Genomic DNA, 1,153,433 nt, shown 5'->3' on the forward strand with positions numbered 1-1,153,433 from the left:
TCCAATAAAAAGACAGAGATGGCAATCACCGTAATCCGGTCCAAGATGGAGTCAAAGAACCCCACACCCGGCGGCGCTAGGAGGAGAACAGGCACCTCATACCCAGTCCGTGCAGCGGTCGGGCATGGCACACTGACAAGAGACACTGAGTACTGTGGCTATTTGGTGCATACACTGCAGGACTGTCCAACGAAAAGCAAGCAGTTCACCAATTGTCATCAGCTGAACCACAATGTTTCCATTTGCAGAGGAGGCCGTTGCATCAAGGCATAGCACGGCGTTCGAGCTGTGTCATTCATGCTTGATCCATATCAGCTAAATGGGACTAACCAGAGCCCTCTGATGGTCCAAATCAGGCATTCCTTCTCTCATCCATGATAGGGAGCCATGACCTGCACTGGCGTTTAAGACTAACCTGCTGCATCCTAGAGGATGGCACCCCTTTCACTTCCCTAATTAACACAGGAGCATCTGTTAACATGATAAGCAAGAAACAATTCAACACCTTGCAGTTGCAGAGCCACCTGTGCCCAACCAAAGCTAAGATAATGCCAGACCGCGGCACCGGCACGTAGGTACTCTCCACGGTAATCCCTTTGGAGTGAGTGTGACTACAAGGGAATACCCCTCCCCCCGGCGCTATTCAGACCAGAGGCCAATCGCCCGTGACTCCGGGCCATTACAGACCTACCACACCATGAACCACCTGTTCAGGTAGGCTCCTTATGATTCACTTTGAGCACTTCACTTACTGTTAGTACTCCAGGATCCTAGACCCTGACGAATGCCCCTGACCTACCAGCACTTTGAGAGGGCAGAAACATGTTGGTCGTACGTATTCCTTTTTAGACTCCAGGAGACATTATTCTCCAGTGAGCCTCCTCCCTATTTTTTAACCTTACCAACATGCACCTCCATTAAAATGTAATTAGCATTAATTGGTGATATGTATGGTAATTTTATCTCCACCTCATCTGGATCCCCGTATTTATCCAGCTAGTTTAATTTCAGCACTCCCTCTGGTTCTTTTAACTAAGAGGTTGAGTCCGCCCAAGTAGTATCATCTTACTTGGGTGGGGCTAGGTGGTCAAATGATGAAGCAAGACACTATTATGTGTGTGAGACCACCTAGTCGGTAAGGGGACTCCCCCCTTTTCTCTCTCCCCCCTAGGACAACACAGTTTCTCATTCCTGGGACACTCTTTGCTCATGCCTTCTACAACCCGTACGTTAAGGCGACCTAATTGATACTGCCTTTTGAGGGAACACCGGTTAAGTTCCACCCTCAACCCCTACTACCCCACACCTTTAGTGGTTCTATAGATTTCTTTTGGGAGGTGGTGTGGGTTAGCTAATACTCCCAGTACTCTCCTTTTGTGTTTTATATATAGCTCAAAAGCCCAAACAACCTGACTGAATCCACATCTGTATTGACACAAGACTGCCGAAAAAGGCTATTCAGACAGAAAGACATATCAAGTCTACAATTGCCTGACCCAATTCATGATCTTAATAGCACCCGTTGCTTCTCGGCCCTCGACCTGAATGCTGGCTATCACCAGCTGAAGCTGAGAAGAGTCTGTTGCTACATTACAACCTTCTCAACATATTTGGCAGGAGATGTTGTCAAGCCTTGATGGATTCTTAAATGTCAGCTATGACATGCTGGTCCACGCATACACTATTGAAGAAAATCAACGGTGACTCACAGCCACACTACACTCTAGCAGATCAAAGAAATGGGCATGACACTCAACAAAGTAAAATGTTATTTCCTACACCAACAGGTGACGTTCTACAGTTACATATTTTCAGGGGACAGTATCAAAGCTGACCCTGATAAAGTGACACCAGACAATATGACCCTCCTACGACACCATTAGAAATGAAACATTACTTTGGCCTTGCTACCTACTGGGGGAGATTCATCCCGAAACTGGCCACCCTTACTGGCCCCCTAAGATAACTCACTAAGACGTCTGGAGCAGGGCAATGGGAAGAAAAAAGAAAAACAGAGATTCCGTAGTCTAAAAGAGATTCTCCTGTGGAACACAACAAGGGTGTATTTTGACCTGGTCAAAGAGTGAGAGCTCATTGTTGACACCACTCCTATCAGAATGGGTGCTGTGCTAGTACAGCACACTGTGCAGTAGGATCTGCAACCCATAGTTTTCACCAGCAGAGCACTCACCAACGCGGAGAAACGCTATGGTCACATTGAGAAAGGAGCACTAGCCATTAAATGGAGATGCACCCACTTCCATCTTTTTCTGTATGGGCACCCTTTTAAGGTACAAAAAACAACAAGAGAGAGACCCCTCAGAACTCCAAGGGGACAGGGTCACAGAGACAGAACAACAATAGAACTCCCCTGAGCAAAACGAGCTACATAAGTGCAGACTGTGCAAAAATATATAAAACACCAAATATAAGAATAGATTTATTAACTCTGACCATATGAGACATACAAGACAAAACCCCAGAATCTAAACTAAAATTCCATAAAAGTACATATATGGGGTGTGGGGAGTTGTGCGGCCTGGACGCAGAAACCCTGAACCAGGCTACCCCAGGGCCTCGATTATCCTGCTTCGCGCGGCTGGACGGCCCAGAGCTCTACTGGGGCACACCGCTGGAGTGTAGGGCCTCAAAAAGTGCCACAAAGAAGAGCGGCCTATTGCTGAGGCTGAGCGCGGCTGCGAGGTTCCCGGCGGCTGCGTGAGAGACGCTAGTAGTGGCTTAGGGGGTCGTAGTCGGGGCCAGCAGGTGGAGGGTGGGCTTGGGAAATCCCTGCGGGAGTGGGACTGCCTTGGCTTGCTGCCGAAGATTCTCGCAATTTCATGTGCAATTTATAGACCCCACTGAGATCCCGGCGGCCCGGCTAGATTCGGCGTAATGTGTTGGAGGTGACTGGCCTCGTCGAAGGCAGGGCCAGGGGCCCACTCTGAATATTAAACCCCGGGCTGCAGTGCCTCCTGTGTATTGTGTGTTTGAGCGGTGGCCCCGGACACCGCGGAATGGGGTGCACTCAGTGTTTTGTGCCACTTGGGACCTGGTGGAGAGATGTAGCCCCACTGTCTGATTGCAGAAGTAACTGCCGAGCGGGCAGAGTTATGCAGAGACTTGTGATCCTGGCCCCTGGGAATTGACAGGGCAACATTGCCTGGGGAAGTACCGGGCAGTGGAGACACTACCAGAGTCTGCATTGGCTCTGGTACTGCGGTGCCCACCACTCCAGTGGTCACCAGTTGCCGGCAGCTGTGCTGGACAGGACAATTGGTTTTGAACCGCCCCCTTGGTATAGCCTGCAACTTGGTTGTCCAACTGCTCATGCCGCCACATTGTGGCCGTAGTGTGGGTCTGGCGGGTTGCTTGGTGAGTGGAGACCTTTGACCACCGTGGTGGAAACCCACTAATGCCCTCCCATAATGGACAAGGATAGAGGGCTCTCAAGTACTAAACAAAGCACCCTGGACAAATATACCCAGCCTGAGGGGCCCGCTTTGACTGTGGGGACAGAGGGTCAGCCGCAGCTGCTCCCAGACAACGTAGCTCTCTTGGCAGCTATCACACAGTCACAGGAAACGCTGGAACCCAAGATAGGTGGTGTGGGCACAGACGTCACCATGTTCCACCAGGACTTGAAGTGAAGCGGATCTTGGAGGTGGAAATCCGGGTCTCGGGGGTTCAGGACTCAGTAATCAATCAATCAGGAATTTGTAAAGCACACTACTCACCCGTGAGGGTCTCAAGGTGCTGATGAGGGGGAGAGGGAAGGGGGGCTGGGGAGGTGCTGCTACTGCTCGAACAGCCAGATCTTGAGAAGTTTCCTTAAGGTAAGGAGGTCTTTGGTCTGGCGCAGGTGGGTGGGAAGTGTGTTCCACATTTTGGCGGCGAGTAGTGAGAATGATCTATCACCGGTTGTAGTTCTGCGGAAGCATGGGACAGTTGCGAAGGCAAGGTCGGCACAGCGGAGATGTCAGGTCGGGGTAGAAGGAGAGCCATATGTTGAGATATTCAGGTCAGGTGTTGTGCAATGCTTTGTGAGCGTGGGTGAAGAGTTTGAAGGTGATTCTCTTGTTGACTGAGAGCCAGTGCAAGGTTTCTCAGGTGGTCTGTGATGTGGCAGTGGAGAGGGATGGCCAGGATGAGGCGTGCAGAGGCGTTCTGGATGCGTTGCAGCCTCTTCTGGAGTTTGGCCGTGGTTCCTGCATAGAGGGCATTGCCATAGTCCAGTTTGCTGCTTACAAGGGCTTGGGTGACTGTTCTTCTGGTTTCGGTGGGTATCCATTTGTAGATCTTTTGGAGCATGCGGAGGGTGTTGAAGCAGGAGGAGAAGATGGCAATGACTTGCTGGGTCATGGATAATGAGGAGTCCAAGATGAATCCTAGGTTGCGTGCGTGGCCGGTGAGAATTGGAGCGGCTCCAAGAGTAGTTGGCCACTAGGAGTCATTTCATGCAGAGGGGGTGGAGTCGAAGATGAGGACTTCCGTCTTGTTAAACCTGAGTTTGAGGCAGCTGCTCTTCATCCATTCTGCGAAGGCCTTCATTCCTTCGTGGAGGTTGGTCTTGGCGGAGTCCTTGGTGAGGGAGAGCATCAGCTGGGTGTCGTTGGCGTATGAGATGATGTTGAGGTTGTGGGATCAGGCGATGCTAGCGAGCAGGGCCATGTAGACGTTCAAGAGGGTCGGGCTGAGGGACGAACCCTGGGGTACGCTGCAGATGATTTCGGTGGCCTCCGAGCGGAATGGGGGATGCGGACTCTCTGGGTTCTGCCGGTGAGAAAGGAGGTGACCCAGTCCAGGGCTCTGTCGTGGATTACTGCATTGTTGAGGCGTGAGCAGAAGGTGTGTTGGCAGACGGTGTCGAACACAGCTGAGAGGTCCAGGAGGATGAGGGCCGCGGTTTCGCCACTGTCCAGTATGGTTCTGATGTCATCGGTGGCGGCGATGAGGGCGGTTTCGGTACTCTGGTTGCTGCGGAATCCAGATTGGGAAGGGTCCAGGGTGCAGTTCTCCTCGAGAACGGTTTAGTTGTCTGTTGACAGCCTTCTCTATGACTTTTGCCCGGAAGGGGAGCAGGGAGATAGGCCAGAAGTTCTTGAGGTCCTTTGGGTCTGCCTTGGGTTTTTTGAGGAGGGCGTTAATCTTGCAGTGTTTCCAGCTCTCCGGGAAGGTGGTGGACTGTTGATGATCTTCCGTAGTTGGGGTGCGATGACGGAGCTTGCTTTGTTGAGGATGTGGTGAGGCCAGGGGTCAGATAGAGAGCCGGAGTGGATGGTGTTCATGATTTCAATGGTGTCATTGTCGTTGATGGGGGTCCAGGAGAGCAGGAGGTTGGCCGGAGATGAATCTGTGGTGTTGGTGGTTTCCGGGGGGAGGGGTCTGGGTGCTGAAGCTGTTGTGTTAGTCTGCAATTTTGCGGTGAAAGTAGGAGGCTACGGAGTCTTAGAGGTCTTGGGAAGGTGGGATGTCATTGGCATTGAAGCTGGGGTAGGAGAGTTCCTTCATGATGTTGGAGAGCTCCTTGTGGCTGTGTGCGTTGTAGGTTGATTTGGTCTTTGAAGGCGGTTCTCTTGGTGGCTCGGATGAGTTGGTGGTGTCTGCAGATGGCGTTTTTGGAGGCTGTGTGGTTGTACAGAGTCTGATCTTGGCGCCACTTTCTTTCGAGTCTTCACAGGTTTGCTTAGATTCGTAGAGGTCGGCGGTAAACCAGAAGGCCTTTCTGTTGGTGCGTCTGCTGGAGGGATTCTTGATTGGGGCAAGAGTATTGGCAAAGATGTCGACCCATTGCCTGAAGTTGCAGGCAGCTGCATCAGTGTCGGTGGTGTCGATGGGAGGGTTCCGGGAGAGGGTCGTGATAAGTTGGTCTTCAGTGACCTTGTTTCAACTGCGGTGGGGGATCCGTTGTGGGTGGTGGTGTGTTGTGAGTTTCTTGAAGGAGAAGTAGATGCAGCAGTTATCTGTCAAGTGGAGTTCGGTGGTGTGGCTGAAGGAGACATGATTGCTGGCGGAGAAAATAGGGTTGAGTGTGTGTCCTGCGGAGTGGGTTGGTGTCGTATCGAGCTGTTTGAGCCAGAGGTTGGTGAGGTTGTCGAGCTGGTTGGCGGTGTTGTTGGCATTCTCCAGGTGGAAGATTAAGTCCCTGAGGAGTATGTAGTCAGTGGTTGTGAGAGCGTGCGTGCTGATGATGTCGGTGATGGAGTCGCTGAACTGCTGTTGGGGTCCGGGGGGCCTGTAGATGAGGGTCCCTCGGAGGGTGGTGTTTGGGTCATTGTGGATCTGGTAGTGCAGGTGTTCGGCAGTGATGAGGGTTTCTTCGGTGCTGGTTGTGATCCTGAGGGTGTTCTTTTGGATGATGGCGATGCCTCCTCCTGGTTTGTTAGAGCGGTCCCTGCGGGTGATCTTGTAGCCGTCCGGGATGGCTATGGCAATGTCAGGCGCTGAGTAGGGGTTCATGCAGGTCTCAGTCAGGAAGACGGCGTCTAGGGAGGCTGAGTCGAGTAGATTTCATAGCTCTACTGTGTACTTGTGGATGGAGCGGGTGTTGAGGAGGATACATCTGAGATGGTTGCATCCTGCCTTGGTGGGTGGGTCGTTGGCGTGAAGGGCATTAAGTAGGGAGGTGGGGGAAGTAAAAGACAGCTGGAAGGCGGGAGCGGGGGCGACAAACTGCACTAAAAAGGGGGCGGGCCTGCAAAAAGCGGGCGGGCCACGGGGACAGCAGCGGCGGAGGAGAGAGAAAGGGGGGAGAGCGAAAGTGAGAGAGAGAGCGGAGTGAGAGAAAAAGGAGGAAGAGAGTAGCGTGAAGCAAAAGGAGCACAAAGGGACAGAAGTGAAGCAGAGCAGGGAGCAAAGCAAGGAAAGGAGGAGAAAAGGAGGAGAGAGGCAGAAGGTAGCCTCGTAGGAAAGCAGACCTCTCCCACTAGACACCAGGGATAAGGCGCAGGCAGAAGGCTGTGGGTGGAGGAGTGCCTCGAACTCCTGACAGGGGTCAGGAGTTCAGAGTAGCCAGAGAAAGGGCACTACTTGCAAGGTGGAGCCACGGGAGGCAGATCAGTGCACTGACTCAGTAGTGTCCCTGCAACAAACAGTGTCCAAACGCACCTTTGTAACCAAGGACCTAGCAATGCGGGTGGAGGATATGGTGGGCAGGATGCGCTGCAATAACCGCCACTGCGACGATTTTCCTGAGGGGTGTAAAGGCTCCTTAATGGAACACTTCCGCAACACTTGGCTGTGCAAGATTATGCCCCGGGAGGCCCTCTCCTCATATTTCATGCTTGAGCAGGCCTTGGAGATGCGCCCTCCCTCGGGGCACAGACCCCACCCAGTCATTGCGAAGCCCTTGAATTATTTGGACCGTGCTGCCATCCTTAAACATGCTCGGCTCAATGGCAACCTCCAGTACCAATCCCATACCATACAATAATAATTTTTTCAGACTACACCCGTATAGTGCAACAACAGTGTCAATCGTTTCAAGCAGCCAAACAATGACTGAACATACAATATATGCTCCTCTTTCCAGCTAAAATGAAAATAATTTACCAGTCCAAGTCACTCTTCTTTGATTCCCCGGAGGAGGTCTTCCATTGGACTAATGAAGAGATCCAGGTCTGACCTCACACTCCTCCAAGTATGGACTCTCACTCCCCTCGCAAGGAGCACAAGGGTAAGCCCCACAAGACCCTGGGGAAGCACCGCAATAGATCCATCTCAAACTGGCAGAGTTCCAAGCGAACCATGGACAAGCAAGATGCGGAGGAAGAGTCTAGACCCTCCCAGATGTCTGATGCAGAATCATTGTGATGATAATGTCAGTGATCCAAACATAGGATGGCACCCCTGGCGGTTGCAAGACATATATATAAACAGGTAGCAACAAACATTTAGGAGTAGTTCTTAGTTTAGGAACGGGCTTTCAGTGTTGGATATGAGGATCCATTGGGGCAGCCAGGGTGGGGTGTCCCGTTGGGGCCTGGTGACAAGCTGCCCAGCAACAGGTCCTTCTAGTTTACAAACTATTGGGGTTGGAATGGTTCTGTTTGTTTATTCAGTCAAAAATGTGACATTTATCCACAAATCAGGTGTTTACATGTTAAATATCCAGTTCTGGGTTATTTTGTCCTGACTGTGGCAAGCCCCCACACCTGTCCCTCAGATGTGCATTCCTACCTAGTTCCAATATGAGTGCTCAATTTAAGTCTGGTCCTGAGGGCACAATCCGGGAGGTGTCGTGGAATGCTAACAGCCTGGTAGATAAAATCAAGAGGGGTGCAATCCTCAAACAGGCCAAGTGGATAGGGGCAGATGTCCTTTTGTTACAGGATATATGTACACACAAGTTTACCATGCAGAGTTTGCAAGGGGTTCCTGGGGCACAGGCATATTGGTTAAAAATACAATCCCTTTTTTATCACACCAAGACATGGTCAGATAGACATGGTCAATTCATTGCTGTTACAGGTACGCTTTATGGCAAGACCCGTACGTTCCTGTGTGTTTGTGTAGGACTGTCCAAGTGGGGGAAGGCACAGACTGCATAAAAGGGCTTTGGGGGAACCTTCCAGGGGGCTTCCCTGTGCTGGGGGTGGCTGGAAAGGGGTGGTGTCCCCGAAGGTGGATAGGTGGCGCCATCCAGGGAGGTCCCTAAAAACTTGGCCTACCCATTTGCCCTCCTTTCTTATGGCTCTGGGATTAACTGATGTTTGGCACGCCCATCATGCTACTGAGTGGAGCTATACAATCTTCTCCTCAAGCGCCCACATTCATATATACAGGGTTACAGGGTTACCAAGAGATCTGTGAGACTACTCACTGGTGGCACTTGGGATCCTGGTGGGGCTGGTGTCTTTCACTGTGGACCCTGTGGACGGGAAAGTGACTGCATAGGACATGAGACTTGACCAAACTTGAGGCAAAGATCAGGTAACTGGAGGAGAAAGGTCACGAGGGGGATGGTCAAGTGGGACGCAGACAGCAGTATCAGCAGCTCTTTTTGGAAAAGGCCAAGATGGCCTGATAGGCATCCAGGAGCTGCATTTACCAATAGGGTGATAAGTCAAGTTAGATGCTCCTTAGACTGTGTCAAGGCCTGCACCGCTCGCCCACCTTCCCTGCAATCAAGAACATGTTGGGTGTCTTGATTATATACCAGGAGGGGATTTCAAATAGCTTTGCCTTTGCTATTTCAAGGACATATACACTAGAAGGGAGGAATTAACTAGAGCGGTGATAGAGGAATTTGTACAGGCACTACCTCTTAAGACCCTCTCCCCAACTGATCGTGTGTCCTTGGATGCCAAACTTACTGCTGATGACCTTTCCGTGGCATTGGTGGAGATGTCTACAGGCAGGCCCCCCCGGGCCTAAAGATTTCCCGAGCTAGTTTTTTAAAGCTTTTATGCCGAAGCCCCGTGACAATTTACTAGAGGTAATCCAATCAGCAAAGTCTGCTGCTGTCCTGCCCCCAGACTGGTGTTATGCTGAGACTGTAATGTTCTGAAGCTGGGTCACCCGGCAGATGAACATTCATCTTATTGCCCAATCTCCCTACTCAACCTAGAGTTTAAAATCTTTCCTACGACCCTAGCAAATAGGCTGATACAACACATTCTGGATCTGGTACACCAAGACCAGGCTGGCTTTATGCCCCATTGGGCAACCTATCACATTATCCGGTGAGTCTACAAAGCACTGGCACTGGCCGATAGACTCGATGCATCGGCGGCCATCCTCCTGGCAAACATCAACAGGGCGTTTGACTCGGTCAATTGGGAGTATATATTCACCCTCCTTACATGCCTGAACTTTGGCCTGCGCTTTCTTTCTTATCTCAGGCTGCTTTACACAAGTTTAACAGTGTCAGTGTGGGTGGCAGGCGCTAGTTTGTACACTTTCTCCCTGCATCTGGGGACCCAACAGGGTTTTTACTTGTTCCACCTTTTCTTCATCCTTGCCATAGAGTCGCTGGCTGTATCAGTGAGGATGGATGCCCAGGTGCGAGGGTTTGAATGGGGGGACGGGCCTTCTGACAGGATTGCGTTCTCTTCTTTCTCACTATACCTGCCTCTATTGGGTCTAGGCAACTGCAAATCATGCACATTTTTGGGGAGACGTCGGGCTTTATTTTAACATTTCAAATCCACAGTGTTTGCACTGGATGCTAGCCCTCAGGTACTCAAGTGGGCGTCCAGACTGTTGGTCACCAACTGTGGTTTCCAAAATCTGGGGGTGTACATATCCCCAGAAGAGAAGGCTAATGTCAAGCTGGTGTTTGCCTGCATCCGGGAGGATGTTAAAATTTGGAAGGGTCTCCCACTGTCCTTGACTAGACAGTCCATCATAATTAAGATGGTCACCATAGGAAAATGCCACTGTTGGCATGGTCACCCCCCACTTTTTTCCTAGCGTTGATGCTAGCTTTGATTGGAAGTGTGTTGGGACCCTGCTAACCAAGCGCCAGCATCAGTGTTCTTTTCCTAAAACTGCACCTTTGTTTCCACAATTGGCACAGCCTGGCACACAGTTAAGTCCCTTGCAAAAGGTACCCCTGGTACCAAGGGCCCTCTGGCCAGGGAAGGTCCCTACGGGCTGCAGCAAGTATTATGCCACTCTCAAGGGACCCCTCACTCAGTGCATGCACACTGCTTTGCAGCTTGTGTGTGCTGGTGGGGAGAAAAGACAAAGTCAACATGGCACTCCCCTCAGAGTGCCATGCCCACAAACCACTGCCTGTGGCATAGGTAAGTCACCCCTCTAGCAGGCCTTACAGCCCTAAGGCAGGTTGCACTATACCACAGGTGAGGGCATAGCTGCAAGAGCACTATGCCTCTACAGTGTCTAAATCAATTATTTGACATTGTAAGAGCAGGGTAGCCATACTGAGTATATGGTCTGGGAGTTTGTCATTACCAGCTCCACAGCACCATAATGGCCACAATGAATACTGGGACGTTTGGTATCAAACTTCTCAGCACAATAAACCCACACTGATGCCAGTGTGGGATTTACTGAAAAATGCACACAGAGGACACCTTAGAGATGCCCCCTATATGTTAGCCTAACTGCTAGTGCAAGGCTGAGCGGTCTGTGCCAGCCTGCCACTTTCAGACGAGTTTCTGACCACATAGGGTGAGTGCCTTTGTGCACTCTGTGGTCAGAAACAAAGGTGGCCATTATGAACATGGCGGTGTGGCCCGGCCATGCCGGCGGTGGCGGGAAATTCCGCCAGCTGGCATGGCAGGCCACACCGCCACATAATGAACTGATGGCGGGCTGCCATAGGCGGCCCTCACTCACCGCCAGAGTGCCTCCATCAGGCAGCCTGGCGGCGGTCAGCATCATCAGGCGTGAGCGCCTTGAGACCCTCACGGGTGAGTAGCGCGCTTTATAAATATTATTGATTGATTGATCATCCGACAGGGCAGCAGTGCTGCCCCTCGGATAATGATCCCTCAGGCACCAGCCTTTCCCTGGCAGGTTTCCCCGCCAGGGAAAGGCTGGTGGAAGGGGTGCACCGGGGCACCCCTGGGGGCCCCTGCACTGCCCACGCACTTGGCATGGGCCGTGCAGGGGCCCCTGTGCAGTGCCCTATCGCGCAGGTCACTGCCCTGTTTATGGGCAGTGATCTGCGTGACGGGTGCAGCTGCACCTGCCGCACAGAGGCACTGGCGGCAGCTCCATGTGGAGCTGCCGTCAATGTCCCGGCCAGGCATTCCTGTGGGCTGGCGGGCAGAAACAATGTTTCCGCCTGCCGGCCCACAGGAATGTTCTTTATACGGCCGGCGGGGTTCCGGGGACGCTGGTGGTCACTAGTAAGACCACCAGCATGAACACAGCGGTTTCGACCGCCGTGTTCATATTAAGGGCCAAAACCTGTCCTGGGTGGAGGTGCTTCACACCTTCCCCTGTGGGAACTGTAACACCTGGCAGTGAGCCTCAAAGGCTCAAGCTTGGTGGTACAATGCCCCAGGGCACTCCAGCTAGTGGAGATGCCCACCCCCCGGACGAGCCCCCGCTTTTGGCGGCAAGTCCAGAGGGATAATGAGAAAAACAAGGAGGAGTCACCCGCTCAGCCAGGTCCACCCCTAAGGTGACCAGAGCTGAAGTGACCCCCTCCTTGAGAGATCCTCCATCTTGCTTTGGAGGATTAGGACCAATAGGGATATGGATGTGCTCCCCTCCCCCAAGGGAGTAGCCATCCTCAGGGACAGTAGCCATTGACTACTGCCCTCTAACCCTAACACCCCACTAAATTTAGTATTTAGGGGCGACCATCCCAGTTCTTCAGATTCCTGATGACCTCACAAGAAGAAGGACTGCTGAGCTGAAAACCGCGCAGAGAAGAAAAGGAGATGACAACTGACTTGGACCGAGCCCTTCCGGCCTGTCTCGTGCATCAAAGATCCTGCAACTGAAAAGCGACGCGTTTTACAGGACCAGCGACCCCTGAAAAGCCTCCAGGGTACTGCCTGCATCGCTGAGGACCACTAACACCCGTAGGCAGCAGCTCTGCCCAATCAGAAGAAAAGACATCCATCTTTAAAGGGACTCCCACCTCACTCCAGAAGCGTGAGTCTCCACTGCTCTGCACCCGACGCCCCCGGCTCGTGTCCAGAGGAACCAACTATCCAGAGAGGACTCCCAGGTGACTCCAACGACGTGTCCACCCTGGGCTGACCTCTCTGCACCCCCGCGACGACGCCAGCAGAGGGAATCCTAAGGACCCCCCCTGACCGCGACTGCCCGGGACAAAGATATCCGACGCCTGGAGAAGCACTGCACCCGCAGCCCCCAGGCCCAAGAGAAACCGACCACCGGTGCAGCAATGACCAGCAGGCGGCCCTTACCCTTGCCCAGTCAGTGGCTTGCCCAAGAGGCCCCTCAGTGCCCTGCCTTCAGCGCCTAAGTGTCCCCCGGGTCCCTCCATAGAGTTCAATTGAGAACCCGACGCCCTGTTGGCACACTGCACCCGGTCGCCCCTGTGCCGCTGAGGGTGTAGTTTTTGTGCCTACCTGGGGCCCCTCCATTACTCCTCCAAACCCCCCCATGTCTGCCCTCCGACAACGCAGGTACTTACCTGCAAGCAGACTGGAACCAAAGTACCACCTGTCTCCTTAGGCAGCCACATTATTTTGGCTCCTGTTTGACCGCTGCACCTGACCGGCCCGGTGTTGCTGGTGCTGGGTGTTTGGGGTTGCCTTGAACCCCCAACGGTGAACTATCTGTACCCCGGAGATTGAACCCGTAAGTGTGGTATTTACCTCTGAAACTGTACTGAACTTACCTCCCCTAGGAACTGTTGAAAATAGCACTGTGTCCACTTTTAAAATAGCTTTTTGCCATTTTAATGAAAACTGTGTACAATATTGAATCCATTCAAAGTCTCAACTATTACTTTGCAAAGTACCTTTATTTAATGTACTTACCTGCTAAATGAATCTTGTGGTTTTAAAAATAAATTAACAAAATAATATTTTTCTATATAAAAACCTATTGGCCTTGAGTTAAGTCATTGAGTGTGTGTTTTCACTTATTGCTTGTGTGTGTACAACAAATGCTTAAAACTACCCTCTGATAAGCCTAACTGCTCAACCACACTACCACAATTAGAGCACTAGTATTATCTATTATTGCCTCTGTCAAGCCTCTTGGGCGCACTATATCTCATTTTGATATAGTATAGAGCCAGCTTCCTACATTGGGGGATTAGCGGTGGGGTCTAAGACTTTGCATTTTCTGGACTACTCAGCCAGTACCTGCTCACACGACTAAATTCTAAAATTGTCATTAGAAAATAGATTTTTGAATTTTGACTATTTTTCCATTTTTTTTTTAAAGTCCTGCTAGTGCCTTGTGTAAGTCCCTGTTAGCATCTCTTTTTAAGTTTAAAAGTTTTGTAAAAGTTAGCATTTAAGCTCTAAAAGTAGTTTTTAGTTCTTAAAAACGTAATCCCAACTATTAGAGATATAGGCCCTCATTCTGACCCTGGCGGTTCTCTACCGCCAGGGCCAACGGGGGCGGGAGCACCGCCGACAGGCCGGCGGTGCTCCCTTGGTCATTCTGACCGCGGCGCTTTGGCCGCGGTCAGAACGGGAAAACCGGCGGTCTCCCGCCGGTTTTCCACTGCCCCTTAGAATCCTCCAAGGCGGCGCAGCTCGCTGCGCCGCCGAGGGGACTCTGACCCCCCCTACCGCCATCCTGTTCATGGCGGGAAAGCCGCCATGAACAGGATGGCGGAAGGGGGGATCGCGGGGCCCCCTAACAGGGCCCAACTAGGCTTTTCAGTGTCTGCGGTGCAGACACTGAAAAGCGCGACGGGTGCTGCTGCACCCGTCGCACGCCTTCCACTCCGCCGGCTCGATTCCGAGCCGGCTTCCTTGTGGAAGGCGCTTTCCCGCTGGGCCGGCGGGCGATCTGAATCAGATCGCCCGCCGGCCCAGCGGGAAAGTCAGAATACCCCTCGCGGTCTATTGACCGCGGGGCGGTATTCAGGCGGCTTCCGACGGGCGGGCGGCAACCGCCGCCCGCCTAGGTCGGAATGACCACCATAATGAGTAACTCAGAGGATATGGTGATGGAACTCAACCTTACCCCTTACCTGCATCTAGGGATGACAGAGATAAGGACTTTCTGTAAGCTAAGAAAAATGAAAACTGGTTCCAACCCTACCAAGGTCAAGCTCCAGGCAGAGTACACCAGGGACCACCCTACTGAGTGGGAAGACCTCCCCTCAGATGGGGAAGAAGTTGGGGATCAGTAGGTAGAATCCCCCCTCCTACCACAACTAGGGAGACGAGGGTTCCAAGACCCCTGTCTCCACAAATCAGACTCAGAGATTCTGGTTCTCCCACAGGGGAGTCCAGTTCCTCTGGGAACATTGAGGACAGCCTCAATGAGGAGGACATCCTTTTAGCAAGGATGGCCAAAAGATTAGCTTTGTAGAAACAGCTCCTAGCTATAGAAAGGGAGCGAGCAGAAATGGGTCTAGCACCCATAAATGGTGGCAGCAATATAAATAGGGTTAGAGAGAATACTGACATCCTAAAAATCCCCAAAGGGATTGTTTCAAAATATGAAGAAGGTGATAATAACCCCCAATGGTTCAAAGCTTTTTGAGAGGGCTTGCGCAACCAGAAAATTAAACAGATCTCACTGGGGAGCTCACCTTTGGGAACTGTTTACTGGTAAGTGTAGGGATAGACTGCTCACACTCTCTGGTAAAGATGCAGAATCCTATGACCTCAGGAAGGCTACCCTAATTGAGGGCTTTGGATTCTCAACTGAGGAGTTCGGAATTAGGTTCGGAGGGGGCTCACAAAACCTAGAGCCAGTCCTGGGTTGATTTTGTTGACTACTCAGTCAAAAAACTAGATGGTTGTATAACTCGCAGTGAAGTGCATGACTGTGATGGGCGGTATAAGTTATTTATGAAAGAACATCTGTTAAGTAACTGGTTTAATGACAAGTTGCATCAGCATCTGGTAGACCTGGGTCCAATTTCTCCCCAAGAATTGGGAAAGAAGGCAGACCACTGGGTTAAGACAAGGGTGACCAAGACTTCCACAGGGGGTGACCAAAAGAAAGGGGTCACAAAACCTCCCCAGGGGAAGGGTGGTGAGACATCCAAGGACAAAACTAAAGAGTCTTCTCAAGGGCCCCAAAAACCTGCTCAGGAGGGTTGGCCCCGAGCCTCTTCACTGTCCACAAATGGGTGTAAGGGTAAAAACTTTGATCCCAAGAAGGCCTGGTGTCACACCTGTAAACAGCATGGATACCAAACTGTAGATAAGGCCTGTCCCAAGAAAAGTCCCACAACTTCTACTCCAGTTAGCACTGGAATAGCCAGTCTCCAAGTGGGATCGACAGTGTGCCCAGAGCAAATCAGGGTTCACACTGAAGCTACTTTAGTCGCTGAGAGAGGGGTGGATATCGCTACACTAGCTGCCTGGCTGCCTAACATGCAAAAATATAGGCAGTAGCTCTTGATAAATGGGACAAAGGTAGAAGCCCTGAGGATACAGGTGCCAGTGTCACCGTGGTGACAGACAAATTGGTTTCCCCAGGACAGTATTTGGCTGGACAAACATATCCAGTCACCAATGCTGACAAAGAAACTAAGGTCCATCCCATGGCAATGGTGGCTTTAGAATGGGGAGGGGTTACTGGCCTGAAACAGGTAGTGGTCTCTTCTGCAATCCCAGTAGAATGTTTGCTAGGGAATGATTTGGAGTCCTCAGCATGGAAAAACCCATGCAGCCATGCTTGGTATCCCTGAACTGGTGTGTGTAAAAACAAGAACACAGAGCAGAGCACAAGGTAAAAAAGAAGTGTTGGATCCTGGAATAATGGCCTAACCTTCCAAGAAAAAAGGTAAGAGGACTGGGGGACCAGCCTCTGTACAGCAAAAAAACAGGATCCCTTTTTCAAGGAAGATGTCCTATCCCCTGAGGGAACTGAGTCCATGGAGCTGGAGCCTGGAGGTCTTGGGCCCGGGGGACACCCAAGGGAACAGCTGTGCCAGGGACAACAGACGCGTCCCATTCTTGAAGGCCTGAGACAGCAAGCTGCTGAACAGGAAAAAGGAGATGTCAGTGGCTCTCACAGGGTCTGTTGGGACTGTTGGGAGGCTAGACTGAGGCAAGAGATCCCAAACCTGGTGCCACTAGGAGAGTGGTAGTGCCTCAGGAGTTTAGAAAGTTTATCCTCACTTTGGCCCATGACATCCCCCTAGCTGGGCATTTGGGACAAACCAAGACTTGGGACAGATTAGTGAACCATTTCTATTGGCCCAATATGTCCCAGAAAGTAAGGGAGTTTTGTAGCTCCTGTGTCACCCTTCAAGCAAGTGGCAAAACAGGTGGCCATCCAAAGGCCCCCCTCATTCGACTTCCAGTGGTGGGGGTCCCCTTTGAAAGGGTTGGTGTGGACATTGTGGGTCCACTTGAACCTCCAACAGCTTCAGGGAACCAGTACATACTGGTAGTAGTGGATCATGCTACCAGATACCCTAAAGCAATTCTCCTTAGGTCAACTACTGCCCCTGCAGTAGGCAAGGCCCTATTTGGTATCTTTACCAGAGTGGGTTTCCCTAAGGAGGGGGTTTCTGACAGAGGTACCAACTTCATGTATATCAGCTTACCTCAAACACATGTGGAATGAGTGTGGGGTGACTTATAAGTTCACCACACCTTATCATTACAAACCAATGGCCTTGTAGAGAGGTTTAACAAGACATTGAAGGGCATGATTATGGGGCTCCCTGAAAAACTCAAAAGGAGATGGGATGTTCTCCTGCCATGCCCGCTTTTCGCCTATAGGGAGGTGCCACAGAAGGGAGTAGGGTTTTCCCCCTTTGAGCTCCTGTTTGGCCATCCCGTCACGGGACCGCTAGCACTTGTAAAAAAAAGGCTGTGAGAGACCTCTCCACGAGCCTAAACAAGATGTGCTTGGCCTCCGCTCAAGGATGGCTGAGTACATGGAAAAGGCATCCAAAAACCTTGAGGCCAGCCAACAACTCCAGAAGCTGTGGTATGACCAAAAGGCTGCAATGGTTGAATTCCAACCAGGGCAGAAAGTCTGGGTTCTGGAACCTGTGGCTCCCAGAGAACTTCAGGACAGATGGAGTGGCCCTTACCCACTGCTTGAGAAAAAGAGTCAGGTTACTTACTTGGCGGACCTGGGCACTAGGACATCCAAGAGGGTGATCCATGTTAACTGCCTTAAGGTCTATAATGATAGGGCAGACTTAACCATGTTCATGGTTACCGATGAGGATCAGGAAGCAGAGAGTGAACCTCTCCATGACCTTCTCTCAACTAACCCTAAGGATGGGACAGTAGATAGTGTTGTCTGTTCAGACATCCTCTCTGCCCAACAGCAAGCTGACTGTAGGCACGTCCTACAACAGGATGCTGAGCTCTTTTCTTTGACCCCTGGTCAGACACATCTCTGTACCCATGATGTGGACACGGGAGACAATCTACCTGTCAAAAACAAACTATTCAGACAGTCTGACCAAGTCAAAGAAAGCATCAAAGTGGAAGTCCACAATATGCTGGAGTTAGGGGTAATAGAGCACTCTGACAGTCACTGGGCTAGCCCAGGGGTCTTGGTCCCCAAACCTAATACCAAAAATGGAAAGAGAGAACTGAGGTTTTGTGCGGACTACAGAGGACTCAATTCTGTCGCCAAGACAGATGCTCACCCATACCCAGAGCAGATGACCTGATTAACAAGTTAGGTGTAGCCAAATTTCTGAGTACCTTTGACTTAACTGCAGGGTACTGGCAAATTAGGATGGCACTTGGAGCAGTAGAGAAAACAGCATTCTCAACGCCTGATGTGCATTATGAGTTTACTGTTATGCCCTTTGGCTTAAAGAGTGCCCCTGCCACCTTCCAAAGGTCAGTGAATCACGTCCTTGCTGGCTTGGAGTCCTTTAGTGCAGAATATCTAGATGATATTGCTGTCTTTAGCTCCAACTGGCAGGATCACCTGGTCCACCTGGAGAAGGTTTTGCAGGCCCTGCAAGCAGCAGGCCTCTCTATCAAGGCATCTAAATGCCAGATAGGGCAGGGAATAGTTGTATACTTGGGCAACTTTGTAGGTGGAGGCCATGTGCAACCCTTACAACCCAAGATCCAGACAATTCTGAACTGAGATGCTCCAAAAACCCAGACTCAAGTCAGGGCATTCCTTGGCTTGACTGGGTAGTACATGAGGTTTGTGAAGGGATATCGATCCATAGCGACTCCCCTCACAGACCTTACCTCCAAGAAAATGGCCAAAAAGTAAACTGGACCATAGACTGTCAAAAGGCCTTTGACACCCTAAAAGAAGCTATGTGCTCAGCACCATTTCTAAAAGCTCCAAATTATTTTAATCAATTCATTGTGCACACAGATGCCTCTGAACATGTGATAGGAGCAGCCCTATCCCAAACCAATGATGATGGCCTTGACCAGCCTGTTGCTTTCATTAGCAGTAAGTTACTCCCCAGAGAGCAGCGTTGGAGTGCCATTGAGAGGGAGGCCTTTGCTGTAGTTTGGTCACTGAAAACATTGAGACCATACTTGTTTGGTACCCACTTTATAGTTCAAACTGATCACAGATCTCTCAGATGGCTCATGCAAATGAAAGGAGGTAACCCTAAACTTTTGAGGTAGTCCATATCCCTACAGGGAATGGACTTTGTAGTGGAACACAGACCTGGGACTGCCCATGCCAATGCAGGTGGCCTCTCCAGGTTCTTCCACTTAGAAAATGAAGACTCTCTTGGGAAAGGTTAGTCTCATCCTCTTTCGTTTGGGGGTGGGGGGCTGTGTAGGAAAATGCCACTGTTGGCATGGTCACCCCCCACTTTTTGCCTAGTGTTGATGCTAGCTTTGATTGGAAGTGTGCTGGGACCCTGCTAACCAGGCCCCAGCACCAGTGTTCTTTCCCTAAAACTGTACCTTTGTTTCCACAATTGGCACAGCCTTTGCACACAGATAAGTCCCTTGTAAAAGGTACCCCTGGTACCAAGGGCCCTGTGGCCAGGGAAGGTCCCTAAGGGCTACAGCATGTATTATGCCACCCTCAGGGACCCCTCACTCAGTGCATGCACACTGCTTTGCTGCTTGTGTGTACTGGTGGGGAGACAAGAAATTCAACATGGCATTCCCCTCAGAGTGCCATGCCCACAAACCACTGCCTGTGGCGTAGGTAAGTGGCCTCTAGCAGGCCTTACAGCCCTAAGGCAGGATTCACTATACCACAAGTGAGGGCATAGCTGCATGAACACTAAGCCCCTACAGTGTTTAAGTCAATTCTTAGATATTGTAAGCGCAGGGTAGCCATACTGAGTATATGGTCTGGGAGTTTGGCATTACCAACTCCACAGCACCATAATGGCTACACTGAATACAGGGAAGTTTGGTATCAAACTTCTCAGCACAATGAACCCATACTGATGCCAGTGTGGCATTTATTGTAAAATGCACACAGAGGGCATCTTAGAGATACCCCCTGTATGTTTGCCCAACTGCTAGTGCAAGGCTGACCGGTCTGTAACAGCCTGCCACTTCCAGACGAGTTTCTAACCACATGGGGTGAGTTCCTTTGGGCACTCTGTGGTCAGAAACAAATTCTGTCCTGGTGGAGGTACTTCACACCTCCCCCTGCAGGAACTATAACACCTGGCAGTGAGCCCCAGGGCACTCCAGCTAGTAGAGGTGCCTGCCCCCCAGACGAGCCCCCACTTTTGGCAGCAAGTCCAGCAGGATAATGAAAAACAAGAAGTCACGCCCTCAGCAGCCGGCTCCACCCGTAAGGGGACCAGAGCTGAAGTGACCCCCTCCTTGAGAAATCCTCCATCTTGGTTTGGAGGATTAGAACCAATAGGGATAGGAAGTGCTCCCCTCCCAAGAGGGAGTGGGCACAAGGAGGTTGTAGCCATTGGCTACTGCCCTCTAACCCTAACACACCCCTAAATTTAGTATTTAGGGGCAACCCTGAACCCAGCTCTTCAGATTCCTGACGAACCACAAGAAGAAGGACTGCTGAGCTGAAAACCCCGCAGAGAAGGAAAGGAGACGACAACTGACTTGTCCCCAGCCCTACCGGCCTGTTTCCTGCTTCAAAGACCCTCCAAAAGAAAAGCGATGTGTTCTACAGGTCCAGCGACCCCTGAAAAGCTTCCAGGGGACTGCCTGCATCACCGAGGACCAAGAACTACTGTAGACAGTGGCTCTGCCCAACCAGAAGAAAAGACATCCATCTTTAAAGAGACTCCCACCTCACTCCAGAAGCGTGAGTCCCCACTACTCTGCACCCGACGCCCCCGGCCTGTGTCCAGAGGAACCAACTATCCAGAGAGGACACCCAGGCGACTCCGATGACGGGTCCAACCTGGGCTGACCTCTCTGCACCCCCACGACAATGCCTGCAGAGGGAATCCCGAGGACCCCCCTGACTGCGACTGCCCGGGACAAAGATATCTGACGCATGAAGAAGCACTGCACCCGCAGCCCCCAGGCCCGTGAGAAACCGACCACCGGTGCAGCAACAACCAGCAAGCGGCCCTCACCCTTGCCCAGTCAGTGGCTTGCCCAAAAGGCCCCCCTGTGCCCTGCCTGCAGCTCCTAAGTGACCCCCGGGTCCCTCCATAGAGTTCTAGTGAGGATCCGATGCCCTGTTGGCACACTGCATTCGGCCACCCCGTGCCGCTGATGGTGTGGTTTTTGTGACTACCTGGGGCACCTCCAGTACTCCTCCAAACCCCCTTGGTCTGCCCTCAGACAACACAAGTACTTACCTGCAAGCAGACTGGAACCTCCATAGGCACCTATGTTATTTTGGCTCCTGTTTGACCTCTGCACCTGACTGGCTCTATGTCGCTGGTGCTGGGTGTTTGGGGTTGCTTTGAACCCCCAACAGTGGACTACCTACACCCCGGAGATTGAACCCGTAAGTGTGGTACGTACCTCTGAAACTGTACTGTACTTACCTCCCCCAGGAACTGTTGAAAATTGCACTGTGTGCACTTTTAAAATAGCTTTTTGCCATTTTAATGAAAACTGTATACAATATTGAATCTATTCAAAGTCTCAACTATTACTATGCAAAGTACCTTACATTTTATGTACTTACCTGCTAAATGAATCTTGTGGTTCTAAAAATAAATTAACAAAATAATATTTTTCTATATGAAAACCTGTTGGCCTGGAGTTAAGTCATTAAGGCCCTCATTACAACCCTGGCGGTAAATCCCGCCTACCGCTGTGCTGAAGGCTGCCAACATACCGTGGCCGTGGCAGAAATCCGCTACAGGTATTACGACCCACATCTCGGAATCCGTCACAATACACACACCCACACAAGTCTGCCACACCAAAGGTCAGTGATAAACTGGCGATACCAAAACCCACACCGTCACGCCAACAGGAATATGCCCACACTATCACGACCCACGAATCAACGTGGCGGTCTTTCAACCGTGGTAATCCATTTGCGGTACACACCGCCGCGCTCAAAATACACACACACTTACAAAACACAACTACATTGGACAATTCAAAATACACACACCTGATAAACATACACACATCACACCCAGACACTCACAACACTATAAAACACACACCCACATTACCCACAACCCCTTACAACAATTATTTTTGAAGAAGCAGAGAGAGAGAATAGCAAACACAACACCAGCATCCACAGGCACACAACACCATCACTCATACAACATCCACGCACCTCAAACAACACACCCCAACACAACACATCACACAGCACAACAAACAGCACCTCACACATTACCCACACCACATCATGGCACCTCAAAGACACCCCAGGTTTTCTGAGGAGGAGGTCAGGGTCATGGTGGAGGAAATCATCCCGGTAGAGCCACAGCTTTTCCGATCACAGGTGCAGCACACCTCCATTGCTAGGAAGATGGAGCTAAGGCGGAGAATCGTCGACAGGGTCAACGGAGTGGGACAGCATCCAAGAACACAGGATGACATCAGGAAGAGGTGGAACAACCTATGGGGGAAGGTGCATTCCATGGTATCCAGCCACCAGATGGCAGTACAGAGGACTGGCGGTGGACTCCCACCTCCTCCCCCACAACTAACAACATGGGAGGAGCAAGTCTTGGCAATACTGCATCCTGAGGGCCTCGCTGGAGTAGCAGGAGGACTGGACTCTGGTAAGTCATATCTTTACTACTATATCCCCCCACCCCACCTGCATGCCATCACATACCCCCACCCTCACCCTCAACCCCATCACTCCAACACCTCACATATGCCCCACCATCACAACCCACCCATCCCAATACCAAGCCCTGCATGCAACACCTCTGCATAGACACCCATCACCAAAGCATGTCCAGTACAGATACTCACCCAGGCCCCAAAATCACTAATCACACAAGGGCAAACACAATTATGCAAGCACAGGAGTAGAGGGTAACTCACCCATTGCACAAGATGGCACACACAGATACAATAACTATGCATTTACACCCCAACAGGACCCCTACCCAACGTCACAGACAGGAGGTGCCAGCCATATCCAGTCCCCCACCCCAGAAGAGGCCCACAGTGATGACAGCAGCTCTGCACGCCTGGATCAAGATGACCAGCCCGGCCCATCAGGGACCTCTGGACAGTCGGTTCCCCTGCCACAGTCACAAACCACCACAGACCCTCCCCCCTCAGGAAACACCAGCACAGCACCGACCTAGCGGGCCCATCCCTCTGTCCCCAGGACACGTCAATCAGCAGTGTGTCCACCACTACAGGGACCCCAGGCAAACCCACCAACCCAAGACAATCGGGGACCTGGGGTCAGTGGCAGTGGGCACACGGTTCAGGGGACAGAGGCACAGGTGACAGGGAAACTGGGAGGACTGCTGTGCGACAGGGGGAGGACAGGCCCAGGGAACCCACTCTCCACAAGGCTCTCGACAACATCTTGGGAGCATACCATCATTCCCAGGAGACCATGGGCACGGTACTGGCCAAGTTACAGTAGACCCAGCGGCTGCAGGAGGAACACTACCTGGGGATCAGGGAGGACTTGAAGTCCATCAACACCACCCTGGTCACCATTGCAGGGGTGCTGGCAGACCTGGCCAACACCATGAGGGACACAGTGGCACACAAACGGGCCCCTGACACTAGCCGGAACGATGTACAGCCCTCCACCTCCGCTGGTGCTAGTGGACACGAGGTCCCACCACAGGACCAACAGGCCACCAGCACCCCACCCCCTGCAGAAGGAGAACCAGCCCACAAACGGTTCCTGAGATCCAGGAACAAGACAGAGAACATTGCCAAGACCCCCGCCAGGAAATAACACTCTCCTGATTGTCACCCTTTTCTCCCACTTTGTCACCCTGACAAGTTTGAACTGCCATTACTCCACTTCCTATGTCCCCTTGGACAATGCACCTGTGATACCAAGAGACTGGACTCTACCATGGACATTCCCCACCATCATCCCAGCCCATTGCACAGCCCCCTCCACTTATTTGCACAAAAATAAACACCCTTGAATCACAAATCAATTTGTAGTCAGTCTGTACTTTCACAAATGTGTAACTGAAACCTCTCAGAAATATAGCAATGTCAATGTTCATGTTCACATACCAATGTTAGACAGTTGTTGGGCAGCAGTAAACATAGCAGAAGAAAGACAGTGGGACCCAGATCTGTGAAATGGAAAGCCAAAGTGACATGTCAGGGTCCATACACAGAGGTAAAAAGGCAGATTTATGCAATGTCCTACAGTAGTATGATATGAGAGAAGCAGTGCCATCCTCTTACCTGTCTCTCACTGGAGGTATGGCATGATGATGTTGTTTTGGTTGTCTATATCTTCTTCTTCTGCCTCCTCTTCTTCACTGTCCACAGGCTCCACAGCTGCCACAAGACCATCATTAGGCCCATCCTCATGCAGAAAATGCACCTGGCGTCGCAAAGCCAGGTTATGCAACATACAGCTTGCCACGATGATCTGGCACACCTTCTTCGGTGAGTAGTACAGGGAGCCACCTGTCTGATGGAGGCACCGGAATCTGGCCTTCAGGAGGCCGAAGGTGCGCTCTATTATCCTACTAGTTTGCCCATGTGCCTCATTGTAGCGTTCCTCTGTCTTTGTCCTGAGATTCCTCACTGGGGTCAGTAGCCATGACAGGTTGGGGTAACCAGAGTCACCTGCAAACATGGAGGGACTACTGTTAGACATCCTCCAACCCTTAGGGACTCTCCCATACCCAGACACCTCTCTCAACTGTGTTGGGACCTTGGGCTCACCTATTAGCCACACTCGGTGCCTCTGGAGTTGCCCCATCACATAAGAGATGCTGCTATTCCTCAAAATGTAAGCGTCATGCACTGAGCCAGGATACTTGGCATTGACATGGGAGATATACTGGTCTGCCAAACACACCATCTGCACATTCATAGAATGGTAGCTTTTGTGGTTTCTGTACACCTGTTTATTCCTGCGTGGGGGGACAAATACCACATGTGCACCATCAATGGCACCAATGATGTTGGGGATATGTCCCAGGGCATATAAGTCACCTTTCACTGTGGGAAAATCCTCCACCTGAGGGAAAACGATGTAGCTGCTCATGTGTTTCAGCAGGGCAGACAACACTCTGGACAACACGTTAGAGAACATTGGCTGTGACATCCCTGATGCCATGGCAACTGTTGTTTGAAAGGACCCACTGGCCAGGAAACGGAGTACTGACAGGACCTGCACTAGAGGGGGGATTCCTGTGGGATGGCGGATAGCTGACATCAGGTCTGGCTCCAACTGGGCACACAGTTCATGGATTGTGGCACGATCAAGTCTGTAGGTGATAATGATGTGTCTTTCTTCCATTGTCGACAGGTCCACCAGGGGTCTGTATACCGGAAGATGACGCTATCTCATCACCTGCCCCAGCGGAAGTGCCCTATGGAGGAGAAGGGTGAGCAGAGGGTCATACACCACATAGGTTTCACAAGGCTGTTTAGAACAATCGTGATGTAACCGGTGTGTGGCGCTGTCTGTTCGTATTCCTGGCCAAAAGTGCTGTGACGCAGTTAGTTGCCCTGCCATGTGCCCCCCTGCAATGGCGGCTGCCTGACCTGTAAGGGGAAATGAGGTAACTGCACTGGCGTTGTGCAGCGTCGCAGTAGGCGGTTGAAGACCGCGGCACAATTCAGCATTGGTTATCATTGGGCCCTATGGGTTCCAGGAGCCAATGACGATGTACGCCGGCGGTGACGGTACGCACCGCTGCGGACGTGACCGCCATTTTCTGTCTCTTCACTCACTTGATACCTGACCTTCAACAGGAGAGAACCTACACTGCAAGTGCTGCTGTGACCCGAGACTGGAAGCGACAATGGCTACATTGTCTTGGGAAAGGGCCCCTGCCTTCACTGCAGAGGAGTTGGAGAAACTGGTGGATGGGGTCCTCCCCCAGTCCCCGCCACTCTACGGTCCTCCAGACAAACAGGTGAGTACACTGTGAGCATGATGCATGGCACATGAATGTATGGAGTGTTGTGGATGGAAGAGACTGGGGGGGCAGAGGCCAGCATATGAGGATGGTGAGTGTATGTTTTTCTGGGCCAGGGTGGGGTGTTTGTGGCCAATGATTAAGAAGAACCGGACAGGGGAGTAACATCCATTCTTACTTCACTATTCCTCTAGGTCAGCGCCCACCAGAAGAAGGGGATTTGCTTGCCATCGCCAAGGAAGTGCGGACCCTGGGGTTCTACCATAGACGGAGCAACCACTGCGGCAAAAGATGGGAGGACCTGCGCCGCTGGAGCAAGAAGACGGCGGAGGCACAGCTGGGGATGGCCTCTCAACGTGGAAGGGGTGCCCGTCGCACCATGACCCCCCTGATGTACCGGATACTGGTGGTGGCATATCCTGAGTTGGAGGGGCGCTCAAGGGCATCACAGCAGTCACAAGGGGGTGAGTACAGTCTCATTCAGTTGACTCTGCACGCTTAATGAGGTTTCTGGGTGGGGGAAGTGGGCTGTGGGTTCCCATAGGCCAGGGCAGACGCACCAAGGTAGATCCATTGTTTTGCAGGCACAGTGCCAAGCCAACCCCAAAATTGGTAGTGGCCCTCTACACCTAGTCAGGCTCCGGTGGGTTCCAGCTGTGCATCAAATGGGTCTAGGCAGAGTCCCCCATGGGCATGCGCTTTTCCCCTGAACTGTTAGTGCATGGGCTAGTGCATAGGGCTGCTCCCTGTGCGCTGTGTCCGCCAACGGTAGTGGTGTTGCAGGCATTGACAATGTGTCTCTTCTGTCTCCCCCCCCCTTTTTGTTTTGTCACCCTGTCCTTGTGTGCATTAGCATCATCTGGCAAAGGAGCATTGGCACCAGAGCAGGAGGGAGCTGCAACCCACATGGCCCTGGAGGGTGAATTAACGGAGTCTGAAGGCACCAGTGGGACAGAGGGCGAGGGGAGCTCCACGACGGGGACAGGAGGAGACACCAGCGACAGCAACTCCTCCTCTGATGGGAGCTCCCTTGCGGTGGCTTGCACCTCTGTGCCCACCGCATCAACAGGCACAGCCACCACCCCCCCTACCAGCACTGCCCTCCCAGCAGCCCCTCAGCGTGTTTCCCGTGCCTGCTCACCCAGAAGGGTGGGCATCTCCTTCGCCCCAGGCACCTCAGGCCCTGCCCCAGTCAGCCCTGCTGCCCTCAGTAAGGAGGCTATTGACCTCCTGAGATCCCTCACTGTTGGGCAAGCAACCATTTTGAATGCCATCCAGGGTATCGAGAGGCATTTGCAACAAACAAATGCATACCTGGAGAGCATTCATTCTGGCGTGGCAGCCCAACAGAGAGCATTTCAGGCTCTGGCCTCAGCACTGATGGCAGCCATTGTGCCTGTGTCCAGCCTCCCCCCTCCAACTTCCACTACCCAGACCCAATCCCCTGTACCTCAGCCTATCCCAAGCACACCATCTGACCAGCATGCACACTCATCAACACACAAGAGTGGACATGGCAAACATATGCACTACACATCCCACAGGCACTCACACAAGCACCATTCCCATGCAGACACACCAACATCCACTGCGTCCCCCTCCTCCACGTCCTCCTCCTCCCTCCCAGTCTCATCTCCACTCACACCTGCATGCACTACATCCTCAGCCACTAACTCCATCACCAGCACGCCCATCACCACACACCGCTCACATGCAATCACCAACCCCACTTCCATGCACACGTCCCCTGTGACCTCTCCCAGTGTGTCTGTGAGCCCTCCTCCCAAACCACACCAACGCAGGCACACACTCACTGAACAGCCATCCACCTCACAACAGCCTCCAGCCCATGCACCTTCACCCAAATGCAGCAGACGTACACCTCCTACAACCACTACCTCTTCTTCCACTCCCAAAACCCCTCCATCTTCCTGTCCCAGTGTGTCTAAAAAACTTTTCCTGGCTTACATTGACCTCTTCCCTACACCTCCCCCCCCCGTCCTTCCCCTAGGGCCAGGATGTCCAGATCCCACCCCAGCACCTCAGCCACCAAATCCCCCAGCACTGTGGTCCCTGCAAGTCCGGGAACATCGAAGGTGGCACCCATCAGGGCTGCCAGTGTGCCACCTAGCGAGGCTAAGGATCAGCCCATTCCGCCACCTGCTAAGGTGAAGAAGGTGCCCACATGCTGTAGGGAAAAGCCGCACCAACGACCCAGCAAGGCCTCCTCCAAGCCAAAAGGGGACAGTGCCAATGTCCCAGCAGCCACTTCCAAGGTGAGGAAGGGACACAAGGCTAAAGGGAAGTCAGCACAGGGCACGGAGCCTCCGGCTGAGGGACTGGTGTCACCCCTTCTGGCAAACATAGCACAACCTGTACGGCGGTGGACACCGCCACTTGCACCGCCACCTGCCCCGCCACCAGCCCCGCCACCTGCACCGCCACCTGCACGTCTGCTGCCTCAGCAACAGTCCCCAGCATCATCCCCAGTGGGCAGCCGTCCGAGGCTGCAGGAGACGTCCGACTGTCTCCCTTCACAGGTGCTGACACATGCACCACCGGCAGCATCTCTGCCACAGACACTACCGCTGCCACAGACACCAGCCCCACGACGTGCACAGACAGTGCCACCACAGCCGACATGGACAACATCCCCAGTGGACAGCCGTCCGAGGCTGCAGGAGACATCCTGGACCCTGCACAGCGTACGTGAGGCACCACAACCAGCACTGTTAGTACCAGCAGTTGGCAGGCAAAGTCGCAGAAGGGTGGAGTGTGTCTCTGACTCTGGAGTATCATGCTACCTGTTCCCAGGCAATCTCATGGCATACACACCCAGGTGAGGGAATGGGACCTGCCAGACAGTATGCGCAGCACTCTGGGCACCATGCCCCCTCCAGAACCAGTGGAGAACAGCATCCACTACCCCAGTCCTTGGCAGGATGAAGCACTCTGGGCACTAAGCCCCCTCCAGAACCAGTGGAGAACTGTGCATCCACTACCCCAGTCCTTGGCAGGATGAAGCACTCTGGGCACTAAGCCCCCTCCAGAACCAGTGGAGAACAGCATCCACTACCCCAGTCCTTGACAGGATGAAGCACTTCCAGAACCAGTGGAGAACTGCATCCACTACCCCAGTCCTTGGCAGGATGAAGCACTCTGGGCACAAAGCCCCCTCCAGAACCAGTGGAACATGTCACACACTTGAGAGACTGCGGCTTTGCACTCCCCAGGATAAAGCAGTGGGCAAACCACCCACTTGAGAGACTGTGGCTTTGCACTCCCCAGGATAAAGCAGTAGGCAAACCACCCACTTGAGAGACTGTGGCTTTGCACTCCCCAGGATAAAGCAGTGGGCAACCCACCCACTTGAGGGGCTGTAGCTTAGCACTCCCCAGGATAAAGCAGTGGGCAAACCACCCACTTGAGAGACTGTGGCTTTGCACTCCGCAGGACCAATCTGGGGCATGGAGCTGCCTCGTGGAGCAGCGGCGTCATCCCATCATCCGTCTGAGGTGCCCCCCTCCCCTTCCCTCTGAGGTGCCTGTTTATTTTCGACCTGATGCCCCAGCAGTGTTCTCTCCGTTTACAGTCAGGTATCATGTGTGGGCTTCGCCCATGCATTTTGGGACCACTGGTCCCCGGACAATGATTGGAACACTATCCGGACTTATGTAGTTGCTGTACATATTTGTATATACTGATCTGTTACAGACTTGTTTCCATATCTGAATTTTCGATGATTACACTCGTTACAATCATTTCATTTAGTCCTTGCGTTCTTCCAGGGGGTTACGGGGTGTATATGTAATGTTGCGGCATGTATTTGTGTGTATGGTGTTGTGGTTGAGGGTGGGGGTGTTGCGTGTTGTGTGTGTGTGTCACTCTCTTTTTCCTCCCCCCATCCCCTGTGTGCTAGGTGCAGTACTCACTGTGGTCGTCGCCGCCGTTTTTGCTGCTCCTGGTAGAAGAGAAGGTAAACCAACATTTGTAGCACCTGAAGTTCGGGCTCCATGGCGTCCTGGTTCCTCATAGGGTGTCGAGAGGTGAGTTGTTTCCGTTCCAAAGACTGTTTCCGCCATGCTTTTGATGGCGTTGGTACCACCCCGGAAAAGGTGGCGGATTGGTGCCTTGTAATACAGTGGGCTGTACATTGTGTTCCGCCTGTCTGTTGGTGGTTACCGCCGCAGTGTTTGTTTCTACCGCAGTGGCAGTCGGATTGTTAAAGTGGCTGTCTATGTTGGCGGTTTCCGCCATGGTCGCGATTCCATTTTTTTTACTGCCGGCCTGTTGGCGGTATTACCGCCGCTTTAACACCGACCGCCAGGGTTGTAATGAGGGCCTAAGTGTGTGTTTTCACTTATTGCTTGTGTGTGTACAACAAATGCTTAACAGTACCCTCTGATAAGCTTAACTGCTCGACCACACTACCACAAATCGAGCATTAGTATTATCTATTATTGCCTCTGTCAAGCCTCTTGGAGAACCCCTGACTCTGTGCACACTATATCTCTTTTTGATATAGTATATACAGAGCCAGCTTCCTACAGTCACTCTACACAGACTCCATATACCAACTGCTAAACTTCCCAATTGATACTCCACAGCGGTAGTTTCGCAAACTAAATTCAATACTAAGGCCCTCATTACAACCTTGGCGGGCGGCGGAGGCCCGAGCGGCCGCCAATGCGCCCACACTCCTGCCGGCCCCATTTTGACATCCCCGCTGTGCCGGCGGGCAGAAACAAAGTTTCTGCCCGCTGACCCAGCGGGGATGTCGGCCGCAACATGGAAGCCGGCTCCTAATGGAGCCGGCGGTGTTGCGCCCGTGCGACGGGTGCAGCTGCACCCGTCGCGTATTTCACTGTCTGCTTTGCAGACAGTGAAAAGCAGAGTGGGGCTGTGCCTGGTGGCCCCTGCACTGCCCCGCGATTCCCCTTCCCGCCAGGCTGGACAGGCTGGCGGGAAGGGGACTCGTAATCCCCTGGGCAGCGCTGCAAGCAGTGCTGCCCTGGAGGATTAAAACCGCCGGGACAACCATGGCGGGAAAGCGCCGGTCCCGGCGGTGCGACCGCGGCGCTTCCGCCGCGTTCGTAGTTCGCAAGATTGCACCACCAGCCTGTTGGCGGTACAATCGCCAGAACAGCTCTGGCGGTCTTAGACCGCCAGGGTTGTAATGAGGCCCTTAATGCCTTCCAGTGAAGGTATTGCAGTGGCTGATGTAGAATACTATTATCAGGCAGCTCACCTTCTTATTATCAATAAATGGTGGTGTGTCATGCAGGGAGACCCAGCATATGCCTTGGATAGATGGGCAATGAGGAGTACCCCCTCCTCGAGATTTACCTGCACGGTGGGGGTGAGTGGAAGGATCTTCCCCCTGGCCACCAGTGTGGTATTCAACCTGTGGCGTTCCTACCTCCGCAACATTAAGTGGTGGGGCAGATTGACAGAGCAGACACACTTGTGGCAGGGCCGTTTGCTCCCTCAGGTTGCCACACTAGAGCGATTTCAGAAATGGGACCCCATGGGGATCTCCACCTTGGGGGATGTGATGCAGGGTGTGGGCCTTAAGACGTTCCAGTCCCTTCAGACAGAGTTCCAGCTACACTGCAGCCAATTCCATAAATATCTTCAGCTCCGCCATGAGGTGTCCCCTTAAGTTGCTGCATTCTCAGACCTCCCGAAATTCAACCCATTGGAGGGTAAACTCCTGATGGGCAACCTTGAGGATCACAAAATCACAAAAATGTATCAGTCTCTACTGCCATATCCCAAAATAAAAACCACATCCCTTCTTACACTCCCCTCACCCTCTTCCCCCCCATCTAACTACATCAATGAGGATCTCTTTTTTTTCCTTTTTATGCTCCCCACACATTGCTCCCCACCACCATCCCTCTTCACACCACCCATCCCCACTCCTCCCCAGGGAACCCACCCAATCTTTAATCTGACAAATGTCAGAGGAGGGTCACCATACCTAAATTGGGGCATCACCCCATAACAAAACCTCCTTACCGTGGAGAACAATAGAAACTTAGACCAAACCTTTCCCATCCCCGCTCCCTTTCTCAATTTTCATAATCAACTCGTCCACCTCCTTCCAATCCGTAAAGTTATACATTTTGTTATTCACCATAACCCTTAAGGAAGCAGGAAATTTTAACTGAGCTGTTGCGCCAAGCTTTTTTAGTATGTAGTATGTCTATTCTTTTACCCAGCTCCCACTGTTTAAGGTCACAGACACTAGTTCTGATCTAATTTCAAATGGGGATCCATTCACTGACAATGATTTATTTTTTAACACCAGGGCCAGAATATGTTCCTTCAATGTATATGTTTGAAAATAAACTAAAATCTTCCTTGGTCTATCCCTATTGGAAGGCATTTTTGACGGGACCCGGTGAACCCTTTGGATATCTTTAGCAATGTCCTCGTCTTATTCTTCCACATTCACTTCTTGCTTTATTAGTCGAGCCATAAAGCCTTTTAAGTCACCTTCTTCCAAACCTTACGGGACTCTGAGAAACCTCTGATTATTCTCCAGGGATTCCACCTTGGCCATTACCCCTACTTCCCCTTCTTTTAGATATCTTATTTGCTCTTTATTTTCCTCTACCACCATCCTTAGCTCACCAACCTCCTCCTCAAGAGCAGCTGTCCGTCCGGCAAGGTCATCAATTTTCTTCCCTAAGTCTTCACAAAGACTCCTAATCTCTGCCTGATTAGCATTAGAAGTCTCAAAGCCACCCTTCAATTCCACAGATAATGCCTTCAACATATCTGCAATTGAGTGTCCATGATCTTCCCCGGCAGGTTGGACATCTTGCCCTGCATTTACCTCTTCTTGAATCTCTACAGAACTCCTGGATAAAGAAAATTGCGGTACACCTCTCCCGTCCACCTGGAAGTCTGAGCCAATGCCCTCCAAACAGGCAGCAGGTTCTAGCTTGTCCGACTTATCCACCTCTTGCATGCTCGCACCCCCAGTCGACATTTTAGGTGATCCTGGTTATACCCGAAAATAAGTCCTTACAGATGCGGTAACCCGGGCTTTCCTGTAGTTCAAACCTCCACCACTATTGACATCCAGTCTCTTTTTAACAAAACTACTATTTTGCTCCGCCGTACTTCTTGCTGTAGAAGGTTTCTGACGGGGGTCAAACTCTCAACTTCCACTCTTTTCTTATTTTTTTTAGCACTACGCAGGGAGTACGCTACTTGTCCCAAACCATTTTTAAATGCCACCTTCCCCCCTTCCTTTCTGGCCCCAACCAGCCCTCTTGCCCTGTCCACCATATGGTCTGAATGGATTGCTGTACCGTTTATATATGAAGTAGCGTGCCCCCTGTGCACAAAACCTCCAAATCCTTTAAACCACTGTTTTCCCCTTCAATACCTAAGTCAAACAAGTCCCTGATATGCCGTGAAATCCTCAATGTCCTACACTTCTTTCCCGAAGGTTCCAGCCCTGTGCTGGCTCTCCCATGATTTCCCCCGTAGGGAACACGAGCCGCCGCCTCCCTGACCCGAAAGAGCTCCAGGGAGGCTCTCAACAGCGGCACAACCCTGTACTCCTGTGTGTCCCACGTTCCCGCCAGCTCCTTCACCGCAGTCGAACCACCACAAGAAAAAAAAAAGCAGATCCCCAGCCGGGACACACTGCCAACCCGTCAAGCCTTCGTGCCCCCGGTAAGGAAAAATTATTTTCGCAACATTTCTATTCAAGCAACGGAGCCCTCTGCGACCGGCTCCTTTAGATGGCCGCCATGTTCCCTTCTCTTTTTTATTTTGGAATATGGCAGTAAAGAATTTGAGACTCCTGTCTTGGAATGTTAATGGTCTTAGGGTAAAGAGTTGGCAGAAAAGGTTGGTGCAATATTTGAAAGATGCCCCGTTTGATGTGCTGATCTTACAAGAGACTCATCTTTCTAGGGAAGAATGTTTTGAGGTTTTTAAGCCATGTGGGTGGATACAGCAGATAGCTAGTTCAAATTGTATGAATGGTAGTAAAGGAGTGGCCGTTTTAATCAAGAATCATGATAATATTACTTTTGTGGAAGGTCCTATGGATAATTCTGGGAGGTGGGTGTTGGGAAAGCTGTCTGTTTTTGAGTATGCCTTCACGTTGGTAGGATACTATAGTCCTAATAGGGATGATATAGGTCCACTAAGGGAAGTTTCAGATCTTCTTCTGCAATATTCAGATCCAATAATATGGGCAGGAGACTTCAATGTTGTATTGAATTATGATTTAGACAGAACATCGAGTAGCAGGTCAAAAATAAATGAGAAAGTGCAGGCTCAGATTCTGGTAATGATGGCCCAATGGGGATTATACGATGTCTGGAGGGATAAGAGGGGGTTGGAGAGGGGTTACTCTTATAATAATAAGAAGTATCGGCATCAGTCCAGAATTGATTATTTCCTTATGGATACTGTTTTGAGGGACTATGTTGAGTCAGTAATACATATTGGTGCCCATTTATCAGATCACTCGGCGGTTAGTTTACATCTTAGGCTGCCAACGAAAAGGAGGGAAAAAAGGTGGACTTTAGATAGAACACTGCTTTTGGAAGATGAGGTGGTTACGTAATTGAGGGCAGATACAGAAGAATTATTTAGGATAAATATGGGCTCAGCTTCCTTAGCGATAGTTTGGGATACATTTAAGGCCTTTTTGAGGGGGCGACTGATTAGGACAGCTGCATATAGGAGGAAATTATACAACGAAGAAATAAGTAGGTTGGAGAATCAAATACGACAAAGTGAGCAGAGAATGTCAAGTGAGGAGCAGGGCGAAGAATTCGATGAGTTATACAAGCAACGTCAGACAGCTAGTTTGGAGTTGGCAGCTCTTTTAGACCATAGGATTAGATTGAGATGTGAAGCGAATAGGGTGACACATTTTGAGTACAGTGAGAACAGCAGTAAATTGTTGGCTTGGAAGTTAAAATCAGATATGGTTAGAAATCGTGTGATAGAAATTTGAGATGAAGATTCGGGTGAGATTAGAAAAGGTGGCGAGCAGGTGGAAGAAGGTTTTTTTAATTTCTTTAAGGATTTATATACAGAAGACTTGGAGCCGCCTTTGAAGGTAATGAGGGGATGGCTTGGGGAACTAGATTTACCTACTTTGAATGAAGAGGAATGAAGTGTGGTTAATGAGCCGTTTCAGCAGAGAGAGACAGAACGGGTCATTCTAGCTGGTAAATTGGGGAAGGCATCAGGGCCAGATGGGTTACCCATTGAGGTTTATCGAGCTTTGAGTAGCAGTATTTCTGAATTTTTTAAGCAATTATGTGATAATATTATGGGGGTAATGAGAATCTCCCTCCTTCTTGGAAAGAAGCTATTATTACGTTAATTTTAAAACATGGTAAAGACCCTAGGAAGTGTGATTCATATCATCCAATATCATTGTTAAACTGTGATTATAAAATGTTTGCAAAACTCCTGGATGATAGATTAGGGACTGTTATGGGGAAACTCATACACATAGATCAGAAAGGTTTTTTGAAGCGTAGACATATGCATGAATTAACACAGGGGTTGGTAGGGTCGATTGATTTAGCCACTGCTCTACGTATGCCTTTGGCCGTGGTAATGGTGGATGCAACAAAAGCATTCGATAGAGTTAATTGGAGCTATTTGATTATGGTATGTGAATTTTATAAACTTGGAGGCCAATTTATCAGAACATTACAAAAAATCTATCATGACCTGAGTGCAAGAATTTTGGTTAATTGTGTGCTTACTCCTCTGGTGAAAATAGGAAGAGGGACGAGACAAGGGTGTCCACCATCCCCACTATTGTTCGTTCTCTATATCGAGCTATTAGCAAGTAGAATTAGGAGAGATAAGAGAATACGTCCCTTCCGGTGCGGGGATCTAGTCAGGAAGGTTTCCTTATACGCGGACGAGTTAATGATTTACACTGCGAATTTAAGTCAGGCCAAACCAGTTCTACAAGAGTTAATGGAGGACTTTGGGGGAATCTCTGGCTATGCTATTAATAATCAAAAGACCGAAATCATGGCATGGAATATGGAAGTAAATTATTTGGTGAATGTGAAGGAAGAAGTTAAATATCTGGGGATTATTGTAACGCATGATATTTGTAAAATGGCGGAAATAAATCTTGGTCGGGTTATGAGGGAGGTGGACCTACTCATGATAAAATGGCTTAATCTTCCACTAACTATTACAGGTCGGATTAATGTTGTAAAAATGGCGATTGTACCAAAATTAACTTTTATTTTTAACTCATTGCTATTAATGTTCAACAAAGCTGCTTTAAAGAAGTTGCAAGGGAAAATTAGCATTTTTATTTGGGCATCCAAAGGTGTTCGTATTTCGTGGAAAAAACTCAGAAGGAAGAAAGAAAAAGGTGGTGCTCCTGATATGCATATGGGCTTTTTTGTTGAAAAATGTAAGGCAGATTCTTAATGTACCAGATCATCCAGAGTTGGGGCAGGTTTTAATCGCTATGATGGAGGGACAGAAGGTTCAGAAAAGTTTTTTGTATAAATTTGGCGATCCTAAGTTCTTTAAAAAAAATTGATTTAACATATTACAGGATTGGGCAATGTTGTGGTATGAGGTGAGGAAGATCACAAGGTTGTCGTATCATAGTGAATATGCTCCGATCTGGGATTCTCCTGGCTCGCCAGAATGGACTAAAGATGCCCTGGCCATTCCATTGAAAGAGGCAGTATTAGTGCAATGGAGACATTTGTGATATAACGGAGAAATCAGGGAGTTTGATAACCTTAATGTGGAGGTAGGTGGAAGGTTGTCCAAGTTTAAATACCTTCAAATGAAGAGTTGGGTAAGGATTGTGACTGAGGAAGTGGGAAGTACTAACGGAGTGGAGGACCAGATGCAGCTGGATATCCAGTTGAAGAAAGAAGTGGCTAGATGGTACTGGCTGATGATGGCTATCGTGGATGGTGAATTTAATCTTCTGGAAGAAATCTGGAGGGAGTGCTTGCCGGAGCCTCAGCTTAAAGATCTTTGGCAAGTATCTACAACACTTCTTTATAATACCGTTAAACCTGCTACGTTAAGAAGAAATCATTTATTTTCAATTCACAGAGCCTTTTGGACTCCTATAAAGTTTTCCAGACTGAGACAGGATAACGTAGTGAGGTGTAAGAAGTGTGGTTCTGCATCAGCTGCCGATCACATGTTTGTAGACTGTCCTCTACTCCGTAGATTCTGGCAAGAGGTGGGTGAAGCAATTAAGGAGATTCTTCCCACAAGTCCGAAGGTAAGACCGTTGATAGTGATTTTTGGTTGCTCATATGAGGCACAGAAGATGGGCAGAGATGGAGCTAAACTGTTGTTCTATATGATGCTTGTGGCAAGAAGGGAGATATGTAGGAATTGGATCAGCCCTGTCCCCCTACTTTTGTTGAATGGAAAAACTTTCTAATCTATAATCTCAAATTAGACTGTCATAAAGACTGTAAGAGAATTAGATTTTGGAATCTGCTGAAGCAATGGCTGGGAAGTGGGGAGTTATAAATAGGTAGGATGTGATCTTATGATTATACTCTCTCCTTTGAGTTCCACATCGGATTGTGTGTGGAAGGTTTTCCTAGACAGGGGGGATGTGGTTGGAGACGGGTGGTGAGCAGCTGTGTGAGAACTTTGCTGCGCCAACCCCCCCCCCACCCCAGTATGTGAAGGGACATTTTGGAAGGTAAATGAGGATCAGTAAAAAAAAAAACAAAAAAAAAAAAAAAAAAAGTCTCAGTCTCTGATCTGTGGTTAACCTGACACATTCAGCACCTCCTGGCGGCATGGAGTTCAGAAAATGAGGACTGGTCGGAAATCCTAGAAACACCACATGCAGCAGCCGTGGCAGCTAAGTTGAGACTTATTCAATTCAAATATAAACACAGAGTTTATTACACGCAACACATGTTGTGGAAGATGGGGGTGATTGCCTCACCGGCTAACCTTCGCTTCAGGGCACCTTTTTTTCCATACGGTGTGGAACTGTCCCGAGTTCAACAGATTTTGGCAGAGGGTATTCAAGTACATGAGTGGGGTCTTGTCTTGGCTGAGCCCGTGTTATCCCCATATTGCCCTCCATCTCACAGACACCCTTGGTGGGAATAGGTACATATTGACATTGCTTTATATGGGTCTCACACTAGCAAAGCGTGATATTGCCAAGGAGTGTAGGGCGACGATCCTCCCTCTCCTTGATGAGGAGGAAAAAGGGGATGGATCATTGTATGGTGGTGGAGATAGCAGCATACAGAGTGTGGGGCTGCTCCCATGAACACAATAAGATATGGAAGAGATGGGCTGAGTACAGAGGTATAGATCTGGGGCCAATCACTCGCACAGATGACTTGCCTGGTGGCGAACACTTGAACATTCCATGGTGGTGGTGGGCCACGTTGGGTGGAATGATGGGTTTGCAAATTCAAATGTCTTTAAATTGTCAGGGAGTCAGGGGGTGGGGTTGGTGGGGCTAATGGGGGCAGGCATATTTCGATGTTTCTGTTCATTATTATTAAACTTTCTTTTTTTCAGTGCTTTACAGTTTAATGTTGGCCAAGATGTATGTGGCATTTACAACAAAACAAATAAAACATGTTTTTTTTTAAGTACATATATATTTTTCTCAACACTTTCCATCACACATCAGATTTTGAATTGATACACGTTATTAAAAATTTCAAAAATCAAATGTGGCAAGAAATGTGCAAATTACACTTCTCAGTGGATATACTCAATAAAAACCACCTTCACCAGGTGCAAATTAAAATTATATATTTATCTATTACTCCTGCTTTTTGTAGGTTATGCAAAAAACCTGCCAACCCGGGATCTGTCAGGCCTACTAGAACACACGTCAATGTCAATGTTGATAACGTGTCTGTGCGCAAAGTATCCTGTTAAGCGATATTGGGAAGTTAGCCACACTAGGGAAAGGTTTAAGACATTCACTACACCAGGCTTCTCCAACGAGTAGCTTGTGAGCTCCTGGTAGCTCTTCAGGAAACAGTAGGAAGCTCTCCTCTGTGCTGCACAGGCTACTAAATTAGAAGCTTTTCCTTGGTTAAATTCATATATTTATACCCAAATTTAGGCTGTATAGTTGACATGAAAATGTGTTTATTTTCAGAATTCATAAGCTGATATTTGTGGAAAAATTGCTGAGTTTTCAAAATATATGTAAAGTTAATATTTGAGTGACAAATCACGTGATATTTTGAAGAGTTTTTACAAATGTTATTACCTTGGTGGCAGGAGCATTGCAGCTATGGCTGTTTTGTATTCCCCATGTTGAGGCAATCTATTTTGACAAAGCTTTTTATAAATTACTGCTGGCAACACTGTCCGATGCACAGAGGTAATCATTGACGATAATCTTGCATTTGTTGGCCCCTAATGCAACTTTGTCTGATGTGGTCACATTTTTACGACACTAATAATATTAGTCGCTCTTGATGACTTCTATTGAACAAAAGTAGCTCTTATTGCAGAAGAAGTTGAAGACCACTGCACTAGACCCTATGCCTGCGCAGCTACTCTACTGGACTGGGTCTGATGTGGTACCAGAATATAGTAACCAAAATATAATCTGAAAGAAATACTGCGCCAGATATAGTTTTAAAAAATATTCTCCATTTGGAGTTTAATATGAGAAAATCTAAGTCCAATGTGACATTTTTGTTAATGATTATTTATGGTACAATATTTCTGTCAGACATATTTTCTGCTAATGTGATTCTGACACAACCACAGGTCGGACCTCCAAGTGGCCCTGTGCCTGTACAGATGCCCCTCCGAAGGGGTCAGAAACCCACGCCCAACCTGAGCCCTCCTTTATCAGGGAGTCAGATCTCCACCCAGCCTAACCTTACGCTCAAACAGCTGCTCCTGTGGAGAGTGTTAGCCCTCCACCCACCTATCTTGTGGAGATTCATGCCTCCACTATGACCTAGAGCAGCTTCCCCTGTGAAGGCATTCAGATCGTCAACTGATCCTGTGCCTGAGCAACTGTACCTGTGAAGGAGTTTAGACCGCCACTGGATCCTGTCCCTGAGAAGCTGCTTCTGAGAAGGGCTACAGACTTTCACCTGGCCCTGTATCTGACCATCTGCTTCTGTAGATAGGGGTTAGGCAGCCAACAGCCACTGTTATGGGGTTAGTGGGGGATAAAGGATGGTTAGGACTCCACATGGGCCTATGCCTCAGCAGCTACTTCTATGAAGGTGTTAAGACCTCCACTGAACCCTATGTCTGAGGAGCAGCTCCAGTTAAGTGGTTCAGACTCCTACCTGGTTCTCTGCCTGAACAGGTGCTCCTGTGGAGGAGGTCACACGCTGAACCCTGTGTCTGGCTAGCTGATTCTGTGGAAGGCTTCATAACACCATTCTCTATGCCTAAACTGCTGCTCCTGTGGAGGAGTCACTCTCTGAACCCTGTGTCTGGCGAGCAGCTTCTGTGGAAGGGTTCAGACTACCACCACCATCCTCTATGCCTGAGCTGCTGCTCCTGTGGACGTCTGCCATGGCCATTCTGTTACTGGCATTTTCCCAGTGAGCTGCAGCTAGAAGACTGCTCTTAGGACGGGGTAGACTTGTGAGCCCCCCCCCCTGAAAGGGCCCATATCACTGTTCTATTTATGCCTTCTTGAGGTGTGGGGACTGGTTGGAACATTTTTACTACGGCTCATTTTGGTTTCCAGTGCAAGCCTGCATTATGCATGACAGCTGCTCTTGCTGAGGTGTTGAGAACCCCACCGGGCCCTGTGTGGTGGGAGGATAGTCCGATCTCCACCAGCTCCTCGTAGGAGTATAAGACCTACACCCAGTCCTGTGTCTCAGCAGCTGCCCCTGTGGAGACAGCCCGATCAGGAGTCTAGTCATGGCATTGGCCTCTACATAGTTTTGAAGCGTCCGACCCCTCTAACCTCTATTAAAGACCTCATATCCGTTCTTTCACCCACTTCCCCTAGTCTAATGTATTACATTCCCTGAGCTTCTGAAGCAGAGGCAAAGGTTTTTCTAGCCAGCAAGTTTAGTTTGCTCCATCTGTGAAAGGTCCAAAGAACTAGCTGTCACTCTCTCCTGTGCAGTGAATGTGTTACAGGGACAAAGGCACGTTCAACGTGTGATTGGGGGAGAAGCTGGAGTCTAAGAGTGGGAGTAGACTGGTACTTACGTGACCAGATCTTGAGAAGTAAAAACCGGAACAGGACAGAAATAAACTTAGGACTAAAGTATTTAGCCTTACATTCATGTCTGGCCTGTCCCGGTTTTTTAGTGGGGGAGGAGGGGCCGGAGTGTGTGTGCGTCTGTGTGTGTATAGATGTCCTCCATAAGTAGATTTACACTATCCTTAAGTAATTCCTCTGTTTCTTTCAGACAGTGCAGGGGGGTTGGGGGGTGGGTGGGAGTCGGCTGCATGCTCCCAGCAGAGGGCAGACAGAGTGGGGAGGAGGGGTCTCATGTTAGAGGTTTTGCCTTAGCTAATATTATGTAAATTCCTTTATGGTAGTATAGCTTTCAGTTGTCCTTTGCAGGCTGGCCTAACCTTTGTACTAGAAACCGAGACATGTAGTTGAAATAAAGGAAAGCGTCGGAACACTGGGACGGTCCTCTCGAAATCCGGGTCGTCTGGTGCGCCTACTGGTACTGCATCGCCTGGTGACTGGCTTCCTCTAGGCTTGTATGCCACAATATTAACTACAAAAGTAATCAACTTGCACAAATATCGACCCCACAGTATCGACTAACACTGCATCAAGTCGTTATTTTGAGCCCATGCTGCTGCAGGTGTATATTAATAATGCTAATGTGAGTTCCGACCTCCCTTGCCCTCAGCCCTGGTGCACAATGCTACTGACTGCCCTGCTTTATCCCTCCACCATAGCGCTTTGAGCCTTTGCCTTCTCTGGTCTCTGTCTTTTGTACAGAGAGAGCCTGGTGAGTGGCATTTTTCCATTCATCACAAAGCTTGGTGACTGGCCTCCTGTCCTTCCGCCCTGGTACACAAAGCGGAGTGAAAACGGCCTCCTCCCTAGTGCACAGAGACAGAGGAGTGGGAAACCTCTGTCCTTCTACTATGGTAACCCAGTGACTGGCCCAACCGGCTTCTGCCCTCGTGCCCTTTACGGAGGGACTGGCCCATCTGTGCATCTCTGCCCTAGGGCACATGGTACAGTTTTTTTTTTTTAGAGATTCTAGGTCGATTTTATGGTCTGATGGGCCGTTTTTACTGTTGATGTGTCTGATATTATTACAAACATTGCCTGCTGCTAGCACAAATATATACAGTCTTTCATACCTTACAAAGAACCTATACAGAACCTATGCAGCTTGTCTTTACACATTTTAAAGTGGCCCGATTTGCAAATGTGGGTCACTTTTTAAACTATATAATTAGCTATTTTGGGCCACTTTTAATTGGGTGCCTGGCCGTATTTTCTGTCGCAGTCTGACCCTCCATCTGTCCCTCCACTCTGGTACCCGAAGCCTCATGACTGCGCCTTGTCTGTTAGTCTTCTGTGGTGCACAGAACCAGGGTAGCCAATGGCTGGCCCCATCTGTCCTCTGTCCCAATTTGCTCAATGAATGGACTCTTCTGTCCCTCTGTTCTGGTTCCCGGAGCTCAGTGACTGGCCCATCTGTCCATCTTCACCCTGGTGCACAGGGCCCAGTGTCTGGGGCCCCTCTGTCCAGAGTTGGACTGGCCTATAGGGCGATCAGTCAGTGCCCAAGGGGCTCCTCCTACAGATCAGCATATGGGCCAGGTTTTGAGAGTTTCTGCACCGTTTTTAGAGTCTGGTGGACCAGTTTGTACTATTGATTTCTCTGATATTACTACAAACATTGCTTGTTGCAAGCACAAATAGATACAGTCTTGCATATCTTGCAAAGAACCTACATGCATAGCTGCCAAGGTTTCAGATTGCTTATGTGTTACATTTTCATAATTTCAGTGTAATTATAAGTGACATTTCAGCGACTGTGTGACACTTTCTCGTGTGCAAAATCAAGCAATGAAGTCCATGAAAACAGATAAATATCAGAAATTACACCCTTATGAGTAATAAGGAACTGTAAATAGATCTTGAAACTGCTGCAAGGCACCCGAAATGGAAGGGCACTAACCTAGTGCTCTTGTAAGCTGATCATACAGTAAAACAATTGTGTATTCGTGATATTAAACAAGTCTTTCAGAGTCATTAATTTATTAAGGTTCTGTACATATATGCAAACATATGTGCAGTTAAAAAAATACTGCCACGGATTGTCACTTTCATTCTAAAATAAGCAATGTAGTATTAAAGCCCACACATACAAGACCGATTAAAACACCTTCCCAACTGTCAATACTATCAATCTCAAACAGCATAGTGACAGACATTACTTACTTAACCTCTAAGTACCGCAGACTGCACCTGGTGCAACAATCTTTTTTGGTGCCCCATGGCCACCTTCTCCACGGCTTCCCTCACAACCACTGTCCAACAGTGCCCCTCATCTGTCCCTAGACCCTCTGTCACAAACATTTCATTTCTTTTATAGCACTGCTCACCAGTACAGGTTGTGGGAGCACTTAGCATCACAGACACATTACACAGAGACAATGAATCATATGTGAGTAAATTGTGTCCAGGAAATGTTACATAAAACAATGAGGATTACAAGATGTAGGAGTCACATGTCACAGATACTGGTAGGCAGTATATTTTATAGGACTCGGAAGCTGCCAGTAGGCCCTTACCCCAAACACCGGTCATACACCAACCGACAAGACAATTTAGTTCGATGGAAGAAGTATTTATTTGTATATATACTTTCATTAAAATCAGAGAAACAATTTATGCAAAATATCATATGCACATTACTCTATTAAAAAACATTTCACTGCAAACTTAATATATACTGTTATAGATACTTTTTCATTTGTAACCATAAATTATTTTTGACAGGATCCCTTCCTGTCCTGAACCTCCTTTGGACCACACAGGGACTGGTCGTCACCTGTATCCCTAGAGGGGGGCGGTACCCCTGCTTCCTCTGTTCCTTGCCCCCATGCTCAGGGTTCCGCCCCCTCTCCAAACACCAGTCAGCCAAGGGGTGTACCGGGGCGGCACAGGGCATGAGCCCCGTGACCACCCCAGTGATCTGGGCTTCCTACCCCCAATCAGGTGTGTCCATCCGCAGGTTGGTCCAGGACTTCAGGATCCTATCTCTGTTGTTATACCGGGGCCCCACTTTTGGGGTCCCCTCTGTTATTCTCTCTTCTTCCGCCACGAGGGCGACCAGGGCCCCGCGGTCCTTCGCCCTCCCCACCAGAAAACAAACACTTGGCGAAGAACCACATATCAGCCATGGATTGGTCAGTACCGGCGTCGGACAAATGAACCAAGTCCCTATGAAACATTTCCGGTCCTTTTAATTGTCTATGAGGGATGTTCCACAAACGGACCATGGCATAGTTTTGCCATCTCCGCGTTAAGTCGCCTGACACTTTGATTGTCCTTGGCTTTATTCCTGGGCCCCATTTTTTCTGCGGCACCATGTGAGACCAGGCGATGGCTGCGTTAGGGAATTGCTTATCTAGCTTCGTAATTTCTAAAAATATGGCCTCCCTGAGGGCCTTCCGTCCTAAGTGTACCAGGTCGTTGCCTCCAAGGTGAATGATGATGAGGTCCGGGGATTGGAGCCCTGCACATCCACGAGCCAGATCTACCAGCTGCTGCAGCTGTTTAATTCCTTTGGTGCCAACCCCGCACCACCTGAAGGCCACGTCTAAGCTTGTCGCCGGATTCGGTTTACGGAGCTGCTGCAACCGGTACGCCCGCCGACGAACGAATGAATGCCCCAGTACACAAACCACACGAGGAGCCATCTACTGTAATAAAGGGAAAAAATGCGTGAGAAATGATAATGATTTTAAGATATCACAGATAACCACTGATTAGACCAGCTCTGGCCTAACGTAATGCTTGTAACAGTTGGATGACCATCTTCCAATGGCTTTCACCTCTGAGATGGGCAAGCCTGCCCCTGCTGCCAAAGTAGCCGCGCCAATCCTGAATGAGTGAGGGGAGTAACCCCGAGGTTCTACGCCCGCTGCCATTAGTGTAATCTTCAGTACCTCTGTAAATTGGTAGCGCGACAGACAGTCCCCATTTGCATGTATGAATAGTGCAGTGGATTTCTCTAAAGGGCGCACCTTTAAGTATGCAGCTAGATTGGCTACAGGACAGATAATTGACCCATGCGCTGCCCGGAGAGCAATCCTCGCCCCCTTGCCTAACTGATCAGTTTTTGACTTACGCAGCTGTATGGTAGTAAAGTTTTTATCGATTATCACATCTGGCCACTGGAGACCCCCCGTGTGGTCGTTCTTGGAGGTACCTATCATTTCCCCAATGTAGAAGGCCCCATAAAAAGCCACCGAAAAGGCTGCTGTGAATAAGGTAGCCTCAAAAGGTGACGATGTAACTAAGGTGACCGAGCCCAGCAATTTTTCTAATAATTGAGATGTTATGGGCCGCCTGGAGTCTGCCCTGGGACCGTCCGTTCTCGACCACCCCACCAGCGCCTGCTTAATAACAAAGGCATTGAGTTTAGAGTCTTGCCTCCTTAGCTTGGCGAAAAAACGGATGGCGCAAGACACTGGTTTACCATTGCTCTTTAAATGTTGCAAAAAGGCACAGATTGCTTCGGATGAAAACCAATCTAAAGAGTTCACGGATTTCAAAAACAGTCTATAATGCAAGAAGGCCCTTTCGTATGCCCCCCTTGTGCGTGTCGCCAAAGATGACACCACTAGGGCTGATAGTGCGGGACACCAATCCTCCACAGTGTTGTTGGAAACTTTGTCCTCCTCTCTGACGCCTGTGGGTGGAACCTCTGAAAATCCTGCATTAATGATCGAGACAAGGCATCAGCCGCATTGTTATTTACCCCTGAACATGTTTTGCCCGGAATGTGATGTTGAGTTTCAAACACTGTAACACCAAACGCTTAAGTAATCTAAGCACCCATCTGCAACTAGCTTTTTGTCTATTAATAGACTCCACAACTGCCATGTTGTCTGACCAAAATACTACTGACTTGTCTCTCAATATGTCATCCCAGACAGATACCGCGACAATAATGGGAAGTAGTTCTAAGAATGTAATATTTTTGGTGAGACCTAGGTTAACCCATTCTGATGGCCAATCCGCCCTGCACCAGGCGGAACCTAGGATAGCCCCGAATCCCACGCTGCCTGCAGCATCCGTGAATAGGCCGAGGGAAGGGCTATCCACTGGGAGATGAGGCCAGATTACCGCCCCATTGAAGTCTTGTAGGAATGCATCCCAGACCCTCAAATCTTCCTTTACTTCAGCAGACAGCCTGGTATGGTGGTGCTTCTCGGTCAACCCCGCCATAGACCTAGCTATGGATCTGGAGAAAGGTCGGGCCATGGGAATGATCCTCAGGGCGAAATTCAATTGTCCCACCAGGACCTGCAATTGGTGAAGGGTGACCTTGTTAAGGGATAGGACAGTTCTGATGGACCCTTTAAAAACCTGAAGCTTATCCAGAGGAAGGCGACACTCCTCTGCGTCAGTGTCAATTTCGATGCCCAGAAAAGTGATGCATGTGGAGGGGCCTTCTGTTTTATCTTGAGCTATTGGGACCCCGAATTCACTGAACATGGTTGTTAGAGACTGCAGGGCCCATAGGCATTTTTTAGACTGAGGGGGTCCCAAAACTAGGAAATCATCTAAATAATGGATCACATTTACATGACCTTTACGCCTGGTGAAAATCCACTGTAAGGCAAAACTGAACTGTTCGAAATACCTGCAGGACACACTGCACCCCATGGGCATACACTTGTCATAAAAATAGTCCCCGTTAAATTGGAATCCCAAGAGATGGTAATCTTCAGGGTGGACTGACAGAAGCAGGAAAGCTGCCTCAATATCTGTTTTTGCTAGCAGCGCACCGCGCCCCAGACCCCTCAGCTTCTCCAGAGCCTGGTCTACGGTAGCATAACACACTGAACAGAGGGCCGGGTCTATAGCCTCATTCACTGACGCACCCCGAGGAGCTGACAGGTTATGGATCAACCTGAACTGACCAGGATCTTTTTTGGGTACTACCCCTAAGGGGGAACAAACAAAATTATTCATAGGGGGAGAAGGGAAAGGGCCTGCCAGTCTCCCTAGTGTGCATTCTTTACCAATTTTTCTAGCCACTACACCGGGGTTCCTCACGGCAGACAGAAGATTTCTGCAATGACCTAAAGGGGGGACACGGGAGGCGGGAATTCTAAAGCCCTGAGAAAAACCTTTAATCAGCAGTTCAGCTGAAGCTTTAACTGGGTAAACCTTCAGCCAAGGGATAAGAGCATCTAAATGTATGGGAGAAGGCAAGGAGGGACTAGACACTGGGCTTACTCCCCTCTTTAACTTTGTCCCTTGATTTCTTAAGGCATTTAAATTCGGGGTGGGAGGGATGCCCACAAAATGCACAGGAGTGCCTGAATTTGCACGTCCCTGGGGGGGGCGGGAACATACTTTCCTGTTGAACGCCCAACAAGATCCTTTTTTGTCATTTGAATACTGTGCTCGAAAGGGCTGCTTACTAGGTAATTTGTTGTTCACGCACTCCAACCAAACATTTACTTCAGTCTGGTCCCACCCAATCGCTGGGTCCTCTACCTTTGCCCACCTGAAATCCCTGTCATATTCTAGCCAAGCGTTCCCTCCATACATATGGTGGGCTTTTAGAATTTTGTTCGCATATCATATCATTGACATACCAATTTCAGGCTTCTTTTCTAGCATGACCGACATAAACACATTAAAACCGAATAACCAATTTGTAATATTCTCCTCAATCTTTGACTTTTTATCCGTAAACGATGAGGCTTTTGAGTCTTTATCTTTTGGTTCTACCTCCCTTCTCTTAGCCCTCACTAGGTTGAAAATGTCCACAAAATCCTCTTTCCATATTTTATCTTTAATTTCAGAAGCCACATGTGCAGCTAACTTCCCTGGCCTAGATAGCAATGTGTCCGAACCCGTCCCTTCAGCTGAAGCCGGTGTTTTTATGGCGCTAACACCCTGTTCCATAACCTTACCATGCTCTTTTTCCACTGGAGGATTCTGAGACAGCGAGCCCAGTGCCTGGCTGACACGGGCTTGAGGTCGTCACCTGTAATGAAGGAACATTACGCACTGCTGCCAATGCCTCGACCTGGCGCTTAAGTTCTTGTACCGTATTCTGCAATGAATCACCAGCCCATGGGGTTGTGGGGGGTGGAGTTGAGGTTGGCACAGTAATATTGGCTAACATCTGGGACACCGTCAACAAGGCTTGAGTTGTTGGGTCTTGGGATGCCCCTGGGAGGGCAATTGCCGCCTGTCCCTGTTCTGTGGTTGTGCCCGCCCCTGGTGCCACCCCCTGACTAGTGGGTGCTGCTTGGGCGGGTAAATCCTTGGTGGGTGATGCCAATGCCGTTAAAGAACGCCGTATGTCCGCCAGAATCGCTTCCACCCCTTCCACCGGACCCGGGATAGACGTCACCCCCCCCCCCGGGAGAGGCACAGGATTGTCCACAGAGGGTGCAGCAGATGCAGGAATAGGGGCCCCCATGGTGACTGAATCAACTATAGGAGGTGCGGGGAAGAGGCTGTTTGTGCCGGCCTAGGTTGTTGGACTGCTGCGGCCTGTTTTTTATTTCTCCGTTTGACTGGAGGAAATGCTGCACGCGGGGCTACATGCGTGCGGAGCGGGCGGGAAGGGCCTTCCCCACAATCCTCTCCATCTGAAGGGACAACCTCCCCATCTGAGTCACCATCACCCAATTTCGCTAAGACCAATTTCAATAGTTGGGCCAATTCAGGATCGGTGCCCTTCCTCTTACCCACTCTCACCCTATTAGATGCCATAATGCAAAAGACAGGTGAAACAAGGCCCAAGCTGTGGCAAAGAACCTGCTAACAGTAATCACCCTGAAAGCAACATTTTTTTGTTAAAACAACACCAACAGTAATCTTGCAATCACAGCGTTTAACAGAACTATTCCACTGTTCAACAGCAAGACTGGTTCCTGTAAAGCTCAGCGTTTTACTTTATGGTCTAACCCCACATTACCAGATTAAAATTGCAAAGCTTGTAACACCGTATTAGTCACTTAAAATTGCTTTCACTTAATATCAACATGAAATTAACGGCCCGATTTCTAAAAAACACTTGCTTTTGTTAATAAAAGTGCCACTAATCACAACATAGAACTACAAAATTACATTAAAAACGATTGATGCCAATACGATCGCGCTATGCAGCAGATGACAAAAGGCAGGGGTTAATACCCCTAAGATGCTGTTTAAATACCTGATGCTTATTAACTCAAAAGCGAAGGGGGGGGGACCCCTAGCAGGCGATAGCACGCACAGCCAGAATCACTCCTGAAAGCGGAGCCCAGACACCGTGCGCCCACTCACCTAAATTTAAATTATAAAAGGAAAGGGGGAAACCCCTAGCAGGTGAGAGCGCGCACAGAACGGCAAGCACTCCTAAAAACAGAGCCCCGACACTGTGCGCCCACTCACCTTAATTTAAGCTTACAGAAGAAATGGTGAGACCCCTAGCAGGTGAGAGCGCACACAGACCAACAACACTCCTAAAAACAGAGCCCAGCCACTGTGCGCACACTCACCTCCAATCAACAGCAGAATGCCCAAAAAACGCACGTCTGGATCACCGCTCCTCTGCCCACGACCTGCCGCCTTTCACAAAGGGATGATCCTCGACGAAGTTCCAGGTGCAGGAGTCTTCAACAACAGGCCTGTCTGTTCAGGCCGCCGCGCCAGGAAGAAGAAGGCCGAGCCTTCTGGGGGGGTGCTTTTATGCCCCCCACTGGCTTGCGGCGGCCCAAACCGGTCCGGCACCGTTGCCGACCAAAACGTCCTTTGTGCGGCACTACTTCCGCTTGCACGCCTCGCGAGGGATGCGAGCGGAAGCCGTAGGCCAGCCCACGCACAACTAGTGCGAGGGCCAGGCCCCCAGCGTCCCCGACCCCTAAGGGGCCGCGCTCCCCCCATGTTGGGTGGGCGCTTTTCCAAAAGTGTTTGTTCTGGAAAAGTACAAACTCAGGATTTAAAATGTATCACAATGGTTTGGGTTGGCTTTACTCATAAAAATGCATTTGTACCCAAACTAACTCCTTTTTAGCAAAACTAGGTTGCATGCATGATACACATTTTTTGCAGCAGGCACATTAACCCTCTGCGCTGCTGGTGAGTCAAAACTTGCACCAGACAAAAACTCTGTCTCTAATGGAACATTAAACAACACGTTCTCTGTGACTTGCCAACAGAGTCACTGACAGTGCTAGGAAACTACCGCCTCCTGCTGGGCCTGGTCGCTGTAGCTGCTGTCTGTGGAGTCACTCTCACTGCAGACAGCTGCTCAGACTAGTGCTATGATGTGCTGGAGAGAGTTGCCAGTCGGGTTTTGATGCTCTTTGCTGCAGACTATAGAGTACTGAGTTGCACCTAATCTGCAGCTGAACTGTAGATTGAAGTCACAGTAAAGAGGGCATGGACCCAGACATGCTGTCTTAAGTGCCATGTCCTACACCTTTAGACATCCGATAGCTGCGACCCCCCAAGAGCAGGGCAAGGCAGCAGGTGTCAAAGAGGACACTCCTTGTCCTTTCACTTAGTTCTGGCAGCTGCCAAAAGGAATTGGAAATTTAAAGTATGATCCTCCCTGCGCAAAACGGAGCTTTTTAGTCACCGCCACTCCACAAATGAGGCGACTGCTGAAGTTCATCGACATCAGCACTAACTCCCACTGCACTTGCCGCCTGGCCGAAGTAAATCTTGTTGTGGTGGTCAGCAGGCCTTATGGCTGCCCACATGTCGTTCTACTAATGCTGGACAATAAGTGGAAGGGGCGGTAGGTGTGTGAGCATGCGCTAAATCATACAGTTTAGTCAGGGCCTGAGCATCAGATTGAATTACACACTTTTAAACTAGCATCTCACATATTTAAAGTTGAGGAATCTTGAGATTAGGTGTTTTGCCGAGAACTGCACAATTTTCATTTAAGTGCCAAGCTGGATTGAAATCCAGGCCCCTAGCTGTCAAGGTGCTGATGTTCAAAATATTGCATTGGAGATTGGTATCTGTGGCATCCACTGCCAGGGCTGGCTTTACTTATTGACAAGGTGACACCCATGCATCTGGTGAAGAAGGAAGCAAAAGGAATTAGTGAAATGTTCTGTATATTTTGCCTTTGCCCCATGGTCGTGATACTTGTTCACAAATCATTCACTCTGTCATCTCTCATTTCACCCTCATCTCTTCTTTACTGTCTCAGTCGCATTTGCCTCTCGTTTCTTTCTCCTCTTTTCCCTCCATATTCTCTCACACTTTAGCTTTATTCTTTTTCCCTATTCTCTATTTCTTCTATCTCACTCCACAAGTTCTTCTGTCAAACCCCTCTCTCACGCTCTCATGCTTCTCTCTTCCTTTCATAGACAGGGTATGTTGGAGACTAACCTGGGAGAGAGGTCTATGGTACTTCCACTGAATATTAGCTGGTGCCAAGTATCTCAAGCCCCACAGAGATCAGTTTTTACCTTTTTGGAATGAGTTCTGAAATAGCTCATCTGGGCCTGTTAACTTGCTGTCTATGCATACCAGGGAATCAGCTGTAGTTCAGTGCAAGAAATCAACTGTCTGTAAATGAGCTCAACAAAAAATATATATGACCTCTGCTCCATCTGTGCTTGGACTCTGTTCTGTGTGGACAGGGGTTCAGCATTATGTACGCAGGTACTCAGCAGTAACTGTGATGGAGCTCTGCTCTTCAAGAAGATGGGACCTGTTTGTGGCAGAGTCCCATTCTTTCCAAATGTGTAACAACTACTTTCATCAGCACAGGAACTAATGTATCTCTACTAGATGTTCATCCCTAACTCAAGTCAAGTAATCAACTTTAATTTTAGGTTCCACTCCTTAATAAAACAGACACAGAAACGTGCTTCTCAGTACCAAGCAGTCCTAACCCTTTAATTGGTACACAGGGCAGCAACACACTAGATATGCTTTGCACTGCAGTTGAACCTCTCATCTATATTTACCTCATCCTCTAATTCACTCTCTCCTGCACACCCCTCTTCCTCCCCCATCTTCATCACCATCTGCACGTTGTTGTGAATGCTGTTGACAGTTATTGCTTTTAGGTCAATTTGATATTCTTTTTGACCTTCATTTGTAGTGAGGACATTTAGAAAAAGCAGAGATATAGAGGCAAGGGATGGAGACAATGATAAATAAAAAAAGAAGACAAAAGTGAAATTTAAGGAGTAGGAAGTGGCAGATCGAGAACAAATGAAAAGGGAGGATGATGGTAGCAGCATGGGGAAAGAAGCGACGACAGAGATAGAGGGTAGGAAAGAGGGTAGGGTGAACAGTGCTAACGCCCAGGTGACGGGCTACGGATGATGCAATAGTTTTTTTAATGAACTGCAGGGCCTGGGAAGGAAAGTGCGTACTTGGGCCGAAAAGCAAAAAGCAACTAATAAATGTGTTAAATTTCAAGTTTTAGTTTTGCGTCAAGCTTAAGCTCTAAAATCCACTCTTCATGTAGACTTGAAAAAAGGCAAGGTACCTGAACTGTGTCACAGCAGCAAGTGTGTTAACTCACAGTACAACACTTTCTGGTTTGAAATTGGCATTAAGTTGTAAAAGGTTAAGAAGCCACCAGCAAACTGTAAAAAATTATCAGCTTTAAGAACAGCAGCAAGGCCCAGACAATATGCAATTCAAGTGAGCCTTTGAAATGTATCTGTGCCTCAGATCTAGAGCAAGTCTCCCTCCTCTCATCGTCTCAAGGTTTTCCAAGCACCAGTTGTCACTTGCAGAGATGGAAAAGATGACCAAGAGGTAGACCTTATGACTGCTGAGCTGTCTGCGGCATACCATGCTGCTGTAGCAAAAAGCATCAGTATGTGCAGTGCCAGGTCCTGTCCATGCACTGTGCCAAGCTGATCCATCTCTTCAGTCTATTATGTGTCTGTCCACCAAACACACTTGAGGACAGGAAAACAAGCACCTTCTGTGAAGTGGACTAAGAGAGGTTAACATCCAGTAGTCCTCGACAAGGTATAAGGAGATATTGCACCTCATGCGTATCCCTTCTGTAGTGTAGATGGCCTGCTCTAGCCAAACTAACAACTTATCCAAAGAGCACAGATGAGGCAGAGGAGCACAGTGACTGACTGCTCTGCATCACTGTCTGTGTATTGACTGTTAGAGTATCTATGTGACATGATGTTATTGTCAAGCCATCACCATGAAGCCATTACTAGATGACAGTCTCACAGGCAACATCAGTGCTTGGGCCTTAGCTGGCCTTGCTTCGCATATAAAACAGAAAGCCAGGGATAATTTGCTCAGAGGATCTGGACTGCTGCCTGTGGAACCATTTTTTTTTAAACAGCCTGTCCCCACTAATAAACAGTGCCACTGGAATTAAGTAATTAATCGGCCACAGATTTGTTTTGCATCATTATGGATTTGCATTCGCCACATATTGTAGATTTTAGCAGCAAAATGTGTTTCCAACTCAAATGGATCTAACCACTGAAAATGCAGCGACGTCTTGATGCACAGTGGAAGGCCTTACGCAAAGGTTGGCTGGCCATCATTAGTTGCTTATTCCTGTATTAGGGAGGTAGGCTAATACTAGTGAAGTCAAACCTTAGCTCAGATGCCTAAAAATGATGAACTAATGAAGCACTACTATCACAAAATTATAAGTGACATTTCAACGACTTTTCAATGTGGCACATTACACCGCATGGTATTTCTGTCCTTGACGCATAATTTAGTCCACCCTGCCAAATAATTTGGTCATTCCCTTTTGCATACTTCCAGTGGCCCTGTTAGTAAGTGCCATGCACCAGCAACCACAGAAACACAGTACTGTCCGTAACCCTATTTGCCACTACCACTTTGCAGGTTCTTATTGTGTTAGCCACTACTTGGATTTTTTATTTACCAGAAAAACCATAAGCCCCCTGAACCCCAACAAAATGCTAGATGTGATGCTATTGACAGAAAAGTCTGGAATATCTGGTGGTCACTCAACCACTGCAAACACATTTAAAAAGGAAACATGTCTCCCCTTCATTGCATTTATATAGTGCTTGCACCAGCTTCTCATGGGTAATAAGCGCTATATATAAATGCAATTGCACACAATACAATTTGTCATTTTCTGTCTTTTTTGGACTTTGGGATGCTGCCATGTAGAAAAATCCACTAGACCTAGACACATCTGAAAACGAAACATCTGGGTGAGTGCAGGGTGGTGTGCTTCACATGCACGCGCACCATTCTCTTACCCACAATGCCCTGCAAACCTCCAACTTTAGATAATCACACATTTGTTTCCCCATTTTTGTAATGGGACATTCCGGAATCTGCAGGAATCCACAAAATACCTACCACCCAGCATTGTCTCATCTATACCGATAAAAATTCTGCCCCACTTGTCAGCCCAAAATTTTTTTTTTTCCAACTGCCCTTTTGGACCCACTTTGGTTCCCCCTCAGTTTTGACATGGTGCCCCTCAACCTATACATGTTTTTGGCTCTTCCAGGTCACAGGAACTTGACCAACCTAAACAAGTGAGGTATCATTTTTACCGGGAGACTGAGGGGAACGTTGGGTGGTAGGAAATTTGTCCCGGTGCAGTGATTCCACACAGAAATGTGGGAAAAATGTGATTTTTGTTTTTAGCTAAATTTGAGCTGTGCTGAGGATTCTAGGTAAGAAAACACTGGGGGATCCATGCAAGTCACGCCTCACTGGACTCCCTTGAGTGTCCAAATTTCAGAAATGTCTGGGATTGGTAGGTTTCCTTGTATGGCTGCTGAGCCCAGGACCAAAAACGCAGGTGCCCCTCGTGCAAAAACAGGTAGTTTTGTATTTGATAATTTTGATGTGTCCACAATGTGTTTTGGGGCATTTCCTGTTGTGGAAGGAAATTTGTGGCTCCTTTCAGATTCCAGAACTTTCTGTCCCCAAAATGTGAGAGAAAAGTGTTTTTTTTGGTCAAATTTTGAGGTTTGCAAAGGGTTCCGGGTAACAGAACCTGGTGAGAGCCCCACAAGTCACCCTATCCTGGATTACCCTAGATGTCTAGTTTTCAGAAAATGCACCGGTTTGGTAGGTTTCCCTAGGTGCCGGCTGAGCTAGAGGCCAAAATCTACAGCTAGGGACTTTGCAAAAAGCACGTCAGATTTCAATGTAAAAATGTGATGCGTCCATGTTGCGTTTCCTGTCGCAAGCATTTGGCCTACCCACGGAAATGAGGTACCACTTTTATCGGGAGACTTGGGGGAACACAGAATAGCAAAACATGTGTTATTGCTCCTTGTCTTTCTCTACATTTTTTCCTTCCAAATGTAAGATAGTGTGTAAAAAAAGACGTCTATTTGAGAAATGCCCTGTAATTCACATGTTAGTATTGGCACCCTGGAATTCAGAGATGTGCAAATAACCCCTGCTCCTCATCACCTCATCTTGTGCCCATTTTGGAAATACAAAGGTTTTCTTGATACCTATTTTTCACTCTTAGTATACCCAGTAAAGAATGAAAACCCATTGCAAGGTACAGCTCATTTAGTGGCTCTGCGTACCTAGGGTTCTTGATGAACCTACAAGCCCTATATGTCCCCGGAACCAGAAGAGTCCAGCAGGCTTTCAAAAATCTGACATCGCAGGAAAAAGCTACAGAGTAAAACGTGGAGAAAAATGGCTGTTTTTGTTTACCTCAATTTCAATATTTTTTTATTTCAGCTGTTATTTTCTGTAGGAAACCCTTGTAGGATCTACACAAATTACCCCTTGATAAATTCAGAATTTTGTCTACTTTTCAGAAATGTTTAGCTTTCTGGGATCCAGCATTGGTTTCACACCCATTTCTGTCACTAACTGGAAGGAGGCTGAAAGCAGAAAAAATAGTAAAAATGGGGTATGTCCCAGTAAAATGCCAAAATTGTGTTGGAAAATTGGGTTTTCTGATTGAAGTCTGCCTGTTCCAGAAAGCTGGGAAGATGGTGATTTTAGAACCGCAAACCCTTTGTTGATGCCATTTTCAGGGGGAAAAACCACAAGCAGTCTTCTGCAACCCTTTTTTCCAGTTTTTTTTTTTTTTTAACAAAATTTTCCCTGTATTTTGGCTAATTTCTTGGTCTCCGTCAGGTGAACCCACAAAGTCTGGGTACCTCTAGAATCCCTAGGATGTTGGAAAAAAGGACGCAAATATGGCGTGGGTAGCTTATGTGGACAAAAAGTTATGATGGCATAAGTGCGAACTGCCCCAAACAGCCAAAAAAAGGCTTGATTCCTGGGGGTGGAGAAGGCCTGGCAGCGAAGGGGTTTATAAGCTGATTTGCGTGACAATGTTTTTACATGTAGTACTGTGACTTAAAATGCGTGAGTTAGTGTAACAGGATGTGTGACACTTGGCAGGGCTTGTGAGACACCTTTTTGGCTACCTTATTCGCTAATTGGAACACTGAGGGGGTCATTCTGACCCTGGTGGTAAAATCCGCCAGGGCCAACGACCGCGGGAGCACCGCCAACAGGCTGGCGGTGCTCCCTTGGGCATTCTGACCGCGGCGGTACAGCCGCGGCGCAGCTTGCTGCGCCGCCATGGGGATTCCGACCCCCATACCGCCATCCTGTTCCAGGCGGTTTTGGCCGCCAGACACAGGATGGCGGTATGGGGTGTCGCGGGGCCCCTGGGGGCCCCTGCAGTGCCCATGCCAATGGCATGGGCACTGCAGGGGCCCCCGTAACAGGGCCCCACCAAGATTTTCAGTGTCTGCCATGCAGACACTGAAAATCGCGACGGGTGCAACTGCACCCGTCGCACCCCTTCCACTCCGCCGGCTCCATTCGGAGCCGGCATCCTCATGGAAGGGTGTTTCCCGCTGGGCTGGCGGGTGGCATCCAGCCCAGCGGGAAACCCAGAATACCCGCGGAAGGCTTTTGACCGCGCAGTGTTATTCTGGCGGTTATTCTGGCCGCCGGCCGGGGTCAGAATGACCCCCTGAATTTCTTGCCCCGGCCCATTTTCTTCCCAGGCCTGACCGTGCCTCTGTCCTCTAACAACCCTGGAGCACCGAACCAAGGTAGTCTGTGGCTGGCCTCCTCCGTCTTCTGCCCCTGTGCAATTAGGCTAGTGACTCGTCTCTTCTGTCCCTCTGTTCTGGTGCCCAGAGCCCGGTGACTGGCCTGTGTATCTCTGTACTGGTGCACAAAGCCCGGTTTCTGGGCCTCCTTTTGCTCTCCTCCCAGATACTCTGAACTGATTCTGGCGAAAAGTTGCATGTGCCGTGCCAGCCAGGACTATTTTGGGAAGGCCACGAAAATAGGTCAGACGGATTGTCGAGCTGAGCCTGCAGGCACGTTTTTTTGTATTTATATATTTATTTTATTTGTCGCCTCCGCCTCCTGAGCGCGTGCTGTATTCTTCCCGCTCGTGGCGCGCGAGGTGGGGGCGCGGGGCCGCACATGGCAACAGGTGGCAGGCGGTCGCCTCTCCCCGTCGCCCTCACAGGCTGCACATGCCATGGAGCCCCTTGGCGCCGCATGACTACGAAACAAGCCAAGAGAGATTATGGAGAGGCCAATCCGGGAGCATGGATTCGTTCTAACAGCCTAAACACGAGCCAGGCGTGCTAAAAATGTACTAAAAATGTATAACGCCGTGGAAGGGGCATGGTGGCTGGGAGGGCTGACTGACCCGTAGTTGAATAAGGCCGTGCTGGTGTACCGGACTTGGGTAGTAGTGAAGGCTATCACAGTCAGTCATTTTATACTAAAGACTCTTCCTCAGTCCCAACTGCCTTTCACGCCAGCCCGTCACAGTCTCACTCCTCTTCAATGAGTTCTCCCCCTCATCCGTCTCTCCTCTCCCATTTCTCACCTCTCTCCATTCCGAACGCTCCTCTTTTCTTGCCCACATGTCCCGGCCTCACCCAGCTGCCACCAGCATCCACTCTGCTCTATCTCCTCTTAACCACTGTCCATCCTACACTGGCCTGGCTCTCCCTCACCTGTGTTTCCCTCTCTCTTTCGCACTCACACCATGTGTACTCTCAGGGGGTGGGGGCACCTGAAAGCAGTAACAACATGGGCCGGGTATAGTTAGATTAGAGGGGGTCCGCTCGACTTGGTTTTGGCTCAAGGGTCGCAGAGGTCCTCATTCCAAGCCACAGCCGGCCACTTTGTTTAGTGATTCAGTGACCCACCCACCTCTAGTGAAAGGTAGTGCAACACCCGACAAAGGTAGAGGGGCCACGGGTGGAAGAACTATACTAAACTGACCCCCTGAAGGGTGTGTTGTAAATACAAGCCCCTGAGCGCCTCGATGTTTCATGGCAGTCTCCATCGCTTCTGGCCAGCACTGGATCTATTCTAGGGGTGTAACACAGGCCCCTGTGGCTCGAATCAAGTTATTGGGATGGTATGTGTATAGCGCTTACCAGCCCCGATGACGCGGTGAAGAGCCTTCAGGAGGTGCAGCACGCTACTACATATATGAGACAGGCTCATTCATGTTATTCTAGTTTAGAGGCACTGCAGTGTAAACAGGTTTAAGCAGGTTTCTCTGGGAATTTAGTGCAATTAAGAACAATCATTTCCGGTGGCTGATTACGTGAGCAGGCAGGTTAATCCCAGCGTTTGCAACATTGCCATGAAAGCCCATTCCAGATAAGTAGCAGGCTACCCATGGATATCGCTAGCTATAATTCATACAAATAGGTAGGGATTGCTCATAGTATTCTAGTTTAGGGGAAAACGGTTTCAACCTGGTTCCATACAAGTTTGAGCAGCTATTTATGTGTGCAGACAGGTTAGCCCATAGTTAGGAACACTGACATGGGTGTTATGAGTCAAAGCGGTTATTCTCTGAGCAGCCCCAGATGGATTTTGACGCTAGCTGTACTAAAGGGGATCCACTGTGTTGTTATACAAGGCATATTTAAACATGTCTACCAGCATATTTGTGACCTAAGATTTAACCTCCCTGCGTGCATTACATTTATGACGCACAGGTCTTCACTGTTAAACTACCATTCAGTAATGCACGTGCTCCTATAAATTGTCCGCTGATTTGCAGCACAGATAGTGGTGTAACACAATATGATCAGAGCAATGCAAAACAAAGTGAGGGGCCCTTAAGATTTCTGCCGTCCACAGTGAAACTGCCCTACCACCAGTGAGCATCTCTCACCACTAACGCGCCTAAAAAAAGTTTAATATTCTGAGCGGTTGTGGCAGTGTCGTCGCAATGATGCCACTGGCCCTGGTGCATGAAAGGAAAATGGTCCATTTCCCTATTGCTGTGGTAAAATACAGCAATTATCAATGGGCACCTCAGGGCTCTGGTGCACTGCACCAATGGAGCTGCGCCCATGGGTTGTGGTGCTGACCGACCAGTCGATTGCCCGCGCCTGCGGCCCTCACTTTAGAGGAAGCGTAGTTTTGGCCTGCTGTGAGTGTCTAGGCCATCGTTTTAGATGAAAGTGGGCTTCCTGACTCTGGTCTGCTGCCTCTGTCTCAACCCTCCCTTTTCATATATGTGGAGTTCATAATTATAGTCTTGTAGCAGTGCCTTTGGTCCTCAGTGTAGTGGGTTTCTAGAGATGACCTGATAGCAGTGTCTAGGCCCGTACTGTGGTGGCAGCGGTTTTCCAGTTCTGACCTGCTGATGGTGCCTAGTATGAGCGTGCAAAACTCGGGTAATTTGCTGTAGCGTAATTATGCAAAATAATAGCAACATTTTATGAAACTGCTCAAAATGCACCTCGTACTCCAAAAATTACCCAGTCTGTTCAGATAAAAATTCCACTTAAAAATGTAATTTTGAGTTGATTTCCAGTTGCTTGCCTTTAAAACACTGCTGCTTGCATTCATATTTGTAGTTTGCACTACAAATTAATGCAAATGGTCCCCTTGGTTAAAAACGCTATCTGAAATGTTTGTTGGCAGCCCATGTTAAAAGAACTGTTGCTCGAGTTCAAAACACCACTGTTCGCATTTGTAGTTACGAGCTCAAAAATTGCCAGACAGTCCGCTCTGTAAAAAAAATCTATCTGAAATGCTGCTCGCATTCAGGAATTACCGGAATGGTAAAACGTGTTAAAATTCCTCCCTGAAATTACGCGATGTGGCGTAATCTCAGTAATTTTGCATTAATTTTGTTACATAAAATTATCAATAAAGCTAATTACGCCAGCGTAATTAAAATTTCACCCAGGCCTAGTGTCTAGGCCTTCAGCAAAGTGACGGTGTGTTCCTAGTTTTGGACGCTCATTTATAATGAAAGAGAGCCTCTGGATTTATGCCAGAATCTAGGCCCTCACTTTTAATGAAAGTGGGGTTCCTATTTCTGAACTTCTGCCATTGTGTAACCTACACTTATAATGTCACTACGGCAGATGTCTCCAACCTTTTCTGGAATGTTCAACCTTATGTTGAACATTATGTTCAATGAAACTCATCAGGAGCTACTAATATTATTCGTGTTGAAATAGTGACCACATCAGATGAGATTACATTAGTGTGCACCATATGCAAGATAATTGTCTAGACTATTGACTTCAGTGCATCAGATATGGCTGCAAGCAGTAATATAAAAAATATTTGCCAATATGGAATACCTCTATATGAATAATAAATAGCAACCACAGCTGCAGTGCCATCGGGCACCAAGGTAGTAACATTTGTAAAAAGTCTCATCAGTGTCACATTATTAATTACTCAAATATCAGCCTTAAATATATTTTGGAAACTCAGCCATTGTTCTCCAAACATCAGCGGAGGAGTTCTGAAAATAAACACATTTTCATGTAGAATATACGCTTTCAGTTTTGGTTCATGGATATCCATTCAGCCAAGCGAAAACATCTAATTTAGTAGGCAGGTCTGCACACAGGAGTGCTACACACAGGTAGCTGGAGAGCTATTAGTAGCTCATGAGCTAGTTGTTAGAGAAGCCTGCACAAGGGCTTTGCAAGGAACTAGGGCAGAAAGGTGCATGTTCTCCAAAGCATAACTTGCTGCCTAGCCACAGCCTTGGCCTGATGTACTATAATGAGCTCTGGAGTAAATGAGTCATGCAGAGTTTCACCAACCACATTATACCATATTAGCAAAACGTTTGCATTGGAGCTGTTCTGAAGATGTCCAGAAGTACTTGCAGGAATGTATGGGAATTTTGTTGGGAAGTCACATCTGGCACATGCTTAGTTATATAGAGATCTGCCCTACACTGTAGTAAATAGTAATGGCTAGTAATCTGCATTTCTACCACTAAACCTTTCTGCTAAACTTTACCTATTTTGCCTCTTGCATATTGTAAACACAAAACCAAGCATAAAAATATATCTGGCATTTTGTTGTTATGAGACCCAGACTATATATCTGGCATTTTGTTGTTATGAGACCCAGACTATGAAAGGGAACACCTATGACCTGTACCCTGTTGAAGTCAACTCCTTCGCCCTCAGGGAAAAGGCTTAGGACTCATTTTTTAAAACAATTTGTTTTCTGAACCACTTCTAAGCATTATAAATACCAGATACTACTTCTATCCAATTCCAGGGTACTCAGTAAACCAACCACTGAAAAATGTATACCAACCCTTGAAAGATGTAGGTCTGAGCCTTCCTTGCCAAGATTCAAACTCATGAACTCCAATATGTTATATATGTCAGCGTAGAATATCAGCTCACTGAGTGAGCCATCCTACCAGAATCCTATCCAAGCTTATCCCTCCTATGAGTAAGCACCTTGAAGCAATCTCGGTTGCAGAGCTACACCAAGCAGACGGTTATTCATTCATTCCGTAGATGTAAATTTCAATTGCTCAAGCTATAGATTCAGTATTACTCCCAAGTACTGCTTTGCATGCAGCAAAAACAGTTCTCAACAGAAATCTAAACTCCAAATCCACCGGTCTAGTACACAGACTACAGAACTGAGCACACATCATAACAGAGAGTATGAGCTTAGATAAAATCAGTACAATTCCATGCAAGAACAGAGAGCCACATACACATTTGCAAGTGGATGTTTGAGTCAATCCATACGAATCGAGTCTCGAAATGGGATAGGCAACTGCAAATGGTTATCACCGATAATTCTATACCATCATATGGGGCTCTGTAAGATTCCTTAATCAAGGAAATAGCACATCATTGTTAAACAGAGGGCCTGATCCACAAACTGCACTTCTTGGTAAGATTTGTGGTATTACAAAATGTACTACAAAATGCAGTTCACAAACTACATGGAAAGTATTCCAACTCTGCACTTCCTATATACTTATGTGTGCAGAGTTCTCCGTCCTGACTGGCGAGTCTCTGTGAGCGGGAAAACTTTGCACATGTAAGTATAGGACGTGTGGATTTGTAAAACTCCACATGTAGATTCTGAATTCTCAGAAAGTAGTAAACTTACTATCAAGTGTAAGTTTACCTTTCCTTTGTTAATCAGATAAATCAACTGATTTATTTTCCAATATTGTAATATTTTATTATTCAGACACACTCTTGCTAATGACTAAAATCAGACTAGATGTTGCTTCATTCAAACAAATGTTCTTCTGCCAGAGAATGGTTACGTGTACAGGGACTTATGGCATCCACAGTTATGATTTTACTATGAACCATGTTGCAGAGATTTATCAGGACATGCAGTCGTGGTCAAGGTAGGAACACATAGTGAAAGGGGGTATCTCAACAAAGGTATTAACCACGGACGCCAGTAAATTGGGCATGGGTGCAGTTCTACACCACAGTTCAATTCAGGGACAGTGGTCAGCTCAAGAGGCGTTAAGTTCCATCCGAAAAATCTATCTGAAATTATTCTTAACTGCTCAAGTTAACGGAATTGCTGTTCATGTTTAAGACACTACAGCTCATATTAGGATTTGTAGTTTTGAGCTCAAAACATACCAGTATGGTCTGCTTGGTAAAAAAATCTACCTGAAATGCTGATTGCGTCCAAACATTACCCAAACGGTACACCTTGTGTTAAAATTTCTCCCTGAAATTACACAGAGTGGTACATTTCATCCTTAAATTACACAGTGTAGTGTAACAGCACAATGTTGCATACATTTTGTTACTCTTGAGACGGGGAGAACACTTTTCCAAGGATTATCCTGAAAAAGCCCTCCATAAATTTAAGTTCTTGTGTTGGGAACAAATGCAACTTGGCATGGTTTTCGAGTAGCCTATTTTTCTGATCTGTAGTTGAGCTTTGGAAAAAGAATAGATAAGCCAATCATCTAGATACAGAAATAACTGAAATACCTTAGAGTATATAAACCCCACCAACAGGGCTAACAAGTTAGTGAAAAACCTAGGTGAGGAAGAGAGAATAGATAATGGTCCCTTTGGGCACAAGACATAGAATGTATTGTAAGGCTGGATGCACTGCAGCTCGAAGTTAAACATCTATGAGGTCAAGTGTTGCAAAATAATTTTCTTTGTTTAGAAAAGTCAGAATTAGTTGAAGAGTTATCATTTTGAGGTTTTGTGCAGAATGAAAGAGAGCACAGCCTTCATATCTGAAGCAGTCCTGTAATCCCTTGTTTGTCTCTTGGCCAGAAACAGGATCGAAAATGCCCCATTTCCAGTCTGAAGGAAAAGAACTTGCACAATTGTTTTTGCTCCAGCAACTTCTGAATCTAACTTAGGAAGGCACGTTTCTTTTCTAGACTGAGAGGAAGTGGTGCTACCCATGTTTTGACAAAGATCCAAGAAAAATCTTTGGCATTTTCTCACATTAAGAAGTCTTTGGCTGGTATAGTCGGGACTTAGGAGCTGCTTGACCTCGATTTGAACTGCTGGGCTGCTGCAACTGAGATTTCTCCAAGGGAACCAACTGGACATGCCCCCTTCCTCAAAATGGCTGACCATCCATTGTTGACTGGAATGCTGGTCCAAAAGCCCTACAAGCTCAAAAGAGCTCTTCCTCTTGTAGGCTATCTCACGGACCCCAGCAACGTTTTGTACTCCGCTTATTTTTTCATTGGGGCCTCTGGTTGATCACCAAACAACCTGGTTCCTGAAAAAGGAATCTTCATTAATAGGTTCTTTTTTGAGGCATCTGCCTTCCAAGAAAGACCTCATCCATAATTTCCATTGTGCTGCCATCGAAGACCCTGCTGCTGCAGAAGCTCCAATATGAGAGTCAGAGGGGATATCAGAAATAAAAAAGAACCTGTTTTACCATGATTGTCAGGCTAGGGGTTTCACCTGCACCTTATTCCAAAATCTCTGGCAGCCCTTGGAAATTAAAGACTGGACCGAATAGCTGCCTTAAGCCGTTGACCTGATTGCAAAATTAGCTGCAGCTTATGCTCTCTTTAGCTTCACACTCTTATTCACAGGATCGGAAAGCACAATATCCTTAGAAATTACGATTGTTGCTTAGGTAGACCTGCCGTAAAAGGATCAACCATAACAATGATTTGAAAATTCATTTGTAAACTCCTGCAATGGATTCCTCCACGTCACAAATTGAGGAAAGAGTTTACAGTAAACATCATTAAAACATCCATATGAATACTGAGTTTAGCTGTGGACATTTCTTTTTTTTTTTTTTTTTACAGCTAGTGCTCTTGTAAACTCCACTACAAGAAACAGTCGACCATTCAAATATGTGGTTTTCTTAAGATTGCCACAGGCCACTTTTTAAAATACCTATTAATTCTACATCCATTAGCATAAAGATACTCAAAAAGGCTCTTGGCTTTTACCTGCACTTACTCAATAATTTATGACATTCCTTTAAAAATTAGCATTATAAACGTTGTGCCCCTACAAACCAGAGGAACTGATGTGCCACTTAGCCATCTGATAACTGCCTGTCTACACAAATGAATGTTCACTATCCTACAAATGTGTTTCAGGTATATTTTCCTTTGTACTTCTAGCGTCGAACACACACAAAAAACATGTTCTATTGTCTCTCACTTGTACCCACAAGGATGACAGAATTGAGACTGCGGCTGAAATTTCCAAGAAGGGACAATGTCTTTGGTATCCATTATACCAGAACGAAATAGCATGAATTGTTGTTTCAAAACTTGAGAAAAGTGCATTGATAAATATTCCTTGGCTTGTAAAGTTTTATATGATGAAAGTACAGACCAAGCATGCGTCTTAAAGCAAACATGTTCTTATCTGTTAGAAAAGACAGACATAAACGTTTGCTATGTGGATGAACTACGATTTCCCAGGTTCATGGCCCATGCATCTTGCACACCTAGTTTCTTAATTGCAGGATTTTGATAATTACCCCATGAGCCTTTTACGTTGCGGTGCTGTTGTTCCTTGATTTCCAACCAGCATAGGTTGTTGATGGAGCCTACCTCTGTGGCTCAAAGTTTCCAGCAAAGTTTAATGGAGGCAGACTTGCACTGGAACGCTTGATTTTTCAATCTGAATTCTAAACGTACCTGTGCTGTTGAGTCTGTATTTGGGATCTGAAACACTGTTTTATAAACCTTTGTTTGGATTTGATTCAAGGAGATTGTTTCCTGGCCCCCCCATAATTTCAGCCCAATAAGTAACTGTTGACATTAAGCGCACCAACATTACCGAAAACAAATGGCTAAGTGAAGGACAACTCAGTTTTTGTTTTAGTATCTTGAACCCATGAATAAGGGGCTGTGCTTTTGCTGGAATGGCAGCAAGGTGTGGTTTGAAAGTCATTTGATGATCCACTACAAGTCCCAGATACTTATATGAAAGGACTACCTCCACCCGATTTACTTTAATAAACCATGCAAATGATCTGAAATTTGAATCAACCAGTGGAACCACCATGGTCTATTCAAGTTTAATTCTAAACCTTGCTCGTCCATATAGCTGATAAGGGCCTCAATATTACGCTGCGAGCCGACTGGTGTTTGGCTCAGTAGAACAATATCATCTGAATATTGTAGCTATGTTATTGGACCAGAGGACAGAATGGGCGGATGGCTGTCAAGTCTGCAAGATATAAGTTGAACAATGTTGGTGGCAGTACACATCTGTGTTTGAGGCCATTAGCTGTGTAAAGTCTATTAGTAACTTGACCTCCCTCTCTGATTTTGACTTGCCCCCAGGTATCTGAATGTAGTTCAGTGACTGCACTCAGTAGGCCACTGGGAATACCCCACTCATCCAGTTTTTGCCACAGTCGAGCTCTGAGAACACGATCGAAGGCAGACTTGAGATCAATAAAACATGCATATAACTGATTTCCTGTGTCTGGCCTTCACAGCCAACAAGGATAGTGCTGTTAAATTAGTTAGTGTCCCCATACAAGCTCTAAATCCTGTCTGACTTCGAGGTATAATATGTTTATCATTCATCCAAGTTGTTAAATAGTGCAGAAAACAGGATGCGTAGAGCTTTGCTTCAACCTCAATTAAAGCTACAAGTCTATAGTTTGAAGGAGAAGCAGGATTATCACTCTTGTAGATCAGATGGAGGAGGTTTCCTTTGCATGAGTCTGGCAAACACTTGATATGGTAAAGATCATTAAAAAGATGCACTGAGTAGTGGGTCCAATAGGTTACATCACCTCTAAAAAGGGAGTTCGGAATTCCGTTTTGACCTTCTGCCCCTTCCAGTTTTGGTTTCTTTATATTTCCTGTCAATTGTTCAAAGTCTGTGACCATGGAGGCTTGTTCATGATCGTTTATAGGTAGTTCAATTTCCAACTTCACTTTGAAACCAAAGTTGGTTGAAGCCCGACTAAGTTTGCGTTTCATCGTAACTAAAGGGTCATCACCCTTAAAATGAACTGGGGCTGAATACATCAAGAGCACATGGCCTTCTCAGGAAGCTGCATCTATCCCTGCATTAGATTGTTGTGATTTTCCCAAAGACAGCCCGTTCACCAGGTGGCAGAACATTTTGCCGTTCTGCTGGTTGCTAAAAATAAGGAGCTTGGTCCACAGGGCCTCTTGGTAACACTGTTTTTCTGACCAGCAATCTTTCTTGTATTGCAGTTTCTATTTAAGGAGCCTTATTTTATCTGTCTTCTTGTCCGTCGTAGTTCCTTTACCACTTTTCTTGTTTCACGTGAGACTTGAGCTTTTAGTTTGCACAACATTCAGTTGAACCACGGTGGTCTTACGTGACCACCCTTGTTGTTTTTATTTTATTAATGTTGAAGGACTTTTTTTGTGGGAAAGTCTGTCAGTAAAAAGTCATAAATGCAGCCATGCCCTTACCGCCTCACCGGTTCAGATCCTGTTTTTTCCTGTTTTTTTTTTCTAGTTCATGCTTGACCTTTTCAATGGATCCAGTGCATTTAGAAACGTCATCCATCACTTTCTTAATTCCAGGGCACTGCCATTTTAGTTTTTCTGTATTGTAGGTCACTGGAGCAGAAATTATTATGTTTGTTGGAGGAAGCTGCTTGCTTTCATGCTGAATCTTGGTGGATTGTGGAAAGTGATCACTCTCTCAACATACAAGGATTTGGTAAGAGGTGATTAAAGGCAAAGCTGCTTCGCTAATTAACGTGAAGTCGATAGTCGATTGTTGAGCTTTTTTTGCCACTTAAAAAGGTAACTGGTGGGGAAAAATGTCCTTTGAGAAGCACATCAGACGCCTCAGACCGAGATGTTCGAAACTCTTGAAAAAATAAAAATCCCACTTACCTAAACCTTAGTAACCTTACATAGAGCAGAAAGAAAAACAGGATGTGTGGATAGTATGCTTCCTGTTTTAAGTTAGATGACACAAAGGGGTATACCTTCATGTTGGAGGGATGGGCAACACTTCAGTTTTTAGCTTGGTAACTATTATTGTGGTAGAAGTTTTTACTCATTGGGTAAAAACTGTGACGAGGAGACCAACAAGGAGGTAATAAGTGAGACGAACGAGTTACTTACCTTCGGTAACGACTTTTCTGGTGGATACATTAGCTACCTGTGGATTCCTCACCTCATGAATACTCCCATGGCGCCAGCATTCGACGGAAATCTTCTTACTAGTATCTGCACGTCGACGAGGACGTCACTGTCTCGCACGCGACGCCGTCTGACGTCATACAGGCAATAAGAGGTCCTCGACGACGTGCGGACGTCAGTACCAATCATTTTTTACGTGCATGAGAACAACCAGGCAATGCAATGAAAGAACAAAGCAACATCCATTATATTGTAAAAATACACCACATTGTATGAATAACTGTAAATCTTTTTATGTACATATATATATATATATATATATAAAACTCTCTCTTTTAAAATATATACACACACCAAGTATATACATAAAGATATATACACATATACCTATATATATATAAATATATTATATATATACATCTATTGCACCCTCAAAGACCAAGAGGAGCGCACTCAAGGATTACTTGGCAAGACCATAAAGGCAACGGGGAGGCGGGTGGGACCGTGAGGAATCCACAGGTAGCTAATGTATCCACCAGAAAAGTCGTTACCGAAGGTAAGTAACTCGTTCTTCTGATGGATACAACTACCTGTGGATTCCTCACCTCATGAATAGAGTCCCAAAGCAGTACCACGCCCGGCGGTGGGTGCCTAAATGGTCAAACCAAGAAATCCTGCAGCACTGACCGTGCAAAATGGCCGTCCCTTCTAACCTCAGAATCTAAACAGTAATGTTTTGCAAAAGTGTGAAGGGACGACCAAGTTGCGGCCTTGCAGATGTCGACCACAGGAACACCTCTGGCTAAGGCCGAAGTGGCCGACTTAGCTCTGGTGGAATGAGCTCTAATGCCCTCAGGAGGATCCTTCTTTGCCAAAGAGTAACATATTTTAATGCAAAGAACAACCCACCTGGATAGTGTTCTCTTGTGGACTGCCTTTCCTCTCCTCTTGCCCACGTATCCAATAAACAGCTGATCCTCCAGCCTGAAATCCTTTGTTCTATCGATAAAGAAGCTCAACGCTCTCTTTGGGTCCAGACGGTGCAGTCTTTCTTCCTCTTTGGAAGGATGAGGCGGAGGATAGAACGTGGACAAAGTAATTGCCTGAGCCAAATGGAAGGGTGAAACAACCTTCAGGAGGAAAGCAGCCTTGGTCCTCAACACCACCTTATCCCCATAAAAAGTTGTATAAGGGGGTTTTACTGATAAGGCCTGCAACTCACTCACTCTCCTTGCTGATGTTATAGCTATCAGGAAGACTGTTTTTAAAACCAAATACCTCAAGGGGCAAGAATGCATAGGTTCAAAAGGGGACCCCATAAGGAAAGTCAGGACTAAGGACAAATCCCATTGCGGCATAACGAATGGCTTTGGAGGATATTGATTTAGAAGACCTTTCAAGAATCTGATAACAATAGGGGATTTAAATAAAGATGGTTGGTCTGGAAGACATATGAAGGCTGACAAGGCCGATAAATAACCTTTAATGGTAGCCACTGCACAACCTTTCTGCGCCAGAGATAGAGCAAAAGACAAAACGTCCGATAGATGAGCATGTAAAGGATCAATCTGCCTCTCTCCACACCACGCAACAAATTTAGACCACCTATTAGCGTAGATAGATTTAGTGGAGTGTCGCCTGGCCGCTAATATAACATCCACTACCTCAGGCGGGAGAGAGAAGGAACTCAGGTTGCCCCGTTCAATCTCCAGGCATGTAGGTGCAGACTCTGGAGGTTGGGGTGTAGAACCTGCCCCTGCGACTGTGAGAGGAGGTCTGCCCTGAAAGGGAGACGGAGCGGCGGGCACGTTGAGAGTTGGAGAAGGTCGGAGTACCACACCCTCCTTGGCCAATCCAGAGCTATTAAGATTACTAGAGCCCGGTCTTGGCGAATCTTCCTCAATACTCGAGGAATCAAGGGTATGGGAGGAAACGCGTAAAGCAACTGGCCGCACCAGGTCATTTGAAACGCGTCCCCCAACGCTTCCTGCATCGGATACTGAAGGCTGCAGAACAACGGACAATGCGCGTTCTCTCGAGTGGCGAACAGATCTACCCGAGGAAACCCCCACTTCTGGAAGATTAAACGGACTTGATCTGGATGGAGACGCCACTCGTGGTCTGCCGAGAAGTGGCGACTGAGACTGTCCGCACGCACGTTCAAGACTACGGCCAGATGGTTTGCTATCAAGCAAATCCGATGGTCCTTTGCCCAGGACCATAGTCGAAGAGCTTCTCTGCAGAGAAGGTACGACCCCACTCCTCCCTGCTTGTTTATGTACCACATCGTGGTAGTATTGTCCGTTAGGACCTGTACCGACTGACCACGAAGGGAAGGGAGGAAGGCCTTGAGAGCCAGACGTACAGCCCGTAACTCTAACAGATTGATGTGAAAAATCTGTTCCTCTGGAGACCAAAGACCTTTGATCTCCAGATCCCCCAGATGAGCTCCCCACCCTAGAGTGGAAGCATCCGTTATGACTGTGGCCACTGGTGGCGACTGCTGGAACGGCTTTCCTTGTGAAAGATTGTTGCTTGCAATCCACCACTTCAAATCCACAGCAGCATCTCTGGAGATCTTGACAGTACCCTCTAGATCCCCTCTGTGTTGAGACCACTGCCTTCGGAGGCACCACTGAAGAGCCCTCATGTGCCAGCGAGCATGCGTGACCAACAGAATGCAGGAGGCAAAAAGACCGAGCAGACGAAGGACCTTGAGGACTGGAACTACCGCTCCATTTCGAAACATTGGAACCAAATCCTGAATATCTTGAATCCGCTGAGGCGGAGGAAAGGCCCGACCCAATGTTGTATCCAGTACTGCCCCTATGAACAGGAGGCGCTGAGAGGGCTCCAGGTGAGATTTGGGCTCGTTCACCGAAAAGCCTAGGTCGAACAACAACTGGGTTGTTGACTGCAGATGACGCAACACAAGCTCCGGGGACTTGGCTTTGATCAACCAATCGTCCAAGTAAGGGAATACTGCTATCCCCTTCCTTCTGAGCTCTGCCGCAACCACCGACATCACCTTCGTGAAGACTCGAGGTGCTGAAGTAAGACCAAACGGAAGGACCGCAAACTGGTAGTGTTGCGATCCCACCACAAACCGGAGATACTTCCTGTGTGACTTGAGTATCGGGATATGAAAGTAAGCATCCTGCAAGTCGACAGACACCATCCAGTCTTCCATGTTCAACGCCAAAAGCACCTGTGCTAGGGTCAGCATCTTGAACTTTTCCTGCTTGAGGAACCAATTCAAGATCCTCAGGTCCAGAATTGGTCTCAAACGACCATCCTTCTTGGGAATCAGGAAATACCTTGAGTAAACTCCTTGACCCCTTTCCTGCTCCGGGACCAACTCCACCGCGCCCTTTAAAAGGAGGACTTCTACCTCCTGTTCTAGCAACAGGAGGTGTTCTTGTGAACAATACGAAGGGCGGGGCGGGATGAGGGGCGGAAACTCCCGAAAGGGAAGGGTGTAGCCTTTTCCCACAACACTGAGAACCCAAGTGTCCGACGTAACAGTCTCCCATTTGGTGAGAAAATGCTGTAATCTTCCCCCTACAGGAGAGGAGTGAGTGGGAAATGGTGGAAGCCTAAGGCTGCTTCCCCTGCTGCACCCCGCCAGAGGATGAGGAAGAGGCAGAGTGCTGCTGAGAGGCTCCCCTGGTGCGGACCCTACCCCTCCCCCTAAAAGATCTATAGGGATGGGAAGAGGCAGGTTGCTGATATCTTCCCCGAAAGGAAGAGGAGGAAGAGCCACGCCCAAATCCACGAAACCTCTTGAAGAATCTGGAAGAGGCCGTGGAAGAAGGAGCTTGGAGTCCCAACGACTTAGCCGTGGCCCTGCTCTCCTTAAAACGTTCCAAGGCCGAATCAGCCTTAGCCCCAAACAGTTTGTCCCCATCAAACGGGAGATCCAACAATGTGGACTGTACATCTGCCGAAAAGCCCGAGTTACGGAGCCAGGCCTGTCTCCTTTCCACCACAGTTGTGCCCATTGCTCTGGCTACCGAGTCGGTGGTATCCAGTCCCGTCTGGATAATTTGGGTCGCAGCAGCCTGGGCATCAGAGACAAGATCCAAAAGACCCTGGGGAAGCTCTGTAAACGAAGAGGAGATGTCATCCATCAGAGCATGAATATACCTCCCCAGGATACAGGTCACATTAGTGGCTTTTAACGCCAGACTGCAGGACGAAAAAATCTTCTTCGACTGCGCCTCTAGCTTTTTTGAGTCTCTGTCCCCAGGCACCGTCGGGAAAGAACCAGGCGCTGACTTGGACGAACAGGAGGCCTGCACTACTAAGCTCTCCGGCGTAGGGTGCCTAGATAGGAAACCAGGATCAGTTGGAGCCGTCCGATACCTCCTGGCCACGGCTCTGTGAACTGCTGGGGAAGATGCCGGCCTCTTCCACACCTCTAAAACCGGATCCAGCAGAGCGTCATTAAAAGGTAACAGAGGCTCCGCCGCGGCTGAGGCCGGATGCAACACCTCCGTCAAAAGGTTTTGTTTTGCCTCCACCACCGGCAAAGGCAGGTCCAAAAAACTAGCTGCCTTCCGTACCACTGTATGAAAGGAAGCAGCTTCCTCAGTATATTCCCCCGGGGACGAAAGGTCCCACTCAGGGGAAGTGTCCAGCCCACTGGCCGACTCCAGTCCACGCAGCCCATCACCCGAGTCCTCTAGCTCTCCTTCCTCTAGGGCTCGTTGGTACTCCTGCTCTTCTAGTACCCGGAGAGCACGCCTCCTTGAATGCAGTCGTTGCTCAATCCGCGGAGTCGACAATGCCTCCGCCGAAGTCGGAGATCGGCGCCGATCTTCCGAAGCCACCGACGCCGCATCCGGCGCCACGGGTAACTTCGGCGCCGACTGAAGAGCAGCTGAAACAGATGGACCCACCGGAGTCACAGGCCGAAATCTCGACGTCGACGGGATGGAAATCCCTGGGGCCAATCCCTCCGAAGCCACCGGAGCGGCCACCGGCGCCGACACTGGCGCCGAGCCCACGTTCCCAAACGGGAGAAAGGGCATAAAGGGTGCCGGCCGAAGAGGCGCAGGATCACCCAAAGAAAAGGCCAAAGGCCCAGCCGGAGCACCCCCTGGAGCCATCTGTTGGAAGATGGCATACATCGCATTCAAGAATGCGGAACTATCGGCTCCAGGGGTGGGAAAAGCCGGATACTGGGGTGCCTGTCTCGGAGGCGACCCCGACGCCGGCCTCGGCGTCTGCGCCGGAGAAAACACTTGAGGCTCCAATACCTCAATCACCGACGCCTGTCCAGGCGAAGTTGGTGACGCCGGAGAGGGCAACGGCGTCGAAGGATGCGGCGTCACCGTGGGGCTGACCTCCCATGTCTTTCGGCGCCGATCCGGAGACCTGGAACGAGCCTCCCTTGAATGACGCCGAGATTCTCTACGGCGCCGGGAGTCTCGATGACGCCGATGTCTTGGAGAAGACTTCTTGTTATGCTTCTCCTTTGACTTGGCCATAAACAGCTTCGCCTCACGTTCTTTAAGGGCCTTCGGATTCATGTGCTGACATGAATCACAAGTCGAGACGTCGTGGTCGGAGCTCAAACACCAAAGGCAATCGGAATGAGGATCCGTCACCGACATCTTGCCTCCACACTCACGACAAGGCTTAAATCCAGACTTTCTCTGCGACATTATTTCCACAGAGAAAGAGTACGCAGCAAGATATACACTGTAACCGCAAGAGTAACAGTTGCTCCCTCGAAGATAACCGTTTCGAATGCACGGAAAAAAGGGAACTGACGTCCGCACGTCGTCGAGGACCTCTTATTGCCTGTACGACGTCAGACGGCGTCGCGTGCGAGACAGTGACGTCCTCGTCGACGTGCAGAGACTAGTAAGAAGATTTCCGTCGAATGCTGGCGCCATGGGAGTATTCATGAGGTGAGGAATCCACAGGTAGTTGTATCCATCAGAACAATCAACGCAAATGATCCAAAATCGGCACCCGATTAATTAAATCTGATGAGGCAACTTCAATCACTGTTTCTCACTGTGTCCAAACAATAGACAGACAATGGAAATGGAAGAATTAATAACAACAACTTGAAATATGGCACTGATTTCGATTAAATCAGACCAGATAACCTTGGTTCTTTTAAAGCACGACTTATGAACCCCAGCATTCCATTCCCTTCGAAGGTGATAGTAAAAGGTAAAGACATTGGGTTATTAGTGGAGGGGAGTAAGTACCAACCTAAAGTAATAATCACAATCCTTGTCAGGGTGAACCACAAAAGATACTAAATAACCTTGAGATTAACCCCTTGGTAGCTATGACACAGAGCGGACAGGCATAACTAAGAGGACATGTGTAAAGTATATATGCAGTACATAAACAGTAATAATGTTGAAATGCAAATCAATAAAAATCCTCATACGAATTAGAATATAGAGTAAAAGTGAATATAACAAAATGACACCAAAATGACAAAATTGCTATAATGGAAACTGCAAATCTGAATTTCTAAAGATTTGAATAGAAATAGCATCAAGAAGAACTAAGGGCCAGATGTAGGAAAGCTTTAGCGACTCGCAAACGGCGAAAAACGCCGTTTGCGAGTCGCTAAAGCCCATCTGGTATGTAGAAATGCATTTTGCGAGTCGGAACCGACTCGCAAAATGCATTTCCGAGTCGCAAATAGGAAGGGGTGTTCCCTTCCTATTTGCGAGTCGCACTGGTATGCAATTCCATTTGCGACCGCGAAAGCGGTCGCAAATGGACTCGCAGTTACCATCCACTTGAAGTGGATGGTAACCCAGTCGCAAACGGGAAGGGGTCCCCATGGGACCCCTTCCCCTTTGTGAGTGGACCAAAAAATAATTTTTCAGAGCAGGCAGTGGTCCAATGGACCACTACCTGCCCTGAAAAATAACGAAACAAAAGGTTTCGGTTTATTTTTCAAAGTGCAGCTCGTTTTCCTTTAAGGAGCAGTCACGGACATGGAGGTCTGCTACTCCCAGCAGGCCTCCATCCCCGTGAGTGCCCTGAATCGCTATGGGGTCACAAATTGCGACCCACCTCATTAATATTAATGAGGTGGGTCTTTGCGACCCCATAGCGACTCGCAGAAAGTGTCTGAGACACCTTTCTGCATCCCAAATTGCGACTTGCAATTTGCGAGTCGCAGGGACTCGCAAATTGCAAGTCGCAATTTGGAAAGTTGCTACATCTGGCCCTAAGTGGCAATCATAGTCAATGGTCGAAGTAGAAAAGGACCTAGATGCAATTTGATGTTGACTGCGATAGAGAGTGAGCTGGAAACACTAATCAGGTTCCACTGGCATTTTTGTTATAACTGTACTCTTATGGCACTTTAAGATTTGTCACATTTCCCTGGCTCAGCCATACTCAGATTGCAGGTCTCTGTCCCCCTTACTAGGCCAAGTTAATTACGCTCCTGGCCAACAGGAGGATCAAAGGCCTTCCCACATAATAGAATAGAGCCATTAACAGTGGTTAGCCCCAATACTGGGAAAAAAGGGATGCAGAGGAAATCTGCATGTGTTAATTAACTCTTCACACTGCAACTGACCCGGGTAAACCCAAGCCCACAGAAACAAGACCTATGGAGCCAAATACAAATAGGGCTCCCATTTGAAATTTTGGTCGAAAGGATGAGGCAGCTCTGTCAGTTGGGCAGAGGGCTGAAACTCTCAGGGAAGACATTTCATAGACCACCTGAATTTGCCCCGGAATATTGTTTAGGAGGGTTTGGGCAGGGGTGGAGTGATGATCTGGCATCATAGGATAGGCCAGGTTTGCCTTGCTTCCAGAAATTTCAACCCCCACTTAAACTTAAAAACCCTTGCACAAGGGAGAGACACTTGAGAAAACATTGGTGCAATGATGGTGAAAGAATGCCCAGTTGAAAGGAGAAGCCACCTAACCCCACTTGAAAGATGGACTGAAGGACTTTGACTTCAGCTGGCATCCAGGTGTAGGATGGGTTTCTCCAGGGCCAGTGTCAGTGCCCCCTCAGGCCCTACTGTGGAATAGCTGGGGATATGGATGTGCTGGGGGACCCTGGAGGGTTCCCCGGAGACTTTGTGTACTGGTCTTGACTCTGTTGATATACAAGGGTCCTACAAGTAGCTAAGAGGCAGTAGGACTGGGGAAGTGTGACAGGGAGGATATTCTACATGTGGGCTGTGGAGGATGCCTGCCAAGTTAGAGAGAGCATCAGAAGGCCAGGCAAAAGACAAGTCTGGCAAAGGCAGAGGTAAATCAGCTCCCCGATGAAAATCACATTTAGAGGCCAGGAGACTGGATGTGAATGCTCCTTGTGGCAAGAGCAGGAGAAAATTAGGCCAAAAATCAATCAAGCTGGCCCCGCAGAGTCATAGAAATCCATATGGCAAGCTCGGTCCCCCAAGGGCACCTAGCAGGAAAAGAAATGAACAGTGCTCTGCTACAAAAATCCAAACTTCCCATGGTGCGTCATGTAATTATTTTAACTGGAGCACCCAAAGAAGAACTACGTCCTGCTCCCATCAGCATCCACAGTGGGTGCTAGCTGGGAAGCAGGTCCCCCAAGTCTGAAAAAAAGTGTGGATGAACCAGGAGGGACTGGGACACCAAAACAATAAAAAACAGAAATAATAAATGATGAGCAATGGCTGCTAATTTATTATTCACTAATACAGGCAAAGAGCGAGTGCTATTTTTTATGCTGGAGAAGCTCCTAGAAGAGAGGGCACCATAACACTCATTTTAATGCTCTGAAGGGTTGCAGGGAGCACTGCATCTTCCCAGGAACATCACAAAAACACAGCAAGTCTCCAGGGGCATTGAATCCATGACCCAGAACAGCCTACCATATTTTTTAAGCACTTCAGCTGGAGTGCAGGACCCCTTTGTGGTTGGTTTTATGGCTGCACTTTGTGGTCTAAAAATGTCTTTAAAAGACTCAAATGCATGTTGAATGCATTCTATTGAAATATTATGTCACAATCACTATTATGAAATATTGCAATGTGTACATTTATAAAATATACATTTGATTACAGTTATTGGTGCCTTTTTGACAAAGCCTATAGGTCTGCTTTATATATGTTGATGTGCTGACTTCTTGATAAAACCAATAGACCGACTGCTTTTTATATTTTGGTGTTCTGACCTTCTGAAAAAGCCAGTAGGCTACCTTAGTTAAAATGTTTATGTTGTTACATGACATAGTTGGCTGTGCGCACCAGTGGGAGGTTGAGCTTATGCCTTAAGTAAGCATAACTTGTACCCTTGTCAAGCACTATTAACTAACTCACATATTACATCACTTATGATGTGTACAATGACATCATTGATAACATCACTGCAACATCTGAAATTACATTACTGATGACAACACTGCATGGTGGGGTTGCAAATTATGGTTACTTTAGGGCACGTGTCATAGCTACTTAAGATACCTGTCACTGGTCATTTTCAGTGGTTTTGTTAGTTTTGATGTTTTTACCCAAGTATAGCGTCCCTTTAACCTTTGTTTTTTTCTGTGAATTTCTAAGGTTTTTTTTTAATGTATAGTAAGATATTACAATGATTAAGACTGTCGAAGAACATTACTCTTAATTCCTATGTAGATAATCTGTAACTTCTCTGTGCACTCTAGCAAAGGATACAGTTTCAAGGTAAGTCAATCTATGATCAAGAGTGGTGTCTGCTGAAGATTGTTCCCAGGTGTGCAGTTTTATACCCGATTCAGATGGCTGCAAGTGTAACATGCGCAGTTTCTTTCAGGCATGCACACAGGGACAGCGCAGCTCAGTTCTGTCCCAGTTTGGATGCAGCTATACAGTCTCCTAACTGCAAGTTGCTGGGGATGACATGGCAGTCTTAATATAGAGAAGTCAAGCAGCAGTGCCTAAGGTGCAAGTGCCCTACTTGCACAAGGGCAGTACTGGGGGCAAACTACGGCCTCACACGGACATTGGCACCTCTGAAAAAAGGCACATGCATGAGAAGGCGGAGTGCAGGTCCATGGGCTTCAGGCCAACATCTGTATTGCTGGAGAAACAGTGGTGGAGCAGGGAGGCTATGGCAGTCTTAATCTAGAGATGTCAAACAGTGGTGCCTAAGGCACAAGTGCCCTCATGTAATGGCAGCCCAGTGATAAAGGTCTCGCAAGGGCAGTACTAGGAGTAGACAATGGCCTCAAATGAACATTGGCACCTCTGAAAAAAAGGCAAATGCATGAGAAGGTACATGGACTTCAGGTTAACATCTTCATTGCAGAAAGGTCACTAACAACAATGCAGTTCTTCTGTGAGCACATAGTCCTCCTTGCTGAAAATTGAGAAAGTTGAAACACATGGGCCTCACATTGACACTGGCATCACTGACGTACTACAGTACAGGAATGCATGCACCAAATCTTTATGCTGATGTCATCGTCACTGAAGGAAAAATTCAACGGAGCAGCAAAGTGGCAGAGGCATTAAGGCTCTCACCCTGACATTGGGGTACGATCAAAGCAAAAACATTGGTCGGACAGTACAGCTGTTGCGTACTTATGATCTTGGAAGGTTGGATCCTTCTGACCTCATCAGGGCAACAATCTGGATTGCTAGAATTGGGTGCTGGGTTGAAAATTCAGTTTCTCTAGAAGTATGGTAGTCTACCTCCTCCTCTGCTTCAGATCCAGCAGAAGCATTTTCCCCTTTAGCCTTGTGGGTGTAGTTGCAAATTTCCTACAACTCAATTCAAACATCACAACTCTTCTTCTTTACAAGTAGTGCCCCTGCAACTTAACAATACCCAATCGCCTCTTGCGCATCTTTTAACCTCACAAATCATCTTCAAAAACACACATACACTTCTAGTCCCACTAATGATCATACATAACGTCTATTAATTTAATCTACTAATTTATGAAATGGTTTGCTGAAGCAGACCAGATGAATACCCATGGACAACAATACCCAGTGACAGTGGATCAACCGCTAACCTTGGGTTCCAGAGCACTATGCTGCCCAGCTTAAGGCACTTCAACAACTCATCAGGAGTAGTAAGCAATATAGAAATGCAATTAGAATACAATAAACAATTGGTGGGTATTCCAAGAAACAAGGGGAAACTCAGGCTAGAGATTCACATGGCAGGAGGTCATTTACACTTTGAAAAGTTTGGGCCTGGTACCAAACATCACCTGGTGAGGAGTTTTTAAGATATTGCTATGTCTTGTCAGCATACTCGTGATATATGATGCCTACGTTCTTGAGTCGGGTTCCAGAAGGTTTTATAAAGAGGTCAAAGAGAGATGAGACCAGGATAGATACCTATGAACATCATATGTCAAGAGAAAGAGCTGGAAAACTAGTTACCAAGTTTGATCTGCTGAGATTGAGCTGTCATAGAGGAAGTGAACCAGCTGAAGGACTGTGCGTTGATGCTCTGAGAATATTAATAAGCACTGCATGATTCATCCTATTTAAAGCAACTGATAATTCAAGGGGAACACCTGGACAAGAGTTTCCAATGTCAAAGATGCAAAGTGCAATATCAACATTGCGAAGCAAGGCTGTTTCTTTGCTGCATCTTAGTCTTAAATCTGATGGAAAGTCATCAAGTAGTTAATTTTCTGAGTGTTGTGTGACTTGAGAGGTTACACACATTTCCTTTGCAAGAAAAGGTAATACTGATACCAGATTACAATTGTTATGGTTCCCATCATCAGCTCAGGTGAGTAGGGGAGTGACGTGGCCAATTTTGAGGCAGCCTGAAAACACCCTCACTTCAGGGATAACTTTACCTGTCTGGTCCAATGAGGTAAAAGTTGGTAGGAGAGGTCTTGAGCAATATTAGCTGGATTTGAAATGGTGAAGTGGGTGGAGGGATGCATCTTACTGGTGATTTCAGGAGGATGTTCTCTGAAATTTCATCAAACTGGATCCAACCCAACTTAGTTTTACAAGTGAGTGTCATAGGTTTTTCATAATCAAAAGCAGGAGGCAGAGACAGATCAATAGTTTTCATGTTCCTGTCAAAGTAATTAGTTAATTATTTTGGTTGGGAAACAAGACCTTCAAAAGAGAATGACACTGGAGGCGGATTAGTCATTTTAATTAATTCCAAAAGTTTTTAGCAGCTGTTGGCTCAGTCAATAAAAGATTTAATGAAGGACGCCTTTCTCACAGAATGTGTTTCCGTTATATAGTCTTCTAGACGCCCTTAAATTGTCAGGGTTGGCAGATGTGTGAGTGTTTCTAATTGTTCTCGATCACTTTTGACGATTTTCTTTCATAAAACCAAACTTTGGAAAACCAAGTGCAGGCAGTTTGGGTCTTGTACCTTTCAAAAAAACGAACTCAAAGAGTTCAGACAGGCGTTCCTTGTAATAGGAAGTGTAGACACTGACATTTTGGTTGGGATGGAGATAATTTGAAACTTTCTGAGCTAGTATCTTTATATACATTGTTTTGGTATAAAAACAATTTAGCTTGTTTTTCACTTGTCCAAAGGTTTTGCTGTGTGTAAAAGCAAGCATGGAAAGACTTGCTAATGGTTGTCCCAAATATGGCACATAAGCTATAAGTAAGCAAGTAGGAAGCAAGAAATCATTGGAGATTATTAAATGTAGGATAGAGGCTCTGATGTGAGTTAGTTGGTAGGAGTGTTGGGTAAGATAAATTCTCTGCATGGAACAAGGTAGTGAGCTTGCCAGCATTGCCATTAGAATCACCCTCAATGGGGGTTAAGTTCCAATACGAAAACACTGTAGTTGGCGAAGGAAAAGTCAGAGGAGGAAGTTTGAGAGTTTTAATCTTCTAGAAGGTCCCACATATCATTCTTGAGAGGTGTGAAGGTTCTGCAAGAAAGTAGGTTGAGATTGCTTCCTGGAACAGTCTGCATAGCTTCAAACCACAAGTTAAGTGGTGGTAATAAGTGACCTTCTGAAAGCAGTGCACAGAGAAGGCTCAACAGAGGAAGGGAGAATGTAATCCTCACATTAGTTAGATGATCAATTCTGTCAGAGAGGTGAGCCAGGTCAAGGGATTAGAACATGTCAGTGACTAGTTTAAGCGGGTTTTGAAGGTGTCAGACTGGAAAGGTAAGCATTCTGAAGCCTTTGGTTTAGTCCTCCTCGTAGTCAAGGAGGGGGTTCCCCAGGACAGAGTCTGGTGTCCCTAAATGTTACCGGTTTATGAAGCTGAGTCTTCTTAACTTGCTTTACATATTTCAGTGTTGCTTTTGTCAGGTCACATGTTGACTGGCTGGAACTCCCTTGGTCGAGGCCAAGTGACCAGAAATGTTCCTATCTGCTCCATTCAAAAGATGTGAATTCAAACCTATAGAACAAAACTTGGCTTTACAATTAAGCAGGAGAACAGTGCAGGGAGCATGCAGTAAGAAGGGTATAAACTAGCACTGACCACACATACAAACAATCTTATGGGATACATACATCCAGCATGGGCTTTCTAAGAGGTACCTCAACTTTCATATACTCAAACACTACATGCAGTACATATAACCAGTGGGATTGAGGGGACCAGTCATGACATACTACACTGTTTTAACAGGAAAAGCTGGTAGGCAGCCTTCCCACTGAAATGCAGGTAAAAATGCTGGCAACCCACTACTATAATGATCTCTCACAAAACATTAATAGTATCTACCCATGTTAAAAGGAGTACCCTTTTGGGTGTAACCCTTCACATAACAGCATCTAATACATTGTTGGTAACAGCACACAGAAATCATGCTGACCAATTGTCAGAAGATTCGTGGCACATGTCCCTTACAAAAAATATACTGAGTCTGCCAGAATGACAAAATGAGGAGTAGCTTATCTCATGCGATACTTACTGCTCACTACGGAGACTGAAAGGGAAAATCCTGCTACTTACAGTCCTCCATATTGCATACATCACTTTGAAAAGAGTAACCAAATTAATACAACCCCCACTTAAACCACAAACCGTATTTCTAATCACAAAGAATGTGAAATGGACCAACCAAACCTTCTTAAAATCGTTCCCTTTATACTTCCATCCATCCAGCCTTTCACTCTCCCAGCTATTAAATTTCATGAATGCGTTCATCCATCTGTCCTTCTCTTCACCTTTTCATCTACCCATCCAACCAACTTTCTCCTGTTCACTCATCCCGCCACCCTTTCATATATGCATCCTGCCTTTCAGAGATACACTCATCAATATATTTGTTAACCCATCCATTATTTTATTATCTCCTTGTCTATCATTTCACTCGTCTGCCTATCCTTCCATTCATTTACCCTTTCACCTACCATTTCACTCTTTCATACATCCTTTCACCCTTACATCTATTCTTCATTTTAAACGTTCATGTTTTCACCCTTCCACTTATCTATCCTTGCACCCTCCAATCATAACTTTCTCCTTTTCTCCCTTCCATGTTTCCTTCCCTTCTTTCACCATTCTCCAATCTTGCCGTTCTTTACCTCAATCTACCCATCTTTTTTTTATCCATACATTTTCCTTTCTTATCGTTTTCTCTTGTTTACTTTCTCAATTTGTCCTCGCTGTGTTTTCCCCTATTCTCATCATTGTTCTTTTTAGCTTCCTTCACTGTACAACAGCCTAAAGCCCACATCTATCTGTCCCCAATGGTGACATTGAGAATTTTGTCTGCTGACCAGAGACCCAAAAATAACCAATTAATTTTGTAGAGGGACATCGAGCCAAGATGCACCCTACGCTTAAGCTGCTAAAGTAAGGGGGGGGAGGGGTTCCTACAACCAGGGGTGGCTCCTCCGCAATGGCATGGGAGCGTTGCCCCACTGGCTAAGAGTCAGCAGCAGAAAAATAAAACGATTCTTCAATATCATTTTATTTTTCTGCTGCTGGTTCAGCCAGCATGTGAAGGGAGGGGTGGGGTTGGGCCATGGGAGGTAGGATGAGGAATTGTGTGCACTAAGTGTGCATGTGTATTTTGAAGGCCTAAGACAGCCGGCCAAACACACATGCGCATTTAGGTTTCTCCAGTACAGCAGTGTACACAGCTGGGCTGGAGAAACTGAAGAGGCCCCAGGGTTGTGTCTGAGCTACAGTCTAAGCTGCTCACACCAATCCTGATGCTGCTTTCGTGCTAGCTTCAGCATGAAAGCAGCACCAGGATTGCTGGGGAGCCTGTTCTGGTGTCCCAGTGAATGCTGGGACACCACAAGGAAAGGATGACGAGTGAGGCGGCAGGATATGATGGCAGCAGCGGCGAGCGGTACGTTTTTTTTATTTTTATTGTTTGTATCCTGTCCCCGTCATTCCCCCTCCCCATCCTCTTGATATTTGCAGCAAACGCCGCTGCCTACGACACAGGTTACTTTTTTATATATACTTGTATGAATTGTCCTGTCTCTAACCATAGCTCATAACCCCTTACTTCTCACAAACATGTAATGTCTTACTTGTAATCGACCAATCTTCTAAGCTTCCCTTACCCTATTCTGTCACTCTCACCAAGCATTTGCATAAACTAACATACCCCTCAGTCGATGGCTTTAATTCACATTTAACTCCCTATTGAGAACTTTATCTACTGTCTACTGACCCACCGATCATTTGCAAGAACTAAGATACCCCACTCCTGACCCTCCCCCATCCTTCCCTGCGAATGACATCCACCGTCCTTTGACTCCACCATTCAGAAACTGGGTAAATGCATGTGAGAATTTCTTCGATTAATACAAAACTAATATCTTTTACCAAAAACCACTAAATTAATCACTAATCATCGCCATAAAGTGAATCAACATCTCATCACAGCTATTAAGTGCTATAAAAATGCAATTACAGAACTATAGTTAGGTTTGTTTTGCCTTTTAAAAATAACTCTGTTATTAATCCCAAGTAGGTCAGAGCTAAGTGCAAGAGTTGAGCTGGTCTGGGCATTAACAGAAGCTGAATGTCTTTAAATTATCAAAACCTGACTGCCCTGCTCGCTACAAAAGTTGGGTATGTCTGGACTTTAAGAAGGGCCGAGTGGGCCTGGAATTTAAAACCTGAGCCAGGTTATATCATTAAAATATTGGTGGCTTTGGGTTCTATGGGAAATTGGGTGTGTTTGTGCATTATGTGGAGCATAGTGTCACTGGGTGCATCAACAATAAGGTGACCCTTGGGTGTGACAAAAGTAGAGTGTGGTTGGGCTCTGTCCAGAGCGGAGTAAGACAGTGCTGAATAGACAACTGTGTGCGTGTGCATCTCATCAATAGCTTGAATTTGTTGGTCATATTAAGAACTGAGAGAGCTTCGAAAGCTAGACTGAATTACCCTGGGCATTATGCCAAGTAGGAGTAATGCTGCATGCACTTGAATAATGTTCACTCACGTGTATGTCATTTCTACTTCTGACAGCCATGCTTTGTTATATCATTTTGGTGACAGTAAGAGAGTCAGATATTGTATTCTGTCATTTCCCTTTATGTTACCAAGACGAGAGGTCCTGTGATATAATTTCCTGTGATGAAATCAAGTAGGCCAATTATTATTTTTGAAACCTGACAAACCCTATCTCTTTTATGACATGGAATGTTGGTGAGTAATTTCAGGGTGCGGTGGATGCAAACTGCCATGTGCGTGGTTGTAAGAAAACAAAATACATCCTGAAACCTGTCTGTTATTACCCTGGTCATGTTCCTCTTAAACTTACAGTTGTGCTACGGAACAATGGCACTGTTTGGCTTGATCAGTGTAATACAACATGTTACATTTTAAGGTAGAAGTGGTAACAGTTTGGTAAAATAAAAACTATTTCAGTTACGTTTTATGAAGTCTACCTTAAAATAGCTACACTTTGCAGACAGTGGCACAGTACAAGCGCAGCAATAGACTTTGACTAATCGATTTACAGATAGCCTGCTGCTGCCTTCAGAGCCAAGCTTTGCCACTGGAACACTAGCAGGGAGGCTAGCTCATCTACCTGAGGTCCAGGATAGCAGCATTATTACTGCCACCCTGGTGCATGATTCAAAGCTTCATTGTTGCACACACATCCTTTTATTATTACCAGGTAGAGAACATGAGTACTAATTAACTGTTGTAAAATCCCCACATATTACAGGGGCACCATATTTCCAACACTTAGCTTTGATGTAACATTTAAATATTTTTCCAATGTCAGAGTAAATGAAGGGCTTAGTTTAACGCTGTGTCTATTAGTGTATGTTTAGAAAATTATTGAGAACAGATGCCTCCTAATTGGGATACGGAACTTATTATATTTTGATACTGAGTTTTGTTTTATTATGTGGTTGTGTTTCCCCTTTTTAACCCTAATTATTTTTTTGTTATATTCTTCCTTGAGTTATTACCGTTATTTTTTAATTTGGGTATTGAGTTAGTGCGACTCCATCCAAGGGTGAACTATGCGCAGGAACTCCACCTCCATAGCATCTTTATTCTGAGAGCCCACAATTCTGCAGGCTACATACGAATACTAATACTACAACTCATGATTAAATACATCCAGTGTAGTTCCTTTCTACAAATCACATCCACACACATATTGCATTCTATCGCGATAAAACTCCTCCTACTATATTGCTAACACCCTGCAGAAAAAACGTATATTTAAATTGAAAGTGTGACTGCTCCTCCTTTCTTCTGTCCTTCAAATGACCATCTCCTTTCCTTCTAACCTCTACATGCATCCTCTGAGTATAGCCTACCTAGATCACAAGCTCTCCTTTTCTGAGACTACATGCATACCTACCGTCTAACAATACCTAATTTCCTCTAGCCTATCTCAGCGGTGTAAGTGGGATAAAAATGGTGGAGGTCTCTAAAAGGGGCATGGCCCAAAAAGCATAACTAGGAATCCTTGCCAAGAGACATGCTCCATTTAATTACTTCATAGGTTAAAGCATGTAAATTAAACATGTAAGTTAAAACCTTGTGCCGTACACTGTGGGTGGCCTGGCCAGTATTTAAGTGTCTCCCAGAGGGCTTTCTGTTACTGCATCCAAATACATAAAACAAAACAAGCCAGACCTACAGGGAGTGCAGAATTATTAGGCAAGTTGTATTTTTGAGGATTAATTTTATTATTGAACAACAACCATGTTCTCAATGAACCCAAAAAACTCATTAATATCAAAGCTGAATATGTTTGGAAGTAGTTTTTAGTTTGTTTTTAGTTTTAGCTATGTTAGGGGGATATCTGTGTGTGCAGGTGACTATCACTGTGCATAATTATTAGGCAACTTAACAAAAAAAAATATATACCCATTTCAATTATTTATTATTACCAGTGAAACCAATATAACATCTCAACATTCACAAATATACATTTCTGACATTGAAAAACAAAACAAAAACAAATCAGTGACCAATATAGCCACCTTTCTTTGCAAGGACACTCAAAAGCCTGCCATCGAGGGATTCTGTCAGTGTTTTGATCTGTTCACCATCAACATTGCGTGCAGCAGCAACCACAGCCTCCCAGACACTGTTCAGAGAGGTGTACTGTTTTCCCTCCTTGTAAATCTCACATTTGATGATGGACCACAGGTTCTCAATGGGGTTCAGATCAGGTGAACAAGGAGGCCATGTCATTAGATTTCCTTCTTTTATACCCTTTCTTGCCAGCCACGCTGTGGAGTACTTGGACGCGTGTGATGGAGCATTGTCCTGCATGAAAATCATGTTTTTCTTGAAGGATGCAGACTTCTTCCTGTACCACTGCTTGAAGAAGGTGTCTTCCAGGAACTGGCAGCAGGACTGGGAGTTGAGCTTGACTCCATCCTCAACCCGAAAAGGCCCCACAAGCTCATCTTTGATGATACCAGCCCAAACCAGTACTCCACCTCCACCTTGCTGGCGTCTGAGTCGGACTGGAGCTCTCTGCCCTTTACCAATCCAGCCACGGGCCCATCCATCTGGCCCATCAAGACTCACTCTCATTTCATCAGTCCATAAAACCTTAGAAAAATCAGTCTTGAGATATTTCTTGGCCCAGTCTTGACGTTTCAGCTTGTGTGTCTTGTTCAGTGGTGGTCGTCTTTCAGCCTTTCTTACCTTGGCCATGTCTCTGAGTATTGCACACCTTGTGCTTTTGGGCACTCCAGTGATGTTGCAGCTCTGAAATATGGCCAAACTGGTGGCAAGTGGCATCGTGGCAGCTGCACGCTTGACTTTTCTCAGTTCATGGGCAGTTATTTTGCGCCTTGGTTTTTCCACACGCTTCTTGCGACCCTGTTGACTATTTTGAATGAAACGCTTGATTGTTCGATGATCACGCTTCAGAAGCTTTGCAATTTTAAGAGTGCTGCATCCCTCTGCAAGATATCTCACTATTTTTGACTTTTCTGAGCCTGTCAAGTCCTTCTTTTGACCCATTTTGCCAAAGGAAAGGAAGTTGCCTAATAATTATGCACACCTGATATAGGGTGTTGATGTCATTAGACCACACCCCTTCTCATTACAGAGATGCACATCACCTAATATGCTTAATTGGAAGTAGGCTTTTGAGCCTATACAGCTTGGAGTAAGACAACATGCATAAAGAGGATGATGTGGTCAAAATACTCATTTGCCTAATAATTCTGCACTCCCTGTATTGTCTTTGCCAGGGCTTGTTAGCTGTTCAAGATAAATGAGTAAGAAAAATGATTTCACTAATTCGACTTGAAAATGCTTCATATCTAAAAATATAAGGCTGTGAATTAAACATTGCTAAGGTTTGTGGAAGGGGTACTGGAACTCAGTGTGTCAGCCACTCCCATTCACATGACTTTCCTTTGCAGTGTCTCACGTTATTATATGCTGATACCCTTCTTATCCCCACACCTTCTTGATAGCCTCAATTTGCATATCTCTCGTCATTCTTTCCTCTTCAGGGTCATCTTGTCACTCTCTCATTCTGCATGTACAGCTTTCAACTCCTCCACTTTACTATCACTTCCTCCACATAACCTAACCTCACGCCTGTTGACACTGTATTTTCTTTTTCTTTGGCACTGTCCATATTTCAACGTCTCTGTAACTCCTTGAAATATCTGTCAGAATTGGTAAATATGAAACCATTGCTCTATGTGCTCTGCAGAGAGGCTAAGGATTGGATGTGCATGTAGTCTGCGCATCTTTATGACCCACTGACTGATACTGTGAGAAACTCATTGTAGAGAAATGGGTTCTGTCCATTTGAACTACCTGGATTTTAAGCCTTTTGATCACCTGATGTGGTGGCTGGGGCGATTACCAACTGGGTGACCAAAAGGTAACTCTTATGGGGTCCGACCCAAGGACAGGGGGGTAGGAAGCCACGTCTTTTAGGGACTGTGCTCTAAACTTTCAGGAGGACAGGCTGCAGAGGTTCGGCCTTAGCGGACTCCTGCCTGGTGCACTTCAGGTGTACCAGCTTTGGAGTACAACCCTAGGGCCCCACGAAGAATTCCTAGCTTGTCAGGCAAGTGCTTTGACTGGTGTGTAAGCCCACCAGCTAGATTGTACAGAAAGCGGATGTGTCCGCAGGGGCACAACCAGTTGGCCTGGTGGGGCCTATCTTGAGTGACATGATCCTGTGCTTCTATCTGGAATGCTGCACACGCTTCTGTCTGGGGCTGTTACTCTTAAGGGGTGCACTCTGGGTGTACCAAGCATGTGGCAGATGTCCTAAGGTGGAAGGCAACAATATGTGCTTACCGTGGAAGGCAACAACATGTGCTTACAGGGTCCACTGTCAGATTCCAAGGAAGGGATCTTTATGGTCCCTAGTTAATCTCCAGCTTCACTGCTGGCAGGCTTAGGAGTTGCCTGAAGAGAATGGGTGCTGAGTGAGGCTGAACTGAGACCCATACCCCCATAGTGCCAGTGAGAGATTGGGCAAATTCTTAGGAAAAGGGGGCCATGGACCTTGTTCTCTTGAAGAGGACAGGGAGAATTTACTTAAGTCAATATAGGTGTTTAGTGTCCTAGATGCATCCAACTTAGAACCAGGATGGTTCTTAGTGTAGTCTGGGTTCCTTGTGGGGAGAGGTGGCCTCCTGGTTGGCTTGGGCAGATGACCTTCGTGGCAGATGGCCAGCGTAAGATTTTTGGGGTGGTGGAGAAATGGCAAGTGGTATCTCTTGTCTGAACCCACTGCAATTTGTTACTGCTGACTAGGCAAGAATACCCATGAGTGATGGCTAATACTTTCCGGTAGTTTCAGCTTGCGGCGGCGCCTATACCAAAATGGGTTCTTTCTCATTGATCTGCCCAGATATTTTGCTCTTTGTTCACCTAGTTGTGGACTTCTTACTGTGGGCGAGTCTCTCTACCTGTGTCTCACCAACAGTAATCACATGGTAAATGGACTGTACATGCCTACCACCAGAGTCTGCCTTTTGAGATAAGGCAGCGCCAACGATGCTAGGATAAGGGGCACTTGGCTGTTTACAAGTGAACATGTGTGCAAATGCGTGTGCACATGTGTGGACTGAACGTGGGAGACTACCGTCATGTGAAGTCCAGCAACTGTGCGCAAGTAGCCTGGCGCAGAGGGGACTCTGCAAGATTAGATGCTGGCCCGAGGTAGGACTTATAGTATTAGTGGGCACTTGCAGGTAAGGTCAGTAGGGTTTACTGGTTTACCTATAGTACCAATGTATTATACACATAGGGGGAAATCTTCCTTAGAGTGCAGTTCTAGTGTGGTTAAAGCTTCTAGAACTTTCCACCCTCACTGAAAAGCTCTTGCACAAGGGAAAGACATAGTTGGACACAGGAATTGGACAGCTGCAGCAGCCATGGACAGCAGGAAGGACAAGCATCCTGATATCCTAATGGACGTAAAGCCTCATTTACAAGGAACTGGTGCATCAGCTTCAATGTGCCAGTTTCCCTGCGTTGCCCTGCGCCCTCTAACAACACAATGGTAGCGTTGTATTTATAATACACCGCACCGTGGCACTCGTTTGTACAACTGCATCCAAATTTTGGATGCAGTTGTGATGCTTTGCTGACTAGCGTCAAAAAATTTGCTCGGGGAGGCCCATTGAAAAGAGCCTAGTGTCGTGTAAGGCTTGCCCTGGGCAGGTGCTAAAAAATGACGCTAGAATGGTACAGTGAAATCTTGTAGAGCGAGCACTATCTGCCATGTGGAAATGAGTAACAACTGCATCACTTCTAGGCAATTGCAAGCTTTGGTGCCACCGGCTGTAGCTTTTTGAATGAGATTGAGTTATTTTTATGAAACACAGATAGGCCAATGTTGTGTATTGATTTTGGAGGCTACCACTATTAAGAAACACGTTTACCTTGTAGATCTCACTGAGGAGTGAAAGGTCTACAGCCTCCTTCATTAGACAAATAAAAATGTATTTTAAGTTGTTTTATATCATGTAATGGTGTGTATGCAGCCCTTTATTGTGCAGTTGCAATCTGGTTCTTGTAGTCCCAAAGATATGAAAAAATAAGACTACTTGAACTATACCAGTGGTTCCCAACCTGTGGTCTGGGGACCCCGGGGAGTCCGGGAAGCCTCCTCAGGGGGTCCGCGACTGCTAAGAAAATTACATTTAATTAACAGATTAGCTCCCCACCTTTCAGTAATGACTCAGTGGGAGGGAGGATTCCAATAATGATTCAGTGGGGGTCCCCGGATTCCAGTAATGATAAAGTGGGGGTCCAGAGAAGTCAAAATGTTGGGAGCCACTGAACTATACAATCTTAACAAGGATACGGTTTAATGTCTGTAATTAGGGTGCACAGGCGCACAATCTATTGATGCTTTCTATCTTAAATAATATATTTTGAATACATTCCTGTTTTGTAAAACAAATATGATAAGTATCTATGGAAGTAATTATGGGAAGCTGGCTCTTTATATGATATATCAAATTTAGGTTTATCATGCAATGAGTCCAGGGGTTCTCTTACTAGTGGACAGGGGCTTGCTCTAGCAATCCAAAGGTTCTCTTTTAGGGGGTAGTATGGTTGAGCAGCTTTAGAGGAGTGTTAGACATCTGCAAATATATACACACAGTCAATAAATGAGACACACGGCTCAAGAACGAGATCCACACCATTTTACAGAAATAATAAGTATCTTTATATATGTTTAGGCACCAGAATTAATACAATCAGGTAAGTATATTTTGCAAGAAAAATCTTTATAGTTTTGAAAGGTCTACAGTGCAATTTTTGGATGCTGCAATATCATCCTATGGAGAAAAAAACAAATACAACAAACAGATACAGTAGAGTGACTTACGAGGCCAATGTCCTGGACTTTAGGTAAGTATAGGGCAAGAGTCAGAACCACACTAACAGGTCACACCGAGCAGCGCTAGGGTGGCCGTGTGCAGAGGTGTAGTACGGCGTCGGCGTATAATGTTACTCAATGGAGATCTGTCTGGTCGAAAAGGTGCTGCAGGTGAGGACTAGGGATCCAGTCTGGAGGAACCACCAAGCGGGTTCCAATCTTGAGATATCCAGGGATGAGGGGACACCTTTAGTCTTCTTCTCCACGGGCCAGGGGCGACAGGTGCATAGGTGTCCTGAGGCGTCATATTTTCTCCACTTCAGCACTCGCGGTTGAGGGGGTCTGCAAACAGAGGCTGCAGGTGACGTCGGAGAGTCCACAGTGGGCAAGTCCAGGGTGGACTTCATTTCTGGAGACCTGGGGAACCATAGTGGTACTATTGGTCCACTTCAACTCGGGCTGAGCGGCACGGGTGCAGCAGTGCTTTCAGGTGTTGGGTTTTAGAGGTCCAGAGTCCTCACATTCAGCCTTAGGGTGCCTGCAAGATGCATGGAAGCAGCTCTGCTGCTCCACAGGAGTTCCTGGGTATTTGTTGAAGGCAGGCATGCCTCCCAGGCTTTTGGAGGCAATCTGCTTGCAGGACGAGCTGACTTTGGTCCAAACAGCAGGAACAACAGACAGGCTGGCAGTGCTAGGGACAAGTCAGGTGCTTCTTCCTCGAGCTTTGCTTTTGTGTCTCTTGGGTGTCCATCTTCTTCATAGGTTGGCAGAAATCTGATTTCCTGGTGCCAAGGGCTCCCCTAAATACAGAAATCAGGGGCATTGTGGGGAGTGTAGGGTAGTACCCAATGGGCTACTTACCCCTGGGGTCACTACACCCCCTATATAACCACTTCCTGTGGGAAGTGGGCATAACCCTGTCCCAGAGCTCCTAATTCTGCCAACACCAAGATTGTGTCCACATCAGGAAGCTCACCTTAGAGATGGGGTTGTCCTGAGGGGAGGACACACCTCTCTGAATACTAACTTTCCCGCCTGTCTCTGTGGCAAATGGGCCCTGGGGCAGGAGGGTCTGAATCTCTCCTTTGAGTGAAGCTAGATTTGCATACCAAGGGAGGTAGGCTTCTTTGAACTCCTTTGCCCTGGAATGCAGATTTGGAGGACCTCCCATTTGGTGGGGTATGCAAAAACCTCGCCCAGAGCAGGCTTTGTCTCTGACCACCCAAGAGCAAAGGCTGTCACCCTAGGGGGCCAGAATCTTTTCAAGTGGTGGCTAAAACTAGTCAGTCCCTTCCCAGGAGGTTGGTAGGTTTTCAAGGGGCACCTCTATGGTGCCCTCTGGGTGCATGAATTAATAAGTCCATCACTGGCATCAGTAAGGGTTTATTTATACAAAATGTTTGATACCAAACATTGCTATGTCCAGTGAAGCCATCATGTAGCTGGGGAGGAGACAGTGACCTGTGTCCAGCACATGTACTTAAAATGGCTTCCCTATTCACTCACTCACTATGTCTAAGAATCAACAAAGATATAGCAGGGGCATATCTGCTCTTGAAGATATGTCCTCACATGTAATATAATGCACCCTGCCTTAGCACTGTAAGGACTTCTGTAGGGGTGACTTACATATATATTGCATACAGTGTTAGAGTACATGGCATGAAGGCTATGTGCCATGTCGTGTTTTCAATGTTAGCTGCACCAAGACATGCAGCCTGCAATGGCAGCCTGCATGTGCTAAGTGAGGGTTCCCTGAGGGTAGCACAATAGATGCTGCATCCCTTGGGGTCCCTTCTTTGGTACCCATGCCCTATGTACCAGGAGTACCATTTACTTACAGGGGGGGCAAAGGTATTGCCAATTGGAGAACAATTGCACAGCTTTAGGGAAAGAGATTTGGCACTAGGGACCTGTTGCATTGAATACCAGGCAAAATGTAGAGGTGACCATATCAAACAGGGGCACTTTCCTACAGTCATCTCCCTCAGTGTCACAGAACATGACTGTTAAATGAAATACAGGGACTGTAAACTCTGTGCCAGGTGCAATGAAGTGAGGAGTCACCCTACACATATTACATTGTTAAATGCAGCATGTAACCTTTGCAGGCAACCACTAGGAAGTTGATGCAGTAACCATATGCTTTGTCAAATTGTTGTTTGAAACGGTGAAATGTAATGATTTGGACCAAAGTTAGGTTTTTCAGAGATTCCGAGTTTTTATTTTTTGACACATTGTACTCATACATACAGTGCTGATAGTTTTTGCTTCAGTAGACATTGTTTTTCTTTAAAGGGCTTCTTTTGTACTCACTTCATGACAGGGGATCTTGGAGCAGCTACTAGCCTTACCAGCAGTGACTTGGCTTGTGATGTACTGGACGGGATACAGACAATAAAGAATCTGTATGTCTACCCATTTAGATTAACAGTCAGCAATACATTTGCAGGTCTACACTGAAGACACCTACAATCAATACAACAGCACTTGCTCGTCTCTATATCAGCTGCTCATCACTCCTTAAACCCAAGCTCTACAGGGCACCTGGTATTTCTAAGGCTGACAGCTTTTACGGGCTATATATTTATGCTAATGTGCAAGAGTTTCTATAGCAGTGTGAAAGGCGAAGAGAGCTCTAGTTTATGTGACTAATGCATTTCAGCCTGGGACAGGTACAGAAATGTGTTAGTCTAACCAGCGATGTGTGGCCCTTAACGGGACTGTTTAGGTGCAGAAAATGTGTGCTACTCGCTGAAAAGCACTTCAACCCCATACAATACAATGCAATTACAATACAGTAATGAAAATACAGACCATACAAAGGGATGTGCCAACAGCTATTTTGTCTCTTGATTTAATAAAGGTATCATCATCAGGGCAGGTAGAGATTTTGTGAATGTTTGTAAAGTTATGTTTAGAAAAAATCCCTTTTAATACATATCACTTAATAGCAGTAATACAAACTAATGTACTAAAGTAAAACATTTCCAAATGCTACACAAACTAACAAGCATGTCTATCATATTTTTACTCCATGTTCGTTGTACTATTTACATGCCAAGTATTTTGAAGGCTCAGCGTGTGCTTTAGTTCTTAGAACAAAGCCAAATTCTTGGTTCAACTCTGCTTTCCTTATTGCAGTTGTATTGTAACTGCATTTACCTAGTGCTTACTACCCCTCGTGCATAGGGTGACCACCCATCTGTAACTTTCACGGACTGCCCATAATTTAGCCCTACCATCCGCTGTCTGTGATGAAAGGCTTAACGGACAGCATTTGTCCATAATTCTAGCCGTTCAGCTAGAGGACAAATGTACTTAAGACAATTCAGTTCACCAGCTGGATTGAAATGCAGGGAGTCTTGTGTGCTCTGAGAGAGGGAGGGGCAGACAGATAAGAAACAGGCCTTCTTGCTAGGGTGTTTCCTTCCCAAATAACATGCAAATGTGTGCAACTGTTAAATCTGCAAATGTAAAGGGGCTTGGAAACCTGTATTGACTTTAATCGAACGGGTCACTTGCAGCTTTCTGATAGCAAATATATTTTCTTTTAGAGAGGTACTATAAGGATGTTCCAAGCTGAGATGTGTAGTGTGTGGCTTTAATGGACAGCTAAAAGTTGTTTGCACTAAGTATAATCTTTATATTCTTGAAATCTGTATTTTAGAAGGACTTTTTTTTATTTGTCCTAAATGTAATTGAGCATTTTGTAGCAGCCTATGTTATGATGAGTGTAATGAATGTTTAAAATAAGGATGTACACATTCACAGTTCATTCAGGAACCACGGCACCCCATAGTACTCACAAATATTTGCAAGTCCAATAGGTCTCGTCTATGCAAGTGTTATTGGTTTTGCCAATGTGTTTTAGCCATGTTACTCACCAGTGTGGTTGCTGTTCAGCATGGCTAAAAGCTAGTGGCATAGAAGAGAGTGGCACAGAATGTTGCAGAGTGGAGTGGGAGAAAGTGTTGTGTTTTCGAGTGGCATTCTGTGGAGTTGCGTAAAGAAGCATATACTGGGATGGTATGCAGTGAAGTTGACGGGTGTAGAGTGGATTGGTGAAGTGTTGCAGAATATAGTGGTGTAGAGTGAAGTGGCATTGAATGCAGCAGCATAGAATTCAGTGGCGTACAATGTAGTGTCATAGAATGCAGAGGCAAGAGATTAGAGTAGTGCATAGTAGGGTGACATGGTGCAGAGTAGAGTGGCATAGAGTGCAGCGGTGTAGAGTAGAGTGGCATACAATAGAGTTGTAGAAAGTGCAATAGTGTAGAGTGGTGCATAGTGCAGTTGCATAGAGCACAGAGTAGACGAGTGGCATAGAGTGCAGTGGTGTAGAGTGGTGCAGAGTAGAGTAGCACATACTGTATGTAGTGTCGAGTATAGTGCTGTAGAGTGCACTAGCGTAGACTGGAGTGGCATAGAGTGCAGTGCTGCAGAATGCAGTAGTACAGAGTAGACTGGTGTAGAGTATAGTGGCATAGAGTGCAGTATTGCAGAGTAGAGTGTCAGAGTGCAGTGGTGTATAGTGGAGTAGGGGGGCACAGAGAGCAGTGGCGTAGAGTACAGTGGTACAAAGTAGAGTGCAGTGGCTTATAGTGCAGTTGTTTAGAGTGCATTGGCATAGAGAGCACTGAAGTAGAGTGCAGTGGTTTAGAGTGCAGTGGGGCAGAGTTACATTCAGTGCAGTAGCGTAGAGTACATTGTTTCATAGTAAAGGGCAGTGGCATAGAGTGGAGAGGTACAGGGTACACTGCAGTGGCGCAGAGTGCAGTGACATAAAGTAGATTGTTTCACAGTAGAGTGGTGCAGAGTAGAGAAGCATACAGTGGTGTAGTGCAAAGCAGAGTATAGTGCTGTAGAGTGGCGTGATGCAAAGTAGAGTGGCATAGACTGTAGTGGCATAGAGTGCAGTGGTGTAGAGTGTATTGGTTTAGAATGCAGTAGTTCAGAGTAGAGTGGTGGAGAGTGCAATGTTGCAGAGTAGAGTGTCAGTGCAGTGTTGTAGAGTGGCACAGAGAGTAGTAGTGTAGAGTACAGTGGTGTAGAGTAGAGTGCAGTAGCATACAGTGCAGCTGTCATCGGCACAGAGTGGAGTGGCATAGAGTGGCGTGGGGCAGAGTAGAGTGGCAAAGACTGCAGTAGAGTGGAGTTCAACAGAGTGTCAGAGAGTGCAGTAGTGTAGAGTGATGCAGTGACTGAGTGCAGAGTAGACTTGAGTGGCATGGAGTGCAGTAGCATAGAGTGGTACAGAGTAGAGTAGTATACAGTTCAGAGTAGAATACAGTGCTGTAGAGTGCAGTGGCACAGAGGGGAGTTATCCAGAGTATAGTGGCATAGATTGCAGTGGCATAGAGTGTATTGGTGCAGCATGCAGTAGTACAGAGTAGAGTGGTGTAGAGTATAGTGGTGGAGAGTGCAGTGTTGCAAAGTAGAGTATCATAGAAAGCAGTGGCGTAAAGTACAGTGATACAGAGTAGAGTGCAGTGGCTTATAGTGCAGCTGTTTAGAGTGCATTGAGGTAGAGTGCAGTGGTTTAGAATGCTGTGAGACAGAGTTGCATACAGTGCAGTGGCGTAGAGTAGATTGTTTCAGAGTACAGTGCAGTGGCATAGAGTGGAGAGGTGCAGGGTGGAGTGCAGTGGCGCGGAGTGCAGTGGCATAAAGTAGACTGCTTCACAGTAGAGTGAAGTGGTGTAGAGTGGAGAGGTGCAAGGTAGAGTGCAGGAGCTTAGAGTGGCCTAGAGTGTGATGGCATAGAGTAAAGTGGTGTAGAGTGCTATGGCACAGAGTAAAGTGGTGCAGAGTAGATTAGAGTATTGTGTGGTGTCCTGATGCAGAGTGCAGGAGCATAGAGTTAAGTGCTACAATGTAAAGTGCACTAGCATAGAATGTATTGGCAAAGAGTGCAGTGGCGTACAGTAAAGTGTTGCAGAGTGGCATAGAGTGGAGTTGTGCTCAGTAGATTGGTGTGGCCTCAACTGGAGTGGTGAGCATGCACAGGAGCAGAGTGCAGTGGTGTACAGAGGTATAAAGTGGATTGACATACAGTGGAGTGGTACAGAGTAGAAAAGTACAGTGGCACTGAGTGGAGTGGTACTGAGTGGAGAAGAGTGGCAGAGAGTGGTACAAAGTGGAATGGTACAGAGTAGGGTGCAGTGGTGTGGAGTGGTGCAGAGTAGAGTGGAGTATGCATGCTGTGTTAGCACACTGCCATTACAGACAACACGTTTTTGATTTAAAGGACCATTACGTTTGCACAGACATACAGTTTTGTAAATAAAACTATACAGTACAGAGATGATGATGTGTGGAAATTGCATCACCTAGTGTAATGATTTGTTTTAATCATATAAAGGTATTTGTTTCCAACACAGTTCAGAATTAACAAAAATGTGCTTTATTTGAACTAATTCTGAAATTCTTGCACAGTTCATGTAAATGTTGTCATGTGATGGAAAAAACTCTTTCCTACCCACATCCGTATCCAGCAAGACAGCAAGATGGTCACATAAATCTTCTCACTTTGAACTCAAAGAAGAAAGATAAACACTAAGTTCTACCAAAGACAGAGCCTGACATTTGACCTTGTTCTCTGAATGCCCAGCAAATGTGATGAGATAAGAACAAGATTTACAGGCCTGTTTACTGAAAGGGAGCACTCTGAAGGATACTGTAAATAAGGTTGGTGCATGGGAAGGGATGAACTCAAGCAGGATAGCCTAAAACAAATAAAGACAGCAAACTGAAAGCAACTAAATGCAAGTTACAAACCACAAAGCCAGTGGCAAGCAACGGGTGGAATGCATTCCTAAGGAAGCTCTATGAATGTACTTAGAGTGGCAGCTGTGGGATGCTTTGTGGAGAAAGTCCAGTATTTTAGTCTAGTTTGTATCTTGAAGAGGTTTGGCCACATCAATCTCCCAGGTAGGACAAGAAGACCTGGAGTGGTCTCCATGTTGCAGGAAAGGTCTGTACACCCATCTTATCAGTTTGCCACCAGTCCCTATTGTGTGGAGCTTCTGGTACACCTCATGTAGGGTTAGTGTTAGGTGGCAGACATAAAATAGGGCATTTAATGATTGTTTAAGGTGTTTGTAAGTACGGAGTTGACTAGGGTGAAGAAGGAAGTCTGCCATAAGGGTTTGGAAATTGTAGCTTGCTGTCCAGAAACAAATCTGCCATTTTTAAGATGCCTGCAGCATACCACTGACGGAGTTGTTCTGAGCACAGCCGTCCTATGCGAGTGGGAAGGCCTAGCAAAGGTAGTGCAGGAGGACAGGGTTTCTTTGTGTCAGTGAGTTTACAGGTTCCAGCAAGGCAAGAGACAGCTGTGCATGACGATCCTGGATGATGTTCCATAGAATGGTCTGGAGGAAACAATGAGTAGTGCAGTAAGTCCTCCTTAAAGTCTTTATGGATAAACCCCATCTCATGCAGGGGGACAGGCAGACAGACAGCGAGCCACCCGTTGTACCTGTGCAGTTAAATAATAGCTTTCTAAGTTCGGAAGGCATAATCCACTCACAGTCAAGAGTAGCTTTAGAGTGGGAAGAGCTACCCGACGGCACCCCAGCAACCAAATCTGATGTGTGGCATGTCGGAAGAAGGATTGAAAGATAAGCAGGGGTAGGTTTAAAAAAGAACACATTATTTGGAGTAGCACAACATATTCACTAGTGCCACGTGGCCCACTACAGAAAGCAGAAGAGAGGACCAAAAACCAAACTGGGCTCAGAGGGACGATGACGCTTTTCCGAGATTTCCATCCTGGAAATCAGTGAGGAAATGGTAGATTTTAATCCCTAGGTATCGCAAGGTAACTGGTTCCCAGTTCAATCTGAGGTCCAACTGTATATAAAGGAGAAAACAGTACCATATATTAAAGAAACACTAATTACATTTTTAAACTTTTCTCGTGGTCTTGTAATTTACATTGCATCCCAGATTCTATGTGTATTTGACACAGGGATAATCCAGATCACTGGTTTGGCTTTTGCTCAGTTGCAAAACCAAGACATGGACAGAGTGGGCAATTGCCTTGCACAACCTTGCAATGGGTCAGGCCCCTGCTCACCCTTCACAAGCATGAACAGTGGACCACTGCACCAGAAGAGTTTGCCAGGGTAGTTTGGAGCTGCTTGTTCAACTACTTGACAGTGCATCTTCTGTTTATCTCCTGTCTGCAGAAACAACAACCCAGGTACGCAATATATTTCTTTAGTCTTGGTGAACCCATCTTGTCTGATTTCAGGAATTGTTCCACCTTGTTCTTCTCTTCTTATTTATCCAGTTCTTAGCAACAACCCTTTGAATCAATTGCTGTGGATCTCCCATTTGATCATGATTTCATCCTTCTCTTATTATCTTTGATTGGTAGTTTGGACTCCCAGTTCTGATATAAATGTAGAGTCCCAGATGTACACTCTAGTGCTGTGAGCCTACAGACAAGTTGTCCGTACCTCACATCTTGACATTAGGTGTGAGACTGTCACCCACACCATCTGCTCTGCCTCAAATTGTTTTTAGGTTGAAAGTCCATTGGAGGTTGAGGTGAGCCAGATGTTTTTGTTCAACTTGTTTAAACTAGCATAAGGTTACTTACTTAATGTTTCCCAAACTATTTGCCATAGGTTTAAAAATGTTTAGAAACAATCAAAATGTTGTTGTTGCTTTCTCTCCAAGAAGGATTGAGTAGATTTGGTTAGGGGTGATGGCCTGGACACAGTGCTGAAGGGCATTAATTTACTACTGAACAAGGACATAATATGACACCTGAATGTAGCATACCAGGAGGCAATCACAAAAAGATCACAGTGAATAAATAGTGCTATGTAACAAAAGAGTAAATAAATGCACTGATAATGTTATAGGGCAGTGGTTCCCAACCTTTTGACTTCTATGGACCCCCCACTTTATCATTACTGTAGCCCGGGGACTCCCCACTGAACCTTTGTTGGAATCCAGGGACCCCCTCCTTGAGTCATTACTGAAAGCTGGGGACCTAATCTGTTAATATTATTTAATTTTCTAAGCAGTCGCGGACCCCCTGAGGAGGCTTTCCTGGACCACAGGTTGGGAACTACTGTAATAGGGTATAGCCTCTCTTGGATGTGTCTGTAAAACGGACGTTTGTTCTTGAATTTTGTCCTGAATTTTGACCCTTTGTTCTGAATTTTTTACAGTCCTGTCCAGAATTTGGCTCGATGGCAGGTAGTCACCCTAATCGTGAAGCATTGTAGTGCTTTTGGCGAGTAGCACACAACACTGGAAACCATTCTTAGCAATTAATCCAGTAGTTACTGGTTATTGTTAGTTATTGGTTACCTACTTGTTATTTTTTGTAGTTGGGATTATTAGTCTTGTGGTTTCAATTAAACTGGTGCATGCGTTCATCTAAGTGTTTTAGTGTTAAAATAAACGAATAGGAATTAGATAGTAAAGCTAGTACGGGTGGAGAGTGGAATGAGACAAAGTAGTAACGCGCATACATAATATGTAGGAAGAATAGTGTCGAAAATGGCAAGCCAGTAAAGTAGGTACAAGGTGTGAGGTGAGAAATGAACTACAGAAGACGAGAGTAAAGATCGTTTGTGGGGCAAGAATACCGCTACACCGAAAAAGTCAAAGCAGAAATCATTAGGAGAAAATGAGAAGGAACACTAAAACAGTAAAGCCTCCATAGAGCATAAAAGAAGTGGCAAACATTGTCAGGCTAAAATTATGTATAGACAATTTACAATGTTGGGCTTCAGATCCAATTTGGTGGCTTGCCGCCTCTAGTTGGATGGCAGTTGGATTGCTGGGGAGATAATGCGTGTATTATAGTACACTAAAGTCATCGCTATCTAAAAGGATCTGAATGCAAAATATGAGCGCACCCTGACAGGGATACGATTACTCCCACAAGATTAGACTGCTTTCGGAAATATTGTATTTTCCAAAATAGCATAGCAATCACGCCGGTGATATTTTGGTCCCTCATCTCTGTCTAGCACTACAGTGATGTGATGTACTGTTCGGTACTGCGCGTGCGCACTTCGACCAACTCCCCGTGAGGCTCGCGGCGCTCCCGGAATCTGTGTCACTGGGGCACGAGGCTCGCCCAGGGAATCACATGGGGCTGCCGCGTGCCGACCAGCCCGCGCATGCGCACCACCGTGCAGCTGGTAAAAAAAAAGCACAACAAGGACTGGCAGAGGAGAGGACTGCAGAGGTAGATCACCAGAGGAGAGGAAGGAGGTGCTCGGCTCCTCCTGACAGCTGTGCCCAGACTAGGGAACTTAAACAGGATTTGGACTGCCGTAGGGGCATCTGCATGCAGTAAAGGGATCTATGCACAGCACTTTAACGTACACGGGAGATACACATAAATACTCACAGTACGGGGCCTGGCATTTAACACAGGAGCTTCCACAACAACATCGGTAAGGGATCTTCTCATCGTCCTAAGGACCTACACGTACATGCACATAGTCTGGCACCAAAAAAACTACACAAAAAGTAAGCGCTTGCAGCAGGTACACAACACAGTAGTGGTTTGCACGCAGTATACAAGTCTGCACACTGTTGAGATTTGTATTGGGTAAAGAGAGATGTTCAAGGGATTTGCACGTAAGACGACCTTGCAGTGAGAACAAGTGCACAGACTGATTCTGCATTAGAGATTTGCACACACCATAACGGGTTTCCCACACAAATCAAGTCATCCTTACCCAGCACACGGTACCTGCCCCGGAGATCTACGCATAATCAGGGGGGTTGTGCACAGTCTCAACATTTAAGGGTACACGGGGTCGGAACAGGTCAATTGAAAGGTACGTGCAGTTTCCAGATACTCTGACGGGTCTGCATGCAAACGCGGAAAGCAGCGGCGAAGAACCACCCTGACGCCTCGCAGCCATGACCAGCCTGGATTCCAGTAACACAGGTATGTCCTATAAAATCGTAAAATAATTAACCGTTGTAAATGCTGTTACTGTTTGCTGCAGGGGCCGTACCCCGACTACACTACTAAGGGCTGGTGATCTGACAATATGTTCTAGGGGCTTGTGACCTGACATTGGTACTAGAAACTAGTAATAGGGCACAGGGGCTTTTGATGACCCTTGAATCGGAGGCTCGTGCTATGACACATGCACTGTAGGCTTGTGATCCGACACTGGTACCAGAGGTTGGTAATCTGCCTGCAGCACAGAGGATCTGAGATTTAAACATCAGGTGTTTGTAATGGCAGTTGAAGCATGGGCTTGTGAGCCGAAAGGGACTTGTGATCTAAAAAAAATTACAAACTTGTGATCTGAAAATTGAACTAGAACTGTGTGATTTGACTGCAACACAAGGAGCTTGTGATGTGATACTTGCACATAGTTCTGACACTTAAAGCAGGACCTTATATGTCAATTGCAGTAGGAGTTTTGATCTGAAACCTGCACTAGAACCTTGCGATTTAAAAATTACACAAAAAGCTTGGAATTTGACTGCTGCACAAGGAACCTGTGACCCACAATACACACTAGAAAGTTGTGATCTGGCTGCACTACAAAGAGCTTGACATTAGATGCATGCACAAAGTGGTGGTGCACTAGAAGGTTGCGGTCTGACTGCACCACAAAGAGCTTGTGATCTGACGCGTGCAGTAGTTGGTGAATTGAAAATGCAACACAAATGGGGAGCAGGGTCAAGACTCGTTTGCTTACGGGTGGGTCCAAAGTGAGGTGGCATGGTGAGCAAAGGAACAATGGGTTTAACCCAGATCTGTGACTAGGAGTGAGTATTTGAAAAGTTTCAGCACTCCATCCGTCATCCTTTTGTGTTGCTAGAGATGCCCTAAGTGGCCAGGGTATGCCCACATGTGGGTCCCTTCCTCACTGTGCCAGATAGATTAAAGCTATCCTGGCTTATGAGGAGTGATACCCCAAACCGGTCCCAGGATGCTTGTTTCCCATGCAGAGCGGACCTGTTCTCATGAAGAGGAGGGTCAAGACTGATGTGCATAAGGCTGGGATCTAACTGAGATATCATGATGAGCAAAAGAACAATGGATTTAACCCCAATCTGTGACTGGGTTAGTGTTTGAAAAGTTTCCGCACTCTGGCCATCATCTTTTTGTGTTGCTGAAGTCACCCTAAGTGGCCAGGGTATGGCCAGAGGTAGGCCCCCTGGCTAACTGTGCTGCTAGAATCAAGCTAGCCTGTCTGATGAGGGGTGATACCCCGAAACTGGTCCCAGGATGCTTGTTTCCAGTCCAGGACCTGGCCTGGCAGTTTGGGCTGGACTGTTATCATGGGGAGCAGGGTCAAGGCTGATTTTCATATGGCTGGGTCCAAAATGGGTGGCATGGTGAATAAAAGAACAGTGGATTTAAACTGTGACTTAGAGTGAGTGTTTGACAAGTTTCAGCACCCTGTTCATCATCCTTTTGTTCTTTTTTTGGTGAACTGAAACCTGCACTAGAAGCTTGGGATCTGACTGCAGCTAGAGACTTGTGGTCTGACACTTGCTTTGTTTTTTAATCTGGCACATGAACTAGAATCTTGTGTTTTGACACTTGCACAAGGGTCTTGTATTTTTGGTAATTGTTTCAGGGGCTTGTGTTCTTGACACATGTTTTTGGGGTTTAAGATGTGATACTGGCACTAGAGGCCCCTGACTGGCATAGTAATGTTGGAATTTTAGCTGCAGGTATGTCACTTTACCTAGTTTTGAAGCAGTGGAACCTAAGGGAGGAAATAAGTATAAACACTCCTACATCACCGACTGCCGTTTTTAGGGGTAGGCTCAGGTGAACATATGATTTGGCATGGCTTGTGGCTAGGGATACAAAAGTGGTGTCCGTGCATAGTGATCTGACATCTGGTGTTGAGGTGTGGGTGTGTGCTTGGGGTCTTACTGGTACTAGGCGATCCCACACTTGCTACAAGGCCTTTATTCTGACATTGACATTGTGGACTTGCGAACTGAGACTTGTGCTGTGACATTCTCCCCGAGGCCATTTTTAAAGGTAGGCGGGCCATAGAAAGCCTGAGCCAGAAGTCAGGGTCTGGCTCAGCTGGAGAGCCTTTTGTGGTACCACAAGCCCAAAACAAGCCGAAATTTCATACAAGGCGATGTGGCCCATTGGCGACAGCTGCAGACTATGTAACAAGGGGGACCAGGTGTTTGAATCCTCGGCTGAGGATCCTATGAATCTTGGTATATTTCCCTGTGCTGAAAAAAATGTAACTGTCTGTTGTGAAGCGCTCTTACGTTGTTGGCCAAAGTTTGCACCATGCATAATGCCAAAAAAATAAAATGTGTAGTCTGCTTGTCACTCAGGCCTCAATCTCATCTTCCAAGAACCCTAGGCAAAGCAGAATGATTTGATGCCATCAAAGATCCCCTTCCAGTGACTAAATTGCATTTTGGAAACTGGTATAGCTGATATCTTAGGTTTGCTGCTTTACCAAATTGTGTTATCCTAGGCTTACAATACGCAAATTCAAAATGCGTGCTGTACAGGAACCTCTGTGTTTAATAGCCTATCTAGGCCGCAGTCGGGGTACACGTGCCAACTGGCTTGCGTCTTAGTTCACTAATGTCAGCGCCACTGGGTTAAGGGCAGGAATGCACCTTAGTACAAGTTTCAAAACTCTCACTTCTAATAAATACTTATCAATGCAGACTTATCAAGGTAACACATGCGTATTAAAGAAATAAGCTATTTTGGATGTTCAAGCCAGGTTGTTATATTCTAACACGTTGCTTGTTCCATGATTTACATTCCAAATATTTTAAAGGTTCGGCTCGTGCACGGACTCTTGGAGCCAGAGCCGAATTGACTCGCTCTGGCACTCCTATCTCTAGGGAATGTACTTTGAAATTTAGCAACGGGTTATGATCGGCTACTGCAACATGTGATTGTGATATGAACCTAAGGGCTTGTGGCTTTTGCACCATTTGTAATCCTGTGCCCTGACACTGGCAGCGTGGGGTTGCGAAATATCTATAGTAAAGGGTTGTGAACTCTCAAATGTTCTTTGCGCGTGTAATTATGTATCAAGTAAGGATGTGTGTAATTCCCGTACGCAGGGTTTGTAATTTGATAAGGGAGCCCATTTTTAGTGTTTAGTACACACTACTTGTAATATTTTTCATGTATCTAGCTTTGGAGATCATCTGTGTCTAAAAGGTGTAAATTCGGTGGGCAGGTTGACCCGATGTGACGTCTCCGGGTTGAGTGGCCTCAAGGACGAATTGACCGGTAGTGGCGTCATGGCCGATCAGGTGTTTTGGGGGGAGTGTCGGGAAGGGGGTGTCTGAAGTAACGAGGTTATGCTTTGTCAGTGGGATCAGGAACCAATTTCTTTGGTCCCACACCAGTCGTTTTTCATTGTAGTTTCACTTTATAACTTTATCGGTATTTTAGATATACGAGATTAAAGCCATATCACTTACAAATATGTGAAAATATGGGCCTCTTCTCCTCACTTATCTTCTTATCCTACAAGTGGGATTCCAGTTTTCTTGTTTAACCAGTAGGCGGACTTAAACGTTTCTTCTGTTTCGTGGTGTGATGTAGTCTCTGGCAGGTTGAGTCTTTCTTGTGTTTCTATTCACCGGCTTCCTTTTCCCCCTCACATGGAACGCTATGCTCTGGCACGTGCGCTTTGTTTTCCTACGCCCGCAATGTTCTTCTCTCCCTATTGGGCGAGGTTTTACTGACCTAGCTCATTACATAACGAGAGCAGTTTATAACACATCCTGGCGCGAGACGCCTGTGACGTTACTGATAGAAGAGTCAGCGCTGCTACCGAGGCTCCTCCCTCCGCCGCAGCGACACGTTTTTATGGAGGCCGTCGTTAGACCCGCCCAAGGGCTCGCCTCTTCTTGCCGCAGAGCCTGAGTAGTAGGCGGCGATTATGGTTTGGGCGGAGCCAGGGGAATTTCTCGCTCCACGTGCTCATGCTGCACGTGTAGCGGTTACAGCTGGTTAGGCGCCTTGGTCTGGGAGCGCATGCGCGGCTCCTGTAATTTGTCAACCGTGAACTGCCTGGGAAAGAAGGAACGGATCTGCGCGCTCGCTCACCACAACTTTAGCATTCTGTAACCGTCAAGACAATTTAAACTTCGTTCCTACGTTGTAACGCAGTTTGCCTACAGTTAACTTTATCCTAAAAATATGTTTTTACTTTTTGGGTTTCAGAGCGCTTGAGTTTAGTCAGAGTGCAGGCCTTTACTTTCCTCAAATACATCATGACCTAGTGGTTAAAATGAACTGGGTCACTTAATATGAAAAGGAGACTCCGCGCTTCTCAGCGCTGCTTCAATACATTTAATGGGCGGGTACCAGGACTTCTCAGGGACAAACAGGTTCTCTATATAGTAGTATTGGACGATGTATTATGTTGTGGTAAAAAAGCCTAAAAAGAACAAAGAAAGCAAACTTTGGGCCTGATTTACAAAAGTGTTTTGCAGTAACAAAACATGTAATTAACAGTTTAGTTTTCGTGAATGCAAAACATGTTTTTTTGTATTCTGTACAAAAGCCCTGTTACAAGTCTTCTAGGTAAATAAAAAGGTTATTTTTTTGAGACCCAATCAGAATCACACATAGGAGGGGAGGGGCATGAAAGTTAGGACTTTCTCAATTACTGGCGTTTGATGTTGTCAAATATTGTTCAAATACCAACATCTCAATGGGGATTGTATATGATTTGCAAAGGGGAAGCTGTCCCTTTGGGATACTTTAGGAAGCACGATGGCAGCTACTGCCTGCGGTCCTTGATGCCTTCCAAAATGGGAGCCTTGTACATGACTCGATATTCAAGGGTACATAGTGTACATTAGTATTTCGTGTTATCTCACTTTTGTGTGCCGGTATTCCACAGAGGTCAATCTTCATCAATGTTCGATAGTTTATTGCCATCTGCAGCTCATAAAGGTCCCTAACCATAAGTGTTCAGTAGCACTTGTCATTTATTTACTTGCTCTTGTTATTAGGAAGTGTTTGGGGTTCAGTAGCAGAGAGAGTTTTAATGTAGTGCTCAGTAGCACTTTTTGTTCAGTATCAGTAGTTCTCTGTGTTCAGCGGTACACAATGGTCCTCAGTTCATTGTGCTCCTTAGCAATAAGTGTTCCGTAGCACTTGTCAATAACTCACTTCTGATATTAGAAAGTCCTTGGAGTTCTGTAGCAAGGAGCAGCGGCATTCAGTAATACTGTGGCGTTCAGCGGTTCATGGCAGTCAGCAGTTCATGGTGCTCAGGAGCACCAGTTGTTGAGTACCGCTTGCGATTTACCTCAATCTGGGTATTAAGAAGTCAAGTCCTGGGGTTGAGTATCGCATAGCGTTCTCTAACATATGGTGTTCAGTGGTACTCTGCATTGAGTGACGCCCAGCGTTCAGTGACACTCGATCTTTAGTGACATTCAGCATTCATCGAAAATCTGCTTTTCAGTAGCACTCTGCAGTCAGTAACAGTTTATGCTCAGTGACCTCGTTCAGTGACACTCTTGTTTTGTGACATTAAGCTTTCAGTGGACCTCTTCATCCAGTAGCACTCTGTTGAATAACACTGTTCTGAAGCACTCTGCATTCAGTAGAAGTTGGCGTTAAATAACAATTAGTGTTCAGTAGCACTCAGTTCAGTGGTGCATGGTGGTCCTCAGTTCATGGTGCTCGGTAGCACTGAGCCTTTTGTATCACGTGCCATTTACTCAAACTTGATGTTAAGAAGACCTGGGTGTTAAGCAGAATACAGCATTCTCTAACATTTAGGGTAGCATTCTCCGATTAGTAGCACTCTGCAGTAGTACTTTTCATTCCGTAGGACTCTGTGTTTACTAGTACCTTGCTCAGTAGCACTCAGCGTTCAGTAGTACTCTGCCTTCAGTATCACTTGGAGTTCAATTGAACTCCGAGTTCATTAGCACTCTGCTTTCAAAATAACTCTACTTCCAGTAGCACTCAGTGTTCAGTGGAAATCTGTTCAGATCAGAAGCACTGTGCATTCAGTAGACCTTTGCATTCAGAAGTAATTCTTGTTCATTCAGTAGGACTCAGCGTTCAGTGGTTTGTATTTATACAGCGCAGACTTGGCAAAAGGCATTGGCCTGCTGTATGGGGTCAAAAGCAAGGATAAAGTGAACAAGTAATTTGAGAGGTAGCCAGTTTTTGGACTGATACTGCACCATGGTGTAGTGTTATTTTAAGAGGTGTGTTTTGTAGTTCTTTTCTGAATTGGCCCTGGATTAGAGACACCCTCATGTATACCAGGATGCTATTACTGATCTTGGGTGCATTGATGGAAAAGGCCTTCTACCTTATATTTTCGTTACCCTTCTTTGTCTCCAGTCTGATGGTGTCCTGGCTGCAGGTGTGTCTAGAGACACTAGGGATGGTAATCAAATAGGCAGGAGTGCAGATTGTAACGCTGTTGTAAATGACAGCTGGTTTTGAAGATGGTGCTGGCTAGCAAGGGGAGCCACTGCAGTTCATTCAAACTGGGGGGTGAATCAATTATATATTTTCAGGCCCTGGATGATGGCAGTGTGGCTTCTGGGGGGCCATAGAGCATGGCATTTCCACTCTCCAGATGAGAGTATACTAAGGCTGAAACAGCAGTTATGAAGTCGTTTTTTGTGAGAAGCGGTTTCACTTTTTTAAGAAGTGTGAGCTGGTATTAGGTTATCTTTGTTTTCCTGCCGATGTTGTCTTTAAAGTTAAGTTGGTGTCCAGAGTGAATCCAAGTGACTACTGTGAAAGTTGGGATTCGAAGCTTTCAAAGTTCATGTCATTGAGCCAGGTTAGTACTATATCGTGGCGTTATTTTTGCCAAATAAAAGGAATTCTACCTTAATGGCACTGATTTTCAATTAGGTACTGGACATCAAGATCTGAATGAGGTTCAGGGAGTGTTTGAGGCGTTGGATATGTGAAGCCGAGTAGTGTTATCAGGATACTGGTGAAATTTGTTGCTGTTATCTGCTCGTAGAGCCCCAAAGGGTTATATGTAGAGGTCGATGAGGATGGTGACAGAAGGAAACCGTGGGAGAGTTAGGGCAACTCCATAGGTGATGGGAATCTTCCGAGTCCTAGAGATGTCCATGCGGACAAATTGGTGTTGGTTGAAAAGGTAGGAGAGAGATATTGCTAGTGAATCCCATTCGAGGCATGGCGTGAATGCAGGGGGTGATGGTCAGGATAGCTATCTCCATGCTACAACCAGAATGATAGTTATGAGAGGTGGATAGCAATGATATGGTATTGGAGTGAGCGTAGACTGCTTAATTAGTAATCTTGCTGACCAAGGATATGTAAGTGATGGGCTGGTAGTTACAGCAGTCATCGGGGTCTAGTGTCAGTATCTTTAGCAGTCGAGGGATCTGGCCTATCTGGAGGGTTTCTTTCTGGAAAGATGCCTTGAGAAGGGGAGGCATTGACAATCGTGAGTAAGCGTGATAGTGTTTCTCCAGAGAGAGCTTTGATGAAGGACAAGGGTGCAACAGCATCTACCTATGAAGTGGGTTTGAGGGAGTTGAGTACCTCAGTAAGATATGCAAGAGATAAAGATTTGAAGGAGAACTTGCAGGAAGCTACAAAAAAGATAGGAGAGTTAAAAGGAAAAGCAGGCTTGGTTTTGTTGAGGTGCTGTTGGATCCTCTGTTGCAGTGCTGGATGGGATATGTCTGTAGAGTGTGGAATAATAGGGTCAACCAAGAGGTTGATATAGTGCTTGATCGTCTTGAAGAGCTCTCTGCTTTAGTAGTACACTGTGTGCGTGTTCAGTAAAATTGAGTTCACTCTAGGGCTTTGTCCAAGAGTCATTTCTGTTTGATCAGTGCAGCATTAAAAGTCATGGGAGCTCAGTATCACTTAGGCAAACCCACTGGAGTAATTTGGCAGGTGTGGACCAAATGATGCAGCAAGAATAGTCAAATTATGCAGCATAATGATGCACATCTTGTGACAGTATTACTTCCTTACATTTTTACACAGGTTAATATTGTCTGGACAAAAGTTTCACCTCATTAAAACCAGTTTAACACCCAAATTCAGTAATACGCACCTGAAAGGTGAGCAGTCAACCTTTGCAAAGGGTATTTAACTGTGGAGCAGCACGTGTCGCTGTGGTTTTAGTAACTTTTTATCTGCTTAAATTGTTTAAATTACATTTATGTAGCGCTTTCTATCCCTGACGCCTCGTTGAAGCGCATTCGGGCAAGTAGCTCGCTAAGTGGGAGCCCAAAGTTAGTGGTCAGTCCATTAGTTACTGAGGTTAGTTTTGCATCAATGTGATCATTACATGGGGCTATGCGAGAAGAAATTGCTCACTGGAATTAAGAGAAATTGTTATGGTTTTCAAAAGAGCTCAGGACAGATAGGCATGAAATTTAGAGTCATTTATATACAGAAGGTGGTTAAAGAGAAGCAGGGGTGAATTTAAGAAAGTCTTAGGGATGGAAGTAAGTAAAGGTTTCTTTGAACGTCAATTTTTCATGCAATAATGCAAGGAATGAAGCAGGTTGAGAAATGTCGCTTGCCATTTGTGGACGTAAATCCAGCGATCTGGCCTTCGCCATATAGAAAGATGTTTTTTTGTTAAATGGTACTGATTATGCAGCAGATGATGTTCGTGTGGCCAATGCAGCAAATCCATAACTATGCAGAAAGCACTGCAGTTGTAAAATCTTACAACTTCAGTGGCCCTGCACTTATGATTACATCACATGACATTCAGCTTCACATATATTTTGAACATCCCATGTTCGTGAGCTGCATACGGGCTTGTAGGGTATGCCGATCATTTGGCCTTGGCATTTAGTAGTGCCTGGAAGCCAGCGACTTTCAATAGACCACTGAAGCAGCCCTGGTTTTACAGCAGCGCAAGTCCTAAACTAGCCCCCATGTTGAGTAATTTAAACTTTCTAGGGCCCTTGGGTACCCAAGTCTGTGGTTTCAGTATCACGTCCCATTTGCCACCACTTACGTTCAGCAGCACACGGGGTAAAGAAGCCCCTCTCCTGCACATGCTTGGCACCGAGGACCAGGAACACTTGCCCTTGAGAGGCCCTCGCTAATTGCCCTAAAGGCTCCTTCTCTCCCGGTAGTGGGGGCCGTTTGGTAGCACATGGCTCTCGGTGCCCGGCTGTCGAGTAGGCGCACATGGCTCGCAGCCATGTGCTCGCATGGGTCCTGTGGTGTAAGAGCGGATTACACGTGCGCCCCCCCTATCCAGTCACGCTGACCTCCCCGCACCACGTGGAGTTGGTAATACGGCTGCCGCGCGCCCGCCAGACGTTCAGCCAATCGGATTCTCCGCCCCGTCTCCAGTGACCTTTTAAGAGTGCGAGGAGATGGTATCTGATCTCGTGAACGCGGAGCGTACCTACTCGTCAGCTCGGCGGTCACCGATACGGCTGTTACGTGAATCACTTTCAGCTGCAAAATCCCCATTCCACATTTAATCAGAGAGACAACGAACCCCTAACTTCTGGTAAAGAACTTGGATTTCAGGCGGTGGGTTTGCGCGCAATTACATCACCACTTACACGTGCGCTCGGGCCACATGCTCTGCATGGGCCACTTGAGACTGGGCAGGCGCCTCAGCTTGCCTTACACCACCTTTCCAGTTTGGCCTGGCTCCTAAAAGGGCGAATCATTAATTTTATTTTCACCAAGTTGTGTGTGTGTGTGTGTGTGTGTATATATATATATATATATATATATATATATATATACACACACACACACACACACACACACACACACACACACACATACGTTCGTGGTTAATCGTTCAAGTTTCCATTTTGATATTTTTGTTTCCCAACAGTGGATTAAAAAATGTGAACTGTACGTCTCCGTTCAACACCTTTCTTAATGCAACGAACTCTGTTAAAATTCTGACCTACAAATGCGAACTAAGAAATAAACGTTCCTACCTGCTCGTGGAGTTCAGGGTGTTAACCTAACAATTTCTGACCCACAGAGGAATGCTGGCAATCACTAGGAATACGCCCTGGGCTTGTTGGACCAGAAAGGGCAAGTCGCTCCGGTAAAGTGTCTCTCTCTCTCGGAAGGGATTTTACAGAGGTAGCTGTCTCTTGGTAGCAGCTAGGCCACATAGTGGCTGCACCCTAGACTCTGTCCTGGAACCTTTAACATAATGTGTGTCCCTTCCCTTGAGCGTGGTGTGTTCGGGGAGTCAGCAGAGCAAGTGTGTGGCACAGTTATCTACATACTTTGAAGAATATTCAGGAAGTGAACTTGAAAAGTACGGCTGTGGCCTCAAGTGCACCGGGTATTGCCAGGTAACCAGTGCTTTCAGTGGGCAGGTATTGTCCGGTACTAAGTACCTGCACTTGTTTAATTTGAAGGGGAGAGTACCTGCACATTTCAGCACTGTTGCAGTACATTACAGTGGATGAGTACCAGCACGTCTCAGGAGCAAACAGGTACTCTAAATAGAGAATACCAGCACTTCTATATTTCTATTCAAAGCACTGCTGGTATCTTCTTTCCGAATGGATATCACGTTTGGGACAGTTTGCACCATACAGCTATGTCAACTTACATATCGACTAAGAGCGAAACCCTAGGGTCAGTCAGAGCCCGATTTTCAGTGTGGCTTGCCTGCCAATCCATACACCCCAGTCCCCCTCTAGGGAAGAAGCATTGTGTGCCATGCAGGCAACTTTGATGTTTCTGTTGAACCACCCCATTTATTTTTATTTTTGTATGGTATACAAAATAAGGTCAGTGTTAAGGCGGGTAAATGCATGGTTTGGGTGACCACCTCCTTCCTGGCATCGTGGCCTCTGTTTCCAGTCCTGGAAGTTTGTCTGAGTACCTTCTGTTTGTTGCAGTCTTGTTTTGCTCCCACTGAACTAACTGGCCCAACACTTGAAATTATGATTTGTAGATGAAAGTTAAGGACTGGAGACAGTGTCCCTAATGACCTGGAGTGAGATAGTCACCATATGATCAAAAACAGTTTAATGTGTAACGCTAAACTGAAAGTATTTATGAAAATGTGCACCGAGCCATTTCATGAGGGATTTAATTCCAGAATTCATGGATAAGCATGAGCTGTGGAACAAAAACTTGAAGGTGATGTAATAAAGAGTATAGCCTTAAACACAAATTTTGTCAGCAACACCTCTGAACGTTGTTTGGCAATCAAAGACATTCACCCTGTTCGTCAGAATGATGTAGTTGAGTTGGATCAAGGTTAATGAAGGATGAGGTGTGGCAATATTTTTTCCCAGGTATCTGGAATTACAGAGGTTCAACACCTCATAAGCATTAGATTAGGGTTTTACAGGAGCTGCAACAAACGTTTGGAGCTGCTCGACTTGCTCTCCTCTCTTTCAGAAAAATAAAACTCATTTTGATGCCTCTACTTGAACTAACATTTTACAGGGAGTGCAGAATTATTAGGCAAATGAGTATTTTGACCACATCATCCTCTTTATACATGTTGTCTTACTCCAAGCTGTATAGGCTCAAAAGCCTACTACCAATTAAGCATATTAGGTGATGTGCATCTCTGTAATGAGAAGGGGTGTGGTCTAATGACATCAACACCCTATATCAGGTGTGCATAATAATTAGGCAACTTCCTTTCCTTTGGCAAAATGGGTCAAAAGAAGGACTTGACAGGCTCAGAAAAGTCAAAAATAGTGAGATATCTTGCAGAGGGATGCAGCACTCTTAAAATTGCAAAGCTTCTGAAGCGTGATCATCGAACAAGCAAGCGTTTCATTCAAAATAGTCAACAGGGTCGCAAGAAGCGTGTGGAAAAACCAAGGCGCAAAATAACTGCTCATGAACTGAGAAAAGTCAAGCGTGCAGCTGCCACGATGCCACTTGCCACCAGTTTGGCCATATTTCAGAGCTGCAACATCACTGGAGTGCCCAAAAGCACAAGGTGTGCAATACTCAGAGACATGGCCAAGGTAAGAAAGGCTGAAAGACGACCACCACTGAACAAGACACACAAGCTGAAACGTCAAGACTGGGCCAAGAAATATCTCAAGACTGATTTTTCTAAGGTTTTATGGACTGATGAAATGAGAGTGAGTCTTGATGGGCCAGATGGATGGGCCCGTGGCTGGATTGGTAAAGGGCAGAGAGCTCCAGTCCGACTCAGACGCCAGCAAGGTGGAGGTGGAGTACTGGTTTGGGCTGGTATCATCAAAGATGAGCTTGTGGGGCCTTTTCGGGTTGAGGATGGAGTCAAGCTCAACTCCCAGTCCTACTGCCAGTTCCTGGAAGACACCTTCTTCAAGCAGTGGTACAGGAAGACGTCTGCATCCTTCAAGAAAAACATGATTTTCATGCAGGACAATGCTCCATCACACGCGTCCAAGTACTCCACAGCGTGGCTGGCAAGAAAGGGTATAAAAGAAGGAAATCTAATGACATGGCCTCCTTGTTCACCTGATCTGAACCCCATTGAGAACCTGTGGTCCATCATCAAATGTGAGATTTACAAGGAGGGAAAACAGTACACCTCTCTGAACAGTGTCTGGGAGGCTGTGGTTGCTGCTGCACGCAATGTTGATGGTGAACAGATCAAAACACTGACAGAATCCATGGATGGCAGGCTTTTGAGTGTCCTTGCAAAGAAAGGTGGCTATATTGGTCACTGATTTGTTTTTGTTTTGTTTTTGAATGTCAGAAATGTATATTTGTGAATGTTGAGATGTTATATTGGTTTCACTGGTAATAATAAATAATTGAAATGGGTATATATTTTTTTTTGTTAAGTTGCCTAATAATTATGCACAGTAATAGTCACCTGCACACACAGATATCCCCCCTAACATAGCTAAAACTAAAAACAAACTAAAAACTACTTCCAAAAATATTCAGCTTTGATATTAATGAGTTTTTTGGGTTCATTGAGAACATGGTTGTTGTTCAATAATAAAATTAATCCTCAAAAATACAACTTGCCTAATAATTCTGCACTCCCTGTATTATTATGCCTGATTCTAGACTTATTACTTTTTGTCCCTTCCGTACCCAGAGTTTTCAGCAGCCTTTTGTTGGGGAAATGTCTGGTGTGGACAGAAGAGGAAGGACATCAGAAGTTCTCTATTCCCACACATCATGTTATTGCCAAATTATCTAGAAAAAAACACAAACATGTCCGAACCTGTAATTACACAGAAATTGTAATGGGAGAAGAGGCCATTTTGTTAAAGTGGATTACCAAGTTTTTGTGCCTCATACAACAATTAAATGAAATAAAAAGTAAAATAGTGTACTTGATAACAATTGAGGAGGGACTATCAACTTCATACACTTGGGAGGGTGGGTATCGACACAAAGGTGAAACAGAAATGATATCTTGTTTATTAAATTCTTCGTGCCACTTCTTTGCAACCTTTTGGGCAAATTATTTCATCCTAGATTCAAGGCTGAAGCTGTGGGCAGTCCCATTTCAGATGCAGGAAATGTGTTTAGAATATGCCAAGCTCTGTGCTAAATAGGCGCCCTCCAAATTAAATGAACTTGATGATGTAATGTTCTTCGATGTGTATGGTCCACATAACCAAGTCTTCCTTTCTCTCGCCCTCTCAGGTGGAGTCATCACCTACATTGGCTCCAGCGGTTCATCCCCCAGCCGGACCAGCCCAGTCTCTCTGTACAGTGAGAACTCCAACAATAGCTTCCAGTCTGCCTCGCAGGCCTACCAGCCTTACTTTCCACCCTCTCCCACCGGTTCACTCACCCACGAATCCCGCACTGCCTACGGACATGGTTCTGGCTCCGGAGAAGAGGGCTCCCCGCCATCTTCCAATTCTTCGTACAGCTTTGGAGGGTCTCCCGGAGCTCTGCAGGTTGCAGTAGATGACGGGAGCAGGGTGTCCCCCAGCAAGACGTCTAGCAGCATCACAAGTGAGTGTCTGATGAGTGGGTTGGGATAGAGATAAGTGCAGTTAAAAGAATACGGGAGAAAACAGTGCACTCCAAAGTAAAACAAAAAAATCATATCTCGTAGATCATCTATACACCCCACACAACACCTGCAAGGGTGGATAAGGAGCAAAGAGCCATGGGGAAAGCCTGATTCTGGTGGGAACCATTGTTATAACACAACGGAAGGAACCTGGGTGAAAATATCCACCGAAGTCTGCTGTATAAGGTTTATTTTCCATCATAACCTTTGTAGCACGTGCCCACCTGCCTCACTTTAAAGCGCTGCAGGGTGAAGGCATCTAAAGTCATGCGTGATTTTTTTTTTCTAGTTCGCAGCACAATGGGATGCTTGGCTTATTCCTTATTATTTAACAGTTCTATGTGGTGCTCCTGTACCTCTCAATGTATGAGGACACTTGAGATAGAGCTCCTTTAAGAACAGTTTAAACTCTCATTCTCACCAGACTGGACTTTGATAATGCCGTTCTAGCAGGTGCCCATCTGCTTCGCTCTGTGGTCAGTCTGGTTACTGCCACAAAAACTTGATTACATCACTACATTGGCTACCATTAATGACCTACCATGTGTGGGTGCGTTTTTGAGTAAGTGATTGTTGGCATGTATTTTGACGAAATATATGAGGGGATTCATATTTTACAGGAAACTCTCTAAGTAGGCTAATCTGGAAAGGCGTTCAGGGCTTCACTCTGTAGGTAGTACTCAAAAGATGTCTTCCTTTCCCATGTTTCCTACCTTTCTCTTGCGAACTGTCTCCGATTCCTGACATATGCCCCACACTCCCCTCTTGTGCCTTCCTATCTCGTTTGCTTTTACACCTGGCACCCTTTTCTGTACACTCGTCTTCTCTGTCATGTTTGCCTACTTCCCAGCGTTCCCATCTTGTGCTCTGCGTTTTCATCTTTACTTGTGCTCTCAGTCGCCGGCTACCCCTTTTATTCTTTAGTTGTGCATCGAATTCCCTCCAGAAGCCGTGATCCTGTCTTCCATTCATTTTCAAAATAAGTTCCTTGCCTGGCCTTTCAGATTATTTTCCTTTCTATGCCTTTTTTTGGTGACCTCTCGCTTGTCTTTTGATGTGCCTGACCCCTTTCTTGCGCCCCTCCTTCATTCACCCTTGTGGCTTTTGTTAACCTAAAGTTTCCATTAATCCTCTTGTTCATCACTCTATATTTTTCTCTCTTTGCATCTCTGTCTTTCTTTCTCCCTGTTTTGTCCCTGCCCACTTATCCCTCCATGTTCTGCTCTGGTGTCTCTTTGACACTGGTCATCGAAGTCTTTTGCTTCCTGTGACTTCCTGTGTCCTCTGCCCACTTGTGGCTCCACACTGTACTACCCCTTGTGGCCCCGCCTATGGTTTTGACTTTCTTACACTTTCCTTTTTTCATTTCTACTTCAGTTCAACACCGCAGCCGCAGGGACTTGAGGTCATAGCTGGGTTGAAAATGTTGAACCGGGTAAATAAAAAATGTTCTAAAAACAAAATGTGCATTTTTAGGGACTGTCAGCTAAAAACTACCAAAAAGAAGGCAGTTAGAAAAAACTGAATAGAACCATATTTGGAAACTACGTTTCCGGTGTTGGTGTGTCGAATGTCTATACCCAGCCCAGTGGAGCTGCAGATAAAGGGGGTGCGGTGAAGGTGAAGCCTCACACAGGGGACTGTATGTGGTCTTCATAGAACTTCACTGTCAGAAGGTAGGGTAGGGATAGCAGGAGACAGGTGGGCAGGTGCTTGGCATATTCATAGAACAGGCAAAGTATACCAACAGGAAAGGGGACTCGGGTGGAGTGGTTGGGAACATGTACCAAAACATTCACCATTGCCGTCTGGCTGAGGATATTTGTAGAGAATAAGGTGGGAGATGCCAACTGTGGTAGTCACAGGATGTACCAAGATTTTCGACAATGGCCTGCACCCTGGGCATTCGAGTCGGAATGCTTCTGCCTTTGAATAACGTTTAATTTGGTGATCTGCTTTAACTTTACATGACGAAAAGCAAGACTACCTGTGGAAACCAGAAATGGGCTTTCCCGTGCCCTTATTTAACAGCCATGTCAGAGCTGCTGCTAATCTGTCTCTGAATATATAGGTTTCCCTGTGATGCAGGAGACAAAATACAGCCTGAGTCGAGCTCGGAGGGACATGTTACACACAATAACACCCTGTATCGTTCCTATACCTTCTATGAGTGGTTTGCACTCCAAAATGACAGTAAATAAAAAAATAATTGTGTGTACAGAGATATCACACGAATTTTAATCAACGTAGAACTTGAGTATGTGAAGCCCGAACTGAAATGGTATCTCTTGTTATTGGGAAAGCCTGACCTTGAAGCATGATCTTTGTATGGTAGGAAGAACCGTGGGGATTGCCTCTGCTTCTCGGTCTGGTCCTAGAGATGGATTTTTGTGTAGAAAGTTGGGCTGGAAGTGTGTTGCTTCTGTGTAGGTAGACCTGCCCGGTTGTGTGACCCTTATCTGTGGAAGGATTGAGCTTGAAGCCTGTTCCCTGTGTGTAGAAAGATAGACCTGGAATGGAAACATGTCCTTGTGGCTTGGGAGACCCATCCTGGTTGTGTGGTTATTTTGTGTATTGGCTTGGAATATGTTCCTTGTGTGTAGGAGTCTGTCCACCGGAAGCATGTTTATTTTGTGGAGGTAGACCCGGGCTGATAGTTTGGCCAATGTGTGTGAAAATCCCTGGACTGGAAGCAAGCCTCATGTGTGGGTAGAACTGGATTTGAAGCATGTTCCAGATGTGTGGGTAGAACTGGATTTGATGTATGTCCCTTATCGGTAGGTATACGTGTAGTTGAAGCATATCCAATATGTTTGGGCAGACCTAGGCTGGAATCATGACCCATACGTGTGGGCGGGTCTGGATTTGAAGCATACCCCATATGTGTGGGTAGACGTGTGGCGGAAGCATGTCCGGTATGTATGGATAGACATGAATGGCAAGCACCTTTCTTGCATGTAAGAAAAGACAGACTGGACTCGTGCTCCTTAGGTTTAGGTACACCCAGGCTGGGATCGTGACCCTTGGTGTAACAGACGTAGATGTAGAGTGTTGCCTTTTTTTTATACGTATTCCCGCACTGGAAGCATTTTTGTTGTGTATAGGAAGGCCCGTAGTAGTTGCAGGTCTATGTGGAGGAAGATCTAGATTGGAAGTGCGTCCTGTAGGGAGACCTCGGCTGGATAACGTAGCTTGTGAGTAAGGGAATGCAAAAGCTGTATTTGTAGTCTGTGTGTGTTAGACAATCAGAGCAGTGACTGGTGTTTTTGTGAGTAGAGAGTCTGAGCGTCAGATGTGGTCATGTGGCGATGCTGTTCCTGTTTGCGTTTCAAGACCTTTACACTCGCTTTCTTCTCTCCCTCAGAGCTGAATGGGATGGTGCTTCTTTGCAAGGTTTGCGGTGACGTGGCCTCGGGATTTCATTATGGCGTTCATGCCTGTGAAGGGTGTAAGGTAAGTCTGTGCTGTTGTGTTATATAGTTATAAACCAGTCCTATGAGTCCCGTTCACTTTAATTATCCCATTGCCCCCAGCACCATCCTTCACTTTTTCCAAAGTGTTGTCCAATGCACAGTTTAATACACTCCCTTTCGACTTGACCAGTGGCCTTCCCACATGCACAACATCCCTTGAGTTTTTAGCATGGTTGCATGCACCAAAATCCGTGACTCGTGCAGTATACTGCTCCCTTATGGTATGGACAGGTACTGTCCACCTCTCCACATCTTCCAGTACATTGCACCATCGTACTAGACTCCTCCAGTCGCCATTCCCTTTGATTTAGACAGGCCCTAAGCAGAGTACTATTCAGTAACCATTGCACCCACTGTCTCATGACTCTTGGCCCATGTACCCTTGCCAGCTTCATTCTAGACCTATAAGGTTGTATGTTCACATTAGAACAGTGCCCCTTGCACCGTCTTTCTCTGACCTCCACCTCTCTCTTGTGCAGTGCCCGCCTCAGCCATGACCAGTGTTAGAACCATCCCTTTTATCTAAATGTTGAAGCCTGGGCACTATCCCAAGTCTGACTCCATTCACATTTGACCTATGTTATAATATGCTACCTTATGTGGATTTTTATAGTGCACTAATCCCCAAAAGGGAATTCAGGCGCTTGGGCAGGTGTGTAGTTTTGTGGTACCCAAAGGGGAGCTTGCATGAAGAGCTAAGTCTTTAGCTTCTTGTGGAACCCAAGAAGTGAGGAGTAGACTCAGGAAAGTCATTCCATGTCTTGGGTGTAATATAGGAGAAGGAGCGACCTCCAGATGTTATTTTGCGGATGTGGGAAATGTGTGTGAGTGATAGCAAGGCAGGGCCTAGGTGTTTGGTGGGTTAGTGAAAGTGTATGCAGCTGTTCAGGTATTCTGGTCCCATGTTGTATATGGCTTTGTACGTGTGCATGAGAAGTTTGAGTTCCCGTGAGAGGTTTGAGTACCTGTTTTTTGCATAGTTCCCCTGCTCCCCATTACCCACACCTGCATTGCGGACTGTCCTGTGCATTGTCCTTCTCTACCAAGACTAGTCTCGTGCAACAGCACCTCCGCCCCGACCTGTCTTGTGCAGATTCACAGGCACATCCCATGCACCTTCACCCCGGGTAGGACCACTGCGCACGTCATCGCATGGAATAGATTTTATACAAGAAGTGGACTGTGTTTCCATTCATGTTTTACACTGTGTGAATGATAATGAGTTCCATGATATGGGAAGATGGGCTGCCTACGAGTGGGTTTTCTTAATAAGAACACCCACTGAATTTAATAATCTGTGTTTTCGACTGTGGGGTGAATTGTTAATGCTGTCAAAAGATGTCAAATTTAGAGAGATGGTGGTTGGAGTCTTCAAGGCTTGAGAGAAAAGTGTAGCCTCTTTTCTGTTTCAGCCCTTTGCACCTCTGCAGAACCTGCTTATCGTGTCCCCACTAAGGAGCGAGCTCTTCTCAGTGCAGAGCGTGTTCATTCCAATAGAGCCCTGCCTCCCTGCAGTACACAGGTGGTTTATTCCAATAGAGCCCTGCCTTCCTGCAGTGCAGAGCTGGTTTCTTCCAGTAGAGCCCTGCCTCTCCTCAGTACAGAGCTGGTTCCTGCCAGTTGAGGCCTTTATCCCCTCAGTTCGGAAATGGTCCCTTGCAATAGATGCCTCCCTCCCCTCAGTACAGAGCTGGTTCCTTCCAACACATGCTTGTCTACTCTCAGTACATAGCTGGTTCCTTTCAACTGAGGCCTTGTCCCCCCAGTACAGCAATGGTTCCTTCCAGTAGAGGCCTGCCTTCCTCCTGTGTAGAGTTGGTTCCTTCCAGTGGATGCCTGCCCCATCTCAGTACATAGATTGCTCCTTCCAGCCATACCCATTGTCCGTTCTCTCTCTCTCTCTGCTCAGGGTTTCTTTCGGCGAAGTATCCAGCAGAACATCCAATACAAAAAGTGCCTGAAAAATGAAAACTGTTCGATCATCCGGATCAACCGGAACCGCTGCCAGCAGTGCCGCTTCAAGAAGTGCCTCTCCGTGGGCATGTCCCGGGACGGTAAGTCCCACCTTCATGTGCCCTGGCGATTCAGAACCCAACCCCTGTCTTCCCCGCTTCTCCCCGGGTTGGTGTAGGGCCGTATTACGTGACCTGCTAGTCCACCCGACGTCTCTGTCCTTACTAATGTGCGTATACCTTTGTCATTTCAGCTGTGCGTTTCGGGCGCATCCCCAAGCGCGAGAAGCAGCGCATGTTGGCAGAGATGCAAAGCGCCATGAACAACATGGCCAACAAGCAGATGACCGGGCACTACCAGGGCGAGGTCCCCACTCCGGTACATCATCAGCAGCCCCCCACCCTGAGCCTTGCTCCGTGTCCCCAGCCGCCGCCGCCACCGCCGTCCCTCCAGCCCAGCCCGGCCGGCTCCTTCCAGGAGTGCTTCCCGCAGTTCCCCCAGCAGCTGACCCCGCCGCGCTCTCCCAGCCCCGAAGGGAAGGTGGAAGATGTCATCGGCCAGGTGGCCAGAGCGCACAAGGAAATCTTCATCTACGCCCACGACAAGCTGAACCAGCCCGGGCACCCCCTGGCCTGCAACAACAACACGCTTACCTGGGAGAACAACCACTGCGGCACCGGCTACCACATCAACGGGGTCAACACCGCCTACCACCGGGACAACAACGCCACCGGCTCCCCGAAGAACGGCTTCCACTCCACCCACTACCCCAGCTGGCACGGCTGCCATCAAAACAACGCCAGCGGGCATCGCATGTGCCCCACCAATATGCATGAGGGCGGAACGCCTGGCCCGCAGGGCTGCCAGTGGCGGAGGACCAAAGACGAACTTCTGGTAAGTGAGTGGAGACAGACGCTTGTGAGTTTCATGGACAGGTGGCTGGAGGTCAGAGGGCACCTAGGCACCTCTAGTACCTCTGCTGTGTATAAACATAAAGGTAAGAGGGGATCCATGCTGCTTGCCAACCCGAGCACTCACTCTTTTTTGAGTAAATTGCCCTTTTCAGGCCTTGATGCCCATTACTCCACTCCTATAGATTATTCGCCCCTGGAACAGGGGACTGCCAGCAGGAATATCCCGTGCTATCGGGGTAGTGGAAGGTGGAGAGGTGGAGTTTCTCATGACAGTGATGGCTGTACTCCTCGCTTTTAGTCTCCCATGGCTTCCTACTTGAGGGATGTCCCATCCACCATGAGGCAATGGACTTTCCATCGGTATGGGAGAGGGGAGGTGAAGGGTTATGGAATCTAGTTTTCAGTTTTTTTTTTTTTTGCATTGTGGTCTTCTGCGGCCACTCTAAAGCCTCTTTGCCTGTATGGCTGGCGTGGTTAATTTGATTTCTCTCTCGTGCTAGTGTGAAAGTGTTGGTGGCTCTTCAGAAGGCCACATGGCACCTTACCATGGTATGTACCTGGTGGGGTGCCATACTTGGTGTTCTACCTTAATGCTTACCGGGAGCCCCTAGGCCCTTTCTAGGGTGGCCAGAGCAGTATTTTTGCACACCAGCATTTGACCTGTATGCTAGTGGGCAGAACAGCCTTGTGGCTTTGGACCATGTTGTGTGCTGATCTTAAATAAGATCCTTTCTCCTAGCTCAGGAACCTGAGCTCTACAGGACCTCTCTGCAGGACTGTGCAGTCAGAAGGAGGCCAAGAAGCTTCAGTATAATGACCCTTGGTGCTGTTGTTTTAACAGATTAACTAGTTTTGAGTGGGTTTAGGGAGGTGCAGTGATAGTCAAGCCTGGTCTAAATGTTAATTTTCTGTATATGCTGTTCAGCTGTAGACAGAACGTGTATTTTGAAAAGTGGCAGAAATATCTGACACTCTAGTATCTCCCAAATCCAGGTTTGATGTGTTGTATGCAGTGGTTCCCTTTTTCCCCACGATTGACATTGTCCACAATGCTTTACCTCTGCAGGCGTGCCCCATGAACATGCATCCTCATGGCAGGAGCGGCCGCAGTGTGCAGGAGATCTGGGAGGACTTCTCGCTCAGTTTCACGCCAGCGGTGCGTGAGGTGGTGGAGTTTGCAAAGCACATCCCAGGCTTCCGGGACCTATCGCAGCATGACCAAGTCACTCTGTTGAAAGCAGGCACCTTTGAGGTAGGCGTCATGCTACTTAATTTATTTCACACAAGATTTGCTTGCCTAGCATCTTAAAGGAAATGTAAATTCAGTTTCATTAAGATCATAATTTGATGGCTTAAAGGGGCACTGGGTTATAAAGAAGTTGTTCAGTGGAAAGAAATAGTGGTTGACAGGAACCACTAAACAAAAGGTCGAGATGTATAACACTTTGAGTCGGAAGTAAAAGAGAAAGTGTTTGTTTTTTGTTAAGAATAGTTTGTTATAAATAAAGACCTAATGGTTATTTTTCTCGTTGGCAACTATTAGAGATGATTGGCAAGTAACTAAAGATAATATACTTACGTTTGCCAGCAGCTTATAGTTCAAATTAATGTAGGCCATCTGACAGAAAGCAGCCGTGGACCCTGTCTCAGGCATTCAGAAGTGCTGGAGGTAGTTAGCAGAGATTATGTATATCAAACGATTTGGAAAAGCTAGCATTGTAAATCACCACCTGAAAGCAAATCGTAGTGTAATCAAGACATGCTATCAGAAATGAAAACTAAACAGAACCTAGATACGTTGCCTTACTAGTATAATAGAACCAGTAACAACTGACAAGGCAACCACTAAAAAGCTTGCATAGCAGTAACCAACGAGATGAAGCTATAATAGAAGGTGAACATAGCAGAGAGTCAGCTGGTGTGGATCAAGGGCAGATGGGTACGTCTGGAAACCCTACAGTACAGGAAGTCGTGGAGTAAGTGAGTTCAAGCAAACACTTTGTTAGTCTAGCAAAAGCAGAGGCAAAGCTCTTTTATAGCCAAGCCATTAAATGCACAGCACACCTATCTCTAGAACACACCACTTCTTGCATGAGCCATGCAGACTGCCTCTGGTGGCTGGTTGTCTGTCCCTCTTGCCACATGCACCACGTTCTTAGGATCATACACTCTGCTGCTTTTGACTATGCTGTAATACATAGAGTATATCATTTATATGCAAAAATGTCCCCAGTCGAATTTAAAAACTAAAACTATGACAAAAATGCAGTCCAATGCTTATATGTTTTGGAGGGCGGTATTGCCGTAATTTCTGGAGAGTTGTGGTGTGATACCCGATATTTATGTTCTGCAGACATGAATGGAGCAATGATTTATCAAGTGTGTCTAGGAGCTTGCAGGTGGTAATACACAGAGATATGTGACCAACTTGCATCCTTTCTCTCAGGTGCTGATGGTGAGGTTTGCATCCTTGTTCAATGTGAAAGAGCAGACGGTGACATTCATGAGCGGAGCCACTTACAGCCTGGAGGAGCTGCGGGGCATGGGTATGGGCGAGCTCCTAAACTCCATGTTCGAGTTTAGTGAGAAGTTGGGTTCCCTGATCCTGACCGAGGAGGAGCTGGGCCTCTTCACGGCCGTGGTGCTAGTCTCAGCAGGTAGGTCCTCAGCAGGGTCACGACTGCCGATAACTTTAGTGTAGTCGGCCTTCTTGGGTAATGTTGTAATATCTACTTGACTGTCTAGTGGCATTTTTCCTCGGGAATGCAGGCATTTGTGATGTACATTGAACTGGATGTTAGAACTTTAACAATATTGATGTTGTTAATCATGATGCAGCGTAATGCACCGGGTGTCCATTTCCTTAAGTGTGGTTTAGGAGTTGTGGTTACATCTGACTGAAAGCTTGAAAAAAGCAAACTTAGTTCTGTTAGAGTAGCTAAGGGAAATCTAGCAATCCACATTTCAAGTAGGAAGTGACTTGGTTACGGGGTACAGAGCCTTCCCGGGAGTGGAGTATTCGGTTGAATGTGTATGCCCACATACCCAGCCGGTTGCGTTGGTGGTTCAGTGGAGAGCATAGCTGCTGTCCACCTGCAGCCACTATCTGGATGCACTGGGAATTCCAGACCTCTTCTTGTTCCATTAACTTCCACACATCCTGTGCAGTCGGCTTTGAAATAAAAAACAGTTTAAAACCATTTGCGCAACTTCCATGATAAAATGTAAAACCCGAGCGAGTGCTAGATGCGCAGGCCTCCACTTTTGACACCAAGAGAGAGCGCAACACCAAACTCTTTGAATTGAAGACGGAGGGAATTTGGTGGAAAATCTTTTCGAGGGATACGAACTAGGTTGGAACGTTAGTGTAGAAGAGCTTTTAGTATATCATGAAGGCGGGGTGTTGTTTTTTTATTTGAATGAAAAAGTAACATGTTTGCCCGAGAGCTTCGTTGACGTTCCTTTTTCCGGTTCCAGATCGCTCAGGGATGGAGAACTCTGCCTCGGTGGAGCAGCTGCAGGAGACGCTGATCCGCGCGCTGCGGGCCCTCGTCCTCAAAAACAAGCCCAGCGAAACGTCGCGTTTCACCAAGCTGCTGCTCAAGCTGCCCGACCTGCGAACCTTGAACAACATGCACTCGGAGAAGCTGCTCTCCTTCCGGGTGGACGCGCTCTGAAGGGCGGACATTCCACTCACCACCGCACTGAACCTTTAAGCAAAAACGAACTTTGTGGAGCCCCTCGGGGACAACTGCTGCTGACTGCATGAGAACTGTTAATTTTTACCACCCTGAAGAATCCCCCCCAAACCTCAAAGACTAAATATTTATATTGTGATAACATATTTCAAGGATAAACACTGCACAACCATTGCTGTAAATATAACTGTACATTTGGAGTTGTGTGTAAATACAATATTTTCTGAGAACATTCTAAAAACTGGTGGATCCGTGCTTTGTAAGGCGTGTACCGTGGAAGGGGCCTGAAACGCAAAATGTCCTGGTGACTTTACTTTGCTGAAGCACGTGCTATGTGTAAGTTTCCAGGAGCCGTGAAGACTGACTGTGATGCTATAGACTTAAGGGCCTTACATTTGGTCAGTCCGCAGAGTGTCAGTGGCCACAAGTGTGTCTTGACATTTTATGTGTCACTTCCTTGTGTAGAAAGAGTAGAGAAGAGTTGTGTCCGAATATCTACATATAACCGCTTGCGTTTAGTAAAGTCCTGACAGAAATCCCTGGTTCGATGGCATCTGTCGCTGTAGATACGCATGTTCTGCAATAGCTCGCCATCTGGTGTTGGGCCGGAGTGTTACAAGTTGTTTTTCTTCGAAGAAGTCTTTCGAGTCACGGGACCGAGTGACTCCTCCTTTTGTCTCCATTGCGCATGGGCGTCGACTCCATCCTCGATTGTTTTTTTTCCGCCATCGGGTTCGGACGTGTTCCTGTCGCTCCGAGTTTCGGAACAGAAAAAATAGTTAATTTCGGAAGATTTTCGTCGGTATTGTTGCGTTCGGGATCGGCATACTTACATTCAACACCGCATCGAAGATCGAAGAGCTCCGGTGCCCTTCGGGGTAATTTTTCGATCCTCCGTCGGGGCCTGGTCGGCCCGACCGCGTGCTGAAGAACGCCGATGGAACGGACCCCGTTCCGTTTCTGCCCCAAATGCCACAATAAATACCCCTACACAGACCAACACTTGGTCTGCAACCTGTGCCTGTCACCTGAGCACAGCGAAGACACCTGCGAGGCCTGTCGTGCGTTCCGGTCCCGAAAAACACTCCGAGACCGTCGAGCCAGAAGACTTCAAATGGCGTCCGCACCGACAGCCCGACGGGAGTTCGAGGAACAGGAAGAGGAAGGTACCTTCTCGATCCAAGACTCAGACTCCGAAGGATTCGACGATACACAAACCGTGAGTAAGACGTCGAAAAACACACAAAGAAACATTTACAAGGCCCAGGGGACGCCACTGCCACCAGGCCATGGCTCAACCCATAAAATCGGTGACCGACCGTCGGCACCGAAAAAGGCCCAAACAGTGCCGAGATCGTCCGACTCCGGTCGAGACACCGGCACGCAGCCTTCTCGGGACCGAGAAAGTGCTGGAGACAAGCCTCGACACCGAGATGCCGGTGTGGACACGGCTCGACGCCGAGACAGCGGCACCGAAACAGATCGACGCCGAGAGGTTTCGGCCCCGAAAAGGAAAAAAGTCACCTCGGAGCCGAAAAAACACGCAGACAAAGTTTCGACGCCGAAACAAACTGCAAGCGACCCAGCTTCAGGCTCTTATACAGAAGAGCACTCGCTAACCTCCCAAATGCAGAAGCATAGGTTTGAGGAAGAGCTACAAGCAACTGATGCGGACCATACGCAAAAGCGTATCTTCATTCAGCAGGGGACAGGAAAAATAAGCACCCTTCCCCCCATTAGGAGAAAGAGAAGGTTGGAGTTCCAGACGGAACAAGCACCACAACCAAAAGTGGTGAAAAGAGTTACACCACCACCCTCTCCTCCGCCCGTGATTAACGTTTCACCAGCACAAACGCCATCACACTCCCCAGCTCACACCACCATGAGCCAGGGTGACCAAGACCAGGACGCATGGGACCTATACGACGCCCCAGTGTCAGATAACAGCCCAGAGGCATACCCTACAAAACCATCTCCACCAGAAGACAGCACCGCGTACTCTCAGGTGGTGGCTAGAGCAGCACAATTTCACAACGTAAGCCTCCACTCAGAACAGATCGAGGATGATTTCTTGTTCAACACACTCTCCTCCACCCACAGCTCCTACCAAAGCCTGCCTATGCTCCCTGGTATGCTCCGGCACGCAAAAGACATATTTAAGGACCCGGTCAAAAGTAGGGCAATCACACCAAGGGTGGAAAAAAAGTATAAGCCGCCTCCTACTGACCCGGCTTTCATCACAACACAGCTGCCACCAGACTCTGTTGTTGTAGGAGCAGCTAGGAAAAGGGCCAACTCTCACACATCTGGAGATGCACCACCCCCAGATAAAGAAAGCCGCAAGTTTGATGCAGCTGGTAAAAGAGTCGCAGCACAAGCTGCAAACCAGTGGCGCATCGCGAACTCCCAGGCACTACTTGCGCGCTATGACAGAGCCCACTGGGACGAGATGCAACATCTCATTGAACATCTGCCCAAAGACTTCCAAAATAGGGCAAAACAAGTGGTTGAGGAGGGACAAGCCATCTCCAACAACCAGATCCGCTCCTCCATGGACGCTGCAGATACAGCTGCACGGACAATTAATACATCTGTAACTATCAGAAGGCATGCATGGCTCCGAACGTCTGGATTTAAACCAGAGATTCAACAAGCAGTTCTCAATATGCCTTTTAATGAAAAAGAACTGTTCGGTCCAGAAGTGGACACAGCGATTGAGAAACTCAAAAAAGATACGGACACTGCCAAAGCCATGGGCGCACTCTACTCCCCGCAGAGCAGAGGGAATTACAGCTCATTCCGTAAAACGCCCTTTCGAGGGGGGTTTCGAGGTCAAAGCACACAAGCCAGCACCTCACAAGCCACACCGTCCAGTTACCAAGGACAGTATAGAGGAGGTTTTCGGGGACAATATAGAGGAGGGCAATTCCCTAGAAATAGAGGAAGATTCCAAAGCCCCAAAACCCCTACTACTAAACAGTGACTCACATGTCACTCACCCCCTCCACACAACACCAGTGGGGGGACGAATAGGTCATTATTACAGAGCATGGGAGAAAATCACTACAGACACTTGGGTTCTAGCAATTATCCAACATGGTTACTGCATAGAATTTCTACAGTTCCCTCCAAACATACCACCAAAAGCACAAAATTTAACAACACACCATTCCAATCTCCTAGAGATAGAAGTGCAGGCACTATTGCAAAAGAATGCAATCGAATTAGTGCCAAACACACAAATAAACACAGGAGTTTACTCACTGTACTTTCTGATACCAAAGAAGGACAAAACACTGAGACCAATCCTAGACCTCAGAGTAGTCAACACTTTCATCAAATCAGACCACTTCCACATGGTCACACTACAAGAAGTATTGCCATTGCTAAAGCTGCACGACTACATGGCAACTTTAGACCTCAAGGATGCTTATTTCCATATACCAATTCACCCATCGCACAGGAAATACCTAAGGTTTGTATTCAAAGGAATACATTACCAATTCAAGGTACTGCCTTTCGGATTAACAACCGCACCAAGAGTCTTTACCAAATGTCTAGCGGTAGTCGCTGCACACATCAGAAGGCAGCAAATACATGTGTTCCCATATCTAGACGACTGGCTAATCAAGGGCCATTCGTTAATAGAGTGCTCAAATCACACAAATCATATCATACAAACCCTCTTCAAACTAGGGTTCACCGTCAATTTCACAAAATCCAAAATTCGGCCACGCAAGGTACAACAATACCTGGGAGCCATAATAGACACATCAAAAGGAGTAGCCACTCCAAGTCCACAAAGAATTCAAAATTTCAACACCATCATACAACGCATGTATCCAACACAAAAGATACAAGCAAAGATGGTATTACAACTCCTAGGCATGATGTCATCATGCATAGCCATTGTCCCAAACGCAAGACTGCACATGAGGCCCTTACAACAATGCCTAGCATCACAGTGGTCTCAAGCACAGGGTCACCTTCTAGATCTGGTGTTAATAGACCGCCAAACTTACCTCTCGCTTCTGTGGTGGAACAACATAAATTTAAACAAGGGGCGGCCTTTCCAAGACCCAGTGCCACAATACGTAATAACAACAGATGCTTCCATGACAGGGTGGGGAGCACACCTCGATCAACACAGCATACAAGGACAATGGAACGTACATCAAACAAAACTGCATATCAATCACCTAGAACTTCTTGCAGTTTTTCAAGCACTAAAAGCTTTCCAACCAATAATAGTTCACAAATACATTCTCGTCAAAACAGACAACATGACAACAATGTATTATCTAAACAAGCAGGGAGGGACGCACTCCACGCAGTTAAGCATGTTAGCACAAAAAATTTGGCATTGGGCAATTCACAACCAAATTCGCCTAATTGCACAGTTTATACCAGGGATACAAAATCAACTCGCAGACAATCTCTCTCGAGATCACCAACAGGTCCACGAATGGGAAATTCACCCCCAAATACTGAACACTTATTTCAAACTCTGGGGAACACCTCAGATAGACTTGTTTGCGACAAGGGAGAACGCAAAATGCCAAAACTTCGCATCCAGATACCCACACAAACAATCCCAAGGCAATGCCCTATGGATGAACTGGTCAGGGATATTTGCTTACGCTTTTCCTCCTCTCCCTCTCCTTCCTTACCTGGTAAACAAACTCACTCAAAGCAAACTCAAACTCATATTGATAGCACCAACTTGGGCAAGGCAACCCTGGTACACAACGCTGCTAGACCTATCAGTGGTACCCTGCATCAAATTGCCCAACAGGCCAGATCTGTTGACACAGCACAACCAAAGGATCAGACACCCAGATCCAGCATCGCTGAATCTAGCAATCTGGCTCCTGAAATCCTAGAATTCGGGCACTTACAACTTACCCAAGAATGTATGGAAGTCATAAAACAAGCAAGAAGGCCATCCACCAGGCACTGCTATGCAAGTAAATGGAAGAGGTTTGTTTGCTACTGCCATATTAATCAAATACAACCATTACACACAACTCCAGAACATGTAGTGGGTTACTTGCTTCACTTACAAAAATCTAACCTAGCTTTCTCTTCCATTAAGATTCACCTTGCAGCAATATCTGCATACCTGCAGACTACCTATTCAACCTCCCTATATAAAATACCAGTCATTAAAGCATTCATGGAGGGCCTTAGGAGAATTATACCACCAAGAACACTACCTGTTCCTTCATGGAACCTAAATGTTGTCCTAACTAGACTTATGGGTCCACCTTTTGAACCCATGCACTCCTGCGACATACAGTTCCTAACCTGGAAGGTGGCATTTCTCATCGCCATTACTTCCCTGAGAAGAGTAAGCGAGATTCAGGCGTTTACTATACAGGAACCTTTTATACAACTACACAAAAATAAAGTCGTCCTAAGGACCAATCCTAAATTTTTGCCAAAGGTTATTTCACCGTTCCATCTAAATCAAACAGTGGAACTTCCGGTGTTCTTTCCACAGCCAGATACCGTAGCTGAAAGGGCACTACATACATTAGATGTCAAAAGAGCATTAATGTATTACATTGACAGAACAAAGAACATCAGAAAGACTAAACAACTCTTTATTGCATTTCAAAAACCTCATGCAGGAAACCCAATTTCAAAACAAGGTATAGCCAGATGGATAGTTAAATGCATCCAAATCTGCTACCTTAAAGCTAAACGACAGCTGCCCATTACACCAAGGGCACACTCAACCAGAAAGAAAGGTGCTACCATGGCCTTTCTAGGAAACATCCCAATGCAAGAAATATGTAAGGCAGCCACATGGTCTACGCCTCACACATTCACCAAGCACTACTGTGTAGACGTGTTATCCGCACAACAAGCCACAGTAGGTCAAGCTGTATTAAGGACATTATTTCAGACTACTTCCACTCCTACAGGCTGATCCACCGCTTTTGGGGAAATAACTGCTTACTAGTCTATTGCAGAACATGCGTATCTACAGCGACAGATGCCATCGAACTGAAAATGTCACTTACCCAGTGTACATCTGTTCGTGGCATCAGTCGCAGTAGATTCGCATGTGCCCACCCGCCTCCCCGGGAGCCTGTAGCAGTTTGGAAGTTACCTTCAATTATTTATATATGTATCATCTCAACCTTAAATAAGTGCATACTTAGTCACTCCATTGCATGGGCACTATTACTACAATTCAACTCCTACCTCACCCTCTGCGGGGAAAAACAATCGAGGATGGAGTCGACGCCCATGCGCAATGGAGACAAAAGGAGGAGTCACTCGGTCCCGTGACTCGAAAGACTTCTTCGAAGAAAAACAACTTGTAACACTCCGGCCCAACACCAGATGGCGAGCTATTGCAGAACATGCGAATCTACTGCGACTGATGCCACGAACAGATGTACACTGGGTAAGTGACATTTTCAACATCCCCTTCCCCCGCACAAGAGGGACATTTTAACCAGAAAATGACCATGTGTTCCAAACTCGTGTCCTGAAATCATTTCAAGTTTTTTTTGGGGGAAGTGGATGTTTTCATACAGCGATTAACAAAGCCATGGAATCTCTTGAACCATGCTTTACAACGCCTGCATCTTTGCCCGAGGCCTACCATATGCCTGTCACAAGCAATCAAAGGAGACCTGTTGAAACGTAGCTAAGGGCCCATCAGATTTAAGTGCACCCCTTGCCACCTCGGAAGGAGAGTGGGCTGGGCACACTTTCATTAATAGATTGCACCAAGTGGTCCAGGCACGTATTAGGCCCTGCACACCACTCTGGAGGAGGGGCCCTGAACAAGAGCAGTCGTGAGCTTTGCTGAGAGGGAACAGGAGATAGTGTCTGCACCATCAAGTGTAACTGGCATCGTAGGAGTGGCAAATCGCCAAAGCACCGTTAAACAGGGAAGGTTGGTCTTGTAGCGCGGTCGCCTGGGCCCTCATGAAGGAGGACATTTACCAGTAAAGCTGCTGTGGGTCTGATCCAGAACAATAGCAAAAAACAGAGGGTTCTTGCTGCTGTTGCACATTTCAGTGCAAGAGAGGCAGCCGCTAGTTACATGGTTACTTTATTTGGATGCATTGGATTGAGTGCTTCACAAATAGTATCATCCAGTGGAAATGCGTTGGAAGATGGTGCAGCCAAGTGCTAACCTTCAGCTGTTGAAGGTGGGAAAAGGGGCAACGTTTACATTAGGATAAATAAGATGACTTCGTGATTTGGGGATTTCGAATTGTAGGTCATTGAATGGCCTTAAAAGGTTTTGGGTGGAGGTTCCCCCTTCAGGACCATGGGGATGATTGCTGCCTTTGGCATCAATGAGATACCTCTCAAAGCTGAGCCAAGTATTAACTTTCAGCCATTAGAGATGGAAAGAGGAGCAACGTTTACATTAGGATGCATAACATGACTTGGTCAGAGGTTTTGGGTGGAGGTTGACCCTTCAGGAGATGGGTTGATGCCTTTGGCAGCGGTAAGGAACTGCTCAAAGCTGACAGTAGGGTATGAAGAGCAACTGCCTTCCAGCCTGGAATGGCAGAATCCGTGGACCCCCACTGATTAATTATTTGAATTCAAGCCCCCACCATTGAGTCATCATTGGAATCCAGGGACCCAGGCCTGAGCAATTTCGGTATTTTGACCCGCAAAATAGCACATAAATACGGAAACAAGCCATCATCAATGAAATAGACAAATTCTGAAATATTTCATTCACAAACAAATTTTTAAAAAATCAATTGAGGCCACCAATTGTCCAAGTGGCCTTCAATTTGATCCACTTACAGTGCTCCCACAAATCAACAAGAAGACCGGCTTATCTTTAAGCCTCCAAATTCAAATTCCTTCACTGTTACAGAACGTTTTAAAATGTTCACTTATACATTTTGGTTATTTATTTGTATATACTTAACTAATCTGTTGATATTTACATTTCTAAGCAGTTGTGGGCCCTGAGGGCCCCCCGGACCATAAATTAAGAGCCGCTGCACTAGTGTATGGTAAAATGGTCACCCACTCCCCGGTAAGACTGGCTGTTACACAGCATGACACACCAAGGCCCATATTTATACTTTTTTATCGCCGCATTTGCGCCGCTTTTTGACGCAAAAGCGGCGCAAACTTACAAAATACAGGGGCATATTTATACTCTGTTTGCGCCGGAATTGTGTCGTTTTTTTTTACGCAATTCCGACGCAAAACTAACTCCATATTTATACTTTGGCATTAGACGCGTCTAGCGCCAAAGTCCATGGAGTTTGCGTCATTTTTTAGCGTGGACACCTACTTTGCGTTAATGATATGCAAGGTAGGCGTTCCCATCTAAAAAATTGACTCCGAGGCATGTGCGCCGTATTTACACTCCCGGGCAAAATTCACACCCGGGAGTGGGCGGGTCAAAAAAAATGACGTACGGCCGCTTTTGCGCCGTTTTTTAGTGCCTGGTCAGGGCAGGCGTCAAGGGACCTGTGGGCTCGGAAGGAGCCCAGAGGTGCCCTCCCATGCCCCCAGGGAACACCCCCTGTCACCCTTGCCCACCCCAGGAGGACACCCAAGGCTGGAGGGACCCATCCCAGGGACATTAAGGTAAGTTCAGGTAAGTTTTTTTTATTTATTTTTTTGTGGCATAGGGGGGCCTGATTTGTGCCCCCCTACATGCCACTATGCCAAATGACCATGCCCAGGGGACAGAAGTCCCCTGGGCATGGCCATTGGGCAAGGGGGCATGACTCCTGTCTTTGCTAAGACAGTAGTCATTTCAATGGGGGTTGGGAGTCGAAAAAAATGGCGCAAATCGGGTTGAGGCGAAAAATTTGCCTCAGCCTGACTTGCCCCATTTTTTGGCGCCCAAGCTCCATATCCCCCTACGCCGGCGCTGCCTGGTGTACGTCGTTTTTTTTCACGCACACCAGGCAGCGCCGGCGGCTAACGCCGGCTAACATCATTGAATAAATACGGCGCCCGCATGGCGCTTCAGAATGGCGTTAGCTGGCGCTAATTATTTTGACGCAAAACTGCGTTAGCGCAGTTTTGCGTCAAAAAGTATAAATATAGCCCACAATTGTATTTTGTAAGTTTGCACCGCTTGTGCGTCAAAAAATGACGCAAACGCGGCGCTAAAAAAGTATAAATACGGGTCCAAGCATCAGCAGACCACGTTGTCTGCAGGCTACGAGAATCCCAGAACCGTAAAGCTCACCTTGGTTCTGAGAGCAGTCTGTGAACATACAGATGGCAGAAATTTGCAGTATTAATGATAGTAATAAAACATAATTTCAGCGTGTTTGGAGTCCAATCATAGTATGGAAGTGCTGCTGGGGCAACTAAAAGGTGTTTGTGGACCAGGGACCAGAATGGTTGGCAGATGTTTTGTGTTCTTGCTTCTGAAATAAGGACGCATAGTTTGTGTGCACGAGATCTGGAGGGAGTGTCGCTCCCTTTTTTGAATGGAGGCATGAACCTTTGCAGATGAGGACGCTGCTTTGCTCCTATACACCTGCTGTATTACAGACACGGGTGCAAGGGAAATACTGACTCCTAGTAGGAGCATTGACTGTGTGCCACATCAAAGGTGGCAAAATAAGCTCCCTCACAAGGACCTCTTTTGAAAGCAGGCTCAGAAGTCCCAGGGACTCACCAGGCATCCTATCTTTTCTAGGCAGTGCGTTCGTGCACAGCCTTGTCCCCTCCTCAAAATCAGCCAATTCACTACTTGTAGTGGCAGATGGATCTGCAAGTTGAAACTCCTGTCTGTATGTCACTGCTGCACTCTCCCTATCTTAGGCAGCTCATAATCAGGCACACTGTCCTAGTCTGTGCTAGACGCCTGCAATGAGTGAGATTGACGACAACCCGCGTGTGCTCGATAAATGATATTGCTCCCGAAGTTCATGGTTATAATGCAGTTTGTTCCATTAAAAATAAAATGGCTGAATATAGGCACACATTGGCCCATATTTATACTTTTTTTTGCGCCACATTTGTGTCATTTTTTGACGCAAAAGCGGCGCAAATGTACAAAATATAATTGTATTTTGTAAGTTTGCGTCGCTTTTGCATAAAAAAATTACGCAAACGCGGCGCAAAAAAAGTATATATGGATCATTGAACGTTGTGCTCTTGTAAGTCTAACCTTGCTCATTTTCTGCACTTTCAATTCTCTTTGTTTCTTTTTTGTGTAATTTCAGACACAAGCCTGCTTATGCATGAGGATCAAGGGCTTGATTTAGACGTCGGTTTGAGAGGGTACACCATTGCAAAAGCGATGGAATGCCCTTGCTGCCAGACTGACGTTCTGCACCACTGTATCTATAATCTGGTTCAACTTGAGTGAGTCACACACAGCTCAGTCTCTGCAGCTGATAGACTCCTCCAATGGCCGACATGATAAAGGCCATAGAAGATTTGGCCATTTGTCTGCCCGCCCTATTTAGACTAGGTGGACAAATGGCCACTTTTCATTTTCACACACCACCATCCAATACGTGGCGGTAGGTGAAAGAATAAACATTTTAATGGTCCCTCCCACAGCAAGAGGGCTCATGCTTCCTTTTATTTTCATAAAGAATATCCCACTTTAGGATTATGTTTTGGAAAGCAAAAAAAGATATTGAAAGTGTATCTTAATTGTAGGAAGCTGACTCTGTATTTACTGTATCAAAATGAGATATAGTGTGCACAGAGTCCAGGGGTCCCCTAGAGGCTAAAGTAGATAATACTAATGCTCTCTTTTGTGGTAGGGTGGTCAAGCAGTTAGGCGTATCAGAGGGGAGTGCAAAGCATTTGTTGTACACAAGCAATAGAAGAAGCACACACTCAACTTAACTCCAGACTAATGGTTTTTATATAGCAAAAATATATTTTCTTAATTTATTTCTAGAACTTCAGGTAACTACTTCAATAGATTCGTATTTCACACATATATCAATAGTACTTTGAAATCAATGAGTTATACAGTTTTTGAAATATTGGCAATTATCTGTTTTAAAAGTTGAGAGTGCAGTTTTCAGAAACAGCTCCTGGGGGAAGAAAAGTTAGTACGATTTACAGGTAAGTACTTGACTTACGGTTCTAGTCTCCGGGGGGGGTAGGGAGTCCACAGGTTGGGGTTCAAGTTAACCCCAAACACCCACCACCAGCAGCACGGGGCGGGCCGCGTGCAGAGGTCAAATTTGAGGCAAATTTAATATGGGCTCCTATGGTGGTTGGGGGCTCTTGGAATCAGGCCTGCCCATAGGTAATTACCCGCGGCTCTGGGGGGCAGACCTGGGGGTTTTAAAGAGCACTGGGGGGGGGGCACAAGAAGGCACCCCGGGGGTCTCTCAGATGCTGCAGGCGAGGTCCAGGGGGTCGGCTCGGACAAACCACAGGCTGGACAGGGACCAGGGCGGCCTGCTGAGCGTAGCTGCACTGGAGGTTGGGTTCTCCAAGGCCTGGGGGTGCAGTGGTCTTTTATGCATCGGATATCATCGTCCAGAGGTTTTACGGTCAGGGAGGTCCTCAGGATTCCCTCTGCAGGCATCGTGGTGGAGAGGTCAACCCAGGGTGGGCACTTGCTCACAATCGCCTGGGGACTCTAGCTGGTTGGGACTCCGGCCAAAGGTGTCGGGTGTAGGGTGGTCAGGACTTGCCGACCTGGGGAGACTGGAGTCCCTTGGTTGTTGATTCTTTGTGGACAGGGCTGCTGTCCTTGGGAGTTCTCTGTCCTCTGCGGGACAGGGCAGTCCTCTGGAGCTTGGCAGAGGTCGCTGGTCTCGCTGGATGCGTCACTTTCTTTGTGCAGGTTCTCTGAAGTAGTAGACAGGCCAGGCGGGCTGGGGCCAAGTCAGTTTGTGTTGTCCTTTTTTCTGCGAGGGTTTCAGCTATGCAGTCCTTCTTCTTGTGCGGTTGCTAGGAATCTGGTGAGCTGGCTTCAGGAAGGGCCTTAAATCCTGAATTTAGGGGCATTACAGGGGTCAAAGGGCAGCAGCCAATGACTACTGTCCCTGAAGGGGACTACACCCTTCTTGTATCCACTCCCTTTGGGGGAGGTGGACACAAACCTAACCCTATTGGTCTTTGTCCTCCAAACTAAGATTCAGGATTCTGCAGGGAGAGGGTCACCTCAGCTCTGGGCACCTTAGGGGTAGTCCTAGCTGGGGTGGTCACTCCTCCCTGTTTTCTCTAATTTTCCCAAAAGTGGGGCATTGTCCGGGGGCGTGCAACTCCACTAGCTGGAGTGCCCTGGGGCACTGTAACTTGAGGCTTGAACCTTTGAGGCTCAACGCCAGGTGTTACAGTTCCTGCAGGGTGAGAAGCACCTCCTCCCAGGACAGGCTTTGTTTCTGGCCACAGAGAGCACAAAGGCTCTTACCCCATGTGGTCAGAAACTTGTCTTGAAAATGGCAGGCTGTCACAGACTGGTCAGTCCTGCACTAGCAGTTTGGCTAACATACAGGGGGCATCTCTAAGATGCCCTCTGGGTGCATTTTTCAATACAGCCCACACTGACATCAGTGTGGGTTTATTGTGCTGAGAAGTTTGATACCAAACTTCCCGGTATACAGTGAAGCCATTGTGGAGCTGTGGAGGTCGTAATGACAAACTCCCAGATCATATACTCTATATGGCTACACTGCATTCACAATGTCTAAGAATGAACTTAGACACTGTAAAGACATATTGCTCATGAAGCTATGCCCTCACCTGTGGTATAGTGTACCCTGCCTTAGGGCTGTAAGGCCTGCTAGAGGGCTGTCTTATCTATACCATAGGCAGTGGTTTGTGGGCATGGCACCCTGAGAGGAGGGGCATGTCCCCCATGTCGACTTTGCCCTTTTCTCCCCATCAGCACACAAGCTGCAAAGGCAGTGTATGTGCTTGTTGAGGGGTTCCCCAGAGTGGAATAATACATGCTGCTGTCCTAGTGGACCTTCCCTGGCCACAGGGCCCTTGGTACCGTGGGTACCTTTTAGAAGGGACTACACTGTGTGCCATGGGTGTGCCAATTGTGGAAACAAAGGTACAGATTTTGGGAAAGAACACTGGTGCTGGGGCCTGGTTAGCAGGATCCCAGCACACTTTCAATCAAAGATGGCATCAATCTCAGGCAAAAAAGAGGAGGGGGATAACTATGCCAACAGTGGAACTTTCGTACATTATTGCACCATGATTTTGACTGAGCCACATGACACACTTTCAGTGCATTGACAGGAACTGCCATCACTGCAGTTCCTGCCAGTGTAGATGTCTGCTGGAGCAGCAGATATTTTTAATTAGGAGTACGGGTACTGCAAACTTTAGTCAGCCCCTAAGTAAACACAGCTGTTATATGTGACACCTTCAGCCAGTCCAAACATCAGGTTGCATTCTGGGACTTGGTCAAGTTTCACCTTTTCAAGTGTGAGCTGTTGGCGAAAAGCCAGGCAGACTATTGGTGACACAGAAAGTGTTGGGCTGCATGGTATCTACGAAGGCAAGATATGCGGAGACCTTGGTTGCTGAGACTGCAGTATGAGCTGCATTTCTTTGGTGCAGATCATCAAGAAGGAGGGTGGTTTAAGGTGGATGCAGATTGGGGGATTCAGTGTGTACATGCCAGAGACGATATTTATAAGAGAGAGGGCTCTTCTGTGCGAGTACCACTCTGGTAAAATTGTCCCTCTTCAGAGGTTGTCTGTCTGTTGTGTGAGACTCTTTGTGGAGCTGTGAAGTACTGGCAGTGGAGGAGGTGCGCATTTCACGGAAATTGCTTTTCTCCAGTTTCCATGGTAACCTATCGGGGAACAAGCACTGAGCTCACAGCCAATCACATCCATTCTGCCACTGGTCCTGATTTAGGGTCTGATTTATATTTGTGTGGACAGGTTACTCTGTCACAACAGTGACGGATATCCCATCTGCCGAAAAATAAATCCCATTATTTTCTATGGGATTTATATTTTGGCGGACGGGATATCTGTCACCGTTGTGACAAACCTGCCTGCCGAAATCTATCAGGCCGCTAGAGTTGAACAGTAATGTGGCTTCCAATATGGAATAAGTGCTATAATCTGGATAGCAGCCCAGACCTCTGTAACAGAGCATAAACATCTTCGCTCCACGTCCCAACTCCCTTGTCACTGAACCACTACTAGACTGCCAACATGAATGACATCACATGTTCACGAGCCACAAACAGCAAGAAGCAAACATGGGAGCTAAGCCATCAAACCCACAATTCAACTCTTCATACCTCACCAGTCACACAACACCACCCCTCAAAGAACAACATGCATCCCTCCACACATTCATCACAGTGTGCCAACCTGAGCGCTTCCTCGATCAGCGCACATCATAGCATCTGACCGTGCAACACACCGCACAACACTACAAAACATCATGCTACAGGCAAACCATCATGTGCGCTTCTTCAACTCCCAACTTGGCAGGTCAGTCGAAAGCCAACAACTCAACCATAATTCCAGCACATGCATGGCAAATACACAACTGTCCCACATCAGTGTCACTTACTATACCTTCTATGCCACCCCACTGGCATGGGAGCTACTTTGTAGCTTGATGCTAGGTGGGGCAACAAAAATCACTGTACGAACACTGGTACTCCGGCCACACAGCTTTTGTGGCCCACATCGCATCACCTGGAGATGGCAAGAAATATAATTATTGGTACCTGAATATAAGGGATTTTCCTCAGCTTCTGGATTGTAGCCCATAGTCCGAACAGGAACCAGAGAGGAAAGACGGATGACTACACAGACCAGTACACCCACTGCAACACTCTGAGGGCCTTATTAACAAGAAACTCACATATTGTCATTGCTGCGCTGCTGCACATGCCCTAACAACGCCATGGATGCACTATATTTACAATACAGAGCTCTATTTTTAAACGATCACAACTCGAGGAATACAACGAGAGTCCCATTGTGAAAAGCCCTGCGTCAATTTTATGTCTTGTCTGAGCAGGCTGTAAAATGTTGACACCGTGAGTCGTAGAGTGCCACAGTGAAAAGTCGTAAATTTCACTGCATCAGTTCTAGGTGGCTTTTTCTGTGGGAACGCCTACTCTGTATACAATATACATGGCACAGGTATAATGTGACGCAGGGCTTTACAGACTGACGCATTGGACCCAATGCGTCAGTTTGTAAATATGGAGCAGTGTAGTGTACTGCTAACACCGCCACTGCGTAAAAAAAAAAAAAGGATGCAGCGTCGGCGCAAGGGGCTTATTAATGTGACCCTGAGTACAGACAGTCTGGAGCTCCTGCACAGCATCATATGGGGAGCTCCGGTACAACACCTCCGCAGAACACTCCCTCCAATTGCACTGTGACCTGAGGAGCTCATCTTGAGTATCGTATGTGGAGCTCTGGTACATCACCTCTGCATAACACTCACTCCCATTGCACTGTGACCTCTGGTGCTCCTTTGCAGCATCGTATGTGGAGCTCCGGAACAACACCCCCGCAGAACACTCAATCCCATCACACCATGACCTGTGGAGTTCCGGTACAACACCTATGCAGAACTCTCAATCCCATCGCACTGTGACCTCTGGAGCTCCTATAAAGTACCATATGTGGAGCTTCGGTACAACACCTCCACTGAGCACTCACTCCCTTTGCGCCGTGACCTGTGGAGCTCCTATGTAGTATCATATGTGGAGCTCCAGTACAACACCTGCGCAGAACACTCACTCCCATTGTACCGTTACCTGTGGTGCTCCGGTACAACACCTCCATAGAACACTTCCTCCAATTGTACTTTGACCTCTGGAGCTCCTGTACAGCATCACTCACTCCCATTGCACTGTGACCTCTGGACCTCCTATACAGTATCAAGTGGAGCTCTGGTACACCACTTCCGCAGAACACTCACTCCCATTCAACCGTGACCTCTGGAGCTCCTATGCAGTATCATATGTGGAGTTCCGCTACAACACCTCTGCGGAACACTCCCCCAAATTGCACCGTGACCTCTGGAGCTCCTGTACAGCATCATATGTGGAGCTCTGGTAGACCACCTCCGCAGAACACTCCCTCCAATTGCACTGTGACCTATGGAGCTCCTCTGCAGTATCGTATGTGGAGCTCTGGTACATCACCTCTGCATAACACTCGCTCCCATTGCCCTGTGACCTCTGGTGCTCCTGCGCAGCATTGTATGTGGAGCTCCGGTACAACACCTCCGCAGAACACTAAATTTCATCACACCATGACCTGTGGAGCTCCGGTACAACACCTCTGCAGAACTCTCAATCCCATCAAACTGTGACCTCTGGTGCTCCTGTACAGCATCGTATGTGGAGCTCCAGTACAACACCTCAGCGGAACAGTTCCTCCAATTGCACAGTGACCTCTGGGGCTCCTGTACAGCATCACATGTGGAGCTCCAGTACAACACCTCTGCAGAACACTCACTCCCATTGCACCGTGACCTGTGGAGCTCCTATATGTGAAGCTCAGGTATAACACCTCTGCAGAACACTCCCTCCCATTGCACCGTGACCTGTGGAGCTCCTATACAGCATCATATGTGGAGCTCCGGTACAACACCTATGCAGAACGAACACTCCCATCGCACCTTGACCTCTAGAGCTCCTATACAGGATACTATGTGGAGCTCTAGTACATCTTCGCAGAACACTCACTCCCATAGCACCCTGACCTCTAGAGCTCTTGTACAGCATCATATGTGGAGCTCCCGTACAGCACCTCCTTGGGACACTCCCTCCCATTGCACCGTGAACTCTGGAGCTCCTGTACAGCACCTCTGCAAAACACTCACTCCAATTGCACTGTGACCTTTGGAAGCCCGAACAGCCCCTCGAAAAGTAATTCACTCCTATCAAAAACCTATGGAGTTCCCGCATAGCAAGTATGCAGAACACTCACTCCAATTGCACTGTAACCAATGTAGCTACTGCACAGCGACTCTGCAGAACACTCACTCTTATCGTACTGTGAACTCTGACAGCACCTCTGCAGATCACGCCTATTGCACTGTTAACTGTGAAGGTCCCGTATTGCACCTCTGCAGAACACTCATTCTTATCGCACTATGACCTCTATACACCACCCCTGCAGAACACTCACTTCCATCACAATGTGACCAATAGAGCTCCTCAACATGCATTTGCAGAACACTCCCTCCTGTCCCACTGTGACCTGTGGAGCTCCTGTACAGCACCTCATGTGGTTCTCAGGTACAGCACCCCCACAGATCCATTCTGATCACACTGTGACGTCTGGAGCTCCTGCACAGCATCACATGTGGGGCTCCTGCACAACAACGCTGCAGAACATTCACTCCCATCACACTGTAGCAGCAGAAGCTCCTGCATAGCACCCCTGCAGAACACTCACTCCTGTCACACTGTGACCCTTGGAAGCCTGAACAGCACCTCGAAAAGTAATTCGCTCCTATCACAGTATGATCTATGGAGTTCCTGCATAGCATCTCTGCAGAACACTCACTCCCATTGAACTGTGACCAGTGGAGCTACTGCACAGCGACTCGGCAGAACACTCACTCCCATCACACCTTCACCTCTGGAGGTCCTGAACAGCACCTCTAAAAAAATTCACTCCTATCACAGTGTGGCCTGTGGAGCTCCTGCACGGGACTCTGCAGAACACCCAGTCCCATCACACTGATCTCTGGAAGCCTGAACAGCACTTCTAAGTCATTCACTTCTTTCCACTCCACTCTGTGGAGTTCCTGTACAGCAACTCTGCAGAACACTCACTCCCATCACCTTGAAACAACAGAAGCTCCTGCATAGCACCACTGCAGAACACTCACTCCCATCACATTGTAACAGCAGAAGCTCCTGCATAGCACCTCGCCAGAACACTCACTCCCATCACACCTTCACCTCTGGAGGTCCTGAACAGCACCTCTAAAAGTAATTCACTCGTATACCCGTGGAGCTCCTGCACAGGACTCTGCAGAACACTCACTCTTATCACAGTGTGACCTCCGGAGCTCCTCTGCGGCCCCTCCATAGAACACTCACTCCTATTGCACTGTGACCGGAGGAGCTGGCGTACATCACTCTGCGGGAAGCTCTCTGCACTCACACCATGACCCCCGGAGCTCCTATGTAGGATCTGTGCAGGTACATTATCTCCATCACCCCAGGACCTATGGAGACCCTTTACAGCGCCTGTGCAGAGAATCTATTCCTTTTTGTCTGTGACCACACCAGCTACTGAGAATGATCTCGTAATTAACATGACTTATAATAAACCTGTTGTCGGTCTGTGCCCCACCGAGTGAACATGTCCACTGTTCGCACTTAAAATTCTCTTTTCACTTTTAGAGCAACAGCTGCCTGTGGAGACTGTGGCTTTGATTGCAAGGATGCACTTCATTGTACACCGGCTGACATCCCAGCTCTATATTTTTTCATGTATTTTAACACGTCTTATGCAAGTAAAAGGCCACTGGCATTATCAATAACAAACACAACAAGCATTGTCTGCCAACCCCTTGGCTTTGCCAATGTTTTGCTATTGCTTTTGTAAGATAATATTGTTGGGAGAGTTGCAGTGCTGTCGCCAATATAAGAAAAATGCCTACAAGCAAACATATTTTTGGGTTTCAAAAAGCATGCATTGCGATAGTAGTCTCTAGCATTAAGGGAACTACTTTGTGTATTTTCTCCTTGTGAAAGAGCTGAATGCCATCACTCGCAGTGAGGTTAGCCAATGGCTAAAGTGGGCTGACCAACTGCCCCATGCTATATTCTGTAGTGGTTGGAAGACAAAAATGAATGACACAGCAACAGACCAATAAATGAGGAGGATTGTCTCAGCTCCTAAATAATATATTATGTATATGATTTTAGTAAAACCAAAAAGTGTTGGCCAGCAACCAACCTAATAAGTATATTTTATATGTAATTTTAGTAAAACCAAAAGCGCTTGGCTTATGCCAGCCCTACAGTGCGGATCTCCCTGCAGCCCTGGCCATTTGCCACATCTGGTTGACTCCTCTAGCCCCCCCACACTTTCCCCTCATATCTAGTTCTTTATTGTCAGTCACTGATTTAAGTAGGATGAAAATAGGGGGTCTTTAAAAGGGGCGTGGCGAAAGACAAGGCATCCTTCCCAAGAAACATGGCCTATGTAATGAAGGGCGTTGCTTAAAACATGTAAACTCAAATCTTGTGCTTCAATACCTGACCAGTATTTGGTGCCCCTCTATTAGCTTGGTACATGTGCAAGACTATTGCTCTGTGCGCTCTGACTCTGCAGAGAGGCCATTGTGAGATTCTTACCATGCATTCTGCATCAGCTCTGGAGCTGTCAGTGCTGCCCCTTCATAAAACTTGCCCCCAACCTGAGCTCACCCAGTCTCCATTCAGAGTATGCGCTACTGGAAAGCCTAATGTTGCATGAAAAAAACGACAGAAACACATCATCTTAAAAAAGCTAATGCTCTTATACAGTGTAAGGTTAAGTAAAACGTGAAATATAAATGGATACTGCATTACTGATATAAAATACCTTAATAACTTTTACAGTCACAGTTGAGAAATCGATCAGTGTTTTTTCCGTAAAGTTAATAGGGTCCTATTGCAAAGTCGTTTTTGAGCCAGAGTCTACTAAGACATTGGGAACATGCTGAAAGCTTCCCTAGGAATGCATTCTGCCCATTGCTTACAGTTGGCTGTTTTGTAACTCACATTTGCTTACTTTCTGTTTGTTGGCTTTATTTGTTTTAAGTTGTCCAGGATGTCTTTGTGCCTCCTGTGGAGTCTGTTTACCACCTCTCTGACTGGCTCCTTGCAATCTTCCACGAGTGCTCACTTTCTGGTAACTCTTTTTTTTCTTTTTCGTGTTTTCCCCCTTGAAAGCTAGTCCAAGAAGCAGAAATTGTACTTTATTTCTTGGAATAGGTTTCCGGTCTCCTATCTTTCTGCTTGACCAATTTGCAAATAATCTCGCATGCCCGTGCAGAACAATGTTCAATCTAAGGGCTTGTTAATTTTGGTCACTGCTCATTGCTAAGAGCATACCTTAAACAATCCACTTCCTCAATTTCACGCTCATGCCGTAGGTCCTGGAACACCCCCCAAATAACCATGCTGGAGTTCAGAAGTGAATTAGCACTACAGAAGCTTTTACATTTTGTTTTTATTTTGCCACATTTGCTATGCATTCAAAGACAGAAGTCAAATGTCAGGCTCCATCTTCCAACGGAGGTTGGTGTTTACTTATTCTTTCTTTGACTGTACAGTGAGAGGCTTTATGTGACACTCTTGCTGGGTACTGGGGGTGAGAAAGGCTGTGTAGAGAAGTAGGATCTTTCTGACTTAGTTACCCCCACTTTTTGCCTGGTATCAGTGTGTTTTCCCTGTAACACACTGGGATCCTGCTAACCAGGACCCCAGTGTCAGTATTCTCTCACCTAAATTTAGTTAGTATGTATTTCTTACACCCCACAATTGGCATAATGGTGTACCCCTGTAAGTTCCTGGTATATGGTACTTACCTACCCCGTACATTGGTACACCAGGGTTCCCCCATGGACTACAGCATGTATTGTGCCGCCCATGCAAACTGTGTCTGCAGGCCTGATATTGCAGCTTGTGTGAAATGGTGCACGCACATGTCACCCCAGATATAAGGTTCCCCTTATATTGGTGTCACTGCAATTTGACTGTATAAGTCACACACAGTCCCTTCAGCCCAAGGACAGAGTGCACAGTTCTAAGTGTGAGGGTATCCCTGCATAAGCAGAGGCACTCCTACAAACCCTAGACTCCATTTTCTGGGCTTTGTAAGTGCGGGGAAACCATTCTAAGGTATGTAGTGGACACTGGTCATCATGAGATGTCCAACTACGTAATGGTTCTCCGTACCTAGTCATGTTTGGTATCAAACATGTTGGAATCATGCAACTACACTGGTTCCAGTGTTAGTTGCATGAAACCATGTACTTTGGGGTTCCTTAGAGAATCCTCCAAGTCTGCCTGTTCAGCCTTGCAGGGTCTGCATGCAAGCCAGCGCTGCCGACAAATGCAGACATTGTTCTGTCCTCCTGCTGCTGAGCTTAACTTGGGCAGGGGAAGGCAGAACAAAGGATTTTCTTTAGAGAAGAGGTGTTACCCCTCTCCTTCGGAAGTTGGTGTCTCTGGGCTAGGGTGGGGATGCTCCTGAGCGCTACCAAACTGCTTTGGAGGGCACATTTGGTGCCCTCCTTGCAAAACCAGTTTTTTGCAGTGCAGGAGCCTCCAGGTTCCTGCCCTGGCGCAAAACACACAGAGGACAGGGGAGTGACCACCCTCCTGTCCAGCTCCTCACCTAGGGGCGTGCCCAGAGCTCTGCCAGGTGGCCACTTGAGCCATCTTGGAAACAGGATGAGCAGAGGCCTCTGGTAGCAGCTGACTGGTCAGTCCAGTAAAGTAGCATCTCCGACCCCCCGATAGGTGGGTCACCGCAGTAGTCATCCAATCCCCTTCCTGGGTTATGTAAGGTCTCCCCTGAGGGTGAGATCCCAGATTTGTCTTTAAGGCTTCTTCTGCGACCTGGACACCCGCTTCTGCTCCTGGAGTTCACTGGGAGCCAACACAAGGCTACAACTGGTAGGAGGACTTCTACTGCAACTTTGTCCCCAGGTATTACAAGAACTCTGCAGTTTCGGTGGCCATGCATCCTCCAAGTGACAGGACTCTGTCCGCCCTAAAGGCATCCAGAAGGTATCTCCCCTGGAGTGAAGGAGTCACTCGCCTGCAACTGTAGGCACCTTAAAGTCGATGACCGGTTTATGGACCCTGCAGTCCAATGGACTCTTCAAGGCTCTGCAACACAGGTGATGTTTCTGTGGCTCTCCAGAGGTCTGACCTGTATTCTATGCAACTGGGGAAGACAGTGATCCCTCGTTGGATCCACTGTGACGGAACCCCTGTGCACCATGTCTGTTTGTCATTACCAAGGCTTGTGGGCTGTTCAGCTCAAAGACCTCCTAGCTCCAAGAAGCCCCAGCCTCAAGTATCACACAGCTCCAAGACCGAGGTCCTCTCTGCAACTCCTTCAACGTGGGCATTCATCTTCCTTGTGCTGCTGAGGCTTCCTTGCGATTCCCTATGCCTGCTGCCAGAGGGTCCTCCTGAGGTCTCCATTGATTCCTGCTGGCTCTCCCCACTGCTGAAGGCTGGCCCTAACTTACTTGTAAAGGTTGAGTCCTTTGGACCTTGTTGCATCACTCCTTTTGCATTTGCCAAGGCTTGTTGGTGGTCCTGCTGGCCACTGACCCCTCTGTATTCGATAACCAGTGTGGGACAGCTCGTGATTGGCTCCTGGGATTCCCCTGCATCACCTTGATACCGCAGCTGCATCTTCACGACAACCATGCAACAGAGAAGCAGCCACGAGAAGAGTGGGCACTGCCTTCTTCACCTCCTGGACAACTCCGGGTGGTTTAGACTCTGTCCCCTCTCTCCACAAGTGCTCCTTGTCTGGAATCCACGCCTAGGTTCCACCGACCTTGTCCATGGGTCACTGTAGCAGCTGGACAGTCAAGGTCCCCATTGACTTCTATGGGAGGTTCCGGCAAGACTCCCCCTATGCACCTGGGCCCCCTAGTGTTGGTACTCCACTTCTCTGGGTATCCACAGGTGGGGGCACTCTTGAACCTTCCTTGTCCCAACAGGTTTCCTCTGGGTCCTCTGGAAGGGTCCTTCTGGAACCTTTTTCTAACCGCAACTATCCAATGTTATCCTATCCTATCCACTCTGTGCCACTCTACTTCACTCCACATCTATCCACTCCAATCTACTGTATTCCACTCCACTCTACGACACTCCACTCTGCGACACTCTATTCCACTCTAGAACACTCCACTCCATGCCACTCTACGCTATTGCACTCTACGCCACTCTATTCTATGCCACTCTACTGCACTGTATGCCACTCCACAACACTTTTCTCCACTCCACGTGACTCCACACTATGCCACTCTACACAACTTTACTGCACTCTATGACTCTTCACAGCACTCTAGTTCACTCTATGATATTCTACTCTACAATACTCCACTCTACTCCACTCTATGCCACTCAATAATTTCTAAAGTGCAACACTATCACCCCTAGGGGTATCTGGACATTCTACTTCACTCTACAACACTACTCCACTCTATGCCATACCACTCTACACCACAGCACTCCACTCTACACCACTCCATTTACGCCACTCCACTCTGACACTCTACTGTAGTCTATGCAAATCCACTCTACACCACTCTGCAATGCTTCATTCTACACCACTGTACTCTAAGATGCTCCACTCTACTACACTCCATGACACTCTGTGACACTGTGTGATACTTTACTCTATGAAACTCTACTCCATTGTAGTCTACGACACTCTACTGCACACCACTCTGCACCACTCTATACAACTCCACTCTATCACAGTGCACTCCAATCTGTGTCACTCAACTGTACGACTCTCCATTCCACTCTACACCACTCTACTCCAATCTATGCTACTCCACTTTATGGCACTCTACTCCACTTTACTTTATGCCTCTCCACACTATGCCACTCTGTGCCACTCCAAGCCAATTTACTCAAGTCTGTGCCCCTCCACTCCACTCCACTCCACTCTACACCACTTTACTCCACTCCACTCTATGGCCCTCTACTCCACTGAATTCTTCTCTACTCTATGTCACTCCAGTCTACTAAACTCTACATCACTCCACCCTAAACCCGTCCACTCTATGCCACTCTGTTCCACTCTATACCACTCGCATCCTTCCATTCCATCCCTTTATTCCATCGTACGCCACTGTATGCCACTCCCATCATTGCCACTCCACACCAATCAACTCCACTCTACTCTATGCCACTCTACTCTTCGACATGCTATTGCACTCTAGGCCATTCTACGCCACTCTGCGCTACTCCACTCTACCCCATGCACTCTACAACACTGTACCCCATTCCACACCACTTTACTGCACTCTACACCACTCCCCTCTACGCTACTCCACTCTGACACTCTAGTCCACTGTACAACACAATACTCCACTCTGACATTCTATGCCACTCTACTGCTCTCTACGCCACTCCTTTCTACAACACTCTACTCCACTGTATGCCACTCTACACCACTTTTCTTTACTCTACCTCACTCTGCACCACTCCACACTGTACTCCTCTGTGCAGCTTTACTCCACTCTACAGCACTCTACTTCACTTCACGATACTCCACTCTACAATACTTCACTCTGCCATACTCTACTCCACTCTATGCCACTGCACTCTGCGCCACTCCACTTCACTCTGCAACACTACTCCACTCGATGCCACTCCACTCTATACCACTCCACTCTATGCCACACCACTCTATGACACTGTACACCAGTCTATGCCACTCCACTCTACACCACTCTGCACTTTATGACACTCTATGACACTCTACAACACCATACGATACTCCACTCTACACTACTATATTCTATTCCACTCTATGACCACTCCACCCAACACCACTCTATACCACTCCACTTTATGCCACTCCACTCTATGACACTCTACTTCACTCTGTGCCACACCACTGTATGACTATACCACTCCACTGTATGACACTCTACTTGACTCTGTGCTACTCCACTGTATGACTCTCCATTCCACTCTATGGCACTCTATTACAGTCTATGCCACTTCACTCTATGGCCCTTTATTCCACTCTATGACACTCTACTCTATGTCACTCCATTCTACGCCACTCTATTCCACTGTACACCTCTTTACTCTATGCCATTCCTCTCTGTGCCACTCTATACCATTCCACCCTACGCCACTCCACTCTACGCCGCTCATTCCACCTTATGCCACTCCACACTACTCCGATCCTTGCCACGCCACTCCATTCTAATTTATGCAACTCCACTCTTTGAGACTCTATTCCAATCTAGGCAACTCCACTTTATGATACGCTATGCCAGTCTGCACTACCCCAGTCTACTCGTTGTGCTTTACTACACTCTACCCCACTTTACTCCACTCTACCTTCCTCCATTTTATACCACTGTACTCTATGCCACTTCACTCTGTGACACTGTACTCCACCTCTATGCCACTCCACTTTATGCTATTCCATTCTACGACACTCTACTTCACTCTACGACACGCTGGTCCACTCTAAAACACAATACTCTACTCTACGACACTCTATTCCACTCTGAGACACTCTACTCCACTCTAAGACATTCCACCTTACGCCACCCCATGACACTCCAATCTACGCCACTCCACTTTGCGACACGCTACGTGACTCCACTCCACAACAGTCTACTCTAACACTCCACTTCACTCTACGCCACTCCACTCTATAAGACTCTATAGGACTCTACTTCACTCTATGCCACTCCACTCTACAACACTACTGCACTCAATGCCACTCCATTCTATGACACTCTATTCCAGTCTATGCCATGCTACTCTACGACACTCTACACCACTCTACACCATTCCAGTGTACAACACTCCACTCTACGACACTCCTTGACACTCTGCAACACTATACAATACTCTGCTTTACAACATTATACTGCACAACACCCCACACCACTCAATTCTATGACACTCTACTCCATTCCAGGCTATGACACTCTACTCCACTTTTCACCACACCATTTTAGGCCAATCTATTCCACTCCACTGTGTGCCACTTAACTCTGCAACACTCTACTCTATGCCACTGAACTCTATACCACTCTACTCCACTCTGTGTCACTACATTCCACACCACTCTATTCCACCCTAAACCACTCCACTCATTGACGCACTACTCCACTCTATGCCACTCCAAGACACTACTCCACTCTACGCTACTTAATGCCACTTTACTCAAGTCTACACCACACCACTGTACACCACTCTAAGCCATTCCACTCTATGACATTCTATTCCATTTTGTGCCACTGCAGTCTATGCCAGTCCATTTCACTCCACACCAATCCACTCTACTCTATGTCACTCCACTCTACGACACCCCTTGCCACTCCAGGCCACTGTGTGACACTCGACAATACTCCACTCTGTGCCACTCCACTCTACAACAATTTACCCCACTGTATGCCACTCCACACCACTCTGCGCTGCACCTCTTCATTCTATGACACTCTCCTTTACTCCACTCTCACTCTTCACTCTACACCACTCCATTTCACACCATTCCACTCTACAACACTCCACTGTATTCTACGCCACTCTGTGACACTGCACTCCACTTTACTCCAATCTACACCACTACACTATATGCCACTCCACTCTGTGACACTGTATTCCACTCTACAACACAATACTTCACTTTAAAACACTCTATGACACTCTCCTACAGTCCACTCTATGACACTCCACTCTGACCTTCCACAACACTCTACTCCATGCTATGATGCTCCATGCCACGATGCTCTACTCCACTCCAGTCCACAATATTGTACTCCATTCTATGCCACTCACTTCAACACACTCTACGCTACTCCACTCTATGCCACTCCACTCTACACAACTACTCAACTCTACACCACTCCACTCTATGCCAATCCTCTTTATGACACTCCACCCTACCACACTCCACTCTACTCCGTGCGGCTCCAGTCTATGACAATCTCCCTCATTCCACTCTTTTACACTCTACTACACTCTACGCCATTCCACTGATTGTCGCTATACCACTCCAATCTACCCCACTCCACTCTATTTTACTCGACACTATGACACTCCACTCTGACACTCTACTCCACAACACTCCACTCTACACACCATTCTCCACTCTATTGCACTGCGCTCTACAACACTTTATGATACTCTACTCTACTCCACTATATTCCACTCCTCTCTACAGAACTCCACTCTATGCTATTATACTCTACGCCACAACACACTACAACACTGTACTCTATTGCACGCTACTACACTCCACTTAAGTCTGCAACACTCCAAACCACTCCACTCTACGTCACTGTACGCCACTCCGCTCTACTCCATTCTATTCCACTCTCTTCTATGCCAATGACTTTTAGCTATGCTGGTATACATCATGGCTAAAACACATTGGCAAAGACAATAGCTCTAGCATAGGTGAGACCTATTGGCTTTGGCAATGTTTATTATTGCTGAGTTTGAGACCCACCAGGATCCGGCTCAATTAAGGCCTTGATGTCATTTCAGAAAGGAGCACGACGTGGGATGGTGCAAGGCAGCTGTGTAGCAGGAGAGGAGCAGAGCTAGGACTGACCATGGGGAGATTTGACACCAATCTGTTGGGTCTTCGAGGGGTGTGCAAAGGTAGGGAAGTTTTGCAAAGCGCAACCTTAGTTAAGAGTCAAATCTAGGAGCACTGCGTTTACGGTCGCCTGAGCATTTTTTCCCATAATGAGAGATCATTTTGCTAGCTGTAACCTAAAGGTGTTAAAGGCTGACCAGGAACCAGCTTTGATTCCTTGCCTAGAACCTTGGGCAAATTACTTAATCTCCCCGTACCAAAAAATAAAGACTGTAATTCAATCTTGTGCTTGTGTAATGTAACCTGGTGCTCATGCAAAGCTCTCAAATGCCCTTGTACCACGTTTTCACTATATAAAACTGCAAAAAAAAAACATATGACATTTAAAAGGGGATTTTTTTTCTTCTTAGCCCCTCTGATGCAGAGCTAGGCTACAGCATAGTTAGCAAAGCATAGCAAAGGGTGCACACTTCAACATTAAAGCATCCATGTCTGACACATATGCCTGTCCCTTCCTACAGTGCCCAGGCAATACTGGTGCCTGCTGAGGCCAGTCCAAGCATGGGAACACAATGGAAGGCTCAGTGGGGACACAATTGGCAGGTTTCCCAGGTCCATAAGTGAGAAGCTGATCCAGTCCAGGCTTGTTTCTCTGCATTCTGTTATGTTATGTGTATTTGTATACCACTCGGTCGGGTATCCTGGTTCTTTTGAGAAGGTGGAGAAACCCTAGCTGGGCCTGTTTGAAAAGCCACGTTTTCAGTTTCTTCCAGAATTCTAGGACTGAGCTTGCGACTTTACTGTGTAAGTGGAGTTCGTTCCGGGCTTTAGGAGCATGGTACGAGAAGGCGTGGCCTCCTGCTCTGGCTCTTCTGATACTCATTACGGGAGTGAGCAGAAGTTTGGCAAAGCAAAAGTGCCTGGTGGGATTGTGAAAGCCGATGCAGTTGTTCAAATAGGTGGGACATAGATAGTGCAGTGGTTTGTATGTGCATGTGGGTAGTTTTAAAAGTGTGCACTTGGAATGGAGAGCCAGTCGAGGTCTTTGAGGTGAGTGGTTATGTGGTGTGGGTTGGGACTTGAGTGTGTGTTTGGCCCCTGCATTCTGGATGACCTATAGCCTCTTGGTGAGATGGGTGAATATTCCTACGTAGAGAGCTTTACTATTGTATAGCTTGTTGTTAATTGGGACTTGGGTAACGGTTCGACAAGTGTTGAGAGGAAACCACCTGAAGACTCTTCTGAGGGTCTAGAGGGTGTGAAAGCAGGAGGAAGCGATCAAGTTAACCTGGTGGATATAGACATATGGTTGTCGATCACAATCCCTAGGTTCCTGGCTTGGCTGCATGAGGTGGGCGTTTGCCCCAGTTTGGATGGCTGCCACACCGAGGACCAGAGTGTGGTGTCTTTTCTAAAGAGTACCACCTCCTACTTCCATCGCTTCCGAGTGGTGCTTCAGGCAGTTTGATTTCAGCCAGAGGGTGACATCTGATATACAGTAGATTAACTTAGCTTGTGTGGCGTGAGCATCATTGAAGAGGGAGAGGATGAGTGATGTGTCGTCTGCTTAAGAGGTAATGTTGAGGCCATGTGTCTTGACAATTATGTAGATAGAGCATGGTCATGTAGATGTTGAAGATCATTTGGCTGAGAGAAGATACCTGGGGGATATCGCACATTAGGTTGGAGCGTTTGGATGTGCAATGCGCTAGGTTGATCTTCTGCATTCGGCTTGTGAGGAAAGAGTAAACCATGTAGGAGTTGTTCCATGACTTCCTGATTAGTGGAGTTGGATGAGGATCAGGTAGGAGATGGTGTTGAATGCTGTAGAGTGTTTAATGAAACTTAGTTTATGGTAATAAGGCAGTGTCAGCCCCACTGACATGCTGCCAGGGCTAGAGGCCTGGTTCAGTTGCAGAGTTGTCCGTAATGAACAGGTGTGTAGGCTTGGTGTGAGTAACCCATCGAGTCAATTCTGTTGCTTTGCATGCTAGAACTTGTAGTCCATTTATACAGGACTACACATCACAAAATGAATAAGGGTGGGCGGTGAGCTCCACTCTTCTGGTGGAGTTAACAGAGTTTTTAGTTCGGCCAAAAACTCTGCTAGCCCTGGAGTGGAGCTCACCGCACTAGTCTGTTATGAGCCACACAGCGCAAGCGCCGATGGTATGGGCTTGCGCTGTGGGGCCCATAAATACTCTGCAGCCCAGTTATTTGCCACACAGCGCAAGTGCAGACAATCTTCGTTTGCACTATGTGGCCCATAACTGGGCTACACTTTATTCTGCAGATTGGCGTGGAGCTGCTGCAAGCTGCTGCGGAGGGGCTGTACCAGTGCCAACTCAGGATCCAAGCCTCCCTCTCTTCACTGTCCTCAGCAGCCCAGGAACATGGGGCAGAGGGGGGCAGAGGGAGGCGGAGAGCCAGGCCGCTGGCAAAAGGGACCCTTCTGGACACTGGCTGGTCCCAGATAAAACTGACCTTGTTTCGCTTTCTCTTCTATGTGCACACGGGTGCCGGCACTGGGCATGGACAGTAGTTGCATATCAGGGGAGTCTGTGCTTGGAAAAAGGGAAACATGCAGTTACACCTTCACTTGAAAAGAACCTGTCTCCCTAGAGTCCTTGGGAAAGACAGTGGTGTTATGGGGTGCGGTGCTGAGACCAGCAGGGAGAGCTGGAGACCGGCAGAACTTCAGCTGCTGAGTGGTAGTCCGACAGCCCCCGCCAGCTAGAGATGTGTGCGGCGTGAGAGAGTGCCGTAGAGCCCAGTGGCAAGCCAGGCTAGGCACTTTGTGAAAATACCAGGCTGCTGGTAGTGAGCTGGTTTGCTGCTGCTAGTGCTAGGCCCTCACGAAAGGGCAGTTAGAGGCTGTGTGTATAAGTGCGGATGAAGCAATTTCAAGACTGGTGCAAGACAGGGGTTGTCCTTGGCACTCCGCAGCAAGTTTGTGAAGGAGGGGAGTTGGTGAAGGGAAGTGTGCAGGTGTGGAGTCTTGCACCTGATCTCGGAAGCACTAAGCAGGGTCAGGTCGCCTGACCCTGCTCAGCACTTCTGAGATCAGGTGCATTCAGAGCAGGGTGGTAGGGCAGGTGGCACTCCACCGCACAAGGAACTCTGCGGAATTCCACAGAGTTTTTATCCAACTCTGGAATCCCGTGGAGTAGAACTCTTTGAGCTCTGCCCACCCTTGAAAATGAAACACTAAAACCTGGACTAGGTGAGCTACTCATGCATGGACCTGGGAAATATGGGAGTTCTGACAAACCAAGAAGGTGGTGTGCTCTAAAAACAATCTGTGCCAAGTGGCTGTGCTTCGCTTTGGACTCATTTGCCTAATCCCAAACCATGTGTACCAAATGACGACGAATGAAGTTTCTCAGGTCCATGCATTATGTGCCCCGCCAGGCCAGCTGTTTATTCCATTAGAAAATAGATTACAAGTCAGAGAACTCAAAGAAAAAACTTGGATTGTGGAGGCAATGCAAACCAAGTTGTTGTTAGTACTGCTTGGGAGGTGTTACGACTTCTGGAGGGGTCAAGGCAGCCCAACAGATACCCGTTTTGGAGAATATCTATACACATTCACATGAGGATACAAGTGTATTTGTTCCTGTAGCTCTGTATAGGGGCCCTGCCTGGGGAGTTTGTGCATGGCGTCTATCTCGGGTCTCTGTGCAGAGGCTTTTTGCAGGGCTTCTCTGCAGGAGATCTGCGCAAGGGTTATTTTAAGGGCCTCTGCAGGAGATCTGTGTAGAGGGTCTGTGTGGATGCTGTTTGCAGGGGCACTGTGCATGGCCTTTGTGTTGGTGCTTTATGCAGGTGGTCTATGTAGTGGGTTCTCTGCAAGAGCTGTTTGCAGGGCTCCGCTGCAGGAGCTCTTTGCAGGGCATCTCTGCAGGAGATCTGGGTAGGGGCTGTGTGCAGTGACTTTGTCCAGAGCCTCTATTCAAGGGCCCTGTGCAGGGCCATTGTGCAGGAGCTCTATGAAGGGGCTCTAGGTAGGGGCTCTTTGCAGAATTATTTTTTCTTGTTTAACCCCTCTGCCTCCTTTTCCAGCGAAAAGGACTAACCACGTTTTTATGGGCCAGTCTAGCCTACACTCCTTCTAAAGAGAGCTGTGGCCTTACCTCCGAGAATGACTGTCGTCATGGCACCCCAGACACAGAGCTGGGTGTGTAAATACTATACACGTTTGTGCAACACCAGGCATTACTCAACAGCTTGTTAGTCACTGCCAGGCCTGTTCTCCGGGGCTTATGTAACTGAGGAATCTTTGTGGCAACCTCGGGAATGCAGGCAACAGATCCTAGTCCGAGGTTACTGAACTGCCAAGCGCCTCATCGTAAGGCTTTGACTTCCAGGAGGTAGCGATGCTGGCCAGTGCGGTCTTAGAAGGTGGTGAGGCGTAGAATAACTGGCTCGGGGAGTTACTTCTAGTATGTCAGGACCTGCATTTTGCCATGCCGACAACTATGATGGAAAGGCCAGTGACAGTATGTTACCTTGGGTGCCCTTAAGCAGGGTCGGCTTTAGCGCTGGTGGCGCTCTGTGCGACAGTATTTTAGCGCACACCACCCTCTGACCACCTCCTCGGATTCTTTCATGACCACCCAGAAAATGTGCCCCTCATCTCTCCATAGCCCACATACATTCATTTCTTTTAAAGTGATGGTAAAGACTGGCTTTACTAATCCACTCAGCTATCCACATAAAATACAGTTCTGTTCTTTGCAGCCACGTTATCGCTCTACGCTACTTTATAGTGAGTCAAAGCTGCCACTAGACATAACTCCCATCTCTCTCCGTAGCAGGAACATTAATCACAAGAGGTATCTTGACATTTTAATTGTTTCCTGAAGGCTGCACGTACAAGGAACTTTTTAGCAGGTGCTTTGAAATCACAAGCTTCATAAGTGATTGCCAAAGACAGCGCCCCCCTGAGGTCAACGTCCACCTGTCCAGGTGAGCAACCGGCACCGCTCTCACAGCCCTAAAGCCGGCCCTGCCCTTAAGCCAAGAATTGTCTCCAGTATTCCAAACACTCATACTCTCTCACTCAAACTCCCTATCTCATTCACTCTCATTCACACTCTCTAGCTCAACACAACACACAAGGAGAGCTATTCGTTTGGAAAAAAAATCTGAAATCATCTTTATGGTAACAGGCTCAATAACTTTAAGAAATGTACGTCATTAAACGTTTTCTGGTACACAGCTTTTACTCCCCTAATCTTGTGTCCTAAGCCTAGTACACACATCTAGGGTCGGTCATAGCACTGTAGGCAAGTGTAGTGTCAGCGTTTAGAATTTCCTTCTTGGCACATTTTGCACGATTCAGTTCTTAAACGGTCTTTACACAGCAGCACAGTTGTGTTTCTGGACTGCGATCTCACCCTCCTGACCTGCAGTGATGGGCAGTGCCTCAAGGGTGATTTGCCCCGCTCTATAAATGCTTGATTGATTAAAAGTTTGATTGATCCCTCTGTCTGAGGCCACCAGCTGCAAAGGAAGGAACAGCAGCCGCAACGTAAAGTGAGATGTCAGTGGGTTGCGGTGGTTGGTGGAGGAGCACCAGCGCTTCATTTGTAAATAAAAACGTGCCGGTGCCCAAAGCTTGCTTCTGAAACATGGGGCTGCTGCAATTAAATGTACCAGCACAGAATACTGAGGCAGCGTAATCCTGAAGCCATCTCAGGCCTCTTTAGTCCATTTACAGCCACTCTCTGCCCCTTCAGCTCACTCTTGCAGCTTTTTACTTTCTCCCTTTATGACGCTTTTCTGTTTTTCTCCTCCCCGTCTTTCCCTTAAGTGTCTTTTGCTTGCAGTAAATGCTTGAGGCAGAAAAATAAACCACTGGCTCACATTAAGCACTGAGGAGCAAAGACCATGGTGTTTGGAGCTGACGCACAGCAGGAAAGGGTTTACTATAGAAAACATGTGGTGGGGCACCTAGGCCTCACACCTGCTTCAACGTCACTTGAAGAAGACAGTGTAAGGCAGGTGAACTTCAAACTTCTCCAGTGTTTAAACAAAAAAAAAAAACAAAACAAAAAAAGTCCCCTAGAATTCTTCACAATTTTTCTATTAAATTGGCAAAGATTAAATATGACTAGACTTATTTAAACATTGCATTTATATCCTGTTACCTACTTTTTTTAAACTGCAATTACATGCATGATTGCCAAACATACTATCCTAGTTAACTAGGCCTTTCTTCTGTGTAGAAGTATACACAGTATGATTGTAAGAAATGTGGGCGGGAAGGTTTGAAGACTATTTGGAGCCCCTTCCCTTTAGAGACATACTCCCAGCCAGATATAAATGGTAAAAGATATTAGTGATGGTCCATTGCAGTGATTGGCTGCCACTTATATGTTTCTGCTTAAAAACAAGCACTGTGATGGGCATGATGTTTCTTTTAGCCAGAGCCTGGCGCCTTCCCTGGGATCAGTCAAGGTCCCCGAGGGAGGCCCATCCCCGAGCTTGAATAGCCCTGGTGTAAGGCGATGCAGGATGCAGCACACAGGCCTCAGACAGACACCAGCCTAGCTTGATGCAGGTGGACACGTGGATGCAGGTGCGTGGACCTTACACGCACATCACTGCCACGTGAAGAAAGGGCCCATGGCAGTGGAACACTGTCATACATAAACATGAGGAGCACCTCCCACAGAATGTGGTGAGGAGCCCCTGAGTTCCCCGTATCTCACTGATACTCAGCACTGGGTTGAAAGGGAAGGGTGCCCTCCCGCCTGTAGGCACCACCACTACACCCCTGGAATGGGTGGGGGGGGGGGCTGGGGTTGTCGGGAACACAGGCCTCAGACATTGGTGCTGGTCAGATCGTTGCACGATTGGATTTCTGCAATTTTTGGCCAAGGTCAGGCTTTCCGTTCTCCCTAGAAAGATTCTTCATGGATGAACATGGGCTCTCGACGGAGTAAGACAGGTCCTCTATTTGTGGGCGGTCCTCCTCCTCCTTGTCCCTAGCAGTAACAGAAAAGCCTTTTCTCCAGTGCTGGTTGTTTAGACCTAAACCTTCAAATAAAAAAGCCAATACATCAGCCACTAGTCCTCGCTTTCTTCTAAGAGGAGGGCAGAGTTCCTTAAAGTAACGGGTGAGCATGGGGTAAGCCACTTTGTGCAGCTTATATCAAGAACTGGTACAGTCAGTGTACTACTACCTATGTAGTCAGATTCAACGTTAGCTCAAAACATTAGGTGGCAACCAATCCTGATAAAGTGCGTTGTCTTTTCAGATGAGCCACACTGCCATGGCAACGAGCCACAGCAGAGGGGACACTAAGTTTGTGTTTTGGATGTCTGGCCAGTCAGGTGCTGTTACTGAGGTCTTCTCTCTACATTGAGACAGAACGAAGAATGTGGGGATTGGGCAGGTAAGCCATCTTTTTTAGGTCACGCTTGTGTTGGCGATTGCACTCTCTCTTGCAAGAGATTAAGGGCCAGATGTACAAAGCCATTTAGCATTTCTTAACTGTCTGAATCTCAATTTCGGCCGTTAAGAAATGCAAAATGGGCTTTTCAGATGTACAAAGCCATTTAGGGAATCACAAACTGCAATTTCTACACAGTAGAAATTGCAATTTGCGATCCTCTGAATAGGAAATCGCAAATAGGGATTACCTATTTGCGATTCCTAATAAGAGGTACAAAGCCTTTCCTGAATGCGAATTGGGCATTTAGGAAATGCAATTTCCATTGACTTTAAGTTGATGGTAACCATGTGCAGTTAAAAAAAAAAACACCCCAAAATGCTGTTTTTAAAGTACATGTGCACCACTATTATTGGGGTGCATTTTGGGGGGATTTTTTGCCCATAGCCATCCTTGGTTTTGCATTTCCCAAATAGCAATTTCCAAATAGGAAATTGCTATTTGGGAAATACAAAACCGGCCCATTGTCACAAATGGCATGGGCTTTATAATTTGTGGTTTGCTATTAGAAAATCAGTGTCTTGGTACATACATTTTATATTTCCTAAATAGTGATTTCTATGAAGTCGCTATTTAGGAAATGCAAAGTTGCATCTATGTACATCTGGCTCGTTGGGTACAACCAGAAGTTTGGAGCCTGCCCATTGCTTACCATTTGTTGGCTTCATTATCATTCATAGTTGCTGCTTCCTAATTGGCCATGCTGGCTTCACTTCCTCTTCTTTAGTCTAGAGCAACGTTACTCAAAGTACGGCCCGCGGGCCGCCAGCAGCCCCACGGATCTTCCGTGGCGGCCCGCGGACACCTACAGGAAACGCCATATAATAATGGCTGCAGTATATAAACATAGAAGAGGGTCGCGGGAGCATGCGCAATTGTGGCTTCGTTGCGCATGCTCCCGCGGCCCTCCTCTATGTTTACCTACGGCGGCCATTATTTATGGCATTTCCGTGACGATCCTGGAAGCCAAAGCCCCATAAAAGTCAGCGCTTGCAGCTAACTTTTACGGGGCTTTTTCGTCTGCTTCCTGTCACCGGCTCCACGTCTGCTGCCCGCCTGCCTGCCTGCCGTTCTACATTTGTGGCATCTTTACAGTGCTTTATTGAGGCAGGTAAGGCTCTTTGGTTATTTATTTATTTGTTTTTAATGTAGTGTGTGTGTTACTGGGGTAGGGGTGAGAGCAGATGGCGCTGTGTGTGTGTTACTGGGGTAGGGGTGAGAGCAGATTGCGCTGTGTGTGTGTTACTGGGGTAGGGGTGAGAGCAGATGGCGCTGTGTGGGTGCGCTGTGTGTGTGTTACTGGGGTAGGGGTGAGAGCAGATTGCGCTGTGTGTGTGTTACTGGGGTAGGGGTGAGAGCAGATGGCGCTGTGTGTGTTACTGGGGTAGGGGTGAGAGCAGATGGCACTGTGTGCAGATGGCGCTGTGTGTGTTACTGAGTAGGGGTGAGAGCAGATGGCGCTGTGTGTGATACTGGGGTAGGGGTGAGAGCAGATGGCGCTGTGTGTGTATGGCGCTGTGTGTGTATGGTGCTGTGTGTGTTGTAGGGGTGAGAGCAGATGGCGCTGTGTGTGTTACTGGGGTAGAGGTGAGAGCAGATGGCGCTGTGTGTGTGACTGGGGTAGGGGTGGGAGCAGATGGCGCTGTATGCAGATGGCGCTGTGTGTGTATGGCGCTGTGTGTGTTACTGGGGTAGGGGTGAGAGCAGATGGCGCTGTGTGTGATACTGGGGTAGGGGTGAGAGCAGATGGCGCTGTGTGTGTATGGCGCTGTGTGTGTATGGCGCTGTGTGTGTTACTGGGGTAGGGGTGAGAGCAGATGGCGCTGTGTGTGATACTGGGGTAGGGGTGAGAGAAGATGGCGCTGTGTGCAGATGGCGCTGTGTGTGTATGGCGCTGTGTGTGTTTAGGAATGTTTTGAAAAAGGGGGCGGGGTGGTTGTGCCCCCTATAAGCCCCACCCCCCCGACCCCCGCTGTCACTTCAGTGCGGCCCTCGGCCGCAAACCATACTGCAATTTTGGCCCCCGAGAAAAAGTTTGTGAGTACCCATGGTCTAGAGCAGTGTTCCCCAACCCCCGGGCCGCGGACCGGCGCCGGTCCGTGGATCAATCGGCACCGGGCTGCCCCACTGTGGCAGGCGGTAAATGTTTGATCATTTTTCCGTGGCACACACAATGGGACAAGCGGGCCACGGAAAAATGATCAAACATTTACCGGTCCGCGGCGGTAAAAAGGTTGCACAACACTGGTCTAGAGCATGGACCAAGCTGTAATTGGAGTACTGTTTTCTTTCTTTTTCCAGCATACTCCTTTTTTGTCTTTCTCCTTTTTTATTTACTTTTTTGTTTGCCCTTTTGCCTCATCCTATATATTACTTTTTTGTCAGTTTCACTTTTACCTCACCCTTTTACCACTCGTATTTATTTCGGTCAATCTTAGCTATTCTTCTCTGGTGTGTTTTTCTCATGTGTACTTACTACGTTTCCTATTACCGGCTGCACATGCTTGAGTAAGCGATTTGAGACAGGTTTCTGTGTTTGAACGGAGGCGTCAGCGCTCATGTAAGTGATGTAGGGTATTTTGCTGTGTCTGAGAAGAGGCAGCAGTTTTCTCTTCTGTCTTTCCCTCTTTTGTGTGACCTTTTCTCTTGTCTTATTCGTTCTCTTTCTCCCCCGTGTGTGCCTACTCTCTTGTGTTTATTTCAAATGTGCCTGTCTATCCTTTTTGGTGTGTGTTTTTGTTGTGTGTATGGCTGTCTCTTTTGTCATCGTGGATACTACTGCCATCTAGTGATTTTATCTGGAATAGTTTTTGAAAGTTTTGAAAAACAATCTTCAGGAGGGCTGCACCATGAAAGCATGTCTGTTATCAGACTCTGATCATCGTAGTCTCATGGTATTTGATGGATCCCCTCAAATCTCTCTGGTCTGATAGCATCATCAGCTTCCTGGAATCTGCATTTTTTTTACAGTTTATAGCAGTGGGATAAAAAATCTGCCACTTTCGTTCATGCTCATAGCTGCCAGGTTTTTAGATTGCACATGTGTGACATTTTCATGTTTTTTCTGTACCTGCGAATGATGTTCGACAAGCAGATGTGTGACCCTTAGGGTGACACTTTCTCTGATGCAATCAATGAAATCCATTGAAAGAGAGAAATATCAGAAAAGACAAGCTTTTGAGCAATGAGAAGCTTAAAAAACATTTTACAACTGCTTCAACAACCCTGAACTAACTTGTTCCACACTCAGCTGATCTGAACACAGCTAACTCCCCTCAGCTCATCATAGCATTGTTGCTCACATACAATTCATTGACATAATTCTCTCTCTGACACTCCCATACATGTTCGCTCCCTTCCCGAGACACTACTTCCATCAGCTGTTCAACCTGTCACAACTGCTTTTTTTGGAGTTTTTTTTTTTTTTGCCCATGTCTAATGGACACGAGAACATTAGAGCTCTTTACATGAGCACCAGGTTTTATAACACAAGGCCAGATTCATCAGATTATTTTTTTAGACGAGGAGAGGTAAATGGTTTGCCCAGAGTCACAGGCTGTTGAGCCGACGCAGGGAAGTTGGTCTAGGTAAACCAGGTGGAGCCCAAAAGTAAACATGATTTATGATTTGGAGATGGCACATTTGGACTCGTTCATGCCCACACAAGTCCAGGGGCGTAGCTTGGCCAGTAAGATAGGGGGGAGGGGGAAGGGGAGCAGATTTTCCGACAATCAGGCTGGCATATCTTGTTAAAATACATTGTACGACAAGCAGGGTGCCTGGGAGGGCCTAAGGGCCAGTGAAAAGCGAGAGAAATGTGGATTGGTAGGGGTACTCAGTGAGGGAAACACAATATTTTGTAAAGTTACCAGTATTTTTAACAACTTCAAAAACAGAGGGAGAGAGTGTGTGTGCGTTTTTCGTCTGAATGTATGCAAAAATCCTGGTGAAATCCGACAGACATCTCACCATACCCAACTGAAAGCATCTGTACCCACTTATTTATTAGAAAATGTATTTATTAAGGGGTGTAGCACCCCTACACAGCTCTCCTGAAGCTATGCCCCTGCATAAGTCCCCCATGTGTACTACAATGGAGGAACTTTAAACCCCCTCGTATAGAGGTCACCGTCAGCACCAATCTCGCAAATCAAAAGGTAGCCATGTTGTGATGGGCCATAACACGCTAGGCACAGCTGACTGGGGTGCTAGTCACATACACGGACCATCCAGAGGCAGGTCATCAAAGCACTACTGCTCACATGCACAGCGCACCAGAACAGTGCTGATTTCACACATCTTCTCTTCATATCAGTCTGACATAGCTCATTGGACACTGCTGCTCCCACACGCGGCACACCAGGAGAATGCTGCATTCACATAGGTCAGTAGACAATCACTATTGTATCGATTAGCGTGAGAAAGCCTTGGAAGCCAGCAGCTTGGAAAGGCTGGCAGAAAGCCAGTGCTTGGAACCAAGGGGGGCCCCTGCACGGCCCATGCCATGGACATTGCAGGGGCCCCCTGCCAGCACCCTCAGAGTGCGCACGGTCTACTCTTCAGACTGCTCATTCCGAGGCTGCTGTAGTGCAATGGCATTGGCCTCAGCTCCGTTAAGGGAGCCAAGGTCGATGCCACGGCTCTGTTTCCACCGGCAGAAACATTGTAATACAATGTTTCCCCCAATCAGCCGGGGGGAAACATCATAATACAACAGGGAGTGAGGCCACTGGTATGACAGCAGCCTCACTCCCGTGGGTTTGGCGGGCTGACGGCCAGACCACCAAACTCGTAAGGAGCCCCATAGTCTTTGAGTCTGAGTGGGGACACGGTTGGACCTCAAGTCATCCCTTGGGGTCCGTCGAAACTTTTTTTTTTTTTTAGATGATTTGACATGGATGAATCTTGGCTTGGCAGCCCTCAAGCCTGAGATTATCGCTGACCTGCTGGTGGACTTGGTGATGGTAATGGAGCAGTAGTCAAAATGGGCAGGATCGGAGAGGCACGACGTGGCCATACTTCTTGGATTTATGAAAAATCGGTCCCTACTTTTTGTAAAAAGACAACCATCATGGGACAGTTAATTTCAATAGTGTAAATGCATCAGCTGAAGCGTCATTCAGTGAGTCTCCACTGAAGCTGGGCACACAGCTAAACAAGCCTGCCTATCAGGGTGCCAGCTTGCCTGAAAGAAATGCAAATGTGTTCACCGAGTTAATTCTGCAAATGTAAAAGGTTATATACAAATGTAAAGGACAATTGGGAACCAGTACTGGCTTTAATAGATCAAATCACTCAAATCTGTGTGATGGCAAAGATTAAGGGCCTGATTTAGAGCTTGGTGGACAGGTTACTCCTTCTCACACCCAACGGATGTCCCGACTGCCATATTATGATTCGCATAGGATATAATGGGATTGTAATATGGCGGACGTGATATCCGTCACATTTGTGATGGAGAAACTCCATCCGCCAAACTCTAAACTAAGCCCTAATTTTTTCTGCGTGGCAGTGCAAAGACATAACAACTGAGCTGTGGAGTGCATGCTTTTAATTGTATGTATATAGCGCTTACTACCCCGGATGAGTGGTTGAAGGGACAGTTATGTACAAAAATTGCTTTATGTACAGTCTGGGTATTACTAACATTTACATTTTGGAAGCACCATTTTATCTCAAATCTTTTTGCGCATTTTGTAGCAATCTATCTCATACTGTGTGTAATGCAAGTTTAAAATAATGGCTTACATTTTCATAGTGCTTTGCGTCTCAGACTGTGACCTTGTAGCACTAAAAATACGCAATCACTATTTTTCACTCCACCAGCAAGGATTTAATTCTGTTTCTCACTGGTTATACACAGACCTCTGCTTTGCATTCACTAATAGAAGTTTCATAATGTACTATAGTGCATTTCCCACGGAGTAATAACGTTTTTTATTTTTCATTAAAGCTGTGCGTTATTTGACATGTAACTGCCTGACGGTGAAAGAACAAAACAAAAAAAGTAGAGAATTTTTTTTCTTTTACCCACACCTTTAATCCCGCCCCAATGCTCACTACCCCTGCCCCCATTTCATGCATCATGACAGTTCGCATACTTTTTTAATGCACTTCGACCACTGTAATGGAGTGTTGTTTAGTCCCGTTCCACATCTTCAAGGCTCTCACCTTGTGGTGGGTGCTTGGGCTGTGGCGTTGCCTCTTTGCTTGTAACCGCAGAAATCCTTTTGAATAATGAGTTGTTTTTGGTTATTATCTTCGCTAATTCAGGGGTATCACCTTTTTCTCTTTCACTGCAGTGACCGTCCATGGTCCTTTCTCACAGGGTGTGTGGAATTTCTACTCTGGGTAGCGATCCATCACTTTGTTCTCTACTCGCGGGGCTGGAGGTTTTGCCCTTCGTCAATGACTTGCGTAGTTATTGGTGTATTCTCTTCACTGTCAGCATGCATCAGATTCTCTTACGGGTTTTACTGTCCTGGGGACAATCTGCCAAGATTGTGTCTTTCAGGGGTTTCCCAAAGATCAGGGTAAAATGTATACATAGGGCACACAACGTTAATATCGTGTCAAAAATATTGTGATGACAAGAATATTGTGGTACAAAATATTGGTGGTAAGATTATTGCAAGTGCTTAACTTTTTTTCTGATAGTCATGTATATAACATTGATTTTGCAATATTTTATGATTTTTTGTGTGTTTTAAATACTTTATTGTTGTTTGCCGGTATTTCTTTAAGTAGTTTTATTGTCTTCTTTACATTTTAAAGTATTGTTTTTGAGTTTATTTTCAAATTTTTAATGATTGGCTGGATGTTGGGTTTGTAGGAGAATACAGCGGGAAATATTTTAATACATAATGTATTTTTTATTCTTTTTAACAATTTAATAAATATAATTCGTTTATTGGAATTTTAATTGTGTGACATATTTGTTTCATTAATTAATATATTTTTTAAATGATGTATTTCTTCAACTAATTAGATTTGTTATGTTAGCTATATAACTGTTTAGTTATGTTTGTCAATAAATATTTTCTTTTTATTTTGATTGAATACTTTTAATTATGCAGATTTAATTGATTAAAATTAAATTGCCTTCATTTTAATGTGTTTTTTTTTAAAGTTACTATTTTTTGTATTTCTTATTTTTTTATACAGATTTTCATTGCATTTATTTTTGATATAGACAGGTAAACCTGTATGTTCCTTACATCACACATAACAAGAATAGTCCACTCTTGTACTTTATCAGCTACAAACTGCATTCTCAAAAACTATAAACAGAGCATACATGACTATACCCTTGTCAAATATATCACCACAGCATGTGTGCACTGACTGTCCGGTAATTGTGTCCAAAGCATGTATGGGCGGGAGCAATTTCAAATCATTTATCTCCCTTGAAGCCTTCCATATTGGATCCCACTATGAACAATTAACTCGCATCTATAAAAAGCCATCTTGTAGATCATACTTTCCTCCTTTCCTCATGAAAATAACAAGAAATGCAAATTTGTGCATGCAGTTCTAATAAATCACAGGGACATCTTGTCAGTTTTGGCTTACAACCCCGAAGAATAGTGTCCCACTCAGTGTTCATCACTCGCCTCCATCTTTGTCTCTGTAATAGTGTCAGCACCAGTATTTCTTCAGTCATCCATTTCTGTAGGTCCTTTAGCCATTCATGTATTGTGGGTGCCATAGGGACTTTCCACTGCATCGCAATGCTGCATTTACCAGTCAGTAAGGCTAAACCAACAAAAATGGACAATATTTAGGTCGAGCCGAGGCAGCGGGCATGCGCCATCTCTCAACAAGTTGTAATCTACTTCTGTGTGCTTTTACCACCCCCATCCATTGCCCATCACTTTCATTCGATCCTTGGCCTGCCTTTCAAAATGTCCTTGACGTCGTAGGTAAATGCTTAACGCTTGTCCCGCCTTGAGGCTGCTTTGTTACTGCCTTGGAGACTGACCCTGTTACATGGATTATTGCACGATCGACCATATACCTTGGCATAGACGCACTACTTTTTTTCTTTTACCTCTCTGCTTCGTGCTCCGTGGCTGTATGCTGTTTCTTCCTCTTCTCTATTTTTGGGCATGCTGCTGTTTCTTTGTGGTGTCTGCGCCCAAAGGCCACAAGCTGAAGCAGGGGTTCTTTTTTTTTTGTGGAAGTTTCATATAGTGCAAACTCGATTGGAGGAGCGCTTTACATGGCTACCACTTACATACAAGTTTAGCAGTTGAAAAATATACAAACTGGCGCATTTTAAATAGAAAAAACACAGAAATCCTCAAAGAAGTTCTCCTGGCACAGCGGGAGAGCCGATACTACAATATTAATTGAACTTGGGAAACTTGCCCCATAATGCTTTGTGGAGCATTCCTTTTACAAAATATTTTGGCCCATAACAGCCTGTGGTAGTCCTACAACAGTGGGACCACCAGCAAATCGTTCAATACAAAACACTCTTTCTGTCTAGGTCATCCCTAGGTCCACACACTAGATTGTAGGGGGGAAAGGGGTAAACTAGTGACCTTTCCCACCATTCAGGGCCTCATTTTGAGCTTGGTGGATGGGAAAGCCCGTCTGCCAAACTCCCAACAGGGTGGTCTCCGCCTTCGTGGCTACGACCCCACCAGACCTATTAGGAGTTTACCTCTAGGCCGTTGGGTGGAAATCTCGGTTTCCGCCCACTGGCCTAGCAGGAAACAGGCTACAGCATTGTCTCTGGTTCGTAATCGAGCTGGCGGCAATGCTGTAGCCTGGAGGGAGCACCAGCACCCTCGCAATGTTCAGTGTCTCCAAGGCAGACAGAGAATATTGCAACGGTGCTGGGAAGGGGGACCCCTGCATCTGTTCTCTGCCAGCTTTTTCATGGCGGTGAAACTGCCTTGAAAAGGCTGGTGGCGAATGAGGTCGTAATCCACAGGGCAGCACTGCATGCAGCACTGCCCTGGTGGATTACAATCTATGCCACCTCCAGGCTGTCAGAATCATGGATCCTGGTGACCGCCAGGGTCCTTGTGTGGTGGTCAGACCACCACAGCAGCGGCAGTCCAAACCACCACCGGGAAGCTGTCTGTCTGAAGACCACCGTCCTTATAATGAGGCCCCCAGTGTCTTCTTATGCTCTCATGGACTTTTGTTTTATGGCTGGGGGTAGTTTGTGAAATTAAGGTCCTTGTTTGTAATATTATTGCAGTAGGCCTGAAAATGTGTGAGGCATTATGGGGGTCATTCTGACCCCGGCGGGAGCCGTCCGCCTGGAGGGAACCGCCGAATGACCGCACCGCGGTCAAAAGACCGCGGCCGCCATTCTGGCTTTCCCGCTGGGCCGGCGGGCGACCGCCAGAAGGCCGCCCGCCGGCCCAGTGGGAAACCCCCCTCAACAATGAAGCCGGCTCCGAATGGAGCCGGCGGAGTTGTAGGGGTGCGACGGGTGCAGTGGCACCCGTCGCGATTTTCAGTGTCTGCAAAGCAGACACTGAAAATCATTATGGGGCCCTGTTAGGGGGCCCCTCGACACCTGTTCCCGCCATCCTGTTCCTGGCGGTAAAAACCGCCAGGAACAGGATGGCGGGAAGGGGGTCGGAATCCCCATGGCGGCGCTGCAAGCAGCGCCGCCATGGAGGATTCCCTGGGCCAGGGGAAAACCGGCGGGAAACCGCCGGTTGCCCTTTTCTGACCGCGGCGGTTCTGACCGCGGCTTAACCGCCGCGGTCAGAATGGCCCAGGAAGCACCGCCAGCCTGATGGCGGTGCTTCCGCGGTCCCCGGCCCTGGGGGTCATGGACCGCCAGGGTCGGAATGACCCCCTATGTCCTCTACGGGCTAAATATATGGTTACACTGCATTGCTTTATGCCATTCTCTTTTCATGTGGGTATGCCCTTTAGGGGCTGACTGTATGGTTCCATGACCATGTTCCTTCCAAATGCTATTATTGTAGTGTCCTCTAGGGGATGTTCTGAGCATTACAGTCAATATACTATAGTATGCGCTGCACTCTGAAACCCGCCCCATAATGCTTTATGGGGCCTTCCTTTTACAAGACATTTTTGCGCATAACTCACCATGTGGTCTGCCTAGGACAATGGGTCCACCATCAAAACGTTTAGCATGAAATGCTTTTTCTGTGTAGGTCATTCCTGGATCCCCACACTAGGTTTGGGGGAGCGAGGGAAACCCAGAATAATAACCCCTTCCACCATTCAGTGTCTTTTTAAGCTCTTTCTCACAGAGGGTGTAGCTTGTGTTTTAAGGGCCTTGTTTGTAATATTATTCTAGTAGGCCTGAAAATGTGTAATGCATTATGCTGCCTAGGGGATAAATATATGGTTACGTTGCATTACATTCTGCCATTCTCTTTTCATGTGGTTATACTCTTTAGGGGCTGACTATATGGTTTCATGTCTATTCAAAGATAAGAGGGCCAGGGAGCTTATTAGCGGGTCCAGTGTGCAGCCTCCCTAAATTCAGTACCAATCAGAAAGGTACACTGTTCCACATGAATGACCCTGGGTCAAAAAAAAGGCACTTCTATGCATAGAAGCTAGAGCCCTCATACATTCATTGGATGTCATGCTTCGTCATCAGGTCTTCTCGTTGGGCTGGCGCTGCAATGCCTGACAGGTCCCACAAAGGGGCTCTTTGCTAGAGATCTTTTGAAGTGCGTTCCGTAGAGAAGAGTAGGAGTGTATTCAGACCTACACGAAGAAGATGGGAGCTGGAGAAGATAAGTTAACATTGGCTCGAGAACCTCACAACAATGAGTTTATTATATGTGACAGGTCTCGGTCAAGGTTAAAAACAGAGGGGAGTGGAAAGAAAATAATGTTTCTCTACTCTATCAAAAGAAGAAAAAGGGCAAAGCGATTCTACCTCTTGCCCTAAATACAGTTCAATACGTTGGACGTTGCAGCGCCAGCCTGATGTATATGGTTACATGACAATGTTTCTTACAAATGCTATTTTTATTGTGGTGCCCTGTAGGGGCTGTTCTGAGCATTACAATCAAGACACTATAATATTCGCTGCACTTTGAATAATGCTTTGCGGGGCATTCCTTTACAAATCATTTTTGCCCATAACTCACCACCTGGTTGTCCTAGGGCAATGGGACCACCATTGAAACGGCCAGCACGATGTGCTCTTTCTGTCTAGCTCGTCTCTGGGCCCCCCCACTAGGTTGGGGGGGGGGGAAATAATAATATAAATGAATATAACAAATAATGGCAATATTTTATTTTTTGCTGCAGATAGAGGAAGAAGACAAATGGATGTGCTTTAGTTATATGCAGGGCCACTGGAATTATGTGGCAGAGAGGACCAAACTATGCAGCAGGGTTCATCAATTTATGTGGCAAGATAAGTCCAGTTATGCATTTACAACAACAATAGCTCTAACTCAAGCAAGTGTGAGACCTATTGCATTGCAAATGCTGTTTTTTTTTGTCTTGTGCTCCTAACTAGGAGGCAAGTTGCCATATTTACCCCCATGTTCCTTTCCAAAACTTCTCGTATAATATCAATCATATTGTCGTATTAGTGAGAAATGCCACACCCTTTGGAAAAAACGTACATCAACAGTTGAATATCTAGGGCACATTGCTACCCCAGGTATATTTTAGCTATGCATGCTGGGGGAAGGTATGTGTGCTGAAGGTAATTGAGCTGGGTGTATATAAAATATGGGTTCCTGTCCAAAGATTTAGTATATTCCACCACCCATGTTCATTCCTTATCTGAGATCTTTTCCTCTGGCTGATGTTCCCATGGCACCTTAAGTGCTGTTGTGAGGACATAGGTTGGGGCCAACACGCTATTCATACACATCACCAATGTCCAGTGTGTACCCAGTACTTCAGACATCAGGGGCTCAGTCAACCATGTTGCCTTACTTGCTGTGGTAATAGCAGTATATGTTATGTATTGGCTGCCTCCAATTCCATGAGCATCCATAAGTGTCTGAAATGAAACAAGGGTACCCTCTTCAAATATGTCCCTACACTGAAATTATTCTTCTCTTTCTAGTCTTAGATGGAGTGAGTCCCAACCACTAGTGGCATGTTGGGCACCACGCACAAGGGGAGGTCCAGGAAGCATGAGTCAGTCTGTTCCATTCTACCTTGATATATATGCTTGCACTATGTACAACATAAAGTGTGCATACAAGTTAAGTGTATCTGGTAATGTTTATCAGATCTATGTATTCAGGATCTATCTCTATGGCCAACCATCTTGCCATCAACTTCGCACTAGTTTTCAGTTTGGCCCCCATGTGGGCCAGGTTCCGGGGGCATGGTGGCATTTCATGAAAGAAGAAAGGGGGGGCATGAGGCCCCCCTCTGAGTAGGCCTGCAGCATGTGCCCTTTTACCCAGTTCAATACTCTATTTTTCATTTTAAGTCATTTTAGCATAGCCTTCTTTTAGCGGGGATGTTTTATTTTCTCTAATCAGCAGCTATTTTGTGAAGGAGTTGTTATTACTTTCATTGCATGACATTTCACTGTGTACCTCTGCCCAAGGCTGCTCAAGACTTTACATGATAATGTATTTAGTAAAGTCACCACAAGAGTGCGTAGTCAGCCTCGAACTTATGACTTTGGTAGTCTTTTAGCCAGTGCTGGCAGTCTTCCGCCCACCATATTACGAGTACTGCTAGATTCCCGCCACATTTTGGGCAGAAATCCAGCAGTAGTCGTGTTGGCAGGCAGAAGCGCATGGGCAGTTCCACAACCGGCCCCACCAAAAGGACTCCTCCAGCTGTATTACAACCTGTAATATGGCCCGGCGGTGTCCTGATGGTGGGGCGATGCCAGGAGTGGAAGCGTCCCTTCCCTGACGGACGACCTCCTCGTCCGACAAGGTAAGTCGGGCATCCGACAGGGGATGGAAGGGTGGGTGGTGTTGTGTGTGAGTGGGTGTTGTCTGCGTTTGTGCATGTGAGTGTGTATGTATGTGTGCATGCGTGTATGAATAATGGAGTGAATGTGAGTATGTGTGTTGAAGTGAATGCATGTATGGATGCATGTGAGTAAATGTGTGTATGTCACTGTTGGAGAATGAGTGAATGCGGGGTGCGTGTGGGTGTCGGTGTGCGTGAGCATGTATGCGGGTAGGTGGCACTGTACCTGGAGGAGGGGTGAGGGGATTATTGTGCATGCCGGGGGGGATGGAGGACTCATCTGCCGGTGACAGGGAAGACATTTTCACCGGTAGCCTTTCCATCAGGGTTTTCGTGGTGGTGCTACAGCCGCAGAAACCCTGGTGGAAAGCCGGCTCCTAAAACCGCTGGTGGACTTCTGTGGATGCTCATCTCCAGCCCGTCCTGGCAGTATGATCGGAGATGTGGTGGGTTGACAGAGGCCAACTCGCCACACTCATAATGTGGCGGTCTTCACCCTTCAACCTTTATAATCCCCGTAATCACAGCAGGCCTTTCTCTCAGAACACAAACATGTTTTGTTATAAAGACTTCACGCAGGTCAAAGAAGGTTAGAGAGGTCATTCCAGACAGAAAATCCATATTATGCTGTATGCCATTTCATTGCTACTTCGCTGACCTCAGCCCCATCTCTGCAACCAATTGAGGAGACGGTGGGCAGACGCCTGTTTTTCAAGTATAGGGGTGGCCATACCTTCCATGGACCAAGTACAGGTAGATTAGGGCTGTCACTGCTATACTCTCCTATAGAAGCTAGATGTGAGGGTAGGAATCTTTACGCACACATTTTTTCCAAAATGCTGGGTTTGTTTATTTGGTTTTCATTCATGATAGCAGTTCTAACTGTGCAATGCTGGATCTTCCTAATAATCGCAACTCATATATTTTATCATAGATTACAGTCTTCAATAAATACATTTAAAACCGCCCTGCAATTTTTTTTTGTGTGTGTGTGTGTGTGTGTGTGTGACACCTGTGCTAACAAGAAAAGAGGGCAAGATCTGACAACCACAACTTCCCTGATGAGTCACAGAGTGTCTTGCATTAGGCTGCCCCCAAATCACCTTTACTTCTAGGTTTGGGTGCGGTGCTGCTAGCTAGCCAAAAGGGTTAGGCCGACAGCTACCAGATGGTGTGGGATTGACTCAGGCCCCTACACATGGTGGTGCTGCCACCCAAAAACAGCAGTCTTATCAGTAGGGTAAGATTCTTACGACACCACCTCAACAAGCTTTTTTTTTTTTTTTAAAAAGGAATTAGGCCATTTGGACCCCCCTCCTGGGCTTTATTATGCCCAGTCACTACTAGATCCCTGGGGCTAAACCAAGAAAGATATGGGGGGCCACGCGGACCCTCCCGGCTCTCGGAGACCATCACCTCCCTGGGGCCAGATAAGAAAATTTAAACTGCAAGGGAGGGTCCTGTGGGGTATGCACGTAAACTCGATATGTAGGATCATGATTTTTTGGATGCAGTATTTTTGTATTGGGATATTTTTTACATTGATATTATGTCATAAAAACACACATATGTGTACAATTGGAGTGCTAAGATATATTCTTAGGAAGTTATGAAGAGACCATTCTAAATCTTTGTTTTGCTCTATTCCAATCTGTGGTGCCAGGTGGAGGGCCAAAATGATTCATACAGCTTCCCCGTTGGCCTGGGGCCACTGTAATGAGATTTTGCAATACCGTTTCTCCAGATACTGAAGATAATTTTGACTTTTTTTTCTATTGAGAGGACGACCAGTTGTCCGTCTTTATTTCTTGTGGTATTCCATATGCGATGATGATCTTTTCCAGCTTGAGTCTAACATGTTTAAAGACAGTTGGCGCCATGATTTCCACGTAGTGAAATTTAGTGCTACGATTGATGACAAGTATATGCCTTCCATCTATCAATGCACAGAAATCTGTACAGTCTTTCATTGGTGGTGGTGTGCACTAGCCTGCTGTGATGATCGGGGTGGGTCCTTCAGCCTCGCTAGGGACCTGGCTTTGGGTTGACGAGGCTTGGACTTGATGGAACTCTCCTTCACATTGCTGCAACAGTTTCTTCCTCTATCTGTGGGGTAATTTCTGGGTCCAATTTACTTGATACCGTCGACAGGGCTGTTTCCATTTGCTCCGCCAGGAGATTTAAGAGTTCATGGGTCTTGGTTAGTATGAGAGCGGCATCCAGTTTCATCTCTGTTTCTCGTAGAATTATCTCTTATAGCACTGTGACTCTACAGTCTTGAATCATCTGTCCTCAGACGTTTGCTGGGTCATCGTAGAGGCTGGCTAGCTCACTCATGCATCTGCACAGTTATTTCACCTGTACGCTCTCTGGCTTGTTGGAGTTTGAACCTCTTGTAGTCGGGGTTTAGTTGTGTGCCAAACTGGGCACTGAGGGCTGCTACAGAGGTGAAGCAGTAATGATGGCTCCACAGTGCCATCAGTTTTATTGGTAGTTTGGAAGTAATTGTTTAATCAGTCCAACCATGTGTTTCACGAGGCTGCTGAAGTGGCTGTCTCTCAGTTCAGTCCAGAAGTGTGGAAGGGCGATCATTGATGAATGTCTTGATGTACCGCCTGGAGTGTTTTCGATCTCTTCGTGGGGTTATCTGTGTTATTTTCTCTTTCTTATTGGTCATCTGCCATGTTCCTAGTCTGTTGATCTGCATATTGATCTGATTCTCTTTATTCTGTCTTGTGGCTTTCTTCTGACTCTGTCTTTATTTTCTTTGCTGTTATTGTTGGGCTGGTGTTTCCCCGTGGGTCTTTACTTAATGATCTTTCTTCGCTTCTGGTTTCTTTGCCCCAGGGCATGTGTAATAACTGGTTCCTTCTTCACCTTGTTGGGTCTGAGGTGACAGCAGGCCACTATTAGGGGCAGCGGAGTATGAGATTCAGACCCCCGCCTCATGTGCTTCGCTACAAATGGCCACCTCGATAGATGTTGAGACCACAACGGTGTTACACTTGCTTGCTGGTCCTCTGCGGCTCTCCATGCCGACACCAGCCCCTCCCACTGCATGCCGACATGCTGCAGCACCACACCAGCAATCTGAGCTGGTGCGCATTCTTGCTGGCGCGGTTGTGCTGGTGAGTGGTTTGTCAGCTGAGGTAGCGATATGACCCAGTCGGCGGCCTACCTTACTGGGAGCAGGTGTAGAATGCTGCTCTTCGACTGACGTATGGTACCAGTGGCAGGGTTGTGCGTGGGTTGTGGAGAAGCAGGGTCTGCCAGTCCCCAACGCCAATGTTGACACTGGTGTGAGGAGGCCTGGAGTCACAGGCACACACAAGGACTCAGGACACAGCTGGTGCTATACTGTTGGAACAAGACCACAACTGGTCCCTGCGGCCTTTATTTATACCACTGCCCGAAGCTCTGTGACTCTGTAGATCTACACCCTGGACTTACCTAGGCTCTGACGTCTTACGCTGGGTCATCATTGGTGCAGGTGCTAGCTTACTCACACATCTCTTCATAAAAACCAGTCAGAGGATTCACCCTTACCTTGTCGTGCCTGGTGGAGCTTGGACCTCTCAGTTGTGGGTCAAAATGAGCATTAAAGATGATTACTGCAGCGTTGTAATTATGCTCACATCGGGTGGTGGGAAAGTTTTGAGCAGTTTGAACACTTCCTCTCAAGTCCCCCCATTCAAACAGTCTGTGTGTGGGACCAATAATCTCTGACGTGGACACTGTTACTCCAGTACACAGTTTATCAGGGTAATATTGTGTGCACACAGACCTGCAGGGCCGGCTTTAGGACGGTGCGATCGGTGCAGTCGCACCGGGTCTTAGCCTGGACCGGGGGGCGCTGACCTCGGGGGGGGGGGGGCACTGTGTTTAACAATAACGATGAAACTTGCGATTTAAAAGCAGCTGCTGAAAAGTTTCTTGTGTGTCCAGCCTTCAGGAAATATTTAAAACGTCAAGATTAACGTTCTTGCTAGGGCGAGAGATGGGAGTTTTGTCTAGAGGCAGCTTTGACTCGCCATAAAGTAGCGTAGACAGATAATATGCCTGTTGCAAAGATCAGAACTATATTTTATGTGGATAGCTGAGTGGACTAGTAAAGTCAGCATTTACAAGCGCTTTAAAACAAATGAAATGTATGTGAAAGGGGGCTTTGGAGAAATGGGGGGCACATTTGCCAGGTGGTAGTGAGTGAATTTGAAAAGGTGGTCTTGGGGTGGGGGGGCGCCAAAAAAGACTGTCGCACAGGACGCCACCAGCGCTAAAGCCGGTCCTGGCTGTGCCACTGTAACAGTCCCCACAGTATAGATGCTCGGGAGAGGTATGTTTGGTTTTAAGGTAAGTGTTTTTATTGGTTATTGAAAAAAGTTACTATGGATATTTCAGTTAGATGGTTTAAGTTCTGTTCCTCCTTTGGGTGATGCGTTTCTCCCCTCTAGTGGTATGTCCCTCTTCTTCTTCTCCTTTGGCACTGTGTGTGGTCGTCCTCGTAGGATCCCACCGTCAACCATAAAGGGAAAAGGAACAAATATCTTCTGTAAGTGGGATGACCACATGCATTCACGTCCTTTCTTAGTCTAACTACTGGGGAATGGGATACTGGGGGGGGGTGATTCTGTGTCCGTGAGGATTTGAAGGTAAGTGCTTATTATCTTGTTCACTCGTGCGCAGTGGAGTTTTGTGGTTTCCACGTGCTCTTCAGGTGTCCCTTAGTTCCCTCCCTGTCCTCCCCTCACCCTTCCTCCCTCCCTTCCCCAGCTCTCTTCTATTAAAGTGCCCCTCCTTTTGCCCACAAGGACCGTACCTTCCAGAGCCACGACCCTCCGGGGTCGTGGCTGGCTCTGGGGAGTTCCTCGCGTCGGTCTCCGGTATGGTTGCCGATCGGTCCAGGCTTCCCGTCTTCAAGTCCGGATCTGCTCCTCCGAGGTCCGCTGTCCTCGTCCTGGGTTTCTTGGGGCTTTTCTCCTCTCCGATAGTTTTCTCCGTCTCTCTGTTTCTCCTCGCCGCCGCCGCCACCTCGCATTCCTTCCTCCCCCTTCTCTCTCGAATTCCGCCCCTTTTGACCTCCTTCCTCTCCTCCTGGCCAATCCGAACTGTCTTCGTCATAGGAGGTTGCCCCGGCAACCTCCCGATGCGTGCCTCGCTGTGAACGCGTTCCCAAGGCGACGTGGGAACGCGGAAGTGATGTTCCGGCCTCCTCCGGCATGGGGGAGGCTTCTCGATCCGATACGGAGATCGGGGCCACCCGGTCACACACCCTTCCCCAAGAACTGTCCTGTTCCAGGACAGTAGACGACAGGGGAAACCGAGACAGATAATCCGCGGGGGCCTGCTGGGATCCCGGAACATGGTGAACCTGGAAGGAGAATGGCTGAAGTTCAAGGAACCATCTGAGTATCCTAGAATTCGAATCCTTATGGGCAGCTAGCCAAGTGAGGGGAGCGTGATCTGTGAATAGTATAAAAGGCCGACCCAGTAGATAGTATTGTAAACAGTCCACGGCCCACTTGATGGCCAGGCACTCTCTCTCGATGATGGGATAGCTACGTTCTCTCGGAAACAACTTTCTACTGATGTAGACAATGGGATGGTCCAGCCCCTCGCTATCCGGTTGAGTCAGAACCCCCCCAAGCCCAACATCCGAGGCGTCCGTATAAAGGTGGAAAGGTTTGTAGAAATCAGGACAGTGGAGGATGGGGCCGGAGGTTAATGAGGCTCTCAACCGTTCAAAACTTGCGTTCTGTGATTCAGAAAAAGGTAAAAGCCGATTGGGATGGTGTTTCATAAGGAGATCCGTAAGAGGGGCTGCGCAGGTGGAGTAATGGGGAATGAACCGCCGATAATAGCCGACTAGCCCTAAAAATGAGCGCAACTCCTTTTTAGTGTGGGGAAGAGGTGCATGTAAAATGGCATCAACCTTCCGCGTTTGTGGTTTTAGGGTACCTTGTTTTATGCGATACCCTAGATAAGAGATGTCGGTTTTCCCTATAATACATTTCTTTGGATTGGCAGTTAAGCCGGCTGTCGTGAGAGTCTGGAATATGTGCTGTAGATGTACTAGATGGTCTTCCCAGGTCTCACTGAAAATCACCACATCATCTAGGTATGCAGCCGAGAATGTAGGATAGGGTTTTAAAATCCTATCCATGAGTCTTTGAAAGGTTGCTGGTGCTCCGTGAAGCCCAAATGGCAATACGGTGAATTGATACAACCCGGACTGGGTGGAAAATGCCGTTTTTTCTTTATCTTGGGTAGCTAGGGGAATCTGCCAATACCCTTTTGTTAAGTCAATTGTGGACATGTATTTTGCTTTCCCTAGTTTTTCAAGAACGTCATCTACCCTGGGAATGGGATAGGTGTCGAACAGAGAATTTGAGTTAAGTTTGCGAAAATCTATGCAAAACCTGACAGTACCGTCAGGTTTGGGTACTAGGACTACCGGTGAACACCAGGGACTGGTGGATGGTTCTATTACTCCTAAGGATAACATTTTTTGATTTCTTCCTCGATTATTTGTTTTCGGGCTTCGGGAATACGATATGGTCTTACTCTAGTGATAGTATTGGGGTTGGTTCGGATGTTATGGTGTATCAGGAAAGTTTTGCCTGGTTTTTCTGAAAACAATCTTTGCCATTGTTTTAATACCTTTATGTGCTTGCCGTTGTTTATCCTCAGTTAAAGTTTCGTCAATTGAGGGTAGATCATCTTTCGGGGCTGGTGTGGTAGGGCAGAATTCAATGTCTAGTGTCTTGTTGGTGCATAGAAACTGGCCCATTCCTACGTTATGGTTTGGTTGTTCGGGTGCCTCCCATTTTTTAAGTATGTTCACATGATATATTTGGGTTTTCTGTGGACGGGATGATATTTCAACCAGGTAGGTGACGGGGGAAATTGCTTTGACTATCCGATAGGGACCTTGCCATTTTGCCAGGAGTTTGTGTTCAGAGGTGGGTCTCATTAGTAAGACTTGATCCTCAGGTTGAAATACCCGTAATTTACTTCCCCTGTCATAGTGGGACTTTTGGGTTTGTTGTGCCTGTTCCATGTTTTCATGTACTTCAGTCCATAATCTGTGTAGGTGTGTTCTTAACTTTTGGGCATATTCTAGCAAAGGAGTCCCCCCTTCCTCCGCCTCTGCCTCCCAGGTTTCCACAGCCATGTCTAACAGGGACCTAGGTTGGCGTCCAAACACCAATTCAAACGGGCTATGACCGGTGGATGCTTGTTCATGGGTTCGTATTGCGTATAATACTAACGGCAACTTTTGATCCCAGTCTTTCCCGGTTTCATGGATAATCTTCCTGAGTAGCGTTTTAATAGTTCGGTTATACCGTTCGACCAGTCCATCCGTTTGAGGATGGTAAGCGGAGGTTCTTATCTGAGCAATACCTAACGTTTTGCAGACCTGTTTCATTAAGGTGGACATAAAAGGGGTACCCTGGTCTGTAAGAATCTCGTGGGGAAACCCAAGACGAGCGAAAACATTAATCATAGCCTGTGCAACTGTTTTGGTAGTCATGCTGGTGAGGGGAATGGCCTCGGGGTATCTGGTGGCGTAGTCCACAATAACTAGAATATAGGTGTGTCCCTTTGAGGAAGGAATCAAGGGTCCGATTAAGTCCATTCCTATTCTTTTAAAAGGGACATCGATAATCGGAAGGGGCATAAGAGGTGCCTTCTTAGGCCTTCCAGGTTCGGTTAACTGACATCGTGGACATTGTGTGCAATATCTTCGTATGTGTGCGTATATTCCCGGCCAATAAAACCGCCTGAGCAAATACTCTTCGGTTTTTTCTCTCCCGAAGTGTCCCCCCCCTGGTTGATTATGAGCTAAGGTGAGAACATGTTCTCTATAGGCTGTAGGTACTAGAAGTTGGTGTTTACGTACTCCCGACCTGGTGGTAGTCACCCGATATAACAGGTTTTTCTGTATAAAAAAATAGGGACCCACCTCCTCACTCTCTTCTGTCACCGCCGACCTCCAAGCATGGGTAAGGGAGGGGTCCTCTCTTTGTTGTTGGCAAAAGCTACTAGGAGCCTCATGTAGTTCTGCCACTATCTCTTCGATGGGCTTGGCACCTGATACCTTCCGGTATTGCTCTCTCTCTTGTCGTTTTTCTCTTCTGGATAACTTTCTGCGGTCTACTGAACATTCAATGTTACTATCTGAAAAAGGGGCCTCTATCCACCAGTCCTGGGATACCTTGTTATCTCTGACGTGGTCTAACAACTCTTGGAAGTGTATGTAGTCCGTTCCAATGATACACTCCTCGATTAATTGTTGCATTATTCCCACCTGCAGGAAATCTCGATAAGGACCCCACCCGATCTGGAGTACTTTTAGGGGATATTGGGCCTTATCCCCGTGTATACAGCAGATAGACACCCATCGTTTCACTTCTGTGTCATCGTCGACCAGTTCTTTTCTAATTACCGATTGGCTACAGCCTGAATCCACAAGGGTATACACATTCTTCTCATTAACTGTTATCATTGTCTTGAACTTCAGTGCCCCTCTTCCTGTACACAGTACCCTACGTCTTGTCATTCCTATTTCCATTGGTTCCCCAGTTTCTTGTTTCTGGGGACACATACGTGCAATGTGTCCCCATTCACCACAATTATAACATTGGGGTCCCGTTGTAGGTGGTGCTTCAGGAAATCTACGAGTGGCTAGCTGATCGTGTGGGTTTTTCGCAAAGGTCTTTGGATTCGATATGACCGGTTTAAGGGTGGACCGAGTTGGGAGGTTCCTGATATCTGTAGAACGATGAAAAGCGCAAGCTAAATCGATAGCTGTCTCAGTATCTACTTTTGGGTGTTGCCTGATCCAGTGTTTTGTGGACGGTGGTAGTCCTTCAAGATATTGTTCTAATATAATAGTCGTGATAACCTCCTCTCGGCTACTCCCAATATGGCCTAGCCACTTCAGTGCTAAGTCTTTGACCCGAAAATAAAAGGTCCGGGGATCTTCGTTGGTGCCCCATTTAACTTTACGAAATCTAACCCGGTAGTACTCGGTATCGTGTCCTACCCTTTCGAGTATGCTGGTTTTTATATCCCTATAAGGTGTGAGACCTCCTGGATTCGCAGCTTGGTATGCTGATTGTAGGAGACCGGTCAACAAGGGGGCGACATACTGTCCCCATTTATCTTCCGGCCACAGGGCAGAGGATGCCACTCTTTCAAAGTTTGTAAAGAAGGATTCTGGGTCCTCTCCCTCTTGATACTTCTGTAGCACCGAACTGGGAACATTTGGGTGCACTTTGCTAGCGGCAATAGTCTCCGTGAGCTTTTTCATCGCCGTTTCATGTACTAGCTGATTATTCGCAAGTATGGTTGCCTGACTCTTTAAAGCAGATTGTAGGGCTTCTCGATCCTCTTTGGCTTCTCGCTGTTGGGCTTCCCATACCAGTTGTAAGTGTCTTTGCCCTTCTGCTAATTGCTTGACCATGGGCTCTAATGACGGATTTTTACTCATTGTGTATACTGTTTGGACTGTTAAGGCAGGGTAGGTAATTCTATCCCACTTCTGACACCACTGTAACAGTCCCCACAGTATAGATGCTCGGGAGAGGTATGTTTGGTTTTAAGGTAAGTGTTTTTATTGGTTTTTGAAAAAAGTTACTATGGATATTTCAGTTAGATGGTTTAAGTTCTGTTCCTCCTTTGGGTGATGCGTTTCTCCCCTCTAGTGGTATGTCCCTCTTCTTCTTCTCCTTTGGCACTGTGTGTGGTCGTCCTCGTAGGATCCCACCGTCAACCATAAAGGGAAAAGGAACAAATATCTTCTGTAAGTGGGATGACCACATGCATTCACGTCCTTTCTTAGTCTAACTACTGGGGAATGGGATACTGGGGGGGGGGGTGATTCTGTGTCCGTGAGGATTTGAAGGTAAGTGCTTATTATCTTGTTCACTCGTGCGCAGTGGAGTTTTGTGGTTTCCACGTGCTCTTCAGGTGTCCCTTAGTTCCCTCCCTGTCCTCCCCTCACCCTTCCTCCCTCCCTTCCCCAGCTCTCTTCTATTAAAGTGCCCCTCCTTTTGCCCACAAGGACCGTACCTTCCAGAGCCACGACCCTCCGGGGTCGTGGCTGGCTCTGGGGAGTTCCTCGCGCCGGTCTCCGGTATGGTTGCCGATCGGTCCAGGCTTCCCGTCTTCAAGACCGGATCTGCTCCTCCGAGGTCCGCTGTCCTCGTCCTGGGTTTCTTGGGGCTTTTCTCCTCTCCGATAGTTTTCTCCGTCTCTCTGTTTCTCCTCGCCGCCGCCGCCACCTCGCATTCCTTCCTCCCCCTTCTCTCTCGAATTCCGCCCCTTTTGGCCTCCTTCCTCTCCTCCTGGCCAATCCGAACTGTCTTCGTCATAGGAGGTTGCCCCGGCAACCTCCCGATGCGTGCCTCGCTGTGAACGCGTTCCCAAGGCGACGTGGGAACGCGGAAGTGATGTTCCGGCCTCCTCCGGCATGGGGGAGGCTTCTCGATCCGATACGGAGATCGGGGCCACCCGGTCACAGCCACTTACAAGGACAGTGCTGCCTTCACGGAGCTTGTCCGGCTCTCTTTCCTACACAGCTCACCAGGACAGGCCTGCTTTCCTGCAGCTCATCAGGTTATCGCTCCAGCACGCAGCTCACCCGGACAGGCCTGCTTGCCTGCAGCTCATCGGGTTACACAGCTCACCAGAACAGGCCTGCTTGCTTGCAGCTCATCGGGTTACCGCTCCAGCACGCAGCTCACCAGGACAGGCCTGCTTTCCTGCAGCTCATCGGGTTATCGCTCCAGCACACAGCTCACCAGGACAGGCCTGCTTTCCTGCAGCTCATCGGGTTATCGCTCCAGCACGCAGCTCACCCGGACAGGCCTGCTTTTCTGCAGCTCGTCGGGTTATTGCTCCAGCACACAGCTCACCAGGACAGGCCTGCTTTCCTGCAGCGCATTGGGTTATCGCTCCAGCACGCAGCTCACCAGGACAGGCCTGCTTTCCTGCAGCTCATCGGGTTATCGCTCCAGCACACAGCTCACCAGGACAGGCCTGCTTTCCTGCAGCTCATCGGGTTATCGCTCCAGCACACAGGTTATCGCTCCAGCACACAGCTCACCAGGACAGGCCAGCTTTCCTGCAGCTCATCGGGTTATCGCTCCAGCACGCAGCTCACCCGGACAGGCCAGCTTTCCTGCAGCTTATCGGGTTATCGCTCCAGCACGCAGCTCACCCGGACAGGCCTGCTTTCCTGCAGTTCGTCAGGTTATCGCTCCAGCACACAGCTCACCAGGACAGGCCTGCTTTCCTGCAGCGCATTGGGTTATCGCTCCAGCATACAGCTCACCAGGACAGGCCTGCTTTCCTGCAGCTCATCGGGTTATCGCTCCAGCACGCAGCTCACCAGGACAGGCCTGCTTTCTTGCAGCTCATTGGGTTATCGCTCCAGCACACAGCTCACAAGGACCGTGCTGCTTTCCTGCAGCTCATCGGCTTATCGCTCCAGCACGCAGCTCACCCGGACAGGCCTGCTTTCCTGCAGCTCATCGGGTTATTGCTCCATCACACAGCTCACGCCTGCTTTCCTGCAGCTCATTGGGTTATTGCTCCAGCACACAGCTCACCAGGACAGGCCTGCTTTCCTGCAGCTCATTGGGTTATCACTCCAGCACACAGCTCACCAGGACAGGCCTGCTTTCCTGCAGCACACAGATTATCGCTCCAGCACACAGCGCACCAGGACAGGCCTGCTTTCCTGCAGCTCATCTGGTTATCACTCCAGCACACAGCTCACCAGGACAGGCCTGCTTTCCTGCAGCACACAGATTATCGCTCCAGCACACAGCGCACCAGGACAGGCCTGCTTTCCTGCAGCTCATCGGGTTATCGCTCCAGCACACAGCGCACCAGGACAGGCGTGCTTTCTTGCCGCTCATCGGGTAATCGCTCCAGCACACAGCTCACAAGGACCGTGCTGCATTCATGCAACTCACCTGGCAGCCTCTTTCAAACGCAGTTCATCAGGCTATCACTCCGCCGCACAGCTCACTGGAGCACTGTTGTTCCCACACAGATCTGACCAGAGCAGTGCTGCATTCACACAGCTCACCAGGTTTTCTCTCTAGTGCAGAGTCACAGGACAGCTCTGCTTCATGAGGCTTTCACTCCCGCACACAGCTCGCCAGGACAACCCATTAAAAGACAGAAGCCCCTACACAGCTCATTTGGACTTGCTCCCACATATAGTCCATCAGCAGATGGCTGCTAGTGACCTGCAGCCCATTATGCCACTAGCACACCCAGCTGTGGAATAGTTGGCCTTACACAGCTCAACGAGGCACTACAGCACCCAGCTCATCACAGCACTACTTTCTGAACAGCACATTAATCTGCTCCCACGTCACTCACCCGACACTGCTCTTCCGTCACACAGCTCGGTACTCAGCTCCTGCCCCCACACTCAACCTGTCTGGCATCTACCATGCCACCTGCTTCTTTCATGTATGAATAATTCTGAAACCTGGCAATTTCATCTCTCCTAAAGAGGGGAAGCAGTTTTGGGGTTTTGTGTGGGTCTTCGGGGCGAGACCCGCATGCGAGCCGATTGCATTTTCCCCTCAATCGTTTCATTTAAATGCAGACAATTGCATCGCTCGTCTGCCTCTGCCGGCGGTAATCATTACCCGGAGACGCTCGTCTGCCTCTGCCGGCGGTAATCATTACCCGGAGACGCTGGCTACTGGTGCAGGTGGCTGAGTGCCTGCCATCCTTGTGAATGCATTATGGTTTCTGGCTGGTGAAATGTATGTGTGTACCTCGGGGCACTTCGCCCCTCTCCCCTCGGATACACTGGGGCCTGGTCACAGACTGCAGTATGTAGTACGTTTAGCAGTACCACACTAGCAACACATACGGCTACTCACAGGTACTAGAGGCATTAAGTGTTAACAATTCGATTGAATTAAAAAATATATTTTTTCAGTTTAAATAAATGAATATTTCATTTTGTTTAAAAGTAATTGAGTAAAACATTTAAAATTAATAAATTCGAATCAATTAAAATGTAACAAATAAGCGAAACAAAATTAATTAAATAATTATCGAAAAGGGAAGGTGACATTTAAAAAATATTTTAAATAATATTTTTAAATTAAATATATTATATTTATTATTAAGTTCTTAATTTGATGATTTAATGTGCTGTAACTTTCTATTTTTAGTTGTAGGTTTATGAAAATTACTTTACGTTAAGGTACATGTTTATTCTACATTAAAATATTTCTATTTTATTTTTATAATTACTCAAATGTATTATTTTTTCATAAATTTTACATAGGCAGATCTCTGCCCCGGTGGCAGAGACCGGCACGTTTGTGTATATGTATAAAAAAAAAGTATCAGTATTAGTAGTAAATATACATTCACAAATCCTGTTCTATCAGGCTCTGTTTCCAGTTTTGAGGGGGGTAGAGACCTTCAAGTTGGCACCTAGTAGTAAATGTATATATTGGAAATGGTGACTAGCAGAAAAAAGTGTAAAATTACTACTAGGTGCAGTAGTGAGTTTGCTTACAAGTAAATCTACATGTGTAGATTTACTTGTGTGGGTAGGCCCCCCAACGCCTAATCTCTACGTCAAGCATGCTGTACTTTCAGGTCTCAGAGCTGTCCAAAACAAAAATAAATGCATGTGCCCCTCTTCTCTCCAATATTTAGTATCCCTGTAGACCAGACATGCTGTATTTGTAGCGTCCAAGGCTGTCCAATAGGAAACTTGTGCGCTGATACTGAGATCACTTCCTCAATCTTCCGTGGATATTTACTGTCCAATCCCTGTGGGCCTGTAGTACTTGCGAGGTTCAGAGCTCTCCGGTTGGAGCAGAGGCCATCTATAACTTTGCATATAGTTGCCCAAAGGGTTGCATTTCTAATCATTGCATTCATTACACTCAGAAAGAGTTGATTTGCTGGCCTGCTCTTTTCTTTGCAACATTGAGTGGCAGCCATCTTGGTTAAAGGACCTGCCCCTCTAGATTTAGAAAACTTTGTTTTTTCAGAGTTATTATTACTAGACTTGCAGATGTTCCCGATTATCTGTGTATTTTCATGGTTAAAAAGTTGGTGGTGGCAGGCGGTGGAGAGTGGTTGATGTGCACTTGCTGTAATAGGGCAAAAATATATTTTGACTTCAAAATGGGTTTTGACTTTGCTTCTAAATGTATAAAAAAAAAGAGTAACGTGTAACATACATCATCTGATGTGGTGCTTTACTCTCTAGTTGATCTCTGTTCTAATGACAAAAACCTACAATATGTTGCAGTTGTGAGACTTGTGACGTGTTGACAGTAAAGTTCACAGCCGATCAGTTCCTTGTTAAACTTTCTTGCAAGTGGACACATGGCTGGACTGAGGCGTAGGGCCATCCACCGAGCAGTCATGGGCAACCGCAGCGTGCAGCACTGAGTGCCTCTGTGACAGTCAGTAGTGTGTGAGCAAGCAGGCTGTACCACTGTATGGGGCACAGCAGAACTGAGTACCTCGGTGCCATTTGTTAACAGTCAGTGGCGTAACAAAACGTAAGGAAGCCCCCTGCAAAGTACTTGTAGGGGGCCCTCCTCCACCCAGATTCAGTCAGGGGCCTGCTGCCCGTACACTGTGCTGATGAAGCCCTCTGGCCCCCCTGCACCGCTTCGCGGGCCTTTGTTATGACACTGTTAACAGTGTGTAAGGACACAAGCTGTACCCATGAGTGGTGTTCTGTAGCATGGAGTGCCTCTGTGCCAGTTAAGGCGTAACAAAACTTAACGAGGCCCCCCTCCAACGTACCTGTAGGGGCTACCCCTTCCCCCTGGACCCAGTCAGGGGCCTGCCACCCGTGCACTGTGCTGATGGAGCCCTCTGGGCCCTCCACCACACCGCAGGGGCTGTGGGGGCCTTTCTTATGCCACTGGTAACAGTATGTAAGCACATAAGCTGTACCCATGTGTGGCGCACGCAGCATTGAGTGCCTCTGTGCCAGTCAGCAGTGTGTAGGCACACACGCTGTACCCCTGTGTGAGCACAAAGCTGTACCCACGTGTGAGGCACTGCAGCACGCAGCACCGAGTGCCTCTGTGCCAATCAGCAGTGTGTAAGCACCCAAGCAGTACCCCCATGTAGGGCACTGCAGCACGCAGCCCTGAGTGTCTCTGTGCCACTCAGCAGTTTGTCACTATACAGGCTGTTTTCCTGGTTGGATGGAAGTTACTGATCAATTAATAAATGGAAGCGGATTACAAAGGCTAATTATATGAACCAACAACATTTGTTTTGTGCTAGTGTTTTAACTGATGATGTGAAGAGACAATGGAAATTCACAGGTAGACGAGACTGGAGGGCTGAGAGAGACAAGGGCATTGGTTTGCTGTCTCTTGGGCATGTTTCAGAACTCAGAAGTACAATGGACCCATCTTTCAGGAGTGTACCCAGCCTAGGTACCCTCCAATGACAGGGCCACACATGGCGCCGTAAATCACATGTCTTTATTCCTCTGTGTGTACCTGTGAACTCCAACATTCTAAACCAAGCTTAAATTACATTCTATTCTAGTCATTACTTCACACTGATACGGAGTCCGCGGGGAGCCAGATAGGTCTTGTTCTAAATCATGCAAGACACTACATATCCCCTTCTGTTAAATGAAAAATTAAGATTTTTAGAAAATCACTGGACTTACACAAATATTTATATATAGAAGCAACACCTATCTCTCTACAATTAATCATCTTGGCGCTTTGATCAATCAACATGATCTGGTTACTGGCAGCTCTAAACTTTCATCTTCAATGTTGGCGATTGCTAATGATGGTAAGCAATCAACAACAGTCATAGAGTTTTCAGAATCAGTACTTCTTTCACCATCTTGAGTTGAAGACCGATGAAACACAGGTCTGAATTGAGAAGAGTCTCTAGCAACAGACTTCCCATGGTGCTGGGCAGTCACCATGTGTCCTTTGGTAGACACTAAGTGGAAAGTTTCAGCATTGTCAGAAGCATCAGAATTTCTTTTGCATCGAGCGATCACCAAATCTCCTATTCTGAATGAGAGGTCTTTTGCATATCGCCTCTTATGTGCATAACCTTTCATTTTCTGTTTGTGAACCAAATCCTTTGTGCGAATCATGTTTTCACTTTTATTTCTTTCGATGGTCCATTGAGGTAACTTGGTTGTCATTGCTCTCACGAACATCAAAGTCGCAGGACTTTCACCTGTGGTCGAGTGGGATGTCAAACGATAAGCTTGTAAAGTAGATTTCAATACTGTTTTCCAACTGAGCTTCTCAAGAGTTGCACTCTGTACTGCTTTTTTTTTTAGTGTGCTCACAAAATGCTCAACACATCCATTGGCCTGTGGACATAAAGGAGTAATCTTTTGATGCTTTATGTTTAACCGCTTCTGTGCCATGGACGAGATGATCTCGTCCAAGGCTACAGTTCCCCTGTGCCTTGGACGAGATCATCTCGTCCATGGCACAGGGGAACTTGGGGGCGCGCTAGCGCGCCCCCCGTGCACCCCCCTTCCCCCCCCCAAGTCGGGGATGGAAGGGGAAGACCTTCCCCTTCCACCCCTGACCCCCCCTACCCCCCCCCCTGTGACGTCAGCGCGCGCGCGCTGATGTGTCACAGGGGCCTCCCTCGTCGCGCTGGAAGCTCTGCTTCCAGCGCGATTGAAAAAGAAATGCAAAAGCATTTCTTTTTCAATCACTTGGGAGGCCCGGAGGGGCTTCAAAGGGAAGGAAAAGTATTTCCTTCCGTTTGAAGTCCCTCCGAGGGTTTCAAAAGCCGGATTGCTTGCAATCCGGCTTTTGAAACCCCACTAGACACCAGGGATTTTTTTTTTTGAAATTGAAATTGACAAAAGGGAGCGACCCCTTGGGCAAGGGTCGCTCCCAGGGGGGGCATTTTTTTGAAAAGGCCTTTTCTGCCCCCCCGGGCACCAGGGACCATTTTTTTTTTTTTGTTTCATTTTTTTTTATTGAGGTGGGGAGCGACCCCTTAGGCAAGGGTCACTCCCCTTGGGGGAAAATTATATTTTGGCCATTTCTGCCCCCCTTGGGGGCAGATTGGCCTATTTTGATGAGGCCAATCTGCCCCCAAGGGGGGTAGAAACCACTAGACACCAGGGATTTTTTTATTTTTTTATTGTTATTGACAAAAGGGAGCGACCCCTTGGGCAAGGGTCGCTCCCAGGGGGGGCATATTTTCGGGAAGGCCTTTTCTGCCCCCCCTGGGGGCAGATCGGCCTACTATTAGGCCGATCTGCCCCCAGGGGGGGCAGAAACCTCTAGGCACCAGGGACCATTTTTTATTTTTTGGTTTCATTTTTTTTTTTTTTTGGTGGGGAGCGACCCCTTAGGCAAGGGTCGCTCCCCTTGGGGGAAAATTATATTTTGCCCATTTCTGCCCCCCTTGGGGGCAGATTGGCCTATTTTGATGAGGCCAATCTGCCCCCAAGGGGGGTAGAAACCACTAGACACCAGGGAGTTTTTTCTTTGCGTGAATTTCACGCAAAGGGAGCGACCCCTTAGGCAAGGGTCGCTCCCTGGGAGGGAGGGCAATTTATTTGAGGCCATTTCTGCCCCCCCTGGGGGCAGATCGGCCTATTATTAGGCCGATCTGCCCCCAGGGGGGGGAAGAAACCTCTAGGCGCCAGGGCAAATTTTTTTTTTGTGTTTTTTTTTTTTGTTCTTTCTTTTTCTTTTAGAGATGGGGAGCGACCCATCAGGCAAGGGTCGCTCCCCTGGGGGGCAAATTGTATTTAGAGCATTTCTGCCCCCCTGGGGGCAGATTGGCCGATTTTAGGTCAATCTGCCCCCAAGGGGGCAGAAACCACTAGGCACCGGGGATTTGTTTTTTGGCGCCAATGTCACGCAGGGGGAGCGACCCCGTAGGCAAGGGTCGCTCCCGGGGCGGGGGGGGGGTGGGGGGACAAATTTATTTTAGGCCATTTCTGCCCCCCCGGGGGACAGATCGGCCTATTATTAGGCCGAACTGCCCCCGGGGGGGGGGGGGGGCAGAACACTCTAGGCGCCAGGGCAATTTTTTTTTTGTGTTTTTTTTTTTTTGTTGTTTCTTTTTTTAGAGATGGGGAGCGACCCATCAGGCAAGGGTCGCTCCCCTGGGGGGGCAAATTGTATTTAGACCATTTCTGCCCCCCTGGGGGCCGATTGGCCAATTTTAGCTCAATCTGCCCCCAAGGGGGCAGAAACCACTAGGCACCGGGGATTTGTTTTTTGACGCCAATGTCACGCAGGGGGAGCGACCCCGTAGGCAAGGGTCGCTCCCGGGTGGGGGTTGGGGGGGCAAATTTATTTTAGGCCATTTCTGCCCCCCCGGGGGACAGATCGGCCTATTATTAGGCCGAACTGCCCCCGGGGGGGGGGGCAGAACATTCTAGGCGCCAGGGCAATTTTTTTTTTGTGTTTTTTTTTTTTGTTGTTTCTTTTTTTAGAGATGGGGAGCGACCCATCAGGCAAGGGTCGCTCCCCTGGGGGGGCAAATTGTATTTAGACCATTTCTGCCCCCCTGGGGGCAGATTGGCCAATTTTAGGTCAATCTGCCCCCAAGGGGGCAGAAACCACTAGGCACCGGGGATTTGTTTTTTGGCGCCAATGTCACGCAGGGGGAGCGACCCCATAGGCAAGGGTCGCTCCGGGGGGGGGGGGGGGGGGGGGAGGTGGGGGTTGGGGGGCAAAATTATTTTAGGCCATTTCTGCCCCCCCAGGGGACAGATCGGCCTACTATTAGGCCGAACTGCCCCCGGGGGAGGGGCAGAACACTCTAGGCGCCAGGGCAATTTTTTTTTTGTGTTTTTTTTTTTTGTTGTTTCTTTTTTTTTTTTTTAGAGATGGGGAGCGACCCATCAGGCAAGGGTCGCTCCCCTGGGGGGGCAAATTGTATTTAGACCATTTCTGCCCCCCTGGGGGCAGATTGGCCAATTTTAGGTCAATCTGCCCCCAAGGGGGCAGAAACCACTAGGCACCGGGGATTTGTTTTTTGGCGCCAATGTCACGCAGGGGGAGCGACCCCGTAGGCAAGGGTCGCTCCCGGTGGGGGGGTGGGGGGTTGGGGGGGCAAATTTATTTTAGGCCATTTCTGCCCCCCCGGGGGACAGATCGGCCTATTATTAGGCCGAACTGCCCCCAGGGGGGGGGGCAGAACACTCTAGGCGCCAGGGCAATTTTTTTTTTGTGTTTTTATTTTTTGTTGTTTCTTTTTTTAGAGATGGGGAGCGACCCATCAGGCAAGGGTCGCTCCCCTGGGGGGGCAAATTGTATTTAGACCATTTCTGCCCCCCTGGGGGCAGATTGGCCAATTTTAGCTCAATCTGCCCCCAAGGGGGCAGAAACCACTAGGCACCGGGGATTTGTTTTTTGACGCCAATGTCACGCAGGGGGAGCGACCCCGTAGGCAAGGGTCGCTCCCGGGTGGGGGTTGGGGGGGCAAATTTATTTTAGGCCATTTCTGCCCCCCCGGGGGACAGATCGGCCTATTATTAGGCCGAACTGCCCCCGGGGGGGGGGGCAGAACATTCTAGGCGCCAGGGCAATTTTTTTTTTGTGTTTTTTTTATTTGTTGTTTCTTTTTTTAGAGATGGGGAGCGACCCATCAGGCAAGGGTCGCTCCCCTGGGGGGGCAAATTGTATTTAGACCATTTCTGCCCCCCTGGGGGCAGATTGGCCAATTTTAGGTCAATCTGCCCCCAAGGGGGCAGAAACCACTAGGCACCGGGGATTTGTTTTTTGGCGCCAATGTCACGCAGGGGGAGCGACCCCGTAGGCAAGGGTCGCTCCGGGGGGGGGGGGGGGGGGGGGGGAGGTGGGGGTTGGGGGGCAAAATTATTTTAGGCCATTTCTGCCCCCCCAGGGGACAGATCGGCCTACTATTAGGCCGAACTGCCCCCGGGGGAGGGGGGGGGGCAGAACACTCTAGGCGCCAGGGCAATTTTTTTTTTGTGTTTTTTTTTTTTGTTGTTTCTTTTTTTTTTTTTAGAGATGGGGAGCGACCCATCAGGCAAGGGTCGCTCCCCTGGGGGGGCAAATTGTATTTAGACCATTTCTGCCCCCCTGGGGGCAGATTGGCCAATTTTAGGTCAATCTGCCCCCAAGGGGGCAGAAACCACTAGGCACCGGGGATTTGTTTTTTGGCGCCAATGTCACGCAGGGGGAGCGACCCCGTAGGCAAGGGTCGCTCCCGGTGGGGGGGTGGGGGGGCAAATTTATTTTAGGCCATTTCTGCCCCCCCGGGGGACAGATCGGCCTATTATTAGGCCGAACTGCCCCCAGGGGGGGGGCAGAACACTCTAGGCGCCAGGGCAATTTTTTTTTTGTGTTTTTACTTTTTGTTGTTTCTTTTTTTAGAGATGGGGAGCGACCCATCAGGCAAGGGTCGCTCCCCTGGGGGGGGCAAATTGTATTTAGACCATTTCTGCCCCCCTGGGGGCAGATTGGCCAATTTTAGGTCAATCTGCCCCCAAGGGGGCAGAAACCACTAGGCACCGGGGATTTGTTTTTTGGTGCCAATGTCACGCAGGGGGAGCGACCCCGTAGGCAAGGGTCGCTCCCGGCGGGGGAGGGTGGGGGTTGGGGGGGCAAATTTATTTTAGGGCATTTCTGCCCCCCCCCTGGGGCCGGCTGAGCTACAGGCCAAACACCACAGGTAGGCACCTTGCAAAAAACACCTCTGTTTTCTGTGAAAAAATATGTTGTGTCCACGTTATGTTTTGGGCCATTTCCTTTTGTGGGCGCTAGGCCTACCCACAGAAGTGATGTACCATTTTTATCGAGAGACTTAGGGGAACGCTGGGTGGAAGGAAATTTGTGGCTCCTCTCAGATTCCAGAACTTTCTGTCACCGAAATGAGAGGAAAAAGTGTTTTTTGGGCCAAATTTTGATGTTTGCAAAGGATTCTGGGTAACATAACCTGGTCAGAGCCCCGCAAGTCACCCCATCTTCGATTCCCCTGGGTTTCTAGTTTTCAAAAATGCACTGGTTTGCTAGGTTTCCTCAGGTGTCGGCTGAGCTACAGGCCAAAATCCACAGGTAGGCACTGCTTTTTATAAAAAATTGTGATGTGTCCACGTTGTGTTTTGGGCCCTTTCCTTTCGTGGGCGCTAGTCCTACCCACACAAGTGAGGTATCATTTTTATCGGGAGACTTGGGGGAACGCTGGGTAGAAGGAAATTTGTGGCTCCTCTCAGATTCCAGAACTTTCTGCCACAGAAATGTGAGTAACATGTGTATTTTTAGCCAAATTTTGAGGTTTGCAAAGGATTCTGGGTAACAGAACCTGGTCCGAGCCCCGCAAGTCACCCCTCCTTGGATTCCCCTAGGTCTCTAGTTTTCAGAAATGCACAGGTTTGGTAGGTTTCCCTAGGTGCCGGCTGAGCTAGAGGCCAAAATCTACAGGTAGGCACTTCGCAAAAAACACCTCTGTTTTTTTCCAAAATTTAGGATGTGTCCACGTTGCGCTTTGGGGTGTTTCCTGTCGCCGGCGCTAGGCCTACCCACGCAAGTGAGGTATAATTTTTATCGGGAGACTTGGGGGAACGCTGGGTGGAAGGAAATTTGTAGCTCCTCTCAGATTCCAGAACTTTCTGCCACAGAAATGTGAGGGACATGTGTTTTTTTAGCCAAATTTTGAGGTTTGCAAAGGATTCTGGGTAACAGAACCTGGTCCGAGCCCCGCAAGTCACCCCTCCTTGGATTCCCCTAGGTCTCTAGTTTTCAGAAATGCACAGGTTTGGTAGGTTTCCCTAGGTGCCAGCTGAGCTAGAGGCCAAAATCTACAGGTAGGCACTTCGCAAAAAACACCTGTTTTTTTCAAAAATTTAGGATGTGTCCACGTTGCGCTTTGGGGTGTTTCCTGTCGCCGGCGCTAGGCCTACCCACGCAAGTGAGGTATCATTTTTATCGGGAGACTTGGGGGAACGCTGGGTGGAAGGAAATTTGTAGCTCCTCTCAGATTCCAGAACTTTCTGCCACAGAAATGTGAGGGACATGTGTTTTTTTAGCCAAATTTTGAGGTTTGCAAAGGATTCTGGGTAACAGAACCTGGTCCGAGCCCCGCAAGTCACCCCTCCTTGGATTCCCCTAGGTCTCTAGTTTTCAGAAAAGCACAGGTTTGGTAGGTTTCCCTAGGTGCCGGCTGAGCTAGAGGCCAAAATCTACAGGTAGGCACTTCGCAAAAAACACCTCTGTTTTTTTCCAAAATTTAGGATGTGTCCACGTTGCGCTTTGGGGTGTTTCCTGTCGCCGGCGCTAGGCCTACCCACGCAAGTGAGGTATCATTTTTATCGGGAGACTTGGGGGAACGCTGGGTGGAAGGAAATTTGTAGCTCCTCTCAGATTCCAGAACTTTCTGCCACAGAAATGTGAGGGACATGTGTTTTTTTAGCCAAATTTTGAGGTTTGCAAAGGATTCTGGGTAACAGAACCTGGTCCGAGCCCCGCAAGTCACCCCTCCTTGGATTCCCCTAGGTCTCTAGTTTTCAGAAAAGCACAGGTTTGGTAGGTTTCCCTAGGTGCCGGCTGAGCTAGAGGCCAAAATCTACAGGTAGGCACTTCGCAAAAAACACCTCTGTTTTTTTCCAAAATTTAGGATGTGTCCACGTTGCGCTTTGGGGTGTTTCCTGTCGCCGGCGCTAGGCCTACCCACGCAAGTGAGGTATCATTTTTATCGGGAGACTTGGGGGAACGCTGGGTGGAAGGAAATTTGTAGCTCCTCTCAGATTCCAGAACTTTCTGCCACAGAAATGTGAGGGACATGTGTTTTTTTAGCCAAATTTTGAGGTTTGCAAAGGATTCTGGGTAACAGAACCTGGTCCGAGCCCCGCAAGTCACCCCTCCTTGGATCCCCCTAGGTCTCTAGTTTTCAGAAATGCACAGGTTTGGTAGGTTTCCCTAGGTGGCGGCTGAGCTAGAGGCCAAAATCTACAGGTAGTCACTTTGCTAAAAACAGCTCTGTTTTCTGTGATGTGTCCAGGTTGTGTTTTGGGGCATATCCTGTCGCGGGCGCTAGGCCTACCCACACAAGTGAGGTATCATTTTTATCGGGAGACATGGGGGAATGCTGGGTGGAAGGAAATTTGTCGCTCCTCTCAGATTCCAGAACTTTCTGCCACAGAAATGTGAGGAACATGTGTTTTTTTAGCCAAATTTTGAGGTTTGCAAAGGATTCTGGGTAACAGAACCTGGTCCGAGCCACACAAGTCACCCCTCCTTGGATTCCCCTAGGTCTCTAGTTTTCAGAAATGCACAGGTTTGGTAGGTTTCCCTAGGTGGCGGCTGAGCTAGAGGCCAAAATCTACAGGTAGTCACTTTGCTAAAAACAGCTCTGTTTTCTGTGATGTGTCCACGTTGTGTTTTGGGGTATATCCTGTCGCGGGCGCTAGGCCTACCCAAACAAGTGAGGTATCATTTTTATCGGGAGACTTGGGGGAACATAGAATAGCAAAACAAGTGTTATTGCCCCTTGTCTTTCTCTACATTTATTCCTTCCAAATATAGGGGTGTGTGTAAAAAAGACATCTATTTGAGAAATTCCATGTAATTCACGTGCTACTATGGTCACCCCGGAATTCAGAGATGTGCAAATAACCACTGCTCCTCAACACCTTATCTTGTGCCCTTTTTGGAAATGCAAAGGTTTTCTTGATAGCTATTTTTTACTCCTTATATTTCAGCAAATGAATTACTGTATACCCGGTATAGAATGAAAACGCACTGCAGGGTGCAGCTCATTTATTGGCTCTGGGTTCCTCGGGTTCTTGATGAACCTACAAACCCTATATATCCCCGCAACCAGAGGAGTCCAGCAGACGAAACGGTATATTGCTTTCGATAATCTGACATTGCAGGGAAAAGTTACAGAGTAAAAAGTAGAGAAAAATTGATGTTTTTTTCACCTCAATTTCAATATTTTTCTTTTTCAGCTGTTATTTTCTGTAGGAAACCCTTGTAGGATCTACACAAATGACCCCTTGCTGAATTCAGAATTTTGTCTACTTTTCAGAAATGTTTAGGTTTCTGGGATCAAGCATTGGTTTCATGACCATTCCGGTCACTGACTGGAAGGAGGCTGAAAGCACAAAAAATTGCACAAATGGGGTATGCCCCAGTAAAATGCCAAAATTGTGTTGAAAAATTGGGTTTTCGGATTCAAGTCTGCCTGTTCCTGAAAGCTGGGAAGCTGCTGAGTTTAGCACCGCAAACCCTTTGTTGATGCCATTTTCAGGGGAAAAACCACAAGCCTTCTTCTGCAGCCCCTTTTTCCAATTTTTTTTAAAAAAACGAAATTTTCACTGTATTTTGGCCAATTTCTTGGCCTCCTTCAGGGGAACCCACAAAGTCTGGGTACCTTTAGAATCCCTAGGATGTTGGAAAAAAAGGACGCAAATTTGGCTTGGTTAGCTTATGTGGACAAAAAGTTATGAGGGCCTAAGCGCGAACTGCCCCAAATAGGCAAAAAAAGGCCTGGCACAGGAGGGGGAAAAGGCCTGGCAGCGAAGGGGTTAAATGCTCCAGAAATACTTTGAAATTCTTTACTGTTGAAGCGTGGACCATTGTCACACGTCACAATAGAGGGTAGGCCCCATGTTGCAGAAATGGCATCAAGTTTTTCGATTTCTCATTTTTGAGTCATGGATGAGAGATCTTCACCCAAAGGAAACCATGAATATTCCTCTACAATCACCATTAAATGATGCCCATTATCAAATGGACCAAATAAATCGATGACTATTCTTTCCCAGGTATGTTTAGGGAGTTCTGACACGTTAGGAGTATGTTGAGTAACTTTGGCAAATGTGACAGGCCTTGAGTTCCTTTTCAACTCTCATCTAAATATGGAAACCACACTCAGTCTCAGAGAGCTCTCCTTGTGGCAACAATACCACAATGTCCTTGTGAGCCACTTCACTTTTTGTCATGGACTCTCTGGAATCAGTACACTGGCAACATAACTCCTTCCTGAGTTATGGCTAATTCATCTTTGACATTTTTGTATTTTTGATATTCAGCATCATTACTGAGAGGTCGAAAGTGTTTATTCCACAACCGATGTGTAATTATGTCTTTTAACAGCAGGTCACCATTAGGACTCATGGCAGTGACAATCAGGGCTAACGATACAGCAGCCGGTGTATTGGACTTGACAATGAAATTGATATAGGCCTCAGCCATCGTGGATGGAGTACTGTGACCTTGTATAGGCACTCTTGAAAAGTATTCATGAGGATTTTGCTTCTTTTCTGATTGATGCACAATTCTCTAATCATATTCTTGCAATCGTAGGCCCCATCATTCAATCAGGGTACAAGACCTTTCAGTTGGGTATAATGAAGTGTCTGTCAGATTTCACCTGGGATTTTTACAAGACCCACTATGAAGCCACACACACACACATTCTAGTGTCTGTTTTGAAGGCCTTAGAAAATATTGATTAGTTGGAAAAATGTTGTGTTTTAAGTACCCCTAACAATCCACCCTCCTCTTTCCACTGCCCCTCATGTCCAGCTCCTCATATAATGTGTTTTAACATGATACGCCAGCATGATTGTTAGAAAATCTGAAGCTCACACCCCCTTCAATATTTTTGACCAAGCTATATCCCTGAATAACAACACACTCAATCATTCCAGTTTCACCTACAAATGGCCATATTCAGAAAGCGCACACTAAAGAGTACTCAGTTTCCATCATCTTCACACAGCAACAAGGCCAGATAGCTGACAAAGTGTTGCCAAATCAACTGTGCAAACACCACACAAACATAGGGACATGCTGATAAAATAAACAAACACAATACATCTTCATGAGACCAATGCATTGTGAGAAACTAACATGGGTTGTGATTCTGATATAAAAACATGCTATTCTGGGGCCGATCAAAGGTTGAAAGGCAGAAAGTCCTTTTGCGCACTTACCAATATACATAAAAACACCACAGAGATTTTCCTTGATCAAACTCACTTTAATTTCACACTAAGTCATGCCAAGTACTTCAAATCTTAACACTTTACGATCTTTCTACTAACCACACTCAAAAAACTAACTACAACTAGGAATGGGCAGAATTTTTCATTCCGCCAGAATTATTGGAAGAATTTAGGGTAATTACTAACAAATTCCGTCTGCAAAATTAATCAGCACTGTTTGGTTTTTAAACAGGGCTGGAAGAGGGAGCAGTCCCTCTATGTCTGAAAATCACTGCAAATTAAACTTTAATCTGCAGTGATTTTTAAACAGACAGGCACAGCTCCCTCTTCTGGCCCCGTTTAAAAACCACTGACTGCATACCCCTTTGTGCCCTTTAGTATATAAAGATTATATACTTTGAGTATGGTAGGGCACCAAGGGCTATGCACATTAGTGCATAGCCCTTGGTGCCCTTACAAACTCTGCAGTAATCACCGCAGACTATGTCAGAGCACTAAGGGGTATGCACTACAGTGCTACATACCTAATGCACTTACAGTAAATACCCCTTGCGCCCTTACATAAAGGATGCCGAGGGATATGCACTGGAAGTGCATTTGGCAGTGCTAGCACTCTTGCGTCCAATTTTTGACGCGAGGGTGAATTTTGCATGAAGAAAATAGCGCCAAATTCCCACTCTGTCCAAGGTGGTATTTCACAGAATTTTGCTGAATTTCCATGTAATTCCGAGTTCAATTCTGCCAATTCTGCTGACCCCCTACCCACAACACAACAGACAATGGCTTCTCCAGTCCAATTGATCGCTTCTCCAGATCTTCATGAAAGGGTTCTCAGATAGAGAATGTGCTATGATGCCACAATAATGGTGGCTGGAGCTATCCAAATCTGAATAGAACAGGTGAATATCACATATAGTATTGGGACAGAACAAGAACCGGTAGAGATGGGAAGGCCCTTACCAATTCACGAGAAAGCCCTCCACGAAGAGATATACCTTTAGCTTGTTTCTGACCTGCAAGCGTGAGAGTGAAAGCCAGGGTTCAGGGTTTTTCCCCCATAAATGATGTCTGCCTGGTAAAGTCTCCGCATGTTTTTCCGTCCTACTTTCTTTGAAGTTGTTTACGCACTGCTTGCGAAGAGGGGAAAGCGTGTACCGCCCACACCTACGCATCTTCAGCTTTTCTTTATATATTTCATAGCCGGGCCCTTTTCCTCTCGACCTTGGCAGTTCCTTGTTTGTCTCTAGAACTGGAAGAGAACCGCACATCATGGAGGAGGGCCAAGCAGTGGCGTAGCGTGGGGGGTGCAGGGGGGGCCGGCCGCACCGGGCGCAACATCTGGGGGGGGCGCGCTCGCACTCGCGAGTGCTAAAATCCACGGGTTAGGGGGCGCAAATTACTTGCCTTGCCCCGGGTGCTGACAACCCACGCTACGCCACTGGGGCCAAGACCCACACAAAGTGCCACTGCCAGCCCTCGCATCTCTGTGGGTCGCTTTCTAATCCATGGTTTGTTTATTACTTATTTTAATGATTAATAACAGCTGTAGCGATTTGCCGCAGCACTAATTACGTCAATATCTAAGGTGACCAGATGTTCCGGATTTCTCCGGACAGTCCCGGTTTTCAGAGGACTGTCCCAGTGTCCCAACGCTTTTCCTAATTTTCAATAAATGTCCCGGTTTTTGTGACAAGGATCACGGGCGTCCGCCGGGGGAGCAAGGGTGGGCGCTTGCCCCCTCCCCCCAGGTTTTATGCACAGCCTGGTGTGCAGGCTCACAGTGCAGCGTAACACTATTGTATGGTCGCCGTAGTGGTACACTGCCTGCACTAGTACGGCCGCGACCCATGCCAAAAACAGTCGGGTACCCCGCAAACCTCTTCCACCCCCGAAAAAATGTCTGCAGACGCCCATGACAAGGATAAAGTCATTCTGCAAAGCAGAAATGAAACTTTGATTTCTTTTTAAGAGGAGCCCCCAAAGTGTTTTAATGTATCTGCTTCTTTCAGGCAGCACAGGAGGAAGTCCGCTGCGTGCTCACAGCAGAGGGAAGGCAGAGTGAGAACGGGGTGGGCAGTGGAGGTGCTACGGATAATGTTATATTATGAATCCTTGTAAATGCATGTGAATATATATATGCGGTTACATGGCTATGCAAAAAAAACCGGGGCATGCCAGACATAAAAGTAACAGGAAAGACGTTAGTCTTACTTTTTTGTCTGACCTGTCACATTTTTGCTTCTTAAAATCAGGTCACCCTGTCAACATAGGACAACAGGACCATAGTGCACTGCGGATTATTACACTAGCAATTGACTTCGCATTGTGTTGTTGGTAAAGGACATGGACAATGTAGATCTTTATATGCATGGAGTAATGCCGCCACCAAGTGGCTACTTTCATGTATCACAAGCATGCATCGAGCCAGAGGCGTTGGTTTTGCCAATACTTCTTTAGCTTGTACAGTGGGAACTGTACATTTGTCTCTCTTTCTGTGCCCTGTACAGACGGCAGTAACCAAACTGCCACCGTTACACCTGGCGGCATGCCGATTTTGGAGAGATGTTTGGAGGATTTCGCCTGAGGGAAAAAGATAGCATCTTACTTAATGCCTAGTGTAGGCTTCGCAAAACTGAAATCACAACACTTTCTTTTTTCCATTTCTATCAAAACAAACACGAACCAAACAGGAAGAAGACATCAGCTTTATTCATTTCATCATATATTTATTACATAAATATATAGTAAAATAGACCAGCAACAATTACCATAAAAATATCTTTCTTTAAAATCCTGACCCAAAACACAAAGGTTTTTTTTGTTATACAATCGCACATTGCATCCATACCGTGATTGTCAAGGATGTGGGGGGCTTTCCTCGGACAAACTGGTGCCAGTTCCGATGCCATGCATACGGTAGGCGCAAAGATGGCTTTTCAGCAGTTTGCCAGAGCATCATTGCAAGCTCTGCTTGCTGAATACCCACCCCCATCTTGGTCTATGGCAAAAATCCCATCAGAAAGACGACTTGATGTCAGCCGCTGCGCGCGACTGCAATGTGCCTGCCCTTCTTCCAGCCCATGGCCATCCATTCTGAATGTCCTGACCCAACCAACCATCAGCTGGCTCTAATATGGCACAATGCCCCCTGGCATACCCTTGACTTTCCCTCATTTGCCACAGACTGGTCCTTCCCGCTGTGTACCACGGTAATCTATGTCGTGCTGACCTCTCCTGACCAATGGACAGTACAGTGTCTTCCCTGACACTGCTATGACACTCTCGACCTGTAGCTTGCTATCCTATGGCAAGGCAGACCGTCTAGTGACCAAGCGCTTGCTGGCTCTTCTTGACCCATGGTCAACTGTCCTATGGTGAGAGGACCCCTGTTGGCCATGGTCCTCAGACCTCTATAAGATGCCCGTTCCTGACCTACAAAACACTATCCTATAGAAAGACAACCTCTATGAACCCAGTGGTGCCTGTCCTGTGGCAAGATGGCTTCTGTTGACCTCTGGCCTAAAATCCTATGGCAAGACGACTGGGCGATCCTATGGTAAGGCGCATGACCCCAATCGAGGCTCACAGCCTGCTATTTCAAGGTAAGGGTCCTGCCTGAGCTTTGCACTGTTGTCCTATTGCAAGACATTCTTTGATGACCATGACAAGATGGCTTCTGCTAAGCCCTGGGCAGGGCTAAAAGGCCTCTGTAAAACCTCCCATACCAAGATTTTCTCTTCTGCTTCTTGCCACGACTTTTTACAGTGAGGGATTCGCATCCACGACCCCACTCTGCTACTTCTCATCCCACCCTTGCCCTTCCTACTCCTGAGCTGCCAGGCTGTAGCAATGTCTCAGTCTCTGGAGGTCTCCTGTATGCCTCAAAGACAACCTTTGGATTTGTGTCCTGGTGGCCTACAACACCCCGCGCTGTGGACAGTCAACTTTCACAGCAAAACCAATACTGCTGCTCGTATAACTATGGACTGGAGACCAATGTGGAGTCCTGCGGAAGGACTTCTGTGCACGAGTGACCCCAGCTCGGCCAATTCTGTCTCTCCAGCTCAAGATTGTGATGCTCCAATGGTAAGTGATTTGAGTCCTAGCCTAACAGAAAAATGCCTGATACATAGGGGAGCGCTTGCGAATAGGGCTAGCCTTTAGCGTGAGCGAGGAGGACCCACACCGAGGGAGCCAATCTTCAGAGAGGCACCGGAGCTGCCAGCCGCAGTTGCCTTGTGACCTGGCAGAAAGAAAAGGGTGTTAAAGATTGGCACCTGTGTTCAGTGGTTACGGGTGCCACGGTTCTCCTTTCTCTTACCCCTTCCTCCAATTTTGACAACACACCGACAATGGGTAGGTGGGTGCGCTAACTATGGTTTTGCCCTGGGTGCTATCTGTCCAAAGGCCATCTCTGCTTGGGAACATCTCTAATATAGCCCCATAGAGCAGTGGTTCCCAACCTTTTGACTTCTGTGGACCCCTACTTTATCATTACTGGAACCCGGGGACCCCACTGAATCATTATTGGAATCCAGGGACCCCCCCACTGAGTCATTACTGAAAGTTGGGAGCATAATCTGTTAATATTATTAAATTTTCTAAGCATTCACGGACCCCCTGAGGAGGCTTCGTGGACCCCCAGGGGTCCCCGGACCACAGGCTGGAAACCACTGTCATAGAGGCTATGGGGAGAGAACAAGATAAATGGAGCCATGGCTGATGGCGTGTACGGTAGGTTTCATACAAAAACTAAAGAACAAAATCAATGGCATTCAATGTTCTAAGTACCTCGTGGGAATCACCATGAGATCACATATTTCATTCTCCCTGCTTACAAAGGTTCTGAGGCATACTGAGTTCCTTGTTCTTGGGCTTTGCCATGTTCCCAAAATGATCTCCTGATTTTACGATGAATATAAATAGATGGATTTTTAGACAAGAAACAAGGTTAAAACGGTGGACACATACTGCTTCTCCTACTCGTCACTTGAGAATATTTGTTTTCTGCTTACATAGATTTTATGTGCATTTTTTGCCTGGTGGCTTTCCCTGCTGATGACATTTTCTGAACATTTCAAACTTTATTCTATAATAGTTTTTGTTTTTCCCTGCTGAGTGTTGCCTTACCCTGAAACTACTGTGTTTCAGAAGTGAACTGAATATGTATCTATTTACTCATATCTATCCTTTTAGAAAACGTTTTTGTTGCATTATTGTCTGCTTATCTGCTGTACCTATTTTATCTAGTATTCGTTTTAATGAGTTTTGGAAACAAAATTGTATTAGCAAGATTTGCATCTAACACTAAACAAAAATAACATAATATAGAAAGAACAGTCCCTGGGCATCCGGGTCTAGACAGACCAGGATTTATCACAGGATAGACCCAGAGTTCATATCCACTAGCCTTAGGCAGCCATCCTCAAACTATTAGGAGCTCACACTCACCAGCTGTGGGACTTCACCACCAGATATATCAAGACAATCCCACCAGCCCTGGGGAATCACCACCTCACATACCAAGAGCTCACATCCACCACCCCTGGTCAGTCACTGCTGACAATTCCAGATGGTCACACCTACTCGAAGCTTTGGGCATCTGCTACCTGAGATACCAGGAGCTCATAGCCAACAGTCCTGACATTCAACATACGTGATAGCAGAAACTCACTCCAATCAGCTCTGGACAGTCACTTCTTGAGAGACAGGAGCTCACATACACCAGCTCTGGGCATGCACCATCTGGGGTACCAGGAGCTCATACCTAACAGCCTTTGGCATTGGCCATCTCTGAGACCAGGAAGTCACACCTGCCAGCCCTGGGCATTCACAACCTGAGGTACTAGGGTGTCATACCCACCATCTCTGGGTATTCACTGTCTGAGACCCCAGGCAATCATTCCTGTCAGCTCTGGTAATTAACGACCTGAGATACCAGGTGCTCACCAGCCTTCCATAGGCATTCCCCACCTGAGATCTTCCATGCCTTGGGACGCATTCCCTGATGGAGATGGCACACACCTCTCTACTAAATTCAACACCACACCATGACGGGGTCACTTTCAGGTAAACACCAGGACTACTATGTCCAGAACGCAGAGTATTGTGACGAGTGGCCAAGATTGGCTTCTACGGAAACCAGGAGGTTAAGCAGTAATTGTGATTTTGGTCAAAAAACAATTGAATCTATTTAGTGGTTTTGGATGGCACTGGTGGAGCGTTGAGCTGGAGAGAGGAAGGCCGGCTGGCCAAGGCGTTTTCAAGAAACCAAACGGTTTGTAGTAACTGCAACATTAAGTGCTTATTCTTTGTGTGTTGGCCTGTCTGACAAAAGTGCATTTCTGGCTAATGAACTGATCTAAAACCATAAAAACATAAAGAATGTGCTAGAGTGGACTTCAGACCGGTGCTCAGCACAGACCGCATCTTCTAAATAACTTTCCAAGCTATATCCTATGTAGCAGAGATGAACATAACCAGCTCAGCCCTATGTGGAACACCTAACTTCAGTCTTTTGCGTCAGTGACTGAGGGCTGCACAATGCCTTACAGATCATAGACTAAGCAAGCGGCCAACGTCTTGTAGAACTCTTTCCTTATGTGGGAACAACTAACCTCTTCCCAGCTTTACGCAGTACAGTCTAGACTTATAGCGTTAAGCGGGATAGACAGACCGCTTCTTAACATTCCATACCAGGCCCGACATACCGGGTTAAATATAGGCTTATAAGAAAAGTGTTCCATAGGATTACACATAGGATACTATGGGGCAGATGTGACCCCTCACCTAATTACATACAAGCCCTTACAGAAAGGGTACTCCTACCATTTGATCACATGTAGACACTTGGAGTGTAGGTGAGCCAATTGTCTGGAGCACATTTAGCCCTAATAGAACAAATGTTCACTCTCGGTGGACCACAGAGGCAACTATTGGCACAAAGTCCACGCTCCCACCGTACCACATATAGGCACCTATACTTCTCACTGAATCACATACAGATTTCTAGAGGGCAGGTGTTCCATCCCACCAGGCTATCCATAGCCCCCTACAGAATGGTGTCTCCAGCCATAAGCACACATTGCACAGGTAGCACCTTAGGCCCTTTTCTCAAGTTCACAGCGATTCGAAGTGGTTTCTTAGCAGAGCATCATAGGAGTAAGTTAGTATCTGAACAGAAATATCCTGAGTGGGCCCCACAGCCAGGGCGTCTGAGGTATGGAGTATGTGGTTTTACTGCACAATGGAAGATATAGGGAGGGGATCCAGTGGAAGCCCCCCCATTCTCCCACCCAGGCATCATTAGGTTACTGAGGGAGATAATCACTGAGGGAGATGACCACTGAGGGATAGGCACCGAGGGAGACCGCTGCTGAGCAAGACAACCACTGAGAGGCACAGGCTTCAAGGGAGAATCGGTGAGCGAGATAGCCACTAAGGGAGATGACCATTAAGGGAGAAGGTCCCTAAGTGAAGCAGTCATTGAGGACCCTGGTGGTGGATGAGAAGCCAGTGAGAACAAGTGTTACTAAGGGTGAAAGTGGTGAAGAGATGACAACACTGAAGAAGGTGGACCCTGAGAGACATCGGAGGTCTGGTGAAATGGTCACTAATGGAGACTGTCACTGAGAGTAGGAGATGATAACAGACACACTGTTGGAGTGATAATGAGGGAGATGGTCATTGAGGGGGAAGTCACTTAGAGGTGTCGCTCAAGGAGAACATCACTGCAAGAGAGGGTGAGTGCGAGTGGTGGTTATCGAAGGAAACGCTCACTAGAGGAGCCAGTCTCTGAGTGAGATATCATTTGATGGTGATGGCCCCTGAAGAGATGTCTCTAAAAGTGACAGCCAATGAGGAAAATGGTCAAACTGGGGACCGTGGTTGCAGAGGTTCGTCACTGAGGTAGACAGTGTGGGAGGGGAATGGTGAATGAGGTAGATCGTCAGTGAAGAAGCCAGTCTGTCGGAAATCTCTACTGCAGTCACCAGGCGGCTCTGCTTGGGGCTTACTGGAACTATGGAATCAAACTTACTCTAGCGCCTACCTTCCTACAGACCCCTACACATGGCAGTATGGCACGGCATCCTTTTTCCTAATATTTTGGCACAACTACTTTAACAAGCGCCCACCCTCTTCCAAGGGGAGGGGCTGGAACTTGTATGCCCTCTCCCAGGACTCAAGGATTAGCATAGCCGGCTTCTCATTTTTAAAATATGCGGGCCCCGATCACTACTCCCTGGCTCCTGCCCTGATCACAGGCAGGGCCTGCTTTAGGGTGGTGCGAGTGGTACAGCAGCACCGGGTGCTGACCTGGATTTGGGGGGTGCCGACCTGGATTGGGGGGCACTGACCTCAGGGGGGCGCTGTGTTCAGCAATATTTTAGGAAACTTGCAATTTAAAAGCACCTGCTGAAAAGTTCCTTCTGCATCCAGCCTTCAGGAAGCAATTAAAATGTCAAGATACTTCTTGTGATTAATGTTCCTGTTAGGGAGAGAGTGATGGGAGTTTTGCCTAGAGGCAGCTTTGACTCACCATAAAGTAGTGTAGATGGTTAATATGCCTGCTGCAAAGAACAGAACTATATTTTATGTGGACAGCTGAGTGGATTAGTAAACCCAGCCTTTACAAGTGCATTAAAACAAATGAATGTATATGAAAGGGGGGCTATGGAGAGATGATGGGCACATTTGCCGGTTGGTAGTGAGTGAATCTGAGGAGAGGGTCATGGGGTTGGTGGCAAACCCTGATCACAGGGTTCTGTCTTCACAACTGCAATGCTGCTGCTCCTGTGTGCAGCAGGGCTATAGTCTGCCCTCCCTCTAATCCCATGTAGTTTCAGTTTCCTTTTCTCGACTTCCCAGTGCGAGCACTCCCAGTTTCTGGTTCAGCTGCCACTTCCTGTCCCTGCACATTTCCGGTGCTAGCTGACCGTTCTCGGTGTTAACTGGCTGTTCTGTTCGAGCCTGTGTCAGGCCTTTGGCTGTGCTAGCTAGGTGCAAACTGTTTTACATATTGTCTGTGCCAGGTGTGTATTCTTCTTTCTACCAGTTCTTTGTACTTAGTGTGGGCTCTGCATGTGAGCCATTTCCAGTCTATTGGTTGTGCCACCTGTGCACTGCCTATTTCCAAACCTTGCTTGTGCCACCTTGGCCACTGGTGGATCTGAAAGGTACTTGTCCTTGCTGGGCACTGCCTGCTTTCCCTGCTTGTGAAATGCTTGCTACCAGTTTTTGGTAATTTCTGTATTTTCATAACTATAGTTAATCTCTTCACCTGGTGACTGCTATACCTGTTTCTCTGTGTGTTCTCTAGACTGCTTCTGGTGATCTGTGTGATGTGTTCCCTGTTTGTATCCCAGATCAGCGGTTCTTAACCTGGTGTTAGGGAACCCCTGGGGGTCTGTGACATCTACTCAGGGGGTCTGAGACTGTTTAGAAACTAATGTAATATTACCATATTAATAAAGTATGACTAAAGTACATATACAAAAAAGTCAAATTAAAAGTTTTAAAACAATGTGAATTTGAAATTGAAAGCTAAACTTTAGGTTGCTCTTCTTATCCTGATTTGTGGGAGCAACACTAGAACAGCAAAAAGAATCTCGTGTGGATTGGTGGCATGAACTGAAGCAGCACTGGTACGGAGTAACAAAAAAAAGCCTGCATTTGGAGAAAAAAGACAACAGGATATGCTGGCGTCCAATGGGTTTCAGAAATTAGACTACATTTTGAAAAGCTCTAACCTTTCCATTAACATTTTGACTTTGTTCATACTTCTCTTTGCAAATTGAATACAATTGTTCATTATTTGTTTGAAGTATACTGGTTTCTGTATTTTTATGTATTGTTTTGAGGTTCAAATTGTACAAATTCTTGACGTGGTGGTCCTCAGCCTCCAGTAATGATTCAGCAGGGGTCCACAGAAGTCAAAAGGTTAAGAAGCACTGTCCTCGGGTGCACAGTCTCTCATCAAACCCTTGCTTGGGGTGCTGCTTTCATCCTTGGACACCATTTACTCATTTAAGTATAGTGTGTTGTTTTGTGCATATGTAAATTGTCTCTACCGCTCACCAGACAAGTATATGTAACACCCGCCAGCACAGGACGATTCAGGGCGCTTTAGTTTCCAAGCACCATTTTGATTCACATTCTAGTTGGATGTACATCCCCTAAGGTGGGCCTGGTGTTTCCCTTTTTGCGTACTGCACCTCAGCCTGTGATATGCCTCTACCGGTCCCTGCTTGTAACGCTGCAATAGGCAAGTCCTGCTCGGTTAGTTCGACAGGCAACAGTTTCCATCTCCCCCTACATGCATGTTACTGCTCCTGCAGGCCCCTGCTTTGAGGTACCTGGATATAGCCAGCAGTGGGCCGGTAGGCCCTACTAGGTTTCACTGCCTGATCCGGAGGAGGTTCTGTTGTTCAAGGAGGTTGGTCACTGAGAGAGACATTTATTAGAGGAAACGGTCACTGAAGGCTGGTCACTGAGAAGGATTAGTCAGTGAAGGTGATGGCCACTGGAGGAGATGGTCACTGAGTGGGCTACTGTCTGATGGCTGATGAAGGATGCTGATGAGACACAAGGATCCATGGGGCACGACACATTCGATGTATGGTACCAGGGCATAACAAAACCACAACAGGAGGAGGCAAACTTGGCAGAGAGGGCTTTAGCAGTCAAAGGCAACCAGACAACAACCACTGCACCGAATAAAAGCAACATCAGTGCATGCAAAGGGCAGCCATGACATACAGTCACAGAGCAGCCACAAAACACAGTTACAGAGCAGCCACGACACACAGTTACAGAGCAGCCACGACACAGTCACAGAGCAGCCATGACACACAGTCACAGAGCAACCACAAAACACAGTCACAGAGCAGCTGCCTCACAGCGAAAGCAGTCACAGGTTCAGGCCAAGCACAGGACTTCAAAGCACACAGAACTCTATGAGGGGCTGGGAGTGCTCAGTGTCTACCCTTGCTCCAGGTCTGGGTGAAGAGTGGGACACTTGGGGGGCCTCATAGCAACCACAAGTTTTGTAGAGGAGCTGGAAGTAGGCGTGCATTAACTGAAAGCACAAATCGGGAGGGACTGGAATAGGTCACAGATTCCACTGTGTACAAAACTATTTCTTCCCAAGTGTCTTGAAGCTCACTCTTGACTGGCCAACGCTCATGTCTTCTGGGTCCTTACTTCACCTGTCAAGATCACCCAGTCTGTGAAGTGCAAACTGTACACTCCCGAGACCTGGTGTAAAGTGTAGATTGCAAGTGAAAATCCATGTAAGGACAAGTTAGCCTTTTATCAATCAGAGGTCGATAAAATGAGCACCATTAAGATGGATCACAGTAACCCGTAAGATTTACACTGCTTTAGAATCATCGATACTGACTTATTAACCGCTATATAAAAACGCATCAATTACTATTTCAGTGGTTCATGGTGGTCCTGATTTGCCTTGTGGTGGTCTGAAGTCAGGCTGATGTTTATTTTGCTAGTAGGCCACTCTGATGTCTCTTGGCCTTGCAGGCTGGTCTGGTGGAAGGTTTAAAGGACCGGACTGGAACCCTGCACAGGGATGCCCCTGCTGTAATCAAGCGGGATAATCAAGAGGGATGCAGCTGGCAGCCAGCTTCATGTACCACTTGGGACTTCCCTGGCTCTCTTGTCCACTGCTCAAATGCAAATGTTCCTCCTCTGGTTGGCCCTTTTTAATAACATGGCCACAGTCTGAATGCAGACGGCTTGCAGATTTACTTGGGTGTTTCTAGGTGGTGGCATGTCCATCAGCGATGCGGGGAGGGGATATGTAGTGGTGCTATCCTATCACTGTGAACAAAAGACTGGATATTTCTGCCATCTATGTGGAATCAAAGTCTCAGTCGAACATTCTGAGACCCCAGTCTGAAGGAAAGGAATCTTCTGACAGATGGTTGAACCAGCACGCATATATACTATGATGTGGTCTATGTGATGGAATGGTTTCGCGTGCTATAGGGGTATTTTGCCTTTTCCAAACATGGGGTGCCGACAGCATATATGGTTACGACCTGTCGATTTATGTGTGGTCCTTAATCAAGAGTGAGACTGTACTGCCATTTAAAGCGGCTGAACATCTGCAAGTAGATTATACTTTTACTTGGTTTCTGAATCCCATTTGCTTTTAATGCTCCCCATATTACACACAGATGTTAATGCAGACACGAGTAACTGCACCACAGATCTGTTCAAAGGCTAGCTACACCATCTGTTTGGTGTAAAATTTGTTGAGCATGGTAGCAGCCACATATATGGATATTCTGGATTCGCTAAATCCAATTTAGAACTGGCAAGAAAGGAAGATGTACAAATCACAATTGATACCTCACAGGGTTTTGGCTTCGGCCACAGGAACGCTACATCCGAGTACATAAGGCCAAGTTTGATTCCACTCTTTAGGAGTAAATGAAATACTCTTGCTTCTTGGGTAGAGGTTAGGTTTTTTAATTAGGTTTCTTTTGCGTAATGTAAATCTAACTAGAAATATTTTCCCTTTTGCTGGTTATCTGGAGACAGTTTCCACACCATCAGAGCCTGAACAGAACCTCATCCCTTCAGGTTAGCTCTGAATAACAATGGCTGGAGTTTATGTGTTGAAAGTCAGTTTCGATGGCTCTGAATGTTACTAAAAAGAATGACAAAGGGACTGAAGTGGAGGTGGGGCCAGACTGGGGAGGGGGCTGGGAGGGAGATAGAGGTGTTAAAACACGTCAAGTTTAAAAAAAAACATGGGCCTCACCTGCACCGGCTTAGGAGGAGAAGTAAGATTACTTCTGGGTGGAGTAAAACATTAGCTTGAAAATGCAATGTGCAAGTTGCCCATAGATCTGTGACAGTAAGGCAAGGCCATTACACCACTGGTACATCTGCCAAGTGGACTATGTCATGCACGATACCTTCAGTCAGACTTGTCTTTTTGGCAAGAGTATTTTGAATCTCTTATTTTAAGTATATGTTATATAATCCCAATGCTGTTGGGTAAAAAGTCAAGTTTGGCTGAAATGATCATCCATGATGAGAAGACACTTGGAATCTTTGCAACGAGCTTCCCAGTAAACAAAGACACAAAACAGAGACACTGTGGTACCTTCATATTAAGATGTAAAACATCTTTCGTCTTAGTAAGGATGAGCCGCAGGCAGACCCCTGCTGGGTGAGCCATACCTACCCAATCACACACTGTATATGCAAAGCTGAAAAGCTTGGTTAGATATTCTACCATAATACTGGTGTGAATATTCACCTGCATTTACATTGACTCCACAAAATCGAGTGGCAACATACTGTCATGTTAAGTAGATATGGAGTTAAGAATATAAATCTATATTCCTCTATATTTACTTTGATGGTATGTTCATAATTGATATTCTGGAGTTGATCATTATTTCTGATATTAGTGCTGTAGCAGAACCATTAGAAATTGGTATGAAATCTACTGTGAATACTTCACTTTAAGCAGTGGGAAAAAGGGCTACACATTTTGGGTACAAAAAAACTGGATACCCAACTATGACTGGATACAGTCGTGAGGTCAGGGGAGGAAACAGGAAATTATGTCAGAGTAACACCTAATCATGACATCATTTCCTCCAAGGGCCCAATCAGAGAAAGCAGAATAGATCTATTCTGCATACCTCCGGCATAACAGACCCATGAATGCATGTGGCTGGGAGACACTTGGATGTAGGAGAGCAGGTCCACTGGACACAAGCCCGGACCGTGTGCCACAAAGTGCTACCTTTGTGATTTGGGGGGTATTTCCATTACTTCTCCTGAGTGAAATCTCTCCTCTGTAGGGAATCGGAGACTGAGGTACACCTTTTCTGAGCCTTAGTGGGACAACCTTAGGCGCTTTACTATTTGTGGATAACGTGAGACTTGGGAGGAGTGGAGGCAGTATCAAGTAGCTGGACTTCCATACAGTTTTCAGTGCTGGGGCGGAAAAGCAAAAACGAGGAATATGGAGGCAGCCATGCTGGTATATGACAAAGGGAGTGTAGGTACACATACATTGTTACTGCACCCACGACCTCACTATGGGCAAAAATTATACTTGTGCATGTGCTCCTAGCTTTCTCTGCATTCATGAGGTCAAGAAAATTGGTAAAGTCCCGCCATGGGAATCTGAAACCCACAACTGAGTCACTAAGGCACGTGAAACTTAGATCTTGACTCTGAAATGGAACAATAATAGTGACGAGATACGATACAACTCTCCCCAGACTGAACTTAGCGTGCACTTTGATAAAAGATATTACTATCGCCCAACTCGATGGTACTCATTTTATCTACCTTGTGAGTGGTGGCCATTCCACGATTGCAACTTGTGGCCTGCAAGTAACTCATCCCTGCTGCGGGCACATCAGCCCGCTGAGCTCCTTGCAAGGGCTGTTCAGCTGACCCCGGGAGTGTGGAGCTGCAACCACAAAGTACCAACTGATGTGCAGTGTGAGTGAGCTGTGAGGCTTAGGAATACGGTGGGTATTATGAGAGTGTTGGGAACATGTTGCGCTGAAGAGATGGCAGCATCAAGTGGGGCATGTGTGTTCTATCTTAACCTGAAATGTAGATAAACAATGACACTTGTTCATCTGCATGGTGGTCAATTCTTTACAGAATGCAAGTCAAGGGAAGCTGGTCACTGCACTCTTCCATTCCACACACACCTGACTGTGTCACAAGAAAACAAGAACAGACGAACTAAACTCAAAGTAAGCAGTTACCCTGTGTATCAATTGCTTCATGAGGCCAGACACAGCCTGTCACCATAATAAGCTGGCAATCCTCTCCCCTGGTACCACTGCTAGGGCACCTGCTGGCACTCCAAAAACTGCCTTCTTGTAATGTCTCATAAAAACTTTAATCTGGAACACAACACAAAATGTGATGCCCTCGCCAGCATCCCTCCAAACACGAACGCTGCACAGCTGATGGACATGGTTGAGCAGGCCACACGTACTACCACTGACACAAACAATTATTCTTGGTGCAATGGGTGCCAACGCGACTATGAAGAGGGCACGATAGCACTGTTGCCTCGCCCCTGACCCGTAGAAAAAGCACTTTTCCAAACAGGGCAAAGAATCAACTGTATTCCCAGAAACCTTACACATTCAGGTCCTTATTAAATATTTGGAACAAACCCTACTTTGGCTGCCAATGGGAGTTTCTGGCCGAACCAGGGTTACAAGCTGTGTGAGAACATTCATTTTTGTTTTTTCACAGGACAGACGTCACTCGGGCTGAAGCAAAACCTACATAACGAGGGAAAGCATGGACATCGATGCACAAACACCAGTTTTCAGTTATTCCCCATTCTTGAGGGTGAAACCTGAAACGGTGCTATGGAAGGTGATAAACACTGTACCCCGCGGTATTGGTAATTCCTAGTTAGGCATAATCTACGCAGTTTTCCCACGCTACGCACAACTGAACCACTTACTTCCTTTGCATCCATCGCCCATCAGAGGGTCGCTGCTTCATTTCTCGCAATTTTTCTTCTATTTCTACTAGTTTATCTAATAAAAGGTGTGACCTCTTCTTCCTCTCCACACCTCACTTCTGACCTCCTCGGCTTCCCAGGTCTCTTCAAGTTTCAATGCTATGTCTGAATTCTGAATGCATCAGCACAGTGCAATAAGGGTTTCCTACAAAAAACAGCAAAGAGGAACTGGGACATCTCCTAGCTCAGAACCATGGTGGGGGCTCAGGAACACGTAAAGTTTGCAAATGTAAACTATATTTCAACTTGGTAGCAAGACTGAAGTTTGGGGATGCATGTCAGTCCTTCCCTCTAGGCGAATCCCCAGCCTGGTACTTTCTTATGGTCCCACTGCTTCTTAGGGAAAATACAGAAAGCGAACAACAGTGGTTCAATGATACAACTTGAAGGGGGTTACTAAGAAAGACAACGCCGTCCTTTGTCCGTGGTTGGTCCACGTTTTCAGGATTGCCACTGACTAGGTAAATGTTTTTGTTGAACTTGGTTGATCTGGCATGGAGCTGGTGCCTGTGAATCAATGCTGGACAAGGTACACCCCGGCCACTCAGAATCCACTACATCGATGTTCAATTACATAGAAAGCACTACATTAAGGCATAAGCTTTCTAAGAAATAGGTAAGCAGACAGTGTCAGTTTACAATTAGGCTAAGGAGCAGGGCAGGGGGTTTGGTTAAGTTTAATGTAAGTAGTCGACCTAGCATTAGGCTAAGACACATTGTTAAGGTTAGGTGTAAGGTAAGACTTAAGGTTAGTCTTCGAATTAGCTGTGGACTAGAATTAAATAAGGTTTAGTCTTAGGCTTAGTTTAAAGGCTAGGTTAAAGTTATGGTTAACAATTAGGACTACGGGTAGAATAAGACTTACGAGTATGGTGTACGTTTATGATTAAATTAAGAGAAAGTTAAGAATTAAGATTAGACTTCGATTAAGGCTTAGCGTATGGTGTAATTTTATGGTTAAGTTCCAGGTGAGGTTAAGAATTAATCTAAGTCAGGCCCTAAGATGTAGTTACGGTTTACATTAAGAAAGTGTTACACTCAACCTCAGATATAGGGCTAGGCTTTAGCATAGGGTTAGGTTAACTCACTGGGTAAGGACGATTGGAAGGTGGGGAGCTTCATTGAAGACAATGTAGTAGCCGGGGGCTAGTAATGGTTGGTATACACCTTTTGCTCCACCATTCCATTGTTTGTCTGTGTTTCTCTCTTTTTAATTCAGAGCACTCTACCTTCTGTGGCTGAAATGTTCTCATAGCCTTACGGTCCTTCTGTCTCTGTACTGGTTGTCAAAGGCCGTCTCCCTTGTTATAAGCCCGGCCGCAACTTGGGTTCAGGGCCTATAACAACTAATATAGCCCTCAACAGCAAGCTGTAAGGAGATATTTCTAGGCTTAGCATAAAAATCAGGGTAAGTTGTAATGTCATAATTAGGTTACGAGTTTTGATCGATATAAATGGACTCCTCGTGTAGTGGATAATTACACAATTTGAATTCGTGGTTGGTTTAGTGGCAACTCTATACAGTGGATTCTATGCAGTGATACCTCGATGCAGTTAGATTTTAAACAGTAAAAGCCGCGTTAGCCGTCCTTGCTCTAAACACAATTACGATAATAATTGCTTACCACCTACTTAATATAGTTCACATTGATTTTCCCTTAAGCAGCTCTTCCTCATTTGACCCCAAACTCAGACATCTATCCCACATCCGCTTAATTTCTCTTTTTGAGAAGGAGCTGCGATAGAAAATTAACAATGTTAGTTGAAATGTAGGACAATTGTGCCAATACAACAAAGCGCACAAGTAATAATGGCAAGTGGACACGGGGTGGCGCCAAAGCACCGGCTATGCTGAACTTGACGACAAAAATCACAGGTGAGTGAAAGTCCAGCACTGAACAGAACTTTAATTAGCACCGAACTAACAATGGAGTGCTGGAAAACCACATAAACAGGTTTTAGTGTGTGTGGCAGGCGAAGGTGCGACCACAGTCACCATGGCTTTCGTAAAACACACGTGTGCACCATAAAAAAACAAATCAAATGTCTTGGACACAAAACAATCAAAAACGAAGAGCGGGGCATAACACCAGGAGGAAGATGAAGGGGCAATGCAGCGCTTCGGGTAAGACGTTCTGGAGGTTTTAAGCACAGAAAATAGAAAAACAGCAAATGGATAGAAAGAAGTCTGGAAGCCAAACAACATTAACTTCTTGGCCCTCCCGCTGACCGGGGTGTTACTTGGGAAGGGAAAAATGCAATAGCTAAATAAAGATACCCAGTGATCAGTGCATAATTTGTGAAAAAATGAATGCCAGAGTCCTAGTCTGGAGGCCACTGCAGTTTGCACCACCCATTGCCCTTTAAGTGCTGCCAATGACCGTAATCACACAACTACTAGTGTAACTAGTCAGGCTATCCAGGCCCCAGAGTTACAGAATGGCTTAGGCTGCGGACATCACGTCGTTTTTTTAAATGTATTTTGAATTAATAAACAATTGTTGCTGTGGTCATCTCTATATTAGAGAGCAGCGCCACTATGTGGCAGTCTATCATAAGTGCTGGTGTTGACAAGTAAGTGCTGAGGCTGAGTACCGGAAACCACCGGCTTAAATTAAGCACGGCCAGGGATGCTATATTTACATAGGGCAGGGGATATTAACGCCCCATTCTGAGATCAGCAGCTCCCAATGGGGAATAACCTGGCAGCACTCCCATATTTCCCACAATTCCAAGGTGCAAAACATAAACATGGGAATATTTCTCGGGCCAACATTTATATAGGTTTTACCTGGTGCAATTTTGTGCAGGTAAAAAAAATGTGAAATTTATACCCTAGCTATAACCCTGACTTGGGCACTCACTGCTGACTGTGCCTGAATTGTAATTATGGTGGGACTCGGGAAAAGGCCTATGGTGTTTAAATTGTGACTTATTAATATGGAATATTTTTGAACTGGTAGATGCCATTGTCCTTTGAGGTCTGCCTCAGTACAGGGCACAGCTGTCATTGGTACATCAGGTGCAGTGGCGCCGTCACTAGTGGATCTGACTGACCCATTTGGGATGTCTTTTACTATCCCACCAGGGATGGAGAGAATGGAGCCCATTCTAATTGCATTAAAGTGCACAGCACTTTCCTACATCACTGAGAGTCTCAGCCGCCAACTCCTCTGGACAGACTGTGACTTTGACAAATCCATGTAGCTGCTCTGCCTTCTATTCTTATCTCAGAATTGATTAAACTAAATAAACTAGGGAAATTCTAGCAGGAACGTCATCAAGCAATGACTTCCATTTTTTTTGTTTAAGGGGACCATAAATAATCAGGTTTTAGTAATACCTCTTCTTTACAGTGCTTAGAAACAGTAGACGTGCAGTATGAAGCACTACATAAAACAAATTACTACAGTTATAATAGGATTATTATGCATTTCCACCATGGTAATCACCTCTAAACATTTAGGCCTCAAAGTTTATGAGTTCCACTCCCAGAAAAGTTAACTGAAGCGCTGGGGTCAGGCAGCAGGATGGAAATCACGTGCAATAAAGAGGAAAAAGAGAGAAGAGAAGGAGAACCATAGTTAGAACCACTGGAAGAGGACTGCTGGCACCTGACACAATGATGGGGACAGAGACTGAGATAGAATAAATAAGAAACTGAGCAACTGAGGCAGGGAGAGACTGGAAGCAGAAGAACTGGGATTAGCAACAACAGAGGCAGAAACAGAGACCGAAAACTAGAGATCTGGGAATGAGCGCAACAAATAGGAAAATGTGGAGCTAGGAATAAAAACAGAAGCAGGAACCATGGGCAGAAATCAAAGAGAATTGTGGAAAAAGCAAGAGAAGTGCAAATAGAGACCACAGCGAGAAGAATAAGAGTTCAGTAGAGGCTGAGAAAGAACCAAGAATAAGAGCAGCACAGGGGGGAATCGAGGCCGGAGATAGAGTTAAATTAGAAATAAGAGCAACAGGCACAGAGGAAAAAAGCGGGAAACAAAGAACAAGATCAAGGCAACAAACTGCCAACTTCACAATTAGACCCATAGAGCAAAGAACGGATATGAAACAGGCACAATGGTATTTTGAGGAACATTGGTAGTGCTGTGACTTTAAAGTGACCAACTGTTTCCCTCCCTCAACATCCCGCCCCCACCCTGTTGATACCCTAGTACTGCACACATAGACCAGCATCATCTTATCCTGCACTCTTGAATAGCTTATCTAAAAACATTTATCCTATTTAAATTTGTGGCAGGATATTCTCAATTGTGCCATTACATACTTGACCGTGTCCACCTTGTGTCAGGGCAGTATCACGATAGCACACACTGTACTAGGGCATACGTAACCCAACTGAAATCGTGGCAGGATACTGTCACCAGAGAACAAACTGTACCTGGGTTTGCTCATCCCAACACAATTAGTGCCAGGGTATTCTCATCCAAGCAGGAATACTGCCAAGGCCTTACTATCCCAACACAAAAAGTGCCTGGGCATTCTCATCCTAGCTCAAATTGTCGGGGCTCTCCTTCCCAACAGAAATAGTGATGGCCAATTATCACCCCAACACAAATAGAGCTGGGGGCATTCTCGTTCCAGCACACATCATGGCAAGGCATGTTATTCTGCACACATCGTCATTGGGCATTGTTACCCGATCATGCCTGTAATAGAACATTGTCAACCTAGAAAGAAAGCGCTACAGAGCACACTTCGTGCCAGGACAAACCCACATTTGCCAACATTAAACAAAAAAAAAGTATACATTTTAGTAACCCGTAAAAGTTTCTTTTGTTTGTTTTTAAAAAAATACACAGAAAATAAAACAAAATAATATAAGCATAGCTTAGTCAGAGATGTATCCCATTCCAATAGCAGGTGCATATGTATGTTGTGGGGGGGAGGAGCAGAGGGGTGGGGTGTCTCGGACGAGCAATACATTCAACAACATCCTCTTCCAACAACAGCAAAGGATAGTGCCCCTCCCAAACCCCCCGCCCCCTCCCCTTGCATCCTACTGAGGTAAGAGTTAGTTCACTCCCATGTTACTCCCGCCCCACCCCCTCCTGAAAAGAAATACGTTTGGAAAAGAAAATCGAAAAAAACAATAGAACATGTTTGCTGCGGACACAACAGGCATGCGCCCTGTGTTGATCCCGCAGAGACGGTGGGCCCAAGGCCACGCCCTGAGCGCATCTTGCAGTGATGGAGGGCCCAAAGCCGCATCTTGAGCGCATGCTGCGGCAATAGTGACCCTAAGACCACAGCCTGAACAGATCCTGAAGCGCTGGATAGAAGCTGCACTATGGGCTCATGCTGCACCGGTAAATGCAAGCCGCAAGCCCGAGGCACATCTTGCAGCAGCTGGTACAGGATGCACCTTGGAGAAGTTCTGAACCAATGCACACAGGCTACATGTCCAGGTTGGATACTGCAGCAACTAATACAGATTGTGTACCCTAAGTGGATCTTGCACCAGCTGTACATGATGTGCCCTGGGTATATTCTGCAGCAGTGGATGCAGGCCACGTGCCCAGATAGTATCCTGCCTCAGCCAATACAACCCTCACAGCCTGAGCAAATCTTACAACAGCAGATACAAGATGTACCCTGGGTGAATTCTGCAGCATTAGATATAAGATGCACCCTTGGTGGATCCAACAGCTGCAGCTGATGGATGTGGGCCTTCCAAAGCTGATACAGGCTGCATACTCTAGATGGAGCCTGGAACAAGAGATAAAGGATCCATCCTTGGTGGATCTTACAGCTACAGCTGAAAGATGCAGGTCTTCAGCATCTGATAGAGGCTGCATTCTCTGGGTGGATCTGCAACACAGACGCAGGGTGACCCTTTGGTGGATCTTCCAGGTGCAACTGAAAGATGCATCCCTTGGGTAGATTCTGCAGCTGCTGACATAGGCAAAATGGTCTTGGTGGATCCTGCAACAGCCTTGGTGGATTCTACAGCTGCAATATGAAGATTCCGACCTGGGTTAGATCCTGCAGCTGCTGATACAAGAAGCAAGCTCTGGGTGGATCATGCCACAGCAAATAAAGGAAGAACACCTGGTGGACCCTACAACTGCAACTGAAAGATGCATGCCTTGGGTAGATCCTGCATCTGCCGATTTAGGCTAAATTGTCTTGGTGGGTCCTACAAAAGCAGATACAGAATGCATCCTTGATGACTCCTACAGCTGCAATTGCAAGATCCGTGCCTTGTGTAGATCCTGCAGCTACTGATAATGGAGGCACTCTGGGTGGATCCCACCACAGCAGATACAGGACAAACACTTGGTGGAACCTACAGCTATGGATGGAGGACATGTGCCTAGGCAGATCCTGCAGCTGCTGATACAAGCCGTGAGCGCCTGGTGGATCCTACAACAAGAACAAGTGACATGCAATAGGTGCCTGCAGCAGCTGACAGAAGCAACACACCAATGGCTGATATCGGAATAGCCAATACAGGCTTTGCCCAGGGAAAATGCTGCAGCAGGGGATACAGGCTGTCCTGGGTAAATCCTGCAGTGGTTGGTAGAGGCTGTGCCATGAATATCCTTGCAGTGGTGGTGAAAGACGCAAAGTCAGTCTGTGCCCTGGGCAAGTCCGGCAGCGACGGGCGCAAGGCTGCATCCTCTGCGAAGTGCTTCAATGCATAATAAAGTGAAGGAGCTGGATTTGTTCATATAGTTTATTGGCAGATGAAACATGAGCGTCCTCAGCGTCTCTGCCGCATTTGAGGTTTTCCATCGCTTTCTTCCTTTAAACTCTTTTTTCATAGTTTCATTTGCTCTTTTTTTTCCAATTTCCTGTTTTTGTTCCCCGCGGGGGAAATAGAAATAGTTAAGGGGTAGAGATTTAAAAGAAGGATAGCGCCCCCTACGCTGGGCCTGAGAGTTGCAGCTTGTCACTACTCATTAGACCAGAGAGAGGCGCCTAGACCTCTACAAAACGTGCTCTTCTGAAACCCGCTATCGCTTTCTGTTGACGGATTTAGCATGGGCCAGGGGCCTTTGAAATGCTGCATGCAGTGGCGTCCTCTCCCGGGTGTATATGAGAAAGTCGGCAGATTTTGATGTTCAGGAGTGGAGGTACCGCCCCACAAAGGGCCGCAGTCGATTTGGCCCCCATTGCTGATGGTGGGGATGTTCCCCCAGGTCCCTGAAATGTCCCTGTAGAAACGGAAGGGTTACTGTAGTCCCACAATAATTCCTTGAGTGGAAGGTGACCTGAAATGCAGATCGCCAGGCGGTCATGGAAAAAGTTGTTGCAGGTACCCAGGGCCCACTGAAAAATCTGGCTGATGCTTTGAGAAAGATCATGGGTGGGGCTCCGGAGGGAAGAGAACCCCATACAAAAAAATCCTCTAAGGAATATGTACATCGCGCTCCATGAAATAGCGTAGTGTCCCCAATCTAGAATCAGGCGGTCAGAGGTCAAAGGGGTAAGATTAACCCATGTGGGAAGAGGCAGAGGTCGCGGAACGCATTGTGAGGACAAGGCGGGAACTGAAGTTCTGAGTGTAGTTAGAAGGGACTGGCGGGCAGAGGCAATCAGGCACATTAAGAGGCTGTGGCGGGACAAAGGTCAAGTGTTTACTGAGAGATTGTGAAGGGGCAGAGGTCATGGCAGATGAGGAGACCTGGTGTAAAAAATCGTGAGAGGCCAAATATGTGGTGCAGGGAGACCTGGCGGGGCAAGGGTCACGTATGGTGAACAAAGAGAATCCCTATTAATGAAATAGGTGTCAGTGTTGCACTGTGAGGTCAGGAGGTAAAAGTACCCTTGGTAGATCATTGACAGAGTGGTCAGAGGGTTTAAAGAAATCCGTGTAGAAGCTACAATGGTGGGGAGGAAAGAGGCCAGGGAAAGCAGAGAAGCCATAGGAGGGAAAACTCGGGTGAATGAAGTACCAGGGTGTGAATTGGCAGCAGTGCAGAGTACAAGGAAGGCATGCATTAGAGTCAAAAACGATCAGGGCATGTGCTGCATGCTCAGCAGAGAGGCAGAGGCCAGGGGTGCATTGAAAGACCACTTTAAAGAGCAGCGGGTGGAGAGTTAATAAGAGAGGTACGGGTCAAGGGTGCATTACCATCTTCAGGAGAAGGGTCAAAGGGAGTGAAGAGAATTTGTGGGGGGGGGGGAGGTAAAGACAAAGCCAAGGGAGTGGGTCGCAGGTGAAGAGAGCGGATATGTTATGGGTGCATATAGGGGGCCGCTGCGGGGGGAAGGGGTTGTCAAGTTAGACTAGATATCCCCTAGTAACAGGAGATCAAGATTTAGTTAAAAAATGACTCCAGCACCAAAAAAAGGCTCTGGATCTCAACAATGGCTTGGGTTTCGTGCATAAGACATAGTGCTGCCTATAGGAAAGGGGCTGTCTGGGAGCAAAGGACGCCACCAGCCCCTTTTCACCCTCCGTTTAGGATTACTGCTGTTTACTTTCTACTCTCAGACTACTTTTCTAAGCTTTGCTTTATAAAAAAAAAGCTGGCATAATATTCTCCCACACACACGAGGCACATGGTACTGGTGGCTGAGTTAACACTCTCATGTGGGCTGAGACCAGTTGAGAAGGTGGTGAGGGGGAGGCAAGGAGAGGAACAAGTGAGTAGTACATTCCTGTCCCAGAGCTGGCAATTGGAGTTCTGGCTTCTTTAAGAAGTTTGGGACTCCTAATCCCAGGATGCAATTGGCTGTGGCCATCAGGGAAGTTAGACTGTCGAGTGAGCTGGCCCTCCTGGTCACTTGGAGTGGTCACTAGAGATCAGCTGCTGGACTGGTGGTACTCCGTCTTGATGGGCAGTCAACAGGGAGAGACCTTTGGGAGGGAAGGGGAGGTAATGGGCCCCACTGTGACGTTTGATATAGTCTCAGTATGCGAGGGGCTTTGGGAGTCAAATATGGACAGTGAGATGTAGCTAAGATTTATGCTGTGGCTATTAGGCCATTAAACCTGGTTACTGATCTAGAAAGAAAATTATGCACAAATAAGTCACCTTCTCAGCGCCAGGAGCCCTACGACCTCCTCAAAGTAAAACTGAAGAGATCTACTGAGCCCCAAAGACGGCCCTCACCTAAATGAGCAATGCGAGCTGTATCAAACATGGGGATACCAGGTCACAGATCCCCGAGACCAGCTGTACCAAATAAGGGCATATACCAGGCCCCGGGTTACACCAGGTCATATCGAAGTGGTTTATTCAACACGACCCAGATCAGATCCAGAGAACATACTGTAGACTGGGACCCGAGGTCAGATCTAGGTGTATTGAACAAGGGACCAGGGTGAGATGCATGCAGTATACCCTTGCAGCACTCTAGATAAGATCTAACAAATGCACTCAGTAAGGCATCAGGTCACAAGGTAACAACACAGTCTGTGAATCACGTGCCACTTCCTCTCTGCGGTTATGTGGTGCGAAATGGCATGTACTCTCACACTGACCACCCCAAAATACTACACAGCTGGGGTGGTTAATATTTGGTGCCATCTACAACAAGGGCAAACATTCAAAAAGCTTCTGCATGGAAAAGTGCAGCCACATAGAGGGTGGAGCCGGAGGAGCAAATATTTGGTGATCGCTGAAGCAAAGTGCTAAAGGGGTTTGGTTTTTCCTTTTCTCTGTTTTTTTTAGCCAGGATACTGGGATGAACGCCCAGTCTTTTTAAAAAAGCTTCCTGGGATCTTTAACGTCCATGTGCACGGACGGGGCGTGGTTTAATGTCTCCTCCGAAGGACTGACCTCCTACGGCTAACACTTCTCCACTGTGGACCCCCAGTTATTGCATAGCTGGAAGTTTGGGAGCACCCTGGTCATTTGCTTATTGGGTCCCATCATGCATTGCAGAGCTTAATTGGATGGAGAGGGAGATAAGGTGCCTCCGGGTGTCAACTTTAATAGCATGTGCCTGCAAAGATTGTGCTATGCGGCATCACTTGTGATCTCAGAAAAGTGGCTTGTGGGCACTGTCTGTGAGGAGGCGGCACATGCTCTACTAAACCAATACATTTCTAGCTTTCAGAATCAGATGCCTCACAGCCCTAAGACCTCCAGGACAGAGAGAATACAGCCTTACACAGATGACCTACGGCCAAGGACACTGGAATTATGCGATTCGGCAGCTGCAGTGTTTTCCACATGATTATGGATCTGTAGCACTTCCCAAAAAGTCCATCATCTTCTGCCTAATTTGTAGATTTTAACAAGAAATTGTTTCTAGCTCAAACACATCAAAAATTACTAAAACCGCTACCACTCATGTTGCCTCACAATGGTAGGGATTTTGTTACAAGGAGGGAGGTCACCTCTCAGATGCTGACTGCTATATTTAGGTGTTAAACTAATTATAATTAGTTAAAGTTGAAACATGTGCTCGGGCAGTATTAACGTATAAAAATAACAAACCAATACAGCTTCAAAATGTGCTGCATGACGTGCCATAATTTGTCTCCTCTTGCTGCCTTATTTAGACAAAATTGCCGAATAATTTGGTCCTCCCCACCGCATAATTCCAGTGGCCCTGCCTATGGCAAACTGCTCATTGGCTTAAGGAAGCAGAAACCGGTACATTTAGAACATATAATAACCTTAAATATAGGAGAAACTAGACTGACCCCAATGAAGTGACCACTCAGAGTACGACATCAGCGGGCAAGATATGGCTAAGGGCCCGGTGCAGCAGTGACTGAGTACTCAGGGGTCTGATTACGGCACTTGGCAGAGTGCAGAAGGAGCAGACAGACACTGGTGCAAATATCCAGTTGTCACTCAAGTATATGGCATTAGGTGAGCATCCAGACAGCATCTGCTTTGCAGAATCAGCCGTCACATTTGCAAAGAAGTGCTCTATGTGCACTAAAATGTAACATTTTCATTCCAAAGTCCTATAGTGCAAATTTCCTGAAAAGGGGCAAAGACTAATTTGCATATGGTTGGGACACATGTGAAATGGCACAGATGAGCTAAAAACAACTGATTGGAATGCATCTCAGCGTGAGAACAAGGTGCTGAGATTAATTCACTCGTTTCATCCTTAATATGTTGTGCTGAATATTGTTCATTAAAAAGGCCATGAAGGGTTTTAGATCTTCTATTTTTTTATATTCCTCAGAGCCACAATGTCCCATCGTTCTGGATCTGGGTGAGAACTAGTGAGGACAAGTGAAATTATGCATCATTCTCCAAAGCCCCCTCTACTGAAATGAGCGCTGCAGGGGACCCTGACTCCAGAGTCCTGGCCATCTGTTCTTGAGACTGAACATTAACGGAGCCTGCTCGTCATCGTAATGGAACAACCAGAGTCACAAAGGAACCTGCTGGTTTCAAAATCACCTGGGTGCCCGACAATGGATACTGCCCCACAAAGATGGCGGGGCCTAAGCAATTAAGGTGCCTGCCTATGCCACCTGACTGTCTACGATGGACCCTGGCCCTCTCATTATGGTAACTCTCTGCCTTGCAGAGGCACTTGCCAGTCCCACAAAGGATTCTGCATTTCCCTTGATGGTGGCTGACCATCTCACAGTGGAGCCTGTCGGTTTCACAACGGTGCTTCCCTGTTCCACGATGGACCCTGCCTGTTCCACAAAGGATCCTGCCCGTCCACATTACAATGGAGCGAGCTGGTCGAAGGAACGATGGACCACTGCTGATCCATGATGGAGCCAGATCATAGCACAATGGAGCGGGTCACTTTCGCAGAGGTCCCTGCCTGTTCCATGAGGGAACCTGCTCTGCTCGATGACTAAACAGGGATGGAGAAGAAAAAACATTCAGGACCACGGCATGCCGTGGGATGATGGCCTCAGATCCAGGATGACGTCTCACGCTCTCCTGGTCATACATTCGACTTCCTTCCTTCTATGGCTGTGCCAGGACAAAGGAAGGGTGCCAAAGGTGCTTAATTAGTGGCTCTAACAAAGTGCTTTGAAATTTAAGTCATCCTTTTTTGGGGTGCATCACACAGCGAAAATGAAAATCCAATTGATTGTCTCGGTGCATAGATTTTTATGACGGAGATGCACAGAATTCTGGGGTTAGGTGTGATGGGGAAGGTTGGGGGATTCTATTTACTTTGAGTATTTTGGGTCTTTTTGACATGAGAAGCTTTGCTTCTGAGAGGCCAGGCTAAATGACTCTACGAGCCTTCTGGGACAGGAAGTCAATCCTACTTTATGTTGTTTTTGGCGTTTTCATTTTTTTAGAGTAAAAATAAAATATTGGAGGGGCTTGGGGTAGCCTTGCTTCCCAAATTCAAAAACAAGAATACAAAAATAGTTAAAAAGACATGGGAAAAAAAACGTTTTGGGTGATGTTAGTGCCTGCTGTGCTCGAAGGCTTTTCACATACATATGGAAAGGAACTGACAATAGAAGTAAAACAAAGATCAGAGTATTAGAGGATTTTGGCAGCCATCTTCCATTGAGGGTATTCTCCATTACTGACATGGAGGCACTGGTGTTATTACTGTAGCTTCTATATTACTTAGGTAAGAAAGTGCGATGATTTATCTTTCACCAAAAGATGGTCATAAACATAAAACATATGTGTTTCTTTTGATTTAAATCGGTTTTCTTACCCAAAAATATATAAAAAGTAACTCACAGCCGGCCTGCCATTGTAGCAAGTGGGAGTGCCCGTATTTACAAGATGGCTGCCATGCAGCAGAGGGTGCCAATGTGAGGAAGTTGCACACTGCAGCTCACATTTCTATATAGCATCAATGGCCTCTCCTTGCCTCCTTCCCGAATAACAGAAGCAGCTAATTTGAATGGGCAGCTCTCCTCCTACTGATGTCTTGTGCAGGACTGGGGTACCGGGTAACATGGGGAGGGTGTAGTGGGCTTCATCAGCAACTCTGTAGAAAGTCTTTTAAGCCTTCAAGAGTCTTATTTTTGTCTTTAAATAAAAACAAAAAAAGAAGTCATCAAGAAAATAAAAATTCAAGAGGAGGGGGCAGCCTGGGTGTTTCCTTTGGGACCCTCAGACTTCCTGGTCTTCGAACACCTCAAGGAACAGAGGTGGAAAGAGCTCTGTGGGGCACTCCACCTTCATGTGCAGGAAGCGGCTGGCGTGGCAGGCCCCGATCATGCGCAGGTCCGTCACCTTCATCAGGAGCTTGGGCCAGAAGTGCGGAATGTGGTGCTTCCGGTAGTTGATGTAGTGTTCGAAGGCGAGGAGGTAGGTCTCTTGGCATTTCTCCACCTTGTCGACGCAGGTCAAGCCGGAGCGATCTGAAGTGAGAAACATAACCAGCATCAGCAGTGCTCGGAAGCAAGCGAAACAGACAACAGGCAATAACAAGCATGGGCTGGATGGCTGCCCGACTCTCCACACTTACGATGAATAAAAGCATAAACAGAATGATTCGGTAGTTTGAGTATTGATTCATCTCTATCTTAGTCTCAGGTCGGTGGGCTTCTGGGGCCCCTATACCTTACTTTGGATCAAGGCCGGCAGGAGACTTTAATATGATGGAGCATCATCCATTTTCATGCATAAAGTTTCTTTGCACTACGAAATCATTATTTTTAGATTTCTTAAATTCACTTATTTCCCTTGACAGGACCATTCAATCCTGTTCTTTGACTTGTCCCTTTGTCCTGGTGATGACCCCTAAATAGCTGAAGGGTTGAAACGTTGTTGACTTACAAGTCAGTAACACTAGGAATCATATGTATCGGTTAGATATCTAGAAGAATCCTGACTGAACCAATTCAGCTATACCTGTACCCCTTGGTCTTACATCATTTCTACTTTGTACAGACATCAACTTTTGTTGAATTGCACTTACATCACTATGTGATCACGTTCATTATGCAACGCTGTATTGGGAATTACCTGAAGAAGCAAGTTCTTCCTCAAACTTTTGGAGATATGTTTTGAAGTTGCATTTTTTTATCTTGACTTCCACGTTAATTGATTGATTGCTGTTATACCCCGACTGCTGCTCTGTGTTTATGAAACCACAATGAACCATTGTGTTATTACAGTGCCTTAAATTAAAGCACTGGGTTTACCTTGAATGCACATGATCAGCTCCTAACCTGACCTTCTCTCCATATATACAGTTCTGGGCCTTCACATTACTGCACCAATACATCCCTGATGACATCTTTACTATAAAGTTACAGTTAAGTGCCTTGCCACTCTCACACACTTAAAACGTGTGTTATCCTTATCTTACATCTCTGCACCTTGCCTTAACTGTACACTGCCTACTTGGCAAATCTTTTCCCTCTGCAGCTAAGTACAGGGTGACATCTCCATCTGTGCTAGGCTCGGTGACATGGAAGGGCGCGCATGAGGGAGACATACCTGAGGACATGAGCAGCACAGCCTGCAGCAGAGCCACCTCCGTGTCGTCCAGATTGAAGGTTGAGAGTGACTTCCCGAGGTCAAAGATGGCGTCTGACACCACTCCGAGACCGCCGTTCTTCAGCTGCTCCCGCTTCACCGCCATCTCCCCGCTTAGTGTCAGAGTCTCGCTGTCAGGGTCGTAGCGCACTGCGGCCCGCAGGGACATGATCTCCATGCAGCACCCTTTTAGAAGGATAATCTGATCTTCACAAGGCAGCTAGTTAAGAAGGAGAGACAGGGCACGATGGTGAGGACAGAGAGGGTGAGACGTTGGCCTAAGTGAGACAGTGACTAGGCAAAACGGAAAGTTGGAAAGCAAGTAGCGGAGAGTGTGAGGGTGAGTGCCATGGAGAGGGGGGCAAGTAGGACTGCTTGAGAGACAGAGGAGGAGAGTGGGTGTGAGGACAAAAGCAGGCAAGACTGAGGTGGTAGAGCAGGTGTGAAGGAGGTTGGAGTGGGTAAAACAGGGAGAACATGCCAGAGGGTGAGGGGGATGAAGTCAGGGTTAGAGTTGAAAACAGGGTCAGGTAAGTGACAAAGTGCAAGAAGGTGAGAGGGGTGGGGCTGGTGGAGAGCCTGAATTTGAAACTAGTCAAGCTCAGGTGAAAACAAGCATGTGGGTGAGAGTGGACAAGTTTGTGAGACAAGTGATAGGAAGAAAAACAGAGTGAGCGGGCGAGAGGATGAAGCAAGTGAGCAGCTGAGAGACTGATAGCATGGGAGAGCAGCAGGCGGGTGAGACAAGAAAAGGCCGAAAGACTGGTGGAGTGTGAGGAGGACAAGACAGTAAAACAAGTAAGAGGTGGAAAGACAGCAGGTGTGAGTGAGTGTGTGAGTCTGTGAAGAGGGGGTCAGAAAATAGGTGATAGTGACAGTGGGTCCGTGAGGGAAAAAGCCCCCCCAAGAGGGCTGAGAGTCAAAGCAGGCAAGAGATTCAGGAAAGAAAAAGTAGGCACAATGCTGACAGGGCAGGGTTGGCTGAGCAGACGTACTGCTGGCGGTGGCTGAGCAGGCAAGAGGATATTGGCGTCAGGTGGGACTTTTGGAGTATATGTGGTGGAGATGGTGTGTTCAATGGACATAGCCGGGGGTGAGTTTGGTTGAGCAGATGTGCTTGGGCGAGGTGGGTTGAGAAGATTCACCGGTGGCGCTGCGATGAGCAGACACAAGGAATCAGCGAGTAGTATTAAGTAAATGAGATGAGGGTGGTGCATTTAGCAGACGTACTAGGGGATCGTGGGTTAAGCTGTGCCTCACCTGGGTTGGAGGAAACACTGGGCGAGGTTGGTGTAGGGTGAGGTGGAATCAGTAGACATACTGTGGTGAGGTGGGATGAGCACACGAACATTAAGAAAATGGATGCTTGTATCAGTATTTACAAGGTGGAGGCTACCGGTCGTAACCTTCCACACTGCTTACTATGTATGGTGCCAACTCTGGAGGCACAAGCACATCTGCTCTTCTACAGGCAATACTGTGTGCCATGCGTGTGTGCTTCCATGGCTGCTCCTGAGTGCCGTACTTGGGAAGGTTAGACAGCGTTTTACAGCACCAGAGCTGCCACAGATGCTTATTGGGAAGGGCTTTTTGCCAAGAAAAAAGCAGTGATCTCTGTTAAAGGCATTGACAAATAGTGTTGGCCAACATTGGCTTTAATCCCCATTACCTTTTTAATAGGTGAACTGCACATGTGGCCAAGAACCATTTTGAATCAAATGCAAGTCATTAGCGCACAAAATTAATCAGACCTGACTTTTAACAAGGAATTGCCAGTGAAGTGTTGTAAACGATGAATGCTTGATAGTGCAGTCCCTTTAAATCAGACTCAATCAAAGTTTAAAAAAAAAAAAAAAAAAAGGAGTACTACTTTGAATTTTCCCAAACATCTTCAAAAGAGTCATACAATAATGGTGGCCAATTGGGAGTTTTGCATTTCCCACTGTTGCTTTTTCTGAAAGCCTCTGACACAACTTACCTCAGAAAACATAGGTAATTTTTTGGCAAAGTCCACCACCCTGGTGATGGCCGGGGTGATAATTTTTGTAAACTCGCTGAACGCCTCCAGGTCCACCTTGTCACCATCTGGCACAGACATGGTGCACTGCCCGATGGCATCAGGCTGCAGGGAGAAGAGGGCAATAAGACATTGGATTTTGGGTGGCAGAGTGTTCATCAATTCATTAATTATTATTTGAAGATCTTCCTCAATATATGAAGGGTGCAAAAGAAGAGCGCACTACAAAAATGACTAGGTACTTACCTGCAAGATGGGTTCAACTCAATGCTCAACGATTGAGGCTGGTATAAAACAACAGAGACAGAAACGGCTAAAAAAATACACAGGGAGCATCTGTGGTAGGGACTTAGGTGGTCATTCCGACACTGGCGGGCGGCGGTTGCCGCCTGCCAGGCGGGAACTGCCATTTGGCTGCTACGCGGTCAGAAGACCGCTGCCGGCATTCTGACCTTCCCGCTGGGCCGGCGGGCGCTATATGTTAGCGCCCGCCGGCCCAGCGGGAAGGAGGGCTGCAACACAGAAGCCGGCTCCGAATGGAGCCGGCGGTGTTGCGGCCGTGCGACGGGTGCAGTTGCACCCGTCGCGCTTTTCACTGTCTGCTAGGCAGACAGTGAAAAGCCGGCCGGGGCCCTGTTAGGGGGCCCCAGGGGCCCCAAAACACCTATTTCCGCCAGCCTCTTCCTGGCGGTGACAACCGCCAGAAACAGGCTGGCGGGAAGGGGGTCAGAATCCCCATGGCAGCGCTGCTTGCAGAGCTGCCATGGTGGATTAGCCCAGATGGGGCAAAATCGGCGGGAAACCGCCGGCCCCGGTTTTCTGACCGCAGCTTTACCGCCACGGTCAGAATGGGCTAGGAAGCACCGCCAGCCTGTTGGCGGTGCTTCCATCATTCGTGGCCCTGGCGGTCTTAGACCGCCAGGGTCAGAATGACCCCCTTAGTAACGTGTGGAGCTCCAGGACAGAATGCTTCACATACATTCAGGAAAGGCTTGGGCTTCTGCAGTAACCTGGAGCCACGACTAGGGGCACCCTAAACCTGCTGCCTTACCACACTGTAGTCAAATGCTGGCCATGCCTATTGATAACGCCAACAGATGCCCACACCCAATAGGTTCTATATCTAACAGTCTTAGTTGAAATGTTGACTGGATCTGAGACAGGCATTCTACTGCTGCCCGTCATTTGCAAATCTTGTAGGGGTTGTGTGTGGCTTGTCAGCCACTCAATCCGGACCCATGAGGTACCAAGGGACAAAGTACAGCTGGACGTCAGAGAAGACAGACTCACGCATGAGTGCATGATGGAGGGCTTGTAAGTAGACGTGAGTGGGAGTGTGACCTACCCCGACCAAGCCTTCTGTGTTTTGTTCCTCAAAAGGGTCAGTGATGTCCACCTCCTGCTTGGCTCTTCATGGACATCCAAGAGCATCCATGGACAGTTCTTGTGAAGTAGACCGGTTTACCCGTAGAAATGGCCTGATACTAGACTTGGTGAAAAAAAGGTTTTGTAACTGGAAAGTGAGTGACGAAGCCAACCTACTGTGAACTGGTATCCAGGACTCTGGAGTTAACACCAAGGACTGCACCAGTCACTGAGAAGGAGGTGGCCCTGGCTGCTGGTTTAGCCAGACTCGAAAGGATCCATGGTGATGCAAACCAGAGACACTCCCCAGAGGAACTTTGTGAAGTGTGGAAGCTGTGCACTGTGCCTGCCTTCACTGACAACGGACTATCATCCAGCCCCTGTGGCCTAACGGAAGGCGAGAGGAGCGTCAAGCTGGGAGTTGTGCTGAGTGACTTGAGGGAGAAGAAGCCTTCAGTGGTCATGTGTACTACAAGGGGCCTTGCATTGGCTGCTCAAGTAGAAGGAAGAAGCCATGCAGACTGGAACTGCCACTTTAAAAGCTATAACTTTCTAGTAACTGGTTCAGTTTTTGTAGTTTTAAAATTATTACAATCATAAAATACTTGCTGACCTTACCAAATGGGTCTGGGAGCCTTACTGAGTAGTTGCTTGATCCAAGTGTTCTGCTGGTACAGCTTATCCTTAGTCTCTGACGATGCCTTCCATACCGGGTGTCAGAGAAACAGTGTTTACCTAACGAGGAGCTAGATTGGAATGGTGGTGAGAGAATTTGCCCTTTTCAGCAAATTACCCCGCATAGATGTAAGAATAGTTTCTGTAGAGGGAACTGAATAGAAAATAAAGATCCATATTAATGGCGTAGAGCCTTGAAGCCAGCGGTAAAACGTATGCGCTTGAAGAGATGAAACAGAGATGCCATAAACTCTGTGTATTCATTTCCAGCAGGAACTTGGAGTCGATCGAGGAGCTCTTGCAGAAAGATGTCAAGTCTAGTAAGACATGTGTTTTGGGGTTTGCAGTTACATGTGAGGCAGTGGACTTGGGGGTGGGGGAGCCTTACAACAATTCATGCTGGGCATCTTCCTTGAAGGTAAGTAAGTGGGCAAAGTGACAATTCTGAAAACTGCCCGGCTGTCAACTAGGGACATGGCCGACAAGACAGTAGGCTAGGCGTTAGCACCATCACAGCTGCTGATTCTGGGCAGCGTGAACTGGTATGAAGGCCAGCGAGAAAGGCTAAGATCATGGTGAAGGCAGCCTTGGTCCATGTTTTACTGGTACTCAACCTTGTAATCCTGAGATGGAGGCAAGACCTGCAGGTCATAGCAAACGACAGAGTCAAGCGTCTGAGGTATGGGAGTGGCCTTGATTCCGAGACCACAATAAGGTCTTTCAGTTTGTCATTGAAGAGGTAGCGCGAGAATCTGTGAAGTCAAAAGGGGTCCATGCACCTCATTTAAGGTACAAGAAGTGACTCGGTGGACTGATGCCTGTTCCGTGTTGTGTGGAACTGGGCCTGGTCTGAAGTAGCTTTTCATTTAGGGTGCAAAGGGGAGGGAGTGCCTCTCGCATATGTTGCACTGCTAAAGTTATCCTGATGTTTTTCATTTGGGGCTTTACTCTTATATAGGATTGCTCGCTTCTCTCCCTCCCACACCCTAGTTAATTCCCCAGATTAAAATCAATGAGCTGAGTTGCTTAAAAAAAGAGTGAAAGTGTGAAAATGTCACCTCTCTTCTGACTTTCCTTGATATTACGGATAACATTCGCTTTTACTCTGATATTGATGACCTATTTGTCTGGAAGGGAGGCACTTCTCTAGTTACTCTAAATGAAATGTTCCTAAATGACTCACATAAACTAACTGTAGATCGTGGTGCAGGAGACAGAGGGAAGAATTTAAGTATAAAACTGCAGCTTCATTGGCAAAGCTTCAGGGAAGGAACCAGATGACGAGGGCTGAGGATGCAGAAGGTACTAGAGGACCTATTTAGAGGTAGACTGTCACAAACATGGCTGATATTCCATCTGCGGACTGACCAGAACATGTTTGTCATACGGCAGATGGCACATGCGCCACATTTTTGTGACGGAGTACCCTATCCACCAAACTCTAAATAAGACTCTAGGTAAAAAGAGCTTACTGCAGTTTATACTGTAGGATGATGCAGAAGGCTCTAGGTACCAAGGACTAACTGCAGCTTACACTGTAGGAAGACACATAAGGGGCTAAGTAACAAGGACTAACTGCAGCTTACACCGTAGGAAATATAGCAGAGACTAGGTAAAAAGCACTGGCTGCAGCGTCTACAGTAGGGCGATACAGGAGGGGCTAGGTAACTAAATGTAGCTTACATCATAGGATATACAGAAGGGACAGGTAACAAGGACTAACTAGTATTTATCATAGTGTGATACAGAAGGGGCTAGGTGTCTAACTGCAGCTTAGATCACAGGAGATACAGAAGGGACTTGGTAACAAGGACTAACTAGCATTTATCATAGTGTGATACAGAAGGGGCTAGGTAACTAACTGCAGCTTACACTGTAGGACGACACAGAAGGGGCTAGGTAACAAGGACTAACTGCAACTTATATCACAGGAGATTCAGAAGGGGCTAGGTAACAAGGACTAACTGCAGCTTATATCAGAGTATGATACAGAAGGGCATAGGTAACAAGGACTAACTGCAGCTTATATCACAGGAGATTCAGAAGGGGCTAGGTAACAAGGACTAACTGCAGCTTATATCAGAGTATGATACAGGAGGGGCTGGGTAACAAGGACTAACTGCAGCTTATATCAGAGTATGATACAGGAGGGGCTGGGTAACAAGGACTAACTGCGGCTTATATCACAGGAGATGCAGAAGGGCCGGGGTAACAAGGACTAACTGTAGCGTATATCATAGTATGATACAGAAGGGCATAGGTAACAAGTACTAACTAGCATCTATCATAGTGTGATACAGAATGGGCTAGGTAACTAACTGCAGCTTACACAGTAGGACATATAGCAGAGACCAGGTAAAAGGTGCTGACTGCAGCTTATATCATAGTATGATACAAAAGGCTCTAGGTAACAAAGACTAACTGCAGTTTATACTGTAGGATGATGCAGAAGGAGCTAGGTGACAAGCACTAACTACAGCTTATACTGTAGGACGAAGCAGATGGGGCTAGGTAAAAAGTGCTGTCTACAGCTTCTATCGTAGGATGGTAATGAAGGGGCTAGGTAACCAACTCCAGCTGGTAGTGCAGGGCGTTGGAGAAGGCAAGAGCTAAGAACTAACTGCAGCTGGTAGTGGAGGGCGATGGAGAAGGCAGAAGCAACGAAGAAGTAGCTGCAGCTGGTAGTGCATGGAGACACAGAAGGCACAACAACAAATAACTGCTGCTTCTGCTGTAGCCAGGCAGAAAGGGGAAAAATAAGATACACTAAGGGCATCTTTCAGTGTAGGGAGTTCACCTTTTGTGTGCAGATCTGAGACGCATAAGAAATGAAAACGAACTATAGATGTCGATGTTGTATGATAAAGAAGAGTAGAGGTATGAACAAATGCAGCTTCCCTAGTAAAGTTAGAGAGAAGTCCGTGCAGCTTCTAGTAGGGAAGGGAACAGCTTCTACTGCAGAGCAGCAGAGATGGAACCAGGACATCTGGTCCAGGGAAGGAGGATTTCTTTCCGCTGTCTATGATGGATGATGTAGACAGCGCAGCCCTAATGAGGGAACATTTGTCAGGAGCTCAGCTGGCCATATTTCAGGCTTGGCCCAGAGGAGAGCCTTACTTATCATCTCACTTTCAGAAAGAAGGAGATGCTCCCTTCTTGCACTGGGCCAAGGCCCGGTCTTTCTTGGAAGTGTGTGGAACCTGGCAGCCATCGCAAGGGAGGGACCTTCTCGGCTTGGACGGACCCCAGGACACATTAAGGCATCTCCAAGAGGATGCGAGGCAGAGAGTGAGCCAAGCAAATTGAATACTTCCCTCCAGCCTTTGTTAAAAGGAAGAGACACATCTGTGCATTTAAGAAATAAATAAAAGGACATTCTACTGATATGCAATCATCAGATCCCTGGCCACCTATCACGAGCCTCAGTAGAGGGATGTAGGCGACAAAGAGACGTCAAGGGCCTTGTGGAGGACACCACTAGAAGTTTTTCAGGTGCTGCCACGTTCATGCTTCAGGTTCAGTATTTAATATTTGAGTTTATTTCAGTGATGTGCAGACCGAGGCCTGCACGTTCATGCTTCAGGTTCAGTATTTAATATTTGAGTTTATTTCAGTGATGTGCAGACCGAGGCCTTGTGACGAGGTGGGACCACTGTATCCATTGTGCAGCAGTATAATCAATGTATACAGCTCACAGATGCACTAAGGGGCAACAGACAAAAACTCTGCAGTGTGCAGAGGTCTGCTGAATATCTTAACCAACGAGGACTTTACCTTGGCAGCCTCCCTTCCAAAATAAGAAATAATAATAGATGGACGAGGCGGGGCCCAGTAGGGTGATTGTGAACATCACCCCAGGGGATTTTCCTTACTCCACACAACATATACTGGTCACCCATCCCAAGTCACACAGCAAATGATAAGGGGTCCAGTGACAACATCGAATCTAGCCTTACAGAAGTGTAAGCAATAAAACAAGTTTCGAAGATGCCATAGCACCTCCTTTATCATTCTGGGCCTTCGAAGCTGCAATGGTATTAAGTGCACGAAAATACACAAATTTTTATGCGTGCTGTGCAGATGTGCCAACACGCGTGGGGACATCTTTCATACTGTCTTGGCTATGCCTGGTGTAGTCTGAAAATACCCTCAGTACTTTGCAATTGGGGGGAAAAGAGGAATGTAGCCCATTTTCCAAGCACAGCATTCTGCCTATGGGCCAGAGCAGTGGCGTTACAATGAAGAATAGTGGTCTTCAAACATCTTAATGCCGCAACCTCCATATGCAAAGAAAATAAATATTAATCCTGTCTCCCAGAATGACATATTGTTCACAATTAATTATTCTATACAAATTTGGGAGTGCTAAAGATATTGGACAATCCGAACATTGCAAGTCATCCATTTTTTTCATTGCAATTAAAATACATTTTTGTCAAATGCTACAGGCAGCCTAGTCTCTGTAACCTGTAAAAGAAATTGGGGAGGGGACTTCAAGGGTTAAATAGTGCCCCCCGCCCTCTGACACCTACTTCCAGACGGGGTATAAGTGACAAGATGCTACTGAAGGCCCATTACACAGTGGCTCACTGCTTCTCTGTTTTCGCTAAAAACACAGCACTGCTTTAGCATGATGCTCCTCTGTGTCAGTGCCTGGCGCCCCCCGAGGTAAATGCCCCCCCTACACGCTCCCTGCCCAGTTGGGCCTCGTCCCCAGTTTAAGACCTCTGCTCTAAATGGATATTACGTCATGTGATGTCACCAATCAGAAAGACTGCTAACTCGCACCACAGCTCTCTTTAATATCAGACATAATGCAGCTGTTTTGTTGAGTTACTGCATCTGCGTGTACCACTGAAGGAGGCGGGGCTTATTTATTTACTACACAATGCAAAAAAACTAGCTTCTTCTTATTACCATTAATGGAAAATTGTACTAGATAGAGCCGTCTGAAAATAGCCTCTTGCCTGTTTATACTGGTGGCCACAACAGTACTCGCCAGGCCATATAAGAAATGTTTGGGGACAGTGCTTTGAATGGAAAGGTCCAGTCCGGTACTGAGTACCTGCACTTCTTTCATTTGAAACAGAGAGTACCTGCACTTCTCAGCCCTGCTGCGATACACTTAATGGGAGAGTAGCCAGTGCTTTAAATGGGCCAGTACTCTCCGGTACTGAGTACCGGCACTTTTTTATTTTGAGAGGGAGAGTCCGGCACATCTCAAGAAAAACGTAATACTTTTAATTGGAGAGTACTGGCACTTCTTGGAAACAATCGGGTACTCTGGCACATAGTACCTGCACTTTAATTTTTCCATTTCAAGCACTGGGGAGTACAAGCAGTTCTCAGGAGCAAACAGGCACTCCAAATGGTGAGTACCTGCACTTCTATATTTCCATTTAAAGCACTGGTCTGGGGCACTACATATGTTTGATAGGTGAGCACGACTCGCACAATGATCTGTGTCTGCTAAGGGCATTCCCAGCCCCAGCCCCACCCCTCTTTGAGCTCTTCCCAGGGGACACTTTACCACCCAGTTTCCATACCCTAGCGCCTCGACTCACCAGGAACTTGCGCTTCTGCTTCCAGTGGCTGCCCTGAGCGTTGGTGCTGCAATGGGCCTCGGTGACCACGCGGATCAGCTCCCACTCTTCGCTGCTGGGTTCCGGCCGGTGCTGCATGGACTTCAGCATTTCCTCCTTCCGCCGACGTTCCCGGTTCTCCTCGATCAACTTCCGCTTGGCTACCCTTTTGTTATCGTCCAGAACCACTGGAAGGAGATGCAAAAAGGATGAGCGTGGAGTCTGATGGGCGCGAACAGAGTGCAGGGTCAGGAGGAGAGAGGAGAAAAGGCTGAGCAGAGTCTGAAGGAAGGTTGGAGTCCTATGGGCCACCCGAGGTGCAGAGATGAGAAAGGGTTGTGTTGGGGCGTGGGGCGGCCAGGTACAACTATGAGCCACTGAAGACACTGAGGAGAAATGGCTGTGCATGGATGAGAAAGGAGATGATACAAATATGGCAGACCTGCCAACCTGAAAATATGTTACAATGTGTGAGAAGTGGTCGAGGCCTTGGAGGATTGAGGCCTCGTGTAAAGAACCATCAAAGAGGCACTTTGGCCCCATCCACCCACTCCCCCACCATCTGAAAAAAAGTCACTGAGATTATTGCCAATGTCCTGGGATGTTTTCACACCACATTCATCTCCACTGACTGTTTAAAGTCCTGAAAGACTAGCTGGAAATCCATCTTCCCTGCCACCATGTGATATTGGCTCCTCACCTGTTGACAGTTTGAAGCAAGTCGAAATACTGTGACAACACTGTGGCACCGTGTGAGTTGGCATGTCTCCTACGGGCCAGTATAGGTGGCAAAAGGAGAAAAGGATGTGCAGGCACCAAGGGGGGATGACAGAACTATTACAGCGCATACATTACCCAAAAGTACTAGAGCACTTTACAATAAACTAAGATCGCTAAATATGGCCCAAAATGATAAAATAGCAGATCATTGCATAAGGCACAGAATTACAAATGCATGCTTTACAACTGTTCCCTTCACAATTAACATAGATTGTTACATAAGTTAAAAAATTACAAAATATCATAATATAAGGCATGGACTTACACCTGTTTGAACACCTTGCTAACTGGTGCCAAGGCCCAGAAAGAGTAATGCAGTGGCGGTAGTGCAGTAAACCTCAGGGCCATGGTCATAGGCTAAGCCATAATGATGAGAGGGCATGTCCCCTAAGAGAGGAAACTACAGGTTAATGAAGGCGCAGAGAAGAGTAAATGCTGTGTGCTGCCCAGAAGGGAGGCAATATAGCTTGGGTCAGTAAAGGCACAAGAGGAGAAAAGACTGTACGGAGGCCACAAGGGAGGGAGTATACCTAGGGTTGGTGAAGGCCAAAAGAGGCGAATCGGCTGGGCCGGGGCCTGGAGAGTAGTAGTACACTTACGGACCAAAAAAGGCGCAGATAGGAGAAAAGGCTGTGCTACGGCTTGATGGATGGTTATATAGCTATGGGTTAGTAAATGGGCAGTAAGGAGAAAAGGCTGTGCAGCGGCTTTAACGGTGGGCCTGCTAGGTGGTAATACAACCATGGGCCAGCGACAAGGTTGATGGGTGGTAACAGAGGAAGTAGTCGCTGAACAGGAAGACAAGAGTCCAAGCGGGGTCTGAGAGGAAGTAATTCAGTTATGGGTCGGAGAAGAGAAAAGGCTGTGCAGAAGTGTGATGGGTGGTAACACAATTAAGGAGAGGACAAAACTAAGCAGGGGTGCCGCTGTGGGCCCCTAAAAACTGTGCCAGGTAGGACAAAAGCAACCGGAAAATCTAAGTGGATGGACACATCTTTTCCGTGGCAAACATTGCCTCTCGACTGAGGATAGCAAAATCGGTGATTCAGTTGGAAAAGCTATGTCAAGGGTCAGCCAAAAAGGCATCTTCTATATGGTTCCAGCACTCTCCTTTAACACTCCAGCATTTGTTTTTTACTTGGCACACCTCAGATCCTCTCCAGGCATTCTGATCTCTGTAGTCTTAACACGAATCCGATGTTTAATACTGTTCAAGTGAGGGGAGGGGGCTCTGTGCCACACGGCCTTTGTGCGATCCTTCATGGCATGTTTGGAGCAAGAGATAACATTACAGCTAAATCTCAGGCCTATTACATTGATTTACTAGTGTAGGCAAGACCTTATGTCCTTCATTGATACCAAAGCAGTATGACTCAATGGAATGTTACAAAAAAGTGGACTCCAAGCAATCAATAAGAATTATGGAATACTGCTTTGCTTAGCCTAACATCACAGCTAGATTTATACAATCTATGCAGTGTTGTCTAGTGAAAATATGCACAGACACCCAGGTTGTAGCTCTGCATATCTCTTATTCACTGACAAAAACAAAGGTTACAGGCACATTATAGTTAGAAGTTAGCATTTAAAAAAATCTTAGAAATTCACTGGAAAAACACAAAGGTCACAAGGACGATATAGTTAGGTGCTGAATTTACACGCACAGATCCACAGAAATTCAGCTTGTTATTTCAAGTAACTAACTTGTGCCCTATAGAAACGTGGTCCCTCACAATGCATAGTTTTCTCATGAATAATTGTTTTGCAAATGTTGTAGTGATATCATTGATGCCACAAAAGAGTTTAAGAATGATGTAATATGTGGGGTAATTAGCTGTACGGCCAGCCCCCAGTATGAATAAGCTCACTGCAGCACATGGCCTTTGGCTGTGTGCAGCAGGGGGTTGGCCGCAGGGCCTGTCCAGCAGACAGGCCCTCTCACCAAACCCCACATGCATCTAGCCCCACACTGACCCCTTATTTCTCTTTTCGGTTGTATTAACCCTGCACAGGTGATAAACAAAATGGCAGCTGCAACATTTCTCTCAGGTTGCAGCCAGCCAATCAGGGAATGAGGATCTGTGGATCCACTGCCCTGGAACCGCGAAGGGTCCACATCCCTAGATATCTATTTTTCTTTTTCCTTTATTATCTCCGAATCTACTGAGCAGATTTACACCAAGTCAAAAAAAGAGATCTTTTTGGAACAAGATCTAGCTTTCTGGCAAATTTGGTGTAAATTTGTTCAGAGGTTCGGGCTATAGTGATGTTCAAAATCCCTATGGGAAATTGCATTGGGAAAAACATGTTTTGGGTCCCCTCCTTTTTCTCGAACCCCACTTGACAGACCACCCCAAAATGTTCAAGACAGCACCTTAACGAACTAGAATATGAATTTTGAAAATGTTGTGAAGATTCATTAAACGGCACCAAAGTTATGGGCAAAACAAAAAATGTTTTGTCTATGGGAATTAGGTCCTAACTGTAATTACCTATTGGCTATCGCCAGCAGGTAATGAAGGAATATAGCATAATAGTCTTATGCTGAGGTCTGTCCCAGTTGTTAGAGAAAGTTACAGACCCGAGTCACAGGTGAGTGACTTTAGCAACTGGTAAAGACTGAGGCAGAAGAGATATGAGGCTATTAGAACATTCCACCCACTGAAGATAGAATGCTCTAAAATAAACAGGGAGGAAAAGTGAGTCAAGCATTGGCATGTTGGTGCCAAAGTTCTATACCAGGCCATGTATAGGCCTTATGCAACATCATGGTCTTCAACAGAGCTCTCAACACCCCAATGTTCTAACATGCAGTAACTAATCTTGAAAGCTGCTTTGAATTTGGTGAGGTAAGTCCAAAGTGTTTTCAGGCAGGCTGGAGGCAATGACAGGAAAAAGCATAATGTGGTCAGTCAACAATCTGGAATTCGAAAAGTTGGAAACATGACTCCTGATACAGTTTTGTGGAAGTGCCAAAGAAGAAAACTGTAAAGACGGCCATAGCATTTTAGACCTTTCAAAGAAGAAAATGAAAATTGATCTGAGATCAAGATAATGCAACCTCCTCCCTAATGGAAATAAGCGGGCTATAGCAAAATACATAAAGTGACACTGATTGATTAAAATGAAAGTATGATACAGCCAGAGAAAAATGGAAGTTCAAACGTGGAGTCAGCAGAGAAAGCTTGGATTACACTGACCTTAATAGTTTGCAAAAGTGCAGAAAAGCAGCTTCAATGAACACGTCAATGGTTTTGAAAAGGTGGGTTTTCCAATGCATATTACATCAGTTAAGTCTGCAAGGAGAATAAACAGTCTGGAAAAACTAGCGTATCTAACCGTCCATGAAATTTGTAACTACAGATAAAGAAGTTGAGAAACCACGCCAAGACTATTGGCGAAAAAATAAGAGAAGCGCAGGAGATGTGCAACGCTGCCAAAGAGCATTTTGATAATTGTAAACAGAGCATAATTCAAAGTAAACCACAGCAATATGCCTACAGGGCTCCCAGAACAGCTCCACTTATCTGACTAGACAAAACCCTTTGTAAAACATTCCAGGGTGTGTGTGTGTGGGATGGGACTGAAATGACTTGTGGTGGCATTCAATCACTGTAAATCTTTCAGATACTAGGGCACGGTGAAAATGTTCTTTCTGGCTGTTGCAGTGCACTGGTCTCCTAAACTGCAGTCTGGAAGGACAGATCTTGGACCCACTGTTTAATAAGAAACCATTGCTTAGTTCTGGCTTCATACAGACCATGGATGAGAAAATACATTAGTGGAAAAACTCATGTTGACATAACATAGCACATATAAAGGATATATAAAGATCCAAATTAAAATAGGAAAATAACAATAGAATATTATAATCAGAAACCACCATCATTAACTTATGAATTTTTGTTTTCAAAATCACCATGTAATTTATTTCATTACTGGTCTTTTACGAGAGACCTGAAAACTACTGTTCCAGGACGTAAACTAATATAACCTGAGAACTCTACTAGTCCAGCCACATAATCTCATGTAATCGAATACATTTCCTATATATAATCTCATAAAACCTGAGAACTCTCCCATCAACATAATTGTTTCCCAGGTTTTACCAATTGTTAAAAGGCCCGAGGAATAGGCCAGAACTGCAAGTGAGGGCTATAAAGAGGGAAAGAGCCCATAACAAGCGGTATAGCCTGAGGCAGAAGGGCTATAAGGTATCAGAACATTCCATTCACTTGGGTACAAAGTTCTAAGTTAAAAAGTGAGGAACAGAAAGACATACTAAAAACAAGAAAAAACTAGTGAACAGGCATAATTTATCCGTCTATGTCAGATCTGGAACAACATCCCTGAATCCATCAGGACCACCTATATGTGCTCCATTTTAGATAAGAGTTGACAACTCACCTCTCTAAAGGACCTTATATCAATATGCATTATTTGTCCACAAACCAGCTACTTCTATCAATTATAACCTAATGTCCATCTTTGACCCTGTACAATGCTCCGCTGCCTTTTGGTTAGGATGCTACTTACAATACAATGCTGGAGTGGAAGGCCTATGGTAGCCATTATTGACCATGAGCCACTCCATTGTCATCATTAGAGCTCCTAACATTCCAGTGCTCTGATATAATCTAAGAACTCTCCTGGTGATAATTTCATGTAACCTGAGAACTCCCCTGAAACATATAATATCATATAACTAGAGTACTCTTCTGTCAACATAATCTCATATAATTTAAACACTCTACCAGAGACATAATTGCATATGCCCTGGGACCCTTTCCCGTTAACAATCTCATATACTGAGATCTCTCAGCGACTTGGTTGTCACACAGTCTGATAACTCTTCTGAGAACATATCTCATCTAACCTGGGAACTCCCTCAAGAACATAATTTCATATAATATGGTAATGTTCCAAGGGCACAATGTCATGCAACCTGAGAACTCTCTCGCATACTACTGCACCGTCTCAAAACTTTCAGAGGGAACTAATCTCATATAATTTGAAAACTCTCCAAGTAACAATCTCATGCAATCATAGATTGTCCTAGGGACAAGTACAACTTGGGTACTCTGCAAGTGAATTGGGTTTATACCACCCGGAAACCCTCACTGGGCCATATGCTTGTACAAACTGAGATTTCTCCTAGTGACATAATCGCACACAACCTGAGAACTCACGCAAGGACATACTCAGAGTCTGTGAACTTACCCAACATGCCACCAACATGCAGTCTCTCATAAACATCCTCCGACAAAGTGAGAACTCTTTGAGCAACATACTCTTATAAAGAGGGATCCCAGGTCCTACTCTCCCTGCGACATTCAGTATCCAATTTGGAGAAATGGTCGGAGGCATACTTCCATAAAGTATGAGAAGTGAGGGCAGGATATACCCCTGAACAGTCTTCCCCAGACGTTATTATGGAGTTTGAGAACCCATGGTACACACTCCTGTAAAGTTTTCAAACTCTCTTAGTACCATTGTCAGGGTCTGAGAATGCTCTCAGACACATACAAAAGCCTTGGGATTCTTCCAGGGACACAGTTATAGAGTCTAAACCTGCTACTGCCTGAGAACTGTACCAGATACATTTGACTACAGACTGAGAAGTGTTTTTGTTAATTAAAAATGAAAGAAAAATGACCTGCAACCCGGAAATGCAGTTACTTGACCCTAACACAGATCACTCCCTTCTAGTTTTCAAGACCACAGAGACCCCCTCCCTCGGGCCACTTTCTTGCAAGACCCACATGTATGAATGCATGGTACCTGTGTAGTGTGATCTTGGCTGCCAGGTAAAGGAGTGCGATATGGGGACTGTGGGGTCAGGTGGAAGGTAAAGGTGAAGGACTACAAAGGGTTATGCCCTCAGACAGTAAAAGATGCTGGCTACAGGAGGTGGGTGAGGTCGGGGGAAGTTGCTTAAAAGATGTGCAAAGATGGTGAGAGAGGGTATGCATGTGGGGTACAGAGTGACTGTAGATTTAGTGATGGAGTGCACTTCTTAGGGTGAGTCTGGTTAGCAGGGAGGGGGCGTAAGTACCGAAGGATGATAAAGATATATGGATTATATGCTATTCCATTTCCCACCCCAAAAGGCTGTTAGCAATTTGTGCACTAAAAACACACACAGTAGCGAGTAGGACTGCTAAAGAATGGGCAACTTCCTTTGCACACCTCATCAAACTGTTCAGAAGCTTTTATTAGGGAGTACTTCAAAGGTTACTGATGCAGATGGTGTTTTGTGAGCCCCCTGTCTATGAGGTGCTTTATAAATGTAGTAACTGCACTTTTAGTAGTGGTGGCGTGGGGTAGAATTCCTCTTTGGAATGCACCATCTTCAGTGACCAACTCTAATCATGTATGGTATGTAGATGATGCCCACAGGACCTCCTACACCACCGGGGTGAGGAGGAGTAAGAAATCCCAGCTTCTCCAGACACTGGCAGGGAACCCAGGGCGGAGACTTGTTTACGAGAACCGGAAATTTGGAAATGTTGAGAGTGAGAACGTGATTGGTGGGAATACTGCTCACCCTGCCCTTTGCCCAGAATCATGAAGAATGAGGTTAAGGAACAACCGGAGGGAAAATAATAGAATATTTATTTTCATGTGATGTCAGGGTCAATGTGCTTCCTCGCCCAGACAACTCTTCACCATCCGCCTGTGCAGACATCCGTCATCAAGAGCGATGGATGCAACAGGACAGATCACAAAGCCTTAACTGCTGCCATGGTCCAGGAGGTAAATTCCTTCTTAAAATCCGACATCAGCTGGTCTACTTGAGGAACCTCCATCTCCATAGCAACAGATTCGTTTCAGCATCTTTCCTGGGTCTCAGATTCCTGCCCGATAGCAAAAGCTCCTTCATTCATAAGGACGCCTACTCGGTTTCACATGTTTTGGACTCCAACGTAACTCACTCTGGTCCCTACTGTTTGTCAGTGTTTCAGGAGAGCGTCACGATAACAGAGCTGACGATGATCTTTTTGTAGCAAGCAACAGACCGTGTTAGGCCCTTATGTTACACCTAATTTTGAAGACAGATTTCCCGGGGTGTAATTGGGGGTTGCACCGGAATACTGATAAACAAGTAAAGTTTGTTAGTACCTTTTTTCTCACAACTAAACACGCGTCGAATGCGTCTTTATTAATTTTGCTGGCACTATCAACACGTTCCTCTTGCTTTTTTTTTTATTTCGCATTTATATTATATCAAGTCCTGTATCGGGGTCTCCAACACAACTGCTGTCTAGACACCTAGACTCTAACACTGCAGTCTCGAGGTCCAATCTGTTTGTCTAGACTCAGCACATACATCAACAGACCCAGCAGTGCCGTATAGAAAGAGAAACACTGTAACGTAGATACTGAACACTGCAGTGCACACGCATCACTGTGACTTAAACATTCAATGCCTGTTTAATTGATTTCTAAACACTAAGCACTGCAGTCTAGACACAGAACACTACTGTCTAGACACTCAAAACTGCTAGAGATCCAACAATGCAATCAAAGCAATGAAGCTGTGGTTACAGCGCCAACGTTGCTGTCTAGAAAGCAAACACTGCAATTACTGTCTAGACACCCGACACTGCTGTCTGGATACTCGACACTGCTGCTAAACACTTGACACTGCTGTCTAGATACTCAAGACTGCTGTCTAGATGCAGAGCACTGCAATCTAGTCACTGAATACTCTCATGTACCCTCACCACTGTGGTCCAGATGCTAAGTACTGCATCACAGACGCTCAAATCTGCTGTCTACACACACAACACTACTGTCTAGTCACTCAAAGAGGCTGTGTAGATACTCAGCACTGCTGCCTCTACACTCAGATAGCCAACAACGCTGTCTAAGCACTGAAAACTGCTGTGCAGGCACCAACACTGGTGTTTAGAATACCCAGCACTGCTGTTTAGAGACCGAGAGTGGCTGTGTAGACACACAGCACTACTTTCTAGACACCCACCATTGTTTCTAGTAACTCAATATTGCTATTTAGACGCTCAGTGTTTTTTCTAGTAACCAAAGGCTGCTGCAGAGGAACACTAAATTCTCTTGGATAAAATCTTCTCACCACTGTCTTAACGTCAAGCACTGCTTGCACAGCACATGAAACTACAGTTCAAACACTCAGCAGTGCTGCCAAAAAACGGAACCCTGCTACTCTAATTCTCAAAACTGACATCTAACACTTGCTACTTCTGTCTGGACATCCAGCACTCTTGTCCGGACTTCCTGCACTCTTGTCCGGACTTCCAGCACTCCCGTCCGGACTTCCAGCACTCCCGTCCGGACTTCCAGCACTCCCGTCCGGACTTCCAGCACTCCCGTCCGGACTTCCAGCACTCCTGTCTAGACATCCACAGCTCCTGTCTAGACTACCACTGCTCCTGCCTGAACAGCCCGCACTCCTGTCTAGACATCCAGTAGTTCTGTCTAGACAGGTCGTAGAACAGAATTTTACCATCTGCTGGTTGCTGAAGAATGGTCTACAGATAGTAGCAAACCATCACTCCCTACCACACAAAGTACTCCTCAATCTGAGTGTATATATTTTAAGGCAAAGGCCATCTGCGGAAAGAGCACATTTGGAGATAATTACAAAATGTGAAATGTCTCTGAATAAAGCAGAAAGTAATTTCAGATACGATTTCAGATTCTCAAATTCAGCTTTGTGATAAAGCGGCAGTACTTCTTTAGCTCAAGGTCTGCAGCTCTGTTACAAATACATGAATAATTCTGGATCTGGGGTAGATAGTTCCAGGCTCGTTTCAAGCTGTCTCTGTTCTAACATATGATCCATAAAACCAGTCACTAATTTAGGTAGAAGCAGTGGACATGTGGTACATCAGGAGTACCAGAAGGTACTCTTGATTTAGGTGGGACATCTCTTAAAACTGTACAAACTTCTAAGGAGTGGCTGAAGAGAGGTTGAAAAGAATGAAAAATGGGGATATAAGTTAAAGGGAGACGATCGGAGGGTTAATGGCATAGGGAGAGTGGATTCAAGGCATATGGACAGAGTGCAGGGGATTAGGGACAGGGAAAGGATCAGTGGGGATGTTGGAAAAGGAGTGGGTCCCAGCGACCAGGGATGGGAGGGTGATGCAAGAGTCAAACAAGTTTTAAAGAGAAAGGAAATAGGCAGCAGGTCCATGGGGAGAATCCAAGAGACTAGGGTAAAGAGAACATGTGAAAGACAGAAAATGAATCAGGGACCTTGGGTAGCTAGAGCATTCGATGGGTGAGGGAAAGGGAGATGATCGGACTAACAAGATGTGAAGAATGAGGGACAGGTAAATGAGTTACGAGACAAGGGAAAATAGGGGGAATGAGGGACAATCAGTAGATGGTGTAAGGAAAGGACACAGGGGATGAAAAGGATGCAAAGGATCTGATGGACAAGATATACTGGGAACAAACACGGGCAATGGATGTAAAGAACAGCTAAGAAACATCGGTGAGGTATCCACATGGGCAGGAGTCACTGAGGAATAAAGGAAGGAGGGGCTTTAAAGGAAGAAGGAAGTAGATCATTGTGATGAGTGACAGGGCAAGGATCCAAGGAATGAGAGACAGAAAGAGGATCCAAGGAATGAGAGACGGGAAGAGGATCCAAGGAATGAGAGACGGGAAGAGGATCCAAGGAATGAGAGACGGGAAGAGGATCCAAGGAATGAGAGACGGGAAGAGGATCCAAGGAATGAGAGACGGGAAGAGGATCCAAGGAATGAGAGACGGGAAGAGTGTCTGTAGTAGGAGAAATAAGAAGATCATCCAAAGGAAGAAGATTTGAGGGATAATGAGGAGGGCCAGAGTGACCACTGATGGGAACAGGTTTTAAGGGAACATTGATATGGGTAGTTTCAGAGGGACCTTGAGAGGATCAGGTGGTCAGGTAAATAATCCAAAGGATGAGAGGGATCAAATCCAATGGTCTGGGAGTGGATTCAAGGGATGAGGCACAAGAAAGGCATGTGAAGGATTGCAGGAGGGTGTGAAGAGCATCTAAGGACTGATGTATATGGAGGTCTGAAGCATGTGGGGAGGATATATCAGACAAGTGTTAGAAAGAGGTTATACGGATGAGGACTTTATAGACAATAAACACCACCAGGGATGGGGAGAAAATACAGGTCAAGGGCAACGACGACGTGAGATTTGAGCTTTTATATAGATTGAGCAAACAGGTACTCCAACTTAGTTGTAGAAGAGATTCTGAGACCATGGAGACAGTAATGTGTGAGTGTTTGTGCTGCTAAAACCTCAGTCCTATAGATGGGATTGCAATTGAATCTGTGTCCACTGTTGTAATGAGTGGACATAGGCTACCACAGATAAGGTAGTAGAGGATTGGACTGTCTAGGCAAAGAAGGTTGAACGGATAGGTGTTCCTAGGGGTGGAGCAGCGCGGATACACCCGCTTTGCTGCTGAGAGGCTTCCATTCTTTTGTTCTGTTTTCTTTTCCAAAGAGTCAGGAGGGAGCGAAGACAGAAGCTGCTCCGACATCACACAGACTGTTTACATGGAGGAAGTGCTCTATTGTTTTACCAAAACATTCTGCCTGCTCCTTCTGGCTTCAAGGCGCTGGCAGGGTGCCAGAGGAAGGAAAGGAGAGCGAACATGATGAAAACGGAGAGATTAAAACACGAAAGGGAACAACAGAGGAAAGAGTAAGACTGGGCCCATCAACAGGTTGGCACTTGTATTGTATGAGGGGGCTCAATGCGGGGTGGGCTTGAGGATGTTTTCTAGATTTACTAATAACAGGTATTAATTAACGTGGAGGGTAGGGGAAGAAATCTTTCTGTGGCTGGGCACGTGTGCACACCACTCAAACTTATTTTATTTCTATGGCTGGAAGATGTTTGTCGTGCTAAGGGCATCAGGGCCCTTCTGTGATTTGCAAGCATTAGATCCAAAAAATATATACACACAGTTCCAAAACGGCAAAAACAGGGGGGGTTTCTAGACCAGAGGTTTCCCAAACAAAAGGGCAAGCAATATGCTTGAAGCAAGAGCCCTCACTCACCTTCCGGTGACATGCTTCATCATAGGGCCATGCTCCTCGTCAGGCCGGCACTGCAATGCCTGACGGGCCCCACAGGGGGGCTCTTTGCCAGAGATCTTTAGAAAAAATGGTGTAAAGCCGGTCAAGACGTGAAAAGGATTGGTGTAGAAAAAGTTAAAAATGACTAGAGGTAAAAATGTATTATTTATTCTGATATTAATACCCCTGACATGATTAAAAACGAAGCATAGGGATGTGGTAAATTAATGTCTACACTCCCTAAACAAAAAATACATACAATTTACTAAATCTCGTCGTGAGAAAGATACAAAGGCAGAGAACACAGATTCCTTGTGTCACTCTATCAAAGGGTCAACATGTTTCTCGCTATTTTTAAGTAAAAAATGATCTCATGCGATTCTTCAGGACCTTAGTACGTACCTAATCCTTATGAAAAAATACTTGTGAAAAAATTAATTAGAATTCCCTGCTAGGGAAGTCAGAAACCCTCCAAACATTGCTGGTGGGCCCCATCAGGGAAGCATCAGGCTCAGAAATCCACTAACATCTAATCCTTATGAAAAAATACTTGTGAAAAAATTAATTCGAATTCCCTGCTAGGGAAGTCAGAAACCCTCCAAACATTGCTGGTGGGCCCCATCAGGAAAGGATCAGGCTCAGAAATCCACTAAGATCTAATCCTTATGAAAAAATACTTGCGAAAAAATTAATTCGAATTCCCTGCTAGGGAAGTCAGAAACTCTCCAAACATTGCTGGTGGGCCCCATCAGGCTCAGAAATCCACTAAGATTTGTTTTAAAACTGCAAGTGTGGGTTTTACCTACGAGTCCTGTTGGTCCCTGGCATTAGTCTGCAAAAAAAGACATTTCATTGCTGTAGCACTAGTTGTGCACCTTGGGAGGAGTTATAGATTCCTATGCTCTGTGTGTGTATAACTGCTTCTTTTTGGAATCAGAGTAATATTTGAAAAGTTAAACACAGCCTGTATTCACCTGCAAGAATACATTCTTTAACCCGACTCTTCAGGTTCGTGCCACCCTTAAAATACTTACATTGAGCCACCAGGTTATAGAATTGTTATGGCTTATCTTCTGTCTCGTGGCTGGAAGGCATGCACATGAAGGTATCGCAGTCACATGCTTCGCACTGAGTAACAAATCATACAACACAAACAAGAGGAACAAACGTTCTGCAAAGTCTTCAAATGTGTTCCTGGCTCCATTTAAGCAATATTTCCTTGTATAGATATGCAGAAAGATCCATGTTGCTGCATCATTTAATGTGATAGCCCGTAGACTGAGGCCTCAGCTGTATTTCCCTTTCTGAAAAAGGCCACGGCTTATGCCCATTGGTTAATTAGGGCACTACCTGCCCAGCGGTACACTCTAAGAAACATACCTGATTAAAAAGACACACACATACATTCATCCGTGTGCATGGTCAAGAGAATAAAAACAATTGCTGATTCTAACAACATCGTATCTTGAGACATTTCCGGCTTTTAGTGTGTGCAGAGAATGTACGCATGTAAAGTCAAGAACATCAAAGGACTGATTAATGTAGAAATACGAATGCCAATTAGAAGAAGGACCAAACATGGCTTAAGGATTATTGTCTAAAAAAACAAGAAAATGTCAGGAAATCTCTGACACCACATCCAGTGATTGAAGTGAAATGTATATTACAAGTCAGAAACCAAATATCACAACTAAACAAGGGCTGTGGTATTGTCAGTCTCAGTCAACACAATCTTGTTTTTCATGTATGGACTAAATGAATAAAGACCTAGAAGGCTGCTTGGAGTTCCAATTGACTGATGGACTGAGCTCTATCAGAAGCTGTCCACTTACCAGGCACTTGAACGTCACTCACTCATGCTCTTCTTAGCACAAGACATGCAGATGCCATTGTTGCTATGTAAGTCCATGGCAGCTTGAAGGCTTGTCATAAACCATGGTCTGTTGATTCCAAAACAAAAAGGAGGGGTTGCCCAATGAGAGAGCACTACTTGTCCTTCTCAGGAACATAACATCAGGGTCCACTAAGCTTTGAGGCACTCTTGCAATGATTACATCCTTAACCTCAGATGGGCACCCAGGAACTTACAAAAGTATTACCTTTAGCAGAATCTTCGATGTCTCCACTGTCAAAATCTCTGTTCCCTGCATGTAGGGAATCATCAGGCTGAAAGTCAGTAGACCACCTGACAATCTGTACACTAGGCCACGCCTCGCAAAATCAGAAAAATGTTACGAGACCTGCAGGTCAAGTAACTTGAATAATCTACTCGACCATAACTGTAATGTACTTGACCTGTAAACATGCCACAAGTTGTGTGATTCTAGGCAAATTTTTTGTTTACAGAGTCGCCTTTTTCTTCATTCTCAAGTGCAATATGTGAGTTCATTATTTATGCTGTACAAAAACCAATTCTGTTTGATTAAATAGACTAAATGTTTGTTACATGTATAAAAATATATCCCACATGTAGGGGACACAAGATCCATGACTTGCCTCCTAGTTTACAAATAGCATTGCTATCAGGGCAGGAGTGTTTCTCAGTTTGTTTAAACACTCATTTTTAATAAATATATTACTAAAGCATGATGTAGTCGCACAGTGTCATTTACAGACAGTAAATTTCCAAGAAATATCCATAAAACCTTCTCACTAACTTGCAGCTACCTGTGAAAAGTGGGTTTCAGAAAACATATTTATTCTTTGCATATCACCAACTAAACTGTTCTGATTTGTTTTCATCCTATTAAAATATGTTTTTCTCACACAGAAGTACAAACAATGGGCTTTCACAACTACTGAAATATATTTGGAAATGTTTGTATAGTTGACTTAGTTATTTAAATGTTGTGTGTTATGAAAAACCTGACAACCTACAGCCTTTCATTTTACATTCTTTCTACAGCAGGTCAGACAGTTCACCTTAGAAAATCCTAGAACTCTGCAGTCAGAAGGAAAATGAATTGTAAGACAAACAGACTTTTGACCTCGGTCTCTGAACATAGAGCAACTGTGACAAGAACAAGATTTAAAGGCGTCTTTACTGCTCCTTCTGACACAAACAGAACACCTGTTCTATAGCTCGACCTGATAAAATATTACTCGCCATAGTGAGTGGGCAAGTATATTTTTCGAGGCCTGTAGGCACTAGTTTCTGTCTTTGAAAGCCCATATGAACTTGAATTTCTAAGAAGGGATCAAATAGGTTTTTAGCATTAACCAGGAAGTCGGCGGTGGGCAGATGAGCAATTGCCCTTTCTGTAGCCAAAATAAATGCCCTGCGTGGCTGTACGAGCAATTATCATTTCTGTATCTGACTGAAATTTCCTTGAAGGGGGTCTTCATGACCACAGTAAGTAAATCATATCTTGCACAGGAAGAATGGTGGAATTTTTGGAAACAAAATTGTTCAGTTGATAAAGACCTCAAATTGGTTGCAACTCTCCATTATTGTCGGAAATGGCAATGCTTATGGAGTACAAAGTGACATGCGAGAGACGGAAGAGGAGTGTTGGTGGATGCAGCATAGTTGTACGGCTGACCTATAGTGGGATGTCATGGTTGAAAACTATGAGCAAAATCAATTGGTTCTGAGAGGTGTTGAGCCCTCAGACCTCCCAAAACAATTTCCAGAAGAGCAGCCAGGCCTAGTCTATGATGTTGCTGTCCTTCTGGCTGCGGTAATAACTAGAAGTGTGAATGTTGGCACAGTCTGTGGAAGGTCATCTGACTGTAGCATGTCTTCCCATCTGTTATTGCTGGGTCCTGCACAGGGCTGGCTTTTGCTCTGCTATCGCCCTGAGATAAACCAATTGTGATGCCCCAGCGCTACCAGCCTTTTCCCACGCTTTGCATGCTTTAAGAACGCTTTGCATGCTTTAAGAATGAGATTATCACACAACTACCTACTCCCAGAGGCTTTAGTGCAGAGATGCAGGATAAACATGTGCTAGAAGTCTACAGAAACAGTCGGAGGGAAGACTGCTGTGTGACATGTACGCAGACAGCTTTATGTGCACCTCTGTATGTCAGTGCCCTGGGTTTGAACACGGTTTGCTGGTTCTAAAGGCCTGCCTTGGTCCTGCAACAAATTCCCTTTTGATGCAAGGGGCTCATTGAGTCAGCAGCGTCAAATTCAGTCTTGATTTTCAGCAAGGTTTTACCCAATTGGGCCCTGAAACACAGCCGTCACATTAAAGGATGTGAGCCTTTCACCAGACACTCGTCACCATGTATGACGCAGACTGTGACAACTGTCGCCAGCTCTCTGAAGAGTGGCCAACTCACATCCACATGGTGGGTAACTGTGATTTGTGTTAAAAGAGTTCATAGCAGCTTATCAGGATGTTTCACAGGTATGTGATATTTATGGTGTTTTTAAAAGACCACTGGAAGGTGGACGAACACCAAAAAAGTTGACTCTGATAGACCTGACGGATCACATAAACGCAAGAAAAAAGAAAGAGCTGAAGGTGGCTCAGACACATTGTGGAGCATCCCTTGAACAACATAAAGAGTGAAAACACTTGCCGGGAACACAAGTTGTTTTTAAACTTTTTAAATGTTTGAATCAGACCACTAGATGGCAGGAGTGCCCTATGACAGATTCATTCTGCGCACACCAGTCTCCATTCTATTCGCCTCTCGCTCTGAACGTCAACTTATTCACTACAATTAAAACATAAATCACCCCGTCCGACACCCATGTGCATACCCTCGGAAGGGTGCTTGTGGTGTTACACCCACCCTCCGCCACCACCCCCTCCCCCCACATATAAATGTATTCTGTAGTAAATAGAGTATGGGTGCTTTAAGTCTGGTATGATGAGGTTTACCTGATTTCACTTGGGAATTGTACATATACATAAAGACAAAAACATACACTCACACTCTTGACTATGTTTTAAAGGTCTTAAAAACTGATAATTTACAAAATATGGCGTTTTAAGTACCCCTCACAATTAGCACTCCTCTCCCTTCCTACTGCTCTTTACCCCCCCCCCCCCCCCCCCCCCCCCATTCATATGTAATGGAAATTAGTGATGGCTCCTTCCACCGAGAATAGTGAGGGCAATGGACTGCTCCACTGGGGGCAATGGGGCATTCCAAAGCAGAACAAGGGAACCAAAACACCTTTCCACTACTCAAGTAGCTTTTTTTGGGGGGGGGGGGGGGGGGGGGGGGGGGGGGGGGGGGGGGGGGTCAGTATACAGTACTAGATAACAGGGGGCAGTGGACAACACCACTGATAAGAGAACGGAGGAAAGGGTGGGGGAGGAAGATAATGACCTCCTCGGCTTCATACATTAGGATGGGGAAAGAGCTCCACTTCCACAGAAATGTAGCACTGGACCCTTACACTTCTAGAGAAGGGGGGGAACCTTACACTGCTAGAGTGGAGGGGGTGTTTATCGTCGGAAAGTATAGGGGGGAAATGTGACCCTTCCAGTGCTGGATAACAGATGGAGCGATAGATCTTGATACTGCTAGAGGGTGTGTGAGCGACTAAACATTCACTTATCAAGAGGGCAAAATGTCCCCCACTGTTGAAGAACACCTGTAATGCAGTGTCCTTCCAGCATGCCCGTTCTACCGGGTGGGTTAGGCCCACCCAAACATGACCTTTGGCCCTCCCAGTAATAGCAAAAAAGGTCACAGAGAAAGCACCTGTAGAGTGCTTCCTCCATGTCAGCAAATTAGTTTTTTTCCCCCACTTTTGATCTTTTTAGTTATCAGTCAGGGGTCAAAGAGACATCTCTAGAATACATTTTATAGAGCACTGTTTTAATAATAGCTGTTTTACTTGCGTACTGAAAAAATACCACCTTTAGATTATTCTCCCTATTTTTCTACTGTCGAGACAAAACTCTGGGCATGCCCGTGAAAAGAAAACAGCCGGGTGGCGAACAGTGGGGGAGGTGTGTTTTGGGGAAGAGCAGACAGGGCTATACCTGCCAATGATGCAGCAGGTGCAGTGGCACCAGAAACCCAGATTGTAGGACACCTCCAGAATTGTGGAAAATTGCGCACACATTGGCCCACCCACACGCACCCTTGGCCCATATATAAATTCCCGGAACCGGGCGCTGAAAAAGGAAGAGAGAAGACTAATCCACTGCTTAAAAATAGGGGCGACTGCCCTTCCACTGCTAAAGAAATATTCAAGGCTAAAGTCATCGGCAACGGATCCTTCCACTTCTACGGAGCCAGGGGGGCACGCAGCCCTTCAACTGTTGAGGATTTTCGGGGACACAGCTCCTTCCCCTTGTAGAGAAGCAGTTTCAGATGTGACAAAATCATGCGATACTCTATCCTTAAGTGAGTCCCCTTCATGCTGTCACCGGCCCCAAATACTGAGCTCTTGCTGGACATGTACTCCCTCTTGGGTCGAAACTTACACAAAACAAGTAAACTACCCTCTGTGCATTTATAAAAAAACACTATTATTTACTAAGCAGATTCCAAATAGTCACCGGTCTACGTACGAAAGAAAGGCAGCCATGAAATTCAATTAACCACACGAATAGACCAGAAAATGGAGTGTCAAATGTTGCTGGTGTCTGCAATGCTTCGAAAGGAGCGGGTCGAAGAAGAAATGTGATGTGTTTCCTGGCCACCGGAGCGTAAAACGTGCTGTAGAAATGCCCAGTGGATCGGCACACACCAGGCACCCAATTGAAAAAAAATATACACTTTGTTTCAACATCAAAAACATAAGTACCAAAGCTGTGTAAGAGTCACGACCCTTAATGCTAACTAATGGGGAAATAGTACACACCACCCACTCACAGGCTTAAGCAGAGCAATTGGCATTATGTGGCAGGGGAGGACTAAAATATGCGAAAAAGTTGACTAAATTATGTGGCAAAAAAACAAATTTTGCGGCAGAATGTGGCACTTTTTTTATATTACCTCAGCTTTTGTGATTTTCAGACGTTGACAGTATATGGCCAAATGCTTCACCTCATTGGTACCAGTTTAATACACAAATACACCGATATGCAACACAAAAGTTAGCTAGTCAATATCTGAGAAAGGCCATCCACTGTGCGGCCACACGTGTCATTGTGTTTAGACTATCATTTGATCCGTTTGAGTTAGAAACATTTTTGGGGGTAAAAACTGCAGATCATGCAGCAGATGATAAATTATGCGGCAGGTGCGGTGAATCCATAATTAAATGAAAAACGCTACTGCCGCAAAGCCAAACACGTTCCTTGGCCCTAGTCTCTGATACACTGAGCGAATCTGGATGCAGAGGCGATATTTCACAACCCATAAACCACCAACTAAAAAGTGGGAAGAAATGGTGGAAAAATCAAGCGGTCACTTACAGAAGGACAGAAGATTGAATGATACAGATGTCAGGTCATGGATTCCCATGAAGACCGAACACCAATAATTCAGAGTTGTATGCCTGTAGAGCTTTACTGTGAACTAGCACGAAAGGTCTGAATACATGTGGCACTTACATAGTGTAAACGCAGCCGAACGGCAGCAGAGCACTGGAGGTGGTGTTACGCCTGGCACCGTTTCACAGTCCCATCCCATACACTACCACTGGACGAAAGCTGTCACACCTCATACTGTTAATTAGTCCAAATCCATCCTTCCCTGGTGATGTCACACTTTGTATCGTTTTGTAATCCCAGTCCGTGCACTCCCATTGGACGCATGAGGCTACACCTCATAATGTTATATAGTCCAAGCTCACCCTTCCCTGGTGACGTCACTCTTTGTACTGTTTGGTAATCCCAGCCCATACACTACCAGTGGTCGTAGGATGCCACACCTTGAATGGTTTCACAGCTCCATCCCATCCTTCCCTGGCGATGCCATGCCTCGTACTGTTTCACAACCCCAGCCCATACTCTAGTCGTGAATTCGTACTATCACACCTCGTACTGTTTTAAAAGTGTCAGATCATCCTCCAACAAATGCAACCATGATGTCACGCCTCGCATTATTTCAGTCGCTGATCGTAGTCCCTGTTTGATGTCACGCCTTGTATTGTTTCAGAGTCGCTACGTGTAGTCCCTCTGTGATGTCATGCCTTGTACTGTTTAATACTTTCAACCCGTGCACTACCATTGGATGCATGATGTCGTACCCCGTCCTATTTCGCAGTTCCAGCACATGCTGTACCAGTGCACGCATGATGTCACGCCTCGCATTTTTCCAGAGTCGCTGCCCGTGGCCCCTCTGCGATGTCACGCCTTGTACTGTGTTATAGTCCCAGCCCGTAAACCACCAGTGGTTGCATGATATCATGCCTGATACTATTTGCTAGTCGGGGGTCATGGTCTACCTGTGTGCACATGATGTTATGCCTCGTACTGTAATATAGTCCTAGCCCACGTTCTAGCTGAGAACATACTATGTAACGCATCACACTGATTTTCAATCCTAGTCCAAACTCTACCAGCGGGCGCGAGATGTCATGCCTCGTATTGCTTTATAGTCCCAGCCTGTGCCCTACAGCTGGACACATGATGTCACGCTTCGTTCTCTTATAAAGTCCTCCAACACGTAGACGCACGGCGTCACGCTTCGTACTCTTACACAGCCCTCCTAAACACGGACGCATGTCACGCTTCGTAATCTTATATAGTCCTCCGACGTCTGATGTCACGCTTCGTACTCTTACAGTCCTCCTAAACGTGGACGCATGATGTCACGCCTCACATTGTGTCACAGTTGCTGCCCGTGGTCCCCCAATGGTCACGCCTCGGAATACTCGATAGAGGCATCTGTTGCAGAATCACACACCGAGTCCGTGGATGCAGCATGCACTTGCCTCGCCAACAAGATTATATTGACAGAAGATAAAGGCATCGCCAGGATGACGGCTCTGGCTGGCCATGCCAACAATGTGTATCCCTGGCATGGGACACCTCGCTACAAAACAATGCGCGTCGCAGGGCGCAGTGCCCGACCTCATTACTGGCAGGCTGACCGCTGGCAGTGGGAACCACAAGGGCAGGAGGGCACAGTGCCCAACCTCATCGTTGGCAGATAGACCGCTGGCAGTGGGCACCAGAAATCAGCAAAATCACTCCAGCCGCCGATGTGAATTGTTTAGGAAATGGCTGCGCAAAGAGATGCCTGATAACTCGCCCACACCTCCCGCTCAGCCGCCCGTCGGACCAGGGCCCCCCATGTGCCTAGCTCAAGTCTCCGTAGCTCGAGGGAGCTATGCCAACACCTAAGCTATAAAGATGTTTCTCTCATTCCCTTCCTTGAAAAGACTCTACTGAGCTGCTCACTGTTCATGTACTCAGCGTGCCAGGAGCGCCATGACTGGCACAGCGTCCACTTGGCACAGATGAGGCAGACCTTTCTGAAGGCACATGACCCGCTAACAAGACTAATGCCAGTGCCAATACCCTTGAATACGGTCGCTCTTATTCTGGTAGTGCCCACTGATCAGAACAGGGAAGTCCTACATAGGACCAAGAGAACCAGGACTAGGTCGGGTTCAGGCATCATTAGGACAAATCTAAATGTAGTTACTTTAAATGAAACATATTTATAGAGCCAGTGGTTATTATAAAATCCTGGCATGGAGGTGGACCCATGTTGGACACAACTGACTACACAAAGAGTCTGAACAAGGGATTAGAAGACTCAGAACTATTTACCAGAGACTTGTAGAAAAGCCAGCTTGAAGGAGTCTGAACCAAATGACCAGCAACTAAGGAAATAAACTAACCAGCAGTTATCACAAGAATAGTCTGAACCAGCAGACAATGACACGCTGAGTCCAGCCTACCCAATCAGCAACAGGAGTTTGACCCAAGCACCATAGCTTAGACGATCAGTTAGGAGCAACTGCTAGTAACTAACATGAACCAAGCACCACAGCTTAGAAGATCAGTTTGGAACTACTAGTAACAAACAGTAAAAATCATTCACCAAAAAGAGGAAGGATCTGACCTATCGCTCACAACAAAAGAGGTGAATCATCCAGCAGCAACAAGAAGCCAAATTAACCACCAATAACAAAAATAAGAAACAACAGCCACCTTCAAGAACAACAACCAAACACGAGTCACTTCAACCACCTACCAGTAAAAGGATGAACCTAGTCAACCACGAGCAATTACAAGTCTAAAGAGTTTTAAGCAGCTACAAGAAATATGAAGAATTCATACCAGCCACCATAGGCATGAAGAGACCAAACCAACCATCACCAATGAAGAGTGTGAACCAGAAACAACACAAATAGGCTAAACGAACAGCCAGCAACAAGAAGAGTGAAAATCAACCATCAGAATTAACAACAAGAGGACGAACCAGTCACCAATATTTGGATGAGGCCTAAACCAACCAACCAATCAAACAAGAGTATCAATCAGATGCCAAACACCAAAATACGAAGAGTCTGAATCCGCCTAGGTCAAGAGGAGACTTCAAAATAAATAAACAGTGACTGGAAGCGGAATCCAAACCATTTTTACATTAATGACCACCGGCCACATCAGCCTTACATTCTTGTTCTCTCTATTGCCCTATGTGGAGTAGTCGGAAATGCTGGAAGTGCATACAATTATAAAAGTGTATATCCAGTTGGTTAAACACGTTTTCAAGTGTGGCCATGGGGTCAGTTATGGAGAGGTAACAGCTGCAGATGTCATCCAGGGGGTGCCCTGTGTTACCCCCGGCACTTCCTTTGCTGCCACTGGATGAGGCACGGTTAGGAAAGAGGGATCTGCATGCCCCTTTACTTTCTGTAGCTTCACCTTTGTGATTTTACTTGGGGTCATCAGAAACAAATACAAGCCAATTCTGGAGCTAAAGAGGAGACATGGAGGCAACCCTATGATCTCTTGGGAGTCAAAAGGTGGGTGATGTCACCTGGTATAGAGGTGAAAAGACATCCATGAGTTCAGAGGGCAGTTTTATCATCCTGCGTTTCTCAACTATCCAAGATATTGAGGCAATGTTCTTCCTAGGAGAGCCCTAAATGACACGGACACAGCCAAACTCAAAGCGAACACAATTGCTTTTCTCTCTCAATGAGCCTTTTTTAATTTCTGTCTTCAGCGAGTTGGTTTGGCGTTCTTGTCACTTTGCCACTTTTTCTTCATAGGTCACATGAATTGTAAATAGCTGAATGGTTCACAATAAACTCTTCTGTGAAGGTTCAAACTATAGCACGGTCATTAGCTATAGAATGCAGCCACTAAGGTGCAGGCTAAAGGCAGCTACAAAACACGGCAGCCGACAACCTCTGTATAAAACCTTGTCTCTAATTTACTTATTACAGTTAAGTTGTGACATCTCTAGTCGCTAGTAATAAAGAAATGATTTAACTGCTCAGCTGTACTATGTTATTACAGTTGAGTTGTGACATAACAATGCCTCCTCTCACGGAGCATAATTAAAGTAGCAGTTAAAGCAAGGAACTAGCCTTTCTCTTCTTCTGATATGTTCTTCTAAAAAGAAAAAAAGATATCAGGAGAAAGGAAGAAAGAAAGGAAATATTTAAAGCAACATGTTTATTTTTCCAACATTATTATAAGATATTAGAGACAGGCAGAATATCTGAATTTTTCTACACAATCTGAGCCATGGTATTCTTTAACCAGACTTACATAAAACTGATTTGAACATCTTTTTCCAAAAAGTGCAGATGCTTTTTGGGGCGCTTATTTTAGCAGTGCAGATTCTCCCATTCTTCTTCTTGTCTGCAATGAACACGAAAGAGCAAGACGCCAAGGATTTAAGTGGCTTGTGGGAAGGGTGGTGGTGTTACCACGTATTATATTGAATACAAAATACCCTCTGGCCTACACTGTAAGGATACTGCAAGTCACCTTGGAGTTCCATAAACTTATAAGAGAACTCAGCCTTTGGTTCCAACCCTCTATGTGGTCACAGAACTCCTCTGTGACTTCCAATATCCTTATAATTGCAGGCGTTAATTTATCTCATGTATAATAACCATTAACCTAAAGTCTTGCACCCTTCTCCATCTTGGGAGAGGTAGGTTTATCAACGTTTGTCCCCACCTCAGCAGTTTCATCACAATAACATTGCATGGCTTGTCCTAAGCGGCGGCCACCTAGTAATTGGTGCCATTCCTTTGATGTGATTAATACTCTAATATAGCGTTAAAAGGTTGTGGCCTTGTCAGGCGAAGTAACATTTCAGTGGGGGCAGCGGCTAGAGAGAAGCCGGCTGTGGGGCAGCTTAACCCATCTCACTATAATGTGCAGCCCTCTCGGTGCAGGACACAGCCTAGGGGCTGTTGTGCAGGTGGGTGGACAGCACTGATGCTGGGTTACTTGACCCTCTTGCTTGGTTGACCTCTGCACTAACCTCGGTGCCAGAAATGCTAGTGTCCTTTCATCATTCTGCCCAGTGATACAACCCGGCCAACTGGACTCTAATGCAGAATATTTGTAGCAGGAGGTGGGTGGCTCTTTTTCATTGTGATACCGGTATGAAATCCACTCAGCATCAGCATAATAGCTGCAGCATAGGTGTCATTTGCAGCTTGTAATACCAATGGACAGTTGAGGGCAGCAGTAACAGAGTTGCCCCTTAGTGGCATCCAAAGTACATGACAGGAGGGGTGGCTCACACCACATACGAGCAGCCAACACAAGTGTAGGCGGTGAGATATATTAACCATCAAGCTAAAGTCTTACACCCCGCCCTTTCTTGAAGGGCTGTCTCATGGATCTCCAACTTACCTTTAATGACAAGAATACTGGCATGGCTGGTCCTTGGCAGTGCTTCTACACATCTTAATATCAACCACTGACCACCACTCCTGTTCCATTACTAATATACCATCATTTAAACACTTGCAGCCTTATAACCCCACAAAAGAGCCATATACCACTATAAATCAAATGACCAGAAACAACGTTTCAGAGAAGGGCAGGACAGAGGGGGGCACGGTGTCTCATTGTGTCCCAGCACAAAATAACACAGAAACATATCTGTACAATTCCACGTGTATGACAAAAGTGCCATGTCCGTCCCATAGGAACAAGAGCCAATAGAGAACAAGCCGTACTTCTGGAATTAGCAAGAAACTCTGGCAAAGCCATTTTCTCTCACCTTTTAAATACCATACAGACTTACTTGATTTGCTATTGCTTTTGCAGAGGCTGTTCTGCTTAGAATGGAGGAGCGGGGGTTAAAAAAAAAAAAAAAATCTGGTAGGTTAAGCAATGTCATAGCTGTGGAGGGGTGGGGGGGGGAGAACCACATGGAGAGCGGAGGGAGGGGAGGAGCAGCAAACGAGGAAGAGAGATACAAAAAAAAAAGCATGCACTTCCATGGTGTGCTAGAAGAAATAAAAGTGAGCCCCCTGAATGCAAGCAGTGGAAAGACAGAACTCTAACAGAACAGAATAAAGAATAAAAGCTCCAGTGGCAGGGCAAATAAACAAACTAATTTAAACACTAAGCAGGGGAATGAAATTGACAGTAAGCCTCCAATCCAAGAGCATGAGTCTGACCCAAAGCCACTATATGTATATATTTTAATGCATTATCGACAACAGGTTTTCAACGAATAGCTTAAGTTGTCCCGTATGCAAGCCCTAAAAATAACTGTGTTAGGAAATGCGCAAAGCAGGAACAACTCACAACATGCTGGGTTAGATAACTGGTCATTACAAATCAGGATAGTTCAAAGGTTTTCGAGGTGTTCGGACAACATGGCAGACCAAACAACATGCTGTCATCAATGATCCAGTGCCAATGACCCAGTGCCAACTGCAATGACCACATATGCACTTTGAGAGTACAAGTACATCTTTTATTCACAGAGATTTCTACATGCACGCCCATTTCAATAATGAAGCGCACGTATGTACTCCCTACCCACTGTAATGTTCGAAGCAAGGTAGACATGTAAAGCATGTGGTACATCAAAAGCATATGTAGACACCTTGATGAAACTCATACGTGTACACTTTGGGCACATAATAATGTCCACATGTACACAATATACCAACAGCAATGATTACAAATGGGCCCCATGCTCTTGATTCCCACATCTATATCCCATGTTTGCAATTATGCCAATTGGTAGACCCCATGACTATGTGTACACCCAATGCCAACATCAATGCCTACATGCACAAAATGGCAACTGAAATACATATATCAGAGACTAAAAGTACACCCAAAGCTCCCAGTGATGTCAACATGTGCACCCTAAGAAGATAAGTATGCTGTTACTGATTCCCACATGCAGAACTTCATTTACATGCACACCCACAAACCAAACTTACAGTCCACTGTGATGACAACACTGTCAATCCGCATTCCCCACTCTGATAGTGATGCCCACACTTATGACCAGAGGCACTCCCGCTGCCTAAACTTACAATCCATGGCCATGCCCACAGCGATGCATTTCTTGAAGCGGCACAGCTGGCACTGGTTCCTGGTGATCTTATCGATAATGCAGCAGCCATCATACTTGCAGGAGTAGGATGGGTGAAGGTTCTTCTGGATCGTCCGTCGAAAGAAGCCCTGCAGTGGACAGGAAGGGAAGCAGATTACAACATTAGCACTTCCAGGCCGGCAATGGTGGAAAGTGTGGATCTCTAGACAGAGACGTTTTAAGGCATGAGCAAAGTGGGCACTGTCCCAGGGCCCCAGCTAATAAAGCCAGCTCTGTTCTGCAGAGTCTTTTGCCCTGGTGAACTTTAATATTAAATATATTTTTCCATTATTTTTAAATGTGGATGATGTGTGAGTCTATTACAGACATTTTGCAGAATAATTTTGTGTTTATGTTTCTCGCAACAGCCATAAAAAGTTTCTATTAGATCAAAACAAGACCTCACATATGAGAAATGGTAGGACATCACAGAGATTATTTGCAGTAATATTAGTGAGCTGCTGCTGGGTTACAATAGTGAAAATACAGATCACTATCCCCGAATATTTGATGTAAACACATTTAGAATTTGGGCGAATGGGCCTGTGCACTGCCAATGACCTGGCCAAAAAGGGCAAGAAAGAGCTGTCAGTCCTACAATGCATGCAGGGCTGCGGTGCCATTGGAAAATAATGTTTGTGCTGGTATTGAATGAATGTGCTGCAAGTTTTCGGTCACATTAGGCGCTATGCTATTCTTTGTACCCATAGTCGGCTCTTAGCATTGTCTGTACCCATTCCTGAAGCTGGCAATCCATCTCTCTCGTTGCTTAGTAATTGTAAATCCTCGTTAGAGGAACCTTCCTTGCAGGGGCTGCACTGCTCTATGGGAGCCAGTGAAGTTCTCCAAAGGCAGTAGCAACGCAGCTACATGGAGTCAATGAAGCTCTTTCTGGGCCAGGGAGATGTGGTCACTGCGAGCCAGTAAAGCGCTCTTAAGACCGGGTTGATGTGGTCACCAAGAGCCAGTAGAGCTCTCTCAGCACTGGGGTGAACAGACTACTGGTAACCAGGGAGACTAGTGAGTGCTGTTGAGATGATGGCTTCAATTAGAGTCAGTGGCGCTCTTTCAGACTTAGAGTCTTCTGGTCACTGGGAGCCAGTGAACCTTTCAGTGTCAAGAGATGTGGTCACTGGGAGACAGTACAGGCTTCTGAGGGTTGCAGTGATGCGGTCACAGGAGGGCAAGGAGATTGGTGAAGGCTGAAGTGATGGGGACATTGAGAGTCAAAAGAGTTCTTTCAGGCACAGGGAGATGTTGTCAATGGGAGTCAGTTGAGCTTTTTCGGAGCTAGGCTGATGTGGTTTGTCTTCTTTAGCATCAGATAGTCTTGCTAACTATATTTTTCTCCCACTTCTGGACCCCCTTCATTACAACCCCAGAATAGACTAAATTGTGTGCATGTTTTGTTTTATGTCCTGAAGAACCCCGGTGGACTGCAAGAGGCATGTTTGGTAAAAGACACAGTAGGAGCCAGACTCAAGCTTTGCCATGTGTCAGATAGGAAGGATCGAAACCACAGTTAAGGCAGAGTCTGAAATCCCAACCCAAGTTTCCAGGTGCCAAAGGAGCATTTATGGCCGACACAGTGTGAGGGATGAGCCCATGAAGTGGCTGGACTTATCTCTTTGTTACATCTCTCCTTCTTAGGGGATAGCAGTAGTAGTTCTCAAATGTGGTATTCACAGACTGAGCACTCAACTCATCAACCTAGCTCCTTATAGGCTGGTTGTATGAGTTACTGTATCAGAAGATTTCCACTACTGTGTTGCAAGCCTTTCAGTATCGCAACACTGGCAATGTGCAGCATCCAACACCAGTGGCCTTAAGAGTCCATTGAGGTTAAACTGCTACACACATTTAACACAGGCTAGCCTGTTCTTGACTGTTGGCCATGGGAGCAGCTGTTTTAATTGTTACAGCTCATTTCATGGGAGCAAAATTCACACCTATGTAACAACCTCCCAACCCAGCCTTGAGAGCATAACCAAACCACCTGCTCATTAAAACACCTCTGAAAATTGCACTATTTATACAAGCCTTAGAAACAGGCAAGTGTTGCTCACTGAGTTAAATGACTGCTGCTGACATATGTGATCTGCACATACATTTGAATCCCAACAAGGACTACTGATCCTTCAATCTTTCTGAGGTTGGTACACTGAGTGCCACTCCATAGGACAATATAGCACTGGTATTCAAAGTGCTTAGAAATAATACAAGTACCACATGAAACACTCCCTACGAAACAAGTAATTATTACTCAACAGTCAATGACAATAGGCTTCAACTCCTCAAGCTGTTGACTCGGGTGTTCCTAAGTGACCTCAGTTTGGCAGCACCCATGTTGATACAGTGTCTACAAATATGCTACCCTATGTTTCCCCACATAATTGCCCCTGCAAACCCCCTTTTAACACACCTCTACCGTCTCAACCAAATGCATATCTTTACAAAAAAAAAAAAAAAAATCTGTGTGTTTTGAAGTATCTGCCAGGCTAAATGCCGGGACACGGCTATAATCATCACAGTAGGTGGTGTTGTACCTGGGCTCAGGGGTGTGAGGGCTCGGTGAACCCCAATTAACATTCTTCTACTACCCAGCTAGGCAAAGTGGAGGCATTTCCTTGTTTACAATAAACCAGGGGCATCCTTGGCTCGCCAAGGGGTTACTTGGGAGTTATTTAAAACAAACAAGGTCGGACTAAAAGCCGGGCCTGTCGGAGGAGCTCGACTGCTCTCTCGGCGCCAAAGAGGAAAGTCTGCCCCGCTCCAGGATCCGTGACCCATCGCTGGGACTGGACGGATTCCCGCGCGCTCTGATATAATTATTTCCCTAATGAGCGGCTCTAATGTGTTCCTATTTTCTTTTCTGTCGAGCAATTTTCTCGGCCATCCCGGGCCATCCATCAGGGTTGGGCGTGCTCCCCGCCGCGGCCGTTAGCGCGCGGTACTGCACGGTCCCTTCTCGGTACTAATGACCCGCGGCGAGGCCGCTTCCTGCCCGGTAATGACCAGCTGAAAGAGCCGACCTCGGCACCTTCCACGCCGGGCACTAATGGGCCGGAAATGCCACGCGCGCACAAACATGGCGCTCACGCACCCGGGCGCGCCGCGCGGGGCCGTGACCTTTGGCGCGCGACCAATCAAAAAGCTGGGTTCCTAACCCTAAAGCAGGCAACTCTTCCGCGAGCCTTAAGTCTAGAGCAGGTCCCAAGCAGAGGGGCGGGTTTCATATTACCAGGTCACCCAGTACAACGGCCAACATTTGGGGGCAAGGAGGTACCATGGACCTCGTGTAGGGGTCCCCAGGCGACACTTTCTCCTTGTGACCCCTGGCCTCAGAGGGGGCAAAATCAGTGCCTGAACACAGAGGCAGTTCGTCCAGGACAGGGGCTCCTCTTTCCTGGTATTCTGACATTTTTTTTATTACACTAATAGTGAATACCATTTTTCACTATTAGTGTAATAAAAATAGAGTACAATTAGCTGGAATAAGGCACTATCTGGCAGTTAATGTAAGTACAAATCCCTTTAAATGTATGTTCTATGCACATTGTGGGTGACCTTTCGTGAGAGTGTGTGTGTGTGTGTGTAAGCATGTGTGCGTGAGTCAAAGTAAAGATCAAATGACATATGATGTCACTTACGCTACCCCTGGCATTTCGGTAAATTGACACCCATGGGGGCTCCCTGGGCTGGCAGTGGCTTAACACAAAATGTTGGGGGGCCCTGAAACTCCCATATGACAAATATATCAGTAGGTGGCTTTATACTAAGTGCCCCCCTTGGGTCACAGGGTCTGCAGGGGTAAGCTTACCACTTGGGTAGCTGGGCTTGTATAAATGAGGAGGGTGTTATGGATACATCATCTTGATTGTAACAGTCTTTAAACACCAGTGCTTTAAATAAGCAGGTACTCACACCAACTGAGTATCCACACTTCTTTAACTTGAAAGGGAATACCAGCACTTTTCAGAAATAGTGCAATACCTTTAAAGACAGATTACCCGCACTTTGAAGTAGTAAATATGGACTTTGAGATGGTGGTTAGATGCACTTTTATTTTCCATTTTAACCACTGCTGAATACCTACGTGAATATTCCCATTGATTAGTTCCTAATGGTTTCTTGTAAATCTCGCTGCTCGTCCACGGGTTTCTGGACCCAAGATTCCCTGCCATGAAGAAAGCTCCAGATAATTCCAGTTGGATCTTCAAACTGAACATAGGTGTCTACGGCTTGAACTGCGGATTCAGTTGGTAGCCTTTCATTCAGCAAAATAACTTCTGCACTGCCATAAGCAGGGCTAAATGTCCAAAAAAACATATCCAGCACTATTACCTAGGAGAAGCCATTTTCAAATCGTTAATTAGATTTTCCACTTAGGAGCTGGGTGTGTTATGGTGGATGCATGGTTCCCGCGTTCTCTTTTTGCGAGCTCTGACTCTCAAAGCGCTGTCGCTCTACATTCACTAAATACATAAATCCTGTGCTGGAGCTGCTTTAGGGCAGACTGAGTCTTAAGGGGATAACGTGAGCCCCGCAGGTCAGAACTCATTAAACAGCACGTCTGAGAAAGGGCCGCTCTCTGCCAGTCTATTCCTGGTGCAGGGAGCGGACAGCAGAAGACTGTACTTCATGGGAAAGGGGGTGCACTTGGCACAGGCATGCTGTGCCACGTCTCTTGTAGGCCTGCAGCCTCACTGATGCTCACGGTCACAGGCTTGCAAGGTCCTGAACTACAGACGCTGTCAGTGCCCTTCTCTTAAGGGCCTGCAGACACCAAAGTACCGTCCTCTCGAGGTGCTTGCTGAGACTCTGGTGATACCCACCCTCGTACGTCTGCCGTGAAGACCAGTACCTCTTCTCTTGGGCCCATGGTGCCCCTGATGCTAACAGGCCATGGGACTTTAAAGCTCATTAGTAACTTTCTTGCATGGTCCTGCAGTGCGCACCAGTACCCTCGTTTCAGGGGCCTGTACAGCCTCTGTACAAACTCCTCAGGGGCTACTGGTACCCACCAGTATGTTCTTCTGATGGACCTGCAGTCCCTCTAGTGCACACCCGTCCCTTCCCCTTATGGACTGACTGCAAGTCTTTCAAGGGCCTGAGATGCCCACCAATAACTTCCTCTCATATTAATGTAATATCCACCAGTACACTCCCCTGAACCTGCAGAGGCTCTGGTACAAACCCCTTGTGGGTGTGCAGTGCCCACTAGTATTTTCGTCTCGTAGACCAGCAGTGTCTCGAATACTATCCTGTTCAGGGCCTGCAGCGAACACTAGTCCCTTCTTTTCATGGGCCTTCTGTGCCTCTGGTTCTAGCCTATCAGGACCTGCAGTACCAAAAAGCACCCTCCTCTCATGGGCCTTTGTTGCTTCCTTGCTACCCATCAACAGACACATTTGTCCATCACTCCCAATATTACCTCACATCTTCCTTTTACTAATCCAATTCAATCAATTCATTCCTTTGAAAAAAGGCAGTGAATGCATGAGATGTCAAAAGCATAAACTTAACACAATTACCACAACTAACCAACAAAGAAATAACAAAAAAAACACTTTCACTAATCTACTACCTTTTACCTCTACCCTTGGATTCCGGAGTAACATTCAACTTGCAGCAAAGCACATCAACACTTCATCAGAAAAGTAAGCACTAAATAAATATAATTTACAATTTTGGGCCTGCAGGGACAGCCCATACTTTCCTCTCATAGGGCTGCAATGCTCCCCATCACAGGCCTTCAGTGTCAGCTACTATCCTCCTCCTATGTGCCTCCAATGCTACGCATCATTGATATGCACTGCCAACCAGTACTTTCCTTTCATGTGCTTGCAGTCCCTTACTGCAGCCAACTCTCTTGGACCTCCAGTGCCCTAAGCCTGCACTGCCACTCACTAGTGCACTGCGCAGACCAGCAACCTCTCATATATACGACTGTGGAACCTCACATAGACCAACAATGCCACGTCCACTCTCCTAGTTCTAAGACTAGCGCCTTCCCATCTGCAGTGCTTTCGTCTCAGACCTATGGTGCAGTTTGTACCACCCTTTGAAATAATCTTTGACTTTGTGTCCTCTTATCAAAGGCCTACATTGCCCCCGCCCTACGTCTTTCAGACATAATGTGCCCTAATTTCCTCCCTTCACATATGCAGGATCATACAGTCCTCTCCCTTTCCCAGGAGAGTGTGCCTGTAAAGTGTTAACCTACTGGGCACTAGAGGTTGGCAAGACAGACAACCAACAGCAACAGCAAGGTTCACGCTAAAGGCCTGGCTTGGGTTTCGGAGTCCAAGCATGAGGTGGACAACTGAAAGATCTACTACTATGGTAGCCACTAAACAGATAACATAAAATATGAAAACACTCTTCATAATTCAAAAATACTTATTTTTAGGTGTGACTTGATAGGACATTTGTCTGTAAAGGCTACTGTTACTAATTCTTTAAAATATACATCAAGAGGACTTTAGCTTTGTCTGGGGGAGCATTGCTTTCTCACCTCATGTTATTGGCTGTTTGGTGTCTCAATCTGTGGAATGCTTGATTGCAAAGTACAAGAAACTACCTTACATCTCAAAGATACTCAGAATCATCACATGTGAAAGTCTATAAAGGCTTTGCAGACAGAAAGCACTATATTTTTGTTTGGGTTTTCCACTGCAGCAAGCTTTTTTTTTTTTAAGCAGACCTATTGGTTTTGCCAGTGCTTCTTTTATATTTCCGTTTTACTTCAATGCATTAGATTGCATCATTGCACAGGATGATGAAAAATAATTTCTAAACAAACTTTGAATGATTTTATAAAAAGATTGCCCTTGTGACAATGGCACAAGCGAGAGGAAGAGGTATTTACATTTTAGATGTGCACTTTATACATTTAGTAATCACACCTCTGAAATAAGTCACTTCTAGCGCTAAGGAAAATGAGGCGTAGCAAGGTAAATGATTTACCTGTAATCACACAACAGACTAGTGGGCAAGCTGTGATTTGAGCCAGGTTTTTCCGACTACACTAATGTCTAAGGACTAATGTCCTGCCAGAGGACATTATCTCCCCTATCGCTAGTCTGACAGAAAAGGGCAACGGTTTGTGCTGTTTTCAAGAGCTAAATTAGTTCCTGGCGTTCAATAAAGTTGACATGATAAATGACTGGGCCGCACAGTGTATAAGAAATATTTCTAGAAACAAGTCAGGTGTAAGTCAATAACAAAAGGAGCAGCAGCATAAAGGATAATGAATATTTGTAAAATGAGTTTGGTTTTGGTCACTAGACATTTAAAAGGAAGGAAGGTTGCTTTTTTATATGTTGACATCACTGGCCTTCAATGATCTAACCAAAATTATTTCCCAAGAAATTCTAAAGCTCAATGGGGATAATAGATTAGCAAGAGAGGTGGGTCAGAGGGCGCATGTGTTTTTTTTGCTGCTACTTTTTCAGCATTTTTTTGTAAATTGCAATTTCAGTGCAATCAGAAACAAGCTTTGACAAAGCCAATAGATCTGGTTTTGACCTTGTCAATGCTTGTTTTGTGCGTTTTTTTAAAAACCTTATTGCTGGAGATACTGCTGAGCGCCCCCTCCCCAAACTGTAAAAACATTGTCAAAAAGCAAAGAAAACATGGTCTAAAAAAGAACACATTGCCATTGTAGACACTGGCACTTAAGGGAACTAGTTTGCATGCAGAAGTGCTCCTTATAAAAGGACTGAATGCTGTCAGTTAGCTAACGTCTGAAGTGGGCTGACCCACTGACCAATGCTGTATGCTGTATTGGGCAGAAGGAAAATGTAGATGACACAATAACAGACCAATGGATGAAGAGGGCTGCCTGAAAGCTCCTATAAATACGTATATTTCACATGTAATTTTGGTAAAATCAGGAGGGCTTGGCTTATGCCAGAGTTAAAAAACTCACACTATCACTCACTAGTTTAACAACATGCTTCAGATGCTCCTTTTGTTCATCAAACTCTATTATTGTGGCAGTGTCTAGGCTTGAATCATTCAAAACGGGCAAAGAGTTAGGCCAGACATCTGGCACTAGCCACGTGTGAGCTCCCTTGCTCACCGCCTCCATCTCTCAGCCTCTCGGTGAGTCTCTGCAAGGTCTTCGCCTCACCCTGCTTTTTCAGAATGGATTACCACTCTACAGGGTTACTACTCTTCACAAGAGAAAAATATATTTGGTAGCATTTGCAGTCACACCGGGAGTTTTTACTGTACAAAACACATCCCCTAAATCAGTGCACAATGTAGTTGTTTTCACATAGTTTAAATATAACATGTTTACAAAAGCAATTGTTATCTTGACTGTTGCATATCGTTACAGGGAGGCCTGGGGAACATTTTAATTACATTGATAACATTTCCTGTTATGTGAATTTCATGAAATTTCTCGAAATGTCACCCAATGGTATTTTGTGTACATTTTTAATTGAATTTATACATCATGTAAAAGGCCCTGCGAATTACTAGGTTATGACTTGCTCGCACAGCATATATACCAAGCCACAATTCACTCTGAAACAGAAGTTTCATTTACGTTTTAAAAATTTTAAGGGATTTTTGTGAAATTTCACCACAACAATTGTGCAGTGTTCAGACCTTTACATATAAACCAGTTCACTAGCTCGTCAAATCCCAGAATTGCAGTGAGATCAAAAAAGGCAATTTATGTAATTTGGGGAAAAAGGAAAATGGAACCATGTTACTTAGCCAGAATGTTGCTGTGCTGGTGCCCTGTGGCCAGTCAGAATCATTTTAAGTTAGCCTCTTTCTTTTCCCAGTGTCTACAAACGTGAGCACCACACGGGGTGAGCTGGTTTCGCGTCTAGCCGTGGCAGGGATTTCCCCCAGCAAGGATTCTCCACCCGCACATCTCATACAGCCATAATGTGCCACACTGCATCAGTCGCTATCTTCAAACAGACTCTAAAGGGCCTTCTGTTTGGGATGCCATTGCAGCATTGAGTGTGTTTAAGAAATGCAATTTGTCAGTCAACTCCTCCAGGCTTTCTCGTCGAGGTTTCTCATGCATTTCAAGAAGATCTGCTCTACTACACTCTCCAGTACTTCTGGCGTGAAGGATCTTTCCACTTTCTCCTTCCAGCAAAGGGTCATTCAAAATGTCTTTCCTCTAGAAGCCTTCACATGTGGCAGCTTGGTCATTTCTTAATCCTGTTTAATGCACGCAAGGAGCTTGTAATTTGGTCCCAAGCCAAGGACATTCCCAAAATGTCCACAATCAGGGACGGTCTCCGCCCCTATCCACTTACAGGACTTAACTGCCTATACACTGAATTAAGATGTTTGTCTCTTCTTTGAGGACAAAGAACTCCACTAGAAACAGGTTTCCACTTCACCCTAAATCACAACTCAGACAAGGAAGGGAAGTCTTGGCCGACCTAGTTCCTGTACATCCAATGACTTTCACATCTGACGGCAGTGAGTACTGGACGGTCCATCCATCTATCTACCGTAGTCCTGCAGTTCTCTATCAACAGGCCTCTAACCTTGGAGCCTCACCTCACTAAACACTCAAAGTGTGGAACTTGAGATTCATATTCGATTCAGAGATGCTCTTTGTTCCCAAGGTCAATGCAGTAAAGTACATCAATTTTCAGCTCCCTGACCCCCACCCCCTCCCGAATACCTTCCAGTCGCTCAGCACCAATCACTGGACAGAGGTGATATCACGCCTAGCTCCCTTACTGTAACTTCATCTACAGTGGACTGCCCAAGACACTCATTGACAGACTGCAAGGGCTTCAAGATTAGGTGGCCACAACATGCCTGAATCTGTGAACATGTGACCACAGCAAATCACAATTTAAAGAACTACTCATGCTCCTCTGGACTGTCCAAAATACCTACAGGTTAAAAGGATCAGGATAGCTACATAACAGGCAGCTCACGATGGCGCCAGTGACAATCTTCATTGCCCAATGATCTGTCAAATGTGCAACACATGGAGTAAGTTCCAGGTGCTCAGGGCCTGGGGCTGGGAATGAATTGAACCAAACCTAAGAGTAGAACCACATTACATGCAGTTCAGAAAGGCCAGATAATAGAAGTGTTCTGGGCCACCGGTAACTCAACTCTTGTAAAAGAGGTTAGCGATTTAAGGAAATTAAACTGTGGCTTTTATGGCGTTATATAGATTCTAACTTTTTCATTGTCACACTACTCAGATTCTTATCAATCTTCGGATGCTCTGAAGTATCGTATGATGGCATGCAGCGCTACAGAAAACCTCAAAAATAAGTAAACTGTCAACGTTATCAGATTCTTTCCAGAATTCTTTGCTTAAGAAATATCAACAAGAGGTTTGGAGTACATCATCAGACATCACTTTCACCCCAAGTACTCGTGTGGGGGACATAGCAATTTACTGTAGCAAGACCGTATAAGGGGGTGAATGCTCTGCTGTATATAGGGAGTACAATGAACAGGGATATAATGCCACACTGAGCAGGGGTGTCATTAGTGCCCCAACAAGGAGTACAAATGGCACCCTTTATGTAGAGATGAGAAGGTGCATGTCTTGGCTAGAAGGGAGTGGCATGTGTATATAGAATTCTTACATGTACTGACTCTTTCCCTCTGGCAGTTTAACTTGGAGTGTTCTCTGGTGATGCTATTGTGATGCCACTGTGGTAATGCTGCATATTGGTACCTCCACAGAATTTGCCCTTCTACCCCCTTGCAGCCTTAACAGATGATGCAGCGGTCATAGTAGCGTTCCGCCTTCCCCGTGGCATGTACCCTGTCCCCCGTCCTGAGCTTACCTTGCAGCCTTCGCAGGTGATGCGGCAGTCACAGTAGCTTCCCCCTTCCCCGTGGCATGTACCCTGTCCCCCCGTCCTGAGCTTACCTTGCAGCCTTCGCAGGTGATGCAGCGGTAGTGGTACCCTGTGGCCTTGTCACTGCACACAACACACGGTTCATCTTTATCCAGATAGCTAGGGATGTACCCTGGAAAGGACAAAATTCACATCAGTTCAAGGCAAATTAAGTTTAGATTCTTTCACCTGCGGTGTCAGGACACATGGGCGCTGGAAGGAGGGGGCGCGGGGGTTCTGCAGAACCATGCTGTTGTTCAGAAGGTGACTCCGCATTTAAGATGCCTTTAAAGTTTGTTTATATCTTAATTAATATATATATATATATATATATATAAAGGTGAGATGTCAGGCTATGTCTTCTAACAAATTTCTGCTTATACTTTCAACAAACTGCGAAGTGAACTATGGAACAGTCTTGCTGGGGTACAGGGAGTGTGAAAACAAAGGCTGTAGATTGGCATTTTTTTCTAACACACAATAAAATGTAAATACCCGTAAATGAACTGAACAAATAGTTGAGAATGTATCAGCAGTAAGAAAAGCACAAATGAGACACATTTTTAATTCTTAAGTGTGATGGAAACAAAGATTTTAATAGTAGTCAGAGAAATCACACAAGTCAAGACACTTTACTTTTCCAGACATTATCATTTGTGTACTATACAGTTGTATCAGTAGAACCGCATATCTCTGCAAATATAGTGACCCTTTCAATGGAAAATGGTCTGTATGTAAATGACAGTGCTATACCATTCCATGTATTAGTGATTTTAGTGATATATGTTCGACAGTATGCTCCAAAATACACTACCAGTCACATACTGCACCCATACCACTCTCATGCTGAATGGACATGGCTCATTGCTACACCTGTTCTTTGTGAGGCACTTGGATTCATCACAACCTCTATGATGTCAGTGATGTAACAGAGGTAGCAGCACCCTCACTCTGAAAATTGTTCCAACTCCACTGGTAGGACATGAGCAGGCAGCAAGACAATTCTTTTGCATTAAAAGCCACAAAACATCAGAAGATCCCTCAAGGGACCCCAAGGACCTTGCTCGCTTATGGTATAGGGTGAGATATGTGCTCTAAGCTGACCCTCAAGGGCCCCACCTTTGTGGAGATGTCTTTTAGTTTTAAGGTTTACGGTCCGGACTGTGCTCGCTTGTGTCCCCCCACTAACACTGTGCTGCTTGTTTGAAAAATGGAAATCACTTAAAATCACCACTGCACACTACACCAGAGCAGTCAGTGCCTACCTCAATGGAATCTACTCCCACCTGCCATTGCAGGGCTGCATCTGGAGGGCTCACTGAGGATTAGATGTTCTATACATTTTGAAGATGGTGGTCTCTTAAGGAGTCATGTGACAGTAAGCATCTGAGGCGCGTGCACCTGACCATCATCTCCTCACAACAATGAGAACAGCAGTGGAGGTCGACCAAGGTCATCCAGGACCTGGAGCAGAGACCAGGGCAATGTGGTTGTTGACCCAGATGGTACCAAGAGGAAATAATGTCACAACATAATGTGGGACTTAGTACGCTGTGGTCAGTGACATCATCATTCAGCTGCAATGCTTTGCTCCTCCTCCTAGTGTCCCTGTCCCTCTCCTGCCCTCTATTGCTTCTGAGCTCCACCACACTGCCCTCTACCAAGTACCCCTGCTGATCTCTCGGGCAACTCAGCTTCTTTCCCCACTGGCGGTGCATGCGGTGTCCTGAGGTCGTCGCTAGAGGTGGACATGCAGTCAGGGCGCAGCACCAGGAAATGACTGCATGCCTCCTGGTCAGTCTGCAGGAGAATAACTTGCACCTGCTGCAGGGCTGGTAGTGAAGCTAGTGGTCCGGACGTGAACACCCCTGCTGGACTTCAGTCTGGGTGGAGCAACCAGGAATAGTGGCTGTGGTGCAGTGTTCACACCACGAGTGGGAAGCTCCTAAATACCAGGACAGGAGTTTAAGTGAGCAGAATGTGTGAGAGAGAAGGCAGTGAAAGTAGTTGAGAATAAGTGGAGTGCCTGAGTATGAAGTATGAGTGAGAAATGTGTTAGAAGGATGATGCAACAGAACTGAGTATGAAAACAGGAATCTGAGAGGTAGTGAATACATGTTGGAAGGAAGAGGGCTGAGTGGGAGTTAAGAGTGCAATGAACTGTGAGAGAAAGCCCTTGTCACAAGAGGAGCATGAGTGAGCTCCTTGCCCGGCCGAACCCTGGGTGGACCCAGAATCCAAGTCCACCTACTTTGTCCTTGCCTGTGGTTCATGGTGGCCCATGGACTATGAGCCTCCACGGACACCTGTACCAGATATGAATAAGACTATCTTCAGAGCATCAGCAGTTTTCCAGAGGCAAGCGGTCATGGACACTCCTGCCCAGCAGGCTGGTCCAGCACGGCAGGTTTGCTTGTCCCAGGTGCATCTAAGTGAAATGGGGGCAACCATTGCATGGTGTTTGCTGACTCAATGTTTGTTAATGTATTGAGACAAGTCAGATGGCTGCAGTCTGATCTCCATATGTGCTTTTCCCATGGGCAGCCCAGTTTCCAATGAGCTCAGAATACAGGGCGTCTGCTTCACGCCAACAGTACTATATGTCATTTCAAATTCATGTTCTAATTATAATTGCCTAAGCTCTTCTCCCCATCCAGCATCAGTTCTAAAATGACAATGTCCCGCTCTGCAGCCCTGCTATGCTATCCGTGCCTTTGCCACAGATCTGAACACTCACCCTTCACACCAACCCCAGCCAGCGCCCCTTGACTCAGCATCACTCAAACCAATGAATAACCCATCACATTACGGAGCAGCAAAATACGGTGAGCATGGAGAATGGAAGATTTAAAGACCTCATTGAGGAATAAGAAGGGACTGGGAAGACTACGAGGACTATCTAAAATTCAAGGGAAAGAAACCTCAAGATGAAGCAAATCAGGAAAAAACACAGTGCAGCGGAGATGGGATTATGAGACCCAGGCATGCAGGAAGCACAGAGGGCAAGGATGGGGGTGCTGAGAAACAAAAGAAGCGGGGACGTGGGCTCGGAACATTGACCAGGGGAAGGATCAGAGCACCACACTTAGGGCCAGATGTACGAATTTCCGATATTGCGACTCGGAAATTGTGAGTCGGTGAGACTCGCAATTTCCGAGTCACAATATCGGATGCAGAACGGTGTCTCAGACACCGTCTGCGACTCGCTATGGGGTCGCAAAGACCCACCTCATAAATATTAATGAGGTGGGTTGCATTTTGCGACCCCATAGCGAGTCCCTGCACTCACGGGGATGGTGGCCTGCTGAAGTCAGCAGACCTCCAAGCCTGTGACTGCTTTTTAAATAAAGCAGTTTTTATTTTTTATTTTGCAGCCCGTTTTCCTTAAAGGAAAACGAGTTGCAAAATAAAAAAAATAACAAAACCATTTGGTTTCGTTTTTTCAGAGTAGGCAGTGGTCCATTGGACCACTGCCTGCTCTGAAAAAAACTTTTGGGCAACATTCACAAAGGGCGAGGGGTCCCATGGGGAACCCTTCCCTTTTGCGAATGAGTTACCACCAGTGTGACACTGGTGGTAACTGCGAATTGCTTTGCGACCGCATTCGCGGTCACAAAGCAATTCTGCATTGCGATGCGAGTCGCAAATAGGAAGGGAACACCCCTTCCTATTTGCGAGTCACATTCACAATTTGCGAGTCGGTACCGACTCGCAAATTGTGAATGAGCATCGCATAAGGCTGTTTGCATGGCGCAAACTGCGATTTTCGCAGTTTGCACCATGCAAACGGCTTCCTACATCTGGCCCTTAGTCCCATATCTAAAGAGAAGACCTGGCCACTCTACTAAAGTGAAAGCTCTAGGTTCACAAATTGCCAACTTAAGCTACTACTCTGTCACCAGACCAGTCCTCCAACAGCACACAGTAAAGACCTTAACCAGCCCGGGGTCTGATGGGAGCACAAGCGGCATGGTCCAGAAAGACAGCACCCTTGTTGCCATAAACTCTACGGAGCCAACTAAAACACACCAGCGCAACATGGGATTGGGCAGCAGGTGTCACTGCCAACCACCTCTGAAGACATCAGATACAGGGACAACTCTACACACATGCAACAGCACATTTACTTACAGAACCAGGGTATGCCCTGGGCATCCACCTATGGTGCACCTGCCCTGATGGCTAGTCTACACCACAGACAAACTCTTTTACAGACAGTGCACATTCCGAAGGTGCTGTGTGCTACCCTATTGGCCAGAGCCAAGACCAATATCGTAGCCCTGTTCCCGCCAGGCAGCCCAGCAGAACCGCGTACTACAATGATCCAGCTGGCCAACCTGACGGGAACATTGTAATATGCTCGAGTGGGGAAGCCACTGCCATTGCGGTGGCGTCCTCCCCGCAAGTTTGTCCTGTTATGGGACCGCCAAGCTCATAATAAGGCCCTCAGTATGTGATGGGTAATAGTGGAAGAAGTAAAGCATTGGAACTGGACTACACAGCACACTGTGGAACTGTTTTTGGCTGTGTGTGTTTGTATACAGAAGTTATGTTGCACATTTACAATGTGAATTGAACAGCAAACAGCTGAAGGCAGAGGGTGGGCTGTTGCAAAACCCAAAATTAGTCGAGACAGAACTTGAGTGTGAGGAACCGACAGTGTCTCTTTACAGATCACACTACATGGAGCGTTAAGTAAAAGTTACTTTCCTGAAATATTTATTTTGTAGCTTGGTAGCATTTACAATTTACCAAACATTATTCTAACATCTTTTGCACGTTGTAAAACAGTCCTTTGAAAATGTAAAAATAGTCTGTTTGCACTACAGTGTTTATTATGATAATCTGCAAGGGTCAAATGTGAACCCATTGCCACAGGAAAGTAACTTGCCTTATTGCAACATTAATCCTTTGATAGGGCTGCCTGCCTTGCACGGAGTAGCAAGCAGTATATTTTTAGTTAAATGGATGCTAACTTGAAACACTTTCATGTCACTTGGGTATTAGTACCCTCTGTGAAGCACCAAGATGTATGCAACAGCTTCTTGTGAATGTGTGTACTGCACGCAAGGAGTGAATGCCCAGAGAGCCACGTCGCTGCTTTGAAGATTTCAGACAACTGAATATCTGCCAAGATCGGAGCCTTAGTTTCCTCCCCTCGGGCTAATTCCTGTTTGGCAAATGGTAAAATTTAATATATGCAATAATCTTCCTGGAAAATCCAGATTTTCACGCAGACGTCTTACACGTCCCTGCCCTAAAAAGCAGCAAAGAACTGATCAACAACACGCCTTCTGTCCTTTACATTCCAAAAAGCACCGCGAAGCAAGGCTCAGAGGAGTCTGCAATGAACGCCTCGTTGGCAATTCCGGTTATAGAAAGAAAACAGGAAATAAACAGCCAGATTGAAATGAAAATCAGATAGAAGGTCATGTATTATATGCCAGTGTGGTATGGGGGCAACTTTGTGCTCCTGGAAAATTAGGAACGTTTTAAACATTACGAAAGAGTATCATTAACTCTACGAACAAGAACTGACTTTTGTAAAACAGGTTGTTAAAGCCAGAAACAAAAATAGACTGAGCAGAAATTATCAAATACAGAAAATTGAGTGAAAAGCGCACACATCACACAATATTGGTAGAATTCGTTCAGTTTGACACAAATTACAAAAGCAGGACATTTAAATGCATTAAGATTTATGCCGAAGGTCTATGCAACGGGTCTCGCATTTGCTCGAGTTAGAACTATTAGCGTTGTAAACTCCTAACCGGACTTTTCTTGCCACATAAACTGAAAAGTAATACAGTTTCATATAAGCGAGCCGATTCAAAGCGCCACGGCATCAGCGTGAAGCAGCAAACAAAAGGAAAAAGAAGTTCGCCCGCAGTCAAAGGTATCGGCAAAAGTACAATTAGCCATGTAACAGGGGCGATGTCCAAGGCGGTAACTAAACCGCCCCAAGGAGGGGCAAACATAAAGCATTTACCAACAAAAATAAAGGATTTTTGAAGGGCAAGCCCATCAACGAGTGATAGTGATGGACGTGCGGTGGGCGTGGTTAAAAGCCCCAATACATACCCACACGTCGGAAAAAGCATCGCTTGCATGCTGCTATGCTCGACCTAAAAATTAGTAATATGGAACCATCTCAACTCACTTGGAGTGAAAAACTCACTAGCCACCTGGTACATGCATAATATCTTCTCCCGGGAGTAGTAATCTACAGTCTTATTTATAGCTTTTTTGAAAAAATAAGGGCTTAACGACTGAAAATGTGTTTAGAGTGCATTTTCTGTTAACAATTAATATTATTTAAAAGGTGGAGAACTACTGGTATGACAGGCACACATGATTTTCTTATTAGAGGAAACTCCTGTAATTATTTTCTTATTACATGAATATTCTGACATCAGAATACAACTGTAATACTAAACTTAAATCACTACTCACTTGTAATAACTTATTACAAATGAGTAATATGGTCACAGCACTGGATCATCTTTCTGTGTGCAGTTTTGGTTTTAAAAGCTTCCCTGCTCTCTCTTTCACAAATGCTGCCTGGAAGGAGGGAATCATGTTAGACCTTCAGCTTTAATGGAGGAAGTCTGATGTGCATGTCATAATATGCCCAGCCGCGGCACTCTGCCTCTTGGGTAACAGGAGGCAGCTCCCCAAGCCAGCATCTGTCTAGCCTACCACACTCTGCCTCTGGTGACAAAGGCTTGCCTCGCTTGCTAGTACCTGCCCATCCCGCCTCCTGCTGAATCTCAAAGTGATAGGAAAGATTGTGGGTAGGCAGGTGCATCTAGCAAATGAAACCACCGTGCCACACTTGTGCCAACTCATTTGTCTTCCGTTTGCAGGCTGTCCAATGCTCTAACGGAGTGATTCTTAACCTGTGGTCCTCGGACCCATGGGGGGTCTATGACTCCTAGTCAGTGGGTCCACTGTCCGGGACTGTCTAGATTAGAAAACGTGATAATATTAATAGATTAATCCAGTGCTGTGCAACAGGTGCCACCACACTGGTCCCAAGGCAAACAAGCATTTACAATGCAATGGGTCTCGCATTTGCTTGAGTTAGAGTTACTAGCATTGTAAATTCATAGCTGGACTTTCTTGCCACATAAATTGGTCAACCCTTCCTCATAATTTGGTCTTTGTTTGCCACATAATTCCAGTGGCCCTGCATATAACTAAAGCACTTCCATTTATCTTCTTCTAACTGTAGCCAAAAATGAAAATGTTGCCATTTAGCACCCTAAATTAAATCTGCCACGCTAATTCCAATAGAATACCACTTTCACCACCCCACCATCAGAGTTGCTGGCTGGCTAAAAACAATTCTGAAAAGAAGGCAGCCACGGAGGAGTAACAAGAGACAAACTAGAAGGGTCACCCAACCATATCTAGAGTATTTAAACAGTAATAGTTTAATAAGGATGTTAACTTCTTAGCTGCTGGGCCTTTTCCCCCCAGGGCTGAGCCCTTTTTTTGGCTATTTGGGGTAGTTCGCGCTTAGGCCTTCATAACGTTTTGTCCACATAAGCTATCCACGCCAAATTTCCGTCCTTTTTCCCCAACATCCTAGGGATTCTAAAGGTACCCAGAGTTTCTGGGTTCCCCTGGAGGAGCCCAAGAAATTAGCCAAAATACACATACAATTTTGTTTTTTTCAAAAAAATGAGAAAAAAGGGCTGCTAAAGAAGGCTTGTGGTTTTTTCCCTGAAAATGGCATCACCAAAAGGTTTGTGGTGCTAAAATCACCATCTTCCCAGCTTTCAGGAACAGGTAGACTTGAATCAGAAAACCACATTTTTCAACACAATTTTGGCATTTTACTGGGACATACCCCATTTTTACTATTTTTGGTGCTTTCAGCCTCCTTCCAGTTAGTGACAGGAATGGGTGTGAAACCAATACTGGATCCCGGAAAGCTAAGCATTTCTGAAAAGTAGACAAGGGGTCATTTGTGTAGATCCTACAAGATTTTCCTACAGAACATAACAGCCGGAAAAAAAGAAAAATTTAAATTGAGCTGAAAAAAACAGCCATTTTTCTCAGCGTTTTACTCTAACTTTTTCCTGCAATGTCAGATTTTTTAAAGCAATATACCGTTACGTCTGCTGGACTCTTCTGGTTGCAGGGATATATATGGCTTGTAGGTTCATCAAGATCTCTAGGTACCCAGAGCCAATAAATGAGCTGCACCTTGCAATGGGTTTTCATTCTATACCGGGTATACAGCAATACATTTGCTGAAATATAAAGAGTGAAAAATAGGTATCAAGAAAACCTTTGTATTTTCCAAATGGGCATAAGATAAGGTATTGAGCAGCAGTGGTTATTTGCCCATCTCTGAATTCCGGGGTGCCCATACTAGCATGTGAATTACAGGCCATTTCTCAAATAGACGTCTTTTTTACACACTGTCTTACATTTGGAAGGAAAAAATGTAGAGAAAGACAAGAGGCAATAACACTTGTTGTGCTATACTGTGTGCCCCCAAGTCTCCCGATGCAAATGATACCTCACTTGCTTGGGTAGGCAGGCCTAATGCACGCGACAGGAAAGGCAACATGGACACATCACATTTTTACATTGAAATCTGACATGTTTTTTGCAAAGCGCCTAGCTGTAGATTTTGGCCTCTAGCTCAACCGGCACCTAGGGAAACCTACAAAACCTGAACATTTTTTAAAACTAGACACCTAGTGGAATCCAGGATGGGCTGACTTGTGGGGTTCTGATCAGGTTCTGTTACCCAGACTCCTTTGCAAACCTCAAAATGTGGCTAAAAAAACACTTTTTCCTCACATTTCGGTGACAGAATGTTCTGGATTCTGAGAGGAGCCACAAATGTCCTTCCACCCAGCATTCCCCCAAGTCTCCCGATAAAAATGGTACCTCACTTGTGTGGGTAGGCCTAGTGCCCGCAATAGGAATAGATCACACAACGGTCAATGTTGGTACTTACATAAGGCAACTGTTGACCCTGGGGTGATCCATTCCTTACGCAGGCACTAGGCATAGGCACCTCAAGTGGGGTAGTGTTTTTATCAGGACAGGTGAGGAATCACTGGGTGGTAGGAATTTTGTGGATCGCAGCATATTCCTGTAGTTTGTGTGACAGAAATGCAAGAAAAATAGAGTTTGTATTCAATATTTCAGCTTTGCAGGGTATTCTGGGTAAGAAAACTTTGGGGAATCCACACAAGTCTCACCCCTGTGGACTCCCCCGGATGTCTAGTTTCCAGAAATGTTTGGGTTTAGTATGTTTCCCTAAATAGCCGCCGAACCCAGGACCAAAAACACAGGTGCCTGCCTTACAAAACCAGTTTGTTTTGTGATAGATAATTTTGATGTCTCCACAATACAATTTGGGCAGTGAAATTCTGGGCTGAACTAAATTGGGGAGCTCCCAAGAGAGCACCCTCTCTGTGCTTGCCCCTGCATTCACCTGCTCTCTGGGTTGGGCTAACCCACTATTGCCCTGTTGCACAGACTGTGCTTGCGAAGGGACAACAGGACTGCCCTCATCACCTCCCTCACAATTTACTGGAAGGAGTTATCCAATGGTACTCCTCCAACTGAAAAATCACTCCCAGAGTCTGCGCCATTGTCCTATCCCTCAGATGCTGTCTCAGTATCTGCTATCTCAGTCTCTGATCCTATGTCAGAGCTATCCTCTATAACTAAAGTGACGTCAGCAGCAGTCATCCATCAAGATGCCATCTCTGCTATTGGCTAAACTGTTGCTCTAAAACACTAGCCTACATAGACAGTCACAACATTGCTGGTGTGTGTGTGTGATACGTGCAACAGTAGAGGCCACCTTACCTGCGCTTCTTCCCTCAATCAGCACGTTCTTTCAAGACACTCAAACACCTTGTCACATATCATTCGTCACAGTCTTTAGCACCTCCTGCGCCCAGTCCAACAATCATTATTGGTGCTCCCACTCCCATGTCCTCCTCCTGGGATTCCCTCATTACCACCCAGCAAACGTGCTCTTCATCTCTCCATAGCCGCCCCCCCACCCGCACATACATTTCATTTGTATTATAGCGCAGGTAATGGCTGACTTTACAAATGTACTCAGCTATTTACATAAAATACAGATTTGCTCTTTGCAGTAGTCATATAAACCTTCTGCGCTTCTTTATGGCACTAAAACTGCCACTAGACAAAAGTCTGATCCTTTTGTAGCAGAAACATAATCACAAGACTTACTTGACTTCTTTATTGCTGCCTAAAAGCTACAGTTGAAATGCGTCAGTTGAAGTATGTGCACTGCTTTGAAGACGCAAGCTGCAACTGCAAGACAACTGGTTGCAAATATATATATATATATAATATATAGATCACTTTTATATGTGGGTCTGGTTTTCCTGGGGGCCAATTGCAGCCCCCAGAGAAACCACACATGCACTGACAAAAGTGATACATATATATATATATCTACATGGATATCTCTCTCTCTCTCTCTCTCTCTCTCTCTCTCTCTCTCTGTATATATATATATATATATATATATAGATCTATCTATAGATATATCCATGTAGATAGACATATCTATCTACATGGATTGATATATATCTATATATATCTATATAGATATCTATATATCTATATAAATATATCTGTATTTTTTTCTGTTGGTAGTTGTAGGGTTTCCTTGGGGCCCAAATGGCCCCCAGGGAAACCCTACAACTGCTAAAAAAAAAAATTGCCCCCACAGGGGGTTGCCCTGCCTATGGGCGACCCCCTGTCAATTTTGTTTTGTTTTTTTAATTTTTTTTTTAATTAGCCCCTGGGGGTGGCGCGATCGCCCCCCCCCCCCCCCCCGGGGCCTCAACATCAACATTGAAAAATATGGCCCCACAGGGGGTCGCCCTGCCTATGGGCGACCCCGTCAATATCCTTATTTAAAAAAAAAAAAAAAAAAAAAAAAAGCATTAGCCCCTGAGGGGCCCCAACATAAAAATGTAAAAATATGGCCCCCGGGGAGGGGGGGGGGGCTGACCACCCAAAAGTGAAATCCCTGGTGTCTAGTGGTGTTTCCTGGCCCCCGATTGCAGCTGTGCTGCGATCGGGGGCCAGGAAACGCATTCAGGAAGGCCTCGTATGAAAGGGGAGAGTCTCCCCTTTCATACGAGGCCTTCCCGAATGTGGGGAAGGCCGTTTGGGGCAGTTTTCCCCATCAGAGCAGGAAGCGGCCCTACGGCCGCTTCCTGCTCTGATGGGGAAAACAATAGTGTGACATCACAAAGGGGTGGGTGGGGGGCGGGGGGAGACACGGAAGCTCTTCCGTGTCTCCCAGGGATAAAAAAAATGAAAAGAAAATCCTCGGGTGCAATGCACCCGAGGATTTTCAAACCCCCTCCCCGGTGTCGGCCACTGGTCGTGACCCGCACCAGGGAGGTAGTGCAGGCGTCGGCCAGTGGCCGACGCCCGCACTTAAGGGGTAAAGTTGGCCTGAATCATGCTCATACTTACAATAAGGAGAGATTAATAAAACATATAGAATTATCATATAAACCCAATAAAACCTTTATCAGAAATAAACGTTTGGCATTAGACTGTAATGCCCAGAACAGCCCCTAGAGGACACCACAATGAAAATAGCATTTGTAAGAAACATGGTCATGCTAGCATATAGTCAGCCCCTATAGAGCATAACCACATGAAAAGAAAATTACTGAAAGTATTGCAGTGTAACCATATATTTAGCCCCTAAAGGGCGTAGTGCATTACTCATTTTTTGGATATACAGGCCTACTGCAATACTAAGGCCCTTAGACCACAAACTACTCCAAGCTTTAAAAAAAATGTCCCAGTCATGAGAGGGCTTAAAAAGAGACTGAATGGCGGGAGGGGATAGTCTTTTGGGGTCCCCACTAACTTAGTGTAGAGAGCTAGAGATGACCTAAACAGAAAGAGTGTGCCATGCTGAACGTTTTGGTGGTGATCCCGTTGTCCTAGGACCACCACAGGCTGATTTATGGGCAAAAATGTTTTGGAAAAGAATGCTTGCAAAGCATTATGGGGCAACTTTTCCCAAGTGCAGTGAATATTGTAGTATTGGTTCTCCCGCTGTGCCGGGAGAGCAGTGTTGAAGATTTCTATGTTTTTTAGTAAAGCATTTATCACTTATAAGTGTTTTTGGGAAAGCTATGGAGAGGGACGGGGAGAGCCAAAAGAAATTACTCTGATTAGGTAACAATGTGAACAATGTCACAAGCACTCCTATATCGCTGAGGGAGTTTGTGCTGCGAGTGCCATGGCTACCATGGAGCACGAAGGGGAGAGACAAAAGAAAAGAAATAGTTCACCCACGCTTAAGTATATTGGCTGGCAGTTGTGCAACTATCCATTTAACAGGGGCAGTCAGCAAGGCGGGACCAAAACCACCCCAAGGCGGGACAAACGTAAAGCAATTACAAATGTGATCAAGGGATTTTGAAAGGCAAGCCCAGGAACGAGTGAAAATGATGGGCATGGTTAAAAGCCCCCAATACTTACAACAGGTCGAAGTGCTTGCACGCTCAACCTAAAAAAAAGTGACACAGTGGAGCATAGCATATAGCCAGGGCCACTGGAATTATGCGATTGTGCCGGTGCAACGATTTTAGCCTAGTTATAGATTTATTGCATTTGCCACATAATCCATCATCTGCTGCATAATGGGCAGATTAAAAAAAAAAACATTAATTTCACCTCAACTGATTCAAAATGTACTAAAAATGAGACAACAAGTGTTGCAGCGAAGTGGAAGACCCTGTGCAAAGCTGGTCTGGTCACCTTACTTTTGCATATTGTTATGTTTGGATGTTAAAATGGTACTAAAGGGGTGCAACACATGCCCACAGAGTGTTACCAAGGTTAAAAATGCTGAAATAATGAAGTAATACTATTGCAAAATTTGCCACATAATGCTCCATAATTTGCCTTTTCTTGACGCATAATTTACTCATTCCTGCCACATAATTTAGCCTTTTCCTGTCCCATAATTCCAGTGCCCCTACATATAACTTTGTATTTGTGAAACAAAGCCAAATCCTGAAAAAACCCAACCTTTCTATTAAAATTATAATTTCGATTTTTGTCTGTGAATTAAAGAAAATAATTTATAATTTGTGTATTTGTTTGACATATACTTGTTTCTGTTGCTTTGTGTATTTATTTGAAGTTCAAATCATAAAAATTGTTTAACCTTTAGAGCAATTTATTCCATCCCTATGGTCATGCATCTTCTTAAACACTCTGGATTTGAATGTGAGAGATTCTGAGTAGAAGAAAATGTTCTGGAGAACTCACGTCTATTGCAGGGAAAAGGAGTTGGAGTGGTAGGACAGGCGTGAACTGCGGGGTGGAATGAGGGAACTGTTGCCTAACTATCACCAAATGTTGCTGCTGAAACAAAATCAAGTCTGGAAGCTCAGCCGCCTTCAGGTGGCGAGGCCAGCTCCATGTTTGACAAAGTCTGCTTCAGTATTTTTAATCTCTCTCTTATCCTCTTCCACACTCTGTCCCAAAAGAAAGTCTATGTATTGACGTGAGTGTTTCTGGGAGTTGCCTGATGCCACTACATTTTTTTCGTGAAAAAACACAGAGGTGATGAATGCAATGAAATCTTGAAACTTGACCAGTGACAGTACAGAAGTTGATGGTGTCATCCATACTCATGGTCCTGATCCCGATGCTTCTGGGGCCTTTGAAAGGTCTACTTGAAATGTGGGGGTGCTCATGGGCTCAGCTGGCTAAGGCCCAGATAAGGAACTGAAGACCTAACGCTTCTCACACAGGTCATACTCCAAACATGCACTCCCAGTCATGCACACAAGCCTGGCCACCGGGAAAGTGGACAAGGGCTGCACCGTGCTTCGGTACCACATCAGTGAAAGGGACATATTAAATAGACCAGAACCAGCTAGGAGCAACTGTGGCTGCATGCCAATAGGCAGTCACTCCAGCTACGGGCACCACTGGGATTACAGCGTGCCACAAGAATACATTAATTTTTGCTCTGAGCAGTGGTTGAAGCGGGCAGGATCTGTTGGGAATGAGGTTCCCAAACTTTTTTTTTTAATTTGAGAAACAGTTCCCATAACTTAAAAAAAAAAAAAAAAACGTCTTCAACCGCTGGTCCTGAAACACTGCACCATTACTAAATGGTGTCTTATACCAAGTGAGGAGACCCTCAGCGTGGTGTGGAAAGGACAAGTAAGTGTAGGGTGACCAGATTTTGAGGAGCAAAAACCGGGACAGGTCAGACATAAAAGAAGGACTAACGACTTTACACTCACTTTTATATCTGGCCTGTCCCGTTTTTTACGTAGCCTTGTGAATGTGTGCCTATACATGTGTGTGTTTACATATATACAGACACACACACACTAACAATACTACACATATAAAATTAGCTATGGCTTGACCTCCCACCCTGCACCTCCAACCCGCCCCACCCGCCTCCCTCTGCTCCCCACTAGTCTCTGCTGGGAGCAGACAGGGGACTGTGTTGCCTGACACTAACAGATAAATTACTTTAATTATTGCATACTTTGTAAGCGTCTGTTAAATGAGAGCATACCTTGAATTTATACTTCCCTAGATAATCTGACCTTTGTCCCAAAATCCGGGACATTTATGTAATGATCTGACCTTTGTCCCAAAAACCGAGGCATTTGTTTAAAAATTAAGAGAGGCGTCGGGACACCGGGACAGTCCTCTAAAAACCGGGACTGTCCGGGAAATCCGGGACGCTGTTCACCCTAAGTAAGTGCCAATGTTTTAGAGCAAAGATTAGATGGCAACAGGAAGTGGGTGGTTTTACCCCACTGGACAAGCATGATCTGCCTCGCATGAGTGAGCACTGATGGTGAATACTGTGGCCGAGGGAGCGAGAGGGAAAGAGATGGAGAGAGGGAGAGAGAGGGAGAGGGAGAGGGAGAGAAAGGGAGAGAGGGAGAGAGATAGGGAGCGAGAGGGGGAGAGAGAGGGAGAGAGAGAGAGAGAACGAGGGGGAGAGGGGGAGAGGGAGGGAGAGGGAGGGAGAGGGAGAGAGAGAGAGTGAGAGAGAGGGAGCGAGAGGGGGGAGAGAGGGAGAGAAAAAGGGGGGAGAGAGAGAGAGAAAGAGGGAGAGAGAGAGGGACAGAGCGAGAGACCACAAATGGCAGAAACGCACAACACTGGCTCATTAAAGGCAAATTCACCCATCTAGATGCCCACCACAACCCTGGTCCCCTGATTGGTACTCACAGGCCCACTTCTCAGACCACAAAGCAGGTGCCATCGGTGAAGATTACTAAAACCATGCTGTGCGGCCTTCATCAAAGCTGGGCAATTCAGTGCCAACCACCCTTTCAAGAGATGCTGAAGGCCAGTGGAATTCAGAAGTGGGTGTGGTGGTCAGCCTTAAGCAGAAAGTAACGGCGCCCCAAAAATGGATAATGTGGGTGATGGATCTACTGGCCACCTCTCGCCAGCTCATTACCGACACTATTTCCGGACTTTCGTTTAGGAACCTAATGCTTTCTGGGTGTTGTAGTCTCCTTTTGCCTCCCTCGAGATGAACCGACTTCAACACCTGAAAAAGATTTACAGATGAAAAGGGCGCGGCTGGAGGCAATGCCCACAATTTGTTTCCAATTCTCAACAAGCTCCTCACTTATTTTCCTTAAGGTTACAAAATGGACGAACATTCTATTGTCGTGCATGACGGAACCAGCTAAAGCTCAGTTCGGTTTTAAGGCCGCGAAAAAAAAAACACTTGTGAGTCAACTCCCGTTAAAAAAACATCCTGACCCACCTATCGCCATTCTACTGTTTCCGTATTTGATGTAACGCATTAACATCTGAGGCACAGACTGCACCTCGCTACATGCTGCAATAATCCAGTGTACACTGCCTGCAGGCTTCAGTTCACTTCGGGCACTAAAGTAACTCTCCTGTGCACACGGAGAAACGAGAACTGGAGGAGGACAGCGGGGCCGACTGCAACGGCGGGAAATTCTGATACGGGGATCAAAGCCAAGAGTCCGGCCTTCTGCTGGACTTACCTACTCTCAATGTTCTAGGAAACTTGGGGAAAGTGCAACTTTTCTATTTTAGAAACCAGTCTGTTTTAATTCAACTCCAGGAATATTTTGGAAAACGTTAAACATTCCCCCGGTATTTAATAAAATGCTAAAAAGATGTAATTTTACATGCAAAGAAGTGCTGCTTTGGCAGAAAGCGCCGCTCAAAGGCAACACCTCCAACGCCCCCCTCGCCCCTACCTTCCCCTCCCCCGGCACTCCCCTCTGCATCTCTCCCCCAGGAATATCTCCAATATATAGGCCCTCCCCACGCAAGGTTTACAGTTTATTTTCTTATGCTAGAAATTATTATTTCAAAACTAGCCGCATGGTGGCAGTAGCATGCAAGCATAACAATATATGATACTGGAAAAGCAGGTATGACCTCTATAAGATACAGATAGCTCACCACTGAACCATGTACATAGTTCACCACTGTTAGGATGTATAGAGCTCGCCACTGGAGACGCACCCTGCTGCTTACATCCGAGAGGGTGTACACAGCTCACCGCTGGAGATGCACCCTGCTTACATCTGAGAGGGTGTACACAGCTCACCGCTGGAGATGCACCCTGCTTACATCTGAAAGGGTGTACACAGCTCACCGCTGGAGATGCACCCTGCTTACATCTGAGAGGGTATATAGAGCTCACCCCTGAAGATGCACCCTGCTTACATCTGAGAGGGTGTATAGAGCTCACCGCTGGAGATGCACCCTGCTGCTTACATCCGAGAGGGTGTACAGAGCTCACCGCTGAAGATGCACCCTGCTTACATCTGAGAGGGTGTATAGAGTTCACCACTGGAGACGCACCCTGCTGCTTACATCTGAGGGTGTACAAAGCTCACCACTGGAGATGCACCCTGATTGCATCTGAGAGGGTGTACAGAGCTCACCACTGGAGATGCACCCTGCTTACATCTGAGAGGGTGTGTAGAGCTCACTACTGGAGATGCACCCTGTTGCTTACATCAGAGAGGGAGTATAGAGCTCACCCCTGGAGATGCACCCTGATGCTTACATCTGAGAGGGTATATAGAGCTCACCACTGGAGATGCACCCTGCTTACATCTGAGAGGGTGTACAGAGCTCACCACTGGAGATGCACCCTGCTGCTTACATCTGAGAGGGTGTATAGAGCTCACCACTGGAGATGCACCCTGCTTACATTTGAGAGGGTGTACAGAGCTCACCACTGGAGATGCACCCTACATACATCTGAGAGGGTGTACAGAGCTCACCACTGGAGATGCACCCTACATACATCTGAGAGGGTTGTACAGAGCTCACCACTGGAGATGCACCCCGATTTTATCTGAGAGGGTGTACAGAGCTCACCGCTGGAGATTCACCCTGCTGCTTACATCTGAGAGGGTGTACACAGCTCACCACTGGAGATGCACCCTGCTGCTTACTTCTGAGAGGGTCTACAGAGCTCACCACCGGAGATGCACCCTGCTTACATCTGAGAGGGTGTACAGAGCTCACCACTGGAGATGCACTCTGCTTACATCTGAGAGGGTGTATAGAGCTCACAACTGGAGACTCACCCTGCTTACATCTGAGAGGGTATATAGAGCTCACCACTGGACATGCACTCTGCTTACATCTGAGAGGGTATATAGAGCTCACCGCTGGAGATGCACCCTGCTGCTTGCATCTGAGAGGGTGTACAGAGCTCACCCCTGGAGATGCACCCTGATTACATCTGAGAGGGTGTACAGAGCTCACCACTGGAGATGTTCCCTGCTTACATCTGAGAGGGTGTATAGAGCTCACCACTGAAGATGTACCCTTCTTACATCTAAGAGGGTGTATAGAGCTCACCATTGGAGATGCACCCTGCTTACACCTGAGAGGGTGTATAGAGCTTACATCTGAGAGGGAGTATAGAGCTCACCCCTGGAGATGCACCCTGCTTACATCTGAGGGGGGCTACATAGCTCACCGCTGGAGATGCACCCTGCTTACATCTGAGAGGGTTATAGAGCTCACCACTGGAGATGCACCCTGCTTACATCTGAGGGTGGCTACAGAGCTCACCGCTGGAGATGCACCCTGCTTACATCTGAGAGGGTTATAGAGCTCACCGCTAGAGATGCACCCTGCTGCTTACATCTGAGAGGGTGTATAGAGGTCACCGCTCGAATGACATGCAAAGTTTACCGCTCAGAGAATGTACAGAGGGGTCATCACTTGATGAATATAGAAATCTCTCTACTGGAAAGATGTAAAGAGGTGAGGCTGTGTACAAATCACCATTGTGGGCATACACAGAGCTCACTACTGAAGAGTGTACAGAGGTGAACACTAGATGGCCACAGAGAGCTTGCCATTCTGAGAAAAATGTACAGACCCCACTACTAGGAGGATATAGTGCGAACAGCACCAAAAGATAGACAGAGCGCATTATGTGGAGGGTATAACACAACTCCACACACAACATGACATAATTATAATTATGAGGACTGGCCATTGACCGTAATGTAGTGTGTATTTACTATTATAAATACATGCGTGCTTCGATGGTACGGAAGGTTATCTAACTGCACTTTTAGTTTTTTGATGCACTACCTAAACACACTACGGGGACCAGTCCACAAACTGCACTATATATATATATAAAATGTTCTTCTGACTGAGAAGTGTGGCGTGATCACATTCATGATGGGTTACCCCACACCCGTACATTCAAACCGTTTCATGAGGGCTGGCAACTTACAGGTTCGGGATGTATTTTTTTTTTTTTTTTTTTTCTCTCTCTCTCTCTCTCTCTCTCTCTCTCTCTCTTCTCTCTCATCTCTCTCTCTCATCTCTCTCTCTCTCATCTCTCTCTCTCATCTCTCTCTCTCTCATCTCTCATCTCTCTCTCTCTCATCTCTCTCTCTCATCTCTCTCTCTCATCTCTCTCTCTCTCATCTCTCTCTCTCTCTCATCTCTCTCTCTCTCTCATCTCTCTCTCTCTCATCTCTCTCTCTCTCTCTCATCTCTCTCTCTCATCTCTCTCTCTCTCATCTCTCTCTCTCTCATCTCTCTCTCTCATCTCTCTCTCTCATCTCTCTCTCTCTCATCTCTCTCTCTCTCATCTCTCTCTCTCTCTCATCTCTCTCTCTCTCATCTCTCTCTCTCTCATCTCTCTCTCTCATCTCTCTCTCTCATCTCTCTCTCTCTCTCTTCTCTCTCTTATCTCTCTCATCTCTCTCTCTCATCTCTCTCTCTCATCTCTCTCTCTATCTCTCTCTCTCTCATCTCTCTCTCTCATCTCTCTCTCTCATCTCTCTCTCTCATCTCTCTCTCTCTCTCTCATCTCTCTCTCTCATCTCTCTCTCTCATCTCTCTCATATTCCAGGATAGTTTAGCCAAATTTATTAACGCACGACTACACAAAATATCTGGCCTCACTCTGCAAACTTCTGAGCATGATAATTAAAGAGGACACTTATATAAAAACATATTCATTTCTAACATGGCTTTTCTGTCTTTGTCTACTTTACCTATCAGTCATGGATCATTACTGTTGCTTTAGTGCACATTCGTACCAGCCAGGATATTAAAATACCAGTCGAGCTAGTAAAAAAACGTGCAAGTTCCAACCCTAGCCAGATCAGGTGTTGTAGTCAAGTTTAACCACAAAACAAAAATATGGACAGAGTGTTGCAACTTTCAAACACTCACCCCCAGCCACTGGGTTTAATCCATCGTTATTTTGCTTGCCACGTCATCCCAGTTTGGACCCAGCCGTATGCAAATCAGTCTTGACCCTGCTTCCCGTGTGATCAGTCAAGTCCAAACTGCCAAGCAGGACCTCCCTGGACCAGAAACCAGCATCCTGCGACCGGTGCGGGGGATCACCCCTCATCAGCCAGGCTAGCTTGAATTCAGTGATGCAGTGAGCAAGGGACCCATATCTGGGCATACCTGGCACACATAGCAAAACCACAGCCTAAAATGATGGATGCAGAGTTGAAACTTTTCACTCACCCCCAGTCACATACCTGGATTTAATAGATCCGGTCTCAGGATGCTGGTTTCCGGGCCAGGGAGGACCTGGCTTGGCAGTTCGAGCTGGACTGTTCTCATGGGGAGGAGGGTCAGGACTGATTTGCATATGGCTGGGTTCAAATTAGGGTGACGTGGCAAGTAAAATAACGATGGATTAAGCCCAGATCTGTGACTGGGGGTAAGTGTTTGAAATGTGTCAACACTCTGTCATTTTATTTTGTGATGTTGCTATATGAAGCCAAGTTTTCCAGGTCCATTTGTGATGTGCTGCTCCACTCCAGGTTTTCTCTTTGCATTTTTGGAGTTCTACTTCTGTTTTATAATGGAAAGACTACAAGTCCCAGAATTCAAAGGTAAAATCTGGACTGGAGGGGCACATCATGCATGGACCTGTGAAACTTGGTGGGTCTACTTAGGCCATTTCAGTTCACCTCGCTAGCCCAGCCAAACTGCAGTTCAGTGCTTCAAGTTTTCATCAATTTCACTGGCTCTAAAAGCCTTAAAATGCTTAATTCAATAAACCTCTTTCTAAAAATGAGTCCAATGACATTAACCAAAAAGCGATTCATGAAGGGACAATCCGGGAATCCGGGCCACTGTTTGGGAGTGCACGGGCCTAATTGTGATCTCAATCTGACCCTGCCAAAACATGTCTTGCCCAGGCGCTAAAAAATCTTAAGATAACATTGATGCCAAGTTCACCAATAGAGTATGAACTGGGCCATGAAAGAATGTACAGAGCTCCCCCCTGATAGATGCAAGGAGCTTACCACTGGAAGATGCACAGAGCTTACTACTGGAATGCTAGACAGATCACACCACTGAAGGCAGCACAGGCATTAACAGTGAGGAGATAACATGCTCACCATTGGTAGTATATACAGAGCTCACCACTAAAAAGATCAAACACATACATATGGTTGGGTTTCAATGTTATTTTATTACAGGCAGAGATCACGGTCAAAAGAAGCATTATGCAGATAAGCGTGCTTGATTTTAAGCGGAAGAAAAAATATTGCATTTTTAAACAAGTGTAGACATATTTAAACATTGTCAATTTATCAGAATTACTGTGAAAGATTCTGAGGAGGGTCCCGATTGTTATTTTGTATCCATTGGGAGGGGCTCGGCATTAAAAAGTTTGAAGACCACTGATCTAAGCGTACATGACACGTCGGCTAGGTCTCTCCCGAGGACAGATGAGCTGGTCTGAGGGCTTCACTCGGGAGAGGACACAAGGCAGTTCTGTGAAGTGCAGCAGACAGGAAAAGCAGCTGTTGCTCAGTGACAGAAATCCACATTAATCTGTTTATTTTCCCAGCTGTTGTCCGGGACTTCCATACGAGCAGAGGTTGTCAGAGAGGTTCGGGAAAATGAGTTTGTGGAGATAAGGAAAGGGACATTAAAGACGGGAGAGGACATTTGAAAGAGAGAGTGAGGAGACAAGAGGAAGCAAGGAGATAGATAGTTAAGGATTGTCAAAGCCCATAACTCTCACCTATGACAGCTATTGACTTTGGCTGTACAGCAGCATTGCTAAAATTAATTTAAAAAAAAGTAGTTTGATGCGGCCAGTGCTAATGTGTATTTTTTCTCTTAAAAAGCATATTAGCTCTGGCGAGAAGGGGTTGAGAAAAAAATGGACAAAAAAACATGGGCGGGAGGGGCTAGGGAAAGCAGACAGACAACGGAGGGTGGGTGGAAAGGGCTGGCCGAAGCACATGGACAGTGGTGGGCTGTGAGGCAGGAGAAGCACACAGACAATGGAGGGTGGTGGGTGTTACAGACTGGTGGAGGAACACGGAGGGAGCAGAAGTACATGACCGAGACAGCTGAAAAAAACATGCACTTTTCCTGGAGTCCTTAAATAAGGAAGAACAAAGTATCACCTGAAAAAGCGAAAAGTGGAAGGACGCAATAATGTGTCCATGCTCCAGGGGAGGGAGAAACGCACAAAGATGAAGGAAGAAAGATGAGGAAGCTGATGAATAAGAAACAAGCAAATGAGAATGACAACAAAGCCAACCAATGGTAGGCAATGGGTGGCCTCTAACCCCCCTGTACGGTAACAAAAGTTCTCGCAAGAGACAGCGCATGCCCTGTCTTAGGCAAAACTTAAAAAGAGAGTGTGGGACGAAAACCAGCCTAGACCCAGCCATGTCATCAGGACAACAGTGTCAGACTGGGACAGAAAATAGACCCAGATGCAAGAATGAAAATGGCCCCCTTTTTTGAAGAGTTATATAAACAAACACAACTAACCTATATTTGAAAATTGAGCAACTCTGAAGTTTCTAAGACGTGCTATCTGGTTGTTCTCCAAAACTCTCCGATCTGCAGGAATTTGTGCTTGATGCATGCAATGTGTATTATAATGTCACAGAAATGCAGCAGTGAGTCACCATCTTCCTTTCCATCAAAAAGATAAAACCATTGACATATCCATTCTGTACTACCCTCATAGTGCTACTGGACCATCGATGCTGCATTCAATGAGGCTACAGCCAGGGCCGACTTTAGCGCTGGTGGCGCCCTGGGCGACAGCCTTTTTTGGCCCCCCCACCTCATGACCACCTCCTCGCATTCCCTCACTACCACCTGGCAAATGTGCTCCTCATCTCTCCATAGCACCCACTTCCACATACATTTCAATTGCTTTAAAGCCTTTGTAAAGGCTGGCTTTACTAAACCACTCAGCTACCCACGTAAAATACAGATCTATTCTTTGCAGCAAGTACATTTACCCTCTACGCTACATTATGGTGAGTCAAAACTGACACAAGACAAAACTCCCATGTCTCTCCCTAGCAGGAACATTAATCACAAGAGGTATCTTGACATTGTAATTGCTTCCAGAAGGCTAGACACAAAAGGAACTTTTCAGCAGGTGCTTTTAAATCACAAGTTTCTAAGATATTGCTAAACACAGCACCCGCCAGAGGTCGGCGCACCCTAATTCAGGTAATCACTCGGTGCGGCTGCACCACTCGCACCGCCCTAAAGCCATCCCTGGTTACAGCATCCACAATACGCTTTCCGCAACCCTTCAGTCTCCTCCACCTTATTTCCTCTCCACTGTTCCACCTTTCCTGCACCTCTACTCACTTCAGGTGACTGCATTATCTTATTCTGGATTTTAAATTGTGATTGATGAGCTACGTGCAGGTTTATGCATTGCAGAAGGCAGATTAACTCCCCAGAATGTTTTATGCTGATTGAAACTTGGTGGCAGTAGACACCAGCCCACATGCACCACAAAACCGCCCACACAGCCACAAAACCGCCCCACACACAGCCACAAAACCGCCCCACACACAGCCACAAAACCGCCCACACACAGCCACAAAACTGACCAACACATAGCCACAAAACCACCCCACACACAGCCACAAAACCGCCCCACACACAGCCACAAAACCGCCCACACACAGCCACAAAACCGCCCCACACACAGCCACAAAACCGCCCACACACAGCCACAAAACCGCCCACACACAGCCACAAAACCGCCCCACACACAGCCACAAAACTGACCAACACATAGCCACAAAACCGCCCCACACACAGCCACAAAACTGACCAACACATAGCCACAAAACTGACCAACACATTGACCCGTCAGACCCACCCATCTAGCACTGCCAGATTATTCTTTAGGCCAGCCCTACCCTGCTCTTACAAATCACTATTAACAGACGATAAAGGACACAGACTACAACTCCCAGAATGCACTGGACAGTAAATGAAAGCTGAGGACTGGAACGAGGACATCCTGCAGACACGGTGTAATTTGACAACCCAAACAGGAGCGAATGGTGGCTGAAAGGAGATACCTGAATTGAATGTGAGTTTATTAAGAGCATTCGCATGCCATGAGGCTTTCACTAACCCACACTATCAGTCATTTAGATAAACAAATGTGTTTTATAGCCTTTCTGAAAAAACAGGACTGGTCTGAGTTCGAAGAAAATTTGGAGCGCTTCCCACAAAAGTGCTGCTAATACATAAAAGGCGCTGCTGAGAGCCTGGCGTAATTCACTCTGGGTACATGTAATAGGGTTGGGTTATCGGACCATAAATTTCTGGCACTTTGTTTTTTCTTCAATGTGCCTCTCGCCGTAAAATCTTAATCACGGTGGGCAGCCTTGTACTGAATGCACGAGGCTTTAAACTCAAAGCGTCGCTCCTCTGGCCACCAGTTGATGGATGTTCGCAGCCATATCTCGTGTACATGTTAGTAAAACATTGTCCAACTGCAACATCTGCACTCTTTGGAGCTTAGCAATGTCTCTTACTAGCAGCCATAGATAACAGGCGTTGGCATAATATAACCGAGAATTAATTGCTGTGTTAGCCACACACAAGAGCTCTTCTGTTATTGGAAATGAATAAAAAAGAAAAACTTACACAACGGCCTCAATTGTAGAAAGAATGAGGAGACCACATACATTATTTGTGGACGACAGCTAAGATTTTTATCCCATCTCTTTTAAACGGATTAAGCCTGAGAAGGTTGATATTCATCCATCTTTTTACTGCCAGAAAACGGTGGTCGGCGCAGTCCTCCAGGCCTTCGTATGACTTATCGCTGGGAAGAAAGATCTAAGCCGTGTGTATAGGAGAGGTCTTTAAACCCACATGTGCTCGCTTCATCTGCGAACTGTCTCGTAAATATTAAAGAAAACAGGGGAAAGTAAAGATTCTTGCAGAACCCCAGAGCCTATCGCTGGGCTCGGTCAGCAAACGCTTCCTTCTGGGAGAGTTCCTGGACCTACTGGCCGCTCTCGATAAGATGGTGGGTAAAGTGACGGTTTTGGGAGATTTCAATATTCGTGGCGATTTAAAAAAAATGATAAAGTTGTCACTCAACTGGCATAATTACATCAGCTTGCATTACTCTTGTTAAACAAAATTCCACAGTTTAATACAAACTAAAGAGCGAGTGAGGCTGCTCTCGATGCTGCAAAGTACATGGAGGGGTCTCCCTCCAGATGCACTCAAGTGCTCTCAGTTCAGGGTACTGTGGTGAGGGGGTCCCCTGGAGACCTGCACAGCGGGAGCCTTTGTTACGCCACTGGCGATTCGTTTGTTTCTTTGTAGTATTTATCACAAAATACAACCTCGTTTCCAAAGTGGACAAAAGGATGCATTTTGCTGCAAAATACAGCATCAAATGCCAGTTTTGCATTTCATGTAATTATGCACAATTTTGCAGACATTTTGCCTACATATGCAAAAGCAAATTACATGAATTTCCAACCCCTCTATTCTTCTGTCTGCCTCCAACAACTCTGGTTGCCCTGTCTCTAGTCCTGGGGCCTGTCACCACGGCTGCACTGAGTAACTAATTTTCAGAAAGAATAGTTCCTGAAAGTTGGAAGATTTTAGTGATTAAATCTCTTTAAAGAAAAAGTAGATCTCGACCCATTGAAGTCAGTTAACTATCAGCCAATTTTCCTTCTCCCAGCGACTGAAAAGCTAGGGGGAAAGTTTGTGGCTTGTTGGCTCTGCAGTTGATTGGAAAAGCTTCTTTTATTAAAAATAATAAGGCTGAAATCGGGTTTAGACCAGGATGTGGCACCTAATCAGCTTTAGTGACTGCTCTTGAGATGATAAGACTAGGACCGGACAAAGGTAATCATGTTTCTCTTGCGATGCTTGAGCTCCTCGCCGCTTCTGAGACAGGTGACCATGCAATACTGTTTCAGCGGAGGCAGGACTTGGGCATTAATGGCGCTGTTCTAAATTGGCCTCACTCTAATTTAATCAATCCATGGTGAACCTGTCCTCCTCCGAGTCCAGTAAGTGCACAGTCGGTTTTGTGGTTCAGCAAGGATCTTCACTTTGTTCTACTTACCTGAGACAAGAGAAGAAGGGCAGAGAGTAGTGAACAAATCCAGATGGTGACGGGGAGGGCAAACGGAGAAAGTGTGAAACGAGGGCATTTGTCAGATGTAGTTAAGGGCCCGTCTGCTGTGTAACAAAGTACCACAGGATATAATGGAACTTGTAATACGGCGGGCGGGATATCTGTCACATTTGGGACGGAATAATCCCCTCCGCCAAGCTTTTAACTGAACCAATTACATTAACATACTTAAAATAATGACCTGTAAAAGAAAAGCACAGATTTGCAACCAGGGGACTCTGGTACCACGGAGTAATCTGGTAATCGTACAAAAGACGCCACTAGGGTAAAGCGAGAGGGCCGAGACGGATAAAGAAAAGAAGCAGGTAGGGAATAAAGGACGATCGAAAAGAAAAGAATAGGCAAAAGGAAGAGGGCACTTGAAGAAAAGAGAGGGGGAGATGGGTAGTGAGAAAGTGCAGAAGTGAAGAGGGGTTGCTAGGAGACAGAGAGAGAATGGGGAGACCAAAGAGAGAGGAGGAAGGGGAAGAAAGAGTAGTTAGAAATAATGGAGCGCGCAGAGATGATGCAAATATGAAGCATGGGTTACCCGTCCCCCTTGAGTGCATTGGAATAGTTTGGTCCTTTGAGGGTAGTGACTGCTTAGTATGTCTCTAGTATGTCTCAAGTATGTCTCTAGTATGTCTCTGTAAGGTTAACAGATATCTGACTACATTTCACCAAGGACACGGTGCAAGGAGTCCTAGATTTTTGTTTAATGACCCCCACATTATGGGACTTGAGGTCATTTTTCACCTTAAATGATTCACGCCAGCCAACAAACCCCAAAACATTGATTTGTAAAAGAAAAAAAAAAAAAATTAAAAAAAAGCCCAGGACGGGAGCACTGCTTTTTTGTTGACATGTGGTCATACAGTCACCTCGTTTGTGAGTGAAAGTGGCCTGAGACAGGGATCCCTGACCGGTTTATTTCGCCTTGAGCAGGACGGGGTGTGAACAGCTTCTTGGCACTAACTTTTTGTTATAAAGTTCATTCTGTGGCAGAAAGCTGCCCAGAGCCCCATCTCTCTCAAACATTTCGCTTTTCCTGGTTTCTTGCTTGACAGCTCCTCGCTGCTCGTGGAGATAAAGTTGATGTTTTTGGCAGAGAACTAATGGTGAGAAAAGCTCAAGACTGACTGTGATTCCTGTGGAGATAAAAATGGTATCGCTCCTCCCTGGAGAGTGATCTCTCCTAGCTGAAGCCTTCATCGCTGGTCTAGCAACTATACTTACGCAGAGTGAAATGCTTTCTTCTGCAAGTCCTAGAACTCCACTTGAAGGCTCCACGTGCAAAAAAACAAGGAGCTATATAAAACATCTGACAGGTTACCAGGCAACTTTGTGATGATGAGTGACATCAGGTTCCAACAGTGGGCATCCTTTTAAAATCATTCATTGCAAGCGCGTTAGTCCAATTAGCTCAGCTCAAAGAAGCTGAAACTACAACTCCCAGAGTACACTAAGTTGTTGAAGGGATGCCCATAACTGTAAAATGGTGTCCTAACTGACAAGGCGGCATTTGGAGTGATAGATGTACATATATGTTTTAATAATGCTCCTTCTGTCCAGAAGAAGGCCTTGGTTGAATGAAATATGGAAGCCGAAACAGTGTCAGCAGTTGTTGTAATATACATTTTACAACTGCCACAACATTGCTCTATTCTTTGTTTAAAATAAAATATGTGTTTGGTGGTGACATTATAAGGTATGAGTTAAGGCGCAGATCTGTGCCTTTTGAGTCTTTTTTTAATTCACTAGTTAGAAAAAAAATGGGTCTGGGCCCGGTACATTAGGAATGCGTACGAGTCTGATGAATTACCATGCGCTATGAATGGTGCTCCTCAGAACCTTCTGTGAGTTGACTTCTTCTTGCAGTTACCTTTTGCATGGATCTTGGGTGGGCTTCAAAGAACCTCCCCACAGGTTGATCTCCGAAGATTTCTCCTATGCTGCTCGTCATTAGACCCCAGACAGACTCCCTGCAGGATGTGGACTCTCCCTGTATCTCTCCTCTTCTGAGCCTCCCCTTCTACTACTGCTGGGACTGGGCTCTGTTGACTTGTTAATCTGCTCCTAGAGCATCTGCTTCCACCAAACAAAGCCCTGACACTACAGTGAAACCCCTCCTCTGGGGGGCAGACAAACAACTAACTGTGGCAGCAAAGGAATGACTACCTAAATTCATCACTGACATCTGTCTTACCTAAACTTCAGAACATCCCTTCCTCTCTTCACTCTGTATCTGCTCTGACCTCTCCTCCCTCTGCCCAACTTGCCCAACAAACTCCTTTTAGCTCTCCCAATGCATGACCATTCTCTTTAATAACTAGCAAAAATAACTATCACAAACCCATCACCTGCTCTTCTATTTCACCTCTCAAAATCCCTATCCGGAGTAGCCCTATTACGTCTCAGCTCTGTTTTCTAAATCAGTTGGCTGAGTTAGAGACAGCAATACACCAACAGATGCTGCTGCCAAACCCGCCAGAGCCAGCACAGTCACTTTACATGAGCCAATGATTACCTTACCGGCCAAAACCCTCATATCCCAAGCGTCCCACTCTCTGCAGCCTCTCAAACAAGAGAACAAGGCGACCCTGGAAGGCACTCCTGAGACATTTCCTCCGCTATCATGCCAGTTGGAGCAACCCTCAGAGATAGCACCAGAAAAGTAAAATATTGCTGTTTTCATTCATTAGGTATTCAAAAAAGGCAGTCAACAGATTGGTTAACTGAACCCTGGACGCCCAACATTTCAAACCACTGGACTCACGTACCCACATAACCCCCAAATTGGCAGCATATACAGGAGCACTCTAGTACTACAACATCTAGTTTGGATTCAAGGACATTCATTGCTGTCACCCCAAAATAACATATTCTGCAGCCGCATGGATGAAAAGAATGCACACGACCACACCGCTGACAACATGACCGCCCTCAAGAACGCTACACGCGAACACCACCACCTGATCCGCACTGCCAAAAGGAACTTTTTCACCGACAGACTAGACAAAAACAGCCACAACAGCAGAGAACTCTTCAGCATCGTCAAAGAGTTCTCCAACCCCAGCGCCAGCGCCAACGCCGTCACGCCCTCACAGGATTTGTGCGAATCCCTCGCCACTTTCTTCCATCGCAAGATCAGCGACCTCCACGACAGCTTCGGACACCAGACCCAACCATACACCACTGAACCCGCTTCCCCGGACATCACCCTCAACAACTGGACCCACATCAACACGGAAGAAACCAAATCCATCATGAACTCTATCCACTCCGGCGCCCCTTCGGACCCCTGCCCGCACTTCATCTTTAACAAAGCCGACGACATCATCGCCCCGCACCTCCAGACCGTCATCAACTCTTCTTTTTCTTCTGCTACCTTCCCCGAATGCTGGAAGCACGCTGAAGTCAACGCCCTACTAAAGAAACCTACGGCTGACCCAAGCGACCTGAAAAACTTCCGCCCCATCTCTCTTCTACCTTTCCCAGCCAAGGTAATAGAAAAGACCGTCAACAAACAGCTGACCACCTTCCTGGAAGACAACAACCTGCTCGACCCTTCACAAACCGGATTCCGAACCAACCACAGCACGGAAACCGCCCTCATCTCAGTCACAGACGACATCAGAACCCTGATGGACAACGGTGAAACAGTCGCCCTCATTCTCCTCGACCTCTCGGCTGCCTTTGACACCGTCTGTCACCGCACCCTAATCACCCGCCTACGCTCCACCGGGATCCAAGGCCAGGCCCTGGACTGGATCGCCTCCTTCCTCGCTAACCGCTCCCAAAGAGTTTACCTCCCTCCGTTTCGCTCAGAACCCACCAAGATCATCTGCGGCGTACCTCAAGGCTCATCGCTCAGCCCGACACTCTTCAATGTCTACATGAGCCCCCTCGCCGACATCGTACGCAAGCACGACATCATCATCACCTCCTACGCCGACGACACCCAACTTGTACTCTCCCTCACCAAGGACCCCGCCAGCGCCAAGACCAACCTACAAGAGGGTATGAAGGACGTCGCAGATTGGATGAGGCTCAGCCGCCTAAAGCTGAACTCTGAAAAAACGGAAGTCCTCATCCTCGGCAACACCCCGTCCGCCTGGGACGACTCCTGGTGGCCCACGGCCCTCGGCACCGCACCGACCCCCGCAGACCACGCCCGCAACCTCGGCTTCATCTTGGACCCTCTTCTCACCATGACCAAGCAAGTCAACGCCGTGTCCTCCGCCTGCTTCCTCACTCTCCGCATGCTCCGCAAGATCTTCCGCTGGATCCCCGCCGACACCAGAAAAACCGTGACCCACGCCCTTGTCACGAGTCGCCTGGACTACGGCAACACCCTCTACGCTGGGACCACCGCCAAACTCCAAAACCGCCTGCAACGCATCCAAAACGCCTCGGCCCGCCTCATCCTCGACGTACCCCGCAACAGCCACATCTCCGCACACCTGAGACACCTGCATTGGCTCCCAGTCAGCAAAAGGATCACCTTCCGTCTTCTCACCCACGCACACAAAGCCCTCCACAACAAGGGACCGGAATACCTCAACAGACGCCTCAGCTTCTACGTCCCCACCCGCCCCCTCCGCTCCGCTGGCCTCGCACTTGCTGCCGTCCCTCGCACCCGCCGCTCCACGGCGGGTGGGAGATCTTTCTCCTTCCTGGCGGCCAAGACCTGGAACTCCCTCCCCACCAGCCTCAGGACCACCCAGGACCACTCCGCTTTCCGGAGACTCCTAAAGACTTGGCTGTTCGAGCAGCGATAACCCCCCCTTTCCCCCCTAGCGCCTTGAGACCCGCACGGGTGAGTAGCGCGCTTTACAAATGCTAATGATTTGATTTGATTTGACACGCTAGCTGATTGGAGGTCAGACCACCTCTTCATCACAGAAGCTTGGATGGGAGATGATTCTTCAGTCATAGTACATGTAGCCTTCACTAATGGCTACCTAAACTTCTACAGCAAGTGTGTAAATAGGAGTGTGGTTGCAGACTGGCAGTAGTGTACAAAAACACCTTAGGGACTACCGCCATCAAAGATCACTCGAGTGCAAATTGCAACTCATTTGCTGTTCACCACCCTGGCTTTCTTCTGCCTCATTTCCTCTATCAACCACCGCCACACAACTAGACTTCACCAAGACGTTCTTGGACTCTCTATTGGACACACAGATAGCACTCAAACCTATGGTGGATCTTAAAACATAGTTCGACAAACCCGATATGCACCGCACCTCAGGTCTCCTCAATACCCCTCCAATCTCCACCAGACCTCAAGTCCCTTCACATACTACAAGTGCTTATGTACCACCATCAGTGGGCCGGCATATGGTATGGGTGATAAGCCAAAATTACATCTGTTGCAAAAGGTCTTTTCTTAGTCAAAGAAACCAATACCTCCAACTGTAATGATCAAAGCATGGTAGGAAACACAAAAACAGAGAGAAAAACAGCCAAGATGACAACACAGAATCTCTAAAGCAAGCATCAAGAATCTCTGAAATCTCTGAAGAAAACACATCTTATATACTTTGTATCCACCTTAATAACTCTCCAGAATCATCTCAGAATTCCTAAACAAGACAGAAAATCAGAATATTTCAAACACATTTAATTCCCTAGATGCTGAAAGTAGTGGTGCACCCCCAAAATAACTGTGCTGGAGCTCAAAAGGTGCAATGCCCGATAAAGAAAGAAAAATAAAGACATTTTGTTTTTGGCTTTTCACATTTGCTGGGCGTTCAAAGACAGAGGTCAAATGTCAGGCGCTGTTTTCTGACAAATTGCTGCCCATTCTTTTAAAATGGAGATTGGTGTTTATTTTTCATTCTCTGTCTGCAAAGTGAAAGGGTTATGGAAAATGGACTATCTGACAATTTTGCTAAGCTACAGTGGTGAGAAAGGAAAGGCTGAAGGATGTATTTTTTCCAACACACAACAAATACTTTAATGCCTATAAATGAACTGTACAAATACTTCAAAATACATCAAGCAGTTTGGAAAACATAAATGAAGCAGGTTTATTTTGTAATTCTAAAGTGTGACGGAAACAAAGATTTTAATAGGTACGAACCAAGACACTTTACTTGGTGATGTGGAAATGAATTTGCTGAAACCCAATTTCCACACTTAATAGTTTGTGCTCTATATAGTTCTTTCAGTAAAACTGCATGTCTCTGCAAATGTAGTGCCCATTTCAATGCAAAATTAGCTGTCTGTACATGACAGTGTGCTACCACACAACATGCATTTTTGAGACAGCGTGCTCCAAAATGCACCACCAGCTACATAATTCTCTCATATCACTATCTTACTGAATGGTCTCGGCTTAGTTGCTACATTTGTTCTTTGTGAGATGCTTGAATTTTTCATAATCCCTACGGCTTCAATGATAATACTTATGACAGCACGCCCACTCTGAAAATTGTTCCACCACCACTGAAGAATTCTGCAACTCTGTAACAGAACACCCGACTAATTAAGCTAATTATGTAGAGAGACACTTTCTGATAAAGGGAGACCACAACCACATCACACTTCTAATGGGGGTGAACTCTGTTCATGCTAATACAAAAACACACATCTGCTCTTTCAAGCTTATTTCCATAAAAGCGACCAATCACCTAATCCCAATTATCAGCTTTGCTGTAACACCTGCTGAACCTGCCTCCCAAATATATCCAAGAATATCCTCCTAGCATCCTCTGCTGTCGTACTGGCAAGAGCGATCACTAAAGCATCCTTTCTGCCAGAGAACTGCACAGTGAATTAAAATATCCTACATCAAGCCCCTCTTGAAATAGCAAGGATTGGACTATGTGGATCTAACATATTCCAAGCATATATGAACTATATGATTTCTAAATATGGTGATTCAAAAATAGCTCAGATCTCAGATTTCTCCCAATAAACAAACTTCTCTCTGACAGACAGGTTTACAACTTGGATATGGAATGACTGGCCATCAACTACTACTCTAAACACTAAAGGACATAGGGTATCAAATCACCGACAGACAGACCACACATTTCTCATTCTGCCGCTTTTCTTCTGAGCACAGTTCTTGCACAAGGTTGGTGCCCACAAAGCTCACCAATCACCATTCTTGACTGGATGGAGTCCCGGGGAATCAGGGAGCTAGGTATGGGAGTAGGTGACCCATGTGAGGTGGAAAAAGATTTGTGTAAATTGTAACACAGTTGGTGCAGTACGGAGTTTATCACATGACTGTTCTCTCAAGTCATCTGTGATGTTAATATCTGACTTTATATGGCATGATATATAATCATTAAAGAAAAATTCAAAACCTCAATAAAACTGTTTTGTTAAAAAACATATTTTCTCTTAGTTTTTTCAATTTTTTTTTTACAACTATGCTGATACATAGATAACTCTAAATTGGAAAACCCTCAGACTTATGACAAACTAAATTCTTCTTCCAGGTTGCAGACACCCAGATGGTGCAAAATTATTTGAAATCCACCACCTCAAAAATAGAGATCCTCACCCCGGGGTATGGAAGGTATGATCCCACACAGGCTGGTCAAAGGAGGCTGTCTCTTCCCCTCGCAAATCAATGGATGTCAAGAATTAGGGTGCTATTACTGACCCCAAATTCTTACTCTGACTCGAAAGTCAGTTTAACTATGCGACCAAAAATACTTTCAACACTTATGAGAAATGAAGATGTATGTTTCTTTACCTAGGTTCTTCTACACCACGCTGGCACCGGTACCTATTGTGCGCAGCGCATGGTAGTTGTTTTGGTTGGAATAAGGGAATGTTATGACGATGGGGAGCTCATTCAGGTACAGCGGGACATTCAACGTGAGAAGGAGTGATGGCCGCCTAATAAGTGAAGTTTACAAATTTCGTTGTCTCTGCGGTATCTACTCAACGGGGGGCATTATTTTGGATTATGGCAATGTTCCTGAGGGACTCCGTGATGTGCCCTCACCGGGTCTGAGCCCAACTTCTCCTGGTACAGTACACCCTTGGAAGATTCAACAGTGACGTCAGAGGCCTGGAACTTCTATCACCACTGGGAGACCTTCACTTAGAGGAGGGCTTTTTGTTTATTCGAGGGTGGTCGCCATACAGTATCTACTCCTTGGACCCCGCTGATGCTCATCAACTAAGGTTTCTAATTTTACTCAGTCAACACTAGTACTTCCAAGCACCGCTGCGTCTATTCTTGCACTCTCCACAACAAGCTTGCGGCAGTAAAGTTTGGGGCGCCACATTTACACCCCGCTTTCAAACCGCATGCGCTCCACCCAACTATTCCCATGGAAGCAACTTCAACCCTTCCACGAAGGACATCCAGGACATCGATGCAAACTGAAGCGCTTCAAGACCTCGTGTAATGCATAAGGTGCAGCTACTTACTCTGCAATGCAGGAGCGCTTTGGGCGTCGCAAGAGGTAGAAATGCACTATACAAATACAATACACATCTTTACAACACTCTACATTTATTATATGCATAGAATATTAATTCTTCTTTTAAAGATATGACTAAAAGGACATTAAGTTCATTGTACAGTGTATGTACCATTCTGTACCAGAGTCACAAACCTACGACCATCTCCTGCAATAAGTCCTCAAAACGTGACCAGGGACCTTCGGATATGCACGTGTATAAAGGGAGTAACATGCTCATCCAAATGAAGTGATCTCGAACTGCAGGCCCCGGGATACCAGAGGTAAACAACAGTATCAACCAGATATGGTTCATTCCAACCACTTACTGCCACCGGACTCGGATATGACGTTTCAGGAAGGATACAAGGCAGATGGCTTCCTATATTATGGCATTATTTGCTTGATTAGGCCTCAACGTGGCTCCCAGTGACAGTAGGACAAAGGACGGTGTCCTAGAAAAAATAGACAGTGGTGCAGCAGTGACACCCACTGGTCAGTCGCAGTACCGCAAAGCCTGAGGTCCTCAAAGGAGACGCCAACATTAAGGCACTAGCGACATCCTGCGGCCATTCGCGGTATGGCACTGGCCGAGGTGAAGGGCCTTTTGAGCCGGTGCACACAACTGGACCATTTACCATCGTTGCATTCTCGCAGATGTCGGCACCCCCATCAGCTACTAATGTGGCTTGTCTGCAGCCACTGTAACTCGGTCAATGGCCGATGCACTAACGAGATGGGCCGCGAGTCACGTCTATGTTAATTGATCCGGCCCCCCGCGGATATGTCCTGTCTAGCGTGCTGGCCCCCCCGTGCCTTCGCGGATCGATCCTACCCTTCTAACCCGCCTGCTGATCGCAGCCTTCCGCTGAACCTGCTTGAAGCACCTGGTGAGTTCGGAGGCGCTTCACCGCTGAGAGGTTACCATGCCACCTGAACGTGAGCTCAGTCCCGCGTCAGCGCTACTGACGCACGCGGTTATCTTTATCTCACACGAACTCACAGACCTGCAGCACATGCCCCGATACAAACTGAACTCCCTGAGAGCGGGCGGGCATATACCTCAGATACTGCTGCAGCAGAGAGAGAGGCCTAGGCATGCACCGCAGCTACTGCTGCAGCAGAGAGAGGCCTAGGCATGCACCGCAGCTACTGCTGCAGCAGAGAGAGGCCTAGGCATGCACCGCAGCTGCAGAAAAGAGAGACCTTGCCATACATCACAGCTGTAAGCTGTAGCTGCGGCAGAGAGAGGCCAAGGCATGTACCGCAGCTACTGCTGCAGCAGAGAGGCCTAGGCATGCACCGCCGCTACTGCAGCAGAGAGAGAGAGGCCTAGGCATGCACCGCAGCTACTGCTGCAGCAGAGAGAGACCTTGCCATACACCACAGCTGCAGAAGAGAGAGGCCTTGGCATGCCCCGCAGCTGCTGCAGCAGCAGAGAGAGACCTTGCCATACACCACAGCTGCAGCAGAGAGAGGCCTAGGCATGCACCGCCGCTACTGCTGCAGCAGAGAGAGGCACCTAGGCGTGCACCACAGCTACTGCTGCAGCAGAGAGAGACCTTGCCATACACCGCAGCTACAGCAGAGAGAGGCCTTGCCATACACCACAGCTGTAGCTGCAGCAGAGAGAGGCCAAGGCATGCACCGCAACTACTGCTGCAGCAGAGAGAGACCTAGGCATGCACCGCAGCTACAGCTGCAGCAGAGAGAGACCTAGGCATGCACCACAGCTACAGCTGCAGCAGAGAGAGGTCTATGCATGCACCTCAGCTACTGCGGCAGTAGAGAGAGGCCTTGCCATACACCACGGCTGTAGCTGAAGCAGAGAGAGGCCAAGGCATGCACTGCAACTACTGCTGCAGCAGAGAGAGACCTAGGCCTGCACCGCAGCTACAAGCTGCAGCAGAGAGGCCTATGCATGCACATCAGCTACTGCTGCAGCAGAGAGGCCTTGCCATACACCACAGCTGCAGCATAGAGAGGCCTTGCCATACACCACAGCTGTAGCTGCAGCAGAGTGAGGCCTAGGCATGCACCGCAGCTACTGCTCTTGCAGAGAGAGACCTAGGCATACACCCCAGCTACTGCTGCAGCAGAGAGAGAGACCTTGCCATACACCCAGCTGCAGAAGAGAGAGGCCTAGGCATGCACTGCAGCTACTGCTGCAGCAGAGAGAGACCTGTAGCTGCAGCAGAGAAAGGCCTAGGCACGCCCTGCAGCAGCTGCTGCTGCAGCAGAGAGAGACCCTGCCATACACCACAGCTGTAGCTGCAGCAGGGGACAGCCTGGGTGCAGACTGAGAGAGGCCTAGGCATGCACCACAGCTATAGCTGCAGCAGGAGAGACACCTAGGCATACACCGCAGCTACTGCTGCAGCAGAGAGGCCTTGCCATACACCACAGCTGTAACTGCAGCAGAGAGAGGCCTAGGCATGCACCGCAGCTACTGCTCTAGCAGAGAGGCACAGGCATACACCACAGCTGTAGCTGCAGCAGGCAACAGCCTGGGTGCAGACTGCAGCTGAAACTGCAGCAGAGAGATCCCTAGGCATGTACCACAGCTACAGTTTCAGCACAGGACAATCTGGCTGTAGACTGAAGCTTCCACTGCAGCAGAGAGAGGCCTAGGCAGGAGAGACACCTAGGCATACACCGCAGCTATTGTTGCAGCAGAGATCGGTCTGGCTGTAGACTGAAGCTTCCATTGCAGCAGAGAGGTCAAGGCAGGAGAGAGGCCTAAGCAGACCCCGCAGCTATAGCTGCAGCAGGGGGAAGCCTGAATGCAGACTGAAGCTTCCACTGCAGCAGAGAGAGGCCTTCTGCAGCAGAGGTTAGTCTGGCTGTAGACTGAAGCTTCCACTTCAGCAGAGAGAGGCCTAGGCATACACCGCAGCTCCTGCTGCAGCAGGGGACAGCCTGGGTGCAGACTGCAGCAGAGAGAGGCCTAGGCATCCACCACAACTACAGCTGCAGCAGAGGACAGTCTGGCTGTAGACTAAGGCTTCCACCAGCAGAGAGAGGCCTTGGCAGGAGAGAGGACTAGGCATATCCCACATCTATAGCTGCAGAAGAGGTCAGTCTGGCTGCAGACTTAAGCTTCCACTGCTGCAGATAGAGGCCTAGGCATACACCGCAGCTATCACTGCAGCAGAGAGAGGCCTTGCCATACACCACATCTGCAGCTGCAGTAGGGGACAGACTGGCTGCAGACTGAAGCTTCCACTGCTGCAGAGAGAGTCCTAGGCATACACCACAGCTATTGCTGCAGCAGCGAGAGGCCTTGCCATACACCACAGCTATAGCTGCGGCAGAGGTCAGACTGGCTGCAGACTGAAGCTTCCACTGCTACAGAGAGAGTCCTAGGCAAACACCGCAGCTACTGCTGCAGCAGAGAGAGACCTTGCCATACACCACAGCTGTAGGTGCAGCAGGGGACAGCCTTGGTGCAGACTGAAACTTCCTCTGCAGCAGAGAGAGGCCTAGGCATGCACCACAGCTACAGCTGAAGCAGAGGACAGTCTGGCTGTAGACTGAAGCTTCCACTGCAGCAGAGAGAGGCCTAGGCATACACCGCAGCTGCAGCCTAAAACAATATGGCTGCAGACTGAAGCTTCCACTGCAGCAGAGAGAGGCCTTGGCAGGAGAGAAGCCTAGGCAGACACTGCAGCTACTTCTGCAGCAGGGAGAGACCTTGCCATACACCACAGCTGTAGATGCAGCAGGGGACAGCCTGGGTGCAGACTAAAGCTTCCATTGCAGCAGAGAGAGAGGCCTTGGCAGGAGACAGGTCTAGGCAGACACCGCAGCTATAGCTGCAGCAGGGGGCAGCCTGAATGCAGACTGAAGCTTCCACTGCAGCAGAGAGTAGGTCTGGCATACACCACAGCTGTAGCAGAAGCCTGCAGTTGCAATTGCATCAGGGAGCAGATTAGGCACACCCGCAGCTATAGTGGTAGTAGCAGTCAGCGCGGTTCCAGGCTGTAGCGGTAAATGCAGCAGAGAGCTGGTGGGCATGCCCCACAGCTGTAGGGGAAGCAGAGGTCAGTTTGGATCCAGGCTGTAGCGGTAAATGCAGCAGAGAGCTGGTGGGCATGCCCCACAGCTGTAGGGGAAGCAGAGGTCAGTTTGGATGCAGGCTGCCGCTGTAAATGCAGCAGAGAGCTGAAGGGCATGCACCACAGTTGTAGTGGAAGCACAGGTCAGTTTGGATGCAGGCTGCAGCTGTAAATGTAGCAGAGAGCATGTGGGCATGAACCACAGCTGCGGTGGACGCAGAGGCTAGTTGGGATGCAGGCTGCAGCTGTAAATGCAGCAGAGAGCGGGTGGGCATGCCCCACAGCTGTAGGGGAAGCAGAGATCAGTCGTGATGCAGACTGCAGCTGTAAATGCAGCAGAGGTCGTCTTGGGCATTCTCCGCAGCTGCTGCAAAGGTCGGCCTGGAGACAGGCTATTTCTGTAAGTGCAGCAAAGGGAAGCCTGAGCTTACAACGTAGCTGTAGATGTAGCAGAGGCCGGGCTGAGCACAGACTGCAGCAGAGAGCAGGTTGGGCAGACACTGCAGCAGAGAGCAGAACCACCACATCCTGTAGCACCGAACAGGCTAGGCATAGATTAAAATTGTGACTGAAACAAAGAGTGGCACATACTGCAACTGTGACTGCAACAGAGAGCTGTTTGGGCAGAAACTGCAGTTGCAACGGGAGCAAAGAGCAGCCTTTGCACACACTGCAGATGTAAACGAAGCAGCGCTGTACCTGTATACTGAATGCAGCTTTAACCGCAGCACAAACTGTACCTGCAGCAGAGAGTGGAAACTGTAACTGCAGGAGAGAATAGTCTGTGTGCACACTGTAACTAGAACTGCAGGAGTGTTGCACAACCTGCAGCTCTAACTGCAGCAGATATCAACATGAGCATAGACTGTGGGAGAGTGGCCTTAGCAGAGACTGCAGCAGACAGCGCCATGGACACAGACTACAGCAGAAAGCAGACTGTGCACAGACTGCAGCAGAGAGCGACAAGGCCTGGAACTGCAGCAGAAAGCAGTCTCGGCAAAGACTGCAGCAGAGGGTGGCCTGAGTACAGGCTGCAGCATAGAGCTGCGAGGGCAGGAACTGCACTAGAGAGTGGCCTGGGCACAGACTGCAGCAAGTACCCCGGAACTGCAGCAGAGAGTGGCCTTGGCGCAGACTGTAGCAAAGAGCAGCTTGGGCACAGACTGCAGCAGAGAGTGGCCTCGGCACAGACTGTGGCAGTGAGTGGCCAGACTTTAGCAGAGAGCACTGAGGCCCAGAACTAGAGAGAGCGCCTTGGGCACAGACGGCAGCAGAGAGCTGCGAAGGCAGGATCTGCAGTAGAGAGTGGCCTGGGAACAGACTGCAGCAGAGTGGCTTGGGAACAGACTGCAGCAGATTGGCTTGGGAACAGACTGCAGCAGAGAGCAGCAAGGACCCGGGAACTGCAGCAGAGTGGCCTCAGCACAGAATGCAGCAGAGAGTGGCAGCGGCACAGACTGCATCAGAGAGCACCGAGGCCCGGAACTGCAGGGGAGAGAAGCCTGGTCACAGACTGAAGCAGTGAGTGGCCAGGCACAGACTGCAGCAGAGACCACTGAGGCCCAGAACTGCAAGAGAGAGCAGCCTGGGCACAGACTGCAGCAGAGAGCTGTGAGGGCAGCAACTGCAGTAGAGAGTGGCTTGGGCACAGGCTGCAGCAGAGAGCAGCAAGGATCCTGGAACTGCAGCAGAGAGTGGCCTCTGCACAGACTGCAGCAGAGAGCACTGATGTCCGGAACAGCAGGAAACAGCAACTTGGGCACAGACTGCAGCAGAGAGTAGCAGGGACCCCAGAACTGCAGCAGAGCGGAGCTTGGGCACAGACTATAGCAGAGAGTGGCCTCGGCACAGACTGCAGCAGAGAGAAGCATTGGCACAAACTGTATCAGAGAGAGGCCTTGGCACAGACTGCAGCTGAGAGCACTGATGCCGAGAACTGCAGGAGAAAGCAACTTGGGCTCAGACTGCAGCAGAGAGCAGCAGGGACACCAGAACTGCAGGAGAGCGGGCTCAGCACAGACTGCAGCAGAGAGCACTGAGGCCCGGATCTGCGGGAGAGAGTGGCCTGAGCACAGACTACAGCAGAGAGCTGCCAGGGCAGGAACTGCAGTAGAGAGTGGCTTGGGCACAGACTGCAGCAGAGAGTGGCCAGGCACAGACTGCAGCAGAGGGCACCGAGGCCCGGGACTGCGGGAGAGAGCGGCCTGAGCACAGTCTGAAGCAGAGAGCAGACTGAGCACAGACACCAGTAGACAGTAGCGAGCACTGAGGCCCGGAACTGCAGGAGAGAGCGGTCTGGGCTCAGTCTGTAGCAGTGAGTGGCCAGGCACAGACTGCAGCAGAGACCACTGAGGCCCAGAACTGCAGGAGAGAGTGGTCTGGGCTCAGTCTGTAGCAGTGAGTGGCCAGGCACAGACTGCAGCGAGAGCACTGAGGCACAGAACTGCAGGAGAGAGCGGCCTTAGCACAGACTGAAGAAGGGAGCAGACTGAGCACAGACAGCAGTTGGCAGTTGCGAGCACTGAGACCTGAAACTGCAGGAGAGAGCGGCCTGAGCACAGACTGCAACGAGAGCAATGAGGCACAGAACTGCAGGCGAGAGCGGCCTGAGCACAGACTGAAGCAGAGAGCAGACTGAGCACAGACTGAAGCAGTGAGTGGCCAGGCACAGACTGCAGCGAGAGCACTGAGGCCCGGAACTGCGGGAGAGAGCGGCCTGAGCACAGACTGCAGCAGAGAGCAGAGTGAGCACAGACTGCAGCAGACAGTAGCGAGGCAGGAATTGCAGTAGAGCGCAGCGAGGCCCGGAACTGCAGCAGAGAACGGCCTCAGCACAGAGCGCAGCACTAATGCGCCTTGGTACAGAATGCCAACTTTTTTTTAGAGGAGGCAAGTGGGAGAATTAAAAAATAATAATCGTGAGTTAGTATTTCCTCCATTGACTTCTATTGAAGCAGAATTAATTTCAAGCAGAAAGAAGCCGAAATAAAGCCACTTTTAGCTTTAAAAAACGGGTCTCCCCGCTTCCGTTCTACTGGCATGTATGCAGACTGCAGGAGACCGCAGTGAGGGCAGGAACTCCAGAAGCGCGCTGCATGGACACAGACCTCAGCAGAGAGCCGCACGGGAGTGCCAGGCCCTGTGGCATGCACGAGGCCTGGGGCATAAAGCCGCCTGACTCCCCAGCCTGCGACAGCCCAGATGCCACCACAAATATTTTCAGTGGGACTCAGTGGAGCCTCCCCACAGACAGAACCACAGTTCGAATGAGAACACACCTCAGAGGGGAAGAAACATTTGTAATGTTTGGAAAAGGTTGCACAACGTGCCTCGTAAGCACTGCGGGTTTCATGTCACGTGTCTGCAGAAAGCCGGAAGCAGGCGATGACCACGATTAGATAATATCCGGGGAAACCCAAGGACACATACAGGGGACTTCACACGCTCTGTGCAGCTCATGGTCACCTGTCTATGCAATCGCTTCAGGGCCACACATGGAAACATGTTTGACAAAAAAATCTTATGTTTAAGGACGTTAGGTTGAGAGCAACTTAACCTTAAAAACCACTATAATTGGCCAGTTACTTTTATCAGTACTTGAGGAAACATAAAACACTGCCTTGAACTCCAGTTCTTTGTGAAAGGAGCTCTAACCACATGTGGCAAACTGGAGTGTTTCAGAGCACTAGCTTAATTCATCATTTAAAATGCTCATGCTTATCATGATCTAGAAGCCGGGAACTGGGGCGGGCTGCTCGTCTTCAGAGAGAGTGCAGCAGGCGATTAACAAGCATTGGCAAAGCCAATAGATGTCGCCTACGCAAGAGCTATTGGCTTTGCTAATGTGTTTTAGCCATGCTGTAAACTAGTGCGGCTGCTGTTTGGCATGGCTTAAAGTTAGTGGGCGTAGAGAAGAGTCACATGGCGTGTCCTAGAGTGGAATGGTGAAGAGTGGAACAGAGTGTTGTGGAGTGGCAAAGTATGTCATGTATTGGAAGGGCATAGTGTGGAGTCGCGTAGAGTGCCATACACAGGAGTGGCGTAGAGTGGACTGGTATAGACTGCATTGGCATAAAGTGTTGCAGAGATTAGTAGAGTAGAGTGCATTAAATTCAGTGGTATACAATGCAGTGGTGCAGATGAGTGGTGCATAGCACAGTGCAGTGGTGCACAGTGGAGTGGGGCAGAGTACAATGAACCACAGTAGGGTGGTGCAGAGTAGAGTGCCACAGAGTGCAGTGGCGTACAGTGGTACAGAGTGGAGTGGCATAGAGCGATGTGGAGTAACAGAGTGATGTGGAGTGGCATAGAGTTGAGTGATACAGAAGGCAGTAGCGCAGAGTAGAGTCAAGTGGCATGAGTGCAGAGTAGAGTCGGGTGGCATAGAGTGCAGTGGCATAGAGTGGTGCAGAGTAGCACAGAGTGGATTACAGTATAGTGCCGTAGAGTGCAATGTCAGAGTGGAGTACAGTAGAGTGGTGTAGAGTTCGGTGGAGATGCAGTGTTGCACAGTAGAGCATCAGAGCGCTGTGGGGTAGAGTGGCATAGAGAGAAGTGGTGTACAGTACAGTGACAGAGTGCAGCAACGGTGCAGCTGTGTAGACTGCACTGTAAGAGTGCTGTGGTTAAGAGTAGAGTAGAATAGAGTAGAGTGTGATGGCATAGAGTGGAGTGGCACAGAGATGAGTAGAGTGGCGTAGAGTAGATTGTTTCAAACTACAGTGAAGTGGCATAGAGTGGCGTGGTGCAGGGTAGAGTGCAGTTACTTAGAGTGTAATGGCATAGCGTGAAGTGGTGTAGCGTGCAGTGGCAGAGTTCAGTGGTGCAGAGTAGATTAGAGTGGCATACAGTGGATTGGCATAGAGTGCAGGGGCATAGTGTTGAGTGTTACAGAGTAAAGTGCATTGGCATAGAGCGTATTGGCATGGAGAGCAGTAGCATAGAGTGCAGTGTTGCAGAGTGGCTTAGAGCGCAGTGACGTAGAGTGGAGTTGTGCATAGTAGACTGCTGAGGCCTAGACTGGAGTGGTGTAGAGTGGGGAAGAGTGCACTGGCATAGAGTAGATTGGTAGAGTAGAGAGGTGTAGCATTAAGTGGCATTGAGTAGAATGGTGCTGAGTATAGTAACATGAAGTAGCATAGAGTGCAGTGGCTTATAGTGGAGAGGTGAAAGTACAGTGCAGTAGTGTGGAATGGTGTAGAGTAGCGTAGAGCGGAGTATGCATGGTATGGTAGCGTACTGCCATTACAGACAACACATTTTCAACTGAATAATCATTATGTTTGCACAGACATACAGTTTTACTAATAAAACTACATATACAGTGCACAAATAAATGAAGATGTGTGGAAATTGCATCGCCTTGTGTAATGATTTGTTTTGATCATATCAAAGTATTTGTTTCCAACACACTTAAGAAATAACAAAAAATGTGCTTCATTTGTGTTACTAATTCTGATTTATTCTGAAATACTCACACAGTTCATTTAAATGTTGTTGTGTGCTAGAAAAACTCTTTCCAACCCCCAGTTTCCTGCACTTTTTTCACATAAATCCTCTCACTTTGAAGTCAGAGAAAGAAAAGTAAACAAGTGCCCTTGGAAGACAGTGCCTAATATTTGACCTCGGCCTTTGAATGAACAGCAAATGTGACAAGATAAGAAGAAGATTTAAAGCCTGTTTACAGAAAGGAAGTTTGTGGAAGGATACAGTAAACATGGTTTAGGTGAAGGGACCAACTGAAGCTGGAGACCCTTTAGCAAAAAAAGCCATAAAATAGAAAGCCAGAAAATGTGAGTTACCAACCACAAAGCCAATGGTAATCAACAGGGGAATGCATTCCTAGGTCAACTTTCTGAAAGTCCCCAAGATGTCTTTAGCAAACCTGACAGCTTTGCTGTCTGGTAGGCTGCAACCTAAAAATATGGACGTCTTTGACAAGTACCCCATTATATATGAGTTAATCAAAAAATAGCCTTAATTGCAAGTGTGAGAAAAAAATCAGAACAGACTATCCTCCCACACACCACTGTATTATATGTAAAGTTCCCAGTTCTCTATTTTCAGCGATTTCACATGGGAAGATAGGCAGAAAATAGTTTGTTTCCCCAATTGTAATTATTTATTAAATCTGATAACTGCAGAAGTTAAGTCTCAATTTGAAAGTCTCTCCAAGCTGTCAGCCCTGACTGTCAGGTCACCAGTTCTGCTCACTGGCAGCATAGATTGTTATTAATATTTATGGGAATTCCTAATGAGGCGCAGACATTTTCATACGTGCCCACGCTGCAATGCTGATCTTTTCAGTGTATGTTTTTTGTGGCCGACAAATTACTCCACTGAAATCTACAGTGAGCGAGGGCACATGTATTAGTTAAATACATTTTGAGCTGTATATAAATATTACCAGCTATAAATACAAAAAGCCCTGGTTGTGTAGAATAGATCCATTGTCTTTGACACTTTGTGTTAAGTAGATTTCCTAAAGCGGGAGGCCACTTGGTGTGTAAAGGAAGACTTGGACATAAATTGGTGCAGCTGGACCATGAAGATTAATACAGGGAAGAGGCGTAAATTAGTGCCCATTGACTGTGGTGAGTAAGGCACAACATGAGTGAATTGGTGCCTCCTCTCAAACTGAAATCAGGTGTGTCTTCAGAGGATGGTGCAATGTGAGCACTTTTATCCCTTCTGAGGATGGTGAAATGAGGGCACTTCATCCCTTCTGAGGATGGTGCAGTGAGAGCACATTTATGCTTTCTTAAGATGGTGCAGTGACAGCACTATCCCGTCTGAGGATGGTGCAGTAGGAACACATTTACGCATTCTTAGGATTGTGCAGTTAGGAATCTTCATCCCTTCTGAGGATGCTGCATTGACATCACTTAATGTTTCTGAGAATGATGCAGTGAGAACACATTTATGCTTTCTTAAAATGGTTCAGTGACAACACTTTATCCCTTCTGAGGATGGTGCAGTAGAAACACATTTATGCTTTCTTAGGATGGTGCAGTGACAGCACTTCATCCCTTCTGAGGATGTTGCAGTAAGAACACATTTATGCTTTCTTAGGATGGTGCAGTGAGGACTCTTTATCCCTTCTGAGGATGTTGCATTGACGGCACTTAATTCTTTCTGAGGATGGTGCAGTGAGAATACATTATGCATTCTCAAGATGGTGCAAGGACAGCACATTATGCCTACAGAGGCTGGTGCAGTTAACACACTTTGCATTCTGAGACTGCTCCTGTAAGCAGGACAGTGCTGAACAAGGACAGGATTAAGCATGGCGAGGTGTGATGTAAAATAAAACCACAAAACCTGTACATTTCCCTGAAATGGAAGGACTACAATTTTCTGTCAGCAAAGGGTCATAGAATGACAGCGCACATCAATCTAGAAAAACAGAGGGGGCACTGAGAAATTAAACTGCAATTTTGAAAGTCACTATCACACCTGTTAATTAACTTGCTTTCTGAGAACAGCTGCTAACTAGTCCTGCTTTGGAACATATAAAAACCTGCCTCCCTCATCGACACACTATTAAGGCTGGGACATGAGTCAAATTTGCTGAAATCTGCCAGTACAGCTCCTAACAAACTGGGACCGTCCCGGCAAATCCGGGATGCCTGGACATCCTAACTAAGGCGGTGTGGCCGGGTGTGGTGTGGGCACTATGGGTGACTTGGTGTCCTGTAAGGAGGACAGTGCTGAATAGTCCCGGCTCCTACTCGTGCAAATAGGACAGTCCTTGGTGTGGGCAGGGTCACTGGGTGACCAGGCGTCCCAGTTTTTCACCAGCTGCCCCGGCAACTTTCAGCAAATTATTCTTATGTGACGTTTTTTTTTTAGCAGGGGTCGACTAAAAATAGTGAGAGGCACTTTTTTTTAAGTGTACCAAAGCAGGGCTACTTAGCAGCTCTTATAAGTACGCGATTAAATTAAAGTGTATGATACTGTTTTTAACACAATTGCATTTTATTTATTTTCTTAGTGCCTCCTCTGCGTTCCATTGTTGATGGGAGCTGTCATTCAGCGACGTTCCCTTGCTGTAAAATGTAGTCCTTCTTCTATTTTTGCAAAACGTGACCCTAGTCTTTGGTGATGGACTAAGGGGATGGAGGATCTGCCGCAAACACAAGGGTCTTTTACCTGACATGCTGTTCTTCAGCAAACATTGGCTGTTCTTTCGCTTTCGCTTTCCATCAAGCCACCTGCAGGGGAGAGAAAAGACAGCATCAGTACCGGTGCCTTCTACAAGGGCAATAGACGAAAACCTTAGAGCTCGTGAGATCTGCGGCAAAATACATCATCTGCGCCGGAGTGAGCTTTCGGGGCCACAAAACACAAAAGGGGCACAGGTGCAATCTTAGGGGCAGAAAATCAACAGAACGAGTTCAGTGTTTGGCGACTCAAAAGAAATCAGAACAGGTGGAGCTGCGGGGGACAGAAATGACACCATCTGATCAGATGGAAGCTGAAGAGGGTGTCAAAATATAAGCATCAGAATCGACATGCACACTCCAGAAGCAGGTTTTTCTTTAACAGATAAAGGCACAATTCGAAGAGCGTACAGGGTAACATTCGGAAAAGGCCTGCAACTTCTGCAAGTGCCTGGCACTGCCTAGCTCCAATGATGCTGTAGTGCCCAGGCCACGGGTCTGAACTCCGCACAGTGAGGAGCTCGGGTGGCTCCACACAGAGCTCAAAGTGCCCGGATGCCCTTCCTCTGATCCACTTACCTATTTCTCTTGAATTCACTTTTAGGTGCTAAGCATTGCCTCTTGATTCGTTTTCTTCTGTTTTTTTTTTTTTACATTTTTTTACTATTTTCTTCTACTTCCCCTTCTTCCTCGCACATCTATTACCTATTTCAGGCATATTTTACCTCGCTCTTCCTTTTACACACTCTGCTTTTATTACTTCCTGCTTTATGCTTCACTAACACCTTTTCTCCCTCTTGTTCTGCCACCCCCTGTTTTTATTTTCTCTTCTCCTCGCTAAGACAGCGAGGCCTTGCAGGTGGATAATACTGACCATGCAGACAGATGAAAGGTGGCGAGGGGGCAGCAAGGGCACTTTTTGTAAACCAAAAAGTGGGAATGTCAACATCCCATTTCCAAATGTGTATTTGGTCTTGGAAGCCTTGAGTGGTGTGGGCCTGGGGGATATAGAGCCATGCGATAATGGGGCCCTGGGGGGGGGAGAATCGGCCGAAGAATGAGGTCTCCCCCCCAGGGGTCTTTGGGGAGGATGGTTTGGCCCATGGCAGAGTTGGGCACTCTTTGGGCTTCTTTGGTTGTTCCTGGGGCGGGGCATATATAACAGGGCATTTTAGGTCCCGGCCACCATTTTGTCGCTAGGTGACACGGTGGCCGTTTTTTGCCTTAGCACAGGGGGCTTTTTGACTCCCACCCTCCCTCCCTTAAAGTAATGGCTTCCAGGGGATGTGTTCTTTTGCTTTGTGGTTTTTGGGCCGGTGCTTTTGGTTGGAACTGGTGCACGATAGGGAATCAGAATAGTTATAGCTTGGGACAGGTGCTGACGGAGGCGGCGAGAGTTTTGCTTACAGTTAACGAAACACGTGAGGATGGGGAAGATGGCAGGTCAATTTAGGTATTAAAGGGGGGGGAACAGCAGTAGGTCGTGATGGACAGGCAGGGAGACTGACATTAGCGTGCAGGAGTAGAAGAAATGGGTAGGACGGGGAATAGGTAGGCAGGAGGGGAGAAAGGAAGGCAGGGCAAAGTACAGGTTGGGGGGACGACAGGGTAGGGGAGGGGGAGGATAGCTCGGATAGGTGTTTTTGATGTGTAGTGAGGTTTTAGTTTTGTAAGGCAGAGGCCAAGGTTTTACTAGATTGTTGTGCACCTGCTGCAATAAAACGGCCTTTTACACACAGCAACAGTGACGTTCCCTCCTCTCCAATGTAAAATTCTGGGGTCACAGTGGTCCATATGGTGCAATCTTCTGTCTCACGTGCAGCACAGCAATTACAGTTGTTAAAAGTGTCCATGGTGAATGGAGGGTAATGTCCCACTCATATACTCGTATCACCAACCACGTTTTCGGTGATGTGACGGAAACCATTGTTTCTGCCTCTTGGAAGCCCAGACATAACCCCAGCGATTTTTCAACAGACTTGGACACGTCTTTGAAATGGATACTTCGCTTTTTTCAGTGTTTTCAAAAACAGCACTATGAAAACTCTGAGGAATAAAGGAATAATATTTACATGACCTGCGATAATGTGTTTTATGTATTTATTCCAGGATGTAATGTCACCCCCAAGAAAGCTTTTAGATTGCCTGCAGAAGAAAATGAGTTCAACAAGTTTCTTTATCAAGTTGTTATCTGCTGACAACTGGAATTGAAGTCATGAGACATCAAAGATGGCCATCTCAAGCATTGACGACTCGCCACAAGTAATCAATGCCAGCTCAACACAAATGAGGACACTGGGCAGTTTATTAACAGAAATCAAAGATTTAGCGGTGCCTTCAGATGTTACAAGAGAATGACTCCTTCAGTGCTTTACATTATGACTTTGTCAATTTAGATACAGACTTGTGAATCGAACTTTTTAGACATCATATCCAAAAAGAAATTCAAGTTTACTAATGCAGGATGTTCTGTAGCTGTGACTATTTAAAGGAGAAATATACAGAAAAACACTGTTACTTAGAACATATATCTGGAGTCACTTAACATAAATACATTTGCAGTACGTTATAAGACATCTACCATCTTTCATTACTTTTCAGCCTCTTAAAACCGGAGATGTCGGGTTGCTTTAGACCTTAGCCGAACCCTACACGAAACACTAAAGATGCTTTGGGGGTATTCAAACATCACATCCCTTTCTATTTGAAAACATGACTGGAAGAATGGAGCCTGAGATTGTGCACTCTCCTCGGGATAGGCCTTCAACTGCAGCTTCAGAGCATGCAAAGGTAGAAAGCTGCAGGACTGGGATCCTCTGGGACATTTTGAGACCCATATTTTCATTTTCAAGATATATGCTATGGAAATACTATTGGGGAAAAGGTGTTAATAATTCTATAAAACTGAATGAGGAGCTAAAAGCTGGCAGAGAATACATCCTTTGACTATTAAAGTTTAGAATAACTAACTCTACACATTTCAAGAACTTAGTTTAGAATTTACACAATAAAAGTGGTTACAATTATTGCTATTATTATTAGGAAAGCCAGTGGGAAGGAGACACTAAGCACTTGAAAATAATAACTGTATGATTGTTTAATATAAACAGAATGACTGGGCGATTCAGTGGATATGAATTTGTTTTTGAAGTATAACAACAGAGGTGCAATTTAAATACGCCTTTGATATAATTACAATTTTTGGTGTGAGTGTGCATGATTGTGTGCCTGCGACTCAAGGTCAGCGGAGAACTGTCCCAAATATTTTAGCCACATCTGAAAGGAGGAGAACTGTCCTCAGCTATTCTCAAATATTGCTAGAAGATGCCACTGGTAGCCATGGACTCTTTTGTGAATTGTTTTAGAGGCCCCAGGAGCCGTAGTGCGGCACATTTTCAGGATGGCCCTCTTGGAGATTTGCCACTTGCTTGGAAGTGATGGTGGTAGCAGGAATCTGCTGATGACTGCAGTCCCCTGAATCCAATATGAGGTGACTGGGACCCGGTTATATTTGAAGGTATGTACCCATTGATAACCCTTCGGTTTTGATGTTTATTTCTGACTAAGGCCCTCATTACATTGAAGTGGCGATCGTACCGCCAACAGGCTGGTGGTACAAATTGCCATATTTTGACTGCGGCGGTAGCGCCGCGGTCACACCGGCGGTTTTCCGCCATGGTTGTCCAGGGGGTTTTACGCCATGGTTGTCCCGGAGGTCAGAATCCGCCAGGGCAGAGCTGCTTGCAGCGTTGCCCTGGGGATTTTGACTCCCCATCCTGCCAGCATGTCCATGGCGGTAGACACCGCCATGGAAAGGCTGGCGGGAAGGGGAGTCGCGGGGCCCCTGCACTGCCCATGCACTTGGCATGGGCAGTGCAGGGGCCCCCCAGGCACAGCCCCGTCGCGATTTTCACTGTCTGCCTGGCAGACAGTGAAAAGCGCGATGGGTGCTGCTGCACCCGCCGAACCGCCACATTGCCGCCGGCTCCATTAGGAGCCGGCTGCAATGTTACGGCCGACATCCCCACTGGGCATGTGGCCGGCGGGTTTCCGGCCGCATGGGCGGCCGACTGGCGGTACAACCTTGGCGGTCGGCCTCGTCTGACCGCCTAGGTTGTAATGAGCGCCTAAATCTTTTCATCTTTATTTTTGAGGTAACTCTCACGGGTTACCTAACCTCCTGGAGATCATCAGACACATTCTCCAGGTAAGTCCTGGTTAATGTTTTGGAGGTCGAGCTTTTTATTTTCATTATTTCTTCCTAATTTAGATGATTACCATTTATTTTTAATTTGATATTTGTTTCATTATCAGTGAAGATGTTTTTAATGATTTTTTTAGAATTGCTATCTACGTTTATATTTTTTACAATTCATTTTCATTAGTGGAAGATTTAATTCCTGTTATTTTTTCGTTCTATCATTGAATGTTTATTGTTAATTTTCATTTTGCCATGGCGGCATGCCATAATACACTTTAACTGCCTCATACCTGTTTTGCTTTTATTATCAATTTAAACTTACAACTGATATTGACATTTTATTTTGCATCCCACAGCTGGAACATTTAACTATTTCTAGGACTGTTCAGTGGGTCACTGCCACACAGGCCAGACACTCACCCAAAAATGAGAGGTAATTTGGTGTCAGTTGAAGAAGTGGACTCTAAAAGCACAGGGAGTGCCCTGGGATGAACTGTACCTCACACATACAGGACATAATGAGTGTATATTGTATCTCACCTGGACCCTGGCCTTGCCCATCTAAGGACCAATTTGCTATTTTACATCCAGGTCTTAGAAGCTCTTTGTCATTTTAGCATGTTGTAGACAAGATGGTTCTTCAAGATCATTTATATTCGAGGCTCCTGGCTACTATTTATTAAAGGAATTCATTCTAGGATCAAACACAGAGGAAGCAAATGGCTACCGACAGAGGCATTACAAAAAATTTAAATGAAACATTTCTGAATAAGGTCCCAATATTATTTTTGAAAAGTCCACTTTAGCCAGTGCTTGGATGCCTTGGTCACACTCAGTACAGCATCACCAAATCGAAGTTAGTGATGTTCCGAAGCCCAGAGAAGAGCACAAACCTTTTCCTTGTTTTTATGAGTGAAACAATTCATATGGATGGAGAAAAATAAAGACGATTGGAGGGAAAATACTCTCTGTTTGAGCCTAAGTGGAAGGAACTGGAGACTCTGCCATCCAGACTGAATTTAGATTCCACAGCTATGCCCAAATCCAGCTTCAGCCGCATTTAATCAAGACCGTATGTAGGGAACAACACTCAGTGTGGTAGCGGCTCCCATCAAGTAGAGAGGTTTTTTATTTTTGGTGCTGCACATTAGGTTAGAAATAAGACCTCAAGAATATATAGGATGACAAAACTTTCCCCTTCCTTAATAGATGATGAAGTGGGTTAAGCACCGGTATTCGCTTTCACAAACATTATACGAGTCGAAAATTAAATATATATTTTCCATAATTTCTACCTGCGGCCTTATTTCTTGGCATTCAGAATTTCCTCTTTTCAAAAACCTATAATGCTTTCTTTAGCACTATCTAAGCACTTGCTACATAGTTTGCTGTACTGACATGTAGAGGTTTCGGCCTTTTTTTTTGTTAATGACATTTAAGCGTGCAACCCGGCAAACCATGCAAAGCTGTGCGCATGCCACATGTGCACATAGTATACAAACACGTGCCTTCGTTGTTTATTCCTTCATTTATTCATTTATTGAGCCTCCTCAAAGAAATGGGCAAGAAGAAGAAAGCGGTGGAGAGCAATAAAAATGCAGTATTTAGTAGAGAGAGTGGTGAGTGGAAGGATGCAACACAATTACACGGTTACATCAAAATGTAAACATTATTGTCAAGAAAGGGTGCATAATATATAGTACACATGTACACAAAATGCTGACTGGATTGGTGGCGGGGGAAGGTGGATTGATGACTGAGTTCAGGGAGTTGGTGTTTGAGGGTTGTGATGAAGGAACTCTGGAAGTCCTGGCAGGTCAGGCTGGACTGTCCATTTTGAGGCGGGGCCAAGACTGATTTGCATATGGTTAGTTTCTTTCTGTAGTGGCACAGTGGGGAAGGGGGGTCACTATGAACTGAAATGCAGCCAAGCATAACTAACAGTGGCTGGCATTTGATTGACGAATTCCACCCATCACCTTGTGATCATATACTTTTCTCACTGACGGCAACCCAGATGCGGTTTCTCTATGTCACTGACGTGGCGGCTCCTCCACTGAGACTGAGGAGCATCGCCCCCCTGCTTTGTGCAGTGAAGAAAAAGGAAAAATAAAATGACAATAATGCAATGTTGTTATCATTTTATCTTTCCTCTGAGAGCCAGGTTAGGGCGGGGCTGGAGGAGGAGGGCTGTAGGAGTGGTGAGGGCACCATAAGTGCGCATGACCATTTGGCCAGCCTTAGACGGCCGGCCAAACGGTCATGCACACTTAGCATTTCTCTACCTGGCTGTATTGCACAGCCGGGAGGAGAAAGTGCACAGGGTCACATTCCCTGAGAACCGAAGCAGGCCGCTCAGACCAATCACAGCACTGCAGTCATGCTGGTGGCAGCAGCGTCGTGATTGGAGGGGAGTCTGAAAGCATATGTGCTTCCAGGAGTTGAGGAAGAGAAGAGGGCGAAGGAGACACGGAAACATCTCTCCTGATGTAAAAGGAAAGTGTTTTTTTCCCCTTTTCAGTTTTTTTTTGTACCCCCCCCCGGTTGAGAAGTAGCCACCACTGGTCACTGTCCCATAAAACTCAAGCAGCGCCTCCCTCATGAGGCCAGGCACACCTGAAACAAGTCAGGATACTTGAGATCTCAATCAGAGGGGACGTGGCCCGAGTGTGAGCTAGGCTGCCCCTTTTGGGGCACAATCAAGATTGACTTGCATGTAGTTTTCCTAGTGAGTACTCGCACAGTGATGCAAAAAACATGAGAGGATGCAATACAAAATAATTTGCAGTCGCTGAGCTGAGATTATTTCTAGCGTTTCTGTGCTTAGGGTGGTGACATTCCTGCGACTGAGGGGGGAAGACATCACAGTGGAAGGTGCTACGAAGGGAAGAGGTCCTGAATCTTTAGATGTGCATACTGGCAGAACGGTGGTAAGGCTGGTACTGTTATACGAGGGGGCAGCCATCGGGGCAGGGTAAGGGAGAGGGTGTGAATGGATGTGTGTGATTAAGCCAGCCTGATGTCCACAGGTGGCAGCGGATTGTGAAAAGTTATTTAAGGTGCATGAGGTGCAGTTTATGACTTTTGACCAAGAGCTGGAGGGGGTAGTGGAAGAAGCTGAATGTTCTAGAAATTATTGGGGCCACACCCGGTAGATTTTCTAAACCCTAAAAGAAACTAACATCTTTTAGGAGAAAAGAAAAAGTGACAGGTGTCTGTCACCTCTCCTCATGTGGGTGGGGTCTTAACAGTGAGACAAACCAGTCAGTGAACCTCTTATCTGCAGATGAAAATACGAAGCCCTCCAGAACACCGGAATCAGAAGGCATACAGAGGTATTTGTATTTTATAAGAACCAATAGTAATTATGCAAAACTCTCATACAAATAATACAAGTAGGAATTATCCCCACAATGATTAATAACTCATCAGGAAAAAAACAGATAAAAAGGGTGAATTCTAAAACACCCAAATAATATTTCATCACACATTTGTAACCAATTAGTCCAAACCCTATCTATGTAATGATTATCTGGGTTTCAGCATGGTTCATTTATAAATTAAAGTAAGAGCCCTGTGTACCTTTATGTCATTAGAGACCCATCTCTAAGGCCACTGGTCAGTCCCTCATCCTAATCACTGGTACGTTGTATTTCTTTTTTAGGTCGAGCATAGGAGTGCGCAAGCGCTGCTTTTCCAATGTGTTGTAATCTATTTGGGCTTTTAACCACACCCTCCTCACGCCCATCACTATATCTCGTTCATGGGATTGCCCTTCAAACATCCTTTGTTATCATTGGTAAATGCTTTACGCTTGTCCCTCCTTGGGGCGGTCTGGTTAGCGCCTTGGACATCAACCCTGTTATATGGCTAATTGCACTTTTGCCGATAAATTTGACTGCGAGCGAACTTCTCTTTTCTTTTGTGTGTCTCCTTCACGCTCGTGGTGTGGCGTTTTGAATCGGCTCTCTTATGTGAAACTGTTTTACTTTTCATTTCAATTTATGTGGCAAGAAACGTCCGGTTAGGCGTTTACAGCGCTAATAGCTCCTTGGGATGGTTTGGTTACTGCCTTGGACATCTACCCTGTTACAAGGCTAATTGCACTTTTGCCGATATATTTGACTGCAAGCTAACTTCTCTTTCCTTTTGTGTGTCTCCTTCACGCCTGTGGAGTTTTTAATCAGCTCGCTTATATGAAATTGGTTTACTTTTCATTTCAATGTATGCGGCAAAAAAAGTCCGGTTAGGAGTTTACAGCGCTAATAGCTCCAACTCAAGCAAATGCGAGACCCATTACATTGCAAATGCTTGTTTTAATACATGGTGGTCGGTGGAGCAAGGAGGGAGTCTGCTCACGCTCAGGACCTGCATCTGTTACACAGGATGCCAGTTCCTTTTTTCACAACTGTAAATTAATGTCATGCACTTTAATACATTCAATAGATGACCAATACCCATGATAATACACATCAAGGCCTGCATTGTATGTAACGTCATCTAAACACATAATAAAATTCATGTCACATATGTCACGAGGAGGAGGATGTGGAAGTAGGCAAACCTGTTAATAACTACAGAAATGTTCTTTGCACGCTGGAAGACCAGCGGAGAGAGAATTTTGGGACTACATGAATACTGCACATATATCAGCTCTGCTCAAGAAACACAGTGAGTGCTGCTTGAACAATATGTACACTGCACACACAGTGGCCCTCATTACAGCCAGCCTTGCAGCGGTGATCTTACCGCCGCGGAGCCGGCGGTAAAGACCGCCACATTTCGAATTGTGGGGTCTGGCTCAAGCCAGCCCGCCACAACGCCGCCTGGCCCGCCGGTGCGGTCGCACCGTCATGGCCGGCATTGATACCCTCTAGGCCGGCGGCAGCACTTATGCCGCCAGCAACTTTACGAGGTGGCACACTGCCAAGCTTTTCGTGGTGATGCGACTGCCACGAAAATCCTGGTGGTCACGCACCCGGCGACTGGAATCTCCATCCCTGTTGCTGGCACACACACCACCCCACAGCCACACACCTCTATGCATCCCCCCTCACACCCATGCACGCACCCCTCACCCCCCTTCATTCACACCCACACACACCCATTCATGTTCACACATCCACAAACATGCACGCATTCACTCCCCCCCTCCCCTGCCCCCGCACATGCATACATACCCCCAATATCCACTCACCCCCTACCCCCAACAGCGCATACATGCACTCACCCCCCCACCCCCAAAACCGCATAGACACTCCCTCAACACTGCATACACGCACTCACCCCCTCCCCACGCAACACCCACACAGACACCCACTTCTCTCCGTATTCACACAGACACCCGCGCATTCACAACAATCACACACATGCACTCACACACGCCCCACAGATACCCACCCCGACGATCCACTTATCTTGTCCGTCGAGGGGGTTGTCCAGCAGGGAATGGGTCTCAGCGCTTCCACCGGTGGCAGTGCCCCGCCATCAGGACACCGCCAGGCCCTATCACAGAACGTGAAATGGTGGGCGGAGTCCTGTTGGTGTGGCGGTGCCGGCGATGGAACCGCCTCTGCACTGCCGACCGCTAGCACGACTGCTGGCGACTTTCCGCCTCAAGTATGGCAGACGGCTGCTAGCAGTCGTATTATGGCGGTCTGCAGACCACCAGCACTGGCGATCTAGTGGCGGGTTTGGCTTTGGCGGTCTGCAGAATAGACCGCCAAAGTCAAAATGAGGGCCAATGTGTTTACCACATACACCAGTTAGACAGCACACTATGCATCTACCATATGTTACACTACATATACCATGAACACAGAGAGTGTGTGCGAGTGTGTCTGCGTGTCTGTCTCTATACATGTATACTGTGTGCTAGGGCTTTATACAGTGCCACATGTGCTGGAGACGTGCACACCCTCAGGAGCTGTATCCACCTGTGTGAGACACGGAATGCACATGGAGCTCTTTTCACCTGCACGAGGCATAGTCTGATGGTGGCAGAGGCCATGGACCCATGGCTGCTTTCGGATAGTACGTCACATGGCACCCCACCTGCATGCTAATGGCAATGTCTGCGGAGCACTCGTGCCTGAGAGGAGCCATACTCCACAGAGAGATATGAGACAGTGGAAGGGGAGAACAAGATTTCCAGGGGCGGTTCTTTTTGAGGGCACTGCCCTACTATATTTGTGGACCACCCTGGCTATATGTGGCCCCACCATCCCCAGTATTAAAGTTAAATATTCAATATTTTTTTTCTGGACGTGGCAGTCAGCTGTTTTCAGCCATGGGCCTGTTGAGTTGCTTGTTTAAGTTCCTCCTGAGAAAAGTCGGAGGGGCTAAAAATTGACAGTGAGTCACACATGAATCAGATCAGGTCTGATACATGTGTCATCAGGTTCACATTGTGCTGCGCATTTGCTGCCCCCCACCACAGTCACTCTTGAGAAAGTGGGAGACTGGCAGTGCACGTTGGCCTCTCTGTGGCCAGACCGACATGAGCACAATAGGCCTCTCTCACATGCTCAATTAGTGAGCCGGGCGAAATCACAGCTGCATCCCGTGGTCTCCTAAAGAGCGCTAATTTCCCCTGCTTAATCCAATCCTTACGCTGCTCTCATTCTGGGCTAACATAACAGCAAGAGAGCAGTGTCTGGTTTGGCAGGCCTCACTCAGCATGGTGGTGGGAAATTCCAGCGCTCAGGTGGACAGAGTTTTTATGACCAATGACTGTACGGATTTATTTTGAAGCAATGCAGTGATTGGTCCTTTGCTGTGCTCTCATTCAGTTTTGCCTCCAAATCTCCACCAGCAGTGCGTCGGCATTAGAGACACTGCTGCAAAAGTAGTTGTTGATGCCGCAGAGTGACACAGGCTGCTACAGCACAGCAGCACACCACGAGAAAGGAAGCGAAGCGGTGCGGAGCAGTCAGCGACGACAGAGGAGGCAGTACTCAATTTGTGTTTGTTGTTTCATTTGCGGGGCACCAGCACTTATTTTTGAGGGCGGGCACTTATTTTTCTGCATCAAGCATTTACTGGGAGCTAAAGACATATGGGAAAGACGGAGGAAGAATAAAACGAAAAAGTGTCACAATGGGAGAAAGGGGAAAGCTGCAAGAGTGAGCTGAAGGGGCAGGGAATGGCTGCAAACGGATTGAAGAGGCCTGAGATGGATTCGGGATTACGCTGCCTCAGTATTCCCTATTCGCACATTTAATCATTTAATTGCAGCAGCCGCGTGTTTAAGAGGAGGGCTTTGGGCACCAGCAAGTTTTTATTTACAAATTAAGCACTGATAGGAGGTATTGATATAGTCTTCCTTCTGACCTCCACCTCATCACCTTTCAGCCCTGCATGAGCTCCGGCCTTGGCTGCCAAGCCTCGCAGCCTCGCAACGCTCAAGTCCACAACTCCGGCTTCGGTCTGTCAGGTGAGTATTGTTTTTTAAGTTGTTAGAGTTACGATTGTTTGATTTGTAAAGCAGCACGCGGGTGACTGACTCTCAGTCTCAGAGTCACTCACATCACATACTTTTTGTTTGGCAGTAGGCATCGGGGGAGCTCCAGATGATCAGATCGTGACATATGTCCTGCATTTTTAATGCCCCCGCTGTGCAAACAACACGGTTATCATTGTTGTATATCTGGCGAATTCAATGCCCAATATTTCAGGCAGGAGAGCTTCTGCTGCCTGCTGAATAATCCCTGTTGCTTGCTTGGCCACGGGCACTGCCAAGTGACTGATTCCACTAAAACGCCGTCTGCAGACAAGCCCAGGCAGAGCCTAGCGAAACGTCGCCCTCGAACCACAGGATGGCGAAGTGTCCGTCAGGATTCCTGGGGCACAGGGGGCAGAGGGAAAGAGCAGAGGGGCACGGAAGCCAGAAAGGGCAGCACGTGCTCCATCAGTGGGCGGGTCGAGGCGAGGGAGCAGTCACGTGGTCTCACGGTTAATGAAACCCACCGCACCGAGCCTGGCATGCGGCCAGGTGCCCCCTTCAGACGCGCGCAGCGGGGGCGCCTTAGAAATGCCCCCCACAGCTTCCAGTTTTAGAGCCACTCCAGATGACAGGGTCCTGGATGAAAGGCGAACTTCCCACCAAGGTGAAAACAAACATCAAACAACGCATACAAAAAGCCAGCTGGACATTTCAGGGTCAAACACAATTGTACGTTGTTTTTTCCTTTGTAAATAAAATGAAAGCTTGAACTTCTAGAGTAAGGTAATGTCGCAGCATTTCCCATACATAAGTATTTTACCACCTACCCTGCAGAGGAGTGAACCAATCTTTGGGGTTGCATTATATTTTAGCCAGCACGTGTATAGCGTGCAACACCCACCAGTGTAGCACAGTGGCACTGCCTAGGGAAGGAGAGTAACTTCTAATGGTGCAGCAGGTGCAGTGGCACCAGGGCCCAGAGGACTGAGGAGGCCTACTGAACCCTTATTATTGATGTATTTAATAACTGAAACAGTAACCATTTCCTTCCTCGCACTAGGGTCCTTGGAACACTGGCTATGTCACTGGTCTGGAGGGTTACAAGCATACCTGAATGTTTGGCTGTAGAGAAGTGGGTAGCTGGAGTACGACCTATTTGGGAAGTGTTAGGGACGTGAAGGCCTGACACATGGACCTACTTGGGAAGAGTTAGGGACATGAAGTCCTGACACATGGACCTACTTGGGAAGAGTTAGGGACGTGAAGTCCTGACACATGGACCTACTTGGGAAGAGTTAGGGACGAGAAGGCCTGACACATGGACCTACTTGGGAAGAGTTAGGGACGTGAAGTCCTGACACATGGACCTACTTGGGAAGAGTTAGGGACGAGAAGTCCTGACACATGGACCTACTTGGGAAGAGTTAGGGACGTGAAGTCCTGACACATGGACCTACTTGGGAAGAGTTAGGGACGTGAAGTCCTGACACATGGACCTACTTGGGAAGAGTTAGGGACGAGAAGTCCTGACACATGGACCTACTTGGGAAGAGTTAGGGACGAGAAGTCCTGACACATGGACCTACTTGGGAAGAGTTAGGGACGAGAAGTCCTGACACATGGACCTACTTGGGAAGAGTTAGGGACGTGAAGTCCTGACACATGGACCTACTTGGGAAGAGTTAGGGACGTGAAGGCCTGACACATGGTCTAGTCGTGTTGAGATGAAAGTGACTTCATGAGATGAAGAGGCTTGTATGCATGCTCATGTTGTAAGTGTATGCAAGAGAGATAGCACCTGTGCAGCTCTATTTTACTGAAAGTTGTTGAGTTCTTGTCTACAAAATGTATTATTCTGTCTTACATCATGGCGCACTAGTTCAGTGGTTGAGGGGTGTTTTCCTGGAGGTAATAGGGTATCACTTATAGCAAGAAAATTCAAAGAGTGAAGTTTTTACAGCTTTCTGAAATGTCAAAGAACCAGTCCCTTCCCATACTCCCTCAGGCCTTGGCCATAACGCTAGTGGCTGTCAGTTAAAATGTGGCTGGATTAGAAAGTACTTGTAGGTGCTGGGAAAGGGCAGTGAGCCGTACACTAGTGCAATCGGACAGGGAGCACCCAGGTGATCTTCTAGCAGTCCATAAATCCTAGATGGGTCAAGCTGGCCTAGTCTTGAAGTTCTGTGGGATGGTCATGGTTTGTGTAGGGTTTCATTCTGGTGACAGCGAAGAGCATTGCTCCATTGACTACCTGCTCAGTTTAGGCCAGACTGACCAGGAGGACGATTGGACTGTGTCTGCCAGTCGGTCAGTTCTTAGCTGCCTGGGCCACTCTTTGATACTTTCTCTGATCTCCCTGTCCAGCCTCCCAGAAGGTGACAAGCCGGACTTCCAACAAGCCAGACCTCATAGGGTAATGGACTCGCCCGACCCACGGTTACTAATGGCTGGGTGGGCAGGTTTTAAATCAGACAGCACTGCCGCAGCACTAGTCCCGCTCTCACGTGTTTCCGACCTGGCCTGTTTTGTGAGGGTTCCATGGGGGTATGTGGCCACCCCCTATCCTCTCTGCGGACACAAGACATGAAATCATTTAGTGGAGCATCTGTAAATTGGTTGCTTAATAGGAAAGTACCAAGGAAGATTGCTAGAAAAGGGCAGAGAGCTTGGGAGGAAGATTTTCAGCTTTACCAACCAGTCCAGATACAGAGTAGAGACAACCTCAAGGGCAGGTAGGATAATTACAAACCTTGCTTGTCGCACTGTTGAACAATTTGGATTCAGTAAGATATGGCCCATTTTTTATTGAGTTTTAATGTTTTAAGTATCCAATTTCACAATAGCTTTCTTAACCTTGCTTTCTCAAAATTGCTTGAAAATGCACTATTTCGCCACTTTTTTTGCCAAAATGCTCCAGGGTGAGGGGGTGACCCCCACCTCCCCCTATGACAGTCAGGCTTGCTTGTGACACTCACTCACCACAGGACACCCATCACAAACGTTTACACCCCACCACTTTCAAAGGTCACGCGCTGCCCCTGCACATTATGTGGTCACTATGAGCCTGTGGAAGGATCCATTCTACCGGGATCTAAGGGGTCTTTGGCGCACACTCACGCACAGAGGCAGACACGTTCTGTTTTGTCTTTATTGTAAAAACGCATTTGTTTTATTAGGTGAGCTGGAAGTTAACGAATGCACCGAAAGCAGACAAATTGCTTTAAGCTTAGTGGGAACAGGCAATTTGGTTAGGTAGAAGTCGCTGGCACGTGTAGCCACTGCTCATGTCCAGTTTGGGGGATGTGGAATGGCTCCACAATGTGCCAGGGCTGAGTCCGGTGCCAGCTGCCTCTTAGCTGTTGCCTTGCTGACCAATTAGATGCCCTAATTTCAGACCGCAAGATACAAATGCCTGGGCAGCTGACAGGTTCATGCTCAAGGTTCCTCTCTGTAGAATTCCCTCCACATCGAAGACAAATTCTTCAATTCAGGAAATCTCAAGACAGCCACCAGCCACCTTGACCTCCCGTCACCACCAACGCCGCAGCCCCCTCACCACTACCGTCCCTTCTGCACCCCACGATCTGTCTCAAACCCAAGGGTTATATACAAACCAGCTTGCGAGACCCAACCTGCAGCATGTATAAAAGGACGTTCATGAGGATGCCTCGGGCTCCTGTTGAGCTCACTCAGATCTTCTGAAAGTGGTGGATCCGTCTGCTGGTTGCTCACTCCCAATGACACGGCGACGGAAACTACTGCTGCTAACTTAACCTACTCAAGGCCTGGTCCTTCCATTTGTTGATTCTCCTTTGCTGGTCTTGTTAAATTCTCATCTAAATTTCTGCGCCCCATTAGCAGCTGGCAGCTCGAGAATGTCTTCGCCAGATGGGTACTGACCATTACCCAGGCCTAGGGTTGCCCCCCGGCCGGTTTTCTACCAGTAAAACTGGTATTTTCATGTCGCAGACGATATAGCAATACCAAAATCACCTAAACCCCCTATTTTTAGTTCTTATCTGTACATACTTCAAATAGCAAATAGAACACACTGTTAAATGTGTCCTAGAGCTGAGTTAATGATCCCTGACTAAGAATTAAACACAGACAGAAATTAATGTTACAAAGGAATACAACCCATTTTAATTATAGTCCTATTTAGTATTACACACAGGCCTTTGCGCACACTGTTTTAAATAAGTGTTTTTATTAGGTATATAATCATGAACAATGCTGACACAATACATTCAGATATCACAGTGTAGTGAAAGCGATAAAAACACTTATGAGTAATAAATCGTTACAGTATAGTAATCAAAAATGGGGAAACATCCGCAGGTCTGCCTAAGAGTAAACAAGATGGAGGAGGCATGGATACGGACAAACTGGAGACATCTTGGTGGTGGCGCTCTAGGCGGTGATAGTATCCGAGCTCAACAGATGAGGTCACAGAGGTGCCCAAATGTCCTTAGGTCTAGAAGTAGGTGGCTGGAGTGAAGCGTAGAGTTCGCTAGTCATATTGCAGTACTGCATGTCAGACAGCCAACCGGCAGTAGCGAGTGGTGCACAACTACCCCAATGAAGGGCAATACATTTAGTGAGGAGTAGTGCCATCGCAGTAAATCTGCAAATGCCAGGGCTCAAAGTTTTAACGTAGCCTAGTCATGCCATCGGGGGATCTGGGGCCACAGTGAGGTCTAGCATGTTGGAAAGTACGGTAAAGATGGCTACCCAACAAAGATGTGCTACCCTCCAGGTCCAGGTAAGGTGTGCAAAATCTGCTTGATGAGCCTGTGAGTAACGGAACTGATGAGAACGAGTGGTATGACAGCAGGCTAGGACTTTGGGTGTGGTATAAGCTCTATGTAGGAATTTATAGTGCAAATGTTTATGTTGGCGGTAAGGGGAAACTCGTTTTGTTTCTGTGCCCAGGTGTTATAGGGGATGGGGTGTCCCAAGTCTGATTCCCATGCTGTTCGGGCTGGGGGGTGCACACAGGCCTCATCGCCAGACTAGTGTGGTAAAGGCGAGAGACCAGCCTAGAGCTATCCGCCGAAGCGATCACCAAGGAGAGAGGCAAAAACGTGGCCCGTTTGTCGGGGGAGGATGGGAGTTGCTCTCATATAGTGCCACATAAACACACGCAGATGAATTTATCAATCGATGAAGGGGCCTCAATAGGATTGAACGCAGAGCGGAGATCAATTTGGCCGTCCACGACCAGATCTCCTGTGGTGTGTAGATGATGGGGCATGAGCATGCGCTGTATTAATGTTTCCTGGGTAAGAGTTGGCCATGGGTTACTCTTAAGAGGGATGTGTGGGAAGTTAAGAGGGGAGCGCCAAGCAATTTGTGAAGCTTGGTCCAAGCCCAGCAGGTGTGGAGAGAGTATGTATATCAGTGGGTTCACGAGGAAGATCACTGGGGAGGGGCAACACTAAGGGTGTCGGTAGAGCCTGTTGAGATTCAGGTGTATGACAGGGAAGACGAGCATCTGCATTGTACCAATAGTAAGAGAAATGGCCCAGATCAGGTAGGTTAAAAGATCACATAGTGTCAAAAAGAACGAGTTACTCAAGGCGATCGGGATATTCAAAGAAAGATAAAGGAACTGTGGTAGTATCACTATCTTGGTAATGGCTATCTGTTCCGTGATGGAAAGTGGGAGGTGTATCCATCTATCTATTTGTTGGAAAGTTTATTGATCGCTGGTCCATAAAAAAGGCGAACCACCTCTTCTCTATTTCTATGCAGGAATATTCCAAGGTATTTAGGGGGATCCAAGCACCGTGTCAAGGGGAACTCCAACAGGCAAGGGGTGTTACCGCCGGTCAGTGGAAATAACTCAGATTTGTTCCAATTAATGGAGAGTCGAGAGAAGCAACCATAGCGTATAATCTCTCGAATGATCAGCGGCAGAGGAGTCTGAGGGTCCAAGTACTAAAGACAAAGAGGAGAATATCTTCAGCATATATGGAGGCGGCGAGGGGGGCCTCTTTGAAATCAAGCCCTCTATGCAGGTGCCGTTCTTTTAGATGATGTTTAAGGGGGGCAAGGTAGATAATGAGTAGCAAAGGGGAAACGGGACAACCCTGCCTTGTGCCCCTGGAGTTAGGGAAATCGTTCATTAGCCGGCTGTTAATACAGATACAAGCCATAGGAGATGTATACAAGAGCATGATAAGATCACAAAAAGTGTGTGGTAATCCTAATTTTAGCAAGGTGGTTGTCAGGAATGGCCATTCAAGCGAGTCGAAAGCCTTCTCTGGATCTAAAAGGGCTACAGCAGCAGGAAGAGTGGGAGATATTTGGTTGAGGACTGAAAACATGGTGCAAAGGTTGAATGCTGTGGAACAGTGCAGCACAAAGCTGTCTGTAATGGGGGCATAATTTGTTCGTGCAGCAATGCCAGGTGGGTGGCTATGACTTTGGTCAAGTTTCCTTGGTTTGAGTAGTAGAGTAATTACCTCTTCACGTTAGGAGGCAGGAAGAATGCCATCCTTGAGGGCTTCAGCATACAATGCCAATAGATGTGGTATCAACACCTGCTTGAAGGCTTCATAAAAGATGCCTGTCAGGCCATTTAGGCCCCCCCTAGAGCATCTGTGAACTTCATGAGTAATTGGGGAGACCAAAAACTGCTGCTGTCCATCTGAAATCCACACCATGGCCACCTCAGAGAGGTAGGAATGAAGGACGTCCAAAGTGCCCATGAATCCTGTGGTGTAGAGTTGTTGGTAATACAAGAGAAATGTTCAGATAGTAGAAACATTGTCAGTGACTGTAGAACCCGTGTCGGCAACTATGCTAGCGATGCAAGCACTCTGGTAGTTGGGGACCGGGGGTCTGACAAGGCTCCTTCCGATCGGGCCGCTCACCATCACCATATCGACGGGCTCAAGCATATTTTCCAAGAAAGGCCAATTCATGGTACGCCATCTCTCTGAATTCTCGCAACAGGATTGTGCGTCGGTGAGGCTGGAAGGTCACAGAGGTGTCAAGCGCAAGAAGTTCCCGTTCAAATCTGTCCAGATCGGTACAAATACTGCACAGCACTCCTTTGCATGTAGGTCAGTGTTTGGGGCATAAACACTGAGTATCAGGAGGGATTTGCCAGCAAGGGAACCCATTACTAGCAGGTATCTACCATTAGGGGCTGTAACTTGATGGTGGAGAAGGAAAGGGAGAGCTTTGTGGATCAAGATACATACCCCTCTAGTATAGGAGCTGTAGTGTGAGAAGTAACGGTGCAAACCCCAAGTGGAGGCGAACATACAATCTGCACGGGGTGACAGGTGTGTTTCCCGGAGGAAGCCTAATTTGACATTATGGCCCTCATTAGGACAATGGCGGTAAAAAATCCCTACCGCCGTGGGGACGGCCGCCAAAAGACCATCACCGCGGCTACCAGCCGTCCACCGTATTATGACCACAGCCGGATTTCCACCAGAAGAATAGCAGAAATCCGGCTGTGGCCATGCCGGCAGATGGCGGTAAGGTGGTGCTACTGCCAGCAGCAGCGGCACACCAGTAGAACGCCACCAGCCGTATTATGACCCATAATATGGCCTGGCGGTGTTCTGCTGACAGCAGGGCCCCGTCCTGTCTCCTGCCGGAGGACCCCCTGCACACAGGTAAGTCGGGTCTGCAACAGGGGAGGGGGTGGGGGTGTTGTGTGTGTGTGTGTGTGTGTGAATGTTTGTGTGTGCGTGGATGCACGTGGGAATGGGTGTGTGTATGCACGTGTGTGAAGGGAGCATGCATGTAGGGGAGTGGGGGCTTTGGAGAGATATGGAGTGGGGGGGCTAACTGGAGAGGAAGGGGGGGCTAACCAGAGGGGGGGAGACCCCTATCAGTGACAGGGAACAAATTCCCTGTCACTGATAGGGCATACCACCATGGTTTTCGTGGCATTAAGGAAGCCACGAAAACCATGGCGGTAGGCAGGGTCATAATCCCTCAGGCGGAACAGTGACGGCTGCCGGGCTGGAGATGGATATCTGTTACCACCATGGCGGTTGGAGTGGTATATTGGAGGGTTGGGTTCAGGCAACCCGCCAATGTCATAATACGGCAGTGAGTACAGCCAGCCTGTTGGCAGCACTTACCACCATATTATCGCCGACCGCCGGGGTCGTAATCACCCCCATTTGTCTATTTAGATAAGAGGCCACTAAGTGGCCCTTTATATGGTTATTTAGACCGCGGACATTCAATGAGAGAGATGTAAGGGTCAGATCAGTGGTGGATCGAGAGTATGTCATGGTGCAAAGAACTGGTACGGCACATAGCAGGGGAGTGCACGCAAGAAGCCCATGAATGCAGAAGCAGCGTAGCATCATAGAACAGAAAAAAGAAAACAAGGCGAATGGAGGAAACCATTAAACCCTACTCCACCCGTGCCAAAATCAAAATCTGGTGAAATCCTGTAAGGGTAACATAACAAATAAACAGAACATTATACAGTCGGTGTATACTGTGGGAAGGTGTCCACGCCTCAGGGTGCATGGCCGTCATATCCAATAGTGGTGATAAAACAAGCTTATGGTGTTTGAGGTTTATGAAGGTGGAATAGTCCCTTCAAACGGGGGGTTTGGTGGACTACCAGACTCACTGTATAGTGTTAATAAAGCCTATGGGTCAAGGGGCACCCATAACCGCAGAGATAGGACCAAGAGGCTATATGTTAGGTTGTGGTCCGGGGGTCACGAGCGGGAATAGGTGGGGCTCCTGGGTGGTTTGGAAGCATCTTGTCGGTGTTTACAGAACCGGACAACCTCATTGGGACTGTTGAAGATGCGGGGGCGACCATTGACTTCCAGGCGAAGACGTGCACGGTACAGCATGCTATACTTCAAGCCCTGTTTGCGAAGAGTATTCTTGACGTCTGCATACTTTCCCCTAGCAACCTGTACAGTTTGTGTGACGTCCAGGAAGAATGACAGTGTAGAACCTTGATAGTTGATAGGACCACGTTCATGTGCCAGTCGCAGTGCTGTGTCCCGGTCGCGATAGTTGAGAAGCCGTGCTATGAGCGGGGGGAAGAGGGCCGCTCACAGGTGGGCGAGGAGTCAGGGATCGATGTGCTTGCTCCACCACAAATGCGTCTGTGAAGGCTTGGCACCTGAAAATTTCAACAAAGAGGTTTTCAACAAATAAATCATGGCAACTGATATCAGTGGTTTCTGCTACACCCAGAATGCGCAGAATATTGCTCCTCGAGCGCGCCTCAAGGTACTCATTCTTCGCCATTGTGGACTTTAAAGGTCACTTCAATTCATTCAGGCACTTTGTAAGGTTGGATGTACTGTCCTCCACGATGGATACTCTTTTTTCCGCTTTGCCAATCCACGTGTCATGCGCTCAAGGCGTTCACACATACGGGACAGGCGATCATTGCGGGAATCTAGTCAGGCATCGATGGATTGAAACCCAGCGCACAGCTCTGCCATACTAGGGGATGCAACGTCCGCACTCATGCAGTTATTGTCTGTGGGTGGGTCATCAGTATCAGCGGGTGTGGGGTCGGTTAGGCAGTACGTCCCTGTGAGTAAGGCTTCATAATAAAACGGGTACAATGTTGGAAACCGGAAATGACGGCCTCCGCTCCCTGGGGCTTCAATGCCGCACACCCGTCTTGGCTGCCGGCTTGACCACGCCCCTCACCTTTGCACATTCTTAAAACTACAACAAATGGCCGGTACTTTTCTTCTGGACAGGTGGCAAACCTACCTGGGCCAGCTTCGTGCTTCATGTTTACTCTGTTCATTGGGCACTAGTTACTCTCTCTGTCAGTCAGACATTCCCTGTTCTTGTGTGGCCCGGGGCCATCTGGCCACTGTTGGCTTTTAGTTGCAAGTGTGTGCTGAGCCAACAGCAAACCCTGCCTGTTAGCTCCTATGCTGCACCCTGCTGTGCTCTCAGTTTGCTTCTCGTATTGGATGATTTAATTGGTCCCTATCACAGCACTAGTAAGCTCACTTTCCTGCATCTTCATTCCTGCTCCTTTGTGTTTCCTCTCAGATGTGTCTATTAATCTAATACCATCCTGGTGGTTCCTCTCAGAATTTCCAGTATGGTGGAGAGGCATTCTTGCAATCTATTAGTTAGGTCCTGCTGTTTCTTTGGTTGGCATTTATAGGGGGCTTTGGCTTCACCCAGAGGGGTATAAATCTCTCACCTCATGCCACTGGATGTCTAGTATTTTGTTGATCTCTTAAGGAGTGCCTGCATTGAATTGCAAGAAGCACTGTTTTTCAAGAAAAGTTCACTCGATCATCAGACTTTTGCCAAATGAACATGTAAGAATTCTTTAAGGAAAGCAATAATTTTCAGTTCTTTTTTTTCCTAGCACTCACAAAGCCAATATGGCAGCATTAATGAGGTAATAAGTGCCAAGATCTTAGATTTGCCAATGCTTGTCTGTAAAGCATTGTTAAAAAAGTAAAAGAGAAAAATATGATTTCAAAATAGTGGAGGAAAAGCAAACAGCTATCTTATTGTATCTCAGAATTGTACATCAAATTCAATGTTTTCAATCTTTATAAGTGGCATCATTTATTTTTTAAATACTTTTCACTCAAACTCTGAACTCAATTAAAAAAGAATAAAGTAGTGTTTGACTTAAAGGGAAACTCTTGGCAAGGCCCAATTTACTTTCCACAGGATTCAGCCATTTGGTCTTCAGCAGTAGCTCAGGGAACAGATTTATGGACCCCCAGGAGCTCAGAGGTCATCTGAGTGAGTGCAGCCGATGGCACATCCCCCAGCCCATAAAAGCCTTTGCATGCCATAGTGTGTGCTTTCATGCAATATGTGGAATGCGGGTGCAAAGGAAAAATGAACCTTAATTTCTGCTCTTCAGCAATACCCCAGCAAAATAACCCCATTGCTGTGGCTTTACGTGCAAGCTAAGTGGTGTGGGGAGCAACATAATATGGGAGTTTGCAGGTATTTAAGGAGATGCACAAGAGGGGAAAAGCTAGAAAGCACACACACTCTCATGGAGTCCTGAATGAAAAAGAAAAAAGTAGTTCCCTAAATGTGAGCTGCAGAAGGATGCAAGTCAGCCAATCAAGAGGATGGTAAAGAGGCTATGCTCTGAGGGCGAGACAAATACAAGAAGATGAAGGCAAGCCATCAACTAAGAAACAAGCAAACGAGAGTGACAATAAAAGCAACTCATGGTGTGCAATGGGAGGGCTCCAAGACCATTGTAAGTTTACAACAAGCCTTTTGCAACCAGGCAGCTTGTGCTTTCTGGTAGGCAATACTTAAAAATCACTTGTACATGAAACAAATATATATGTCATTTGTGACTATTTGTTTACACATGTTGGTTCAGACCTATTGACTTTGTTACCAATTGTTGGTTCTAGTGTTGGGTTAGATGGTAACCAAGTTGTGGTAAACCTGCTGCATACTGCTAACACCAGACATTTTCGAAATATTGTCCCTACAAGACATACTCTGAAAATGTACTTATTTTGCTATTCTTAGGCAATGTTTTTCGCCCTTCCTAATCTAGTTCTTAGTGCCGCGAAACCTCCGGATGTCAGTCTGCGCTTTAAAAATAAATAAATAATAAAGATACATCATCTGCTGTGGTAGTTAGACTATTATCCCTTTGCACTAATACACATTCCTAAGTCCTGGTCATAAAGTTATGTGCCTGGCAGCGAGGAGAATGTATAACACACAGGGGTCTGTGCCACGGGATAAGGGGAGCCTGATACTTCCAGCCTCAGCAGAAAGAAATTCTGTGCCAGGAGAACTAACAGAAGTTGTAAATAACACGCTTGGTGATAGAATGCCCGTTCATTACTTTGGTGCCAGTGAATGTCGCATCAGTAATGATGTGCCCAAGAACGTACAGTGCAATGTGTGTTTGGCGTCTACGCTCCCCCCGGTGGGCAGTGAATCAGTCATGTGAAGAAGCCGGTGCTACAAATCCTGAAAGTGGAACATAAAGTGGAAAATGCAGATTATATATCAACGGAAAATAGGTGAACAACCCCTCTATTATCAAAGTTCTTGAGTGAGACACAAGCGCTTAAAGAAGCATTAGAATGCAATAGGACTCGCATATTTCGAACGAGTAGTAATTTTTTGACAACAGCGCCCACGGGCAAAAACAAAAAAATCATGGGTGGAAATTGAGAAATGAGGACTTAACAAAATAAAATAAAGTTAGCTTTAAAAAATAAAACTTTGCAATTTTGTTTGTTTTACTGGGCACATTTTGGACAGTCACAAGCCTTCTGTTTGGGGGGCACTGCAAGTTAAAACGAACAAAATAGTACCTTGATCACGTCGATTCAATTAAGTTGAAATCAACTAGTGCTTGATCTCTGCTCCACACGGAGGAACGGAAATGATGCCAGACATGCCTTGACGAATTATGAGGCTGTAAAGAAGAGTGCCACGCAAACCAACGAATGGTGAGCGACAGGCAGGCTCCGAGCCCTTTACTGAACACAACAGTGTCTCGCATACAAGATGCATGAGCAAGCACTCGCAGGCTCGACCCTAAAAATGTAGGTATGCTATTTAAATCGAGGCCTTTCCTTCTATGCCGGGACACCACTCCGTATGTCATAGTGATGCTCAAATATAACAATGTCCAATAGTAGCTACAAGTGTAGCAGAGTCTCCAAGGATGTAATACACATCTGACAAACTCCTGTAGACTAAAGAGAAACAATAGACCTCACCCCCAACCATCTGTTATCACCTATGACCCACAGGGAACACAGAGGACTGAAAACACAGGAGAACCAGCTGAGTCCTGCTTTGCGCTACCCACTTATGCCGCATCCTGCGAAGGATGCTGTAGATACGTTGGGGTGGAAATGTCTGTCGCCCTCTTTCGGATCAGTACTCCCTTCGGTCCCATGCCTGCAGCCAAAGTGCCCAGACTGCTGATCAGGTATGTCAAGGATGCTAGCTAAGGGCCTACACTGATGCTTAATATGCTAGGAATGTTGTTAAGGGCCAGGAGTACTGCTCAAAGATGGCAGAGGGGCTGCTCAAGGGCACAGGGCTGCTCAAGGGCAGAGGGGATGCTTAAATGGCAGGGGTGCTGCCTAAGCATGCCAAGGAAGCTATTCAAAAAGCTAAAGTGAAGCATGTTAGTGTTTCCAATCTGCTGGTGCCTATTAGCGGAAACCTGGTTCATTGTACCCACACAGCCTTTCTGCACATTTTCCCTTTTTTGATCATACCGCCTGGGCAGTGGAATAAAACATAGGTTCCCTACCAGGCAGGTATTTTTAACCTACCCAGTACCAGTCCCTCCAGCTCCTCTTTTATCATCATTTGGTATTCACCACACAGTGCTCCTGTGCTCCACAGAGAAATGGGAAGAACCCGAAGATGAAGCATGCCACCAAGGGGTGACCTTGCTGGGTGAGGGTTATACAACGAGAAGCAATATGATTTTCTTACCTGCAGGAGTTTGACTACAGTATATGGAGTAGGGCTTTCATTTTTTAAAGATATCATACACGTAGGAGGACGGACCCCTCTAGGCATCCCTCTTGTCTACAGTAGCAGTTAGGGTGCATCCCACAAGAGATGCACCCTGACTGCTTTTGAATCCCAGTCCCAATTCTTGACCTAACCAGATTACAGGGAACACCCTAAGAGGCCCAACTGAACCTTGGAGCAAGAAGGAGAGTGGTCTACCCCACTGCTGTGTGGTAAGAGGTAAGCCCGGCCACAGTGGTGAGACGCAACACCAAGGAGTAGCCATAGGGCTGCATTCCTGGATCAGAACGGATGCAATTAGACCTTTGGCTGTAGTTTGCTATTCTGAATTTAGGTCCAAGTAAGCAACCTATACAGGGAGTGCAGAATTATTAGGCAAGTTGTATTTTTGAGGATTAATTTTATTATTGAACAACAACCATGTTCTCAATGAACCCAAAAAACTCATTAATATCAAAGCTGAATATTTTTTGAAGTAGTTTTTAGTTTGTTTTTAGTTTTAGCTATGTTAGGGGGATATCTGTGTGTGCAGGTGACTATTACTGTGCATAATTATTAGGCAACTTAACAAAAAAAATATATATACCCATTTCAATTATTTATTATTACCAGTGAAACCAATATAACATCTCAACATTCACAAATATACATTTCTGACATTCAAAAACAAAACAAAAACAAATCAGTGACCAATATAGCCACCTTTCTTTGCAAGGACACTCAAAAGCCTGCCATCCATGGATTCTGTCAGTGTTTTGATCTGTTCACCATCAACATTGCGTGCAGCAGCAACCACAGCCTCCCAGACACTGTTCAGAGAGGTGTACTGTTTTCCCTCCTTGTAAATCTCACATTTGATGATGGACCACAGGTTCTCAATGGGGTTCAGATCAGGTGAACAAGGAGGCCATGTCATTAGATTTCCTTCTTTTATACCCTTTCTTGCCAGCCACGCTGTGGAGTACTTGGACGCGTGTGATGGAGCATTGTCCTGCATGAAAATCATGTTTTTCTTGAAGGATGCAGACTTCTTCCTGTACCACTGCTTGAAGAAGGTGTCTTCCAGGAACTGGCAGTAGGACTGGGAGTTGAGCTTGACTCCATCCTCAACCCGAAAAGACCCCACAAGCTCATCTTTGATGATACCAGCCCAAACCAGTACTCCACCTCCACCTTGCTGGCGTCTGAGTCGGACTGGAGCTCTCTGCCCTTTACCAATCCAGCCACGGGCCCATCCATCTGGCCCATCAAGACTCACTCTCATTTCATCAGTCCATAAAACCTTAGAAAAATCAGTCTTGAGATATTTATTGGCCCAGTCTTGACGTTTCAGCTTGTGTGTCTTGTTCAGTGGTGGTCGTCTTTCAGCCTTTCTTACCTTGGCCATGTCTCTGAGTATTGCACACCTTGTGCTTTTGGGCACTCCAGTGATGTTGCAGCTCTGAAATATGGCCAAACTGGTGGCAAGTGGCACCGTGGCAGCTGCACGCTTGACTTTTCTCAGTTCATGGGCAGTTATTTTGCGCCTTGGTTTTTCCACACGCTTCTTGCGACCCTGTTGACTATTTTGAATGAAACGCTTGATTGTTCGATGATCACGCTTCAGAAGCTTTGCAATTTTAAGAGTGCTGCATCCCTCTGCAAGATATCTCACTATTTTTGACTTTTCTGAGCCTGTCAAGTCCTTCTTTTGACCCATTTTGCCAAAGGAAAGGAAGTTGCCTAATAATTATGCACACCTGATATAGGGTGTTGATGTCATTAGACCACACCCCTTCTCATTACAGAGATGCACATCACCTAATATGCTTAATTGGTAGTAGGCTTTTGAGCCTATACAGCTTGGAGTAAGACAACATGCATAAAGAGGATGATGTGGTCAAAATACTCATTTGCCTAATAATTCTGCACTCCCTGTATGCAAGACTAAAATGACGTCAGGAGGCAGGCAGCAGCGGAAGACTTTTCTATTGCCAGGGAGGTCAAACACACTGACTGCTCGACCATGTGGTGTCTGGATCCTGAGTTAAGATTTTTAAATCTTGGGGAAAAGACATGAGCTTTACTGGGAACTACTCTGGATTTCAGTTCTCTGAGATTGCTGATCCCAATATGGGGGTGAAGTCACTCTCCAAGTTCAGTCTTAAAGAGGGGCTGGATTGTGTTATTCCTGTTAGTTTCTTTTTTTCTACCTTGGTTTACTCTGTTAACTAACCAGGTGTTGCTTGCATGCTTCGTTGCTCTGCTATGACTTTGTTCTATGCCACTACGACCCTGGTGGGTCAGGCCCTGCTCCATACATCATCACAGGGTGCTGGCAACACTGTGAGGGCATTGTGTGTGCTGCTCACTGCCTGGGCTCACTCTATACCACTCTTGTGGATTTATTCGGAAGTTCTTCCAACACTGCATGTCGCCTTTTGGTTACTTCACAGCTCCGTGGTGTAGAATAAAAAAAACAAAATTTGCTAATCAACGAGGCAAAGATTTCTAGACAATTTTAATCACATCTCCTTCCCTGGGGGTCTCTCAGGGAAGAGTTCTCTTTTCATCTGAAGCACACAGAGATTGGTTCAATTCTCACGCTAGGGCCCTGGACTTTCAAGAGCCTGCCTCAATGTTTGAGCTGACTGGAGGATTGTTGAACGAAGAGGTGTGCAGTCGATGAGCAAAGGTTCCCCAGTTGTTGTGTAGAGGGGGAGTAATGGATGGAGGTGTTCTGGTCCAAAGTCCTTGATCTTTGCTTCCACCAGGAACAAATGAAGCGCTGGTGTGTCGTGGCCTTGTCTGAAGAGATTCAGGTTGCGTCATTCGTCTTTGAAGCCAGAGCTTTTTTTTATTTATTTTGCAGTTCTATAAATGGTGTGGATGGGTGGCAGAGAGCTTTACACAGGGAATAGATACAATACATAAGCACTTCAGGCTTTTACAAGAGACAATCTGCTGAAGGTTAAACCTATAATCAGCCAACAAAGGCAGTTCTTGATTAAAGATTCTTTATTCATATGAAAGCCAGACAATGTCAGGATGTAGGCGTCCAGACATACAAGTCTGGTCCTTCTCTAAGTAGGAAATGCACTTCACCCTGGAGCCATTGCCAGTCATGCCTTGTCTGCTAGCTGCCCATGCTGCCATGGAGGAGGAAATTCATGCAGGGGCCTAGCAGAGTTGCATCCCAGCATTATAAGGGTTGTAGGACGACTCATAATAAGTTGAATATTTTGGTCTTCCTCATATTAATTAGAAGGGGACATTATGAGGTTGACGCCTGAAGGGGTGCTTGATGGTCTGGGGTTGAGGATATTTGCTGGAGGAAGACATCCCACTTCAATAGACCGATGCTATGGAAGAGCAGACATTTTTACTTTCAATATGGCTGCTATCTGACTCCTGATTTTCATGACAGGGGAAGTAAAAAATGTGTTTGTAGTCTAGCTGCGGGAGGTAATCTAAAGAGATATATGACCGTCTCCCTTCAATCAACGCACTTCCAACCTGACCCGCTAGGAAGCAACAGAGATTCTTCAGATATGGTCTCTCTCAAGTCCAAAGCAGTGTCACCTGGGCCATAGCCATCCCACTATCTCTGCCCACCTGCCCCCGAGCTGATGTACAGCAGGCCTGACTGAGGCCAACACCTCAAGCCCTCATGAATGCCCACCATTTTGTGAGAGACAACGCGGAATACAGCAATAGAGACTCAAAAGAGTTGTCAGTCACAGGGGAGCACTATTCCAGGGCGCAACGACCGGCAGCTGAGGCATGCCAGAAAATGCATAGAAGTGGGTTGGTTGTGCAGTATTTCTGTGACCCTCACCATGCTTTAAGATATCACTCTGGTGTAAGTGACCGAGAGTGGAAAAACCCACAGCATAGGGCTTGGAGCCTCCGTCAACACCTCAGGGCCATCAGATGTAATGTGTGGTGGTGGGGGCATGGGTGTTAAAAATGCGCCAAGTCTCTGGAAAGCTGTGGAGGAGCTTCTGACTCGACTGCCATCTTGGGTTTCTTAGCGGGGCCCCAGTAGGTGACATTACAGTAGTCAAGTTTTGCCATTGCCTGTGCTGTTCGGTCTTCCTCACAGCAAGTGGAATGAAGGAGGAAGAGAATTTATCAGAGGAAGCAGGGTTTTAGGTTAATCTCTTTGACAACTGTGCTAATTACACAAGTTAAAACTTTTGACAAAGTTGATCGGATGGTCCAAAGTTTTGAGGCCAGAAGAAATGCAGGATGTCTGATTTGGACCTCCCTACAGGTTTGGAAAAATGTGTAAAGTATTGCCAGACCTGGAGGTCTAACGTCTTACATTATGAACTCAAAATATGATTAATGCACTAGGCCCAGGAGAAGGACATCATTCTATTTTTGTCTTCACTGTCTGTAATCTCTCTAACTCGAGAACAACTTGCCGGCTGCCAATGCTTTCATTCTCATAATAGCTAACAAGCCAGAATTCAAATTGGACTCAATCAACAGACTCACTCAATTATGCTTTCTGCTTCTTCAGCTCCCGGCAAATGAGATGGTTATTGTGTGTTTGTAAACAACTTTCCAAATGGTGCTGACTTAACCCCTCTGTGTGTCTGGCAAGCAGCGTCAGTGTGAAGCGGAGGCAGAGCGGATCCATCGGGGCACATGCGTCCACTGCACAAACTGGTGAGCCTACGGTAGATGGGCCTAGCACCACCCTAGCGACAGAAGGAGCAGGTACACACCATGGTTACATCTAGCAGGCCCACCAGTCCTCATTCATGGTGCAGGTTGAGTGGCAGACTGCTCTACGAGTGAAGCAGTCAAGGTACCACACTCGGACAGAAGGTAGTGGCATAACATAAGCCCCCGCTGTGCAGGGGGGCCTCGAGCTCCAGGGCGCCCCCGCAGCAGAAGTGGGAGGTGGTGGGCTGGGGTGGCCTCCGTGTACTTTGCAGGACTACCCTCAGGTTTCAGTACACCACTGACAGAAGGGTATGGAATGGGTGTCTGCAGCTCAGACACAAAAACTGCTCAGCGCTAGCACGAGGACCCCCCCCCCCCCCCCCAGTTCCATTCTTGTATTAAAAACAACCAGCTCTCCATTGCAAGAGGGCAAGTGGAATTTTCAAGCTCTGTTCCCATGACTAGGAGTTTGGTTTCAGCTGCATTTATGCAGCATGAGTGCTCCTTCACATAGCAAAATGTAATTGACATACATTCGCAAGTTCGCTTGGTGTTGCTCAATCAATCAAGATTTGTAAAGCGTGGCTTATCACTCAATAGGTTATCCAGGCGTACTGCCAGAGAGACAAATACAAGAAGGTGAGTGGTGGCTCTTGTACAGTTGTTATAGAGGATTAGTTACATCCCAAGGCAGTTCCGGATACACCCGACCAGGAGGATTTTGTGGCCGTAGGTGGTAGGGAAGCCAGCTTGATGCACACTATGTTGACTGTGGCTCAGTGCAAGAGTGATGCATGAATGCCAAGAGTGATGAACGGGTTGGTAGAGCAGGTACAATGGCCCCAAGGCCAGGGGGTCTGAAAGTCCACTGTACCTCAATGACAGGTGTCTTTTAATACACAGCTGAGGACCAGGGGCATTGCTTCCATTATAACTAGTGGCAGGCACTGGATAAACAGACTGAGTGATGGCACAAAGTATTTCCCTACAGTGCGAGGGACTACTATGGCAATGCTTGCTTTTGGAAACCAAAAACATACTTTTGATTTCAGATATTTTTTTTCTTTATATTGATGGAGGCCTGGCAACAACCTGACTAAAAACGTTTTGCAATACCTTTGATAAGACAAAACAAGCATTGACAAAGCCAAAAGGCTGGCAGCCAATACCAGATCTATCAGCTTTACAATTTCTTGTTATTTTTAAACTTCACCAGCAACAGAGTACACAAAGTATCTTTTTTTTTTTATAAAATAGTCCAAAGTGGTGAAACCTTTGACTTTGCTGAGTCCTAGCGGGACAGAGTAGGTAACCACACTGCTTCACAATTGTTCTGTTGAGTTCACACTGGCATAAGCTGAACCATAACATTAGCTCACAAGTGGGCCCAGGTCCATACCACTGCCAAGACTTGAGGCAGATCATGTACGGGGCAAGAAGATGCCATCTGTGCCTCTCCAGGCCCACCACATAAATGCTCATATCCAGTCACATGTGCCAACAGAGTCATTGCTCCTTAAGAGAAAAGGCATACTCAAATAGAGCACAAAGCAATTAACATTCTCAGGGGACACTGGCATGTCCGTCTGTCACTGTTTGGTCAATCCTCCGCTCTAGTCACAGGCCACAAACTTCTCATCCGGGCCTTCCGTACTTCAGCATCCAATACGGTCAACTTTCTGTTCAGGCAGAGTAGGACCATGCTATGCAGAAGGCCTGGTCGTTCAAACAAGGGAAGGTTGAAACTCAATGTAATGAGTGGTTATAACAAGACATTGACGCCACCTGCAATGGGTGATGGCAATGTTTAGTGGGCAGGTGTAAGCACCACATGGGCAAGGTGCTCTACATTATGTAAGGCTTAGCACACGGGCAAGGATAAGCAGCCGCATACAGGAAGATAGGCAGGTGTATACTCAAAGAGACCGTACTGCAACACCATAGCCCACCAATGGGCTGGTATGACCTGGAAGAGACCAAATATTATGCAAAAAACATAAAGGTGCTGAAGGTGTATGTTCACTGCAGCTAGCGCTTAATTTGTAAATAGAAACATACTGGTGCCCACAGCTCTCCTTGTAACACAGGGCTGCTGCAATTAAATGTGCGAACACAGAATACTGAGGCAGCATAATCCTGAAGCCATATCGGGGCTCCTAAATCCATTTACAGCCACTCCCAGCCCCTTCAGCTCGCTCTTACAGATTTCTGCTTTCTCCCATTGTGACGCTTTTTCATTTTTCTCTTCCTCCGTCGTCTTTCCCATATGTGTCTTTTGCTCGCAGATGCTCGAGGCAGAAAAATAAACGCTGGCCTTCAAAAATATGTGCCTGTGCCCCGCCCCGGTAACAACATGCACAAAGTAAGCACTGACTGCAGCCTTTACATTTTCTACACAAATTACCTATACCAGACTATGGTTGCGACAATATACAATACGTAAAGCTCTCTACTTTTGGTCCAAAGCTCTACAGTTCTGAGAGACTCACTAAGGGTGGCAGAAAACTACTGCTCATATAATTAATGGATCATCTAATCCTAAACAATAATTGAAAGACTAGTAAACTGGATGACCTCTACTGTTCTGAAATAAACTGGATGACCTCTACTGATCTCAAATAAACTGGATGACCTCTACTGATCTCAAATAAACTGGATGACCTCTACTGATCTCAAATAAACTGGATGACCTCTACTTTTCTGAAACTGAACCCAAAGAAAAAAGAATCCTCCTCCCTTCCTCCAATGGCTCTTTTTCTCCACTATAGAAATAGCTAGAAATTCTAATTCACTCTGATATCTCCCCTCAATGGTTCTCTGTCAAGACGATAGGCTTCATCATTGACAAAAACGTAACTATTTATCAGAACTCCAGCTGAGAAAAGCTACTTCCTTTCATTTCAAATTTGCTCAAAATACCAAGGCCACATCCCCATCTTGGAGTTTTGTACAGCTTTACAAGCCGCGCTCTCACGCCTAGATAGTAGCAATGTATTGTCATCAAAACCCCGAGTCTATGCTAGCACCCCTTGAAGCCATTGTGCACACAACCGCTCATCACAGGTACAAAGACGACGGGATTCATTAACCCATTTTAAAAGAACCCCGCTGACTCCCCTTGAAAAAGAATCACCTTTTCAGACAGAATGGGGCTCATCGGCTCATCCACGTGTCTTAATGATTAACTATACAACGCAGGAGCCACAAGAAATGAAAGAAGACACGGATCGACGTGAAGAATAGTTTTGTGTCATTTGCAAAAACACAGGCTTTGTGACCACAAAAGAATGGTTCGTGATGCAAAAGCCTCTTTTGTGAGTCAGAAAATTCTTTGCAACTCGCATAAGTAGTTCTGCGATTCCCGCTGATTCCTGATTAGGAGGGAGTGAGGAAGGCAATTCCGTCCTTTATGTCTCTCAAAGGGCTGGAGCATCGGGTTGCAACCGCGACTGTGGTGCAAACTATTGATGACATGCGCACACCCACGGTGGGGGGGCACGTGAGTCGCAAAGAAGCAGCTGTCCTCGTGGGACACACCCCCCTTTTGAAATGTGCTGGTGGGCTGGGGAGCACAGAGTCTAGGGCACCCCTGTATGCGTTTGCACTCCGACCATGACTTCCTAAACGAAAATGTTTGAAAAGAGTTGACCCGGAATTTTACTCAATACAACTTCAAGGGCAGACAGGGCCGGATTGGGGAACAAAGAGCCATATGTACGAACACTTTTTCCCATAGACACAGAATGGGTAAAAACCTTTGCTACATCTGGCCCAAAATGGCAAACATTTTTCAAACCAGCCCTGCTCCCCTCTTGGGCTCTTCTCTTTCCATCCATCCATTTTCCCTTCTCCCTCTCTGATCGCTTTCTCTCTACCCTCCGCTTCCCTCCGTTCTCTCCCTGTCTTGATGCGCCCTGTGCCTGCTGCAGTTAATTTCGGGGAGCTGGAGAGAGAGAGACAGAGGCAACAGGAGTGGCCCTCGGATTTTAAAAATGGGCTCCAAGGGCTCCAGCCCATTGGGGGAAATGCCCATGGGAATAAAAGGCCTGTCGGGCCATGGGGGCAGATGCACGCAGAGGCTACCTGTCCAGAAACACAACAGGTAAAGCGCTATGACGGTGCTCGTTTCCACCAACTGCTACCCAGAAGAGCTTCTGGAAGGCCTGGCTGCTAGAAAGAGGCGCCACGCCTTGAGCGTGGGCGACAGATGTAAAGAGCCAGAACTGAATCCTAGAATGTCGATGACTGATTGGAACAAAGCGCATAGAGCCTCGGGCACAGAGAGAAGACACAACACGGTGGAGCGCAGATCATGTGACGGAATTAAAGATTTTATTTTAGGTATTTGATATAGCACAGGCCTAGCTCCAAGGGGCAGCCGAGTACTCGAGAGAGCATTCTTGCTGCAGCAGGAGCTTCTCAAACATGAGAAGCTGCACATAAAGCAGTATGGCGCGAGCTCCTGCTGAGGCCAGATTACTGAAAGCAGCATCTGACAGGAGCTCACGTTCAATCCGAGGCACTAGAGTACGGCGTGATTTGCCCAGGATCAAGTGATTTTATGGTCAAGTGCCAAAGTCGGGATTAGAACCCAGTCTCTAGGTTCAAAGGTCATGAATTTAGCCACTAACCCACATCTGCTCCAGCAGGATTCAGAACAGATTAAACGAGGACTGGAGCCAACGGTGACAGCCAGCCTGCAACAGTCACAGCTCATGTGCACTAGACAGGCCTGGGGTCTAAGTATGAAAGGCCAAGCACTAAGAAGAGGATGCTGTGTGACACCATTTCCCATTCCCCAACTTTTCACACCTTTACTTCAGACTTATTTTGGGGTTAAACTTTATTTCAAACTAATTCTTACATGCCTTCAGTATGGTTACCATTATTTCTTATTTTAAATGTTTTATAATTATATTTGAGTCCTTAACTTAAAAAAAAGTAATGTATAAATATTCAAGTGTACACCCCACCAAAGCCTAATAATCTCGTAATCCCACTCCCCAACCCTAAAAACACAAACTACAGTTAGTTTAATGGGGAGGAGGGAGTAAATCCCCCAACTCACCCTGTTATTAAACTATGAAACACACCCCAGAACCCCACAAAACGTTCCCTGCAATATACAAACACACCCTCATACCCTGAAAACCTACATCTACTCCAAAAAGATCCCTAACCACTAAGAAACCTTGCCAACCTAGCACATTCAAACATAAGCGTCCCCTACACGATTACACAAACACACATCCTACCCGTGAACCCTAGATCAACCTATATTTCCAACACCTTTTAAAAAATACAACACACATATATATGTGCGTGAGGTTGTGTATGTGTGCATATATATATATATATATATATATATATATATATATATATATATATATAAACATCCACATGTATATAAACTGGAAAAAATGAAAAAGATTAAAGAGGAGTTATACGTGAGGAAGATAAGATTTTAACTTATTTTTTTTAAAAAAGCCTTAGAAGTTCACCAGAAAAGCACTACCATATAAAAATGAAAAAAGACTGAAATTTGCTAGTCATGCGCAACTGACAGAAGTATAATTTGCAACACCATTCATTTTAGATGTTATAAGTGATGCACTATGTGAGGTCATAAGCAGTGTATCACAGTGGTACAAGTTCTACTTATGTCAGCTCTATGTTTTTTTAACAAAGAAATATAATATCTTATCATGATACATTTATGGAAACCCCCTCCCGCTGCAGGGTAAGGCCACCTCCCTTTCTCCGACAGCCGATGCCACCTCCCCTCCTCCGACAGCCAATGCCCCACCATGCACGTCTGCGCCTGGCCCTGCAGCCCGCCCTCCACCCATGAGCAGCCAACCAGCCGCTGACCCCCACCTCACACTTTTTTTTGCATCTCATGGGCTCCCCCTGGAGGTCAGGTGACCACACAGGGAAGCGGTGCTGGCATCTGGAAGGATTTCCTCAGGACCGCAACAAATTTTCTTTTTGGCCCCAGAGCGTTATATATATACACTTACATTTCCGATTCAGAATGCAAATTAAAAAATCCAAAATAAAGGTAAAACGAAGATAATGTAAATCCAAATGTATGGGTCTGAATTATTGGTGAAAGAAAATTAGGGATTCAAGACAGTGAGCGCCTACTGAAGAGGACTTCATTAGACATAATAAAGCTGAAATTTACAGGCAGTAAAAAGTGACTTGAGAAAAAGCGGCTAGAGGAAAATCTACAATCAAACACAACTGTAAATTCCTAAGGGTAGAATTACACCGATCACTTCATTCTTGCATGCTAAGGAATTGGTCAAACCAAGTGCCAAGACTGAGGGCAGTGGAATGGGATCCGGTTCGTGAAATTATTGGTAGGACCCGGTCACACGAGCAGCTAGTCGAGGCCGGTTGCTATGCACGGTCTGCAGGACACTGTAATTCAAGGACCAGATACACCATAGAAAAGACCTGGGAATGAATAGACACTTCTGAACGAAGCAATAATTATTAATTCTGTATAGTGCCAACCAACCAAGGAAAAGCACACCAGGAGCTCTCCGGAGAAGACAAGCCCAAAAAATATGGGTAGTTGAGCTTTTAAATGACTCAAATCGACAAAATTTTCCAAAAGGACCACATAAGCTTGGTTCGTACATTGAAAGCAGAAGGTAAATCATTTTCAATGAGTGCATTAAACATTTTGAGTGCATTTAAAGCGTTGATGCTGACCCTCAGAGAAAAGTAAAATAATGATTTGAATTGCAGCCACTTAGGTGCCATCTGCAGACCTCAAGGCTTTCATCCCCCTTCCAATCAAGCACACGTGCTGGTGTGGGTGGCAGCAGCAGAGGTTGCCAACCTGGCATGGGACTTGTTTTCTTTTTACAGTATCTGAACCACTGGAGGATTGTGAGGGGTATGGCCATGTGGGAGGGAGTGTGGTGCATGGGAGGGAGCGTGGGAGGGAGTGTGGTGACGTAGGAGGGAGTGAGGTGGCGTGGGAAGGAGTATGTAGCGTTGGAGGGGCCATGTTTGCATGGGAGTGACTATGCTTGCGTGGGAGTGACAATGCTAGCGTGAAAGAGAGTACAGCTTTGAGCCTGTGGCTTAAGGAATAGGGAAATCCCTGGTATCCCTTTACAGTTCTACATTTAGCTATCCCCCTCTCTCCTGTCCCTGTCCAATCTCTGTTGTTTTGCTCCACCAACAGTGGCAGATCAATCAACCAGCATTTGTAAAGAGCAGCACTGTCACCCCTAGGGGTATCTGGGCGCTGAGGGTGCCAAGTCTCAGCCTAAAAGCCAGGTCTTGAATTTCTTTTTGAAGTCTGTCAGGGAGGGTGCTGTACGGAGATGGGGAGGCAGATCATTCCAGGTCTTGGTGGCAATGTAGGAGGACTGGCCCCTACTGTGTCTTCGAAGAATGCGGGTGTTGTGTGCAAGGGCAAGAGAGGAGGAGCGTATGTGTCTTGAGGGTAGATGGAAGTTCCACAAGTTATAACACATGAGTTAGAAGGGTCAGTCTTATAACTCTCAGTTCCTGATCGAAGGTGCCCAAAGATGTCCAAACCCAATACATGATAGAGGTCCCTTCATCCTCATGTTTGAGAGCAGTAAACTCTGAGACCTTCCGGACTCACTAGAGATGCCAAGACTCCACATGCACGTAACTGTGCAGTGGAGCTGGCGATCCACAGGATGGCCTTTTACAGGACAGTAAAGAGCTGCACATCAATGGACCCAGACAAGCCCTCCATCCAAGCACTGCGGAGGCAACGGCAGCATCTATGTAGTATAGGTCCTGCATCCCTAACCGGAGAGTGTTGAAGCTGGACAGTTTAGAAGTCATGAAGGCCACTGTGGAGGAGTGTGCGGGAGGGAGTGTGCCTGTGTCGAGAAAAGTCTCAACCTAACCAGTGGCTGACCAAAGCCCAACTCTACCCAGACATCTACAGAACAGATTCATCCCCAGAGACGGCGGGTTGACTCGAGTACCGACACACAGGAGAAGCAACAGCCTCTTTGCCAAACCAGTGACTATTTAGAACACCAGCAAACCGACTGGATGAGGAGTCCCTGCGAAACCCGGCGGAGTGGTTGACTCTTGCGGTCAGAATGCTACACGCCAATATCGAGCCATTGGATAGTACATGACACTCCATGGTAAACTGAACATTAAATGCATATGAACGCATTACAGGGAGCAATCATGGTGCAGCATGACTGCCACAGGCTGCCAAATGAACCTAAAGACCAGGATATCAAGTTCGATAACAGACAGGTGGACCTAGTGCGCAGCCTGGATCAGAAACCTCTTCACTCAATGGCCCAATGTTTGGAGACACTCCAGGCCAGCCATGTAGACGTGATGCTACGGCCTCAACTACTGCAGACAATACTTTTGTGAAGGGGGCACAACTGTATATATAACAAAATAAGAACATTTCTTTTATAAGAATGTATGTAATTAATGTATGTTTTAGAGAGCTTTACTTTTTTTTTTTTTTACTCTTTTTTATATTGTTAAAATTGTAAACGTTTGCATTTGTATACAACTAAATAAAATAAAATAAAATTTAGCCCTAACTAAAACATTTAAACATTCATAAGGAATTGGTACGTCATTCTCCGCAAGCAAGAGTTTGAAAACATTTGTAAAATTTGCAAGATATTTAGGTCCAGCAGCATCTTGCATTACCCGTAGAGTACCAAGAACTGGGTACAGGCTTTCACTACTTGGCACTGCCATGTCTAGAAGCATTGGGTCCATGATGTAACACATCTGTGACTGTAAGGGTTCGTATGTTCTGTTAGGAAGAATGTCAAACATGTTCTGTGTAGTGTTCTATGTGGAAATCCACCTGGAAGGTGCATCTGGCCACTTTTATGCAGGAATTGAAACTTGGACGGATCTATGAGAGAATATAACACATACAATTTGAAGTGGACGAAATGTTCGTTTCGTCTACACATTATCATGCTACAAGTGAGTTTTTTGTGTTTATGTAAAATTCTATATTTGTAGATTAAACTTTGCGCCCTTCGTGAAATGTTGAAGTTAATCAAATTTTAATGAAAACTTCAAAAAGATTATTAAGGAAATTTGTTGCATCTTCACACTCTCCTATACCTTGAATGTACAGAGCTGCAATTCTATTGAGTTATACATTATATTAGAGTAAATGGTGTGGTATATTATGCACGGTATGTTATAATTAAGCCACATTTTTAAAGTATTGTTTACATTAATTGTTTGTTCTACTTTTTGTGAATAAACCATTATTTATTTTAAAAGTACTAGTGCTGCAATGCTCAGTGGATGAATCGCCTTTAGTAAAGTTATTCTGACCTTCTCTATTTACACAAAGCAGGTGTGGCGTAGGACGCAAACTTTTAATTACCGTGTTTGAAGTGGTACAACACCGATGGTCATCTGACTGTGTGTCAGGTCTGAGCACTGGTGACCAGCCGTCCACCCAAAGGAACTAACAACTCACGTATACACCAGCCAGCAGGGTTTGACAATACATACCGGGCATACGACAACTGAGCCGAAGAGAGCCGGGTCCCCCTGTTGGTGAGATTCCACTGCTCGCTCACAACACATCTCAAGTGTACCTTGGCATCACTAATGCTTTGTAACCATAATCCTTATGAGTATTGAAAAGTGCTATCCCACATTTGTGGGTTAGGTGGTCCCCCAGAATGTACCTTGGCATTGCAGACAGCTTGCAGGCGGTGGTCCTTTATGGTCACATGGAATAAAGTCTGCGGGGTGAAAAGGTCAACAGTACATCCTACTACTGCACTATTTATTTTGTTGTCAGGATTCTGTTGGGTTGAATGTTTACTTTAAAATAACATGATACTGACACGCTCTCTAGATTCATCTAGAAACACAGAGGTTGGTTTTCTAGAACCTGTAGCACCAAGGGCCTCGTCAATGTGTCAATCTGAATCAGAAACCTAGCTGTAGAGCAACCATTCCACAACCCACTGAGCAATATCTGAATGACATGTGTCAGGTAACGATCAATCCAGGGCACATTACAAGTATAGATAGTGGAATCCCGAACCAGCTTTCATTAAATAATGTATATACTTGAGAACACCAGAACACAAGAGATACATTTTAAATATATTTTTTAAATCAGAATTCTAGTCTAGTGCAAACAACATGAAATATAACCTTAAAAAAGACAAATAAATTTGAAGCAGCAATGTTTACCAAAAGCATAAATATAAGGAACCACGCTAACAAGGTTGTGGTGATAAATCTACAGCATTCCTATCCTTGTTCTGCTACTTCTACGCGCAAATCTAATTCTAACATAGCATAACATAAAACCTATTCAAAATTCCAGAGAGGGTAGACACCCACATACCTGTTTGGACATAAGATCTTATAATCAATGCAATCACAAGCTCTGCTATTTCCGTTCCACCAAGCCAGCTGCACAAATAAGTCAGCGATCGAAGGCTAAGTGCCTACAATCCTGGTAGACTAGACTATCACTGGGGCCAGAGAAGATTCAGTGTCACCTGAGGTAAAGATTACCCTCTACCCTTCACTCTCTGTGCCGGACTTTTATAGCATAATCTCATTCTTGTTAGAAACTCTTAGCAAAATTCTGTTTCTTAACAAAAACAATTAATAGAAAGCAGCTTGATGTTTTTTAAATTATTTTCGTTCTATGCATTCTTTTTGAATCACGACATGCAGTTGTCAACCTTCCAGGAACCCTTAGAAATCAAAAAGAGGCTAATATAGAATGAATCAGTCAGCATTCTAAGTAAATACTATAAACACTTTCATTTAAGCAGGAGTAACACATTGCAGAAGATAATATCAAACTAAATATGTCATATTAATCAAACGCATTCAGCATTTTATTAATCCTACGTATTCACTTTTTGATTGGCTGGATGATGTAACTCAATCAGGAGAATACCCAGAATAGAAAAGACATAGTAGTCATACTAGAACCATCCTTCCTGTCTATCCCTTTATGCTTTAAGTTGTGCATCGTCTAGTATCTGAGCTCCACAGGTGCTGGGGTGCTGTAGGTTACAGCCTATGTCTTCCACCACAGAGCGCTTTATTTTATAGCTGGGGTCTGGCCATAGCCATACATATGCATACAATGTACCCAGAAGCTTCAGTGAGCTACAAGGCACTGGTGTTGTAGGTGAGGTGTCCCTCTATGATACTGTCTAGCTTCTTTTTTTTTTTTTTTTTTTTTAGAGGGGTTGGGTAGTAAGTTTTCATTTTAAAAACTAGTCAATGTGCATTACAGGGATCTCTGTTCATGCTTTATATGATCATACTGCTGCAGGGACAGAGGAGGCGAGTACAAGCTGTGTAATGTATATTGTTTTCATTTCCACATTTTGTTGCTGGGGCAGAGTGAGTTTCACTTTGCATTGTCCAGACACTGTGTTTGTGCAGGTGCAGCAGGTGAAGACTCCGACTTTGTGCCCGTCATGAGCACCTGCACACACATCAGAGCAGGAGCTGTGATGGCCATGCAGAGGTGCCATAACAGGAATTGGCCACAAACACTGCCTGTGTTAGCCGGGGTGTACTTCTCTCCTCTGGTGTAAATATAAGGCTTCCAGCAGCTGGGGGTTGCTGATGGAGGTGGGGTTCACTGAAATACTGTGGCTTTTGCCTTCAAAGACATGAATGAGTTTCTTTGAGGCTCAGCGACCTGCTCTCTTGTCCGGGCACAATGGAGATGGCTGCCTATGATGTGCTATCTGAGTATAAGGATAATGATCATGGTGTGCTTACGGGGCCATCCTGGAAACTGCTGATTGTAAACCAACTGGGTGTATTAGGGGACCCTGAAAGATGTTCGTGATGACTGATCTGGCATCCTACATTGACTGGGCACGATGGGAGCTGTCAAGGACGGTGTATTTGGATAAGACAGAAACTGAGTATTATGCACTAAGTGGGCACATTGGAAACTGTAAAAGGTCTTACATGGGCTTAGTAGGGACAAGTGACGATGGGTGGGAACGGGAACTGTTAAAGTTGTGCTCACTGGTCATGAAATACTAGACATATTAGAAACTGACCCTAATGTGCTAACTTGGCATAAGGGTAGCATAATGGTAACTGGCCTTGATGTGTTAACTCGGCATAATGCTAACTATATCTCATGTGCTAACCTGGCATAATGCTAACCGTCCTTGATATACTAATACAACCAAAAGTGTTGGTAAGTGGACAAACTGGAAATGGCTTTTTTTTTTTTAATCAGGACACACTGGAAAATGGCCATAGTGTGCTACATAGGTAAAATAAAATCTAGCCATTATGTATTTGCAGGTCATAAATAATCATAACTAGCTATTACGTGCTTACTGAGTTATGAGCAGACATAATGTGTTCCGACATGAAAACTGGCTTGTGTGCACTAACATGGTTGAGTACTTTGAAACTGCACAGGACACCACTCTTCATAGGAATGTGGAGAGATCTGCCAAACGCAAGTGGCTCATGGCTTTAAGGAGTCTCTTTGCCCAGCTGACATCAAGGCAAATCAAGGGCTTCCTTAGCTGCCAGGTGTGCAGTAGTGAACTTGAGAGTCTCTCTAAATTCAGTTTACTTTGAGAAGAGCAGAAGTCCCCATAACTGTCCAAGGGAGTAAGGCTATCTCCACTGCGAAAATAATTCATAGGTGGACAAGTCTCCACAACTCCAGCTTGTTCCACGTAAACCCCTGTCCTACAGATAGGACCATGGAGGAACGAGGTCTCTGGCACCATTGAAGTCCAGGTAGATCAGCTGATTATGATGTAAAGGCCTTACCTATAGTGCCAGGCAGATCTTCACGTCTGTGTTTCGGGCTCAACAGATCTTGTTTAATTTGAGACCACTTTTTAAATCAGTGTTCAGGCCTGGCTGGTGGTTGCGTCTGAAGACCGGTTTCAGCTCCTTGAATCCAGTTCCTTCAATGTAGCGTGACCTGTCCTATCACGACGACAGACTTCTGCCACACAGTATTAAATGTACCATCACCAGATCATCTAACAAGAACAGACCACATGGTTGGATTGGCCATAAGGGGTACAGGGCAAATCCCCAGGCGGCTTGTGTCAGAAGACAGGCTTGCAGGGATGGAGGACTGAGGGATCCTTTGATATTGAGCCCTGAAAGGAGCTCTGTGGAAGCACCACATTATTTTATTACAGGCACATAAACCATTTCCTGCTGCAGAAATAACGCTCCAGATGCAGACAAAAAAATTGGAATATTTCACGAGTCTCCCTTTGGACCTGCTGGAACGCTATAGATTTTAAACTAAAATATTTGGAAACTCATGCGGTATAATGAACTCTTTGTCACCATGTTTTACAACATTTCCTTGGGAAACAGCCATAGTCCAACCTCCCTAGAGAGGGTCTGACCCGTTCGCTCAGCTTGCTTGCCCGGTGATACATTTTCCATACATACTTTCAGAGCAGAGTCCAGTATCTACAGCTCACCTGGGACTTGGACCCAGCACGATCAGGGCATGCACCGACCACATCACTCCGAGACCACCATGACCCGCCAGCGCTCATCCCAGTGGCAGGCACAATGCACCTATAGTAAAGTACACTCTCGGTCTCCACCCCCCATTTCTAGTTGATATACAATGTATATCTGTGTGGTCTGGGCAGCGAGAAACTTTCTTACATGTTGTTAAACCTTTGGGTGATTTACACTTTGGCAGGCTGCTAGGCATTCACCAACTGCTTCTGCAGTTTTCTCCTTGCAGAATTTGTAACTTTTGTTCACCGCTTATCATGTGGAAGTATTTTACTTTCTTTTCCAACGCTGTAAAGTAGTATAGTCTCCTTACTGCAGGATTGAAACATTGGGTAAGGAAATTACTTAACTTCCATAAAACCAAACTTGCATTCCTTACAGGTTCCAGACTCTCCTGGTTTCCAGATCTGAGTGTATCTACTTGTTTTTATCTCCAGCATTTCTGCCTGTTTTATTTGGGCCACTGGCTGTGTGTTATACGTTTTAGGTCTGGCTACAGATAGCTTCAGCTGTTACTGGGGCTTAGGAAGACCATTGTACAGCTTTTGTGTAAATCTGTTACAAAAGTGGGTCAATGGCTGCACAAGGACGGTGATCTCTGTGTGCACTGTGATAAACTGCTTATTTGAATCAACATACATTTCCAGCTCACTGTCCAGGAAGACACCACGGTCACACGTAATGATGCAATGGCGGCAGCAGAGCTGGAGCGCTACAACATGACTAAATGGGGAATTTCTTCACCAAAGATGGCCGCTGTGTTCAAACATAATGACATGGTGGGGCTAAGGTGTTTGTTTTGAAAGCAGGAGTTTGCTAAGCATCAACTGGTTGCTCAGGCAACAAAGGAAGAGACAATACAACAGGTCAGTATTTTAGGATGAAGTGGAAAGGATGTAGCTGGGTTCCTATTTTGTTTTGCGCTTAGCTTTGCAGCTGCAAACTGGGGTGGTGCTTCCATTTATTGTGTGCCTTTTGGACAGTTATGTATATTGCTGTTGTTGTGCAGTGACCAGCCTGCTGTACGCTTTATTTTTCTGCCAACTCCAAAACTCTCTGGGAAGCGTCCACTGGGATTCCCTGACCTACTGTTTTTTTTGTGTTTTTTTTTACCTCTGGCACACTTCCAGTTGGAATGTAGAATGGTGTAGTGCGCTTGGCAGCAGTGCAAGGTGATATAAAAATGGCAGGTCCCTGGATATCCTCGCCTCTGGCTTTAGGGGAAAACTGTAGGTGTTTAAAAAACACTATTTGGCCATTCATGTTTCCAAAACACAAGTCAAATCTTTTCATATACACAGAGCCACTGGGATTATGCAATTCTGCGGCATTTTCTGCATAACTATTAATTTGCCACATTTGCCACATAATCCATCATCTGCTGCATAACCTGCATATTTTAACCAAAAATGTTGTCTCTAGCTCAAACTAATCAAAAGGTACTACAATTATTACTGTGCAGTGAAAGTCCCTATGGGCAGGTTGACGGGTCATCTTTTAGTTGGTTATTACTGTATTTGGATGTTAAATTGGTAATAATGAGGTGAAACCTTTGCCCATTCAGTGTAACACATGAAATAATGACAATATTGTGAAATAACACTATGAAAAAAGTGCCACATTAGGTAACTTAATTTGCCTTTTCTTGCCGCATAACTTAGTCAACCATGTTACATAATTTGGTTCTCCCCGGTCGCATAGTTCCAGTGACCCTGCATATACAACACAAATTTAAGGTCAAACCTTTGGTAATGCATAGACTTATTTTGCTATCTGAACGTGTACCCTATTACAAGCTTATGTTTCCATTTATCCGTACATTAAACCCTGTACTGCTGGTTTTGCCAAAGTTTGTTTTTCCTTCTTCACTCACCCACAAGTCCCTCTTCAATGATCACTGACGTTTCCACTTGTGTTGTTGATTTGTTTTTCCAAGTACGCTATATATAGCTGTTCAGCTGCTATACTGAATGTTCACCATCCCCTCCCCACCGCATGAACGCGGAGGAAAATATATACCGCCTGGAAGGGCCCGCCCTCTGTGCATACCATAAGCCCTTCTATGTGCCTTCCTCGCGGCTCTGGGGTTTCAGAGCGCTTGCTACCGGATCAGTGCCCCACAGCATAACTCAGAGTACAGTATATAGTGCCCTGACTGCACCCCTCTCAGGGTCCGCCCCCACTCCCGTGGGCCCCGTGAGTACAGTACATGATGTACAGACTGGGTCTGGGCAGGACGCCAGAGTCTGAGGTCCTCTCAGTTCATGGCGGGCAGCCAAGCTGAGAGGCCCCACACCTGAATTCAAACCATTCCCCGGCAGGGGTGGACGTGCTTCGTTCAGCCGAGAGGCCCATAGGGTGGGAGCCGTTCCAGGCTAGGGTAAACAGGCAGGGCTGCAGGCCCCGGCCACCCTGGCGCAAACAGGCAGAGCTTTAGGCACCAACCACCATAGGTACAGCGCCTCAGGCCCCGGCCACCCTGGCGCAAACAGCAGAACTTCAGGCCCCGGCGACCGAGGGTAAACAGGCAGAGCTTTAGGCACCAACCACCATAGGTACAGCGCCTCAGGCCCCGGCCATCCTAGGGTAAACAGCAGAATTTCAGACCCTGGTCCCTCTAGGGTAAACAGGCACAGCTTCAGGCCCCGGCCACCTTAACGTAAACAGGGACAATTTAGGCCCCAGTGACTCATGGGTAAACAGGTACAACTTCAGGTCAAGAACACCCCAAGGCTGAACAGGCAGAGCTTCACGCCCCGGCCACCGAGGGTAAACAGGCAGAGCTTTAGGCACCAACCACCATAGGTACAGCGCCTCAGGCCCCGGCCATCCTAGGGTAAACAGCAGAATTTCAGACCCTGGTCCCTCTAGGGTAAACAGGCACAGCTTCAGGCCCCGGCCACCTTAACGTAAACAGGGACAATTTAGGCCCCGGTGACTCATGGGTAAACAGGTACAACTTCAGGTCAAGAACACCCCAAGGGTGAACAGGCACAGCTTCACGCCCCGGCCACCCAAGGGTAAACAGGCAGAGCTTTACGCCCCGGCCACCCAAGGGTAAACAGGTACAACTTCAGGTCAAGAACACCCCAAGGGTGAACAGGCACAGCTTCACGCCCCGGCCACCCAAGCGTTAACAGGCAGAGCTTCACGCCCCGGCCACCCAAGGGTAAACAGGCAGAGCTTCAGGCCTCGCCTACCCTGTGCCAAACAGCCACAGCTTCAGGCCCCGGCCGCCCTAGGGTAACCAGGCACAGCTTCGGACCCTGGTCACCCTAGGGGCAACAGGTACAACTTCAGTTCCAAGCCACCCCAAGGGTAAACAGGCAGACCTTCAGGCCGAGGCCACACAAGGGTAAACAGGCAGAGATTGAGGCCCTGGCCACCCTAGGGTAAACAGGCAGAGCTCCAGGCCATGGCCACCTTAGCGTAAACAGATACAGCCTCAGGTCTTTACCCTGTGGTAAACAGGCACAACTTAAGGTCCCGGCCACCATAGGGTAAGCAGGTACAGCTTGAGGCCGAGGCCACCTCAAGGGTAAATAGGCAGAGCTTGATGCCTTGGCCACCCTAGGGTAAACAAGCGCAGCTTCAGGCTCGTAGAGACCCTTGGATGATCAAAGGCCCATCAGGCCATGCAAACAAGGCGCAGGTCAGGCCACGGTAGAGGAGATGCTACTGACTACAGGGACAGGCGGGCCAGGCTAGAGTAAACTGACAAAGCAAGAGGTCCCGAATAGGCCAATGTAAACAGGCACATCAGCGGGCCCTGGAGAGGCCCGTGGGTGGGGTGTAGTTCCACCAGGCTGCAGTTAGTACAGCAGTAGCTCGAGGCTGCGGCATGTTGCGGCCAGGGGATGGCGTGGCGGTGAAGTATTGACTAGCGGGGCAGTTTATACTTTGAGAAGGTCAGCAGATGGTGGTCCCAGGCTAAGCATAGTGGTATGTGCAGCTTCTAGGTTCAGCAGGATAGGGGTGCAGGTTCCAAGACTGGGAAGGATGGGAGGGCGTGAGGGCTTCAGTCTAAGTGTGCAGTTATGACAGAGTGCAGATTCCAGTCTAAGGTGGTCAGGTGATGCAGAATCTGGTCTACGTTTATCACATGATGCAGGTTCCAGTCTAAGATGGTCAGGTGATGCAGGTTCCAGTATAGGATGGTCAGATGATGGAGGTTTCAGTCTAAGTTGGTCCAGTGAAGAAAGGTTCCAGTCTACGTGATTAGGAGCGCAACTTCCACTCCACGGTGGCCAGGAGTGCAGATTCCAGTCTACAGTCGTCAGGTTATGCAGGATCCAGTTTAAGGTTGTCAGGAATGCATGTTCCAGTCTAAAATAGTGAGGTGATTCTGGTTCCAGTCTAGGGTGGTCACGTGTTGCAGGTTCCAGCCTAAGGTGTTCAGGAGTGCACATTCCAGTTCACAGTGATCAGGTGATGCAGCTTCTAGTCCAAGGTGGTCAGGAGTGCAGATTCCAGTCCACGGTGGACAGTTGATACAGGTTAAGTTGGTCAGGGTATGCAGGATCGGGTCTAAGGCGATCAGGTGATGCAGGTTCCAGTCTAACGTGGTCAGGGGGTTCAGGTTCCAGTCAAAGATGGTCAGGTAATGCAGGTTCCAGTTTACGATGGTCGGGTGACGCAGGATCAGGTCTAAGGTGGTCAGGTGAATCGGGTTCCAGTCTATCGTGGTCCAGGAATGCAGGTCCCAGTATAAGGTGGTCATGTGGGGCAGGTCCAGTCTAAGCAGGTTGGGGGTGCAGGTTCCAGTATAAGGTGATCAGACCAGCGCAGGTTCCAGTCTAAGCAGGCCAAAGGTGGAGGTTCAAGTCTAAGGGGTACAAGAGGTGCGGGTTCCAGTCTTAGCAGGGCAGGTGTGCAGATTTTTTGGGGGGTAGTGCGGGGTCGGGGAGAAAGTTCAATTGGTAGGGGTGCACGTTATATTCCCAACATGGTAGGTGAACCAGGGTTAATGTTTTGAAGTTTTTTTTTCCCCATATGTTGAATCTTGACGAGCACATGGCCGTGAGCTGGTAAACAGTATGGACCCCAGGTGGCCCCGCCCACGCCTTCTCACTCCGTCATCAACTCTGTAGATGTTCAACTAACAAAACCTTATCAACAGAACAGCGTGATAATGTATCTCGCAAGGAAATGCGATATAGAATGTAATAAATATTAACTTCAAATGCACTTAAGTAAAACATGTTATTGCATACAACCAAGGTAATAAGAAATAACATGTTTTGCTTAAGTAAGTAATCCCTTGTTTCAATATCACATGTGCTGGTTTAAATGATGCAGCAACCATATCAAAATGTAACAAGGCCCAGGTTAAATGTAATTGCGTCCACGTAATTCATGGAATTTTGAGAATTTCACGGTACGCTTGTTATATGAAATTCTCAAAATGATGGCATTACACAACGTTTCGTAATTACGCGTTGGTTCGTGGCAAAATGATAGAACATGGTCGGAGGAACCACGTGAAAAAACAGAACACAAGCAGATGTTCGCAGCACACACTATTTTTTAATGCGAAATGCGTCCATACTTCAAATGTTGACGTGTTTGTATTCTGTACTAAAAATTGAGCGCTAAAAGAATTTGTACTTCGCATAATTTTGCCAACATTTTGAATATTCCCTGAAAGCAAATCATGTGAATTTCACACAACCCTAGAAAAAAATACCATTCGAAATTTCTTCTTGTTCCAAAAAGGTTCAGAAACTTGACTCGGTGTTCTTTGTTGCCTTCCTATTGGCTCTATGTCTGAAGGGATAAACACACTAAGGCTTTCCGTGGTCTATTGCATTCTGGGAGTTGAATTTCTGTGCACGTGGGTGCGAAGGTACTGGGTAAATGTCCGAGATCTTTCTGGGTCTGAGAACTGCCTGTCCCTTAGAACATAGAGGCACCCTGTAACCCTAAAATTACCGGGGTGGGGGTAGTGGGGCAACCTAGTTTCACCTGGATATTAAGTGCAATTATCATATGAGGACAACCCCAGGATCTCAAACCTCCCCTAACCCGAGTTCAGTCATCAAAGAACCCACAGAAACGGGTGCCAGGCTTTCAGACCCCTTGTGGTAACCTTTGCTAATTAGTACAATTAAAAAAAGCGCACTGATGCCATATGACGCACGCACGAGGAGCTGCTGACCCCCCTACACTTGTATGTTAAGTGCTACTAAAGGAGTGTCCTGGCAATGGTTCACATTTGGTTTACACAACGAACTATACTAAAAATGTTAACTCTAATCGACTTTCTCAGCCATTTCCTGTTCGGAGGACCGGAGGATTAATATAGATGAAAGGTGGGTGGTATCCCTTGACGACTGTGTGACTACAGGGCTCACCCCGAGGATCCCCATGAAGTAAGGAGGCACAAGTACTCAAAGGGAGCTGTGCTATTACAAAAGACAGACCCATGGGTAAACGGAGAATTACACTGGCACCAGTCTTAGTAAACTGATGCATAACAAATGTAGGCCCCGAAGAAAGCCAATTTGACCCCTCTGGGGCACTTAGATCAATGGCTGAAACATGTCGACCTCAAACTAGAAGTATGAGCACATAATAGCTCCAGGGACATCACACGTTGGTTTTAATTTTGTCTGAGAGCACCAGTAATAAAAAGGTATACTAGTACTAGGCAATTTTAAATTCCACTTTTTTTTCTTAGTTGACGCACATATCACATTGTGGATGCGCACACCATGAAAACAACTTTAGCCTGCTCTGCAGTAACCAGGCGTGGAAGCACTCCCCAGAGGCGCTAAGCACCTGGGATAGGACCCTAATGATGAAGCATGCCACCAGCCAGTTGGTCTTTTATAAAAATCAAGATTTCTTGGGAACACGGAAACAGATTTTATGTATTAATGAAAAAGGATCGTATACCTGCTGTTGTTGGTTTTATTAAGCAACATAAGAAACATACTAAATGATTAACTCTATTCGACATCCTCAGCCATTTCTCAGCACAGCAGTAGTGCTGTGTGTCAGGTGTGCTTGTCCTGTGTGTCAGTAAGAAGAGATGTGGGGACCCCGGTTGCCCAGGCTAGCCCCTCGCACACACCCTGCAGTGGGCCTGCACACTTACGGGTGTTTAAAGAAGGATTAGCGGAAACAGCTGCTTCACTCAGGATAGCCCCTTCCAACTGTTCCTTTTGAGATGCCGCCAGCTCTGCTAAGTACCAGACACTGTCCAGAGCACAAAAGATGTGCATCCCACATCCATGTGGTCCAACTAAAGAGCGCAGAGGTGGGCCACACAACCCAGGGAGACAAGAGATGCTGCCAAAGATCAACCACATCCCACTTGGAGAAGGATACGTCAGCCCTTGCCTGAAGATCGCATCACGCAGGAGAAGAAAACCACTGCAGCCCTTGCTCATCAACTAATATTATTTCACTCAGAGAAGCAAGCTACTACCGCCCTTGCTCGTATTAGATCATATTGCTCAGGAGGAGACAACTGCTCCAGTCCTTGGTTGAAGACCATGTCTATCTGGATAAGTCAACCACTGTAGCCCTCGCTCATCGACTGATGTCATCCCACACAGAGGATGAAACTACTCCAGCCCTTTCCAGGGGCGGCTCCTCCATTAGGGCGGAGGAGCATTTCCCCCCGCCAACAGTGGCAGCTGCGAATAAACTGTGTTTAATATCGTAATAAACTGGTTATTATTGTTTTCTTGAAAAGGGGCACGGCATTGGGGGTGACGAGCACTTGAGGAGAGTGCACAGAGCACTCCCCTCAGAGCACATATGTTTTTGGCTGGCCGTCTCCGGCCGGCCAAACACACATGCTCAGTAGGCTCTCTCCAACCCAGCAACACAGTTGCCGGGCTGGAGAGAGCTTTCACAGGCTCCAAGTCTGCCTGGGAGCGCCCTGGCTGGGCGCTCCCAGCCAATCCTGACACTGCTTTGAGCAGCATCAGGATTGGACACAGGGCAGGCTGGGAGCCTGGGCCTGCAGTCTGGAGTGACGAGGGACAGAGGAGCGCGGAGGAGGTAAGTGTTTTTGTTTTTATTACTTTTTAATTTAATTTTTATTTACCCCCCCGTAAGCACCGCCCCCCCCCCCTTCTGGTTGTCGCGAGCCGCAGCTGGCCCCTTTTCATATTAGAATATATAGTTCAGGAGGAGCCAATAACTCCAGCCCTTGGCAGAAGATCATATCTCTCTGGTGAAGACAACAACTGCACCCCTCACTCATAGTTTGATATCATCCCACACAGAGGCTATAACTACTCCAGCCCTTGCTCGTATTAGATCATATTTCTCAGGAGGAGACAACCACTCCAGCCATCACACAGAGATGTATATGCATGTCATTGCGCTTAGCTTCAAATAAATTACTCTAGTTATGTTACTCATAGACAGGGCTATTAGGATTATCCGCCACAGGCGGACCAATTTATGCAGATTAAATTATGTGGCATGAAAATGCAAATTATGCTGCATAATACAATACATTTTGTGGTGGTATTACTTGATTATTTTGTAATTTTTACAAATATTAAAACTGGGCAAAGTCTTCATGTCATTAGTACCAAGTTAATCCACTGCGCAGGAACACATATAGCTGCATTTTCAGTAATGTTTGATCTATTTTACCTTGAAAAAAACAATTCGGGTCCAAATCTGTAGATTATGAAGCAAATGCGGAGTATGTGGCAAATCCATAATCATGCAGAAAAAGTAGGGGCCAGAGATGACACAACACAAGGTCGCTCAATGTCTTACATCACTACGGATGCATCCATCTTTAGGCCAAAAGGCGTTGCCCATTCGCTATTTATTTATTTGTAGTTTTATGTAGTTAGTCCAAGAGCCAGAGGTATCAGACATGGACGTCATCTAGGGGCTGCCCTTTGTGACCCCTGGCGTCAGAGGTTGCAAATTCAGTACCAGAAACATAGCAACCGCTCATCCTTATGGACCTCAGTTGGGGCTCCACTCTCTTTGTTTTGTGTGACATTTTTTTATTACACTAATAGTGAATTATAACTTATTATTCACTATTGGTGTAATAAAAATGGAGTACAAGTAGCTGGAATATTTCCTTCCATGGCAGTTGAGGTAAGTAAAAATGCTTTTAAATGCATGCTGTGCGTGTGCGAAAGTGTGTTTGTGGGAGTGTGTGTACTGTGAAGTGTGTACATGTGTGTATGAGTGAAAGTGGAAATCAAAGGGATTGTGATGTCACTTCCCCCACCCCTGGCATTTCGGTGAATGGATGTCCGTGGTATCAGAGCTTTTTGCAATTAACATTGGAAGGAATAAAATGGCAAAAAGTGACGAGATACATTAACAGCGTGCTACTTACAAGAGCTACAGTTGGCCAGCCAACATCAATTTGACATAGAAACTTCAGAGGTTAAGCAAATAGGGACTATAGTGGATTCGTTTATTAGGTATTTGTCAACCAGCAGATGTTTTCAGTTCTTCAATGTCTTGGAAGAGGGATCAGAGTATATCTCTGCTGGGATCCAGTTCCAGACTCTGGGAGGGTTTCCCGAAAAGGACCGGGAGATCATTCTCTGTTGTTTTTTTTTTAAAATCTTGGTGGTTCAAAGAGCAAAGATTTGGCGCTTCTGGAGGAGGGGCTGCCTCCAGAAAAGACGAGTTTTTGTGCGAATTATTCTGGTGTTTCTCAGTGCAGGGCTTTGTGCACAAGTCAGTTTAAAGAGGCTATTTTCAAATATTTTAAAGATTTCAAGGAAAATATTGAAAGCACAGAGAGCATCATTTCGGCGCTATTCAAGTTTAAAGAGGCTTCTTGCTTCTATGGCAAGCTACCTTGGGAGATCATTACAGGTGTTATGTGGTCAAACACCTCGTGCCGGACACCAGCCGGGCTGCCGCTTTGAGGGTGGCGTCTATAGGCGCTAGATAAGAGATGACTAGTGATTGCACTACGTTCTTAAAGTCTGGTTCTCATATGAAAGGTCTGATGCTTTTGAGAGGGAAGTCTGCATTTTTAGTAGAGATATTTATGAGGTATTGTCAATTCAGATTCTTGTCAGGGGTGATTTCAAGTTATTCTGTACAGTCAACGATTTCCCGTTTACAGTTCAGAACGCTGAGAGATTAAAGCAAGTCTTGTACCAGGGATGAGCTCTGCAAGAGAGATGAGGAGCAATTCTGTCCTCATTGTGTGTACCTTCAGGAGATTGAAGGATAACCAGGATTGGGTGCCCTTTACGGGTTTGGTAAAGTCATATACAGTGCTTGAAATGGAAAAAATAAAGTGCCGGTACTCTGTGCCAGAGTACCTGCTTGTTTCTGAGAAGTGCCGGTACTCTCCAATTAAAAGTATTACGTTTTTCCTGAGATGTGCCGGTACTCACCCTCTCAAAATAAAAAAGTGCCGGTACTCAGTACCGGACAGTACCGGCCCATTTAAAGCACTGGTCATATATGATCTAGAGAGAATGTTCTGATATTTAGTTGTATCTCTACAGTAAAGGTGGTCCGAGGGATTGGACTGTTTGAAAACGGAGGTCAGAGGTTCGATGTACCCGTTGAAGAGCGTAAGAGTGAGTATGGATCTTTGTGATCCCCGTGAATTATGGGGCAGGATTGGATGGAGAGTTGCTAAGTCTGATTTGTTGAGAGAGGCTGTCAAGATAGGAGTGGGACCAGTTTAAATCCAAAAAGAAAGAAAATTACCTGTCACGCACCAGATTTTAAATTTGATTGAGTTTCCTCGCCAAAGGCGACTGTGAACGCACCGAGACACTAATTTAAATACTCAGTGACCATATAATATCACTTAGTTTCAAAAACCCAAAGTCTATACTGCTGTGTACGAAGGAATACCTGTATTTATTATATAATTCATTTATATGTTTGACATCAAATCAGACACAAATGTTAAAAACCCATCCCACATTTTTCCTTTATACATACATCTTTTGGGGTCCTAGGATTAAACCACATGTCCCACATATGAATAAACAGAAATAATCACACAATTTTAACACCATACATGAAAACAGAAGTTAAATAGAACTTTATTTTTTAAACTTACTGTCTACATAAAAACAGAAACTAAATAGAAAGTGAAAAATACTGTGCAGATCGATTATATAATAAGGTATTCCTTTGTACACAGTAGTACAGAGTTTATGTTTTTTAAGCTAAGTGGTATTATATGGTCTCTGAGTGTATAAATTAGTGTCTTGGTGCGTTCCCATTCGCCTTTGGTGAGGAAACTTAATCCCATTTAAAATAGGTGCACAAAAGGGAATCGTCTTTCTTTTTTTGGATTTAACTTGCCCCTGTCCCTTTTGGCGGTTTAGGGTGCCACTCCCAGTGTTGTGGAACCAGTTTAAGACTTCTGATTACTCTTTTTTTTAAGTGTGCAAAGCAGGATGCTGTGGCTGACATTGTCAAACGCCACCAGTCGGTCAAGGAGTACTAATAGACCTGAATAACCTTTGTTGAGGCTTAGGAGAGCATCGTCCACCATCTGTAGCATGGCTGTTTCAGTTCTACAGGTAGGTCTACATCCTGTGTGATAGTCAGTAAGTAGGTTGTCGTTTTCTATGAATTGCTTCTCTTGGACAGAGACACAACTATCCAGGACTTTTGCCAGAAAAGGTAGATTGGTGATTGGGCGGAGGTTATTCAGGTCTTTTGGGTCTGCATCTGGTGTTTTTTCCAATGTAATGTAACCCGCCTCGTCTTCAGACGATCTAGACCTTCACAACCTGTGAGACAAGAGTCGATTACGTAGATCCACTATAAGGTGATGTGGGTGTTGATAGATCTGGTTAGTGTGGATGGGATCAGATCCGTGAGGCGAGAAGCTGGCGTTGTGTTCACTATAATTTTACTTAGGTCCAAATCCCTGACCATCCTGACCTCATTCCAGCTTGCTTGGCTTTTTTGCAGTATATCGAAAAGTATGGCTATCCATCATATTGGAAGGGGGGATTTGTTCAATCTTTCTGGTTTTCTAGTGGGAGCTAGCCTTCCTTATCGTAAATGTAAAGTCAACTATTTTTTTGTTGTTACTTTTTTTTTTTTTTTTTTTAACAAGGGCTAATATTTTCAGTAGTCGGACTACGCACTTTGTTCCAAATTACCTTTGTTGCATTGAAAAATCTCATTAATGTAAACTAATCTGTACTCCTCCAACCACCAGGCGACCATCTGTAACTGGGTTAAATTAAATTACAATTACATTACAATATATAAAGCAGTATAACAGAGGAAGGTGAGGTTCTGGTAAACAAAGGCAGATCAACTTCAATTTGCTTATGACTGGATTAACAGCGGGCATGTGTGCGTTTCTCCGGGTTCTTATTGATAAGCCAAGCTATAACTTCTATCCGCTTTCCAGCTCTTCAGATCCTGAATTCAGAATGAAGCTGCTCGGGGAGTCCATTTTAGCATGTTTTTCCCAGTGGCACATTTTCCAGATACACTTTTTTGGACATGTTTTACATAAAGAGAGTATCCATCTTTTTAATATATTCACTTTCTGTAAGACACATGCTGTCCAAACCTGTTGGTTGAGAAAAGCTGTTGATAAACCTATACATTTAGTATACTGCAGCTCTAGACTTGGAAAACAAGTATGGCTCAGAAATGGAAACGTTAAATAACTGGCAGCAACATTTAAAACAAATCATAAACACTGATTGAGATACATGGAGGTTCTTGCATTAGAAAACATATATCCATAGTCCAGAACAGTAGTAATTGTGTTGTCACAATCATCAGATTTCGTTTCTAAGACAAAGTCACCCAATAAGTAGGTGAAGACTCTTACTGAATCATGTTGAACCTTTTAACAACCTGGCCTTTAGTGAAAACCCTGCCGCACTAACGAGGACATCCTACTCTTGAAATCAGGTGGTCTGAGGCAGGGCCGCCTTTAGGGCAGTGCAAGCGGTGCGGCCGTACCAGGTGCTGACCTGGATTCCGGGGCGCTGTGCTGGGGGGGGGGCTGTCTTTAGCAATGACTTAGAAACTTAGGATTTCAAAGCACCTGCGGAAAAGTTCCTTATGCATCCAGCCTTCAGGAAGCAATTGAAATGCCAAGATACCTCTTGTGATTAATATTCCTGCTAGGGAGAGAGATGGGAGTTTTTTTGTGTGCAGCAGCTTTGACTCTCCATAAAGTAGCGCAGAAGGTTAATATCTCTGCTGCAAAGAACAGACCTATATTTTATGTGAATAGCTGAGTGGAGTGGTAAACCCAGCATTTATAAGAGTTTAAAAACAATTGAATGGATGTGAAAGGGGGCTATGGAGAGATGAGGGGCACATTTGCCGGGTGGTAGAGAGGAAATCAGAGGACGTGGTCATGGGGTGGGAGTGCCAAAAAAGATTGGTACACAGGGTGACCGGCGCTAAGGCCGGCCCTGGTCTGAGGTCAGGAGCATCTCGAAGAAGTTCTGGAACAAAGGGGTCGAATAGGCACAGAACTGGAAAGTTTTCCCAGCTCCAGGGCTTCCGTAAGGATTAGGATCTGGTTTAGACCAATCTCTACATAGCTGAAATATGGCCCCACCACAGAAATCAGATAGAATTTCTTCCTTAACCGAGATAAGGTGGCCTAGGCCCAGCTGGCAGATCATCTCAACTGCCACTGCCAGAATACAAGTTCTCCCCCAGCATTCCACCATGGTACATTCCAATACAGAACTAAACACATCACAGTGTTATGACAGTGCGGAACACTAGACCGCCTGTTTGTAAACATATGAATACCCAACAATAGCCTTGTTTATTGGGCAGACCGCTGTAAATTAGATGCAATTGTGCAGCACATGTCAGTTTTGAAAGAAAATGTATTCAAAGGAGGAAAGGTTTGTGGGAATCTTGAAAGATGGATGAAGCAGCCAAAACCGGGGCCCCGGGTAAGTTTCAAAGATGTCTTCAACTCTTTAGGACAGGTACCTCAGGAAAGACAGATAGATATCACCCCCATGTTCTGAGAATATTGACTTTTAGTGATGTGAATATAAAAAAATTCCCAGTAAATATCTACGCGCCAACATTTGCAGCACAAATGGGATATTTCAAAGGCTTTTATGATTTAATCCTTAGGAAGACATTTTAGAGACAACTTAAACAGAACTCGGATACCACATCAGTACACACAAGGAATCTTTCAACTGCCTGCAGGAATTATCCTCGCCCTTTATCAAATGGAAACTTCCTCCCATGCTTTGTAATAAATAAAACATTGTAATACATATTTCAATAGAGAACAAACACTGGCATAAATATATGAATGCGGCCTTAACTTGTGAGACACATAAGAAAGAAGATTTATAGCAAATATGTAACTACGGCAGCGCCGGTTTGACTTCATAGGAGGACCGAGGAAAATATCAAAACAGAAATAAACATTTCTGCCAAATATGTAAACTTTGCCAAGACATGTGGGAATAAATAATTAGAAATCTAATATTTCCAGGATAAACACTTGAGCAACCACCATGCTGCGGAATATATAATGCACACCTCAATGAATCGACCAAGAAAAAAGGGGATCATTTTTAATAGGGAATCTCATTCCCAGTAAATTACAGGGCAATTGGCAGTTGTAAACCAGGGTGAGGAAATCAAGACATTGCACGCCAAGTATTATATAAGAGATGCAACACTCGACTGGCGGTTTTATACCCTGCCCTATAAACCTGCCTGTGACCTATAGACCACACGTCCCTGAGGAGAAATAACTTCACACTGGCCAAAAACAGCAGCAGTAAAAACAGAAGCCACCCCTGCACGCCGAATGTAAACAGAAGCCACCCCTGCACGCCGAATATAACAGAAGCGAGCCCTGCTAGCGAATCTAAATAACAAAAGCAACCCCACCACGAAGAATATTAATAGCAGAAGCAATGCCTGCACCGGGTATAATTAGGAGAAGCAACCCCTGCACAACGAGTACAAATCACAGCAGTAACCCCTGCACACTGACTATAAATCACAAAAGCAACCCATACACACCGAGTACAAATCACAGCAGCAACCTTGCACAATGAGCATAAATCACAGCAGCAACCCCTGCACACTGACTATAAATCACAAAAGCAACCCATACACACCGAGTACAAATCACAGCAGCAACCTTGCACAATGAGCATACATCACAGCAGCAACCCCTGCACAACGAGTACAAATCACAGCAGCAACCCCTGCACACTGAATTTAAACAGAAGCGAATCTAAATAACAAAAGCAAACCCACCTCAAAGAATATTAATAGCAGAAGCAGTGCCTGCACTGAGTATAATTAGGAGAAGCAACCCCAGCACAATGAGTACAAATCACAGCAGCAACCCCTGCACACTGACTATAAATCAAAAAAGCAACGCATACACACCGAGTACAAATCACAGCAGCAACCTTGCACAATGAGTACAAACCTCGGCAACAACCCCTGCACACTGACTATAAATCACATGCACACTGACTATAAATCACAGCAGCAACCCCTGCACACTGAATTTAAACAGAAACGAGCCCTGCTAGCGCATCTAAATAACAAAAGCAACCCCACAATGAAGAATATTAATAGCAGAAGCAGTGCCTGCACGGAGTATAATTAGGAGAAGCAACCCCTGCACAATGAGTAGAAATCAAAGCAACCCCTGCACAATGAGTAGAAATCAAAGCAACCCCTGCACAATGAGTAGAAATCACATGCACGCTGACTATAAATCACAGCAGCAACCCCTGCACAATGAGAATAAATCACAGCAGCAACCACTGCACAATTAGAAGAAATTAGAGCAGCAAACCCTGCACAATGAGTATAAATCACAGCAGCAACCCCTGCACACTGGCTATAAATCACATGCATGCTATTTATAAATCACAGCAGCAACCCCTGCACAATGAGTATAAATCACAGCAGCAACCACTACCACTGAGTATAAATCACAAAAGCAACACAGTCACACTGAGTACAAATCACAGAAGCAGCCCCTGCAGACTGAATATGAATCACAAGCAAAAACAATAGATGATGGACGGAATGCAGAGCAAATCAAACATGTACTCCCCCACCCCCAGTCACTGATCTGGGTTTAATCCATCAGTTCTTTTGCTTGCCATGCCATTCCAGTTTGGACCCAGCTATATGCAAATCAGTCTTGACCCTGTTCCCCATGGGAACAGTTCAGCCCGAACTGCCAGGCCAGGTCCTCCCTGGACCAGAAAAAAGCATCCCAGGACCAGTTTCAGGTTATCACCCTTCATCAGCCAGGCTAGCTTGAATCTGGTGGCATAGCAAGCCCAGGACCCACGTCCGGGTATACCCTTCCCACTTGGGGCAACAAAAGCAAAAACAACAGATGATGGACCGAATGCAGAGCAAATCACACGTTCACATGAGGAACGGGGTCAAGACTGATTTGCATATGGCTGGGTCCAAACTGGGGTGGCATGGTGAGCAAAAGAACGATGGATTAAACCCAGATCTGTGACTGTGGGTGGGTTTTGGGATTGTTCAGCACTCCGAGCATCATCCTTTTGTGAATATAAATCAGCAGCAACCCCTGCACACGGAGTATTAATCACAGCAGTAACCCCTGCCCACTGAACACAGCAGTAAACCCTTCACCCTGAGTATACATCACAGAAGCAGCCCCTGCACACCGAGTTTAAAAACCCATGACAATCCCTACATGCAGAGTATAAATCACACCAGCAAGTCCTGCACAGTGGGTATAAATGATAGAACCAAACCCTACACACTGAGAATGAATCACAGCAGCAGCTCCTGCACACTGAGTATAAATCACAGAAGCTACTCCTGCAGACTCAGTTTTGATAACAGCGGCAATCCGTGAATAGAGAGTATAAATCAGAGCAGCAACCCCTGCACAATGAATTTAAACAGCAGAGGCAATCCATGCATTAAGTATAAGTACCAGAAGTAATCCCTGCACTAATTATACATCCCAGCATCCTCAGCATGAACAGCATAAATAACAGAAGCAATCCCTTCGTGCAGAGCATAGATCATAGCAGAAAACTCTGCACACCGAGTATAACTCACAGAAGCAACCACCACACACAGTATAAATTACAGCAGCAACCCCTACACACTGGGCATCAATCATAAACGTAACCCGTTCACACTGATTATAAATCAAAGCAGCAACTCCTGCACACTGGGTATAAATCACAGTAGGAATTCCTGCACAGAGGTTTCGTAACAGAAGCAACCCCTGAACTGAGCCTATGTAACAGACAGAACCGCAGCACAGAGAGTGATTTTTTTAACAGAAGCAATCACTGCACACACGTATATATAACAAAAATAGTGCATGCGTTAAGGGTAAATTGTAAGAGGTGAAATCTCTGCAAGGAGTATAAATAACAGAAGCAGCTCATGCACACCGAGTATAAATACCAGAAGCAGCTCATGCACACCAAGTATAAAAAACAGAAGCAGCTCATGCACATTGAGTATAAGTAACAGAAGCAGCTCATGCACACCGGGTATAAATAACAGAAGCAGCTCATGCACACCGAGTATAAATAACAGAAGCAGCTCATGCACACCGAGTATAAATAACAGAAGCACTTCATGCACACCGAGTTTAAATACCAGAAGCAGCTCATGCACACCAAGTATAAATAACAGAAGCAGCTCATGCACACCGAGTATAAATAACAGAAGCAGCTCATGCACACCGAGTATAAACAGAAGCAGCTCATGCACACCAAGTATAAATAACAGAAGCAGCTCATGCACACCGAGTATAAATAACAGAAGCACTTCATGCACACCGAGTTTAAATACCAGAAGCAGCTCATGCACACCAAGTATAAATAACAGAAGCAGCTCATGCACACCGAGTATAAATAACAGAAGCAGCTCATGCACACCGAGTATAAATAACAGAAGCAGCTCATGCACACCAAGTATAAATAACAGAAGAAGCTCATGCACACAGAGTATAAATACCAGAAGCAGCTCATGCACACCGAGTATAAATAACAGAAGCAGCTCATGCACACCGAGTACAAATAACAGAAGCACTTCATGCACACAGAGTTTAAATACCAGAAGCAGCTCATGCACACCAAGTATAAAAAAACAGAAGCAGCTCATGCACATTGAGTATAAATAACAGAAGCAGCTTATGCACACCGATTATCAATAACAGATGCAGATCTTACATTGAGTTTAAATAAAATAATCAGTCCATGCACAAACCGTATAAATAACAGACTCAACCCTGCACTGATTATACATCACAGCAGCAACCCCTGTATGAAGAGTGTAAATAAAGAGGTATCCCCGGCAGAGAGCGTGAATAACAGAGACACCGGGACACCTAGCCTGCCACTTGCCTGTGGCTTCCAGTGCCTGCTTTTCCAGGGACATAGCAGCTGCCTGGGTTTCCCGCCGGTTCCTGACCGGTTTTCCTACTCACCATTCGTCCTATCGACAGAAGCCCTGCCCACCCAAGGACCTACTTAATGTAGGCTTCAGTGCGTCCGCACAGAGGGCGCACCAAAGGCAAGCCCATTTGCGCCCATCCGCACCTCGACTGCGTCCAGCTCCACAACCCGTGGCCCTCCTTTGCTCCAAAGATACACCATCCACCCCGGATGCTGCAACGAACACTGCCACCACGCTGACCAATGCTTCACATTGGAAACCTTTACCTGCACCCACTGCCATTTCACCTGCTACAGCACACACACCAGCCCACTGACCAGCCCCACCTCGAACACACCACAGACACCATCTGAACAATACACCAACTTGCATACGCCCCTTCTCAACACACGCTCACTATGCAGGCATTCCACTGAATTATGGGACCTCATCCCAAATGGTTATAAAATCACTCACTCACCAGGACCGCACCAACAAGCCGGGAGGAGGAACAGTCATTATCCACTAAGAGATCATACAGTGCACCACACCGACACCACCACCACCCTCATGGAACATCTCAACTTCAAGCTCCACATGGATGCCAAAACAACCATCGCAGACACCCTCGCAAACTGACCCCCAGGCCTCCGCTCCAGCTTCTGCAACACCATTGCAGACTTCATTGCAAAATCAGACTTAGACTCCAAGGACTACATCTTCATCGGCACCTAAAACTCCACATTGACGACCCCAACGAGAATAACACTGCACACCTCCTTGACAGTATGAGCAGCCTCGGATTGACTCAGATCATCCACGACCCTACAGACACTGCAGGACACACACTAGACCCCATTTTCACCTCCAGAAACTGCATCAAATACAGCCATGTTACAGAACTCGCATGGACCGATCACTCCATTGTCCACTTCAGCATCTCCAGCCCCCACACCTCTACCCCTAAGATGACCAGCGCCCCCCCACAGGAGGTGGAACAAAATCTCAGAGACCAGCTGGGCAGATGTCCTCAAAATCTCCAATTCAGTTCCCACCACCAAACTCAACCAGGGAGTGAAAAACTTAAACTTCAGGATCACCAATTGCGGCAACAGCATTGCCCCCATCAAGAGCAACATCCTGCAAAAAGGCCAGCTGGTACACCCAAGAACTCAGAAGAGCAAAACGAGACAGCAAACAGCTGAAAAGAAGATGGCACGCCAGCAAGGACGCCTCCAACAGAGCAGCCTTCAAGATCTCCCTCAACCTTTACCACTGCATGCCATGCTGAGGGGAACAAAGAAGACAACCCTTGCCACACGAATAAAAACCAGTGCCAACAACACCAAGGAACTTTTCAATATCGTTAAGGAATTCTCCATGCCGGCTGCCAGCACAAACAACATTACCCTCACAGGAGCTGTGCGACAAACTTGCCCACTTTTTGCACAACAAGATCACTACCATATACAGAAACTTCGAACTCCAACCCACACCTATGGACTTCCTCGATAATTACACCACCACTGTAATCGACACAAACCACATACTGGTCACCTGGAACATCCTCTCCACCCGGGACATAACCTCCACCATGAAATCCATCCACTTGGGAGCTCCCAAAGACCCATGCCCGCACATTTTCAACCTTGGAAACCAAAGGATCGGCCAGAAACTCATCACCCTGTTTAAAACCTCTAGCAACACTGCAACATTTCCCGATGCCTGGAAACACACCAAAGTCAGACCACTACTCAAAAAAACCTCTGCCGACCCCAGTGAACCCAAAAGCTACCGGGCAATCTCCCTGCTCCCATTCCCAGCAGAGGTACTGGAAAAGATCATCAACAACTAACTCATGACATACCTGGAACAGAAGAAACCACTCAATGCCTCCCAATCCAGCTTCCGCAGCAATCACAGCACCGAAACTGTCCTGATCGCAGCCAACGATGACGTACAAAATCTCCTCGACTGAGGCCAAACAGCAGCTTTGATCCTCCCCGACCTCGCGGCAGCTTTCAACACCGTATACCACTACATCCTGATCGAAAGACTCCACAGGATCGGCATTCAAGGAGACGCGCTCAGGTGGCTCACCCCCTTCCTCACTGGAAAAACCCAGAAGACCTACCTCCCACCTTTCATCTCCAGACTCGAGGAGATCAGCTGCGGTGTTCCCAAGGGCTCATCCATCAAACCCATGCTCTTCAACGCATACACGACCCTGCTGGCCAACATCACCATTGTGTTCCGGGGAAGGAGACGGCTCACAGGTGAACCAACGTTTGTGGTTCTATATCAATTCATAATGGAATTTAGAGCCTGCTACCTCCCTGAGGGAGCCCACCAGTAATACTTGGAGGGTTTTGAATAAATTAATGCACAAAGCAGTTTTCATAAAGGATTAGGTACGTAAATAGGTCCTGATGAATCGCATGAGATCAATTTCAACTCAATATAGCGAGAAACATGTTGACCACTTGATTGAGTATCACAGTGATTCTGTATACTCTTTTTTGTACCCTTTTTTTACTTGAATTTCTAGTGAAAATTGTTATAATTTCAAGGGATTGTATACATTAATTTACTATATCCCTAACACGATGTTTTTAACTATGCCAAGGGTTTAAATATCTGAATAAATAAAATTTTTACCCTTAGTCATTTTTAATCTCTTCCATACCAATCCTCTTTCTTTTTTTCATCTGACCGGCTCTACACCAACTGCCTAAAAGATCTCCGGCAAAGAGCCCCTTTGTGGGGCCCGTCAGGCATTGCAGTGCCGGCCTGACGAGGAGCATAGCCCTATGATGAAGCATGTCACCGGACGGTGAGTGAGGGCTCTTGCTTCAAGCATATTGCTTTCCCCCCTTTTTTTATCACTGGAAACCTGTCTTTACCACTATAACCCTCGATCTCTTTTTTTCTCTGATTTTGGAACTGTGTGTAAACTTTGTGGAGCAACATCACCATTTCCCATGGTCTCAACATCATTTCCCACAAAGACGACACCCAACTGATCCTCTCACTCACCGACAACCCCTTCTCCACCAGAACCAGCTTCCACAGATGCATGACAAGTGTCGCTGACTGGATGAAGAACAACTGCCTGCAGCTGAACACAGATAAGACGGACGTTCTGATGTTTGGCAACAGCATTGATACATGGAACAACTCCTGGTGGCCATCAGACCTAGGAGCCACATCCACTCCCTCTGACCACGCCAGAAACCTCTGAATCATCATTGACAAGTTCACCATGAGATCACAGATCAACGCCGTCTCCTCCGCCTGCTTCCTCATTTTGTGCATGTTATATAAGATCCCCAAGTGGCTACCTCTACACATGAGACGCACCATGACACAGGCCCTCATCACCAGCCGACTGGAATACGGCAACGCCCTCTATGTAGGAATCGCTGCACACCTCCAACAGAGACTTCAGACCATACAGAACGCCACAGCCAGACTCATCCTCAGCCTTCCCCCACGAATCCACATCACACCCCACCTGAGACAACTCCACTGGCTCCCCGTACAGAAGAGATGCCAATTCAAGCTGCTGACCCACGCACATAAGGCGCTCCACAACCAAGGACCCACCTACATTAACCACCGCCTGAACGTCCACCAACCATTGAGAAGACTGGGCTCTGCCTCCCTTTCACTTGCCCGTACTTCCCGCATCTACCGAAGCGGAAGTGGAGGGCAGTCCTTCTCACAACCTTGAACAGCCTCCCATACACCTCCGGACCATCCCCTCACTTCTGGAATTCCAAAGGGCCCTCAAGACCTGGCTGTTCGAATAAGCCTCTAGACCTGCCAGCGCCTGGATACCCCAATAGGTGATTAGCCACACTTCATAAACCCTGACTGACTGATTGAGGCAACCCCTACACAAAGAATGTAATTAATAGAATTAAACCCCGCACGGATTATGAATCACAGCAGCAACCACTGTATGAAGAGTGTAAATAACCAAAGTAGCCCCTGGAAGAAGAGTGTAACAGAAGCAATCCCTACACACAAGTATGTATAACAAAGGTAATGCATGCTTGAAGAGTAAACAGTAACAACAGTGGAATGGGCACAGGGAGCTCAGTGAGTGAACACTGGTAGGAGCTGAATTTGGAGGTCACAGTGGGGAGCTCAGTCAGTGAACACTGGTAGGAGCTGTTTCTGATGAGTACAGTGAGGCGCTTAGTCAGTGAACAGTGTGAAGAACTGCATCTGGTGGGCAGAGAGTGGAACCTCAGTCAGTGAACATTGGTAGGAGCTGTATCTAGTGGGCAGAGTAAAATCCTCAGTCAGTGATCATTGGTAGGAGATGTTTCTGGTGGGCACAGTGGGGAGCTTAGTCAGTGAATATTAGTAGGAACTGTGTCTGGTGGGCAGAGTGAGGAGCTCAGTCAGTGAATGTTGGTAGGAGCTGTGTCTGGTGTGCACAGTCAATCAATCAATCAGATGTCATTTGTTTACTGCTGCTTGTTACCCGAGTGGATATACAGGCGCTTGCTGCAGGTGTTTATTCAAAAAGCCAAGTTTTCAGTCCCTTTCTGAAGTGGGTCAGCGAGGTTGCCGGGGTGGAGGGTGTTCCAGACTTTGGTGGCGAGGTGGGAAAAGGAACGTCCTTCGTTGCAGCAGCGACGTATGTGTGGTATCTTTGCGAGGATGATGTGTGCCGAGCATCGGTTCCTGGTCGGTTGGTAGAGGCGAAGGGGGTGGTTCAGGTAGGTGGGTCCTTGCTTATGGAGGGCTTTGTAGGCATAAGTCAGGAGACTGAAGTGGCATATTTTCTGCATTGAGGGCCAATGGAGGTCCTTCAGATGCTGGGAGATGTGGGTTCTCTTAGGTAGGTTGAGGATCAGTCTGGCAGCTACATTCTGGATCGTCTGGAGTTTTGCATGACTTCCCTGGTGGTGCCTGCGTAGAGTGTGTTGCCAACAGTGGGGAGCTAAGTCAGTGAACACCGGTAGGAGCTGTATCTGGTAGGCAGAGTGAGAAGCTCAGTCAGTGAACATTGGTAGGAGTGGTATCTGGTGGGCACAGTGAAGAGCTCAGTCAGTGAACATTAGTAGGAGCTATTTCTGGTGGGCACAGTGGGGAGCTTAGTCAGTGAACAGTGTGAGGAGCTGTAACTGGTGGGCAGAGCGAGGAGCTCAGTCGGTGAACTTTGGTAGGAGCTGTGTCTTGTGGGCAGACTGAGAAGCTCATTGAGGGAAGATTGGGAGGAGCAGTATCTGATGGGCAGAGTGAAGAGCTCAGCCAGTGAACAATGTGAGGAGCTGTGACTGGTGGGCAGAGTGAGGAGCTCAGTGAGTGAACATTAGTAGAACCTGTATCTGGTGGGCAGAGTGAGGTACTCAGTGAGTGAACATTGGTAGGAGCTTATCTGATGCGCAGAATAGAGTGCTCAGTGAGTGAACATTGATAGGAGCTGTATCTGATGGGCAGAGTGAAGTGCTCAGTGAGTGAACAGGGTGAGGAGTTGTTTCTGGTAGGAAGTGAGTGGAGCTGACAATGGTTAACAGAGTTGCAAGTTAAGTAAATCCAGCAACTTTTGCTGCTCCAAACCCGCCCTAATAAACCAGGGGCACAGTGAGCTATGCCGCTCACCGAACCCCAAAAACTATAAACATATACACGTCCTATGGGGGAATAGTTTATGAATAATAATAGCTTATGTTTTATAAACCTCCTATTTCCTAGGTATCTGCCATTTCCAAGAACGGTAAATAACACCCGTTACTTTTGCACAATTATTGGTACACAATTTACCAACCTCGGAAGGATGGAGGATCAGTTTGTCTTGTTGTGGACTCGAACTCATGACCTCCCGTGCACCTCTTTGTGTTAGCATTCTGCCTGGCCAACTTGCTAATAACCTTAAACTCATTATTTAAAGAAAATTAGAAATACATCAACAGCAGATAATACTTATATCCCCACCCTCATCATTATGAAACACCAGCAGCAGCTGTGGCTTTGATGGAAAAAGCGCTTGTAAATATAGCACTTTTTCTGTCTCTATAATACCACTGGCACATTTATAAACTGGGCAGCAATTTCTGGTAGTTACAAGTGGAAACATGCTTAAAAGCTATGTGAGAGCTCCAGCACCTTCAGTTATAAAGCACCCCTGGGGGAGTGGAGTAAACCCGCAAAACTGTCATAATATGTGTCCCTTAACCTGGGGTCATGGCACCCCTGAGAGTCCGTGGCCCCTACTCCCAGGGGCTGAGATTTTTTTTTTTTTAAGTCACTAATATTAGGAGATTGTTTAAAAAATGCTAATTGTAAAATTGAAAAAAATGAAATGCTTGTAAATCTGAAGGAATTCAAAACTGGAGGCTACAAATTAATGTGAAATCCTTTGCTTGACTCGCGAAGAACAAACCGAAGGTAGAATAGAGAGTTGGTGGTCTCAACCGAAGCACTGATGTGCATCGACAAAAAGGAAACATCCGTTGGGAATAAAAAACGTGATATTCTAGGGTGTGGCGCAGATTTAAAGAAGATTTTGAAAATGTACCATCTTTTCATTAAAATGTTGATGTTTGTGAATTGGAAAAAAATTAAAACTTGTGGTTGTTTAATGTATACTTGTGTCTGTAATTTTGTGCATTGTTTGCAGGTTCAAATCGTAGAAAATGTTGGCGCCGGGGCCACCGGCTTCCAGTAGTCTCTTAGTGGAGTCCACAAGGGCCAAAAGGTAAAGTCTTTCTGCCACAGACCTGAGAACAGATACCAACCGCACATTGATGGTCACCTTGTACAGCATAGAACACTTCCCACATAAGATTATAACAAAAATATTACGCAACCACACACCATGTGAAGTATGGCTTGCTTTAAATAAGGGCCAATTCGTCAGCATTCCACAGATGGGGAGTATGCACTATCTAATACAGAGGGACTGCAGAAAACCCATCTCGAATTTCCTTACTATAGGCACGTTACAATGGTTCTAGTTGTTTGATGAAATTACATTGATGCACAGCTGTAATAAGTTATTACAGTTGAGTTCTGACACAGTGCATGCTGCCAGAGCCACCAGCCAATGTAAATCTAGGTTACAGAGCATCATGACAGCTGCAGCTTAAACAATGAAAACGGGAACTGGATTTTCATTCTTCTGATGTTTTTTTTTAACATAAAAATTTGATAAGTAGAAATAAGGGATTTGTGGCAACGTGTTTTTTTTTTCCATGCTACGAGTCATTAAAGGAAAAATAGAATCTCTGCATGTTTGTACACAATATGAGCCAACGCATTTTTAATCTGATTTACATCAAACATACTCTAATATCTTTTTGCAAAAAATGCTAACTGCTTTTTTTGTGCACTTAAGTTTGTAGTAGAGATTCTGCTTTTATTGTTGGTGTCTGCAACAAACATGAAAGTGCAAGACACCAAAAACGTAAAAGGTTTGTGGGGAGGATGATGATGTGACCATACATTCTAAGAAATATAATAACCTCTGCTGTACATTAAAAGGCTATTGCACGTAACTTTTGAATTCCATTACCTTTTAAAGAAACTCTGCCTTTAGCCTCATTCTTCTACACGGTCACAGAACTACTCTGTGACTTGCCTTATAATACACAGTAGGGGTACTTTATCCCATATAGATGCGGTAATGCAGTACAATACAGAAGGTCGAAAGGTTAAGCACCCCCATACCAAAATAAAACCAGTTCCCCAGCCCACCCTCAGCCACAGCAAGCAAGTCCAAACAGGCTACTCCGCACACTATTAATGGTACTAAGCGCTTAGAAGTACCTTGTTTTCCTTGTTGTACGCTCTCACGCTATGGAGATTGGCGGAATCGCACAATAATCTTAAGAACACAACACCTATGTATGGGTCCTTAAAACTCCCATGCTTCTTTCGTCATCCACCACCCCCTGGCCCTACAAGTCACCCCACCCCCCGTCCCCATAAACCCCACCGGCTTGTCAGTCCGATTGCATGTCTGCAGAAAGAACATTTCAGACCCTTCACTTTATTTCTAATTTAATGATATCATAAACAATGTCTTTTTATGCATATTTCCATATGCCACAAATCAGACTCTCAAATGTTGGCACAGGGAAAGCAAAAACAAACAGCCCTGTAACGAATAGTCACTTAATTAGAAGCAGCTCGGAGGAGGCCAGGCCCTGCACTTCTGAGCTACATCAATGCAAATGTATGCGCTGGAGCTGCCAGGGGAGCCCTTGCGCTGCATGCAAGCTTTGAGCGCTTCAAGCGAGCCTGCAAGCAGCGAGCATGGTGCGTGCGGTTCGGCCGCTATATCCTTCGACTGAGGGTGGGCAAAGCTTGCTCACTGCATCTGTTTAGCAGCAAGGTTGGGCTCTGCAAAGCAGTGAAAGTAGTGCTTAATTTGTCAAATAAGTGCCAGGACTCTCGCCAGAGGCCACTGTAGCTAACCACACATTGATCCCAGAAGTGCTGTCAATGACAATATTAACACAACTACTAACAATCACACTCCTACAAGTGTGACTTTTCAGACAACTGCAGGCCGCCAAGCTATGAGAATGGTTTGGGGCGGTCGGTAGTAGTCATTTTTAATGTATATCAAGTTAATTGGCAACTGTGCTCATCTCTACACTAGACAAGCCCCCGTGTTGGCAATTAAGTACCGGCGCTGAGCACCGGAAATCCACTGGCTCAAATTAAGCACTGAGTGAAAGACCCATGTGCTGCAAACACAGTTTTGTAAAACTCATGCATGGTGTCCATCGACCCCGGCCACATATTGTTTGCTATATCTTTCAAGAAAGCCAGATTTGTGTTGGCCCATGTACTCTATTACTTAAGCAGAGGGTGACCCCCTCCATCAAAGTCATTATGGACATTGCCTCCAGTCCTGGCTTTTGTGTGATAAACTATTGCATTCTGGGTGGTGTAGTCTTGCTTGCTTCTACTGAACTAATCAGAACAGCACAACTGTAAAAGATAATTTGTAGGTGAGAAGAGAGGGTCTGTATTGACCTTGAGTGAGGTGGTCACCCTAGTCGAGCATATCTGTGAGTTAAAAGAGCAGTTCTTTAAGCACAAGTTTTATACCCCAAGACTGCCAACACACGGTAGTGCAGTGTGACACACAGTTTCATGCCTCATCACACAGCCACACGGGAGAGATACAAACATTTTGTGACCCAGGGCACAATCATATTGCGAGCTGGTAACCCTTGCCCAGAGTGGGTTTCCGCCGCTGGCGGGAATGGTCTACACAGATGAGCTCCAATTAAAACCTCTGGGACATGGCAGGTGGTACTAGATTAGTTCCTTATTGCTGTGGGGGGAGAGATGCTTGGGTGGTTTAGACAGAGCAGGCGGTTTAAAACCCCATGCATCATGATCCTACCCCCTTCCCTTGTAGATTTCACATGATGAAAAAGATTCTCAGGTTGGTGGGTACGGGATCCGCCAAGTGACCCCGGGTGCTGGGAGCACAGCTAGACAAAGTCTGCAAACTGCAATCTAGGACATGTAAGCACACACTCTGAGCAATGCCTTTCTGGGCCTGTGTGCTCTGGACAATCCCATGCAATGCGCCTATTGTGTGTAACCCTGTGTGAGAGCAATTCCTTACTACATCCATTCTTCACAGCCCAGCGTGTAATCAAGGCCATGCAAGACCCGGTGCACAGCATCTGCCATGTAAATCCTCTAGGATGTGCTCGACTGCATCCAAGGCCTGTCATATCTGCCGCGTCTGCCCTTTGAGCAACGCCACACACGCATGCGCTGACCGCGTAAGCATGATACATGCTTAAGCATCTCAATGTGTCCATAACCAGATTCAGTTCTACTTCCACATCAACCTTCAGCAACAATACACATTTAGCACAAACAGTGCTGAATTTGAGCTGGTGGAGCCCACACGCACTCATTTTTGGGGACCTGCACTCATTTTTCCTGATCATGCATTTCCCGATAGCAAGACAGAAAAAAACACACACAGCAAAAAGCGGAGGAAGAGAAAGACGGCAAAACCGTGACAAAGGGAGAAAGCAGGAACCTGCAAGAGTGAAATAAAGGGGCAGGGAGTGACTGGTAGTGGATTAAAAAGACCGGAGGTGAACCAAAGCCTACACAGCCTTGGTATTCGGCACGCTGACATTTAATAGTGCTGGCCCCAGGCTCCTGAGCACAGCCTTGGGCACCACTACTCATTCGTTTACAAATCAAGCACTGGGCACAACCCATGGCACAACAGAGGTCTGTGCTATGTAATTGGATAGGCATGTGCCGCTTTAATGGGCCATCCAATTAAGGTGTAATGACACAGCTATATCCTCTAACCGACCTACATACCAACGTCTTCAGTTAACTTGCATGCAGAATAGCATCAAAACCACATAATGAGAAAAGATGCTTTGGACATAACATGAAGCCGTCCATGCATTCCAGCAAAATTAACCAAACGGCAATAGGCTCTGGCGCAGGCAACAGAGAACACAGCGGCCCACACAGACCAAAAAAACGAATCTGAACGAACACAGTCCGATATACCTCATCACTAAACAATTCACAAATCTACTCCCAAATTGCCAACCACTATCTCATAAGACGAGCCTTTGAACACTACAGAACACAGTATGGACAGACCACTTTAACTCCGGTCCGCTAAGCATGGGCGCCCAGGTTATGAAAATGCTCCAGGGCCACACAAACGGTGCAATACGCTATGTGAATGCAGATAATCTAATAGTTATGTGACTCCATGCTCTTGTTTCTGGGCTAGTATGTCCATGTGATAATATGCTTCTGGTTCCACGCTTGTGTGCATTCTAGACAGTGCATGAGCATCTATCTGGTAGTGTCGGTACATGTGATAACGTGTTTGTCCGTAAGCACAGGTGATGCCTGACAAGTTCAGGTGTGTACCTTTTCATCACAAAGACTTAATGCACAGCTCGGAGGTGGGGTGCACGTGATATGTGGTATGTCCAGCACCGTACATAAATGTGCATGTGACACAATGTGACGAGCTGAGTGAGTGCTATGTTGTCTGTGTGCCTTTGCCATCACTGCATGTGAAAAAGTTTCATGTGACCATGCCATGAACTGCAACAACCTGCTTGCATACGACAGCATGGCAGTGTGTGTCAGTGACAATTGTTCTGACAAGCTCCATGCATGCTCACACATGCATGTGACTTGAAGCATGTCCATAGTTGAGTCCATGTATGACACCTGGTGTACCTAGCTCTGTGCATGTGACGCCTGGCATGCACAACTCCCATTCCCTGCCTGTGATTGTGGACTTTAGTTTTAGTTTGTGGAAGTGCAAAGCATAATACCCATATCCACGTGTATCTGTGCCTTTACATTTGTGTGTGTGTGGTGGAGGTCTTATACACACACACAGTGATGGCCACACTGTGCCTCTGCTTGGCATGTGCCTGCAACAGTCAGGGCCCAATTCACAAAGGGCCCCTTCACTCCTGAGGGGGGCCCTGTAGTAGTTGCAAATGCCCCACACTTGTCGCGGGACCGCCATACTGTAGTTACCCATTGCGGAGGTCTCACTACGAGTGCCGAGGACCTTTGTGAATAGGTCCCTCGGGTGTGTATAGTGGAGGTGTATTGCTCGCCACTCAGAGATGGCCACACTGTGCCTCTGTGTGGTGTGTGCCTTCGACACTCGGGCCCATAGTTATGAGGCCCTTGCCCTACTGTTGCATTATTTTGTGATGCAACAGCAGTGCAAATCACTAACTCGTTCTTATGAGGCCAAACAAAGCCACTTTGCATGGCTTTGAATGGCCTAATAAATATGGAATAATGCAAGGGAGTGCAAATCGCTGCGTTGACTTACACTGCGCAAGGGAGGCGTTTGATGGTGTTGCAGTGGGTGTTCTCATGCAACACCCATAGATTTTGACGCAAACGCAGATTTATAAGACCATGTAAACCTCGGGATGTGCTAAAACCTTACGCCTTCCAGGAGAGACGCAACGAGGAGAAATATCGCTATTTCGCCTAATTTGTCCTCTTTTTATGTATGCAGCACACACTGAAAGAGGAAAAAAACTCCCAGAATGGTTTTTGTGCACAAAGGTGTCCCTTCCTGCACAAAAACAATTCTGCATGCAACGCAGGCACCTGTGGTGCAAGGATGCCTGCGTTGGCACCAGGCTGACAAAACGGCCCAGCCCAGGGGGAAAGGACAAGAATGGGTTGTATGCCATAGATACAGCGCATTCCTGCCCTTTCGCTGTGACACAGGGCAGTTCATCAAGTTAACTTGTGCTGCCCTACGCCACAGAACCGTAAATATGCCCCTTGGTGAGTGTGTGATGGAGGTGTATCACACACACAGCGGCTGTCACACTGTACTTATGCATGGAGTGTGTCTGCGACACACAGTGTGTGTTGGTGAGGTGTATCGCACACACCATGACTGCCAACTGTACCTCTGCGTGGTGTGTGTATGTGTGTGCGACACGCTGTGTGTCGCACACACACTCCACGCAGAGGTACAGTGTGGCCGTCACGGTGTGTGCGATACACCTCACCCACACTCACACTGTGTGTCACAGATACACTCCACGCAGATACACCTCACCCACACACACACTGTGTCACAGACACACTCCACACAGAGGTACAGTGTGGCCATCGCGGTGTGTGCGATTCACCTCACCCACACACACAGTGCGTCGCCCACACCGCGATGGCCACACTGTATCTCTGTGTGGAGTGTGTCTGTGACACACAGTGTGTGTGTGGGTGAGGTGTATCTGCGACACACAGTGTGAGTGTGGGTGAGGTGTATCGCACACACCGTGACGGCCACACTGTACCTCTGCGTGGAGTGTGTGTGCGACACACAGCGTGTGTTGGTGAGGTGTATCGCACACACCATGATAGCGAACTGTACCTCTGCGTGGTGTGTGCGACGCACTGTTTGTGTGGGTGAGGTATATCGCACACACCGTGACGGCCACACTGTACCTCTGCGTGGTGTTTGTGTGTGACGCACTGTGTGTGTGGGTGAGGTATATCGCACACACCGCGACAGCCACACTGTACCTCTCCGTGGAGTGTGTGCGCGACAGTCGCTGTGCCTAGCTCCGTGCGTGTGAAGCAGAGTTTTTCATCAATAGTTTTATGAGTGGCACTGCATGAATGCAAACCATGTAATACACAGCCATCTGCTTTTTCTTTATGCGATAAATCTCGAGATTTTCCAATTAACTACAGCCTTTGTTTTTTTCATTTTCTTTGTTGAGGGGGGACTAGAGAGGGGTAGGAGTTTGTTGGAACAGATACAAAGAGCCATGCTTTCCTTCCTGCCTAATGCATCCCAGCAGAGAGTCTCTTTTCACAGCCCGCGTGTCTCGCGCAGGGCCCTCCTCCATGAGAATCACACGTGGAGGCCCCGGGGCCCTGGCCTAGGTCCGCGCATGCGCTGCACGCGCCATAAACAACCTCGTGGGCACGGGTGCGCGTGACTGCTCCCTGCAGGCCCTGTGAGCCCGGACCTATGGGCTTGGGAACCGTGGAGGCTTCCATGGGTTGGATGGAGGGGAGGTGGGCTGAGGGGGTGGAGGATTTATACCCCCAGATTTTGGGGTGGGGGGGACGCAGGTGATAATATTCCTGTCACCTCACGTTTTGGAGTGGAAACTGAAAATTAAACATTAGTTGAACATATCTCTCGAAAGACATGATGCACACCTTCGAAGTGGTGTCACCTGTCGAGCAAAGTCTGTCCAGGCTCCCAGCTTCCTTGTTTTGTTAATTATTTAATTACAGTCATCGAGTTGTTCAGAATCTCCTAAATTTGTTTTGTCTGTCAAGTCAGGCGAGCCAGAAATGACATTAACAAAGTATCTTAGGTAAAGTAGTAGGGAGAAAATTAAAATGCCCTCCACTAGGTGGCATAAAGAGGCTTGAACACCGCCGCCTCCCTCCCCCGTAAAAGTACATGGAGGGAGGCCTCCCCGGGCCAGTTACTACCCCTTTTGCTGGGGGGGTGCCCCTGGAGCTAGCCCCTCCCTTCATTTTCACCTGCGGGGGTTATGTCACACCTCTGCTCACAGCCAAACCACTAATGATACAGAACAAAGGAAGGAATTACCCCTGGCCCTTCCTATTACAGTTTGCTTAGACCTTGCATCCACTCATCTCTCTGTTCATCCTGCCACCCGCCCGCCATCTTTTTACCTTTCCATCCATCCTTTCATTATTTTAACCAACCATGCGTTCCTGCACATATTGATCAGCCTTTCATTCTTCCAGCCATCCATACATTCACTCTTCTGTCCATCTTTCTTATCCAGCTCTCCTTCATTCCTTTCTTCCATCCTTTCACCAACTGATCATTTCCTCTTTCTATCCACCCATTCATTCTTTCAGTCATCCACCCTTGCACTCTCTCTTTCTTTTCAACCACAATTCCTTTCACTTTGCTAGTTCCTTTCTTTCACTTTTCAATACTTTTTGCTTCTGTCTTCTCCCGTTCCGCGTGCCCAGTTTCCAACTACCACAGTTCTTTCTTTTCTCACATTAATTTTTCTTACTTGCCTTTCTAAAACACTTTTCTGCTGTTTTTATCTTTTTCCTTTGTGTGCATCGTTTATTTCCCTTTCTTTTGCTGGACCTCACACAGCAGCCCTCAACCCCCACTTTTTAGCCCTCGCTGTGTTTATTTCTGCAGCCCCACAGAGTCCAATGTAGTTACCCCACTTAAGGTACTGAGGGGAGGGGGGGACACGATACCACTGCTCATAGGTGAGGCTCAACACTACAGTGACTTGTACAGGTCAATAAACGGAGTAGGTCTGTAAGCCCCACATAGTTCCACCCTGTGGGTTACAGCACTACAAGGAAACACGTGGTGTGTGCAACATGGTTTCAGAAAGACATGTCCTGTCACTCTGTTTTCCTTTTGGTGCTAAACAGAAGGGAGAAGGATGCAACCCTGCACCTGCTTAATAAAGGAACCTGGGTTTAAATCCCAGCTCCACCCCTTGAGTCAATCTGTGTGATCCAAAGCACATCACTTTACTTCATTGGTCATCAGTTTCCTTAGCCTTCAAACCGAGAGCTCGTTGAAGTAATTCAGTTTGGGGTCTATGTTCTAGAAAAACGTACAGAGTTAATATAAAATAATAATGTTTCACATTGAATAATAATACCACCATATGAACAGAATAATGAAATACTGGCCTCTTCTGTGGCCCGTGGCAACAATGACAAGGAATGGGGGTGTTCTTAAATGTTTCATATTCGTAAAATATGTGAATCTCAATACATGCCATGTAAATTAGTCATCTAATCTTGTGTTTCTAATTGAGAGATTCAGAAATGATTTTTTTTCTTCAAATTTTAGAGGCTCTTTAACATTTTGTGTGACATTTTTGTCTGATTTACATCTTTTGAGGACTGGGCTCATGTTGTCGCTCTTACAGCCAAGGCTCTCTGTAAGACCGTCGTGTCACCCGTCTCCGCTCCCCCGGAAATGTAGTGTTTCCTATGCGGTATGGGTTGGCTCCCACACCTGGGAGAATTATGTCTACTCACTGGTCACACCAGCTCTTCTGGAGCATCTTTTCATAAATTGCTGACATTAGGCAGTGCTTAATTTGTAAAAGAAGAAGTGCCGGTGCCAAAAGTCTTCCTAAAGCTCTCACAGCTTGTGCTGCCGAAAGTCAAGGTTGCCGAATACCAGGTAATCTATACTGGATTCCAGGTTTTGCTCAGAAGCCCGCGGCTGCTGAATGTCAGTGGTACCACACACCAGGGATCTGCCATCTCCATTCACCCTCATGTTTCTTTCATCCACCAGCACTGACTCCCTGCTTCTTTACCACACTGTCACAGGCTCTCTGGATCCATGAAGTCCTTCTTCATCATTGTTTTTGTTTCTCTCTCCCTTCTTCCCCATTTTGTGTTTTTCTCTCTTTAGCTCTAGACTGAAGTCTCATGAGGGAAAAGAACTGCTAGTCCCCAAAAATGAGTGCCGGAGGCCCCCCCTGGAACACTTGGTTCTTCTCCGCACCCGTCAAGTACTCTCAATCAATGACTGAATGAAGCAGGTCTTTGTAAGTGCAACGTTCACCACAAAGGCATCTTTGCACTAGTAAAGTACAAAGGGAGAAAGCAACCACAGAATGGTAAAAGAGTGAGGATGCACAGTCAGTCGTTGAACTGGCTGAATTATGGACTGATACAACGACTGGCTCGGTATCTTTGCCCAATTCTTGCCTCACTCCATTTTTTTCCGAACAGGCAAACATCCAAATATGGGCCTAAGCGAGACTGGAAGATAATTCCAAAGTTGAGAGGCCTCAATGGAAATAGTTTTCCCTCTGACATGGACATGTAGGTCTTGGGGCAAAAACATGAACTGAGTGGGCCGAATGCAAAGTGTAACTGGGAGGACACCTCGCAACCTAGCATGGAGTGCTGGTCCTCCCGTCTCACAAGGTGCTCGGTGATCGAGGTTAGTGCTGTTAAATGAATCCTTAGTTCAACTGGGAGCAAACACAGCTCCTCCTTGCCTCCGTAACATGGCCGAACTGATGTAAGCCACAGACTAGCTTCATTGCCATGTTCTGGAATAACTGGAGCCTGGTCAATGGCCGAGCTAGTAAACCTTGGCAGAAATCCTCAGTAGCAAGCGTTGGCGTAGTTTACCCGCGCCAAGCCACATGCAACCACCACTGTGCCTAGCCACCACAATAGAGTACCAGCACTTCTCAGCAGCAGTGGAGTACTTTCAATGGTAGAATACCAGAACTCCTCAGCAATACTTTCAATAGTAGAGTACCAGTACTTCTAAGCAGAAGTGCAGTACTTTCAATGATAGAGTATCAGAACTCCTCAGCAGTAGTGCTGCACCTTCAATGAAGAGGACCAGAGCTCCTCAGCAGCAGTGCAGTACTTTCAACAGTACAGTACCATTACTTCTAAGCAACAGTGTAAAACTTTCAATGGTGGAGTACCAGAACGCCTCATCAGCAGTGCATTACTCTCAACAGTACAGTACCAATATTTCTAAGCAACAGTGCAATACTTTCAAAGGTAGAGTACCAGAATACATCAGCAGCAGTGCTGCACCTTCAATGAAGAGTACCAGAGCTCCTCGGAAGCAGTGAAGTAATTTCAATGGGAGAGTACCAGAACTCCTGAGCAGCGGTGCAGTACCTTCAACGGGAGAGTGCCAGAACTCCTCAGCAGCACTGCAGTACCTTCAATGGCAGAGTGCCAGAACTCCTCAGCAGCACTGCAGTACCTTCAACGGCAGAGTGCCAGAACTCCTCAGCAGCACTGCAGTACATTCAATGGCAGAGTGCCAGAACTCCTCAGCAGCACTGCAGTACCTTCAATGGCAGAGTGCCAGAACTCCTAAGCAGCAGTGCAGTACCTTCAATGGTAGAGCATCAAAACTCCTCAGCAGCAGTGCAGTACCTTCAATGGTAGAGCATCAGAACTCCTCAGCAGCAGTGCAGTACATTCAATGGTAGAGCATCAGAACTCCTCAGCAGCACTGCAGTACCTTCAATGGCAGAGTGCCAGAACTCCTAAGCAGCAGTGCAGTACCTTCAATGGTAGAGCATCAAAACTCCTCAGCAGCAGTGCAGTACCTTCAATGGTAGAGCATCAGAACTCCTCAGCAGCAGTGCAGTACATTCAATGGTAGAGCATCAGAACTCCTCAGCAGCAGTGCAGTACCTTCAACAGTACAGTGCCATTACTTCTAAGCAACAGTGCAATACTTTCAAAGGTAGAGTACCAGAACACATCAGCAGCAGTGCTGCACCTTCAATGAAGAGTACTAGAGCTCCTCAGCAGCACTGCAGTGCCTTCAATGGCAGAGTACCAGAACTCCTAAGCAGCAGAGCAGTACTTTCAATACTAGAGTACCAGTACTTCTAAGCAGAAGTGCAGTACTTTCAATGATAAGAGTATCAGAACTCCTCAGCAGTAGTGCTGCACCTTCAATGAAGAGGACCAGAGCTCCTCGGCAGCAGTGCAGTACTTTCAAAAGTACCAATACTTCTAAGCAACAGTGCAAAACTTCCAATGGTTGAGTACCAGAACTCATCAGCAGCAGTGCAGTAGTTACAATAGTACAGTGCCAGTACTTCTAAGCAGCAGTGTAGTACTTTCAATGATAGAGTACCAGAACTCCTCAGCAGCAGTGCTGCACCTTCACTGAAGAGTACCAGAGCTCCTCGGAAGCAGTGAAGTAATTTCAATGGGAGAGTACCAGAACTCCTCAGCAGCAGTGCTGCACCTTCACTGAAGAGTACCAGAGCTCCTCGGAAGCAGTGAAGTAATTTCAATGGGAGAGTACCAGAACTCCTCAGCAGCACTGCAGTAGCTTCAATGGCAGAGTACCAGAACTCCTAAGCAGCAGTGCAATACCTTCAATGGTAGAGCATCAGAACTCCTCAGCAGCAGTGCAGTACTTTCAACAGTACAGTGCCATTACTTCTAAGCAACAGTGAAATACTTTCAATGGTAGAGTACCAGAACACATCAGCAGCAGTGGTGCACCTTCAATGAAGAGTACTAGAGCTCCTCGGAAGCAGTGAAGTAATTTCAATGGGAGAGTACCAGAACTCCTGAGCAGCGGTGCAGTACCTTCAACGGCAGAGTGCCAGAACTCCTCAGCAGCACTGCAGTACATTCAATGGCAGAGTGCCAGAACTCCTCAGCAGCACTGCAGTACCTTCAATGGCAGAGTGCCAGAACTCCTAAGCAGCAGTGCAGTACCTTCAATGGTAGAGCATCAAAACTCCTCAGCAGCAGTGCAGTACCTTCAATGGTAGAGCATCAGAACTCCTCAGCAGCAGTGCAGTACATTCAATGGTAGAGCATCAGAACTCCTCAGCAGCAGTGCAGTACCTTCAACAGTACAGTGCCATTACTTCTAAGCAACAGTGCAATACTTTCAAATGTAGAGTACCAGAACACATCAGCAGCAGTGCTGCACCTTCAATGAAGAGTACTAGAGCTCCTCAGTAGCACTGCAGTGCCTTCAATGGCAGAGTACCAGAACTCCTAAGCAGCAGAGCAGTACTTTCAATACTAGAGTACCAGTACTTCTAAGCAGAAGTGCAGTACTTTCAATGATAAGAGTATCAGAACTCCTCAGCAGTAGTGCTGCACCTTCAATGAAGAGGACCAGAGCTCCTCAGCAGCAGTGCAGTACTTTCAAAAGTACCAATACTTCTAAGCAACAGTGCAAAACTTCCAATGGTTGAGTACCAGAACTCATCAGCAGCAGTGCAGTAGTTACAATAGTACAGTGCCAGTACTTCTAAGCAGCAGTGTAGTACTTTCAATGATAGAGTACCAGAACTCCTCAGCAGCAGTGCTGCACCTTCACTGAAGAGTACCAGAGCTCCTCGGAAGCAGTGAAGTAATTTCAATGGGAGAGTACCAGAACTCCTCAGCAGCAGTGCTGCACCTTCACTGAAGAGTACCAGAGCTCCTCGGAAGCAGTGAAGTAATTTCAATGGGAGAGTACCAGAACTCCTCAGCAGCACTGCAGTAGCTTCAATGGCAGAGTACCAGAACTCCTAAGCAGCAGTGCAATACCTTCAATGGTAGAGCATCAGAACTCCTCAGCAGCAGTGCAGTACTTTCAACAGTACAGTGCCATTACTTCTAAGCAACAGTGAAATACTTTCAATGGTAGAGTACCAGAACACATCAGCAGCAGTGGTGCACCTTCAATGAAGAGTACTAGAGCTCCTCGGAAGCAGTGAAGTAATTTCAATGGGAGAGTACCAGAACTCCTGAGCAGCGGTGCAGTACCTTCAACGGCAGAGTGCCAGAACTCCTCAGCAGCACTGCAGTACATTCAATGGCAGAGTGCCAGAACTCCTAAGCAGCAGTGCAGTACCTTCAATGGTAAAGCATCAGAACTCCTCAGCAGCAGTGCAGTACCTTCAATGGTAGAGCATCAGAACTCCTCAGCAGCAGTGCAGTACATTCAATGGTAGAGCATCAGAACTCCTCAGCAGCAGTGCAGTACATTCAACAGTACAGTGCCATTACTTCTAAGCAACAGTGCAATACTTTCAAAGGTAGAGTACCAGAACACATCAGCAGCAGTGCTGCACCTTCAATGAAGAGTACTAGAGCTCCTCGGAAGCAGTGAAGTAATTTCAATGGTAGAGTACCAGAACTCCTCAGCAGCACTGCAGTGCCTTCAATGGCAGAGTGCCAGAACTCCTAAGCAGCACTGCAGTACCTTCAATGGTAAAGCATCAGAACTCCTCAGCAGCAGTGCAGTACCTTCAATGGTAGGGCATCAGAACTCCTCAGCAGCAGTGCAGTACCTTCAACAGTACAGTGCCATTACTTCTAAGCAACAGTGCAATACTTTCAATGGTAGAGTACCAGAACACATCAGCAGCAGTGGTGCACCTTCAATGAAGAGTACTAGAGCTCCTCGGAAGCAGTGAAGTAATTTCAATGGTAGAGCATCAGAACTCCTCAGCATCACTGAAGTATTTTCACTGGGAGAGTGATAACACCTTTCTGCAGATGGGTAACACTTTCACCACCACTTCTAAGTAGGGGAACAAATCTGTGAGTGGGAAGGTATCAGCACTTCTGAACAGAGGTTCAATATTTTTGATGGGAAAGCGCCTCGACTTCTTTCATTGGAAAATGAAAGTACCAGCACTTCTCAGCTGTCGTTCAATACTCAATTTGAGAGTACTGACACTGCTCAGCGGGGGTGCTATGCTTTCAACGGGCAATAGGAGTAGTTCTCAGCAGGAGCTCAATACTTTTAATGGGTGAGTACCAGCACTTCTCAGTAGCAAACAGATATTCTGGATACTGAATGCAGCACTTCAATATGCACAATGTCAAGCACTGGCACACAGGATACTGAACAGCCCGGCTACCTCCCTTCCCCACCTGATGAACAGCAGCGCTCTAGCTGGACACAGAATAGGAGTTTTAAGGAGGTGTGGCTTGCACATACCTTCCTTTTCAGAGCATAAGTCTTAAGAAAAATAAGTAGGGGTATAACTAGCGTAAGCAATACGCAATTGCATCACAGGAAGTGATGTCACAAAAAGTGATGTCCTGCCTCATAACATTCCTGAGTTAATATGGCACACACATACTAAACAAAAGCAAGAAATTAACACAATCACACAGAAATGTGAAAAGAACATGTTGGCTTGTTTTACTGTTCATAATCATATGTATATTTTCCACGTACTTTTTTTTTTGAAGAGTCAAACGTGCATGTTTGTTTTCTACTGGTGTTCTGTATCCAGATTCAGAGCACAATAGCACATTTGCAGTCCATTAGGCAATAGATGGGTTAATGATGTGGCTGTCTTCTCTCAGGGCTTGTCTTACAAAATGAACAGGATGCTGTCAGAGGTAAGGTGGTGGCCGGGTTCCCCACACAGTGTTTACCAATGTAAGCATCTACAATGCAGGGGCACAAGGTGGCACGGTTCAGCCGGCCCTCTTCTGCTTCGGATAAGCGGACGGATGTCACCTCCCTAAAAATAGCAGGGCTGGCGCGTGAACCCTGGACTTGTTCCTTCTGGAAAATAGTATCTCCTTTTGTCAGGTTAGGACTCCATTCTAGGCCAAACCCGGTCTTCTCATTAACTTCACGCAGAGCTGGAGGCTCACAGGGGTTGCCCTGCCCCCCCCCCCCAAAAAAAAAAAATCTAGAGATGTTCTCTTCTGGTCTGAAGTCCCCAGAGCCCTTAAATGAGACCGGCCTCGGTGGATTCAAAGGAAAGAGGTCTATTGTACGAGGTTGCAAAGCTCCAGGAAACCCTGGTACACAAAACAAAACAAAAAAAGAGAGAGAGAGAGAGACGACCGAGTAATCCCCCCGCCCCTCTCAAATCTCCACCCAACCTTGTGGAGTTTGGGGGGAAAACAACTGGAAACTATTTCCATTCAAGAGGAGGCACGAAAACATTCATCCTTTCCCAGTGTAAGGAATCTCACGGGAATCCTTTCTATTTCTAGAGGAGAGCGAGGGAGGCTTATTTTGAGGGACTGCAACAAGCAGAGACCGACCCAAGAGCACTCCCTACTGACCTCGGAGGCAGTGTCACATTCACGCCAACATTTTAAAAGAGGAAAGTGGGAGATATAATCGGGAGACTGTATTTCTCCCACCGACTTCTATTGAAGGAGAGGCAATTCAAAGCGGGAGGAAGCCAAAATAAAGCCATATTTGGCTTAAATAATCTGGAGTTTTCCGCCTGAATCGGGTCTATTGGCATATTTGGTGTCGGCCTATCAAAAGCAAATGCGCCAAATTAGAAAAATGCTTCGCCTGCTGCGCAAATGAAATCCGGATTTTGCTTCAACCCTCCGGGCACCGCGCTCGCTCAAGAAAGTAACCTGCTCTTGGACTGCTCTGAAAAGGAAATCCTGCCCTTCCGACGCCTGCTGGTGTTCCTCTGGTGTATTCCACTTCCTGCCCGACTTTACTGTAATAGCCGCCTGTACCACCCACAGGCAGGTCACTTTATCATTACTTTAGAAAAAAAAAAAAATGCATAGTAAAGTCATTTTCAGTGCCTAATTTGAGCCGGCGGTTTCTGGTGCAGCACTTAATTGTCAACACGGACGTGTGGTGGGCTGCCAGAAGGTGGCGCTATCTAATTTACAGATGAGCACAACAACAGTTAACTATCAATTTAATATACATTAAAAATGACTATTACCTGCCGCTTAAGCCATTCTTATAGTTGTGGGGCCTGGAATAGCCTGAACTGTCTCACTTGTAGCAGTGTGATGGTTAGTAGTTGTGTTGTTATTTTCATTGGCAGGGGCTGCAGCGGCCTCCTGACGAGAGCCCTGGCATTATTTTTAAGTACAAGTCATTTCCAGCTGTATTTGAATTATTGTAATCGTTTTTTCAACTCCTGGGAGTGTCCTCCCTCGAGCTCGCCGCACGCTACAGTGGCAGAGAAGTAGCTGCAGTGACGTGAAAATGGTCGAAGCGCATTAAAAAAAGTATGGGACCTGTGATGCTGCATGCGAAGGGGGTGGGGTCAAAGGCGTGGCTAAAAACCGAACTATTACATATGTTTTTTTGGTCTTTCACCGCCTGTAGCTACATATAAAACACCACGCAGCGTAAACGAAAATAAATTGTTGGTCACTGGGAAATGCAATATAGTATATTAAGAAACCTCCGTTAGGTAATGCGCTGCAGAGGTTTGTGTGCACCCAGAGGGCACAGAATCTTTGTTGGTGCAGCGGAGAATAGGGACTTGTGTGTTTTTTGTCCTACGAGGTCAAAGACTGTGTGCATAGGTAAGTCATTCTTTAAGCTTGCGTTACACACAGTTTAATATACAAAATTCACAAAAAGGTTTAAGACGAAATGGTGCTTTCAGAATATAGACTGTAATACACACGCTGAACGTAATGCAATTTTTTGACATAACTGTTCCTTCAATACCTCGTCAGATGTTGTAAATTCTATGTAAATACAATTTCAGTTAAAAGCATGCACTTCACAGCTCAGTTGTTAATTCTTTGCACTCAAGAAATCTTTGTCACTAGAAAGCTTTGAGTGATTAGATCAATTCAAGCCAGTACGGCTCCCAAGCCTCTTACATTTGCAGATTACCCTACACATCTGTGCATTAACTCCTTGCGCGCATTTGCATTTCTTTTAGGTGAGCATCACCCAGTCTGTCTGCTTCGGTTTCACAGACAGCAGAGTCATTGCATGACGCTTCAGCTGACGCATTTAAGATATAGGAATTAACCTTCCGGGACAGTTAGGGAGTCTTTTTACAAGAAGTAGGGGAGGGTCTCTCATAAATCAGATCCCGCCACTTGGACCGCTGCGTGAAGCCATCTCTGTGCTGCTGAGCTGCGTCCGAGACCGCATGCTTGCTAGGGGGGCACCAGCAGCACGCTGGTAACACTGGGGGGGGGGCCGGCAGATTTGAGCGGGTGTGAGCTGGTATGGCAGAATTTAAGCAGACTGACTGTGAGTGAGCCTGATATGGTATTAGTACTAGTAGCTGTGAGTGGGCCTGGCACTGTTTAAGTGAGAGTGACTGTGAGTGAGTGCACTTGGCACACCTGAAGCCACAGTGACAGCTAGTGGGTATGATACTGTGTGAGTAGGTCCGGCACAGTTTCAGCAAGTGACTGAGTGAGTGAGCTTAACACATTATGGGCCTGGAACAGTTTCAGCAAGTGACTGAGTGAGTGAGCCTGCCACGGTGTTCGTACCTGTGGCTTTGAGTGATACTGGCACAGTTTAAGTCGGAGTGTGTGTGAATGAGTGTGGCTGGCACACGTGAAGTCAATGTGACAGACACGGGGTGAGTGGGTCGGGCACAATTTCAGCCACAGTGACTGAGTGGGTGAATCTGACACGGTGTTAGCACCTACGGCTGAGTCGGTCTGGAACAGTTCGAGCCAGTGTGGACCAGGCATTATGGGTCTGCTACTGTTCGAAGCACAGGGGGCGCATCTGGCGCAGGGGGGACTTAGACGGCCTGGCACAGTTTCAGCCACAGTGACTGAGAGCGTGGCACACTGAGTTATAGTAACAGCGAGTGGGCACCGCATAGTTTCAGACAGAGTGAGCATGTATGGCTGAGTCTGCCCACAGTGCCCAGGCCTCAGCGCCAGGCACAGTCTGAGCCTGCTTGGATATGACTAAGTGAGCCTGGCACAGTGTGCCAGTTCAGAGCGCCAGGAAGGCAAGGGGATGGGAGGGTTCCTGGGCAGAACAGGGGCTGGCTGCCGTCCTCTGCAAACAAGGAGGTGCTGTCAGTGCCTCATCAGCGGTGACAAAGTGAAGTACCTCTTACTGCCTGCGGGGAGAGAGTGCAGGAGGGCTCACCCCCAAAGAGGGCAGGAGGGCTCACGTCCAAGGACAGCGGGAGGGCTCACACCCAAGGACAGCGGGAGGGCTCACACCCAAGGAGAGCTCGCGACCAAGGAGGGCTCACTCCCAAAGAGGGCTCACTCCCAAAGAGGGCTCACTCCCAAAGAGGGCAGGGGGGGTCGCGTCCAAGGAGGGCTCACTCTCAAAGAGGGCAGGAGGGCTCGCGTCCGAGGAGGGCTCACTCCCAAAGAGGGCAGGAGAGCTCACATCCAAGGACAGCGGGCGGGCTCACACCCAAGGACAGCAGGAGGGCTCACACCCAAGGACAGCGGGAGGGCTCACACCCAAGGACAGCGGGAGGGCTCACATCCAAGGAGGGCTCGCGTCCAAGGAGGGCTCACTCCCAAATAGGGCAGGAGGGCGCACATCCGAGGACAGCGGGAGGGCTCACACCCAAGGACAGCAGGAGGGCTCACACCCAAGGACAGCGGGAGGGCTCACATCCAAGGAGGGCTCGCGTCCAAGGAGGGCTCACTCCCAAAGAGGGCAGGGGGGCTCACATTCAAGGAGGGCTCACACCCAAAGGAGAGCTGGAGGGCTCACATGCAAGGAGGGCTCACATCCAAGGAGGGCTCACACCCAAAGAAGAGCAGGAGGGCTCACACCAAAAGAGTGCAGGAGGGCTCACATCCAAGGACAGCGGGAGGGCTCACATCCAAGGACAGCGGGAGGGCTCACATCCAAAGAGTGCAGGAGGGCTCACTTCCAAGGAGGGCTCATACCCAAGGACAGCGGGAGGGCTCACACCCAAGGACAGCGGGAGGGCTCACACCCAAGGAGAGCTCGCGTCCAAGGAGGGCTCACTCCCAAAGAGGGCAGGAGGGCTCGCGTCCGAGGAGGGCTCACTCCCAAAGAGGGCAGGAGGGCTCACATCCAAGGACAGCGGGTGGGCTCACACCCAAGGACAGCAGGAGGGCTCACACCCAAGGACAGCGGGAGGGCTCACATCCAAGGAGGGCTCGCGTCCAAGGAGGGCTCACTCCCAAATAGGGCAGGAGGGCGCACATCCGAGGACAGCGGGAGGGCTCACACCCAAGGACAGCAGGAGGGCTCACACCCAAGGACAGCGGGAGGGCTCACACCCAAGGACAGCGGGAGGGCTCACACCCAAGGACAGCGGGAGGGCTCACACCCAAGGACAGCGGGAGGGCTCACACCCAAGGACAGCGGGAGGGCTCACATCCAAGGAGGGCTCGCGTCCAAGGAGGGCTCGCGTCCAAGGAGGGCTCACTCCCAAAGAGGGCAGGGGGGCTCCCATTCAAGGAGGGCTCACACCCAAAGGAGAGCTGGAGGGCTCACATGCAAGGAGGGCTCACATCCAAGGAGGGCTCACTCCCAAAGAGGGCAGAAGGGCGCACATCAAAGAACAGCGGGAGGGCTCACATTCAAGGAGGGCTCACACCCAAAGGAGAGCAGGAGGGCTCACACCCAAAGAGTGCAGGAGGGCTCACATCCAAGGACAGCGGGAGGGCTCACATCCAAAGAGTGCAGGAGGGCTCACTTCCAAGGAGGGCTCATACCCAAGGACAGCGGGAGGGCTCACACCCAAGGACAGCGGGAGGGCTCACACCCAAGGACAGCGGGAGGGCTCACACCCAAGGACACCAAGAGGGCTCACACCCAAGGACACCAAGAGGGCTCACATTCATGGAGGGCTCACACCCAAGGAGGGCAGGGGGGCGCACATCCAAGGAGGGCATGAGGGCTCACACCCAAGGAAGGCATGAGGGCTCACACCCAAGGAAGGCAGGAGGGCTCACACCCAAGGAAGGCAGGAGGGCTCACACCCAAGGAGGGCAGGAGTGGTCACACCCAAGGAGGGCAGGAGTGGTCACACCCAAGGAGGGCAGGAGTAAATCAGTACCTTGGGTACAGGAAATTAATCCAGTGCACTGAGGCCTAGGGAATGTATTCATTTATAAGTTTTATAATGCAGTACACGTGCAACCTTTTGTTTACTTGAGGATTCGTCTCATCAAGTAAGGAGCTGCCTTTAGTTGATTTGTTATCGATTGAGGCCGTGGGAGATAACACAGATACTACAGAGGAAGCGTTGTGACTCTAATTTGCTGACATTTTCTAATACTCTCGAACAGAAATAAATCTGGTTGGCTGGAAGCTGGCGTCTTGTTTCCTTCACATTTAATTGTGAACCACAAGATCTTCATAGATCAAAGGACACAGAAAGAAATGGTTTATTAATCGTGAAAAAGAACATGCTACAGCAGTCAAAAATGTGCACATCGTGAGGCATGCTCTTTACATGAGGGAATAAAGTCCACGATTGGTGAACAAAAGTTTTAGAGGTTTCTGAACACTGAGAGGAATAAACATTAAAAAAGGAAGCTGCACTGCATGAATCGAATGTGCCTTGATGATTAAGTGGGCGGGGCCACCTATTTATGCACATATTCCATTAGCCTAATTTGTGAGGGGGGGGCAAGTTTATAATGTAAAGGGACCTCACTGCTTCCCCCGCCTGGCCGGGGCCATAGAGAGTTTAGCCACAGCAAAATGGATAGGCAGGTTCAGAGGTGTAACACAGGCCCCCGCAACCATTGCGATGCATGGGGTTCACCAACCCTTTAGGGGGGTCCTCATTCAGTCCAAGGCCAATGATTATCTGTGAGATATGGGAGACTCAGGGGCCTGTCATCACGTTCTGCGGTGGGGGCCCATGACTTTGCTTTGCACATCTGGGTGGGGTGGGTTGGCCACATGTCCAAACAATCCACTCTCCTCTGGCCTTGCCTAAGGGTCTGGGAGGTCTTGTGTCCAACCTCTACTAACCCACTCTGCCTTGACCAAAGGCTGGGGGTTGCCCATGCCCACCACTCCAGTCCTACTCAGTCTTCCACCCTGGCCTTGCCCAACAGTCAGGGAGGGTTCCCCTCTATACCCCCTCACTTCACAGACATCCACTATATACAATGTTCTTCCCTATAGACTTTGCCTAGGGATCATTGTGGTTTCTCACTGACCCCTCGCTCCCACCAGTGTTGGTACTTAAACATCCAAACATTCAACACCCCCTGACCTTTGCCAAGAGCTGCGAAATGGTGTCTGTCTGTCCTATGACTTCCGTTGTCCTATGCCACCCAATTGCGAGTTTCTAAAGACAGACACCAGGGCACCTGACAGCTGCCCCAGGGTGATGTGGGCAGCAGGGCTGCTGCCAGCTCTCCGATTCTTATCTCTCGCCACAACAATGTGTGTTTATAAATCACAGAGGAGCTGTACCTTCTGTTTAATTTAGATTGAGACCCTTAGTTTGAGCCACTAGAATTATGCGGCAGAAGTGGACCCAATTATGCGACAGGGCTCAGTAAATTATGCGGCAATAAAAGGCAAATTATGCTGTGTAATCTTTGCTCACACTGTGGCACATTTTGTGATAGAATTGCTTCAATATTTCACCATTTTACACGGAGCAAAGATTTCACCTCATTAGTACCACTTTAACACCAATACATAGCAAGAAGCAACTGAAGGGTGACCAGTCAACCTTTTCAAAGGGCCTTCCACTGCGCAGCGACGCGTGCCACCATGTTTTTAGTAACTTTTGAGCTACAAACAATTGTTGGTTAAAATCTTCAGACTATGCAGCAGGTAAAGGTTATGTGACAAATGTAGCAAGAGAATAATAATGCAGAAAACGCCAAAGCATTAGAATCACATAATTCCAGTGTCCCTGCTCCTTAGAGTTAATACCATTTTGATAATGATAAAAAGGTTTGGCTACACCAAATATGTGAGATACTTAGTTCTATCACTTTATTGGGGGGGGATCTCTTGAGGGATGGAAATACATAATCAGGGGTGTAACATATCCATGCAGCAGGTGGGCTGGGGGACCAAAGCCTTCAAGGGATCCTCTAACCCTTCGGGGGCCCCCATTCAGCCCAAGGTCAAGGAATATCTGTGAGATATGGGAGACCCAGGTGCCCATCTTCACATTCGTGGGGGGGGGGGGGGAGGGGAAATAATTTTGTTGTTAGACCACTGTACACAATGCCCATGTTTTTGTCCTTAGATGCAGCAAAGACGTGGCAAATTTACAACATGCTTGGCATGAAAATGGAGATTCTATCAGAAAAGATCCCTTTCTAGCTTGGACTTGTAAAAAAAGAAAAAAACACAGACATATATATATATATATATATATATATATATATATATATAGAGAGAGAGAGAGAGAGCAACATGAAGTATATTTGCACCATTAAGTTGGTAAATTTGTTCGCTAGCATTAGTTTAAAAACTGATTATGTGTTTTATGAACCAAGCCACATCTGGATGGAGAAGAATTAACCAATTTTACTTTAACTGATTAATAACTAATGATAATAAGTTGCGAGCCTAGAACTGTCTCTCACACCCCCTTCAATTCATACATCTTAGGAAGAGCCCACGATGAAGAATGAAGTCCAAAGATTCACCGTAGAGGGAGAGCATACATCCCCAATGGGTGCGAAACATCTCGTTTCCCAAGAAAAACTGTCAGAAAAAGTAGCAAGTTTTGCAAACCATATCTGATATAGAACGAGACAAAAAACAAACATGAGCCACGAGACTACACAAAACATGGTTCATGGACCACAAGTATTTCGACTAAAATAATATTGTTCTCATTGTAGTGTCAAGAACCTAAAAACCCAATTCCGAAACTGGCTTCCTCGTTGCTTTGGTTCATGAAGCTTTCAAAAAACAACAACAAAACATGGCAGCAAAAATCACAAACCAGTGAAAAATTGTACAAAAGGGAAACTGTGGCCGAGACATAAAAACTAAGAATTACAGAAATTGACCATGTGTGATTATAGGCGGCACTCAAACAAAAAAACACAACCACAGTCAAATCCAAACATTAAGAAACACATGGGCTAGAACTGGCATGAAATCCATAGCCAGACAGGATGAAAAATTGAAAATTGTCCTGTGGTTGTGTCCTCTCATTGCCAGAATCAGAAAAGCATAAACCAACACTCACTGACTGGGCTTGCTTCCCGGGCACTGGGCAGGCGCAGCTTCCAGGGGCGCAAGCGTGTTACAGTATCAGAACATGAGCAACACACAACAGCAACACAGCTCATGTCCTACACAAACCACAGAGGAGCTCATGGGCTACACAGATACTACTCAAGGCTATCATGGAACAGATTACGGCATATAGATCTCAGGGATAGAGCACATGGCCTACTCATGCCACAGAAGCAGCTTATGGCCTCTAGGTACCTCATGGATACAGTTCACGGCTTACACATGCCAGAGATGCAGTTCATGGCCTACACATGTCTGTCACAGAAACTGATCATCTCTTACACACAAGAGTGATACAGCTGATAGCCTACACATACGACACAGGGGGTCACGGTCTACACTCCATAGATACAGCTCAATTACTATGCGTGTCACGGAAACAGGTAATAGCGTAACCATGTCAGGACACAGCTCATGGCCTACAGAAGCCAAAGAAGCAGCTCATCGCCTCTAGATGTGTCAAGGAAACAGATCATGGACTACACAACAGCGATAGAGCTCATGTCCTAAGCACACCATAGAAGCAGCTCATGCCCTACGCATGTTAGGTATACAGTGCATAGCCCACACATGAACTAAACAAGTGAATAATGCACTTCACTGCCTACTCAAGTCATTGAGCTTGCACATGTCAGGGAGAATGCACAGTCTGCACAGGTGAGGGATTACAGCTAACCGCTTAGACACGTATGGGATGCAATTGTATTGGCTTGTATTGTAGCACTTAAATAGTGCTTCATACCCCAGCTGCGACCATTAGCGCAGTGATTTGAACCAGGTTCCCTTTCGCAGTGCACGGTTCATGCCAGGTTGGATGTAGTTTGAACTCTTTGTGAGGCGTTGAGTGAGGTGCGTAAGGCTCCAAGGCGTGTCCCAATCATGCCCTCGCAGGGCATTAGCATAAGGACACTGCGGACCATGTGGGAACAGGGGCAGTCCCCCAACCATATCAGTGTTAGAGTGCTTAGTATGTGTGATGAGTAGGTCGAACAGAGTGCATGGTATAGTCTCCACCCACAGGGTCCTTTCCTCCCTAGAAGCTGTGTTCTGCAACCAAGGTTTGTACAATGAGGGGTCCACAGAAGCACCAGATGAGAATCCTTGCTGAAGGCAATGCTAAGCAACCAGGGTATGAACACTGAGGGCTTCACTACATCTGCTCAAGGAATAAAATCCCCCCGCACCATTAACGCATTGCATCAATACACAGTACTCAGCCCATCCATTAACTATACACAAGCAACCACCCAACGTTTCAGGAGGGTTAACTGCAGAAGAGTCAGGAGAAACCTTATCAATTTACAATTGATCACATAACTAATGAAACAACACCCGAAGCTGCATGGACCATCTGATCAACTATCAGCTTTAAATGTTCTGAAAAGTCAACCGTTTTAATTTTGTAAGCATCACTTTGTGAAAATAAACATTTTTCTATGAAATACCCCTTCCGTTTGGGCACGCTAACTCAATTTTGCAAAATTATTTTCTGAAAGAAACATAGTTTTTGCCTTCAAAATGTCAGGGTTCATTTTTAGTAAGTACTCTACCCCCAAACATCAGCTTATAATTTTCATCAAGTACTCACATCTACAAATGCTTCATATGGACAGAATATGCTTCAAACGTCCAGGTTTTAGAATCACAAGCCATTAATGCCCTCCATAATATCGGAGATGCCCATAATGTGTCAAGAATGCTCCCTATTATATCAGAGGCAACACTGTGCCATGCCTGGACACTCGCCAGGATTCTTACAAAACGTTAGTCATTGCCATTATTATGCCAGAGTCAGCTACCATTAGGTCACACATGGCAGATATTAGGTCAGTCACGCTCAGAATAGATCAGGGATTTCTGCCAGTATGCACAACTAGACCAAGGATGCCCGAAATATGTCAAGGATGAAATTATTTTTCCAATGCTGCTGCTATGCCAGGAATGGACACAGCTGTGCCAGAGATTAACTTATATTGGTGGTAAGCACCATATACTTTTGATGGTCCATGACACCAGGCATGGCATCCATGGAGTAAGGAAAATGTTACCCTGTTAGCATCTGTTTGTGGCATGTAGTGCTGCAGATTCACATGCTGTGTATGCTGCTGCCATGTAGTCCGGATGTGTGCAAGTTGTTTTTCTTGAAGTCTTTCAAATCACGAGGTAGAGTGACTCCTCCTCTTGGCCACAATACTCATGGGCATCAACTCCATTGTTAGGTTGTTTTCCCTGCACGGCGGGCGAGGATGGAGTGTGAAACAAAGTGATAATTAAAGAGATGTCCATGCATACGAGGAAAGGGGGATGTTAGAAGATACTGCAACAGTCACAGGTGCCTGGGGAGGAGGATGGGCACATATGAATCTACAGCACTATATCCCACGAACAGATGCTTACAGGGTAGTTAACATTTTCCGTTCGAGTCATGCGTGGCTGTAGATACACATGCTGTGCATTGACTGTAAAGCAGTCCTCTCTAAAAGCAGTGGCTAGACTGAGTGTTGAAGTTGTTTGGAATACTGTACGGGGAACTTCCTGACCAAAATTAGCTTGCTGGCGTACTAGAACGTCACCACAGTATTATTTAGTGAAAGTGTTTGGTGAAGACCAGCTAGCTGCTTTGCAAATGTCAGCTTTTGGGATGTTCCCCAGGAAGGTCATAGAGGCTCTAGTCTTTTGAGTAGTGTGCGCTCTAGGAGGCTTGGGTAGAACTCTTTTGGCTTTAACATAGCATGTCTGGATGCATTTAACTAACATGCCAGAGAGGACAATAGCGTAAGGGCGTCCATTTCATCACCATCGAGGCATTATGGAGACGAGTACGTCCCGACGGGCGAGGCGCAGAAGGGGTCACGGTCGTTACAGACCTGGTTCGATCAAAATATTCAAACAGTGATAATGCAAGGAAAATAAAGGAATGCGATTGAAAACTATACTTATGGAGGGAAGGTACCATGAACCAGAAAAGAGCTCTGCGATGGTGTTGAACCAGAGCACACGTTCAAATTTGACAGCGGAAAGAAGACAATCTAACAATGGAGTCAATGCACATACACATTATCACCAAGAGGAGACGTCACTGTATACGTGACTTGAAAGATTTCTTTGAAGAAAAACAACTTGCACATATTTGGAGTAAACACTAGATGGCAGGAGTATACACAGCATGTGCATCTATAGCCACACATGCCTGAAACCATTGTTTATCAGGGAGAAACACAATGCCACACACCAGCGCAGGCGGGTGCACACATAAATGTACAAACATTTATGCACACCAGTGATGCTCGTAAGTGTATCTTAGCTCTGGATCCAACCCCGGCACTCCTCATACACTCTCTCTGGCTCCTGCTGGTCCACATTAGGATGACTCTTCTGTGGTTACAGCTCTAGTACTGCTGACACTTTTCTTTCCTGCCCATTCGTCACACGCGTAGTGTGACTGATGGAGTGGAGCCTACAAGTTGTACAATTCCTTTCTGACTTCATTATATTGAAAGTGGATACGTATGGTCATTTTGCTGCCCCATGACCAACACTGCGTGGTTATGTCTTAGCACGGGGCCCTTCTAGAGCTCTGGCTGGCTGACTCTCGAAGGGTTTCGAGATGAGGAGTGCTGCCTTCTTTTATGTGCATAAACTCTCTAAGTGATGCTCCGGGCTCGCAGGAAGTTGCTGCTTCTTCTACCTTGCAGCTATAGCCTGGAACGCCTTCCGCAGCACCTCAGAACCTCCCAACGCTACTGGAGCTCAGTAGGACGCTGACAACCTGGCTCTGGCACTGAGACTCTGGACCCTGCCAGCACCTGAATACTCTCAGGGGTGACAAGTCGCAATCTCCAAGTCGACCGATTGACATCAGTAGCTCCCGAGCTACTCGCAGGGGACACATGGTGTACACAAAGGGGGAGGCAATAACTCAGCAGAAGTTGGGAAACCAGGAGGTGAACACAGCAGAGAAACAGTGGCATAGGAGGGCATCAGAGGGGACAGGTAGGTGCACACAGCGTACACGGGCACCACGTTCACTGTAGGTAATGCACCTTCTCTACTTCCCATACAGCAAACGTTTTGGAATACATTCAATTTACCACTTATCTTTCCTTCTTAGTTTCATACTTTTGAACTTAAGTTCTCTATATTTAGGTGTTTATTTTGCCTGAAACTTTATCTTCATATCAACTCATTAAATAATTCGGCATGGTGCATCGGTGACACCTTTTCGGTGGTTTAAGAGTGCATGGGATTTTCAGACATGTCAGTTTGAGTCTTTTAGGGGTACTCTTTCAATCTGACGAGGAAGGATGAAGGAGAACAGCTGCATGGTGTGACAAGAAATCTTAAAATCAATGAGGTATGTGAAAGACCATGTTCCTGCATGCCTGAGATGTACACGCCATCAGCTGCATCACTGACATTTAGAGCCTGTCACACTGGTCTGTTGTATGATGCGCCTGTGAGCTGCATCCCTGGCGTATGCAGGCTAAGAGCTGTATGCATGAAAAGTAAGGACCATGGGCCTTATCCTTGGTGTGCAGACATACTTAAGGCATGATCTACATCGGAGTCACGTGCTGGTCATGAGCAAAGTTTGTGATCTATCTATCCGTTCTGTGATATGCCTGCAATGCGTTCCCTGACTATGAGCTGTATATTTGGTGTTTAAATGTGAACTGTACCCTGACATGCATAAAACATGACCTGTACCCATGATATGCGTAAACTATGAGCTGTATTTCTGGAGTTTAAATGTGAGCTTCATCCCTGACACGCATAGACCATGGCCTGTACCCATTATATGCGTAAACCATGAGCTGTATTCCTGGAGTTTAAATGCGAGCTGTATCCCTGACATGCACATACCATGAGCTGTACCCATGACGTGTAAGCCATGAGCTATATTTCTGGAGTTTAAATGTGAGCTATATCCCTGATATGCATACACCATGAGCTGTACCCATGATATGTGTAAACAAAGAGCTGTATTCTTGGACTTTAAATGCTAGCTGTATCCTTGACTTGCATATACCATGAGCTGTACCCATGATATGCGTAAGCCGTGAGCTGCCTTATATGTGCAGGTAAGGAACTGTACCTGTATCCATGGCATGTGCAGACCATGACTGGGTCCCACACATATGTAGGGCATGCATCGTACCCTTAACATGTAGGCTGCGAGCTGTATCTCTAACATATGTAGGCCAGGTGCTGGTACTCATGATATGTAAAGATCATGAGCTGTATCCAGCAGACAGCATGTGCAACCATAAGCGGGACCCCAGAAGTTTACAGGTCATGCGTCGCATCACTGATTTGCAGGCTGTGAGCCTTATCCTAACACATGCAGGACATGACCTGTATCAATTTTATATGTAGGCAATGAACTGTACCCATGATAGATCTAGGCTCTGAGCCGTACTCATATTATACATAGATAATGAACTGTACACAGACCCTTGGCATATGCAGCCCATGCCCTGGATCCTTCATGTGTAGGCCATGAATTGTAACCCTGACACGAGCACGTTGTAAGCTATGCTCATGATAGATGCAGATCATGGGCTATAAGGTCAGGCTTGGGTGATGGTTCAGGCTTTAAGTTTGCATCTCCCCAGAATTAATGGCTGTTAGAAAATACTGGTTTTGTCTAAAATCTCGCTAGTACGACACCCTCGTACTGAAGCGGTGAGGTTGGATCTTGTGGGGAACACCCCAGAATGTCTGCTCCTCTAGTTACATTTTTGGATATAACCCAGAAACTATTGATTACTATAAACCCCGAGGCTGAGAATATATGAGGCCCAAGGCCGTTGTAATTAACATGGCTTTTATGTTTTTATTCCAGGGCTAGCTGGCCTTGGGCACATACTGGTTTGTAAATTCATTTTTGTATTAATTTTGTATTAATGTCATGAAATTGATTCAGAAGGGCGTCATTTGCTTTTATTGCAATGAGTGTATTTGAGGACGAAGATGTCATGGAGATCTCTGGTGCTTCCTTACACTCCAGCAGAAGGTAGAAAATGTTCAGGGTGTGCAACATTTTAACTGAAGCACACCAGTAGGGGGCAGGGCACATTTAGGGGAATCAGGGGGTAGGAATGTGTCACTTACCTTTTTTCATCTGGATCTGACAAGCAGTCCAGATCGCTGAGGTTCTGGTCCATTCAACGTAATTCCATCCAGAACCAATCAGAAGAGACCAAGGCGGGCTCCGCCCCCAGCTGCGTGCTCAGCATGCGCCGCGAGCAGGGCGAATCATCACAGGGCGCCCTGCATGGCGGGCGCCTCAGCGTCCGCCAGCTGCCGCCACGTGCATCTTCTAGGAAACAGAGGGCAGCACCAGAGCCAGAGTGGGGGCCCCTGCAAAGAGAAGAAACAGTCATCAGTCCTTATTTTATGTATTATTATAAAAGTATTACTTTATTAGTCTTATGCACGTACGTTATATGGAATTCTGCATTATTACATGGTTTGATGTTTTATATCTCAATATGCAGCAGTCTATTTCCCACAATCAGGGCCACAGGAATTATGTCACAGAGAAGGTACACATTATGCAACAGGGTTGCCTAAATTATGGAGCATGAAAACACAAATTATGCAACTTAATATGGCACATTTACTTCATATATTTGACACTTTGTCACATACTAGCACAGTCTGGGCAAAGTTTCACCTCATTAGTACCAGTTTTATATCCAAATACAGTAAAAACTACTGAAAGATGTTAAGTCATACTTTGCACAGAGCCTTCCGAAGCACAGCAACGTGGGTCGCTGCGATTTTAGTAACTTTTAATCTACTTGAGCTAGAAACAACAGATGATGGCTTATGTGGCAAATGCAACAAATCCATAGTCATGCAGAGAATAAAGCTGATGCAGAACCACATAATTTCAATGGCTCTGTCCATAATGCACTACCCTAATGTCAGCAGAGCCAGCCTTGTAGGCAACAGTGGATTGTTAAAATGTTTGTCCATAAATAGTTTGTCGTTCCCAGATCGTCATCCTTTTTCATGGTTCCAATGGTCAATCAATCAATCGAGTGGATTTACATGGCAGGACTAATCACCCGAGAGGGCATCCAGATGCTTGTGGGTCATGATGGTTGAGGTGAATCGGTCAAAAAGATGGGTCCTGAGTACTCTCCGGAATTTAAGTAGAGAGGTGGAGGTCCGCAGCTGTAGAGGGAGGTTGTTCCACGATTTTGCCGTGAGAAAGGAGAAGGAGCGACCTCTGGTGTTGCTTCGGTGGATGTGTGGGGGCAAGCAAGTGAGAGGTGGGTGGAGTGTAGTTGACTGGTAGGGTGCTGGAAGTTCAGGCAATGGTTGATGTAGGCTGGTCCTTGGTTTTGCAGTGCTTTGTGGGCATGGATGATAGGCTTGAATTGGCTTCTCTTCTGTGTGGGGAGCCGGTGGAGTTTTCTGAACAGGGGGTAATGTGGATCTGTCTGGGGAGGTCGAGGCTGAGCCTGGCAGCGGAGTTCTGTATGGTCTGGAGTCTCATTAAAAGGTGTGTGGTGATCCCAGCATAGAGTAAGTTGCCGGAGTCTGATACAGTGGTCTCCCACTGCGCCCCCCAGTTGAAAAATAAAAATTACTGCTCCCCTCCCCAGAATTTTTCACAAATATTTTATAAAGATGGCAATGTTTAAATATCTCTACATGTATGTAACAATTGTAGTTAAATACTGTTACCTTTTAAAAAAATGCAATAACAGGTTTCTGCTTAAAACAAAAGACTGTTATCTGTATTTTGCTTCTTTTGGCCAGAGCCTGCCCCCACCCTGGGATCACTTGAGGCCCCCCTGGGGGACCCACCCCCCAGTTTGAAGACCCCTGGTCTAATAGGTTGGAGATTAGGATCTGTTGTTCAGAGGGAGCCCTTGGAAGACTTTTTGTAACATGCAAACTGTGCGAAAGCAGGCCGAGGTGACCTCATCATCAGTTTGCTGTCCAGGATTATGCTGAGGTTTCTGGTGTGGACGGTGGGTTCAGGTGATAGTTCCGAGGGCCACCAGGAATCGTTCAGAAGGATGGTGTTGTTCCCGAAGATCAGCACTTCTGTTTTGTCTGTGTTGAATTAAATTACCTCAACATATTGTTCCTCAGAATATTATTAATCCCCTTTGTTAACTCAGAAATATATTCCTCAGATATGTAAACAAAACAGAAAATAAAACATTTCTAGATCCAGGAGGCACAACTGCCTCTGCTATGAGCAAAATATTTTTCACAAAATAAAATCAAGAAAATCTTCGATCACAGGCCCTCGACACTAACTTGAAGCTGCAGCAAGTATATTTTATATTCCATCCAATGAAGGCCAAAACATCATATATCGCTTCATTTAGACTTTTACTATCTGGAACAACTATATATTTTTATGCCACATCGAACTGACCTAAACCACACTCCATGGCATAAATGCTTAGCTCTTGTGAACTGCGGCTCTTTCATGTTATTTTGGGGTTCTGGGTCATTTCCAAAGCCACTCGGCCTTTGGGCTCGCGGTTTGTGAGCCAGCAGGACGCCTTGGCACAAACACGTTCCAAGAAATCCTGGCGGTGGACCAGGCCTTTACTATGAGGGTCCCAGACTCCAGGGCTCTCGAGGCATCGAAAAGAGGTAGCCACGGCCAGACTGTGCTGAGATGGGACTCAAGAGCTGGGCCGGTACCCCGAACCTTAACCGCAAGGTCTAGGACCCCGCGGCAGACACCAAACTTGGAGGTCAATTTCAAGATTTTTCTACGCTCTAGCCAGAATCAACAAGCACGAGCCAAAGGGGGCTGGGTGGCACTGGTGAAAACTGAGCGAGCTCCCTGGTGGGACAGGCACTTTCTTGAATTCCAATTTAGTGAAATATGACTGAGATTTTGCATAAGACTCGGTAGTAGAGGCAAGCCCGCTAAGCGATCTTTGAGTCCATACTGGCCACCCAGATTGCAGTGCTAGACCTATCTTATACCCAAGATGCACTGCGTCCCTCCACTGACTGCCTGGTTCTAAACAGAGGATTGGGCTCTGAGGGTCCTATGAATCGAGCCCAGGATAACACTGGCTCGTACAAAGTATAGTTCAGAGGCTAACGACACACAGCACTGCCACAGAACCAACAGCATGAAACACTGCCACAGAACCAACCGCACGAAGCACTGCCACAGAACCAACAGCACACAGCACTGCCACAGAACCAACCGCACGAAGCACTGCCACAGAACCAACAGCACACAGCACTGCCACAGAACCAACCGCACACAGCACTGCCACAGAACTAACCGCACGAAGCACTGCCACAGAACTAACCGCACGAAGCACTGCCATAGAACTAACCGCACGAAGCACTGCCACAGAACCAACAGCACACAGCACTGCCACAGAACCAACAGCACTGCCACAGAACCAACAGCACACAGCACTGCCACAGAACCAACAGCACTGCCACAGAACCAACAGCACGAAGCACTGCTACAGACCCCACAGCACGAAACACTGCCACAGAACCAACAGCACGAAACACTGCTGGACTCAACAGCCCACAGTACTGCCACAGAACCAACCGCACAAAGCACTTCTACAGAACCAACAGCACGAAACACTGCTACAGACTCAACTGAACACAGCACTGCCACAGACCCAACTGCACACAGCACTGCCACAGACCCAACTGCACACAGCACTGCCACAGAACCAACAACACACAGCACTGTTATAGACCCAACAGCACACAGCATTGCTATAGACCCAACAGCACGAAGCACTGCTACAGACCCAACAGCACTGCCACAGAAACAATAGCACACAGCACTACTGTAGAACCACCCAGGCAATCGCGCTGCCCCAAGGACGCAGGGGGCGGCGCCGGAGCACCACCGGATGTGCTCTACATAGCGCTTCAGCTTTTCCCACGCCGCGGGCCGCGCCCGGTCCAGGGGCAGGCCTATCCGCGCCCGTCAGCAACAGGAAGAGGTAGGGCACGGCCCCCCCTCTTGGCCCTCCATCAGGAATCCCTGTGGTGAGTCGCTGATACTGTTACTATTTATATCCTAGTTACCTGTGTTTTTCTTCCTAGTCTCTAAAAGAGGACATTGGAAGTTTCGACTAACTCTTGTACGTAGGATGGGGAAAAGGAAAGCCAGCGGCAACCACAATGGGCAGGGAGGGATTAGGAAATTACGTTGGCATTCGGCTGAGAATTGCACTATGGACCAAATAGACTAACTTATCGAGGAAGTGGAAAGTTTACTAGCCCCTAAGTTAAAAATGACAGGGAAGAGGGGGGTAGACGCTACAATGAAGGACAAAGGGGGTTATTCCAATTTTGGAGGAGGTGGTAATCCGTCCCAAATGTGACGGATTTACCACCAGCCGTATTACGAGTTCCATAGGATATAATGGACTCGTAATACGGCTGGTGGTATATCCGTCACTTTACCGTCACTTTTGGGACGGATTACCACTTCCTCCAAAGTTGGAATAACCCCCAAAGTCTTTCTTTCCTTCTACGAGCAGAGAGCCCCAGGTCAAATCTCCAAGGAAGAACCATTCAGAACTTATTACCCCTATGAGTCCTGTATCCCGTATTGATCACTTACAATTGAGGGCACCAACTCTACAAGTGCCTATAGCACCTACTATAGAGTGTTCTAATCGCTTTGCACCACTCGTGTCCTTAATGACCGGTAACAATGACAACAAAGCTAAGTGTATAGAGGAGACACCTAACCAGCCAGGTAATCTAGGGGAAGATCTTGTTGGGTCCCAGTTAAATTATTTGAGGGGTGGGATTGTGACCCTAAGAGAGTATATGACAACTATGAGCAACATGATACATGAGAAATTGGTCGGTATAACTTTTATACTTGGGGATATAAGGAAAGGGTCCCCCGTGCCTGAATCTGAATGATCTGCTCCACAAAACTGACTAAGTGAATTCCACTCTTCTGGAGGGTGTAAGGAAGAGAGAGCAAACAAGGCGCTATTGAGCAATAGTGGGAACCCCCATCTGAAGGCACGTGTAACTCCTGATGTAGCCACCACAAGATCAAGTGGCAATACCACAATGGGAGGGGTTAGACAAGACATGCCCTATAATACAGAGTGGCTGAAACCTAGGAACAGAGATACCCCACGGAAACTTCCCCAGTTTCGTTATGGTACCTGCCAGCCCGATCTATATCTGACAAACATCCCAAAGTTAACCCATGGACACAAAGAATCCGGGGATTCACTTAAAAATAAAGTGATCCACTGGATTAGGGAAACAAAGAAATGTAGATCAATCATACGAAAAGACATAGTTTTCGCCAAGAGATATTTAGGCGAAGGCCTTGGGTCGGACTTTATAGGCCTAACATTAACCAACCAGACCCTAGTAGAAGGACTACTATCCCTTGAACAAAGGCCAAGACCCTGTACCCAGTCTCAAATTAGCCTTAAATGGACAATCCCCTTTCAAATTGGAAATCGTTGCTGTAGGGGAAGTCAAAGTACTCCATCCTCCCAACATATACATCGTTTAGACCTGGACCCAAGGGATGAACTTTCAAACGTCGATTGACTAAAGGCCCAGCCCCCAAATGGAAGAGATAAGGGCCTTCTGTCCAACAAATATATGGAGAGCTTTGAACTAATCAGGCCTATATCTAGTAGTGTGGAAGCGGAGGAAATAACGCATTGGAATACCCTTAGTGCCCACCATGCACGGAGGGATAGGGAAGCAACCATTATTTCCTCCAGGGGCATGCTTTAAAGGTTGGACCTGGGAGAGTACGACAAATTTCCTATCAAATTTCTATCTTGGAATGTGGCAGGTCTGAGATCCAAAATAGACAATCCAGAATGGTGTAACTTTATTGCTCAGCACCAAGTCATATTACTACAGGAAACATGGGCATCCTTTGCCACCCACAGACAAGGTTACCTGACCTTCCAGAAGGTTGCTCTCCCTTCTCCATCTGGGAGTGGAGCTGGGTGTTAGAAATTCAAGGGGGTATACTCGTGTAGTGATTGTAAATATTTACATCAGACCTGGGACACGAAGCTCACAGACCGCCATTTTGAATCTTCTTTCGGACTTTTTGAAACCAGCTGCCTGGGGGAACGAGCCTAATCGTAGCAGGTGACTGCAACATGTAATTAAGTGTCAAGGATGACCTTTCTCAAGCAGGAATGCAGTGTGCAGACTCTTGGGACAGATCAGGCCCAGTCCAGCAAGTGACAAAGCAAACTGGGGGTGGCGGTGTGGTGGTCTTACTAGAGAACTTAATAATTAATGCAGGGCTAAGGCAAGTAAATGGGAACACCATGTCGGATACTCCGGCTGTGCCCACGTATAAAAAGGGAACCTATGTGAGTCTCCTTGATTACATTTTTGTTGATGACACTCTCTTGCAATCCCTTAGTGATATGGTAGTTATCAATAGGACTGACAGTGATCACCAAGCGCTCAGTGCACTCTTTACAGCCTCCCCACTTACAAGTAGCAACCTGTCGAAATGGGTGATGAACAGCAATGTTAAGGTGACTAATGATAATAAGAATGTCGGATGGGCAGTGGTGGCAAGTGACACAAGGGTCCAGGCCGCAATTTATGGCATAGTTAAAACGAGCCTATCCCCCCTGAAGTATATTGATTTTTCACTTGTGGGTTTTATCCATTTACACTGTTGCCTGATGAATCGGTTAAGGCCACTCTTTCTGGTAGCGAGACAAAGAGGGGAACGTACGGATAAATCATTGAGGTGGTTTACTAGCGCTTGCCATCAGGTCAAACTGCAGCTGCTGAGAGTATTGCAAACAGGGAATCACCCTGAGATAAGAGCAGTGAGGAATTTATATAAAAATAAAAGAAATGCAAAAAATGACTGGGAAAATTACAAGTGGAATTCCCTGGTTAATGCTCTCCAAGAAAGCGACAAAAAATTGTTTTGGAAAATGGTGGCAGAAAAGAAAGATCCCCAGAAAGATGAGAGCGCCCCAGCCATCCAGCCAGCAAGCTTGGTGTCACACTGAGAATCTCTACAGGATAGGCCCCAGCAATAGTAGTAACGTATCTCTATTAACATCTACAGAGACCTGTACCTCCTCTAACTCCAAAAATGCAAGCCTGTTAAGTTTTGGTTTGAGCCCTTTTTCCCTGAAAGAAACCTCTTTGGCCCTCCAATCGCTGCGCAAAGTGAAGGCCGCGGGTCCAGATGGTATTCCAGGCGATCCATGTCTATCACGACCTGGAACTTGGACACTGTATTTAAATACCCTCAGTAATGCTATCTTGAGGGGAGGTGACCTTCCCCCTACATGGCGAGGAGCAACAATAGTTCCCATTTATAAAAAGGGGGAAAGAGAGCTACCAGCTAACTATAGGCCAATTAGTCTAATCAATGTCAGTCAGAAGATGTTCTGCAAGCAGGTCGTGGGTAGTTTGCATTTTTGGATCAATGATCACTTGATTCTTTCAGATCTCCAGGCCGGGTTTAGGAAAGGGGTTAGCACAATAGACCAGGTCTTTAGATTTAAACTCCTTTGTTGGAAATATCTAACGTTAAAAAGGGACCGCTTGCATGTTGCCTTTATTGATCTAAACACTGCGTTCGATTTGGTTCCACGTGACCTTCTATGGAGGGTTTTGGAATCATATAACCTCGACAGGGAACTGCTGAGATTGATAAAACATCTTGATGATGGAACTTATGCACAGGTTCGATGGACACAAGGTGGTGATTTAACACCTGCCATCCCCATTGCAAGAGGGGTCAGACAGGGACGTGTTTTGGCCCCCACCCTATTTAGCCTTTACATTAATGGGGCAGTAGATCAGCTGACACGGTGTAACCATGACACCCCCAAGTTAGCAGGAGCCCCTGTTCCGATCCTTATGTTTGCAGATGACACTCTATTGATTTCAAGGACTCCACTGGGTCTCCAAAATGAATTAGATGCTTTTGCTACATTTTGTGAGAAGATGGGCCTTGAAATTAATACAGATAAAACCAAGTTTATGGCTCTAAACCCACATAAGACATTCAGGGAAAAAATGACTATTGGTGGCCAATCAATAGAACAGGTTATCCAATTCAATTACCTGGGGATCAGACTATCAGACGACCACCAATGGTCGGCACAAATTGGAAAGAGTGTCACCGCCCTCCAACAACGGTCAGTGGTGATCAGAAGAAAAATTAAAAACTCTATGGGAGGGCAAATCTTGCCAACTATTACCGTTTATAAGGCTGCGGCAGTGACGGCTGCAACTTATGGCACTGAGCTCTGGGGCCACTGTAATTCTAAGAAATTGACTGTGGTGGAAAACAAGTTCATGCGTCTCTTGTTGCACTTACCGATAAGTACCCCACTTACTCCTCTTAGATTCGATCAAGCGCTCAATCAGATTCACAAAGAAATCGCCTTTAGACCTCTCCTATACTGGGTGCGCCTTTGGTCTTCTGAGCATTTGGTTCCTTACCAAATAGCTTTAACAGAGTTAATAGCCCTTGATGGCGCAGAATCAATTTCTTGGTTTAAATATATCAGAGATATGTGCCATGCTATTAAAATGTAAGAGGTGTGGAGTGCTCCCCATCGCTTAACAAAGGAGGTAATATCATGTATAAAGCAAAGTTACTGGGAGATGGTTCTGATGCAGATATGGCCTAGTCAGGGACAAGGGACCAGGACAACTCAATTTCTAAATCACAAATGCTCACCGAAATTTGAAACCTATATGGACAATGTACAACCGGCTTATATCAAAAGCCTTTTTATCAAATTTAGATTGGGGATCCTACCATTGAAGTCCTTCACCATGGGGTGGAACAAGGTTGACTGTACTCCTGGTTTCTGTCATTTTTGCCCGACGCAACTCGAGACCATGGTCCACTTTGTCTTTTTCTGTCCCAGATACTCAATTCCCAGGAGAAAGTGGATTATTCCCTTATGTAGACTCCATGGAATAAGGAACCATAGAGAATCTCTCTGTATACTGACAAGTGACAAGTGATAAGGTAGTGTTTGTAGTAACAAGGTATCTTCAATGTGCCTGGGCAGTATGCTCCAGAGAGAGTTTACATCTGACTGGTTTGTAACTTTGCTAAGATGTCTGATTAGACCATTGATTTATTAAGACATCACAGACCGATAGGTTATCAACTGTGTGACATTATAGACTGATCCTAACTAGTTGTACTCTTTTAAGACTCAATGAATATATGTATTTATTGCCTTGTAAATGTTTATAGGATTTGGACAGCTCATCAACTGTTTATCATTTTAGACTAGTTTTATCCACGTTTTAACTTCTTTAAATTAATGACTATATGTATTTACAATTTTTTTTCAAATTGCTTTTATGGCTTTTAGCCGAAATAAAGACATTATTATTATTATACTGTAGAACCAAAAGCACACAGCAGTGCTGTGGAACCAACAGCACTGCTGTGGAACCAACAGCACGAGGCGCTGCTACAGTCCCAACAGCACGCAACACTGCCACAGAGGCAGCAGCACACAGCACTGCTATAGAACCAACAGCACTGACACAGAAACAACAGCGCTCAGTGCTGCTACACAAACACTAGAGCACAGCACTGCTACAGAGCCAGCAGCACACAGCACCGGCATCAATCAATAGGTCCAGCAAAGTGCACCACTGGAGCAGATGCGGACGGGGGGGAGGGAGGGGGGGGGGGTATCTGCATCCTCAGCAGATGCCTGTCAGGCCTCCGAGGCAGGCTTGTTCTATTTATTTTTGTGATTTTGTATAGCGTAGATATGGCATCAGAGCGCTTTACAGATGTACAGTTACCAAACAATCACAGCAAGTGTACATTAGAGATACAACCTAGGAAGAATAAGAAGCTGATACAGGAGAGTATGAGGGAGGGTCACTCGGAGCGACGTTACTTTGGCGCGATGATGTCATACGTAAACTCACTTCCTGTTACTGAAAGGCGGGCAGTGCTACCAAACATACACAAGCTGTGTTCAGCAGTGTGCTATACACACCTACTTCTCTCCCCTACCCTCTACGCCCCCCTCCACACCACGCCTGGAGGTCAGTACATGTACCGGACTGAACTCCTGAACCCAAAGGTACCCCAATAGAAACAAAAACCTCAACCACCCCATCACCACTAACATCCCACAACCACACACCTCAAAACCACTATTTCCAAAGCTGACACCAGCACCCCAATACTCCATTGCCCCTACTCCACTCCAACTTAGCACCCTCATCCAGGCATTGGTCCCCAACTACTCTGGTACTGCCAACGCCCCCAGCACCACTTCAATACCTTTTACCAACCAACCAGCCTTATTGCCCCAGCGTAATAACGAACCATACAGCCATTGCCCCAACATTACCTCAACACCTTCAACTACACCAGCGCTCTTGTATCTACCCACCCTAACACCTACTAGCTGTAATGGGTCAAATACAACCCAAACTGACCACAATAAGACTACCTACCACCTCTCGTATGCCAACACCTATAACCACTGGTGCTGCCACACTATCAAGCAGCCGAGCAACCCCATAACCCTAACCGGCCCAACACCACCTCAAACACCGCAGCACAGCAGCGCACCCCATTACAAAAGGCCCAGCACCGAGACCCTTCAATCACCCATCACCCCCGAGCACAGGGTGTTCTGTGCCGGCTGCTGTGCCAACCGATTCCTCGTGGTCGAGGCAGAGATGCCACCGGGCGCAGCCCAATGTTTAGCAGATGCAGAAAACCTGGCAAGGCCTGAAAACTACAGTAATGTGCTAAGAAAACCAAGCCAACGACCTGGGGCGCAGCTGAGCCCCTGGAGGCCGAATGCCACCGCTGCCCCGTGTATACAAACAATGCCGGGAGGTATGGAGGAGGCCTGAGTCCCAGGACCCTGATTACCACCGAGTCCATAAACTGGAGCAGGCCTGAGCCCCAGCACCCTGAATACCACAGAGTCCATGAACTCTAGAGAAGGCCAGAACTCCAGGACCGTGAATACCACAGAGTCCATGAACTCTAGAGGAGGCCTGAGCCCCAGCACCCTGAATACCACAGAGTCCATGGACTCTAGAGGAGGCCTGAGCCCCAGGACCCTGAATACCACGGTGTCCATGAACTCTAGAGGAGGCCTGAGCCCCAGCACCCTGAATACCACGGTGTCCATGGACTCTAGAGGAGGCCTGAGCCCAAGGACCCTGAATACCACAGAGTCCATGAACTTTGGAGCAGGCCTGAGCCCAAGGACCCTGAATACCACAGAGTCTATGAACTCTAGAGGAGGCCTGAGCCCAAGGACCGTGAATACCACTGAGTCCATGAACTTTGGAGAAGGCCTGAGCCCCAGAACCCTGAATACCACAGAGTCCATGAACTCTAGAGGAGGCCTGAGCCCCAGCACCCTGAATACCACGGTGTCCATGGACTCTAGAGGAGGCCTGAGCCCCAGGACCCTGAATACCACAGAGTCCATGAACTTTGGAGCAGGCCTGAGCCCAAGGACCCTGAATACCACAGAGTCCATGAACTCTAGAGGAGGCCTGAGCCCAAGGACCGTGAATACCACTGAGTCCATGAACTTTGGAGAAGGCCTGAGCCCCAGAACCCTGAATACCACAGAGTCCATGAACTCTAGAGGAGGCCTGAGCCCCAGAACCCTGAATACCACAGAGTCCATGAACTCTAGAGGAAGCCTGAGACCAAGGACCCTGAATACCACAGATTCCATGAACTTTGAAAAAGGCCTGGGCCCTAGCACTCTGAATACCACAGAGTCCATGTATACAAACCATGCAGGGAACTCTGCAGCAGGCCTGAGCCCCCACACCCTGAATATCACTGAGTACATGAACTCTGGAGCTGGCCTGAGTCCCAGGACCCTGAATACCACCGAGTCCATAAACTCTGGAGGAGGCCAGAGTCCCTGCACCCTGAATACCGCGGAGTCAATGTATGCAAACAATGCGGTGAGCGATAAAAGAGGCCTGAGCCCCAGGACCCTGAATACCACCACGACCCCATGTATACAAACAATGCCGTGAACTCTGGAGCGCGCTGAGCTCCCTTGACCCGAATACCACTACGGCCCCATGTAAACAAATATTGCAGCAAACTCTGGAGCAGGCCTGACCCCCAGGACCCTGAATACCACCGAGGTCGCAAACTCTGTAGCAGGCCTAAGACCCAGAGCGCCAAATGCCACCAAGGTACCATGTATACGAACAATGCTGCGAACCCTGGGGCAGGCCTGAGCCCCACGACACTGAATACCACAGTCTGAATTCTATGGCAGGCCTGAGCCCCAGGACGCGGAATACCACCGAGGTCGCAAACTCTGTAGCAGGCCTAAGACCCAGAGCGCCGAATGCCACCAAGGTACCATGTATACGAACAATGCTGCGAACCCTGGAGCAGGCCTGAGCCCCACGACACTGAATACCACAGTCTGAATTCTATGGCAGGCCTGAGCCCCAGGACGCGGAATACCACCGAGGTCGCTAACTCTGTAGCAGGCCTAAGACCCAGAGCGCCGAATGCCACCAAGGTACCATGTATACGAACAATGCTGCGAACCCTGGAGCAGGCCTGAGCCCCACGACACTGAATACCACAGTCTGAATTCTATGGCAGGCCTGAGCCCCAGGACGCGGAATACCACTGAGGTTGCAAACTCTGTAGCAGGCCTAAGACCCAGAGCGCCAAATGCCACCAAGGTACCATGTATACGAACAATGCTGCGAACCCTGGGGCAGGCCTGAGCCCCACGACACTGAATACCACAGTCTGAATTCTATGGCAGGCCTGAGCCCCAGGACGTGGAATGCCTACAGTGATAGTCATGGCCATATTCATTAGGACAGAGATGGTCATTCTGTTATATTCAGTGATGGTCACATTCAGTCACACAGTAATAACCATATTTTGTTGTATTGTGATAATGCATTCTGTCATGTAGCGACAGTGATCTCTGTCGACCAGTGACAGTGTTTTGTGTAGTAATTCAGTAATACAGTGATGGCCCCATACCATTGCATAGTGATAGCACACTCTATCATAGGACAACATCCGCTTTCCAGCGCCACCTAAACAAGGGTCAGTGTCTGAGCTGATCACAAGGCACTCGCCATAGATGTGCACAGACCAGAGTTGAGGGACCCCTCGCTGCTGATGATATGGGGAGTGGCTATGTGCAAAGCGCCTTGACATCCATCCCAAGACCCTTTAAGTGCACAACAATCACCAAAACAAACAAAATACCACCACACGCTGAAATTCTGACGTTGTGTTTTTTGTACACGTTTCTGGTTGCGTTTCACTGCACTGACAACCAAACTCTGTGCGCTCCAAGGGCACGTCCTCAATACTCCCGCCCCATCCCTTTCCTGTAATGTCATTAGCCTGTACATCACCTTTTCTGCACGGATGCCGAACATGAGATATTTGTATGGAAGAGTCACTGAAATACACGGTAGCCTGCAATCTCTGTATAAAACCAATCTCTATTCGACTCTGGTAACCTATAATAATCATATGATGTAGCTACTCCACTGTAATAGGTTATTACAGTTAAGTTGTGATGACACATGACTGCTGCCAGAGCCATCAGACAGTGTTAAAGGCAAGTCACAGATCATTATTACAGGGTAGTTAAAACAAACAAAAAAATAGCTTTTCATTCTTCCGATCTGATTTTCCAAAATGAAAAGTGATCAGCAGAAAGAAGATATGTGGATGTCTTGGTATGATAAATGTGCTTCAAACACAGAATCTAAGAGGAAAATAGACACATATTCATCTTCACAGGTTTGAGGTTATGTTCCTCTAGCCCGAAGACTTATTATTTTGTTTTCATAACCCAAAAAGATGGCTGCAGACACACACCCCAAAGAAGATCCTAAACTTCCTAGTGTGTACTGGGGGGATTTGGGAATCTCTCCTGTATTTACTGGAGTGATCAAGAATCGCTTCTGTGGGTGTAGCTGCGATGAGTGAATATCTCCGGGGTATAGTAGTGAACATCGAATCGCCTTTGTGAGTACAGGTATGATCAGGGAATTACTCCCCCGAGGGAGTAGCAGAACGTCTAAACACGTCCCACCTTGAACTAAAGCTCTGAGGCCATCAAATAAGCGAGGCAAGTGAGCCCAAGCCTTTCTAGACGAACTCCCTCATTTCTTCCATCCAAGCATCTATTCATTCATCCTTTCACCCTTCCATTCAGCTGTTGATATTTACCATTTCATCTTTGCATTCTGCCATCTATTCATTCTTTCATTATTCAATATTCTTTCGCAGTCATTCAACTACCCATCATCCATCCATAGTCATCCATCCTTCACTCTGCCACCCATCCACCTACCCACTCTGCCCCTCATCCACCCTACCATTCATCCATCATCCACTCACTCTGCCATCAATCCACCCTGTCATTCATTCACCCACTCATCCATCCAGCCACACTGCCATCCACCCTGCCCCCCATCCTTTATCCATCCCTATACTCTGCCATCCATTCACTCATCTTTTCACTCACTCATTCATCTATCCATCCCTTTACTCACCATTCCTTCCCCTGTCCAGCCATCACTTTATTCTGCCATCCTTTCACCTGTCAATCCACCTGTCCATACTCATCTTTCCACCCACTCATTTATTCACCCACTCGATCATCCACCCACTCCTAGAGCCTTCTTTCCATTCAACATTCCTTCCTTCTTTTGCTTCTCTCTTTCTCTCTCTCTCGTTCTTCCTTGCTTCTGCCTGCTCTTCTTCTGGTGCTGTGGGAACTGTGAGCTTTTGTCAGAGGAGGCCCATTAAGAACCCATCCCCACTGCAGCTGCTCAAGACAGGGTTCAAGGCGCCCCTGTACTCCTTCATACATTACAATAATGATGAGCGAATTTTCTCATGTGTATTTAGAAGTGAACATGACATTTCTATCCTACTGTGCACTAGAGTGATCGGGAATCGCTTTTCTGTGTATACTACTAATGATTAGGGAAGGACTCCCGTGCCTGTGGTAATGATCAATTTCAGCTTGGTCTTCTGATCACAGCATTCTGCTGACGTCGAATATGGCTTTAGGGAGGGCCTGGGGACCATGCAGCAGAGCCCCATCTGCATTTTAATCACCAGCAAGTTACACCGTCTTAAAACGGGCTTCTATCCATTTGGCTTTTATGGAGCCGAGTAGTGCTTTTGATTGTGTTAGTAAATCTACCATATGGCAGGTTTTATTCTCTGTGGGTCTCGATGCATCACGTATGAACTTTTTCTTCAGTTTGCACACCAGTTTATCGGTTACTGTTAGATCTGGAGGTTTCTGTGAATTCCACAAATCTTTGCAGGGGGGGTGGGGAGTGGCGTGCACCAGCTTGTGAGTGTTGTGCTTTGCCCCCAATATTATTCATTTTATACATCAATAGTATCAATACTTATTTGATCTCCAAGGGGCCTCCCACTGGTGATAAGGCTATCTCAAGGCTTCTGTATGAAGAGGACGCCATTTTACTTTCACATACTGTGGCAGTCTGAAAAAACATGTAGACACTTTTCTCACCTTTATAGATAACACAGATTTTGATAGTTTTTTTAAGCTTCATATATTGACTTGTGGGCCTAAAGCAACTAAAACCAGGACACTGTGCATTTAACGTCCGCAGCCAGTCCATAGGGTTGAGGAGTCACGCCCCTTCATCTTTTGCTCCTCAAGAACAGTGTCTTTAAGGCTGATCGAATCTCAGCCTGACAGACACTCTTCTGGGTCAGGTCAGGTGGCCAGGAGATGGACATGCGCACAAGCTCCTGGATGCCTGAGCTGAACTTTGCTGGGCAGAGGATGTCATAGCTCCTGTGGGTGTGACCACCTCAGCTCAGCAAAGTACTCAAGACCCTCCCCCTCTGTGATGAGGGCAGTGTCACTCAGTGCCTCAGACCTGGGTGATTCAGCTTTGAGCCCTGAAACGCCCAGGGCCATGCATCAATCAGTGAAACATCGTCACAGAGTGGGGTGGGGTCAGCAGTCTCACTGACCCCATCCAACTCCGTGATGGGGTTGGGGCTGCAGCCTTCCCTCATTGGCTGACCTTAGGGAAGACAGCAGTCCCAACCCTCCTGGGACCTCCAAGGCTTGGAACTACTGCCATCCCTTGTTGGCTGACCTATGGTCAACCAAAGAGAGAAGGCAACAGTCCCAACCCTCCTGGGACTTCCGAAGCTTGGAACTACTGCCATCCCTTGTTGGCTGACCTAAGATCAACCAATGAGAGAAGGCAGCAGTCCCAACCCCTCCTGGGACCTCTGAGGCAGAGCTCTAGGTAAGAGTTTTCTTTTAAAATTCATGGTTAGTGCATGCGTGTATGTTTGAATATTTGGATTTGAGTGCTGTGTATGGTTGTGTGAGTGCACATGTGCGTGCGTGAATGAATGCGTATGAGTGTGTATGTGTGCATGTGTGGTCTGTCCACCCCTCTCCCAAAATTACCAGCCGCCACTGGTATTAAAAACTAAATCACTGACAGAGTATATCACTTCTCTTCTGGGGGTTACGTCTGATATCGCTAGTATCTGTTCTCCTTGCAGTAACCTCAGGTGCATGAAACCTCCCCAATCTGCAGGAGCGGTTTTTAATTTCACCTCTCAACTGGGCCGCAAACCTCTTGATCAGACGTTAGTGATTTACAAAATATAGTGTTTCCCCTTTTTGTGCTGTGGTATCTGGGGTTACTCTTCCAGTGCCAAGTTACAAGGATAATTGAATTATTTCTGCTGCAGGTCATTGGGTCTGCCTCCTAGCACTTCTCAGTTTTTGCCATGAGGAGTTTGGTCTGCTATATGTTCAGGATCTTATTTTGCTGGCTTCCTTATTATTGTAGCTATCAATTTGGTCTAACACTAAGGCTTCTCTCAACAGGATAATTATTATTGATTGGTTTATCTCCCCTGATGCACTCAGAATTCCTTGGCTGAAATGTATTAAATCTTCTTTTAGCAATCTCAGCAGATTGTCTCTGTTTCCCAACTCTGACAATATTGTTAAGTTAGATAAAAACAGGGTTAAGCAACTCTTAAGAATTGTATCAGCTCACCACAGGCTTCTAAGCTTCTTAAATCTTCAGTTTGTGCGTACATTTCGTTGAAGCACTAATTTGGCCTGGAGATATACTTTCCAGCTGCTATTCATTGCTGGAGGAAATACTCATTTATCACTCCAGGATGGGCTCTATTTTGTGGCACCCCTTCATTCCCTACCAGGCAATGCAGCTCTGATTCCATCTGTTGTGCAGGGCATGAGGCATCACCCCTGTAAATTTCACCCCAATAACAACTGCTCTTTATTTAGCCTTTTTTGTAAATGTTGTAAATCTTTTTCCTTAAGATTTGTAATTCTGGTGTTTCAAAGCACATGGTTCTACTTAGTAAACGCATTTGCAGATGCTGTCCGATTAAAATGTTTGCAATGTGCCATTGTCGTGCTTGAAAGGTGGAGTTATGAACCGTAACTCATTGGTGTTTTCAGATATTGAATTTGATGCGTTAGATTTCAGTATTCATAAATGGTTGTATTATTGTAACATTCATTGGCGTGATTGTTCGCTCTTTTAAGGCATTTTTTATCTAGCCGAATACCGCTTCCTTCGACTGATGCTCTAGTTCTATTGTGAAAAACTGTAACACCCGGGAGTGATATCCGCGCTTCAGAAACCCACATACAAAAAAACCAAAAAAACAACTAATAAATAAATAGCTGGCTCCTACGTGTGTAGAAGTTAGAAGTATAGATATTCTTTGTGGATTACAGTAATCAGGGATACTCTTGTGTGTATACTATCTGTATAGGTTTGAACAAGGAATCACTCCTGCCGTCCCTACGTGATCACTGATCCTCTCCTGTGTGTACAGATCAGCGATCCTCTTCTGTGTGTACAGATCAGTGATACTCTCCTGTGCGTACAGGAGTGATCAGCAATCCGCTACTGTGTGTACAGGAGTGATCAGCGATCCTCTCTGGTGTGTACAGGAGTGATCAGTGTTCCTCTCTTGTGTGTACAGGAGTGATCCTCTCCTGTGTGTGTATAAGAGCGATCAGTGAACCTCTCCTGTGTGTACAAGAGGGAATCAGTGATCCTCTCCTTTGTGTATATGAATGATCAGTGAATCTCTCCTGTGTTTGTTTACAGTACTAATTCGTAAATCTTGTTTGCTTTTATAGTAAGGTCGCCGATCCGCTCCAGCGTGGGCAGGAGCGATCACAGAATCTCTCGGGCGTGCCTGGGAGCGGCCCGTGACCCTCTCCGCCTGCTGTCCAGCACGTGAGTGTACAGAAGTGATCAATGAATCCCTCTAGTCTAGTGATCCTCTCCCATCTGCTGTGTGCATGTGCGGGAGTAAATACACTCTCCTGTCTGCGTGCGTAGGAGGGATCACCGGATCCCCAGAGCGTGTGCAGGAGGGATCACCGGATCCCCAGAGCGTGTGCAGGAGGGTTCGCCGGATCCCCAGAGCGTGTGCAGGAGGGATCACCGGATCCCCAGAGCGTGTGTAGGAGGGTTCGCCGGATCTCTCGAGCGTGTGCAGGAGGGTTCGCCGGATCTCTCGAGCGTGTGCAGGAGGGATCGCCGGATCTCTCGAGCGTGTGCAGGAGGGATCACCGGATCTCTCGAGCGTGTGTAGGAGGGATCACCGGATCCCCAGAGCGTGTGCAGGAGGGATCACCGGATCCCCAGAGCGTGTGCAGGAGGGTTCGCCGGATCCCCAAAGAGTGTGCAGGAGGAATCGCCGGATCTCTCGAGCGTGTGTAGGAGGGATCACCGGATCTCTCGAGCGTGTGTAGGAGGGATCACCGGATCCCCAGAGCGTGTGCAGGAGGGTTCGCCGGATCCCCAGAGCGTGTGCAGGAGGGTTCGCCGGATCCCCAGAGCGTGTGCAGGAGGGATCACCGGATCCCCACAGCGTGTGTAGGAGGGTTCGCCGGATCCCCAGAGCGTGTGTAGGAGGGTTCGCCGGATCCCCAGAGCGTGTGCAGGAGGGTTCGCCGGATCCCCAGAGCGTGTGTAGGAGGGTTCGCCGGATCCCCAGAGCGTGTGCAGGAGGGATCGCCGGATCCCCAGAGCGTGTGTAGCAGTGCCCAGTGACACTCTCCTGTGTGCCATCACAGTTGTGTGCAGCAGTGATGAGCGAATCTCGTGTGTGCGCGCGCCTAGGGGTGACCACTGACTCTCGTGTCTGTAAGCGCCCAGTGTGTCTCGCACTCTCTCGATCTCGCTCCCTACTTCTCTCTTTTCTTCTCTGACTCTTTCTCTCTCCGCCTCCCTCCTATCCCTTGGGTCATCACTCTTTCTTGGGCTGTATCTCTTGAAACACACACTTTCCCATCCTCTACCTAGCCCCCTCTATCCAGGGCCGCACCGCGCTCTGGGCTGAAGGGTGTCTGTGCCCCCCGATCACCTGCACCAAACTGGAGCCGGCGGCCGCCGGGAAGAAAGGAGGGGAGACGGAAAGAGAAACTAAGGGACTAAAGGAAGAGAAAAAAATAGATTTATAGTGAGTTCAGAAAACAACTAACAGCGCAAGCGATCTGGAACTGTGATTGGAAGCAGTTGGGGTAGGTGGGCTCCGTGCTCCCTTCTGATGCATTTGTGTACACAGGTGCCTCGTATTTGGGGGTCAGACAGAGCCCTCTTTGCTCGGCTTTCGCCCTCGGGCTGAAACGTCCCATGGTGGAAGCCAGGGGCGAACCCGGACCCGGTGTCTGGGAAGGGAGGGAGCCCGGCCCCGGGGTCTAGGATAGAGGTCTTCCCCGGTGTGTGGGTCGGAGCCCGGCCTCGGTGTCTGGGGGGGGGTGCACGGCCTCGGTGTCTGGGAGGGAGGGAGAGAGGGAGGCTGGCCCGGGGGTCTAGGATAGAGGTCTTCCCCGGTGTGTGGGTCGGAGCCCGGCCTCGGTGTCTGGGGGGGGGTGCACGGCCTCGGTGTCTGGGAGGGAGAGAGGGAGGCTGGCCCGGGGGTCTAGGATAGAGGTCTTCCCCGGTGTGTGGGTCGGAGCCCGGCCTCGGTGTCTGGGAGGGGTGCACGGCCTCGGAGTCTGGGAGGGGTGCACGGCCTCGGTGTCTGGGGGGGGGGTGCACGGCCTCGGTGTCTGGGAGGGAGGGAGAGAGGGAGGCTGGCCCGGGGGTCTAGGATAGAGGTCTTCCCCGGTGTGTGGGTAGGAGCCCGGCCTCGGTGTCTGGGGGGGGGTGCACGGCCTCGGTGTCTGGGAGGGGTGCACGGCCTCGGTGTCTGGGAGGGAGGGAGAGAGGGAGGCTGGCCCGGGGGTCTAGGATAGAGGTCTTCCCCGGTGTGTGGGTAGGAGCCCGGCCTCGGTGTCTGGGAGGGGTGCGCAGCTTCGGTGTGCACGGGCTCGGTGTCTGGGAGGGAGCCCGTCCCCGCTGTCTGGCAGAGACCAGCCACTGCCTCTTCTGGAAAAGTAATGCATCTCTGCCTGCTGTACCAGCCAAGCACTCCGGGAAAACAAGTACCTTAAAAGCCACATTTTCCGAGTTATGAAGATACAGTATGTACAGTACGAGGCATTAATCAGAGGGACTCTCGAGTGCCAAGACGTGGCCCAACAAGAGGCGGGGAGGGACGTGAGGGGAGAGATCGGAGGAGACTGGCGGGGGAGAGGGAAGACCGAGGACGAAACTGGAAGGGGGAAAATAAAAATAGGTGAAGGGTGGTGGGGGGGCTTGGGGGGGGGGGGGGGACACGGAGCGAGTGATGTAGGAGGAAAGAGGGAAACGGGAAGGAAAGTGAAAAACTAAACGTGGACGAGAGAGAGCTAGAAAATAGACTGAGTGCAAGAGACAGCGTCAAAGACGTGACGGGGGCGAGAAAAAGACAGAGGTGGTGCAGATAGACAAAGAGAGAGAAACAGCCCTGTTTGTTGAATAAGACGCAAAAGAAAAAAGAAAAGGAACGATAAAGGAGGGGGAGAAAAATTGGAGACAAGGCAGTAGGAGATAAAGGATAAGAGATCGGGATAAAGCAGGTGGAAGCTGCAAGGAGGAGGAGGAGAAGGGAGGTGGGTTTAGTGTGAGAGAACGAAGAGGAGGAACAGAGGAGACAGGGGAGGGACAGACAGGCTAAAGGTGAGAGACAGACCGAGAGAGTGAGTAAATGGCAAGGCCCCGGGGCCGATGGGCTTCCAGTAGAGTGTAAAATCCAGCCTAGAACTCTGCCCCCCAACCCCCCACCCCCCCCATCACAAGTGTATTACGGGCTGCGATAGGGGGGGTCTGGTTCCCTCCTGGAAATAATCAATAATCGTCCCCATTTTCAAAAAGGGAGCTAGGCTCTCACCTGCCTGCTATCGCCCAATTTCGCCGACTGATTCAACTGTTAAAAGTTTGGGTCGAGTTATCCTTGGGAAGTCAGAGTCTTGGATGGAGGAAAACATGTTTTTTAGCCCCTTACAAAATGGATTTCAGCCTGGACTGGGGACGTCTGAACAGGCGTTCAATCTTATGCTTACTTTAGGCAAATATGTGATGGCCAGGACAGGAGGTTGACACATGGGTTTAGCAGGCCTCTCCTGTGCCTCTGATGTGGTGGATTGTGAATTATTGTAGGGGTTGATGGAACAGGCAGGCGTAGACAATAAATTATTGTCCCCCATAAGACAATTGCATCAGGACACCTTTACTCGAGTGGGCTTTTCTGTGAGGGGGGATTGCACAGCTCCAATCAGGGGGGCAAAAGGAGTAGCCAGGGCTGTATTCTGGCTCCTTTCCTTGTTTTATATAAATTCCCTTGGTACTGCCCTAAGAAAGTATACTGAAGAGGTCCCAAGGATTGACACCCTCCTGGTACCAGTTTTGGTGTACGCGGCTGACGCTGGTGCGCACAGCAAAGCGCCTTCAGAAACTTCTAGAGGGGTTCAGTGATTTCATGCTGGGTCTCAAGCTTAAAGTCAATCAGCACAAGCCGTTCGGAATGTCTTGTGGCCCTAAAAATCTTAAATCGAAAACCTTTTATTTAGGAGGAAGGCTGACAGAAAAAAATCCCAACCTTTGAATATTTTGGATTTTTATTTGATAAAAATAGGTAATGGAACACGTTAATAACTGCGAGCACAAAACATGGGGGCGGCGGAAAATATTATTTTCAGGTTTGCTTCTAGGTTGGGACAAACGCCTCTGCAGGAGCTGGGTCAAATTTATGATAGTAAATGCATAGCGATGGGTACCTAAGGTGCAGGAGTATGGGGTTTTGCTGCTGCAGGGAAACTTCAAACTTTTTTAAAACAAATTTTTGTGTAGACTTATTGCCACCTCTAGAGCTACTGAGAGTTTCATTATACACACAGAATTAGGAGTTGGTTACATTGAAGATTGTATTAAGTTGGCACCCTTATATTTGTCGTTAAAGATAAGGAGTACCCCTGAAGCACATTTCTCCAGGAAAGTTTTCCTAGATTGCCTCAGCCTGGATAATGTGACGTCAATTCCATGGTTATCCTATATCTAAACCACCTTTCAAAGTCTCGGGTGTGGCTCCTGCTTTGATCATCCAGAACAGATCGCTCCAGATTAAGACTAAAACAGAGGTATGATTCCCACAGAGAGGAATCCAGACTTGTGGATATTTTGGTTATGACAACCGTTACACAAAACATACAAATTAGCATTACTGTGGGGGTGGACTCATACCTGTCAGGGAGTACAAATCCGAAATACAGATTTTATCTACCAGACTAAGGTTGAGTTCAGTTCATTATTTATTGGCTTTTCCTGTTGCTTGTTCTTGGCACTTATCCCTGCCCCCTTGCCCATGTGAGGGGCCTAATGCCCATTCCACTTTATGTTTTTCTGCTCATTGTACAGGTCTAGGTTGTGCTTTTTACCTCCCATGCTAGAGAAGCAAATTTTTAGGTCTCACGAGGAAGGATTACTTTATATGCAGAGCCGTCATCTGTTGAGATTTGTTTTCCTGTATTTAGTTATATACTTGCTGCCATGTCTATAGGGACATTTTATGCATTTTAAACTTGATTTTATTGTACCCCCACAAGGAATATGATTTTTTTTTTTTTTAAGAAGTTATGTGTTGTGTTTTTAAGACATAGATAGATAGGTTGGTGTATCTTAAGGGGTTTAAATGGATGAAGCACGGGAGATGCTATTTATATCTTTAAATTGGATGATTTTATAATTTTGTGTACTTTTGTGGCCCTTTATTGCCCGAATAAAGTTATTTGATTTGATTTGAGTAAGAGGTAAATGAAACCAGTATAGCAAAGAGATAAGGGAATGGAGAAAGGAGAAGAAAAAGAGGAACTGAGACATAGGGAGGAGAATGAGAGTGAGTGAGAGAGGGCATGGCATTCCATCAGGTCAGGACCACAGGAATTACACAATTCCGTGGCAGTGACGTCTTTGGCATGAATATGTATTTCTCTCATTTGCCACATAATCCATCATATGCCAAGTAATTTGCAGCTTTTACCAAATAAAAAAAAAAAATGTTTCTAGCTCAAACAGATCAAGAGTTACTAAAACGTGGGGCAATGAGCTGGTGCCCAGTGGAAGGTCCTTCACAAAAAAGTGGTCACATTTTCATTTCCTATTGCTGTAAGGTTGCTATTGAGTGTTAAACTGTTACCAATGAGATGGAACATTTGCTCAGTGGTATCATATCTAAAACAAAAAAAAAACAAAAATAACGCAGTAATGCTGGTACCAAATATTCCACAGTGAGCCGCATAATTTGCCTTTTCTTGCTGCATAATTTGGTCGGCCCTGCTGCACGGTTCTAGTGGTCTTGCATAAGACTGGGAAAGAGTGAGTGAAAAGTCAAGCCTGAAAGGAAGGGGAGAGCAACATATGAAAGTGAGTGAGAAAAGAAAAGGCGACGAGGAGATAGAAAGGGGTAAGAAGCAGAGGGGTAAAAAAGGTCATTGACGAGAGGTTAGGATGCAGAAAGGATGGGGGAGGAGAGGACAAATAAAGGAGTGATAGTTGCACGGGATAGGGATTTGTGACGAGAGAAAGGACTTTCGAGAATAAGAAGGGAGATGAACGAAAAGAGAGAACGTCAGAGAGCGAAAGGAAGAGCTAATCACATGTCCCACATTATTATTATTATTTTTTTTAATAGACAATCTATCTTAACATTTGGATCTTTGGTCCTGCGTCAACGTCATGGGACAGTAGCCAATCGGAAATGACGGAGCGCCATCTTTCTGAAGGCTGGTGCTATCTGTGACCCCCAAATGATGCGTCACTCAAATGTAAATACTAAAAGATACAAGAAACATGGGCACGAGGGAGAGGTTGGAGAGATGGAAACAGGAGAACATACTCGGAGGGAGGAAGGCACAGAAGAGGAGAAAGAGAGAGAGAGGGGAGGCCACAGGCAGAAACACCGAAGATGGAAGGCACAGAGGAGGTGGGCACAGAGAGCCTGACAAGGAGAGGGTGGAAAAGAAGAAACAGAGGAGGGAGGGCACAGAAAGACCGAGGAGGAGAGGTCTGCAAGAGAAGACACCGAAGAGGGAGGACACAGACAGTGGAGAGGAGACATGGAGAGGGAAGAAACAGAGAAGGGAAAGCACAGAAAGTGAGGGGGAGATGGCGAGGGAAGAAACTGAGGATGGGGGACACACGGAGGAGGAGAGAAAGGAGGACACAGACCCTGAGGAGGCGAGACATGGGGAGTAAAGAAACAGAGGATGGGGGACACAGACACTGAGGAGGAGAGGCATGGACAGGGTACAAATGGAGAGTGAAGAATTAGAGAAGGGAAGAGAGGAACTGAGAAGAACCTTTGAAAAAAGGAGGAAACAGAGGATGGAGGACACAGACACTGAGGAGGAGAGGCACGGAAAGGGGAGAAACAGAGGATGGCGGACACGCTGAGGAGGAGACCCATGGAAAGGAGGGGGGGGGGGGCAGAGGAGGAAGGGCACAGAGACGCTGAGGAGGAGAGGCATGGAAAGTTAAGAAACAGAAAAAGGAAGATGCAGAGGAACTGAGGAGAAGCATAGAAAGGGAAGAAACAGAGGAGGGAGGACACACTGAGGAGGAAACCCATGGAGAGGGAAGAAACAGAGGAGGGAGGACACAGAGACGCTGAGGAGGAGAGGCACGGAAAGGGGAGAAACAGGAGGACAAACAAGACGAAGGAAGGCACAGTAGAGGACAGAGGCAGAGGAGGGTAGATGTAGGCACAGAGGAGTGAGGACACAGACACTGAGGAAGAGAGCCGTGGGATGGGGAGAAGCACAACACAGGCGGGAGGCTACAGACACGGAGGAAGAGAGACTTGGAAAGTGAAGAAACAGAGACGGGAGGACACTGAGGGGCTGAGGAGAACCATGGAAAGGGAAGAAACTGAGGAGGGGAGGCAGACAGAGTGAAGGAGAAGCATGGAAGAAGAGAAACAGAGGACGGTGGACACACACCGAGGAGGAAAGGCATGGAAAGGGAAGAACAGAGGAGTGAGGACAGAGACACTGAAGAGAAGAGGCACAGAACAGAAGAAACAGAGGAGGGACGATACAAACATAGGGACAGAGGCATGGAAAGGGAAGAAACAGAGGAGTGAGGACACACACCGAGGGATAGAGGCATGGAAAGGGAAGAAACAGAGGAGTGAGGACAGACACTGAGGAGGAGAAGCACAGAACAGAAGAAACAGAGGAGGGAGGATACAGACAGACGGATAGAGGCATGGAAAGGGAAGAACAGAGGAGTGAGGACAACACTGAGGGATAGAGGCATGCAAAGGGAAGAACAGAGGAGTGAGGACAGACACTGAGGGATAGAGGCATGCAAAGGGAAGAACAGAGGAGTGAGGACAGAGACACTGAGGAGAAGAAGCACAGAACAGAAGAAACAGAGGGGGAGCATACAGACACTGAGGGATAGAGGAATGGAAATGGAAGAAACGGAAGGGTGAAGACACTGAAGAGGGGAGACCTGGAAAGGGGAGAAACAGAGGAGTCAGGACACTGAAGAGGAGGGACGTGGAAAGGGGAGAAACAGAGGAGTGAGGACACTGAAGAGGAGGGACCTGGAAAGGGGAGAAACAGAGGAGTCAGGACACTGAAGAGGAGAGACGTGGAACGGGGAGAAACAGAGGAGTGAGGACACTGAAGAGGAGGAACGTGGAAAGGGGAGAAACAGAGGAGTGAGGACACTGAAAAGGAGGGACGTGGAAAGGGGAGAAACAGAGGAGTGAGGACAGACACAGACGGATAGAGGCTTGGAAAGGGAAGAAACAGAGGAGTGAGGACAGACACTGAGGGATAGAGGCATGGAGAGGGAAGAAACAGAGGAGTGAGGACACTGAAGAGGAGAGACGTGGACAGGGAAGAAACAGAGGAATCAGGACACTGAAGAGGAGAGACGTGGAGAGGGGAGAAACAGAGGAGGGACGTGGAAAGGGGAGAAACAGAGGAGCCAGGACACTGAAGAGGAGAGGTGTGGAAAGGGAAGAAACAGAGGAGTCAGGACACTGAAGAGGAGAGACGTGGAAAGGGAAGAAACAGAGGAGTCAGGACACTGAAGAGGAGGGACGTGGAAAGGGGAGAAACAGAGGAGTGAGGACACTGAAGAGGAGGGACGTGGAAAGGGAAGAAACAGAGGAGTCAGGACACTGAAGAGGAGAGACGTGGAAAGGGGAGAAACAGAGGAGTGAGGACACTGAAGAGGAGGGACGTGGAAAGGGGAGAAACAGAGGAGTGAGGACACTGAAGAGGAGGGACGTGGAAAGGGGAGAAACAGAGGAGTGAGGACACTGAAGAGGAGGGACGTGGAAAGGGGAGAAACAGAGGAGTCAGGACACTGAAGAGGAGGGACGTGGAAAGGGGAGAAACAGAGGAGTGAGGACACTGAAGAGGAGGGACGTGGAAAGGGGAGAAACAGAGGAGTGAGGACACTGAAGAGGAGGGACGTGGAAAGGGGAGAAACAGAGTAGGGAAGACGCTCATGGTGGCGGAGCGGCATGGAAAGGGACACCAAGGTGGAGTGAGGACACAGACACGGAGGAGAGGCGTGGAAGGGGAAGAAACAGAGGAGGGAAGGCAAACATGGTGGAAGAGAGGCATGGAATGAAAGAAACAGAGGAGAGAAGAAAGGGACCCAGAGGAAAGGAGGACGCACGGGAGGGAATACAGAGACACTCAGGAGTAGGAAGGCACACATGGGGACAGTGGAGGCACACTGAGGCACAGCAGAGGGTGGGCGCAGAGGAGGACACAGAGACACTGAAGTAGAGAGGGAAGGAACGGAGGCACTGCGAGGAGAGGCACGGGAAGGGAAGAAAGAGTGGGGATACAGAGACCCTGAGCAGGAAGGTCACAGACAGAGGAGAAACAGAGGAAGACAAACCATGCACAGAGGCAGAGACGGCAGAGGGTGAGCACGGAGGAGGGAAGACGCAGAAGCAGAGAGGCATGAAAAGGGTATAAACCTGGGGGCACAGAGACATGGCTGAGGAGAGGCGCAGATGGTAAGGGAAGAAACAGCAGGAGAGGCTCAGAGGAGGAAGGCACAGAAGGGGGCAGAGAGCAACACACATTTGTATTGTTGGTTTAACACCTTGACGGAGGTCAACAAAACACAATATGCATATTTCTAATCCAAAAAAGGAAAGTCAAAATATATAGAGAAATTCATAAATGACCTATCATAAAACGAAAGATTAGGTGAGAGACACTTGGATCATAAGTCACTTGTTTCCCCTTTTCCTATAACAGTTTTAAAATAAAGGTAAAAAGAAACTTCAAAAAACGTAAGAAATATTAAGAATAATACAATCTGTAACTTTGTTACGAGATGAGAAAATTAACGACGTGCCCCTTTTACCGTGAGGAGTCCATATCTACTGTAAAACCTGTACTGCCTGAGAATTTAGGTAAAAAACGATAAATCGTACAAGCTTAAAATTTTGTTTGAAAGTACTTTCAAACTAAGACGTCCTTCCTATGCCCCTGTTACAACTCTCAGTGGGAGGGCATTTGTTCTTACATGGGATGGTTGCATTTTTTTAAATCCACGCAGAACTTCTAATCATGATCTACTTATCTGAGCAGGAACGAGGCACTATGTTAAATTTCCTACAAAGAATATGGACCTCTTCCTTCACTTCAGTTGCTAATCATGAAGCCCCCCCCCCCCCCACCCCCCCCCCCCCCGGAACTCTCTTTAGTTTGGAAGCTGTGAACTGTGCCCGCCTGCAGAAGACGACTGACTCTCATCCAGCCCACCCGGATCTGACTGAAGACGAGAGGCAGTCCGGAGCCGGGGGTCGTGCTGAGTGATTGGAGAGAGGATACATCCGCAGCGACCATGTGTGAAAGCTGCTCAGGAGCGTTTATCGACGGTCTCTGCACAATTGAAAAGCCACGTGGAATGAAGCGATTACTTTGAAGCGCTACAATTAGTCTGTGAGCTGACTTATTTTAATCAGAAAATACTCTGTGGTTTTCAATAAGTGGTTGGGAGCCTTAATGGGTGGTTTCTTGCTCTGAGTGTGCCGGTTACCTTTGGGTGGAGTACCTACCGCCTCTGTTACTGCCCCTAAGGGGTAGGGGCGGCCACCTTAGAGACGAAGTGCGTTTGCCTGACTAGGAACTGGTGGCACAGTGAAGGGAGACTGCCTCACCGGGCATCCCGGATTCCCACGGATAAGCACAGAGGAGACAGGGTTCGGCGGAGGAAGACACAGAGGAAGAGGGCACAGAGACAGAGGAGGGCCGGCACTGAAGAGGACAGGGACAGAGGAGGGCCGGCACAAAAGTGGACAGGGACAGAGGAGGGTCGGACAGAGACGCAGGAAGGTCAGCATAGAAAGGAACAGAGAGAGACAGAGGAGGGCAGATAGGAGGAGGGTTGGCTCACAGGAAGGAAGGCACAGCAGAAGGCAGAGACAGAGGAGAGCGGATAGAGACACTGCACAGAAGAGGACCGAGAGACAGACAGAGAGAGAGCAGAGACGGAGTAGGGTTGGCACATGGAGGGGAGGCACAGAGGAAGGTCAGCAAAGAATAGGACAGAGAAGGGCAGATAGAGACAGCGGAGGGTTAGCACAGAGGAAGGCAGAGACGGGGAAGAGGCATGGAGGAGGGTCGCCACAGAAGAGGACAGAGGCCTGGAGGAGGGTTGCCACACAGGAAGGGAGGCACAGAGGAGGGCAGAGACAGAGGAGAGCGAATAGAGACATGGCACAGAGGAGGCCAGAGACAGAGGAGGGCGAATAGAGACATGGCACAGAGGAGGCCGGAGACAGAGGGAGGCAGGCACAGAGAAGGGAGTAAACAGAGGGGAGCAGACACATGAAGACAAAGTCAGTGGAGGGGAGACAGATTTGGATACACACACACATGCAGATGAGGGCAAACACAGAGGAGGGCAAACACAGAGGAGGGCAAACAGCGGACACAGAAGAGGCCGGGCACAGAACAAATCATTCACAGATGAGGGCCAGGAGAAAAACCACACAGGGAAGGGAACCAGCACACACAGAAAAGGAGAGGCTAAGAAGAGATGAGGCCGGCACACGGAAGGAAACGCACACACTCAACAGGGCAAACAATCTGCGCCAGAGTTTACAAAACTCAGCCACGCGCATTTTATGTGCAGTTTCCAGCGCGCAACCTTCAGCATATTAAACTTGCTGGCACGTGCAGCGCCCGATCGGAGCCCGATGGATTACAGTCATTTAAACCAGGACATCGAGCCCAGCCCTACTGGAGGGCAGCTCCCGATACACTGATGTTACCCGTGTTAGTAATTCTTATCGGGCCTTATTACGACCTTGACGGAGGGGTTTCCTCCATCACAAATGTGGCGGATATTCCATCCGCCATATTACGATCCCATTATTTTCAATGGAGATCGTAAAATGGCAGACGGGATATCCATCACATTTCTGATGGAGGAAACCCCACTGTCAAGGTCAAGGTCGTAATAAGGCCCATCATCTCTTAGCGCCCATCTAACTCTCTGCCTTCCACACCACTGAGCTCCAATTCTGCCTCTTCACCAGACCCCGCCCTCCTTCCCACCCTCACCTCTGTCTCATGCTGCAACACTTCCCTCCTGCTTCATCCCAGCTCTCTCCACATTCCTTTCTCACCCCTTCCGTACGAGAATCCTGAACAACGAAGTCTAAACCACTACTTGCCTCAACTGCTAAACAACTAAAAAGTCTCTACAACTAAGTACTGAACAACTACTGTCTAAACAACTACTGTGTCTGAACAACTAATTTAAGGTATGTTTTTCTTTTTGTTTTTTTTTATGGTTTATTAGTTGCTTAGAATTTATGTGTGTATATATATATATATATACGTTGTTTAGAATATATATATATATACACATCTATATATATATATATATACACACACACACATGTATATATATATATATATATAATATATAATAATATAATAATAATAATAATAATAATAAATATATATATAAGTTGTTTAAAAACCAAAAAGAAAACCTTACCTTAAAATTAGTTGTTCAGGCAATTGTTAACCTAGGCATGTCACGGGAGGAGGCGATGTGGGGGTAGGAAGCCTGCACTTTCATTTATTGACTAGGATGATTAGGAAGGCCTCTATAGAATAAAGGCAATTAGCATTTGTAGGAAGCTGGCTTGGTGTGTAGTGGGTACCCAAGTTACTTACAACTTATACCAAGTCCAGGTATCCCCTCTTAGTGAAGTGTAGGTAGTGCCTAGAAGCCAGGCTCTCTAGAGATAGCTGTGGATAGGCAGCCAAGGCTTATCTAAGAGACATGCAAAGCTCATGCAGTACCACTGTAGTAACACAACACTTACACACATGAAAGAAAACACTTTTTGGAAAACAATACCACAAAATACTAGGAGGGCAACTATTGGACGTAAGTAATACACCAAATATATACACTAGCAATCAGAAATAGGTATAGAAAAGGTTAGAAAACAGTGGAAATAAGAATAACCAGTAGTGATCCTAGGGGGAGCACAACCCATATACTAAAACAAGCATCTGCAATGCAACAGGTCTCACATTTGTTCGAATTAGAGCAATTAGCATTGTAACCTCCTAAACCAAATTTTCTTGCCACATAAATTTAAGATTAAAGAGTTTCACATAAGCGAGCCGATTCACAGTGCCACGGCCGTCATGATCATCAGTGTGAAAAGACATACAAAAGGAAAGAGACATTCGCTTGCACTCAAACTTATCTGCAAAAGTGCAATTAGCCGTGTAATAGGGGGATAGCCCAGGCGGTAACAAAACCTTTCCAAGGAGGGCCAAACATAAGCCATTTACCAATGTCATCAAAGGGTTTTTGAAGGCCAAGCCCATGAACCAGGGGTAATGATGGGCATGATGTGGGTGTTGTTAAAAGCCCAACTACATACCAACACGTTGGAAAAGCAGTGCCTGCGCGCTGCTATGCTCGACTTAAAAACTGAATGAAAACACAGGACCCCACCTAGGTAAGTGGAATGTGTAGAGGGGAGCTGGGAGTACTAGAAAACCACAGAGGTAAGTAGCACAGTACCCACCATCGACCAGGAAAGCATGAGTAAATCGATGGATTTTCCCCAAATCACCCAAAAGGAAGAAAAGAAGAAAAAGAAGACAACCAGACAAGATTGCAAGAAAGCCAGCAGTGGATCCCTGAAGAAAGAAGACCTGTGGAGAGAGGGGCCAAGTGCAAGAGTCCCAGTGGAGTCGAGGAGGAGTAGGAGCTACTACCCACCCAGCTGTAGTTGCAGAAGTTGGTCGACGGTGATGAACAGGTCAGCACTGCATCCCTGGAGCCAGAGAAGAGTTCCTGATGGATGCAGAAGATGTCCCTCGCTGGAAGGAAGATTGCAGATGGGTGTCGTTGAGGAAATCCCACCAACAAGCCTTGGCAAAGGCAAACTCGTTGTTGGCGGAAAAGAGGTGCTGCCAGGTACCAGCAAGTCCCAGGATGACTCAACCCAGGACGGGGACTTAAAGGGGACCATCAGCGTCGCAGAGAGTCCACAGGAGCAGAGGCAGCACCCACAGGAGTCCCACAGGATGAGGACACAGGAGTCGCAGAAGGAGCCCAAGCAGCAATACAAAAGAGGATCCAGAGCCGCAGGAGAACCACGCTGGGATTTGTCGGAAGGACTGCTGGACGCTGGAGATGCATGTAGCCTGAAGATCCCTTGGAGGAGATGCCAACAAGTCTTGGCAGCTGCAAGAGACGCAGTGCACAGGGGGACTGTCCTGCGTGGGAAGGCAAAGGCTTACCTCCACCAAAGTTGTACCGCCTGTAGGGAGGAGCAAGGGGACCACTCCAGAAAACCACCTGTGATGCAGGATCCAAGCAGCTCAGCAGGAGAGGGGATCCACACAGCCAGTCCTTGCTGTAGTAGGTGCCTGAGGATGCAGGGGAGTGACTCCTTCATTCCGAGGGAGATTCCTTCTTTCTTCTTGTGCAGGCTGAAGAGTTGCTGTCTTTGGAGGATGCTCGGCAGGGGGAATGTTGCAAAGTTGGCAGGAACCCTGGAAACAACGTTGCAGAAGAATCTTCTTTGTGGATTGCAGCGTTGACGGTTTCTGAAGGGTCCAGTCGCGGTTCCCGTCGCCAGGAGTCAAAGTGGAGGTTGCAGAGGAGCCCTGCTTGAATCCTAGAAGCTGAATCTGAGGACCCACCCAAGAGAGAGAGACCCTAAATAGCCCTGAAAGGGGGACTGGTCACCTAACTAGGTAAGCACCTATCAGGAGGGGGCTCTGATGTCACCTGCCTGGCCACTCAGATGCTCCCAGAGTTCCTTGCCAGCCTTGTAATCAAGATGGCAGAACCCAGGGACCCTCTGGAGGAGCCCTGAGCACCATCCCTGGGGTGGTGATGGACAGGGGAGTGGTTACTCCCCTTTCCATTGTCCAGTTTCGGGCCAGAGTAGGGACTGGGGGTCCCTGAATGGGTGTGGACTGGTTTATGCATGGAGGGCACCAAATGTGCCCTTCGAAACAAAACCAGTGGCTTGGAGAGGCTACCCCTCCCAAGCCAGCTACAGCTATTTCCAAAGAGAGAGGGTGTTACCTCCCTCTCCCAAAGAAAACTCTTTGTTTCACCTTCCTGGGCATGAAAAGATCAAACCTATCTGAGGGGGGGCAGCAGCTTGGGCTGCCTGGAAAACCCTAGAAGACTGGTGGTAGCAATGCTGGGGGTGCTCTAAGGAGCCCCCAGCTTGCGTGGAATCATACTTCCAATACTTGCAACAGTATTGGGGTATGATTCCAACATGTCTGATACCAAACATGCCTAGGTTTGGAGTTACCATTATGTAGCTGGACATAGGTAGTGACCTATGTCCAGTACACGCATAAAATGGCATCCCCGCACTCATAAAGTCCAGGTAAATGGAGCTGGAGTTTTTGGGGTCACCTCTGGAAGGGCAGGGGTGCCCTCACACACCGGTACTTGCACCCTGCCCTCTGGGCTAGGAGAGCCTGCCGTAGGGCTGACTTACAGTGACCTGGTGCAGTGACCTGGTAGTGAAAGGGTGCATGCACCCTTCCACGCAGGCTGCAATGGCAGGCCTGCAGAACACTTTGCATGGGCTCCCTATGGGTGGCATAATACATGCTGCAGCTCATAGGGATCCCTTGGTACCCCAATGCCCTGGGTACCTACGTACCATACACTAGGGACTTACATGGGGTTATCAGTATGCCAAATGTGGGGCGAAAAAGGTTCCAGTAACCAAGTTTAAAAGAAGAAAGCATAATTACTGGAATCCTGGTTAGCAGGATCCAGGTCAACACAGTCAAACACACTGACAAACAGGCAAAAAGTGGGGGTAACAAGGCTAGAAAGAGGCTATTTTCCTACAGCATTAACCACCTTACACCTAGTGAAGGTCTAGTGTTGGGGTTCTTTGGCAAGAAAAACTACTTGTACCAAAGAAGGAGTGTTGCTGGCAGAAATTAAGAAATGTGGGAGAGAATACGCACAGTTTTCCAAAGATCTACCAACTATAAAACAGATATAAGACAATGTGCAAAAAATGAGAAAATATGGCACAGGAGCACCTAAGACAGACCGGTCACATTTATTCTTCTTCTTGTTATTATTACTAAGCACACGTGCACTGAAACATTTCGGTGCTAGGAACAACCAACGGATACCTGGCGCCCAAAGCATGGAACAACCTCCCCCTGCACCTCAGGACCGCACCATCAATCCAGCGATTCAGAAGAGAACTAAAGACATGGATGTTTGAATGATCACACCTCCATGCAGCAGCGTACATCTCCAGTACCCTGAGACCCTCACAAGTGATTTGCCGCACTCTATAAATGTTTGATTGATAGATAAAAGATACGGCAAAAGTCAAACCAAACGGACAGACGATGCACAGTACGAAAAACTGCCTGGGACAATCTTGACATGGCCATCCAGAGATTTCTACGTTCCATCAGACCTCACACTGCCTTGTTCTTTGGACGCTGATGCTCGGCAATAGAGCTGTTGGGCAGACACATAGTCCTGGTGGGATGGACACAGGCACCCACCATCTCGCTCCACCTCCACAGGGAGGCAAAGGGTGAACTGTCCTGAGTTTGGGGGGATGTGGGAGGAACTGCATCCTGTTGACAAGACCTTTGTATCTGGGGGGGGGGAAGAAGAACAGTTAGTAAAACACTAACCCACATTGTTTGCGCTTGGTACAGGAATAGGACACCTTCCCAGTGGATGTGGCTAGAACTCAGAAGCCCAAACAGCAGAGTTTCCTCCTATCACAAGCACCACGTTCTTATCACTCGTTTCGCTTTAGAAAATTGAGGCTCATCCAAGTTTGGATGCCCAGAAGCCAGTCCTAAAACATAGAGATGCAATCTGCTGATGAACTGGTCAAATTTCAGAAGCAGCTGAGTGTCATCTGTATACAAGTGGTTATCGAAGCCAAAGGAACAGACCAGCCCAATACAGGGCTGAATGCAAACAGTAAAAAAAAAAAAAAAAAAAAAAAAGGAGACCAAGTTGAGCCCCGGGGGACACCATAGTGCAAAACAGTCTCCGGAGAGGGGAAAGGATAAAGGATTGAGATCATTCAAATAAAAAAGAAAAAAGAAGGTAAGCCAAGATAGTGTATGCCCTTCAAGCTCCACGACATTGAGCTATTGTAAGAGGATGTTATGGATGACCACAGACCGCACCGAATGCGCGTAGAGAGCTCCAAGTAAGATCCATCCGCATTGTCCCTCATCTTCCTAAGTGCCTTGGGGCCAGATGTACGAAAGGATTTTACCCATTCTGTCTCTATGGGAAAAAGCTTTCGTACATATGGCCCTTGGTGTGGAGCAATCACTGGTATAGCTTCTGCGCCATGTTTTGGCCGAAGGTCTGACTGACACTTGGCGAAAAAGGTCTCTTCTTCCAAAAGGCTGGAGAGTGATGTAGCCATGTAATTCTCTATCACATTTGCTATCACGAACATTTTTCAGGTCAACCACGTCCAGGCTTTATTGACCTTCAGTAGGGGAGTCACTGCTTCTGTTTTGACTTGATCTGGCGCCTAGCCCAGCCTCTAAGATTTGCTAATCACTGCTAAGAGATGGCCTCTGATTGGTGGAAGGAGCCCTTTAATGACCTCGATTGGCCATCTCGTTGCAGGGCTCAGTAAAGGAAGATCTTGAATGGAGGACTTCCTGGGGAGGGCTTGAAGGAGAAGCTTTCAGTCACAGGTCTGGGGGTGCATCTGAGTACCTATTGGCTCCCTTGATACATAAATCCTTTGGAACGTGAGTCCGTCTTACATTCCAGTGATCTTGATGGAGAAGGACTCCGCTCAGAGAGCTGGAAACCTGGAGCTTCTTCACCGACTTGGTAGGGTGATAGAACCCGTGTATTATGTTTTTTGCAGCATTCAGGAGGGCTTTGTATTACTTCACAGTGTGGGCCATAGTCTTTCCCCCACTTACGTTCGCTTAAGTCACTTGCCCATCGTCTATCCATGTGCCCCAGCTCCTGACGCTGTCTGCGTAACTGAGCACCTCAGTCTGCCCAGGTATCTCAGCACTTCACCGTGCCTAATCTGTCGCCTCAAGTTACTCACACTCTGTGTCCACGTGCCACCACGCTTCTCACACTGTCCACGTGCAACCGCGCTACTTCCACTTTCCGTTCACATGCCTCCAAGCCCCTCGCACTGTCCATGTGCCACAACGTCAGTCCACACTGTCAGTCCACGAGCCACCAAGCTCTTCGCACTGTCTGTCCACGTGCCACCATGCTCCTTGAAATGTCTGTTCACAGGCCACCAAGCTCCTCGCACTGTCTGTTCGCGTGCCACAACGCTCCTCACACTCAGTCCACGAGTCACCAAGCTCCTCACACTCTCTGTCCACGTGCCATCACTGGAGGCATGTGAACCGTCTGTTCACATGCCTCCAAGCCCCTCTCACTATCTGTCCACGTGCACAACGCTCCTCACACTGTCAGATCACATGCCACTGCGCTAATTGCACTATCTGTCCACGTGCCACCACCCTCCTTGCACTCTGTCCACGTGCCACCATGCTCCTCGCAATGTCTGTCCACGTGCATCCAAGCTCCTCACACTCTGTCCACATGCCACCACGCTCCTCACACTGTCCACGTGCCCCAAGCCCCCTCACAATGTCTGACCACGTGCCTCCAAGTTCCTCACATTCTGTTCACATGCCACCAAGCCCCTCACGCTGACTGTCCACGTGCCCCCAAACTTCTCATAATGTCTATCCAGGTGCATTCAAGCTCCACACAATGTCCACGTGCCACCACGCTCCGTGCACTGTCGGTTGATATATCCCCAAGCTACTCACACTCTGACCACGTGCCTCCATGCACCTACCACTGTCTATCCACGTGCCTCCATGCACCCAACACCCTTTGTGCACTTGCCTACATGCACCTAACACTGTCTATCCACGTGCCTTCATGCACCTAACGCTGTCTGTGCACGTGTCACCACGATCCCGTCTGTGCACGTGTCACCACAATCCTCACACTGTTCACTTGGCTCCATGCACGTCAGATTGTCGATCAACCTGCCCTCCAAGCTACTTACGCAACGTGACCCAACATCCACGTGCCCTCAGACTTCTCACGGTCTGTCCGCATGCGTAATCTCCTCACATAATGCACCAATGGACCACACACCTCTTGCACATTTTAGCCAAGTGCCGTAATAAAAGCACACTTACTGACTGCAGGTCCGAAGCTCCTTACACTGTCTGAAACAGTTGTGCACCATGTTGCACATTTATTAGTATTCTGCAGTATGAAGGTATATTTTGGTTAAAAAAGTAACAACTGTGCCAAATGGACTTGCGAGTTGTGCAATGCAAGAACTTGTGTTAAAGGTGTGCAGTTGTTGTATCTGTGTTTAGCAGTTGTGCACATGATAAGCTTGTGTATTAGAGTGCCGTAAAGTTTTTTTGTTTGTTAGAGACGTGCATCGCCCATGTACTGGTGTACACCGCGTGTACGTGAGTTAGCTGTGCACAGTGTATTTGTGTTGTGCTCAATGTGTGCTGTGTGTGCACTTAAGCAGAATTTATCAAGTGTGTGCATTTGTGTAATAGTTGTGCATATTGTGTTCACCTGTGTAAAAGTTCTTGCTCGTGTTTCGTCTTTCGAGATGGTTGTGCAATCGTGTTGGAGTTCCACACAGTGAGCGCACACGTGTAACCACAGATCATGGCTTAAGTATGTGCATCTGTGTGAGAGTTGTGCAGCGCGTGTGCTGGGCGCGAGGGCACTTTCACACCACACTCCCACAGGCCAGACCCAGCACCACTCTCCACACACAGAAGTGCTGCTCTGATGGGAGAGGCTTGTGCCAAACCCACTTCTTGGCAGCTGGGGCTCCTCATCTGTCTTCATCCCTGGAGCTGACAAGAGGCAAGCTGTGCTGGGCTGAGAGGTAACATAAGCTTCCTCTAACACAACCCTGAGTAACAGACACTTTAACAGTCAGTAACAGGCACACAGCAGCCAGCGAGTAAGAGACGCAGAACAGCCGGTGGGAGTGAGACTCAACAGCCTGCGAGGAACGGACACACAACAGCTGCTGAGAAACAGGCACACTGGCTAGTAACAGACTCACAAGAGCTGGTCACACACAAAACAGCCAGTGCAGTGCAGTGCTTAATTTGTAAATCAAAACATGCTGGTGCCCAAAGCCCTCCTCTTAAACACGCGGCTGCTGCAATTCAATGTGCGAGCTCGGAATACTGAGGCAGCGTCGTCCTGAAGCCATCTCGGGCCTCTTCAATCCATTTACAGCCACTCCCTGCCCCTTCAGCTCACTCTGGCAGCTTTCTGCTTTCTCCTTTGTAACGCTTTTTCGTTTTTCTCTTCCTCTGTCTTTCCCATATATGTCTGTTGCTCGCAGCAAATGCCTGATGCAGAAGAAGCAGCGCTGGCCCTCAAAAATAAGTGCCGGTGCTCAGCACCGGAAACAAGAAGCACAAGTTAAGCACCGAGCCAGTAAGAACTAACAATATGCCTCAGAGTACTCCACTCAACGACCCATCATTGGAGCATTACAATCATACACTGGCACATTTTGGAGCATTACATCAATACACTGGCCCATTCACTGAATATTACAGTAATACACTGGCCCATTCTATGAGTATTACTGTAACATACCGGCTTATTCTCTAAGTACTACAGTAATACACAGGCCCCTTCACTGAGTAGTACAGTAATGCACTGGCTTCGGAGTATTACAGTAATACACTGGCCCATTCTATGAGTATTACAGTAACATACCGGCCTATTCTTTAAGTATTACAGTAATACACCGGCCCCTTCACTGAGTAGTACAGTAATGCACTGGCCTCGGAATATTACAGTAATACACTGGCCCCTTCACTGAGTACTACAGTAATACACTGGGGTCGGAGTATTACAGTAATACACAGGCCCCTTCACTGAGTAGTACAGTAATGCACTGGCCTCGGAGTATTACAGTACTACACCGGCCCCTTCACTGAGCACTACAGTAATACACTGGCTTCGGAGTATTACAGTAATACACTGGCCCATTCTATGAGTATTACAGTAACATACCGGCCTATTCTCTAATTACTACAGTAATACACAGGCCCCTTCACTTAGTAGTACAGTAATGCACTGGCCTCGGAGTATTACAGTAATACACCGGCCCCTTCACTGAGTACTACAGTAATGCACTGGCCTCGGAGTATTACAGTAATACACTGGCCCATTCTATGAATATTACAGTAACATACCGGCCTATTCTTTAAGTATTACAGTAATACACAGGCCCCTTCACTGAGTAGTACAGTAATGCACTGGGCTCGGAGTATTACAGTAATACACAGGCCCATTCTTCGACTATTAGAATACGATAATGGCCATCATTTAAGTATAAAAACTACAAAGGGTGCATTCTTGGAGCAGCATTAGAATCGCAAAATGACCCATCATTCGAGGGTTAAAATCAGAATAAAATCAGACGAGTGGCACATTCTTTGAAAAGAAGAATCAGACAAGGAGCCAACATTCAAACTGAAATGTTCGTAGAAATGAATAAGACAAAGAAGAAGGGGCACTTTGAGCCACAGGACAGAAGGGCATAAACAGCGCACATGATGGAGAAGATGTATTTTTCAGGGATAGGGTGTGGCAAGCAGTGGAAATGAACTAGAAATGGACAATAAACAGACTGGACATAGTCGTGACATTAAAGGACAGACGCCCTGCACACATGCATACATCAGGGGACCTCGGAGTTGAGGGCAGGTCCCAGTTTTAGCACTTGGGACTTTGCGAGGGATGTACAGTGGTCTGAGAGACGATGAAGCCTACTTCGGCAGGGCGAAGTCTAGTCTTTGGGACTGAGTAGCAGGAATGAGCGACAATGAGTCAGCACAGAATGACATAGGGGAAAGAAGTAGATTTTAGTCTATGATCCAAGGTTTGCGTGGGGGACATGAGTTCAGCATTTGTAGCTTGGAGACAGATGGTGAATAGCTGTAGATTACACAATTAAAGCCTGTAGGTAGCCCTGATTTTACAAATTTGAAGATAATAGTTGAACTTATGCGACTGCCTGAAAATCTCGAGTTTTTCAGGCAAAGTTTAGAACTTTACCCACTGGTGAGATGGCGTAGTGAGGAAGGCGTCTAAAAAAATACAAAAGTAGGCAAAGCTCTTCAGAACAAGTGCAAACTGCGGCTTTTTTTTGCTGTGGCGAAGGGGATTGAATGGTGTGTCAAGGCTCCGGGCAGTCTGATGGTCAGCAGTCATTTATGTGTTATACCTGCAGTAAGTATCATGACACGAGTGGACATATGTAGTAACAGGGGCTGCAGTTGAGACTGTGAATTAGGCACTAAAATGAGGCCTAACAATGAATGAACTTCTTGATTCATTCATGTCAAGCTGGCAGAATAAGGTTTTATTTAGTTTGTGCAAAATTTGCTAATTGCTGTCTGTTCTTATCTATTTAAATTGAGGTAAAATGTTCGATTGTTCGCTGCTTGATATTAACAGCGGTATCAGTTGCAGCTTCCGCACTAACAGGGTTCGGAACCAGTGGTCGCAGCCAATGACACGACCTACCTACCTACTAGCAATCACACTGCCACAAGTGTGACAGTTCAGACTGTTTTAGGCTCCCAAAGCGTTTGGGGGGCAAGTATTATTTAGTTTTAATGCATATTGAATTAATAAACAAATGTTGTTCTATTCACCTCGAAATTACATGAACAGCGACACCATGTGGCAACTGTCATAAAAGATGGTGCCAAGCACCGGAACCCACTGGCTCAAATTAAGCATTGCTCTGAAAATGACATGCAGTAAGGCTGCTGAACGCATCAAATTAAATCATGGTATTCACTTAGAATTTGCAACACAGGGTTATGAGTCGCAGACGCCCCTACAAGCTCCACAGAGATGTAGAAAAAGGTACACAAACTCTTGCTGATTATGGAGGGGTGGGGGGAGACTAAATGCTGTCGGGAACGGAATCTGCCCAGACAATTAACTCAAGTTCTTAAAGATTGTAGGGGATACGCTGAGGAGTAACAGGTTATGTTTAGGGAACCATGTTACAAGATATTTGTTTTTTTTGTCATTTCCACCTGTATTTATCCATGTTTATATTTTGCTAATATTAGGCCTGGGTGGAGTGAACAGAGACCGGCTTTGTGGAATTCCGCAGAGTTGGAAAAAAAAAACTCTGTGGAATTCTGCAGAGTTCCGTGAGCTGTGGGGTCCTCCTGAATGCACCCATCTTGGAAGCGCTAAGCATGGTCTGGCCTGGTCAGCCAGGACGGACCCTGCTTAGTGCTTCCGAGATTGGGCGCATTCAGGAGGGCCGTAGGCGATGAAAGCTGCTGTTTCAGGCCTCTTGTGCACCAGCCTGCCCCGTATACAGCGCACACAGGGCAGGGTGGTGCTCAAGAGGCCTGAAACTGCAGTTTTCTTTTGCTGCCTACGGCCCTGGCCTGAATTCTGGCCAGGGCCCTCGGCAGAGAAAGCTGCCAGGCCTGCTGTACACCGGCATGCCCCGTGTGCAGTGCACACAGGACAGGCTGGTGCACAAGAGGCCAGAAACGGCCCTGGCCTGAAATCAGGCCAAGGCTGTAGACAGTGAAAGCTGCAGTTTCAGTCCTGGGTTGTGCACCAGTGTGCACAAACAATGACAACAAAAGAAAGAGACGAGGACTTACCTGGATCGTCCCGGGGGTCCTCCTCTCTTCGTTGTCTGACAGCGACAAGTCTTCTCTTCTTCAGCAGCTGCCTCCTGTGCTCTGGTGCGTGCTGCATCCCAGCTATGAGCTGCACAGAGAAGTGCAGACCGTATGTGAAGCGCAGAGTTCCAAAAACTCCGTTAGCTCCGCCAGCGGAGCGGAGCTCCTCGCACAGGCCTAGTATTTAGCCATATTTATTAATGTGTGTTTAGTGTAAAAAATGAGGCCGCAATGGATGCATTTACACATTTATTTACCCAACAAATGCTTCCTCATATTTAAATATCCAGTGGGTTTTAGCGATTTACAGTACAATACAGTCATTTGAAGCAATTTCATTGTAGAAGAAGCTTAAACAGCTGTTCTGCTGCAGTTATACAAGCTTCATTTTAAGCCTTTTACATTTTTATAGCGCCCCTCCCTGCCAATCTGAACCGCTACTTACCTAGCACTTATGTCTGACAGTAATGACAATCGTCGAAATGAAAACATATTCTCTGGATTTATCCATATTTAAAAATCATACAGACAGGAAAATAGATGGTATACTGTCTATAGTTATCTGTAAAAATCACTAAAAATGAAAAAAATTCTGTTCTGTTAAGCTCTGCTATATGGATTTGTAGAGTGCGACTTATCACCCGAACGTTATCCAGGAGCTATAGCAGGTGTGTGGGTCGTCTGCTGGGGTTAGTTGAAGAGCCAGGTCTTCAGCCTCTTGCTGACCTCAGTAAGCACGGAGGAGGCCCTGACGTGTGGCGGTAAGGTATATTAAACGACTCTCCAACAAACAGCCTGATAATGTAGGTAACGGGGTGTTCTAGTCTGACTATGGATGTGTGGCGACTAATATTTGGAGTCTATATTATATTCACAATTGCTCACCTTTCCGTTATTATGGTGCTAATCCTAATTCACATGATTTATATTAGCCAACAAGGAGTGAGGCAATTTGGTCATCAGTGGCCCTGCCTTGTTCTCTCTCAATCTAAACCCAGCCCTCCACCTGAACATATATTTTAATGGTGACTATAAGGATTGGATACTAATTTAGTGACTTGCCTTATTTTGGCCCAGTGTTTCACATCACATGTAAAATATGGAGGACCGTAACTTCTGGCATACCCTAGGACTGTGCTAACATATTACCAATGGTCAGAGAAGTCATCAGAAGATACTGTGAGAACACCCCAAGTATTGAATACCAGAACGTAGTGAACTTCAACCACTATAGAACTTTGGCCTTTGAGAAACATTGGCAGCCTTGACAAAGCACAGTGTCCGCGAAACACGTTTGTCATTAAAGTATCATGGTTGTTATTAAGAATGATTGAAAATATACCCACATGGGGAATACAAATTGTGATACTATCGATCACATGATTTATATTAATTTAACTGTTAACATATATGTGTGAAAATCTTATTTTATGTGCCATGCATTCTCTTTACAAACGTATTTATTTTTTATCAAATGATTTTTATGAGATTAGCAAATAACTGATAGTAATTATTATAAAATGTCAACGCCTGTTGGTGCATACTGATTCTGGGACTCCATGTGAAGTCCCTTAACTACACCCTGGAACACAAATAGCTTCTCTGGCAGGTCTTTTGGATTCTGAATTCTACACCAGTGGTTCCCAACCTGTGGTCCGGGGACCCCTGTGGGGCCTTGAAGCCTCCTCAGGGGGTCTGCGAATGCTCAGAAAATTAAACAATATTAATAGATTAGGTCTACAGCTTTTAATAAACACTCAGTGTGGAGTTTCTGGATTCCAATAATGATTCAGTGAGGGTCCAGTGTTCCAGTAATGGTAAAGTGGGGGTCCACAGAAGTCAAAAGTTTGGGAACCACTTCTCTACCCCATTCCTGTATGTACAATTCAGAGGACGGGCTGGAAGTTAGCGTTTGTTGCCCCTTTCTCTATAGAGACAAAAGCCTTAATTGGGAGCTATACAAATCTAGTGGGTGTTAGGACAGCGGAAGTTTTAAGAGGGAAGGTTTTAGTGGGTACAGAACAGGTAATGGACTATGCACAGGTTTTAATATGGCAGGAAAGTAAATGCTTTCTGTCCTACCAGACTCAAGCAGAAGAGAGCCCAGAGTCAACCAGTGTCAATTTTCAGTGAGGCATTCACAAGTTTTGGATTGGACATCAGAAGGAGGAAACGTTGGGAAGGAGACAACTATTTTTGTGTTGTTAGCTTAAAGATAGTAAGGGAAAGACGAGATCATGTCTCCAAGGGATGTGTAACGTCAAGGCAAAGCAGAGCTCCCAGTCCAAGCTCCAGGAAACTCCAACTGGCAAAGGGGGTGGATTAGAGATGTAAGAGCAACCTGGAACAATCCGAAAGATAGGAATGTATGAGAACGTTTGGTTTGTGACTCATACAGCAAATAATATAGAAAGGAGCGGTGCAGGCCAGTGGTGTTGAATGCAGCCGAGAGCTTGAGGAGCATATTGTAATGCCGAGCAGATGTAATATAGAAAGGAGCGGTGCAGGCCAGTGGTGTTGAATGCAGCTGAGAGCTTGAGGAGCATATTGTAATGCCGAGCAGATGTAATATAGAAAGGAGCGGTGCAGGCCAGTGGTGTTGAATGCAGCCGAGAGCTTGAGGAGCATATTGTAATGCCGAGCAGATGTAATATAGAAAGGAGCGGTGCAGGCCAGTGGTGTTGAATGCAGCCGAGAGCTTGAGGAGCATATTGTAATGCCGAGCAGATGTAATATAGAAAGGAGCGGTGCAGGCCAGTGGTGTTGAATGCAGCTGAGAGCTTGAGGAGCATATTGTAATGCCGAGCAGATGTAATATAGAAAGGAGCGGTGCAGGCCAGTGGTGTTGAATGCAGCCGAGAGCTTGAGGAGCATATTGTAATGCCGAGCAGATTTAATATAGAAAGGAGCGGTGCAGGCCAGTGGTGTTGAATGCAGCCGAGAGCTTGAGGAGCATATTGTAATGCCGAGCAGATGTAATATAGAAAGGAGCGGTGCAGGCCAGTGGTGTTGAATGCAGCCGAGAGCTTGAGGAGCATATTGTAATGTCGAGCAGATGTAATATAGAAAGGAGCGGTGCAGGCCAGTGGTGTTGAATGCAGCCGAGAGCTTGAGGAGCATATTGTAATGCCGAGCAGATGTAATATAGAAAGGAGCGGTGCAGGCCAGTGGTGTTGAATGCAGCCGAGAGCTTGAGGAGCATATTGTAATGTCGAGCAGATGTAATATAGAAAGGAGCGGTGCAGGCCAGTGGTGTTGAATGCAGCCGAGAGCTTGAGGAGCATATTGTAATGCCGAGCAGATGTAATAAGGTTGGACAAGTGACAAGGTGCAGACTCAGTGGAATGTAGCACATGAAACTAATGAGTTAGTTACATTGCGTGACCTGAGAAAGGAAGAATTAAATAAAGGGGGTTCCGAAAGAAGGGGGGGTTGAGGGAGCGGGCGATAGTGTCACAGGAGGACGGCAAGGGGCGCGTGTTATCTCTACCTAAAAGCATGAGTTATAGTTTCTTGAGATAAGTTTAACTATAACTGCTGAATATCTATGGTTTTGTGTGTGTAAAATCGGAACCTAAAAATAAAGGCTCCGTAACCTTTGGTTTTTTAGTGAATATGTATATATCCACATCAAAATGCTGCTGTCCCATTGCCTTAGTTTGGCAGGCCACCACCAGGTAATGAACCCCAAACATCCACACTCAGTCCGTCAGGCAGGAAATACCTTCGTTCATGGCTCCATCCCAATAAACAGTAGCCGCTACGATATACTGCAAAAGTAAAGCTTTTATTTGGTGATGGCAGATAATTTGCATCATCAAATAAAAGCTTCACTTTTGCCGGACAAACTGACTGTGGATATATATATACAAATATATATATAAGGTTCACATCTTATTCACACAAAACCATAGAAATTCAGTAGTTATAGTTATGGCTAGTTCAAGTAACTATAACTTGTACCCTAAGGTAACTATAACTCCTGCCCTTGCCATGTACAGTTTTCTCATCAATAATTTTACTTGCGAATACTGCAGTGATATTATCAATTATGTCATAGAAGATGTTAAGAGTGATCAGTGCTTGAAATTGAAAAATAGAAGTGCAGGTACCATGAACCAGAGTGCTTGTTTCTGAGAAGTGATGGTACTCTCCAATTAAAAGTATTACGTTTTTCTTGAGAAGTGCCGGTACTCTCCCTCTCAAAATAAAAGTGCTGGTACTCAGTACCGGCCCATTTAAAGCACTGTGAGTGCAACATGTGGAGTAATTAGCGTGATCTTTTTTTGGGGGACTCAGCTGAGTCCAAGTCCCAAAATGGCTGCCAACACTTCCTGGTTGAAGTAATAGGTTGAAGTAATGGTAGCCAATAAATTTTTTAGATATTTCAAAAAAAACAAAAAAAAATAGTCCCTTTTTGGACCAAGAGTTACATTGCTGCCAAATTTGGTGTAATTCCGTCCAGTGGTTTGGGCTGTGGTTGTGTTCCAAATCCCTTTGGAAAATTGCAGGGGGAAAAGCGTTTTGGGACCATCCCCTTATTCTCAGCCCCTGCTTGACGAATCACCCCGAAACTTTCAAGACAGCAGCTGAAGTGACAGTAGGTTTTATATATATGTATGTATATATATATATATATGTATGTATATATATGTATATATATATATATATATATATATATATACATACACACACACACGCACACACACACACATATATAAAAATCAATCTTTTTTATCAATGTTAGAAATGGGGTCTCTAGTTGGCAGTGGGTTTCCACCCTGTCCAAGTAGGGACCCTCACTCTAGTCAGGATAAGGGAGATACCCGCTCAGATGACCCCTGCTCACCCCCTTGGTAGTTTGGCACGAGCAGTCAGGCTTATCTCAGAAGCTATGTGTCAAGCATTTGCACATAACACACAGTAATAAGTGAAAACACTACAAAAGGACACCACACCAGTTTTAGAAAAATAGCCAATATTTATCTGTGTAAAAGACCAAAAGGATAAAAAAGCAATATACAGTGTTAAAGATATGAATTTTGCAAGGTTTACTCAAAAATACAGTTCCTTGAAGTCGATAGCTCTACCTGGGGCTATCACGGTGTTGTGATCAACATAACCAACAGTTCAGGCGGGCCATGGCGTCACGGGTCATCTACGATGTCAGGGAGACCCGTAAACAGTACCTTTGGAATTGCAGGACGTTGTGATCTTTGCAGTGAGCTCTGGAGAGCGGTGTTGGTTCCAGAGTTGGTGCCGGAGTCGTCAGGCCCATGAAGTCACATGCGTTGCAGATCAAACTCCGGGCTGATGAAGTCAGGAGCGCTGGTGTGGATGGCGTGGGGGCTGCAGTGCGAAGCAGGATGGTGCGACGTGCGGTGCCCACATGTCACGGTGCAGGCAGCGGTGTCGTTGTTGCTGAAGCACTGTCATCTGTAGGCCCAAGCCAGTGGTGCGGGACAGGAGAATGCTTTGTGCTCCTCACAAGCGGTGTCCAGAGGCCACAGTGCAGGCAGGGATGCCTGGTGACGACACTGGAGTTGATTGTGCTGGCGTCGGTGGACCGGGGCTGCAGTGTGGGACAAGACGGTGCTTCGTGCTCCTCACAAGTGGTGTCCACAGGTCACAGTGCAGGCAGAGGCACCAGTGTCAGCTGGAGCAGCGTCGCCGGGGATGCCCAGGCTGCAGTGTGAGTAGGCAATGCCGGAGTGCAGAGCCTACAGGTCACGGTGCAAGCAGCGGCTCGGTGAAGTTGTCCAATGATGGCGTCAGTGAGACTAGGGTCGCGGTGCGAAGCGGGCAATGCAACTCCATGCAACGTCGGCAGGTCACGGTGCAGGCCAGCGGCGTCGCAGTGGTTTCTCCTCTTGAACAGCATAAAACACACAGTGCCTAGTGCTTTGGTTGTCCCTGAGACTTCCAACAGGAGGCAAGCTCTATTCCAAGCCCTTGGAGAACTTTCTCAAGCAGGACACAGAGCAAAGTTCACCCTTTGCACTCCTTTCAGGCAGAAGCAGCAACTGCAGGCCAGTCCGGCAAAGCAGCACAGCAAAGGGACAGTACTCCCGCTCCAGCTCTTCAGCTCTTCTCCCTGGCAGAAGTTCCTCTTGATTCCAGAAAGATTCTAAAAGTCTGGTGTTTTGGGTCTTCTTCTTATACCCCTTTCTGCCTTTGAAGCTGGCAAACTTCAAAGCAAAGTCTCAAGTGTTTGAGAGATCCTTTGCTGTCCAGGTCAGGTCCCAGACACGCACAAGGGGGTTGGAGACTGCACTGTGTGAGAGCAGGCACAGTCCTTTCAGGTGTGAACGACCCTTCCTCCCTCCCTTCTAGCTCAGATGGCTCATCAGGATATGCAGGCTCCATCCCCAACCCCTTTGTGTCACTGTCTAGAGAGGTGTAAAACAGCCCAACTGTCAAACTGACCTAGACAGACAATCCACAGAATGGTTTAAGCACGAAAATGCCTACTTTCTAAAAGTGGCATTTTCAAACAGACAATTTAAAAACCAAGCAAAGAAACACATCATGTGGAGCACACCAAACAATGTAAGTAATTAGCTGTCAAATGTAATGGATTCACAGAATTCTATAGTCAATCCAAATATAACATACCAATCATCAAAGAAATATTGTACAATGGTTTGTACGTGGCAAAAAAAATATAGCAAATAGACATAAACAATCTTTTAATATATACATACATATTTAAAAACAACATCCCATTTTGGCCAGTATTTGTATATTACAACAACGCTGAGATATATCGGTATAGAAAACCAATTGTTTCAACACCTTACTCAACAATTTGAACCTGGACCTAATGTTACACTTATTTACACAAAATTTGAAACAAAACCAAACAATAAGGTCCGAGGTGAGCCCATCCAAGAATTAGTTCTGCTTGTAGATTATGGAATACAGCTGACACGTGTTTCGTCCTATTACGGACTTTATCAAGGCTGATTGAACAATAACATAAATTATGATATTATTACAAGCCACATAATTTGAAAGCATATAACATTGTAAAGATTCAATCCTCACAATATGTTAGCACAATATATGTTAACTTCAAATGTTGGATTAGTCACCCTCGAGAGCTGTATAAAGAAAAAAGCAAGCCACATACCATAGCCAACACCACTTTGTGTATAATAAATGAACCAGACAAAAATCCATAACCCAATAAACCAAGTGAGACTCCGAAAAGAAAAGGAGACAAAAGAAAATGACCAAAAGTAAAGTAGATGGAATCCAAATAGTGTCTTGTGAATTTGCAAGCAATTTTGTGACTAGCAAAGTTCCAGACTGACATGAAATGTAAATGTTGTATTAATACCTCCTTGTATAAAGTCTTCATCCATATAATTCTACAAGATCACTAAAGATATATAAGCAAGAATTAGGTTCTGTCTAAGATAACTAAAAGGTTTGTAAAACTGCCAAATATTCAACATAATATGTCAACTAACCTGTATATATAGACATATGTATATGGTGATTATTCCTGATGTATGATCCCAAAAGTTTAAAGCCATGAGGGAAAAACAACCATCATCCAGTACTCCTCAAGTTCCTCACATGGAGTAACTCTAAAATAAATCAAGTTGTGATCACGTTAATAAAAAGTATATTCTCAACATGACCCACAGAAAACCCACAACATAGTTATATATTTATACTGCAACATGCAGATTAAAACTTCTCATTGTAGTCCATAATCATCCAAATCGTGGTACAAACCACGTATGACAAAATGTCACTTTAAAAAAGTAAGCCAATCAATTAATGACATGGTAAGCCATCAAATTGTAACAAGACCCTTATATGTGTTTTCACCACATGTCAAAACCCAAAATTGCCCGATGTTACTAATAGTTACTGTATTAAGTTTCAGAGAGTCACCAGAAAAACCGACAGCATGCCCGGACAGAATCAAAGCGACTCGTAGCTCCCATGTGCCGCCCTCATATAAGAAATAAAAATAGAAAAAGGACGACGCGATCTCATATATGCATCTGTCCGCGCCATTACATAACATGTTTTCATTCTGTGCGCCATCTTAAAGTGGACAGTTCCACATGTAGATTATATGTGTAACTACTCCACTGTTTGCCAAAAACCAACATCAATGGCGCAATAAACCGATGTGAGTTATTCAAGGTTAAATGTAAGCAACATCTGAGTAACTCGTCCCCGTCTGTCGGCATAATTAAGCCGATGTTGTTAATCCACACTAAAAAATTAAGACAACCAGTCTCCAACAATAATTGGGACATGCCATATCGTTCTATAACCTGTCGTGTACATTATCCACAATATCCAACAGAACTCTCAAACATCCCTGTATTGGAATGAAAACAGAAAGGGGACAGCGCTTTCTCGTGTATTCATACAGACGCGTCCCCATAGTATTTCAAGTTGAGACGCCATCTATAAATGGTTCATAGAACCCTGTTCGACTTCAATGTAGATTACCAAATACTATAATAAGCCATTAAGTGATGATTATAAATCCAGAAACCTTTCACGGCAAAGATGTTGACAACCATAAGGCCATAATAAAAATCTCCATTTTCTATGCCCGTGTGGAAAAGGTATATGAGAGAGAGGGAGAGATAGAGAAACATTGGAGAAAAAGTGCAATCAGAGAGCAAAAAACATAAAGAGCTCGTAATATGTTAGTAAACAAACCAATTCATAGACTTCTAAGATAATAACATTTTATAATATGCATGCCATTTGTTTCAAAGATTTCATCCATATTCAACCACATACTTCTAAACTCCTGCCAACTGCTCCTAATTTTGCTCTAGTCCATTCTCATAAAAAATAATGCATTTCGTGATATAAGTTCATACCCAATTCTATACTCTTAAGTCTGATTATCCACTTTGCCTCATTCCTTCTAAATTCAGTCTCACGATTGCCACCTCTGGGATACGCCATAGTCTGGCTAATACCATAAATCTAATCTTAGGGACCTCTGTCATAAGATGTTCCTTATTGATATAGCGAACTATAGGAGATGATGGATCATTGCTTCTTAAAGCATGCATATGTTCCTGAATGCTCTCCTTCAAGGATCCGATGGTACTTCCTATGTAAATTTTATTACATTTGCATACCAATATGTAGACTACATACTTAGTGTTGCAATAGATGAAGTTCAAGACCTTATATGTTTTACTACCATTGAAATTGAACGTAAGAGTTTTGTGTAAAGCTATATTGCACATGTTCACTTGCTGCAATTAAAAAAAAGAAAATTGGCTTGGCAGGAAGCCATATTTCCGGTTTTTCCCTAACTATAGGCAAGTAACTCCTACAGACTAAGTTTCTGATGGTAGTACACTTTTTGTGAAGCATTTTGGGTTTGGAAGGTAGTATTTGTTTCAAGGTGCCGTCTGTGTGTAGGACATTCCATTATTTGGAGAGAATTTTATAAATGCCTTGACTGTTCTGACTATAAGGTGTGCAGAAAGATATTGTTTTCTGTGATGTCAGGTTTTTACTCTTATTTCGTTTTTTTAAAAGAGATGATCTTGACATTTTGTCGATTTTATTTCTAGCTGTCCTGATGATTTGTTTTGAATACCCCCTGTGAATGAATCTGTTCTCCAAATTATCTAATTCTAATTCACAGAGATCTGATTTGCTACAGTTTCTTTTTATCCAGATCATATCCCCGAAGGGGATGGCATTTATTTGGGTTTTCGGATGAGAGCTTTTTGCATGTAATATTGCATTACAAGCAGTAGATTTACGATATACGTTTGAATGGACTTGATCGTGCGCAATGAATATTTCCAAATCTAGAAATTGTATTAGTTTTTTATTGTTTTCATATGTCATTTTTATATTAAAATCATTCATACTGATTCATTCATTCATTCGTAGTGATTCAAGTTCCGTCCAAATCATCAACACATCATCGATATACCTTCCCCAGAAAAAGATATGTTCAGTTAAATTTGGTGGACCATTCAACCAAATATGTGTCTTTTTAAAAAGGCTCATATACAAGTTTGCATATGATGGTGAGAATCGTGAACCCATAGCTACTCCTTGGGCCTGTTTGAACCATGTTCCCTCATGGATGAACACATTGTTGTCCAATATGAAATCAATCATTTCCAATAGCATGTCAGTAGGTTCTAGATATGAAGCTGATCGATTTAAGAGAAAGTGTTGAGTTGCTTGCAAGCCCTTTATCTTAGGTATGCATGTGTATAAGGAACTAACATCCATAGTGACCCAAATCATTTCGGGGTTATATTTGGATTGACTATAGAATTCTGTGAATCCATTACATTTGACAGCTAATTACTTACATTGTTTGGTGTGCTCCACATGATGTGTTTCTTTGCATAGTTGTATTTACTGGTTTAGGATATATCCTATCCCAGTACACATATTTGGCAACAAATATTTTTATCTGTGTATGAGCACCTTTACCACATTTTTCATAAACTACAGGAGGATGCGGCCATTAGAAGGTTTTTGTTGCCATATTTCTATCTTTTAAATTTAAAAACCAACTTCACTAAAAGATGTATTTTTGAATTGTGAGTGCAGAGACCCTAAACTCCACATTTTTATCTGCTCTCAAAGGGAATCTGTGAGTAAAGGATATTTAAAGGCAGCCCTCATGTTAACCTATGAGAGAGATAGGCCTTGCACAGTGAAAAACGAATTTGGCAGTATTTCACTGTTAGGACATATAAAACACACTAGTATATGTCCCACCTTAAACATACACTGCACCCTGCCCCTGGGGCTACCTAGGGTCTACCTTAGGGGTGCCTAACAGGTAGTAAAAGGGAAGGTTTAGGCCTGGCAAGTGGGTACACGTGCCAAGCCAAATTGGAAGTATAAAACTGCACACATACACTGCAGTGGCAGGTCTGAGCCATGTTAACAGGGCTACTGATGTGGGTGGCACAACCAGTGCTGCAGGCCCACTAACAGCATTTCATTTACAGGCCCTGGGCACCTCTAGTGCACTTTACTAGGGACTTACCAGCAAATCAAATAAGCCAATCATGGATAAACCAATCAACAGTACAATTTACACAGAGAGCATATGCACTTTAGCACTGTTTAAGCAGTGATAAAGTGTCCAGAGTCCTAAATCCAACAAAAATGAATCCGAAAATTAGGAGGAAGGAGGCAAAAAGATTGGGATGACCCTGCAAAAAGGTTCAGTCTGAACAATAAAATAAGGAATTAGACAATGACTCATCCTTTGTAGTTATAAAACGATTGAGTAACCCATTCTACCAGTAACAGGGTAGGACAATGGTGTGGAGTAGACATGAACTATACTGCACACCAAGTCGAACTCGGCCCACAAGCGATATGGCAGGGACCACAAGTCATGGCACATTATAGGCCAGTATGCTGCAGAACACACTACATATCAACTGGGCGATGTAGGCCATGAACTCTATGAAAACAATGCACTGTAGCCTATTAAATAGTATACACCAATGTACAATATACCAGCACACTATAAAATAGCGCTCTATAAGCCAACATACTATGTCCCAATAAACTATAGCCCTACACAACATACAACCTCTGACTATATAGCAACATATACTAAGCCAGGACTGTTGATATTTACTTTACCGGTGTCTGAAGCATTGCACCCTAAAGGAAGACCAATTGGCTTTGTCAATGCATGTTTAACAGTGAAATTTAAAATGGCTAAAGAATGATGCTGCAGAAGGTATCACATATTTTTCCCTACAGCACATAATATGACACATTTGCCTTTTCATATCACGTCATTTGCTTTCTTTACTGCATAATTTGGTTAATTTTGCTGCATAATCTGGTCTTCCATTGCCCCATAATTAACAGCTGTCGGAATGAGATTCTGACATAATATTTGCCTGCGAATCTAGCTGGAAGAACTAGGAGGTTGGAAAAACGAAAGGAAAATAATAGGCCATGTGAAATTTAATTATCTGCCTGTAAGATATTTTTGGGGAAATTGTGCTGACAAATAAACCAGTCCATTTTGCTACCGTTATCTTAAAGCGTTTTATGACGACACCTGGAGATGCTTAGGTTTGCTTGGCACCCCTTAAAAGCATTGAAATAGGCTATGGGTGCCCTGTTGGAGCTTTTAGTCTTTTAGTCAATATGTTGAGGGGATAATAGGGAGGGACTCCATCTCAACACCTCCTCCTCCAAGAAATCAGTGTTGCTCGCTGCAGTTCGGACAATATTGAGGAGTGTACGAAATTTGCGTAATTTTCTTTCTAATAATTTTAGAAAATGTCAGGAAAAATATGTACCATTAGGAGTAATCACGTAAAATACAAATGTGTCATTTGGTACTATAGAGTGAAATGAGTCCTCATGTCAATTTTTGATGGGAGGATGCATTTCATGCAAAACAAATAGAGCAGATGTATCAAAGGGTTTCTCCCATTCTGTGTCAATGGGAAAATGTGTTCGTACATATGGCCCAAAATCACTAGTGCCAAACATTAGCTCGCATCGTGCCCGTTTACATAGATCCAGAACACTTGCTGTAAACTTTTGCTGCAAACAGCTTCTAAATATACCACTTGGAGTAAGTGAGTGGTTTTGCATAACAAGAGTAACACAAAATTCCTGAAATGATGTTGGTGTACTTTAAATTGGCCTAGCGGTAGTGCGCCCTACCACTTACAGACATTACCAGCCACCACAAGCGCTGGAGAGAGACCGAGTCGGTGAAGGGGTATTCTCCTTGGCACTGCCCCAAGGCACGGGCAGGTACATAATTTCTAGTTCCTACCACCCTGGTGCACAGGGGCTGCGGGGACCTCGTGGGGTGAGAGGTCAGAGGTCGACAGCGTTGACTCCATTAAAGGCCCATTAATCCCGCAGCCACTTGAGAGCCTTGGCGCAGCGCGCGCGCCTCCACACCCCTGGAAAATGTCACGAGGAATAATGAAGTCTTTTGCCGGTTACAGGCGTATAATAAATCTCCATTACTGTCAAGGGGGAAAGCACATTTTTTGGCACTTGCTGTATTCCGAAAATCACATCCCTGCTGAAATTTCGCCCGTGCAGTACAAACAAGGGGCCCCGGCCGTGCTCAGACCGGGTGCGCTGCACAGCGGAGTTCTTTCGTTACTTCGAGACTGAAAAAAGCATTTATTAAACTGACACTGCGATGGTAATGGCGGAAAACTCCCAGGAGAAGCCCTCGCCGGCGTCCACCCACGCAAAGGAAAACAGAATAACTTCATGGCAACCGTCTCCGGATTTATCTTCACCCGCAGGGATGACTCCGGAGTGACCTGGATAAGAGCGGTGTTCCCGGGTGAGTCTGACAGGGAAGTGACAACCCGGAGAATTAGCCGAGTAAATAAATCCGGCGAAGTACTGAATAGTAACAATCGAGATAAAACACTAATAACACCCTGACGTACTGGTCCACGGAAACGGAACTGGCGAAAGCACATTTGTCTCAATTCAGATAAATGATGTACAGTATCTGAATTTCATGAAGGACTCCGTAGTAAGAGTCTAAAGAAGTACTCCTAATTAATCATCTGGAGAAGAAAGTCTCTCGATTGTTACTATGGTAAAGTAGTCACTAGAAACCATGCGAGATGTGCCCCATAGAAACTGAATCTTGCGAATTACTACAAAGTTAAAATTGTCTAAAGTACACCAGAGTTACTGAATGTAGAGAAGTAATCCAAGGTTACAGTCTGGAAAAATGTTCTCCCTAGTAACAGTCTGGAGAGGCACTCCACTGTCATTAAGGGCCTGATTACGACCTTGACGGGATACTCCGTGGCTATCCCGTCTGCCCTATTACAAGTTCCATACGATATAATTGAACTTGTAATTCGGGGAGGGGGGGGGGGGGCTATCCTTCACGTTTGTGATGGATAAATAACCTCCGCCAAACTCGTAAGGAGGCCCCAAGTATGGGGATCTACTCCATAGTAACATTCTGGAGAAGCCCTTCATAGTAACTGTAATCTATAAATACACTCCAAGGTACGCCATAGTAATTGAATCTGGAGAGGTACTCGATGGCAATAAATATGCTGAATTACCCAATGGTAACTGTATCTGGGAAGTGCCCCACATTACCAATCTGGTGAAGCACTGCACACAGCAACAATCCAGAGAAATACTCCATAGAACTTAAACTATAGACGTACCCCATAGTTACTGAAGTTATTGAGGCGCTACACATATGAATCAAATCTAGAAAAGTACTCCAGAATAACTGAATGACACCAATCTGGAGAAGTACTGCACACAGCAACAATCCAGAGAAATATTCCTTAGAAACAAACTAGAAAGGTACCCCATAGTAACTGGAACTGTACAGGCACTACATATTAAGCGCATCTGGAAAGGTACGCCAAAATAACAATATTAATACAATCTGGAGAAGTGCACAATGGGTGATTCAGCTGTCAGGGTTTGTAGCCTCCAGGCAGATTCCTCCTTTGGGAGTCGGGTACGCTGTGGCCATCAGACTGGTTTGGGGCTTCCCGATTTGGTAGCGCTGGAACTTACTTGTAGGCGCTGGAAGCGGCAGCACGAGTCACTTCAGGCCTCCGCAAGCTGCTTGGAGTTAAAGTACAGTCTTTGTTGCAGTTTCGCAGATACTGTGCAGAGAGACCAGGAAACCCCCTCTGAGCACAGCCCACTCCTGGATTGGTCTCTCAAGATCAACCACTTCCCCTGAGTGCTCCTCAAGCTGGAAACAAGCTGGGTCGCTCCTCCCTGGACAGTCTCTCCTGCAGGGCCAGGCAGACCCCTTCCCTGTGAGGCCGCAGGCAAGCAGACTACTAGGCACTTCAGCGGATCCTCAGCTCCACTGCATAAAGTGGTGACTTCAGGTGATGTCCCCCACCGATGGGAGACCGGCTGTCAGGCTGGGCATAGTCCTGGTTACAGCAGCTCTTTGAGTAGTGTAAGTCGGGCTCCCTTCTTTGGTCAAGAAAAACGTGGGACTGGAACAAAGTTGCCTGGGTCCCACTTATATACGCATTTTCCCCGATAGGGGTTTTGGATACCCTATGCAACCTTCTGAACAAGTTTGCATTTTTTCTCTTTTCGAGTGTCCTTCTCGGGCCTCCGGCCAGACACAGCATTAGTGTAAAGTGATCCTTCTCACAGCAGCCCTGGACCAGTCGACGAGGAGAAGCCACAGCACTGGAAAAATGAAGGGTGAGTTTTTGGCTCCTGCGTGTCATTAGCCTTTCTGAAGCAGTAATTAGAGACAGAAAAAAGGCAGACCTAGCTTAGAGACTTCCTCAGCTTGGACATAACAAACTAGTCCAACCCTTCATCCACCATATACCACATGGAAATGCTCAGGGAGAATTATATAGCAGTCACTTCCTAGCTGAGTCTTCATAGAGTTCTACAGGTAGCGCTCCTGCCCTCCTCACATCAGTGTCTGGGACTCCAGCCACAGGTGTGCAAACAATGCACATTCAAGGTCTGGGGGCGGCATCCTCACTGTCCATCTTGGCCTATGCTACACCATGGGCCTCCAAAGTGGATCGATTAGACTGGCTTGAATCGAGGCTTTAAGTGAGCTGGGTCCTGCTACAAAGCAGGTGCGGAGGCCGGTCCATATCGGGCTCTTTATTACTGCCCTCCCCATCAGTGTGAAAAAAACACACCTTAACTCTGCAGCAGTATGACCCTTCATTGCCTTTGATGCAACTTGAAAGGGACTCGGTATAGTCCTTTCACAGTCTCCTCATATACAAAAAAAAAATGCTGCTTATTTATCTTATGCAACCAACCACCACCGACAAAGCCAATAGTCCTGGCTTGTTTTAGGTGTAATGTTACTAGTATTATATACCTGCATGCAACGAGAAAGAAACAGCAAAACACCAGCCGGGTGACACACTATGCGAAGCACATATTTTTACCTTATGTGTTTCAGGCAACGCCCTTAATTACATCGGCCACACTCCTTTGACACACACACACACAGTCCTACTATCATGCGTGTATCATAGGCTCTCTGTACATGCACTCACTTGACATGCCCATGAGATAACAGCTCACAGTGTGGAGGGAGGTCTCACATAACAGAGGAACTTTACATGAGAGGGGTCTGTGGGTCACACTCTGGCTGACACAGATAAAAAGGTCTGCTCAGACTATAAATAAAAAAACAGGTAGGCCACTGCCCCCTACGTGGACACCCTTGCTGTGTCCCTTCAGGTCACAGGACATAATCTGGCCCTTGCGTTGTCAGGGGCAGGCCTTGGCCTTAATGCACATGCTAGATTGTTGAAACCAGGGGCCAAAAATAAGTCACAATACCCGATTCACATGCAGGTGTGCACTCAGGGTGGGAAACACGTCTGTAGGGGACATTTCCATCCAGCACATATACACACACACAGCCAAGTGTGTATACATGTGTGCTTCAGTACAATATATATATATATATATACACACACACATATATATATATTGTTTTTACAGAGTGCTGTATGGCTCCTTCTGGAGACATCAGAGCGGTAGGGGTGAAATATTAACAATACAACGTATGACCTCAAGTGCACCAACTGTGCCAAGACTTTGGAGTCCGCCCGGGCCTCACACAGTCCAGGATTACACCGCCCTCTCAAAACCGCTTAACAACATTTTTAAGACTGCCCTGCGGCTTGAAGTCCGATGAGGCAGGCCTCCCCGGGCGTGTGGGGTGAAGGAGGTCTTAAGACTGCTTCCCCTTTAAAGACAGTGCTGACTGATTACGCGGCCTCCCTGGGGCGCTTATCTATTCTAGGAGCTTTCATTTTTCTCACGCATTCCGCCCAATTATTGCATAAAATAATCTGTTCTGCTCGAATCCTGGAAATAATTCAGTCTGTGCTATTACCAGCCAAGTGGCTCGTCACAAGCGCCTCCAGGGGCTCTTTGGCCTCGTGCTTTTTCACAATTAGTGAACAGTATAGATCAGCCTTCATTCTATGTATAAAACGGGTCTTTTATATTAGTGTACGACCCAGCCCTGCGCCGGCAACGTGAGCCCACAGGGCACACGGGGGCCGCCAGCCCCACACAAAGAGTTCATGCTGCCGACAGGATAAATGTGTTTCACGTTTTCTTTCTATGACAAACTTTATAGGCGCATTCCTGAACCAGGGGGGCAAGTACTCCATGAGACCGAGCCTAGTAGCAAAGTGGGCCCGCTGACTCCAAGCGCTAAGGAAGTTACAAATCACTGGACAGAAGGGTGTTCCGGGTTGTGACGCGTTTTTGTGACTGAGTACTTCTCGCAAAAACTGCAAAAACATGCAGAGGTCGGGAAATGAATTGGGCTGTGTGCCCCCAATTACTCGCGTGAGGAAACTGAACAAGGTCGGGGTTTGCATACACAGAGCTTACGGTTTCACTGCGCAACGCGTTTCAGGAGTACTCGTGATAGAAAGCTAAGCAAGGTATACATGTACCCAGAGAGAAAATGCTGTTGAATTAGTGGTACTTCACAAGCGTGAGGACAAAGGGAGACATTTTGCAAAGTAGGGATAGGGGAATATTCGTCAACTCCACAAGAATACAGTTGCGTAATAAAAACTGTGCACACCCTTAGGCGATGACACAACCGTAACCCGGGGGCTGCCTCTAAGAGGAACACCGGGACCTCTGGCGCTGTCCTGCATGAAGCCAGGCGTTCGTGGCCTTCTCCCAGGAGCGCCATGTGTCTTACAGTAAGATGGGTGGCGGCGGCTCTCTGTCCAACAGAAAGTTAGGTGGCAGTGGCTCTCGGTCCAACAGGAAGTTGGGTGGCAGTGGCTCTTCCTCCAACAGGAAGTTCGGTGGCAGCGGCTCTCTCTCCAACAGGAAGTTAGGTGGCAGTGGCTCTTCCTCCAACAGGAAGTTCGGTGGCAGTGCCTCTCTGTCCAACAGGAAGTTAGGTGGCAGCGGCTCTCGGTCCAACAGGAAGTTAGGTGGCAGTGGCTCTTCCTCCAACAGGAAGTTGGGTGGCAGTGCCTCTCTGTCCAACAGGAAGTTAGGTGGCAGCGGCTCTCGGTCCAACAGGAAGTTGGGTGGCAGTGGCTCTCTGTCCAACAGGAAGTTAGGTGGCAGCGGCTCTCGGTCCAACAGGAAGTTCGGTGGCAGTGCCTCTCTGTCCAACAGGAAGTTAGGTGGCAGTGGCTCTTCCTCCAACAGGAAGTTCGGTGGCAGCGGCTCTCTCTCCAACAGGAAGTTGTGTGGCAGCGGCTCTCTCTCCAACAGGAAGTTGGGTGGCAGTGCCTCTTCGTCCAAAAGGAAGTTCGGTGGCAGTGCCTCTCCGTCCAACAGGAAGTTGGGTGGCAGCGGCTCTCTGTCCAACAGGAAGTTGGGTGGCAGCGGCTCTCTGTCCAACAGGAAGTTGGGTGGCAGCGGCTCTCTGTCCAACAGGAAGTTGGGTGGCAGTGACTCTTCGTCCAACAGGAAGTTCGGTGGCAGCGGCTCTCTGTCCAACAGGAAGTTGGGTGGCAGCGGCTCTCTCTCCAACAGGAAGTTGTGTGGCAGCGGCTCTCTCTCCAACAGGAAGTTGGGTGGCAGTGACTCTTCGTCCAACAGGAAGTTGGGTGGCAGCGGCTCTCGGTCCAACAGGAAGTTGGGTGGCAGTGCCTCTCCGTCCAACAGGAAGTTGGGTGGCAGTGCCTCTCCGTCCAACAGGAAGTTGTGTGGCAGCGGCTCTCTCTCCAACAGGAAGTTGTGTGGCAGCGGCTCTCTCTCCAACAGGAAGTTGTGTGGCAGCGGCTCTCTCTCCAACAGGAAGTTGTGTGGCAGCGGCTCTCTCTCCAACAGGAAGTTGGGTGGCTCTCTTCTGAGCTTCTGAACCCTCCCACATGAATAAGCAAGCACCAGCGGCCCTCTCCGGAACCAGGTATGGTCCTACAGGAAGCCGTAGGACCACACCTGGAAGCTCCTATCACAGGAGATTGACCACTGTCTAACAAAAAGCTGGGTGCCAACGACCCTTTCATCAGGAGCTCCAGTGCCTAGGACAGAAAGCTGAATGTCAGTGGCCCCCTCTCGAGAGGGGCAGCACCGTCCTACAGGAAGTTGGGTGGCAGTGGCCATTCTTGGGAGTTGGGCATCAACAGGTTGTTCTCAGGAGCTTCAGCGCCATCCTAATCCAACCTGGGCATCAGAGGCCTGCCCCCGCAAGCTTCAGAGACATCCTACAGGAAGCCTGGTGACAGCGACTTTCAGGAGTTCAGCGCCATCCAAGAAGAAGCTTGGCTCCCGACGCCATCTTGTCGGAGCGCCAGCGTGGTCCTAGAGGATGCTGAGTGCCAGCTGCTCTCTCAGGAGCTCAAGTTCCGTTCTGCAAGAAGCGTGGCTTCCGTGGCCCTCTCGCAGGTACTTCAGTACCATCCAATAGGAGTCTGGGCGCCAGCAACACTTTATCAGGAGCTTCAGCACTTTCATACAGGGGACTGAATATCCACGACCCTCTCTCAGACGCATCAGTGCATCCTACATAAAAGCTGTAGCTTCACCACTGTCTGCCATTAAGGGGGGTGTCCGAGCCCTCTTGGGAACTTCGGAGCCATCCTAAAAGAAGCTGAGTGCTAGTGGCTCTCAGGAGACTCGTCGCCATCCTACCGGAGGCTGGTCGTCAGCAGCCCTCTCGGAAGCGTCTGCACCGTACTACCGGAAGCTAAGTGTCAGTGGTCCTCTCTCAGGAACGTCAGCACCGTACCACACGATGTCAGATGTCAGCAAGCAGCCCCTTCTCAAGAGTGTCAGCACGGTACCACAGAAAGCGGGGTGTCAGCAGCCCTCTCAGGAGTGTCAGCACCGCTCTACAGGAAGGCCTGTGTCAGGGGCCCTATCACAGGCGTCTGCACCGTACTACAGGAAGCTGGGTGTCAGCAGCCCCCTCAGAAGCGTCAGAACCGTACTGCCGGAAGCTGGGTGTCAGTGGTCCTCTCTCAGGAACATCAGCACCGTACCACAGGAAGCGGGTGTCAACAGCCCTCTCAGAAGCGTCAGGACCATACTACACGAAGATGGGTCTCAGTGGCCCAATCAGAATCGACTGTACTAGAGGAAGCAGGGTGTCAGCAGCCCCCTCTCAGGACTGTCAGCGAGGTGCCACAGGAAGCGGGGTATCAGAAGCCCTCTCACAAGTGTCAGCACCGTACCACAGTAAGCTACGTGTCAGCAGCCCTCTCACAAGTGTCAGCACCATACCACCGGAACCTGGGTGTCAGCAGCCCTCTCACAAGAGTCAACACTGTACCACAGGAAGCGGGGTGTCAGCAGCCCTCTCACAAGTGTCAGCACCGTACCACAGGAAGCTGGGTGTCAGCAGCCCTCTCACAAGAGTCAACACTGTACCACAGGAAGCGGGGTGTCAGCAGCCCTCTCACAAGAGTCAACACTGTACCACAGGAAGCGGGGTGTCAGCAGCCCTCTCACAAGTGTCAGCACCGTACCACAGGAATCTGGGTGTCAGCAGCCCTCTCACAAGAGTCAACACTGTACCACAGGAAGCGGGGTGTCAGCAGCCCTCTCACAGGTGTCTGCACCATACCACCGGAACCTGGGTGTCAGCAGCCCTCTCACAAGAGTCAACACTGTACCACAGGAAGCGGGGTGTCAGCAGCCCTCTCACAAGTGTCAGCACCGTACCACAGGAAGCGGGGTGTCAGCAGCCCTCTCACAGGTGTCTGCACCATACCACCGGAACCTGGGTGTCAGCAGCCCTCTCACAAGAGTCAACACTGTACCACAGGTAGCGGGGTGTCAGCAGCCCTCTCACAAGTGTCAGCACCATACCACCGGAACCTGGGTGTCAGCAGCCCTCTCACAAGAGTCAACACTGTACCACAGGAAGCGGGGTGTCAGCAGCCCTCTCACAAGAGTCAGCACCGTACCACAGGAATCTGGGTGTCAGCAGCCCTCTCACAAGAGTCAACACTGTACCACAGGAAGCGGGGTGTCAGCAGCCCTCTCACAAGTGTCAGCACCGTACCACAGGAAGCTGGGTGTCAGCAGCCCTCTCACAAGAGTCAACACTACCACAGGAAGCGGGGTGTCAGCAGCCCTCTCACAAGTGTCAGCACCGTACCACAGGAAGCTGGGTGTCAGCAGCCCTCTCACAAGTGTCAGCACCGTACCACAGGCAGCGGGGTGCCAACAGCCCTCTCACAAGTGTCAGCACCATACCACAGGAAGCTACATGTCATCAGCCCTCTCACAAGTGTCAGCACTGTACCACAGGAAGCTAGGTGTCAGCAGCCCTCTCACAAGTGTCAGCACCGTACCACAGGAAGCTGGGTGTCAGCAGCCCTCTATCAAGTGTCAGCACCGTACCACAGGAAGCGGGGTGTCAGCAGCCCTCTATCAAGTGTCAGCACCGTACCACAGGAAGCTGGGTGTCAGCAGCCCTCTATCAAGTGTCAGCACCGTACCACAGGAAGCTGGGTGTCAGCAGCCCTCTATCAAGTGTCAGCACCGTACCACAGGAAGCCAGGCACCAGCGGCCCTCTCTCTGGAGCGTCAGCGCCGTACCACAGGAAATTGGACGACGTCCCATAGGAAGTGCTGCACCAGCGTCTCACCCTCACCAACGCATTATGTTAACTAATGGGCTTCAGCAACCAGCGCTGTGCAGCACTTCCAATGCAGGCAAATACACATTTTATTTGGCAAGACTGGACTGGAGGCAATCACAGCAAAGGAAGAGGGTATTCAAAGAGGGTGTGATGTAAGGGGCAGATCCACCTCCCACGACAGAGAATATTGATTCAAAAAGAAATCTATACACTTTCTCGACCGGAGTAAATGTATGTCCCGTAGTTACAAAAGGAACGTGTACACTTTTAAACGGGCTTACTCACATGCAGTATTACCCCAGTAATGGCTTTTCACAGTATGTTTAGAGATTTACTCCTGTCAAAGGCAGGAGTAAATCTTTTTCAATGGTGGGAAAGGAGAGGATCACGGTAGAAATTTGTGGGAGGAGGTTGTAAGAGAAGGGCGTTCTCCACGCGGAAAAATAACTTCCCCATGGAGGAAAAAAAATTGTAAATAAATAAATAAAGGTTCACAAATGAAACTGTGCTTCCCATAGGCAGTAGCCCAGGCAAGGATGTACATCTGTAAATGCTTATAAAGGTGAGCAATCCCAGAAAATTGCAGCTGCCACAGCTTCCAAAGAAAATGATTGGATTTATTCGTGAATTACAGGAAAAGTAAATTTACTGCAAACGTACCACTAAAGGTATGAGAGAAAACTCAGATTTTTTTGTTAATGGGGCCTTAAGGGAGTTTATTGGAGGATGAGGTATGATGGTAACTGGAGATTAAGATGCTATTAGCCGATATTAGCTGGGGGTCAAAGGTTACTGAGAGATTCTCTCCATAGCGTGCTTTCCAGAAATCCTCAATTGATCACAGGCATATCCAGATCTGATCCACTGCTATGCGGAAACATTAGTCTGCAACATGCTGAAGGGGTACGAATCATGGCCCCAGTTAGGATAGCACAGTAGATCACGTCTCCTACCTGCACGCAGCGCTAGGACCATTTCATGCGCAATGTGTCCTGTTTCAGGAGCAGAGGACCGGAAGCCTGCTAGCACTTCCGCTTAGGAGGAGAGCAGTGGACTGCCGCCCAGATGTCCTGCAGGGTGAAATACTGGGGTCAGCCTCGCTCCCTCAAAGCACCTCAGTCACAGTACTGCCACCGGGGCCTGCCCCGTGTGCAGTGGCGTAGCGTGGGTTGTCAGCACCCGGGGCAAGGCAAGTAATTTGCGCCCCCTAACCCGTGGATTTTAGCACTCGCGAGTGCGAGCGCGAGGGCGCCCCCCCCCCCCCCCCAGATGTTGCGCCCAGTGCGGCCGCCCCCCCCCCTGCACCCCCCCACGCTACGCCACTGCCAGTGTGAACACGCCTCACCAACGCGCCCCTCATGCAACAAGCCCATTACTATACCCCATGGCTGAGCCATCCCAGCAGCCTCTGGTTAAGACTGACATTCAGACTCAACACATCACCCCTTTCTTGTGTGTAAACTAACAGCTGCCTCCAAGAACATCTGGCCCCCAGATTGCATCTCTTCCCCCACATCAAAGTGAGTTTGGCTCAATGAAGCTAGAGTGAGGGCTCCACTGGAGCCCCCTGGTGTCCTAAACTGCATGGTCATTTTTTTGTGGCGTCACAAGACTATTTCTACATGTCTCTATTTGTCAAAACACTATTCCCAGCACATAAATGCAACAGATGTGCGTCTAGCTACTATTCGGGTGAAATTCAAGGTCATGGCTCCGGCCAATGGATATGTAATTCATGTGACCCCTTGTAGGAGGCTGGCACTCTATGTAGTGTGCAAAGCTAGGCACACTGTGCAGGTGGTCCAGGCAGCCACACGTTGGATTATAGGGGTAAAAACTCGACCATCTAATGCTCTAATGTTTATGGTAGCTTGGTCGAGCAGTTTGGGTCAATCTTGGAGAAGTGCAAAGCATTTGTTGTACTCGCAGCATCAACCTTGCAACTCACACACTCAAAAGAATAACTTGAGACCAATAAAAAAAAATACTTCAGATAGGTTCACACAAATTTTAAGACCAAGATCATCAATATTGGTTAAGTACTTTTCGACATATGAATTTATGAAGTTTAATAACAAATAGTCTTTTTGTGCGTAATTATGCACCATAAGAATCAATGGAGGATAACCTTTAAAAATATATATAAAATCACACAGTAGGTTTACACATTTCTTCTTTTGCAGGTTGGTCGAGGTCCGAGGTCCCGGTCCCGGTTCCGGCGGGTGCAGCGGGAAAATGTCTGTGGAGCTGGTGCAGGGCCACTGCGGGGGACCACTTTGAAAAGCATTGCACAAGTAGGTTTAAAGGTGAATCCTTCGGGTCCCCTTGGAGTGTCGAGGTCATAAGGGGTGGGGGACCCTTAGGGCACAGCTGGTTCTTTGGTGCAGGGTGCAGGGCACAGGGCGGCTGGGTGCAGAGTGAATCGGTAAGCCAGGGGTTGGGCGCAAGGATGCCCTCAGATGCAGGAAGTAGGCTGGTTCAAGGGTTGATTGCAGGACAACATGGGCACTATGGCAGAAGGTCCGGGTTGTTTCTTAGGTCCCTCGACCTGGGCTTCCTCCTGGTTCTTTTACAGATTTGGGTGGGCTGTTTTACTTGGTGTCCGAAGTCAGGGGACCAATACCCAGGGTACTGGTACGATTCAGCCACTGGAGGGCGCAGTGCCACCAAACTCAGCACACTTGCAGGGTTTGTCCTCGCGGCTGTTGGTGTGAAGTTTTTTTCTGGCTGCATCGTCCGGTTCCGGAGTTAGTGTCCGATCACTGAGGTGGCCCTTACTGGCTGTGGTTCCTTGTGGTTTTAGAGTGGTACCTCTACTCTGGTGGGAGTTTTTTGGCAAGCTGCAAAGCCAGGAGGTCCTCTGTGGTTCTTTAGAATTTTTCCAGCTTTCCAGTAGCTCCTCATCGGTAACTGTCAGGTCCTGGGTGCAGCAGGCAGGGTTTGGCACCTTTTTTCTTTGTGTAGCAGGTCCACAATTCTCGTGCCTTTGGATCTTCTTGTTGCTGGTCTTCTTCTGTCCGTCAAATCTAAGTTCTTGGTGTAGGGATGCCCACTAAATACTGTATTCAGTGGGCGTTTTAGGATGAACCTTGTAGTGACCAATGGGTCATCTATTTTAAAGGTGGCTAAACCTACTAAGTGACCGCTTCCGGTGGGAAGAGGCCACTTCCCTACACATGACTGACCACTTTCCTTCCATCCAAGGCGGAGGAAAATGAAATGGAGAGTCTACCTTGCATGGTACACATTAGGGGTGGTGCATGCTAGATAGGGCCACTCTTCCTGTCCTTTGTTTGAGTTTCCCGCCAAATGTGGGGGTTTGCAATGGGGGTGGCCATCTGCTGCTAGCAGCAGGCCTGGAGGTTGAGTTTCAAATGCGGTAAGCCCTATGAAGCTTACCAACAGGGTAGTGCTAATTCCTGAGGGAGGGGGTGTTAGCACCTCCACCCAGGAATGGCTTTGTTCTACCCTAGGGGTGCAGATTTGTGTCTGATGGTGCCAGGCTGGCAGGACCAGTCAGCAACCATGCCAGGGTAGTTAGCTTTTACAGAGGCACCTCTAAGGTGACCTGTGGGTACATTTTTATAATAAATCCACAATTTGTACCAGTTTGGATTTATCATTATGAGTTGTTTGATACCAAACAACCCAGGGTTCTTAGTGGCCATCATGTAGCTGTGAAACCCATATAGACCAGTGTCCAGCACATGTGTTAAAATGGCAGCTCTGTTCGTTCACTAAGTCCCAGGTTTGGCAAGGACACAGTGGGGGCATATTGCTCATGCAACTATGCCGTCACATATAGTTTAGTGCACCCTGCCTTAGGGCTGGAAGGCCTGCCAGTAGGGTGACTTACCTATATTGCATGGAGTGTGTAGTGGACAGGGCAGATAGGCAGTATGCCATGTCGAGTTTGAATTTTAGGGTTACATCAGGGCCACTCAGCTTGCAATGGCAGTGCTGGGTGCACCTGAATGCATGGCCCTAGTGGGTGGCAAAATCAGTGCTGCTGCCCTCAGGGGCCTACCCTTAATATCTCCTGCCCTGGGTACCTAAGTTACATTTACTAGGGTCTTATGGTGGCAGCTAAAAGTGTCTCTAATTGTGCAATACATCACAATAGTTTTGGGAAAGAGCTCTGTGCCAGGGAAGCTGGTTAGCAGGGGCTCGGGGCACTAACAACTTCTAGGCCACATCACATACCAGGCAAAAAGTGGGGGCTAACCATGTCAAAAAGAGGTATTTTCTCACACCTCAGATAATAGACTCTTCCCACCAATCCACGCGCAGACGAATGCTGAAGACCGCAAGTCATGACAAGAGTAAAAAAAACATAAGACGACGTCACTAAAGAGAGGTGGCCGTCTGATGGCAACGCCACAGAAAATACAGCAGGTAAAGATGTCTGCAGTACAACGCTGGCATCTGCAGTATCTATAACATTGTGTACAACACTGGCATCAGCAGACTCAATAACAACTTTCACAACCCTGGAATCAACATTATCTGTAACATCATGTACAATACTGGTATCTACAGTCTTTATAACACCTTGTACAACACTGGCACCTGCAGTATCTTTAACATCACGTACAACACTGGAATCTACAGTGTCTATAACAACATGTACAAAACACTGGCACCTGCAGTGTCTATAGCATCATGTGTAATACTGGCAGTATCTATAACATCACATACAGCACTGGCACCTGCAGTATCTATAACCATGTACAAGACTGGAATCTACAGTGTCTATAACATCTTGTACAACACTGGCACCTGCAGTATCTTTAACATCACGTACAACACTGGAATCTACAGTGTCTATAACAACATGTACAAAACACTGGCACCTGCAGTGTCTATAGCATCATGTGTAATACTGGCAGTATCTATAACATCACATACAGCACTGGCACCTGCAGTATCTATAACCATGTACAAGACTGGTATCTACAGTCTTTATAACACCTTGTACAACACTGGCACCTGCAGTATCTTTAACATCACGTACAACACTGGAATCTACAGTGTCTATAACAACATGTACAAAACACTGGCACCTGCAGTGTCTATAGCATCATGTGTAATACTGGCAGTATCTATAACATCACATACAGCACTGGCACCTGCAGTATCTATAACCATGTACAAGACTGGTATCTACAGTCTTTATAACACCTTGTACAACACTGGCACCTGCAGTATCTTTAACATCACGTACAACACTGGAATCTACAGTGTCTATAACAACATGTACAAAACACTGGCACCTGCAGTGTCTATAGCATCATGTGTAATACTGGCAGTATTTATAACATCACATACAGCACTGGCACCTGCAGTATCTATAACCATGTACAAGACTGGAATCTACAGTGTCTATAACATCTTGTACAACACTGGCACCTGCAGTATCTATAACACCACTTACAACACTAGCACCTGCAGTATCTATAACCATCAGGGGCGGCTTCTCCGTTTGGGCAGAGGAACGCCCCCCACCCCCCTCCTGCAGCAGCAGCTGCCAAACTTCTACAATACAATGATAATAAACTATGTTTATTATCATTGTAGTATAGATGGGGTGGGGCCAGGAGCTGTGACGAGCACAGACGGGCAGTGCTCAGCATTCCCCCTCAGTACACATGTATGTTTGGTCGGCTGTCTCAGGACGGCCAAACATACATGCGCACTAAGCTCTGTCCAACCCGGCACTGGGCAGACTCTCCCAGTCTGCCTAGGAGTGCCCTGGCTGGGTGCTCCAACCAATCAGAGATTGGCCGCAGGGCAGGCTGAGAGCTTGTGCCTGCAGCAAAGGAAAGAGGAGCTGCGAGGTGTTGGTGGCGGTGGCACATTCAGATAATTTTTTTTGTTAATTATTAATTTTTCTTCACCCCCCACCCTCACCCCTGTGTGCCGTCCCGCCCCGCCACACGCTTCGAGCCGCTACTGGTAACCATGGACAACACTGGAATCTACAGTGTCTATAACAACATATACAACACTGGCACCTGCAGTATCTATAACACCATGTGTAACAGTGGCATCTGCAGGATTTATAACAACAGGTACACCACTGTCATCTGCAGTATCTACAACAAATTGTATAACACTGGGAGATGAATTGTCAAGAACAAAATGTACAACACTGGCATCAACTGTATCTATAACAGCATTTACAAGACTGGGAACTGATGTGTCTGGAACAAAATGTACAACACTGGCATATTAAGGATCTATAATATCATGTACAACACTGGCATATACAATATTTATGAGCTGACGTACAACACTGGCATCTGCAGTACCTATAACATCACGTACAACTCTGGCATCTGCAGTTTCTACTATTCACAACAGAAGATATTACAATAGTGAAAAGGCAAACTACACTTTCTTACGTCCTATATACACCAGAACTGCACAAAACGACCAAATCCAAATCGACAGACATAAGCATCCATATCAAGGCTAAAGGGAGAGAAAGAAACATCTGCCCTTCACATCCAGGAAGTAATTGCAATGAAACTGTGTTCTTCAAACAAGCCTTTGACCAGACCCCTGTACACAGACAGCAGGAAGCTAAACATGTAAACAGGCTGCTTCTCACGGCAGCTACCTCGTCTCTATGGATACCGCAGTCACAACCGCACAAGGAAAGAGGAAAATACACTTTGGACAGGTAACACGGGAGACCAGTCAGTCAACACTGAATTAAGCACGTCATACCACAGCAAAGTGATGAAATCATCGATAATAAAGAAGCGCCGGGATATTCAAATGGGCACACACAGGGGCACAATGGACTTCAGTTCATTTTGGAACCCGTGCGAGTATCTCTAGGGCTAGAAACTTCATGATTTCAAAGTCTGGAAGGACCCTATCCCAGATCTAAACACATCATCCCTGGTGAAACTGCACACAAATGCCTAGACGCAATCACCATCAAAAAATATTTTTTTATAAAGTGCTTCATGCATGTCTATGGCTTCTAAGTGCTGTAAATTAAAAGTTGCTATAATTAACTAATTTAAAGGGACCATTCTGTGAAAAGAAAATGGCGTGTTCTATAATCTGTTACCATCAACAATCATCAACAATAATGGTTCTGGAATGGCTCTTTGTTGGATGTCCCGAGTGGGTTGTAAAGCCGCTTGTGACATCATTCACCAGAGGGCCCATTTAAAGGTACATACATTTACCAAACTCGCAATGATGGAAGGCTGAGTCAGCCTGCTTTGCCAGTATTCAAACTCGTGACCTTCAGGTCAACGCAGACATCATTACCGCAATTCCCCAGGTTGTCAGTAAAAGAGCACCAGTTGGGTCGCAAGCAGCAGCAAAGGGTGGGGAGGGGGGAGCTCCAAAAAATGAACCCTCTCTCCCATTCCAGACAATGCTTTGGATGCAATGCTGTAGAATAGCCGAGTCTCTCCTTAAAGAGCCGGTAAGTCATCCAGTGGGCAGGGCACTTTCCAGACACACAGTCAGAAGGGCTAGAGAAAGATGGAGTTAGCTGTGACGTCATAACACCCTTCTGCAGCCCTGCAGAGCCACCAAGCGTGCCGCATGCCTTCCCCAGCAACAGCCTGCACGAGGGCCCTTTATCAAACACACAGCACAGATCAGATCTCAAGTATCTGAGAAACGCAAACCGAGGGGACATGGCTTATTGCTTCAGAAAGCTCAGAATATCAATTGATTGACTCGATCTGGCAGCCAGGGCAGCACATTGAATTACAGCAGGCTGGTCTGAACGAGGAGTGGGGGCGTGATTGAATAAAATCCTTGTATGCCTCGGTCTCCTGAAAGGTGACGATAAACAGCCTGCAAGGTAGAGTTTGGACCACCTCTCCTCAACATCCATCACTGGGGTGACAGCACTGCTGAGGGGACGCTGGTCCCCTGGTGTTGGTGCTGAGACAGGCACAAGTTAAAAGCCCGTTCCAGGCAGTGGCTTGTCAGCCCCAGCACCGTCTAAACAAAGGATCTCACGTAGCCCTAAATTGCATACGTACTATATAAGATGGCTTGGAGGTGAAAAAAAAAATGACCAAACCATTATCATTAGAGATAGTAGGCATGTTTATGTTCTTTCCTGGTAGAGCAGAATCCAGGAGCACCGAGCAAAATGATATTTTTTTTCACTTTGGCCACTCTCCCTCCTGAGCAACAACGCAATTTTTAAGTCAATTGTGGCAATCTAGTACCCTCTTGTGGCGTTCTGTGGTGATGCTGACTGGCAGCGGCCTGCAGCGACCTTAATACAGCACTCGGCCTCCAGCGATTACCTGGAAGTTTAAAATTAGCAATACAAGTGTTACCTTAAACTAGAGACAATGAGGTAAAAGTAGCGTTGAAATGTAACTAATGACAGAAGACTTCGATGGGGTCAACTCCCGTTCCTACTCTATGGGGCAAAGTCTGGCCCCATATATTAAATGTGTATACAGCTTCGTAAGCAGACAACGGCCTGCGTGGGTTCCAGGAGCAACCTGCCAGAATGTGTGGGGGCTATGGAGGAGGGATGGAGTCAAACCAGCTTCGAAAGCGCCTCACTGGCTTCCAGATCAACTGTACAGTGCCCCGTGCGTCCCTAGCAAGGGTGCAGCTTACCAGGCTAGCCTGATCTCACAAGGGACCTTCACGTGGCTGAAACATGGAGGGAAGCGCCTCGGGGCGCCTCCTGGCCCGAGGATGTATAACTTGAGCCTAAGCCGGAGACTGAAACCGAAGTGTAACTGCTTAAGAAATTATCTAAAAACTTTTTTCGGGTTGCTTGTAAGAGAAGCAACCTGCCGCGTGACAAAAACATGGCTGTGTGTGTGGGGCCCTTTCTCACTGACCGGACTCGTAACTTACCTCTACTGAACTCGACCTTTTTCGTTCCTAGCGCTCCGTAGTAACGGTAAGGCTTCAAGCCTCATACAACTCTTCAGCACAAAGATGTCCAAACCGACGGTGCTGATCAGAGCAGGGTAGCTCTCTTGTGGTGCCCACGGTCTCGAGGCACGTCTTTAAGTTACAGGCCACGTTCAGGAGAGGGGCCCGCGCGCTCTGTGCTAGAAGGCCAAAGATGAATCCCAACAAAGATTGTTCACAGCTCCGTGTCACGGGGCCGGGACCCAAACGGCAGCGCGCGCCGGCATCACACCGCGGGAAACCGCAAACCGGAAGTGGCTTCAGCGAAGGAAGGAAAGTCAACCCTAGAATGTCACTACACAGCGCACCGAGGCACACAGCTGGGGCGTCGTAAAGAACCTCTCCTACACAACACCGCACAGGCAGCAACACATAGACTAGTGCGCAGGCAGCAACGTATGGGACACTGATGTACGGAACACTGCACAGAGCCACGTATGGGACACTACAGTATGGAACACTGCATAGTGAGCAACGTATGGACCACTGCACAGGCAGCAACTTATGGGACACTGATGTATGGAACACTGCACAGGCAGCAACGTATGGGACACTACAGTATGGAACACTGCATAGTGAGCAACGTATGGACCACTGCACAGGCAGCAACGTATGGGACACTGATGTACGGAACACTGCACAGAGCCACGTATGGGACACTACAGTATGGAACACTGCATAGTGAGCAACGTATAGAAAACTGCACAGGGAGCAACATATAGAATAATGCACAGACAATGGAACACTGCAGTATAGAACACTGCACAGTGAGCAACATATGGAGCACTGCACAGGCAGCAACTTATGGGACACTGACGTATGGAACACTGCACAGGCAGCAACGTATGGGACACTGCACAGTGAGCAACGTATGAACACTGCGCAGGCAGCAACACATAGAATAATGCGCAGACAGCAACGTATGGGACACTGATGTATGGAACACTGCACAGAGCAACGTATGGGACCCTGCACAGCGAGCAACGTATGGAACACTACAGTATGGAACACTGCACAGTGAGCAACATATGGAGCACTGCACAGGCAGCAACTTATGGGACACTGATGTATGGAACACTGCACAGGCAGCAACGTATGGGACACTGCACAGTGAGCAACGTATGAACACTGCGCAGGCAGCAACACAGAATAATGCGCAGACAGCAACGTATGGGACACTGATATATGGAACACTGCACAGAGCAACGTATGGGACACTGATATATGGAACACTGCACAGAGCCACGTATGGGACACTACAGTATGGAACACTGCATAGTGAGCAACGTATAGAAAACTGCACAGGGAGCAACATATAGAATAATGCACAGACAATGGAACACTGCAGTATAGAACACTGCACAGTGAGCAACATATGGAGCACTGTATAGGCAGCAACTCACGCAACTCGGCACAAGAAGAAACCTATGGAATACTTTACTGGCAACAACATAATGGAATACCGTATAGGCAGCAGCTTACAGAGCACTGCACAGTCAGCAACATATACAACACTGCACAAGCAGCAATATATAGAACTGCATGGGCACCAACATATAGAACAATGCACAGGCACCGAGATATAGAACGCTGCATACGTGGCACCATATAGAACACTGCACAGGTGGCAACATATTGAGTAGCCATTTATAGAACTGTACAGTCACCAACATAAGAACACTGCACAGGCGCCGAAATACATAACACTGCACAGGCACCGACATATAGAACACCGCACAGGTGGCAACATACTGTACAGGAAGCGACGTATAATATATGGAATACTGCACCGTCAGCAATTTACATAGCACTGCACAAGCAGCAACTTATAGAACACTGCACCGACATCAACATATAGAGCATGGCACAGGTAGAATCATATGGAATACTGTGCAGGCAACAACATATGGAATACTGCACGGGCAGCAGCTTACAGAGCACTGCACAGTCAACATCGTATATAACACTGCACAGACAGCAACAAATGGAAACCTGCACAGGTAGCAATATATAGAACTGCACAGGCACCAACATATAGAACACTGCACAGGTGACAACATAAAGAACACAGCGCAGACAGCAACATATTGAATTGCAATATACAAAACTGCATAGGCACCTACATATAGAACACTGCACAGGCACCGACATATAGAACACGGTACAGGCACCGACATATAGAACACTGCACAGACACCGACATATAGAACACCGCACAAATGCAAAATATAGAACACTGTACAGGCAGCAATTTATAGAACACTACACAGGCAGCAACATATAGAACACTGCGCAGGTGGCAACATAAAACACTGCATAGGCGGCAGCCCATAGAACACCGAGCAAGCAACACCACATAGAACACTACACAGGCAGCACCAAATAGAACACTCCACAGGCAGCCCCACATAGAACACTACACAGGCAGCACACATAGAACACTGCACAGGGAGCAACATATGGAACACTGCGCAGGCAGCAACACATAGAACACTGCACAGGCAGCACCACTTAGAACACTACACAGGCAGCACCAAATAGAACACTCCACAGGCAGCCCCACATAGAACACTACACAGGCAGCACACATAGAACACTGCACAAGGAGCAACATATGGAACACTGCACAGGCAGCACCACTTAGAACACTACACAGGCAGCACCACATAAAACACTACACAGGCAGCAACATGCATCAGAAATGTTAACAGAAGAGGCAAGACACACAAAGAACAAGTATTTCACTAGAAACAACACAGAAACGCAATGCACAAAGTTGTTACTTGTGATGGCGTCACCTGGCTGTGCTTGCTTTGGATGTGTCTGTGTCTGATTTTGCATGTAAATAAAAAATGTGTATTTGTTTAAATGCAGGTCGAACTGGGGTCAGTTCGCGTAAGGTAAGTATAAGCTGACGTCTAACTGGCGGCATCAGCTGACCTATAGGGGGTGTCAGGTCAGGTAAAGGATGGATTAGCATAGGGAGGGACAAAAGCTATGGGTTTGAACTGTATAGCGAGCAGCTCTTGTACAGCAGACAAAATGCTTGTTCAGCTCAAAAGTACTTCTAAATAATTCAGGAACAATTTAATGACACTGCCACTTTGTATTATGAGGTCTTCTAGGCACGTTGGCATTGCTAATAGCTAAAACAATAAACCTTTGTCACCTTTGACCCCGCAGTGACCTGGATGCAATCAGTCCAGCTGGCATTCATAATGGTGCACTGCACATACATTGGTTTGTTTTCGCAGTGGCCAATGAGCAGAGGCAGTGAGGACTGGCATGCTCTGGTACTCCGGTTTTAGGTCTGGGTTTTGGCAGTGCAACCAAGGAAGAGACCTACTATTTCAACAGAGAACTTTACATGAAGTGGGCTTTTGGTCTGTCTTTGGCAAACAATGGCTTTCGATCAGCTACTGGAATGAGACTTAGTCAATCAGATCTAGGTTCAACCCAGTAGAGTAATCATTTCTCACCTAATGCTATTAGCTGATTGGGTGTATTCTTCCGCCTCCATTCAAGTGCTTGCACTGAACTGCACAAGGGTCCACTTTACAGCTATAGCCCTCCTTATCCACCTGTGCTGGCTTCCGCCAATATGTCTATTTCTCATGTGCTAACATTGCAAGCATCAGTACATGAAACCACACTTACAGGCTTTTCCAATGCTTATTTGGTATATATTATTACTGTAAGGAGGGCCAGATCAGACACCGATGCTCAAAAGAGATCAGTGGGGCTACAGATACACAACTGACGGAGATCTCAGAACACGTGTGATAGTCATGAGTTCCTGTGTTATGAGGTAATAAGGTAACAGTCCAGGTATAACATATAATAAGCAGGCATAACACATACTGGTTAACTTATAATGTGTATCAATTTATGCTCAGCTGTAATATCAGGGCATGAAGATGGTTTAGTCTATTTAGTTACTGGGTCAGGTCAAGTAACTTCAGGTAAAGCAGGTATTGGTTCTTGCATGGGTATTAGGTAAGGTTCAATAGGTATCATGTCAAATATAACATAGATTAGTTCGGTATAGCAGGTATCAGTTCTAGTTTAATAGGTTTAATTCATGTAGCAGCAACACTTTCTGTACACCAGGTACCAGCTGTATTGATTTATTAAGTATGTGTATTGATTAACTACGTCAATAACACATTATTGTGTCAGGTATAATAAATACACAGGAAAAATAACTATTACTACAAGTATCACACGCCCACTTCATGCAGAGGTACCAACTGAACCATAACATTATTGTCTGGAATACCATCAGATGAAATAATAAAAAACAACTATAATAAGTAAATAAAAAGCTGAATGATCCACACAATGGGATGAAGGTTGCAGAAAAAAGTGAGAAAAATGGGCAATAAAGGAGAATCTCGAGGGACTCTACTGGGGACGTCACTCAAACTCAATTGGGAAGGCAGAAGTAAAAGCTTGTATCAGCTATAAGACAACAACATTTCAGTAGTGAGCCTCGGATTGTCATGCCACTCAGCTTGGTCAAGAATATCTCTTGATTGAGGTAGGCAAACGTAGCTGATAGTTTAACAGGACCAGGATGCCTGCAACCTCTTGCCCCAAAAGAAGTCCAAGGTTGATCTTGGTAGGGATTAAAACTCCCTGGCCTGAAACCAGTCAAACTCTGATCTATACTTGTGTTACCTTTTATAAACAGTGTGTTACAGGTATTGGCTCAAACATATTAGGTATCACCTTAGATCTACTTTCAATTCACACATAATAGGTGTTGGTCAACGTGCAATAGATCTCAATGTAGGTGCAATATGCTACAGTTGAGATAACTTAAGCAAGAAAAAAAGCAACATTAAGCCCTTAAGAGTGTGGGGGGCAGCTGCCCCGGCTGGGGGAATGGAAGCACAACATGGAGTGGAGTATGTTGGCTGAAAGGGTGGTGTATGAAGGACGGGTTGCCCCCGAAATGAACAAAAATTTGGGGGCTATGGAATACCTACAGGGGCAACATACGTCATGACTGCTTCTCTTTTACTGGTCTTTTGGGGACAAGACCTGATCCTCCCAGGTCTTCCACGACTGTTGATCGCCAAAGGAATGAGATGGAATTGCGACTGGGGTTGGAATGCAATGTGTGGATTTTGCTTTCTATATCATCAGAGAATCACTATGCTATGCACCTGCTGTTTGAATAACTGTCAATAAACAGAGTTGATAAAAAAAAAACATGTATGTTATATGTTCCAGTCGATATACAGCATACATAGGTTCAGATTTACCAGGCCATAGTGCAGTAATACAGAACAGTGCATCAGATATATTAGAAATCAGTTTAGCTGCAATACGTATTATATTTTGTGCACATTCAATACATGTATAATAGATATCACTTCAAAAACTTCAGCCTCTCTAACTTTGCCCTTGCCTCCTTTTTAAAGATAATTTTTGCAAACATCAATTGTGTTTTTGTAATTGTAAAGTCAAGAGTGAAAAGCGATGATGTATGGTGAATCAGTGGTATCCATCTGGAAAAGCTGCAGGTGTTTTCTGTCTTAGCACAGGTGATGTAACTAATCATTGCCTGTAATTTGCATCACTTCAGGTACAACAGCTATGAGTGCAGGTGTAATAAGAATCTTATCTGATATACACGTTTCAATTGAAATACTTCAACGTCAGGTTTAAGTACAATAGGTATCAGTTAATGTACAATAGGTATCAGTTCAGATATTACAGCTGTTGAGGTATGACGGGCATTACTTTGGGATACTGTTATGGGTCCACATATATTATGTGTTGGTTAATGAATAGTAGGGGTTACTTGGGGTATGGAATACCAATTTATTTTACTTATATTTTAGTTGTGGGCTGCTAGGTTTGTAGAAGTCTATGGTGGGACATTAATGAAGTAATAATTAACAATATTATTTATTGCTAATTACTTATTTAGTTGAATTTTAATTATGTAAAATATAGAATACTGATTTATTTTACCTATATGATGCTAGGTTTGTAGGGGTCTTGGGTAGGAAGCTATTAAGTAATAATTACCAATTAATTAATTGTTAATTATTTAATTAATGTTATATATATGAATTATGGAATATTTATTTTCTTAGTTATATTTTAGGTGTTGGTTGCTTGGTTTGCAGGGCTAAAGGGTGGGAAGTTATTAACTGAATAACATTTCTAAATGGATGAACAGTAATTATGTAACTGATTTATTGTTTTTAGTTTTTTATTCATATATATTTCATGTTAAATAATAATTTTATATTAAGAGTTTAATATTCTTTCGATATTCATGATAACATATATAATGTGTCTGAAGTGATGTAGCTTTACTACTCTTGCTTAGACTGCAGTAGGAATAGTAAAATTAACCTCTTCACAGTCCAACGCTGTCCCTTCTGCTGCCCAGACTGGTGAGGGAATAGTACATTTTACCCCTCCAAAGCCCAACACTTTCCCTACTGTTGCGTTGTTTTGAGTGGGAATAGTAAACTTAACCCATCTGAAGTCCAACAGTTTCCCTGCTTTTCAGTAGTGGGAATAGTACATTTTACCCCTTCAAAGTTCAAAACTTTCCTGTTTGGAGTGAGAATAGTAAACTTTACCCCTCCAAAATCCAAAACTTTGCGTACTGTTGTGCTGTTTGGAGTGCAGATAGTAAATTTAACCCCTCCTTACTGTTGCTTAGGTTTGAAATAGTAAAATTACCTTGCCAAAGTCCTAAGCTTTCCCTACTGTTGCACTTACTGAATTAGGAATAGTAAATCTAACTCCTCTGAAGTCGAACTCTATCCCTACTATTGCTGTGACTGGAGTAGGAATAGTAAATCTAACCCCTCTGAAATCCAACATTTTGCCTACTGTTGCATAAACTAGAGTGGGAATATTATATTTAATATTCTTGACTCCAATCGTTTTGATGATATTGGTTAAATGGATTTCAAAGCATTAATTGTATTTTCAATACTTTATATAATTTGTTTTATTTCAACATTTTAATGCTTGTAGTATTTTTAGCATTTTTTGGGAGGGGTTACATTTTTATTATATTTACTGTCTACAGTAATATATTTTTCTTATTGAATTGTTTTTCCTTTATGGTTTTATTGTGTATGTCATATTATATGTAATGTTACACTATATATATATATGAATGTATAGTGTAACAATTAAAACATGTTTATTTTATGTTATTTAGATATTTTAAATACATTCTGAAATATATATAGTAATAAATATAAAGTACTGAATATTGAAAATACATTTTATGTTTATCTCTCTCGCTCTATATATATATATATATATATATATGGGTGTTTTTGTGTTTATATAAGTATTTACTTATATACATAGTATTAAATATTAGTCAAATTTATTTAATTTACATTAGTTTAAATTTATATATTACAATATTTAAGAATTACTACTTTAAACTACTCTTTTTTTTAATTGATATTTTTGGGCAATACTAGTGTCAACATTTTTCTTCCGATGTTATAAGCATAGGACCATGATAATGTGCTAAACGATATTTTGGACACAATATTTTTGTCAATATTGGTTACCATGATATTGTGTCAGCGATTCAGTCAAGGGGGCGTAATGGATGTTAAATACGGAAGGATCGCTTAATATGTGACCTGTCAGCAGAGAGATGCAGTCCATGAGGCGCATGCCCATTCACTACTTGGCCTCTCCTCACAAGGGGGTCGGATCCGGGTAGCCAAAGGCTGAGCCGGCAACTTTTAGAAAGTTCCAGAAGAGCCGCTCGTGGTTGACTCAGGGCGGAGAGGAACGGGACGAAACTCCCATTATGGGGGAGAAACATTTAAATCTCAGGAACCCTGCTCCTCAGCAGCGCCGCCGCCCCCCATCTATCTCCTGACAGCTGTAGTTCCCTCTTAGAGAGCTGAGCATCTGTCCCGCAGTCATCCACATCCCAGATTTATGGAGGTGTCACGGGCTCCTGGAAGATGCTATTATTCCTAATGTGAGGAGGTGGGAAAGGAACTCGTGCGCTTAGGTTTTAAAATCAAAATATCATCTGGATAGAAATGGGTTATTTACATAGCGCTGTCACGCAGAACATCTCACTTCAAAACACTTTAGTACACAGTGTTCACATCTCAATGTGAAATGGCGCCCAGTAGCCTCTGGGGGTTTAACGGCCGAGTTGACTGCTACCTAAATGAACTAATGGAATGATACCTTGCACAAGATATTCAAAGTATGACGTCAGTTCTAGTCCTAGTCCTAGTTATATGAATGTGCCTCCTATCGATAGGTCCACATAATGCCTGTGTATGGTTACAGTGGGGTTTCCAGCACTACCACACAGCAGAGTCAGGAGCATCGCACCACTCCTGGGAAGGAGGCTTTACAACTAAGCCATAGGCATTAAAAAAGGAGTCCACCTTTAATTACACTTTAAACGTGCATAAAGATTGGTGGTCTTTGCGTGAGTTTCACCATACCCATGCCCCCTTCGGCTCTAGGACCTCGGACTCTTGTGGGCAGCTTCAAGCCGCTCCTGCGTGGACATTTAGACACATTTTATATCCATCAACCTGTATCCTCTCTCCCCTTCACCTCCCTCATTCAGCCAAATTAGTCCCCCACAGCATTTACCATCTATCTGAAACCTACACTCCTGGATACACCAGTTACTCATTCAGGAGCGTACACGCGTCACTCATATAAGTACTGGGCACTGATCAGAACCACGCCAGCGGGTCACTATGGGCAGCGCTGGGGCGGCCGGGTGTGGCTGGGTGCAGGGGTACAGTAAGGCATCAGCTGCCCAATGGTTTCCTATGGGATTTTGGTCCTTGTGAAGACAGGCTGCAGGTCCTGGCTAGGAAGCTAGTCAGGAACAACAGGCAGGTAGGTAGTAGACGTGGGGTGCTCTGGGGCATAGGTGCACCTTTGGTTCACTTCTCCTGTGCCCAGGGGTGATGGATGCAGAGGTGTTCTTAGGCATTGGGTTTTCATGTATGGGAGTGCTCGCGGTCAGGGGTCCTCTATGCTGAGGTTGCAGGTGTCTTGGGGAGTCCGGCAGAAGTGGACCCAGGGTGGACCAGAGCTCCTAGGAGCCAGTGGACGTCGTTGGCACCAATGACCCACCTCAGCTGGGGTCAGGGGTCACAGGTGAAGTGGTTGCTGGAGCTGTTGGATTTTCTCTCTTCACAAGCCTGTGCGAGGAGGGGCCTGCGTGCAGAGGCCGCAGGCGTCTTGGGAGAGTCCAAGATGGGTGAGACCACACTGGACTCCGTCTTTGGGAAGCTGGGGTCCCGCGTTGGCACTGTCGGTTGGCTTCACCTTGGATGTAGGCGTCGGGTGCAGTGGTCACTTCTGGTGTTAGGTTTCCGGGGTCCAGCAGCTACACAATCTTTTCTTTGGAATTTCTTCTTGTAGTCTGCTGCCCACAGGAGACTAGAGGCTATACTGAAGGTTGGACGAGTTAACATTTTTCTGCAGGATTCTTCGAGGTCAGCAGGCGGACTGGAGGGACTGATTTCAGGTCAGCTGCTTTTTCTTTTCCTCTTCTGTGGGTGCAACTCTTCTTTGTCTGGGTCTTCTAAGGTTGTTGAAATGGGAGTTCCAGGATTTAGTGGTGCCACCTAAATACTGACTTTATGGGCTTTGCAGGGAGTGTGAGGTGGTAGCCAATGGGCTGCCCACCTTTAGAGTGACTACGCCCTTCTTTTGACCACTTCCACTGGGAAGTGGGCATAACCCTAACCCTGGTGGCTTAATTCCTTCCAAGCTTGATGGAGGAATTTAAAACAGTGTCCACTTCAGCTTGCCCACCTTAGGGGTGGGACTGGCATGAAGTGGGCACTCCTCCCGATTGAAGTAATCTGCCCACCTTTGCTGCAGCCAAACATGGGGTCAGGACAGGAGGGGTAGTCATCTCTGCCATCTGGAGAGACCTGGGTCGCTTTACAAAGGCGGCAAGGTCTTTAAAGCCCCCCGCCCTGGAATGTCCATCCTGCGTGGGAGAGGAGATCACACCTTTGCCGAGAGAAGGTCTTTGTCTCAGGCCCTCGAGATCGCTGTCTCTCACCTTGGGGGGGTCAGAAAACTGTCTGTGGTGGCTGAACTGGTCAGGAACAGTCAGTCAGCTCAATAGTAGTTGGTATATTTTCAGAGGGCACCTCTAAGATGCCCTCTGTGTGCATTTTTTAATAAATCCATCACTGGGGTCAGGGAGGGTTTATTATTCTGAGATGTTTGATACCATACATCTCAAGATTCAGAGCAGCCGTCATGTAACCGGGGAATTCATAATGGCCGGTGTCCATTACATGAATTTAAAATGGGTTCCCTGTTCACTTACTATATCTGAGAATCGAAAAGGACATAGCAGGGGCATATCTGCTCATGCCGACATGCCCTCCCATGTAATATATTGTACCTTGCGCCTTAGGGCTGGAAGGCGTGCTAGAGGGGGGACTTGCATATATTACAAGCAGTGTTTAGGGGACATAGCACACAGGCTGTTTGCCATCTTGTGTTTTCAATTTTGGAAGCACCTTGTCGAGCAGCCTGCAACTGCAGTCTGCATAAGGTTGCTGCCGGGACCCTCAGTGGCACAAGTTGTGCCGCACTTTGAGAGGCCCTCTGCAGTACCATTCCCTAGGTACCAGAGGTACCATTTACTAGGAACTTACAGGGGGCTGAAGGGCCTGGTCCTTTGGGGATCAAGTGGTCTGGTGTCTTGTTTTAGAGAAGAAATACTGGCATTGGGGACCTTGTTAGCAGGAACCTAGTGCACTTCAGTTGAAGTTGCATTTAAAAGACAGGCAAAAAGTGCAGTGGGGGTACTGCAACCAGAACCCAGCTCCCCACACTCACCATCTCTGGTGAATCTTGGCACACTCACATCCAGGACACCAAAAGCAATGTGACCACAGCACACAGAAATACATAGTCCAATCACGTAGCGAGGATATGTATCCCTGGTAGTATAGTTGAGGATGGAGAGAACAAAACGTGAAGATCCCAAATTTGTTGTGAACAGTGTCTTTAATTGTAGGCACAGTTTGCCTCAGGATTGTGCAATCATCAAGATACAGCCAACACGTGTTTCGTCACTCAGGTGACTTCATCAAGGCTGGGCTGTCCGGCCAGGGAAGCGAAACTTGAAAAAAACCTACAGTAAGGCAGGTGGGCCTTATGCGGTAGGTAGAGATCTTCATTCAAAGACCGAGATCAAATGTCAGACAATTGCAGGTTTACTTTTTCTATCTCTGACTTGAAAGTGAGAGAACCCATCTCTCCACCCCCTCAGTTATAGCTGCTTGACTCCTCCTTGCTTGTTTTTTGATAGGCACAGGGAGATTATGTGATTTACCCAGAATCAAGGGATGCTGAGCCGATGCAGGGACTCAAACCTGGTGCCCCAGCTCCAAAGTCAACAGCTGTGGAGCTGCATTCTCTCCACATTCTCTTAGTGTTCTGCTGGTAAGGTCATTTAAATGAAAACACAATAAGTTGCTATGCAAATTACTGCACAATTTGGAGAGATGTAGAGTTTCTTACAACTTACTGACCTGTATCAAAGTGCACATCCCCTAAAAACACATTTTTAAACATGCTGTCTTTTAGGTCACTGGTGCGAGACAACCTATTCTTTGTTTTATGTCAGATGTCACAATCATTTTAACCCATCTTTTGTATCATGAGCCGAAGCCTAAGAACTAACTCAGTGTAGGTTTGCAGTTTGCCCCATTAGTTGTGGATAATCCAATTTCAAGATGGCCATTCTGTTTACAGTGAACAAGTAAGGATCATGTGCAGATGCTTTAGTTTGTTAGGGGATGTATAGTAAACATCACATGGCATAATCTTGCATATATCACCTGTCCAACGCACAAGATTGTAGTGTTGACTATCATGGGGATGAAGGTTCGTTTCTTGTATCCTTATCTGAGTATCGGTAGTGCAGAGAGGTTTGTGGTGGATGCGGCCTGGGCCCTGCAGACACCCGGCTGCTCTGTGGAGTTCTGAACATCACATTATGATCCTCGTAGCTGCTTCCCAGATTCCATTTGTCTGCGTGTCTCTTTCGCTGGAGACTGGTTGCTGCGGCATGGCTGGGGCTACCTCACTGTGCTCTGTGCCTGTCTGTGCAAGGTGTACCTTGTGTTTTAGGTTATTTTCCTAAGTGGAGCCAAAGGCGATGTGTTATTCTATGGCCAGGTGTGTTAGAGGAAATGGTAACCACCAAATGAGTGATATTCTTTGATCTTTCAAAAGTTAAGTTTGCATGGACATTTATATGTTTCCCTTCAATAACCTACCAGTGTCTGTGCACAAAGCATAACTTATTCACTTTATAGACATTTAAGTGTAGCTCTTTATATCATTGAACTATTTACTGACCAGCCATTGTGTTCATCATAGGTCGTTATATCCATATTTAGTAACAGCCAGCATTATCCCTATATTCCTCCCTATTTGTCCCAATCATTGCTTTTGTAGTGGTGCCATCTCTCACACAAGACAAAATAGGAAAGTTGAGTGTCACCCACCCTTTGCTTTGTGTCTGATCGATAAATGTACTGGGAGGAGTTGAGGATTATGGGAAATGTTTTTAGAACAGGAGCTGAACAGAGACAGGTTTTAAAATTCACCAGACAGTGACAGACAACAGGAAAGGTGCATGTTCCATCACAGGGACATTGTTCTAGTATGCCTGTGGTAACACAAAGGAGTAACAGTGCATCAACTGCAGGTGGGTATTACCGAGACTGATTGGCTTTGCCAATGCTTATATATTTTACATATCCACAAGGAATAGACAAGACAGAGTGGAATAACATCAGACTAAGTGTATGAAGTAGACTGGGGGGGCAGTGAGTACGATACACCGGGGGCGTAGGGTATCTGTAAATATTAAAGTTTTCTACAAAAGTGTCCCAGTTAATTCCTTGTGCATCTTCGTGGCACAACTACATTCCTGAGACTTGTTGTTTCTACATTCTCCAAACTGTGCCCACTAGTTTTGATTACAAAATTGTATTTGTAATTCTGTAGTGAGTCAGCAGTGTGCAGAATCTCCTGAGTTTTGCATATTTGGTGCAGTTTTTCACTTTTATTGGACACATGGATTTCTGTTGTGATTAAAATCCGGGGTTCACTTAGATATGAGAGGGTTGGCTTCCAAACCTGTGTTGCACCTCTTCCATGCTGGTGGCAGTCGGGCTTCTAAATCTAAAAAGTGCACCATTTTTGCAGATACGTCCTCCCAAGCCTTCCCCCCTCCAAAGTGGCTGCAGGTACATATTGGTACGCACTTTGGTGGAAGGCTATTAGTAGCAGACGTTCTGCCATGACAGCATGGTGGACGTCTTGTCACTTCCATCAGTCCTGAATGTCGGCCTCTACGCAGAGGTCCATCTTCATTAAAAGTGTAACCAATGTGCTAGCACCATGGAGACCTCTCCAACACACGAGTCATTAAAGACTTTTTCTGTTGGGGACCACCATGGTTGAAAGAACATCTGTAAAGAGGGCATCCAAGGGAGCCCCTTCAAGGGATGTCCATCCAGCGTAATTTCCCACTCGTGAGGTTCCCCCACCAAGGTGATCCAAACAATGGAGTTAGCAGTAGCTGCTCCACCAATTGGTAGCACCGCCTTCCATTGCACTCTTAAAGAGGTGTAGGAAGACAGAGGTGGCATTAGGGGTACCCCATCACTAATCAAGGTCCTCTGTTGTTTTGGAGTTCTGCTACACATGACTCATAGACTTGTGCAGTCAAATGTTATCTCTCTGCATTTAAGGGCAGCCCAGGAATTGCATTTGGCTTGGTCATTTTAAGGTGACATTACTACAGCTACCCACCACAGGTTTTTACCCGTAAGTACCTTTACCAGGGCCACTGGTCCTCCAAGCCACCTCAGTACCTGGAATGGGAGAGAAGGAACTACAGACCAAGTTGGCTCTCGGATTTCAACCACTCTCCATGCACAACCCAGGAAGATGGAAGCCTGAGCGGGGGCGGCCTGGGAATCAAAACCACCTCTGGCAGAAATTATTCAAACCAGTCCCACACTGTAGGAGGCTGTGACCAGAATGGGAGTGGTGGGTCATGAAGTCCTAGACTACAGCCTACTGAGGACATGGTAGAGTGGCCAGCCTGGCCCTGTGTTGGAGATGTCTATGGAATGGGGCAAGGACGTGGGCCTTCTGGAGTGGACTTACCCTGACCTGTCCTGTGTAACTAGACATCTACTGTCCTGAGAGTACAGAAGAGATTCTTGCAGACTGTGAATTGTGGGCAGGCCACCCGGCGGTACATCAAGAGGGATGTACAGGCTGTACATCAATATGCAGTGCCTGTGCGAGTGACCTGAAGTTTACAGAAATTGTGATTCCTTTTAAAGCTTTGCTAAACTTCGAGCAAGTTCAATGCAGTTTGTTAGCTTCTGCAGTTGATTCATGTTTCCTGCCTTTTTCATCAATAAAGATTAGATTCTTCGAGGCATGGCTAACCAGGTACTCCTACTAAGTCAAAGTGACTCAACCAGCTTGATAAAGATGCCCTTTCCCCTGGTTGGATCACTTATCTTCCTGTGCGTTGTATTTTCTGTGGGTCACGTTATACTGAATAATAAGTACAGATTCAAAGATATACTTGCTAACGTTTTTTGCTGCATAATCTTAAGTAAATAGCTTTCTCTTATCGAAAACGTGGTTTGGACCTTGGAGGTTTTGTGATATCTTTTACTTTACCGCTGTGAAAATCGTGACACAAACAACCCCGACTTTCCTCCAGAGTATATCGCATTCCTGCTTAAGCCACGTTGCAAAGGTGAACCCAGGATACTGTAAGGGAAACCTTGTTTACTTCTGGCCTGTTGCTGACTGTATACTTAAAACTTTGCAGAAATTAACATGTTTATCGGATCTATTTATTTTCGTACCCAATCATAAGAAGAAATTAAGTCGTTGTAGGTAACACAAAATTCCTAAACACTGATATTTAAACTGTAAAGTGATATGTTTTTCATTTTAAGAATATTTTTGTTGGGAACATGTTCTACTTTCTTTTTATACCACGTTTTTCCAAATGTTAAGAAAACAAGATAGTAGTAAAATTAGATTCAGAGTTTAGGGGTGACAGTATCCTTAGGGCCTTATTACGAGTGGTCTGCTATTGAGACCTTGGGGGCTGTGCTAAGATAGGGCACCTCCAAGCGTTTTAGCCATATGGATATCACCAGAGACAAGCATTAGCAATGCCAATCGGTCTGGCATTTGCTACCAACCTGTTGACTTTATCAATGCTAGTTCTGTCAAGTTTTTTGCAAAACTCTATTGCCGGGTCCTCGTCCATCTTAAAAAAAACACAGTGGCTAAAAGCAAAGCCATCTTTTATATCTAAACATATGTTGCATTAGGACCCCTTGGTCTGCACTGAAAGAACTCCTTTTGAAAGGGAAGAATGCAGTCTCTCACAGCCGGAAGTGGCTAACGCATTGCACATGCGGTATACTGTAGTGGGCGGAAGAAGAATGTGAGTGACAGAACAAAAGACCAATAGATGAGGATAGATGGCTAAAAGCCCATATAAGTAAGTATATTATACATACCCTTTGGAAAATCAAAAGGTCTGAACAACAGAGCTAGTGGTTTCTTCATAACAAAACCCGAGGTAATTGGGTGTGCAAACTCAGAGCGCAGCTAACACTTATTCCGAGCAGGTGAGGTAGTCACTTCGCCTGTGGAAAAATGTATGCAAGGAGGAGTCCAGATGAGCAGAGGTGTCTGGAGCGTTTGTGAAAGCAGACGGAATTGTTAAAGTATTCTGGTATGGAGGTTGCTCCCTCTTTCTGCCTGTTGGCGATGTGATCATGTGTCCTGTGATACAGTCCATATTTTGCTGGACTGGCCCACCATACACCCCTTCTGGACGACAGTGGAGTCTAGGCTCCAGGGATCTATGGATTTGCCCTTCCTACTTCCAGACCCCCTAATTCTCCTCCATGACTTATCGGACATTCTCGAATGGACCCACCATGCTCGTTACTGCCCTTACAGCTGCCAAAATCTGTATTTTGCAACATTGGCGCGCTCCACAATTGCAGTCACCTGAGGAATGGCTTGCGGAGATGCACAGGACCGCATCATATGAACATTTCATTTGCAATTTAATGGACAAAGCAGACAGTTTTGTTTTTATATGGTCCCCCTTTTTGCACGATGCTCCCCTTCCACCACAGTTTGCTTAGACTCTTGCCTCTTCATTACCATCACTGTACTCACTAACCCCTGCCCCCTTTGTTCCAGGCTTTGCAGTTTCTGCCTTTTTTTTCCTTTTTTTCTCTGTCCTTCTTCCCTTCCTCTCTTTACTTTCTCCCTGCGATAGTTTATTCTCTCACCCCTCTCTTCCTTTTTCTCCCCTCTCTTAAATGCTATGCATAAGTATTGTTTGCTATAGGTGCATGCATCACAATCAACATTTGTATCTCTATATGGTTACAAGCTGGGCCTGTATGTCACTGTATTCCCTGTTATTTCTCAATTCTTATTTTTACCAATAAAATAATTGATACACAAAAGAAACGTTTGCTGGGACTCTGTTATGTAGTGCCTTGAAGGTGTAGGTGAGGAGTTTGAGAAGCGCTCGTTTGTGTATGGAGAGGCCGAGGAGCTCCATCAGGTGTGGTGTTATGGGAGTGTGATTCTGGCCGGCGAGTTCTGAATGGTCTGCTGCCTTTATGATTTTTGGGGTCAGTTTTTTGGGGACCATAATCATTGTATTCATGTTTTTAGGTATTTGCATCTTGGAATTTGGTTTTAATCACATTGCTTTACGGTATAAAGGGTTACCTATCATGATTTTGCAATAGCTTATATAATAATATTGTACTATGTAAACAGATAGGCACCCACGCCTTTCTATCAGAGGCTGGCCTAGGGTCCAACGTTCTCTGTATCCAGGAGTGGGTTAGCATTGGCAGAGACTGTAGGGCTGGTACTCTGCTATTTCTGTCTTCTGGGCGGATGTAGCTTGCCTCTGCTTGGTCATCCCTCTGGTCTGCAGTCACATGACCACGTCCTGCTGAGGTCACAGCTGGTCCTCGGTTGGGGAGCCTGGCGCTGCTCCAGTTCACACACATTCCCGGTGTAATATGGCTGCTTTGTCCTCCACTAACTCGGCGGATAAAGGCAATTAAACGAGTCGTCCACAGCCCCTCGATAAGATAACGAGACGCGAAAGGGGGTTGGCCTCCTGCACGAACGAGAGCTGCCTGGGCCGTGCACTGCGGTGTCAGCTATCGTGCAGCCCGGTCTCTGCAAACCCGGGCAGTAGGAGTGTACAGGGCAGGCACAAGCAATGCTAGGTCGGAGGGTGCAGGGCAAAAGGGGGAATACTGCATCACATGGTGCAGCTGAGACCAGGGGAATACTGTGCCAGAGGGGGTAGGGCAGGAGAAAGTATACTGTGTCAGAAGGTGCAGGGAAGGCCTGAGGAATACTGTGCCAGGAAGAGCAGGGCACACCTGAGGAATTCTATGTCACAAAGTGCAGGGGAGGGCTGAGCAATACTGTGCCAGGAAGAGCAGGGCACACCTGATGAATTCTATGCCACAGAGTGCAGGGGAGGGCTGGGCAATACTGTGCCAGATGGTGCAGGGCAGAAGAAGGAATACTGTGTCAAATGATGCGGGCGCTGAGGAATACTGTGCCAGGAAGAGCAGGGCACACCTGAGGAATGCTATGCCACAGAGTGCAGGGGAGGGCTGAGTAATACTGTGCCAGAGGGTGCAGGGCAGAAGAAGGAATACTGTGTCAAATGGTGCGGGCGCTGAAGAACACTGTGCTAGTAAGTCCAGGGCAGAAGGAGGAATAATGTGCCAGAAGGTTCAGGGTAGATCTGAGAAATACTGTTCCAGAGGATGCAAGGCAGGCCTAGAGAATACTGTGCCAGAGAGTGCAAGGAAGGTCTGAGGAATACTGTGCAAGAGAATGAAAGACAGAAGATGTACTATGGTGTCAAATGGTGCGGACATGCCTGATGAAACCTGTTACAAAGTGTACAGGGGAGGCCTGAGGAATACTGTGTCAGAAGGTGCAGGTCAGACCTGAAGAATACTGTGCCAGAGAGTGCGGGACAGAAGAAGAAATACTATGCCAGAGTGTGCAGGGCAGGCCGGAGCAATACTGTGACAGAAGGTGCAGGTAAAATTAATAAATACTGCGCCAGAGGGTGTGGGGAAGACCTGAGGAATACTGTGCCACACAGTGAAGGACAGAAGAAGGAATATTGTGCCAGAGGGTCTAAGGCAGGCCTAGGAAAAACTGTACTGTGGTAAAAGGAGCAGGGTAGATATGAGGAATACTGCACCAGAGAGTGCAGGAAAAAGAAAAAAAAAATTGTAAATGATGCAAGATAGGCCTGAGGAATACTGTGCCAGAGTGTATGTACATGACAGAAGACAAACTTTGCCAGTGGTGTAGGAAGGGTCTGTGGAATACTGTGTGTCCCAGTAGACAGAGAACAGACCTAAGGAATACATGAACACAGTATGCAGGCCAGGTGAACTACTGCACCAGAAGGTGCAGGACAGGTGGGTGAATACTGTACCAGAGACCGCATGTTGGGCCTGAGGAGTGCAGGATAGGCCTAGGTAATAATGTGTCAGGCGGCACAATGCAGCCCTGATGAATGATGGGCCTTATGGCACAGAATGAGAATTAAGAAATACTGTGCTAGAGGGCAGCACATGAAGAATACTGTGCCAGCTGGTTCAGGTTAGGCTAAACTGGCACACACACCGCATCTGAAATGCAAGTTCCACTAACCACACTCTGGCAAAAAAATGAATGCTTTTTAATGTATATCTCTATCGTTTGTTTGATGAACGGGGAAAAGGAGAAACAGAACCTATTTCCTGGTACACTATGCCAACCCTACTTGCTGACTTCAAAACTTTTATGCCCCATGTGGAATGACAGCTTTACTGTTCACTACCAAGTCACCAATGCCACATCTTTCACAGCAGTTATTGCAGTTTTAGATGCAATTTGCAACAACTTCGACCCTACATCAGCATTGGTCTTTTTTGATGGGGAACAAGAAACTATTCAAGGTTGTGTTTATTAAGTGTAGTTTTATATATTTATCTCGCACACACCCTCACATCAAAGGTTACATTATACATATTCACACTCTGGTGCACAGGGAGTTCAGTTGATTTGAGCAGAATCACATAATGTTTCATCAAGTGCCAAAATCAAAAACAGAACCAGGTGTTAAAGTTCTGGGTTGAAAGTGAGTATTTAACAACTAGACTCCTCTGCCTTCTCCAGGCCACAGAAAACACAGTTTTCATCCAATGTTAATCCTTTTCCCCGTAGCCGGACACAATGGAAGAGGACACAGAGACCACGGATTGTGAGGGACATGCACCGTGGAACAATCCGGCACCTAGTCCGGAAGCTCACAAGGAATGGGACACACACTGGCCAGAGAACAAGTCAGTGTCTCTCAAAATTAGTGAGGAGATGTGGTCTCGTTTCTAGAGCTGCTGAACAGAGAACATAGGAAACAGGGTTCAAATCCCAGCATCTGCTCAACATCCTGTGATCTGAGCAAATTAGTCATCTCCCTGTGTAAAATAATAACAATAATAATAAAATAACTAGCCTGGTTCTGTTGTGAAGCACACTCATGCCCTGGGGCCAGATTCAATTTATTGAAGTAATAAGTGGGACAGAGAAACAGACCGTTTCCATCCGGAGCACCATCCTCGTATCCAGCAAGACCACTCCAACACTGCTCCAATTAAGGAAAGAGTTGAAGACTTTCATCTTTAAAGAACACTACATCACAATGTATTAACCATTCACAACTCAGCTTCCTCTTCTGTTACTCACAGACTTTGCGACTGCCTTTGACAATGTCCAGCGCTCCACTACCTTTTGGCTAGGTTTGAGGTATAAATAGATGCATAAAACTGGGCCAGGAAGAGTCCAGGCCTTGATGGAGAGGAGACACCAGGTCACTGAGATGGCTAAGCTCTCAGATTCAGTACCTCCACACCAAAGGGCTGGTAGGTGTTTCCTACTTGCTGTGTCAGTGGGGGGTCTAATCCCTTAAATCTCCACATCATTTGCACTCATCCCCACTCACCATCATCTTCACAACACAAGGATGTGGCATAACAGCCAGAGCTGCCAACGTTGGAACTGGGGAACCAGGTTTGAATTTGGCATCTGCTCAACATTCTGTGATTCTGGGTAAATCACTTAATATCCCTGTGTCTAACAAACAAACCCGCTAAATATAAAAGTGTCCTTGTGTAATGTAATGTAATGTGTGCTGTTGTAAAGTGCTTTGATACCTTTGGGTTGAGTTCATGCTATATAAAACTGGAAAAAAAACTGCATCTACCAGGAACCAAGAGATAGAAGCTGAGCTAAACAAACACAAACCAACCACATGACAAAGACACATTAACTGCAATTCACCCAGAGATCCAAATAACAACTCTCATCATACATGTGAGGTGGTGGGGAGCAGACGGACTGGAGCTAGGGGTATGGGAGATGCTGCAGCACCCTCTCAAAACCTGAAAGAGGTTAGCTACAGAATGAACAATAAGGAGTCTTTTCAATGTTTGCTTCTGTATGTATTTATTGTGTTTAAGGACCGGCCACAACATATCCCCTATAAACTTGCGTTACTGGTCAGTACCCCGAACTAACAAGTGTTCCAGCAGCACTGATTGGGGGGAGTCCACAAGACTGGTTCAGGGGTCACGAAGTCCCCCACGAAGATAAGAACCTACTTCCTGGAACAGGCAGGGCATGGAGCAGGGGAGTCAGAAAACACAGCTCCCAAAGGACATACGTGCAAGGAGGCAGCAGTCAATGGTCCTTGCAGCCAGTACTGCCGCAACAAGTCAGTGCTTTAAATTAAAATATAGAAGTGCTGGTATTCTCCCATTATTGTATTGCTGTATTGCAGCAGTGTTGAGAAGTGCTGATACTCTCCCATTAAATGTATTGCAGTAGTACTGAGAAGTGCCAGCACTCTCCCATTAAATGTATTGCAGCAGTGGTGAGAAGTGCTGATACTCTCCCATTAAATGTATGGCAGCAGAGCTCAGAAGTGCTGGTACTCTCCCATTAAATGTGTTGCAGCAGTGCTGAGAACTGACGGTACTCTTCAAATAAGTGTATTGCAGCAGTGCTCGCGAGTGCCGGTTCTCTCCCATTACATGTATTGCAGCAGTGCTGCGATGTGCCGGTACTCTCCCATTAAATGAATTGCAGCAGTGGTGAGAGGTGCCCGTACTCTCCCATAAGATGTATGGCAGCACTGCTGAGAAGTACAGGTTCTCTCCCATTAAATGTATTGCAGCAGTGGTGAAATGTGTTGGTACTCTCCCATTAAATGAACATCACCAGGCTCTGACAGAGAACAGCGCCAAGAGGCTTCGGAAACGATATCTGATGCATACTAAATCTGAGCTCTCCGTTGGCTAGGGGTGGCATTCACCGGTAAACCACGCAACATCACGCTGAATTCAGCAGCATAGCCAGCGAGTCATTGGACTTACTGCAAGGAAGGTATGTGACCCCTGTTTGAAATGTGAAATAAAGCAATAGGGTTTCAGAGGGCCCCTCAGCCCCTGCCTGGGCCCGGTACCACTGCACCTGCAGCATCAATGGACAGGCAGCCCCTGGCTGGTTTATCTGCTGAGAGAGAGCGGGTCTGCTATCACATGTGCAGTCCTTACATGTGATCTCGTCATGTGCACTGCTGGGAGGGGGGTGGGGCTGCCCTGGTGACCTGGGGTTGGCAGTGCACCAGGCCCTGCAGCATGCCAAGCCTACATCCAGGGCGTGGCTACACGATGAGATACTCACCCCCGGGGTGGAGGGAGAGGGGGGTCGCGTAGTGCACGCGGGAGAGGGAGTTAATCAGTTAATGGTCGCCATTATCCCCGAGTGGGCAATCGCCAGACCCCCGCCTACGCTATGTATGCGTGTTTTAGTCAGAAATACACTCCCCTCGGCTGAAATGGAAAAAAAAACATTTTTGAAAGTGAAAGAAATTTAATAAAGAATATGTGATCGGTTCGTTTGAAAGACAAATAATGAAGAGAGTCATTGATGTATGTACTGCGGCCCAACAAAGCACTCTCCGCCTCGGGAGTATAAACAGAATGTTCTAGAATATATATAAAAAAAACACTACAAAGCGAAGAAATGGCTGAGAAGAAATTACGGGCGAAAGCTCTGTGAATAAAACAGCACAAACAAAAACGGAATAACAAAAGGTGCGATTTCAGTGATGACGGAGGAGGGTGCCACAACAAACAGCATAGGAAACATGCACAAAGCCCATGAATTATCCTGAAAGAAAGTCATTAGTAAAGAGAAAAAATCGCCGAAGGGTGAGGTACATCACAACAGGCGAAGTGATGGAAGAACGGGGGGAGGAAGGATAGTTGGAGAACATTACATTGTATTTTATTACAGCATTTATATAGTGCTTACTACCTCTATGTGGCGTGCGGAAGTACTGTCCTTTTTGGGCAGCAATCTACAACATGTGGGGTGTGTGGCTGGAATGGTGTCTTTCCGTTTATTTTCTTTTGACCCTATGTGGGAAGCCTGTCCTTTGGGGGCAGAGGGGACACACCCCCCTCACCATTTGTCCCTCATGAAGAGAGCCTGTCAGGCTGAGCAAAGGTCAGCCTGACAGACACTCTTCATGTTCAGATCAGGCAGCCAGGAGTGACACATGCTTTGTGCAGACTCTTGGCAGCCTGAGCTGAACTTTGCTGGGCTGAAGAGGTCACAGCTCATATGTGACCTCCTCAGCTGAGCAAAGGTTTTGCCTTTGACTGCTTCAGTCTTAAGCCCTTAAGTGCCCAGGGCGAGTGTCAATCAGTGACACCTGGTCACAAAGTGTGGAGGGATCATAAATCTCACTGACCCCATCCCACTCTGTGACAAGTTGGGACTGCTGCCTTCCCTCATTGAGAGGGAAGGCAGCAGTCCCAACCCTCCTGGGACCACCGAGCAGAAGGTAAGTGTGTGTGTTTTTTTTTTTAATGAATGTTTGGTGCGTGTGTGTATGTTTGAATGTTGATGAGTGTTGTGAATAGATGTGCGTGCGTGTGTGAATGAATGAGTGTGAGTGTTCTTCCCGCCCACATCCCTCCTAAAATTACCGTCCGCCACTGGTGTGAAGTTTCCATGTCATGCGTGATGAACACAGAGATGCAGTTATCATGTCCTGGGACATGTTTAGCAATGTGGTAGGTGGTGATGTGTGAGAGTTACACACATTTTATGGTTTTCAGCTGGCAGTTTTGCGCAGTCCTGCAGGTCCCTGTATGAACATGGGTCTTTAGCTGATTACTGCACTGGGTTGTCCTAGCTAAAATTTTGGTGATAGTTTTGGTCCTGAGCTCGACAGGATGGAGAAAGAACAAAAAGTGAAGCGATCTGCTACAATGGGCTTTGCTACTATCATCCCATAACCCAAGCTTCTTTGTATGATGTAAAGATGTGGGATTGGGGCCTGCAGTGGTGGACTAGATTAAAGTCCTCTGATTGACCAGCAGTGTGTGACATCTCTTCGGTTATTCCATGCCACTTCATTTGGTGGTGGCTAGTTTATTGGCTGATACAGCATTGGTGATGGACACTAATCTCATTCATGTGCATGTAAGTAGAGTACGTCAAAGTTGGCTGCCAACCGCTGAGTGTTATGGTATTACTAATACTAGGGGATACAAATATTATATATGAATTGACATAACTATATGACCTAGGAGAACTGTAGGTCAGCCCTTTTTAGTTTACCTGCATATAGAAAGAAGTTTGTTGGTTCTGTTGTTCCATACCAGTGGATTATAAACTGAAGAATGAATTTGAAAGTGCGATTGTCTTTTTGAGTTCTATCACGAGTATGGGATAACGTAGTTATCTTGGGAACAGCCATGTTTTTAACTCTCTTCTGAAGTATACATGCTCCTGGATGCTTAGAATATTGGCTGACAGTGAGTTCCAGAGCTTGGCAGCTTGTACAGAGAAAGCATTACCTCCTATTTATTTCTTATAGTAAGATGGCATGAGGTTTCATGCAAGCTATTACAATGTTTAGTTGTGTTGTACTTCTTGAATTTAACTTGTAGATGTAGTGGGCCTTTTCCTTGGACTCCTCTGTGGACAATTCAGAATGCTTTGGATATTGTCCTTCTAGCTGCAGGTACACAGCGGAGTGATTACGAGGCTGGAGTCATGTGTACTCTTGGGTGAAGGCAGATAAGAAATGTTGCAGCAGCATTCTGTATAAGAAAAATCTGAGTGTGCCAAGGTATGGCATAGTCAAGTTAGGACATTATGATTGTGAAAACGGCTTCCAGGTTCTGTTGGTATCCAAGGTACGGAAGATCCCATGTAGTGTTTTCATTGTGTAGAAGGCACTCTTTGTGAGGTTAGCATGGTTTTAAGGATGGTCTGAACTCATAATGAACCATAGGTTTCCGACTTCTGATGTTGTCGGAGGGGCATCAAGTTCTTTGGGGCATACAGTGGTAGGCTGATATTTTTGCCACTGTCAAAAGGTCATGATCTCTGTCTTTGTGGCGTTGAGCTTTAGATGTTTATTCATCATCCATGCATTTATGATGGGAAGGCAGTCATCAAGTTTTTAATTGTAGAGATCTTCCGGGCCATCCAATTTCAGAATGATTTGGGTGTTGCATGCGTAGGTGTAAAGAGTGAGGGTGAGTGATTTAATCAGGTTTGGTAACAGCGTTAGGTAGATGTTGGAAAACAGAAGGGATATGATGGACCCTTGAGGGATGCAACAGTGTTGGGTGTGAGAACCTGATAACAGGTGTTACGGAAACTACATTTCATCTGTCTCTGAGATATACAAGAACAGAACCCAACAATGTTAGGGCAATGCAAGAACATCGGCTATGAACTGCAAGAATCACTGATTAGATAAAGGAAAGGAAATAACACCCATGATGTGGTGCCTAGAGGCACTTCGCCCTAAATCGGTGCATTTGAAAGTCTGGGCAGGCGGAGCAGAGTTAGTCACATGGCTAGTGTAGAATCAGTCACAGGGCGTCACCATCAGTAAAACACTAGCCAAGCTGTAAGCACATTAAAGAAGCCTTCTTCCCTAAACATTACATCATTCAACTGAAAAACACACCAGGAGGACTCAGTCATTTGGATCATTGTATCAAACACCATGAAACTTCTCCCATGCAACTTGTCAATTTCCCTGAAAAACAACCACATTCAACTAAATCATCAAGTCAACCATCAACCACACAAAAATATTACCTCAGTGACTACACCCTCATGGACAACCCCTCCACTGTGTTAATGCAAGCCACACCGATTGAATTCATAAATGCCCTTAAAGCTGCAGGGCAAGGAACTATACAGACCCTGAGCAAGACACTTAAACTTATCAGCAACTAAATCCCACTGTTCAGCTTCAACACACCTGGGCTAGACATCACACACCTACCATCAGTCTGGTCAACTGAACCAGATAAATACTAGTAAACGGCTTTCTCACTTGATACACTCACCCATTAGCTTAGCGCCTGATCCCCCATCATGCAACCAACACACAATGTAGATACACTCCAGGAACCACAATGCCCAATGAAAATGTGAACTATGAAGTCAACGGCCTCTACGTTAAGGTATACCTAAGAAACCCTCCATTGCCTTCTCCGCAAGCACACAACACAATCAACAAATTACCTGTAGGCAAAACAACAAAATCAAACAAACGATGGACAGCACCAAGCAGATCACCAGCATGAGACCCATCCTGCAACACACTTCTTAAGGGTCGACCTCAATGCTAATAGCATCAACATTTCAGCTGTTTTGACTACTCTCCATGCAACCTCCTACATTGGAGGATGCTTGCTGGATTCATGCCAAGATGTGGGTCCTGCACTCAATGTGCCATAGGACTCACACTGCACTGTGTTGATGGGCCTGAAACCGGTCTGGCTTTAATTGTGTTCTCATTCAAAGGTGACCTGGACAGGCAGTTCAGGCAGGTCTGGTCCGAATGGATCAGACCCAAGGCTGATTTGCATCTTAGTGGTGCCTGCCTGAAGTGGTGACTGAATGGTGGCCAGAGTAATTACCAAAGGCTGAGATTAATTCAAGCAGTCCACTCAATCACATTTTGTTGCCCTCTAGGAGAAACTACAAGGAGACAGACAATAGAAGCAGTCCCACACGTGCACTTGCCTTCGTGTGCTTGCGTTGCTTTCTTGCCCATGTGCTTTCTACCCCATCCAAGCTCCAAATGCTCTATCTGTCTTGCCCATTTGCTTTTCAGACCAACACCTGTGGCTCCTCAGGTATATTGCTTGATATTACACCGGTCGTCAGACATTCAATGTGTGAACACCTGGGGGTTCCTCAGGTACAGTGTCTAACATGACACCTGTCGTAAGACATGCCACAGACGAACACCTGTGGTTCCTCAGGTGCAATGTCTGACATAACACCTGTATTCAGGCACTTAACAAATGACCACCTGTGGGTCCTCCGGTACTAAGTCTGACACAATACCTGTCCTCAGGCCCCTGATGGGAAGAACCATAGTCTCCTCAGCTGCAATGTAGCACACAAAGCCATACCTTCAGACACTTTACGGGAGAACTTACCCTGACATGCCCTAGGACAGCCGTCTGCTGAAGATTTGACCTGACAAGTGCAGCTAAAAGGGGCTTATTTGACCAGCTCGGACCAATGTGAGCTTAAAAGGGCATTATCTGCTTTTAAGCCAATAGAATTTGGCAGATGAAGCTAGGATAAGTCCCTGAGCCATCAGGACTTTGCAACGAGTCTAATATCTCCTTCCATGGAGGGCACCCTGGTCCTGCAGCCTTATTCCCATCCCATTTTGTTAAAGGGGATTACGCCAACTACAGCAAGAGCGAAGGGGCGGTCAGGAGGAGTCCTCAAGATGGCGTCTGTAGTAGTCAGTAGTGAGGAGCAAAACACAGCTCTGAAGTGCTATGAGCGAGGAGGCCAGCTGATTTCATGTCATCAAGGATGCATTATTCCACTCCTGAAGGTTTGTTAAGCAACATAATGCATTCTGGGAGTTGTGGTTTATTTCAATTGAGCACACTGAATTAAGAACACAGAGGGGCATCATTAGAAGAGCTCTGAGAATGTTATAGAGGCATGCAGAGGGCTCTTACAATGACATGGGGCTAGAGTGAGGGCTCTGAGGGAATTAGAGGGTCACAGAGCAGGCTGTGATGACGTACAGACAGCTCTGAGGCAAATACAGGGTAATGAATATTAATCTGAAGGACATTTCTGGCTTCAGGAACAGAGCTGCATGAAACCGAGGACCATAGAGATGGTCTAATGGGAATAACAGGCCCCAGGGAGACCTCTGAGGGAAGTACGGGACCTTAGTGACGGCTATGAGGGAAAAAGAGGTTCATAAGTGTAGTGGCATCTTAAAGATTTTGGGGGTCTCGGACAAGACATATTTGGAGGCCCCTGTACAGAAATAACTTATTAACCACTTCCTGCTAATTCAAGCCAAATAATATTAACTTATATCTTAAACTTTAAAAGGATCCCACCAAATACAGTTCAACTATGTCTTGCTCAGGACCCCAAAAACTGCGGGTCCCCGCGGCTTGTCAGGCTGGCTTTTCCTCAGATGGACTCTCCACAGGGGCTGCTCTTACCAGGGTTGTGGCCAACTGTTCTCAAAGGGCACTGTCCCCTGCCAAGTGCCCCAGAGTTACAGAATAGCTCAGCGAGATTCAGGGGTGTTCTGTAAGACGGCAGAATCAGGCACTTTGCGCTGCTCACACTGATTTTTAGCACCGGGTGCTTCTTTCTGGTTGTAAAATCAGCACAAACTGCACCGCGTGGCACACCTGAGGATGCTCCTTATTTCTGCCGCTTCAGTAGATTTAATACGCGAGTGGCAGCTTTCTTAATGTGAATGGCCACGACCGCCGGCATTGACAAATCTTGCAGGGAGACATTCTTGTACCTAAAAATCATACTAGAGGATGCACATTCTCGCTCACATTTGCCAACTTAACGGTGGTGAGCCGCACACAAGATAAAACTTTGCCACACAGCAGTTGGTGGAGTTTTGCCAGAAATCCATGCTCCAAGTGGAATGTGGAATGGGCAAAATTCTGTGAACTCCGCCAGTGGAGCAGATTTCCTCCCCCAGTCACAGGAAGGGCTTTGATGGAAAGACCATACCAGAGGGAGGGCTATGAGTGAAATTTAGGGCCACAGGGAGAGCAGTGAGGGAAATAAAGGTTCACGGGCAGGGCTCTGAGTAACATAGGGTCATAATGTCACCAGGCAGGTCGCTCCCCCCATCTGCCACGCAGCCCCCTGTGGGTTGAACCTCCGTTGCCACTTTTGCCGCCTGACTACTCGCTCCCTTTTTTCTATTCCCCTGAGCTTGTGCTTCTGTGCCACTTGTTTTTTCCATTCTGTGCCCCTGTGTTTTGCTTCTGTACCCCTGTGCTCTGTTGTCCCTCTCCCGCCGTCTTTTCCCGCCGTTTTTTCCCCGGGTTTTCCCCTGGGTTTTCCCCCGGGTTTTTCCCTTGCTGCTGAGCCCCTGCTGCCCCGCCCCCTTCACTCCCATTGGCCGCCCCGCTCCCACCTGCTCCTCCCTCCCTCTGCCCTCATATGGAGGCCGCGAAGCAGGCGCGCTGCGGACGCGCGCAGAGGGCGCGCCTAAGGCAAGCCCGTCTGCGCCCGTCCGCGCCTGGACCGCACCCAGCACCAGCACCCCTGGAACCCGCACCCCCCGCAACGCCAGACTGCACTACGACGCAAGCACCCTCCACGCACTCAACACCAGACGAGACCACCCCTGCTACCGGGCCACCCCGAAACGCACCCAGGGGCCTTTCACCTGCCGGAACTGCAGATTCTCCAGCATCCAACCCTCCACACCACCAGCCAGAGAACCCAACCACCTCCGCTGCATCCTCCTCAACACCCGCTCTGCTCGCAAGCACGCCATCTAACTTTGGGACCTCCTAGACTCCACTGCCCCTGACGTTGCCTTCCTGACGGAGACCTGGCTGAACGCCACCTCAGCACCAGACATTGCCATAGCCATCCCACAGGGCTACAAGATCTCCCGCAGAGACCGCACCAACGGAGTGGGAGGAGGAATCGCCATCATCCACAAAGACTCCATCAAAATCTCAACGAACACCGATGACACCCTCACCACCGCCGAGCACATGCACTTCCAGATCCACACCGACCCCAACACCACCCTCAGAGGAACTCTCATCTACAGACCTCCCGGACCCCGCCCACAGTTCAGTGACACCATCGCTGACCTCATCAGCACCCACGCCCTCGCTTCCACGGACTACATCCTCCTCGGGGACCTGAACTTCCACCTCGAGAACAACAACAACGCCAACTCCACCGCCCTGATCGACAACCTCGGACTCAAACAGCGAGTAACGACACCCACTCACGCCGCTGGACACACGCTTGACCCCATCTTCTCCGCAAGCCCCCACGTCTCCTTTAACCACACCACCGAACCACACTAGACCGACCACAGATGCGTCCACTTCACCTTCAGAAAACCCACCACACACCACCGCACCCAACAGCTACCACGCCGCTAATGGGGCAAAGTCACCGGGGACCAAGTGACTACCGCCCTCGCCCTGAGACCACCCACCAACCCCACCGACCCAGACACTGCCGCGACCAACCTCACACAGTGGATCAACGACTGCGCCAACACCCTCGCCCCTCAAGACCTTTACAACCAACCACACCAACAAGAAAGCCGCCTGGTTCACCGAGGACCTCTGTATCGCCAAGCACACCTGTCGGAAGCTGGAGAAGAAATGGCTCCACGACCGAACACCAGACAACCACACAGCCCTCAAGAGTGCCACCCGCAGATATCACCAACTCATCAGGACCGCCAAGAAGACCGCCTTCAAGGACCGCCTAGACAACAACGCACACAACACCAAAGAGCTCTTCAGCATCGTGAAAGAACTCTCCAACCCCAGCTCCATCACCAACGACATCCCGCCATCTCAAGACTTGAGCGACTCCCTGGCCACCTTCTTCCACCGCAAGATCACCGACATCCACGACAGCTTCAACCCCGACCCCCCTCACCCACCACCGAGTCCACCACCCCTGCGACTACCACTCGCACCAGTCGCCTGACCGCCTGGTCCAGCGTCAGCGACGAAGACACCATCAAAACCATGAACTCCATCCACTCCGGATCCCCATCGGACCCCTGCCCTCACCACGTCTTCAACAAAGCCAGCACAGCCATCGCGCCCCACCTCCGGAAAACAATCAACTGTTCCTTCGAGACAGCAACCTTCCCAAAAGCTGGAAGCACGCGAGATCAACGCCCTTCTGAAGAAGCCCAAGGCGGACCCCAAGGACCTCAAGAACTTCCGGCCCATCTCCCTGCTCCCTTTCCCGGCAAAAGTGACCGAGAAGATTGTCAACAAACAGCTGACCCGCTACCTCGAAGTCAACAACATCCTGGACCCGTCCCAATCTGGTTTTCGCAGTAACCACAGCACCGAGACCGCCCTCATCGCCGCCACTGACGACATCCGGACCCTGATGGACAAAGGAGAAACAGCTGCCCTCATCCTCCTGGACCTATCAGCAGCCTTTGACACGGTCTGCCACCGCACCCTATCAGCACGCCTCCATGACGCCGGTATCCAAGAGAAGGCCCTGGCCTGGACCACATCCTTCCTCTCCGGCAGAACCCAGAGCGTCCGCCTCCCACCCTTCCGCTCCAAAACCACTGAGATCATCTGCGGCGTCCCACAGGGATCCTCCCTCAGCCCGACACTGTTCAATATCTACATGGCCCCCCTCGCCCACGTCGCACGACAACACAACCTCAACATCATCTCCTACGCCGACGACACCCAGCTGATCATATCCCTCACCGAAGATCCCGACACCGCCAAAGCTAACCTCCACCGAGGAATGAAGGCCATAGCCGACTGGATGAAGGACAGCAGACTGAAGCTGAACTCAGACAAGACGGAGGTCCTCATTCTCGGACCCACCCCATCAGCCTGGGACGACTCTTGGTCGCCCACGTCACTAGGCACAGCCCCGAAACCCACGGACCACGCACGCAACCTGGGGGTCATCCTCGACTCCACTCTCTCCATGACCAGGCAAGTCAACGCCATCTCCGCGTCCTGCTTCAACACCCTCTGTATGCTCCGCAGGATCTTCAAATGGATCCCCCTTGACACGAGAAAAACCGTTACCCATGCCCTCATCACCAACAGACTCGACTACGGGAACGCCCTCTACTCAGGAACTACCAACAAGCTCCTGAGACGACTCCAACGCATCCAGAACGCCTCGGCCCGACTCATCCTCGATGTCCCCTGCTGCAGCCACATCACACTCCACCTAAGAGGCCTGCACTGGCTCCCCATCAACAAAAGGATCACCTTCAAGCTCCTGATCCACGCACACAAAGCACTGCACAACACCGGACCCACCTACCTCAACAACCGACTCAGCTTCCACACCCCCACCCGAAGCCAACGCTCAGCCAACCTCGCCCTCGGCACAGTCCCCCGCATCCGAAAAACCACCGCCGGCGGCAGATCCTTCTCCTACCTCGCCGCCAAGACCTGGAACACTCTCCCCACCATCCTACGACAGACCCAGGACCTGCTGACCTCCAGAAGACTCCTCAAGACCTGGCTCTTCGACCAGTAGCACCCCCCCTCCCCAGCGCCTTGAGACCCTTGTGGGTATGTAGCGCGCTTTACAAATGCAGTGATTGATTGATTGATAATAGGGTTCTGAAGGGAATAGAGGACTATGGGAGCAACTGAGAGAAATACGAGCCCATAGTTAGGCTCTGGTGCAATGGGATGGGCTCTGTTGGAAACGCAGAGATACTGGGTGTGTTCTGCGGGGCTTTGGATGGGTATATGGGCCTTAACCAACCATAAGGGGGTTCTCAAAGGGCGATAAGTGGCCATAGGACAAAAAAAGGTTTATAGTGATGGTTCTCAGAGTGTTGCAGAGCTGTACTGAGGGGACTATGGGCTTCACAGGGAGAGGATGATGACTCCGGTGACATCACCAGGGCTTAGTGAGAGCGCTGAGGGCCACTTGGAGGGATCTGAGGGCATCAAAGGAACTTAGGAATTACTCTATGGGGTAATACAGGGTCAAACTGAGTGCTCTGAGATGGCTACAGGGCTATATGAATGGTACTAATGAACTTCACAGAGGCCAAGGAAGGCATTTTTCAAAAGAAAAGGACCGAGGAGGGAGTTGATAGGTTTCAGAGGGAAACAGATAGGGCACATGGGGCACTCCACACATTGCGTTCAAAGGCCACACTGAGAGACTGTACAATGATAAAGAACCCATGAGATGACAGAGGGCATCACATGGCAGTGAAATGGTCTAGGGGATAGGATTGAAGGGCCATAGTGAGGGCTATGTGGGCGATCCAGAACCCAATGGATCATTCTGAGGTCATCCCAGGGACAGGCTGCTGGAAGACTCATATGGCGGACCCTCTGGCCAATGCAAAGCATAGAGAGCGGGAACATGCCGGAGCTAGGACAGCGTGGGAGACACAGAACCTAAGGGGTGACTTTAAGGGCACCTCAGGGTATTGGTGCTCTGAGGATGTCACTGAGGCATGTGGAGGCTTTAAGGGCACCTCCTGCCATAAGCTTTGAAGAGGTTGGGCTCACTGCCATTACAAGCCTATTTAGTATTGATGATGGCGTGAGCAGACTCTGCCTATGTCTGCCTGTCATAGCAGCAGGAGGGGTGCCTCTTTTAGACTGCCCTGGTGTGGGTGAAACTGTCGAGGTCGGACGGTGGTGGTTGACAGCAGCATCAAGGGGTGCTTATGTTACACTAAAAGTGTTCCGGTCACGTGGGTGTGGTTTATGTGGCGTCTGCTTTAGAAGCCAACATAAAAGAAAGACTCTGAGTAGAGCAGCACACCGCCTCTGTGGCCATCCCTAAAATGTATCTCCCCTCTTTCTGTGAAGACAGAAGTCAATGCTTGTGCAGCAAGATGCCCCATCCTACTAGCTATTGATGCAACCCGTAGAAGTCTTGTCCCACTTTTGGATGCATCACAGCAGAGTTCTAGACTAAAAGACTATCCAAAGAGAAACCTCGCCCTACTGAGAGAGTCTAGTAAGGGGCAAACACCTTTTACCTGCACACCTCAAAGAGGTCCCTAGGCTGAAGTATATCTGTTCAGTACTCCACGAGGAGCATCTACAGATACTCCTAGGCTTCACGTGTGAAAGTATGGACTTGACATGGTGACTGCCATAGAATAGTGATCCCCATGGAGAAGGTCAGTGGTTGGGGACAGAGACGTCTGTTCTGCAGAGTCTTACCCTCATGACCGTGAATAATTCCTAAACTAATTGTTTTAAATACCGTTTTCCTTTCATTTATTTGTAGGTGATGTGCGAGAATCTACAACAGACATTTTACAGAGAAATGTTGTATTTATGTTTCATACAACAACCATAAAAAAGTTTTTCTATGTCAAAAGAGGACCTCAAATATGAGAAATGGGAAGGCGTCACAGAGATTATTTGAAATGAAATTACTAAACTGCTCCTTGTTACAATATTGAAACACACATCATTTCCCCTGATTATCAGGCGTGACAACTTTAGAATTTGGATGAGTGTGCCGGTCAGTGACCTGGCCAAAGAGGGCCTGAAAGAGCCGAGATTGTATCATAGATTCAAATCTGTTCCGAAAAGCCCCCCACCCCAAATACATTTGGCCCAGGCAGGGCTGGACTGAAGCCCTGGCAATTTTGTCAGACCAGACCCGGGGTTGGTGGTGGTGGGGTGACAAAGGACTGCTGCTTGTGTTCTTTTGCAACTGGGGGCAGATATTACTGCTGCAAAACCGGCCCCCAGTAACAACCTGTCCCTGCTGCTGAAAAAACAGCCTTCACCCTTTCAGCCTACCAGGAAAACGCCCGATGCCTGCTATGACCAGTCCAGCCCTGGGACCCCCAAATCCTTAAAATGTCCCTGGTTGGGAACATGACTCATCAGGTAACAGCTTCACCACTGTCCCTCAGGACCCCCATAGGTCTTCTGCAGACATCTGTTTTCAAGTCTACCACAGATCCACCCAGCCTGCCTTTTACTCAGGGACAACTGACCACTCCTCCAGCTGGCTGATGGACTGCAATTGGAACCAAGCATGACACTCGACTGGGCCCATCCTGGCTTCCTGCCAGCACGAACCCCACTCTGGGGGAAGTGCTGGCACTCTGGCACCAGGACTTTACATTGGATGACGGGCACTTGGCAGGGGGCACTGCCCTTTGAGAAGAAGTGGCCACGACCCTGCTAAGGGGGTGGCGTCTGCGGAGAGTCGCTCTGAGGGAAAGCCAGCCTGAGAAGCCACGGGAACCCACAGGTGCACCAGAAGTCGCTGCTGACCTCGTGACTTTGCACCCTCCAGCTGCCCCCCACCCCCGAGCACGGTAGTGAGGTAGTGCCTCAGGAGAGTGCCTTTAAGGACAACTAAAACATTTCAGCACTCGTCAAGGCTCTCCTTTTGCCTTCCCTAGTCTCATGTTTGATTCTTGACAGCTTAAGAGGACCTTGCATCTGTGCCCCTAGCATAAACTCGTTTTATTGTATTGACTTATAAAGCACTTTGATCAAAGCACTATACGCCAGGAAAACTGCCAACAATTGAGGGAAATAGTGTGAGTCAAGGATCTATACAGAAAAAATTATGTGGGTAGGAGAGTTACAAATAGGTGGCATCAAGGTGAGCGAGAAAGAAAGGGGTGGTAACAGCAAAGGGCTTGGGTGCCTGTAGACCTCTTGACTCCCCCCCCCCCGTCCCCTGAAATGGAAACGGTGACAGAGACCCGGACCTTCAACTGCACCCCATGCTTCCTCGCCCCACTTGTGTCCGTACTCCTTGTCCAATTTCCAAAGCACTCAATAAACACTGTGTAGCTCTTGCAAGTGACACTGACTGGATGTAGATTTTAGTGTGTGAATTCTATACTTGAACCCACAAACACTTCCTAGCACATGCTCGAACGGGCTATCCTAGCAGAGACAAGTATGACCTTTTTCCTCCATCCCATTGGGGAGACTGACTCCAGTCCAGAACAAATCAGTAATGTTGGTGTGTTTGTCTAATTAGTTGAAAGGAAGAAGAAGAAGACTACAAGACCCAGAATCCATCAGGCTCTTAGACAAAAGTGCAGGCCTAGAAACAGTGTCCACACTAACCTGAGGGAGGTGTTACCCTACTAAGGACACAATCCAATCAAGAGCATGGCCTTAAAACCATTCTCAGAAGTACAAAAAAGAAAACAAGCATTTGCAATGCAACGGGTCTTGCATTTTTCTGAGATAGCGCCATTAGCAGTTGTAAACTCCCAACGGGACTTTTCTTGCCTTATTAAATGGAAAAAAGCTGAGCGCGATCGCGCTGCTAAACAAGTGAGATCACGCTGTGAAAAAGAGAAAAAGTAGTCCACAAACCGGACGGAAAGCAGCGAGCTTCGTATGTTATCAGGACTTGGTCGCTTCGCTCGAGGATGGCTAACCACAGGAAAAGGCATGACGTATGCATGCCTTCCACTAATGAAAGCAAGCAGATTTTAAAAGGCAAGCCGACGAACCAATAAAAGACACTGCTGTGACATGGGCAGGGCTCCAAGCCCTTTTCTAACTACTAGAGCGTCTCGCAAGCACCTGCTACGCAGGCTAGACCATAAAAAGGCAGCATGAAGGATCTGGAATGATATCCCATTTCTGTTAGCACCATCCTAGCCCTAACCCTATTTAGATAGAGTTGAAGCAACACCTTTTCAAAGAGCACTACATCACAAAGCTGCCTCAGCCCAACCTGCGACCCTCCGACCACTCCTTCACTGTGGCCCTGCCTCCGACACTGTATAGCTCTCCCTGCCTTTCCAAAACATTCGTGCTACACAAATACCTCAAACATTCATGTCACAGGTAGGCGTGGTCTATCACTGCACTGTACTGTACTTAAAAGATGTGTAACAGGGCCAGAAGGAACAAGAACATGACAGATTTACACCATATCCACAAAGTATCAATTTAGATCAAATTAATCTACACGAAAAACATTTACAAAGCCAGAGGTTATCATGAAAAAAATCTGACATGGCTTCCATCTTCCTCCTTGCTTCAGGAAAGATTCACCTCTTAAAGAAGATTGCAGATGGCAAAGGAAGGGTGTATCCCATTGGTCACAGGGGTTGTGTCATTGTGCCACCACAATAATACCCAATGCCTGGTGCTTTCAGGCTGTTTTGAACCCAATATGCTACTGTACAAATCTTCAAACCTCGAAATGTCCAAGCCACAATCAGTTTCCAGTTGGCCCACAGCATGAATGATGCATTCTGGTCCTTGTAGTCCTCCCCACCTCTCGTCCTATGAAAAGATGTTGTGGAGGGCGAGAATCTGGAGGAAGCTACTTTAGTGGTAGAAGCTTGCTCCTCGGTGTTTTTACTTCTGTCCTAACTGCTGAGGTTTATATGCACTCACCCAGGCGTGTCACTTTACAGAGTCCCTGCATTTCCACACAGCCCTCTACTACAATGTCTTCAGCGTCTTCCTAGAAATGAACACTTCCTAGCCTGAAGCTTCCTGGAGGGCTCCAGTGGGATGCCAGATCCAGCTGTCTAATTATTCAACTTTTGCACTATTTTCCTGTTTGCTAAAGCCTTCTCGCAGCAATTCAATGTTAGGCGTTACCATCAGCATCCTTTCCTGAGAATATAGCAGCTTGAGTGTCAGACTGCAGAGCTCCTACATCTCAGGGTTGGTCAATAACACCTAGGAGCAAAGAACGTTTGTTCAGGGTGCGTGTATGTTATTAGTATCCCATTTATACTTGGGGATGAATGTGCACATATATAGAATCAAATCAACTCAAATCATTAACATTTATAAAGCGTGCTACTCACCCGTGCGGGTCTCAAGGCGCTAGGGGAAAAGGGGGGGTTATCGGTGCTCGAACAGCCAGGTCTTTAGGAGTCTCCAGAAAGCGGAGTGGTCCTGGGTGGTCCTGAGGGAGTTCCAGGTCTTGGCCGCCAGGAAGGAGAAAGATCTCCCACCCGCCGTGGAGCGGCGGAAGCGAGGGACAGCAGCGAGTGCGAGGCCAGAGGAGCTTGAAGTGTTTGTTCTGAGCACCAAAATACACTCTAGCATAATGGAGTGTACTCAACCGCATTTCACCTACAGTTTTCTATCCAAAACGCCACATTCATACTGTCACCACATTCAGGAAGTGCATCTTAATTGCCACCACTAACCACCTTGCTTTGTGTGTATATATATATCTATATATCTATATATATATATATATCTATATATCTATAGATATATAGATATATAGATATATATATATATAGAGAGAGAGCGAGAGAGAGAGCGCGCCACTGGAAGTTCGAACGAGACGGCAGGCTCTGGACAGCTCCGGGTCCTTTTGGAAAGTTGCATTGCACTTCCTGTCCTCAGTAAGAGAGGGACGCACAGCTGCACTGCTGCTGCCTGTGAGAAAGTAGCCTCTTTCTAGCCCTGTTGCCCCCACTTTAGGCCTGTTTGTGAGTGTATGTCAGGGTGTTTTCACTGTCTCACTGGGATCCTGCTAGCCAGGGCCCAGTGCTCATAGTGAAGACCCTATGTTTTCAGTATGGTTGTTATGTGTCACTGGGACCCTGCTAGCCAGGACCCCAGTGCTCATAAGTTTGTGGCTTATATGTATGTGTTCCCTGTGTGGTGCCTAACTGTCTCACTGAGGCTCTGCTAACCAGAACCTCAGTGGTTATGCTCTCTCTGCTTTCTAAATTGTCACTAACAGGCTAGTGACCAATTTCACCAATTCACATTGGCATACTGGAACACCCTTATAATTCCCTAGTATATGGTACCTAGTTACCCAGGGTACTGGGGTTCCAGGAGATCCCTATGGGCTGCAGCATTTCTTTTGCCACCCATAGGGAGCTCTGACAATTCGTACACAGGCCTGCCACTGCAGCCTGAGTGAAATAATGCCCACATTATTTCACAGCCAGTTTACACTGCACTTAAGTAACTTATAAGTCACCTATATGTCTAACCTTCACCTCGTGAAGGTTGGGTGCAAAGTTACTTAGTGTGTGGGCACCCTGGCACTAGCCAAGGTGCCCCCACATCGTTCAGGGCAAATTCCCCGGACTTTGTGAGTGTGGGGACACCATTACACGTGTGCACTATACATAGGTCACTACCTATGTATAGCGTCACAATGGTAACTCCGAACATGGCCATGTAACATGTCTAAGATCATGGAATTGCCACCCCAGAGACAATTCCATGATCCCCTGGGTCTCTAGCACAGACCCGGGTACTGCCAAACTACCTTTCCCGGGGTTTCACTGCAGCTGCTGCTGCTGCCAACCCCTCAGACAGGTTTCTGCCCTCCTGGGGTCCAGCCAGGCCTGGCCCAGGAAGGCAGAACAAAGGACTTCCTCAGAGAGAGGGTGTTACACCCTCTCCCTTTGGAAAAAGGTATCAGGGCTGGGGAGGAGTAATCTCCCCCAGCTTCTGGAAATGCTTTGATGGGCACAGATGGTGCCCATCTCTGCATAAGCCAGTCTGCACCGGTTCAGGGATCCCCCAGCCCTGCTCTGGCGCGAAACTGGACAAAGGAAAGGGGAGTGACCACTCCCCTGACCTGCACCTCCCAGGGGAGGTGCCCAGAGCTCCTCCAGTGTGCTCCAGACCTCTGCCATCTTGGAAACAGAGGTGCTGCTGGCACACTGGACTGCTCGGAGTGGCCAGTTCCAGCAGGTGACGTCAGAGACTCCTTCTGATAGGCTCTTACCTGTGTTGCTAGCCTATCCTCCTTCCTAGGTAGCCAAACCTCCTTTTCTGGCTATTTAGGGTCTCTGCTTTGGGGAATTCTTTAGATAACGAATGCAAGAGCTCATCAGAGTTCCTCTGCATCTCTCTCTTCACCTTCTGCCAAGGAATCGACCGCTGACTGCTCAGGACTCCTGCAAAACCGCAACAAAGTAGCAAAGACGACTACTGCAACCTTGTATCGCTGATCCTGCCGCCTTCTCGACTGTTTTCCTGGTGGTGCATGCTGTGGGGGTAGTCTGCCTCCTCTCTGCACTAGAAGCTCCGAAGAAATCTCCTGTGGGTAGACGGAATCTTCACCCTGCAACCGCAGGCAACAAAAGACTGCATCACCGGTCCTCTGGGTCCCCTCTCAGCACGACGAGCGTGGTCCCTGGAACTCAGCAACTCTGTCCAAGTGACTCCCACAGTCCAGTGACTCTTCAGTCCAAGTTTGGTGGAGGTAAGTCCTTGCCTCCCCATGCTAGACTGCATTGCTGGGTACCGCGTGATTTGCAGCTGCTCCGGCTCCTGTGCACTCTTCCAGGATTTCCTTTGTGCACAGCCAAGCCTGGGTCCCCGACACTCTAACCTGCAGTGCACAACCTCCTGAGTTGTCCTCCGGCGTCGTGGGATCTCCTTTTGTGACTTCGGGTGAGCTCCGGTTCACTCTTCTTCGTAGTGCCTGTTCCGGCACTTCTACGGGTGCTGCCTGCTCCTGTGAGGGCTCCCTGTCTTGCTGGGCGCCCCCTCTGTCTCCTCACACAATTGGCGACATCCTGGTCCCTCCTGGGCCACAGCAGCATCCAAACACCCTAACCGCGACCCTTGCAGCTAGCAAGGCTTGTTTGCGGTCTTTCTGCGTGGGAACACCTCTGCAAGCTTCTACACGACGTGGGACATCCATCCTCCAAAGGGGAAGTTTCTAGCCCTCTTCGTTCTTGCAGAATCCACAGCTTCTACCATCCGGTGGCAGCTTCTTTGCACCCTCAGCTGGCATTTCCTGGGCATCTGCCCAATCTCGACTTTGTTGCAACTCTTTGACTTGGTCCCCTTGTTCCACAGGTACTCTCTTCTGGAAATCCACTTTGGTTGCATTGCTGGTGTTGTTCTTTCTTGCAGAATTCTCCTATCACGACTTCTGTGCTCTCTGGGGAATATAGGTGCACTTTACACCTACTATTCAGGGTCTTGGGGTGGGCTATTTTTCTAACCCTCACTGCTTTCTTACAGTCCCAGCGACCCTCTGCAAGCCCACATAGGTTTGGGGTCCATACCTTATTCGCATTCCACTTTTGGAGTATATGGTTTGTGTTGCCCCTATACCTATTGCTCCTATTGCAATCTACTGTAACTTTACACTGCTTGCATTACTTCCTTTTGCTATTACTGCATATTTTTGGTATTGTGTACATATATCTTGTGTATATTTGCTATCCTCAAGGGTACTCACTGAGATACTTTTGGCATATTGTCATAAAAATAAAGTACCTTTATTTTTAGTATATCTGTGTATTGTGTTTTCTTATGATATTGTGCATATGACACCAGTGGTATAGTAGGAGCTTTGCATGTCTCCTAGTTCAGCCTAAGCTGCTCTCCATAGCTACCTTCTATCAGCCTAAGCTGCTAGAAACACCTCTTCTACACTAATAAGGGATAACTGGTCCTGGTACAGAGTGTAAGTACCCCTTGGTACCCACTACAAGCCAGGCCAGCCTCCTACACTGCCTGATTGGTACGTGCTCTGTGATGTGGGAGACTTGTGCAGCTTCTACTCTACCTGCTGTTTGAAGTGGGCAAGGTGTACCTTTTCTGTGGAGACCCCCACCCCACCATCTTAAGAAAGGCACAAATACACTGAATGCACCTGTAAAACATACTCTCTGGACCAGGTTCTGTTCCACAATACTCCTTGTGAGATACGGAGTCTAGCGTTCAAAAGAAGAAACCTGACTCTGCGGGGACAACAGATGACCAGTGAAAAGTGTCAAGAGAAAAGTCTGTTGTTTGACCCTCATGTTTTTAGGTCGAGTGCGCAAGTGCTCTAGCCTGTTGTAATCTATTTATGGGCTTTTAAGCAGGCCCACCGCACGCCCATCACTATTACTCGTTCATGGGCTTGCCTTTCAAAAATCATTTGTTATCATTGGTAAATGCGTTATGTTTGTCCCTCCTTGGGGCAGTTTTGTTACCGCCTTGGACACTGACCCTGTAACATGGATAACTGCACGTTTGCCGATACGTTTGACTGCAAGCAAACTTCTTTTTCCCTTTGTGTCTCTCCTTCGCGCTCATGGCAGCCGTGGCACTTTGAATCGTCTCACTTATGTCAACGGTTTCACTTTTCGTTTTCAATTTATGTGGCAAGGTAAGTCCAGTTAGGAATTTACAACGCTAATAGCTGTAACTCGAGCAAACGCAAGACCCTTTGCACAACAAATGCCTGTTAATCTTGTGGTAGGCAGATACCAGTAGTCACTACTTTTAGCTCAACTACACATCATATTAATATATGTCTGACATTTTAACAAAAACATGAATGTCAACATAAGGCATATAACCTCTCCCAAATTAGTACTCTTGGATTCTTCCCAGTGGCAGATGCAGAGCCCACTGTTGAGGCACCACCCTCGGGAGAGGAGGGTTCATCATCCCTTGGGGTACATGAATGTATGCCAATACCATAAGAAGTTTAGCTGATTCTTCCAAACGTTTACTAATTTGTGTATGTTTGTGTATGTTTATGGAGCTTATACAATAGCCCTTTAACTCCTCTCACTCTCTAGTGTATTAGCTGCCTTGTTGTACCTTTCAAATGCATATGCCAGCATCTCCCTGCTAATGGACCAAGGCTAACACCCCTTGAAAAAACAAATGGCATGCTAAAAGCCTTCTCCATCAGAACAATGCAATCAGCAGCAGCTGAAGTGTCTGAAGAGACACTGATAAAGGAAAAACAATATGCTGGCACGCTCTGCTATCTATATGTACCACTGGGGTAAGACAAATATGTTCGGTACCTGTGCCTATACATAGATCCTCGTCCGATCTAAGGAGTCCAGATACATGAATAGGCTTAATTACACATGTCCTCGCCCTTGCCTTCCATCCAGTATGCAACGAAAGCTAGTCCGAGGTACGCTATCCATATGTATCACTGGCGTAAGGCAAATATGTTCAGGCCCCTGCCTCCCTGTGCGGTATACGCGGATCCTTGTCTGATCTATGGAGTCCAGGAACATAGCTAGGCTTGATTACACATGTTGTGGCCCTTGCCTTCCGTCCAGTACGCAATGGAAGCTAGTCCGAGGTACGCTATCCATATGTATCACTGGCGCAAGGCAAATATGTTCTGGCCCTCCCTGTGCGGTATACCCGGATCCTCGTCCGATCTATGGAGACCAGGAACATGGCTAGGCTTGATTACACATGACCTCGCCCTTGCCTTCCATCCAGTATGCAATGGAAGCTAGTTCTAGGAATACTATCCATATGTATCACTGGCGTAAGGCAAATATGTTCTGGCCCTTGCCTCCCCGTGTGGTCTCCATGGATCCTAGTCTGACATACTCTATCCACAGTACTTTTGGTTATACATTACCTTATACTTGCCTCACTGTCCAGTACACATGGATCCCAGTCCGATATATGGTATTCATATATATCACCAGCTTTAGTTACATATGTCCTGGCCTTTATATTCCTATCCGGGGTGCATGGGACCTTGTCCGATAGGTTTATAGATAAAACTGCCAGTCGAAGAGACAATCAAACGCGAACCTGAGAAAGGATAGAAGAGCCAACAAAGAAACCCCACTTTCATACACACACTGGAGCTCACAGCCATCAGATCTAGTACTGAGGGAAAAGAAAGCAAACACTGAAAATCCACTTCAGCAAATGATGTCTCGCAGGAAGATGCTCGGGAGATTATGAATAAGGTTCCCCATTTTTCATCTTTACTGATTTTTACAGACAACTTTACACAAAAACATATTTTCTCAAGCTGTATTTATTTTCCAATGTGGAAAAAGGAAAATATTACTGCCAATTATGCGGTGCTGTGACTGACAGGGGAGTCAAGAAGGGACAAGGTTTTTTTTAATGAAGGATTAAACAGCTGCAGATGTGCGTGTGTTTATATTGCAATGCTGATGTTTTCAGACGAGTGCTTCGCATAGGAGAGATGCATAATGTCTGTCTTCTGTTTGTACTAAAACACATCAAGCATTAAACTGCGGGTGTTTCCTTATCGGTTATTCGAAAAGTGAAATATATGTGTGCAGACTCACTTTTCTGCAAAACACAAAGTAAATATTGATAACTATAGATAAAATTGGCAACAAATAAAATGGACAAATAAAGATGGAAAAACTTAAAAGTAAATGCTGTAAAACTGGGAGCCCCAACTATAAAAGAGTTAACTCATGGGAAACGATTTACATTCAATATCCCAGCCTCACGAGAATAGTGTGAGAAAATCACAAACTTGTTCTACAGCAATATTAACAAAATCCATGAGGCACTGAAACAGATCGGTGCCCCCCCCCCCCCCCCCACCTCCTCCCCCACCCTCCCCCGCCCACGGACATCTCAATCGCTTGTAAATTAAGCTCAAAGCAGTCGTTTCTCTCTGATCAACAGGAAGGAGTTGACCTTACAGATTCTTAAAAACAAGGGTGCAGGTTCACCCTTCAATATTGCCCATTGAGGATATTTGGGTCCATCCTGTCACTAGTGACATCTACCCAAGAACTTGCAGAGCGCTTTATTTGTCTCTGCGTGGAGGGAACTACTTTTCAACATAAAAGGGTAATTGTCAATGCCCTTTTAAAAAGCTTAATGCGGATGCAGCCGTTCTTGACTATGTCAAGCCAACTTCTAGCTTAGCTTATCTAGAAAGACAACTCGAAGGAGTGATCACGTGACAGCTGTGGTCCTTTGTTCAGTTCAATAACAAACCTGACAAAGATGCAAGCTGGTTTAAACTAAAAAACCAGCAACGAAAGTGACTACAGATGAGCTGGTATACCTGGAAGATCACAGTGGTGTCACAGCCTTGATTTTCTTGGATCTGTGTTAGAAATGGGTCTCTAGTTGGCAGTCGGTTTGCACTCTGTCCAAGTAGGGACCCTCATGTTTGTCAGGATAAAGGAGATACCCGCTCAGATAACCCCTGCTCACCCCCTTTGTAGCTTGGCACAAGCAGTCCGGCTTATCTCAGAAAAAATGTGTAAAGCATTTGCACATAACACAGTAATAAGTGAAAACACTACAAACTGACACCACACCAGTTTTAGAAAAATAGCTAATATTTATCTACATAAAAAAAGACCAAATCTGATAAAAATCCAACATACAGTAATAAAAATAGGAATTCTGCAAGATTTACTCAAAAATATATTTTCTTGAAGTCGATAGCTCCACCTGGGGCTATCCCGGCGTTGTGATCAACAAAACTAACAGTTCAGGCTGGCCACAGCGTTGCGGGCCAGCTACGGTGTCGGGAAGACCCACAAACAGTACCTTGGATTTGCAGGGCGTCGTGATCCTCGCGGTGAGCTCCGGAGAGCGGCGTCGGTGCAGGAGTCAGCAGGGCACTTGAGATCACACACGTTGCAGATTGAACTACAGGCTGATGAAGTCAGGTGCGCCGGTGTGGATGGCGTCAGGGCTGCGGTGCGAAGCGGGATGATGCGACGTGCAGTGCCCACAGGTCACGGTGCAGGCAGCGTCGTTGTCATTGCTGAAGCGCTATCGTCGGTAGGCCCAAACCAGCGGTGCGGGACAAGACGGTGCTTCATGACCCTCACGAGCGGTGTCCACATGCCACGGTGCAGACAGGATGCCTGGTGACGACACAGGATTTGAGCAGGAGCGGTGGCGTCGGGGATGCCCAGGCTGCGGTGTGAGCAGGCAATGCCGGAGTGCGGGGCCCACACCTCTCGGTGCGAGCAGCGGCTCGTTGAAGTCGTCTGATGGCATTGGGGAGACCAGGGTCGCGGTGCGAAGCGGGGCAATGCAACTCCGAGTGGCGTTGGCAGGTCATGGTGCAGGCCAGTGGCGTCGTTGGCGACATTGCAGTGGTTTCTCCACTTGAACAGTTCAAAACACACAGTTCCCAGTGCTGCAGGTCGAGGAAACCGATGTCTTTGGTGTCCCTGAGACTTCCAACAGGAGGCAAGCTCTACTCCAGGCCCTTGGAGAATTTTCTTAAGCAGGACACACAGCAAAGTTCACCCTTTGCAATCTTTTCAGGCAGGAACTGCAGGCCAGTCCAGCAAAGCAACACAGCAAAGGGACAGTACTCCTCCTTCAGCTCTTCTCCTTGGCAGAGGATCCTCTTGGTTCCAGAAAGATTCTAAAAGTCTGGGGTTTGGGGTCTTCTTCTTATACGAAGATCTGCCTTTGAAGTTGGCAAACTTCAAAGCAAAGTCTCAAGAGTTTGCAAGATCCTTCCTTGTCCAGGCCAGGCCCCAGATACTCACCAGGGGGTCGGAGACGGCATTGTGTGTGGGCAGGCACAGTCCTTTCAGGTGTGAGTGACCACTCCTCCCCTCCAGCACAGATAGCTATTCAAGACATACAGGCTACACCCCATCCCCCTTTGTGCCACTGTCTAGAGGAGAGGTGTGAACAGCCCAACTGTCAAATTGACCCAAACGGGGAGTCTACAAACAGGCAGAGTCACAGAATGGATTAAGCAAGAAAATGCCTGTGTTCTAAAAGTGGCATTTTCAAACTACAATCTAAAAACCAACTTCACTATAAGATGCATTTTTAAATTGAGAGCTCAGAGACCCTAAACTCCACATTTTTATCTGCTCTCAAAGAGAATCTGCGCTTTAAGGATATTTAAAGGCAGCCCCATGTTAACGTATTAGAGGGACAGGCCTTGCACAGTGAAAACTGAATTTGGCCGTATTTCAATGTCAGGACATATAAAACACACTAGTATTTGTCCTACCTTAAACATACAGTGCACCCTGCCCATGGGGCTATCCAGGGCCTAGCTTAGGGGTGCCTTACATGTAGTAAAAGGGAAGGTTGAAGCCTGGCAAGTGGGTACACTTGCCGATGTCAAATTGGCAGTTTAAAACTGCACACACAGACACTGCAATGGCAGGTCGGAGTCATGTTTACAGGGCTACTGTGAGTGGCAAAACCAGTGCTACAGGCCCACTAGTAGCATTTGATTCACATGCCCTGGGCACATCTAGGGCATGTTACTAGGGACTTACCAGTAAATCAAATATGCCAATCATGGATAAACCAATCAACAGTACAATGTATATGGGGAGCACTTGCACTTTAGCACTGATAAGTGGTAAAGTGTGCAGAGACAATACACCAGCAAAAACAGAGTCCAAAACCAGGAGGAAGAAGTCAAAAAGACAGGAGACACATGCCAAAAAGCTGCCACGTCTAACAATCTGTCAGCTGCTTTTGACACAGTCTATCCTGGCACCCCATCAGAGCGGTTCCTGGAATGTCTTTTTGAAAAACTCACTCCTTCCTGGATTGAGTCTTTTCACTGGGTAAGAACCGAATAATTCTCTTACTACCGGAAATCTCTGGGTTGCAGCATCCTGGAAGGATCACTATTACCGCCTTTGCAAATGAACATATAGTTGAGTCTTCTAATGGCGTGGTTCCATTCCAGGGACATTACCTTTATAGGATTACACAGATGATTCACAGCTGTTCCACAAATGAGAAGACCAGTTTTACTGCCCACTTGATGGATGTTGCTATCTGGATGGGATCCAGTCATCTGAAGCTCTGCTCTAGTAAGACTGAAGTAATGATGGTCAGTGTTTCCTAGTCTGTAGAAATCTGGTTCATGTCTTTAGGGAAACCCTGTTCCAGCAAGGTACGCGAACTTGGAAGTGTGGCTGGGTGCAGAAATTACATTAACAGATCAAGTGTCAAAAGTGCGGTGGGAGCTGGGCTTTATCCATGTCTCCAGAAAATAATTACTGCCAAAGCCAATAGGTCTGCTGTTGGCTCTCAGTTCAGTCTTTAGACTTTGTTAATGCTTGCTCTGTTTTATTATGATTTTCATAAAACCTTATTGCTGGGGAAGCTGCAGGATCCTTATCCATTTTTTTAAATGGCTGAAAATGAAAATATTTTAGTCTCACAAAGCACACTTTGCCACAGTAGTCAGAGGCATTGACTGGAACTACTTTGTGTGGATGCGCTGAGTGTGAAAGGGCAGGATGCTTCACCCATAGTAAAGTTAGCCAGTGGCAGAAGCGGGCTGACCCACTGTCCCGGCTGTATGCGGTAGTGAAAAGAAGTAAAACGTGAAAGAAACCACAATAACAGACCAATGGATAAAGAGAGCTGGCTGAACGCCCCTAAGTATTTTATAAATAAATAAGTCAAAAGAAAATGTCTTGGCTAACGTCAGACCTAAAGGTGTTGAGATGTCTTGGCTTGCCTAAGGAAGTTCAAAGATGACTGCTGCTATTGTAATGTTTTTAATAGTCTGTGTAACCAGTCTCTCTGCTGGTCTTTTATGGCATCAGGAGCACACCTCCTCAAGGTGGAAGTTTGTGCTCTCCAAATAACATACAACTTATTGCTGTAATGGACTCCTCCAGCCAGTGCTTTGGAGAGTAGTGCCCTGGTGGCCTGCCTGGACCTGACAAGTACCTCAAGTGCCTTCCTGGATATAAAGCTCCATGCTGCCCGTTCCCCACCCACGTGAACTAAGCTAGACAACCTTTGCCACCCTTGCTATGATGCTTTTGATCCTATATCCCAGTGAATTCTACTAAATCAAGCACTTTTCCTCGTTTTTAGAGAGGGGCGAGTAAGCAAACCTCTATATGTTTGAGTGTAGGATTGGGTACCAACCTGTTTCGAAAACTATTTAATTAACACTTACAATCGTCTGTGTAACCATTGCATTTAACTTATTTCTCTCAGTTTCCCGGATTCTGTCTTTCTTTACTTCAGTGAGTGTTCTCATTCTGTGCACTTTGGTCGATGTCAAATTGTAGTCCTACTTCCATTTTTGCGACATGTCGCGGTTTGGGGATTTAGAAATCTGGTCACCTAGACAAGGACCTCGAGGAACAACTCTTAAGAGACATCCTGTGCATATGTGAGGTCGCGTTCAAGAGATGTTCAGAGAAGGGAAGTACATAGCTCTGAAGCCACATGAGATACTGAAGTAAGATTCTGAGGCAGAAATATCTTATCAAAAGTAGTTAATTTAGTATCAAAGATAGGAGCCCACATCCAGAGGAGCCTCCTCCTGTGGCTTCCAGCCTCAACTGCCATGCAGAGGTGTGTGGAACTCCCGGGGCGAGAAGATGAGCGTGTGATCGCAAGTCACACAATAATAATTACACCATGTTAAGTGTTGCACAATAACAAATAGATAAGACTACAACTAATTCTACAAACAGCATGAAGGAAGGACTATACCCCACCCGTAAATGAACTCATAATCAATCAATCAAATAGGATTTATAATGCATGGCTAATCACCCACAAGGGTATCCAGGCGCTTGCAGGTAGGGTGGAGTAAATTGGGGTAGATTGAAGTGGGTTAGATTGGGTTAAATTGTAGTGAGGTAGATTGGGGTAGAGTGTGGTAGACTGGGAGCGATAAACTGAGGTAGATTGGAGCTGAGTGGAGTAGACTGGAGTGGGTAGGTGTGGGGTAGATTGGAGTGGGGTAGATCGGAGAGGGTTAGACTGGAGTATGGTGACCACCAGGCAAGAAGGCAAATTCTGGGCAGTGACTGTCAAAATTCAGGACAAAGGGTCAAAATTCAAGTCAAATTTTCAGGACAAAATGTTAATTTTATGCACACATCGAAGGAGGCTGCACAAACCTAAAAATCGACGGTCGGTGAAGGTACAAATAAAAACTGTTTTATGTCCTTCGGCTTGTGTAACACAAAGGAGTATTGAGCAGAAGTTCCCATATAGGTGGATTTATCTAAACGTGAAAACAATAGCAAACATATACACTCCAAGCAGAATTTGGAAGTTGGGGTCATGGTCAGCTGTCACAATTCTACACCTGCACCATGAATGATTGTGCCGGAAGCAGTCCTCTGTTGTTGAACATGGCTTTGGGTTCATAGACAGTAGCAGTACTAGCTTTATTTTTTCTTTATGAAGGGGCAAGTTCTATCATAATTGGCAGTGTTACCAAAATATTTGCTCCCAAGAGAAGTTGAGTGCCATAGAATCCAGGTGGTGTGTGTTTGCTTGGTGTGGGAGAGCAATGGTGTTGTGAAAGTGTTTGCTGTCCGATAGTGTAATTCTTGTGAGCGTGTTGAATGCGAGAACGTGTAGATGTTGTGGAGAAGTGGTTTGGCAAAAGTGTTGGGTGCCAGAACGCTCTAATTTGTGTAATTGTTGGATGTCAGAAAATGCTTCTGCTGTAAGAGCACTTGCAGTGAGAGACCCCTGGGTGTTAGCATTGGGTGTGATGATGCTTATCACACAACACAATATTTACAGCTCTCAAACCCAGATTGTCTCTCACCACCACAACTGTGAAAGCATGCCGAGTGTGAGTGCAGGTTTCATTGGGTACTTGTGAATTTGTTGGGAGGCTTAATCCCTGAATTTTAAACATAACACATAAATTGACAATTATTCCGAGCCTCCTCAGGTACAAGGCTGAAATTCAGTATTCACTGCAAAGAGCAACTTGTTTTTCCAGTCAACAGGTGGTTAAGTCCAAAATCAGGTGTTTAGAGAGGACAGTAAGAAGTTAGGGGCTGATGGACAAGAGGGTCCTAGCTGCACCTTTTACATAGCGCCTTGTCATCGGACAGGTAATAAGTCACTTTACGCAGCACTGTAGCATCACCATTGGCTGTCCCTGTCCCCACTATTACTACCATCTGAGAGTGGGGTTGGAGAGCGTCCAATGACAGAGCCAATGAAATGTTGAAAAGGCCCAGAAAACGTGTGTGTGAAACAGGAGAGAGGAAGGGAGTGACGGAAAAGTGGACAGCAAGGACAAAGACTGTGAAACAGGCAGAAATGATGGTGAGAAAAGAGAAAGGAGGGATATAAATAAATATCTATCTGTCTTGTAAGTAGATAGCTATATACATAGAGAGCGAGAGAGGCGCAGAAGGTCGGGACCTTCTGTCCAAAGAGGAGTTAACTCAGTGTCCCTCCAGTTACATACACAAACATCTGAGGAAGTAACCAAGTAAGCATTTCTACTAGAACATTGCATTTCACAAAGATTCATTTAACTTGTATTTTTTTTCCATTTAGGGAGATTGCACAGTCGTTAAAAGAAAGGCCAGCCTAATAGTTTTTGCGCTCATTCAGGATCAGTTTCCACACTGCACCTGCAGAAGGAAAACCTGTGCTGTGTGCTGCGGGGCTCTGAGCCGTCTGGCGGGAGAGCAGCCGTCGCTGGGCCCGGTCCTCTGGTGAGTGGGCAGCGCGTGACAGGTGAAAGGTGACCGGCCCCAGACCTGTCACTGCTCAAAAGCATTACCTAAAATTGTGCACAAAAGGCGTCCCAGAGCTAATCGCGGACTTGAGCCACAAATAAGGGAGGGTCTGTGAAATTTACGGGCGGGTGGCCGCCCTAGACTGGAAGGGGGCGGGGCGGGGTGAGGTAGACTGCAATGGGATGAGGGAGATTGGAATGGACTGGGGTGGAATGGGGAGGAGTGGAGTGGGGTAGATTGGGGGAGGGAGTGTTGCGTGGGGTAGACTGGGGTGGGGTGGATGGGGTGCAGTGGAGTGGGCAGATTGGTGTGGAATGAAGTGGGGTAGATTATGGAGGAGGGGAGTTGGGTAGATTGGACTCCTTAGAGACACCCTGTCCATGTCTGAAGTAGGTCTCACCGATGAAGCGCTTCATACACATAAGACAGTCTCTTACACAAAACCGTGCACGCGCCTCGTGGGCACACTGCCACTAGACACAGTGTTTGCCATTGTAAGATCTCACCGACGTGCACTGGTGTAATAATAGCTCCCGCACCCCCATGGTGCGGCCCCCGAGCTCCGGGGGGCCCCTCAGCGCAGGACACACTGTGCACAGGCAGTGGCCCGTGGCCTGTGAGCTCCTTACTGGGTTGGGGGTGCCTCCATGCACTTGGCATGGGGTGCCTTCAAGCTGCCTTACCCACAGCCGAGATGCGTGCGTTTGAGCGACGTCTCATTGGAAAGGTTCTAGAGAATGCCTGGGCGCGGTCTCATGTGAGCCACCGTCTGTACGTAAAAGAGATGTCTTCAACGAGGCACTCCACGTATGTCTCGGTGAGGTCTCGCTGAAGAGTGTGGTTCTCACCGAGGCGTCCACGAGACATCTTGTGCTGAGAGCGCCTGAGTGACAGCTCATTGGAGATACTCAGGGAATGTCCGAGTGACATCCGGCGTCTGTCTGCCCGACATCTCTTGTGAAGCGCATACAGACGTCTGTGTAAGGTCTCACGGAGGACAACACACGCTGTTCATTTCTGAGCGGAGTTTGTAGCAGACACAATGTACACATCTCGGCGAGGTCTCGTAGGAGACTCCCTAAGCACGTCCAACTACCCTTAGGCGCACCTTGTGCGTCCTATGGCGAGACCTTCTGCAAGGCGCCCTGCGCGCGGCATACGAATGAGGTCTCATACGAGACAGCCTGTGTATTTCCAGGAATAGAAGGGGGGGCGCTGCCTCGATTCCGTCTGTGAATACAACCAAGTGGAAGGACCAGCGGATCGAGGCAGCCAATGAGACTCCAGGAGCTGCTGTCACCATGCGGAGGAGCGGAAGAGAGCTCGGCGCATAGAGGCGGCGAGACCGACCGTGTGCGCCCGCCTCGTAGCGCCTCCCAAGGGGCAGCCTGTCCCCCAGATCTGCAATGTGCGTCTCGCACCCGTCGCTGAAGAGAGCCTTCCCAGGGGCGAGTGTGTCTCACACCCGCCTCGTGGCACCTGCAAAGGGTCAGACTGGTCAGGTGCGCCTTACACCCACCTCATAGCACCTGCAAAGAGAGACTGGCCATGAGCGTCTCACACCCACCTCATGGCACCTGCAAAGAGACAGACTGCTCATATGCGCCTCACACCCTCCTCGTGGCACCTCCAAAGAGACAGACTGGTCAGGTGCGCCTCACAACCACCTCATAGCACCTGCAAAGAGACAGAGTGGCCATGAGCGCCTCACGCTCGCCTCCTGGCACCTCCAAGGAGGCCGTCTGAGGTCGGCATGAGCGCCTCACACCCACCTCACAGCACCTCCAAAGAGACAGGCTCAGACACTCCTCGTTACTCCTCCAAAGAGGCAGGCTTGTCATGTGCGCCTCACACCCACCTCATAGCACCTCCAAAGAGACAGGCTCAGACACTCCTCGTTACTCCTCCAAAGAGGCAGGCTTGTCATGTGCGCCTCACACCCCTCTAGTGGCACCGCCAAAGAGACAGGCTGGTCGTGTGCGCCTCACAGCACCCCAAAAGAGACAGCCTGGGCTGTGAGGTCGACCATGAGCGCCTCACGCAACCGCTGAGAGCCATTCTTGTTATCATGTGTATCTCACACCCGCAGCTGAAGAGACACCCGTGAGACCGGTTTCATCTGCCTGACACCCACCCCTAAAAGTCTGCTCGATTCCGAGACCGGCCAAGCGCCCTCACTTTCAAAGAGATTCCCGCCCCCAAGACCGATGTGTGCGCCTCACACCCGCATCTCAAGAGACAACCCTTCTCGAGTCCAGCCCTGAGACACGTACGCCTCACTCCATCAGAGACAGCCCGTACCTGAGACCGGCTATTGGCTCCTCACACTTACCTCTGATAGGACAACAAGCCCCTGAGACCAGCCACGTGCGTCTCACACCCTCCCAGAAGAGACAGCCCGACCGCTACATGCGTCTCACACCCTCCCAGAAGAGACATCCCAGCCGCGTGCGCCTCACACCCACACACGGAGAGACAGCCCGAACCTCCTCCGAGCCATGTGCGCCTCACACCCACCCAGAAGAGACAGCCCAGCCGCGTGCGCGTCACACCCACCCCGGAGAGACAGCCCAGCCGCGTCACACCCACCCGAGAGAGACAGCCCAGCCGCGTCACACCCACCCGAGAGACCACTCGACCCCGAGACCCACGTGCGCCTCACACCCACCCTGAAGAGAGAGCCCGAACCTCCGCCGAGCCATGTGCGCCTCACACCCACCACCAAAGAGACAGCTAGCACCTGATACCAGCCATGTGCGCCCCACACCCACCCCGAAGAGACAGCCCAGCCGCGTGCGCGTCACACCCACCCCGGAGAGACAGCCCAGGCGCGTCACACCCACCCCCGAAGAGACAGCCCGAACCTCCGCCGAACCATATGCGCCTCACACCCACCACCAAAGAGACAGCTAGCACCTGATACCAGCCATGTGCGCCTCACACCCACCACCAAAGAGACAGCTAGCACCTGATACCAGCCATGTGCGCCCCACACCCACCCCGAAGAGACAGCCCAGCCGCGTGCGCGTCACACCCACCCCGGAGAGACAGCCCAGGCGCGTCACACCCACCCCCGAAGAGACAGCCCGAACCTCCGCCGAGCCATATGCGCCACACACCCACCACCAAAGAGACAGCTAGCACCTGATACCAGCCATGTGCGCCTCACACCCACCACCAAAGAGACAGCTAGCACCTGATACCAGCCATGTGCGCCCCACACCCACCCCGAAGAGACAGCCCAGCCGCGTGCGCGTCACACCCACCCCGGAGAGACAGCCCAGGCGCGTCACACCCACCCCCGAAGAGACAGCCCGAACCTCCGCCGAGCCATATGCGCCTCACACCCACCACCAAAGAGACAGCTAGCACCTGATACCAGCCATGTGCGCCTCACACCCACCACCAAAGAGACAGCTAGCACCTGATACCAGCCATGTGCGCCCCACACCCACCCCGAAGAGACAGCCCAGCCGCGTGCGCGTCACACCCACCCCGGAGAGACAGCCCAGGCGCGTCACACCCACCCCCGAAGAGACAGCCCGAACCTCCGCCGAGCCATATGCGCCTCACACCCACCACCAAAGAGACAGCTAGCACCTGATACCAGCCATGTGCGCCTCACACCCACCACCAAAGAGACAGCTAGCACCTGATACCAGCCATGTGCGCCTCACACCCACCACCAAAGAGACAGCTAGCACCTGATACCAGCCATGTGCGCCCCACACCCACCCCGAAGAGACAGCCCAGCCGCGTGCGCGTCACACCCACCCCGGAGAGACAGCCCAGGCGCGTCACACCCACCCCCGAAGAGACAGCCCGAACCTCCGCCGAGCCATATGCGCCTCACACCCACCACCAAAGAGACAGCTAGCACCTGATACCAGCCATGTGCGCCTCACACCCACCACCAAAGAGACAGCTAGCACCTGATACCAGCCATGTGCGCCCCACACCCACCCCGAAGAGACAGCCCAGCCGCGTGCGCGTCACACCCACCCCGGAGAGACAGCCCAGGCGCGTCACACCCACCCCCGAAGAGACAGCCCGAACCTCCGCCGAGCCATATGCGCCTCACACCCACCACCAAAGAGACAGCTAGCACCTGATACCAGCCATGTGCGCCTCACACCCACCACCAAAGAGACAGCTAGCACCTGATACCAGCCATGTGCGCCCCACACCCACCCCGAAGAGACAGCCCAGCCGCGTGCGCGTCACACCCACCCCGGAGAGACAGCCCAGGCGCGTCACACCCACCCCCGAAGAGACAGCCCGAACCTCCGCCGAGCCATATGCGCCTCACACCCACCACCAAAGAGACAGCTAGCACCTGATACCAGCCATGTGCGCCTCACACCCACCACCAAAGAGACAGCTAGCACCTGATACCAGCCATGTGCGCCCCACACCCACCCCGAAGAGACAGCCCAGCCGCGTGCGCCTCACACCCACCCCCGGAGAGACAGCCCAGCCGCGTCACACCCACCCCCGGAGAGACCACTCGACCCCGAGACCCACGTGCGCCTCACACCCACCCCGAAGAGACAGCTAGCACCTGATACCAGCCATGTGCGCCTCACACCCACCACCAAAGAGACAGCTAGCACCTGATACCAGCCATGTGCGCCTCACACCCACCACCAAAGAGACAGCTAGCACCTGATACCAGCCATGTGCGCCCCACACCCACCCCCGGAGAGAGAGCCCGAACCTCCGCCGATCCGCGTGCGTCTCACACCCTCCCCCCGAAGAGACCACCGACCCTGCGCTTCACACCCTCACCCCGAAGAGATCACCCGACCCTGGGACCAACCACGTGCGTCTCACACCCACCCCGAAGACAGTCCAGGGACCTGAGACCGGCCAGGTGGCGTTTACACCCATCACTGAAAACACTAGAGAGGTTTCAGTAATCTGTGTCCCACAGGAGTACATACATGACGTTAACACCGGGGGAGGGGTGCATCACGCACTCCGCACCGCGGCAGTTACAAGCAGGCACCACTAGTGGGTTTTAATCGTGAGAAGGTTTCTTAAACAACCCCTTGCATACGGACATGAACACAGACCCGTGAGAGAACTTTATCTGGCGGCGTATTACTGCCCCCCCCCCCCCCCCCGCACTTATTACACCAGGAATCTCACCCCTTCCAGCTGGGAACATACCAGGGCTCGCGAATTTATTCACAGTATACTAGCGGGGCGTCTAGTTTCTACACAATCAATTACCCCTATGTTAAGCCCCTCACCCCCCAACAATGGGCTCAGCTCTCTGTGTGAGGGACAACACCCCCCTCTGACAGAGCTGTTAGTACAAGCAGCAATGTGCAAGCTTCCCTCTCTCAAACGTACAGCACAGAAAACAGCAGGCCAACACCCTCCCCCAACACACTCACAACTGATGCAGCAACACCAAAGGTCCATCCTCCCTTTACAGAGAGAGCTGGTACAACACATGTAGCCCAGCTGCAAGCTTCCCCATCACACTCCCAGCTGATGCAGCAAAGGCAGCAGCACCGAAGCCCCACTCCTTTACAGAGAGAGCTGGTACAGCACATGTAGCCAAGCTGCAAGCTTCCCCATCACACTCCCAGCTGATGCAGCAAGGGCAGCAGCACCGAAGCCCCACTCCTTTACAGAGAGAGCTGGTACAGCACATGTAGCCAAGCTGCAAGCTTCCCCATCACACTCCCAGCTGATGCAGCAAGGGCAGCAGCACCGAAGCCCCTCTCCTTTACAGAGAGAGCTGGTACAGCACATGTAGCCAAGCTGCAAGCTTCCCCATCACACTCCCAGCTGATGCAGCAAAGGCAGCAGCACCGAAGCCCCACTCCTTTACAGAGAGAGCTGGTACAGCACATGTAGCCAAGCTGCAAGCTTCCCCATCACACTCCCAGCTGATGCAGCAAAGGCAGCAGCACCGAAGCCCCACTCCTTTACAGAGAGAGCTGGTACAGCACATGTAGCCAAGCTGCAAGCTTCCCCATCACACTCCCAGCTGATGCAGCAAGGGCAGCAGCACCGAAGCCCCTCTCCTTTACAGAGAGAGCTGGTACAGCACATGTAGCCAAGCTGCAAGCTTCCCCATCACACTCCCAGCTGATGCAGCAAAGGCAGCAGCACCGAAGCCCCACTCCTTTACAGAGAGAGCTGGTACAGCACATGTAGCCAAGCTGCAAGCTTCCCCATCACACTCCCAGCTGATGCAGCAAGGGCAGCAGCACCGAAGCCCCTCTCCTTTACAGAGAGAGCTGGTACAACACATGTAGCCAAGCTGCAAGCTTCCCCATCACACTCCCAGCTGATGCAGCAAAGGCAGCAGCACCGAAGCCCCACTCCTGTACAGAGAGAGCCGGTACAGCACCAGCAGCGGGCATACAAGCTTCCCCATCACACTATTGATGCAGCACCGGAAGCCTCCTCCCTCTCTTTACCGAGAAACCTGGTACAGCACCGCTTTACACTCACACCTGATACAGCTCAGGCAACAGCTCCAAAGCTCGCCTCCCTATATAGTCAATACAGTAAGGGCAGCACTGTGCTACAACATGGGCAGATGTGCAAGCTTCCCCACACATGGAAAATGTAGAGCACGAGAAGCAAAACTGCAGCTGGCCTTGTTACATGCAAAGTGAAAACTTAGCGTTGCGTCTCATGCCACAGGATGGAGCTCTGTCAACTCCTGCTATGTTTACAGCAGGAGACCCCTGGGGGGATGCTGGAGTGGTAGTCACTTTTGAGGTTTGCTGGAGTGAGGGGGTTTCAAGGGTTTTTATGGGCTGGCACACAATTCTTCCTCCCCGTTCTTTTCTGGCATAACCCACCCTTCCACAGAAAAGATGCAGTCTGGATTATTGTTTACGGAGATCGAAACCTGCCCTACCATGGGTCAGAAACAGTCTGGATTAGTAGTCCACAAACTTTTTAGAACCATAACCCACTTTTGGGAACAACAAACTCCTGCGACTCACCTAGCTTTAATGCACAAGGCAGGCACATTTTTAAATGTAAATAAAGCATTGTGTGGTAGCGCACTCATTTACCGACACCACATTTTCCATAGAAAAGGCCACAGAATGTGCACAGATATACTGTGTTACCAATAAAACTATATAGCACACAAACGATAATGTGTGTAAATTGGGTTTCAGTAAATATATATGATTTGTGCACTACCAGTTAAAGTGTCTTGATTAGTTGTGATGGTATTAAAATCTTTGTTTCCACCACACCTCAGAATTGAAAAAAAAAAAAAGCCTGATTTTCGCTTTCCTAACTATTGATGTGTACTGTTCATTTACAGGTGTTTACATTTTTCTGCGTGTTATAAAAAATGACATCCTTCAGCATTTCCTTTCAAACACCTGTACCCTGGCAACACTGTCACATAATTAACTTTATGTTTCTTACTCTGACGGCAAAAGAGAGGAGTTGTAAACACCAGTCCATACATTAAAAAAAATAAGCAGCATTTGCTCAGAAGACATAACTTGACATTTGACCTCAGTCTTTGAGATGCAGCAACTGTGAAAAGATAAATACAGAATTGAAAGGCATCTTTCTTTATTGCCTTAACTTTCATGACTCAACAAAAATGACCCATCAGTGGGTCGGACCCATAGTTAGGGAAACACTGTTCTTGATTATTGTTCACTGGGATTTAAACCCGCCCTACCATGGATCAAAAACAGTCTGGATTGTAAGGGTACTCAAACCTGCTCTACCACGGATTGGAAACACTCTTGGTTATTGTTTACATGGATTGAAACCCCCTACCATGGGCTGGAACGGTCTGGATTATTGTTTATAGGGACTGAAACCCACCCAACCATGGATCAGAAACAGACTGTGTTATTTTTCAAAGGGACTGTTTTTGTTGTGTTCTTTATCCACAGTTGCAGGAGGAGTTTGAAGGGTGATCAAAGGCAGCTAATGCAGCAATTACACCACAAATAAACATAAAGGGGTCCTCTATATGGCAGGACCTCAGGAGTCTCTTTAGCAGCACTTTAGGATACAAGCAAAGCACCCCCTCCCTCCTGTAGTATATCTGAAATCCTGGGCCACTGCAGTGCTGGAACAGTATCACTATGTCTTGTATGGGAGCAACATCTGCCAGGGCTATGGGTCCAGATGTGGAACGAACTCTGAGAAGAAAACACCAGATGGCACTCAATACCTGGTGGAGAATATTAACACAGGGCAGTCACCTTGCACTGTTCTACATCACCTGTATGTTTACCCAGCCTCTTTAATAAACCTGCAAAAAAATGTGTTTGTCTGCCTAAATCTGCCTGGAGCCATTTATTTCAGATAATCAAGTCAAATCAATACTTTTGCAGTACTTTGGTGACAGCAGAGCAAGGTTAGGATTCATCAGCAATGATTCCCAAGCAGCATGGCCACATCAAGGCCACTGCAAGTGGTGACAACCAGGTGGAGCACAAGCCCCTATAGCCCATCGCTTTTAATCAAACCACACACAAGTGACTGTGGTTGCAAATAGAATGATCCGGGAATGCTTCTGTAAGGGAAACCAATTAGAACACACAAATGCATACTCCTCAAGGAGCGTGGAGCGAAATTAAAGCATAAACAAGCATTGGCATAGCCAAGAGGTCTCGCCTATTTGACCTATTGCCTTTGGTAATTGCTTTTGGCGGGACTGTACCCTAAAAACTACACTACACAGTACAACGACTGGCTCCAACATTATGACAACATTAGTGCTGATAAAGGGTCCCCACGCTGTGCCATCAGTGGCATCCTGCTAACAATCTGTGTTTGGGACCCAGAAAACAGAACCTTAAGGAACCTGAAGGTAATATATTTGATGTACTAGGAAGAAATGCTTGTGTGTTAAATAAATAGTGTTGCATGTTGAAGATACTTATATGATACTGTTACATGTTTGTTGCATGATTGCATGCCAAACATTTTCAAAGCTAGGCTAGTGCATAGGCTCTTAAGAGCCAAGCCAGAGCCTTGGTTCGGCTCCCAATGGCTCGTTAATCTCTAGTGTGTAAACCAATTGTGAACAAGACTACGACCACAGCCACCCCTACCAGTAACCCCCACCCACTGCAGTAAAAAAGATGTTCCCCCTCTTGCAGCTTGTAAACAGGTTGCTAGTGTCCATGGTCCAAGGGTTGGGTCTCCGCTGAGGGGCACCGAACCAATGGTTAGTGTCAGAGGAGCTGGCAGGGTGCACAGCGGTGCGATGCTAGAGCTCAAGCATGCAGCGGCGACCCCTCTACAGATGCAGCTGTTCCAAAAACCCAGCACAAAATGGAGGGAGCTGCAGACGGTACCCGGAAGGAAATCATAAGTTAAGGATAGTCTAGCACCCAAGACCACGAGAAGCAAGGTCCAACCTCACCACTCTATTGGTGAAGAGGAAAAAAACACTGAGTGGCAGGAATGTCTAGCGGAAAGTCCACAGAGTATCAGAACATGAGCGAACGCCAAAAGAGAGCGTGGCTTGGGGAGAGGCTGACATAATACTCCCAAATTTTTTTTTGTGTGCGACGGGCTGCGAGTACAAAGCAAATCAAAAGTGGGACAGGACAATAAAAAAGCGTCGGGTGAACATGTGTTGTTATGAAAGTGCGCATGTTTACCGAAAGCTGGGCTTCAAGCGGACCAAGCAACCACAGTGTAACACGAGCAGCAAAGAAGTAAAGCATAAGGATACAGTACTTTACTGGTGCTCTGTGGGAGGAAACAAAAGACAAAAAGGACAGACAAAGAGGAAGTATTGCCCATTAGAAAGCAAGAATTTTTAAAGGACACTGACATAGACAAATGAAAAGCAATGTGAGGAGTTGAACCCCACAAAGCATATACAACTGGTTGTTTAGTGACAACGCAAGTGCTGTCAAGGTTCAACCTCAAATACGGCTGAGGGACAGATTTCAAAGTCAAGATGTCCAAGAAGATAAAAAAAAAAACAGTGGCACAGGACGACCAGACATCTGACAGCAGGAAGGTTACCAGGTGGTCTCATTGGCATCAGTGGAGCCATGGATGTCATTTATGGGTCACACCTGCGACCCCCGGCTTGCCCCTTCTGACCCCATAGACTGCCTTTGCGCCCCTAGCCTCAGAGGTTGTAAAGTCAGTGCCTGGAACACAGTGGCAGCTCATATTTTTAAAAAATGATTTTAAGTCTATGTTTATGTGTGCTTGCAGATGGGTGTGTGGGTGTGTGTGTGTGTAAGCACATGTGTGAGATTGAAATTTAAGGACAAAGAGTGTGTGATGAGCATGCAAAGTCCCTTCCACTACCCCTGGCATTTTGATAAATTGACGTTAATGAGTGGAAACCCATGCTAGTCCAGTCTGTACTTCTAGAAACCAAAGTAAGCAGAACTTTAGTTATGAGCCAGGACTATAAGTCCCAGCATACAGTGGGTTAAAATAATGTTAGCAACAGGAACATTGTGTCCCTGGGGACAAAGTTATCTGGAAACCTTCGAATATGAAAACCATGCACTTGGATAGGAAATACAAAAATATAAAACGTATGCACCTAGAGTTAGGGCAGAGGTCACCAAAAAGGGTGTGGGGTGCGTATGTGTGTGTGCGTGCTAAGTTGATCTCAGGAGGAGGGGTGCACGAGGTACTAATGGTCAAGAGAAGCAACATTATTTAAAAAAACAGAGCTGACATTTTAGGGCAAAAATAGGAAGCGGGCAGTGAGCCACTACGTGGTGTACCATCATCGCCATCTTTTGACACCCACATCCTCGCTCCGAGTAGGTATCAAAAGGGTTGGGGCTCCAAATAACCCTAAGGGTCCCCCTATTTCTGTTAGAAGACCACACCGTGGATACTTTTATATCGGCAGGTTGCACACAGCATCCTGGGAGCCGTGGATCTGACTGCAGGCTTACAAGGGATATCCGAAGTGAATTATTAAACATCTTTAGAGCAGTCGCTTTTATATCGTAATGGCGAAAACATGTTTGTTACCCTGGGTGGCAACTATTATTAGTATTCGCGGGGTCGCAGCATTACAACGTTGTTAGGATCACTGGGCTGGAGGGATGAGAAGCTATAGTGACCGGCGGAGTTTAAGAAAGTGCTCATCGCCTGACCTGCACTTTCGGGGGTGTCCAAGTGCCCTTGCAGCAGAGCGGGAGGGGCGGGACTCTGCACCCCGGGCTCGGGGTGAAATCCCTTCTTCTGACTTGCAGGTGCTCAGAGTTGGCCCATAACTCGCCGGGGCACGAGTGCACGTGGTGAAAAGGCTAACCGCGCTGCACGGGGGTCGAGGTCAAGTCCCAGAAAAGGGGGGCGTGCACTGAGGATTCGAGGGAAGGAGTAAAATCCCTCTCTGAGTTCAAGAAGGCGCTGAAAGTTGGGGCTGGTCTCGCGGGGCACGGGTGCACGCGGAAGAGCGGGGAAACTGAGTTCCATGAATGGGTGGGGGGAGCTCCTGTCCCGGTGAAGGGTGGGCGTGCACCGAAGGATGCCCAAAGGCCCATCTCTGGGCTCAGGAACCTGCTGAAAGTTCGGCACGAGTGCACGTGTGGGGCAGGGGGACCTGTGCGCCCACGATCCGAGGGATGCCCGAGGCACCCTCGCCTGGGGGTCCGTGGTCACCCGTGGAGGGGCGGGGGGCACTCACGGCGCCTCACCTGTCTGCCTGCGGATGCCCCGGTGCGGCTGCACCTCCTCGCCTCGCTGCTTCCGCCGGAGGATCCGCCGCTGGGTCTGCCGTCTCAGCTCCAGCCTGTCCACTGCCGTTGCCATGGTTACTACATCTTTCCCGGTAAAACTGTGACTCACGGGGACCACTCTCCGCCAACCTAGCCGTACCCCCCTCCACTCTCCTCCCAACCGCAGCCTGGCACTCGGACCCCCGGAACCGCACTCTCAATCCCTCATCACAAGAGCCCGTGACGACGACGCCTACCTGGAGAGCTAATGGGCATCCTTGATGTTCACACCCAGACAGAAGGGGGGGGGTCTGGATCCAGAGGTGGAGGGGAAGGAGTCTGAAACTCCTATGGGTCCAGAAGTAGCGTCACCCGAGTGTTGTCTGGATCTACAGGTGCTCGGTCTGACACCACCAGGGATCCAGAAGGAGAGGAGGGTGATGTCTGGATCTACAGCTGCCATGGACAGACACCCACAGGGATCTAGAAATAACTTCGCACAGGGAGTGAAAGGAGAGGGGCGTCTGGGTCTACAGGTGATGTGGTCTCACGTCACCACAATTCAGAAGCAGGCGTCACCCAGACAGTGAAGGTGGGGGGGCATATCTGGATCCACATGTGCGGGGGGGAGGTCTCAACCCCACCGGGGATCTAGAAACAGTACCACCCAATGAGTGAAGGGGGATGTCTAGAACTCCAGGGTAGCGTAACCCCCGGGGTGGAGGAACGTCTGGATCTCTGCTGGTGTCAGACTCCATCCCCTGTAGAACCGGTCCCCCCCCCCCAACTCCACTTTCTTCAGCCCCTAGTCGCAATTTCCTGGCGCCTGTTAAGTGTCAAAACCAGGGTCTGTTGATTCATGAGTAGGGTCAGCCAGGGAGTGAAGTGGGATTTGAGGAGGATGTCTGGATCCACACAGGTGTGTCGGTCGGACACCCCGAGGTACCTCAGGTATGTACCTAAAGAGTTGAGAGGGTTGGGGGGGGGGGGGGGGGGGGGAGTCTGAGTCAAGAGGTGTATCGGTCTGACTCCCACGTGGATAGTTTCACCCAGGGTGTGATGTGGGGTATGTCTGGGGCCACATGTGCGAGAGGAGGGGTATCAGACTTCCAAGGAAAGAGGATTGTGAAGGGGGATATCTGAATCTACAGGTGTCTGGGAACCTGGAAGTGAACGGGAGTGGGGTGGAAGGGGTGTCTGGGTCTGACAGCCTGGGTGTGAACGGGAGTGGGTTGGGGGTGGTGTCTGGATCTACGGGTGTCTCTGGTCCTGGGAGTGTACGGGAGGGGGGTGGAGGAGGTGTCTGGATCTAAAGATGTCTGACAGCCTGGGAGTGAACGGGAGTGGGTTGGAGGGGGATGTCTAGATTTACAGGTGTCTACTTCTGAATCCCTAGGTCTGTCAGACTCAGTGTCAACCAGGGAGGGAAGGCGGCGGGGGCGTCTGGCTGGACCCAAACGTGCCAGGAGCCCTGATTTGTATAATTAGCGCCACCGAAAATTGCATTAGGGGATGGAAATTTTCGCCCACCAACTTAATATTGGCCAGCTGCGCACAAGAAAAGTCTGTGGAGTTTTGCTGGAACTCGACCCTCCAAGCGGAACGCAGAGTGGGCAAAGCTCTGCTAACTACACCAGGGGAGCAGAATTTTTCGCCCATCCCTGCTATGTATCCAGTGCCTGTTGCTTTGCGGCTCCCACGAGGAGGCTAGCATTGCTTTCTAAAAACCTCAAAGGAAACATAATGTGTAATAATGCCAGTAGAGTGGAGATACCATGCATCCTGCCTGAAATGTTACCTCTTTTTGTGAATTTAAGCTGTTCTTCTCTAGTGTCTTAATACTTGACATTCAGCCAATGCTTAATTTGTGAAGGAGCAAGGGTAGGTGCTCCAAGTTCTGCTCTCAAGCCTTCGGCCGATGCGATGCCATCTCGGGGGTGCTGAATACGAAGGCTGTGCAGTCTTGATTCCATCATATGACTCATCCACCAACAGACACTCCATACCCCTTTATCTCACTCTCCGGGGCTCCCTTTCACTCCGCTTTCTATCTTTCTCACTATTTTTCTGTCTTTATCTTCCCTCCTTTGAGATTTTCTCTCTTTTGCTCTGGGTCAAGTTCTGATGAGGAAAAATAAGCGCCGGTCCCCAAAAACGAGTGCCGGTTAGCCCCTCCTGGATTAAAAGAAGGATGTAAGCAGATCCAAGCCCAACTAGCAACCTCCCCAACCTTCTTCCCCTGCAAAGACCTCAAACTTCAGATAATGAACAGCAGGGTCAGCTTGGAGCAAGCCAAGATGACAGAAGGAAACAAGGAGGGGCTGAGTAAGACAGGCTCAATCAGGATGGAGAGGCCGAAAAGGGAAGGCTAAAAATGAGGCAGAACAGTCTGAGAAAGCAAGATCTAGATTAAACCCAAAGCAATGTTAGTGGAAACAGGAAACTGAGCTTGGTGGTTGTGACACAGCTATCCCTGGTCAGACACCTAAGATCTGTTGCTTTTCTTCACTCAGACTCTAAGACTTTTGTTCTTTTAAGGCTGTCCCTCACTGTTGGATGGCTGACTGGTTCCCCACCACCACGTCTAGCAAATGTACTAGATAGCTACTTCGCCCCTTCTCGTGTATGTATCCACACCACCCAAAGTGCTCTGCGGCCATCTTGGAGTGGTTAATGGTGCTTTAACTAAAAAGAGAATGGGCAGTATGCCCCACGGGTAGGAGCTAGCACAGGTTTTTGAGACCCCATCCTAGTCCTCCTCAAAGTTTTCACTGGGAACTAGATTTAATGTATGGATTTGTTGGTATCTTCTTCCAGGCTGGGCCACAGCATGCAGAAGCTAAGGATGGCGAGAGCCCTGGAGTGGGGAGGAACCCATTAGGGCACTGGGTGGAAGGGAGAAACCTCTGTAGGGAAATGTAAAGAGGTGGCACTGAAGAGTTCGGGGCAGACTCCCCACACCCTAACCAGACCTTGATGAGTTTTAAGGTAATGGCTTTAATGTCCTAGTGCAGGTAAACACAGTCGTGCACAAATGCATTTTAACACATTAAAAACCAGTCCTGTTGACGTTGCCAACCCTGGGGATAAGTAGCAAAGTAGAGCGGAACAAAAGACGGTGGTGATTGAGTGCACTTTTCAGATGTAAAATAATCTGTTACGCATTGCAATGGAAGCACTCTCTAGAAGGCAGTTTGATACACCAAACAACCAATATCTTGGGATGAGAGAAAACTGGGTGGAGCAAAAGCAAATCTATTTATATTTTAAAGAATTGGTAAAGAGTAGGTTAGCTCCTGTATGTATATTTTAAAGAACCGGTAACAACAGGTCTTTCTGGCACCTGTGCTTTCAAGCCAGACCTAAAACAGCATCTGATGTGTCTTGCCCAATGGAAGAAAGTGAAAACGGGGGATACTTTCCCAAGTTTGTTTAAGCGGTCACTGGAGCGCATCTGGACGCTTGTCCTGCTGAGTTGTGCCAAGAGGAGGAAACTCTTACTTGTCAAACCCTCCTGTGTGCTGATTGGCTGCAGATTGATTGACGTCAGTTGAGTGAACTAGAAGGGACGGGGATGCACCACTTCAAACCAAACGACTCCCGTGAACAGCATCCGCAGGAACCAGAAGGGAGCGGAACCCAGCACTTGGGTTACAACTTAGAAGTAACGGTGGCGACGAGGTCTTCGCAACATCTACCACTCAAGAGTAAATAACTAACTAAAGTCATGTCCAATCACTGCAGCACTAGGGGCCGGAGCCTTACGTCAATAAAGAGAATTTGCAGTACCTCCTCTGAAACATCTAAGTTTGTCCTACAACCAGCATGACCTGGAGAAAAAAAAACCTTACAAAGCCGACAGACAAATGTAGAAGGACAGAATTTACAGGCATTCAGATAGAAGACACTAAACCCGTAAGACATCCATAGACTGGGATGGACAAAGGGCACCGCAATCCACAAACCAACAGAGATACAGAACCAGCAATTCTGAACAGTATATCAGTTAACTAATATACAAAACCAGACAGACAAGATATAGTCACACAGAGACAAGGATAGGAAAAATACCCCTGAACAGCAAACTCGCACACAAAGGCAGAGACTAGGTATAGCAACCCACACAGTGACAGAGAGAGACAATGCAGACACCAGGTACAGCAACCCACGCACGACAGAGAGATAAACAGACAGAGAGAGACGAGGACAGGAAAAATACCCATGAACAGCAATTAAGACCCACCAACAACAAAGACAGACCCCAGGCACAGTAACTCATGCACCGACAGAGAGAGAAACGGAGATAGTCACAAAAGAGGTACAGACATGGTACAAATATCCGGAACATCAACTCACCAACAGACAAAGACAACAAGCACCACACACAGCAATCCATGAGCTGACACTGAGACAGTCACCCAGAGACGAACACATTACAAATACCCTAAAAAGGAAATCAATTCACCCACAGACATACAAAAACAGATATCAGACACATCAACCCACTGGCAAAGAGATGTGAATAGAAAAAGACACAGAGACACAAAAAGAGTACAGGTACCCCTGAACAGCACATCCACTCATTCACAGACAAAGCCAGCTATCAGGCACAGAAATTCATGCACAGAAGGAAAGAGAAAAAATACACAAAGACAGACACAGAGAGAGTAAAGGGCAGTACAAATCCCTGGAACATTACATCAACTCAATCACAGAAAAAAGCAGATAGACAGACACCAGCCAAAACAACCCACACTCCAACAGCGAGGGATAATCAGAGACAGTCACATAGAACAGGACGGCTCAGGTACCCCTGAACAGCAATGAACTTGCCCACAAGGACAGTCAGACACCAGGCACAGCAAACGATTGAGAAACATAAACAGAGATAGACACATGGAAACGAGGAGAGCACAAATCCCCCAAATAGCACATCCACTCGCCCACGGACAAAGACAGACAACCACCAGGCACAACAATGATTGCACTGAGAGAGGAGAGAGCCACACAGAGACGAACCCTGTACAAATACCCTGAACAGAAACATCAACCTACCCGCAGATAAAGATAGACACACCAGGCACAGCTACCTAAGCACGAAACAGACACGTAAATAGAGCAAGACAAGGAGAGTACAAGTATCTTGAACAGCACATCAACTCACCCACAGAAAGACAAAAATCAGGCACAGTAACCCACCCACCAACAGAAAGAGAAAGTTACACAGAGACGGAGACAACACAAATATCTGCAACAGTGTACCAAATCACCTACAGAGATGGGCATCAGGCACAGCACCCTACACACCAACAGAGATATAAAGACAGACACTAACACAAACAAGCATTTACAATGCAACAGGTCTTGCATATTTCAAACAAGTTAATTGTAATCTTTTGACAACAGCACCCACAAGTTAAAACAAAAGGAAACATGAGTGAAAACTGAGAAAAGATGACGTAACAAAATAAAAGCGAGTTAATTAAAAAAAAAAAACTTTGCAATTTAGTTTGTCCTTCTGGGGACATTTTTGCCAGTCACAAGTCTTCTGTTTGGGGGGCGTGGCACTGGAAGTTAAAAGGAACAAAATAGTACCTTCGTCACATCAGGAGCAGTGGACTGGCACTAATTAAGTTGAAATCAATTAGTGCTTGAGCCCTGCTCCATACAGGGGAATGGAAATGATGGCAGACATGCCTTGACGAATTATGAGGCTGTAAAGATGAGTGCCACAACAACCAACAAATGGTGAGCAACAGGCAGGCTCCAAGCCCTTTAATGTACACAACAGCGTCTCGCATGCGAGACGCATGCGCTAGCACATGCACTCGCAGGCTCAACCCTAAAGAGGACATTACAAATACCTGGAGAAACTGATCAACTTTTGTGGAGATTAATAAAAATAGGTACAGAAATACATGCCGCATAGCACAGCATTGTAGAAACTCAGACAAACACATACCCATTCACAACAACAGAAACAGAATCCAGACATTTCTTGAACATAACCTCAGACAAAGATAGACATTGTGTGCAGCACCACACACCCTACAGAGAGACATAGACAGTTAGACCGTCACAGACTGGTAGGCACAGTATAATTCCACACATAACCATAGACAAAGAGCAGCATCTGGCCCAGCACCACACACCCCAGGGACACAGTCCACAGACAGACACCTTTCACAGCACCACACATCCCACAGGCACAGTACCACACATCACAAAGACAGACAATGACCACAGCACACACAAATGGACAAAGACAAACACCTGCCACTTAACCACACACCACAAGGACAGACAAAAAGCAACATCTGGCACAACACCACATCCATGAAGAAAGGTCAACTTTAGGCACATCCCTGACCCCTACAAAGATTGACATCTGGCACAAGCAGTGCTTAATTTTTTATTTTTTTTTTAAAGTGCCAAGTCCCTTGTCAGGAGGTTGCTGCCACTTGCACCACCCATTGCCTCTGACATCGCAGCCAGTAACCATGCCAACACAACTACTAACCATCACACTCCTGCAAGTGTGACAATTTAGAGTATTCCAGGTCCCCACAGCTATAGTAATAGCTTGGGATGCAGGTAGTACTCATTTTTGATGTATATTGTATTAATAATCCTTTTTTGTTGTGTTCACCTGTAAACTAAACACACCACCATGTGGCAGACTGTCATAAGTGCAGCTGTTGACAATTAAGTGCCAAGCACCAGAAACCACCGGCTAAAAATTAAACACTGGACACGAGCACAGCACTACACATCCAGACGGAGAAACACCAACATCTAGCACACAGCCAAACATCCCAGAGAAAGACCAAAACTGATATCTGACCAAAAACCACACATTCCAAGGACAGACAAAGACAGGCGTCTAGCCCAGCTCCACAGCCCTCACTGACCAAGACCTCATCTGGCAGAGTATCACACACGCCGGAGACTGAGGAAAATACGGAACAGCACCACACACCCCACAGACATCCAGCACAGCACCACACACACCCCACAAACACAGAGAAACTTACGACACAGCATCACGCACACCACAGACATCCGGCATAGCACCTTACACCCCACAGACTTCCAACACAGCATCACACACACCACAGACATCCATCACAGCACCACGCAGTCACAGAGAACCCCTCCAACCCCCCCAGACACAGAGAAACTTCCGACACAGCTTCACGCACGCCACAGACATCCGGCACAGCACCACACATCCCACAGACTGCCAGCTGTCCATGCTCTCCACACCCACGCAGACGTGGCCTGCTCCATAAACACACTAGTGATGGTTCCGCTAAGAGCCGCTGCGGTCCCCGGGTGCATCCATATTATAAACATGTGAAAAGACGAGCCATGCAGCTAATGCCTCGCGCACTAATGGGAATGAAAGCAATTTAATTACAGGATCCGGTCAGATCAATATGGAAGGCGGGGGATCGTCGCGGGTGGGAGGGGCGGTGATGTGCGGGGCCCTCGGCGCGTGGAGCGGCGGCTGACTCACTGAGGAGCGCACAATCCGGGCCACGTACTGGGCACACTTAATGCTGCAAAGAGAAGGGGTGGCCAGGATCTCCAAACTGGCGCTTTGTGGGCATGTGGCGCACACTGCAGTGAGAAGGGGCACTGTACTCGGTGGCAATCCGCATAATGTCACACCTGCTGATCCACCGGCAGCATCTGAAGCTGTGTAAACAAGACACAGAAAAGTGCATGTACCAGAAATTTCTCTAGAAAGGTGCACACACCCAGGGGCGTGGCCTATTGTTGTTTGCCTTCACTAGTACTGTGAACTCTCTAGTGAGGCGTGGGTGCCCTCTGGGCCTCTTAAGAGGAGGTAAGTGCCATAAGCTGCTAGGACCTTCCCTGGAAAGGTGCAAGTGTTTGGGGGACCGAGCTACTGCTGCTACACTCACCAGTACTGTGAACTCACTGGTGAGACGGGGGTGCCCTCTGTGCCTCTTAAGAAGAGTTAAGTGCCAGAAGCTGCTAGGACCATCCCTAGAAATGGTGCAAGTGTTTGGGGGCCTGGCCTACTGCTGCTCACCCTCACCAGTACAGTGAACTCACTAGTGAGGTGGGGGTGCCTTGTGTGCCTCTTAGGAGGAGGTAAGTGCCAGAAGCTGCTAGGACCTTCCCTGGAAAGGTGCCAGTGTTTGGGGGACTACTGCTGCTCATCCTCACCAGTACTGTGAACTCACTAGTGAGGCGAGCGGTGACCTGTGTGCATTTTAGGAGGAGGTAGGGTCCAAAAGCTAACCATAAATGGTCGATTTGGGATTTGTTACGCTTTTGTGTGGTGACCCCATCCTCCCACACTTCGTTTTTTTTCTTCTTTTTTTTAAATAATTTTCTTTTTTTTTTATTAACACAAGGTACCAATTTTTCTAGTTAAGGAACCACAGCAGAATTCCAGGGGTTAAGCCTTGTATGTTTCACTCTTATCAGTGTAAGGGGCTTGTGAAGGCACCATCTCAGGTGTGAGCTGTACATGTGCACTATTGACCATGATCTTCATGTAGTGCTCACATGTCCATTTCCGGTGTGAGCAGAGTAGTTGTGTCTTTACTACACAAATGGCATGGCCTGTGGGTTTCTGCATGTGTGCACAGCATGGATACTTAGCTTGTGTCCTGTACGGGAACCAATGCGGTACAGCCTGTGGCCTGTCTCTAAACATAGGCTACATCTGACTGTAGAAGTGGTCTGGCCGTAGGCCATCCTCTTTGTACAGTGCAAGGGCATGACCTTCATCTGGTATGCACGCGTGTGATTTCGACAAAGGCAAAAAGAACAGATGATGGACGGAATGCTAAACAGTGCAAACATTCACCCCCAGTCACAAAGATCTGGGTTTAATCCATCGTTTTTTTGCTCACCACACCACCCCATTGTGGACCAAGCCATATGCAAATCAGTCTTGACTCTGTTCTCCATGGGAACAGTCCTGCCTGAATTACCAAGCCAAGTCCTACCTGGACCATGGAAACAAGTATCAGTTTCAGGGATTCACCCTTCAAGAGCCAGGCTAGCTTGAATCTGGGGGGGGGGGGGGGGGGGGAGAGAGAGAAAGAGAGAAAATCTGTACATATCAGTCATGTCCTGTGTGCAGCACATACAGGTCTCCCTGCATGCTACCTTTCTCATCCATGACTAAACTCTCCCAAAGTTTGCACATGTTCTCAGCTGCCCACACAATATCTCTGAAAAGCCTCACAAATGTTGGCCAAAAGGAAATCTAGGTCCTAGCCACTGAAAAATGCACAATTTACACAGTAGGTTCTGCTAATTTGCATAATCAAGATCATATGGGACTGCGAAACTTGGCCGGGCCCTCAATCCCACAACTAAAAACAGATTTACCCCAAACTGTTATAATTTCCTCCTTTCCTATGCCATTTCTAGGCACATCCTGCCATAAGAGCAGGGTTTCTTTATGCAAGCAAGAACATTCTAGCTCAGTTTTTTCATAGTGTTCTCAGATCTTTCCAAAGCAATTCAACATGTCAGATCATAAAAAGCAACTTCGGACATCTACAGGCAACCACAAGCCTCATTTGTTGTTTGTCTTATGAATGAAAGGCAACGTATTTATTTAAAATGCATACATTGGATATTTGTGGATGTGTTGCGGGCAGTGTGCTATGTATTACCATTATTTAGTGTGTGGGACTGGCTGTGAGGTGGACCAAAGAGTGGGTCATGATGCCCCTCCTCTCCCTCTACAGGGCCACTGTAGTTATGCAATTCTGAAGCCTGGTTTTAGTGCACAGTTGTGGATTTGCCACATAATCCATCTGCTGCATAGTATGCAGATTTTAACAAAAAAATATTTTCTAGCTCAAATGGATCAAAAGTTACTAAAACGTGATAACATGTTAACAAGCCCATTGGAAAGGTTACTTGGTCAATTTTCAGTTGCTTATTTCTGCATTTGGTTGTTAAACTGTACTAATGAGATGATATCTGTGCCCAGACAGTATTACCATGTTACAAATTACAAAATAATGAAGAAGTACTATGAAACAAATGTGCCACATTTTGCTGCATAATTTAGCCAACCTTGCCACATAATTTCATGCTCCAGCAGATAACTCCAGTGGCCTTGGGCATTTAACACTCTGCTGTTTTTCATGGATTGTAGTTTTAAACAAAAGTATTTAACCACACAGAGGGCATGAATTTACATCGCTAGGCCACGTGAGTACTGGCAGAGTAGTTGTGTCTGTAGGCCACTGTAAGGGGCAGTGTGTGAGGTACTGAGCAGCGTTTTTCATATTAGTTTTTGTGCACGTGGCAATAAAATGTCATTTAACCTTTGTACTTTAATATTGCGTGAATGCACCTTTAACTACACTTGTTAACTCGTGTTATGGGCCATATGAACTTATATATAAGAGGTATTCTCTCAAAAAGACAGAACTATCATGAAATTATGATTTTTAGTTTAGGTTAAAAAAACAGCGAAATGTGTCAGCTATTGGCAAAATGACCATAACGTGCCTCAACACACTACTCAAAAAAAAATATATATATATAGAAAACACACGCGAGTGTAGACACAATAATTTAAAATTCACTAGTCTCTGCGCGGAAGGTGCGACTGTTATGTAACTCAAATTTATAATTGAATAAACTAAGAATGCAAAGTCTGCCTTTAATTCAGCTGCTGATGCTGCAGAAAAGTGATGCAGATGCAATAACTTGAACCTGCAGGAAAGTAATGGGGATGGAGGAGCTCGAACAAGCAGGAAAGTGATGGGGATGAAGGAGAGCAAACCAGCAGGAGAGGGAAGCGGATCTGGAGCTCGAACCAGCAGGAAAGTGATGCAGATGCAACAGCTTGAAACCTGCAGTAAAGTGATGCAGATGAAACAGCTTGAAACCTGCAGGAAAGTGATGCAGATGCAGGAGCTCGAACCAGCAGGCATTTGATTCAGGATCAAGAGTTCGAACCTGCAGGAAAGTGATGCAGCTGCAATAACTTGAACCTGCAGGAAAGTGGTGGGGATGGAGGAGTTCGAACCAGCAGGAAAGTGCTGAGGATGAGGGAGGGCAAACCAGCAGGAGAGTGAAGTGGATGCAGGAGCCCGAACCAGCCGGAAAGTGATGCAGATGTAGGAGCTCGAACCAGCAGGCATGTGATTCAGGAGCAAGAGTTCGAACCTGCAAGAAAGTGATGCAGATGCAACAGATTGAAACCTGCAGGAAAGTGATGCAGATGAAACACCTTGAAACCTGCAGGAAAGTAAAACCTGCAGGAAAGTGATGCAAATGCAACAGCTTGAAACCTGCGGTAAAGTGATGCAGATGCAACAGCTTGAAACCTGCAGGAAAGTGATGGAGATGTAAGAGATAAAACTTGCTGCACATACAACAGCTCAACCCTGCAAGAAGGTGCTGCAGATGTAAGATGCTTTGGTCACCGGAAACAGGAACTAGCTCCATGCAGGAGCTTGGTTGGTGCAGTGCTCGACAACAGGCTTGCTCCTCTGCTCATCCTCCACTGAGTACGGCCGAATGCTACGGACATACCCATAGGACCTGCCCTGTACTCAACCAACACTATGCACGGCCGTAGGAAATACAGAGTAGGTTGTGTCCACGCAGGGACGTGCTCAGGGACTGCACCCACTCCCTGCCGTGCGCATCCGAAGGCCATGTGCAGGGAGTTGTGTCTACACGTGGGTTAGACGCAGTTATTTGCAGATCCTGAGGTGATCTGCGATAACTAGAAATAACAGCACACTACATCACAGCGACACGTTACAACACAACATCAAGTGACCCATGGTGATGTCACAGATGATGTCAATGGTGAGGAGATGTGCAATATCACCAGCTATGTCACTGATGATGTCATATATGATTTATATATGGCATTCTATATTGGGGCATGAACAGCGCATCAGAGGAACAGCTGCCTGCCATAATAAGAACATTTCAATGACTTTTCAACAGAAAATCATATCCAAAACCCTGATTTATTCAGGGAATTTCTATAATTTGTTTGAACTTACGTCACTGTCTTATTCATAAAAGAAAACGTTTATGAGGAAAACACTTCAACGCTTTAGAACTGTGTCTCAATGGAAATGATGTACAACTCTTGCCTACTATTGCAAGCTTTATTCATGTTGTGGAATAGCAGAAGATGCAATGGCTTATTAATAAAATGGGTCTAAATATCTTGGAGATTAACCAGAGATCAATGCTTCTGTTTAATGAAAGTATGGTTGTTATATTTTCATTATGTAGCAACCCATATTTGTCCAGTGATATATTTATCAGCTAACCAAAGGAATATAAAATAAAGAAGAGATGGCGAGGGCTGTTTAAAGAATATGAGATAAAAGCTATTGTTTCATTATTTATAGCATTACATATTAAGATTCAACTCCCATATTTTTCTATTTCGCTGTGCCCAACCCTCGGTGCTGCCAAACCCTGCAGTATGGGTTGTCCGCAAGGCCTGGCTTGTACGCATGCCATACGTCCAACGTCCAAGCAGCCAACGCCCTGCTGCACACAACCTTCAGCTATGTGAAGACGGGTTTGACTAAACAAGTTGTAGAAGGGCTTGGCCTACAGCCAGGCCCTGCGCCCAATCCACTTTACAACCAACCCCGGCAATAGGCCATTAAACCTCCTGTGTAGCCAATTCCCCACTTTGCAAGCCTTTGGCTATGCACAGAGTGGTTTGACTGCTGAATATGGCCCTTCGCTATGTGCAGCGGAGGTTGTTGCAGGTCTTGGCCTGTGGCCAGATCTTGTTCCCAAGCCACTCTCCAGCCCACACCTATTTGTAATGTCTTTGGCCATGTGCAACGGAGGCTATGCTGCAAGGCCTGACACATTTTGTTGTGGTTTTTTTTTGGTTCACACAAGGAAGGGTAAGACAGAACAATCTATATGTCAGAAACAATTACCTACTCTAACTTAACAAGCAAATCTATTCTAAGGGAAGTCCAACATCTCAATGGAGATAGATAAACAAATCTTTAATACAATTAGGGAAGAAATCCCATGAAGAGTGTCCTCATGGTATGGCCTTTAAATCTGACGTATCGGCAAAAAAGCAACTGCAGCCTGAATATGTACCTTCACTTGCTTAGTTCGCATTTACAAAGCAATGACAGTGGAAGTTCATTTCTGACTTGATTTATGTCCACGTACAACATATATGTCAGATGTCCTTTATTTAGCATGGCACTGCATCCCTTACTTTCCAGAACCGCTTTAGGAAGGGGAGGGAGTGGGAAGGAACCATTGTGCCAGGCTTGGCTCTGAAATGGACCAAAGATCACAATGGTCAAGCATCAGGCAACCACCTGGTCAAAACAGGGGATGAGCCTTCACCAGCTCGACCACCTGTGTGTTTGGAACTATGGGCCATATGTACGAACACTTTTTCCCCATAGACACAGAATGGGTAAAAACCTTTGCTACATCTGGCCCCATGCGCACCATCCACACTGCATTTCTTTGGGCCTTGCCTTGCTCGTGAAAATGTCTGAAACTTGAATGTTTGAAGAGAGAGAAACAATCTTGGTACCCAGAGATTACTATTTTTGCTTTTGTGTCAACCCATTTAAGGGTGCATGGTCTGTATAGAGAAAAAAACTCCCCTCCTTCCAGATAATATCTTAGATTCTTTGTGGCCATTTTATAGCAAGTTTTTTTCTGTTTATTAGGAGGATATACAGGTATCTGCCAATAATGTTTTGTTAGATCTTAATTTGCTATATAATTGGCACTGTCCAGCTGCTCTACCATTTCCTCTATGAGCGGTAAATGTGTATCAAGTTTAGACATTCGATCAAGTTTTCTGAAGCTTATGCCAAACTAGACAAACCTGTCTGGTTTGGGAACAAATGCAACAGAATGAGCTCACATTTCTATTGGAAGGCTCTAAAACACCTAAGTCCAACATCTCTGTTCTTTAATCTCATATAGCCATTCGTCTGGCTTCCAGGATTCTATATGGACCTGTTTGACTATTTTCAGTTTTTATGGAATGTTGTATTCTACAGAAAAAGTCTTGGAATGATGTTTAACAGTTCCTCCAACTTGTCTCTCTCAGAGTCTCTCGTATCAGCCAAATCCTATCTTCCATAATATTATTCTGTTATAGTCCTCTAAACATTGCATTACATATTTGGGCAAACATATATTATATGATATAATATTCAAGTAATAGTATAAGTCGCTCTGCCACCCACTGGGTCTTGTCTGCATTATATGAGACAACTAATAAACAAATTGCACATATCACATACACCCACTGAGTAGATAGCAGTGCTCCACGAGTGAATATCTAAGCACCTGGAGGCCTTGACGGGTAACAAGTCGCGCTCTACAAATCGACTGACTGATTGGAGCAGAGCTCATGCACACACAGGTATATTACTATCACCGCGTGTTCCACAGGCACATCCAGGCAGTACTTCATGCATGTGCATGCACATTAATCTCCAGTCCAATACAGAGCATGCTGACCCACAACAGACAGATGGATATTCATAAAGTATTCTGCTATTTGCGCATGCCTGTCGCACACCAAGTACAGCAAATGCCCAGTGGCAATGCAAGGATGCCATGGGCCCTGGCGCAAGGGATGAAAATGGCCCCTTTCACTACTGTTGGGAAAGTAAAATACAGCAATTATCAATGTTTAATGGCCCCCCTCGGCATAGCTGCCAAGTTTCCCAGGACAAGCGTGATGTGCTGCTCCAGTCCAGTTTTTTTTCCTTTGAATTCTGGGACTTGAAGTCATGTTTTATAATGGAATAAACAAAATGAAAAGTCAGATTTCCAAAAAGAATCCTAGACTAGAACAGAACATCACGCATGGGCCTGGGAAACTTGGCAGCTAAGCCTCAGGGCCCTGGTGCACTGCACTAGTGGTAGCTGGGCCACTGCACAGGCCCCGCTAACATACAGAACACAACACTTTCGGTAACAAACACAACACCTGCACGCTGCATGGGAACACAGCCAGTTGCAATTCTGATCCTTGTAAACGTTTATCAGTTCTGAATAGGACACACATACCATGCTGCCAAATATCCATGCGCACACCAATCGAGTACTTGTGCATGCACACCTCTCTCCACGCTCTAGACACGCTGCCAATCAGCCCGTGTGTACCCCTGAGGAACACCAATCCAGTGCTTAATTTGTGCTTGTGGTTTCCGGTGCTGAGCACCGGCACTTTTTTTTGAGGGCCGGCGCTTATTTTTCTGCCTCAACCATTTACAACGACCAAAAGACACCTATTGGAAAGACGGAGGAAGAAAAAAAAAATGCGTCACAAAGGTAGAAAGCAGAAAGCTGAAAGAGTGAGCTGAAGGGGCAGCGAGTGGCTTTAAATTGATTGAAGAGGCCGAGATATCTTCAGGTTTACGCTGCCTCAGTATTCCGTGCTCGCACATTTAAATGCAGCAACCGCGTGTTTAAAAGGAGGGCTTTGGGCACCGGCACGTACTGATTTACAAATTAAGCACTGCACCAATCATAGTTTTAGCTTACCCTTAAAAATCATATTTCAATTTCTTTACCTGGAAGAAATAACGGTCATGGCCATGATTTACTATCAAACGGAGAAACGCCACCTGAAGAAACTCATGACCGCATCTCTTTCTTCAACCACTGTCATACTCTACATGTTTCCTAATCAGCATATGGAGAAATTATTCAGCTTCCAAAAAAGTAAACACAGAATTAAACTCACAACCATGACTGTTCTACTGCGTGACAGAACGAGCTGTTCCACCACTGGAAATAGTTTTTGAGTCTCAGAAGCCCTACTTGGCCCAAATAAACCATCTCTCCCCCTCTCTCCGCCACCTGGTCCCTTCCCAATCTGCCAAGTTAGTAATACTTACAATTAATGTTCTTTGGTTAAATAATAAAGCGCTGCGTTTGTAATGAATATTCACAATTAGAATATAATTTCAGTTTAAAGACAACAAGGAACTACATAAATCAAATTAGTACTGCATCTGTTGGCCCTCTTTAACTCTTGTCAACATGGGTAGGGATATATAAATGCATTATTATTTGAGTGCAATTAGAACTGCAAAATGTGTTCCTACTTTGCAAATAAAAAAGCAAATGTTTGCAAAGGTTTAGCCTATTACATGCACCTCATAAATATTGCTTAGGCTAATACATCTAATAGTTCTGCGCTCCTGCTGCGAGAATAAACTGTAATACAAAGATTAAAGCATGTGATAGCTTTAAAAAATACAATGTCCCTAAATATTCGGTCAAGCACTAACTCAAAGCGCTACTTCAACGTTAAATAATTGTTAATAGTAGTGGTTATGTAGTACTCTTTTTACTAACAATTAAAAATGGATACTGATTGCTTCAACAGATACATACACCATGAATGGATAAACATCAGTACGGTATGATTTCCCTACACTGTCCGCAGCATTAATGAAGCGTGCTTTCGAAGACATCCCACGATGATATCCGTGACATCCATTATTGTTCACTGACCGTGGATAATCTTTGGCACATATGTTCTCCACAGTGGAGCAATTAAATGTCCTCCATATTTCCTACCATAGACAACTAGATCACCCAGAGTTTGCACCGACAGCCAAATGGAAACACTGGGAGACTGCCTTTAATTTCCATCCCTTGAACCACTGAGATTTGCAGTGGGCTTGTCAGGCATACGGTCTCGTAGTTAATAATGGTTAATGAAGAAAGACAACTTTCTGATTCATTACAATTACATCATCAGAAGAAGTTCAAACTAAGATGTGGAAATCACCAATGCTTGCTATGAGGAGAGGTTCCCAGGTCTCTAGGAAGATCTCACAGTCAAATAGTAACTAGGAGTGCTCCAGGTTTAGGCCACTATTGACAGCAATCGAAGAGTCCTGTGACAAAATAAACTGTACATTCACTACAGCTGCCTCTCTACACCTGTGATAGTCCTTACCTATGTTTCAGATGCATACCAATATCTGCAGATCCTTTATCTTATGCCATGAAATCTGCCTCTCTAATCTGTTGAAGGATCCAGCAGGAGAGCTTCCTTTGACAGAGTTAGACAACTCTTTAAATTATTAAATGAATTATCTCAAGCAAAGCACTGAGTGGTTCTTATGCAGAAGAGAAGGCACCCAAGTCATTTCTCCTACACACTTGGTACATACAGAACTTCCACACTTTCTCTGCTAAATCAGATTCCGAGGTGGTATATAGAATGAAGGACCGGTTTGTGGTCTACGCCCAAAATCACCATACCACCCGCACTTCAATAACTCTCTCCATCCTCCTCTGGCACCTCCACTCTGAAGGTTCTTATCATTCTTCAGAATGAACTTGTATAACTTCTTCTTTACAAGAATACCTTGGGTCTCTCTAGTCCCTTGTATGTCGAAACTCCTTACTTTGCACAATCCACGTTTCCCCTGCGCATTCAGCAGCAAAGCATGCTGCGTAACCCCACTGAGACATGACGGAAATAGATTTATGTTTGTCGTTCCTTTGACAGTGGCTGCAGAATTCATAGCACTGCATTCTATAGAATCTTAAATTGGCTTACCCATATATATAATATATATATGTATATACATATATATATTATATATATATATATATATATAATAATGATTAACTCCTCACAGTTGTTGTAATGAAAAGTACACTGTGGCACTGAAGTTCTTCATTTAGATTTAAACCAACACTGATGAAGTACTATCAGTAATTCACTGAGTACTGCTCCTATCACTCAACATCATGCTTGTCTTTGACCCTCTACAGCGCTCCACGGCCTTTGGCTAGGCATACGCTATAGCAATGCCACACACATACATGCTTAAAAATTTAGATAACTGATGATGCTTTTACTGTAACACAATTATTTCAAGTAACAACTAATTCATGCACTTAAGGAGAACTCCTAAGCAATTTTAACATGCCTATGATAAAGACATTTTTTTAAAAAAGAGACAAATGCATATTGTGGCATTGTGCTTTACCGTTATATATGGTGCTCGAAATATGGATCTAAAAAAATATCGTATTTGCTATTAAGATCTTACACTACATTGGAAAGTAAGTCGCGCTAAGGGGATATGGAGTTAAGAATAATAAATATACACTTACCTTCAATGACAAAGAGGAAATAATATTTTTGTAGCTCAATATTTCCACCGCAATACATTGACATACAATCTTGCTGAATTTACAACACTGGAACCTAAATTTCATTCAAAGTGGGTTAACTGTTGCGCAGTCTGTTTAATTACTCAATATTGGGTTGCAAAAAGTAATTAAGAGGTTAAGTAGAAATGCTTCAAATTAATGTGAAAAATACATTTCCTTTTAAAAACGCAAGGCTTTGGAAGATATTAGGTTCAAGCTACAGAAAAGCAAAGTCTACAATTCTGCAAAATGTTAAGAATATATTACAACCATATTGAGATAGTTAGCGAAATAAATGGAATTCCTTAACTTAAAGAAATACATCAAATTTGCATGAGGTCCGCCAATGACACATCATTAAAATTCAACACTCGAGAAAACAGACATGCAAAAAGATTATGCACTGTGCGACCATCAAACAAACAAAAAACAAATACAAAATAATAGTTTTTATGAAAATAATGCCACAAACAACTTATAAAGCAATAGTTGAAATAGTTTAAAACATGATCAATACAGCGGAAACACTGCAAGCACAATGTTTAGCACAGTAAAATAGAAGACTTTATCCTAACTTGACATAATACATTAAAACAAGGATTTCATTTTTTACACCTCTACTACATATGACAAGACAACAATATATTTCAAGTGTAGGGAAGTTGAGTGCACTGCTATATTACAGTATTGTGTTTTTTTAGTTAATGATGTTTGTAACTTTAGCTGCTGTAAAAAAATAAAAAAAAATAAAAAAAACACTGCTTTTTCAGAACTAGGCCAGCATCTTTTCTCTATAATGTTGGTTCAACACCCTTATCACTAAACTATATATATTTTTTTCCTAATATCTTAGACCAGATGTTGTCCATAAGAACCAGCTTGAAATGATTTCTTGCACTCTGGTCATGTTATGTATGTGAGAGAGGGGACTAGATTTACATTTCCTCTTTAAAAACTCATAGGGAAGTTCTGCTCACCAATCCAGCAAAAAAACAGTGGACCACATGACACTCAGCGTGGTATAAAGACAGAGCTCGTGCCAAGGGTATGTAAATTCATCGTGCCGCTATTGAACCCAGCATTCCGCTAATCCAAAAAGGTACAAAAATAATATACCTCTTTTGGCAATGTGGTCTGTGGCCATTCGGCTGTGGATATAAGTCCGGATCTGAATTCGGTAACTGATGGGCTGTTAGAAGCTGATGGTTTTTTCTCTGGGGCCATCACCTACTCACCCAGAGCAATGGTGGGAGGGCGTGGTAGGGTAAGTAGGCCTAACCTTCCGGTGGGCTATGACAGACGCAGAGTAGCGAAACCATCCTTAGGCTGGCAATCCCATATGCATTTTTTTTTCATTTCGTGACACAGTCAGGCGGGATGGTATTCCATACTTCTATCCTTGCACACAGTCCCAGTTACTACTGGTATCGTATGTACTGCACACAAGCCACAGCCTAAGGCAAAGCCCTGCCACCACAGCCGGATCATGCTATTGAGAGAAAAAAAAAAAAAACTTACCAAATTTTGATCTTCCAAAGTTTTGTACAGATGTAATGAGGAGATACCAAAAGATGGCACCGCCTAATTAAATTCCTATCAGAAAATTTGTAGAAAGTACAAACATTAAAATACACTGGCGAAAACTCATGCCCTGTGAGAATGAGAGCTGCTGGCAGGGCAATCTGTGCCCAGTCTGTGGGCACCATGTCCAGCACTGAAGACTGCAGAAGATACTCTTAGTGGACCCATGGTCACGGTATGCAAAACATGATAACAGGTCATTATCCACCACTAGTGCCCCTGGGTAGCAGTACTGGCACAAGGCCATGCTTTACTGATGCAATTAGCACTGTCTTAAGGACAAAGCCATAGGCCATGACCTGCACGTGGGCACTAATCTGGGAGCAAGGGGTGAACGAAGGTCATGCCCTGTGCCACGGACCCTGAGGGCAAGGGCGAAGGAGAGGGCCTGTGGGTACAAAAAGCATGATTATAGGGTACGGCCAACACTGTGCCCATTTCTTGCAGCACATGACCAAATGCCATGCCCGGTATGCACTACAATGAGCAAAGTGAATGCCCTTGAGCCATGCCTTGGGTTGCCCAGTACCTAAAGTGGAGGCTGCGGAATACTTTATCATTCAATCTTTAAAAAGTATTGTAAATGAATGTATGATTCTCTAATATGATCAAGTGACAAACGATGCTATTAAAAAAGACTTGCTGTAAAAACATCAGTCGAAAGGCTGTTATGATTATGACTGAAAAGCAGATTTGGTTATTTATGAAACATAACTTTCTCCCGTGTACGGTTCGTGGTCTCACACACCATCACAAAGGCATTGTGGCCATAGCTGGTGACAGTCGCCTCATACTACCTGAAGCTGACTACAGGTGGTATCCCCCGCAACAGCAGAGCTATGGGCGTGTCCAATAGTGGATCAGCAGGTGAGGATAGTCGTGACACTGCAGAGGTCTGTGGACATCTCACTTGTGGAACACCCAGGGTTGCCATCACAAGGGATTCTAAGAGATATGTGTCGGTCCCAGTACATCAGTAGGATGGGGAGCTAGGGAGTCAGGACTGGGGCTCGTTAGCAGAGATCTGTGGGTGCCTCAGCGGAGGACAATCGCCCAGGTGCTACCTGGCATGATAGAGGTGCATCGGCAGAGATGTGCGCGCAGTACACGGAGGCACATTGAGTGCTGCAGGCCCACTAGTAGCACTTAAGTTACAGGCCCTGGGTACATATAGTACTATTTACTGGGGGCCTACCAGTACATTAAATGGGCCTATTGGATGTGAGCCAGTTTCACCATGTTTTAGGCAGCGAGTCCTAAAGCCAACAAAAACAAATTCAGCAAAACAAGAGGGGTGAAGGCAAAAGGTTTGGGGAAATATCTCACCAAGAACGTCTGGGCTAACAGAGGTGCATTGATGAGGCCACTGCAGGGCAGACAAAGGTACTTTCATAAGTGTGCTGCAGACTGCATTGAGGAGTACTCATTAGTGCACTGAATGGCAGATTGAGATGCATTCACAAGTGTGCTACAGGGTACACTGAGGTGCACTGCAGGGCAGACTGGTGCATTCATGAGTGCTTAGCAAGGTGCATTGAGGTGCATTTGTTGCTGGGTGCACTGAGGTGCATTAATGAGTGCACAGCATGGTGCATTAATAAGTGTGCTGCAGTGTACATTGAGGTGTATTGATTAGTGTGCAGCAGGGCAGACTGAGTGCGCTGCAGGCTGCATTGAGGAGTGTTGATTAGTGTGCTGCAGGGCAGACGGAGATCATGAGTGCGCTGCAGGGTACATTGAGGTGTATTAATTGGAGGGTCACTGAGGTGTATTGAGTGTACTTGTAGGTGCCCTGAGGTGTACTAACAAGTCTGTCAGCAGGTGCACTAAAGGTACACTGAGGTGTATTAAGTGCACTACGGTGTATTAATGAGTCCACTGCAGGGTGCACTGAGGTGTATTAATGAGAGCACAGCAGAGTGCATTAATAAGTATGATGTAGGGTACATTGATTGGTGCACTCAAGGGCAGACTGAGGGGTATTCATGGGTGCTTTGCAGGGTTCATTGAGATGCATTTGTCGCAGGGTGCACTGAGGTGTATTAACGAGTGCACAGTAGGGTGCATTGATAAGTGTGCTGCAGAGTACATTGAGGAATATTGATTAGTGTGAAGCAGGCAGCATTGAGGTACATTAATGAGTGCTTAGCAGGCTGCATTGAGGGGTATTGATTAGTGTGCAGCAGGGTACTTTGATATACATTCACAAGTGTGCAGCCGGTGCATTGAGGGATATTGATTAGTGCGCAGCAGGGTGCATTGAGGGGTATTGATTAGTGCACTGCAGGGCACACTGAGGTACATTCACGAGTGCTTAGCAGGCTGCATTGAGGGGTATTGATTAGTGCACAGCAGGGTGCATTGAGGAGTATTAATTAGTGCCCAGCAGGGTGCATTGAGGGATATTGATTAGTGCGCAGCAGGGTACACTAATATACATTCACGAGTGTGCAGCTGGGTGCATTGGGGGGTACTGATTAGTGTGCAGCAGGGTGCATTGAGGGGTATTGATTAGTGTGCAGCAGGGTGCATTGAGGAGTATTGATTAGTGTGCAGCAGGGTACACTGATATACATTAGCGAGTGTGCAGCTGGGTGCATTGAGGAGTATTGATTAGTGCTTAGCAGGCTGCATTGAGGGGTATTGATTAGTGCGCAGGAGGGTGCACTGATATACATTCACGAGTGTGCAGCAGGGTGCATTGAGGGGTATTGATTAGTGTGCAGCAGGGTACACTGATATACATTCACGAGTGTGCAGCAGGGTGCATTGAGGGGTATTGATTAGTGTGCAGCAGGCTGCATTGAGGGGTATTGATTAGTGCGCAGCAGGGTGCACTGATATACATTCACGAGTGTGCAGCTGGGTGCATTGAGGGGTATTGATTAGTGCGCAGCAGGGTACACTGATATACATTAGCGAGTGTGCAGCTGGGTGCATTGAGGGATATTGATTAGTGCTTAGCAGGCTGCATTGAGGGACATTGATTACTGCGCAGCAGGGTGCATTGAGGGGTATTGATTAGTGCGCAGCAGGGTGCACTGATATACATTCACGAGTGTGCAGCAGGGTGCATTGAGGGGTACTGATTACTGCGAAGCAGGGTGCATTGAGGGGTATTGATTAGTGCGCAGCAGGGTACACTGATATACATTAGCGAGTGTGCAGTTGGGTGCATTGAGGGATATTGATTAGTGTGCAGCAGGCTGCATTGAGGGGTATTGATTAGTGCGCAGCAGGGTGCACTGATATACATTCACGAGTGTGCAGCTGGGTGCATTGAGGGGTATTGATTAGTGCGCAGCAGGGTACACTGATATACATTAGCGAGTGTGCAGCTGGGTGCATTGAGGGATATTGATTAGTGCTTAGCAGGCTGCATTGAGGGGTATTGATTAGTGCGCAGCAGGGTGCATTGAGAAGTATTCTCACGGTGTGCAGGATCTGTGATTCTACACCTGCCCCGCACCCCCACCTCCTCCCTAAACCCAGGCCCTGCGGCCCTTGCTTGATAATATTTATTCATCACAAGCGCTCGGCTCCGAGGCAGGCCGCGCCCTGCAGCTGCTCAGCGCTCGAGGCTCCGACGGATTGAGGCCGCTAATCCCCGCTCCCAGACCAGGCCGCTCCGACTGCTGTTTAACCATCACAAGACGACGGTCAGAAGTTCAGGGCCTCCCTCCCACCTCACCGTGACGTCACGGCCCTGGGCACTGATAGCAGGTGTGTGCGATGACCTGTAGGCACTACCTGGCATGTGCCATTCAGTCTATGTACAGCACAGTGTTTACAAATTCCTTGTGTGGCCTCTTAGCGCTTTAGTCTTTCGTGCAAATCGGAGATTTGTGGGGGTCCCGAGTGCAGTGAACTCCATATGAGAGGGGTGGTGACATTTCCTGAACGAGCGTGGGTCACATGGCATGCACCCTCAGCGCCCACTCCACCCTTTTTGCACGCGAGTGCATCGTGCGACTGTCCAAGCTACCCTCGTGTGGGGTAGTTTTGTCGTAGGTTATTCTTGTACCGTGCTTGGCATGGAGAGTTCTGGCCGCAGTCCACGCCACCTCACCAGTGTCAGGTGTGGCATCTCAGCGAATCTCTGCAGTGGCCGCTGGTGTGTGCCTCGTGCAGAGGACCGATGTAGGCCTATGAGAATGCACTGATGACAAAGAATGCTGTGTGACGAATCCGTGTAGTTTTGAGATGTAAAGTAGTCCCCCATGAATTGCAAAGCAAACATTCCATAGGAGGCGGAATGATCAACCAAGCCATCAATAGCAGAGGGGAGAAAGCTACTTCTTATGCGGAGCCAAAGCCAACTCTAGGTGTTTCTAAAACACGTGATAACACCAGATCTTGCAGACAGATGCTCTTTCAAACCAGACACAAAAACCAACATTGAAATGGGTTCCTGCAGACTCCCTATTCATGTCCATATCTGTAGAATGAAAGCAATATTAGCATGGCAGCAGCAGTGGGTACTGCCAGGAAGGGGTGGGGGGCGGGGCACAGCATGCAGAGAGGGGGACGGGCAATAATAATTTTTTTAAAACGTAACTGCCGCTTTGGTGTTCCGCTGCTCCCGCCGCCTTGGTTCTTCTCGTCTTCTTCCTCCCCTCCCCACCCAATTCCGACGCTTCTCTCAAGATGTTACTGAGCATGAGAGATGAGCCGGGATTTGCCTGAGCGGGCTGAAATGCCGCACAGGGAGGTAGTGAAAGATGCACTTGGTATTCACCCGGATGTGCAACAAAGCCGGATGGAGAGTTCTAAGTGCGCATGACAGCCGGGCAGACTGACATGCGCACTAAAAAGTGCGCACACCACTCCTCCTCCACCTGCTGACATGGAGGATGCTGGCCCGCCCTGCGCTAACAAACTTTATTTTTCTGCTTTCAGCAGTGGGGTGAAGCTCCTCCCTCTTAGCGGAGGGGCCACCCCTGCATGGCAGCCAGTTGAGCAAAAAAAGAACTCTGAGTGACAGGTGAGAAAGCTGTTAGCTGGCTCATCAAATACATGGAGGTACATGAGATGCCTTAAGCTTTTGAAATGGTCAGAACTGTAAACAACTGAAAATGGGGTTTCCAGGACACATCTCACACACCGATCTCTGTTGACAATGAGTGTAAGAGCCCTTACGGAAATCCAAATTAGCAAGCCAGTCCCTATTAACATTCCACGTTCTACTCCATGTTCCATGGTACACGCATCCTACTGTCTAATCTTATTTTCATTTTTATCCTAGTTTTGTATGCATGGAGCATGCAGCGACCTGAATCGCCTCTAGCTGCCAGGATGAGTTTGTGCTGTGAATGAACGTCCATGACGAGGCACGACTGAGCGCTCTGAGGGTGAGGCTGACGGGAGTGTGAGTTTCTCACAGTGTCTATCACTGTTTTATACAGGTAACCAGTATTTATGCTCATACAATCCTTGCCCTCTCTGCAGAACACAAAAAGCAATGGTCACACCGGTCAATTTTAATTTTGGTTCCATGGGGGAAGTGTATGAAGGAGGTACACAGCTGTCAAAATACTGACTGTGCCAAAGGAAAAGAGCATGCAGTGATTCCATGTGAGGGTAGGAGCAGAATGGCACTGGTAAAGCTGCGCCTCTCCCCGTAGAGGACGGCAGTGCTGCTTCACCCGACCTTGGGCTGTACTACCTAGCAACACAGTTGCAATGGGTACCGGATGGAGAAGCAAAGACCTGAGAAATACAACAGAGAAAGACACCAACACCTAGAGAGCTGATCATGATGTTTATCAAGTACGGAAAAGGAATAAACAACTCATTGAGCCACCTTATGGTCTTCAGACGTAGCTGGGCACGGGCGCTGCAGAGAACCATAACATACCACACACCTCAAAGTTACCACAAGGGACCTAGAGATGTATAGTACGTGAAAGAATGGAGAAGACGGCAAACATGGGAAGAGTGTGGTACTCCCACCATAGGTGAACTATATGAAAGAGACACACCAAATGACTTTTCAGATTTAGGAGTAGGTGCAGATAATACCCACTGTCCCATACATAACTACGAGATGAAACATTTCTATTACATAACCAGGTCCCTCTCATGCCCAAACAAATAAAGAGATACTTCCGCGGGGCCCATGCCAGCTACTCAAGATGCAGGTTGGAAGAGGCAGAATTTTCCCATACGATGTTGCACTGTAGAAAACAGGGCTGTTGGGCTTCTTTCCACACCCAAACAGTGGAAAGATTACCAGCAAATAAGTGTACCTAGCAATGGTATTAGCTAAGGTCCACCTGACAATCACTTGGAAAGATGCAATGGGATGTAAGGCAGTAGTGTGGAAAGGAGAGCTAGATGGGGCACTACTACATGTGGAGAACAAGAGGGGAATGAGAAAACCTGATTGTGTTACGCATGAGACCAGGGTCTGACTGGTCTATACAGCACTGGTTTCTCTATTGGGGAGTTGGGGCATTGCCCCCCTATTTATGTTGACCCCCTCTGACCTTGTAGTGTCCCCCCTTTAGCTCCTTTATTAAATATGAAATAAATTTTACATTTTTGTTTCTGTCCACAGTATTTTATTTCCAGCCGCGGAGGGCCTGCTGCAGCAGGAGCGCGAGGTTATTAGAGGTAGAGCATACAGGGGTGGGTCTTAACATTGACATCGGTGTTCCATGCACAAGTACTGTTACAATATGCAGTAGGCAGCCAGGCAATAGAATTGCATGGCACTCTCAAGTGCGCATGTCAGGTTGGCTGGCTGCCTTTCCAGGGCTAGCCCGACATGCACACTAAAGTCTAGATAGGCCTCTCATGCTGTGCAGTTATGGAGCTTGGGAGGGGATTACATCCATAGCCCACCGGACTCATAATGGGCGCTGGGTTGGTCTGACCAAGCCAATCCAAGCACTGCTTTCATGTTTTATCAACAAGAGAGCAGCACCAGGACTGGCTTATGACAAGAAGTTACTAGGCCTCCTGTCTAGTGGTACTATATGAGGCAGCAAGGGGGGGCTGAGAATCAGCTACATGGAGCAACGGCCAATCACTGCATAGCTTTATTATAAAGGTGTGAATTGATTGGCCATTACTGTTCCTTGCTCTCCTCCCTCTTCATGTGCAGCACCAGTAACGGCGTTGCGCAGGAAGAGTGGTGAAGAGAAGTATCAAACTACCCAGCTCCAAATCCTGACCTTACTTGATAGTTTCGGGCCCAGGCCAGTCTGAAAGTAAGCAGTGGCTTTAGCACTCTGAACCGCCGTCAGTCATTAAGGTTTAAAAAACCATAAATGCAGCCGCGGCCCGTCCTTTAGGGTGGAGGCCCCCCCACCTTTTGTCCCTCATGAAGAGCGTCTGTCAGGCTGAGCAAAGGTCAGCCTGTTAGACACTCTTCATGTTCTGCTCAGGCAGCCAGGAGCGAGACATGCGCGCTCTGCACAGGCTCCTGGCTGCCTGAGCTGAACTTTGCTGGTCTGAAGAGGTCACAGCTCAGATGGGCATGACCTCCTCAGCTCAGCAAAGGTGCCTCGAGGCCCTCCCCCTCGGTGACGAGGGGAAGCGTCACCCATTGACTCCGGCCTGGAAGCTTCAGGTTTAAGCCCTGAAGCGCCCTGGGCGAGCGTCAATCAGTGACACCTCGTCACAAGTCTCAGTGACCCCATCCCACTCTGTGATGAAGTTGGGACTGCTGCCTTCCTCACAGTGAGAGAAGGCAGCAGTCCCAACCCTCCTGGACCTCCAAGGATGAAGGTAAGTGTGTGTGGGTGTGTTTTTTAAATGAATGTTTAGTGCGTGCGTTTGAATGTTGTTGAGTGTTGTGAATGGATGTGTGTGAATAAATGAGTGTGAGTGTGCTTTCTGCCCACCCCCCTAAAATTACCGGCTGCCACTGCATAAAAATGTAATGACTTCACTGAATTCTCAGTTCGGTATGATAGTGTTTTAGCTATGGTATAGTGAGTCACTTTTGCCAGACTTGATATGTGGCATAATGCTTGACCAGGGTGATGCTTGTGAAGTAGTCCACTTCCTAAATTATTAAGTAAAGCATGCAGTGCTGGGCTTGTTTTTTTTCTGCGGCGCTGCTATAGGAAATCCCATCATGATCAGACAGTGGGGTCAAATCGAAAGATTAGCTGCGGCAGTGGAGTTTAAATTAAGCGTGTTGTCTACTTGTAAATCAAACGAAGAAAATGTTTTTGCACTTTACTAATACAAATCAAACTAGTAAAGTGCAAAAAAAAATAATCTCTGATTGATTTACAAACAGCCAAAGGGCTTCATCGTTTGTAACTTGAAGCTGGAAAGCAAGGCAATTTATAAAAGGGAGTGAAACACATACGTGATAATAATCTAGAATTACGGGTCCTTTCTGCAGTATGTAGAGCTCAGCTCGGGCTTCCCACCACCCCAACCCAAATGCAAAGCTAACAATGCAGTCTGAAAACTATGGTGGTCCTGTGACATGACATGAGTCTTGAAGGAGCTTTTTCCAGTGACATGCCTATGTTTAAAAATCGAATTGACCAACGTGTTTCTTCTGTTAATTAATTTTGATATTGTACTTAACTGAACCAGGGTGGATTTATTAGGATTGCAGTGATTGTGACATCTGGGATAACGTGTCGTTTTTACTCTGAATACTTTTTAACCTGTCCTGAATTTTATCAGATTTCGCAATATTGACTTGCTGTGGGTATAAGCATCTCTGTGCATTGACTTGGAATACATTTGCATATGTTCTGCTATATTGTTTGGGATTTATTTATTTGCAGAGGAGTTTTAATAGCTTCCTTTCAGGTTCATATTTTCTGTTGAAAGCGCATGCTTGAGTCAGAACTATGTGGCCGCATGTTATGAATGAATTTTCTTAATTAGTGTCTTGTGGAAAGGCGTTTGGACTGGAGACACTCACTCTGACTGTGGCCGTGACCCTGAAACTTTCCCGAGTCTGACTTGCCGTGTTTAAAATAAATGTTGTACGCCACCCAGGCCAATTATTTGTTTGTGTGTGTGACTGGGAATGTATAACGTGCTGAACTCCCCAAACTTACTTGCGTATGTGTCACTGTGACATTAAGTTTCCCCAAGTCGAAGGCCCGTGTAAATCACTTGACTTGGGCTACTGCTTGCTTGTCACACGCATTCACAATAGTACACGAGTTGCAAAATGGCGGGAGACAGGCCGGCAGTGGCACAAACAACGACAACTCACGAACATTTAAGACTTTGCCATTAAGTTAACATTTCATCTCAGACAGACTGAGATGAAATATTAAGTTTAAGAAAAAGTCTTAAATGTTGGTGAGATCAGTGTTTGTGCCCACCTGACTGCCGCCATTTTGCAGCTGGTGAGACCGCTCTATGTTGTTTCTCGTCTGTGTGACACAAGCATTGAAACTTCTCTTGACGACGCGGTGTACGGGCACCTCCTGCGTCACGCAGCAGTAGCACTAGCCAGTCGCACGGCTTACAAACGGCTAGATGGCACTACTGTCTCACCAAGTGGAGGAGGTTCTGATTCCTCAAAAAAAATGTTGTTTTCAAATGCAAACAAGAGGGGATGTTTCTCTCCTGTTCTGCTTTGCTGTTGTTGGTGGACGCGTCAGTCCTTAATTAGTAAACTTACAAGGTGCCGAGTATAGGTCGATTAATCTTTTGATTCGCATAGAGTATCCTAGCTATGATGTGACCAATGTTTATCAGTAATCAATGCACAAAATTCAATAACCATTAGAAATCAGTAATCAATAAAAACAATATCATCACACCACAACTCTTCAGCCATGAACAACCACACCTCAGGCTACGTTCAGTAATTTTATTTCCCTATTAGTTACAATATTAAGTCATGAGATTAATTTGAACTCAATTCAATTCAAACAAGAACAGCATTAATTTATAGAAGATGCCAAAAAACATAACCTAATCAAAACTTGCATCAGAATACATTCTAAAGTATTAGCAGAGGTCAATAAAAGAATCAAAGGCAATAGATCATTTCAACTCATGAAATTCAGCAATTTAGTCCGTCAACCATTTGTCTCTGTAATCTCTCAATGGTCATGTAAGGAACCCTCGTCTAACCCAGATTAGCATCAGAATGTGGGACTTCATGCAAAACAATTTAGAAACAAGAATTTAGAAAAACATCTAGCTAAGAATACTATTTAGACAGCGCAGTTGGTACCTAGAAAGAAAAGGCACAAAAATACAATTCAGTCACATTGTCATATATCTACCTATCCTCGGTATGGGTCAGCATCAGAGTCAGTCTTCGTCCCCAGGTTATCAGTCGATCAGCATCACATCAGGCTCTCAGTCAGAGAGAATGAGCCCAATGACAGAATCTCAATTCTCTTTTCCCCAATATCACCTCATAACTTCGGTGAGTGGTCTGCACCTCTAACATCTGACTTCTCTTCCCTCTGTCACGCTGTTATATCAAAGTCACTCAGAATATCCCCCAATTTCCAATTGGTCAATTAGAAGTATGTTGCTACCCTACCCAATGAAGTCTGTAAATCAAATCTATGAATTCTAATATTTCACAGTTCACATATCCTTGATTGGTCCACTTTACGGTGTTCTCATCATCCGGCTCGTCAGGTATCAAAAATGTTGCATCTTCTTCTCCAGTCAGTGTCTTCATTGTTCGAGTCCTAGAAATGTACATCTAGTGCACATCACACACTATTTGATACAATTCTACAATCATCATCTCTTGTCCGTTGGTTCTCATAAGAAGCTCCAGTTAAGCATTTTTATTAAACAATGAGCAGTTCACAGTTCATTTTTGTCAGCATTTTCCATTGAACATTAAGGAATACAGCTTCTGCATGAGGCCTAGCAATACTAGGCCAAGGCACTCACTAAGTTAAGGCCTACAATTATTGCAAAACATATGTAATAACTCTCAATATGACATATCAGTACATTATTCAAATACATTTTCAATATTTCAGATATTAATCACTCATTTAGTATAATTCGTAAATACTGATGGCCAAAATTTCAAAAGTGCACATTAATTTTCTACGTTAATCATTTTCTACTAATTTCACTATTCAAAATACATAAACATTCATTAATACTTTCAAGTTAAGACTTTTGCGTTAACATTGTTAACAGGTGCGGCCCGTCCTTTAGGGCGGAGGGGCCATGCCCCCCACCTTTTGCCCCTCATGAGGAGTGCCTGTCAGGCTCAGCAAAGGTCAGCCTGAAAGACACTTCATGTTCAGCTCAGGCAGCCAGGAGCGAGACATGCACGATTTGCGCAGACTCCTGGCTGCCTGAGCTGAACTTTGCTAGGCTGAAGAGGTTACAGCTCCTATGGGCGTGACCGCCTGGGCTCAGCAAAGGGGCTTCGAGGCCCTTCCCCTTGGTTGACGAGGGGAAGCGTCACCCATTGACTTCGATCTGGGCGCTTCAGATTTAAGCCCTGAAGCGCCCAAGGCGAGTGTCAATCAGTGACACCTCGTCACAGAGTGGGGTGGGGTCAGAAGTCTCATTGACCCCAACCCACTCTGCGACAAAGTTGGGACTGCTGCCTTCCCTCATTGGCTGACCCAATGTCAGCCAGTGAGGGAAGGCAGCAGTCCCAACCCTCCTGGGACCTCCGAGCTGAAGGTAAGTGTGTGTGTTTTTTTTTTAATGAATGTTTGGTGCATGCATGTATGTTTGAATGTTGATGAGTGTTTGTGAATGGATGAGCGTGCGAGTGTGAGTGTGCTTCCCGACCGCCCCCTCCCTCCTAAAATTGCCAGCCGCTACTGAAATGTTAATTCTTTACATTTGGATGATTCAGTCCTGCTTTATTCAAGGCGCTGTGGCCTGGGATTTCCTTGATCAAAGTGATTTACAGCCCTGATCCCCAGCTCTATGTCAAAGAACAAATGGCTTGAAGCCTGATAACTGCCAAAAGCAGGTACCCCACCCCTTCCAAATGCAAGCACTAAATACACAATCCATTGTCAGGACATAATAAACACGGGGCAGGGAGGCTGTAAGAAAGGCATGACAAATGGTCTTGGGCTGTAGTGTATACACTGAGAAAGGAAATCACAGCCTTGCTTTTCAGGCACACTTGTCTGCTGGTGGCTGTGACCAGGGAGCTATCTCTTAAGATGTGCTGTGAAGCTTCATATGCAGCACTCATTCCCTCTTAGAAGACCTTGTCTGGCCGCAGCGATGGTGTCCTGGCTGATCCAGAGCCATCAGAAACAGTGAACTTGTCCTCAAGATAAGCGGGTGCTACTGGTCATGGTGGCTTTGTTGGCCCACTACCTCAGTTCAACCTTCTGCATCATCTACCATGTTTGTAAATGATGCAGCTGTTTTTTTTGTAGAGAACCAGCAAGGGGAGCTAGTCCACCAGGATGAGGGTGATGTGGCCATGTGTCTTCATCCCATGAACAAGAGGCGAAATGTCTTGGAGGGAGCCATTTATTTTTTACTATCTCATTGCGTCCAGTCCAACAAATCACAATAGCTTATATTTTCTTAGATTTTATTTGTAAAGGTATTTAGATAAAGAAATCTGTGAGGTAATAAGCACTGTTTCTCTGTCCATTATAAAGTTCTCTAGTTAAAGAATCAAGCAGCTATCTCAATATCATTAAATGTCTTTATTTACGTCTTAACAAGACTGTAGGAAGAAAATGTCGGACAGGTGCACTGCAGAGAGTGGACAGACTACACTGCCATGAGTGCAGGTAAGATCATTAAAAACCTTGCTGGTTGCACTGTAAAATCTGCACACTACAGTAACTAAACTATTTTAATTCTGTAAAATAAGGAGTATTTTTCAAGTGTTTAAATATTTAAACCCTGCACTATCACAATTGCTTTTCACCCTGGCTTGCTTATTCAAATTTGCTTTAAAATGTGTTATTTTCCCACTCTTTTTTTCAAAATTTTCTCAGGGGGAGAACCCCCCAACCCACTTTCATGACAGTTGTGCTCACTCGCTTCGCTCGCGACGCAACACTCGTCGACAGCTTTTACGCCCGACCACTTTCATATGTCACCAGCCGCCACTGGGTCTACAAGGCAATCTGTCAATGCCAGAAGGGCTAGTCTGACAGGTAAGAATGCGGGCTGGTGTTTTGACTGTTTGTAGGCCTTTTTTATGTTCTGTGGGCTGGTTTTTACTCTTGATTACCCTGATGTTACAACAAACATTGCCTGCAGCAAGCACTGCGTGCATTTGTCTTCTTCTATATCCTGCAAAACACCTCCACAGCATGTCTTTACAAGATCAAAACTGCCCTGGTTTGCAATCATGGGCCACTTCTTATCCTATCTGGTTCATCACTGGGAGACACATATTTTTTGGTTCCCTGGTCCATTTTCTGTCCCAGCCCGACCCTGGATGAGACAGAGTATAGTATTGTTGAATATAATATAGACAGCAAGCAGGAGTCCATGGACTAGAAATATGTAGAGGGTTGTGGTGACAAATTGTGGGTCTGACAAATTGGAGGGTTAAGTGATCAACTTCAGCAAAGAGAACTTTATGGATAGTGAGAACAAGGTTAAAACATAAAGGTGATACCTCCCTGACCCTCTTTGGTTTCCCTACGAGACCTGGGTTTGGACTACACAATGAGAACTGTTTGAAGGTTCCCTACTCACTTATATGAGAAGAACATAAGTCAATGTTGAAAAGAAGCACTTGTACTACTGATGCTATTGTCAGGAGATGTAATGTATGAGGAAGTGAACCATAATAATATGAAAATATGACAGGCAGTTGTATTTAATGTGTATATAGAAAACAAACATTTTGTTCGAAAAATCTAGTGCTTACTCATGAAGAGAATGTGAGAGAGGAGAATGAAATGGAGAAGGCGGAAGGTTGTGCGCGGATAAGGAGCGAGTCAAATGGCTGCGATGAAGATGAAGGGTGAAGTCAGTCATGTACATGGAGGACTTCAGAAAGATGTGGGAAAAAAAGGACGTAAATAGCTGATGCAGATGGAGAAATTGGACAGTAGAGGGTTGTGAAGTGAAGAAAGTGACTGACTGAAGCAATCAGGCCGCCCCTTCTTTTTGACTGACCATTGTAATCTTAACTACCAGTCTCATTTTTTTTGTTTTTATAACAAATTTTATTGAGTTTTAGCATTGATATGTGGCCGAGTTGACCTCTAAAAGAGTAGAGGAGAATAAAATGCAGGCCATTTATACTAACAACAATAATGACCATAGAACATTTTGCTCCACCCCGCCCTCCCCTGCACCATGAAGTCCAATACATTTTACAGAAGACATTTTACATGTTTGCTCCCGGTCTCATTGGTCCATAGCCCCTTACCTCTGCGTCTAGTATGGACGTAAAGGTGTCAATGGGCGCTAAGATGATGCCGCGATAGCCAGACCAGCACTCCAATATTTTGGGGTGTTTCTGTCACGAGGCCGCCACATCCAGGCCCCTACAATGGTCTAAACCCTTCTTCCAAACCCCAAAGAGTGAAGGGGCGTCTACCTTACACAATCTAGCAATATCTATTTTCACCAGTGTGAGACCTAAAAATACCAGCTGTTTTTATATCTACTGCCTCCAACACCCTCAGTGCTATGTAGAAGGAGTACTTTGGGGTTTAGCGGTATATCCCTGGATAGGACCCTGCGGGGGTAGGCCGTCACCCCACGCCAAAAGTTCGCAAGAGCAGTACAACTCCACACAGTGTGGAGGAAGGTGCCTTCAACATGTCTTGGGATGGGTTTGTCTCTCTCTCAGGCTGGACTTTGTACTTTTCAGGTAGACCGGGCTTCGCTCCCTCTGAGGTTGGCTAAGCTATGGACCAGAGAGGTCCTATGCTCCAGTTCCTGTGGCCATTAGGGAGCATTCAGCAGTTTCAAAGGTTATGCTTGTGTTCTCGCTACTGGCACAGAATTTTAGGAACTGGGCCTGCAAATGGCTAAAGAGGAACCCACAGTTTCCCTGCTATGTTCAAGCGGTTTTGACCTAAGTCTTGGGAGGTGTTGTGAAGGTTGCATAAAATACATTTATGGCAGTCAGTAGAGGTCACTATCCAGCTAGGCATCGCCGGAATAGAGTGGAAACTGGCTACATTCTGGCTCTCACACCTCTTCTTGAGCCTGAACCGGGCTGATACCAGTAAATTGTCCCAACTGTGTTCCAGTGCAGTATGCCGACACTGGCACACATGCAGTGGCACCTTTTAGTCTGTGAGATGGAGTAGCAGCAGCGCTTAATTTGAGCCGGTGGTTTCCGGTGCTGGGCACTGGCACCTCATTTTGAGGGTCAGCACTTATTTTGGAGGGCCGGCACTTATTTGTTTGCCTCAAGCATTTACTGAGAGCAAGAGACACATATGGGAAAGACGGAGGAAGGGAAAACTGAAAAAGCGTCACAAAGGGAGAAAGCAGAAAGCTGCAAGAGTGAGCTGAAGGGGCAGGACCTGGCTGTACATTGATTAAAGAGGCCTGAGGTGGCCTTAGGATTACGCTGCCTCAGTATTCTGTGCTTGCACATTTATTTGCAGCAGCCGCGTGTTTCAGAGGAGAGCTTTGGGCACCGGCATGTTTTAATTTACAAACTATGCACCGAGTAGCAGCTTGAAGGGCTACGTGTATGCGAGGCACGTTTTCCTCTTCAACAAGTCTTTCGATTGTGAAATAACAATGCTGTGACATAGTAAGCTATTTCAACATGACTGCGGCTTGTGGCCTTCCAGTTACAAAAGGATCTCTGCAACAAACAAATTAATCCATCTTACATGGAAAACAAATCAGCAACCGACTGCTGCAGGCACATCAAACCATCTTAGATGAAATGATGACAGAAAGTATGAGTGGCCAATAAATGCTGCTCTGCCTGCAGAGTTTGCGGAATTTTGACATAACGCGTAGTTCCAACCAAATTCTGCCAACCGCTGTGCGGTGCTCTAAGTCTAATTCTGCTGCACTGTCTCCTACAAGAGACACTCACAATAACAAGTGTGTATACATATATATTTTTTATTTTTTTTGTCCAGTGGAAGGCGCTTAGCCGAAACACGTTGACGTTTTGTTTGGGGAAGCACGGTGTTCAGAATAAACTAAATGGATTAATTGTGTGCTGTGTTACTATATGTTTTTCAAATTCGATGGCATGGTAAATGGATGCTGTGGTGCGGCTGTTGGCGGTGGAAGGAAGCTCCCCGGAATCACTATATATATTTTTAGACTCCTTTACCAACTAAGCCACCAATTACACTTCCAGTTGCAGCAGGGTTTGCATATCTTTTAAACTTCTGCCTTGCTTATGGCAGGGGGATGCAAAGCATTCCATGGACAAAGGATGTGTGGTGGACCCAGCTGCTGCCAAGCGTTTCCCTATTTGCTACTAAAGGGTCACTTTGTAAAACATAGTGAACATCATGTCTGCGCCAAACAATTAATTGCGAAAGGAGGCTGTGTGAGTCGTCTAACCGCAGGCAAAGGGGGTATATGACAGGGCTGTCATGTTATCATTTAATAGTCTCCTTTCAGTGATGGAAAAATATTGACAAAGAGGAAGACACTACTGCAGGGGGAGGCTGACAGAGAGGAGAAAGCAAGGGGGTGATAGGAGACCAAGCCAGGAACAACAGAGTGTGAAAGGGGGCTAGAGGTGCAAAGAAAGAAATACTAACAGAGAAGACTCATGAAAGGCAGGAAAATCGAGTGATGGACAGGATGCGATAGACACCAAGACCCTAGGTGTCTAATAAATACTTTTAAACGAGGCAGCTGCCTTCCAATACTGGCGTGTGAGCTGAACAATGCCGATGTGCGACATGCGAGGGCTGTACATCTGTCAGAACCGGGATGTTCTGTTCAGGGTGCAGCAAACACACAAAAGATGATGCAAGGAATGCTTGCAATAGGTCTAACCACCAGGTGGAAATCACTATGGGTAGCTTTCCAACCCATCGATCCTTTGTGTAAGGAAATGCATCGTTTTGCATGTTCACCCCCAATTTTTTGGGATTGATGTTCCTGTTTTTATTTACTTTGAGAATGCACTGAGGCCTTCTAACCACACCTCACTGCCAGTGTTTTAACCCTGTACTTAAGTATGTTAGAATGGCTATCCCCAGTTGGGAAGGACTACCTTACTTACAAGTCCCTAGTATTTAGTACCCAGGTACTCACGGCATGTAAGGCACAGTGTCCACACAGGAGTGCAGCACTGTTTGTGCCATCATGCATGTACAAAATGTAAAAGACACCTCAGTCTGCCACTACAGACTGAAAGGGCAGTATGCCACACTGCTAACCCGACTTTGCCATTATTCTTAATGGCAAAGGGACCACTTCCCTTAGGTGTATGTCAGATTCCCCTAAAGCAGGCCTACCAAGTCCTATGACAGGAAGCAATATATTCTTAAGGTAGACATATGTTTTAATAGGTCTTTCCAGCAACACTTTCAAATTGTTGTTTTGCTGGGGAAGGTTAGGAGCCCCATTCGCTAACACAGGGTTAAACGGTTTACACTTAAACGCGTCTATCTTCTGAATGGGGCCACCTAACCAGGTCAAGTTGGATATAAAATGAATGGAAGAATTAAACCTGATCTAATGGTCAGATTGGATTTAATGTCACTAATAATTTTAAACAATGTTTAGAAAGTTGCTACCCTGCAATCCAGCTCTTACAGTGGCCTCACCAAGGCCATTCACACATAAACAAGTTTCTGACTGCCTGGGGAGATATGTGAACGACTCCCAAGCCAGGGAACAAAATCATAAGCCTGGGAATGAGGTGTGACCTCCGCCCCCAGGAAGGCTGAAAAGGGTGTTGCCCCAAAGGCTAGCTTCAAAGATGAAGCCGCCATTGAAGGGCTTCTGACCACAACACTCCTGAGCAGGATGCCTTTTGTTCCTGCAGACATCTAGGAGACACAGTAAAGAGGGGGAAACCAGGGTTAGAACCAGTTTTCCCGTGGGTATGTAGCCCACTGGTAGCCACACCCCGAGGGTGGGCTACGTTGCTCCTCACGACCAAGAAAGGGTTGTGACATCTTGCAAGGGGCAAAAACAGAGCACTCTGGGGTAGCCAGGTGCCACACATCACAGGAACTTTGTCACTAGGAAGGAGGGGACCCAATAGCCCATTGGCCTGTGACCGCATGGTCCCCTCTGGGCATTTTTCTGGGATTAAGTGGACACCCCAGCACAATTATCCTCAGTTCATGTTTGGAGAAGAAGAAAGGGCCAAAGAAGGCTTGTCCTGCTGGCCTTGGATTGTGCATATAGGAGGCTGCACCGCTGAGGGGACTGCACCTGCTGCACTTTTGGGCTAGCGAGCCGGGACTCTGCCTGTGGCTCCTGATCTCAGAAAAACTTAATTTCCCCACTTCACCAACTGTAGTGACTCCAATGATCAGGTGGCTGCCCCCCTGGAACTTGTTACAGGGACACAAGAGAGGAAAGAGCCCAACTCAGCAAAGTGGTAGCCCCCGTGGAAGTTTCCCAACTACCAGGCGTTGGGTGCAACAAAAAAGGAATCTGAGGTAGCCAAAGTCTGCACCAGAGTCTGCCGGACCGAGGAGAGATGTCAAAGGCCGGATTCGTTGGACTACAAGAGCACAAAGGTTTTGACTCCCACCACGGTGTATAGTCGCCAGTGGCACAGTTGCAGCTCTACAACCACTGCAACAAAGAAGACTTCAAGGGCTGTTGATCCATGTGACCAGGTTTGCCCCACATTACCTGTGGACTGAGAAACCACCACATAGAAGCTCCAGATGACCACACCAAAACCAGAGCATCCTTGTGAGCACCTTTGCCTGTATCCCTCAGTATCAGGACCACTTCATTGTTTTCTTTTATGGTCTGATGTTAAAGTTGGAAGCTTACTTTAAAATTGCTCAGGTGCCAGGTAACTGTACAAAGAATCCTTTCTGACTCCCTATACCGCGTCCCTGTTGGATCTGGTTGCTCAAGCTGGGGCGGAATACTCCAACTAACTTTTTCAAACTTCCCAAACGTTTTCAAACTTAACGTTTACCAAAGCTTGTTTGTGGTTGCATTTAATAGTATTTAAAAGTTCTAACATCTGTAACTCCGGAACCCTCCGGCTGATTTTGATGATCAAGGACTCTAACCATTCATGAAAATAAGCTCTATATTTTTTATAAATTGTTGTTGTGTCTTTTTATGGATGTGTGATTTTCTTATTCTGCTATATGGTGCTGTTAAATGCTTTACACTAAGGGTCATGTGTACGAAAGCTTTTTCCCATAGACACAGAATGGGTAAAATCCTTTCCTACATCTGGCCCTAAGTTCCTTTACTGAGGCTTACTGCTCACAGCCACAGCTACGCAGGGTTGAGCTAGAGGTTAAGTAAATGAGACTGTTCTTTCCCAAAGGGGTCTTTGCAAGGGTACAGCACGATAAGGTTACCTAGCCCCATCATATAGTACACCCAGATTTTCACACTTTGCCCACCGTGCCATATGCAAATCAGTCTTGATCCTGTTCTAATAGGTACCATCTAGACTTAACTGCTAAGCTAGGTCCTCACTGAGCTGGAACACAAGCAACCCAAAGGTTTTGGCCCGACTGCGGCTAATCAGTCTGGTGTAGCTTTGTTCCAGGGACACAGGAATCCACTTCTGGCCACACTATTGGCTCCTCAGGGCATTACATAAAGCACACAAAAGGTGATCAGAGGAATGCTGAGGGTGCGGAACTGTAACTGTCATTACTGGCATAGCATTTCATGTTATAGGTCAGAATATAGGAGTTTGACTAAGTATGCTCCTTGTCTGGGATGCTAGTATCAAAGTTCCTAGTTAGGTTGAGCATAGCAGTGCGCAAGTGCTGCTTTTCTGACATGCTGTCATCTATTTGGGCTCATAACCAATCCCACCACATGCCCATCACTATCACTCATTTGTGGGCTTCATTTCGAAAATCCTTTGTTATCATTGGTAAATGCTTTACGTTTGTCCCTCCTTGGGGTGGTTTGGTTACCGCCTTGGACATCGACCCTGTTACATGGCTAATTGCACTTTTGCCGATACGTTTGACTGCAAGCAAACTTTTGTGTGTCTCCTTCATGCTCATGGCAGCCACGGTGCTTTGCATCGGCTCACTTATGTCAACTGTTTTAATTTTAATTTTCAATTTATTTGGCAAGAAAAGTTCGGTTAGGAGTTTACAACACTAATAGCTCTAACTCAAGCAAATGGGAGACCCTTTGCATTGCAAATGCTTGGCTTTATTCGGCAAGATACCTCAGCGACGCGCTATAAGTACATCATTGTCACACATACATATCAATGTACATCAAACCAGACCCAGCTATTTGGTTATTTAGAGGAAATTGTTCAAGGAACTTTAGATCTGACATGCTAGAGCCCTTATTATACCTTACCAAGGCCTTCCCTACACATCAGATAGGAAGGGACAGGAAGGAGAAACCAGTGCCCAGCAGGGCTACTTCAGGGCAAAATGTTTTGCACTCCCCGGCACTACTCCACTCTCTCGTCTATGTTCAACTCCTTACTTCATTGGTCAATTTCAATTGCTCTTGTCATCTTTTTTGTTTCCCCTTCAGCTCTCTTTTCATCCTCTACCCTTGTACAACCTTTGACACACACTTCTGCCTTGCATCCCCCTCTCTCGGGCGTCTCTCTACTGTCCTACACACCTCTCACGCCCTTCTCTTCCCTCTCCCTTCTCACCCTCTTCTCTCTCTCAAATACCTCCTCTCTGTTGGTCCTGGCTCTCCCTTCTATTCCCCTCACCATCTCAAAGTGCGAGTGCTGGGCTTGTTGCCACCACGAGGAAGTATGTATCTCTCTCACACCCCTTGATACATTGGTTCCTCTCCTGCTTACTGTACTGACACTACGACATTCCCATGCTGGAGGACCCACAGACATCCACCTGCAATTCCTTTCCCAAAAAAATGACCCTGCACAGCATCTTCTCTCATCCGAACCTTCTCTCTCTTGATCTCATCCTCCATCCTCCTTTCGCACCAGGCTCTTTACCCATTCACCATCTCTTTGGCACTCTGCTCTCCCTCCTATCTAATGCTGTTTGCACACATCCCGGCTCTTTCCATTCCTTGCCTCTTGCTCACACACAGACACTGCACTCACTCCTCCTCACATTACTCACACGTCTCAAAACCTCACCCTCTTCCACTCTGCACGCGCGCTCGCACTAACCTGCCCTTTCAGACCCTCACATTACACTCTCACACATACCTCTCACCTTCTCACTAACACCTGAATGCGGCTGTACTTCGCTATTTAACTCATCTCTGCCTGCTGTTGTCTGATCTGTTAAGTGAATGTTAAGCGCCCGGAGGCTCAGTTTTGAGCATCACTGCGCTCTATACATCCCTAAAATCAAAGCGCCTTCTCTCACATTCACCATCATTCTTACACCTTTCCCAAGTACTCCCCCCGCCCCCTCAGGTCCTAACCTCCCCAGCCACCTCTCCGTCCCATGCCCCCTTTTCTCATCTCCTGATTCTCACATGCATTATCAGTCTGACACTATCACTCGCACAGAGGCGCACTCCAAGAACGGCAGTGCTTCTTATGGCCGCCAATTAGAAGGGCGAAGCACACGCTAAATCATAATTTTACAAACTGCAATGATGAAAAAAAATCTGCGCTCCACAATTATGCAAAATCGATAGAGAGACCTGCGGAGGATGTCCGTGGAATTAATCAATTGCAGCACTGTAGGCTTAAATCAATGCAGTGATCATTTCAAGATTAAATGTGGCACTTTTAGTAGTAAAAAAAATAATAATAATAAGGTTTATGACCGGAACCTTTTTGCGTTTGTTTTATTTACCCGAGTATTGGCGAGCGTTACTTACAGTTTTGTATCCTGTTTATGTCTGTGTCATCTGGAGCAGCCCAATCCCCTCCCAAGTAACCACCCTCGTGTCAGTCACACCCCTACCACCGTCTTAGAAAAACCTTTGAATACATGTGGCCGTGGTGTTTCACTTCTTCAAATTGTTGGGATGCACTACCGAGGCTGAAGACTCCCCCGTGTAGTTTCTGTAGCTGCCACAAGAGGTAGCTGTGGTGAGAAAAGCAGCCCATTCTGTTAAGAGGATTTGATAGGACTGTGACGTCCCTTCCTGTGGAGGTCCTCCACATGACGCTATGGTGCGTTTCCTATGATAATTAGTCCCCTCGCTATTTTCTTTTAGGACTTGTACACTGCAGGATGGATTTTATGTGCCCAAGTGACCTCCCTGCCTCCGTACACTGGAAGTTAGGTCGGGGAGCTTGAAAAGGCAAAATAACTGGGATAGAAACCTGAAATTCCAGACGTCCACTGTTCCGGCTGGGGCAGGAGCCATCTGTTGCTGTACCACAGCTCCAGGTGACAGAGGTCACAAAAGGGGACATACTTTTATAGCACAGGTGGGGTCACGTGGCCTAGCTCGCCCACACACTGAACAGATATGGGTGCTTGGCCTGGGGAAGGGGCTCCACGGTTTCTGACGGCCAGGAAGGCACAGCTATGAGAACTGCATACATTTTACATGATGAAAATGGTTAGGTTGGTTTACTTCCTCTCCAGGGATATGATAGACTGCCACCTGCTTGGCACTTTTCTCCATAAGGAAATAAGGGAGATCACTCTACACTTTTGAGCGAGGCCCCCTTCCCCCAAAATGTACATGAGCCTAGTCTAGAGCCCTTGAAACAGACACCTACATCTGGCACCTGGGTGGTCTCTGCAGTCAGAGATAACCAGGAACAAACAAGGGAAAACAAATGAGGGAAGCTGTGGCATACAGGTATAGATGGTCATTCTCACTTTCCATCGCACGATGGGTTAGGTTTTGCCTCCGGTAGGCTGGGCTATGATCTGTCACAGGAAGCACAACCTCTGCTCTATCTCAGGTGAACAGGGCTAAACCCTCCCAAGTAGGCCCAACTGGGCTTTATCTCAGCTAGGCCAGGATTTTCTTGGTCTTCCATGGGCCAAGCTGTGCTCGGTCTCACGTAAACCAAGCTATGCTTGGCTTCAGGTACACCAGGTGCCCCATGTCTGCTCTGCCTCAGGTCCAGCAGGTGTTGTATTCTTGATGGATCCACAACACGCAGCGTCTTGCTGCTGCCGGAAGATGTCAGCACTCCGCGGGGTTCTAAGTGGGCAACATTCTTTGTCAGCTATGGTTGGCACTGTGACAACAAAGGGTCAATGCATATTTATCTGGTTCGGGTCAGATTCTTACAAACTTGGTGACGATTGGCAGACTGACACCTACTGCTGATGACAAAGCTGATCAGTTTGCCGGAACCCTACAGCCTTTTAATTTGGCTCTGGTTTCTGGAAGAACTTCTCTTCCAGGGAGCAAGAGGTTGCAGCTCTCCAGCTCCACTGTGAAGGTGGAGACTTGTAATTGGACGGTGCTAATCCAGGCCTCTTTCTTTTACAACTTCCGGCTCGTCTGTGATGTTGGACACTTGAACGTGCCCAGCACTGAGCTGCATTCATTGTATCTCTGCTTGTTTAGGCGCGGAGACACTGTACTGGGTGGTGCCAACTTCCCAGTCACCTCCAAGGAAAGCAGACTGCGCTATTGGTGGAGTCTGTCGTTACAAGCTTATTATATACAAAAAAGGTGTACACTGTTCCAAATGGAAAAATACAAGCTTGTTGACATTGTTGTTTCAGAGAAAACAGGCTTGATCTGACCAATGAGAGTTTCATCGTCTGTGATGCACCGTGGGCTGCAGAGTAACTTGTTCATCCAGATTGTGCACAGTGTACTAATAGCTAACAGCACCATGTGTTACTCTTAAATTATTAAGGAAACCAAGGAATGTTTAATTTCCTACTTCTGTGATGCACACATTTAAATTAGTGTCTAGAGTAACCTGTTATCTATGGTGCAAACAGCGCACTACCTGTTATTTTCATCACACATTATTTGGTTTAGCAAAGCAACGAATTTGCACAATAATTTTGCGCAGGGTGACGTAAAATCTGCCACACAATCTGAATCTCCTCTCAAGTTTCTTTAAAAAAGGATGAGCCCCCAATTACATGGTCCAGATGGTTAGAGACAGTTGTCATTTATATGGAAGCAAAAAGAGGCAGAAACACATTTTCTTTCATTGTCTAGTGTCAGAAGGACGGGTGGTCTTTAGAACATTACCACAAATAAGATCTCATGAAGGAAAAGGAGATTTTGAGGATTTTCATGAAGCTCTTACTAGGATGGAAAAAATGTTGCGACCTTCACTGAACATTGACCTGGACAGATTTAAGTTTTATATTCGAAGAATTTGTGACAGCTCTCAGAGTTCTCCCCATGCCTGGTCATTTCGGTAATATGGTGGATAAACTGATCCTCGGTCAGATAATAGCTAATGTAAAAAACCAACAAAAAAGGAGAAATTCTGAATGTTGGGAAACCAAAGTGTAAATTGCCAAAGCTAAGACAATTAAACAATGTGAAGTTTGAATGAAAACTATTAACAGTGACAGGAGGAAATCTAGATGTGCTGCAGTGTCTAATGTACCTGACTGCAATGTTAGTCAGGAATTAAATGGAAAAAAAAAGACTTCAAAGGAATTATTTGGTTTAAATGTAGTAACAAAAATTATGATGCCTCATTTAAGTTTTATACACTGCAATTTGGAAGGAATGTAACATCTGAGGTGAAGCAGGACATTTGATGTGTGTAGAGAGCCAAAGAACGTCAATCAAAAGGACTGGATGTGTTTTGGAGAACAAAAAGTATGAAACAGCGTACCCTGGTAGTGAAGAAGCACATCAACAGCATGGAACCGTATTGGCTTTATGTGAGAATGTTGGTAGAATCAAAAGTGAGACTGCTGGTGAAACTTACGGCTCACCTTAATGTCACGCTAAAGGTTTAGCAAATAAGTTGGTTCTTATGTTCTATTTCGATTCGCTGTGGTCAATTAACACAAAATAAGTGTTTGATAGAGAGTTTGAAGGTCAGCCTGACGTGGATGAACTGGAATTTCCAAATGTGGTGTGTGACACGTTTGACGGTGGTAAAATAGACATGTTAGGGTTCATTCACATTAATTAATTTCTTTAAAGGAAGAAATGTCTGTATTACGTTGTATGTTGCACATAGGGGAATGGGTGTACTAGGCTGGAAGAACTTGCATAAACTGGGATACATTTAGATCCCAGAAGTATAGATCAGGTTCTCCTAGTGAGTGAAAGGCAAAGAAAATATATTAATTCAGTCATTTTAGAAAGTCTTTTCTGAAAAATTAGGACTGCTGAAAATATTTTTGCACAAAATCAAACTACAGAACAATGCAGTTCCCAGTATACAAAAGGTAAGAGGTGGTTCCCTGAGTGTGAGGGAAGACTTGAAAGAGATGTTGGCTAGTATCCTCAAAGATGGGGTCATTGAGGGAATAGATTTTTCAGAGGATCTCTCCGGATTATTTTGGCAGGTAAGGTGAATGGTACTCTGGTGTTGTGTGTGGACTTGCATGCTTTAAATACTAACATTTTAGTGGATGTTCATCCAGTACCTAATATCAATTAGTGTGCAAGTTGGAGTAAGCTAAGGTATTCCCTATTCTAGATTTATGGTCTCCCTACCACCAAGTTATGTTTGCCCTTAGTGTCTAAGAATGTTACAGAATGTTTAACTCCTTTGTATCTTTATCAGCTTAACAGAATGTCATTTAGATTGGCGTTGACTGTGTCAGTTTTCTAGCGTGCCAGGTTTGAAATTTCTAAAGGGGCTGAGAGTTTTGTTAAAGGTTTCCAAAACAATATTATAATATATTCTAAATATGAGGAAGAACGCATGAAACATCTCAAACAAGCTTGACGGAGGCTCAAAGAAAAAGGTCTAACTATAAAAATGGGAACTGTAAATTGTTCAGGACCCAGGTAGACCATCTAGAACACATTATCTCAAATGGATTTGTTCCTAAAGCTTCATTAGGGGATGCCATTGTCAAGGCGCCTGCACCGGATACCAAGGAAAAGCTGGTTTCTGTTGCAGGGCTATATGAATATTTTAGTGAATGTGTATGCCAATTCACAGAAAAAAATAATCTATACGGAATTTACTAAGAAAATACCCTAAATACCAATGGCCTGAACAATAATAGGGCATTAGTGTGATCAAACTGTACATATTAGTGTATGAAAATGTAGGCCTTTGTACATGAGGAAACTTGTATAATTGCAATAGATGCTTGTTTGTATAAAATTGGAGCTGTGCTGGCACAAAAAGCATGGCAATGAAAAGTTGAATGGGGCATTTGCATCCTGCATGCTCAATGTTTCTGAGAGGAGGTATGCAGTGATAAAAATGAAGGTGCTTGTGTATACATGGGCTTTAGAGCACATTTGTAATTATGTATACAATTATGTATAGGCTAATATTCTTTCTCTTGGAGGAGGTTAGAAAGCCACTGCCAGTATTGGAAAGGTTAGCTCCAAGTTAGCAAAGTGCACTTTAGTGACTGAATATGGGCCTGAGAAGATGAATGTTATTGCAAATTGTTTGCCCAGGTTTCCTGCAGAGGGAGCAGATGTGACAAATATTTTATCGGATTCTGAAGTAGCATCACAAATGAGTGACCGATTGCCCTCTTTATTCCAAGGTTTGACAGAAATGGAATGGGATTTGAGTGTGGAAATGGATTCACTCTATTGTAGGTGGGTAACAGAGGCTGTCACACAAGACAAGTATTTCGCCGTGAGGCTATGGCCTTTTGCAACTTTACTTAAGAACTTAAAGTGGAAGATAGTGCTTAGTAAAAAATAAAACTAAAAAAAAAGGAAATGTGCTGTTTCAAATTCATTACTGAGCATGATCCTTAGTCTAGCACACAAAGGACTTCTGGGATTTCTTCTATGAAAAGAGTGTTGAGAGAAAGCTTATCACTGCGATAGAAAACGCATTCTCAAGGCCATACCAGCTCCCTTATGTCCATTTCCATGGCCAAAGCATCCCTGGGAGAAAGTTGGATTTTATATTTCTAGTCCATTTTGATCAACAACCTGCTGATTTTAGATCTGCAATGGATCGTGTAGATTATCACTCTAAATGGCATTAAGTGGAATTTGTCAGCCGAGCTATATCTGGGGTTGTGATTAAATTTTTTAAGGAATTTGTCTGTAACGAAGATTTGCCAGGATGTTTAGTAACGGACTGTGGTTTGCAACTGATTGCACAAACTATGAAAGCTTTTCTTAAAAATTGCAATGGGGACCACATCACTACAACCCATTATGATCCCAGTGTAATGGGCAGGTTGAGAGATTTAACAGAGTCCTCAAGTGTTGTGATCCTAGTCCCAGGGCAGTAAGTCAGTAAATGGAAGCTTTATTAAAATAATGCAAGTGCTGAATTTGTGCTAAAATTATTTGTATTTATTTTGCTACTGCAGCTTGTGTTTCATTGAAAGAACTGGGTCTTTAAGTAAAATCAGGAGGGCTTGCAGAGGTTAGTAAGTGTCAGATGCAGTTGGAGGTGTTTAGGTTATGTAACTCACATTCCGCTTTAATCGGAAGAGCTCTCTGTGGAAGCTCATAAATCAATGGTACACAGAAGAAAACAATTAAACATTTACTGGAAGAATGCCCGAATCCAGTAGTCTCATTAGGATAATGAGAACACCTACTCCACAATTCCACAACAGGCTGTCCTAGGACTAAAGCATGCTGGCAGACGGTGCTCTGTCTCTGGTAGGCGGGGATCTGTCCTGCGTCAGGTAGAGTAGGCGGTGCTCTGTCTCTGGTAGGCGGGGATCTGTCCTGCGTCAGGTAGAGTAGGCGGTGCTCTGTCTCTGGTAGGCGGGGCTCAGTCCTGCGGGGGCTCTGTCCTGCGTCAGGTAGAGTAGGTTGTGCTTTGTCTCTGGCAGGCGGGGCTCAGTCCTGCGGGGGCTCTGTCCTGCGTCAGGTAGAGTAGGCAGTGCTCTGTCTCTGGTAGGCGGGGCTCAGTCCTGCGTCCGGCAGAGTAGGCAGTGCTCTGTCTCTGGTAGGCGGGGCTCAGTCCTGCGTCCGGCAGAGTAGGCAGTGCTCTGTCTCTGGTAGGCGGGGTTCTGTCCTGCGTCAGGTAGAGTAGGCGGTGCTCTGTCTCTGGTAGGCGGGGTTCTGTCCTGCGTCAGGTAGAGTAGGCGGTGCTCTGTCTCTGGTAGGTGAGGCTCTGTCCTGCGTCAGGTAGAGTAGGCGGTGCTCTGTCTCTGGTAGGTGAGGCTCTGTCCTGCATCAGGTAGAGTAGGCGGTGCTCGGTCTCTGGCAGGTAGGGTTCTGTCCTGCGTCAGGTAGAGTAGGCAGTGCTCTGTCTCTGGTAGGTGAGGTTCTGTCCTGCGTCAGGTAGAGTAGGCAGTGCTCTGTCTCTGGTAGGCGGGGATCTGTCCTGCGTCAGGTAGAGTAGGCGGTGCTCTGTCTCTGGTAGGTGGCACTCTGTCCTGCGTCAGGTAGAGTAGGTTGTGCTTTGTCTCTGGCAGGCGGGGCTCAGTCCTGCGGGGGCTCTGTCCTGCGTCAGGTAGAGTAGGCAGTGCTCTGTCTCTGGTAGGCGGGGCTCAGTCCTGCGTCCGGTAGAGTAGGCAGTGCTCTGTCTCTGGTAGGCGGGGCTCAGTCCTGCGTCCGGTAGAGTAGGCGGTGCTCTGTCTCTGGTAGGTGGCACTCTGTCCTGCGTCAGGTAGAGTAGGTTGTGCTTTGTCTCTGGCAGGCGGGGCTCAGTCCTGCGGGGGCTCTGTCCTGCGTCAGGTAGAGTAGGCAGTACTCTGTCTCTGGTAGGCGGGGCTCAGTCCTGCGTCCGGTAGAGTAGGCAGTGCTCTGTCTCTGGTAGGCAGGGCTCAGTCCTGGCTCTCATAGAGCAGGCTGTGCTCTGTCTCTGTTAGGCTGTGCTCTGTCTCTGTTGGCTGTGCTCTGTCTCTGGCAGGCAGGGGTCTGTCCTGCGTCAGGTAGAGTAGGCTGTGCTGTCCTGCGTCAGGTAGAGTAGGCTGTGCTCGGTCTCTGGCAGGTAGGGCTCTGTCCTGCGTCAGGTAGAGTAGGCGGTGCTCGGTCTCTGGCAGGTAGGGCTCTGTCCTGCGTCAGGTAGAGTAGGTGGTGCTCCGTCTCTGGTAGGTGAGGCTCTGTCCTGCATCAGGTAGAGTAGGCGGTGCTCGGTCTCTGGCAGGTACGGTTCTGTCCTGCGTCAGGTAGAGTAGGCGGTGCTCTGTCTCTGGTAGGTGAGGCTCTGTCCTGCGTCAGGTAGAGTAGGCGGTGCTCTGTCTCTGGTAGGTGAGGCTCTGTCCTGCGTCAGGTAGAGTAGGCGGTGCTTGGTCTCTGGCAGGTAGGGCTCTGTCCTGCGTCAGGTAGAGTAGGCGGTGCTCCGTCTCTGGTAGGTGAGGCTCTGTCCTGAGTCAGGTAGAGTAGGCGGTGCTCTGTCTCTGGTAGGCAGGCCTCTGTCCTGCCTCGGGTAGAGTAGGCTGTGCTATGTCCCTGGCACGGGGTGCTCTGTCCTGCGTCAGGTATGGAAGGCTGTGCTCTGCCTAAGGTATGGAAGTCTGTACTATACTTATGACAGGCTCATGGTATGCGGGTCTGTACTGTATTTCTGGCAGACCGGACTCTGTCTCAGGTATGTAGGTCTGTACTGTGTTCTTTCTCCGGGATGCACGGCTGTGCTCATCCTCGGGTACCACAGTCTGTGGTCTGCCTGAGGGAGGGCGGTCTATGCTGCATGGCACGTACGGACGCAGGCTTTGATTTCCCCTCCCTGCGTCAGTCCGATAATTGATAAATATATGCACGTTGCGTGCGGATGCAGCATCTGGCAGCGCAGGCCTGCGAGGGCCCAGAACAGACTGTCCGCCCTGCAATATTCATGCTCCCGGATTTGGCGGGGGTTTTGGACTCAGGGGAGACCCTGGTTCTTGTTTTCTAAGGAGGGATAATTCGCCGCCCCCGCACCCCCCTCAATCCCACCTCTCCAAAACAAATACTTACTCGAGCCTTTGATTTGGTGCAATTACCAGACGTGGTGGGCTGCGTAGCGATATCTAATTAAAAAGAAAAACAGAAGTGCCTGTGCTAAATTGTCAGGTGCTCATGAAATTAAAGGCTGATTAATGTTGTGTAAATCCAGGAAGAGCAGACACATGGGCCGGGCAAGCTTCCACGCACACCGCACTTCTGTCCCCCAAGTCACAATCCCCATCCATTCCATTTGTTAAATTAAAAAAAAAAAAAAAAAAAAGTGGGCATCAACATACTTTGAAGACGTCTCATAAAAAGAGGAATAAACAGAGGCTTTGAATAAGACTAGGCCTTGTAGCGGCAGGCAGGAGTGTTGGGCGCGTGCTCCTGAGTTTGGGAGGTAGATACATTGTGGTGGAAGTAAGGGCCGGGTCTAGGATTTTTTGGGGCCCTGGGCGGAAAATAATAATTGTTAGAGGCCTCTCTAATTTGCGTACACATTGAGAGCGGTTTGCATCTCAATATATGAGTGTCTGAAAGGGGGGGGCGTTAGTTTTAGATGCAACCTTCAGAATGTGTCTCCGTGCATTTGGGGTGGACCACTCCCCTGGATCTCGCCTGGCTACACCATAGCAGCGAGGGCAGGGAAGGGGGCCCCTTCCTGTGGGCCCAATTGCAAGGAGACAACTTTCCTGCAGTGGCCTGGCTGTGTCCGCACTGGTGTGTGACCCCACGTTGGTGGGCTGAGTGTGGGGACCTGGGTAAATGCTCATACTGCCCATGCCTAACGAAGGCCCTGGTGGAAGGCTCAGCAGGCGCACCCACGTGGGTGACAATGACTTCGACACCATGTGTGACGTCAGGGTTTTTGCTCAACCGACACATCCGGCTGGGTCCCACACTTTCACACCTATTGTGACGCCAAGGTGCACTGCTCAGAGCGTATATCTGCCTGGGTGGCATCGGCTTCTACATTTTGCGTTACATTAGCATGGTAGGCTGGGTGTGCACATCTCCCTGGGTGGCAATGACTGACGCACCTTGCGTGACATAAAGGTAGTTGGCTAAGCCCACATCTTTGGCTTTGTGGCAACAACTTCATACCTAGTGTGACATCATGGTGGCATGCTCAGTGCGCACTTCCGGCCGGGTGGCAGCGACTTCCACACCCTGTGTGATATTAGGGTAGAAGGCTCAGTGCGCACATCTGCCTGAGTGGCAACCACTAACACGCTTTGCATGACGTTAAGGTAGCAGGCTCAGTGCGCACATCTGCCTGAGTGGCAACCACTAACACACTTTGCCTGACGTTAAGGTAGCAGGCTCAGTGCGCACCTCTAGTTGGGTGGCCGCAACCTCCACACCTTATGTGACTTCAAGGTGTACGCTGAGCGCGCACCTGCGGCTGGGCGGCAGCGACTTCCACACCATGTAAGACACTAGGGTGGGAGACTCATGCCACATACAGGTGAGTGCCGGTGACGTCACACCTTTTGTGATGTTAGATTGGGAGTCTCAGCGTGCAGCTATGGCTGGTCCACACCTTGAGTGACATTAGGGTGTGAGGCTCACAATAAATAGGGTGTTTTACAATAAAATGATAATAAACATAGTTTATTATCGTTTTATTAGGTCGAGCATAACAGCGCGCAAGCGCTGCTTTTCAGACGCGTTGGTTTGTATCTCGGCTTTTAACCACACCCACAGCACGCCCATCACTATCACTCGTTCGTGGGCTTGGCGTTCAAAAATCCTTTGATGACATTGGTAAATGGCTTACGTTTGTCCCTCCTTGAGAGGTTTTGTTACCGCCTTGGCCATCGCTCCTGTTACATGGTTAATGGCACTTTTGCCGGTAAGTTTGACTGCAAGCGAACTTCTTTTTCCTTTTGTGTCTCTCCTTATCGCTGATGCTCACGGCAGCCGTGGGGCTGTGAATCGGCTCGCTTATGTGAAACTGTTTTACTTTTGATTTTCAAGTTATGTGGCAAGAAAAGTCCAGTTAGGAATTTACAACGCTAATAGCTCTAACTCGAGCAAATGAGAGACCCATTGCATTGCAAATGCTCGTTGTAAAAGGTGTGCAGCTGCTGCTGTGTGTGGGGGGGGGGGGGTGACAGGACACGCTTCTCTGCCATAGCGGAGGAGCGGTCGCTGCCCGTTCAGTGTGTGAGGGATGCTCATGCTGCTTGCGGGAGGCTTGCACTGGGTGAGTGTGTGGTAAAATGCCGCTGTAGCTGCTTGTGCTGCGCCTGCTGTGTGTATAGGAGGAAAGGCTGCACTGCTGTTGCCTGCATATCTGATCTGTGCATGTGAACGGGAGCCTGAACCGCAGTGCTCTGTACTGTGCCTGTTCTGAATGCAGGAGAGCTCCTTGACGGCTTCTGCCTGTGCGGCACCTGTTTTGTTTGCGAGGGAAGTGTGCCTTGCACTGTAGCTGCCTGCGCTGCACCTGATCTCTCTGCATGGGGGAAGGTTGCACTGCTGCCCAGGCTGCAGCCATGCTGTATGAGAGGCGAGCTAGCAGTGCTGCAGCCATGCTGTATGAGAGGCGAGCTAGCAGTGCTGCAGCCATGCTGTATGAGGGGTGAGCTAGCAGTGCTGCAGCCATGCTGTATGAGAGGCGAGCTAGCAGTGCTGCAGCCATGCTGTATGAGGGGCGAGCTAGCAGTGCTGCAGCCATGCTGTATGAGAGGCGAGCTAGCAGTGCTGCAGCCATGCTGTATGAGAGGCGAGCTAGCAGTGCTGCAGCCATGCTGTATGAGAGGTGAACTAGCAGTGCTGCTGCCATGCTGGTCCCCATGGGTGTATGAGAGGAGCATCCCTAATATCTGTCTGTGAGGTGAGTCTGAACTATTGCACGTGCTACGAGTGAGTCTAACCTGCCCTCCAGGTACCCCTACTGTACCAGTGTGATGACCTCTGTGTTCTTTCACCTACTTTCTGTGTGTAATTATGGCGGTCACTAACAAGGAAATTCAAAAATGCGCCTCCAGGCGCGTGGAGAAAACGTCAATCAGCTTTTTTTTCTCTTTCAGAAAGAAAGCTCAGTTTTGGGGCGTTGTTTGCAAACAAACACAAACAATACGAACCAGGCACTGCAGTGTTGCTGAAAGTGATCCCACTAAGCCACCAGGACCATTTTAAGTGAAAATACCAGATCAACATGGCGCAAACTCTTAACGGGATGGGCCGGCCTCTGCAAGGGTGGCTTGCACCCTGCTGCTGACCTCTAAAAGAGCTAAGAATCCAGTCCATCTTCTTCAATTCTGAATTCCTTGCCTGTATCCTGCATCTCCGGTCAATCACCACCATGCCTGAAGATTTCACCGGTACCCTGCAGATTCAGACCGCCTGCTACCAGCCGGAAAAATCGTACTATGAAAACTGGCCATCGAACGTGGACCTACGTTTATTTTGTTGCCTGAGCAGTGTTTTCTCTTCTGGCACTATTTGGAACTACTTTCTGGAGGATGTCTTTCTTTAACTTAAGTTACTGCCAGGAAAAACAATGTACATTTGGAAAGAGCCACATTCAAGATGGTCTTCTACAGCCAGATTTTGGCTACTGCATAACAGCGCATTGTACCCGGAATGGGTTATCTGCAAATGAATTACATGCAAAAGCAATGTAAGCTTATGTGGTCTATGCCTATGAGTTATATGCCAATGCACAACACCAATCTGCATCAATGCACTAAGGCAATGTATCATCCGGCAATAAATTCTACACAAAGGCACTACACGCCAAAACACTACAGTTCAATATGCAACAGGTCCACATATGAAAAAAACAATAGACAATATGCCAGTGCTTATGCACCACAGAAAATATTCCAGCACATTATGCTCTAGGGACATAAAATCCTAAATAATTAAATATTAAATGCTGCCTTAATGGTTATGTATTCTGTTAACAATTATACTACGTGATGAATATTTTCTGTCAATTTCACGTTGTAATTGCCACTTGTTTAATAGTTCAAAAATACGGGCATAGAAAACATACACTTTAGTAACATGTTTTGTTAACTTGCCAATAGCTAGATTCGTGCTACAGAAATACAACAATAAATACACAGTTTATGAAGGTAAGAGGTGGCAAATTTCTAACACATACCTACCAAGGAAGCAATGGGGACGACAGCGCAACAGGTATACAATTGATCACACGAGGCAGGCAGGCAACAAGTGTTCTAGTGTATTGTGTCAATGCTCCTTGAACAGGTGTCTTTGGTTTCTTCCTGAATTGCAGGAGGGTCACAGCAGTTCTTATGTCTGTATGGATTTTGTTTGAGATCCTGGGATCATTGATGGAGAAGCCGTAGCTTCTGTATTTTTTATGATATGTCCAATACTATGTTTCTGGGAGAATAGGGTGTTACCTCCATCTAGGTGGGAGAGGTGCAGGGCTTGAACTGATGCTCTGAAATTGGCTTGTGCAGGAAAGGATTCCACTTCCTTCAGCCGGGAGAGCTGGTAACATGCTATCTTTGGTGTTCGTATGCTCTTGGTATCCAAGGGAATTTGTGTTGTCCACCAGGCAGACGGTGAACCTGTCAAGGCTCGTATCAGAGAACCAGGCTTGAATCTGTGATTACCTGGAGCTGTTTACAAGCAGGAGGAATTCAGACTTCCTCGAGCTGAGCTTCAGCTAGGTACTGATGAGTTTGAGCCATGATGTGAGTTTCTAAGTAGCATCGATTGAGGAGATTTTGACGTACAGCTGCACATTCACGGCATATTGATTGTGGTTGGGTTCACATCCAAGGGGTTCCATGTAGACATTGCAATAGTAATGGGGGAAGACGATGGACCTGGTGGTACTCAGTAGGAGAAATGGATTTCCCGAAGGCTATTGTTGTTATTTCTATTCTATTTAAAATTTGAAAATGTTTTAAAATGTAAATAGGATTTAAATCTATACTTCGCTATGATTAAATGCTCTAAATGCTAATGAGTTATTCTAGCAACTTATTTTTTATATGGGACTTCAGACCACAATTTACACAAAATAGGTGTACCTATTACCAAGTTTGATGGTGCATGACTTCTACCTGAAAGCGCAATAAGCCAATGTATTATACATCAATATAAGATCCCAATGCATTGGTATTATGCGCAAGATCAGGACCAAATTATGTTCTAGTGCTGGCAGAAATTTGCTGCAGGGAAAATGCAAATAATATGCTTCATGTTCTGCGGATAAATGCAAATAATACTGCCATTATGTGGTGCTATTCTCTAGCTACTATGACAATTTCACACTTTTAATAACTAATACAAGATGGATCTCAATGCTTCTAAAGTACAGTTTCTTAAGAAAGATAGGAAATTATATTCACCAAAATAAATGAATGTATATTTTTCTTGTATGAGAGTACAGGAAACGTTCTGAAACGCAAGGCACACTTCTTTTATTCTACGTATGCATTATGGCAGGGAAGTCCAAAATTGATACACAAGTACCAGAATAATTCCAGGTTTTTCTGGCTCATCTGCATGAGATGAAATTTACATACAATAATTCTAAATGGGATCATTTAGAAAGAACATGGTTGTCTTGGAAATATACCCTGGCCCATCATGGACACCCGTGTGTTATTGCGCGCTTTATGCATGGAAATGCCAGGCTTATTTTGTGTTCTAACCATGCTCCTCCTGCAGCCTGTTCTTATTAGGCCAGAGCATAATTTTAATTGCTGGCGAAATCGGAGCAATTTCGGTAATTTTGCATTGGTCTTTGATGTGGAATTACTGATAATAACGCTATTATGCCACAATTATTGCGTAACTAAGAGTAATGTGGGAGAAACCAATCCTACCCCAACAGCACATTTAGCGACCTGAAGCAGCCTATTGCTATTTATGTTCTTCTGCATTTAGCGCTATATCTTTATACAAAATGCATACTTGCACTGATTTTGGACCGAAGACTGCATTTCACACTAGGAAAAAAGTGCTAGATGCCAGAAGTAATTAGGGGTGGGCAAAATGCCTTCTTGCACCAATTTTGGTTGTGAGGGGAGCATTTTACAATAGGAAAATAGCACTAAAGACTGGGTGTAAAATAGGTGAAAATCCTCCCCCAAAAGCAAATTTAGCGAAAGTGAGCAGCCGCTTACGCTTGGTGTTCATGTTCTGCTGCATTTAGCACTATTTCTTAGCACAAAATGCATTCTTGTGCCCATTTGGGATGCAAGGGGGCATTTTTGCATTAAGCAAAAGCACTAAATGCAGAATTACTCTTCTCGCGTAATTATGTGTAATCTCACTGAATGTTTAGGTGATCAAGCTACACTGAATTACGTGAGTTACACCCACCCCTAGTTGTTACACAGCGCTTTATATCAAACTTGACTTCTCTCATTTCTAAGCACTTTAAATAGTAGGTTTTGCCATTACCCAGTTTAGTGGTACACAAGACTTTGCTCTTCAGAAGTAAGGGAGTTTGAGTCAACTGTTCTGGTCCTCGATCTCGTGACCTACAGCGATAAGGACTGAACTCACTGAGCCATCTTGCTAGTAAGTTACCTGGGGTTCTTTCAAATTCTGTGAACCAGCTGTTGAAATAAATATTATTTGAAGAACTTTGAGCTGTAAACAAATTGTCAACAGTGAAAAAAACATTTAGGCCCTCAATAAGACATTGGCGGTAATGACCGCCAACGGTCGCCAAAACACTGACGCCGCGGCTACCTACCGTCCACCATATTATGACCGTAGCTGGAATTCCGCCAGAAGGATTCACTCACAAACTCATCCAAGACATTACATTATTTGCCAGGAAGAACCCTATCTGATAATGCACAGGATTACAACTACCTTTGGAAATACTCCCTCAAGAATTACCTTAATGACGAGTTAGTTTTTAAGTGAGGATTATACGTGGAATACTAAGAAAGTTTAATCTGCTCGATTCAGGATAGTTGTGTACAGTAAAGTGATCATGTGACCTGCAGGTATCCTTAAGCACTAGATGTATGAAGCATGTCACAAACGACCCAGTTCACATAATTGGGCCATTTGCAACCGCAAGAAAGCTTTTAGGTATGTACAAAGCCCAAATAGCAATTCAGTAACTTGTTATTTAAGTGAGGATTATAAGTGGAATACTAAGAAAGTTTAATCTGCTCGATTCATGATAGTTGTGTACAGTAAAGTGATCATGTGACCTGCAAGTATCCTTAAGCCCTAGATGTATGAAGCATGTCACAAACGACCCAGTTGACATAATTGGGCCATTTGCAACCGCAAGAAAGCTTTTAGGTATGTACAAAGCCCAAAAAGCAATTCAGTAACTTGTTACCAAATCGCAATTTAGGTTTTACGATTCAGTATTTGAAGGAGGCCCATTGAGGGTGTCTTGTCCTAATACCGTATCGGGAAAGTATGTACAAATGTTTATGACCAAAATACAGTCGCAAAACATTCATACTTTACGACCAAATGACAGTTGGTGGTAAAAACTGTTGCAAATGGGAAGAAGTACTCAAGGGCCCCCCTCACCATTTGAGAGTGATGGGGAAAGTATTTTTTGAGAGCAGGCAGTGAAAAAATGAAACTTCAAAGTTAAATGTTTTTCTTTTTACACACATCCCATTTTCCATTAAGGAAAACAGGCTCCGTTAAAAAAAGAAATTCTTTATTTAAAAGTAATCAGAGACATGGTGGTCTGCTGACCGCAGCAGGTCACCATCCTGTTATGGCTGCGAATCCTAAAAGGTCATAAACTGTGACCTACCTCATTAATATCCATAAGGTAGATCTATTTGCGACACACTAGGAATCGCTAATGAAACTGAAACAACTTTCATACATTAGAACTAGTGATCTCCTAATCGTGACCCGCACCAAATCCCAATTACAAAAATAGCTCTTCATAACTTAATTACATTTAGCACTTAATGTCTGCTGCAACCATCCCTGCTGCCATAGCTTTTGTAGGCTTCCAGAAAGCTCCATCTGTTCATGTAAAAGGTCTACCACAATATATCCATAAATAATTCACTCACGCACCCTCGTTATTAAAACTGCCCCTTAGCAAAAGTGAAGCACCATTGGACTAACATACGTAGCAAATTAACTTTATTATTGAATTTTTTTTCTTTTTTCCCCTATAATTACAACTTGGCTGTGAAAGCTGCAAATTTGGAAGATTTAGATAAAACAACTAAATGATATATCTTAAGAAGACCGAGAAAAGCATTATGATATAACGCACTGTTACGAAACAGAAGTGGGAAGCATATTCCCACAAAAGGAGATACTTTCTGTGACGTCCCGCCTTGTTTATCAACCTTTGAAATATACATAGAAAATACAGCGGTGTAGCTTCACTGCAAAATAGTGCATCAAATAATATAACTACACTTTTCAAATCCAAACCAAAGCTGAAAAGAGAAATAAAAGAGCAAATATATTACAAACACAGTTAATAACTAGAAAAACGCAGATTGTTAATAATTCTAAATCCAGTGTCTATTTTGTAAACTACTCTGGGATTAGATAGGTCTTTAATGTTTAATATTGCAAATCGTCTTCCTTTGACACCAAGACTGGTTTACTTACATTGCTGAAGTTAAACAAAGAGATGATACTCAGTCAAGGTTAGCTAGCTCAGTATCAGGAACTGGTTGTAAACCCAAGGGCTTTGGATCTCATCGCTGGTGGATACTATGAAACAATTAAACACACAGAGTTCCAAAAGTTATGACACTTAAAAACACCAAGGTATTATCCAGGAAGCTTCCCCCAAGTACTTGGTTAAAGCTGGATTCTGATTTCAATTGTTCTACTAATGTACATCATTTGAACGATTCATACTGAACACTGAAAGCCTTGCGTTGGTGCAACCACTGCTGGTACAGAAGCGTTCTACACTCACCTTTCATACACCTTGAAATGTTCTTAAACCCGCTTGGAGAGCCTTAAATCTTTGGAAGAAGTGGTTGTGACTCATGTTCTGTTAACTATTGACTTGCAAAGCAGATCTATTCCTCTTCCCACGAAATATGGCTTTTATGGTGATTATAGCACTCTTCCTCCCCCGCACCCTTTCAAGCATCGCAGTCACGGCCCTAACCCCTTTAAAGCACATCACTCTACACTAATACCATTTAAACTACATGGATAATTTTTTAAGGGTCTTGGTGCTGTCTTGTTTGCTTTCCTAACTCACCCGATACAGATTATCCTTGGACAATGGAAATGCCAGCCAACCATAAAGTATTTTAATCCAACCTCCTATCCCTGTTGCCATCTCCTAACCAACACCCATTGCAACCCATGACAACCCCCTGACCTCATTCTCTCTCCCCTCGGGACCACTATCCCCACCAGTGACCTTTGCCCTCTGATGGTGCCCTCACAACACTACATGACTAGTACTACTCCCATCATCACATAACCCAAGTTTAAGTTACAAATATGCCCCGAAGCACTCTTAAGTGTCTTGCACAAATGCACCACAACCTGGAATCATTTCTTGACTCCATCTCCCACAGCTTCCAATAAACTCGAACAACATGTGAAGCCTACTTTCTCATCTAAACCATCACTTCAGGGTCACCCCATCCCCAGCCCTGGATTAGCCCCTTAGGATGCTCTGTTAAGAAGTCTGCGAGTAAAAATGAGTACGAAGAACAGGCCAGAAGACTCAGTACCTACAAACAGTCCATCAGCACAGTCACCACAGCATCAGCTGCTGCAACATCAGCACCATCCAGTCCTGTGAGCTCCCAGTTGATCAAACCACTGGTCCAAGCCTCCACAGTTCTGTTCATATTGGCTGATTTATTATTCACTTCATTTGATATTTTAGGCTCATATTTCCTTTATGAGCACAACGAAGCACAGCTTCACATAGGTTGACCACCTAGAGATTCGTCTCTCCTTTTGGGAACTTGATTGCCATACATGCATGTGCTATCTTTAAGTTTAACAGCACTGAATGTGTTAATTCTCAACTTATGTGGATTTACATCTGGACCTCGGATATACATAGTTACTGCCAAGCTCTGTAACTGCAGGCAGAAAAAGCTTGCATATGTTTGTAATTTTTTTTTCTTTTTTTGTTTAGAAATACATTAAAAAGTTTGTGAATGCGGCACAAGTGGTTGCAGAAAATGTAATGTGTTATATTTAAATTATTAGGTCGCAAAAGGAAAAATTTAATATTCTATTTTGTGAATATGTTACCAATTATTAAGCAATATACAATATGGTGTGCTGCCGGTTTACTTTGGATAAATGGGCTGTTCGGTAGGAAGGAATAGCTAATAATGCCTGTGAATTGCTTGAGTAATAAGAACTACTCGCAAGATGACAAGTGTTGTCATATGCTGATCAGTGAGCCAACGCTAAGGCCAGCTCAACTTTCCATCTGATGCTGCTAAACAGTGTGACTACAGAAAAGTAATACTGCATGTTACTTAAAGTACAACAGAAGTACCGTAAGAAGCCACGAAGTTATCAATACGACCACAAAGGTGATCTATGAATCTATGTGATTCCACTGCCTCCAACTTGGTTTAAGGTCTGCAAGCCCCTCCAAGCGTGGCGTAAGGGGTGGGCCGGTGGCTTCAAACCATACAGATTGTGTGCATGAAAGCTGCAATACCTACTTGAGGTTATACCCTGAAAAAGGGAACTCTACCTTTTTGAAACACAAATTATTCAACATTGCTACTTCTCAATTTTTCTTTTGATTGGTCAAGTATCATCTTCAAATTTTGCGCTGGTTATCAAAGCTACAAAGTTTTTATTGTGCAAGTCTAGCTTTACATAGAGCCCGACTATCTGCTTTAACACAGTTTGTAGACTTTCCCATATTCCCTTTCTATAGGCCCAAGTGCAGGTTTTCCCCACATTAGATCTCACACATGCAAAAAATGCCACAGCCTTTGGTTTCACTCTCTTTTAATCTCACAAATGCAGATGGAAGCGTCCAAGATCAGCGTTTTGTAGGGGGGTGGATACACTGCACGATCGATCCTTGCACGCGAATTGATATTTGCAAGGAAAGTGTACACCAAATGTCACCCGCATACAAAAACATGTGACATGTGAAATGAAAAGCATTGCAATTCTAATTTTCTTGCAAAACCCCAATCATGAAGAAAATGTCAAACTTTGTGTATTTTTTAGAGTTTTTGCAAGAAAAGAAAAGGAAGAGTTTTGGAGAAACAAAAGAGTCACACCATCGCACATTCCTTGTGTCTAGCTATAACATAGATTACTTTTTGCCTTAGGTTCTCTGGATATGCACATCTGGCCTGAGCATCACCTTTTCTGTCTCTTTTGTGATCTCTTCTTCTCTTTTGGTAACAGCTGAAGCCAAATCACAACTCATTTGTAACTGAATAGTTTACAGTGTTAAGACAATGTACCACTCTTCTTTCTCTGATATTCAATCCATTAACTAGAATTTTTGAAAATGCTGGAGTTCTATTACTTTCTTTAATGAGAAAGAAAAACATTGTAGGTGTCCTAGAGAAAGCTTTAGCTGACTAGTCATCTTCATGCAAGACAAAAAAAAAACAAATAAAAACAAATCCATAATACCTATACACATGTATGTATATGTATATATATGTATATATATATATATATATATATATATATATATAGGGGGATATGGGTCAGCCCGCTTCCTCTATTGGCCTGTTCAAGTATACCACCACCATGCTTAGGTGGTCATGTTTTATTTATTTATTTTTCTTCTTTTTGTTTTTGTGGCATGTGCTTACAATGAACAAGCAAAAAGCATACATCTTCTTAGGGTGGGCTGCAGATGCAGCACGTTTTCTGGATATGTAATATTAATATTCATGAGGTGAATTTATATGTATCGGAACCTTTTAAATAAGGTTTTTCCCCCAAAAAGCAGATAGGCTTATTTCTATCAAGGACACTTATTCAGACTCACAATACAAAAGTCTTCCCTCCCTCCACCAGACACCTTCCGCACCTCATAGGGTGCTTGGTTGCCACATGGCGATCTGAAAATTGCCAATGATCTTAACAACACAACATAGTGTAACACAACAAAACTGAGTGATGTTCCAGGTTCATCTTTCTTGCGCTCTTCACTTAAGACCCATCTCTTGCAGCCCCACCGCCACGTGCACATGTAAAACATCAGAGCCACCACATCAAATGTATTGAGTTTAGAACTTACAGTGTGTTTGCTGGGCGCGGTTGCCCCACGCGTGGCTTCTGTCCGTGACGTCACTGTAAGGAAAATAAAAATACCTGTTATGCCTTTCTAATTTCAGGTGAGCACACTATATATATATGTATGTGTGTGTGTGTGTGTGTGTATATATATATATATATATATATATATATATATATATATATATATATATATATATCTCCATCCAGGCAGGGCTTTCAATGTTTCAATGTGGTAAAAAAAAAAAAAAAGTCTGGCGCTCTAAAAGGGGTGTGGTCTAAGAAGCGTAGCTAGGAATCCTTTCCAAGATGTGTAACCAATGTAAATGCGGCTTAAACTATGTAAAGTAAAAACCTGTGATTCCCATAGTGTGCCGCCTGAAAAGTATTTGGTTGCCTGTGAGCTTTCTGCTCTTGCTTCGAGACATCTCACACAATAATGGATATGCAGGTAAAATGAGCCAGACCTATTGGCTTTGCCTGTGCTTATTAGCAGTATCAGAAACATGAGCAACAATGCTTTTCTTGTGAATTATTACAATTCTAAATGTTTCAAGTCTAAAAATATTACTCTGTGAATTAAACATTACTAAGGTCTGTGGATGGGACAGTGGTCTTTGAAGTATCGCAAACACTCAACACTCTAGTTTTTCCTTTTATACCACATTCTGTTAAACACCTATACCCTTTTTCTCCTCACATCTTTCTGAAATGCTTCGTCTACATATCTTACACTTTATCTCCTTCTTCCTCAGCACTCTTTTTTCACTCTCAACTGAATGCCTCTCATCTTCTTCACTTCGCTAACCCCCACATTCACTCACCTGCAAGCACTGCGCTTTACTTTTATCTTGTCAATATTTTGAGCGCCATGTACCTCCTTCACACTTTCAAACTGAACCATAATTGCAACTGGGGTACACGACTACTTCACTGTGTGGTCTGCAGAGAGGCCAAGGATTGGATGAGCATGTGTTTCAAACACCTTTATGACCCGCTGACAGGCACTGTGAGAAACTTGCACTACCTCCAGCTTCAACTCTAGAGGTGGCAATCGTGGACCATTAACAACACTCACCCACAACGTGGGGCCGTATCGCACATAAGGTGCATTTTCCTCGTTTGCGCCGGGAGCACCTTTTAAAAGGTGCGCCCCGAGCAAACAAGGGAAATGCGATGTATTAGCATGAAAGGGCTGCCCTCAGTGCAACTGCAAACTCATGCTGCTCTGGGGGAAGTGCACTCATGTGAAAACAGAGCGGCTGCTTTAAAGCCGGTCTGGTTTTCACTGTGCAGGCAGCAACCTGCCTGCACTTTTAAGAGGGATTAGAGATCCCCCTGCAGGTGGGTGCAGTGAGTGACTGCAGCTGCTGGCAAGGTTGTCTCTGAGAGGTCCATGGAACCCTTTCCCCCCCCTCCAGAGGGCTGCCATCAGGGGGCACACTGACAGTGCACCTCCTGATAGTTTTGTTGCCTTTGGGCCTACCGCTAGAATATGGCGCAGGTGCAGAGGCAAAATAATTACCTCATTTGCATGGGGCCACATGGGGTCACACCCCCAAGTAAATGGGGGAACACTCTCTGGTGATAGCGCTAGAGGTGCTATATTGCGCCACCGCTATCGGTATTACAGAAGCGTCTGCGGCCCCTTCTGTAATTCCAAAGGGCCCCGGAGGCACGCAAAGCGGGTGCACATGCCCACTGCACACCCCGGTGCACTTTTAGTATACGGCCCCTGGACTCACACAGACACCTAGTGACGAGTCCGTTCACAGGAGGCACTATTCAAGAATAATATGCTGCATGAAAAAAATACAGAAACATACCATCAAGGAAAAAGCAAACACTCTTAGGGAACGCATGAATAATTAAAACATGTTATGTTATGTTATGCGAAATGTAAACAGGAACTAAGTTCACAGCATAAATTATGTTAACTTTTTTTACACTTATTGATCAGAAATTGATCAGTATTTTCTCCAGTACAGTTAGGAACATGAATATACGACCCAATAAGGGCCAGCTTTAAGGTCTGTTTTTAAATACAGACAGGCCTTAGACTCGGAGACACCTGCCCCACTTAAAGCCCTGAATCAGGTGTAAATCTGTGAGTACACTGTGTGATACATCTTCCAGTGTGTACACTGTCCGATACCTGTGCATGGAAACATGTATGTACATCATATGGTACACGTTCCTGTGATTTGTTCTTCAGTAACCATGTGGGTACACAGTGTGATATGTGACCCCATGTAAACACATATAGGTACATAAAGTGGTGTTTGTGTAAACTGCATGTGGTATATCCCTTTGTAAGCATGTCAGAAGACGGAGTGACGTGTCCTAGTGTAGATATGTGGATACATTCTGTGATAGGTCTTCTAGTATTAACATTTATTTACACTATGGAGTACACAGCAGTATGTAAATATATACGTATAATGTGCAACATACATAGGGGTTTGAACACAAAATGTGTAGTTTGCGTGTTTGTGACCATTAAGCCAGTGAGTGCGTAAACATGAAGTGGAGAGTCTGAGAACACGAAGCTAAAATCCACGTGACTGTAGGCGATGCCCTAAGTCTATGTGCAGGAACACCAGCCCAGACTTAGGCCCTCATTATGAACACGGCGGAAATCTCTGCAGTGTTCGTGCTGGTGGTCCGAACACAGACCGCCAGCCTGTTGAGGACTCTGCTGGCCCAATAATGAACATTCCTCAGGGCCGGCGGAATGCTGGGCCTGGACATTGCCGACGGCTCCACATGGAGCCGCTGTCAACGCCTCAGTGCAACGGGTGCAGCAGCACCCGTCACGCAAATCACTGCCCATAAATCAGGCAGTGACCTGCGCGACAGGGCTGTGCACAGGGCCCCAGCAATGCCGATGCCAAGTGCATGGGCAGTGCAGGGGCTCCCGGGGGGCCCTGGAGCACCCCTTCCGCCAGCCTTTTCCTGGTGGGGAACCCGCCAGGGAAAGGCTGGATGAACAAGGGTTCTTTATCTGGATGGCAGTGCTGCTTGCAGGGCTGCTCTGTCGGATAAAGAAATCCGCCATCGTCAGGCTGCCTGTTGGCGGTAGCCTGGCGGTGGCAGAGGGCCGCTTGTGGCGGTCCTCCCTTGTTCATGATATGGCGGTCTAGACTGCCTGCCATGCCGGTAGCAGTAATTTCTGCCACCGTCGGCATGGCGGTCTCAACCGCCATGTTCATAGTGAGCGCCCTGAGAACCCATGGGTGATAAGCCGCGCTTTATAAATGCTGATTGATTGATTGAACCTGAACCAGGGCCTAACTGTGTGAGCTCAAACCAGGTCCCCAGTGCCTGAACCCTTTGCCCAGACCTCTATGTGAACTTGAGCCAGGGCCCCAGTGAGTGAATCCAAGCATGGCCCCAGTGTGTAAACCCGAACCGGGTCCCCGGTGTGTGATACTGCGCCAGGGCCCTGATGTATGAACTAGATCCAGGGCCCTGGTGTGAAAATCCAAGGAGGGACCTCAGTGTGTGCAAACCCGAGCATGGGCTCCAGTGTGTGACCTGAGCAGGGGCCCCAGTGTGCGAGTCCGAGCCGGTTCCCACTGTGTGAGCCTGAGCCATGCCCCCTGTGTGAACCAGAGCCAGGGCCCCAGTGTGTGAACCCGAGCCACATCACCAGTGTATGAACCCGAGCCACATCACCAGTGTGTGAACCCGAGCCAGAGACCAAATGTGTGAAACCAAGCTAGTACATATACCTAAGCCCAGGCCCCGATGTCTGAACCAGAACCAGATGTGTGAAAAGGAGTTAGAGTCCTGGTGTGTGAACTTGACCTAGCGCCCCGGTGTGTGAAAAGAAGCCAGACCCCGATGTGTGAACCTGAGCCAGGGCCCCAGTGTGTGAAAAGGAACCAGAGTCCTGATGTGTGAACCTCAGCCAGAGTCCCGGCGTGTGAACCTCAGCCGGGACCTGGTGGGTGAATCCAGGCCAGCGCCCTGGTGGGTGAATCCAGGCCAGCGCCCTGGTGGGTGAATCCAGGCCAGAGCCCTGGTGGGTGAATCCAGGCCAGAGCCCTGGTGGGTGAATCCAGGCCAGAGCCCTGGTGGGTGAATCCAGGCCAGAGCCCTGATGGGTGAATCCAGGCCAGAGCCCTGGTGGGTGAATCCAGGCCAGAGCCCTGGTGGGTGAATCTGAGCCGGGGACCTGGTTTGCGAACCCGAGCCAGGGCCCCATTGTTAGCACCCGAGCCAGGGCCCCAGTGTGTGGACCTGAGCCCAACCCCTATGTGCGTGTGAATCCGAGCCTGGATCCCTAGAGTGAACCAGAGCCTTAGTGAACCTGAGCCTGGAACAATGGGCGTGTACCGGAGTGTGTCAGCTCGACCACAAACCGTTATTAGCAACTCGAACCAAGGTGTGACGTGAGCCTATGTGTGCATTCAAATGTCAATGCACGTGTATGCGTCTCAGACCTTGGACCCCTGTGCGCAGGCGCGGCCCATCCTTTAAGGGTGAAAGTCACTCCCCCCCCCCACCTTTTGCCCCTCATGAAGAGTGTCTGTCAGGCTGAACAAAGGTCAGCTTGACAGACACTCTTCATGTTCAGGTCAGGCAGCCAGGAGCAGACATGCGCAATTTGAGCAGACTCCTGGCTGCCTGAGCTGAACTTTGCTGGGCTGAGGAGGTCACAGCTCCTATGGGCGTGACCTCCTCGGCTCAGCAAAGGTGCCTTGAGGCCCCCCCCAGGAGACGAGGAATGCGTTACCCATTGACTTCGACCTGGGCACTTCAGGTTTAAGCCCCAAAGCGCCCAGGCCCAGGGCGAGTGTCAATCAGTGACACTTCGTCACAGAGTGGGGTGGGGTCAGCAGCCGCACTGACCCCGTCCCACTCTGTGACGAGGCTGGGACTGCTGACTTCCCTCATTGGCTGACTAATGAGGGAAGGCAGCAGTCCCAACCCTCCTGGGGCCTCCGAGGCTGAAGGTAAGTGTGTGTGTGTGATGTTTTAAAATGAATGTTTGGTGTGTACATGCATGTCTGAATGTTATGAGTGCTGTTAATGGATGTGCGTGCGTGCGTGTGTGAAAGAATGAGTGTGTGTGTGATCTTTTACAATGAATGTTTGGTGCGTGCGTGCATGTTTGAATGTTATGAGTGTTGTTAACGGATGTGCGTGCGCGTGTGTGTGTGTGTGTGTGTGTGTGAAAGAATGAGTGTGTGTGTGCTTCTCGCCCCTCGCTCCTAAAGCCACTGCCTGTGCGTAAACCTCAGCCCCTCTGTGCGAACCCGTGCCCTGACCTCCCTGCGTAAGCCAGAATCCCGGCTCCTGAGAATGAACCTGGAACCTTGTGCGCGTGTATGTGTGAATACAAGGCTCGGAGCCCCCGGTTTATCACACACATAGCTGCCCCCTGCCAGTCCCCGCGGCTCTTTGGCACGGCGCGGGCCTACGCAAACAGGCCTCGCAGCCGCCAAGGCACTAATCCCGGCCCAGCTGCGCCAGACCAGGCCGCCTTATCTTATCGTCCGCTGCCCAGTTTTGCTTTCTATGGATATTTTATTACTTTTGAAGATGATTTAGTCACCGGGCCAAATTTGATCTGACAAGTTGAGAGCTTAGTATAATAAAACGTGTCACGTACCGTGCCAGGCATTGTGCCCGTCTCTGCCAGCGCAGCATCAACAAAAGGCGCCAGGGTGCGGGGGCAGCACGTTCCCAGGCCCTGTACCCAGGAAACAGCTAGATGCCACGGCCCGGGGCAATGGGCAGTGAGAGATGGGTGGCCGAGAGACGCCAGGGTGCCCACCAACAAAAGATACAGGCCATATCGCAGCAGTTTCCCAGGCCCGAAACCCCGGAAAGAGTTGGACACCATGGATTGTGGAAAGGGACAGAGAGATGGATGAAGAGATGTCCGAATCCTCTACCAGCCAATCAACAAACGATGCCAGGCCCTGCAGCCAGGAAAGAACTGGCACCTTGGACCAGAGTAGGGAGAGAGAAAGGGAGAGAGAAAGGGAGCGAGGAGGAGAGGGAGAGGGAGAGGGAGAGGGAGAGGGAGAGGGAGAGGGAGAGGGAGAGAGAGAGAGAGAGAGAAAAGGGGGGAGAAAGCAAGAGGGGGGACAGAGAGAGAGAGAGAAAGCAAGAGAGGAGGGACAGAGAGAGAGAAGGGGAGAAAGTAAGAGGGGGCAGAGAGAGAGAGAAATGGAGACGGGGGACAGAGGGGAAAAAGGAAGAGAGGGGGACGGAGAGATAAAGGAAGAGAGGGCGGAGAGATAAAGGAAGAGAGGGTAGAGAGAGAAAGGGAGAGGGGGCAGAGAGACAAAGGGATAGAAGGGGAGAGGGAGAAAGGGAGAGAGAGGAGGGGACACAGAGAGAGAGAGAGAGAGAGAGAGAGAGAGAGAGAGAGAGTGAGAGAGGGAGAGAGGGAGAGGAGGGGAGAGAGGAGGGGACAGAGAGAGAGAGGGGGGGACAGAGATGGAGATGGGGGGCAGACAGGGCCTGCGCTAAGCATGGGCAGTGTGGGCAGCTGCCCAGGGCCTCGCACCACCCCTTCACCACGGGGCCCGTGTCAGTCCCTTACAGTCAGGCTGGCACTGATCCCTTTGTTCTTCTCTCAGTTAATTAACAATGAGGTTTGCCGCCTTGCTGGAAAAGGGGCGGGGCCCTCCCTTGGGCCTGGCAGCTATAGTGTAGTGCTGCGAGGCCCAGAGAGAGGGCCCCACCCCCTGGCCCAGGTAGGGAGATACACTGTGAAGTTATGTGACGCAATCAGGTCATCTTTACGCACCGCAGGCAGTGCATTGTCACTTAGTCAGTGCCCCCCTCCTGTAACTCCCTTCAAAGGCTATGCCACTCCTTCGGCCCTTTGAGGGCTGTGAAAGAGGTGCAGGGTCGGATGGACCTATCGGGCATCAGCCGTTTCCCAGGGAGGCTGAAGGGTGGGGGCCGCTTTTGTCAACAGGGAGGAGGAAGTTGTAAGTTCCTAGGAAGTCACATGTGGTATGCAAATTAGAGGGGGCCTCCCATGTTTCCTTTCTGCTCAGGGCCCCTCAAATCCAAGAACAGGCCCTGGGGACAGAAAGAGGGTGTGTGTGTGTGTGGGGGGGGTCGGGGGGGGTGGAGGGGAGAGATAGACATATGCTCAGAGAACCCCTAGGGCCCCCAAACAATTCATCAAAAAAAGATGCCAGGCCCTGCTCCCAGGAAAGAACTGGAAGCTTGCAACAGAGCAGGGAGAAGAGGGGGGCAGAGAGAGGGAGAGATAGTGAGAGATCCTCAGAGAACCAATAGGGCGCCCAAACAACCCATCAAGAAAAGATGACAGACCCTGCACCAGGAAAGAACTGGCATCTTGGAGTGGGCAGGGGGAGATAGAGAAAGAAATAAAGGTGCCCAACCAACCCATCAACAAAAGATTCCTGTCCCTGCACCAATAAAGGAACTGGCACCATTCACTGGGAGAGGGGGGTAGCGAGAGAGCAATGTTCATAGAGGCCCCAGGCTGCCCAACCAACCCATCAACAAAGGATGCCAGGCCCTGCACACAGGAAACAGATGGGCACCATGGACAGAGCAAGAGATGGATGAATACAAGGGAGGTTTAGAGATGTGTGTGCACACCAAGGACAACTTCGCACCTTAATGGTTTAAAAGCTCAACCAATCAGATAACCAAATGTATCTATTACGCACCAGGCCTCTGCCTCTCCACATCTTCACTACATTTGAGCTGTCTTGCCTCCTGTAACACCAGCTGCTCCTGCACAAGTTCCATGGCTAGAGAAGCCACCTTCCACACATCGTGAGGCTTCAGGCCTGGATCCAGGGTGATGCACTATCAGGATCACGTCACCTGCCCGTAGATCCCTTGATTAAAGATTTTATGTGAAAAAGCGAACCAAAGACTAGATATTTTCCCTTCGTTCAACACGGTTTGGTTGGTGGTGGTGCTGCTGCCTCCAAGGGTTTCAAGAAACAGATATTCTAACCTTGTAGAACAAAGGATGTCTTGGCAATCCGATTTAAGCATATAATATACTCTAACCAAGGTGATACCTGCATTCATTGGACTGTTTTCCCTGCTGGAGGAGCCTGAACTGAAGTTCATAGCCTCTTACGTAGAAGGACCTTGAAGATGTTCTATAACAGGGTCACTAGAGGAGCTTCCAAGAGCCAAGACACCCAAGTTTGATACACTCACAAGATAGATGACCATTGCATTGCTCAACAGTGCAGGGTAAAGGATTTTTTCATTTGACGATGAGAGATGAAGGTTTTTGAAAGCTCTGCCTATTTGAAAACCAACCACAGATTATTTGTGTTAAGAAATCCCTCCCAAAGAAACGTAAACCTTTTTTGAGCTGCATCATAGAGATTAAGGTTAATCCGCAGCATTGATCCAATGAAGGCGCTCCCTAAAAGGACTGATCTTCGACTCTGGCCGGTTCGGAGCTTTTATGACTTCACAAAGCCCTTTCACCGCAAGTTCCCACTCTGACCTTCTTTGGGCGCACTTTGAAGGAACAATTTCTGGAATAGCCTCTGATACATACAAGCGAAGAGGTGGAAAAGTAACTTTTCCAACTTGGCCCACGCTAACAGTTGTTCTGAGCCCACTCACAGCTCGACCGGCTTGGAATGACGGCTGGAAAGACTCTTAAGAAGAATGTATGAATTTTATTAAAATATACTTTATTTTCTCTAAAAATAACTTATAACCGGTCTTGCAATCTACTTATCCATACATAAAACAGTAAATTACATATTTATAAAATATTACATAGACAATCTGAAAAGTTTGTACATGTTGCTTAGAACAGAGTATCAATAAGGTCAGCTACTGAGCAGTAGATATTGCAAAATCCAGAAACCCTCCATCCTCTTATCAAAGTCGACATCAGCTCCAGATCCTATATAATGAAAACTCAGTTCTAAACTAAGCTAATTTGGTGCATCTGCCACTGAGGCAGTTAACACGCCAAGTGCCCGTTATCCATAGGACACGTAGCTGATGCCCTGCATATTCTGGGTGTGCTCCTCAACTTCGCATACCCCTTTCAAGAAGTTCTCTGTTGCACACCTTTACCCTAAACAAATGTTTAGTCATCTTAATTTCTGTCCGAGTGATTTCACCCTTGAGCCCATAAAGGTCCAATCCCTTTGTCCCCATTGCTACCATGAGACGACCCCAATCGAAGCATATGTCATCTTCAGGGTTTTAATAAGTATCAAAACGAGTGATAAAGCAACCCAAAGACAGAAGGAGGGTGGGTTTGGACCCACTTGGTGAAGAAGAACCTGCCTTACACTTCTGCAACACACAATCTCACACACTTGCAACACCATGCAATAAGCCTAGGGTGTGTCTTAGCACCTCAAGCACAACACCAATGTTTGCCACCAAGGCCATAATACAACTTCAAGCTCTCTCACCTATCGACACAGCTCACACTAGTAACAAAGCATTTAAGATAATTTCACAAACAAGATCCTGTTATAAGCAAATTGGATTGGACAACCAACCACAAAAGCTGGTTTGTGTTGTTTACTCAACAAAGAGCTACAGTTACCCCAGCAGCAGCAACACACTATACAAACACCAGTGCAACACACTACATGGCTTTAAACACAACCTCCAATACTATGGAAAGCCAATACAGAACTTTCAAAAGTTGAGGCAAATTTGTGTACCTCTTCAGTTTGATGTCCATCCGCCAAGTTTGCATCAGAGAGAGAGACGCGACAAGGAACTTTTAGTAAGCCCCAAGTGCAGAGTTCCCATTATCTAGGCCGGCGCTCACTCATGAAGAAACCACTACAGTTAGTCGCTGGGGGATTAGATAGGGTATCATATCCAAAACATCTCCTGGAGAGGAAACAGAGGGTGTCAAAGCTGAGATATGCAGTGACAGCAACATCAAAGAGGTCAAACCCAGTGTTGTGCCACCATGGCCTCATTGTGGTCCGATTCGCTGAACCAGAACCTTTCTGGTGTTACACCCACATCAGCAGAACACCTCCCATCTTTTCACGAGCTGTGTCACTTCTTTCTGTACCAGTGACGTTTACTGTCTGGAGCGAGGTGATACTGGTCATCCATGCAAAACAGGAAGCCATGTAGAAGGATGAGAGAGCTGAAGGCATGCTGAGGGGTCTACAGTGCCCCCTGGAGTGGCCCTGGCACTGGTGTAAAATATTGTAATGCCCGGATAGGTTTGTGTTATTGACTGAGGAGGCCCCCCAGTGCTGGTGCCCTTGGTGTACAGATTTGTGGGGTTACCCACACTATTTGCGATGCTGTGGTGACCCCAAGAGTGGTACAAAATTGGCCTTGGCGCTCTTGCCCCTGATGTACAGAGCTCTGGTGCCCTGGTAGTGGGATACATAGTTTTGTGGTTCCCAAGAGTGGGGCAGACAGGTAGGATGTATGTCTTTGGTGTTTAAAGGAGCACTACCTGCACCCTGTCGTGTAATACAACTGTGCCCTGTAATATTGGGGTACACAGCTGTGGTGCCAGGCATAACCAGGATTACTGTATCCATGTCATTTGTGCACACAGTAGATGGGCGCCTGCCACTGGCCATGTATGCAGTGATCCTGACTAAACAGTAGATGGCACCCCTGGCACTGGAACACAGCAGGGGTGGCACGCATAGGTCCAGGAAGGCCTAACATTTTCTAGATACCCGCTGTGTAGATGATGTCCATTTTAAGCGATGACGATTTATAACTGTGTGCATATTTATCTAACGCAGATATCCTGAAAATCTGGCATGGGCATCCCTGGTGTAGGAGACAGTGGTGGTCCAGGCACTTGTGTACAGGGGGCACCAGACACAGCTACACGCAGTCATGGCGCCCCTGCTGTCAGCACACAGCTGAGCCCTCCATTCATGTTACCAGCTAAGAACATCCCTCAGACACTGCAAAGTGAAATCAAATGTGTGGCTGCCATAAGCTGCTTATGGGATCAGGCCAGAGACCGGGGGAACAGATTCCATATGAAGGAGGTGGCAGAGATCAAGTGCTGAGGGAAGAGAGACATATAGCATATGCAAAGAGAGGGAGGCGAGGTGCGTATGAGGGCAGGCGGGAAATGGCGGAAGGGGGCAGAATGCAAACAGGGGTGAAGAAAGGTCTATGTACAAGGGTAGGAGAAGAAAGGCAGCAGGCGCACAGGGAGGTGAGAGACGCAGATAGCGTGCACAAAAGAGAGTAAGGGAGGCAGATAGCGTGTGCAAAAGAGGGTAAGGGAGGCAGATAGCGTGCGCAAAACAGGGTAAGGGAATCAGATAGCGTGCGCAAAAGAGGGTAAGGGAGGCAGATAGCATGTGCAAAAGAGGGTAAGGTAGGCAGCTAGCATGTGCAAAAGCGGGTAAGGGAGGCAGATAGCATGTGCAAAAGCGGGTAAGGTAGGCAGATAGCATGCGCAAAAGCAGGTAAGGGAGGCAGATAGCATGCGCAAAAGAGGGAAAGGGAGGCAGATAGCATGCGCAAAAGCGGGAAAGGGAGGCAGATAGCATGCGCAAAACAGGGTAAGGTAATCAGATAGCGTGCGCATAAGAATATAAGGGAAGCAAATAGCGTGCGCAAAAGAGGGTAAGGGAGGCAGATAGCATGTGCAAAAGAGGGTAAGGGAATCAGATAGCATGTGCAATAAGGGAGGCAGATAGCATGCGCAAAACAGGGTAAGGGAATCAGATAGCGTGCACAAAAGAATATAAGGGAGGCAGATAGTGTGCGCAAAAGAGGGTAAGGGAGGCAGATAGCACGTGCAAAAGAGGGTAAGGGAGGCAGATAGCGTGTGCAAAAGAGGGAAAGAGGGGCAGATAGCGTGCACAAAGGGAGATGAGAGGCAGGTACCATGTGCAAAGGGAGGAGGCAGAGGTAGACATAATGTGCAAAAGAGGAGGCTGGGGTAGACAGCATGTACAAAGGGAGGTAAGAGAGGCAGATAGCATGTGCAAAGGGGAGGAGAGAGGCATGTCCAAAAAGGGAAAAGGAGGCAGATAGCATGTACAAGAGAGGATGAGAGAGGCAGATAGCATGTGCAAAGGCAGGTGGGAGAAGCAGATAGCATGTGCATTGGGAGGTGGGAGATGCATATTGCATGTGCAAAGGCAGGTCTATCATGTGCAAAAGAGGGTGAGAGAGGACAATAGCATGTGCAAAGGAAAGCTGAAGAGTCAGATGGCATGTTTAAAGTGAGATGAAAGGCAGATGGCATGTTTAAAGGAAGATGAAAGGCAGATGGCATGTTTAAAGGAAGATGAGAAGCAGATGGCATGTTTAAAGGGAGGTGAGAGAGGCAGACGGGGTTCAGCAAAAAAGTCCAGGGTGACCCTGCAGAAAGGGCATATTTCCAACTATCGAAAAATAAGCTGTCAAAGGAATGCAAGGCAGAATTTTTCTGAAAACCATCACTTGATGAAAGCAGGATGCGGTGGCTTTATCTATATGTGAGGACAGTGACAGATTCATCAAAGAGGAATCCAAGGCACTGAGAACTCGAGCTGGTGTCGGGCATGGCCCGAGTTCAGATGACCACCAATGACTGGACCATAAAGAGGGAGGACTACCTAAAACAAGTACCTCCACTGGGTCAACTTGTCATCAACTTAACATGGTTGGCAGTCATCCAGCCTCCCAGGCCTTACAGACCCAGTTGACATTTTGCAGGAGCAGAGCCTCTATTGCTGTCGACGCGCAGAAGAAGCTGAGTGTCAACAGCCCAGCACATGCATGGAAGATGACAAGCGCTTAGAAGCCTAGCAAGAGATGACACATGCAGACTGAAAAGGGCGTGGCTCAGGGGTGACCCCAGTGGGACTCTACAAATAGGTGCCTGAGTAGATGATCTGAAAGGTGGCATGAAGACCGTCTGGACCTTAACCTTTGCAGTACCTCTGGTCCCAAACGCTGGGAGGTATGGTATGGAAGGTCAGGTAAATAAGAAAAGGTTTGGTAGGATAGTATGTTAATATGTTAAGTATGGCAGAAAGGTTAGGTATGGCAGATATGATGTACGTATGGCAAGCGAGATATGGCAGGCAGGTATGGAACATGTGGTCAGTTAAGTATGGTAGGCTGGGTAAAGCAGGTTGGGTGTGGTACTAGGGAAGGGGGTGTACTTAAGCTATACTGAGATCTTCACACATATCTACACCTTCATGAATTTTGTATTTTTCATGCATATAGAAATCTTCATGCATGCTGAGATCTTTATGTATACTGAGATCACCACGCATAGGCAGATCTCAAGGAGAGGCTTTCACATAGAAGGAGATCTTGACGCAGGTAGACAGCTTCACGCATACGAGATCTACACCATATGTAGATCTTCACACATAGGGGGACCGTAACATAGGGAAATCTACACACACTGAGATCTTCACACATACACACATATAGAGATCTTCACACAAACAGATCTTCAAAAATACGGGGAGCTACATAAACACAGAGACCTTCATACATATGGATATCGTCACGCATATGCAGAGCCTCATATGTATGGAAATCTTCCAGCATACGGAGACCTTCATAAACAGAGGGATCTTCACAAGTTTGGAGATTTTCACACTTAAGGAGATCGTCATACATACTGAGGCCTTCACACGTACAGAGATCTTCATGCCTATGGGGGTCTTCACTAGAAGTCTACCCTTCATCAGTGAACTCCAAAGGCCTTTTCCATCAGTGTGAGTCTCACTGAAGCGCCAGTCTTTTTTCCATGGTTCCCCATGCTTTATATGTGATCAGTCATGGACGACCATGGTAAGCTGTTTTGTTATTGTGCATTTAACCAGGGTGGTTCCTTCCAATATTTTGCTCTCAGCTGCTATATCTACACATCACAATAGGGGGTCATTATCAGAGTATCTCGTGCTGTACCATTGGAAGGTTTCTGTATATGTCTGCGGAGTTTGATGGTTTAAACTTGATCAAAAGTGGCATTTTATTTTGAAATTGGAATATTTGAATCTTGGTTTATTAGTTTTTTATTGTGTTCAGCAGTACTTATTTATTGGTCCACCCACTGAGTTTCAGAAGTGAAGCGTCACTCCTTGCTGATCCCAAACAGAGAGCAAAGGCACCTTTTGAAGCCACTTAACCTCCCTCCCTCGCCTTTAGTCTGATCTCTTCAGAGACCTGAACTAGTCTTGGTTAAACCTGGCTCAGTTATCCCACCATAATAAGGCAATCTAAAGGCCCCAGTCGGCTGCCAACCCATGCTTTGAGCTCAGTCACACTCCTTCAATTTAGGAAACTTACTAAACGCCCAGCTGTTCGCAGACAACGAGACTCAAGGTGTTACAGCTTAAAGAAAGCTTCCCATCAAAACAACCAGGAGCACCAGGTAGCTTTGATTCTAAAGCACCCATAAACACGCGGCTAGCTGAAAGGAGGGTCTGTCTGCTTCTTCATCAGCGGCAAAACAAACCAGGCCATTTGTAAAAGCCTTTAATGCTAAACGCAGAGGACCACAGAATATGTTAAACGTGTGGTGGCGGGTGACCCGGCTACATGGAAAAGTGAGGCATGCTGGGAAGCCTAACACATGTTGAACATATGGTAAGCATACTACCCAATATATGTTGCACGTGAGAATAGTAGGGTATCCCGATCAATGTTAAATATGAGGTGTGCAGGGGACCCCGATAAGCTTTAAATGTGAGCTGGGCAGCGGGCGCTGATACATGTCAATTGTGAGCTGAGCAGAAGAACCTAATACACGTTAAGTTATTGAGAAGGAGGTCCAGATGCATAGTAAGCGTGTGGCACACAGGGGGTCTGATTAAATGCCAAACGTGAGGTAAGCAGCAGGCAGAATGGGATCAGCTATGGCCTTACGTGCATAATCCTTGCAAAACCAGTTTAACCCGTAGTGCATTAAATGCTACATATGAGCAGACAATTCTCAAAAAGTAATAGAGAAGGCGCAGATCCTCCGCTATGGTGGAGGAGCATCGCCCCCCGCCAGAGGTAAGAGCTGCAAAATGAAAAATAAAAACGATAATAAACAGTGTTTATTATCTTTTTGATTTTTCAGGGGGGCGGGGCCATGGGCGATGACGGGAACAGAGGGGGAGTGCACAGCACTCCCCTCAGTGTGCATGTATGTTTGGCCGGCCGTTTTAGAGAGAGCAGGCAGAGCCTCCCGCTCTGCCTCAGAGCGCCAAGCCAGGGCACCCTGGCCAATCCTAACGCTAGATTGGTTGCAGTGCAGGCTGGGAGCCTGTGCCTTCAGCCAGCGGAGCGGAAGCCAGAAGAACGGCAAGGCAGTGGCAGAGGTAAGGTTTTTTTATTTTATTTATTTATGTTATTGTGCTCCTGCCCTGCAGGTTTGTCCCTACAGGAGCTTCCCCAGAAAAAGAGTCGTGCAAATAAACAGTTTATCAATATAAACAAATAAATGCAAAATCACTGATGCTCAAAAGGTGATCACACTGCAATGCACAACTCACAAAATGAGAAGAATGTGCATATAGGTAAAAAAAAACAGTTGACTCGGATTCAGAAAATAAAGGGGCCAACCAAAGATTAGAAATTCCAATCTAAGGTTATGTGTACCAGACGAGGCAGGCCTGGAAACTGGCTGCATTAAATTCGATGTGTTTCAACTTCTCCCACATTAAAAAGTCATCATCAGGAAGAGGAATGATGAGAGCTCAACGAAGTGTGTCCTGGGGTCCCAGAGAAGATAATTCAAAATCGTAATGAGGTGTAGGAGGAAGTCCCTGTAATAATCCACTGCAAAAATAAGCATGTGTCAGGCACAGGACATAACCTGAAGCGCAGGTAAATGGAGGAATCCAATGGAGGTGTTCCTGCAATTAGGAGAAAATGGTGCCACCGAATAAGTTGTAGCATAAAATGAATGAATTAGCAGCGCAGGGCAAAAATCTGCCATTGTGATGGTAGAAAGGGGCAAGAGATAAGTAGGGGCTTCCAATTCAAGTTAAATGTGAGGTGAGAAGGGACCCAGATGTTGGGTAAATGTGATGAAAGGAGGGCACTCAGATACATGCCAGATGGGAGGTGAGCAAATGCATTTGAGAGGAGAAGTGAGCATGGGAGCCTGGCGTTGCAAGTGAGGCCAACAGGGCCCCAGATACATGTTACAAGTGAGGTGAGAAGAGAAGAGGGCTCCAATACATGTAAAGTGCCTGGGTACATGTTAAAATTGAGTAAAGGCGCAAGATTGGATAAATATCAGAAGTGAAGTAAGCATGGAATCCAGAAACAGGTTACATGTGAGGTGTGCTAGTACAATACACGTTATACATGTGGGAGCAGGAGGCGTATCAACACATTACATGTGAGTAGAGGAGAGAGCCCAGATACATATTAAACGTCAGATGAGGAGAGAACTCCAAAACACATTACATTTGTGGTGAGCAAGGGACCTAAGAAAATGTTATACATTAGTAGAGGGGCAAACCTAACGACATGTTACAAGTGAGATGTGCAGAGTCTCAGATGCTTGTTAGAAATTAAGAGTGAAGGGGCTCCTGATACATGCTAGACTTACGGTGAGCAAGGGCCAGCATATGTCACATGTGAGTTGAGGCGTGACCCAGTGAGGTGTACCTCAGACTTCAATACATGTGGTGAGCAGGAGGCCCAGACACATGTCACAAATTAAGTGAGCAGTGTGAAGTTTGGTGAAGGGGGCTCTGGATACATGTTACATCTGTACTGAGGGGGCCGAAAAATACATCACAAGTCGGTGAAGTGGGGGCCTCATATGTGCTACAACTGAGGTGAGAAGGAGGCATACCTTTGAGGTCAAGGGGGTTACTGCATATAAATGTTTTAAGTGATGATTGATGTTAATATGCTTTTTCACAAATGAAATACGGCCAGGGGTTTACCACCCCTAACCCAGGACGTGTGTTTTATGGACTAAAAAGTTGTAATGGGACATGTGGGAGGGAAAACTCTGGGATAGGTGGGAGGCCTTGGTGGAGGTGGAAGGCCTTGGTGGTGGTGGTGGTGGAGGTGGAAGGCCTTGGTGGTTGTGGTGGAGGTGGAAGGCCTTGGTGGTGGTGGTGGAAGGCCTTGGTGGAGGTGGAAGGCCTTGGTGGTGGAAGGCCTTGGTGGAGGTGGAAGGCCTTGGTGGAGGTGGAAGGCCTTGGTGGAGGTGGTGGTGGAAGGCCTTGGTGGAGGTGGAGGTGGAAGGCCTTGGTGGTGGTGGAAGGCCTTGGAGGTGGTGGTGGTGGAAGGCCTTGGTGGTGGTGGAAGGCCTTGGAGGTGGTGGTGGTGGAAGGCCTTGGTGGAGGTGGAGGTGGAAGGCCTTGGTGGAGGTGGAAGGCCTTGGTGGTGGTGGTGGTGGAGGTGGAAGGCCGTGGTGGTGGTGGTGGAGGTGGAAGGCCTTGGTGGAGGTGGAAGGCCTTGGTGGTGGAGGTGGAAGGCCTTGGTGGTGGAGGTGGAAGGCCTTGGTGGTGGAGGTGGAAGGCCTTGGTGGTGGAAGGCCTTGGTGGAGGTGGAAGGCCTTGGTGGTGGAGGTGGAAGGCCTTGGTGGTGGTGGAAGGCCTTGGTGGAGGTGGAGGTGGAAGGCCTTGGTGGTGGTGGAAGGCCTTGGAGGTGGTGGAAGTCCTTGGTGGAGGTGGAGGTGGAAGGCCTTGGTGGAGGTGGAAGGCCTTGGTGGTGGTGGAAGGCCTTGGTGGTGGTGGAAGGCCTTGGTGGAGGTGGTGGTGGTGGAGGTGGAAGGCCTTGGTGGAGGTGAAAGGCCTTGGTGGAGGTGGTGGTGGCGGTGGAGGTGGAAGGCCTTGGTGGTGGTGGAAGGCCTTGGTGGTGGTGGTGGTGGAAGGCCTTGGTGGTGGAAGGCCTTGGTGGTGGAAGGCCTTGGTGGTGGTGGTGGAGGAGGTGGAAGGCCTTGGTGGTGGTGGTGGAAGGCCTTGGTGGAGGTGGAAGGCCTTGGTGGTGGAGGTGGAAGGCCTTGGTGGTGGAGGTGGAAGGCCTTGGTGGTGGTGGTGGAAGGCCTTGGTGGAGGTGGAAGGCCTTGGTGGTGGAGGTGGAAGGCCTTGGTGGTGGTGGAAGGCCTTGGTGGAGGTGGAGGTGGAAGGCCTTGGTGGTGGTGGAAGGCCTTGGAGGTGGTGGAAGGCCTTGGTGGAGGTGGAAGGCCTTGGTGGAGGTGGAAGGCCTTGGTGGAGGTGGAAGGCCTTGGTGGTGGTGGAAGGCCTTGGTGGAGGTGGTGGTGGTGGTGGAGGTGGTGGTGGCGGTGGAGGTGGAAGGCCTTGGTGGTGGTGGAAGGCCTTGGTGGTGGTGGTGGAAGGCCTTGGTGGAGGTGAAAGGCCTTGGTGGAGGTGAAAGGCCTTGGTGGAGGTGAAAGGCCTTGGTGGAGGTGAAAGGCCTTGGTGGAGGTGATGGTGGCGGTGGAGATGGAAGGCCTTGGTGGTGGTGGAAGGCCTTGGTGGTGGTGGAAGGCCTTGGTGGTGGAAGGCCTTGGTGGTGGAGGAGGTGGAAGGCCTTGGTGGTGGTGGTGGTGGTGGTGGAGGAGGAGGAGGAGGAGAGACAGGCCTGACCACCCAGACTAACTCTGCATCACTCAAAAAAGTGTACGTCAAAACGCACCCTGTGTCACTGGTGAAGCCATTTGTTGTGCCAGAGTCTGTGTGACCCTATGTTGTTTATCAGCCCCCCTTCTGCCTGCGAGGATTGGGACTTCTGTATGGCCTAATCCAGTGTGTCAGGCATAGTGCTGCTGACTGTAATGTCCTGTGCTACCTGCCAAGTAATGTGCATCTTCCCTGTTAACCGCTGCTTGGCAGGCATCGCCTGGCAGGTGCGGTTCCACTGGTTGGGCCCTTCCTGCTTGGCGGTGGCAGGCTGTGTGCTGGCGTATGGCTATGTTCTACAAAGGCTGCGCTGCCTGCTGGGTCCAGCGCTTCCAGTCCAGTCCTGCAATTCCCTGTCTGCTGGGCCCTTTGCGGCCTGTTAGGCAGCGACAGGCTCTGTGCTGCTGTCCGCCTGTGAAGTCCTAAGAGGCCTGTGCTGCCTGCTGGGTGCAGTGCTTCCTGTCGATACCTGTGCTGCTTGCCATGCACTGTGCTGCCTGTTGGGAGATTTCTTTCTAGTCAGGCTGTGTCGGTCTCTGGGCCCCCGCCTGCCTATGAAGGCCAGTAAGGCCTAGGATTGCTGCTAGGTCCTGGTCTGACTGTCAAGTGGCAGTCTCTGTGTTGCCGCCTTCCTGTGAACCGCTGTGCTGTCTGACAGGGCCGGCCTTAGCGCTGGTGGCGCCCTGTGTGACATTGTTTGTTGGCACCCCCCAGTGACCACCTCTGCCACGGATTCCCTCACTACTATCCATCACCACTCTCTCTCAGATGCATTTCATTAGTTTTATAGCACCACTCATACCACGAAACAACACTAACAACGCGATCAATGCAATGCATTGACCATACTGTCATTACCACCCATATGAGTCTATCACACATGCCTTTACCACATGTCTTTACCACAGATATGTGTGGTTACAGCATACAGAGCGGTCTAGCTGTCTGTCCAGGTGGAACAGGAAGGAGCAGAGGAGAGAGAGGTAAGTAGGGCTGGGGCTGGATCTAGGGTGGGAGGTTGGGGTAGTTTTTAGGACAGGGTTAAGGTCGGGGTAATTTTTGGGACAGGGTGGGGTAGGTTTTAGGGTTCAGGACGAGGGCGTGGGGGTTGGGGTTGGGGTAGTTTTTTGGACAGTGCAGGATAGGTTTTATGGTGCAGGCTGGGGGTCATGTAGTTTTTAAGACAGAGCAGGTGGGTTTTAGGGTTCAGGGTGGGGGTAGGGGTGTCAAGGTAGTTTTTAGGGCAATTCAGGGTAGGTTTTAGGGTTCAGGGTGGGAGAAGGGGGCGGGATAGTTTTTAGGACAGGGCAGGGTTACTTTTAGGGCTCAGGGAAGGGGGGTTTAGGGCTCAGGGCAGGGGCAGTTTTAGGGCTTGGGAAGGGTGCTGTATGGTATCCGGTGTGAGGGGGCAGGGCGGGGAGAATTTACTATGCATGTTCCTTTATCAAGCGTGCTTTTACAACGAAATTCGTTGTAAAGGCATGTGTGGTAAAGACGCAGTTGTTGTTAAGACTGCGTTGTTAAGGCGTGCATGATATACATGTGTTGTTCAATCATACATTCGTCATACCAGTCTAGGGTGTCACAGCACAATCATCACGTGTGTAAATCAGTGTATAGGAAATGTTACATAAGACAGAGGACTACACGGTGTAGGACGCATAGGTCTTCCTTTCGGGCAGCAGGTATAGTTTAAGAGTGCTTTGTCTGGAGAAGCGCAAACTCAGAATGTAAAACATAACACCATGGTTGGGGGCTCTCTTTAATAATAAGATTTGGTTTGCACTCAAATGAACCTGTTTTGCAACATTAAGTTAATGAAAAAGTGGGGGAACATCATAACACTCTAATCTATACCTTGAAGTTTGCATGCAGCTCTTTGATGAGTTAATTGCTCTCTGTTCTATATTAGGTTTTAATTTATAAACTGTTGGGGACAAAAAAAGGAGCTCTCTGGTGTAGGAAGCTGGCATGGTGTTATCCCCGTACACTAGATCCAGGTATCCCCTTATTAGTGAGGTGTAGTCAGTGTCTAGAAGCCAGACTCTCTAGAGGTAGCTGTGGATGAGCAGCCAAGACTTATCTAGGAGAAATGCAAAGCTCATGCAATACCACTGTAGTTACACAGCACTTACACACATAAAAGAAACACTCAGTGTTACGAAAATAAAGGTTCTTTATTATAGTAACACGAACACTAAAACACTAAATAGGCAATACTCTAATAGGAGGTAACACACTATTATATGTACCAGTGGCGGCCGGCAGCTTTAGAGGGAGGGGGGCGGGCGAGAAGCACACACACACACACACACACACACACTCATTCTTTCACACACAGACACGCACGCACATCCATTAACAACACTCATAACATTCAAACATGCACGCGTGCACCAAACATTCAATTTAAAACATCACACACACACACTTACCTTCAGCCTCCAGGTCCCAGGAGGGTTGGGACTGCTGCCTTCCATCATTTACTGACCTTAGGTCAGCCAATGAGGGAAGGCAGCAGTCCCAGCCTCGTCACAGAGTGGGATGGGGTCAGTGAGACTGCTGACCCCACCCCACTCTGTGACGAAGTGTCACTGATTGACACTCGCCCTGGGCGATTCAGGGCTTAAACCTGAAGCACCCAGGTCGAAGTCAATGGGTGATGCTTTCCTCGTCACCCAGGGGAGGGCCTCGAGGCATCTTTGCTGAGCCAGGGAGGTCACACCCATAGGAGCTATAACCTCCTCAGCCCAGCAAAGTTCAGCTCAGGCAGCCAGGAGTCTGCGCAAATCACGCATGTCTCACTCCTGGCTGTCTGAGCTGAAAACGAAGCGAGTCTGTCAGGCTGACCTTTGTTCAGCCTGACAGACACTTCATGAGGGGCAAAAGGTGGGGGGGCGTGGCCCCTCCACCCTAAAGGATGGGCAGCCACTGATACGTACAGTAGCAATCAGAAATTGGCACAAAAAGCAATAGAAAACAGTGAAAAGCAATAGGCAATACTGAAGGCCTAGGGGGGACCAAACCATATGCTAAAAAAGTGGAATGCGAAAGTCGAGTACCCACCCAAGGAAGTGGAATCAGTAGAGGGGAGCTGAAGGAACTAGGAAACCCCAAAGATAAGTACCCCAGTGCCCCCAGCAACCAGGAGAAAAGAGGCAAGTTACTGTTTTTTCCTCAATCCACCAAAAGGACTTCATAGACAGATATTGCAAGACCCAGACAAGACTGCAAGAAACCAGAGGTGGATCCTGGAACAGGAAGACCTGGAAAAGAAGAGGGCCATGTCTAGTTCACGTTGGAGTGTTTGGTCATGGCAGGAGCCACTACCCACCCGTCTGCTGATGTAGGAGTTGGTCGATGGGAAGACAAAGATGGTCAGCAATGCAGCACTTGAACAGATGAAGAGTTCCATGGTGATGCAGTCAACGTCCCACGCCGGATGAAGAACTGCAGTCAGTCTGTGGTGTGGAAAAACCACCAACAAACCTTGGCAAAGGCATATGTCGCCGTAGGAGAAAAGAGGAGCTGCCGGGGATCAGCAAGGTCTGGGGGAGCCAACCCATGGAGGAGAGTCCCAGCAGTGCAGAGAGTCCAGAGAAGGAGAGGCAGCCCCCACAGAAGACCCACAGGCAAGGAGCCCAGGAGTCGCAGAGAGGCCCACCCAGCACACCTGAAGAGAGGTCCCACGTCGCAGGAGAAGCATGTATAGGGCGGTGCTTCACAGGGAAGTCGCCTGGAGGCACAGGCTACACGGAGCCTGAAGATCTCTTGGAGAAGATGCCAACAAGCCTTGGTAGCTGCAAGAGACGCAGTGCATGTGGGTACTATCCTGCGTGGAAAGGTAAGGGCCTACCGTCTCCAAAGTTGGACAGCTGGTAGAGAGACCAAGGAGACCACTCCAAACTACCACATCTGATACAGGATCCACACAGCTCAGGAGCAGAGGAGATACACAGGTACGTCTAAGTGACTCCTTCACTCCAAGGGAGATTACTTCTTTCTTCTCATGCAGACTGAAGACTTGCTGCCATCAGAGGAAGCACAGACAGGGAAATGTTGCAGTTGCTGGAAGGAGCCAGAGAAACAATGTTGCAGGTCGAAGTTGTCGCTGGAGCTGCAGATTGTAGATTCCTGTGAAGTCAAGTTGCGGTTCCAGTGACCAGAGGTTGAGGTAAATGTTGCAGAGGAGTCTTGCAGGAATCTTGTACGTCAAATCCGAGGACCCACCCGAGGGAGAGACCCTAAATAGCCCAGAAAAAAAGGATTTGTCACCTAGCAGGGTGACCACCTATCAGGTGGGGGCTGTGAGGTCACCTGCCTGACCTGGCCACTCAAGTGCTCCCAGAAGCCTCTGCCCACCTTGGATTCAAGATGGCAGAATCAAGTGGCCACCTGGAGGAGCTCTGGGGTGGTGATGGACAGGGGAGTGGTTACGCCCCTTTCCATTGTCCAGTTTCGCGCCAGAGCAGGGACTGAGGTCCCTGAACAGGTACAGACTGGTTTATACAAGGAGGGCACCAAATGTGCCCTTCAGAGCATACACCAGTGGCTTGGGGAGGCTACCCCTCCCAAGCCTTGTGACACCTATTTTCAAAGGGAGAGGCTGTTGCCTCCCTCTTCCAAAGGATATCCTTTGTTCTGTCTTCCTGGGCTTGAGCTGCTCAAGCAGCAGAAGGGCAGAAATCTGTCTGAGGGGTGGCAGCAGCGTGGGCTGCTCGGAAAACCCCAGAAAGCTGGTAGGAGCAATGCTGGGGATCCTCTAAGGAGCCCCCAGAGTGCATGGAATCATACAATCAATACTGACAATAGTTTTGGGGTATAATTCTGACACGTTTGATACGAAACATGCCCAGGTTCGGAGTTACCATTATGTAGCTGGATATAGGTAGTGACCTATGTCCAGTACACGCATAAAATGGCGTCACCGCACTCACGAAGTCCAGGAAAATGGAGCTGGAATTTGTGGGGGCACCTCTGCTCCTGCAGAGGTGCCCTCACACACAGGTACCTGCAACCTGCCCTCTGGGCTAGGAGGGCCTACCACTGGGGTGACTTACAGTAACCTGAAGTTAAAGAGTGCATGCACCTTTTCACGCAAGGTGCAATGGCAGGCCTGCAGACACATTTGACATGGGTTCCTATGGGTGGCATAATACATGATGCAGCCTGGGGGAACCCCTGGTCCCCCAAAGCCCTGGGTACCTGGGTACCATATACTAGGGACTTACAAGGATGCACCAGTATGCCAAATGTGGAGTGTGTGGTCCAAGCAACCAAATTTAAAAGGAGAGAGCACAGTCATTGGGGTCCTGGTTAGCAGGATCCCAGTGAACACAGTCAAAACATACAGACAAAAGACAAAAAGTGGGGGTAACCATGCCAAAAAGAGGGTACTTTCCTACATCTGACAAAAGCTGTAACCCACTGTCCTATTCACATTATATACACTTTGTGATCTGCATGTAGACGTTCTTTGTAGCAGGCATATTAACCCTGTACGTTATGATGAGACACAACTTCAATCTCTCTCCAGGAAGACCATAAATCACATGAATTATCTTGAGATTTTTACTGTTGCCTGAAAACTGTTGGTGACAAGTAACACCCAGCAAGTGCTTTTCAAGCCACAATGTACTTGCAAACACAGCACCCTCATCCTAAGTCAGCACCCGGTGCAGCGGCACCGGTCACACTGCCCTAGAGCCGGCCCTGCTGCCTTATCTGGTCCTGTCCATCTCTCAAGCCATCTGGTTCTTCCTGGGACCCGTGCTGTGTGCTGGTCTCTCCTGGTCTCTCCACTGTCTATCGGGCAGTGTCAGGCTCTGTTCCACTGCGGCCTGTGAAGTCCTGTAAAGCATGTGAGTTGCCACAGTGCTGGCTTCGCATCCACAGGCCATTGGCAGGAAATTAGATTTACAGACAGCCCTTGGGCTATCACAAATGCCAGGGTGGCTGAGGGAGAGACAGGAGACTGGATTGTTGGGGGGGCAGGATGTTAACTTAGGGGACAATAATGAGAACTGGGGCAGGCAAGCTGGAGACAAAGGAGAGAAGAGGGTGAGAGGGAGGCAACAGAAAGGGGGGCCCTAACAAACATTGTTGCACAGGGTTCCACTAGTGCACTAAAGCCTGCCCTGCTCATATCTCACAGTAACTCAACTATACTGAATTTAGAAAGGGAGATACTCTGAAACACAGCACTGTATTTAAAAAGAAAGGGAGTTACTTTGCAATACTTTATTTAATTAACCAAACCTCCTTACCTTCTCAAATCTTGCTGCTGTCTTCAGGGTTCAATCTTCAAGGGACAGGAAGGGTAGGGCTCAGGAGGGATGGGATACAGACAGCATCAACAAAGGGCCTCTCGTCTCCCTTTGTTCTCAGAAGTGCAAACTGCAGGCACCTGTGGCAGCAAGGTGAGAAAGAATCCCTTGTGTGCTGCAGCACAACAAAAGGGCAGAGGGCGAGTGCCCTGTAGGCAGGTCACAGGTCAAGTGAAGGGGCTAATGGCCTGGAATCACAGAGCAGAAAGGGAATTATTTTGTCCCCTTGCCCCTCCCCCACTCTTGTCCCCGTGTCTCCCCCACTCCAAAATCTGGGGGAACATATCCCCACGTCTCCCACACTTCCTACGCCCATGATAAGAGAGGTGAGCAGGGGACCCAGATACATGTCAGAGGAAAAGTGAGCAGTGGACCAAAATACATGTTATAAGAGAGGGGAGCAGGGGACCCAGATACATGTCACAAAAGAGGTGAGTAGGGGACAGGACACATCTCACAAGAGAGGTGAGCAGGGGACCCAGACGTGTCACAAGACAGATGAACAGAGAACACAGATACATGTTACAAGAGAGGTGAGGAGGTGAACCAGACATGTTACAAGAGAGCTGAGCAGGGGAGGCAGACATGTTACAAGAGAGGTGGGCAGGGGACAGAGACATGTCACAAGAGAGGTCACCAGGGGACCAAGAAATGTGTCACAAGAGAGATGAGCACGGGACCCAGATACATGTTACGGAAGAGGAGAGGGGCTTCCAATACATGTCACAAGAGAGGTGAGCAGGAGATTCAGATACATATCACAAGAGAGGTGAGCAGGGGACCCAGACATGTTACAAGAGAGGTGAGCAGGGGACCCAGACACGTGTCACAGAAGAGGTGAGCAGGGGACCCAGATGTGTATTACAGGGGAGGTGAGCAAGGGACCCAGGCATGTTAAAAGAGAGGGGAGCAGGGGACCCAAACATGCGTCACAAGAGAGGTGAGCAGGAGACCCAGACACATGTCACAAGAGAGATGAGTATGGGACCAAGATACGTGTCACAAGAGAGATGAGCAGGGGACCCAGATGTGTGTCACAAGAGAGGTGAGCAGGGGACCCAGATGTGTGTCACAAGAGGTAAGCAGGGGACCCAGATGTGTGTCAAGAGAGGTAAGCAGGGGACCCAGATGTGTGTCACAAGAGAGGTGAGCAGGGGACCCACATGTGTGTCACAAGAGAGGTGAGTAAGGGTCACAGGCATGTTACAAGAGAGGTGAGCATGGAACCCAAACATATTTCAAGAGAGGGGAACAGGAGACGGAGACAAGTTACAAAAGAGGGGAGCAGGGGACCCAGATACATGTTACAAAAGAGGTGAGTACGAGACTCAGATACATTTGACGAGAGATGTGAGCAGGGGACCCAGATAAGTTTGTTACAAGAGAGGTGAGCAGGGGACCCAGATATGTTTGTTACAAGAGAGGTGAGCAGGGGACCCAGATATGTTTGTTACAAGAGAGGTGAGCAGGGGACCCACACATGTTATAAGAGATGGGTGCAGGGGACCCAAACATGCTACAAGAGAGGTAAGAGACCCAGACATGTTGCATGTGAGAAGAGCAGGGCACCCAGATACGTGTTACAGGAGAGGAGGGGGGCTTCCGACACATGTTACACGCGGGTGAAGAGGTGACTCCGATACACCCTACAAGTGAGGTGACGCTGGGACTCAGAAGCACCCACATTTTAGTTGAGGGGTGAAGGCTGTCGCGCACGCATGTGAAACGTGAGTCAGGCAGGTGAGTCCTTGGCATGTCAGAGGAGACGTGTGACTGCTCCAGGGGTGTTTACACGGCAAACAGAAGGTGGCCCTGGTGCAGCTGCAGGGGTGAGGGGTTTGGAGGGCAGCTGAAGTCATTGGATGAGAGGAGGAGGAGGAAGAGGTCCGGCGCCAAAAGCTACAAGTTGCACGTGTCAGGAAGGAAGATGAGATCTGCCGGGGGCGAGGGGAGGGGGCTCTGCTAGGCTGGGACACCACAGCATTTCCTTGCTGTAAGACACGTCAGAGGAGGGTGGGGGGGTCTTTGCGCCATCTTTTGGATCGGGGAGAACTCTCGCCTGCATCCAACCATCAAAGGGAATGCACGCCACGAATAAAACCAGAAACATGAAATGTCCGCCAGATGTGGCACAGAATGATAAACAGATGCTCACTGGGAAAACACCCTCAGAACAAATGCCTCTAGTCTTCAAACGCATCCAGTGGATGTGAGGGGAGCCAAGTTCTGTCAGGCAATCAGAGGAGTAGAGATCTATCAGGAACCGTGAGAGGAGGTAAACCGCTCCAGGGATTGCGAAAGTAGCCGAGCTCCACCGGGGATTGTGAGGGAAACTAAACTACACCAGGGACTGGGAAAGCAGCCAAGCTCCACAAGAAATTGTGAGAGTGACCGCGCTTCACTAGGGATTGTGAGAGAAGCCGAGCTCCACCAGGGACTGTGAAAGATGACGAGCTCCACCAGGGACTGTGAGAGATGACCAGCTCCACCAGGGATTGTGAGAGAAGCCGAGCTCCACCAGGGGTTGTGAGGGGAAGTAAACTACACCAGGGATTGGGAAAGCAGCCAATCTCCACAAGACATTGTGAGAGTAGCCACACTCCACCTTGGACTGTGAGAGAAGTTGAGCTCCACCAGGGATTGTAAGAGAAGCCGAGCTCCACCATGACTGTGAGAGCAGTCAAGCTCCACCAGGGACTATTAGAGCAGCCGTACTCCGTGAGGGACTGTGAGAGTAGCCGAGCTCCACAAGAAATTGTAAGAGTAGCCGAGCTCCGCCAGGGACTGTGAGAGCAGCCAAGCGTCACCAGGGACTGTGAGAGTAGCCAAGCTTCACCAGGGACTGTAAGAGTAGCCAAGCTTCACCAGGGACTGTAAGAGTAGCTGAGATCCCCAAGAGATTGTGAGAGTAGGCGAGCTCCGCCATTGACTGTGAAAGTAGCGGAGCTCTACCAGGGACTGTGAGAGCAGTTGGGCTCCACCAGGGACTGTGCGAATAGCCAAGCTCCACCGGGGACTGTAAGAGCAGGCAAGCATCACAAGAGATTGTGAGAAGCCGAGCTCCACTAGGTACTGTGAGAGATGACGAGTTCCATCAGGGACTCCGAGAGCAGCGTAGCTCCACCAGGGACTGTGAGAGATGCCGAGCTCCACCAGGGACTGTGAGAGTAGCCGAGCTCCACCAGGGACTGTGAGAGTAGCTGAGCTCCACCAGGGACTGTGAGAGTAGCTGAGCTCCACCAGGGACTGTGAGAGTAGCTGAGCTCCACCAGGGACTGTGAGAGTAGCTGAGCTCCACCAGGGACTGTGAGAGTAGCCGAGCTCCATCAGGGACTGTGAGGAAGCCGAGCTCCACTAGGGACTGTGAGAGAAGCCGAGCTCCACTAGGGACTGTGAGAGAAGCCGAGCTCCATCAGGGACTGTCAGTGGAACCTGGCTGCACCAGGCCCTCTACGAGAAGAAGAGAGTCGCCAGGGGGTGTCAATGTAACCCAGAATCAGCAAGCCACGAGCAAAGGACCAAGGACTGACGTGGGGCTCCAACAAGAACTATCAGGGAACTGGGAGTGGAGCTGGGTTCCCACCAGTGACAGAGAAGCCGAACTCCTATCATGCAAAGGCACTAAGATTGGGGCTGTGCTCGCAACAGTGGCTGTGGAACTGAGCTCCCACTAGGGACTGGTAGAGTGTCGCTGCTTCACTAGTGACTCTAGATATGAGCTCCCCTTGTGACTGTAGAACGGAGCTCCGTGCTACACTCGTCACAGCGGAACTGAACTCCCACAGGAACTGGTAGAGGATCTAAGCCCCACTCGTGGCTGTGGAACTGAGCTCCCATCTGACGCTAGTAGAGGATCTGAGCACCACTCGTGACTGTGGAACTGAGCTCCCACAAGGGAGTAGTACAGGGCCTGTGCTCTACCATTTACCGTGAACCTGGGCTCCTCACAAAGCGCTATCAGGAAAGCTGAGTTGCACAGGTGACTGTAGCAAATGAAGGCTCCACATGCTTATCTGAGGCAGCCACTCAAAGTGGGAAATGTAAATAAATATGTAATTAGAACTCTGTAAAAGAAGGCGCTATTTGTCTACACGGATAGATATATATATATATATATATATATATATATATATATATATATAAGAACACCGAGAACGAGCATGTTTTCAGTCCTCACCCTCAAATAATGACAAAGATCCCTCCTACCCCCACACACACACGCACACCAGTCACTCTCACAGAGAAGGTATGTCCTTCCTCCATCCATACTCAAACTTCACAGAGACGACGCGACTCCCCCTCGGTACCACTCATACTCACAAGGAGTACATATCCTCGTCACCTTTACAGAAAGGGCACACCCCATCCCCCACTGGCACCCTTTCAGAGGGGACATTTCCTCCCCCCACTCACCCTCATCCTCACAATCCAGACATATCCCCCTCATAATCATCCTCACAAAATGGACATGTTCTCCCATCACCCACCTTCATCCTCATAGAGCGGACATGTCCCTCCTACCCATATTCATCCTCACAGAGCGGACATGTCCCCTCCTTACCCACACTCACCTTCACAGAGTAGACATGTCCTTCCCACTCATCCTCATCTCATCCTCACGGAGTTGACATGTCCCCCTCTCACTCACACTCCTCTTCACTGAGAGGACATGTCCTCCCCCGTACCCATCCTCAAAGAGGAAGCATGTCTCCCATCCATACTCTTCTTCGCAGAGTGAACGTCATCCCCGCCCACAGTCCTCCTTACTGACAGCCTGTTAACCTAAATGTATGTGATGACGTCTTACACAGACAGACACATCACTCAGTGCTTTTAGTCACTATTGAAGACGTCTCTTTTACCATCAGAGACGTCACTGACAGTGGTTAACTTATCACCAGCGTGAGATGGCACCTCTGGTCACAGGCGACATTAGTCACAACTAGTCGGTTTACAGCAGTGAGATGATATGTTTCACATCCCAATCGGCATCACTCACAGGCTTTTAACCAGTGCTTAATTTGAGCTCGTTGTTTCCGGTGCTGGGCACCAGCACTTATTTTTGAGGGCCGGGGCTTATTCTTCTGCCTCAAGCATTTGCTGCTAGCAAAAGACACACATGGGAAAGACGGAGGGAGAGAAAAACGAAAAAGCGTCACAAAGGGAGAAAGCAGAAAGCTGCAAGAGTGAGCTGAAGGGGCAGGGAGTGGCTTTATAGAGATTGAAGATGGCTTTAGGATTACGCTGCCTCAGTATTCTGTGTCCGTACATTTAATAGCAGCACTCACATGTTTAAGAGGAGGGCTTTGGGCACCGGCACCTTTTAATTTACGAATTAGGCAATGCTTTTAACCAATCACCAGCGCGGGCTGACATCTTACCTCACCAGAGACATCACTTACAACCAGCGTGAATTGACACATCTCACTACAGGCGACAACTTTGTCATCACTTAGAGTCTATTAGAGTTCCCTTCTGGGTCGATCCCACCCTGGATTACTTACTAGCTGAACCAAAGATGATTTCATAATCTCTTCCCTACTTCCAGGAAGGAATCCACAAGCTGGGGACATTCTAAGTCTACATCTGTATGAATTTTCTAAGTCAGTGGGATTTTGGAATCTTTACATGAAAATAATCTAGGGCCAGATGTACGTAGTTTTTTTGTATGTACAAACCCCATTTTGTGATTTGGTAATCTATTACCGAATCGCAAAATGGGTTTGCGACTCGGTATTAGAAGGGGCATGTTACTTCATAACAGCGACTCCCGGGGGACTGTAAGAATGTTTTGCAACCTTAATGCGGTCGCAAAACATTCAAATTTTACCACCAAATTCAAGTTGGTGGTAACCCAATTCCAATTTCTGAATGCGGGTGAAAACATTTTTAAAAGCAAGAAAACTTTTCATTTTTGTTTTTGAAATCCATCCCGTTTTCTTTTAAGGAAAACAGGCTGCATTAAAAAAACTAAATGTTGCTTTATTTAAAAGAAAACACAGACATGGTGGTCTGTTGTCCACAGCAGGCCACCATCCTTGTGTTTTTAGAGATTCTCAATCAGTTGCAAAGTGCGACCTACCTCATGAATATTAATGAGGTAGGTCAATTGCGACTCACTGGGAATCGCAAACAGTGCAAAAACCAATGTTGTACATAGCTGTTTGCAATTTCCTAATAGCAAATCGCAAAAATGTGCTATTAGAAAATTGAAAATCCAAAGCTAAGTACATCTGGCCCTTACCTTGCAATCATGTAAAGTGCTATAGCGCTGACATGACGAGATCTGTGCTATATAAAAACTCTAAAAAAAATATCACCAGTGTCAGAAGACAACTCACACCCAGGAGACTTGTTACGCAGCCTGATGATTCAGAAAAACAGAGTGAGAGGGCATCTTTTACTCCATAAGAGACATCACTCACACAACCTGTTAACTTATAACAAGTTTGACAACACCCATCACACAATGGTACACAATGCTTACAGTAACTGTCAACTTATCACCTGCATGAAATGATCACCCTCACTACAGGAGACATGAGTGGCCGCTTGCTGGTTTATAACCAGAATAAGGTGACATATTTTACACTACAACAGTTGTGAATCCCACAGTGGTTGGAAATGTGCTCCACATGTGCTCATAATCATATGAGGATACATTTTCTACTTTCTTGCAAAGTGGACCCTTAAAGTCTCATTTACTTTGTAATTAATAAAAAGGAATTGGCAAAGTCAGTAGGTGAGGCTTACATTTTTTGTCCTAAAAGATTTTAAAGCGCCTGCAGCAGCAATACAAAGAAACCCAAGATTGCTTTATTTATGTTGTGCGTCGAAGAGATAAAGGGCCAGATGTATCATGCATTTTTGCGATCGCAAACGGCACATCGGGCTGTTTACGATCGCAAAAATGCATTTTGTTATGTATGAATCCCAATTTGCGAAACGGTTACTTGTTACCGAATTGCGCATTGGAATTGTGACTACATACAGATTCGGTATTATGAAGGGGCGTGTCAAGGGTGTCCCTTCCTAATACCGAATTGCAGTGGTATGTAGGAAAGTTTTGTGCCCGAAAAGCAGTCGCAAAATATTTGTATTTTACCACCTACTTCAAGTAGGTGGTAACGAGGACCCCCTTCCCCTTTGTGAATGCATGCAAAAACATTTTTTCAGAGCAGGCAGTGGTCCCACGGACCGCTGCCTACTCTTAAAAAGTTAAAAGAAAACTTTTCATTTTTCTTTTTTAAATGCTTCCCGTTTTCCATTAAAAAAAAGACTGCTTTATTTAAAAGCAATCATAGACATGGTGGTCTGCTGAGCCCAGCAGGCCACCATTCCTGTGATGGTAGCCATTCACAATGGGGCGCCAATTGTGACCTGCCTCATGAATATTAACGAGGTAGGTCGATTTGTGGGCCGTTGGGAATCGCTAAATGATACTCCTGGAGTTTCATACATTCAAATAGTGATTACCTAATTGTGATTCGCAGAAAATTGCAATTAGGTAATTGCTATCCAGATAATTGATACATCTGGCCCAATGAGTTTAATGTATGATGATTCAAATTACTTTGAGATGTTAAATAGATCATCATGCATTTCAATGAAAGCACTCTGTAAGGAGCAGAATGATATCTCTGTCTGAAAAAGGGAAATATAGTACCAGGTGGAGCCAGGTATGCTACCTACATTTTATTTAACACGTTGTTAACAGTATGCAGGCTAAGAGCTGCAAGGTCAAGTTAGACTTTAGAAAAAAAAAAGGGCAGATAGTAAAATTTTATTTCCATAAGGTGAAGTTGGCAGCGGCCTCATGCCGCCAACCAACGGCTGTACCTATTTAATGCAAAGTACCCCAAAACTTCCTGTTTTAGGTCCTACCCAAGATAGCGCATGCAATGTTTAACTGTTGGCTTAGAGGCCACCTACTGCTTAGTATTGGTTGGCTTCAATGTTACACTAATTTGCTTGTTTCTTATTGGTCTTCTGCCATATGCTACCTTCCTCTCCATGTCTTTGTCCCTTGCTGATATCATGGATTCATTACTTGTGTCCTTCCACTGCTCATTTTTTAGGCACTACTTTCTTATTTGTGTTTAAACACTCTACTAGATTGTTTTTCAGCTGTCACCAATATGCTCCCCCCCCCCCCCCTGTTTTCTCCGGTCCCCCCTCCCTCCGTGTTCCCTTCCGCTCTACTACTCTCCATCCCTATGTGTGGTCTCCCACCCAGGAATACAAAAAAAAACACATTATGACGGAGCCAGCGTTGCAGTTCTTTTTTTCCACACACCTGCCCTCTCTCAGTGTTGCCTCCAATACTGCCCTCCCTTCTGCCCCATCAGCAATAAAAAAAAAAAAAGAGCGATCACAATCTAGTGCTGGCCACATCATAGCACTTTCTTTTTTTCTCTTTCAGACATGCTGCACAATATTGCTAAAATACCATTGGGGAAGCCAGTAACTCTTGTAGGCAAGCCCTATGGGGTTTGCCCATCTCTGTTGGAGTGTGTGGGGAGTGCTCCAGGGGACAAAATTCTGTTTTGCTCAAAGAAGTTTTAAGGCATGGGCAGAGTGGGCAAAGGCCCAGGGCCCCACCTTTCAAAGGGGCCACTTGTTGTTTGGTCAGGACAGGGCCCTCGTTAATTTATCCGAATTGTCAAGCTGTAATAACCACCTGTAGTTCTTTTGGTAATAGAATGTTATCAAGTATACCTCTGCCAATCTGTGTGCTGTATGTGGATCAAGGCGGCCCAAGGGCAACTCAAGAAAAGGAGGGATGTTATACGGTACTTATGCTGATTTTAAATAAACAATTGCGTGCCATTTTTTTCTTCTTTTAAAAAAAAAGTTTTTACTATTGAATAACTTTTTAAGAATGATCAATGTGCATGAGTTAGCTGGAATGTATGATAAATGCAAAGATGTTGGGAACAGAAGCCCCCAAAATAAGTGTTGCCCAGGGCCTCCAAAATCCTTAAGATGTGCCTGGTTTTGCTTGGAGTACTTCTCACGGTTGCTCCTGGCCACCGATCACGAATATGTGAAAAGATGAAAGATCAGAGTAAAAGCTGAAGAGGGAGCTAGGTTAGAACAGCAAACTAACAGCAACGCAGCGGCATAAAAAAAGGGAAAAAAATCTCAAAGTCTAAACAGCAACCCGGGGAGGAAAAGGAGATGAACGCCCGGCTTTGTTTTAATTAAAGACCGAAAATGGAATCTTTTCATAACTGCAGACATTTGTTCCAGGAACGAGAGCGGGGCTCGAAAAGGAAGCCCCGACTGTAACCAGTAGTTACTAGAGTAAAAGTAGAAGGCGGGAAGAAATAAATGATGGTTAACAAATTGATGGATGATGGGAATAAAATGATCTCCGTTTTGTCTGGGATGAAAAGGCGGTGCGTCCACGTGAGTACCTGCCCGCCTCGAAGACGGAGGCCGCGGAAAAGCATCACGGGAGAAGGAAGAGAGACCCGTGGGCGCTTGTCGTCGAGGGTGGGCTGCCCCGAACTCAGGATGGAAGCTCGTCTCAATGAGGTGCACAGTGCTATGTTACAGAGATCTGTATAGCGCTGTGAAGCCTCCCCGGCACCCTGGCATTTCAAGGCACGGACATCTCCGTCCCTCTTACCTCCCAAGCCACACGCTCCCGACTACGCTTAACATCAACTGATTATGCACTGAATATAACCTCAGTATTCTTCTCACATGTTGCTTTATTTTGAATCTGAATATATACTCAAATATCCGAGTAACCAATGGCGACGTCTCCATACCTTAAGTGATGTGAAGGGCATCACACTGCGCCCTGCTGTAATTAATGATTGTCTTCATTCACCCCGTAGATGTAAGGCGCTGTAACATACGCTTGCATCATGTCAGCGCTATAAAAAAATGTAAATAAATGAATATGCCACTTTTGTCCGCGCAGCGCAGGTTTTAGGTACCTTCGAGCCGTGGTGTCGGGGGCTCCAAAGACCGGAGTCTGTGTTCCTCCTCCTCGGTTAGAAGCATCGGTTGTTCAGCTGGGGTTCATTTGATCGTTTGGTGTGTACAGTACAATAATACATGTTGAAAAAAAAAAGTGCTACAACTTGATGCCTCAGTAATGATGACACCAGAAGGTGTGATGGACCAGGTACCTCCGCTGCTACCCTCCTGTGCACTGTGGGGTCGAGCACCCTGGAGGTGTCCTCAGAGCCACTGCCCCCCACCAATGCACTGGATATTTGTGGCTCTTTAGGGTAGCCATTTACAGAGCACCCATGTATTTTGGTGTCTATAATGTGGGCAGAGATGCTCTTCGGTGGTCAGTTCCTTGCCACCGAGTCACTGGAAATCGGAGGTACTCCAGGATGGTCAGTTTCATGCTACCCAGGTCCTGGGGTGATGGGCAGTCACCTCTATACTGTGGTCAGTTGCTTTCCGCAGGGGCCATGGTGGTGTTGGGAGCACCACCTGTTTGCTGGGGTTTGGTGGGCTCCTTTAGTGACTGAATCCATATATTCCAGACTTTGAGGGCGGACCCACTATAGATGGCTGGATCTTTTCCACCCAAGCACTGGGGATTTTGGACCATGTAAGGGCAGCTCCCAGCCACACCTGTGCACTTGGAGAGGTCTAGGAGTGGTCATGTAAAGGTGACACTCCACTCAGACACTGGGGGACAGAGACCATCTAGGAGGGACCAGAACAATTCCACCCAGACTAAGAATAAGCAGTGGTACCCTCTAGGTTGTGTCCCACAAAGGCATTGCCGGTTCAGGTGGAGACACTTCTTAGGGTGTCATCAGCTTTCATCCTTCCAGGCATGTTGAGCCACAGATGAGCTCAGGGTGTACTCATCCTGCCCAGATGCCAGTGGGCCATGGGCAGTTTGTAGGTGGTCAGCTCTGTGTGACCCAGACACCCGTCTTTAGCTGTCTGTGGATGGTCAGCTTTGGCCAGCCTACACAACAGTGCAGCTTGGGTGCTGTCCCTCAGATGCATGTGGATCTTGCTTGGGCCACCTGGTTCGGTCGACCTCATCCGTGCCCACACACCGGTGGGTCTTGCGTTCTTTCCCAACAGGGCACAGGTGGGCCTTGGGCTTCCTTTGCTCCATCAACCTCATTCCCATCCAGATACTGATGGAGCATGGGCTCTTTTCCAACCACAGAGCGATGGGGCTTGGGATGTGTTGTGCCCATCCACAGGTGGGCCTTTGCTCAGGAAGTCTAATCTCTGGGCAGACAACGGTGAGATTTTAGCTTTTTCCCACCCAGACATTAGTGAGGTTTCAGCTCTGTCCCACCCAGACACCAGTGGGCCGGGGTTCGCCCAGCTTCATACCTGTCCAGACACTGTTGGATCTTGTATTCTGCCCTGCCCAGACACCGGTAGGGCTTGTACTCTATCCTGTCCAGACACTGGTGAACCTTGTACTCTGTCCTGCCCAGACACTGGTGAACCTTGTACTCTGTCCTGCCCAGACACTGGTGAACCTTGGACTCTGTCCTGCCCAGACAGCGGTGAACCTTGGACTCTGTCCTGCCCAGACACCTGTGAAGCTTGGATTCTGTCCTGCCCAGACAGCGTTAGACAGACAATGTCCTGCCCAGACACTGGTGAACCTTGTACGCTGTCCTGCCCAGACACTGGTGAACCTTGTACGCTGTCCTGCCAGACACCGGTGAAGCTTGGCCTCTGTCCTGCCTAGACAGCGTTAGACAGACACTGTCCTGCCCAGACACCGGTATGGCTTGTACTCTGTCCTGCCCAGACAGCGTTAAAGGTTGGACTCTGGCCTGCCTAGACAATGATGGGGACTGGGCTCTGTCCTGCCCAGGCACCGATGGGGACGGGGCTCTGTCCTGCCCAGACAGAGCTGGGGGACTGGACTCTGTTGAAGGACATGCTTTCATGCCTGGGAGTTTTTCGGTCAGAAGCAGAGGGGTATATATGAACTCTTCCGCAGTCCCTTATTTCATCTGGCCAAGTCAGAATCCTCCATAACTAATTTGACTCTGCTCTGTTGCAGATACTAAGTGGCCTCCTTTCTCTTTTGGTTGCAGTCATAACCTTACCTAACTCCTGAGATTTATGCAGTTACTAAAAATAGTTTTTTCCGGCTATATCTGCCTTTCCTTCCACTGGAGACGCTTTACTCAAACACTACATGGTGATCAACATGCGTCCAGGATGGCCAGGTCCATGCCAGATTGTCACTTTATCCCCAAATGCAACTACAATGGCATTAAGCTATAGTTACACATAATTAATTTAAATAAAAATCATTTGTTTAGTCAAACGCTATTAAAAAAACGTGCCATTGATCCAGGTAGCACGTGCACTCCTTTGTTTGGGAATCCCAAAGTAGGCCATTCAGACGCCTCTATTTTAAACAAGGCTGGTTTAAAGTTAGGTGATTACTGCAGTCTAGGCACTTGCCTCTGAATATCTTCTTCAAACTGGGGGTGGCCAAAGCCTCACAAATACCAGAAACATTGGGCCAGATGTAAAAAACATTTTTACGGTCACAATTACTCCATTTCTGAGTTTGGGACCGCAAAAAATTATTCTTTTATTGTACTAATCCCATTTTAGGAGTCAGTATATTTTTACTGACTCCTAAATTGGCTTTGACGCCCTCTTCTGATCCAGTATTTCGAAGGAGCTTGTTGTAGGTGTCCCTTCTAAATGCCCAATTGTTATGACATTTATCAATGTTTTGTGAACAATTACCCATGCCTGAGCTGGGGTAGTAAGCCATTTACAAAAAGTAAGGGTAACCCTTTTGCAAAAAGGTAAGACCCTCCCCGCCTTTGTAAATGTTAAAAAGTGTGTTGGGTAAAAGACAGTTGTCCAGAGGACCCCTGCCAGCCTTCATAAAAACTTTTTTTTTTAAAGCAAACTTTTTTGTTTAAAAAAAAAAAAAAACACAGCAGCGTTTCCTTTAAGGGAAATGGGCTACAGTTAAAAAATGTTTTACTGTGTTTAATGGCGATCACCGACATCGTGGTCTTTTGACCCTAGCAGGCCACTGTCCCTGTGATGGCAACCGACTGGAGTGAGTCACACAAGAAGCAAAACTGCACAGAGTTTTGCCTTCGGAACTTCACACGCACTACAAACTCCACCAAGGCTTTGACTGGCCAATGCCGGTCTCTGTGTGTACCAGGAGCCACGCTTTAGCACCCCAGAGTTCTCAAATCTTTGTCACCTATTTGTGAACAAGTTATAGTGTGTCCAGGGTTTTTATTTTCATTTGGGGCTAGTCAGCCTGAATTCTACAAGAGTGTATACAGGACTACAAGTCCCAGAATGCAAATAAAAACATCCAGTGCTACTCGTGCAATTGCTCATTAAGCTTGTGAAATGTAGAACTCCCTGCCAGAGTGCCTTAGCTGCAGTATAACAGTTCGACAGTGCTTAAACGCTCACAGGCAAGGCGATTTCACCATTAGCATTTCAGTACGATCCCCGAGGCTCTTTTTCTTGTTTTTTTTTTCACTAGAACTGCACGTTATTACATCTTAGTCGACCTTATTTTATAGTGCCAAGAGATTCTCACTAGTGCACGCTACACCCCATTAAAGTGTCTACCATGTGCGCAATGGGGAGAAAGCGGCTTGGACCCTCCAGTTGCAGTCACGGACACGATGTCACACTCCCACCCCTTCGCCCCCTCCCATTCCTGCGGTGAGACTCCCACCCCTCCAACCAGAGGAAGGAAATGACAGGCTTGGATGTCTGTGCCAAACGTGAGGCTCTTACCGCAGACCACCACAGCCCTGCCTGCCCGGCGGGGGGGAAAGGTTTAATTAAGAGGAAAATGGCAAGGAATTGATGGCGGCTTAGCAAGCCGAGGGGGGTGCGGTGGGGGAGAGAGGGAGGATCAGGGGCTTAGGGGTGGAGGGCCGGGTGACTTCCCGTCAGGGGATCACATGGATTCAAGGGACAGGCCAGTCCTGAGACCTCCAGGGTGTGCATCGGCGACTCTTGTCACTAGGTGGCGCCGCGCAAGGACCAGCGCAGATGCGGACCGTGGGGCAGGCGTGGCCTTAATCCTGCAAGAGCTTGCACTTTGCAGTCTGTGTACCTACAGGGAAGCGTGAAACGCGTGCCACTGCACAGCATACACGGTAATATGGAATCAAATGTTTTATTTACACATTTAGGAAGGTCTATAAGACGGAACATCACGTGTCCTTGTTGCGAGTACAGAGCGTTGTGTGAAATAAACGCAATGCAAGTGCATAAGCGGAAGATGGCGAGGGTAGTCCTGCTGAATGTGAGGTGTTTAGTTCCAGGAGGCCTCTGGGTTGTGGTAGCTGATTCCACTGGAAGCAAGCGGGAGATGTCACACCTGGGTTTCATGGGTTCATTTTGAAGGTTTAGAGTTTGACCGGGGGATTTTCTTTACGAGATCCTACAATAGACTGATATGCTGTGGTCTCGCCAGCCCATCACTAGCCAGGCCCATCCTGTGGCCAGTTAGCAGGACCTGGGGGGGCAGTTCTCGGTCAACACCTCCGACTACAGCTATCATTTGCGGAGTGAAGGAAAGGTCCGAATCTAACCCTGTCCGAGGTGCTGGGAGAGGATCCCAGACCCAGTCTGTTTGAAAAGAAGCATGTCAGGGTGTGACACTCTCAGGCCCAGGAGCTCGCTCTTTGATCAGTCCCAGCAGTGAACGTTTTCTTTCATCCCGTGGCCCTGGGGTCTAGGCGCTCTGTGATGTTTGGCCTGACTCCTTCTACAGGCACATGTAATGTGTCGTCAGCATCCACCTCAAAGTGGACTTGATGACACTCCAGGGTGAGTGATCATAAAGTAATGAACGCGATGCTTGAATGTATCCAAGTCTCTGACGATTACTCTGGGCTGTATTCCCTTCCATTGTTTTTTTTTTATTCCATCTATGTCATTGCAGACAGGGACCAACCATATGTAAATCACCTTGGCCGTGGCCCAACAACAATAGTCCAGCACATTCGTTCGATTACATCCCCTAGGAAACAAGACTGAATAACTTTTTTTTTTTTTTTTTAACAGTATGGTTATCTTTAATTTAAAACAGTAATTTGAATTCATGTCAATTCTCCATTTGTGGTACTAACATAGCAATTAAAAGCGGCTGATGCTAGAATATTTGTGATTAATGTTATTGTGGGGTTAAAATTAGATCCTTAAAGTTTTTTTAAAAAATTTGAATAAATTGACTGCTCAAGAGAATTCCGAGGTATTGTGTGAATTGAGACAGTGATTTAGGGTTTCCTTACATTGCTTGGCAGAAAAATCTGTTTTACAAGTATTTCCCTCTCACGCTTTAGCCAGGGGCAACAACACAGAAGGTGCAATATCGACTCCCTTTTGTAGTCAGACAATCTGCGTCTGGGATTTGAAAACTGGTATTTGGAACATAATAACTGGAGTTCTTTTATTGGGAACAGCATAAACCGCATGCGAACAATAGATAATCTCACGGGTTTATGTACTATTTCTGTTAAATAACGCTGAGCGGTCATAGTTTACGATTCCGGTGTACAGTGCACATGTTTATTTTTTTGTCAGTTCTGAGATGTCAGCTGTGCATCTAAGCAACATGGTTTGTTTTTTATGGCTAATTTAAATGCCGCATAAAATATATTACTTTCTCAGATTGCCTTTGCTTCCAAGTCCCTGATTGCACTCGATAAATACATGGGCCAAGAGCCCCCAACGGAGCAGCAGTTGACAAAAATTGGTTTCATGATTTCGTTCAGTTTTCCCTTCTTTGCTTTGTTGGCCGGTAAGATACCCAAAATCCTTCACGTGCTAGGTCTTGGCAAAATAGGCAGGATTCTAAACATATTTGTGAGCTCGAAGAGTTCAGTGGTAAGTGGAAAGGCTTTAGCATTGACGCAGAGCATCACGGGAAGCCTCGATGACTGTACAGTACAGACGTAGGAGTTTGGCTTTGTTACCTTACAGTATCCTATTGGCTGATGGACTGTGTGACTTTTCATTGAGTCTGCACGAGCTGCATGCTACCGCCGCTTCGCTGTGTTTCATATTCGCTAACTGGTACCTCGGTGTGCCCTTTTCTGCGACCAGATGCCCAGATATTTACAGGCTGCAGCTTTGTCTCTGAAAAAAGGAAAGGAACCAGTGTTAGGTGTCAGGATCCATGATCCAAGCCTTGAGTCCTTTCAAAGAGATATCATGGACCCTGGTATCAAATATTTTGGAGAAGTCGAGGAGAACGAAGGTGGCTTGCGTACCTTCACCGTGTTGGTAAAAAGGTTAGCCCAGATATTCACAAATGCAAAGCCTGTCCTCACCTGTTGCCGATCATAAAGCCTGACTGCACACATTCAAGGGACATACAGGACCATATTTGAGCTTTCGGTCCTGCTAGGAAGCAGGCCTGCAGGTGCTGGACGTCTGCGCACCAGGGCAGGAGCATCACAAATGTGGTGGTGAGACATTTCTCCAGGACCGAGGTCACTGAGAGTACAGGTGGGAGTTTTCTCGATGCCGCACCGGACAGAACCTATTGGTTACTGGCAAAGAGCAAGGTGGAGGAGTCCCATGTAGGCTAAACAGGCCTGCCCTGGCGCAGGAATTACGTGCTTGCAAGGCAGTAACCCTCATTTCACCAACACTTGCAGGTTGAAGTTGGAGGAATTACCCTAATTTCACCTACACTCGAGGGTTCAAGTTGGGCAGGCCGTCTGATTTCTAGTGATGGGCGTCGAGGGACTCTTGACACTATCAGCATTTCCTGCCTCTTTGGGCTGCTTTCAAGATTGCAACAGCCAGGGTGGGCAGCGGGGCAGGCCAACAAGTCTTCAGCAAGGCATAAATAAGCCTCATCCTAGTTTTGAGGGAAAAGGCAACACTTCACACCATAATGAGAAATCTGGGCTCTCACAGGTTTGTGTGGATGCAACTTTGAAAATGGTGGCTAGTGGTGCCACATTATATTCACAGGACATGAGCCAAGTGCCTATTATTTCAAGTGCGACTTTTGAGCTGGGCTGGTGCCAAGGTAACACCAGACAGGTATGCTCTTCCGGGGTCGGCTTCAGGGAAACCCTGGGTACAGAAGAAATTGCAGGTATAGAAGAGCAGGAATAGTCATCCGAGGGCTTTTATTTTCACAGGCATCCTGAAGGATGTGCAAAATCATGCACGAGGTGGCACTGCGCATTATGCACATTGAGGAATTGTGCAAGATGCGAGCTGTGCAGTATGTACATCAGTAAGGAATTGAACTGTGCACTATTAATGCCAATGAGGACTTATGCAAAATGTCATATAGTCAGTATACACAGCATTAAGGGATTCATTATGATGTGGCACTAATCATTGTGTATGAAAATTGAAAAAGATGCAAAGAGTGACTCTGTCCTATATGCTTCGCAGTAAAGTATTGTGCAATATGTGGCAACTCATAGAATGTATGCAATAAAGAGTCCTGCAAGGTGTGGTACTGCACAGTATCTATGAAGTAAGGAATTTTGAAAGGCATCACCTATGACTATCACACTGCTTCTAGGCACTATGGCAATGGGTTTGCAGAGACAGAGGGCATGAGTTTGCATTTGCCCCACGTCTGCTGTTGTAGTGTGTGACACTGTGGAGAGGCCACTGAAATCTGCGGCCACCGAGCTGCCACTTAAAAATACAGTGCGAGTTCTGTTCCAATGCAGTCCTCAGCTTCTGGGGGCTACCAGGTCACCACTGGTCTCTCTCTTCTGACTAGACAGTCTCTGCCATCTTGTACTTGGGTGCACAATGATGACCTCGCTGGCCTGCAGTCAGTCTATCTCACCTATCTTCCATAGGCTTGTTGTTACCACAGCCATGGCAAGCCACCCCGAGTGATGACATCATAAAGGATCCAATCTCACTCCCTTTCTCTTCGCAAAATATTGACATGGATTTGCTGGTCTTGTAAAGGAACAACTTCTGGTCACTTCACAGCACTTGAGACTCAGTTTGTGCAGATCAGTAGGATGATTGGCAGAGTGGTATGGAAGCAGATCACTGATTCAAGGTCTGGCACCTCAGTCCATGATCAATGAAGGTTTTATAAATTCATGGGATCAGATAATGCTAACCTTTCCCCCAAGTGATCCGGTGTCCAGGGCCCAACAACAGATGGGTGGGCGTCTGCAGGCTCCTTGATAGGTACATCCGCAGGGTACCCATCAACAATGGAAGGTACAGCCGCATTCCCAGGTGTGGATTTACAGCGGTCAGCATCGCTGGCCCATCACCGGGGCAGCTGTCCCCCTACATCTGCTGGAAGGCTAGCTCACTGCTGCCCGATCTTGGGCTAGGTCCATGGATGAACTGGGAAAACAACTTCCTACACTGTACCAGACCTCTTCTCCCCAAGGCTGGGCGGTAAGTATATAATCAGCACTTTAAATAGGGAGAGTACCTGCGCTTCTCAGCACTGCTGCAGTACATTTAATGGGAGAGTACTGGCACTTCTCGGGAGCAAATAGGTACTGTAAGGCAGTGGCGTAACAAAACATGAGGGGGCTCCCCTGCAAGATATGCCGAAGGGGACCCTCACATTCACATCAGTAGGGGCTGAGTGGTCCCCCCCTACTGTATGGGTAAGCCTGCCCCCACCGCCCACACAGCGGGGGCCTCAGTTACGCCCCACCTCTAAAGAGTACCTTCAGGTCTGTATTTCCATTCAAAGCACTGAGTATAGTATTTCGTATCTCAACCTTTGCTCCACTGGGAGTCAGTGAACCTCTGCTGGGGAACAAAATTGAAAAGATTGAAGGAGTAAGACTTCCGGTAATACGACAAAATGGGGTTAAGACCTCAATTCGTTTCTGTACTTCGGATCTTAAAGGACAAGAAGCTGTGCATGACAAAAGCTGGGAATGGCTCATCTGCTTTGGATCAACAGAATGTGAGGATTAGGGGGGGCCTTTGCCTGGATGGATGTAGAAAAGAGATTGGCGAGGGCTCCCCCCAGGTCGCCTTCCCGCAGAACAACCGTGTTTATCCGAAGAGTACACGGATAAAGCAAGAAAAAGTTTAGGAGGCAGCCTGAAGATGGCAATCACGTGACCTCTGGTTCAGGGTCAGAAGCAACGAGGAAGTCTGCGACCCGGAATAAAAACAGCAGGCACCAAGCTGGTATAAATGGAGTGGGGGCAAGTAAGGGCGAGCCAAGGGGAGAAAAGAAGGTACAAAAGACAACACGATAACGTTTTTTTTTTTTTTTTTTACCGAGACAGAAATAAGTCATGCAGGTGACAGGCAGGGGCGCCCCACTGCTTACAAGGCAGCAGAAAATAAAAGGAAACACCTAGGTGGCGGAGCGTCAGAGGCAAGCCCCCCCCCCCCCCCCCCCCCCCCCCCCCCCCCCCCCCAAGCCTTGCCTGGTAGCAGCCGCCACTGGTGACCGGGCTATTGCAGCACGGAGGCGTGCTCCAGTATTAACAAAACAAAGGAAGAAATTCAGCGCTCGGACATCAGTACTGGAGGTGAAAGACACGGTGACGGCCACATGCAGAATACCTCACGAACATTATAAAAATATCTCGAGTGCTTTAACAAATGCTTGCTGATGGTCCGCATGCTTTTTTTTTTTTTTATATGACAGTTTTTAGCTCGAATGGTCCCAGCTCCTGGTTTGCCAAGGATTATTACAATAAAGACAACGGCAATAGATTTCTTGTTCCATGACCAAGTCTATTGCCGTCGTGTTTCTTGTACTCGTTGCAATAAATTTGTTTTCTTTATTTTTTTTTCTCTCTCTCTCTCGTAATGGGGACACTGAGAGCCAGCGGTTCTTTAAAGGCTTAGTGAAGTGTTCTCTGATAGGGCAATCGAGCTCTCTCAGGGACATGATGAGCAGGGCTTTAAATGACATGAAAAAAAGTGTGTATGGGGGTTTCGAAAACAGGCGTGGGTAATGTGATTAAGAGCGTGGCTTAAACATGTAAACTAAATTTGTGTAATCCCTATAGCTATATTTTGGTGGAAGGTTAAGTAAAATATGAATTATAAACAGGAACTAAATCGCTGATATAGTTTACCCTAACGATTTTTAAATTGATTGTTCAGAAATTGACCAGTGTTACCTGCCAGTAAAGTTTAGGACATGATTATAAAGCACGTTATGGACGCATTTCAATGTCCAGTTTTAATTATTAATGGGTTTGAGACCCGGAGGGATCCGGCCCTCTTCAAGGCCTGCGTGTTGTGATCACTGGGTATCTCTGAAGCTCTTTCAGGGTTTTGTGGGAGGGTCAGGAGGTGCGGAGAGTGACGTGGGCCTCTGAAGTGAGGAGAGCTCTCTCAGGGACAGGGTTACATGACTACTGGCAGCCAGGAGAGCTCCCCTAGGGACCGGTAACATGGTCACTGAGCTCCAGGAGAGCTTTCTCCGGGAACAGGTTATTTTGGTCACCGGGAGCCTCCAGACCTGTCCACTAAAACAAAATCGCAACTTCTGAGGAGGGGGTGGGGTCAGGGGTGTAGGAGACAATACATTTCTGGGGGGGACAGGGACAGCCTTGGGGACTTTCAATCAACCCTATACAAATTGCTCGTTGTTTACGAACTGCAGGCTCCGATAAATATACACAGTCATATATATTGGAAGTAAAATAGGGAGAAAGGAAGGCATCTTTACACAGTCTGAAAGTATCTTTTATTGTTATTTACATTCACAAAGTAATTAGCTAAAATGTGAAAATAACATGTTGATTAACCTTGCATCTTCATGCACCAAGCAAATAAAGGTAGGAGGGTAAAAAGGAAGAACATACCCTTTGCGCCCCACACCCACCATGCTCTTCGCCTCATGCCAATTGGAACCGCACTGGAGATATTAAAAGCGATTACGTACAACATCTGTAAACTGTGCTCGGAAACCATAGTTCTAATAACACTTCTACTCCTGTGTGTGATCTTGGGCAGCTCAGCTCCACATCAGTCATAACTAGAAGCATTTCAACTGAAGAAGCTCTTGCAGTTACAGGCTATATAAACATGGTTTCTCTAATCTCTGTATAAACTGCAGTCACTAATTTCTCTAGAAACGGCTGTAAAGAAAAGACATTCACTGATTATAAAGAAAAGACATCGGAAAATGACTATGATAGGGTTAATACAGTCGAGTTCTGACATTACAATGCCTTCTGCCAGAGCTATCAGCCAAGGTAAAAGGCAGACCAGGTCACAGAGCATAATTAATGCAGCTGTTTAAAGCAAAAAATGGAATGTTGCTTTTCTTTCTTCTGCTCTACTTTCATAGTTTTGAATGTCAGAAGCTATGCACTAAGGTTTTAAGTGGTTTGTGGGAAAGTTGGTGGTGTGAACATGTATTATATGGGGTAAAATACCCCCTGCGTACATAAGGATTTTGCAAGTCACCTTGAAGTTCATACCTTATAAACAAGCATTGGCAAAGCCAATAGGTCTCGCCTATGCAAGTTCTATTGCCTTTGCCAATGTGTTTTAGCCATGCTGTACACTAGTGAGACTACTATTCAGCATGGCTCAAAGTTAATGGCATAAAGGAGAATGATGTGTCATTGACTGGTGTGGTGTAGTGTCATGGAGTAAGTAGGGTGTCCTAAAATGGAGCAGTAAACTAACTTTAAAGGAACAGGGGTCCCTTGAATAAAATGCAACACCACTCCCATAAACAATGATATTAAAGTAGTATGCAAATGGATTGTTTCATACATTTATTCAATCAAAATATAAAAGATCAAATATAGTGGGAAAATATCAACAGGGGAAATCGAGAAAGACTGGTAAGCGGGCATTACACAGGTTATCTGGATGACCCAATGTCACCAATTACAAGACAAATGTAAAAAGTAACCTATATAGTACAGTGGTTTAGAGGAGGCTGGCCTGGTTTGTATTGGGTACCTATGGTACTTACACCTTATACCAGGTCCAATTATCCCTTATTAGTGAAATGTAGGCAGTGTCTAGAAGCCAGGCTCTCTAGGGGTAGCTGTAGCCAAGGCTTATCTAGGAGACGTGCAAAGCTCATGCAATACCACTGTAGTCACACAATACTCACACACATGAAAGAAAATACTCAGTGTTACAAAAATAAAGGTACTTTATTTTAGTGACACAATGCCAAAAATACCATAGAGACTATACTCCCTTAGGAGGTAAGTAATACACCAATTATATACACTAGTATGCAGCAATAGCAATAAAAAGTTAGAAAAGTGCAATTAGTGAAAATCACAATGGTTAGAAATGGGCCTAGGGTAAACACAAACCATATACTAAGAAATTAGAATGCGAATGTCGGTTTCCCACCTAGACAAGTGTGGTGTGTAGAGGGGCGCTGGGAGTATTAGAAAACACCAAAGGTAAGTAATAGAACCCACCTCAGAGCCCAGGAACGCAGGAGTAAATGACAGTAACTTTCCTAGAACACACAAGAACACGAGAAAGAAGATAATGCAAGAACCAGAAGATACTTCAAGACACAAAGGGGGGAATCCTGGACCTAAAGACCTGTGGAAGAATGGGACTAGGTCCAAGAAGCACAGAAGAGTCCAGGGAGGACAGGAGCCCCTGCTAACCCGAATAAAGGTGCAAAAGAAGAACCACTGGTGAAGAACAACAGTCAGTACTGCACCCAAGAAGATGGATGCGGGTTCCTGGTTGGTGCAGATGATATCCCACACCGGATGGATGATTGCAGTCTGGTTGCGTGGCTGGATTCTGCCAACAAACCTTGGCACACGCAAAGCTCACGGTTAGTGGAAAATGGCAATGCCTGGGAACTGGAGGAACCTGGTGGACTCTATCCACGAGGAGTCGTCAGATGGGGCTCTCAGCAACTCAGAGAGCCCACAGAAGACCAGCCAGTGCACACAGGAGTCCTCCAGCACAGGGACAAAGGAGTTGCAAAAGGAGGCCCACGCAGCACAAAAACAAAGGATCCCACACCGCCAGAGAACCGCTCAGGAAGCTGTGCATTGCCGGAAGGAGTGCTGGGGGCCAGAATTACATTGTGCACAAAGAATTTCATAGAAGGATGCCAACAAGCCTTGGCAACTGAAAAACACGTGGTGAACAGGGTTACTGTCTTGCGTGGGAAGGCAAGCTCTTACCTCCACCAAAGTTGGACAGTAGGACGTCAGGACCATCGGGACCACTTCAGTCCACCACCCGTGATGTAGGATCCATGCAACTCAACAGGAGAGGGGACCCAAGCAGATGGTCGTCGTTGAAGAGAGGTGCCTGCTGAAGCAGGGGAGTGACTCCTTCACTCCAAGGGAGATTCCTTCATTCTTCTGGTGCAGGCTGAAGACAGGCTGTCCTCTGAGGATGCACGACCGGGAAACAGTTGCATATGCTGGCAAGAGCTGAAGATACAATGTTGCAGAAGTCGTCTTTGCTTCGTTGTTGCAGTTTGTGGAGTTCCTGGAGGGTCCAGATGCAGTTTCTTCGGTGAGAAGGTGAAGTAAAGGATGCAGAGGATTCCTGGTGGAGTCTTGCAATCCGAATCTGAAGAACCTCCCAAAGGAGAGACCCTAAATAGCCATGAAAGGGGGATTGGTCAGCTAAACAGGTAAGCACCTATCAGGGGACGGCTCAGACACCACCTGCTGGCACTGCCCACTCAGATGCTCCCAGAGTTTGCTGCCAACTTGGAATCCAAGATCGCAAAACACAGGGACCCTCTGGAGGAGCTATGAGCACCACACCTGGGGTGGTGATGGACAGGGGAGTGGTCACTCCCCTTTCCTTTGTCCAGTTTCGTGCCAGAGCAGGGACAGGGGGTACCTGAACCGGTGTAGACTGGATTATGCAAGGAGGGCACCAAATGTGCCCTTCAAAGCATTTCCAGTGGCCTGGGGAAGGAAGCTACCCCTCCCAAGCCTGTAACTCCTATTTCCAAAGGGAGAGGGTGTAACACCCCTCTCCCAAAGGAAATCCTTTGTTCTGCCTTCATGGGCTTGAGCTTCTCAAGCAACAGGAGGGCAGAAACCTGTCCGAGAGGTGGCAGCAGATGGGCCTGCCTGGAAAACCTCAGAAGACTGGAATGGCAATACTGGGGGTCCTCTAAGGAGCCCCCAGAGTGCATAAAATCATACAACCAATGCTTGCAAAAGCCTTGGGTTATGATTCCAACATGTTTGATACTAAACATACCTGTGTTCCGAGTTACCATTATGTAGCTGGGAATAGGTAGTGACCTATTTCAAGTACATGTGTAAAATGGCATCCCGCACTCAGGAAGTCTGGGAAAATGGTCCTGGAGGTCGTGGGGGCACCTCTGCTAGTGCAGGGGTGCCCTCACACACAGTTACTCTGCACCCTGCCCTCAGGGCTGGAGGGCCTGCTATAGGGGTGACTTATAAGGGACCTGGTGCAGTGCAACTGGCAGTGAAAGGGTGCATGCACCTTTTCACGCAGGCTGCAATAGCAGTCCTGCAGAAGCCTTTGCATGGGCTCCCTATGGGTGGCAAAAGAAATGCTGCAGCCCATATGGATCTCCTGGAACCCCAATGCCCTGGGTACCTAAGTACCATATATTAGGGACTTATAAGGGGGCACCAATATGCCAATTTTGGGTGAAATACTGGGTTACCAGTATGCAAAAACCATAATTTAAGGGAGAGACCATAACTACTGGGGTCCTGATTAGCAGGTTCCCAGTAGACACACGCAAACACACTGGCAAACAGGCCAAATGTGGGGGTAACCAAGCTAGAAAGAGGCTACTTTCCTACAAGGTTAGCATCCACAACAATGATTTACAAGCTTTTATACACCGACTTTTTCATGAATGACTCAAATAGTGAATCAAGAAGTCATTAGCTCATAGTACCTATGCCAATGCCAACTTATGTACAATATCACAAATTCAAGTCAAGGTACTTTGGCCGACAATATTTTGATCCCCTAGACAATTATCAGGATCCTCCTAAGCCTTCGTTAAGCTTGAGTTAAAAGGGTTACAGAGTGCTTGTAACCATAACGGCGAAGATAAATCGGACTCACGTCTCATATGAGTGAGAAGGCAATCAACGGAGATCTGAATCTCTAATCAAGCGCCAATGCCATAAAGTAGTAGTAGAGTGGAGTAGTGTCACAGTGTAATAGAATGTCATAGAGTGAAGTGGCAGAGTGTCGTAGAGTGGAAAGGCATAAAGAAGAGTGAACTGGAGTAGAGTGAAGTAAAGTAACATGAACTAGCATAGAGAAAGTTGGGTAGAGTGTTGTTGAGCACAGTACATTGTTGTATATTGGAGTGGCGTAGAGGGTTGTGCAGTGGCATTGAGCAGAGTATCGTAGAGTGAAGTGGCATAGAGTGGTGTGGAGTGGCATACAGTGGAGTAAAGTGGAATGGAGTGGCATATAGCGAGTTGTGTAGGGAGTTAGAGTGGAGAAAGTGTTAGAGTTTAATGGAATAGAGTGTCAGAGTCTAATATCATGGAGTGTAATGTCATAGTGAAGTGTCATAGAGTGGAGTTGGGTGGTCTAGAGTGAAGTGGCATAGAGTACAGTGGTGCAAACTAGATTGGTGTAGAGTGTAGTGGTATAGAGTGCATTGGTTTTGAGTAAAGTGGTGTAGAGTGCATTGGCGAATACTGCACTGGTTTAGCGTACAGTGCAGTAGCGTGGAGTGGTGAAGAGTAGAGGGGAGCACAGAATAGATTGCAGTGGTTCAGAGTACTGTGTCAGAGTGATGCGGTGCATGGTAGAGTGGAGTGGTGCAAGGTAGAGTAGACTAGTGTAGAGTGCAGTGGTGGAGTGCAGTGATGCAGAGTAGAGTGGCATAGAGTGTAGTGGCATATAGTACGCTGGTGTAGAGTGCAGTAGAGTGGCATATAGTTGAGCGGTGCAGAGTAGAGTGCCGTGGTGCAGAGTAGAGAGGAGTATAGTTCAGTGGCAGAGTGCAGTGTTGCAGAGTAGAGTGTCATAAAGGGCAGTGGTGTAGAGTAGAGTGGCATAGAATGCATTGGTGTAGACTGCAGTGATGCAGAGTAGAGAAGAGTGGCTTAGAGTACAGAGGTGCAGAGTAGATTAGAGTTGCATAGAGTGCCGTGGCATAGAGTAGATTGCTGCAGAGTACAGTATAGTGGTGAAGAGTAGATTGTTGCAGAGTGGAGCATAGTGATGTAGAGTGCAGTAGCATAGAGCGGTGCAGAGCAGATTGGAGTGGTGCAGGGTACATTGGCGTGGTGCAAGATAGATTAGACTGGCATAGCATAGAGTAGAGTTGCGTAGATTGCAGTGGCATAGAGGAGATGATTTCAAAGTAGAGTGAAGTGCCCTACAGTGGAGTGATGTAGAGTAGATTACAGTGCAGTGGTGCAGAAAAGAGTGCAGTGGGACAGAGCACAGTGGCATTGAGTGCAGTGGTGCAGAGTAGATTGGCGTGGAGTTCAGTGGCAGAAAGTGCAATGTTGCAGATTAGAGGGTCGCAAAGTACAGTGGTGTATTGTAGAGTGACAGAGTGCAGTTGCATAGAGTGCTGTGGTGCAGAGTACAGTGGCATTGAAAGCACTGGAATAGAGTGCTGTGGTGCAGAGTAGATTGGCAGTGGGATAGAGTGCATTGGTTTTGAGTAAAGTGGTGAATAGTGCACTGGCAGAGTGCAGGGGTGTAGTGTACAATGGTTAGAGTAGAATAGCATAGATTGAAGTGGCGTGGAGTGGAGTGGTACAGCATAGATTGCAGTGGCGTAGAGTGGAGAAAAGTGGTGTAGGGTGCAGTGGCATAGGGTAGATTGTTTCAGAGTAGAGTGAAGAAAAGATAGAGAAAAGATAATATACTTCAATATGCTGAAGTATGTAACGATAACAACAACATAAATAATAACGCTAGGCATAACGGCCCAAAATGAAATATGGCTTCTCCCTGTTAGCCACGCTGTAATCAAGCCCTTCATTACCTAGAAAACAAAACATTAAACATAAATGTTAGAAAAATATACCCTTCTAATAGCTAAATTGTTGTGTAAAAATGTAAAATCTGGGCTCAGTCTCGTCTTCACTGTTTCACCAACTGGTGTGATCTTAGGCAAATACAAATATTGTGTTTCACAGAGTCTCCTTTCTAGCCTGCAGGCATCACGGTGAGTGGGACTCTGTTCTCTCTTTAGATCTTCCTCATGGTTTTGCAGCTCCTCTTGAAGGCATCCTGCAGTGCTCCTCTTCAAGGCAGCAGGTGACAGTAATCATCCAAAACTCTTTTCTCCTCCTGTGCCCTTTGTTCTTATGAGCACCCTTAGAACAGGACAAAAGGGCAGAGGGCGCACCTTCATTTGGTTACCATCAGCTTGGAGGATTTGTCTGTACAGGGCTATCGTAAGTAGCGCTTTTGTGCGCTAATGGCCCTCTGAATGACAGATGTGAGAGGGGAAATTATTGTGTCCCCTTGTCCCCCCCACCTTCGTCCCCCGTGTCCCCCACCCTCCAAAATCTGGGGGGGATACATCCCCCGCGTCCCCCACACTTCCTACGCCCATGGGTGGGGTCTGGAAGGGGTCGGGACCTCATGTTGAGAAGTACTGAAGAAGCTCTTTTGCCACACCCTGCCCCCATACTCCGAAAAATAAATAAATCTTGGGGCTGTTGCTGATGTCCTGGGGTGTTTCCACGTCCCTTAATTGACGTCAGCAGTTCAAAGCCACCAAAATGAGCAGAAAATCCATTACATGCAGTGGTTTTCAGCTTGTTTTCCCTCCCATCTTGTGATATTGTCTCTTCATAGGGCGATGGGAGCCGATATTGTGTGTTACATCGTTCGTAGCACCATGTGAGTTGGCAGATAGGTCCCTATAGAGTACTCCTAGATTCAGGGTTCAAGGAGGAAAGGGGCGATGTGGTCATTGGGAGCCAGTGGGGCTCTCTGGGTGACCAGGATGATGTGCTCACTAGGAAACTGTTGGAATCTCGTATGACTGGCATGGGATGGTGTTACTTCTTTATATTAAGACAGAGAGGGTCACTTAGACCTGGGAGTATGGTAATCAGGTCTTACAGTCTACCTACTTGTCGAGGGACGTGTGTTCTCAAAACAGAGCCCGATGTGCAGAGTTTTCTCCCTGTGTGAAGGCAAAATTTACATCACATCTTCCACAAACGAGGTGACTCTTGGTGTCATTCGAGAATGAATTCTGTCATTCATAAACCAAGGATTGTGTACTACAAATACTTTTCTCAATTTAAATTATTTTATTCCATTCCATCAAAATCTTTGAACTGCAACACAGGTAGAAACCTCTTTTTCAAGGCGAAAATCCAGTTGGTAAAGTCGTGTGAGCACAGACATTGACGACTTCTTGCAGGAGGCCATGATAAGCCGTCAGGCAGAGTCCCCGCATTAATTCAAATGCGTGCCATCTTCTGTGAGGGATGATCAATCTGTATTTGCAGATTTGATGAAATGGAATAAAATTAATTAAACTGAAAAAAAGTATTTGCAGTACATCATCCTTGGTTTATGAATGACAGAATTAATTGTGGAACGATACTTAGAGTGATCTCCTTGAAGAAGATGTGATTTCCTGATGCACCGTTGGAGTTTGGTGCTGGAGGTTTGAGGCACTGGGCTTATTTACTTCTTGCCCCAGGCCATTAGGACTATTCTACATTTCCCTGTTTTTGTGCACCACGCCTCATAAACAGACTTTTCTGGACTGAGAACTGGAAGTAATAAGGGTCAATCAAGTCTGAACTTATTTTCCGAACCAGTTTGCAAATTGGTTCACAAATTTTGATGCATCAGCATTTTTTATTTTCAAGTCTAAAACTGCTGAACAGATTTACACCAAAGCACAAACCTATTCTGAGCTCAGCTCTGCCTTCCTGCCTTGTTTGGTGCATGTCTACTCCAATCCATCAGTTGTTTGAAAGAACGCTTGGAAATGGCAACAACAGTGAAATAAAGCACAGTTTAAAAATAGGTTATCTTTGTATTACATGTATTTTGACCATTTCCCTGCAGCTAGAGCCTTCTAAGCCCATGCAGCCTGCCCTCTAAGTGGCAGTTTGCACAGAACATGAAAGGGTTGTTTTAAGAAGAACATGTTTTTGCCAGAGATGAAGCAGGTCCAGGCTAGTGGCCACCTTCTAAGGCCACAGAAGAGCATCCCTCTGTGAAGGGCTTTCCATGCAACTAAGTACGTCCTTTACTTAATAGACTCAGGAGCTTGTAGGGTTGGGAGGGGAAGTGGGGGACTCCCAGGACCATGCTGGCCCAATGGCTGTAACACTAGAGTAAAGAAAAGTTCCAGGTGATTCGGGTCACTCATCAGGCCAGCATTTATGGAAGATATGTGAATGAAAATGAACGTCCATAAGCCCTTGTCAAAATGCCACCAAGTTCCCAGTATTGGGGTCAACAAACTATCGTTATCAGGTGCCTTAGTTCAATAGGGTCAAGCGAAACAAAAACTACAACTCCCAGGATGCAGTGTTTTTGTTATGTAAAGCCTATCACTGGAAACTAATGGCTCAAATTAAGCACTGGGTACAACTGCGAACACTTCCTTGCAAACCAAATGCCCACTAACTGTTAAACTCAACAGAAAACATTTGTCACACCAACCCACAGCTAATCAACTCAACATCAAAGGCTCTACAACATAAGTTATAACAGTAGGAAAGTTCAATACTTACAACATGAAAATCTACACTTCAACATTCCAAACACGCCCCAACTCTCTAAACAAATGTTCAACACCCAGTTCCAATTCCACGAAACCAAGACCCCCGCACCTAGAACTACAAGCACTACCAATCATCAGCAAAGCAAGAGCCAAGCAGACCTCAATATAACACACCAGAGACATCAACCCATCTCCTCATGCAACCAGCAGAGCACCAATGGCCATATACACAGCAACGAGCTCCTCACCAAAAGTTAGCAGCCATAGTGAAACCTCTTCAATTCTTACAACTCTCGAAATTCATGACACAACAGTGAAGGCACATCTGAAAGTACACTGTGAGATTCAAAACAAAACACTGTACACAAAAACACCACACACCCCCCATAACAAATCCACAATCCCAACGTCACAGATGGCAACCTCTTATTCATCACAGGATTAAACCCAACAGCCCATTAGACAATATCCAGGCACTAGAAAACAACATACAAAAAGTATCTATTGCACGTTAGACTCCACTATGTACCGGAAGCCCAGGAAAAAGTGCACGTACACACAAACCAACGGTCCCCCAACTCTAAGAGGCCGCCCAAATGACCGATGCCTTCTATACCTCAGGTGGCAATAGATGATGCAAACTTACACAGAGACGTTTTCTTTGCAGATTATCTGATCAAGCAGCAAATAAACGATAGTTTACCAATAACTACACGTTCAGCTAATTGCTTTGCTAGAAAGGCACTATAAAATACAATTTAATCAATAAATCAGTCGTGATGCATTGGGAGAGGACGAACTGTAAAATGCAAAAAAAAAACTTTGCTGCCAGTCAGAACATCCTCGGTAAGTCTTCATCCAATGAAATGAGCTGTGCTGACAGAAAAAACGTTGAGGGTGTTAGAGTGTCAACACGAATCCGAGGCCGGAGGGGTATAAAGGCTCGCCTCCCTGTTTTCAATAAAATTCGGATGTACTTCACATTAGCTGGGAAAATGTGGATTTTATGGCAAGGCCGGAGGATTCGTGTTACGCATGTTTAATGCTTGCCCAGGAGAACTGGAATCCCGCAATTGTTCCCGCAACCGGAAGTGACGTTGGTGGCTCACCCCTTGCTTCACCCAAGCACGCGCCTGCGGGGAGGGATTTTAAACGAAGCTATGAACTGGGGTTTAGAGAAAAGAGCGAGGTATGCCTCGTGTTCTCAAGAGACGGTAAATAGCTACTGACTCACAGTTTAGGAATGAGACGGAACGTCGGATTAAAAAAGTGACAGAAATAACCATTTCATTTCTTCTTTAAACACTGAAGCAAAGAGCAGACTCTCCTGAGAAACTGTTGGGGGAATAATGCCTCCAGACAGAAAAAAAAAAAAAAGTTAATTAAAAAAATAAGCAACCTCTAAAGATAACAACTGTTTGGGCAAACACATTTGTTTGGTTGTTGGTTCATGGCAGAATGACCGCTCTGCATGTATCCAGAGGAAACACTTCTGGCATCAGTACGTGTTTGACAGACTGGCATTCAGGGCAATGTGCAGTGCGTGAAGGATGGCCTGGCTGGCCAGTTTGTAGGTCGGTTTCCTGGATGTTTGTGGTACTATTTATGGCCTGGTGGGCCAATTTTACTGTTGATTTTCCTGATGTTACCATAAGCATTGCCTGCAGCAAGCTCACGTTTGCAGTCACCCTTCCCTTGCAAAACGCCAATAAAGTGTGCCTTTGTAAGCCCAAAACTGCCCCGATTTGCAAAATATGGGGCACTTTTTTGCTACCTGATTTGCTAATTGGGGCCTCTTATTTTGGTACCTGGGCCTATGTTCTGTCCCATCCGGACCCTGGTTATTGTTGATTACATTTGTACAACTTGCTGCCACACCCTATGTGCCCTCTAGGCTACAGCAAGCAAGCAATGCTAAAGGTGTGTAAAGATGCAATGTAGGGCACGAGAGAAGGAAAGTCTGGTGTCTTGCCTATAGTTGAGGGCGATACTCTGAGCTGTGAACATCAAATGTGAGCTTAGGAGTGGACATGTTGTACACAGCATGAGGGATCCTTCCTTGGTTTGGAGCACTGCTACTGGCCACCACATGGTCTTCACGGACGGCGCCAGCCCTGAGTGCTGATCTTAGTGTAGATTACCCCCAAAACACAGAACATTGACCACGGGTACCTATGTTGGTTGTTATGGGTGACTTCACAGATATTGGAGTCTGTTCAAACGCGGAGATTGCGGTACTTGGTTTGAAGATGACTTTTCGGTTGACTACTTTGGAATGGGTCGGCAGACATGGTGGTCCAAGGGGATCTGAGGTCTCGAGCCCTCAGCGCAGCAGAACTCAGATGGTCTTAGGCCAGAATGGTTTAATAATGGCAAGGTCTTGGCAAGTTTGTCGTTGATTCCTACTGTTATGCGGTGGTAAGTTGTAAAGATGGAGGTAAATTGTAAAAATCATACTCCCTACTCTTGACAACCTGCATCCGCCCCGTGGTGAAATGAGCAGTCCATTAGTGACGGATGAAGGCCTACAGGATAATGGAAGGTTCTTACGGCCAAACTGAGTTAGTATTTGTGGTTCTATTTCTGTTTTTTTAATCCAAACTGAGTTAGTATTTGTGGTTCTATTTCTGTTTTTTAATCTGTATATTTATTTGAGAAAGAAAGCACAAAGTTTTCATACAGAAGCAGGCTCCTACATGTGGTTCATGAGTACAGCTAGGTCGAACATGAGATTTGGGGGGACATTTCGAAATAAAGAGGTGAGGTGGGTTATGATGGCAGACCGTCAAAATAAAATACCTTCCAAGACCATCTGCAAAGAGGCATGGCATTCTATTATTTAAGAAAATATCTGCCATTATCTGGCCAATCGGTGAAGCTGAAACATGAAACAAGCATCCCCCTAACTCTGGCATTCTCCTTTTAGAGGCAATTCCAACTTCATAATTTCAAGAAGTCTTTTCCGGTGGTTTCCCCACATACTGCAGACCAGGAAGATTTATTGTTATGTTTCCTTTCCTCTCATAAAAGAGTGAAGAGAGGCAATTTACAACCTTCAGTGGAGTGTGCAGAACGTGATGCAGATGTCTCTCCACAGACCACAATGTTCAGGCTAACTCACAATCCCACATCATTATGGCACGAGGGTCTTCAATGGAGGGTAAAGCATGGCCCGCAGGGCTGGTGCTCTCCTACAGGTTCTCCAAAAAGCTATGCCCTAGAGTCATCTTGGTTCTTATTCAGATGCCACTGGAGACACTCGGTCGCCAAGTGGGGTAGTGGAGTTTCAATTAAAAGGGCGGCGCATATTTTTGTTTCTGTCAAAGTGAACGTTTAGGGCCATCCAATGCATTTACATAGTTCTCAACCTTTTCCAACACTTTGGAGGGTGAGAGCTAGGTTCTTTGCGGTAAAACCTGCCTACGCCACAGGAAATGACATCACGTGACCTTCCACCCTAATGACATCACAGGAGATTACATGATATTGACACTTTGACTTCACGGGAAGTGGGACCCCTTAAAAAAATAGAACAATTCGTTAATTGTGAAATACTTCAGAACAGAAAAACAAAAGTACAATCCGTGTAACCCCCAGGTCCAATGACCTTTTACCATTTGGCCAGGAGTACCGCAGCCTTCGGAGCACAGGCTCCCGATTTCAACATTTCGAGACCACAAGGCCACTCCCGCCTAGCAATACCCTGATGACTAGCCTCAGCAGCGACCGGAAGACGCCTTCTACAATGTCTTACTGAGCCCTAAACAGTCAACAAGTCCGTACACATTAGGGCTAAGGAAGAAATGTGTACAGAAGCGGCCTCCATGGGGGGACAGAGCAAAGGGAATAAATAGGGAATAACTTTATGGGTCAGACTACGACTTCCGTCTCGTCCTGGCCCAGAATGCAACGGGGAAGAACAGGAAGCAGAAGGAACGGGGAATAATTCCACAGGTGAGCAGCCTCGCTACGACTGATGCCTGATGCAACATATATGCCAACAGACTCGATTCAGACCGGAGAATCCCGATTTTTAAAGCCAAATGTAGCTTTATTTTAGCTCTCTCTTGCCCAGCCTAACATGTCCTCCCTTTCAATTAAAGTTAACAGGGAAAATACATTCCCAGTTTAGTTTCTTGCTGTTGTAATGTTACCTGAAGTAATAGATTTGTAATATGTAACCCTAGGCTCCAATAGGGAGCCTTGGGATGTTATAGAATTCTGTGGTTGTGATGGGAACGTGAAGCTTCTGCGATTGTCAGTCGCTTTGAGCTGGCAAGGACAGAAAGTCTGATCTACCTTAACGAATGAATATATATATATATATAATAAATGTGCGGCTACTGGACCCTTAATTGCAACATTTCTTCAAAGCTCCCTTTTCATTTTTACAGTTGTTGGAAAGTATAGGAAAATACATTCTGCATTCCTACGATTATTGTTTTCAAAACCTCACACTTTTCAGTTGTAAAAACTTGGCATGTATGCAACAATGCGTTATAAAAATTGGGAATAACCCCACAGGTGGGACCCACAGCTTCTTGGTTGCCTGGAGCCGAAAAGCGTAAGTTTGTGGGTGAAACATGTATATGGTTGGTAACAAAGACCTGCCAAATGCAGAATCGAAACCTGATATTGTTCAGAGAGAGACATTTTGCTGGCTACTCCCCCATTTTCAGTTATGCTTCCAAACACTATTTCTGGCAGATGTTGGTTAAACCACATTCTTGGAACCGGGCACAGCAACTCCCAGGAACACCTTTAAGGGAAATTAGGAAACTGGCCTTCTGAGAAAATGCACATTAAAAGAAAATCAAACTGGCCTGACAAGATCGGTGTAGCTGCCAAGGAGACCTTGGTTTAGATGCTAAAGGGAGAGTACATGTTGAAGCTGAGACACAGCACTCATTGGAAAGTCCCATCTTGTTAAAGAGCTAAGTAAAAGCTTTGGAAAGAATCCTGAACCAGGCAAAGAGACAAAGAGCAAATAATGTGCTGAATCCTGACCCTATGACAGACTTGCAATAATGAGCTGAATCATACCTTAGGAAAGAGTATTAATAATGAGTAGAATCATGACACAAAGACAGGCAACTAATAAATGCTGAGTCAGGGCACAAAGACTGACTCTCAAGAATGCGCTGAATCACATCCCGAAGACTGAGCTGAATCAATGCATAAAGACAGTGCCCTGATAAGGAACTGAATCATGGCATGAAGAAAGAGATCAAATAATTGCTGAATTATGGCACGGAGATTGAGTCCTACCAATGAGCTGAATTAGGGCACAAACACAGCAACTAAAGAGTTGAATCATGACCTTATGTGTCCGCACAATGAGTTGAAATAAGGCATAAAGACACGCAGCTAATTAATGCTGAGTCAGGGCACAAAGACTGACTCCTAACGATGTGCTGAATCATGGAACGAAGACTGACTGCTAATAATAAGCTTACTCAAGGCACTAAGACAGTGCAAATAATGAGCTGAATCAGGACACGAAGACAATGTCCTACTAATGAGACAACCATGGCACCAACACAGAGTCACATAATAACCTTCAATCATGACACAGAGGAGTCCTTATAAATAAATGAATCGTGGCATCAAGGTTGCGTTCTGATATGCTGAGTCATGGCATGAAGAGGGCACCTCATGCACTAAAACATCATGGCACAAAGAGTCATAAAAACGCACTGAATCTTGGTAGGATGTTAGAGTCCTAATCATGAGCTCATTCATGGTATGAAGATCGCATGTACTTGATACGCTGAATCATGGCATGAAGACGAAGACAGATTTCTAATAATGACCTGAATCAGGGCGTGAACACAGCTTGAGTTGAATCGTGGCATGGAAACAGAGCTCCAACAATGAGCTGAATCAGGATACAAAGACAGAGTCTTAATAATGAGGTACATCGTGGCATGAAGACAGTTCTAAAAAGTTTCTGAATCATGGCATGAAGACAGAGCTTCAATAATTAGCTGACTCATGGTACAAAGAGAGAGTCCTAATAATGAGCTGAATCATGACATGAAGACAAGAGTTCTAATAATGAGCCGGATCGTGGCCTGAAGACAGAGATCCAATAATGAGCCAAATCACAGCACAAAGATAGAGTCATAAAAATAAGTTGAATCATGGCATGAAGACAGCGCTCCAATAATGAGCTGACTCGTAGCACAAAGACGGAGTCATGATAATGAACTGAATCATACCTGAAGACAGAGCTCCAATAATGAGCTGAACCATAGCACAAAGACAGAGTCATAATGATAAACTGAATCATGGCATGAAGCCAGAGATCCAATAATAAGCTCACTCATAGCACACAGACAAAGTCAAAATAATGTGCTGAATCATGAACAAAGACAGTCATAATAATGAGCTGGATCATGGCTTGAAGAATGAGCTCTAAGAATGAGCTGAACCAGGAAACCAAGGAGGGTGCAAGTAATGTAATGAATCATTGCACACGGATAGAAGACTAATAATGAGTGGAGTCATGGAACAAAGATGGAGCCATGCTAATGAGATGGATGAGACAGAGTCCTAATAAAGAGCTGAATCATGGCACACAGAATCTGAGCAAAGGGGGAAAGGCTCACCATACAGCTGTATCATGGCAGGGAGACAGAGTGCAGATAATGAGCTGCAACATAGCATGAAGACAGAGTGCAAATAATGAGCAGAATCATAGCAGGAAGACAGAGTGCAAATAATGAGCTGATTCATAGCAGGAAGACAGAGTGCAAATAATGAGCTGATTCATAGCAGGAAGACAGAGTGCAAATAATGCGCTGAATCATAGCAGGAAGACAGAGTGCTAGCAGGAATACAGAGTGCAAACAATGAGCTGATTCATAGCAGGAATACAGAGTGCAAATAATGAGCTGATTCATAGCAGGAAGACAGTGAAAATAATGCGCTGAATCATAGCAGGAAGACAGAGTGCAAATAAAGAGCTGAATCATAGCATGAAGACAAGGAGTAAATAATGAGCTGAATCAGGACATTAAGAAAGGACCACGATATCGAGAGGTTAAAGATGTGAATAAGGAGTACACAGAGTGTGAGCTGAATTGGGGAAGAGAGAAAGACGGTATGATAAAAAAAGTCTTACTAATGAGTAGAACTGGAGCAGAGTGAAAGGGCCACAGTGACAATAACTTGTATTTACATTGAGTTCCATGCTGCACTCCAGCTCTTTCTAAGCAGTGTGAATATCAGGCGTTATCATTAGCTATAATGAGCTGAATCAGAGCATAAACAAAAGGCCCCGACAGTGAGCTTGTTCATAGCATGCCGACAGGGTATATGTAACGAGCTAGATCATGGCAAGGAGACAGAGTGCATACAATGAGCTGAACTGGGGCCTGGAGGCAGCACGAATAATGTGCAGAAGAAGGGCCTCGAGAAAGCAACATGAGTTGAATAAAGGGCTGAAGAGAAGGTACAGAAAATGAGCTGAAGGAAGGCATGGAGTAAGCACCATAACAATGAACGGAGTCATGTCATACAGGTAGATCCCAAATAATGAGCTGAATAAGAACAGGTAGAAAGAGGCAACAATATGAGTCCAAATAATGAGCTGAAACGTGCCACAGAGAAAGGGCCACAATAATGAGCTAACCTGGGGTCTGGAGACACAGTAAACATTATGAACCGAAATGAGCTGAACAAAAGCACAAGCTAAGAGCCTCAATAATGAGCTTAACCAAGGATGCTGGCAACCTTATACACAAATTAGTTTCAGACCCACTGGAAAATCAGACTTGGATGAGAGCTGTAATTGTGTTTCCTGGTTCAATTTGGAGAGGATGTGGCGTAAAGGCCAGAGCTGCCGATTTTGGAACTGGGGAATCAGGTTTGAGTATCGGTGTTGGCTCAACATCCTGTGATTCCAGGCAAATCGCATAATCTTTCCGTGCCTACCAAAAATGAAGGCGCCATTGTGCAATGTAATTGGTGTTCATGCAAAGTGTTCCAATACCTTCGGATCGAGTTTGCGCTTCATAAAACTGCAAAAAATAAAAACTGCAATAATAAACTTGTTAACAGCACCACTGTCTCTCCCATACCATCAACACGAGAACCACTTCTGGTCCATGAGGGCAGAGGTATTTCTCCAGGAGGTCAATATATTCTTGCAGTCACACACTACGCACAGCAGAACTGTTTTCCAATAGCCTACAGTTTCACAACTGATTGCCAATAGCCTTTCGGCATCAAAGGTGTTTTCCAGGGTGTCTTTCGGAGTCTGGATAGGCGGGTCCTGACCTACCTCTTTTCCAATCCTAAAGCAGGCACATATAAGTGGTAGACTGCAGACCTCCAGCCCCCACAGTTGACAGCACCTCTGTCAATGCTGTAGTTCAACTGGGCACTGGGTGTTGCCGCCTCTGCTCCCTTTGGCTAAAGGCCTATGCCATACCGTGTATGACCACTAGATGCTGCTGTTGCTCATCCCTATGGCTCAAATCCTTTACTGTATTAAAACTGCCCACTGGGTGTCACTGCAGCTACACCCGCAGAACTTCAGGTACTGGCATACTGTGACCTGCTGCTGTAGGAGTGTCATTGCTGCACCTGGGTCTGTCAGATTGGTCTAGGACAGCGGATAAGCGCAGACTGTCATAGGTCGTTGTGAGTCACTACTGCACCAGTGACTGCCTTACCAGCACAGAAATAGATCTGTAACCTGTAATCCAAGATCACACTGCAGACATTCTGCCGCACTTGTACCCCTAGGTGTCATTGATGTTGTACTGTTTTCATCCCGCCTCCCTGAGCTGCCCTTCCCGCCAGAGCAGTGTGAATTCTCTGATTACCAGAGAGCTAAACTAAATTGGCTGTGAAAAAATAGGATTAAGGTGTAATTTTAGATGTTACTTGAGTCTCAGCTGATTTTTTCAGCTCGCAGGGAGGAAGGTGACAATCCCATTTTATGTCTAGCTTAGCTGTCCTGCCAAGATCACGGTTCCAAAAAACGTGCGTAATAAAAATACAGGCCTATGGGAGCTTTTGGCCAGCTCTCTGAGTGGTCTCTTCAAATTTCATTCACATTTTGCTTCTTCCCACCACAGCAAACAGCTTGGGGCACTGGGTAAGACTACTACATCCATGGCTGTCTTGCACTGAGGTGGTAGTTTCTTACTTGTGCACTTCAGCGACAGAACCGATGTGCCTTGCCGGATGGGCCACTCATATATATTGTTTTGTTTTAGCAAACGTTTGCATATTGTGTATGCTGGCAAAAACTAAGTTGGCAAAAAAAAAAATACAAAATCAAGCTTGCTTGCTAGGGCCAGGCCTATTGGCTTTCTTTGCCAATTTGCCAATCATTGTTTAATGCGGTCACCCATCTACTGCAGCAGACATGTCGGTTCTGAATTTCCTTTGTCATTGGAGACACTGATCCAACAGAGCATTCCCTGCTCTCATTATTTGAGTAGCTGCGAAGTGGACCCATGTAACTTTTGACAACTGCAGCAAGGGCTGGCTTATTAGCCGATACAAGGCATTCTGGGACTTGTAGTTAGGCTTTCACCACTGTTAAGCATTGCTTTAAGACTGTCATCATGCAAAGTATTTTTGGCTAAAAAGCAAGGATTAGCTGAAGGAGCCACACATGGCGTGGGTCCATTTGGCAGCTACATTTATCTCTTGGTACCTTTATAAATAAGAACAGCATCGGTACATAGCACAGACCAAACGTGGGCTATTTGAATTATGGACAGAAGCAGCTATTTTATGGGAACTCGGACTGTGAAGTCAGGCAGCCTGGGAGGGTATAAATCCCATTACAAAGTGCCACTTCACCGAGGGTCAAAGTCGTGCCGTAGTCGTATTACTGCCACGTGCCAAGAGGCTTATACTACCTGTGCGCCTTCTGCCAATCCTATGGATTAGCCAACAACAATTTGCACCGTGGGATTTGTAATTTCACTTTTCCCCGCTCTAACACTGGGTGCGGGTGTCCCGGAAGGTAAAGTGAAGTGGGGGTCTAAATCCGGCATCCGATGTAAAAATTAAATAAGGCATGCGGCCACTTGCCAGCTATCAACAGCTCCAGTGCCAACTCTAAGGCTGCCAAAAACACAGGCCCGTAACAACAACAAAAAGTCCATGAAGTTACGTCTGACACTTCGCCCTACCTGGCAGACGAAATCTAAGCTTTGTCTGCCAGGTAAGGCGCCAGCAGTTCACACGCAGCCCTGACATCACCAGGCTAGAACCCAAGAAATTCAAGAACGAGACGACCAGAGGGCAAAGTTTCCATTTTAGGTACCGAGGATCTGAAACAGCAACTTGGCACAGGTCTTACTAGCCCCACCACACCGCTGCTCCAGGAAGACCAAACCCTGATCTTCATGGAAGGCCTTGCCTGTGAGACTGACACTAACATTTCCATCACGGACACCCCCTGAAGAGAGACTGACCCTTCCTGTACCCCAGATTTATACCCCATCCCCATGTACAGCGCTCTGGTGCTTTAATGCCTCGTTTGAGCTTTACAGGTACCCATACATACATAAACACACATACATACATACCAGTACTTACGTCTATGTTACCTCACATAGGTATCCTACATGTAAGGTACACATATCTTACATACATTCGGGTACCTGACATACCAAGGCCAAGTGGAAGCCCACGGTGTTTGCTCAGCACTGAGAGAGCCTCTTCCGGTCCTGCGTGAACGGAGGGCGGTGACATCTACAGCAGTGGTTCCCAACCTTTTGATTTCTGTGGACCCCCAATTTAACATTAATGGAACCCGGGGACCCCCACTGAATCATCATGGGAATCCGGGGACCCCCGCCTGAGTCATTACTGGAAGCCGGGGACCTAATTTGTCGATATTTGTTAATACTTTTTAATTTTTCTAAGCTCTCGCGGACCCCCTGAGATGGCCTCGCGGAACCCTAGGGGTCCCCGGACCACAGGTTTGGAACCACTGATCTACACCAAGCCTACTTTGATCCACTGATTCTGGGACTTGCAATTTCAGATTTACCACTGTAAGTAGGGGGGTCCATAAGCCCTAGCATGCAAAGCTTTAATCAGACTGGCTGAAGGTGATACTTGTGACATGTTGCCAATTTAGCAGTTTTGCCAGAGCACGTTTTTGACAATAACATTAAATCTCATGGAGGGTGCCAGCTTCTGCAAGTCCGTACCAAGATGGTATGTGCCTGAAATATGTCAGTATCTATTTATGAATTCACTGTAATGTTCCAGCATCAGAAACTGGGTGTGATACCACGAATCTCCCTAACTGAGTACAGTCCATCGTTTGGGAAAAGCCATTAAAAAAAAATATATATCTGACTTCTCAAAGGTTGTTGAATGGGTTTTGGGACTGTATTCCAGAGTTTGCATGTCTGATTTCTTTACTAGAAGGAGCAGCCCCATAGGCCAGTTTTTTGATAAGGGAGGATTATCAGGCGTGGAACCATTTTTAATCTAAGTCTGTACGGTGCTGCCGTTCCTTGCAGTCCAATCAATCAATCAGGAATTTGTAAAGCGCACTACTCACCTGTGAGGGTCTCAAGGCGCTGAGCCGGTGCAATGCTATTCACGACCACAACACAACCTTAGTGTGCTAAATGCAGCACCATACTGGTGTTAGGTGGTGCTTCTGGCTCTAGCACATTTCTCATGCCCGGTGCTGTTCTGACTGTAGTGTACAATTTTAGTGCACGCGCTGTGCTTGACTGCAGCACATCCCTGGTGAGTGGTAGCTCTTCGAAATACAGTGAATAACCTGGGTGAGTTACTGCACTCCTGACTACTGCACAATCCTACCCGGACACAGTGTCGGCTTTAGAGTGGCACGAAAGTTGCCACCGCATTGGGCGGCACGTTTTTTAAATGAGTTAAAAGCACCCACTGCAGATTTTCTTACGTCCTTGGCAATTTTCAGGACATCATAAAAATTTCAATCTAACTCTGGTGGTTAATGTACCTGCTGTAGAGATCTGAGTTCTGGCAGTTTTGACTCGAAGTAGCGCAGAGGGTTACAATCAGACCACAGAACTGTATTTTTTGTTGCTAGCTCAATAAGTTACTGGTTTTGTCATACAGATCTTGTTCTCACTTGCAGTTCATAAGTTACAATCCTTCTAATATGGCACAGTGAGCTATGAACTGGCAGCAAAAAGCAGCATGCAAATTGCAGGGCATAGGTTTAGAGCAGTGGTCTTCAAACGTTTTAATGCAGCACCCCCCAGTTGAAAAGTAAAAATCATTGGCCCCCCCCTTCAAAATTTTCACAATTATTTTATAATGATGCCAATGTTTAAATATGCCTAGAGTTGTTTAAATATTGCAGTTAAGTACTGTTAGTTTTTTGAAAATGCAATAACGTGTTTCTGCTTACAACAAAGCACGCTTATCTGTACGATGATTGTTTTGGCCAGAGCCTGGCAACCCCCCCATCCCTCAGTTTGAAGACCCCTGGTTTAGAGCTTTTTGTTATTTGCCCCACCTTTTGTTATCCTACATTTAGTAAAAAAAGGTTTGTTTGGGTAGAAATACATTCTTATTAGTAAATCCGACCCCATCACTGTGTGCTTCTCCAGACCAAGCTCTCGAACTGTCCTGCCTACCAGTAAGGATAACATGTGACTCCTACACACTGTAGTCCACACTGTGTTATGTCACATATCTTGTGGACTGACACTGCACACTTGTATTATTGTATCTGTGTAACGTGTGTGATGTAAAGTGCTCTGACACCCTACACTGGGATGAATAGCGCCTTAAAATAAATTAAATACATGTGAGAGAGGAGCTATGGAGAAACGATGGGCACACCCCTGGAGGGTGGTAGTGAAGGGATCTGTGATGAAAGTGGGCAATGGGTGGCACCAACAAAGACTGTTACTCTGGGCACCACCAGCGCTAAAGCGTAGTGTTGCTCTTTACTATGACACAACCCTGTGCTGTGTGCTACCACAATACTAGTGTGCAGGGCTACATCTGGATGTGTCACGATCCTAGTGCTCAGTGCTGTGTAAGTGTGCCACGGTCTTTAAAAGCAGCGAAGTGGAGCACAAGCACATCCTTGGCAGCTCTGTCCTGGCACAAAGTATGGCAGCCTGAGCCAAGCCGCAACTGTTGGCACAGATACATCATCTCCTTCACCAGCAATATCCTCAGCATGCCACTTTAACTGCACTGCATAGACACTCTCAGCAGTGCTTGTTCATTTGTCTGCTGGTTTGGGTATGGGCCATGCCCACGGATGAGCCAGGAGTTTGTGCCTATGCTTCCTTATGCCCAGTATAGGCTAGGTAACCATAGTGAAACAAAAGGATTTTGCTACAGGTTGGCCCACTGGTAGGCCAGGAGGGTGATGACACAGCTTTTCTGGCCTTTCCAGAATTCTACCAATTCTCCTTTAAGCCTTTCATCCTTTCCTTACTAAGTCGCAATGTTTGTGTTCATGCGATATATGTCACATTTTGTTATTTACCTGTTCTGTGCCATTACAGAAAGAAACCAACATACGCAAACCAGTCCAGTGCTGACACAAAGGATCTGCCCTGCCCAAAAGCTAAACACATACTGCATAAATTGGGAAGCGGTCACAGACATGTTTCGGTCTCAGTGGGCTTCATCAGGCTGAACAATGCACATACCAATCTTTACTGATGGTGGAGACCTGTGACTGCAGACATCAGGAACTACTAACCTCTGTAACACACACAACACAAATATAAGAAAAATAGCACATTAATCAAACTACTGTTGATTCAACTCAAACAAAATCAGGCAGCTGTCTGTGGCAGGATCTTGCATGAAGCTACCTGAAGTCAGACAGACCTTAATGGCAGGACTCGCACAATATAAGTCTCTATAATATGATATATCATAAGTGGACTATACCTTCTACTTCTAGGCGCCAGTGTTAACTAAACACACCCACTGCACTACTCCTGGATGTGTCAGACCATCAAGTAGTAAAATCCACAGCCTAACTTCCACAAGAGAGAATTACAGCACACATCATCATCTATTTGCCGCTTTTAAATCTTACATCCCTCAATCACCCTAAGTATGGTACCACTGGGAGAAACAATGAGACGTGGCAGACCTAATCAGACAGTATAAAAACTGAACAGCGAAGATTTCGAAATCTGCTCCTTGGAATTTATAGCTTTTTTTTTTGTAAAATATCCATCCTTGTGGCCTATTCTCTTTCTTCAGCTCAAGCTCACACTCCTCAGCTCACATTCCATTCTGAGCCAGAAGGCAAGTCTGATCCATCTGAATCAGGATTGTGTGGATCCCATTCTTGGGGGGTCCACTGACATACTGTGTGGTCTTGACAATTCATAGCGGAGTAAACAAAGATTCATCCAACACAGGAGTAGTCAGAAGAAAAAACAAGCACTTGCAATGCAACGGGTCTCGCATTTCTCCGAGTTTGAGCTATTAGCAGTTGTAAACTCCCAACCGGGTTTTTCTTGCCTCATTAAATGGACAAAAAGAGCGTGATCGCGCTGCTGCAGTTCACTCGTACTACTCTTATTTTCTTCCTTCTCTCATCATTCTTCGTGTTCATTTTTTCATTCATCCATACAAAAATCTTAATAAATAACCTGCTTTCATTGCGCCATTATTCTTTAATTTTTATCCGTCCATCATTCCTTCTCTCCGTCTTTATTTCTCCCTTTCCTAATTCATCCGTCCTTTCACCCATCCTTCCTTTCATCCAACCATTCATTCACCCTTCCTTCCATCTATCCACCCATCCTTCTTTTTACTTCCTTTCGTAATTCTGTCTGCCCCTTTTTCCATGCGCCCACATCAACGTCTATACATCCTTTCTTCCTTCTTCCTAATTTCTGTCTTTTCCTTCTTTCCATTATTCATTCATCTGGCATCCCTTCTCTCTGTCATAGATCAATCAGCCCATCGTTCACTCTTTCCAGCCATCCAGCCGTCCATCACTCTTCTGTCCACAGATCTGCCATCCATCTTTCTAGCCATCCGTTCTCATCTATAGTTCTCTCCTTCATCCGCTGGTTCAGCCTTCCACTCAGTGCTTCATTTGTGCTTGTTGTTTCCAGTGCGGAGCACCAGCAGTTATGTTTGAGGGCCGCCACTTATTTTTCTGCCTCAAGCATTTACTGTGAGCAAAAGACACATATGGGAAAGACGAACGAAGAGAAAAGGAAAAAGTGTCACAAAGGGAGAAAGCAGAAAGTTGCAAGAGTGAGCTGAAGGGGCAGCGAGTGGCTGTAAATGGATTTAAGAGGCCCGAGATGGGCTCAGGATTACTCTGCCTCAGTATTCTGTGTGCGCACATTTAATTGCAGCACCCGCGTGTTTAAGGGGACAGCTTTGGGCACAGGCACCTTTTTATTTACAAATTAAGCACTGCTTCCACTCATCCATCCCTCGATCTCATTTGCTTCCTGCTTGGCTCTCTTTTAATCACCTGCACAGCTCCTTCCCACTGGCTTCCCTCCGCTGAGTTATTAAAGTTCTCTTTGGAGAACAATGTCTCCCGTGACAAGTAAAAGAGCCTGTAAGCAGTGCTTTAAATTGAAAAATAGAAGTGCAGGTTTCTGAGAAGTGCCGGTACTCTCCAATTAAAAGTATTACGTTTTTCTTGAGATATGCCCGTACTCTCCCTCTCAAAATAAAGTGCCGGTACTCAGTACCGGAGAGTACCGGCCCATTTAAAGCACTGCCTGTAAGTATTTAAACGTTTCCAGTTATGCATAACTGCCCCCCCCCCACAATGCTGCTAAAGTAGGGGGTCGAGAGGGGTTCAGAAAGGCCGGTGTTTAAATGGGTTAACTGAGACCTATACTTTTTAATTTTAAAAAGATCAGTGCTTTAAATGGACTGGTACTGAGTACCGGCACTTTTTGATTTTTATAGGGAGAGTACCTGCACTTCTCAAGAAAAACGTAATACTTTTAATTGGAGAGTACTGGCACTTCTCGGAGGCAAGCAGTGCTCTGGTACAGAGTGGCCGCATTTTAATTTTTCCATTCCAACTACTGAAAAGGATTGCGCCTGCACCTCTAGCAGTTCCTTTCCATGATTTCCAGAGATCAAACAGGGCTTCTACGAGCTGTGGAATTATGGCGACCTTGAGAAATGTTTTAAAATCTAGCAAAAAAAATAAAAAAACAAGCATTACGTTAATCTCTTATCTTCCTAACCGCCCATTTTTTATCTGTGACTTAATTATGTTTGGAAAATACAAATTAAATTCAGGGCATTATTTCAAACTGACTCGTAAAGCCGTCAGGAGAGTTTTATGGCAACAAATCAAGGAAGAGAGAGGCAAGTGGCTGGGCAGGCCTTGCAGTGCCAAAAGAGGTGCTGTGTGGGGGCGGGGGGGCAGCTCCTGCTCTGTCAACAGAAGGCGTCGCTGCGCTGTTAAGAGAAGGGTCTCTGCGTTGTGAAGAGAGGGGTTCCTGCGCTGCGAAGAGAGATGTCCATGCCCTGCGAAGAGGCGCCCTTGTGAAGAGAGGCGTCCGTTCTCTGCGAAGCGAGATTTCCCTGCAATGCGAAGAGAGGTGTCCCTGCGCTGTGGAGAGAGATGTTCCTGCGCTATGAAGAGAGACGCCCCTGCTCTGTGGAGAGATATGTTCCTGCCCCTGCTCTGTGGAGAGAGACGCCCCTGCGCTGTGGAGAGAGATGTTCCTGCGCTATGAAGAGAGACGCCCCTGCTCTGTGGAGAGATATGTTCCTGCCCCTGCTCTGTGGAGAGAGACGCCCCTGCTCTGTGGAGAGATATGTTCCTGCCCCTGCTCTGTGGAGAGAGACGCCCCTGCTCTGTGGAGAGAGACGTCCCTGCTCTGTGGAGAGATATGTTCCTGCCCCTACTCTGTGGAGAGAGACGCCCCTGCTCTGTGGAGAGATATGTTCCTGCCCCTACTCTGTGGAGAGAGACGCCCCTGCTCTGTGGAGAGATATGTTCCTGCGCTGTGGAGAGATATGTTCCTGCCCCTGCTCTGTGGAGAGAGATGTACCTGCGCTGTGGAGAGAGACGCCCCTGCTCTGTGGAGAGAGACGTCCCTGCTCTGTGGAGAGAGGTGGGTGGATAGGTGCCGAGACTTGGAGACCACGTCAGGGTAACATGTCATGCTCAGTTAGTCTTCTTACTAGCGTCTTGGCCCTCAGTTTTAGTCACTCTGACGTTCTGACTTACTGTCAGTATTTGGGCCTCAGTTTTAGTGACTATGAGGTTCTGTCTTACTGGCAGTGTTTGGCCCTCAGCTTTAGGCACTGTGAGGTTCTGGCTTACTATCAATGGTTGGGGCTCAGTTTTAATGACTCTTGGGTTCTGGCTTACTGTCAGTATGCCTGTAAGATTCTGGATTGCTACGAGCGTCTGGTCCCTTAAATTGATGACTGTAAAGTTCTGGTTTGCTGTGATTGCAGGGTTTTCAGCTTCTGCACACCTCTGAGGCTTCAGTTAGTAAAGACTGAAGGGTTCTGGTTTGCTGCGGGGGTCTGGACCCTTATTTTTTAATGTTTATAAGGTTAAGATTTGCTGGCAGCGTCTGGACCCTCAATTGTAAAGTTTATAAGGTTTTGGCTTACTTCAGGTTCTGGTCCCTTAGGTTCCATGGCTGTAAGGTTCCGGCTTGCTGCAAGTTCTGGTCCCTTAGGTTTCATGGCTGTTGGTCCCTTAGGTTTCATGGCTGTAAGGTTCTGGCTTGCTGCAAGTTCTGGTCCCTTTGGTTTCATGGCTGTAAGGTTCCGGCTTGCTGCAAGTTCTGGTCCCTTAGGTTCCATGACTGTAAGGTTCTGGCTTGCTGCAAGTTCTGGTTCCTTAGGTTCCATGGCTGTAAGGGTCTGGCTTGCTGCAAGTTCTGGTCCCTTAGGTTCCATGACTGTAAGGTTCTGGCTCGCTGCAAGTTCTGGTTCCTTAGGTTCCATGGCTGTAAGGTTCCGGCTTGCTGCAAGTTCTGGTCCCTTTGGTTTCATGGCTGTAAGGTTCCGGCTTGCTGCAAGTTCTGGTCCCTTAGGTTTCATGGCTGTAAGGTTCTGGCTTGCTGCAAGTTCTGGTCCTTTTGATTTCATGGCTGTAAGGTTCGGGCTTTCTGCAAGTTCTGGTCCCTTAGGTTCCATGACTGTAAGGTTCTGGCTTGCTGCAAGTTCTGGTTCCTTAGGTTCCATGGCTGTAAGGGTCTGGCTTGCTGCAAGTTCTGGTCCCTTAGGTTCCATGACTGTAAGGTTCTGGCTCGCTGCAAGTTCTGGTTCCTTAGGTTCCATGGCTGTAAGGTTCCGGCTTGCTGCAAGTTCTGGTCCCTTAGGTTTCATGGCTGTAAGGTTCTGGCTTGCTGCAAGTTCTGGTCCTTTTGATTTCATGGCTGTAAGGTTCGGGCTTTCTGCAAGTTCTGGTCCCTTAGGTTCCATGACTGTAAGGTTCTGGCTCGCTGCAAGTTCTGGTTCCTTAGGTTCCATGACTAAGGTTCTGGCTCGCTGCAAGTTCTGGTTCCTTAGGTTCCATGGCTGTAAGGTTCTGGCTTGCTTCAAGTTCTGGTCCCTTTGGTTTCATGGTTGTAAGGTCCCGGCTTGCTGCAAGTTCTGGTCCCTTAGGTTTCATGGCTGTAAGGTTCTGGCTCGCTGCAAGTTCTGGTTCCTTAGGTTCCATGGCTGTAAGGTTCCGGCTTGCTGCAAGTTCTGGTCCCTTAGGTTTCATGGCTGTAAGGTTCTGGCTTGCTGAAAGTTCTCAGTTTTAAAGCATGTATGGTTCTTAACTCCTGCACACCTCTGAGGCTCCGTTAGTTAAGACTGCAGGGTTCCACTTGTTGCAAGTGTCTGGGCCCCCAGTGTTAATCAACAGGAGGTCCTGGCTTGCTGCCTGTGTGTGGGCGGGCAGCTTTACTAATTGTACGATTCTGATTTGCAGCCAGCGCCTGGCCATTCAGCTTTAGTAACAGAGAGGGTCTGTCAGTGTCTCAGCCCTAGTGACTGAAGTACCTGCTGGCTGGAGAAGTTGATTTTAATGACAGTGAGGTTCTTACTTACTGCCGGTGTCTGGCCCCTCAGTTTTAATGACTAGAGTTTTCTGGCTTACTGCCAGTCCTTGGATGCTTAGCTTTAATGACTGAGTTTCTGGCTTACCACTGGTGTCTGGGCCCTCAGCTTTAATGACTGAGGTGCTGGCTTACTGGGTCCTCAGTTTGAACTACACAAGGGTTGCCAACTCCTGTGCGTGTCTTGGGCACACATCCGGGCGCTCAGATGTGGGCTTCCGTTATTTTTCCGCCTAGGACTTTATAACGAGAGTACATGACGTGGGCGCAATGGATCAGTCGGAAGGTACTGTGACTGATAGGTACCGTGCTAGGTACGGGGTGACACAGAGAGTGGCCGTCTCTCGAGGGTGTTGCAGCAGCCACTAAAAGCAATGCCTGAGCAAGGAGGATAGTGGAGAGACTCTGTTGTACAACATTCCTAAAGTTTCACCTCTTTCCTTGTAGCTGATTTTTAGTGTAGGCAACACTCCATTTCCCTTAGTTTATCAAAAGTAAAATATCTACAGAGACTACAGAACGTGGGACAGGCTGGGACCCGACAATATATAGACAAAAGAAGCAGGAGCCAGCAACTACTGGAAACATTGACTCAGACTTTCAGAATATCAGCAACAGGCATCAGATGCAAGATCCCAAGGCTGTGAAAAAATGACAGAATCTGAAAACCCGTGGCCTCTGACTCCTGGTGCACAGTTTATCATTCGCATATGCACCAATAAGTTCATTAAACTCCTCAATCAACAAATTGATAACTTCTGACTTAATTGTTTAGATTAACATTTCAAACAATTCTACCACACCTATAGATCCAGGGCTAACACCACCCTTGGGAGCAATGTGCACACATGACATGTAAAAATATGATTTATACACTCGTTTGTCCATGCAGTGAGCGATACATCGGGATGACCACCATTAACTTCAAGGTAGGTAATCAACAACACAAGAACAGCACCTGCTGTGCAAGATTAACCTACTAAACAGCAAGTCACCCATTATTCACAAATGAACCAAAAGCAGAGGACATGAAATAGACACTGAAAAAATAAGAATTTGCAGCGATCCCTACATAATTGCACACACCTGACTGCAAAACGAACACTAAGGGATCTTTAGGCTTTCAACACGTGCACAAGGCCTTAACGATGATACAGAACGGTCATGGCTTAGCACCTGAACTGTAGTTACAGTGGTAACTAGTTCCAGTGGCATAAGTTGTGCCTTTTATCGAGAAAGACAATTAGATCTGGTGGTCACATATACTATCTTCCACTCTCAATGTCTGCAGTAACAACAAGCATTTTCAATGCAACGGGTCTCGCGTTTGTTCGAGTTAGAGCTATTAGCGTTGTAAAGCAAAAAAAAAAAAGCGGCGCGATCGCGCTATGTAAAATGCAGCGCGATTGCGCTGCGTGGAAAATAAACAGATAAAGTAGTCTGGACTCCACGCTGAAAACATCGAGCCTCGTATGTTTTTGGTACTTTACCGGTGCTGTGTAGGTGGGCTAAACACCAGAAAAGGCATGACGTATGCATGCCTTTCACAAATGAAAGCAAGCGGATTTTAAAAGGCAAGCCCACAAACCAATGTAAGTGACTGACGTGGCATCGGTGTGATTTCAAGCCCAAAGAGAGATTACAGAATGGACGGAGCACTTCGTGCTCGCCCTTAAGAATAAGTATTGAATATTGCACAGCACGTGCAATGTTGGGTAAGTCACTGGCATGTTGGGTAAGTCACTGCCATTCCACATATGTGATTTATGCTGTCACACCTGACTGGATGGAAGATTATTACCTTGATATTAGTGACAGACAACATCCAAAACAAATTTTTTCATCCATGGTCGGTGTTGCATTTATGAGTCCGGGTCTCATTACATAGATTACATCTAACAAAATATGCCAGATTGCCGACTCTGTTTCCAATAAACACTCTCGGTTCGAGGGGTACATGATGAAACTCCATTGTCAACATGACTATCATAGGGTATGAGACTTGATTTGCCATATAGATACCATGAGACTTCATAATGCGGCAAAGTGCCATCATGCTGATGCGTCCCTTGCATCCTTGTGATCTTGGCGTTCAGTACTCAGGCATTAAAAAATTGTCACCTTACCATCTGGTTTACAGTTTGGTACATCGGGAAAGAGAGTACCAGCGAAGCAGTGATCACCCTGAGGTAATTTGACAGAAGATAAAACTCAGCAACAGATCAAATTGATATGTGACTGCAGACAAAAATGGTGACAAGCATTTCAGTATATTGGTAGATACAAGGTGTACCTGAAGTACATTTGCCCAGTACCTAAGGGACGTAAACATCTCGTGCACTCAGTACGTGCACCTCTTATGACTGACCTGGATACATTTGTGTTTTAAAATGTCTTCTCATGAGTGGATGTGTGCATGACGTGCTTAAGGTTTAACAAAGGGCTAAAACCAAGAGATGAACATTAAAAGCATCCATAGTTAATAAGTAATTTTCTAAGAAATAGCCCTTGCATGAAACTATCTCATTTTATTTTACCACAGGTTGTTATACTGAGGATCATAGCGCAGGTTGGATGTTCACGTCTTGTACAATGAATGTTTGTTGGACAGTAGTGGACCTGACGCAGGGGTCCCAATCATCCCAAGAGCGGCTAACATTTCTGGGCCGAAACATGTTGACTCATTTTAAGACTACTTAGGGTCTTACTAATACCTACCAGAAAACTGTTCATTTCTTAATCTTGTGAAACAGAGATGAGAATCAAATATATTGTATTAATCTTCTACTATACAATTTTAGACCAGCTGTCACCCTCGGGGTTGTATAATTTTCACCCCCGAACAGATGCTTCTTTACTAGTAGAAGCTCACTGTTGAGCTCCAACCATGAACAGGACCATACTAAATGATGGAGTGTGCCACACAACAAGGGAGAAAGTCTAGCATCCTTAAAAGAAAGGGACCTAGTGGCCCAATGAGGCTTACAGTATATATGTCTAAAACTATATCAATGGGATTTGATGAAAATAGGCCTTGTTACAAGGACTCTTAAAGTGTTTATCTCCAAGAACATCAAGACAGATTCTGAGAAGACCATGCTAAGACCAAAAATATCATATGAAAGACCACAAAAACATCAAGAGACTGAGAAGATCATACAAGAGACTGAAAGCATCATATTCCAGTCATCGTGACAGACGCTGAAAATATCATACGAAACATCGTGTGTCCCATTCCATAAATGTCATGCCAGATTCTGACAAGATCATACAACAGACTAGAATCATCATATCTCACACTCCAAAAACATCATGGCAGCCTCTAAAAACATCACACAACATAAAGAAAACAGTATGTTTCATATTTCAATCCCATTATGACAGACTCGGAGAATATTATTGACACACTGAAAAAACATCAGGACTCCAAAAACATCCTGATCAACTGAGAATATGTTACGACAGACTGAAAACACCATCGGACAGACTCCGAATACATTTCATGTCACATTCTGAAAACATCAGCAGATTACGAAGACACTATATTACAGAGTCTGAAAACATGATCTGACAGATTCTCAAAACATGACCTGTCCGACTGAAAACATTGCATGAGAGACTGAGGTCATACTGTGAAAGTCCTAGAAAATAAATAACGCATTCTGAAAACAACATACAATAAACGAGAAATGGAGTATGTCAGTTTAAGACCATCCCAACACATTGCGGATCATTACTAGGCAGGCTCCAATAGCATGGTATGACAGACTAAATACATCATATGATAGGGTGACCAGATGTCCCGGATTACCTTGGATATTGTCAGTTTCTCGAGGACTGTCCTGGTGCCCGACACTTTCCACAAAAATAAAATGTATGTTCCAGTTTTGAGAGAGGGTTGGGGGAGCATGCACATTCATCACTGCGTTGTGAAGGCTCACATTCACACCAGCCCTCTCATTACATCAGGGACAGAGTTTTGTTTAAAACAGCCTCCTACTGTGCTGACTGACCTCATTCACGCAGCACAGCAGGATTTAATGAGGGCTGAATCAACCACACAGAGGTGTGCATGTATTACACACACAGCAGCATGAAAATAAAAGACTCCCTTGGCCACGTGGGGTGTGTGCGTATATATAATAATATATATATAGGTCCAGATTTTAAACACACAAAAAAACATAGAAATTCAGCAGTTGTAGTTATAGTTATCTCAAGTAATTATAACTCATGCCCTAAGGTAACTGCAGCTCGGGCCCCCATAATTTTCTTATCAATAATTTAATCCAAATGTTGCTGTGATATTATCATTTACATAGAAATAGGACTAAGTAAATATTCACACTGCTCTGACTAGTGCCAACATTTAGTCATATTTCTCTGTCAATGGCTGTCCCTGCTGCCCCTGTAATTTTTGTTCTGAAAATCCGGCCACCCTATCATATAACAGAGTCCAAAAACATTATAAGACAGATGCTGAGAAGATCAGAGAGAGTGGAAACACCCTACAACACACTGAGAACAGTACAAACACACTATGAGAACATATTGTATAGATATGTTAATTAACACAACCCTTCTGGCCCTCACTAATACCATAGCACTCTGTGGTTGTGAAGGAATTGCAGTTCCAACAAGCTGTATAGTAATTCCTTTGTACTGTGTGGGCCTCTTACACTCACTCTACAGAACCTCTTCAGGCCATGTCTATTACCCAGCACTGTACTGTCAATCACCCATCACCAGCTTAACAGGCATGAAACAACTGAAGAGATCTGCCACATACCCCTGGCCAATGAAGGGCTCTAATTTAGTCCAACTAACTACATCTCACAAGAAGTGCTTTGAGTGGGCAGGTACTCACAGGTACCTGCACTTCTTTACTTCAAAACGGAGAGCATCTGCACTCTTTGCAAAACAATGCAATACTTATAATGGGAGAGAACAGGCACTTTTCAGTAGCACCCAGGTACTATGGGATAGTAGGTACCTGCAGTTCTATTTTCCATTTAAAGCACTGCTCCCAAGGACATTTATATTAGGGAAGAGTGTAACATAGTCTATCCCTGCAGACCTCCCGACCATCTCCCCCACCCCCCAACACATGCCTGGTCAGAACCATAAACAAAGTCTCAGAATGGACAACTCAGTGCAGGGACCAGCTAAGTGGACCGTGATCATGAGACATCCTGGAGAGGGACCGCAGACCTCCTCCACACTGCCAACTTGCTGGCAACCTTAAGCTGTGCGTCCATCTCTCACACCTCTTCCCCCATCACACCGCTGAGCGATGCATCTCCTAACGCGATAACCACACTTAACAACATCACAGCCTTTTGAACGCACTATGACAGACTTGGAAACACCATCTGATTGTCCACACAGAGCGGTCTCTGCAGACGCCATGCGGCCCACGACAGTCACAGACCGTCTCTGACGCTCCTGCTTACAATCAGGGACATAGCTTGGTCAGTGTGATTTGGGGGGTGAGCTTCACAATTCCCAACAATCATACTGGCACATAGTGTTAAAACCCATTCTATGAGAAACAGGACACGAGGGGGCATAAATGACAGTGGAGAAAGAGAGGGCGGATTATCTGGGGTAATTAACGAGCATTATTTCTCAAACTAATCATCGTTTTAAGGCCTTTGAAAAATAGATGAGTGAAAGCCAGTGTGTTTTTGTCACCCTGGACACGTAAAAATCACAGGCGAAATCCGACAGACCCCGACTGAAAGCACTCGTACCTAACTAATTACTAAAGAATGCCATTTTTAGGGGAGTGTAACACCGCAAACGCACCCCCCCCCCCCACACACCCCGCTTACACACGCTCCCAAAAATAAACCACGCCCCTGATTTACAATACAGACACTGAAAAAATTATGGGCACACTAAACACAAACATTATGGACACCCGACAGACTCTCGCGAGATCTCATTTAAAGTTGCATCACATGCGGCAGGGCGCGGAGGGGTGGAAGACATCTCTTGTGCACTGTTCTGCAGATCTTTCCAGTTGCACAAGTGAGTGCATACAAGTACCTCACCAGAGTCCTCTCCGTGTGCCGGCGAGTGAGTCCCGCACAGAGCTGCTGCACAGAAACACTCCTCCGAAGATGCCCCGTCCGCCTTCCTTAGCGCCTAGAACACCGACTCTGCTCCCGCGATCCAGCCTCCGGACTGAGAGGTGCTGGGCGTGCAGCCCTAACCAAGTGCTCGCCTCCCCAGCCCTCTGGGAGCCCTGGCACCGGGCCCACTTGCCGCGAGGTGGGCCTTCATGTCAGGCAGCCAACACACGCACCGACATGCATGATCCACCAGCTGTGTGCATGAGAGGATGGTCGGGCTGTGTCATGTCTCAACCTGGTACACGGGGGTGGGGATGCTGGGCAGGTGATGGGGTTTCAGCAAGGAGTCCTCGTGCAAGTCTTGGTATGCCCCTTGCGTGCCTTGTGATCTCAGGCGTAAGTTTTTCCCAAGCATCAGTGTATCTCCTGTGGTGTTCCTTTGCCCTCTTTCCAGGGGGACAAGGCGCTCTATTCCAGAGGAGTAAAGGGTCATAGAGTCAAAGTCACAAAAAAGTGAAGTTTACACATGGCTAACAAGACAGTCTGATATCATACTGAGCCCAATCGCCGGAACCCCCTAGCCTGTACCTACAGCCGGTCGATGGGGCAAACTCAATCTAACCTCAGCACTTTATGGAAGAGGCTGCTTCACTCAGGAGTGTTGGCTCTCTCATGCCCTCGGCCAAAGCCACATGCTCAGCTGGTACTTTCCTCTCTACTTAATGCACCGGTGTGTGCTTCCGCCAGGCCCTAAAACAAGTGTGTTACTCTCACCGCCCACTGGGCGTCACTGCTGTACCGCTCGCTCAAGGAACCTTACTAACACTGTGACCGACCACTGGCTGTCATTGATGCACTGCCCACTCAGGACCCCTACTGTAGGGGCCCTACAAATGCAAAACTGTGATTGGCTACTGGGTGTCACTGCTAAGCTGCCCACTAATGCTGCATTATGACCGGCCACTGGGCGGCACTGTTGCGCGCATTCTAGATGCCCAGTGCTCCAGTTTCACTAACCACTGGGTGTCACTGCTGACTCAAGACACCAACAAACGCAGTTTTGGGACTGGTCATTAGATGGTACTGATACTCTACCCATTTGAGGACTCCAATGCCGCACTGGTACTGGTTACTGGGCGTCACTGCTATGCTACTCACCCAGAACTTCCACTGATGCTGCCTTTGGAATGCCCATTGGGAGTCACTGATGACCCAGGACCCCTAGAAATGCCACGTGCTACTGGCCACCAGGTATCACATCTGCGCTGCTGGCTCAGGACCCCTACAAAACGCAGTACTGGGACTGGCCACTGGGTGACACTGCTCACTCTAGAAACTACAGGTGCTGCACAGGCCACTAGATGTCACTGTTGTACTGCTCACCACAGAACTTCTATCGATGTCGCGCTCATTAGTACACTAGACAGTGAGCTGGGTGCCCCTGGTGCTGGGGGCGGTATGTACACCCCGTCCCCCAACACCAGAAAAACGGTGACGTATATTAACCTCAGAAACGCCCGGGGCGGGCAATTCTACAGGATGGGGGTAACGTAGCTATTTAATGGCACCCTCGCTGCCAAATTATAAGTACCGATTTTTTTTTATTAGGGAGTTCGGGACTTTGAAAGGCAAAATGCAATTGTGCCTGGAGCGCGTGGGGCTCTTATAACTCCCGCCGCTTCACAACCCAGACCCGGTGGACAGCGTGGCACACAATTCAAGTACTGCGTGCCATAGTGCAGTGACACATATCTAGCAGCCAATGGGTGGCATGATGGCTCTTCTGTGGCACGGTGACGCACTGTCCGTGCTCTGAATGGTATGGAGACTCCTAGCCAAGAGAGCTATGAAGGTGTAGTGAGACAGACCTCTGTGCCTTGTGATGGTGTGATGCACACAGCTCAGTAGTGTGAGGTGGTATGATGGTGAACCCGTGGGTCAGTGACTGCAGTGCAGGGTGACGCACTCCTCTGAAGTCCTCTGGCGGTTACCCTGTGGGTCAGTGCAGTGTATGGTGACACACAGATCAGTGCTCTGGCGGTTACCTTGTGGGTCAGTGTCTGCAGTGTATAACGACACAGAGCTCAGTGCCCTGAGGAGGGTACCCTGTGGGTCAGTGTCTGCAGTGTATAACGACACACAGCTCAGTGCCCTGAGGAGGGTACCCTGTGGGTCAGTGTCTGCAGTGTGTGATGACAGCTCAGTGCCCTGAGGAGGGTACCCTGTGGGTCAGTGTCTGCAGTGTATGATGACAGCTCAGTGCTCTGGCGGTTACCCTGTGGGTCAGTGTCTGCAGTGTATAACGAGACACAGCTCAGTGCCCTGAGGAGGGTACCCTGTGGGTCTGTGTCTGCAGTGTATGATGACACAGCTCAGTGCCCTGAGGAGGGTACCCTGTGGGTCAGTGTCTGCAGTGTATGAGGACACAGCTCAGTGCCCTGAGGAGGGTGCCCTGTGGGTCAGTGCCCTGCAGTGTATGATGACACAGCTCAGTGCCCTGAGGAGGGTACCCTGTGGGTCAGTGTCTGCAGTGTATGAGGACACAGCTCAGTGCCCTGAGGAGGGTGCCCTGTGGGTCAGTGCCCTGCAGTGTATGATGACACACAGCTCAGTGCTCTGATGTGGGTACCCTGTGGGTCTGTGTCTGCAGTGTATGATGACACAGCTCAGTGCCCTGAGGAGGGTACCCTGTGGGTCAGTGTCTGCAGTGTACGAGGACACAGCTCAGTGCCCTTAGGTGGTATGGCGGTGACTCTGTGGGTCAGTGTGTGCACTGTATGGTGATAGTTCCTAGCCCTACAGTAACATATATGTAATTGCCCTTTGGTAGTATGGTGCCTCATTATTCAGAACCTGTGGGGTAAGTTTCCTTTAGAGGTATATGGACCCTTTAATCCAGTGCCTTATAGTGCTATGGCGACCCTTTGCGCGGGCCCTTCTCTTAGTCGGAGGATAATTTAACCAAAGTGATACCTCTTCTTATAGTATATTGAAATTTATTTTTATCTGGAATCTCTCCTGCGTTGGTTCTAATGGAACTGCTATTTACATTTCCTCGATGACTTTAACACATGTTTTTAATTTAAACTATTTCATTCTGGCAATCTCGTAAATCTTGCTCACGATATCAGCCCTTTCCAGTTATATTAAAAAACGGACTAAATATTTCAGTCAATTCTCACATATACTCCATGGAAAAGATATTGTCATGCAGAAGGGCCACTAGCCCATCCAGTTTCAACCTCTTCAACAGAGAAATACAACTTTGCTGAAATGTGTATTTCGAGTAATGAATATTGCTGTATATGCAAAAGCATAGTCAAAAAGAACTAGCTTTATAACTTGAAAGGCCTCTAAGTACCGACATTTAAAAAAAAAAAAAAAAGTCAAAATATCAATGAGAAAAGATAAATAGAAGCTCCACTTAGTGTGAATGAAAGAGACAAATGTAGAATCTAAAATATTATAATTCGAAGCATCATATTTAGATTTTAATAACGCCATGCTTCAGTGATATGGCGGCCCTAACATTTGGTGCCATGGGGACCCTGGCGCCCTGCGGTTTGGCTGCTGGGTGAGGAGCGCATGAGAGGGCGTGTGTGCTTCGATTTACCCACACATTCCCCACACCGGATCCCATTACACGTGTAACTGGGCCAACAGAAACCAGACCAACCGGTCCTTGCAGCAGAACCGTGAATGTAATAACACGTCACGTGCCACGCTCCGTTGAGCAGGGACTGTGGGTGCTGTTACACGGGAGAAGTGGGACCTGCTCTGACGTCACGAGCAGGCAGAGCAGCACATAAGGTGGCGAGTGGGCGGGGCTTGGGGCACGGCTTCCTGTCCTGGCAGAGGAGGCCTGTCAGATGCCAGCGCTCTCAAGTTTCCAAACTCCATGCAGGAGTAGCTTAACCACTCCAGGTTTTTCTTGCATTCTGGGACTTGTAGTCTTGTTTAACCCATTATAAAATAAGGACCACAAGTCTGGGAAGCTAATTATAAAAGTCCAGTGTTTTTTTGGGGCAGTAATAACAGCCTGAAAATACTAGAGGTGGGCGAGACACTGAAAGCTTGCGCGGGCTCTGAACCAGCTCTGCCCATCTCGAGGTTGCCTTGGAACTGCAAGCCCAAACTGACTGAGTTTTTACGGTGGGGATGTGGCCTAGTGCCTACAACTGCCAACCATGTATCACTGAGAGCTGGGTTCAAAGCCCAGCTTTGGCTCAGCATCCTGTGAATCCCCAAAACAGATCACTGTGCCAAAAAATAAAAATGTGTTTCACAGACTATGGGCTTGATTACGATCTTGGCGGATGGGATGCTCTGTCAAAAACATGACAGATATCCTGCCTGCTGTATTATATGTTCCATTATAGCCTATGGAACTTGTAAAACAGTGGGTGGGATATCGGTCTCGTTTGTGAGGAAGTATCCCATCCGCCAAGGTCGTAATCAGGCCCTTTATCTTTTGCGAAGACTTCTCATGTCCTTGGACAAGGGTTGCACTATGTCAAATTGCTCAAAATAAAACATGGATTCTGCCTGTCATCTAAGATCTAATCTCATCCGGTCTAGTGGTCGGATTGCAAAGTGTCAAACAGGAAAATCTGGGCCAAATCCCAGCTTCTCTGCTTGACCCAACTGTGTGATGCTCGGCAAATCAGCATTATTTTCCCAAGTCTCCTTTTTTTCAATATCACACCAGAGCATGTTAAAATAGGCAAGGTCAGGCTGTGCACTCCACAAAAACCTCTCTGGTATTTGATTTAATAGCTTATAATGTTGTAGCTGTAATGAGAATCTATTTCACTTATAGGGTAAACAGGACACATGACTTGCATGTTCGCTATCAGCATTTGTCATCAGGGCGTGAACAGGAATGTTTCTCAGTTCATGTTTAAAAAGTCCCTTTTAATAAATACTCCTCAGTAATCTGATGTCCTAATGTGAAACACTTTTGTGTGATAAAGAACACTTTCATGAATTTGGAGACGCCTTATTATATTTTGATATGATGTTTGTTGCATAAACTACATGGCAGCTATTTTTAGGGCTTGACTAGAGCACGGCTCCTGGAGCCGGACCCCATATTGGCTCACTTCTCCCTGTTCCTTTGTTGGCTCGCCCATCTCTAGAAAGTACCAAGAGAGTTGTGCGTTTCCAAGAGGAGGCCCTTCCCGGTCACCCTGGGCATCTGGAATGGTGTGCTGAAACCACATCTGTTCACCCACTCTGAGTTGCAAAACCTGGAAGCCTGCAGTGTTTTCTCACTCATTTTTTGTTCATCTGGCAAACAAATGTTTGAGAAGTCCAGGCATTGCAGTAAGGTCCCCCACACAACATGTGCAATTTGGGCAGAGGAACATACTGTGAGCCTAACAATTTAAAGAGTAAATGTGTACTGGGTCAGCTACTAGTTAGGGTCGAGCCTGCGTTGCATGCGCTCGCGCATGCGTATCGCAGCGAGACGCTTTACTGTTTAGAAAAGGGCTCGGAGCCCTGTCTACGTCACGTCAGTGTTTTTCATTGGTTCCTGGGCTTGCCTAGTAAAATCTGCTTGCTTTCATTAGTCGAAGGCACGCATACGTAATGCCTTTTCCGGTGGCTAGCCCTCCTCGAGCGCAGCGACCAAGTACAGAAAACATGCGAGGCTCGCTTTTTTCTGTCGGATCGTGGACTACTTTTTCTATATTTTCCTAGCGCGATTTCGCTTGGCAGAAGTCGAGCGCTTTACACAGTTAATTTCACTTTTTCGGGTTACGTACATAAAAGCACTTTTGCCGATAGATGAAAAGTCGGGTTAGGAGTTTACAATGCGATCAGCTCTAACATGAGCAAATGCGAGACCCGTTGCATTGCAAATGCTTGTTTTTTTTGTTGCAGTTACAACACAATACTGAATATGAACTTTGTAGCTTGCTCAAAAAAGTAGTGCACTGCCAAAGATATACATACTTCTGTGTCAGACATATTCTTATTATAGCCTACCGATAATCATTTAGGACCTTGTGAATTTGCTCCTTTATTTGCTGCTTTCATACCACACCTGTTGAATACCAGATACAGAGTGTGACGTTTACCTGGTGCAATAAAACCACATTATTCCGAGCTCTGTACATTGAAATGCGGAACGTGTTAATACTGAGTTCTGCCCTGGTCCAAGGTGCATAATTTGAATAGTACAGTTTTCTTTGGCACTAATGCACGAGATCTTACATAGTAAACACTCTGCACAAAAAACAACCTTCCGAGGGTGATACTTACCACACTACTTGCAGTCACAATTCAGGAACACACTCTCGTTTGTGCCCGACTCGGAATTTGCAGTCAAATCAGAATAAGGCCCTTAAGCTTTCTACCATTCCCTATGAATGTCTTTTTCTGCTTGAATGCACCCCATCGTGAACTGTGAAGTTGGACAGAAACTACCAGCCTGTGTGCCAAGTCTCATCTACCATAATACATGGCATTGCTATCAACCAAATCTTCTCCTCCAGGTTTGGGAGCAGGAACCTGGAAAGTTCTGCAGCCTGCCAAAGGGAGAGCTTCCTGAGGCCTGCCCTGAGGGAAGGAACTGGCTGGCTGCTGAGAAGGAGTGCTGGAGGTGCTTCTAAATGAAGAAGACGGTCTTGAAATGTAGGGCTGAGGCAGGGGGAGTGGAACACTGCTGCAACCTAGGGGGGAGATCTGCACTCCTAGGACAGGTGGTTATGCCTGGATCCCTGTGGCACCTGCAGTGTGCCCTTAATTTGAACTGCTTGTTGCAGCTAGGCACTCATGAAGACTATCTAGGTTAAGCACCTGTGATTACACTGCTTTGCAGAATTTAAATAGCGCTCCCTGCCCCCATGTGGGGCACTGAAGCACTTGCCTACATGGGCAGCGAGCTGCGACATGAAAGGTGTGCGGTTGGAAGGCTGTTGCCTTTGATTTGGTCTTTCGCGATCACCACGGCGGTGCAGTTATCGTCTTACGGGACACAGCACTTAGCAGTGTGGTAGTTAAAGAGCTGTGAGACTCACAGTTTACGGATTTCAGTACAGTGGCAGCTTCCAGCAGCTCTGCAGGTCCCTATAAGGCATTTCTTACGATTACAGTCCACTAAGCTGCTTACTGCACTGGGCTGTCCAAGAAGATATTTTGTTTAAAAGTTTTTGGTCCTGCGCAGTCCTGGCTGGAGAAATGTAGAGAGATCTGCTGGCCATCCCAGGTCTCGCTGTGAGATGTAAAGAAGTGACCACACTGTATAAATATTTGGGACCCGCAGTGGTAGACTATATATAAATCCACAGATTGTCCAGCAGCGTGTGACAGATCTCTTCAGTTATTCAATGCCTCTCATGTCGTGATGGCTGACTTATTGGCTGGTAGAATATGGATGATGGAAAAGACCTGTGGCAGATATGACCCTGGCCACTGGAGTTATGCAACTGTGCAGCCACAACGATATTCTCATAATTGCAGATTTTACGTATTTGCCACATAATTCCTCATCTGCCGCATAATCTGCAGATTTTAACCAAAAAAAAATGTTTCTAGCTCAAACGGTTCAAAAGTTACTAAAAGTGCAGTGACTCGTGTTGCTGCGCAGTGAAAGGCCCTTTGCAAAACTGGACTGGTCACGTTTTTTGTTGCTTTCGTTTGGGTTTTAAAATGGTACTAACAAGGTTCAACCAATGCCCAGACAGTGTTATCAGGTGTATAAATGTTAAAGTAATGAAGTAATGTTATCACAAAATGTGTTGCATTATGCTGCATAATTTGCCTTTTCCTGATGCATAATTTACTAAACCCTGCCGCATAATTTGGCCCTCTCATGCCGCATAAATCCAGTGGCCCTGGATAGGAGTACGTGAGTGTAAGAGGGTGAAGTTCTATTGCTATTAGCGCGAGCTAGAAGGGTTACACATGAATTTACATTACTCAGGCTCGCCCTATGTGTGCGAATCCAGCAAGTCACACAGGTTTTCATCTGAACTCACTCAGACCACCCCGTTCCCCTCTTACAATCACTCCTGCTCTCTGTTCCTGAATCGCTCACTTTCACCCCGTTTTTCCACCTGCGAACCCCCTCCTTCACAAACTTCGGCTCCACCTGACCTCTTCCCTGCTGTGCTTCAGTCCTTCCTCTCTCCGGCCAAGGTTCCCCCACGGGGAGGGTGTTTATATTTAGAGTCCCCCCTCACACCCCTCCCCTTTTAGATGTAGGCTATCTTCGCACACCGTGTTCTCAAACAGCACAACCTGTTCCTTGCAGGTCAGACTAAACAAAGTGATCTTTGTGGTGTGCGAGTCCTCCCCCCTTCTATAAGTTGTCAACGTTCTCACTTCCTTGTTTTAGGCTTCCGTACCCAGGCTCCTGGGTGCACTGCCCGACACACGACGGCCTCATCCAAAACTACATCTGCCCTTGCCCCACACATCCCACACGCCCCTTGTGTCGGGCATCCAGGTGCATTCAGCTCCATCTGACCCTCTACCAGGCACCCTCGGCGCGCCACCTCCACCTGACCTTTGTGCCAGGGTGCACACAACGTACAGCAGTGCCAGTCCTGTGTGCACACAGCGTTTGTGCCAGTCCTCTGGGGCACGCAGTTTAAAGCTCACCCTGCCCCTTGTGTCAGGCCCAGGTGTATAGAACTGCACGTGGTCCCATTGTAAAGCATCCGGGGAGAGCACAGCTCCATCTGGCTGTTCTGTCCGACCTCAGGATGCGCACAGTTTACAGCTCCAATCGCCTGGGCGACTCAGTTTACAGCTCCTCTCGCCTTTTTGTCAATCGTTCCGGATGCACCCCCGCCACAGCTCACCTTCAGGAGGTGCACGACGCTCACACCTTCACCTGGCCTGGCCCTTAAGTTTAGTTTCCTGGGGGTTTACATCTTCACGTGTCCTGGGTGCACACAGCTCCTCCGGCTCCTCTTGCCATGCCTTCTAGGAGTATACAGCTCCGTCTCTCCTTGATGTACACAACTCCACCTCGCCTTAGTGTGAGGCCTCTCGGGGCGCACAGCTTATAGCTGTACACAGCTCCACTAGACCTCTATTTCAGTTCTTCAGGGTGCACTCCGCTCACAGCTCCGCCTGCCCTAGGCGCACACTGCTCGCCGATGCTCCTAAGTGAGGTCTCCTGTATACACACAGCTCGCACCACCACGCGCCGCTTGTGTCAGATGTACAGGGTGCAAACATCTCACAGCCCTACCTGTCCCTTGTGCCAGACCTTCGGGATTGCACACATCTCACAGTCCCATCTGCCCCTTCTGCCAGACCCCTTAGTTGCACACATTTTACAATCCCACCTGCCACGTAGGTTGGACTTCCTAAGTGAGACCATCTCTCCGCCCCATCTGCCCCGTTTGTCAGATTTCCTGGGTACAAACACCCCACAACCTCTTCTGCCCCTTGTGTCAGACCCTCCAGGGTGCACACATCTCACAGTCCGCTTTCCCTTTTTTGTCAGACCTCCATGGTGCACTCACCTCACAATCCCATCCGCCACTTGTGTCGGACTTCCTCGGTGCACACATCTCACAGTCCCACCCACCACTTGTGTCAGACTTCCTCGGTGCACACATCTCACAGCCCCACCACCACTTGTGTCTGACTTCCTTGTTGCACATATCTCACAGTGCCACTTACCACTTGTGTCAGACTTCCTCGGTACGCACACCTCAGTCCCACCTGCACCTTGTGCCAGATTCCCTCGGTGCGCACATCTCACAGTCGCATCTGCTTCTTGTGCCGGGACCCCCAGGATGCAAACATCTCACAGCCCCTGCCCCATCTTCCCTTTGTGCCACACCTTCCCTGGTGCACAAATCTCACAACGCCACCGGGAAACGTCCTAAACAACGCAGACATTTACCACGCAAGCGTAACCATGCTTGCCAGAACGACGACTGCCTTTTTCCTGTGCCTTAACCGCGCATGTGCCAAACTACGCTTATGCGTGGTTAAGGCACAGAAAAAGCAGTGGATCAGGAGAGGATGCAGTGAGGTAAATGGGGAAGGGGCAGGGTTGGGGGTAGTTTTTAGGGGTGGGGAGGATTAAGTGCTTGTCGGGCTATAGTGTTTTTTTTTTGTTTGTTTTTTAAGGTGAGTGGGGGGTTTAGTTTTTTTTTTTTTTTTTTTAGGACTTGGGGGATAGGACTATTAGGGGTTTGAGTATTTTTTTTTAGGGCTTAGGGTGGGGACGGGGTAGTTTATTTTTTAGGGGTGGGGAAAGTTTAGGGAGGGTTAGGAGGAGGGATGTGAGAAGAGGAGGAAGGATTAGGAGAGGACGCGGTGTGGTAAGTGGGGTTGGTGCAGGGTTCATGGGTCGTTTTTAGTGGTGGGGGTGGATTTAGGGCTCAGGGTGGTTGGGGGGAGGGGTCGGGGTAGTTTACCTATTGGGGGGATGATTTAGGGCTCAGGGCTGGTGGGGGTGTCAGGGTAGTTTAGTTTTTAGAGGCAGGGGTGGGGAGGTCAGAGTAGTTTTTTATGGGCGAGCACAAAGTGCTCCGTCCATTCTGTAATCTATCTTTGGACTTCAAACCACGCCCATTCCACATCAGTCACTTACATTTGTTCGTGGGATTGCCTTTTAAAATCCGTTTGCTTTCATTTGTGAAAGGCATGCATACGTAATTCCTTTTCCGGTGTTTAGCCCACCTACACAGCACCGGTAAAGTACCAAAAACATACGAGGCTCGATGTTTTCAGCCTGGAGTCCGGACTACTTTATCTGTTTATTTTCCACGCAGTGCTATTGCGCTGCATTTTACATAGCGCGATTGCGCTGCGTTTTTTTTTTTGTTGCTTTACAACGCTAATAGCTCTAGCTCGAACAAATGCGAGACCCGTTGCATTGAAAATGCTTGTTTTTTTAGGACTCAGGGTGGGTGGGGGGGGGGATCAGGGTAGTTCAGTTTTTAGGGGTGGGAGTGTGGGGGTCGGGCTATTTTTTTTTAGGGTTGTTGGAGGGTTGGGGTAGTTTACTTATTGGGGGAAGGCTTTAGGGCTCAGGGCAGGTGGGGGTGTTGAGGTTGTTTAGGTTTTAGGGGCAAGGGGAGTCGGGGTCGTTTTTTGGATGGGGGCAATTTATTTTTTAGTGGCAGTGTGGGGGGGTCGTTATAGTTTTTTTAGGGCTTAGGGTGGGTGGGGGTTCAGGGTAGTTTAGTTATTAGGGGTGGGGGAAGGTTTTAGGGCTCAGGGCGAGTGGGGGTGTCAAGGTAGTTTAGGTTTTGGGAGCAGGGGTGGGGGAGTCGGGTCGTTTTTTTGGGTGGGCTCAGGGCAGTTTAGTTGCAGGGGTGGGGGGTCGGTATAGTTTTTTTTAGGGCTTAGGATGGGTGGGGGTTCAGGGTAGTTTAGCTATTAGGGGTGGTGGGAAGGTTTTAGGGCTCAGGGCGGATGTTGGGGTAGTTTACTTTTTAGGGGTGGGGGGCCAGGGTAGTTTAGTTTTTATGGGAAGGGTAGTGGGGCGGGATAGTTTTTTATTTTATGGCTCAGGGTGGGGGGGGTTGGGGAAGTTTAGTTATTAACGGTGGGGTAGCTTTGGGGCTCAGGGCAGGTGGGGGGGTTGTATGACAGAGCCATGCATGCCGTTTCCACATGTGCCTTTACTAATCATGCTTTTATAATGAAATTAGTTGTAAAGGCATACATGGAAAAGATGCGGTCGTGGTTCCGACTGCATTGTTGAGGCATGCGTTGTGTGGGCATGCGTGGCTCGGCCATACAACCAGTTCCACCTGCCCAATCTTCCCTTTCTGCCACACCTCCTGGGTGCACATATCTCATAGTCCCACCTGCCCCATCTTACCTTGGTGCCACACCTCGTGAATGTACACATCTCACAGTCCCACCTGCCCCATCTTCCTTTTGTGCCACACCTCTTGGGTGCACACATCTCACAGTGTCACCTGCCCCATCTTCCCGTTGTGCCAAACCTCCTGGGTGCACACTCCTCATGGTTCCACCTGCCTCACCTTCCCTTTGTGCCACACCTCCTGGGTGCACATATCTCACAGCCCCACCTGCTCCATCTTCCCTTTGTGCCACATCTCCTGGGTACACACATCTCTCAGCCCGATCAGCTCCATCTTCCATTTGCCTCACACCACCTGGGTGCACACATCTCACAGTCCCCACCTGCCCCTTATGCCAGACCCTCCAGGGTGCACACATCTCACAGCTGCTCGCCCAATCTTCCTTTGTGCCACACCTCCTGGGTGCTCACATTTCACAGTGCTACCTGCCTAATCTTCCATTTTTGCCACACCCTGGTGTGCACACATCTCACAGTCTCACCTGCCCCTTGTGCCAGCCCTCCAGGGTGCACGCATTTCACAGTCCCACCTGCACCATCTTCCCTTTGTGCCACACCTCCTGGGTGCACACATCTCACAGTCCCATCAGCTCAATCTTCCCTTTGTGCGTCACCTCCTGGGTGCACACAGCTCACAGCTCCTAAGCACTACCATGCCCGAGGGCGAACGCTGCGCTCTATGAGTACATTAATATTCAAATACAAACACCTGGCCTGTGTGTCAAGCCTCCTGAAGGCCCACACACGCACCTGTCCCTGGCCACAGACACACCTGCATGCAGCATTTTGCAAGATCACACAGTATGTCACTGGATGATCAGGAAGTGGTGCACAGTAGAGTGAAGTGGTGCACAGTAGAGTGAAGTGGGGCAGAGTAGAGTGGCGCTGAGTAGAGGGGCGAATAGTGCAGTTGCACTGAGTAGAGTGGCATGGAGTCACATAGAGTGGAGTGATGCAGAGGGCAGTAGCTCAGAGTAGAGTAGCATAGAGTGCAGTGGTGTAGAGTAGCATAGAGTGGTGCAGAATAAAGTACAGTCCCATAGAGTGCAGTGGAATAGAATGGAGTAGAGAAGAGACCAGTGGCAGGGAGTTCAGTGTTGCAGAGGAGTAGAGTGGCTAAGAGAGCAGCGGCGTAGAGTACAATGATGCAGAGTAGAGCGCAGTGGCATAGAGTGCAGTTGTGTAGAGTGCATTGGCATACAGTGCAGTGGTTAAGAGTAGAGCAGCACAGAGTACAGTGGCATAGAGGGGAGTGGTGGAGAGTGGAGTAAAGTGGCGTAGAGTGCTGTGGCATACAGTAGATTGTTTCAGAGTAGAGTGAAGTGGGGTAGTGTGGAGTAGTGGAAGGTAGAGTGCAGCTGCACAGAGTGGCAGAGTGTAATGGGGTAGAGTAAAGTGGTGTAGAGTGCAGTAGCGCAGAGTAGATTAGAGTGGTGTACAGTAGATTGGCGTAGAGTACAGGGGCATAGAGTTGAGTGTTACAGAGTAAAGTGCATTGGCATAGAGTGTATTGGCTTAGAGTGCAGTGGTGAAGTGTGTAGTTTTGCAGAGTGGCATAGAGTGGAGTTGTGCAGAGCAGATTAGTGTGGTCTAGATTGGAGTGGTGTAGATTGCTGAAGCGAAATGTAGAGTAGAATGGTACAGAGTAGAGTACAGAGGTGTAGGGTGAAGTGGCATAGAGTTCAGTGGCATAAAGTGGAGTGGTGGAAAGTGCAGTGGCATGGAGTAGTGTAAAGTGGAGTGGTGCAGAGTAGAATGCAGTGGTGTAAGACGGTGCAGAATAGAGCTATACAGTGGACACATGCAAATGTGTGGAAATTGCATCACCTAGTGTAATGATTTGTTTTGATCATATTAATATTTTTTTCCAACACACTTCAGAAATAACAAAAAATGTGTTTCATTTGTGTTCCTAATTCTGATATATTCTGAAATACCTACACAGTTCATTTACAATTTAAATGTTGGTGTGTGCTAGAAAACACCTCTTTTCTATCCCCTTTATCCAGCAAGATTGTCTCATAAATTCTCTCTCTTCGAAGTCAAAAAAAGAAAAATTAACAAGCACCCTTGGAAGACAACGCCTGACATTTCACCTCCGTCTTTGAACGCACATCAAATGTGACAAGATAAGAACAAGATTTAAAGGCCTGTTTACAGAAAGGGAGTAAATGGAAGAATACAGTAAACACAAATTAGGCAAAGGGAGGAACGAACTGAACCTTGAGAGCCTAAAGCAAATACAACCAGCAAATAGAAAGCCAGAAAATGTGAGTTATAAACCACAAAACCAATGGTAATCAACGGGTGGAATACATTTCTAGGTTAACTTTCTGAAAGTCCCCAACATGTCTTTGGCAAACCAGACAGCTGAGACCTAAAAAGAAGCTGGGAAATCAAATGGTTGTTACTTTTAGGAACTGCATCTCATGATTTTTTTTTTTTCCACCATAGCCTGCTTCTACTATAGTACTATACCGAAGGTCAGTTAAAAATCTAATATTTCAGTGAGACTTGAAGTATTTCACTTGAAACTAATTTAGTTACCCTTATAGTGCAGGGATCAGAAGGTGAAATTGATTTGGTAGAATTGACGATCAAGGCTGTATGTTCAGGAGTGAATGAACAAAGAGACGTGAAGAATATGGTTCAACAACGGTTCTAATAAAAACAGCACGTGCAACCATAAAAGAAGCCTGATTTTTTTTTTTAATTTAAATGAAAAAATATCAGCAATTTCTGAGCAAAAATTTAATGATCACGAGTAGCAGCAGAGCTGCTTCAATGGAGTTATTTTTATTATTTATTTTACTGGGCTTTACAATTCACGTGCTGCTTGAGGTGCATTTGAGATTATATTAGCATAGTAATTACCTCAAGCCGATTTAATACATTTTTTGATTTCTTAAGCCTTTCCAATATGTATCTTTGTCAGAAACAGGATAATTAGTTTTCCAGAATGTTTGAGTTTTTTTTTGCAAGGATTATTTTTTTTGCAGCAGATACTCATTGGGCCACTCTGCTCCTTGGCTACATAGCTTACCAGTATTTTTTTCTCATTATTGGTGCAATGCGAAAGTAATCGAGCTCTTAGTATCTCTCATGTATCTATCATCCCAGAGCACCCAGCTGCCAGTATCCAGGGGTGGACATCTTCTAACTTTATTAAACTAAACTCCTGCAAGACTGAATTCCTACTCACCTCATTCAACATCCTCGCTTCTCTCCCATACAGAGAGCCTCTTCACCTTCCGCCAACTCTCTAAGTACCAACCTATCACCACGCTTTAGTTTCTAAGATGTAACTTTCAACTTCTAAGCCAAAACCCGAAGTCCACTTTCTTCGAAAGATTAAACTTGTTACTTCTGACTCAGACTTCCTCTCTGGAGTTCAGGCCAGGGCTATTCATAGTCTAGACGGGACAATTCCCACTTGTCAATAACTTCAAGACACCTTTCTCTCTCTTTCAGGCCATTTTCAAACCTCTCCTCCAGCCACAGAGGACAATATCACTGAAACTTTACAAAACCTACCTTGGCTCTCAAACAAGGATCACATCATCTTCAAGATCTCTTGCACCATATTAAAGGCCAACACTGTGCTACCTTGTCGCTAAACTCGCCATCCCCGGGGATCCTCTTACGATCCGTAGACTGTACCTCTTTTGTCTCACAAGACCCTTTTACAGGATCACATCGGCTTCCCTGCTGCTTCTCCAAGACTATTGAACTCTCTGCTTCTGGAAGCCTGTCTAGAAGCTCACCGACTGCCCTTCAGACATCTTTTAAAACCACAAATTATCCAGCAGTCTTTCGCCTTCCCATAACTAGCTAATATAATCTTTATTTTCACTCCACCATCTTTTCTATCAAACTTTGTCATTTCTTTTACTCTCTTCTAAATGTATTAGTGCTGATTCCTTCTGGCATATAGCTGCCCTACAAAGAAACTTAAATAAATAATTAAATCACAGCTCCACCAATAATCCTCAACCAGAAATAAATAACACACACCTCCACTAAGAACCCTCAACCAGAAAAAATGCCCTTACCGCATGACCTCGGCCGCAAACCTGAGCCAACCTTTAATGAAATAAATCCACACCCATCAACTGCAAGCAGTTACCACCAGGTGCCTACTCCAAGCAACCCAAGTATCCATCATCAAGTAGGTATGTACACCAAGCTGACTCAGTTGGAGCACATTGACAATCCACTCTCTGCTAGTGCTTTTATTGGAACCCACCATAGGCTGCAAACACTGGCCAAAGTCACTTGTCAACAAAACACATGCATGCATCAGGATTGAAAACTTGCCACTAGAACAGTAGCTGCGATCACATTCTGCTACTCACCTTTCATTAGTTCACAGACACTCAACACAAAAGACAATCGCTTAGTTTCATTAACTCAATACTAGTCTGAAGCACACACAATCGAAATACATGCATACACACCACCCCAGTGTTGACTGAAGACAGCTACCACAGTAGCACAAACATACACCATTAACATCAAAATACATTTATACACCACTGACCACAAACATTCACCACAAGCACATGCTATCAATCACCCTTCAAACCAAATACCCAACATCAATCACCCTTTTCCAGATCACAATCATACACCCCAAAAACATCACCACTTACAAGTCACTGATCACATTCCTCCAAACAATGTCTACAAAATACCTAGCATCAGGTACCTGCCATCAATCCCTCCACGGTCAAACACCCTCCACTGGACGCATTCATATACCACCGGCCCGAGGGAGGTTCGTGTAGTACTTTCCATGAAGCATCTGCTTCCAAAAGCCCTTCACCTAATCACCTAGCGTAAGAACACATCCGCATACCACCAGTCACAAACCTCAACCATTGAAACACATCCACAATCATAGCACGCCCACAAGCAATGGACCAAGCACCCAACCAAAGTAACTTTTCCTGAACAATCCAAGCAACACCCACCCCAGTTACCACTCACCAGCTCCAAGCCCCAAATCAAACCTCCGTCCACAAATGGACTCCCAGCTGCAAGCACCCCCCCCCACCTAAGTAACCCCCTAAGTAACCAGACCAAGCATTGCACCACTCCTTCCATGTCCAATCGAACCACAAATCTTAGCACCCAGTTCAAGTACACCTCTTCCCTCCACTCCTGAGCACCGGGCCCCAAGCACCCACCAACAAAACACATCCGTCTCTGAAACACATCAAAACAGTCGCCTTGAATTGGCCCTTTGTCTGCTCCGTCCTGTAGAACCTGGCAGTTTACTTCTCTGCCTGGGGCTTCGCCAAGTGTAAAAATTAAAAGATTGAAACCATGTCCTCCCTGTAAACAGTTTTCCACTCCCCGCCTTCTCAAAATCCACATCCCCTGCAAGATCAATTCCTGGTGCGCTTGACTACATAGTACCCAGGAGCACGGCTCACGCACGAGCACAAACACGCCATCATTGCTGCCACATCACTTCCTGTTTCACTTGGCTCATCTTCTACCTACAGCCTTGACATAAGGAAGACCCTCACAATTTTTTTTCCAGCTACCGAACAAGTTCACTCATGGCTTCAAACCCACGTTTCTTTACTGTTAAACAAATCAGAAGCAGGCACGCAAGACATCACGCCATGGGCCTAACCAGCAAAACATTTTCATAAATAATTGAAATTTGTAAAAAAAAAAAAAAAAAGGCACATTGCATGCACATTGATTTCCACTTGTAAATTCTATGCCATGTTGCATTTGTGACCGATGTCTACAAACAGTTAGAAAATCAGTGTTTTACAAAGTAGCTTGGTTTGCAATAGCTTTAATGCCATAGCAGAAATGTAGCTAACATTTCTCGCTTCAGCCAAGCAAAAGAAATGTATTGCATTCGACTGATCCTCAGCATGCAAGTATAGAAAGAGCCAAAAATGAGCTCTGCTCCTCCTATCCACTATTTCCGGCTCATTTGCGGCTAATAGCGAAAGTTTTGCTGACTCCAGGCTACTGCTACGAAGACAGCGACAGCAATCTCCTGGGGTAGAACCCATCAACCCACGAGAGGGAGCAGGTCCAATCAAAAGAACTTGGAAAACCTCAGCCCAGGGATCAATGAAAACCAAGTGTCTTCTCCCCTGTCATGATGCTGGGGGAGGCTGTTCTGGTCTCAAGTAGGAGGCGCTTCTTGGACCACAATGATCCCAGATAGGGATGGGTTTCTTGAAGCCAGGGCCTCCTTTACGTCTCGGGCATCAACTGGATCCAGTCAACCAACTGCGTCACATGCTAAGTAGGAAGCATCCCCATCCTTTATATGGGATTATTTCAGTGATCTACTTCCCACAGTACTGCTGAATTTCATGAGGCCTCCCATGATTGCTCTAAACATGGATCTTGTAGATCCTTCATAATAAAAATAAGCAAAGATTGTCGCACGAGTCTGTCATCAATGGCCACGCCCAAATATTTGAATACACTGACAACTTCAAGTTGAGAACATTTGTATCTGCAAGAAATGTTTGTAGAATTTCTCCAATAGTACATCACCTTGTTTTTATAACGATTAATATTTAGAAACTTGGGACCCCAGTATCTCAAGCCCTTCCACTAAGTGCTGTGATCTGATGGGGCCTGGCAAAATAACATGTAGCCCGCTTCCAACAAGTGCGGAAACGCGCTCGCCATCCATCTTATGAGGAATACCACTCCCACGTAAGAATACACAGTGGAGATCAGCAGTTCATACATTCAACAGTAGAAAAGTATGAAGGCAGGCCTGCTCTACTCCCAAAGCAATGGAGACCATGTCGGTAACGCAGAGAGACCAGAATGCAGAAAACAGCAGAGCTATGCCTCTCAAAGGCTTACCAGGGACCCCTTAGTTCACCCAGTTTGTTAAACAGCAGTGGGTTATGTCCTTGCATACGATTTGGATGAAAATGAGGCAAGCTGTTTGTCGGTACAGGGCAGAGGGCTATCATTCATTACATAAAGGCTATGCGCGGTTTGTCACTCTGGTGAGTATCAAAAGGGCAGAATGTCCGTGATTTCTAAAACTGCTCAGCGGAGGGCAGCAGAGAGCAAGGTGTAACTACTCACTGTATAAAATGTATATTGGGTCTGGCCTAGAGGAGACCATCAGATAGCTGCAGATTTCACTTATTGTTAAAGTTTACGCAATAGTTTGCCTTTCAGAAGGAATCAGAGAGCAAAGGTTCATCATTCCCTCTATAAAGTTTACACTGAGGTTCACTTGGGGAGGGCAGTGGGTTGCCATTCACTGGGTAAAGTTTACACTGATTGTGTCTCTGTGAAGGGCAGGGGAGAAAAGCAAATTAAGACTTACTGTATATTAATCGCACTAAATTCACCCCGAGCACAGGTCAAAGGGTCACCGCAAACTATATTAAGTTACACTAAGTTGGCCACTATGGGAGGCGATAATTATCAGACCTTATAAAAACCGACACCGAGGTGATCAATATTTATCATGTGTTTGGGTGCTTAGCGCTCCAAAATACTCATGTTCTGGTATTTATAGAGCATATCCCCCCCATAAATATCTGCAGGTTTGTCCTACCACACATCAGCCTACTCGTAATGTGCTCCCTGTTTTATAAACTTAGCACTTGATGTGCCTCAGCAGATCATCACCTCTCCTATGAGGGTCATGCTGGTGTGCCCCAGGACACAGCAGCCTATCCCAGCCTTCCTAGAAAGGACAAGAGAGCCAGAAGGTGCAGAACTGGGCTTTTATGATAATCTGCAGTTTAAAGAGATGTGTCACGTGGCACTTACAAGACTGGAACTGCAATGGCTCCTAAAGAAGAACAAATCAACCTCTGTGCTCCCCACGGAAGGCACTAAAAGCCCCAGTATATCTGTCTGAACTGTGTTCAGTCCATCAACCAACCAGGCTGTATTTGTGCTCCAATCAGCAGCAGGGGGCTGGCTGCCCCGAGGCTGGTTGCTGTACCAGGGCCATCAGTACTAAGGTTGGCTAACTCTAACTAGACTGGCTGCACCAAGGCTGGTTGCTGTACCAGGATAGCATGGCTGAGTTAGCCAACTCTGTCAAAGCTGGCTGCACCGAGGCTGGCTGGTTGTACCGAGGCTGATTGTGGCAAGGCTGGAAGGCTGTCTCACGGCTGACTGTGTTAATGCAGGCTGGGTGCAGTAAAGCTGGTTGACTGTTTCAAGGATGGTTGGCTGCCTCAAGGCTGACTGTGTTAATGCAGGCTGGGTGCAGTAAAGCTGGTTGACTGTTTCAAGGATGGTTGGCTGCCTCAAGGCTGACTGTGTTAATGCAGGCTGGGTGCAGTAAAGCTGGTTGACTGTTTCAAGGATGGTTGGCTGCCTCAAGGCTGGCTGGCTGACCAAGGCTGGCTGGTCGTACCAAGGCTGGATGTATCAAGGCTATCTGTACCACGTCCGGCTGTTTGTACCAAGGCTGGTAGCCAGTATCAGTGCTGGCTGGCTGTACCACGGCTGGCTTTCTGTACAAAGGCCAACTTGCTGCATCAGGCTGTTCCAAGCCTGGCTGGCTGTATCGCGCGTGCAGCACTATGAACGCTGACTGGCTATATCACGGCTGTCTGTATTAAGGCTGACTTGCTCTATCAAAGCTGGCTGTACCAAGTGTGACTGGCTTTACCAACTCTGTCTGGCAATATCAAGTTTAGATAGTGGTCTGCAGTGCTTAATTTAAGCCGGTGGGGGTGACCATCATTTATCTTTGCGGACTGGCACAAAAGGAGAAAGGAGGAACCTGCGATAGATAAAGGGCAAGGTGGTCTCTGATAGTTGATTACAAAAAAGCATTGGGGTGGATTGAGGACAACACAGCCTTGGTATTCGGTGCCCTTACTTTTAATAGCACCAGCCGAAGGCTTCTGGGCCTCCGGCCGGCACGATTATCTGAGATCCCGAGCCGAGTCTTGGGCACCGGCATGCATTATTTTACAAATTACACACCGGCTGTGTGTACCAAGGATGGCTGTGCCAAGGCTGGCTGACGCTTGGTGATGTGGGGAAATACCTACTTGACACACCGAGTAATTTACACTCTAAGTAAAAAGGTAGCAACCAAATAGTTCCTGAGAAGTGCCTGAAAGCTCACCTTCAGGGCGACGAAAAAAAAAATATAATTATAGATGTGTAACAGTGAATTACAGGGATGTTTTCACCAAGGGATTTAAAATGACATTAAATAGAAAATGAGAGCGAAACTCGAGTTGTCTTTGATGTCAGTCGGAACCCCTCAGTGAAAAACATCCCTCTAATTCACTTTTTACCCACCTCTAATTTTATTTTATGTCTGGCTCCTAAAAATGTTGCCCCTGCTTTCCACTGATACACAGAGCCAAAGGGATCATAAGGATGTCATAAATAATACTCCCCCCTCCTCTGCCTCAATTATAGAAAAAAAAGCACAAAAAAGAAACAACTTACTTGCAATGCGTAACCAACCTCCACACCACACCTTACCTGCAGCTGTGCTTCCTGCTTTCATTCAAAGGAGACAAGCAGAGCCCACTAGTAGCATTAAATCTACAGGCCCCAGGCACATATAGTGCACTCTACTAGGGTCTTACAAGTAAATCAAATAGCCAATCATGGATAAACCAATCAACAGTACAATTTACACAGAGAGCATATGCACTTTAGCACTGGTTAGCAGTGGTAAAGTGCCCAGAGTTCAAAAGCCAACAACAACAGGTCAGAAAAAATAGGAGGAAGGAGGCAAAACGTTTGGGGATGACCCTGTAAAAAGGCCAGGTCCAACAGCCTCTATGATGCAGTATTAGTGGGTAACAAGTTTTGTTATCAATAGCAGTGAGTTGCCAGATTTAGAATCTGGTGTAAAAGAAAGAAGCTTCTTACGGAAGCCGTGCATAACATATAGAATTATAGATGGGTAATAGTGAATTGCAGGGATGTTTTTCAGCGAGGTGTTGGGTGACATAAAATAGACAGAACTCCATGGTGAAAACATCCCCGTAATTCACTTTTTACCCATCTATAATTTTATGTTATGCATGGCCGCAAAATTATCTTTCCTTCTTTTAACCACTATGCAGGGACAGAGTAATGGCGGTCTATATATAACACAGCCACACCTCTCTGTCCCAAATTTTTAAAAAAACCTTAGCTGCAATCCCTAACCAACCCCAACCACCGTCCCGGTCTTTCTTCCCCCTCCTGCAGCTGAGCTTTCTGCTTTCAGTCAATGCAGACAAGCAGCACTGCACTGACAGGCTCTCAGAGAGGACTGTCAGCCTGGCCTGGAAGGCCTTTATGACATTACAGCAGTGGGTAACCAGTTCTGTTATCCACTGTTTCTATGTCATAGCAGTGGGTTATGAGATTCAGAACCTGAAAAACACAATAGAGGCTCTCTATGAGAACCATAAATAATAAACAAATTCTTTAGAACTTTTATCTATTTTTGTACTGAAAGATTAAGGTATAATATTGTTTGGCATCCTAAGGGCCTGAATTGGCTAAAAATGGGCAATGCATTTAAAGCTGTCCAGAAAGAGGGGCCTCAAACATTCTTTAAATGTTTCTGGACACATTTTCCCTTTAACAAGAAAAACAACATCTGATACAAAAAAAAATATCACCAGGATAAAGAGAGTAAGAATGATATCTGTTTATCTGCCTACTCTCAATCAGTTTAAACTGACAGGTCTACATTTTTAATAACACACTGTACTGGAATGTTAATTTGTCATTATGTAAAGCGATTTTAATTAGGACTTAAAGTTTGCCCCTCCAGGCTGAGCTCCTGACAATACTGCGCTTTGTAAATAATAAACAAACAGCGCAAAAGAGAACAGCGAGTTCTATGAGCCAGGTGCCCGCAGCAGGTGCTCCGAATATTTTGGGTGCCCAGGACAAGGTTGCACCGTCTTGATTCCACCTCATGTCTCTTTCATCCATTACCAGATCCTCTCTGTCTCTTTAGCTCACTCTTGTAGGTTCTGTTTCATCCTGGCTTTCTAATTTTGTAACTGTTTTTCCATCTTTTTCGTCCTCTTTTTCCCCCCATTTTTTGGTTTTCTCTCTCTTGCTCTGGATGAAAGTCGGATGAGGAAAAATGTTCCTGGTCCCCAAAAATTAGTGCAGGTGGGCTCCACCTGCAGCCACCAGTTCAAATGAAGCACAGACTGTATAAAGTTTACATTGGGTTGGCCTTGGTAGGCAGCAAGAGCAAACAATAGATTTATCAGTAGGGCTCCGGATTTTATGGGATTTTTTTATATTTTTTTTTAACATTTCTAAAAATATTTATCCATATTTTTTTTTTTGCACATCTTATTGGTATTTATCCATATTTCTTTTGTGGTGAGAGAATAAATGGCGTGGTAGAATGTTAAATTTGCACATTTATTTAACTGATAAATATGCACTTAAAATGTGATGCTGGTTTCGTTTTAGCAAATTAAACTGCCAAATATAAAAAAAAACATTGCACCCACAGGTAAATATTACCATTATACTTCATATATATGTTAATATGTGCTTCTATTTAAGGACATTACTTTCCTGTTTTTAACTTACCATGCTTTTTGAATGCTCATCTGTTTTCCTGCAATTCACAAAAGACAGCATGGCGAGTCACTCAAAAGAAGCACAATTTTCTGTATTTTTCCGCTTTTAAAAATAAATACAGACAGGAAACACATTGTTTTCTGTCTGTATTTATCTGTAAAAATCTGTAAAAATGGAAATGTGAGAGCCTTAATTATCAGTTATTGTATGAAGTTTAAGCAGAGTGAGGCCCAGTGGTGATTTACCTCCAGTAGTATAAAGCTCACGCTGGGTTGGGCACAGCAGGAGACACATTTGAGAAATAGACCATATCATTTATGGTCCAAATCTAACAAAGGGCAGCAGAGAGCAGCTGGTCTCCATTTATAGGACCTCAGTGCGAGTTACCTGCCCCACTGGAATAATAACATCCCTGGTAACTCTGCGGTTCTGGTGGTTTCACCCTGACAGACCATCTTGGATAGAGAGGCAACCATCTTGGATAGAAAGGCAACCATCTTGGATAGAAAGGCAACCATCTTGGATAGAGAGGCAACCATCTTGGATAGAGAGGCAACCATCTTGGATAGAGAGGCAAGCGAAGGGTTAAGCACTACTCTGCCTCAACCAATGGCGAACATACCTACCATACCACTCATGGATGGCATCAAACCCTCTGACAGACCATAAACAGCTAAGGGGCAGGGGGTATATTGTTGCAAAAGTCCATAAGCTAAAAAGAAGGCTTAAGGGCAGCCGTCCTTACTGGAAAAGAGTTTCTGCTAAGAGTTTCCAGAAATCTCCTAATTAAAGGATGTTTTAAGAGGGGAAGATGATGAGGGCTTTGCATCTGAGCAGTAATAGATGGTAAGTGCACCTCGATCGAACAAGGGCGCATGCTTGACGTGGCCATATGAAGCAAGCGCGCGGTCACGCGGACAAGGCGCAGAGTGAGGCCCTTCAGAGATGCACTGGAAGACAATGTCTGCTCTCTCATCCCTCGACATCGGCTTGGATCAGCTTCTTCACAGCCTCCGCGGAGCACGCGTCTGGGTGAAGAGGTCTCATGCAGCAATACAGCACTGGAGGCAGTGCTTTAAATGGAAATATTAAAGTGCAGGTACTTACCCTTTAGAGTACCTGCTTGCTCCTGAGAAGCGCCAGCACTCTCTCGTTAAATCTACTGCAGCAGTACTGAGAAGTGCAGGGACTCTTCCCTCAAATTGAAGAAGTGCAGGTACTCGGTACCCGACAGTACCTGCCCATTAAAGCACTGACTGGAGGCACTCTTCAGAGAGAGTGGGCCCAGTCGGAGAGATAGCCAGGTATGAGGGGAGGCTGCAAGGGCCCATGCCGCATGCAGCCTGATGCAAGGGACCTGTTGTGAGGGCCCTAGCCTAAGACAGATGGTTTAAGCAAGCTGGCGGGAAGGCGCATGCCGTGAGGGGACTGGGCATCAGGGTTCATGCCGTGAGGGGCCTTACATAGGAGAGCTGGCGTGGAGGGCAGGGTGTGAGGGTCCATGCAGTAAGGGGCCTTCAGTCAGGACGCTGGCGTGAGGGCCCTTATTTAAGGGACCTGACATAAGGGCCCTACCCTAAGCGAGCTGGCGTGAGGGTGCATACAATGAAGGGGCCAGGCGTCAGGGTGCCTGCCATAAGGGGGCCGGGCGTCAGGGTGCATGCCATGAGGGGGCCGGGCGTCAGGGTGCATGCCATGAGGGGGCCGGGCGTCAGGGTGCATGCCATGAGGGGGCCGGGCGTCAGGGTGCATGCCATGAGGGGGCCGGGCGTCAGGGTGCATGCCATGAGGGGGCCGGGCGTCAGGGTGCATGCCATGAGGAGGCCGGGCGTCAGGGTGCATGCCATGAGGAGGCCGGGCGTCAGGGTGCATGCCATGAGGAGGCCGGGCGTCAGGGTGCATGCCATGAGGAGGCTGTGAGGGGCCGGGCGTCAGGGTGCATGCATGCAGTGAGGGGCCTTATATAGGAGAGCTAGCGTGTAGGGCAGGGTGTGAGGGTCCATGCAGTAAAGGGCCTTCCATCAGGAAGCTGGCCTGAGGGACTGGTGTGAGGGCCCTTATGTAAGGGACCTGGCATAAGGGCCCTAGCCTAAGAGTTGGCTTAAGGCAGCTGGCGTGAGGGGCCTTATGTAATAGAGCTGGGGTGAGGGCCTATGCAGCAAAGGGCCTTATGTAAAGGAGAGAGCCCTGACATAAGGGACCTACTGTGGGGGGGGGGGGGAACGTAACGTGAGTGCCCTTATGCAAGGGACCTGGCATAAGGGGTCTCTGTATGAGGGGCCTAATGTGAAAGACCTAGCGTAAAGGGGCCTGGCATGAGGGCCCTAGAATACGAGATCTGGCATAAGGAGCAGGGTATGAGGGACCCAAAGGGAGAGCCTGACATAAATGGCCTTCTGTGAGAGACCTAACGTAAAGGGCCTGGGATGTGGGGTCTACTGTGAGGACCCCGAAGAAAGAGAGCTGGCATTAGGGGTGTGGAGTGAGGGGCCCAACCTGAGAGCCCATACGTTGGGGCCTGGTGAGCGGCGCCTAACTCCAGAACCGAGTGAGGAGCATGGTGTGAGAGGCCTAGCATGAGAGCCCTGACGTGAGAGACCTGGTGTCAGACAGATCAGCACAGATGTAAGGCTTAAGACTTGAGGACATATTTACAAGGAATTGGTGCATTGGTTCTGATGCGCCAGTTTCCTTGCGTCACCCTGTGCCCCCCTAACACCACCATGGTAGCGCTGTATTTACAATACAGCGCTCCACGGCACACGATACCACAATAGAGTCAACATTTTTTATGCTATTGTGGCGCTTTACTGTACTAGCGCCAAAAATGTTGACGCTAGTCCAGCAAAGCTCAGGGAGGCCAACAGGAAATAGCCCAGTGTCGCTGCTAGAATGGCGCGGTGAAATCTTGTAATGTTCACTGTGCCATTTTTTTGGGCCTCCCTGTGGGGAAACAGCCCCCCCTTTGATACATTATACATGGCGCAGATATAATGTTGCGCCAGGGTTTACAAAGTGGCGCAATACAAGCATTGCGCCACTTTGTAAATATGGCGCAGGGTGAGGGCATGTTTAGCGCCGCCGCAGCGTAAAAAACATGATTCAACGGGGTGCAAGGGGCTTGTAAATATGCTGTTAGGTTTTTAGGCAACCCACGAGCTTTATAAATCATTTATAAATTACAAAAATGTACTGCAGGCCCAAAGAGGAAAGCGATATTTAGAGATGCGCTCAGCTACAGAAGTGTCTCTCACATCTTTCCTCGTGATCAGGACATACTGAAAAAGCTGCTTTACAAAGAGGGGGGGGGGGGTTTAGCCAGTACTCAGACCCAGCAGTGATTCAACAAATCTTTTTCAAAGGGCACCTACTTCGCCCATATTCCTGTCCATGGCTTTACAGGCAAAATGACTGATCAATAGCTCAACAATGACTGTAGGCACCATTAAGATGATCCAAGTCAGTGATGCAGTCTCTCTTTACGTTTTACGTCCTGAAGTGTATTTGCTTTTCCACTTGTGATGTTTCTGTAGTTTTTCATGCAGGGTGTGATTCTTACATAGGGTGTACTGTGAACTGACTCGCCTCGAGGTGTCTGGGTGAATTCAGGGTGTGGGTCGGTGTTCATGGCGGGGCAAAATTGGGAACCCCAGAATTGGGGCCAAAGGCACAACAAGTTTCTCGCAGTCCCTGTCAGAATGCTCATCCAATCCCAGGCCTCTTTGGAGAGCACACAGAGCGGTGGTCACATGTGTGGCAACTGTGCATTTTATTTTATGTGTGTGAGGAGGAGGAGGGACAGATAGCTACAGAAACTTTGCCAGCACCAAAGGAACAAAAATGCTGTGTTATAGGTGAGGACAGACTGGATGTGTGAGAGACGGAGGTGAAGGGGAGGTGTCGCACAGGAGAAAGATGGAGAGAAAAAGACATAACGTAAGTTATGCAGAGGGAGGATTTCAGGGAGTGAGAAAAAAAGGCATACGTGTCCAACAGAGAGACTGCAGAGAAAAGTGGAGCGAGGGCGTGAGTGAGACGCTCGAAAAACCACTACCCCTTTCATAGACCTTAGTAATGTTCAATTCAGTCTCATATTTTCAGAATTGAAACATTTCCAATTCTATTGCACAACAATATCATTACTGTTACTCATCTATATGATCTAGAGCTAACAAACCTGGGCAAAACCAATAGATCTGGTTTTAGATTCATGGCTTTAGGCGTATGCGTGATATATCTGGCGGCAATAACAACTCATCAGAGAGGCTTTAAAGTACTTGTCAGACAGCACACCGTGAGAAACACAGGATTCTGGTTCCATGTTTTAAACCACACCTGTAATTGCGTAGGCCACGCCTCCTGGAAAGGATTCCTAGTTACATTTATGTGGCCACCCCTCTTTTAGAGAGCCTTCCTTCCCTTTTGTTTACTTAGCGTAACATAATATAAAGTGTATTTTTAAAAGATCACATTTACTATGAATGATATATTGGCGCTGAAATAACAGATGTTTATTTGATCAAACTCAATGGCACTCATTTGATCAATCTCTAGAGAATTAAAGGCTGAGTTGATTCAGCACGATTTGAACCCCTTGGCTGTGAAGGCAAACACAGATACCTGCAGGGGGTTTATTAGTCCACCGAGCCCCCAGACACAACCCAAAATCACTGATAAAACACACAGATGCCTTTCTGCAGCTGCCAGAGGGACTACAGAGTTCAACAAATACTATGCTACTTAAAGTTCATTTATGGAAGGTTTTTATTTACTGTGATTTTACAGCAAGTCTTATTTCCAACTTTTTATCACCAGTGTCAGGATTTTTGGTTTCCTAAATGGTTGTTCAGAAAATGAATCCGCCTCCTCTTCTTTTTCTAAATAGGAAACGTCCCCAGTGTGTCACCCTGGATGGTCATCATTGGTGATGCCCACTAGATGACAAGGGTTGCCCCATGTAACTATATGTACACACTAATATCCTCCCTCAACCTGAATGGATGAATTAAACATTTATGGAGTGTACAGGTACCCTGAAGTGCCCGTGGGGGAATAGTGTAAAAAGTGTAAGAGTAAGGGGATGAGAACTAAACCATAGTGTAAGGAAATGCCTCCTTGGCATGGTTGCCCCCTGACTTTTTGCCTTTGCTGATGCTATGTTTACAATTGAAAGTGTGCTGAGGCCTGCTAACCAGGCCCCAGCACCAGTGTTCTTTCCCTAAACCTGTACTTTTGTATCCACAATTGGCAGACCCTGGCATCCAGATAAGTCCCTTGTAACTGGTACTTCTAGTACCAAGGGCCCTGATGCCAAGGAAGGTCTCTAAGGGCTGCAGCATGTCTTATGCCACCCTGGAGACCTCTCACTCAGCACAGACACACTGCTTGCCAGCTTGTGTGTGCTAGTGAGGACAAAACAAGTAAGTCGACATGGCACTCCCCTCAGGGTGCCATACCAGCCTCTCACTGCCTATGCAGTATAGGTAAGACACCCCTCTAGCAGGCCTTACAGCCCTAAGGCAGGGTGCACTATACCATAGGTGAGGGTACCAGTGCATGAGCATGGTACCCCTACAGTGTCTAAACAAAACCTTAGACATTGTAAGTGCAGGGTAGCCATAAGAGTATATGGTCTGGGAGTCTGTCAAACACGAACTCCACAGCACCATAATGGCTACACTGAAAACTGGGAAGTTTGGTATCAAACTTCTCAGCACAATAAATGCACACTGATGCCAGTGTACATTTTATTGTAAAATACACCCCAGAGGGCACCTTAGAGGTGCCCCCTGAAACTTAACCGACTATCTGTGTAGGCTGACTAGTTTTTAGCAGCCTGCCACAAACCGAGACATGTTGCTGGCCCCATGGGGAGAGTGCCTTTGTCACTCTGAGGCCAGTAACAAAGCCTGCACTGGGTGGAGATGCTAACACCTCCCCCAGGCAGGAATTGTCACACCTGGCGGTGAGCCTCAAAGGCTCACCTCCTTTGTGCCAACCCAGCAGGACACTCCAGCTAGTGGAGTTGCCCGCCCCCTCCGGCCAGGCCCCACTTTTGGCGGCAAGGCCGGAGAAAATAATGAGAATAACAAGGAGGAGTCACTGGCCAGTCAGGACAGCCCCTAAGGTGTCCTGAGCTGAGGTGACTCTAACTTTTAGAAATCCTCCATCTTGCAGATGGAGGATTCCCCCAATAGGGTTAGGATTGTGACCCCCTCCCCTTGGGAGGAGGCACAAAGAGGGTGTACCCACCCTCAGGGCTAGTAGCCATTGGCTACTAACCCCCCAGACCTAAACACGCCCTTAAATTTAGTATTTAAGGGCTACCCTGAACCCTAGAAAATTAGATTCCTGCAACTACAAGAAGAAGGACTGCCCAGCTGAAAACCCCTGCAGCGGAAGACCAGAAGACGACAACTGCCTTGGCTCCAGAAACTCACCGGCCTGTCTCCTGCCTTCCAAAGATCCTGCTCCAGCGACGCCTTCCAAAGGGACCAGCGACCTCGACATCCTCTGAGGACTGCCCCTACTTCGAAAAGACAAGAAACTCCCGAGGACAGCGGACCTGCTCCAAGAAAAGCGGCAACTTGGTTTCCAGCAGCTTTAAAGAACCCTGCAAGCTCCCCGCAAGAAGCGTGAGACTTGCAACACTGCACCCGGCGACCCCGACTCGGCTGGTGGAGATCCGACACCTCAGGAGGGACCCCAGGACTACTCTGATACTGTGAGTACCAAAACCTGTCCCCCCTGAGCCTCCACAGCGCCACCTGCAGAGGGAATCCCGAGGCTTCCCCTGACCGCGACTCTTTGAACCTAAAGTCCCGACGCCTGGGAGAGACCCTGCACCCGCAGCCCCCAGGACCTGAAGGACCGGACTTTCACTGGAGAAGTGACCCCCAGGAGTCCCTCTCCCTTGCCCAAGTGGAGGTTTCCCCGAGGAATCCCCCCCTTGCCTGCCTGCAGCGCTGAAGAGATCCCGAGATCTCTCATAGACTAACATTGCGAACCCGACGCTTGTTTCTACACTGCACCCGGCCGCCCCTGCGCCGCTGAGGGTGAAATTTCTGTGTGGGCTTGTGTCCCCCCCGGTGCCCTACAAAACCCCCCTGGTCTGCCCTCCGAAGACGCGGGTACTTACCTGCAAGCAGACCGGAACCGGGGCACCCCCTTCTCTCCATTCTAGCCTATGTGTTTTGGGCACCACTTTGAACTCTGCACCTGACCGGCCCTGAGCTGCTGGTGTGGTGACTTTGGGGTTGCTCTGAACCCCCAACGGTGGGCTACCTTGGACCAAGAACTAAGCCCTGTAAGTGTCTTACTTACCTGGTTAACCTAACAAATACTTACCTCCCCTAGGAACTGTGAAAATTGCACTGTGTCCACTTTTAAAACAGCTATTTGTGAATAACTTGAAAAGTATACATGCAATTTTGATGATTTGAAGTTCCTAAAGTACTTACCTGCAATACCTTTCGAATGAGATATTACATGTAGAATTTGAACCTGTGGTTCTTAAAATAAACTAAGAAAAGATATTTTTCTATACAAAAACCTATTGGCTGGATTTGTCTCTGAGTGTGTGTACCTCATTTATTGTCTATGTGTATGTACAACAAATGCTTAACACTACTCCTTGGATAAGCCTACTGCTCGACCACACTACCACAAAATAGAGCATTAGTATTATCTCTTTTTGCCACTATCTTACCTCTAAGGGGAACCCTTGGACTCTGTACATACTATTCCTTACTTTGAAATAGTGCATACAGAGCCAACTTCCTACATTGGTGGATCAGCGGTGGGGTACAAGACTTTGCATTTGCTGGACTACTCAGCCAATACCTGATCACACGACAAATTCCAAAATTGTCATTAGAAAATCAATTTTTGCAATTTGAAATTTTTCAAAATTCTTAAAAGTCCTGCTAGGGCCTTGTGTGTTAAGTCCCTGTTTAGCATTGTCTTTTAGAGTTAAAAGTTTGTTAAAAGTTTGAAATTAGATTCTAGAAACAGTTTTAGATTCTTTAAAAAGTATTCCAACTCTTAGCAGAATAATGTCTGATACAGAGATGCAGGTGGTGGAACTCGACACCACACCTTACCTCCATCTTAAGATGAGGGAGCTAAGGTCTCTCTGTAATATAAAGAAAATAACCATTGGCTCCAGACCTACCAAAATTCAGCTCCAGGAGCTGTTGGCAGAGTTTGAAAAAGCCAACCCCTCTGATGATGACATCACAGAGGAAGAAATTAGTGACTTGGAGGCCAATGTCCCTCCTCCAGTCCTAAATAGGGAGAACAGGACCCCTCAAGTCCTGTCTCCAACTGTGTTAGTCAGAAATAGTGAGTCCCTCACAGGAGGGTCCCACATTTCTGAAATCACTGAGGATGCTCTCAGTGAAGATGACCTCCTGTTAGCCAGGATGGCCAAAAGATTGGCTTTAGAGAGACAGCTCCTAGCCATAGAAAGGGAAAGACAAGAGATGGGCCTAGGACCCATCAATGGTGGCAGCAATATAAATAGGGTCAGAGATTCTCCTGACATGTTAAAAATCCCCAAAGGGATTGTGACAAAATTTGAAGATGGTGATGACATCACCAAGTGGTTCACAGCTTTTGAGAGGGCTTGTGTAACCAGAAAAGTGAACAGATCTCACTGGGGTGCTCTCCTTTGGGAAATGTTCACTGGAAAGTGTAGGGATAGACTCCTCACACTCTCTGGAAAAGATGCGGAATCTTATGACCTCATGAAGGGTACCCTGATTGAGGGCTTTGGATTCTCCACTGAGGAGTACAGGATTAGGTTCAGGGGGGCTCAAAAATCCTCGAGCCAGACCTGGGTTGACTTTGTTGACTACTCAGTGAAAACACTAGATGGTTGGATTCAAGGCAGTGGTGTAAGTAATTATGATGGGCTGTACAATTTATTTGTGAAAGAACACCTGTTAAGTAATTGTTTCAATGATAAACTGCATCAGCATCTGGTAGACCTAGGACCAATTTCTCCCCAAGAATTGGGAAAGAAGGCGGACCATTGGGTCAAGACAAGGGTGTCCAAGACTTCAACAGGGGGTGACCAAAAGAAAGGGGTCACAAAGACTCCCCAGGGGAAGGGTGATGAGACAACCAAAACTAAAAATAGTAAAGAGTCTTCTACAGGCCCCCAAAAACCTGCACAGGAGGGTGGGCCCAGAGCCTCTTCACAAAACAATGGGTACAAGGGTAAAAACTTTGATCCCAAAAAGGCCTGGTGTCATAGCTGTAAACAGCATGGACACCAAACTGGAGACAAGGCCTGTCCCAAGAAAGGTTCCACTCCAAACTCCCATCCAGGTAACACTGGTATGGCTAGTCTCCAAGTGGGATCAACAGTGTGCCCAGAGCAAATCAGGGTCCACACTGAAGCTACTCTAGTTTCTGAGGGTGGGGTGGATTTAGCCACACTAGCTGTCTGGCCGCCTAACATGCAAAAATACAGACAGCAACTCTTAATTAATGGGACTAGAATAGAAGGCCTGAGGGATACAGGTGCCAGTGTCACCATGGTGACAGAGAAACTGGTTTCCCCTGGCCAATACCTGACTGGAAACACTTACACAGTCACCAACGCTGACAATCAGAAGAAAGTACATCCCATGGCAATGGTTACTTTAGAATGGGGAGGGGTCAATGGCCTGAAACAGGTGGTGGTCTCCTCAAATATCCCAGTGGACTGTCTGCTTGGAAATGACCTGGAGTCCTCAGCATGGGCTGAGGTAGAACTAAAAACCCATGCAGCAATGCTGGGTATCCCTGAACTGGTGTGTGTGAAAACAAGAGCACAGTGCAAGGCACAGGGTGAACAAGTAGAGCTGGAGTCTGGAAGAATGGCCCAGCCTACCAAGAGAACAAGAAAGTCAGTTGGGAAACCAACTACAACACAGCAAAAGAAAGGGAACCTCTCTTCTCAGGAAGAAGTTCTGCCCTCTGAGGGAACTGAGCCTTTGGAGCTTGAACCTTATCAGGTTGAGCTCTTAGGCCCAGGGGGACCCTCAAGGGAGGAGCTGTGTAAGGGACAAGAAACCTGTCCCTCTCTTGAAGGCCTTAGGCAGCAAGCTGCTGAAGAGTCCAAAGGCAAGAAAAATGGAACGCATAGGGTCTATTGGGAAGATGGACTCCTGTACACTGAGGCCAGAGACCCCAAACCTGGTGCCACTAGGAGAGTGGTAGTGCCTCAGCTGTTCAGGAAGTTCATCCTAACATTGGCCCATGACATTCCCCTTGCTGGACATTTGGGACAAACCAAGACGTGGGAGAGGTTAGTCAACCACTTCTACTGGCCCAATATGTCCAACATGGTTAAGGAGTTTTGCCTCTCCTGCCCCACCTGTCAAGCCAGTGGTAAGACAGGTGGGCATCCAAAGGCCCCCCTCATTCCACTTCCAGTGGTGGGGGTTCCCTTTGAAAGAGTGGGTGTGGACATAGTTGGTCCACTAGAACCTCCCACAGCCTCAGGAAATATGTATATCCTGGTAGTAGTGGATCATGCTACCAGGTATCCTGAAGCTATTCCCCTTAGGTCGACTACTGCCCCTGCAGTAGCCAAGGCCCTCATTGGTATCTTTACCAGAGTGGGTTTCCCTAAGGAGGTGGTGTCTGACAGAGGTACCAACTTCATGTCAGCATACCTAAAGCACATGTGGAATGAGTGTGGAGTGACTTATAAATTCACTACACCATACCATCCACAAACTAATGGCTTGGTTGAGAGATTCAACAAGACATTAAAAGGCATGATCATGGGGCTCCCAGAAAAACTCAAAAGGAGATGGGATGTCCTCTTGCCATGTCTGCTTTTCGCTTACAGAGAGGTGCCACAGAAGGGAGTAGGATTCTCACCCTTTGAACTTCTGTTTGGTCATCCTGTAAGAGGACCACTTGCTCTTGTTAAAGAAGGCTGGGAGAGACCTCTCCATGAGCCTAAGCAAGACATAGTGGACTATGTACTTGGCCTTCGCTCTAGAATGGCAGAGTACATGGAAAAGGCAACCAAAAACCTTGAGGCTAGCCAACAACTCCAGAAGTTTTGGTATGACCAAAAGGCTGCACTGGTTGAGTTCCAACCAGGGCAGAAAGTCTGGGTTCTGGAGCCTGTGGCTCCCAGGGCACTCCAGGACAAATGGAGTGGCCCTTACCCAGTACTAGAAAGGAAGAGTCAGGTCACCTACCTGGTGGACCTGGGCACAAGCAGGAGCCCCAAGAGGGTGATCCATGTGAACCGCCTTAAGCTCTTCCATGACAGGGCTGATGTCAATCTGTTGATGGTAACAGATGAGGATCAGGAGGCAGAGAGTGAACCTCTCCCTGATCTTCTGTCATCAGACCCAAAAGATGGCACAGTAGATGGAGTGATCTACTCAGACACCCTCTCTGGCCAACAGCAAGCTGATTGTAGGAGAGTCCTACAACAGTTTCCTGAACTCTTCTCCTTAACCCCTGGTCAGACACACCTGTGTATCCATGATGTGGACACAGGAGACAGCATGCCTGTCAAAAACAAAATCTTTAGACAGTCTGACCATGTGAAGGAAAGCATCAAGGTGGAAGTCCACAAGATGCTGGAATTGGGAGTAATTGAGCGCTCTGACAGCCCCTGGGCTAGCCCAGTGGTCTTAGTCCCCAAACCTCACACCAAAGATGGAAAGAAAGAGATGAGGTTTTGTGTGGACTACAGAGGGCTCAATTCTGTCACCAAGACAGATGCTCATCCAATTCCAAGAGCTGATGAGCTCATAGACAAATTAGGTGCTGCCAAATTCCTAAGTACCTTTGACTTGACAGCAGGGTACTGGCAAATAAAAATGGCACCTGGAGCAAAAGAGAAAACAGCATTCTCCACCCCTGATGGGCATTATCAGTTTACTGTTATGCCCTTTGGGTTAAAGAATGCCCCTGCCACCTTCCAAAGGTTGGTGAATCAAGTCCTTGCTGGCTTGGAGTCCTTTAGCACAGCTTATCTTGATGATATTGCTGTCTTTAGCTCCACCTGGCAGGATCACCTGGTCCACCTGAGGAAGGTTTTGAAGGCTCTGCAATCTGCAGGCCTCTCTATCAAGGCATCCAAATGCCAGATAGGGCAGGGAACTGTGGTTTACTTGGGACACCTTGTAGGTGGAGGCCAAGTTCAACCACTCCAACCCAAGATCCAGACTATTCTGGACTGGGTAGCTCCAAAAACCCAGACTCAAGTCAGGGCATTCCTTGGCTTGACTGGGTATTACAGGAGGTTTGTGAAGGGATATGGATCCATTGTGACAGCCCTCACTGAACTCACCTCCAAGAAAATGCCCAAGAAAGTAAACTGGACTGTGGAATGCCAACAGGCCTTTGACACCCTGAAACAGGCAATGTGCTCAGCACCAGTTCTAAAAGCTCCAGATTATTCTAAGCAGTTCATTGTGCAGACTGATGCCTCTGAACATGGGATAGGGTCAGTTTTGTCCCAAACAAATGATGATGGCCTTGACCAGCCTGTTGCTTTCATTAGCAGGAGGTTACTCCCCAGGGAGCAGCGTTGGAGTGCCATTGAGAGGGAGGCCTTTGCTGTGGTTTGGTCCCTGAAGAAGCTGAGACCATACCTCTTTGGGACTCACTTCCTAGTTCAAACTGACCACAGACCTCTCAAATGGCTGATGCAAATGAAAGGTGAAAATCCTAAACTGTTGAGGTGGTCCATCTCCCTACAGGGAATGGACTTTATAGTGGAACACAGACCTGGGACTGCCCATGCCAATGCAGATGGCCTTTCCAGGTTCTTCCACTTAGAAAATGAAGACTCTCTTGGGAAAGGTTAGTCTCATCCTCTTTCGTTTGGGGTGGGGGTTGTGTAAGGAAATGCCTCCTTGGCATGGTTGCCCCCTGACTTTTTGCCTTTGCTGATGCTATGTTTACAATTGAAAGTGTGCTGAGGCCTGCTAACCAGGCCCCAGCACCAGTGTTCTTTCCCTAAACCTGTACTTTTGTATCCACAATTGGCAGACCCTGGCATCCAGATAAGTCCCTTGTAACTGGTACTTCTAGTACCAAGGGCCCTGATGCCAAGGAAGGTCTCTAAGGGCTGCAGCATGTCTTATGCCACCCTGGAGACCTCTCACTCAGCACAGACACACTGCTTGCCAGCTTGTGTGTGCTAGTGAGGACAAAACGAGTAAGTCGACATGGCACTCCCCTCAGGGTGCCATGCCAGCCTCTCACTGCCTATGCAGTATAGGTAAGACACCCCTCTAGCAGGCCTTACAGCCCTAAGGCAGGGTGCACTATACCATAGGTGAGGGTACCAGTGCATGAGCATGGTACCCCTACAGTGTCTAAACAAAACCTTAGACATTGTAAGTGCAGGGTAGCCATAAGAGTATATGGTCTGGGAGTCTGTCAAACACGAACTCCACAGCACCATAATGGCTACACTGAAAACTGGGAAGTTTGGTATCAAACTTCTCAGCACAATAAATGCACACTGATGCCAGTGTACATTTTATTGTAAAATACACCCCAGAGGGCACCTTAGAGGTGCCCCCTGAAACTTAACCGACTATCTGTGTAGGCTGACTAGTTTTTAGCAGCCTGCCACAAACCGAGACATGTTGCTGGCCCCATGGGGAGAGTGCCTTTGTCACTCTGAGGCCAGTAACAAAGCCTGCACTGGGTGGAGATGCTAACACCTCCCCCAGGCAGGAATTGTCACACCTGGCGGTGAGCCTCAAAGGCTCACCTCCTTTGTGCCAACCCAGCAGGACACTCCAGCTAGTGGAGTTGCCCGCCCCCTCCGGCCAGGCCCCACTTTTGGCGGCAAGGCCGGAGAAAATAATGAGAATAACAAGGAGGAGTCACTGGCCAGTCAGGACAGCCCCTAAGGTGTCCTGAGCTGAGGTGACTTTAACTTTTAGAAATCCTCCATCTTGCAGATGGAGGATTCCCCCAATAGGGTTAGGATTGTGACCCCCTCCCCTTGGGAGGAGGCACAAAGAGGGTGTACCCACCCTCAGGGCTAGTAGCCATTGGCTACTAACCCCCCAGACCTAAACACGCCCTTAAATTTAGTATTTAAGGGCTACCCTGAACCCTAGAAAATTAGATTCCTGCAACTACAAGAAGAAGGACTGCCCAGCTGAAAACCCCTGCAGCGGAAGACCAGAAGACGACAACTGCCTTGGCTCCAGAAACTCACCGGCCTGTCTCCTGCCTTCCAAAGATCCTGCTCCAGCGACGCCTTCCAAAGGGACCAGCGACCTCGACATCCTCTGAGGACTGCCCCTACTTCGAAAAGACAAGAAACTCCCGAGGACAGCGGACCTGCTCCAAGAAAAGCGGCAACTTGGTTTCCAGCAGCTTTAAAGAACCCTGCAAGCTCCCCGCAAGAAGCGTGAGACTTGCAACACTGCACCCGGCGACCCCGACTCGGCTGGTGGAGATCCGACACCTCAGGAGGGACCCCAGGACTACTCTGATACTGTGAGTACCAAAACCTGTCCCCCCTGAGCCCCCACAGCGCCGCCTGCAGAGGGAATCCCGAGGCTTCCCCTGACCGCGACTCTTTGAACCTAAAGTCCCGACGCCTGGGAGAGACCCTGCACCCGCAGCCCCCAGGACCTGAAGGACCGGACTTTCACTGGAGAAGTGACCCCCAGGAGTCCCTCTCCCTTGCCCAAGTGGAGGTTTCCCCGAGGAATCCCCCCCTTGCCTGCCTGCAGCGCTGAAGAGATCCCGAGATCTCTCATAGACTAACATTGCGAACCCGACGCTTGTTTCTACACTGCACCCGGCCGCCCCCGCGCCGCTGAGGGTGAAATTTCTGTGTGGGCTTGTGTCCCCCCCGGTGCCCTACAAAACCCCCCTGGTCTGCCCTCCGAAGACGCGGGTACTTACCTGCAAGCAGACCGGAACCGGGGCACCCCCTTCTCTCCATTCTAGCCTATGTGTTTTGGGCACCACTTTGAACTCTGCACCTGACCGGCCCTGAGCTGCTGGTGTGGTGACTTTGGGGTTGCTCTGAACCCCCAACGGTGGGCTACCTTGGACCAAGAACTAAGCCCTGTAAGTGTCTTACTTACCTGGTTAACCTAACAAATACTTACCTCCCCTAGGAACTGTGAAAATTGCACTGTGTCCACTTTTAAAACAGCTATTTGTGAATAACTTGAAAAGTATACATGCAATTTTGATGATTTGAAGTTCCTAAAGTACTTACCTGCAATACCTTTCGAATGAGATATTACATGTAGAATTTGAACCTGTGGTTCTTAAAATAAACTAAGAAAAGATATTTTTCTATACAAAAACCTATTGGCTGGATTTGTCTCTGAGTGTGTGTACCTCATTTATTGTCTATGTGTATGTACAACAAATGCTTAACACTACTCCTTGGATAAGCCTACTGCTCGACCACACTACCACAAAATAGAGCATTAGTATTATCTCTTTTTGCCACTATCTTACCTCTAAGGGGAACCCTTGGACTCTGTACATACTATTCCTTACTTTGAAATAGTGCATACAGAGCCAACTTCCTACACATAGCATTAAGCAAATATGTGTTTAAAACTTTCCTGAACTACATCAGATTGAATTAGGCCCATAAGGAGAAAGGTAGAGTGTTCCAAACTCTGGAGATAGTGGTAGATAAGAACACCTTCCAAACCTGGCTTTTACATTCTTGGGAATGCCTAACAGATATTTAGATAGAATTTGTAAATAAAAATGTGCCAGTGCCCAAAGCTCACCTCTGAAACACACAGCTGCTGCAATTAAATGTGTGGGGACATAATACTGTGGCAGCATAATCCTGAAGCCATCTCGGGCCTCTTTAATCTATTTACAGCCACTTTCTGCCCCTTCATCTCACTCTTGCAGCTTTCTGCTTTTCATAATGTGAGGCTTTTTCGCTTTTCTCTTCATCTGTCTTTCCCATACGGGTCTTTTGCTCGCAGTAAATGCTTGAGGCAGAAAAATAAGTCCTGGCCCTAAAAAAAATAAGTGCCGGCCCTCAAAAATAAGTGCTGGTGCCCTGCACAGAAAACCACTAGCTCAAATTAAGCACTGTATGCTGAGCTCTGTCAGCAGGAAGGAAGATAGCATGAGAACACTGAGGACATAAAAGTCTTATGAGTCGAAGTGTAGATGGCTTTATGGCATAAACATAAGGACATAATCTTTTGTCAATAGGCAGTCTGTTCAGATTGTGCAGGTGTGCTGGGATGGAAGGTCTTCTACTGAGGCCTAAAATGGTCTGTGCTGCTGCACTTTGTGCTACCTGCAATCTGCTAATCAGGTATTTGGAGAGGCTTACCACCGGACTTGCAGCAGTCGAGCCTGGAAATTATCAGTGCCTGAATTAGTATTTTCCTGGAAGAGAAAGAGGAATGGAAAAATCTTGCTAATGATACTCAGAAAACGGAAACAGGTTGCTGAAAGAGTCATTGTATGCTCTTATAAAGAAAGTTTAGAATCAAAAATGCTACCTACGTTTTTTGTGTGTCCAGGGTTTACCAGAGGGCTGCTCAAGTTTTCAGGCCACCGGTTGGTAGTCCACAGCTTGAAGTTGCCAAAAAAGCTTTAGCTCTGTTCTGCTGCGCCTCAGAGTCAAAGAGTTTTCATTCTATGTCAGGAGCTTCGGATTATGCTTTCTCTTTCTTTACTGAGAAAAATACAGCAGCCAATCAACACAAAGTAACACAAAAAACTACATATCCCAGCAACCTTGCTAGTCCACAGTTTGAAGTTGCCAAAAAGCTTTAGCTCTGTTTTGCTGCAGCTTAGAGTCAAAGAGTTTTGATCTATCCACAGAGATCCATCTTTGAGAAAGAACGAGAATCTAAGAACTGTTGGCTACGCATTCACAACCAGTGTCAAAAGTAAGTGAAATATCGTCTGCGTGGGCGGGGTGTTCAAAGCATAAGAATCATTGAGGTTTGGCAAGCGGGACCACAAACAAATTGACTAAATGGGGCTGAGCGTAGACCCCGGAGGCTTCCCTGTGAGGTTTGACTTAAAATTACGAAGGGAAACCCTTCGAGTACGTTTCTTCAGAAAGGAATTGAACCAATGATAGACCGTGCACGAAACGCCCACGTTGGCACGGTTAGTCAGAAGGGCAGCGCAGGAGGTGGTATCAAAAGCTGCTGAAATATCCAACATTATCAAGGTTACCACACTCCTGTCGTCCAGGATAAGCCTAATGTCATAGAAGCTTTTAGTGACCAACGTTTTCGTTGTGAAGCTTTTGAATCAGGAGGATGAAAACTCTTTAGCTGTTTGTTGAGTATTTCTGTAAAGTGGGCAGAAGAGATATAACCTGGAAAACGGACAGATTGTTGAAGCACAGCGTGGTTTTTTGTGGTTTTTTTTAAGTGTCTACGGTAGCTTTCCATATTGCTCAAAACAGTGAAGAATTGCATGTATCCACAAGGTAGGGCATGATGACAGTTAGTTTTTTCAAATGACCTTCAGAACAGACATCTGATGGAGGCGGTAGTTAAGGAATTCAAGTCCTCCATTACCTAATTATTGCAACAGAAGAGAACTGGTCCAGCTGTAGTAACAAGTTACCCAATTTATCCTAAATAAAACTGCTAGATTATTGCACAATTCTTGGGAAGGTAGAATGATCTTAGCCCCAGCCTGACTGCAGGCCAGAGTTTTATAGATAATAAAAAACAACTTCTTTGATGGGGTTAATATAGTTTGTGATGCTCTCATGAAAGAACACAGCTTTGGTCTTTTTCACCAATTTTTACCATCGGTGCAGTTCGGTTTTATATATGTCCCGGTCTTTTTGATCAAAGCTTCCATGTGCTTTCTAGTTTTTTTTTTTAGAAATTTGTTTTGATTTTTTGAACACTGCCAACCAGGGAGCTGTTGGCATACTGCAATGAGTCGCAATTTGTTTTAATGGAACTAGAGTGTCTAAAGATTATGATATTTATTCATTTACTTTTGAAGAATGAAAGGCTCTCACTTTGGATAATGTAGTTCTAGATCAGAAGAATCCAGAATATTGGTACAGCTTTCAGTGCCCAGTTTACCCGATGCCGTACCGTTTCTCTGGATATTGACTTTGGGGTAGAGTGGATGGAAGCTCTTAGACAGATGATGAATAAAATAGCCTTGTGGTCTGACCAAGTAAGGGTAGCAAATGTACACGAGAGATACATGAAGATGGGCCAAAGACAAGACCTCATATGTGGCCCGCTATATGAGTGGGGCTGGTACGGACATGTTCTAGATTCTAGATAGATGGTTACTCCATTTTCTATGCACTGTTAGGGTCCTTATCTCCCCCTCTTATCCCTATTCTCTCTGCAGTTTATTTTCCTATTTAGCTTCCCAAGTTCAACGAGGACCCAATGGTCTTGCCTCTCTTTCATTGGTGTTCAATTTAGCGGGTCAACACTTTGTTACAACCCAATCTCTGCTTCCCTTTCCAGTGAATCCAGTTTATAACCTCCACCTTGGAAGCCATTTCCAAAACGAAACAATGTTGTCCTTTGTACACACACATTAAAAGGTCACAACACTCCGAAGTTGTTTTGGGGCAGTGGCGCGTTGCAGGAGGGGCCTGGGAGCACTTTGTTTTCTGCTGGTATCCTGCTCAGCCTAGAGTAAATCTAGGTTCCAAGAAGCGGAGTCAGGTCTACCTTGGCCCTTGTTTGGCGGGGTTCAGGATTCCCCTGTTCCTGTTGGACGGCCATGTTCACAGGGTGTCCTGCTAGGCCTGGAGTTCATTTGGGTTCCAGAAAGCAGAGCCAGGTCTACCGTGGTCCTTCTCTGGAGGGGTTCAGGACTCTTCTGTTCCTATAGGCCCTCCCATAGCATGCATTCCTATTCGGTGTAGTGAAGAGACTTAAGTTATCCTCATTCTGCATCCTCCTTGTCTTCTGGGATAGAAAGCATAGTCTGTCTTCCTCTTTTATTGCTCTCCTATGTCCCCGCTCATGTCTTTCCTTCCCTTTCTTTCTACTCTCCCCTTTCTTCCACATTTTGTTTCAGTTTCTTCTTTTTCCCTTTCAGGCAGTGAGAGTTCCTCCTAAAGTGCGGAGAAGCAACACACCACCTGCTGCGAGAGCAGCAGGTAAACACAAATTAATAAAATGGTAATTACCATTTTGTTATACATTTGCCGCTGGCTCGCGCTGTTATAACGCGAGTGTGAGAGTAGGGGGCAGGTAAGATTCCTGCAGATTGCAGTACAACTGCTGGTCCTGCCGCTGCGGCGTGTGCATGTCGGATTGGCCGGCTATCTTGCGACTACCAGCCCGACATGCGCACTTCAGACCCTGCAATTCCAGTGTTGTGAAACAGCCAAGGGATTGCTGGCACAGCCACCTAGCCTCAAAATGAGTGATGGGTTAGCCTGCTCCAACCAATCGTTGAACTGCTCTCACGCTGAAAGCAGCACGAGAGCACCTCCAAACGCAGCATGAGAGCAGCTCCAGGATTGGTTGGCTGTGTGTTGTACTTGGCAGGAAGGAAGTCAATCACCTTTCTTCCCTTTCCTGCTTATTGTTACCCTCAGGATCCTGCGGGGAGAGGAGACATGCACGGGAGGGAGGGCCAGCAGCATGTATGGTGAGTTTTCCAGCATAGCGGCACCCCCCACCATATTTTGATGTTGTCAGCCACCACTGCTTTGAGGTGCACCTTGGAGAGTAGGAGGAACGTAGGAGCTCCGTATGACTAGAACCCTAGTTGAGTACGCTGTCCCCGCATGACAGCTGTGCACCCAGTGAAGTGTGTGACATGGAGTGCATGGAATGCATTGCAAGGGGTGCAATGGAGTATGTAAGAGAGTGCACTAAATTTATGTAAAGGTATTTATATCGTACAAATGCAAATGCATACACACTTTCATCAAAACTGCTCGATGCCCACCGGCATACGTACATGGCACCCTGATTGGCTTTTCTTTGCTTTGAAAAAAAAAACTCAAACCCAGTAAAAATGGATTCGTTTTCAGAAAACAAAAAAAATCGATGCCCCTGACATGCTAGAGCTCCAAGCACACGGCATACCGCGCTGATTCTCTCGGTGACTTCCATGCCAGGTAAAGTACATGGCAGGTACGCGGCTATAAGCCCAGCAGCGCCGTTGCCACCGGCGGTAGGGGCTCCGCACCAGGTTCCTCACCGATAAATGGTCTGGGGGAATCAGCCATGCAGGAGCATGACGACACATTTCTTACCACCTCTAAACATGACCCCTAGTCGTTTTCAGAAGAGCCCTGAGGCGGGTCACTGACAGCCGCTAAGCCTGGTAACGTGATTGTCACACAGTCTGACCGGCCTGTCGGGCATTCAGGCAGCGCCCGGAGGGCTGGTCTGACAGTCCCTCGTGCGGACCGGTTTTTAAGCAATTTGGAGGCCTGTTTTATATCCAGGCGGGCTGTTTTTTACTTTTGATTTCACTGACATTACCACAATCATCATCTGCAACAAATGCATGCAGTCTCCTATACCCTGCAAAATACCCATAAAACATGTATTTACACGTTCAAAACGGTCCTGATTTGCAAACGTGCGCCACTTTCTTGTAGCTATTTGGTTCACTCACGGAGGAGCACTTTTATTTCGGTACCTGGGCCTATTTTTGTCGCTGTTGCTACATTCGTCCGAAGCACCCACCTCCTCCTGTGAGCTTTATTTGCTCCTCCTCTGGGGAGTCCAGGAAAGGAAGGAAGCCTTGGCTAACTTAAGCAGACAACAGTAGCCAGTATTCCGAGCCAGAAGGGACTGCGGCAGGTTCAACCTCGGCCTTGCCCGGAGCTCCCTGCTCACGCCAGGCCTGGAGGTGGCAGAGTGCCCTCTTAAAGTGCCCACTTTAATGCCTGACACTACTAAACACTATTGTACAATTTATTGGTAGCTGGACCTGGAACTGACCTTCCCGAAGTCACAATATTATAATGAATCTGTCGCTCACTCACCCTGAGACACGAGGCAAGTTACTGGAGATTCGACTGTATATCCAAAGCCAGCCCTTACACCCGGGGGTGAAACAAGTCCCACTGGTGCACAAGGATTAATGTTTACCTCCTAAAAACAGGAGTATATACCCCAGGAGAAGAACTCATCTGAGCATGGAGAGCCAGTGTGTCTGCACACCTCAGAGGCAGGGAGCCTCGGTCACTAACAAACCATTTGTTGCACCACAACTCTGAGCAGTGTGTCTGCACAACTGAGAGGCAGGCAGCCTCTCTGTCACTAACAAACCATCTGTGCACCACAACTCCATGCAATGTGTCTGCACACCTCAGAGGCAGGGAGCCTCTCTGTCACTAACAGACCATCTGTTGCACCACAACTCCATGCAATGTGTCTGCACACCTCAGAGGCAGGCAGCCTCTCTGTCACTAACAAACCATCTGTGCACCACAACTCCATGCAATGTGTCTGCACACCTCAGAGGCAGGGAGCCTCTCTGTCACTAACAGACCATCTGTTGCACCACAACTCCATGCAATGTGTCTGCACACCTCAGAGGCAGGGAGCCTCGGTCACTAACAAACCATTTGTTGCACCACAACTCTGAGCAGTGTGTCTGCACAACTGAGAGGCAGGCAGCCTCTCTGTCACTAACAAACCATCTGTTGCACCACAACTCCATGCAATGTGTCTGCACACCTCAGAGGCAGGGAGCCTCTCTGTCACTAACAGACCATCTGTTGCACCACAGCTCCAGGCAGTGTGTCTGCACACCTCAGAGGCAAGGAGCCTCTCTGTCACTAACAAACCATCTGTTGCACCACAACTCCATGCAATGTGTCTGCACACCTCAGAGGCAGGGAGCCTCTCTGTCACTAACAGACCATCTGTTGCACCACAGCTCCAGGCAGTGTGTCTGCACACCTCAGAGGCAAGGAGCCTCTCTGTCACTAACAAACCATATGTGCACCACACCTCCATGCAGTGTGCCTGCACACCTCAGAGGCAGGGAGCCTCTCTGTCACTAACAAACCATCTGTGCACCACAACTCTCTGTCACTAACAAACCATCTGTGCACCACAACTCCATGCAGTGTGTCTGCACACCTCAGAGGCAGGGAGCCTCTATGTCCACCACAACTCCGAGCAGTGTGTCTGCACACCTATCTGTGCACCACAACTCTCTGTCACTAACAAACCATCTGTGCACCACAACTCCATGCAGTGTGTCTGCACACCTCAGAGGCAGGGAGCCTCTCTGTCCACCACAACTCCGAGCAGTGTGTCTGCACAACTGAGAGACAGGCAGCCTCTCTGTCACCACAACTTCATACAATGTGTCTGCACAACTGAGAGACAGGCAGCCTGTTTGTCACTAGCAAACCATTTGTTGCACCACAACTCCATGCAATGTGTCTGCACAACTGAGAGGCAGGCAGCCTCTGTCACTAACACACCATTTGCACCATGCAGTGTGCTTGTCAACTGAGAGGCAGGGACCTTCTCTGTCACTAAGAGGCCATGACACTAGGGCTAAACGCAGTGTGTCTGCTCACCACAAACCCCGAGAGCTTCTCTGTCACTAACCGACCATGTCACCAGGGCTGAGTGCAGTGTGTCTGCTCACCACAAACCCCGAGAGCTTCTCCGTCACTAACCGGCCATGTCACCGGAACTGAATGCAGTGTGTCTGCTCAATGCACATACCAGGAGCTTCTGACACCAACAATCCATGCCACCAGAGCTGAATGCAGTGTGTCTGCTCAATGCACATACCAGGAGCTTCTGTCACCAACAATCCATGCCACCAGAGCTGAATGCAGTGTGTCTGCTCAATGCACATACCAGGAGCTTCTCTGTCACCAACAAACCATGTCACCAGGGCTGAGTGCAGTGTGTCTGCTGACCACAAAGCCCGAGAGCTTCTCTGTCACTAAGAGCCAATGGCACCAGAAGTAAATGCAGTGTGTCTGCTCACCACACACACTATGAGCGTCTTTGGCACTAACAAACCATCACCAGAGCTGAATGGAGTGTGTCTTCTCACCACAAAGCCCGAGAGCTTATCTATTACTAACAAACAATCTGTAGCACCAGAGCTGAATGCAGTGTGTCTGCTCACCAAACATGGGTCAGTGTGCCTGCACAGCTCTTAGTGCAGGAAGCCTGGGCAGTGTGCCTGCACAGCTCCTAGTGCAGGAAGCCTGGGCAGTGTGCCTGCACAGCTCCTAGTGCAGGAAGCCTGGGCAGTGTGCCTGCACAGCTCTTAGTGCAGGAAGCCTGGGCAGTGTGCCTGCACAGCTCTTAGTGCAGGAAGCCTGGGCAGTGTGCCTGCACAGCTCTTAGTGCAGGAAGCCTGGGCAGCAGTGTGCCTGCACCGCTCCTAGTGCAGGAAGCCTGGGCAGTGTGCCTGCACAGCTCTTAGTGCAGGAAGCCTGGGCAGTGTGCCTGCACAGCTCTTAGTGCAGGAAGCCTGGGCAGCAGTGTGCCTGCACCGCTCCTAGTGCAGGAAGCCTGGGCAGTGTGCCTGCATAGCTCTTAGTGCAGGAAGAGCTTCCTGAGACATGCTCCAGTGTGTATACACACCTCTAGATACAGTGGCCTGACCCTGGAGAAGGGGCAGTGTGCCTGCATAGCTCTTAGTGCAGGAAGCCTGGGCAGTGTGCTTGCACAGCTCCTAGTGCAGGAAGCCTGGGCAGTGTGCTTGCACAGCTCCTAGTGCAGGAAGCCTGGGCAGTGTGCCTGCACAGCTCTTAGTGCAGGAAGCCTGGGCAGCAGTGTGCCTGCACAGCTCTTAGTGCAGGAAGCCTGGGCAGCAGTGTGCCTACACAGCTCTTAGTGCAGGAAGCCTGGGCAGTGTGTCTGCACAGCTCCTAGTGCAGGAAGCCTGGGCAGTGTGCCTGCACAGCTCCTAGTGCAGGAAGCCTGGGCAGTGTGCCTGCACAGCTCCTAGTGCAGGAAGCCTGGGCAGCAGTGTGCCTGCACAGCTCTTAGTGCAGGAAGCCTGGGCAGCAGTGTGCCTGCACAGCTCTTAGTGCAGGAAGCCTGGGCAGTGTGCCTGCATAGCTCTTAGTGCAGGAAGTGCCTCCTAAGACACATCCCAATCTGTACTCACCTCTAAATACAGTGGCCTGACCTTGGCGAATGGAGCACTGTGCCTGCACAACTCCTAGTGCAGGAAGAGCTTCCTGAGACATGCTCCAGTGTGTGTACACACCTCTCGATACAGTGGCCTGACCCTGGAGAAGGGGCAGTGTGCCTGCACAGCTCTTAGTGCAGGAAGCCTGGGCAGTGTGTCTGCACAGCTCCTAGTGCAGGAAGCCTGGGCAGTGTGCCTGCACAGCTCCTAGTGCAGGAAGCCTGGGCAGTGTGCCTGCACAGCTCCTAGTGCAGGAAGTGCCTCCTAAGACACATCCCAGTCTGTACTCACCTCTAAATACAGTGGCCTGACCTTGGGGAATGGTGCACTGTGCCTGCACAACTCCTAGTACAGGAAGAGCTTCCTGAGACGTGGTCCAGTGTGTTTACACACCTCTAGATACAGTGGCCTGACCCTGGAGAAGGGGCAGTGTGCCTGCACAGCTCTTAGTGCAGGAAGCCAGGGCAGTGTGTCTGCACAGCTCTTAGTGCAGGAAGCCGGGGCAGTGTGTCTGCACAGCTCTTAGTACAGGAACAGCCTCCTGAGACATATTCCAATGTGTATACACACCTCTAGATACATTATATCTACACACCTCTGAATGCAGGCAGTGTCTCTTGGGGCCCGGTGCAGTACATCTACACACTTCTGAATGCGGGCAGTGTCTCTTGGGGCCCTAGTGCAGTACATCTACACACCTCTGAAAGCAGGAATACCATTTCGAGCCTGGTGAAGTAAATCTACAGATGCCTGAATGCAGACAATGTCTTTTGGGACCTAGTGCAGTTTATCTACGCACGTCTGGTAACTTCTCCTGCACTCTGGTGAAGTGTGCCTGCACACCACTGAATGCTGGAAGCATCTCTTGGAGCCTTGTGCAGTGTGAATGCACATTGCGAAGACGGGAAGAGTCTCCTGGGGCTTGGTGCAGTGTTCCTGCACACCTCTGAATGCAGATAACGTCTCTTGTAGCCTGGTGCAGTGTTCCTGCACACCTCTGAATGTAGAAAACGTACCTAGCAGTCTGGTGCAGTGTGCCTGCACACCTCTGAATGCAGATAACTTCTGTTGCAGTCTAACTCAGTGTGCGTGCACACCTCTGAATGTAGATAACTGACCTTGCAGTCTGGTACTGTGTGCCTGCACACCTCTGAATGCAGATAACACCTCTTGTAACCTGGTACAGTGTGCTTGCACACCTCTGAATGCAGACAACGTCTCTTGTAGCCTGGTGCAGTGTACCTGCACACCTCTGAATGTAGAATACTTCTCTCTTGCAGCCTGGTGCAGTGTGCCTGCACACCTCTGAATGCAGATAACGTCTCTTGTAGCCTGGCGCAGTGTGCCTGCACACATCTGAATGCAGATAACGTCTCTTGTAGCCTGGTGCAGTGTGCCTGCACACATCTGAATGCAGATAACGTCTCTTGTAGCCTGGTGCAGTGTGCCTGCACACCTCTGAATGTAGATAACGTCTCTTAGTGTGCCTGCACACCTCTGAATGGAGATAACGTCTCTTGTAGCCTGGTGCAGTGTGCCTGCACACATCTGAAGGTAGAATACTTCTCTCTTGCAGCTGGGTGCAGTGTGCCTGCACACCTCTGAATGCAGATAACGTCTCTTGTAGCCTGGTGCAGTGTACCTGCACACCTCTGAATGAAGATAACGTCTCTTGTAGCCTGGTGCAGTGTACCTGCACACCTCTGAATGAAGATAACGTCTCTTGCAGCCTGGTGCAGCGTGCCTGCATACCTCTGAATGTAGATAACTTTCCTTGTAGCCTGGTGCAGTGTACCTGCACACCTCTGAATGCAGATAACGTCTCTTGTAGCCTGGTGCAGTGTGCCTGCACACCTCTGAATGTAGATAACTTTCCTTGCAGCCTGGCGCAGTGTACCTGCACACCTCTGAATGCAGATAACACCTCTTGTAGCCTAGTACAGTGTGCTTGCACACCTCTGAACGCAGACAACGTCTCTTGTAGCCCGGTACAGTGTACCTGCATACCTCTGAATGTAGAATACTTCTCTCTTGCAGCCTGGCGCAGTGTGCCTGCACACCTCTGAATGCAGACGACGTCTCTTGTAGCCCGGTACAGTGTACCTGCATACCTCTGAATGTAGAATACTTCTCTCTTGCAGCCTGGCGCAGTGTGCCTGCACACCTCTGAATGCAGATAACGTCTCTTGTAGCCTGGTGCAGTGTGTCTGCATACCTCTGAATGTAGAATACTTCTCTCTTGCAGCCTGGCGCAGTGTGCCTGCACACATCTGAATACAGATAACGTCTCTTGTAGTCTGGTGCAGTGTGCCTGCACACCTCTGCATGTAGATAACGTCTCTTGTAGCCTGGTGCAGTGTGCCTGCACACCTCTGAATGTAGAATACTTCTCTCTTGCAGCCTGGCGCAGTGTGCCTGCACACATCTGAATGTAGAATACTTCTCTCTTGCAGCCTGGCGCAGTGTGCCTGCACACCTCTGAATGTAGATAACGTCTCTTGTAGCCTGGTGCAGTGTGCCTGCACACCTCTGAATGTAGAATACTTCTCTCTTGCAGTCTGGCGCAGTGTGCCTGCACACCTCTGAATGCAGATAATGTCTCTTGTAGCCTGGTGCAGTGTGCCTGCACACCTCTGAATGTAGAATACTTCTCTCTTGCAGCCTGGCGCAGTGTGCCTGCACACATCTGAATGTAGAATACTTCTCTCTTGCAGCCTGGCGCAGTGTGCCTGCACACCTCTGAATGCAGATAACGTCTCTTGTAGCCTGGTGCAGTGTGCCTGCACACCTCTGAATGTAGATAACGTCTCTTGTAGCCTGGTGCAGTGTGCCTGCACACCTCTGAATGTAGAATACTTCTCTCTTGCAGTCTGGCGCAGTGTGCCTGCACACCTCTGAATGCAGATAATGTCTCTTGTAGCCTGGTGCAGTGTGCCTGCACACCTCTGAATGTAGAATACTTCTCTCTTGCAGCCTGGCGCAGTGTGCCTGCACACATCTGAATGTAGAATACTTCTCTCTTGCAGCCTGGCGCAGTGTGCCTGCACACCTCTGAATGCAGATAACGTCTCTTGTAGCCTGGTGCAGTGTGTCTGCACACCTCTGAATGTAGAATACTTCTCTCTTGCAGCCTGGCGCAGTGTGCCTGCACACCTCTGAATGCAGATAACGGCTCTTGTAGCCTGGTGCAGTGTGCCTGCACACCTCTGAATGTAGAATACTTCTCTCTTGCAGCCTGGCGCAGTGTGCCTGCACACATCTGAATACAGATAACGTCCCTTGTAGCCTGGTGCAGTGTGCCTGCACACCTCTGCATGTAGATAACGTCTCTTGTAGCCTGGTGCAGTGTGCCTGCACACCTCTGAATGTAGAATACTTCTCTCTTGCAGCCTGGCGCAGTGTGCCTGCACACATCTGAATGTAGAATACTTCTCTCTTGCTGCCTGGCGCAGTGTGCCTGCACACCTCTGAATGCAGATAACGTCTCTTGTAGCCTGGTGCAGTGTGTCTGCATACCTCTGAATGTAGAATACTTCTCTCTTGTAGCCTGGTGCAGTGTTGCCTGCACACCTCTGAATGTAGAATACTTCTCTCTTGCAGCCTGGCGCAGTGTGCCTGCACACATCTGAATACAGATAACGTCTCTTGTAGTCTGGTGCAGTGTGCCTGCACACCTCTGAATGTAGAATACTTCTCTCTTGTAGCCTGGTGCAGTGTGCCTGCACACCTCTGCATTTAGATAACGTCTCTTGTAGCCTGGCGCAGTGTGCCTGCACACCTCTGCATGTAGATAACGTCTCTTGTAGCCTGGCGCAGTGTGCCTGCACACCTCTGAATGCAGATAACGTCTCTTGCAGTCGGGTGCAGTGACTGCAGGAAGCGTCTCCTGGGGCCTGGTGTCTTCTATGAAAGCAGGTGACTTCTCTTGAAGTCTGGTGCAGTGTGACTGCACACTGCTGAACATAGGAAACACTAGTGGCAACTGGTGCATTCCTCTGAAAGTACATAACTTCTCCTGGGCCTGGCGCAAGGGTTCTCTGGTTCACATACCATAAATGGGCTCCCTGCCAGGTGAAGGGAGGGCGAGCAGGACGAAAGATATTTGATTAAATAGTGTTTACTCTCACATTCAGGATTCGCTGGGGCACGTCCTGGAAGTATAGAGCCTGGGGGCACCACTGCAGCGCCACAGCGCAGAAAGAGGGCGTGACACGGCGTACAAAGGGAATCATTCAAAATAAAGTTCACCTTCCTCCACAATAAGAGTCGCACCTGTATATATTTATAGTTATGGCCCTTTTTTAAGTGCAAGTCGCTGCTAACAAGTAACTGCCCGGGGCTTACACCAAGAACCGGCTCGGAGGAGACAGACAGACAGACAAGCAGGCAGACCGACCAGGGCAGTCCTGCGCTACACCGACTGCCTTATTACTCTTAGAAGTGGGTGAGCCACCGAAATGTCGAGCCGGGCTCCACCTTTCATGCAGCTTCTGTCTACCACCCACCCTTCAACCAGGATGCGGCATTACGGCCAGAGCTGCCGACTTTGGAACCAGGGAACCAAGTCCAGGTTCAAGTCTTGGCGTCGGCTCAACATTGTGTGATTCTGGGCAAATCACTTCATCTCCCATTGGCTATAAGCAATGCATGCGACCTTGTGTAATGTAACTGGTGCTCCTGTAAGGCACTCCAAGTCCTTCGGGTGGAGTACACTATTAAAAGCTGCAGAAAAATGCACAGAGGTCAAAATAAAGTTTTAACAAAAGGAAAGATGCACGTTTCCTGGATGATTTGTACAAAGCCACACCGGAAAAACCTGGATTAAATTGTGGCTGCCACGCTTAAATTGTATGATTTTAGACAATTATTTTCATTTACCAAAACTCATTTTTCATCATTATAGGTATGAAACCACTTTCAAATATGCGAGTTCAGAATACCAAGTGTACAAAAACCCATTGTGCTTGATTTAATAGACTCTAATGTTGCTCTATAATAATCTGGCCCAGGTACAGGGTTTAAATGACAATTGTCTTGCCTCTTAATGCACTAATGGCTTATGTTTTACGTGATGGTTGTTGTGCGATTTACAAAGGGAACCTCTTCAGGCCTTGCTTCGTGTACAGGCTCTAAGATCAGAACCAGACCCTTGACTTGGCTTGGCTCTGCTCCCCCTGTAAGTTTGTTGGCTCACCCACCTCCACTTCCTCTGGGTACGTGCACAGGATTGTACACCATTAGATGAACTTTCAGAAGTTACACGTTGCCAGTGGTAGACGCAAAGGCCTGCGCGGCACTAGATGGCCTTATACATCATTAAATGGTCTCTCAGAAGATACAGTGTGGTATAGGCACGAGTCTAGCTGGAACTATGTGCCTCATACACAGTATACCATGGCACTACAAAGGTCTGAGTAGAAAGGGCATTGTATAGGGTACAGTATGGTACACACACAGGTCCGACCAGCGTTATTTTAAGTTATATATGGTACACAGAGATTTGGGCAGCATCACATGACCTTTTTGATGACACACACAGCTCCAGATAGCATTATATGAACTTCTACACTGTAGACACACTACTCCAAACAGCATCATATGTACTTATACATGGTACACACAAAGGTCAGGCCAGCATTATACAAACTTATTCATCATACACACAGCTTCGGCTAGCATTATATGAACTTATACACTGTAGACACAATACTCCATACAGCATCATATGTACTTATACATGATACACACACATGTCCAGCCAGCATTATACGAACGTATTCATGGTACACACACAGATCTAGCCAGCATTTGTGGTACTTATACATGGTACACAATTGAACACATAGTGGCCCGGCCATCAATGCATGAACTTGTGGTATGTACACAGGCCGGCCAACGTTATACCAACTTATACATGGCACACAGAGAGGTCTGGCCTGCATTATATGAATTATACATGGACACACACAGGTCCAGTCAGCATTATATGTACTTATACATGGTACACACAAAGGTCAGGCCAGCATTATGTGAACGTATTCATCATACACACAGCTCCAGCTAGCATTATATGAACTTATACACTGTAGACACACTACACCATACAGCATCATATGTACTTATACATGGTACACACACAGGTCCAGCCAGCATTACATGAACTTATACATGGTACACACACAAGTCCAGGGAGCATTCTATGAAGTTATACATGGTACACTACGGTACACACATGGCCGGCCCATATTATATGAACTTATACATGGTACACACACAAGTCCGGGAAACAGGATATGAACCCATACATGGTACAATATGGTACACACGTCAAGTTCACATTATATGAACTTATACATGGTACACCATGATGCACACATAGATCTGACAAGCGTTATATGAACTTATGCACGGTATACCATGGTACACACACAGGTCTGGGCAATAGTGTACGGACTTTTACCCATTCCAGCTTCAGACATACACACATCACCACATGGACATCCAGAGTTATGGCGTAGTACATGCACATGGTTGCACTGGATGTACATAGTTACATGACTGCTTCGGTTGGTATAAAACAAAAAGCACTAAAACTTTTCCTTCTTTTAATTAATAGAACCTTGGTTGCACCCCCAGACCATCAAAGAATACAAAACATTATATCCTGTCCCCAAAGATCCTGCTCAAAGGCACACCTTATGAGGCTTTTCTGCTACTACTTTCAGCAAAGTTATATTGCCAATGAGACTGTAAAACACATACAAGGCTGCAAACACCACCTTCTAAGGGAGTTGTTTCCACAGCGTCTCTGTTCACACTGTAAAAAATCTCTTCCCTGCACAGTGATTTAACCCTGTCTTGGTTGAGTGGTACATGAGCTTTTCTGCATAGCTGTGAGGCTTCCCTACTGTCTCCTGATAGGATGCAAGCTCACATTTACACTGCATAACCAGATTACTCCTTCAACTACTTTTTAAGTCGAAGCCGACCAGATAGCACAGCTGCCTAGTTTGCTAAAGACATCCTGAGGACATTCAAAAAGCTTCCCTGGGAATGCTTTCCACCTCTTACTTACCATGGGCTTTGTTGTTCGTAAGTACAATTTTCTGGTTTTCTATTTGCTGGCTTAATTTGTTCTAGGTTCTCCAGGTTCAGCTTTTCCTTTTCCTTCGTGGAGCAAGGCTTTTTCACACTACTTCTCCTTATATTCTTTCATGAGTGCTCCTTTCTGTAAAATAGGCCTGTAAATCTTGTTCTGGTCTTGTCACATGTGCTGTGCCTTCAAAGACAGAGGTCAAATGTCAGGCTCTGTCTTCCAAAGGAGGTTGGGGTTTACTTTTCTTTCTCTGACTTCAAAGTGAGAAGATTTATGTGACAACCTTGAGGGATACTGGGAGTAGGAAGGTTTTTTTTCTAGCACACAACATTTAAATGAACTGCGAGAGTATTTGTGCAAATGTAATGGTCGTTTCAATTGAAGACGTGTTGCTTGTAATGGCAGTGGGCAACCACATCATGCATACTCCACTTTCCTCTACTCCACTCTAATCTGCACCACTTCACTCTACTCTGCACCACTCCACACTGCACTCTACTTTATGCCACTCCACGCCACTGCATTCTATGCCAGTGCACTCTCCATCTCTCTACTCTACTCTGCACCACTCTACTCTATGCCAATGAACTCTAGGCCACTCCTTTCTAGGCCAAACCACTTTACTCTGCACAACTCCACTCTACACCACTCTTCAACACTGCACTCTTCGATAATGTACTCTACTTTGTACCAATTAACTCTACGCCCCTGCACTCTATTCCAAAGCACTGTACGGCCCTGTAATCTACTCTGCACCACTGCACTCTCTGCCACTGCAATCTACACCATTTTACTCTATGCCATTACACTCTATGCCAATGCACTCTACCTTGCACCACTCCACTCTACTCTGAAACAATCTACTCCCTCGCCACTGCAGTCTATGTCAATGCACACCATTTCACTCCAAATCGCTGCACTCTACATCACTGCACTATGTGCCAGTGCACTTTAATCCGCACCGCTATACTCTATGTCACTGCTCTCTATGCCACTCTATACCACTGCACTCTAGGACGCTCTATTCTGCAACACTGCACTTTATGCCACTCAGCTCTACACCATTCTATTCTGCACTATTCATTCTATGCCAGTGGACTCTACGCCACTCTGTTCTGCATCACTCCACTCTACAACATTGCACTCTGCACCAATCCACTCTACGAGACTGCACTCTTTGCCATGCCACTCTACTCTGCACCACTGCACTCTACTATGCAGCACTCTAATCTATGCCACTTCACTGTACTCTACTATGCAGCACTCTAATCTACACCACTGCATTCTATGATGCTGCTCTATACACCACTGAATTTGATGCTGCTGCACTCTACGCCATTGCACTCTACACCACTATACGCTGCAACACTCTAGGCCAATGTCCTCTACATCAGTTTACTCTACTGTACACATTGCCACTGCACTCTACGCCAAAGTACTCTCTGACACTCTACTCTGCAACACTGCACTGTACACCACTGAACTCTATGGTTCTCTACTGGATTCTAGGCCAATGCGCTAAAGGCCGCCGCACTCTACTCTGCATCTCTCCACTTTACAGCACTGACCTCTGCAGCACTCCATTCTATGCCACTGCACTATTCTGTACTCTGCACCGCTCTACTCTGCACCAATCTACACTCCCGCTCTCTATGCCCCTCTATTCTACACCACTGCATTTTATGCCACTGTACACTACACTACTGCACTTCACACCACTGTACGCTACTATGCAACACTCTAACCTACGCCACTGCATGCTACAATGCTGCATTATACGCCACTGCACTATGCGCCACTACACTCTGCAACAGTCTGCACCAATGCACTCTACAACAGTCTATTCTGCTCTGTGGCACTACACTTTACGCCACTCTACGCTCTGATTGCTGGAACGTCCTCTGCCACTCCAGAGGAAGAGGAACTTGTGTCCCTTTGGGAGACTGAAGAGGTGGGAAACAAATCAAAGGCTCTGCCGAGTGGAAGTCCTTCACAAATGCGCTGTGGGAGAAGAAGGTGAACGAGGATGTTTACAGGCAAGTTCTATGACCTAAAACACTGCAATGGGCAGGCAGAGAAAAGGCTCTTTATCAGGCACATCAAGCAGGCGGTGATATCCTAAGTAGAAACATGGCAGCGTACCAGAGGTGACTGCGGGAGCAGAAAAGAAACAGGACACGAGTGGTCAGACAGATAGAGTGCTTTACAAGAGGTGCTGAAGGAGGTGAAAGAAATCAGCCTTGCATGCAACCTACTTCCTGGGCGGCTCGCAGGAGAAGAATCCCAGGATTGGTAATCAAACAATGGAAAAGTATAACTCTAAATTCCATCAGCAAAAAAAAAACTGAAAAGTTTAGAAGTAGTTGTTTGCCACCAAATCTGCAAAAAAATATAAAACTACAAACATAACACAAGTTCCAAAACTCACTCCCCTCAAAGTAAGGTTATTTTGAAATCTGTCTGGAAAAAACATATGTCTAGGAAAAATCTTTGTAATTCACTTAAAAATCACAGTTAAAATGAAGTTATTGTTACAATACACAACGTAAAAACACTGAGAGTTGCCAATTATGAGATCAAAATATTTACTCCAATAAGGGAGAAATATAAAAGCACATTGTCATTAAATAACAGCTCAACCCAAACCAATACATAATTCTACATTCATAATCGTCTCTTTCAGTGTTAAGGGTAACGTGACATGTAATCTGGTCTGTAAGATTATTTATGACATTGGTAACATCAAGGGCCAGGTCATGAGGATTGCATTTGATAAGCAAATTATGTTTTGCATGGCTGTTGTCCGAGTCATGACTGCAGAGCCACCGTACCTGTCAGGTGTGTGTGGAATTTATGCCAGGCTTGATAGTGCAGCTGTTCCCAGCCCTAATGTGGTCAACCTAAAAAGAGAGCATGTTGGAGTACTACAAAGAGGGATTTGACTCCACCCATATGTTGATGGACAGGAGTGCATCTTCTGATTGGACAGAAGTTGTGTGCTACCACAGAAAAAGTGTGCACCCTCCAAGAGCTTTAATAATGTGTTTTATGAAGCTGCCAGGGCTCTTTAACAACTCTATTGTGTTACAACAAAGCTTGACCTTTAGGTCATACACACACACCTCTACAATGGGATATGTCTCCTAGATAATTAGATAATTAGACAATTATGGGGTTTGTTCTACTCTACCAACAAGGCAGATGGGAGGATGGGAGGCAGGAGGAATGTTATGCTGTATTGCACTCCCAACCACCAACCCCTTCCCTTTCTATCATCAACTTCAGAGATACTCTTTGAAAAAAAATAGGTTTTTTTCCATTTCAAATTCCTCGTTTTGAGATTTATGAACTGGAGACACTTTCCTGAGGCTATTCAGTTCCCAAAAGATAATTTAATGATTATTTTTAATCCATTATTTAATTTTTTTTAACTTACATTAACAATATTATACTTCATTTATTAAAAAAATATATATTTTTTCCACAGCTTAATATTAACCTTTCCTGAACCCTAAAACTCCTTACTACAACTTAATACTACCATTCTACGAACCATTAAACTCCATTACTATACCTTGATATTACCCTTCCCTAAACTCTAAAAACCCATTATTGGTACCTAACCCGAATCCTAAAAACCCTTACTACTCCTTACTGCTTCCCTGAATTCTAAAGACCACATACTACCCTTCCCTGAACAGTAAAACCTCACTACCAGTCACTGAACACTTAAAGCCTTTACTGCTCCAGAACACAACCCCTTCCTCACCCCTATGATCTCTTTACTACCCATTAACGCAACCCTTTCCAGAACCCTTAGAATTCCTTACTGCCCCTTAGCTCTACCTTTTCCTGAACCCATTCCAGTAGAGTGCATGAGGGATTACTCTAAATCATCAAAATAAACTCAACTATGTGTTTGTCACAGTCAGTTCTTTTATCTGGTATGGCTTCAACATACAAATAAATATTTTTTGCTAGTTTTGTCTGCATTAGCAATGGCAGTAGGACAGGCTTTGATGTGATGAACAGTACTTGTAGATATAGAATTTTGGGTTAATTCCACATGATTACGTTACACGAAAATATGCGAGTTACATCTGCCTCTAATTAAAGCCAGACGTATTGGCTTTGCCAGTGCTTGCTAGGTTTTGGCTTCTAACCATAACTTTCTGTGGGTTTTCAAGTGCATTTCAGAGGTTTTTTTTAAAAAACATGTTTAGGTTTTTCACAAAAAAAAAAAAAAGTAAAGATAACTTGACTTTAGCTGTAGTTTTTTCAGCGAACACGTTTAGGGGGATTAAGGAGAAAGTGCTGGGTTTTCACAGCACTTTCCAGATTAGTAGATAGAATTGGAGGTCTTGTTTAAACTCTGCAAAACAAGTCACTGAAGTTCAATATTTAGTCATCTACTTTAGACAATTGTGTGACCTTAATAGCAACCGTACTTGGTTCAACCTTTTTTTTTTGTTTCAATTAAGAAATAGCTTAGAAACCCATAAAGCGTTCTAAAAGAGTAAAGTTCATGGGTTACTAAACTATTCCTTTAAAAGAAAAAAACTGATTGGTGCACTTATGGTTGCTAAAAAGGTCACACAATTGTCTACAGTAGATGACCGTACATTTAACTTAAATGATCTGTTTCACATTAAAACACATCTCAAGGCTAAGGAGAAGTTGCTTTGACATTTGTGGCTTGAGTGGTCCATTTTCATATTTTTATAAGATGAATTGCCTGATGCGTTTACTGGATGTTTTCCTCAGTGTAAATGAAAGTGCACTTAGAGCAGAGACCAAGCGCCAAAGGGCATCAGAGCGCTAGACAGGGTGTTTTCAGTGGAGCCAGGGGAAGGGCACGTCTGCGGTAATGAATACCGGTAAACACAGAAGAAAGGGAAAAAATTGCCAAATTAAACGCTTGACAACATCTTCTATGTGTCGCAGTTTAACCCCAGGAAAGATACCTCGGCGCCCCACCCTTACGAGGTCCCTTAAAAGCTGGTATACGAGCCGCACAAAGCCAGTGAAAACATCACTGCACTTTATAAAGGGTGACCAGTATAAAAAGCAGAATTAACATGGGCTTTGGAGGTGAAAGAGTGATGCTAAGGAGAGGGGGGCGGCGGTGAGTGACAAGCAGGACGCCCAATCGGGAACCTCCCCTTGCGCTGCCCCAGCATTCCTTGCGTGAATGGCTGCACTCCCACTCTTTAATCCTTCTGCACTCGGGGCGGGCTGCACATCGCCCTCCGAAGCCGGATTTGACTTTCTATTTGATGTTCTTCTGGTCACCGTCTTCCAAGACCACGATCTGACCTTTCCGTGTAGCACCTGACACTCCCCTTGACTGCCAAAGCACACCTACACTCACTCTCAAAGACATTTGCCCTTCCACGATATTAGAACGGGAGCAGTGATATCTCTTTTTTTTAAAGGATGTTTATGCACACTTTACTTTTGGACAATTTCTGGCCATTTACTACTGGGACTGATTTCAATGCTGATGGGGAAAACATTGGTGGTACAGTCGTAACCACATCTGGGTTTCACTGGTGGTTTAGGTTCTAAACTGCTAGGAACTTCATCAAACTGATGGATCATCCCATCTTGTTTCATCAGAAGAAGGCCCACAAGACGATGTCCTCTGGTTCCCCATGCTATAATTCAGGGGTTTTTGGACGGTCATAGATAGGTAACTCTCCGGTTCTTTTACGTCAAGCGCATATTGCTGATGTGGCGTGCCACAGTAGTCCCCTCCCGCCCCTTTCATTACCTTCCGTTATTTTATGGCCCCACTGACTGATTTAGTCAATTTGCTGGTTGTGTTATTCATACCTCAAAGACACAGACATTTCTTTACTGGTGCTCTTGGCTTCAGTTAACATGCCTCAGGCGGGCACTGCCTTGGCAGTCTTGAAGCTTGGATGAGAAGCAGCTGGCCCTGCTCCCAACTGCCAAGGCAGGGATCATTTCATGCCCATGTAGAAGCCAGAAGGCCTCTTTTTATTGCCTGGGGATAGTCCTTGTTTCGAAGAAAATTAACAAAATTTTAAGAATATGGGAGTGATTCCCGAAAAAGGCATGTCCATACGGGAAATAAAGTCAAAGGTACACTCTAAACCGTCTTCTGTAGTTGCTTTAATAAATAATCATTTCCTTTGTAAATTTTGAAGAAAGTAAGTCTTTACTCCTAAACCTACATTTGCCAGTACACGTTTCGGCTGCAAATTCTGTTGCTTCTTCAGGTGAATATTTTTTTTAGCTACATACATGAGTATGGACCTTTTCTTTTTTTCATTATTTATATATTTCATCAGTGGTATGACATGACTAGTTTAGTTCACTCCTCTACAGTACAAGGATCTTATATTTATCATTCTGTAATACCCCGCCTTTAATAGTTTCTTATTTCTGTCAGTCCAGATTCCTAACACGGTGAAACGCAGCGGTCTGCAGCACTGCGCTCTGAAAGAGATAGTCCCTTTTCTTGGTAACCAATATCAGCTTGAATGGTCGTTCACGTGTTACAGATTCTCATGTTACACATGTTCACGATGTCTAGTGCTATGTGCTTCACAAAGGTTGCCTCCAAACCCAAGTCCCCTTGAGGTGAAAAACAATGCAGACTGTTTACCAACTGAATGAAAAAGGCAGGATCATGCGCACGAGACCTACCGAGAAGTCTACTGTCACCACGATTCTTCTTCTGAAACTATATTTTGATTGGTTCTCCATTAATTTGGACAGGTCATTTAGGTGTTTCTCCCATTCAAGCTAACCTCTAAGGCAGAGGTGTCAAAACTTGGTTCATGATGGTTGAACTCATAATAGGTTTTTGGGACTGCCACTCCTTCATGAATGAGTTCCATTCAGATTTGCTGTATAAACATCTCTGAGATGGATATCTTAAAACTTTGACATGGATCTGACCCCTTGATCTGGATTGCACATCTATGATCCGAGGGCTTGAGGTAAGTAAGTGTTCTCCTAGCCACTTTTAAAGGGAGAGTGCCTTCTCACCATTGGACTCAAACTATTTCAGTCCTCCTTCCACATCAGCTGAAGCCGTTGCTGTTACGCTCTTTCTCTCTACCACTAACAGGAGGTCAGACTGCTAAGTGTGCAATTTCAGTATATTACTTCATTTCGTATTACCATTCCTGCATTCTCAGACTCAACACATCTGAAATTATGGATATCACTTTAGAGTGGCCCAAATCATTTCTTTTAGATCGCTTCCAACCACTGTTTCTCCCCCTCCTTGTACTTCTTTTTTCAAGTTGCTAGACCTAGGGATCCCTCAGGGCTCCGGTTACTTTGTCACCATGGTGACGGATGTCCCATCCTCCGAAATCTAAAGCCCGTTGGATATAATAGAATTTAGATTTCGGCAGACATTATATTTGTCACCGTTGTGACAGAGTAAGCCATCCACCAAATTCTAAATCAGGCGAGTGTAGGTTTCCATTGTGTGTGTGTGTGTGTGTGTGTGTGTGTTTTTGGCTGTCTCTCTTGATGGATGCAGATGATATTCTGCTCATCCTCAGCATGAACGACAATAAAGGTATAGCCAGGGTAACTAGAATTATGCAGTAGGGGAGGATAAAATTATGTGGCAGGTTTGACAAAACTATGAAGCAAGAAAAGACAAAATATGTGATGCAATGCGGCACACTTTGTGATCATACTACTTCATAATGTTGTCCTTTTTAAACATGTTAACACAGTCTGGTTAAAGGTTTCACCTCATCAGTACTAGTTCAACACCCACTACACTAATAAGGAAAAGCAAGGTGACTAGCCAATCTTTGCACAGGGGCTTTCAATCCACGGCAACAAGTGCAGCCGCAAGTTTGGTAACTTTTGATCTGTTTGAGCTAGAAACTAAATATGTTTTGTTGACATAGGTAGATTATACAGCAGATGATAGATTATGTGGCAAGTGAGGCAAATCCATAACTACGTGGAAAACACTGCAGCAGCAGAATCACATAATTGCATGGAACCCGAGTATCACTTAGACCAACTTTCGCCTTTGCATTTATAATGCTGCCCAGTGGATGAATGATAGTCTTAAACCTATTTCAGACACGACTGAGGGCCTGATTTAGAACTTGGCGGAGAGGTTACTCTGTCACGATGGTGACGGATGTCCCATCCGCCGAAATCTAAATCCCATGGGATACAGTATGTGTGAAGAGTCTGGAAAGATGACAATTGGTCAGATATTGTACTTCCATTAGAGAAATAGTCTCTCTCTGTTTATGCTACACTATTGCTCTTAGATAAATAATTCTGCCTGCGTTGGATCTCGAGTTATTACATTTGAAATGAGTGATGAGGATAGCATTTACTGCTCATTATCCTGTCTTCCCTCCAGTGCTTCTTACTTTCAACTGATCTGCTAGTGTGCTTCCATCTAAGAGGGACAGACAGTCGACACACATAAATGGGATTTACATTTCAGCAGACAAGACATCCATCACCATTGTGACAGAGTAACCAGTCCACCAAGTTATAAATCAACCCTCAGTGTTGGTGGCCAGGTACGGATAGAGAGATTGACAGCCGCGTTAGGAATTGGGAATTATGTGCTGATTACAACAAGAAAGGCAGGGACTTTAGCCTACCTGGACAAGCCTTTCCCTTTGCCAGACAGAAACTTGGCTTTGAGGTAGCAGGACCTTTCAGGAAGGCTGAAGAGGGACTCTCCTCGCTTCCGGTTGATGTGGTGAAGCAGGAACTGCGTGGAGTGCACTGCCAACACCTGCTGCAGAACCAAACTTGGGTTTGACAAGACCCTTTCCACCACATGCCTTCTGTACCTGCTGTCATGGTGGTCATCATGTTGTTATGACAACAGAGCAATCCACTAACAGTGTGGGCTGAGAACAGCATTTTGGCACTTTGGGGGTGTTAAATGTGATGTTTTTTAATTAACTTAATTAACAACCAGAGATTCAAATATTAACATAGATGGAGATTCGATAAGGACACGCATACGATGCATAAACTTTACTAAATATGCCTTTTAGGATTTTGCCTATGAGACAATAAAAATGATTATCAGTAGCAATAATTATGATGATAATAACAAATGTTATTGTTGTTGTTATCGTTGTTGTTGTAATTGTTGTTATTATTATTAAGATAAGGTTCTGAGGCGATGCAAGGCTGCAAAACAAGGTCCTGCATCGTCTTTGAGGATGCAGCCAATGAGGGGTCTGTGATGTGGAGTCCTGCGTTGAAGATGCATCACGCACCAGCTGGTTCAGAAGAAACTGAGGGGCTTGCGACGCAGAGTCCCGCATCATCAACGAGGATGCGATCGACGAGGGGCATGCGATGCGAAGGCCTGCGTCGAGGATGCGTCTCTCAGCAGTGCTTCCGAGATGGCTGTGGGTCTTTGTACAGGTAAAAGCAGGATTATTGCACAGGCTGTTTCAGACACTAAACAGGATGTGTGGGTGACTTCTGGGGCAGGACAATTGATGGCCCTCAGGTCCTGGCACTGCCAGGTGGTGGATCAAGTTGTGAAGTGAGATGTGTCCACGAACAGGTTAAGAAGACACTACTTCACGCTGCGTGCCCAAGACTCTGGCTTTGCAGTAAGACTCGTCCTTACGCAGGTTAAGGGGTGCCCTCAGTTCATGGCACGTCCAGGTGGTGGGGCAGCACCTACAGGGAGCTATATCCTTCTACAAGTTAACGCAGGGGGCTGCAGCAAGGGGGGTCCTTGTGCAGGATTTGTGGTGCCCCTCCGCACATGGCAGTGCCAGAAGGTTGATCAGGGAAATATGAGCCTAGACAGGTAAAATGCTGGAGCAAAGGAGGGCACAGGGCAGCATCGGAGGCCAGGAGAGCAGTGCACTGAGTTGTGGCCCTGGGTAGCTGAGGGATACAGAGGGCACCTCACAGTGCCTCGCGACGCAGGAGGAATCGCATAAGAGGCGCGTGATGCGAGCGGAGCACCTCGTCATAAAAAAAACCGTGCTGGGCAGTGAGAGGTAATTATCCTGGCGCCGCTGAGGGGCAGAGGCAGGTGTGTCCTTGGAAGAGGGACCCGGCTTAAAGCCTGTGCCACCCACTCTTGGGCAGCCGAGGGGTGCGGCCCTGCAGTGAGACCTGTACTGAAGGAATGCCCCGGCGTGTGCCAATAACACAGAACAGAGCACTCTTGGTCATCTGAGGGCACATGGCAGTGGCATGAAGCAGAGCAGGCCCAGCGGTGAGAAGTGCCCTCGGAGAATAAGCTGCAGCGCAGGGCGCCTGGCAGTGATGAAGGGCAAAGCAGGCCCTGAAACCAGGGGTTGCCCAAGCTCAGCCAGCCTGGCAGGGGCAAGAGGCACACCTGGTCCCGCAGTGAGACGTGTCCTTTGCGGGATGTCCCGGTACAAGACGCCTAGCAGTGATAAAGGTCAGAGCATGCCCTGGCAGTGATAAAGGTCACAGCAGGCCCTGCAGAGACGAGTGTCTTTGGAGGGACGTCACAATATAGGACGCCTGACCGCGATAAGGGTTAAAGCAGGCCCTGCAGGGACACGTGTCTTTGAAGTGATGTCCCGCTACAGGATGCCTAAGAGTATTTATATAGCGCTTATCACACCCGACGAAGCACTTAAGCGCTTTTTCGGCGAGTAGTACGCTACCCCAAAACCCCAAGATTAGTAGCACATGACAGATCAGGCCTTGGGCTGAAGGGGGCATCGCAATGAAAAGGGTGCCCCAGCACAGATCGCCTTTAAGTGGCAGAGAACAGGCCCTGCAGTCTGGGGGTGCCCAGTATAAAAGGTCTGGCACAAGGCAGCGCAGGCCCCGTAGCAATGTAGCGCCCAATGCAGGTCTCCTGGCAGTAACACAGGACAGAGGAGGCCCTGTAGATGGGTGCGTCCCAGAAGTGGGTGCCCAACAGAGAGCGCCTGGAACAAGGCAGCGCAGCCTGTGCACTGAGACATGCCCTTGAAGGGGGTGCCCCAGCAGGGCGGGCACTCTCAGTGTAAGAGGACGGAGCAGCGACTGGTGGCACCCAGCCATGAACTTTGATATTCAGGCAGGCAGCCCTGGCACGAGGGCGCAGTGATTAAATGCCAGCTCTGCTTTCGCGTTAAGAGATGTGTGCACCTGGCCGTGCAGACAGGACCCGTGAAAACACGGCCACTCTCCTGCCAAGAGGCCGTGCAGGGAAGGGGCAGTCCCTCGCTCCGAGGCTCCCTTCCGCCGCTGGAATTTGGCACGTTTTGATATTTGGGTCACTTGTGTTTAAGTAATGCCGATGCCAACATATATATAATAACAATAAACATGAATTTCTGTCTCCGTTGCCTCCCAAAAGAGGAAATCTGCCATAATAGCCGGAGCTCTCTTTATTAGGTCTGGCTATTTAGAGCGTCGGCTTTTAGAGCCGGTGAACCATCCTAGAAGAGCGCTGTGTCTGGTGCATTTTATGTTTATCTCATGTGTTACTTCCTGGCAGTGCTTAATTTGAGCCGGTGGGGGACACCGGCACTCTTATTAAGGGAGGGACATTTATTTTTCCTCATCAGGCATTTCCCGAGTGCAAGAGATTAAAAACAGATAAAGGGAAAAAGGAGGCAGAGAAAGGCGGAAAAACTTCTACAAACTGAGAAAGTAGGAACCTGCACTAAAGAGATAAACTGGCATGGTGTGTCTGGCAAAGCAATAAAGAGGTCTGGGGTGGATTCGGGACTATGCTACCTTGGTCTTCGGCGCGATGACGTGTAAAAGCGCCGGCCACATGCTTCTGTACAGTGTTTTGGGCACCAGCCCTCTTTATTTTCCAAATTAAGCACTGTTTCCTGGTGCACAGTACACACCTGCGTCAAAAACGTCTGTTTAAAATGCAGGCCATCACTGGAGGAGGGCGGAAACGGGATACTTGCCAAACATTGACAACTGTTTTCCAAACAGTGCCCTGATGGAAATTGGAGGAGCCACCCAGGCAGGTGGGAGGCACTTCAGAAGGAAAATGTTCACTCTAAGATCTTGATTACATGTGGCCCTATAATTTCCGATATCTGCGAGGAATCTTTCTACCGCATACACTGGCATTATTTTTTGCGTTTTTATATCACACCCAGTACATACTGGGTGCGATAAAAAATGTCCCCCATCCCCTATTAAATTTCGATAGGTCAAGCCATCCGGAATTAAAAGGGAGAATAAAGTTTTGAAAAATATTGGAACGTGCATACATCATGCCTTATTTTAAGAGAAAACCCTGTAAAAGGTGTTATTTATTGTACCCTATAAATAATATAGCCAACGGTATCATGTTTCAGGTGTAATATCACACGTAGCACTGGGCCACTCCCAATGAGGGCCAAAGGATGGAGGCTCTAGAAGTGGGGGAGGAAGGGAATGTGCCTCTGACACATCAACCGTAGAGCGGCTCGCAGGGGCTACAGGGGGCGGGGCGGCACACAGGGGTGCGGGGGAAGATGAATACAATTAAATAAATAAACTTAACCGCCACGCCGCCGATCCTCGTCGTCTCAGCAGCAGGCAGGCACAGGCTCAAGGCTGCCCACTGGCCAATTCTGATGCTGCTCAAAGCAGCGTTAGGATTGTCTGGGAGCGCCCTGTTTATTATCTTTTCATTGTTAAAGGATTTGCAGAGCTTGCTGCTGGCCGGGGGGGGCAACGCTCCTCCGCCATAGTGGAGATCTGGCACTGATGGCCACCAAAATCTAAATGATGGCATGATTATTAGATATAAAGAGAACTGATCGCTGCTGGAGGGGGGGGGGGGGGGCGGTTGGACACCTTTCGAAGACAGTTGCCGAATTCACCACAACACAATAGTTACATGGGCACCGATCGCCTCACATCACAGAATTACTGTGTAGAAAGAGGCTAGTGGTAACCACTTGTGCATAAATCTAAGGATAACACCATATTCCATGACTTAATCCATTTGTTACCCCCTAGATGTATGTGCAGGGTCGAACTAGGACATAAAATAGCCCCAGGCATCAAAATGTAATTGGACCCATTTAGCGAACCAGATAGATAAACTAGTGGCCCACATTTGTAAATCAAGGCAGTTTTGAACTTGTAAAGACAAGATGTATAGGTGTTTTTCAAGGTATTGGAGATTGCACACGTGTGCTTGCTGTAAGCAATGTTTGTGGCAAAATCAGATAAATCAACAGTAAAAAAAAACGAGCCTACTAGGCCATACACCAGGACCATAAACTGTTGAAAACACAGTCCACACACCGACCTGTCAGCCCAGCCCTTCGGGTACTGCCAGATTACTCAAAAGGCCTGTCTGACCCGGTTTACCTGCCTCTCTGAACCAGGTTCATATTCTTGGCCTCAGTCTTTGCTCTCACACCGAGACAATCATTGAAGATCACTGTCCTCATAACTAGTTGAAAATGTCTCTCGGCACAATGCAGATATTTTACAAAGCAGTTCTTTGCACATAACTACTCCACTCAGTGGTTTAAAGTGCTTAGAAAGGCAGAAGTATGGTAAGAGGCAAACAGAAAAAAACATTACTATTAGCAATAAACACATTCTTACTATTTATAAACAGGCTTTTTACTATTAACCCAAGGGTAGGCCTATTGGCTTTGTGAATGCAGTTTCTGCTGAGGGCACTTCAAAAGCAGTCGGTGATGCTAACACCTACCTGGGCAGGTACAACCCTCCATTTACCAGGAGGTCCCTGCTTTCTTTCACCACTCCACCCTCTGCTTCCCCTGGCACTTAGTTAACCCCTTACACTCCCCTACGGCAAGCCTAGGGGATCATTTAGCACTACAACCATCGGATAGAACACCACATTTCAGCTTGCACCTAATATGTTTTCTTCTGACTTGCCGAGTAGAGCAGTTTGTAAAGCGAGAGTGGGGTGATTTTGGCATCGTAAGTCTTATTCAGTGGTTAGCATCAGAACGATATACACGTAGTTACATTTCTTAATACATATATGGCCCATATGGCTTTACTGCATGGGGTGGTAGGGTTTCAGTCAATAATAAATATCTACCTGGTAGTAGTGTCAGGGATGCATGGGATGTGGGTCAGCTTCTCCACTCCTTCGCACCCCATGGCCCTGACATTTCATTTAGTAAAAGTCTAAGGGCCTGTGGACAGGTACTCGGTCACAAAAGTGACACCCATAGGATACAATGCACTTGTAATGAGGTGGACTGGATATCCAGCACATTTGTGATGGAGTAACCTGTTCGTCTGACTCTAAATCAGGCTCCAAATCTTTGTATTTATTCATACTTGAGGACCAAATTATCATTCTTGGCATACTGATTGGACATATTCAAAAGAGATCAAAGAAGTTTAGAAGTTAGGCAATCAAGATTAAGGTTCTGATTTGGACAGACCCTGGAGGAGGGAGACTCCAGATCCTGGAGGAGGGAGACTCCTGTCCGTCAGGGTAGCAAAGGACTTAAACTTCGCCACCTTAACAGACTATATAGTCCATCCTTTTAAGATGTGAGCATCGACCCAGTGGTCATCTCTATACATTGGAAGGAATCACCATCACAACGGGTCACTTCCAGGTACAAAAAGTTTAGTGGACAGCAGCCATCAGTTTTTACGGCCATCCACCAAACTTTTAACATTTACAGAAAAAAGAAAAAAAAAACACCTTCCTACAGTGTAAGTTTATTAGTGAAAAACAAAACGCTAATGACCCCCTCATCCTGCACGTTTTCTTCCATGGTGCAGGAGTCGTACTTTCATTTTTTGTCCCGCAATGCAAGTTTTTTCCTGGTGGTGAGGGACAGAAAAAAAATGTAAACCGTCCACTCTTAACAGAGTGGGTGGTGTGATGGCCCATGCTACATCAGGCATTCAGAGGTACCGTTCCATGGACTGAGACAACAGGCGCTCCGCTGACATAGAGCAGACGGACGGCTCACCCATCTTTAAATGAGGCAGGTGGGTTGTGAGTTTTATGGCCAACCATTGTATTTATGGAAAGGTTACCTGTCCATCAAACTCTAAATCATCCCCTAAGCTGTCAGCATATATTAGTCACAAGGCTCCTTCTTCCCCAACTTTGAAAGAACGTAATACCCTCTTTCAACGTACAGACACGTCAGCCATGGATAAGTTGAATACATGATGGTAGTAGCACCCCAACCCTCTATGCACATCACATCTCTGACAACATAACATGACACAGGGAGCTCTGCTGCCATCTGTTAGGAATTTAACTACAAGGGAGGTGACATATTTAAGAGTATCAAGAACGCGTGTAAATTTCGAGTCGCCTCAGTTTCCACTGAAGGGAGGCTTTTTCGACCATTTGGATAGCCGCCCAGAGGTGCCTCCAGCACCAATGCTTACATACATTTGTAAATTTGAATGTAGAAGCTGAGGCATGTCTGAAGCACATTCTTCTAACCTGGATTCAGATCATCGAAGAAGGTGGTTGGTGAGCAGTCTGAGGTACAATCCATGTGTAATTAAGATCTTTCACTGCAGTGTCCACATCTCTTGTTGCCATCTGCAGTAAGTGACCAAATATGGAGGCCGAAGACATGATCCAGCACCCAGGATGAGATTCAGTGAAGAGATACGATTGCCTACTACAATCTGGTGCATGGGATCTGATGCATATAGTTCTGCCCATAAAGTACGCAAGATTCTGGTCCATACAGTTCTGGTGAATGTGGATCTGGGGGTAAAGAACCTGCTTTATTGGCATTGGAATCGGGTGCATGTGTGCAGGGTTCTGTTGCACGGGGAGCTAATGCTTGGGCGTGAAGATGTGATCCATCAGTACAGGGAACTGATACAGGGGGATGGGGTATTTGGGCGATGAGATCGGATGCATGAGTATGTGATCTGAAGTTTGGGGATTTGATCCTTGGACGTGGGGGTGTGTGAATTTGATACACAGAGATCTGATCCAGGGATATCTTCCACTTGGGCATAGGGTTTTTTGTGCATTGGCCTAAGCATCGGTGCAGGGGGGCATCTGCTGCATGAGGTCTGATGCACCGGGATCTGATGTTTGGTTGTTGGGGTATCCTTAAAGGAATACAATACGCAGCTCTGGTGCAATGAATTGGAGAGCTGGTGGTCTGTTGCGTACAGGAGTTAATTCTCCGATCTGCCCTTTGTTTCCGTAAAGATTCTCAATGTGCTTAACCCACTTACATTGTGAATGCAAACATCCGGGACAGACTTGTGCAGCAGCATTCCTCTAGACAATTTCCCAGAAGAGGCTGCCATCCTCCGAACAGATCAGCTTCCTTCACTACTTGGCACGCCTCAGGGGCCAGGGGCATTTCTCTCACCACATTAACTCTTGCAATAGCTGTGCACCAACAATCAATAGTAAAGACTTTCCCTCAAATCTTGTTACCATTTTAGGTCTGCCTAGTGGCAGTTTAGCAGACTCCAAAGGTTGTGAAACAACAGAAAAAGTAAAAAAGCAATACAGGGGGAAGGGCTCTGGCACCCTCCACCCCCTCTCCCTTTTGGCTGATTATCTTAGGTGTGTTTTACGGACATGTGATTGGGCAGCAGTTGAGTTAATCCACCTATGAAGTAGTTCCACTGATCACAACTGATAAGAGACATTGTTGATGCAGAGCCCACAACAATATAACAGGAAGGAGCTCTGCATGTTGTAAAACGTGACAAATTCAGGAGTAAAATATTTTATATTGTGAAGTCTAAGACAACTGCAAAATGAATTGGTTTTATATTTTAAACTCCATGACAGACACCACAGAAGGGAATTCGCATTGCTTAACACTGACAGACCTTTCTCTAGTTCAGGAGGGGCTAGAGAGGTATAGTTTCCATTGTGTGCGTTTCTGACTTTATATTAAGCAATAAGTGAATTAAAGACATTTTTTTCTTTTTTTAAAACGTATAAATGCTAGATAGACATTGGTGTATTAAATTTCAATGTGAGCTAGTTAGACATGATGCATCAAATTACAATGTGTATTTGAACGATTTCTGAGTTTGTAACCCCACATCTCCTCCCTGAGTAAGCCTTGGACTGCTCCGCCTCCCTACCTTAAGGAGCATATGCTTAAAGGGTTACTTGGTGCAAAAGGAGGGTCCTTGGTCCTCGGTTTGGATCCAATAGTAAATTGGCCTCAAGACACCAGAGGTAAAAGACTCCAGTTGTCACCACTGGAGCCCTATAACACCCTATTGTCAGTAGACCCCTGAAACAGTTTGCACGGTTGCAAGTGACCTGCAATGTAGGTGCATCGTTACTGCCCACGGCCCCAGAAGACACCAGCCCTGACACTGTCCACGTCTGCCGGTACCACCTTGGCGTGGCTCTGCAAGCTGCTAATGGATCTGAAGCTTGCGGATCTGGTGCGTATCTGGTACATATGGATGTGAGGCACGGATACAGGGATCGAATGCATGGATTTCTAGCGCCTGGGTGTGGGATCTGATGAATGGTGATCCGGTGCAGGGTGAAGGGACCATGTGCATGCGGATCAGCAGCGAGAGCTCCGATGCATCGGTGCTGAGATATGGTACAGAGTTCAGGATCTGATGCAGGGAAATGGGGACCAGGGCGTTCGTCTGCATGGTGCCATCTCCCTATAGAAGCTAATTCTGCTGCCTGCCCTCGGTTTCCAGCACACTTCTCAGTGTACTTAACTACTGGCATCGCGACTGCAAATACCCGGGGCAGACTGGTGCTGCAGCATTCCTCAGGACACAACTTCCCAGAAAAATACTGCAATCTTCCCATTATATGAGCTTCCTTCCTTATCTGGCAAGCCTCGGGAACCCAGGTGCGTTCCTCTCTCCAAACTAACTCTTCCAGTAGTTCTCTAGCACTCACTATTAAACACTTACCCTCATTTCTTTTTAACAGTTTTTTTTTTAAAAATCTGTTTATTGCATTTATGACAAACAAAAACGCATCCATTTAAACAATACAACTGAGATACTTAAAAGAGATAGGAGCAGAATAGGAAATGAGAATAGATAGTAGGGGGTATGAAGTTTATAGGTTGCTTGGTGAATGACCGTGGGTCTAATGTTTAGTGATCCGGTGGAGGGGGCAAGGCTACCGTGGAAGGGGCACACATAGGAGGCGAACAGGATATGAGTTATTAATTTTGAGCAGGGTATGTTTGTCATAGGAGGAGTGTACCACTGTGGGTGTAGCTTCGCAGTGGTACATCTAGGGCATGTGTCTGTATACTTATTATCTGCGTTCAAGTTAAGGTTCATATCTGAGTGGTTGCGCGTGCGATATGTGTCGGTTGTAATGTCTTGGGTGATTATTATTCCAGTAGATTAGGGAGGTCGTGTATCGTCTTTTTTTCTGTAGTTGATCTGCGAAGGAATCCCATATGTCAGCACCCTTGATTACCACCCCTATGTCGCGTAATGTATGTAATACCTATATTTCTGCATTGGCCCATCGCTGTAAGTCAGTTATCCAGTGGCGGGAGCCTGGGGCGCTAGGTGATTTCCACTGCGTGGGATGAGTCGTTTGAGGATAACAAATGCGAGATCTGCGCATCTATGTTTTTGTTTACCTTTGCTACGTCTGTGTCGGATGCCCAATAGGCAGGACTCTGGGGTAGGTGCTAGAGGTATTCCCAGCCATGTCGCGGTTTGTTGTGTGATGTCTTGCCATACGCGGAGTAGAGGTGGGCAGTTCCAGGTCATATGTAAGAAATCAGCTTCCGTGTTGCCACATCTTGGGCAGTCAGGACTGGCTTGGGGGTACATGCGGTGGATGCAGTGTGGAGTCAGGTATGTCTGATGTAGGTAGTTGAGTTGGGTGTATCTGAAACAAGCATTGCGCGATACCTCGCACGTGGTTGTGAGAGCCATGGACCATGTTGGTGTTGTAAATTGTGCGTGTAGTGCTTTTTCCCATTTATTCTTGGCTTGTAACTGTACTTCTTCTGGATTGGCCCGTAGTGTGTTGTGGATCCATGAGATTCGTGTTTGTGTGCCGGTGTCTAAGAGCAATTCGTGTAGAATAGGTGATGAATATGGTTCCCTGCTGCCGTGCCCCCAAGCGCTACGTATTAAAAGATTGCAGTGCGCCGTACATAATGAAACCGCCCTGTCCCAGAGTATACGTCGTTGCAAGTGCTTCATAGGAGATAAATTGGCCCTCTGCGAATAATTCTCCCACTAACTGGAGACCTTTGGTGGCCCAATCAATAAGGCACGCCCGGCCATGTAGTTTGTGTATACCTGGGATGGCGAGTAATGGGATCTTGGGAAAGTATGGTGGTTTTCCAGACCCCCTGTTCACGTTGCGCCGCCACACCCGGTCAGCCACTTTTATCAGGATATTACCATGACACGGAAGGGCCACGCGTCCTATAAGCCATTCCAGTGTATTTAAGCCACCCAGTTGTACGCCCACAGTGTGGCTTTCAGAATGAGTGGGGTCTTGTATCCAAATTAGGATCCAGTGCAGCTGAGCTGCTGCGTAATAAAGTTCGAATTGTGGTACTCCCATTCCGCCTCTGTCCAGTGGTAGACAGATCTTAGCCAAGGCCACACGACTATGTCCGGTGCTCCATATCAAATCTATCAATAGCTTGTTCAGCTGTGCAAAAAAAGTGCTGGGGAGCCATAATGGTAGGGCAGCGAAAAAATATAGTAGCCGAGGAAGTATGATCATTTTGATTAATGCCACTCTGCCCATAGGTGATAGTGGTAGTGCACACCAGAAGGGCAACAATCCTTTTATTGATCTAATCGCCCGGTCTAAGTTGCCCTCCTTAGGGTCAGATTCATCATGATATATGTGCACACCTAGATATTTAAAAGTGCTATAAGTCCATTGTAAATTATGCTCGGCGGATATGTGGATCTGTGTGTCGGGAAGTCGGCGCATGGGGAATAGACATGATTTAGCCCAATTGACGCGCAAGCCGGATATGGCTCCGAAAGAATTCAATAGTTGTAGCAGGTTTGGCAGGGATTCGGAGTAGTTACGTAGGTATATTAATGCATCGTCTGCGTATAAGGAGACTATGCGGTGTTCCATGCCGTCCGGTATGCCCCATCTCGTGGCTTCAATGGCTAGTGCGAACAAAAGTGGTGATAGGGGGCATCCCTGGCGTGTGCCTCTACCGATCTTGAATTTTTCCGAGGTGATGGTGCCAGTTTTAACTCGTGCTACGGGGTCCGAGTATAGGATAGATATCCAACGTGTGAACGCTTTGCCAAATCCCATTAACTGCAGAGTTGCCATCAAGTATGGCCAACCCATTGTGTCGAAAGCTTTTTCGACATCTAGTGAGACCGCCACTCTGGAGTAGTCTGTCTCAGGGGTTTCAGCTATCAAAAGCAATAGGTTCCTGATGTTAACAGAAGTGCTGCGTCCAGGTATGAATCCGGATTGATCTGGGTGTATCAGGGAAGAGATTATTGGGAGAAGTCGGTTCGACAGTACCTTACCCAATATTTTATAGTCTGTGTTTAGTAGTGACAGGGGTCGGTAAGAGCGTACGTCTAGTGGGTCACAACCCTTTTTATGGAGGACTACAATCGTTGCTTCACGTTGTGAATCTGAGAGACGACCTGTTTCATATGCCTCCTGTAACATAGTCAGATACGGAGTGAGCGTTTGTGATGAGAAAATCTGGTAGTACTCGATCGGTAGTCCGTCTCCCCCTGGGGCTTTATTGTGGGCTAGTTGTTGCAATGCTTGCTTTATTTCGTCACTTTCTATGGGTTTGTCTAGCTCTAGTGCTTGTGCTGTCGTTAGGTGATTTACATGGGAGGTCCTGAAAATATCTTTTAATTGTGTTGCGAGTGGGGGAGGTTCTGCCTGATATAACCTTGCATAATACTGCTTGAATACGTCATTTATTTCTGATTGTGTATTCACAATCACACCAGTATCTAGGCGAATGGCGTTTATAGGAGTATGCCGCTGAGTCCCTTTTGCTAACCAGGCCAACATGTGGCTGGATCGATCACCCTTGGCGTGTAGTCGCGCCGTGTAGTGTCGATAGTCAAATTTTCGTAAACGGGTTTCAATGTCACCCCATTGCTTTTTGAGTGTGATCGTGGTGTTGCTAGCAGTACTGTTTGAGGCCGCTTCACATTCTGCCTTACGTAATTTCTCCTCAGTATCATGTAGCTCTGAGAGTAAAGTGCGTCGAATACCGCCTGCAGCCCCGATACACATTCCCCTAATTACCACTTTGTGTCCGTCCCACTCGATTGCGCGTGTTGTGGCTGTTTGGTTATTGATTGTGAAGTAGGACGCTATGGTGTCAGCTAGTTGTTCCCGGAAGGGCGGGTCGCGCAGCAAGGTGGGTTGTAAGCGCCAAGTAGGTGTTCGTGATAGCTGAGTGCCCCATCTCAGTGTGGCGATTAGAGGGCAATGATCCAATACGGTTTTGGCCAAATAATTGGTGCTGTGTATTAAGTGTGTTATCGTGGCCGAACATAAAAGTAAATCAATCCGTGTGTGAAGGTTGTGTATCGGTGAATAAAAAGGAGTATTCTTTGTCAATGGGATGAAGGCTTCTCCATGCATCATGCAGCCTCCGTTCTGTTATCCAGGACCTTAGCATCTCAGATACCCGCCTACTAGGGGCGCTTGCCATTGGCGGGTGTGATCTGTCCATAGAGATGTCCAAAATCACCACCCCAGATAATTGGTATGGACGGATCTTGTGAAATCTTTGCAGATGTGGTCCGCAGGAATTCCCCATGTCCCGAATTTGGAGCATATATACCAGCTATGGTTAATTGTCTACCATCCAGCTCTCCACTGAGGCAGACATATCTGCCATCTGTGTCTATGTATGTGTTTTGGACCCCTGAAGCGATCCAAATTAGTACTCCCTTCGCATATTTTGAGACTTTAGTGCCATAGACAGTGCCCGGCCAGCTCTTATTAATTTCCCCTAGTTCTTGTGTAGTGGCATGGGTCTCCTGTAGTATAGCTATATGCGCCTTGTGGCGTCTGAGATAGGCATGTACTCTGCGTCTTTTAGTAGTCTGTGAATGACCGACTTCCTCTACATTCTATTGTTGTTTCTAGTGAGTGTCTGAGCATTATCTCTATTACACTCCCTTGTTATTTTTTTAATCTTGGCCATCACCCAACATCAAAGAATAAATGAATATTTAGTGAGGGTTCTGAGCCAATTTTATTCTCTATTTTGACTGTTTCTCCTTTCTCTTCGGACCCATACTTGGTTCCGCGGCATCATCGATAGTAAAAGACCTCCGGCAAAGAGCCCCCCTTCGGGGGGTGCCCGTCAGACATTGCAGCGCCGGTCTGACGAGGAGCTGTCTGATGATGAAGCATGACACCTAATATGGTGTGTGAGGACTCTTGCTCCTATTGATTAGGACTCCCCTGTATTCTTTTCATTCATCTTTTTTGGAACAGTGTATTGCATTATATTAACAGATTCTTAGGAGGGTATACACTGGACCATTAAACCTCCGATCCCTTTTCTTTTGAAGCGCCTATAACATGCGTCTTCACGAGGGTCGGCACCTACGAGGGTGCACCCGCAGCACTCCACCGTCTTCGCCCACCGCGGTGGTATCCCTCTGTACCTGCTCGCAGGGATCAGCTGCCACGACCGCCGGTCCGCTCGGCTCCGTGCTGGGTCCGCGTCCCTGTCTCCGTCCGGGCCCCAAACGAGCCGCAGCATCGGTCGGGTCGATTTTTCAGGGTCTCTGGAGATTGTTGCATACAAGGCATGCGGGTCTGGTGGCTTTTATCGCCTGGGGACAGAGGGATTGCAGGATAATTGTAGGCCGTGTGCGGAGCTCTGATTCAAGCGACCGCAATCGCCACCATCTTGGCCACGCCCCCTTCTTTTTAACAGTTTAAGTCTGTCTAGAGGCAGCTTTAGCTGACTTTAAAGTGCATTTACCAACAGAAAAAGTGAAAAGAAAGACAGGAAGTGGGCCTTTGGCTCCCGGCAACTCCACTCCTGTTGGTCATCTTTGTATCCACATGATTGGGCAGCAGTTGGGTTAACCTACCAATGGAGACGTTCCTCTGCTCATAACTGACAGACACATTCCTAACACAGACCTGATATAAACAGGAATGTGTAACTCTGTGACAAATGCATTAGAACAGGGTTTTACATTGTGAACTCCAAGACAGACACCATAGGAAGGGGGCTCACACTGCTTTGCTCTGAGAGACCTTCTTACACTAGGTCAGGAGCGGATAGAGAGAACTCACTTTTATTGTGAATGTTTCTAATTTTCAGTGTAATATTTAGTTGTGTGTGAATCAAAGTATGTTTGCTTTTTAAATGTAAAACTCTGGATTGAACATCGATTTGTTAAGTGTCGCTGTGTTTTCTGGAGCAGTTCTGCATTAGGAAATGGTTGGACTGCTGCAGGGCTTTCTCCACAGCCACTGCCCCCCCACCCCAGTGGGAGATGACAGTGGTGAGTGGGGTCCCTGGGGGCTATGCTGGCTTATATAGTTCACAAGTATGGTGCTCTATGGTGCAAGTGCAGAAACCTGCCCTTCGGTACATGCTCAGAATAATAAGCCTGGCTGGTGACTAACCTGATGTTCACGTCAAGCTCGTTTGACGGCACGCGCTCACTGTGTGCGAAGAGCCCTTTGGTGCAGATTTGCACTGTGCGTGGACACTGAAGCGCTGGAGTTGCTTCGGGGTGGGTGCACTGGGACCACCGTCAGCCAAGGAGACCAGATCCTAGAAACTGCTGTGGGGTTGTTCAAGTGAGGCTGGTGGTAGACGGACTACATGATGAGTGACCGAGTGCACGGATGGATGAATGTCTGACTGTACTTATGGTTATAAGTCAGACCTACGGGCTTTGTCAATGCTTGCTAAAATTACAGGCGTCAACATATCGTGCGTTTCGACCCCACCACGTGTCGAAAGCCAGCCTGGCTCAGTTTCCAGACGATGCTGCATAATGTCCATAGGCAGGCACCACTTCTACCATTATCAGAGGGGCGCGGAATAAGCAAGGTGGCACCTGCACGCTTTGGGGCTATGGACTTGAACATCAGTGGTACCACGTCTGGAATCCTGTTGCCCAAATGTTAATGCTGAACGTGATCACAAGCTTACTGTGCGCTACACAAAACTAGCTCTGGCCCAGGATGGCTTCCCTTATGGCACCAGGAGATACGAGGTCCAAGACCAAAGATGGAGCCACTAGGAATGCCTAATACAAGCGGGGTGGAAAGAATCATCTCCTCAGTATGAGAGGACCGTCCCTCGCGTGGGATCCATGAAAGGGTTTCGAGAAAAAAAACACACACGCACAACTTAGAATAATCACAAGAGAAAGTTTTAGGGTTCGTTCTCTTTTATTACTTATGCCAAAATAGCCAATTTTTTCAGGACTTCGTAGTTCAAGATCGGGTTTCACTGTTTTTTACAGAGTAAATATGTGTTTTCTCTCTAAACTTTAACGTTTGCTTCTTTTTTTCTCAAACTCATTTCTAAACTGATACACAACACTCATTCTTAAATGGACTGGCACCAAAATCCTACTCGCATACCCTTACCCCATAACCTTAACCAAATACTCTCCCTACCCCTTAATTTAATTCCACAGTTGACCATGTTTAATCCCACAGTTGAACCTATTTAACCCCACAGTTGAACCTATTTAATCCCACAGTTGAACCTATTTAATCCCACAGTTGAACCTATTTAATCCCACAGTTGACCCTGTTTAATCCCACAGTTGACCCTGTTTAATCCCACAGTTGACCCTGTTTAATCCCACAGTTGGCCCTATGCACAGCTTTGACATTCTGCTCCACCCTTTCCGCTTTGGTTTTACATACAGACTTAGTGTCGGAGGCTTTTCACCACCAAAAAATGGCACGCTACTAATCCTGCCTCAAAAGTGTTATTTTTTTTTTATATCAATGACTAGGTATGTACGGCTGAGTGTCTAACTCATGCAAAGGACAAATTACTGTACAGTCTGCTGCTCACTGGCCCACCGGACAAGTTTCACCTCATCACAGAATGCCAGGATGCAAAGTAAATCCAAGACTTATTGAACAATCCTGTGCAGCAGAGCTATACAGTTCTAATTTCCAACACCAACCCTACCCCCAAAAACCCCTCATCCCTCCCAACCGGAAATCTAATTCAACCAGAAATCAATCCTCATAGCTGCTGAAATAGGCGGAGATCTGGAGGCCATCCACAACCTGCTACACACCACAGGACAGTACTACTCCTCGGCTGTAGGTATAACTCCTCTAGTAAGACAACCCCCTTCTGAGGTGTATAATATATCTCTTCTTCCATACCAATGGCTCCCTCTCAACACATAGAGGCCTTTAGTGGCAGCGGCACTCCTCACGGGCAGAAATCACAACAACCTGGGAGGACAATCTACTTCCAATGCCCATATTCCTCCCTCAGTGCAGTCCTCTCCCCATCAGCATACACAGGACTCCCTCCACAACCTCAGTGCCAATATCCCTCATTAGCACACAAAAATATCCCTTCATGTTGGTACTCGGTGTGACAAAAATCACTACTGATGTGCAAATATCATTCCATGAGCAAAGATAATCACACCGCTAATGCATATATCCCTCCTGTTGCCAAAACCATAGTGCCGACAACTCAAACTGAAAAAACAGTGACAAAATCAAATTGACCTCACACGGCAGTAATGTATAGACAAATCACTTTCAAAGAGCGCAACTGGATTTTCAAACTTAGGCTCAGTAAAAAAGGTCTTAATGAAATCAAAGAATGGCAGGCAATTGCCATTCCTCTGACACTTTGGATTAATTGGAACATTGGAATGTTGAGCGCTTCACTGATGACAATCGAATGGCTTTGGGCCTATACTAGCTGGTATAAGCCTTCTGCTCCAACAGACCAATGTCTGCCTATCTGTTTCTCTCTTTTTAATTTAGAACGTTTTACCTTTAGTGGGTTGAATTTTCTAATAGCCTTGTAAGCCTTCTGCTTTGGGCTATACTGGTTGTTAAAGGCCCTTACCTGTGGCTCTGGACTAGATTACGGGTTCAGGACTTTGAACAACCGGTATAATTCTCGGCAGTGGGCTATAAGACTATTTTCAGACCAACCGTGTATTCTACTTAACCAAATTCAGTTTTCACTGTAAGCCTTGATTACATCTCAATCAATCACAAAGTCGAAGACATATACCAGTGACTAACTGTGGCAAATTGTGAAATAAACTACCTTGAAACAGAATATTGATAAACGCTCTTCCTTTTAATCAGGGCCACTGGAATTATGCTATGGTGTGACCGCGATTTTTGCACAATTATAGATTAGCCCCATTTGCCACATAATCCATCATCTGTTGACTAATCTGCAGGTTTTAAAATTTTTGTTTCTAGCTCAAACAGTTCAAAGGTTCATTAAAATGCAGCAACGCGCATGTTTTTGCGCAGTGGAAGGCCGCTTGGAGCGATTCACTTGTTGATTATTGCTATACGTGGGTGTTAAAATGAGGCGCAACAATGCCCAGACAGTGTTAACCTGTTTTTTAAAAAATGACAAAAAATGCACTAATACTATCAGAAAATGTGTGGTATTAACGCTGCATCATTTGCCTTTCCTTGCTGCATAATTAACTGAACGCTGTCGCATAATTCGGCCCTCTCCTGCCGCATAATTCCACTGGCCCTGCTCTTCATCCAATAGTTCAAAACTCTCCAGAGGCCATGTTTCATCACCGCTTGCTCCTCTGCATTAACCGGCTGTGTGCAGTGGCTCTGGGTGAAACACCATTCATTATCTATTTCTATCACACGCACTGTGGGGTTTATCGCTCACACACACTCTCTTTGAAGAACTGCTCTGTGCTAATCAAGAATTCTTGTTTTCGACATAATTCTGTTAATCATATCTGCTTAGGCCAACAGTCTACTAAAATGCTCCTTAAAAAAACAAGTGCGTTTTTATTGTAAATTCTTTCCAGGTTCACGATGAAAATGAGTTCCTCAAACTATAGACATATTTTATTAATCTGAATTATCAAGATGGTTTTAGATCTCAACTGTGTGTGGAGCAATTACATAAGTTTCAAGCATATATGCAGATTTAATGAGATGTGTGATAATAATGTATGCAATCTAACTACGGAGGTCCTTGCAGTCACCACTTTTGAAAGAAACCTTTGTGTAAAGATATGTTTACAATCACCTAAAGACCCCCACAGCTGACATTACTCGCAGGTGCAGACGTCACAGCTCTGGTACATATAGACCTCTATATCCCTTGCTTTGTGTTTAGTACCCGTTGTGACACGCCGTCATTCCTCAGGGGCAAAGGTCACATATCTGATAAATACATCCCTCCCCTGCATGGCAAGATTTCCCTTCGTGGCATCAATGCTCAGCAACAGGCACTCCTTGGGTGCAAAAATGATCTTCGATGCAGAAGTCACGCCAATGAAGCAGCTAGCTTCTGTAGCATAAAAGGTGTTACTCTCCATGCCCAGCACCACCCGCGTTATGCTTCCGCACCTACAATGCAAGCAACACTCCCTCAGTGCAGACATCCATCCATGGGTGTGGCTTACACTCCCCATGTGCAGATATCACACCTTGAGGGCAGACATCACTACCTGAGGGCAGACATAAGTCCATTGGTGTGGGTGAGACTCCTCGGGTGCAGCCATCATGCCGAGGGCAGACATCACACTTCGAGTGCAGACATAAATCCATGGGTGTGGCTGTGACTCCTCAGGTGCAGCCATGACGCCTTGAGTACAGACATCACTACCTGAGGGCAGACATAAGTCCATTAGTGTGGGTGTGACTTCTCCGGTGTAGCCACCATGTCGAGGGCAGACATCATACGTCAAGTGCAGACCTAAATCCATGGGTGTGGCTGTGACTCCCCAGGTGCAGAAATCACAGCTTCAGTGCAGATATCACGCCTCCAGTGCAGACATAAGTCCATTGGTGTGGATGGGACTCCTCAGGTGCAGCATGCTGAGAACCAGACATCATGCCTCGAGTGCAGACATCACTAGCTGAAGGCAGACATGAGTCCAATGGAGTGGATATGACTCCTCAGGTTCAGCCATCACGAGGAGGGCAGACATCACACTTCGAGTGCAGACATAACCCTCCATGGGAGGCCAGGGGTTGGGGGGAGAGGGGCTGAGCTCCATGGGCCCCCCCTCAGCAGAATACCGAGGCCCCAGAGCTCCTGAGTGAGTCTGGAGGGGGGCCCCTCCATGTACTTTGCAGTGGGAGTCAAGTTTCATTACGCCACTGCATAAGTCCATCGGTGTGGCTGTGACTCCCCAGGTGCAGACATCACTACCTGAGTGCAGACATTAATCCATGTGTGCGCCTGTGACTCTTCAGTTGCAGACATCACTCCTCAGGTGCAGACATCAGTCTCCAGCGCAGACATAAGTCCACTGGGGTGGATGTGCCTCCTCTGGAACAGACATCACGTCTCGAGGGCAGACACACATCCGTGGGTGTGGATGTGACGCCTTATCATGCTCTGGTGCACGCTCAGCTGCATATTTTCAACTTATTCTCCAGACGTGTGAAGACTTAAAACACGCCCCAGAGAAAATAACAACAACGTCACACTGAAATCAGAAAAGCAATAAACACTTGGATGGTCACAAAATATACGCATCGCAGACTACAGGTAATAGTAGTGTGTATATGCGCAGGACCGGCTTTAGGCTTTAGCGCTGGTGGCGCCCTGAGCAACAGTCTTTTTTGGTGCCCCCCCACCCCACCCCATGACCACCTCCTCGGATTCACTCACTACCACCCGGCAAATGTGCCCCTCATCCCTCCATAGCCCCCCTTTCACATTAATTCATTTTAAAGTGCTTGTAAAGGCTGGCTTTACTAATCCACTCAGCTATCCACATAAAAACAGTTATGTTCTTTGAAGAAGGCTTTTTAACCCTCTAGGCTATTTTATGGGCAGTCAAAGCTGTCTCTAGACAAAACTCCCATCTCTCTCCTTAGCAGGAACATTAATCACAAGAGGTATCTTGACATTTTAATTGCTTCCTGAATGCTGGACAGGCAAGGAACTTTTCAGCAGGTGCTTTTAAATGGCAAGTTTCATAAGTTATTGCTAAACACAGACCCCCAATTCGGGTCAGCACCAAGTGCTACCACACCACTTGCACCACTCTAAAGCCAGCCCTGTATAGGCCACCCGTGAAGCTGTCACACTCCCTTGGAGTCCTGCTTCATGTGTAAAATGGCGCTAAATGCCGACACCACGTGTGGTGCACATTCTCTGGGTCGCACGCACAACTCCAACTTCAACATTAATAAATGAAACTGCAACAAACGCCTTTTATGCATGCACTAGGATACTCATTACCCCCGTGCAAAGAGCGGAGTGCAATCCGAGTTCTCAGAAAGACGACAGAAAGAAAAGCCTACAGCAGTGGTTCCCAATCTGTGGTTAGAGGACCCCCTGGGGGCTCGCAACGCCTCCTCAGGGGGTCCGTGACCACTTAGAAAATGAACTAATTTTAACAGATTAATAAAGTGTACATAAATAAAGTGACTAAATGTACGATTGAAATTTTAAAGCATACTGTAAATGTCAAGTCATTTGAAATTGGATGCTAAAAATTGAATTAGTATCCCCACATTGATTCGGGGGAACATCATAGGTGCACCAAACAGAATAAAGTATGGACGATGTGTGGCTTCAATTCAATTCAGAAAAGCTACAAACCTCCTATTAAAACTATTTTTTATTTATTTTTCTATTTATATATGTTTGCAAAATAAATAAAGTGTGTTGTGTGTATTTTTGATAAATCCTTGTTTCTGTAATTTTTGTGTATTGTTTTGCACTTCAAATCATCATGTTTAGGCCATGGTCCCTGGCTTTGAGTAATGACTCAGTTGGGGAGAGGGAGGTAGTGGGGGCGGGGTCATTCCCTGGATTCCAATGATGATTCATTGGAGGGCCCCGGGTTCCAGTAATGAGAAAGTGGGGGTCCACAGAAGTCAAACGTTTGGGAACCACTGTGCTACAAGAATGCCTCAACACAAACACTTTTCAAGTGCAGACTCCACTTATTGTGTGCTGATGTTACACCTCGCCGTGCATATATATCACTCCTTCGCAAACGGGGTTCTCCCCTTCATGCCTGGTACTCACGTGGCACACAACCCCTGCCTGGGTACGGACATCACTGTGCTAGTTGAGCGGTTTGTCTCTCAGTGCAGATATCCCTCCACACTCTTGCACACTTGTGAGCATCTGGGAGTAGTATATGGTAAGTCTGGGACACCCTACCGTGCAGTATACTAAAAAATACTGTCTTGGGAACAATCAGGAACATTTACTTACCTTAGGTCAACCCTGGGTAGCTGTGGCCTCAAGCAGTAAGGCTTAGCAAAGGAACAATGTGTAAATAATTTAACAGTACCTAACAACAGAATAAGAAAAAGTCACCCAATATGAAAGAAACAAGACACAGCTTTATACAAATAAAGCATATTTACATACATTTTTAGAGATCTTAACCACCAAAATCCACCAGAGAGTTCCAGAGATACTGACTTTAGAAATAATGAATAACCTTCATATAAACTGTAAATAAGCACTGGGCAACTGAAAGTTTGGAAAGTTTGTAAAAGTTAGTTTGATGGCACGACAGAGGTCTACAGGGCCCAGAGAGGATACTTTGGGTTGTTACCTGGCCATCAAGGCATTTTAAGAGCAAGATCCAAACTTTACTGGATGACCCCTATAGACGACAATGGAGTGTTCCTGATGCTGAGGAATGCAGGCTCAAAGATGCTCAAGGATGGTCCTGATGCTGTGTGGTCGACAGGGGTGAAGTCCAGTCCAGTCCTCTGTCCACAGGTGAGTGGGGGCGCCTCTGAGCATGGATTTCAGGGACCCAGAAAGATCTCTTTGCAAGGTTCTAAGGGCTGCCGATGCAGACCTTGCGCTTTTGCAGCACAGCAGTCACAGCGCAAATCTTTGGTTGGAGGCAGGTGTCTTTCTAGGGTGAAAAATCTGGTTACAAACAATATCCATGGGTCCTGCAGACACGGGTACATCTTTTGGCTATGTGCGAATTGTCCTTTGGTGTGCTTAGAATTTGGTAGCGGCAAAGCGTCTGTGGTGGCCACCAGAAGTGCCTCTTGGTCTCTTTCAACTTTGATGTCCCCAGTGCCGTTCTGTAGGGCCAGCCAACTGACCTTTGGTGTCTCTACTTTGGACTGGGGGTTGGGAACCAGCTTTTCCCTGAGCCAGGTATGCAGACCGGGTCCAAACTTCACTAGCCCGAAGTGCAGCAGGTGCAGTTGCTCCGGTGTCGCTGCCTCTCTCTAGGCACTTCCAATGGCTGCAAAGTGGTCTTCTCCTCGTCCTCCTTCCAAGTCCAGCAAGTAATAATGGTCAACATGCCAGGGGTGCTGTATTCATCCCAGCAAAGTGTCCTGAGGGGAACACACAGTCACTAGCCAATAGGCTACTGGGTCCCCTCCTCCTAGTGACAAAGTTCCTGTGATATGTGGCATCTGGCTATCACAGAAAGCCACATCCTTACCCCTTTCAAGATGGCACGACCCTTCCTCGGTTATGAAGAGCAAGGTAGCCCACCCAGGAGGTGTGGCTACCTGAGGGAAACACATCCACTGTAAAACCAGTTTGTGGGCAAGTTTCCTCTCTCTGGCCCTGTCTCCAAGCAGTTTTCAGAAACAAAAGGCATCCTGCTCAGGGTTTTGGGCCAGGCAGCCCATCAAAGGCGGCTTCCCCTTTGAAGGTCGCCTCTGGCTAACCTCCGAGTGACCATCTGGGCAGAGGAGGTGACACCTCGTTGCTGAGTACTGCCTTTGTTCCTGAACATGGGAGTCGTTCACATGTCTTCCTGGGCAGTCAGGAACCTTGCTGAGTGTGTATGCCTTTGTGAGGCTGCTTGACAAGCAGAGCACAGAGTGGCAACTTCGAAAAATAGCCTACATTTATTAGTGACAATAATTTTGACCTGGGCATCAGGTTGCATTTAATGCCATGATTAATTTGCTAGCTCAAATGACCCATTTTGGTAGTCCTAGTCAAAATGTAGCTGGGTTGGGATGCCACCTGGTAGCTCTGTATTTGCCAATGGGGCTACCAACTTTACTCACAGAAAAATGTCAATTTGGAAGTGTTGCTGCTAAGACATATCATAAAACATGTCTTACTTAGCAAAATATTGCTCCCTGCCATAGGACTCTATAGGCCTTCCGTAGGGGGAGGCGTCATATAAAATTAAGGGGTAGGGTGCCTTTGCCTTAGATTCAAATGGCAAAGTCGAACTGGCAATGAAAACACTGTCCTTCCAGTTTGCAGTGGAGGCTGGGAGCCATTTTGAACCTTGTCACACGAAGGGTGGCACAAGCAATACTACAGCCTTGAGTGGGCACTCTGTCTTATTTGCCCTGAGTACCATATACTAGGGACTTATAAGTAAGTCAGGCCTTGCTGATAGGGTGCATCCAATTCAAGATATACTTTTCATGGGGCCAGAACATTGGCACTGAGCTCTTGTTAGCAGGCCTCAGTGCACCCTCAGTCACAAAACCAGTTCTCAGGCCAAAAAATGTGGGGGTGAACGTGCAAAAAGAGGCATTTCCTTACAGTGTTGCAGGTAGCCCTCCACACTTTGCACGCTGAAGACATTGCACCACACTGTTGCACGCTGCAGACATTGCACCACACTGTTGCACGCTGCAGACATTGCACCACACTGTTGCACGCTGCAGATATTCCTGCAAAGAACACCGCCCCACTTCTTGGTGCTGACATCCATCCCACTGTTGCACGCTGTCTAGGCACAACCCGTCCTTTAGGGTGGAGGGGCCATGGCCACCTCCCCCCCCACCACCACCTTTTGCCCCTCATTAAGAGTGCCGGTCAGGCTGAACAAGGGTCAGCCTGACAGAGACTATTCATGTTCAGGTCAGGCAGCCAGGAGCAAGACATGCGCGATTTGCGCAGGCTCCTGGCTGCTTGAGCTGAACTTTGCTGGGATGAAGAGGTCACCGCTCCTGTGGGCGTGACCTCCTCGGCTCAGCAAAGGTGCATCGAGGCCCTCCCCTGGGTGACAAGGGAAGCGTCACCCATTGACTCCGACCTGGGCGCTTCAGGTTTAAGCCCTGGAGCGCCCAGGGTGCGTGTCAATCAGTGACACATCGTCACAGAGTGGGGTGGGGTCAGCAGTCTCACTGACCCCATCCCACTCTGTGATAAGGCTGGGACTGCTGCCTTCCCTCACTGGGATCTCCGAGGCTGAAGGTAAGTGTGTGTGTGTGATCTTTTTAAATGTTTGGTGTGTGTGTATGTTTGAATGTTTATGAGTGTTGTTAATGGATGTGCGTGAGGGTGTGTGAAAGAATGAGTGTAAGTGCGCCCCCTCTCCCTTCTAAAAATGCCGGCCACCACTGACGCTGTCGCTCCCCGAGGGCAGGGCAGACCGCTCTTCATGTGTGTATTTGGTGCATATCCCGTCTCACAACGAGACCTCATGCCGGGGTGCACCTGGTTGTATGTTAGACAGACATTTGCAGCACACCGAGGCCTGGTTTTAAACCGCTACGTACTCGCTATGGCCAGATGTTACCCTTCGGTAGGGTGACCAGACGTCCTGGATTTGCCGGGACAGTTCTATTTTTCCACCAGCTGTCCTGGCAGATTTTAGGAAATTTAGCCCACATCCCGGATTTTAGAGAGGGTCGACCGAGAACGCTGGGAGGTGCCTTTTTATGTTTTCCACAGCAGGGATATTTAGCAGCTGTTACAAGTAAGCAATTTAATCAACAGAAATAATACTGGCTTACAAATTGCATGTTATTTAAATTCTAAGTAACTCTTCTGTAAGTCTACAGCTGATGAGTGCTATCATTCTGTGTACTTGGTTGAAGTAAAACTGTAGTCCTTCTTTTGTCTTAGTGAAATGTCCCGGTTTTTGGCTTTAGAATTCTGGTCACCCCATTCTTCAGGTGCACTCGTTGCTTCTCTAGAGTACAGATGTCACTCCTTGTCGAGGACTTCACTGCCGCAGCACACCGAGGCAAGGATGCCCTTACCCAGCCGCCACAGCAAGTTAGCAATCCTCGAGTGGTATGTCATGTGTCACTCTTCAGGTGCAAAGGTCATGCCTCGGGTGCGTACACTTCTTTTCAGGGGTGTACATATCACACCCCGGTGGAGATATCTTTCTTAGAGTGCGCACCCCCCCCCGCAGCACACTGAGGCATACGCGTCTGGTACCCACCAAGACATTATAATGGCAAGATATCACTCCACGCCTGCATGCGTCGCCTCTACGACAGACCTGCCAACTTAAAAACTATTTAACCGCTTTAAAAAAAAAAGAAGAAAAAAAATGTGTTTGCAGTTGACAGGTCTCTAAAGGTGAATCCTGTCCTCCTCCTAGGTGCAGGCAGGGCCGGTTTTAGGGCTCTGACCTGAAAGGGGGGGCGGGGGCAATGACCTCAGGAGGGCGCTGTGTTTACCAATAAAGTATAAGCACCGGTGGCAGAGTTCCTTGTGCGTCCAGCATTCAGGCACCAATAAAAATGTCAAGAGAACTCTCGTGCAGAACGTTACTGTGAGAGCGATTGAGAGAGAGTTCTCGGAATTTTGTGTAGTGGCAGTTTTGACTCGCCATAAAGTAAGTTAAAATGCCTGTTGCCGGGTTTTTATGAGAATTCTTGAGTGTTTTAGAAAAGCCCATAATTTCCAATGCTTTCAAAAGAATAAAATGTATGTGAGAGCCGGGCTGTGTTGAGAGAGGAGCAGGTCATGAGGGGGCGTTAAAGGATTGTGGCACCGGGCACCACCAGCGCTAAAGGAGCCTTTGCGACACCTCGGTGCAGACCTCCCTCCCAGAGTCAGTCACTTCTCAGCACACTGAGGCCCTCCTCCGTGCCCGGTCCCTCGGAGCCGGCGCGGCCCCAACAGAAACAGACCCTGAATGAGAAAACGAAGCGCCTCTCATTACAGCGTCTGTTGGACGCGGCTATGAATAATTTGGGATTTTCTTTGGCGCGGAGGGCAGGGCGGGGAGGCCGTCGGTGGGATGGCACTGAATGTGGGCACAGCGGGGGCTGGCAGCCGCAAGCCGACATGTTATGAATGCAAATACACCGGCCGGGGAAGAGAAGAGACCCCAGAGGAGCTGCCGTGGGGGCCTCGAGGCTCCCCGTGCAGCCGGTGCCAGGCCTCGCCCGGTCTCTGGTGACCAGGGTGCCAGGGCTGCCCGAAGGTGGCGCTACGCGCGCCACATGGCCGGTGGGGTAACGCAAAATGATGCCCTCTCTCAGAAGGTGGATAGGGGTCCAGAGTCTCCCGTGTGTCATCGACCTTGGGGTGAATCGGGCCCCCATGTGAAAAAGGGAACCCCCCCGGGAGTTGGGTTCCAGGCGGCTAGAGGGACCTGTGTTATGCCCCGGTCCCTGGCTAAACAGCCTACGCTGCTGCCCCTCCCTCCGGTTTTAACACGGGGAGAAGGCCTAACAAGTGCTGGAGGCGGGTTCAAATCCTGGCGCCAGCTGAACATCCTGTGATTCTGGCCAAATCACTTACCCGATGCTCATGTCAAGCACTCCAGGGCCTGTGGGCCAGGTTCGCGCTATATACAACTGCAAAAAATGACAGCAACAGTCAATACATTAGCAAAGCGCAGTCACAGTGCTGTTAAACAAATGCGTTTAAAACATTCATCTACACGTGGCAAACAGCAGAGAGACCAGCAGGGGAGAAAGGCAGGTCCCATTGGACGGAAACTCATCGGACATTGCAACCAAATAAGTTGCGATCAAAAGGCCAGAATCTTAGCCACGTGATATAAGGGGGAGCGTGGGTACCCCATGCTTTATGAGCTACGTTAAAGCGCCAGGTGATACCGAGCATGCGCAAACAGCGACTTTGGTACGGGCCTGTCAGTACTTAACCATGAAGTTATCTGCGGGTTTCTAGTAGTGGCTGCTATACAAAGTGCTTCGAGGCTGCCACATCCATACGGTTGTAGACAACACACCGGCGCAAGAGACATACAAGTAGAGCCGAGGAGCTAGTCTGCTGTTTAGGAAACATCAAGTTTTAGATCCACCTGTGGTGAAGGTTCTAAGATGAAACGCACTCGTTTCTTGATGAAGTGCCTCAACAACTCTCCAACCAGCAGGCGAGACTCTCACTCAGCCGTAGATTCGTGGTGGGCACTGCAGGATCGCACCGAGACCGAAGAATGGGTGGATACTCTTGTCGAGCCCTGTATCCAGCACCTGGCTGAATAATCGAGAGATCTGGTCTGAGCTGGTCCAGAGACACTGACTTCTGTCTGTGCTACAGCTGTGTGTGGTCAAGCCTTTTTGGGCTGTGCATCTCTGCTCGGAGCCAGCCGGGTCCCTCTAGTAACAGTCAGTGCATCTGCCGGGGGCTGCATCCTTCGAGGCCCCATTAAGTGAAGTAGGGTGGGGGACTCCATCCTCTCCCACACTGACCGGGTATCCAGTGCCACCCGTTACTGGGCATCCAGTGCCACCCGTTACTGGGCATCCAGTGCTACTGGTAACGGGTGGCATTCAATGCCACCAGTTAGTGGGCATCCAGTGCCACCAGTTACTAGGCATCCAGTGCCACCTATTACCCATTAAGTGAAGTAGGGTGGGGGACTCCATCCTCTCTCACACTGACCGGGTATCCAGTGCCACCCGTTACTGGGCATCCAGTGCCACCCGTTACTGGGCATCCTGTGCTACTGGTAACTGGTGGCATTCGATGCCACCAGTTAGTGGGCATCCAGTGCCACCAGTTACTAGGCATCCAGTGCCACCTATTACCCATTAAGTGAAGTAGGGTGGGGGACTCCATCCTCTCCCACACTGACAGAGGTGACCACTTACCCAGGCCGTGCAGGACAGAGTGGAAGCTAAATGGGACCAGTATTTCCCCACGTTCACTATTGTCATCAGTGGCTTTGGTCCCTGGTCTTATCTCGCTACTTAGCACCCAGTGGAACCGTTACTGTGCATCCAATGCCACCAGTTACTGGGCACCGGTTATTGGGCATCCTGTGCCACCGGTTACCAGGCATCCTGTGGTAACGGTTACCGGGCATCCAGTGCCACCGGTTACTGAGCATCCAGTACCACCACTTACTGGGCATCCAATGATATTGGTTACTAAGCATCCAGTGCCACATTTACTGGGTATCCAGTGCCACCGGTTACTGGGCATCTAGTGCTTTTGGTTACTAGGCATCCAGTGCCACCTGTTACTGGCCATTCAGTGGCACCCGTTACTGGGCATCCAGTGCTACTGGTTACTGGGCATCCAGTGCCACCTGTTACTGGGCATCCAGTGCCACTAGTGACATCTAGTGATATCAGTTACTGGGCAGCCAGTGCAAACTGTAACTGGGCATCCAGTGCCACTCGATACTGGGCATTCAGAGCCACCCAATACTGGGCATCCAGAGCCACCCAATACTGGGCATCCAGAGCCACCCAATACTGGGCATCTAGTGCTACTGGTTATTGGGCATTCAGTGCCACCTGTTATTGGGCATTCAGTGCCACCTGTTATTGGGCATCCAGTGCCACTTGTTACTGGAAGCCTTATGATATTGGTTACTGGGCATCCAGTGCCACCAGTTACTGGGCATCCAGTGCTACCAGTTACTTGGTATCCATTGCCACCCACTACTGGGCAGCCAGTAATACTGGTTACTGGGCATCTAGTGCCACCCATTTCTGGGCATCCAGTGCCACCCATCACTGGGCATCAAGTGCTAACGGTTACTGGGTATCCAGTGCCACATCATTCGTGTATTTCACAGTACAGTATACAGGTCACTAGTGCGTGAAATACTCCAGTGGAAAGTGGGCAATCCCTTATTGCGTCAATGCAGCTCCTCACATCTGACTCAAGGCACGTACAGCAGGTTCTCACTTGTGGACTCGCAGACAAAGGATCCGCACACAGCAGCGGCGTGGCTGGCGGAATGTACACCACGGACTCTCAAACCACCAACTGTGACTTGTGGGACATGGATTTGTGGCAGTATGAATCCTTATCTGTCGCTCGTTATCGTTCCGGGGCTAAAGACTAAAGCATACGGGGCCGAGGGGTCTTTATACAAAATAGACAAAAAAATATGATGTGACAAAAATATTATCAAGGTAGATTTCTATGGGTAAGCAACGTTTTTTTTGTGTGTGAGAGAGATGGAGACAGAGAGAGAGAGAGAGAATATATATATATTTATATGAATATATATCTTCACGGTACGAATACGTGAAGTTAAGAATAGGAAATCTATGCTTCTCTATTTGCACTTACCTTCCAGATATTTATATCCTTGAGATTTTTGACACGGTATTATGTCCACGCAACATTTTTGTTACCTATATTCTGTCCGTGATCAGGCCATGGACACTAGATTTAGGGGTTGATGGCAGGAGGATTCAAGCATCACGTACTCTTGCTCGTGAACATGCATTGTAGACTGTGTTTCGGCACATTTTTGGATTCGAGATTTGTGGACAGACAGCTCATAACTCGTCTTTGCAAAGCATGACCCCATGGACTGTCAATTTCCAGTTCATTTCCATAGGTTATAGACTCACTGGTCATAGCTCTGTAGGCTTTTGACTACAGGACTGTGGGCTCACAGACCATCCCACTGTAGCTATTGGATCCATGGTTCACCCAAGTATCTCACACGAGCTGATGAACTTGTGGCTCATGGACTCCAGTCTCGAGGTCTGTGTACTTGAATATTGCATACTTTGACTTGCATGCGTTAAACATGTATCATACAGACCTCCTGATCACAAAAGTATGGGGAAAGAGCTAACTGATTATGGGTACACAGCCTGGACTAGCGGTTTCTGGACAGGCAACAATGGACCTTGAACCTGCAGACTGTGTACTTGCACGGCATGCACAAAGGGACCAGGGACTTGGAGTCCATGAACTTGGATCTTGTGGACTTGCACTCCATATACACATGGCTCATAGACTAACAGACTACACATTCTTGCATTACAAGCCCGTGGACTTGGAAATTGTACATTGCCAGAGTTTTGGATCACCCAGATGGATATAATGCATCATGGACTCATGACCCATGACCCTGCAGAGAATCAACTCTGGGATCATCATTTCAGATCATAGTCTGTGGCCTTTGGGCTTGTGAAGTGAGGTCCAGCCCTCACATTGACTTAATTATTTGGTACATCAATGAAATCCTGACGAGCTTCACAGCCATGCAGGCTTAGGTGTAAGAATAGCATTCTAAGAGGATATGTGATGCTAATACCCTTCAGCAGAACCTGCTCCACAAATCTCTTCACTCTGATGGCAAATCATGCAAAGGAAATGCATCAAATCTTGCAGCAAATGCAGACAATCCTCCATCAAAAGCAGCAACGATGGCAGAATAGTCTCCTGTCCCTGCAACAAGTACTGCAAGACACGACGGAAACCGGAATAAAATCCAACAAATCTGTCAGCAAGCACATCATACCCTATAAAAATCTCATGAAACCTTCCATCAAAAGCAGAAAATCTGCAGCAAATGCAGCAAAACGCACAAAATAAGCTCAAAACCTCAAATGTGGGAAATCGGTAAACACACTGATTTGCAACAAATGAGGCTAATCAGAGAATCTTTCAGAAAATCTAGAAGAAAAATGGATCAACCCTGTAACAAACCTGAAGAAAGTATGGTACATACTTAAAAAAATAATTAATAGTTCCAGTAGGAACAGTACAGAATATTAATATAAAGTGCAACTGATCCTGCAACAATTTCAGCAAACCCTGCAATAAAAAAACAGAAAACACTGCAAATACTGCTGCAAAATATGTCATAGCTTCCAGTTATTGCAGGAAATCGGGCAACATCAGCAATTCCTACAACACATACAGCATTTCTGCAACAATCATTTTAAAAACTGCAGCAAAATAAATGCAGCTAATGGACCCACCAAATCCTTCAGCAATTGCAGTCAATGATGGTGCAGTAAAACAGTGACTTCTGTACGCAAATTCTACAGAGAATCCTGCAGTAAACAGAAGAAGCCCTCCAAAAATACAGTCAATCTTTAAACTCATGCAGTGAATCCCACAATAAATGCACCAAATCGTGAAATAAATTTAGCGAATCTGGCAATGAATTCAGCCAGTCATGCATATAAAATATAAAAAAAAGTTAATCGAGCCCCACCACCCAGAATGACAAACATGTTCTCCAATAATTCTATACAATCGTCAGTTCTTAACATATGTTATAATTCAAGTGGTGCAGTATTGTTTAGGTACACCTTTTAAAAATGAAATTGAATACACTTGCCAACGTTCTACTGGCAGCTGGGTCTCCCTAAAAGTGTAAAAGTATCCACAGCACGAGGGACTTAGAGGGTTGTTTTGACATTAGTAATTGCTCATTATAGGATGGCTCACTGCCACTCTGTTCTCTTTCACTAGGAACAAAACACTGTTTTGAGAATTATGTTTGCATTGGTACCCCCGGGGCCCACTAAATGCTTCTCTTGGTGAGAGCCTTGTGCGCTCCCTGACAACAAATATGGCCCACCAGGGGGAGCCACCTCCAGTTTGAAGATATCTTTTTCTTTTTTAACAATAAGTGCACTTAATGATGCATGAAAGCAGACAATTATGCTGCAAGCACCACACATCTTGTAACTAACAGAGTGAAACATGCCCCAAACATGTCGGATTCTGCAACACATTGAGCAAATCCTGCAACAAAGCTTACCTTGGACCCATGTGAACACATCCTGCCAGAAATGCAGCACAGTCTGCAGGTGGTACAGCAATCATTGCAGCAAGTGCAGTGAATTCACCAATGCAGCTGCACTGAATCTTGCAAAACAGAGCAAATGCTGCTGCAAATGTATTGCAAGCACAGCAGACCTGCAGTAAATGTGGCACGCCCTGCAACAAATCCTATAGGAAAGACAGCAACATACGCAACAGGACCTGGCAGCAAACATACCAGTTGCTGCAGTCAACCCAACAGTATGCACATTCTACCAAGAACAGATCAAATATTGCATCAAATCCAGAAAACTGTGCTGCAAAAACATAGCTAATGCTGCAGAAAGAGCAGCAAATCTTACAGCAAATGCTGCAGCACATGAAGCAATGTCGACAGGAAATGCTGCAGCACATGGAGCAATGCCAACAGGAAATGCTGCCGCATATGAAGCAATGTCGACAGGAAATGCTGCAGCACGTGGAGAAATTACAACAGAAAATGCTGCCGCACATGGAGCAATGCCAGCAGGAAATGCTGCCGCACATGGAGCAATGCCAGCAGGAAATGCTGCCGCACATGGAGCAATGCCAGCAGGAAATGCTGCCGCACACGGAGCAATGCCAGCAGGAAATGCTGCCGCACACGGAGCAATGCCAGCAGGAAATGCTGCCGCATATGGAGCAATGCTGACAGGAAAAGCTGCAGCACGTGGAGAAATGACAACAGGAAATGCTGCAGCACATGAAGAAATGACAACAGGAAATGCTGCTGCACATGGAGCAATGCCAGCAGGAAATGCTGCCGCATATGGAGCAATGCTGACAGGAAATGCTGCAGCACATGGAGCAATGCCAGCAGGAAATGCTGTCGCATATGGAGCAATGCTGACAGGAAATGCTGCAGCCAGAATAAGGTGTTTAGAAGCCTGTTATCTAGTTAGGAGATGCACTGAATTTGAGATGGTACTTCTCCCTCATTAAGAGTATGACTTACCTGTCATCCTCGCACTGAAAGAAAATGTGTGCCCCGTATGAGGCTGGATATTAACATGTGAAGGTTTTGCTCCAAGAGCCAACAGGAGGTGAGCAGGGGATTAGCGAGCCATACTCAGCTGCTCTGGAACATCCTCAGTTCTCCGAATACACTCCACCCTTATGCCGACCAGGAAATGCTCAATGCACTCCTGATGAGACCTAGAAGATCCACAAATATTGCTCTAGAAAGCCTGACACTCAACCGTCTAGGTCACTGAAGGATAGAAGACCCAATGCACCTACTCAACAACACTGCCACGGGGCGCACAGGCTCGTTGTGGAGCATGACGGCTGTGAACCACCAACCAGAGACCAACTACCTGAGGCAAACCAGCAGACAGAGACAAACCACCAGAGACAAAAACAGTGCCTGCTTGACTTTAACATGGGTTGGAAGGCCGCAAGAAATACACTCCCTAATGGACCACCTCTGTGAGGATAACCTGCACACTTCACACCACCCACCCTCGTAGATCTGGTTTGGAAATAAAATCCCACTGGAGAAACTCTGCTGGATGAATCACAACCAGAAGGCAATGCTTGCACAAAGCATCATAAAACCAAGTAATTGGTGAACACTGCCAATATTAGCTTGGACTTACAGATGTTACTGTGCAAATAAATGCAGTTAACCCTGCCGGCAAAAGCTACTGGCCCTGCAGTAAATGCATTAAACGCTGCAGTAAGTGCAATGACTGATGGAGCAATTTAGGGAAATCCTGCATAGAAACCTAAAATCTCACAGTAAATAGCAAATTCTACAGAAAATGAAGCAAATCTTGCAACAAATACAAAATAAAATCTTTTTTAACAAACACAAATCTTGAGAAAAGCAGTCAGAGTGGATACTGCAGAAAATGCACCGCATTCTGTTTGAAATGCAGCATGCAGAGTGAATCCTGCTGAAGACACCATCTTTACAGCAAATCAGGCGACGCATGCGGCATATCCTATAACAAACACAGCATATGCTGCAACATAAGCGGTATTATTTTTGGAAATTTTGTAGTGAATTCGAAGATTCCTGCTTGAGCACAAGAAATCTTGCAGCACACACTTGAAGGGCACTTCTACCCTCAGATATTTTAACCTGTCTGGGGTACAACTTGCCCATAGGCCTCAACTCTGACCGATCTGTCACTGTTGCCACCGTGTATTCTGACTTGCCTCAGATGCCACTGGTTCCAGGACATACAGAGCCCACATACTGGGTGTCACTGCGGTCACTGTACGCCCTGACCACTCACCAGACGTCACTACGGACAGGTCACTAGGTGTCACTGCAGCCAGAGTCACTATCACAGTTGCCACAGCAGAGTGACGACTCACTGTCACTGCTACAGAGCATACTATGACTGGTTACTGGGTGTCACTCTTTGCAGAGTGACTCTACTCACTGAGTGTCACTGTGGTCCGGGAGAACTTTAATTGATCACACGCTGTCACGACGACCAGAGTGTAGGCTCACAGTTCACTAGTTGTCACTGCTCTCAGGTATTCTGAGACTGGTTACTAGGCGTCATTGCTTGCACTCTACTCACTAGGTGTCATTGTGGTCAGGGATTACTTTGATTGATCACTAGGTGTCACGATGACCAGAGTGTAGGCTCACAGTTCACTAGTTGTCACTGCTCTCAGGTATTCTGAGACTGGTTACTAGGCGTCATTGCTTGCACTCTACTCACTAGGTGTCATTGTGGTCAGGTATTACTTGGATTGATCACTAGGTGTCACGATGACCAGCGTGTGGGCTCAACGTTCAATCAATCAATCAATTTATAAAGCGCACTACGTACCCGTGAGGGTTTCAAGGCGCTGGGGAAAGGCGGTGGGGGGGGGGGGGCGGGAGGGGAAGTGCTGCTACTGAACGAAAAGCCAAGTCTTGAGGAGTCTTCTGAAGGCGAGTAGGTCTTGGGTCTGGGGTAGGTTGGTCGTTAGGGAGTTCCAGGTCTTGGCGGCGAGGTAGGAGAAGGATCTGCCACCGGAGGTCTTTCGCTGGATGCGGGGAGCAACGGTGAGGGCGAGGTTCGCGGAGCGGAGCTGGCGGGTGGGGGTGTAGAAGCTGAGTCTGTTGTTCAGGTAGGCTGGTCCGGTGTTCTGGAGGGCTTTGTGAGTGTGGATGAGGAGCTTGAATGTGATCCTCTTGTCTACGGGGACCCAGTGAGGATCTCTCAGGTGGTGGCAGATGTGGTTGCGGCGGGGTACGTTGAGGATCAGTCGGGCAGAGGCGTTTTGGATGCGTTGGAAGCGTTGCAGTTGTTTGGCCAGGATGTCTGTGTAGAGTGTGTTGCCGTAGTCTAGCCTGCTGCTGACGAGGGCCTGTGTCACGGTTCTTCTTGTTTCGGTCAGGATCCACTTGTAGATCCTGCGGAGCATGAGGAAGGTGTTGTAGCAGGAGGAGGAGACTGTGTTGACCTGTTTGGACATGGAGAGGGAGGAGTCGAGGATGAAGCCTAGATTGCGTGCATGGTCGGTCGGAGTTGGTGGGGTACCCAGTGTGGTCGGCCACCACGAGTCATCCCAGGCTGAGGGGGTGGGTCCGAGGATGAGAACCTCCGTCTTGTCTGAATTCAGCTTCAGACGGCTGCTTCTCATCCATTCGGCGATGGCCTTCATACCCTCGTGGAGGATGGTTTTGGCGGTGTGCGGCTTCTTGGTGAGGGAGAGGATGAGCTGGGTGTCAGCGGCGTAGGAGATGATGTTGAGGTCATATTGGCGGGCCATTTGTGCGAGGGGGGCCATGTAGATATTGAACAGTGTTGGGCTGAGGGAAGAGCCCTGGGGTACGCCGCAGATGATGTTGGTGGCTTTGGATCGGAAGGGAGGGAGGCAGACTCTTTGGGTTCAGCCGCAGAGGAAGGAAGTGATCCAGTTGAGGGCTTTGTCTTGTATTCCGGCTTCGTGGAGGCGAGCAATTAGGGTGTGGTGGCAGACTGTGTCAAAGGGAGCAGATAGGTCTAGGAGGATGAGGGCTGATGTTTTGCTGCTGTCCAGTTGGCGTCTGATGTCGTCTGTGGCGGCTAGAAGGGCGGTCTCGGTGCTGTGGTTCCGTCTCAATCCAGACTGGGATGGGTACAGGATGTTGTTGTCTTCGAGGTGGCGGGTCAGTTGTGTGTTGACAATTTTCTCAAGGACTTTTGCTGGGAACGGGAGCAGGGAGATGGGACGGAAATTCTTGAGATCTTTAGTGTCGGCTTTGTGCTTCTTGAGGAGGGCGTGGATTTCGGCGTGCTTCCAACTTTCCGGGAAAGTTGCTGTTTCGAAGGAGATATTTATGACCTTCTGTAGTTGGGGGGCGATGATTGCGCCGGCTTTGTTGTACACGTGGTGTGAGCATGGGTCAGACGGTGATACTGAGTGGATGGAGTTCATGATCCTGAGTGTCTCTGTGTCGTTGACGTTGGTCCAGGAGGTCAGGTGGTTGGTGCGGGTGGTGCTTGCGGGGATGGGGTCTGGCGTGGTTGTGGTGGAGAAGCTGTTGTGGATGTCGGTGATTTTCTGGAGGAGGAAGGTGGACAGAGAGTCGCAGAGTTCTTGAGATGGTGGGATGTCGTTGACGTTGGCGCTGGGATTGGAGAGTTCTTTCACGATGTTGAAGAGCTCTTTGCTGTTGTGTGCGTTGTTATCCAGGCGGTCTTTGAAGGAGGATCTCTTGGTTATTCTGATGAGTTGGTGGTACCTGTGGGAGGCGTCCTTGAGGGCTGTGTGGTTGTCGGGTGTTCGTTCGTGGAGCCATTTCTTTTTTAGTTTCTGGCAGTCGTGTTTGGAGGCTTGGAGCTCGTCTGTGAACCAGGTGGCTTTTTTGCAGGCTTGTTTGTTGGGAGGATTCTTGAGTGGCGCTAGGGAGTTGGCCTCGGTTGGTGATCCACTGTCTGAGGTTGAGAGCGGCGGTGTCTGGGTCGGTAGGTGGGTTCTGGGCGAGGGTGCTGGTTAGTTGATCTTCAGTAACTTTGCTCCAGCAGTGGCGGGGTGGTTGTTGGGTGCGGTGGTGCTTGGTTTGCTTCTTGAAGGTGAAGTAGATGCAGTGGTGGTCGGTCCAGTAGAGTTCGGTGGTGTGGTTGAAAGGGACGTGGGCGCTTGTGGAGAAGATGTGATCAAGCGGGTGGCCGGCGATGTGGGTGGGTGTGGTGACGAGTTGACGGAGTCCGAGGTTGGCGATCAATGTGGTGGAGTTGGGGTCATTGTTCTCTAGGTGGAAGTTGAGGTCTCCGAGGAGGATGTAGTCCGTGGAGGGGAGTGCGTGGGTGCTGGCGAGTTCGGCGATGGAGTCGTTGAAGGGTGCTCGTGGACCCGGGGGTCTGTAGATGAGTGTTCCTCTGAGGGTGGTGTTGGGGTCGGTGTGGATCTGGAAGTGTAGGTGCTCGGCGGTCTTGAGGGTGTCATCCGTGTGGGTGTCGACTTGGAGGGTGGATCTGTGGGCGATGGCTATTCCTCCTCCAGTTAACTAACTAACTTGCACTACTCGCAGGGAATAATGAGTCTGGTTAATAGGTGTCACTGTTGCCTGCGCATACTATGACTTTTCACTAGCATACTCTGACTAGTTCTGCTCAATAGGTGTCACTGATGCTAGAGTGTCTTCTGATTGGTCACTACTTATCGCTGCTGCCAGCTGGCGCACTGACGGCTCATTACTTGCTGTTGCTGCGGCAGTGTATTCTAATCACTCACTAGGTATCACTGCTGCCAGTGGCTACTTAGGTTGGTCACAAGGTGTTACTGCTACCAGAGTGCTCCAATGGTCATCAGGTGTCACAGTCGCCACAACATCACTGCTATCAGGGCATATTCTGACTGGTCACTAGGTGTTACTACTTTCAGAGTGCATCCCGGCTATTCGTTAGAGGTCACTTCCGCTAGTGAGCACGCTGACTGATGGTTAGGGCTCACTGTCACCAAAGAGTACTGATGCTGATCAAAAGGTGTCACTGCTGCCAGAGTGTTCCCAGACAGGTTGCTAGGTGTTAAGGCTACCACAGCTTATTTGGAATTGTCATCACTAGAAGTCACGGGAGCCACAGCATGATGACATTGGTCACTGGGAGACACTGCTGTCCAAGCATGTTCTCGTCAGTTTTTAGGTGTCACTGATAACAGCACGTACTGCGACTGGCCATCGATGTCGGGACATCGGGTGTCACTGCAGCGAGAGCACATACTCAGACCGGCCATTGGAAGGCGCTAGAGAACTGCGGTATGATCTCTTTTTATGACCCCCCCAACCAATGCCATCACCCAAATCACCACAGTATCGAGTATCCCCCGTTGATCTTTTTAATCAGAAGTCACAAAGTAAAAACATTAAAGACGCCTCTGGAATCCCCCACTGAGCCTGCAAATGCTGAGCGGATGCAATTGTTTAAATTTAGGCAAGAACCAATTCATTTAATACTCGATTCCTTCCAGACTTTTTCGTGGAATTTAGAAGAACTATCTGGCAGGAGTTTGGCAAACACTAAATTCCTTTGTTTAATATTGTCTTATACATTTCTGTACTCCCAATAGCACAAATTCACTCAATCATACTGTGCGTGCATCTCGGATGATCCAAAAAGTAATTTTCTTATAATATTTTCAATGACTATAGCAGGAAACCTCCCCGCCTGTGTTATACATTTCAATCATTTATTAAAAGATACAATATCACATTCCCTTCTCTAAAAGAAGTCTGCAGATGTACTAGTAGATGCTGCCAATTTGCTATGTTTAATAATGGACATAAGTCCTTAATGGCCAGAATAATTTACATTTCTTAATCCTAGTGCCCCTCGATGCCAAGAATAATGTATTTCTTACAGAATGTTTTGTTATTATACAAGTAAAAAGATACATTACCAAGACACAATATTGTGCACACATCAGTTACTTATACGTTAATGTTAGAGAAAACATTCTAGCTGCCAGCCGCATTATAATTCCTGAATATTAAAAAAAATACAAAGGTATAAGGATTTACAACATAAATGAAACACTTCTATAAAATTAAAATCGTGATTTGCAAGCTCTGGAGTATAGCTCAGGCTAATGTGTCAAATACAGAAAGAAATGCTGGTTTTAGAATACGCGAGTGCAACTGAGTTGTAAGGACAATGAATCACCTCTGAAGCAATTTGTGGCTAAATAACTATTAATTGCAGATCTGTTTTACAAGAGGAGGCATGGAAATGCTTCCTAAAAAAACAGAGGCAGAAGTGTAGAAATATCACTACAAGAAGAAGAAGAAGAAGAAGAAGATAGAATAACATGCATACAGTCAAGAGATGTTGGGGAGCCTTTTGCTTTGTGTTGGAGACAATACCAAATGCCAGTGGTGCGGTAAGTGACCCAAACAACAAAGGTGACAACAGGCACACCTGCCTAGCGCTGCGTAGATTTCAAAATCTGCAATCCATTTTTAATTTGCTATAATGAAGAAATACAGGTTCTGAGGTATTAACCCTTCCAAGAAAGACCTGAAACTCAATATGCTGACAACTAGCTGGAGAAACGCCCAATGTACTAAACTGAATGCCTTTTTGGTGCCTAAATGCACTGTTGTGGTTGGGATCCTAGCAGTCTCATTTGGATCAAGGATTTTCATTATGTTGTCAATGTTTGATTAGATTGGGAAAGACAGACCTTCATTCTGATAATGCCAAATGCAATAGTCAAAGCAACTAATTGTTGCTTTGGATCCTATTTGGCAATCCTCGTGGATTAAAGAAAATGGTGAATGCACATGATGTGTAAATGCACTTGTAACAGTACCTATTGCAATTATATTTAACTCACAGCAGAATAACTGGGATTCATTAAAACGTGCACACTGTTTGGATAACAGTGATATATGAACCTACAAACTCTAAAATGTATTCGTTTTTGGCTTTCATACAATTGTTCTCCTTTCTTTTAGCTTAACAGGGTTTTGTTTGGCTTTTTACCGCTCTAAATACGAACAGCATGGTCTCTCACTTCTGCTACAAATCCTGATATATTAAGCATAGCTGTTATCATGTGTTTAGACTTGAGTGTTTAATTTCCATTCATACAATTCAATGTACACCAAATATTTACCTTTCTGAAGTATAACAATCAGCGAGTCTCAGTTTTTAGATTGTCTTGACTAATTACCCAGACTCCTCTGAGAGGCTGTATGTTTTATCTCCAAACTACTCTTTTCTTCTCAAAGAGGTTAACACTGGTAATTTGAAGTACACATTGGTTAGGTGAGATTAATCATATGATGTACACTACTTCACAACGAGAATTGACAGCGACTGGATTATTATAAAACATGGTTAACACTTCTAGATGATGTTCTATATCTTACAGTGTAATTAGTTAATTTTCTTTATACTAACGGTACAAAGCCTCATTGAATATTTAATAAGAGCCTCAACATTATGGGCTCTATATAAGCTGATGAATAAGTCGTCACTTGAGATGAAAGAAATAACATATGCTGGAGCAAACATTACATGCATTGGGGATTACCCTTTAGGGGCTCTGCTCACTGTAGGCATCCCTGAACTTGTAATCTTTCATGAGTGCTCTAAACCTTAGCAATATTTTTTTATTTTGCCACAATTTGCTTCTGCAGCAGTTCTGTGAAATGGTACTGTAAAGCATCTTCGTAAATACCTCTCGTTTTAACCATCTTAGTACTTTCAAGGAAACGGCTAGGTACATTAAAAAGAAGCCAGGTTTATTATCACATATACTTCCACTGTCACATATGCCCCTGGGGGACTCATTATCTTTAATTATCGTAACCCAAGAATTTCTGTGCTTTACAACTGTGGCTTCTCCCAAGTGGTGGGCTTTGTGAGAACAATCTTAGTTGGAACCTTTTTGGTACTCTCAAAACATGCCCTCCCAATGTACAAAGAATATGTGGCTGTAAACCTACTAAATCATATTTGGACAAAGAAGTTATAATCAGATTCTTTTTAGGGTCGAGCCTGCGTTTGCATGTGCTCACGCATGCATATCGTAGCGAGACGCTTTAGTGTTTAGAAAAGGGCTCGGAGCCCTGTCGACGTCACGTCAGTGTTTTTGATTGGTTTGTGGGCTTGCCTAATATAATATGCATGCCTTCGACTAATGAAAGCAAGCAGATGTCATGCCTTTTCCGGTGGCTAGCCCTCCTCGAGCTCATCGACCAAGTACAGAAAACATGCGAGGTTCGTTGTTTTCTGTCCGGCTCGTGGACTACTTTTTCTCTAATTTACTAGCGCGATTTCGCTTGGCAGAAGTCAAGCGCTTTACATAGTTAATTGCACTTTTTCGGGTTACGTACATAAATGCACTTTTGCCGATACGTGAAAAGTCGGGTTAGGAGTTTACAACGCTATCAGCTCTAACATGAGCAAACGCGATTCCCGTTGCATTGCAAATGCTTGTTTTGTTTGCTGCTGTGATCAGTGACATCCAATGACTTTTTAATCCCATTTGTTAGACGCCCAGCTGATCCTTAACACGGTGTATTTTAATTTTAAAACTACCTGGTGTGTTTCTGCCCAATGCCTCATCTTAATGATGTAATCCTTTCTTGAAGTCCCACATATGACTGAAGACTGATAGCAGAAAATAAATTGACTCGAGGTTTTAAATAAATTGACTCTTGAGGTTTTACAACAGTTGGCAGTACCTTGTTCTGCAGTCGCTTAGCTCATTCTTCGACTGGCAGGGTAACTCCAGAGAATCCACAACTCCATTCCAGGTACGCTGAGCGGGATAAGGCACCTGCGGAGATGAAAAAAAGGAGGCATTCCATTGAACAAACGATCTGCTTGCCAAGCAACACTTTATAATCTTGAATCTATGTCCCACGGATGCCATATGTTTTGCACCATTAACAACTATGGCAAACACGCAAATCATCATAAACTCATCTGAACCTTCATAAAATTATCGTTCCACTCTGCACACTCCCTCCCTTCGTCATTGTTTGGAATGCAAATACAATTAAAATATATATATGTTTAATCCAACAAGGCAGTGTTTAACTTTGAACAGGGTCTACTTTTGAACACGGATATATTGTGTCAGGTGTCTTAATAACTGGAAAAATATATGATGGTCTGTGTATTGTTAATAAACCCATGTTACACAGATAGGCACATTTATTTTTAATTTAGGAACTAGATTTAGTATGGACCTAGCACCAAGAAGCAGCAGAGCGCTTTACAGAGCGCATATTTATTAGTGCGGGAGCATTTCAAACATGAGGCAGAGTATGCGGGGCAGGATTGCGGGGAGCGGGCGTCGGTTAAATCAGCGGTGGTGGCAACATTAAAATTAGGACACTGCCAGGAAGCGCACCATACACATTTACAGTATATATATATATATATATATATATATATATATATATATATATATATATAAAAAATTGTGCTTGGCTGAGACTCAAACTTTTTGACTGAGTGCAAAGGTCAGGATTGGAACCCATGTTCCAAGGTCAGAAGGTCAGCAACGTTGCCACTGAATTACACATACTTCCTCAAATCAACGATCACATTACAAGCGGTATTTCCCCTTCTACCATTAATTTACAGATTCCTCCAGAAATGCTTTAAACTCGGCCCTACGTCTTCTACACGTTTGCAGCAATGTAAAAATACTCAAACTGCGCTTGTCGTTTGACTTTTATATCCTGTAAATGTTTTTTGTAAGCTTTAAAGTTCAGATCGAAATACATTTTAAAAGACAAATTGCGGCTTGTTGTTTTATTATCCCTCTTGGGAATTAAAACATATTCTCCTTAGTTTTATAACTTTCAGAAAGTGAATTGAGCTCCAAATTCAAAGCATGTTTTCATGTCACGCGTCTTTCATTGTCCAGATACAGGAATCACAGTATATTTTCCATTAACTAACTGTTGGAATCCAAACCTCATTTTCGCATTTTCCTACTTTTATCCTAGTAACCCGACAGAATAGATATAAAACCAATAGTATTCTTTTCTCATTTAAAAAAAAACACACATTTCACTTCAAGTATCAACAAATATACATTTTACTCTCTGTAGTGGAAGGAGCAAAAGTGTGTCCTGAGATCTGGTGGTGTTCCTTTGTTAACTCCTCCACATACTTTCTAGCCTACATATAGGTGTGAAATGCACGGGAAAGCATTTACAAGTTGGCAGTGAAGAGGGTGGTATGAAATATGTGTAGCCCAATGTGAGAAATTGCCTTGTTGGGCAACAGTCCACAGAAGTAAACAGGTTTCCCTTGGGGGTCTATGGCTCACGTCTGGCCGCTGTGGCAAAACCACAAAGTACCCATGGAGAAAAAGCCGTGGTGTTCTGTGTCACAACACAACCAAACAACAATACAGTTAATTAATAAAAACACTAGTCCCACAACACTCTAGCTACATATGAATGATTGAATGAATTATAAAAAATGATAAAGCACATTGCTATCCAAACATTGCCCTGGAAATATGGAAGAAAGAAGAAAACAGCATGGGGAGAAACAGAAAGCCAGCATCCCTGGAAGAGTCATGCCGGGAGCTGCTTCTCAAAGCCAGTTATCGAGGGGGTGGCACGAACAGTGATTGGGAAAGAATTCCAGATCTTGCAGCATTAAGTGAGAAGAAGTGGCCACCAGAGCTGTTCCTTCTTAGAACAACCGAGAGAGCGAGACGGGGTCTAGGGTTTGAGACTGTGGCTACGATACTTAGTGAAAGTTTGATGGCAGTCTTTATATGTCAGACAGGGTGCCTTGAAGACCACCCATTTTATGAGGGGGTCTCTTAAGAAATGGCCGAGGGACTGGCGGCGAGGTAGTCTCCGCATGGATGTGACATACTGAATGACCTGGAGCTGGTGGAGTAGAAGATCTGGCCAGCCGAAATAGAGACAGTTGACATAGTTTGACCTACATGAAATGAGAGCCTGAACAACTGATGAAAAAGGTCAGAATGGGAGTCATTGATCATTCTCAGGATCCTGAAGCAGGAGGAAGCAGTACAGAACAGTTGACTAGAGGCTTAAAGGATGAATTGGAGTTTAAATAAAAACCTATGTTCTCGGAAGAATTAGCTTGTGTAGGGAGATGCCCGGTCAGAGGAAGACCAGACAGTGGGTTGGCAGCCATAAGAGAAAACCTCAGTCGGTCAATTTTAGACATTTGTTTTTGATTCAGGTGGCCACAGCTGACATGCATGTAGAGAACCATTTTTGTAAATATGTTAAATTGTGAGAGATGGAAATAATAATCTGGGTGCCATCAGCATTTGACATGATTTCAAACCCAAGTGTCCAAGCTACAGTTGGCATTGGGGCAATGTAAATGTTGAAAAGTGTACGGCTACTGGAGGAGGCCTGGGGGATCCCACATTGAACCTTAATTCAGGGGACTAAAAATGATACAAGTAGAATGGATTGGGACCTGTTAGTGGGGAAGCAAGCCAATCACTTTAACACCTTCAGGCATGTTCCAAATGTATACAGACGTCCGATAAGGATGAAATTGGAGACAATGTGGAAGGCCGCAGAGCAATCTAAGAGAACTAGAGGCATAAGGCCGCCTTTGTTGAGAATGGTCCAGATGTGTTCTGAGACAGCAAGCAAAGAGGTTTATGTGCTGAAATGAAGAAAGAATTCAGATTGTGTAATGTCCAGTTGATTACTGATTCCGAGGTAGGAGCAGAGCTGGCTGTGGATCTCCTTCTCTAATATTTCTCTAGGAAGGAATGAGATTGGCCTACTGTTGCTCAGAAATTGGGGTCTGGTGTATTTCCAACTAAATGGTACTTAAGAAGAGGAAAAGAAGTAATTGCAAAATTCCAAAATCACTGGAGAGATCCGTCAAGAGCTACTGCAAGGATATGCGGTGGTCCTGGAACGAGCGTTGAAGTTGATTTAAAGCCGGTCACTTAAGTTTTGATGGTATTAACAGATGAGGGGGAGGGAGAAGTCAGGCAACGAAGAACCAGATTTGCAGGAGGAGGGAAGATCTAGAATTTCTAGTGATTCAATAGAAGGATGATCCTTGAACCCTCATTTGTTTGTTTTGTTGTATTGTCTAAAAGGAAAGGACAGAGACTGTCACAAAGCGCTTGGAGAGGGGTTATAACACTGTCACAACATCCAGGGTTTAAGAGAGTTTTTGCATTACAGAATATGCCCCTTGCGGGTTTTTTAGCAGTTTCAATGAGTGAGGAGTCGTACTCTACATGAATGGTGAGAGTCCAGTGTTGGTATTTTTTAAATGTCTGCCCTATAGATTGCTTTAGAATCCGCATTAAAAGAGTTCTTTCCAATTGCATTTGGCCATTCTTAATTCTTCACATTACAAGAGAGCAGAGAGGTTGTTGCAGGCTTGATGAAGTTTTAAAACTTTTGAATTGTCTATAGTGGAAGATACCCACGTGTTAAAGATGGTGGCAGCAGAGGCGCTATCTGACTGGGAGTGGGAGGATGTTTAGTAAGGTCAAGCGAGAAGTTGTTGGAGTTGAATTTAGACCAAGTGCAAGTTAGACGTGGGTCAGAAGCAGTCACGGCTCACGGTGTTAAAGGGGGCGGGGAGGGACGGCGCGTGCGGGGGGTATCAGAAGCAGGGGGTGGCAAAGGGAGATAAAATATTAATAATTTTTTTTTACCTGAATAAACTTACCTGAACGTCGTGTCACGCCTCACCCCCCTCCTCTACTGGCTGCAGGCAGGCACAGGCTCCCAGCCTGCCATGCGGCCAATCCAGATGCTGCTCAGAGCAGCGTCAGGATTGGCTGGGAGCACCCAGTTTGGGCTCTCCCTGGCAGACTGGGAGCCTGTGCAGGCTCTCTCCAGCCGGCAACTGTGTTGCTGGGCTAGAGAGAGCCCTGTGTGCATGTGTGTTTGGTCGGCCCAAGATGGCTGGCCAAACACACATGCACTCTGAGGGGGGAGTGCTGAGCACTCCCCCTCACACTCGTCACCCCAGTGACCCCGCCCCTTTACAAGGAAACAATAATAAACAATGTTTATTATTGTTTCCTTGTAAAGGTTTTTGCAACTGCTGCTGCTGGCGGGGGGAGGGGGGAGCAATGCTCCTCCGCCCTCATGGAGGAGTCGCCCCTGGTCAGAAGGGATTCCTTTGTAAGTTACAGACTGAAGAACAGGAATAAGAAATGGTAGTGTCAAGCGATCAGTCCAGCGTAGTGGGAATGGAATACTTGCTACTAGGGATTCGACTTAGTTAACACTGGGTCAGGAGTACGCACAGCCCAATGAGTGTGGGTGAGGAGTTCTAGAGAGAGAGAGAGGTCTACAGTCTGAAGTGAAACAAATAAAGTCGAGCAAGAAGCAAAGATGCATCTAAGTATAATGGCTACACCTCTACTTAGTTTATGTGGTCGGTCTTTCCTACAGATGGAGTAGCCATGTGTTATTGAACAGACAACTTCAAGGGGAGGCGATTCAAGGAGCTACCTTTCCATTAAAAATAAAGTCAGGCTGATTATCAGCAATAAAATCACTGGGATCAAGTTGATGTTTAGATTAAGAATGTGTGCTGAGAAGACAACAATTCAGATTAGATGACTTTTTGCAGATAGGTCAAGTGGCCTATATTATAGCCTTGGAGTATTCTTGAGGGGTGAGCTGATGGGGAAGAGAACTTACATTTGCCGCAGGTGAGCGGAACTTCTAATAAAAGAGAAGGACACAGAAGACATGGACTACCTTGGGCATTGAGGGCTTGGAGGTCTGTAGATGAGCACCGACCAGGAGGCTCAGGATACAGCAAGGGGTTCTGCCATTTGGACAGGCAGTGGTGCATCTGCAGGGCGGATATACAGTTGTTAGTGTAACATTGCATGGCATGAGTGGTGGGTGTTTCTGATAGCAGGACCTTAAAGCACTGACCAGGAGCATGGCAACTAAGAACAAGCAGTTGCAATGCAATGGGTCTCGTGTTTGCTCGCGTTAGAACTATTAGCATTGTAAATTCCTAACTGGACTTTTCTTGCCACATAAATTGAAAATGAAAAGTGAAACAGTTGACATAAGCGGGACGATTTAAAGCACCACGGCCACAGTGAGCGCAAGAGTTATTGGCTCCCTGCGTGAAATTCTAAAAAGGATCGTGGCTGGCATGAAAGGCAAACTGAAACCGCAGGAGGGGCCATCAGACGTTTTAACAGGAGAAAGTGTGACGTAGTGTGATGGCCAACAAAAATGTTCACTTAGTGAAATCGCCTGGGAGGGAACTCAGCACACAAAGAGGGACATTTAACAAACTGCACTAATAAAAAATTAAGCATTTAAGACAAGCACAACAAAGGAAGAATAGAAGTAGTGGGCGTGGTTAAAAGCCCACAGAGAGATTACAACAGGCCAGAGCGCTTGCGCGCTCAACCCTAAAACCAGCGGGTGAGTAAAGTAAAATGTGAACTGGAATCCCGCCACTTCCTAAATAGCCTGCACGCTAAATTATTAGCAGAAAGTAGTAGGAAAGAAACAAAATTTAAATAATACTGTAACATAAGTGAACATAGAATTTTTTTTTTTAATTCTTCCAAAAAGGGCTTATATCGCCACACATGAAAAAGTTGTGGGAGGGTGTGAAGGCAAGATTTTAGTAAATAAATATTTAAAAAAATTAAAAGTAGTAGCCTTAATTTGGCCAAGCCGTGGACAAGATAGACTATGAGAAGCGCGACTGCTCACATTTTGGTTACCTACCCCTCCTGCCCCAGATCTACCTATGAGGCAAGAATCTACAACGCTTTCAAAACTGCAGCACTCTATGTACAAGTTTCAGGGTAAGTTGCACTGCTCAGCCCGTATAGTAAAGCGGTTTGGGGGCACCGCACAGTCACACAGGTCTGCTGTGCCCTTGCCAGCACCTCACTAGGCAAGGAGGGAATTCTCGCCCTCGCCACCGTCCCACACATCCGCAGAACAACCACCGGCGGCAGATCATTCTCGCACCTTGCCGCCAAGACATGGAACACTCTTCCCACCCATCTGCATCAGACCGAGGACCTCCTTACCTTCAGGAGACTTCAAGGCTTGGCTGTTCAAGCAGTAGCAGCCCCCCCACTCCCTTCAGTGCCTTGAGACCCTCACGGGTGAGTAGTGCGCTTTACAAATTCCCTGATTGATTGATTGAAGGACAAAGGGTCTCATACTAGCTTCACAGGATCTCTCGGATCCATTTGTGATCGCCTCAGGACAGGATTGTCAGACCCAAAGTAGTAGTTAAGTAACTTTTTTGTTGAACAGACATGGATGTGAAGCAAGAGCTGTTGGGTACCAATGCTGCTACGCAACGTCTTACAAATTAACTGCTAATTATGAAATGGTTACAGTTGCCACTGCTTGTTCTACTGGTAGCCTCGCTTACGTCCACACTACGACTCCCCTTTATCTGCTTTTAGTTACGGATATATTTTGAACGTCAATATTGTTTGAGACTAGTGTGCAGGAAAACATCCTGGACAGATGGTGTGATGTTTGGTCAAGGTTCAGACAGCCAGGGACCCAGGTATGTCCGATTACCCCCCAGCAAAAATAGCACAAACAAAAATGTCGGCATGTTTTTGTGTCTCTACATTCCTTTGGTGGCAAAATCCAGAGCAAATTCTTCAACTCCCATGCAATCCCAACCAATCAAATACAGAGGTGGGACCTCGGGACAATCTGCTTCTTACCACCCTGGAAGGCCGGAAGAGGAGTCACGTGGTCAGCGTTACAAAGATCGGGCCAAAATCAGCTCGTGCTTGCTCACAAGTGGGCATGCACGTTCACGCGAGAACAGTGATCTTTATGTGTTTGCAAAACTTACTATAAAAGCATTTGAAGATAGTGGGGGACAGGTTCAGAATTCTAGAATTCAGATAGTTGAAAGGGTGAGGTAGAGGAAGAGAGAATAATAAGGCCTTACCAATACCCCATTTATATTTTGTGGAGATATATAACTACACATTTTGGGCGGGAATTAACACCTTACACAATTTAGTAATAGAGATTTACTAGGTGTGGAAATGCCTCTGGTAAAACCAAATGCGCACATTTTCCATCTGCTCGAAGCTGCTGGTAATGCGCATGGGATACAGACTCGGGGTATCCCATGTAGAAATGTGCCTGGTAATTCTGGAACATGCATGTTACCTCCTATTCCGGGCTGAGGGGTGGAGGTTGTTGTCTAATTTCGGATAAAATAATACCACCCTCAGTTACAAACGAGCTCGTACAGGTGGCCAGACAGAGAAAAAAATATATATTATCAGGAGGGTTATCGATCATAAAACTTTATAGGTGCCCCAGAAGTATTTTTCAAGCACATAAAAATAAAAATGGGTAATCACGTGCACATACAAGCCTATCGATTTCCATCCTTCGTCACAGTCACCAGTTTGCTGCACCATGTCGAGAGCGCGCCCCAAACTCAAGCACCTTCATTCAACAAAGAGGGTGCCCAGGAAACAGTAGTGAATCAAAGCGCTTTCTACCCCTGTGAGGGATAAGAAGCGCTATTACACACATTCTGCAATACATAGAGAAACTCAAGGAATGGGATCATAAGGTTTAAAGAAACTACTTTGATTAATCATCAGCGCGATTGAAGGTATGGATGATGAGGACAGGAACTGACGCAAGGACGTATTGTATTGTAATAGTATTTATGTAGCGCTTACTACCGCTGACGAGGCGTTAAAGCGCTTTTCGGCGAGTAGCACGCTACTCCGGAACCCAAAAGGAATTAGTGGTGGATTAGATTATGAAATGTACTTCAAAACGAAACACTAAAAAGACACAATGCCTAAAACTATAGTTTTAGTGGAGGAAAGTTGAAGGCCCAAGAGGAAGAGTGGGCAAAAGCATAGGTCACTGGTGGAAAACAAGCATTGGCAATACCAACAGAGCTGGCTTACTACTGAAAGTGTCTCGTAATCAATGGTGAGTTTTAGCAATCAATAACTCATCATACCTGCACTCTGTCACTCCTCCTTGCACTCATGCACTTATTTATCCACACCCTAACTCATTTGGATTTATCCGCTCAGCCATCCACATCCGCAGAAACTCAACAAGCATATGAAAGATAAATGAAAACCATAAAAGTAGAAAAAAAGAAATAAATCTGCTGCCCAAATGTCGCAGGCATTAGCTTGCAATAAAAAAATAAGCAAATCAGGAAAGGCAGTAGGAATGATAGTGTGCAGGGTGCATACACAGTGTAAAACCAATCCTCCTTACAGGATCATATGCTTTAACATGTGCTTTTCGCAATACACAGGGCGTACCTTCTGTCTTTGCTGTGACTTCTTATAATAAGCCGATCAGACTTTGGCTATGACTTTTCCCACATAACTAATCAAGTCTATTGCCGTCATCACTGGTTTGTCAGCATAACCAACGCAGGCCCACCATATTGAGCATAAGATCTTTCACAAGGCAACCGTCAGAAAGATAATCACAAAATTTCGAGTATGTATAATGTACATTTGACAAAATTATAAAATAATCAAGTATTATCACAGTGCAAGTCTTCTACTTCGAGGGCTTGCTAGAACGAGTAACACCAAAACCATTGCCTTCTGCTGTACTTTGTCAGCTTTTGTGTAACAAAATCCCTGCCTACAGACTTTTCCACAGTGTAATAACAACCCACTCTTAAAGGCCTACTGCTTTCAAGAGATACTTTTCACAATAAATCAGGCCTATGGCTTTTGTTTTAACATTTCATAACAAACCGATGAGCCTTGACCATCGGATTTTCACCATCACCATCTCAGGCCTACTGTAATGAGACCAAGCATTCCCACAGGGCAAAGGCACTCTTTTTCAGTGGAAGTACACACTTTCTGCCCAGTCAAAAGTTGTAGACAGTACTATGAACAGGTCAAGCGAATCTAAACCCCTTCTCGGTTAAGCTTCCTAAAGCTCTTTTTCTGGTGATCACATAAGGTTAATGAACAGTAGATCTATCAAGCCAGACCTAAAGACAGAAAAGAGACGCAAGAATCTGTGTACTTTTCTACTAAAGTACATTTTATTTATTTTATTACTGGAATAATTTGCCCGGCATGACATTCAATATAACCGGAAATTTTCCATGCACCGCATTCATCAGGAACATTTTGCCAGCACCCCATCTGCCAGAGATGCTGTCCATCAGCAGCACATATATCTAAATGAATAGGGCCTTCTGTCAGAGACTGGCTGTTCTCTTCACGTCGACCCGCGCACGACCCCTCCAAGCTACATGTGCAAGATCTTACAAAGGTGGTAACCAGAGTACGCACTTTAGTTTATTTTACCCGTATCAGCCATGAATAAAGCAGCTGATGCCAGCACAGGCCCGCTGGCGCACTCCACTCAGGGAGGAGGATTCCAAAACCACACGTCTGCCTTCCCCGCACGCACTCTGCCTCCTCCCACAAAGCCACCCTCCACAGGCGGGCTGGCCTATAGACACGGCCAATGGTGTTTTACAATTCTGCTGCTTTTTTTTTTGCATAATTATGGATCTGCTGCATTTGCCACACAATCCAACATCTGCTGCTTAGTCTGCTGATTTTAACAAAAAATTGTGTTTCTAGCTCAAACAAATCAAAAGTTACAAAATAACTGGTAATGTGTTTGAGCGCCATGGAAGGCCCTTTGCACGGGACGTCTTTCAGTTGCTTATTTTCAATACTGATTTTTAAACCAGTACAAATTAAGTGAAATATTTGTCCAGACAGTATTACCAAGGGGGAATAAGCAGGGCAGCAGCTTGGTCATTAAAACTGGTGGGGGGGGGCCTATGTGAGCTCCGGCTTTCCTGACAATCACGCTGGTATACAATATTAAAATACATTATATGACAAATCGGGTGCATGAGAGGGGCTTAAGAGGTAGTGGAAAGGGAGAGGTATGCGCATTGGTAGATGTAGTGAGAGAAATACAATATTTTGTAAAATAAGGAACGTTTTTAGGGCTTTCAAAATGGAGATGACAGAGTGTGTGAGTTTTTGTCAGCGTGTGCGTGCATTAATCCCAAGTGATATCTGTCAAACACATCACCATATCTGACTGAAAGCTACTGTACGCAAATATTCATCAGAAAATACATTTATTGGGGGGAGGGGTGTTACATCCCTAACACCCTTCTAAAACCAGGCCCCTGGTAATACTATCAAGAAAGAACCGCATCATGCCACTAATTTAACTTTTTTTTTTTTTTGCAGCATGATTTAGTCAAGCCTGCTGCACAATTTGGTGTTCCTCTGCCGCATAATTCCAGTGCCCCTGCCTGTAGGGAAACCGGTGGCTACTTCGAACAGGGTGGAGGTACTGCCTTATGGGGTGGAAGTATTTCAATGGTCCAGTGAAGGGGGGTTGGGGCAGAGTAAGTTGGTTGACTGACACAGACCTTGCACAGTCTAAGAAACTGAGTGAAAAAATAATTTTGAGAAATTTGGAAATGTTTGCAAATATATTTGCAGATAAAAAAACTTCAAATGCAGTTTTTGAAAAAATAAAAAAGGACTGCAAAATCACTTTCACAACAAATAGAGTTCGATTTTACTGACTTCGATGGAAAAATCTGTAAAAACGAATTTCAGCAGAATAAGTTCCCATTAACCCCTTGTAAATTTTTTCTACAGGCTTATGTGCAATTACTTTAAGCTACAATGAATTTCGACGGCTTCCTCCAACACGGGCTACAGGCAATGGACTCTACCCCATCCCTCCCGGCCTCAGAAAGCACCGATCTGTAGGGAATTATCAGGATGCCTCTATTCGCCCACAGCATCTCCTCTCCGGAGTCAACCCTGAAAACGTACAGCTAAAACAGGGGTGAAGAATAAACACAGAAAAAAACATTTAACTTGTTTTTACTTGGCACTTAATACCCAACATCTGCTGTTTGTAAGCAAAGGGTGTTGCTATAATCCAATTTAATGGCACTGCGTTAGCAGGCCCCTCTCCCCGGGAGAATATTTCGGCTGATCTCTGCTGTTTGGGGACACCTTCTGCTGCCGCACTTTCTAGGGCGTCTTAATTAACGCAATGTTTTGCTGAAGTTACCGAAAAAAAATGCTGGAAATTAGATGCCTCAGCTGGCAAAACCAGCTTCGACAGGGAAGGTTGTGCCCTTGAAATGGGATCCACGTAGTCCAAGAAGGCACAAAATGCGCCCTGTGCCTACAAATGCAGCTGTGCTATCTGTAATTGAAAGTATAGAGGGGTGCATGGGTTTACAAGTGTCACAGCAGAACCTGACATAGATAAGCACAGGTAAAACCATTCGGTCACGCCTGTGCCTGTAACAAACAAGGACAAAATTATTGCCGTTGCCAATGTTTGTTTCCTGTGACGTTGTGCATAGTGGGGGGGGAGCGTAATCGAAGATGGCTGCTTGTGCATCAGCACGCGTGTGCACGCACAGATTGCCATCTTGGAATGTGGTTTATTTTACTTAATGAGGAAACTGTTCCAAGATGGACCCAAACATGTACATGCGTGGACCACCATCATGTAATGGTTTTTATCATAAGGAAAAAAATCCAAGATGGCCACGGGTGCTTACTCCTTCTCACAGGGGAGCCTGTACAAGGAGAAGGAATCAATGGACTCCAGTTTCTTTGTTTTTCCCCCACTCATTAGGGGTGAGCGCTCCGTCCCTCTTCTAATCTCTCTGTAGGGGGATTTTAACCACGCCCATGTTACGTCAGTCACTTTCATTGGTTTGTGGGCTTGCCTTTTAAAATCCGCTTGTTTTCATTCGTGAAAGGCATGCATACGTCATGCCTTTTCCAGTGTTTAGTCCTCCTCAAGGGCACCGGTAAACTACTGGAAACATACGAGGCTCCATGTTTTCTGTATGGTTTCTGGACTACTTTTTTGCTTTATTTTGCAGCGCGAACGCAATCGGGTTTTACACAGTGCGGTTGCGCCTGTTTGTTTTTTTTCTTCATTTAATGTGGCAAATAAAGACCAGTTAGGAGTTTACAATGCTAATAGCTATAACTCGACGTAATGCGAGACCCGTTGCATTGCAAATGCTTGTTTTTACTGTTGATGTGCTGAGCTGCGCTTTAGATTCAACCACACCCATGGCCATGCCCCTTTGATGGTGGGCTTTTTAAACAGCCTGAGAGCGCGTCAGTGCAGATTAGAAATAGATGGACATTAAGAACCTGGTGCTGATTCCTTTCCCTGTAGATACTTTGGTGTCATTGTTAGGAGGTGCCTGGCTCCTACTCTGATCTTGGGTAGCATATTGCCAGGGTGGAATCCCAATTACTTTTAGTTTATGTTTTTACCTTTCTCACTATTATTTTAATTTGCCTTTTGGTTCCAGTATACGCTTTCTCAATGGGGAACCTGTGGGAGGAACAGGAGTCACTAGACTCACGTTGATGTTTTACTTTTCCCACTTGTTTTTATTGTTGACGCGCTGAGCCACATTTCAGATTCAGCCACGCCCCTTGGATGGCAGGCTTCATAAACAGCCTGAAAGCATGTCTGTGCAGCGGGCGCACAGCTGGCACATCGAAGTCGCGCCAAAGTCAAGTCCATCGGCGCTGGTCCGTGCCCAGACATCACCTAGTGTCCAGAACTCTGGTCCAGTTACTCCCCAGCCACCGCTGAGATCAGACTGCTCAAAGGAGAAGTGTCTTTCCTTCAATAAGTTAGGTAAGGAAACCTTATGTTATCCCATGGATTGCAGTGGTGCATTAGGTAATGGTAAAATATGACGCAATAGCTGTAACTTCACTTTAGCCGGTAACTGGGTTAATGGTAATCTTCCCACCTGTAGCAAAAAAGTGGATACCGCCAGTTTGATGGTCACAGAAAATGACAGTCATGTGACGAGGTCTAAAAAAACAAATTAGAATTTGCCAATTTTATTGATAATTATTCATCACAGATAGTGTTTGTTACTGAAATGTGGCCAGGCCCGGCTTCTGGTCCTGATATGTTTCTGCCATTCAGTCAGCCTACTCTATCTTCAGACATGACCGCATGCACAAACGAAATGGTGGTCTAGCCATTATTCACTAATTATTTTGAGGCTACATTTCACCTGTGACTTCCATGTTTTGCGACATATTATCCTTTAAAATTGATTTATCTAAGAATTCTTCATTTACTGGCATGCTAATTTACCGCCCTCCAGGTCCAAGAATGAATTTTGTAAAGGCAGTTAGCGCGCTAACAGAATCCTACCTATATTTATCAAACTTTACTATATTAGAAGATTTTAATTCCCATTTCGAATCATCTGATAAGGATACTGAGAACCTGATGGAGAATGTGCTAAGCTTGGGTCTTCCCCAACTGGTCATTGCCGCTACTCACTCAGCTGGTCATACACTTGACGGGTATTTTCTCCAATAATTCATTCCTTAATTTCAATTCCAGTTACTGCTTACTTGGATGGATCATAAAGCGTTTTTTTTTTTAACTTAAGATTTTAAATAAAGTATTACTGGGTCATAATTCAGGGCGAACATATACATTTTGCGCATGGCAGAAGATTGAAGCAGATAACTTTAATTTGATACTATCAGAAACTCAGCCACAAATAACCTGAGATTTGGACCAGACGGCCTCTAACTATGCTGAATGGATTGGCAAAGTGTCGATCAGCTGGCCTCTTTAAAAACACAAAGGTGTTACAGAAATAAACCCTCAGCTCCATGGTATTGATAAACTAAGATCTCAGAAACAACTCTGCTGTAGGCAGGAGCAAATATGGTGAAAGTTTACAATCCTTGTGAGAGAAGGAAATATAAGGAATGTATTGGGGAATATAAATCCATGACTTTGGCTGAAAAATCTACCTGTTTTTCAACAAAAATCAATTCAGCCCAAAACTCAGCCAAATAACTTTTTCAAATGGTTAATACTCTACTTAACTTCAACAATAACAATAGGTCAGGCTTGAATCAAACCATTTGTAATAGTCTTGTGAAATGTTTTCATGCTAAAGTTAATTCTACTAGTGAATTTACTCCTCTTACAGTTAATCAGGTAATACAATTAATGACTCAATCAAATCAGGCTCATCTTTCTACAGTACTGAATAGTACGTTTAATACTGGATATTTTGCAGGACCTTGGAAAAAAGGCCTCCGTGTTGCCTTTAATAAAAATGCCCTGACTCAATACACATGAAATTAGTAATTACCGTCCTATTTCACAATTGCATCCCCCAATCAAAATACTGGAGAAAGCTATGAATATTGAACTTCCTGCCTTCTCAGACAATAACCAACTATTTGACGCTTCTCAGTGTGGCTTCAGAGTTGGACATAGTACTGATATTTAATCGAGGGGGGGCAGGGAATTAAATGGTCCAGTGTACAATATCCGTAATAGTATTACTGAAACAAAGAAGAGTACACTGTTCCAAAAAAGAAATACCAACAGGCACTTCTATGAATAGAAGCAAGAGCCCTCACACATCTTATTAGATGTCATGCTTCATCATAGGGCTCGCTCCTCGTCAGACTGGCGCTGCAATGTCTGACAGGCCCCACGAGGGGGCTCTTTGCCGGAGATCTTAATTGATAATATGTCCCATGGTAGAGAGCACGTAGGAGTAAATTTGAACCCACTGGCAAAGATTGAGGAACAAAAAGAAAAAAACAGGAGAGAAAGAGGGTTAAAATTGGCTCGGGAACCCCTAAAACCGGCTTTATTCATCATAACGTAGTCCCAGTCAAGGTTAAGAACACTGGAGTAATAAGAAAATAATGTTCGACACTCCACCTTGATAGTAGCAGGAGACACTTGCTTCAACCACTAGAAAAAGGTCAACATGTTTTGCGCCTCACAAATGTCCTAACAGATCAAATGGCACTTCTTCAGGACCAAATTTGAAAAAACGTCTCCTGAACTAAAAATAGAGACTATATTAAGTGTAGAACTTTGTATGAAAAAAGGCAACTCAAACACAAACAGATATGAGTTCACTTACTCAAACAAATTACATCTCTAATAGATGGAGTAGAATATAGCCTGTGGAAAAGAAACACACAAGAAAAGGACCACATTATTTTCAGGATCCAATCACAAAGGAAAAAAATATATATTTTATATATATATATAATATTATATTATATTATATATATATATATATATATATATATATATATATATATATATATATATATATATATATATATATAATTAAATCTAAGTAGTGAATATTATAAAGTGAAGTGGCACTCAGGGTTGACGAAACGTCATGCTTAGTGATAGACAAGTGATATGACGCAGTCCTGCTTACCATCCTCAACTAGGGTCGGGACTCTTTAATAGACAAGCATGCCAATAAGCTGTCGTTGAATCTAAATAAGTACACAGAAGAATGTCAGATCATAATTCTGTAGGGCAGGTAAGCACTCGAAACGATGGTTCAATTGCTGAAAAGATGGATAAAGTATATAATACTAGCTACACATGAGTACCACCCACTCTACTAACATAATAGGTTAATGATCATGGGTGAAGTCCACTCATTACTCACATTTCTGTATCAAACTTAGTACTACTAAGAACACGACTGGGAAAGATCAATTATAGAAAGAAAAAAAGTAAAGTAGTAAGTGAAAAAGAAATGACAAGCAATTAGCTCATCTCGATTCAACATAAAAGTCTATGGGATACGAGTGGAACCGGGAACCTCTACTCGCGACCGAGCTGAATGGTCGTAAAAGCACACAAGAACACGATAGCATGTGGAAGGAAAAATCGGAAGAAATGCCAAAATATTTGGGAAGATAAGGGTGTCCACAAAGTGGGGACCTATTCTAATGAGAGAAGCCCGTTGTTCATAGCTATAAGTGCCGAAATACAACAGCAACAAACATTCCGGGAGACTCGCCCTCGTGGGAATGGTTTTACTCATATTTTACATGACAGTCTGCAGCCGACGTTCTAGCCCGGGGCCACGTTCCAAAAGAGTGAGAAACGGACGCGGTTGCCAGGGGAAATAGGGAAGTCACACTCACGCGCGCCCAATCAGCGCCCAGGCGCAGGTGTCGACAGACAGTACTCTGAGGATGTTAACAACTAACGACGGACTAAATTCCTCTGTAAATATGGAGGTAATGGAGACGACAGACTACCGTCATCCCAACAAACATCGTGCGGTATTGCCATATGAGGAAAAGTAAGAAGATCACAGATATCTCTTTAGAAAATACACATGGAAAAAAAGTTTAAAAAAAAGGCAAGACAGCGGATCATGCCTCAGAAGTAAAAGGAATGTTCAAATACCCCAACACTTAATATGTTAAGAACAGCAAACTTACAATGATTCAAAAGAAAGAGGTCTATCGAGTGGTAGAAAGAAAACTCATCCACGGAATATTGTCGTTCAATCCGTGAATGTGAGTTCCTAATTTAAAGACCCACCGTTGTTCCACTTCTAATAGGGATTTGGAAGAGAGTTTAGGAGTATCTAGGACAACCCACCACATATCATCAGGGGTGTGGTTTACATCAAGATAGTGGATACTGAGTTTCGTGGTGAGACGTCCACATCTAATATTGCTACAATGTTTATTAATCCTGACCTTGACTGGTCTCATAATCATTCCAATGTACTGTAGAGTACAAGGACAAGTGATCATGTAAATGCATTTACGGGTGTTACAATTAGTGTGTTTCAAAAGGCGCCAAGTATCAATGGGGTCCAAATCTAAAGTGTTAACCCGTTTGGTAAGTGCATAAACGTTGCAGTTGCCACATGAATGATGATCGACTACTGGTGGGAGTGTTGTCTGTTCTGGTTCATGTGGGGCTTTCAATGGTCGGGTGTGTACTACCAAATCTTTAATATTAGTTGATCTTCTAAAGGCAAAGAAGGGTTTTGATATTGAGACCCCTCCACTACTGAGGATCGATCAACGATTGTTAATCAACTTCTTTAAAGTATTAGATAGTGGAGTATATGTAGAGACGCAGGTAAGACGATTGTCAGTCTCTTTGGGTTCAGTTGTGAGTAATGCCTCTATTATTGTTACAAGCCCGTTTGCGAGCTGCGTTAATGATCTTGTCGGGATAAAGCTGTTCATGTAGTTTCACTGACAGATCGCTAGCTTGTGCTTCGAAAACCGATGTGGTGCTACAATTACGACAAAGTTGTATAAATTGTCCATAAGGTAAATTATCACGTAGGGCTCTCGGATGGTGACTTTCATAAAGTAATAAACTACTGCAGTCTGTTGTTTTCTGAAAAGTTTGGGTTTCTAGTTTGCCCTGATTGAGGGTGATCATCAGATCCAGGAATGAAATGTTGGTGGAAGAGATTGTAGAGGTGAACTTCAAAAAGGGGTTAAGACCATTGATCCAGATAATGAAGGCATCCACATTCTGTGTCTGGCCTTGCCATACGATTAGGATATCGTCAATGTAACAACGCCATAATCTGATATTACCAAAAAAAGGGTTGGTGTTACTAAGTAAGAATCGTTGTTCAAAGTGATACATGTATAGGCAGGCCAGACTGGGAGCAAAGGTACTGCCTACATAGTACTGAGTCTGCTCTGGTTGTTGCGATGGAAGAAATCAGATCTATATTTGATGGAAGAGGTAAGGCTGCACTCATGCTGTGAGAATTGTCGGCAGCGTTCAACTCTGTGAATCATGCAATTTTGATGGGCCATCTTGAGAGCACAGGGATTAGGAACTCTGCTTTCACTCTATTAAGCTCCTTTCTTTCTGAGAGAGAACAGTCTGTCACTTTGAATACTTTCATCTCCAAACCTTTATCTCTCCCCAGTGGAGTTCCCACATTGATTAATCTGTATGTAACACTGCTAGCCAGACTGATTCGCTCCTTTCGGTTTTCAATAGTATCATATACTGGTGATACCCAAATCGTTGTGTCCATTTAAAGTGGTGTGATTAGGAGGTAGCCAACAGTTTTCAAAATAGTATGCCAGAAATAGGAAAATGGCTGAAAAATAATTGCCTTAAAATGAATGCTGGAAATAGTTATTTTGTTTGGCAAAAATGTTTCCTTCTGGTCCACTTCTTGGTAGAGTCAGGAGTTATGCACTCTACTGCCCCCTTCTAGGAAGGCAAAAAACTAAGGAGTGTTTTTTTTTTTTTTTTTAAATAATAAACTGACATTCTCAGATCAAATCAGTCAGGTCACTTCTTGTTTTTACATCTTGAGAACACTGAACAAACCTCTCCTTGCATTTCTTTTCGAGCTGCAGAAAACAGTAATAGTTGCCTTAACACTATCAAGAATTGTGTACTGCAATGCTCTTTGTGTCAATCTGCAACAGCAACTTTGAAATAAACTCTAAACTCTTCAAAAAGCAGCTGCTCGGCTTCTTCCTAAGTTCCAGTCGACATCCCAGGCTTTACCTACGTTACACTGGCAACTTGTAAAAAAAACGCATTGCTTTTAAGGTTCTATGACTTGCTCACAAGGCTCTACACCAGTGGTTCCCAACCTTTTGACTTCTGTGGACCCCCATTGTATCAATCCTGGAGCCCAGGGACCCCCACTGAATCATTATTGGAACCCCGGGACCCCCACTAAGTCATTACTGATAGTTGGGACCTAATATTATTACATTTTTTAAGCAGTCGCGGACCCCCTGAGGAGGCTTTGCGGACCCCCAGGGGGTCCCCAGCCCACAGGTTGGGAACCACTGCTCTACACGACAGGGGTCCAAAATACATTAAAAACTTAGATTCCAGTGGTATGTTCCCAATAAAAAACTATGCTCCTCATCTGCACAAAATTTGTCGATACCTGAAGTGAGAATGGTATCACGGGAGACAGAAGTTTTGCCTTTACCATTGGAAAATTGTGGAATAGTTTTCCAAATGTTAGACTAATCCTATGTATTTCAGGAAAGTGCTGAAACCCTGGTTGTTCTCAAATTATTATATTCCATTGGGTTATAGTTCATCCATGGAAGTTCTAGTACCAAGACTCAAATGGGCAATAGCATGCTTGATCAAAATGTCATTCATTCAGGAGTTTGGTATTCCTAGTTTTCTGCCCTGAACTGTGTGTGCCATCAGGGCAGCATTTTTTGTCATTCAAAATTACTACTTTTCAACCATTCTTGAAAATACCTGGGGAGTGTATAACTTTCCCCAAATTATTCCAGGGCTGGAGCTGGAATATTAAATAAGCCTCTTGAAGTATTTGAGAGAAAGTTGCAGTTTCCCCAGATAATCCAGGACTGGAGTTAGTGTAGTAATTTTGACCTTCCAGTATCCACCACACCCACTGCTACGCTCAGGGCACAGTTCAGGGCAAGAAACACAACAAAGCATGGGTTGGGCAGTTGGGGGCGGGGTCCTCCGGGGTTTAAAGGCAACTGGAGCAGCCCACACAAAAGCTTCGGATAGGCTGGAAAGGGTTTGATGGGTGTGGCTGGCGGGGATTAAGGTCATGCTAGGGGGTTTAACATGCCCTTCTGCAGCAGACCTGTGATCCTATATTTAGCCCCCACCCCATGCCTTTGTTTGGTTGCAGGATAAGGCAGTGAGAGGTTCTTGGCTGTGCACATATTTGTCTGGGATTGTTTGGTTAAAGGTAAGTTTTAAAAGTCTGTGGTGGTGATGGGGTTTTAACGAAAGGAGGGTGAGGCACGTGCTGCGTCAGAGTACACATAAGTTAGTAAAATGATGAAATAGCTGCACTTAGGGCCTCTTTCTTGGAGGTATCTGGGTTGCGGTGGTTATGGTTTAATTTGCCACTTTGGTTCAGGTTTTGGCAGGAGGAGGAGAGGCACACATTGGAAGTGGGTACATCCTGCGATGACGGAATTATGGGGGAGAGGAGTAACTAGTGGCTCATGATAAGGGCGTCTCGTGGGATACCATGGGGGGGGGGGGGGGGGGGGGGGAGATTGTCGGACTGAATTAGCCTGCATTGTATGGATGCTTCTTGTTAAGGTGAGTAAGTGTGTGTGTGATCTGGGTAGATTATGGTTGAGGTTATGTGCTCTGTGTTTTAGTGAGGTGGGTTACACACTGGTGTAAAAATTGCACAGTTGAACCACAAACCTGCCCTAATAAAGCAGCCTTTACACTCTTAAGGGGGTCTCTGTGTTTGCTCCTTCATCTCGCGGATGTGCACATGCGCACTCATCCACCATCTAGGAAATGTTTTTGGTTATGCTTTTGAAAAGGGGCGAAGAAGAAGGCGGCCATCCAATCATGGACAAACGGCTGGCACAAAGACCCCTGAAGATACTGTACACAAGAGGTCTTTGGCAACAACCAGCTAAAGCTGATACCCACATACCCGGAGCAAGACCACAGACACATTTTATTTATTATAGGGGTGTGTGTAAGTTTAGTTACACCAGAGGAATTATAATGAAAATAAAACATGTGTACTCTCTGGATATTTTCTTTAGTCTTACTTGGCCTCTGAATGCATTTTCTCTCCCCGGATTCGCGTGAAAATCCTCTTGCAAAACGACAATTTGCAGCAGAATAGAGCTCCAGAGCAAAATAAGGGGGTAAAAATCACCTGGATGTTCCGACTGTTTTTCAGAAAGAGAATTGTCAAAAGCCAATTGGCCCTTTTTTTTGCATCCAGCCACTCCTGGATTTTTAGCCAAAAACAAGCAGCATTCTGGGTCTTGTGGTTTCTTTCCCACCGGCGCTATGACAAAGCTTAGGACTCAAATAGGACATTAAAAAATGCCAGCATAAAAAATGCTTCTGGCATAAAAGGAAAAAAAAAAACAAAAAACAGGACTGGATTAATGGATCACACATAGGATGGCGCCTCACTGTCTCTCGGCAGCGAGTGCAGGGGAGGTAGCCATTGAAACCGGGGCGCATGGGGGTGAGGTGGGCACTTTACTGACTGATTTAGACTCCAGGAGTTGGGGACGGGGCAATATCCTAGCTGGCATGAGGGCCCCTGGTGCCCCACCCACGCCACATCCGGAGCCTGGGGGGGTGTGGGGGGGGGGGGGGGGGGTGCGAGGGCCGGAAGGCAGTGCGCTGTTACTCTGTCTGAGGTCGCGGTACCAAGCCGTGCACTGATATAAAGTCCCGGGCGAAGGATGTCTACAGGTGACTGGGATATATTACACGTCGAATGATTTGGAGGCACAGGAGAAAGGCGATAGGAACATATATACTGACGGCTCTGTGGGGGCACTTCGGCAATTAACATGGTACACCGATCCTGACACTGAGCGTCATCAAATTTCTTTAAAAAAATAATCTCTACAGACAAGGCCAAAGGATAGCACTGCAAAGTAATTTCACCGGTTTCGGAGGACGTAAAAGGCCTGGAGAGAGAAGAAACACCCGTATATGTTCAAGAGAAATGTAAAAATAAGCACTGTTCCCACATTTAAGCTCCAGGACACTGCAAAACGTACATCAAGGTCACATTTGTGACGCATCGTGCTCTGCATAATTTGCTAAGCACGTGCTGCATTATTTTTCCATCTCTGCAGCAAGAACTGCACTGCCGCATAATTCTTGGGGCCCTTGGTACGGTCAGAGAAGGGCATATGGAAATGATGCACCCTACAGCGAGTGTGTAGGTACTGCACGATCACGCACAGCAGGGCCATGGATCCCAGGGTGTGGGAAGAGGTATCTCAGGTGGTTCTCGCGCCTTCTGCAGAGATCTACCAGCAACCCACAATGAGACGCTTAAAACTGCAGTAATAAACGTGATAAAATGCAGGCAACTCCCTGTAGGACGCTTGTTTCAAATAAATATAGCCCAGTGGGTTCCTGCTAAACCTGCAGGGTCAGAGGTTGAATGCCTAGGAAGATGGGCCTGCGTGTCTGATGCATGGGTCCTGGTCACCATAGGCTCTGATCCAAAGGACTATTGCCGATCAGCGAAGCACCAACTCCCATCTTCAGCGCCTCCAGAGACTCAGCCACATTCCTAAACACCTGTAAACATGCATCCGTTATACCCTGAGAAGAAACCATCCGTTTGACCCAGCCACGCTTTCCAACTACAGACCCATCCCCCTCCTGCACACCACAGACTCATCAAGTGCCTGCATGAGACTGGCACCCAAGGACCCGCTCTCCAATGGATCTGCTCCTTGTTAGCAGGTAGGACACAAGCTGTCAGCCTAGCAGGTTACCTTACTCTTCGGAATCCGCAAGCTCATCTGCCTTCTTCTATGTCTGGCCTCTCCCAATTTTTGCATCTCAAATTCAAAGGTGGGGGGAGTCCAGGCTATGCTTAATTTGAGCCAGTGGTTTACAGTGCTGGGCACTGGCACTTAATTGTAAACACCAACACTTATTACAGTCTGCCACATGGTGGCGCTGTTTAGCTAATTTGAGGATGAGCACAGCAACAATTGTTTATTAATTTAGTACACAGATAAATGACTAATGTCTGCCATCCAAGCCATTCTTATAGTTTTGGGGGCCTGGAATAGTCTGAAATGTCACACTTATAGGGGGTGTGGTGGATAGTAGTTGTGTCAGCAGTGTCATTGGCAACACAGGTGGGGCAATGGATGGTGCAAGCTGTAGGCCTCATGACAAGGGCCCTGGCACTTATGTTTTTTTCACAAATGAAGTACTAGAGGAGGGGATATTGTGGCGCAAAGGAGATTGAGTCTGTAGGGCATAGGAAGAAAAGTGCAGGCAATAAGAAGGAGCGAGACAGGGTGCACAGGCAGGAGTGAGGAAGCTGAGCTTTGGGCGTGAGGGGTGGGCATGGCTAAGGAGGAAGCTGCAGGGCATAGGCTATGGTGTGGGGGCACTATTAGGGGGGCGGAAGCTGCAGGACATATGCCTGAGGGGGCGGGGCACAGGCCTGGAGTGAAAGGGGGAGGCACGAGTAGTGGAGAGGAGGTTGCAGGAAGGCATTGGTTGTGAGGAGGTATGGCTAGGAAGGAAGATGCGGTCACCGGCTTAAGGGGGGCACTGGTAGGAGGGAGGGAGGTAAAGGAAAATGGAATTAAGGGGGCTTTGCAAGGGAGGAAGCTGCGGAACAGAGGCCGGGCAGGGTATGAGGGAGGAAGCTGTGGAGCAGAGGCCGGCAGGGTCTGAGGGAGGAAGCTGTGGAGCAGAGGCCGGCAGGGTCTGAGGGAGGAAGCTGCGGAGCAGAGGCCGGCAGGGTCTGAGGGAGGAAGCTGCGGAGCAGAGGCCGGCAGGGTCTGAGGGAGGAAGCTGCGGAGCAGAGGCCGGCAGGGTCTGAGGGAGGAAGCTGCGGAGCAGAGGCCGGCAGGGTATGAGGGAGGAAGCTGCGGAGCAGAGGCCGGCAGGGTCTGAGGGAGGAAGCTGTGGAGCAGAGGCCGGCAGGGTCTGAGGGAGGAAGCTGCGGAGCAGAGGCCGGAGGAAGCTGCGGAGCAGAGGCTGGGCAGGGTCTGAGGGAGGAAGCTGCAGAGCGGAGGCCAGCAGGGTATGAGGGAAGGAGCTGCGGAGCAGAGGCCAGCAGGGTATGAGGGAAGGAGCTGCGGAGCAGAGGCCAGCAGGGTATGAGGGAAGGAGCTGCGGAGCAGAGGCCAGCAGGGTATGAGGGAAGGAGCTGCGGAGCAGAGGCCAGCAGGGTATGAGGGAGGAAGCTGCGGAGCAGAGGCCGGCAGGGTATGAGGGAGGAAGCTGCGGAGCAGAGGCCGGCAGGGTATGAGGGAGGAAGCTGCGGAGCAGAGGCCGGCAGGGTCTGAGGGAGGAAGCTGTGGAGCAGAGGCCGGCAGGGTATGAGGGAGGAAGCTGCAGAGCAGAGGCCGGAGGAAGCTGCGGAGCAGAGGCTGGGCAGGGTCTGAGGGAGGAAGCTGCAGAGCGGAGGCCGGCAGGGTCTGAGGGAGGAAGCTGCGGAGCAGAGGCCAGCAGGGTATGAGGGAAGGAGCTGCGGAGCAGAGGCCAGCAGGGTATGAGGGAAGGAGCTGCGGAGCAGAGGCCGGAGGAAGCTGCGGAGCAGAGGCTGGGCAGGGTACGAGGGAGGAAGCTGCGGAGCAGAGGCCGGGCAGGGTACGAGGGAGGAAGCCGCGGAGCAGAGGCTGGGCAGGGTATGAGGGAGGAAGCCGTGGAGCAGAGGCCGGGCAGGGTACGAGGGAGGAAGCCACGGAGCAGAGGCTTGGCAGGGTACGAGGGAGGAAGCAGCGGAGCAGAGGCCGGGCAGGGTACGAGGGAGGAAGCCGCGGAGCAGAGGCTGGGCAGGGTACGAGGGAGGAAGCTGTTGAGCAGAGGCCGGCAGGGTACGAGGGAGGGAGCTGCGGAGCAGAGGCCGGGAAGGGTACAAGGGAGGAAGCTGCGGAGCAGAGGCCGGGAAGGGTACAAGGGAGGAAGCTGCGGAGCAGAGGCCGGGAAGGGTACAAGGGAGGAAGCTGCGGAGCAGAGGCCGGGAAGGGTACAAGGGAGGAAGCTGCGGAGCAGAGGCCGGCAGGGTACGAGGGAGGAAGCTGCAAGCAGCCGTCCTGAGGAGGGACGGGACATGGGTAGGAGCTCTCAGCAAGGCAGCTGAGTTCACCTGGCAACAGGCACTGCAGGTCACCCATCAATCATTAACTCGCAAGACTGCTCGCCTGTGGAAAGGAGCAAAAAAATACGGGGGTGGTTGATGTATAGGATTATTTGTCTGTGATCTTTGATCCAACCTCCCCTCCCCCACCTTCACAAACAACACAAAGGTAAGAGTTCCCACAGCCCTGCGAAGAGCGATTTTGCAGAGTAGGTCACAGACTCCTGACTGAATCGACAAACCAATGACTGAGAAGGAACAAAAGGGCCAACAGACTTAAGAGGTCAGCAACCCACACGGTGCCCAAAACATGGCTGTGGTTCCCACCAAGTATGTCACACCCATCTTATTACATTGAGGGCTTTTTCAAGCCACACCTACGGTGCTGGAAGTTATCCACCCAACACATATTCAGTTTGGGCGTTTCCACTCAACACATATGGGGGGGAGCATTTTAAGGTAATTCTGTCTGGGTTCCTTTACCCCTTGGTTCTTTTACCCCTTGGCTTAATCAATATTCACGTGAATCAGCACAATAGGTCTTTTGTGCATGAGTCCTCCACATTTTGTTCTTAATTGGGGTTTTATCAAATCTATTGTGTAACTATTGGTTCGAGCATTTTGGTTCCTAATTTTATCAATATGTTTAAAATTTTTAGCGCTGAAGAAGTCGCTCGGGATATTAGAAAGAATTTCCTGTGACGAAACACGTGTTGGCTGAAATTGTATTGCCACGGATGGGTTTCAAATTTCTACAGATTCTTGATGTTTTGTTGTACTAGATTGGATAATTTAATTTAGCTAAGATTGTATTACCACGGATGGTTTTCTAATTTATGCAGATCCTTATTTCATGTTTGATGAGATTGGACAATTTAAACTTGCATTAAATTGTATGTTTCTTCTTCAAGACCACTTTTTTGATTGTATGTAATGTACTTTCTTTATGAGTGGAGTACCGCACACATTATTATCTTGTCTGTTGGGTTTTTATGAACCTCTAGGGAATGGGTGTTTTCCCTGGTGCAGGCACCCCTCGTTTCGTGCTATAACTGTATGCGATTTTGGATTCTGAGCGCCTGTTGAACCCTAACATTTCACCCCATTAGCTAGCTTACATATGGGGGGGGGAGGGTTAGATTTCCACTCACCTATTAGGCTGGAGGTTTTCCACCTAGGAACTACTGACCTGGACATTTCCCATCCAGCGCCTATGGAGCTGGTGTTTGTTCCTCAACATCTACTGGGCTGGAAGTTTTGCATGCAGGGACTACTGATCCAAAGATTTTCTACCAGCATCTGTCATTTTATCAATTTCCCCCCAGTCTCTAATGCACAGAGATATTTCCGCTGAGGTTTTCCCATACATTAATCACATTATTTATTTAATTTTTATTTTGGGATTTATTCATAGATGAAAAGACCACTGTAATATAAAACATTAAAATATGTAAATATTTGATCAAATACTCAAAATATTCAATCAATTCAAACATTTACGTTATGAACAATTCATGATCAAGCAGATCATCTTTCGTCTATTTTTTATGTCAGCGGTACGTAACACGCTGATTTTTGTGGAACCCCACTGATTCACTACTGGAAGCCAGAGATACCTGCCTGGACAATTTCTACAATTTGAAGCTCAAAACAATACAGAAAAATGCAGAATCAAGTATACATCCAACAAATACGCAAATAAAATATTTATTTCACAAAAAATAAAATCGAACTTTAAATGAGAAGGATTGAGTTTTTCAAAATCTAGATTTATTTTCTAAAGGCAAGGCGACATGCCAGACTCCCGCCTATCGCTATGTCTTCATGGCTCATAATGAATGACCCTTCTGTAGGCGTGTATCAGTGTTTCAACTGACCCAAATGTCCATGCTAGATTCCGGTTGCTGCACTTGTGCTTCTTCCACAAATCAGGCGTAGGGTTCCAACTTAATTTTTAGCCATCACTGTCAAATTCCTTGACATGTACAAAAAAAATTTAAATGTTCAATATCATGTATTGCCCTTATGTATATGTTTTTTTTAAATCAATTAATATAATTTACTTTTCTAAACAGTTACAGACACACTGAGGAGGTTTTCCAGACCCCAGTGGTCCACGTTCTCCAGGTTACAAATCGCTGCTCTATGTTAAGCGAGTTCCCAAATACAATCAAGAAACAAACAATAAAAAAAAAAACTATGCTGATAAGACTCAAAATAAGAATCACAAAACCGACTTAGCGGCCACATGATTCGGAATATCTGATAGAGTGGTTACTGTACAAAAGACTCTTTTACAGTTTGGAGGGAACTAAAAAGTGTTCAATTTCTGGAAAAGACTCTATAAATGGAACATAATCCATCTGCTGAATTTCCTCAAGAGTCTGATTTCTGGTGGAAACTCTAAATATGGAACATAATCCATCTAATGAATTTCCTCGAAAACTGTCCGATTTCTGGTGGAAACTGTAAATATGCAACATAATCCATCTACTGAATTTCCTCGACAACTGTCCGATTTCTGGTGTACACTATGAATCAGAGTGGAATCCAATGACTGAATTTCCTCGACAATACTATATGTACGATTGAGGAAATTCAGCCTGTGGTTTCTATTCCTTCTTTAACAGTTTCCTCCAGATATTCGACAATTTTCATTTCCCTCTAAACTATAAATACAGCAGCGAGTCTTGAAAACATTCATTTATTATGTACGGTGGGGCGTTGTAGTACTGTTTTGCATTCAGGATGGGTACTGAGAACCTCCCTAGACCCGTACCTCAAATTCTAAATAATTTCCTTGCTGTAATTGATGCTTGATCCTCATTTCTTGATGCCTTCTTTACCTTGGCTTTGAACCATGCAAGATATGTTATTTTATTTATTTATTTAGCAGCCATAACATTTGAACCAGAAAGGTCTTACAGTATAGAAATGGCAGTACCTAAACCACTAACACTAGGGTGAGTAACGGGAATCCATGGGTAGGATCAAGATGTACTCACCGCACCAATTACAGGAATGTAATCAGTAAAATCACAAACCAACCCTAGGTTTTCTAGGAAGCTCGTGGGGCAATTAATGTAATCGCTTTGCGGATATGGCTTACTTGATTAAAGTTCAGACTACATCCTGCAGACACAGATCCAGTTGGAGTTTCGTTTATTTTACAAGCCAAGCATAAAATCAAAACCAGTGCAACTTCCCAAGCAGATCCAACACACAAATCCAGCACCGAGATCCAATCTCCTACCTTAACCCAGGCCCTTGGTTAACTGTCTCAATTAGTTGTGGGAATTTGGGTGCCAGACTTCACAGCTGTTCACTAGACAAGTGATAGCCTCCCACTTGTCTGTTTTTTTAGTCTAGAAGGCTTTCACCCAGTGTCTGGGCGTCGCAGGGATTCACACACATTCTATTGTAGGATTAGCCACCCAATAGGTGTATCTTTTGGCCTTTTCACCCAGAATAACTTCCATTCTTTTTTTTATCACCGCATGTATATGACATTGGTAGTTTTCCCACTCGGTGTGCATTCCATTCTTGGTTCCTCTCACTATTTTGCATGCACTTCTCGTCCAGTACTATTTTTCCCAGCCAGTACCTATCCCATTCAGTTTTACCGCCTTGTACGTATTCCATTAATTCTTCCTACACATTATGAGCCTCATTACAAGGCGGTCAGACCACCGCAGACAGGGTGGTCCGACCGCCCCATTATGACTGTGGCGGAGCCGCCACGGTCCAACCGCTGACACCGCCAGGCTGCCGCCAGTCTGCAGCCTGGCAGTCCCGGTGATTGTAATCCTCCAGGGCAGCGCTACCCTGGGGATTACGAGTCCCCATCCACCAGCCTTTCCATGGGCAAGCAGCGCTGCCCTGGGGATTACGAGTCCCCTTCCGCCAGCCTTTCCATGGCGGTTAACACTGCCATGGAAAGACTGGAGGAATGGGGACACCTGGGGACCTCTGGGGGCCCCTGCACTACCCATGCACAGCCCCATCACGCATTTCACTGTCCGAATTACGGACAGTGAAATGCGCGCTGGGTACTGTCGCACCTGACGCACCATAACATTGCCGCCGGCTTAATTTCGCACTGCATCAATGTTGTGGTGAGTGTTCCGTTGGGCTAGTGGACAAAAACGCTGTCTTTGCCTGCTGGCCAGCAAACACTCGTAATATGGCGGGCAAAAGACCTCCAGTACTAGCGGTCTTTTCCTGGGAAAGGACCGCCAAAGTCATAATGAGGCCCTATATCCATTCAGTATCTTCCCCTCTAGAATATATTCTGTTGTCGACCTTCCAATCCAGTTTAAGTTCCATTCTATCACTCCACCCAGTGTATACCATGGACACTTTATAGCCCAACCCATATCACAATTGCTTTCCCTACTCTGTAGTGTTCCACTAAAAGTTATGCAAAACAGTATACATTCCATTGACGTTTTGCCACTCTAATATATTTGTGTTCCTCATTAGGGCACTATTCCTAAGCCACTTAGAAATAGTTGGCAGTTTTGCAAACAGCCATACATTAATTTCGTGTTCCCACCTAGTATTTTATTCCTCAGAGATTTTCCCACCCAATCTTCATTTCACATTCAATCCAAATCGAATCACAATTGTTTTTACATCTTTTTCATTGGCACACTGTGATCACTGATCCAGAAGTCATCGCAACCTCCAGCTGAACAACTAACAGAACCTGCACATGCATACAAAACTGCAGATATACCACAACCCTTAAACATCTGCTAGAAAGTGCTCAAATGTTATATGGTAAAACATGTATTTTATGCAGTAATGATATCAATTTATTCATAGATTCATACATCCGCTGTTTCTCTGAATGTTCATAATATCAAAACTCAAAAAATGCCAAAACATGTTTTGCCTTTAGCTTCATCAGTGCTTTCCTTCAAATTGATCTGTCAATACTATGAATGGATACGCGGACAATAAGTAATATTCCAATTTACATTTGTGCACTCGGACACTTTAGCAGAGACATAAGTAAGATGCACCAAAATGTTGGCAAACAATTTGTGTAACTTGTGTAGGGTCTAGGTTGAACCGAGCAGGTGGCGCCATAGGAGTGCTTGTAATCAGCTGCAGGAGGCCCATTATAAAGGCAGATAGAACATATAGGGGGTCATTCTGACCTTGGCGGTCCATGACCGCCATGGCGGAGTGCGGCGGAAGCACCGCCAACAGGCTGGCGGTGCTTCCTGGGCGATTCTGCCCGCCGCGGTCGGAAAAGGGGAGCCGGCGGTTTCCCGCCGGTTTCCCGCTGGCCCAGGGAACCCGCCATGGCGGCGCTGCAAGCAGCACCGCCATGGGGATTCCGACCCCCTTCCCGCCAGCCTGTTTCTGGCGGTGTCCACCGCCAAAACCAGGATGGCGGGAACGGGTGCCGTGGGGCCCCTGGGGGCCCCTGCACTGCCCATGCCACTGGCATGGGCAGTGCAGGGGCCCCCTAACAGGGCCCCACAAAGATTTTCACTGTCTGCTTAGCAGACAGTGAAAATCGCGACGGGTGCCACTGCACCCGTCTCACCCCTTCAACTCCGCCGGCTCCATTCCGAGCCGGCTTCATTGTTGAAGGGGCTGTCCCGCTGGGCCGGCCGGCGGTCTACTGGCGGTCGCCCGCCGGCCCAGCGGGAAAGCCGGAATGGCCGCCGCGGTCTTTTGACCGCGGTGCGGTCTTTCGGCGGGAACCGCTTGGCGGGCGGCGACCGCCATCCGCCGCAGTCAGAATGACCGTCATAGTTTGACATCACAGACTCTCAAATGCCCTTATTACCAATGACGAGCACTTCCAGTGCAGCTCAAGCATGCCACAGAGCAAGCAGCACTGCATGCAGACTATCACCGAATGCCAGGGTGCATGCATATCCAGTGGCGTAGCGTGGGGGGCGCAGGGGGGCCGGCCGCACCGGGCGCAACATCTTGGAAGAGACTAAATCCACGGGTTAGGGGGCGCAAATTACTTGCCTTGCCCCGGGTTAGGGGGCACAAATCACTTGCCTTGCCCCGGGTTAGGGGGCGCAAATCACTTGCCTTGCCCCGGGTGCTGACAACCCACGCTACGCCACTGTGCATATCACACAGGTAACATATGCTTCAGCAAACCTTCAGCTCATACACATATTCCCAGTCATCCAGCCACACACCAATCCCTACAGCAAAACTAAATTTTCTTCTGTTTCTGACCTATCGCCATCTTTCAATCTAATCCAACCCACTCATTTTGCTCTCTCATGCCTTTACCAGCATCTAAGTCTTCCTTTCTGATAGGCCTGGGCAAAATGTATGTTATGCTAGCATAATTTCTTCAATTTTAAGAAGTATGAGTTGTGCTTGTAATGCAAAATTCATGAAATTATCCCATTACACTGACTACCATATTTACGCCGCATTTGCTGCAACAATTTACAGCAAACTTGCCATTTGCTGTAAACATTCACCACAAGTGCATTGGAATAGCAGAACAAGAGGGTTGCTATACTCCACAAAACCACAATTTGCTTCAAATGGATACAGAACTCTAAAACCTCAACTCTTTTAGTGTTTTGCATCATCAACCTATACATGAGCGTTTCATCTGGTGTACATACCTCCACCATACAACAGCTCATCCATTCTTGGAGTTCATTGCACAGACTGCCTTAAACCCATCTCAACCCATGAACCCTTCTGGACTTCAATACCTAATTAGACAAGTGTTGCTCATACAATCAAAATACCACCCTCTAACCTAGAATAAGACATTTTCTACAGCTGGGGTGCGGGCAAACTCATATAGCTGTGCACACAGTTGATGCCATATTTACACCCCCTAAAACGATCTATTCCATCACCTGGACTGAGGTCTATGTGATTGACTTCAACCTCTCGACTTTATCTCCATGGAAGATTACTAATAGATTTTAGATGATGGAAGACACTGGAACTCTCGCCTTTTTGAGGCCTACTATGTACTTGTTTAGTCACCAATCAGATGACAACATTTTAACAATTCTATCATGGGTCGACAACCCAACTCCCTCATCCGTATAATCCCTGAAGACTTCACCAACTCCACAAAGGCCTTAGGCCAACTGGGTTCACCAGATGACCCAGGTCTGGCTCACACACTCAGGGATATTCACCGCAAACGCGCTCCTACCATCCTGACGAGAGCTATCCTCAGTTACTCCTGATCAGAGAATTACAAATTGAACTCAAAACTAACCACATAAAATGGGTTATAAAAAGAGTTACCAGAATCCTACTACCTCTTCTAACTACAGTCTAACACCTAACAGCCTTATTTAAGAGAAACTCCTAAAAAGATCTGTTTTCAATTAATTGACAATCGGAACCGGCCTTTCTGACTTTCAGACTGGGTCACTTCCTGGTGTTGTTACTGAAGCAGCACCGATTAAAGATGAAATCGAAACTGGAGCTGACTCAAATGGAGTACCAGTGCTCTTCCTAATGGAGCTCACATCAGTCTTTTGATGTGGTTCATTCACTCTAATGCCCACCTTGGTAATGGGTGGGACCGGTCATTCACAGGAGTAAATCTCAAGCCGTTTAGAGAGTATGGACGAGCGAAAATAAAGTATGTGAACAGCCACAAGCTGCACAACTTTACGGGGCATCCTCAACATGGCAATCTCACTCCTTCCAATGGAGCTGATTTCAATCAGTCAGTGGTTAATTTACTTCAGTTAAAAAAAAACTTCTAAATGTACTAAGGTAATCCCCTCTCATATATTCTGGACACCACATCTCAGTAAGGTTCTAAACCAGTAACAGTTGAAGTGAACTGTTAAATCTGTTATTTTTTAAGGTAAATGGTCTCCCTTAGTATACAACGCATCTCTAGAAACTCTTATTGATCAAGACTTTATCAATTTTCAAATTGTTCCAAAGAGCATCCAACAATTCAGAGTGACCTGAATTATAATAATCTTACCTGATGTAATTTGGCCAGGAGATCTCATGATAAGCACCCATGTTCAAACAAACTCAAATGATCTTTTGAAAGGAAAGCCCAAATGGAAATCCATAAAAGAATGGGACTTCAGTTTGATTTTATCTTACATGTAACTTAAACTAAGTTGAGTGTGATAAGTAAATGTGAGGTGTCTGTGTGTAAATCCAGCGTTGTCTGCCAAATCTATTTCCCTTTAACTTCAAACTAGAATAATCTATCGTACCCAAAGCCCTGCTTTTTAACAGCCACTTGTAATATAGAACTAGCCCCCTATGTAAGAGGCAAAGTTCAAAAATGCCATTAGAAACTGAACACCCTTGAGCCTCTTAAACTACAAAAGATGAGCCCGTCTTCCTGTAAGGTCGAATGGCGGCATGCCTAAGTAGGAAAAGGTTAAAACTCTCTTTAGAACTTTACTAGAAACAGCTTTGGAATTAGTAGATTTAGGTTCCACATTTAAGATTCAAGCTTTAGATAGATCAGTGGCTAAATCCAGCTTTCCCATATAGATTGCATAGCAATACATCGGATTCTGGAGCTCACGGGCTGTCCCAGACCTAAAGACAGCATCATCTGTGTATAGTAAAACAGGATTGGATTAACTCATCAAGTCAAGCCCCTCTCAAGCTGGTGGATATATAGGGTGAAAAGAAAGGGGCCTAGACACAGCCTTGATGAACACCTCTTGCCAGATTAGATCTGTTGGAACATTTGCATCCTGAATAACACCTCACTTTGGCACAGTGACTACAGGGTAAACGGCACAATAAGTAAATGACAGAGAGGTCAACTTCCTCCCCAGGCATCTGAGCTAAGATCCACGAAGGCTAAATGTAAAGCCCACCACAAAGAGCTGGCACAAATTTGATGGATAGCAAACATGGGTTAAGCACTGTTCCACTGTAAAGCCTACTGAGTTATGCCAAAGATCCCATCTGATTCTAGCCAACCTTGAATTCTAACCATCAAAATAACAATGGAGTCTATCAGGGAGATCGGGCTGTAACATTTGGATCTCTTCTACTTCCTGGCTTGTGGACAGGACAATAACTGACTGAACAATAGGTGGGAAAAGTAGAACTACAGGCAGCGTTTAATATACTGCTTAACAAATGAGCTCCCAGCTTGATGTTCTACTTAAAAGTATCTACTGAGAACCCATAGCTCTTCAGGGCATCAATCAATTCTGGGAGATTACAGTGAAGGCTAGTATTTGGGGTAGGTGTAGCCAAGAGCCTTTAGTATCTACAGCACTCAAGATGGGTTTAAGGTGCACATAAGTATCCAGCTGTGTTGTGCACATCTAGCTTAGAGCCGGTGAGATCCTTCAAGAAAGTCAAACGATTAACCACCTTCCAAAAATCAGCCAGTACCTCAACAGCACTAGCAGTTTTAAAGTCCTCCAGTGCTTTTTTCTAAGAAAAAGCTTGCGTTTGTCAATAGCTATTTTCTTAGGCAGCTCTACAAGCAATTACCTCCTCCTCATTACAAGATGAGCAACTCAAAGCATAACAAAGTTTGCGATTAGCCACACTGCATGATCTGCCAAGCCATTAACCAGGGTATTGGCGAGCTCGACTAAGCGAGGCAGCTCCAAGAGTAAGGAAAATGATGCCTGTAATAATCAGGTTCAAGGCGTTTAAACTTTCAGTGCCCCCTGCTGACTCGCCAAAAACATAAAAAGAGATCAGGTAATGAGGCTGCAACCACCTGATGGTAAACTAGGGCAGGACCAATCTGTTCCCAGCATAATCCAAGGCCCCCATCCTCACCAGAGTCACTGTGAGGAATGACAAAGGGGTTTGGCATAAGATAATCTTGTAATTCAAAAATAATTGTGATAGGATACTGGTTATTGCATGGACTGCAGATAACACTTCAAGCAATAATTCGCTCTGGAGGACGTCTAGAAATTAAAATATAATCCATAGTCCATAACACTGGAACAGCCTCCGGCAGCTAAAGTGGAGGATAAGATTATGCAGGCGAAAAGTCGCAGTTATTCTTGCACAGGTTGCATTTAGTTTCCAAGAAGACTTAAAAAGCCCTCTTACGTTCACCACTGCCGAAAAAAAGGCACTTGATCTAAAATCTCCAAAATTCTCCAGATCTACAGGCAGCTCCCTTAGTTCACTCACCAGCGACCATGACGATAGAAGGAGATTGCCTGCTGAGTCTTTTTGTTTAGTTATGAACACTAAAAAAAGACCTCTTATGGTCACCGCTGCAGAAACATGGGCGGGGTATTATACCAGACCTTGATCTACAGTCTTCAAAATTATCCAGACCCGTCGAAAGCTCCCCTAGTTTAACATCAATGTCATCAGTGACAATAGTGGTATGGGAAGATCACCTGATGAGTCTTGAATCAACGAACATGCATCAATTATTGCTGAATATTAAAAAAAAAAAATCATAGTATTGGTTGTAACACATTATTATAAATGATAGCAAAAACACCTCCTTCCTCAGCTTCAACCCCAAAACTTCTTATATTTAATGATTTGCTCAAACTGAAGGTGATGGTAAATCAGGAATCGTATAAGATAAATACCCATCTTAATGAGGTGAAGGAGTCACCCAGGTGTCTTGCAATAGTATAATCTTGTATTGTAGATAAAAGTGATAAAATCAATATTAATTAATTTGGATCTTAACTTGTGGGGCCCACTGGAGGTCTGTAACGTTAATTCAGGGAGTCTATCGCTACAGAGAATATTAAATAACTAACACATTAATAAACCAGAAGATAAATAAAGATGCAAAATATAAAATTAAAATGCTGCACCATTATAGGATGGGACATCAAATTATCTTTCACCCTAAATCTGACCTTGACCCTGATGACATCACTGAAGTTTGGAGAATGGCTCCAAGAGAAAATACATTGATAAAATTATAGACGGTGGTTATATCCACCAGTATCAATTCACAAGGACCATACATTGAATAAGACGTATGTTACTGGTTTCACTTACCCCTTGTTCTTGTTAGTAAGTTGTGAGTTCTTATCACTTATAAGATACTGTCATTTGTGCACAGCACACCGCCGAAGATGTTTTTTTTTTTTATATTGTCAACTAATCACTACAATGAACCAAGGTAACAAACAAGTTATTTTAAATGTGTTTTTACTTTCTTATAATGCATTCTTAGCAGTAAATGTATTTATTTGGCAGCAGGACAATGCAACTTCCTAGCGCGGGGTGGCTGCAGAAATCAAACTGCTCAACAGGAATCCGAATATTTTCTAATCATTGCTTTGTCGGAAGCAAGCTGCTATGGGGAGCAGCTGCGCCCCTTGGCTGTAGTGAGCCGCCCGGCTCGCACGTATGGACCCTCCAACCTGCCTCAACCGGAGGGGGCCAGAGGGCACGAACAAGTAGGTGGTGAACCGTCCAGCGCTGTGATGCCTCTTGTATTCCTACGCGAGACTCATCAGCGGCCACCCCTCAATCACATCGACAATGGCCGAGGCTCACATACAACGGGGGGCGCGACTATGGAACCTCAAACCAGGAGCAGAGGCACGCGCGGAGATCTTCCTACTACCCAGTGCTTAATTTGAGCCGGTGGTTTCCGGTGCTGGGCACCAGCACTTATTTTTGAGGGCCAGACGCAGGAAGGGAAAAATGAAAATGTGTCACGAAAGGAGAAAGGAGAAAGCTACAAGCGTGAGCTCAAGGGTCAGGGAGTGGCTGTAAATTGATTAAAGAGGCCTGAGATGGCTTCAGGATTACGTTGTCTCAGTATTCCGTGTTGCACATTTAATTGCAGCAGCCGCGTGTTTCAAATGAGAGCTTTGGGCACGGCAGGTTTTTATTTACAAATGAAGCACTGCTATTACCGCAGGCGGTTTCCGGGAATCATCAAACGCCGTAAGGGCATTATTCTGGAAAGGGAGTTTATTTTAAAGTCTGAGAAACAAGCGGAAGGTAAAACGAAAAGGCAGCAGCGAAAAAAAACAAAAAAAAAAAAAACCTATAATTTGCCATTTCTAAAATAATCACATTATTCAACGTCTTCTATATTAACATAAAACAAGGGCCACCGCCGCCATAGCGTTTTGCCACAGGATGAGCTTCGCGGTAATCCGGAGGTACTCATTCCGCGGGGCTTCACGAGTTTGTTTACACTCACACCCAGGCCATAACAGAAGGAAACAATGTACACTGAGTGCAGACCGCGGCAGGCCGGCCATAACATCCTTTTCTCAGAGAGTGCTTGACCTGGAAAAAAACCCGAGTGCCTGCTGCCCTGATCCTACTTGTCTGCGCTGCTATATATTAAAAAATAATAATAATAAATACAATAAAAAATAAAAACTTTGACAAAGCCTGCGCCGCGTCGGTCAAGTTGGGTAATGACGGCAGCAGCCAAAAACAAAAAAACGCCTCGAGCCTGTCCAGAGTGGTGTAAGCGCTATATGGGACAAAGTTCAACAAGCGCACGGCGGGGGACACCGGTCTCGGGCGCGGCACCCACAGAGTAGGGCGTGTCTGCTGTTGAATTTGCACAGCTCGAAATGTCAGGAGGCGGCCGAGCTATTCCTGCTGGGAGGTGTCAGGTGCCAGGGCACCAGGGTGGCAGAATCACTTTCAAATGTGTCAAATTCGGAGTTACTGCGGCGGCTCTATTTATATCGCGCTGAATATTTATGAATGGCATTTTCACCGTCCTCCGCGCTCTCGTGTGACTGAATGGCGAGATCTCAAAGGAAGCCTGAGTGAATGAGGCGTCTCGCGTGCACCGTTTAAGAGTCTGCAATTCTAGTCTAAAGGAGTCCACAAAAATTGTATCAGTTCATACATTGTAAAAAGGTAACTCGTGGCGATTCATTTTCCTAGAGGGCGCGTGAATCTCAGTCCAAGAAGCCGGCTGACAACCGAAGCGTGAATGAAGTCACACAGGAAACTATTCGTAAACATACAAAGCTGGGGGTGAAAAATCAAGGGCTGATGTTGTTTCGAACCTGAAATCCCACGGAGGGGGTTCTGGTTTCGAGAGAGTTCAGTACAGAAGGTTGAAATGGTTGGAGTGAAGGATCCATCGATTCACGGATCCATCCATCCATTCATCCATCCATCGATTGCTCTATCCATCCGCCCAATCTATGCAGCCTGTGACACAGCCTCTGGGGCAAGGATCCCCAAGTGAACCAGGGCATAGTAGAAAGAACCTCAGAGGGGTAAGTGAGACACAGTGACAGAGCGACTCGCACGTCTGGGAAACATCAGGCCGGGAAACAGACACAACAATGGGACGCCGCAGCCAAGGAAAACAGAAACCGCTAGTGCAACACAGGGACAGACATTCCAACTATAAGGAAAGGCAAACAAGAACCCCAGGTGGAACGCACCCATTTCAACCTGTGTCAGGAACAATACGGCCTAGATAAAATACAGAAAATCCACGAACACAGCACGACGAGGACCTTAACACCCCTGGAAAGTCACGTGGTCCAATGATGCTGGAACACCCACTGCCATGATAGACACCATCTTGCCTATTTTAGTTGTATCTCCACTAGGGCTTTAGGTGGGAGATAAAACAAGCATTTGCAATGCAAAGGGTCTCGCGTTTGCTCGTGTTAGAGCTGATAGCGTTGTAAACTCCTAACCCGACTTTTCACTGGTAATGAAACCTATCGGCAAAAGTGCATTTATGTACTAACCGGAAAAAGTACAATTAATTGTGTAACAGGGTTGATATTATGTGAAGCGCTCGACTTCTGCCAAGCAAGATCGCGTTGGGAAAATAGAGAAAAAGTGGTCCACGAGCCCGACGGAAAACAGCGAGCCTCGCATGTTTTCTGTACTTGGTTGATGCGCTCGAGGAGGGCTATCCACCGGAAAAGGCATGACGTATGCATGCCTTCCACTAATGAAATCAAGCGAATTCTAACAGGCAAGCCCACGAACCAATGTCAGACACTGACATGACGTGGACGGGGCTCCGAGCCCTTTCTAATAACTAAAGTGTCTCGCTTAGCGAAAGGCATGCGCAAGCGCATGCGACGCAGGCTCGACCCTAAAAAGGGAGTCTCTACAAGGGGCATGGCCCAGTAAATTGTAACTAGGATTAATTACCAAGAGGCATGGCTTAAAACATTCAAACTAAAATCTTGTACATCCCATAGCCCACAACCGAATCAGTATTTTAGTGCCTCTCTGTCAGCTTTCTTTTGTTGCATCAAGACCTATCAGACGTTAATGGACAGGCACCTAAAACAAACCAGACCTATTGACTTTGTCAGTGCCAAGTTGCAGTATCAGATAAATGATTAAAAGTCATTCTGTTGCAAATATTTAGAATTAAAAATGTTTAAGTTCTGAAAAAAAAGGAGACTGAATTAAACAATTAAACATTGCTAAGGTCAGTAGAGGGTTAGGGGCCCATGGGTGTCTCAATCACTCATATTCTTCACTACCCACCATTACACACATATATATATATATATATATATATATATATATATATATATATACACACATATATATATATATATATACACACACATACATACACATACACACAATGTTTCAATGGCTGTGTACCTCCTTCACACACTTTCACATAGAATCACAATTACAATGGCTGCACGTGACTACTGCCCTCTGCGCTCAGCAGAGGCCCCAAGGATTGTCTGGGCGCATGTTCGGTGCATCATTCTGATCCACTGAAAGGCAGGGTGAGAAACCTGCACTGTCTTCATCCTCATCGGAGGTCTCAATCGTGGCCAGCTATAATACCCACTATATGAACTCACGCACACATATAGGGTCAACTATATACTGTATGAATGCATATTACAGAAGCACATCCTGGAAAAAAAAAAAAAACACGCAGGGATTGCAATATTTAGTAAAACATGAGTAATGTTCACACGATCTACCTCGCTGATGTGGATTACCTTAACGGTTTTTACAGCTATTGTTCAGAAATTGATTAGTGTTTTTTCCTGTAAAGCCAGGCAGGGGACCAGCCTGATAGGGACCCAGTTCAAGGTCTGGTTTTAATAACTGCCATGTCCCAGACCCAGAGAGACCTGCCCCACTTAAAGCTCTGCTTTCCACAGTGGTTAGCAGTGGGAGTTTGATCTGGAATCAAGTCACCCAGGAATATTAGTGTCTGTCTTTGAAATCTGGAAATGGACTTGTGCCTGGTCAGACCAAAGCAAGTCAGGGCCATCTTTCCTGGTTCCAAACTGTTTTAAGGCTTTTTTATGTCAGTAACTATACTTCATCAGTCACACCTAATATTTACTTTCCAATCTTCATACTTTTTTGATATCATATGGGTACCTTAACTTGACCTTTAGCTGACAGTATGTTTCATTTTATTCCTTTATTTAAATACATGGACTTTGCAAGGCCGGTCCTTGAAAGATCAATCTGTCAAGTGAGATTGGTCCGCAAACACAGGCCCTGTATTCTTGAAAATTGGTAAATATTACTTCATTATTTAGTATTTGTTAATTAAATATTTAACAATAACGGGTGATTATTGCTTCCTAATTTTTTTAAATGTGTTCTATTATGTCTTGCATTCTTCTGAATGAGTAATTATTGAATATGTATGATTGTTTTGAATTATTGTTAACATTTGGTCATTTAAACGTGCTGCGTTGACGTTTTATCAGAACTATGGCATGTACTTTCTGTTCAGAGGCATAGTGTCAAATATGCAGTGCTGAGCAAGCAGGGTTGTAAAACACCGTGTATTTGTGCTGAGTGTGAAACGAACTTGGAACTTAGCTGAAACTGTGCCCATCTTTTGGAAATGCCAGAGAATCCATGGATACTCTCTTTAGTGCAGGACACAGGGCACGTTCCAAACTCAGGCAGTCTTGTCTTTTCAGTTAAACGAGCTTCACATGCAATTTTAAAAGCAAACAAGTTCCAGAATGGCAGCTAAAAAATGTAGGGCTGGGTGCAAGTGTCACCCGTGACATTGGGCCACTTGGCAACTCTGGGCACAGCCTGAGCCGCGTGCAGGTGTCATCAATATGACATATGGCACCGCCGGGTGTAAATCATGCTTTCTTCGCTGGTGCCCAGCGTTTATTACCATCTGTGCTCTCCAGGGGTGTAAGGGACATTGCAGTGACTCCGGGTGGAATCGTTTCCGAAACCATCTATGCAGTCGCCATCTGGGGCACTGGTGCTCTGGAAGCAGATCTTCACAGACGCGTGTTTGCCAGCGGCTCCGGCCTCTTTTGGGGGCAGACCTCCTTCCGTACTTGGACCTATAATCCTACAAAAGGCTACTGATGCATTATGGTACTTGTAGTGCTGCTCCCACCACTCAGGATCGAATCAATTTCAGACTGAGCAGGCCCTGATTATAAACTCGGATACGGCTGCGATGGCTTGCCCATCCACATGGCTGCAGTGAAGTCTACCACAGCTAGGCCAGTTCACCCCCGTATGCTCAAAATACGGCAGAGGGTGAAGAAAATTAGTTATCTTGCCTACAATTATGTCCTCAGAGAAGCAGCTATCGTTGGTCATTTGTCCCATATAAGCAAGAGGTCTTTCAGCCATTTCTGTTTTTCTCAGCCAAGAACACAAAGCTTGCTGGGAAGGCTAGCACTTAACTCCGTAGTAATATTTGTAGTTTCCTGAATGCTTAGTGTTGCCTGAAAGGCATGCCAAGGCTAGTGGACAGTTCCAGGCAGCTAGCTAACATTTGGCTAGCTATGAGCGGGAGTTTGAAGCTTCTGAAGTATTTTCCAAAAGCCACCTGTGCGAGAGCGGTTCAGGGTGAGGGGTAACCTGTCTCCAGAAGTTAGGCCAAGGGCCAGGGGCTGACACTGCACTTACACAGACACGGGTTTGCAACCTGCGCAGCCCCATTTTGAGTTTCACCACATTCCACACACTTCTGAAATATGCCTGCGTCCTACTGATGCATTCTGGGAGCTGTCCTGCTGTTCTGCCAGTCGTCGGCATCGGATCCGCTTCAGAATCTGGTGCAGCGCTGCTGGTGCATCCTGGTAATTTGAAAAGCCAGGTTTTCAGCTTCTTGTAGAATACATTCAGACTGTGAAAAAGCCCTATCTGGTGCATCATGGTAGTTGTAGTGGTTTCTGCCAGTTGTCGGCAGTGAATGATCCCAGACTGGTTCTGTTCAGGCTGCTACACGTGTCGCAGCTGCATTGGATAATGATCAAGTTCCCTACTGGTGCTCAGCGGGGAAAGGCCCTTAACTGCACATCATTATAACCATCCAAAATATATATTGTGCCTGGGCCACCCATAATGTGTCTAGAGTTTTGGTTCTTTTAACCAGTAGCCAAGAGCCCATTCTGTGGTACTGGAAACGTAGCCAAGTAGGAGCCTATGCACAAAGTTATTTTGTAGTTTATTTTACTTATCGTACACTAACATGTCTTAGGAAATTGCCCCTAACACATTTAAAATGGGAATAATATTGGAATATTCATACACAGTTATTACAAACAGAACGAATTGTGCACTCTTTTCACTTTCACTAATAGAGTTGGACATTTTAGACCTGATTCCCAAAGGCCTGTAAGCTAAGTCTGAAGTACCCTGGGGGTCCGCAAAGTCTCCTCAGGGGGTCTGTGACTGCTTCGAAAATTAAATAATATTAACAGATTAATAAAGTATATATAAAGTGACTAAATGCACACCTGAACATTTAAAAACTTCCTTTAAATGTCAAAGGATTCGAAATTGGAGGCTAACAAGGGTAAAGCGCCCCCGCCAAAGTGGGGGGGCGCGGCCCGTTAGGAGTCGGGGGCTACGTGGCCCCGGCACTCCCCTCTGTTGCGCACCTAGGGTGCGCAGTTTGCCGGGCGGACTTCCGCCCCCGGGCCTCGTGAGGCCCGGGGGCGGAAGTCTTCCCCCTAGACGAACGTTGGGTCCACGTTGGGCCCCGACCGGTTCTGGCCGCCGCGAACTGGTGGGGGGGCTATTTAACAGCCCCCCCAAGAAGGCAAGTCCTTCTTCTGGATTTCGCGGCGGCCGGACGGGAGCGGGGTCCCGCGATTGACCCACCCACCCTCTCCTTGTTATTAGGCAGTAGGCATGCGGAGATTGAGATGTGACTAGAAGCAATAGGGGGGGTCCCCAAGGTGGGGCCCCCGGGAGGACACCTGGGATGGGATCCTGAAGTTCTGAGCCAACCAAAGGATGTACACACCAGATCAAGGGGTAAGGGAGCTCAGATCGCTGGGGGGAACATGGGGCTCCAGCCCTTGGCCGCCCCATTACACCCAGAGTCTGATTGGTGTTTGGAGGAGGGGGCGGAACCCGAAGCATGAGGACAAGGTACAGTGTTGTAGGCAGGGTAACCGCCCCTCCTAGGGATACAGGTGATAGATGGGTCACCTTTGTGGTCCAATGGTGGTTCGGGACAGGAAGGGATCCTGTCAGAATTTGATTTATGGTCACAATAATGCTCATGACGTATAGATGTAAAATTTGATATGCTTGAAAAGTTATGAGATGCTTGATGTTTGAATAAAAATCTTCCAACGTTTATTAGTTGTCGAATTGTGTATTTCGGAGGGGGGAGTGGGGGTCACATGGAGGCCTCCGGGTCCTATTAAATTAGTGTCATCGATTGTTCGTGGAGCAGTGCAAGTGCATCAAACAGAATATAGCAGTGGTTCCCCACCTGTGGTCCGGGCACCCCCGGGGGTCCGCAAAGCCTCCTCAGGAGGTCTGGGGCTGCTTAGAAAATGAAAGACTTAACAGAATAATAAAATATGTATAAACAAAGTAGCTAAATGTGCAAATGAACATTTTAAACTTACTTTAAATGTCAAGGAATTTGAAATTGGAGGCTAAAAACTAAATTAGTATCATCGATTGATCCGTGGGTTCAGCGCAGGTGCATCAAACAGAATATAATATGGACGACGTGTGGCTTCAATTGAATCTAGAAAAGCTCCAACCAGCCTATTCAAATTATTATTTTTATTTATTTAATTAAATCAAATGCGTTATCATTTGGGTATATGTTTGATGGAATGCTTGTTTCTGTACATTTTGTGTATTGTTTTGCGGTTCACATCCTTGCCAATGTTTAGGTCGGAGTCCCTGCTTCCAGTAATAACTTTGTGGGGGGCTGGGAGGTCCCTGGATTCCAATAATGATTCAGTGTCCCCCCCCCGGGCACCAATAATGATAAAGTGGGGATCAACAGAAGTCGAAAGTTTGGGAACCACTGAGCTAAGTGAAAGAGTACTCCTGTAGTACTGCTCATAAATGCTTTTTGTGACTCAGCCACTATGCACCAATTCAATAGACTAGAAGCATCTTAGGTTGTGCCCCAGTAATGTCAGACTTCTCATATTGCTCACTTGTTAGGAGCTGTGTGACTGCCTAGAGCTCGAGCACCTGTTGAAGTGGACTGAAGCAATCTACTCTCAAAAGAAGGGGTTTTGGGAGCGGCGATGTGTGTTAAAAATAAAACTGTAGTGCTTGGGAAAATACTCTACTTCTGTTTGACAGCTTATTCCACCGCCTTTGTTCAAGTAAACTGGAACCGGTCAGAGCAAGAATATAATAGGCATTTAATAAGATCTGTAGGGCCTTATTGAACCCTTGGGTGAAGGTACCCCACGGGCTTGTGGGGGCGTCTGCACAAACAAAATATCATCCAAAAAGGATTCAAAACAGTGTTGTCTGCCGGCTCCAACTTTTGTTAAAAAGTAACTGGCGGATCCTCCAAGAAAGTTAAAAGAAGTTAATTTATTCCAGCTAATTTTGGCACAGATGATCTGGCCCTCACGAACCAGACAACACTAGAACTTTAAAGACTGCTAAGTGCGTTAGTGAAGGATAACGAGTAACTTTTTAAACATTAAAATAAGCAAAACAAAACGTGTAAGGTTTCTTCACGGTAGATGCTCACAGTGGTGATGTTAAAAGGAGTACCACTGGACCAGGTGAAAAGTTGTAACTCCCTCTGACCTGTCGTCACGTGACGCTAAACTGGGGTCCTTGTTTGACTGAATTAGAAACAAAGGCTGAGGCGGCCTGTAAAGGGTTCTAGATTTGGCAGACTTGGGCCTGGCTCCCTTCTGAAGAAATCTTCATGTAAAATGTAATCTTTATTGGCACAGAGGGTGTCAGTACACACCAGAACATCAAATTAAGAGTTAAACATGTTCTTCAATCTCAGGAGGTCAAGATGCCCTGCTCAGACTCAAACTCGGGAAAAGTGGCATTGAGAAGACTGCTGATAACAAAACCTTATGTTTCTTTCTGAGGCCAAGTCCTGCAGGCCCTAACACACCTGGTGCCTCAGTATAGGAAAACAAGCGTTAGGGAACTGAGGGTAAAAACTCGCCCTGTGAGTTACCGCCAAGAGGGGCTGCTTAAGTACCACCATGAAGAAATGTGGGTGGATGACAGATACAGAGATGGGTAAGACAGCAAACATTGATGCAGGACTAAAAAGATCCAGCATTGAGTCTGATCTCGACAAGCTGAGGGATTTGAAATTATATGGGGTCCAGCAGGCAGACATACTTAATCACCCAGACATACCTAGTGGAACCAATGAAACAACTAAAGGGTTTAGAACTGTTTGTTGTGACTGCTTTCTGGGGAGCGGCCTGTATATGCAGATTTTGGGAGCAGTCAGGTATCTGTAGATTATGATGGGTCGGGTTAATGCAGATTATGGGAGTGGTCAGGTATCTGTGGATTACAGAAGCAGTCAGATAGCTGTAGATTATGAGATCAATCTGATATTTGAAGAGTATGAGAGTAGTCGGAGAACTGCAGATTATGAGATCAGTCGGGTATCTGTATATTATGAGAGTCATCAGGGATATGAAGATTAGGGGAGCAGGCAGTGTTTGCAGATTATGGGAGTGGTCCGGTATCTGTAGAATCTGAGAGCAGTCAGGTATATGTAAATTATGGGAGAAATCAGGTATCTGTAGATTATGAAAGCAGTCAGGGAATTGAAGATTACGAAAGGAGTTGGATGTCTGTAGATTATTAGAATAGTTGGGTATCTGTAGATTTATGAGAGGAGTCTGGTATCTGTAGGTTATGAGACGAGTCTCATATCTGTAGATCATGAGCTCAATCAGGTATCTGTAGATTATGGGATCAGTCAGGTATCTGTATATAAATGGAGCAATAGGACATCTGTAGTTTATGGGAGTGGTCATGTATCTGTACATTATGACAGAAGTCAGGAATCTGTAGATCATGGGAGTCATGAGGTATCTGAGAGCAGTCATGTATCTGTAAAGTATGGGAAAGGTCAGGTATCTCTACATTGTGGGAGCAGTGAGGTATCTGTAGATTATGAGAGCAATGCGATATCTGGAGATTATGATAGCATTCAGGACTGTAGATTATGAGAGCAGACATGAATTTGAAGACCATGGGAGCAGTTGGGTATCTGTGGATTACTGGAGCAATAAGGTTTATGTAGATTATGGAAGCAGTTGGGTATCTGTAGATCATGGGCGCCGTTGTGTGTCTGAAGATTATGGGAGCAGTCGGGTATCTGTAGATTCTTGGAGCAGTAAGCAATATATAGATTAGTGAAGCAGTCGGGTATCTGTAGATTATTGGAGCAGTAAGGTATGTGTGTAGACTACTGAAGCAGTTGGGTATCTGTAGATTATTGGAGCAGTAAGGAATTCATAGACTGCTGAAGCAGTTGGGTATCTGAAGATTATGGAGCTGTCGGGTATCTATAGATTATGGAAGTGGTCAGCTATCCGTAGGTTATGGGAGCAGTCTGATATCTGTAAATTATGGGAGTGGTTGGATATCTGTAGATTAGGAGAGCAGTCAGGAATCTGTAGATAATGGGAGCAGTGAGGTATCTGCAGATTATGAGAGCAGTGAAATATATGTACATTATGAGAGCATTCAGGACTCTGTAGACTATGAGAGCAGTTGGGTATTTGAAGATTATGGGAGCAGTCGGGTATTTGTACATTATTGAAGCAGTTAGATACAGATTGCTGAAGTAGTTGGGTATCTGAAGATTATGGGAGCCATTGGGTATCTATAGATTTTGGAAGTGGTGAGCTATCAGTAGGTTAATGGAGCAGTCTGATATCTGTAGATTTTGGGAGTGGTTGGATAGCTGTAGATTATTGGAGCAGTCAGGAATCTGTAGATTATGGGAGCAGTGAGGTATCTGCAGATTATGAGAACAGTGACATATCTGTAGATTATGAAAGCATTCAGGAACCTGTAGATTATGGGAGCAGTTGGGTATCTGTAGAATATGAGTGCAGCCAGGTATTGGTGTAGGTTATGAGAGCAGCAAGATATCTGTAGGTTAATGGGAGCAAAGTGATCACGTATTTGTAGAGTATGGGATCAGATATGTAGGTTATGGGAACCATCAAGTATATGCAGCATATGGGAGCAGAGCATTCAGGTATCTGTGCGTTATAGGAGTGGTCCGGTAGCTATAGATTATGTAAGCAGTGAGCTTTCTGTAGGTTATGGGAGCAGTCAGATTCCTGTAGATTATGGTACCGGTCTGGTATCTGTAGATTATGGGAGCATTTTGATATCTGTAGATTGAGCGGTCAGATATCAGTAGTTCATGGTAGCTATGAGGTGTCTAGATCAGGGACCCCAGGAGGCCTGCAAAGCCTACTTGGGGAGTTGGGGGTCTGCAACTGCTTAGAAAAATCAACAGAAAGTGCTCCAAGAGGGAGGGTGCCAAGCCACAGACTTCCTGTATGAAATGCCTTTTTGTAAACGTGAGAGCTTAACATGGACCCTAGTCCTCCAAAATAAATGTGCTAGTAAGAAGAAGGTAAGGTCCCACTGAAGTAAATGGAATTATTAGTATCTCATTGCCATGAATTCAGTAAAGTTCATGAAAGGAACTGCGAAGAGAACCTTAGTTGCTCCAAATCGAGTTTTATTTTGGAAGACAAGTAACTCCCGGTTAGAATGCAACAGGATGGGTCCCACATTAAGCAGAAACTCAGCCAACATGTGTTTCACGTGTTTCGCCCCACAGGCGCGTACGCCAGGACTTTCTCAAGGCATTCTGTGTAGAGAATATTGAATTCATGGCAATGAGATACTAATAATTTTATTTACTTCAGTGGTACCATACCTTCTTCTTACTAGCTTAGGAAATCAAATAGTATTAACAGATTAATAAAGTGTATATAATTGTTATTTTGGATTATAAAATATTTGCCAAAATTTTAGCCCTTCGTCTTGAACCCTTACTTCCTCAGTTAATAGGAAAAACAATCTGGGTTTTTTAAAGGAAGATCAGTCTCGGATAACACAAGGCTATTTTTTAAAGTCTTGAGTGAATACAAGACGTATCGTGAATCCTTGGAGGCCATTACATTAGACGCAGAAAAAGGGTTTGATTGAGTTTCTAGGCCTTTTATCTTTTCCACACTTTCTTGGTTTGGATTTGGTACGAAATTTATAAAATCGAATCTCCCTACTCTATTGTTCGCCCAAGGCCTCAAATTTTGTAAATTGCCTTATATCCTCCCCTTTTACACTTTATCGGGAAGTCAGACAAGGATTCCCTCTGTCGCCCCTTGTATTTGTTCTTGCTCGGGAACCCTTCCTAATGAAACTTAATTTGAATCCTAAAATGTATGGTTTCCCACATGGGAATGATCAATTAAAATGTTCTGTTTATGCAGATGATATACTCCACAAAGTTTACACACAGTTCCAAAATCAGAGAAAAAAAGAGAGATCGAGGGTTATAGTGGTAAAGACAGGTTTCCAGAGACAAAAAAAGGGGGGGAAGCAATATGCTTGAAGCAAGAGCCCTCACTCACCGTCCGGTGACATGCTTCATCATAGGGCTATGCTCCTCGTCAGGCCGGCACTGCAATGCCTGACGGGCCCCACAAAGGGGCTCTTTGCCGGAGATCTTTTAGGCAGTTGGTGTAGAGCCGGTCAGATGAAAAAAAGAAGAAAGAGGATTGGTATGGAAGAGATTAAAAATGACTAGGGGTAAAAAATTTATTTATTCAGATATTTAAACCCCTGGCATAGTTAAAAACATCGTTTTTGGGATATAGTAAGTTAATGTATACAATCCCTCGAAATTATAACAATTTTCACTAGAAATTCAAGTAAAAAAAGGGTACAAAAAAGAGTATACAGAATCACTGTGATACTCAATCAAGGGGTCAACATGTTTCTCGCTATATTGAGTTGAAATTGATCTCATGCGATTCATCAGGACCTATTTACGTACCTAATCCTTTATGAAAACTGCTTTGTGCATTAATTTATTCAAAACCCTCCAAGTATTACTGGTGGGCTCCCTCAGGGAGGTGGCAGGCTCTAAATTCCATTATGAACTGAATATATGCTTGATATCGAACCACAAAAGTTGGTTCACCTGTGAGCCGTCTCCTTCCCCGGAACACAGGATGCAGATGATATCCTGCTTTTTATGTTCAAGCCACAGGTTATGTTGCCAGCTTTCCTGGAAGAAGTCATCCACTTTGCTTCAGTCTCACGGTATAAATTAAACAAAGAACAATTTTAGATACTTCCTTTAAACTAACTATGGTTGCATGCTAATTTTAGTACCTCAGACTTTCACTGGAATCAAGATAGGATTAAATACTTAGGTCCCTGGTTCAAAGCCTCCACCAAAGAAACAGCCTCCTCTAATAAGATCCAGGTTCTTACCACTATTACTTCTCTTATATCCAAATGGAATCCTCTCTTTTTATCCTGGTAGGGTAAATTGGACACCTTAAGGATGATAATAGTCCCAATAATACTTTTCTGTCTGTCCAATAATCCTATAAACACTACTTATCAGTATTTAAAAAAAAAAAAAACAGTGCTATTGAAGTCCTTATGGAATAATAAAAAACCTTGAATGTCCCTTCAAAAACTTACAAGACCTAAACATCTAGGAGGAGTAGATGTTCTCATATTTTTATTCATACCATACTGCATTTTTCCTCAAACAAGCTTCTTGTTCATTAAATAAAGATGTGTCTATTGCATCACCCCTCTGGGTAGAGGTTGAAAAAAGCTTTCTTTATCCGTTCTCTCTCAGTGAATTTTTTAACTTTTACACCAAAACCTCTCTCTCTATCTCTTCCCATTTTGAAAACTACATGTAAGATTTTGTGTCTTATTTATACTATGCATAGCAAAATTAAAGATCAGTTCTTAAATATACTTTCTCTTGAGCGTGAGCCTGCCTTTCAACTTTCATCAGCTAATGTTGTACTAGAATACCCTCGCACTTTCAATTTTGATATATCTTTTTGGACTACTTCAAAATAACTCTCTGTACTGCAGATTCTCTTGGTTCGTAAGAGTTCCCCAAAAGGGATACTCTCTTTCAATGGTTTGGGATGGAAACTATCCGCATGTAGTATGCTATTACCTGGTGTAGCTTTTCTATGTACTGTTGTTGCCATTCCACCATTCTCAATTTTGACCTTAAAATCCAAGAATTCAATCTCTTGTTTTCTGATGTTACCAGAAAATTTCAAATTTAGGTAATTCTCATTCATATTGTCTACAAACTTTTTGGCACTCTCCTCATTTCCTCTCCAGATAGTAAAGATATCATCTATATATCGCAGCCACATTACAAAGTGATCATTCTGAACGTCCAACGGTGGGCTGTTGAGAACCTGCTCCTCCCACCAGTCCATATGCAGATTAGCATAACTGGGGGTGAAGCAGATTCCCATAGCAGTCCCACACTGCTGTTCAAAAATGTCACTGTTGAAAAAAAAAAAATTATGTTTTAGGCACCATTTCATCATGTTAATCAGCATCTTACTATGTTTGTAAAATCTTATCAAACACTTGCTGTAAGAATTTTGTGGTGTCTTTCAAGTATGAGGGTAAATTGCACACCGATGGATTCAAAAATTGATCTATATCGAGTGAAGAGGGAATTGTTTTAAATAGAATGATTTACTTTACAGATTTTTTGTACAATAATTTATTCTTATATTTGTCGGTTGGTATATGTACTCGTAACAGGTCAAATTGTAGGACTATCTTCTTCATTATGTATTATTTAGACGTTTTCACAAACGAAATATCTCAAACATGATTAGTGAAAATGTTGTATATTGTAGTTTAAAAAGAGGAAAAGGTTTCAGCCCATTCAGGGTAAGATTTACGAAAGAATTTGCATCAGTATCACATAATAATGATTTATTTACATATCTGCCGGGTCAGTATATGAATTCATACTATGTTAAATTGAACAATTATTTTCTTTGTTATGTATTACTTAGATGTTTTTTACGAACAAAAGATTTCAAAGATGAATGAAACAAAGTCTGTTAAGGCAATCATTAAGTATGAATTTAAAGCCAGTTACACCATGTAATGTTGATTACTTTTTTTTTTTTTAAATAGAGGTTTTTGAATTCAAAAACGTTTGCTAATGTGATGATATGAATAGTAGGCAAACATGGCGCCGAACAGGTTGACAAAGGCAGCAATGCCGAAATGTGTTCCTGTTTCATTTGAATAAAATACATTGCAAACTCATCCGCTCGCGGAGTCTTCCTTGAAGTAGGAGGAGAGTGTGGATACAAAGGTGTGGTGGCGCGCGTCAGATGCCAGGCACCACTGGCGTTGAGGTGCGGAGAGGCCATGCAGAAGAAGTGTTTTACCACCATAACTATTTGGATGAAATAAAGGAGATACCTTCTGAATTGGGCCGACGGTGCCGGCGTCATTCATGTGGCGAGAATCTGGAAAAAATATTTTTTTACCATCAATCATTACATGACACGCGGGAAACAAACTCTTTTACCAACTTCTTGCCACAAGAATGACGCCGGCACCGTCCATCAATTCGGAAGTTATCTTCGTTATTTCCTTTATTTCATAATGTGAAGTATAAAATGTGAAGTATGTACATACACATATAAACACACACTCACAATTTATACAAATGTAAATTAATTAAAATATGTTATAATGTATGCGTTTGTAGGAATGCTTGCTTTTTGTGTATTATTTTGCAGTTTAAGTCATCAAAATTAGTTAGGCGGTGGTCCCCGACTTTCAGTAATCGATTGGGAGGTTGGGGTCCCTAGATTCCAAATAAAAATCAGTGGGGGTCCCTGGATTCGAGTAATGATTAATTGGGGGGTCACAAAAGTGAAAAGATTAGAACCCCTTGTCTCGATTATGAAAGCAGTCAGGCATCTGTAGATTATTGGCTCTGTCAGGTTTCTACAGATTATGGGAGTGGAGCGGTCAGTATCTGTAGATTACTGGACCCGTCGAGCATCTGTAGATTATGGAAGCGACCAGGTATCTACAGAGTAGCGAAACTACTGAGTATTTTTAGATTATGGGAGTGGAGCAGTCAGGTATTTGAAGATTATTTTATCTGGGTAAGCAAACACAGTCCCAGGTTTTGTGCATGTGTCCAACGGTAGGTGCAGAGCCATTTATGACAAGCTAAAGATACTCTTTGCTCTAATTTACAATAGAGATAAGAGCAGTGTGATTGGGGTGGGGGGTCTCCCTCCTGGAAAGGGCTGCAGATAGCCCAGAAACTGTGCTATAAATGTAAATGACTAGTAGGCAAAAGTGATTAACCCTTGTGTGCTGACTGCCCTTTGGTGCTGTCGATTGATTATGACATGATTGATGATTAACAGGAGCTTGGTTGAACCCAGGGCGTTTGACGAGTAATGGAGCGTCCATTCCATGTTATAAACTGACTAGAATGGCTATGAACTGTTGGCCCACACTGATGACATCAGCAAAACGTCAAGAATATGAGCGGGTTAATTTTATTACAAGACCGGAGGCTCATATTATGCAGTCTTTTCTTGCTTTAATTTTTAACAGCAGCCAAGTAAAAACTACAGTACCCAGAATAAAGAAAAACTACAACGATGACATCATAGCTGCAACAGCCAATAGGATAACATACAGCAATACTAATATCTTAACTGCGAGCAACAAGTCCTCTTTTCTAGCTGCTCGCAGTCAAGATAAGTACCTTCATTGTTTGCTCGATATTTTTATTGTGTTAACTGTCTTCTATGGTTTACATATGATTATTTAACAGCGCGTTCGTCTCTAACCTTAAAACGCGCGTCTTCCTTTCATGTTGAAGCGCGTCTTTCAACTGTCGTTTTTCGGCCGTTGAGGACGCGCGCGTGCACGCGCGTCCATTCTTTGCATTCTCGTCATACCGGCATACCTCTTGAACACCGCGTCTATATTTCCTGGTATTTCTGATAGTTTCGAGCGCATTTCGCTCGTTTCTTCTCCCGGCTGCCTTTTTCTCCTCAGTCAGCTGCTCTGACGTTTGGAGTCAATCAGCTTCTGCCTTTCCTGGCAGTACCGCCCCTATTTCTTGGTTCCTGCCTCTTCAGCCACTCCCTCCCACTTTCTTCATATTTAACCCCTGTTTCCCCAGTTTCAGTTTTTAGGTTTATTTTATTTTTAATATATTTTATTGGTTTTCCTCATTATGGTTGAGGAAGAGGATTCTCAACTCTTTCAAGAGAATTTAAAGTCCTTCATTAAGGACTCTGTACAACAGGCAGTGACTGTTTCCATGTCAGATATTACAAAGAATTTGGAAGCCTCCTTTTCCAAAATTATGTCCTCTTCCAAGCTGCCTGTTAATAAAGGCAAGAAATGTGCGGCCACCCTCCCAGTGCCGTCCAAAGGCGTTTCCTCTGGTCCTTCCATCCGAGAGGTCACTAAATCGGGTCCCCCTTCTTCTCCAGTGCATGTTTCACATTTGAGAGACACAGATGATGACGATGATAATTCTAGTCATGATGACGACATGGACGGATCGGCAGATCCATTTTTGTGTGGGCCTTTGGAGAAAAGGCGTAAAATTTCTCTGAGTGACGGTAGTGCCGTTCACCCTGTGTCTCATGTTTTGGTTGACCATGCTGGCGAACCCTTATTCAACCCTTCCTTCATGGTTCATCCAAATTCAAAGGAGTGGTATCCATCCGATCATGTGGCTGATTATGTTTCTTTCTTTTTACGCCATCCCCTCGACAAAGCCACTCGCAATAAGCTTAAGTCGGAGTGTCCCCGTCCCTCACTACCAGATAACATTACGGCAACCCCAGTTATTGATCCCAACATGCTGATGTTTTTTTACCAAATTCGGTAAGGATCCCAAGAAGGGCGTTGATAGAGCTTGGTCAGGTTGTCAAGACAAGCTCCTGGATTTGGTGGGTCCTCTCACTAGAATCTTTGACTTGGCGGAAGAGGCTAAAATGGACAACAGTCCTATAGATCCTGAGGTTCTTTCGAACTGGGCGCAACGCGCTATCTGCATGCTGGGGAATGCCAATACTCAGCTATCTATTGAGAGGAGGAAGAGTCTACTTCTGAAAATTGATCCTAAATTAGCCTCCTTAGCCTCTAAGGATGATGGCCCGTTGGCTAAGGGCCAATTATTCGGGGATTCTTTCATCAAAGATCTGGGGAAATATGTGTCCACCTTTGCCTCCCTGGACAAGGCCCAGCTTTCTATGAAAAAGATTTTTTTCATCTCGGGTTAGTGCCAGGGCCGGCAAAGGCAGGAGTCGCTTTGCCGGCCGCTCCATCAGAGGCCAATACGCCAGCAGAGACTCCTACAGTCAGCAATCCCAACTTGAGTCCTATACCGGATATAAACCAAGGTTCTATCCCCGTCGGTCAAGAGGCTACTGGCAGAGAAGCTACGCCAACAGAGGAGATCAAACCTCCGGTAAGTGCTTCCGTTTCTGGCCTTCCTCCAGTAGGAAGCAGACTGGCTCTGTTCCTCAATTCATGGTTTTCTCTCACCTCAGATCCCTGGGTAATTCAATCCATCCAAGGTTACCTGTTAGAATTTTATCAAACCCCAATTCAATCCCGCGTCCCTCTGCCCCTAGTTTTTTCCCCAAGATCAAACCGAGCTTTTGCGCGTCGAAATCCACTCTCCTTTCCAAACGCGCGGTAGAACCCGTTCAGTTCGACCCTTCGGGTTTCCTCAGCACCATCTTCCTCGTCCAAAAGAAAAATCAGAAATTTCGTCTGGTGTTGAACCTAAAGGCTTTCAACAATTTTATAGTTTATCGACACTTCAAGATGGAAACTATTCTCCACCTCAGAGACATTCTGCTTCGGCACGATTGGCTGGTCAGATTAGATCTTCAGGATGCCTACCTCACAGTGCCAATTCATCAATCACACAGGAAATTCCTTCAGTTCCAGTGGCTAGACTTGTTCTACCAATTCAGAGTTCTTCCCTTCGGGCTTTCTTCCGCTCCTTGGTGTTTCACCAAAATTCTCAAACCCGTCGCAGCCTTTCTCCGTTCTCACGGGGTTCGTCTAATCCTTTATTTAGACCACTTTTTGTTGATGGCGCAAGACAAACGTCTGCTTCTAAACCATCTTCAACTTTGTCAGAACCTACTTCTCAGCCTAGGTTTTCTTATCAATGTACAGAAGTCGGTCCTAATTCCGACTCAAAAGTTGGAGTTTCTTGGTTTTCTAATAGACACTACTCTGTCGGTGTTGCAACTCCCTCAACACAAAGTATCCCTGATCAAGAAAGATTCGTCAATCCCCATCTCTCCCTCATATCTCCCTCAGGTCTCTGGCACGCCTAGTAGGCCTTTTGGCTTCTTCTATCCAAGCCATCTTCCCAGGTCCTTTACATTACCGCGCCCTTCAGCGGCTCAAAATCCGTCATCTTCACAAGGGTCTCGCTTATTCGGATCCTTTGGTTTTAGACGCCGAATCCAAAGAAGAACTTCTGTGGTGGTTGACACACCTAAATGCCTGGAACGGCAGAACTATCTTCTCTGCCGCCCCAGATCTTGTATTAGAATCCGATGCAAGTCGGACTGGTTGGGGCGCAAGATGTGGTCAGTTCTCGACTGGGGGCGCATGGTCTCTGAAGGAGTCCTTCTTGCACATCAACAGTTTAGAGATGCTTGCAGGTTCCTTTGCCATCCGCACTTTTGCAAAAAACAGAGTAAGTTGCACCATCCTCCTCAGGATGGACAATTTGTCCGCGGTCAGGTATATCAACCACCTAGGAGGTACCAAATCCAAGATTCTATCCACTTTGGCGAAGCATCTTTGGGAGTATTGTCTTCCTCGTCGCATCTCGGTCAAGGCAGTATTTCTGCCAGGCAGGCTGAACACAGTAGCGGATTGGTATTCCAGACATCTTCACGATTCCAGCGATTGGCAATTGCACCCTTCAGTATTCAGGCGTCTTTCTTCCATCTTTGGCGAAATGTACATAGATCTTTTCGCTTATCGCCTCAACTCTCACCTTCCTTCCTATTTCAGTTGGAGGCCAGATCTGCAGGCTCTAGCCACAGATGCCTTCTTTCAGACTTGGCCGTCTTCCCTTCTTTATGCATTTCCTCCCTTCCTTTTCATTCCCCGGGTTCTGGCTCAAGTACGCAGACAACTGTCCACTCTGGTGATTGTAACTCCTTTCTGGCAGACCCAACCGTGGTACCCAACTCTCTTGGAGTTGGCAATCGATCTGCCCATCTGGCTTCCTCACTTTCCCGACCTCCTCTTGGATCCCCAAGGCCAACAACATCAGTTAGTTCTCAACGGCTCCTTGTTCCTCATAGCCTGGAGAATTTCGGGCCGTCCTGGAGAACCCCAGGAATTTCGGAAGAGGCTGCTAGACTCATCCAGCAGGCCAGGGCCCCTGGAACCTCCAGAGCCTATAAATCCGCTTGGGCCCTTTGGAGCAGCTGGTGTTTGGACAGGAATTCAGATCCCTTTTCGGCGAATGTAGTTTTAGTTATAAATTTCCTGGCTTCTTTGGCCTCTCAAGGTAAGGCCTATCGCACTATTAACATGTACAGATCTGCCATCTCTGCGGAGCATCAAAGAGTTGATGGTAGGCCAATTGGGGAACATCCTCTCGTTTGCCAATTATTAAAGGGAGTAAGATACGTTTTTCCACCGTCTCCTAAATATAATGTCATGTGGGATGTTAATCTAGTATTACGATTTCTCACCTCTTGGCCTAATAATGATTTGCTATCTCTCAAACAGCTTTCGGCCAAGTTAACCATGCTCTTATGTCTGGTTTCTATCAAACGGGTCTCAGACGTTAAAGCGTTGGATGTTTCTTCCTTTTTCTTCTCCCCCCTTGGTGTTTCTTTCCAGGTCAAGAGATTTGAGATCGTCCTCTGCCTCCCAATTGCTTATTTCCTTTCAGAAACCACATAACCCTGTTTCTTCCCCTACTCTGGCTCGTTGGGTTAAATGGGTCATGTCCTTAGTTGGCATTGATATAAATTCCTTCGGTGCACATTCGGCCAGAGGTGCTATGGCCTCTCGCGCCTTTTGGGCAGGATCCTCTCTACAGGATATTCTCAAGTCTGCAGACTGGTCGAATGAAAGTACGTTTAGAACTTTTTATTGTAAACCAATTTCTCATGTTTCAGATTCAGTCATTGCTATGCTTTGAACATGCATAATATGAGCCTCCGGTCTTGTAATAAAATTGAGATTTTCCTAGCCTTGGTGTCTGAAAGGCTAGATTTTATTAAAGACACGGAGGCGAGTATTATCCCACCACTATTTTAACCCGCCCTGTATCTTTCTTTCAGTGCCAACTCCCTCTTCCAGCGTTGGCTCGACATGATGCACACGAACAACTCTTACCGATTTTGGATTCGACCGGCAACGTCTATTCCTCCCAGATGGCTCTCCACTTTCGCCATATTCGAGATTGTTGCATGGACATTGTGACTTTGGTTTCTATTTTCTATGCCGTTTTGTTTGTTACTTCTCCTCTTTAGTTTTGCATGAAGAAAAGAGGACTTGTTGCTCGCAGTTAAGATATTAGTATTGCTGTATGTTATCCTATTGGCTGTTGCAGCTATGATGTCATTGTTGTAGTTTTTCTTTATTCTGGGTACTGTAGTTTTTACTTGGCTGCTGTTAAAAATTAAAGCAAGAAAAGACTGCATAATACTCGCCTCCGTGTCTTTAATAAAATCTAGCCTTTCAGACACCAAGGCTAGGAAAATCTCAATTTCACTGTACTGTCTTAATGTATCGTTTTTACATTTAGTTTTACTGCGCACATATTTTATGTAAAATGCAGTAATGGGCAAAAGCAATAAAGTATTTTTTTTTTAAAAGGGAAAGTGTGGGGCATGTAGCTCATGTTCTTCATATTTTTAGATAGTGGCACTTTGGAGCGAGGACGGGAAAACAACTATAGTGATTTGCTGGACGTGGTCTAATGGAGCGGGGGTGCTTTACATTGTGCACGTGCATTCAAACAGCGTGCGAGGGCGCCTTGCCTGTAGGTGCAAACACTGCGTACTGATGCCGAATGACGTCATCTCGCCCCCTGTGATTGGCTGCTTTACAGCTCCAGGTCTAGTGCTCACCTTGAAATGGTAGCTTTCCACTAACACTGCACCAGCTGCGCTTCACTTAAAATGAGGGTGCAAAATCCTTTCTAAGTGTCAGAAAAAACACCCGGGCCCTGATCCGACGCCTACACGATTAGTCATTGTTTGTTGATGGTGGAACTGTTTGCCTTATAATAGTGTGTTAGCATTTTTTCACGGGATTGCGTCATTACTAACCACTTGTAAACCGTTGGAAGAAGTTGAGTCACAAGTTATTGGCAGGGCTTTCGTTTGTTTGAGAAAAGAACACTGTTTACAAGCATCTGTAAGGCGGACACACGAGTTATTCTTGACAGCTCTGCATAAGGCGGGCGTGGAAAGCGTGCCCGAGAAATAACGGGACCAGGAGCCTGTGGCCCGCTATGTGCCTTGTTTTCAGTTCTCGGCTCGTTTGTTTGTCTTTGTGATGCTTCTTGTGCGAATATTTCATTGGAATTTTCTGTTTTATCACGTGCGAAGGAAGGAGAAAGGAGTTGTGTGGAATTTATCTCAACATTTGCAGGATAAAGAAATTCGTGTAAATTCTTTCCATACTTTTAGGAAGGGCAAAATAATCACCAGAACATTCTGTAATCCAGACCAGAGTAATCAAATGCAGGTTTATATGATCAGAGTCAAGTAATTAAGAAACCCCGTCCCCGTCACATAGTGAAGCGCAAAGAAATCAAGGCGATTTTGTGAAATAATCTATTGTTAAATGTAAGGAGTAAACACGTTGCAAAATATAAGGTGATGTAAAGCAAGGTCAGTAACAGTAATTATCTGTGGCACAGTAATCCGGAGGTTTCTGATGGAAATAATGGAGGGTGAAATAATCGGAGTAATTGCTTTTTTGAGGTAAAGGCAATTTTCTGTAATTCAGCATACATCTCATTATTTGAAATAATCTTCTTTTGTAATCCAATGCAAAGTTAAGGAATAGTGTTTTATTTCCTTTCAATTCACCTAGCTGCAAAATAATTTAGAACAGTCAAATAAAATGCAATGAGCTCAAAGAAATTACATTATGCAGTCTTCTGCAGGGGCAAGTCTATGGTGCAGACTGTCGAGTTAATGCAAAACAGTGTAAAGTTATGGGAGCAACCACCCCCTGTAACGGGATACAGGTTCAACACACACGTTTTGTAAACAAAGAAATGGTAATTGAATTTGTAATTTACAGTAATCATGTAATGAAATGCAAAGTAAAGATTAGCAGTAAAGCCATTCTGTAAATCTATGGAGGGAACCGTAATCAGATTATTATCATGCAATCTAATAAAGGGTGAAGTAATCAGATAACCACCTGTTTACATTCAGAGCAAAGTAATCTGAAAATCTTCCTTAATTGGTTGCATGATAATGTAAACTGAGCAACCGCAGAGCAAAGTAACCCTGGCAATTTACTCTATGAAAGGATGAAGCAACCTGCTCTCAACTACTTTTGTAATCCAACAGAAGCTAAAGTACACAATCTGTATTGTAATGCATAGTAAAGTAACCACAGTAATATTGTTTTGGGCCTAATGAAAGGAATGTAATCTGTGCAGTCCATTTCTGTAATCTAACATGCAGTAGAACAAGCAGTCGGGTAAACGGTAGAGTAAGAGTAATCTAAAGCAATATGAATAGTAACCGGGTATCTCGAGCAGAGGGAAATAACTGGGGTAAACCTCTTGACGCTTCTGCAGCTTGAACTGCTGCAGCCCCATACAGTGCCTGCTGCGCATACACCTTACCTGCCTGCGCACACTCTGGACCTGCTGCGCACACACCTTACCTGCCTGCGCACACTCTGGGCCAGCCTGCGCACACTCTGGGCCAGCCTGCGCACACTCTGGGCCAGCCTGCGCACACTCTGGGCCAGCCTGCGCACACTCTGGGCCAGCCTGCGCACACACCATGCCTGCCTGCGCACACACCATGCCTGCCTGCGCACACACCATGCCTGCCTGCGCACACACCATGCCTGCCTGCGCACACACCTTGCCTGCCTGCGCACACACCTTGCCTGCCTGCGCACACTCTGGGCCTGCCTGCGCACACTCTGGGCCTGCCTGCGCACACTCTGGGCCTGCCTGCGCACACTCTGGGCCTGCCTGCGCACACTCTGGGCCTGCCTGCGCACACTCTGGACCTGCTGCGCACACACTTTGCCTGTCTGCACACACTCTGTACCTGCTGCACACACACTTTGCCTGCCTGCGCACACTCTGTACCTGCCTGCGCACACTCTGTACCTGTTGCACACACACCTTGCCTGGCAGGCGGACACGCTGTGCCTGCCTGCGCACACACTGTGCCTGCCTGCGCACACACCTTACCAGCCTGCGCACACACCTTACCAGCCTGCGCACACACCTTACCAGCCTGCGCACACTCTGGGCCAGCCTGCGCACACTCTGGGCCAGCCTGCGCACACTCTGGGCCAGCCTGCGCACACTCTGGGCCAGCCTGCGCACACTCTGGGCCAGCCTGCGCACACTCTGGGCCAGCCTGCGCACACTCTGGGCCAGCCTGCGCACACTCTGGGCCAGCCTGCGCACACACCTTGCCTGCCTGGGCACACTCTGGACCTGCTGCGCACACACCTTGCCTGCCTGCGCACACTCTGGACCTGCTGCGCACACACCTTGCCTGTCTGCGCACACTCTGTACCTGCTGCACACACACTTTGCCTGCCTGCGCATACTCTGTACCTGCTGCACACACACCTTACCTGCCTGCGCACACTCTGTACCTGCTGCGCACACACACCTTACCTGCCTGCGCACACTGGACCTGCTGCGCACACACCTTGCCTGGCAGGCGGACACGCTGTGCCTGCTGCGCACACACCTTGCCTGTCTGCGCACACTCTGTACCTGCTGCACACACACTTTGCCTGCCTGCGCATACTCTGTACCTGCTGCACACACACCTTACCTGCCTGCGCACACTCTGTACCTGCTGCGCACACACACCTTACCTGCCTGCGCACACTCTGGACCTGCTGCACACACACCTTGCCTGGCAGGCGGACACGCTGTGCCTGCTGCGCACACACCTTGCCTGCCTGCGCGCACACCTTGCCTGACAGGCGCACACGATGTACCTGCTGCACACACACCTTGCCTGGCAGGCGGACACGCTGTGCCTGCTGCGCACACACCTTGCCTGCCTGCGCGCACACCTTGCCTGACAGGCGCACACGATGTACCTGCTGCACACACACCTTGCCTGGCAGGCGGACACGCTGTGCCTGCTGCGCACACACCTTGCCTGCCTGCGCACACACTGTGGCTGCCCTCTCTGCGTGAGGTAAGCTTGCCTTGCTCAAGTCATGCTATATGCGTGAATGAGTTATCATTGGTGCTGTATCTGCTTTGTGTGTCTGTGTGAAGTCTGCCTAACCTTCTCACAATACACACACACCACAACTATTCCATTGCCAGCGTTTGCCCTTCACAATGCTAAATAAATAACAAACAGCGCAAAGGGCGGTCGCATTCACTAAGAGATGTCAAGTATTAACTGGAACGGTTGGGCAGCGCTTGCCTGGTTATCTGGGAGCTATAGGCAGATCAGAGTTCACCCTAGGCCTGTCTTATCAGGAGCTGCCAGCGAGGTTACGCCGGATCACAGCCCGCCTGTGAGGACCAATCGCCTCTCACAAAACAGAAATATATCATCAGGCACGTGAAATATAGCACGTAGGCCCCGGATGAACAAGACACTCCCCTGGGTAATATATCTGTTGACGAGCTGGCACACGATCAAGTCCTGCATCCCTGCCGTGTGACCTTGGGCCATTGACTTTTTCTTCCGCAGCCTCGAACACCTCTAGACGAATAATTGGTTGTTCAGGAGAAACAAGCGCTAGCAGTTATTTACATGTGTATACGAGGTTATTTGATTCATCCATTATGCATGTTTCTTGTACGGAGTTTAATATAATAAAGCAAACAGAAACCTACATGTGCAACCTTCACTGACGACTAAACGGCACGGCGCACGCGTCAGAAGAGTGCGTCAGCAGCAGAGGACGGGGACGCCCTGGCGCCAAATGTAACCATCACTGGGGACGCCCTAGCGCCACAGGGGGCTTCGTGGCACCACAGGTAAGAAACACAGCGGTCTTCGTGGCACCAGAGGTCATCCTCACAGGGCTCTTCCTGGCACCAGAAGGGGCTTCCTTGTACCACAAGTCATCAGCACAGGGGTCTTCCTGGCACCACAGGTAAGCAACACAGGGGTCCGTCTCCCTGGCACCAAAGGTAAGGAACAGAGGCAACACAGGAGCTGGTCTGGTACCACAAGTCGGCAGCACACAGGTCTTGCTGGTAAAGCTAGTCAAGAGCACAGAAGCCTTCCTGAAACCAGCACAGGGGTCTTCCTAGTTGCATAAAGTTGCAGGACTAGGGGCCGTTATAGCACCGCAGGTCAGCGGCACAGGAACTTTTCTAATACCTCAGTTCAGGAGCAGAGATATCTTTCTGGTTCCATAGGCACATCCTGGCACCGCAGGCCAGCTTCACCAAGGCCGACCCTGGCGGAAGCACAGGGTCCGTCTGGTACCGGGGTCAGGAGCACAGGGGTTTCTGGTACCGTGGGCCAGCAGCACAGGGGCTTCTGGTACCGTGGGCCAGCAGCATGGGAACCAATCTGGTACCATTGGTCAGCAGCACAGGAGCTGTCTGGAACCAAAGGTCAGCAGCACAGGGGCAGTCTGGTACTGCGGGTCAGAGGTACAGGGGATGTCTGGTATCACAGGTAAGCATCAAAGAGGGCGTCTAGTACCCCCGGTCAGCACCTGGGTACACTCAAAGCACATCCCATCAGCCATCTTCGGGGTGTTCCCATGAAGCAATCCTCCTGACTGATAGGAAGGCTGCTGATAATCTGCAGGGAGCAACAGGCTGGAGATGGGCCCCTGCCCAGCTCCTCATGACCTGAATAAATACTAGATACCCTGGTGAAACTCTACTAGGAGCTCAGCTGAACTAGGTCAACTGAACATTGTGCCAGGCTTTTCCAAGATGTTTCTGCCACTACCAAGTACCAACAAGCTGAAAGAGGTCACCCTGAGGATGCTGGCGGTCTCCTCCAGAGCTACTTGCAGGTCAGAAGAACCTCTTAGGGACCAGCCTCAACCTCTGTTGGTACCAGCCGCTGAACCATGCATTTTTTAATTTCCCTCTAAAAGCTCCACTAGTTGATGTGCCTGGTGGCCTGTAATTCAAATTCCACAGCTGTCGGCATCAGCCCTCATGTCCTGGATTCCCATGGTTGCATTGCCCCGGTTTTAAGGCATGGCCTGGATCCTAATTCTGTGCTCTCTAGCACAGCCCCATGCTGATGCCCAAAGATGGAGGACCTCTAAAGGGTCTTAGTTATTCTTGTACAAGTGACTATTTGATGGGTGGTGCTTTTCACTTTATTTATAGGATCACAGCTTATCTGCCATACACCAAGTGCAAGGTCTACTGACCTCTACATGTACAAGCCTGACATGCAGGCCCCATAACATAACTTAGTACACGTCGAGAGAGAAAGTAAATATACATAACATTTGGAACACTTGTTTGCATTAGCAGAAGTGTAACTATCAGGGATGTGGATGAGAATCTCCACATCTTTTATCTCAGCCTTGGCTTCTTCTCTTGGTCTTGGGGTCCTAAGCAGTCTTCTCCAAAAAGAAACATGTGAAGATGCTCTGCAATTAGACCAAGGGAGCTCCATAATAGGAGTTATTTCCTTCATGTCCAGCCATGGTGCAGGAATACACATGCATCTCCAGTCAAAAAACTGTTTTGTGACCTCAGCCCTGGAATTAAAGCATGTGAAACCTTTACTGGTGCACGCTGGGACAAGAGCAGGAAACCTGACCCGTTTCTCTTCTATCCATATCAACCGTAGAGGACCCCCAGAACCAATTCTAACCGTTAACTGGGATCTGCGTGGCCCTTACGCTGGACCTTCCTAGACACTGAGCTGCATTAGGAGTGTCACCAGGACTGGACATTCAGATCTCCATTGGATCCCAGAAGGCAAACTTAAGAGTGCAGGTCAAAGAATACCAGAAGGTGAACTGTGGAAACAGAAAGGAAGGCCCTAAACTAGGGGTGGGAGGAACTTGCAAAGTTTCACTCCACGGAATTCTGCAGATTTACATGAAAACTCCACAAGATTCCACAGAGTTCTGCGAAAGGGTGAAAATCGGCAGGTCGAGCTGCTTGCGCTGATTTTTAGCACCGGGAGCCTGGTCCACTCTGAAAAATCAGCACAAACGGAACCATGTAGCTCACTAGAGGGTGCTGCTCGTCGAGTTGGTTTTGCTAAGGCTCTAGCAGATTTTCTATACAAGTAGCAGTTTTTGCACAGTAAATGGTTGCGACCGCCCGTGTAGGGAAAATCTCGCCAGGTGCCCTCCTTGCACCTGAAAAGCGCACTACAGGATGCAAATTCTCGCTCACACTTGCCAACTTACTGTTGCCGAGTCGCGTGCAAAAAAAACTAAACAAAAAAAAAAAAACCTCTGCCACACGTAGTGGTTGGCGGAATTTGGCTGGAACTCCGCGTTACAAGTGTAATGCGGAGTGGCCAAAATTCCACCAACTCCGCAGGCGGAGTGGGATTTATCGTATACCCCTCCCCTAAACCACAGCTGGAGCACCACACAGAAACTTGCTCAAGACAAACAGTAATGGAGGTCCTTTGTTGGTGCCTTACATGCCAGCCAACTTAATGAGCAATAGATATATGCCAGGACTGGAGCAACCATAAAGAGACTGCCCAATGAGGCTCATGAATGCCTGCGTGGAAGACTGTATCCATGAACCCCCTGTCCCGTGGAAGAAGACCACAGCCTTCCAGTGATCACAGCACCATTGCAGTGGAGAGCTACCCACTGATAACCCAAGTGCCAAGAAGCAGACCCCGTAAGCGGGGACACTTCCTGGCAAGCACACTCTCCTGCAGCCACAAGACCTTTCTTCCTGGGACTCATTTTTCACATGCCCTCGGTTCCCCTGGCATATGTCTGGTGGGGCACTGAGCATGGCTAATGCCACCAGCCTTGACACTGGGAAGCGTGCCTGTTCTATAATTAGGCCTTTTCTTGGATCCATGCCTGCTAGGGACTACTGACTAAAGCCAGGTTCCTATATCTTTGTCTTGACGTCAAGGAGTAGTTCAAGCGAAGCAGTCACTTTTAATTATGGAATCATCTTCCCCTAGTGGGAGGTCATCCAGGTAATGCAGGGTAGACCCTAGTACGCCGGGATATACTGGTGCCCAAGTCCAGTAATACAGGAGATAAATAAACTTCCAGTCACATCCTTGCTCCTGCTGTTAGTCATCCCTTCCCAGTGAACCTGGACTGATGTAACCTCCAGGACACCTGCTGAAAGGTTCCAGCATCAGAGGCAGGACCGGAGCTATCCAAGGTGCTGAAGGCTCATACAATGACATTGGGACATTATATTCAGGAACAGTGGAATTATGCGGCAGGATTTCAAACATGCGGCAAGAAAAGGCAACTTAGGTAGCATTATGCAGCACATTTTGTCATAGTATCACCTTATTATTTGCTCATTTTACACATTAACACGATCTGGGCAAAGGTTTCACCTCTTAGTCCTAATCTGGCATCCAAACACAGCAAGCAATATGCAACAGAAGCAACCTTTGTAAAGCGCCTTCCAACGAACAGCAATGCGTGTTAATGTGGCAAATACGGCAGGTCCATAATTATGCAGAGAACGCAGCGGCCGCAAAATCAATTAATTCAATTGTAACTTATCGAAGGTGTTTCCCCAAAATGAATTGTGGAACAAACCACAAAAATGACAAGTGAAATATAGAAAAGGCTCTATACAGAACTCTGTCTTCCGGAAATCATCCTTGGTGCAGCCAGAGGGACATGGTAGCGACTCAGGATTCTTTCTTGTGCTGCTGTTCTGCAATTCTACGGTATGGATATAATTGACATAGTATGCCTTTAAAGTAATAAACCTAACGAATGCTTGATATTTATAGCAAGAGCCACCCTCCGCTATGTTTTACTTCTGCTTTACAGGATCAGCCTTTCCCCTCAGCCCATGTACCGAGCATCCTCGGCAGAAGGGACCACAGGCAGCCTCATGAGTGATGCTGATGCTCTCTGTTCATCTGCAGAAAACAACACCCTACGTGACCCAGCTAAGGAGTGACTGCGGAATATGTGACGAACAACTAGGTCCTAAACAACGATAGCCTAAACCACTACTGCTAAACAACTAAAAAGTCTCTACAACGAAGTACTGAACAACTACTATCTAAACAGCGATTTTGCCTGAATAACGCTTCTAGTTGTTTAGAATTTATATATATATATATATATATATATATATATATATATATATACACACGCATACACACACATTCTAAACAACTTATAAACAAATTTAAAAAAAAGAAAAACTTACCTTAAAATTAGTTGTTCAGGCAATTGTTATTCATGCAAAATCATTGTTTAGAAAGTAGTTGTTCTGTGCTTTGTTATAGAGACTTTTTCGTTGTTTAGCAGTAGCGGTTCAGGCAAGTAGTGGTTTAGACCTCGTTGTTCAGGATGTTTCCTGTGACTGCGCTTTCATGAGCCCTGAAAAGAGGCCCATCAGACTCGCCACTGAACCCTTTTAGCTGTCCACGACTCATCCTTTCATTCAACGTCACATGGTGACCGAGAGTAAATACATGAGCGTGACCACCAATGAGACCGCCTACCTTACGTTTTACTTACAGATGTGCTTATCCTATAGCACAATCGTGGCTCTTGCCTAGGGCACCACAGGGCATCACATGTTGGGGAAACATGTTAAAAAATATGTGCTAAGCATGCATGCAGCAGAACAGGCTTGTCTGCCACGGAAAGAGACACACAGAGCATGGAGTCTGCAGGGAGCCAGCAAGTGATTCCGCTAGACTGTACCGAGCAAGGTGGAAGAGGGGGTCACCAATCTTTGTGGGGCGGCATTTCCACTTTTGTGGGGCACTTCCCGAAAATACACGATTCATGGTTAATCTATATGCTTGAACGTGGGAAAAGGGAAGCCCTCACCCTTAGGTCGTTGATTTCTCCAGATAAGGTCAGTTGTTTACTATGTATTTTTAGACCATTCGTGTACGTGTGTTTTGTGATACTGCGAAACTCGTCCTCTTCCCTTGAGCCTGGCAAGAGCAGGGAACGTAAAATAAACGTACATTCGCCAGGATGAGTGACTCGAGTACTGATCCTGCTCGAGCTAGTTGTTTTCTTGGAAAAGTCTCTCTCCTAGTTGCCAAAGGAATTTGACGCAGACCTGTTCCATGGTTGGACCTCGCCCCCCTGTCCAGCTCCCCTGATGGACATGAAAACCCTTCACCTCTTCAAATAGTATTTGCAAACTATGTTACCTCAAACAAGGGCCTGTGCAGTGATTCCTGGATGCTGGACCTGTGTGTTGCCCATGTCTCCAAGGGCGGGACCACTCCTAATGAGATGCAGCCAAGGCCTGCGAGGCTGGGCATGGAGATGTGCAGCCAGGTGCATCCACATCATATCCAGTGGCATGTAGACCAAAGCTGGACGAAAGGTGGCAAAGCTAACAGCCTCCAAAATATGCCATTATAATGAAAGTGAAGCCACTGTTGCAGAGTCTGTCACATGCTAGGAACACTGAACTGTTGTGCAACACGATTAAAAAGGACACAAATTATTTCTAGATTAGTACACTGTTGCAACATGGCTCTCAGTTATATTATAACCCTCACACAGGTGGGTGGATGCATGGAATTATGATATACCCAAGCGATAAAAGGTTTCATATACCCAAGAGAATAACTAGGAAAATATAATACCCCTACCTTGAACCATATCCAAAATAGAATTGGTTCTAACCCCTCATTTTTAATTCTGCCTTTCTCCATACACCTAGACACCCACCCTTCCATCCATCTACCCTCCATCCTTCTCTTTCTCCATCTGGCTCTCAATTCATCCTCGTCTATGGTTTTAGTTCCGTCCGTCCCTCTATCATCCACACTTCCTTCCACTTCTCCATCAATCATCCAACTCCACATCCTTCCTTCCCTACATCTACCCAACATACTCTCCATCCTTCTCTATATTCATCATTCGCTTCTTCATCCACTCATCTTTCACGTCTACCTATTCTTCTCTCCTTCTGTCCAGCCATCCTTCTATTCATCCTCCCACGCACCCGTCCATACTTTTCTACGCCCATCATCCATCCACCTCTTCATACTACCACCCTTGGTTAGATGGATGTGAGAAGGAAGAAAGGAGTGATGCATGATCACCCCCTCTCCCTCTATTTTGTCCTTTCTTGTTTCACTTGTTCCCTGCACTCCTGAACCCAGGCTCCATCAGTAGTGTTTATGAGCTTCGATATGGAGACCCAGGTGCCCATTAAAGAACAGTAAACATCAGTTTGAATGTTTTACATTACAAAAAGCTCCACAGTGGCAACCACTCTCACTTAAGCTGCTAAAGTGTTTGTGTGAGTTAGTGTGTGTCTGTGTGTGTGTTAGTGTGTGTTTTTGTGTGTGTGTGAGAGAGTTAGTGTGTGTGTGAGAGAGTTAGTGTGTGTGAGAGAGTTAGTGTGTGTGTGAGAGAGAGTTAGTGTGTGTGTGTGAGAGAGAGTTAGTGTGTGTGTGTGAGAGAGAGTTAGTGTGTGTGTGTGAGAGAGAGTTAGTGTGTGTGTGTGAGAGAGAGTTAGTGTGTGTGTGTGAGAGAGAGTTAGTGTGTGTGTGTGAGAGAGAGTTAGTGTGTGTGTGTGAGAGAGAGTTAGTGTGTGTGTGTGAGAGAGAGTTAGTGTGTGTGTGAGAGAGTTAGTGTGTGTGTGTGTGTGAGAGAGTTAGTGTGTGTGTGTGTGAGAGAGTTAGTGTGTGTGTGTGAGAGAGTTAGTGTGTGTGTGAGAGAGTTAGTGTGTGTGTTAGTGTGTGTTTTTGTGTGTGTGAGTTAGTGTGTTAGTGTGTGTGTGTTAGTGTGTGTTTTTGTGTGTGAGAGAGAGTTAGTGTGTGTGAGTGTGTGTGAGAGAGAGTTAGTGTGTGTGTGTGTGAGAGAGAGTTAGTGTGTGTGTGTGTGTGTGAGAGAGAGTTAGTAGTGTGTGTGTTAAGGGATTCATGCCCCCCGTGGCGACCGTGTGACCCCCGCCATGCTCAGAGAGGCACAGGCCCCCCACCCACAGGCAGCTGTGCCACCCTCTACCTTAAACCCTGTGGGAGAGCCCAGCGGTAGGGTGGTGCTGCTGTGGCATGTGCTCTGAATTAGGGTATTGCTATTTTGTCTGCACAATCAGCGCCACGGTCGTGGCGAGTCTACATTTATCACTGGGTACTTATGTTAAGGAGTGCTTCGTTCTCCGCTGCCATCACTTGTGGGAAGCCCTACCTTTGCAGGTATCAGTGCTTGTTTGGTGGCGATGTCCCTTACCACTGGCACCATGTCTGTGTTGAAGCCGGATGCCAGCTATGAACGGATCCCCTACTGTGCTGGCACCACCCCCGTGTCTGCAGCCGGTGTAAGGGATACCCCTGATCCAAGGCAGGTGTCCCGCTTCCCGCGGCACCCTTCCTAGCCCCATGTGATGCTAGAGGCACATACTGCCCGGCTTCATATGCTTCCTAGAAACAAGAGGGGGGTCACAGGGTTAGAGCGAGGACCATCCATGCGTCAGTCATGCACCTCAATGCTGAAATGTAAAGATCATGGGCTGGGTTTGGCTGCTTGGGACATATGCCCCATAAATTAAGTGGTACGGAAATATTTCATTTAAGTGCGGCACACTTGTCTAATCTCTGGGCTTTTGCAGCATTCTGATTTTGGGGTGGGAGTGCAAAGGACTTGGTGGCCGTGGTCGCCCACGTGGCGGTAAAGCAGGCCAGATCTGCAGGCATTCAAAGCGGCATTTACCTCATCAAAGTAAAGGTGGAGTGGCACCGAGGTGGGCAGATGGTATTTACATTCCATGGAAAGTACAAGACCAGGTTGGGAGTTGTAGGCCAATAGTGCAGGCTGCAGTGTGTGCATGGAGATGTACAAAGGCATCTTAAGGATGTATGGGCCCAGAGCAAGATATATTTTGGTCAGCGACGTTTTAAGGACTGGGCAAAGTTTTCAATTGCCCAGGGTACACATTTTCCAAGGGACCCCATAGTAACGCAAGTACGACTCTTAAATTCCTACCTTAGTAACTTTGCTCATAAAAAACAGCTTTTTTCCAATTTGACAATCGACCATGTTTAACAAAAACGTATGGCCACATTTAATAAGAGTTTGCTTTGGGGCAAAGTCCGCATTTTCTAAGAGTTTGCAAAGTGGCAAAAAGCAATGCAAACTCTTATATTTACATTCAAACCTTGGAAAGATGCCCATTGGTCAGCACAAATAGCTGACAAAGGGCTATTTGCACCACTTTACATTAAAAACAACATTACTAGACAGCACACACACCTCTGTGCCACGGTGCAATGGTTGTAAACCGGTACAGGGATAGTCAGCAACAGCAGGCCATTACAAAAATATATATATGGCTCCCTAATGCAACTCGGCACTCAGCCTTTGGTTGAAGTCAGGCATTGCACAAAAAAAAAAAAAAATGCCCCATAGTGTGCATGTCCAGCCTGCCCAACCTTAGCCATCACACTCTCAGGCAGCTGGTGGCAGTTAAATAGAAAACAAAATCTTTGTGTTCCTCTCTCCTTCTACCTTAGCCATCCCTCTTACCATCTATCTCTGTTTCTCCATGTTCCTTTACCCAGTCTCTATTTCATCTCTCTACTACATCTTCGCGCACCTCGCGTCTATCTCAATAAACCCAACATACCTCACTCAACGTCATCTCTCTCTGGTTCTCTCTCATGACCTCACCCATCTTTCTGTCACCCCCCCCCCCCATGCCTGTATGTACATCCATCACTCTCGCTCCCCTCTCTACCTCATCCTTCTCTCTGTACCTCACTACACTTTTTCCATCTGATCTCCCTTGTATCTCTCCTCCATCTCCTTCACTTCTCACACCACCTCAGCCTCGCATCTCTCTCTCCTGCAATACCCATCTCCTCTTTCAGCTCTCTCTAGCCCACCACTCCCGCTTACCCATCTAGTTTCTCTCCATCTCACATCTCCCTGTCTCACCTCTGCATACCCTACTGCTCTCTACATACCCTGTCAATTTACATCATTACTAGGTCGCTTCTTCACCCCTCCACCTCCTCCTTCTCACGTTCTAACTATGTCCCCTTTACTTCACCTCTCTCATTTTCATACTCCTCTCTGGATACCTTTATTTTTCTACCTTTTCCTCTTTCATCAACTCCTTTTCGACTCTCTCTTACAAACACACAAAACATCCCTCTCTCTGGAACTCCTTCTCCATTACAACTCACCCTTCAGCTCAACCATCACTCTGAACCTCATCCTTTATAGAGCTCTCTACCTCCCCACCTCGTCCTCTTTTTCTGTCTCGTAACTCTACGGCTGTATGAACCTCACCTCTTTTTTTGCAATTTCACGTCTCTCAACTTCCCCTTTCCGCTCTTCAGAACATCTCTTTCTGCCATTCACCCCCTCCCAAGCTTTCTCTTCTGCGCTACTCTTTACCGGACTTGCTTTTCTATCCCTCTTCTCATTCTATTCTCGTTCGACTGCGCACCTCTGCCTTTAACTCACTCTAGAGCACTTTTTCTATATTACCTCTCTCCTTACCCTTGGTATACTCTACTCCTCTGCCTCTTTCCTTCTCCACTGCACTCTAAAACCTTAACTATTTCCTTGGCACTTTTTCTCCACCTATGTCACTCCTTATCCCTCCTTCTGGCTGCCTCACTCACTCACTTTACTCTTCATGGCTTATATAACTTCCGTTATGATCCGTCACTACCCCCATGCTTCCTCTACTTCATGGCGCTGGCTATACTTTTCTCTTTACATCTCTGTCCATCGCTTGTATCCTGATCCATCCTACTACTCAGCAGGGTCATGGGTACCATCCTGCTACTCAGCCGGGTCATGGGTACCATCCTGTTACTCAGCCGGGTCATGGGTACCATCCTGCTACTCAGCCGGGTCATGGGTACCATCCTGTTACTCGGCCGGGTCATGGGTGCCATCCTGTTACTCAGCCGGGTCATGGGTGCCATCCTGTTACTCAGCCGGGTCATGGGTGCCATCCTGTTACTCAGCCGGGTCATGGGTACCATCCTACTACTCAGCCGGGTCATGGGTACCATCCTACTACTCAGCCGGGTCATGGGTACCATCCTATTACTCAGCCGGGTCACGGGTACCATCCTATTACTCAACTGGGTCACGGGTACCATCCTACTATTCAGCCGGGTCAAGGGTACAATCCTATTACTCAGCCGGGTCATGGGTACCATCCTATTACTCACATCCTATTACTCAACCGGGTCATGGGAACCATCCTATTACTCAGCCGGGTCATGGGTACCATCCTATTACTCAGCCGGGTCATGGGTACCATCCTATTACTCAGCCGGGTCATGGGTACCATCCTATTACTCAGCAGGGCCATGGGTACCATCCTATTACTCAGCCGGGCCATGGGTACCATCCTATTACTCAGCCGGGCCATGGGTACCATCCTATTACTCAGCCGGGCCATGGGTACCATCCTATTACTCAACCGGGTCATGGGTACCATCCTATTACTCAACCGGGTCATGGGTACCATCCTACTACTCAACCGGGTCATGGGTACCATCCTATTACTCAACCGGGTCATGGGTACCATCCTATTATTCAACCGGGTCATGGGTACCATCCTACTACTCAGCGAGGTCATGGGTACCATCCTATTGCTCAGCCGGGTCATAGGTACCATCCTATTACCCAACCGGGTCATGGGTACCATCCTATTACTCAGCCGGGTCATGGGTACCATCCTATTACTCAGCCGGGTCATGGGTACCATCCTATTACTCAGCCGGGTCATGGGTACCATCCTATTATTCAACCGGGTCATGGGTACCATCCTACTACTCAGCGAGGTCATGGGTACCATCCTATTGCTCAGCCGGGTCATAGGTACCATCCTATTACCCAACCGGGTCATGGGTACCATCCTATTACTCAGCCGGGTCATGGGTACCATCCTATTACTCAGCCGGGTCATGGGTACCATCCTATTACTCAGCCGGGTCATGGGTAACTGTCTGGCTAGAGAGGTACACACAAAGAGGAAAAGATGGGCAAGGCAGGAGAAGAGAAACTAGGAGAAAGTTATAACATTTTAAGCAATGGAAATGTGAAAATCCTCAGAGCTGTTTTGATTTTCACTGTTGCAGCAAGAACGCCATATGGGAACAGGGCTATACTTGTGATTACAAATATTTGGAAGTTATTACAAATACCTGGCAACTCCAGCCACAATTTCAAGTGTTATGTACATATGTCGTATTTTAATACTATGCACTAGTCTTTAAACATTCAACAAGTTATCCATAGTGTGTTTTTGCTACGATGGAAGTAACAAGCTAGTAAGACACTGAGTTCCACAGCAAATGTTGCTGTTGCAAGTTTAAAAAAAAAAATCTAAATTCAAAAGAAATGGCTTTATCAGGGCTTGTTGCTTTCTTTTATATCATTGGGCTGGTAGACGCCAGGCAGCTCGAGCGTTTGGCTGCTACAGAGCGTCCAGTTCCTGAACATTCGACATATAATTCCTGTTAATTAAGTTGCTTTCTGATAAAACCTGCTAGTTATCTGTTCTTTGGAAAACAAAAAAATGGCCTCCCACCTTTTTCAGGTGACCCTCCCTAAAAAACAGGACATGAGTTACCTTTTCCAAAATCTCCCGGGACAGATGGTGAAAATCCGGGACGCCTCGTCACCCTGAACTGAGGGACCACCAGCTGCTGAATTAGATGAGATGGTGCTGTCAGAGTACTGCTAAGAGCCAAGTGTGGTGCTGCGGGGGGAGTGGGGCACATAGCAGTAAGACTGAAGCAGGCAGAAGGAGGCATTGTCCCAGAGCACTAGATGGTGCAAGCATGTTTGGTGCAATTTAGAATGGATTATACTTTTCGGCTCATTTAAGCTATCGTGATGTTCAACAATATAGAATTATCATGGCTTTAAAAATTGCATTTAATGTATGTTCTTAGTACCTCTTCTGTCACTCTGTGAGCTCGGTTGAAGTAAAGTTGTAGTCCTTCTTCTATTTTTGTGAAATGTCCTCGTTTTGAGCTTTAAAATTCTGGTCACCCTACCTCGGTCAACACCACCCCTTGCTCTGCACTGGATGGCACTTTCGGCCCCCACCATCCCTTATTCTGGAGTGGACCCTCAGCCACCCCTGAGCTGGCACCATCCCTGCTCCTGCATGGGATGCCCAACTCTTGCAGTGCCATCCTCCTTACTTCCGCTGATCTATGTGGGAGCCCCCGCCCCCAAACCGGCTGGCAGCACCCCTGGCTCTGCGGCGGACTCCTCCCCGGCCAGCGCCACCGGTGGCTCTCGGCCTCCACCATGCCCTGCATCCTTCAGTCACGGTGCCACCTGCCGCTTCCGTGGCGGGAGCCCCCCCAATCATGCGGAGGTCGTCTGCGGCATCCGTGGCTCTGCAGTGGATCTCTCCTCCCCTCCCCGGCCTGAGCACCCGTGGCGCTGCAGAGGGTGCCCCCCTCGGCCTGCACCTTCCCTCCCACCGGCCATCGGCTGGCAGTGCTCCCGGCCCTGCGGCAGATGCTCCCCCTGGCCTGGCCACACTTGCGCCTCTGCGGAGAATGCTCCCTAAACATGCAGTAGCCCGGGTCTTGTACTGATGGGCACACCCACCTGGCAGGACCAACCTCCCACTGCTCCCCTCCAACCCTCCTTGAGCGGATGCCCTTCTGGGCTGGCAGCAGCACCGGCTCTTGCGAGGAAGCCCCGTCCCTAACCTCTGCCTCACCCTCCCACAGTCACTCCCCCTGACTGACTGCGGACCCCCATCCTTGGCCAACAGCGCGCCCAGACCTACACCCCCAGCTCTACAGACCGCCCCCCTGGGTTGGCACCTCCCCTCCCCCCGGCTGCTGCGGGGGGCTCTCTTTCGAGGGATTTTGCGTCTGGGCTGCTATCGGTTCATTACCAAAGCGACGGCTGGTGTGAAAGCCACGGGCAGCTCCCTCTCCCCTCCTCCCTGCCCACCGGATCATTCTCCGCCAAAGGGCAGTGGCTGGAGGAAACGCTGCCGAGGCATCGCGCCACCCCCACGCCCTCCCCGGAGCGGGGCGCCCTTGGCTGAGCGCGTCCAATTTAATTTGTAGCAGATTATGAATGAGGCGCGGAGGCAGCGGCGAGCGTGTATGTCTCACTTCTGATCCGTGTATCTTGTGCTCGACAATACCCATCCGCACCCTTAAACTTCTCTGCGGGGTCGTGCCGGGTGGAGACCCCTAGGCAGTCGGAATTTCGCCCCCCACCTCGCAAATTATCTTCTAACGCGTTTTTAATTTTACAAACCAACAATTTTAATTAACCAATTTTATTGCACAAAACTAAACATTACACCTACATGGTTTAAACCGATTTTTTATTTTTTTACAAATGGACAGCTGGTAGAAGGTGAGCTTTTAAGAGACAAACGTATGTGAATCTGATGTCTATGGTTTATGTACTTTAAGTTGTTATTGGGTGCATCACATCAATACAGTATTTTCTCTATAGTCTTTAATATAAAGTTTTCGTTTCTATCAGTTGATTCTGTTTTTCCTATCTTTTGGAAACAATTTAAGAAAGTTTGTGATTTTCTTTCAAGATCAAATCAATATTATTTTAATCCATTGTCGCAGGGCCCCTAAAAGGAGTGGGGCCCATAGGCTGGTGCCTACTAGGTAATCCGGCGGGTCACCTGGGAGCCCAAGCCCTCTCTCCGGGGTGCAGCAACAGCCAGCTCCTAGAGCTTGAGGAATAAAATCAGTCGTGGTCTGAGGTGACGTCTGGAAGTTTCACTCCTACTCACTTGGATAGAGACGTTTTAAACCATGGTCATTGCGGGTGCTGGCCCAGGGCCCCAGGCTAGTGGGGGCCCCCTGATAGAGCCATCTCTGTTCTGCAGAGACTCTTGCCTAATGACCTTGAATAGTTCTTTAACAGATTTTTTTTAAGTAGTGGTCCCTTTAATTTAAATGTGGTTGATGTGTCTATTTACAAATATTTTGCACACAAATGTTGACTCTGTTTCATGCAACACCCATAAAAATAGTTTCTGTTAGATCAAAACAGGACCTCACATATGAGAAATGGGAGGGTGTCCAAGTAATTATTTGCACTAATATTAATGAGCTGCTGCTGCAGAGTTACAAAATTCAAATCACTATCCCTAATACATGTCAACACATTTGGAATTTGTATCAGTGTGCATTTGTACTGTCAGTGACCTGTCCAAAAAGAGCAAGAAACAGCTGAAATTGGATCATAAATTCAAAGCTGTTCCAAACACGCCCCCCTAAACTACGTTTGGCCGAGGCCCCACCCCAAATCCTTAAGATTTCTCTGCTTGGATATCGGGACTTGTGCCAGGTAGAGCTTTCCTCACACCTGTCTCCACTGGACCTCACCCAGCTCTCCCCACACACACCATACTACAGCCATGTACTTCTGCAACCAAACATGCGGGTCCGCCTGTAATCGTACCCAGCATTTAAAGTGCCACAATGACACACCAGTGGCAGGTGTGCGCTATACATAACTGCAAGTTTATTCGCTGCTAAAATTTGTCAGCATTGTCAAATTTCAGGTTGTCTTTTCGGAAACTCATGCTAAAATAACCTCTCCCCCAGAGAAGGGGGTTTTCAGGATCAGGGACGGGGTAACGTGTGGGGTAACTTATTGTTAGCCTGGTGTGCTAAATGAAATTTTACCTACCCTGAGTGATAGGCTCTACTGGCCTACTGGGGTCAAGAGAGGGTCTAGAAAATGTTAAAAAATACTAAAACTACCTAAATTGGTCAAATGCCAGTTGCTTGCTGTGATCTTTTAGTTCACAACTGACACTATTTCTTCCTGGCGCATAACTATTCCATTAGTAAAGATCAATGCGACGGTCACAAAAAATTGAGACTGATTTCGTTTCTTAAGTGCGCTCAGTTAATAAAGAACTAAATAATATGAACGGCATTACATAATCTAATTCCCTGCCAGCACTGCACCCTTGGAAATAAATCAATGGTCGATCCTAACTAGCCTCTTAGTCGGTGCTTCTTATCAGTATGTGTGAGGTTACAGCCAGCCGACATATGCTTCGTCAAGCGGGTGTTACCCACCGACTTCATCAGGGCTTCCGTCCACTGTGGGTGCGCAGTAATATCCCAGTGTCCCGGCAGCATTCCTGAGCATCCGTGTACATCGAAGACGGTATCGTTGTTTCTCTCAAACTGTATGCTCGTCAGCGTGGACATTTTGAGAGGGGAATCCTAATATTGACTATCTGCATGGGGCCCCTCCCCTCTGTCTGCACAGCTCTTCTCCTCTCACTGAGGGCCTTCTCTCACTGATACTTCTCTGTGTCCACACAGCGCTTCTCCTCCCACTAAGGGCCTTCTCTCACTATACTTGTGTCCACACAGCGCTTCTCCTCTCACTGAGGGCCTTCTATCACTATACTTCTGTGTGCCTGCACAGTGCTCCTCCTCTCACTATACTTCGCTGTATCAGCACAGCCCTCCTCCTCTCACTGAGGGCCTTCTCTCACTGATACTTCCGTGTCCACACAGCGCTTCCTAGCTCACTGAGGGCCTTCTCTCAATATACTTCTGTGCCCGCACAGCGCTCCTCCTCTCACTGAGGGCCTTCTCTCACTGATACTTCTGTGGCCACACAGCGCTTCTCCTCCCACTGAGGGCCTTCTCTCACTATACTTCTGTGTCCGCACAGCGCTCCTCCTCTCACTGAGGGCCTTCTCTCACTATACTTCTCTGTGCCTGCACAGTGCTTCTCCTCTCACTATACTTCTATGTATCCACACAGCGCTTTTCCTCTCATTGAGGGCCTTCTCTCACTATATTTCTCTGTCTCCGCACAGCGCTCCTCCTTTCACTGAGGGCCTTCTCTCACTGATACTTCTGTGTCCACACAGCGCTTCTCCTCTCACTGAGGGCCTTCTATCACTATACTTCTGTGCCCGCACACCTCTTCTCCTCTCAGAGGGCCTTCTCTCACTATACTTCTGTGTCCGCACAGCGCTTCTCCTCATGTTGCTTTTCTCAGTGTCCGCACAACGCACATCCTCTCAGTGGCTTCTCTCAGTGTGCCACAGCGCTTCTCCTTTCAATGTGGGGCTTCTCTCACTGTCTGCACAGCACTTTTCACTGTGGGGCTTCTCTCACTAACTGCACAGTGTGTCTTCCATCTGCATGAGGCATCTCCCCATTGCCTGTGGAGTGCTTTTATCACTCTTCGCACAGGACCTTTCTTGTATCGCACAGCATTTCTTTCCAATCACTATCTGTGCTTTTCACTGGTGCTTCTCTTCTCACCGCCTGCACAGCTCTCTCCTCACACAGGTACATTTCCACTCACCGCCTGCACACCTCTTCCTTCAGTGCTGTACCTCTCCTCACTGCCTGCACAGCTCTCTCCTCACACAGGTACGTTTCCACTCACCGCCTGCACAGCTCCTCCTTCAGTGCTGCCTCTTTCATCACTGCCTGCACAGCTCTCTCCTCACACAGGTACGTTTCCACTCACCGCCTGCACACCTCCTCCTTCAGTGCTGCATATCTCATCACTGCCTGCACAGCTCCCTCCTCACACAGGTACGTTTGCACTCACCGCCTGCACACCTCTTCCTTCAGTGCCGTACCTCTCCTCACTGCCTGCACAGCTCCCTCCTCACACAGGTACGTTTGCACTCACCGCCTGCACACCTCTTCCTTCAGTGCCGTACCTCTCCTCACTGCCTGCACAGCTTCCTACTCACACAGGTACGTTTGCACTCACTGCCTGCACACCTCCTCCTTCAGTGCTGCATCTCTCATCACTGCCTGCACAGCTCTCTCCTCACACAGGTACGTTTCCACTCACCGCCTGCACACCTCTTCCTTCAGTGCTGTACCTCCCCTCACTGCCTGCACCGCTCCCTCCTCACACAGGTACGTTTCCACTCACCACCTGCACACCTCCTCCTTCAGTGCTGTACCTCTCCTCACTGCCTGCGCAGCTCTCTCCTCACACAGGTACGTTTCCACTCACCACCTGCACACCTCTTCCTTCAGTGCCGTACCTCTCCTCACTGCCTGCACAGCTCCCTCCTCACACAGGTACGTTTCTACTCACCGCCTGCACACCTCTTCCTTCAGTGCTGCATCTCATTTCATTCCCTGCACAGGGCTTCTTCGCTCACTGGCCTCACTCTTCTCCATCACTGCCGCCTTGTCGCTGTTTTTCCCCCTCACACACTGTCTCCATGGTGATGCTCCCGCACTCACTCTCTCCACAGCACATGCCCCCATTCAGTGACTGCATGGTACTCTTTAAGGCTGCTGTAAAGGCTCAAAAGGCCAAGACACAATAAGATGTACTTGAATTCCCGGGGGCGTAATCTAGCAATGCAGGTTGGACTCATCTGCATATAGTTGGATCGCTTCTGTACAGGCGTCTAAGAGTAAACCAACAGCTTTTGTACAGTGCATGCCTAGAGTCATATAAATGAAGTGTCACACCCACACTGAGCAACAACCTACAACCATTCAGGCGCACACCCATGCACAGACACACATCACCAAACTGCACTTTTGTATAAAATGAAAGCCTCGCATTAGAGTTCTTTACATTAGAACCAGGCGTTACACCATTTTTTTCGGCACACGGAGGTTAATTTTGCCCAGAATCACAGGATGTTGATCCAAGGCCGGGATTCGAATCTGGTTTTCCAATTCCGAGGTTGGCACCAGTAATTTTAAACCACATCTCCTCAACCATAGATACAACCCCACGTCTCAGCCCTATGCATCCCCAGATGACCTGCTGCCCAGTGCGTCAAAAGAATGAGGGCCCTATAACGGATGGGGCTTGAGTAGCCTTCATGCAAAGCGTGAAACCGCATCAGGTTAAACGACTTGTAGCTGGCGAAGCCCAACAATCATCAGCAGGGTGTTTTATTTCACAGTTTATTTAGCACCTCTATCCGGGGACAATGGCACTGAATACATCTTGATAAAGTGCAAAAGAGGCAATACATTAGTTATTCAGTTGGAATGAAATAATGCTTTGGAACACTAATGGAAAACAACAATAGCTATCAGACACTTAGCGTATGTGTCTATCACAGAATAAGTGACGGAAGGAATTCTTGCACAGTCTAACCAGTGGCAATCGCACGCGATAGTATGCCACCTCCCATTAAAACCAGACACGTGCAAATCAGCCATAGTCCTGAGTCAATAGCAACAGTGCAGCCCAAACTGCCAGGCCAGCTCAACAATTAGCGTAACAAAGGCCCCTGCGGTGAAGGGGGCCTCCGAGCTCCAGAGGGCCCCATCAGCACAGTACACGGCAGCAGGCCTCTGACTGTGTCCAGGGGAAGGGGGTCTCCTCCAGGTACTTTGCAGGGGGCCACTCTAAGTTTCGTTACACCGCTGCTCTAGCAGCACAGAGCAGAACCTCTACACCTATTAGCAACCATAGAACACAGCTACTCCAGAAGCATTTTAGAAGCCCCCATACCCTCCTCCCAAATTGGCATCTAGCCTGTTTCAGCAGCAACAGGTGCTAATCTCCTGACTCATCAGTCGTGCAGCTCAGTGCCTCTCCCTCGTTTTACCCGTGAGGCCGATCCTTACTGCCTCCAATTCAGCACCACGCCTACTTCGGTAGCAGGCTACTTTCATCCGCGCCCCTTGAAAGCACTAGCGCCCAAAAGTTTAGGAAGAAGCTCCATACTCTTACATGGTCCGTTTAAATAGCGTCGGTGGTTCAAAAATGTTTTTTTTTGGGTCACCTTACTCAGGCAGCAGATAGCGCGCTCACTACGGGCACCGAAAAACCGGAGCCGACAAGAGACATGTGGTCAGCAAGCGAAGTGACGGTAACACTGGGTCACGCGTGGGTGCCCTTGTTACCGGGGGACTGCACCACAGCCCTTTCTGCTTAGGGAAGGGGCGCGTCTGGCACCAGTAGAGTGAACCAGGGGAGACACAGGAAAGTCAGTCTGGTACCCGCTGGATGGCTTGAGGCAGCGGGAGGGTCAGCCCGGGTTCCGCGGAGTCTCAGCCCCCCGGATGACCCGACTGGGCAGCAGCTGTGATCTCACTGAAACAGCCTCAGGCAAATCCCACGGTATGCGCAGCCACGGCGACTCCGCGGGCGCGCGCTCTAATCTCCTTCCGGCTTTGGCGCGGCAGGGCTCGTTTAAAGCTGGAACGCGTCGCAGGAATATGACGTCACTATCCACGGCGCTGCGACGTCACCACGAAAATATATACCCCTCCAAAGCTCAAAGGTTTTTGTTGCATTAACGACTTTGGTACTAACGGCGCCTTACTACAAAACCATAAAGGGGGAATTCACATTATCTTCGTCGTAACATGTAGAAAAAGGTCATCCCCCTCTAATGAGGAGGAGATGAAAGACGAGGAAGACCCCAAATGAAAGGCTACCAGTCTGTTCCGGAACACTCACGTTTTTAAAATTGTTAGGAGTGAGAACTAATTTGCCTACTGATGACATAACGGTTTATGATTTGACATCACTGTGAAATCACATCACATTTGGCACAAGTCACACATCATATCAGTAAAATAATAAAATACTCTAATATATGCCAACAAAAAAAACCCACTATAAAACATCACAAAACAGACACACACATGAAAAACATATGTCTGTTGTGTGGTAGAGGGCACTGTGGAAATACCTCCTGCAGTTTCTTCGGCTTTCAGAAGCTGTTCTCGGCCAAGCAGAGGCGTAATCAAGCAACATTCAGAAGCTCATAGCAGCCCTTCTCACCATGCGAGAGTCAGCCTGTTGTGTGTGAGCACTGGCCGCTGCTCGAGTCTCACTTGTGATGCGTGAGGCTAGTGCCTTCTTCTATTAAAAAATGTACGGAATGCCAACACCCTCCCAGTTTGGGAAGTAGTGCCTTAGTCTCACACTTCGGACATGGTTACACAACGTAGAGAATGTTTGCATGTCTGCAAATCTCACAGTGGTGCTCGTCTAGAGTTAAGCTCTAAGTAGGGGACACTTTATACCAACGCCCCTCGTTAGGTTGGAAGTGTCTGAATTTTGTGAGGTTAAAAAATGACTTCTATTTTTTTTTCCAAAGTAAGAAGTCCTCCATTCCAATGCAACTTAATGGGGCATTACATGCTCAGACTTTTTGTTCTAAATCGTCCCAAATTTTGTCGTGCAGGATTTTTAAATCTGTCATCACCCTTGGGGGCAGGCCAATGGGTTGGATCAGTTGACCAGCAAAACCTTGTAAAGTGTTGTGTGAAAGTGCTTGGAGAAGGACACAATGTTGGTGCTTCAATACCTTGCACGGGCACTGTCCTATATAGCATCCCTGCAGTGACGTTCTTCTACTGTTCCGCATAAGTACAATACTCCTATTTAATAAGTACTGGTAATGTTCTGTATTACTCAAATAGCCCCAGTTAGAAGTGCTGTCACTCTTCATTATACGTACAGCGATCCTACTGAGAAGTGCTGGCACTGCCCTGTCTCTGCAGCAGCCCAGCTGGAATGTGCTTCTATTATTTATTATAACAGCATCAGCTCTGTTCGCAAGTGCTAAAGTATACAAAAAGTAGTAGATGGAATGATTGACTTAATGTCAGCCACTTTTAATTATTCAGGCCGCATCCTAGCCCATCGTTATTTTGCTCACCATGCCACATCAAGGTGGACCCAGCAATGCGCAAATCAGTCCTGACCCATCTCCACTGGGAACAGCCCAGCCCGAACTGCCAGGCCAGGTCATCCCTGAACCAGTTTCGGCATAGTTAGGGCTGATGAGCCAGGTACAGCTTCTTTCCAGTGACACAGTGTGCACGGGACCCATGCCTGGGCATACCTGTCCCACATAGGGCTACACACTGAAGTATACAAAAAGTGCTGACATTGTCCTGTACTGCTACACCATCCCCTATGCCAGTGCTGTTATGGTTCATTAAAAGACAAGAAAGGGGGGTGGGTAGTGGTGGTAGAAAAGGGTGCACTACAACACAGTAAGTAAGGTAATTCAATAGTAAAATAGTCAAACTCCATTTCCTGCATAGATGTGATCGACATAGATCAGGGACGAGACTTACCACGGTCTTGGTCAGCAGGGTTTACCCTTCCCCCTGTTCATTTTACTAATGAATGACCTTACTTACTTCCCTACTTACTGTGTCGTCTCAGAGACTTGAAAAAGTCACCTGTTGTGACGAAACATGTGTTGGCTGTGTATATGGAACTATGCTCAACTGACTACTTGGCTGTATTTATAGATGAATGCTCAACCAATCTGTTTTGATGCCCTTGGCTACTAATTAAAAGGTATCCACTACAACTAACTCAACTGGAGGACATCTTTATTATGAATTTTGTTTTTGAGTGCTGCAGCTTCTGTGCTAAATTTCATGGTTCATTAAAAGTACTGCTGAGAAGTGGTGGCCCTTGCTTATCGTACAAAAGCAGCCCTGCCTTTAAGTACCGTGACTGTTTACAGTAAGCACATCACAGCCACTGAGAAGTGCTGACACTGTCCTGTATTACTACAGCATTCATGCTATGAAGGGCTGTTACTATTTATTTCATGTGCGTACAGCAACCCTTCTGAAAAGTGCTGGCACAGCCCTGATAAGAAGTGCAGGCAAGGACCTCTATTGCTACCGCAGCCCTGATGTGAGGAACTGATGTCGTTCTTAAACATTCCTGTGAAGTGGTGGCAATGCTCACTATAGGTACAGCAGCCCCATTGAGAAGTGCTGACAATGTCCTGTATTTGTCCAGCATCCCTGTTGTGAAGTGCTGCTGCAGTTCACTGTAAGTGCAGCATAACTGCTGAGGAGGATAGTTACTGTTCATTATAAATACGGCAGCTCTACTGAGATGTGCTGGCACTGTACAGTATTACTAAAGAAGCCTCGATATGAAGTGCTGATACTTTTCAGTGTAAGTATAGAAACCCTTGTCCTTTGCTGTGGAATGCCGGTACTGTTCTTTATTAGTGCAGCAGTCCAGCTGTGGAATATTGGTACTGTTCTTTATTAGTACCACAGCCCGCTGTGAAATACTGGAAGTCCTTTATTAGTATTGCAGCCCTGCTGGTACTGTTCTTTATCAGTACCACAGCCCTACCGTGAAATGCTGGTACAGCCCTTTATTACTACAGCAGCCCTGCTGTGAAATGCTGGTACTGTCCTTTATTAGGGTTGAGCCTGAAAGAGCATACGCAAACACATGTGTCTCACTTGCAAGACACTGTTCTTAACTAAAAAGGCTTTGGAGCCCGCCTATTGCTTACCATTTGTTGGCTTGCGTGGCACTCTTCTTTAAAGCCTCGCAATGCGTCACTGAGGGCCTAGCATAATTTCCGTTCCTGTGTGTGGAGCAGGGACCAAGCACTGATTGATCCAACTTAATCAGTGCTCCTCTGCTGCTCCCGACGTGATTGAGGTACTTTAAAAAAAAAACTTTTACAGCCCTGCAAACAGAAGGCGTGTGACTGGGAAAAACGTGCCAAGCAAGACAAACAAAATTGCTATGTTTTATTTTTCACAGTTAACTCTTTTCCTTTATTTTGTCAAATCTTCTTTTCTCACTTTGCACACAAGTTTTGTTTTTGTTTTTCCTCTGGGGAGTACGAGGGGGCTGTTCTCAAAAGGTAACGATTATCGTGTTCTAAATATTGCAAAGCAACATTATTTCTTTCTTATGTGTAATTTCCAAAATTATGCTTTACCATATAATTGTGCAGTATATCTCAATCCACTCCACTCTCTTCTAATCCACCCCACTCCAATTCACCTAACCTAACCCCACACCAATTCACCCCTCGCCACAATCCACTCTAATCTACCACACTCCCATCTTCCCAACCCACCACACTCCAACCTGACGTATGTGCCCCACTCCAATCTGCCCTATCCCAATCCAATACATCCCAGTCCATCCCATTTCACCCCACTCCAATCCACCACAATCCACCCACACCAATCCAATACAACCCAATCCAATCCACCTCAAACCAGTGCAATCCACCCCATTCCACCCAAATCCACCCACCATCAAACCAATCCACCTAACTCGTCCACTCCAGTTCAATTCACACACGCCAGTCCAATCCACCTCACACTAATCCAACCCACTCTAATCCAGTCCAACCCAACCCATCCATTCAAATTAATTCCTCCCATTCAAATCCACCCTGCCCCAATCAGGGGTGTGGAATTCAATAAAATAGCTACTTGTCCATGGGAGAGGTTGCTTCTTAAATCTACTTGTCCTGTGAAAAAAATCTACTTGTCCCTTTGGTGCCATGTAGTGCAGCGACAAATTATGGCACCAATCTCTTTATTTAAGAGCTCTGATTATAGCTTCTCTGATTATGCCAGGGCTACTACTCTAGTACGGCTTGAATACTTGCAATTTCAATCCCTACTATATCAATTTTCTTATTTTGCCACCTTTCCGCAGATCTACAAACTGCGGCTGGAGGAAGCAGTAAGCCATAGTTCCAGGGTCAGAATGCCTTTAAGTCTGCAATCCTACAAATGTGCATGTTTTAAAGATTTTCATCAGCTCTTCTCTAATTTTTTCCCATAATGAGAAAGGCTGGAAATGTACTCCTGATAATGTCAGAAGTAGAATTTCTTTTAGGGTTGGGAAAAAAAGTGGTTGGAGGGAAAGTGAACTTGTAAACGCTCAATAGATTTTCAAATTAGCAAATCTACACATGCATATTTGCTCGTGCTAAAATACAATTCACAAATATTTTCTAGGAGTGCGATTTCCTTGTCTACTTCTGTAAGTTCTTGTAAATTAATAAAAGCCACTAATTCAAAGACATATACCATGGTTGCACTTTTGTGACTTTCTTTAAGAATAGGGTCCCTAATTAGGTCTGGTGTTAAAGACATTAGGTTTTTATTAAACTTCTGTTTCTCTATCAGCTGGTTTTACTGTGAGTGATCACATTCCCTCTTCCACAAGGAGCATTTTGGCACACAAAGTAGCTTTGTTCAGTGCCAGGAACTACTGTGCAATCAGTGGCATAACAAAATTGGAGGGGGGCCCCCTGCAAAGAACATGGAGGACCGTCCCCAGACTCAGTCAGGGCAGGTGCTGTGCTGAGGGGCCCCCTTCGAGGGGATCTGCAGAGCCTTTATTACACCACTGGTGGTAATGTTTGCTTTTTGAGACCAAAAAACTTTTTTTCTTTTTGCCAGGGTTTTTTACAATGGTGAAGGCCTGGCAGCTCCCACAACAATAAAGTGTTACAAAAGCCATGTCAAAACAAGACATGCATTGACAAAACCAAAAGCCTCACAAAAAAATGGCAGTTCAGTTGGCTTTGCCAGGGCTTGTTTATTTTCATGCTTCCCATAATCTTGTTGAAAATGGTTACACTGGTTTTCCATTAGGAATTGTTTTTTTGAAATACTAGCATGCATCAACACATTTACCTAAGTAACGATTCAAAGAAATAGCACCTACAATTTCCTACTTCATTTTTTTCTGAACATTTTATTTGAAAGCAAAGATTCATAACTCTTGCTTACAAGCTTCAGCAAATATTTGCATCTAATCAGAGGGCATTCTGGGAGCATTATACTTAGCCTCATATTGTTAAACTTTTCAAACTTGTGTACACTTTTTAAATTAATTTTTTTAACTGGAACCACTATTAGTAGTGCAGTGTGACCTTAAAACGTTTATTTACTGCGCTCACCCTAATAATGACGGCTTTTCATTAATGTACCATAAATACAATTTGGAACAGCATTAACAAATGGACACACATATTACATCAACTGCAGACAGTTCCCTTCTCTGTAAACTGGCAGCCAAAGGGTTTGCCCTACAGGGGGTTGGGCATACTTGTCCCAAGGACAAAGTAAACATGAAAATGTGTTGCCTTTGACCCCAAACAATATGTCACGGCTGTTAGGTGATAGGAATTCCACATCCCTGCCCACCCCACTCCTATTACTCAAATTCAATCCACCCACCCCACTTCAATCTAATCTACCCCACTCCAGTTCACCCCAATCCAATCCACCTCACCCAATGTCAATCCACCCTACGCCATCCAACGTTAGAAATGGGGTCTTTGGTTGGCAGTCAGGTTACCTCCTGTCCAAGCAGAGACCCTCACTAGTCAGGGTAAAAGAGAATCACCCTCAGCTAACCCGTGTTTACCCCCTTGGGAGCTTGGCACGAGCAGTAGGCTTAACTTCAGAGTACTGGGTGTAAAGTATTTGTACCAACACACACAGTAACTCAATGAAAACACTACAAAATGACACAACACCGGTTTATAAAAAACAGAGTATTTATCTAAACAAAACAAGACCAAAACGACAAAAATCCACAATACACAAGTCAAGTTATCAATTAAAAACCAAAAAGAATCTTCAAGTAATTTTAAACACACACTAATGCTGTTAGCTTGAAAATGTACCTTAGGCGCGTCAAAAATAACACAGCACGGGCGAGAGTGCGTCAAAAAGGGCTTGCGATGCGTCGATTACACTCACGAGTGAAACCATGCGTTGTTTCTCCTTTCGTCGGGTCGGCGTGTGTCGTTTCTTCTCTCCGCAGGAGAGCGATGCGTCGATCCAGTCAGCACTCTCAGGTCCGGGCAGGCCTTGCGTCGTTTTTACATGCCCAGCGGTGTATGCATCAGAAATCGAGACGCACGATGATCCGAAAAAATGCAGCATGGGTTGTGAGCTCACCAGCCTCCGCCAGCGATGCTGTGCGCCATTTCTCCAGCCCCGGGTGTCGATCTTCGGGTCGTGGTGCAGGCGAGCGTCGATTTTCAGCCGCGAAGCCTGCGGCGCGTCGATTTTTCAGCTGCAGATCGGAGTCACATCGATCTTTTCCCCGCACAGCAGTCGGTGCATGGATTTCTCACTCTTGGTCTGCCAGTTTCTCCTTACAGGTCCCAGGAACTGGATGGGCACCACTTGGCAGAGTAGTAGTCTCTCCAGAGACTCCAGGTGCTGGAAGAGAGAAGCCTTTGCTGTCCCTGAGACTTCAAACAACAGGAGGCAAACTCTAAATCAAGCCCTTGGAGAGTTTTTCACAAGAAGGAAGGCAACACAAAGTCTAGTCTTTGTCCTCTAGCACAGGCAGAAGCAGCAACTACAGGATAGCTCCATAAAGCACAGTCACAGGAAGGGCAGCTCTTCTTCCTCAGCTCAAGTCCACCCACTTCAATCTACCATACTCTACCGAATCCAATCTACCCCACTCTACTTCAATCAAATCTACCAGACTACCTCAATCCACTCCAACCCACTCCACTCTATGACACTGTACTCTATGGCGCTCTTTGCCACCGAACTCTACTCTCCTCAACATCACTCTACTCCCCTACACCACTCAACACTCTACTCCAACAAATCCACTTTACAACACCACTCCCCCAATACACTCTATTACACTCACACCACTAATGGTTAGCCATGCTGAACAGCAACCACACTGGTGTACAACAGGGCAAAAACACATTGCCATGCCAATAGCTCTTGTATAGACGAGGCCTATTGGCTTTGCCAATCCATGTTAGTTCAGAAGCCCTCTTATGCAATGCTGGTAAAGCTATTTATTAAGTACCACAGCCCTGCTATGAAATGCTGGTCCTGCATGTATCAATACAAGCCTTGCAGCTCAGTGTTGACAATGTCCATTATCAGTACAGCAGTGAAGTGCTAGTGGTGTTTACCCATTAGAATAGTACTCCTGCTGTGAAGTGCTTGTTCGGTCCTCTTTAGTACAGCAGACCTCATGATACTACTGCCCCTTAACCATACATCAGCCCAGCTCTGAAAGGCTGGCAGCCTCATTAAGTTGCGCTTCAATGATGCTGCACTGCAGTGCCTCGAGGCGAAGCATTATTTAGAGGTTCCTGAAAAGAGACTCGTCGGCATGTTGCTATGGGAAAACTAAGTACCTTGTTACTATGCAGGTGGAAAGAACCATCCTGCACACAACTTCTCTCCCCCAGAAACTCCCAATCTGCCCACTCTTCATGGGGCTGTCTGAAGCACACCTGTTATCCCCCTCAGCTCACTTCTGACCCAGGCACACCCTCCCCACTGCATGAGGCACTCCCATGTGCTCCTTACCCCTGAAGTGCTACTGGTTTCTTTCTGCCCCCACCAAGATACTCCCACTTGCTCCCTGCCCCCACCACGATACTCTTGCTTGCTCCCTGCCCCACCAAGATACTCCTGCTTGCTACCTGCCCCACTGAGATACTCCCACTTGCTCCCTATCCCCACCAAGATACTGCCTCCCGCTTGATTCCTGCCCCCACCAAGATACTCCCGCTTTCTTCCTGCCCCCACTGAGATACTCCCCCTTGCTTCCTGCCCCCATTGAAATACTTCCAGTAGCTCCTTGACCCCACTGAGATACTCCTGCTTGCTTCATGCCCCCGCCAAGATACCCCCACTTGCTCCCTGCCCCAGAGATGCTCATGCTTGCTTCCTGCCCCCACTGAGATAATTCTGCTTACTTCCTGCCCCCACCAGGATCTCCCTGCTTGCTCTTTGCCCTCACAAAAGTACTCCTGCTTGCACTCTCCCTTGGGGCACACTGACCTGGCCACTCCCCCTGAGGCACTCCCATACTGCTTCTCCATCACAACCAGGCACTCCCTCTTGCCCGCTCTCCTGGATGTTAGAGGCACTCCCATCCACCCTTTCATACTCAAAGGAGCACCAATCAGGGAGCAGGGGCCCGTCATGTGAGCAAGAGGAGAGGCACCTGGAGTATCATCAGGAGTTGGTAGGCAACGGAAGGCAAGTATGTGTTTGTGTGAGTTTGTCTGTTAAAGTGTGTGGCTCTCAGTGTGAGTGTGTGCAAGTATTGTGTGTAGTGTCCACCCTAGGAAAATGCTTGACCTGGCATAATAGTGACAGTTCTTGGCAACTTGTGGACATCCATGGTACAATAGAAACTGCCCATCCCTACTACAATTATGACTCTTGTATAATGCTTGTAAATTTTGACAACTTGTGGCATCCTTCAGATAATCGCATTGACCACCCCTGGAAACAAATGGCCTTTGTATATAGGTGGTAATTTTTGGTAGCTTGTAGGAATCCATGGTGTGATACTCACCACTGCTAAAATGCAGGCCTTAGTACAATAATTGGCAATTTTTCAATCAATCAGGATTTATAAAGCACGTCTAATCACCCCGTGGGGTATCCAGGCGCTTGCAGGTCTCAATTGCTCATTTGATCAACCAGGTCTTGTGGGCCCTTCAGAATTCTGGAGCTGAAGAAATGGTCCAGAGTTGCACAGGGAGGCTGATCCAGGTCTTAGCTGCAATGTGGGAGAAGAAGCATTGTCCACTTCTGCTTCAGTAGATACAGGAAGTATGGGCAAGTGATAGGAAGGCAGAGCGTATTCTTCTCAACTGTTGGTGGAAGTTCAGGCTGTGGATAATGTAGGCGGGTCTTTGGTTGTATGAGCCGTGGACCACTTTTGGCATGATTCCCACTCCACTAAAATGCTGACCGTTGCATAAGCGGTGGTAATTCCAGTCATAATGTGGTCTTTCATGGTACCGTGAAGCCTATCTTTGGTGTAATGTTGTTCCGGACAGTGCGTTTGTCATTCTTGGCATACTGTGCACATCCATGTTACACTGGTGCCCGCCCTTAGTATAATGGTAGTTGTGGCAAAACTGCAGTAATTTGTGACATTTTAGAGAAATCTATGGCACCCATACATACTATAATGTTTCCCCTGAAATATGGTAGTTATTCATGTCATATTGTTAACATGTATGGTATGATGGTAACTACTTTGCTGGTCTTGACTTAATAGTGATGATCTATGGTATGCTAGTGCCAAAGCACAAATGTAAATAATTGTATCTTCAGTTCAGTTCAAGTCGGTTTGGAGAAGAGAAGAATAACTACAAGTGACACTTTTGTAAAGATAGTATGGCAAGGGGGGAAATACTGCATTTGTAAATGCTTGTTAATGCAGCAACAGTTTGCCTAGAAAGGGATGGAACTGTTCAATAAATGTGCAAGCTGTGAAGTGCAGACACTCTTTTTGTTAAAAGAAGCAACCCTGCTGTGAAGTGCTTGCACTGGCCTGTGTACATACCGAAGCCCTGCTGTGAAGTGCTTGTACTGTCCTTTATGAATAAAGCCGCCCTGCTGTGAAGTGCTGGTAGGATTCTTTAATAATGCAGCAGCCATTGTAAACTGCTGGTGCTGTCTTTTATAAGTACAGCAGACCTACTGTGAAGTGCTGGTACTGGCCCATATTAGTATAGTAGCCCTACTGAGAGGCTGTGCTGTGAGTTGCTGACACTCATTAATAAATACAGAAGCCCTGCTGTGAACCGGTGGTGGTGTATTTAAAAAGTATAGCACTTGCCCTGTTGTGATTTGCTGGTGCCGTCCTTCATAACTACCTTCTTTATTCTGGGAATATTTCCCAACCAAGGAAAAATTAATATTGCTTTTACAAGAGATTGTTAATTGCGCTTCATTACTCGTTTTCAGCATTTGGCACTATTTTTTATTTTCAATTACATCCAGTAATATGGTAGAAATCAGGTTCTACCACAACAAGTAATTTATCTATGATTTTATTTTCCTTTCAATTTTATACAAGATATGCACCATATAAACAATGATTTATCATATTCATATATTTAAAAACTTACTTATTAGTCTCTGATACCTTTTATAGGTTTATATAGTGGGGAGGGTATGCCAAAACACGGGTGGCGTGGTGGGCAACAACCACAATGGATTAAATCCAGATCTCTGTGGCTGGGGGTGAATGCTTGTATTGTTCATCATTCCATCCATCATCTGTTCTTTTTGATTTTGTCACCCTAAGTGGGAAGGGTATGCCCAGATGTGGGTCCTGTGCTCACTGTGCCACTGGATTCAAGCTAGCCTGGCTTATGAGGAGCGATACCCCTGAAACCCGTTCTAGGATGCTTGTTTCTGGTCCAGGGAGGACCTGGCTTGGCAGTTCAGGCTGGACTGTTCCCCAGGGAGCAGGGTCAAGACTGATTTGCACGTGGCTGGGTCCAAACTGGGGTGGTGTGGTGAGCAAAAAAACAATAGATTAAACCCAGATCTCTAGGACTGGGGGTGAACGGTGGCATTGATCAGCATTGAGTCAATCATGTGTTCTTTTTGCTTTCACCTTTTATAAGTACAACACAATTAATAGGTATTGAATTTAAATTGCAATTACCAGAGTAATTTCTAGAGAAAGCACTGGCTTTCATTATTCAAACAACCACATGTATTTCCTGCTTTCCTCCGTAACAACATGTTTCAGACTAAATAAACTTTCCAGGCCTTCTCAGGAAAAAACAAGACTGACTGCATTAAATAATTGATAGTATGTCCAACAGTATCACTGTCATGTGTCTGTTCTTTAAGAGGGCATTTCCTCTGGTTCTTTTCCTTTAAAATCACAAACGGAATGTGAATCACCCTAGCTTATCCTTAGTCGGTGTGCATGCATGGTCGTGTTAAACTTCATCCTCTGCTGTATTAGGGTATCAAGGGAGAAGTTATCACTTTGTTTACACTTTAAAAAAAAATGCAGCCTCACTGGTGTGCAGTCCATTGTGATGGTTGTATCTCAAAGTCTTGCATTTAGGGAAACTCGGCACACAAGCTCAAAGCAGTAACAACCACTTATGTTACTAGCAAAGATGAATTTTCCCTGCTGTGAAATGTTAAAGCCTGGTTTCATCTGATGAAGCCTTATGGAATCTGAGTAATAACCCCACAGGCTTGAGAGCTGCACTAAAGCACTTGTGCACAACCTCGAGCCTACATCTTTACCTGATAAGAGTTAGGTGACACCCCAAGGACAGGAGAAGCGTTCACCTTGACTGAAAATAAACCAGGGAATCTAAAAAAAAAAAAACTATTGGTGGAATTAAAGTGACACAAACAGGTAAAACAACTTACTGAAGAACGCAACCACTAAGATCGCGTTTTTGAGCATACTGTGAACTTTTAATGCAGTCGTTTTTATCCTCGGAAGGCCTGAAGAGTGTATTTAGGCTGAAACGCGTCAACACCAAAGGAAGCATTAAAGTTAGAACGATGCGAAGAAATATAATTTTTAGAATAATAAAAAACAAGTGCCTTCTCTAGAAACTACCCAGTAAACTTTATCTCAAGTAGAATACAACTTGTAAAACAAAAAGCAGAATTTGCATGTATGTTTTTATAATAACGATTATATACAAAATACAAATTTTGTGTAACACTGAAAGAAAAATTACATGCTAGAAAATGATGCGCTGCGGTAGTATTTGTTATGTGCTGTACTACCGGATTTCATTCAAAATATGTGTTACCCGTAAGATAAAAGAAGCGGATAATTCACGCCCTCTAACAAAAGGAATATTTGTCTCTAGAGTGGAGATATTTACTGAATGAATACTGCTATACACATTAATCCTAGTGGCCACTATGGTCCTCATACAATTGAACAGCGTCCTTAATTAGAATAGTATCTCTACTGAGAAGTACTGCACTGTCCTTTATAAATACAGCATCTCCGCTGAGAAGTACTGCACTGTCCTTTACAAATACAGCATCTCCGCTGAGAAGTACTGCACTGTCCTTTACAAATACAGCATCCCCGATGAGAAGTACTGCACTGTCCTTTACAAATACAGCATCTCCGCTGAGAAGTACTGCACTGTCCTTTACAAATACAGCATCCCCGATGAGAAGTACTGCACTGTCCTTTATAAATACAGCATCCCCGGGGAGAAGTACTGCACTGTCTTTTACAAATACAGCATCTCCGCTGAGAAGTACTGCACTGTCCTTTGTAAATACTGCAGCCCCGCTGAGAAGTACTGCACTGTCCTTTGTAAATACAGCATCTCCGCTGAGAAGTACTGCACTGTCCTTTACAAATACAGCATCTCCGCTGAGAAGTACTGCACTGTCCTTTATAAATACAGCATCTCCGCTGAGAAGTACTGCACTGTCCTTTACAAATACAGCATCTCCGCTGAGAAGTACTGCACTGTCCTTTACAAATACAGCATCCCCGATGAGAAGTACTGCACTGTCCTTTATAAATACAGCATCCCCGGTGAGAAGTACTGCACTGTCCTTTGTAAATACAGCATCCCCGCTGAGAAGTACTGCACTGTCCTTTATAAATACAGCAGCCCCGCTGAGAAGTACGGCACTGTCCTTTACAAATACAGCAGCCCTGCTGAGAAGTACTGCACTGTCCTTTACAAATACAGCATCTCCGCTGAGAAGTACTGCACTGTCCTTTACAAATACAGCATCTCCGCTGAGAAGTACTGCACTGTCCTTTGTAAATACAGCATCCCCGATGAGAAGTACTGCACTGTCCTTTGTAAATACAGCATCTCCGCTGAGAAGTACTGCACTGTCCTTTACCAATACAGCATCTCCGCTGAGAAGTACTGCACTGTCCTTTACAAATACAGCATCCCCGATGAGAAGTACTGCACTGTCCTTTGTAAATACAGCATCTCCGCTGAGAAGTACTGCACTGTCCTTTACCAATACAGCATCCCCGGTGAGAAGTACTGCACTGTCCTTTACAAATACAGCATCCCCGGTGAGAAGTACTGCACTGTCCTTTACAAATACAGCATCCCCGGTGAGAAGTACTGCACTGTCCTTTACAAATACAGCAGCCCCGGGGAGAAGTACTGCACTGTCCTTTATAAATACAGCATCTCCGCTGAGAAGTACTGCACTGTCCTTTATAAATACAGCATCTCCGCTGAGAAGTACTGCACTGTCCTTTATAAATACAGCAGCCCCGGGGGAGAAGTACTGCACTGTCTTTTACAAATACAGCAGCCCCGGGGAGAAGTACTGCACTGTCCTTTGTAAATACTGCAGCCCCGCTGAGAAGTACTGCACTGTCCTTTGTAAATACAGCAGCCCCGGGGAGAAGTATTGCACTGCCCTTTATAAATACAGCATCTCCGCTGAGAAGTACTGCACTGTCCTTTATAAATACAGCAGCCCCGGGGGAGAAGTACTGCACTGTCCTTTACAAATACTGCAGCCCCGGGGAGAAGTACTGCACTGTCCTTTACAAATACAGCAGCCCCGGGGAGAAGTACTGCACTGTCCTTTACAAATACAGCAGCCCCGGGGAGAAGTACTGCACTGTCCTTTGTAAATACTGCAGCCCCGCTGAGAAGTACTGCACTGTCCTTTGTAAATACTGCAGCCCCGCTGAGAAGTACTGCACTGTCCTTTATAAATACAGCAGCCCCGCTGAGAAGTACGGCACTGTCCTTTACAAATACAGCAGCCCTGCTGAGAAGTACTGCACTGTCCTTTACAAATACTGCAGCCCCGGGGAGAAGTACTGCACTGTCCTTTACAAATACTGCAGCCCCGGGGAGAAGTACTGCACTGCCTTTTACAAATACAGCAGCCCCGGGGGAGAAGTACTGCACTGTCCTTTATAAATACAGCAGCCCCGGGGGAGAAGTACTGCACTGTCCTTTACAAATACTGCAGCCCCGGGGAGAAGTATTGCACTGTCCTTTACAAATACTGCAGCCCCGCTAAGAAGTACTGCACTGTCCTTTATAAATACAGCAGCCCCGGGGGAGAAGTACTGCACTGTCCTTTATAAATACAGCAGCCCCGGGGGAGAAGTACTGCACTGTCCTTTATAAATACAGCAGCCCCGGGGGAGAAGTACTGCACTGTCCTTTACAAATACAGCAGCCCCGGGGAGAAGTACTGCACTGTCCTTTATAAATACAGCAGCCCCGGGGAGAAGTACTGCACTGTCCTTTATCAAATACAGCAGCCCTGCTGGGAAGTACTGCACTGTCCTTTACAAATACAGCAGCCCCGCTGAGAAGTACTGTACTGCCCTTTATCAAATACATCAGCCCTGCTGGGAAGTACTGCACTGTCCTTTATAAATACAGCAGCCCTGCTGGGAAGTACTGCACTGTCCCTTATAAATACAACAGCCCCGCTGAGAAGTACTGCACTGTCCTTTATAAAATACAGCAGCCCTGCTGGGAAGTACTGCACTGTCCTTTACAAATACTGCAGCCCCGGGGAGAAGTACTGCACTGTCCTTTACAAATACAGCAGCCCCGGGGAGAAGTACTGCACTGTCCTTTATAAATACAGCAGCCCCGGGGGAGAAGTACTGCACTGTCCTTTACAAATACTGCAGCCCCGCTGAGAAGTACTGCACTGTCCTTTATAAATACAGCATCTCCGCTGAGAAGTACTGCACTGTCCTTTATAAATACAGCAGCCCCGGGGGAGAAGTACTGCACTGTCCTTTACAAATACTGCAGCCCCGCTGAGAAGTACTGCACTGTCCCTTATAAATACAGCAGCCCCGCTGAGAAGTACTGCACTGTCCTTTATAAAATACAGCAGCCCTGCTGGGAAGTACTGCACTGTCCTTTACAAATACAGCAGCCCCGCTGAGAAGTACTGCACGGTCCTTTATAAAATACAGCAGCCCTGCTGGGAAGTACTGCACTGTCCTTTACAAATACAGCAGCCCCGGGGGAGAAGTACTGCACTGTCCTTTATAAATACAGCAGCCCCGGGGGAGAAGTACTGCACTGTCCTTTACAAATACTGCAGCCCCGCTGAGAAGTACTGCACTGTCCCTTATAAATACAGCAGCCCCGCTGAGAAGTACTGCACTGTCCTTTATAAAATACAGCAGCCCTGCTGGGAAGTACTGCACTGTCCTTTACAAATACAGCAGCCCCGCTGAGAAGTACTGCACTGTCCTTTATAAAATACAGCAGCCCTGCTGGGAAGTACTGCACTGTCCTTTATAAATACAGCAGCCCCGGGGGAGAAGTACTGCACTGTCCTTTATAAATACAGCAGCCCCGGGGGAGAAGTACTGCACTGTCCTTTACAAATACTGCAGCCCCGCTGAGAAGTACTGCACTGTCCTTTATAAATACAGCATCTCCGCTGAGAAGTACTGCACTGTCCTTTATAAATACAGCAGCCCCGGGGGAGAAGTACTGCACTGTCTTTTACAAATACAGCAGCCCCGGGGAGAAGTACTGCACTGTCCTTTGTAAATACTGCAGCCCCGCTGAGAAGTACTGCACTGTCCTTTGTAAATACAGCAGCCCCGGGGAGAAGTATTGCACTGCCCTTTATAAATACAGCATCTCCGCTGAGAAGTACTGCACTGTCCTTTATAAATACAGCAGCCCCGGGGGAGAAGTACTGCACTGTCCTTTACAAATACTGCAGCCCCGGGGGAGAAGTACTGCACTGTCCTTTACAAATACAGCAGCCCCGGGGAGAAGTACTGCACTGTCCTTTGTAAATACTGCAGCCCCGCTGAGAAGTACTGCACTGTCCTTTGTAAATACTGCAGCCCCGCTGAGAAGTACTGCACTGTCCTTTGTAAATACTGCAGCCCCGCTGAGAAGTACTGCACTGTCCTTTATAAATACAGCAGCCCGCTGAGAAGTACGGCACTGTCCTTTACAAATACAGCAGCCCTGCTGAGAAGTACTGCACTGTCCTTTACAAATACTGCAGCCCCGGGGAGAAGTACTGCACTGTCCTTTACAAATACTGCAGCCCCGGGGAGAAGTACTGCACTGCCTTTTACAAATACAGCAGCCCCGGGGGAGAAGTACTGCACTGTCCTTTATAAATACAGCAGCCCCGGGGGAGAAGTACTGCACTGTCCTTTACAAATACTGCAGCCCCGGGGAGAAGTATTGCACTGTCCTTTACAAATACTGCAGCCCCGCTAAGAAGTACTGCACTGTCCTTTATAAATACAGCAGCCCCGGGGGAGAAGTACTGCACTGTCCTTTATAAATACAGCAGCCCCGGGGGAGAAGTACTGCACTGTCCTTTATAAATACAGCAGCCCCGGGGGAGAAGTACTGCACTGTCCTTTACAAATACTGCAGCCCCGCTAAGAAGTACTGCACTGTCCTTTATAAATACAGCAGCCCCGCTGAGAAGTACTGCACTGTCCTTTATCAAATACAGCAGCCCTGCTGGGAAGTACTGCACTGTCCTTTACAAATACAGCAGCCCCGCTGAGAAGTACTGTACAGCCCTTTATAAAATACATCAGCCCTGCTGGGAAGTACTTCACTGTCCTTTATAAATACAGCAGCCCTGCTGGGAAGTACTGCACTGTCCCTTATAAATACAGCAGCCCCGCTGAGAAGTACTGCACTGTCCTTTATAAAATACAGCAGCCCTGCTGGGAAGTACTGCACTGTCCTTTACAAATACAGCAGCCCCGCTGAGAAGTACTGCACTGTCCTTTATAAAATACAGCAGCCCTGCTGGGAAGTACTGCACTGTCCTTTATAAATACAGCAGCCCTGCTGGGAAGTACTGCACTGTCCTTTATAAATACAGCAGCCCTGCTGGGAAGTACTGCACTGTCCTTTATAAAATACAGCAGCCCCGCTGAGAAGCGCAGGCAGTGTCGAGTATTAGTAAAGCAATGCTGCTATGAAGTGCCAGCATTGTCCTTTACAGCATCCAACAGGGAGAGTGGTACTGACCTTTATTAGTAAAGCATCCCTGCTAAGAGATGCAGGTACTGTCCATTAGAAGTACAGGGGGTGTGCTCTGAAGTGCTGGTACTTTCCTTTACTAATCCAGTATTCCTGACGTGAAGTGCTGGTGCTTTCCTTTAGTACTACAGTATTCCTGCTGTGAAGTGCTACTGGTTTCCTTTATTAGTACATTTATCCTGCTGTGAAGTGCTGGTGCTTTCCTTTATTAGTACAGACCTCCTGCTGTAAAGTGCTGGTGCTTTCCTTTACTAATCCAGTAGTCCTGCTGTGAAGTGCTACTGCTTTCCTTTATTAGTACAGATCTCCTGCTGTGACGCGCTGGTGGTTTCCTTTAGTACTCCAGTATTCCTGCTGTGAAGTGCTAGTGCTTTCCTTTATTAGTACATTTATCCAGCTGTGAAGTGCTGGTGGTTTCCTTTACTAGTCCAGTAGTCCTTTTGTGAAGTGCTGGTGCTTTCCTTTATTAGTACAGACCTCCTGCTATGACGTAGTCCTGCTGTGAAGTGCCACTGGTTTCCTTTATTAGTACAGATCTCCTGCTGTGACGTGCTGGTGGTTTCCTTTACTAGGCCATTAGGCCTGCTGTGAAGTACCGGTGCTTTCTTTTACTAATACAGCAGGTCTGCTGTGAAGTGCTGGTGCTTTCCTGTATTAGTACATCAGACCTGCTGTGAAGTTAAGTGCGTGTATTGTCCTTTACAAGTGACAGGCCTGCACTGAAGTGCTGGTGTTTGTGTTTATTTGTACAGCTGCCCATGTTTGAAGTGCTAGTAATTATAAATACAACAGCCCGGCATTAAGTGTTGGAAATCATAACCATATCGGCTTGCCGTGGGTGCTGATAATATGAACGATAAGTGTAGCAGCCCAGTTTTGGAAGTGCCTGTACTGCTCAGTATAAATTCAGCAGCCATGCTTTCAAGAGTATGTACCTTTCAATACAAGCAAAACACTCCTGCTGTGAAGTGCTCGTAATGTTCTTTATAAGTGCAGCATCCCTGCGTCGAAGTGCTTGCACTGTTCTTTAGTGCGTGTACTCAATGGAGTAGGCAGAAAAATAGCCTCTCCACTTTAAACTACACCCGCATGACCGATGCAGAGCAGTAAATGGGGGAACAAGTGTCCACACCTTCTTTATTGGAGTTTATTCCTTTGTTTCTGTGTTACTTCCTTTTTTGCACGATCTCATTCTTATTTAGGTCCTCGTTTGTTTTTTATTTCCAGCTTTTTTCAGTCCTGCTTCCCTTTTTCCAGCCCTACAGTGTTTCTATTTGTTTCTTTATTTCTGTTTCATTCTGTCTTTGCTTGCATGTCATTCCACTTTCTTTACACCTTTCCTTCCATCATTTTATCTCTCCATCTTGTATGCCTTCTCTCCTCCCTGCTTTTCATCTTTCTGCCTTGTGTCTGCAACTTTTTTTCATCTTTACATTTTCCTTCTTTAATGTTTCATTTTCAATCCTTATCTCTCTTTCACTGCCTTTCCTTTAGTTTTCTTTCTTTCTCTGATTCTTTTTTCTCCTTTCAAAATGATAAACTCCCCTTATTTATTTCTGGCATTGGTTATATTTTTCGTTTTTTTCCTCTCACACATTTTCTTGTTTCCCCTCTCTCCACTGATTTATGTTCCAGTTTTCATGTTTATGCACGTTCTCTCTTGGGCACAGAGTTTGTCTTGGAACAAATGGGCCTCACTCTAGCTCTGTATGTCATTCGCTTTCTAGTTGTTTATTTATTACCTTCTGTGCATAGATCTTCCAGCCTCCTATCAAAGTCAAGAAGGCCTCAAATAGCAATTAAATCATTTAATGTGAAAGAACAGAAAACATCCCATGGAACCTCCCTGCCACCGCCGCAGCTACTAAAGCCCTGGCTTGCAGAGTTGCAATTGTTAGTAGAGGTGAAGCTGTCCTGCTGTGAAGTACGGGTATACCTAATGATATGTGCAGCAGCCCTGCGGTGAGGTGCTGGTATACTTAATGATATGTGCAGCAGCCGTGCTGTGAAGTGCTGGTATACTTAATGATATGTGCAGCAGCCGTGCTGTGAAGTGCTGGTATACTAAATTATATGTGCAGCAGCCCTGCGGTGAGGTGCTGGTATACTTAATAATATGTGCAGCAGCCGTGCTGTGAAGTGCTGGTATACTAAATTATATGTGCAGCAGCCCTGCGGTGAGGTGATGGTATACTTAATAATATGTGCAGCAGCCCTGCGGCGAGGTGCTGGTATACTTAATGATATATGCAGCAGCCCTGCGGCGAGGTGCTGGTATACTTAATGATATGTGCAGCAGCCGTGCTGTGAAGTGCTGGTATACTATATGTGCAGCAGCCCTGCGGTGAGGTGCTGGTATACTTAATGATATGTGCAGCAGCCCTGCGGTGAGGTGATGGTATACTTAATGATATGTGCAGCAGCCCTGCGGCGAGGTGCTGGTATACTTAATGATATATGCAGCAGCCCTGCGGCGAGGTGCTGGTATACTTAATGATATGTGCAGCAGCCGTGCTGTGAAGTGCTGGTATACTATATGTGCAGCAGCCCTGCGGCGAGGTGCTGGTATACTTAATGATATGTGCAGCAGCCCTGCGGTGAGGTGATGGTATACTATATGATATGTGCAGCAGCCCTGCGGCGAGGTGCTGGTATACTTAATGATATATGCAGCAGCCCTGCGGCGAGGTGCTGGTATACTTAATGATATGTGCAGCAGCCCTGAGGTGAAGTGCTGGTATACTATATGTGCAGCAGCCCTGCGGTGAGGTGCTGGTATACTTAATGATATGGGCAGCAGCCCTGCGGTGAGGTGCTGGTATACTTAATGATATGTGCAGCAGCCCTGCGGTGAGGTGCCGGTATACTTAATGATATGTGCAGCAGCCCTGAGGTGAAGTGCTGGTATACTATATGTGCAGCAGCCCTGAGGTGAGGTGCTGGTATACTTAATGATATGTGCAGCAGCCCTGCGGTGAGGTGCTGGTATACTTAATGATATGTGCAGCAGCCCTGCTGTGAAGTGCTGGTATACTCAATGATATGTGCAGCAGCCCTGCTGTGAGGTGCTGGTATGCAGTATAAGTGGAACAGTCCTGTTTATACTCTTCAGTGCAAGTGGAACAGCTTTGCTGTGAAGTGTTTGTACCGCTCAGTGTATGGGCACCAGTTCTGTTGTGAAGTGCTTGTACTGTTCAGTGAAAGTGCAGCAGTCCTACTGCCAAGTGTGTGTGCTGTTCAGTCTATGTACAGCAGTCCTGCTGTGAAGTACTTGTGCTGCTCAGTCTAAGTACGGCAGTCTGCTGCAAAATGCGTGTACTGTTCAATATAATTTTCTGCAGTCATGCTGTGAAGTGTGTGTACTGTTCAGTGCAAGTGCAGCAGTCCTGCTGTGAAGTGCTTGTACTGTTCAGTATACGTGCAGTAGCCGTGCTTGTACTGTCAGTATACGTGCAGCAGTCCTGCTGTGAAGTGCTTGTACTCTTCTGTAGGAGTGCAGCAGTCCTGCTGTGAAGTGCTTGTACTTTTCAGTCTGAGTGCAGCAGTCCTTCCGTGAAGTGCTTGTACTGCTCGGTAAAAAGGTGCCACAGTCCTGCTGTGAAGTGCTTGTACTCTTCAGTGTGAGTGCAGCAGTCCTGCTGTGAAGTGTTCTGGCCCTGTTGCGTTAGTGAGATAAACTGTCAGGGAAGCCCGGGCCACTTTAAACTTCGGGCATGAGTGGGGTCAAGTGAAGCACACAGACTAGGAATGGGCGGGAAAGTTCAAAGGGCGCCTTGAACAACTGTGACATTGAAGGCCAGAGCAGAGAGCGGCGCTGCAGCTCCATGAGGTGATGGGGGGGGAGATGCTCACAGCAGCCCCTCTCTCTTTCGGTTTGTACTTCATACGAAATAACTCGACTGACGTCACGGTCATGTACTGTCTCTATAAGCCACCGAATTTTCGACTTTTACTTCTGCCATTTCTTATTCGAGGAGAGACAGACGGAAAAGAGGGGGGCACAGAGTGTGTGAAAGGACAAACAGGGAGGAGAGAAGAGAGGAGGAGCTGAGAAAGAGATGAACGAAGTGTGACAGAGAAAGGGGAAAGAGAAAACAAGCTAGGGATAGGAGTCTGTGTAGAAAGGGCGGGGGAAGAAAGAACGTGAGGGAGGCGGGGAATCGGTGATCGGAAGAGACAGCGGGACACACACACTTTTGTGAGAGTGACCCGTGTCGCAGCTCCCGCTTCGTGCGTAGCATCCTGCAGCACAGCCCCTGTGGGCTCGCGGTGTGCGCGTGTTAACTCCCTCTACGCCCATATTGTGTTGAATTCCTCTATTTTGCCCGCGTGCCCCATGCCCGGTCATATGCGTGACACGAGGCATAAACGTGCACATGGTGCGACCCGAGCGTTACACCAAGCACGCCACGTGCTCGCCCTTTACCAAGGACGCCACTCACTGCCACCGGCAGAACACTGCTTTCACCTCCTGCACTTTACATTTATATTTGGGAAAATGTTGACGCCAAAGTAAAGAACTACACGTCCCATAATGCACTGGTTGGTCATTTAAATCACTGGAATGCAGGCATGATGCTTACAGGCTAAGCCACCTACGCCAGAGGTCTGGGGGTGTACCTAGCATTGGCAGTCTGGGGCGAGGTCAGGTCGAGGGAGCCGAGCAGTGCAGAGTGCAGCGCACAGGCGAATGTCTCCCCTTCACCCCTTGGAGCTGTCTGGCCGTGCCCACCCCTGCTCTGAAACTGTTTCAACAAACCTCTTCCTGGGCTGTCAGGCCCCCAACAGAGCGGCCAGACTTTTACTCTGCCACAGCTGTCAGGTCCCTAGCGCCTGGGACCCCCTTTCCAAGAGCTGTCAGCCGCTTCTAGGAGCTATCGTATCGCAGAGGAAGACGCGCCCTAGACCTGCCAGGACACCCCCACCCTAAGCTATCAAACTCTGTTTCGCAGACATCTCCAAGGCCCTGGTTTGCCCTCCAGCGCCTCCAGAAGCAAAACCCCTTCGCCTGAGTATCCCCCCCAACCAGGCATGTCAGACCCTTGTCAGAGCCAGCCGCCCATTCCCATAAATGTCAGACTCCCTGGCACACAATTCCCACACCCCCTGCCCCGTCATTTATGTCAGACCCCCGTGCCAGAGGACACCCCGGCCCCCAGCCCGTGGCTATGAGACCCCATCCTGCAGACATCAGCCCCTTCGCCCCCGCCTGTCACTATTGTAAACTAATTTTAAAAAACTAGCAAGACGCCCCCCGGAGCGGACTCCGTCTTAAACATGTCAAACATCCCAGATCAGCCCGCCCTGCTCAGAGTTATCTGACGTGACACTCAGAACTTTAACACCTCGTATGAAACTCCGGACCCCAAAAACTAACACACACACCCCCTCCCCACAACTGTGATGAACCCGCGCATGAGTGGACAGACGCGTGCCCCCCAAGCTGTCAGACACCCCAAAGCTGTGAAACCACCACCAGTCCCCTCGCTGCTTGGCGCACGTGCCACGCCCCTGCCACCCCCGCAACATAAACATGAACCCTTGGCTGCCCCGCCCCCTCCTCGCCCAGTCATGCGGGTGCCCCGGCCGTGTCCTTACCTTCCCCGACCCGGAGGGGCTGTGTCCGGTGCACAGGGGGGTGGTGGGGATCCGGGGTGGCTTCAGGCCGGTCCGCTCTCGCCGCAGCTCCGGGGGGCTGCCAGCCCTGCCTAGCTGCAGTCCCGCTCCCCTCCTCTCCACCAAAGCTGCATGGCTTCTTGCTGCAGCATGAGGGGGGCCGGTGCCTCCTGTCCGGCTCCCCACTGCTCCTCGAAGCCCTGGACCGGTGCCCTCCGCTAGGTCCAGCCCCCACTGGGGCTGCTTGTGCAAAGCCGGGGGTGCAGGGGGCTGTTTTCTGCTCTTCTCGCCCTCTCCAGCCTCCTCTGCTCAGTGCGTGTCAGGGACGGAGGAGATCATGAGACAGCCCTGCCAGCTCCCGCCCGCTCCTCCCAGCCTGGTCTGTGGATGGTGGGGGGGATGCTGCTGCCCCCTGCAGGCCTCCGGGAGCCCTGCCAGCAGCCCGCTCCTCCTAGCCCGGGTCTGAGGGCCGCTGGTGCCCCCTGCAGGCCTCCTGGCCGCACAGCGCGCACTGGAGGGAGCTCTCATAGCTCCTCCCTGTCTGTCTGGGCTGGAGTTGGCGCTGCTTCTGATGCTGCCCCTAGCGGCCGCCGGGCTGCGCTGCAGGCCTGAACCCCGCCTTCCCGCTGCCAGCCTCGGCCTTACATAACACGTGCGGGGCTGGATCTCGGGCTCGGCCCTGCACGTTCACATGCACAGCTCACGTTATCTCAGCGCTGCCCAGCACTCTTCCGCCATGTTACAGTGTACAGCGCAATGCTGATTTATTGCATCACGAAATGCACAAAGGTTGCAAAAGCCTTTTCTTTCAGTTGTCAAATAAACACCTCGTCAGAGCTGTCCTTTACTCTGAGAGCGCCATGGGCGAAACAACATTTAGCACCTCTACGCACCCGTCCTCTTTAATGGTCTCTGTGTTGAAAAGCTGGGAGGAATAGGGTGAAGGCGAGATGGGCAACATTAAGGCGCACCATGAAAAAAAGGCAGACAAGGGCACTAGAAGCCTTCAGAAGAAAGTGTTTAAACACATTATCCTTGGACCTAAATAGTAGGGAGACTGCTGCAGCGAGGTCCAGTTCTCCGCCGGGGGTCGGCGCCCTGGGCACTGGCCGAGCTCGCACACTCTAAAGACCGTGCATCTTACATCCACAATCTCTGCTGTGTACTTCTCATCTTGTGCAAGGGCCTGCTCTGTGCATGGCCTGCTGTGTGCATTACCTTTTGGGCGAGGGGTTTCTGTACATTCCGTACTTTGTACCTTACATTTTGTGCAAAGGCTTTCTGTATATTGCCTCCTGTGTAGCTCATATTTTGTGCAAGTACCTAGTTACGTTTTGTGCAAGCCTTCCTGCACATTGCCTACCCTGTAGTTCACATTCTGTGCAAGGCCTTCCTGCACATTGCCTACCCTGTAGTTCACATTTAGTGCAAGAGCTTCCTACACACCCTGTAGTTCACATTTTGTACAGGCTTTCCTGTACATTTCCTGCAGAGTAGTTTATATTTTGTGCAAGGGCTTCTTGTACATTCCCTGCCGTGTAGTTCACATTTGTGCAAGGCCATCCTGCACATTGCCTACAGCGTAATTCACATTTTGTGCAAGAGCTTCCTGCACATTGCCTACCCTGTAGTTCACATTTTCTGCTAGGCCTTTCTGTACATTCCCTGCAGCGTAATTCACATTTTGTGCAAGAGCTCCCTGCACATTGCCTACCCTATAGTTCATGTTTTTTGGCAAGAGCTTCCTGCACATTGCCTACATTGTAGTTCACATTTTCTGCTAGGCCTTCCTGTACATTCCCTGCAGCGTAATTCACATTTTGTGTAAGAGCTCTCTGCACATTGCCTACCCTGTAATTCACGTTTTGTACAAGAGCTTCCTGCACATTGCCTACCCTGCAGTTCACATTTTCTGCTAGGCCTTTCTGTACATTCCCTGCAGCGTAATTCACATTTTGTGCAAGAGCTCCCTGCACATTGCCTACCCTATAGTTCATGTTTTGTGCAAGAGCTTCCTGCACATTGCCTACATTGTAGTTCACATTTTCTGCTAGGCCTTCCTGTACATTCCCTGCAGCGTAATTCACATTTTGTGTAAGAGCTCCCTGCACATTGCCTACCCTGTAATTCACATTTTGTGCAAGAGCTTCCTGCACATTGCCTACCCTGTAGTTCACATTTTGTGCAAGAGCTCCCTGCACATTGCCTACCCTGTAATTCACGTTTTGTGCAAGAGCTTCCTGCAAATTGCCTACACTGTAGTTCACGTTTTGTGCAAGAGCTCCCTGCACATTGCCTACCCTGTAATTCACGTTTTGTGCAAGAGCTTCCTGCACATTGCCTACCCTGTAGTTCACATTTTGTGCAAGAGCTCCCTGCACATTGCCTACCCTGTAATTCACATTTTGTGTAAGAGCTCCCTGCACATTTCCTTCCCTGTAGTTCACATTTTGTGTAAGAGCTTCCTGGACATTGCCTTCCCTGTAGTTCACACTTTGTGTAAGAGCTTCCAGTACATTGCCTATCCTTTAGTTCACGTTTTGTGCAAGAGCTTCCTGCACATTGCCTACCCTGTAATTCACGTTTTGTGCAAGAGCTTACTGCACACTGCCTACCCTGTAGTTCACATTTTGTGTAAGAGCTCCCTGCACATTGCCTTCCCTGTAGTTCACATTTTGTGTAAGAGCTTCCTGTACATTGTCTACCCTTTAGCTCACGTTTTGTGCTAGAGCTCCCTGCACATTGCCTACCCTGTAATTCACGTTTTGTGCAAGCGCTTCTTGCACATTGCCTACCCTGTAGTTCATGTTTTGTACAAGAGCTTCCTGAACATTGCCTACCCTGTAGTTCACATTTTCTGCTAGGTCTTTCTGTACATTCCCTGCAGCGTAATTCACATTTTGTGCAAGGCCTTCCTACACATCGCCTACCGTGTGGTTTATATTTTGTGCAAGGATTCTGTGGTCCGGCTCTAAAAACTTTTCATTATTGCCCCCAGAGTTTGGGTGCCTACGATACTGTACCGACAGCAGCATGTGCATATTGTTTCCTCGTTTTGAAAAGGCCACTCAGTGCTGTGATTCACAATGGGTCGTAGCTTGGTCGGTAAGGTCGGCGGTGTGTGAGCTTCAGATGTCTCAACAATCACGCTGGGATGATGCCCAAACGTCCGGGCCGCCGCGCCAACAAGAAGAAGGCCGAGCCTTCAGTGGGGGTGCTTTTAAGCCCCCCACTGGCTTGCGGCGGCCCAGACCGGTTTGGCCCGCACGTCGCCCCAACGTTCCTCCAAAGAGGAATTTCCGCTCCCACGTCTCGCGAGGCGTGAGAGCGGAAGCCTCGGCCAGCCTGCGCACAACTTGTGCGAGGGTTAGGCCCCGGCGTCCCCGATCCCTAAGGGGTTGCGCTCCCCCCATGTTGGGGGGGCGCTCTTCCAGATTCACAATGGGTCGTAGCTTGGTCGGTAAGGTCGGCGGTGTGTGAGCTTCAGATGTCTCAACAATCACGCTGGAACATAATGTTAAAATACATGATGCTACAAGCAGGGCGCACAGGGGGGCCTAAGGGGCAGCCAAAGGGGCGAGGGTGTGGATTGGTAGGGGTACTAAAGCAGAGAACGCACATTATTTGTGAAATAACCAAAAAAAATTAAGTCTTTCGAAACCAAGCGAGGGGGAGAGAGTGTGTGTGTCCGTTTTTGTCTGTGTGTGTAAAAATTACTGGTGAAGTCCCACAGATACGCACCACCATACCACCACCATACCCGACTGAAAACACCTGTACCCAACTATTTATCACAAAGTACATTTATTAGAGAGGTGTAACACCCCAAGCACCGCGCCTGAAGCTACGTCCCTGGATTTACACCAGGGCCCCGTGCAGCCCTTCAGAGTTTGTGGTTGGAAGGAAGTTGCATGTAGCAACTAGAAGCAGGTGGGCTCTCAACAGGTTCTTCTGTTTTAGTTTTCTCCCAGCAGTTCCCCATTCAACTCTGAAAGTCTTGGATTCCCTCTCCAAACCCTCTGAAATAGGACCATCCCTTTATTTCACATTGGGTGCAGCTGCTAAGGAAACAGTTAACCTTCTGCAACATCCATTTGCTTGGCTTGCAGAGCAAGTCTTCCTCCAGATTCCAGCCCAATCTCGTCTGCCTGCCTCTAGGTCCAGCCTCTCATCAAATTCTCTGTATTTTGTAATTGTTTGTCCTCGTTTTGTTCTCTATGTAGGTATTCAGGAAGACTTGAGTTGCAATATTTCACATGGTGATATCAGTATTTCTTATTCAATACCTTTATGTATATGCTATTCAGTTCACCAAGCCCAGGCTTCTCCATCTTAGCAGAATCTTATGTTAAAGTGCATCACTGAAAAGGACAGAACATGCCATTGTTTCCTGTCAGCTGCTCGAGAGAGGACAGGGCAAAGCGTTAGAATTTCACTCATAAAGAAGATGGGTCTCGTTACAAGGGCCATTGTCAAAGTAGTATTTTCAACCTGTAACTGTGTTTATTCAGCACTGGATAGAAATGCACCCCCGATTCATACATTTGGGATGTCTTCCTCTGTTTAGGGGAATTCCCGAGATTTGCACTCCTGGCTTTGTCAGTGAGAATCAACATTCAATCAATCAATCAATCAATCTGTACAGTCTATTTTGGATAAAAAATCATTCCGAAAAACAATTTGACAGACCAATAAATACAATTAAAAGCACCAGAGAAAGCAAGACATATGCTGTTTTAAAGGAGAAAAGCAGTTTTTTTGTTGTTTTGCTTTAGATCTATAAAGCATCCCTGCAACATACAACAGCCTTTCCTATAGAAATTAATTTAGAAAATCAGAAAGTAACATAGTAAGTACGAGTGGCTTTATAAAAGTTACAAAACCCCAAAATGCGCGACAGTTTATAGAGATGCCTCCTGACAAGGACAACATTTTATATTGTCCCAACCAATTCGGCCCTTTGGAAAGAATTTCAGACTACAAATAGATACTGATCTAAATTTGGACAACCGCCATTTTTCGTAATTGGAGGTAACAATATGTTCGTAAGGCTCTATACATTGAGTTGTCTCAGTCAAAATATAATTTCTCACAAGATATTTCATCAGCTCCTCACATTTTCTAAAGAACACAGAAAGGTGGGCAGATTCTTCTATCACCCATGACTTCTGCTGTAATGAGGTTGAAAAAATAAGTCATAGTTTTAAGAGAATGAAACCAGGGAATCTTTGAATATCTAACCTCATGACATCAGTTACAAAGTTATGACTGAGAATGGAAATAGGATTCAACCAAACAACCAACCAGAGCAAAAGAGGAGCTAATCTAATTTTGTCCTCTAAATAAGTCATTCCGGACACTTACTGGCAAGTAAAATTGGCTTCAGTTTCAATTCATTTTCAGGCTTTATTTCAGTTTCAGTTTAAATTTATTTGTTTGATATATTGCAGACTTGGTAAAACAAACATTGCAATCAACAAACACAAGTAAACATTACAAGTATTGTAAAATAAATTAACAATACTATACTTCTAAAAAGCTGTATGCTAAAATTACAAATTGATCTAATTTCATGTTTAGATACGTTTTACAATACAAGGAATAAAAACGAAAAGCTGATCAAATTCCTACTTTTGGATGGGAAACGTCCTCAACAACGACTCCGGAAGAACGATGCCGCGAACAACGCAAGCATAACCACGCTTGCTGGAACAGCAACTGCCTTTTTCTCTGCCTTAACCACACATGTGCTGAACAACGCATATGCGTGGTTAAGGCAGGGAAAAGGCAGAGTGGATCGGGAGATGACGCGGTCAGGTAAGTGGGATTGGGGGGTAATTTTTTAGGGGTGGCAGTGGATAAAGGGCTTGGGGTGGGTGTAGTTTTGTTTTTGGTGTGGGTGGTTGGGGTAATTTTGGTTTTAGGGGCGGGGTGGGGGAGTCATGGTAGTTTCGTTTTTAGGGGTGGTGGGATGGGGGTAGTTTTGTTTTCAGGGGAGGTGGGGGTCGGGGTTGTTCTGTTTTTAGGGGTGGTGGTGGGGGGTTCGGGGTACTTTATTTTTGGGGGGTTGAGGGTAGTTTTGTTTTTAGGGGCGGAGTGGGGGATCGGGGTAGTCTGGATTTTAGGGGTGGGGGTAGGGGGTCAGGGTAGTTTGGTTTTTAGTGGGGTGTAGTGGGTCTGGGTAGTTTGGTTTTTAGTGATGGGGGATTGAGGTAGTTCTGTTTTTAGGGGTGGGGTAGTTTTGTTGGGGGTGAGGAGATCGGGGTAGTTTTGTTTTTAGGGGCTGGGTGGGGGTAGTTTGGTTTTTAGGGGTGGGGGTGCGTGGTCAGGGTAGCTCGGTTTTTAGGGGCGAGGGTGGGGGGATCAGTAGTTCTGCTTTTAGGGGTGGGGTGGGTGCGGGGTAGTTTTGTTTTGTGGGGTGGTGGTTGGGGTAGTTCTATTTCCAGGGGCAGGGTTGGGGGAGCAGGGTAGTTTTGTTGTGGGGGGCAGGGTAGTTTTGTTTTTAGGGGCGGGGTGGGGAAGTCAGAGTAATTTTGTATTTAGGTGCGGGGGTGGAGGATGAGTAGTTTTGTTTTTGTGGGTGGGGTAGTTTTGTTTTTAGAGGCAGGTTGGGGGGTCGGGGTAGTTTTGTTTTTAGGAGTGAGGGGTCAGGGTAGTTATGTTTTTAGGGATGGGTTGGGGGTCAGGGTACTTTTGTTTTTAGGGGCAGGGTGGGGGGTTGGGTACTTTTGTTTTTGAGGGTTGGGGGGTCAGTGTAGTTTTGTTTTTAGGGATAGGGTGGGGAGGTCGAGTAGTTTGGTTTTTAGGGCGGGGACCAGGGTAGTTTGTTTTTTAGGGGTGGGGGTCAGGGTAGTTTTGTTTTTGGGGGGGTTGGGATAGTTTTGTATTTGGAGGAGGGGGATCGGGGTAGTTTTGTTTTTGGGGCTGGAGGGTCAGGGTAGTTCTGTTTTTAGGGGCAGGGGTGGGGAGTCGCTTGTTTTTAGGGCGGGGGGGTCAGGGATGGTTTTAGGGCTCAGGGTGGGTGGTGGTACTTTTTTTTAGGGGTTGGGGTAGTTTTAGTATCAGCGGTGGGGTACTTCTGGGCCTTAGAGCAGGTAGGGGGTGGCGTGCTAGAACTACGCATGCCGTTCCCACACATGCCTTTACTAGGCAGGCTTTTACAAAAAAAATTGTTGTAAAGGCATGCGTGGTAAAGGCGTTCGTGGTAACAACGTGATCGTTGTTCGGACTGCGTTGTTCAGGCATGCATGGTTCCAGCATTCGTTGTTCCATCACACATTTCTTCTGGATCACATAGGTTCCATGCCTCAGGACACCTACCCACCCACTACACGCTATATAACAATTCCTCTGTCCATTAAAACAAAGAGTCCTCCATAAAAATTCATACCAGGCATCAAATTAATTTCCGTAGAGTTCCTTCTGCTATCTCCCTTCTGTCATCTTGTCAGCTAAGCAAAAATAGAAACACTAAAATTCTTTAATTATACCAAAGTAATTTTGAATAAAGTGCAAGATACATATACTTGTAACTTTAACTCCATACGGAATTCAAGCAAAATTAGATGCACTTTGAAGGACCCTCAATCATTATTACAAGATTTATTTTCAACTACTTGCCAAATGATAACATCGATAAGACCCCAATCCCGGCCCCATATATAGCCTTAGATTAACATTTACTCTAATACATCTCCACCAAACACAAACAACGTTCATTTCAAAGCACTATGATACACAAAGCCATCTTCAAAGGCCATCCCACTTTTTGGTAGCCAAAGTCACCTGGTGTTCATGCGCTTAGATATCAGTATTGCTTCTTTTCCCAGCTGGGAATTTACCTGGAGTGGAGTGGTTTGAAGTGGATTGGAGGTGGGGTATCACCAGGTTTATGTCAGAGAATTTGGAAGATAAAATTCATTGTATCCCATTGTCAGGAAATTTAAACCTGATTCTATTGCTTTGTGAAAAGAGATGATGGTGGCCCTGGGAGTATTGTGTTATAAAGATTGTATAGTTTTTATTTTTATTATTATTATACAAATTATATATCCGTATTGGAAATTAGTTTCTGGTGATTTCTACGTGTTCAATACATATCAAGTGGCCATTTTTAGGCATGTGCAAGCTGTAATTAAACAATAAAAATATAACTAGTGAGAACAGCCAGCTTAGTCGGTCTTTAGGTGGCAGCGGGGACTAGGGTCAGGAGAATGGGCGACAGGGGCATTGTGGGGCTGAAGCCGAGCTTCGGAATACTGTTCTGTTACACATTCGGTCTGAACCTACTTTGATGGAACTACTCAAGACCTGAATGTGATCTCACTCATTTCTCCTGCCTTCAGTTGATGTTTGTATTAGCTCACCTTTGTTAAAGCCATGAAACGTCACAAGTGTGTTCTTGATAAACATTAATTAGCATATTACAGTAAAGAAACTTAAAAACCTAAGCCATGAGTGCCCTAAAACCGACAAAGCTTCCCCGTTTCCCACCTAAGCTTGCAAGCAGTTCATCTAGTATGATTTTTTTTTTTTTTGCATTCTGGGGCATGTACTTATGAATTCATAATGGGGTACATGAACAAATAACTCAGAGAGCAAAGGTGGACTGGATGAGTTACTCTCTGAGTGAGCTGGTAAACATGAGAGGTCTGCACTCCCTCGAATCCTCAGTGAGATGAAGGGCTCCCCAAATTCTCTGCTCCCTAAGAGGCATTTTGTTTTCATATGCTATAGCATCCATATGCAACCATGACCTCCAAGACCAGGGTACAATGGGTGAGGTACAAATGCCCCAAGTGAGTCTACACATGCCAGGAAATGTTATTACAGGTAAGCAACGTTCTTGCTCGCAGCGTGGATGTCCTCTCAGATTCATATGCTATTGGAAATATTACTATTTCTGGAAGCAGGCGTCCTTGGATAGCTCACCCCTCGCCTGAATACATTTATGGAGAACGCCTGCTCTACCTGCAAGCTAATATCAGCTTCTTAGTTCAATAGGAACTGGCCTGCATCTCAAATACACTGATGCCCATGCAGATCTCTGCCAGGGGAATGTTACCGAAAAGAGCTGCCACACCTAGTAGAATAGGCGCAGCACAACCTGGCATGGATGTCATTTAGGAGTCGCCAGGGGGTGCAACCGCAACCTCTGACTTGTCCTTTGCAACCCCTGGCACTGCCTTTGCGACCCCTGGAAGGAACACAGCGCAACTGGTCCTTACAGAGGTCAGTTTGAGCTCCACACTCTTTGGTTTCTGTCAACTTCTATTACACTAATAGTGAATAATGTATTTTTCACTATAAGTGTAAAAAATGGAGTACAATTAGCTGGACTATGCCCTTCCATGGCATCTGAGATAAGTAAAATGATTTTAAATGTATGTTGTGTGTGTGTGCTTGTGGGTGAGAGTGTGTTTATGTAAGAGAGAGAGTGTATGTACGTGTGAATCTGTGTGCATGTGTATGTGTGTGTGAGTGAAAGTGGAGGTCAAGGGGCGTGTGATGTCACTTTCGCTACCCCTGGCATTTCAGTGAATTGACGTCCATGAAATCTAACAGAGACCAAGTAGCATTTTGCTAGCACTGCTGCACCCATGACACAGCCCAAAAGAAAATGACATATTTGGACATAACCAGTGCTTACTTTGAGCCGGTGGTTTCCGGTGCGGGGCACCAGCACTTATTTTTCTGCCTCAAGCATTTGCTGCCAGCAAAAGACACAAATGGAAAATACGGAGGAAGGGAAAAACAGAAACACGCCACAAAGAGAGAAAGCAGAAAGCTGCAAGAGTGATCTGAAGAGGCAGGGAGTGACTGTAAATGGATTAAAGAGGCCAGAGATGGCTTTGGGATTACCCTGCCTCATCCTGTACTGGCACATTTAATTGGCGCGTGTTTGAAGAGACCTTTAGGCACAGCACGTTTTTATTTGCAAATTAAGCACTATACTCGACATAATATTGCCTTGTATCTGTTGTTCTTCGTGAAACTCCTCTCTTAAAGTAACATTGGCAACCGCCACAGCCGTCATTATTGTTCAATCCACCAGTATGGAAATTATCTACTGCCCCCATCTCATCACCTCTGATGATCCTCTGCTCTCCAGCTCCTAAAGCCTAACAACGCCCTCTTGCGGTGGGTGCTCAGAACTCCAACTTACAACTGGAATTGTTGAGCATCTCAACCTCCACTGTCTAGCAGCACAACTTTGGGAAAACTTGCCAGCACCTCCCTTTTCAAGTCTCTGTACATGAACAAGCACAACCACTGCACCAACCTAATGACGGTCCTTCTGCACCATAACACCATTACATTTGACACGCGTGCCATCTGTAAGGGCCTTTGGTTGGGCAAAGAACCTAATGTACATCGAGCAACATGGTCATCATATGCTAAGTTACAAATTAAGCTGCTTAATTTAGTATCTTAAGTTTACACATCACAGTCCATCCATACATCACTGAAAGCTTCCACCACACCCTACCAAGGGTAAACCCATTTTGCATTCACAACCCCACGTTTTGTAAAATCACAGGCTCTGCAAATGCGTAATAGTTTTCAACAATGTAGTAAACCCATTTGACAATTTGGAATTGCATTTTCAACTCGAAAGTGGATATAGTGACCCATAACGAACTGCAACTAGGGAGGGCGTGAATTCTTACTTGTGATTCGGTATGGTGCGTCCGTCGTTTTTTACCTCAATGCAGTTATTCGGCTCAGTTGTCCAACGGCCACCTGCTAACACTTCAAATTGGGTTTTCACTGATTTGCAAAGGGGAAGGAATCCCGCCTTCCCCTTTAAGAATCGTGTTGGGTGACCCCTCCCCCCCCCACATATTGCAAAAAGTCAGTGCGCAGTTTGTCTCTTCGCACATCTGGCCCCGTCTGTGCCATCTTCGACTTCCATGGGCCCGAGGGAGGCACTTGGACCACGGCAGCAGATCCTGTCTCCTCACCGACAACCTCTTAGCACCAACCTTAAGGCTCTTGAGACGCCAGGGAGGTGACAACCCAGCATCCCTCATATCCTCTCTGCCACACTCCACACTCATCTGGAGAAAGACACGATCTATCCACGATGCCACTTGATTGTAAAGATGTAAACATGCTGTAAAAATGCGCTCACTGTATTACTTTTCAAGTGATGCAGACACCGAGCTCTCCTTTTAACCATCACATGCTCTGAACTCTTTATGTAAACATTGCATTTGCAATTCTTTTTTGATACACTGTATCGAAGCTATATTCAGCACATCTGCTACCTCGCTTCAAGTCCTGCAATTACAGATAGTTCCACAGTGCTTAATTTGAGCCGGTGGTTTCTGGTGCGGGGTCCGGCACATATTTTTGAGGGCCGGCACTTATTCTTCTGCCTCCAGCATTTCCTGTGAGCAAAAGACAGATATGGTAAACACAGAGGAAGAGAAAAACGAAAACGCGCCACAAAGGGAGAAAGCAGAAAGCTGCAAGAGTGAGCTGAAGGGGCAGGGAGTGGCTGTACATGGATTAGAGGTCCGATATGGCTTCGGGGTTACCCTGTCTCAGTATTTTGTGATCGCACATTTAATTGCTGCAGCCGCGAGTTTCAGAGGAGAGCTTTGGGTATCGGCACGTTTTTATTTACAAATTAAGCACCGTAGTTCAGCACAAGATATGCAAAGATTTGTTAGTAAAAGGAACAGTTTAGGAAAGGATGTTGGTATGCTGACCTACTGATTTACAAGTAAACCAGAAACAACATTGGGAGTGAAGTCTGAGTTTGTCCACCGGAACGAGTCGAATTACCATCGGAGCTCCTGGGAAAACTCAACTGTGCTGCGTTTTCCACAGAAAAACGAACTTGCCACATTCGCCACATAATCGAGCGTCCTTTGCATAATTTGCTTCTAGGGAGAGCGCTTGTCTACAGGAAAGAAAAGAATTACAATCGAAGCCCCGGAAACACATTTTTCATGCAAAAAAGAACTGACATAAATAACCAAGCGCAAGCAACCTCTTAGACCACCTAAGCTTTACTGAAGGCTCAAAGTAAAAGTGCCGTGAGGCCTTGCTTTAGCACTACATCTCGCTGTCTTTGAATGGAAAGAGCTGCTTGTAGAGGGCTGAGAGTGTCCACGATGAGTAAAGCCGAAGACAGGTTTCTACACATAAGTGGGATGCACTGAATGCACGAGGACACATTTTACTAGAAAAGAAACAGACATTGGTGGTCATTCTGACCCTGGCGGTCTTTGACCGCCAGGGCGGAGGACCGCGGGAGCACCGCCGACAAGCCGGCGGTGCTCCAATGGGGATTCCGACCGCGGCGGTAAAGCCGCGGTCGGACCGGCACCACTGGCGGGGTCCCGCCAGTGTACCGCGGCCCCATTGAATCCTCCGCGGCGGCGCAGCTTGCTGCACCGCCGCGGGGATTCCGACCCCCCCTACCGCCATCCAGATCCCGGCGGTCGGACCGCCGAGATCCGGATGGCGGTAGGGGGGGGTCGCGGGGCCCCTGGGGGCCCCTGCAGTGCCCATGCCACTGGCATGGGCATTGCAGGGGCCCCCGTAAGAGGGCCCCTACATGTATTTCACTTTCTGCTGCGCGGACAGTGAAATACGCGACGGGTGCAACTGCACCCGTCGCACAGCTTCCACTCCGCCGGCTCGATTCCGAGCCGGCTTCATCGTGGAAGCCTCTTTCCCGCTGGGCTGGCTGGCGGTCTGAAGGCGACCGCCCGCCAGCCCAGCGGGAAAGTCAGAATTACCGCCGCGGTCTTTCGACCGCGGAACGGTAACCTGACGGCGGGACTTTGGCGGGCGGCCTCCGCCGCCCGCCAAGGTCAGAATGAGGGCCATTATTTTTCTGTAACATTAAGGGCCTGATTCTAACTTTGGAGGACGGTGTTAAACCGTCCCAAAAGTGGCGGATATACCACCTACCGTATTACGAGTCCATTATATCCTATGGAACTCGTAATACGGTAGGTGGTATATCCGCCACTTTTGGGACGGTTTAACACCGTCCTCCAAGGTTAGAATCAGGCCCTAAGTGTTTTGCACAATCTACTTGACTCTGGGATCTAGAACGGGCACAGCAAAGTGGCTTTCGTGCGCCAGATGCAAGGGAGCTAATTAGTTGATGATTAATACCAACTTAATAGAATCTGCTAATGTGTACAATTTTCTTTCTTAAGAACCATTTGTATTGGAGTCGATTGTGTAAAAGTGTATTAAAATGTCAAAGTAGACAATGCCACAGAGTGCTGCATCACACTGCATGCAGCAAATTGTCTTCCCGAGAAATGTACCCACTCTGAGTGATGCCCCAAAAGATGTGGCACCAGTCCCCTGGGCATGCCATTTGGGCTGATTTGAGGCCAGTATCAGGAACTCGCCATGGGAACTAGTGTGAACCTGCGGCCGCAGCAGGGGGAATGGTGAAAGTGCCTGGGCCAAGTCACACAGATGGCAGCTGCTGATGAGCAGAACCCGTCTGCTGAGACCCCGAACTGCTGCGCCGTGCCTCCCACTACTGCCCGCAGGGGTACTGCAGAGCCCCAGGCCAGGCCCGCCCTGAGTCAGCCCTCATCGCCCCGCCAGGAGTCCGCCGGTACCAGTCATCTCCCCTATGCCTCGCGGAGGTGCCAGGCAGACTCGCCACCCTGCTGCTAAGGTAGCGCAAAGAAGCCCCTATGGGGGTTGTGAGCTCTGGCCTGTCGCCCTGACAGTGACCTACAGAAAAACAGTGCCTTAAAGTCACTGTGCGCGGACACGCACTACTGCTTCAGGGGATTTCCACCTTCGGGATCCCTGCAAGTCCTCCCTCTACTGAGTCTAAGAGGGAGTCAGGCCTAAGCTCTGGAGCGAGACCACAAAGAAGTGACGAGTATACGGCGGGGCCTCCATTCTGGTTTTAGTGATGCTGTGGTCCAGGATGGTCCTCGAACATCTTGTGCCATCTCCTCCTCCCTATATGAGGCTGCGAGATAGTTTCTTTCAGTTTGTGCGGCACCCACTCAATGTGGGAGGGCCATGTCATTCTTCTACCCTCTATGTCACTCACAGGATTTACCCCACTGTCTTTTCTAATCCTGTGTTGCGATCTGGTAAGGTTTCAAAAGTAAGTCCCTCCAAAATTGTGGCATTCCTCTCTCCACAAGCTACGCCTGGCCCATCCACAGCTGGTTTCTTCCCCCCAAGCCTCCGGTGGTGACAGGACCCAGACCTCTGCCTATCACACCTGTGTCCCATGTGGGAACATCCAATAAGCGAATGTAAAGGGAAGTGACACTAGCAGCTATAGTGCATCAATGCCCACCCTTCCTCTACCAGGAGAAGTATGATAACCCTGGGTGGGCCCTACTGTGCCCTGGAGTCTATGATCTGACTACCGAGGCACCAGAGCAATTAACCATCCTAACCAGGCAGCTCTAAGCACAAACCTCATTAAGGAGTCCATATTATAAAGCGTATGAAGGAATTCAAATGTGCCACATCTGACCTCATATTTGAAGTCCTGGTACATTAATTTGAGTAAGAGGTAGCAACTCTGGCCTTTCTAACGTAGTCCAATCTGAAGTTACAGCAAAAGAGTGCAGTGAAAAGCATTATACATGGTCCACTATATCCAAAATAGGATGCTCTGCTCCCTTTTTTGCTTCTAGTCAAAATCATATTAATTAAGTCAGGGCCCTATGTGCCACTCTACTGCCTATGTCTTGATGCTAAACTAGGTAAGACAATAGTCTTACTTGCTCAGCCTACACAAGCACACACATGTGCTCACATGTTCATGCACCATCTGCACAGAACCTGTTGCCCCCAACCACACAGCAGCTGACGTTAAAATAGTAGGTGAGAAAAGCGGTTACAGCTTTCTTCCATTTTTCCAAAAACTTGATGTACTAAAGCAAAAAAAAAAAAAAAAAAAGGGTGGGGGATTTATTGGTTTGAACCAAATTTCTTGCCTAAATGTACATTGGAGATGTACAAAAAACGATGGGCCTCATTATGAGTCTGGCGTTCCGAAATCTGGACCGCCAGACCCATGTATAGGAGACCACCGCGAGGCTGGCAGGCTCCTCCCTGTTCCCATTCCAAGGTTTCCACTGGGCTGACCAGCAGAAACCTCAGAAATCAGAGGTTTTTGCCGGTCAGCCCAGTGGAAACCGTGCAGGGGCATTGGCCTCGGCTCCTCATGGAGCCGAGGCCCCTTGGAACGCACACTGTCTGCCATAGCAAACAGTGTGCATTCCGAGGGTGCGGGCAGGAGGCCCCCATCACTGTCTTGCCGCTAGCCTTTTCATGGCGGGGACTCTGCCACGAAACGGCTGGAAGAAAGAGAACTCATGATCAGCACGGTGGCGCTGATCTCAGTGCTGTCTTGGCTGAGCACAACTCTGACCGCCGCCACCCCATCAGGATCCATGATCTTGGCAGTGGTGGTGGTCCTCTGGCAGTCGGAGCACCAGGGACGTAATTTGGTGGCAGTCCATGGGTTTGGTGGTCCTCAGACCGCCAAACTCATAATGAGGCCCTATGCTTTTCTCCTTCTGTTAAGTTCACTTAGGCGGTGGGTTGAGTGGTGCTTTTTTTCTCTGTTGGATTTACAAGGTTTGTTTTAATTTTATGTTTAAAAAAATAGCTGTCTTTGGTTATAGGTGTATTTGTTTGTTAGTTTGATTTCTAATCGTTTAGGAATTTTGAGTTATTTAACACTTAATTGTATTTGCTTATATTTTCAGTCTGTTTGTCGTTTGGGAAGTGTGTCTTTTTGGTGGTCAGTTTTGTGCAGGGTAGCTTCTGAAATTTCCATGTAGAATCTGGCACAGTGTTGCTAGGTGTGGCCTTTTTGCTGCAAGGTGATTTTTGAGCTCATTACATTTGTTGAAAGAGTTCTATTGATTACTTTTTTTTACATTTAATTTTATTGATTGCTTTGGACCTCATTATGAGCTTGGCAGTCTGATCGCCATACCGCCATGTTTTTGGTCCTGCAAAGACCGCCATGTTGGTGGTCTTACAGACTGCCCTATTACAAGTTATACAGGCAGGACTGCCGATCGTCAACCAAAAATGGCCGACCGCTAGTGGCGGGCAGTCGGGAAAAAGGCGGTCCGACCTCCCTCCCCACCAGTACTGCGACCAACCAACAAACATATTACAAGCACACAGCCAACGTGGCGGTCCTTCAACAGCGGTCAGCCAATGGTGGTCCGAGCCACAGCGGTCTGCGGTCTGCAAAGCAATACACAATTGCACATTGGAGGAATATGAAAACAACACAGGTGGACACACCTGCAAAGGGCACTATAAAACACATCCCTTCACAAACAACAATCCTTTGCATCTACACTGCATAACAACAAAGCTAGAGCACCTATATCTTGAGAGCACATAGATTAGACACCCCCATTTTATTTCTCTATCCTGTAGAACATCCTGCAAAACACCCTTCATCATTCACCCCCTATTGCAACTCCCCTGTTAAGCAAATCCCTGTCACCCATTTTTTTTTGTTTTTCACCACCATGTCACGTTCCATAAATCCCTGTTTCGTTTTACAGATGAAAAGCTAAGAGTCATGGTGGATGAAATCATAACAGTAGAGCCACAATTGTTTGGAGCACACGTCCAACATACTCCTCTCAGTAGGAAAATGGAACTGTGGGACAGGATAGTTGACAGAGTAAATTCTGTAGGCTCCATCGTGCGCACAAAGTAGGACATCAGGAAGAGGTGAAAAGACCTCAGGGGCAAGGTCCGTTCCCTGGTCTCTAGGCACCAGCTGCAGGCCAAGAAGACTGGTGATGGTCCTCCCAGTGCCCAATTACAGCTACTATCCTGGGAGGAGAAGGTTCTTGCCATCCTGCATCCTGAGAGCTTGACAGGAATACCTGGGGGAGTGAAGTCTGATATGTCACAACACTAACAAGGTCACCAAAACGCCAGCTCATGCATGATCATAAGTCACCTTTTGGCTCATTACTGTCCACCTGTCCAAAGACTATCTTTTGTCAAATCACAAATGAAGTGCACTCACCTGGAGAGATGATACCTGTACAGTTTGTGTAGTACAGGGACTGGCATGACTATATCTCCCAGGAACCACTGTTCCTGTAGCTACAAACACTACCACAGTGGTATCATGATACTAGACATCTGTATTTACAAAGATCAATTAACGTGGACTCACCTCGGGGGCGATATTTGTACAGTGTGTGTAGCACAGAGAGTGACATGTCTGCAGCTACCAGCAGGCCTTGGGTCTGTGATTCCAAACAACAACACATGCTTCACGGGCCCAAATACACCTGTATGTAACCACTCCAATGCTCTACACTCACCTGGGAAGATAGCATTTGTGAAGTGTTGGGAAGTGGAGGGGCTGACATGATTGCCAAGGCCAGGAGGCACTGTTTCTGTGACTACAAACACAAACCCAGTGGTCACATGTCAAAATACCCCTGTCTGTCAACTCTCAATTGAAGTCCACACACCTTGGAGGATACCATTGATAGACGGTGTGTAGTAGAGGCACTACAACTCACAATAGGCCATGTTTCTGTGACTCCAACCACTAGCCCAGTGTACGTCTGCCCAAATACACCTGTTTGTTAACGCTAAAAAGAAGTTTATTAATCTGGGGCGATACCATCTGTCCAGTGTGTGAAGTACAGGGACTGGGCTGACTACAGCTCACAATAGGCCCTGTTTCTGTCACTCAAACCATCAGACTAGTGTTCTCCTCTCCAAACACCCTCATTAGGTAACCCACAAATGAAGTGTACCCACCCGGGAAAACAACATTTGTCAAGTGGGAGAAGTAGAGGGAGTGACATGAATGTGAAGGCCAGGAGGCACTGTTTCTGAAACTACAAACTGAAGCCCAGTGGTCACTTGCTAATATACCCCGGTTAGTTTAATCCCATTTGACGTTCACTCACCTGGGAGGATGACATATTTCAAGTGTTTGGGAGAATAGGGAGTGACCTGACTGCAACTCCCAGCAGGCTCTGTAACTGGCATTCCAAACACCAGACCAGCAGTCATTTGTCAAAATACACTTTCTTGCTAACACTCCTTAGAAGTTTACTCACCCAGGATCGACCAAGATACAGATCATGCTCAACTCAGAGATGTGTCTGCATACCTAGCTCCATCTTGACATGCTAACCCAAGAATAAACTAGTGAGGACAGAAAGGACACATTATTTAGTGTGCAAAACATGAGCCCAAGGTCTCAAGATGCATCACCAGTATGGTATTGGCAGCAGACACATTCAAACTGCACTCACCACATAAACACACTCCAGTCACATATACAACAATCACCTGCCTCTGCCTGCATCACAAGCAACTAGGCCACAAAATGGCCAACACCATATCCCACATAGCCACCGTGTTGCCTGCACTGGTGGCAAGATGGAATTCTCTGCCCATACTCCCAAGTGCCAATGAGCTGCACATTTCAGCAGTTACATCAGCCAAAAAGATCTGGCATGCTCCGCAAATGTCAGGCCAGTACAAATAATACCATGGTTTACTGCCACATCTGGATTAACTGCAATGCCACTTTGTACTAGGTCTCTGCTTACTGTAACACTAAACTGTTGCAGGTAAATGTCACAATACAACCAGTAACATTGTACATTTCACATCCATAGGTCGACCTGCCACTGGTCACACAGAAGCCACACAGTAGACTGCCACAACCCCCCCACCCGGATGAAGCCCTCAATGAGGACAGCACTCCTGGTCTGACGAACATGGAGGACTCCCCTGGCCCATCTAGGAAACCTAGTCAGATGGCTACAGTGAGTCTCACTGTGCCCATATCTACACCTCCCATTCCGGTTGCCTCAACATCTCAGGCAGCCATCCGCCCCCCCAACCTGTGTACCAAGCACAGTGTCAACAATCTCATGCCTCCCAGTCCTGCATACTGGGTTGCGGTACAACACTTCTGACAATGAGGGTCCAGGAACAAGTGGGAGAGGGCAACCTGTTGCAAGGGCACAGGCTTGTGAAAGTGCTATGCATGGGAGGGCTGCTGTGGGCCAGCGGGGTGAGGCCACTGGGGCTGCCATCAGACAGGACACCATCAGCCACGTCTTGGGGGTCTATCAAGAGTCCCAAGGCATGATGGGCCAGGTATTGAATGAACTCTGGGAAATCAAGCAGCTACAGAGGGACATCCATCGGGACATGTGGGAGCAATGGGAGGCCCATAACACAAACTCGGCATCCCTAACAGGGGTGTTGAGGGTCATCAACACCACCCTGGGCAGGGATATTCCACATCACTCCACTCCTTCCTTTGGGCAGCAACACCAGGCCCATCGACATCGCTGCCAGCCACTGGAAGGGAGGCCCTGCCCTGGTAACCCTCGAGACCCAAACACCCCGCCTCTGTAGCAGCTGATACCCGCCCCCACAAGCAGGGACGTCCAGCAAGGATTCCAGGAAGTGCAGATGGCAAGACTCCCACCACTACCAGCAAGTGACCTCATTCCAAGGGACCTCCTTTGTGTGCCACATATTCACTCTGTTGACTTATCCTGAAACACCTACCTGTTCCAATGGGAGGAGTACTCTGGACTTTGGACTCCCAATGGTATGGCATCTACTCAGTTAACTTCATCTCCCATGACTGACCTCTTCACTTTACTTTTAAGTTCATGTCTGTCCACAATGTATGTTCTGCAAGGGCATTGTAATAAATTCACCCATCACAAAACTTGTTGTCTGCTTGCTTTATTTCCACTAATTTCTAGGTAGAGATGTAAGACTATGGCCCTCATTACCACCCTGGTGGTAAATCCCGCTTACAGCCGTGCAGAAGACCGCCAACACACCGCTGCGGCGGCGGAATACCGCTACAGCTATTACGACCCACAGCTCGGAATCCGCCAAAATCCAGACACCCACACAAGTCCGCCACACCAAAGGTCAGTGATAAACTGGCAATAACAAAACCTCCACCGTCACGCCAACAGGAATATGCCCACACTATCACGACACACAAATCCACGAGGCGGTCTTTCAACCGCGGTACTCCATTGGCGGTACACACCGCCGCGCTCAAAATACACACACATTTACAAAACACAACCACATTGGATAATTCTGAAATACCACTCCCACACACCCAATCCAATGTAAAACACACACCCACATCACCCACAAACCCTTACAACCAGAATTGCGATAGAAGGCCAGAGAGAGACACCACCAGAAACAACACTAGCATCCACAAGCACACAACATCATCACTCACACAACATCCACGCGCCTCAGACAACACACACAAACACATCCCCTCACACATCACAACCGACACCACATCACACATCACCCACACCACATTATGGCACCTCAACGACACCCCAGGTTCTCTGAGGAGGAGCTCAGGGTCATGGGGGAGGAAATCGTCCGGGTAGAGCCACAGCTATTCGGATCACAGGTGCAGCACACCTCCATTGCTAGGAAGATGGAGCTATGGCGCAGAATCGTCGACAGGGTCAACGCAGTGGGACTGCACCCCAAAACACGGGATGACATCAGGAAGAGGTGGAACGACCTACGGGGGAAGGTGCGTTCCGTGGTCTCAAGACACCAGATTGCAGTACAGAGGACTGGCAGTGGACCCCCACCTCCTCCCCCACAACTAACAACATGGGAGGAGCAAGTCTTGGCAATACTGGATCCTGAGGGCCTTGCAGGAGTAGCTGGAGGAATGGACTCTGGTAAGGCAACTCTTAACTATAATATCCCCCACCCTACCTGCATGCCATCACATACCCCCACCCCCATCACTCCAACACCTCAGATAAGTCTCTCTATCACAACCCACACATCCCAACACCAAGCCCTGCATGCAACACCAAAGCATGGACACCCATCACCAAAGCATGTCCACAACAGATACCAATACAGACTCCAAACCAAATATCACAAAAGGACCTAGACAAGAATGCAAGCACTGGAGTACAGGGTCACTCACCCATTGCACACAATGGAACACACAGACCAGATGCAATAATCATGCCTTTACACCCCTGCAGGACCCCTACCCAACGTCACCGGACAGGAGGTTCTAGACATGTCCAGTCCCCGCACAGAAGAGGCCCACAGTGATGACAGCAGCTCTGCACAACTGGATCAAGATGACCAGCCCGGCCCATCTGGGACCTCGGGACAGTCAGTTCCCCTGACACTGGCACAAGCCACCACAGAGACTCCCCCCTCAGGAAACACCAGCACAGCACCCACCCAGCGGGCCCATCCCTCTGTCCCCAGGACACGTCAAGCAGCAGTGTGTTCACCACTACAGGGAACCCAGGCAAACCCACCACACCAATAAAATCAGGGACCTGGGGGCAGTGGCAGTGTGCACACCTTTCAGGGGACAGAGGAACAGGAAAACAGGGGAACTGGGAGGAATGCTGTGCGACGGGGGGAGGAGAGGCCCAGGGAACCCACTCTCCACGAGGCCCTCTCCAACATCATGGGAGCGTACCATAATTCTCAGGAGACAATGGCAACGGTACTGGCCAACTTTCAGGAGACCCAGCGGCTGCAGGAGGAACACTATCTGGGGATCAGGGAGGAACTCAAGTCAATCAACACCACCCTGGTCACCATTGTAGGGGTGCTGCAGGACCTTGTCAACACCAGGAGGGATACTGTGGCACAACAAGGGGCCCCTGAAACCAGCCTAGATGTTGCCCTAAGTGGGAAGGGTATGCCCAGACGTGGGTCCCTTGCTCACTGTGCCACTGGATTCAAGCTAGCCTGGCTGATGAGGGGTGAAATCCTGAAACTGGTCCCAGGATGCTTGTTTCCGGTCAAGTGAGGACCTGGCTTGGCAGTTCGGACTGGACTGTTCCCATGAGGACTGATTTGCATATGGCTGGGTCTAAACTGGGGTGGCATGGTGAGCAAAAGAACGATGGATTAAACCCAGATCTGTGACTGAGGGTGAGTGTTTGCATTGTTCAGCACTCCGTCCATCATCCTTTTGTGTTTCTAAATATAACTTGTCACTAGACAGATTTTCAAGAGTAGTTAACAGAAAGGTAGGACAGAGCACATGGCGAGCACTTGGCAGAGAAAATGGCTGCCATGAATACAAAATGGATTCTGCGAAATGTTCACAATAGTTGCTAAATACAAGATGTCTTCTGCTAATGCTTAATCTAATTGCTACTGACTTACAACAGATGACCCTTTCAGCATTAGCTGAAGACATTCGTCTTTCTGGGATAATCTAAATATTCATCATGTATATTTATGCTCATCATTTCAGCTATTTCCTTATCTAACATGTGTTGTGCTTCCATTTCTGTAATATTTCTTTTGGTAGGCATACAAGCAGTAATACACATGGAGCAGAACATTGGACCACACTGAATACAGGTACAGCATGTGAAAAATATTGCAATCATTACACACAGGATAGTCAGTAGTTTCCAGCCCCAAGCGGAAACAAGAGCCCAAAACCATCCAGAAAAAGTCCAAGTACCAGTCTCTGTGTGGATTTCTGCAGCAATTCTATGCAATTTAGATATTGCATCATATACTGAAGGTGAGTGATCTGGAATGAAAACGCAGCAACTACTACCGATGATGCGACATGCACCACCTCGATCAGCTAATATCACATCTAGTGCCATACGATTTTGGAGCACTACAATCCTCGCAATTTTGAGCTCCTCTGTAATATTCCCAAGTGCCAGAGCTGCCTGATTGGTAACAGCTTCCACAACCCTAGTCAGTTGTCTCACGTTCCTACTGTTTAACACAGCACCCACAAAGGAGAACAACCCTAAATTAAAATCAACATATTGTTGCAGGCTAGTGTCCGTATTGGCTACCTCATTTGTACTTATTGTCCTTTTCTATCTATTTTTAATGATGTCATTGAACAGTTTAAAATCTCGGTGATATGATGCAGGGGCCAAAAACACAGTGGGTAATAGAAAAGATACATAACACACACCTGACCACCCAACAGGTAGTTGGTAATATCCATAGTTACCACAAACAAAATATGTATTATGTGAAGCTGTAAAACGACTATTGTTTTCACCCTCAATAGTTAAAATCAAGGTACAATTGCTTATCCCCACTGGAATTCGCCCAATGCTACGTATACATAAATCTGCTTTAGTTTTTGTAACAGAAATCACAAATTGTTCTTTCTTGTCAGAGTCTCTTATATTTGTGAAGACATATGGTATTGAAACATTGTCCGGTTGATACTCTTCCCATTCCCATTTAGTTCCTTTGGCTTGGGGATACCCATCCTTGTCTTGGTAGCATACTTTATTAAGGCGAAAAAGAAGTCCGCCCTCTGTACGTTTTCCGGATGCAAACAAAAGCGTATACCAAGCTTGACAAGAACCATTGTGTGAAAAAGGAAGAGGAATGAAAGGTGTTCCTCCTTTCTTTTGATGCGCAGGTATCATTCCACATACCCAACAGTTAGTAGTATTTGTAGCATTATGAGTATGATGCAACATCTGAATGAAAGTATTATTGAAGTACAATTGACGGTGCTTCTGCTCCTGATAGAGAAGCGTAAAGTAATAGTGATCCTCTGGTACTGGAATAGTGGCAACAAAAAACTCACGAGCAGGAGCCTTCTTTTCAACAAACCAGGTGATTATTGCTATAACCACCAAAACAACAACAAACCCCATAGTACTAATGATCAGTTTGTTATTCATTTTAGCAACAGTGATAATCGACCCTTTCAGAAATTAATTAAAAACAATTGTTGGAGCTCTTATCCCTGGGCAGCCGCTGATTTCTTCACCATGGGCCAAGACGGGTGTCACTACTTTAATGCATGGCTGATTCCCCCCCTTGCCACATCGGCTCTCTGTTTCACTAACCCAGGGCGGTAGCTCAACCAGTTTTCTCCAGCACTACAAGGTCTTTCCTCGGTCTCAAATTATATTGCGACACTCCAGAAATCGTATGGTCCGGTAAGAACTCAGCAGATTCATCAGGTAATATAGCACGGTCTTTCTCCGTAGTCAAAATCTCTCGATGATCGGTCAGCACAGCAGGTTCGACCAAGGTAGGTAGCACTGTCTTGCAGTGAGTACTATGGACCCAATTCTTTCGGTTCGTCACTCGAACTGCTGTCCTTGTCGCAAGGAGCACCTGCTCTGGGCCTCGCCACCTTGGTTCCAAGCTGTTTGATTTTTCAAAGGACTTAATCATCACCTGGTCACCAGGTCGGAGTTCATGGCCTTCACCTGTAGATCTGTCAGGAAGTGCTTCTCGAACCTGTTGATGAATAGAAACCAAATTGTCGGTTAACTGCGCCAAATAATCATTCATCAGGAAACAAGGTACATCATATACAGAATTTGGTTTAGGAACTCCCCAAATGTTCATTGGTCTTCCAAATACTATTTCATAGGGGGTAAGGCCTATTCAAGAGTGTGGCACTGACCTAATAGACAATAATGCCAACGGTAATGCATCCGGCCAAGTTAAGGATGTGGAAGCCTTTATCTTTGCTAACTTCAGCTTCAAAGTAGCATTATACCTTTCCACCAACCCTGCTGATTGTGGGTGGAAAACCGCATGGAACTTCTGTTTGATCCCTAATCCTTTCAGGACATACTTAATAACTTTCCCAACAAAATGAGGTCCGTTATCATTCCATAAAAGTCTGCAAACACCAAACCTAGGGACAAATTCTTTCAAAAGCACCTTCGCTGTGGTAATGGCAGTATTATCCTTTGTGGGGTACGCCTCTATCCATTTACTGAAGGCACATACCACCACCAAGACATACTTTACATTGTTGCAGCGTTCAAGCTGAATATAATCCATTTGTAGAACTTCGAAAGGTGCAGTTGGTGTAGCAAACCCTCCTGCAGGAGTTCGTGTCCCTTTTCAAGGATTGTATTGTAAACAGATCAAACAAGACTGTACTACTTTCTTAGCTGTATTGGAAATTTCTGGATGCTCAATTTCCAATTATCCATCTGCTTATTCCGCCAACAGCCCTCATCATCCAATTCTCCTTCTTCAGACCATTGCTCACGTTCTTTCACAGAAGCAGATTTCTATAAATCTAATACGTCTTGTCTAGCATTATGCCAACGTTCAGCTTGTGACTTCATTACATACGCGGTCCGCAAGGGCATTACCTTGCCCTATTTTATCGGTCACTTTCTTGTGTGCACTACATTTCACAATAGCTAGCTTCTTTGGATATGTCAATGCAGTCAAGAGGTTATGCACTAATTCTCTGTGCATTATCTGCATCCCGTGGGATGTGAGAAAGCCTCTCTCCTTCCAAAGCAAACCAAAATCATGAGCCACTCCAAAGGCATAGCGGCTGTCTGTATAAATGTTCACAGATGAGTCAGTACTAAGCTCACATGCTCGTGTCAAAGCTATTAGTTCAGCTGCTTGAGCTGACTTCTGTGGTATACGAGCTGTCTCCACTACCGTGTGTATTGTGGTGATTGCATATGCAGCTGAGGTCGTATTGTCTGGCAACTTCAAACAAGACCCATCAACCCACAATTCCCCTTCTACATCTGGAAGGGGCGTATCTTGTAAATCAATACGACCCCTTGTCTGTTCTTCGGTGAGGAATATACAATCATGTGTTTCTTGTGACTGAGGCTGAGTCACCGGATATGGCAACAAAGTGGCTGGATTTAGTGTTGCACATCTCTTCAGTGTAATGTGAGGAGCCAGCAATGCCAATTCATATCCTGTCAGGCGAGCGCTGGTTAAATGTTGCGTCTTGGTTTGATTTAAAAGAGCATCAACCGCATGGGGTACTAACATAAGCAGCTTATGTGACAAAACTATCCCTTCACTCTGACGTATTGACACAGCTGTTGTGAACGAAAACACCCAGGCAACGTTCGAGCGACAGGATCAAGTACTGCTGAAAAATATGCACAGGGACGCTGCTTATCGCCATGTGTCTGTACTAAAACTGACAATGCACATCCATCTTTCTCATGTACGTAAAGTGCAAAAGGCTTCGTGTAATCTTTAGTACCTAACACTGGTGCTGAACAAAGGGCTTGTCGTAGCTGCCGGAAAGTAGTCTCACATTCATCTGTCTATGGGAGGGGCATTGGAGTATCTTTAGTCAAAAGTGCTAGCAAAGGTTTGGCAATGTGTGAAAACCCTAATATCCATTGCCTACAAAAAGAAGTAAGACCAAGGAATGCACAAACATCTTTTTGAGTAGAGGGTACTGGTGTGTCTAAAATTGCTTGAATACGATCTGATGTAAGTGCACGGCTCTCCTTAGACAAAAGGTGACCCAAATAGGTTACCTTTGGTCTTCAATATTACAATTTCTTTTGTGACACTTTATGATGGTGTGAAGCAAGAAAAGAAAGTAAGGACAGAAGTGCACTTTTCACATTGCTCAGGGGTATCAGCTGCCAACAAAATATCATCAACATATTGTATGAGAGCCACACCTTCAGGCAAAACAAAAGAATCAAGTTGTCGTTTTAACGCTTGACTATAAATACTAGGACTCTCAGTATAGCCTTGAGGAACTCTGCAAAATCTATATGATCATTTATTCAAAGTAAAACCAAACAAATATCGGCTGTCAGGATGAATAGGGATCGAAAAGAAAGCATTCTTCAAGTCTATCACAGAGAACGTAGTTGCTGTCGGGGGAACCAAAGTAAAAAGTGTTGTGATGTCAGATACCACAGGATATTGTGGTACCACAATCTTATTGACTTCTCGTAAATCAATAATGAATCGGTAAATCCTAGTATCAGTATCCTTTTTCAGAATAGGAAGAATCGGACTGTTACAAACATTATACGGAACTTCCTCAACAACTCCAACTGCAATAAGATCATGCAAAATTCGTGTGAGTGCTTCTTCGCTCTCCTGTGACATTTCGAATTGAGGCAAACGTGGCAATACAGCTCCCTCCTTGACGCTAATATGTACCGGTGGAATAATCATTTGTCCCACATCAGTATCTGAAGTAGCCCACAAAGTACTAGGGAGTGAAGCTAATGCAATATCCTCTTTAACAAGACAAACTCTTTCCATCACAGGATGATTATCATTCAAAATAACATGCAACCCTTCAGGAGAGCATCGTATTGTAGCCCTGAAATACTTGAGCGTATCAAGACCCACAATATTGTCTGGTGTATTTGGAGAAAGCAAAAATGGACATGGAGCAGTAAATTTATCAACATGGAATGCAAGTGGTTGTGACGATGGGCTAGGGGAAGGTGTTCCATCGAAACCTATCGATGTACTGGTTAAGCCAGACAGGAGAGCCCTTGGAATCAATTGTTTAGACAAGGCGCTACAAGTAGCTCCTCTATCAACCAGAAACCGATCAGTAGAACCCAAAACATGTGCTGTAACATAGGGACCCCTCTGATCTACTGGAACTTCAACTGATTCCTTACCCCATCCTAGGCAATCCTATGCATAAGCAGAATCTTGGAAATCAGGTTGCACATAGTTAGACATCTGGTATTGGTTCCGTCTATCAAAAGTGTTAAACCCATCCCGCCCTCGTACTTTAGCATCAACCCTAGCATGATCATTCGTGCTTATTCTAGGCCCTGAATATCCTGAGCGATTTCTCATTTGTCCCCGACCACGTGAACACTGCTGAACATGTAGTGCTGGACAATCGGCAGCCCAGTGCCCAAATTTCTTACAATAGGCACACTGATCAACAGACAAATTTGAACGAGTGTAAGAAGAACCATAAGATCCACGTCCACCTCTATCACTACCTCTAAAAGGCGGACAATAAGCTTGAGCCAACATAACCTTGGTCTTTAATTCTTTAATCTTTTTATCCTTGCTACCTTTTGCTTCTAATTCCTGATGTTCATAATACTGAGCCATAGTCAAAAGAGAAACCGGAGTAGAGGTAGTCCATGACCTTTCACTAGCTTTTAGACGACTAGCTATTCCTGGTAACAGATTTGCGACATATTTATCGGCAAACAAATGTCTACCCGTATCATCTGACAATAACTGGCCGCTAAAATCATGAAATACTTCTTCAAAGCGTGTAAAGAAATCATAGACTGATTCATCTGCCTTTTGCTTACAAGACGATAAAACAGTCCAATCTATCTTTTTAGGGGGAATAATCATTTTTAACTTAACTTAATATGGCTGCGGGAAGTTCTAGAATCAACTGATATGGCTTTTTCGCAGGTTCCCTATCCCCGTCCATCTGTTCTAATTCTTTCCATGACGCCCCAAAAACTACTTGATCATCAACTTTACGGACAGTTCTCCACATATCTGGCGGTAATATCAATCCGAAAAATAAATCAATGTCAGCCAAAGTCATAGTACAAGAACTAATTGCTCCCTCAACTTCCTCATAAAAGGCGGCTGGATTTTTTCGCGGGTCAGGTAATGCTGTTTTAAGTACCATTACATCTGCCCTATTCCAAGGAGTATACACCCAATTATAAATAAAATAACCCTTAGCATCAACAGAAGTTTTATCATCACTTGTACCCAATCCTTTAGGAGGAACATACAAAGGCGCGGCCTCCTGCATTGGTTTCGCGTGAACTATCATAGTCTTATCTGTTCCGAAGATGGAAGCTTGCACCCCCCCAGTCTGAGATGTCCGTGCAACTACGTCCACGGCCCTTTTCTCCTCTTGCAAAGGACTGCCACAACACATAATTTCACCAAACGCCTGATTGCATCAGCCACCTGGGAGAAAACAAAAAGACCATCACGCATTTGCTTATGATCAGCTGCTACATCATCGGGCTCTAACTCGTCAGAATATTTCCGAAATAGTTCAATAACTTCTGTGCCAAATGCCTCAGTAAAATATAGCTGCTCCTTTTCCGTCCACCCTTTCATGTTGTCTAAAAGTTCAGAAGCAGAGACAACGCTACGAATTGTTTTACGAGCAATAGATCTAAGCTCAGACGCAAGGTCAGCAGGCAACATAGAGCGACTGTCTCGTATCTTCTGTTGCTCCGAACTGGAGACCTCAGCTAACTCATGAGGGGCAGAAGGAACAACATACGGAGGTGGAGGGGATCTAGTAAAAAAAAATCATTGTGTGGTTTATTAAGGATAGGATAGAGAGGTTGCTTAACAGTGTATTGCCCAGTTACCTGCAATTTACGTTCTTTCTCTTCTAGCTCCTTTAAGTAATTTATTTCTTTCTTTCTCATTTCCAATGCTTTCACATGTACATTCTTCCGCTGCTCTTTCTCAAGCAAGGCTTGCTCACGCTTCACTCGTCCACGCACTTCTTTCTCCCACATTCGTACACAGTCAAACATATCTTGCCTAGACCTTCGCTTACATATCCATTGTTCCACATACTCAATCTTTCGCAAATCAAATGACCCATGCATAGGCCAACGTAACTCAGGATCCGCACAAGTGTATTTATTCCATAATGTGCTGTACATTATAGAAGAAAGACCATGTTTAACATACATATCTCTATTGGGCGTCCCCTCTGGGGGTGCCGGTTGCGATTCTTCCAGTCTCAAATTGGTACCATTACAAAAGCAACACATGCCAAAAATAGTGCAGAATGTGCAATATTATAATCAAAGTAGCACTTAAGGTGCCGTTCAAATCAAAATTAAATTGGAGAAAATTCTCCTCATTACCTGCCTATATAAATTGTAATTTATATATCAATTCAAAGGACACAAATTGACTAGTTTCCCAAAACACGAGAGCCACAGTAAGTGGTGCTAAACTTCATTACCAAACAAAGGCATCAAAACCCACAGCAAGTGCCGTAAAACGTCTCTTACCAATCACAGGGCGTCCAGGTTCCAACTGCCAAGTTCTAAAATCGACCAAATGGTCACTGCATGACGAATGAACAAAAAGGATCTCAGTCGAGGACCGGCGCCACCTGGATGGTCAAATCAGAAAGAAGGAAAAATGCCGTGGTTGCCAAGACTCGGGTCTCCTCAGGCATTGATCGTCCGCAGTGAGATCCCAATCCTTCGTCGCGACCAATCCGTCGGGCATCCGAGTCCCCGATGAGTCCCCGTTCGGGCACCAATTTGTCGAAGTAAGCCTCAGCAAGGCCTACTAGTGCAAGGGGTTCGCCCTTCTCTGCACAAAGTCCTCAGACCATATAGGAAGAAGTTGGCACAGAAACTGAAATAAAAGACAAAGTTTATTAAACCTCATGAGGTGGTACTACAGTTCAAACAGCAACCTTCGGTAATGTTTGAAGTAGCACACTGAACTAAGAGAGCATGGTACTTTTATACCCACGCAGGGGCTAAAAAAAGGTGGTACAATTATAGAAGCAAGAGTTATATACATTCACGGTCATATGGAAATGCACAGTCAACAGGTATGAGGGGCTAACAGTTTTCAAGGACTAGTTGACACATTACTGTCTGTTACTGATTACTAACAGCTGCAGATCTTACTGGGCATGTGCAAAAGTGGGAGATGCTAAATATAACTTATCACTAGACAGATTTTCAAAAGTAGTTAACAGAAAGGTAGGACAGAGCACATGGCAAGCACATGGCAAAGAAAATGGCTGCCATGAATACAAAATGGATTCCGCGAAATGTTCACAATAGTTGCTAAATACAAGATGTCTTCTGCTAATGCTTAATCTAATCGCTACTGACTTACAACACCTGATGCAATGGCCACTGTTGTTTGAAAAGACCCACTTGCTAGGAGAAGGAGTATTGACAGGACCAGCACTAGAGGGGGATCCCTGTGGGATGGCGGATAGCTGACATCAGGTCTGGCTCCAACTGGGCACACAGTTCATGTATTGTTGCACGATCAAGTATGTAGGTGACTATTACGTGTCTCTTTTCCATTGTCGACAGGTCCACCAGCGGTCTGTACACCGTAGGATGCTGCCATCTCATCACCTGCCCCAGCGGACGTGCCCTATGGACGAGAACAGCGAGCAGAGAGTCAGCCAACACTGAGGTATTACAAAATGTCATTTGCACACATTTATTAATCCGCAATGTGCCTGTTACTGTGTGTATGCAAGGCCTAGATAGGTGTGACGCAGTTATTATTAATGCCATGTGGCACCCTGAAATGGCGGATGCCTGACCTGTAAGGTGGGACAAGGGGGTATGAGGTAACTGCGCTGGCGTTCAACACCGTTGCGGTAGGCGGTCGAAGACCGCTGCGCAATCCTGCATTGGTTGACATTGGACCCTATGGGTCCCAGGAGCCAATGATGATGTACGCTGGTGGTGACGGTACACACCGCCGCGGACGTGACCGCCATTTTCTGTCTGTTCACTCACTTGATAACTGACCTTCGACAGGAGAGGACCTACACTGCAAGTGCTGCTGTGACCTGGGTCTGGAAGTGATGATGGCTCATGTGTCTGGGGAAAGGGCCCCTGCCTTCACTTCGGAGGAGTTGGAGAAGTTAGTGGATGGGGTCCTCCCCCAGTAAACGCTACTCTACGGTCCTCCAGACAAACAGGTGAGTACACTGTGAGCATGCTGCATGGGCAATGCCTGTTTGGAGTGGTGTGGATGGAAGATACATGGGGGGGGACTGAGGCCTGCATGAGCTGACGGTGAGTGTATGTGCGTCAGGGCAAGGGTGGGAACGTTGGCCAATGAGTATGACGGTCCTTACGGGTAAAGATTATCCTTTCCCCCTGTATTATTCCTCTAGGTCAGTGCCCACCAGAAGAAGGATATTTGGCGGGCCATCGCCAAGGACGTCCGGACCTTGGGTGTCCACCACAGACAGAGCACCCACTGCCGGAAAAGATGGGAGGACATTCGCTGCTGGAGCAAGAAGACGGCGGAGGCCCAGCTGGGGATGGCCTCCCAACGTGGGAGGGGTGCCCGTCGCACCATGACCCCTCTGATGTTCTGGATCCTGGCGGTGGCGTATCTGGAGTTGGATGGGCGCTTGAGGGCATCACAGCAGCCACAAGGGGGTGAGTACAGTCACAATCATCTGACTCTGCGTGCATTACGAGGTGTCTGGGTAGGGGAGGTGGCCAGTGGGATCCCCTAGACCAGGGCGAGCTTGGTAGGCAAGGTCCCTTGTGAGGCAATCTCAGTGGCACCCCAACCCCACTAGTGGTTAGTGCCATCTACACCTAGTCAGGCTCCTGTGACTTCCATGTGTGCAGCAAGCGGGCATAGGGCTTGTACCCCATTGCCCTGTGATTAATCTAGGAACTATAAGTGCATGGCGTAGTGCAGAGGTCTGCTGTGTCTGTAGTATCTGCAAACTGTAGTGGTGTTGCATGCACTGAACATGTCTTTCTTCTGTTCTTGTGTGCAATAGCATCATCAGACGGAGGAGCAGTGGCACCGGAGCAAGAGGGGGCTACATCCCACTTGGCCCTGGAGGGCAAAACAACGGAGTCTGAAACCACCAGTGGGATGGAGGGCGAGGGAAGCTCCGCGGCAGGGACAGGAGGTGACACAAGTGACAGCGACTCCTCCTCTGATGGGAGCTCCCTTGTGGTGGCGGGCCCCTCTGTGGCCCCCACATCAACAGGTACAGCCGCCACCCCCCCTACCAGCACCGCCCTCCCAGCAGCTCCTCAGCGTGTGTCCCGTGCCCACTCACCCAGGAGGGTGGGCATCTCCTTCACACCAGGCACTTCAGGCCCTGCCCCAGTCAGGCCTGCTGCCCTCAGTGAGGAGGCTATTGACCTCCTGAGATCCCTCACACTTTGGGCAGTCCACCATTCTGAATGCCATCCAGGGTGTTGAGAGGCATTTGCAACAAACAAATGCATACCTGGAGGGTCTTCATTCTGGCCAGGCAGCCCAACAGAGAGCATTTCAGGCTCTGGCCTCAGCACTGATGGCAGCCATTGTCCCTGTGTCCAGCCTCCCCCCTCCAACTTCTTCCACCCAGACCCAATCCCCTGTACCTCAGCCTATCCCAAGCACACCATCAGACCAGCATGCTCACACCTCAACACACAAGGGTGGCTCAGGCAAACATAAGGACCACACATCCCACAGGCACTCACACAAGCACCATACCCATGCATACATACCAACATCCACTGCCTCCACTGTGTCCCCCTCCTCCACGTCTCCCTCCTCCCTTCCAGTCTCGTCTCCACTCACACCTGCCTGCACTCCATCTTCAGCCACTACCTCCATCACCAGCAAGCCCATCACCACACACCGCTCACATGCACTCACTACCCCCACTACCATTCACACATCCCCTGTGTCCTCTACCAGTGTGTCTATGAGCCTGCCTCCCAAACTACACAAACGCAGGCACACACCCACCCAACAGCCATCCACCTCACAACAGCCTCCAGCCCATGCACCTTCACCCAAATTCAGCAGACGTACAACTCCTACAACCACTACCTCTTCCTCCACTCCCAAACCCCCTCCATCTTCCCGTCGCAGTGTGTCTCTTCCCCACACCCCCCCCGGCCAGGCTTTCCAGGTCCCAACCCAGCACCTCAGCTTTTGGAGTGCGCCAACCATCAGGGCTGCCAGTGTGCCAAGACAGCTGCGTCACCATCCAGGGTGGGGAAGGGCCAGAAACTAAAGGGCAGGTCAGGAGAGGGCATGGTGGCACTGACTGAGGGACCAGTGTCACACCTTCTGTCCACGTCGATGCCAACCTGTACAGCAGAGAAGACTGCCACCTGCACCGCCACCTGCACCGCCACAGAGCCTTCCACCAGCACCGCCGCCACAGAGCCTGCAGCCACCACCACTGTCATTGAGCCCGCAGCCAGCATCACTGTCATTGAGCCCGCCACCAGCACCGCCGCTACAGAGCCCGCCGCCAGCACCACTGTCATTGAGCCCACAGCCAGCACCGCCGCCACAGAGCCCGCAGCCAGCACCGCTGCCACAGAGCCCGCAGCCAGCACCGCTACCACAGAGCCCGCAGCCAGCACTGCTGTCACAGAGCCCACCGCCAGCACCCACGCCACAGAGCCTGCAGCCAGCACCGCTGCCACATAGCCCGCAGCCAGCACCGCCGCCACAGAGCCCGCCGCCAGCACCACTGCGACTGACACCGCCGTAAGCACCGCTGTGACTGACACCGCCGCAAGCACCGCCGGCGACCCCGCGACATCCTGAACCAGTGGCACCACCGCAGACATGGCTGCCATCCCTAGTGGTCATTCGTCCAATGAAGCACTCTTGGCACCAAGCCCCCTCCAGAACTAGTGGGGAGATACATCCACTACCTCAGTCCTTGGCAGGATGAAGCACTCTGGGCACAAAGCCCCCTCCAGAACCAGTGGAGAGATACATCCACTACCTCTGTCCTTGGCAGGATGAAGCACTCTGGGCACAAAGCCCCCTCCAGAACCAGTGGAGAAACATCCGCTACCTCAGTCCTTGGCAGGATGAAGCACTCTGGGCACAAAGCCCCCTCCAGAACCAGTGGAGTATCACATCCACTACCTCAGTCCTTGGCAGAATGAAGCACTCTGGGCACAAATCCCACTCCAGAACCAGTGGAGAAAGGCATCCACTGTGGCTTTGCACTCCCAGGATAAAGCAGTGTACAACCGACCCACTTGAGAGACTGTGGCTTTGCACTCCCTAGGATAAAGCAGTGGGCAACCCACCCACTTGAGACACTTGAGAGACTGTGGCTTTGCACTCCCCAGGATAAAGCAGTGGGAAACCCACCCACTGAAAAGACTTGAGAGACTGTGGCTTTGCACTCCCTAGGACAGAGCAGTGGGCAACCCACCCACAGCAAAAGACTTGAGAGACTGTGGCTTTGCACTCCCCAGGATAAAGCAATGGGCATGGAGCCCCCTCGTGGAGCAGTGGCATTGTGCGTTCATCAGGCTGAGGTCCACCCCTCCCCCCGAGAGTGCCTGTTTATTTTCCATCTGATGCCCCTCCAGTGTTCTCTCCGTTTGGAGTCAGGTATCTAGCGTGGGCTTTGCCCATGCATTTTTGGCCCAGTGGTCCACGGACAATGATTGGTGCAACATCCGGACTTGTGTAGTTGGTGTACATAATTGTATATACTGTATTTAGAGTTTTGAGTACTGGATTTTTATTGATTAAAATCGTTCAAATCAATTCCTTTTGTCCTTGCGTTATTCAAGGGGGGCTGGGGGGTGTATATTTAATGTTGCAGCATGTATTTGTGTGTATGGTGTTGTGGGTGAGGGTGGGGGTGTTGCGTATTGCGTGTGTGTCACTCTCTTTTCCCTTCCCCACCTGTGTTGTAGGTGCAGTACTCACCGTGGTCGTCGCCGCCGTCTCTGGAGCTCCTGATAGAGGAGCAGGAAGACCATCACTGGCAGCATCTGCAGTATTGGCTCCATGGCATCCTGGTTCCTCGTGGGGTGTGGAGAGGTAAGTGATTTCCCCTTCTGTGTACTGTTTCCACCGTGTTTTTGTTTGCGTTGGTTCCGCCCCGGAAAAGGTGGCGGATTGGCATCTTGTGATAGGGTGAGCGGTACATTGTCTTCCACCTGTCTGTTGGCGGTTACCGATGCGCTGTTTGTACCGCTGTGGTGGTCGGAATGTTAAAGTGGCTGTCTATGTTGGCGGTTTCCGCTGTGGTCGTAATCCCATTTTTTTTTTCTGCTGCCCTGTTGGCGGTATTACCGCCGCTTTAACACCGACCGCCAGGGTTATAATGAGGGCCTATGTGGACCATATGATTAGGACATAAGCTATTTGTGCAATGAGTAATATGTCGCAGGGTACACAGTGTTCGGCTCAGGACCATAATCATTACACACCAACACATTAGCACAAGTGTCTGGTTACAAATACATTTAATTCCAGTGTAAAGCACACAGGCTCTCCTGTCTGGACTTCTATAAACAAGAATGTGTAACTCATACTGAGACATAGTACATATCCCAAGGTACAATCCCCCGGACCACGGAGGAACAGGATTTGCAAGACATTGACCCATAGAATAGGCAAACATGTAAGTGGATGATGTCACCAGCTTGAGCCTTATCACACACCACAGCAAAGGTTTCCAAAAACACATAATCAAAGATACAGACAGATGGCAGTACAACAGTCCCTGTTCACAGGCCCACCATGATCCAGTTACCATTCATCTGGTGGTATGACGCACACATATCTCAGTGTTGTGACACAAGCACTGTGGCCTGCAATGATGAAACACATCGACAGCTACATATCGGACATGCAAAAAGGTTTTAGCCAACGTAAAGGTTAAATGATCTGTTTGCAATCTATGACTACATATGTCATGCCCACATGATGACACACATGATGCAAGTGGCCCATCCACAGCACATACAAGTCCAATGGGCACTTCTGACCTTCCACCAAGACACTGTGTAAGCTGTTTTGGCACAGCTCTCCTACACCCAAACTCTGTGACCTACATTACCTGGAACAATCCATGTCCATGTTGTCTGCCCTAACATCATCACAAACCTGCCAATGTCACAACTCTGAAATGCCCACATGAGGATGTCACGGTGAAGGTACCTGTACAAAGACAAAATAAGGAGTATATACTTGGAATCATCACCATTACACAAATTACATTTCAAGCAACTTGAAAAACACTTACATTGCAGGGAAATGAACACTAACAAAGCAAAATCCTCATGGTGGGGATGTGTCAAACGCAAATTAATCAAAGTGCCTTTGGCTTGTCATTGCAGAGTGTCAACTCCTTAGCTGTTTTGTATAAAACAAACTCCACACATTCTCACAACTACAGTCCATTGTAAGTCACAGTCATCTCACCACAGGACACAGTTACACTCATGAAAAGTAGCTGTTGATGAGATCTTCCCACAAGTCAGCTCCTTCCTCTTCACCACTGTCATCCTCACTTTGCATTTCAGGAGTCTCACCCGGTGGCACTGCAGGCTCCCCCTCCTCTGAGATGTATGAGATGTTCCTACACAGGGCGAGGTTGTGGAGCATGCATCATGCCACAGTGATCTGACACACTGACCCGGTGAGTGGAGGAGGGCTCCATTTGTCCGATCAAGGCACCACATTCTGGCGTTCAGGAGCCCAAAAGCCTGCTCCCGACCTGCCTTGTTCTTCCAAGTGCCTTCTTGAAGCGGACTTCCCCTGGCGTAGTTAGATTCCTTAGTGGTGTCAACAACCAAGGATAGTTGGGATATGCGGAGTCTCCTGCCAAAGAATGGGACATATTTGCATCAATGAGTCCCACACTTCATGATTGTGGAACCTGACATTGCACACACAGACCCAGTACAGATGTGACTTACCAATCAGCCAGGCCCACTCTGGCCACAGTTGTGACAATAGCTGGGGTATGGTGCTGTTCTGCATAATGAAGGAATCATGGACTGAACACGGATAATGGGCACTGACATGTGAAATGTAGAGATCGCCAAACAGGCAGCTTTCATTGTGATGCAATGGAAGTTCTTCCTGTTCCGATAGACTTGTTCATTGGCATGCAATGGCACCAAGCCAACATGTGCGCCATCAATGGTTCCCACTATATGTGGTAGGTGGGCAAAACCATAAAAGTCAATCTTCACATTGGCTGAATTCTTACTTTGGGGAAACTGGATATAGGTGTCAAGGTGTTTCAACATTGCAGAGAGGACATCCCTCAGCACCATACTGAACATAGGCATACCAGCTGACAGTACCACTCTATGTTGGAAGGACCCTGTGGCTAGGAAATGCAACACTGACATGACTAGTACAATGGGTGGTATGCAGGTTGGATAACTAATAGCTGGCACCAGATCTGGCTCCACTGACAACAAAAGCCTGCTATTGTTTGACTATGAAGGCGGTAATACATCATGATGTTGCGATGCTCCATGGTCTGCATGTCTGGCAGTGGATGGTAGTCAGGAGGCCTACCTCCCTTGGAGCCGTCCCCACCCCTACCACCCAAGTACGGAACCTGGGCATCATCCTTGACTCAGCACTCAACATGACTCAGCAGGTCAACGCAGTCTCCTCTTCCTGTTACAACACCCTCCGCATGCTCTGCAAGATCTTCAAGTGGATTCCCGTCGAAACCAGAAAAACAGTCACCCACGCCCTAGTCAGCAGCCGACTGGACTTCGGCAACGCACTCTATGCAGGAACCACGGCCAAACTACAAAAGAAAATGCAACGTATCCAAAACGCCTCTGCCCGACTCATCCTTGACGTCCCACTCCGCAACCACATCTCTGCCCACCTCAGAGAACTACACTGGCTACCTGCATCGAAGAGGATTACCTTCAAACTACTCACCCACGCACACAAAGCCCTCCACAACACAGTTCCGGCCTTCCACACCCCCTCTCCGCCAGCCTTGCCCTCGCCTCCTTCAGGCACTTAGAAGATTAGTGAACCGGAGTCCACGCGAAGTTACAAAAGGGAGTCCCACGATGTCGGAGGCCAACTTAGAGGGTTGGGCACTGCAGGATGGAGTGCTGGGGACCCAGGCTAGGCTGTGCATGAAGGAAATCCTGGAAGAGTGCACAGGAGCCGGAGCAGCTGCAAATCACGCAGTACACAGCTTTGCAGTCTAGCGTGGGGAGGCAATGACTTACCTCCACCAAACTTGGACTGAAGAGTCACTGGACTGTGGGAGTCACTTGGACAGAGTTGCTGTGTTCCAGGGACCACGCTCGTCAGGATGAGAGGGGACCCAGAGGACCAGTGATGCAGTCTTTTGGTGCCTGTGTTAGCAGGGGGAAGATTCCGCTGAGCCACAGGAGATTTCTTCGGAGCTTCTGGTGCAGGGTGAAGGCAGGCTACCCCCAGAGCATGCACCACCTAGAAACAGTCAAGAAAGCCATCAGGATTAGGCGCTACAATGTTGCTGGTAGTCATCTTGCTACTTTGTTGCGGTTTTGCAGGCGTCCTGGAGCAGTCAGCGTTCGATCCTTGGTAGAAGGCGAAGAGGGAGATGCAGAGGAACTCTGGTGAGCTCTTGCATTCGTTATCTGAAGAATTCCCCAAAGCAGAGAACCTAAATAGCCAGAAAAGGAGGTTTGGCTACCAAGGAAGGAGGATTGGCTACCAAGAGAGGTAAGAGCCTATCAGAAGGAGCCTCTGACGTCACCTGCTGGCACTGGCCACTCAGAGCAGTCCAGTATGCCCCCAACACCTCTGTTTCCAAGATGGCAGAGGTCTGGGACACACTGGAGGAGCTCTGGGCACCTCCCCTGGGAGGTACTGGTCAGGGGAGTGGTCACTCCCCTTCCCTTTGTCCAGTTTCGCGCCAGAGCAGGGCTGGGGGATCCCTGAACCGGTGTAGACTGGCTTATGCAGAGATGGGCACCATCTGTGCCCATCAAAGCATTTCCAGAGGCTGGGGAGGCTACTCCTCCCCAGTCCTTCACACCTATTTCCAAAGGGAGAGGGCGTAACACCCTCTCTCAGAGGAAATCCTTTGTTCTGCCTTCCTGGGCCAGGGCTGCCTGGACCCCAGGAGGGCAGAAACCTGTCTGAGGGGTTGGCAGCAGCAGCAGCTGCAGTGGAGACCCTGGAAAGGCAGTTTGGCAGTACCCGGGTTCTGTGCTAGAGACCCGGGGGATCATGGAATTGTCCCCCCAATACCAGAATGGCATTGGGGTGACAATTCCATGATCTTAGACATGCTACATGGCCATGTTCGGAGTTACCATTGTGACGCTATACATAGGTAGTGACCTATGTATAGTGCATGCGTGTAATGGTGTCCCCGCACTCACAAAGTCCGGGGAATTTGCCCTGAACGATGTGGGGGCACCTTGGCTAGTGCCAGGGTGCCCACACACTAAGTAACGTGGCACCCAACCTTCACCAGGTGAAGGTTAGACATTTAGGTGACTTATAAGTTACTTATGTGCAGTGGTAAATGGCTGTGAAATAACGTGGGCGTTATTTCATGCAGGCTGCAGTGGCAGGCCTGCGTAAGAATTGTCAGAGCTCCCTATGGGTGGCAAAAGAAATGCTGCAGCCCATAGGGATCTCCTGGAACCCCAATACCCTGGGTACCTCAGTACCATATACAAGGGAATTATATGGGTGTACCAGTATGCCAATGTGAATTGGTAAATTTAGTCACTAGCCTGCAGTGACAAATTTGGAAAGCAGAGAGAGCATAAACACTGAGGTTCTGGTTAGCAGAGCCTCAGTGATACAGTTAGGCACCACACAGGGAACCCATACAGGGCACATACTATGAGCACTGGGGCCCTGCCTCGCAGGGTCCCAGTGACACTAGTACTAAAACAACATACATACAGTGAAATATGGGGGTAACATGCCAGCAAGATGGTACTTTCCGACATTGTGTCCTCCGGCGGTGACGACTGCCTACACGGCAGATGTGACCGCCATGTTCTGCAGATTCACTCACTTGACTCCTAACACTACTGCCAGCAAGACCTCCACTACCTGAGCTGCTGTGTACCACCTGTGGGTGCAATCATGCCACGCCAGGTGATAGGGCCCCTGCCTTCTCTCCAGAGGAGCTAGTGGATAACATCCTACCCTTGAATAGGCAGCTCTATGGTGCACCAGAGGAGGAGGTAAGTACCTTATGTACACAGTTTTCTCTGTATGCCACCATCCTTTCGCTCCTCACAGGCTAGAATGTGGCCATGTGTGTCAGGTTGACTACTCATGTGCCTGTTGTTGCAGTCTGTGTGTCATCAATGGGAGGGGCAATGTGGAGGTGTTGTTGGCCAGGTCCATATGTAAAGTTCATTCACATTGTGTTGTGTGGGTGTTTTGGGTTCCTAGATCCTTCTTGTGTGAGATTCACATAATTAGGTGAGGAGACATTTCTGCCACCCACTGACATGTATTTCCTCACGATTACTGTAAATGTGAGACAACATGTATGTGCATGACAGCATGAGCTGAGTATGCATGTTGTATGAGTCAGTTGAGAGTAATGTGAGCAATGTGTGTTGTGCCACAGAGTTTTCTTAACATATCTGCCCTTGCTAAACTGTTGTTTGCAAGGCATATCATGACTCACTCTGCCCTTCAGGTTGCCACACATACCAGATGCCACTTTGCTGTTGGCTACGTAATGTACTGTCATGCATGATGGGAATGGAGTGTCAGGTAAGTTCTGTATGCTCAGCCTGCAGAGACCAGGCCCTGTCAAATGTATTTCATAGTATGGGTCTTAGTCCAGGGTGGGGTAGAGCCACTGTGGCTATGCAACTGTGGCGCTATGCCCACTCCCGGTACCCCAGCAGATCCTGCGTTATGACCAATATGAGGCTCTGGTAGTAAATCCGGTCCAGAATGCCTAATTCCTTTGATTAGATTACGAATGGGTACAGAGGTAAGTTATTGATCTAAGCCATATGTGTGATTAGCATCATTGTCAATGTGTGTCTTTGACTCATGACAGGTCCCTCACTCCCACAGCCCTGTTGCCACCTTCACACAGGTCATATCTGTCCTGTACAGGCTTATTTCATGAATGGCAGTCCCACAGTCCAGACAGTGTATTGATTCTTTGGAGGCCATGATATGTGACTGTAATGATGTCACCTTCCATATTCCTTGGGACATGTTTCCCCTGGAATATGGAATGTGATGAGGTAATGCTGAGGTCAAGAATGGAATGTGGAGACGGACAAGAGAGCGGAGAGAAGGGAGGTTGGATCGGTGGCTATGCTGAAGGTGTCGTGATTTCTTGTATCTGAATAAAGAAATTAAACCTGTGACAAAAGAACGGACTTCTAAGGAATTAATCTTTACATTGGCGACGAGGATGGGATGAGAGTTGCAAAAGTTCCTTCCAAAAATTGAAAGACTGTATCTTGAAAGTTCCTACTCTGGGTATATTAGATGCAAATGCCAAAACCTTTTTAACCACCAAATCCAGTAATATGGGTATTGGAGCTGTACTGACACAGGTTAAGGAGGGTGAGGAGCGCATAATTGGTTTTGCGTCTAGAAGGCTGCAAGGTGCTGAAATCTCGTATTCTGTAATTGAAAGAGAGGCCCTGGCGTGCTGTTGGGGAATTAACCATTTTAAATTCTACTTGTGGGGTTTACCCTTTAAACTGAGGACAGATCATAAACCGTTAACGTATATTTTCAAGGGAGGTTGTGGACTTGAAGGTAGCGTTACGCCACAAATTTCTAAATGGTTATTATCGGTGTTGAGTTACAATTTCGTGGTGGAATTTGTAAAAGGGAGTAAGAATGTTGTTGCAGATTATCTTTCTAGAGTGCCCGTGAATGAAGAGGAGTTTGTAGAGGATGTAGTGGAAGATACTATAGGGACTGTTTTGGGTGAGTTGGCTATAACGGCTCAGGAATGGGAAGACGCTGTGACTACTGATCCTGTCCTGAAGATTGTGAAGGAAAAGGTGGTAAATGGTTGGAGAGATGATGGCGAGCACAACTGTGGTGACCTGGTTGGATATCTCAAAGTCAAAGATCAGTTAAGTATAGTTAATGGGAGGTTATGGAGGAGGGATCAGCTTGTTCCTCCTGCTGGCATAAGGAAACACATTATAGAGATCATGCATCAGGGACATCTTGGCAGGGGTATGATGAAGAGAAAGGTAAGACAATCGTTTTGGTGGCCAGAGATGGATAGATAAGTTGAAGATGTGGTGAAGAATTGTTTTGCATGTGCCAATAGTGATAATACCATAGTAATAAGACAAGCTCCCTTAGCACCTGTAAAGTTTCCAAGTGGGCCCTGAGAGAAATTGGCAGTGGATTTCATTGGACCAGTATTCAAGTTAGGTGCGAAATGCAGGTACATACTTGTGCTAGTTGATTACCACTCCAAGTGGTTTGTCACCAAGGTGGTGGATCATGTGAGAACTATGGAGGTTATTGAGTTCTTTGAAGAGGTGTTCTTGGAGGAGGGAATTCCTAAGTCCATAGTGTCTGACAATGGTGTACAATTTGCATCATCAGAAATGATTGACTACCTACGAAGAGTCGGAATTAGGCACGAAAAAGTAGCTCTTTTCCATCCACAAGCCAATGGTTTAGTGGAAAGAATAAATCAATTGATCATGGATAACATCCAATTATCCCTGGCCAACCAACTTCCTTGGAAAAGAGAATTAAATAAAATTATGTGGACATATCGCACCACTCCCCATTCTTCAACAGGAGTGTCACCTTTTGTATCATTGAAGGGTAGGGAGCCTGGAGTATTGGAATGTCCAGTTTGGTTAAAAGGCAATCGGAAAGTGATGGTTGACAGGAAGTCTATAAAAGCTATGGTAGGGAAATTCCAGGAGAAAAGTGCTTTACAATATAACAGAAGAATGTGTGCTAAACGTTGCCATATACAGAAGGGAGACTGGGTGGCAGTGAGAAAGAGTGGGATTATTGTGAAAGGAGAAAGCAAGTATTCTCCTCCCCAACTTGTAAAGGATGTCAGAAAATGTTTTGTGATCTTAGAAAATGGCTCCATATGGAGTATGGGGCGCATTTGTAAAGTTAATCGTTAATATGCTTATAACGTTAGATATTATTGCGTATGGTTGTTTAGTTCCGTAAAACAAAGTTCAATTGTATTTTTTTTTCTGTTATATTAAAAGGGGGGAGGTGTGTAATGATGTCACCTTCCATATTCCTTGGGACATGTTTCCCCTGGAATATGGAACGTGATGAGGTAATGCTGAGGTCAAGAATGGAATGTGGAGACGGACGAGAGAGCGGAGAGAAGGGAGGTTGGATCGGTGGCTATGCTGAAGGTGTTGTGATTTCTTGTATCTGAATAAAGAAAATAAACCTGTGACAAAAGAACGGACTTCTAAGGAATTAATCTTTACAGTGACTCAGTAGATTAGTTGCAGAGCAGAAACTGTACAATGCATGCCTTTCTTTGTTGGATGCCCACTCTGTAGGATGGACACACATGTACAAAGGAGTGTTCTGTGGTACAGGTACATACCACAAAACCCCACCACCTGAAGTGGCTTGAGTCTGCATTTGTTATGGCACATGTCCACACCTGGACAGGTAAGACACTTCCTGTACCCACCACGCCAGTCCCTTCATTGTTACCCATGTGTAATGTTTTAGTTTGTACTCTGGCAGAGAGTCATTCTCACTGAGTGCGAATGTGTTGGTCCATTCATACCTAAGGAGTTTACCCTTCAGGTGTGATGCGTTTCATAGTGGTTTACATCACAGTCATGTTGCTAGAGCATGGGCTACCTGATGTCTGTAAGATTGCTTAGTCATTGTAGAGCCTGAACAGGGTAGTGTGTTAATTTGCATATGGAGAAATATATGTCTGTAGTCATGTCCCTGTACTTATTGGTTTGTATGAGTCACACTTGGAGAGCATTGACAAATACGAAAGTCCTAGCTTGATGTTACTGACATGTAGGTAACTCAACCATTTCTGATGAAACGTTATCATGATCTCTTGATTTATCTTTTGCATCCATGCAGGTCAACGCCCATCAAAAGAAAGGATTATAGAGAGCCATCGTCAAGAAGGTGCGGACCCTCGGAGTCTACAGCTGGTAGAGTGCCCACTTCTGGAAAAGGTGGGAGGACCTGAGATACTGGGCCCGGAAGATCGCAGAGGCCCAGCTGGGGATGTCCTCCCAACGTGGACGGGGTGCCCACAGGACAATGACCATTGTTATTGAAGTTAGGTTCTGAATGCTCCCCCTGACAAACTAGGGATGAGCCATGTGTCACACAGTAGATGAGTGATTGTTTGTGTAAATATGTCATGTGGTGCATACTGATGTGCCTTGCATATTGGCCCAGGGACCTAGGACACAACTGGGTAGAATCCACAAACCACTTGCTCTCCAGGGACGACATATGGCTGGGTACATTGATCAAACAACTACTGTTTATTGTTGTAGGGTGTGTAATTTCTATGCAACAGGCCACTACTCCTAAATGTTACAGGCCAAAGGTAAGTAGGTGATGGATCACTGTCCTCAGCCATGTGTGTGGAAATGTGTATATTGACATGTGCCACCCAGAGCGTAGTTGTCTTCAGGGTATGATGGGTGCTGCTGCCTCACTACAGTCTGTAATGTGAAGATGTCCAACATACATGTGACAGAGCTTACATTGTTCTTTGGATGCAGCGTTAGTTTAATACTTTCCCTTGGTAAGTGGGGAATGTCCATTGACATGATTTTGGTGACATCACTGTTGCCAACATTCCGTGTGCCTACATGTCAGCATGTGTCCCTTTCTCTTTTGAAAAACATTAAAACATCTGTAAGCTGCTGTTTCATGCATGATCTACCTGTGTTGATGGGATGATGTCTGTATTCCCTCATGTATATGTGCTTGCCCAACTGTTTGTGAAATAGTACATTTACAATGGGGGTACATTTCATGTTGTGCCACAGACAGAACTGTGACACCATTGTTTATTGGCTAACATATACCCTCACCCATCATGGCATGTCATTTGGCATGTAAAACTGCAGTGGCAATAAGGAGCATGAAAGTTAGGCCTAGAGTTTAGAGTCACACTGTGAACATCACTGCCCTTGATGTGGCATCATGTTGAAAAGTGCACTGCACATGTGTAATGATTAAGGTGTGTGCCCTGACTGTTGATCAGCACCATGGAGTGACTTGCAGTTATGTTGAAATCACATGTGTTGGGGTACAAGCATCCATCCTCAGACAGACATCTGGGTCTGCATGACCATAATGGAGACAATGTTGTAGCTTCCAATTGGGCAGCTTTCTGAGTGCCTTCAACAAGTACTTGCAAATCTCAGGGCCTCTCCAACATCCAAGGGACTAATGCCGTCTACTGATGCACTCAGAGTATGTCATTGTAAGGGGGTCCAGACATTAGTGATGATTAGCCCTGGGCTTGCTGATCACTGTGTTGTGGAGTTTAGGGACATCTCTCCCTGACGTATTGTACATGATGTCTACAGTGTCCATTTCCATACCATTACCATTAAAAATATTTTATTTTGGCCACCAGGACCATAAAAAGTACAAATGCAATATAAACTACATAATAATAGTTAAAACAATACTTTTCAGGCAGGAAAAGTGAATGTGTAACAAGGCAGTACAGTAAAACTTTAAAATGTCAGCTGACACATACAAAAGCAATTAAAATACACAAAAGGACAAGATATAGTGCTGTTGTTCAAAATGTAAACACAGCGGTATAGCACAAAGTTCAACCTAAAAGTGCTTTTTGATGGAGTATCCACGTAGCACCCAAGAACTTAATTACAGAGATTGCATGGTTATAACTATGTGCACTCCAATGGAGCAGCTCCTTCTAGAGCCCGTAGCCTCAGGCGTCCATTAAATAAAACCCATGTGGTACACATAGTGAGACCAGATACAACAGGCACTGAGAATCAGGGTTCGTGTCAGCCCGCCGCCCCCTTCCTTAAGCACCATATCTTGAATACATAACTAGAGACAGCAAATACTATAAACTGGGAATTGTTCTTCCTCATTCCTCTTTATGCCTCAGAACAACTAGAGAATCCTAGATTACGATAGACTGGGATTATCCAAACAGATCTAAGCCTCCTGTAGATTGGTCAAAAGAAAAGAACATGTGACTCTGTCTCTTCCCCCTGACCACATATGGGCACAGACTATCCACCAACAATTGTCCCTTCCAACTTCACTTACTTGTGAAGGAACCAATTGGAAGTGTGCCATGCCTAAACTGAAGGTATATCTTTCTTACCAGGGGTGGCTGAATCATGTCAAGGCAAATTTCCAGACAATAGAATCCTTGAAACACAGGAATCATGAGGACAGATTGCCTTGAGAATTTGACCTGGACAAGATGGAAAGTTTGTAGTCTCTGTAGCATTTGGTGAGTTCCACTCGTGAGATACAATGACAATCCTCAACTGGATTGTCCCACATACGGCGCTTCCCCCTCTGTTCCAAAGTAGTCTTGACATAACTCAGCCAGGGAAGTCTATTCGTCCCGGCTATCCCTCGAACCTCCTCTAGGGCAGATCTGTAAGAATTTAACTCTGGAGTTGCCCATATTCCCCACAAAAAGAGTAAAGGCCTAAGTCTGATATCCTCTTGCGGAGGTCTCAACCCCAGATCCAAGCGAAGGGGCAACAATTGGGTGCTGGCTGGGAGGCTCAACAACTGTCTCAAAAACTTGTTCTAGATGCTTGTAAACTCAGCCAGAGGCTTGTGTCCCCGAAGCTCAGCTCCACATGTTGTCCCACCTCCAACTTGCCATTTATAAGTCACCATTATAGGTCTAACTGGCTTGAACAATGACCCCCTGTGCATTTCGTAAGCCCACAAACAAACTGGCCCAACCTCAATCTTTGTCTTTTCATATGAAAATGCCAGTCCATGCGCTCACTGAGGGTAGTCCCTAGGTATTTAAAGGTTGAGACCCTCTCTGATGGAAACTTGTTCAAACTGGGATGAGAGTGTGTGGTCTTTGCGGGGTTCAATATCATTAATTTTGTCTTGCTCTTGTTCATTTCTAGTCCCCTTTCTCTACAAAAGGAGTTGAAGCTATCAAGTGCCCACTGAATTCCCATGGGGTACTTTGAGATTAAAAGGGTATCGTCCATGAACATAAGAACTGGTACCTTAGCATTCGCTAACTTAGGGGCATCATTCTGTATTGTTGACAGACAGTTAACTAACCCATTAACACAATTACTATAATTTGTGTTGAGATGGAACGTTATTTATCCACATCCTAACGTTTTGGCTGGAATCTCTGCTTTATTTTAAGCCAGTATTTTAGTTTTGAATTCAATTTTTGCCACTTTACTCCAGTGTTTAAGCTCTCATTTTACTATGGCATATAATCAAGGAGTTGTTCAATCTCCTCCTTTTTTCAAAGGAGTGGCAAACCTGACATAAAATGGAGTGAGTGGCTGAGAATATTTGAGAACTATCTCACAGCTATTGATGCTAATTACTTTTCTCTCTGGTAGAAAGATGGCCCTGCTGTTCAACCACCTGGGAGTTGCTGGTCAACGTGTGTTTGACAATTTGCCGCCTATAGAGGCGCAGCAAAGTGGGGATACTGCTTGGAATGTTTATCTGGAAGGAAACGAAAGGATGGGGAAAGCAGTATTCAGATAAATCCAGTGAACCTCTTGAAAGATTCAACTTTGCCACGTGCAAGCAATCTGCTGAAGAAACAGTCGAAGAATATGTGGCAACTTTGCGAGTTTTAGCTGCCAAATGTGATTTTGGCAATAATGTTGATATTTACATAAGAGACCAATTTGCGTTTTACTGTTTTTCTAAGAAAATACAGGAACGTCTGTTAGCCTGTCGTAATCCTACTTTTGCAGAAACAATTGATATTGCAAAGAGTATAGAAAGGTCCTTTGTTTCTTCCAAAGTTTTGTCCAGTCACACGGACCAATCTACTGTTAGTTGTTTGACGGAGGATGATTCGATCTGTGCAGTTAGCAATAAGTCTTTCAAACAAGGGAGAGCTGCAACAGCCTGTTTCCGCTGTGGTTCTCGTAATCATATCGGAAATAGTCCATCATGCCCTGCAATAGGGAAACAATGCTTGAAATGTCACAAAGTAGGACATTTTCAAGTGGTGTGTAGAAGTACAGCCATTGGTGTTGGTATGGGCAGCAATCTTAGTAAAGTGAAGATTAGAAACGTACATAACAATGATTCGGAATATCAGACTCAGAGTTGCGTAAATTATCCAGTGTTGTTTTGACAGTGGATTCTATGGATTCTGTCATGCACTTGAAAACTGAGGCTATCAAGGGGCCTTTTTGTGAAGCACTTGTGGATGGTAGAAGTATGATAGTTATGGCAGATTAGGGAGCTCCTGTCACAATGTTGGCGGATACTACTTATTTTAAGTTTTTGCCAGATTAAAATGTTTTGGAACAGCCTGATATATGTCCTAAAGCAGTCAGTGAACAGGATATGGGACTCCTTGGTATCTTCTGTTCAAATTTAGAGATTTTGGAAAGGTGCACATATACAAAAATATACATTGCGGTTAATGGTAGAGATATGCTGCTAGTGTTTTCCAAAAGATGATGGACACTTTATTTACAGGAATGGATAATGTTCAAGCATTCCAAGATGGCATATTGGTTCATACTGAGGCAGTTGAGGAACATAGTCAGGCTTTGAAGAGGGTATTTGTTGTTTTATAATCATGTGGCATGACAGTCAAATCAGAGAAGTGCAAATTCATGCTGGAAAAAGTGGAATATTTGGGGCATACAATTTCTGGAGATGGTATAAAACCAAATTCTTGTAATTTAGAGGCAATCAAAAATGCTCCACCACTCGCTGACAAAGATGCTCTACATTCTATTTTGGGCTTGTGCTAATATTACGCAAGATTTGTTTCAGGCTTTGCAATGATAGTTCATCCTTTGAGATCATTACTTAAAAAGGCAACAGATTTATTTGGGACAGTCAAGCAATTGATGCCTTTCAGAAAATTAAGGAGTTCGTTTTGTCTGCTCCTGCTCTTAAGCCCTTTGTCTCTTCGGCCAAGTTTTTTATAACTGTTGATGGTAGTCTTAAGGGAATTGGTGCTATGTTTGGCCAGTGGGTCAATGGGCAGGAAAACAGTGTTGCTTTCGCTTCAAGATCTCTTACAGATGCAGAGAGTAATAATAGCACAATTGAAAAAGAGGCCTTGCATGTGTATGTGCAGTGCAAACATTTAAATCATATATTTGGGGCGCCAGTTGTGATCTGTATACTGATTATAAACCTTTAGTGTACCTTCTTTGTGGCAATGGTTTGGGTAAATCATTTGCTCGCTTGGTCCGTTTGCTTTCTAAATTGCAGGATTATAATCCTAGTGTGAAATATGTACAATGAGGGAAAAATACTCGTGCAGACTGTCTTTCACGCATGCCATTGCCGCATTCTGATGATGCTCCTGCAGACCATGATACAGAGTGTGTTGTCAGCTTGTGATGGCGTTATTACAAAAGATGATTAGAGTTTGGCCATGTCTAAAGATGAAGTGTTGACACAGGTTTTGCACTTCATTAAAAATGGTTGGCCTTCTGAAAAGAATCTCAATGGTGAGTTAAGAACTTTTAATCAAATTTCTATGGAATTGTCATGTGAGAATGGTATATGCATGAGGGGTGGATTATTTGTTTCACCTAGTGATCTGAGGTTAAAGATTATCAAAACTGCACATGAGGAACATTTGGGCATTTTTGCTACGTGCAAAAAGTTAAAGGGAGTTTATTGGTGGCCCAATATGGACAAACAGGTAACAAGTTTTGTGGACCAGTGTTCATACTGTGTTGTTTCTGATAAACACTGGAAGAGTACCACCAAACCTCTGTGTAATGTTCCTTTTCCTGACAAAGCATGGGATGAATTAGCCTTAGATCTTTCTGGGCCTTTTCATTTATTGCCTAAATCAATTAATTATTTAATTGTTGTAATTGATTACTTTTCCAAATCGATTTCCTATTCATTCGTGGAGTTTGCTGATTCAAAATCTGTAATTTCTTTTCTGGAGAAACTGTTCCTAGTTGAAGGTTCTCCTTCCTTGATTGTTACAGACAATGGAGTGCATTTTACTTCCAAAACAATGGAAGATTTTATGAGAAAGTTTAATGTAAAGCATTCTCAAGTAGTTCTATACAGCCCAGCGTCAAATGGTCTGGTAGAAAGGGCCGAGCAAATTTTAAAGGAGGGAATTCAAACAGCTATTGCTGTGAATGTAGATGCCTCATGTTTTCTTAAGGAGAAAATTTGGGCTTATCTCACAACACCTCAGTCTACTACAGGGTTGTCTCCTTTTACTCTTCTTAGAGGCAAAGAGGCGAGAATCAATTTGCTTTCACTTTGGTTGACTCACAGGGAAGTGAACAAATCCAAATGTTTGTGTGGAATTGATTGGAGCCAATTACAAAGTAGAGTTTTAGAAAAACAAGGGTTGCAAAAGTGCAACTATGATCTCAGAAATAATATTAAAGAAGTACCAATCAATGTTCAGGATTATGTTTTGATCTAAAAACCACAGAGAGTCCTTAAAGGTGAATCTAAGTTTTCTTTACCTGTGAAAGTTATCAAGGCTAACAAGACTTCTCTTTTGAGGGAAGGAAAGGGATGGTGGAATAGGAACAGTGTAGTGCCTATTTCTGCTTCGCAAGTTGACATTTTCAGAAGAGTATATTCTGACAGGGATTTTCACATGAACTCTGATAGCATGATTTCATCAGATACTTCCATTGGTGCTAATAAGAACATAGGGGGTTATTCTAACTTTGGAGGAGGTGTTAATCCGTCCCAAAAGTGACGGAAAAGTGACAGATTTACCACCAGCCGTATTACGAGTCCATTATATCCTATGGAACTCGTAATACGGCTGGTGGTATATCCGTCACTTTACCGTCACTTTTGGGACGGATTAACACTCCTCCAAAGTTAGAATAACCCCCATAATCTCTGACATTCCAGAGTTGCAAGACTCATTCTATTCTGAGTTTGATGGGGGGAAAACTAGTACTTGTAATACTTAAATAGTGTGTGCTAACAAGGAAGGATATTTTGTAGTGCAGCGTACTCGCAGCAATTGTTCGGTTACACTACCATCTAAATTATCTGATTTTGTTTTGACTTAATGTGTTGTAGTTATAGTTAGCATTTATTTTGTTGTAAGGAAAGGAAATGATGTAATACTGTATTACAAGATGCTCATGTTTATGCTTGAACACTCTTTAAGGATTCCTCACAGCATTAGCACCGTCTAGGATTCCAGAGCATCCGTATCAGCAGTTGTTCACCGACACCGGTCTTGGATGGCAGCTGAGGTTATTGTGGTTCCACCACATTAAAGAAGCTGGATTAACTTGGAAGCTGATCTGTGTGTTCTCATTTCAAATAACACTTTTAGAAGCTTCACTTACATTCCCCTTCCTACAAGGAGGCCGGCAGGAGGTTAATAATAGGGAAAGGCATACCACCTTCATGCTCATACTCCGAGTGAGCAACCACTGGCCTGAACAAATCATGGGCACTCCTCTGATGTTGAGACAGGCTCCCCTTCCCCTGAACCTTGTCCATATCACATATGTGGCTTATCTGAGCAACATTAAAAATACCTCCATGACTCTACTGGGACAAATATCACTTGGTAAAGTGTGCATTGTTGATATGTTTCCAGTGTGACATGGGAATTTCCATGTCACCTTCTCCAGGCTATTGTACGTTTGTCATCAACATGGCAGTATTTTTTATCATCATTGCTCATTATTGAGACAAACAGAAGTGTGCATGACCTTGTGTGGGATCTGTGGAAATGCATTTGGCATTGGCCTACTATTGTATGCCAACAGTAACTGAGGTCTGTTCCATGGTGCAAAGGTATGAGGGTAATGGTGTCTACTACTTGTGTGATTGCACAACTTCAGTCATGCAATTGTAGTTGTCTGAGATTCTGATGTTCCTATGGGCAACTGTTGATAGTTCAGATGGCATGTATGCATATGGTATGGGACATGTACAGGCCACTTAGGTGGAGTTCGTTGCTGGGGACTACTTGATATCCTGGTAATGTTTTCTAATCACAAATGTTGTTCAAATGTGATCATGGACATGTGATGACCCTATTTCTCTTTGTATGGTCATCATCAGCACTGTCAAGTGAAGGAGACAGGCACAGTTTTGTGTGGGGAGCATCTGGCCACTGGACCTTGGGTCAAGACACCACTGACACAGATGGACATTGTGGTCTGGAGGGTGAGGGGAGTGCCACAAGGGAGACTGGAACATCCTCACCATCACCAGTTTCTCTCTCAGTGAACACTCCCTAGTGGTGATGGACCCATCGGGGCATCCCCCTGTACCATCTTTGTCTGCCACCCCCTGTTCTATCACCACCCTTCCTGTTGCTTCCCAAACCGCTCATCCAAGAGGGTGGGTGTTTTCTTTGCTGCAGACACCTCCTCCCCTGCCCCAGTTACCCCTGCTGCCCTCAGTGAGGGGCTATTGACCTCCTGAGAAGCATCTCTGTGGATCAATCAGCCATTGTGAATGCCATCCAGGGATTGGCAACTCAGCTACAACAGACAAATGCATTCCTGGAAGGCATTCATGATGCAATGGCAGGCCAACAGAGATTTTTTCAGGTTCTGGCCTCCTCACTGATGGCATCCAGTCACCTCCCATACTCATTGTATGAGTCTCTCATTTCATCCGCCTATTTATCCATACTCATGGATTTGGACAATTCCAAGAATTGGATGAGGAATGCTGACTCACGTAATCTGACATGCTTCATCATAGCCAACCTCATCCCACCCTGGAAAGATGACACTACCAGGGCAGACTCAACCTCAATGGTGCGTCTTCCATGACTCCCACCACACCCATCATACCCTCAAACACCATCAACAGACCCTCAGACATCCAGCACAAGCACCATACCTGCAGACACCACAACAGACACACATACATCCACCACATCCACATACCCGCCGTCACCACCCCAACAGACACACACACATCCACCACTCCATCCCACAGCACTTCCACCTCCCAGACCTCCAAGACACACAAACACACCCAACCAACAGACACCCACCAAACACAAGCATACCTCCCAGAAGCACCCACCCACTACATCCACACCTACACAGCAGACAACCACTCCCTCGACCTTCAAATCTCAATCCCCTTCAGCTGACCATCCCTGTGTCTCTAATTTTTTTAATGTTTGACCTTAACCTTTCCCCTGTTCTCTCCACCCATTCCAAACCTGAGGCCCCCATCCACCTCCCACCTCCCAGCTCCACCCTTCCACCTCCACGGCCTCCCTTGGCCCCCTGCAGGCACCCATACCTCCAAGAATATGCCCATCCTTCCCGAAAAGGAGACTGCCCCTCCTAAACCCAAGGCCAACCCCCCTCCCAAATGCACCCCCCCAAGGATGATCCCTGAGGTGCATGTCTGCCCACTTGCTGGCCCTTCCGGTGGAGGTCCCATGCCAGTTAGGAGTCAAGTGTTGGCACAATACTGTGCTATTATGGACAAATACATGGACTGGCCAATGGCATTGGACTATTTGAATTTGGATGTTTGAATAAACCCAAGTCTTTGTCTATTTTTAGGTACACCTTTTTCCTGCAATTCCTTTTCTACTGTTATGTTGCTCCAGAGTAACTTGTGCTGTCTGCCTACTGTTTTGTCTGTTTCAGCCTGCTTACTGTTCTTTTGCTGTTGTTTGCAGTATCTGACTTTGTGGGCAGTGCTGTTGTCCCCCAAGACAAACATATATGTTGATTGTAGGTATATGTTGGTGTAAATGCTATGGTGGTGTCATGGCATTGTGTACTGTTTGATATGGTAAGGTATTTCATCTTGTGTTGTCCAATGTGAGCATGTATGGTGTTGTACTTGTCCTCCTGATATGGATCATGTATTCACCTGACGTGTGTCAGCTTGAGCTTTGTTTGTGCAGACATGTAGTGTGTCCAGTTGTGCTACCTTTATTTGCAATTGTTTGCATGGTGGGGGACCCCGCTATAAAAAGGCTAGCGGAAAGTAAAGTTGTCAAAAGCAAAGTGGTGCCCAAGTTGGCGCCGCCATGGCTGAGCACGACTTTGACCGCCACCAACCCGTTAGGATCCCTGATCCTGGCAGCGGTCTCCTGGCTGTCCGACTGTCAGGATCGTAATCTGGAGGCCGGACTTTCAAGAGTGCAGTGGTCTGACCACCACCGTGAGTTTGGTAGTCTCAAGACCACCAAACTCGTAATCAGACCCTAAATGTTTTCATCTGTAACTTTTTGTTATGATGCCCGATTTACATTACGTTTGCTAGACCTTTTTGGTGGTAGAGATATATATGATTCGTAGGTTCTCCAAGAACCTGAGGCAACCAGAGATAACAATTGAGTCGCACTGTTCAATGGTTTTTCATTGTGCACTGAGTATAGACCAAGGCATATGGTGAAATATGTAGAGTGAAAAATAGCTATTAAGATAACCTATGTATTTCTGAAATGGGCAAAAGATATGAATTTAGGAGTTGTAGTTATTTGTACGTCTCTGAATTTGTGGGTACCCGTAGGAGCATATCATTAAGGAGTATATTTCAAAATGTCTTCTTCCTTAAACACTGGCTAACATTTGGAAGGCACAAATGGAGAGAAATACAGTTGGTAATAACAAATATCCTACTATTCAATGCTCAAACACATCTTCTGATAAACATGATATCTCACTTGTGTGGGTAGGCCTACTGCCCGCAACAGGAAACTAACCAAAACGCAACATGGGTGCTTCACATTTTCTCACTCAAAATTAACCTGTATTTTGCAAAGTAGGTAGCTGTAGATTTTGGCCCTACCTCAGCCGACAATCCAGGATGGGTTGACTTATATGGCGCTCACCAGGTTGCTTTACCCAGAATCCCGTGCAAACTTCAAATTGTGACTTAAAAAACACATTTTCCTAATATTTCTGGAAAGTTCTGGAATCTGCAGGGAGTCACAAACTTCCTTCCACCGAGATTACCCCTACGTTTTCCCATAAAAATGGTAACTTACAGGAAAACAGGATGCATTTCAAAAGAGAAAATGAAATATTTAGGTTTCATTTTTCAAGAGCAGGCAGTGGTCCATTGGACCACTGTCTGCACTTGAAAAATATTTATTTTAACATTCTCATTTGCGAATGGGTTATCACCTTCTACGAGGTGTCAATAAAATATAAATGTTTCGCGACTGAAATTCGGTGGCAAAACATTAATACATCCCATTCCGATTTGATATTTGGAAGGGGCGTGTTTAGGGCCATAGAATCAGTATGGATTCGCAATTCCAAATTGTGATGCCGTAACGTTTAACCAAATTGCAATTTGGGATTCATACATACCAAACTGCTTTTTTGCATTTGCAAAAGGGCCGATCCTGTGAATCGGACCGTTTGCAACCTCAAAATAGATTTGCACATATGGCATTTGGTGGGTTTGGTCCTCCTAGTGGGGCAAAGGAGTCAACAGAGGCATAGTTGGATGCAGAGGCCCTCGTGGCACGGGTGTGGTTGGTGTGTGGGCACACAGGTACTCATGCTTCAAGCACCAACAAGTGCAATGGCCAGGAGTGGAGGCACAGAGATCCCATGTTCAGGTCAGTGCTGCTCAGAGGTGAGTCTCATGATGTAGCGTTGGAGTGCAAACATGTTCCTGCTCGCATGCTCAGATCAATTCTTCTCTCCTTCACGTTTCTTGATTGGGATAGGCAGAGGTCACACGAGTCCATTACTGGCAGTTTTGGTCTCATCAAACTCCTTAAAGCACTGAACTTCTCTGAACTTAGCTTTTTTTTAACCCAGCAGATTCTTTACATACCAGGGAGTCTATCTTCCTCTTCAGATTGCAGCAGCAAAGTTTTTATCTCAGGTCTTGTCAGTGTTCCCCAAACAAAGCCAACGTTTCCTGCCTCTGGGCTCAGCTATTCTGTGCACAGGTGTTCAGAGCTCTACCAGGTAAAATGTGAACTCTGAATTGACCAAAGGGACTTCCCTATAGCTCGACACAGAGGCTTTTAAGGGCAGGTCGACCGACCACATTTATATTAAAATTTTGGTGCAGGCATTTCCTTCCGCAGTCAGAACCACCTCCTAAGGTGAACCCACAGCAGTATCCCTCAAACCCAAAAGAATCAGAACGTACGGAACCTCTAGCTCTCTGGTTAATTAAAGGCGGCCCTAAGAAGCCCTCACACCCTTCTCACCCAACAACACTATCTTTGCTGTGAGATAGCACACAATATGATTAAGTGAGGGAGAGAAAGAGAAATAAAGTGAGTGAGAGGGACATTGAGGAGGGGTAAAGAGGATGTAGGTGCGAGAGTACCAAAGAAGGGAGAAGTTAGAAGCATACATTACCTCTTATTCTAGGTATAGTGGGCAACACACCATTTAGGAAGGAATGCCATTTTCCTTAAACATGAAGGGTGTCATATAAAAAAGTTTTCCCCACCGTATTTCTCTATTGCTTTCTTCTATTTATTTATTTATTTATTTGCAACTATGTTTATTAATTATGCTTTAAAGTTTGATGAAAGTTTCTATACGTATCCTTTTTCTCTGCCCAGCAGTGTTCACAAGAGGCCTGCACCTATGGCTGTTTCATTTTCTAATGTGCAACTAAGATACCATATTATCATGTCTGCTCTTTCTCTCTCTTTTTGCTCCTTGTCTCTCATGCCCTCTTCTCCACTTTCTGTTCCCCTGCAGTGGCTTGAAGTAGATTTAGCGTGACATAAGCACATTAGAAGTAACTCAGAGAGATATTTTACATTCATCTCATTTTTCTATCTCTGTCCTACCACATTCGGGTTCCCTTCTTCCATCTCTTGAATACCTTTCTTCTCTCTTCTCATCACACTTTTCTCCTTTCCTGCAAGACCTGTAGCAACCAGAAAGAGATAGGCAATTTTTAAGGAGTTCCTGCTGACACAGTTTCCTGGCTGTGCACCTCATGCACTGCACATACTATTCACTGATAGGTAAAAAAAGATGTCCACAGCCTCCTGGGGTCATCTACGTTCGAACAACAAGGTGGTGGTTCTGGTGGAGTAACACAAGCAAAGTCTATGCATATTTCATAAACACAAATTCGCAAACAAAGTCATTCGTCCGCAGAATGGGTTTGTTTTTTCCCTATTCTATTTGTTACATGAACATGTGATTACCCTCTTCATGATTGTTTAAAAAAAACAGATTCGGCTTTCCAGTTTTCTAATTTCACTTTAATATCAAAAGACACCAAGAGCCAACACGTTTCACACCTTATTCCATTAATAGAGGACTTCTTCAGGGCTTATAAAAAACATCCACCTTGTTTTGTATCCAGACATTGACAGAGGTACCGATTCACGGTTTCACCATGTACAGCAACCAGCTGTGTGCATGACAACCTTTCTAAGCAAGGTGCCCATGTTCTCTCACCTTCCTGCATTTCCCACCAAGACAGCACTTGCATAGTTTTCCCACAAACTGACAATATTTTCACGAGAGTGCTGGTTGCTGCTAAAATGGAGCTTCGGTTTTCTTGCGAGTTAACTTGAAATTGTTTTTCTCAAGACTTTGAAACTGGACGAATATTGACTAACCTTTTTTTCTTAGAATAACTTAGAAGGGCTCAGAAGTCCTTAATTTAATGTGAAATCCCACATGCAGAAAACTTGGCAAACTATAAATAAGGATTATAGTACTCACTAGTTTTACGGGAAGTTCATGAAAGTAATACTTTGCAAATTTGCACATCCTTGGGTACAACTATGTGTGAGCTCTGACACTCATATGAGGTGGAATCAATGAGAAAAATAAATTGGATACACTAGGAAGCAAGACTATCTTACGTCATAAAGTAAAAGCTCAGAGGATGCCGTCTGGGCGCTGTGTGTCCGTCACACTCTAGGAGACCTTGAAGGCCCTGTAAATAGACAAGCACAGATGTCCTGCTGAGAAATTAGCTGTTTTGGTCCTGAGTCCCACGTCTCGGGTACATTCAGTAAGTATTAGCCAGCAAACCTCACCAATCAGCCAAAATTCTGGGAGAAGGTTCTATGTGAAACCACAGACTGAAAAAAAAAACTAAACAGTAAAAACATAGGGCCTCATTACGAGTTTGGCTGTCCGTGGACTGCAATGGCAGCAGTTCGACCACCATCGGGTTGGTGGTCAGACTGCCGTATTACAAGTCATGCAGGCCTATGGAGCATAGAGTGCTGCAGTTCTGCCGGACAGACCATCAGCACAGACTGCCGCGGTCACGAGGCAGCAATAAACAGGCCGTTGCAGCCGGTGTTTCCACTGGACTCATTATGAGGTTGCACACCGCCAATGTGGCTGTGGCGGTCCAACCACCACATCTCAGCAGGCAGAAACGGACAGTACAAAGGAAGAGACTCACCTGCAGGCAGCCTTGCACGTCCTGTGCCGCCATGGAGCCCATTCACACATGTCCTGCCACCTTCAATGCTCTTGCTCATTGAAGGTGCAAAAAATCCATGCTGCCATGGACCCAACTGACCATAAGTGCATACACCTACCTGTGTCATTCCACTCAACAGCAGATTGTTGCGCCATCAGCCACATGATATGAGGCGTCACGCTTTGGGCATCAAGTACACATCATTGATTCCCAGTTCTGAATCATTTGCAAAGAATGACACATTCACAGTCAAACGTCCCTTTTAGGCAGGTCACTCACACTGCACCGCAGCACTACAAAAAACTCACGTCTGTTCATCTCAGACACAGGAACAGTGAAGTGTACACAACATTGTGCAACAGAACACCAACAACACAGCAACATCACATCGACAAATACAACTCACACCTCACATTTCACACTTGCCATGGACTGCTGTCACATTCAACACACATATGTATGGATGTGTCATGGAACACAAACACCACTCCCATGAACCAACCCTACATTGGACTCACACATCACCCACATTGCAACACAATGGAAGGACAATGGAATGCACAATAGTCAGAGAGACAAATATTCCAATCTCACTGTGCAAAAAATACCAGCACAATAGGGATGAAGGCATCAGGAGCACTCAGGGAAGGGTGCTGCACTGGGACACATTTCACTTTTCACACACCCCTAAAACAACATTTGTACAGGAACTGGCCCTACATGTATCTCATAATGCTAGAGTCAAGTGATATGCCAATCTGAACAATGTGGAAGTGCAAGTCAACAAAGCTAATACAACTCCAACTGCATGGGGCATACACCTACTTGAAGTAGCTGCAAGGTACACACAGCTAAATGGACACATGCACAGTCAAATGCAAATTAAGGTAGCACAATTGAGCACCCTCAATGTCTGCACTAAGAAAACTGAAACTGTCACACATGAGATGAATCTACAATCCATATCAGTGGGACAAGTGTAACACTATACATGCTCTAATTGGACAACAGAAGATGAAATACTTACCAGACCAAACAGAACACAATGCTTTGACACCACAATTGCATTTACACCCACATATCCATACAGTCAACATATACCTTTGTCTTGGGTGACACCAGCAATACCCACAAAGTTAGATATTGAAACAACAGCAAATGGATCAGCAAGCAGGCTGAAACACACATAACTGTATGCAGAGGAAAAACAAATTTTGCCCAAAAAAGACTACTATTTGGGTTTATTTGAAACCAAATGTAAATTGTCCAGGCCATTGGCCAGTCCATAGTATAGTCTTTCATAGCACAGTATAGCCAACACTTGACTCCTATTACTGCCAGGGAACCTCCACAGGAAGGGGCATGAAGTAGGTAGGCAGGCCCCTCAGGGATCATTGTTGGGGGGTCAGATTTGGGATGGGTGGGTTTGGGTTTGGGAGAGGTGGACTGCTTCTTTGGAGGGGTGGGCTTCTTCATGGGAAGGGGACATGTATGGGTGCTTTCAGGGGGGCAGGTGTGACAGGGGAGGACATGGACGTGGAAGGGATGGGTAAGGATGTAGTTTGGGGCCTTTTGGGTTTGGGACCAGGGTGGAGGGAACAGGAGAAGGGGAAGCTCAAACAAAAAATCTTCCTTAGGAACACATGGACGGTCAGCAGAATGGGGTGGGGATTTGGAGGTCGAGGGATTGGTTGTCTGCTGTGTCGGCGTGGATGATTTTATGGTGTGTACTTGTGTGAGGTATACTTATGTTTGGGTGGTGTCTGTTGTATGTGTGAGTGTGTGTGTTTTCGTGTCTTGGGTGCTGGGAAGTGGAGGTGATGGAGTGGTGGATGTGTGTGTGTGTCTGTTAGGGTAGTGTCTGTGGGTATGCTTATAGTGGTGGATGTGTGTGTCTGATGGGTGGTGTCTGCAGGTATGGTGGATGTGGTGGATGTCTGTGTGTCTGTTAAGGTGGTGTCTGCCGGTATGGTGGGTGGGTCACTGCCTATTGTGGTGGTGTCTGTGGGTATGCTTGATGTCATGTGTGGGCCGGTGGGGGTGTCTAGGGAAGTGGTGGCTGATGTTTTGCATGTTAGTGTCGGATGAGTTCTTGCGTGCCTGTGTGTCTTGTGGTGTTTGTGTTTATGCTTTTGTGTGCTGAGGTGGGTGTGTGAGGATCTGTCTGTGTGCTTGGGATAGGTAGGGGAATGGAGAAATTGGATTGGGAAGAGGGAGGTGGATGGGGGATGGAAGGTGGGGGGTGACTGGCTGCCATCAGGAAGGAGGCCAGAGCCTGAAAAGATCTCTGTAGGCCAGGCATTGCACTATAAATGCCTTCCAGGAATGCATTTGTCTGCTGCAGTTGGGTGGACAACCCCTGGATGGTACTAGCAATGGCAGTCTGACCCACAGAGACACTCCTCAGGAGGTAACTAGCCTCCTCACTCAGGGAGGAAGTGGGAACAGGAGCTGGGGTGGAGGTGCCTGCGACAAAGGAGACGCCCACCCTCTTGGTGAGCGGGCACAGCCAACTGGGTGAGGAGCAACAGGGAGGATGGAGATAGAACTGGGGGTGGCGGACAAAGATGGTACAGGAGTATGTCCCTATGGGTCCGCCACCACTAAGGAGCAGCCACTGCAGGAAGAATCTGATAACGATGAGGATGTAGATCCAGTCTCACAAGGGGCACATCCCTCATCTTCCGGGCCACTGGGTGCCTCAGTGTCGGTGGTGTGGTGTCTTGACCCAAAGTCCCACTCAACTTTGCCCTGTTTTCTTCGCTTCCCTGGGCTGATTTTTCAAATACAAAGAGGAAAAGGGTCATCACATGTCCATGATCACACTTGAACAACAGTTGTGATTAGCAAACATAACCATGATGTCAAGTAGGCCCCAGCAACAAACTCCACCCAAGTGGCCCCTGCATGTACCGTACATGCATGCCATGCGAACTGTCAGCAGTTGCCCACAGGAAAATCAGGATTTTAATTGCATGGCTGAAATTGTGCAATCACAGTAACCATTGAACAAGTAGGAGACCACATCACCTTCAATGCATTGCCTTATGGAGCTTACCTCACTTACCTGTTGTCATACAATAGCAGACCAATGCCAACTGCATTCCCACAGATCCCACACAAGGTCATGCAGACATCTATTTGTCACATACACAATAACACAACAAGAAGAAATCATGCTCTCATAACATGCCATGTTGCTAATAACAGTACAATAACCTGGAGAAGGTTACATGGAAATACTCACATCACACTGGAAACATATCTACAATGCAATCAATCAACCAAGGATTTGTAAAGCGTGGCTAATCACCCATAGGGTTTCAAGGCGCTCAAGTCTCAATGCACACTTCACCAAGTGAAATTTGTCCCAATGGAGCCATGAAGGTAGTACCAATGTTGCTCAGATATGCCACACATTTGGCATGGAAATGTACACTGCCGACAAAATGTGCAAAATGTCAGGGAGATATGTCTTTAAAATCCACACCACAATGAATCAGCAAGTCCCAGGGAAATCACCACTAATGTCTGGCATCCCTTACAATTACATACCCTGAGTGCATCAGTATGTCGCCATTAGTCCTTTGGATGTTGGAGAGGCTCAGAGATTTGCAAATACTTGTAGAAGTCCCTCAGCCTGTTTACCAATGGAAGGCTACATCATTGCCCCCATTTTGGTCAAGCAAACTAAGATGTCTGTGGAGAAATGTTTGTACCCAAACACATGTGATTCCAACATAAATGCAAGTCACTCCACGATGCATGCCAACAGTCACAAAACCTTTCCCATTTCACATGTGCAAAGCACTTTGCTACATGATTCTACATCAATGGCATGGAAATGCAAATTGTGGGTAAAAACTCTAGGTCTACCCATCATGTCCCTCATTCCTACTGCAGTTGTACATGCCAAGTGTCATGCTATGATGGGTGAGGGTATATGTCAATCAATCAATCAATCAAGAAATTTGTATAGCGCGCTACTCACCCGGAGGGTCTCAAGGCGCTGGGGGGGAGGGGGGACCGCTACTGCTCAAACAGCCAGGTCTTGAGTTGCTTCCTGAAGGAGAGGTGGTCGTGGGTCAGACGGAGGTGGATGGGGAGGGAGTTCCAAGTCTTGGCTGCCAGGTAGGAGAAGGATCTTCCTCCCATGGTGGCTTTTCTAATTAGTGGCACGGCGGCGAGGGCATGGCTGGTCGATCGTAGCTGGCGGGTGGGAGTGTAGAAGGTCAGGCGGTTGTTGAGGTACCTGGGGCCCAGGTCGTGGAGGGCCTTGTGTGCGTGGGTGAGGAGGCGGAACGTGATTCTCTTGCTGACGGGGAGCCAGTGCAAGTCTCTCAGGTGTCCGGAGATGTGGCTGTGTCGGGGGATGTCAAGGATGAGGCGTGCGGAGGCGTTCTGGATGCGTTGGAGTCTTTTCTGTAGTTTGACCGTGGTTCCGGTGTAGAGGGTGTTACCGTAGTCCAGTCGGCTGGTGACGAGTGCCTGGGTGACCGTCTTCCTGGTTTCGGTGGGGATTCATCGGAAGATCTTTCGGAGCATGCGTAAGATGTTGAAGCATGATGAAGATACGGCGTTGACTTGTCTGGTCATCGAGAGGGAGGAGTCCAGGATGAAGCCCAGGTTGCGTGCGTGGTCCGTTGGTTTGGGTGCGCTGCCCAGGGCAGGGGGCCACCAGGAGTCGTCCCAGGCAGATGGTGATGATCCAAGGATGAGGACTTCCGTCTTGTCTGAGTTTAGTTTCAGGCGGCTGTTCATCATCCACTCGGCTACGTCTTTCATCCCTTCGTGCAGGTTGGTTCTGGCGGTGGCTGGGTCGTTGGTGAGGGAGAGGATCAGCTGGGTGTCGTCGGCGTAGGAGAAGATGTTGAGGTTGTGATGGCGTGCGATGGCTGCGAGGGGGCTCATGTAGACGTTGAAGAGGGTGGGGCTGAGTGAAGATCCTTGTGGTACGCCGCAGATGACTTCGGTGGCCTCGGATCTGAACGGGGGGAGGCGGACTCTCTGGGTTCTTCCGGTGAGGAACGAGATGATCCACTCTAGAGCCTTCTCTTGAATTCCGATGTTGCTGAGGCGCTGCACTAGGGTGCGGTGGCAGACCGTGTCGAACGCTGCGGAGAGGTCCAGGAGGATGAGGGCCGCTGTTTCCCCATTGTCGAGCAGGGCTCGGATGTCGTCAGTGGCTGCGATGAGGGCGGTCTCGGTGCTGTGGTTGGCTCGGAAGCCGGACTGTGAGTGGTCGAGGAATCCATTAGTCTCGAGGAAGGCGGCCAGCTGTCTGTTGACGGTCTTCTCGATGACTTTGGCAGGAAACGGGAGGAGCGAGATGGGGTCTGCTGATGGTTTCTTCAGGAGGGCGCTGAGTTCGGCATGCTTCCAGCTCTCCGGGTAGGTGGCGGTGTTGAAGGAGCAATTGATGATGTCCCGGAGATGGGGTGCGATGACGGAGTCGGCCTTGTTGAAGACGTGGTGGGGGCATGGGTCGGTTGGTGATCCGGAGTGGATAGTGTTCATCGTATGGATGGTGTCTTCGGTGCTGACCGGGGTCCAGGCGCGGAGGGTGGTGTTGGGGGGCGTCTGTTTGGTGGTTGGGTGCGTGGTCTGTGCGCCGAAGCTGTTGTGTATGTCGGCGATCTTGCGGTGAAAGAACGAGGCGAGTGAGTCGCAGAGGTCTTGTGAGGGGGTGATGTCGTTGTTTCCGGCGCTGGGGTTGGAGAGCTCTTTGACGATGCTGAAGAGTTCCTTGCTGTTGTGTGCGTTGTTGTCTAGTCGTTCTTTGAATGCTGTCTTCTTGGTGGTGTGGATCAGCTGGTGGTGTTTACGGGACGCGTACTTGAGGGCGGTCATGTTGTCTGTAGTCGGGTTTTTTCGCCAGGCTCTCTCGAGGGTGCGGCAGTTCTTCTTGGAGTTCTTGAGGTCGTTGTTGAACCAGGAGGCTTTCTTGCTGTTGGGCCTGATGAGATGGGTTTTCAGAGGTGCGAGGTTGTCAGCGCAGTTGGTGATCCACTGTGTAAGGTTGTTGGCTGCTTGGTTGGGGTCCGCTGAGCTGGCGGGAGGGTTCTGGCTCAGTGATGTGGAGAGCTGGTCGGCGGTGATCTTGTTCCAGCTCCTGCGGGGAGCCTGTTGTGGGTGGTGGTGAGTCGTGGTTTTTCTGAAGCTGAAGTGGACGCAGCTGTGGTCTGTCCAGTGGAGTCCGGTGGAGTGGCTGAAGGAGATGTACTTGCTGGAGGAGAAGACTGGGTCAAGCGTGTGTCCGGCGTAGTGGGTGGGGGTGTTCACCAGTTGCTTGAGTCCGAGGTTGGCGAGGTTGTCCAGCAGGCTGGTGGTGTTGTTGTCGTTGTTGTTCTCCAGGTGGAAGTTGAGGTCCCCTAGGAGGATGTAGTCGGCGGAGGAGAGGGCGTGAGGGCTGATGAAGTCTGCGATGTCTTCGCTGAATTGTGTGCGGGGTCCTGGGGGTCTATAGATGAGGGTGCCTCTGAGTGTGGTCTTGGGGTCGGTGTGAATCTGGAAGTGGAGATGTTCGGCAGCTGTGAGGGTGTCGTCGGAGTTGGTCGTGATGCGGATGGTGTTCTTGTGGACAATGGCGATGCCTCCTCCTGTCTGGTTGATGCGGTCCCTCCGGGTGATCTTGTATCCGTCCGGGATGGCGATGGCGATGTCGGGCGCTGAGGAGGCGTTCATCCAGGTTTCTGTGAGGAAGGCGACGTCTGGAGATGTGGTGTCGAGCAGGTTCCAGAGTTCCACGGCGTGTCTGTGGATGGAGCGGGTGTTAAGCAGGATGCACTTCAGGTGGTTGCTGTTGGTGCTTGGTTTGGCGGGCGCGGTGCGGGTCTGGATGCAGGAGAACTTGCAGGATTGGCAGGTGAAGGGTCCGTGGGTGCGTCTTGGGGCGGCACGGCAGCACCCGGGGATCCGGCCGGTGTTGAGTGCGATGAGGGTGGCGGCTTCGTAGGTCCGGCGTGTAGGCTCGCAGCGGTGGGGGCCAGGGGGTCTGGCGCTGGGCGCGGTCCAGGCGCGGACGGGCGCAGACGGGCTTGCCTTTGGCGCGCCTTTGGCGCGCCAGCGGCGCGCCCGCTGCGCGGCCTCCATATGAGGGGAAGAGGGAGGGAGGAGCAGCTGGGAGGTGGGAGCGGGGCGGCCAATGGGGAGCAAGGGGGCGGAGCTACCAGAGTGTAGCGGTGGGAAACGAACGGGCGGCGATGGGGTGACGCGACGAGGCTGGAAGAGAGAAGAACACGGTAAGGGCAAACAAGGTAAACAATACAAAACAGTGGAACAATACCAGGGGCACAGGCACTCGGGGTACAGAAGAAAGAGCGGACACAGGCACTTGGGCACAACGAAGAGGGCGCTGGCGCTAGGTCACTGGAGGCGGGAAAAGGCAGTCAGGGCACAGGAGCACAGGGCACAGGAGCGAGAGCGGTCACGCTGGAGGCTGTGAGGCGGTGAGGGGAGCGACCTGCCTGAGAACCAGGGTCAGAGGTCGCTCTCTCTATCGCTGCGCGGCCTCCATATGAGGGGAAGAGGGAGGGAGAAGCAGCTGGGAGGTGGGAGCGGGGCGGCCAATGGGGAGCAAGGGGGCGGAGCTACCGGAGTGCAGCGGCGGGAAACGAACGGGCGGCGATGGGGTGACGCGACGAGGCTGGAAGAGAGAAGAACACGGTAAGGGCAAACAAGGTAAAAACAATACAAAACAGTGGAACAATACCAGGGGCACAGGCACTCGGGGTACAGAAGAAAGAGCGGACACAGGCACTCGGGCACAACGAAGAGGGCGCTGGCGCTAGGTCACTGGAGGCGGGAAAAGGCAGTCAGGGCACAGGAGCACAGGGCACAGGAGCAAGAGCGGTCACGCTGGAGGCTGTGAGGCGGTGAGGGGAGCGACCTGCCTGAGAACCAGGGTCAGAGGTCGCCAGCCAGTAACCAATGGTGGCACACTCCTGTCGGTGGCACCACATGAAATGTACCCCTTATTGTAAATGTCCTATTCCACACACAGTTTGGCATGCGCATATATGTGAGGGAATACAGAAATTATCCCATCAACACAGGTAGACCATGCATGAAACAGCAGCTTACACATTTTTCTCAAAAGAGAAAGGGACATATGCTGACATGTAGGCACAAGAATGTTGGCAACAGTGATGGCACTTAAATCATGTCAATGGACATTCCCCACTTACCAAGGGAAAGTCGTGATCTATAGCTGCACCCCAAAACAATGTATGCACTGTCACATGTAAGATGACCATCTTCACATTACAGACAGTTGTAAGGCACCAGCACCCATCATACGCTGAAGACAAGTAGCCTCCGGATGGCAGATGCCAATATACTCATTTCACCAGACACATGACTGAGGACAGTGATCCATCACTACCTTTCTTTTGGCCTGTAACACTGAGGAGTAGTGGTTGTTGCATAGAAATTACCCCTGTTAGACTTTTCATTCTTGGCATGGTCTCCCATAACTTTTTTGCCTCTGTTCCCCAAGTTCTTGATGTGTGCTGGACTCTGTTTTTGCTGTTTTTGTTACTCTGGACACTTTACCACTGCTAATCAGTGCTAAAGTGCAAGGTCTTCTATACAACATGTGTATGTAATTAGTTTATCCATGATTGGCATATTTGATTTACTAGTAAGTCCCTAGTAAAGTGCACTAGAGGTGCCCAGGGCCTGTAAATCAAATGCTACTAGTGGGTCTACAGCACTGATTGTGTAACCCACATAAGTAGCTCTGTAATCATGTCTCAGCCCTGCAACTGCAGCGTCTGTGTGTGCAGTTGTAACTGTAAATTCGACTTGGCAAGTGTACCTACTTGCTAGGCCTAAACCTTCCCTTTTCTTACATGTAAGGCACACCTAAGGTAGGCCCTAGGTAGCCCCAAGGGCAGGGTGCAGTGTATGGTTAAGGTAGGACATATAGGCCCTCATTACAACATTGGCGGGCGGCAACCGCCGCCTGGCAAGTTGTAACCGCCGTGCGGCCGCCAATGCGGCCGCACTCCCGCGGTGCCCATTATGACATCCCCGCTGGGCCGCAACATGGGAGCCGGCTCCAAATGGAGCCGGCAGTGTTGCAGCCGTGGGGCCCCGCGACTCCCCGTACCACCTGCCTTTTTCTTGCGGTTCAAACCGCCAGGAAAAGGCTGGCGGTAGGGGGACTCATAATCCCCTGGGCAGCGCTGCTAGCAGCGCTGCCCTGGTGGATTACTACCGCCGGGGCCATTGTGGCGAGAAACCGCCGTCCCCGGCGGTGCGACCACGGCGTTCGTAATGACCAGGGGAGCACCGCCAGCCTGTTGGCGGTGCTTCCGTCATTTCAGCCCTGGCGGTACACCGCCAGGGTTGAAATGACCCCCATAGTAATGTGTTTTATATGTCCTGACAGTGAAATATTGCTAAATTCATTTTTCACTGTTGCAAGGCTTTTCCCTCTCATAGGTTAACATGGGGGCTGCCTTTAAATCAGATTAAAGTGTAGATTCCCTTTGGGAGCAGATAGACATTTGGAGTTTGGGGTCTCTGAGCTCACAATTTAAAAATACATCTTTTAGTAAAGTTGATTTTAAGATTGTGTGTTTGAAAATGCCACTTTTAGAAAGTGAGCATTTTCTTGCTTATACCATTTCTGTGACCCTGCCTGTTTGCAGATTCCCTGTCTGGATCAGTTTGACAGTTGGGCTGGTTGCAACTCTCACTAGACAGTGACACAAAGGGTGCTGGGGTGTAGTCTGCATTTCCTGATGAGCCATCTGTGCTAGGAGGGAGGGGAGGAGTGGTCACTCACACCTGAAAGGGCTGTGCCTGCCCTCACACAGTGCAGTCTCTAACCCCCTGGTGAGTGTCTGGGGCCTGGCCTGGGCAAGGCAGGATTTCACAATCAAGAGAGACTTTGCTTTGAAGTGGGCCTACTTCAAATGAGAAAATGGGTATAAGAAGGGCACCCAAAACCACAGACTTTAAAACACTTCTGGAAACCAAGAGGAACCGCTGCCTGGAGAAGAGCTGAAGAGCTGAGGAAGAAGACCTGCCCTGCATGTGGAGCTATCCTGCAGTTGTTGCTTCTGCCAGAGTAAGAGGACAAAGACTAGACTTTGCTTTGCCTTCCCTCTTGTGAAGAACTCTCCAAGGGCTTGATTTAGAGCTTCCTTCCTGTTGTTTGAAGTCTCAGGGACAGCAAGGACTTCTCTCTGCCAGCACCTGGAGTCTCTGGAGAGACTCCTACTCTGCCAAGTGGTGCCCATCTAGTTCCTGGGACCATGAGAAGAGAAGCTGTCAGCCCAAGAGTGAGAAATCCACACACCGACCGCCGTGCGGGGAAAAGATCGTTGCAACTCCGATCTGCGGCTGAAAAATCGGCGCGCTGCCGGCTTTGCGGCTGAATATTGACGCTCGCCGGAAATGCGACTGGAAGATCGATGCTCTGGGCTGGAGAAACGACGCACAGCATCGCTGACGGAGGCTAGTGAGATCGCAACCCACAATGTGTGGTTTTCTGATCATTGTGTGGCTGGATTTCCAACGCAAACACCGCTGGGATTGTAAAAACGACGCAAGTCCTGCCCGGACCTGAGAGTGCTGACCGGATCGACGCATCGCTCTCCTGCGGAGAGAAGAAATTACGCACTCCGACCCAAGTGAAGGAGAAACAACACAAGGTCTCGCTCGTGAGTGATATTGACGCATCACAAGCCCTTTTTGACACACACTCATCCGTGCGGGGTTATATTTGACATGCCCAAGGTACATTTCCACGCTAACAGCGTTAGCGTTGTTTTTAAAATTACATGAAGACTCTCTTTGCATTTTTTGTGATAACTCGACTTGTCTATTGTGGATTTTTGTCGTTTTGGTCTTGTTTTGTTTAGATAAATATTTCCTATTTTAGTAAACCTGTGTTGTGTCATTTTGTGGTGTTTTCATTAAGTTACTGTGTGTGTTGGGGCAAATACTTTACGCCTAGCACTCTGAAGTTAAGCCTACTGCTCATGCCAGGCTACCAAGTGGGTAAGCAGGGGTTAGCTGAGGGTGATTCTCTATAACCCTGACTAGAGTGAGGGTCCTTGCTTGGACAGGGGGTAACCTGACTGCCAACCAAAGACCCCATTTCTAACAACACCCACTACAACAACAAACAGTTCTTGATTTGTCAATGTACACAGCAATATTCTGCCATATATGTGTCCTTGGAGAGCAAATTGTTTGTGAATTTGTACACAGTTGTGTCCTAGGTCCCTGGGTCATAGAAGGCACCTCAGTATGCACCACATGACATGTCTACACAAACAATCACTCATCTACTGTGTTACACATGGCTCATCCCTAATCGTCAGAGGGAGCTGTCAGAACCTAACACATTCATTTGGCAATGTGACAGGCAGGAATATGCCCTGTACTCATCCCCCCGTGGCTGCTGTGCTGTCCTCAAACACCCATCAAGGTCTGGATACACCACCACCAGAATGCGGGCCATTAGGAGGGTCATGGTCCAACGTGCGCCCTGTCCATTTTGGGAGGACAGACCCAGCTAGGCCTCAGCAATATTCTAGGCCTAGCATCTCAGGTCCTCCCACCTCTTTCAACAATAGGTGCTCTGCCGGCTTTGGTCTGCACCTTCTGGGCGATGGCTCTCCATAGCTCCTTCTTCTGATGGGCATTGAACTGCATGGATGCAAAAGACAAATCAAGAGATTACAATCACAAAGTATCACATACATGTCAGAAACACCAAGCTAGAACTTTTTAATTTGTTAACACTCCACAAGTGTGATACACACAAGCCAATAAGTACAGGGACATGACTACAGACGTATGTATTTCCATCTGCAGGCTAACTCACTACCTTGCTCAGGGCTTACAATGACTAAGCAACCTTACTGACATCAGGTAGCTCTAGCATGCTCTAGCAACCTGTACTGTGATGTGAGCCACAATGAAACACTACACACCTATGTGGCTTATGAAGGGTAAACTCCTTAGGCCTGAATGGACCAACATATTCACATTCTGTGAGACTGACTCACTGCATACAGTCCCTACAGGCAACTGTCATAGTATAAACTTCACCATTACACTTGAGTGACAATCAAGGGGCTGGCATGGTAGGTACAGAAAGTGCCTTCCTTGTCCATGTGTGGACATGTAGTCTAGCAAATGCAGCCTCATGCAACTTCAGGGGATAGGTTCTGTACTATGCACTTGTACCACAAAACAGTCCTTTGGACATATGTGTCTATTCTACAGAGATGGAATCCAACATACAAAGGCATGCATTGTACTGTTTCTGCTATTCTGCTACTGAGTCACATATCATGGCCTCCCAGGAATCAAAACACTGTCTGCACCATAGGACTGTCATTTCGGCAATGACCCTGTGGAGGACAAATATGACCAGTGCGAAGGTGAAAACAAAGGTGTGGGAGTAAGGGACCTGTCATGAGTCAAAGACACACATTGACAATGATGCTAAATGCACATATGGACTAGTTTAATGATTTACCTCTGTGCCCATTCCTAATCTAGTCAAAGGACTGAGGCATTCTGGGCAGGTTTTGCCACTAGAACATCATATTGGCCACATGTCAGGATCTGCTGGTGTACAGGCAATGGGCACAGTGCCACAGTATCATAGCCATAGTGACTCTCCCACAGCCTGGACTATGTCCCACACTTGGAAATACATTTGACAGCCCATGGTATCTGCAGGCTGAGCAGACAGCACCTACATGATACTCAATTCCCATCACTTCCATGCATGACAGTACATCATGTGGCCATCAGCAATTTGGCATATGGTGTGTGTGTGTGTCAACCTGAAGTGCAGAGGGAGTCAGGATATGCCTTCCACACAACAGTTTTGCAAGGTCAGATGTGGGTTGAAAGATTTCTGGCACTATCCACATTGCTCACATGATTCTCAAATATCTCATACAAGATGCATACACAGCTCATGCTGTCATACACATACACGTTGTCCAACATTTCCAACACTCATGAAGAAAGAAATGTAATTGGATGGCAGTAATGTCCCCTTACCTAGTTACGTACATCCAACATAAGTAGGATCTAGGACCCCAAAAATCTCACCAAACACAATGTAAGTGAACATAACATATAGTACTGGCCACCAATACCTGCACATTGTACATCCCATTGATGCCACAAAGATTGCAACAACAGGCACACAAGAAGTTTAACTGTCACACACGGGCACATTGTAGCCTGTGAGGAGAAAAAGGATCGTAAAGTACAGGGGAAATTGTGCACATGAGGTACTTACCTACTCCTCTGGTGATCTGTTCATACAGGGATAGGACCTCATTAACAAGCCTCGCCAGCTCCTCTGGAGAGAAGGCAGGGGCTCTATCACCTGCTGGACTTGGCATGATTGCTCCCAGAGGCGGCACACAGCAGCTCAGGTTATGGAGGTGTTGCTGGCAGCAGTATCAGGACTCAAGTGAGTGGATCTGCACAACATGGCAGTCACGTCCGCCACGTATGTGGTCGTCACCACTGGTGGACACAGCCATTGGGCCGCGACCACCACTAGCAGCAACGTTAGCCTATGGCTGTGTCTGCTGTGTTTGCAACCACCTACCGCCATGACAACTTTGGCCGGGCAGTTCCTAATGTCTAGTGGAGTAGTTCAGGCATCCGCCATTTTGACGGCCTGAAATGCTGTATTGGGCTTTATAAACTTCATCACGCCTACAAAACTTGCTTTGTTACCTCACAAACATTGTTATCCTGTCTTGTCATATAGGTCCTTCTACTCAACCACCATTATAGTATGTTGCAGGGCACAGATGGCATTTAACAGCGGTGCACAGTCCACCCCCACGATAGTCATTTTGGCGGTCAGAATATACAGTCATATTTCTAGGGGCAACTGCGTTGCACATCTATGAGTTCGGTCCAAATCCATGTTGTGGACACATGTGTTGAAAACCATTGGCATGCATCATGTATGTTGCTATGGACACACTGACTAATGTTACAAAGCATGTCTTTTCACACATTGGTACCCAGGGAGAGTGAAGATGTGACAAACTCCTGACTACTGTTCACTGCCAGACCTTCAGATCATGGAGCAACGCTACATAATCATGTACTACCGCTTGGATAGTAGTGACTTATGTCATCAGCTGCAGCCAGATCTGATGCCAGATATTAGTTATCTGACCACCATACCACCCATTGTATAAGTCATGTCAGTATTGTACATCCTAGCCACAGAGCCCTTCCAACATACAGCGACCCTATCTGCTGGTATATCCCAACCTATGTTCAGTCTGGTGTTGAAGGATGACCTTTCAGCAATGTTGTAACACATTGACAGCTATATCAGGTTTCCCCGATGTGAGGCTTTAGCCAATGTGAAGGCTGATCTTTAAGGTTTTGTCTGCCTCCCACATGTGGTAGGGGCCATCAATGGCACACATTTTGGCTTGGTGCCACCGCAGGCCAATGAACAAGTTTATCATAACCGAAAGAACTTTCATTCCATCAATGTGCAAGTTGTCTGTTTGGCAGAACTCTACATTTCACATGTCTGTGCATGTTATTCTGGTTCAGCCCATGATTCCTTCATAATGCAGAACCGCACCATACCCCAGCTGATGTTACAACTGTACCCAGAGAGAGCCTGGATGGTTGATAAGTCACATCTGTCCTGATTGTGTGTGTGTGTGTGTGTGTGCAATGTCAGGTGCTACAATCAGTAAGTGAGTGACTCATTGTTGCACATATTGTCTCATTCCTTAACAGGAGACTCTGCATATCCAAACCATCCTTAGTTGTTGACACCACTGGGGAATCCAACTACACCAGGGGAAGTCCAATTCAATGAGGCCCATGGAAGAACGCAGCGGGTAGTGAAGTGGGCTTTTGGGCTCCCGAAGGCCAGATTTAGGTGTCTGGACCAGACTGATGGAGCCCTCCCTTACTCACCCAGATCACTGTGGCATGCTGCATTGTCCACAACATCGCCCAGCGGAGGGATACCCGGAACATCCCAGAGGAGGGGGAGCATGCAGTGCCACCAGGTGATACTCATGAAATGCCAAGCGAGGATGACAATCATGAAGAGGAAGGAGCTGACTTGCGGGAAGATTTCATCAACAGCTACTTTTAATAGTTTAAGTAGGACATGTGATGTAATGACTGTGACTGTACACTGAGCAGCAGTTCTGAGAATGTGTGGATTTTATTGTTTTAGAAACAGGTAGGGAGCTGATAATCTGCAATATTCAGCCAAAGGCTGCTTGATGAGATAGATTTTGACACATCCCCACCTTGATGATGCTGCTTTGTTTGTGTCAGTTTAATTACAATGTAATTTGTTTTCCAGATGCTTGCTATGTGATTTGTGTCATAGATGTGTTTTCAAGCCTATACTCCTTGTTTTGTCTTTGTATAGGTACCTTCACCATGACATCCTCATGTGGGCATTTCTGAGTTGTGACATTGGAAGGTATCTGATGTTGTTCTGACATACAAAGTGGACATGGATTGGTCCAGGTAATGTAGGCCACAGAGTTTGGGTGTATGAGACCTGTGCCAAGACAGCTTGCACAGTGTTTGGGTGGAAGGTCAGAAGTGTCCATTGGATGTGTTTTGTGTGTTGTGGTGGGCCGGTTGCATCGTGTGTGTCATCATTTGGGCATTAAATATGTAGTCATAGATTACAAACAAGTAATTTATCTTCCCATTGGCTAAACACTTTTTGTGTGACCGAATTTAGCTCTAGATGTGTTTCATCATTGCAGGCCGCAGTGCCTGTGCCACAACACTAGCATATGTTTGTGTCATATCACCAGATGCATGGGAATTGGATTATGATGGGCCTGTGATCAGGGACTGTTGTACTGACATCCGTCTGTATCTTGGATAATGTGATGTTGGATTACATTGGTGTGGTATGTGATAAGGCTCAAGCTGGTGACATCCTTCACTTTAATTTTTGCCTATTCTATAGGATAATGTCTGACAGATCCTTTCCTTCCTTGGTCTGTACCTTGGAATATGTACTTTGACTCAACATGAGTCACACATTCTTGCTTCTAAAAGTCCAGACATATGGACAGCCTATGTGATGTACCCTGGAATAACATTTTTGGTTTGACCAGACACTTGTACTAATGTGTTTGTGTGTAATGTTTGTGATCCTGAGCAGGACACTGTCTACCTGTAACACATCCCTGCTTGCACAAGTAGCTTGTGTCTTCATCATATGGCTCACATGGACTTACATCTATGCATAGCAAAATGTTGAAGTTAAGCAAGCAGGCAATGAGTTTGTGATGGGTGAATTTATTACAATGCTGATGTAGTAAATACATTTGGGACATGAAGAAACATAAAAGTAAAGTGAAGGGGACAGTGATTTCATTCATGATGAATTCAATCACTGGAATAGATGCCACACCATTGGGAGTCCAAAGTCCAGAGCACTCCTTCCATTGTAAATGGTAGGTGGTTGAGGATCAGTCAACAGAGTGAATGTGTGGTACACAAAGGAGGTCCTTTAGGAAGAGGTGACTTGCTGGCAGTGGTGGGTGTCTTGCCATCCGCACCTTCTGGATTCTTCGCTTGACGTCCCTGCTTGCGATGTGGAGGGGATCTGCTGCTGTAGAGGCAGGAGTGTCTGTGTTTGGTCTTTGTCTGGCAGGGACTCCCTTCCAGTGGCTGGCACCAATGTAGATGTGCCTTGTGTTGATGACCCTAAGGAAGGGGGTAAACTGTTCTTGGAAAGCCCTGCTCAGGGTGGTGTGAATGTCCCTCAACACCGCTGTTAGGGCCTCCATCTGGCCCATCACGCCTTAGGACTCCTGATAGACCCCCAAGATGTGGCTTATGGTGTCCTGGCCAAAAACAGCACCATTGGCCTCGGCTTCCTGCCCCACAGCATCCTTCCTATGCATTCTATCCCCACAGGCCTGTTTCCTTGCCACAGGGTGTCCTCTCCAACTTGGTCCTTGACCCTCATTGTTGGAAGTGTTGTGCCTCAGCTCAGGATCTAGGACTGGGGGGCACGAGATGGTAGACACTATACTAAGTACACAGGTTGGGAGGCTAATGGTTGCCTGTGCTGTTGAGGCAACCGGCTGAAAGGTGTTGATGTGGCCACAGTGAGACTCACTGTTGGTGTCTGACCAGGTTACCCAGATAGACCAGAACCATCCTCTATGTACAGACATCTAGGAGTGTCTTCTTCACTGAGGGCTTCATCCTGGGGTAGTGGCAGTCTGTTCTGTGGCCTCTATGTTCCCAGTGGCAGCTCGACCTGTTGATGTAAAATGTACAATGCTACTGGTTGTATTGTGACATACACCTCTAACAGTTTAGTGTTACAGTAAGCAGAGACCTTGCGCAAAGTAAAGGTGCAGTTAATACAATTGTGGCATGTACACATGGTATTGGTTGTATTCACTTGACATTTGTGAAGCATGCCAATTCCATTGAAGTCAAGCAAAAAATAATTTTACTTTTTCTAATGTAATCTTGTACTCATGTGAAGCTTCAAATGCACTGGGGCCTAGTTCGCTCTATCTAAACTGCAAAAGGAAAAAAACAACACCAGGGACAACTCAATAGCTCAGTTAAAGCATACACAAGACCCATCAATCATTTATCTGTTGTAGTAATCATAGCACGCGTCAGGATGCAGCCACTCAAAGTCACAAGCACAACAAAGTTTACAAAAAATCCATTAGGCTACAGCATTGGCAACATGATGCTTTTTTGATTAAAGGATGGATGTCACGTCAAAAAGGAATGTCTGCAGCACTTGCTTTCACAACATGTGACATCTGTAGAGTTTTATGGCTTTCAATTTTGTACATCTGCATGTTCCTAGAAGCACAACCTTATTTTTGAACTTGACAAGTGAAAGTGGGATGTCTTTGCTTATGCAGGGTCATCCCCAATCTTTTTGCATCCTGCCTCCTATTTTTTCTGACCTGTTGCTGTTGGCTTTCGAACTCTGAGCACTTTACCACTGCTAACTAGTGCTAAAGTGCATATGCTCTCTGTGTAAATTGTATGGTTGATTAGTTTACCCATGATTGGCATATTTGATTTATTAGTAAGTCCCTAGTACAGTGCACTAGAGGTGCCCAGGGCCTGTAAATCAAATGCTACTAGTGGGCCTGCAGCACTGGTTGTGCCACCCACATAAGTAGCTCTGTAATCATGTCTCAGACCTGCCACTGCAGTGTCTGTGTGCAGTTTTAACTGTAAATTCGACTTGGCTAGTGTACCCACTTGCCTGGCCTAAACCTTCCCTTTTCTTACATGTAAGACACCCCTAAGGTAGGCCCCAGGTAGACCCGAGGGCAGGGTGCAGTGTATGGTTAGGGTCGGACATATAGTAATGTGTTTTATATGTCCTGACAGTGAAATATTGCTAAATTCGTTTTTCACTGTTACAAGGCCTGTCCCTCTCATAGGTTAACATGGGGGCTACCTTTAAATGTGATTAAAGTGTAGATTCCCTTTGGGAGCGGATGGACATATGGAGTTTGGGGTTTCTGAGCTCACAATTTAAAAATACATCTTTTAGTAAAGTTGATTTTAAGATTGTGTTTTTGAAAATGCCACTTTTAGAAAGTGAGCATTTTCTTGCTTATACCATTTCTGTGACTCTGTGGATTCCCTGTCTGGGTCAATTTGACAGTTGGGCTGGTTGTACCTCACACTAAACAGTGACACAAAGGGAGCTGAGGTGTAGTCTGCATTTCCTGATGAGCCATCTGTGCTAGGAGGGAGGGGAGGAGTGGTCACTTACACCTGAAAGGGCTGTGCCTGTCCTCAAACAATGCAGTCTTCAACCCCCTGGTGAGTGTCTGGGACCTGGCCTGGGCAAGGCAGGATTTCACATTCAAAAGAGAATTTACTTTGAAGTAGGCCTACTTCAAAGGAGAAATTGGGTATAAGAAGGCCACCCCAAAACCACAGACTTTAGAACACTTCTGTAAACCAAGAGGAACCTCTGCCTGGAAAAGAGCTGAGGAAGAAGAGCTTCCCTGCCTGTGACTGTGCTTTGTGGAGCTATCCTTCAGTTGCTGCATCTGCCAGAGTAAGAGGGCAAAGACTGAACTTTTTGTGCCTTCCATCTTGTGAAGATCTCCAAGGGCTTGATTTAGAGCTTGCCTCCTGTTGTTTGAAGTCTCAGGGACAGCAAAGACTTCTCTCTGCCAGCACCTGGAGTCTCTAGAGAGACTCCTACTCTGCCCTGTGGTGCACATTCAGTTCCTGGGACCCTGAAAGGAGAAGCTGGCAGCCTAAGAGGAAGAAATCCACGCCGTGCGGGGAAAAGATCGACGCGACTCCGATCTGCGGCTGAAGAAACGACGTGCAGCCGGCTTCACGGCTGAAAATCTACATTCGATGCACGGAGCTGGAGAAACGACGTGCAGCATCGCTGACGGAGGGTGGGAGATCGCAATCTGCGCTGCATGGTTTTCGGATCATCGTGCGGTTGGATTTCCGACGCAAGCACCTTTGGGCGTGTAAAAACAACGCAAGGCCTGCCCGGACCCGAGAGTGCTGACTGGGTCGACGCATCGCTCTCCTGCGGCGAGAAGAACCGACGCGCCTGACCCGATGAAAGGAGAAACAACGCATGGTCTCGCTCGTGAGTGAAATCGGCACATCGCAAGCCCTTTTTGCCATACACTCGCCCGTGCGGGTTTTTTTTTGACACACCCAAGGTACATTTTCACGCTAATAGTGTTAATGTGTGTTTTAAACTACAAAAAGATACTTTTTGCTTTTTAATTGATAACGTGACTTGTGTATTGTGGATTTTTGTCATTTTGGTCTTGTTTTGTTTAGATAACTATTTCCTATTTTTCTAAATTTGTACTGTGTAATTTTGTAGTGTTTTTATTAAGTCACTCTGTGTGTTGGTACAAATACTTTACACCTAGCACTCTGAAGTTAAGCCTACTGCTCTGCCAAGCTACCAAGGGGGTAAGCAGGGGTTAGCTGAGGGTGATTCTCTTTTACCCTGACTAGAGTGAGGTCCTTGCTTGAACAGGAATAACCTGACTGTCAACCAAAGACCCAATTTCTAACACTTGTATTGATAGAAAACACACACACGCAAAATATAGATACACAAGCTCGAAAAGACTGTTTTAGGTGAGAGCCCTGGTCAGTTAAAAAAGACAATTGTTTCCGATTTTTGCTATGCTGCCTGTTATTTTGTAATAAGCACTAGACTGCCAGACTTTTGTGTTTTATTTTTAACAGATGGTGCATATGGTGTTGGGAAACATTTCTACAGAAAGAAAGAAGTGAGCACTGTTCCAAGCTCCACATGAAGATCCCAAGCAAGAGAGTTAAGGGAGAACTGGGCTGGAGAAAGGCCTAGTGTTGGACCTGGCAAATTAGCTCAAGAAGATTGTGAATGGGACCAAACATTTTAGGTAAAATCTATAAGCGCTTACTGTTTGTCTGTTGCTTGCTTACATCTCTTATATTGTTTGTGGCCAATATACTGTCTGAAAGTGTGTGCACAATTGTCATCTGGGTAGGAGACGACTGGGAGATAAAAAGGTAAATGGTTGGGTAAGTAGGACTAGGAGGAGTCCAGAGAAAAGGAAAAAGTATGAAGGCAAACCAAAGATAAAGAGCAAGTGGGTTCTAGATCTAGTAAGGTAGCAGGGATGTTATGCAGGATCCAGAGCACAGACCTTTAAAGAATGAACGTGTGAGAGAACGAGGTCTCTGATCTAGCCACCTTCACAAGCTCCTCTGGATGTGGACTGCAGGTTCGTCCAACACGGGGATCCGTGTGAGTGATTGTGTGGTAACTTTCTTACCCCACCTTCATGAGATCAGTAAGATGAAATATAGCTGAGGGAACTCTATCCTGTTTTCTGTTTCCTTACCTGCCTTCCACCACAGGATCCGCTGTGGGCACAAGACCGGCAGAGGCTTTCTCCATTACCCGAGTGTTAGTCAGGGCCACTGGAGGCATCAGGAGAGGGTCAAATTATGCGGCACGGCTGAGTAAATATGCAGCACATTTTGTGATAGCATTACTTCATTACTTTGTAATTTTTATACTTAACACTGTTTCCGCATTAGTTACACCTCATTAGTACCAGTTTAACACCCAAATATAGCAATTAGCTACAGAAAGGTGACCAGTCAACCTTTGTAAAGGACCTTCCACTGCACAGCAACATGTGTTGCTGCATCTTTACTAACGTTGGAAATGTTTGAACTTGATCCAAAAGTTTTTTTGTTAAAATCTGCAGATTCTGCTACAGATGATGGATTATGTGGCAAATGCATTACATCTACAATCAGGCAAACATGTCAGCAGCAACACAATCACATAACTCCTGCAGCCCTGGTGTTAGTGAATTATAAGAGATAGTGATGGGGCCAGGACAGCTTAACATAGGTAACCCCCACTAAAGGGGACTTCTGGCCATACTATCTACCAACAATATGGTGAACATATGTACAAATGTTTACAAGAGTGAGACAGAGTCATTATTGAGAAAAGAAAAAGTTATTTCTGGAACATGGTACATTTGATGAAGGAACATTAGCTAATTTGTAGGAGCCTGAAAGACCCTATGAATAGAAAAGATGACAAAGAGTGGCTACTCTTTATGGTTCAGCCCTTGCCTATGTCACTAAACCCAATGTTGATCTGAGTGGTAGGATCCTCAAATATTGTAAAGCAACATAATTGGTGGATGGATCATGTCTCAAGACTAGGAAAGTGCTCTAGCCGCTTCTTCTGCTGTTTGCCCCGTATTGCACATTGTGGAAAGCCATTCATGTTTACACAGATTCTAAGTATCCATTTGAAGTGATGGACAACTTTGGGCTCCTCTGGATTCAAAGAGATTTCTTGACCTTAGTAAATACTCCTATCAAGAATGGGCAATATGTTTTGTCCCTTTTAAATGACTTACAATTACCAGAAAAGGTGGGAGTAGTGACTTGCTGTTGGCCAGCATCCCCAGGATGATGTTCCAAGGAACAATGACTTAGCTAATTCAGGTGCTAAGAACATTGGGCCAGATGTATGAAAGCATTTGCATTCGCAAACGGTGCGAATGCTCGTTTGCGAATGCCAAATGCCATTTCAGAATGTATGAAATACATTCTGAATGCAATTTTAAGGAATCACTAAAATAGCGATTCCTTAAAATTGCGACCCTGTTTAGAGAGTCGCAAATTGCGACTCTCTAAATTAGAAATCGCAAATAAGGATTCCTTATTTGTGATTTCTTAGAACATGTATGAAGCCATTCCTAAATGCGATTTTGGCATTTAGGAATCGCTAATTACCACCAAGTTGAACTTGGTGGTAACCATGTGCAAAATGTAAAAATGCATTTAAAATGCATTTTTAAATTGTACAAGTAAAGCACACATGCTCTTTTGGCATGTGTGCACCTTACATGTCCCCAACAAATATTTTGGTGTGCAGCAGAGGGGGCCTTAGCCCCCCCAGCACCCTGGGGTTTTGCATTTCCAAAATTGCAATTCCTGGTTCAGAAATTGCAATTTTGGAAATGCTAAAAATTCGCATGACATGGGCCAACAGGCTCATAGCTGCGAATGGGGCTGGTATCGCAATTTGCGATTCGGAAATAGCATTTGCGATTTTTAAGAAATCGCTATTACCGATTCGCAAATGTGATACATGGCACTTTGCGAGTCGGAAATAGCAATTTCTTAAAAATCGCTATTTCCGAATCGCAAAGGGCCGTGATGATACATCTGGGCCTTTGTCTTAAAATGTTGATGCTGCTGCATATACTACAAGAAATGATTTGTTTCCTGTACCAGCGTTAAAAGATTTATCACAATTGGAGGAGCAAGCCCCCCCCAAAATTAAAATCAGTCCTGACTCACACAGCAATGTAAAAAGAGATCCTGAGGGGGAATGGAGAGACAGCACTGGGCATGTGGTCATAAGAACATTTCAGATCCCAAACTTTACCATGTTGTATGATGGAGCAGCCAGCATTGATAGGGGCAGCATGATATGTCCCACCGTAATTTATTGGTATGTGACCTTCTTTTCTTCTATGGCCCAAAACTACTGTCAATCTTGTGGCATATGCCTGTCACATAATCTGTAGAGGGATTAAGGCCACCCCTTGCCGGCTATCTACATTTCGCTTACTGCCTCCATGCCCTCCTGCGACAGCTCACTGCCACTGACAACATAGCTGTCTCCTGTCTTCCAGCTACAGCTCTCTGACACTGATAGCTTACCACCTCCTGCCCTTGAGCTACAGCTCACTGGCACTGAAGTTCTAATTCAAAATATGACAAAGTCCACTGCTCTCCAATTGCAGCTCGCTGCCACTGAGAGCTTAGTGCCTTTAGCTACAGCCCACTGCTATTTAGAGCTTACTTCCTAATACCCATTAGCTGCAGATCATTGCCACACATGGCTTATTGCTTTCTGCCCTCCAGATTGAACCAGGCCTTCAGTGCTAGGGATCTTAATCACTTTCAACACAGTCTATTGCCCTCCAGCAGGAGTTCACTGCCCCTACGGGCTTACTTACTGCCTCCTACCTTCTAGCACCGAGGGCCTGATTCAAAGACCTCCACCACAGTCTACTGACCTCCAGTTACAGCTAACCAGCACTAAAAGCATGATTCAAATGCTTACCTTCAACACTGCCTCCTGCATATAACTGCAGCTCACTAGCACTGAAGGCCTAATAATGTAAATAACCCACTTCATCATGGCGGCCTCTCTTCCAGCTGTGTTTTACTAGCACTGAGGGCCTGATTCATAGACTAACCTTTAACTCTGCCTGCAGATGCAGCTCACAAGCACGGAGGGCCCATTCACGCTCACTTTCTCTACTTAGCCCTGACCTCCAGCTGCAACGCGCTAGTACAGCGGGTCCCACTTCACATTCCACTGCACCACTTCCTATGCCTCTGGGACAGAGGTCTTCACCGTTTTGTGCTCTGTGGTCCCCCAAAGCAAAATGTTTTGAAGTCTGTCCCCTGTTCAGAACTGTGTGGGAGGGACTAGAGAGTGAGATGAGCAGAGCGGGGTGCAGGGGACAGGATTTATGAGATCATTTCAGGGGCACTTTTTCTGTAGTTTGTAATTCACACTAAAGTTGAGACTTATAGGAGAGCAAAATGCATAACAAAAAACAGAAATAGATCACTGACACCCCAGTGCCACTGAACATGTTGCACTAATGGTAGAGATGGCCCTTTCTTAATAAAAAAAAAAGGCCCCACGTATTTTCTCCTGATCTGGAGGCATCTCTCTGAGAAAGCTGTCTCTGTCCATTTGTAAAAACAATGAGTCCCAACATAGCACCCAATCTACTTGGCTATCTCTTTGACTATTCATGGAACTCCATCCTTTCCTCTTTCTCCTGGGTCATTTCTGAGGACCCATTGATTTGGAGGAGAAGAGGTCTGCATCTGAATGCAACCCTGCTGGCCCCCCTACCTGATACCCTCTCAACTCACCTGGAAGGACATCTGCATGTAATCAGAGGTTAGTGTTGGTCTATGATGAACAGCATCCCCTTGTTTTTTTTTAAACAAAAACGACCTCTGCCTGAAAGCAAAAGGCGCTCCTCTTCTGTGGGAGGGACACAGAGATGAAAAATAAACAAACTTTCTCATTAGGGTGCCTGCTACCTGAGAGAAAGCAACAGGTTAATCACCAAATATAAAGGCTGCTTGCGAGTCAGTGTGGGTTTTAATTAATAGAGTCATTCGAAGCTTAAAAGTGACAAATATATATTCTTTCTCAGAGGTTACGTAAGAGTGTTTTAAGCAGAGTTCTTGAATGAGTCCTTTAAAAGGACACTTAAATAAATGATTTCATTAGGCACAGTCTGAGTATTTATTACAAAATATATAGTTTGTAAGTAGTTGCTTGACCTTTGTGAAAGCTGAATTAAATACTGATCAATTTGCAATGATTAATAGCTGAGAATTAACACAAATTATGCTAAAAGAGTGAAATTGAGTGTTATGGAAAATGTGCCTACCTAGGTGGGAAACATAACGTTCACAAAAAAATATATATATATTAACTGTTTAGAAATAATATTCACCTGTATAACAAGATGTATTAATGGATCACATTAACATTTTAAAAAGATGTTTGCTTAAAATTACTAGGCATAGAGTAATGGTGAAATAATGGGCCTAGTCGACAAGGACTCATGTTAAGCTTCAAGGCATAAATAAATGTTCATAATAGTTTTTCTGTCTCAGCACGTGTTCATTGTTCCTTGTTCTCACAGTGCTGACCAAATTGTAATGTTGCATTGTTATACTAATGGATGCATCAAACGGTCTTGTGAGAACCATGAGCTGTAATGCTATGTCCTAAACTTAGATACTTTTGTATCTTTTGTGCTGGAGAAACTGATGTTCCCAGGATGTGAAATTGGTATTACTGATTGGAGTTATTTTTGCAACATAATGTTACCTGACTAAAACTGGTGATGGGAAGGAGAGAAGAGGAGGCAAACATCGATGTGTGAAAGACTATCTAATTATATCACAGATTTAAGAATTAATATTTATTGGCTCTATTGAAAATACCCTATGTATAGGCCAATGAGAGAGCGAGAAGCTACTTTGTGAATTTGACTTATCCCGACTGCACATACGAGGCGCAGCAGAGTTCCAGATGCCCTTCCTTCCTTTTCCTTTAGCCTCATTGCGTAATTACTAATACCATTGATTGTTAATGCTATTGATACTGTTTCCGGTAATTTTATGCCCTTGTTAAGTTGGTTCAGTTCACTTAGAGGTCAATCGTGGCTGAGCCAACCCCCTTAACTTTTCCTTACCAATGAAGATTTTGACGAGTTTCCCACTGACAAAGAAGTCTATGCTTGCTGATCCGTACAGTAGAGTTATAACAACTGCAAATGTTCTTGTTTTCCGATTTTTTTGAGTTTTTCTACTGTTTTGGTCAGCCTGTGTTGTTTGTATATGTGTATCATTTAGTGTTGAGATTGATTTATGTGATATTAGCATTGTTAATCTAGGGAAATATACTTTATAACTTTACTGAAAGGTGTGGTATGCATGGCCACATGGGTCATGGTGCATGAAGGTTGCTGAGTCAAATGTCCCGCTAACGATTTATTGAACTTGTTGTCCTGTTTGCTGGTTAAGGTCATGAGTAACATTTGTATCCAGGGTAGATCACTCTAAGAGTAGTCAAAAGGTCCATTGAACCTCTAATGCGTCCCCTTCTCAATAAAATATAAAGATCAAATAAGGCCAGACGCTCCCACAGTTTTTGGTAGGAGAAACGGATGGTTATGTCTCCTTAAGAGACCGCCATGGATTCTCAGTAGTAGTGGTCCACAGTTTTTGGTAAAAGACAGACAGTTACTTCTCCTTAAGATGCTGCCATGGTTTTTCAGTTCTAGGTGCACAGTTTTCGGTGGCGCTGATGTCTCCTTAAGTAGTCCACATTTCTAGTAGCAGAAGCTAAAAGGTTGTGTCCTCTAAAGAGATTACCATGTCTTTAATGTAGAGATATTATTTGATGAATTTCCAGAAAACGTTGGTCTTGCCAATGCTTGTTTGAAGATGTTCTCAGCGTTCCTAGTGTGATTTGTGCGAGAAATAGATTTTGCGGTTGCACTGCTTAAGTGACTTGCTGGTGAATTGTGATATTTGTGAGTAATAAGGAGTTTGCCTACTTCAATGAAGCTGTAGAAGGAGTGTGCGTACTCCAATGGGTGCATGTAGGGAAGTCGTCGAACTTCACTTGTTTGTGGCACTTTGTGCTCAAAACCTGCCCACGTGGTTGTTGGTATACGGACCCTGCGCGGTAGAAGACTCCGGAGTATTGTTTATTGTACAAGTGTAAGATACACTAGGTTGATGTTGTAATTTGTCTGTTTCATAGGTCAATCGGGCATGGTTGACAAATCTATAGAGTGTGAGTTAAAAGGGAGTGTTTGTTTTGATGGAGATTTGGTGATTCCTAAGTGCATCAGGAGGATCTGATGATCAGTCAAGAGTAGAATTTGCTGGTCGAATTTTGCTTGCGAGTCAGGGAAACTGAGATCGAATGAGTATCTGTTAGAGCTAAAAGCCACAGTTGAAAAGTCAGTAAGGTTTCCGAAGCGACTGTTTTTCCTACCTGTAGTAAACAGACAAGTTTGGAGTGTTGATTTTTCTTTAGTGCTCGCGATATTTTGCATTTAGTTTTGCGTGGATCTGATGTAAGAAAGACAAGCCAGAGGGCTTTGTCAGACGCTGTACATGTGAGTGTGACATCACTAAGTCTGCGCTGGGATAGGTTGGTTGGTGAGAAAAGCATCGAACGGATTGGTGGACAACCATAAAGCCTTATTGGTTGAGAAAGGCAAGCCGAAAAGGATTTTGGGATTGAAAGTTACTTCCTGATTTGATTAAAGCGGAGCTTAAAAATGAAAATGAAAGTTCTCAAAGCATTAACCCCTTGTGTGCCGTGGACGAGGTCCTGCTATGGGCCCCCGGGGGGAGCGCTAGCGCTCCCCCGATGGCCAGGCACACCCCTCCCTTGGGCAGGGATGGAAGGGGAATCGCTTCCCCTTCCACCCCCACCCCCCCTGTGACCCTCCGTGGCGTCTGATGATGTCAGCGCTCTTTCACGCGCTGACCTCATCAGAGGCCTTCTCCTCAGCGCTGGAAGCTCAGCTTCAAGCGCCCGATCGAAGGAGAAATGCAAAGCATTTCTCCTCTGATCACGTGGAGGGGGCAGAGAAGCCTGAAAGGAGAGGAAAGGCCTTTCCTCTCCTTTCAGGCTTCTCTGAGCATTTCTGCTGCCTGATCACGATGCGATCGGGCAGCAGAAATGCCACTAGACACCAGGGATTGTTTTTTTTTGTTCCTTCAAATAAGGGGAGCGGCCCCTTGGGCAAGGGCCGCTCCTCGGGGGCGCAATTTATTTCTTGGCATTTCTGCCCCCCTGGGGGCAGATCGGCCTAAAATTATTAGGCCGATCTGCCCCCAGGGGGGGCAGAAATCCACTAGACACCAGGGAAAATGTTATTTATTGTTTTTTTTGTTTTTTTTGGTGTTTGGGGAGCGACCCCTTGGGCAAGGGTCACTCCAGTGGGGCAAATTATTATTAGGCCATTTCTGCCCCCCAGGGGCAGATCGGGCTAATATAATTAGGCTGATCTTCCCCCAGGGGAGCAGAAACCACAAGACACAAAGGAATTTTATTTTTTTACGCATAAGGGGAGCGGCCCCTTTGGCAAGGGCCACTCCCCGGGGGGGGGGGGGAATATTTTTAGGCCTGCCCCCGGGGGGGGCAGAAACCTCTAGACACCAGGGAAAAAATATTTTTTTATTCACTTTATGTTTTTATGTATTGGAAGCGACCCCTTAGACAAGGGTCGCTCCCCTGGGGGGGCAAATTGTATTTAGGCCATTTCTGCCCCCCTTGGACACCATGGATTGGTGTGTGTGTATGTGTGTGTTTTGTTTGGAGGGTCAGCCCCTTGGGCAAGGGTCTCTCCCCATGGGGGCACATTACTGTTGGCCATAACTGCCCCCCCCCCTTGGGGGCAGACTGGCCTAATTTGGAAGGCCCATCTGCCCCCAAGGGGGGCAGAAAGCCCACAAGAGACCAGGGAAGATTTGTTTTTCAAAATAAGAGGTTGGGGGTATGCCCATACCCCCATCCCAAATAAATGGGGCCAAAGTTGTTCTGCCCACCAGTGGGCAGATTGGGCAATTACCCCCGATCCACACCCCGGGGGGACAGAAAGTCTACTAGATGCCAGGGAATAAAAAAATAAAAGAAAATAGTGGGGTGGTGGCTACCAACCAGTATGGGCCTGGTTATGCCTGAAGGGGCTAACAGTCTTTCAGCTCTCCCCGCACACTAAAACATCTTATCCCATGGCAAGCAAGAGGACATTTGATTATTTTTGTTTTTTGTTTTACATTTGGCCCATGAGAGCTTGGTAACTCTCAAAAACCTCCCACTTGTAATGGTGAGGGCTGCACTTTTTTTTACTTTGGGACGCTGCCATGTAGAAAAATCCACAAGACCTAGACACATCTGAAAACTAAACATCTAGTTGATTCCAGGGTGGTGTGCTTGACATGCACCCGCACCATTTCCTTACCCACAATGCCCTGCAAACCTGCAACTTTGCTGGAAAGCACACATTTTTCCCACATTTTTGTGATGGAACCTTCCGGAATCTGCAGTATTCCACAAAATTCCTACCACCCAGCATTGTCTCATCTATACCAATAACATTTCTGCTGCACTTGTCAGCCTAAAAATTTTTTTTTTTTTTAAACTGCCCTTTTGGACCCACTTTGGTTCCCCCTTAATTTTGACGTGTTTGTGGCTCTTCCCTGTCACAAACACTTGGCCCACCTACACAAGTGAGGTATAATTTTTACCGGGAGACTGAGAGGAACATTGGGTTGTAGGAAATTTGTCCCGGTGCAGTGATCCCACACAGAATTGTGGGAACAATGTGATTTTTTTAGCTAAATTTGCGGTTTTCTGAGGATTATGGGTAAGAAAATATTGGGTGATCCACGCAAGTCACACCTCTCTTGACTCCCTCGGGTGTCTAGTTTTCAGAAATTTCTGGGTTTGGTAGGTTTTCCTAGATGGCTGCTGAGCCCAGGACCAAAAACGCAGGTGTCCCCCCGCAAAAACAGGTAGTTTTCTATTTGATAATTTTGATGTGTCCAGATAGTGTTTTGGGGCATTTCCTGTTGCGAGCACAAGGCCTACCCACACAAGTGAGGTACCATTTTTATCGGGAGACTTGGGGGAACGCTGGGTGGAAGGAAATCTGTGGCTCCTCTCAGATTCCAGAACTCTCTGTCATCGAAATGTGAGGAAAAAGTGTTTTTGTAGCCAAATTTTGAGGTTTGCAAAGGATTCTGGGTAACAGAACCTGGTGAGAGCCCCACAAGTCACCCCGTCCTGGATTCCCTTAGGTCTCTAGTTTTCAAAAATGCACACGTTTGGTAGGTTTCCCTAGGTGCCGGCTGAGCTAGAGGCCAAAATCCACAGGTAGGCACTTTGCAAAAAAACACCTCTGTTTTCTTTGAGAAAATGTGATGTGTCCACTTTGTGTTTTGGGGCATTTCCTGTTGTGGGCACTAGGCCTACCCACACAAGTGAGGTACCATTTTTATCTGGAGACTTGGGGGAACGCTGGGTGAAAGGAAATTTGTGGCTCCTCTCAGATTCCAGAACTTTCTGTCACCGAAATGTGAGGAAAAACTATTTTTTTAGCCACATTTTGAGGTTTGCAAAGGATTCTGGGTAACAGAACCTGGTAAAAGCCCGACAAGTCACCCCATCTTGGATTCCCCTTGGTCTCTAGTTTTCAAAAATGCACAGGTTTGGTAGGTTTCCCTAGGTGGCGGCTGAGCTAGAGGCCAAAATCCACAGGTAGGCACTTTGCAAAAAATACCTCTGTTTTCTTTGAGAAAATGTGATGTGTCCACTTTGTGTTTTGGGGCATTTCCTGTTGCGGGCACTAGGCCTACCCACACAAGTGAGGTACCATTTTTATCGGGAGACTTGGGGGAACGCTGGGTGGAAGGAAATTTGTGGCTCCTCTCAGATTCCAGAACTTTCTGTCACCGAAATGTGAGGAAAAAGTGTTTTTTTAGCCACATTTTGAGGTGTGCAAAGGATTCTGGGTAACAGAACCTGGTGAGAGCCCGACAAGTCACCACATCCTGGATTCCCCTAGGTCTCTAGTTTTCACAAATGCACAGGTTTGGTAGGTTTCCCTAGGTGCCGGCTGAGCTAGAGGCCAAAATCCACAGGTAGGCACTTTGCAAAAAACACCTCTGTTTTCTTTGAGAAAATGTGATGTGTCCACTTTGTGTTTTGGGGCATTTCCTGTCGTGGGCACTAGGCCTACCCACACAAGTGAGGTACCATTTTTATCAGGAGACTTTTGGGAACATAGAATAGCAAAACAAGTGTTATTGACCCTTGTCTTTCTCTACATTTTTTCCTTCCAAATATAAGACAGTGTGTAAAAAAGACGTCTATTTGAGAAATGCCCTGTAATTCACATGCTAGTATGGGCACCCCAGAATTCAGAGATGTGCAAATAACCACTGCTCCTCAACACCTTATCTTGTGCCCATTTTGGAAATACAAAGGTTTTCTTGATACCTATTTTTGAGTCTTTATATTTCAGCAAATGAATTGCTGTATACCCGGTATAGAATAAAAACCCACTGCAAGGTGCAGCTCATTTATTGGCTCTGGGTACCTAGGATTCTTGATGAACCTACAAGCCCTATATATCCCTGAAACCAGAAGAGTCCAGCAGATGTAACGGTATATTGCTTTCAAAAATCTGACATCACAGGAAAAAGTTACAGAGTAAAACGTATAGGATAATGGCTGTTTTTCTCACCTCAATTTCAATATTTTTTTATTTCAGTTGTTATTGTCTGTAGGAAACCCTTGTAGGATCTACGCAAGTTACCCATTGCTGAATTCAGAATTTTGTCTACTTTTCAGAAATGTTTAGGTTTCTGGGATCCAGCATTGGTTTCACACCCATTTCTGTCACTGACTTGAAGGAGGCTGAAAGCACAAAAAATCGTAAAAATGGGACATGTCCCAGTAAAATGCCAAAATTGTGTTGAAAAATTGGGTTCTCTGATTCAAGTCTGCCTGTTCCTGAAAGCTGGGTAGCTGGTGATTTTAGCACTGCAAACCCTTTGTTGATGCCAATTTCAGGGGAAAAAAAACACAAGCCTTCTTCTGCAGCCCTTTTTTTCCAATTTTTTTTTTAAAAGAACGAAATTTTCACTGTATTTTGGCTAATTTCTTGGTCTCCTTCAGGGGAACCCACAAAGTACGATGTTGGTAAAAAAGGACGCAAATTTGGCATGGGTAGCTAATGTGGACAAAAAGTTATGAGGGCCTAAGCGAGAACTATTCCAAATAGGCAAAAAAGGCCTGGCACAGGAGGAGGAAAAGGCCTGGCAGCGAAGGGGTTAAAGAGTGCCCTAAGGGAAGATGCGTTCATTCTAGTTAGAATAGGAAAAATTACACCAACAGAAGGCACACCTTCATATATCGTATTTGAAGAATAAGGTGCTGTGCTATGACTTTGGTTGAAACAATGGTGCAAAGATACAGAAAGGGAAGGGAGCTTAGCGTTTCCTGCCCATGGAACATTTAATTTGAGAATTTTAGAGAATTTGAGGAGAGTACTGTATGATTCAGAACCTCCTCTGAGACCTGCCCAATTGGAAGCATTAGCTATTTGGGAGTTAGTGGCCAAATAGCAACAGCAACAGAAATTTGACAGAGAATGAGAAAAGCTCAGATAACTTTAGCTGAGGCGAGATGGTATAGAGAGCAGAAATTTTGGAGAACTGAGACTTTACAGGGAATTAAGATGTTTCCTGAAATTACACACGAGAGCAAGGTCAAACAGAATGCCAAAAATAAGGGTTCATATCCTTCTGAGGAAAAGGAACAGAAATCAAAAGAGTCTATAAAATCTTTAACCTATGATGAAGACTCAGATGATGATGAGTTCATCTTGCAATTATTGAGAAGTTGTCCCCCACCATATGCAGCACGAGACAGGTTCAAGTACTAGTGCCGATCCTACTGCTTCAGTACACACTGAAGTGACACGAAGCCAAGTAAAGGTCAGCCATACTGTCCCTACCACTTCCACAATTCAGGCTCGTACGCCGCAGGTTGATATACCTAGGATTTATCCAGATGTCCCTATTGTAAATTCCACACCAAGTTTAATAGTGCCGACAGGACAGGTTTTCAAAATGAAACAGTTTTATCAGAAGCTGACATTGATTCAGATAGAATCTACACCTAATTTGATATCCCCCAATGCAAGCCCAGACAATCCCAAGACACACCCCTATAACAATGTCACAGACACATATGTTGGCATTGACAAGTCAGAATACAGGAGTAATTTACTCTAGAAATCAAAGCTTCCAACCGAGTCCATACTCTGTGTCAGTACCTGTTACTATTGGTCATGTTATACCATTGTTTGCGCAGGGAAACAATAAGAGCAATGAACAGAAAATTCTGAAATCGAGTGCAGAAATGGAGACATTCAATGTAAATACAGAAATCATGTCTCTGATGAATCAAATATTTGATTGACAGGTCTACTAATTGACTTGAATTATCCCAGGACGCCACAAAATCATTTGGGGAGATCAGACCTAGGTCCTAACCCATTCTTGATGACTCCAGACTCCATGTTTAACTTTACAACAAGTATCCGGTGTAAGTAATAACAATATCTCACTGCAAGGTTTGACAGCCCAGCAATTAACCGAATGGCTGGAAAAGCTGAATAACACACCAGGAGATTCTAATGCAGGAAGTCCGTTAAATTTTGCCAGGCTTAAATTATAAGTAGAGGAATGAATTGAGGGCACAATGGAATTAAACAGAATTGACTCACATAGTGAAGATGAATTGCACTTCTTGTGCAAATTAGATACTAACAAAGCAGGACTGATACACCAGACATAAGCAGACCTGACAGCAAAATATGACATAGAGATTGAGAAAACGAAGCATTTGAGAAGAAGTTACAGGTTCGAATTTGACTCAAAGGATATTGAAAACATGAGAATACCGGGAATGAAAATTCACATTAGAGATTTAATCCAGAGCATTCAGACATGGGGGGGCATTAGATAAATGGGAAGGCAGATGGGTAAAGAAAAGAGACAAGAAAAAAGGAGTCTGCAAATTTAATTGCCAGTGTACAGCAGACTGACAATCCAGTAAAAATATTACCAATGAGAGAAATTCTTGGAGGAAATTTTGTTCATGTCCCTTGGAGCAGAAGTGACATTCTGTCATTTATAAATGACTACCTGAGATTGGGAGAGAAGCCAGCGGAATGATACCATCAAAACGACAGGTTTGTTAAGCTTGCAAAATTCCTGTGGGAGGTTTGAATACCCTGTTGGAAATAGTGGTTCCAGCTGATTTGTGGGTTGAGTGCAAGAGTAGTATAGATTGGCCAGCAAGAGAGCCTCCACGAGGCCCATCAACAGGTGCACCATCTCCTGATGTAATGAAGTACTATTACAAAGTGATTGCATTTTTTAAAACAGGACTTTCTCCCAAAATATTGATTAGCAGAGAATAGATAGGATAACTGAAGAAGTGAAAGAATCAATACATGCATACTATGAGAGATTGTTGCAGACATTCAAGCATTACAGTGGTAGAGAAACAATTGAGCCAAAAGACATGATTCATTTTGTGTTCAGATTTGTTGAATGACTGAGACCTGAAATTAGCCAGATGATTAAGTTATTTGATTTGCTGGCAAGTAAAGCCGATTGATGAAGTATTGCAATATGCAAAATACTGTAGTGACAAGACTGAATTGAAGCAAAGAAAGTTGAAAGAAAAGGCAATGTTGATGCAGATAAAAGCGGCACAATCAGGATTACAGGGAATTTTTCCGCAGCAGCAGCGGGGAAACATGTTTCAGAATCAGGCGAAAGGTAGAGGTCGTGGTAGAAATGGAAATGTGAACCGTATCGTCGATTTGAGCACTGTAGTCCCTCACAATGATATGAAGGCAATGAAAAGGATGTTACCTTGTCACGCTTGCGGTGACCTCGGACATTGGAAACAGGACATTGGAAACGGGAGTGTCTGAAGCTAGGACAGGAAGGCGTTGTCACACAGACAAATGAAAACAGTCCTTTTGTAAACATGAGAGGAACAAGAATGAGAGGGCAAAATTTTAATTTCCAGAATAATGCAAATCAAGTGCAGGGTCCTCAGCCCATGCAACAAATGCAAATGCCACGTTTTCAGATGCCACAGACACAGCAAATGCAGTCCCAAGTTCAGATGTTACCTAAGCAACAAATTTAGATACCTCAAGCTCCAATGGAACAGCAGCAGACAATGCTTCCTCAGTGGGGTACAGGTCAACGGTTTGACACCAGTAATAACGCAATACACCAATACCCTTTTCACAGTGAGGATGAATCGAATGATGAGTTGATGAGTGAGAGTTCAGATGAAAAAGAATGCATGTTAGCAGATTTATTAGAAGTAGACCAAAAGGGTCCATATGTGAAGGGAAAGGTAATGGGTCACAAAATCTCATTCTTAGACGATACAGGAGCTATATGTTCCACTGTAAGAACTGCAGAAGTCCCTAACATACCCCTTTCAGGGAAAACAGTGCAAATCATGGTAGTTGCAAATCAGTATTTGACAAACCCGATTACAGAACCAGTTTCAATTAAAATTGGAAATTTCAAAGGCTTGCACAAATTTGTAGTTTGTGAATCGAGTCCGGTTTCCTTACTAGGAAGGGATTTGCTATGCAAAACGAGATGATCAATTACCTGTTCAAATGATTGGATTGCGATTCAAGCAAATAGTGATGATGAAGACGATAAATCTGGGGAAACCGACTGTTACTCAGTAAGTGAAGAGTACCCATTGATCAGGTTCTTTCCTGTCCTTATAGGATGGAGGCCTTCCCTCCGACCTACAGCGAACAGTTAAGATGAAAGTGTGAGATTTCTCAGGAACATACATCGGTCTAATCAAAGGAGTTGAGCCAGTAGAAAGTCACACTCAAGCCAAATGCAGTTTTTCCTCTGATTCCCCAATACCATATTATACACAACACTATTGAAGGGATTATACCTATAATTACAGAATTCATGAGACAATTTGTCCTAAAAGAAGCACTAAGCAGCCCATGTAACTCACCTATCATGGGTTTATGAAAACCCTGCAGAAAAGTTTGGATAGTTCAAGGTTTGAGGAAAGTCAATGATATTGTGATTAAATGTTGTCCAGTGGTTCAAATCCAGCAGTAATATTATTTCAGATCCCATGTGACTCTGAATGGTTCACCGTAGTGGACCTATCTCCGGCATTCTTTTCTGTACCTTTTCATGAGGATAGCCATTTTCTTTTTTGTTTTAAATTCCTAGATTGAGTATATTGTTGGTGTAGAATCCCACAAGGTTTTTCAGAATCCCCGTCCGTTTTTAGTCAAATACTAAAGAAGAACCTGGAAACATTGGAAATGCCTTTCCAGTCGACTTTGGCTCAGTACATCGATGATTTGCTGGTCGCTTAAAAAATGAAGGAAGCATGCAGGCAAGATACTATTGCCTTACTAAATCATTTAGGAAAGAATGGGCATAAAGTGTCCTCTGCCAAATTGCAGTACTGCCAAAAAGAAGTGAAATATTTGGGACATCAGATTGAAAATGGCGCAAAAAAGATTTCCAAGGAGAGAGAGTCACTGCCATACTACAGATCCACCAGCCACACGAAGAGATGTTAGAATGTTTCTGGGAATGGTGAGTTATTGCCGCCAATGGATTCCCAATTTCTCAATCATTTCCAAACCACTGCAAAAGCTGACTCACAAAGAGGTTACTGACCATCTAGAGTTAGACCAATCTTGTATGAAAGCCTTTACTGAGATGATAGAAAGTCTGTGCAAAGCTCCAGTTTTGGGAATGCCTGACAACACAAAACCATTCATGTTGCTTTGCCATAAGCGTGATGCATGTTCTCTTTCCGTTTTGACACAGGTACAGGGTGGTGTAAACCGCCCCATAGCATATTTTTCTGCTACTTTGGACCCAGTTGCAGCAGCTTTGCCTGGCTGTTTGTGAACTGTGGCAGTGGTTGGATTGAGCCTCACTCAGAGTGAGAGCATTGAGATAGGACATCCCTTAACTGTTTTGGTCCTTCACTCCACTAAAGTTTTGCTCACCCGAATGAAAACCCAGGATCTTACAAATGCTAGATTGACCAGATACGAAACCTTAATTTTGGGATCCCTAAATGTTATTCTGAAAAGGTGTACAGTGCTTAACCCAGCAACTTTGCTACAAAAAGAAAATATTGAAATTAACAAATTGAAAGATGTCGAACATGACTGTCTGGAAGTTACTGAATTGTGCACAACACCCAGACCTGACATTCAAGATACCCAATTAGAAGAAAATGACCAAATTATTGTTGTTGATGGTCCCTGTTTAAGAGATAACATGGGAACATTAAAAGCAGGATATGCTGTGTGCACAACTTCTGGTATACCTGAAGCTTCCTGCTTCTGGGAGAATTTTCTGTACAATTAGCCAAATTGGGGGCTCTTACTAGAACGTGCCATGTTTCTGCACAGCTTAAAGTTATCAGTTATACAGACACCCAGTATGGATTTGGAATAGGGAATGACTTTGGCCAGCAGTGGCCACAGAGAGGTTTCTTGACCTCTTCTGGTTGGCGAGTTAGAAATTATGACAGAATCCATGATTTGTTACAAGCTTTACAAATTTCAGAAAAGATTGCTGTGGTGAAATGCAGTGTCCACAGGCGATCACAAGATTTTGTTTCAATGGGAAATGGATATGCAGATCAAGTTGCAAGGTTTTGTGCATTGAATTGTATATCCTTCAAGGACAAATGGGAACTGTTGCCAGAAGAAGATGTTGGCACAAGTTATGCATTGACTGTTGTTGATACCTGGGAAGAATTAAAGAGCCTGCAAGAAAACACTGACAAAGAGGAAAGAAAAACATGGGTGAAATTGAAATGTGTACAAAGAGAAGATGATGTTTGGTTGTCCAGGGAGGGACAAGTAGTACTTCCTAATTGTTTGCTGACACAAATGGCTAGATATTATCATAGTCAATCACATGTTGGGAGATATGCGAAGATGCAAACCTTTAAACTATCATTGTTGAACCCAAAATGTAGACAGGTTGCCAAGGCAGTTTGCGACCGTTGTGTCATCTGATGAATGTGGGAAAAAGAACAGTCATTAACATGAGCCACTTTGGAAGAGCTGGAGGTCCGTTTAGCAGAATGCAAATGGATTTCATTGAAATGCCTGGGTGTGGAGGATTGAGATATGTGTTGGTGATTGTTTGAAATTTTAGTCACTAGATTGAAGCGTATCCCACACATAGGAATGAAAGCCTTACCGTAGCAAAATTATTGCTTAGGTAGCTGATACCACCTTTTGGTTTTCCGGCCTCTTTAGAATAAGATAGAGGAAGTCACTTTAATAATGAAGTAGTTAAATTGCGATGCTCAGCCTTAAACATTGAGCAGAAGTTGCACTGTAGCTATCGCCCTGAAGCATCAGTACTCGTAGAGCAAATGAATGATACACTGAAGTCACGACTTGCAAAAATGTGCGCATCCAAAAACATGAAATGGCCAGATGCACTGCCGTTAGTTCCAATCAGTATGAGAAACACACCAGACAGGAAAACTGGACTGTCTCCGCACAAGATCCTCATGGGCAGAGCAATGAGTTTGCCAGTGGTTCCCGCAAATGCTCTTGTGAGCATAACAGATGATATGGTGTTGGATTACTGCAAGGGTCTGGCTGATGTGGTTCGCTCTTTTTCTCATCAGGTGGAGGCCACAACTGTGCAGCCATCCCGAGATCAGAGTCACAACCTGAGAGCTGGCGACTGGGTTGTATTACGAAAACACGTGAGGAAGACTTCTCTGGATCCCAGGTGGAAGGGACCCCATCAAGTAGTGCTAGTCCCTACTACTGCTGTAAAGTGTGCAGGAGTTCCAAACTGGGTACATGCCAGTCACAATCGAAAAGTACCCTGTCCTTTGGACAATGAAGAAGAGTTGTTGAGATTACCGATCCATCCAGACAAACTCCAGAAGCACTGGAGAGTCAGAAACAGAATCTGTACAGACAGAGGAAAATCCAGATACCTCTGTAAGAGACGAGATGGAGGAATTACAGGAAATCGACATTGAACCAGTCTCAACAAAGGCAGCAGGAAAGACTGGTCAGAGGAGGGCTCTCCCAGAAGCAGACAATCTCAAAACACAGACAGAGCAGCCCACCGACCCGGTGGAAGGGGTTGAGTTAGATCAAAGTCAAACGGATCTGACTCTTCCAGAGCTAGTTGCAGGTACATAAAGTCAAAATCCTGCAAAACGAGGAGAAGCTATACATCCAGCATTGAAAAGAGCACTAGCAAAGTTAACACTGAAAGAAGACAAGTGGCCAAAATCACAAATTAAGGGAAAAGACTCAGTCACATTGTCATCAATCGAAGAAGTAGACACCACAACAAGAGATTTGAGTGATGGAGAATTAAGTGGAGATCGAAGTCTGAAAAGAAAACGAGTTGCAAATCAAAGATATTCAGGACCTGAATGGGCATATGCAACAACTAGTGATTGGCAACACAAATTTTTGTAATTTTGTTTTGATCGTTAGATACCAGGTCAATACTTTGGCACTTGAAGGTGTTTTATGAACAAAACTTTGAGCTTGAGTTTGCGAAAATGAAAACCGAGAAAGACATTCAATAACCTCATAAGACTTTTAGAAAAGCCGATTTGACAAGCTTCTAAACCGATTTTTGACACCAATTACTGATTTTGACAAAAGTTCTGGAAAAGAGACTAAAAGCTGTAAATAACTGCAAAGAAAATTAAAGAGTTTTTTGGTCTTGCTGCATAGTTTTATTTTCTCCTTCTATTTTCTGATTCTTTACAGACCATGAATAATCACAACAAGCAGGTTAGAAACAATAGGTGTTGTAAATATATAGGTATTGGCTAAGCAAAAGTATACATGACAGTATTTTTGCTATTGATTGTGAGTATGAGCTTTCTCAATAAAGCTGAAACTAATCACACCTCTTCTTTAAAATGTGTCCCTACCCTTAGAGAATTAGACAAGTTTGAACAGGATGAGAAATATTTACATGTAGATAATTCACAAGGCGCTCTTTCCTCTAATGTTTTCCATTGCTTGCTTCATAAATACGTAAAGACAATGAATGTGAGAGAATGTTATGTTTGCACGCAAATTCCTTCATCAGTGGAAGAAGGAATAACTTACCATAGTTTGCTACTAATTCATGGGATTCGTTGCAGTTTTTTTATTAACAAGGCTTTATAACCAAGAATACATGCAGTATTTCTATTCAAATCACAATGTAGTGTTTTCTTTTGTTCCTATTATCTAATATTTGAGTAGCCTAGCTAGAGAAAAGAATATAGAATTAGTGAGAGGCTTCTTTGAACCCACACTAACCTTTCGTACTGCTTACGTGCACAGGAATAACTTAACATGCTTGCTTTCACAAGTAGAGAAGAGTTTCTTAGACCAAACTGATGACAGAAGAAAGGCATTAAAAGAGAAAATAGAACATTTAGGAATGACCACGCATTTAGTGAAACTAAAACACAAGGAAAATTAGCTTTAGATGCGCCTCACATAGGAAAGCTTTGTGTATATATAAACCACAATCCAGAGCTGCCCCTTTATTTGTGGGAACAAGTGAATGCAGATGTGTTTTTTTTTCTGAATAAATGGACTTTTATGCTAAATGGACAGGACCCAGAAACGTTGGAGGAGGAGTTTCGGGAGTTGCGGCGTGCACGCGTGTTCCTCCTTCGGCCCATCGACCCATCGGAGGGCCTGAGAGAAGCGACCTGGCAGGAGCTGAGTGGTCGGGGAGAAGCCATCTGGCTGGCCGCAGCACCGCACAGCACCTGTGAGCTAGGGTGCCGTACCGGTGAACGGTGACACCCGCGGCGCCATGGTAGGAGCTGGAGCTGGTGCATTCATTGAGTGCCGGCTGTTTGATGCTGTCGAGTAGCAGCGGGCGGTATCGCGAGGTGGAGTTTGTGCATGGCCTGGCTCCTGAGGTCCCCTGAGGCTCCCACAGAGAGATCGACCTTTGCCTCGTACCTTGCTTTGTGCCCCTGCGCCCTGGGAGGGTGAAGATGTGGTAAGACTCCGGTTAAAGTCGTATTAAAGCAGCAAATGCTGAGGAAAAAAAACACAAAAAAAACCTACCAAATCTACTAGTACTGGAGGAGTTAGTACCTCCCACAAGGACAAGCCCTGAAATACAGGGGGTGTAATTAAGCACTCTAACCTGGCTGGAATAAGTCTGTCCAGTAGTTCTCTGAGGTGTACAGGTTATATTAGACCTGCAAATCTTATGAACCTAAAGGACCTATAACACTTAAGAGTTAGAGAGGAGGGAGGCCTTGAATAGAGCTAGATGGGGGAAGCTAGTGCTGCAGCTCCCCCTGTTGGTGGGGCGGAGGCGGCTGGTACTAGACCAGTGCTGTTTGTCCCCCAGAGGGGTTTGGCCCCCCCTCTTTTCCATGTGTTTACTTTGTGATATCTAAGAACTTAAGAACTAAGAACATAGATCTTGGAAATCCTTTTTAGTTGGCTTTTGATGTGGAGTGTGTAACGTCTCTACCAAGGATAACCAAGTATTAGAAGAAGAGTCAAAATAACATCCCATCATGGACTTCTGAAAAGTTCAACAAAGTAACAAATAAGTAACAAACAGCCCGGCAGGATTTTTATATATATAATATCTTGATTATAGCACATATAGCACATATAGGGGGTCATTCTGACCCCGGCGGGTGGCGGGAGCCGCCCGCCTGGAGGGAACCGCCAGAAGACCGTACCGCGGTCAAAAGACCGCGGCGGTCATTCTGGGTTTCCCACTGGGCTGGCGGGCGACCGCCGAAAGGCCGCCCGCCAGCCCAGTGGGAAACACCCCTCCATGAGGATGCCGGCTCCGAATGGAGCCGGCGGAGTGGAGGATGTGCGACGGGTGCAGTGGCACCCGTCGTGTATTTCAGTGTCTGCAAAGCAGACACTGAAATACAAAGTGGGGCCCTCTTACGGGGGCCCCTGCAGTGCCCATGCCACTGGCATGGGCACTGCAGGGGCCCCCAGGGGCCCCACGACACCCCTCACCGCCATCCTGTTCCTGGCGGGCGGAACCGCCAGGAACAGGATGGCGGTGAGGGGGTCGGAATCCCCATGGCGGCGCAGCAAGCTGCGCCGCCATGGCGGATTCCCATGGGCAGCGGAAAGTCGGCGGTACACCGCCGGCTTTCCGCTTCTGGCCACGGCTGTACCGCCGCGGTCAGAATGCCCGGCGGAGCACCGACAGCCTGTTGGCAGTGCTACCGCCGACCCCGGCCCCGGCGGTTTTTACCGCCGGGGTCAGAATGACCCCCATAGTATCTATAGTACCTAACATGCCGGGGAGTAAGGCAAGACCACATGGTGGCGTAAAAAAGGGATAAAAATCACAGCACAAGGTAAAGGAGTCTATGGAGGATTGCCCGTCTCTAGGGTAATCGTTTGGAAAGCAAGAAGAAGGAGGCGGGGAAAAAGTACTTCAGTCGTCTGGATAGGAGGACATTTCGAGAGATGATAGAGCTGATAGAGCTGTTAGGGATAACTATGAGAGATCCTCAGGAACACCTCTCGGAGTATCAATTAGAGAATTTGTGGGTAGATACTTTAAAAAAAATCACACATCACAGCTATCAGAGGGGAGTAATATGTTTGATGCCAATCAGAGTGAAAACGAACGATTTAGGAGGAATGAGTTCCCGATCTCAGACTCATTACAAGCAGAGGACTTGCTACTGGAGAGGAGGTCAGAGGAGGTTGCGGCCTAAGGGTTTGTTGGAGCCCAAGCAATCTTCATCCCCCTGCATGTCATCCCAACTAAGGGATAGTATAAATTCTGAAGAGATGATACCGTTGGCTTTGGAAAGGGGGGAGGTCTTTGTGGGGGGTTTGGAGGGAAGTGTTGCTGAAGGTAGAAAAAAGCTGGATACATTGTTGTCGTCACCTATTTTGGGTAAACAATCTGCATCTGTTTTGGATACTACTGCTGTACCAGCTGAGTCATTACTAGATGTAATTGCCTAATGCAAGAGACTTTGCAGGCAATTTTAGAAGTACGGACTGCAAATAATAGTCTGAAAGTACACAAAAATCAATTACAAGAGATAACAGCGGAGTTAAAATGTGTTAATAGCAGTATGCCAACATTAGTATGACCTGTGTTGGAAAAAAGGAATCGAGAAACAGATACCCATGATACCCATGATACCCCGGAACATAATAAAAAAGGAGGGGAAACAGACAAAATACAAACATTAGATCAACCGTCAGTATATGTTTCCAAACAACCAGTGTTGGTGATAAAGAGGAATCGTAGAAGGGGGAGAAAAGGGTATGGGTTCAACAGTTGTCATTATAAACTCCAATGTAGGAAGCAAAGTAAGCAAAGAAATGCTGGAAGAAAAACATCAGAAGGGAGAAAGGGAAAGATAGTCCAGGTAGCTCAGGCCAACACCCCAAGGACAGACCGAGGCCAAGGGTGGGAAGTAGTAGACCTAGAGCAAGGGGCCATGCCACAAAAAGTACCTAGCGTACCCTACCGAGAAATTAGCCGGTGAGGAAAAAGAAAGAAAGTTACCCATAGAACGGCAGTGGAGATGGAAGTAATGGAAGAAATAGAAGAAAGTGAGGAAAGTAGTGGTTTAGAGGGAGAGAATAATATTAAGAGATTAGTAAGAAGTAGGGAATCAGCCAACCCATCTTGCCCAGCAAAGAGCAGGACTTCGTTTTCTCCTAAAGGACCTGGGAAAAAGAGGGAGTGGGAGAGCCCTAGTGGAAGTAAATGCAGGTGGATTTATCTGGAACCCTGGGGAAGAGAGATTGGGAGGAAACAGCATAGAAAGTTAAAACCTTTGAATCGTACCTGCCTTCTAGAAGTTATGGCCCGGTGTCCAAGTCTATGTGAAATTGAGTCTGAAGATATAAAGCAAATAGGATTTATATTAAAGTCGGAGGGTGAAGAGGTGACTAAAGCACTCTTCTACTCTGAATGCATTAGGCATCTGGTACTGCAAGCAGAGGCGGAGCTAGGACAGGAGGGTATAAGATTAGTACAGCAAAGTGAGTTAGAGGGTGAGACTCAAGATGGGAGTGTCCTTACGTGTCATGCAGGTTTGTACCCTTATCAAGTGCAGTGTAATTTGGTATATAATAACAATCGAAGAAGGTGCGTGGATGGAAATAATGGCAGTCTAAGTGGAACTGTAGTTACTGAAAATAACAATCCACAGTGGAGGAATCGTTTTGAGCCCCTTGTAAACCCCCATGATAAATATAGGAGGGGCGAATAGAGTGATGTGGACTAGGAGTTAAGCCCGTCGCACAGCCATCTGATTTTTCCTGGAATTTGGGAGGTTAAAAAAAACATTTAAAACAAGACTTATTTAAAGGAGAGTTTGAAAAGTGTGATATAATGTGTTTCCAGGAAACGTGGTTGTGCAACGAACCTGAACCAGTAGATGGTTTTATGAGACTTTTCATAGGAGCAACACGGCAAGTGTTAGGTCGCCCATCAGGGGGCCTAATAACCTTAGGTTCAACAAGAATAGCGAATAAGTTTATAGAAATAAAAACTAAATGTCGTTGGCTATTGGCAGGCCAGGTAGATCTCTACAATACAATTGGAGGTGCTAAACGGTTAATAATAATTAATGTATATATACAACTGGGGATTATGTATGATTATGACATTCAACGGAGTCTGTTTGAGGAAGATCTGGAATTATTAAGTATTGGTAAATCAGGATACTTGATTCTAATGTTGGGAGATTGTAATCACAAACTTGATCCCAATAGTATTGGCAAATTGTACAAATCCCAAATAGCATCTTCCCAAAGGTAGAATGTTCTGCGCGTGATTTGTCCTTAGTAAGAACCTTAGGACCCCTAGGTATGTTCTGTCTAAATGGACGTATGAGGAAGGATCGCCAGGCAAAACAGACTTTTAGAATAGGTAACCAGATATGCCCCATTGATTATGTTTTTGTAAATACTTGGTCCTTTGGAGAAGTGCATGACTTTGAAGTCGAGCATATAGAGGGCAGTGATCACTGGCCACTCCGATTAACAATATGGTCAGCCGATAAAAATCAAAGAGAAAAGGCATTGATAGCGCTAGTTGAGTACCCGCGTAGAATAATGACCCATCTTACAGAAAGTAGTTTAGAAGCACTCAATGAATTGATAGTAAATTATCCAAACCTTACAATGGAAGAAGATCCAAGAGATATGTTTAAAGGTTATAATAGGGGTATTGCGTTAGTGGTGGACTGCCTAAAAACTAAATTAAAAATACCGTAAGTGGGAAAGATGAAGGTAGAACCATATAAGATTAATAATAGTAAAGTATGGTTTAATCGGGAATGTAGGTGCAAAAAGCAAAAGATGCGAAGATTGGAAAGGGAATATAGGAAAAGACCCTCTATTGCAGTGTTACTCAAAGTACGACCCGGGGGCCGCATGCGGCCCTTTTGACCTTTACATGCGGCCCCCAGGACACCAGTTGGGCCAGGTTGCTGTTTACTCGAATGAGCACTAATGTTAAGAGGATGTTAAATTAACAGGCAATCCTTTATTTAAACATTATTTGAAGATTAGGTAAGGAAGTTGCCCTGCACTGCTTAAATGCAGGAACATTTTCATTCTTTAAGAAATCTTGCAGCAAATGTCTACAACTATGATAAGGGTTCTTAAAAATTCAAAAAGTGAATTACATTAACACGCAGAACCATTTCATCATAGTACATCAGATAATATCAGTGCATGGAGAAGTATTTTTTTTTTTTATAATGATAGATTTCAAACATAAATTCAGAAACATTAATTCATCCCCCACCTTCATAACAATGTCAATAGTGAAATAAGAGGCAAGTCAGTTGTTATCTGCACTCTTTGATTGGCCTGATTTCCTATGATACATGAACAACTTCATCATTTATTAAATTAAACACAGGAGAAAGGTTTGCTCAGTGCACATCCTGAAGCCATGCATTGTGAGGTCCTCTTGCATACAATAATGAACAAAAAGAAGGGAACGTGAAATAAAACAACTGCCTATGATCACACAAGTAGGTAAAGAGGGGAAGCTGGGATTAATGCCAGGTTTTCTGGATTCACATTGTGCGATTCAGCTACTAGATCTATATGCTTTCCTGTCCCCTACACCCACCATAACCTCTCACCATCCAGAGCCCCCTCCTCCCTTTGATCGCCACTCTGCTAGCATCAATGTGGCCCTCGGTCACACAACAGACCAAACTTTGTGGCCCCTGGGAAAATGTTTGCGAGTACCCATGCTCTATTGACACAGAAACACAGCTCTGTCAGGCAAAACAGAGTTATAAAACAATCACAAGACAGAGGAAACTGGAATACATTAGCAAAAATTGGGACACAATGATTGAAGTGATAAGAACACGGAAAATCAGGGGCTTCTGACAGTTTGTAAAGGAGGGGAAAATATCAGAAACCATTTGGTGTTTGGTTGGAGAAGGGGACTGGTATAAATATTTGTCTACTGTATACAATGGTATTGACGCCAAGGAAGGATATGGTGTCACCAGGAAGACTGGTGAGAACATGAGATTAGCTTTTGCCCCACAAAAAATAACAGAAACTATTGTAGCACTTAAACTAACTAAAGCGGCCGGCCCAGATAATCTCCCAGCTATAATAATTAAACATAACATTGATTAGTGGACTACATTTTTTCATGATACGTTTTGTAAAATTCGTGATTACGGACGTTTTCCAGAGAATTGGAAGTGCGCCATGATAAGACCGATCCATAAAAAGGACGACCCAATACAACCAAAAACTATTGACTGATAAGCCTATAAGACATAGGTGAAAAGGTATTCACAAATATATTGCTGGGGTTAATTAAAGAATGGGCAGAGGAAAATGATTTGATACCAGTAGAACAAGGCGGATTTAAGGAAGGGCACTCAATAATTGACCACTGCTTTAGTTTGCGGTCTTTAGCAAAAAAATCAATGGAAATGCGAGGAAGCCTGTTCTACTGTTTTGTGGATTTTTGTGCTGCTTTTTATTTGGTGGATAGGAAATTGTTATGGGACATGCTAAGACAATTAGGGATCGATTTGGATTTATTATTTCTCCTTCAGGGTCTGCATTCACAAAATTGGGCCCAAGTCATTTTAAACACGAGTGGTTCACTGTCAAAAAAGATCCCCATAAAGAATGGTTTGCACCAAGGTTGTGTGTTGGCGCCAATATTATTTACATTATTTCTGTCATACTTGCCTGGGTTGCTACAGGAGGTTAAAGGCCTAAGCCCAAAAATGGATGGCGTCCATGTTTCTTGCTTATTATATGCTGACGATTTAGTGATAATGGATATGACGGAGTTAGGCCTACAAAGGAAACTAGAAGTGTTCCATTCCTATTGCCAAAGGAAAAAAATGGTAGTAAATTTGGATAAAACTAAAATAATGTCTATAATTGATATAAATATCTAGGCATGTGGTTTGACTCAGATTTGAGATGGAAAGATCATATCGAAGCCCTAAAAAATAAAGCTTTATCATTGGTCTAGAGATTGAAACAATTAAGTAGCAAATATGGGGGCCCTTCTCACCAGCCGGTTATTTCTACTTTTAATGCCGTGGTACGTCCCCAGTTTCAATATGGGGTGGAAGTTTTAACACTCTCTGGGAAATTAAATTGGGAGACAGAAGAAAGCATTTGCTATCATTACCTCCCTCAAGTATGTTATAAGCTATAAGAGCAGAATGCCAAATGACGGCATGGACTTACCAGGGACTGCAAGCAGCGCTGAAGTTTTGGTTAAGCATAAGAGACAAGGGGATTTGTGAGATTGCGAGATTGTGTAAAAGAGAAATAACAACAAGCGAATTGTATTGGGCGTTACAAGTGGGAGGACGGTTAGAAAAGATCTGCGTTCTCTTAGGCTTACCTGGTATTCAGTGGCGTGGTGCACAAATTCCGAAACAAAATTTACGAACAATAGTGAAGGAAAGGGCAAGAGAAATAGATCTGAAGTGCCTAGAGTGTAAAATCTCAACTCAGGCTATGGTAGGGAGATGGAGGGACCCGTAATATTTCCCCTATATAGAGGCTCTACCTAACCCAAAACTAAGGGATTCAGGCCCTCATTACAACCTTGGCGGGCGGCTGAAGCCGCCTGCTAAGGTTGGACCGCCGGGCGGCCGCCAATGCAGCCACACTCCCGCCGCAGTCATTTTTTGAGATCCCCGCTGGGCCGGCGGGCAGAAACCTGGTTTCCGCCTGCCGGCCCAGCGGGGATCACGTGCGCAACACAGGAGCCGGCTCCAAATGGAGCCAGGGGTGTTGTGGCTGTGCGACGGGTGCAGTTGCACCCGTCGCGCTTTTCACTGTCTGCATAGCAGAAAGTGAAAAGCTGCACGGGCCGTGTCAGGGGGCCCCTGCACTGCCCATGCCAGTGGCCCCCAGGGGCCTCGCGACTCCCCGTACCACCAGCCTTTTCCTGGCGGTTCAAACCATCAGGAAAAGGCTGGCGGTAGGGGGACTCGTAATCCCCTGGGCAGCGCTGCCCTGGCAGATTAAAGCCGCCGGGACTGAAGTGGCGGTAAACCGCCGTTGCGACCGCGGCACTTCCGCCGCAGTCGTAATACCATGGGAAGCACCGCCAGCCTGTTGGCGGTGCTTCCTTTGGAAAAGCCCTGGCGGTCTTTGACCGCCAGGGTTGTAATGACCCCCCTCAGTGTTACAGTTCCGAATTGGGTTGAACCCAGGTTATAGGGACCCTAAAGCAAAAACATTTCTCAAGGATACCCAGGGCTTATGTACATGTGGCTTACAACAGAAATTTAGCACGCAACACCTACTTTTGGACTGCTATTGGTTTTAGAGGTGCGCAAGAAGTTTTTAAAACCAGTTTTTAAGGAATATAATATTATTAATCGGGATCAAGCGCTTAGGCTACTAATAAACATGAGATTTTTTAATGTAACTTGTGTGCTAGGCTATTTTCTAATAGGATTAAGAGGGGTTTTAACTAAACTTATAGGGCCAGGTATAATGTTGGGACTAAAGGTGAATGAAGAGTTTGAAATGGTTCAATGAGATTATTAAAAATTATATTGGTTGATGGTAATATGGAAAATTTGCCATGTATTAAAGAGATGTGAAGTATAATGTAGAACACTTTAAATTGATAATTGCACTTTATTTTTTATGTAATTGTAAGGATCTGAGTCCCATCAGAATTATATGTGGGATAATTTGACTGGCACGCCACCTTTTAAAGAACTGGTAGGAAATGAAATTGGCTGAATGTTGAAATAATTTAATGAATTATGTAAGTAGAGTTGGTTAATAAGAATCAGAATGAATTATGAATGTTGTATGTGAATGTATTATGTAATAGGGAATTTTCTTTTTAAATTAACTTTGTATAATCAACTGTTTATGTATAGAATTTTATAATGAACTTTGTATATTTTATTGTTTTTATACTTTTAAGGCTTAAGCCAAATAAAATAATTTATGACTGACTGACAGGACCCAGCGATTTCTAGAGTTTATTATATTTCTGGACAGAATGCCCATTACCGTCTTCCAAGAGGATGGCATGGCACATGTTACTTGGGAGTTATATTCCCAAAGATTTAACAACTTGATAACCTGAACGCGACACCTAAATTAAATGAATTGCAACTTGCGAGACCAAAGAGAGAATCTTATTCTGGCATAATTGAAGATATATTTGGAGCAATCACTCCCTCTGTGGTTTTTTTTCTAAATTCCTTGAAAATTCGAAAGTTATCTACTATTGTGGATAACATGCTGACTAGTTTTTCAGGAGCCATGGTCTTAATGGACACTGAAATGGCTGCTGTACGTTCTATGACTCTTCAGAATCGCCATGCGTTAGACATCCTTTCAGCAAAGGAGGGCAGAGTCTGTAGAATGCAGAACTCACTACATTGTTGCACAGATATTCCTGATAACAGTAGAAGAGTTAAAAGCTTTATTAACAATCTGACTAACACAAACTCTGGCTTAAAAGTTGTAAAAGAACATGGGGTATGGGAAAAGGTTGCCAAAGGTTTCACTGCCGTGGGAAATTGGTTGGGCAACCTAGGAAATGTTACATTGGGAAAATATTACAACCCATCTTAATCATTGTCATCTGTATCATTTGCATAATGGGAACTTATAAATAGTACACTCTAATCAAAGACAGAGAATGAAAAATGAACAGAGGAGGGGTGAATACAATTGGAAAAAAGAGGAGGAGCAAATATTTTGACGAATATTGGAGAAAATGGGAAAATGTTAGACGTTATGAAGAAACAAAATTTTAGACTAACAATAATTTGTCTGATTTAATATTAAGTTGTGATGACACATTTAGTCATCAGTGAGGGATTGTGAAAGCTGAATTAAATACTGATACATTTGCAATGATTAATATCTGAGAATTAACGCAAATTATGCCAAAATAGTGAAATTGAGTTTTATGGACAATTGTGCCCTCCTAGCTGGTAACCATAACGTGCACAACAAAAAAATATATATATATATTACCTGTTCAGAAATAATATTCACATGTATATCAAAATGTATTACTGGATCATATTAACATATTAATGAGATGTTTGCTTAAAATTACTAGGCATTGAGTAATGGTGAAATAATGGGCCTGGTCAAGAAGGCCTCATGTTAAGCTTCATGGCATAAATAAATGTTAGTTATTGTTTTTGTGTCTCAGCAGAAAAACACTCTGGTTCATTGTTACTTGTTCACACAGTGCTGAACAAAATTTAATGTTGCAATGTTATACTAGTTGATGCCTCAAACTTTCTTGTGAGAACCATGAGCTGTAATGCTATGTCCTAACCGTAGATACATTTGAATCTTTTGTGCATGAGAAACTTCACTTTCCCTTATCAATGAACTTTGACGAAGAAGTCTATGCTTGCTGATCCATACCGGTGAGGTATATCAACTGCAAATGTTCTTGTTATAGGTTTTGTCTTTCTTTTATATACCAACCGCGTTTTTGTAGAACCATAGCCAGATGTTTTCCAAATTACGGTTTTGTCTTTTTTTCTATTTGCATGAAGTCCAAACATGCCATTCGAATTAGAGGGTTAGGTAGTGTGTCACTGTTACAATAATTGTTATTAACAAAGTATTGCTTTATTCATCTGTGACAAAAGTATGCCATTTCTCTTACAGTTATTTTTATTGTTTAATGATAAATGTGTTGTCAAAATTGGGATTTTTACTCCGTTTTGGTCAGCCTGTGTTGTTTGTATATGCGTACCAGTTAGTGTTGAGGCTGATTTATGTGATATTAGCATTGTTAATCTATCTAGGGAAATAAACATTATAACTTTACTAAAAGGTGTGGTTATTCATGGCCACATGGGTCATGGTGCGTGAAGTTTGCTGACTCAAATGTCCAGGTAACGATTTATTGAACTTGTTATCCTATTTTCTGGTTAAGGTCATGAGTAACATTTGTATCCATGGTGGAGCACTCTAAGCGTAGTCAAAAGGTCCATCGAATCTCTAACACGTCCCCTTATTAATAAAATAGAAAGATCAAATAAGGCCAGGCGCACTCATACCTCAAACACTCCATCATTTTGTGGCATCCTATCTTATACAGAGTATAACATATTTAAAATAATGACTTACCTTTTCATAGTGCTTTCTGTCACAGGCTGAGACCTTGCAGCACTATAAAAAACACAAGTCACTATTACACACTATAAGAAATTGGGTTGTCGGTTGAGTGGGGTATGAGTCCTGGTCAAGCAACAGACACAATCCCTTACAGGTTGAACCACAAAAAAACACTCATTTAACCTGTCCTGGGTAGCTTGGCATACAAAGCAGTCAGTATAAACTTAGAGATGATGTGTTAAGTATTTATGCAGTACACAAAGAGCAGTACAGTGAAAACACAACACAATAAAAATCCCAAACCAATTTAGCAAAATAGAGTACATTTTAGAAAATTATTTGACACCAAAACCATCACAATCCAATTAATAGAACTGGAGTTATGAATGTTTAAGGTTTAAGGTACAAAATAGCAAGTCCTCAGTTTTAGAAAATGGCAATCTAGGCACCTTTAGCACTGCAACCAAGGGTCCAAGAGGGCAGGGAGATGACTTGGGTGTTCAGGGCTCACTCAAGCTGGGACCAGGTGAAGGTCCAAGATGGTGGGAAACTGCTATGTCCCTGTGGCTCTGAACAGGAGGCCAGCGCAACTAGCCCTTGGAGTCACTTCTGAAGTCCTGGGTTTAGGTAAAGATGCAGGGCTCCACAGTAGGGCTGGCCTCTGAAGGTTCAAGGCAGGCTCAAGGCAGCAAAGCATTCCTTCCAGCACTCTGGTAGGGTGCACAGCAGGTCACAGCGGTGGGCAGTCCTCTGAGAGTCCTTCTACAGGTCCAATAGTAGACTGAAGAGTGGGTCTGAGAGCCCTATTTTAATACCTTGGTGCAGTGCTCATAGAAGGTGGGAGACATTTCCAGAAGGATTCTTTGAAGTTCCAGGAGTTTCCTGCCTCCCCTGCTCTGGCTCCTAGTTGGCTGCACTGACAATACTCAGTCGTTAAGCTCATTGTGTGGTGACAGAGCACAGCTTATTCCAGTGCAAGTGGGCTGTACTTAGCTCTACCCCCATAAAGTCAGTTAATGGCCCATTCAGGCTCTGCTAATCCTATGATAATATGTGACTATCTGGGGTGAATTAAAAAAATGTCTCAATTGTCAGTTACACGCAGTCATATGTCCTAAGGCAGGGTGCAGGAACAGACGGCTAAGGGAAGGAAAATGACAACTTTATAAAAGTAGCATTTTCAAGTTTGTAATGATAAATTCAACTTTACAATTTAAGGGGGTTTATCATTGAATGTTCACAGATGCCAAACATGAGATATCCATCAATTCTGGTTTAGGAATTACAGCGTATTAAATGTAATAAGGAATCCCCAATGTTATCCTATGGGAGGGGTATGCTTTACAGTAGCAACAAAACAAATTTGGGAGTTTTTCATTACTAGGACATGTAAAACTTAATAGTGCATGTCCTACCTTTAATTACACAGCACCCTGCCCTATGGGCTACCTAGGGCCTACCTTAGGGGTGACTTATGTGCTATAAAAGGGGAGTTTAAGGCTTGGCAAGGGGTTTTAAATGCCAAGTAAACATGGCAGTAGGACACTGCCTTCATGCTGCAATGGCAGGCTTGGGACATGTTTTAAAGTGCTACTTAAGTGAGTGGCACAATAAGTGCTGCAGGCCCACTGGTAGCATTTAATTTACAGGCCCTGGGTATATGATATACCACTCTACAAGGACCTTACATGCAAATTAAATATGCCAATCAGGTGTAAGCCAATCAAACCTTGTTTAGGGGAGTGAGCACATGCACTTTAGCACTGGTAAGCAGTGGTAAAGTGCACAGAGTACGAAGGCCAACAAGAAGAAATCCAGCAAAAAGTAGGAGAAGGAAGCCAAAAAGTTCAAGGGTGACCCTGTAAAGAGGGCCATTTTCCACACCCATTGTGCCAACCAGGACTCAATTCTGTGACTCTGTGGTCAGACACACAGACCTCTGCAGTGTTCACATTTGCAAATTGAGGTTTCATTACGCAAAAGAGTACATTTCCCACTGATTAGTTTAACTTGCATTTATTTTTCATTAAAGGTGGGCATGTTGCTTTATATGGAGTTACCTTTTGGTGAAAAAACTGTAAAATACTTACATAATATCTTGTTCTTTTCATCCATGTGTTGGACCCCTTACCGCCACCACAATCATTGACCATGCCCCCAGGCACTCGGGATTACAGTTCCCACATGTTTCTTTGCCCTTCAACCGCTGCATGTAAATGAATAAAGCCAGGAAATGCACCAGATAAATTAGGCTGATAAATGATGACTGTTTTCATCCAGGCCATCTTCATTTACAAGTACTTGCAGATACCTGTGCTCCCCTAGGAATACAGACAGGACCCCCATGGAGGCACACCCCACATTGTGAAGACCTCTGCCTGGGAGCAACACAAAAACTGAGGCTTGAAACACACACTCTTGCCTCTCCATTTCAGGAGCTGCTCCCAGATACATAGAGATCTGACATCTCGTTCACACCTGCTCCCACAAGGATCTTGTATTGAATATACAGAACCCAAACACGCTGAAAGATGCCTCGGGAATGAGAGCTTAAGAGAGCAAAGTGTCAAGGTAACGATGAATCCCACTGATGGTGGGGACCACATTTTGATGACATAGCGCTCCTCAATTAACAGTGGCCTATATAGGTTGGTAGCCCTTAAATTAGTGCAGAAGAACGATATGGGAACCCTAGATGAGGATGACTGGTGGGAAGCTAAAATGGCTGCCTGAACATTAGCAATTTCGGTTAAACTCAGACACATTCACCTCAAATATATGCGTAGGATATACAACACACCTGAAAGACCATGGGTGTTGGGCAGCTGCCCCTCTCCGTTGCACCACTGATCCCTGGCAAACAAAGGAGACTTTTATTATTTGATTCGGCTCTGCACAGTGATACAGAGATAGATATTGGAATTCTATTGCACCTTTTTTGGCTCTCATGACGCCAATGCCAGTAGTCACATCCAAGAAATGTATATTCTTTGGAATAGTGGAGACGTACCCCAGATATATAAAAATACTAATAGGCCTGGGGTTTGTAATCACCAAAAGGGATACAGACAGACATTGGTTGTCATCAGGCCCACAAGTAACATGCAATTTTGCAGCATGTGCATTTTTCACATAATTATGAATTTGCCACATTTGCCACGTAATCAATCATATGCTGCATTTCTGTAGTTTTTTACAAAAATATTGTTTTTAGCTCAAACAGTTCAAAAGTTACTAAACCACAGTAATGTGTTGCTACTCAGTGGAAGGCCCTATGCAAATGTTGATTTGGTCATCTTTCTGTTGCTTACTGCTGTCCTTGCTGTAGTTAGGTGTTAACTTGGTACTAGTGAGGTGAAACCTTTACCCAGACAATAGTAACTTGAGTAAAAATGACAAAACAATGAAGTAATACTATCACAAAAAAGTGCCTTACTACAACACATAATTTCCCTTTTGTGGCCACATAATTTCGTCAACCCTCCTACATAATTTGGTCTTCCCCTGCTGCATAATTCCAGTGGCCCTGGTTGTCACCAACTGCACTCACAGTGCAAGAGTGGCAAAGGGGGATGGACAGAAGTGCAATATTAGAGAAACCACTATATGTGATGGGATGCTCCCCACACACACATGCAAACATATTGGACCTATGGATTGAATACTTTGGCCTTGATATCTGAATTCGGACATTACTGGCATTATCTGATTACACAGAGCGGCAATAAAAAATAATGGTGGTCATTACAACCCTGGCGGACGGTGTTAAAGCGGCGGTAATACCGCAAACAGGCCGGCGGTAAAAAAAAGGGAATTATGACCGTGGCGGAAACCGCCAACATAGACAGCCACTTTAACACTCCGACCGCGACGGCTGTATAGACAAGCAGTGCGGCGGTCACCGCCAACAGACAGACGGGAGACAAAGTACCGCCCACAGTATTACAACAGGCCAATCCGCCACCTTTTCCGGGGCGGATACTCCGTGGCTAAAAACACGGCGGAAACAGCTTTTGCAATGGGAAAACGCTCACCTTAACACACTCCACGAGGAAGGAGGCCACCATGGAGCCAGAACTCCAAATACTCCCTGCGCTTGTCTTCCTGCTCTTCTACGAACATCAGCAACAGCGGCGCCAAAGACAACGGTGAGTACTGCGCCTACGACATAGGGGAGGCAAAAGTCACGGACACACACACGCAACACCCCCACCCCCAACCCGACCCTCACCCACTACAACACACACACCAATGCATTTCCAAACATCACAAGAACAACCCCCCCGGAAGAATGCAAAGACAAAACGAAATGAGTACAACCATTGTAATGTATCAAAATACAGTAAGCTCATATATACATAAATATATACACATTCCAAATATATACATCACGATTAGTAGTGCAGGTATGCACATGTCAATGTCCGTGGACCACTGGGCCCAAAATGCATGGGCGAGGCCCACACACGATACCTGTCCTGAAACGGAGAGAACACTGCAGGGGCATCAGATCGAAATAGAACAGGCACCTCAGGGGGAAGCGAAGGGGGGCACCTCAGCCGGATGACAGCACCACGCCAGATCCCGACGGGGCTCCATGCCCATTGATGTATCCTGGGGAGTGCAAAGCCACAGTCTCACAAGTCTTTGCAGTGGGTGTTTTGCCCACTGTACCATCCTGGGGAGTGCAAAGCCACAGCCTCACAAGTCTTTGCAGTGGGTGGTTTGCCCACTGTACCATCCTGGGGAGTGCAAAGCCACAGTCTCTCAAGTCTCTGCAGTGGGTGGTTTGCCCACTGTACCATCCTGGGGAGTGCAAAGCCACTGTCTCACAAGTCTGTGCAGTGGGTGGTTTGCCCACTGTACCATCCTGGGGAGTGCAAAGCCACTGTCTCTCAACTCTCTACAGTGGGTGGTTTGCCCACTGTACCATCCTGGGGAGTGCAAAGCCACAGTCTCACAAGTCTCTGCAGTGGGTGGTTTGCCCACTGTACCATCCTGGGGAGTGCAAAGCCACAGTCTCACAAGTCTCTGCAGTGGGTGGTTTGCCCACTGTACCATCCTGGGGAGTGCAAAGCCACAGTCTCACAAGTCTCTGCAGTGGGTGGTTTGCCCACTGTACCATCGTGGGGAGTGCAAAGCCACAGTCTCTCAAGTCTCTGCAGTGGGTGGTTTGCCCACTGTACCATCCTGGGGAGTGCAAAGCCACAGTCTCTCAAGTCTCTGCAGTGGGTGGTTTGCCCACTGTACCATCCTGGGGAGTACAAAGCCACAGTCTCTCAAGTGGATAACAGTCTCCACTGGTTCTGGAGGGGGACTGGTGCCCAGAGTGCATCACGCTCCCCGTGACGGTCCCAGTTCCGTCACTGCCCCTGCCGCTCATGGGCAAACGATGCTTGAGTTGGCGGTGCTTGCCCTGTTCAGGGGTGCTGTCCATGGCGGTCTTTGCCCTGTTCAGCGGTGCTTTCCCTGTTCAGCGGTGCTTTCCATGGCGGTCTATGCCCCGTTCAGCGGTGCTTGCCCTGTTCAGCGGTGCTTTCCATGGCGGTCTATGCCCTGTTCAGCGGTGCTTGCCCTGTTCAGCGGTGCTGTCCATGGCTGTCTTTGCCCTGTTCAGCGGTGCTTGCCCTGTTCAGGGGTGCTTTCCATGGCGGTCTATGCCCTGTTCAGCGGTGCTTGCCCTGTTCAGCGGTGCTTTCCATGGCGGTCTATGCCCTGTTCAGCGGTGCTTGCCCTGTTCAGCGGTGCTTGACTTTGCTGTCTCTGACCTGAGCAGCGGTGTGTGCCATGGTGGTCCCTCATTGCCCAGCGGGGCTGTGGCTGCTGGGGCTCTCCTGGGCACTGACTCTGGCGGTGGTCTCCTGACCAGTGAAGATTGTGCTGCCCTCCTGGGCACTGACTCCGGCGGTGGTCTCCTGACCAGTGAAGATTGTGCTGCCCTCCTGGGCACTGACTCCGGCGGTGGTCTCCTGACCAGTGACGATAGTGCTGCCCTCCTGGGCACTGACTCCGGCGGTGGTCTCCTGACCAGTGACGATAGTGCTGCCCTCCTGGGCAGTGACTCTGGCGATGGTCTTCTGACCAGTGACGATAGTGGTACCCTCCTGGGCACTAACTCCGGCGGTGGTCTCCTGACCAGTGACGATAGTGCTGCCCTCCTGGGCACTGACTCTGGCGGTGGTCTCCTGACCAGTGACGATGGGGCTGGCGGTGGCGTCTTGGGCAGCGGGGAGGATGGCGGCCTTCTCCACCGTGCTGCTCTTCCCAGACTTCGGAGACTTCTTCTGCCCCTTCACCACCTTGGGAGGAGTCACAGCTGACTCGACACTCCCCCCGGGACCCTTGTGGGCGGCTTTGCCGGCAGGTGTCTTACCCCTCTCCCGTCAGGCACTGTCCAACTTCTGGTGCTTCACAGGGGGGGACTGGCAGTGCTTTGGCTCCATGTCACACCGGCTGCCCTGGTGCCCGGTGCACTCCACATACCTCTAACAGGCACCACTGGTATCGGAATCTTTTTGGCTGAGATGCTACTACGGGACCTATGAATTGGAGGGGGGGGGTGATGGGACAGAGGTCAAGGTTGCTCAGGAAAACTTTCTGACGATCACTGGGACGGGTAGCTGGAGGGGGTCTGGGAGTGGAGGAAGAGGAGGTGGTTGTAGGAGGTGTAACTTTTGATGCTTTGGGTGCAGGTGCATGTTCTGGAGGCTGTCGTGAGGTGGATGGATGTTGGGTGTGTGTGTGGCTCGTTTGTGTACTTTGGGAGGGGGCGTCACAGACACACTGGGAGAGGACACAGGGGACGTGTAAATGGTAGTGGGGGTGGTGAGTGCAGGTGAGCGGGGTGTGGTGCTGGGTGTTCTGGTGCGAGTCCTAGTAGCTGTAGGGGTAGTGCATGCAGGTGGGAGTGTAGATGACACTGGGAGGGAGGAGGGAGACAACGAGGAAGGGGACACAGTGGAGGCAGTGGATGTTGCTGTGTCTGTATGTGGGTGATGCTTGTGTGAGTGCCTGTGGGATGTGTGGTGCCTATGTTTGCCTAAGCTGCCCTTGTGTGTTGACATGTGTGCAGGCTGGTCTGATGGTGTGCTTGGGATAGGCAGAGGTACAGGGGATTGGGCCTGGGTGGAGGATGTTGGAGGGGGGAGGCTAGACACAGGGACAATGGCTGCCATCAGTACTGAGGCCAGAGATTGCAGGGTTCGATGATGGGCAGCCTGACCAGAATGAATGCCCTCCAGGAATGCATTAGTGTGTTGCAACTCCCTCTCTACACCCTGGATGGCATTCACAATGGTAGACTGCCCAACAGTGAGTGACCTGAGGAGGTCAATGGCCTCCTCACTGTGGGCAGCAGGGGTGACAGGGGCAGGGGCTGAGGTGCCTGGGGTGAAGGTGATGCCCACCCTCCTGGGGGTGCTGGTAGGGGGGTTGGCGGCTGTACCTGTAAAAGTGGGGGGCACAGATGGTGCCGCCACCACAAGGGAGCTCCCATCGGAGGACGAGTCCGTGTCGCTGTTTGCTGATCTGCTGACCGCCGTGAAGCTCCCCTCGCCCTCCGTCCCACTGGTGTATTCCGAGTCCGTGGTGTGGCCCTCCATGGCCATGTGGGACGCAGCCCCCTCGTGCTCCGGTGCCCCTGTACCTCCGCCTGATGATGTTGATGCACAAAAGAACAGGGAGAGCACAAAAAGGGGTGGGGAAACAGAAGAAAGACAGGTTGAGTGCATGGCTTACCGCTACCGTTGGTGGACAATACAGACACAGCAGCCCCCTGCACTACGCCATGCTCTTGGCCTCTACAGATGCAGTTACTGGGATAAGGCCTATATGGCTATGGTGGACATCTGCACACATAGATGACACAGGGGCATGTATACCTGTACTTGGCACTCTACAGAGGTGGGGTGGAGTGGCACATGGCCTGCATTACGGAGGGGCCCAGCCTACGGAACTCGCCCTGGCCTAGGGAAACCCACAGCTCTCCTCCCCCACCCAGACCCCTCCACTGCCCGCAAAGTCATGAGAATGTGAGTGTACTCACCCCCTTGTGTCTGCTGTGAAGCCCTCATGCACACATCCAACTCAGGGTAGGCCACCGCCAGGATCCGGAACATCAGGGGGGTCATGATGCAATGGGCACCCCTCCCACGTTGGGAGGCCATCCCCAGCTGAGCCTCCGCCGTCTTCTTGCTCCAGCGGTGAATGTCCTCCCATCTTTTACGGCAGTGGGTGCTCCGTCTCTGGTGGACCCCCAGGGTCCGGACGTCCTTGGCGATGGCACGCCAAATATCCTTCTTCTGGTGGGCGCTGACATACATGACATGTACAGTGGAAGAAGAGAAGTAATTACCAAGTGCACCGTCGTAGTGAGTGGTCCACATCCCTGCCCTTGCCATGTGGCGCATGCATTCACACTCCTTCATGCTCGCATAACTCTGCCCCCTTCCTACTTACATCCAGCCCTCTCCACCCAGGCATAGCCCATACAACTTGCACCCTATGTACTCACCTGTTGGTCTGGAGGACCGTAGAGTAGCGTGTACTCGGGGAGGACCCCGTCCACGAGCTTCTCCAACTCCTGTGCAGTGAAGGCAGGGGCCCTTTCCCCAGACGCACGTGCCATTGTCTCTTCCAGACCGAGGTCACAGCAGCACTTGCAGTGTAGGTCCTCTGCTGTCGAAGATCAGGTATAGAGTGATTGAACAGATAGAAAATGGCAGTCACGTCCGCGGCGGTGACGTCCGTGGCAGTGCGTATCATCACTGCCGGCGCACTTCGTTATTGGCTCCTGGGACCCATAGGGTCCAATGTTAACCAATGCAGAATTGCGCCGCGGTCTTCGACCACCTACCGCGACGGTGTACAACGCCAGCGCAGTTACCTCACATCCCATTGTCCCACTTTAGAGGTCAGGCAGCCGCCATTTCAGGGGCCCACATGGCTTCATTTTCAACTGCGTCACACATACTTAGGCCTGGACTCAACACACTTACAGACAACTTTTTGGATTATGTTTCGTATACTGTGTAGCTGTGGGTACATACCTCTGAGTTGCTTGACTCTGTGGTCGCTGTTGTCCTTCCTAGGCACCATCAGCTGGGACATGTGAGGAGATGGCGGAATCCTCCGGTGTACCGACCGCTGGTGGACCTGCTGACAATGGAGTAGCGACAATTAATCATCCATCACCTACAGGTTTGACCGTGCCACAATCCAGGAACTGTGTACCCAGTTGGAGCCAGATCTGATATCACCAATCCGCCATCCCTCAGGAATCCCCCCTCAAGTGCAGGTGCTGTCAGTACTCCATTTCCTTGCAAGTGGGTCATTTCAAACAACAGTGGCCATGGCATCTGGGATGTCCCAGCCTATGTTTTCCAACGTGTTGTCCAGAGTGTTGTCTGCCCTGCTGAAACACGTGAGGAGCTACATCGTTTTCCCTCAGGTGGAGGATTTGGCTACAGTTAAAGGTGACTTCTATGCCCTGGGACATATCCCTAACATCATAGGTGCTATTGATGGGACCCATGTGGCTTTGGCCCCCCCCACAGGAGTGAACAGGTGTACAGCAACCGGAAGAGTTATCATTCGATGAATGTACAGATGGTATGTTTGGCAGACCAGTACATCTCGCAGGTAAATGCTATGTTCCCTGGCTCAGTGCATGACGTCTACATCCTGCGGAATAGCAGCATCCCTTATGTGATGGGTCAACTCCAGAGGCATCGGGTGTGGCTATTAGGGGACTCTGGTTACCCCAACATGTCATGGCTACTGACCCCAGTGTGGAATCCCAGGACCAGGGCAGAGGAACGCTACAATGAGGCCCGTGGGCGGACTAGGAGGGTGATCGAACGTACCTTCGGCCTCCTGAAGGCCAGGTTCAGGTGCCTCTATATGACAGGTGGTTCCCTATTCTACTCACCAAGGAAGGTGTGCCAGATCATCATCGCCTGCTCTATGCTTCACAATCTTGCTTTGCGACGCCAGGTGCCTTTTCTGCAGGAGGATGGTCCAGATGACTGTGTTGTGCCAGCTGTGGAGCCTGTAGACAGTGATGAGGAGGAAGCAGAGGAAGAAGACATTGATAACAGGGACTCTGTCATACAGCAATATTTCCAGTGACACACAGGTTTTACTATTACATTTACTTTCACACTTCTACCTCTATCCTGTCTGTCTATTTTAAGCAGTATTTGCTGAGTGGTACATTTCCATTACGGTTTCACAGGTATGGTTACCAACGTGTGTCATCTGCTTGCATCCTTCATGGGCTTGTGATGTGTGACATAGGTATGTTGACATTACATTTTCGAACGGATTTTGTCATTGTCATAGATAATTCACATTTTCATAATCACAGACTGACTCCAGATTGTTTTGTGGTTCAAGGGTGTTTATTGAAGTGCTAATTACTGGAGGGGGTGGCAAAATGGTGATGGGTGATGGTGGAGGAATGTCCATGGCAGAGTCCAGTCTATTAGTCTCACAGGTGCACTGCCCATATGGGCATAGGAAGTGGAGCTGGAACAGTTCCAATCTGGACAGGGTTACAAAGTGGGACAGTGGGATGACAATCAGGGTGGTCTCATTTCCTGGCGGGGGTCTTGCCATCTTGCTCTGTCCTGTTCCTGGATCTCAGGGACTGCTTGCAGGGTGGTTCTCCGTCTGCAGGGGGTGGAGTGCTTCTGTGGTGGTCCTGTGGCGGGGCGTCCTGTCCACTAGCACCGGTGGAGGTGGTGGGCAGTTCATCGTCCAGGCTAGTGTCAGGGGCCCCTTGGAGTGCCACGGTGTCCCTCATGGTCTTCTGTATGTCCTTCAGCACCCCTACGATGGTGCCTAGGGCAGAGCTGATGGTTCTGAGCTCCTCCCTGAACCCCAAATACAGTTCGTCCTGCATGCGCTGGGTCTCGTGAAACTTGGCCAGGTCCGTCGCCATCGTCTCCTGGGAGTGGTGGTATGCTCCCATGATGGACGAGAGGGCCTCGTGGAGAGTGGGTTCCCTAGGCCTGTCTGCCCCCTGTCGCACAGCAACCCTCCCAGTTCCCCTGTGTTCCTGGGCCTCCGTCCCATGGACCGTGTGCCCACTACCACTGTCCCCAGGTCCCTGTTGTTGTTGGGGTGGTGGGTTATCCTGGGTTCCCTGTAGTGGTGGACACACAGCTGATTGACGTGTCCTGGGGACGGAGGTATGGGCCCGCTGGGTGGGTGCTGTGCTGGTGTTACCAGAGGGTGGAAGGTCAGTGTTGGGCTGTGGCTGTGTGAGGGGAACCGACTGTCCCGAGGCCCACGATGGTCCGGGCTGGTCATCTGGATCCAGTTGGCCAGGGCTGCTGTCATCATTGTGGGCCTCTTCTGTGGGTGGGGTAGAGATGTCTGGACCCTCCTGTCTGGTGACGTTCTTAGTGGTCCTGCAGGGGTATAAAAGCATGATTATTGCATGTGTGTGTCTCATGGTGTGCAATGGGTGGGTGAGCGTGTACCCCAGTGCTAGCATTCCTGTGTGGGGGCTTATGTGATGATGGTTAGGGGGTGTAATGGGTATGTGCAGTGGGCATGCTTTAGTGATGGGTGTCCATGCTTTGTTGTGTCATGCAGGGCTTGGTGTTGGGATGGGTGGTTTGTGTTATTAGTACATTAGTGAGGAGTTTGAGTGATAGGGGAGGGGGTGAGGTTGGGGGTGTGTGATAGCATGCAGGTAGGATGGGGGATATGATAGTTAAGATTTGACTTAACAGTGTCCATTCCTCCACCGACTCCTCCGAGGCCCTCTGGATGCACAATCGTCAAGACTTGCTCCTCCCATGTTGTTAGTTGTGGAGGAGGAGGTGGGGGTCCGCCGCCAGTCCGCTGAACCGCGATGTTGTGCCTGGAGACCACGGAACGCACCTTCCCCCGTGGGTCGTTCCACCTCTTCCTGATGTCGTCATGATTTCTTGGGTGCTGTCCCACTGCGTTGACCCTGTCGACGATTCTTCGCCATAGCTCCATCTTCCTAGCTATAGAGGTGTGCTGCACCTGTGATCCAAATAGCTGTGGCTCTACCCGTACGATTTCCTCCACCATAACCCTGAGCTCCTACTCCGAAAACCCGGGGTGTCTTTGGCGTGCCATGGGGTGGTGTAGGTGATGTGTGGAGTGGTGTATGTGGTGATGAGTGTGGTGATGTGTAGTGGTGTGTGGGGTTTTGTGCGTGGATGTTGTGTGGGTGATGGTGTTGTGTGCCTCTGTGTGGTGGGGTTGTCTATTGCTGTGCTTTCTCTTTCGCCTTTATCTCTATTTTTTGGTCGTAGGGGTTTGTGGGTGATGTGGGTGTGTGTTTTATATTGTGTTGGGTGTGTGGGAGTGGTGTTTGTATGTGTATCAGGTGTGTGTATTTGGAATTGTCCAATGAGGCGGTGTTTTGGAGATGTGTGTGTATTTTGAGCGCGGCGATGTGTACCGCCAATGGAATACCACGGTTGAAAGACCGCCGCGTGGATTAGTGGGTCGTAATAGCATGGGCGTGTTTCTGTTGGCGTGACAGTGGAGGTTTTGTTTTCGCCAGTTTATCACTGACCTTTGGTGTGGCGGACATGTGTGGGTGTCTGAATTTCGGCGGATTCCGTGCTGTGGGTCATAATAGTTGTGGCAGTATTCCGCTGCCGCGGCAGTCTGTTGGCGGTCTTCTGCACGGCGGTAAGCAGCTTTTACCGCCAATGTTGTAATGACCCCCAATGTCTTTAACAATGTATTTGGAATACTACTCATATATATAATAATGTGAATACATCTCCTGTATAAGTGGTTGTATCGTTTATTGCACTAATGCCACAATAAAATGAGTTGTAAGGAAAAAATAAAGGAAAGTGTCTCTATCAGTGAAAAGTTTTACAAGCAAGCATTAACAATGTCAAAAGTTTGGCCTACTGTTTGGTGAAAGCAACTGCTGTGTTGCACTCAGGAGTTGGAGAGCACGAGAGCCACTTCCGGTGATCTGTGGGAAACAAATGGGAGCAACATACGTCTGAAAGTGCTAATAAAAGTGTTGTGCACCTGCTGAAAGGCCTTCTCTGCAGGAAGAATTAAAGGTGCATATCTTTTACTCCTACATAAAAACACACACGGGGGCTGGAGTCTCGAACGGAGCAGCAATGCTTCCCATTACAGTAAGGGGATAGAAAGCACGTCGGACTGCTAGCAGAAAGAAAGTGATCCACCTTGGGCCAGCCTCCTCCAAACTCTAAACATCATTGGATGTGGAATTTGGATGCTAAATACATAAACACAAAGGTACAAAGACCTGGAAAAGGCGCGCTTTCCAAAAGTGAGACTGAGCATCAAAATTTTACTTGATAACTAAAGGCAAACCACAAAGACAGAAAAAATGTTGTTCACGATGGGTTTAGGGCCACATGTACGAAATATAGGTTTTGCGACTCGCAATTTGCGACTCGCAAAACCTTATGTTCAACAGTGTCAATGACACTGTTTGCAATTAGCAAGGGGGTCGCAAATGACCTACCTCGTGAATATTCATTAGGTAGGTCGCAATTTGCGACCCAATTAGGAATGGCCGCCCTCACAGGGATGGTGGCCTGCTGAAGACAGCAGACCACCATGTCTGTGACTGCTTTTTAATAAAGCAGTTCTTTTTTTTGTATTGCAGACCGTTTGACTTAAAGGAAAACAAGTTGCAACACAAACGAAAAAATGAAACGTTTGTGTTTCATTTTTTCAGAGCAGGCAGTGGTCCATAGGACCACTGCCTGCTCTGAAAAAATGTTTTCAGGGCCATTCACAAAGGGGAAGGGGTCCCATGGGGACCCCTTCCCTTTTGCAAATGGGTTAGCACCCATTTGAAATGGGTGCTAACTGCGAATTGCTTTGCGACCGCGTTCGCGATCACAAAGGAATTCTACATCGCGATGCGAATCGCAAATAGAAAGGGGAACACCCCTTCCTATTTAGGAGTCGCATTCCCATTTTGCGAGTCGGTAACCAGGTTACCGACTCGCAAAATGGGAATGAGCATCGCGATGTGCGTTTTGCAAGGCGCAAACAGCTAAATTTGCTGTTTGCACCACGCAAAACGCTTGCTACATCTGGCCCCATGCCTCTACTGTGCCTTTTATCGTTGTCCACCATCAGTGCTTAAATTACAGTGGGAGCTTTAACACCTTTTCCTTGATGATCATTGACGGTGGCAACTGAATTACACATTGTGGTTCATGAGTCTCTATGCACTAGGAAGCTGATCCACCACTGATAGGCTCGTCTGTTTGTCAGAGTCTGAAGCTATCCCACCACCAGGGTGCACTGGCAAACCTGCTGTTTTTGGCAGATTTATCTTCACCGCTGTAAGTCCAATTGAAGCAGTGCAAGATGGCTGTTTCTACAGACCTTAAAGATCCTACTTACTAGTCTGGTGTGACAGTGAAGGACATGCTCAGAACACTGAAAAGTATTCGGGCTAATGTTGTTCATGTGCCTTATAAAAAGACAGAGCCTTCCTGTTTGACGCCCTGCGGTGCTGATCTGACCGACAGCAGTAGTGCCTTTCAGAGGCCTTTCTGCTAAAAGATGATGTCTCCTGTTTGAAGACTATTTAAAGGTACTGTGTCAGGGAGTGAGTACTCAAGGACTTTTCATGGAAGTATTTCCTGTACCACAGAGTCATATAAGGCTCAAGTCTAGTTAATGTCAGATTCCGAGCATTCTATTATTGTGGGCTTCTGAATGATTTGTGTTGCTTAGAATTTAGGAGACTTATTTTTGTTCTTGTTTACTGCACGGCAAGCTCTAGGAGAATCTGAACCCCAGCACCCGAGAAAACAGAGACCATCTGGCTAGGTATTTGTGGGAGACGGGGAGGGGGTTGCTTGGGTGTCAAAGTGCATAGCACCTGGTTTGTAGCGTGATTTTGCAGGTTTTGGAGGTCTCAGCCTTGACACCACCAAACACAGAGTAAATCAAACTCTTGAAAGAAAGCGGCCTCTTCTGCGTCAGTAGAGGGTGGGACCAGAATACCTCAACAGACGGCTCTCCTTCTACACCCCCACCCGGCATCTCTGCTCCGCCCGACCTCGCCCCCGCAACCGTCCCATGCATCTGCAGAACTACAACCGGCGGTAGATCATTCTCGCGCCTCGCCGCCAAAATGTGGAAAACTCTTGCCACCCACCAGGGGGGGAGGGGGCGATCCAGGAGCCAAAACCTCCGATAATCCGGCTTTAGTAGATTTTCGCTTAGAAAACAAAGCATGCTGATTTATTCTCCCAGAGAGAAGTCTGACATCAACAGGTCCAAAACCCTTGCTCCCTGGCACGTCTTCTGCGATGCCAGGGAAGCAGCCGGGCGCCCCTTCAGGCTACACGTAGACGACGTAGTCCGTCCATTAAGAAACCCTTAAATGACTCCGCCCTGGTATCTGCAGAAGTGTCTGCAGGCAACTGAATGAAGAAAGGCAACAGTTTAACGCAGCCAGAGACAGACTTTGCCTTCACAGAGCACACACTGGGCTCTCCTTATGTGTCTATTATTCGTATCATTTGAAATATCATTTTCAATAATGCTTTGAACAACATTACCGCATTTGAATTTAATCTTGTTATCAGAAGATATTGTATTTATAACACATATCAGTATAATAATTGCGTTGATAGAGACAAACGTAAAGGAAACGACAATAAATTCCATTATTGTTAATGTACATAGAGGCATCGAAAAATGCACGTGGCACCGAATATAAAAGCAAATACTACAAGGTTTCTGCTTAGAGAGCATTTTCAGAGAAGACATATGACTGCGATTGCCCCTCCCCTGGTATTCTCAGGCCAACCATAGCATATATTTTATTGCACCATAAATACAGCCTTTGGATATTTCCCAACTGCATATGCAGTTTATCCTGGGGCACGCTGAGAATAATATGCTGCATTCTTAACCGACAACACTCCCAGCTGAGGTGAGGAAGGAATAGGAAAAAATTGCCAGGACGAGATTAACAGAGGAAATAAAAGTGTAAAACAAATAACACCACAGCAGAGGCACATTACATCACACAAACACCTTTGAAACGTTTTGGGCAGCAGCAAGGGCCAGTCACATAGACTGTAGTGCCTTGTTTCAAAGGAGTACAGTTTACATGCTTCGGTGCGCTTTATTTTAGAACGCATGATCTCGTGGTGGCTAAATTTATTCACGTTGGGAGGAAGCGGACCGGAGTTTTAGCCTCATTTTTGCTACTTTATCAGAATAAATGATCCTGGATGACGTAATCTATCTCTCGTGACCTCCGATCTGTGGAAATAGTACTTAGAAACAGGTAGAGTACCAATACTGTAAAAAAATACCAGTATTGAACTTCAGAGGGTTCATTCGGAGGACAGTAATGAGATTGTAACCAAAAAGGTAAAAGTCCCATCTGGTCTCCGCACTGGTCCACGGCCGTACAGAGGGTTGTGGTGGAAATACTGCTGCCCGCCCTATCGGGAACACCACGTACGGTGCAAACACCACTGACCCATAACTTAGCGTAAAAAGGTGGCTTTATCAGGACAGGTCTGCAGTGTAAAACAGAAAATTCAATACAACATCAAAATAACCCCGCCTCATTAATACAACCATAAACACCCCACCCTTAAAACTCCCAATAGTGCAGTCCCTCACCCCAAGCGACAACTCATACCAGCTATCGTCCAGACTCATTCCTCCACCCATGTCACCTTCCATTACAAACCTCATACCTTTGACCAACGCCCTGGTTCTCGGTTGTACCCTCTTCCCAGACTGGATAGGCCCACACGGTGGCTATCCGACCATGTCCGAAGAGTGGCTCCTCATAGCCTTTGTGCTCGTAACCTGTCCAGCTGCAGCTCAAACAGCAGACCATACTGTAGTAGAGGTGAATGCAGGGATTTCCAGTGAGGTTTGAGATAGCTTTACGGAGGTTACAATTAACTGATCCCAGCCAACAACCTCCAGCTGTGGTTCCCCTTAAGTCCTGCTTCATTTAAATCTCAAGATCCCAGAAACCTGCCTTCAGCTCTGCTGGACCTGCCCCTTTCTGCAGGGTCACCCCAAAACTTTTTGCCCTCCTCCTCCTACTTTTTCTGACCTCCTTTTTTGGCTCTAGGACTGTGGGCACTTTATCAATGCTGATCAGTGCTAAAGCGCATGTGTTCTCCCTTCTAAACTTGGTACATGGGCTTACACCTGAGTGGCTGTTGTGAGGGAACTTGAAATGGAGCACGGCATGCGTGAGCGGTCTATCGCGCTGCACCAGCGGCATACCTCACCAGGAGGTTGGTGATTTGAGAATGTTGCGTGTGAGGGGATTGTCAGTTGGAGAGAAGCTTGGATGCAGGAGCAGACATTATATAGGTCCTCTTTCTTGAAGTATGTTGTTTGCTGTATGGACTCCACTTGAAATAAACTTGGAAGACAACTTCAAACGAGTGAGTCTCATCCTTACAGAATTGGCGACGAGTTGGTGAAGCGACACACTAGAACCCGCACAGCGTGCACCGTTTATTGATTTGTTGCTGATGCTAGTTACTGTCTCGACCAGCGAAGGAAGAAAATAACTGCATGTATTTACTATAAACTTTGCGATAAACTTACCGGTATTTGTACTGTAGTTTCTGAAGTTTACGCTATCGGAGAAATAAGTACGCCTGGCGTATGGTCTCCTAGCAACTAGAAAAAAACAGCTGCGCCATTCCAGCGAGGATACGCGATTGTTCATGTCCTAGCAATGGACTAGCAACAGCGGAAGCCATTTTCTTTGGCGATTATGATCGTGCAACAATGTGCATGGCAAAGCAAGCATACTGAGCAATTACAGAAAGCAATGGGAGAATTCACACCGCTTTGGGCAATTATATTGGAAAAAGTCATGGATGATCGTACAGTACTGAAGTATCTACAGTATATACAAAATTATACATTATTAACAGCTTAGCAAACTATAATTGCCAGCTAAGAAAGTAACATGGCTTCAGGAACTATATACAATTTGTCTCCTTTACAAGCTTTCATTCCAGCATCAGGGTAACCTACCCTAAAATGGGAAGAATGGCCTGAGTATGTTATTAATTATATTTCCACGTTTGATGATGATGACGAAGAATTAATGCCAGAAAAGAAAAAGAAAATGTTGCTACAATGTCTTGGAGCTGGTGACCTAAAGGTGTACAATAGCATAAATAAAAAAAACAGACCAGCAGGAGAAGGAAATGTGTACACCAGTGCATTTGATGATTTGGATAATTACTATAAACCAACAGTATGTGTTGCAGTGGACGCTACAAATTTTTCAATAGGAAACAAGCTAAGGATGAACCTATTGAAGACTAGAGTGGTCATTATGACATTGGCGGTCTAATCCAAAAACCGCTGAGAGAACGTATGCAAACAGACCGTCGCGGAGGCAGTAATCTGCCCACCAGATTATGAAACACAAACACAAAACCAACATAAACCAGCCACAACCAACAAGTTCGCCAGACGCAACGAAGGCGAAAAACTGTCGGACCCACCACCCTTACTGCTACGCCAACAAAACGCCGCCCTCTAAATAATTACCCACGAATAACCACAACAGACATTCAAAGGCGGTCAGCCTTCAAGCCAACATTGGCCAGAACAAAAAACCCACACCTAACACAAATACACACACTGTACACACCCACCAACAGCACTATAAAACACCCCCCACATAACGCACAGTCCTTTGTAAACACGAAAAGACTGCTACACCTTGCCAGGCCAATCCCATAGAGAACTCCACACACACACCACAACTACCTATTCATCCGTCACTCATCACACAACACACACCTCTGCACAACACACACAACAGGCATGTCCCCACAAAAGCACCCCCATTTCGCAGATGAGGTTTTGCGGGTGATGGTGGAGGAGATTGTCAGTGTCGAGCCACAGCTGTTTGGAGCACAGGCTAAGAATGTCTCCATTGCCAGGAAGATGGAACTATGGCGGAGGATCGTGGACAGGGTGAACTCCGTGGGACAATATCCACGCACAAGGGAAGACATCCAAAAGAGATGGAACGACCTATGGGGGTAGGGGTGTTCCATTGCATCAAGGCACCAGGTCGCCATCATGAAGACTGGAGGTGGATCCCCACCTCCACCCCCACAGTTGACAGCATGGGCAGAACAAGTCTTGGAAATCCTGCATCCAGAGGGCCTAACTGGAGTCACTGGAGGGCTGGACACTGGTAAGTCGCCATTACTACCTTACCTCCACCGATACCTGCATGGCATGTCACCCCCTCACTCCGATTCCCTACACCCTACTCCATTACCACACCTAAAAGTGTACCCCTGCATGCCCTACCCACTGCAAGAACGTCCCTCCCAGCTCAGCATGCACACCCAATAGCAATGCATGGACAACATGTAGAACTACCAATCCCACAATCCATCACCTTACACTACCAAAGGTGGGAGGACAACACCAAACCCATAGGGAAAGGTAGAAATGCGCAATACATGACACACAATGACCCTGACAAAACACTTAGATCTCCACTGGTGCCCCAACCAATGTCAGCGCCGAGCAGGAGCTACGGCAACCCAGTCCTCCACCAGAAGATGCCCTCAGTGATGATAGCAAATCTGGATGTCCGAGCTGGATGAACTCCTTGGCCCATCTGTGATGACTGGTCAGTCGGCTTCCACATCCCACACCCAGTCTACCACAGGCCCATCACCCTCTGACTTCAACACCACAGCAGCCACTCAACGTCCCCAGACCCCAGTCCCCAGGACACGTTGATCAATACTGTGCCCACCTGTACAGGGACCGAGTCGACACCACACAGGCAAGACGATGAATGTCCGGATGTAAGTGGGAGTGGGCACACCTTTCAGGGGACACAGGCACAGGGGGCCAGGGGCAGTGGGAGGTCAGCTGTGCACCAGGGGAAATCCAGGCCCAGGGAACCGACTGTCCAGGAGGCACTCACACATGTCCTGGGGGCATACCAAAAATCCCAGGACAGGATGGGCCAGGTGATCACCATCATGCAGGAGAACCAGGGTCTGAAGGGGGTACACCACCAGGAGGTCATGGAGCAGTTGCAGGGCCTAAATGCCAACATGGCCTCCATTGTAGGGGTGCTGGGTGACATGGCCAACACCATGTGGGAGAACACAGCACACCAGCGGCCCACTTACACTAGCCACTCGACTCAACAGCCATCAACATCTGTTGCAGCTAGTGGACAGGAGGACCTGCCACAGGATCCACAGGCCACCCCCGCAGAAGGTGAACTACCCACAAACATTCCCTGTGACCCAGAAAGACACCAGAGACAGTTGCCAAGACCAAGACCACTGCCAGAAAATGAGCCACTCCAGAATGTCCCTCTTGTGTCCCACTGAGTCACCTTGTACACTTTGGACTGCCATTGCTCCTTTTGCTATGGCCCCATGGACACTGGACCTGTGCTACAGACAAACTGGGCCACTACTCTTAACTTTTCCCCAACCATCACCCCACTCTATTGCACCATCCCTTTATTATTGTCACCTCAATACACACCCTTGAACACAATTGGAGTATTAGTGCTTTATCAGACAGAAATGTGCATTGTATTGAACTGCATTACCCTGTGCAAATGTCCTGTAATGTATGAATCCATCCAACAAATGTGTTTTAGCAGTCTGTCATCATCACATCAGTACACAGTTGTAACCACACAAACATCTGCAAAAAGGAAAGGCATAAGTGGCAGTCAATTGTAATGCAAAGGTAGTGATTGGCACAACACAGCTGGCACTCAGCACTCAACTAAAATAGAGACATGAACAGATCAACAGTCTTACTGAGTGTCATTGGAAGTACTGCTGTATGATATGTGTCCTGTCGTCCACATCCTCCTCCTCTTCTTCCTCCTCACTTCACTCAGTGCACAGGTGCAGTGTCACCCCCTCATCCTGCAGGTAGGGCACATGGCATCTGAGGGCCAAATTGTATAGCATACAGCACACCATCACAATATGGCAGACCTTAGGGGAGTAGCATAGGGATCCACCTGTTAAATGGAGGCACTGAACCTGGCTTTCAGTACACCAAAAGTGCGTTCTACAACCCACCTGGTACGGTCATGTGCTTCATTGTACCGATTTGCAGCCCCTGTTCTCGGATTCCTAACAGGGGTCAACAGTCAGGACAGGTTTGGGTAGCCAGAGTCACCTGGAAGAAGTGAGGGACACACATTAGTCATGTACAATGGCAAGGAGTACAACTCCAGAAGGCATACACTGACATACATTGTGTGGAGACTCAAGCTCACCTATGAACCACACTCTGTGCCTCTGTAGTCATGCCATCACCTGTGGGACGCTGCTATTCCTCAATACATAGGCATTATGTGCAGATCCAGGAAACTTGGCAGTGACGTGGGAGATGTATTGATCAGCAAGGCACACCATCTGGACATTTAGAGAGTGGTAACTCTTCCTATTCATGTAGACTTGCTCATTTGCCCTGGAGGGACCAAGGCAATATGGGTCCCATCCATGGTCCCAATCACATTTGGTATGTATCCCATGGCGTAGAATCCAGCCTTCACAGTGGGCAAATCTTCAACCTGGGGGAATGAGATGTAGCTGCTCATGTGTTTGAGCAAGGCAGCCAAAACCCTTTCAAGCATAATTGAGAACAGTGGCTGTGAAATTCCTGCAGCCAAGCCCACAGTCACCTGGAAATAACCACTTGCCAGGAAATGGAGCACTGAGAGTACCTGCACAACAAGGGGAATTGCTGTAGTGCTATGGATGGCAGGAATTAGATTAGCCTCCAAATGTGTACACAGCTCTGTGATTGTGGGTCTCTCCAGACGATAGGTGAGTATGATGTGTCAGTCCTCCAGTGTAGCGAATTCCACAAGGGGTCTGTACACGGGTGCTTGCCTCCTCATCCTCTGCAGGGGTTGGTATCTAATTGGACCAACATTTAAATGTGTGTGACTACAGGAACTGTGGACACACAACATCACAGTACACACTGCATGTATGTAGGAGACAGGAATTGTATAGGTGTGTACAATCTATACCATTGACGCACAAATATTGGTCCCACATGAGTACTAGCATTAGGAAATGGCAACCACCAGTCCTGTATGCAGAGACAGGTGGAAGTGACCTCACTCCGCCGGCGTTCTATGTCATGGCGGAAGGCGGTCTGCAGAGCTGTGGAACTCCTCGTTGGCTAACATGGAGCTCTATGGAGTACAGTAACCAATGAAGATCAACGCTGGCGGTGACGGTGTTCACCGTCGCGGACATGACTGCCATTTTCTATGAACCACTTTACTTGATTCCTGACTCTCTTCGAATCAACATCTCCATTGTGTGTGCTGCTGTGATCTGTGTCTGGAACCTGCGATGGCCCGTGCTCAGGGGAAAGGGCCCCAACCTTCACATCGGAGGTGCTGGAGAAGCTTGTGGAGGGGGTCCTACCCCTTTATGAGCAGTTGTATGGGCTTCCAGATCAACAGGTGAGTACATCATGGGTACGTTGGCTGCGGCATGGCTGAATGTAGATGTATGTGAATGTGTTAATGCAGAGGTAGGGGTCATGTGTGTGCTTCATGTGGGTCATATGCAGAATGTATGCCAACTGTGTGACAGAATGGATTGTAGAGTTCATGGTGTCCATCTGTCTGTGTCTTCTCTGCAGGTCAGCGCCCATCAAAAGAAAGGGTTGTGACGTGCCATCTCCAAGGACGTGGGGCCCTGGGGGTCTGAAGCCAGCGGAGTACCCACTGCAGGAAATGGTGGGAGTACCTGAGAAGCTGGGCCCTGAAGACTGCAGAGGCCCAGCTGGTGATGGCCTCCCAATGAGAGAGGGGTGCCCCTCGGAGCCTGACCCCCCTAATGGCCCGCATACTGGCGGTGGCCAATCCTGAGTTGGATGGGCGTTTGAGGGCAGCACAGCAGCCACAAGGTGGGGGGGGAGAAGAGAGTGTATGGTATTTATTTTTTTGGGGCCTGGCATGGGGTTTGGGTGTAAGGTTCTAGTCAGTGGGTGCCCCAAAATGCCGGTTTAGCTTTTCCAATGTGGTCCTGCTTAGCTATGTATGGTGGTATGTATATTTGGTGTTGGTAAGTAGCTAGCATACCATGGCAGACAGGGCTTAGTGAGTCCCAGTAGGTGTGCAGATGGTAGTGCTTGGGTTCTTTACTGCTGTTGTACCCAGGTAGTGGTTTGTCATTCTGGTCCATACTGCACTGTGTTAGTCCAAGTGAGTTACTGTGATGTGTATGCCATGTGTGCGGTTGTTGCTGTGATTGACCCTGTGCTCCCTTTCTTTCTACCCCACCCACTCTCCTTTCGTCATCTTGTCCTTGTGTGCATTAGCATCATCTGGCAAAGGAGCAGGGGCACCAGCGAGTGGGGGAGCTGCACCCCATGGGACCCAGGAGGTGGAGAGCACAGATGCTGAGGGACCAGTGGGTTGGAGGGTGAGGGGAGAACCACGGGGGAGACAGGAGCCACGACTACAGACTCAGATTCCTCCTCCAATGAAAGTTCCCTGGTGGTGGCAGACCCCTCTGGAACCACCCCAGCTACGCCGTCTTCCACCACCCCCGTACCAGCACAGCCCTCCCAGTAGCCCCCCCACCCAGTTGTCCCTGCCCGCTCACCCAGGAGGGTGGGGTCTCCTCGCCCCAGGCACCTCAGGCCCTGCCCCTGTCAACCCTGCTGCCCTCAGTGAGAAGGCTATTGACCTCCTGAGATCCATTCCTGTAGGGCAGGCAACCATAGTGAATACCATCCAGGGGCTGGCATCCCAGGTGCAGCAATGCAATGCCTTCCTTGAGGGCATTCACAGTGGCTTGTCTGCCCTAAAGAGATCGTTTCAGGCTCTGGCCTCCTCTCTGACGGCAGCCCGTGTCCCTGGTCCTTCCGTCCCCCCTCCAACAACCTGTTCCCGGTCCCAAAGCCCTCTCCCCAACCCATTCCATGCAGACAATCTGACAAGCATGCACCCACATCAACGGACAGGACTCGCACAGACAAACACAGGCACCATACTTCAGTCCACAAGCATACACACAGCCAATACACACATGCACATACTTCAACAGACACTACCTCCACTGTCACCCCCTCCTCCTCCTCCCTCACAGTCACATAATCACCCACACCTGCTTACACTGCATCATCAGTCCCAGATCCTGCCACCTGTACTGCCTTGCCCACAGTCACCACAACAGCAGACACACAGACATGCACACCACATACGCAGTCACCACTATCACAACCTCATGGAGCACACCCACCTCACTTGTGGACATAACAACATACGTACACACGTGCTGTTTGTCCTCTCCCACCCTGTCTGTCCCCCCTCCAGTTACACATAAACGCTCCCACCCAGACACCCAACAGCCATCCACCTCACACATGCTCACTGTCCATGCACCAGCACCCAAGCCCAGCACACGTACTCCTTCTAGAAGCACTCCCTCTACCTCCACTCCCAATCCTCCTCCAACAATCGTACCCCTTGGTCCTACGAAGCTTTTCCTTTCCAGCCTTGACCTCTCCCCCCCATCCTGCCCATAAGAGAACAATCCCTACCCCCAGCCCAATACCTTCACTTCCTGTTCGACTCCTGTTCCTCCACCTAAGACTTCGACTGCCATTAAAGAGCACAAGAGTAGCACTCCGGCCCCCACCACAAGCACACTCCTCCACCCTTAAATGGAAGGGTAAAGAGCCACCCCTCCCAAACCCAAGCCCAAGGACCCTCCTCCTAAAAAGAAACCACCACCCCATCTCCCCCGCCCCCTGAGGTGCCTGCCTATTTACAACATGATGCCCCTGCCCAGTGGAGTGACTGGGCTGTCAGAAGTCAAGTTGGGCCTTGGACGTTGCCCTGTGGCTTATGGCTAACATTGGACTGGCCAATGGCCATTTGTATATAGTTGCCTCAGTTGTTGTGGGCGCAGGTTCAACAAAATACAGAGGTTGCACCTAAGGAATGTGTCCTGGCTTTCTTCCTTTCTGGCTTCTGTTGGTGTAGGAGTTCTCTGCAGATTGTTCTGGGTGTGTTGTGTGTGTGTATAGTGTGTGTTGTGCGTGTGTGTGTGTGTCACTCTCCCCTCCCTCCCTTGTGTGCTAGGCACCTGAACTCACCGCTGTCGTCTTCATTGCCGTGGACTGCCATCGCACGGTGCAGCATCAGCAGGACTTCCAGTTCAGGTTCCATGGCGGCTGCGGACTCCTCTGTGTCCCTGGAGGTGAGTGTCTCTTTATATGATGTGTTTCTGCCAGGCTTTTGGTGGCAGTGGTCCCACCCCGGAAATCCTGGCAGTCTACTATGTCATAATATGGTAAGTGGGTCGTTGTCTTCTGCCTGCCTGAAGAGGGCTATCGCCGTGGTCAGTGGACGGACTGCACTGGCGGTTGAGGTGGTACATTGGCTGTCTATGGGACGGATCACCGCCATGGTCATAATTTGGCAGTCTTCACCGCCAACCTGGCAACGGTACTACCACCATCGCCAAGGTCATAATGAGGGCCTATGTTTCTGCCTTGAGGAATCTGGCTGCCATGTGTCGGTTTGGAACCATACATGATGAATTAATAAGGGATCAAATAGTAATGTGAGCATCCAACATACACATTCAAGAACAGTTATGGGCAAAAGGAGAAAAAACCCTCCAGTATGTAATTGATATAGTGAAAACAGCTGAATTGACAGGAAGGTGTGCTAAAGCTGTTTTGAATAATGGAAATGACAAAAATACAGAACAGGTGGTGGCAAAAGTGAGCTGTAGTAAGCCCTTAACTTGTGTGTTACCCAAGAAGAAACACAGAAATGAAAATGCATTGGAGTGGAGAAGTAACTAATTCAACTCTAACAGGAAATGTTATAGATGCAGGAGTGCAAATAATTTGGCGAATGATAAAAGATGCCCAGCTAGGAACCTGAAATGTGTTAATTGCGGTGTAATAGGACATTTCCAGAAAGAGTGCCAGAAAAAATCAGAAGGAAGAATAAAGCTAGTAGCCCAGGAAGAAGATTCCCGCACTAGTTCCTCAGACAACACAGACCTGAATATGTGTGTTTAAGTATAGATGAGGAACACATATTAAATGTTGATGCTAGTACAGATAAGAAAAAGAAGAAACCTGTATATGTATAGTGGGTGTTTACATCTCAATTGTGGCAGATTCAGCTTCGTCGTATACCATTATTAACAAAAAAATATGGAAAGAAAAATTTGAACATACTGTAGGGGGAAAATTGGAATGACCAGATATATCACTCAGAACATTTACAGGTGAACCAATTGAGATTATTGGTTACAAAATACTAAATTTCAGGTTCAAAGATAGGATGAATAAAGGGACGTTATCTGTACCAGCCACTGGACCAATAGTTTTCGTGTGGATTGACCAGGGTAAACTGGGTATAACCTTAGATCCTAATAGTCCGGAACCGGTTACGACAATACATTCTGAGGAAGAATGGCGAAAACGTGTTCAAAAATAATTTCCCACAATTTTTACTGGAGGCATAGGGAAACTAAAAGGTTTTTGTCATAAGATACTGTTTTGCTTTCACTAATGACCAAACTGACAAAAATCTCTGGAATGTACTTCTCAGTTCAAAGAAGACATTTATTATCAGTTCACCACCAAGTTCCTAAAAATTGAGTTTAGTAGATTGAAAGCACACGTTTAAAAATAGTCACAGCAATGGAAGGAAAATATACCAAAATGATTCTCAACTGCAATGTACACAGAAAACATATGTAGTTATATTTTATCATATTATAATAGCAAAGCAAATAATGAAGAAAAAATTCATCACCGTAGGCCCTGTCAGATGCTTCATCTTTCTCATGCCAGTAAGAAGATGACCCCGTTCAACTGCGAGAAAGAGATCTCCACCCTCACGGGATAAGTGTCAGGCATTCGACGTCTAATCCTGACCGAGGTCTTGGAAATTTCACTGTTACTGAGCAGGGCCATCTTTTTATATCTTACAGAACCAGAGAAGGGCTTTCTGGAAAAAAAACCTCATTTAGCAATTCAAAACATGCTGGTTAGTTTAGTTCTGCTTTGAAAATAACACATTGGGATTTGTCCACAGTCCCAAGATGCTAAATCAATACAAATCCGTTCCCTGCGGTCTGAGTACATTCTTATCAACCAAAGCCCTTGGTGAGAAAGAACACGAAAATAAGCATAGTTTACACTTTAACATGGCAATGTCTAACGCTACGTCAAAGTCAATAGGCAGCTAAACTGAATACAAAATGTAGTCTGCAACTGGTGAACACTAGACAGCTAATCCAGGTGCAAAGTGGTGCAACACAAAGTCAGTGGTCAAAAACACATATTTCACTACAGATAAATTTGAAACCAGATGCCAAACCATGTGTACATAAAGTAAGAAACATACAGTTTGCACTAAAGGATGATGTAAGGAAACAATTGGAAGAATTATTGAGGGATGACATCATTAAGCGATTAGAATCATCAGAGTGGGTATCTCCTTTGGTCGTAGCGAGGAAATCCAATGGGAAGCTGAGATTATGTGTTGACTTGCGTGATCTTAATAACAATATGCTAATTGACCAGTTTCCATTAGCTAGAATTAATTAAATGCTGGCACAAAGATGTAAAATGGTTCTCAATCTCAACTATTGACCTGACTGCTGCTTACCATCATGTTTATTTACATTCTGCTGGTGGGAAATACATTATGTTCATAACACCTTTTGGGTGTTATAAATACAAGAGAGTACCTTTTGGTTTGGCATCGGCAGCAGCAATGTTCCAAAGACTAATGTATTAATTATTCAAAGGCATGGAGAATTTGTTGAGATTTTAAGATGACATATTAGTGATGGGTAAAAGTAGAGCTGAGCATGATATAAAAACTATTACAAGTGTTGCATATATTAAAGGAGAAGGGTTTGACAGCAGAACTTAACATGTGCAAATTTGCACAGGAGCAGGAAACCTACTTAGGACATGTTATCACTAGTGAAGGAATTAAACCAAAAAAAGAGTTATTGGAGGCAATCAAGGATGCACCTACACCCAAAAACAGAGGCGAAGTAAGGGTATTTCTTTGGTTTGGTGGAATTTCACTCTACATTTGTGAAAGATTTTTCAACACAAACTTATGAACTCAGACAACTGCTTAAATCAAAAAACAGAAATTTGAATTTCTTGAGAATAGAGTGTGTGGTGCTCCTCCCCCACAGGGTTTTGATCCAAATTTAACAAGCATAGTCACTACTGATGCCAGCTGTAAAGGTATAGGTGCGGTACTTACACAAAAGGAAAAGCGGGCAAGGAAGTAACCATTGCGTTTGCTTCTCGATCTCTGACCGCTGCAGAGGAAAAGTATTTGGTTATAGAGCGGGAATCACTAGAATGTGCATAGGGCCTGGAGCATTTCAGGCAATACATTTGGGGTAAAAATATTATTTTACAGAGTGACCACAAACCTTTAACAAAAGTATTATAAACAAAAGGTCTATACAATGCTTCACTGAGATTAGCTTGCATTTCAGTAAAGTTGATTGATTTCAATTACCAAGTACAGTATGTGCCGGGGTGAAAAATGTGATTGCCCACTTTTTAAATAGGTTATCTTTGCCTTCTAGTACAACAGGAAAAGACGTTTGTGATGATATTTGTGCAGCAAATATAGTGGAAGCATTTCCAAGTATAACAAAAAAAGAATTGGAAATTGCCCAAGGAAACTATATGTTACTAGGTAAAGTAGGTAAAATGGTATCAGAAGGGTGGTCCTGTAAGAGGAACATTGAAGAAAACGTATTACCTTACTGGGTAGTGGGGAACGAATTATCGCTAGAAGGTGGGTTAATACTGAGGAATGGGAGAGTGATTCCACCAGAGACATTGCAAGAGAAAATCCTAGATTTGTGTCAAGAAGGCCATTTAGGGATATGTAAAACAAAACAGAGGGTCAAAAGCTGGTATTGGTGGCCTGGGTGTGACCTGGAGATTGAGAGGAAAGTCAGAAATTGTATGGAATGTGAAAATTCAGACAAGACTCAAATCACTCTTAAACCTCCGCTTCATCCATTGAAATTCCCAGATATGCAGTGAGAAAGACTAGGTATAGACATTATAGGTACTATTCGGGAAAAGGAGGAACAAGTGTATGCAATTGTATTGAACGATCATTTCACTAAATGGCCAGAGTTAGAGATAATACAGAAGGCAGACACCAACAGCATTATAAAGTTCTTAGACAGGATTTTTATTAGAGAAGGATTACTTAAATGTATTGTAAGTGACAATGGTCAACAATTCACAGCAGAAAAATTTAAGGGTTATTTACAGAGAAATGGAATCACTCAGAAGACCACATCAGTGTACCATCCTGCACAGAATGGAGCTGTTGAACGTTTTAATCGTGTGGTCAAAGGTATTATTCAGTTGCCAATTAACAATAGCTTATTGTGGAAGAAGGAATTGTATAAAACTGCATGGGTATATAGAATGACACCTCTAGAGAGCACAGGGTCTAGTCCATTTGAATTATGAGAGGTATAACACCCATATCCAAGGATAATTTTGGATGGATGCGAACGTCCAGGACAATTGATTGGTCGCCTGAAACAGTTAAGGAAAAGTTAAAAAAAACACAGACAGTATGCAAGAAATATCATGATTTGAAACAGAAATGTAAAACAGTACAAAATACACAATACAAAAGATTTTTTGGTTACTTAAGTGATGGGAAGGTTTGGCATTTATCTTCCTTATCCTTGTGTAAAAAGATGTTGAGTACAGGAGAAATTCAGAGAATGAAAAACATATCAAGAGACACAAGAGACAGGATTATGAGTGGTTGAATGAGGGGAATGAGTCACAAGAAGGGCATTCATATGGTCCAAGTTGAAACGCTAGAGATGGAATACAGAAGGAGGAAGACAGGAAGCATTTGTGAGGAAAATCATTTGAGTTCACAAAATCTTCACCATAGGAGAGGTCCAGGGAGGGAGGGAGGACGCTGGGAATAGTCTAACAAATAAAACAAGTAGAGTGGGACGGCCCGTGATTAAACCTAAGAAGTTTAAGGGCTATGTATGTGAATGATTCACTCTTATTATATTTGTATACATTTTTTTTTTTTCATATAAGTGTAGCAGGACAATATTTAGTAACTGACAAGCATAGGGTAAGACTGTGTAATGTACATTATGTTTTCTTGGGCAAGTTAGAAATATGTATTCTTGTATTAGTGAATGTTACTGTTCAAATCATTTTGTAATAATAGTTGCATAAGGGAATAGTCCATGATGTTATAGGGAGGGGGATGTGTTGTGATGGTACTTGAAGTGGAGCATGACGTGTACAAGCGGTCTATAGCGCTGCACGAGCGGCATACCTCACCAGGAGGAGGTTGGTGATTCAAGAATGTTGCATGTGAGGGGATTGTCAGTTGGAGAGAAGCTTGGATGCGGAAGCGGATATTATGGGGGTCATTACAACCCTGGCAGTCGGTGTTAAAGTGTCAGTAAAACCGCCAACAGGCCAGCAGTAAAAAAAATGGAATCACGCACGTGGCAGAAATTGCCAACATAGACAGCCACTTTAACACTCCGACCGCCACGGCGGTACAAACAAACACCGCGGCGGTAACCGCCAACAGACAGGCGGAAGACAAGGTTCCGCCCACTGTATTACAACACGCCAATCCGCCACCTTTTCCAGGGCGGGTTCACCGCAAACAAAAACACGGCGGAAACAGGACTTGGAAGGGAAAACGCTCACCTCTACACACTCCACGAGGAATCAGGACACCATGGAACCCGAGCTCCAGAAACTCCCAGCCTTTATCTTCCTGCTCCTCTACCAGGAACAACAAAGACGGCGGCGAAGACCACGGTGAGTACAGCACCTACGACACAGGGGAGGGGGGAGGGAAAAAACAGTGACACACACACGCAACACTCCCACCCCCACCCTCACCCACTACAACACACACACAAGTACATGTTGATACATTACATTTACAACCCCCAATCCCCCCAGAAGAATGCAAGGACAAAAGGAAATGAGTCAAACGATTGTAATATATTCAAATACATTAATCAAAAATATATACATATATATATATATATATATTTACACTGCGTTTACCGCCGATTCCGGTGGTGTGTTGTTGATGCGCAGAAGCACGAGGACATCTCCACAGAGACACACTAGTAACAATAACATTGCCAAAGGCACACAAGGTTGCTGGAGACGTTTACCCCGTGGCCCATCAGGTACCCCTAGTGTACAATATAAACGGGGCGTATAAAACATGCTAGGTAACGCTTACTGACATACTCGTAGAAAATACTCCGGTTGGTTCGGTCACGATGCTCATTTTTACAGAAACTAAACCTCAACAGGAAACACTTACCAATATAAACGTAGCAGGTGCCCCAGCTGAAGCTCAGCTTCTGGAAAGGACAAGCCACCCTAACTCTCGGGCTTGGCAAAGATAAAGCAAGGCTGTGCGCTCAGAGATCCCATAGCAAAAAAAGATCCAGAATCCTTCCTGGAGGTGAACTGATGATGTACTAGAGCGTAATCTGTACCTGACTGTGACGCGCGGGTTCTATCTTCCTCTCCTGGAGGCACAGAGTAGAAGGTTCTCCCTTTATGAAGCACCTGTAAGCTCCGCCCGCTGAGCCACGCCCCGTCCACCCTCGAAGTAGGTAGGGGAATTCCCGCCTCTTGCCAGGATGATGGACAGCTTTCCAAAACGACCCCGCTGCGTTTACCGCCGATTCCGGTGGTGTGTTGTTGATGCGCAGAAGCACGAGGACATCTCCACAAAGACGCACTAGTAACAATAACATTGCCAAAGGCACACAAGGTTGCTGGAGACGTTTTACCCCGTGGCCCATCACGTACCCCTAGTGTACAATATAAACAGGGTATATAAAACATGCTAGGTAACGCTTACTGACATACTCGTAGAAAATACTCCAGTTGGTTCGGTCACGATGCTCATTTTTACAGAAACTAAACCTCAACAGGAAACACTTACCAATATAAACGTAGCAGGTGCCCCAGCTGAAGCTCAGCTTCTGGAAAGGACAAGCCACCCTAACTCTCGGGCTTGGCAAAGATAAAGCAAGGCTGTGCGCTCAGAGATCCCATAGCAAAAAAAGATCCAGAATCCTTCCTGGAGGTGAACTGATGATGTACTAGAGCGTAATCTGTACCTGACTGTGACGCGCGGGTTCTATCTTCCTCTCCTGGAGGCACAGAGTAGAAGGTTCTCCCTTTATGAAGCACCTGTAAGCTCCGCCCGCTGAGCCACGCCCCGTCCACCCTCGAAGTAGGTAGGGGAATTCCCGCCTCTTGCCAGGATGATGGACAGCTTTCCAAAACGACCCCGCTGCGTTTACCGCCGATTCCGGTGGTGTGTTGTTGATGCGCAGAAGCACGAGGACATCTCCACAAAGACGCACTAGTAACAATAACATTGCCAAAGGCACACAAGGTTGCTGGAGACGTTTTACCCCGTGGCCCATCACGTACCCCTAGTGTACAATATAAACAGGGTATATAAAACATGCTAGGTAACGCTTACTGACATACTCGTAGAAAATACTCCGGTTGTATAGGCCACGATGCTCATTTTACAGAAACTAAACCTCAAAGGAAGCACTTACCAATATAAACGTAGCAGGTGCCGCAGTCGAAGCTCAGCTTCTGGAAAGGACAAGCCACCCTAATCTCTCGGGCTTGGCAAAGATAAAGCAAGGCTGTGCGCTCAGAGATCCCATAGCAGAGGAAGATCCAGAATCCTTCCTGGAGGTGAACTGATGATGTACTGGAGCGTAATCTGTATCTGACTGTGACGCGCGGTTTCTATCTTCCTCTCCTGGAGACACAGAGTAGAAGGTTCTCCCTTTATGAAGCACCTGTAAGCTCCGCCCGCTGAGCCACGCCCCGTGAACCCTCGAAGTAGGTAGGGGAATTCCCGCCTCTTGCCAGAATGATGGACAGCTTTCCAAGGCGACCCCACTGCGTTTGCCGCCGACTCGCGTGGTGCGTTGTTGATGCGCAGGGGCGCGAGGACATCTCCGCGGGGACGCACTAGTGGCAATGACATTGCCGGGGGCACACAAGGTTGCTGAAGACGTTTTGCCCCCGTGGCCCATCACGTACCCTAGTGTACAATGTGGACGCGGCAGATGCCGCGGTTGAAGCTCACCTTCTGAAAAGGACGGCCCACCCTGGCTCTTGGGCTTAGCAGGGATGGGGCGGGGCGGGGCTGTGCGCTCAGAGATCCCATGGCGGAGGGGATCTGGAATCCTTCCTGGAGGTGAGCTGATGATGTGCTGGAGCGTGGTCTCTGTCTGACTGGGACGCGCGGTTTCTGTCTTCCTCTGCTGGAGACACAGAGTGGAGGGTTTCTCCCTTTGTGGAGCACCTGTGGGCTCCGCCCGCTGGGCCACGCCCCGTCCACCCTCGAGGTAGGTGGGGGAGTTCCCGCCTTTTTACCAGGATGATGGATGGACGACTAAGTATTTTTTACCCATGTTTCTAATTATGTATTGTATGTGCAGATGTGTGTGTATAGTCATGTGTGTGTGTGTGTATAAATATATATATATATGTGTATATGTTGTTTCTGTGCCTGGCATGTTTCTATGAATTTCTGCTCTCTTTTTATCACACTTATCTACTCATCGCTCTTATGTCATGTCTCTATCAAACTATCCTCCATTCTCACTCGGACTCATCCCAAATCCCTTCGACCACTTCCATCTCCTAAATATCTCTGCCTAAGCTCATCCCTCCACCCCCACATCTAACTCACCAAACCTCACTCTACCTCTGTGACCTCCCACACAACCCTACTAAATTCTCCTGCATTCATCTCACCCTGCTACTATGCTCTCCCTAACCCTTCCACATCCTCTTTCCCCTCCGCCCCCTTTTATTCATCTCAAGCCTTTGGATTGAGCAAATGAAGGACAAACTCCCAATTAACACTTCTGGATTTCTTTCCTCCTCCACCCCTCCATTACTCCAGTCAATCTAACTAACAAACTCTCATATCCGCAACTCAAATTAACTCATAATAATACTAAAACTGTACTCCTTATTAAATTATACTAATGCATCACTAATTCTTGTTGGGTACCGGAGTAGCGTGCTACTCATCGAAAAGCGCTTCGACGCCTCGTCAGGGGTAGTAAGCGCTATATAAATACGATTACAATTACAATTACAAAAATATATACACCAAGATTACAAGTCCAAGGTATTCGACCATCATAGTCCGTAGACCACTGGGCCCAAAATGCATGGGCGAGGCCCACACTCAATACCCGAACAAGACGGAGAGAACACTGCTGGGGCATCAGATAGAAATAAAACAGGCACCTCAGAGGGGAATGGAAGGGGGGGGGCACTTCAGCCGGATGAGTGCACGACGCCAGATCCACGAGGGGGCTCCATGCCCATTGATGTATCTTGGGGAGTGCAAAGCCACAGTCTCTCAAGTCTCTACAGTGGGTGGGTTGCCCACTCCTGCATCCTGGGGAGTGCAAAGCCATAGTTTCTCAAGTCTCTCCAGTGGGTGGTTTGCCCACTGCTTTATCCTGGGGAGTGCAAAGCCACAGTCTCTCAAGTCTCTCCAGTGGGTGGGTTGCCCACTGCTTTATCCTGGGGAGTGCAAAGCCACAGTCTCTCAAGTGGGTGGTTTGCCCACTGCTTTATCCTGGGGAGCGCAAAGCCACAGTCTCTCAAGTCTCTCAAGTGGGTGGTTTGCCCACTGCTTTATCCTGGGGAGTGCAAAGCCACAGTCTCTCAAGTCTCTCCAGTGGGTGGGTTGCCCACTGCTTTATCCTGGGGAGTGCAAAGCCACAGTCTCTCAAGTGGATAACAGTCTCCACTGGTTCTGGAGGGGGGCTTTGTGCCCAGAGTGCTTCATCCTGCTCGTCGGAAGCTTTGGCGCTCACTGGCCTGCGGTGCTTGTGGCAGCGGTGTCCTGTTCAGCGGTGCTTGGGGCGGCAGTGTCCTGTTCAGCGGTGCTTGTGACGGTGGTGTCCTGTTCAGCGGTGCTGGTGGCGGCGGTGTCCTTGGCAGCGGTGCTTGTGGCGGCGGTGTCCTGTTCAGAGGTGCTGGTGGCGGCGGTGTCCTTGGCAGCGGTGCTTGTGGCGGTGGTGTCCTTGGCAGCGGTGCTTGTGGCGGCAGTGTCCTGTTCAGCGGTGTTGGTGGCGGCGGTGTCCTTGGCAGCGGTGCTTGTGGCGGCAGTGTCCTGTTCAGTGGTGCTGGTGGCGGGGGTGTCCTTGGCAGCGGTGCTTGTGGGGGCGGTGTCCTTGGCAGCGGTGCTTGTGGCTGCGGTGTCCTGTTCAGCGGTGCTGGTGGCGGAGGTCTCCTTGGCTGCGGTGCTTGTGGCGGTGGTGTCCTTGACAGCGGTGCTTGTGGCGGTCTTGTCCGCCGTGCAGGTTTTCGCAGACTTGCCTGTTTTTCTGTGCCCCTTCCCCACCTGTGATGTTGGCGCAGCTGTCTTCACACTTCCAACTGTACCCCTGGGAGAGGCTTTGGTGGAAGATGTTTTGCCTCTCTCCCGCCGGGCAGCGTAGGAGGCTGGCCTGGCTTGTAATGGGTACCAGAGGTACTTACACCTTGTGCCAGGTCCAGTTATCCCTTATTAGTGTAGAAGAGGTGTTTCTAGCAGCTTAGGCTGATAGAAGGTAGCTATGGCAAAGCAGCTTAGGCTGAACGAGGAGACATGTAAATCTCCTACTATACCACTGGTGTCATATGCACAATATCATAAGAAAACACAATACACAGAAGTACTAAAAATAAAGGTACTTTATTTTTATGATAATATGCCAAAAGTATCTCAGTGAGTACCCTAAGTATGAGGATAGGATATATACACAAGATATATGTACACAAACCAAAATTATGCAGGTAATAGCAAAAGGAAGTAATGCAAGCAATGTAAAGTTACAGTAGATTGCAAGAGGAGCACATAGGTATAGGGGCAACACAAACCATATACTCCAAAAGTGGAATGCAAACAACGAATGGACCCCAAACCTATGTGAGCTTGTAGAGAGTCCCTGGGACTGTAAGAAAACAGTGAGGGTTAGAAAAATAGCCCACCCCAAGACCCTGAAAGGTAGGTGTAAAGTGCACCTACTACCCCCAGAGAGCACAGAAGTTGTGATAGGGGGATTCTGCCGGAAGAACAAACACCAGCAATGCAACAACAGTGAATTTCCGGACCTGAGTACCTGTAAGACAAGTGGACTGTGATCGGGTGGACCCGAACACATCCTCGGCAGCGGCAGGCACTGACGTGTCGGGTATTCCCGACACGTCACTTCCGCGTTCCCACGTTTACGTGGGAACGCTCTCAGAACGAGGACAGCGTTTCCCGGTTGCCGGGAAAACGCCACAGGTCTTCCAGGCTGCGGAGTTGAAAGAGGACACAGGACGCGGAGAGAGGGAGAGGAGCGGAGAAACCCCGAGAACACCAACCCGTACAGAGGAGCATATCGTTGGAGAGGAGACCCTGACTGAAGACGAGTGTGAGGAGAAGGAGAGTGTCGACGGAGGAGCGCCGGAGGCACAACGCCCAGGAGCCAGCCACGACCCAGGAGGGTCGTGGCTTGCAATGGTACGGTCCTTGTGGGGCACAAGAGAAAGTACACAATTTAAAAAGGCACTGGGGAAGGGAACTGGGGAGAATTAAAGGGGGGGGCCGGGGAAGGCAATTGGAAAGGGCGTACCTGGGCAAAGGAGGTCACATATCACGTGCACTTTAGGAGGTACTTTATACGGTGTGCCACCACGCCACCAGCACACCCACTTCCCTTTTTTCCTCTTCCCCTTGTTTTTGTAAAAACACAAACCCGGATGTAATTCACCACTTACCTTAGCGTTCTCCTTCTTTTCCCGGTAAATCCGCTGGAGCCATACGGGAGACCTAGGAGCCACCGACCTAAAAGACAAAGAAGAAAGAAGCAAAACCCTAATTAGAAGATTAGAAGAAGACATCCTGAAACCTTAAGAACCCTGTAACTTTATAACAGAAAAAAAAACAAGAAAAGGAAAACCTACTAAATAAATCACTTACTTTATCACCTTAACAGCTCTCTGTTGTCTTTATACCGTTCCGCCTGCCACAGTGGTGTCAGAAGTGGGATCAGGCGAAAAGGGCCCTAAGGCTACCGAACGGTATAGACAATGAGCGAAAGTCCCACATTAGAGGACATGATTAAACAGCTGGTGGAAGGCCAGCGCCACTTACAGTTGTTATGGGAAGCTCACCAGCGAGAGGCGAAAGAGGACAGGGAGGCCTTACAGTCCGCCTTGAAAAGTCAAGCCACTATACTAGCGAACAACCAACTGGTACATGAAACGGCGATGAAGAAATTAACAGAGACAATAGCCGCCAGCAAAGTCCACCCTAATGTTCCCAGTTCGGTGCTACAAAAATATCAGGAGGGGGAAGACCCGGACTCTTTCTTTACCAGCTTTGAAAGAGTGGCTTCCTCCGCCCAATGGCCTGAGGAAAGATGGGGACAATACATCGTGCCGTTACTTACAGGACTCCTGCAAGCCGCGTACCAAGCAGCGAATCCCGGGGGAACAACACCGTACAAAAACATAAAGAATAGTATTTTGGAATGGGTGGGACACGATACCGAGTACTATAGAGTAAAGTTCCGTAAAGTAAAATGGGGACAGAATGAGGACCCCCGAACCTTTTATTTCCGTGTTAAAGATTTAGCCCTGAAATGGTTGGGACCTATAGGAAATAGCAGGGAGGAAGTCATACAGACAATTGTCCTCGAGCAATACTTGGACTCCTTACCACTTCCCATCATTGACATTCCATTTAGCAGGGTGGGGATGGATTTAATCGGACCTTTATTACCCTCCTCTAAAGGCCATACCTATATATTGGTTATAGTAGACTATGCTACCAGATACCCCGAAGCCCTCCCACTGGCAAGTATGACAACAAAAACAGTAGCACAGGCGATGATAACCGTATTCACTCGAATAGGGTTTCCCCGAGAAATACTCACTGACCAAGGTACCCCATTCATGTCGAATCTCATGAAACAGGTATGTAGGGTACTAGGAATTTCCCAAATAAAAACCTCAGTTTATCATCCCCAGACGGACGGACTGGTTGAGCGCTACAATCGGACCATCAAAACACTATTGAAGAAAGTAGTCGAGGACTCTGGGAGAGATTGGGATCAAAAATTACCCTTAGTTCTTTACGCAATTAGAACCCATGAACAGGCCTCAACAGGCCATAGCCCATTCGAACTAGTGTTCGGACGGCAACCCTGTTCCCTGTTAGATATGGCTGTAGAAACCTGGGAGGAAGAAGGGGAGGAAGAAGGAAGGCCGTTGTTGGAATATGTCCAAAACTTGAAATCCCATTTACAAGGACTATGGGAAGATGTACGGAAAAATATGGAACAGGCCCAAGAGACACAAAAACACTATTATGACAAAGGAAGTAAATTGCGTACCTTTCACCCAGATGACCAAGTCTTAATAATGCGTCCCACGTCTGAGCAAAAGCTTCTCGCGAGATGGCAGGGATCCTATCGGGTTATTAGAGCAATCTCCCCTGTCACTTATCTCATAGAACTAAATGTCAATCCTAAAAAAAAACAAATTTATCATGTGAATCTCTTAAAGAAATGGGAAGTCGCAGATGAACCAGATAACCCAGTAGAGATGGGCCGGCTTTTATATCCCAGTAAGGAATTAGACATAGAGTTCTTCCCCAAGGACAAGCAAAATAATGCAAATACGCCCTCTGTCAATGCTTCTCTGACAAGGCCGGAAAAAGAGCAGTTGTATTTCCTGTTAAGTCAATATCAACATGTCTTTGCAGAGACGCCCGGAAGAACCTCTCTAATCTGTCATAAAATACGAACAACCCCGGGTCAAACAGTCAGACTGCGTCCCTATCGTATTCCTGAGGCAAGGAAACATATCATAGAAGACGAGATACAGAAAATGTTAGCCTTGGGAGTGATCGAGCCCTCTAATAGCCCCTGGTGCTCTCCAGTAGTCCTGGTTCCAAAGCCTGACGGGTCTGTCAGATTCTGTATTGACTTCCGTAAACTTAATGCGATATCTATGTTTGACACGTATCCAATTCCCCGAGTAGACGATGTCCTTGAGAAACTAGGAAAAGCTAAATATATGTCCACATTGGACCTCACTAAGGGGTATTGGCAGATTCCTCTTTCCCCAGACGACAAAGAAAAAACAGCCTTCTCTACACAATCCGGTCTCTATCACTTTACAGTGTTACCCTTTGGTCTTCATGGAGCCCCGGCTACGTTTCAGAGACTAATGGATAGGTTACTAAAACACTTTCATACATTCTCTGCAGCCTACTTGGATGATGTCGTCATTTTTAGTGAGACATGGGGGGATCATCTTCACCACCTTCGTCGAATATTTCATACCCTGGCGGAGGCAGGGTTAACAGCCAACCCCAAGAAATGCATGTTAGGGAAAACAGACATATCTTATCTCGGATACAAAATTAGCCATGGTACGCTACAACTACAAACCACGAAGGTGGAGGCCATAAAACTAGCCCCTACCCCTAAAACAAAGAAAGATTTGCGTTCTTTCCTTGGTTTAGTGGGCTACTACCGTAGGTTCATACCGGGGTATTCCACCATTGCGGCCCCCCTTACAGACCTCCTGTCGAAATCCCACCCTAACAAGTTGAGACCCTTTACAGACTGTCAAACGAATAGTTTTGAGAGATTAAAATCATATCTTACTGAGGAACCTGTATTGAAATGTCCTGATTTCTCTAAACCATTTCATCTGTATACAGACGCCTCTAATGTGGGGCTTGGGGCGGTTCTGGCTCAACCTGACGGGGACGGCAGGGATCACCCTATCATGTTTATCAGCAGGAAACTTCTTCCCCGGGAATGTCATTATCCCATCATCGAGAGGGAGTGTTTGGCCATTAAATGGGAAGTGGACAACTTGCAATATTATCTTTTCGGCAGGCCTTTTATTCTGTATACTGATCACGCTCCCCTTACCTGGCTGGCCGCTCATAAGGATTCCAACTCCAGGATTTTGCGATGGTTCCTTGAACTGCAGCCTTTTTCCTTCCAGGTCCGCCACATACCTGGGTCGCAACAGGGCCCTGCGGATTATTTGTCCCGTTTTCCCTGCTCTTCTTCGGTCCTCGAACAGGACCGCTCTTGGGATGGGGTGTGTGATCGGGTGGACCCGAACACATCCTCGGCAGTGGCAGGCACTGACGTGTCGGGTATTCCCGACACGTCACTTCCGCGTACCCACGTTTCCGTGGGAACGCTCTCAGAACGAGGACAGCGTTTCCCGGTTGCCGGGGAAACGCCACAGGTCTTCCGGGCCGCGGAGTTGAAAGAGGACACAGGACGCGGAGAGAGGGAGAGGAGCGGAGCGAGCGGAGAAACCCCGAGAACACCAACCCGTACAGAGGAGCATATCGTTGGAGAGGAGACCCTGACCGAAGACGAGTGTGAGGAGAAGGAGAGTGTTGAAGGAGGAGCGCCGGAGGCACAACGCCCAGGAGCCAGCCATGACCCAGGAGGGTCGTGGCTTGCAAAGGTACGGTCCTTGTGGGGCACAAGAGAAAGTACACAATTTAAAAAGGCACTGGGGAAGGGAACTGGGGAGAATTAAAGGGGGGGGCCGGGGAAGGCAATTGGAAAGGGCGTACCTGGGCACAGGAGGTCACATATCACGTGCACTTTAGGAGGTACTTTATACGGTGTCCCACCACGCCACCAGCACACCCACTTCCCTTTTTTCCTCTTCCCCTTGTTTTTGTAAAAACACAAACCCGGATGTAATTCACCACTTACCTTAGCGTTCTCCTTCTTTTCCCGGTAAATCCGCTGGAGCCATACGGGAGACCTAGGAGCCACTGACCTAAAAGACAAAGAAGAAAGAAGCAAAACCCTAATTAGAAGATTAGAAGAAGACATCCTGAAACCTTAAGAACCCTGTAACTTTATAACAGAAAAAAAAACAAGAAAAGGAAAACCTACTAAATAAATCACTTACTTTATCACCTTAACAGCTCTCCGTTGTCTTTATACCGTTCCGCCTGCCACAGGGACCAAGTCCAATAGTCGCGACAGTGTCGAGACTGGGCAGGAGCCCAGGAAATGCCAGCTGAGGGTGCAAGGAAGCTGCCACCGGTTGGAATAAGCTTGGAGTTCTGCAAGAACGAAGAGGACTAGGAACTTCTCCTTTGGAGGATGGATGTCCCACATCGCATTGAAGCTTGCAGATGTGTTCCCACGCAGAAAGACCGCAAACAAGCCTTTCTAGCTGCAAGGGTCGCGGTAGAGATTTTTGGGTGCTGCTGTGGCCCAGGACGGACCAGGATGTCGCCACTTGGAAGAGGAGACAGAGGGGGTGCCCAGCAACGTAGGGAGCCCTCACAAAAGCAGGCAGCACCCGCAGAAGTACCTGAACAGGCACTTCGAAGAAAAGTGAACCGGAGTCTACCTGAAGTCACAAAAGGGAGTCCCACGATGCCGGAGGACAACTCAGAAGGTTGTGCACTGCAGGAAGGAGTGCCGGGGACCAAGGCTTGGCTGTGCATGAAGGAAATCCTGGAAGAGTGCATAGGAGCCAGAGCAGCTACAAATCACGCGGTACCCAGCAATGCAGTCTAGCGTGGGGAGGCAAGGACTTACCTCCACCAAACTTGGACTGAAGAGTCACTGGACTGTGGGAGTCACTTGGACAGAGTTGCTGAGTTCCAGGGACCACGCTCGTCGTGCTGAGAGGGGACCCAGAGGACCGCTGATGCAGTCTTTTGGTGCCTGCGGGTGCAGGGGGAAGATTCCATCGACCCACAGGAGATTTCTTCAGAGCTCCTGGTGCAGAGAGGAGGCAGTCTACCCCCAGAGCATGCACCATAGTTGAAAAGTCGAGAAAGCCGGCAGGATGAAGCAATACAAGGTTGCTAGTAGTCGTCTTGCTACTTGCTTGCAGTTTTGCAGACGTCGTGTGCAGTCAGTGGTCGATCCTTTGGCAGAAGGTGAAGAGGGAGATGCAGAGGAACTCTGATGAGCTCTTGCATTCGTTATCTGGTGAGATCACCAAAGCAGAGACCCTAAATAGCCAGAAAAGGAGGTTTGGCTACCTAGGAAGGAGGATTGGCTACCAAGAGAGGTAAAAGCCTATCAGAAGGAGCCTCTGACGTCACCTGCTGGCACTGGCCACTTAGAGCAGTCCAGTGTGCCACAAACACCTCTGTTTCCAAGATGGCAGAGGTCTGGGACACACTGGAGGAGCTCTGGGCACCTCCCCTGGGAGGTGCAGGTCAGGGGAGTGGTCACTCCCCTTTCCTTTGTCCAGTTTCACGCCAGAGCAGGGCTGGGGGATCCCTGAACAGGTGTAGACTGGCTTATGCAGAGATGAGCACCATCTGTGCCCATCAAAGCATTTCCAGAGGCTGGGGGAGGCTACTCCTCCCCAGCCCTCACACCTATTTCCAAAGGGAGAGGGTGTTACACCCTCTCTCAGAGGAAGTCCTTTGTTCTGCCTTCCTGGGCCAGGGCTGCCTGGACCCCAGGAGGGCAGAAACCTGTCTGAGGGGTTGGCAGCAGCTGCAGTGGAGACCCCGGAAAGGCAGTTTGGCAGTACCCGGGTTCTGTGCTAGAAACCCGGGGGATCATGGAATTGTCACCCCAATGCCAGAATGGCACTGGGGTGACAATTCCATGATCTTAGACATGTTACATGCCATGTTCGGAGTTACCATTGTGACGCTGTACATAGGTAGTGACCTATGTACAGTGCACACGTGTAATGGTGTCTCCGCACTCACAAAGTCCGGGGAATTTGCCCTGAACGATGTGGGGGCATCTTGGCTAGTGCCAGGGTGCCCACACACTAAGTAACTTTGCACCCAACCTCCACCAGGTGAAGGTTAGACATATAGGTGACTGCAGTGGTAAATGGCTGTGAAATAACGTGGACGTTATTTCACGCAGGCTGCACTGGCAGGCCTGTGTAAGAATTGTCAGAGCTCCCTATGGGTGCAAAAGAAATGCTGCAGCCCATAGGGATCTCCTGGGAACCCAATACCCTGGGTACCTCAGTACCATATACCAGGGAATTATATGGGTGTACCAGTATGCCAATGTGAATTGGTAAATTTAGTCACTAGCCTGTTAGTGACAAATTTGCAAAGCAGAGAGAGCATAGCCACTGAGGTTCTGGTTAGCAGAGCCTCAGTGAGACAGTTAGGCATCACACAGGGAGCACATACAGGGCACATACTTATGAGCAATGAGGCCCTGCCTGGCAGGGTCCCAGTGACACATAGACTAAAACAACATATATACAGTGAAATATGGGGGTAACATGTCAGGCAAGATGGTACTTTCCTAAACAATCCCTCCCCCCCCCCAAACGAAGGACAATAAGACTAGCCATGACCTGATGATTCTTCATTGTCTAAGTGGAAATATCTGGAGAGTCCATCTGCATTGGAGTGGGTACTCCTAGGTCTATGTTCCACTGTATAGTCCATTCCCTGTAGAGATATGGACCACCTCAACAATTTAGGGTTTTCACCTTTCATTTGTTTTAGCCAAAGTAGAGGTTTGTGGTCTGTCTGAACACTAAAGTGAGTGCCAAACAGGTATGGCCTCAACCTTTTCAGTGCCCAGACCACAGCAAAGGCCTCCCTATCTATGGCAGACCGACGCTTTTCTCTAGGGGTCAACCTTCTGCTGATAAAAGCAACTGGTTGATCCTGGCCCCCAGAATTAAGTTGTGATAAGACTGCCCCTACCCCTAATTCAGATGCATCAGTTTGAACAATTAATTTCTTGGAGTAACTTGGGCTTTTTAGGACAGGTGCAGAGCACATGGCATGTTTGAGCTCCTCAAAAGCTTTCTGACAGCTAGCTGTCCACAATACCTTTTTAGGCATCTTTTTACTAGTGAGATCATTAAGAGGGGCTGCTATGGAGCCATAGTTTTTAATGAATCTCCTGTAATACCCAGTGAGGCCTAGGAAGGCTCTCACTTGGGTCTGAGTTGTAGGGGGAACCCAATCCATGATTGTTTGGACTTTCCCCTGAAGTGGTGCAATCTGTTCTCCACCTACCAGGTGTCCCAGATAAACCGCCTTTCCCTGCCCTATCTGGCACTTTGAAGCCTTGATAGTGAGGGCTGTCTTTTGCAGGGCCTCCAAAACTTTCCAAAGGTGGACCAGGTGCTCATCCCAGGTGGAGCTAAATACAGCAATATCATCTAGATATGCTGCACTAACAGCCTCCAACCCTTGCAGGACTGTGTTCACCAACCTCTGAAAAGTGGCAGGTGCATTTTTCAAACCAAAGGGCATCACAGTAAATTGGTAGTGCCCTCCTATAGTTGAAAATGCAGTTTTAGGTTTAGCATCCTCAGCCAATTTGATCTGCCAATACGCTGCAGTCAAATCAAAGGTGCTTAGATACTTGGCAGATGCCAGTGTATCTATGAGGTCATCTGCCCTGGGTATAGGGTGAGCATCAGTTTTTGTTACCTGATTGAGACCTCTGTAGTCTACCCAAAACCTCATCTCCCTTTTTCCATCTTTTGAGTGAGTCTATGGTACAAGCACCACAGGACTAACCCATGGGCTTTCAGAAGGTTCAACCACTCCTAGGTCAAGCATTTTCTGAACCTCTTGTTTTATGCAGTCCCTGACATGGTCAGGCTGCCTATAGATTTTACTTTTGACAGGCAAGCTGTCTCCAGTATCAATTGTGTGTTCACAACAAGATGTGGTGCCTGGCACAGTTGAAAAGAGTTCAGAAAATTGTCCAAGGAGATTTATGCAGTTGTCTTTCTGTTCTTAAGTAAGACAGTCTGCTAAAACTACTCCCTCCACTAAAGCATCCTCTTCAGTGGAGGAGAAGAGATCAGGGAGAGGGTCACTCTCTTCTTCCTGTCCTTCATCTGTTGCCAGGAGCAGGGTGAGATCAGCACTTGGTCCATTGTTCCAGGATCCAAGTTACCCTGTCCTTTTTGCTTTTTGGCCTGAGCCCTTGTCAAAGCAAAAATATGCCCAGGAATGCCCAGCATTGCTACATGAGCCTCCAACTCCACTTCTGCCCAAGCTGATGTCTCTAAATCATTCCCTAGTAGACAGTCTACAGGTAAATCTGAGGCAACCACAACTTTCTTAGGACCAGTAACCCCCCCCCCCCAGTTGAGATTCACAACAGCCATGGGGTGGCTAAGAGTGTTGTTATGAGCGTCTGTCACTTGGTACTGCTGACCAAGTAGGTGTTGTTCAGGGTGCACCAGTTTCTCTATCACCATGGTAACACTGGCACCTGTGTCCCTGTAGGCCTGAACCTCAACACCATTTATTAGGGGAAGTTGCTTGTACTTATCCATATTAAGGGGACAAGCAACCAAGGTGGCCAAATCAAAGGCACCTTCAGAGACTAACACAGCCTCTGTGGTCTCCCTAACTAGACCAACCCCAACTAAATTACCAAAAGTGAGCCCAGCTACTCCATTGGTTTGGCTATTAGTAGGTTTGCTCCCACCACCACTGCTATTACTAGGGGCACTAGAATTTGCAGTAGGGGTTGTGGTAGTGGGAGGTTTGGTGTTTTTCTTTGGACAACTGGCATCAGTTGTCCAATGGCCTTTGACTTTACACAAATAACACCAAGGCTTTTTAACTTGATTTGAAGAGGATTTGGACCCACCACCCCCACCAGAGGATTTTTGTGGGCCTGATGAAGACTCAGTTTTACTTTTGTCCCCACCCTTGTCAGAAGACTAACCATCCTTCTTCTTGCCATCCTTGTCACCCCCTGTATGAAATTTTCTGTTCACTCTTGTTCTGACCCATTTGTCTGCATTCTTTCCCAATTCTTGGGGAGAGGTCAGACCTGAGTCCACTAGATATTGGTGTAACAAGTCAGACACACAGTTATTCAGAATATGCTCTCTCAAAATAAGATTATACAGGCTTTCATAGTCAGAAACTTTACTGCCATGTAACCACCCCCCCCAAGGCCTTCACTGAACAGTCAACAAAGTCTATCCAGTCTTGTGAGGACTCTTTTCTGGTGTTTCTGAACTTAATCCTGTATTGTTCAGTGGTTAAGCCAAATCCATCCAAGAGTGCATCCTTTAAAACTGCAAAATTGTTAGCATCACAGTCTCTAACAGTAAGGAGCCTACCCCTACCCTTTCCATTGAAAGATAGCCACAATATAGCAGCCCACTGCCTTTGAGGGACCCCCTGCACCGTATAGGCCCTCCCAAGTGCAGCAAACCACTTGTTGATGTCATCCCCTCCTTGTAAGGGGGGGGACTATCTTGTGCGGATTCCTGGAATCATGCTCTCTAACAGGATTACTATCAGGAATACTGCTGCTGCCACCATGGGGTCCAAACCCCAATCTCTGTCTCTCCTTCTCCAGGTCTAGGGATTCCCTATCTAAGGCCAGCTGTTGCTGTTTAAGCTTCAGTCTGGTCTCTTCCACTCTCAACTTTTTGAGTTCCCTTTCTAACATGTTATCTTCAGGGTGGGTGGGTTGGGAATGCTTGGACACAGAAGATAAATTAGAAACAACAGAGGGAGATCTGTCCCTAACTGATTGGACTCTAATAACCTGGCATCCAGGAATAAAGACACCCCTACTATGATGGAAGCCTCCATTACTACCAGCATTACTGGGTGGCCTGCTAGGGGGCAGATTTGAAACAGAACCCTCCCCACCTCCCTCAAGGAGATCCCCTGAGTCAGAATGGGAGCCATCTATTAACTTCTCATTTGAAGTGCCTCCTAGAGACTCATCATTCACAATAAGCATGTTATATAGAAACTCTTTGGTAGGGTTCTTTCCTATCACTAAACCTCTATCTAAGCAGAGACTCCTTAAGCTCTTCTAATTCAAATTGTCATAGGTAGTATTGACCATTTTAAGAGCTGACTCTACATCAGACATGATAGAAGAAGGTTTAGAGACAGTGAGAAGAAAGAAAAAGTTTCAGAACTTTTTAAAGAACAGAGAAAAACACTTTTTCTAACTTTTTGGAAACTTTTAGAAGTTTTAGAGTACTTTTCAGCACTTAGTAGAAAGTGTAAGAGGAGAAAAGCAAAACTTTTTGGTTAGGTGTACATACACTGAACTTGTTTTGTATATTATTCTCTTATGAAAAGTACACAATGACAAAGTGGTAAGTAGTTACAAGTACTTATCCCACTGCTGCAAAACCAATGTAGGAGGCTGGCCTGCCTTGTAGTGGGTATCAGAGATACTTACACCTTGTGCCAGGTCCAGTTATCCCTTATTAGTGTAGAAGAGGTGTTTCTAGCAGCTTAAGCTGTTAGAAGGTAGCTATCGCAAAGCAGCTTAGGCTGAACTAGAAGACATGTAAAGCTCCTACTATACCACTGGTGTCATATGCACAATATCCTAAGAAAACACAATTCACTGAAGTACTAAAAATAAAGGTACTTTATTTTTATGACAATATGCCAAAAGTATCTCAGTGAGTACCCTCAGTATGAGGATAGGATATATTCACAAGATATATGTACACAAACCAAAATTATGCAGGTAATAGCAAAAGGAAGTAATGCAAGCAATGTAAAGTTACAGTAGATTGCAAGAGGAGCACATAGGTATAGGGGCAACACAAACCATATACTCCAAAAGTGGAATGCGAACCACGAATGGACCCCAAACCTATGTGAGCTTGTAGAGGGTCGCTGGGACTGTAAGAAAACAGTGAGGGTTAGAAAAATAGCCCACCCCAAGACCCTGAAAGGTAGGTGTAAAGTGCACCTACTAGCCCCAGAGAGCACAGAAGTCGTGATAGGGGGATTCTGCAGGAAGAACAAACACCAGCAATGCAACAACAGTGGATTTCTGGACCTGAGTACCTGTAAGACAAGGGGACCAAGTCCAATAGTCGCAACAGTGTCGAGAGTGGGCAGGAGCCCAGGAAATGCCAGCTGAGGGTGCAAGGAAGCTGCCACTGGTTGGAAGAAGCTTGGAGTTCTGCAAGAAAGAAGAGGACTAGGAACTTCTCCTTTGGAGGATGGATGTTTCACGTTGCAATGAAGCTTGCAGAGCTGTTCCCACGCAGAAAGACCGCAAACAACCCTTGCTAGCTGCAAGGGTCGCAGTAGAGATTTTTGGGTGCTGCTGTGGCCCAGGAGGGACCAGGATGTCACCACTTGGAAGAGGAGACAGAGGGGGCGCCCAGCAACGTAGGGAGTCCTCACAGAAGCAGGCAGCACTGGCAGAAGTACCTGAACAGGCACATAGAAAAAAGTGAACCGGAGTCCACCCGAAGTCACAAAAGGGAGTCCCACGACGCCGGAGGACAACTCAGAAGGTTGTGCACTGCAGGAAGGAGTGTCAGGGACCCAGGCTTGGCTGTGCACAAAGGAAATCCTGGAAGAGTGCCCAGGAGCCGGAGCAGCTGCCAATCACGCGGTACCCAGCAATACAGTCTAGCGTGGGGAGGCAAGGACTTACCTCCACCAAACTTGGACTGAAGAGTCACTGGACTGTGGGATTCACTTGGACAGAGTTGCTGAGTTCCAGGGACCACGCTCGTCGTGCTGAGAGGGGACCCAGAGGACCAGTGATGCAGTCTTTTGGTGCCTGCGGTTGCAGGGGGAAGATTCTGTCGACCCACAGGAGATTTCTTCAGAGCTCCTGGTGCAGAGAGGAGGCAGTCTACCCCCAGAGCATGCACCACCTGGAAACAGTCGAGAAAGCCGGCAGGATGAAGCGATACAAGGTTGCTAGTAGTAGTCTTGCTACTTTGTTGCGGTTTTGCAGGCGTCCTGAGCAGTCAGTGCTCGATTCTTTGGCAGAAGGTGAAGAGGGAGATGCAGAGGAACTCTGATGAGCTCTTGCATTCGTTATCTGGTGAGATCCCCAAAGCAGAGCCCCTAAATAGCCAGAAAAAGAGGTTTGGCTACCTAGGAAGGAGGATTGGCTACCAAGAGAGGTAAGAGCCTATCAGAAGGAGCCTCTGACGTCACCTGCTGGCACTGGCCACTCAGAGCAGTCCAGTGTGCCACAAAAACCTCTGTTTCCAAGATGGCAGCGGTCTGGGACACACTGGAGAGCTCTGGGCACCTCCCCTGAGAGGTGCAGGTCAGGGGAGTGGTCACTCCCCTTTCCTTTGTCCAATTTTGCACCAGAGCAGGGCTGGGGGATCCCTGAACTGGTGTAGACTGGCTTATGCAGAGATGGGCACCATCTGTGCCCATCAAAGCATTTCCAGAGGCTGGGAGAGGCTACTCCTCCCCAGCCCTCACACCTATTTCCAAAGGGAGAGGGTGTTACACCCTCTCTCAGAGGAAGTCCTTTGTTTTGCCTTCCTGGGCCAGGGTTGCCTGGACCCCAGGAGGGCAGAAACCTGTCTGAGGGGTTGGCAGCAGCAGCAGCTGCAGTGGAGACCCCGGAAAGGCAGTTTGGCAGTACCTGGGTTCTGTGCTAGAGACCCAGGGGATCATGGAATTGTCCCGGCATTGGGGTGACAATTCCATGATCTTAGACATGTTACATGGCCATGTTCGGAGTTACCATTGTGACGCTGTACATAGGTAGTGACCTATGTACAGTGCACGTGTGTAATGGTGTCCCCGCACTCACAAAGTCCGGGGAATTTGCCCTGAACGATGTGGGGGCACCTTGGCTAGTGCCAGGGTGCCCACACACTAAGTAACTTTGCACCCAACTTTCACCAGGTGAAGGTTAGACATATAGGTGACTTATAAGTTACTTAAGTGCAGTGGTAAATGGCTGTGAAATAAAGTGAACGTTATTTCACGCAGGCTGCACTGGCAGGCCTGTGTAAGAATTGTCAGAGCTCCCTATGAGTGGCAAAAGAAATGCTGCAGCCCATAGGGATCTCCTGGGACCCCAATACCCTGGGTACCTCAGTACCATATACTAGGGAATTATATGGGTGTACCAGTATGCCAATGCGAATTGGTAAATTTAGTCACTAGCCTGTTAGTGACAAATTTGGAAAGCAGAGAGAGCATAGCCACTGAGGTTCTGGTTAGCAGAGCCTCAGTGAGACAGTTAGGCATCACACAGGGAACACATACAGGGCACATACTTATGAGCACTGGGGCCCTGCCTGGCAGGGTCCCAGTGACACATAGACTAAAACAACATATATACAGTGAAATATGCGGGTAACATGCCAGGCAAGATGGTACTTTCCTACAGGCAGTGGCCAACTTTTTTTGCTTTTGAGGTGGGGGACTGTCTATGGTCTGGCACCTCGGCACACTGGCTGCCCTGCTGCCTGGCGCACTCCAGAAGCCGGTTACTACTGGCACCACTGTTCCGGCAGATGTTGTGGCTGAGGCGCTGGGTTGGGACCTGGAAAGGCGGGCCCTAGGAGACTGAAGGGGTGGGAAGGTGAGGGGAAGAGGTCAATGTTAGACAGGAAAAGTTTTTGGGACACACTGGGACGGGTATATGGAGGGGGTTTGGGAGTGGAGGAAGAGGTAGTGGTTGTAGGAGGTGTACGTTTGCTGACTTTGGGTGGAGGTGCATCGGCTGGAGGCTGTCGTGAGGTGGATGGCTGTTGGGTGGGTGTGTGGCTGCATTTGTGTACCTAGGGAGGTGGGCTCACAGACACACTGGGAGAGGACACAGGTGATGTGTGAATGGTAGTGGGGGTGGTGACTGCACGTGAGCGGGGTGTGGTGGTGGGTGTGCTGGTGATGGAGGTAGTGGCTGAAGATGTAGTGCATGCAGGTGTGAGTGGAGATGAGACTGGGAGGGAGGAGGGAGACGAGGAGGAGGGGGACACAGTGGAGGCAGTGGATGTTGCTGTGTCTGCATGGGTATGATGCTTGCGTGAGTGCCTGTGGGATGTGTGGTCCTTATGTTTGCCTGAGCTTCCCTTGTGTGTTGAGGTGCGTGCATGCTGGTCTGATGGTGTGCTTGGGATAGGTTGAGGTACAGGGGTTGGGTCTGGGTGGGGGAAGTTGGAGGGGGGAGGCTGGACACAGGGACAATGGCTGCCATCAGTGCTGAGGCCAGTCTGAAAAGCTCGCTGTTGGGCTGCCTGACCAGAATAAATGCCCTCCAGGTATGCATTGGTCTGTTGCAACTGCCTCTCTACACCCTGGATGGCATTCAAAATGATAGACTGCCCAACAGTGAGGGACCTGAGGAGGTCAATGGCCTCCTCACTGAGGGCAGCAGGGGTAACAGGGGCAGGGGCTGAGGTGCCTGGGGCGAAGGAGATGCCCACCCTCCTGGGTGAGCAGCCACCGGGCACACGCAGAGCGGCTGCTGGGAGGGCGGTGCTGGTAGGGGGTGTGACGGCTGCACCTGTAGATGAGGGGGCACAGTGGGGCCCGCCACCACAAGGGAGCTCCCATCAGAGGAGGAGTCCGTGTCGCTGGTTTCAGCTCCTGTCCCTGCCGTAGAGCTCCCCTCGCCCTCCGTCCCACTGGTGGCTTCAGACTCTGTTGTGTCACCCTCCAGGGCCATGTGGGATGCAGCTTTTTTCTGCTCCAGTGCCACTGCTCTGCCTGATGATGCTAATGCACACAAGAACAGGGAGACCACAAAAAAGGGGGGGGGAAGACAGAAGAAAGACATGTTCAGTGCATGCAATACCGCTACAGTTGGCAGACACTACAGACACAGAAGCCCCCTGCACTACGCCGTGCACTTAGAGTTCCCTAAGTAATCACAGGGACATGGGTTACAAGGCCTATGCCCGATTGCTGCACACATGGAGGTCACAGGAGCCTGACTAGCTGTAGGTGGCTCTGAACACAGGTGGGGTGGGGTGCCACAGGGCCTGCCTTAAGAAGGGAGCTTGCCTACTAAACTCGCCCTGGCCTAGGGGAACCCACAGCCCACCCCCCCACCCAGACACCTCCAATGAACGCGGAATCAGCAGAATGAGAGTGTACTCACCCCCTTGTGGCTGCTGTGATGCCCTCAAGCGCCCATCCAACTCCAGATACGCCACCGCCAGAATCCAGGACATCAGGGGGGTCATAGTGCGACGGGCACCCCTCCCCAGCTGGGCCTCCGCCGTCTTCTTGCTCCAGCGCCGAATGTCATCCCTTCTTTTATGGCAGTGGGTGCTCCGTCTGTGGTGGACCCCCAGGGTCCGGACTTCCTTGGCGATGGCACGCCAAATATCCTTCTTCTGGCAGGCGCTGACCTATAGGAATTGTACAGGGGAAAAAGGAGAAGATATTGCACCGTCACAGTCATTGTCAAAGTCATTGGCCCCCATCCCTACCCTTGCCATGACGCACATGCACTCACCGTCGTATCATGCACGCCTCTTCCCCCCCCCATCTTTCATCAACACCACTCCAAACAGGCATTGCCCATATAGCATGCTCACAGTGTACTCACCTGTTTGTCTGGAGGACCGTAGAGGAGCGTGTACTGGGGGAAGGACCCCATCCACTAGTTTCTCAAACTCCTATGTGCTGAATGCAGGGGCCCTTTCCCCAGACACACGAGCCATTGTCTCTTCCAGACTGAGGTCACTTGCAGTGTAGGTCCTCGCCTGTCGAATATCAGGTATCAAGTGATTGAACAGAGAGAAAATGGCAGTGACGTCCGCGGTGGTGCGTACCGTCACCGCCGGCGTACATCGTCATTGGCTCCTGGGACCCATAGGGTCCAATGTTAACCAATGCAGGATTGCGCCCCGGTCTTCGACCGCCTACCGCGATGGTGTACAACGCCAGCGCAGTTACCTCATATCCCCTTGTCCCACATTACAGCCCAGGGGGACGCCGTTTCAGGGGGCCACATGGCATTAATTTAAAATGCGGCACACATATCTAGGCCTTGCTTAAACACTAATACAGCCATATTTCGATTTTCAAAGATTTTCCTATAAAGTTGTGTTTTCGTACCTCAGTGTTGGTTGACTCTCTGCTCGCTGTTCTCTTCCTTAGAGCACCTCCGCTGGGGCTGGTGAGGAGATGGAGGCATCCGCTGGTGTACAGACCGCTGGTGGACCTGTCGACAATGGAGGAGCGACATGTAATTATCACCTACAGACTTGATCGTAACACAATCCAGGAACTGTGTGCCCAGTTGGAGCCAGACCTGATGTCAGCTATCCGCCATCCCACAGCAATCCCCGCTCTAGTGCAGGTGCTGTCAGTACTCCATTTCCTAGCAAGTGAGTCTTTTCAAACAACAGTGTCCATTGCATCAGGGATGTCCCAGCCTATGTTCTCAAACGTGTTGTTCAGAGTGTTGCCCGCCCTGCTGAAACACATGCGCAGCTACATCGTTTTCCCTCAGGTGGAGGATTTGCCTACAGTGAAAGGTGACTTCTATGCCCTGGGACATATCCCCAACATCATAAGTGCCATTGATGGGACACATGTGGCCTTGGTCCCCCCACGCAGGAGTGAACAGGTGTACAGAAACCGGAAGAGTTATCATTCAATGAATGTGCAGATGGTGTGTTTGGCAGACCACACATCTCCCATGTAAATGCTAAGTTTTCTGGCTCAGTGCATGACGCTTACATCCTGCGGAATAGCAGCATCCCTTATGTGATGAGGCAACTCCAGAGGCACCGTGTGTGGCTATTAGGTGAGGACATGGACCCAATACAGTGTGACTATGTGTCTGGGTCTGGGGATGTCCCTAAGAGTTAGTGTGTGTCTAACAGTTGTCCCTCGACATTTGCAGGTGACTCTGTTTACCCCAACCTGTCATGGCTCCTGAGCCCAGTGAGGAATCCCAGGACAAGGGCAGAGTAACGCTACAATGAGACCCATGGACGGACTAGGAGGATTATAGAGAGGACCTTCAGCCTCCTGATGGCCAGGTTCAGGTGCCTCCATGACAGGTGGTTCCCTATTCTACCCAGCAAAGTAGGTGTGCCAGATCATTGTGGCCTGCTGTATGCTTCACAACTTGGCTTTCAGACGACAGGTGCCTTTTCTGCAGGAGGATGGTCCAGATGGAGGTGTTGTGGCAGCTGTGGAGCCTATGGACAGTGAAGACGAGGAAGCAGAAGAAGAGGACATAGACAATAGGAACACGTTATCCAGCAATACTTCCAGTGAGACACAGGTAAAAAGACAACACTGCCTGCTACATCTGATTTAATTCTTCTACCTCTCATCTGTCTGCCATTTTCTCCCAGTGTGTGGACCCTGAGTTGTCACTTTCCCTTTCGATTTCACAGATGTGGGTCCCACAGTGTGACCTCTGCTTTGTTTCTGCATGGACTACAGCTGTGTGACATAGGTATGTTGACAATACAATCGACATTGTTATTTTCCTTAGTTATCGCTAATACACATTTGTGAAAGCACGCACTGACTCCAGATTGTTTTGTGATTCAAGGATGTTTATTTATGTGCAAAATAGTGGAGGGGGTTGTAAAATGGTCAGGGGTGATGGTGGAGGAATGTCCATGGCAGAGTCCAGTCTATTTGTCTCACAGGTGCATTGTCCAAAGGGGCATAGGAAGTGGAGCTGGGGCAGTTTAAGGATGGACAGGGTGACAAAGTGGGACAAAAGGAGGACAATCAGGGTGGTCTAATTTCTTGGCGGGGTCTTGGCATTGTTCTCTGTCTTTGTCCTTGATCTCAGGGACCGTTTGCGGGTGGTTCTCTATCTGCAGGGGGTGGGGTGCTGGTGTTGTGGTCCTGTGGCGGTGCCTCCTGTCCACTAGCACCAGCGGAGGTGGTGGGCAGTTCATCGTCCAGGCTAGTGTTGGCCACAGTGTCCCTTCTGGTGTTGATGAGTTCCTTCTGCACCCCTACAATGGTGCCCAGGGTGGTTTTGATGGATTTTAGTTCCTCCCTGAACCCCAAATACTGTTCCTCCTGCAGCCGCGGGGTCTCCTGAAACTTGGCCAGTACCGTTGCCATCATCTCCTGGGAATGGTGGTAGGCTCCCATGATGTTGGAGAGAGCCTCGTGGAGAGTGGGTTCCCTAGGCCTGTCCTCCCCCTGTCGCACAGCAGCCCTCCCAGTTCCCCTGTGTTCCTGGGCCTCTGTCCCCTGAACCGTGTGCCCACTACCACTGCCCCCAGGTCCCTGGTGTTGTTGGGGTGGTGGGTTAGCCTGGGTTCCCTGTAGTGGTGGACACACTGCTGCTTGACGTGTCCTGGGGACAGAGGTATGGGCCCGCTGGGTGGGTGCTGTGCTGGTGTTTCCAGAGGGGGGAAGCTCTGTAGTGGCTTGTGCCAGTGAGAGGGGAACCGAGTGTCCCAAGGTCCCAGATGGGCCGGGCTGGCCATCTAGATCCAGTTGGACAGAGCTGCTGTCATCACTGTGGGCCTCTTCTGTGGGTGGAGTGGATATGTCTGGACCCTCCTGTCCGGTGACGTTTGGGTAGGGGTCCTGTAGGGGTGTAAAGGCATGATTATTGCATCTGTATGTTCCATGGTGTATCCCAATGCTTCCATTCCTGTGTGGGACCTTCTGTGCTAATGGTTTAGGGGGATGTATGGGTATGTGCAGTAGACATGGTTTGGTGATGGGTGTCCATGCTTTGGTGTTACATGCAGGGCTTGGGTTTGGGATGTGTGGTTTGTGATAGTGGGACATGTGTGAGGAGTTGGAGTGATGGTGGTGAGGGCGAGGGTGGGGGTATGTGATAGCATGCAGGTAGGATGGGGGATGAAGTAGTGAAAGATTTGACTTACCAGAGTCCATTCCTCCTGCTACTCCTACGAGGCCCTCAGGATGCAGTATAGCCAAGACCTGCTACTCCCATGTTGTGAGTTCTGGGGGAGGAGGTGGGGGTCTGCTGCCAGTCCTCTGAACCGCAATCTGGTGTCTTGAGACCACGGAATGCACCTTCCCCTGTAGGTCGTTCCACCTCTTCCTGATGTCATCCCTAGTTCTTGGGTGCTGTCCCACTGCGTTGACCCTGTCCACGATTCTTTGCCATAGCTCCATCTTCCTAGCTATGGTGGTGTGCTGCACCTGTGATCCGAATAGCTGTGGCTCCATCCGGATGATTTCCTCCACCATGACTCTGAGCTCCTCCTCAGAGAACCTGGGGTGTCTTTGCTGTGCCATGGGGTGGTGTGGGTGATGTGTGGGGTGGTGTGTGTTGTGATGTGTGGGGTGATATTTAGAGGTGTGTTGTGTGAGGTGCGTGGATGTTGTGTGTGTGATGGTGGTGAGTGCCTGTGGATGCTATTGTTCTTTCTGGTGGTGTCTCTCTCTGGCCTTCTGTCGCAATTGTTGTCGTAGGGGTTTGTGGGTGATGTGGGTGTGTGTTTTATATTGTATTGGGTGTGGGTGTGGTGTGTGTATGTGTATCAGGTGTGTGTATTTCGATTTGTCCAATGTGGATATGTTTTGTAAATGTGTGTGTATTTTGAGCGCGGCGGTGTGTACCGCCAATTGAATACCGTAGTTGAAAGACCGCCACGTGGATTCGTGGGTCGTGATAGTGTGGGCGTATTCCTGTTGGCGTGACGGTGGAGGTTTTGGTATCACCAGTTTATCACTGACCTTTGGTGTGGTGGAATTGTGTGGATGTCTAGATTTTGGCAGATTCCGAGCTGTGGGTCATAATGGCTGTGGCGGACTTCCGCGGCCGCGGCAGTGTGTTGGCGGGCTTCTGCACGGCGGTAAGTGGCTTTTACCGCCAATGTTGTAATGACCCCCTATATGTGTCCTCTTCCTTGAAGTGTGTCGTTTACTGTATGGATTCCACTTTAAATAAACTTGGAAGACAACTTCAAACAAGTGAGTCCTATCCTTACATTGGCATATTTAATTTGCCTGTAAGTCCCTGGTACAGTAGTATCCCTTCTTCCTTGGGTCCGTAAATTAAATGCTACTATTGGGCCTGCAGCACAACCACTGAAGTAGCCTTTCAAACCTGTTTCAGGCCTGCCACCGCAGGACCTGCATGCACAGTCTACTGCCCCAGTGACCTGGCATCTACATTTACTTGCCAGGCCTGCAACTCCTCTTTTACTACATTAAAGTCATCCCTAAGATAGGCCCTAGGTAGCACTATGTGCAGGGTGCTGTGTAGGTAAGAGGTAGGACATGTGCCTTGTTGTGTGGCCTGTCCTAGTAGTGACAAACAGCCTATTTGGTGTCTCATTGCTGTGAGTGCTGCCTCTCTCAGTGGTATTGTCTGATCTTTGAAGGGTGGTGTGGGCATATTTGGTATGGTTGGAATATTAGTGAGAAATGCTGCTTACTGGTGTAGGTAGATTTTTTATTACCATTGTAGGAATGCCACTTTTATAAAGTGGGCATTTCTCTGTGCTTATAACTGGTGCTTTTGAAGCTTCACTCCATTCCACATCTGGGGTAGAGTGACAACTAGGTTTTGTGTACACTTTCCAGACAGCCATCACACAGAGAGGGTGGAGGTGTGACAGGATTACATCTGCATACTGAATGGTCTTCCTGGGCTGGGAGAGGCGGGCGCAATTACATTTGTATAGGCTCGGTCCTGCCCTCACACAATGGCTTGTTTACACCCTATGGATGTCTGGAGCTAGTGCTGGAGGAGAAAGGGGACATTCCTGGAACTGGGTAGTGCTGCTTGGAACCCCCTCCCCAACTTTGTGGAAGCTGGGCAGAATGAGTATAAGTACAGAGGGTTGCCCCCCACATTGTTGGACAAGAAAAGACACTGATAGACCAGAAACCAGATGCTGCTGGAGGGACTTGCCAAGAAACCGCCAATGGGACTGCCTTGCTGCTGTGCTGACCTGTGACCTGCTAGGTCACAATAGAGACTGCCACTGGACTCTACAGACCCTGAAGTGCTGGCCTGCTGTTCTGCTGCTACGCCGTGTGTTCTGCAGCTGCCCTAGGGGCTGGGTTGTGTGCCCCCTTTTCCCCCTGTCGGATCACTCCAGCGCTTGAAGAGCATTTTCTGTTTCACTACTTCAGTGCGAGGGCAGCACTGGTATTGTCTGATCCGGAGAGTGAAGAGTGATTTATTTATTTCCCTTTGCAAGGGCGGGCAGAGTGCTCCACTCTGGTCCCTGCAGAGCATGAAGAGCGATGTTGCTTTAATTTGTGAGCAGATGTGGTGCGAGGAAGCGCTTGTGTCACCTAGTGTGTGGCTTCCACCCCCTCTCCAATGTGGGCGAGGTAGCGAGGGGCCGGGTGCCAGTCTGCATGAGCAAGCTCCATCCAGTGCCCACGAGACAGAAGCAGGCACCTGCTGTGGTGCAATTACCGCTGCGGCCCCAGCTGCACTCTGAGGACGTCTCCCGCTGGGAGGAAGCTGGGGGGGGGAGGGGTTGAGAGCCGTTGGTGTGCCTGTAGCAGCCAGCTTCCAGGGTCCGAGGAGAGCTGAGGGCAGGCCGGGCCACACGGAGGTCAGGTAGCTGTTGCGCTACCTTTGGAGCAGCCACTGAAAGGAGAGCTGCCTTGATAAGGTCCTGGCCGCGCCGGGGACTCACAGGCTGCCCCCTTGCTACTGCTACATGTGGGGAGACTAGGAGAGATCTCCCTGTCAGCAGAACTGCATGTGAGTTCTCCCCCCTTCAGTGGAGTTCCACCGGGACGCAGGGCCTTGGTTTCACTTCCCCTCCCTGGACGGGTACAGAGACCTTGACGGAGGCGCAGTCATACAGAGGGAAAAGCACCTCATGTAGAGTATTAGGAGCGTGGGAGCTCCCATTCTGGGCAGGTTGGGGTCTGCCTCATTCCCCCTCAAGTAGTACATGCCCGAGGGCCCCTGGTGGACTGAGTTGTGTTTATATGATGCTTGCCAGATAACAGAGGTGCATGGCCACTGGATCTGAGGGAGTTGTGACGGTAATTCACCACACAGATCTACAGAGGAGATGTGACTCATTATTTGCCACATTGGATGCCATTCGTGTCCCCTGTTTCAGGGGGTATATCATATGCGCAATAATGTCTCTTCCATTAGGGTTTGCGTAGGGCATGGGTCATAAGGAAATGTTGCTTTTTTGAACATTCATGATGATGTCTGGGCATTCATGACAATGTGTGGTGTGACCTGTGTATTTATTTTCGTAATAATGATGATCTGACAACTGCTGACTTTTGCAGAATATTGGTAACCTAGGTGATAATCTGACAACTGCCTGTTTAGCAGAGTATTACGCATATATGTTGTATTTAGTTTAATGATGTTTTATGCAATCCAGAATATTTTTTATATAACTGGTTGTGGAGTCTTCTTGGTGGCATCTTTATTGTGCCACTAGTGCTGTGGGTGTTGTGTAAACGTTTTACACATTGTCCCTGGGATAAGCCTGAGTGCTTGTATCAAGCTACCAAGGGGGTGAGCAGGGGTTAGTTTGGGTGTGTAACTCCCTTGCCCTGACTAGAGTGATGGGTTCTGCCTGGCTGAGGTGCATACCCTAGCCAACCAAAATCCCCATTTCTAACATGTACATTCTAATTATATCACACATATTCCCCCACAAAAAAAATAAAACATTTTTTAACAAAACTAAAGAAATTGTTCCTGCGACAAATACATTGAAAATACAAGATAACTATAATAATATATAAAGGATTGTACCAATGTTGCAAACGTAAGAACTCAAAAATAACTTATAATGAGTCATACATTATCTTTTAAGTACAAAGGTTTGTTCACTTAACAAAGACTCTTCCTCTTACTGGCCAGTAAGTGTGATAAACATGAGAAAGTACCAGTACACGCAACAGATGTTTAGATTCTATACAAGATAAGAAAAAAAACTTCATAAGCATTTTTCTTTTTCTTTCTCTGTCCATGTCTCAACACCATCTTTCACATATTACAACACCTTTTCTTGTTCACTCAACTGAAACAAAACAACGATTCGCTTTTCTGTTCTGAAAGTTTCAAAGGGTTTGACACCTGTTGTAGAGTGTGGGGTTAACCTATACAGACTCACTTTATTCTTAAATTCTACCTTCCAGCACAGACCACAGGCAAAAACACGTTGAATGGATACCTTCAAAACTTTGTTTAAGCGTTCTATCATTCCACTGGCTTCGGGGTGATACAAAGCTGTCTTCTTAAGTGCAATACTTCTACTCTTTAAAAATTAATCCATGTTTGTTGAACTCATTGTTGATTAATAAAACAGAGAAATAACCTTTCTTACTAAACAATTAATCAAGGAAGCATGTGACATCACAAGTTTCTATCATGTTTACAGCCTTCATTTCAGCATAGCATGCGTAGATAACATTACAACTCCACAAAAACTTGTCTAAACTAGATGTACTAATGGGACCAAAAATGTCCAATCCTATTTCTTCCCAGGGTCCAGAAGGTAGTTTTTGCAAACCATGAGCTGAGTTCTACATTTCATTATTTTATCACTAATTAGACATTCACAGCAATATCTCACAGTTCTCTGAATCATTAAACCTATTCCTAGAAAAGCTCATTAACATGTATCATATTTGGAATGGGAATTCACCGGTATGCGATTTCATACCAGAATTTATTAATTCACTAGTACCCAATGTAATATCCAAATGAGATTGTGCCCTTGTGGAAGGAAATTATTAAAGTCCAAAATGTGTTTCTTGGGATGTAAATTATGTTTCGATATTTCATTACTTTCAATTTTGTCGTCTTGTATGACACACTAAGGAGGCTACGTCGAAGTTGTGAGTTGTTCCTCTTTATTTGTTTCACATTTTAGTCATTCTTTTTTAAAAATAGATCAATAATGATGTGCTTGCTGTTGAAGTAGATTGGGCCAAAGAAAGCTAGCTGCTTTGTTGATGCTACAGTGTGATGGTGAAAGACACTGTATGAACGTACACAGCTGCAATGAGATACAAAAAAAACTTGTGAGCAGTGGCAGTAACAGTGGTGCAAGTTGGGAACTTTACAGAACTTGCACTGTAAAATGAGAAAGCAAAGAGAAAAATCTGACCTCTTTTGATGAAAGGCTAAGAGAGTTCCAGATGCCTTTCTATTGTGATGACATGAGCTGTGGTTAATAACAAGTCTCCTTTCAGGATGCTGGCTTGCCTTTGACACATGATGAGATCAGGGGACTGTATTCTTTCAAAAGTTTGTCGTCAATGTTTGTACCGGGGTATGAGCCAACACACACTAGCACAGACACATATCCAATTCAGAAATTATTTATTGGAAAAAATAAAGTTGCTTACAAATTATTTTTGACATTAGTTGATGTTGAGGTCCATAAAGCCAAAGGGTTCTTCCACATGTTGCAAATTTAGCAAATATGAATCCAAGGTTTCACAGTGAAATTCAAAACAGTTTTATTTAGGTTATAATCAAATGGCAGAAACCACCAACCTCAAGATGTGGAACCCCTTAACTCCAGCTCCATCTGAATAGCAACATCCCAGAGCCTTGACTTCAGTACATTCTAAGGATATAAGACATACCTAAGAAAAGAAAATGAGACTAGCCTAAAGAATAATCCCTATGACCTAACAAAGACTATTCCCTTTGCACAGAAGTGAAGGGATCTGGCAAGAAAGAGCCAGAACCTTTCTTGACCTAGCCTTTAACCTCTGCAGAGACCCCCGCCCCTGTCTGAATCCATCTCTCAGGAACCCCTGTTTAGTAGACAGTGCCACTCACCTGAAATATACTGGGGGAGGCGCTGCTTCATCCCACTGCCTTGCACAGTGTTGTCATCAATGACGTCACAGAACACGTCACAAGTGATATATTATGTGAGGTCTTAAGCAGTGTGTAATAAAGGTAGTTGCTCCAGTGAAAACGTTGTCAATAAAATGTTTATTGTGTAAAATGCAGCAACGCAGCAGCACAGAAACGCTCCCTCGCCCACCTCCGTCTTCCCTCTTCTCCACCTCTCCCAACCGTCCCTATTCCGAATGTAGAATTCTCGACATACGCACGTATGTCGAGAATTCTATAACACAACATATCCACCCCCTTTACAAACAATGGATGACATGCACAAATTCCATATGACTTAAAACTATGTACAAGATAAACAACATCAATAGTATAACTTAAAGACAACTTCACGCAACATAATCCCGTAAATATCTTGGGGGTTTACGAGATCTTAACCCTACTCTTTTGTTTTGAACATTCTCTTTATTCATTTCTGTAAGTGGCTCCATCTCTATCTCTTGTTGACATTCATTTTGCAAACAATCTCTCTCCTGTACACCCACTCTTCCTTTATCCAACATATCTTCATCACTCGTAAGTAAAAACCCACTATTCTCATCAGAAACCCATCTTTCAGAGCCCAACTTCCTCCTTTCATTTCCATCCCTTTTGCAATACAGTGCTACTTTCCTCTTATTCCACCGTTCACCATTTTCCAAAACAACATGAAATTCATGTACATCTCTAACTAAGTAGGGTCCCCGAAATTTCATGCAACTATTTCCAGTATTCACTGCTCTAATTTTCACCAAATCTCCCTTCTTAATATTATTTTCCCAAATAGGTTGTGATGTATCTCCATTCTTATGTATCACATCTCTTTCCTCTAAAACTGAAACCAACCATGGTGGGTTAACTTTTGTACATGCTTTCCTGCCTCTCATCCCCTCAAAAGGAATTTTACCCGTAACACTGTGCACTGTGGTGCGATACGCCCATACAAGGTCGTCTATCATGGTACGTATATTCTTACCACTTCTTATAGCCATGTTGATAACACCCTTTACCATCCGATTGCACCTCTCTACCATACCATTGGCCTGTGGATTGTACAATGCAGTGCGGGAATGATATATTCCTGTTTGTTTGAGAAATCGTTCCATTTCATGGGAAACTAACTGTGTCCCATTATCCGTAATGAGTTTCGTTGGAAAACCTTCTTCATGAAATATTTCCTGCATTGTCCTAATAGTTGTTCTGGTAGTAATCTCTTTCAAAAATTTGACTGTCAACCATTTTGAATGCACATCAATCATCACTAAAGCATATCTTAAGTCCCATGGAACACCATTCAAAGGTCCAATGAAATCCATGCACAATGTATGCCACACTATGCCAGGATCCGGTATGGAACCCAATAAAGCTTGTCTGCCCACTTTCAGTCTCTTTTCACTCTCCATACAATCAACACACCTCTCAACCCAATTGCAAACGTCACCATCAACCCCTGGCCACCAAAGATTTTCCTTCAGTCTTTTTTTCGTTAAAGTCTGCCCTAAATGGCCTTCGTGAGCCAACCAAAACAGTTTGTATCTCACACCTACCGGAGGAACAAACTTGTCACCCCTCACCACGATACTCTTAGTGACAATAGACAATTCCTCTAGAATTTTTGCATAAGGTCGAACCTGAGGGTTTAATGTACTCTCTCTCCTTTCTCCACTAACAATTAAATGAATAACGTCTCTCATCACTTCATCTTTCTCCATTTCCTCACACCACTCCTCACGTGACACCACACCCTGAGTGCATTCAAGCACGTCCTCAACACTTGCAACAGCACCTTCACTCTCATAGTCTTGTATGCGTTGTTTATCTACTTCCTGCCAATTCAAAGTCAAGCGAGATAGGCAATCCGCCTGAACATTACGCCATCCAGGAATATATTCAATAGTAAACTGATACTCCTGCAACCTTGCAGCTAATCTCGCCAGGCGTGGAGACACTTTGTTGGCACCCCCAGGTAACAGTACTCTCAACAATGGTTTATGATCAGTGCGTAATATTATCTTACGTCCCCAAATGTAAGTTCCTAAATACTCAATGCCCCATGATGCAGCCAATGTCTCTTTTTCAATGACCGAGTAATTCCGTTCAGATTTGGTCAATGATCGGGACGCAAAAGCAACAGTCTCTTCTCCTTTGTCAGAGGTTTGTGAAAGCACCGCTCCTAGACCAATTGCACTCACATCTACTGTTACATTAGACTTAGCTTCAAGATTGAAAGGTACCAACACTTTAGCTTCACACATTTCTTTCTTTATGTTTTGAAAAGTTGACTCCTGATCATCCCCCCATTGGAACTTTTGCCCTTTTCGTAAAGGTTTTCTTATACTCTCAGTTTTATCAGCAAAATTCTTTATGAATTTGGAGTAGTACTCAATGAGTCCCATGAATGATCTCAGCTGTTCTTTATCCTGGGGGGATGGAACCTTTTCAATGGCATCCAACAGTTTCCTCATCGGTTTTACTCCATGTTCAGAGAGGGTATATCCCAAATACTCAATTTCTTCTACTAAAAATGTTCATTTTTCTTTTTTTAGTGTAAGACCTGCTCTCATAATTCTCTCTAAAGCACACTTCAGTACTTGGTTATGTTTTGCAACGTTTCACCAAAAATCAAGATATCATCTTGAAAGTACAGCACATTATCAACCCCTTCAAACACCTCACACATTATTCTCTGAAATACACCTGCCGCAGAGGCCAAGCCAAATGGCATCCTATTAAACTGATAGACCCCTTCCATAGTAATAAATGCTGTTAACTCTTTGGATTCCCCATGCAATCTGACTTGATGATACGCACTCCTAAGATCTAACTTGGAAAAATATTTCCCCCCTCTCAGGAGTAAAACTAATTCGTTAATATTTGGCAATGGGTAATTATCAACCACTATATTCTGGTTAAGTGACCTGAGGTCGACACAGAATCTCAAAGACCCATCAGACTTACTTGTGATGACCACTGGGGATATCCAGCTTGATGTTTCAATACGTTCTATGATGCCCTCTTGTACCATGTCACCAATCATTTTCTTTACCTCATTCCTTGCCTTAATAGGAACTCTCCTCAATTTGTGCTGTACAGGAACTGCATCTTTCTTCAACATTATTTTGTGTGTATACCCTTTAAGTGCTCCTACTTTATTGGTGAATACTTCTTTGTATTCCTCCAATACATTACCAATGTTATCATCCTGCAACGCCATGACCCTATCATCTGTCCTGGGATCCAATCTTATGTGTAAATCATACTGGTGATGCCATCCCAGAATTGGTGGACCATTAGTAGCCAAATAAACCTTACCCTCAATTTGTCTCTCAGCAAAATTTATGTCGGCCAACATGTAACCAATTATATCTATTTTCTCACCCTGATAACCACCCGGATTGATATCCTTTGGTAGAAGACGCACACTGGGCCATTCTTTAACCATTAAGCTTTTGGGTATAATCGTGTATAATGAACCAGAATCAATCATTAGGCGTACCTTTCTCCCACGTACTATAAAATTTGCCGTTGGTCTGGGAGGTCTGTGTACACTTTTCACCTCCTGTCTAGTGTTTTCTATGGATAAAACTCTATCTACTTCTTCGGCCTCCTCCATATAATCTTGATGTATCATACCCACTCTAGATTTTCCATTATTCTTACACATGCGTGCAAAATGCCCCTTTTTACCACATTTCATGCAATCCTTACCCAAGGCAAAGCATGATTTTGAATCTGCATTGTGAAACTTACTCCCACATCTCGTACACACCTTACTATAAGACTTGTTGACAACGTTATTCTTATTTGCACCCTTGAAAACACGCCCACCTTTTGTACTTGCCAAAACATCACTGCCTTCTTTTATAACACAAGTTGTATTTGTATCAGAACTACCATTGGACACTCTCTCTTACTTTTCCATCTCTCTCATACAATATTCAGATTGTTCAACAACTTTTGCTATATCAATAGCATCCTTCAACGACGGATTTTTGGCTGCCCATAATCTTTCTTGCATTTTTTTGCTATGACACTGAACGATTAATTGATCTCGTATTAATTCTACGGTCATCGCACCAAATTGACATTTAGTGGATAACTCCCTCAACCTTGTGACAAATTCATCAATACTCTCCTCTGATCTTTGTGGTTGGGTATAAAATGTATGCCTTGCCATGACAATGTTGACTTCTTTCAAAAACCTTTTTTCCAGACTTTTCCTCGCCTCCTTATACACATCCATTTCCGGTTGGCCTTCTTCCACTAGTGGTTGAGGTAAGTATTTAAATATACGCTGACCTTCCTGACCTATAGTACTCAAAAGAATAGCTTTTTTCCTTGCAGGTCTCAAATCCTGGCCGTCAAGTGCCACCAAATAATTTTCAAAAATGTCAATCCATTCACCCCAAGGAATGGGTGGATTACCTGGTTGTGCAAGAAACGGGGGAGGTGGTACTATACCTTGAGTGTTGGTAGCCATGGTGATTCACAATGTAAATATTGGGCCTTTCCCTTCGTTGAATATATATATATTTTATAAGACCAGCCCCATAGGTCTTCAAAACATAAATCTAAACAACATCAAAGTTTGTTGATAGACAGTCACACTTTTGTGTATAATCTTGATGTCCTTCAAGATTAAATTGTCTACTTTTAAAATGGAAATCAAAATTTTTCACCTGGTATGTGAAATCCAACTTTGTACTTCCAAAATTGCTGCCACACCAATAGACGATTGAAATCTGAATTTTTGCTCTCAAAATGGCCGCGTCGTTATAAAAATAGGATTTATACTCCCAAGATGGCTGCCACATTAATGTACCATTTGATCCAATGTATTTCCTACCCCCAAGATGGCCGCCACGTCATTCACGTTTTCTTTAAGGGCGGTAGGGGTTGCTTTCCTAGAAAATAAATCTTCAGCTTACTAGCCTCAATGTTCAAAATACATGCGCGTCGATCCTCCTTTCCTTCGTGTCCTCCGAACATCAATCAGGGAGGAAGTCGCTTTCACCGGTCACCGCCAGGATCGCGGGTCCACTCTCGCGTTTCCGTGCCACGGAAATTTTTAGGTGGAGGTAGGCGCTCGTGGCCAATGTAATAAAGGTAGTTGCTCCAGTGAAAATGTTGTCAATAAAATGTTTATTGTGTAAAACGCAGCAACAACGCAGCACAGAAACGCTCCCTCGCCCACCTCCGTCTTCCCTCTTCTCCACCTCTCCCAACCGCCCCTCTTCGGAATGTAGAATTCTCGGCATACGCACGTATGTCGAGAATTCTATAACACAACACAGTGCATGACTAGGGCATGAGTTCTAGGTAATTTAGGGCACACATTACAGTTGTTACCTGAGATAATTATAACTGGCGAAGTTCTGTATTTTTTGTCATTTAAAAAGGTGTGTTTTAACTGACATTTTCACCTAACTATAACGTCTCATTAAACTTAGACTTAGTTTTTTTCAGAGAAATTCTAAGGTTTGTCTTAATGAAAAGTAAGGAATATTACCATACCCAATTATAACATCACTTTTTTCAGTGAATTTCAAAGTTTTTTTTGCTGTAAAGTAATATTTTATTACCAGACGAAACACCAACCCCAAGCCACTCACTGCCTTCGGACATGTTTGTGGTGGGGTTGGCCACAGGCCTAGGCTCTATACCCTACCCCTGCTAGTGTCTAACTCACCCCCCACCCTGCACACACCATGTGCAGTGGGACGTTGGGCAAAGGGCCTGTCGCTTTAAAAATATTTCAAGTTCTCCTAGGGATATGAACTTAATGACCCAGGATACATACTGTGTTTTTACTGTTTTTTAATGTTGCTGGAGAATTGGTGCACTCCCTGCAGCCACCCACAGTATTTACCAAAAATGCTTGCTTGTGCACCCACCCCTTCTAGGGATACCACCAGGCTGTCAAAAATATGTTTAAACATCCCTCACATGGCATTATGGTGCACTCCATAGCAACATCCTATAAAACTTCTTCTACGCTGCTCCACCCCACTTTATTATATTTTACTATTAAAGACACTACTCCACTGTACTCTACTGTAGTTCACTACTGCACTCTATGCCACTCTACTGTCAGCTACTCTGTGCCACTTAACTCTACAGCAGTCTATGCCACTCTGCTTTACCATGCTGAACCGCACTCTACTGTACTCCACGCCGCTCCACAACACTGTAATTCACTCTGTGGCACTCTACTTTAAACTACTCTGTGCCACTTAACTCTACAGCAGTCAATGCCACTCTGCTCTACCAGACTGTACTGCACTCTACTCTACTCCACTACACAACACTGTAATTAACTGTGGCACTCTACTTGACTCTACAACACTTTCAGACACCCTACAACATGCTAGTCCACTCTACTGTACCACACACCACTCTACTCTACTATGCTATAATTTTAGATGGCATAAATGATATAATATGAAAAGGTATAAGCCATGGTAATAGGTATGGAAACATATAAAACCTCATACCTATATCTAACGGTGTAATGCAGAACATAGCCAAAGTGTACTTTAAAGAACATGGCTGCCATTAACTTTCGTAAAGGCAGTCATTAGCCAATTACATAACTACAGCATACACAGCGATGACGAGGCATTAAGCAAAATACATAAATAGCCACAGTACATTAAGTATAACTTGTGCCTTCTCCATGCAGTGCTGATACCCTTTCATATTTTAGGATTTATACCATCTAAAATTACAGCCTTTGCAACACTTAGGACATCACGAATCACATAAAGGGTGAGAACAGAAAGCATGGTACAGTAGCTAATTATAGTTAATGTATTGAGGTCACTGAATCTAATACACCATGTATGGAGGAGCCCAAGTTATAATAATTTGAAGAAGTTGCATAAATTAAGAATTAAACGTATAAGTACAACTATAGAATTTCTAGATTTTGCGTAATTTAAGTTTTGTTTGTATAGAAGAATAAATAAAGTTATAGTAATTTAAAGGTGGTGCATAAATAATACATTTTATGGTATAACTGTAACTTCAACTTTTCTAATTTATGAGTAGTTTTGTATAGAAAGAAAAAATAAAGTCTTCCTAACTACGACAAAGGTTTAAACTTTTTTTGCGTCTTTTGTCAGTGAGGTATATCGACTCGCTACTTGATTACGGCAACATTCTGTATATAGGACAAAAAAATCTGCTCTGAATCATTTACAGGTCATTCAAAATGCTGCTGTGAGACTTTTTTCCCCCTCCCCAAGTTCAATTCTGCCTCCCATCTTCTTGTCAAGCTCCACTGGCTACCTATTGAAAAGTGTACCAAACTTAAGGCCCTATGTATTTCTCATAAAATTCTATTCATGCAAAGTGCACCAGGCATGTTGACTCTGATGCATTTCTACACGTCCTCTAGAGCACTTCGCTCTGCTGATTTAAGTTTGGCCTATGTCCCCCGCTACAGAAGAGCCAGATGGGAGGCCACTCTTTTCGTGTCTTAGCTCCAACCCTATGGAACTCTATGCCACCTAACATGAGGAAAATTCAGTATCACTTACAATTCTGGAAACAGCTGAAATCCTGGCTGTTTCCAGCGAGACAACCGCTCTGTGTCTTACTGCTGCCATATCTCACCTGTGACTAGCACTGGGAGGCCCCTTCGGGGGTATCCATGCGCTTTAGACATTTTTATGCCCCATTATATTTATTTATAGTTTGAGGAAGTTTCTGATGAAAACCTTTATGAATTTGGCATTATCATGCAGTTGTTATATGAATTGTTGGGTGATTCCAGCATTCTTACCTATTATATGTGCTTTGTCGTGGAAAAAGCATACATTGCTATGTTATTTCTCCCTGCCTGGATCAGGAAAGTCATTTTTTTATGTTCACTTAAGTGCGTTGTATATTTTCTATGAAAAATAGGGCATTGTGTTGGGGTACCGGCTATGAGGTCACTTAGGTCGCTGGGTCGAAACGCGTTAGCCAAGCCAAATAAAGTTTTCTGAGATCGTATTGTCTGGAGTGCCAGTTTATATTTTGTGGAAGGGGACCCTGGCCCCTCTCCCCAGGCTGTTTTCAGCCCCAGGGACTCCATCCCCTGAGGCCCAGCCTCATTGTAAAAGGGGGGGACAAAGCTGCCCTTCCAGGCCAATTATGGTCCTGAGGACCCTGTCTTGGAGGCTCGGGCATAATTGTAATGGGGGAGGGGGACATGTATCCCCCTTCCTGGGCTGATTTTAGTCCCAGGGACCATATCTTCTGGGGCCCAGCCACATGTGGAGAGGGGCTGGGGGCACTCAGGCCCCCACTCCAGGCCAATTTCAGTCCCAGGAAACCCATACTCTGGGGCCCCAGCGTATGTGAAAAGGGGAGGGAGGCACACAGCCCCACCCCGGGCCAATGTTGACCCCAGGGACCCCATTCCCTGAGGCCATGAACTCTGGAAAAAAGGGAGGCGGTCTGCGTTGCCCACTCCCTGAGCCATTTATGGCCCAGTGGAGCCCATCCCCGGGGGAGGCTCAGAAGCTATGTCCCAGGGTGGCCACCCCTGTAACATACCAGTTTCCCTGCCTTCACCGATAAGTACAGGGAAGCCTGTGTTTGCTCTCGCTTGTCTGGAGCATTTTAAAATCTCCCGCCAAGTGGGAGCAAACACCAAGTCCACTCCCAGTGGGACTGAGCTTGAAGAATGCTCCCGCCCACTGAGAGCAAACTTGAGATCTGTTTCCCTACGGTCTCTGTCGCATGTCACCTGGCTATTATATGCTATTGTCAGATGTGCCAGGCATGATGTGCAGCAGCGCAAGCTGGAGGTCTAGGAGTCTCTGGTGATGTTGTGTTGGTCAGATACATCTGTAAGGCCTTCTCTCACCGGAGATGGGCGGGCCGTGCCAGTTCCGCTGAGGGAGGCTGCTGCTTCCATTGCCCTCTGTCTTTCCATCTGTGCTTCCTCTTGGGACAGGGCTGCAGACTTGTGAGTTCCCTTACTTCAGCCTCCTCCGGGGCTCTGGCCCCTCCGTCTGAAAGGCTCATTGCTCGGGCCTGGCTGGTGATGGTGGTCGAGCCACTCCCATACCTCTTGCGGAGTATTGAAAAAATGAGTGCCTTCTGTTGTTGCCACTCTCATTCTTGCTGGGAATAACATTCCATACTGTAGCCCTAGTCTCCGCAACTTCTGTTTGGCCCCTTAAAACATGGATCAGCGTTGCTGGACTTCACGAGAGAAGTCCGGAAAGATGTGGACTCTACTATTGTTCAATAGGATGTCACCTTTGCAGCGTGCTTGGTTTAGTATATAGTCTACGTCTTGGAAAATAGCACCCTGGATATCACTGGTCGGGGGTGCAAGAACCCTGTGGACCTTCTCCAGGGTGAGGAACGGAGATAGCCGGTCCTCTGACAGATCTGTTTTGTGCCAGGTCTCCAGGTAGTTGATCATGCTAGTCCCTTCGATCCTTTCTGCTAGCCCTACCACACGGATGTTGTTCTGGCAGGACCTATTTTCCACATCTTCTGCACAGTGTTCTAAGGTACGGAAATTGGATTCCATGGGGGTGAGTTTTTTATCCATTGCAGTCATGGCAAGAGAAAGATCTGTCAGCTCCCTCTCCATTGTAGCAACCCTCTCTGAGAGCCGGCATTGATTGTCTCTGAGTAGGTCCAAGTCTGCACCCAAAGAGTCAATTTGTGTTTCAAGGACCTTGCAAGAGGCTGTTATGACCTGCAGAATGTCCTGAAGTGTAGGGTTTCCCTGTGGGCTTGTGCTAGGATCCAAGGGGGCATGGTGATGCAGGAGGTCCGCTGGGGTATCCCCTGGATCAGCTGTCATGTCATGGTAAGCACCCCTGCCTGTGTGGGTGCGAGTCACTTCTTCACTTGCCAACCCTTGTGTTCTCCTCCAGGCAGCAATGGTTGGTGTTACACAACGGCTGAGCCTTGTGAACAGCAGAAACAACCAGTGGCTCAAATGTGTCCGCTCCTGCTAGTTTTTGTGGGGGCATCCTATGGATGTCCCGGACTACTACGAGCCTTGGCAGGCTAGTGAGGGCCCTGTCCTATATTAGGGGCTCCTATTAGAAAGTTCTGCGATCCTCAGGGTCCCCAGTGTCCTACCGTAGGGGCAGCTGTGTTTGAAGAAGGTCTGCCTCGCAGCCAAGTCCCTCCACTGTCTGCTGTGCTATTCCAGCCATCAGCTATTCACTGGGCGGGTCTGTACTGGGAGGGCACACAGTGTTTCCTCTCTCTCTAACTTTCCTTAGGTCACTATCCCCAGCGCTTCCTTCGCACTGTTTGGTCAAGTATGCCACTCAGGCCGCTCTTCTGTGTGGTTATTAGCTTTAATTGCCCTGCTATTGTATTTATTCTCCTCAGATGAACCTTCAGGCCCCACTTGTTGTTTAGGGCCTCCTCTCTTCAGGAGTGTAAGGAGTCGCCCCATGCCATGTCTCCAACACTTCATGCAACTCCCAGGCTGCCCTCTGAGTTCACAAGTCTCTACTATGGAGAGGAGAACCTTTCGCTACTGAGCCCTGCAGCTCCTCAGGCTTCCACAGCTCGTCCCTGGTCCCAGGCTTAATCCAGGTAGGACATCTCTGCTCCCGCCCTAAGTTCACTGCGCTGCCTAGGCCGCAAGAGGTTTCCCGTAGTGGCGGCACCACTGGTGCCTGCGCCAGCCCTCCACACTGGCCCGCAAGCCCAGGTCGTACCCCCTGCAGCAATGCAGTCGTATCATCTCCAAGGGCAATCTCACCACTCAGGCAGCTTTCTTCGTCTCTGCTGGCTGGCGTCTGGAGAGCCCCCGTGTGTGCCCCTCCAGCAAGCCCACAGCATACTCACTCCGTACGGCCTCCCCTCCACAATCACTGGAGGAGCAGTGCTAGGGCACGCCAGCCAGTCCACAGCCACCAACAGTGCCCAGGCCCAGGGGAGCCTAGCAGAGGGGCTCAGAGCCGTTTCCAGCAACAGCGCGATTGTTCCTACTGGACTGGGTATGCAGCTCTCCACGACACCATCTTGTGTGGAGGCATGGAGGTCTCAGCGCAAGTTCATCCCCGCTATCGACTGTCTCACAGACCCCATTCGGTGGTGCCTACTTTTCTCTTCCTTAAGGTACAGGGTTAGTTCTGCAATATTTTTTTCCCCCGTTGCTGGGTGGAATAAATCAGAATTGTGCTGGATGGGTCCTCGGGTGTCAGAGCTCCCCATTTCTGCTGCCTACTCAATCGCTCGCAGGCCAAGCCTCCTGCAAAACTAATATCTTGATTAAATTTGCCAAGAATGCCACAAAAATCAAAATCAAAACAGTAGTATTAACCAAAGAAGTACAAGTTTACCCATACTGTGGTACCAAAGGAAGAGTTCAAAAGCAGTCCAGTGAAAAGACATACTTAATAACATATGATCCAAAGGGGAAATGGACCAGGAGAAATGAAAGGCAGCCAGATCCAAGGAAGAACTGCAGCCAGCACCAAGGAAGGCGTAGTGAGCAGGAGGAGGAAAACAAATCACCAGCATCTGAAGGCAATTGGAGGAACAGCAGAGCTGCTTTTGTGGTGAGCAATGATGCCCTTGCGGTCTTGCTCACTGCTGATTCTGGTTTGCTGGGGATTCTCACCCTGGAAACAGGCAATCACAAGTGCCCCTTATTTTAAAGAAAGGAAAGCTGTAGTTTTCCTTGAAATCTCAATTGTTTTTATTTAGACTCCTCCTCTTCTGGTTCTTATGCGATCCCTCAGGGCTGCCTCAATAGCCTGTGTACCTTCCCTTAAGGGAGCCGAGACCAATACCGTAGCACTGTTCCCGCCAGGGTGACCAGTGGGAACATCCTAACACAATGTCCCAGCGGGAACACTGTAATACGACTGGGGGGGACCTGCCGGTATGACAGCAGCGTCCTCCCCACGGCTATGGCGGTCCAACAGTGGGACCGCCAAACTCATCATGAGGCCCTAAGAGTACGTAAAAGAGTATTATAGGCGTACTATTTCATGTACTCCTAAATGCCTTTGTGAATAGGTAGCAAATGCTAAATAGAAAGCAAACTATTCATTGGAAAATAGGGCTATACAAGTCTTAAGGTCTGAGTTAAAGTTTGCATATTTATATGTAAACTCTGGTACCTGATCTCCTCTGCAATGTGGAAGGATGATCAGAAGCCGTATACAAAATGGCTCTATGTCAGAATGGAAAGATATTAGGTATTCAACATATTAAGTACTGGATATTCCGGTGCAATAGCATAGATAAAGATTACCCCCTGGTATTTATCACAGTAAAAATGCCCTGGGCGGAATGTCAAATCATTTAGATTGGCTACAGTCTTAATTACTAGACATAAAAGAAGTAACTGTTTTTCAAATTTAGACTCAAATTTCCCGGACCCCGGCTAGTAGAACCTCATGGACTGGTTAACATTATACCCGCCCCTGCTGTATGGATACAGCTGAAACAGAAGCTAATGGTCTTATAATTTTTGTCTGCCAAGATACTTTCTTGCAAGGTGTCTCCCTTGTCATGACACCGGAAGGAATCCAATTACTCGGATCATAGCACCACACATACAACATAAATTATGTGCTGTAACCAAGAAAGAAAATTAAATGTAATGGTCCACGGAGCTGCTGGAACCTAATAGCCTTAACTGTGCAGAATTTGGTTGACTGGCAACAACCATCAGTCAATTAAGACCACGAACTGGCACACTGAAACCACACTGTGTGGAAATACGCTACACAATTGCATTCACTCACTCACTCACTGAAAATGTACTTTTAACCTTCAGTGGAGCTGCTTTCAGCCAAAACTGTAGCAATGAACTAGAAAATGTAATTCCCACCCAGTGCAGTGCCACTTTTCTTGCGCGCCTTAGCGCTCCCCTACCGCCACCACGTGCGTACCATATTTAAAATGCTGCGCACCATGGCGTAAGGTAGCTGGCAATATCGTCACAATTTTTTACACTATTGGTGTACTGTTCAGGGTTTGCGCCAACATTTTGGCATTAACCCTGAAAGGTACATAGGGGCCCATTATAAATAATGGTGTGCCCCATTTTAATGCCTGTTCTGAGCAGGCGTTAAAAATGCCACAACATTTTTGGGCCCCTCTAGTGGAGGATTCCCCCCCCTTGTATACATTATGCCTGGAGCAGGCATAATGTGGCACAAGGGGTTACAAAGTGGCGCAATGCATGCATTGCTCCACTTTGTAAATCTGGCGCTGCGATTTTGGCCTCGTTGGGCCATATTAGCGTAAAAATAAAATGACGCTAATGTGGTGCAAGGAGGCACTAGGCCCTCTTAAATCTGGGCCACAGTCTCTCTCTCCCTTCTCTCCCTCTCTCTTTCCCTTACCCTCTCTCTCAAGCCTAGAGATAACAATGACAGCAGGAGGCAGAGCTAAGCAACTTGGCTGCAGGAGTGTGGGAAATTAAGTGGACGTGGGAGGCACAATGGTGGGTGTATCCTAAGAGTCAATCAGAGATGGACTAGAGCAGTGTAAGTGATTCTTGCTTGGGAAAAGAATAGGGGTGTAAGCACCTGTATTTGTGTATGTGTGCGAGTATTTATTTTTGGGTTTATGAGGCTTTATGTCATCATATCTGTGTGTGTAGCCGTAAATTAATGTGGTCTTTGCATGTATTTGTGTGTGTGTTCGTGTTTGTATACATTTCCATTTGTGTGTCTGTGCATATGAGTGTTCCTGGGGGCATATTTACAAGAAAGTGGTGCATTGGTCCCTGGCATAATGGTAACTCTGGAATGGAGATAATCATTCTTGGCATATTTAGGGAATACTGAGTCTAATTGTGGTCTTTTCTGGCATAATGCAATACATCCTTGACACATCGTACTCCTGGCATGATTGACATATTGTAGGTATTCTTAGCATCGTTATTTCTAGGCTTTGAATAATAAGGACCCAGGCAAAATGGTGGGCATCATTACCATTTTGTGGAACTTCTTAGCTTTGTGCTAGCCTTCTCTAACATGTGATGTTGATACATAAGCAGCAGTGGCAGAATCTGTCTATGTGACACAATTGTACTTGTGAGTACTTCAGGAAGAACAAGCTAATGTTTGGTGACCAAATTACTAAAGATGAAAAGCTTGAATTTGAGGCAAAATAGCACTTCCCTGTAAAAAAAGCTGTTTGTTAACTGAATAGAGTTTATTTCATCAAAAAGAGTAGCTTGTGTTTCATCACACAATGTATGTACTTTCAGGTGTAGACAAGCTGATGGCTGGAGAAACAAGCATTTGCAGTGCATGTTTGCTCGAGTTAGCGCTATTAGCGTTGTAAATTCCTAAGTGGACTTTTCTTGCCACATGCATTGAAAATGAAAAGTAAAACAGTTGACATAAGCGAGCCAATTCAAAGTCCTATGGCTGCCATGAGCGTGATGGACAGACACAAAAGAAAAAGAAGTCTGCTTGCAGTCAAACGAATCAGCAAACATGCAATTATCCATGTAACAGGGTCGATGGCCAAGGCAGTAACAAAACTACCATAGGAGGGACAAACGTAAAGCATTTACCAATGATAACAAAAGGTTTTTGAAAGGCAAGCCCATGAACAAGTGATAGTGATGGGCGTGCAGTTGGCGTGGTTAAAAACCCACAGATAGATTACAACATGTCAGAGTACTTGCGCGCTCGACCTAAAAAAGGGCCCAGTCGGGTGGCCTGTGGAGAGAAGAGCACAGCCCTCTTAGAAGATTAGCAGAGGGAGGTCAACTGACTTGCAGTGTTGGAACAATAAGGGATGGAGCCTTCTAGTTTTTGTTTGTGTGTCTTATTTCAACAGTATGCCATCTAGGTATGGATTGAGTTAGGTGCTATATGTAGATAGTAAATATATGTTATTGGACATTCTTATGTATTGACTTTCTTTACACCTTGGTTATGCTGTATGTGCCAGCAACTCTCATGCCATCTCCTCCTAAATTTAAGACTTGCCTGCTTGACCCCATTATCATATATCAATCAGCCAAGGAAACCAGAGTGACATTTTTAACCTCTGCATTCTCAGTATCCAAGCCAGGAAACAGAGTGCAGAGAACCTCTTTTGGACTTGATGGACTTTATTATACAGCAGTGTCCATCGTAGACTCAGGAGGGTCAGTTCCATGACAGAATTTCAGGATATCCACATAGAATATATTTTGATACACTTCAATTACGTGGATTTCATTTACATAGTCAATGGTTGCCTAAAAAATCAGATATGAATTTGGCTTATGTGGACTTACTTTGGAGACCCCGGCACTATACCTTACTTGCACCAATTAAAAGGCGTACAACAAGTAGCAGCAAATGTTGGTGGCAATTAAATAAGCCATAGGACTGAAGAAGATATAAAGGAATTCTCAAACACATGCAGTGTTAATGTGATCACAGTCACGTGTCAGGGCTGGACCACTTAACATTCAAGCTCTCCTCATGTGTGCACTAACGGTCCTTCTACAGTACCGGACAACCTTGAGTCAAACCAAGTTGGAGAAACAGGCTTTAGCTGATCCACAATGAAGATAAGGTCGAGCATATATTGTAGCACACATATGGATTTGGTGAGCAAATTACTTTGGACAAGGCTTTTATACGGGCAGTGGAATTCAGCAATTCTATGCCTGTGGCAATTTCCACAAGGTTAAAGATTTACCTCACTACCAGGTGACTAAAAAGAGCCTCACGCCTAAATGCTATGCGGTTCTCTCTGGTATCAACAGAAGTGGAGACTGGGAGGATGCGTCAAGGTGCGAGCTCCAGGACAGACCCAGAGAATCAGAGCCTATACCATACCGCACAGGGTTGGTGGAGGTCTATATCCTCCGATCACTCGTAGTTCAAGGTTATCAAGATTTACGACACTTTCTAACATCAGGATGAAGCTGATGGATAGGTTACTTCTTTGTTATCCCTGAGCCATATGCAAACGTTTAATAGTGTAAGGCACTAGTGAGCGAAGGGCCACATAAGTCCTGTGAAAGCTCTGTGATATAATCATTCATTAGAACAGAAACCAATGCTTTTAATCTTGTAGAAAAGAGGGCTAATTTTTGACAGATATTTCAATTCTGCCACTTTCTTATTACAATTTTAATTTTTCATGAACCTTCACACTTCCATCCAAAAGATAATTGCTCCCAATTAAGAGATCTTGAAGAGCCCACCTAGCACCATCTGATGTTTTCGAACAGATATGCTTATAATGAAGCAGTGTGGGTGATGGGTTGTGACATTTTCTTAAAAAATGTTTTCTAATGACCGATACGTCTACATGTACCATCAAATTGTGGTAGAAGAACATAAGCAACTCTACAAGGTAAAGACATATTTTTTTTTTACCGATTAAGAGTTTACCAATATGTTTTGGCTATTAAGAGTTACCCTGCTTGCTACATAATTGCTCATTTCAATTGCTGATGGCTGTGTTCAAGTGTTAAACTGGTATTCATTAGGTGAAATCTTTTCCCAGAAAGTACTGTGTGTAAAAATGCTAAAACAGCAAAATAATCTTTCCACAGAATGTACTTCATTAAGCCCATATTTTGTCTTTTCTTGCTGTATAATTTAACTAACCCTGTAACATAATTTAGTGCTCCATTGCCGCATAATTCCAGTGGCCCTGCTCACATATTAGCATAGAGAGAGACAAAAGACTCACAGAATTTGAAGGTTTCAGTTTTCTGTAATATTCCTGGCTCCCAAAATCGGAAAAGGAATGTGTTTCTTCACTGGTCCAAAACTACCTGATGTAGAATGTTAGATGCTCTTTTCTGAAGCGAGGACGATATGGGCCTGGCCTTGAATCAAGCTGGAAAGAATGCTAAATTTGGAGATCCATTGAGCCTGTGCTTTGTAAATCTCAGAGTTTTCAGACACATAAGATATTTTCAGAAAAAAGAATTTGAACAATCAATATTTGTTGGTATACAGGGTGACCCTAGTCGGGCATCAATGACACTGTGGATTGCTGGGAGTCCATCATTTTGCAATCAGATCCAACTGATAGAGGCAATAGAATGCACACATAAAGAGTAAATGGAAAACTAATTGTAGGGAAGGCTGTGTAGAATGTAACCATGAAACCAATCGGCTGTATATGAGATAACATGGATCAAAGACATGAAGCGCACCATCAGTATACGAGAAAGAGAAGTTAGAAATAATGGAGCACACAAGCGGTAAAAGAGAAGAAGATGTTTGGAGTGAGCACATCAGCTATATATGAATTTGAGTAGATCAGAGTAATGGAGTCCAACTGCGGTATATAAGAAAGACTAGACCAAAGTGATGAAGCCCATGAATTGTATCTGAGAAATAGAAGTTAGGAATGATAGAGTAGATCAGTGTGATGGTCCCCACCACTAAAAGGTCAGAGTGATGGAGATCAGCAGCAATACAATAGATCACAGTGATGGAGCCTGCCAGTAATCTAATAGATCACAATGATGGGGCCCACCAGTAATATATTGGATCTGAGTGATGGACCCCACCAGTGATATAATAGACCACAGTTAGATCACAGTGATGGGACCGACCAGTAATATAATACATCACAGTAAATCGCAGTGACTGGGCCCACCAGTAATATAGTAGATGAGAGTGATGGGCCCACCAGAACTAAAATACATCAAACTGATGGAGTCCATCAGTGATAGAAGAAAGCTGAGTGATGGAGCCCACCAGTATAGACTAGATCTGAGTGATGAAGCCCATCAGTTGTATATGAGAAAGTGTATAACAGAGTAATGAAGCAAAGCAGCCCTATAATTAACAGATTAGTTCACAGTAAAAAAGCCCATTGGTTGATAGGATTTAGTGCAGTGTAGCAATGGAACCCATCATTTGTAAAGGGGCAGCTGTGAACAATGTTGCCCATCAACCTTATAAAGGCTACATAAGAGTGGATTGATGGTTCCCACCAGCTCGAAACGAGAGTGCACTGACTTGATAGGTTCATCTGAGGGAGCTGGAGTGGGTAAGTAGGAATTACAAATCATGGAACACACTGCATAGTGAAGACACTGACAACAGTTGCATTAATACATCAATAACATTATTGCACTGTACCATGGCATCCAACTGAGTTGACCCCTGTGCGATGCCAGTACTCGTCGGACTACAAGTAAACCATAGAATTGCCACTGTATCCAATAGACACAACCACTGCCCACCAAACACTCACAAAAGCAAGCACACTGAGAGCAGGGGAGGGCTGAGGTGAGAATCTGTACGCCACAAACCATGCCAGGGGGTAGGCCGCCAGTTTCCTACGCCAATCTTTCCTAGCATTCAAGCTTATCAATAGTGCATGTGCTCCTGCTCAAGCACGGCAGCCCACTGGTACAGTAATTACCCCTGAATCACCTGACGACAGTTAGCAGGGTACCATTGGAGAGGGCACCTATGAGGCCTATGTTTGCTCATGCGTTTGCGCACGCCACCGCCAGCTGCTCCCAAAGGTAAGTGGACTGCATGGAATGGAGGCCGACCATGGTGAGCATAGAGCGTCAAAGACCTGTGGGCAAGAGCAACCAATGAGCAGAGAGGAGACTGGGAAGGCTGGAGTGGAGGGACACAGAGCAGGAGTCCAGGTCCCTTGTTATACAAATAGGAGTTGATAATAGATGGCGGAGGCTGGCGTGTTGCCGCATAAGTGTGTGTTGAGAAGTGGGGGAACTAATGGAAACTTAGTTCAAGCTGTTTGTTTCGCACCTGGTAAGAATGAACGTGCCTAGCACCGTAATCACACATAGCACGAGAGGAGGTGCCGGAGGAGCAAGGAAGACAAGCATTTGCAATGCAATGGGTGTCGAATTTGCTCGAGTTAGAGCTATTAGCGTAGCGTTGTAAACTCCTAACCGGACTTTTCTTGTCACATAAACTGAAAACGAAAAGTAAAACAGTTTCACATAAGCGAGCCAATGGCCGCCATGAGCATGAAGGAGACACACAAAAGGAAACAGAAGTTTGCTCGCAGTCAAACGTATCAGCAAAAGTGCAATTATCCATGTGACCGACAAAAGTGCAATTATCCATGTAACAGGGTCGATGTCATGCAAAGCGCTAGACTACTGCCCAATGAGATCGCGCTGATCACTAAAGATTTTCCTTCTGTGTTTTTTGGTGAGGTTGGTGAGTTGAAGGGATTTGCACATAAAATCATACTGAGGAAGGATACACAACCCAGAGTCCATAAAGTTTGCAATATTCCTTTAGCCATAAAAGCAAAGCTATTACAGAAATAAACAAATAAACAAACTAGAGAAAGCTGGCATGATTGAGCAAATTGAGTCATCAGACTGGATTTCACCCTTAGTAGAGGTGCGGAAGGCTAATGGTAAAATCAGGTTGTGCGTTGATCTTAGAGACCTTAACAAGAATATTTTTATCAATCAATTTCCATTGCTACGTATTAATGAACCGTTGGCTTTAACCAAAAATATGAAATGGTATTCCACAATCGACTTAACATCTGCCTACCATCAACTATCTTTTTCATCCTGACAGTAAACATTTTACTGCGTTCATCACACCTGTAGGATCTTATCAATTTAAAAGAGTACCTTTTGGCATAGTTTCAGCTGTGGCATGTTCCAGCTGCTTACGTATAAACTGTACAAATAATGTATGCAATGTAACTTTTTTCCTGGATGACATACTAGTCATGGAACAGAGCAGGGTGGGGCATGATAAGAACTTGAAGGTGGTGTTTGGTGTCTGAAAGGAATATGGATTAACTGCAGAAACATCTAAATGCAAGTTTCTGAAAAGGAAAGTCACATACCTGGGACATGAAATCAGTTTTAGGGGTGTTGCTACCAAGGACGATCTGGCCAAAGCCATTAAAGTGGTCCTTCTACCTTGTAATAAGGATGAAGTGTGGGATTTTGAAGGGTTGATGGAATTTTAATCTATATTTGTGTATCATTTTTCAAGTCAGGCAGCTGTTAAAGAATGGATGTAAGTTTGACTGACTGTCAGGAAGCATTTAAGTGCATCAAGAGAGAAATTTGTGAAGCATCTTTTTATGTGAGCACTACCCCAAATGAGAGAATAATCTCATTACCATTGACACAAGTGGGAAAATGTTGGGACCTGTGCTGTCTCAGGTCAATAGGTCTGGTAAAGAATTTATTGTTGCCTTCGCATCCAGGGAACTGACACCTACCAAAGAGATAAGATATTTGGTCATGGAGAGGGAGATATCAGGATTTGTTTGGGGCCTCAAACATGTCTAGCAATTTATTTGGAGATCTAAAGTGGTTTTACTTTGCGATCATAAACCTTTGTGGAAACTGTTAACCACACAAGGTCTTATCAATACTTCACCAGTGATAGGTAGGTTATTGATGCATCTTCTGGATTACCGTTGTGAAGTACAGTATGTACCTGGAGCCTGCAATAGGGTTGCTGATATTTTGAGTAGACTGCCATTGCCTATCAGGCAATACATCGGTAGTGAGTGGAATGAATGTTTGGTGGCAGCATTCAGTGAGGTAGGTTTGAGTGGAGTGAGTGAAGAAGTATGGGTAACTGAGACAAATTTGGTCAAAGTTAAGGAATTTGTCAACAAAAATTGACATGAGAAAGGATCTTTAGCATGTGACTTGATAGTTTTCTGGGAAGTCAGAAATGAGATCTCCATTGAAAATGATTTAGTGATCAGGAATGGATGTTTAATTCAGCCGAGTACTTTACGGCACAAGATCATGGCATGGTGTCATGAAGGTCACCTTGGTGTAGTGAAAACAAAATGTAAGGTTAAACAGTCATATTGGTGGCCAGGTATTGACAGAGTTGTAGAAAATGTTGTGAGTGTTTGAAGTGTGCAGATTCAGACAAAGTGCAAGTAACCTTCAATCTACAGTTGCATCTCATTGAATCAGTGCAGAGTAAAGATGGCAGGACAAAATATGCCATTGTCGTGGTAGACCATTTTTCAAAATGGGCAGTACAGACACTCAATTTGCGTGCACTGTTCTGCACTGAAGCTTTTCTATCTTTAATCAGGGTGTGCTCTTTACAAATACACACACTGCCTGCACACACACTCACTATATGTGTGCTGCACAAAACTTCACCCTTCGTGTACTGTACTTTATGAAAGCACACATACACCCAGCACATGCTTTATCCACACATGCACTGAACAGCAATACATCTCTCATGTAATGTATTCCTCTCAGCATACGTACACCCAGTACATGTGCTAATCATACATGCACTGCACAATACTGCTCCATCCTTGTACTGTACCCTTCCCAGGTACATATACAACCAACACAGAGTCACTACTGCACTGCACAGATCCCCGCAACTTACCTGAGGTAGGCTAAGGGCGAGTTAAGCATACAGCAGCAGAACATTTGCAAAGGTGATTGGGCCTGTAGGCCTCACTCCAGTGACACAGGATAAAAAGGCCCTGTTCGCAACTACTTATCACTACAGGGTTTACTGCCACCACTGCACTTGTGCTGCTTAGCTCCTGGTGAAGGTGGTAGCCTTCCATCACTATGAGAGTAGCATTTTGGGCGACACTCCTAGTCCAACGCGAGCATGCAAGATCTGTATTCGTCTATGACAAAAAAATGAGCTTTAGGGACTCAGACAACAGTACAGTTGGGCACTCAGGGCAGGGGTACACTTCTCTTACCATGTAGAGAACTTCTCTGTCCCAACAACTGCAGTACTACTTATTGGATTTTTGTTGTTTTTGTGTCATTTAATTTAGCACATTTCATTCTATTTTTCGAAATTGGGTTGGGCTTTTTTGTGTTGTGTTTTCACTTTATTACTGTTTGAATGCTGCATAAAAACGTTACACAGTGCCAATAAGTTAAGCCTGGTTGCTTTTTTTGCAAAGCTACCAGAGGATTAAATACAGGCTAATTTAGTGACCTTTGTGTTACACCCAGTTAAGGGTTATGGTTGTTGCTTGGCTCAATCAATAACCCAAATTCTCACATTAGTGTTCATTGGTGTGATCCAGTACTTGTGTTTGTGGAGCACCACTCTATGATTGTGTTTAACACTTAAATCCCATATAAGTAATCTGACATCAGATTCAGATTTGCCTTAGTTCTTGATGTGGCGATTTTTTCCTTTTCTCAAATTGTATGTTTGCATCACCTCCATTTTGCTACAATGGAGATGGAGCTGATCAGTGTGGATGCCCTCAGCAAGGCAGAGATGCAGAGGCTTTGCAAGAAGAGGAGCTGACTATGGGAAGAAAACCACAAAGGTGGACCTCCAGGTGGCCCCCTGAGCCTTTGAGGATGTCAAAAGGATGCAGGCCACCTCAGAGGAGCAGGAAGAAGATGGTTTTGAGGACTTATAGAGGGAGGCGTGCATGGCCACATGTCCTGAGCTACCGCACCTTGAGGAGGAGGAGGACAACCTGCTCACAGGAATGGGGCCCCCTGCCAGGGCAGGGACCAGTGTGTCCTCCCAAATTCTGTCCCTTGAAGATCTGGCAGACAGGAGAGCTGAGAGGGAGTTCAGGCTACAACTGTCCAAATTCAGGATGGAGGAGGCAGCTGCTAAGAGAGAGGCAGCCTAGAAGGAGGCAGATGCCAATATGACCTTTTAGGTCAGGAGAATGCCCTGGAGGAGGGATAGACAAGGGAGAAAAAGGCTGACAGAGGATTGGCAGAGAGAAAAATCTTAAAGGGCTGGACCTCAAAGCCAAGCAATGCACAGGGCCCAACAGCAATTGAGGCAGTGACACCCCAGTGCCAATGGAGACAGGAGAGTCCACATTCCTAAGGACCTGGTGCCTATCCTTGTTGTGGGGAATGATATTGACAAGTGGGTTGGGGCCTATGAGGTTGCCTTCAAGATGCATAGGGTCCCTGAGGAGGATTGGTGAGACAGTCTCTAGAGGCACTTTCCCAGTGAATGGTGGGATGCACTATTGGCCCTAGGAAATGGAGATAGGATGAGGTATCCACTCATAAGGGACATACTTTTCAGAAAATATGATCTCAAACCTGTAAACAAGTGTAGGGTCAGCCAGAAGGTGCCTCAACCATCCATGATTAATCTTGTGGATTAATCTTGCAGGGGTGGTTGTGTGAAAGGCATTAATGTGGATGACTACAAAGGGATGTGTGGGGAGTGTACTATGTTAATCCTATTGTACCCCCACATCTAACACTTAAATAAAGCTTGAAGCAGGCATCATACCCACAACAAATCCAGAGACAGACATCTAGTAGGACAAAAGCAGGGTCCTCCAGCAACCAGACAGTGGATCCCCAAGAGTTTTTATTGGCATCCTGTTCTCCCGCTTTCAAGTGTGCCCAAGGGTTATATGTAAACCCAGAGATATAAGTCTGGTAGGACAAAAGCAGAGTCCTTCAAAAACAGAGAGTTGATCCACAAGAATTGTCTTGGCATCCTGTTCCCCCCTTTTCAAGTGTGCCCCAAGGGTTATATGTAAACCCAGACAAATAAGTCTGGTAGGACAAAAACAGAGTCCTTCACAAACCAGAAAGTGGATCCACTTTGTCTTGGTGTTCTGTTTTCTCCCCTTTCAGAACTTTCAGATGTACTGTAAGTGTTACACGTGAACCCAGCAGATCTGTCAACTAGGTTTTGACAATGTAGAGTCAAAGCATGCCCACAGCCCTGACCCTGCATTTTGAGAGGGATGATCTCTACCCATCCAGGTCAGTCTACCGTTTGCTCCTAGGAGGCATTTTACACATATTCACACATATTCAAGGATACTTAGTGGTTGGGAGAAGCTAGAGAGCAAATGCAACTTAGCCTCCTGACAGTTCAGCGAGGTTAAGGTTAACGTATTTTCCCTTAATATTTATTAAGAATTCGACAATTTAATTGTATTCTAATAACTATTGAAAATAATTGTTCAATTATTTTTCTGGCTGATTTCTTTCCCGAGATACATTATTGGTACTATAATGTGTACTCTGGTTTTCTACATAGGACAGCTAAGCCTGCCAGTGAAAATAGCTTTTGGGTGCTAGTCACTGTAATGATGTTAACATTAGATTTGTTCATGTCCCACTTATAAAAACTTTGTGTCCTGCCTTGTGGGATATACATAGGGGTTATGTATTACTATTTAAAAGGGAAATTTTGACCTGCCAAACTGGTCTATTTTGACAGGTCAATTGCAGTTTTTACACCGCTACTGTCAGGCTACAATGTTAGGCCAATGTTTGCACAGTCCCTGTAGTGCATAGCACAAAATATGCTGTTGTCCACTGGCCGCATTTTACTTCCAGGCCTTGGGTTCACTTTGTACCATGTACTTGGGACTTATAGACAAGTTAAATATGTCAGTTAAGAGTAGGCCAGTTCAACAAAAAGGGGGAACATAGGCACTTTACTACTGGTCAGAACAGAAAGTGCAAAGATTTCTACAGCCAGGAAAAACACATGGAGACAGTCATTCTCTACAACAATGTTATAAGCAAACTGTGACTATGCTACCAGATTTGGATATTGTATACTTAAAAATCTCAAAATAACAATTGTTTCGCAAACAAAGTTACTTCCTGAATTAGGAATCTTGCTGGAATTGTACTTTCTAGTTTACATTGCAACTTCCAAAGATAAAAAAATGCCTCTAGGAAATGTGTATGGATTGATTTGGTTGGGAAAATATCAATCTGCCTCTGGAATCAGAATTACTAGCAAGAATTGACTGATATGGTTTAACAGTCAAACAATGATACAGTCAGGTTGGTCGCCAAACACAAAATTTAGAGGGAAATATTACGGTTTTGCAGAAAAACTCTGCTTTTGTTACTCCCAGTATGGCAGCCGACAATTTATGTGAGATTCGGAGCATTCCTAATGTGAGCAGCCAAGTTTATTTGTGTGTGCAGCTGGATTTGTTTGCCTCTGGACAGTAGACAATCTCAGCAGGCCCGGGAAAAACCGTGACCTCCAATTGTAAGTGCACACACACCCAGTCACTAGGAGTGGCTGCTACAGATCAAAATGGCCAGCAGGCTCGGAAGGCAGTTGCTAGTGGTGCACAGAATATTGTGTGTATAGTGGACGGGGTGACTGGATTAAGTGATACAGCTGTCGGATTACATGTGGTGGTTTTGTAGGGCTGATGCGTGCCCATCTGCAAAGTGGAGTTAGCTGTGTCCCTAGAGGGTTTAAAATTTCTCCTCAGTTTGTGGAACTTTGATTAAAAAAAAAGTTTTTAGGCTATCTTTTCTGCAACGTGTTAAATCAAAGTACAGATGAAACATGCTGCATATTTTGAATGAACTACAAAGTTGAACTTGGAAGGTTTTATCAGACCCACGACTACCCTGGAAAGCAAATCAAATTTCCACTTTGAGCTTTTTCTCTTTAATTCACATCACATAATACGGGCATTTATTTGCTCACTGACTGTCACGGCAGCGCCTCCGGGCCCAACCGGCAGACAATAGCCAAAAATATACTGAATGCGATCAAACACTTTGAAGTTTCTTGTTTTCACATGGGAATCCGGAATTTCCTCAAACCCGACGGTACCCAGAAACCAGAGCCGGCCAGTTCAAAGCTGCGATTTACATTTCATGTCATATCCAGCTTTCTTTGCACGAATATACTGTGAAGTGTCTGAGCGCGGAGAAAATCACCATCACATCCGTGACGATGAGGACTGCGGGCATAAAAGGGCAATTCAACGAGCAAAGGACCTGGGGCAAAACATGCCCAACTCCCCATTAAAATACATTAGCGAACGTAGCGCGTGGATTATCCTCACTGAAATATATGAAGTACAAGCGAGCAATTGGTTCCACTCCGCACTGAAATACACGAGGTGAAAGGGACCACTAGACTAGTCCCCACCAGCCAGCTATAGGCTGAACTGGATGGTTGGAGATGACTCCTCTGATGATTCCTCAAGAGTGCAAGGGACCTTTGGACTAGTCCTCACTGAAATATATGAGGTGCATAGGGCCACTGGACAAGACCTCACTGAAATATATGAGTGCAAGGGGCCACTAGACTAGACCTCACTGAAATACGAAAGTGCAAGGGACCACTGGACTGGACCTCACTGAAATACATGAGTGTAAGTGACCACTGGACTACTACTTACTGAAATACATGAGTGTAAGGGGCCAGTGGACTGGACCTCACTGAAATACATGAGGTGCATAGGACCAGTGGACAATACCTCACTGAAATACTTGAGTACAAGGGAGACTAGTCTGCACTTCAGTGAAATACATGACGTGCAAGGGATCACTGGTCTAGACCTCACTGAAATACAAGAGTGCAAGTGACCACTGGACTACTACTTACTGAAATACATGAGTGCAAGAGACCACTAGACTACTCCCTACTGAAATACAAGAGTACAAGGGACCACTGGACTAGTCCTCACTGAAATACATCAGGTGCAAACGGACCATCTACTCTTCACTGAAATACATGGGGTGCAAGGAGGCACTTGGCTAGTCCTCACTGAAATACAAGAGTGCAAGGGACCACTGGAGTAGTCCTCACTGAAATACATCAGTTGCAAACGGACCATCTACTCTTCACTGAAATACATGGGATGCAAGGAGGCACTTGGCTAGTCCTCACTGAAATACAAGAGTGCAAGGGACCACTGGACTAGTCTTCATTGAAATACATGAGGTGCATAGGACCACTGGACTGGACCTCGCTGAAATACATGAGTACAAGGAACACTAGTCTGCACTTCAGTTGAATACATGAGGTGCAAGGGACCACTGGTCTAGACGTCACTGAAATACTAGAGGGCAAGGGACCACTGGACTAGACCTCACTGAAATACATGAACCCAAGGAGTCACTAGACTAGATCTCACTGAAATACATCAGGTGCATAGGACCATTGGACAAGATCTCACTGAAATACTTGAGTACAAGGGAGACTACTCTGCAACTCCAGTGAAATACATGAGTGCAAGAGATCACTGGCCTTGACCTCACTGAAATACATGAGGTGCCAGGGACCACTAGCCTAGACCTTATTGAAATACAAGCGTGCAAGGGACCAATGGACTAGAACTCACTAAAACACCTGAGTACAAGGGAGACTAGTCTGCACTTCACTGAAATACATAAGGCGTAAGGGACCACTGGCCTAGACCTCACTGAAATACAAGAGTGCAAGGGACTGCTAGACTAGTCCTCACTGAAATACATGAGTGCAAGGGACCACTAGACTAGTCCTCACTGAAATACATGAGGTGCATAGGACCACTGGACTAGACCTCACTGAAATACAAGAGGGCAAGGGACTGCTGGATTAGTCCTCACTGAAATACGTGAGTGCAAGGGATCACTGAACTAGACCTTACTGAAATAGATGAGTGCAAGGGAACACTGGACTACACCTCACTGAAGTACATGAGTGCAAGGGACCGCTGGACTAGACCTCACTAAAATACATGAGTACATGGAACAAAAGTCTGCAGTTCACTGAAATATATGAGGTGCAAGGGACCACTGGACTAGACCTCACTGAAATGCAAGGGACCACTGAACTAGTCCTCACTGAAATACATGAGGTGCAAACGGACCACCTATGCTTCACTGAAATACATGGGATGCAAGGAGGCACTTGACTAATCCTCACTGCACCCACTGCAGTAGTCCCTTGCAAGAGGTGCAACAAAGTACTGGACAAATCCTCACTGAAATGCACGAGGTGCGAAAGACCCCTGGACTAGTCCTCACTGAAATACAATAGGTGCAAGGGACCAATGGACTCATCTTCACTTAAATAGACAAGGTGCAATTGACCACTTGATTACATTTTATTGAAAAATATGAGGTGCAAGGGATGACTGGACCACACTTAAGTGAAATACATGAGGTTCAGGAGACGCCTCACTGAAATACATGAGCTGAAGGAACTGGTGGACTACACTTCATTAAAATACATGAGTGAAAGGGACCACTAGGCTCAGCATCACTAAAATACAAGAGTGCAAGGGACCACTGGACTAGTCCTCATTGAAATACAGGAGTCAAAGTGACCGCTGGACTCGACCTCACTGAAATACATCATTGCAGAGGACCACTGGACTAGACCTCACTGAAGTACAGGAGTGCAAGGGACTGCTGGACTAGTCCTCACTGAAATACAAGAGTCAAAGAGACCGCTGGACTTGACCTCACTGAAATACATCATTGCAGGGGACCACTGGACTAGACCTCACTGAAATACCTGAGTGCAAGGAACTGCTGGATTAGTCCTCACTGAAATACATGAGTGCAAGGGACCACTGGACTAGACCTCACTGAAGTACAAGACGTGCAAGGGATCACTGGACTAGATCTCACTGAAATATGAGTACAAGGAACACTAGTCTGCACTTCACTGAAATACATGAGGTGCAAGGGACCACTGGAGCCGACCTTACGTGAGTGCAAGGGACTGCTGGACTAGTTCTCACTGAAATACGTGATTACAGGGGACCACTGGACTCGACCTCACTGAAGTACAGGAATGCAAGGGACTGCTGGACAGACCTCACTGAAATACATGAGTACAAGCAACACGAGTCTGCATTTCACTGAATTACATGAGGTGCAAGGGACCACTGGACTAGACCTCACTGAAATGCTAGGGACCACTGAACTAGTCCTCACTGAAATACATGATTACAGGGGACCACTGGACTCGACCTCACTGAAGTACAGGAGTGCAAGGGACTTCTGGACGAAACCTCACTGAAATACATGAGTACAAGGAACACTAGTCTGCAGTTCACTGAAATACATGGGATGCAAGGAGGCACTTGACTAGTCCTCACTGTACCCACTGCAGAAGGCCTTTGCATGAGGTGCAACAAAGTACTGGAGAAATCCTCACTGAAATACACGAGGTGCAAAAGACCCCTGGACTAGTCCTCACTGAAATACGTAAAGTGCAAGGGACCAATGGACTTGTTTCACTGAAGTAGGCAAGGTGCAAGTGACCACTTGGTTACACTTTGCTGAAAAATACAAGGTGCAAGGGATGACTGGACCACACTTCAGTGAAGTACATGAGGTTCAAGAGACGCCTCACTGAAATACATGAGTCGAGGAAACCAGTGAGCTACGCTTCATTAAAATACATGAGTGCAAGGGGTTACTTGGGATCTCCTCACTGAAATACATGAAGTATACGTGGCCACTCCTCACTGTGGTGCAAGTAACAATGGGACTAGTCCTTACTGAAATACATGAGGTGCAAGGGACCACTGGACTACTCTTTGCTGACATATTACGTGTAGGGGCCACTCGGTCCAACTACTCACTGAAAAACATGAGGCGCAATGTACCATCTCTCATTCCTTACTGAAACACGGGATACATGGAGCCAGCGTTTGTAACTCCTCTTCACTCCACATGAGATGCAGAGAGACATGGGTCCACTCACAGGTGTGAGGGGTAAGGGGCTTCTGGACCTGTCTCCTCCCTGACATACATGAGGTACGAGGGACCACTCGGCTACTCCTTACTGCCACCCAGCTACTCACTGAGACACACACAGTGCACGTCACAACTGGGCTATACTGCAACGAAATACACCACACACGAGGGGCCACGTGTCTACATACTCAATGAAATATTGAGGTGCAGGGGGGCACCTAGTCCAGCTCCAACTCAGTACTGAAAAACATGAGGTACAAGGGGCCAAAGGGTCCTTCTCCTCACTCACATACACACGGCACAGGAGTACCCAGGCCCACTTCCTCGCTGAAATAAATGAGGTACAAACTCCGCACTGAAAAACAAGAGGTACAAGGTGGCACAGGGTTTTAACTCCTCACTCAAAATGCAATATACAAAGGTACCGAGGCACAACTGCTCACTGAAGTACTTGAGGGAGAAGGGAAAAATGGTTCCAGTCCCTCACTGAAATACATGATGTACAAGGGGCACTGATTCCAGCTCCTCACTGAAATGCATGAGGTGCAAGAGGCACTGATTACAGCTCCTCACTGAAATACAGGAGGAACAAGGGGCACTGATTCCAGATCCTCACTGAAATGCATGAGGTGCAGGAGGCACTGATTCCAGCTCTTCGCTGAAATACATGAGGCACAAGGGGCACTGATTCCAGATCCTCACTGAAATGCATGAGGTGCAGGAGGCACTGATTCCAGCTCTTCGCTGAAATACATGAGGCACAAGGGGCACTGATTCCAGCTCCTCACTGAAATGCATGAGGTACAAGGGACACTGATTCCAGCTCCTCACTGAAATACATGAGGTACAAAGGGCACTGATTCCAGCGCCTCACTGAAATACATGATGTACAAGAGGCGGTGGTTCTAGCTCCTCGCTGAAATACACTAGACACAAGGTGGAGTGGTTCCACCTTCTCACTGAATTACTTGCAGCATTGTAAGGGACCATTGGGCAGCTGAAACAACATGTGATGGAAGGGGTCACTGAATCCTACCACTCACTGAAACTGAAATACATGAAGCACAAGAGTCTACCGTGTCCTATCAGTTACTGAAGCACACGGGGTGCATGGTCACTGGTTACTGAGATACAAGAGGCGACATGGTCCAACGCGTCACTGAAATACATACGGTGCAAGCTGGCACGGGTCCCCGCTCCTCCGCAGTTCATGCACTGCAAGGAGAGGCCTGGTCTGGCTCTTCACTGAGACACATGAGGTGCAAAGTATCACCAGCTCCGGCTCTTCCCTGATCAGTATAGGGTGGAAGGGGCAGCATGGCTCAGCCACTCACTGAAATACATGAGGTGAAATAGGCCCAACCACTCACTGAAATACATGTGGCCCAAGAGATCCAACCACTCGCTGAAATACATGTGGCCCAAGAGATCCAACCACTCGCTGAAATACATGTGGTGCAAGAGATCCAACCACTCACTGAAATACATGTGGCGCAAGAGATCCAACCACTCACTGAAATACATGTGGTGCAAGAGATCCAACCACTCACTGAAATACATGTGGTGCAAGAGATCCAACCACTCACTGAAAAACGTGTGGCGCAAGAGATCCAACCACTCACTGAAATAAATGTGGCGGAAGAGCTCCAACCACCTTTTGAAATACGTGAGGCGCAAGAGAGCCAATCACTCGAGGATCCAACCACTCGCTGAAAAACGTGTGGTGCAAGAGATCCAACCACTCACTGAAATACATTTGGCGCAAGAGATCCAATCACTCACTGAAATACATGTGGTGCAAGAGATCCAACCACTCACTGAAATACATGTGGCGCAAGAGATCCAATCACTCACTGAAATACATGTGGTGCAAGAGATCCAACCACTCACTGAAATACATTTGGCGCAAGAGATCCAATCACTCACTGAAATACATGTGGCGCAAGAGATCCAACCACTCACTGAAATACATGAGGTGAAATAGGTCCAACCACTCACTGAAATACATGTGGTGCAAGAGATCCAACCACTCACTGAAATACATGTGGTGCAAGAGATCCAACCACTCACTGAAAAACGTGTGGCGCAAGAGATCCAACCACTCACTGAAATACATGTGGCGGAAGAGCTCCAACCACCTTCTGAAATACGTGAGGCGCAAGAGAGCCAATCACTCGAGGATCCAACCACTCGCTGAAAAACGTGTGGTGTAAGAGATCCAACCACTCACTGAAATACATGTGGCGCAAGAGATCCAACCACTCACTAAAATACATGTGGCGCAAGAGATCCAATCACTCACTGAAATACATGTGGTGCAAGAGATCCAACCACTCACTGAAATACATGTGGCGGAAGAGCTCCAACCACCTTCTGAAATACGTGAGGCGCAAGAGAGCCAATCACTCGAGGATCCAACCACTCGCTGAAATGCATGTGGCCCAAAAGATCCAACCACTCACTGAAATACTTGAGGCGCAAGAGATCGAACCACTTGCTGAAAAACATGAGGCGCAAGAGAACCAACCATTCGCTAAAATACATGTGGCCCAAGAGATCCAACCACTCATTAAAATACATGAGGGGCATTGGGCCCCTGGGTTATCTCCTCGTTGAAATACATGAGGTACAAGGCAACTGAACTAATTCTCCACCAAATACACGAGGTCTGAAAGACCATTTCCAACTAGGGATAGGTGAAGTTGCACGGATTCTTCATGCTTTGCATGTGTGCATCTTCTAAGAAGCATGGGTTTTACTCATGCTCGTACACAGCTATAGCTTGTTGCTAAAATACACATAGCGGTGCAATAGCTCCCATATCCTGTGTTACACTTTCAGCCAGCCGTGGCATTCTGAAACGTTTACTTTTACATTTAGCACTGAGGGTATGGTCTTAAAATTAAGCGAAGGTTAAAAATGCTGAACTTCCCATGTTTCGTATACTTTTTTTTGCATGTTACTTTTTTTCACATAATGTTTCTCCCACAGGAGACTTGTTCAAGTAGAAAGCCTTCAGGGTACTGCGTAACTAAAGCCCTAGCCGCTAACCTCCAACCGGTACCCGCATAATTTGTGGACACTCCCAAATGCATCTCACGTCATAGGCGTTATTGCATTTAACTTTACAGAAGTTTACATGTATTATGTGAAGGAAAAAAACTCGGTATTTCGCCCACTATACAAAAACCCCGACAAGAGAAACTGCCTAATGTTAATAAAAAAACCTGTTGCATTCTGGTTGTTGTGGTCTTGATTCAACTCGACTGAAATGATTAAACTAAAAGGACAGAGCTTGTACTTCTAGCCTTCGGGACACTGTGTGAGGTAGCGGACAAGGCCCAGAGGCAGGCTGGCATGCCTCCTGCCCATCACGGCCTTACGCTGTGACGTCAGCTCTCTCTGCCTTGCTCTTCTTTCATCAGCACCGGACTCCTAACCCTGTAGCCTACAGGAAAAGCGACAGCAAGTATTTTTGGGGGATTCCACTGCCATCAATGGATAGGAATACTTTTTGGGAGGCCGAATAAGCCTTTAAGGGTGTTTTATCCTACTGAAGAAAACACCTTGGTAAGGGTGACGTGCAGCTGTGATGGCACCCAATGGGGTCACATGCATGCACTAACCTTACAGACCAAGGATTCGGGTGGGGCTCAGTTAATATAATTTCAAACCACAGATGACCTGGTGGGACATGGTGGTTTATATGGCAAAGATGCTCAGTGCTGGTGGGTCAGCCCTGGAGAGGGGTCGGGTAGGTTGCGCCCCGGTGCGTCAAGGGGCAAATCCATGTAGACAACCGACCCACTCCATTTTTTTCTGAGGATCCAGACCTTGGCACAAAATGCAAATATGATTCTGCACCCAATAGCAGAGTACTTCAAGCTCTCTCTAATTTGTAAACAGAAGGCCAACCACAGACTTTTATAACCTAAAGCAAAGGAATTGCATAATGTTTGTGCCATGTGTAAAGGTGTGTGTAGTTTTAATATGGCCTGGTACCGCTGAGGCCTCCCACCAACCCCTACCAAAACAGTCCTCTCTCATGAAATCACATCACCTTAGACAATAAAATTCACTTTCTTGGGTTAAGGGCCATTTTTTTAGTTACAACAGCATACGAGTCAACCATCAATCATCAAAATTTACACAGTAACCCCCATCATTTTTGCATCATATTTTACATTTGTTAATGCCTAGCCGCTAATACATCAGAATTCCTAGCATTAACTAAAGTCAGTTCCTGCATAACCATAATCAATGACTGTGGATGAGATCATGACTAATTCCTAAGGTGACACACCAGTCCCTGTGCCTCCCCATGGCTAGAAGGCCCCAGTGGTAGGCCCCCCATATGGGATCATCCTAGCCAGTCCCCAAAGCCTCCTGGATGTACTCTTGTGCAGGGGGCCTGACTGCCCACCAGGACACCTACCTCAGGCGCCCCCTCCTCCCTCAGACTCTACTCCCCCCAAGGGCCAGTGCTAGCTCCAGACCTTTGCACATGCACCGGTGGTTGGCCATAGGGACCAGATGCCAGTGCCTGCTCGCAACCCCCTGTGTCCCTGGATGTTATGCACTATTCCCAGCCCACACCCCTTAGAGGGTCCCATTACCTTGCCATTCTGTTCAGGTAAGAAAAAGGTACCAAATTGTTCCCCCAATCATGATCTCACCCTACCACAGGCCAGCAATGTCGATCAACTGTCTGCCTCCCCCACAGTCGCCTTTTCTTACCGTGGGCGGTGAACTAGCCAAGCCAAGAAGTTTTCCAAAAACATTTCATTGCCATCCTGCGATAGGTGTATCCCATCCTGTGAAAGAAATGTTCCCCTTGAATATAGCTTTGGGAAATTACCATCAACCTCGGTGGCCTGAACAGCTTAGCAACCTTGTTATTTACCCTCCTTACCGAGTCATTTACAGACTTAACTGAAATGCCACCCATCCGCTGAAGATGGGGAATGATATTTGACCAGGCAAGCACAGCATGCAGGTATTTCTTTGCCAACCAGCCAACTTCTGAGGCCACCATTTCCAAAGGTTGTTGTCTACCTGGGGGAATAGAATAATTTCTGCCCAGATAAAGGATAATGATGCCTGGGTGAGAGCACCCCCAGGGCAGCACTGAGTCCTGGGTGAGACGAAATCCGCAGTGACCAAAGAAAGCAATGCAGTATCCTGCCTGTAGGGCGCGTGATGCCAAGGCACTCCTTTCGAAGAATTTGCCTGCTCACCACACGAAAGAGTGGCTGATGACCCAAACCTCTGTGAACTTTGCAGCTCCTGCGTACACCGGAACCCTCTGGATATCCAGAAAACAGTACCGGCCACCTAAAGGGAGGACACGATAATAAACAAGAGGGGTAAGGGGTAAGCCCTCACAGCATATGCAGTCTCATATATCCTATACAACAGTTTGAAGACCACCTGCCAATCACCCTAACCACTGAACTGGAGAGCCTCATAGCCACTGCCGCAGTGACAGCTACAATCCTAAAGGAATGAATACCGAATTCAGAGGGGTCAAACCCCACTGCGGCAAGGGCGCTTGAGAATTTGCGAAAACTAGTACATATTCAACGGTGTACCATCCAAATGCACTGAAACGCCCCCACTCCTTTGGGACACTGAGATACGACGGCTTCCAAATGAGACACCAGACAGCACTCACTACCCGTAGCCCTCTGCAACAGTATGTGATCACCCTTCCCCTCGTTATCCATCTTAGAATGAGGAATATTGACGGCTAGAGTCCCTGACCTATCCAACCAATGAATGTTCTCCAATTGTAGCCCCCCTGTAACAGCCCCCTTTTTTCTGGCCACCAACTCAATGAGCCGGAAGGCACCATAGAAAGCCAAGGCAAAAGCTGCCCTAAACAAGGTGGCCTCCACTGGGGAGTTGAATATATTCTGAAGAGCCCTCGAGATAGATGCCAGCTTCTCTGTGTCAATAGTGTGTCTAGTATCCTGTCTGGTCCCCTGGAGCCGCTGCCAGCCTTTTAAAGGCCTCCGTACCAGGTAAGACTTCGTCCCGTCAGGTGCCCCCCGCAGCTGTGCAAAGAAAGATATGGCGCAATGTGGCACCTATCGCAATCAACTGACCTTAACTCTCCCCAAAGGACCCCCAAGAATGCCATAACTTCTGATTCATCAGACCAATTAGATAACCCAGCATGCCCTAGGAAATCTGAGTAGTCCACAAAAGCCCCCTCATAGGCCTTCCTAGTTCTGGGTGCTAAGCTGGCTTCCATGAGGTCTGGTAATCTTGGGCACCAGTCTGCCACAGATGCTCCCAGAAGGGATTTGGGAACTCGTCCTCTCCTGGGTGGTAGGACCTGAAAACCTACATCTTAAAATGGGACAGAGAATCAGTGGCATTGTTATGAACACCAGGCACATGTTTAGCCCTAAACAAGACATTCAATATCAGACACAGAAGCACAATCTCTTTTAGCAGCCTTAGGCTCATCTGGCACTCCATCGCTTGTTGATTGATACACTCTACTACTGCCATATTATCCGACCAGAATATCACAGTCTGGTTGTGAAACTGCTCTGGCCACACTGACAAAGCTACGAGGATTGGGAATAGTTTGAGAAAACCAATATTTGTTATCAGCCCAGACTGAACCCACTCCCTGGGCCAGCGCTGTGCACACTGGGCAGCGCCAAAAATGGCACCGAACCCTTCAATGCCCGCTGCATCTGTGAACAGCCCCAGCTCCCTCGGCTGACTTGGCCATACCAACGTCCTAATAATGTTGAGCAGAAATGACTCCCAAATCCTCATGTGCAGCTTGACCTCGCTGGAGAGACTGGTGTGGTGATGCTTCACTTTCAGGCCTGACATGGCTTGAGCGAACCACGAGAGAAGGGACACCCCATGGGAATGATCCGTAGAGCGAAATTGAGTTGCCCAACCAGGCATTGTAACTGATGGAATGTGACCTTCCTAGCCCTCAGGCATGCTTGCAAAGCCTGAGAAAAGGTGTCAACATTACACTTTGGAAGCCAAGATACACCTGCCACAGAATCCAATTCGATACACAAGTTGCCCATCAGCCTCTGAAAGGTTCCCAAAGCATTAGTACACCACGCAGAGGTAGGGGGGACAAGGAACAGGAAGTCATCCAGACAGTGAAGTACCCACTGATGTCGCCACACCTACCTAAAAACCCACTCAAGTAACATGCTACATTTCTCAAAGTAGGAGCAAGACACTGAACATCCCATGGACATACATACATCAAAACAGTAAGCCCCTTCAAACTGGAAACCCAGGAGATGGAAGTCATCTGGATGGACATGTAGCAACTAGAAGGTGGATTCAATATCCGAATTTTCCATCATAGCCCCAGGCCCCAACTCCTGCAGCATCAAAATAGCTTGATCCAGGGAGGCATACGTGACTGACCATAAGCCCCGACAATAGCCTCATTCACAGAACTGCCCCTTGGCACAGACAGGTTATCAATTAATCTGAATTCCCCCGGATCCTTCTTAAGTACTATGCCCAGGGGAGAGCACACAAAACCTTCCAAGGGGACTTCATTGAAAGGGCCCGCTAAGCGCCCTGGGTGCATCTCTTTCTGGATCTTTGCCTTTGCCACTCCAGGATTAGTTCTAAGGGACTGCTGGTTCCTGCATTGGGGTGTACCCACATAGCCTGCAGCTGGGATCCTAAAACCTTCCTTAAAGCTGTCACACAAAATTAGTGCAGCATCATGGTTAGTGTAAATATTTAACCAGGGGACCAAAGCCAATAAGGTAACCAGGGAGGAAGTCTTGCTAACTGACTCATTGATCCTGTTTCCTGTTCTACTTGTCCCTAGATTTTTTGAAGCACTTGGATTCGAGGTGGGAGGTCTTACCTCAAAATGAACGGCAGTGCTTGAACTTACAGGTCCCAAGTGGTCTGGAGTATGTTAAAATCCCAGCTGCCCTTTTGCTCGCTGTCCCTCCACCACACCTGAGGCAGGTCCCGCCCCTGACCGAAAGGACTGTTCCCCCCGGTTCAGGTAACGCAGCAAGGTAATCACATAAATCTGGTCCCACCCCAAGGTGGGCCTATTGGCCTTGATTCTCCTAAACTCTTTATCATAGTCCTTTCATGCAGTGCTGTCATATTCATCATGTGCGCCAACAGTCCTGTTTTGATAACAAGCCAGCGGAGCCCCCAAGTCATTAAAGCGTTCTGCGAGAATGGTCTGAAATGTTGAGAAAGACTTCACCCACTTAGCTATAGACTCCTCCACCTTTTTCCTCAGAGGCCCATGTCCACACTCCCTCGAGTGTGCACATTCGTCACACCACTTACCCTCCTCCTTGTCAGATTTATCAACCAGTAGATCATATATACCAAGCCCCTTTTCAAATCTTTTCCTTCACCTCCAATGGCACATGCCCCAAGCGCTCATGCTCAGAGTGACTATCTTCTAGGGCCACTGGGGGTAGGGAGGGTCCAGTTCCTGAATATTTTGTTCCCTGGACAGGAGCTGCCACTCTCCCTGGGCCCACGATGCTAATCGCAGCACACACCGCCTCTGGTGTTTGATCAGAGGGCGCACACAGGCCACCATCATGGTGGCGGTCCGAGTTGCAGCTGGACCTGTCTTGAAGGGATCCGTCATCTCTGCCCCTCCCTCTGCTAGGCCCTGGCTCCACAGGGCACCCTTGCATTCCTTGAGCACCCTTTGCCATATTCAAATTAGAGATAAGGCGCTGAGCCCTCTCCATAGCATCGCCGCCCCCCATACCTGCAAAGATGCCCCCCACTAGGGGCAAAGACAGCATATCCACCTCTAAAAGCCATGGTGAAATGGGTGCTAAATAAGCTACCAAATCCTGTTCTGGTACGCTTCCTGCAGAGGGAGCACCCCCACCAGCGGCAACAAAAGCCACAGCCTGCCCTACACTAGAAATCACCCCTATCCTTGAGCCAATCTCGACAGTAGCCTGCACCGCCGCCTGGACAATACCACCTGATGATGACGAGGCCCCTGGGACTGAGCCATCACCACGGCTGGAAGTGCCTAAACTGGGGCCTCCACCGGTAGGGTGCAGGCAGGAGCCGAACCACCCGGTGTCCCCCGGTACAACCAGGAACCTGACTAGAGTACACTACACGCACTTGGGTGCTTCTGGGCCACGCCGACTACCTCCTCCAATGCCTGAGGCCCTTACTGAGGGGTCGGAGGTGAGTCGTGCCCCCTCCCTCCAGCGAAGCTCTCCCAGCCTGGCTTAGTCACCACATGCGGGGCCCCCATGGGGAGGGTGCCTGAACATCACACAAGCATAGTTTTGCATTGTTCCCGATTTTTGGCTTTTACATAGTTCGCAATTACTGGACACATATATTTTTCAATTCTGCAAATAATCCTCCTATATCTTTTCACATAGCCCCTTTTCCCTTTTTTAGCCAGTCCTTTCTTGACTTTACCTCAAAGAGCCGTTACTCTGTCTCTCTCTCTCACACACACACACACCTATCTCTCCCACTCTCACCTTGCCTCATTTCCCCTCACATACATCCTTCCTTATCACCAATCGTGGCTGGTATCGGTGCAAAGAGGCGGGGGAGGGTGGAGGCACAGGTGGGTTTACAAAACAAATACACACAAAAAAAAAAAACACTTACCTGAATGCCTGCTGCATCGCCGCTCTTCTGGCTCCACTACAGGCACAGGCTCCCACACTGCCCTGCGGCCAATCCTATCCCTGCTCTCATGCTGCCGGAGAGCAGCATTAGGATTGGCCTGCGAGCCCCTTCGATCTGTCTCCAACCCAGCAACGCAGCTTGGGTTGGAGACAGCTCAGTGCACATGTCGGTTTGGACGTCCTGATTTGGCCGGCCAAGCCCACATGTGCACGGACCACAGTGCGCACCACTCCCCCTCAAGCCTGTCATCCTCCGTGGCCCCGCCCCGCCCCCGAAAAATAAAACGTTAATAAACATGGTTTATTATTCTGTTATTTTTCAAGTTTTGCAGCTCCTGCTGCTGGTGGTGGTGACACTCCGCCATAGGGGAGGGATCACCACTGCTTATCACCAGGGCCACTACAATTCCTCGGCAGGGAGGGCGAAATTATCTGCCAGAGTTGACTAAGTTATACATCATAACAGGCAAGTTATGTGGCATAAAGCTGCACATTCCATGCTATTATTACCTCATTCTTTTGGCATTTTTAAACGTTGACAGTTTCTGGAAAAAAAAATCACCTCATAGTACCACTTTGGCACCCAAATGCAGAAATTAGCAACCGAAAGAAGGTCACCATTAAACTACGTGTAACTTTTGATCTGTTGAGCCAGGAACGTTTTTTTTGTTGTTGAAATATGCTGATTATGCATATGTTGGATTGTGTGTCTAATACGGCAGATCTATAATTATGTGGAAAATGCCGAATCTTCAAAGTGGCATAATTCCAGTGGCTTTGCTTATCACACAACCACCTTTCCCTCTATCACGGTGGCATTAATTGATCGATTACATCTTTCTCTCCCTTCAGCCTCCACCAAACCATCTTTCCTTACAGCATTCAGACCTCCTTTCCTCCATTACACAACCAGCTTTCACTTCCCCCACCCAGCACACAGCGCCATTCTCCATCAGAGAACCTGCCCTCCCTCACTCAGCCTGAGGATATATTTCCCTCTGCTATCGCTCCATCTGCATGTCACGGAGTTATTATCTCATTATGCTTGAACCTTCCCTTTCCTGGGACATCTGCTTCTCACCTCCTCGTTCCATTGAAGTGTTTCTGGAAAACTCCCAAATCTTTGGGACTGCCTGATTTGTGGTTTTTGGCAGCAGGTGGCGGGTAGTTTAGAAGGCGTGGCTGCAGGGTTGTAAGACAGTCTTGGGGAGGGGAGCACGGGCGCGTAGGAGTCGCCCCAGGCAGAGATACACAGAAAGGGCGGGAAACACAAGAGCGCTTGTGTTCTGGCTGTCACGGCCTAACCCTCACCGCTCGTTCACGAAAAAAACAGATTTTAGGGGGGGGTTTCCGACAGTTCGTGAGACTATAGAAAAAAATCAAAGAGAATTTTTCGAGGTTTTGGTCTTGGTTACAACCAGAGCCGGCCTTTGCTAGGGCAGAGAGAAATCTGGCGCCCTTGCTGATGGTAGTGAATTAAACTAGGCAGCGGTGAGTCTCTTTTACATTCACTGGTCACTTCCTGGATGACCGGGTACCCTGAACACAAACATCCCTGGGCCTCCCCAGCTCACCTAAATCCCTGATAGTTTAGCTGCCTCAGGGTTTGTTGACGTGTCTCTGGAGGGGTCAGAGAGTGAGGGGAGGGCGAGAAAGGGGGCTACAAGGGTGTTGAGAATATCGCCCGGAGTTCATGGACCTCAATTCGCCAAAATGCCAGGGGTAGCGGTGGTGACATCACACGCCATGGCGTCTTTACTTTCACTCACACACACATGCTTTCCCATACACACACATTCACTCATACACAGACTCTCTTTTACATAAGCACACTCTCGCCCACAAGCATGCACACATTTAAAAGTGTTTTTTACTTACATTAGCTACCAAGGAGGGTCACTAACTACTCTATTTGTATTACACTAATAGTGAATAATATATTATTCACTATTTGCGTAATAAAAAAAACCTGATTGCAAACAAGGAAGTAGAGCCCCAAGGAATGTCCACAAGGACCAGCTGCTCCACTGTTCCTGGCACTGATTTTGCCACCTCTGAGGCCAGGGGCCGCAGGCGTCGCAAGGGGCAAGCTGGGGGTCTCAGCTGCGACCCCTGGCGACTCCTAAATGATGTCCATTCCAGAGTTTGATAATGAAAGACTAAAACCACTTTAAACTGGGAATTCACACCGAAACCAACAGGCAAGGACAATGCCAGAGCAGGATGAGAAGGCGGCTGCTGGCATCACCTTAATGCACACAGCTCCTTGCAACCCTCAGAATACTGACGCCCTGGGCCCGCCTCACCCATGCTAAAGGCTGGCCCTGGTTATAACATATGCTATTAATTAAAAAGGATATAGTGCCTGGCTATATTGTTTAGGATCTTAGTGACCGATTTCACAGTATTTGAATTCTTTATTTTCTTACATGCCAACATTTTTAAATTAAAGAGAGAGATTTGAAAAAAATCGGAGAAGTGTATTTTCCCATTGGCTGTCATTAAAGCACAAGCAATTTTAGGCTGGAGAATGCTAATATAAAGCCATTTTTAGCTTAAAAAGTCAGAAGTCTCCTGCCTAAATCGGATCTGTTGGCCTGTATGAGGTTCCTACAAGCTGGCATTCCTTCTAGAGCTCCGGATCTCAAGCTATTGTCTATCCCACAGATCAAGATCACGCCCTGGTCCACACAGTGGTGACAACGTCCATATCATGAAGGTTAGTTCCGCTATTTCTGTGGTGCTGTCTGTTTGTATATATTTCTGTGTATATCTAGTGCTCGCTGTGCTGTTTCCTACATGGAAATGTATATCTTTGATCCTAATTTCCATTTCCATTCATTAATGTATAGCTGTGGTCCTCTCCATCCATTTCTGTATGTCAATGCACAACACTTAACTCTTATACGTAATTTCTGAATTTCTTCCAGTAAAGAGTCAAGCTCTCCAGCAGATCCTTGTACTAGAATATTGTCATTTCATGTTCAAGCCTGTTAGGATCCTTGATGAACGAGTCCACACGGATGCGGTGCTCAGTTCTGGGCTTTGTTGTTCCACACAGTTGGCACGAAGACAACGAAAGCTCCCTCACCACACTCCAGCTCTCTCTTCCATTCCTAACATTTTTTCCAACTCTCCCTCGAGCCCCACTAAGCAGCCTAGATCATGGAATTCTCGGTATGTGTTGCATGCCGAGAATTCCACAAGCACTACAAAGCCATCATCATTCTCTTTGATATTCAAGTGTTGAGTAGCTCAGTTAGAGCCTTTGTGGTTGCAGCCTAATATAACACAACTTCACCCTCTCTAAAAAAAAAGCCACACTCAGATCAGATGACCAGAGTAAGTTTAGGCCCATCTCCCTTCTTCCTATGACAGCTGAACTGTTGGAGAACACAGCCACCAGACCATTTCCGAACACCGTGGAAACCAGTGATTTCCTTCATCTGTTTCTGCCAGGCTTTCTTTCCCACAGGATATGGAACGGAGACCGTATTGATATATGTAATAGATGATCTCAGGAGAAATGTGGATTAAGGTGATGTCAGAGGCCTGATATTATTAGATCTGCTGCTTTTGACTCTGTCAATCACTAAGTTGTCCTGGGACATCTTCGGAGACTTCACTCCAGTAGTGGAGCTTTGGAATTAATTCAGTCCTTTTTATCTAACAGACATCAGGAAGTGCAATGAGGTCTTTTCACCAGTGACTCACATCTGATCATGTGGGCTTTCCCATTGGGGTCCCAATTGCCTCCTCAGCTTTTCAAACTTTACTAAATACCTCTCAGTCATCTGCTGCATAATTTAGGGCTTCTGTTCTATATATGTGCAGCTGATACCCAGATTTTGAAGAATATCAAGAGTAATTAGGATGCACCTAAGATTTCACTGTTTGGTCGTGTAGATGCGTGCATTGTTAGATGAGCTTAAACTGGTTGAGGACTACATTGCTCTGGCTCCAATAAGATACTGGATCCGTATTTGGGCAAAAGAGGAACTCAAACCTTATAGAGAGGTACTTATGGACATTATGAAGCTACAAAGTCATCGGAAATTGCCCTGGTTCAAACACATCTCAACTACCCTGGCTGTTATCGGCCAGAAAGACCTCTGGCTCCATCCAGAAAAAATCAGAAGGCCTAGTTTAGCTGTCATAAAAAAGGCATATTGGGAGCAAAAGACTGAGAGTATGTGTGAGACACTTAGCCCTTTATTTAAGCATTACATTTTGTTTAACCAAGATCTTAAACCAGCAATATTCATAGACAGTATTTATCCGGAGGAAAAAAGGGTTCTCTATTTTAAATTCCGCATGGGTACTCTACCAGTGATGGCGGTGACCAACAGATGGCAACCCGTTCCTCCGGGTAGATTAGAATGTTGTCCATGTCTTCATGGCGGCCAAGAAACACTTTCCCACTTCCTTTTATTATGTCACTTCACGCTTAAACTCTGCAAATTGTATTTACGTCCACTTTTTAGATCCTACGGAGTTAGGAAGTGCAATGAGGCGGAAGTGTTAAGTATGCGATCAGACGAGAAACACATTGTGACAAAGGTTTCAACTTATATATTGGAAGCATGGAAGTTACGTTCATCAATGCACCCACAGTTGGCACAAGCATAACTGCTTGTGTTATCCCATAGCTATCTAGCTTGGGAAATCGGTGCAGGGTGTTGTAAAACTGGGCTAGGCCTTGGGCTTCTACTAAACGGTTGGCAGGCACCGTAAGGTCCCAAATGATTTGTGCCAGAACAAGATATTTAAATTTTAGATTTATAATGTTTTTCTAGAATAAGTTAAGTTTTATGCAAATTATGGTTATACACTAAGTTTTATGATAATGCAGGGCAAATCGGATACATTTTGGCACATGTTAAATCAAAAATTCAAGCACAGTTTTCCCTTTCTATTGAGACGTTTTATTCAATTGTGATTTTTACCGAGTGTGATGGACTGATATTTATTGTGTGATTATTTTTATGGCCGGATAGGCTAACAACAATTAAATAAATGGTAAATGGCTTTAAAGGAACCAACCGGTGTAGAGAAAAAACATAATTCTTTTTACTCAGTCCAGTATCTCTAACATTCACCAACAATAGGCATTCTAGAATGTTGCTTTCTTTGATGATGTCATTTGGGGTTTTGAAATTTATTGTGAGGTAATTCACTGGATGGCCTCTTTAAGGTAAATCTATCTAAATGAGAGATTCTCCTCACCAAGGGACTCATGTACAAAGCCCTTTTACAATCACAAACCCTGCAATTCACAAAATTAGACTATTGTGATTCATAACATCAATGTGTTTGCCCCTGTAAAAGGGCTTTTCTTTATCTACAAAAGTGTGTCTATGACTATTAAAAGGACATTTGCAATGTTATGTTATCTTATGTTATGTAGATTTGTATGATGCTTCTTATCATCCATGAGGGTATCCAGGCACTGGAGTATAGGCCCGGTGGTGCTTCTAGCTAAACAACATATAAGAAGGGGATTAGAGGATGATGCCCTACACACTCCTTGTCAATCGCAGGGCCAATTCACTCCTGCAATCAACGAACAGCAGTGACTGTAAAAGATCTCCAGCAACCCCCCCCCCCCTGGTGGGGCCCGTGGGACATTGCAGCACCGGTCCGATGAGGAGCAGGCCCAATGATGAAGCATGACACCCAGTTGGGTATGTGAGGGCCTTTGCTTCTAACTCTAGCAGTGCCTAGTTTGACCTGTAACCTCAAAGCATAGTCCTAATGGGACTTTCTATTTGGAACAGGGCATCTGCAGAACAGCCAGGTCTTCAGTGTCTTGTGGAAGTTGAAAAGTGGAATGGTAGTCCTGGTGTGTTGAGGACGTTTATTTCAGTCTTTGGCACCGATGAAGGAGAAAACACTCCCTGCTCTCTTTCTCTGCAGATATGGGGGGTATGTGTGGGGAAGAGAGAAGTGGAGCATAGCTTTCTGGAGGGTTGGTAGAGTCAGAGTGGGTCATTGAGGTACACTGGTCCTGTGTTGTGGAGTGCTTTATAGGCCTAGATGAGCAGCTTGAATTTGCTGCATTTCTAGATGGGTAGCCAGTGTAGTTCAGCGAGTTAGGGAGTGACGTGAGAACTTTTGGAGACATCCAGGAGGATTCTGGCAGGAGTATTTTGGATGGTCTGGGGTCTTTGGGTGAGTTGGTTGGAGTTGCTGACATAGAGTACGTTGCCTTAGTTGAGTCTGCTAGTGATGAAGGCTTGGGTGACCATGCATCTTGTGTAGGTGGGGAGCCATTTGAAAATCTAGCAAAGCGTTCTAAGGATGTGGCAGCAGGATGCGATCACCCAGATCGGGTGCCACCAGGAGCAGTATCAGGGGAACCTCTTGTTTCAGAAGATCAGGATCTCTGTTTTGTTTGTGGTGAGTTTGAGGCAATTCTCTAGCTTCAATCCTTTACATATTGCAATTAGGATGGGGCATGAAAGGGAGGTCCCCATTCTATGTCCAATTTGACAAATAATGTATTAGTAATTTATGACAAGCGTGGTGGAAAACCATTGACAAGTTACCAAATCCCACATTAGAGTGAAAACTCATTCGCAAAGGAGAAGAGGTCACCTTAGGATTCCCTTTCCTCTGGGAATAATGTTGACAGCCTCACAGGAAGTAGGCAGTGGCCCAAGGGACCACTTCCTGCTCCTCCTGAAGATTTACAAAACCAAAAACGTATTTATTTAAAAACAGCACTGGTTCCTTTAAGGAACTTAGGGCCTCATTATGAATTTGGCTGTTGGAATCATTTGACCACCAAAGCCGCAGAGAGGAGGCTGCCGTTATAACGGCGGTCTCCTCCCCTAGTTATAATATGACGTTTCCACAGGGCTGACTGGAGGAAACATCATATTATGGCTTTTCTGCCAGTCAGACCGGTAGAAACAGTGCCAAGGCATTGGCTCCCTTAAGGGACTCGATGCCGTTGCACAACAGCACCCTCAGAATGCGCACTGTCTGCAGAGCAGACAGTGCGCTTTTTGAGGGTGCTAGAAGGGGGGCCTGGGCATCGGCATGGGCAGTACAGGGGCCCCCCCTGTGGCCCCCAGCACTAGCTTTTCGTCAGGCTTTTCATGGCTTGGAACCCCCTATGGAAAGGCTGCCGGAAAGTAGACTAGCGACCACGACTCTGACTGCCGCCACCCCGCAAAGATGCGTGATCCTTGCAGTGGCGGAGGCCCCCTGGTGGTCCGACCTCCAGGGTTGTAATCTATCACTTTGACCGCCAGGAGTGCAGTGGTCAGATCGCCACCGCAGGTTTGGCGGTCCTCAGAGCACCAAACTCGTAATAGGGCCCATAGGTTGCTCTTCTGGAAATGAGTTATAGGGATGGTGGTGTGCAGTTCCCCGAAGGCTACCATCCCCATGAGTGCAGCCCATCACAGGTGGTCACAAATTGCGACCTGCTTACTGAATAATAATTAGACAAGTCCATCTGTACCAACTGCAATTCTGTATTTTGTGATCTGACCTATTAATGCATAGATCAGTTAGCAAAATACAATTCCATTCACTAAAAGTCTGTGTAAAACAAAAAACAGAATGATAGTACATCAGGCCCCAAGTACTCTAACCTCCACTACATTTTTAGTCTCTGGCCTGCCTCCATGAGCCTGTGCCCCTTCCATCAAAGGTAGTCAGGCATCTGGGAATCCGTTGTTTATTTTTTTAAGACATTTTATTGAACCTAGAACAATAAGATAAAAATTGCAGAAACAGAGATATGCAGTTGTGACTACAGAAAAATAATTAACATTGTACTTGTAAATGTATATTAGAAATATAAATGAGTTCAGCAGATATGGCCATGTAGTATCAAACCACAAATTCTGAACATAGAAGGGAAAAAAGAAGAAAAGGGAAGAAAGGAAAAGAAGAGGGAGAAGAGCAAATGGGAATTATAAGAAGAGAATCAAGTGATAGCCTTAGAAGGAAAAGAGTGGAAAACCAAAGTTACCGCATTTACAAGATATAGTAAGTAAATACCATAAGTGAAACATATAATACAATTAACATTTAGGAAGGAGGAGAAAAATCAATGTCCTTAGCGGTGCGTGACAGATCGTTACTAAGTGGCATCCATAGCTGATGGCGCTTAGTGGAGATTTTCACCAAATCAGGTTTGTAACTGTCAAGTCTATGATGATAACATTCTGAATTCCACCCCGTATAAGAGTAATGTTCTCTGACGATTTCCAATTAGAGGTAATAACAGAAATTACTGTAGAAAGCAAGAGATCGACCAGTTTCCCAAGGAGTCTGTGTGAACCCCAAATTTCATGCAAACCACACAAAAACAGTAAATCATATAGGTATGAAAATCTGGGTGATGGCATCCATGCAAGACCATATTGAGGACCAAAAAAGTGGACATGGGCAGGAAAAAACATGTAGAAAGCAGAACCCTATTGGTGTGACAGCGTCACTAAATGTCATGTTGTGTGAGTTTAAGTTTAAAAAGACGAGCGGAGTGTACAAAAGTCTGTGAGATAAGAAATATAAGGTCTGTGTAAAGCTGGCTGTGCATGCAGTGGAATATACCTTATTCCATCTCCTATCCCATATAGGAATTGACCATACAACACCAAGGTCCGGTTCCCACAGCGTCTCACTGGATGTTTTGACCCTAGTTAAATCGGATGTTCTTAAATGTTTATATATACAAGCTGCTCTAAGGTGACTGGAAGTTACAATTGGGTATGGAGATCGAGAAAGGTGTGGGGTGACAGGCGGGATAAGCTCATTGAAGGCATCTTGAACCAAAGTGGAAAGTACTTGGTACTGAGGAAGCATGCTAGTAGGGAGATTGTAGGTTGATGAGAGAGTAGAAAAGTGGATGAGGGAGTTTAAATGATATAATTGTGAGATAAGAAGTATACCTTTGTTCTTCCAAGCCTTCAACACAGGGTCCTGCCTTGTTTCTTAAGAGAGCTGTTATGCCAAATAGAACTTATAAGGAATTGATTAATGGGGGTAAGATGCAAGATAAAATATGATTTCAGTATACTGGTTGAATGAGAGACTGTGGGGGACTGGACATAAAAATAATGCATTCATGGTAAAAAGGGAGAGATAAATTATTGTTCCAGCAAGAACCACAAATTGTGAGGGACGTCAGTCAGTGTAGATATGTAGGGTTGTATTTGCTTAATGCCAAAAGCTTTTTGATAGCTTGAGGAGTCTGGAAAATCTACTCCATCTAAGGATTTAGAGAGTGTTAATTTCGAGAGAGAGATTCGGGCGGTTTACCATACCACAGGAATTTGGACAAAATCTTATCTATTGAAATAAAAAAAGTTTGGGTATCTTAATATGAAGCATCATAAGTAAGAAGTTGATAATAGGGAGAAGCATCATCTTGATGGCATCCAAGTGACCCCCATCAAGAGAGATATAACAGAGACCATTTCTGGGTGAGGTCTTCAAGCTTAGCAGATAAGATATTTGGATTAGTCATACACCCAAACACTTAGGCCCTCATTATGAACACGGTGGTAAACACTCTGTCCATCGTCCTTTTGTGTTGCTAAAGTTGCCCTAAGTGGGAAGGGTATGCCCAGACGTGGGCCCCTTGCTCACTGTGCCACTGGATTTAAGCTAGCCTGGCTAATGAAGGGTGATACCCTGAAAACGGTCCTAGGATGCTTGTTTCCGAGTCAGGGAGGACCTGGCCTGGCAGTTCGGACTGGACTGTTCCCATGAGGAACAGGGTCAAGACTGATTTGCATATGGCTAGGTCCAAATTGGGGTAGCATGGTGAGCAAAAGAACGATGGATTAAACCCAGATCTGTGACTGGGGGTGAGTGTTTGCATTGTTCAGCACTCCGTCCATCATCCTTTTGTGTTGCCAAAGTGAGCTGTTTTTGGGCCAGTAGCTTCGATACCAGCAACTGGGCTACCTCCTCCGAGACTACGTGGAGTCTTAAGAAGATGCCCCAGATGAGTCGCCCCAGAAGTATAGGGTTCTGGGAGCTCCCCTGCCGAGCCATGCAGTGTCCTGCCTATTCTCCACTCTTCTACAGGACAGCCTTTGCCCCCTAGACAGCCTCAGGGAAAAATGGAAAAAAGACATAGGCAGACTGGAAGACAAAGACTGGGGGGGTGGGGTGGCCTGACAATACCCCAAGAGGTGGCCATACGATCCGGGTTTCAGCTAATTCAATTGAAACTGGTCCACAGGGTCTACTTTACAAGGACAAGACTGTTCAGGATGAGGAGGACTGATACAGACTTCTGTCTGAGAGGATTCAGACAGAAAGGTACACTGTCAAATGCAATCTGGGGATGTCCCAGGAGCCAAACATTCTGAAAGAAAGTAGGCCGTCGACTGTCGGGAGTTCTGGAATCCACTCCAGCGTTCACCCCACAATTAATAACATTGGGGATCTGGAGGGGCAAATCCTGCACCGCTGTACCCTATTCTTTTGTAATACTGCCCTGATGGTGGCGAGATGAGATGTATGTACAATATGGTGGCCTGGGTGTCCAGCTTAGGCTGGTGTATGAGGGCTGAAAAAATAGTGTACCAGGCATGGGGTTATCCACAGAAGTTCGAGGAAAAAAACAACTCCTAGTGGATGACACAAGACCCTGGAGGAGAGCTTGTACTGGGGTGCTTTGTCATGGGTTTGGGGTAACGTCATTGTGTGTTCATATATGTGTGAAAGGTTTAATAGTTGGCCCTATGGGGCGCAGGGTGGTGGTTGTGCTATTGCAACTACTGTATCCGGACCTATATGCCTCACACTGTTAGCAGGATGGTGGACACTTTACCACCCGGATGACCCAAAATCAATAAAAGAGCTTAAAAAAAGGTCAGGAACCGCTGGAGCAGGTTGTGTTTTCTATTTGTATCTGTCAGTGAATGGCACTGGTCTTAACCATCCTTCCCTATTTGCCAACGTACAACGCCACTCATCTCTGTGCCCTTTATTTGTATTTGTCTATGGACAGCTTGGGGCTTCACTGCACTTCAGTGCATAGCTGGGGTACCCGTCACACTAGCCATGTCTGCGTCGATGTATCATGTTTCCATTGCCTGTGGTATTTATTTCTGTAAGTCGATGTGTAGTTTAGGTCATTGTCGTCACTAAATATGTCTCAAAGAATGTCTCAGGTCCCCTCCCACACTGCCACTTCTATATGCCAATGTATATGTATGATCCTTGCTTTGCTGTCCATTTCTTTGTGTAGTTATCTAACTTCGATTCCTTCTCCTCTGTCAATGTGTTTGTTGATGTATAAGCCTGACCCTTAATGTTCAATTCTGCTATGTATATCATTCATCCTTACCATGTTTTCTACATGCTAAAGTAAAATACAGTTCTTATGGTGATGCTTGTTTCTATATCACCGTATAGCTGGGCACACCCAATGACGTTGCTGTATATATAGTACTGTATAGCTGTCCTGTTGTTACCTTTTCTACATGTAGATGTAGCAAAGATCTTCACTCTGCTGCCCATTCATATATGTTTATCTTTGTTTATTGTATAATGTTGGTCATTTCCCATCCATTTTACGTGGCGATGCATCACTCTCATTCTGCCATCTATTTCCGTGTGTCAATGTATAGCTCCGTTCCAATACTGTATGTCAATGTAAAGTTCTGCACAATCGTGTTAATTTCTTTATGTCAATGTATGATGAGCCAGCTCACTTCCAAGTGTTAATGTATAGTTGTGGTCCTCTCTGATTAGCTAATTAATTTACCTATAAATAGGCCTGGTGTTCACTGCACTGTTTGGTTTGTCGATGCACCACTCTTCCATTTGCCATGGCGTTTATTTCTATAAGTGAAGGCATCATTGTGTTCCTTATTGGTTTCTATTTATCGAAAAACTATCCTGGTTCTATTGCCCACTTCTATATGTTCGTGGAGCTCTATGGTAGATGAAGTGCTGCCCGTTTCAATGTGTTAATGTATAACTCTGGTGACTGGGATTCTTCCATTTTCCAGTGCGTAACATTGATCTATTTCGGATGCAGATGTGTAGCTTGTATCCTTTCTGTACATTTTTTATGCTGATGCGTGGTTCTGATCCTTATCAACCATTTTCACATGCCAAAGTGCAGCTCTTGTGCCCTCCAGTCTATTTCTGTGTGATAACGCAAAACTCTGCTTCTTGCCGCTCAATTCATGTCTATATCATGATGGCAGTGCTTAATTTGTGCTTGTTGTTTCCGGTGCGGAGCACCACTTATTTTTTAGAGCCGGCGCTTCGTTTTTTTGACTCTAACATTTACTGCGAGCAAAAGACACATATGGGAAAGACGGAAGAAGAGAAAAACGAAAACGCGTCTCAATGGGAGAAAGCAGAAAGCTGCAAGAGTGAGCTGGAGGGGCAGGGAGTGGCTGCAAATGGATTGAAGCGGCCCGAGATGGCTTCAGGATTACGCTGCCTCAGTAGTCCGTGCTCGCACATTTAATTGCAGCACCCGCGTGTTTAAGAGGAGGGCTTTGGGCACCGGCACCTTTTTATTTCCAAATTTAGCTCTGCATGATGGATATCCTGATAGGTAACCTCCAGTTCAATCTACTGATGTATGACTCTAGCCCTTACACCACTGCCAATTCCTCTGAGATGATATTCCGCTATTGCACTCTGTAAATTTTCAAATGTCAATGCATCTCTTTGGTTCCCTGGAGTCTTGTCATATTTTTATGTCTTTTGTTGCTCTAGCCTCTCTGTGCCTATATGTCAATGTATCGCTCTGGTAATTGCTGTTTATATCTATATGCTAATGTACAGCTTTGATCTTTCCGCTCAGTTCTATGTCTGTACATTTGTTTGATCGATGCATAGCTCTGGTCCTCCACTGACGTGTATTTCTATAAGGCAATATATTGTAAATCCCTGATATGTAATGTTGCACATGTTGCATCTTATACGGTGAGATATAGGGCTCTTCCTTGCTAGCTTTCCATTTTTATGCCTTTATATATCACTTATCATCTGCTGCATTTCACAGAGGCATTGATCTCTATATCTGGCTGAATAGCTCTGACTGTCGCTGTCATTTCCTATATGTTGATGTATTGCTCTGGCCCTCCCTATCCATTCTTATGGGTATACATGCAGCCCTGCCCCTTCCTATCCCTATATGTGGACTTGTAGCTCTGGACCTCATAGCCGGGTTTACTTTTGGTGGGAAGCCGTTTTAATTTCTGGCGGGTTTTTGCTACATCACACTTTATTTTAGCTGATAGGTTTATCAATTTGATAGTGTGAGCGTGTGTTCCTTAATGTGTTATTGTACTTATGGTCTATGGATATGCTCTATGGTCTGTGCTGTTTTGCTGAGAGAGTAAGTCACATTTTAAGTCCAGAGCCTGGATACACTCCTCACGGGTGGCAATTTGCCCTCCACAAGTCGGCTGATTTGTTGATTGATCCAGAGTTGCCAATTTTTCTTCTGCATATTTTAGTGGCCCAGGAGGTCTGATGATCACTTTCTTTAAAAGGAAGGCTGCGGCGCAGACACTCAGCAGACGTGCTCTGTTAGCACCAGAGTCATCACTGTCTGTGCCTGTTCGCATCCGTTGAGTGACCAGCGCCAGCCAAGCTGCCCATTTTGTGCCAGATGGGTGCTGTAGACTATCTTCAGGAGCGGCTCGCAGGGCTTTGTTGGTGCAGGGGGACTCGGGGGCGAATTAATAAAAACAAAATTTAAAAAATCACTTACCTGCTTCCCCGTCCCCACGCCGCTCCTCTCCTGCACTGCAGGCAAAGGCTCCCAGCCTGCCCTGCAGCCAATCCTGACGCTACTCAAAGCAGCGTCAGGATTGGCTGGGGTGCCCAGCCAGGGTGCTCCCAGGCAGACTGGGATCCTGTGCCTGCTCTCTCGCCGGGCTGGAGAGGGCCTATTACGCATGTATGTTTGGCCGGCCCGAGACAGCTGGCCAAACATACATATGCACTGAGGGGGAGTGCATAACCAAGTTTATTACTGTTTTGTAGTAAAGGTTTTGCAGCTGCTGTGCTGGCAGTGGGGTGACACTCCTCTGCCAGGTGGAGGAGCCACCGTTGACCACCTCTTGGGATCACTCAGGTCAACCTACGAGGGACTAATATGTTATTACAAAACATTGAGCGCTTCAGTAGTCCTTGTCAGACTACTTTGGTATTAAAGCCGGACAGGGCTGATCCTAACAATCCTAAGAGTTGTGGTCCTGCTGTGTGCCATGTCACATCAAGGCCATCTCTCGGGTCCTTTGGACCTGTCTTGCCATGTACTACCTCTACGCAAAGAAGCCCTGCAGATTTTTAATCTCCCCTAGGATGATAAGATTGATTAGATGTTTTTTTTACTAAAACATGACTCAATACCTCATCCAAAACCAACTTTGCAGCTGCTATCCCTTAGGGGGAACTCTATTCTCCATCAAGACATAGAGAACAAGCAAGGAAGGGGGAGTAGTCATTTAGAGCTCCACATTCCTGTTAGACAAGCTTGGAAAGGCCAAAGGTCTAAGTTTTTGTATCTACCCTTCTCCTCAGTGGTCCTTCTTGGGGCTTCTTGTATATCACCCTCCTGGTTATGAATCAAAGTTTATTATCTCACTTCAAGAGACAATTTCTCCATTGCCTTCAGCACTACGATATCATGATCCAGGAGATTTCCATTTACCTATTGATGATGGTAACAATAGATCAGCAGAACCTGTTTTAAGTGTTGACATCTTTTGACCTTGGTCAGCTTGTGTCTTTCCCCACACTTCGCCCAGGGCACACTGTTGACCTGCTTTTTCAAACATTTCCCTATCAGCTGAGGCTTCTTTGAAGTTGACTGTTCAAATCATGCTCTTCTTGCGTTCCGCTGGTCTTACCTTTCAAGCCTTTGTTGGAAAGTGAGGTCAAAATAAAACCAGTCCATTCATGGAGTAAGATTGACTCTTTTGAATTGTCCATAATTTCAAGTGAGCCCTCCTCATGTCTAACATGGCACATGGAAGAGGATTTACATACTGTCATTTAGTGGCTGTATTCAGCAGCTGAAGTCCATACTCCTATCAAACAGTCCAAAGTCCAGATACAAGGCCCTTCCGCTCATTTGTTTTTTCTCCGGACTCTGTCTCAGAAAAAAGGTATGCAAACAGAAAGAGTATGGCACCTTAAATATGCTTTGGAGGACAAGATCAAGTGCAGAATGCCTCTTAAAAGCTATCACAAATCTATTAAGGTCTCACAGACCTTATGAAAAAAAGTTAAGTAGGTCATGAGTGCCGAGCAAATTCGTTAGCATTGCTAAATGTTTACTTCAATCAAATAATTAAACAGGATTTTGTAAAGCGTGGCTAATCATTCACAAGGGTATCCAGGCACTGAGGGCCAGTCTGCTCTGGGGAATCAGTTGATCAACCAGGTTTTGAGCCCTTTTCTCAATTCTTGAAGAGACAGTGAGGTCCAGAGGTGGAGGGGGAGGTTAGACCTTCGTAATGAGGTAGGAGAAGGACTGTTCTCTATTGTTGCTTTGGTGGATGCAGGTGATGTAAGCGAGGAACATGGAGGCAGAGCACAGGTGTCTGGTGGGTTGGAGGAAGCTCAGGTGGTGGTATGCCGGTCCTTGATTGTATAGGGTATTTGTAGGGTTGGGTCAGCAGCATGAATTTACATCTTTCATGGACGGGGGAACCAGTGGAGCTTCTTAAGGTGGGGGGTGTTGTGGTGATCTGGTTCCAAGCTGTGATCTGGCAGTCGGAGTTTGCGTTTGCGGGGTTAAGGTGGCTTAGGGTGTCTGAGGTGGCGTGTTGTGGTTTGAAGTGTTTGTAGATGGTGGAGATCTTGTTGTGCCAGGATGTTGCAGAGTTGATGGGAAGGGGTGATGATGTTTTCGGTTAGAGAACCCCTTGATGATGCTGAAGAGTTCTTTGCTATGGTTGGAGTTGGCTTCAATGTCGTTGGCCAGGGAATCCTTTTTCGTCTCTTTAAGGAGTTGGTGGTATTGGTTGAGTGATGTCTTTAAGGTGGTGCGGTCTGCCGGTTACTTGGTGGTGCGCCATTTCTTTTCTAGTTGATTGCATTTGCGTTTTGTGTTTCTCAGTTCTAAGGTCTACCAGCTTCCATGTTTGGTGGGTTTGATGGGGCTGACTCTGCACATGCAATTTGGTGATCCAGGCGGTGAAGTTCTTGACCTTCTGTTCAAGGTTGGTTGTGGTGTTTGGGTGGGAAGTGTTAAGGGCGTTGGTCCATTGTCTTTCGAATACTTTGCTCCAGCTGCAGTGTGAGGTGCTGGGTGACCTGGTGGTGGTGCCAGAGACTGTGGTGATGGTAAAGTTGACAATAGAGTGGTCTGTCCAGGTGAGTTCAGTGACATGGCTGTACTAGACTCTCTTGCTGACTGTGAAAATAGGGTCAAGCGTGTGTCCTGCATTGTGTGTGGGGTTAGTAACTAGGTGGGTGAGGTGATGTTGTTCATGCTTTCGAGGAGGCTGGCTGTGTTAACGTCATTTGGGTCATCGAAGTGAAAGGTGAGGTCTCTGAGGAAGATGTAGTGTTTCGTGTTGATGGCTTGTGTTAAAATGAACTCTGGGATGGAGTCGCAGAAGCCAGAACGATCCTGGAGGTCTGTAGGCACGGGTGCCTCTGATGGTGATTCTGCCATCTGTTTTGAGTTGGAAGGTGAGGTGTTCCATGATCGGGGTGGTGTCATCTGTGGCGCACTGGGTGGTTTCTTTGTGGATGATGGGAATTCCGCCTCTGTGTCTGTTGATGCGGTCCCTGTGTGCTATCTTGTAGTCGATTGGCGTAGCAATAGCGATGTCGTGTGCAGATGCAGGGTTGAGCCAGGACTTGGTGAGGAAGACAGCGTTGGGGTTGAGAGGGGTGATGGTGTCCTAGATCTTGGTAGAGTATTTGCAGAGTGATTGGTCGTTGAGCAGGAGGCAGTGGAGTTGTCCAGATGTGGTAGTGAAGGGCGTGGTGGAGGCGGTTGCATGTGCGGGTGCTCCGGGAAGGCAGGAGAAGAGACAGTGCCGGCATGAGAAATATTCTACTGTTGAGCGCAGAGAAGTGCGGCAGCAGTTGTTGCATAGTCCAGCGTCCAAGGCAGTGAGCTCAGGGCCTGTGTAGCTGTGGATGACAGGAGATCCAGGATTCCTGGGGCTGGGTGCCGTCCAGGCATGGACGGGTGCAGACAGGCTTGCCTTTTGCATGCCTGTCGCAGAGCTGCACAAGGGCCGTGCCGCAGCCTTCATTAAGTTGGTCCTGGAAGGGGGGGGCTAACAGAGGTGGGAAGCAGGAGGGGGAAAAACAGCAGCAATGGCTGGAAAAGCGATCGGGCAACAGGGCAGAAAAGACATCAAAATGGTCAGGAAACAAGAATTATTGAAAGACACACAGAGCGAGGATAGCACAATAATGGCAACAGAAGGCAGGACACTATAAGGACAACAGGATGAAGGCAACAGGATGAAGGTGCAGAACGAGAAACAAATCAGGTACAGTAGGACAACAGAAAAAAGGCAACAGGATGACCAAATGCAGAATGAAAGATGAAACAAATCATGCACAATCAGGGAAAAAACAATAGGATGTTCAAATGCAGAACAAAGGATGAAACGAATCAGGCACAATCAGGAAAAAGACAACAGAATGACCAAATGCAGAATGAAAAACGAAACAGGATACAGTTATGGGAGCACAAGCAAGGCAGGAGCGGAGGCAGAGGAGAGCTGGCTCGGGGACTTCAGCATAAAGCTTGCGAATTAGAAATTCTACCTTCTCCTGAGCTGTGAAAAAACAGTTTGACTTTATGGAGAATATGATTTAAAGAGTCCAGGCTGATTTTGTTTCCCCAAGTCAGAATGTCTGTAAGAGGTTAGCTCTGACAACCCCCATCTCTAATGTAGGCAGTTCCTTCCACAAATTTAGAACTATTACTATTGAGGGAGGGGTGCAAGCCCTTGCTAGTTGCAAATGGAGCTTTCCCTGCAATCCTTGCCCTCCTATCATCCTTGCTATGGCGCCAGACATCATTCTGTTTCAATAGTTTATGTAACACTTCTCCGGAAGTTCCTCTACGAAACCTTACGCAGATCCAGGGCAGTCTTTAGCGCTGTCGGCGCCCGGTGCCACACCCATTTTTAGCACCCCCTCCTATGACCTCCTCCTCGGATTCCCTCACTACCACCAGGCAAAAGTGCCTTATCGGGGGCGGAGCCAAGCGCCGCAGAAGATGGCGGCTTACTTTTAAAGCCGGACAGAACGAGGACAAAGAAGGGGACCAAACATGCTTTTTTCCCCGTCAAATATCTCAAAAGAGCTAAAAATATCTAATCGGAACCCTACCGGAAGCTATTGTAGCTGGAAACTTTAAGTAAGACTCGCCTTATCGTCTACTTCGATTGAAGTCAGGTTGAATAGCTCTTACTGCCGCGGAGTTTATTGACACTCCCTTGAAAACAAAGTTAACGAAGTCGGAGCACCAAGACAAAACGTTCTTTCTTTCTTTGAATTCTTCACTAATAAATACTGTTTACCCTCTGGATATCATCGGTTTTACATTCCACGTCTACGTCATAATGCACATAATCTTAAAATATACTGTGCACAGTTTACAATGTGGGGAAATGTGGACTTGAACGACGCTCCCTTAAAATCGAAAGTTACGAAAGGAGACTCGGATATGCAATGTAACTTTCCGATTCATGGCTTTTGGATAATGTGATCACGATGCACCAGAAATCATCTGTTAATTAAGAAACACACATTCTGAACTTTGTTTGTTTGGCAACACTGCTTCCTTTTTTAAAGGGGATAGAAACGGAGGAACAAAGGGAAAAGATATAATTCAAAGCTTATAAAAACAAAACAAATAACTTGGATTTCTAAGCTTAAAATTGTATTGCAAACTTTCTCTCTCACCCTGGAAGGTTGCTAAAATACTCGGACATTGAATACAAGTGCTCTTCTTAATACTAACTTCTGCAGATGATATTTACATGGTTGCTTGCGTAAAAACTTCAGTTTTGTTTCCCTTTTTTCTTTTCTTTTTCTTCATTGGTTTCTCCTCCTGAGAAAAAGTGCATTGAGACTCCACTAATTATCAACAAAGTTGCTTGTTCAGTTTCTACAACTTAAATAATTCTACTGTAATGTAGTAATTAAAAAACCTATACGACGATTAAACTTTTCCAAATAAAATCCACTCCAGACTCGTTATCAACAAATGATATGTCGGATCTTTATTTTCTATTATAGTGCAAATACTAAACTATTCAAACGTGACATAAGGCGTTGCCCAAGCAACTTCGTATTTCTCTTCACAGCAGTAATACTGCATCAAATGTGTGGATTTACACATCAAAAGTACAACTCATATTGAATTTATGAACTAAATCTGGAAAAATCTTGCTCTCTTTTCACATTGTAGGCACTACACAGTGGGCTCCACCTTATCAAGGCAACTTCGATACCAATCATAAATAAGTGACTGGAACGTAATAGCTACCATACATGTCAGATCCAAAAGTTGTGCGTCAACTATCATATAGTGCAGCCTTACAATCCGTACCAGAGATTGCAAACTCACAACACATAATGGCTGAATCTGTTGCATCATCTACAACGACGATGGATACTATCTTGAAAGAACTTCTAGCCATAAAATCGTCCATTTCCTCTTTAGAACACACAGTGTCCACTAATACCACGGAAGTCCAAGGACTGAGGAATGAAGTTGTCAAATTCCAGATTAGTATGCAATCAACGGATGCTTGTCTCTCGGCTGTTGAAAACCTCATCGACAAGATACCTGATAATAGTCAAGATATTGAACACCTGCAACAAAAAGTGATCGAGTTAGAAGACCGAAGTAGAAGGAATAATCTACGAATCATTGGCCTTCCGGAACAAATAGAAAAGGACAATATTTTGGACTTTCTGACCACTTTTCTTCCGACCTTAACGAAAATTACCTTTTCACAGCCACTGGATTTTCGAAGAGCCCACCGTGTATGTTCACGTGGAATCACATCATCTGCGAGACCTAGACATGTTTTGGCGTGCTGTTTACGTCATCAACAGGCCCGTCAAATCATTATGGCTGCCAAAAAACATGGACCATACGAATATGACTCATCCCAGATAATAATTACAGCAGATTTTTCTGCACCTACAAATTTCAAAAGGAAACAATTTCTAAATTTACGCACTAGGTTAAAGAAAAGAGAGATCAAATATGGCCTTTTGGAACCTGCCACCATGATTGTGACTTTTCAAGGGAAAACCAAAGAATATTTTGATCCCCATGATCTAGAATCCTTTTTGAATGACCTTGATGACAAAGACACTGAAATGGAACAATAATCTACCTCAAATACAGACATTATAGAATCCACATCTTCTATCTCTCCAGAGGATACAGACCAAGGTGAATGGGTATCTGTGCAGCGACAATGGACACATGGTGGTAAATTTAAGGCATGGAAAAAAATCACCCAAGAGACAAATCCAGATCTCCCATCAAACCATGAGTAAAGTTCAGTATATTAATCCTGTAGGGGTGGTTTGTTCTATTTATGACATAGGAAACTTTATTCTATGTCCTAACAATGGTTTTCCCTTTCTTTTCCTCTTCTCTAACTTCCTTCCACAGCTTTCAGGCTTTTATCCCCGGACTAAAGTTTAGTTGCTCAGTGTACATACTGTCTTATCTATTGAGTTGGACAGCTCAGTAATAATCGATTCTTCTGATAAGTGATACTTTGATTTAAAGATTCAAATCTCAGATAGTTACAAAGCTACAATCTTGATATTCTAATTTCCTTTTTCTTCTCTCTTCATATTCTTTTCTCTCAACTCTTCTATTTCTTTTATCTATTTTCATAGATTGGTTATTATATATTTCTATTTTTTGTTTTTTCTCTAATTTGATATTGTTATAGTATGTCTTCTAACAAGTTAAAACCGCTGAATGTTGTATCTTTAAATGTTAATGGTTTGACGCTTTTTATCAAGAGAAAGAAGATAATTAGTTATCTCGGTCAACAAAAAACAGATATTGCTTTATTACAAGAAACACATCTTACTGAATCAGAAAGTGAGAAACTGCAGAGAGACTGGATAGGTCAAGTAATACATGCTAATATAACTCATAAAAATCCTATGGATACTGTCGCACCCATCCGTAAATGTGGAGTGGCTATCCTTTTTCATAAAAACTTACCATATAAAATCTTACAAACTTGGACAGATGATGAAGGTAGATATGCATTCGTTAAAATACGTGTCAGAAACTGCCATATGATTATAGGGTCAATATATGCACCTACTGATTCCAAAACGATTTTGTTAAAAAAATTAATAGACTACTTTTATCTTTTGGACCCACCAAAGTACTGATTGGCGGAGATTGGAATGTTACTATAGACCCATTTATTGACAAATCTGGTAAACCAGATACCCATCATTCCACCAATAGATATATCCTGAAAGATCTTATGGATGACTTTACTTTACAAGAACCTTGGCGTTTACTACATCCACATGACAGGGACTATACTTTTACATCCTATGCACACTCCATTCGTTCTAGAATAGATTATTTTTTAACATCACCAACAATGATACAGTCAATATCGCATGCCGGAATTATTCCTTGTAGTATATCTGATCATGATTTAATAGACTTGCATATTAATATCGGACTTACGCAACCTCCTAGAACTCATTGGAGACTTAATACTTCAATGTATAAAACACCACAAGCTAAACTAAATCTATGCCAACATGTGGATCAGTTTTTAGCTGAGAACAAAGATTCCGTTACAGATGCTAGCGTATTATGGGGGGCAGGCAAAGTTGTCATTAGAGGACTGATTATGAGGGATTCTTATCTCCTTAAAAAAAAACTGAATGCAGAGAGGATCTTATTGGAACAAGAAGCTCTATCTCTTACGAAAGATTATAATAAATCTGAATCCCCTATCCTTCTAAAATAAATTACTATCAGTTAAGTTTAGACTTAATCATTTATATACTTCTCAAGCTGAAAAATGTATTCTTAATAAGACAACGTCATTATGAAAGGGGGGAGAAAGCAGGACATCTCTTAACTTATGAACTACGCCAACAAGAATCGTCTAGCACGATTTCTGATATTAGGAATTCTTTAAATGACTTACTTACTCTACCCACGGATATAATAACCCACTTCCAACAATACTATGAAACACTTTATACCTCCTTGAACTGCGAAAATACATTAGTGGAAGATGAATTTTTTTAAAAATTAAAAATCCCATGACTGACTCAAGAACAGAAACAATGATTAGAAGGACATATATCAACAGAAGAGACAGCTAAAGCCATTGATTGTCTAGCTACAAATAAAGCCCCTGGAGAAGATGGTTTCCCTATTGAATTCTATAAAATCACGAAAATTCGAATTATTCCAATCCTACACTCTTTCTTTAATGAATCTCTAATCAAAGGCCACTTCCCACCTGAATTTTTAAGAGCGCGCATTACTGTGCTTCTTAAACCTGATGAAAACCCTTTGGAATGTTCCAGCTATAGACCCATATCTTTGATAAATTCCGATATTAAAATTTTGGCCAAAATACTTGTGACAAGGTTAAACTCAGTCATCACGTCTCTCATCCATCGCTCACAAGTGGGATTTGTTCCATCTCGCTCCTCCTCTAACCATCTCCGAACCATTCTACACTTGTTATGGCATAAACTGGATAAAAATATCCTTTTATCCCTAGACGCTGAAAAAGCATTTGATAGAGTAGAATGGGGATATCTATTCCGTACCATGGATAGAATGGGTATCGGTCCAGATTTTATTACGCTTGCTAGAGGAATGTATAACTCCCCCACAGATGCGATTACTTGCAATGGTTTCACTTCCCCATATTTTAAAATTTTACGTGGAACTCATCAAGGATGTCCTCTTTCTCCTTTGTTATTCCTTATAGCATTGGAACCCTTGGCTATTGCAATCCGGCAAAATATCAACATACAGGGTATTGCTACCTCATCCGGTGAGATTAAAGCTTTTTATTACGCTGACGATATTCTACTCACATTATCCAACCCAAATTCCTCAATTAACACCCTGATTAATTTATTAACTCGCTTCTGGGCATTCTCTGGATATAAGATCAACTGGTCTAAATGTGAAGCTTTGCCAATGAATACCTATACCACTTCAACAACTTTAGGGGATCTCCCTTTCAGTTGGAAAACATCTCATTTGAAATATCTTGGGATCCTTCTCAATACGGGACTGAAGAATATTGCAATGGATAATTTAAACCTCATTATAGACAAACTTAAAAGAGACTTTGTTAGATGGTCTCAACTGAATCTCTCATTATGGGGAAGAGTGCAGATCATTAAAATGAATACAATTCCGAAATTTAATTATGTTTTTAACATGCTATCACTCCCCCTTACTTCAATTTCTTTTAGCAATACAACATCTCTAATAAATCGCTTCATTTGGGGTTGAAAAAACCCCGTATAAGTGGTTCGAAATTACATTCATCTTCCTTAAAAGGTGGCCTCAGACTCCCACACCTGGAAACTTATTGGATAGCACAACAATTATCTCATTCGATCTCTATGATATCCGAGAAAGACAAGGTACCTGTATGGGTCACACTGGAACAATATCCATAGAAAACTACCACTCCTTTGGCAATTTATTATACTAAATGTCCTAAATTCTCACCATCCTCCAATCCAATCATTTACTCATCCCAATTAGCATGGCAAAAAGCACATAAATTTATAAACTGTAACGTCCATATACATTTAAATGCTCCGTTATGGAATACCTCAGCGATTATACATCAGAGGAAAAGAGCTAAATTTGTTTGTCTGGAAAAATTGTAAAATCAACAACATATCAGACTTATATAATCGAGATAACTCCTTGAAATCATTTACACAGCTACAAGAAATATATCGACTCCCGATCTCACAATTTCATCACTATATACTATTGACATCGATTCTGAACCCTATAACATCCTTGAACTCGGACTCTTTGACTCACTCATCCATTGCACGCCATATCTATATATAGAGAAATTTTAAAGGCACGGTATATGGCCTTTATTCTTTACTAATTGACAAATCTTTTTCAGATAATACATCCAAAGATCTGCAATCTTGGTGGTCTACACGACTTAACATTACCTATACAGATAAAGATTGGGCTAAACTTTTAGAGAATTATAATAAAGGGCTCCCTGATGTGAGGTTGAAATTTAATTATTTTAAAATTCTGCATAGATGGCATTGGTCACCTTCGAAACTTTACTCTGCTAAACTTAGTAATGACTCCAATTGTTGGAGATGTGACCAGACCAATTGTGATATTGTTCATATCCTATGGGACTGTACTACACTCCAACCATTCTGGATACAAATATCACAATATTTAAGGAAAGTGATTCCCAATATCTCCCCACACTCACCTCGCCTATTTTTACTACACAATACCCATGGTCTATGCATGCTTTCTTCACACTTATTCAGATGGCTCTCTACTGCAATTAGTGTAGCCAAAGTTAATATACTGCGTTTTTGGAAATTAGGGGCCAGATGTATGATTCTGGCCTATTGCGATTCGGTAATTGCGATTTTTAAGAAATCGCTATTACCAAATCGCAAAGGACCATGTATCACATTTGCGATTCGGTAATACCGATTTCTTAAAAATCGCAAATGCAATTACCGAATCGCAAATTGTGATACTGGCCCCATTCGCAGCTATGGGCCTATTGGCCCATAGCTGCAAATTTTTTGCATTTCCTAAATTGCGATTTCTGAACCAGAAATCGCAATTTGGGAAATGCAAAAGGCCAGGGTGCTGGGGGCCTAAGGCTCCCTCTCCTGCACCCCAATTTTTTACCATGTAAAGTACACACATGCCAAAAGGGCATGTGTGCTTTACATATTACATTTAAAAATGCAGTTTTACTGCATTTTTAAATTTTGCACCTGGTTGCAGACAATGGTATTTTGCATGTGCAAAATACCATTCTGCGAAAAATCGCAATTTGCGATTTTTTGCAGAATTGCCTTGCGACCTGGATTTTGCGAATTGCAAAATGCGATTAGCAAAATCCTGGTCGCAACACAAAAAATAGCAATTTTTGCGATTTCTATTTTGTGGTCTGCGAATGCCTTTGATGCATTGCAGACCACGATTTTGCACTCGCAAACGGCCGATTTCGCCATTTGCGAGTGCAAAATATTTTGATACATCTGGCCCCTAATGTTTTACCATCTGCCCAAATGTGGTTAAAGGATATGTTTGATATTGCTCAGTTTGAAAGAATGCTATATAAACTAAATGATAATTTACAACAGTTTGATCAAATATGGAATGTATTTTTGACTAGCTGACAACTTCATATTTCTTTGTTTATATCTTTATATGTTCAATGATTCATGAATAATACCTCATGCTCTCATTATATTTTCAATACCATTGATAATTATCTTCTTTTCAAGATAGGTTTTAGATAGGTATAACTTTGTAATAATTTATTTTATCATTTTGACTTAATGTATATTTGTTTATTGCCTCTTCGTCAGTAATCTCAGATATAATATAATTAACAATGTTTATTTATGGAAAGTATTTAACCATTTAATTGTACACTGGAATTTCTTTACTGTGAATTTATGCTTTTAATGGACAGTTCATAACTATTTGTTCACTTATAAAAGTTTAATAAAGAATTGAAAAACATAAAAAAGTGCCTTATCTTTCCATAGCCCCTCTCTCAAAATACATTTCATTTGCTTAAAAGCACTGGTGAAGTCTGGCTTTACTAAAAAGAATGTATATCTAACAAACAAACCTTTGTTAGCAACATTAGCAATAAATAATGAAAGACTAGAGGAAAAAAAAACAGAAGGTCCTAACCTATTTTATGCAGTTTGCATGCAGCTCTTTCATGACAGTGAAGGAGCATAACCTTTAGGCTTCCTAAAACGTGAGAAGAAAGGGTGGGTATTTTTTTTTGTTTAACGTGTAAAACAAACTTTTAAATGTAGTGCACTGAAATATATTAGCAAAAGTGCACAATAAAAGTTAACATTTTATGCAAGTCACATTTAATACTCGTTTGTAAGAATGTCAATGTTATAGTGTTAGACCTGTCAGCTCTTGGCGTGGTTTCCCTTGTCGTTTTGGCTTCTGACCTCCTGTTTTCATGGACGTCAATTCACCAAAATGCCATGGGTAGCAGGAGTGACATCATGTGCCCTTTGACCTCTACTTACACTCACACACACATACTTGCACATACACACATTCATACTTTCACACACACTCTCTCACATAAACACGCTGTCACCAGCAAGCAACCACCCCACATACATTTAAAAGCATGTTAAACACACTTTTACTTACCTCAGCTGCCATGGAAGGCTGTATTTCAGTTAACTGTACCTCATTTTTATTACTCTAATAGTGAATAATATGTTATTATTCAATATTGGTGTAATCAAAATTGACAGAAAACAAAGAGTGAAGCCCCAGCTGACGTCCATAAGGACGAGCTCCTACTGTGTTCCTGGAACTGAATTTACCACCTCTGAAGCCTGGGGTCGCAAAGGCAGTGCCAAGGGTTGCAAAGGGCAAGCCAGGTGTTGCAGACCTAAATGACATCCATGCCTGTTTTGATCCTGTGCTGAATTTAGATTTTGCTGGTTTTAGGACTCTGGGCACTTTACCACTGCTGACCAGTGCTAAAGTGCAAGTGTCTCTGTGTAAATTGTATTGGTAATTGGTTCTCCATGTTTGGTATATTTGATTTACTAGTAAGTCCCTAGTAAAGTGCACTGTTTGCCCAGGGCCTGTACATCATGTGATACTAGTGGGCCTGCAGCACTGATTGTGACACCCACATGAGTAGCCCTGTAAATAATTTCTCAGACCTGACACTGCAGTGTCAGTGTGTGCAGTTTTGAACTGCCACTTCCAACTGGCAAGTGCACTCACTTGCCAGGCTCAAGCCTTCCCTTTCACTACATGTAAGTCACCCCTAAGGTAGGTCCAAGGCAGCCCCATGGGCAGGGTGCAGTGCATTTAAAAGGTAAGGCATGCACTGGTGTGTTTTACATGTCCTAGTAGTGAAGTACTGCTAAATTTGGTTTTCACTACTGCAAGGCCTATCTCTCCCATAGGGTAACATAGGGATTGCCTTGAAATATCTTTTAAGTGTAATTTCTCTTTGGGAGCATATAGAGATCTGGAGTTTGGGGTCTCTGAACTCACAATTTAAAAATACACCTTTTGGTGAAGTTCTTTTTTAGATTGTACGTTTGAAAATGGCACTTTTAGAAACTGGGCCTTTTCTTTCTTAACCATTCTGTGCCTCTGCCTGCCTGTGGAGTACAGGTCTGGGTCAGGATGACAGTTGGGTTGTTTGTGAATTCACTCTAGACGGTCACACAAAGGGAGCTGAGGTGTGCCTTGCATATCCTGATGTCTCTTCCTGGGCTTGAGCGATGGGAGGAGCTGACACACCTGAATAGGGCTGTGCATGTCCTCACAAAAAGCAGTCTCCAACCCCCTGGAGTGTGTCTGGGGCCAGTGCAAGGAAAGGCGGGGTCTTGTGCACTACAATGATTTTCCTTTGAAGTTCGCCTACTTCAAAGGCAGAAATGAGTATAAGTATTGGAACTGTGAGACTACAACTTCAGAACACTTCTGCACTGAGGTCATTCTGCCGGGAAGAAGAGCTGGATGATGTAGGAGGAACTCCCACTCTGCCTGCTGCTTTGTTGTGCTGGCCTGCTTCTTGCTGCTTCTGTCCTGGGAGTGAAAGGACTAGACTTTGCTTTCTGCATCCTGCTTTCCAAGGTTCTCCAAGGAATTGAACTGAGCTTGTCTCCTGTTAAGAAGTCTCAGGGACATCAAAGATTTCATCTGCTCATGGGCTCTTCTGCTCATAGTCCTGACTTGCCAAGTGGTACAAAATCCAGTTCTTGGGCCCTGGGAGGTGGAAACTGGTGTCCTGCAGAAGAAAATGCACGCATCGGAGCACTGCAGCTGAAAATCAACGCATCGCCTGGCTTGCTGAAGAAGAGTCAATGCAACACCTGCCTTGCAGTTGAAGAATCGACACAACACCTGCCTTGTGGTGAAAGAATTGACGCAGCACCTGTAGGATCGACACAGCGCCTGTTTCACTGCAGCTCTATCATCACAGTGTGTCTGGATTTTCCCACGTATCATCCCTGGGCGCTGTTTACGCATCAACCCCGCACCGCAGTAAGGAACTGAGGCTGAGTGACTGGAAATTGATACATCATCTCCTATGTCAAGAGAGAACTGATGCATCACCTCCTCTGTCAGTAAGGAACCAACACATCACCGCCCCTGTCAGTACAGAACTGGCGCATTGCCTCTCCTGCAAGGAGAGAATCAACATACCACTTACCTTGCTATTAAGAAACCGGAGCATTGCTTTGCTTTTCCGATGCATCACCTCCATTGCAGCCCACATCATCTTTGTTTTTGGCACATCCCAGGTACTGTGTGTTAAAGGATGCAACCATTGAGTCCTATGTTTTAGGACTCATTTAAACCTTTAAAAAGTGATATCTTTACTTATGTATGTTGGATTCTTGTTGTTTTGATCTTGCTTTATTCAGATAAAAATTGTATTACTCTGTGTGTGTACAAGTACTTTACTCATTGCCTCTGAAATAAGCCTGACTGCTTGTGCCCAGCTACCAAGGGGGTGAGTAGGAGTTATCTTAGCTGTGTAGTTCCCTTACCTTGACTAGAGAGAGGGTCCCTACCTGGACAGGGGGCAAACCACTGCCAACTTGAGACCCTATATCTAACATATAGTATTTTAGAAATATTATTCTATGTAATCTTTTTATATTCAACAAGTTAGACATTTAGAACATATTTGAACTAAATCTATATTCGTGTTCATTCTAGTTGGTCGGAGTGAAGGCTGCGTTCTTTTTGTATGTTCTAATCTTCAATGTGAAAGCTTGTTTGTCTAAAGCAGCAGGTGCTGACGTTAACAATGAGTTTGATAGGCATTAGAGATAAGAGGGTCTGAGAGAAACACAATCAGATGAAAAGAGTATCCTGGCACTTGCAGCTGAATGCAAACTTTTATCAAGGTCGAAAGGCTTCAGAAGTCTGAATTGTTAATTTTTGCAGTTTTTTTTTTTTTAAATGAGAATTTTTCTTGATGTAATCACACCTGAAAAAACTAACATTTAAGTGTGGTTTAGCTGGAGAGAGATTCAGATTTTCTCTGCCCTTGCTCATAGCGGACCTTTTGAGATACAGACCTCAGATTTTCTATGTGGCTTTATGCCACTGCACCCCTCTTAAACAGAATCTTCTGCTGAAGTTCTATTTGCTAACCTTTCTCAGATATTCCTTTACTATTACAATAGTTTAAAATGTAGATTTAATGCTTAGGCAAGAGAACTTAATTTTAGAATCCAGACACCAGGTACTTTTCTTGATTTTCTGCATTGTTTCTATTGAAGTCTTGGTCTTTTATATGTTGCTTCGATTTAATATTGTGTGACGCCTTAATTCTCCATTGGTGATTTTGTATATCTATAGTATGGTTTTGAGACTCACCTATGCAACTTTGTTTTTGAATCTGTAATAAAACCCTTTGAAACTTTTATTTGGACTCTGAGGTTTAATGTGTGACTATTGAGTTGCACTGTAATTGATTTGAATAATCTGGTAAAACTATCTCTTCACCCCTCGGAACGAGAAAAGATTCATCAGATCCCAGATGAAAATATAGGGGCCCAGGCTCCATCAGATGGTAGCAAAGGATGGTTTTCTTTCCCTAATGAGGAGAAACAGAATTAGGCTCCAGAATAGTTAGTTCCCAGAGCCCAAACCCTAGTACCCATGTCCAGATTTGGAGAATCCTCAAAGTTGGTGAAGATCGGAAGAGATTTGTGCTGGCAGTGGATGAGTGAATATTAATAGGGTTGCAGAGTGCAGCAGTTTGCATTTAGCTTGCAGTGTTTGTGAAATTGGTTGGTGTTTTGCAGAGATGTTTGCATTTTGTGTGAGTGTGTGATTTATAGAGACGTTGAAATGTTTCTCATTTTTGACGTGGCCCAGTATCCTGGGATAGTTTAAAAGGTGTAAAAGACACTGTTTATATTGTCTGCTGAGTGGTTGTGTTAGTTGTGAGATGCTGTCAATGTCATGGGTAAATTAGGGACTTACCTTGTGTGAGAGTAAGACAAATTGGTATAGTGAGTCTTAATGCACAGAGAGAAGCTGTACTGATTTAGATGTTACCCTGCAGGTCGAGGTCTCATTAGAAGTGATTGTAAACTTTCTTGTGTGATTGAAACTGTTCATTCTTTTTGGCAAATCAGACAAAGATTATTGTATTATATTGTATTTTGTATTGGTGTGATATTTTCAAACAAGTGTGCATGCAGATTGAAAAGGATGGGGAACTTCTGCGCGGAGTCTGACTAACGTTGCAACTGCTACAACTAAGATGACCCATAGTCTTGTGGAAGTTACTGCCATTAGTGTACCCTGTGAGTTAAGAAGTGAAGGTTTAAGAAAATGTGCTCCAGTTGATCCTACTGTGAATGCTGTTGATGCCCTTGTAGTCCCAGTTACTATAGGCCCGGTAGTTCCTATGTATAAAACAGAAGGTTCCGGGAGAGACACATACAATTTAACTGTACCCAACAATGCTGAAAGGCAGAGCAGGCAGGGCAAATACTGCAGGCATTAGGGAGTTTGTTGCTTTCGTTCCAACATACACTAGCACTCCATGTGGAGCAAATGGAGCACTACTTTGAATATGCCAGGATGCACTTCGATAGGTACATGTCTGAAGATATCCGCACATAATACTTTTGCATGGGAACCACCTTTGAATTTGGGAAATGGTGCCCAGGTAAGTGATTCCACACCTAAAATTTCTATATTGACATGATCCATTAGTGTGAAGGAGATAGATGATTGGGTACAATTCTTTCATCTAAGGAGAGTACTAGTTCAGAAGTGAGTCAGGGTGCGCTTCCATACACACCGAGAGGGAGGGCTTTAAACATGGCAAAGTTGACAATTGAATTGGATGCCATGATTGTTGGAAATCTTGGCTTGGAACAGCCAGGGACCTATCAAGAAGATGAGCTTGCATTAATGTGTAGGCATATTACTAAGTGCAGGCCAAGTTCACAATCAATTGGCAGAATTGTCTCAAAAATATGAGGTAGACTTAGATACAACCAAGGCTTTGCAAAAGAGTTATCGAGTGTGCTTCAGTGATAAAGACATTGCTGATATGAGAACCGCCACGCACTTGAGTAGAGGAAGGTGTTACAACCTTCCCCTTGAGAGAAGTGCCTGGTGAAGGTTATGTTCATGTGCCGTAGAGTCAAAGTAATCTGCATCATTTACCAATGATTTCCCAAATTTGCGAGAAAACCCAGTGGAATTATATCAACAGGTTGAAAAAACTGTGAAAATTTCACAGGTGTTGTGGATTGATTTGAACACATTGTTTGACATTGTCATTCTGAGTTACTTGTGAAAGTGAGAGCAAAATAGGTGTTCGATGACCTGAGACAGAGCCAACTAAGAATGTGGTTACTAAGGGTCCTTTGCTGTTGGTGATGAATAAATATCAGGAGGTCATGGCATTCGTGAAAGGCAAGGTACCTCCTCAAGATGTTGATTGGGTCAAGATTGATAGAACAACTCAAGAACCAAAGGAGTCTATCCATGTTTACTATAAAAGGCTGTTACAAACATCCAAACAGTATAGTGGTATGGAGACTTTAGAGGCAAAGGGTATATGACATTTTGTGTTGAGGTTTGTGACAGGACTGAGGCCAGAGCTAAGTCTTACGATTCAGCAGTATGTATTCTGTTAGCAGAATAAGTCTATTGATGAGATTTTACGTTATGGTAAATATTGCCATGATGAAATAGAAATGAAGCAGAAAAAGTTGAAGGAAAAGTTGATGCTTGCCCAAAGGAATAGCTGCTCAAAGAACTAGCCAGATGCCCATGGCTGTAAACAATGCCAGTGCAATGCAAGGTGTACATCAACAGCCACAGAATCCAATGCAAGGTAGAGGTCGAGGAGTCCAATATACCCTGGTACAGGAATGGATGTCAAACGTCTAAAAAGGTCAACTCCTTGTCACCTCTTCAATAGGCTAGGACATTGGAAGTGGGAATGATGTTTAAATCTGGCTAATCAGGTCCAAAATGCAGGATTTGTGCCTTCTCGGAATAACAGTCCTAACCAGATGCAGGGTGTCCAAAGACCCAGGAGCCAAAATGTTAATGTGCTCCTAGCTCCGATGATGCAAGTACTTCAAACCCCAGTGCCACAGCAGAATGCTGTTGGATTGGCCAGAATGTAAATCAGGGCATGAGAATGAATGTGAATGCAGTACGGTGTAATAATCTGTTTCAACAGTTCCCTTTGTTTGACACAGGTGAAAGAAATGGCTCCAATCACTCAGCCTGACGGTGCCTAAGAGGGGAGGAAGGCTGTATACTTGGAGCAGCCTTAGAGGTAGGCCAGAGTGGACCTGTGTCATTGTTGGTTGACACTGGTGCTACCCGTTCTACTCTGAGGACAGAAGTCTCAAACCCACGCCTCCCGGGAAAAACAGTCCAAGTTGGTGTGAAGAATAAACAAATGACAACTCAAGAAACTGCCCCAGTCGCAGTAAAAATAGGATCTTTTGAAGACAAGCACACGTTTATAATATGTGATTGCAATCCACTTAATTTCTTGGTAAGAAATTTACTGTCAAAACTGAATTATGTTGTCTATTGTACTCCAGCGGGAATAGAAGTTCATACCAAAAATGAGCATGCTGTCTTTACTTTGATGAAAAGTGAAACACATTGCACATTATTGGCTTTGTTACCAGTTGACGATTTGCCTCCAGATTTGAGAGAAACAGTTAGACGTGAAGGATGGGATTTTTCAGGAAAAGATCTCAGACTTATAAATGGTGTAGAACCTGTCCGGATTACTGTGAAACCAAATGCTGGATTTCCGAAAACCCCACTGTGTAGTTTGACCGCAGAAACAATTGCTGGAGTAACTCCTGTGAAAGAATCCATGATCCAGCAGGGATTTCTGAAGATCATGGGAAGTCTTTGTAACCCTCCCATCATGGGTCTTCAGAAACCAAATGGAAAAAACAGAATTGTACAGTATGTTAGGAAAATAAACAATATTATTGTACCTTGTTGTCCTGTAGCATGGAATCCAACTGTAATATTGTGTCAGATTCCATGTGAAGCTGACTGGTTTACTGTCACTGATTTGTGTCAAGCCTTCTATTGGATACCGTTGCATGAGGATAGTCAATTCCTCTTCACATTCCGGCTCGGAAACATGGTTTTGGCATGGTGCCGAGTTCCACATGGGTATACTGAATCACTATTGATTTTCAATCAGATTTTTTTTAAAAACTTGGAATCCATGGTCATGCCATGCAATTCGGTACTGATTCAGTATATTGATGACCTTATGGTGGCGTTGAATACTCAAGAAGCATGTAAACAGTGCATTACTGAATCACCTTGCTGAGAATGAACATAAAATATCCCCAGGAAAGTTGCAATATTGTCAAAAGCAAGTCCAAAACATTGAACACCACAGTGAGAAAGGACTGAGAAAGGTGTCTCAAGAGAGAATTTCATCAACAATGAAAATGTGTCCGCCAACTACACAGAGAGAAGTCAGGATGTTTTTGGGGAATGGTGGGCTACTGTAGACAGTAGATACCCAACTTTTCCCTGGTGGCTAAGCCTTTACAGATGCTGACACACAAGAATGTGTCTGATCCGCTACCATGGGAAAATAATTATCTTGTCGCATTTCTAGAGGTGAGAGAAAGTCTCTGTCATGGCGTGGCTCTAAGGATGCACGATTCAAACAAATCTTTTGCACTTTTCTGCCGCAAGAAGGAGGAATGTGCTATCTCAGTGCTGACTCAAATGCATGGAAATGCTAAGAGACATGTGGTGTATTTTTCTGCCACAGATCCTGTTGCTTCTGCATTGCCTAGATGTTTAAGACCAGTAGCTGCGGTTAGCACTGGCATAGAGAGGTGAGAAAATATTCTTATGGGACACCCATTAACTGACCGTGCCCCTCATTCAGGAGAGCTTTCATTGACCAGAACAAGGATGCAGCATCTGACAAGTAGTCCACTTACTAAGTACGAACGGATTATATTGGCTGCAGAAAATGTTTTGATTTTGAATCCTGCTACTCTGCTGCCAATAGTGGGTCAGGGAACTACTGAAGATTGTGAAGGGGACCACAACTATCTTGATTTCACTGAACTATGTACAAAACTGAGACCAGACATAAGAGATGAACCATTACCTAAGTCTAATTATGTCCTTTATGTTGATGGTTCATGCTTGAGAGACAACGGTGGAAATCTGAGAACCGCTTATGCTATTTGTACTTTGTCTGGAGTTGATAAAGCTTCTTGGTTTCAAAGAATACTTTCTGCCCAAGTAGCTGAATTGATTGCCCTTACACGAGTATGCTGTGTCTCTGATCAATTGAGAGTGACAATCTTTACTGATAGTCAATGCAGCTTTAGCGTCATTCATGACTTCAGACAACTGTGGTCATAGTGGAGTTTTATGACGTCCTCTTGATCTCCGATCCGGAACGGCGAAAAAGTGAAAAATCTCCTTGGCGCACTACAATTGCCTGAACAAGTTGCAGTGGTCAAGTGCCCTGCACATTGTTCTGGAGACGATCATGTGTGCTGATGAGGCTGAAACATACTGTGCCCATCATGTGTGTACCTTTAATGATAAATTCACAAATGAGGGAATGAATGAGACTAACTTAAACCTTTTGTTGACAACAGCTGATAATTGGGATGAGGTGAAAAGACTCCAAGAGGAAGTGTCTGAAAAGGAACAGCAAGGTTGGTCAGGGCAGGTTGTGTAAAAAGCGATGATGGCATTTGCGTTTTAATGGTTGGAAGACCAGTGTTGTCAAATAGCCTGTTACCTCCTGTGGATTCACATTTTCTTGGTCCTGCTCATATTGGTAAGGATGCTATGGTGAGATTGTTCAGAGAGAGTTGGTTCTAACCTAAATTCAGATGGATGGCTGAAGTCTTGTGTCACCGATATGTTGTGTGTCAACAGAACAAAGTTGGAAAGAACTGCAGTTATATTGAGTCAAGTAGGAAGGTCAGGAGGATCTTTTAACAGAAGATAGGTGGATTTCACTTAGATGCCTGTGTGCAACGGATTGAGGTATGTTTTGGGTATTGTTTGTATCTTTTCCATTGGGTTGTGACGTACCCAGCTTGGTGAAATTATAGTATTACTTTAGCCAAACTGCTGTTGAGGGAGCTCATCTCTAGTTTTGGCTTTCCAACCTCTTTGGAATCAGTTAGAGGAACTTATTTTAACAATGAGGTTCGTAAATTGTTGTGCTCGGCATTGCAAATGGATCAGAGATTGCAATTTAGTTACAGACCTGGGGCTCCAGGTCTTGTTAAGCAAGTGAATGGCACGCTGAAATCAAGTTTGGCAAAGATGTGTGCTTCAACCTTGACACGCCTTGACAACAGCTCTCAAAACAGCAAAGAACTCTTCACCATCATTAATGAACTTGCCAAAACCAAAGCCAGCAACATAGACCCCTCACACACATAGCCCCTATGTGACGCCCTTTCCAACCACTTCCTCCACAAAATCCTGGACATCCACAACAGCTTCATACCACACACACCCACCACACACACCCCTCACTCAGCCAACCCAACCCCCCACTCACGACCCCCCCACCACACTCACCACCTGGGCCCCCACCACACACGAAGAAACCGAAAAAAACATGAACTCCATCCACGCCGGATCCCCCTCCGACCCCTGCCCACATCGCATCTACAACAAAGCCAGCCTAACCATCGCCCCCATACTCTGCAACATAATCAACTCCCCATTTCCCTCCTCCCTTTCCCTGCCAAGGTTGCTGAGAAACTAGTCAACGCCCGCCTATCCCACTTCCTCAAAGCAAACAACACTCCTGACCCCTCACAATCCGGGTTCCACAAGAACCACAGCACGGAAACCGCCCTCATCGCATGCACGGACGACATCAGGACTAAAGTCGACAAAGGCGAGACCGTCGCACTCATCCTCCTGGACCTCTCCGCAGCCTTTGACACCGTCTGCCACCACACACTCCGCACACGCCTCTACAACATAGGAATTTGCCACAAAGCCTTAGACTGGCTTACCTCCTTCCTCACCGACCGGACCCAGAGAGTCCGCCTTCCACCCTTCCACTCCACCACTACCAAGATCATCTGCGGAGTCCCCCAAGGGTACTCCCTCAGCCCCACTCTCTTCAACATCTACATGATCCCCCTAGCCAACATCCTCCGAGCACACGGAATCACTATCCTCTCCTCTCCTACGC

At 46.6% G+C, this 1,153,433-nt stretch overlaps 2 protein-coding genes across 2 annotated transcripts; one reads left to right on the forward strand and one right to left on the reverse strand.

Moving 5' to 3' along the window:
- The first annotated feature begins 101,316 nt into the window (after positions 1-101,316).
- On the forward strand, positions 101,317-126,460 carry NR1D1 (nuclear receptor subfamily 1 group D member 1). The gene is made up of 8 exons (XM_069237416.1): positions 101,317-102,163; positions 115,808-116,125; positions 119,551-119,639; positions 121,569-121,713; positions 121,866-122,506; positions 123,593-123,778; positions 124,973-125,183; positions 126,004-126,460. The coding sequence occupies exons 1-8, from the start codon at positions 102,136-102,138 to the stop codon at positions 126,201-126,203; spliced, it is 1,818 nt and encodes a 605-aa protein (XP_069093517.1). The 5' UTR covers positions 101,317-102,135; the 3' UTR covers positions 126,204-126,460.
- Positions 126,461-227,320: 100,860 nt separating this feature from the next.
- THRA (thyroid hormone receptor alpha) lies at positions 227,321-906,301 on the reverse strand. The gene is made up of 11 exons (XM_069237417.1): positions 905,973-906,301; positions 801,514-801,608; positions 616,971-617,023; positions 420,892-421,140; positions 323,126-323,187; positions 276,521-276,621; positions 265,571-265,718; positions 239,348-239,553; positions 231,705-231,848; positions 229,688-229,946; positions 227,321-228,603 (listed from the first exon to the last, which is right to left on the reverse strand). The coding sequence occupies exons 4-11, from the start codon at positions 420,942-420,944 to the stop codon at positions 228,353-228,355; spliced, it is 1,224 nt and encodes a 407-aa protein (XP_069093518.1). The 5' UTR covers positions 420,945-421,140; positions 616,971-617,023; positions 801,514-801,608; positions 905,973-906,301; the 3' UTR covers positions 227,321-228,352.
- Positions 906,302-1,153,433: the final 247,132 nt, after the last annotated feature.

The sequence above is a fragment of the Pleurodeles waltl genome, chromosome 6, assembly GCF_031143425.1.
Source record: "Pleurodeles waltl isolate 20211129_DDA chromosome 6, aPleWal1.hap1.20221129, whole genome shotgun sequence".
NCBI classification, from domain to species: Eukaryota; Metazoa; Chordata; class Amphibia; order Caudata; family Salamandridae; genus Pleurodeles; species Pleurodeles waltl.

Bases quoted from the DNA above. Each gene is read 5' to 3' on its own strand.
- NR1D1 (XM_069237416.1), top strand. From the start codon at position 102,136: ATGACCAGCCTGGATTCCAGTAACACAG. The intron at 102,164-115,807 runs GTATGTCCTATA...TCGCCCTCTCAG, and splicing joins CCTGGATTCCAGTAACACAG to GTGGAGTCATCACCTACATT. The intron at 116,126-119,550 runs GTGAGTGTCTGA...TCTCTCCCTCAG, and splicing joins GACGTCTAGCAGCATCACAA to AGCTGAATGGGATGGTGCTT.
- THRA (XM_069237417.1), bottom strand. From the start codon at position 420,944: ATGGACCAGAACCTCAGCGATCTGGACTGCTTGTCAGATCCAGATGAA. The intron at 265,719-276,520 runs GTAAGCTCAGGA...TGTCCACTGCAG, and splicing joins TCACCTGCGAAGGCTGCAAG to GGCTTCTTTCGACGGACGAT. The intron at 239,554-265,570 runs GTAAGTTTAGGC...ATCTCCTTCCAG, and splicing joins TGTGGGCATGGCCATGGATT to TGGTTCTGGACGATAACAAA.